Below are 964,804 nucleotides of genomic sequence, written 5' to 3' on the forward strand. Positions count from 1 at the left end.
GGGAGCAAAGTCTTGACCTTTTTTTAAATAAATGCCACCTATATCAATGACTCCTTCTTAAATTTGCAGAAGATGAAGAAGTGTTTTGGCTCCACCAGAGGCCTCCAGGTGAAGGCACCTCAAAATGCTTTAGTGCTCTTGGGTGGGATGAGAAAGGGAGTGCTGGGGCCAGAGCTGCATGGAACAAACTGGATGCAGTGGGTGCTGCTCACTGTCGTGGCCTTATCCACTGTTCAATAAGGAAACAAAAGACCCTCTTGCAGTGCCAGGAATACACAGATAGTGTTCTGCCTGCCTTAGGCATTTGAATAAGCATGGAATAGTGTCCGTGTAGCCGTACTGGGAGCAGGTGAGGTCACTCGCTCTGGTGAGCCTGGAGGAGACTGAAGGGAGACCTCATTGCAGTTACAGCTCCTGGTGAGTGGAAGAGGAGGGGCAGGCACTGATCTCTCTCTGGTGCCCAGGGACAGGACTCAAGGGAATGGCCTGCAGCTGTGTCAGAGGAAGTTTAGGTTGGATATTAGAAAAAGGTTTTTCACCCAGAGGGTGGCTGTGCACTGAAAAAGGCTCCCCAGGAAAGTGGTCACTGCACCAAGCCTGACAGAGTTAAAGAAGTGTTTGGGTGATGCTCTCGGGCACATGGTGTGACTTTTGTCACGTCGTGTGCTGGGCAAGAGTTGGACTCGATGATCCTTGTGGGTCTCCCTTCCCACTCGGCACATTCTGTGGTCTTTAAAAACGTGAAGGAAGCAAATAAGAATAGAAGGAGTTTAAAAAGGCAGAACCACTAACTAACGCTGTGGCTTGCAATGGAAACAGGCGGCAGGCTGGCCACCGAGGGCAGGAAAAGGAGCTGGAGAATGCGGGCATCGATCCCGCTACCTCTCGCATGCTAAGCGAGCGCTCTACCATTTGAGCTAATTCCCCGCGCTGCTGTTCTCGCCACCCAGCATTGCCATTTTCAGCTCTCGCGAGATGCCGTGCGCCGCCGGCTGTTACACGTCCCGCTCGGGGCTCCCAGTGCGCCTGCGCGGGGGCGCGACGGCCGGGGCTCGGCGGCGGGCCGGGCTGGGCGCGCGCCGGGAGAGGAGGATGCGCCCCGCGGTGAGACCTGGAGCGGGAACGGGGCGGGAACGGGAGCGGGGCGGCGACGGGAACGGGATGGCAGTGGGGACGGGAATGGTGGGGGGCTGCGAAGGGCTGTGTGTTTGGCGGGCAGGATGCGTACGGCTCTGTGTGTGTGTGTGGGGCGGCGGTGCGGGTGGAGGTGGGAGCAGGGGCTGGAGCCCCGGCACAGGCTCTGACTCTGGCCTTTGAGTCAAGGCGGGCTGCGCTGAGGGCAAAACAGAACGAAACAACCAAACAACCCCCCCCACCATAAAATATCGCCCCCCACCCCGGCCCCCAGCTGACGGAGGGCGCCGGAGCTGCCCGGATGACCCCGGTGGCTGTTCAGGGCTGTTGAGGACGCTTCGCCTGCCGGCAGCTCCTGACCGCCCTGGGGCGCAGCGCCCGCACCCCCCGTGCTCGCGGGGCTCGGGGTGGCACTCGGCCTGGCTGGGCTGCCCCCAGTATTTGCCGCCACCCATGCTGGGATATCCGGGCAGGGTCCCTGGCGTGGCTGGGACGGCGGGGATGCCCAAGTGCCTGGATGTGCAGACCTGCTGCGGGCAGTTGGTTCTCCCCGCTTTGCCTTGCAATGTCTCTTCTGAAAACAACACCCACAGAAGTGAAATCTGGCACCGTGGTGAATCGTGAGGTCTTTTCCTCCAAGAAATGGTTCCGTTTGCTCTTGTGCTCCAGCTGGAGTAGAATTAAAGGCAGCAATTTCCCTGCTGGACAAGGAAGGAGATGCTGGCTCTGGAGCGGGGAACTTCAGGTGCCTGTTGAAATGGCAGATGGGGGCATGTGCTGGAGTGTTCTGGGGAGCTGCATTGACCAGATGAGATTTTGGTGCCCCTTTTGGATGCGGGAAAAGGGGATGCCCTCAATCAAGGGGTGCATAGCAAAGCAGGTGAGAGCACTGGCTAATTTCTCTGCAAGCACTGAGGAAGACGAAGCTGTTAGTGGGCTTGCTGCTGTGTTCAGCAGTAGCAATATCCAGGACTCAGTTAAAAACCTGTCATTCTGGTAAATATCTTGCCTTGTGCTCAATCACTTTTCTTCTCTGATGTTCTTGAGTCAGACATGACAAAACCCTACAAGCATTGATAGCCAGTGCAAAATACTTTCTGAACCAAAGTGATTACAAAATAACCTTGTTGTATAACCTCGGTGGTGGCTGCTTAACACCTAGCTATGTGGAGAGCAACAGAGTCCTAGGCTGAGCTGGCCAGGCTGCAGGCAGTGATCCTGGTCATCAAGTCGCTGCAATTCACTGAGCCAGCAGGGAATTTGGTGAAAGTGATGAGACTTGCTGTAGCTTTTGCTCCATCGAGTTCCTGGGTGCTTTACACATTGCTTTCCTGCAGTACTTTTTTATTTCTGCCTTGGCTGTGTTCAAGCCATCGTCTGTTGGTTTCAAAACCATTCCCTGCTCAATTTTACACCCTTCCTGAGCGATTTGCCTTAGTTCTGCTTGTGATATACAAGTTACTTTTTCTGGATGAATTTGCTGAGCTATCCTCCTCCAGACTATGAATTTCTGATTAAATACTCCTATATATCAACAGCTTTGCAAATGAAATAGATGCAAAACATTTTTTATTTATTTTACTTGACAGGTTTCGGGCTCTGCAAATGAGGTCTGCTTCTTGCAGAGTTTGCTTAATAGGTTCTCTGAATGATATTTTATTGAAATACTTAGAATTTTAAATTTACTCCTCTTTTGTTCTTTTTGACGTGTTGTATCTTACTTTAAAGGGCTGGTGAAGCATGACCTCAGAGCTCTTTGGAAACTCTCCTGTCTCTCATTTATAGTTTTCACGGTTATGAGCTTCCTTCTGTGTGTGTGTGTTTGGGGGTTTTTTGTGTTTTTTTGTTTGTTTGTTTTGTTTTGTTTTTTTGTTTTTTTTTTTTTTTGTCAGAGAGAAGATTGGCAAACAAACATGGACTGAAAGACATGTTTATCTTTAAGAAAAAACCCAACAGCAACCAAACAAGCAGGCAGCCACACCCATCCAGCAGTATGATTTCTTATCTTGGAGCTTGACTCATAATTTTGATGGCTCCTTACCCTTATTGTTTTTTTTTGAAAATAGTTTTTGTAGCTGTTTCCCTGGGTACCACACTGGAGAGCATTGCACTTGTGTAATTTTCTTTTTCTCTTTTACATCACCCTGAGCTGCAGAACAACCCCACAATCTTACCCCAGGTTTCTCTTTTTTTTCTTTTTTCTGATATGGAGTAAACCAGGAGATGTTTGAGAGTCTCTCCTGCTGAGGACTCTTACCTTCAACACACGCGACAGCGTTTCACCAGCTTGGCTTTGCTAAGTATCAAGCTGACTCTGTGGAGCTGGAAAATATGTTTCAAGCTGTGTTTTGCATAGATGCTCTCAGATGTGAGGTTTCACCCCCTGGGTGTTATGTGTTTTTCCTGTCACGGGGCAGTCTGCCTCTGAATCATGTTGCTGGGAGCTCCTGGCAGAGCAAATGCAGGGGCAGGAATAAGAGAGGCCTGTCTTCAGCCTTGCTTCGTCAACGCCAGCCATAGCACTCCCTCATTTGTGCCTTGTTTGGTTTAATAACAGGGTTGTACGGCAGCTTTTCCCACAACAAAACATATTTTCTCTTTTCTTTAGAATCAAAATTGCTCCAAAGAATGTATTAAGCTCAAAGCTTGTCAGTCCTTCACAGTCATGCTGGAATAATGCCTGTTCTTTCCTCTCCTTCATTTTAGTTACAGGGGAGAGTAGTTCAGCTCCCACAGCTCAAGCTGTTGGAAGGATATGTCTTTGCTCTGCAAATAAATAAACTTTGTGCTTGCTTTCTCTGTTCTGTCTTCCACTTGCTCTGGTAGAGCTCACCTGAACAATGCTGGGCAAGTATTGTTCAGGTTTTGGTGGATCTCTGTTTTCTCCTTGTGCTCCATCCATGCTGGATAGAAGTTGCCTTGCAGGTGACTGGGAATATGCCACCTAATGAAGCATGCAGCTGCTCTGTGTAAAGAACAGCCCGCAGAGATGCTGAAGTTGTAAAGCTATCAGTGCAGCTTTGTGCTTGCTGCATCTCCTTCAGCTCTCAGCAGCTTGGGACATTCCAGTTGTCCATTTTACTAGGTGGTGCAGGGGTTCTTTAAGGGGCTGGTTCATGCCACGCTGCAGATTGCTCAGCATGGCACTGCAAGAGCTGCTGTGTGTTGGAAGGCAGATTTCTAGAATGTGAAAGATACTCTCATGTACTGAGGGTAGCAATCTCAGCTGGTTTTCTGCCATACACCTCCCAGACTGAAGTAGCAGTGGGTATTTCTGAAGCAAGTATTCAGACTGGAGTGCTTGCTCTGATTTTCGAGGTGGGTGAGCGCTCTCTGTAGCTGTGGGTTTGCTTTGACACCCTCAGTTTAAGGTATTTGTAAGGGACCGGTGTAGATTGTCCCCCCATGTCTCCTCGAGTGCCAGCCACTCTTGCCGGCTCCGCATCCCGCCGGGTTGTTCCTGCGCGTGCCATCCCCCTCTGCACTGCAGAAGAGCTAAGTCGGGGTTGCAAGAAAGCTGGCGAGAAGCCTGGATGTTCCTAGAAAGATATTGATTGCCCTGGACAGTTCGGGGTTGTTCCTTTTGTTTCCCTGGCTCTCGTCACGGGGTCGGGCTCGTTCGGGAGGCAGCTCACTGGAGGATGGAGAAACAGTGCCGGCTTTGCGGGCTGAGGCTGGAGCGGAGCCATCCCAGCCCGCCTCTCTCAAGTGTTAAGTCTGAAGCAGCCTGCCTGGTAATTCCATTAATGAGAGCCTAGTGCCAGAGAGATAAATGTAATTCCTCCGTAAAGCTAACGCTCAGGCTCAAATGGAAAGGATTTGCTGGTTCTCCCAGTGCACTGCTGTGAGTAATGTACTCCAGTATTACCCACAGACAATGTTTCAAGTCTACATTTCACTGCAAAGACTGGGCAGTGATAAAAAAATCTGCTTCTAAATCTTCATGTGAGGAAATCCGTAGCTCCAGAGTGTAGCTGTCTCTTTGCAATGGGTTTTACAGGGAATAAAAGTTTCCTGCTTAACTCCTGACATGCAGGATGGCACCATGCTAAGCAGCCAGCTGATCCAGGAGACAGCTTGCATGGGCTATAGCCAGAATGAGCTCTCTGTGTATAATCAATGCAGAATAGAAATTATATACCCTTTGTGTTGTCACCAGAAAGCTTGCAAGCACCTCAGAGCTAGCCACCACAATTGCAACTCACACAAGCTTCTCTACATTTTTGGCAATGAGGTCCATGCTTGAATTCAGAGCTTACAGTTCTGGCTAGCTTAGTTTGATTTCTTTTTGAAAGAATTTTTTCTGATTTCTCACTTTTCTTAGTTTGATTTGTGATAGCAGATAACATTTTCCTGTTTGCAGTTGTATAATACCCTTGTGGCACCATCTTCAAATCTTGTGTTGAAAAGGAATGGTTAATTGGGATATTTTTAGCTCTCCTTGTGGCTTGGATCCTGGAAATCAAGCACAGGAGCCAGCGCCATTCAGCTTTCTGCAGAGGAGCTTCCCGTGCTGCAGGCAGCAGCTGGGTAGTTGTGTCTGACAGGGTGAGAGCTCACAGTGCCAGTGAGCCCCAGTGCTGTGGTACCCCAAAGTTCAAGCAAACAAATCACTTGCCTCATCTTTGGAGCTCAGTGAAGGATTTACCTTGTCATCAGTCCAAGGTGAGGGAAAAAATTTCTGTGAAAAAGAAGCAGGTGCTGGGGATGCTCAGCCATTTGGGTGTTCCCATCATTTCACCTTTGCCTGAGTGTTCATCAATACATATCTGACCTCCTTAGTTAGGTCCCTGCTGGTGTCCTGACAGCAGAACTAAAGCTAGCTTGCTCAAAATGCTTGTGTGTTGGTGTACTCAGCAGCTTGCTGGTGCCTCTTGCTGCAAGAGGTGTGGGGGAAAGTGGCTCATTGGGCAAAGTGAGGTGCATGCTTTGCTGGTGACCTAGCAGCAGCTGGAGCAGCCAGCCTCTGCAGCCTGCTCTTGCATCTCTTACTTCTCTTTGCAGCAGCTGTGCACACATGCCTGCCTTTATGCACATGCTGTGGGCCAATTCACTCACCAGAAATCAGGATCAAAAGCAGATTGTCTTGAGTTTTTAAATCTCCTGCCTCCCCCAGCCTTCAGTTTTGTTCATTAATCAGTGAGGGACATGCGTGTGAGAGCCACATCTGCCACTCACCACCGCGGTGGCAGGATGTTGGGGGGGATACAGTATCAGTGAGAGCTACCTCAGTTGCTCTTTAAAAAAACTTCTCCTGTTTGCGTCATAGCTGACTACAGAAGTTTTAGCTTAGTAGTGTGGTTTTCTCACCCCAAGTCCAATTTTTTCAGTATCTCCTTTCTTTCTTTTAAAGCTCTGACATCTGATTTGGGCTTCAGTGGAGCAAGGTAGTACTGATAGTGAGTTATGTGTTCTGCCAAACATTTAAATACAGAGTAGATGAAGGAGCAGGTAGGAAAATGACCTGCATATTTAAAAATACAGTTTCTTGAAAAACTCTGGTGCCTTGTTCTTACAGTATCTCTCCTCCCCTTCAGTTCTGTGAATCAAAAGTGATCATGAGAGTGTTGATACATGATTGGGGGGTATTTATCAGGAAGGATGTAATGTGTTCGTTCCTCTGGTGGTAACAAAGTGGGTCAGAAGTGTTACCTGTTGTGTTGCTACTGCTTACAATGCTAATGAAATAAAGTTACTGAAATTAGTTCAAAGCCTCGCTAATTGCTTTGCTCCATGACTTGCTGTATAAGTTTCACTGGGAAGCCTATATCTGACCTGCAAGGCATTAATTTGTTTAGTGGCTCTTGTGGCCAAGAGCATGGTTGAGCCACAATGGTGCTGCCAGTCTAGGTGGCCTGGCACTGGATTTTTTCTTTACCAATGTATTTTTGAGCCACAGTTGCATTCACATCAAGTTTGCTGCAGAGCTGACCAGGCTGACAGTAGCTATGGTAGACAATCAGCCACCACTTGGCTCCCTTGGATAAAGGGCTGGTAGGACCATCGCTTGACCTCCCAGAGATGCTCTAAATGTCTGGAGGCTGAGCAGAGCCTGATACATTGTCCTTCTGCCTGCCTTGAGCTTATGGTGTAAATCTCCCAGCAGACTCGGCACGGGTGACCTGATGGCTATACTTTGATACCTCTGTGTGGTAAAGAGATCTGGCTGGAGTTTGCTCAGGGTTTCCCATGCTGTGAGAGAAAGATGCCATGAGGTGCCACACGTGGAAGGTGAATTTGGAGTGGGAAGGGGGCATATGTCTCATATAGCTGAGAAAACCAGTAAGCTTCACAAGATCTTAACCACTGAAGGGGCTGAACTTGTTTCCAATTGATGTGTTTAAAGTGTGATTAGTCACCTCCTAAAGTAGGGTGCTGTAATGCTGTTTCTGTGGAAAAAATTGCACCATACGTGTGTCAATACAAGGGGTGGACTCAGTTCTGCAAGTGTGTGTGTGCTTTCAGGCTGGGTCTATAAATCCCTTCAGTTATTCTGGCCCTCTACAGTCTTGTAAGAACATGGGGAGTTTTCTTTCCTGCAGCATTGCCCTCGCCATGCTTTTAACGTCTGAAAGTCTGGATGGAAATTGTTGTCATCTCACCCTCTTATGTGCCAGCACTCCGTCTGATGGCAGACAGAGATTCCATGGCAGCCAGAGCTTTTCCCTCCATTCTGCTGGAGGGAGAAGGGGCAGGGGATATCTCTGCCCCTCTTTGGCAGTAGGCTGTTGTCAGCCTCCTGTGTGTCCAAGGAAACAATTTTTTAAGATTTTTGTCTGGATTTTACAGGGATCTCTTCATTTACTGCTTTCCTGCCTTGGGCATGTATGCCAGCTGGATCTCCACTGACCTCATCCTGAGGTCAGATCAGTACTTGGGAGTCCGCATATCACCTACAGCAGGGTGCTGGATCTGGCATGGGGACAGCTGAATGGACAGAGAGGTCCATTCCCAGAGAGGCTGGGCAGGAGGGGTATTCCTGAGAAATGCATCCTTGGTCTTTAGTTTGTGGCTCAAACAATGTTTCTACTCCATATTCTCTGACTGCTGGAAATGGCAGACTGAAATGAAAAGATTGGATTAGCCACTATCCTGCCGGAGCTCAGAGAGAATGAATTTAGCTGTTCTTGTTTGATTTCAAGAAATTGCATTAAAACGAGCAAAGAGGCTGTGTACCAGAGACTGCTTCCGCTGCAGGCATCTGCTTGCAAAACTGTGTTGCAGAGTGATTCCTGCTGGTGCTGCAAAGCTGGTGGGGAAAGCAGAGCTGTGGCACGGGCCAGGAGACCTCTGTGGAGGTGCAGCTGAAGGGCTTGGCTCGCTTGATTGCTTTGGCAGCTCATCTGTACTTAGAAACAGGTGTGGGCATTGCTTGCACCTGTTATCAGTGGTCACTGGTGTCTTGGTGAGTGCAATGAGCTGCTTTTCTCTGCAAGCTGAGGAGCCATGCTCTGCCCCAGGTCCCTGCTGCTGGGAGGTGGCATGCAAGCAACTGGAAGGTCCTCAGCCTGAATGTTGGATGTGTGACATGATGATGGATGTGATGGCTTTTGTGTCCTGACTCATATGAGCTCTGTGGTTACACCAAGCTGCAGCTGACTTCTGAAGCTCTTCTCGGTAAAAACTGACCTGAATTGATCCGTTGTGATTTCTTTATTTATTTTTTTAACTAAGATGCATTTCTGCAGAGGTGAAAGCCTGAGCTGTATTACAAAGTCCATGATTTTCTTAAGGATGCTTTGGGATATTTTGGGGGTATGCATGTGGTCTGTGTTATCAGAAAAACTGGGAACAGGTCAGTTGGAGACGTGTAGCTGCTTAATTGATTTAATACCATAGAAATTCAATTTGAGTAACTGGGTGCTTTTTCTGCTGGGGGGAAAAAGTAGAGCTATGTTAAATGGAGGGGCAGCTCTGGGTATTTCTGTGAAAGGTGTGTAAAGGAGGCTTAAATGTGAGCTTTTGAACTGTGCTTGTCTGTTCCTGTCGAGAGTTGGTGGTTTCAGTGGGAACACGCAGCAGCCATCGAAGGCAAGGCTTGCCTGGGGGCCCTGGGGCACAAGCCTGTGTGACTAATGTTGTGTAACTCAGAAAAACAAGGGAGGATTACTCTACCTCCTTCCCCTCTGTAAGGAGCTAGTGATGGGGAGCTAGTCAGGCTGCTGCTGGGATGCTTGGATAGGACCTCTGGGCAAGCTGATGGATCGCAGTGCAGCTTTGTGGCATGTACTTTTTAGGTGGGGACTGTGCCGCTTGCTGGTTTTGGAGGCGAGGTGACTGGCTGGCATGTGAAGGCTGATGCTGGCAGCCCCTCTGATAGATACCCTGTGCTGCACCTGTGTCTGCTGTAACCCCTCCATCCACACCTGTGCCAAAGGAGAAGCAAGGTGGGGGTGAGGGGGCTCAGGCTTCCCAGTGCTGGGGAAAAGCCAGCCTGTGGGGACCATGCTGGGCTGTGTTCTCCTCTCTCCATACTCCTGGTGCTGTTGAAGTTGGTCATGTGTTGGGATGAAGGTCTGGCTTAGAGTTTGAGCCTATGCTTCTACTTTTCCATCATTATTTTCTAGGCTTTCTCTACAAGGAAATGGAAAATCCTCTCTATGGGCTGCCGTGACAGCCTTAGAACTATCCAGATGGATTTGAACTTTGGTGCTGCAAAGGGCTTTGCGTATTTATTTTCAGCTTCCTGCTGTCTGCTTTGCTTAAGAGCTTTTGCTAGATCCTTTGCATATGCTTGTCCTTGCTCCTCTGCTCCTGGAAACCATTTGAGAACAACCTTCAGCTATGACAAAATACCCCCCTCCTCCCCCCAAAGAAAATATCCCCAAACCGCTTGGAGGAATTTTATTTTACTGCTGTGCCTTGGTAAGCTGCAAGGCTTGCATAGCTGTGGTATGTTGCTGTTGGGGTGTACCAGCCTAATTTGGAGACTTCAGAGAGCAAATCACTGGGCTGTTTCGGATGAGTCTTTAGAAAAGTGAGTGTCTGAGCATGCTCAGCAGTGGATGGAGCTGTTAAACTGATTTTACATTACTTACCCCTGTGCAAAGACAAATATATGTTGTGTTGAAGCCTCATCTAGGTTTCCACATGTACCACTGTGCTGTCTTTCTGAGATCATGCTTCTCATCGGCTTTAGCTGATCTGAGGCTGTTCTCTTGCCAAAAATTCTTTCCCTTAATTTTCTTATTTCTGAGATGGCTTCCAGTTGAATCAAGCAAATGATGGTTGATACCTCTAGTGTAGAGATGCCTGGGATGAGTAGAAGAGGGAGGAGGAAAAAGGCAGGAGTGACTGTTGTGGCAGCAGAGGGTAGTTTTGGATCAGTTGAGCTGATGAGCACGTGGGAGTGGGCATGGCTTGTTGAAGAGCAGCTGTGCAGCCCCTGGTAGAACATGTCCTGCTTCTACTCCAGTTTCCTTCCATGTGAAAGGATGGCAAGGATTGCCAAGTGCGTTAATATTTCTGGGATGATACAGTATTGGAAGAATGCTTTGTGGGGCACTGCTGACTGATGGCTTTGTGCACATGCTGCCAGAGTTTGGCTTCCTGCTTAACCCAGGGGAGGTTTCCCTCTGGGAGGACTTCAAGCACGGCTTTTAAATAAAGCTTCCTGCTGAATGTAGATTGAATATAAGGGAGAAGTATTCTGTGATGACGGTGGTGAGGGCACAGGAACAGGTTGCCCCCAGAAGTTGTGGATGCCCCATCTTTGTAGCCGCCCAGTATCACTCAGTCCTCTACTGCTTTGCTTCATAACCTTTTTATAAACTCTGGTGAATCTTTGTTTGCTGCATTAGATGAAACAAAAGGTTATCATGTTTCTGCAGCACTACTTCAGTCTGCAATAATCAAGAAGTCGTCTTGGCCAAGGACAGAGAGAATCTGCTGGATTGGTGACACTGAGAAATACGCATTTTGATGGACAAGTTGGAGCTGCAGGAAAGCAGCAGAGGAGCTTAGCTGTCATGTGTCATCTATGCTCTGCATTGCCCGGAGCCTGGTGGTGGTGTCTTGGGGAGCAGCAGCCCTAGGATGAGTGACTCTACTGGGTACTGCAAGGAGGAAGTTTGGGAACCAAGGGGGAGGCTGAGCACTCTGATTCCCTGGCACTCTGCTGTGTTTCCAGTATATTTGTCTGTTGTGGACAACATGCTTTGTGTGAAAGCTGCAGTTGCTTTGGGAGGGCAAGCCAGGCCACCTTCATATGGCTTTGATTAAATCCAGCAGCACTTAAGAAAGCTTCAGGCATCTCTTTTTGCCTTGCTTGGCAGTATTGGAAAGCGAGGACTTAAAACCTTGCCAGTGATGTTTCTTCAGTGTTGTATAAGAGTAGGAGTTGCATTTAGAAAGTTGTTAAATGGAAAAGGAACTGGAGGAGGAAGGGAGAAAAGGTTGTCTGTATGGCTGTCATGTTGATTACTCCCCAGTGCTGAGCCCTGGTGCAGGCACGGGTCAGTGCCAGTGCAGATGAAAGAAGCCTCCCCTCCCTCCCCGCTTCAGATTAAGCCATGTGAAGTTAAGGTATGATTTCCTTGCTTTCTGTACCTTTATCCATAGGCTACTACTGAAGATTATTGTCCAGGTTGGATTTTTCTTGTTATTTCTGTCCTTGTAGAACTGCTAAACAGTGTTCATTTACTGGCTTCAAAAGAACAACAGAAGACCCTCCTGGAAGTACATAACTGGAGTAAATAACTCTTGCGTTTTGGTAATGTAGAGTAACAGGGTGATGGAAAATTTGTGATTGAGGCTGGAGTCCAAGATCTGTGCTGTGGTCTTGTGGCCTTCAGCATTTTTTTCATCTTTAGAAATGCCTTCAGCCCTTCCGTAATGGGAAAGGGGGAAATGAGTGAGAGGGAATCACAAATGGATTAGACTTGTCTCAGTTCTTTAAATACCAGTTGGCAATGACAGTCTCTGAATCACCTGCAGAGACTGGGGAAAGCAAGCAAGTCTCTCTTTCTCAGTCCAAGGTAAGCCGCTGTGCTGCATGAGTAAGTTTTCTCACAGTTCTATGAACTATGAGGTCCAGTTGGCAGGAAGTACATGAGACATTGTCAGGCTGATTCTGTACCTTCCTCTTGCTGATTTGGTGTTTTGACTAGGGACGTTGTCTGTTTCCTTACCTCCCTCAGCTTCCAGATCCTCTCTGTGTTAGCGTGCTTGAGGATGGTCCTTCTTCCACCACAGTCCTTGCTATCCCCAACAACTGCATGAACAGGATGGAAAAAGTAAAATTACATTAGATGTGGTGACCTTTGCTTCAGTTGTATCATCAGAAAAACTTCTCCTTGTGGCTGCTTAGAATTGTTTCCAGTAAAACATTCCTGCTATCTCTTCTTTGGCATGCAGCAGGCACTTCAAATGCCCAAAATGAGGTGTTTTTGCAGCCTGCAGAGGTGACTTTTGTCACAGCTCTTGCTGGTTAAATGTCTTCTGTGTGACTAAGGTACAAAAGCTTTATACAGCCATCAGTGGAAAATATAAAGCCTTTTCTATTATGACACTATAATGATTATGAAAAAATGGAAGCAACCTGGCTCTGACATCATGTAGGATTTGCCTCCTCTGCAAACTAGAAGAAATTGCACAGGTGCTGTGGAGCAGATCTTCAGCAGCATCTCAGTGAGCACAGTAGGCATTGTAGGTGAACCCTTCCATCCCATTTACCAGTCTCTTCTCTGGCCCTGCATGTAGATGTTATCTTCATTGCAATGGCTGTTTAGGTGGCTTTACTGGATGAACAGTCTTGGTTTGGGACTCATCATCTTGCCTTTTACTTTAGCTTCATTCTGTGATTTTAGAGAAGTCCCCTGATAGCCTCATGCCATGTACCTCTGCTATGATGCCAGGAGTGTGTTCAGGGCAGTGATCTAACACCCTCCTGATTCTCGCGAGATTGTTTTGGCATCCTTCCTTTTCACCAGCCAGCTCATTAATGTAACTAATTACTATTCTCTGTAATGCTTACAGGATTTGCCAGTTCCTGTATGCCTATGGGAATTGTGTTCTGGCTCCTTGTCTGTGCTATAGGAGAAGCTGATGCTCTGAACAGGTATGTTTGTCATGTTCCTTGTGAGGGGAAGAGGGGCTGCATATGGCCAGGGGTGAAATGTGTGCAGGGTTTGCCTGATGGGCATGGAATGGACCCTGTGGTGCAGACTGCTCTGCAGTGAATAGTTATTTTTTCCATCCAGAGGTTTTGTAAAAACACCCAGGCAGAAGATAAGGTTTGCAGGGCTGGAAAACAGTATTACTGCAGAGCAGCCCCTGGGAGGCCATGATCCTTGCTAACACAGGCACTGCCTTTTCCTTCCCGGAGCACCAGCTGGGGAATCCCGGCCGAACTTGCGGCTGCGCAGGCGGCTGCTGTGCCCTCCTGCTCAGCTGGCCTTTGGCAGCTCCCCCGTGGCGTCCGCCTGCGTCCCCAGCGGGGTGGGAGGGAGCTGTGTGTGTGTTGGTATCCAACCATGAACAAATCTGCTGTTGTTTTCTTAATGCATGGCAAGAACAGCCTGTAGCAGCTTATTCCTCCCTGGATAATTACTGCTCTGCTCTGCCACTGATTGCTCTCAGGAGCGGTGGAGTAGTGCCTCCCCTATGCTGCCTTGTGCATCCTTTTGCCTGAGTTATTTGGTTTGTTATTGCTTTAAGGCATCAGTGCTCAAATAAAAAATCTAATCTGCGCTCTTTGCAGCTGTTTGACATTCTAAGTGCATTGCTTAAGTCACTTGAAGTCCCTGAGATGCCAAACATGCTTTCAGTGATGCCCCTTGCTATGCCACAAGCAGGTCTGCTTGCATCTCAATTTCAATTTCTGGTTTACTTTGAATAGGAGAAAATATAGGGCTGGGTTGCAGTCTACTATTGTATTATCTGGAATTGTGTTCACAGCTGATCAGAGGTGCATGTGCAACTGGAATTGGAATGGAATATTTTGCTATCTGTGGTTGCTCAGGGGAGGTCTGAAAAGCAGGTGCGTGATCCTGCTGTGGGAGCGTTAATGAACAAGAGAGGGTTAGCCTGGTGCACTGAACTCAAACCTTCAGTTTGCCATAGGAGCAAAAGGAGCTCCTTCTGCAAACATATGTCCCTCATGGACCTCATAAAAATGGCATTGCCTTGCATTTAGTTTGCCTGAATGGCCCACTTGATTGTATAAGGATATAATCACAACTTGCTGCATAGAGCTTTCTTGATCCCTAAGAAAGTGAAATGGATTCATTATGGAAAGAGATCTTTCTTGAAAACCTGGTTCATCCGGGACTGTCTGGGTGGTGCTGCAGACATGAAGAGGAGTAGGAGTCAGGGTGGAGCTGTGTCCACCCGATTCTCTTGTATTTCCCGGGGTTTATCACAGCATGCAAGCAGACGTGCCCTCCACTTTGGATCTGAAAGCACAGCTGGTTAGTTGAGCAGTGCCTGTGCTTCCTGTGCCAGTCTTCTTGTGCTTTTTCTTAATTTTCTGCTGTAAAAGGCCTGTTCTTAAAGGGAAAACCACAATAGGAAGGGAACAGCAAAGGTAGGAGTGCCTCCTTTTGCTAGCAAGCTGTTGCAGGTGTGTCTGAGTTGAGGGAGCCAGCACTGAGTCAGTGTCCCAGACTCCCAGTGACTCAGGCAGCAAAATCCCAGGTAATTCCCTTCTCATGCCTGAATTGCAGTGGATTTCCTGTAATAAACTCTCGCCTTCTGTAGTGACCATGCAGGGAATGCCATCCTCTCCCTCCCAAATGGGTTATGACCAGCTTGGTCCACTGGGGATACAGGTACATGGTGGTGGTGGCACTTCTCTTCCTGCCACCACAGGCAGAAAGTTGATTTATCTCAGTACCCTCAACCTTACTTCGCTCCTTCCCCCCCTCCCCACTCCCTGCCTTGTTTCTTGTTAAGATGGGATAAGTCACAGGAGTTGCAGCTGTCTATTGAGCTTAAGGAGATTCTTATGCAAATCTGAAGGCTGTGTTCTCCTGGCAGATCTGCTTGCATGCGTTATCCACTACTTCATTGTACTGGAAGGAGATCTATTTTCTGAAACATGGTTTATTTTTAGTAAAGATTTTCGCTGTCTAACTGGCAAAAGTTCAGCATTTGCAGCAGGATTTGCAGAAGAAGCAATTTTGCCAAATCCTTGGACTGGGGGAAGGGAGAGGAAATGTTATATTAGCTAGCAAAAAAGCTAAGTGCTGACTTTAAAAACAGCTTAGGACACTGTTGTGAGAACATAAGGGTTGGGTGATGCAAGTTGAGAACAGTGTTGTGTTGCTGCAGTGGATAACTCAGTCTGGGTGGCTCTTGCTTTTCCTTTTGATGGCTGCCACGAGGTTAAACAGCAGTGGGTGGGGAGTGCTGCTCAGGGCAAGGTGGTCAATGAGCCAGCCTTTTGACCTGATGCTGAGCAGTGAATTAGCAGTTACCTTAACTGCAGCATCCATGGGAAAAGTTCTGTCCCTGCAGTGCATTGCACTGTCCTGTTGCAGCCGTGTTTGGGGCCCCTGGAGGCTCACGGAGGGTTGAGCTTTTTGATGATATGGAATGTATCATGGCCGTGTTTGAGTGCCCTTGTCAGATACCCTGAAACGAATAGGGTGGCACGTGGCATGTCCTGGGGCAGTGCTGCAGCTGTCTCCTCTCTTCCCCAGCTGCTGCTCCAGGGACAAACTGTCTGCACATGCCTCATTGCTTTCATGAACTGCTTCTAACTGCTCTGGGTCTTGTACTGCTTTCTCACATGAGTAGCAACCTTTCAGAGGTGCAGGGATATTTTCTTCTTGGTCTTGCATCTCCTCAGACATTTCCACCATTCCTTTTACAAAGTAATCTTTGTTACCATTAGCTGGTAGTGCTGCAAGCACCAGACATCAGAGATGACACCAGAGAGTGGATGACTGTGTCCAAAGCCTTTGGTACTTTTCTGAAAAAATGCGAGTTGATTCCACATTTTGGCATGTAAATAATTAGTTTCCTGCTGTAGGTTAACTCCACCATGCTGCTTTAGCCTTCTTTTTCTTTCTGCCCCAATTCCCCAAGAGACAATTGCATAGCAACTTTGTCATGGTTCCATTAAGAAAACAAGGAGAAATCCTTCAGTTCCAAGTTTTTTCTGAATGTTTGGAAATCAGAAAAATGGAGAGGAAGTGACACTAGGAGTTTAGGTGTGTTCTGCATTTGGAACAAGTTGGTATATGTTGCCTGCAGGTAAAGACCCGCATCTGTGTGAAAGGATTGGGGATGAAACAAAATTTTCAGTGCTGTTTCACTCATTGGGGTAGAAGCACCATGAGAATCAAGGTAGGAGCACTCATTAACTGCCTAGAGCAGTAATCTTCCTAAAGGAATTAATCAAATTTAACCTGATAAAAGAATTTATGCAGTGGGGGAAGTCTCTACCATTTCCTGCCAAGCTTCCTGAGAAGACTAGGAAAAAATAAGTGCCAAAATTACACTCTTCTCTCCATGGGGGAGAGGGCTTATGTCTTCCTAAAGCCTGTTGTTATCTTTCTGTTAAAAACCATCTGTATTAGCTGGCAAATCAGGATTGTTTTAGCTATTCAATTTTCCCTAGTTCCCTGGGGACTTCCTAGTTGCAAACCTATTTGCAAATCCCCTGTCCATCTGGGATGCAGATGATCTCGTTGCCCCAGTGTTGATGCAGAAGGAGGCCCTGTGCTTGCCATACACCTGGTAGCCTGTGGGTATAGAGACTTCATAAGTTTGAAGTTAGTTAGTTTGTTCCTTAGGGAAAGTTTGTGGGTGGTTGGGTTTTGTGGTTTTTTTCTTACACTGCTAATTATTTCAGGGAAATTCCTATCTTATTAGTGCTTTCTCCCCAAAAGCAATTCTCTTCCTCTCTGTCTCTTTTCCTCAGAGGCTGGAAGTATGCTGATATGTTAGGAAAGCCAGTCTCTGTTTTAAATGGCCTTAAGCATGTCAAGATTCAGATCAATTTCCTCTTATAGTGGCTTGCTACAAAATGAGTGGGAATCTCAGGGCATCCCTGGGTCAGCTTTTTTTCTGATGCTCAGGAAGGTTTCATTCCAGACAGGTGAGTTCATGGAGGAGGAGATGTCCACCTCGAGTTTTGTGTACTCTGATAGGAAAATATTTTTTCTATCAGTGAATTTTTGCTGATATCATTGAACTATACTTAAAGTATGTGGGCATGTGTTGTAATCTGCTGGCAAAGACACTGAAATTCAGAGTCCTGGGTTGGCTCAAAGGTTCATGTAAATTGCTAATGTCTGAATCAATACCCTGTGTAACAGGAGCTGCTCTGGAAGGACTTGGATAGAGGCTGAGCAGCCTAATTCAGCATTCCTATCTGCTCTATCTTGACCCTGTGCCTTGCAAATGTGCTGGGTTTTAAGCAGGCTGAGAGCTGAACTTGGCTGGTAGCCTCCTGTCCCATCTCATCTGCTGGGGCAGATGAGGAGCTGAGTGCTGGAACCCACATCTGCATGGGAGGGTGCAGCAGTGGGAATCCTGGCAGTCTCTGGGGTACCTGCAGAAAATAACAGAGCTGACTTCAGATTGCCATTTTAAAACCTCTGTTCAGTGCAGGTGAGCAGTTCTGTGGGCATTCCATAGCTTGTACTTACTCAGCCCTCCCAGCACAACTGTGCCAGTGTCCCTCAGCTTGGTTTCACAAGCAGAGAGCTCATGCAGCCCTCATGGAGTTCAGCATTTGGTGACTGCCTGAAGTGCTGCTTATCCCCAAAGGTGCTTCCGCTCTTCATTGCTCTGTAATTACTTGCCACGCATTGTGTTCTTCTCAGCAGCTTTCACTGTGGTTTTTAAAAGGGAAAATAAGGAACAGTGGACAGATGGACATCTGGGAGGACTGCTGGTAGTGGGCAGGGGGAGTGGTTTTAGCCCTGGTACTTGCATGCAGCATACTCTCCAGGCAGATCCCACTGTGATTCTTGATGAAGTTTCCCTTTTCTTAGCTGGCTCATTGGAAAACCCTTTTCATTCCAAGTTTTGTTTGGAAAGAGAGACGCCCACACAGATGGCTGCTCTTCAGTTGTCATTCATGTTCCTTTCTGCATTACACTCAGGTGAAATCCAGGCTTGCCAAGAAAACATATCCCAGATTTAGAAAGAAACTAAACAGTAAGAATATTCTGCTTCTTCTTTCTAAGCTGGGAATGCAGTGGGCTATCTCATATTTTATCAGTTCACAAGAGATTGTGTTATTTTATCTTTTTGGCTGAGTTTCCTTGTAGTTCTTGTTAGTTTTCCTCAGAGAAAAGGTACAGTTTTCATTAAGGGTGGTTTTGGCTATGTTTTCCTCCTTCCTTGAGACTGAGTGGTTCCACTTTTTCCAGACAAGTGCCAATGCTCTCTGCTTTGGAGTCCTGCTGGTCTTATCTGATAAGAGTTGGGATATTTTTTTCTCCTAAGTGGCTCTCAGAATTGCTGGATTGATAAATAGTAAGTGTTTTTAAGTCTTTGAGATATTATAGCAGAGGGGAAGGGGAAGAGAACAATAGCATTGCTGAAAAGCATGAGTTTGGTATGCTGGAGATTTATGAGACTGAAGTTACAGCCTCTTGCTTGGATCCCTTGCTAGGTTCCAGGATGCTGTGGATAGTGCAGTCCATAAAACCTGAGTTTTAGGGACTTGCATTGCTCCTGGCCTTTTAGCTGTAGAGAAGAAGCAGAGTTAAGTCACAGCTGGCCATTTTGCAGCTGTGGTTGGACTTCAAGTGCCCTGGAGAGGATTCAGGAGGGTCCCACTCCAGGGTGCCAGGGTGCAGGAAGATGAGGCTGAGAAATAAGGTGAAAATTGCAACCTGAAATGGCAAAGGTTTCTGGTAGGTTTCTAGAAGTGTGGCTTCCTGTCCTTTTCCTTCTTTATTTATCTAACCTTGCAAAATTGCTGTGGCAGGGCTGGTGGTAGGCTTTGGGAGGCTGGAAAGATGCCAGTACAAGGAGGTGGCTAGTGCTTCCTTCCAAGTGTATTAACTCATTCCTGAAATACACATTTCTTCTAAAAAATAATTTCTACAGTAGCTGTTTTTGGAGCCTCAGTGGTTATGCTTTGAGTGGAAATGAGGCTGTCAAAGAGTTCTTCAGGAGGGCAGGACCAGACACATGCATAGCTTTCAATGGTGCTGACAGTACTGCCATCAGCCCCACGTGTTTGCAGACCTCCATGTTGCATGGTGGGGAGCACACCAAGGAGAAGTGTAGTCTCCCAGGGATTTAGCAGGTTACATCTCTATCAAAGAGGATTTTTTTAAGGGATTGACAATCAATCCTCCACTCCTTGTTTTTTGCCCTCGCATGGTGCTGGCAGCCTAGGTGTGGTGGCTGGGCTTGTCCCACATCCAGGTGGAAGCTATGGGAGCTTTGGAGTTGGGAGGATCCCTGGAGTTGGGAGGAACCCTGCATGGTGTAAGTGCCAGCAGCTGCCAGAACCCCTGTGCTAGTTTTCTACTCAATGCAGTCCTGGATTAAACTAAGTAAAAACCAGGCTAATGGGAGCCAGGATAAATGGCCTGACCATGGTGATTTTCTTTTTGTTATTTATTTCCTAGCATGCAATTGCTGTAATTCTTCTGTGTTACTTTCATCATTCTTTATTTCTGAAAGCATGTTTTCCTTTTTTTTTTTTTTTTATTATTTTCCTGAGGGTTTTGGAAAGTGTTTTCCAAAGCTATTGTGGTGGGTATTTCCCCTTCTCTCTCAGAAGCAGCTTTCATTTTGGAATGAATAGCTCAGCATTGTTCACATTGTATTCCACTTTTATGGGCTTTTTTTCCCCTTTGGGCTTTGACAAAAGGGGAAAGCAGTTTCCTAAATACTTCTGGAGTCTTTTGGGTTACTTTGCAGAAAATATTTCTTTCCTGTTATAGAAGGCCTCATATTCCAAAGCTCCAGGCAGGAAAGGTGTTTGCAGCACTCACGTTGGAGTTTCTGAAAATGTGGTTCTTGCATAGCTTTTGCTTGGTTTTGGCCAGGTTCAGTTAAGATTGTGCTGAATTCACCTTTGAGCAGGACTTTGTAACCTTGTAGGAGTTAACTTTTGTTGTAACATTTCTAACGACCTAACTTGCTACTACTGGTTTCTACAGAGCATCCCACATGTTAAACCTGTTCCACTCTTCCAGACCAATGCCTATTTTCAAACTCTCCCAATTCCCTGCAGAAATAGCAACTTATTAATAGGATCTTTATGCATATGTGTTTACCAGCCTTGACATAGCTTTGCACCAAAGTGTCTCTTTACCTACATTGCACTCAGAAGCTGAATGCTGTGGTCAGCATGGTGTACCTCTGCAAATCTCCCTTGGTTTGTTCAAAGCATGATGATCTGGCTGTGCAAACACTAACATTTGCTTCTCTATTTTAAAATGAGTTGCAATAATGAATTTATCCACTCAGGTTCTTATGGAAATAAATATTGTTTATTTTAGATGAGGGTTGATTTGCATTTTTGTGTTTTACCCTTCCACTGCAATAGCAGTGAACAGCTTTGGGTTACATCAGCCCAGGTATATGGTACTTGTAGCATATAGCAGTGATGTTTCCTAGGATGTGTCTGACTTCTTCCCTTCTCTTTTAATGATCATTCTTCTTGTTGAGCGGGCACAAGGTCTCCTGCCCTGCTGGGTCCTAGGAGTCTGCTGATCCAGCAGTGAGAGGGTTTTGGTGAGCCAGCTGCAGGGACAGGATGTGAGGCACCAACCACAGAAAGTCACTATGATCTTCTCAGCTGCCACTTGTTAGCATGACCTTGCTGCATTTGCAGTGTGTGATCTGATGCTCAGGAGATAGGTTTCCTGGGTGGTAACTGTCTGAACATGCAATCCCAGGACTTGTTGCAGCTGACCAGCCAAGTTGGATATGCTCTAACAATGTGCTCCTTTGGCTATAGTTCCCTTAAGATGCCAAAAGAAGAATAGAGGGTGGAGGCAGAGAATGCAGTACATGTAGAGATTAATAACCTCTTCTCAAGTCCTTGTTCTCTTTCATCCTTTGAATTAGCTTTTTTCCACCTAGCGTGACAACAGAATTTTGTAATAAAATCCACATGGGAGAAACCAGTGGTGTGTTTTCTAGTCAAAACAACCTTCATGTCATCTGACTATTCAAATGGCAATAGAGAAGTGTTTGGATTAAGAGACTAGAGGTTGAATGCATGTTGAACGAATTAGTTTTTCTCCTTTAATGATGTAATGGTGATGCTCTTAGAGAAACCACAAAAGAAGAACATTTCTCAGAGCATCTCTTCTGAGTTCGTGTGTAAAAACTGCAAACTCAAGTCCTTTTAGTCTCAGTTAAAACTGTTGGGTTTTGTGGTGGGACAGCAGTATGTGCTTGCTGCTGGCAGTGGGTTCGTCTCAGAGCAGAAGAGCTTGTCTTCCTTTTTCAGCCCTTATTCTCCTTTCAAGTCATGCCATGCTGTATCGGCCCCTCTGAGGACATTGGTGATAGGTGTGGAGGGATAGTAATTATTTAGCTCAAAACAATGGTGAATATGAAGTAGACCATTTTCTTCACAACTATTTGCTTATATTGATCTGGAGTAATACTCCAAGCATGGTGATGACTTTTATTTCCATAGGAAAAGATGCACTTTCTTTCCATCTTTAATTCAGTTTCCCTTAAGGTTGTTTGAAGCAACTGTTTTCAGATACCAGCAAAAAATACTGGTGTTCAGCCTTCAGAAGGCTTAATGTGTAGGTTAAATTAAGGGGTAATTTACTAAAGGACCTAACCCTGGCACTGCAGCATCCCTTAGGTAGTCATCATTACCTAAAAATGCCTAAGGTATCATAAGAACTTGATGATGCCCTTCCTTGAAAAATCTGGTTAGAATTAGAGGTCAATTTAAAAATTACAATTTTTTGGAAGGACTCATATTTTACATTTTGAATATTATTTGTGAGTGAAAATGCTGTTTACTTTTCTTTCTGACAGTGAGAGATCCCTTCAGGCATCCAAGGCAAGAGCACCAGGAGACATCTCCATGCTGCAGTAGATTCTCTTTAACTTTTTTGCCTGGTGTATTAAAATCCTTCCAGATAGCCTGGGTTGTGTTTAAATTATCTTATCCTCTACCTTAGCTACAAAGCTCTCTTGAATATTTTTTACTGTTGGTGTTAAAAGAGAACATTTCTGTAAGTAGCCTGATGCCAAGGCTATCAGGATGTTAATTCTGTGTGGAAAAAAAAAAGAAAAAGGAAAAAGTAGTCTATGGACTATATTCTTGAGCTTTCCAGCCTTGGAGGTTTGGCAGGCGTGTTGTGAAAGAGACTCCTGCTTTCCTGATGGAAACCTCTTGAATTAAACTTTCTTTGAGTCAAGGGACTTTGTATGTCTGTGTATGTATGGAAAAGCCTGCGAGTGTACTCGTCTCTCGGCGTCTGTGGAAAAACCAGCTGCTGTGTCTGCTTGTCAGTGTTTGTCCTGGGGATCTGCCTGAAAAGCTGTTTTTTCCATTGCTTGAGCAGAATATCAGGCTTGGCACACTTTGTCATGCAAAGTGATACAGATAGGGTTGGCACCTGGCACACCTTTTAAAGAGCCTGTTATTATAATCTTGCCATAACTCCTTAATTATGCTGTTGAGGTAATGGTAGTGGTATAGTAGTCTAGCTAAAACAATTTCTATACAAACCTAAGTTCATTTTCATTCTGTCCTTCCAGTTTGACATGCTACAAAGGTACAAGGCAGTTCTATTTTTCTGTACTTCTCCTTTGTGTATGTATTGATATCTGTGATAAAATAATCCCATGCTGTTCCTAACCAGCTTGCAAAAGCTGCAAAGATGACACATGGGAAAACAGGCTCGATGTTAATGATTTAGCAGAAAAATAATTAAGATCACAGAATCAGAGTGGTTTGAGTTGGAAGAGACCTTAAAGATCATCTCATTCAACTCCCCTGCCATAAGCACACCACAACGCCTTCCACTAGACCAGGTATAAAATGCCTAATGCTTTCTTAATAGTTATGGTTGTACGCATGAAAATATGATTCATGTATTGATAAGAACACCCTGCAAAAGGTATACAGTGTGAATTTTTACCTATATAAAGCCTCACTTGTAGATGTAACTGTTCATATTTATACCTAAGTATGAATTTATCTAACGAAGAATTAGATATTGGCCTGCACTTGAAAGGTCACAGTGGTTGTGCTTACTGAGGACTCTGTAAAGCTGCATTGATCTGTAAATCGGGCAACCACCTCCTTTTTTGTGGAAATGTGACCCTAACAAAGAGAAGTCTTTAGATTAATTGCAGTTACATACTGTTTTCCTTCCAAATCTAGAATTTCAATTTATGAAAGTAAGAGGGGAACAGAGGCTTATTTAATGCTCCTGAGAAGATTTCTGGGATACCCTTTGCAGCAAAGAGGAAAGGAACTTTCAGCTTTCCCCATTTGCTACACTTGTTCCCTGGTGTGCTCTTGTCTGCAGAGCAGATGCTGGAGGGCACCAGCTCAGTCCAAGCTCTGCACTAAAATGCTCTGCTGGTCTGAGGTAAGTGTAATTGCTGTCTCTCTTTCCTGGGGGCTGAGCTATTCGCCTTCCCTGGAAATAAAGAGGAAAAAAATTAGCTGTATTAGCAGATCAAAAAAGAGCAATCTGCCAGCCTTCCTAATGCATGGGTCACACCGTGCCCGGAGCTGGGCTTTTTGTTAAGAGCAGCTCAAATAAGAAAAGCAAGCAAACCTCCAAACAAAACAGAAACCAAAACCAACAAAGGAAGCATCTGCTATTCAGATGAACTGATATAGGTGAGGGAGGAAAAAACAAGTCATCAGAGACTTCCAAAGGCTTGCTGCTTTAGCCAGGAATCTGCAACTTGAGATTGCAGGCACTTCATAATGTGATGGTGATGCAGATGGTCCTATGGTGCTATCCCAGGCACAATCAGACTGGGTGATGATGCTGAGCTAGGATGCAGGAAGGCCAAGACTCTGGTCTTGCTCTGTTTAGAAGTGTTGAGATGTGCCTCTCCAGGGCAGCTCTGGTTCTGTTGTGGGCAGACAGGAAGGAAGGAAGGAAGGAAACTTTGTCCCAGTATTTGCCTCTGTTTTCACTTTGCATGTTAAAGTGAAGTGTGGCAGTGGTTTGTGGCAGTGCTGAGGGACTTGTTTGGCCACTCTGAATGAGCATCTCTCCATAGCAACAGGAGAGGAGCCTTGGTCCATAGGGCACTTCAGACTGAGGTGGGTTAGTTCATTTGAAAGTCTGGCACAAGGCAGTGATGCTTAGGTTACTTAGGTTTTATTACCATAGCATTTGTAATGCTGGGTTAAAGATGCATCCCTGCAAGCACATGAGCAGGAGGATTTTTATGGTTATTCTCCTAGTTGTCAGAAGCCCAACTGGTTCAAGGTGAGAGAAGAAAGAGAGAAAGGGTTGTTTTAGCAGGATGCCAAATACAAAGAGTGGGTGTAACGTGCCCGCCGGCTGCACTGTCGGCATATAAACCTAGTGAACAGGAGAGAGGACAGACTGCTTGTATTGGCACTGCTGTCAGCTCTCATTTTCTCACAGCTGGGGGACCATGAATACACAGACCCCATTGATGGGATGTCCTGGTTTTAACCTTCTCAGTTGAGGGATTTGTCAGCCCCAAAGCATAACATGTTCCTGTGTGTACCTTTCCAGTAGCAAAGGGTTTCGCACCCTTTGCTGAGTGGTCGCTTCCAGCTTCAGCTTATCTGCACCTCTCTGTGGAGCAAGAGGTGATGGGCCCATGGTTTCTAATTGTGATCATCACTCATTATTACTGCCTGCAATGCCCACAGAGCTCAGTTTTTTATCTAACCAGCAACTGGTGAGAGAATCCTTTTGAAACTTTGCAAACTTGATTTTAGTTCCTTAAAATTCTTGGCTTCTTCTAGTCAGAAATGAGTAACCTGGTGTAAGAATACCTCAGTGCTCTTAGTGTGCATGAATGCTTGAAGCAGCTGCCTAAGATGGGAAGCATGACAGGAGCACAAAGAATCAGAAGCATTTTGTCAGCCAGGTTGGAAAGTAGCTACAGCAGTGAGCAAATTATTCCTTTTTTGTGTACATGCAGTGTCTGACATCCAGGCAGAATGCTGACAAGCTGCTGTGGCTTGGAGGACAAGTTGAATGAGCTGCATAAAGTCCTTATGATTTCTTCTCTTAAAGCAAAAGTGGCTTAAAACCCTTCAGAAGAAGAGGCCTTCATATTAATCACGTAGCAATTACTGTCTGATTTTGTTGTGAATTTGTTCTAGAGGGTTGGTTGCCACAAGAAGGATCCCTGCTCCAGGTTACTGGTTTTGGATCTGCTCCTGGTTCAAGGAGATAGAGGTGTCCTCTGTGTGAGCCATGAACCTGTCTCTCCTGGATCTTGCATTCATGCATCTTCTGACAGACAGAGATGCTTTAGAGCGGAGTTGATCAACTTCCTCTTGCTGTGAATGTTTCCACTGTTAATGAAATATTTTTGTTCTGGAGGCAAAACACACCCAAAGACACCCTGGCAGGTTTGTTTGTGCCAGGTTTTGACTCAGATACTTAGTGAAACACAGGAACAGCTTGAAAACAGTGCCCTGGTCCTTCAGCTGCCTGAGGACAAGTGCAGGAGTAAAGTGGTTTAAAGCTCCTTCAGTTCAGTAGCGTGCACAGCACCTTCCTGTTCCTTGTGAGTGCACTGATCTTCACAGCCTTCCAGCACCACCTATCAATTAATGGCTTTGAGAGGGCTTGCTGTTTGTGGAAAAGCTGTGATGTAGAGAGGTGATCTTGGTGGAGAGATGTCTTCCTGGAAGTTTGTTGTGTCTGGTGGCACAAAAGGTTTTTAAGCATGGTCTGCTTGTTGCAACATCTGAGATTCCAGTGGTCTGTGTGGCAGGGATGTCCAAGCAGATGGAGATTACTCTTGCCCTCAGATTTCCTCTACAAAGTCTGTGGCCCATTAATCATGAGGGTGTCTCTTTTTCAATGGGCTGATGGCTGTAGATGCTGGATAAGTTACTTGGGATCTCTGTTCTGGAGTTTGAGCTGCCTTTTGGTAGAGGAAGGGTTGCACTTGTTCTTGTTTCTTTGAACACAGCTTCTGTTTCAGAGTGTCACACTGTGGAGGAGACAGGACATGCTGTGTCTCACTGCTTGGGGCTCTGCACTGTAGAAGACATTTCCCCTCTGAATCCTCTGTCCAGGAAAGATGTTCTCTGCAAGAACATTTGGAAGTATCTGTGATCCCCTCTTGCTCTGCTTATATTTCAGACCCCTGTCAGTGGCAGTTTCTTAAGATGCCAGGTCAAAGGGTTTAAATGCAGTAGCTCAAACCTTTCCCAGCTCTGCCCTAATGCCCATGTGTGGTAGCTCAAGAGTGGAAGATCTGCTACACTGGCTCCAGCCAAGGTCCAGATTGGCCAGTATCCTCCCCTGGTGACAACCAGACTGGATCCTCACAGAAGGAGGAACATCAAGATTAAACAGCTGCACCAGTGTTGTCCTCCTGCAGTGTCCATGGTACATTGCAGACACTTTCTATAACTCATTCTGAATAGCAGAACACAACACTATTGTGGGTCACTTGGAAGAAGTATTTCCTCCTTCTGGTTAACTTTTTTTTCCTGCTGTCTCATGGTCTTTCACTGTGAAGAGCTATTCTTTGCTCCTAACATGGTTTGCATGACACCAGTGGGTCCTGCACATTGTTTTCTTTCTTGCCTCAGTACATAGGTTCCTTTCTTTGTGGTGCCCATAGCTTAATATTTCATCATGATCCACTGTCTGCATTGACTGTCCCGCTCTGGAGTCTGAATTCAGGGAAATGCTTTGTGGTTGCTTTGAAGGGGATTAGAGCTGACCTCTACTTGAAGGGAATATGGAGTAATGTCAGATTTAGTTGCAAAAGCACTCTGTGCTTCTAGCTGGAAGAGTTGTTGAATACACTGAAGAGAAGGAATTTAGAAACATGTCCACATGACCCCACATCTATTACTCACCAGGCATTTCTGTTGCACATCTTGCATTTATTTTCTTGCTAAAACTTTAGGCAATTTATCAGTGTTGCCATTCTGTAACTGGACACCCCTTTGCACTGTCTGCCTCTCCAGCCAAAACTGAAGTGAGAGAGATGTTAGCTAGAGGCATGATCTCAGCAATTCATCTAGACAAAGACAGAAGTTGGCTGCTCTCTCCATTTATCCACTTAGTTTAAAGTAAGTCACAAATGAACTGGTTTCAGTTTTCCAATGCTGTGAGAAGATAACCAGCCCCATTTCCTAAAATTTTCCAGAGCTGATGTCCATGCACATAGAAAAATCCAACCCATCCAAAGTCTAACTCAGGTTCCTACACAAGAGCACCACTGCTTGAGATGGCTTGATGGAAATAATAGTGCCTCCAGCAAATTGATAATCATGTTCCACAACAGATAGTACACTTAACAGCAGTTTAACTTCCTGTTTTGTCTGTAGGTTTTTCTGATCTCTCCTCAGCAAAGAGTTATATTTGAATGTCTGTGGATTTCTGTGTTGTGCATATTGCTTGGTATGGACCTTAAAGGCAATGGTAAAGCTTTGCCAGCTCTTACATCAGGTGAGGTGCGGAAGGGAGCAGCCCAGAAGTTATGCCTGCAGATTTCTACTTTTCTGCTAAGCCTTGTTTTTTCTGTGCTGGTCCATGTTGGAGGATTGGAGATGCATCAACAACAATAGAGTAAAAATTGTATGGTAACTCGTTCTGGTGAAACTTTCCTGTGTGTCTTGGTTTCTCTTTCCAATGAAATTTCCTGGAAATTCTCTCCCCAGCTTCTGGTGCCTGTTCCTGTCAGATTGAGAATGGCCTTTGTCCATGGCCAGGGCTCCCAAGCACTAAGATGACTAATTGATGAGTCTGAGTGGAGGAAATAGCTGCCTGCCTGATCAGATGCTGATGGCTTAGCAGGACATTTCCTCTCCTCCTGCTTTTTCGGTGTCCCACATTCTGTGAGACTTGTATTCACTGTGCATGCAGGATTTGTTCTTCACCTGTGACCAGAACGTGACTGGTGTTTCTTTAGGAATGACAGCAGCAGAACCAGGTAGCTGTCATCTGCTCTCCAAAAAGCTTTTGGTTGCTGTTTTCTCATATGCTACAACAAAGCACTGCAGACTTCTCTGTCTTTTGCTCCAAATGCAAGTAGCTTTCTTTGGTCTTTTGTGTTCCTGAAGAACCTTGTGGCAACGCTACATCAAAATTCTGCTGTTCAAGTTGAATAGTGCCATGGACATATCCTTCCCCTGAACGGAGGAGCAGAGCCTGGACCAAAGGTGAGAGATGTTACACATTAAACAAGGTGACTTGACACAGTCTATCTGGCATCAGTGGTCCTGAGAGCTAAACTTTTGTGGGGTTTGATGTGCCCGTGTGTCCTTTCCACTGTGAGATGAAACTTGGCAAAGTCTGGCTTTGGAAAGCAGAATAAAATGCTGTTGGATAACTTACTCCTGACCCTCTGCCTTCCGGCTCGAGCAGAGGCTGCAGAAGAGTGCCAGCCTTTGTCAGTCTGAATTCAAGGGGCTGCTGTCCCCCAAGGTGCAAGGGATGGAGAAGCTTTGCAGCAGGTTGGGAACAAGGAACATCTGTGGCTGTGTGAGTGTTCTGTGCTCACGTGGCAGAGAGTGTCTGTCAAGGCATGGGTTTACAAACATAGGAGCTCATCAATTAGAGCAGCCGGATGGTGTGGCAGAAGGCCCGGACTTGGGTAAGCTTTTGAGCAGCTACTCAAAGGAAGAGGCCGTTGCTGTAACATTCATAAACTTGACTGTGAGCAGACTTCCCAGTTGCCTCATCCTCAGTAGAGACAAGGGAGTATAGCCAGGAGCTGCTGCACTCATCCCAGGGGAGATGGCAGAGAGCAGCAGGCTTCAGAGTTAATTCTCTTCATTAATTCCCATTAAAAATTTCCACCTTCAAAAGCCTAAATGAGCAGAGGCCTGCCAGAGCAATATCCCAAGTGGTAGCTTTTCCTATTTTTTTTTCCTCTCATCTTGTGAGATTCATATGGAGGAGAATGCTTTTGGAGTCTCAAGAAAAATAGCAACAAAACAACGCTAAACATTGGCTATAAAAAACCTACTTATTTGTTGCATATGTTGAAATGGGACAATGGGGGCATCTCATGCAAGCCCCTTGTTATTTTAGCTTTTATCTTTGCCTCATATGTAAGGTGTAATATTTTTAAAATATTATTCCTTTATATTTGGAAATATTATATAATATCTATTTGTACAGTGGTTTAGCTTCCAAATACCTTCACTCTCTGCATGTCTCTCAAGGCAGCCAGGTGTGCTGTACCTGGTTTTATGGCTCTATGTCTCACACAAGCTAGGCTGACCTATCCGGTTGAGAGCATTTTCCCACACTGTTGTCTTGTTTTCCTTTTTAAATTTTTCCTGTTTTCCTCCTGAAAAGTAACAGTGGGTGGTGTGAGGAACAGAGTCAGGAATTCAAGGATAACTGCTACGCTTGTCCTCAGTTCACCTTCTCATGTCTCTCACCATGACAGCCTGTGTTAGCAAAGATGACAGTGTGTTAGCCAGAAGAAATGCATGTTTTGCTGTTTGAAGAATTGGCTAATCATTACATGCCTCATCTTTCCCATTTAAGAATGTGTTCTTTAAAACTGCCTGTTTTCTCCCAAGTTTGTATCTCTTTCAAACAGCATGAATTTTGTTATAAGGTCCTCTGCAGCAATGTCATGAATCTGATGCTGTTTCCTCCAGAGAGGCTCAAAGTGCTTCTGTGCATCAGTTAGGGAATGGCCTCCATAAGAGGATAAAACTTGCAAGGGGTTCTTTTTGGTTTTTTGGGGTTTTTTTTAAAGGTACTTTTACAGATGTTGTGGTTAAAGGCTTCTATATTTAAAACCCTAAATCTTGGAATGTGGCTCCATAACAGTACATAGTGGGATTTGGAAAAAGTCTGCTAAAATTGCATATAAGTAATAGTGAAACAGTTAGGTCATGTTAAAGTTGTTAGACTTTCTGGTGCTAGTGCATGTCTTTTGGGGGTTTTTAATGAATGTTTTTCTTTTTAAAAATACAAATAATGGACCTACCATTTTAGACAAATGTCCCTTTTTTAGGATGGTGATTTTTTTTTCTAGTAAATGGCTTTTTCAGTGGGAGCTGCCTTGCTCTTCCCGTCTGATCTCTATGCCCACATCTCTGAATGTTTCCATTCCAGAAAGGAGGAGGGTTCTGGTGCCAGCAGGCAAACTTAAAAAGCTGCAGTGCAGGGAAGTTCTCAGTTCCGAGGCATTTGGAATGAGCAAGAAAAAAAACAACACCAAAACCCCTTAAACTTTTACTGCCATGCAAAAATAACAGAAAAACTTGCTTCTTGTTTTCTGTAGTCCTTGTCTTGCTAAAGTACTGAAATGGAATAATCCTGTCATCTCCTAAAAAGAACCTGAGATATTTAAGAGCACGCAATAGCTTTTAAAGAAAATACAGTGTTTTATCTGTTGAATGCTGCAGTTGTGCTCTCACACTTGATGACTTAAAGTGGGACTTTTGGGTGCTGCTTAGATTCAGGACACAGGTAATGGCTCTCTTTCCCCACATGCAATGCTATTACTGGTGTTTGTCACACCACACACCCAAGTGGTGCCCAGTAGTTGTGCTCACCCCTGTGCCCAGCATCTAACTCCAGCCATCCTGGTGGAGCCGAGTTTGAATTAGGCAATTTTTTTCTATCCAAGCCTCCTAAGAGCCTATTGAGAGAGAAGGGGAATGGCTTTTCTTTCCAAGAGCAGCTGAATGCAGTGCCCTAGTTACCATGGTTTTTTAAATGGAGTACTTCAGAGAATGTACAAAAGCATCTTTAGTACTTGCAGTACAAGGAGAATGAAAGGACCTAGATTGTGTCAGCAGTGTAGCAGAGGCTTAAGTGAGTATCATTCATTTATTGTTAGGAGATGACCCAATTTGGATTGTATTTATGGAGTTGGAGGAGAGAATGGACCTGTTTCAGATTACTTTTGAGCTTTAAATGTACTTACAGGCTTTGTGTAGGAATTGCATTGGCTCCTGCTGGGTAAACAGAGCCTTTCCCCATGAGGAAACAACATGAGGGTGTTCCCCATGTAGTGGAGCAGTGATGCATCCTGGCTTCTCTTGTGCTGCCAAAATGGGTTGATTCATACCACATCTCTCCACATGGCAATGTACTGGATGGGGAAAAAAAATGAGCTGTCAGACAGAACTTGTCCAGCTCATTTTTATTTATTTTATTGCATTTTCCTGCAAGGATTTTAAAGCCTCCAGTTACTATATAATTTTCTGTCTAGTTCCAGCTAAGCAGATCCTTAGCTGAAGGTTGTGGCCCTGCAAAGGGCTGGTGAAGGTAATAGGGTTGGTTTCCCCCCACTTCCTGTAAAACGGTGGGTGGTCTGTTTTAAATACCTGTGTCATGGTTCATTGGTGCCTTCTTTTACCTGACTGTGATGGCAATATCTGCATCTCCTTCTGGGAGTCTCCTACTGTCCTTTGAACAGTTTAGGTACTGCTGAGAGGAACATGTCATCTGTAGATCCTGTGAAGGATGTAATTTCTTGAATTATTTTTTTCTCCTGCATGGGTTCCTGTAGTCATTACATTAAACTCAACCCTGATGCAAACCACTTTCAGAAGAGTCCAGAGCAGAAGCTGCTGTGCTTAAACCCATCTGCAAATTTGAGAGGGGGAAGTGAGATGAGCATGGAAAACTCATAGGGAACTGAAGCTTGGTTAAACTCAGCTTTTTCAGCAAAAACTACATGTTAGTTCAGATGGGTCTGTGTGAAGAGCATTTGAGTTACATTGTCAATTCATTAGCAGCGTTCACATTCATTTCAGTGGAGCCAGGGTTGCAATCTTCTGCTAACAGATGCTTTAAGTCTGTACTTCTTCCTCTGGAGAGGCACATCTGCCTCACATCCTCTGCAGCCACCGGCTTTTATAGGGAGCCCTTTCCCCATGAAGAGCAGGAGAAATGCATCTATCCTTTCCTACAGGTGTCCCAGCAACCCACGGTCTGGTCTGCTCCAAAGGGGGGCTGCATTCCAGCTCCAGAGGTATATGGCAGCATGGTCACTGGGACACCCACTGGAGGAAGAGCGGGCTGTCTGGACTTGTTCCTTTTGAAAATACCATCAGCTGTGAAGTCTGGATGCATCCAAGCACCAGTGCATCCATGCCCAGGCTATGCTGGCACCACTTGGCTTCTGCATTAAGGGGAAGTTGTTGCTCTGTAAGAATCAGCATCCAATGCCTTTAGAGAACCTGCTGGCTGGAAAAGCTTTTTTGTTTGTGAGCCAAGGTAGCAAAAGTATGTTAAATGCAGGTGTACTGCACAGCTGGAGGTGGGGACTGGCAGGTGGTCTCACAGGGTAGAGTCCCTGGGGTCTGCCAGCACACCAAGGTCAGAGCAGCACCAGGTTGCCTGCAGCAACTGCAGAATTGAGCATGTAGGGGCAAACTGGCATTTCCTCCTTTTCCTGGCTTTCGCAGGAGTGCAGATGGTAGGTTTTGATAACTACAGGCTTAGTACAGAGAGGTCTGTCTAGTGTGGGATATGTAAACCTCAGTTCAGGCTTGGATATGTTCCTTTTCTGTCTGTAGGAGGTATAGGCTGATTATTCTGTTCTGTTCCTTTTTTCCTTCCTGTTTTGGTTTTTTGTTTTTTTTTGGTTTTTTTTTTTTTTTGGGTTTTTTTTTTCCCCCACTCCAATTTCATAGTGTTGATCCAAGTAAAGGGTAATGAAAATTAAGTAACTTTGCCTGCCTCTTACACAGCTACTGCTGTGTGTAGTTAGCAATTTAATGAGAAATGAGGCAAGGCAGAGCTATATTTTGATCTTCTATAGCCAAACTGGCTGTGCAGGACTTCAGAGTAAGATGGGATAGTAATCGAGTGTGATGTTGTGGTATTTAGGGCAAGATCACAGGAAAAGCATTGTATTTCTTAGAACAGGATGGAGCCTTTCATGTGATTTTTTTTTTTTTTTAAATTTTAATTCTGTAATCTTGATCTGTTGTCTAAGAGCAGGAAGGTATCCTAAATTTGGAAATGTATTTCATCTCCTTAAGGAGCAAAAGATTCCATCTTGGTCTGTCTAGGAAGCCCTGGTGTCCCCCTGGTGTGGAGCATCTTGTTTGGCAAATGCTGTGGTTGCTGTGCCCAGGGCAATGCACTGAGAGATCTTTAAACTTGCATTAGAGCTGGAGCATTTTTGTCTGTTGCTGTTGGCTCACCTCCAAGGTATGTTGTGGGTAGTGCGGTGCTGGCCCACACAAACTTCCCCTTCGCTGTTATTTCTTATACCTGAGAAGTCACTCCAGAGCAGCTCTTCACTGGTGCTTCCCACCTGGTAAAATCTGCCTGTATGGGTTGTCTGTCATTGATCTGGCCTGACTGCTAGGCTGACTCCTTCCAAGCTCACTGGAGTTTCAGAAGAAATAAAAAAATAGCTTTAATGTCAGTGGCCTTGTGTCAGGACGTTTGGTTACTGCTTTTTTGTTCATCCTGCTAGCTTTTCTCCTAGATGTCTTAGGCATGTGCAGATTATAATTGAATTTCCTCCTGAATTTAATAACTTTGAAAGGACTAAAATCAATAGCTGTTTGGAGCTGTGATTGGGGATGCAAAAACTTTCATGCCTTTCCCTTCTACAGCAGATAATGCTTCAGGTGCAAGGGGGAGTGGGGGGCTGTGCTGTAAAGCAATCCACTGCATGTCTGCAGCCAGAGTCCTGTTTCAAGCCCTATGGGGTAATGTTGGGATAGTCCTTTAATCTCATGTGTGACCCTCAGCTTTTAAAGAGCACAGCTGAGCCTGGTTTTTTACCTTGGCAAGTTTGAGTCCCATGTGCTGTGGTCTTCAAACTTGGGGTCCAGAGCATGGCTTTTCTGCCACTGTACTTCTCCCTGATGCTTTTAATCTGGTTTCAGTGTAATATCCCTGTCTGCTTTCTCCTAGTAACCTCTTGCCCCATTTAACCTCATTTGTATGGAGTAGAAACTCTACAGAGTTTATTTTGTACTTTCTGAGAAGATGTAGTCTGAAGTTAATTGAGGGAAGACAGATGGGACCTGCTGGCTCTTTGTATGCCAGCAGCCCATCAAGGGTGTAAAAACGAAATGTCTGATGGCTTGCCAGCATGAGCTTGTTAGTGTGTTACCACAGGGTGGTTAGGACTTGGGGGACACAGGAATGACTCCTTACTAAGTTGGGCTGCAGTAAAGTGTCCACAGAACAAGTGACACATATACCCCACTCTTTGGAGAGTGCTGGGTGGTCCAGCCACCCAAGGACCCTCTGCCTGGACTGGAGAGCCTACAGGTTGGCCATGGTGTGACATGCTTGAGCACCTCTACCGTGGCTGGGTGTGGAAGTTCCAGGATTGGCTTGCTCATCACCTGCCTGGGCTCCACTGTTGCATCCTTGAAGCCTCAGGGAGAACTGTGAGCTCTTTTCTTGAAAGACAAAGGACAAAATGCTACAAACCACAACAACTTCCACGCTAAAAATACCATAAAAGGTTGTGTCCTTAGGAGCTGGGCATGGGAGTAGTTCCCACCCACATTATTGCAGCATGAGTCACCAGGCTATTACAACTGCTCTCCGTGTGGATGCCCGGCTGAAGATGCAGGGCAGAAGAGAGGAAAGGGTGCTGCTCTGTAACACTGTGGAAGTGATGAAGAATTACGAAGAAGAGGATGACATGCGGGCATACATGAACACTTTGCTTTCCTTTTGTTAATTTGTTTGTTTGGTGCATTTTTCGTTTGTTTTGTTTTTTGGAACTTCCAGCAAATGGAATTTGCTGATGATTTGAGCTTAAGGCATTTGGAGCTAAGAGTCTTCTGAATATGCAGAATCCCCCAGTTTGCTTTTAGGAAGCACAGTAATTGCTACATGATTAATATGAAGCTGGAAAACCCCTCTGACATGGAAGTACGTTCTATTTACTCTCTTTAGGCAAAGGGTTTTTTTCTCTCACTATCCTCTCTCTTCATCTTCATCCTTTAACCCCCTACCCTGATGCCAAAATAGGCTGTGTGTCATTGTGACAGATAGTGTAAAAGCACATCTCCCTTACATTGTGCCCTGCTCTTCCCTGTGCTCTTTATCCAACAAGCAGGTATTAGGGAGTAAACTTTTTTAGGTTGTTTGGGTTTCTTTCCTGAGACACCACCCACCTGTCCAGGCCCCAACAAGGCTATGGGTATTGTTTTCCCTTTTCCTTCCTTTCTGCTTGACGTCTTGCCTATCAGGGTTTACCGGAATAAGTTTGTCAGTGAGAAATTCTATAAAAAACTTCCTTTATTTAGACACCAGCCCACTAATGACATCATGAGGGCACATCTTCCAAGTTCCTCCAGGCTGAGCAGAGGGAGGTGGTGGCTGTGAATCTGAGCCCTGCCTCTTTCCCAGTACACCAGTGGCTGTCCTTCAAAATAACCCAAATCTTCCTCCTCCTCCTTTGAGTACAGGGAGGCCCCCCCAGCACACTGAAGCATCTTTAGCAAATGTTTTAGCAGTAGAATATAGATAGCTGTGGTGGTCTGTCTGTCTTCCTACTCATCACTTCCAGGTTAGTCCTTTGCAGTGCTCTCTGATGGGTATTCTTCTTGACTTCTCAGGGCAGCAGGAGGCTTGCACACTCAATCTCTTTGATGCTAGTGAATTTTGCATCAGGCCAATTTCAAATAACTTTAACAGCGGAGGAGGTGAAGTTAAAAAAGCCTGTGTGGACAGGCAGAAAGCAGCAGGAACAGGCACATAAGAGATGCTTGTTTTATGGTGGAGGGAAGGAGGCACTGGGTGACGGGTGGCAGAGCAGGAGTTGGCCACTGAAGTAATGCACTGTCAAAATTATTTTGTGAGTGATTTCTTTAAAAAGTATTGGTTTATTTAAAAAGTATTGGAGTATTTCTGAGTGGGAGAAAGGTGTATATTTGTTAAAGGTTAAAAAGTAGTGAGTATGACCTGGACAAGGTTTGTGGACCTACTGGAGAAGTTATTCCTGGGTTTCATTTATGTCTTTGGAGAAGAAAGTATGCTATGGTGTGCTAAGCTTCCCCTTGTATATGCTCAGTTTGTTAAAATGTTACCACAGGTGTTTTCTTACTGGCCTGCAGTGGCTCCTGGGTGATTTTTTATGTGATCAGTAAACCAGAGCTTATTTAATCAATGGAAAGGTATAAAAGTCTCTGCTGAGAGAGTTTAACTGACTTCCTTGATTCTGCTCATCCTACTGTTGCAGTAAGCCCTAAGGTTGACATACATCATGGCTGTTTGCTCTTTAGATCTGGGAGACTTTGAGCAGTAGTCTTACTAATTCAGTGTATTCATAATGCAGATTTTTCCAGTCCTGTCTAGAATTTGGGTCAGATGAACAGCAGTTTCCAGCCCTGTGCTGATACCTGCTCTACACTGTTTTTCCACTTGTCCTTCCCATATTGACCTCCTTGATACTCTGAAGTAATAAAATCTCAAAATAAATCCATATTGCACAAATACTCTGCAACATTGTATGAATGGCCAAAAATACTTTCTCTTTAGAAAGCTATTTTCCAAAGTTAGAGGGTGTTAGAAGAAAATACAAATTTGCAGGTGCCAGTTTCGGAGAGTCTTTCAATCAGGTAGCACAGAAAAGTGGGATCTTTGGGGATACTTTCCTGGGGTCTCTTGTGGTCTCTGGCAAAAAAAAAAAAAAGGAAAAAATCCAGTGTCCGAAATACAACCTTAATTAAAAAAACATATTTGTTTTTACTACTGAGACATGGCATCCAATAGTATTTTCTCTAAAGATGGGGTGTGTAGATTGGATATTTTTAGCTGCAGCTATTTTCAAGTTGTTGTTTTGTGATCTTCTTCTAATAATAAATTTCTTTAACACTTTCCTTAGAGTTTTTGTAGTTCTAGAAGCTTTTTCAGACAAAGATGGGAGGGGAAGAAAAGGGAGCAGTAGCACGTTGGCAGGAGAATTATGGACATCTGTGTTCTGATGGATATTGGTGCCTAAGGGGGGTGCAATGTTAGAGTTGGGTGTACCTTGTGAAGGACCTTTCCCAGGTCAGAGAGATGGCTTGGGGTTCAGCTTTCCCTCTGGCTGTAGCAACTATCTGATCGACACTGCCTTCTTAAAAGCAGTTGAAAACAGGATTAAGGTTTAAATAGCTGAAAGAGGAAGTCTTGGACAGAAGAATGATGTGCAGATAGAAATGCTGTAGTGCAGGGATCCCATGGAAGGGCAGGTGTAAGAAATGGCAGTTTAAATTTCAGGTTTTTATGGTTTGGGGAGTGGCTGGCGTCTGGAGTCTCTTAGAATTTACCTGCAAATGTTGCCTCTGAGATAAGTGAGCAAATACATTCCCACATAAAACCTGAAGTTCTTCATCATCCAGCAGCTGCTGGGCTTCTCCTCACCTCTTGCTGACAGACTGAAAAGCAAACATAGATGTTGAGGGACCAGTGAGCTGATCCTGGGGTTTTGTGAACATCAAAGATGCTGTGAAAAAGTTTCTCAAAGAGAGGTGATATGAAAGATAGGAGAGAAGAAGCATTTTCAGGTTGGGTTGCTGGTGTTGTCTGTGTCTCAGTAGCTACCCATGGAAATGATCTGGCTCTCCAAAGGGAACAGCATTTATGTGTTTCCCCAGGCTTGACTCTGGTGGTATTGTGGGAAGAAAGCAATTAAGCTGATGGTAAATAATAAACACACATGAAAGCAAGCAAGCTGAAGAAAGGATAGGCAAAAGTGGTCTGACTATGCTGCATCTGTGGTATGCTGCTCCATTTCAGAGGGCATCAGGAAAGTTCTCCAGGAAGAACGTGATAGTGGGGCTGGAGAGGTGTCTGGCTGAAGGGACCAGGAAGGTGTTTAAGTGGTTGTTTACTTGTTTATGTAATTTTTATTTCCCCAGAACCCAGATCAGTGATCAATGCTAATTGCTAATAAATTAAATGAGCTGAGGCAATTTTGCTTTCCAGCAAATCCTTTTATGCTGTGGTGCCTTTTTAATGAGCAGAGCCACAGTCAGAAATTACAGTCCAGTCTACTGAAGATGTTAAGACCACATGTCCAGCCTTGGGTAAGGAAAAAGAAAAAGGTTGCTCCTCCCCAAAATACCGAGCCCACATCCTGGGCCGCTGGTTGGGGAGAGTGGGCTGTGTGGTGTGGGGTGCTTGCAAGTCCCACACTGCTCTGGGGCTGGGCAGGGCTTGCCACAGTAAAGGGGATCCTGCTTGAAAGAGGTTATAGATCATTCAGCATCAGAAACTTGCCAAAGTGGTCCTTTCTGCACCACTCTCCCTGCCCCCATGTTCTTGGACCAAGAAATTGCTTACTTATTTTGAAGCTCATATTTTTGAAATCTGTCTTCAGTGGAGCCTTATGCCAAAATGAAGGCCAGAGTTAAGGCCTCCTGGGAGCTTTCATCAGGAGATAGTGCAGGGCTGGTGCTGAGCTCCCGTAGGTGCCAGTTGTGCATTTTCCCTTATATCATATTTGGGACACAAAGTGGTTATCTGGGTAATCCTTTAATTGCAGGGAACCCCACCTGTGGAAGAAGGCTGTTTGGGCTTGGCATTGGCACCCATGGGCAGGTTTCAGTCATGAGTCTGCAAAATGTCAGCTTGGGTGGCCATAGTTGAGTATTTAGTATCCTGAGTAATACTTGGACTTTTGGTGCCCTTCTTAGATTTAGGACCTGACATTTGATACTGTGGTTGCCTAAAAAAAGATTAAATTAAATATAAAGAGTGATTGAGTAGTGCTTTTTGGGGAACTGTAAACTTGATGCCCTGCTTTCATGTCACACCTGGGTTTAATTAATCATAACTCATTAGCAGAAGTGCCACAGGCTTAGTGCCTATGTGAGAATGTTTCCTTTGGTTACTGAATAAAGGAGCAGCACCAGCAAGAGTGGAAGCTTCATATGTGTCATCTGGGGACAAAACATGGTGATAAGGGATATGACAGGAAGGAAGTGCAGTGTGTGGTGAGAAGAGCAGGTTCTCAAAGGAGCATATTTAGAGTACAGCGGATACTCAAGGTGGGCACAGTATCTTCTAGGGATGGTTGGTAGCTGTAAAACAGGGGCAGCCACTTGAAGCCAGGTCCGTGGTGCAAAAGGGGCCCTGTCTCTTCAAGCCATGCTGCTGGAACAGCAGCTGCCTTCTCCATGGGACCTGTAAGGATGGAGGAGGTGCTGGAGGCTGTGCGGCTGGGAAGGGCAGGACCAGGCTGTTCCCAGTGTGGGCTGGATTTAGGGTGGGCTCCAAAGGGCCTCTGTCTCAAATCACCCCCTGCTGCTTATTGTTGAGAGTGAGCTGTCACTCTACTAAAAATCCTTCTGAAACAAGCTGAGGGCAGAAACAATCTGGGAAAGCAAATATTTTCTGATAACAGTGAGCAACAAGCTTTTGTTTGTTGTCAATGGCAGGAAGTGGGAGAAACATGTAGTAGCTATAATGCAGCACAGGCTTGATTGCTGGAAAAGAGATTTGGTGCACACATTTCTCTCGAAGGGGAGATATCCTTGAGGGAGGGCTCCTTAAAGTGGGTGGGAAAGGCATGGCTTTTGTTTTGCTGCAGCAGTGCATCTTTGTGAAGCAGATGCTAAAGGAAGGTCTGTGGCCAAGATGAAAATCTAGGTCCAAGCTTACATGTGAAGTGGGAAACAGGGAGATGAAGTCTTTGGTTTGTATTCAGCCAGGACAAGATTGGAGCAACTGTGCTTTAAATTAAAGGGAGGCCCCTGTACTCAACTGACAGTGATGATAAAGTGTGAACCAGCTCTGATCTCTCTTCTGGAAAGATCTTTCCTGCTGAAGAACTTGACATTTTGTTAAGAAAAATGGCAGAAAGCTCCATGTAATATTAGATTTGAAGACTTATCTGAAGGCCTGCAGGCATGTTCTAACTCAAGTAGGCATTTTATTATTTGTGTTGGGTCCATTTTTTACATTAGGGGGAAAAAGCTTATTTCAAAAGGCATTTCACTGCCCTTAGATGCTTATTTATTTGCAACTTCCCTTTTACAAGCTTTCTTGCACAGTGCAGAGTCCAGCTGCCCTTCAGTAGGATGCATTCTGATCTCCCAAGTTTTGATCTTGGAACAGGAAGATTCATTTCCCAAGCTGCTGAGGAAATCATCATCCTGCTTGCAAATGCCTTTTGTAGCAGTTAACTGAAATTTTGTGTTTATAAGTGAACTGTTTAAAGCGAACTGTCGAGTTGTTGCTTTGTTGGGTAAATGTTAAAGCATTTTTAAGGTAAATGCACCTTTCATGTTCAAAGTACCTTTTTTTTTCCTTCAGCTGAGTATGTTTTCAGCTAAGTAGAGCTGCATCTTGAAATGCAGGTGATAGTTGAGTTGTGTTTGTTTGTTTCCTGGAGAGAGCAGCATCTGCTGCTTCTTTTCTGGACAGCCTGGCATGGGCCTCCATCATACCAAATGCTTGTCTTTATATAATGACCACAAGCTCTCATGTACTTAAATTTCTCTCTCTGATTTTTTAAACTCTCCCCTCTGCTCCAAGGAAAGGTTTTGGGAGTTTTTTAGTTCTTCCATTCACACTGTCACTCCCTACATGCAAGCTCTAGCTTTCACTGGAAAAACCTTACTCAAGTATTTATGTTGATAGACTTGAGCCTGCTCTGGTCCCTTTGACTTGCTTTTATCCCACGTCCATTGCTGTCCATTATTCACATCAGAAATGCTGAGGACATGCAAAAAAGTAAATGTTGGTAATAGATCCATTGTGGTTCTGAGCTTGGGCTTTTCTGGAGTTTCTTGTGTTGCTTTCTGAAGCGTGTTTGATCAAAGGTGCTGAATGCCTCTGAAAGCCTAGAAACTGAAAGGTGCCATCTGACTTGATGTCCGTCTGGCTCCCTCAGTTGTCACCTGGCTCCCTCAGTTGTACATCCCTTTGGATCCTGGGCTCCATGGTGGCAGGCAACCAGCACCAACCCACCTGGTGTTCTTCCACCACTCCCCTGAGCATCATTTAATTTTACTTATAACTTAAATACAGAAACTGCTAGTGAAATAATATGGTTTGCTCCAAAATGTTGGTACCATTTAATTTTTTCTGTCTGGAAAGCAGTGTCTGTTTTTCAGCCTCTGTGGCAGGCTGAAATAACCACAGTAAAATGCTAACAGCCAAATACACAGTAAATTGTGAGATGTGTTTTGAAGCCCTGACCAAATGGGACAGATGTTGATTTCAGCACTGTTCAAAATCACAAGAATCCTTGAGTTATTTTCATATTAACTCCTAATCTGGAAAGCTGCTTTTAACAAGGCCGTTGCTGTTTCGTAAGCTAAAGTATTACCTCTGCATGAAGTCTTTACCTATGGTTGGATTTTATAAACATGTTTTCCACTAATAGAAGAGGAGAGGACTTCTTGTGGGGACAATTCCCTCGAAGGGAAGACAGCAAATATGAGGAGGGAAAACTGATAATCTGGAGATCTGGATCAGGCTTACGTACTTAGCAATTTCTTTGCTTCATTCTTCATTAGTAGTCAGGCTTTCCACATCTCTAAGGTGGGAACTGGGGGAATGAAGTTCTTCCCAATGTAAGCAAAGAGCCACATTCAAGACTATCTGGTGAAACTGAATAAGCACAAGTCTATGGGGCCTGATGGGATGCATTCCAGGACTCTGAGGGAACTGTGTGATGTGGTTGGCAAGTCATTTTCTATCATTTTTGAAAATTCACAGTGGTCAGATGAAGTCCCTGATTACTGGAACAAAGGGAAGCATCACATCTGTTTTGAAGGGTAGAAAGGAGGACCCTGGTAACTACAGATGAGTGAGCCTCACCTCTGTGGCTAGGAAGATCATGGAATAGATCCTCATGGGGACAATGCGAAGGCACGTGCAAAAGACGAAGAGATGATCTGACACAGCCAGCACAGTTTCACTATGGGCACATTGTGCCTGACCAACCTGGTGGCATTCTCTGGTGGAGTGACTGTAACACTCAACGAGGGAAGAAGACCAATCAGTGTCATCTATTTAGAGTTCTGCAAGGCCTTTGACTTGATCTCACATGACACCCTTATCTCTAAAGTGGAGTGATGTGGATTTGAAGGGTGGACTGCTGGGGAGAAAACAAATTGGCTGGCTGGAGGTAGTCAGAGAGTTGTGGTCAGTGCCTCTATGTCCAGGTCAAGTGGTGGAGGCCAGTGTCAAGTGGTGTCCCTCAAGGTTCTGTCTTGGAGCTGGCTCTTCAAGAGCCAACAGTGTATGCTCATAGACCAGAAAGCTAAAGCATCCTGGGCTGCATCCAAAGCAGGATGAGGGAGGGGGTTCTGCTCTACTCTGTCCTGGTGAGACCCCACCTGGAGTGCTGTGTCCAGCAATGGAGTCATCAGCATGAAAAAGTCACGGACCTGTTAGAGTAGGTACAGAGAGAGGCTGCAGAGATGACCAGAGAGCTGGAGTACCTTTCCTATGAGAACAGGTAGAGACAACTGGAGTTCTTAGCCCAGAAAAGAGAAGGTTTCAGTGAAACCTTAGGGGACCTTCTAATACTGAAAGAGGGCATAGAAAAAAAGACGGAGAGTGACTTTTTACACAGGCATGTATGGATGGGACAAGGGTGAATGATTTCAAACAAAGAGATATTAAATATTAGGAAGAAATTCTTTACTCAGGGAATGGTGAGGCACTGGAACAGGTTGCCCAGAAAGTTTGTGGATACCCTATCCCTGGAAGTGTTCAAGTCCAGGCCAGATGGGACCCTAAGCAACCTGCTCTAGTGAATGGCACCCTGTCCTTAGCATGGGGGTTGGGAATGAAATGATCTCCAGGGTCCCTTCCAACCCCCACCATTTTATAATTCTATGATTTTAATAAAATGTTGTGTTTGCACACATGCACCAAAAAAAAAAAAAAAATTGTATATCTTAAGCTGGTGTGATTTTAGGAGTTAACAACAAGCAAAAAGAAAAAGTTATGTTGTAATTAAAAAGATTCCTTTAGTACAACTTAAATTATGTGTCCTAATGCTATCCTGCATATAGTTCCAAGGCTGTTAAAAAAAGCTTTGGGAGACGTTTTCTCAGTACTTTCCAGTGTTGGATCAAATACTTCTTGTTTCCCTCAAGTTTTCTATTACTGGATTTGCTTGCATGGGGTTTTGATAGAAGAAAACAAGTTAATAAAAGCTCATGCATTAGCATCTGGAGATGCTGTTTGAAGGTAATGCAAGTCCAGGATACTGCCAGTAAAATGGTCAGGGAGTGTCCTCTACAGAGGCTGCCAAAGACAAATAATTTCCTGCAAAGGTTCTGTATTTGGAGGCAGTATGAGCTGATTAAACTCATTAAAGTGATTGAAGGAATGAGGGTGGTTCCTAGGGGCTGGGCATTACTTGGGGTCAGGCTAATGGCTGAAGATCCCTCTCTCCTGAAAAAGAGGTGAAGCCAGAGGCTCTGAAAAGCAGTGTAAGACACACATTACAGGTCTCACTTCAACTCAACTTATATATCTGCAGCATACAAATAATTTGCCTCAATAATTATTTTGGACAAGTTTTTCACAAACTGCATCTTGTTAGTGGGGTTTTAACTTCCTACTCTTTTATTTCATTGGCTGTACCAGCAACTTTATATAATGGTACATTTGTTATTTCCTTGTATGTGTTTATAAAAAGATGCTGCGTGTCTGTGCCAAAGAGAGCACAGGGTGCTGGCAGCATAGCAAGTTATGTTTACATCCTTTTTCCTTTGGTTTTGGCTAGGGAACATCACTAGCTCCACAGTGCCCAGGGTGACATCTTGGGTATCAGCCAGGACACGTGTCCTCACCCTGCTGCTTTGGGCACATGTTGGGGGTAGGTGGCCTCTAGCTGACTGTGCCTCACCAAGGCAGAACCAGGGAGAGTTTTAAATAGCAAAAGGAGCCTTTAGCTTACCCAAAATTGCCAAGTATAGCTGGAGGCAAGAATGACAAGGTAAGAATAGCATGTCCTGTAGTGTTCCTACATGTACCATAAAGAATAAAATATAGTGTTTTAGGAGGAATGCATGTCCAAGTAGAGAATGGCCATCATCGTAGCTTCCTTTAGTTTATGGTTAAAGAAATGCTTTTTCCATTCTTAAGTAAACAGAAGAAGCCAGTTACTAAGCTCTGTGTTGATAGAGTTCCCTTCCAGGTCAGTGCATCACCCAAAAAAAAGAGAATTTTTTTTCCCCTCTGACTTCTTCTTTTTTTCCCTTTTTATGGACACTGGAATAAAAAAAGGATGGAATGCAGAGAGAAAATTAATCTTCAATTCCCAAAAGAAGCATGTGGACCTTTGCATTCTTCAGTTTGCTTATCTTTTTCAAATGAAAAATAATTTAAATAATTATGCTTTAAAAAATAACTCATGCATCTTTGATTTTTGTGCAGTCCTTTGTCTGGATTTTTTTGGGCTATTGTTGTCTCTAGAAGTTGAGCTCACTTTAAAAGGTGTTTAAAAATATTTGGGTGCTCTTTTATTCCCTGTGAGGTCTAAAAATAGCAGCTGACAGAATTGCTTATAGACTCACTGCTTTGTACAGAGGGTTTAGTCTAAAGCTGCATCCTCTGACTTTGCAACAGCTGAGCTGGGCAGAAGCACCAAGGCTGGGCTTACTGAGCCATAAGCAGGGAAGAGACCAAATCTCTTTATCAGCTCTCCTGTTTATCTCCTCCCATCTCCATCCTTGGGAACAAGAGCGCCAAGGAACAGCACCAAATGTGTGTGAGAATGAGAGTGAGGTGTAAGTACTAGGAGCAAAGGAAAAGGGATGGTGGGAAGAGAGTTCAGAGAGGTTTTATTTATTGCTAGTGCTGCTCATGTTGAGGAGGTGGATAGCATATAGTTGCAGGCTTACATGGCTTTTTAGTTATTTCTATAACGAAAAGACTTGGCCAGTGTATTTGGGTTTCTTGATATTGCTGTAGTCTAGCAGCAAAGTGTTGTTATCGTCACCGCAGCTTGCAATTGTACCGTAAAAGCTTGGTGCAAATTGGGAGAATAGAGGCAAATGTTTATAATCTGCATTTAATGTGTGTAAGACACATTATAACCTACTAGGTGATAACATATATGAAATGTAGTCTGTGTAATGGGTTGCTTGATAATAATGGTGGACACCTCTGAAAGGGTGTGAGGCCTTCTGGAATTTAGGGCCTCCAAGCCGTTGTGTCTGGGTGCTGGAGGGGTGACAACAAGGAAATTCAGCACAGGACAGCTTGGGATTGTGTGGTAAAGTCCATTTGCTGGTGTTTGTGAGGGGGATTGGAAGAGAGGTGGTGTTATTAAAGTGGCAGCCCATGACACAAGTGAGCCATGCTTCCTCTGCCCAGTGCCTGCTGACTTCAAGCAGAGTGTCCTGCTTTGGGATGCTGTCTTGATTTCACACTTGTGGAATTAGTGTGTTGCTTCTCTGAGTTGCTGAAGGTGACAACTAAAAAGTTGTTTTTTCTAAGTGATAGCTCTGTGTTGGGCTTTGCCGTCCTTTGGACTGTGTAGCTGTTTGGATGTATCAAGGAGAATTGCCAGTGCTGGAAGGTGCCTCAAGTGGCACAGCTGGAGCCAGCTCTTCTACTATGCATATCAGTGATGTGTCTTGGTCTTAACCTGACCCAAGTCCTGAAGGAATGGCCTGAACCCTCCATTGCAGTCCTTCTTGGGGGCAACATAATCTTAGATTAGCTGGAGTAGAATGTAATACTGTGGCTTTGGCTTGGGTAGGGGACATCTTCTGCCTGCTGAGTGACCAGTGCAACCTGCCTGCTGGTATAAAGGTGGTTGGGCTCTCAGACCTTCATGGGAAACCGTGGGACCTAACCAGGGTGGAAAATGGCAAGTAAAACCACACTAAGGCTTTTTTTTTTTTGCAATGCATACAAGCATAGTTTACTTTCTGCCATTGTATGCCCTGCAGTTACAGTCTATTCCTTCCCCACCAGCTCCAAAGGGACCTGCCTTTCCTCTGTGTTCAGAGACCCCTGTGGTAAAGGATGGTGCCTTTGCTGTGCCAGAACTGGAAAACTGATCAACTTCTTATTTCCTTTGCAGTGAGCCTGCGGGACAAGAGAGTGTGGATTTCCTCCTGCCTTGCCTCTTCTCCCAGCCACCTGCAGTGAGCTCTCACGTGCCAGAGGACGAGGGTGGAGGAGACCAGCCACGTGAAGCTGGGGCGGTGTGGGTGAACCAAAGGGCTTTTGACCAGTGGGCTGTGGCAACTGGGGGTCCTCGCCACCCTGCAGCAGAGACAACTGGCTCCTGCCAGGTAGATGCCTTCAGGGGAGTGGACAACTCCAGCTGAACTGATGAATCTTGGAACCTGATACAAGGCTCAGGTAAGGGCACATTTCTTGGAGCTCTGTTTTGTTTTCATCTTGTCTTGTCCAAATTCATAAACTGGCTCTGGAGCAAATGAGAATCACAGTGAGAGCTGTCATATACAGTGGTTACATATGCTAGTAAATCAGCACGATCTCATCTACAATAATGCTGTTTGCTCTGGCTTGTTGGGGGTATTGCTGGTGGCATCAAAGTGAGTTGGAGGGTTCTCCTTGGTGTTCCCACTACCTCTGCTGAGGGAGGTGACTGTGGTTTTATCCAATGCAACATCCAGTGCAGTTTGAGATACAATGCAAGTTTACTAGGACAGGAGATAATTTGAATTTTCTGTAGCACATCTGTGATTCATCTAAAGTGATCTATGTGCAGTTATTTTCAAAGACCCCAAGACAGTTAAAACAAACCTTCCTGCAATTCAGATGGCTTGGTGCTTCTTATGCTTTTAAAACAAACAAACAAAAAAGCTTGCTTGTGTTCTCCTGAGTTGTAGTCAAGGAAATAAATAAGCAAACAGGATCTCCTGTTTCTTGGTTAATCTTGCTTGATAGTAATTTCATTCCTGAAGCCGTAATTCACTTTGTGAGTGCAGGTCTTGATTTCCTTTCTGTTAACGGGGATGTAATCATGTGCCGGATTCAAGCTAAGGTCAGGGATGCACAGTCCAGTGACGTGTTTTGAAGCTGGTGCTGGCTAGGATGTTTGCAGTCTGGGTTTGTTAATGAGAGAGAATCTGCCCATGGGGATCAGCAGAAGTCCTCAATACAAGTGCACTGAATATGTTGTCCATTCTGGAGTAGATGCTGGCCTGTCTTGCACCACAGCCTCAGGAGCAGGTTGACTTCTGCATGGGGCTGGTTCTCATGAAGCAAAAGTTCTCCCTGCAGTCAGCAGCACATGGCCATCACTTCCTCCTTGGCTTGTCAACTCATGGGCACACAGCCAGGCGTGCCCGTGCCCACCTATAACAGCCCACAGCCCCTCCTGAGTGCCTTGTGGGGCTTTGAGGTTTCCTCAGGCTGTGGTGGAGCAGTCCCAAAGCCATGCTCACTTTGGCAATGCGTGGTAGGTATGTGCAATGGTGTAATGCTGTGGCTTTGCTTCTGAAAGGCTTTAAGAATGTGGGAAAAGAGCCTCTGATGACAGCTCCTCTTGGCTTGCAGCTGCTGACTGTCCCCCCATGTTCTGCCAGGCAGCCAGGATGGGCAGGTTGCTTCAAACCCTTAGCCTGTGTGGTTTGAAGTGTGTCAAGGTGCTTGTTCCATGCACTTAAAAAGTTCTGATGGGACTTACTCAACTTCTCACAGCTTGCTTTAGTTGCTTTCACTGCTCTGCATGGCCAGGTTTATTACAGGGCGTACAAGTGTGTGAGTCACTGTTAGAATTAGTAGTAGCTTTACAAGTGAGTGGTAGCAAGATGTATATGCTTTTCCTTTAAAACTGTTCCCCTAAAGCAAAAATTGCAGGCTGATACCATAGATGGCTAAAGACATAAAATGCTGTGTTTAAATATATGCTTTTAAAATAGAACATGAAACAGGAACGGTGACTTGTTGTGTTTCAGCACTGGTGGGTATGACTGTAGTATGTACTTTTTTTACTTTATTCTACAGCAGTAGTTTCACTCTGATAGAGGCCAGAGTGTTAGTGAAGTACAGTGTGTCAAAACTTGCCTTTTTTTTCTTCTCCTAGCAGCAGTCTCTAATATTTAAAGTGGACACAGTCAGAATGAGAACACATTTACCTAAACCCATTTCTGCTTTTTCAATGACCTTCCACCAAAGAGAAACTGACTACAAACATGTAGTCTTAATCTTAATCTTAGGCTTGAGTAGATACTTTTCTACAGTACAAATTATTTAAAAGCTGGGTTCCAGAATATCCTCAGATCCAGGCTGAGCCTGAGAACATATTGCTATGCTGTGTTTCCTAAGAAGAGATTTTACTGATATATTCATTTTCAAAAGCCCACCTGTCAAGTACCAGCAGGGTGATTGCTGATGAATTGGTAAGCGTGAGATATGGTGGTGTGGCTGGGGGTGACAGGACACGTGTGTGTGTCCTGGGCTGTGTCACAAGGAGCACTGCTGCTGGGCCATGAGAAATGCTCAGTTCTCCTGGGCAGTGAGCAGGGCTGCAGAACTGGGCTGGTGGCTGTGGACAGAGGTTCCCCTCTCCCAACCAGGCTGGTCCTGGCAGGTGGTATCCCATGTGGGGAAATGGGAGTTTGGCACATCTGACTGGAAAAATATGGGGCTTTTGGGAAGGGTATAACAGTAAATCTGATTTATGGAGAACAATTTTGACATGAAGTCTTGGATTTTTTATGTAGATGCTTTCTTCTTGCTACCAATATTTGAGATTCCAGCTGGTAAATTAATTAAAGGAAAGTTGCTTTCATTCAAAAATTGGGTATTTTATTTCAGGTTGGCTGATAGCTAGATAATGTTCAATGCGGGTTGGCAGTAATGTGCAGTTTCATTAAACATTTTTAGGCTGATTGTAGTTGGTATTAATTTTTACTTCCTTAAATTGTTGACTGGAAGCTGCAAGTGTTAGTGTCAGATGACAGACTGTGGACATTTTCAACTCATTTTCAAAAGGAGCTAGTTCATAACTTTGTTTTGGGGTTGAATTTAAATGTGCATAGTTCAGGGCTTTCTGTTGCTTATATCCTAGTTAATTATCTAATACCATTGTTGCATAGTACACATCTTCTTACTATTACTGTTCATAGCAGCTTCATCTTGTGTGTTTGTCATGGAAAAAAAAATCTCTTTGCTAAGAAAATACAGTGCTCTCAGGAGAAAATTGGGTGGTAGGGTTGAGAAACTAATTTGAGTGCTGTATTAAAAAAAAAAGAAGGTATGTAGCATACATAGGTATATGAAGAAGCATGGCAGGTACAGTACAGCCTGTTCCTATTTATAGGAAGCCTGTTTACATCAAGTAAAAAAATGATGTGTTTCATCAAATCCTTCAGAAAATAGATCTCAGTACATGAGGTATCATTTCCCTCAAGCAAAAGCTATATAACATCATGATGTCAAAACTACTCTGGAGTTTGAGCATGTGCAGAATGGAATAATAAAAATACCCCTATTCAATATATGCTGTTACTGAGCTAAGCTATGTTCTGTTCCCTCTCCAGAGTACTTTGACCACCGCCTCATTGAGCACAGCACCGTCTCTGTGCTCTCCCAAGCAGCAGCACTGTGGTCACACCCCAAGGCTGGTGAAGCCACTTGCCATCTCCATCCTTCCCACTGCCAGTAACCATTTTCTCTGCTTTCAATTTTTTCCCTAAATTTGGACTTTTGCACTGTTATAGAAAGAGAAAACAAATATGCATATTCCAGGCATGAGATTAAAAACTGGCTCCTTTGCACAAGTCTGGTGTTTTTGGCTGAAGAGAGGCTTTTGCAGAGGTGAATGCCAAAATATATATGTTCTTGCTGTGTAAATCCTCCCATGGTACCAAGTTGATCTTCCTTTGTTATTTTCTTAGAGTGTGGTCAGAGATGTCCAGAATAGCTTTCACTTTATAAGTGTCTTGAAAAATTGCCCCTTTAATCTGACGTACAGTTTATTTTCCCCTGTAGCCTGCGGAATATTTGTATTTTTAGCAGCATGTAAAAGACATTACTGGGATTTTTTTGGCCCCATAACAACAACAAGAACAAAAAAGTCAGAATTGGGGGAGTGAAATTGCCTATAAGCTTCACAGGAGATGTGAGAAGGAGGAGATGAAGAAATATTAGGTGACACGGTGAGACAGTTATTCAGACCTTGCTGCGCTGGAAAATTAAGCTGTGATTAAAATGTACTGATCAAAATTTACATTTGAAGTAGGAGCTGCAGCTTGGAAAAATAAAAGAACAAAATGCACTTCAGTATTTCTGTCCTTGCTCTATTTTGATTGTGGAGTCAATAAGAGGGGAAGATACACCCATTCCTGGCATGAATGTGAAGATTTTGCATTTTTCCAGTGTCTGAATGGATGTGTCTAAAGTGGTGCCTTGCCTGTGCTGCTGTCTGATAATGGGTCATGGAAGAACCCTGATTATATAACCCCCTTCCCTGGAGGTTTTGTCTGCCCACATTTTCTCCTTGGTGTGTTCCACCTTTGGTGCATGAGGGACCAGTTATGGCTTGACAGGAAGGATGCTTCTTTGGGTTTGTACAGGACAACACCCAAGTGATGTTTGATGTGGGAACCTACTTTGCTCATAGGTATGTGTATGGGATGAAGCAGAGCAATGAAGCAGAGCAGTGCCAGGGACCTGGAATAGGTCTTGCTTAGACCAAGATTGGTCCTTCTCAGCATAGGTGGGAATATCTTGCTGCTGTGTTGTTTCCTTTTGGAATTGTATACAAAAAGTAATGACCTAGAGGCTAATTCACTTGTCTCATGCACATTTCAGTAGGCAAAACCTTCTTTCAGTTTCTTCTTTAATATTAAATCTGATTTGGATGCCCCTCCTGGCTTCCCATCCGTAGGTGGGGCAGGAGCATGGTGGTTTGCTGTCATCCATGTGGATGCTGCGCCAAGGAGCGCCCGGCTGGCGCCTGTTCTGTGCTGGGCCAGCGCTCTGTGGCTGGTTTGCGTGTCTTGATTTAAAAGCCATGTCTTTCACACTGCCATGTGTGTGCCTGAGAACAAAGGCAAGACCCCCTCCTTGCTCAGCTTGGGCACTGTCCCAGTGCAGGGAGCAGGGAGCTGGCGGTCCTGCTGCGTGCAGGCAAGCTCCACAAAGTCTCTGTACAGCAGCTGTGCAACCTCAGCCTAATTTTAGCTGTGGGATATAGCTGGAAGCTAAAATTGTCAGCAAACGTTTTTTGTATTAGCACTTTCCTAAAATATTTCACATGCCGTGTACACATTTACTTATCTCCTTTCCCCTCCCTCCTGCTTTTTTTTTTTCCCTACAGCTTCTGATATGAAGAAGGATATAGAGTCTTTAATAGCCCAGGAAAAAGCAGAAATCGTCGCCAAATATGAGAAGGTACCAGCCTCATGCCTCTCCCCAGCATGCTGGCTGAGGCTAAAGCTCTTTCATCAATTAGGAATGCATCAAATTAGAACTTTTGCCTCCCTGCAGGCATTGCCCAGTAACCCTCTTGCCATTAGGCTTCATGCCAGCTCTCCCTTCCTATACATCCCCTCTTACTACATCCCTGGTGTTTATTGAGGGTCCTACCTGTGGTCAGCATAGGTACTGAAAGGTGCTGAGTTTCCGGTGCTTCAGTGCTCCCTTAATACAAGTATGGCTTATGCCCAACAGCACTGTTTTTTCTGATGTACAGCTTTCCCCAGCCTCTGGCAGAGGTAACATGGAATGCTGGATAGGCTGAACTTGGCATTTTTCTCTGTCTTGAATTTGGCTATTTAGTGCAGGTTTTGCTCTCCTAGTTCTGTGCCTTTTATGATTCAGGAAAGAGGGATATGGGCTTTGGGTGCAGGATGCAGGCACTGAGGTATTCCTGATGCTGGGACCAGCTCACAGGTGTCCTTTCTGCTTTCAGGGCAGACAGGAAGGAGCTCAGATTGACCAATGGGAAGATGCTGATTTCACACTCTACAAAGTTACAGACCGGTTTGGATTCCTGCAGTAAGTCCTCCTGCCCTCTCCTTTCCTCTCTGGCCTGTGTGTGTGTGTGGACCTTCCTTCTGCACGGAGTATGACTGGCCCAGCATCTCTCCCACAAGCTGCTTTGTGGCTTGGCTTGATCAGTCCCAAATGCAGGAGGAAAGACTAAATGGGCCTCCTTCCTCAACTGTGCATGTCCAGGCACTGATGCTTTGAATCTGCTGCAAGACAAGGCTCAGAAATTCTTTCCTACCACAAGCCTGGCATTAGAAGGTGCAGGCTGGTGCTCCTGTGCCTCCATGGTGTGCCACAGAGGGAGAGGCCCTTGTGTTTGCACCTTATGATTCAGGGGGGTATGGGAAGAGACCAGACAAGGTTGTCTTTCGTTCCCTTAGGAAATATCCACCCTAACCAAGGTGTATATGAATTACACACACTGTGCCTGGGAAGAATGCTTAAATAGAATTATTTTTATTCTGATTCTTAACATAAGTTACAATAGTAGGTGTTTTGTGTGCAGGAGGGAGGTTTTAAGCAATTGCCGTCCAGAAATTCTGCTTCCCCACCCTTTAAATTGCTGATCGTGTGTACTGAAGAGGAGATACGTGCCCAGGTTTTCCAGTTACATACAGTAGCTCTTTTACTCCCAGAGCCTCCTGTTGGGTGGTGGGATTTTGGATGGTGCTTCCCCTGCCTCTTTCATACTGGGGACAGCTGTAGGAAGGGCATAAAGTCCCCAGGACATAACTCCTCAAGTGTCTGAGGTGGTCAGTGAGCTGCAGCATCCTGTGTTCCCCCACACCCTTTCTTGCCCATGGAGTAACCAGTGACCCCTTGCTTTTCCAGCGAGCAGGAGCTGCCAACCCGCACCGCCTTGGAGGAGAAGGTGAGAGCTGCCAGCTCTGTCATCATGGATGTGGCATCCTTTTCACACCAGCTGGGGAGGGGATGTGTTTTGAGGAAACGAGCAAGTAAGAGCAAAGCAGGCAGCCAGCACCCACTGGTCACTGATGCTCTCCCAGATGTGGGCACTCTGCACGATGCCCAGCTGTTGGAGCTTTTATTTTGCTGAGTTAGACAACTTTCCTCCTCCACATGGCACTGAAAAAGCACCTCTTAAAACAATATCAGGCTTTTCCCTCTGCTTTGACACAGTGCTCAGCAGCTGTGGCTCTTAAATGGGACTGCATGTGCAAGGGAAGATGGTGGAAGTTGTAGGTAACAGGTAACCAACCATCACTTCTGTCCTCATCTCCCCTGAGATGGGAGCATGTCCTCTGGTAGGACCCTGCTAAATGGGACTGAATCACATTTCTTCTGATCTGATACAGTGATAGGATTTGAGTCTAGCTGGACCTGCAAAGATTTTTATTGTCAGGGAATACTCTTGGGAATGCTTTCTCTATGTTAAGTTTGTGTGTCTTGTCATTTTCACCAATGCTGCTTTTAATTACCAAATGCTGAAATTACAAGTTTCTGCATGCACCTGTGGATTATTCCCATCCCTGATGTGAGGTCTTTGCATAGAAATTTAAACCTAAGAGAATGAAGTGTTGTGTTTTCAAGAGACATCTCCCAGGGCTTTTTTTTCTTAAATTTGTATTTTCTTCTCCCTTGTGCCAGCAAAAACAGCAGGAAATAGAACGTGTGGACAAGTGGCTTAAGATGCTGAAGAAGTGGGGCAAATACAGAAACAGTGACAAGGTAAGAAGGTAAAGAGTGTATGTCTGGAAGGGTGGGTGTGATGGAGCCTTGTGATGCGTGAGGCTTTCAAAAAGTCAATAGGAAAAACAGATCTCTGGATCATTGCCTGATTGTACTTGTTAGTCTTTCATATTTTAAAGCTTTCCTAGAAATTTTTGGGTTACCAGTCGAGGTAAAAGTTCTGTTCTGATTCACACAGCTTTAAAAAGGATTTCCTAAATGCTGCTGCCATTTTTGCACTTGTACCTGTGCAAGCAGGAGCACAGCAGGGATGTTCATGTGCCCAGCTGGCTCCCTGCCCTGTGAGAGCAGAGGGCAGTGCATGCCAGCGGTCTCTTTGGTGTTTTCACTTCCTGGAAATGATGTGGGAGCTGTGACTGATACAGCCCAGCTGATGTTCCTTGTAATTCTCCCTGGGGGAAGAATTATTTCTCTAGAACAATACTTAGATTTTGTATTTTGCTCCTAGCTGTGCCTCTGAGAAGCCACTTAGGTATTACATTGTGTACATCTGTCTGGAAATTAAGGATGGAGACACCAACATTATGTCTTGGCTTTGGTATTAAAATGGACTCTGCACCAAACACCACTTCAAAAAGGAATTGTTTTTAATAAATAGTATCTGTTATATGTTCTTCTTACAAACCTCTTGAAACAAAAAATCCTTTGAACCTAATGGCAAGACCCTTGATGGGTAGGGAGTGTTGTGTCTGACCTGCTCTGCTTGTGGCACTATGCACAGGAGAGGGCTGAAGCCTGGCATGACCTTGTTGCTATGGCCTCTGCAGCCTTCGTGTTTAGCAGGAGTGGGGTGTTTGGCTGGACTGCTTCTAGCTCGTCCTTGGGAAAAATTTGAGCTTGATTAAAAACACTAAGTAGAAAGAAATACCTGAAGAATATCTGTATAGCTATAGGGACAACATTGAACAGAGCATCCTCCTTGCCCAGCTGTCAGGAGTCATGTCCAGTTCAGCCAGCCAAAGACCAGCTGTAGTCTCACTCTTAAAAAAAAACCCAAAAAAACCAAAAAAAGCCACCCCAGAAATATAATCACCTTAATGGCAGCAGGGATGGGGTAGAGGTGGGCTTGGGCTTTTATAATCCTTCTGTTCACTTCAGGGTTGTTCTAATTACTTTGTTAATCAGTGCTGCTCCAGAGGCAAAATTGGAGGTTCTCCTGTGACTTGGTTCTTTCTAATTAGAAGTTAGCACTAATTGGTGCGTGACCTTGTGGGTAAACCGCCAAATTCCAGTGGGGTACAGGGAATTCTTTCAGGTCCTGGAGGGTGTTTGGTGTGGGTAATGATGAGTGCTTTTAGCACACCTTGGCTTTCCTGAGTCAGATGGTGAAGACAGACAGGATCCAGCATGAATGCTGTGGAGCAGTAGCAATCTGATACCTGTCTGTTTTGGATTTCCCTTGATAATTACCGGGGGTGTTAAGCACACTGTAATTGATGCCATTCAGATCTGCTGGCTGGTGAAGGGTCAGACTGGCAAGTGGGTTTTGAGGGTCTTCAAGTCAGAAAATGAGAAAGCTCTTGTAGTAGAATAAAGGATGTTATGAATAACAGCCTGTAAATGGTTGATGACTCTTGGACACAGAGATGGCATTGTCCCATGCTGGGAGACCGGAAATGGCCATCCCCTCTCCCAGCAAAGAGAAAAGCAGTGCTTGGCCCCAAGCAGGGAAAGAACAGTCTGGTGACCCTGGGGAGTAGAAAGGAGCTTTGGTTTCAGTCCTGTCCAGCCTAACACCCATTGCCTGGCACCAAGGCAAGTGCAGGCTGTGAAGTCTGTAGCAGCCACACACTGTTAAATGCAAAGACTCCAAGAGGCACAAAAGAAGTGTGCCTTCTTTTAATAAAAAAAGTAAAATCAGGTTGTATCCTATACCTAGATGTGAAACCCCATGCTCTTGTGTCAGGAGCATGGAAGCTTCTCAGATATTCCTGCTGCCACAGCTGGATGCAGTTCAACTGTGGCATTTCAAGGACCTTATGCTGGGATCGCAGTCACGTCAGAGGCTATGTGTTTTGTTCTAGCTAAAGTAAATGTGACAAGCCCTTGATCAGATTTTTCTAAAGCAGAGTGGGTTGGTTTTTTTCCTTTTCTGAGCACTCAGGCTGCCACATCGGCATTGCATGTTTCCTTCAGGTTTGTTTTCATCACTTGGCTGACATGAATGTCACAAGACAGCCATTCTGTGTTATTTTAACAATGACTAAGGTGTCATCTTTGAAAAAATCCTCTTATTGAAAACAAGAATCTTCCCTTTGATGTTAATTTTGATATGCTGTGCTTTATTAGAGGGGAAAGAAATCTTGTTGCAGGAACCGCAAGTAGTATCAAAGGGATGTTGCCCTGACTTTGACTGCTTGAATGATGTAGAAACCAAACTTATTTTCCAGACTAAGACTTCCTGGACTTAAGGGCCAACCTTTTCAGTCCCTGTTCATGTATTAGAGCTGCAGACATCTGATCATATCTAGTCCTTTATAAAGAAGGACTTAGCAAGCAAGCCTTTGTGTTTTGCAGCATCTGAGTATCTGATCAAGGCTTAGGTTGTTGTCTCATCTTCTGTGCTGTGAAATGTCAGCAGGAGGGGTGAGGTTGTGTATCCATCCAGGGCATTGATCCCTAAGCAGCCCACCTGTCAGTGGTCAAGAAAGCAGCTTTTTCAGATCCTTGGCATGAGCCACCACCAGAGAGCAGCAGGTTTGGCTTTTTGTTCCCCCACCTGCAGCCTTTGTGCATCCTTACATGCTACTCAGGGCAGTCTGGGTCTTGTGACTGTCACAGATTTTTGGAAATAAGACTGAATAAAAAGAATGGGACCTTTTACATTCCTTGCCTAGAATGGCCTGGCTAGGAACTGAAATAATTTCTGGCATAACCTGTTTCAGGATGAGCAACAAATAGGATTATCTTAATTAAAGTATTGCCCTGGGGCTCCCTGTGCTCATCATTGCCTTAGATCTGTCTCCAGCTTTGTTCTAGACACATTTTGTAACAATCTGATTTAATTTCAAGATCAGCAAAGAGTGGCACTCAGCACAATTCCTCATATGGGTGGGGTTAGAATGATGCAATGATGCCTTTTTCTGGCTGAATTTCCACAAGGGAAAGGGTACAAAAATAAAGAAGTCCATGAAAGGATGACATTATTTTACAGAGTTAAGGTATGTCAAACCTGCAAAGTGCTAAACTGTGTTGTTCAATGTTCAGCACAAGGAGGCTCACATGTTCTCTTCAGTGCTGATTTGAACCCAAGTTTAAATACCAGCCTGACTCTGCTTGGGAAGGTTAGGAAATGGCTGGTGCCATGTAAAAATCTATACAGTTCAGGCAGCACAGTTTTGCTGATAAAAAAGGCTGTGCTGTGTGTGCTGCAACAGTGGGATAATTTATTCATCATAGCTCTGAAATGGATTTCAGCCAGAAGCATCAGTCATAGGAGGAGGATATGACCTCTGCATCATTTGCAAGCTGCATCTTGCTGCTGGCCTTGTGGGATGGGACCTTTAGTGAGGGATGTCTTTGGTCATAGATGCCTGTTTTTAGGCAAAGCCTGCTTTTGTGCAGGAGGGAAGCCTTGTCTCTGCTAAGGTCACGGGAGTGCAGAGCACTTAATCCAGTGCATGCCAGCAAAGCGGTTTAGGATGAATCAGGGATCTGTATGGACTGACACAAACCCCCAAGAGCAAACAGTCTGCTAATGCTGGGGACAGCCAGCAGACGTTTGTCGTGCCAGGGCTGGCTGAAGTCAGATCTCCTGCCTCAAATGCCATGGGAAGGAAAGGGGGTTGTGTCTGGGAGTTGCAGGGTGGCTTGCCTTTTTTTTTTTTTTTTTTGTTGGTTTTTTTTTTGGTTTGGTTTTTTTTTTTTTTTTTTTTTTTTTTTTTTTTTTTGTTTTGGAAAGGCAGATAGCATTTTCCTCTCCTCCAAAGGAAGCCTGGGCAATAACTGTAAATGTCTGCCCATGGCTCACCAGCTTTAGGATTTAAATTTGCCCCTGCTTTGCTGGTACCCCATCAGGAATAGCTGCATAGGCTCTAACTGCAGGCATAACAGCTGAGTTGGGAGCAATCATTAATCATATGGAAAGAAAGCCATGCATGCTGATGTCCAGTCTGCCAAGCATCCTGCATGGCCACATCATCAGTCAATAGATTACGTGTTTCTAAGAGGAAATTCTCCACTCCAGGTGAGAATTTGCACAGCTCAGTTCCTCTGGTGCATCACTGGTAGAGGATATGAAGAAGTCCTTTCTCTTTGGAAGGATCACTCTGAGTCCTAAAGGAATTGAGGAAGGAGGACTGCCCCCACTTTAGGGTGTTGGAGACATATGCTGGATATATGGAAAGGCTTGAAAGGGATATCACCATGCATACCCAAAATTGGGGCATTGCTTCTGCAATCTCTTCCGGGTGATCCGTGGACATGGCTGAAGCGTTAACAGTGACAGACTCCAAAGTGTGAAGGTGAACTGCAATGTGTGTATTCTGCTTCAAAAACGAACTTCTCCCAAATCGTCTTTAATTTCACTGTCTTTACTACTGTAAAAAGATGTTCTGTCTTTAAAGGCACTCCATCCCTCATATTCAAGAACCTGGAACAATTGGTTGGGTACTTCTCAGAGGAGATCGCTGGTGCAGGAGAATGGAGCTCAAGTCTTTACTTCCATAGTCTTCCTCATCCCATTTACCTCGGAGAAAATACATAGGGAGGGAAGCAATAGGGATGGGGTGATGATGGCCTCTGTGCCATGAGCTTTGTATGTTAAAGCCTGGAGAGGGAAGATGGTCCTATGGCAAAACCTGGAGCAAGTTTTAGACACTGTGGTTTCAGTCCTTGGTTGACAAAGGCTTTCTACAGTGTCTCGAGCCATTGCTTTGACCACCAGCATCTCCCTTTGTGAAGCAGACTGGTGTTTGTTCTTCTTGCCTGTGCATTGGTCTGTCAGCCTGCATGGGACATGATTTAGGTGTTCTCTTCCCATCTGAGCAGTTTATAAAGAGACAAAGAGAGTGACCTTGAGGGTTCTTTTTGACTGTCATGTGGTACAGGAGTTATAATCACATGCTGCCTTACCTCTGTCTTTTCATCCCATCATAAATACCACTTACATGGTAACTTCCCTGTTTTCCTTCAGGTTTCATGATGAAGAAAAGTTGCTAATTTTTTTTCTGGGTGACTCACAGCACTGAGGTTTTATCACTTTCATGTCTGGAGGTGGTGGGAGGAGGAAAGCCCTTGGATAAATAACAGGAAGGCATTTCATTTCAGTTCCATCTCAGCATGTTTTGTACCTCCCTCTGTTCCTCTAGCACTTGTGCAAAGAAAATCATTAGAGACATTACTATATACCACTGAGAGTTGCACTCACTAAAGTACAACAATACCAGCTCTGGAAATTCAAAACAAAATTATTTCCTTCCCATGCACCTGAGTATCATCATATGCCTTGGCAGCTGTCAGTCAGTCTCCTGTAATCCACTGGAAATAAGTAATCTTTTCTGAATTAGTGTCCTTGTCAGAATTGGTACATATTCTAGTTTCTTAATTCTGCCTCAGCTTTTGCTTCATAAAGGCATGAGTGCTTGCAGGAGCCAGGCTTTTCTTTGCACCTACTACTTTGGGAATGTGGTTCATCTAATCCTGTTGCTTTGTGTCTCTTGATGCATTGCACTTCTTTCATCCTGATTTAATGGCTCTTGGGAAATGGGTCTTTAATCTGTGGGGATCAATCTGTCCCACATGGTGTGAAGGTTTGCTGTCCTTAGAAGCACCTCCTTACATGAGCCTTTGGGTGTGCAGATGGTGAATTAGTGATGTCCCACTTGAAATGCAGGATGCAGTTGAACAGGATGGTGGCTTTCCATGGGCATGTCTTGCTGGTGAGGTTGCTTTTAGGGGGTGGCTTTTATTTGGTGCATACAGAGGGAAGGGCAGGATCTGGTAAAGGATTTCTGCAGGATTTCATTCTGACTATGCATTGGACCTTCACAGCTGGTGCTAAGCAACACTTGGGGCAGAGCAAGCATTTGGGGAGTTCTGAGGATGGTGTTTTAAATGTTGAATGTCCATTACACTTTCAGGATCAGGATATGTTGCAGACACTTTCTCTGTCAGCTGAAATACTGAAATATTTATTGTAATGGAGTGGAAAAGCATTCTCATAAACATCTGGTTCTCCTGGTTCTACAGACTACAGAGTTATTTAACATACTTTTTTTGAATGGGATAGTGGTGTTAGTTCTTTGCTATCCCCTAACATGTCTGTTTGAAGCCCACCTCCTGTCTTACCTCCTGGTCTTGTAAGTCTTTGGGACAACGACCACCGTTCCTGGGTCTTGCCCTCAGTAGACACAATGCTGACATGAAGACAATAAGGAAATGGGAGCATTTGTGTTCATGAAGGCCATGAGCCAGCACAGTGCCATGATTAAGGTCTTAATGTCCTTGTGAGAGACTGACCTTAAAAAGTCAGGTTGGAAATAAAAGAGCTGGTGGTGTGAGGTGGATCTGAAAGGAAAGGCAAGAGAAGCAGGTGTTCAGCTGGGTGTGGCAATGGCAATGTGGCAGGCCCACATCCCAAAACTTCTACTAGGATCTTGTGCTTCCCTGGGGATTGCAGTTCTTCTCTTGCATCAACCTGAATTGCATGAAGCAGAGTACCCTATGGAAAAAGTAGAGGGATTTTGAAGGTGGTTGGATGCATTTGTACCAGGCAGTGACAGTAGCTCCAGTTGATTGCCTGGTCAGGCACTGCCCTTTTAAGCTCCAAGCTTATTCCCATGACTGGAAATCTGACACCTCTGTCCCTTCCCAAGGAATTGCCAGGTTCTGAGGGAGCATAAGGCAACATAAATGCCTTCCATGGCTGGAGCTTAGACATGTGCCATTGGTCCTTCAGTGTACCCAAGGTTCCTCAGGAATCTGGAGGAGTGCTACTGTGGGTTTTGTAGTGCAGCTGCAAGGCTTTTCACAGGTGGAATGAATGAAAGGAAGGAAAGTATTCAGAAAAGGATATTTTTCTTTCTTCTGAAGCTTTTTCTTTTAATGGAAGTAGTCAGCAATTGGAAATAAAAGCTTTTTTTTCTTTTCTGTTTTCCATTGAAATTTAATGGGGGCTTTATGACAAGAAAAAGGGAAGAAGCATCTGTGAGATGATGTGAACGAAGACCTCTCTGCTATGAAGACAGGTTGAGTTGAGAGCAGCCTGAAGCAGAGAAAGCTCTGAGGAGACCTCAGTGTGGTCTTCCAGTACTTTAAAGAGGGCTCTTAAAAACAAAGGCAAATTACTTTTCACACAGGCAGATAGTGACAGGACAAGAGGCTACAGTTTTAAAATTAAAGAGGGTAGGATTAGACTACATGTAAGGAAGAAATCCTTTACTGTGAGGGTGGTGAGGCACTGGTACAGGTTGTCCAGAGAAACTGTGGATGCCCCATCCCTGGAAATGTTCAAAGTTCATGCTGGATGGGATTATGAGCAGTCTAGTGTAGTGAAAAGTGTCCCTGTGCTTGACGAGGATGTTGGAACTAGATGACCTGTAAGGTCCCTTTCAACCAAACTGTTCTATGATTCTCTGGTTCTATGATTTTGACTGAGTAGTTCTCTTTGATGGATGCAGGTACTCGGCTCATCCATCAAGTTGGAGATGTCCTCTCTGTGCCAGCACACGCAGAGGAAGTGATTGCCTGGGGTGTCTGCTCAGATGGCTGATTATTTGCAGCAGCAAACCATGGAGAAATTGTGTTTGCCACCAGCAGGACCCAGCTAACCTTGCACGTGTTTTCCTCCCTGCAGATGTGCCGGCGTGTGTACAAAGGGATCCCGCTTCAGGTGCGAGGCCAGGTCTGGTCACTTCTGCTGGATGTCGAGAAGATGAAGAAGGAGAATGAAGGAAAATATGAGGTAGGGGCTCCACCTGGCAAAGACAGCAGGAGAAGGATGATAGGGAGATTGGTTGATGAGGACTGAAAATGCAAAGGGTATCAAGTCTTTGTCCATGGGTTTATATTAAGCTGGGGTCTTTTAGCATGTTAATTGGCTGCTTTCTATAATATCCTGCTTCCATTTATTCTGCTGGAAGTTGGGAGCAAAGCTGCTGTCAGTGTTACTGCATCTTTAGAGAAAGATGCAGGAAGAGTGAGGGAAAGCTTTCCATAGGCAGGGTGTTTAAGCCCTTGGTGGATAATTAACTTATTTTCCAAGCCTGTGTTAGGATTTATTTTGCATCATGTACCAGGGTGAGGATCAAGGTGTTGTGGAGACAATTATTTTTCAGAGGCAGGAGGCCGAGTACTGCTTCCAACAGGTGTTTCTAAAAATCCCTGCCTACTAAGCAGGATGATGCTAAGACTCATTATAGTTAGTCAAGCATGGATGCTACTGGCAAGTTGCCACAGGGCTGGAGGAAGGCAGGCTGGGCTCACCACAGTAAGCACAGATAAGGAAGCTCTCCCAGTATGCAGATTAAAATTGTGCTCCCTCCCTCAAAGCTATGCTGCACAGGCAGGGAAGCAATCCAAACAAATGAAAGTCACAAGGAGTTTATCTGTGCTCCAGAGGGGTCTGCAATAAACAGGAGCTTCAGGGCTAATAGGCTTTGCTGGATGCAAACCCCCTACAAGATCATCGTAATCTACCTCTTCTTTGGTGCTGCCTGCCACCAGTAATTAGCTCTCCCCTAATTTCCTCCAGGAGAGGCTCAGTGCAGGTCCTGGATGAGGGGTTTTGCTTTCAAGAAGGAACTAAGCCTCAGACTTGTGTCCTGAAGGAACTGGTTCCAAGGCCACCCCATTTCTCCCTGGGGCATAATCTATGGTACAAAAGCCTGAAGGCTACCATGGGACATTCCATGCTTGCTTTTCATGTAGGTATGATGCTCTGCCTCCCCAGGGTTTATTAGCTGCATCCAGAGGGCTTGAAGGGAGCTTGAAAAGGCAGCAGGAGAAACATATTGGCCATGAGGCAGAGCAGAAGCATCCTGGCTTTTACTCACTGCTTTGTCTTTGGGATAGGACTTCCAGCTCTCCAGCTTCTGCTCTGCCACCAGCTTGCAGTACTCACAGTGCTAATGAGCTTGACAGAGCATCTGTGGAGCTCCAGGTTATTTTCATTAGGGAAAAAGAGAATAACCCATCCTGTGTTTCTTTTTTTATTGCCTGCACAATTAGTAAAGCCTGCTGGGTGCATGGAGGTGACAAAGTCCTCTGTGACCTACCTGCTATTCATGTGCAATGATTTAAAAATACCTAAAGGAGGGTATTTACAGTCTTTGGGAGATTTCTGTGTTGTTCTGACAGGGAAAACAAGAGAGCCTTTAACAGGAGAATTTGAACTGAAGTGACCCAGTGTACATGAATAGTCATATTCTCTCAGGTAGTCTGTCTGCTTTGTAGAGGGCAAGGAGCCATAGGATACAGAGACCACAGTATTTGCAGCAGAGAAATTATGTTGTTCATCAGATCCTCATGCCATCACCACTTTTATCCTCACTTGTTCTGTGTAGGCAATAATTCAAAATAGCCCCTATATACTATTGCTCCTCCATATAGCTGCTTTCAAGGTTGGAGTTAATATTCCCAAGACGCTGTGATCGTCCTAAGTGTTGGCTGTGCTAGACACATGTGGGTTCTAATGACCTTCTGATGTTCCCCAGAGCTGATGTGGCCACCTTGGGAGGTCAACAGCAGCCTGGAGGTGCCTGGTATCAGGCTGATAAGCATTCATAGGATGGCAGCTGCTGGAGCAGATGATAAGTATCTGTGCAGATGTTCTATTTTCTGTCTTCTTTGTGAGCCAGGAGGGGTCCTGACCCTAGGCTCAAGGCAAATTGAGCCTGCTGTTCATTTCTGCTGCCTCCAACCTGCTGGTGAATCTCAGTGTGCCTGAAGACAGTCACAAAATGTATTTTCTTCATGCAGTTAACTCTGGAGACATTAGAGGAGGGTATGATCACTGGTGGCATCTAAAGGCTGTGAAATGAGATGCTTAGCTATAGCATAGTGGTCCTTGCCTGCAGTACAGAGCTGAACATGGTTGCAGATGGGACTGCTGTGAGATTTGTCTATGGAGCATCTTCATCTTGGGGCTCTGAGGGCACAATTGGTTGAGATGGTCTTAAACTTTCATTTGAATTTCCATTTTTTTGCAGTGGACTTCAGTCCTTTTTCTGTGTGATGCTGCCTTAAATGATTAGCTAGCCTGAGGGGAACATGGGGATTCTTGGCTTTAAGTTTAGCTTCTGTTCTGGACTCTGCCAGTTTCTTAAAATTTGTACCAGTCCAAGGGAATATTCCAGGACTGCTTTTCTGGTGGAAACTGCCTTCTTCAGGGAAAGTAGTAGTTGGAGATAACAGAGTCTGTCATAACAGTTTGGATTTTATTATGATTGAGCCTCTGAAAAGCCGAGAGTGCTGCATACATTTGTGTATTGGTTCCTTAAGGATCAGCAGATCCTTAAGGCAGCCAGCCAGGCAGAGAAATCAAAATAAATGAGAGAGGAATTGAATTATAAAGGTTTTAGATTCTGAAAACTCAGTATCTGCATTGGAAGATGGGTGAAGGCTGGGTTGGCAGCTGCTGCTGTCTTAGGATGTGAGTGTGGGGTCATCTCCTTCTCCCTGGGCCAGTGGCACAGACAAGGGGTCAGGGGCTCATCTCCAGGCTGCAGTTCACTGCTTACTGGAGGACATCAATGTCCCCTGCTCTGGATAGCTCTGTGCTGCTCTCAAACTGCTACTCCTGCTGCAGGAATCCTGCCTTCTCCCTGTGTGGAGAGAGGTACAGGCTGAGATGGTGTCTGATTCCTGCCTCTTGTCTGCCCCTCTCCCTTCCAGCAAATGAAAGAACAAGCAAAGAGCTTTTCATCAGAAATCAAGCAGATAGATTTGGATGTTAACCGCACTTTCCGAAACCACATCATGTTTCGGGATCGCTATGGAGTGAAGTGAGTATCAAAGGCTTCTGTGGCTTATATGGGCAGTCCTGCCAGTGCATTTGTGAGGGATGAGCTGGATCAGCAGCCAGAAGTCCCCTGGCTCAGAGAAAAGCCATCTTTGTCTTCTCCTCAAACCATCACCACACAGTGTGACCCACAGGTGCTGGGCTGCTGATTCTTTCTTCAGAGAGGTCCACACTGGAGCAGGTTCAGCCCCAGTTCTTGAGCCAAGCAACAGCCTGTTGCAGTGCCTTGTCCCCTAAGGCTCACAGTTGCAGAAGACTTGGTTTGGGATGGCTGGGATGATGGAGTGAGCCCATCAGGATCTGGGAGGGATGGGGTCTTCATGACAGATGGGGTTGGAAAGGTTTGATGAAATGACTTTGTCACTGGGGTAAGTCACACCTGGCTGCCCTACACAGTCTCCAAGGAACGAGCTTTCCAGTTCTGTGAGCCCTGTCCTGTGCAAAAACATTATGTACTAGCTAGATGGGTGTTTTCAGAATCTTTGCTCTCTATGTGTATGCACTGATGTGTTCATGAAGCTGGAGACCTCATGCTCAGGTGTTTTAATATCCTTTTGTCTCCCCAGGCAACAGGCACTCTTCCACGTCCTGTCAGCATACTCGGTTTATAACACTGTAAGTAGTAAGTCCAGTTAACATGAAGAGCATTGTGCTTTATATATTTATATATACTTAAAAGAAAAGCTTTGTAAGTGTGTATATTTGTGTAGACATACGTATTTTCATGTATGTGTATATATGTAGTAAACGCATACTTATTTAGCCAGTGGTAATTCCAATTTTACATCCTAATAGTGGGTTGTACAGAGAGCTGCAAGACTCTCAGGCAGCACAAGAATCTTTCCACAGTTGTTTCATTCCCTTGTTTATTTTGTCACCTGGTAAATGACATCTGGCAGATTTAGTTTGGGCGAGTGTCAGCAAAGAACAAGGGATTGCCCTTTGGCTTTTCAGCAACACTAGTTTTCTGGCAGTCTGTCATGTTTCTGACTTCTTGTCTTACACTAAATGGTATCCTTGTTGAAAACACGTATTTACTACAGCAAACCAGTAATTTTTAGCTGAAGGATACAGGCAGAATAAGCTGAACTTAGCAGCTGAACCTACTGTCTCCACCTCTAGGAGGGGACAGTTAGAATATGTTCAGGGGGTTAGTTAAGGAGCCTCCCTCCTTAAAAATGCCAGATAAATGTTTACCAGATTTATTTACTGTTTAATTATTTCAGTGCTCATATGGCTGAAGGAATCCAAAACAGCATTGGAGCCACATGCTGTTTGTCATCCCAAAGATAGATTTGCCGTAACAAAGACATTTTTTACACTGGCGAGGCATGGAAATAATTGCTCAGAGAAGTTGTGAATGCCCTCTCCTGGAAGTATTCAAAGTCTGTTTGGATGGGGCTTTGAGCAACCTGGTCTGGTGGAAGCTATCCCTGCCCGTGGCAGGAGGGTTGGGCGAGATAATCTTCAAGGGTCCTTTTCCAACCCAAACTACTCCATGAGTCAGTGATGTGGTAGATGCTGTAGGCATATGGGAGCTGTGAATTTGGACATAAATGGTAAAGACTTTGAATTGGGATAGACCTTGGAAGAGGAGAGGGAAGTACAGGCAGCTTTAGCATTATGGTAGGCTCTGCCAGCATGGCAGCACATGTGCCCCTCTTGACTGTTGCAGGAAGTGAGCTACTGCCAAGGGATGAGCCAGATTGCAGCCATCCTCCTGATGTACTTGAATGAAGAGGATGCGTTCTGGGCACTGGCACAGCTGCTCACCAACCAGTGCCACGCCATGCACGGTAAGGCTGGGCTGGGGGCTGGGGGTGTCTGCCAGAGGAAGATTCTTCAGGTTGGTCAGTAGAACTTTGTTTCTTGTCACATATTTGTTTAATTAAAGTGCATGAGGCTTAACTACTTGCGCTGCCCGACTGGGGAACTGAACTTCACTCTTGGAGGCAGACAAGCTCTTATCAAAAAAAAAGAGTTTTATCCACCTGAGCTTTAGTGCTCAGGTAATTAACATTTTCACAGAAGTGCTGTACTCCCTTCAGGGTTCCTTGCCCTTGGCAATCAATTAACTCAAGGTTATGAGTTTATAAGAAGTCTCACAGAAGTACATCCTAGAGTATCCACACTAAATGTAGATGTAATTCCACTAAATGTGTGATGCATTGTTTTACTTCAAACACATTAGAGATCCTTTCATCTTACTTGTGGTTAGCAGTAATCTATGCACAGAGAGTTATTTCATGGGCAGAGAGCTAAACCTTATGGCTTGATAACTTTGGGCAGTCTTAAATATGTGTCCCACTAGATTACAGGGCACTGAACAAGCTTGTGGTGTTCAAACATCTTCAGCTTTTCTCTGAGCCTTGGTAAGCAGTGAGGTGTGTTTGGAGAGCTCTTGGCCAAGCCAAGTTGCAGGCAGGCAGTGGGAGCTGGGTGAGAAGGACCAGCTGGGCTGGTCTGAGAGTCCTGTTGCCCACATGGGGTGAGGGGTGACTCTGGAAAGGGGGGTGAAGAGGAGGTAGCAGGGGCACCCTGTTGTTCAGCCAACTTCAACAGATGATGCAAGAGATGAGAGATGAGTTTATAGATAGTCAGACTATCCCTGTCACTGCTGCAGAGCTTACCTGATTTCTTTTTATTTCTCTTGTCTTTTCTTTATAAGGTTTTTTCATTCCTGGGTTCCCGAAGCTGCAGAGATTTCAAGCCCACCACGAGCAAATTTTAAACAAACTGTTCCCCAAACTGAAGAAGCACATGGTATTTCTACAGTCGGTCTTCCTATAATAATGCTACATTTTAATGATAAAACAGTTCATATAGTGTTCTACCAAATAAATGCACAGCTGAACGTATTTCTAACCATATAGGACTGCTTCAGCTGCAGAGGCAGGCATTTATTAAATGGGTTGCCCAAATCTTGCTGAGGTGAATGGTAATCATTTCCTTGCTGATCATTAGTGGAGGGACTGCTAAAATGTAAAGGCTTCCCAGGAGAGCCAGGAAGACTTACAGAGCCTGCAGCAGGAGGAGCAGCATTGTGACTGGACTGTTTGCTTAAACCAGCTGCAAGGTCCAAAGGCTGATGCTGGTCTGTCTGGAGTCTCATTCCAGTCATTAGCTCCAAGTGCTTTGCTGTTGTTTTAAGTCAGGAGGCACATAAGATTTGCTGGGTGTTTTGTTGCTTGGGCATGTCCAGTTGCTTTTCTCTCTAGCAGATGGCCCATTTGGTGGCTGCGGGAGCATCTGCAGGGCACACCAACTCCAGTCTTGTGTCTAGGCCACTGTTTTGCAGCACCTGCTCTCTCCCTTTTTTCTTTGGCCTTGCCCCCCTTTGCATTTGGTGTAGACAGCTGGTGTTCACTGAGCAGACTCCTGAAGTTTTTTCTTATCCTCCCAAGAGGCTTGGTGGCCCCCATCTCCAGTAAAAGGTGCTTGTATTGCCATCTGCAACAGCTCTTGCTTCATGCTGCAAATGGCTGTAAAAGTGAAACAGCCATGTTAGGTTTTCACTTAATTATAGTCATGTGCAGGGAAGGGGATGGGAATAACTCAGAAAGCTGCTCCTTCTTCCTGCTCCTGAAGGCTCTCCAGGCTTGCAAGTGCCCAGTATCAGCCAGAAGCAAAGGCTGGAGCTGGCCATTCATCCCATGGGCTTATTTCTCTTCCCATCCCCACTACTTTGTTGGCTTTGCAGCAGAGGTCATGTCAGCTCTGCACACATCCCAGCACTGGGCACCAGATGGAGAAGTGTTAGACTGAAGTGGTGATGGTGAGGTTTTTAAGAGTTTTCCTTAGCCCATCAGGCTGTCCTGCTTCTGCCGCAGCCACATCATGTAAATGAGGTGGTGCTTCCAAAGCTGCCTTGACTGTGCTCCGAGAGGCTCACATGGGAATTGCTATGGAAACAAAAATGGTAGTCTGCAAGGAGTGAGTGGTTTGAGCTCCTGGAAGGTTTCTATAAATCCCTGGAGTAGGTATTGGGCCAGAAAAGCCTCTCCCAGAAATCCCTTTCCAATACTATGGCTGAAATCTGGCCACATTGAGGACCAGGTTCAATGGATGTCTTAGGCAAAGAACCAAGGCAGGGCTTCAACACTGGTGTGCAAAGCAGGGGTTTGCTGGGAGATGGGAGATGAACCACAGCCACATCCTGCACCCAGATCCCTGAAAAAGTAAACCAACCAAATAACCTCCCCCAAGGCCTTATGAGCTGCTTGAACCTGCAGTAACCAGCCTGGTGAAATGCCTGTCTCTCTTTGCTGTCTTCCCCCAGGACAAGGAGCAGATGACCACCGGGATTTACACAACCAAGTGGTTCCTGCAGTGTTTCATTGACCGGGTGAGGATGCTCTGGGGTTTTTTGCTGCTCTCCTATTTGCATGCATGGTTAATCTGCCTGTGTTTTATCATACTTTGAAGAAGATGTTAATATTTTATAAGGTGGGATATTATGCACACTCTCATAAACAAAAAAAAAAAAAGGGGAGAAGATAAAAATAACTGCATGTCACTGATGACAAGCCAGTTCCTGCTGCCTCATCACAAACTGTCGTGGGGAGATGGCTCAGCATCAGTAGTATAAACTTCAGAGTCAGGAGAGATCTTTCTCTTGCCCACTGGCACTGCTGCAAAGGCAATTAACCTCACTTTGGCTCTGGAGACAACTTAGAAAGAAGAAGAGCTAGGGGCACAAACCTCAACAAATAGCAGTGCAGCAGCTGCAGGCAAAGGAGCGGATTGGGACTAGAAACATGTGGAAGTGTGAGAATACTACCCTGATCTGTCCAGAGCTTATTTGCTAGTCCTGAGCCAAGACTACTTCATTTTTAGGGTCAGCATTGTGCTTACTGGACTTGAATGCAATGTCCAGACTTGCTAATATTTAGAACATCTGTGTGCTCCAGTCTCATCTGTGTGCCCTGTCTTCTATAAAACAGTGGATGGCCCCTTCCCATTGAGAGGAAACTCACTGCTTTTGCCACTAAAAACTGTATAAAACGCAAAATCCCTTAATTGCAGTAGTGTGTGGTAAAAGAGCTGCAGTGGTCAGTTGTGCCAAACTCTGGAGAGTCAGTGCAGTATCCTAAATTTGAACCTAAACATCTCAGTAGGATTAATATTAATTTCTGTGTTGGTGAGGTGCCTTAGATCTTTGCTGGGACGTATGGGCTGCTCCATCACTTTAGGTATCAGTTCAATCCTGTTTGTCAGATTGGGTTGGGGTGCAAATGAAAACCTTTTGCAGAGGTGTTTTTAGCAGGCAGAAATAAGCCTGTATATAAGAAAAAACCTCTTCTTTGGACACCATATGAATTATGTTTTTTAATGCTTAGTGATGCGTCATTGGGCTTTCAGACCTATCCCATAAATAGCCCTTCTGGGAAATCTAGATGGATACAGGAGTTTGTGCTCACAAGGCTGAAAGATGATGGCTCTCTCTCCAGGGTAAGGGAATCCACATGCTAGCATGTGAGGGAAGTTTTTCTTTTTTCTGCATTCATGGATGGATTTTAAATATTTCCCCGGCCACCCAAGTTCATTAGCTTTAAGGCAAAGCCATAGATGATAAAAGACATTTCTGTGTTTTAGATGAATTCTTGCAAAGCCTGTTGTGTGATTTAATGCAAGGTGATGCAGTGATGGCAGCAGCCTCTGTTGCATCATCCCCTTTGTGATTTGTCTGTGTGTTTGAAACAGACTCCATTCACACTGACCTTGCGGCTGTGGGATATCTACATCCTGGAAGGGGAGCGGGTGCTGACAGCCATGGCTTACACCATCCTCAAACTGCACAAAAGTAAGGTCCCACCTGACTGCATCACCTATGGCTCTGGTGGCACCATGCTGGGCCACCCTTGTCATGCTGGCCTGAAAAGCCATGCTGGCCACTTCCAGCCTCTTGGTGCCCTGCGCTGGCCACAAAAGGCACAGTCCAGGGCAGGAAATGAGATGCCACAAGGGTTGAACTTGCTATGTGCTTGGCACACAGAAACCACACCTGAAATGCTCCCAGCTGCCTCTTCCTTTGTACTATGCCCCACAGATTGCCTTTAGGGGCAATACAGACAGCAGCCCATCTGTCTGCAGAACTTTATGTGGTGGCTCAACTGAAAAGTCTGTAGAGGAACAAGTAAATCCACTAATACACTTCTAAAATGATCAAAACCTGGTTGTCTTGCATAACACTAAGGCAGTGATGTTTCTGCCTCAAGATCTTTGTAACTCTGAACCGCTTTACTCCCATAAATTTATAACCTTGCTGTGTCCATCTCTTGGCCTTCATCTGGGCAGGAGTGTGTGATGAGAACCTTTGGGCAGCAAAATTTATGGGACTGCATGTGTTGGCTTCTGCAAACAGCCACCCTGCTCTTCCTTCAGTTAAATGAAGAACAGGCTCTCCAGAAATAAATCTTGAAATATTCTATTTGTTTGCAGAAAATGAGAAACTGGCAGGCAGATGTTTCAGTTTGGCTGTGAAATCTTACCTCCCTGAGGAATGTGTAGTGCGGGTTGACATCTCTTTCTACAATCTATTTCTGCCTGTATCGCACCCCTGTCTATCACCTCTTTAAGGGCCAGCACCTCTTCCTGCATCCCTCTGCCTGCTGGTGCAGGTTGGCATCCCTGGCTGGTGGTGGCAGCTGCCAGCAGTGGCTGTTCAGCATGATGCTTAGGGCCTGTCTCATGGAGCTTTTCCTCCTCCTAGAGGCAATGGGGAGAACTTCCAGAAATGGCCTAAACCCTGCATCCTCATCAGCATAGCTCCCAACCTGCCATGGTCCTGCCACTGAGAAGCAACTGCTCAGGTGGCATGGGTATATATATGCATGTTGATGACCCTGAGCAATAGTGGGAAGGTGGGAGAGAGGCAAAAGCATTCAGATGTCCCACTGTGGAGTGGGAGCAGCAACAGAATCCCAGATAAAACCAAAGTGTGGTGTAACCCATGCTTGTGCTACCCTGAAATTTGTCTGTGCCACTGCCATTACTCCTTTCTCCCATACCCCAGAGCGCTTGCTGAAGATGACACTGGAAGATTTACGTGAATTTCTGCAGGAGAAAATTGCTGCTTCCCTGCAGTACGAGGACGATGCTGTCATTGAGCAGCTGCAGGTGTCAATGACTGAACTGCGCAAGATGAAATTTGACCTGCCCCCACCAGGTGGGTAGAGGGGAAAGTGGGCAGCCCAGCAGGGACCAGAGCATCCCGCTGGCATGGTTGCGATCCAGGGCAGCCCAGAGGGGCTGGCACCTGTTGTGGGGAAGCATTCATCTTCCTCACATTCAGGGCGTGCAAACACAAACTGATGCACAGTTTGGGTTTTATTTTGTTTTCTCTGTTTCCAATGCAGCAAAGCCTGAGGAGTTTCCAAGGAAACCCCTGGGCCTGGAGCTCTCCCTCAATCCAGTAGCCATAAAGGAAAACACAGCGGCCAATGGCCAGAACGGCCAGGTGGGTGAGCACACTCCAGACAGGGAGCACCATCCCCACAGAGTTCCTGGCACACCAGGAGGAATGACAGTGGTGGAAGCGAGGATTCTCACCTTCCAGGGTAGTGAAGCAGCTGAAGCAACGAATGTGCCTGTTTCGGGTGGGCGGCCACTGGATGAGGAGAGTCAGATGGAGCCCATTGTGGATGGGCAGCCATCATCTCTTCTGAAGGCAAGCGAGACACAGGCTCAGCAACACCTTCTGCCCACGATCCTGCCTCCAGAGCAGCCTCTTCTTGCTCCTGGCTGTGCCGTGGTGGACCATGGAGTCTCCCTCCATGCTTCAGCTGAGCACAGCTCCTTAGACTCCTCTCTCCAAAGCAGGCTGGCTCCTGCCGACTCCAGCACCACTGAGCTTTCTGCTACGGACCAGGCAGTGTGGCAGCCAAATGCTGCTGCCCTGCCAGCAGGAGAACAGGCATCTTCCCTGAGCAGAGACACAGTGCTTGAAGCAGCCGGCTGCCGGCGGCTCTCCTGCACGTCACAGGGTGATGGCTCCCCTGAGAGTGAGCACGGGGAGGAGGTGGCGGATGATAGGCACTGCAGGGCAGTGCTGCCAGACAAAATGGGCCTGAAGCACTCGGCATCCAAAGCTGCATCCACAGGAGAGCTCCTCAGCCTGCGGCACAACGGGCTAGGCAGTGCCACCGGCACCACGCGTTGGCCCGAGGCCGTGGGCGCGCTGCCTGCGCACAGGCAGGCGGGGGGCAGTGTGCCCACCTTGTCCAGCAGAGAGCCGGAGGCAGCAGGGCTGGCCGAGGGCTGCCCCGCCCAGCGGGCACCGTCCCCTGTGGTGGAAGGGAACAGCCCCTATGTCGTTATCAAAACTACCACTCCCCTCCACCTAGCCCATGCGACAGAGCAGGACTTCTTGAACAGAAAGCAGGTGGCATTGCCCCTGTCAGAGACTGGACATCTTCTGCCTACCACCTCCATGCCACCACCTCTTACGGCAGACCCAGAGGAGGAAGAGGTTCAGAAAAGCCTCCAGAAACCATCAAATGCACTGAAAGCCCCACGACCCCCGCTGAGCCCCAAACCAAAATTTGTGCCGCAGGTTGCCAAATCCCACTCAGAGAACAGTTTCCTTTCAGGCTCTCCTTCCTTTGCAAAGCTGCCCAAATCGGTGACGTTCTAGTGGGGATGAGGAAGGGGAAGTTAAGGGAGAAGAAGTGGGTTCTGGAGAAGGACCCTTGCCCCATTTACAGGATCCCCTTCTGTCAGCAGGGCTGTTGGGGTGACAGCACAGCACCATTGCATGTCAAGCTGTGCTTTGGTACGAGCGCCCAGCGAGGAGACGAAGCGGTGGCCACCAGCACTAGGAGACACCAGCAGATTGGATTTGCGTGTTTCCTATGGACAAATTGGAAAATGCTTTCATTTTTTGTTCCTCAAAACTCCCCAGGTCTCATCACTTGGGGAAAGAGGCAGGGCTGATGAGTTTGTTGTGTTTTCTCCTGCTCCTCTCTGCTGTGGGAACCCACGACCAAGCAAGCAGGACAAGGTGTCAGAATCCGAAATGCTTTCTTTACAATGCCCCATCAGCACAGCTACAGCATTGCTTTCAAAGGCCTTTGTAGCAATAGATCTTATTTCCCAGACCTGCAGTTGTAGGCAGCAGAATTTCCAGACAGTGCTATGGCATCCTGGCAGGACACCAGCACCCGCTGCCCCCTCTATGCAATTCCACAAAGCAGTGCCCAGCTCTATCTGGCTCCTGCTGCCATGGTGGATGGTGTTTAGGAAGACAGATTTAACAGCTGCTGAGTCCCTTGGACATCTCCTTGGTGTCACCCTGGTGGGGGGCTGCCAGCCCAGGTTCTCAGGGTGACAAGGACAATGAAGAAGGTGGAGCCTGGTCTCCTGGGCTGAGTGCCCTCTCTGCTGGCCTTTCCTTCCCAGGGCCAGTGCAGCAAGCAGGCTTGCTGCCTTTCTGTTCCCCAAACACGAAAAGGGGCTGCTGGCTCAGGAAACCTGCCTGCACTACCAAGCTGCTGGATGTGTGATGGCATCTAATCACAGTGCCCCAGATAAGTCCACTTTTGCTTTGAGTAAGTTAAGTGTCAAGAGTGGAAAGGACATAGGAATTGGGGAAGGGGGAGCACATTGCTCAGAACTTGATCTTAGCCCTTCTGGTTGAGCCCACAGAGAATTAACAACAGGAAGGAAACTTGGACATGATAGGTGCCCACATGCCCGCTTGCCCTTCATGCACCAAGTCCTAGAGGTCAGTCCATCTCCTCCCCATCCCAAGGTTCTGCACTGCCCAGGCCATTGGCTGGAGATGTGCAGGGATCTGGGGAGACACCCATAGAAAGAGCTGGTCCAAAATTCTGGTTACAGCATCTACTTCACCCCTAAGAGGTGAAGAGACTTCATCAGGAATCCAGATCAGTGAAAAAGCAGGAAGTAGCCCAGATATGCTGGATTTGACTTTGCTGTCCAGAAGGGGTAGCTGCAAGTGCCACCTCAGGTGGGACTGCAAGAGGGATTCCCATTCCTTCAACAGGGATCCTGAGCAAAAGCTCCTTTAAGTTCTAAGAAGACTTGGAAAACTATTTTTTTTTATCTCACAGGCTGCTCCAATTGCATAACCTGTTCTAAAGCCTACCTAAACTTCAGCTAAATTACTTTGTGGGTTCCAGGAGCTGGACTTGATGATCCTGGGGGATCCCTTCCAGCTCAGCATATTCTATGGTTCTATGATTTATCAGGGTTTATTTTGCCTTGTGTATGTGTGGTGGTTTATGTTTGCAGCAGGGAGTGTCAAAGGGAGCACTGGATTTTTTGGATGTAGCCAGCCAGACAACAGCCCCCTCAGCTTCCATTGGAACCCCAGCTCTGTCCCAGGCCCCATCTTCCACTGAGCCTCCAACCTTGCCCATCCTCTCCCTCTGCAGAGCAGGGATAACCCTTTTAGCTACCTCGCAGGGGTGTTGTGAGGAGTCAAGCATTGCTGTTTGAGGAAAAGTGCTCTTTGAATGTTCAGTATTTGTGTTTTGAGACACCACAGGTCCTTTCTAGGACAACGGTGCTGGAATTGTTTTTAATTTAGAGTATGTTTTTCCATAATTGTGCGTAGTTAAACGTTATTTGTATGTTAAAATACCTGAGCAGTATTTCAGGACAGATATCCATTGCCTTTTGCTAGCAGCCCACTGGCCACAAGAGCTCACTGGGAAGCAACAACAAGCATCTGAGAGCTGTTGGTCACATCTTGACTTTGCTTCTGTAGCTTGGGGCTCTGTCCTCTCCTTGAAGCCCACATAGGACTCCTTCTAATGCAGCTGAGCTTCACACATGCAAGAGCTGAGACCTCTTTCCTCTTGTTTTAACCCATTTTCCCTCATTTCACGCACACAGCCTTTGCACATCATATTGCTTGTGCACCCAGACTCCTCACACAGTGTATCTGGGATGTTTTGCAGTATTAACATTTGAAAAGGTGGAGAGCTGTTAAATGCACAGTACTCAATTGCATGGCATTTGGTGCATGATGTTCAACATTAATTTTGGTGGGGAGAGAGGTGGGGTTTGTCCTTCCCTCCAAGCCCTAATGGGAATGAGCAGCAAGGTCCTCAGTCGGGGAACTACCAGCAACATGCGTTGCTGTCCTTGGTATGATGCTGTCGTTGGAACACATCAGTGCATGATCCCCAGGGAGATGGCCACTTCTGGCTCCTCCTCCGCCTCTTGCTGCAGACAAAGCTGCAGCCATGGTGGGTCTGTGGCAGCAAGGGCCTGGCCCAGCCTCAGCTCTTTTCCTGGGAATAGAAGGGAAGGAGAAGGATGAGGGTGGCAGCTCAGCAGCACAAATTGCCTAATAAAGCCACTTGCAGCCTTGCCCAGCCCTCTGCAAGAGTCTTGACCCCTCAGCAAAAACTGCTCTTACTGTGAGCAAACATGGGAAAGCAGCTCCCCCATCCTTGCTCTTGCAGCCTTGAGACAATGCTGGCCTTGCTGCCTTCCATGTAGAGGTAAAGACCAGTGCTGTGGGTTTGGGGTTTTTTAGGTTTAGTTTGTTTTTCTTTGTGTTGTTTGTTTGTGATAGAGCACTTTGAGTGGCTGCAGCACTGACAGCAGGAGCCATGTGACCCAGCTCCAGCAGGGGCCAGAGGGTGAGGTTAGGGTTTCTTGGCCATGCACTTTGAGAGCCTGGCTACTGTCTGCTTTCCTTTTTATTTGCTAGTCTTGTTTACAGTGTGGAACACTTCTTCCATGACTCTTTCTAATGTATTATAATTATTACTTTTAAGAAAAAAGAGAAAACATTTTTATGGCTGCTTTTTTGTTTGTTCAGTTTGTTTTTTTTAAGGAAGGGGGTTTTGGAAACAAAGGTCAATCATTCCTTTTATGCTGATTCAAATTGTCCAGAGTGTTTGGTGCTGTGTTCTACATGGTTGTAGTAATAATGGTTAAAGAAGTTTAGCATAAATTCAGACTCCACAAGGTTTCTTACAGGAACAGAAGCTGCACCAAGACTGGTTGCCTTCTTCTCATGACTTTTAGCTTGGTCCACTGGTTATGTTTCAACTGCAACAGGTCCACCCTGTTCCATCTCTGCTTTCTTTGCTGATTTTTCTACTGTAATTAAATCCAGGCAGCCCCAGCAGCAGTGGAAAGAAAAATGCTTTTTTCTACTTACCACTGTCCTCTCCCAGCTGAGCAAAGAGCAGCATCCCTTCTGACACACAGCTGCTGATCAGCAGCACTGCTGAAGCTTGTTTTTTGGCCAAGATTTTGTGTTTGGAGTTTGTTTTCCTGCCCGTAGGCAGTGTAGAGGGAGGGTTGGATGGGAGGGGGAGCGGGTGGACACAGCTCCTCACACAGCGGGTGGGTGGGTGGGTGCGACTCACACTTGTGAGTCAGGGCTGAGCTGAGTCACGTTTACAGCAGCCACTGGGAGTGTAAGGTAGTGCTGCTGACAGCTGAAGATGCATTTTAAAAAGCTGTGCATGAGCAGTACCTCTGACACACCCCAGATTACATAGCCAGGGCTTCCTGGGCTTAGTTGATGATGGTACTGGTTGCCTTTGAGGTGTTAAATGTGAGCAGTGTTCTGGCTCCCCTGACAGAAAACTGCCACTTGGTGTTAAGCAGCATGTTTATGGTAAACACAAGGCATCTGTCTCTGCCAGAGTAGCACAGAGGGCACAAAGACTGACAGCAGATGGAGGGCTCAGAAGTATCTAAATGGCACCCTAGGATTTAAGAGCAGTGCCTGAAATTGGCATTCCCATGTGTCTATCACCCACTGAGTGCTGTAGGCTGGATTTCCTGCTTCTATTACTGCCCTGACACACCTAAGAGGTAAACAGGAACAAAAATTGTTCTCCAGTGGCCTAAAATTAGCTCATTTGTATTAACTGGTTAAAACCAGGTCTGAAACACCACAGAAGAACAAAAAGAAAGCCCCAGCACCACTGAACACCACAGTGTTTACTGTTACAGAAGCAGCCTGAGGATGCAGCTCTTGGCACACCTCCTGTGCCATTTCACACTGGATGCCAGCACAGAGATGCAGCACTGTGACCAAGGGTGAGATCCCCAGGCAGGAGTGAAGCAAACCAAATCCCTTCTGTGTTCCAGGTGCTCACAAGCAGCCTCATTGCACAAGCTGCTTTGTGTCACCCCCCAGCTCCCATGAACTTGTTGGCTCTCAGGCAGTGCCAGGTGGCATCAGGTTTGAACGTCTGCCACAGTCACTTACGTGACAGGCAGTGCAGTGTTTAGATGTGGTATATATCCAACTGCTAAAACAGCATCCCTGTCAAGGAGAGAGCAGAAGTGTCCAGAAGGGCAGCTTCCCCAAGGGAAGGCAAGTTGTGCTAGGTTTGAGGGTTGTGTTCCTCCATTAAAAAGCCTTGGTTCACTTAGTTGTTGAAAAAACAAAAGGAGTAAGATACTGCTCATTGGTATGCTTGATCCCCAGACTCCCTGCATTTGCCCAATTGTGGTCTTGTGGCTGTGGTACTCTCACCCTGCGAGGACCAGGGACAGGCATGGCTCCACCACCTCCTCTGACAGCATCCCTCCAGCTAATGCAGGAGCCACGGAGCCTCAAACTGGTGCTTGATGGGGCTCTCAGGTGTGGTTTTGGGGGGCTGAGCACCCACTGCAGAGTCCTTCCCAAGGGGAGGAGACCACCCCCTGGGACTTAACAACAGGTAAGCCTAAGCCCTTCCCTCTCTTACCAGAGCAGTGTTAAGACCTCGGGGTGAACATAAGCCATGCCTGTTGTCCAGCCTGAACTGAATGCCTGGCCTCCAGCTGCTTCCAGGAGCACCAGGTCATGGCATGCTCCCTGCAGCAAGGAGGTGTCAGCACGGGAGCTGCTCATGTCCCTGAGGGGATAGGAGGGTAGACAGCCCCTGTGTCATTCCAGCGGTACCCCTTGCCCCTCCTGTGCCCCCAGGGCCTGAGTGCTGCTCACAGGGGACAAAAAGGAGGATAATCCTAAAGCCCAAGGTTACAGATACCCATTTGATGGACAGCATTGGGACCAGCAGCCAAGTGAATGTCATAGATGGTGTTGAGGCTGCTGCTTAAATCCTAGTGGTCTTATCAGCTGGGGACTGGTCCTCCCGCTACCTCTTCCTGTGCAGTTGGTATTTGCCAATATTATCATCCCCCTTTTCCTGTCCTCACAGCAGCTCTCCAGCTCCCAGAGCTGGTCCCCAAAGCAGAATTGCAAACTCCCCAAGCTGTGCTCAGCTCTGGCGTCCTGGCAGCCCCAGGAGCTGGGACAGGCAGGAGACCAGGTCTGTCCTCGCTGCTCACTGGCTCTCTGCCAAACCCCGGCTGTGCTCATCCCCATCCCTGCCCACCTCCCATGACAGAAAGCTCATCAACCGCTGCATGCCTCCACACAAGGCTTCAGCCAGTTGGTACTGAATAATTTATGCTAAGTGGAGCCTGGAGCAGAGAAACTGAGAGGGAGTGAGCAAGGCTTTATGCTACTTTAGGCTCTGCTCCCAGGATATAGGGGGAGAGAGATGGGTGTGCTGTGTCTGGCAGCTTTGTGCCCCAGCCAGTTTGGCTGGGCCTGGGAGTGTTCCTCTTGGGCTTGCTGTGCTGCTCACCTGCTGCTGTCATGCTCCTTGTGTGCTACAGGGGGACCATGGCAGCAGTGGATGGGACTTGGGGAGCAGAGCAAGGGCACTCTCAGTCCCAGCAGCTCTTGCTAGGGCTGGTACTATGGCTCTCCTAGGCTACTGACCCTGTACTCAACCCACAGCAGGAGCAAAGTTGTTGAATATGGGGCCAAGCCTATGCCTTTTCCCCTTCCCACCAGCTGCTGGTGGCCAGGATCATCGTGGCTGTCACACCATCCTCTAAGCAATGTCACCCCCTTCCTACAGCACATCCCATAAGTATAAAGCAGTGTATGGAGGAAATAACAGCCTGGCAGTTTAAAGAGGCAGGTCTGACCACTTCCCAAACCATCTCCCAAATCCTACTGTCTAAGGAGCTGAGGAGGCCCACAGGGCGTACACCAGCATCCTCTTCACCTAGAAGGATGTGAACACCAGGAGACAACCAAACCACAGCTGAAACATCTCACCAGGAGATGGAGCAGGTGTACCCATCCCACGAGCATCCTTACTCACTGGCAGCAGTTACAAAAGAGCCCAAGATGGGGATGGAGAAGGCTTAGAAGGCACACATGAAGATGTGAGTCCAAGGGATTGGAGTCACTAAAGCCTGGCTATTCTTCCACACAGTAAAACAGGCTCCTCCTAAGACACAGAGAAAAGTAAACTAACTTCCAATTTTATCCAAAACTGGTATGAGGTCCCTTAGAGGTACCTGTGGCTACACAGGATGCAATATCACAAGCCCCTCTTCCAGCCATTCCATTGAGAGCCTGGACGATTCTGGTGCCCTGCAGGCCACTCAGCTTGGCCTCACATCAGAGCCCTGCTCCTGGAACATCTAAGCCTACAGACTTAGATAACCTCAGGCTTAGGGAAGCTGCTTCTTGAGTGGCTTTGCTTACCTTTATGGTGAAGGCAAGAAGTGATACAGAAGTACTGCTTAGGCTGGAAAGGTTTGCAGCACTGGCTGTAGTCCAGAAGGGAAACCTGGTCTGCTCCTCTACCCAATCACACTGCAGGTGAGGAGGATGAAGCCAGCATTTAGCCAAAGCTGCTCTGCAATACTCAACCTTTCATTCAGCTGCCCCCACCACCACCCTCACATCTCAGGTCTCACTGCAGCACCGAGTCATTGCTGCCAGCTCCTGCACAACCCAGGTCTTTGCCAAAGCCCTCGGCAAGCACAATGCACTCACCTACTTTGGAGGTACCCTCTCTGCTGGCTTAGGAGAATGCTCCTGTGGAAGCCCTCACAGACCAAAAGGCATGAGATCTGTTCCAACACTTGATCAGCATCTTTAAGGACTTATAAGTAATTCTGGCAGTTGACTCAGCTGTAATGTCTCTGGAGCCCTGACCCCTCTGTAACAGGTGTGGGGCACTTGAATGATGTGAGAGAAGAACATGTATTATATGTCTGTCCTGAGACACCTGGACCTGACCAGGCTATAACAGACCTTGTCAGCTATTCTGTAATTTAAGTATGGGTTCAAAGGTGACACTCCTCCATCATGGGCTATGCAGTCTCAACATAATCAGTAGGATGCTGACGGAAGCCTTCTCACAGCTGGTTTTTATGCTGGCTGGAGATCCACAGCACAAGTTTAGTTCAGTTTTGCCATGGCCAGCTGAAGAGATCACAACAGCCAGAGATGAGCTTATGTACTCAAATATAGCAAAAAGCTCACTTCTGTGGACTCTTTTCCAGCTTCAGCTGTGCAACAGGAATAATCCTGAGCTCGTGCCTCTGAAGCAGAACTGGGGTACGCAACAAGCTCCTTGTCATAAGGGAAACAACTGCAGTGTCTGAAAACTTCATCTTCCAGTCCAGGGTACTTCTAGAACAAATGTGCCTTGAATAACTATGGGGAAGATTAACTCCAAACCCCTCAATTTCTTCTCCAAACCTACATCAGTGAAACTGTGATCCTGGCATTACTTTCAGACTTGTGAAGTTCAGCTAGCACATCAGAACACATCGTGAGCTCATGTACCGACCTCCTGCCTGTCAGGAGGGGTCAGGAAGATGATGTCCTGTCCCCAAATCATCAGTGAAGAAGCCACGTCAAGAGTAACAACTCCACCCGAGAGAAGTGATACAATCTAATTTTTGCCAACAGCAAAGATCAGACCAGATCATGGCTGATATATCTTGATCTGTTGTGATTTTCCTCCTCCAACAAAGATGCAGTATGACAATACACAATTAATACGTGGTTTTTGGAGAAGATGTATGGTATCAAGCTTTTAGCGCCTCCTTTTGCTTCTAACCTACCTCCAACTTTTAGCATTGACTTCAACAATGACCTGACTCTGGATTTCTTGTGACCTAATTACAGCAAAAAACAAACAAACTCCTGTGATGGTCCTGTCACTGACTAGGACTGTCTGACAAGCTTGAAAATCTTACCCTGAGTGCAGAAACCTCTCTGAAAGGGAGATGCTCTTACTTCAGCTTCCTGCTCCTCACCAAACTCTTCTAAGTAGTTTGTATTCTGGCCAGTGATGTTGTAGCATATCCTCACCGAGATGTGCCAGTTTCTTGGAACTGCAGCTATTGCCTGCCCTGTGAAGACACCTTGGCCCTGGCACTCCCTGGAGCTCCTCAGCTTCCTTGACCGCAGCTCCCAGTACTTGACTCCCATTGACATCTGTCTCCCAGCCAGAAATGAGAGGAGAGGACATGAGGGAGGTGTTGTGCCAAAAAGAGCTGACAGGAAAGGAATCAGGTAAGCAACAAATGCAGTCCCTTGAGAGAGCCCCAGAGTGTTAATTCTCCTCTGAAGGCCTCCAGATAGATCTATCCCATCCTTCACCAAGGGCCTGGGGAAGAAAGGGGTAAGTGCTACTGCAGACAAAGAGCACCAGGTTCCCAGTGCAGTAATACTACCAAGCAGGGGCCCCCATGTCATATTCTAGAAGGACAAAGTATCCCTGTCCTGTGGCCCTCAAGATGCTAACTTTAGGAACAACACCCATACTTCCAGTCTTCACACTTGAAACAACTCAGAGTAGGAGGTAGAGGCTCCTTGGAGTCTCTGGTCCAGTCCCACCATGTAACACCAGGTTCTGCATCTTCAGCAGTCCTCCAGCACACGGACAGACACTGCTGTAAACAGCACACCCAGCTAAAGGCAGGGCACTCTCCCCTTGGGCAACTTCTCCCACTCCAGGGACTGGTATCAGCCCTTCTGCGGGAACAGGGTGCCAGGCAGCTGCAGCCAGGGTGGGGGCTGTGCCCTACAGCAGTTCAGAGCAGGCATTTACTGAAAGCAAGCCATTAGCACAAGTCCTCTCTTGCCCAGGCCAAAAGCAAAGACAATACCCGCAAGGAGCATGGGAGTTGGATTCTGTTGCTTTAATTCTGCTGCTGCCTGGCATGACAGAGGATGGGGAGTGGGATAGGAGGTTGCCTGTAAGGATGCTAGGAAGCCCTGGGTGGTCTTTGCCTTTATGCTGGGGGTGACCAGGTTTCATTTACTAGTTTTGCCATGTGACTCACATGCCACCCTTGCTACTCCCAACCCAGTCCAACCTTGGCTGCCAAACCCAGCACCTCTTCAGGCCTGGGCTAGCCCATGCAGAACAGCTCCCTGCTGCATTCAGCTGGATCACCTTCCCCCTTTGATGCTTCTAATTCTGGATGCCAGGTAAATTAGCCTGTGTAATAGCTTGGAAAAGGGAAAGACAGCGAGTCTTTCCCTTGGTAGCTTGTTCCCAGCAAGACAAGCTACCCACTTCACTGAATGCAATACCTTGTCTTGGGGCTGCAAGTGAAAGGCAAGTAGGTTAGACCTCAGGCAAAAACCCCAAAGGAGCAGAACTGAACAAAGACAGGGTTCCCAACAGATTAGCCCTTATCCAAAACACTCTTCCCCACTCGAAACTCAGGGAGTGGAAGCCTGAATCCTGTAGTCTTAGTTGCTGAGCAGCCAGACAGCTTCTGCACTGCAGGAGAGCCCTTCTTGACCAGTCAGGAAGTTGTGCACAGGTCAGACAAGGATTTGCTTACCTGTACATACTGGAGCAGCCCAAGGTGTATGTGCTACAAAGGTGTTAGCATACCTAGGGCTGGAGGGGACCAAAAAGTCCCCAAATCTACCTCTAGAGCACAACACATGATGGAGGTCATGTGCCAAAAAGAGCTGACAGGAAAGGAATCAGGGAAGCAACAAACTGGTACCAGCTGAGGTGAAATCAGCTCTCGAATCGCCTTGCTGATGCTTCTTCCCTTCCAGGCATTGCATCTGAGGCCATAAATCCCACAAGGACTAGGCTGAAAGCAAAGCATTCAAGGGGTGCCAAGGACAGGTTTGGACTGGTTGCACTCTTCCACCCTCCCAAAACTTTGGGCCAGCAGAGTTCCAGGTGGGTTGAAGAGGACATGACAAAGACTTGCTGGAGACAGAGACAAGATGTCTTGCCATGAGAGCTTGTGTCTCCCACCCCAATCACCTCCATGATCTACAGCATGACCTTGGTCTGTGGAGAGAAAATTTCGGCACCCTTTCCTCCCCACCATCCCACCAGTGATCCTTCTGGAGCACCAGCAGCAGCAGCCTCTGGAAGGAGGACACACCCATCAAGGTGATTTGTTGAGACAATCAAATAATAATTTACTGTGATTCAATCTGTGGCTTTGTACAGTTGCCGGGTTGGGAGGAGGTCAAAGGATAAGGGGACGGGGATTAAAAAAAAAAAAAAAAAAAAGTTGCTTGCCGCAGACTTGGGTGAAGTGCGAGATAGTCCTTGGAGGGCCTCATGCTCCCCCTGTCCTCTTCATCCTGCTTCTCTCCCCCCCCCCAATACTTCTCCTCTGAATCCGTTTGCTTGCTTCTTCCTTTGCTTCACCTCTTTCCTTGCACACTGCACAGTGGGAACCTCGCCAAGACACGGTCCAGACAGCTGAAACAGAAGAGGACACTCATGAGCACCCATTCCCCATCAGAACAAGCAGGGCTGTTCCTAGTACTCACTCCTCACATTTTGGGATGACCCTGTTAGTGCCCACAGAGCAAACCAAAAGGTTACACAGGTCTTAGAGGCCTGGGCCTGTCTCAGCAAAGCATCTGTACATCAGCTGAAGGAACAAGTCTTGGAGTCAGTGGAGTGATGGGTGAGCTTTGGGCACCTCACCAGACCTTCTGCCTCTTTCTAAACCTTGTGGGAGGGGGCACTGTTTGGGAAGATCTTTCCACCTCCTCCAGGGATGATGGGAACTACAAAATTAGTCCGGGGCAAATAAAGCCAAATTTTGTTGACCACAACACCACCCTTCTTCTCCCCAAATCCCAGCATATCTTTGCCTCACTTCTCCTTTTGTGCCTTGATGTTCCTCCCTCTCTGCTCTTGGGCACTGCAGCCAGATTAAGCGGGAGGTCAGGTTTCCAGTTTCTGTCTGAGCAGAAAAAGACAAAGGCAACTTGCAAGGTATGTTCTCTTAATAGAGAGAAGTGTTTCCAAGTGACCCTTTTCCAGCCCTTCTTGCCCAAGCTGGTGCTGCCACTGGGCTGTGACAAGGATTGGGCTCCTGGCAGTCAGTGTAAGGGAGCAGCACTGGCTGCCAAGCCCATGCCGTCAGCTGTGAGCCAGAGCAGGAAACAAGCCTTGAGCTCACATCCCCATCCGGAGGAAATGCTCCTGAACATCTGGAGGACACAAACATCTGGAAAATCTCCCTTAGCAGTGATAAGTGTGCTGGGCACAGCATTCAGTTCAGCCCCCAGCCGACCTCACACGCCTCAGCTGCGAGTGGAGGGGTGGGGTTCTGGGGTGGGTGTTTGCTCATAGGAAACAAATGTTGCCAGCACTGTTTTGTTGGGGATTTTTTTTTCTTGGGACTGGGGGACAGGAAGAGCTCTGCTGTGCTCATGGCCTCTAGCTCAAAAAACATAAGAGGAAACCTGCTGTTCATCTCCACCTTTATGAGACCCTCTTAACACCATCTCTGGATACAGTGCACTTCTCTTTACGACTCCAGCAGTTATTTAAAGGGGTGAAGGGCCAGTCCAGGTGCTTGGGAGAATCCCCAGAAGACATTCATGCACGCTTTTGTCCCAGTCAACCTTAGAGATAGATCTCCTTGGTGGACCTAGTTACTCCTCTCTAAACTTCTGCCATGAAGGAGTTTGTTACACAGCCAGATGTTCCCAGGCCTTATACTTAAAGCCAGACAGCACATGCAGGGACAATAATATGAACTCACCCTGACTGCTATCCAGCAGTGTTTTAAATAAACTCATAATTAAAAAAAAAAAAAAATGAGGAAAGAAAAACAGGCAAGAACATAAACAATCTGAAAAATACTGTTTCTGGCTCCCAGCACACACAATTTATAAAAGCAAACAGCCCCCTTATGGCTAATTCTCAACATTGCATCAGTTCCAAATATCCCAGGGGATTTATCTAATGGTGAAAACTCTTCTGAGGAACACAGGACTTTTCACAGCAAGACAGGTCTGCTCTAAAACTTTAAGATGAGGCAATTTATGTGAGTGCATGAGGAGGCAATGCACCCAGCCAGCTCTTCATCTGAACCCTTGTAGATCCAGTCAGGTGAGCATGCAGTGATCTGTACACCTTCAACACCAGCTTAACTCCTCTTTTAGAGCAGCAGCATGAGAAGAAGCTTTCCTGGGGAAAGCACAACAAAATATTATTTTTTTCAAATATTCTGTTGTATAGAATTCTGTTGCACAAAATGAGGGGGAGAAATAAACAACCCTTTCCTGCCACACACTTCCTCAGGGAAGTGGGAATTTTGACTTACCTATGTTTTCACAGAAAAACACTATATCGATCAGAAAGGTGTTTCATTAAACAATACCTGCTGCTGAAATTGATCCTGTTGCACTTGTTTGCTGGCTAGTGCATCTGCACTCACCTCCTGCCCTGCTTCCAATGTTTCCCCACTGCACCTCATGTCCTGCTTCCAGCACTTACCAGAGTCACGATACCACACATTTACAGTTCATGCAGCCGGGGCCGCTCTCATCCGGGGGATTCAGCTTGCGCAGCTTATGCTGCCGGATCTCCCGCACCAAGGTGTAGAAGGCATCCTCAACGCCCTGGGGAAAAAGCACGGCTTGAAGCAGCTGCCCACTCTGAGGGACAGTGGAGAGAGGAGAGGGCTCTGCTCCCCAGCAAGGTGTCTCTAGCACTGTCCAGCAGTGCAGATTGCAGAGTTAAAGGTACAGAACCAAGCTGGGAAGACTAACAGGGACCTGAGTGTGGCTCTTAAACAGAGAGCAAGTCTGAATGAGCAACCACAAGGATAAGGATCTCTGAAGTCCCTGAGATTCATCAGCTCTCAGCAGTCTGAATAAGGTCTACCACCCAAGAGAAAAGCCACTACTAGACCACTGAAGGTCTCAGTTCCATTTCTACCTCTGTGATCTGGGAGCTCCACATGTCCTTTCAGCACTGGTATATTCTGCCAAAATAGACCATGGATGAGGTTAACCAAGTGACCTGAGCTTAGCTGACTTGCAGTGACTCTAGAGGTTATTCCAGCGCCTTGGAGAAAGCCCTGAGAAGGCATCTTCTCTTCACTGCTGCCACAGCATGATGAGGCACTTCTCATGATGGGAGCTCAAGCCTGGACTGGGAGGGAACATCCTGAGGGAGGGAGCATTTAGCCTTGAGGAAGCAACTAAGCCCAGCCCTAACACCCATCTGTCTGCAAGGTGGTGCCTGCCCGTTCCTGCCCCTCCAGGGCAGCAATGGAGGAAAGAAAAGAAAAAGAGCATTTTGTTTAAAAGTCTCCTCCTACCTGTCTGGTTTTGGCAGACGTTTCTATGTAGGGGATCCCGTAGCTCCGGGCTAGGTCCTGCGCTTGCCGGGTCTCCACTGTCCGCGCAGGGAGGTCACATTTATTCCCCACCAGCACCATGGGAACATCATCTGAGTCTTTCACCCTCTTGATCTGCTCCCTGAAGGGAAGGCAGTGTGAAGAAGTGAAGGAGCAGGTCCAGAACACTCCCCACCAGTATCTTTGTTAAGATTTGACAGATACCCCTCACTCATGTTGAAAGCCTTGTGTTGAGTTTTCAGGAAAATGTAAATGACTATGGCACACAAGTAAGTAAACAACAAAATAGTTAAGGCACTTCTGGAAATTAAAACCAAACATACTTCTGCTCTTTAAATGCAACTATTTACAAAACAACTTGAATAATGAAAATCTATATTAAGACATGAGCTTAAGATAGTTTAAGTTAAATAAAAATGAATTCTCAAGCAGTTACCTGTGCTATTTCCAACATTTTAGTCAAGTAATCTCCCCCAAATGGGGGGAAAAAATAAAAAATCACCTGCAACCAGAATTTGCTGAGCTGATGAAGTGGCTTTTGGCAGCTGTAACCTTTTCTGCAGATGCACAGGCAGTATTTGCTCCCTTTCAGTTTAGTTCAGGTCACTCAAAGTTGAGAAACCAACTGGGAACTAAAAGAGCTGTAATGCTCACTTCTTCATCCCAACATTGGATCTAAAACTAGGTGGGCGAGGATGAGATCTATCACTTCTAAAAATCTTGAAGGCCATTATGTCCACCAAAAATCCATTCAATTCCCTTCTGATAGATAATAACTTCCTTTGTTTAATAAATCATTTAACTTAAGATGCAAAACAGCTTTTCTTTTTGTGCATGGGTCCAGAACATTTAACGTGGTTTTAATTTAACAAATAAAAGATTTAAAATGCCAATTTCTGCATTTTAATTGAATCCAAATCTCCAACCAAAGGCAGCTGGACATTCACGCACAAAAGAATCAATCATCTTTTTCTAATGTAGTAGAACATAAAAATGAAGTCTGACTATATACACGATATGCCATAAAGCCATTTAAATGTTCTGTGTAACATCCTGATCAGCAAATGCAAGTACTAAATTTAGTGCACAGGCTACATTTAGCTGAAAAGAGATACCTCCAAATGGTTGCTAACCAGGGAGACCAGCAGTTCTCTGGGGAATATTCTTTTAAAAGTGCAAACACAAAGAGCACAGGCTAAAGGAGATGAAAACTAGTGATTTACATCATGATGGATTGAAATCAAGCCATCCTTTGAACAATTCACAGGCACCAGCCCTAGTACAAGGATGAATGCTGCTCAATCCCTCAGGTGCTTTAGGAAAATCCCATCCGTTGTCCTTTGGTGCAGCTAAAAGAAGCCAAATTAGTGCACCTGTGCAGCTATTACACTCATCAGCCTTTTGATGAGACTGAAACCTCAGCAGCTCCAAAGCAGCACCTCTGACTATGGAGCAAGGAAGGGATGTGCCTGCCCTCGGAACAACAGGATTACTGGGACCCTGGTTTACGATGAGGGACTGGGATACACAGTCCCTTGTGGGCAGTGACTGAGCAAGGACAGGCAGAGCCATCTCCTGCATCCTCTGAAAGTGCCTGCCATCGCAGCCAAGGCTCAGAAAAAGGCACAAGCAGAGTGATCCCTCCCTAAAGTAGCACTGGGGTAAACAGGAAAGATTCCTGCTGTGTTTACATCACCCCCTTGACTCTTCAGCTCTGCAGGGGTGACATCAACAGAGAGGAGAACTGGGATGGGTACTGGGATGGCATCCCTGCTTTGTCACCACTTCCCCATACATCTGCTTGGGCAAATCACCTCACTGGTGCCCTGACTCCCCTTCTGCTCCATCTTTGCCCCGGTTGAAACCAAGCTCCAGTGGGGCAGGAGTCTCTCCACACATGTGTGTGCAGCTGGAAGATCACAGCCTGGTCATGACCGTGGACAGCAGGGCAAACAGCTCTCCCTGTCCTTCCCAGCCTCCTCTCCCACCTCTGGGGCCAGCAGAAGTCACTGAGATCGACTGTGCTAACAAAGCAATTCCACTAATGAGGGAGGGAAGGGAGGGGGGTCATACAGGATCAGCTCTCTCTTTAGTCACCATAAACACTTAAACATTACATTACCCGTCCCCAAAGGCCACAAGCAATCCCTTCGGAAGGGTTTTATTGGAGGCACTGACATTAGCCGTCTGCTCTGTCTCTTCCCTGGGGAATGGCCACTTGAGCTAATTGTCTTTGCTGGCAGTCTGTGCTTCCACCATGGGGCCTGATCTAAAAGGGTGGGCAGGAGAGTGCAGCAGCAAGGCCTCCCTTTAAATAGGGCAAGAGGGAAAGGGCCCTTCCCAGGATACTGACCTGTACTGGTGAATATCTTCAAAGGACTTGGTGTTGTTGATGGCGAAGACACACAGGAATCCTTCCCCTGTTCTCATGTACTGGTCTCTCATGGCACTGTACTCCTCCTGCCCTGCAGTGTCCAAGATGTCTAACAAACAGGTCTCTCCATCAATGACTACTTGCTTTCTGTAGGAATCCTGCAGGCCAGGAGAGGGAAAGAAAGGAGGATGCATTAAGGAGGGGGTTTGGATCTCGCTAAACAAGGGGACGCAGCGAGTGCATCCCTGGTAAGATGCCAGGTTATGGTCTGCCTATGTTCAGCTTCCATTAAAGAGACTACTCAATCTCTTTCAAGAATGGGAGGAAAAGGAAAAATAATTTAAACAAACCCAAAAGAAAGGAAAAAGGGAGCAGCTAAGCAGGTTTCTCCTTGTCTGTTAGAACCACAGAGAAGACAGCTCTCAGCTTGCTCTCCCCATTTCCAGCCCTGCCTCTGGCAGACCAGGTGCAGCTTCACCTCTATCATGTCGCATAGCCCTCAACAAGTATTTCCTAAGCATTGTTTAGTCTTAGCTCTAATTCCTTCTGCTGAGGATGAGGAAGGACACTCAGGAAAGGAGTTTTGACCAGCCAGGGCTTCCAGTCACATCTGTGATCCGCAGGCCTGGAAGGTGTTTAAGATAACCTGGAAATCCAGTGCCTCCAATGCATCGTAAATCAGGCACCAGAGGCAATACTGCCATCAGTAAGGTTTCAGACTGGGTTTGATGGTAAACCTCTTCTTTAAACATGAGGAAAAAAAATAAAATCACACTCTGAACAGGGTGTTTCCCACAACCAGTCTGTGCCCAGAGGGCTCCATGAGAGGTAAGAACTATCCGGGCAGGCCCTTTGAAGCTGGGAAGCTTGCAGCAAAGGCAATCATAACTTGTCATAGATGTGAGAAGGTCTGGAAATCACCCCGAGCATCCCACAAAAGGTTTCATTTTCACAGCAGGTTCCTCAAAGCACTGCTCCTCCCTGTGCTCAGTCTCATCAGCAGCGATGCTGTGGGGTAGCCCTGCATGGAGGACATCACTCATCCCTCTCCAAAAGCCATCCCCTGTGGACAGTGCAGCATCCTCAGCTGTCAGCAAGAGAAGGAAGCCAAAACAAAAGGTATGAAAAAGGTACAAGTCAGCAATACAACCACACAGTGCTTTGCAGCCACTCGCAGAGGCTTCGGCTGCAGTTTAAAATGAATTCAAATGTCGGCTGCTCTTCCAACGACCACAACAATGTTATCAGATGAGCTTTGCAGGTCTGCAGACAAACAGCTGACACAGCAAAGGGCACCAACAGGACCAGCAGCAGCACAGAAAGGGAATAGGGCCAACATGGCCTCTATCCTTTGGTTCATTACAACATCGTCATTTGCTGGGGCTAATTAAAGTCTATCCTCACCTTGCAGAGAGGGCTGTGAAATCAGAGATCCAATCTTCTCTGCCACGACCTTCTCAGCTGTGCCTTCCCAAAAAGTGGACTGCTGACCCATCAAGAACAAGCATGGAGTGAAAGGCTGGCTTTCAGCCAACTGTTCGGAAGTCAACTGGCAGGCTGCCCTGCAGGAATGTGCTCCCATTTCTAATCAATAATGTATCTGGAGCCTCCTGCGTGCAAGGGGACCTGAGTGCCTTCTCTGCCCCACAAAGCATGCTCCCACCTCTGCACCTTGGCTTGAGACAGAGGACCAGCCTCTCAGCACACATGTTCACAGTTAATTGCCAAGTCCCCAATTCCAGGACGTTTCACCAGCACCCAGCACGCTGACAGAGAAGAGATCCCACATCTCAGCTCAGGCCATCAACAGGCTACCCACCTGGCCAGCCACCTGGCTTACAAGGCAGAGACATAAAGCAATCTTGCAGAGGATGCTTTGCAAAGGACAAGCTCTCCCCATCAATGCTTTGTGTACAGCTTAATTCAATCTCCCCCTACCCAGGAAGCTCAGGATGGCAAGCTCAGCTGTCCCTGCCACACAGCCAGGTGACATGGCTGCCACTAGCCCACACCAGCACCCTGCAGCTTCAGCACTCCTCTGCAGACCTGCATGTCCCACCCCACCCTGAGCAGAGGGGAATGCAGCCAGACCCAGCTGTGAAGTGCCAGGCAGCAGAAACAACCTCTCTTTGGGGTTCAGACTCAAGATCCCAGGCAGATGCTGGGAGCATCCCAACTGCGGTGGGGACCAGGCCAAAAGGCCCATTTGATAAGCACTGCAGTCAGGATATGACCAGAGGTTTGGGAAGCCCATTACTAGCTAGTTGCTAAGAGCTGGAAGATGAACTGAAGAACTTCTCAACACTATGAAACTCTTTATTATTATCCCTGCTTATTCACCATGGGACAATGCCAGTGGCATACCTTTCCTTGCTACCTTGGCCCTCCTGTTCCCAAAACAAAGGTCCTAAGGCACCTTGGCAGCCCAAGAGCTGGCCTGTCAGAGTGTGCTATAGTGGGGTGGACAGCGCTGAGTTACAGAGCCAACCATTTCATGAATCAGAAGAATAGGAGGGGAGCAGATACCCAGCACCCAGTTAGGACCTCTACCCCAGACAGGGGCCAAACCTCCATACCTCCTGCTCTGGTGAGTATCTTCTCAGTGCACCCCAATCTGCTTGCACCCCCCTTTGAAGCACAGCCTGTTCTCAATCCATGTGGGCAGTGGGCAACGCCTTTGCTCCATGCATGTATCATCTTTTTACCCCCTTTTATCCTGCTTGTTTCAGCATTGCTGTGCTGCTTGTTAGCTGGCTGAACAGTCTTAGTCAGCTCCTGGGCATGATCCAAAGCAGCTTAGTCACAGGAAGGTGGTTTGTTGGTCACATTTGGATGGCTGGCAGGTAGCTCTCAGTCTCTTAAATCCCCATAAAATGAAGCATAATTAAAAGGAATCACCTTCAAATGAATCAGTAGTTGGCTGGGGTAGCAGGGAAAGCAGGGTACAACCAAGGGAACTGCAAAGGCATTGGGGCTGGTGGTACCCGCAGGTGGAAAAGTACCAGGAGTAAGAGGGCTGAGGAGCAGCTTGTGGCAGCTTTTGGAAGAGGAGAAGAACAGAATGGGGCTGGAGTGAACAGTGGAGGAGAGAGCAGGCGTCTCCCAGAGCACTGCAGAAGTGCGTAGGGTGAAGAGGGTGTGCTGGGAAATGCCATGCAAGGTTTACATTCCCTGCTGCCTGTTTACATGGAGAAAATTCCCTGCAGGGTACGTACAGGGAGCAGGCAGCTGGAGACAAAAACCACAGGATGCCAAAACCCAACACATCGCTGTGTAAGAGTTGCCTCTGCCCACCTAAGGTCCAAGAGAGGATGCATCCTTGCAGGTGTCTCCTCAGGGAAGGTGCTCTCTATGAACACTCTTTTAACAAAAACAACCTGAAATGGGTTTCTGAGAAAAGTAGACAATACTACTGGGGACAGCCACATGAGGGGAGGGGAGCTGGGGATAAAGGCAATTGCATCCATAAACAAGGAGACTCAGGAGCCCTAAATTAAATTCCAGTCTCTGCCATGGATGTTCTAGGTGACCTTGGCCAAATGATGTAATACCACGTGCTTTTTAAGTGCTTTCTCTCCTTGCCGTCTGTAGGATTGTAAGACTATTTCTGCCTTTCTACCAAGCCTTGTCTTGCTTGTTTATGTAAGTTGTAAGCTCTTCAGGGTGGGGACTACACATACAACACCTACCAGAATAAATTTCTCATCCCAGCTGGAGCCTTTAGCCATTATGATAATAATAACTGCAGCAACCACAGCTGTATTTAAACACATCTGGTAGAGAATCCTTTAGGACTCCAGACAGGGAAGTTGTTCAGGAAGCATGACAAAGCTGCAATTTGCCTTCCCAGGATGGACTTCACTCCTCATGCAGAGCAGTGGCCACTACCTACATCTCACCCAACAAAGGTGTAAGTCATGCAGAGGCTAATTAGCACATCACTAACTATGGTGAAAGCAGATGGAAGATGGAATGTATTTTTGAAAAATTAAAGAAAATAATAATAGCAGAATTTATATTGAAGACTGAATCCCCCTCTTCCCCCATACAGCCCATGAGGACCACACGGTCCCTGCCTGCTTCTTCAGGCAGGGTGCTGAGCTAGACAGGTCAGTGCTGCCATCCACACCGACTGAGAAACACACATCAGCCTTTAACTCCTTGTGAAGAAGCAGAGGCAGCACTCTGGGAGCCACAGCAGTTCAGCTGCTCAGCACGTCTTGCTCAAACTGCAAGACATACATAATACAACCAAGCTCTGATAAAACCCATTTAATCAGTAAGGCTCAAAACATCCTGCAGAAAAAGTCAATACATTTACTCTGATTTCATGGGAGGAGAAATGGAAGCACAGGCACAAAATGGCTCTTCAATTCTAAACCTTTAATCCCTCCCTATGTTGTCATCTCATCAGAAAGGAAGACTTGTGTTGCCTCTCAGTCCCTGCCCTGCTCTGCCTGTCTCTGCTGCCTCCCATGTCACCTCTCTTCAGCAGACACCACTACCCATCTGCAGGAGATGTTAAGTCAGTCACTGCGACCTCTGAACACACACACACACAGTGACTCAGAATAGCTCTGCAAAGCAGAGCAATATCCCCGCTCAAGTTCAGACTTGAGACCAAACTGAGCATGCTCTGGGTTGGAGACAAGGTGGAGAAAAGCAAGAGGAAAACATGCAGACAGACTGACCCCATGCCCAGAGCCACTTACCTCTATCGTGGGGTCATATTCATCCACAAAATGGTTCTGAATGAGCTGTATTGTCAAAGCACTCTTCCCAACACCACCTGCTCCCACCACCACCAGCTTGTATTCGGTCATCTTCCAGCTGACCCCAGCTCAGGACTTCCAGGAGCACCACCACCTGCAAGGACAAACATGGTCACTATACTAAGAGAGGTGACTTTAAAATGGGCAAAATAATCCATCAAACCAAATACAAGAACTCTGTTCATCCTGTGGTCTGTTGCAATCCTTCCGCCTGACCATCTGGATGCAAACTTCACAGGTTCCTTGAGCAAGCTTCAAGAGGTAGGAGAGCATTACTGATGAGAAAACAAGAGGTACAGGCTGTGTACATCAACTCCTAAAGCAACCAATTTAAGAAGTCTGGTTTTGCAGAAATGCTCAGCACCGTCCCCAGTTTACCTTATCTCAAGCTGACAATCTGAAATCTTTAGATCCTTGGCCAATGAGGCTGGGATGTCAAATCCCACAAGAGCAGGGGAAAAGGTCCAGCCCTGCTCAAATATGCTGTTATCTCCATGTCTTCAACCTCAAGGCTGTGTCAAACCTCAAACCACACAGTAGGGTTGAGAGGGTGGCACATCCACACCCTCTGCCTGTCCTCCAGCTAACGGTGCTAGTATTGTGAGAGGGAGGACTGCAGAAGGGGCACCCCTGCTCCCTGAGCTCAATTTGGCACATTCAAGTGGGGAAAGAGATGCTGGCACAAAAGGTGCTGAGTGACAATGATGGTTAGGGTCAGGATGAGCAAACCATACTTCTGCAGTACTGTGTACCTCCCATGGCTCTTCAGCAGCAGAAGATTCACATCCCCCCAGCTCCTCCCTTAAATTTCTGCTCCAAGTCTGCTGAGAAAGAGGAACTAACTCAGGAAGATTACAAAACCCCAACGGTTTAAATAGAAATCCACCCTCACTGGACTGCAGGCCCTGCCCACTGAAAGTCACTCTAGGGTCAGATACTCGTTCTCAGCACCATCTGCAAGCTCTGGGGAAGCCACCCAAAATGCAGCAGGTAGCAGGAAGACAAGCTCACAGTTCCCCTTGTCAGACACCCTTCAGTGTTCACAGAGATTAGAACCCCCTCCTCCATCCTCCCACCGCAGATAGTTAAATCACTCCACCCTCCTCCCCAGGCTTGCCAGCCCTGCTCCTAAACTGTGGAAGCTCCTACGAACTGTGCCAGCAAAGGCTGCTCTAGGCCCAGACCACAGCCGAGTCTTCTTCCATCCTCTGCATTTGCTAACACAGCAAAGATCTAATGGCAGGGAAGCCAGAACTTTCTGCCTTCAATCCCCACCTGACTGCAACCCTAAACCACCCAGACAGTTCCATCTCCTTCTTGAGCAGGGAGCAATCAGACACAACCACCTCTTGCCAAAGCCATTTCTTGAGCTGCTGTCTTGATAGCAGAAAGGCAAACAAAGCTCAAGCCCTTCTCAGCATCCAAAATCTGAAAGAAGGGCAAACTAGAGGGTGCAGAAGAGCAACCAGGTAACAAATATGATGCCAAACAGGACCCCTGGTTTGCTGTACTGGAGAAGCAGTTAAACACGATGGAAAGGTGGTGATGGTGGGGGAAATGAAGTGCAAATAATGTCATACCCTAGATGCCTACCTGAAAGTGACACTGCTTTCTCTGAAAGTCCAATGTGCCTCTGTTCTGGCAGCCAGGGAAGAGTTGCAGATTGAAAGCAAGGCTACAGAAGACAATCTAAGTGATCTCAGTAATTGACTGTGCACACATGTTACTCTGCTCCATTAACGCATGCCCTCATGTATATATTGTTCTCACATGCACTGCTTCTCAGGGACAAGAGAGATCCCCACCCCAGGCTTCTCATCTCTCTGGGAAGAGATAGGATGAAAAGGGGACTGAAAAGCAAATGTCAAGTGACCATCTCCACCAGCTGTTGGGGAGGGAATTGCTCCTTCAGCAAACAGCTGAACACAGAGGGGTCCTGGGGGTCTGAAGAAACACTGTGACTAGCTCCCACCTTTCATTACAGAGCAGGGAGATCTGCATCCCCCAGCAAAACACATGGACTTTGCTCTGCATCTGAAGATGAAGCAGTTACCACGAAGATGCTCAAAGAAAACAGCACAACTGCTCAGGCTTGTAGGACTTGCTGAGGCAGTGAGAAAAGGTTTGACTCTCCAAGGGAGGAGAAGACTTAAGTTCTCTGAGAGGAGGTTCTCCCTCAAGACCACCCCAGTGGAAGGCACTGCCTACTTCTTTGGAAGACCCTCAGCTCACAAGGCCATAGCAGCTTTATGGTCCACACTGCAGCAGGAGGTGGGGGACAAGGTGGTCACCCATGTTAGGTTGAGTGTCTTCCCCTGCTCCTGACCCCAGCTGAGTTCCATCGCACAGCAGAGGGGCAGCCACACACCAGCAAGCCCTGCATATAACTACCTTAGCACAGAGTTTTAAGGTCAGGCTCCTCCACAGAAACACAATTCCACATCTTCTTGTACCCCCCACACCCAAGAGGCAAGGAAAATGAAGTGGGCAAAGGAGCTATTGCTACTCCCCGCTTGTGGTCTGCACATGGACAATTTACAGGCAAGAGCTCTGCAGTGGTGGTGTTTGCTCACTGACACCATCCCTAGAAGGTGCTGTCACCTCAGCTAACTCTCCACAGCTCTGCCATCCTCACCCCTGCAGTGGCAGGAGAGACCCTGCAGCTCACAAAGGAGGGCAGGTCCAGCCTACCTGCTCCATACCACTGCTGCAAAACGTGTCCTAATGCAGAGTGAGAGCATGGAGAATGATGGACAGCTCTGAGCATGAGAGCTGCCCCAAATAATTTGGGCTAAAATCAGTGCTCAGGGGAGCTCACCTCCTTTCCCCAATGCAAGCTCCGCATGGGCAGCATGTAGACCCAACTGCCCACCAGGGCATGGGCAAATCTCATGGAAGAAGCAGCCTAGCCAAAGGCTGCAGGGAAAGCAGAGATTTCAATATGGCCAAACTTTGCCACAGAGCTGGGCAACTGGTCCTATCCTTAAGCTTACCAACACCATCTCATAACTCCCCCATCACACTTTTTGCTCCTGACCATGGGAAAAGCAAGGCTGCTCCTCGATGCAGCCATAGCTTCTACACAGGGTAGCTGTTCCTCAGTGCCACAAAAACATCACCACCAACACCACCATAAGGGCTAGTTCAAGGAACAACCATCCCAAAAGCAACATTTCTGGCTTCCTATAACACAGAGGCAGAGACAAGAGAGTGGGGTTCCTGTCAGAGAGGTGGTAACAGACACCCCAGTTTTCATGCTGGTGGCACACCGGCTGGAGGTTTACAGCCTGTTGGTGGTTGTGAAAGCTCTCCTGATGCGAGGATTTCCAGTTTCTATTGCTCAGCAGCCAACACAGAGCCCACACACAGCTGACCACAAAATAACAAAGTGAAACACAACACAGCACAGCCTCCCAGTCCCACACAGAGCAGGAAAATGCTTCTTCCATCTTCTGCAAGCTCTTCAAGATCGAAAAGTCTGATCCAGGTCACCGCCTATCCAAATTTTTCACCTCTGCAGCACTCCACTACTACACCCCCCAAAAGCCACACACAGGGTTGTCAAGCACAGCTGAGAGAGACAACAAGGAGGAGAGCAGTTCCAGGAGCACCGTATGGAAAGAGGAGGGCTAGGATCCACGTGCCAAGCCAAGAGCCCCAGCGTGGAGCCGGAGCTGCTGCTGCTGCTGTATTTCCTGACCTCGTGGATTTTCTCCTGTAGCGAGAGGGCTCCTGGCTCCTGTTCAAAGCTGTCTAGGAAAGCCTCGCCGAGTGCTTCCGCCTGGCAGCAGCAGCTGCTCCCAGCCCAGTAGCCAGAGCCACACAGCTCCAGCAAACAGGAGCCATCTGCCAGCCTTGAGCAGGAAGCGGGGGCAGCAAGCACCCAGCCCTGGCCGACACCAACATCCTACCTTTGTCTGCAGGGAGGGAATGGGGGTGTGGGTGGGCACCATCTCCCCTGCCTGCACATGCTGGGTGCCAGCATGGAGGCGCTGCCCGCAGAAACAAGGACCAGGATGCTTGGCAGAAGCTGTCACAGGGCTAAGAGCTAAAGTAGGTCTGAGCATCAAGGCTACAGGTGTTACCCAGAGATCTAGCTGTGTCCTGCAAAAAACAACCTGATCTTCTTCATGGCCCCTATTCTTTAGCCTAGAGAGATGGTTTGGGAGATCTGACTGTTAAGCCTCCAGAAACTCCTCAGCAGAGGTAAGGAACTCAAGGGGTTCAGCCCCATCAGTACATCCCATCTCACCACCAGTTCCAACAAGAGCTCAGGCATCAACAGTGGGTTTCCAACACATTCACCACAAGGGAGCCTCTGACACCCTTCCAACAGAATAAATAACTGAAGGAGCTTTGTCTGTGTCCCCTGTTTCCTCCCATCACTTTGTTTCTCTCCCAGGACAGACACCAAGCCAGCTAAACAAAACAAGAGACAGATTTTTGCACAATGCTGCTGTAGTAAGGCCAGCCATGCTAGAAGTTTTACAACAGTTCATTACTGAGCACTCACCATCACTGCACCTGTCCCCTGGGAGTTTCTGCATTTAAAGGCAGTTTCAGCTCTGCAGATCTCTTTGGGCTCATGTCAGACCAGGCACCCTTTCCTCCAAAGCCCTGTCCAGAGGAGCCATATGACCACAAATGCCACTGTGTTTGATTCTATTTCCCTTCAGCAGAGATGCCCTGCAGGCAGAAATGGTCTGCAGCCCTCTAGGAGAACAACACTCATCACAGTCTTTTACTAGCAGTCATCCACACCCACACATCAGGAATCCTATTCAGTGATCTCTGAGCATTGATAAAACAAACCTAGTTGGCTTACCCCAGTGACTGTCCAGTCTCCTCCATTTGCTCATGCACAAGACTGTCATCAACATCACAAGCACAGCCTGTGGAGGGACTGAAGGAGCCTCTCCAGTGGTGTGAAATGCCACCTCTTGTTTCCACTCAAGGACCAAAATGCTGATATTCTCTGTGGCTTGTCCAGCCCCAAAGAGATTAGGGAACTGAGGCCGGCAAGCTGATGCTCTGTTATGAAGCCTATCCAATGTTTCATTTTAATTTACTTGCTGCTTTTTAAATCAACAAGTGAGCTACAAATCTAACCAATTGTACCTATTGTTGGCTTGCTGTCTGTATACCTGCAAACTCAGACAGTGCACCTCACAGATTAAAACCGTGAAAGGGATGCCAAAGAGAGAATAAAAATACTGGCCCTGCCTTGGAGAGATGACTTGGAGATAATAAATGTCTTCTATTGGGAGGAAAAAAAGAAAAAAGCCAAAAAGGAGCAAGCAGAATGCCTTCTTCCATCCTCTGCTAGCTCTTCAAGATCTGAAGGAAAAGGCAGCCTGTCCCAAGGGACTGAGCACAAAAATATTGCTGCAGAGGAAAGGAAGAAAAGGGGTAAGGAATGACATAATGTAGGAGGCTCAAAATACAGATGCGCATTCAAGGAGAAACCTGTGAGGAAGAACAGCAGAAAGCTGCAGGCAGGTCCAAGGGGTAGGCAGGTCTGGAAGAGAGGGATTGCCTCTCCAAGGCAGCCATAAACATCTCCCAGCAGCAATGTGCAAGCCTCAGCTTTGCACGAAGTCTTGAATAGGCATGGACTGGTCACTGCACCAGGCCCAGCCCTCACAGCTTCCAGTCAAAGCACCTCTGATAACACAACCCCTCTGCCAGAGACTACTCAGCCACAGAGGGCTTAGGAAAATATGGAAGGACAAAGGAAAACAAGACAGTATCATTCTCTCCAAAGCTGCTACCTGTTCCCTGGTTCCTGCTTCAGCTGCCAGACATTTAAGTAAAAGACAAAGCTGTGCAATCACCTGCTGCTGGCAGTGAGATTACACTGTTCTTGCTTTCCCTCTCAAAAAGTTCTTTTTTGGCAGCTTATTCCAAGAAAAACAACTGGTTGGTAGCTATAACTACCCAAAATAGCAAACAACCTAAATCAGTCAGTAACACAATAAACCCAGAGAACAAACCAGCTACACAAGAGCTTTCATCTGGATGAAGAAATTGCCCATGCACCCCACTCTCCACACCCAATACAGGTCAACAAAATTACTATTTTCCATAAAAAGATAAGCAGGCCCATTATCTCAGAAACTTGTAAGTCAGAACTGCTCATGCCCATGTCTCCAGCATCATGAATGGGGCACAAGGAGCACTGTGCAGTCAGGAAACTCTGGAAGGTGCTGGGATATGCCTGAGAATCATGGTGGGACCTTCACCTCCCACCACCACCATTTCATTTGTCTCCCTGATACCAAGTTTCTCATCTCACCACAGTTTCTGCAGAAGAACCAATGTTCCAAGCTAACTTCCACAGAGGGAAAACACACTGCTCTGTGGGTTAAGTGCTGCCAGCCCACAGAAAGGGTGAAAGAAACAGGCAAGCAAATTATACATCCCACACCACTGCTGAACACAGACCCTTAAAAAAAAAATCACATGCAGATGGGAGAGACCACCTGTGCTAGCACCCAAGTCACAGTTCTCTGCATCTGGCAGGGCCTGTGATGTGAAAAAACTGAAGACAATTTTTAAATTACACTTGTGATTTATGATCCAACACTTCAGTGCTCTGACTCTACATGAGCAAGAGTAACCTGCATAAGGAAAGAGAGTAGTGTCTGAAAGTTGGTAAAGATGTATAACAAAGGCACAAAGAGACCACAGTCAGGACTCGGGACCTAGTGTTGAATATACCAACACATGTGAGAAAGCAGTGTGAAGGAGGAAAAGCTCTCACTGTGGAGATGCAGAAGGCTGCAAACTCCAGGACTCCTCCACTTTCATCTCCTCTCCAGCCTCCCAGGGCTGAGCAGGTGGTTCAGAGGCAGACACTTCCCTGCCTGGGTTGGCAACCCTCCAGCTTCACCCTAGAAAAGAGACTTCTCCCAGGCCTCCCAGCCATTCTCAGAAAAGCTGTACTCTGTAACAACCCTAGAGAAAAACAGTACTCTGCAGAATTGAGCTCAAGAGAAGACACAAATTTTAAGTTTCCTTTATATTAAAATCCCATCTATAAGCATTAATGGGATGCATGAAAGGCAGTGTGATATATCTTGAGTATTTAAAGAGATGAACAGGTACCCAGGAAACTTTAAAACAAGACCCACATTATAGATGACAGTAAATGTTAAGTGTTAAAACACATGGTACACAACCATGAACCCAGCCTCTGAACAATCTCTTGGCTTGCCAGTCTCAGTACCAAATTCTATTGATTTTCCCAAAAGATATAAGGTGCAATGAAGTAGAAACTTGGAGCAGATGAGTATGCAGCATCAGTGTAAGTGGATCTCTGTAATTACAGCTATTAGAGAATATCAGGCTTTGGGGAAAACACTGCCCAGTAATGGTGTGGAATTACAAGAGATGCTGTCTCCTGAGGTACCTGGTATGTCCTGCCTGGTCCTCTTGGTGATGAAAGGAGCAGCTGCAGGCAAGCTGCTGGGGAAAGGTCCAGCCTCTCCCATGCCCAGAGGTCCTGTCATCATGCTAGGGCAGGTTACAGCCATCTGGCTCTGCTGCAACAGCATAAGAAGGGACAAATTCAGATCTCACTACTAAGCTGCAAGCGATGGGGTATAGAGCTGGAGGCAGCCATGCATGAACAGAAACACCATCCTACTCACTGCAGAGACAGGCAAGGGGATGCAAACAAGCCAAGGTACTGGCCCAAAGCCATCAATGGTGGTAAAGCTGGGAACTAAATTCAGGCAATGTGATTTCCCATCTGGGGTTTTCACCTGAGACAAAAATATATATATATATAAACAAAAAAAACTCTGAAGTTTTTGGCAGGATGGGAAAGCTGTTGGTCTCCTGCTGAGTCTTTGTGTTGGGCTGTCAGAGCTGGCAGCTCATCCCCAGCCCAGCTTCCCAAGGCAGAGACAACTGGGGAGGCAGGGTACATCAAGTGGGAAAGCACAGAGAACTGTAAGAGAGGCCCTGCTCTCCAATTATCCTGATGAAATCACAATTAGGTCATGGGCACAGGCAGCCAGTAGAGAGGCAGATGCTCTGATCCACAGATAAGCACCCAGAGATGCAGGTAGGGCTGAGAACAGAGGAGCAGACTCTGCTGTTTTCATCACTTGAAGCCCAGCTACGAGAAAGGGGAAAGTCACTGGTATAAGGCAGCCACCTCCATCACTTAAGAAAAGGGCCAATCCCAACCTGAGCACCACTGATGCACAGCAAAAAAAGTACCCCAGAGTCAAGAAACACACTCTCTCTTTGAGCTTTCTGTTCTACTCCCCTTCCCTATCCTTCCTTATTCTTCCCAAACAACTGTTGACAAAGAAAAATTAAGAAACTGATTTCAGGAAATGCATGCAAACCCTTTTCACTGAGAAAAATTTGCAGTGGAAATAGATATGGTTGTTCAACTTCCTTCTGGCTTTAAATCCTAACACATGGAAAAGAAAATAGGGTAGTTACTTCTGGGAAATTTCAAGAATTGTTCTGATAATGCTTTTAGGTGTTTGTTTTGGTTTTTTTATTGGTTTTTTTAGCATTTAATGGTTAAGAGATTTTTTTTTAAAGGTCAGTTTTTGGAGTAAAATAGGATTTATAGCAGTATTGGTGAATTCTGGTCTCCAGGAATGGAATGGTTTACACAGCACATGTCTTATTGCACTACAGCTCCTGCAGCAGAAAGTTCCAGACAGCCAGTGGCATTGGGTTTGGGCAATAGAAGGTGGAAGCTGTTGGCCAGCAGCATAAGAGCAGACAAATGAGTATCCTGGGACAGCAGGAGCCCAGTCTGCTCCTGCTCATATGCCACTCACCCTCTGGATGGCTAATGCCATTTCCACAGAGAAATAGGGTCCTCTTGTCTGGGAATGGTTCAAGTCCCCCCTAGAAGAAGGAATACAGAGCAGGAATGAGAGGGGTCCCTCTCTGCCAGGACAGACAGTCCTGGCTGTTTGGACTCAGGCAGGTCTCGGGATACACTTTGGTTAGTAGCCAAGCTGGCTTCCCCAGCTTCCATGGACAACACTTTGGATCTTGTATTTGAAAGAAGAAAAGCAGAGCCAACCCCCATCCATCCTCTCTCACATGTGGTATTACACAGGCCATTAATCATATCTTGCAAAAATTTATCTTTTCCAGGGAAAGGTGGTACAGCACTTGTCTTCCTCCTCATTTTTTCAAGACAGAGAATAAAGCAGCATTTTTCAAGACAGAGGATAAACCAGCACAGCCAACAGCATCTTCTCCACAGGTGAGTCGTGGGTGAGGGACCAAAACTGAGTTTCCTTCTCACACTTCCATTCCCAATGGGATAGCAATAAAAACTCATTCAAAAACAGAGCTCAAAGGAACAGCCAAGACCAGATACTTCAAGAGTGTCTTTTTATTAGTAGGCCTTTTTAATTTACATGCTCAAACATAACAATCATCCTCTCATGTTCATTTAGTCCTTGCAGGGCCTTTGCTGGTACACACCTTGATTTATTAGCAGAGTGGGAATAGAGGGGAAGAAAGCACCACAACAAAAAGCAAACCTGCAGGGCTTGCTTTAGGACATCTGGGAGAAGCAGCTGGGGAAAATGCATTAGAAAAGCAAGAGAGAGGGGCTATCTTAGGGAGCCAAAGACAAGGTGGAAGCAGAAACAGGAGATAAAATGAAGCAAGGAGGCACCAGCTACTGAGACCCTGTCCCTGCTCTCCTTCTCACCAAGATACATTATTAGCAGGGTGATACAACATAGCAAACATGAATATGTATCAGTCATTATGCAGCAGATATTCAGGGGCACTCTGCTGATTTATGGACCTGGCAGCTGCAGCCTAGAGGGATGGGGACGACGAGCACTGCTGGCAGAGAGGTCCACAGAAGACCTGCAAACCCAACCCTTCAACAGCCATGAATGAATTAATCACAACCAAGTTTGCAGCCATGCAGATCCAACCAATGCATTGTGTGTGCAATGCTGGGAAACCATCACACAACTTGACAGAAACAGAAACTTCCAAAGGTTATTGTGCAAGATTTAAGTTTGGGTCAACAGAACTTTATTAAGTTCGGGTCCTGAATTACCCAAACCTCACTTTGCTGCTTATAAATCTCAGCTACATCAGACTTGTTAATGTGATACTCATATCCCCTCCCTCTGCAGAAGTCTGGATTTTAAAAAAATCCAAGCAACATTGCTGTGAGGGAGTTAGGTGCATCACTGTCATCACATACCTGCTACAAAAAAGACTGAAGATGTGAGGATTGCAGCTCTCCACACTGAAAAGGAAGGCTCTGGAGCAACAAAGGGATACTGTCCAAGGACTCATCCTGCCTGTCTTGCAAGCATCACAGAATGTACACAGGAGACATGCTCCTTCAACTCCGAGTGGCCTCCACACAGGTTCATATATTCATATATATATCAGCAACACATGACTGGCACAGCAGATAAAGGAACAAAAAGCTCCACCCTGCAATGAAGAACCCACAACAATTAAGTGACTTCCTGATGGTCACACAGGAAACTTATGGTAAAGCTGGGGATTTCTGATCCCCCACATTCATGCTTTTGTCGTAAAACATGTGCTCATCAGTGACTGCGGTTGAATGTGCAGGGGACAGGAGTACAAAGCTTTCTCCACCACCTCAGTTGCAGCCTCCAGCATCTGCTGGCAGACCTGCACAATCAGCAAAAGCCGGGGGGGTTTCCTTCCAGAGCTTCCTTGGGAGTCCACAGCAACCATGACAAGCAGGATTTGGGTGGGCTCACAGCCAGCATCTGCAGGCCAAGTAAAGCTGAAAAGAAACCACAGAAATGCAAGACACCAAGCCTGTGTCAGATGTGGCTCCTCAACACTGGAGCCCAACAAGCTGATTCACAAATAAGCAAAGCCCCTGAGAGCAGAAGAGTGGTTCAAGTCCCTCTGATAATGCCAAAGGTTAGATGTACCTACATCTTTGTAGCAACCGTCAACTCCAGTCCCTCGAACAACCCTGGCAGAGGCAATGAGTAGATCCAGATCTGGCTTTGGTACTGCACTTGACACAGCCATAATGCTCCAAAGACCCTGCCCAACTTAGGTGTTCCTCTATACAGATCAATAACTGATAGAGAAAAGAGCAGCACTGGTCCCAGGTCCTCACTTGCAACAGGCAGGGTGGGCAAACACTCCAGTCACACAAACCAGACTGGCTTGATTGAAAGCAGTAGACATAGGAAGCAAACCATGCCCTGAGCTTCTGGGATGATATCTTGCTGTGGAAAAGAATGTCAGAAAGTCCATGAAGTGAATAGACAAAAGAGATGCAAGGGAGCCTGGACACAATCCCCTAACTGCAAACAGAAAGAAGAAAACAAAGCCTTGATACCAAAAATATCTTCAGTAGGAGATATCAGCCAGAGACCAACACCTGCATGCAGTTGGTACCACCCTGACAAGCACCTGGTGACAAGACACAGCTGACACTTGTAACAACCTGTCCTTAGCACCCAATTTATCCTGAGAGCACAAAAAGACCATGCAAAGTACAACCCAAAACATCTGCAACATGAACTGAAAGAGTCACAGCTTGGGAAAATTAAAATGAAGCAATGTGATCCTGCAGATGCCTTTCTAAGTTGAAGCATCCATTTGTCAGATGTGACAACCTAACCTCCCTCACAGATCAACCTCACATGGCAAAGTCCCCAGGCAAATCCCATGCAGCAGCAAGAAAAGCTCCTGCACATTTGAACAAAAGCAAAGCAAAAAAAAAAAAAAAAAAAAAAAGCCAAAACCCAAAAGAAACAAAAACCAGAAAACAAACAAACAAAAAAAGGGGGGACTTTTGGACTTTGAACTGTACTGCACTGTAATTACTGTGATGTAACTTCATTTGGGCAGTGTAAGTGATGGTTGGGCATCAAATACATCATTGGGAATTCTCCACTGCCCAAAATTTTCTTCTACTCTTTCCAGTGGAAACCATCTCTGGTCCCAGAGCAGGGTCTCATCCTGCCAGATGATCTGAAAAGAAAATAAAAGGACGCCCCTACACCAGTTTTCTCTTTGAAAAATGTCTAGCTCTGGTTGGCCCTGCTGTCCATACAACACTCAAATCTTTATCTTCTTAAGCCACTGGCTTCCCTAACACTTTGCAGCAATGAGATTCCAAAAGTATAAACATCACTTCTTTTTACATGCATACATATGGCTTCCCATCTTCTTTCCTGGTGTCCAGCCACCTCCCCCCAGCCTCTTAAGATTTTCTGGTGCTGCTGCTCAAGCACAGCTCTGCAACACTGGGGAAGCACACATTGCAGAGACATTTAGAAACACAGCAGCATTCATTGGATTTATTCTTGGACTTTATAAGGCTCATGCAAACAGTTCTGTATTTGACCTGAATAAAACAACCACAGAAGGCAAACTCAGAACTTCAAAGACAATTTCTCCTGACAGCCTAAGCCATTATTTGTGTGTAGTATGGACAAGGTGCAAGTGTTTATAGCTTCCCAAAGGAAGGGAGAGGACAGCCCAAGCCAAGGAGTAAGAACCAGACAAGTGAGTCCCACACCTGAGATCTCACCTTGAAGGTTCACCCTAAGGAAAGGGCAAAAAGCAGAGTCCTTGCACTGACACCACTAAAGCCAAGACAATTGATACTGGGTGAGGATCTCACTTGGTCTATGTAAATTTTCAGCCTTAGCTCATTTGGAGCACTTACCCCTCACTGCATCTTGAGACAGCAGCTAGGAAGACTGACATTACCTTTGAAAGCACAAATAAGCCTTTGTTCAGCCAGGGAGGCACACAGAGTGCCTACAGAGCAACTAGAAAACTCAGCCATCATAAAGCAGAAGAAAGGAGGTGGAGAGTTGTTTCCTCCTCCCTGGAGATCTGGCTGCCATGAGGAATTGCATATGGTGCTGGCACAGAGAACTTGCTCCTGGGATCAGCAGCTAAGTGTTTTCTGCTAAGAGGCTTTCCCATACCACTGCTCCTAAGCATACACAGAGGCTCTCTAAGGAGTTTCTGCAACAGGGTGACAAAAATAAGTCTGCAGTGTCTGGGTTCATCCAGCCTTGTGTGGGTACAGACATCTGTGTAGGTTAGACAATGCCTGGGGACCACAGCACAGGAACTACAGCAGTGAAGATCAAGCTGACTCACAGTTCTTTGGCTTTGGTTTAGCATATAATAAATAAATAAATAAACCAAAATCTGAACCTCTCTTCAGCCCACTAGGAAAAATCCAAGCATCTGCCTTCAATTCCCCAGCACATAACAATACAACTTTATTATTACAAGTAAAATTATTATAGTTTCTATATGCTGTGTGTGTGAAGATCTGTTACATGACCTACATCACACTGCAAATCCCTGACTGCAGGGAATATTTCATGCTATCACCCTTTGCCATCAGCCCCCACCAAATAAATCCTGACCTTTTATTCAGCTGGTCATCCCTGCTCTCATAAGCACCAGCAAAGACACAAGAACTCAAGCTCTGATAGTTAAGCCACAGTGTCTAGAAAGGGGGTTGATAACTGGACCAAAAAGCTCATGCAACTACCTCCTGGGCTACAGAAAATACCACTAAAGGCAGCTCCAGGAAGGGCTTGGCGGACAGAGATGGGGTGTGCAGCAAAAGACCTAAGTTTGCTCATACTGGTGCCTGATTTGAGGCTCCTCTCCAATTCTGCTCACCCACACCCACAAAATTTGCCCTATGCTGACCATTCAAGACTGCAAGAGTGTTTGAGTAATGCTACATGTCACAAGGCTGCTAGAGTTTTATTTCTTTCCCCCGTGGTTTGGAAAAAGCAAGAAGTGGACAGGTGATGTGAACTGGCACTGTTAGAGATGATCCAATCCAATAAGATCATGTGAACTTCCTGGCTCTTGTCATGACCCCATCTGTCTTGTGGGTTTTGAGCTGGATTAAAAAATTGCGCACAAGCTATGAAAGTGATCCCCCTGAGGAAACAGTCATTTGGAGCAACTACAGAAAATCTGCACTTTTGGACAAGAACCTCTTTCAGAGTTCTGGGGATTTGGGGTTTGGCTTTTTTCCCTTAAGAGAGGACAGAACCACACCAATATCTGGTTCTACTCTGTGGATCTGTAACTCCTTAGATCCTTGGTATGACAAAATTTTATTTCCTTAGAAGAATAACTTCAGTGCTTACACTTGAACTCTGAATTTTTACAGTCTTGCCAATATTGTGAGATCTCAAACATGATCATGTACCTTCACAGGAGCCTAGCAGAGAAGCCACCAGTTAGATTTTCAACAGGGGAGATGTGCTTATAAAGCTCCCTCTTCACTTAGGGGTAGTGGAGCTCACCATGTGTTGTTTTTCAGGGCTCCTAAGGAACAACCAGCAGTCTCTCACTCTTGTACATCGTTCACACCTAGCCAGAAATAAACTGCTGCTTGGTTTCTCTCTTAAAATCCTCTTATTTTCAGAAAGCAACACCCTGAGGGCCATGTGTGTCCCTACAATTAACCTTCCAGGCCACAGTGTGGTGTAGTGGGTACAGCTCCTACACAGCTCTCATTGCTCACACACAGGAACTTCAACTGAAGAAATAAAATTAAATTAATTAATCAAGTGTTTGCAAAAAGCTTTTTCTAAAAATGGAAAAATCCCACAGAAAACCACCATCTCACAGACCAAACCAGCCAACTTCAACCTGAAGCACCACTCAAGCAAAAAGACAAGCTGCAGTGTTTTGTAATGTAAGTATATTGACACAAGATAAAAATTCCTATTCCAACAACAAAGAAAAATAGATCTCGGAAGACTGAAAGTTTGTCAACTTAGCCTCACAATCCATCTTTAAAAACTTACAGTGGAGCTTGTCTCACTCTTAATCAAGTCCCTCCATCAAAAGCTGATTAGGCTCTAGGATTTACCATTATTGCCTTCCACCTGTAGACTTATGATTAGGACAGAGAGGGTGAAGACCTGCATTGAAGGAAAATATATTGTAGGTTACTATTTCTTGCCCAAATTGAGAGTTTTCATAAAGAAACTGGTCCAAGTGGTGGTTGCCATTCCACAGGCTTCATTTTCCCTTACTTCCTCAGTTTTTGATCAAACTCAGGACACACTATGTCAACTCCAACAGGAAATCTGAATTAAGCTAAGAGTCAAAACCCTGATCATATAGAAAAATTTGTGTAGCTTGTCCTTATTTCCGCCCTTTAAGTGGCTGCATGGTCATAAGGCAATACCAGTGTGACTGGCCAAGGTCATTGTGAAACACACAGACAATGGCCCAGGCTGAGTTTTATAGGGTGACAACTCCTCCAACCACTTTAGGCAAGTGTTTTATTCATTATTCTACAAGTATACACTTTAAGCTAGTGTTTTATTCTTTATTCTGCAGCCCCAAAAGAAATTGTTACTTTTGCACAACACAAAACAAATGCAAGTTCAGAGAGTATTCTGAAAAACACAATGAACATGGACTTCATGAAGTTCACTCAAAGGTTTTCCACTGTACCTAAACATGAAGTATGCTCTCTAGGTCTAAACTAGATACCTTCTTTTGAACCCATGGAGGCAATTTACCCTCTAAAGTAGCCACTTTTCATCCAGCAGCTCAGAAGAGAACATGCAAGATATCTGTGAGCTGTGTGGGTGCCTGACACAGCTGTGACAAGCACACATCATACAGCCCTCTCAAGATAAGGCTGCCGTAGCTAACCGAGGCAGAGAAAAGGCATTTACTTGAGACAGGTTCTCATTCCTTTGACAGCATCCCATGGTGTGAACTTTGCTGCTCTTGCATGGTCTGGAGCAAGGCAAAGGCTTGCATCTCCCAGCCACCACCGAGTGAGTGCGGGAATGCAGTGGGAAAGAAGGATCCTGCCACTCGGCTGGGCTGGCATCCCCTCCAGCCAGACCAGGCTGGGTACCCACAGCACCACGTCCTGTCTGTGCCTTGCTCGCAGCAGCTGCAGTGCCAGCGGACAAAAGCTCCCACAACCTCTCCAAAGCTGAATTTGCAGCAACACGTTGCTCCTTAAGGAAAAAAAAAACACAACATGCTCTTTTCAAAGTAGCCAGCTGGTGAAGAACAACAACACAGAGGGGAAAAAAAATACAAACCACTTAGCACCACTTCCCTTTCTTTCTCTCACACAGAGTTGAGAAGCTTATATTAATTGCAAAGCATGAGAATCTGAACAAACACCCTCCTTGGGCAACCAGGGCCAACCCCAGGAAAATATTTGCATCTATGGGATGTGCACGTTGTGCAACCAGCAACATATCAAGACAGATAAGGCAGGGAGCTTTCATTAGGATCTACAGAAACTTGCAATTCTGTATTGCTGACCATTTTCTCTCCCTTGCTTTAGCCTTCACAGGGGAAGTAATACCAGCCAAATTCACATCCAGTCTGAAGCCACTAGACAGTATTTCCAGAGCTGAATCAGAAACCAAGCAGCCTTTGGTGGACTACCAGAGGGAACTGTGTTACCTGAGATGGGAGTTCTCTTTCCGCCCTACAGGTAAAATCTTAAGGAAGTTCTTGGTGCAATAAGGTTAGGTCTACTGTGGACACAAAAGGCAACTTGATGGTATTACACAATTTCCCATGCCCAAGGCTTGATATGGCCTTGTCTGCCTAGATTTAATTACATATGTTATTAGACAGTTAGGAAAATTAGTTAGAAGGTCATATAGTTACAAAACCTTTGTAAAAGGGATGGATGGATCCTGGTTTCTCCTGCCAGCTTTCAAAGACCTGTATGTGCAACCAGGAGAGCAAACAGCTGAGCGACACTGCTGCAAATCTTCCAGAGACCTATAAACCATCTCCTGTTGACAAGGCAACCAGCCTGCTGTCAGTGGCAAAAATTAACAAGAAAAAAGTACTGTTTTGTCACAGTGCATCCAGCCAGCAGCAGGATGATGCCAGCAAAAGGCTGGCCCTAAGCACGTACCATGGGATGCATGGGAGCTGCAGAGACCCGATGCTGTGCCAGGCACCTCCCTGTTGGGACACTCTTCAAACACTGTCAGCTGTTTACAGTACCAAAGGTCATAGGGAAAGGACAGCAAGGAAAGTATCAGAGAAAAAACTTCAATGAATTAAAAATCTCCTGAAGGTTTTCATACTTGCCCTCTCCATTCCCCAGAAGCATAAAAGGAAAAGTACAAAAGTTTGTGGTGGACACATGTAGCCAGGAAAGACAGCAGGGAGAGAATGGATGTACTGTGAAATGAGGAAAATACACCATATAATGGAGTACAAGGTATTTCTTTGCCTTTTTCTGTAGCACAGTATGTATTTCCCACCTAGGACCAGCCAGAAATTTCACCCCTAACAGACTTCCCGCTATTGTAAAGTTTGAAGTGACTACAGTGCACACACTAGACAGACTCTCCAGAGCACCATTTTATGGGTGTCTGAAGTGATGGGAATTATAGCATGAGTATCAACAACAAACAAAACTGGGATATAAAACTGACTCTTCAGGGTTGCAGCACTGAATCATGCTGACAACACAGACATGAGATGGAGGGTAACAACTAGCATGGCACCATCCCCTAGCGAGCAGTCTTGCAACCAGCTGTTGGCACAGGGACTTGGAGGCCGAGTCCAAGCTCTGTGAGCTCTTGCTGTGGACAGGTTTCTCACTCCCAAAACACCCAGTATACTGCATTTTTGCCACTGGGCTAATTCTTCCCCAGCAAAAGGCATGATGGAACAAGTGCTCCAAATCAAAGGGGAAACTCAGCCAGTCAAGAAAATCCTCCCCAGGCTATGAGGCTTAATTCCTTTCAGTTGGCTCAACTTCAGTTTTCTAGCTCCTTCAAGAACAGCTCTAGGTCTCCTCCAACCTGCTCCCTGCAGACAATGCCGGGGTCTTCAGAGAAACCATAAAAGTTCAGGTCAAACAGCATACAATCTACAGAAACTTGCTCCATCATCCCCAAAGCCACAATATGGCATGTAGCTGTGCTTCAGTGTTAGGAAAAAGGCTCTTTTTTTTTCCCTAACAGAGTTTTACCCAGCAATCCTAGAACACCCAGACGTGCAGCCCTTTTTGAGGCACTGCAGGGCTCCTGCTGCTATCACCTGCTGGTTTGCAATCTGAAGTCCCCAAGACATTGTTTCAGCTCTAGATATAGAGGTCTCATGTTTTCCCCCACTCTAATACAATACCTGTTTGGGCACATGCAGGAGGTCAGAAGCTCCTGAGAAGTACCCGAGTAACCCCTGACCTATGTTAGCAGCTACTTGGCCTCAGAATGAAAGGATGAACCAAGGACAAAACTGCTCCATTCACACCTACATTTTCTGCCTTTGGTTAAAATATCCCTTGGTCCAGAGTTGGGACAGGATTGGAGCTGAAGTCTCAGAAGTCCTAGGAGCACCTCTGAGAGGTGTTTAAGTTGGTCTTCCAGTTGCTGTCTGGATGACATCCCTCTCCTCCACTGTTGGCCAGCAAGGAATCAAACTGAAGGGTAGCTTCTTACCAAAGGAAGATGAACTTGCTTACCAGATCAGATAGCAAAAGACAGACTACATTCAACAGTCTTGCCTCCTTTTTGTGCTACCCCAGCATGCTCAGTGGAGCTGGTCAAGGTGGGGCTCATCTCACCTACAACACAGATATGTCCACAAGAGCCCATCATCAAGACCCTCTTTATCTGTTTCAGGTATCCACCTGCATTACAATGAGGTGGAAGTGCTCATTTCCTCTGCTGCCTGTCTAGGGGGACTGAGGGGCTGGGATGTTAGATGCCAACATCTGGACAGGGGAATTGCACCCTGACATTCCCCATCCTGCACTTTGCTGGTAAGCTTTTCAGAGTGCAACTATCTCACCCTGCACCTATCTCAAAAGCACTTCAGCCCCTAAGGCCCGAGGGTAACACTACACTTCAAGCAGGAGATGAGAGGCCCAAGCCCTGAAGTGTTTATGATCAAGAAAACTTCACAACACCTTCCCTGTAATGATGTTCCAAGTGGATCTAAATAATTTTGGGGGATGGCTGAAGAGAAGGCAGAGCTGCAGGTCTCAGCCTGCCTCTATGTTAGCAGGTGAAGAAAGAACATCCCAGGCACCAAACACTTTGTGCCATGAGAACCCAGAGAGCCTGCAAGGTTCACTTTGTGCCCATCAAGACGTGCACCATGACAGGCAGGGGAGGATGAACACATGCAGCAGGGCTAGGTCAAGGACATGGGAGAGGATTGCCATTTCTTCTAGTAGAGAGACTTGGGATTTACAGGCCAGCCTGAGGACTCTCCTCCTTTCCATGACTTATATACAATCCTTTGGAGCAGGCAACACAGGAGCTTGATGCAGACAATTGCAAAATAACAAGTCTAGGGGAAGGAAGTCAAAGCAGACAGCACACATTAAATGGAGCTGTCATGCTCCTGGGCTGGCCAGGGGAGAAATGGAAGAGGTATTCTGAGATCTGTGGAGCTGTCAGCCCTCATGCTACAGAAAACAACAAAATCAAGCTCAGACAGGGATTGCAGACAGAATAACTTCCCTGATAACATGATGCATGGAGGATAAGTTGCTACAAAGGGCCCTCAAATCAAATGGGGGAAAAAAGCAAGCATGGAAGAGACTGCACAACATTCACCCATGGTGGAACTGAACTGAAAGGTTCAGAAGAAAATGAGAAGTTTAACTCAGCTCCCTGAAAGGGTGACTTACTGTTGGCAAAGCATGTTCTTCTACCTCAGCATTCAGTTATCACCAAGCTCACAGACTCCGACCTCAGATTTTATACATTATCTCTCTGTATTCTAATCCAAACAGTATTTCCTCCCAATGTCCCAGGAGAGCAAGCCATGTTGAGGAAGTGTGCCTGTTGATTGTCCACCTCCCTGCAGCAGCTGCCAGTCACATCCCAGTTCCACAACGCATTTGATTATTTTGATCTGTTCAGGTGGTAGTGTTCTTTTTCTTCTCCTCTGGGATTTCTTCTAAAATTGCTCTAAGCTGCAAATTGAATAAACTAATTCCAGGTGCAAATATTTTGAAACAAAGGAGATGAAAACCTGAACTGACCTGAGAGATGCTGCACTGCCCACCAGCCCAGCCACTGCAGTCAACAGAGTTCAATCAACTTCAGCTGAACCTGAACAAGACCTCACAACCCTGTTGCAATGCAATTGCAGGGCTTGCCAAAAAAAGCATGTACTTAGTAGCCTGCTCTGAGAAAGCCCAGCCCTCTCCTAGGCACTCAGCTTCCCACCTCTTCTTCACAAGGAGCACACTTCAGATAAGCAACTCTATAGATCTTTTTTTTTTTAACTGTACATCTTCCACTAAAACTCAGGAGGGCTTTCCTCAGCCTTCTCAAGAGCATCCTTGTTTTCCCTTTCCAAAACAATGGCCTTGTTTTTTCTTTAAAACAGTAGAAATTGCAAGCCAGCTTTCACAGCTCAGTTTGCATCCATGAATTGGTGACTACAAAATGCAAGTAGCTGCCCTGGGCCTTTAGAAATCCCCAGCCAGGGACCTGTACCTTATGGGCTGTAATCCTCCCCCATTTCATCTCTAAAGCTGGCTAGTACCAGAGGCTCTTCCTGACCACCTCCCTCAGAGAATCCCCACCAAAACCTTGTGGCTACAGCAAGGACTCAGCAACAACTGCCCTGTTTAGATTATTTGAACAGGCTACAGCCCCATTAGAATCGAAGGAGGAAGACAAACCTAAATCACAGGAATTGCACCTCAGCATGGGCGGTTTCATCTCAGCAGCTTCCCTTTGCTCACCTCCTGTCCTGAACAGGTTTATCATCCACTCCACGGATGCTCTGAATTACCCCAGAGGTGAGCATATTTCAGCAACAAATTGAACCGTCACAATACATTCCTTTCTACACTGTTTTTTAAAATACGTGCGCCCTGGCTGCCAGAGATTTGTTTTGGAAAGATTAGATTAGATTAGGTGCCTCGGAAACTGCTTTGTAAAAAAAAGTAAAGCGTTTTTGCTTCTTGAAGAAATCCACCTTTCTTCACCCCCTACCCCAGGAGGTTTTATTTTTTAACCTTAAAAATTTGGTCAATTAACTACACTTTGTTTTTCAGATCTTTCCACAAAAAGTGCCTCGGTGCAGATGACCAATAGGGAGGTTGCTCATTTTGCAATCATCTGCCAGCAACACAAATTAAGATCCTAAAGCCCTCTGATTTTAAAAACAATCCACATCCAGAGGCCTCCAGCATTTCTATTCAACTGACCAAATATTCTTACTGTCTTGCCAACTCATAACAAGACACTCAGTTTTACCAGGGGATGTCTATCCATTTCTTAGGACTTCTTAGGACACAAACCCCACTAACAGCCTGGAAGACTGACATGCAAAGGACTGCCATCCCAGCCCTCCACTCGCATCACTTCTGAGACCAAACACCTAAAATATTAAAATACCAGTTAAGACAGCCTTGCTTGAAATGATAAAAGGAAATAAACCCCCACCTTCTCAGGGTTCATTGCGATAAGAAAACACTTCTCTCACCAGAGAATCAGCTTAGTGACATGTCAATAGCTGGGTGCTGAATCTTTTGACACTCATCAGTTTCCAAAGGAAATGGGAAGCTGACCTTGCAGTCAAAGTGCCAGACTAGGACAACAATTTCTGTTCTCAGCTCTGCACTAAGCTCCTCCTGTAAATGTGAATGTTCATTCCCCAGTTCCCAGCTGTAAAACAGGGGGTTGTAATGTCTCTCCTCTCCCTGCCCGGTGCCCCAGCTATAGGCACTGGTAGATACTTGGCAATTTTTCACTTTCTAGCAGATACGAGGGGCAGCCAAGCCTGGGCACTTCATAGATTGGAAAAGGGCGGCTGCTTGAGATATACATCACAGAGGAAGAGGAACAGCAGAGGTATAAACTGATGTCTACTGAACACAGACTAACGTGTTCATCACAGAAGGAATGTGAAGCACAGGACATCTTGTCCAGCCCCTGATAATCAGGTGCAGTAATTGTGGGGATCAGATGACTACAGTCTGCTCATGAATCAGAGATTTCCAACCTTATCCATCTACCTCCTTGGTCTGCCACAGACCTGGGTGAGACCCTGCACATGTTCTCGTAATTATGAGCCACATCAGTACATAGCCATAGTTTCTGTGGAAAAGCAGAGACTGAAGCACTTTTCCACGTTTAGATCTCACTCTCTCATAGCTCTGTTTCCTACCTCCACCATGGTCATGGTAGTAATTTCTTTCCAGTGCATATGTTTTGAGAATCAATACCTTGATATTTGGAAATTATAGGGACCACCAGAATAGCTACAGAGCCATCAGCTGCAACTGAGTACGGCAGAATAGAGGAGATGCAGCTGTACTCTTAGGAGAGAGAGCAGATCTGACTCTCTAACACTTCAGTACAGCCACCGCACACCCCAGGAGGACAACGAGGCAGAAAGTGAAGCTGGGATTTGTGTGCACCTCCTCATCCATCAGCAGCTATGCTGACTGTCAGATGGGAGGTGACACCACCAACCAGTGCAGTGATATCCTCCCCCTGCCTAGCCCCAGCACTTATCCTCACCCTGCCTCCCACATCAGCGGAGCAAGAAGCCAGCACATGCTTGTCAAAGCAGGTCAGGGAGCAGACCACTTGCCCAAGGCTGCCTGTGTGGAAAGTGGGACAAGCCCTCCAGAAAAAGCCGACTGGCCTCTTACAATATCATGCAAATCAGGAAAAGGCCGGGAGAAACAAGACTGGGAGAAACCTTGCATGACCAAGGTTATATTGTAAGGTTATCTATTCATCCTCTGCACACAAGGAGGGTAAGCAAGGGGTGTGCATGCACACACCAGGCAGGAGGTACCTCCTGCTTTCACCAACATTTACTATGTTTGCATTCTACAAAACAGAGTTGTGCTGTTCACGGCAGGAGTCTAGCAGAGTGGGACACAAAAGGAGCCACTGCATCTACAGACAGAAATCCAAGGGGAGACAATGAAAAAAAAACCCAAAAAACACAAAATTAGCATACAGACAAGCCAGGATCAGTCCCATACAAAAAAACGTGATTTACTTAACATAATTAACTACTATTTTATCTATTTATCATACCAACTAAAGCCTGGTTTCTCAAGCCCAGCCTTTTCCTGGAGAATGAATTCCAGTCCCTCACATAACATTAAACCCCTGACATCCAATGCAAAGCCATCAGCAAGGAAGGAGCATGGCTGCTACGATCGCTACAGAAACAGAAGACCTAGTGCCACACACTCTGGCTCCTGAAGTGGCTATCTGGGTTGGGATGGAATCCATCATTTGCAGGCTCCAAATTTATACATTCAAGCTTATTCTCTTCACATGGTTTGAAGCAGGCTGAATAGAGCTGGATGTAAGCCACAGAATTGCTGAAGATAGCACAGAGTGTCAGAGCGCTCAACGTGATCCTGGAGCAGGCCGACACGGTGGCTGCCTGTTACCCAAAAAACTGCTGATGAACAGAGCTCAGTTCTCAGCAAGCTTCTAAACAAGATCCCAGTTTGCCTCAGGCACAAGCACTTGCTGGCCAGACTCTTTGGAGATTTTTCACTGGCTTGCCTTTCTCAGGGAATACAGCCCCATGCACTTCCACTACCAGCCAGCCATGCCTGGGTTCAGCCCTGACCAGCACGAGAGCCAACGCACCACTCTGCTAAGCAGCAGCCTCCACAGTGCCCTTTTCCACTGATCTCCTCGCTTCTCTCTGCAGAGCCTCAGCCAGGGAGAACAGGGCAGCCTGGAGCAGCCCCCGCTGTGCACACCTGCATCCCTCACTTCACTCCTACTCTCTGGCTTTTTACATCTTGCTCCTCTTCTTCTCCCAGTAAGAGCACCACATCCTCTTCATTTTACAGGCCACAGCTTCTCCTTCACATCTGCTGTTCTCTCAAGGATGCTAAACAAGCAGAAGACGTACAGGCATCTTCCCAGAGACATTGCAGCAATGTCTCTTTTTTGTATTTGTCAAGTTAGTGCTCCCACACACACACATTTAAACTCAGCTCCACCAGCTCTTGAATTTAACTTGCATACAAGCAGTCTGATCTATAAAGAATTTAGCTATGCAAAAGGAAAAATCCTCTTAAAGTTTGGCCCACAGCACTATACAAGCACCTGGGCTGCCACTGCCTCTGCATTATCAGAGTGCCTTACCCAGGGCATCCTACCCCTTCAACAGATAACCAGCAAATATCCAGCCTATCTGCTATGTCAGTACCCCTCCTAAAGAAAAGTCCAGCAAGATAAGCAACCAGTTTAGCCAAGACCACATGGTGGTGGGGGGGGAGGGTCAGGACTCCCCAGCTCACAATTCTGTGGCTTTAACCACAAAGCCATCTTTCAGCACAGACATCAGCTGTTCCAAGAACCCACACTGCTGTCAGATCAGCACCACAGGCAGGTCAGGCTTTGAGACAGTAAGCATAGAAAAGACTATTCTTTCTGTAGGCATTCAGGTCAGTCAGCAGCACACAGAGGAGGCTATAGAACCATACCTCACTGGTGAGAAGTTGCTAACAGGGTTTTGGTTTTACCAAGCCGGTCATTAAACAGTGCTGGTCCCACGTTACAGAGAAATAGGTACCAACACACATAATAATCCAGATCATGCTGAAGTATTTACCTCTGGATATCTGTAATTATAAACCAAACATCATCAGCTTCTCTCTCTCCCTGCAGTAAATAATTAACTGCAAAAGAATATTCCTCTTGGCTCCATCCTCCCCAATCAATTCTGCTTTGCAATGGTGTGCTGCCTGGATTGCTCGCTGTGTCAGTGCACCCGAGGGCTCCCCAAAGCCCCTTGGAAGACTCAGGAGAGGTGGAACTGTTCAATTCAGTATAGCACAGACTTTTCCTTCAGGGTACAAGGGGGCATTGTGGCATAAGTCCCAGTACTTCAAGCAGTCAGCTATGACATGCACAGCTTAGCTCATACACTGCTGCAACATCACTGCAACCGTCAGCGGAGGCGAATCACGCACTTTGAGCACTCCCATCACACTCCTCTGGACTGCCTGAGCTTTATTGCCAAAGCAGAGCAAATTTCCTCCCCTGAAAGACAAGATTTTCTATTCCTTTCATTGTTTTTTGAATTATCCTCCCCATCCCTAGATTTCATCTAGGGGTAAAAAAAAAAAAAGAGAACCACAAAACAAACCAGGTCTTCTTTATAATAGAAACTTCATTTCTTAAGAGACTTTCATTTCTGAATACTAGATCAAAGCTGAATATTGTGACTGCTCCGTCATGCACTATAACCTGCACAATGACCTGTTCACCTCTCACCACCTACCCTCATCAACCTGCATTTCATACAGACACTGGAAGTAATAGATAAAACAGAAATCGTCCAGAGCACTCGTTCCTTTTGCCCTACTGAAAGACACCTCCTGGCTGTAAACTCAGTGGGGAGGAAAGATGATGCCAGGAGGAAAGCAAAACTGCCTGGCAGGAAGGCTGGGTTTGGTCAGACAGCAGATGGAAGCAGGTTACATACAGATACACAACCAGGGAACAACACAAGGACTGCCATTTGATCCTGTTTCCTTTCTTAAGATATAAAGTCAAATCCACTTTTGAAAAAGGCATAAGGAGAAGGCAAGCAAAAATGAGAGCTGGGGAAATCCTCCAGAACTGCAGGAACACCCTTCCTGCAACAGCCAGAAAACACAGGGAGAGGCAGAGAAGCATTACCACCAAGCAAACATCTTCATACTCACACACAGTCTGAGTTCAGTTTTACATTTTTATGCATTTAAACACATCCCATATTTAGTTCAGCTGACTATGAAGTGCTCAATAAAAAAATTCCACCAGGAAAGTAGAGAAAAAAAACAGAAAAAAGGCTAATTGAGACTCAGAAAGCATATAAAGAGAAGTTCAAGAAAGAGACGTAAGAAAGAATGGAAGTAAAACCATGACACAAAAGAGATAAATGAAACAGATACCAGGGACAGTTCAGGAAAAGATCAACCATGCAAAAATGGAATGAAAACTGGAAAGGAAAGATAAGAGAATGAGGAACATGCCATAACAGATCAGTTGAACAGCAGCTGTCAGATAGATAATTCATTTAATTTCATCTGTATTTGTCAAATAATTTGTTTGATTAACGATATTTTGTGGTCTTCAGGCAGGTATAAAGCTGATCAAATATCATGTCATAAATATATTATTAGATTAATACAAGTAAAAATCAAATACATTCAACATTTTTATCTGCTGCTTAATAAGCTCTGGTTCTAAGTTTACAGTTCAAAAATGTTAAAATAGAAAGTTGGGGATAAATTACAATTAAAGATTACTTGAAGCACAACCATTTTGCTTTTCCTAGACTGACAAAAATACAGTATACTGTATAACTCATCTTGAGAGACAGGAGAGAATCACCACCCTCCCACAAGGAATCCCTCTCTATAGGCAGTACTTTTTGTCTTGATTTTATTTTGTTGAATGTTTCCCCAGTATTCAACTTTGCTACTCCATAAAGGTTTTTCACCCCCCAAAAAAAACTGGTGAGCGCCAAGGGCAACCTAATAGAAATGTAAATTTGGGGTGCAGTGGTTGCAGGAGGGAAGGCAGTGGGAGCCATATCCAGCCTGGAAGCAAAAGCTTATGTTTGAGATGAGCTTTGCTCCTCTTAAAGGGAAGTCAGGTGAAAGATGGACAAAGACACCTCAGGATTTCTACTCTCACAGGGAAAAGTCTCCTGCATTATCAGCAGCCTTCTCCAAACCTCCCTGGAAGAACCAGGAAAAAAAAAAAAGGTCACTTGGCAATTTTTCAGCCTGTTTTTATCCTCCTCCCCCAAGACAACAGTAAGGTCCCCTTGAGAATTGTCAGACCATGGGGTGGAAGCCATCAAAGGCAGAGCACCTCCACAGGCGTGGTGGCACAGCTGCCAGGGAGCCCTGGGAAGCAGAAGCAGGCTCAGTAAGGAAACCATGGCCATGGCTTTCTAGGCCAGCATCAGAGGAACACAAGGCTACTCCCACTGCTGTTCTACCTTCACCACTGGCAGCAGGCAAGAATCAAACTCACCACAGGAGAGAGCCACAACAAGGGCAACACCCTGGGACCAGAAAAGTGTCCCTCAGGTCATAAGTCCTGTTTAAATATCTCAGCAATATCCCAAACTGAGATAATTATTGCTAATTACAAGATCATTTTTATGTAAACATGAAGGGTATTACCATGCATACTTCATCTCTTTTTAATTAAAAGAAGTAAGAAGTTAGCTGAGATAAAAAAAAAGACATGCTGACAGCTCCCACCCAAAAGCAGACTCTTCTGCAGTGATAACACCCATCAGCTTCCAGACCCACCGAGAAGACTGAAAAGGGAAATCAATCAGCATCAGCCTCCCCAGTGCTGAAATGAAGCAGTTGGCACATTATTAATCACACAGAAAAAACGTTTTACGAGGAGAAGGAAACGACCAGACACACAGAGGGGTGATACACATAGCTTCAGACATGGCTGTCTTAAAAACACTTGGGAAAATGACACAAATCACCAGCTGTAGAATTAAAATACTTCACGACTGTGAAGGATAAACACATCAGCAATTCTGACTACAGCAACTCTTTAGCTGAGCCCACACCAAACCTCATGTGCTTTCCTCCATTCAAAACCAGTTCCTGCTCCAAGATGCACATCCTACCCATGCCAACCAGACTGAAATACATCGTGACACAGCTTCACCAGGAGTTCATACCTTTTCTGCATTTCAAAGACCTACCCAGGAGCAACTTGTGTATCACAGGCTACAAGCGATATGACCATCCAACTCAGGACACTGAAATAGTCAATGGCTTGACTTGCCATGCAATGGCTTAACAAGCCATTCCTGCTGCACAGTCCTGTTTCCAGCTGTCCTAAGCATTTCTCCAGTAGCTCCAGAGTTTGCCAGTCCACTCTGACTTCTCATCATCTGTCTCCAGGCACGCTCCACTATTTGAGGCAATTCAAAACACATTCCCAGTCAGGAGCTGTATGGGCCAAGCGAGCCATCAGATGCACCTTCACTTGGGGTGAAGACGCTGCAGCCCCGGACGGCGCGATACCCTTGGCAGGGCAGCAGGGCGCAGGAAGGCTCGGCACGCTGCAGAGCCCCGGCGGCCAGCGTCCCTCGGAGGGAGGGAGAGAGAGGAGGGAGGTGTCACCAGCTCCGCAGAGCCGCATGCTCGCAGAACGGGGGACCTCGCTCACTCGCTCACAGCTGCACACCAATACCTGCGCCTCCGCCACCTGCCTGCCCTCTCCGCGCCTCGCTCCGGGCCTGGCGGCGCCTGGCAGCGCCAGGGAGCCGGTCTCTCCTGGGGGTGTCAGAGCCCAGTAGGTACCCGCTTTGGCCAAGAGTGGGAGTCTGCTGCTCCCCTTTTGAAGCATCACAGGACAGCGTGAGGGATGCAAGGGGATGAGGGAAGACGGGTGCAGTGGGCTGCAAACTGGGGGTGCGAAGAAGAGGAGGTGAACACGGCTGCAGCTAAGGGAGACGGAGGGGCGCGGGACGGCAAGGGAGGGAAGGAAAAAGGGCTGCAGCCTGGGAGGAGGACAGGAGTGCACAGAATCGGCAGAAGGAGGGCAGGGGATGGAGGGCAGAGAGCATGGAGGGCAAAGGGGGTACAGAGGCTGCGGCTCGGTGGTACCCCGCCACCCTCCCACGCCGGCGGCCTGCCGGGGCTCGGGTCGGCAGGCAGCGCCCAGGCAGCAGAGTCATGGCGCGGCCAGGCGAGCAGGTGGGTGGCCGCCACCGCCCCCAACACCCCGGGCCCCGCCGCCGCCCACCGGGCCGAGGGTCCGTTCCTTTTCACCGCCGCCCCGGGCACGGCGGGCACAGCCGCAGCACAGTGGGGGCACGAACTTGGCGGCGGGGGGAACAGCCCCGCTAACAGGTGGCGGCGGCGCTGCCGACCCGTCCCCGCCGAGCCGGTGGGCGCTGCCCCTGCGCGACGGCGCGTCCCACCCACCCCGACCCAGCGCCAGCCCGCTCCCGGCGGTCACTCACCGGCTCGCCCACCCCGCCGGCCGGGATGCGCGTCCTGGAGAGCGGAGCGCGGAAGTTTAAAGCCGGATAGCAGTATTCGCTTTTGCCCTTCCAATGTAGGAAAAACCAAACTAGACGAGGCGCCCCCCCAGGCGGGCGAAACCCCGCTCCGCTCCTCCCCGCCGGGGGCTTCAGCCGCGCGTCGGCCCGGCGGCGAGGGGAAGTTTCCACCGCGGTGGTGGAGGCGCCCCCGGCGTGCCGCGCCCGCCCCGCATTGGCACGGGGCGCCGGGGCGCTGTGCCGCCGCCGCGCCCGGACAATGTGCGTGCGGGGAGAGCGGGAGCGGAGCGGGAGCGCGCCCCGCCGGCGGCCGCGGCACACGCCCAGCCCGCGCCCCGCCCGCCCGCCGCTCGGCGCCCGCCCGCCGCCCCTGATTGGCGGCCCCCGCCGCCTCCGCCCTCCGGGTGGGCCGCCCGCCCGTCAATCTCCGCCGCCGCCCGCCCGCCGCGGCCCGGCCGCGGGGCGGTCCCTGGGGCGGCGGCGGCGGCTGCGGGGGGGCCGAGCGCTGCCTCGCCCCGGCGGGTGACCCCTGCTGCCTCCGCTCCCTGCGCCCCGGGAGCCGCCGCGACCGCGTCCTTTCCCCTCCGGGACCCGTGTGCGCTTCCCGCGCCGCGGCGGCCCCGCCGCAGGAGCGCCCCGCAGCCCCGGGGAGGGGAAGGCCTGGCGGCCGCCGCTCCCGCAGCCCGCCCTTCCCCGCGGGACTGCCGGGGCCGCGCTGCCTTTGTCGGCGCCCCACGGAGCCCTTCTGGGGAGGAGGACCGGAGACCCCCGAAATGTAGCGCTGATGGCCAGTCACGGTCCTGCGCTAAACTCGGCTCGCAGGGTGCGTTTATCTGGCCCCGGGAAATGGCTAGAAAAATAGATGACTCCAAATTATTCAAGTGCAATTAAGGCCACAAAGGAAAAGACACCTGAATTGACTCTGTACAAGGCAGATGGCGTTCAGTTAGGCTTAACACCAGAGATATGCACTGTCTGGGCAGAATTACTGCAATTTCAGATGAAGGTCCAAGCGTGTCGAAAGGCTCTCATCTGATCCTATTTGGGTGCCTCAAGGAGCACCGCTGAAGTAGAGCTAGTAAATATCGATGGACTCAAGCTTCATGTCCTGAAATCAGGTCTGTCAATCAGTGCTTCCCATTCTGCCACACTACACCAGACATTTTCTACTCTGGGCACTGTGATTCCCCTATTACTATTTGGAAACTGGATAGTGGATTGCATAGTCGCTGTATTTTCCAGCAGCTTGCAGAAGTCATCAAGCTTTGATGCAGAATATGATGCCAAATAAAGTAGGCACTCCTGGTACTGGAGAAGTACTGTTCTCTCTGACATATGTTTCAAGTACACTTTCACAATTTATTTCTTCCATTAGAAAAGTATCTAGTAATCTGAAAATCGATCTAAAAACCATTGTTCTAGATACATAATTTTGACACATAATAAAAAGAAAGCTCTTGCCCTGCAGAGCTTTGTATCAAGAGCAGATTAAACACATTCTAAAGATATACATTGAGAGAGTTGTGCAGGTTTTCTCAGGTCTCACAAACATGTTGCACCAGCACAAACAAACCTGCCGGAGCACTTTTCCAAAAACCAGCACGCCAGCAGACAGGTCCAAACAAAAAGGCTGAAGCTTTAACCTACCTTGAAACTCTTTCCTTGCTTCTAACAAGCCCTCCTGACTCTGAATGACCTCGTAGCTCTCCGCGGAAGCGAGGGCCGCAGCTCACGGAGAGCCAGCATCTCTCCCCAGCGAGCCGAGGGCAGAGCGGCAGCGCGCACAAAGGTGATGGGCTCCTCCGCAGGCAGCCACACGCACGCACCGCGCACCGCCTCTCCGGGCTACCTGTCTCGTCTTGTTTTAGCCCTTTCCAACGAGCAGGCAGGGTACTGGAGCATGCAGAAAGCTTGCTTTTTGAAGCACCCTGAAAACAGGCTTGTATTTTTTGGTACCTTGGTGGCCCTGAAGAACTTGTCAGGAAGCAAGCACCAAATAGGTAGTAAAATAGGCACAGCTATGGGGGAACCTCAGTTTCATGCTTCTTGGGCTTCTCAGTGACCTACAAGAACCAAGAAACACCAGAAGAGGAGACTGAAACTGCCTCTCTCTTGCTCATTCTTCGGTGCCAGATCACATCAGGCTGTAAGATACCTGAGGACTATTTGTTTGCAGACTGCTGGAAGACAGAGACCGAATCACCTATTGGTGAGTCATAACCACACCATTGCAGAGGGGTGATGGCACAGACTTGCAAAGACACACAGAGTGATAATAGCTTGAAAGTATTGTCTTTCCCCTTCTGCTTTTTTGATAAAAAAGCAAAATACTGGGACTAGATCCTCAGCTGTGGCAAAGCAAAGTAATTCCATTGCTTTTGTCAGAGCACAGATTAACACTTTCTGAGGTCATAGCCCATTCTATTTGTAAAAATTTGCTCTTCCTGAGCAGATTATTCCTTTCTCTAAATTCGAGTTTAATTATTGGAAAATGCCTGGCTTGCAGTGCTCTAATTGTTGTGAGCCTTGCTTGACAGGAAAGGAAGGCTAACCAAGTACGGGGTCCACTGGCATGCAGGGTAATGAAAAGGAGAGTGTCTTAGATCCTTACTGCCACAGTAAAACTCCAAAAACAAAATGTGCCATGGAGTTGAAATGCCTTCAATTCCCATAACTTTAATTTTTCATGATTGTTTTCACCAAACTGTATGTAGCTTGCAATTGGAAGGCCATAACTCATCAACATGTCACGGCTTTTTGTATCAAGACTCTAAATTCAGTCTGTAAAGGTACGTAACTGATTTTTGTAGGTGCTGTGACCCAAAATTAACTCCTTGATATTTTCACCCCCTCTTTAACTTCTGTAAGAGGGGAATTGTAGACAAGACATAAACTTAACTGTCCACTGTGTGACATACGGACATGCCAAGAGCTTAGTGAGCAGCTGAACTTCCTCATCAGCTACAGAGCAAGGCTGCATTTTTATAATTAGCATATTTTTTGGAGTGATTTTTACTAGAAACCTTAGTTGATTTATTATTTTTTTCCCTAGTAAAAAACTCAAAAGAACATGAAAAAAATCTTCTTGTGATCATCAAAATAATCAGCAAAGTAGGTAACAGTAATTTTTTAGCTTCACAAAGACACATACTTAAATACATCCAGATATCCACCATATAATTACCATATAATTTTGATATACTAGAGGGTTTATTAGTTCTCAGCAGACACAGAGAGTAGATTAGTGGTGTCAGTTGCTATTGTTGTTCTGGGTCTCCTGTTGTCACCATATCTACAAGTTCACCTGACTTTTGATCATGCAGATTGCTTTCTAGTTCTTTCCATGGCTTTTGAGCTCACCCTAGTCTGATTTCCTGGATGCAAACTTTTTCTGTGTAACTGAAACTTTGTTGGAAAGTGTTTGCAAGGAAAGCTTTGTTACTGTGCTCCCTGTAACAATGTTTCTGAGAGCATACTGAGAAAAGCAGAGATCTCTGTGAGTTTTGCTTCCCTGTTACACCATATTCTTCATGATTTTTTCATTTAATCCTCATGAAGATACACTAGACTCAAGAAACCTGCAAGTCCTTTTCTCATACTGAGATGTTTTCTTGCTTATCTCTCCCTGAGCTTAGAGGATGAGTAGTGTCATAGCAGAAAGCAAACTGATAAGCAATTGACTTTTTAAAATTTCTATCTTTCTAGGGAATGCAAATTGTTTCCTTGTAGTATCTGACAGAGTAACACAAGTGACTTGCCATGGCAACCAGCTTATGGAACAGAAAAAAAAATATATATAATTACAAGGTGCTTTATTACTATAACAGGGAAAGAAGCTGAGACCTTATCAGTTTTGTTCACTTGTGTGTCATGCATCTTCTAGGTAGCAGAACCTGTCAGTAGAAGTTTGTGTTCGATTCAGTGCAAGTCATCTGCCTTGTGGGCCTATCTGATACTTGGATCAAAGCTGAAGTGCAGTCAGAAGGAAAGAAAGAAGTGTTCAGAAGAATTGAAACAAGGCTGGATTCTCAGAAACACAAAGACAAATCCATTTCCTCAGCAAGCTGACGCAACTCTGAAGATGCCAGTAAGGGATGAATGAATTCTGAAATTAATTTGGCTTGCATTCCCTGACAGTCTCCATTATTTTATGTCCTCCTTTATTCTTTTTTAAGTGAATTAAGTCTGCAGATCTGTAAGTATTTTGGATTAACTTGGGACAAAGGATGGAATAGGCTTGCAAAGTCTGTCTTCAAAGCCATTCCTTTTACAGGGATGCTTCTGGAAAGGACAGACTCATTGCCACTCAGCTTCCTTGGGTTAGTGAGTGAATTTAGAAATGGCAAAGGGAATCAGCTGAGGGCAGAGAGGGGAAACCATCATAGTTACCACTTTGGGAGGAAATAAAAGCTGAGTTTGTTAGCTCAGAGGAGGACAGTTTTGAAAACTGTTGTTTATGCACAGAGGCCAGCAGAACTACCCTGTGCTGAGGATAGGCTCATTTGTAGATCTGGAGTGGGTATGCTTTACTCTGGAGCTGGAAAGGATGTCTTCTGTGGGACAGACTTGAAAACTGAAAGACAAGCTGAACATTTCTTAATCCCTTGACTGCCAATTTGAGCCACAAGTAACGCAGCTCCAACTGTGTGATGGACTGAAGTGTATGCTCCCCCTTCTATTTTAAAAACACTCTCTCCCACTTAAAATTTATGCTGTTCATGCACTAGTACTAATGCTTGAGAAACAGTGGCCAGCTTTCTGAGCTGCTTGGGGCCTAGCTGAATTCACAGGTAAAATTCTCGTGACTCATGGACAATTCTAGCTTCCTAGTGAGGTTGTATAGAAAATACTGCTAGATTACTAACCCAGACAATAGCATGACTTGGAAAGAAGCCTTAGAAAATAAACTCTTAATGTATCAAATAAATCTATGTGAGATGCAAAGCATCATTCACTCTTGACAATGAATTCTTGTACTGTGAGTGACTGGCTATAAAAAGACTTGGGAAAAATCTGAGTCTTCTGCAACACAAAGAAACCATGAGATAAATGAAAGTAATCTCAAAGGAACCATGCTAAAACTGTTCAACACTATCATTTAACAGTCTCCTAGAGACTGGGAAAAGTCAGTGGGCTTATCCTTACTGCAGGTTGTACCAAGAGAGAGAGCCACAAGAGGCATCAAAAATGTTAAATGTCACAAGTGTGTACTGTCATCGCAAGGGCCTGGGAATCTTGGAAATACCTAAGATTTGGAAGCAGCAGTCCAACTGCAAAGGGTTTTTAAGATTGACACTGAACTGGAAAGATCTCCTGGAATAATCAATTAACAGAAGAAAACCACTGAATTAATTAATCAACCAATCATCAATAAACCAATGAAATCTTCCTCTATATCATCTCCACAGACATGATATTGCTTCAGATGATCTAAGCAGTGAATGGGACCACTTTGTTTTTAATTCCCAAAATAATGGCATTAATATTGGATTAAATTCTACTAAATAAGTGTGCTCAGGTTTCTTTCAACCAAACCATTTGAAATGCTGCAGAAGATTCTCATTGAGTAGAACAAAACTGTCACTTCTGGAGGGTTATCTGGTCCAGGACAAAATTTTTCTTATGATGGATTTCCTTTTTGAAATAAGCAAGGCAGCATCTTGCCAAGTGCCTGGCCCAAGCCCCATCAAAACTAGAGAGAGAAAAGATTCCTGTTGACTGAAATAAATTTTGCTAACAGTTGGATTTGTTCAATTTTGAACTGAGAATAGAAACTTGCAGAGATGATGCTCTGGAATCGCAGAAATGAAAGGCTTTGTAATCAGAGCTTGGAAGTGGAAGGAGATTCATGTTCCATAGTTTAAAAATACAGACAGCTGCTGATTCCTTTTTTTGCTATTAAAAACCCCACAACCCAAACACACACACACACACAGAAGACATAATTCAAAGACTGGTCATTTCCCAGTCAGCCTCCTTGTAGAGACGCTGTGGGAATGAGCAGCTATCACATCTCCCTAGATGTGGTATGGAATGCTTGGGAACACAAGGCCCTCCTCTGAGTGGATAATGGGATGGTTGGACTTCAGGGGTGAGCAGGGGGGAGAGATGAGATAAGGGTTTGGTGCCTGCTAGTTTCAATCTGATCTGAAGTACGCTGCCCTCTGCAGTGTCCCGTTTGTTCCTGTGGGTGTTTGCTTAAGCTCCCAACAAATGTTCTTTTTGGCTATTTGTGCTTTTTCCAGGGAGTTGTAGCTGATCATGCGGTGAATCTGGAGCCTGAGTTACTTAGAAATGACACCGATTCTTTAATGAAATTCCCTCACCTCATTAAAAGTTGCCAGAGTTGCTGAGGTCCTGTTTCTTCTTCCACTCTCTGCTGAGCCTGCCAGCATAGATCAGCAAGGGTCAGCTACAGCAGGAGACCTGGTAATGCAGAAATCTGCAAGTTGGGAGCCACACTGATTTTCCTGGCAGTGGCTTGCTGGTATATGTACAGGAGCTTTTGTTAGCTGTCAGCCTGAATGGAATGTCAATCATTCCCTTGGAGCCTGATCTTCAGATCACTGCTCTCTGAGAGGGGGCTATTGCCTTCATACAGTAATATGATCTTCATACAGTAATAACTCAGGTCTGTGGAAGCTGGAACCCTTCTGTTAAGAAGGCCTTGTGATATTTAGTCCCCATGTGATTTTCTTTTTCTAACTACAGAAAAGTTTGATCCCTTTACAACTGATATGCCACCCAGTTTTTTTATGGGCCAGTTTGGATCACTTACCATGCTCTGGGTCATCTGTCACTTTTGCTGGCAGTTGCCGGATTTCCAGAGTGGAGTTGCTAGGGGATGTCTTGTGCTCTATGTCATTTATGCATTCACTGATGTGCAACAGATTTATATGAGTAGTTCAAGGCCTCCCTGTACCAGATGAAATCTCAGACCATCCCACATATTCTCCTGGAGGAGACGCTAAGATTATTTGTATTCTTTTTAAAATAGTCTTGTTCTTCATCAGCTAATGCTGTTTTTCTTCCTCTCAGCATCAAAGAACAATTGCTAACTACATCTCTTCCTTGCAGAAATTTCAAAGCAGTGTTGCACAGCATGATTCAAGCATGCACACATGGTAGAACTAGATAGAATTAAAGACATTTGTGTTTATCCAGTTAAACTACTGGTTCCTTTTACTGTGACTATTCTTTAATATACTGGCCAGACATTGTCTCTAATCCTGCCATGCAGCCCTCCTCCTCCTCATCATCCTTAAGATGCTGAGCCTTCTCTTCTGTTAAGCCCCTCACTAAATTCTGGTTTTCCTTCTACTGTAAAGAGAGGCCCTGAGCCTTGGTTCCTATCTATGCAAGCAAGTAAAGCTGATGTGAAGCAGAAATAAAATAAAATAAAATAAAATAAAATAAAATAAAATAAAATAAAATAAAATAAAATAAAATAAAATAAAATAAAATAACCCTGTAGACTGGAGAGGAGGATAGAATCCAGCCTTCCCAGCATCTCTCTGCTTCTTAGTGCTCCTAACACACCAGTGTATGCTCTATTCCTACCCAACCTTAGGAAAGCTTGCTTATCTGGTCCCTTTCCATAATGGACAGTTGTTTTCCTCTGTAGCAGCTTCTTCCTGATGCTCTTGTGCAGTGTTTCCAGCTGCCCCTCCATCACTCTCTGTGATTACCTCAAATACACACTCTGCAGTAACCAAGTTCATAGGTTGTTGTAAATGTAGGTGAACTCAATGGGAAGAAATGATGATGTCTGACTTAATTTAGAAGGTTGCATTTTTTTTTTTATTATAACTATGTTAAAATACATTAATATACTATATAAAGGAAGATATTAAAACTACATACTACTTTCTTTATATCTCTAACACAACTCATGACTCTTTCTTGAGAGTCTAGATACAGGTGGATTGGATTGGCCATCAGGCTCAAACAATCCTCACCAGAATTTAATTAAGTACTTACTCTAGGTAAACAATTCTCCACACAAATTCCATATGAGAAAAACAAAAAGTAGAGATAGAAATTGCTTTCTCTTTCATTTCTCTCTGTGTACTTGTATAAAAAAATCTTGAGAGAGAGAAAAATGTACTGCTACAATAGGTGACTTCAGCCTTGACATTATTTATAACAGAGGTAGATACTGTCGTGCAGTGCAGCTACTCATTGTCAGAGCTGAAGATCCTGAGTTCTAGAGCTCTCTGGGACCTTATGGTGGTAGCAGTATTCCCACATCAAGTGAGATGCAGGTTAGATATTGAAATGTGTCCTTGGCAGTTAGGCTCTGCTCTTGTGTCACTCTCCTATCTAGGCTGTCCTGAGAGATCCCTAGTAGAGGTGAGGGCATAGTCCTTCCACATAAATACCTTCAAGAGCAGCACAGGGCTAGAAATCATCCTTTCAGTCAGAGATGTGATATAGTTGACCTCTCCCAGGGTATTTCTACACCTATTTCACACAGATTCTCTTCTTGCTGGTAGTTCTCATTAACAATATGCTTTCATGGGGGTAGAAGGTGTTAGCTGTATTTTCCCTTCAGTGAGCTGTTTAATCATTGGAGCTTACTAGCAGTGGGATGTGGGGGACTTACATGATCACAAAGTGAATTTAGAGTAAAACAATACCCTCCCTCTGGCTTCTCTGGGACGGTACACAGGGGAGGGAATGGGTTCAGAGCTGCTCCTTTTCCCTTTTTAAGTGACACTGGTGTGCTCCAGTGAGGACTAAGCAGGAAGCTGCTGCCTTCTTAGCCAAGCTCTTCCTGGTTTTCAGGTGCACATTTGGACCAGCTCTCCTGCAGATCAGCACATGCCAGTGAACTTGTTGTAGCATGTTTAGCTGCACGTTCTGATTGTCTTGCTGAGGTCTGATCCAAGGCTTACTGCACATACACGGAAGATTCACGTACTTCTTCAGTGGCCTTTGGTCTACTCTGTGGAGGCAAAAATACAACTGTGATAGATACATGGCTGAGTGAATGCTACATTACCACCACATTTCACTCTGAGGAGATAGCAAAAGGGATTCTGCAGCCCAACCTTGTGCATCCCAGAGCAGTAAAAGCAACATGAATCCTACTTAATAAGTAATTCAAAAGCACTTTCTGGTTTGTGAATCATCTGCATCCCAGACTTTCTGGGGCTCTTGGGTAATGAGACAAGAACAGTGCAGCTTCTGCAGTCATTTCTACCTGCTCACTGAGCTGCTAGCCTGCTCTGGCCCTGATTTTGAGCTGTTCTTTTAAACTGCTCTCTCTAAGCAATTCCCAGCTAGAGATCTCAGACATGAAGTAATCCTCCCAGCTTTTCTATTAAAAAAGCCAACTACTATTAAACCTGTTTTACAGGTGGGTAGGCTGAGCTCCAATCTGCCTGAGATCACAAAGTGTTATTTAGGGCCAAACTGCCTGATCTGACACATTCCTGCAGCAGGGATGACCGCTTTTCTTAGAGGAAAACGGTGCCCAGGCGGAGGGAGGGCTGGCCTCTGTTTATGTACATGCTTTGCACATGACTGTGAAGCACATAAACCTCACTGGCTGCGTGGCTGGAATCCAGGTGTCCCTCAGATGAAGATGCACGTGTAGGGTAAACTCAAATGCCGTGCTGGGCCCTGTGTGCTGAGCCATCCAGCAGGTGGGAATGCACAACTCCTGATTGCTTATGCCTGAGTCACCTCCTCCAGCATTTGCCACTGCCTAGCATGTTAGCATGCTGCCTGCTGGATAATAAATGACTTCATCTGCTGCAGCAGTGAGGATGCTATTAAAAATTAACCCTGGGAAATGCTCCTGCATATTTTTTTCATTCAGACCCAGACAAAGGGGAAGAGGAGAGGAATGCTGTTGAAATGGGATTTGCAGAAAAGGCAACTGGTGAGTTTTTAGTAATGGAGATGGTTCAGGCTTCAGTTTAATCACTGCAGTTGTTGGCAATCAATGATCAAAATTCAGAGGGCTTAAGGCACTTGATAAACTTAAAAGCAGTGCAGGTAGAACAGACTCAGTAGGCATATTGCAGAGGAGGCCAAAGAATGGGATAAATGGGGATTACTGTGCTGACATATAATTTATGACCTGTTTGCAGAAATAAATGAACTTATCATGTGGGTGACATTACCACTTGTAAGGAATGATGCCTGTAGATGAGACACTCTCAGTTTTGGTTTATCTATTGCATGCTTTTGTCATAGTATCACACTTAGAACCACACCTCACCTATAGCAGCATGCTGAGTATATTTACAGAAGTGAAGGATTTGTATTAAGTATCTCAGGAAACGGAGCAACTGACAGACAGATATTTCATTTTCTTGGCTTCTCTTGCCTCCAGCACCCACACAGTATCCATCAAATTGTCTGGAGTCAAATCCTCACAGGCTGCATTTGAGGCTTGGGCAAGGAGCCAGCCTTGTTTAGAGAGCAAAGTCCTGTCTGTCCGCATGCACTTCCCACTGTCTCTGTGCTGCTGTCTGGAGCAGGGGAGCTCAGCCTTAGGTTCAACAAAAAAATACCCCTTTAACTCCCCTTGCATTGTTCCAAGAAAGGGATTTGGTCTGAAGCCTGCAGACACATGTATTAACAATTCCATTGCTGACACAAAAACTGCACCTTGTTCTGAGACGTCATTCAGCTGGCTTTGGTACAGCAGCAAGCAGCATGTCCCATCCCGAGCCCATCCTGAGGGGTGCCCCAGCTCCTTGAGCTGTTCCCTTCATAGATGGCTGGTACCTATAGATGGTCTGGACTGCAACACAGGCTGAAATGCCAGGTGCACTGACTGCACAGGTAGATCTGCCCTCTGGCTAGCATGCTTTTTTCCAGGAGCATACTGGGGCTGTTGATTTCACAAATGTATTGTGATAGGACAGCACCTATACAAGAGCAAAGATGAAGTCTGCATGTTTCTCCTGAGTCACCTGCTCATTTCCACATGGCAGAGGTATTTTAAAATGTTGGGCTTAAGCAACATTTCCTGCTGCAGCAGGAAAAATTATATAAAGTTCCTTCATAAACAGTGTTACAAATTTGCTGGATGAAAAGTACTCAGATATTGCTATGTCCAAATTGGAGACAATTCCCACTCTAAGATCTTTCCTTACCTGTGATATTTATGGAACCATGGTTGAAATATTCCTCAGACTAATTCCTTTATTTATTGTCTCTCCTTTTTCTCTCCATCCAGCCAGAGCTTTGTCATTATCCCTAGTCCCTGGTACCTACATACAGCTCTTGCTGCAGCCAAGCACACTGCTGGAACAAGGATCTTATTTTAATGATTACTGACCAGGAGTTATCACAGCAGTTGTCATCAACACAACACCAATTTATAAACATAGTCTTTTGGGGGTTTTGGAAAGCCCAATAGCTTAGAGTTAGTTTGGCACCTCTTTGCAGAGTAGATGGTGCATATTGAAATCACTTCCTTTAACTTCAATAGATTTGAGATCACACCCATGGTGGGGTTATTTATTTCTTTTCCCTTCACCCCCACACCCCCCAGATCTCTGTATTTCACTCTCCAGGTTGCCAAGGGCTGTGTGTGTTGCTCATGTGCTGTGAGGTGAGTATCTCAAAGAAGAAAGAAGTGACCTGTGCAAACAGCTTGTAAGCATATGTCCAGTTGCCCAATTCTCTAGAAAAGGAAACTGTGATCTACACCTGGAAAATCTGCTTCCACAAGCCAGGAGTTAACCAGTAAACAATGAATATATAGTGTTCTAGACACTTGTGTTTCCACTGGCTTTTAAGGAGAATGAGAAGGAAATTTATTTTTAACAGCAGCTCAACTTGTAACTTGATCTGCTACTGCAGGGAGAAATCAACTGATAACTTAGATATTAGCCAGCTGCCAGTGTTTGGTACACAAGATTATGTGGAATGGTCTGTCAGTACATCCACAGCATGGCATAGGAAGTGGCCATTGTAGGGCAGGACAGGGAAAGCTTGTGTGTATTCCAAGGAAGATAGGTTCTGCCAGTGGTGATGTGTCAGGAGTTGTTGGGGGGATTTCACACATTTCACTATGCCAAAAGTCCATCTCTGTTTCTAACAGTGGGAAAATCTAGGAATGAAAGGTCTTTGCTCAGACTGTGAAGGAAGTGAATGAAGGTGAGTCACAGTACGACAGGAGCTTCGTGGCTCCTACAAATAACAGTTGTTTATGGACATGGGAGGATTCCCATTCTGAATTTCTGTCTTCTTCTGAAGGGAAATGCTCAGCCACATGCCCACCACCCAGCTCAGCCACTAAGAGTTTCTGTTCAACCAATATAAGGGTTAATCCAGGGTCTCTTCCAAGGTGTTTCAAGAAAAGAGGATAGAATGCTTAGCAAAAAGTGCAGGCATTCAGGCCAAAGAGAATTGATAAAGTTCAGGTTTTCATGGCCAAAGAGCTGGCCTACAAATACGACTGCAGTCCCCAGTGGAAGACAACATGCCATGTTCACTGCCATGTACTGTCACCAGACAGTGGGGCTGCTGACAGATCCAGCCTTGAAAAGGCTGTTAAGCAAGGCTTTTGAGGTAGGTTTGAGATTTCTGTGGACTGGGATATGTTTTATGGTTTTCCATACTTGGAAACACTACCTGAACATCTGTCTGGGTCTCAGCCAGCATGCCGAGTTAGGCAATGAAACTGAATTTTCACTTAAACTTTTAGACAGTGCATAAAACATACAGAAGCATACCAATAATACATCTCTTCTCATCAGTAATCTAATTTAGCTGCTAGAATGTAAGTACACAGTCCTTTTTATAAGCACACATTATGCAGAATCAGAGCCAAGGCTGTATAAAGAATGCCTGGGAATCAGGTCTCTCCTGTCATTTTGGGGACAGGGAAATATTCTTCATTCTCTATAAGGATGGGATTCCTTCTAGTAGTCTAGAGGAAGTTATACATGGCAGTAACTCAAATACAGATGAATCCCAAGGCTTTCCAAAGAGGCTATCCATAGAAAAGGCAACCTGAGCTGCTTAAATTCTAGAGAAAATCCCAGTATGGTATGGTGGTGTGTTGCATCACTTTTCATTCCTGTATAATATTTGCTGAACTCAACTCCAGGCTGCCTGCAGCAGAAGCAGATGTGTAGGGTCAAAGGTTCCTTTGACAGAGCAGAGAGGACCATTTTTGCCTTTGCTCAATTCATTCACTGATGCTGAGCCACAAGGAAGCACAAATTGCCTCATGGACTGTGGAGCTGAAACAATCCTGGGGACAGGCAAGGCACTTGAGGCAAAAGGATGACTTTGGCTCTTAGAATGTTAGGACAGGGAGCCGTGTCCTCAGGCTGCAGGTACTGGCCCTATGATTACATGGGCAAGCACAAGGATGCACAGGGATGCACAGTGTTTGTTCTAGGCTGCAGAACTGCCCGGCCCCATTTATCTACCTGCTGATCTCCTCCCTCCACACCTGCAGACCACTCCAGCCACCTTATTTCCTGCCCTGTAGGACAGGGATTTGTTGAGGACTCTTGCCAGAGCTCTTGTCCGTAGTGTGGCTCACAGTGGTGCTGTTGCTGTGATGGCTGAAAGCCCCAGTGAACATGAGTTGCATTCAGAGTAAGCTCTGAACTGTGCAAAGTGCATGCAAACAAGTGGTGTAATGGCATGCAAGCTGGTGCTTTGACCTGATTAAATTTTTTTAAAGCCCCAATTTCTCCACTGCTTCACATCATATGTTGTCACACTGATGGGAATTGAAAATAGCAAACCCTTTCTAATTCGGTAACATTTTATGGTGGCTTTGCATTGGCACAAAAAGCAAGTACACATTGGAAAGCTGCTGTTTTCCCTGTCTGAAGACAGCTAGATGAATTTCACAGCTAAATCCTGCTTGGAAAAACAAACCTAAAAAGCACAGTGAGGCCACGGGTTCCTTTACACTGCAGCAAGCAATGAAAAAGAACAAATGTTTCTCCTGAAAAACTGTGGAGAAAGAGTCACTTACCGTAACTCCTTTCCAACATCAATTCATTTTCCCCTTAGTTTAATGTTGAAGACAAAGTTGTAACTCAATCATTGTCCATGGAATTCATCCCAGAAGAAATGCAAGGACCACCAACAATGTGGTCCAGGTGTGGATTATAAATATCATCAGGAAGAGACATTCTGTGTCCCAGGGGTGTTAATCCTGCAGCCTGTGCTCTTTCTTTTATATTTTGATTTTAAGCCTGCCATTTTTAAGGCTTCTCAGCAAGACTTTCTCTTGCAGAGGATTCCTATCACAACAAGCACAGTGATACACCTAAACTGAATGAAGCCATATAGTGGTACTACAGTTGTAACAACATTGGATTTTATATCTACCCATTTTTTGATAAAGATTACCATCTGACAGCTGCAGAGAAGTTTTGGACTTGTCCCATACCGTGGGATAGGATAGCATACACTGGAAAAGCCCATGTGTGTAGCCAGCATCCTTGAGCTTTCCAAAACCAGGAAATAGTTTCACCCAAAAGAATCTGAGAAAGGTAGAGGGCCTTGAACAGAGGCACAAAACAATAATAATATACACACAAGCCTTTCAAGTTACCATTTATTCATCTGCAGTCAAGAATTATATGAAGAAGGGAGTATAAGTATGCTTTTCTGTCTCTCAGTATTTTTTTCAGATAAGAAGCTTTTGTTTCCTTTTTCCTGTAAAATGTAAAGGGAAAAAAATATTACATTTACAAATGTATTTATTTACAACTTGTCATTATAATTAAGGAAGAAATAGGAAATAGCCCTTCTGGAATTAGGCAGTCCTGGCTCATTGGCTCAAATATTAATACATTGTCCTATCTCACCTTTGCTACCCCATGTCTTTCATCCCAATCAATCATCTTGACTGCACAGTAATGCAACTACTTCTGAGTATAACCTCTTGGTCATGAACCAGAATCTGCTTTTCTAAAGCAATAGTGCAAAGGAAGGAAAGATTCCTCTGGTGTGGCATCTGCACTGGGTATTGCTTTAAAATAAGTGGGATTCCTCCAGAATTCTTCCCTCCCAGGACAGCGGAGTCAGGATTTAAGCTAAAGAGATATGCCAACACAGTTGAAGCCTGTCTTAAGCTTACCTTTTCCCTAAGACGCTCTACACCATGACAAGGTTTGTCATTTGCTGTTTTTATTGCCTTCTAGTACCCCAAAACTTTACCAAGCCAAGGAGGGTGTTCACTTTCCTTGAGCAAGCATGCAGCAGTGAGAGGAGACAGGTTCTGTCATGCTGTGCAGCTTTGGTGACATCAGTAGTGTGGATCACTTGTTTATAGAAGCAAGGGCAACATGAAACTATGAATGCCCATCTTTCAGTCTGAGTTAAAACAGTGTTATCAAAAGTTTCTCCAGGTCTAGTTCAGATTGAAAAGATACAGCTTTGTACAAAATGCCAAATGTTTCCTGACGAAGCTTTCCCTTCTGATTGCAGTTTATGAATTCACATAAGCCTGTGAAAAGGAGCAAAAACAAATGCCCAGATTCATTGAATCAGAGATGTTTGATTAACTGGATTCTCTCATTACCCTTTCTTTTCATGCCAGGTGCAGTAACAGAAAAATAAATTCAATTTGCAGACTCCTGTCATCCTCTGGATCTTTGGATCAGTCTCTCAGCCTCATGCATTGCTTCTGATGATGAACTTCTAAACACCTGCTGTGGTCGAAACTGTTCTTACATCATCTCCTGAATACAGTGACTTCAATCACATGAAATCATGAGGTTAATGCCACAGTCGAGACTTCAAAGCTGTTTCTGCAGACCTGAGCTGATTTTTTTTGAAAATGCTACAGTAGCTGCTAGTTCTTAACCAATAGAAGAATTACCAAAGTTGCCAGTGTTCTGCTTATCGTGCAATACAAGAAGATGGGAATATTTTCTTGCAGAACCGCAGTCTGCAAGGGGGTGGCAGTACTGTAGGATGAGTTCTCCACTTAATCTCAGATTAGTTTTGATTTTTGTCTTTTTGTATAAAATGGAGATGAATATCCTTGTTCTGTATTACCTACTTAAACCAGATGACCTTTAAAAGTCCCCTTCCTACTCAAACTATTCTATGATTCTATGAAATTGTAAGTTGTGCTAGAAAAGGGATTCTCACCAGAAAACAGGTGATCACAAGGCTTACTAATGAGGGTAAGAGATCAGGCTGCAAGGGGAACTACCTTCAGAGAGACACTTTGAACAATCATTCAGAAGGGGGGAGACAATAATACATATCTAAATGAGTCTGATGGGTTATGTTCAATAGTAGAAAACTTTTCTCTGACCAGAAAGTCCCCTCTGGTTCTGAGTTGTAGGACAATCAAATCTTAAATGTTAATTATGCAAGTAGCAACAGCGATTATCCATTGATCAATAATATTAATTATAGACTGGATTTATTGGATGCTGCTTATGACTGAATAAAACCGGAAGAACAGACAAATCTCTTCTTGTAAAATAAGACTCCCAAAGGAAAAGCATGTTTATCTAGGCTTGGCTTTCAGAGGAGACTTCACCCAATTCCTGTTCATTTGGGTAGCACAAATGGAATTAATCCAGAGTAACACATTTTGTGGAGTTCCTGTGAACTGTGAGATCAAAATTGGGTCCACTGTCTCCAGGTAGGTCCCAGGTATGCTAATTGTCAATACTAAGATTCTAAAACTTTCTTGGATAAATTGAAATATAACTTTTCTTTCCTATAAAGCTTTGTGAATGTACAACATGGTTCCTGGATAGACATCACATCAGCTCTGCAGTTATTAATTTAAGGATTTCTCACTGACCTTAGCTCAGCTCTGGGAATGGTGCCAGCACAATTACAGTAACTTTGAATAAAGAGACATAAAACTTCTGTATCTACCCTGAAATGGTGCCAGAATTTTCTCTTCCTCAGTGATGGAAAGATGCATTTCTTCAATTGGTTTCAATAGTTCAGACTGCATTGTCCGTAAGTAGATTATTTCCAGCAAAATAAGGAAAAGGAGAAAATTACCATGCAGACGTGCATACACAGTACATGTGCTTCACAGATAACCTTTGGGAAGTGTGTCCCGAGAAAGTGTATGCTGGGAAACTGAGTCAAGGTGATATGAGCTAGTTACCTGGGAAAAAAAAAAAGGCAGAGTTGGGAATAAAATTCCAGGGGCAGATGCTTGATTCAGTATTGTTTTCACTGAATCACACTACCTTCCTGGAGCATGTCAAGGCCCATTGCCTTCCTTCCTGTGAAGATGGACAGCTGGATTGCAATGACACCACATGGAGCTGAGCGTGCTCATCACCTTGGAAAATCAGACCCCTGCTGATTCTCTCTGATGTTAATTGACCATCAGACCCTGCAAGAGGGGAGTCAACACATTTCCTGACCCATGGTCTAAGTGTTTTTCAAATCCTAAAGTAAATTGGATGTAGTTATAGAGGAAATGCTGATGCAATCCATCAGCAGCTGCTGCTCTCCCACATCCTCACAAAGAAGGTGTGATGGGGTGAGCTGCATGTCAGTGTGGTCGAAACCCCCGCCGGTTCTGCATGGCAGGCAGGACTCTGTGCCTTCCCTGCAGACCTCTTGCCTTCCTGCCTCTGAGAGAAACACTGCTAAGGGCTGTTCCCAAGAAAATGCTGGGACCATCCTGAATGTAAACCCTTGAAAAAGTAGGCTTTTCATGTGGGACCACTGAGCACCTAGGAGGATGTGATAGGAATCACATCTTCCTATGTGCCTGATTTACAAATCCTTTATTGAAATGTGGAAATGTAGATATCTTCTGTGAGTGAGAATGGTAAGAGCTGCACTAGAGCTGCACTCTTGAACTGAGATGTTTGATGGTGTCACCAACAAAAGTTGAATCACATCTGTTGGATCCAGATTATTACAAACTTCATTCTTACATGTCTAATCTTTTGGCAGTTCTTGTTTGGAAATTTATTCCTTGAATCTGTTTGGGTTTTAGTTGGTTGTTTTGGGGTTTTTTGTTCGTTTGCTTTTGGTTTGGGGTTTTTTTTAATGTAAAATCATTTGGTGAAACCAGCCTTGTATCTGTCACAAGTTGCATTTTTTGCACACATTGCAGGCATATGGGATCACCTTTGTGCATGATAATGTCGTTAGTTTTCCATCGGCCGGCAAAGGTTTTGGATGTTGTGTGGAACAGAGATGTCCCCAACCCCTCCTTCAGCGTGTGAGCACCCGTCACCCAAATCCCACAGAGCGTCCTGCCGCCTTTCCCGTCCCGTTCCTGCCCTCAATTCCTTGCCCACTCCTGTTCCCCCAGTCTGCTCCCGCTGTCTGCCTCGCCGCTTTTCCCACTGCAAGCGCGCTGCTCTGCCACTCCGAGCCGGGAGCCATTCCGGCCGCGGGAGCCTCGGGAGCCGCTCCAGCCTCTCCCCCCGCTCCCCCGGGCGCGGGATCGGGCGGGGCCGCTGCCGTGGGAGGAGGACGGACGGACGGACGGACGGACGGACGGACGGACGGGCGGGCCCGGGGCCGCCCCAGGTGCCGGGGCCGCGGCGTTGCCGGGCGACGGGCGGCCGCTGTCGCTCCCTCGCCGCTGCCCTCCCGTTCTCCCCGCGGCCCCGGCACGGCGGCAGGTAGGAGCCGGCCCGTGGGGAGAGACGGGGAGCGCGGAGCTCCGTGTGTGTGTCTGGCGGCGTGGGCTCGGTTCCCCTCCTTTCCCAGGGCTGGGGCACCGCGGTGTGAGGGGCGTTGCGGGGGCCGCTCTGTCGGGGTGGGACGCGCAGGCTGGAGCGGGACACCTCCAATGCTTCCCAGAGTTTGAAGACCTCACCAAAGCATGGCCATCACCGTGACAATCCAGCCTATGTGCAGGTGGAAAGCACCTGAGGTCTGAAATTCTCTGTTTATGTTCTGGTAGATGTAACAGCGTGTTTAAATTTTATGTTTTGGTGGAGCGCTGAGGACAACAAAGTTAATGAATAAATAATCCTGGGCTGGTGTAAGTTGTAGAAGTATTCCCAGGTGTTTCACACTGAGAGGATGTGCTCCTCCATGGTGCCTCCTCAGGTTCTCTTGAAGGGCTGAAGAGACTTGTTGGTGCCAAACTTAAGCTTCCTTCAGCTTCTTGAAGAAAGGGCTCAGGTGTGGTCCCTGCCCTCCCCATGACCCCACTGTGGTGTGGAAAATGGTTTCTATCAGCAAGAAACTCTCTTTACTCTTAGTTTTTAGTAGCAGTAATTAGTTAATTGGATACCTTCAGCTCTCCCTTTGTCTTGTCTGTGAGGCCTGTGCTCTCCTGGCTCTGCATCTGTCTTCTATAGCTATTGATTCCTGATATAAATGTTCCTGCTCGCCTATTATTTTCTATTTTGACTGCTTTTACATGGCAACATTTTCTGACAACTGATACAGTGAAACTGAAACTATGCTAAATATTGACATTAATCTTTTATCGCATGCTACCCCAATGGCGATGTTTTCTCTAACACAGAACACAGATGTTTTCTCTAACTTACTCCTGCCAGAAAATCAGTGTTCCTTTTGTTCAGTAAAAAACTTCTTTTTCCCCAACTATGTAGATCCTTCTCTATCAAGTCCTTCACATTCTCATGGTCTCTTTGGGAACACTAATAAGTTATACTTTCATTAAGCTCTTCTAGGCTCTACTGCTTCGTGTCCTGTTCTACTTTTAAGCCCTATTAGCATGGGCGTCTGCTGCTACAGTGAATAAAGTACTTCTCTTTATTAATTGCTAAGTGCTCAGAATCTCTTGGGTTTGTTTTGTTGTTTTGTTCTCTTGAAGATTGTGTTCCTACTGTTGTTTTAGCAGGACATGGTACAATTAAATAATACTATGAGCACCTGTCAGTCAAGATAAATGAAGATAAACAGCTGTGACTACTAAATTAAAATCTCTGCAGGAGAGGAATGGGAAATGATGCAGAACAGTAGTGACATTGGAAGAGAAGGTAAAGTAATTTCAAATGTACAAATTACTGAAAATGTTTCAGAACCTTTTAAAATTACTCTCCCACTTAATTGTATTACTTTTCTTCATGTTATTTTGTCTGGTTTCAACTTGCCTAAAATTGTGGATTAAATGTACAGTGTTCAGGCATATCAGATCTCAGAGGTGCTGGTATTAACAGGTTTCGTTGTGAAGGTTGTGGTTATGTTTTTTTGGACTTTGTGTTCTCTCTTTTGGCTTTAACACTGCCAATGACCATGCTCCTGTAGGTCTGACCTCTCAGGGGGTTGATATATGGATACATCTACCTGTGGGCAGCTCAGTTTGTTGTACCCTGCTGTCAATAAAAGAACAGGCTCTGCCCACAGCCTGGGATGCCATCAGCCTGTTCTTACACAATTCAAGGGACCTGATCCCATATAAAGCAGGATACAGATTCCATGTGAAACCAGATGTGAGTTTAGCACTGGACTGGAATGGTATTATTGATGATAATGCAGGTGCTTCTCTAACTGAAGTTCCTTAGGGAACACTGTTAAAGAAATCACATTTATCCTCAATGTTTGAAGTAGTATAAAAGTGCTGCAAAAGAGTAACATTATGTAACTTATCATAAATTTGGGCTTGCTACATTTGTCACTAATAGGAATGGATTAATATTTATTTGTGAGGAACTATGAAGAGGTTGTTTATTTAAATAGAAAAATTAATGGACTTTTTGCAGAAATTTAGATATATCTGCATAATTTTAGTTTGTTTAGAGATATCGGCATAATTTTAGTTTACTATTCTAATGGTTGGTGGTTTTATACCTTCTATGGAGTCACATGTTGGCTTGAAAAAAATTGGTAGCAAAACCTATTTTATATCAGTAGGTGTTGGAATCGGTGGTATTGATGATTCCAAGATTGTAGAAAGTCTCTGTCTTTCTGTCCTGCTGCCAAAGAAGAAGCCATAATTTGTCTGTGCTGGTTTCAAGGTTGTTTATTCTGTTTATCTCTAACATGTTCTGCTGCCCTGCCACAGCTCTGTCCTGCAGGGCAGCGTGCAGGGCTCTGCCCCTCAGTGGGATGATACAAACATTAAATACCAGAAACTACCTGTGCTGTATTTACAATAATGTGCCAACATCTGTCGCCTACATTGAACAGTGTGTCCCCAGCCTAAACCAATAGAAAAATGCCAACACTACAGTGAAACATGGAGGGCATGAAGAAGGAGAAAAAGGACAAGACACACCCAGTTTCCTCCATCTTGTCCCCTTTGAACCCCTTATCTAGAATCCTAAAATTTTACTTTTACACCTGTGCCACACTTAATTATTACTCATATCAAACACTCAGAGCTTGTAATTCATCCTGTAAGGTTGAAAACTGTTTTCCATGGACAGAGATCACAGACAGTCTCTCTTGGGGCTCTGTACAGGGGGGTTCCTGACCCCCTGCCAGGGTCCCAGAACTTCCAGGGCAGCCAGAGGGATGCCTTGGACTCCCACATGTAGGGTCACAAGTACTTAGTCTAATACAAATCAGATGCCCAGATTTGCCATGGCAGATGCAGTAAATATTAATGTATCTGTATTAAAAGGAAAAGATTGTAGACTCTGGCTAGCTCAAAGAAACATTATCCAATATTAAAAAAATTAGAGAGCACACGTTTCTTTGACTACAGCTTATCACATCTGGAAGCAATATTCAAAGTATAGCAAGCTGGCTCTTTATGTTGCATATTTCACGGCTTTAGTTTTAAATTAAGTTTTAGAATAGAGTTCTAAAATTTTTTCTAAAATGTCCTTTTTTCCTAAAACTGGTTTTCTGTTTACTTTTTTTTTCCAATGTTCTTAACATATGTGGTGATTGGTCATGGTTTTGCTTTATTTTAATGGAGTATCCACCCAAGTCCAAAGTGGGGAAAAGAAACATATTTAAAATGAAGTGGCTTAAGTAAATTATTGATACTTAGGAAAGAGCATTCAGATATTTTGTTTGTTATGTGAAAATATAATCTTGCACCTGGTCAAACAGACAAAAAGTGTTAAAATTTCTGAGAATAGGGGTTGAAAACAGTGGAGGTTCATGTGCTGTCCTTATGGCCATATATTGAATTTTATGTGCAAAGCTGATCATCCTGGAGGGTAAATGGCAGAATTGAAATTCTTTCCATGAAATGCTTTGGAGAGAAGAGGAGATGAAATGAGGTGATGCAAAAGAAAGCTATAATTTAATGAATGGCACGGACAGTTGGATATATCCTCCATAATTCTAACTGCTGTTGACCTAATTTCTAATCTTGCCTCCAAGCACCATGCCTGTCTTCCACAATTTAAATAAATACAATGCAAAAATACACTTTCTCAGCTTTTAAAACTGCTTCCAGATGAATTTTCTGTGTCTTCTTTAGTCATTGCATGGCTATTTGTCATGTCCTGAAACATGACAAATAATTGCTTCCCTGTGCACTTCCCCAGCTGTTGAACACAGCTCACCTTTTGACTGGGAAGACGCTGATTGCCAGAAATTACAGCAGCTTTCCAGGGAAAGGATCACTTTGGACTATCTCTGCCTCTGATAAGGTTTTTAAAGGATCTGTTTCTGACTACAGTAGTTGCCTTAGCCCAGCAGGACAGTTATAACACCACCCCATCAATAGCCCAATCTGATTTCTCAATGTTCCATTTCACTGTTAGCCTTCTGCCCTTGCTAAAATTTTAGCAATGTCTATTACTCCTGTGGCATCTCCCACTGCTCAGTGTTTCTCTACAAGTTCATCTAGAATCTATCTCTTTTTATTCAATCTGTCCCATGTGAGCAACACATTAGAAATCAGAAACTTCCCAGCCGTTCTTCAAACGGCTTTGCAGGCCGGGAAGGAATCTCTTGCTTTATACAGCTTAATTACCAAAAAAAAAAAAAAAAAAATTGACTGAAAATTGTTTGAGGACAGCCGGAGTATGCTGAAACTTAGAAATACCATAAATTATACATTTTCATCCTGCACAGAAGTTTGTGTTTCAAAAGGCTTATAAAAACAATGCAGTAGTAGCTGGGGAAAAAAAAAAAAAAATGTCCGTTCTTATTGTCCTTTTCTCAGCTGGAATCTGGAAATTCTTCTAAATGGTGGTTACTTAAAACTGCTGTGAAGACCAAAACCATAGTTTTTCTTTTCTGCAGCTTTGGACTGTCACTCAGTTCTGAGTCCATGGATTAAAATATATGTGTTCATCTTGAAAAAGTACTGATTCTGCAAAACCTTGCTTCGCTTATGTCCTTTTTTAATATGTCTAACAACTTGCCTAGCATCTGAATTTTTAAGTAATTGTTGTATCATGCATTTTAAATGCAAGGAAGGTAAATACATCTTCCCATGAAATCTACATTTAAGGCAGGATCTGTGTCTGTGACAAGCACAGATATGCTGATTCCTGTGTACCTTGTCATTAGTTATCCATGATAGGACCCCTACATAAGGAAAAGAGGATTTTAACTAGACCAGCCTCATTTCTCCCTTATTTAACATCTGGACACTGTTGGATGAAAGTTTGTGGTGGCTTGTGGCTAGGAAGGGCCACATTTGGTTTCCTGATCCCTGGCTACCTTGATAACATAGTGAGGGACTTACTGTTATCTAGTCCACTGAAACAATTAAAGTGCATTTGGCAGCCTTCTGAGAGTGAAGGCATTGGTACCTTAGAGCTCTGTTTTTCCATAACCCTTGTTTTTCACCAGCTATCCCCACATCCTGCTCTCTGTTTTGCTTTTCTAGGGCTCATTGTGGGGACACATAGCAGAAGAGAGTCCTGAGACATTTTTTTACAGCAGGAAGTTCACCTATAGATGGAAAAAACCCTCAATCTTGCAGTATCTAAGGATTTAGATAATCCATACTCATTTGTAGCCAGACAGAAAGTACCACTGACCACCTTCCACCACAGGCCTTGAAAAACTAAAACAAATTTATTAGACTTAGGTTTATTTTTTCTTTGAAATGCAATAGAACATATAATAGAGGGTGATCTGCTTTTATATCCTGCTATGAGGATGTTTTATTGAACAATACACTTAGAGCAGGTACTGGGTGTGCAGCTGCAGTGGGAGCTGCAGGTTGTGCCTGGGTGGGAGCCCCAGGCAAGGGGCTGTGACCTGGTGCTGACCTTTCAGGCAGCAAAGGGCACAGGGACCTGTGGCAGTGGCCAGGTGACAGGACACTGGGACACAGGAGCCAAGGGCTCAGCAGAAAGACCCCAGACTATCACAGACGTGGAGAGTACAAAACCTGGGGATTCCTTTGCTGGGGGTCCCTCCCCAGCGGCACCAGCTCGAGCTGTTTGTGTTAGTGCACCGCTAGGATTCCAGACATCTGTGGCTCTGCCTTGGGAAACCCAGGGCTGAGCCATCGAGGCAGCCCGGTCTGACTGTGAGTGTGGGGTGTGCAGGGAGCCAAGAGGAACACACTGGGGTCACTGGAGCCATCTGCTGAGAAGGGACTTTGGTCCCAGCAGGGAGAGTCTGGGGTAGTGGGAATGTGAATGCCAGAGTGACTTCTGGATACTCATACAGGGAAGTTTCCTTAAAAATTTGGCAAGCTAGCTCCAGAATTATGTAATATGGGGGTATGACCAGCTCATATGATAAAACATTTCTCATCACCCTGCTCAGCAAGAGCTCAGGGGAAAAGTATTATATATGGAATTGTAATTATGAAATTATTTTTTATATATCTATATTAAATCTGTAGATATATAAATGAGAAATTGGTAACTTTAAAGGCATTGTCTTTTTATTATTACTTCTGTTTTTAAAGACTATTAAATATCTTTAAAGACTATTAGATACATCCAGCTGTCTGGGTTGTAGCATGCATTTTCTTCTCTGGGATCACTGCTGCTTTGAGTGACAGCACAGTTTGAACTCAGCTCCATGCATGGGGGTGTTACAACATCCACAAAGCTCCCAACAGCTCTCCCTGAGGAGTCCATGGGACATAGATCCCGAGCCTTACCTACCATGGTTGTGGTAATTGTAGAGCAGGATTTTTATTTAATAGCAAAGAACTAATCAGAACGCTCTTATAGCTTTTAAAACTATATATAAGAAAGGTAAACAAGTTAGATAAATCAGTACACTTGCTTTATATGCACGTTTGGATGCTTGAACCAAAGCCTCAAATTGACTGAACACTTACACAAAAATATCATTCAACATTTGAGTCGCCCAGTGTCATTAAAGTCAGTGAATTTGTAATTATATTTAATGGGATATTGTTATCTTAATATTTCAGCTTTCCCTTAAAAGCTTTTTTTCTTTAGTGGGGCACAGAAGGGGAATATTTATGAATGCTCCTTATAGTGTTTGCATGATCCCTTGATATTAAAGTTACATTACTGAAGTAGTCATTACGTTGTTCTGCTTAACAAAACCAGAAGATTTAAATGAGATTGTTTAGTCATACACACACAAAAAAAAGTCATATTAATAACAGGACTGATATCTTATTTTTCAGTTATTTAGAAACTGCACCTGCTACAATAGACTGATGTGTTGCAGGATGCTTTATATTACATGAATGTTGCAGGAACTGTTTTTGCCATTATGGGTGGATTATTGTAACAGTAGTTTCCTGATGACATCATAGTAAATTCCAGCTGCCCAAACAGTTATTTTCCAGAAGAGGTTATCTGCAGTGCACTTGTGCAAAATTACACTTAGAAAGGGAACTTATAGCTCTCTTGGGATTTGTAAACCAAACGTTTTATCAAATCCGTAGTAAACACAGAATTCTTTGTTTTCATTCTGTGTCAGTGGCAACAGTATGGGCACTATTCTGTGATTCTGAATTATAAAGACAAAAATCATATTATGCAAGACAAGAGAAATGGAAGTCTGCAGTGCAAGCTTCCTGTCATGAAGGGATAGATAGCACAATGCTTCTCAAATGGGTGTTTTTCCTAGAGAATGATTTGGATGGTGACCAAAAAATATAGATAAGGGCCCAGAGACTGCAGTGCCCCTACTGAAATGGCACACTTCATGTCCAATGAAGGCACAAGTAGCCACAGAGCAGGAGAGAATGCTGGCTGAAAAGCTGGCCTGAGGCAGTAGAGTTTCCTTTTTGTATGGGATGTTAATACATAGAGGTATATGCCTTTCCTAGAGTGAGTTTTTATTAATTAGCATTGTTTGTGGGAGGGGGGGTGTTTTGTTTTTAAAGGGTAACTTTATTGCTTGTACAAGCTGTTTAGGTAATGTCATGAAGGCTGCATTAGAAATTATCATGGCTAGTCACACAATTCAGAGCTTCTTTCCCAGTCTTAAGAAGCTGTAATTAATATTGAGTCAAACATTTCTGGCAATTGCTGAATCTTAAATGTGTATTAATATATATTTAATGAAGAATAGACCATCCTATTGCTGATTCTTTGATAAATCTTATAGCAAGAAAATAAAATTTTGGAGTCTTACCAGATTGTCAGACCCTAAGACCATCAAATAACTATTCTCTGCCAATTTCTTTCTAGCAAATTACAGTATTCTGAGGGGATTTTAAATAACGTGTTGTTCCAAGGATCATTTAATTTTAATAATGGTTTTTATTACTAGTATTTGTATATGTTGAAAATGTCCTGCAGTTTTTAATGAACTGTCACAACATGTCTGTGAATTGAATAACTTACCATGATTACACTCGCTCACTTGGGTAAGGAGAGTGGCAGCAGTGGAGAAGGTTGGCAGATTAACTCTTTGTAGGATTCAAAATCTTCCATCTGACTGCTCTGGTCATTAATTTCTCCTGCACTCAATGACTATTTGCTTCTAGTTATCCACACAAGTAAGAGCCTGCCAAGTTAAGACTTTTGATGCAAGTCCTGCAAAAACTAATTTATTGGTTTCTTTCAATCTTGTATTCTTCTCAGTATTCACATGCAGTATAAAACCTCGTTATTTTCCAGCCATTAGCTCCTCCCCTGACACAGTCATGTGCTTACCAGTCCTGCTGTGCTGTCCCACTGGATTCACTGCAGGTTTGTGCTAAGTGCAGTTAGCTTCCATCCTTGTGTATCCCACAAAGCACTGTGGGAATGGCTCTGTTCAGCACATGGATCCAATATACATCCAGTGCAACCACCTTGTCTTGTCTGTGAAGGAAATCTTCAGGTTTGTGGATTTTGAGACCTCTTTAGTGACAGCAAAAATCTTTACAGTCCCTGTAAACTGTCCCACTGAGGCTAACACTAGTTTGGGTCAGTGTTGGCTTGTCCTGTGTGTTTGGCAGAGCTGTAGGTTCATCAGATGGACCTGATGAAAATGAGCAATGTGACTCCTGTGTCTCAAGAAGGACAAATGTTGTGCCAGACCCCCTTCTTGCTCCTACACTGTGCTGGAGATTTCAGATGTTCATGGATTTTATTAAATAATGGCACCTCACCACTAGGATTTCTGCACTCTAATTTTTCTACAATCTTATTTTGATCCATGTTCAGAAAGAGATTCTTTTGTGTCTGGAGAAAGCTTTGAAGTAATAGAAACATGTAAAAAAAATAGTTTTGCTTGCTGATAATAATTCAACTTGATCCCAAACAATTTATAACAAAAATACTTTTCTCCTCACTAATCCAATGTTACAATAATTACAAGAGCAGATCAATAGCAGGAAGTATAAAACAGAGTATTGCTTCAGATATTAAGCCACAAATTGATCTCCTTCTTGTCAAGCCTAAAGCAAATGCTGTATCAACATATTTCAAAGATTTGAGGATGTTCTGAAATGTGATGGTGATAGCCCGACAGAGAGAGAGTAATTTGTTTTATGCCTGTGTGTTAACTCTTTGCAGCCTGCAACTACAAAACCCTGCCATTATCTCATTTTGCACTCACACATTACATCAGTGTTCTCTGACTACTGCTGCACTTGGCTCTGATAACATACAAGGCTATCTCTGGATAATAACAATCCTCATGAATTAGAAAGAACCACCAGTACTTGCACACAATCCAACACAAGTCTTGTGCAATTGGCAAAGGATTCCAGAATTTATGTGACAAGAATATTCTAATTCAAATCAGTTATTGACCAAAATAGTTCCTTCTTAGGAAAATAATGACAACACCAGAAGGTGTTGTCACAGAACACCTTTACAGAAGATTGTTTAATTTTCTTGGACAACTGATGACTCTTACAAATCTGTACTAACTAAATCATACTGACCTGTTCTAAAGAAACTAGAGGAAAAAAAGTCTGAGAAATTCTAGAATTCTTTAGAAAAAGAAACAGGTAATAGAAATTTATGTATTGTAACTTTTCTTCTAAAATGCAAGACACAGTGATTTTGAGATCTCTTTTCCCTTCTAATTAGCTCATGTATAAAAGTTGTCCTTACACTACTGTAGGCATACTGAGGTTTTAGAAGCTGCAAGTATCACTTCGCAATTCACTTTATGATGGTTATTTTGTAAGCCAGTAAGAAAGATTGAAAGCGGTTCTGTGACTGAAGAATTTGTTCCTGAACATGTTTTTCAGACATTGAATATTGCTGTGGCTTAGGTGTAGCACATTTGAGCAGTCAGCTTCTCCTGTAGGAGTGCTTGCCAGGTAGGTTCAGTGACCTGGAAAAAATAGGGTTTGCTATCTGTGGGCTTCTTCTGCCCTGATGAGTGTACAGAAGGAGCACTTAGGAATCTGAGGGTTTGGTTCCTCACTTCATAGTGTAGTAGATTCTGCAGGGAGAGGTTTGGTGTATCATCAGTTTTTGTTTGAATAAGGGCTTCTGTTTTTTTTCTGACAGTACAAAGTCTTTTGATATTTTGTTTTTCTTGCACAATTGAAGAATTTTGACTAGACTTGAATAGGCAGAAGAAGAAGTCTTTTTGATCCAAAGCTCTTTCACCTTGTACCAAGTCAGCCCTGTCAAGTAGAGATGACCAGCTGAGCAGTCAGAACTCGTATTTGTCCTAACAGAAGTTACTCCTGTGTTTAACTGTTTATTAGTATGAGGAGGAAGGAAAGTGGTAGTTCTCAGGTCTTGGCCACCACTGATGCTTTGTCAGCCAGTTATGATTAGCTTGATCATTTAATTACTTTTCCAGCACTAAGAATAAATATTGCTTTGCAGTGGAGAACAGAACAAAACTGTAGGTGTCCCTTCAGCAGAGCAAGACAGCTTTTCTCTAGTCTAGTCTTTTGTTGTTACAGCAGTGTTTCCAGCTGTGATACTTCCTTGTTGCCAAGTAGTAGTAAATAGCTGTATAAATCACAGTAATGCTTGTACCATTTGGGTACAGCTGATTGCTTTTTTACTCTAACGGGTGCACACAGACTTACTCTCATATTTCAAAGTTAATTGTTATTATTTCTGCGAAAGTGATATCTTTGGGAATTGAAGAATGACCACATGTGAAATGCTTCATCTTCAAACTTTGTATTTCATTTATCACTTGAAGCAAACACAATTTTATTTAAATTGTATTTTTAATTTATTTTCTCCAAGACTGTCTTTAGAACCAGAAGTCAGTAGCCATTGCCTCCCAACCTAGAGTCAGTAACAGTGCTGGGATGTTTGATTTAGGACAGCAAACACAGACAGGTTTTGTCCATGCTACCTGCAGGCAGAGCTCAAAATGCTTGAGGGGTTCTGTTGCACCTTGGTATTGGCACTTGCAGTCTGGAGTCCGGCAGAGTTTTGCTGGGTGTTGTTCATGTTTCTCAAGAGGAAATGGGTAAGTAGGGAGCCTGTGTGGATGGGAAGCTCACTAACACTGGAGAAGGATGAGTGGAGTAGTGAGAAGGCTCGGAAGGTGTCCTGAGTTGTTTGTTATTGGCTTCCTTCTTTGTACAGAGCTATAGGCATGCCTGGCTTTTTATGTACCTGCAAACAATAGTTTGCTATGAAAGCTTACACTCAAAGCTGAATGAGGTGTGGGACTCTTCACTCTTGAGGATGAAGAAAAGGAAAAACCTGTTATGTAATGCACAGCTTTGGGTTTGTGCTGATTAAAGAAACCTGTATCTCCATAGGTATTTTCTGTCTTGCAGTGGGAGTCAAAATAGATTTTGCTGACACGAAAATAATAAATAGGGGTAGAAAAATCAGACTGCTTGTTATCCTTTTGTTCAAAGCATGTTGAGATGGACCTGAAGTGTAATCCTGACAGAGTTTCTCATCCAGGCTCATCTGAAGACCAGAAAACTGATTTCAATTGGCAAGGCAACCCAAATCCCAGTCTGCTGATTAAAGATGATGGAGAGCTGCTTATGGATGAACATCTTTCCCCCAGGAAACTGGTGAGTAGACATCCAACTTTTTAATGAAGTGGAAGAGGCAAACTGGCATATACAGAGCTGTATTAACCTTCCAACTGCTGTTGTACTGATTGTGGATTGTTGCCTGTCTGACATTTAGATTTCTGTGTAAAGTAGATTCTGTCTTATGAAAGTATATCAAATGTTTGTCCTCCTTTCACCTTGTTTCATATCAAAAGTATTCCCAGCATGATTGTGGATTTGTTTATTGCCAGGGTTCTTGAAGCAGCGTGAAGAAAAGTACAGGTAGCATAATTATAGTCTACACAGATCTCATTAATGCCATCTGGAGTACCTTGAATCTTAGCATTAGAAAAGGAATTTACATTAATCTTGTTCTAGAGATTGGAAATGTAACTTTAAAACGCAATTTTTTTCCTCCAAGTTAGTGAAATTCTCTGCCCTGCTAAGAAGCCAGTCAAAATATTCTGGAAATGATAGAAGTACTTTCTATACATGTCAAAGTGGGAGGAATTTCAAAGCATATTTGAAAGCTATGTTCCTTTTAGACTGGGGGAAATTATTTTGCTATACAGCCTGTTGAAAGACAGTCACATGCTGAAATCTTCATGAAGGAATTCGCTTTGTGAAATATTTGTGAAAGAATACTTGGTTGCACACTGTATTGTACTTGCTCAGGACTAATTAAGGGTGAAATCCTGTGGGATGTGTAGGAGCTGACCAAACAATGTCACTTTTCCATGCTAAAGGAAGGGAGAGTTGAGAGCAGAGCTTGAGGAGAGAGGCTTTCTGTGTAACAGACCTATAGAAGAATCTCTCTTCTGCTGGGGAGCATTTGTGAAAGACAGATGGGGCTGCAAAGGCTGTGGTTCAGGTGCTCCCAACAGCCAGGGTGGTGATTGCAAGTGTCCATAATTCCCTGTGTATCCACTGCACCAGTGGAGAGACATGAGCTTCCAGAGGAGCATATTCCAGCTGCAGGTTTACACCACTCCCCAGCCACATACCAGACACCATTTTGACCGTGTGCTGTAGATTAGGCAGAACTATTGTTCCCTAATTAGCCAAGTCTTTTAGTGTTTATAAAATGGTTGAAGGTGCAAAAATCCCTTTCTGCAGAGTGGATATTTTAAGCATTTTGGAGAAAAAATGCTGCATGGTTGTATGATCTGTGCCATTCACTTTGCTTGGGCTTGTGAGAACCTCTGACCACTTCTTGGACTTTTTTTAAAACCTGGCATAGAATTGGAGCAGTCTAATGTGTTTGTGGTCTACAACAGGCTGTATAAATCTAATGGGAACCTCTCAGATTAGTCTGCATTGTTAGGACATGAACCAAAGCCCATTAGAGTAATCAAAACAACTGCCCTCTGATTCAATCAACTCTGAATGAAACCCTTAGGAAGTTCTTTCATTGGCATGAACTTCTCTTTCTGAACTTCTGCTGCTTTTAGTTCACAGCAAACTGTAAGCAGAAAAGTGTATGTAAGGCAATGTTGCCTACATCCCATGAAGTTGCTGTTTATTGCTCTGTAACTTTTTTTAAAATGTAGATAAGAAGTTAAATAATTGAGTTTTGCCTTTTTTGAGATTGTGGGTTTTAACATTTGTAAGGTATCTAATTTTAAAGATTTCTTTAAATGAAGTAGTACACTGTCTTGCTAATTTTTCTGGATACAGTTATTTCCAGTCTTGAAACTCAACATTTGTGTTGGCCTAGCTGGGATACTTCCTGCTCAGAGGAAGAACTACATGACATTGTCAAGGAAACATTTACAGTGTTTATAGCTTGTTTTAATAACATACCCCATCTATCTATTCTCTGACCTTTATGTTGATCAAATGGAAACCACTGCTGCCATAAATTTACTTTCTCTGGATTCACAAATGTTCAGAATGTTCAAACATTTAATACAAAACTAGTTTTCACATGCATAATTCTTTAAGGACCCACATGCCATTGACAGTCAAATGGTTTGAAAGGTTGTCTTGCTTAAATCAATACAATTGCAGTATCTTTTTGATTGTTTTATGAATGAATTTTATGATGAATATTTTAGGAGTTATTGATTGTATCTATTGAAGTGCTCTGAGAAGGAAACTAATAGACTTTTAAAATACAGGCTCATTAAAGTAAAATTGTTTTACATTCAAATAAAGGCATGGGCCACACTTCTGTAGTGTTGTGTAGGCAAATTTTTGGACACCTTATGGATGTTCCTGAGGAAGGTTTTTTCCCTGAGACACATACTCAGCTTTACTTCTTGTCCTCACAATCGTCTGTCTTGCACCAGTTTGGTTTGAGTTTGGGTAAGCTGCAAAGTCTAATTGTGCATTTTTTGTGTAGATTTGGCACCTTGAACTGCAGCCTGCAGCCTGATTTCTGCCTGCGCATTTGCCCTTTTTCCAGAGGGATGGCTGTCTATTTTTTAGTGAAACCATTAGCAGTCTGCATTATTAAGAACTCTCTAAAACTTGTGACACTTGTGTTCCTTCACATTTTATCCACTTGCTGCATTGTTTTCCTCCAAAGAGAGAAAAGTTTGGCTTAGACTGCTTTTTTTTTTTTTTCCTTTTTTGCCTTCTTGGACCATGTAGAACAACAGACAACTTCTATAAAACTACTGGACTGTTGCCCATTTTTTCCTCTCCATTGTTGATCCTATCACTTAGACATTATGCTCATTTACCACAGTTGGTAGTCTTCTGTAGCTTTGTTTCAGCATAAGGTTCACTTCAAAAACTGTATGATTCCATATTTCCATTATGTTAACCCCATCTTCTAGTTTCTTCTTGCTGCCAGCTCTTTTGCTGCACTGTTGTGTAACATCTTTTGCTATTTGAATGTCCTTCATCCAAGATACAGGTCAAAAGCTTTTGATGCAAGGGTTGGTATCATTAGATGGCATTTTTATTAGATGTCATTTTTATTCTTTCTGCTAGTATCAATATCAATTTTCTGGTGTTCTCTTTAATCTTCCTCTATATTAATAGGCATTCTTGCTTTTACATTTGTACCTGTCCTATTAATATTTTCAGCTCTATGTTTTCCTCATTATTTTCTTTCCCTGCTCTGCCCATCCTTATGCCTGGTTGTTAGATATTGTAGAATACCAGGATGAGCAAATTCTCACTTTGTTCTGAAAACTGGCTAACAATGGGCAATTAATTTTTAACTCTATTAGGGCTGTGACATAGATTTTTCATTAAAGTGGAGAAACTGAAATTAAGGGCGCCACCTGTCTTTAATCACATTTTCATTTTGTTCTCTCCCTGCTGTTTGCAAAGGATCTTTTCCTGACTTCCACTAAAAGCATTCCACTTCTCAGAAGAAACTCACTTTACAAGGTCAAATGATATTCCAGACATTGTCACATTATAAAACCCAATCACGTTTTTGTGTGATCTTTAGAGAAGAAAGGAAGTATTCTCTAATTTTGCTTTTTATTGATCCTGCTCCAACTAATCGTGTTTTCCAAACTTAGGAACACGTGTTCGGATGTGGTGTTTAGTTTTGTTGCTCAGGAGGTTAGGGTGTATTTCATATGGTATGCACTCATCCTCATGGGAAAAAGAAAATGCTGGAGGGTCCTGGAACAACAGATGGGATTCTTGCTGAAGTGACTCAATTGCTTCCTTTTTTCTTTTGCAGAAAGTTTTCCTCACAGTTGTAAGATAATTGGATTTGAGGAAAAAACTGGACATCAGGAAAGTGCAGAATCTTGATAAATTAGGTAGAGTAAGGGAATGGAAGTAACGGAATTTGACTGAATTTGGATCTGCTGAATCCTTCATTAGAAATGTATAATAATTTTTCTGGGGTCCTTTGGAAGTCTGCAACTTTGATCTTCTGCTCCGAGCATAGCTAGTTTCAAAGTTAGATCAGATTGCTCAAGGCAGCAGATAGTAGAGGTAATACTGTGAACTGGGAAAAAAAAATTACAAGGCCTCCTTCAGTTTCAGAGCTTTCCTTTCAAAGTTCCTCTCCTAATACTCATACCTTTACAGTAGTGAAGGCTTGTAGTTGTTATATTAGTGTTCAGCCTTCTACTTAGGCATCTAATGTTTTACATTCAAATTTGCACATCAGGAATCTTTATATGCATGCACACACATATGCATGAAAAAACTCAGATGTTCATTTACTTATAGCCACCAGTGCTTAACTAACATAAAATGACATTACAGCCTTGACTTTTCCATGTTCAGTGACACAGTCTTGAACAATCATTGTAGCTGCTGTCTGTGTACCTAACTCCTAGATAGGAAAAATAATTAATGGTGGGGTATGACTTTTTTTATATCTCTGTGAGGGAAAGTAAATCCTTACAACAAATCTAAGCAGAAAATGTGGTAAGAATGTCTATTAGCCTGTACATTCCTGACCTGCCTGTTAATTCAGCACATAGTTGAAACAGTTTTTTTCCTCTTACAGAGGTGGTACGGGCTTTTTCTGGGAGATCAACAAACCTCCCATCTTGTGGAGCCCTACATGCCTGCTGAAGTTTACAACAGCTAGATTTCCCAGCAACCTGCCACATCAGATTGTTAGTACTGGTTTAAAAACAGTGTCAGAACTGTGACTCCCCAGCATGAGTCAGTGAGGAGCTGAGCTGTGGACAGCAAGACAAGGCAAGGGCCATCCATGTGGGTCTGCTGGCATGACTTGGGTCTTCAGCACAAGAATAAAGACCTCTTTACTAATGCATCCACCACTACTTAAATTTCACATTTACTGCCCTCATCTACACCTCCCATATAAGCCAAGAAAATATTTTTGTAGCACCTAGCTAATCTCTTCATCTGAGCTGAGAGAAGAATGTATTTTTGTGTATATGCAGAAAGTTTTGAAATACAGCTAAATATTTTAGTTATGGGCATCTGCAGCATTTATCCCTTTTGAAAGGAAGTTTGCATGTGGGGCCACGTGGAAGTTCTGTTCCCTTTCATTGCATCACTTAAGGCCTATTAATTTGCCAATATTTTTCTTCTTAGAAGAAATATTTTGTCATACTTTTAGCACCTTTTTTTTTTTTTTTTTTGTGAAGGAGAGATTATACTTGACTTGTGAATTTGAAAAAAAAAAGTAATAAACACATGAATGGACATGAATTTGGAATTTGCATGCAGGTGTAGTATTCAAAGAGAGCAAGTTCACCACTCTGGAATTCCTGTCTTAGCCAAATTAACCAGGATCAGAAAAATGCATGCACAGCTGGAAATATTTCTCTGACAGCTGCATGCAACTTGTTCTTCAGCAACGTGCCTACTTTTCTTAGAGTATGTGAAAAATCTAGGAAGGGAGAAGACATCAGTTGTGTGTGCCAGTTTTGACTGAACAGATATTATTTGTCATTAAGGAATTTACAGATAGCTTCAAGTGGGATTTGAACTTGATTTCCCAGCATCCCCAGGTGACTGCTCCACCAGTTGGGAAGCTCTGCAAGCACAGAAGTATTTCTCACTTGCAGTTCTTACAGAATATTTACTGGCTTTTCTTGTCAGTCAGAAAAGAAGCTTTCCAAACCAGTATGCAGTCCCCAGTTAGCCAGATATTTTGTCTGGTAGGAATGGTTTCTGAAACATCATGGACTTGCTTCTTAAAATACTGACTAAATTATTTAGCAAGAGATTCTTCATGAAAAATAGTTTTACTCCTATTTTGAAGAAGGTGAAAAAAATGTAAAGTGAGTTTTATTCATCTTTGTTTTACTTACCCTGTATTCAAAGTATATTCAAAGACTTGTGCTTTACCATGGAAATGTGTCCTTTCAAATAAACAAATTTACAGTGGAGTGTCAAACTGCTGCTTAGGATCAACCTTTCAGGTCACCTTCTTGAACATAACATGCCAGAAAGATTTTGATGTTTGATTTTTTTTCAGAAAATATCTCTGTCTGACACCTACCCTGCAGGGCTGCAGATGGATGGCAAGCAGAGTCCTCTCTGAACACCAATGCTGAGCTTAGAATTATACTGTTTTTTTTCAAAGTATCTTTTTGATCTAAAATAGCTGTGAATGTATCCCACTCTTTGTCTAGAACAGATCCTTGGTCCCTTTCTGTTTGCTCTACCTGAAGGCTAAGCAGCTGGAAACAGCCAAAGAAACACCTAGATGGCACCTTCAGCACCTTCATGTCTGTAAGCATTCCTGGGGCACAGGCAGAGACATTCTGTCCCTGGCTATCAGAACAGCCCATTAAGCTATGGGCAGGCAGGCAGTACCTGAAACCACAGTGGGTCACCTCTGAATTAGGGCAGGAGCCTGTCCTAGACCTGGAATGGCCCTAGGAATGAAGAGAGACAGAGCATTGAGCATCACTTCTATCCACATGATGTCAGACATCTCTCTGTCCAAGCTGATGACCCCTTCAGTGTGTTGGGTCATGATTTTTTTTTTTTTTTTCCTCTTGTAGCAAAATTCATCCAAAATATCCCTCAAGGTTTGATGGAGGTTCCCATGCTTTGACATTGAACAACAGCACAAATAGAATATCCTGCTAAATAGGTTTCATCTTTGCTTAACTGTTTCCACATGCTTCCCTAAGTATCCCCCATTCCTGGTGTGTGAATTTTAACTGTGACATGAGAAGCATCACACTTGCAGGTACACCAGCAGGCCAAGAATGGTGTCTGGAGAGTAGCAGTGTCCTAACAATCTTCCACAGGAACCGTTCCCCATGTATCCTCCTCTTGAAGTGCCACTCTGGACTTCGCTTCCTGACTCACTTGCAATCAACATCTGGGGTCTCAGTGCTTTAGTGCCTTTAAATGAGCTCATGTCCTCCATCCAAGAGCATTTCCCATTTCCTTCATGTACCACACTAAGCTCTGCATCCCACAGCAAATTGGTTTCAAGCTGTCCCAGCATCTCCTCACCATCAGCAGATGGAAGGACAGAGATTGCCATAGAGACTCTTGGAAATGCAGAACAGGGAGGTGGGCACTGAGAATATATGGAGTTTGTCTCATCTGGTTAGCACATGCTTCAAGGCAGCTATCTATAGTTCAAAGAGCTGGTGATGACAGCCAATAACCCTTTCCAGCACTGGAGTCACAGTTCTGCCTATTGCAGTATAAAATAAGGGTGCACTAAGCAGCTCATCTCTCAGGCAGTGGAAAACGTACAAATAATGGATTGGGAAGAGGAAAAGAGGGCAGGGAATAACACTGGTAATTCCTGGTATGAGAAAAAGGAATAGGGAGCTCTAGACAAGGAGAGAACATAACTTCATGCAGGTTTTATAGTTGGATTTTGAAAATAGTATCAGGGAGCAGAACTGTAAAGGGAGGCTGTCTGGAATACAGCAGGGGTAGGACAGCATGCAGGGAACTTGCAGACAGCAAAGGAGAAAAGGACAAAAAAAGGAACAAAGACTCCTTGGGGTATTATAGGGCCTTTTGCTACTCAACTGACCCTAGTGTGTGTGACCCTAAGCTTATTACTTGTTCTGAGGCTTCTTCCTGTTCTGATGTAGGCTCCTAAAACTATTTTGATGGCAAGCAGGGAGGTATTTTTCAGAAGCTTCTTCCTTTAATGACAGTGAGCTTGCATCCAAATGCAGCAATCCGAGTGCATGGTTTTATGCCAGGACATCGGCTAGCTCTCGTTTCACACATAATCTTGTGCTATGTGACAGACAGTGTCATCTGCTGAAAAGGGTTACTGCAAAATGTGTCTTGCCATGAGAGATCTTGTGTTCACTTGGAGGGAGAAAGCTGTCTGTAGCTGTTAAGTTTGCTGCGTTTGCAAGAGCAAAACAAATTTTATGGTGGCTGCATGTAGGGATAGAGTCTTAGAAGCTTTCTTATGTTCAAGCTGTTTAAAATCACAGTTTACAAAAAAAGATTAAAAATAAGATTAAAAACAACTTTAAACATAATGTTTGAAAAATAGTTCAAAAGCAGTTGAAGATATTGGATAATTCTGTTTCTTAGGAGTGCAAGTCAAGGCTTTATAAAGGGGGACAACTTTTCAAGAAGGAATGCTCAGCTTTTTCTGGAAACCATGTGCTTTTGGATTACCATCTCAGTTGCACTCAGACTGGTTTTAGTCCTTTGCAAGAGGATGTGGAACATCAGCAGAAGCTGCAGTCACTTGTGCACAATAAAAATGTTACCTAATGCGCAGGAATGTTGAACCCACCATTTTTTCCTTGCAAAATTAACTGGATATTCTTGTGGGTTTTTTTTTTCTGCCCAAAATTCATAAGCAGACGTCATCCTACACATTCCCTTCTAATGAATAAGTTCTCCCTTATTAAAAAACCTAAAGAATGTTGTAGCTTTTTAATAATGATAAAATTTGTCTCCTCTATGTGGTGGTTACTGAATGGCTTTCTGCCTTCACCTTAAGTAAAGGTCCAAAAGATTGGTGACAATACTTTCAACCCCTGCTCTTGGTTGCATCATTGAGGAGGAAACTCTGAATGCCAGGGTCAGACATTTCTTTGAAGTGGACATGTTCAGCCCCACACCCTTACTCTTTTGACATAGAAAGGTGAAAATTTAGAAGTTCCGTCGCCATATATAGCATCAACAATTTCAGGCAGTTAGCATGACAAATAAACCTTGCTTCTCATTTCTCAAGGATTGTTTCAGACTCCTCCATGAACCACTAACCCAATGAGGAACAAAGCATATGGTTCTTCTGGTGTACTTTGTTGAATTCATGCAACTAGGCTGATGCAAAGGAGGTGGTGGGATATGTATTGTGAATGAGGGAAACTGGGGAGAGAGAAGCTGGATCTTAGCAGGAAGAAAGAGGGGATGAGAGCAGTGGAATTGTGAGATTGCTTCAGCTCCTTGTGGAGTTGCAGTCTGGCATCTTGGGATTTCATAGCCTTGCTGTGGGTTTCACTGGCAGTCTTAGAGCTTCCCTCTCTCCTCTGTGTATAGCTTCTGCTTTTGTTCCTGCTGCTTTCCTCTGCCATGGCAAAATGTACATGCATGTATCAACACAGACATTAGGATGTTAGGGAAGATTAGGAAAGAGTCTGCATTTGCACACACATCCTTGCTTAATGCAATGGTTCATCCAATTACTACAATTTTGTAAGAATAATGAAGGATTTGAAAGGCCTCTATTTGTATTGCCTAGATACTTTTAAAGAAATTAATAATTCTTGTAATTAGTGTAGTCTTCTGTCAGAAATGTGAGCTACTTGAGCTAAAATCACGTTTCTTTTTATTGTTTTGGGTTCAAAGGTAAACAGTGTGTTTTGTTGAGTTCTACTACCAGCACTTGTTGAATTACAGGTGGTGTTTAAAGTTAATGCTTTCCATCTGCTGAGGATTACTGCCAGACTTGTGCACATCTTAAAGCATGGACATACTGTTTAAATGAAGCTAGCTGGCATGTAGGTCTATTGTTGCTTTGCAGCTTGAATGTAACCCTGAACCTTAATTCTTTAAGCAATGTATAAGTTTTGGGAGACCAGAATATTTTGGGGCTACAAGGAAGAAAGGTCTTTGAATGCTACATTCATTTCAATGTGACTGCACATCTAGCCATGTTGACCTGAAATATATGTTAACAAAACACTGTTTGAAAATCTTTCTACACCTTTTTGCTGCTGTGACATCTGGTTTATTGCATGAGAGTACACATATATTTCTGCTTATCTTTACAGAAAATTTTGGCAGGGGTAGATGATCTTCAACAAGTGAAGGTCCTAGAGATGCGAGTTGACACCAGAGAGATCAGCTTGGGGAATTTTGGTAAGAAAACACTTTATTTTCTGTTCATCATCTTGAATTTTCCTTTATGGTGTCTTGACTGGGGATTCACTAACCATCAGCCAGTGAAAAGTACTGCCCTTCTCAAGAGTTCTTGAAACAGGATCTCCTTGTGCCTCACACTCTTTGATCTCTGTCTTCTTGTGTGAGGCTCTGCATAGGACTGGAAACTCTGGCAATGGGATGAGTGACAGGACTTCTGTCAAAAGCAAATTAGTTTGGACTAATTTTTCTTGTATGATATTCTAGGCCCTAAATGGGCATTTGCTCTTGTCTTTAGTGAAACAGGAGCCAAAGGTCAGCTTCTCTGCACTGTGAGATTTCCCTGTGACTGAGGAATTGCCAGGGGTATCAGGTGGCTTGTGCTTCCAGCAGCTTTTCTTTGCACCTGGCCTCACTGAGCTGTGCTGGAAAATGAGCTGCAGGCAGGTCCTGTAGATACATCACTTTGATGAGCCCCAAGCAGCCCTAACACTTGTCATTCGTTTTTATGTCATCATCACTGAACCAGGGAAGTGAGAAGTACCAAAGGAATTCCCTCTGTAGCAGAGTTAACACTGAGAATAAAAGCCTTAGGTTTTTTTTCCGGTACTAGCAGTAATTTTCTGTCATGTGGACTCCTACCACACCCAAGTCTGTCTTCTGCTACATTGAAGCTAAGTAACTACTCCAGGGTAATATATTCTGTGCTGAAAAGGAGCCTTATCCCCAAAACTGTGTACTGGTGCTTTCAGACAAGCTGTTAATTTTTCATATGCAAATGACCAATATAACAGCTGATTAGCTTTAATGGGTCTTTTGATGTCTGTTTGTCAAGAATGGTTGAGCAAGAACAGTGAAAGGGGCTTTTGTTTTTGTATATATACCCCTTTGTATTGGCTATTCTGTTTATTTCATAAATAAGTCTCTTTCTCATAGGCACTTGATAATTTAAGGTAAGTTACATCCACTTCTTTCAGAGATCATAATCTATTCAATCATGTTTCAACTAATCCAGTTGATTAGGAAATCTCATTATGCCATTTCTATAATGCTCAAAAGTGGTGCTCCCATTCCTATGCCATTTTACATTAGCTGTGACAGGCTAGCAAAATGTTTCACCTTCATTACTCTCTACTTCCCTTTCCTTTCCATTACTGGAATAAATCCATACTCCTACCCATGGTTAGTCTTTTGCAACCTTTACAAAATACAGAACACTATGTCCATGATGCAAATAATTTCCATCTTGTTTATCTCCCACTGTTCACACCAACAGTTGGCCCTCAAGGGCCATAAAAACCAGCACCTGCAGGTCCCCACTGCTTTTGAGAATAACAGTAAATGAAGACCATTCTGAATTGCCTTCTGGGTTTTTTTTAAGGTGCATTTCTGAGTTTTCTTCCTGTGAAAATCTCTTTGCAAATGTCAGCAAGTGGCTAGGGCAGAAAGGTTACTTTAGTTTCTTTCAATTTTTTTTTCACATGGCAGATGATTTTTAGGCACATGGACTAAGGCCTAAATGTTTAGAGGTTTTGCAGAGCAGTTTGCACCTCCACTGTGAATGCTGCAAGCAAGACTGCTGTTGAAGATGCTGGGCTCATTGCTTGCTGCCTGCCCCTGGAACTGTGCTGCTGACCTGGTCTGTGGTCATAGGGGTCTGGAGAAATAGCCTGAGGAAAACAGTAGGGTAAGAAGCAGACCAGCTAGAATGACAAATATTCTAGTGTGACAGGATTTAAAGTTTTCCCCCATTAGGACAGTCAAGCAATAAAAGTATCCAGAGAGGTCTGGAGGCTTTATCCTGGTATGTTTTCAAGTGGGTGAAGACCTAAGCACCCTGATCTCACAGACAACCTGGCTCTGAGCAGGATGCTGGGCTTGAGACCTCCAACTGTTCCCTCCAGCCTGGACTGCTCTGTAATTTGGTGTTGCTTTTGCATTTCAAACCTGGCTAATAAGCTTTGTTTATATACGTATTAAACCACTTCACCTTGCTCTCACTGTATTCCTTGGTTGTGGAAGGTGGGTAAGAGCATCTTTATCATCAGCAAATTGTTTGGATGATCAGTCCACGCTCAGCAAACAATATTTTTTTGACTGGTTTTATGTGTAAAGATAAAATTGGCCAGGCAAGGTCTTAAGTGCCCAGGTGACAGTGTTAAAAGCTATGAGAATGCACATAACTCTGAGTCACCTGGAACCTTGCAGCACTCAAATTCCAAATTTACACCACAGTTTTCACTTGAGAAACATTTCAAGGTTTACAGCCTGTGTTACAGACTGTAACACAAACACTTGGGGCCTAAAGATTTCCAGAGTGATTTAAAACATCTTGCTTGATGCTTTTCTCAAGACTATTCCACTTTGGGATGTGCTAAACTTCAGAGCACCATCCTGTTAACCTTGCCTAGTCTTTCAGGTCTGCCTTTACAAAGTGGCATGATATGGTTGGGAGGAAGAGTTACTTTTCTTAGGGACAAGGTGTGGACTAAAACATGGAAAGACTGATATTGAAATATTTTCATGTGATCAGTTTTAAAATTAAGGAAAGGCTTCATGCCAGAGCTTAAATCTGAATATTTGCAGGGCTTGGGGTAATTGCTGAAATCTCTAGCTGTCTTCAGTGCACCTTGCTGAGTGACAGATGAAACACCGAATGCCTTGGCAAGTCTTGTATCCAGCTTTGCATATCTTGGAGTTGTTTTCTGTGCTCCTCAGCTGCATGTAGACCTCAGCTTATGTTCAGAGGGACCATTTCCTTTTCATTAGCTTATCCCTTCAGTTTTGATTGCTGACAGCTATGGAATTGCGTTTATGACCAGCTCATAGAAATTCCTGTTGAAAATAATGGTGGGATAGACTCATTTAAGACACTACATAGTCCTCTTATTTCTAAGTAATTTTAATAGCTCCAAATCAAGTTACCCACAGTGCTGTTCGCTGGTCCTTATTGAATTGTTGCCTGCTGGTGGCCAGACTAAGTTGATTATGTGTCTGGAGATTGCCACTTCCCTTGCAGGCATTTTATCAAGGCAAAGCTCTGCCAAGGGTTCAGAAGTAGTCATGTGCTGTTTCTCCCACAGGGTCATCATCTCTCTTTCCTCTTGCCCTGTTTGTTGTCACTCTGGCTGCAGAGCTGGGACACCCTTGCTGGCAGCCAGCATGGCAGCAGCAGGAGCTTGCATGGCCAGGGAGCGACACAGAGGCTGGAGGAGCAAGTCTGGCATGAGTGTTGCTGCCCAGGATGCTCTTGGCTTAGCAGTTCTGCTGACAAACTTGCTGAGCAAGGCTTGAACAAGCCCCACAGCAGGGTTTGGGCAGGGTCTCCAGGAGTCACAAGTATGTACCGGGGCAGTGTGCTTATGTGAAGCCCTGCACTGATGTGTTTTCTGTGAGATCCCCATGTCAGGTAGCTTCACTGCAGCTGCTTTGGGTTTGCCTGAAAGGGCTGTGGTCTCACCTCCAGTTGTACTGCCCAATTCATCCCAGAAATGTGCAAAAAAAATGCATGTGTAGAAATAGGATCAGAGTGATGTATCTTACTTGATCAAACACAGCTCAAGTGAACTAAATAGACTCTTTAATTTGCATATCAGGTTGCTCTTGCTAGAAGAGTACAGCCTGTTTTCATACGCCTGTTTCGTGTTGTAGAATCAACAAAGCACAATGGTTGCATGATGCCAATGCAAGCATTTGTCAGTAATTTCTTTTGTTTGTTTTTCACTAGTCCATATTCCAAAAGACAAAAGTCAAGCCATGATGATTTTTGTTAACAAAAGAAAAAGATATATGATGCTACTTAGAGAATACTTCATAATGTAAACAGCAAGTATTACAAGTGTTGTAACTTGTAGAATGTCATAGAACCAGCATTTGGGCTGCTTTCTCTTTTCTCCTACTCAGTTTTCTAAATGCCACCATCTGTACCAAGGCACCTTGGAAAGACATCTACACTGCTACCCTGCCTGTGAAGTGCAGCACTTCAGGCAGTGCTGTTGAGTGTACGTGTCTATCACTTTTACTCACCTAACTTGCACTTTGATTTCTTTCTGCCTTTTCATTTAGTTGCACTGGTAGAGTAGAATAGTTTAACACTAGTACATTGTTGGTGGTTAGTAATTTCAGAGCCATGTAACAAAACCGGTCTTTAGTGAAAGGGAATCGTAGACACATGAGATAACACTGCTCATCATTCTGAATTCTCAGTCTTGTCCTGCAATCATCAGCATTTCTGTAGACCATTCTTGTTTTTAAAAATCAAAATTACATAAAGGAAGGCAGTTTCAGGATAAGGCATCTACCACTTGTATTTCTAAAATTAATATTAGAAATTAATACAGTTGTTCTTTAGAGTATGTTTATATGTTAGTATCATGTCTCTTTGCTCTGAGGAAATATGCCATGAGGGTTAAAATTAAGAAAATTAGAAATACACTGTTACATTGGGATAAGTATCTTGTCCACCTTAATTTTATAATTTTTCTCTTCCTAATTTAAACTTCTGGTCTCTAATCTATTTATAAGGATTTGGGACTCTAAAAACCAGCAAAATCAATGGTACAATGAATTCTTAGCAGCAAAGAACAATTATATATTGATATAAAACTTACAGGAGGGAAGAACCTGCAGACTTGCAGGAATACATTGCAGAATATCACTGGCAGAATTTTGCACCACCACACATTGTATACTTCTATTTCAAGCCACTAAACCACACATTAAAGTGTAACACTATATAACTTCCTGGGGATAGATTGTGCCAAAGTGCAAAAAAATATCTGAGATGGAGGATCAAGTTACAATAATGAACTAACCAGATGTGAGAATTGTATTATCAGCCTGTCACTCGGCCTCTTTGGATCGTTTAATAGTTGCTTCTTTTCTGAGCCATCCCTAAATGCATTCTGTGAAAAGCTTTTTCTTAAGCAAGTCTCTCCATTTCTCTTGACTCCTCATTCAAATCTTGTGCTTAACACTAGTCCTTAAAACTCCTTTGCTTTGCAATGCTTTGCAACAGCCTTTGCTTGGTAACCCTTTTACATCTCTGACTGAATCCCTGGCACTATCACACCATTTTCAGCTGGGACTGGGGAGGCTACTGAATCCCTGTCATTTTTTCCTTTAACACTTCAGGGCATGACATTTAATCTTTCCATCCCTGTCAGAAAGCGGATAAAAATTTTTTAGAGTCTAGATTTTTTTTTTTTTTGGCGGGGTTGGGGAGGGGGGGGGAGTTCTTAGGCCATGATTTATGTATTTATATCTGAGGGAGTCTTTGCTCAGTAGCTAGTATGACTGCTGTGAGTAATTAACAGAGATCCTAATATTTCCTCTGCCAAGACTCCAAATTATTTTGTTGCCATATATATATATAAACATATAAAACTTGTTTGACATGAGAAAACATATCCTGCAGGCAAGCATTATGTGTTCTAATTTGTTCTTAAGTTTTGTGGATTGTGGAAAGCGCTTGAAAAACAAGGTTAAAAAATTGCACAATGTGTTTTGAATTTTCTGTATTTTCAAAAGTGCTTTGAAGAGACATGAATTTAAATACTTGGAGTACATAATGAAGATCAATATGTGCATTATGATCACTCCAAAATAACATGGGATGTAGATAATGCTTCTATTAAAACATGATTTATTAAAATGTTTTTGACATAAATGCTCTTGTTCTCTTTAGGGAATGAACAACATGACCTCCTTTCTTTGCTTTTGAGATCCCACTCCCCTTTCTTTTTTTTCTTATCATTTGCAAAGGACTTGACTGGACATTGGTAAATTGCCCTTGCCAGGCAGTGATTACTCAGAGAACTCATAAAAATATTTGCTGAGAACACATTTTAATGTTTCAGCAATGATGAAAATTGTCTAAAATTGGTATTACTTCTACATGGTTGCATGTTATACTGGAGGATGCTCACCAGTCTTGAGTAAACTCTGTTAGTGGGAATGGGTAAACATTTGCTACTGTCCATAAGAAATTCTTACTGAGACTTGAGCTTATGTCTAAATTATTCTGTAGCTCAGAGGGATTTGGTGTATGATTTTGGTTCTTTAGATATCTTTAGAGTGAATCAAAAAGGCAAATGTCTCTCAGGGATGCAAAAAAAAAAAAAAAGCATTAATTAAAGTAATAACAACAGAATACTGAGGGTTTTATAGGTATGAAACTTGTACAGTTCAATGGTAAACAATTGTATCCAGAAAATTAAAAGAGGTAAGAAATGCTTTGCAAAATGTAGCATGTGGGGGACCTGTGTACTATAAAAGATATTGTTGTGACAATGGATCATTATATGTTTGCTGTTTGTTTCAAAGTTATATTTTGAAGAAATGTTTCTTGGCTGTGTATCCATAAGTCCATCAGTACTTGTCATTAAATAGGTCATGGAATGCTATACTCTAAAGTATCCCTGTAGCTCTGCAGAGTATCACTCAGTTAAAAGTCTATCAGAATGGGGAATCAGACCAAAGAAAACAGTCACACATCCAGCCAGTTTCTTTTGTTGTCTGTCTGGCAAGGTGCCATATCAGAATTTCCAGTGAGGGGTTCAAAAATTGTAATTGGGTAGTCATGCAGACAATACATATATGCTTCAAAAATGCAAAGGACGAAATCGTTTTTGAGTGAAATAATCTCATTGATTTTCTTAGAAGAAGTCCAGCACAGGCCTGCCAGAAACAGCTAAGAAATACTTGCAAAATTAGATGTTTCAACTTGTAATTGTCAGAATTTTCCTCTACTCTAATCCCAGGTCTGTAAAGTGATTCTATATTCTGTTCCCACAGGTGTGCATCTGCCTAATCTGAGAGAACTGAAGTTGAACAATAGCTTGCTTGTATCTGTGAGGTAAGAAATGAATTATTCTATGAAATAAGTATAAAGAATAACATCCCTCAATTTTATTTAAGTTATAAAATCTTCATTTGTGCTGCTTTCATTCCTTCCATTTCTCCATGCTGTGATAATAGGTCATGAATATATGCTCCACTGTCACAGAAGTTTAAGGACAGGACCTGATCTGGAATAAATCAGTGTAGCTGAAATGGTGCTAATGAATGAGCCCTAGTTTGCCACCAGGGAAGTTCCTGCTATGCTGAAGTCCATGGAAATCTGTTGCACATTTGAAAGGAGCTAAAAGTTCCCCTCTTATCTATGTCAAGGTGCTTGGATTTCAGTGTTTCAGCCTTTGGGCTTTTACTGTGCACAGTAGCCTGTTCTGTACAGGTCAGACCAGTTCCTCAGCTGATGAAAATCACTTTGGCTTTACTGAGATCAATGCAATCAGTTTTATGAGAGCTGCTGTGAAGCCTGCAGGTCCCTGGCTTGCTGAGCTCCATGAAAACATCACGTTTCCTCCCAGATAGCTGGAGGGAGTTGGTTGGTTGGAAAGGTAGAAGTGAAAACCATCACAATGAGGAGGCAGAGCTGTCTTCTCTCTCCTGTGCTGGTATCTGTATGACCCTTGCTAATTAATGCAAAGTAGAAAAATACAGTTCATATCAGAAAAGGGCTGTGTAAAAGGCCCTGTTACTGCTCTCTGGCTTTGTATGGGTATCTGCTAAACTTATGAGGCAAAAAGTCGTGGGTTTGCCAGTTCTTTTTAAGAGAACATGTTCCATCATTAGAAATGGCAATAAATTCTTCTTGGTCTCTCTAAAGTGTCTTCAGTTGATGCATTTTGCTTTTATTTACCCTTGTTCTGGTGATGAGATGAAGTATCTGCAGTCTAAATTTTGTTTTTCTTGCCTTCTAATCCATAACATGTAAAAGTGGTGACTTTACATTGCTGCAATTATTTTAATAGCAACTGACCATTGTCATAAGCATTAAATTGCTGAATTATTGCAATGGAGGAGTAACTAGCAGATGAAAAAAAAAAATTAGACTTTGACAACATTAAGAGATATTCTATTGAAAAAATAGAAAAAGTGGTTTTTGGTTTGATCAAAACCAAAATTCTCTTAAAATGTGTCAGCAGAAGACCTTTTGATCCACTCTGTTGGTGCTGAATATAAGAATGCTGTTCAGGAAAACTAAACTGCTTGACTCATGGTTGTAGCAGTAGTTTGCACCTCTGTATTCTTAGGCTCTAATTTCTGTCATGAAAAGTTCTGGCAAACCATTTTCTTTGACCTAACACCCTTGTGGACCTTGATGCAGGTAATGTTTGGTCTCGAGTTTTGATTGGATCAACTCTAATGTAAATATGTTTGGGTTTGGATATCAAGTCTAATATTGTGATGATTCCCAGGCACTCCAGCCCCAGGAGTAGCTGCCTGCTGCTCCTTCTATGTGGCACTTAAATGCAATTGTCAGGGAATATGTAAAGGAGGAAGAAGGTTTTTATTTGCTCTCCCAGACATTAACTTAGTCTGTATAGTTACAGCAGTAGCTTTGCTTTATTAATTCCCATCTTTGACAATCTGTCATTGATAAACACAGATCATTTAGGGGCACATCCCATGCAAGCACAGCCTTGTACTTGAACTTTATTTTTGGATGTCTGCATTATGTCAATTTAATGCCCATTAGCGCAGCATTGCTGCTATGGCAGCAGTGATGCCTGCTATACCTATTGTAACACAGCTGCTCCCATTCCAGAGGCTGCTGCCATTTACTTGAAAATTCAGAATCTTATTTCTGAATGAATCTTTTTGATATTTGAATTCTGTCCAAAAAGTGATTATTTTGTTCTATTCAACCAAACCCTTGCAAATGTGGTTTTTGAAGATGACAGAAAAAAATGTTCTTCCTTCTTACTAAAAACAATTCCCACAGATTTTGCCAGCCATAAGGTCAGAATCATTGTGGTTGTAATTTGAAAATGGGCAGCAGATAATAGGAAATGTCTTGTGAGGACCAGCTGGAAGATTGGTTTTATTTACTGAAAAGAAGGCAAGGACAGAAAAGCAGAAAAAAGATAGAGAAGGTGTTTTGTATATACTTAGGATGCTAAAACCAGACATTCTTTTAATTCTGTTTTATGCTATAAAAGCATATTCTCGTGAATCATTATGAAGAAAAGGCTGTCAGTGTGCATGCATGAGTGGGTAATAAGATGGGAGACTTTGTGTTTTGTCACTTTATTTTTGTTTCATCTTGTCTTGCAGAGTTGGATTATCTATTTTTTTGGGATTAAATGGAATTAAAACTTTTTTATTTTTCTTCATTTTGAAAATGGAAGAAGAATTGGCTTGGTAGGTGTCAAAATGAAGGTTTATCATCCTGACTTTAGTTACTGATATTTTTTTGAGTCATTTATTCCTGTCAATCTCACATAGGAACTTAAGATGTGAGGATGCTGAGGTGTGCCTTGCCATGCACTGTTCAGTGGAAATCACAGAAGTCCCATTGTGGCAGTGAGGAATCAAAGTGTTCTTGTATTACAGCTTTCTATGGGAGCACAAGGCTTGCTAAGGCAGTGAGTTTGGATATTGGCTTCTCCTGGTAGTTCCTCAAGAAGTTGTGATTCCTTTGATGGGGAATGTGTTTGAGCTACCTTACTTGTAAATTCATGGTCCTTCCCCAGTCCTCCTAAAGCTTGCATTACTTTTGAATACTTGAAGCTTTGAAAGGATATGGTTACCAACTATTTAATTTAATCCAAAAGGAAAATATATCTAAGGTTATTTGCAGATAATTTATCTAGGTGTTTGAAAGGGAATTTCTTTCTTGGCTGTTTCTCGGTTTTGGTTTTCTACTGACCCTTTGCTAAAGGGAATGGCTCTGGAAAATCCAGTGTACTGTGAAAAGAAAATAGTTCATATTGTTGTTAATTTTCTAAATCACAATAACTTAATTATGTCCTTGTTTGGTGACCTTCACACATTTGCTAGCAACTGAGAAATTCTAGATTTATGAACTGATAATTGAGGATGAAAAGTCAAGCCTATTCTGAAGAATGCCTGCTCAAATTTGCTGATTTTAGGGATTTTTTGTTTGTTTGTTTGTTTGTTTGTGGTCTTTTTGTGGTGTGTATTTGTTTGTTTGTTTGTCTTGGGTTTTCTTTGTTTTGCTTGGGTTTGGTGTTTTTTGTTTGTTTGGGTTTTTTTTGTGATGGCCATGGTCCTCATTTTTGAAATGCTTCCAGTAGAAGAACTATATTTCAAGGCCCATGAATTACTACATCTGCTTTGGCATGTAGCCTGTGTATTTTTTAAAAATCAGATTGCTTTTATTCTCAATTCAGGGATGAATAAAAAGATCTGTTTAAAAATGTTTAGATAGATATCTTTATGAAAGGGCTTTTAAATCAGATAGGGGAATCTTGGGACCTGGTTCCCATAAGTTTCCAGAAGAAGCTGTTTCAGCAGCTGAAGTTCATTTCCTCCCATTCAGCACCACACATTGTAGCCAGCAGGAGAGTGATCTACTCTCAGGGCTTCTCAAGCATCTGCTTCTAACAGAGAGAAGCTGTCTTATTTTAAGTGAGATGAAATGCAGAGACTGTGAAGTGTGGGGACAATAGTGGGTGTGGAGGATACAGGGAAAGGAAAGCAGATTCTCTTCATCCACATTGAGTTAACATTTCATTGCTGCAGTTCTCCAACTGGTCTTGCACTATTGCAGAAGCATCCCCCAGAATGAAAGGAAAGTAATCCTGGTCTGTTTTAGTCAGTAAAATCCTCAGGAGGTTCAAATGAACAAGGTGCAGAGTACATTCAAAGTCAACAATTCTTATGCTTTTATGAGCCTTAGGCTTTTGGTTTGTTTTTTTAACACTAGATTCCCAGAGACAAACTAGCAACACAGGAGTCTCAATATTCACATTTTGAAATGTTTTGAGCCCTCTTAGTGTGGAAAAAAAGTAGCTGTAAATATGAGCCAAGTGATTTGAGTAAAGATTTTGCTGATTATTTTATGACTGTAAGAAACCAGAGCCAACTAATTCTTTCTTAATTCAGGGTAAGGGCTGTAAAGTAATGTTTAAAAATATTTTTTAAGACTTCAGTCAGGATCTTGAGGTGTTTTAACTTAGCAATAAACCTCCTTTTCACCCAAGAAAGAGTTTAAGGAAATAAAATACGTTGTTTTTAAAGCCACAAGAAGTTTGCCTTCAGTGGCATTGCTCACAAGCTGAAAATTAAACATTGGTCCAATTGCTTTGCTGGATCTGGGTCAAGTTACACTATCTTGTATAAGACTAAGCCATGACACTGATCACCCCAAAATTTGATGTACTGTTGATAATGTATCTAGGCACCAACTATTTTCTGGATAGTTTTCACTCAAACAAGAGGAACGTGGGGACATCATTCCCCTGAATTTGTTTTTTTTCCTTGTCATTTTTACTTATTCTTTTCCTGCCTCACTCTTTTTTTTTTTTTTTACCCTCCGTTTTTTTCCCTCTTTTTTCTTCTGCTTGTCATTTCTAATCTTTGGCAATTACTGGATTACTATGTTTATTGTATAGTAATGTGTACAGAGGTACACAGATATCACATGTAAAAACAATGAGTTTTGTGCAACAGGGATCAGCATTGCTGTTGTGATATTTAAAAATCTCCAAACTGTTTCTAAAATCAATTCAGTTTGCATTGCAGGTGCAAATGTTTGTCAAGAGATGATGTATTTATAGCCATTATAGCATGTGCTATATATTCACATACATAACATATATAGTTAATGATGTGTTATATATATACATATATAGTTAGGATGTGTTATAGCAGTTTCTTACTCTGTTTAGCAAGGAATCAGGGAGCCCTTGCTTTAGGTTACTCTTACACATGCAGTCAGAGAACCACTGCTCTGATTTGGTTGGGGTGAATCCCTTCATAGACTTGTTCCAGCACCCAAAGCATCGCTGTTTCCTTTCATATTCACATTCCAGGATGGGGAAATAATTTCATTTCAGATGCAGGCTAGTTTCTGTGGGAGGTGTTCCTGTTAATTCTTTTATGTAGGACTGAAAGTCCTCCAGCAGTTAAAGTTGCTATGAAGTCTATCTTAATAACATGTTCTTTGAGAACTTTGAGTGCTTTCCAGGAGCTAGGAAAGCATTTAAATGGAATCCTAATTTCTGTATGGATGAGTCTTCTCTGTATTAGTGCCTGCAGATCCCTGGGAGTATTACAAACCTGGGCAAAAGTGCTGTGACCTCAAGTTTTATTTTGCATTGATAGTTTTAAGAATATTCATACTATTGATAAAATGTAATGATTTTGGGACAGAAATATGGCATCTTTTAGTTGAGTGGATTATTTTCAGAAAAGAACAATTAGCCTGTCTGCCTTTGGCCCTAGGGAAATCTGATTGCTTTGACCACTTATCTGTCCTGGGTAGACCTCTGGTTGAATTTCACTTAGTCAGGTGCCCAAAGAAGAAAATGTGTCTTTGTGACCTTAGATATCAGGGAATCTGACAGGCTGATTCCCCAGCAAGGGAAGCTGAGCTTTTTCTCTACAAATGCACAGATGGAGCTTGGGTTCCATTCTGCAGCAAACACAGAGGACACCAAAACAAGTTTGTGGCCTTGTAGTGTCTTTCCATGGTTCTCAGTATCAGCACCCCTTTTTCTGAAGCCTTCCCCAGCTGAAATTCCCCTGCCTTCTGTTTCAGACTGCCAGGGACAGGGTGTACCTGTAAGGAAGGGGATGATGAGGCAGGGCTTGCCCTTGCAGCTCCAGGTTTGAGTCTCCTGGCTGTGTTAGGGTTGGTGAGGAGGGTGCAGTGCATCTCCTCACAGAGCAGAGAGGATCTGCTCTCATTGTTATCTGAGCAGTTCCATGGCAGCAGGCTTCCTCCCTCAGGACACCTCTATCATGTTTCTGTTTTGTGACTGCCGTGCAATGCAGGGCATAAAAACCATCAGAGGATCACCATAGACCACAGCAATGTTTTTTGCATCATGAACATGGCTAGTGAAAAAGCAAAGTAAATAAGAAATAGCTAATGTGTGCAGGAAGACTGCCAGTAAACTCCTGCAAGGTAAGACAAGCCCATGATATAATTGTGCTCCTTCTCTGCCCACTATCTGAATAGGCAGTCCACTTTGAGTTTATTTGGTAAAAAGTGGCCTTTCCTTTCAGAATATTCTCTCATGCCTTGCCCCTATCCAGCTCGACCAGGTCTTAAAAATAAATACAGCTCAGCTCCTGGGTTAGCTGTTGTTTCTACAGCATCCTGGGTTAGCTGTATAAATATGCTGTATTTTCCATCTCAATTGCTTATTTTATCCTGGGCAGACAGTCTTCTGAATGAATTGTGTATAAAACTTTGCCTAATGGTATCATGATCTTGCTTATATGCTCTGGATGGATATGATAAATAAGACTGTCAGTAATAACTAGTAGATTTCTGCCAGAAAATAAGTACTTACATGCCTGGCTATTAGGCGGTTTGCAGCTGCTCTGTTTCAGTTGTCAGTGTCAGGGTTCACATATGAAAATTTACACCTAAATATTCATTTTAGGCAGTGATGAGAAAAATACTGTTATAGTCACGGTGTGAGAAACAGCAAAGAACGGGGCTGGGCTGGGAAGCAACAGTAATTAGCCTATCAGTAATTAGCCCATTGCCAGTGGAACTGTTAGGGAAGCTTTCCTGTCTCACCACCCAGGAGCCATTCTGACAGAAACACTCACACCACCTGAGATTTTCACTGCTGGCACTGAGGCCCCTTCAGAGTGAGAGGTTCCAGTGACCCCAGGGGTGTCCCTCTTGGCTCCCTGCACACCCCACACTCACATAGGGTTTCCTCACTGGCTCAGCCCTGGGTTTCCCACAGCAGAGTCCCAGATGTTTGGATCCTTAGAGGAATTTAATTGTGGCACAATAACACAAAAGCAGCTCAAACTGGGTGCCTCCTTCCTGAGCAGTATCCAGCTGTGAAAAGATTGTCTTTGTGGAAATAAGAAAATAATCATCATTAGTTTAATGGGTTTGTAGGTTGTTTTGATTGATTCTCTCCTACACAGGAATTGCTTCTCCGCAGCTTGTTTGATTTTTTTTTTTTATTGAAAACAATTGTGTTCAGTGGGAAAATATGTTCTTGGAATACAAGGTAAATGCTGATTTTAAAAAAAGTAAGGAATCAGGTTGGAGAGGAAATTATGCTAATGGTTGTATTTGTCAGTTGTAACTGCCAAATGAGAGGAATAAAAATGAATAAATAGATAGAGTTTCAGTGTAAATCAGTTTAATTATTTAATTTCTATAGGACATTCTCCACAAAGGAGTTGATATTGTTGTTCTTATTATCTGCAGACACATTGCTGCACCCAAAGGGCCTGTTGCTTTTTTTCCGTTAAAATACATGCACATTTCTTTTTCTCTAGCTATGTTCCTCATTTTTTGTGTGGCAAAATTTTATCCTTCTATTATGAGGTGTTTAAAGGATGCATCAGATTTCTCAGATGCTTCAATAGCTGCAAGAAATAAATACTGAAATGCCTTTGTGTTTTAGGAGGTGAAGTGATCTCATCAGCAGGTATAATGCATGCACATTCTTCACTCTTTGCCATAAGCTGCACTGTGAGCTCTTCATGTGGGGATAAGAATCTGAACACAAAGGTCTGTTAATGAAACCTGCCACCTACACTTTTGGTAACAGAAGTTCTAGGAAAGATTATGTGTTTGAAAGACCATTTGTGGCATCTCCTGGTTTGAACTTCATCAGCCTCCACTGATCACTCCACTTTCTACTGTTTCATCTCACAGGCAAGAATTTAGGGAGGTTTGGTTTACTTTGCTTAGTGTTGCAGCTACAGTTGCCTCAAGAACAAGGTCAAGATGATCTACATCCAATTAACACACCTGCAGCAGATTTGGGATGTCAACTGGTGCAGTGTGAAGGAAATGCTGAGGCTCTCTTGTAGTAACACCCTCAGTAGAGAAATCTATAAGGTCCTGTCTCAGTAATCCTGTGTTGGGCTTTGAGGTCCCCCAAGCTTCTCTTCTGGATCTTGTTTGTTTGTTGTGAAAGAACATCTGGAGGCCAGTACAAGTGCAGAAAATCTCACTTGAAGCTCTTGTTTAAGGAAGAAGTCTTGACTCCAAACATATGGAGACAAGTCTGTCAAGATCTGTAGTGAACATTAGAGGCTTAGAGAGGAAAGAAGTTTGGAGGAAATCAACTGTTATTCACAAGTTCAAGTTGTACCTGTATCTGTTTCTTGCAATCTTCTTTATTTTTTGTTTTCTCATTAGATGTATACACAGATAAAAAAAAGAAAGAAAGGAAAAGTTACAAAGAAGATATGGCCATCAGCCTCAGAAGGAAGTTGTTAGTGTCATACAAACGTGCCTGATCTAAAGAATCTCAAGAACCTGCATTTCCACCATTGTTTATTCAGACTGAATCACTTTGAATTACATTTTCTCTCTGGGTTTTCATGTCAACCCTTTTTGTGCAATATTTCAAGTACCATATTTTTTTACCGTGGAAACTCTGCAGCCATTTCCATGACAAAAATTTAATAGCTACTCCAAGTTGATCCAATTCTGTAGTTGTATCTGGTCAATTAACCTAGAATTCCAGTTCTTCTGATCTGATACACAGAAAAAGATGTTTCAAAGATGTTTCAGGGACTTTTTTTTTTCTTTTTTTTTTTTTTTTTTTTTTGGTGGTATGTGTCTTAACACCACTGAATCTGTCAGATTATTTGAATCTTTTACAGAATATTCCTTCTGTTTACCCTGAAGCATTAGAAGTCTTAAGTGTTGATTTTGAAGGAGGAGATCTATATTAAAGCAAAGTTGGAATATATCTGTCTTACTCTGCCAAAGTTCAGACCTGGAACATACTGTGAAACAGGCACACAACATGTGGGAGACTGAAAAGTTATTTATGCAGGAAATTTCAAAGCACTGTGGGATTAAATTCTTAAATGTAAGTAACTCATTCTGTAACCACAGTTTCATTATTCTTTATTTTTTTATATGTAAGCTTTCAACAGTGAGAATGAACAATTGCCAAAGTTATAGGAACTGTTAGTAAACTGAGGGGCAATGGATCTGTGGGTGTGAGAGCTTTATTTACTATGTGTCTCAACTTATTCCTATTTGAAAATCCATTTGGTCTTGTGGAAAATGTAGTGCACCCATTAGGATGCAACCACAATGTGTTGGGTCTCTACAGTTTCTCTGGGGTGCAGCTTTATGCCAAGGGTGGGAGCTGAAGTAGGGTGGAAAAAATGCAGTCAAGGGCAAGTCTTGTTCAACAGGACCACACCTTGGCAATCTCTATGCCTTTCAGATTGTGGGAGCTGAGTTAAAGCAACTGTTCTGTCATTGTGAGAAGGCTACAGCAGTAACTAAGCTGTCAAGCAGTTTTAATGATCAAAAGGAAATTAACACAAAATTACATTATGCTTCCCACACACGTTGTATATTCGTGTGTTAAGGAATTGCTGTTCCTGATTCCATCAGCGTTGATCAAGCCCATTATTCTGCTCTAGGTTTTTTTTTTTTGACAGCAACTAAAAATGAGAGCACTTGAAATTAAAGCTCCATTTCATGTGTATTAACTTTAACAGAAGTAAGCATCTCAGTTACCTTAGGCACAACTATGACGAGTTACAGAAGTGGATGTATCAGCACTCTCACTTCTAAATATCTCTCTCCTGTTGGTCTCACAAAGCACTTTTTGTTTAAATGAGGTATAATCTGACATGGAAAACAAAGTTCTTGCAAGTAATATAGTGCTTGATGTAATATTGCAGTTGCCACAGTGGTTTCAATGAGGCAATGAGAAGCAACAATGACAAGTGAAAAAGTTGCAAATCAGGAATAGCCTGGAGATATATATCATGAGGTTTGGGTTTTTCATCTGTCGTCATCTCTTGTATCCAGATGACATCTTTGCCTGGCAGCAGTGGTGGGGGAGGCAAGGGGTGGTGGGCACTGGAGTTAATGCAACAGGGATTTCTTTGCAGTGTCTCTGGTTGAAGCATGGCCACAGATGTGTCCATGGCAGAGCTCAATTATTCTTATCAGGACTATCAGAGCAGTCATTGGCTCCTGTTCTGGAAAACAGCCAAACTGCCTTGGATAGTTTGTGGTTTTGGCTGCTGTAGCCAGGTAGTCTCTTGTCCTTGTTTTCAGCCTTTTGTTTCAGTGAAAATGCTGGCCAAAAGCATGTGACTCCTTGATCATTGTGATTTTTTTAGTTGGCCCACAAAAGCTGTTGCAGGTGTCTCTCCCTTCAATGTAACAAAGATGAAAATACAGAGTCACAGGCTGGATGAAGTGTGACACCTTGAATATTGTCCCTGATCTATTTACCCTGGTGCAGTACCAGGCAGTTGCATTTCCTCCCAGACACCCATTTTGCTGTCAATGAAGTGCTCAGCAGAGGTCCACAGCTGAAAAAAAACAATATATGAGATCTTTGCCCCTTTCCAAACTTGGAACTTAACACACAAGTAACCAACAAACAAAAGAAACCCCCTCAACCCTAGAATAAAACAGTGACATTTGTTTGTTGGGAGAAATATTGCCAGGGGCATTAGCACTGCAGCCCATTTTGAAAACAGCTTCTTATTCATAGTAAGGTTTCCTCAAAAATTTGGGACAACAGAGACATGCTACTGCAAAGGCCTTTGGCAACAATAACTTTTTGTTCATTCTGAAATTCTTCATTTGCATGTAAAATGGAGTTATGAAAACAGAATTTCACAGACACAATTTTTATTTAAGAAGACATTTGGTAAATGCATGCTTACGGTCAGCCTAAAACAAGCTAGCCTTCCTCTGCTGTATTTAAAAATTGCCTAGCAAGCTCACTTTTTGCTTAGTTTTTGAAGTCTCCAACAACATGTCTCAACAGGATAGGAACTCTTTCTGTTGAAAATTTGCACAGATCAGAAGGCAGAATGAGACCAAATTATTGGGTACTACATTTCCATGGTATTTCAGCCTAAAAGTGGCCTTCTGGCTGCAAAAGATGAGACCTGACCGTAGTTATCGTGGACCTTGTGCCACGGTTCACTCTGGCTCAAGGCAGCATAAGATGCTAAAGGCAACCTGTGTGTCATGGTGATGCAAGATGTAGTGCAGAGGAGAACCAAGCCAACAGTTTCAGCATATTGCTACTGGAATTTTGGAGAGTGAATACAAAACCAGCAAAGACTGTAATGCTGCAAAGCAAGGCAGGTCATCACATTGACATGACATTTGTTCAACTGCAAAGGACACTGAAGGGACAATAAGCACGTGGTCTCAGCGCTGCTTGCAGAGCTGAGGGCTGTGTCATGGATTTGATCAAGTATAAGGAACACATGCATACAATCAGTTTTACAATTTTGAGTAACAGCTATTTGTGAACACAATGAAACTTTTATGAAAGCTTCCTATTAGAGCATATGTTACTGATTTAAAGAACATTCAGGCTTTAAAAGTTTTTGTTTCAGATGTCAGAATTATCTGTACAACTAAACCATTGTGTGCTGACATTGACCATATAGATGTTATCACAGTGCAGCTTGATAAATTCCACTTGATTTCTGTAGATCAGAGATGGGATTCTTTTATTCCTTTATTTTGTAAGACTGTAGCTTGGTCACTCTTTTACAATCTAAATTTCTCTGTTTACCAGTTCATTCATTTTCAGAGCAATCTTTAAAATAAATAAAATCTGCATCAATGGCTATTTTAGATGTATTGCTTCTGAAGATTTATTCAGCAGATGCAGGTGTGCTTTGAGATACTTCTTGCAAGCTCCACGGATTTAGTGCTTTATTTCTAGGTAAATTATTCAAAACTGACTTCCAGAACAAACAATGGGGTTCAAACTGATGAATGTGTTCAGGGTTTTGCTGTTGTGTTTACTGGGTAGCTTGAGCTCAGTGGAGCAATTCAGGATTTATTGTCGTGAAACCAAGAGTAGGATTTGGCTCTGTAGGTCTGATATTCATCCAGTAAAAATTTGGCTGGATCACATCAGTCCCTGAAGAACAAGAATGTTGGATTAATGGAAGAACAAATTATTTCTCAAACTTGTTACAAGATGCTGTGAGCCAAACTGTTCATTGCCCCTCTGCTCTCTCCCCAGCCTGTGGGAGTGATGACAAGATGGGAGCATCAGATTTCATGGGAAAAAAATACTAAATGGTTGTGCACAAGTGGGGAGGGTGTTGCCAAGACCCTCACAGAAGCACTGGACTGTTTGATGAGTTCCCATCCCTGCAGCAGTTATTTTGAGATAGTTGGAACATGGGCTTCAAACCCTTTGGTTTATTAATATTATTTTCTCAAAAATCAATTATAAATTCAAATTTTGGGGTTAAAAATGAAATTAGGGGATTCTATGTTGATTTCTTGGCACTTTGAGATACTAAAAACATGATCTGATATTCAATGTATGTTTTGCAGGCAAGCATGTGTGTAGGAGCACATGTGGAGTAATTACTCAGGAGGACTCTGGTTTGGCAGCTCCAGGGGCTGTAATCCTCTGTTTATCACAATCAAAGGTTATGATGTATGCATCCCCACCCCATGCTCCATCTGTCTGCCTCAAACCTGTCTTGAATGAACCATAGCAGGGGTGAGCAGGATATATAATGTCTTTGGTTATTAATTCTTTGCCTTTCCTGTAAAGTTCCCGGCTTCCACATCACTTGGGACAGGATACTTTTCCAATGGATTGGGAATATTTATTGTATTAATAGGAGCTATGTTTCCTCTACAGTGTCCTCTCTTTCCTTCTATAAGCTCTTTGTTGTTTGCACATCACTAGATCACTCCTGTGCTACATCTTATGACCAAGTGCCACCAGCCTCGTACAGAGTCTCATCTTTTTCCTTTCAGCCATCAAACTTTTCAATCCTACTTTCTGTTTTTGGAATAGGTGCTGTAATTTTCTGTATGTTTATACCATGCCCAATACAGGAGAATCCTCTTCTCTGAGATGTGTCTCATTAATTTCATTCTTGGTCAATGATTATTTTGGGGAGAGAGTTTTGTTACACTGCATGCATAAGTATAGTGGATTTTCTTTTACTGCCCTGATAAATTGTTATTAAGAGTTTATTATTTCATTAAAATAGTCTACCCTAGTAAATCATTATCACAGTGCAGATTCCCATTAAGATTTCAATAAAAGTCAATAGTTGCATCTCCCTAGTTTGGGCAGATGTCACACTCTGCACTTAACATAAATGAAAACATGCCTGTGTGTACACACACGCCCATGGTGGTCATGTGTGCTCAAACAACTCCTCACTTTACTCTCAGCCCCACCAAGGTAGATGTGCCAGATGCGCTAAAGCTGATCCCAGAGGAGACACTCCCATCTCTTGCAAGCTCTTAAGTTCTCATCTTACCAGCCAAAATATTTCAGAAGAATTTTCAGAAATGCAGGTGCGTGCAGTTGTGAGGAGCAGCTTGCTTTGAGCTACATTGCTGTTTCACCTTACAGCAGCCATACTCTCAAGGGCAATTATCTCTATAGTAATTAACAAGGGAATTTTCTCTGATGCTGCATCATGAGTCATGCTACTTCCAAAAGATTAGTTTGTTAGTTACTGAATAAAATGTTTGCAGATGTACTTTGCTATGATAACATCTCTGACTGGGGATGACTCATTACAGATGCAGGAGCAGAGACCTGCAGGGCCAAAATGTGACTGCATGATCCAAAATTTTAGGCTCCTCTAGCAGCTAGCATGACCCCAGTGTCAGCAAGAGGAATTTGGTTCTGCAGTAGAGCCCAAAGGGGAAAAAGTCCTTTTGCCTCTTCTCACTGCCTTTGTGTTAGCAGGGAAGGAGAGGCGGCAGTCCTTTGCTCTTCTTCAGAGCTGAGGTGCCCTTCTTGAGGGGCAGGAGAAGAGGTATCTTGGGCTGCTAAATCTCTTCCCTGAAACAAGATAGCAAAACTGAGCCAAGTCATACCAAACAGTGCAACAAAGTTCATGCTTTCTTAATTTTTTGTTTCTTGAGTTAAAGACGAGCTTTGGGACAGCCAACTTCAGCCTTGTAAGAAACCACCTCCCCATTAGCTTCCGTATTTTTTTCTATTCTGAAGTGTCTGATCAAGCTTTATTTTTTTTTTTTTTTTTTTTTAAATAACAAGACCCTGTTATCAAACACTGGGTTGCATTGCAAACATGCAGTGGCCTTCTGCAAGTACCCAAGACATGGGATGCACAACCTAATTCCTTTGTCTGAAATACAAATACTGGTCAACTTTGATTAGAATTAACCTCGAAAGTGCTACTCCTGACTCATGTCAGCTGTAGGTGAGACAGAGCTGCAACCCAAGAGTGAAACTGGAATAGATTTGAGACTAAAGACTAAACTTACTAGCACAAACTGTGAAGAGTAAGGTAAGTAGGCTTTAGAAATCATTTCAGTTAGGGTCTTCTGATGGTGTGCACAGCAGGAGAATGCTTTAAGGACTTGTTAGCTAATAATTCCTAATAAGTGTGCACCATGCATGAACTAGCACACAGTGTGAGTAGGGACTGACCCTGTCTGTGTGCATTGGGTTTAACCACAGCCACCTCTGGAACAGAAAACTGTGACAAACAAAAAGAAATAGGACTTAACTCTGGCAGTCCTAGACTTCTGAGTGTGAGCAGGGAACTACTTCCACAAATGCATGGAGTGATCAAGGACTAGAGGGAATAATTGCTTTTGGGGCCCTGTGTAAAAATTGCTTGGGAATTAATCCTCTGCTTTGCTTTGGCATTCTTTATATTGACAGAGAAACATTAGGAATGAGCATATTACTGCAATCTCCTTCTGTGGCAAAAACCCTTCAGTTAAAAATGCAAGACAAATTAAAAATGGAAATAAAGTCAATTCACCATATCTTACTCTACCATATGTAGAGTAACCAGGTTAGGATTGTCTTCAGTTTTGCTGGGCTAATAAACAGAGCATCTGTCAGAAGCACTGTTTCAATGACACAAAAATGAGAGTGACTACTTCCCTTTATCTCTGTTCAGTGGTTTACAGAAGAGAAAATTCTGCACCAAAATTAGCCCAAAATTTGAAAATCTCATCAGTGCTTGAAGAGGGTCATGAAATGAGCAGTACAATCCCTTCACATTCTTCCTAATGTCATATTTGTGTTTATGGGTGTCTTGGCCTTGCTTCATGGTAGGTTCTGCTTTTGTAATTGAATTTAATTTCTTTCTTATTATAGCCATGCAGCTTGCAAATCTAATAATAAATTTTCAGTAAATATTACTTTGGGAGGCATCTGTTCCTTAAGGAAGCCTTAGAACTAGTTTTTGTTTTATTTAGAAAATATATACAATATAAATAAACCCTGGAAGATCTTGTGCAAGGCCAGGGATGTGGTGATATGAATTTGGCTTTCTTTATCCTTGTGTCACTAGAGGCAAGATTTCTGGATGCACAAAATTCACTGCAGGTGTTGTGGTTCGTATCAGTAGAGAATTTTCTCTTCAAGGGAAGAGTAGCCTTAGATGGAAAGAGATGTTCAATGAGACTGAGATATTTCTTTTTTGCTTAGTTCAGGCCTTTGAGTCAGCTGCACTGTTTGTGCCTCAAAAGGTGTAAAATGTTACATAAACACTTTGTGTAGTGTATCCATTGTGAGCTTATTTAAATGGGCAGCATCCAGGGAAGGAGTAATTAGAGACACCAAGTGCCTGTGGCCCCTGCAGTGGTAGAGGATGAATGAAGTCACATAGGTCTGGGTGATGCCCATGGACACACCAGTCCCTAAGAGGCAGAGGGGTGAAAACCCCCAGTTTCACCTGGAAACTTCTGTTCATTCCCTGTATTTGGCCCCTCGCAGAAGAGAGACATCTGGGGATATTTTACCTTGTACTTATCCTTTATTCAGGCTTACACAGGCTCCTTTGTCCTGACAAGGCCCTTTCCAAGTATTCAGATGGTAGAGAAACAACAAAAAATACAGATGAGAACGTGTCTATCCCCACTCATAAAAGCATTCCTTCCTGACCTCTGGGACTGGCTGGATGCCCAGTATCCCTGAAGCAGGCAACTTGACTACAGGGGATTGCTGCAAAGCCATACCAAAGCTGCATGAGGCACTGAGGGCAATGCAAAGCTGGTTGCATTCCCTGTCATCCACAAAGAGAAGACATGAGTACAACTGTTACCTTGATATTTCAAGATTACAAAGGCTCCCATGACTTCTGTCTTCTGCAGTTTTCTGTATAAAACTTACTACTCTCTGTACTATAAGAATGAATATTGGGAGAGATAGCTAATCCAAAATATTGAGCTCCAATAATCTCTGTTGGAGAGCTATTTTAGCTTTTTATGTGGTCCTGAGAAACTTGAGTATGAATGTTGGACAAGATGACCTTCCTTCCAACTCAGCCATTACTGTGTTTCTGTGAACTCCTACCTCCTCTGATAAACTGTCTTTGAATTTAGTTACTGTTTAGTTCTGTAGTATCCAGATACTCTGATATCATGGCTACAGTCAAAAGTTTCTGAGCTTTGGTTGATTTCGGATTTGATAAAGTGTTGTATTTTGTTTCTTTTACACTACTGGCTTTATGCAACTTAATGTTACCAAAGATGGCAGGTGATTACGCCCTCAGTTTGATTTTCCACCCTTTTTGTGTTATCTTTGTATTGTGCAGCACTGTAATGGTCAGGGGGATATTTCATGTGTGTGATTTTCTGGGTTATTACCAGAAAGTTTAAATATAAATGATCCCTTATTGATATTTTGCTACACCCAGAGGGTGGGAAAATAATGGAAAGGATTATAGTTTTCTGCTGATTCAAAAAAATGCTTTTGGCAAAAGTTATTCCTTTCAACTGCAAAATCAGAAGAGAAGTAACTCTGTAAGAGGAACAGAATGAGATTGACCATGCAGTCAGCTCAGATATGTTAATTTGGGTTATATGAGTACAGCCAATGATGCCAGCGTAAGAAAGCCCCTAAACTGCTAATTCTTAGCAATTGCTTGTGATTTATGGCGGAATTTCCATTATGTAGCTCTTGGAATAATCCTAATCAAACAGGGCTGGGGTGGCATGTTGTCATACAAGAACAAAGCTGATAGTGGGATAAGTAAAAAGGAGTATAATTTTACTCCCCATTTTCAAGAGTGAACCTTTTTAATGGAATATCTTGTAAACAATGAGAGATTTGAAAGAAGTAGCAGTGGCCTAGTCTTAGGAAAAAGAAAGCAAGTCTTGAATTTTTTCACTCATTTAAATAGAGCTTGAATTGTTTTTTATAAGGGATCTTGGAACCTCATTGTCCCATCTCTGTGTCCTGTGGATGGCTCGGTGTGGGCTCTCAGATTTAGATGGGATCTCTTCCTGCAGCTCTCTAAAAGTAAGTATAGCTGTGTCCTGCCAAATGACAATCTCAGATCTACCTTTACTTGATACTCTTTACTTTTAGTCTTCATTTTCTTCACCCTTTGCTTTTCTGGCTGCCTTTGGTTTGATGCCTTGAATTGGATGAGTTAGTTTAAAAAACACTACAATATAACTTTTTTAAATGAGGTGTAGCATTCAGGTCTGATCCTGAGTACGCCTAGCTAAATTAGCTCGTGTTATTTAAGACTGCAACAGCCACACTTTATAAAATGTTCCCTACCTTGCTAGTTTCATCCTGTGACATGTAGTATTTCAAGTATTAGAAAAGATTTTGCAAAGCTTTGGTGTTACTTGTGCAAGCCCATGGTTTACATGTTTATTTTGTTTACTTCTGCTGAGGAACTCTACATTGCTTACAACAATATCTCTGACCTGAGCCAGCTGACCTGGCTGGATCACCTTGAGGTTTTGGACCTGGAAGGGAACAATATTGAGGACATCAACCAGGTGCAGTACCTGCGACTTTGTTGCAAGCTAAGCCACCTGACAGTGGAGGGCAACCTTATTTGCCTGAAGCCAAATGCAGAATCTGCAGAGGTGAGGACTTGGTTTGCACATATTGTGGTTGGTTTTTTTTTTTTTGTTTTTTTGTTGTTTTTTTTTTTTGTCAGTACTTTTTAACTGTGAGTTGGAAATGCAAAACGTTTCTGCATCTTCCTATTACATCATTCTAAATGATGGCATGGGATGCATTTCCCATGTTGATTTTGTGGTCTCATCAGTATGGTCTCCAAGATGGCCACAAGTGAAACACAAGACTGCTAGTAAAGACTCGGGCCTGTTTCCCAGCAAAAAAAAACTTCTTCTCTTGGAGTATGAGCACTGGAACAGGTGTCCCAGAGAGGCTGTGGAGTCTCCTTCCCTGGAGATACTCAAAACCCATCTGGATATGATCCTATGCAACCTGCTCCAGGTGAACCTGCTTTAGCAGAGGGGCTGGTCTAAATGGTCTTAAGAAGTCATTTCCAACCCCAACCATTCAGTGATTCTGTGGTGAGACACCAGTTTTTGAGGGTTTTGCATTTCTTTTGGAAGTTCTCCAGACCAAAAGCAAGTCCTCCAATGCCACTATGCTCAGAGGTTGAGCCCTCAGAAAAACAGTGCTTGAGGTAACTAGGAAAAGCTATAATGCTTGCTACCCTTTCCCCTGAAAGCTTAAAATCAAATTACCAAAAAGACCTTCAGAAAGAGCTGAAGATACAAAATAGTGATTCACCTCTTACATACTAAAATAATAGAATCATTTCTGCTGAGGTATTTTGTTGAAGGCATGAAAGAGACTTTTGTCACAAAGATGAGAACACAGTAATACATTATTTGGATTAGAGGGCACTCAACAAGCAAAACAAGGGAGATCTAATTCTACATGAACAGCCTCAGAGATGTATTACACTCTTTGACTTTCTCCTGCTTCATAAAAAAGCATTGCTGGGATATTAAAACACCAAAATATTGCCATCCAGGTCTTTTGGAAGGTCTACAGGCACACTCAGAGTTATGTAAAACACGGGTCTCACTAAGGATGGTGTAATTGCCAATGGCACCACAAACAGCTGATAATGTGGGTCCAAAATTGGAGCTGATGCTGTTATCCCACTGTGACATATTCCATAGCTTTCCTGTGTATTTTAAAGAAGTCATGCCGATATTGTTAATTTGCCTAAAAGGTTGGGTTTGATATTTTTCCTGGACTTAGCCTTGAAAACAGGTGCTAAGACTAAATCATGCAATAGACATATATTTTAAATCTTGGCACTTCTTAAATATATGAGTTAATAGCATTTTTCAGATGTAATTGTTGGCTTGATCTTACTGTTCAGTAAAAGGGGCCATGGAAGGTAGCTCTTTAGCTTTCATAATTTTCCTCTTTGGAATTAAAAAGAAAATATTATATACTTGCCTTTCTAGTTTGAACTGGTGAAATTATCCTTAAGGGACCACACTGTAACTGCTTGTAACCAAAATAATTTCTCCATTTTGGAACATTTCTCCCTTATGGAAGATGCAATCATGGGAGGAAAAACATATTCCTGCAGTAAGGAAGCACGGCCTGCCTGTGATGGACAAGACATGCCTGCTTACTCTTTCTACTCTGGGGGAGATAAATACAGCTGCTGATACTTCATATCATAGCTTCCTACTATGGAAATGGTTCAGTGTATCCTAACAAGGCAGAAGGTCTGACTCTACTCCCTTGTTGTTCCTGCTCAATGAACGTGGGACTTTTGGAGTATTTGGCATCTTCAGTCTTTAAGTGTACTTGTAATGGAGAAATGTCAGATTTCCCTTGGCTTGTTCAGGTGAAATAGGTCCTTGGGATACTCTGCATGTTGTTCCATAATGGAAGTACAAAGAGCAGTGGTACGTGGTGGTGTGCCCTCCTGCTCTTCTCCATGCAGAATGGCTGTCTCTACTGCTGTGCAAGTAGATGCTAAGATCTGATCAGTGAGAGATGCTTCTGCCTGAATTAAGGTGCAAACCTTATGCCAAAGTCAGTGATACAGATTTTATTGAACAGTAAATGTGAGGTAGCAAAATAAAAAGAAATAGAAAAGAGAAGAGAGAGAAGATTGTCACCACCCATGCATCCATTGGCATCCCTGTTGATCATTCTTCAGCCTGGATTTCTTGGTGGTAGGGTCCCAGTGTAATTCAAAACTTTTCATTCTTTATACATTTTGGCAAACAAAGGAATTAATGCTTATTGGCTACACAGTTCTCTTATGCTATTGGTTAAATTATTATCTCTTGCCTCTAATGCTAATTAGTCTACATGCTTAGTCTTTCTTTTCTTTTGAGCCGGTGATCATGATGTTCCCCTGTCAAAATTACCTTTTACCCAGTGGGAACTGATTTCAGCAGAGTTGCTGATTTGTCTTTCCTTGTGGCCTGTAAATTCTACAATTTTTTTTTTTGTTTCCATTATCAATGATACATTCTTCCCAGCTTTGTTGAACTTCCCCTGTGTGAGATCACACACAGACAATAGTACCACCTTTATCTTATCTGCAGTCCAAGTTCCAGGTATCCACAGAGGAATATCTGGGGGAGCTTCAGTAATCATTGGTGGCTGCAGATGCAAATTTGTCCAGGGAATCAGTACAATGGTGTATTTTACACTGAGGTGTAGCAGAGGCAGACTGTGAGTTTGCTGTAGTCTCCCAGCCAGTGCCTGTGCTGGGAAGATGCTTTGCTCTCAGGTGGTTACAAAGTGGGGCTTGCTCTTCACTATTGAGAGCTTCTCCATGGACTTGGTTGCTTTCTTGATTTCAATGGATGTTTGCATTTTTTTGGTGTATAGAAAAAGCATATAGAAAAGAGTATATGTGGGCTTACTTTTGTGTGCCCTTGATGGCAAATTCTAATTCCTCAGGCTCCTTCTTGTAGTCTGGACCTTGCTAAAGGCCTGTAAAAGCTCTCCTATTCATTTACTTTTAATCTACAGAATGGTCCAGCTAACTTTACTGCGCTTTCTTCAGATAGCCTGTTTGCTCCCCTTAATTTGATTTTCAGATGAGCTCATCTTTCCCTGTTATCTAAACCAAGAACAACAACTTGATGATAAAGTCTGCAGCCTCTGTAGCTGTAATGCAACATGAGTGTAACATGATTCTTCTCTCCAACAGGGCATGGCTGGGAATTGGCTGTAGCTGAGAATGGTTGATTCAATTTCTAAATTAAGATTAAAGACTTAGTTTGAGAAAATTTGTGTCTGCCTCTTAACAGCAACTAGCACATTTTATTTGGTGAGTTCCCTCTGCCAATGTCAGTGCTGCATCATGCAGAGAGAGGGAGCATCCAAGCAGCCAGACCCCACAGAAAGGTTTCTGTTTATGACCACTCTGTATTGAATGAGGACTTGGCTTTGTGGGGGTTTCTAATATTTCTTGCAATGTCCTGAAAATCATAAGATTTGCCTGGGTGGAGCAATTGACTGGTGGGTGGCTGTCCATTTGTCCACTCTGCCACTATCAGTGCACTCTTGCTGTATACTTTTTTTTACTGTGTGCCTAAGAACACAATCCATGGGAGTGCTCTTTCTTTCTCCATCAGCAGGTGTAGCAACACTCATAACATGTTTTCAAGCCTTTCTATCACCTGAATATTAAGGAGAAATACACAAGAGAATCACAACAAGCAGGGAGATAGATGGCTGAATGCTGAGGGAGCCCAGGCTTTCCATGTGCATCAGTGGACTTCTATGCTTTTGCACATTACACATAATGTAACAAAGACAAATGACAAAATAATCAGTGGGTAAGCAACAAAGGAGCCTTTGGGTGAAGGCCATGTCTTTGCAGTCCTCAGGACATTTTCATGATCAATTCAAGTAGAAATCATGTGAGAAGCATTTCAAATTGTATGGGTGTCATACAAATTGAACAGTATTGTGCTACTGGAAGTCCACAGACTGTTAAATAAACTGACCACTTTCTCCATTTCTCCAGGACCCAGACTATAATTACAGAGCAGAAGTAAAAAAATTCATTCCCCACTTGAAGTATTTGGACAGAATACCAGCAAGCCAGACTACTCTCCTTCCTTCCAGAAAGATGCATGAGGATTCTCTAATCATCAAGGAATCCATCAAGGGAGGTGGTTTAGCCAAAGACATTTCATGGTTAGGTATGACAGGCTTCCTGTTGGGGTTCATTTTTCATTTTATGATGTCTGTAAATTGAAAAAGAGCAAGGCGACCTCTTTAAAACCAATCTTTACTTATAGAGAAAGGACAAAGGATGTCTTTTTCACCTGGGAAGTAAGAAAGCTGGAATTCAGCAGATAACAGTGCAGATTTAAATGGAAGTAGTCCTAAACTGGGCATCAAGATCAAAAAATGCAGACAACTTCTAGAGCATCAAGCAAATATAGCAGTAGCTGGGAGTCTGTACTTAGGGTTTGTTCTGCATGATGGGAAGAAGGAAAGCTTGGAAAGGAATGTTTCAACAACAGCTGTTCACAGCTCTTTCCATGGAAACAGTCAATCCCATGTAGCATGGATGTAGTAGGATTTCCTATTCCAGTTTAATAACAGGAAAGTCAATCTGGTTACCACCCTTCAGTGGTAACACCCTTCCTGCAACATCACAGGAAGATTGCATGGTCTTGTAAGAAATCTGTTCCACTTTCTTTGTTACTAGATTCATTACATTCATTAGCAGAGAATAAATGGTTTGAAAGTAAATCTGTTGACCCCTTGCCTGCAGCCTTGGTAATAAGTTCAGATGTCCATGCTTTTACCTGTCATGCTACATGCACTTTATCACATACTATTAAATATTGCAAAGTATTTCCTATAACTGCTCATGTTGCTTCCCATTAGTGTGGGCAATGCTGTTGGCTTCCCAGCCCCCTCCCCAGGTTGTGGTTTGCCTGCCAACTGCACTCCATTAAAAATTTAGTTTGTTTTGGAATAAGTACATACATTTGTCATTTATTGAATCCCTATGGGTCCAAATCATTAGTGGTAATAGTAGTCATGGTAGGGAAAAAAATCCATTAAAATCTGATCCCTCGGTGATTGTGCTTTGGCAACATCACCTGAGGTTCAGAAAACTAGTTAACAAAGTTTGCTGACAGAAGCAGTAGGGGCAGAGCACAAAATTGTGAATTCACGTCATTTCCTGGTGTAACCAGACATATATTCTTGTTGGCAGCTCTAAACCAGTAAGTTTATATGGTCAGGTTCAGACATCCCAGTACTTTTTTCTTTCCAGTAGCAATGTTGATTTGGGTACTTTTCACATAGAGTGTATTTCATGGGTTCATATTAACAGCTGTGCCCAAGATATATTAAAAGCCCTAACACTCAACTCTTAAGGAAATGGCCATATCATCACAGAGCTGATGCCTCACTTTGGAGCTCGTAGATGCTCAAAAAAGCAAGGTAGGTGCCCAAAAAAGCACTAAAAAGCACGTTATTCATCTGGGCACTGGAATGAAATTCTCTCTCCCATGGGTTATTGGCTGCATATGCTGTTCTTAGAGCTATGCTGTGCTCCCTGGACAGGCAGCAGTTGGGCAGATAAGAGGACAAGGCTGTCTGCCTTTTCTAGTTTTTGTATAGTCCTTTCTGTCCTGTAGCATTACAAAAACAGTTTTCATCTTCTTTCTGTGGTCGAGAACTCTGTCTCTGAGGGAGTACTGGAAAAATGCATCACTGCCATCCCCAGATTTCTGTAACTCCTGGTACAGTTTCCCCTGTTTGACTGGTGGCTCTGGTAAGGTGTCCATCACCATGTGCATTGTGCCAGGACATTTAAGCATTTTAAGTATTCTAGGACTGGGGCCTAGACTGTGCCTGCAGCAAGTCTGAAATGGTTCCCCTGTGGGCAGGTGAGCAGCAGATGAGATGCAGCTTACAGTTATCCTGGAAAAGCAGGCAGGGGAAAGTAGCAGAGCCCTGGATGTGTCCAGGCTCACCTGTGGGACAGCCAGAGGTGGTGGTGACCACAGTGCACCTGACCCATAACCCCAGCAGTCTGTCTTCGGTGCCCAGGAGCAGAAGAAAGGTGGGAAGGGTTATCAGTTTAGTTAGGGATCCCCAGATTCTGCCATGACCGTGCAGCACTGGAAGACCTTTTTCCCAAGGCTGGACCCATTCCAGCATGTTTCTTATAGCTGCAGTTACATATTTTTCTGTCCTGTATAGCTCCAGGTGTGCAGCAGCAGTCACTATATTGGCAAGGTACAGTGATGGTGTGGTTGGAAGCCTTGCATAACTGTGCTTACACTAATGAAATCTCTCTTCTAGATCCATATCTTGGGGAAGTAGCAAAGCAGCCTGAGTGTAGCCCAAAACCCCCAATGACTTCCAGACCTGGGAATGCAGAGTGTTCTGATAATGTAGGGACGTGTAGTGATGCCAGCCTCTCGTCCAGTAGCTGTCCTCTTCCAGACCCCACTGTTTTTCCTGATAAGCTGTTCACAGAAGATGACTCCAGTGATTTGACACATGGTAATGTATGTTTTTTTTAATCCTGTTCTTTCCCACACCTCCACCTCCGTCTGAATGTTATTGCTGATGAAAGCCAGGGTGCTTTGAATACCACCCACCCATGCCACTGCTAATCAGGTTTAGCATATGTTGTCTTCCACGAGACTCACCTGCTCTAGCATAGGCTTTCCTTTATTTCCCCCTGCAGCAGAAGGTGCGAGTCACCTGGGCTGCCCGCTCTCAGCCCCCCACCCCATGTACCATGTGCTGCTGTCCCTTTTGACAGCCCCACACCACCTGTCCTGCTTGAGTAACATCAGGCCACGTCCTGTTCAGCCATGGGAACGTGCTCCAAGGTAATCCTCTGGAGAGGTGTGGTGATGCACATTCACTCCCCACTGGATCATGGGCTCGGACTGCGTTTACTTCAGTCTCATACTGCTGGCAATAAACACTTGGTTTTGGGTTTCCAGAGGTTGGTCCCTCAGCAAGAGGAGTCAGTTCCTTGACTTCACATCCTGATCTATAGGCTAGCCCAGAACACAGGTTTACCACTGCTCTTCTTGCCCTAGTCACTTGGAAATACCACCCATCCTTCACTGACTCCTGGAAACACCGTGACAGTGTAACTCCACCAGCCCACAGGCTGCAGATTAGATTGTTTCCAGGCATGGTGGGCTGCTTTTATCCGATGCCATTCTCTCCTCAGTTCCCTGCCTATGGGTAGGACTCAGGATGATGGATTAGTTCAAGTAATGCAGAGTCAACAGCTGAATGCATGTTTGGAAATGTACATGGAAACCGCTTGTCAGGGAATGAGACCATAATTCTATACAGACTCTTGGGCAGCTAACGCTACTGATAGAAACAGTTTCACCTAATGTTCACTGCTTCTTCTGACCCTTTGTTGCCTTATCTGTTTTTAACCTGATTTTAATCAAGATCCAGCTGAAAAATAATCCAGCAAAAAACAACAAAAAAGATCCCAAAAATCATATTTTTTTAAAATCTGAATTTGTTCCCTGATCTGACTGGCCATATGTCCACACAAATATTTGCATCAGCACAACTGGAGGCAGGACAGGGTCAGAAGAAGACAGATTCTGGTGGAAGCAGAGAATTTGCCTCTTAGTAGCAGTGTTAGGCCATGCCAGCTGATACTGTGAACCTACACCATGAAATAGTACAGCTTCCTGTCTATGGGAAATTATATTGACTGACTTCAACAACAGCACTGTTTGTTAAATGCTGGAGTAAATTGTTTTCTTTTTTCCTGTTTTTCTTAGGACTCCGTCAGGTTATATGTGGGAACCCTGCCAAGGCACTCCATGTGAGGAGGCAAAAGCTAGGTGTATGTTTTTCTTGTATACTTCATATTCCTGCATGGTGACCCACATAACTCCTGGGATAAACTGAACTCCCACTGTGGCTTGTAGCAGCTCACTCCCTTCTGTAGCCCAAGAAGCCCCAAGATGCAGTTGCTTTGAGGAGGACAGAGGGTCCCCTGCCATGATGTTGCATGTGTCCATGTGTTAGCAGCAGTGGACCATCAGCTGCAAGGGAGCACCTGAAAATCACATAGCAGCTGCTGGGGGCAGACTTCCCATCCTCCTGCAACGAGCAAAGTACAAGGCAGGATTGCAAAATTTGATGGTGTTTCTACAACAGCTATTAAGAAAAGGATCTTTTTCAGCAGTGTTTCTTTGATGTTGGTGTAAACAGTCAGCTTGCTAATACTGTAAGGTCGTTCCTATTGACTAAACAAACACAAAGCCAAAGTTTGTTCCTCTTGGCAATGGGGTGGTGCCCCTGCCCTGTAGATCATCCTGCTCCTTTTGGCAGTAATTCAGTGAGAGGATACCCATGTGTGTAAAGGGGAGCAGCCTGGCTTTTCATGGTCAGCTTTTGTTGGCCCTGAGGTTTAACACAGCACAGCTGCACATGAGTAGATTTAAACAGGCTGGGGTAAATCAGGGAGATGCACAGGACACAGATGTAATGCTCAAAACAGATGTTAAAGAACTACAAGAAAATGATATGTACTGCCTGTATCTTTCTGCTACCACAGCCTCAGCATAGGAAGCTTTTTTGAAACAAATTTGAACATTTTAGTGAATTATTGTGTGCTAAGAATTGGGATGTGGAATCAAACTGTGGTCATATACTGAGTGATGCAGTTTCTGTGGTACTGGTCTTAATACGCTTATTGGTATAGGTGCTATAGGCTTATATCCAGTGAAATAGAAATCAAAAATTTTGTGACTGCTACTCTGGGTTCCTCAGGCTGTAATAGTACATGACTGGGAAATGGGACTTCTTATAACTGAGGAGTTAGAAAGTGATGAGGGATGATCTAAAAACTCAGAAGCACAGTGGGCTCTGAGGTATTCTAAAATCCACATCTAGAAACAGAGCTGGGAAGAGTTCCCATAGATATCTAGATAACTTCTGCAATTTCCACAGCCACCTGCTGTGAGCCCTTTGAAACCATCTGGTCTGACGACAGAAAACTTTTCTGTCTCTGGAGGAGGAAAAGATCTGCACCAGGAAAAGGTGTCCTCTGACCCGGGAGCATGGATGGAGCAGCACGAGGGGTGAGACCGCCGGGGAAATCTTGCCATGCAATAAACTCTGCATTAATTTTCTACTGCAAAAATAAAATCAGCGCTTTGGCCACCTGGTGGTGGTGTCGAGGGATAGTCTCGGCCTCTTGCCTTCCTGTCCCTGCTTTGGGCGGCTGCCCTCCTGCCTGGAGCATCTGCGGGATGGCAAGGAAGAAGAATCCTCCTGCTTCTCTCTGGAGCACAGGCAGGATGGGCTCACTTCCTTAGCAAGAACAAAGAAATTACTTTTCATAACTGGTGAGCCGTTTTTGGCCCTGACAGTGTCTAGTGAAAGAGCTGAAAGGGGATGAGCTTTTCTGCAAGCAGTGCATCGGCCTAAGCAAACAAAAGGCTGAGAGACAAATACCACCTTGTTGAGATCTCATAGATTACACAGACAGGTCATGGTTATTTTGGAAGTAAAACTGGTTTTCTCTGAGCTTACTTCACTGGGTAGTATTTTAAATCTGCCCCACTTCACCTGATTAACTAAGATGCTTGAGATAATCAGACACAGGCATCTTAGATGGCTGATCCAATTAAAATGATTTTTCATATCTCCTGGAAGGTGTGAAGTAACAGTGGGTAACTAAATCCACTGCCGGGGTGTTTGCCTGAATGGCTGCATTTGACCAGCTGCATAAACACACTCAAAAGCGAATTAAAGGTGTGATACTTGATGTTGTCCAGGTGCCTGCAAACAGGTCAGCAAGAACAAACCAGCCAAGCACTGAAGGTGAATAAAGATGAAGACCGGAGCCTCACTGACAGCTTAGAAAATGAGTTGAGGGAGGCCTGTGATGAGGACCTCATTGAAAGAATTTCACTTGACCCTTCTTCCCACTCCTCTTCAGGTACTGGACCTAAACCCCTGGGGAAGGGTTGGCATTGGGCCGAACACGTTTTGTTTGTAGATAGGTGCATGGGTAACCCCAGTGTTTCATGGGATCTCGCATCTGTGCTCCAGAGCAGCAACTGGAAAATGCCATTGCACAGCCAGACACTAAGCAATCCATTCCAGGTTTTAACACGACATTGTGACCAGCTGTGTTGACCATCAGTTGATATATTTCAGCATGAATATGTAGAATTAAGAGGAGCAAAGGAGATCTCACACTAGTTTAGCATCAAGTGTTGTAGAAGGACAGGTCTCTTTCACCTTCTGTCATTCATTTATGACAGTGCCAGGTGAGTCTAAAATACTGTCATTTCTACTGAGCTGTACTTGAACCCAGTTGGCACTGATGTAATTAATGACTGAGCTAATGATTAAGGTTTAACTGAGCAACTGGAAATTCTGGGAAGATATGCAACCAAAAGGATGCATTCAATAAAAGGTTTAAAAATGGAACATGCTCTTCTACTCAGGAATAAAGCCAAAGGCTTCTCTGAAATTGCATTTACATGAATGAAAGCAGAATTCCCACTCTTCACTACTTGTTGAATGTTGTCTTTAAGAATATTAAAAACATTAATAATGGTTATTCCAAACACATATCAATAATTACAACTTCAATCTTTTTCTGTTGTTAATAAGAACAACTCTTATTTTCTCATAAGTAAAAGCACGTGACTTTTCATTTTACGTTTCTCTCAAGAGCAAAAATGGATCTACTAAAATTTAGAAAATATAGTATATTTGGAAAAAAAAACTAGAAATATCATTAAATTATTCAAAGCTTCTATGTGTATTAACAGGACTATAAATAGTATCTCCCTAACAAGAATAAAAGCTGTCTGGAAAAATTTAAGGAATGGCCTATTGTCCAGTGGCCACAGAAATCTTAGATTATGATGTCATGGTCTCTTTAGATTTAATTTGATCTTTTTCAGATTTTATATGATTTCTTTACAATGAATATGATGGTCTCATCATTCTTCTAGATTGACAAGACAGCATCACAAACATCTCACGGTGTACCAGTGCCATGCCCTATAGGACTGTGAAAGTGAATGGTTGGGCATGGATCTGTCCATCTTCTAACTAAATCTGCTGGATGATGATGGAGTGGTTTGAAATCTAGAATTGTCTGAGGTGGGGGGACTGACTAGGATCCTAATGACACACAGAAGTTTGACACAGTGTGAGTTTCTCACAGAAGAACGTGTTGCTGGAAGCAATCCTTCTGACCAGAAAAGGACAAGTCATCCAAGCAAAGCCACTCTTACGTAAAAATCTTTGCAGCATCAGATCCATGTAAACTGCATTTTTTGGAAGGCATTGAATGTTATTTCAGGCTCTTGAGTCAGACATACCAGTCTCTCAGAGTGGTTATACTTAATAACAAATATGAAGTTTAGACATTTTAAAAGCATATCATATGATACAAAGTGTTCCATAGAAACTTTTTATCAGCTTTACCTAGGCAATAAAATACATCCCCATCAACTGGGAGCCACAGAGATGAACTTTCTGGGTCTGAGTTTTGGTGGCACATTCTTTAGATTATGTTCCTGCCCTGGACCTTGCACATCAGGCGCTTAGGTACAGTTGGTTCTGTTAATAGACAAGAGTAATTGGATCCCTGCTATTTATAGAATGGTTGGTTCTTTCAATAGACAAGAGCAATCAGATCCCTGCTATATTTAGAATGGTTCTGAGCATGTGTGCATGCTGATTATATTTATAAGTCAGCAACAAGTTTTTTCTTCTCCATGTGTTGCACATATTGTATGGAGAGAATTTCATGGCTGAAACACAAACAGCCAGAAAGTAGCCCTGCATACAGTGCAATATTTTCCCCAGCAGTCTGGCACTTATTGTGAGATTCCATCATCTCTGCCTCTGATTTAAAAAGTAGATCCACTCATCTGTGATTATTCCTCTGCCTTGCACTTCAGATCACCAAAAGGAGTCCTAAGGTATTTAGAACAAGTCAGTGCAAACACTGGCAGGGAATGATGCAGGTGTGGTCCTGCCTGAGAACAGGAGGGCACGTGAGCTCGTGTGTGCCCTGTGAGCTGTTCCATGCTTGGCACGTCGCCAGCAGTGCTGACAGTGAACCGAACCAACTGTCAGAGAAAGCAATTCAACATGGCAAACAACAAGACACATCTGCCCACCCAGCTCCATCACACAGCATCTCAAAAACCTTTCACTCCCTAGGTTAGTCATTTAGCAGTCAGATGCAATGGTAAATCACTGTGCTTTCCACTTTGTTTCAGGTTCGTCACAGGCTCGGGAGGGTGCAGTGTTCTCCAACACAAAACGTTATCTAATTCCATCCCCTCCAAAAAAACCTTCACCTGCCTCTGCAGTGGATGTTGCTGCAAGACCCTGGAAAACAAGAAACCACAGGGGCATAAAAATACCCAGCCAAGAGGAGGACAGACAGTGTACACAGAAATACCAGTCAAAGGCTCATCAAGAGAACTCAGCCCAGCCTCTGGACAAAGAACCTGCTCTCAGGGGCCTGCACAGCACAGTGGCTGCCTCTGGGTCCCAAGGGCAGCGCCAGCCTGTGGCCTGCACCAGCCAGCAAAGGCCCATTCCAGGACCAGCAGCTGTTGGGTCACCAAGAATCAGGTAGGTGCACTGGAATGTGTCTGGGGACTTCACAGCAGGAAAAGGCAGCTTTCTCTGTTGTCTCTGGGGTCTTCTGCTTCTTTTGTAAAAAGAATTATTTTTATTTGTGCTGACATTTACCTTTGACTGTCTAAAGCTAATGAAACATTTTCCCATGTTCCTTATAGCTTGAGTATTGTAAATTATGTATTTTCTTGAATAATAGCCCAGAATTTTGCTGTGTTCTTATTGCTCCATTCTCATGTTCCCCACCCAGAGCCAATGCTGTGTCTGTTGCAAAGATCCTGTGGCACTTGTTCAAAACTCTCCTCCAGTACACTCCAGGAAGGGTTCCTGACATCCCACTTGGGTTTTTTCCTGACACAAATTCATGTTAGAATGAGCTCTGGAAAATAAAGTAGGCATTAGAGAAGTGTCACATGTACCCAAACATGTTTATTTCTGAACCTGTTTGCTGTAAATTTAGCATCATGTTGCTTCTTTGAAGAAATGCAACAGAGGACTTGTGACATGACAGCTTGGGTTTAGATTAATGCAGTCACTTTGGAGTCAGCATAGGCAGAGAGCATGTGCCTTGTGTGGGAAGCTCGTGTGCCTGGGGCTTCTCCCAAGCCTGGCAGCTTTTGGTTGTTTTTAAGAGCTGATGAGGAGAATGCAGATACTCAAATCCAGAATGCAGTCTCACCACAGTTTTCCTCTTTTTCTCAGGCCCATCATGGATGAGAGCCCTTCTAAAGAGATCAACCACCAGCATCCAGCTGCCTGCTCATCCACAAAAGCCTCGCAGAGGTTTAGGCCAATGAATTCTGCTTGGCCCCTGACTTCCAGGTCCATTCTTCAGTCATTGCCACACAAATCTACTGCCACAAAAACATCTCAGAACAGAATTCCTCGGTCCTAGAAGATACCTAGTTGCCAGCATGTGTTGGAGCCATGTACACAATGCAGCCGTGAAGGATCAGTGCTATCTTGCAGCTTCTTCTGCAAGCTAAACACAGAGCAGTTGAAACAATTAATGTGATTTGCCTCAATTCAGGATACAGCTGGTCCAGAAATATTTAAAGAGCAACCACTGATCAACCAATGAGCTAATGAATGTCTTATTACAGAAAAATATGGTTATTTTTGCAGCCTATACACACTAAAACAGAACAAATTCTATCATACTTCCTCTCATCCACACCACACCCAGCTCTGTGAGTCAGGCAGGGACACCAAACAAAGCTGAGCATGGAGCCTGCTGTCTGTGGGGTGGGCTGAAAGAGGTGACTACCAGCAGCCAGCAATGTCTTTTGCAGTCCTGGATGTTAAACATGCAAGGGCAAAACCAAGGGCTTGAGAGGGTGTTCTAAGGGAGGGGTCTGTTGCCTGAGGAAAAGCCCAGAAAGGCTGGATGGTTTCAGAGTTTATGCCCCACAGGAGCTCACCCTATTCACAGGTATTGGAGGTTCTTGTAGGATGCATTGCTATGGGAGCAAATGCTGAACAAGTGGCTTATCCCAATATTAACATGTTTGTTTGCTCCGTAGCTACCTGGAAGGATTTGTCTCACTTTCCCTGAATAGACATTGCATTCCAGAATTTCTCTAGCAGAGCTGACTTCTGTCACCAGGTGTCAGAGCATCCTCTGCATGTGTCTTTCACCTCTATCCCCTTTTCTAATGTTCTCAGATCAAACAGAATTTCCAGTTTATTATAATTGGATAATTTTAAGTGATGGTGCAGCAAAGCAGGGAAGTAAGGGAATAATCTCTTTTTTTTTTTTCAATAGGGCATTTGCTCAGTGTTCAGGTAAGGTCCAAAACATCTGTTTTAGTGACTGCAGCCTGTGAGATGCTGTTCCAAATGACTGTGCCTTTCAACTTTATTGATGTTGCAGTCTGAAACCAAGCATCATCACATTTTTTCCAGTTTAAATTACTATGTTAGATTACATTTTTAAAATCAGTTTATAAAACAGTAATTACACAATGAGTTAATGAATTGGTTTATGCTTCCTTTCTGCTGGCCATCTTAACTTAGAGAAGCAGAATAGACAAAGCCTTAAAACTTCCTTTTCTCATGGTGCTCCTTGCACCACTTTATCTTACAAAACAGTCTGGAGCTTGAAGTCAGTTTACCCAGTTTTGGTGTGTCCTAGCAGAAATCATCTATCAAAAATCATTTAAAACTATGTGGTAAATGATTTTATGTAATACTGTGGATGCAAGCAGGATTTCACCCAGCAACAGTGCCTGTGTCCTTAAATAGGCTCCTAAATCTGACTTTCTGCCAGTGTCACTGACAATACCATCACACACACACAAAAAAAAAAAAAAAAAGCTGGCCTTGTAAAAGAAAGAAGACACTGACAGCACTGACCCTTCTCTATATCCAGGGTTGTACCAGGGGGTGATGGGTAGAACTGTCTTCTCCAGATATTCAGAGCCTCCTTCTTAATTGACATCTTTCATTTCAAAGGAGTGAAGGGATAAAAAATCAGTGGGTGTGTAAATGGGGCCTGGACTTGAGCATCTGCAGAGACAAAACTCTTGGTACAAATCTGGAAAGTCTCCCAAAAGCATCTGTGGTCTCATCTGGCAGCAAACTCCACGTGGCTCTGTATGTGCACAGAGCAAGAAGCTTCGCTGAGCTGGCAGAGAGGATGTGGAGAAATGCTCAGAAAAAAACAGCTCTGCCTTCCTGTGTGGGAAATCAGTGCCTGAGGGCTTCATCAAAACCATTTAACTCAGGGTTTCCTGTTGTACCTTCCCATCAGGCACCCCAGTGGTAAGGCTCAGGGCTGCAGGCTGTGTGTGACCTTCAGAACAGCCACCCCACCCCTCATTAAACAGCTCTGCCCCACTGGTGCCTAACCAAGGCAGTCACATGCTGCATGGTGCTGTGGTGTGTTCACAGGGGCAGGAGGAGGTGTCCAGTCTATCTATTGATCACTGCATCAGCTGGTGGCCCATCGCCCATCAGGTGCATATTGGTAGGGATGAATGTGTACGGCAGGCTGGGTGCCATCTGCTCTTGTGTCTCTGGGGATTTAGTCCAGAACTGAGTGGCCAGCCTGTCATGCATGGAATAGCAGAGAGGCTTGCTAAGAGAGCAAGTTAGTGATCACAGCCCAGTCTGATGGGAAAGAAGGACTGGTAGCCTCCTCTCCTCTCTCTGCCAGTAGTTGGTGCACCTCATTTCCCAGGGCTACCACTCTGTTGCCTGTTGTAGTTTCCAGGACAAGGAAAATAAACAGGGCCATTGCTGTCTGGACAGCTATAACAGATCCACAGGGAAACTTATTGCCCTGGCTTAGCCTCTGCTTGTTCATCTTCCACCTTTTTCATTTAGAAAATGGAAAAGCCAGCCACATTTTTAATAGGCTAATTAGGAAATGTAAGGCATGATGGGCTATTTGTGAATTCAGTTCTCTTGGCCCAAAATGGAAAAAGGGGAGTTTCATTGTGTGAGCTTTTCGTCACCATTTCCTTTGTTAAAATCCCACGTTGGTCCCTTGAATATAGACAAAGTCCTTTAATGAATGAGCTTATTCCCATCCCTGCCTCTGCAGACTCTTAATATTTGTCTCAGTAGGATCCTTGCTTCCAGTTGGATGTGACCAGTTTCAGATGTACATTACCAGAGTCCATCCCCTCATTCTTGTAATGGGCCAGGAGCTGCTGATGCCTTTAAGTATCTCACTGCCTTAATGGGATTTGCTGCTGGCTGCCAAATTGATATCTGGTGTGTAAGCTGGAGAGAGGGGTGAGAACTGCTCCTCTCACCTATTAATAAATCAGCACTGCAGGAAAGAGTTTTCTGCTGGGAGCCAAGTCTCACCAGTACATGCTGCTAAAGGAGGGGGTGGTTAGATGGGAACAGCTGCCCTGCAGGGAGCTGCGCTCAGAACAAAGGAATTTGGCCCAAAGTGACAATGCTGCAGCATTAGCAGAAGCATGATTTGTCCAGGAAGCCTCTCAGCATCACTTAACTGGTGTCCCACAAAGAGCCCTGCTGGAGTGACTGGTGCTGCCCTGCATACTGAAAGGCTCCACTCAGCTGGAACTTTAAAAAAAATGGGAGAAATAAGTAGGGAGCTGTGTGCCTGCCAGTTATTTCAGTGACTAAGAATCATCCCTCCCCAGAAGGGGAGCATGTCTGGGACAGCATCCCACCCAGACAAATGGGCCCTGACAAGCAAAGGTGGCTCCTGCTCAGCCTTGGATTGGGTTCTGCACCTCCCAGCTCTGCAGAGCCCAGCCCATTGTGGACACCTTAGCATCCCATGTAGGAACAGGCCAAAGGGGATACTCACCCTGTCCTGTGTCCCCATGGTAGCTGTGTGCACAGCCCCAGGGCTCATGGCTGTTGCGCTTGTTGCCAAGGCTATTACTCTCATTGAAGGCCTGGGATTGCTTTGCACTTGGAACAAATTAATCTTCATTAAAGGATGAATAGAAGATATTTTCTTTGGCTGTCAAGGAGGAGAAAACACAGGAGATGTTCAGGAAGGAAAATGTCATATGTGTCCCTTCAAATACACACAAATGGCAGGCCAACTCAGGATCATCCCCTACACGGTTCCTTGGCTTGCTCAGAGCCTGACAGTTTGTCTCCTTGCCGTGGGCAGCATCTGCACCCATAGTAGAGCACAGGTACTTCTGGGGTATGATGAGTCAGATGGCTCATGCCCCAGTAGTGTCAGTCTCTGCACTGATAAAACAGGGTTTGTGATGGCTTAGATGACTGCTTGGTACCATCAGTTGCCACGTGAGATAAATCCTGCCCTGCAATGGCTTTCTCATTACCCCAGAGAATCCTGGCCCTATTTTTATTGTTTTGTTCCTCTAAAAATACCCCAGGGGATACTGGAAATGTCCTGGCTGAGACAAAGGGTCAGCCTTGGAGAGTGGAGACAGCGTGTGAGCACTGGGGCAGCATACCTCAGTGCATGTGGCTCTTTGAGCCAGTCTGGGAAGCTTTTATACCTTTCAGAGAGGCATAGGTGGGGCAGGACAGCTGCAGGACACCAAGGAGGGCTTCTCCAGGATTCAAGGTGCCAGAATTCAAGGTGCCAGAGCAGACCCTGAGCTGGTAGAGAGCTGGCCTGGTGCAGGTGCATCTGGGAGGGTGGATCTGCTGCCTGTCCCCAGAAGAGGGGGAGGTCTCTCCTCAAAGAGGAGGATTATGGCTGCACTTTTGGAAAACAGTTCAGCCAGCTGGGAGGTGACCCAGGTGACCCTCCTACCCTGGAGGTCTCTTGCTGTCACAAGAAATAAAACAACCTCTCAGGGACAGCCTTGATGCAGCCTTAGGGGCACTACAGTAATTTCTAATCTCTGCCCTGGTTTCCTATAGCCCAAGAAGAAATTATGTGATTTGAGAGAAGGTGTAGCATGGTCTTATACAGGCAACAAGTGCAGGGGCTCACTCTGACCCACCCCTCAACAAGGTGTCCTCTCCACCCTGCCATCAGAAACCTCATGGCTGTGCATCCCCAACTGGAGTTCAGAGTGATTGTGCTAAAATTAAGGTAGTAACTGAGATCATTTTTTAAACTGCCAAGAGACAACAGCCTTGCAACAGGATCCTTCTGCATGGCACAGCATACGCCAGAAAAAGAAAACGTCGGATTACTAGGTGGAGAGTGGTAGTATCATTCATAGATATAAAACCTGTGCTGAGGAGCCGAGTGAATGCAAGTGAGTGCAAGTGCAGCCAGGCAGGGACCGCTTTTGCTGGGTTTGGAGAGCAGGAGAATTGCCTGGGAATGGACGCTAGAGGGAAGAAGAGGGTCTCACAAGTGCAACTTTTCACATGCAAAAATACTCGAAAACCAAACCCAAGCAGCTCCAGGGTGCTCAGGAGGCGTTTGGCACTCAGTGGGCTCAACATTTTCTTTTTACTTATCCAGTATCCACTGTGCTGGCCTCGTGTGCTGCCCCAAATGCACTATGCTGGTGGTGGCTTGCTGTATCGCACACCACTTTGATGTATTTGGAAATATTTTCTTAGGAAACCTGCAATGCCCACAAAGTGTAGTGGAGAACATTCCAGACCGACTTTGATACTGAAAAGCTGAGGTGCTTTTGGGTGTTATAGGGCTTGTCCATGTGATAATGCTGTATGCAGCTCCAGCATGTCTTAAAGATTTGATCTTTGTCACAGCCTATAGCTATGAGCTGCAGACAGGCTCAGCAGGGATCCTGGCCCTCTTCCTGATGTCAGGATAGCACTGGAAGACCCTGGCAGGTCACAAGGGCTGGTCCCAGGGCCTCAACATCTGCAACCATCCAGCCTATGTAATTTCTATCCCAGCCCTTTCCCCATGTGGAAGCTATCAAAAATCAACACCCACATTCTTATTGCTACTTTGTGGGTAGAGTCAGACCCTTCTTCCCCAACAGAGCACCAGCCCTGGGCCACTTTGCTGCTGCAGCCTCCTGTCACCTGCATCATCCACACCCTGGGGGACACTTAGAGCCACGACAGGGACCTGAAGGTGAGTACCACAGCAGCTGCTCTCTGCTCTGCAGCCAAGCCCATCGGTCCTGGCCGTGCTGCCTGTGGGGACAGTGCTGAGTGTGTGCTGCCTCCTGGTCATGCCCCGGATGGATCAAGGCTGCCCAGAGCAGGGCTGTGCTGGGCCTGTGCTGACAAACATTGCTGTACCGTCTGCCACAGAAAGGACACACAGAGATGTCAGCTTCAGGGGAGAAAGAAGAGGTGGAACTGCTGTGGGAGGAAGCGGTGGAGGCTTTTGGGAGGTGTGTCCCAGCAGGAAGGCACTTGAACAGCAGGGGAAGCATGCTCCAGTGGGCAGCACAGGGGAGATGGACACAGCAGCAGCTGGGGTCAGGCTGGGAGCACCAGCAGTCCTGTCCCAGCAGGAGAGGCTTGTTCTGTTGCATCAGAGGTGGAGGCAGTAACCAGGCTGGGGTGATGCATCCCCCTCCAGCCCCCTCAGGAGTGGAGGGATTAGAGCAGATCATGGTGAGCCCAGACCACCCAAATGACTGCTATGTCTTGCCAGGGCAAGCACATTTCAGGGTCTGGGTAAGGACCTGTCAGCCCTTACCAGAAAAATGCTGCACACCAGGAACAATAGTCGGGATCAGGACAGGTCATCCTGCCCAGGAGAAGGGGATTTCCTGGGACTAGTCACCAAATCTTCCCTCTTCAGAAGCTCAGCCCCAAAAGTTGCTAGGGTCTTCCAAGGAATTTTTCCTGCTACCTCCCCAGGTGGGGTTTCACAGTGATAGCAAGGGATTAAAAATATTTGGAGGTCTTGTAGGGTCAAAGCAACAAGTACTTTTTTCCTATGGATGATCACTAACAAAATTAGTTTTTAAGTAGGGAAAGAAACCATCTCAAACCCTGTATTTTCCCTGATTCCTTCTATCTCTTTTATCTAGTGTCAATTTTTGTGGTTTTGAAGAAGAAAAAGAAAGGTATTACTTTTCCCTTTCAACTGTTGCCCAATCCTGGTAGGTTGTTTTGTTTTGTTTTGTTTTTTGTCTGAATGAACAGTCCAGCAGGAATCCAAAGACAAACCTGTGGATTAGATAAGTGGCATGTAAAAACAAATGAAAGGCCCTTGCTGCTGTGGGAAAAGCAATTACCTTAAGATCAAGAAACTTTGCCAGTGATGTATAGAAGAAAGGAAAGAGATGGACAGGGCTGCCATGTTGTGCTGGCATTTGGGAAGGTGGCCAAAAATGCAAGAGGCAGATAGTGTGTGTGCAGCTCTGTGTATGTGTGTGGATGACTCTGGCATCATTGTCACCCTGCCCTAAGACCACGGCAGAGGGCATGGGAGTTCAAAGGAGAGCTGCAGGATTAGTTTGGGATGCAGGAGTGTTGCAGGCAGAATGGACATTTCAGACAAGGTTTATCATGGAGACCCTCCCATTGAGTCACAAGGATTAGAAAGGATCCCCTTGATTTTTAAACCCCTTCTCAGAGAGGAGTCTGAGTCCAATCCTTGGTCAATGGTTTATGCCTAAAGAATTATATAGGTGTAATTGAGCCTTTCTTTATACAACTTTGTGCTACAGAATTAAGGATGGCTAACTAAATATATTTATATTAGTAAATAAGTTATTTATTTCAATTGATGATTATAATGATTAGACTAAAAAAATCCTTAATCAGAATTGTTTAGTACACAATACAGATAGTTTTAACTACTAGTATATTGCACATTTTTTATAAGTATTGAAGCAATTATATTAAAGTTGGCAAAATAATTATTAAGTAGAGATTAATGTTACCCATTTCAATGACCATGAGTAAATCTCCTTTGCTTAGCTTTGAGGGGTGTCTCCACTCAAAAGAGGAATCTGCACACAGACCCAAAAAGGGTATCAGAGGACCCTGCCATTAAAATGTGGGGCAGGGTTTTTATAGTATGATGTGATTGACTGTCAGCCATATGTTTGTTGGCCACCTGTGTCAGCTCTGCAGCCTTTAGCTCAGCACCATTAGATAAGTCATCAGTACTAGCACTTGTTGGTTTCTTTATCAGAAGCTTTGTCTGCCACCTCCTCACCAGTGCCAGTTTCTGTCAGGAAACATTGTTCTTCACATCCTCAGAATGTTTAACTTTGGGCTTGATGAGTCAGCCTCCTCTCAGCATTCTTCAGCATCAAAAGCAGCCTGACCCCTCCTACTCTATTTGCCACTGATAGCTTGATAACTTCTGCAAATAGGGTAAAGTCTGTGCTGTTTTACCCCCACCTAGGCAGAGCATCCTGCTACAAGGAGGGCTTAGCCCCCAAGACCCTGATGGGGTCTGTAGCTCAACCACTGCCAATCCAGGGCAAGTGTGGAGATAGCAATGAACTGCAAACACACTCCTCCATTTCAGCGTTTGGCAGGCTTTTTGTCTCCTCCTGGATGCTTGAGCCAACACAGTCTCCCAGCGAGTCTCTGGCACAAAGACTGTGAGAATCCTTTCATTCTAGCTCACAGAATGGTTTGTGTTGGAAGGGACTTTAAGGATCACCTAATTCCAACCCCATGCCATGGGCAGGGATGCCCCAAGCTGTGTCCTATCCCAAGGCACATTCCCCATCTGCCCTGTCACTGCCCTTCCCTGCTCCAGGTCACTGCAGACAGAGGACACAAGGCCCAAGCAGCTCTGCAAATCTCAGCTTTTCTGTTTCCCTCTGTTCTGAGGTGTCTGTGCAGTGGGGGCATGCCACACACCACATGTGCAGTCAAGCAGCATTTCAGTCTCATGATGAAGGCAGCAGAAGCCCTTTTCTGCCCTCCACAGAGGTGTCACCCAGGCAAGCATTTGAGCAGCAGCACGGGTGCATGGGGCAGGGTCAGCCCTTCTGGCAGGGCCAGTGGTTTATAAAACATCAGGGCAGATTTCCATCTGGTGCAAACGGGTGTTGCCTCCCTGATTTTCACCCAGGCTAGCTTGCTTATGTGTGCTGGCTGCAGAGCTGGTCCTTCAATGTGCAAGCACAGTGCCTGTCTTGGCGAGGATCCTGGGGTGCTGGCAGGGTTTGGCTGGTTTATTTTACAGGTGCTGGGGCTGTTGTCTGCCACATGCAATTCACTCCTGGATCACAGAGTTTGAAACAATCTCCTGTTTCCTATTTCCTTCTGTCACAGCTTTGTTTGCTGAAGCATTTCTATTCAGCAGCTGCCTGTGCTGCATGGCCAAGTGGGCTACCAGAGCTTAAGGGCACCTCCCAGGCTCCCATGAGAGCAGCAGGGGCTCAGCACCCATCTGTATCTGTGTCCTGCTGACCTCTGGGAGACACTGCTCCAAACTCCTGGCTTAGGTCTGGGAGTGGTGTGGTTTGGTCCTGACACATCAGCCCAGTGTGTCCAGGGTTCCTCATCTCCTGCTCGGACATATATTGGTGCTTTTCACTGGAGCCACAAGCTCTTCACAATGGGATCATTGGTTGGCATGGGATGAGAGACCCAGGGATGAGCTAGAGTTCACTGAAGTGAGCAGGCAGGTGCCAATTCACCTGCTCTGAGTAAATTAATGATGCTGCTAGGGAGAAGGCCGTACCAGAAAAATAAGTATGCCTGAAAAGCAGGGGAGAGGTGAGTATAAGAGAATATAAAAATCTCTCTGTTAAAGTACATTCTAACCTCTTAACCCTTTGTCCCTGGTCCTGCATTTCCAATTGTAGCCAGTAGCAGATGCCCAGGGAAAAGCCATCAGAGTATAGGAACTAACAAGACAAATTGACATTTTGCCTCACTTCTGTGGCTACATGCCTGTTGCACAGGACAAGTAAACATCAAAACAGGCTCAAAATGCTCTTTGGCTTTCAGAAAAATCTGTAGCTCAGTGGCTGTGAATTTCATCAGCGAACTTAAATCTTTGCATTTAATACACAGCAGATATGGTTAGATTTTCCTCCATTAAGCTCCCAAGCTTTTTCCAGGGTTGTAAGCAGGGGTGGCATCCCCTCAACACTCCTTGTCCCCGTACTGAGATGCAGCTGGTGCAACTGCTAATAGCTCCACATTTCCAAGGACTTATTGACATTTTTCTTTCTAATATTGAAAGCCCAGAATAACACCTGCTGTGAGGAGATACAATATTTATTTTGCAAGTGGAGTAGAATTTAAGAGAGACTGTCACTGCTGCTTATTCACAGACTGTTACCCGAATTTCTCTACTCTCCCTCATGTTGCTGCATGTCATCTCTTCCTTGCTCCTCGTATTTCCAGGAGCAGGCTCTCCCATGCAGGGCTTGTCTCTGAGGCTTTCCCTTTTAGTTTACTAGGGCACTTTGTGCTCCAGCATTATCACTTGCTGTGCATGGCCCTGCATCCTTCAAATTATGGAACAAGCAGTAGGATTGTGCATGGAGAAGGGACAGGGGGAGCATGCCAGGCTCCATCCCTCTGTCACACCCTGATCACTGTTATCCTCTCCCCAGCATACCCATGCTCCTGAGTGGGCAGTGGGCACCCTGGGAGATGGGTGAGCCCCTGGCACTGCAGATGCACATATTTGCACCCAGATTCCTGCCGGGGCTGCGGAAAGGAAGAGCTGTCCCCCAATGCCCTTGCCCACCTGATGGGGACCCGCCGCAGTGCTGAGTGTCACTCTTCCCGTGGCTGAGCCCTGCGGCAGCCCGCCTTTTCCTTATTTGTTTTTCTCCCTTTGAGAGCTATTCTTTCCCTCCCATATGCTGTAATAATTACAAGTGATAACTTAACAGCTGCTCTGCTATTCCAGGCTCAGCAGAGCCATGCGCCTCCACCTTCCTTCCCTCCCACGGCTCTGGGTCAATGTCTTGGCTCCAGCAATCAGGGATTCCTGCAATTTTTGCCACTCAGGAGGATCTGGACTCTTTTCCCCTCCATTGCCATCTGTCTCCCACCCGCCCGCCCCAGCATCATGAAGGGGGATGGGACTGTGACATCCATCTGTTACCATGGAGAAAGCTGAGCCAGCGAAGGGTTGCACCCTGCATCCTGGGTGAAGGCCAGTGGAGAGGGGGTGAAAGGGATTTTCTTGTCTATTTGTTTTATTATAATGTGTCTGTTGTCACTCACGGGGTCTGCTGCAGGTGACAACCACCACCCTTGGTCATGACGGACCTTAGGAACCCCCTAAGCCCTCTTGCCGGAGAAGGTGGTGGCCTTAGGCCTGGTGTGGCAGATGCCACCATCCCAGATGGTGGACCAAGTCCACATCACTAAAATGAACCGTTTGCCATCCTTCCTCCTGTGCAAGAGTGATGGTGGCTCCCAAGGAGATGATGGACACCCAAGAGCAGCTCTGGGGCTAGGGCAGCACCCAGGCTTCCCAGTTTGGATGTGAAAGGGTTTTTTGTCCTTTTACAAGAGAATTTTGCCTCCAGTTTATCTGATTGCTGAAAGCCCAGCATGAAAAAAGTCAGGATGAGGTGTTTCTGCCTGCTCCCCACAAAGGAGATGCTGCATCCCTGAGCATTCCAGTCCTTCCCCAGTCAGCAAGGCTACCCAGGCCAGAAGTGCCTCTCTGGCACAGATGTCTATTCCCAGAAATGTGTGAAGACAGCCCGATCCTTGTCGATGCTACCAAGAGACACACAAGTCTGTGTAGGGCGGTGTCATCCAGCCTACAAAGGGCTGCATTCTGCTTCCCGAGCACTGGAAATCTGACACCTGCCTGCTTGTTCCTGTACAGTCCCATATTGGTCACTTCCCATATTCCAAAGGCAGCAGTCCCAATACCTCTGGTTGCAGCAGACTCAAAACTGTGGTAGAGCCCCATACAGCAATCTGAGGCAAGTGTCTGCAGCGTGGCCAGCACCTGAATTCGTATTTGGCAATCTGCAGTGCAGGCAGGGTTTCTGTGCTTCCTTTCTTATGTGTGCTGGCCTTTACTGACAGAGTAAAATGCTGGGAATTCAAGACAGGATTTTGCCTAAGGATGGGATTTACCAGAGCCATCAGCCCACACACAGTGATCTTGGCTTTTCTCACCTGTACAAACTGCACGTCTGATACATATCACAGCAGGTGACATCTTCCCCTGCTACCTGCCAGCTGTCCTTGTAGGCAGTAGATCCCACAGGATGTCTAGGGCAGGTCTTTCTAAAGGGCAGTGGTGGATAACCTTCCCTGTGATCCTCCCAAAGTTGTAAGTGGAATTAAAAATTGGGAGCGTGCAAGAAGGTTGGCCTTCCCAGGAATTTCACTTCCCAGGCTGTGAATTCTGCTGCTGGCACCACTTCAAAGCAGTGGTGGGCAAGGTCAGTGTCCATGGACAGGGGTTTTGTGCATACAGATAATTTTCACACATCAGGGTGACCACAGAAATTGCAACCCTTGGCTTTTGGGTCACCAGCTGCAATGCTATGCCTTGAATTGTGTCCCACCCAGAGGGCCTTTGGAAGAGGTGATGTGGTGCTTATCTGAGCTGGCTTTGATGCTTGGCAGCTGTGCAGGACCGCCAAGCAAAGGGCTCAGTGCTGGCACCGGTGGCACTGGGACACGCTGGAGGAAAGCACACCAGGGGAAGCAACACGTGCCTCGCTTGCACCTCCCACACAGGAGTAGGCAGCCCCAGGAAGAGGCGGCTTGGAAAGCCTGTGCCATCTCTAGGGAGAGCTGGCAGCTCCATCTGGCTCTGCTTCAGAGGAGCTCTCCGAGGAGCTGCCAGGGGTGGCCAGAGCAGGGCCTGTGGGTGGTGTGCCAGGAGCAGGAGAGGAGGAGGAGAAAGAGAAGGAGGAGGAGTGGGTGGGATACACGTGTCCCACACTGCCAAGTTTCCTTTGCAGGGAGGTAATCCTTCACTAAAGCAACTGCTCTGGTCCAGGAGAAGGGTGGTGCATTTAGGGGCTCGTGCGTGGTGTGATGCTGGTGCTCAGGTGCAGGGGAGGTGCTACTGCACAGTGACCCCACAGTGACCTGGAGACACGTAGGGTTTTGTGTGAGGAGCTTCAGTCCACAAGTGCTCGAAGCCACCACGTGCATTCGCTGCATGGCAAAGTCTCCTTGCAGCTCTGCTCATTTTCACAGGTCTCGCACCTTCTTTTTACTCTCCAGAAAGGCAGTAATTTTTTATTTTTTTTAAGCTAGCAATGTGCTAACAGAATTCTCATTGAAACAGGGCAGCAAGGTATTTGTGCATTTGTTAGGATAAAAACACATGGGGTTAGCACTGTGTTCCTCACTTCTCTGAGCCCAGGCTATTGCGCAGCAAAATTACAGTCCTTATCTGCACCCAGGTTTTGCAGCAGTATAACTGCAGCCATTTGGTTTTTAGTTTCTTCATTTCAATCTCTTTGATCATGTGCCACGATTAATCTGATCTCTATGAAACGGGATGAGTAGGAGTCAGAAGAAATATTGTAATCGTCTGTGCCTTTGGCATGCGGGAATGGAATAATTTTGTCGTCTCATCTCCACGCTGGTAAAAAAGCTCTAGGAAAAGCCTCCATCCCTTCATCAGCTAGCAACACCATGCAAGGCTAAGGGATAATGATCTAAATGGAAATATTCAGAGCTAGCTACCATCACTGTTCCTGGTTCCCTAATTTTTCAGGCTGCAGCATCTCCATGATACATAGCACATGGTCAGTGACTGAAACACAGCTGGCAACAATGAGCTTCAAACACAAAGATAAATTCATGATAAGCTCCTTGCTGTTGTTTGCTCTCACCTGCCTTGTCATGATACCAGGCAGCTAATTCCCTGTGTTGTTTCCTTGCCTGAGTCAAATGAAACATGAGGTTTTGTTGGGCTGGGAGGCAGCAAGGGGAAAGGGCATAGGGAGGTGACATCATGCTACCCAGCCCTGTCCTGGCTCTCCTGACAGTTTTTCCTTGCCAGTTCTCACCACCAGTGCAGCACTGGCACTGGTTTCTACATAGAGGTGTTTTCCCCCTCCTAGCCCAGAGTGCCCTTGCCCCCACTGCAGAGCATTGCTTTAATTCTGTCTGCACCAACCCTGGTGTCCATCACAGCCCTTTCTGTTTTGAAAGCCCTCCCTTTCCTAGGCAATACGATCCAAATTCCTTTACCAGCACACCTCATCACTTTACTCCCCATTTGATTGTGTAGCTCTCTTTGAGCATTGCTTACTTTTATTGAAAAGTATTACCAGCACAGAGCAGAGATAACCATTTAAGGGACCTGTTTTAAACTGTCCAACAAGGCATTATTAACCCATATCACAGATTATTATCAAAAGCATCTTTTCTATAGAAATTCTTATTGTCCAATGGACTATTCCAGCAAAAAACAATTCACTCTGCCCTCCACTTGCCCAAATTATTATCCCATGTCATGTCACCTGTATTTCTGTTGAATTCTGTTTTGCATTGGGTTTTTTTTCCCTCCCTACACACCCTTAGGAAGTGAGCTTTCCTAAGCTCCATCAGAGGTCAACAGGTGCTGGGGAGGTGGGAAGATGCCGAGACTGGAGGATAGAGAGCCCAAAAGGGCTATTTTTCTGCATCTGTCCACAGCAGCAGGTTTAAAGAAAAGGCCTGGATGGGTTATCACTGTCCCCAAGTCCCTTGACAGATCCTGAGGGCTCCTTGGCTGCCCAGAGAGAAACTTTCAGATGCTTCTGTTCTGGTGTAATTATGACAGGCAACTTAAAATCAACTAAGAGCTGTATTGACAGTGTCATTTGGAACATAATGGACTAATAGTCCTTTCAATTTAATTAAGGATTTTTTCAAATAATTATAAATTAACCTGAATTAAGATGAGACTGTATACAGAAAGACTTAATGTGGTTCCACTAATTTAGATTTGCAGTCTTAATTGCAAAGAAAGAGGACATGCAACATTTTTATTGGTGTAAAGACCCATAAGAAATGTAGTAGGTGTTTTGAAAGTGAAATAGTTTTGCCTTTTCAGGGGTGCAACTCTTGGTAACACATCTTTTAAGAATCTGTATTAGTACTTCCTTCCCAGGCAAGAATAAGCTATGGCAATGTAAAGGATCATGCTTCAATTTTACAGGTGTGTGTGTGTGTCTATATATATATATATATATATATATATATATATACACGGGGGTGGGTGGGTAGGCATGTCTGCCTGTGTCTACGTGAAAAAACAATTACTTGGAAAGTTGTTCCACTTTGATTATTCCAACAGCTTTAAATCAATGTAACATCTGAATAGAAGCAAGGCTTGAAGCAGTGGCCAGAAGGTGGTGACAGAATCATCTGTGGTGGTTTATGACTTGTTTTTCCTCCTGTTTCTTCCCATCTTCCTCCTCTCCAAGCTACTCAGTACTCTCTGGCTGCTCAGGATTGATGTGTCCATAGCAGAGGTAGTGGGAAGCATTGGGAAACCTTCTCATCCCCATAGCACACTTGACTGGGTTTAGCTTGGACAGCCATGGTTCTGAACTTCCCTCACTACCCAGCTGTGGATCCCTTTAGGAATAAAAAAACAAATCACTTCTCTTTGCAAGAGAAACTGGAGCCCCCCCATCCAGTTCAGCTGCTGGAACACTGCTCCAAAAGGTGTGTAATAGTTGAGTCATCCAACTCTGCCTTGCAAAAAGATCCTTAAGGTACCGTGTTTTGCTCTGCTGTCCTTAATGCCATTGATGAGAATGGGTGGTTTTGGGAGCAGGCCAGGGCAGCCTCCAGCCCTCTGCACAGCAGGATGGGGGCAAAGGAGCCACGTGTGGTGTTTGAGTTGTGGTGCCACCCAGATGATCAAACAGAAACCACCGCTCCTTTGGGAACGTCACTATCTCAGCACACACCAGAGGATGATCAGGGGAGGGTGAAAACCTTGGCTTTGGAGAAGAGACACCAGAGCCAAGACCTCAGTTACGCTTCTGCAATACAAGGAAATCCAAGGGTGGCTGAGTCAGGCTGTGAGCAACACGCTTGGCATCTCCCAGGAGATCAGCTGCAGAGTCAGGAGCTGGAGCCTGCTTTTCTGCACACAGCTCAGGTGCCTGCAGACACTTGCAGGTGTGTAGGAGTGAGCTCATCCTGGGAAAGGGAAACCAGTGGACTTCAGATGGGAGAAGAGCCATAGCTTGCCGTTCCGCTCCAATCCTGAAAAAGGATGCTCATTGAAAAGCAGCATCCAATCTGTCTTTCAAACTCAGGGCAGTTTCCTTGAAACAGAAAGAGACAGGGAAGAAAGGAGAATTGTCTTTTTAAAAATGTTTGCTTTAGGTAACCCTCCCACTTTGGAGTCTCAGGACTGAAAGGCAGGAAAAAAGGGCTTGTTGACCTGATGTTAACCTTCAGCAGTCAGCCATTCAGCTCCATGATCCTCACATGCCGCTGCTTAATCCAGGAGGAAAAAAAGCACAAAGCCTGCCCAGAGCCTGTGCCATCTCATTAACATTTGGCTTAGACAAGATTTCTATCCTGCACGGGGAGTGCAGCAGCTCCCAGCAGTTCAAAGAGCTCTCCTCTGCTGTGTCCAGGGATAGAGGTTTGTCACAGCTTCTGCAGTGCTGTGCTTTGGGATTGGGGTCCTTGAGCTGACAAAATACAATTCAGGCAGAGACACTGGCATTTTTTGGCTTATTGAGAACTTGAACAGATGCCTCCATGAGGTCCTCCTCTGTGCCAGAATGAGGTGGCTCGCAACAGGCACAAGACACAGACCCAACACAGGTTTGGCTGGTGTCTGGCACCTCTTCTTGGCATTGGGGATCCCACAAAGCCATAAAAGCCAGACTGCAGCTTCTGGTTTGACATCACATCCCACATCCCCATCATGTGTACTCAGAGGAAGGTCATAGGGATGGTTGAGGAAGAAATAATGTAGGAGGGACAAGGAGCACATGGGCATCTTGACCCACAGCCAGACATCTACTGCCCCCAGGCCCTTGCAGCTTTCACTTGATTAAACATGAAAGCTCTGTGGTTGCCTGAGCTGGCAAACATGGTTCAACACACCTGAAGTTGGCAGGGAGACCTGCTGCCCTGGGGTTGGCATGGGGCTGGCAAGGGTTTCCTCTTCCCATCTGGGAGCTGGCAAGAGTGTGTTCCCATCTGACAAGCGGGTGGGAGGAGGAAGGTGGGTGGCTTTATGCTGACTGATGTGAGCACTGTGCTTTTGGTGGTGGAGGAACACAGCCATGGCCATGGGCTGAGTGGGATCACATGAGCTTGAAGATGGAGCTTGAACCATGTGAGAGAGAGATGATTCTTTGAAGGCATGGTGGGATTCTTCAGTGGGAGGACCTCTGTTCTAAGTATAACAAGTCACACTTTAGAAATAAATTGGTTGAGGCTGTGGCTGAATTTCTTTGATGTAGGCTGAGGACACATACTACAGGGAGAAATCACTCAGTGTTCTGCTTTCCTGTTGATAAACAGTAGGACAGCTCTGATCCTGGAACAAGGCTGTGATCCATGGGGCTGTTTAGCTATGAGGAAGTAGAAACTCCTGCACTAAGCCAGATCAAGGGTCTGAATTGCTGAGCATCCTGAGGCTTCAGAGAGCAATAGGTGTTCCCAGGGACATGTTGATTAGCACTCCCTCGATTCTCACCCCTTGTCACTGCCTCCAGGAGTGAGGTTTACATGGGCAGAGTGTGGCCCATATGGCCCCTCGCCATTTGCTACTAACACAGGTCAAGAGCACAGTCCCACAAGCTTTGTAAACAGCATTTGTCTGTGTTTATTAATCCAGATTATGTTTTCTCCATCTACTAGTTTAATCTTCTCTTGATCTCATGCAAATACTCACAGCTGACAGCATCCTTGGGCAAGGAGTTCCCCAGGTGTGACCCCCACCACACAAGGACCTACATGTTCTGAATTAGCCCCAGTTTTTGCATTGGGAAGAAGCAGCCAGGCCAATCCCTGTCAGCCTTTTTTGGGCCATGCCTGACTTTGTAGCCCTCTGCCATAACCTCTCCAGCCATGTCTTTTCCAGACTGAGAAGTCCTGGTGTGCACAAGTCCTTGCTTGCAGGAGGGCTCCTGCAGAACTTTGATCCTCTTTCATCCCCTTCTCTGTGTTGTCCTATTACATTTTGGATTTGAGGCTTCAAAGAGGTGCCTTTTGGGGCACAGGTCAGCACAGTGGCTTGGCAGGCATGCCTGCCCCACAGCCCTTGCTCTCTCCAGATGCTGCTGTTTCTTGGCCACAGGCTGTGCCAGCTCCTGTGATCCCGTTTGCGTAAGTAATTGGCGGTGCATACCACGCATAACCAGCTCTGAGTTTGTGTTGGGGTTTTTTGATCCAGGGCTCTTTCCCTCCTGGAAGGGTAGAGGTGTCATCTGGGTGTTTTTATGAGTGTTGGGTCTCTCTCCTGGCTGCAAATCCATCCTCTCAGCATGAAATCTGCTTGGTTCTCCTGCACAGACCCATGGTGTGTAAGGGACTGAAGGTGAGAGCCTGGCATTGTCTGAGACCTGAAGGGAGCATTTTTCAGGGCTGTTCCAGCTCCTTCCTTTGCTTTTATCCCAGGTAAAATATATTTACATGATAATATAGAAAAGCATAATAGCAACCAAACCTCACTGTCGTCAATTCAGTCCCAGCCTATTTCATGCTGATAAGACCATGATGGACTCAAATTGTAACTTCAAACTTCTTTGAAGGCATTCAGCCAATTGCAAAGGTGAGAACCAGCTGCACATTTTGGGTCCTGAGATGAACTTTGCTGTAGGTGAGGCTGTAACATGAATTTGTCATGTGAATCTGTCTTGAGGAATAATATTTTTTTTTTTTTTTGCTACAGTTTTTTCTTCCTCCTGGTCCCACCACAAATCTGCTCTCACTCTAATATTTTCTTTGGCAGCTAAAACTATTATCTTTATTGTTTCAAGGCTTGGCTCCCTCCCATTAGATCTCCTAATTGGATTTTTACTCTCCAATCCATTTAGTCTCTCCTGTGCTTTCACTAAAACCCTTTATCCCTTTGGCACCAGCTTTGCTAACCAGTTACCCAGGAAGATGCTCCTCTCCATGATTTGCACAGAACAGCTTTCCTAAGCCATGGGTGTCACCTCCAGTGTCACCGTGCACAGTGTCATCATCATCTCCTTCACTCTGCAGACTGCAAAGGCTCACTGGATTTTAACCAAGAATAACCAGAACAATCCACATCACCCTTTAAAAGGAGGTTTGAAGTCACCATAGAGCCAAAATCACCCCAAAATTATAACATTTCAGCTGTGGCTAGGAAAAGGCTGCAGCTTTGTCCAGATTCACCTCCCACCAGACCAGGTGCCAGTCCTGTGTTCCTGGCTGTGTCATAAACTGTGTTAGTAGCTACAGGAGGGTGAAACAGCAGTGGGGCTGTGACCAGTTCTGACACTGGAGTCACTTAACCTTTCCACTCCTCTTCATCCTCTTTGGAAAATGCTGTTCACAAATCATGCTTTCTTCCACCTCCCATCGATTTTGCTCCTTTGGCCTGCAAGCTCTGCTGGACAGGGCCTTGCCCATGCAGAGCCTCTCATAACAGTGCCAGAGTCTTCACTGAAGGCTTTGAGTGTGCCAGGAGTGACCTGATTGCATTGCAGGTGCTTTCTGTACAGCTGGAGGGACCTGTGCTCCATACCAGCAATGGTCTCTGTCCTCTCCATGAGTAAATCAGTGCTTTGGTTTCTCCAGCTAGCAGGTACCATCCAAGCTGTCCTAGGAGCACAGCAAGATGGTGGGGGCATGGAGGGGGCTTAGGTACCCTGTATCCCAAGAAAGGGCTGCTGGTTTCATGGCTTGAACCATGCAGCTTCTCTTACAGGAGGAGGGTGGGGCTGAGACAATGGCATCTCACCACGGCTCTGTTTATTCCATCAGACCATGCAGTAATGCGGGACTGTGATTTTTCAGGGAGCCAAGATCTTCACTTGTAACATTTCTTTGTAACAACTCAGAGCACAAGGAAGGAAGCTCCTCTCCAGGTCAGTCGAGTGCAGTGTGGGCAGAGGTGATGGAATAAGACCTCCACATAGCAAGATGTTAAGTACAAAAGGAGATGTAAATACAAAGGGAGGAAAAATAGGGAGAAGAGGTACCAACCTACTAACTGGCTGCTCAACCTTTAACAAGGGATCCAGCTGCCTGGCCTTTAACAGGCCTCAATGGACCCAGTCCCTCTCCTCCTTTTGTTCTTTTTTCCTTTTCTCCTGAGCCTTTTTACAGCCTCAGTGCCTTTGTATTTATGTTGCTGGAGTGCGTTGCCATGGTTAAAGTTGTTATTTTCAGCAGGGTTGCATCTTACCTGTGAGACAGATAGATATGGAGATGGAGATGTACATGAATATGTCTGTTTACCTTCATTTCAGTTCCCACTGGCCATGTGGAAAAACAAATCTGATGGGAAAGGAGAACCCTTCAGAGGGAATGAGGAGAGAGGGAGAATAACACCTCAGAGGAGTTTCTCCAAGGAATACATAGGCTAAGCCAAAAGCATGGGATAGAAGAGATGGTCACTTGAGAACAGGGGAGGGCAGAGATGGACATAGGTGTGTTAAAGGTGTTATTGGACTGTGGAAAGCACACAACTTCAAGTCAAGTCTATTGTAAGAGTGCAGTGTATATGTGGAAAGGTGGGGATCATGGTTCCCTCTCTGTACAGTTCCCACACTGGCACTGTGAACACAAAATTCCTCCTTAATCTTTTCATTTTCCTTGGCTCTGGCTGCTCCAAGTGCTAAAAGGGGTTTGCAAATGTTATTTTTTAATTATTATTATTTTTGAATGTGCTTATCAAATATATATTTATTAAATTTTACTTTATTCCCCTTCTTCATTTATAATATTATTTATTTGAGGTACAGGGATGGTGGGGAACTGATTCTCTGGCACATTCCCATAGGTATTCTTGTCCAGAGGAAAATGATAACAAAACCTTTGGCTTTTCAACTTTTAGGATTTTTGGCTTTGGTGTATCAGGCCACGATAATTTTATTGTTGTTCCTCAGGGAATGATTCAGAATAATAGATCTGCTAGGAAAGATGTACCAAGTTCCTGATTTTTTTGGCTAACATTATTATGCAAGTCTGAATTGATGGAACAGTCACTCGAACATGCATTGAATGAAGAATTGAATCAATATTTGCTGAGCTCTCTTCCAGCCCCTCCAGCTCACTCACACAGTCCACCAGTGCTGCCGATGCCTGGACAAAATGTGTGGGGCTGGTCAGGGGTGGCTCCTAGCCAAGAGTGAGGCCCAGGCCCTCTGGAGTACTTTGGTATCTCACGTCCTTCGATTCTGCCTGGAGGCAGGACTCCTCTCCCATCTAGCATGAGGCACTTGACTATGCCTGGCCATGCTGGCTCTGGCCGACGCGGAGCAGGAAGATGGCACCTCCAGGGGCTGAGTCAGTCACCTGAGAGAGAAATCACTCTCAAGTGGGATTTTTCCATTGCCTGAGAATCTCCCCAGGTTACTGGGGCCCAAGATAGGCTGCCTGCCTTAAAGCCTGAGATAAGGGATGGTGAACAGGAGGGCTGGAAGTTCACTCCTGTCTCAGGTGAGGACCAAATGGGTTGAGGATAAAGGGTAGTGCTTCTAAATCATGTGCAAGTTCAGAAATGGCTTTTTCTCCATGGGAGGATGCTGGTAACAACCCCAGCTTAGTATTTCTGATAGCCTTATCCCCAAGCCCCACCACTGGCCAAGGCTGCTATTTGCCTTTCTCATGGGTATTGCTACCCCAAGGCAGTGCCCAGTCAGCCAGGTCTTATTGCCTTGTTCAGCCCTTGTAACCTGCTGTAAAAAAAAACTGACAGGGATGTCCTTTCATATCCACTGGGCTCCATGCTGACACACACCTGATCTCCTGCCATTTTGTCTGTTTCCCTTTGGGAAGGCTGCCAGAAATGTCAATGTTTTCACCCTCCTGCTCTGTATGGCAGCAGAGCCGCAGCCCTGCCTGACAGCTGACACCCTCCCCAAGCTTTGTAATTGGGGTGATGGAGCTAATGAGGGGGTGAAATCCATCCCATCACTTTCTGTGATTGTCATTCACCTTCTCCTCCCACATCAAGTCAGTGGAGAAATCTGGTATCTGAGCTAAACAAGGAACATCTGTAACCATGGCCTATCCAGCACTGCTGGAGGCTTGGTCCTGAGAATCAGCAGAGCAACCTCAGAGCCACATGGACACCTCCCTGTGCACTTGTCTGCTCTATAGTCACCACAAATTAACTGCAGGTATGTCCTGAAAATTAATGAGTTCAAGACCTTTACAGCCTCACACAGGCCATCATCTGCAGAAATAGTGTCCTTAATTAAATCATACCTCCTTCACGAGGAGCTGTATCGAGCCCAAAGACAATGAAGGCAGTCAGGCTGCCTGGTGCTGTACTGGCAAGATGTGGGTGCACTGGGAAAAGGCGGCTACAGCTCATCCACATCCACCTGCAGGACAGAGTGGGGTGAGGAGCCAGTCTGGATTCATTAGTTGCTGGCATGGGGTGGCAAGGAAACCAACCCAAGTGCTGGCCACAAGTGTGGATAGCACCTCAGCAGCATAGCTAATTAATAGAGTGAAATAGATGTTTGGGACGTGGTATAATGGGGAAGTGAGTCAGGCACAGCACCACATGTAGATCTATGGTTCCACCCTCCAGCATGCTCAGACCCCTCTTCAGGTGATCTTCTCTTGCGAGCTGGCAAAACCTCAGCGGTCTTCTTCTGGGGAGAATAAATGACAGGGAGCAGGATTACAGAAGCCAAATACACTTATCCCAGAGGGTCAGCATGTGGTCTATGTGTGGAGGATGTTGTCCTACAACTATTTCCCGAGCAGGAAGGAGATCCACATAGATGCCTGGGTTGGAGTGTCTAGGGAGCTCAAGGTGAGAAGCTCTGCCAGAATACCTAGGTTGTGGTTATCTATCCCCCTACCATCATCACCAAGGTGACGTGGAGATCTCTCTTCAGAATCTACCCAGGCACCTGTACCTTGGGAAGGAGCCTGGTGGGTTGGGAAGAACCCTCTCTGGCTGTGGGGAGTCAAGATGCACCGGTTACCACCTCCAGCACCGCAGGAAACAAGGTGATGGCTGCATCTTTCACTCAGGTGTGCACCTTGGCAGCAGCTGCACATGTTTGAGCAGAGAAGCCAGCAGCAAGGTGTTAAGGAAATTTTCCTGCCTGACCGTTTGGGAGTGTGATGGCCAGAGTGCTTCCTAAATGGTCAGACAGGAAAGTTCCCCTAACAAAGGATGGACTGTTTGCATTATGCACTTGAATCCCCTGCGCTCATGAGGGGATTAAGGCTCCAGTTCTGGGCTCCGTAAAAGACATCTTGCAGGGGCTGGGAGAAAAACACTTTGCATTTTTGCTGGGAGAAAAAAATGCCCCTGTGACTACAGCATCCCTGGAGCCGTGGGTGTGCGGGGCCGGACCCACGCTGCACCCCCTGGGCAGGTGGAAGCGGCCGCGCTGGGGCACAAGGGGCGAGCGTACTGCCGGTGCTGGGGAAGCTCCGTCGCTCGGGGCAGAGGTGACCTGGGCACGGGCTCTCACTGGGAAAGGGACCACCGGGATACGCGGAGAAGAGGACATGCAGAAGAACCCAGACTTGCTAACGCAGTCCTGGCAGCTGGGGAGAAGTCTCTTTTTCCTTCCCCTCCTCACGTCTCTTTTGTTTTCCGCAGCCCGACAGAAGAGGCTTCCAGTAAGCAGCAGGGGTGGGGGCAGAGCCCACCCACACAAAGGCAGCTCCCCACGGGCTCTGTGACCGCTGTCACGCTTTTTCGCTCAAATCAACGCCAGCAGTGGATGACGTGGGGCTGGTGCTCCCCAGCCCCGGGGCTGATTGGTCCCAGCTCAGGTTTGAACGCCAAGGTGTCCTGGCAACGAGAAGCAGAGGAGCCAGACTTTCCCGTCCGCGCTCGGCTCCGGGAGCACGGCGGGTGCTGGGCAGCGACAGGCACCGCGGCGAGGAGCAGCGCCCCTGGCCCTCCCCAGGTACCCTCCGAGCCCCAGCCCCAGCCGGGATGAGTTCCACCCGCTGCGGGTCAGTGGCCGCCGGCAGCGACTCCGCGCGGTGGCTCAGGCGGCACCTGCGCTCCCGCACAGACTCGGCAGCGGAGCTGGGTTCAGCGGGCAGTAGGGATGGGGAAATCACTGGTGTCTGGGGGCCTTGCAAGTGACCATTCGGTGGCTTTGGGGGAGGGATGCCTGGGGAGAAGATGTGCAGGCACCAGGGAGTCAAGGGGCCTTCCAACAGTTGTGTGGTCAGCTCTTCTGCCCCAAGAGAACAGAACGAGTGATTCTGGCTAGTTTTGGGTTCTCCTGATTAATCAAACTCACAAAAGCCCTGCAGGGCACCTGGGACTCTGAGAGGTGCTAGAAGATGGCTTTACATTGAAATGAATCAGCTTTTCGTGTTGATAGAAAGCTGCTCTGCTTTTGCCTCAGTGTAACCCTCCTGCATGTCCGTCCCTCTGGAGCTTGGGGGTGAGGAGGGAAGGGCGCCTCAGGGCTCAGCTGTGTGCGGGAAAGCAAAGGGCATCGCCGGGGCATGCTGTAAAGAAAAGGCTTTTTCCTTCACCTAGAGCAGAGATGTGAGGAGCTGGCTGGGGAAAGATGTTTGCCGGCACAGGGAGGCAGCACTCAGCACAGCCCATTTTGCGCCTTTCAAAACTAGCAGAGACATACCTGTGAGAAATGTGCCATTAATGACAGGGCACATCCAAGCTGTCCAAGTTGAGAAACCACCTCCACAGGGTAACAGCCATCCCAGAGGAGCTTCCTAGCTCAGTGGCAGGTGGTGAGCTTGTGGAAGGGCTGGTGTCCTGAATGGATTCAGTGGCACACGTTGAAAAGCAGTGCCACGACTCAGGTCTTGCTGCTGCAAGTGAGAGATGAAGAGGGATAACAACGCCAAGACCTTTTGGAGCACAGCTTGTTTTATTTATTAGAGCACAGGGCTGAGACCTGCCTGAACTATTCTTTCTCATAGACCTAAAGGCATGATGAGACTTGGAGATCCCTCCTAGTATCATGCTCATAGTAGAAGGGCAGTTCTTCAGCATCCCTGTGGCAGGGAAAGGCAGAGGGACATCACAAAATGAGCAGGGAGTGTTCTGTTGGCAGCATGTTATTGCTGACCTGGATTCACACTGATGACCTGGAGGTGTAAGATTAGCACAGTCAGCTTGTCCCAGGGCTGTGGGGGGATTAGAGAGGGAAAGGGTCATGCCTGTTACATACATAATTTTTCTCTGTTTAAATGGGCATATGTAGCACAAGTTGTCAGTTTAAAAAAAAATTATCCTGCACACTGAAGTGTTGTCAAAGTTTACAATCTCGGAGTGGTGGGCTTACAGCAGTAGAGACTCTGCCTAGAAAACCTAGTTACTAGATCTGTGAGAATCAGTGATGATTTTTGTATCAAAATGAAAGTTAAGAAAAAATATCTGCCCCATGTTGTAAGAGGAGGTTTGACCTAGATGAACCTGAAAACAAATAAACATGAAAATTCACTAAAGGTGAATTAAACAAACTGGATAATTTAATTATTTTTTCAACAATCATGTTTGAAAATTGAGCAGCTTGGGACTGGATGATGTTCCTACTTCAACCAACAGCTCTCCCTGCTCCAATTAGTTCAAATAAGACTTGTTTCTCTGAAGGGTTAAGGCCAGTACATTCTTCAGACTTTATTAAACCCATGAACATTAATGTCAGTCTGAAACCCAAGAGAGAGGAAAACATACCCACACCTTGCAGGCCATAAACAGGAACAAATTCAGCTCACTTTGTATCTCCCCAACAATTCAGCCAAGGCAGTTTATGTACTGGGAACATTAGCTCCAGTGAGGCAGGACTTTCCCAGATTAAATAACATGTCAGTCATTAAATAACTCATCTTTCCTGGTATTTTATGGAATAAACAGTGCCTGTTGCTTGCTAATAGCGTCTGCTTTTATTTGAGTGGGATTGTATTTTATAACAATCCTTCTGTTCAGTTTGCATGTTTGCAGTGACCCCAGCAAGCAATCACTCCATGGCTGATAGTAAATTCACTCCCAGAGGTTTAATGATGGTATTTACTGTAGGAGCTACCAGTTTTAGGGCTGTAGTGATTAGGGTGGGTTGATGGGACACAGGGCAGTTGGATAATTGCTAGTGATGAGCCAGTGAACTCCCAGGTAATTGCACCTTACCTGGAGAGGTGTGCTGGCATGAGCGGTGTTTTAAAGACAAAGCTGTGAGGAGGATAAAGGACACTCATCGTCTCCACATGACAGCGCTGAATCATGATCAGGAAATTATCCCTTCTCCTCACCAAGAAAAAAAGAAGCTTAGAGTGTTTTCTTTCCTGTTGCTTTTTTAAAGAAAAGACAGGACTCGTGTGCCTGTCAAGTCTGTGCCCCTTCCATCTCTTCATACCATTTAAACACTGTTGAGAACAGAGATGCTCTGCTTGAGGACATCTTCAAGTGTTGTGCAAATGGGTTTTGAGGGAAGGAAAGACAGACATAGTCACTGACTGACCCTGGGAAGGCCTGGCATAGACCAAACCTCAGTTAGATACCAGAGAGGCCTGGTAACAGAGAGACCCTGGCAAAGCTCACTCACCAGAAGGCTTCAGCATAAGCTCAGATTTCCTCTACAGATGTGAGGTCCAAGCAATCCTGGTTCCTAGGACAGCAGACATCTTAATAAGGCTATTAAAGGGAGACAGTAATTTTACTTTTAATGAATGTGGGATCTACACAAGTTGGTGTGGTCACTCACTAGAGCCCCATTGGCCCTTGGGCAAGATTTCTCAAGTCCCAGCCATTTCCATGTATGTTTGGGCTCCTCAGGACATTACTCAGCCTGCACGTATGTGGATCTGGTAGTCCTCACCTGGCCCCAGTGTTTGAGCTGTCTACAGTGCTGCTTCAGGCTCCCCAGCGCCTGCGGTCTCCAGCCTTGGCACTTTGTGTTTGTTTGCCCTGCATACTCAGCAGTGGAGAAGCCAAAATTGCTTTGCCCTCCCTGCTCATGAAGCAGAAGGCTGGAGACTTGATCCCTGTAATTGCCAGCCTCTCCTACCCCAGATAGGAGTAATCCCCAAAGCAATGGTGACATTAGAATCCTCTAATGCTTCTTGAGTCTTCAGCAGCAGGTCCTGGAGGGCTTTGGGAAAGATGCCATAGGCCTCACGTCTATTTTAGACCTGGGAAGGTTGAAGCAAAGCAAGGGGTAGAGCCTTGACACACAATGATAGGAGTAGAGCAAATGGCAGGTTTAGGCAGGGGCAAAGGGACTGATAGAGCAAAGGGTCTGACAGTGATGCTCTCACCTCACCCCAGAGAGGTGCTTTTTCGTGGGTCTGGGACCAAGAAAGCTCTGGTTAGGTGGCTCTTTATCTGCTAAAACCTTTTCATTTTGCCTCATGTTTAAAAGACAAAGATGGGGAGTGCATCTCATCTCTCTGTGTTAATGAGCTTTCCTCTCCCTCTGTAGCAAGAGAGGAAGGTTGCAGTAAAACCAGCACAACAAACTCCATTGCAAGACTCTTCCACTGACTGGGAGAAAATAAGTTGTTTGTGTGCCCAGAACCTCCCAGGAGAGAAGCTGTTCTTGGTCCAGCAATGATTTAAGGGGCTTATCAAGTCAGAAGTGCTGACAATAAAGCTGTGGCAAGGTTATCAATATATTAAGAATTTTGGGCAATTGGACCAGATATTTCCAGGTACAGACTGATAGAAATGACAGTGCTGGTCCAGACTGCTGAAACTCCATTGACATGCCTGGAGCTGCTCTACTGTCATGGCTAGCAATGGGAAAAGGAGTTTAAGCTGTTCTCATTCTGCAGCCTGATCCAAGCATTCACTGCTCCGCCTTCTTGTTGGCATGCACATTTCTCCGACTGCTTGATGCAGAGGCATTGGTCTGGCAGGAAAAAAAAAAAAGGCAAACATTTTCTGCCCTGGGGATTTTCCAGAGCTGAACAGTCCTTGATCGAGTCCTGCTCTCTGCACCAAGAGTAGTGCAGGCACAATGAAGAGGGGAGTGCAGGCTGTCAGCCCACCACTGCCTGCCTTAACCAGTCCAATATACAGCTTGGGTGAATGGAGGAATCCTTTCCTTCTCTTACATGTGGTGCTCTTAAGGGAAAGATGTGCTGATCATGGCTTTACAAACCACTGCCAAGTGTTTGAAATTACATAATTTAATTGTTGGTGCAGGACCACTCAGTCCAGTGGGTGTGACCTAAAGGAAATCCCTTGAAACCTCCTGTCTGGTACCAAGATGAGCACCAGGCTTCACAATACCAGTTTTGAACCTGAAGGTAGTGAGGTACCAGCAAAAATCAGAGCATGAGATTCAGAGGCAGGTACTGCTGAGTGTTGATCCTGGATTTACTGCCAGCTCTTTTTGCTCTGGGGCAAATTATTTAGCTTTCCTTTTCCCTGATCCCCTTCCATCCCCTGTCCAAAGCCTTTGTCACATGAAAGTTGGGAAGAAGCTTGCAAAACACCTGTTGAAGTGCTTTGAAGACAGAAATCAGAGTGGTAAGTTGTATGGGCAATATAAACAAACCTGGCTATATGTTTCCCAGGCTAAATGAGGAAGGAGGAGGGGTTAACTGGTAGGTGGCACCCATGTCCTAATTACAAGGCTTGTCTCTGGATCCCTTCAGCGTGAAGCATCCTCTTGGCTGAAAAACAGCTGATAAAGTCACACCTGAGCAGAGGTAGGGGAGGAAAAACTTGTCACACAAGTGAACCAGGGTGGGTGGAAATTTCCTTTGGCAGGAAGAGGGTAAGTGGTGATACCAGCAGTGGGTTTGGAGATGGCCTTCTGGACCACCTCCAGACCTACTGGTCCTGCTGTACCTCCTCTTTCTTGTCTGGTGCATTTTTCCAGGTGATTGCTATATGGTCTTGAGGGTCCTATGAGATCCAGGAAAGTCCTTCCTGTAGCTGCCATTTTCCTCTCTGATACCTGATTCAGGGGAATAACTTCTGGCATTTTAATAGTCTCTTTGTCCCACAACAGTTTGCCAACTCAAAAAGCAGCACAGCCCCAAGGCTTAAGATTTAATAAGTAAATTGCAAGTGCGCTTTGCTTTCTGAACCTTTCCAGCATTTCAGGGTCACATCTCTAACATGTCTTTGCAACAGTGGGAGTTCAAACCTGATGGTGCATGTGTATGTGCTAAGAAAAGTGAGATATCCACACAAACAGCTACTGCTGAGGAGACAACAAACACAGCACATGCTGTGAGGGCTGATAGACCTTCCAGGCTTAGCCCAGACAGGTGTCTTGGGCCCCTTCCACAACACCTGTGGTTCTCTCCTCACTGCTGCTTTTTGCATTTCGCTTGTGCTCATGACCTTGCCCTAATTCTAGGTTATTATTGCAGGTGTAGCACACTCTGAAGAGCACCTGGAATAGGTTTGCATGTCTGGCCCCTTGTTTTGGCGAAGTGGTTTCTTCACGATCAGGGAAGTGCAGGTTTAGCAGCCTGGGACCAGGAAAAGCAATTGCAATTCACGCTTTTGATGCTTTGTAGCTTGGGCAAAAATCAGTCCAGTCAGGATCAGTTGCATGAGGACATAAAAGTGCCTGAGATGCAGGTTGATATCTGCATGCTGTTTATTTCACATTTAAGCTGCATCTGGAAGTTTTGTTTCCTGCTTGGGAAATAGGAAGAAGTATTTTTTGTCTCTCCCTTTATTACTGTTCTCCAGCCTGAAGGCTGCTGGTGTTGAGATGTCCCCATATGTGTGCAAGTGTGTGCTGCAGGCCCTGATCTCAGCAGGAGGCTTGTGTTGAACCACACTAAGCCAGTCCTGGAGCTGAGATGCTCTCTAAGCTCTGCAGAGCTGCATGTAGGGGAGGGTATTTTTTTCCCCAATGAGCATTTGATTCCCCACAGTACTATGGGAAAAGGGATGTATCTGTGCCACCTGGGTGTTCCTCCATCCTTGCTGGGGCCGAGCAGCACCTGCTTACAACCAGTGTTTTGCCTTGGAAGCCCCTGAGGGCTGCTGAATGTATCTGCTGCCTGGTTTCTCCCTTAGTCTGCATGTAACAGCCTGGGAGATTATTGCTCCCACCATGCAGCTTGCCAGACAGATGTTAGAGATGGTGATGGATATATCTGCTTTCAGATTAAAAAGCAGTTTAAAATGCATCCCCTGCCAGCTGTGGCTCCCTGCCCTGTTAGCTTTCAAGTGCTCTCTGGAAGAAATCCTTCCCTTTTTTTTTTTAAACTCAGCCCTACCCTTTCCTGCAGTCTTCTTGTGCTGTTCTCTGCCTGGCAAAGCCCCAGCAGCAGCCCCCGGGCAGCGTGGCACGTGTAGTGGAAACGACTTTGGCTGACTGGGATGGTTTTGCAGGGAGTCCAGGTGCTGTACACAGTACAGTGGGGAGGAGAAGACGCCTCCGGATGGAAGTTAGAGATCTCTTCCTCCTTTTTTCTCCGGAACCCAGCAATTCCATGGTTGTGTCAGCATAACTCGATAGCACGGGGATAGAGAGAAGCTGGAGCCTCCACAGCACAAAGCAGAAGCTTCAATTTGCTCTCAGTTGCCTGTTTCAGGAAACTCTGTCTCCTGGTGATAAAGGGAGAAAAAGAGCTGCATGGGGAGGATACCACAGGACATTTGTATACCAACTTGTGTGCGTTGGACATTTGTATACCAACTTGTCCTGCCCTGATGTCTCTGCATGGGCAGTCTTGCCCTTAGCATGGGCATTCCCGACTTTTCCCAGGGACCTTGAGGGCTAGGCAGACTCATGCTGCCTTTCCAGGGCTTCTCATCCTACCAGAGCCCGTCACAGCATGGCTGTGCTGCAGGTCTCATTCCTTTCCTCAGTTTGCCCTGCAACAGTGGCAGGATGTGCTAGTCACTGCAGTCAGATTAAAGGCTGGTAAACTGCCCTTTCGCCAAAGTAGATGTAAAGGTCTAAGGGCAGCAATGCTCAAAAAAAATCAACCAAACAAAAAAAACCAAACAAACAAACAAAAAAAAACAAACTAACAAACTCCTCTCTTGGTAGGAAATGTGGATGAGAAATTCTGTCTTGATGCTGTTGGGAGAGGGATGCTGGGATGGCAGCCTTAGTGGGAGATGGCTCTGCCTGAATTAGTCATAGTGGTGGAGGGGAAACCCATAACATAAAAATATAAATTATATGTGTTCAATAAATAGATAAACATTACTTCTACCAGCACTGTAAATCAAGCCTATCTCCCCCTCCTCCTCACAGATTTTACCAGCCTAATCTGGAATTTTCTATGCAGTATTTATTTTTTCATTACTAAGTCTTGAAGGAATTGCATTTTCAAGCAGCCATTGACTTTTTTTTTTGTCTAAAAACTTTGTTTTCCCCTGAAGTCAGCTCAGAGCACCTGTTTCTTGGAAAACCAGGCCCCTTTAAGATGTCTCAGGCTGCTTTGAATCACTAATTGCTTCTGAATAGACAGGCCAAATGTTTTATCACTTCAACCTCCCATAGCAATGCAAATCTATACAGCTGAGAAGCCTCTTTCCACGAATGGGGGTGATGGGTACAGATAAGGATTAAAAATAGAAACAAATTCAGCCCGGGGGTCCTCTTTGTTCCTCCCTGCCCTCGGTGGGGTTGCCAGGGCTACATTTGTTCCCCTGCATCGTTTTTGGATGAGATCCAGTGCCCCTTGAATGCAAAGCTGAGAGGTACAGTGGCGGGAGAGGGCTGGATGAGGTCCTAGGTACATACATATTTCATTGCCCATGCCAGGCTCTGTGTTGTTTTCTCTCTCTGGTTTCACAAAGGTGGTGTTTTCTAAAACTCCCACTTGTTGAGGGCGACACAGTCCGGGCTTCATCCCATCTCAAGTTTCTGGCTTTTCAGTTGTTTCCCACTCTGAATGGCAGCCAGGCATTTTTCCCATGCCTGGGGGGAAAAGGGGGATGCTTGGTAGGAAAACAGGACTCGCCAGAGTGCTGTTTGGGTGGAACCACATGTGCTGTGACATGTCCCCCTCGGGGTTGCTGCGTGTGTTTTGGGCTGTGCTGGCTCACACACGCTGCAGGAGATGAGCAGCCCTTTGCAAAGCCTCAGTGGTATAGGGCTGGTCTGACTTCTTTAAGTAACCCACTGCCTAAAAGCAAATATTGACTATTAAGAGGTGGAAGATCTCAGTGAGCAAGGGCAGTCTAAATCCCCCTTTTTGCTTAGGTCTCCTGTTATTAGAGCTGCCTGCTGTGTGCTGAGTACAGCTATGCTCAAAAATTGCCAAGAGCTCAGCATTATGGAAGCAAAAGCCAATTTACTGACTTTCCAATAGAAAGGAAGATACATGCTGAATGTGCATCTGTTGGATGATATTTCTGTTTCAGGCATGCCACTAACATACAAATGGAAAAATGACTTTGCATGATTTATGTAGTTACTAGGAAAATCTGAGTTAAGTGATACTTTGTAGAGTCTTGGGCACTATTTATTCTTAGCAGAGTAGGTTTTAAAATCTATTTTCTATTTAACTCCCCTAACGAATTCCAGTTGACATTGCCTACCGTACTCGAGTACTCTGGACATGGAGAGCAGATAAATACCCTGACAAATAACATCTATAACATCTTCATGTAAAATCAATAGCTAATAAGAAATCAGCCTCTTGAAGATGATAGCAATTTATCTTTAAAATTAAAATAAAGACTGCAAAATTTTGTCAAAGAGGAAAACAACAACAAAAAAATCTCTGCTCTTCTTTTTTAGGTATTATTTGTGTGTTTCAGGTGCATATAGGACCCAGTTAGGACTTGATCAACTAAGAATAACTCTTGTTATCTTCATTGTACTTTTAAAAGACACAGCTGCTTTCCCACCAGACTGGGATTTCCAGGGAGGCACAGAGGAACTGGAATTATTTTAGGCCTTCACTCCTGTTCTCCAAAGACCTTTGACTCAACAGGGCTGAAATTCGGGCTTAAATCCTGCAGGGGTTTAAGTCCTCAGTGTTGGGTTCTGGCTCAGGGGTAATTATCTGACTGAACTGGGGTGTTCATACATAACCCTGGTCTTCCTGGCAGGGAAAAAAAAAATTAAAATAAAGATTTTGAGTATAAAAGGGCAATTAAAAACTAGAAAGCTTGCTTGTAGTTTACGAACTTATGTGTAGAGGTGGCCTTGGATGTCCAAGTCAGTACCAAAAGCAATCCAGGCTTGGGACTCTATTTCTGCCCAAGGTCCCCACTTGGATACCAGCAAGGCACAGAGCTGGTGCAACACTGTGCTCTGCTCTGACACCTGGCACCAGCAAAGCAAAGCGTGGGAGAGAACCTCCAGTGCTGTGAAAGGGCTGCGAGGCTGAAGATGTGGGGCTGGCTGTGTAATGGTGGGGATTCTGGGAGCACAGCCTGGCAGGTGGCTTCTGAGGCATGGTGTTGGAAAAGCAATTAGGGGCCAAATGGGAATGCACAGGTAGAGAGCAGGAAAAGGTGTCCTAAAGGGTGGAAGTTGTGCCAGGCTCAGGTGCCCTCCCAGCTCGAAACTGGAAGCCCAGGCAGGGAAGGAGGGGAAATAGCTGGAGCAAGAACCAGAAAAACCTGCTCACAGCAGCCCAGGATTCACATTACTCACACGGCTTTAAAACAGGTCAGGTTTGCTTTGGTTTCCAGGCAAAGATGGACAAACTGCCTAAGGACTGTTTTCATCTCAGCTTAGAGCAGCTCCAAGCTCCTGTGTGCCTGCTCACCGTGTCACTGCCCCCATGCCTGCCTACCCATCACCACTGCAAGGCCTTTCCTGGGATTTAAGCCTTTCCAAGGAAAGGCTGGGCTAGAGGCATGCACAAGGACATTTCCCAGCTCACCTGAGGGGTAACTGTAAGTGCTGGGATCACATCTAGGCACTCTCACCTCCTGACCTGCCACAAGCTTTGGAGCTCACACAGCAAGTTTGCTGCTTGAAGCTGGATGGGAGACTGCATCTGGAGATGCTCCCCATTGCAAAGGAAGAGTGGTCTGCCTCCCCCAGATGCTATCAGGTGAGAAGCTCTTGGCAGTGGTGTGAACTGTCCTGCTGCAGGTCTCATCCACAGCACCAGGGTCAGCCTCACATGATTTATCAGGTTATTATAGTCAACTTCAACTAGGTGTGAGTAGCAAAGATAAAACCACCTTTTTTGGGGAAGAAGGAGGGGAAAAGGAGCTAACAGAATTAGAAATCAGATTGTCAGAGGCTAATGGCTGTGTCTGTTTATTAGGCAGCAATAACAGTAATTTACCTCTGAATCGCAATAATTCATCATAACACTTCCCACCTACCTCATGAACCCTTGCTGCATATCTCACCCCTCTTGTTCAGGGATCTGAAAGTATTTAATAAACATTAATTAATTATTCCTCCACACCCCTGGAAGCAAAGTAAACATTATGCCAATTTTGCAGCTTGAGAAGCTGAGCTCACCTAAAGAGATAATAACTGAGCAGGGGTGCAGGAGCCCAGACTGCAAGCCCCTATCCCAGCTTCAACCAGAAGCACCTTTCTGCAGAGTGCTCTTCAACATGGGCACTGGGGCATGATCCAGGGGAGTTCAGTCCTTCATCCATGCACATTCCTGTGCTTGCCACCATTTTCAGATGGCAGGAGAGCTGTAAAAAGGATGAGTGCTGCTGCTGCCTTGGAGATATCTCGCAGGCATCACTATCTCATCACCGTCAAGCCTCCACCACAGGGGCCAGGCACCTGCCAGTGTGTGAAGCACCTGCCATTATTCGCAGTAGGACTCTCCCTTTTTTTAATGACTACGTTAATGACCCTAATCTGCCGGTATGAATGTGGTTAATCCCACAGCTCTAGGGACGAGTAGTTCAGAGACATTTCCTCTGCTGCCTTCTCTCACCTCACTTTGCATCCTAACCTAATGCTTCAGAACTGAGATGAGCTAGTGAGACCTGTGCTAAAGCAGAAGCCATCGCCCCTGTCCTGGCTTGAAAATCAGGCTGCTGTGAGTAAATATCCAGGATACAACAGTTACAAGTCAGGCCATCTCTCTCCAATGTCTCAGCTAAGGGATGTGACATGTGAAAGACATCCTGAAACAAGATGCTTGACGTTAAACCTGTACTCACGTGCCTTGATAGATCTTGGTCCTTGAGGAGCCTGTCACCTTGGATGTGGTGACAAAGATGTAAATTAAGGAGAGGATGTCTCCTGCAAATAATGAGCCTTGGCAGTGGAGGGAAGGATGAGGCACCAAAGGCCCATGCCAGGCCAGCCTGTTGGGAAGGGAAATTTCTTTCTTCCCCGGAGAGCAGCTGACTTTTGGAAGCTAAATGGGTTCCAGCATCAGAGCAGGAGGAGGGTCGTGTTTCATAGACAAGTCATGGTGGATTAAATGTAAATGAATCTGCAGTGTGATGGACAAATGGGATCAGTGCTGGGAGCCTCAGCTCCTGGCGGGGGATGGATTAGCAATGGGTACTGGTGCGTTTGCACACAGGGAGGGAGTGAATGGCAAGGCAGGGAGGTTTCCAGCACTGCCCTGCCTGTAGTGCTGAAAAAAGAGACATCTCTGGGCTCTAAGAAGAGAGGTCAAGCCTAGATAAACACCAGCTTGGTCCCCCATCAGAGAATCACTGAGGCATGAAGAAAAACTTTAACAGCTGCAATGCTGCTTTTGAACCTCTTAGTAAAAGGGAGGGTCAGGAGGTCAAAACTTTCAATGCCTCTGGGAAGAAGAGGACTTTTCCCCACAAGCCTTTGAAAAACCGAACTAAATTAGCATGACCACACTGCTAAATGCTTGGGAAACCTGAACGGCTCGGGTCACAGGCTACCCGAGCAGCAGAATGGCAAAGAGCTGTTGCATTCCCATACTCAACAGCCATAATTAATGAGGCTATTTCCTAGGTGAAAAGCAGGTCTTCTGCCCAGCACCTGGATGGGAAATAAAACCTTGTGGGATGTGCCCTGAGCATCTTTTCTTCTCCTGATACTGTTGCCTTTTCCCCTTTTGTTTCTCCCATCCATTTTCTCTCTCTCGCTTCCATCCACCATTGTTTCAGTTGTTTTTTCCTCCCCTGCTCCCAGTGTCACACAGTTCAACTCACTGTTTGAAGTGGGGAATGGCAATGAAGTTGTAATGATCTAGCCGTGCACACCCCTAGGGTTGCTGAATGGGAATGCAGGAGCTGCAACCTAACTAGATCACATTTTTTTCCTACTTTTTATTGCAAAAAGGATATGTAAGAGCCCTTCTTCTCATTGTGAGTTATTCACTTCCACTTTGAAGTTAGATTTTGCATTTTTGGACCTTTCGCAGGAGCCATTTTAGCAAAGACCAGGCAATGCAGATTTCTGGAGGATGTAGAGACCTGGAAGTTTTGGCTCTGACTCTATCGTGGGTTTTATATTCATCTTGTAATGTGAGTGTGCTGGGTACCACTTTTCATGAGACACCTTTTGCAGGTGTCCCTTCACAGCTCCCACCACCAGAGATATGGAAAGCAGAGAGGCATGTGCAGACCTTGCAGTGGCTGTCAGTGCTTTTGGGAAAGGGCTGTGTGCCTGCACAGGGCAATCCAGACATCAGAGCAGTGCAGCCAAAAAGTTTACTAATTTAGACTGCAATTCTGCAGACTGCTGGTGACCATCCCCATTCCTTGCAGCCACAGGAGACAAGTGCCCAGCAGCTTTTCCAGGCTTGCTGCAGAAGCAGAAGGGACACTCCCTTGAATAAAGCAGAACAAGAAATACATCACATTTCAGAGGCCAGAAGGCCTGCCCTTGAAGGACAACAGCTCATCTACCCACCAGACCAAGGTCTCTCTTTCCTGCAAGCCTGAGCCCAAGCAGGGTTGTGGGTGGAAATGAGGGGGTACAGTCTGTAGTACTCTGGCAGTGAGCTGCAGGGCTCTGCAGTGCCAAGCCCCGATTTGGCTTTCCTGTGATGCTGCAGGATCTTTTCTTCTTATGTCTCTTGTTGTCCTAGAAACAGAGGAAAAAAATTCTTCCAGAGAAGCCCTTTTTGTTACACTTGAAACAGCATCTTCTGTCTCTCACTAAAACAGTGTATGGTCACAAAATAAAACCCTTACCAGAAAAATATATGGTGAATTCAAAATCTTCCAAAGAAACCTGGAAAAACTTAATACCCTCCAAACTTTCCAAAAGCCCTAAAAGTGCAGCAAGGGTCAATGGGCACTTTGTAACATTGCTACAAATGTATGTTGAACAACAGAAGGCAGTACTCATGTGTGTGTGTATATATACATATATATATATATATGTATATATAAATATTTTTATAGGTGTAATTATATGTGTTATTTATACATATTGTTGAGAGAGAGAGAGAGGTCCTCACTTCTATCTTTGGATTACAGCTTTTCAAGTAGAGGGTGTCTGCTGGAAGAGAAAGTCAACATGCCCTCTGGTACTGGCCACTTTTCTCTTCTGGGGCCAGGGCTTTCCTGGAAGTGCTGGGATTTGGGGGGCTGTTGTCTTTATTTGAGAGGGAAGCTCACCTGCTGGGGAAAATGTGCCCTTCTGTGTGCTCAGCCAGGCAAGAGATGCACTGGGTAATTTCTCTGAGGCACATGTAATGTTGTAGCTGTGTCAGGAAAGGATAGTGACTGACAAATTTCCTGAGGCCTCTGCAGATTCGAGTGCCTCAAATATCCATTTTCCCCTCATGCCCCACACTGACCATGGACTGTAGCACCAACTAACACTGCTGGGCTTGGGTGGCTGTTCCAGGGAAGATGTGCCCTGCTAAGAGAGGCTATAGCTGGTGACCTGCTGCTCACCCACAGTATGTTTGTGCTCAGGAGGGGGTTTTTGTGCAAAGATATTCTGCATCTTCAGAAGCCTCAGAACCAGGGCACTACTTGTTGTGCTCCTGAGCACAGCAGCAAGACAGCATCATCTTCTTTGGAGAAACTCAGATAGGATTACTATCTCATCTGCTGCTGGAGAGACCAAAGGACCTGCTTGGTTATGATTCAGCTGCTCAGGATGCTGAGACAGCATTGCTCTCCTCCCTAAAGCAGCCTGACTGCTCCGTGTACAATGAGGACATGACTTTTCAAAACTCTAAGGTACACCTGTAGAAATCCCAACAAGGAACCAGTGGGCACAAACCCAGCTCAGTCGCTATGCCTGAACAGTCCCTGAACATGCCCTCAGCATCACAGGAGCTTTGAGAATAAATCTGAGACAGAGCTATGGCTGGAGAAGGTGGTCCATGAGCCACTCTGGCAAAGTTCACCAGTGTGAAAATAAATGTTGGACATTTTTATCCATCTTAATTGATGGAAGGTGCAGAGAACTCTTCATAGGGTGAGGAATCAAGGGACCATGCAGACGTGAGAGACAGAGTTAGTTTATTTATCTTTCACGGGAATAATTTTACAAGAGATTTCTGAACTTTTTACAACCTACTAAAAGTAGAAAAATTTAAAACTCAAAATCTTTTCTTAAAAGAAAGGCAACCATCCTTGCTAGTGGCAAATGAGCCTCTGCTCAGCTTGTATCCGATTGGGATCTCAGAAGACTGTCCAACCTATTAAATAAGATATGTATCTCCTGAGAACAGCTTTGTTGTTTTCTTTTATAGATCTTTGTTCCTCCTGTGCTGTAAGGTCTCCAGGGCATGGCCTGTGTTACGGAACACCAGATGTACTATCTGATTTTAGGAGATCGTAATTATGAGGAATATGTCAGAACAACAGAAAACTTCATTTAAAAACCCAATTAAAGCTGCCGAGTGACAGCTACAGACTTGTGTGTTGCATCACCTCCTAATCCCAGCAGCTTCCATGTGGAGAAGGGAGTAGTTAAAGATATCATAAATCCTAGATAAGGATATTATAAGACCTGCATGAGATGGGGATTTTTCCAACCATAAATTAAAATTAGCACACATTTTGTGGTGGAGCGACAAACCTAAGATCAGTTTTGGAACAGTTACCTCAGGATCCAAGGTCTGATGGGTGGGTTATCCTTTTTCATGAGTAGTGGGACATTTCACAAGACATTCTGGATGAAGAAATATAAAGGTCACTGTGTGTTTGGTACTGGGGTTGCACCAGCACAGGCCTTGCTGGAGCACTTTGACCAGTGGAGACTTTGAGGACGGGATTCTGATGCCATCACAGCCATCCCCATTGCTTGGAGGACCATGGAGGAAGGACAGTATCATGCAGAGTAGGGGGAGCTTTCAGGTGGGTTTTTTGAGAGTTAGGATGGGAAGAACTGACCGAGAGAGGAGGTGAGAAGTTTCCAAAGCCTGCAGCATGGCAGCAGACACCTGCTTCTTCCAAAACCGGCTGAACCTGTCTCCCTGCTGTCATCTCTCAGCGGGTTTAGGGCGTTCTAAGCCCCCGGCCGGCTGAAGGCCACGGGGCTCGAGGGCTGCACCCTCCTTGTGCACCAGGCCAGGCTCTTCTCTCTGAAAAGGGGCTGTTTCCTCTGTTCTACTCGGGGATCTGCTGGGACAGGCGGAGGTCTGGGCCCTGCTGTCAGACAGGCTGAGCACTTCCAGGCAGGAATGAGCCCACACTTGTGGCCCCACAGAGCCAAGAGTCAGGGATAGGGAAGTACAGGGTGGTTTTGCTTGGTTTCTTTTTAGGAAATGATATTTTAAGTCTTCTTTAAAAAAGATTATTTCAGGTTTTTTAAAAGATAAATTAATAACCTTTTTAAATAAAAGGACAATCAATACTTTTAAAAAGTTTTTTAAATAGTTTTACTTTTATTGGAGAACTTAAGACTTTAAGGGAAAAATGTAGAATTTATGAGTTCTTAAGAAAACAACCAAAAAGAAGAGTTTAAGTCTTTCTTTTAAAATAAGATTTTTAATCTATTGTTTTTTTAGAGCGGTTTTATGACTTTTTTCAAAGAGACGATTTTAACGCTGTTGGGGGAGATTTTAAAATTATTTAAGATTTTTTTTTTTTTTAAGGAGAATTTCAGACTTTTTTTTTTTTTTTAAACAGCCGAGGTGATGCGGGGGAGTTTGGTGTGTGGGGCGGGGCTCACCTGGCGGGGGCGGTGCTCACCTGGCGGGGCGGGGCCGGCGGGCGGGGCGCGGAGGGCGGGGCTGAGGCCGGCGCGGCTCCGCGCTGCGGAGCGGACGGGAGCGGAGCGGAGCGGCCGCTGCCGCCGCCCGGGAGAGGAGCCGCAGCCGCAGCCGGAGCCGCAGCCGGAGCCGCGCTGCCTGGCCGGGCTGGCGGCAGGTGAGTGCGCACGGGCGCGGTGCGGCCGGGCAGCGGCTGCCGCTGCTTTGCAGCGCCGGGCGCGGCCCTGCCCTGCCGCAGCCGGGCCGGTACCGCCGGGAGCGGCCCCGAGCTCCGGGGCTGCGGCTGAGGCGGGGCCGCTGGCCCCGGGTGTCCGCGGAGAGAGCCGTCCCCGGGGCAGCCGGCGCCTCGTCCGCCTGGCAGGGCCCACCGGGGCGGGGGACAGCCCCACGGGGCTGCAAAGTGGGGCAGGGGCGGCGAGCAGCTGGCTTGGGGCAGGGCGCCGCAGTAACCCCGGATCCCGTCAGGAGAGCCCGGGCTGGGGTGACCGGGAGCGGCGTTGGGCGCCGGCGAGACCCCGAGCGCCGCTGCCACCTGCCCGGTGCCGCCCCTGTCGTGCCCCGATCGGTCGAGCAAACGGGCGGCTCTGCCTCCCGCCTGCCCGGGGCACTCCGGCAGCTCCGGCCACCAGCACGGTGCGGCCGGGCGCCGCTGGCAGGAGCAGCTCCGCGGCCCCACCGGCGCGGCAAACGCTGTCCGGAGCCCCCGGCGGGGGAACCGAGGCGGCGTGGGGGTCTCCGATGCCCGTGCCAGGAGCCTCCTCCCCTCGCATCCGTGGGGCAAAACCGCTCGTCCTTTCTCCCTTCAGAGACGTCTCCGTCTCCCCGAGGAGAGGGGTTAAATTCCTCGATAAGAGCCAGGCTCCAGCCGCATACTTCTGATGCCTTCCGTGAACTCTGCCGGCAGGTTGGCAGGTTGTTTCGTAACTCCACTTGTGGCCTGCTGCGGGGAGGAGGAGGCGGGGGGAACTGGACACCAAGCTCCTCTCCTGGCTTTTTTTTCCCTGCCCTGCAACAGCGCTTTGTAATTGCGGGTTAAAAACACAAACGTGCGTTCAAGGGTAGTGTACAGAAGAAAGGGTCACAGCCGTGCACCTCGCACTCCGAGTGGCTGCCTCAGGCACGGCCCATGGCACTCCCCTTGGGATGGCTGATTTCAGGAGAAATTAGGCGGAAACTAGTGCGAAATGGTCGGAAGAGGCGAGACGGGGTCTTTGGCCGCTCCTCGCCGTGAGCCGGGGCCGGCTCCCCGGGATGCCGGTGCTAACGGCGCGGGCCCGGGCCCCGCGCTCTGCCGGGACTTGCCAGGCAGGCACGGGCCCCGGGAGCGTGTGGGAGCACGAATGCCGGAGCTCCGCTGTCAAATGCTGGGGCCCTGGCGCCTGCCGGAATGGAGCAGCGGTGCTGCACACACCTGTCAGCTCACCTCGAGGGGCAGCTCTGTGGGGAGCTGCACTCCTCGGGAGGCAGGAATTGCAGCTCTTCTTGTGGAGAAGAGAGAAAACCGTGAGCACATGCTGTATCTGCAGTGGGTAGGAGTGGGAACGCTGCTTGTTTTCCTTATCAGGCAGTGCCGGTGGTGTCTTCTCAGGAAGGGGCTGTGGGGAGGGGGGGATGTTCTTACCTTCTGTTGATGCCGTTGGAATGCCAGGAATCCTCCCACATCCCAGTTATCTGCTGGGGGAGCCTAAGCACGATGCCTGGACTCTGTCTCTGCATATCTCTGCTGGCTTCCCCATGCCCCCTCGAAAGAAATGGCATGGAAATCCAGAAGCTGCCACAAGTGCACACATATCTTCCTGAAGCCTTTCTTCCACCCTGTTGTACAAAGTTGTGAGGACAGGGAGTGCTGCTTGCAGCACCTGCAGGTGCTCAGCACTCAAAGCATTGAGCACTGCAGTTGCCAGGATCCTGCACTATTTCCTAGCAATGGCATGCCAGTTGCTCTAAAATATAAAACTCTTTGCAAATGAGTGTGAGCGGGACATGGAAATGAGTTTTACCCAGGTCTTAAAGAGACAGACCTGAGCACTAATTTGGCAACATGTGTGTGTTGTCCATCTCCACAGTGGAGATGTGTCCTCTGGTTGCCTTCGCTGTCGCCACGTGCTGCAGGGAAATATTGCTTGAGTGCATCTGCATGGTCCACACTGGATCATCCTTTCCATGTTTTTCAGCATCTCTCTGTCCTGTCTTGTTCATGTCATCTTCAATAGGAAAGACCTCCAGTGGTGGCACAGAATTGACCTATACCCATGTTCTGTTGTTTCTCCATGTGCTGGGGAGGGAATGCTTTGGGAGCAATTCCAGACAAAGAGTTAATCCTTCCTGGCTGGGAGGCAGTGATGTGTGTGCCAAGGCTTCAGAGCAGAGTATTTTCTGGAGTCATGCAAGGTTGGGTGCTGTGGTGAGCTAGGGAGAAATCCAGGTGCTGTTTGACAATGGGTTGCTCTGTGCCCCAGATTAAATAAAGGCATGAAGGACACTTTAGGTGCCAGCTCTCTGTGTATGCATTGTTTTCAAGAGCATCTTTTTAAAGGATGTTCTTCCATCTGCTCCAACTTGTCTATGCCTTTGCAAACCCGTGTATTCAAATTAAAGCTTAAGCGGGACCCCATTGAAGGTTTTTAACAGAATCCTGTTGTTGTAAAGGACTGCTAACATTTTTATGTCCTTCCATTTTCTATTTGCAAACTTCAGGAGCTCCTAAAAGTGGCTGATTGTCTGGCTTTTTGTGGGCTGGAGTCAGCACTTTCTTGAGGGCTGGGGTGCTTCCAGCTGCCCCAGGCTAGTCATCTAGAATAACTTGTTGCCTTAAAAAGAAAAAAAAAAGGGGGATGGTATGGGGAGGGAGGGGGGAAATAACCTGAAACACTTCTTAACCAAACACATAGGTGGAAACTTCAGGACAATCGAGCCATGAAGGCTTCTTTTGCTGCTACTTCCTAACCCTGCTACAGCGCACAGAACCTGCTGGAGCTCATCTCTGGAGTCTCATGCTCAAGCCTTCTTGTGTCCCCTAGGGTGCTTCCTGCATGACAGTGGAATGTCACAGTGCTCTCAATAGCCCTTTGGGGACCAGGGCCTCCCATGGATGTCCTCCGTAGTGTTAGACCTAGCATTGCACTCCTGAGCACAGCAGGGACTTTAGAGGCTCCTAGAGATCCTGCAGGAGAGCAGCTGTGTTGGCAGGGAAGCCCAGTGCGTGGCAGCCTCCCCTTTGCTCCCTGTTATTCCTGCCAGCCCGGGTATACCATTGGCACCCAGATGGTGTTGTGAAGCTGTCTGACAGGGAGAGCACTTGTAGGGTTCCTGCTGGTTTAATGATTCCTGCTGTGAACAATGCTTTCCCCAGGAAATGTGAGTGTGCAGCAGGGAGCCTGTCTCTGCCTCTGGATGCTTGCCTGAGGCAGCTGGAGGTGGATACACACCATACGCATCTCTTCATGAGAATAAAGATGGGTTGTGTTGGTTTTTTTGGAGGCTTTGTGGTTGCTGTTTTCACTTGCCAATTTTTATTTTCTTTACCAAGTTCTGGCAATGTTTGGAGGTGTCAGCTCTCCTTCCTGCTAAGAGCCAAACATACTTGCGGTGGGAATCTGGGTGGACCTCTTTGCATGTTGTGATCAGTGCTGGCTGGTTCCTGCAACACAAACACACACACTCTTCTCTGAGGAACAGCTTCGTTGTCGGAAAGCAGCTCATGGTCTCCCTGGACTCTTGACCATTATGCCCAGGTATTTGCTTGATGGTTTGTGCCTGTAGAAAGTTAGGTGTTTCCCAGGCTTCCTCTTTTCCCTGCCCTGATTCCTCTAGGAGGGGACTTTCTCAGGGCAGCTTGTCAAGTCTTGGGGTCCCATCCCAAAGGATCGCCTCTGCAAGTCTTTCCCGGGGCTAACCCAGCCTGGGCACAAGGTTGTACCACATCATATGTGATCCAAGGTACTCCCACTTGTCCACCATCAGTAGGGAAAAAAAGCTGTGTCTACATAGGTGTTCGTGCATAAAGGCTTCCTGTAGTTGAGTGTTTTTGTTGGTTTTTTAAAGACCTTTTCTATTGCTCTTTCTAGTATTTTAAAAATCTTTCAAACTCACCATTATATGTTGCAAAAGGACATTTGCTCTCCCACTCTGGAAGGGAAGCATCACTGGGACTCAGGAGTGGAGGTGCTAGAAACATGGCTTTGAATCTTTGAGATGGCTGCATGCTGACAACTAGCTGTCCCTCAAAACTCCTTCTCAAGTATTTTTTGTACTGCCTTAATGCAGTTTGAGGATTTCTTAGACTGAGACTTTGGATTTGGTATTGTCCTCTTTGAATTCATGAGGCTTTTTAATGACCTGCTGGGAGTATAAAGAAGTTGGGCTAGGAAGTTTAAAAGTACGTATTTCCCCAAAGCGACACCATGTGAGCATTAGCTGCATGAGAATTAAGCAACTAAATTCTTCAGAAGAAACAATGTATTTTTATTGAGTCTCCCACTCTGTGCAGGCAGGAATGCTGGCCCAGTCCCCAGCTTATGTTCCTATCCCATTTTGATCCTTCAGGTATCAGTAGGGGTTGGCCCTATGTATGGAGCAAGAGCTGGAGCCCTTTGCTGGCATTAAAATGCCTTCAGCCTAAAGTCCAGCAAGGCAGTTTGGGGGATTAGAGTTGGTCATGCAGCCATGATTTCCTTCACTTGCAGGACTGTGATTTGTACCTCAGGATGGATGTCCCAGATGCACTTGCCTCTCCAGAGATATGCCACGAATTTACTGCTTTAAAGAGCTTATTGTCTCTATGTGGGTTCAGGCAGTGATTGATAGCACCTCCACCTAATTAGTCATGTGCCAGGTAGTGTGAAAGCAGAGATTTCTAAAATACCCAAGGGTCTTATCAAAGGTTTCAGCCAGGATTCATTATGAGTCTCTTGTTTATTTGTCTTTGTGCCTGAGCATGTGAGAGAAAGGAGCCTATTCAGCTCTCTACAAAGGGTCATTAAAATCCTTTTTAATCCTACAAAGTTATAAATAAATATCCATGACAGCATGCACCTGTATATTCATCTGTGCATCCTTTATTCTGGACACCCAGCAGTGTGTCCTTGACATGTGGCTGCTTTCTGAAGCAGGGTAGGAAACTGCAAGTTATTCTGGAAATGGAGAATAAAATCTGGAAGGTTTATCCCTGGTTGTGCATTTGCGAATTTGTTAATTACCTTATCCTGTAGGAGGAGAATTGGAATGGAAAGAGGATTGCTGGTGGCTGACACCAGCACTTCTAAAGGAGGCTGGAAGGCAGGTTGGAGGAACAATATTTGTAGGTCATTTGGCTTTTTTATGTCCCTGGTCCTATTTGCAGGACAGCTGCAGAGCCTGAATTTTCCTGTAAACCTACGGGGATGAAATTCTTGATTACTTTGACAGGAGACAGGGAGAGTGTCTGTCTCTGCTGGTATTCAGGGTGGTCAAGGCTCATCTCATCCTCTGGGCTGGACAGGGCAAGCATCTCAAGGAAGCTGCACTTTGAGGGTTCTTTCTGGCTCTTCTGGAGGCATTGGGAGAGCGACCTCATTAGTTGGGTTTTCCCCATTTTGGTTTTGTCCTTGAAGGTAGGGTTGAATGGAAGTTCTCTTCTTGGGCTGGGGAAGAGTATTTCTAAGGCTTCAGCAGGATCTTGCCTCTCAAGATTCCCTCCTTGTGTTCTGTGTGGGGAGAAATACATGCTGTGTTCTGACTTGGGGAATGGACTGTGTGTAATAACAGGGGAATACTCACAAATTGAATCGTGCTGTCGCTGATGACTGCTGTGGAAGATGAACACAGCAGAGATTCTGGACCTGCTGGCATATGAGTGCTATGGTTGTGTTTGTGTGGATGCTTGGGCAAGTACCCCTCAGAGCTTGCCTTTTAGGAGCTGGATTGTGAGTCATCCCCTAAAGATGATGAACCTAACCTAGATCAGCCTAGCACCCCAAGATATGTTGACCCAGTCTTGCCCCTGTACTGAGGGCAAAGCTAGGTCCATCCTGGGCATGGAATCAGGGTGTGCTCAATTGCACAAGAAAGAAAAGAGCATGGCAGTGCAAAAGCCTTTCCTCTTTTCCCTCTAATCTACACACTGTTGCTAATTTTGCTTCTCCCCTTTGGGAAGAACCTACGGATTTATTTCCAGCTGCTTTCAAGAAGTTACTCCTCACATGTAGGACTGGGGGTGATGGTCATGGTTATGGGAATAGCAGGTGCTGCTAATGATTTCCTTGCAAACCTTGATGTTTAGGGCAGACTTTTTCCTAGCCAGCCCTGCCAGCTCTCCCCCCATGGACAGTAGCCATTAGTGCTGCAAGGGAGAAACATGATGCATGAAGGTGCGAAAGATGATCCTTCCGCTTCCAGGCTGAAACGCTGTAATGTGAGTGTGTGCAGTAGGTGGAGGGGTGTTTTTGCTGCTTTTAATTTATAATGAGATTTTGGTTGGTGGCTCATCTGTGGGGTGGACTGACTAGTAATCATCCCTAAAATGTCACTGGCTGTGATTCTTGATGTTTTCATATGACTCTCAATGCTGACCTGGCACAGCCACAAATCTTAATCTTATCTAAGAGGGAGAAAAAGTCTCCCAGCTTCTTCACAGTGCTATTTCTGTTTCTTCTGTTTCCATGTGGGTCTGATGCTGTAGCAGACCCAAAAGCTTGAGTTGAAAGCAGAAATCCTGGCAGGTGGGGATGGCATAGAGTGAGTGTCTTTGACGCCAGTCATGATGTGCGCCTCCCTCCCCTAAATCCCTGCCAAAGGCCATCACCCTGAGGACTGTCCCCATTCTGCGTCACAGCCCTGGGCAGGATTTGTCCCTGACTCTTCCCGCCCTGCTCAGCATTGGCTAGCTTCCCCAGGCATGTTAGCATGGGTCTGTAATTTTTGGGAGGAAGTGGAGCAGAAAATCTCTAAGCCTCTATTTTTCTCTTAATGGGGGGTTGCTGGTGTGGTGCTTATGGCTCTCCAGAAATGTCTCTTTGGACAGTTCCTGCAAGACTTCAAGATTCTTGTGTGGGACATGTGACCCCTTGGATTGCCAGAGGAAAAATCCGTGGTGGTCTGTGATTTCTGGCTCAAATCATGCTTTAGCTCTGGAGCATGCAAATGCCCAAGACATAGTTTTCCTTTGATCTCCTTTAGTGCAAAAATCCCTTGAAACGCGGATGTAGCTTTTGCTGATGCCAAGTGTGTATTGTGCGCTGTAGGATGCCCCCAGCAGAAGCTGCTTGCTATTGAAAGGCAGCAGACCCTTGGGGGGTGTTTGGGCTTGGGTCCATCCACACATGAATATGTAAAAGTGCACCTTCAGGTTAAATTGGCAATTTTGGTAATTTGCCAAATTTTAGGGCTTTCTGTCAGGCACAGCATATCAGAGTAGGGAGCTGGATGAGGGATGATGGGTGAACTGAGGATATGGTGCTATTATGGCCACCCCCAAATAAGCTGCTTGGGTGTGAATTAGAGCCTCATGCTGGCTGCTTCCTTGCTCCTGGGTACTTGTGGCTTTGTTGTGTAAGGGCTGGTGGCTTCCTTAGGCCTGGGGTGTGAGAAGCACTTGCACACCCTCCCTGTGATGGTGGAAGGATGAGGAGCTGCCTCTCTGGGCTGTGACCACTCTGGTAGGACTTGTTTGTCACCTCTCAAGCTTGTTTAACCCCAGTCAACTCTTTGTGCCGGGAGGAGTAACCCATGTGTTGCTCCAGTTTGGAGCCCTGTGCAAGTGTCCCAGCTGCACCCTGATGGCCTCCACGCTGAAGGACAGGACACTGCTGTCTTTGGTAGGTGACCCTCTTGGCTGCCTTGTACCAGGCCAGAGGACGTGTTCCTTCAGGATCCTAGGGCTGGCATCCTCAGGACGAGCTGGAATGGTGGAAAGGTCATGCAGCAAGGGGCTGGGGCTTTGCCTGGCGCTCCCAGCTGCATGGACTCTGCTGCATGGACAGCTTGTTCAGAGTTGTGGATGCTCATCTCTGCCCAGCAAGGGAGCTGCCAGCCTGGGATGTGCCATGACATCAAACCTTGCCCCTAGCTGATACACGCTTAGAGTTGGGCTGGTCAGTGGTCAACCCTGACCGTGGCATTGCCTTCTGTCCTGGGATGGACATGGCATGGAAAGCCCAGCAGAACTGCTCAGTCCCTGTAACAGCTCAGCCAAGGGCAGGTGATGTCACTCCAAAAGAGGGTCCCAAGGCAGGAGGACACAGTTCATGGTCTGGAAGGAAACCTGGCACATGTCCCATCCCCTCCAACCTGCTGCAGGTGTTATCAGGAGGCTTCAGTTACTTACGGATCTTCTCGGTGTTGGTCACCACAGTAATAGGGAGGCTTCTGCCCCATCAGATGTTTCAGCAGGTGGGCAAGTACCATCTCTCCCCTTTGATGCAGGAGCTGGCCCCAGTGCTTAGAGCAGGGGGAGACTTGAGGAAGTATTAAATAGCTTCTGGATGTGTCACTGCAGCAGTTGATCCAGGGCAGTGAGTCACAGGCAGCCTGCCAGCGCCCCAGCACAGAGGATGGCAGCACAGAGCCACCTCTCCCCTCCCCACTTGCTGCTTACTCATGTGTTGGGTTGGGTTTTTTTTGTTGGTGTGTCTGCACATGGCTGGGATGAGCATCCCCCTGGCACTGGGTGGGAGAAGAGCCAGAGGGTGAGGTTCAAAGTAGAAATAAAACAACTGAGAGTACCCCAGCATTTTCCTGGACTGCATCCAAAGGAATGCAAAGCTGCTGGTCCCTATGGACACCTTGGTGCTTCATGGATTGCAGGCTCATCACAGCCTGCTCTCAAGTACTTATGCAGTTTATTAACTAGGAATCTTTATGACCTTATCCTCAGCCCAAACCCTGACACAAAAGGCTGGTCTTCTGGATTCCTTTCACTTTTAATTAGGCTTTCTTAGAAACCTTCCCTCTGGTGCTCCTCTCCTGCCACCTGGCCCTGTACCCAGCTCCCTGCCAGGGGGTGGACATAGTGAGGGAGGTGAGTGAACCTGCAAAAATGGGTGAAGCCTTAGTGCTGGCAGGTTGCCTATCTCAAAACCTTTATGCTGGTCCCAGATGGTCTTTTTTAGGAGCTGTGGTAGAGATGTTTGGGGTGCTTTGGTGTTTGGGTTGCAGTAGGCCTTACTGTTGGGTGAAAAATGGGTGAGCTTTTTCTGAAACTGATTTTAATTTTTTTATTATTATTATTGTGTGTGTCAAAACATAGTAGACTCTTGCAAAGTCCTTGCAGTCCTTGGCTGGAAGGTGCTGTCGCAGTTTCTGAGAGACTCTGTAGGGGACATGGCAGGTGGCCATACAAATCAGCAGTGGGCCTCACTTCTGTGAGGACGGTAACTGGCCAATTTTCTATTATTTCAGATCTAGGGAGGTCACCAAACCTTTGTGAGTCCCAGCAGCCATCAGGATGGCAGTTTGCAGGAGTAAGATGTGCATCCTCCTGCACGTGCAGAAATACTCCATCTCCACTTCCTTTAGCCTGACAGTTTCAGGGAGGCTGGGAGACAGTAGCACCAGGAATCAAAATAAAGCTGGAGGATTTAAGATTTTTAATTTTTTTTTTTTTCTGTGTGTCAGCATTTGAAAGTCTTACTTTCAGTCAGGAAATTTGTTGAAGTCATGGTATGAATCATCCCTACCCTCAATTTTAGGACCCATCACATGGGGAAAGGGAACAGAAAATTAATAATTTTGTTAACCTGCTTCCAATAAAAATTATTTAGAAATCTGTAGTGGGGAGGTGTAAGAATAAAATGAACGGCCTTTGGGAGCAGCCATCATGTATCCTGGCACCCATAGCCACCTGCTGGTGCTGGGGTTTGGGGCAGGGGCAGGGCCTGGCATCTGCCTGCACTTCTGGTTCATGATGAAAGCAACCTCCTGGGGCAAATACAAACAGAGGCAGCTGGAAACCTACCTTCTGCTGCGAAGCTGCTCTTCCCCAGGAAAAGTAATTCTTGCCCAAAAAAAGCCCATTATTTCTCCTACATGGTGGTATAATGAAGGCACCCACTATTAATGCAGGGGGTTGGCAGAGAACCCCATTAAGAGAGGGGTGTATTTGCAAATGGGGCAATGAGATTCACCCCCAGCTGTGGTTTTGAGTGATGGTAAAGAACTGAGTGTGTTACAGCAAAGGTGATGCTTGGGGCAAGGTGAATGTTTTAAGGTTGATTGCCTGATGGGGTTTTAGGGTGTGGTTTTTTTGTTTTGTTTTTTTTTTTTAACTAGAGTGATGCTGTCATGGTGGAGTATTTTGAAGGAGATGCTGAGTGCAGCCTGTGATGTCCCTTCCAAGCAGGCATAGAGGGGATCAGGGAGCATTGCAGGTCCCCTCAGATAAGGTGATCCTTCATCCCGTCAGCTCTTGTGCGAGGCCAGGGATCTGGAGGAAGAGGGGCAGTGAGGCTGGTTTTGAGTGGGAGCTGATCCTCCCCAGAAGGCAGGGGGAGGGCAGGCAGAGAAGGGAGCAGCCCTCTGCAAGGGGACAGATAGCATCCTGTATCTGGCAGCAAGCTGGAGACAATTCCCAAAACCCCCAGAGGTTACAGCAAGGACCCCCTGTGCTTGCAAGGATCTAAGGAAGCAATAAAATCCACTGGATTTTGGGGTGCTGGAGAATGTAGTGGGGATTATGCCCTGGCTGCTTTTGGGGGGGTTCCTCTTGCTTGAGGAGCAAAGCTGGCTGCCTCTCTCGCAGCTTTTTGGCAGCGCTGTGCCGCATGCTGGGCTGCTGGTAAATGATTGCCTGGAACTCCGGCAAGGCGGGGCCAGAGGTTGGTGCCTGGTTTGAACCCGGACAGGTGCCCGGGACCCGTGTGCCAGCAGCCATCCTGCTCCCACAGCGCTCGGCAGCCCCGATTTCGCCAGCAAGGTGAGACTGTTGTGGGACTCAACAAACTGGGTTATTTTTCTTGTTTATTCTTAAACTCCTGGCCCCCTTACTGGGTTGTGCCACAAGAAGCCAGATTTGAGACTAGCTTGGTCCCTGGCCAGGGAAGGAGAAGGGTCTAGGGAGTGCTCTGTGGGGTGTGTTGCACTCCAGTTTTGGTGTTAGGGTGCTGCTGAGGGGAGGTTGGGGGTGGAGAACAGCGGTGGTTTCAGGGTGATTTGGGTGGTGCCGCAGTGGCACCTGGACTTTGCTCCATGCCGGGGGGACGGTTGCAGTCTTGAATACACAGGATTGGGGAGTGGTGCCAAAATGCAGCTTGAAATTTATATCTAGCAAATTTTAGTGGTTTGGGGCTTACAGGGAGGTGGGCTGAACCCAAGGTGTCCTTCAGCCCCACAGTTTTCCCCGATCGCTCAGCCAAGGCAAACATGAGCTCAGCGCTGAGGTATTTGTGACGGCTGCTCTGTGCCCATGTTTTGGAGGTGGGCAGGGAGGTGGCACCAGCAGGACCTGGCACCTGCGCAGAACGTCCTCAGGAAGCCGTGTCTTCCTTGGTTCTTCCTTGCCTTTCTCACACCAGGATTAAAATTCCTCATCACTGGAGACAGGACTCTTCAAGCCCTCCCTTTGATTACTCAAGTAGGCAACAAAAAATAATGAAGCAGTGGAGTTTAACCTAAGGTCAAGCTTTCTCACAAGTTTGCCTGGCTGCAAACTTGGGATAGCTGGAGCAGAGGGAGGGGCTGGGACCAGCCAGGTGAAGCTGGGAAAGCAGTTTGTGACCCCCCCAGGATGGAGGACCAGAAAATTTAGTGTATGTTACTCCATCTAGGGCTTTCAGACAAGACTCATACTGTCAAAACCACTGTTATGGCAGGGAAAATAGACAGATCTTTGTACCGTGGTTGAAAACACTGTAAGCTCAAATATTTGAGTTCTTTACAGCTTGTGCTTTTTTTTTTTTTTTTATTTATGCCAGTTGCAGTTGTTGAGCTGCTGGAAGAGACAGGAGTTGGGTGTGCCCAGGCTAACAGGTGTTGTTTTATGTTAGTAGTACCCACTGGGTGGGAGCTGAGCTGGGCCCAGTGTTGGTCAGAGTCTGGGCTTTGTCATGGGTGCTTATGCCTGGCTACCCCTCCCAAACCCTACCTTTGGTCATGCTTTTGTTCAGAAAGAGGCTTTATTTTAATTTCTTAATCTCTCTCTGATAAATTGAGATGGATGTAAATATGAAAAGATTAAAATGCGCATTATCTGAATCTTCCCTTTATATCATTGCAGAAGTGGGCAACTGGCAGTTCATCTGCCTTTTTCAATGTTACTTAGAAAATCTCTCAGTGCCACTCTGTCAAATTTTCAAAGAAATTGCAGTGAAAGTCCAGCAAACCCATTAAAAATCCGTGCTTGCAGCAGAAATAACCTGGGCATCTTTTGGGCACCACACAGACACACAGACCTCATCATTTCCCACTACAGGAAGATTTGGACTTACTGTCCAGACATGAAGAAAAAAAAATTTTTTCGCAGATGAATATCAGCATTTAATAACATCAGCAAAAGTGCAATCTGTGCACAGGGTGACAGCGAACAACTTCTCGGTCTAGGATTCACCCAGGGGATGATGATTTAATGACACTGCTTTTAAGGTGTCTTGTATTCCTTGTTAGTGGCATGGGATTGAAACCTGGTTTCTTTTCTCCCCACAGGCAGCCTGTCCTGCAATGACCCAGAGCACCTGAGGCCCGGCAGCTGTGGGGATGGAGCTGAAGGTCTGGGTGGATGGGATCCAGAGGGTCGTGTGTGGAGTCTCGGAGCAAACCACCTGCCAAGAAGTGGTCATTGCCCTGGCACGGGCCATTGGTGAGCCATCTCCATCTGCTGGGGGGATGCCCCATCTGCAGATTCTTTCTGGGAAGAGGAGTCCTTGGGTGGGTGGACATCTTGCTGTGTGTTGGTGGGGATGCCACCAGCAGTGCCTGTGGGGCAGCAGCCTCAGCACAGCCCTGCTGGTCTCTGCTTTCCCAGTCTAATGTGTTCCCCTCCTCCCGACAGGTCAGACAGGCCGCTATGTGCTGGTGCAGAAGCTGCGGGAGAAGGAGCGGCAGCTGCTGCCGCTGGAGTGTCCCTTGGAGTCGCTGGCCAAGTGTGGGCAGTATGCCAGCGACGTGCAGTTCATCCTGCGGCGGACAGGCCCCAGCATGGCCGAGCGGCCCTCCTCGGAGGGCGCTCCCCAAGCTCCCGAGAGGACGTTCATCCGGGCCAGCTTGCCCATCAAGCCCAGGCTCACCAGCATAGATGGACCCCGTTCCAGGGAGCCGAAAAAATCCATGACCTTCAGCCTGGGTCCTACAGGCTCCAGTGACCTGTTCACCATGGGCCGATGGAGGCACCAAACACGGGATGGGCTAGACTTGGAGGGTGGTGGTGTTGTCCAGCCCTCCAAGGAGGAGCTTTTTAGGAGAGTGCTGCAGCAGCAGGAGCAGCTGCATTCCTTGGAGGCCCATGGGGACACCCTAGAAATGGACCTACGGCTCTGGGAGCGCAGCCGGCTTGCTGGCCAGGAGAATGAGATCCTCTATCTGGAGCAAGTGGTGCGGAGGAATGAGACAGAGCTGGGTGAGGAGGAGTTTTGGCAGAGTGAGCTCCGGCTGGAAAAGGAGTGCGAGCGGGAGCGACAGGAGCGGGTTAGGAGCCTGCGGGCCAGCCTGGAGGAGTACACCCAGAGGATCTATGAGCTAAGTGTCCGGACTGAAGCCCTGCAGGAGGAGATCCAATGGGAGATGGCCGAGAGAGCCAAGAGAGGGAAGGAGATCTCTATGCCCAGCCCCATAGAGCTGGAGGACATGGCCACCAAAATGAAAAGGGACCTGGAGGCCAAGGTCAAGCAAGGCACCCAGCTGGAGAGCAACCTGGCCAGCGTGGAGAAGGCCCTGGAGGAAGCTGAAAAGAACCTGCAGGTAGATAGGATTGGGTTGAGCCACTCCATGGGGTGGTAAGACCTTCAGGAGAGGGTGGGACCAGCTTTCCAGACACATTAGATCAGTGGGTTGAGTGGGGTTGGTTACTCCACCTGCCCAGTGAACTTGGGACTGGGTGCACAGCTCTCAGCAGCAGTGATCGCTAACAGAGGGACACCACCACTCTTGCCCCACACCCATTGCGCTCTGTGCAAGCTACATCTGGACTAATGCTCCTTCTAACTGGTGCACTGGGAGCACAGCATCACCTCGCTCCAGCACAGACAATGGTGCTGGAGCAAGAAGTGGTCCGTGTGTGGGGTTGATGGCGCTGGCACAAGGATTGGTGTCATCTTGGATGAAGGAATCACAAAGGGCATGGAACAGGTCTCCATGGTGCCTGTTCACAAAGTCTTTTGGCCATGCAGGGCTTGGGCTCATGGTGGGGGGCTGCACAGTGTGGAGATGGCTGCTCTGGGGATGAGCTGTGATGCCCCCCCAGCTTGCCTGTTGCAGCCTTCCAGAATCAGGGGTCAAGGGGCTGAGTGACTCCTGCTTCCTACCCACCATGTCCCCTTGGAGCAAAATGGGGAAGCTTTTATCCAGCCAGGCCTTCCCCAGGCTGTCCGTGCTTTCAGCATCTTTCCTTGAGCATCTCATTTGCATTTGGCATCTCCCAGCCGCGGCCGCCGTTTGATGGCTGCTCGCACCCTCTTGTGGAGATGCAGCAGAGCAGGGCTGTTCCCAAACCAGCGTCTTCCTCGTCCCCATCGCCTCCCTTCCTGCAGGCCCTCAGAGAGGGGCAGCTGAGCCGCAGAACCCCTGAGGTTCCCTCTGCTGGCACCGGCAGGGTGAGCCCCGGTGGCTGATTGCCAGCTGGCTTGGGGCATGGGGGGAACACGCGGCTCACCCTGTCCCCCCCTCGGTGTGTGTTTTGCAGGCCCAGACCCAAGAGCTGGAGGAGTTAAATAAGGAGCTGAGGCAGTGTAATTTGCAGCAGTTTATTCAGCAGACGGGGGCCACGGTGACCGTCCTGCAGGCCAGGTCCGAGGAGGACGCCCAGCCGGAGCCGAGCCCGTGCGAGCTGCCAGCCTACCGGAGAAACGGAGGTCAGCACGCTGCCGCTGGCTCGGCCGCGGGCGCTGCTCCACGGGACCCCTGCCCGCTCCCTGCCTCCTTCTCCCAGGGGTCAGCCCCAAAGCTGACCAGTTCTCCCCTGGGCACTGAGATTAGGCAGGTGGGGTTTTGCGTGCTGACATCTGTGGCAGTCGCTCACCACTCCATGGAGTTTCAGAGATTTGTCACCCCTGGGGCTCCTTCCTCCTCCCCACTGAAGCCTGGGGGCTGCTCATAGACATGCATGGGAGTCGAATCCTGCATTGCTGCTTTCGGGGCCGAGGTGTCTGCAGGGAGCTTTCCTTCACAGCCTTGCTCATGTCACCACAGCAGCTGCAGCAAAAGGCAGGTGGCCAAAGGCCAACATCAGTCCCTGGGGGCTGTGGGCTGGTGGGGATATGCCCTGACCACAAATGTTTGGTGAGGGAAGGGTGGTGCCCAGGGCCTTGTCTGCATCCACACAGGCATGAGAGGAGGTGCCGGGGGGTTCTCATGGGAAGGAGCCTGGTCATTTCTCCTCTGGAGCACCCGGAGCGGGTGACGTGACTGCCCTGCAGTACTGCAGTGGCTGTGCCCAGCAAGCATGGGAGGCTCGAGCCCTGCCTGAGCCGGATGTTTTTCCCCATCCTGTAGGTTTTTCTCCCACCGCTGGTACAGACTTGCCTCCCCAGGTCAGCACCAAGCAGCTCCTCGGCCATCCCAGGACCCTGCCGGAGCCCCTGGTGTCCAGCCTGAACCCTGAGGGTGCGTATGTCCAGTGGGGCCCTGGGAGCGTGAGCTGCTCTGCAGACGATGGGTGGGAAGAGGGGAGAGGCTTTTGCTGCCCAAAATGGGCTGCAGAGAGCAAGCGTGTGCTGGTGGTGGGAGGCCAGAGCTATTTATAGATGCCATTAGGAAGCGCAAAGCTCACACTCCAGCAGTCTCTGCTCTGCTGCCAGGGGCTCACACACTGGCAGCCTGCCTCTCTGCCCTGCCAGGAGCTGTGGAGAATGGTTCTCATCCCCTCTCCTGCCACTCTGTATCCCCCAGGGTTAAGACCTTGCTCAGTTAGGATGAGGAGAACTTGTCTCTGTCTTTCACGGGAGCTACTATTTCCATCTTAGTAACCACTTCATCCCAAAACCCTTTCTACGTCCTGTGACTCTTTTGTCACCTTGTGCCTATTTTTGGGTGCAGCAAAAAGATCTGTGGTAGGGATACCTACCTGCTGTGGTGATGCCACCTCCACCCTGGCATCCTACTCCCACCCATGCCACCTTTGCCTCAGCAAAACCCTATTGCCATTTTCCTCACAGCCCAATACATCCACCCCCAACCTTCAAGATATTCCCATTTCTCTGTCCAGGCTTTGTGCTCACATACATCCTGTTTTCCTTTTTGCAAGTGCTTACCCACCATGGTGGGATTGCTCAGGTGTTTTTTTCTCTTGTCTTGCAGTTGTATCAACCAGGCAGAGCATCTGGAGGTAGAAGGGCCCAGGCAGTGGAGGATCAATTGTACACTTCAAAGTGTAACTCTATAAATAAAACATATATATATATACATATATATATATATATACACATATATATTTTATATTTTTTTTACTGCTTTATATTGTGAATGGATGTGGATGGCCAGACAGAATATTTTTTACAGACTGCAAAGTAAAACTAAAGACTGATCTCACAAAGCAACCCTCTTCCCCTGAGGATGAAAGCGACTCCCTTCTATTTTTTTTTAAAGCAGTTTCTATATTGAACAGAAGACAGCAGTGCACACATTCTGCATAGCCTCCTCAAAAGATACATCATGCATTTGGAAAAGTCATTGTTCCTTTGACTAGGGGAGGGAAGCTGCAGTGGAGACCGTGTGGAGGCTCACGTGGATGAAGTTAACAGATTTTACAGCAACTCGTCACTACAAGTGGGGCCATGACAAACAGCCTCTTCACTGGCGGCAGGGGAGGCCCAAAAGCAGTTTTAAGACAAATTTCTGGCCCGTCCTTTTTTTATGTATAAGAAACTAGGAGAAACTACTTTTTATGGTGCCACAGACCATGCTTCAAGGAAACACACAGCGGGAGTTGTTTTTCTTTAAATGAATTTAATCTTTCTAAAGTAAAAAATTGCAGAATGAGCCCTTCCCCAGTGGTGGTGTGAGTGGAGAACAGGACCAAAATACTCTTGGTGACATTTCTCTGATATTTTTAATTTTCTTAACTCGATGGCCAGTAGTTACCATTCTGTTCATCTGTCGCGGTGGGTCGCCTTGTATTTTGATTGCAAAACAAAAGCGGTTTGGGGAGGGGATGAGTTTGTCTGGGAGATTCCCTGAGCCCGTTTTCAACGTGTCGTATGTGAAAAATGTGACTTGGGCACAGCGTTCCTGGCAAAACCCTGCTTCCCCCACGTGAATGTAAATCCTGTGCGCCGCAGATCCAGTTTTCAATAAATCTTTGGGAAAGGCTTTGAGCAGAGCGAGTGTGAGTGTGCTGTTGTGGCCAGGGTGAGCCGTCCTTGCCGGCGCCCGATGGACACATCCGAGCAGTTTGCGAACCCTGCAGCTGCCTCCTCCATTTCCAAGCCATCTCTTTCTATTTGCCGAATTAAAGCTGTGAGTATTTTATAACTGACTCCCTCTTATGCATGCAGTGCTCTTCTTTTTTTTTTCCCCTTTTCTTTTTTTTTTTTAATTGTGAAGTGCTCTACAACCAGGGGATGCAGCTTGTCTCCGGTGAGATGCGGCCATCTCTGGGATGAAACATGGCAACATTTTAATAATGCACAGCAGCAGCTCAGAGCATTTTAGGACAGGAGGCAAAGGGAGTGGCGCTCAGCTGCAGACAAGAGCAGGTAAGGGGAAATTTCCCATTTGCCTCCAAGCCCCTTTTTCTGCACCTGGATAACAGCAGTCAGGAATGTCAGCTCTTGCTGTCCATCACCATCTCCCCTGAGCTTCTGCTGGGCTCTTGTCCCTGGGGACATCTTCCCCTCTCAAAGCCGATTTTCAAGGTGCCACCACAGCCCAGCAGGCTGAGCAAGTAATATTAAAGGATTAAAGTTTGCTTTTTTTGGGAAATCCAGTGGTACTGCTGTGTTTTAGGTTATGACTGGAGAGCTGCCACAGTGGGGAGATGCAGTTTCAAAGTTGCCTTTTTTGAATTGGGGCTTTTGCATTTATTTGGGTGGGTTGCCTTTCAAGCTCCTCCTCACCCTCCTCCTTAAATCATGTATCTCCAAGTAAATTAGTTAAAAATGTGTTTGTTCCGTGCGGCTGCATTTGGTTTCTCTCCTGCTTGTTTGCTTTTTGGGCTTCATGTGATTTTTTTTTTTTTTTTTGGACTCTTGCTTTTAAAGATTCTGCCTTGCTAAGAAGTGAGTGATGGACATAGTAAACAGCATTTCAGTGCTGCTTGGGGAGGTGAGGGAAAAGCAGGTTTAGAAAACCCACTTGCCTTGGACGTGGCCAGATTTCAGTGTGTCATGTGACATCCTTTGCCTATCCCAAAAAACTGACCTCTGCTTTAAAACTGGATCTTTCATTTTTTGGATTACATTTGTAGCCTTGCCTTCTACAAAATAAACAGGAATAATGAGAAAAGGGTCATCACCTATGGTACTTCCAAATGGGGGCATAAAATTAATTTGAATGTCTGGGGGACTTTTTTCCCCTCCATTATGATTATATATTATTTATCGTTTTTGTAGGTTCAGTCATAATTCAGTCATAATCATAACAGGCCAAACCAGCACCAGTCTTTCCTAGAGGGAAGTGTGGGAGGGTGTGGAAAATAAGGATTTAAAATATATATCACAGCAGATTTGGCCCTTCAGTTGATGCCCCTTGGCTGGCATGCAGGATTTGGAACTGCTGCCTGGGTGGGAAGACAGAGTAAATCAACTGTGTCCCCCACTGATAACCAGGCATGGGGCTAGTGAGAGGGCCATGAGCAGGGGCTAACCCTTTTCAGCTCAAGACTGGCTCTTTGCAGAATTACTTCATTTTACGTCCTACCCACCATCACCCAGCTGCTGCCTAGGCCAGCAGTGTTTCAGGAGGCAATAAATTGATTAACACCTCTATCCTTGCTGTGGTACACGTGGGGGAGAGGTGGCAATCAGACTCGTGTGTTACCTCGGGAGCTCCCCAGCCAAGGGTGACCCATATTCCTGCCGGCTCGGGGGGCCTGTGCCAGCCGGGCAAGCGCGCGGGTCCCGCCTGTTATTTAACACAGCGAGGCTCAATACCCACTCCCCCGCCTCCCCGCTTTTAGCTGCTCTAAAGTCTGTGTCAATAATACATTTCTGCCATTGAATATTTTATTGATGGTTTGGCTTTTTTTTGCTGCTTGCAATTCCCATTTCAAGGCTGCGTGATTGTTCCTAATTAAAATTTTATGCCCTGGGACAAGCCTTCTTGCTACAGTGGAGATGATGCTGTCCTTTTCTAGGCCACTACAGAGTAGTAGGAAGAAATTACCATTACCCATTGTTGTGAGATTAAAACAAAGCAAATAAATTATTTTTTCCCTTAAAAACAGACCAAAAGCCCTGTGTACGGAGCGTACTGGAGAGGGAACAACTGGCTCGCGGGCAAGGCAGGGATCCAAGTGTGCAGGGTGGCTCGAGGATGCTGTGCCTGGCTGCACAGGGACTCATGTCCCCATGTCCCTCAGGCGGTGTGGGCAGCTTCTTCCTTCCCTGGAGTGGGTGGGAATGGACTTCAGAGCTTCTCTCTCCTCAGATGCTTTTCCTGGCTAGCTCCAGTGCCACCCAAATGTCACAAAGTGAAGGATATACCTGGTTTTTACTGGTGAGCAGCCCTGATTTTTTGTTAGCTTTTTTTTTTTCAAATACATCTGCAGGTTCTGCCAGCACAAAGCACCATTCAGAAGAGTATTTCAGCCACCTCCAGCCTCCCTGGCGCCCTTTTCCTGGCTGCACTACCTGATTTTTTTTTTAAAGGATTTTTTTTTAATATTGTGTAAAAAAATGACCACCCCCCCAGCTCCTCATCCCTCTATCCTGGACAATCAGCTCCTCACCATCTTCATCAGATGGAGGTCTGGGTGCCAGCACTGCCCCAGGCCAGTGCAGTTTTTTCAGGGCAACACTGCTGCGGACACTTGAACCATCCTCAAGTTGCAGTTAGGTATTTGTACGAATTCCTGGGTGTTTGGGTTTTCTTTTCCCCCCTCAATTTCATCTAGAGTGCTAGAAGCATTTCTGCTGCCTCCCAGCCCCTGGATTTGGCAAGCAGCTTTTAAAGCACACACTTCAGCACCAGTTACATAAGGAAAGGTGTGAATGTCTGGAGGAGAAAATGCCTGTTGGTTTTGCTCCCCAAGTGGTGTACAGATGCTCTGCTGCTTGCTCCTGGCTGCACAGCTTCTACCGGCATAGTTCACTGCAGATGAAGAAGAGCCGCTTGAACCAGAGTGTGTGTCCATGCAGGGAGCATTGTCTGCTCTCCTATGGTGATTTTTCTTTCTCCATCTCAGAGTGCAGACTGACTGCTTTCTACCTTGCCCTGGAAAAAAAAAACCAAAAAGCACTAGAGGATGCTGGGAAATTTTCTTGTTTATGGATGAGCAAGTTTCTCTCGCAACGGAACCTCCTGCCAGCAGAAATATATATTTTTTTAGGATGTATTATATAAGTCCCTGCTTGCATTCAACTAACTGACTTCCTCTTAAACAATTCATGTACTCCTTCAGAGCAGCTTGCTCCTTGGGTGGGGCTCACCTGACAGTGGGACATGTCATGGACAGAACACAACAGGCGCCTCTTAGTGTGGTGCTTGAAGGGTAAGGCCTGTTCCCTTCCCTCCATGAAGAGCTAAAACATGAAAAATCTTTGAAGAGCACAAAGAATCCCATCAGCTCAACAGGCCTGAAATTCAGCATCTTCCCCTCCTGTAAGGCACTCCCCTGCCTCTCACCAAAACTCTTACAGTTCTGAGCGAAAGCACATAACTACTCTTCTAACCAAGCTACGTACCATCTTACAAATCTGTTTATTAGCTACTGAAAAACATTAAATCAAAGGGCATCACAGCCCTGGTGCATTTTCTCATCACTCAGGAGCACCCTCCAGCTAAGTCAGGACAGAAGGGCTCAGCTGGGCTTTCTGCTTGAGGGACAACCATGTCACACCCTTCTGGTCTCCTTTCCAAGCCACTTTCACTGGCCACAGAGGCAAAGTAAGAGACGGGTGGAACCAGGAATGCAGCACAATCAGACACATCACTGAGAAGGCACAGCTTTCCTCTTCACCTGGTCTGATGCCCTGGATTACAGTAATCAGCACTCAAACATTGGTTTTGCATATTTATTGGAGACTTCAGGTGACAGCACAGCAGGTTAGATTTGAATCATGCCAGAAGAATATTAAAAACAGGAACTGAGCTGGATGATCCCCCCACTTACTGGAGACACACACAAAAAGGCAAACCCAAACAAACTTCACTTCAACCCCTTCCTTTTGCTTACTGGAGCTGAACAGGATGGTTCCATTGGTAGCAGGAAGTCGGAAGCATCCATACCCATAGTGCTGCTCATGGGAACTGGGACAGGTCTTGCCAGGAGACCTGCAGAGCTGCTTCTGCCAGCGGCATCTCCCAGGGTTAAGTCACCAGCCAGCACAGTCCCAAACGCAGGGCTGTTTATTCAAAGAGAAACAAAGCACCTTTATTTTCAGACACAGGTTTGTTATGTGCGTGGTCAGCTATAAAATGGGGTGGCAGGGGGACTGTGGCCTTCAGTTTCAGCTCTCAGACACATTTGTACATGGATGGATTTTGCACCAGGTTTCCCTCTCTCTGTGGCTACACTGTGTTCCTGCCTGCTCAGGACCAGCAGTGGGAAGATGCTGTAGGTGCAGCTATGGAAGAAAAAAGCAATCTGGGGTTGAGACAGCTGCAAATTTGTCTGCCCCCCAACCCTGTCCCCCATTAAAAAAAAAAAAATAAAAAGGCCCATTGGTTTCTGAACAAACATGAAAGCATCTTGGGTAACTTTGGTTGGTTTTCCCATCTTCCCAGGCTGTTTGAGCACTACGGAAACACAGAGCACAGAGGGAGCTGAGTTTTCTTGTGAAGAGCAGCTGTTCCTCTGGGACCCACAGGCAGAAATTATAAGAGCACGAAGGAGAAAACTTCCCAGACAAAACTTCCCAGAGACACACTTCACCAACAGAGGACCTTGCTCTACCTTGTGTGCAATTAACTACTTATTGACCAGAGCACTGCCAGTTCCTTCAGATCATGCCTTTACAACAGTCCAGGGTTACATGAGAGCAGCCCCAGGAGTAAGGGGACTACCTGAGCCCTTCCAAGGAAACTCAGCAACTGTGGTGAATCCCAGCTGGTTATTAGGAACTTCAGCTGACAATGAAGCTGTGCAGCTCTTCAGAAAACACACTTTTCAACTACCCAGATTCTTCACCAGCCGAAAAATCACAAGAGATAACTATGTAGGAGAAGCCATCTGCTTCGTCACTTCCTCTGTTTTTAGTGACAGCCACCGTGGGTGGCTGGAAAAGTCCCTGCCTGGCTCGCCTTCCTGTTCCTCAGGGCCATGAAGTCAGAGTCCCCAGCGTGACATCACAGCACATTGGGCAAGGCAGCTCTGCAAATGCCCAGCCAGGGCTGGGGCGCCAATACAGCCCTGGCACAAGATGAAGAAAACAGCAAGCCAAGGTGAGGGGTGGGATGGAAAAAAAAAAAAAAACAGTAACAAAAAAAGGAAAGTGAGGCTTGTTTCTGCTTTTCCTTTAACAGACCAGAGAGTCTCTCTTTAAATGTGACTCATCCAGGGCAATACTAGGCAGAGTTTCTTCTATTAACACACCCTTGGCAATAGCAGTTCAGTTAGTCACTGACCGGGTCTCAAGACGTCACCGGCCGGGATGATGCGTCTCTAACTTGGTACGGAGTCCGCGAGCACTTATTTACTTTGGAGAAGAGCAAGCGGACAGAGCACGCCATCCCTCCTGAACAACTTTACCACCAACTATTCGCACCCACATGCCGACACGGCCCGTTCCCTCCATCTCCGCTCCCGCCGGGCACACCGAGCCCCGCTGCTGTTCAATCTTTTCGCGCTCCCCCGTGCAAGCGCATCCGATCCTGGGGCACTCCCGGCAGCGCATCGGGGGTCCGCAGAGCCGAGCATGGGGAACCGCTGGAGGCAGGACAGTGGCGACGGACGGGGGAGCGATTCCTTGGCCCGCCGGAGCCCCTCACCTGGCTGGCCGAGGGGGCAGGAGGGCGTCGAGGCTTCGAGGCGCGGGTCGGGGAGGCGAGGCGGCCGCACAGTGATGTCCGAGGAGCAGGTTAGCCGCTGTCACACGCACAGTGGAGTCGCCGAGAGCACAATGTGCGTTAGTCAGTGGCTCACCTGCTCCTGGAGGGTGACGGGGGGGCGGCGGGGCCCGCCTGCAGCAAAGGCGACGCCGGGCAGCGCGAAGGATGGGTTGCGGGAGGGGGGAGCCGCGCCGTGCCCGGGCTCCGCGGCGCGTGGAGCTGCAGCTTCACGCTCCCACCCCTGGGACAGGCTGGCCCGTGCGGCCCCGGGGCCGGCGGCGCCCCGCAGCTCCGGAGCGGAGGATCCCTCCCCGGCGCGGCCGCCGCTCACCTGCGCTCCCGCCGCCGCCGCCGCCGCCAACTTCTCGCTCTGCCCCGGCCCGGCCCACGCCGCGCGCCGCGGCCCCTCGCCCCGCCCCCCGCGCCGCTCCGGCCAATAGCGACGCCGCGCGCCCGCCCGTCGGCCCCGCCCCTGAGCCGCTCCAGCCAATGGCGGCTCCGCCACCGCCCGCCGACGGCCGCGGCGGGGCGGGGCCGGGCGGGCAGGCGGCCCCCCCGCCCCCCCGGCGGTGACAGCGGCGGGCGCGGCGCGTTCGCTTCTGCACGTCGCTGCTGCTGCGGGGAGGAACCATTTGTACCTGTTGAGCCGCCGCCCGCCTCCCGCTCACCCCGCCCCGCCGACCCCCGCTCTCCCCGCCCTCGCCGCCTCGCTCGGGCCGGCGGCCGCCGGGGGCGACCCCCCTGCCCTGCCGCCGCCGCCCGCGAGGAGCCCCTTCCCCGCGGGCTCCCCATGGCCCCGCCACTCGTCTCCCCCTTTCCCCTCCGTCCCCCTTCCGCCCCCGCCGGAGCCGGGCCCATGGTACGGCCCGCCGGGGCCGTGCCATCAGGGCAGTGTCGGGGCGCACGTAGGCGGTGCGGGAGGGACGGGGCGAGGGGGCGGGGGAGAGTCGGGGTGTCCCCGGCCGCCCCCGCCGCCTCTCCCTTCGCTGCATCAGATGTCACGGTGTCACATTCAGTTTTTGTATGTTTTCCCCTCTCCGTTGTTCTCCGCTGGGTTGGGCGTACGGCGGACCCGAGTGCCCCTCGCAGTGCTAGGGGGTGGAGGTGGTCCCTCGGTCCCGGGAGTCTACTTCCAGCAACTTCCCCCCCCAAAAAGGGACGTGCAGTTGGAGGTTTTCTGTACATCCTCAGTATAACAGCGCTCACCTTCTGGTGGGGCGAGCTCGCTCCCGCCCATCACCCTACAAGCCGCAGCCAAGCAAACAGCTGGAATGCTGAAAATTTTAGTGCACCTCAAGGAGGATTTGCCAAGCACCAGAGGCAGAGCTTTATGGATGGGCACAGCGTTGTCCCGTAGTGGGAATAGTCCTGTCTGGAGACTCAGAGAGCCAGGCGTCGAGTCTTGCAGGCTGGCTCCCATCTGCCCCAAGTGACACACACGCCCTCCTCGAACAGACCGGAACCAGAGCGCGTCTGCGGGGCGGGCACATTTGTTGTGACCCCCCGGTTCATTCAGACTGCTGTGGGGCAAGAAAAAACACTTCGGGTGCAGATGTGGCCACAAACAGCAGCCACACGCCTCATCCCTGGTGAACTGTTAATGCATGCTGTCCGGCAAAAGGCACGAGCTCTGCATCCCTTGCGAAAAATTCCCTCGGCATCAGCTGTCCCGACTCCGACGGGTGTTTTGCAATCTGGAGCAAGATTTGGAAGCAAAACCTAGCGCGGGCTCCCTGATAGTCGGTGGCAATTCCACATCGAAAGGATTTCGTTACATCTTTTGCTGGAGTGCTTTAACACTCATCCGTGCCTCTGCTCTCCCATTGCCGGTGTGGAAGGGGGATGGGGGGACAGCCCCTCTTCTGTGTGACAGCCTGCACAATGACAGGCTGTCTCTGTTGTCATTTTGTGTGCATGCTATGTGGGGTTTTTTTGTTTTCACCCAGCAGCCTTAGGGGAAAAGTCACGTATTTTACATCTTCCCCAGCACAGGGATGCTGCCTGGATTGGAGAGACATCGTCTGCAGAGACCAGCGACCCCTCCACCCTTCGGGCATGAGCCAACACAAAAGAAGGCACAAACATGGAAAATACTCTTTTTTATAAAATAGGTATTATAGTGGAAATAACATGTCTGGGTAGTGCCCTCCCTACCAGCACTGCTGTTTCTGCCAGCTGCTCTACATTGTACAGGACACACGTGCTGTTGGCTCCTCTGCTCCAAGTCCCTCTTCTTCCAGGCAGTACTCCACATTCCCGGTTCTACTTTTAAAAAAAAAGAACAAAAACCTTCTTCAGTCCTTCTCCTGACTGTATGCACACAGGGACGGAGCGTGTTTTGAAGCGGTGCTGGCACAGCTGGCTGCCAAGCTCTGGATGTTGCTCGGACCTCGCTGACCGCTGTGTTAAACCATCCAGCGTGGAGCAGGCCGGCGCGGAGCCAGCTGAGCGCACGGCGGGCAGAGGGTGCGCTGCTGCGGGGGCGAAGCGCTGCCCTGCAGCCTGGACCCTCGCTCCAGCTGTGCCATCGTCCGAGTCTACAGGAACGGCGAGACCGCCCGGCTCACAGGATGGTTACTATTGCCCTGGCAAGGCCCTGAGCCCAGGGGCTTCGCTACAGCGCTGGTGGGTTTGCCCTCAGCCCCCGCTCCCCCTCCAGCTCCAAACAAGTTCGTAGCTAAGCCCTTAATCTCTGGGATGAAATGTCCTGCTGACACGGCCGGTGCTATCCCCCGCTTATCCCAGCCCTGCAGCTCTTCCCTTTGTTCCCAGCTGGCTTGCAGTCCCCGCGGCGGTGCCAGAGCCACGATGTGTGCAGTGACAGGGAAGTGCATTCGCGATGGCGGGAGAGCGTCATGGGCTGCCCTCCGTGCCAGTGCCGCTGTGCTGCGCCCACGGACTCGGGGAGGAATCCAAACCGGGGAACATGCCCCCAGTCTCACTCCTGGAGGCTGGCAAACCCCGCATGGACTAAGTTGCAAAGAAGAAGCTGCCTCTGTACAGCGCAGGCCTTGCCGTTTCCAGCACGAGGCTTTGCGTGCTCACCGGCTGGGACATCACCAGGGCTTCGCCCCGGTCCCTCCCGCTTCGCCCCTCTTTCAGGCCTCGAGCAGGCACACAGCAGCAAGGCTGGCGCGGGTTTTGTCCCGCTCTGTGTTCTCTGGAAAAGGACCTTGTTTTCTCCCCGGTATCCGCCTGATTCCTGACAATGCCCTGAGTGTCTGCGAGGACACGCACGTTAGCTCTGGGTCACGTCCGCCTGCAAGCAGAGCCCGGGCTGCGCTCCCCTTGCCGGCGGCCAGCCGAGGACAGCCCGGGCAGAGCCCCGCGGCGATGGAACAGCGCGAAACCAGCCCTTCCTCCTCTACGTGCGTGCGCTCACCCAGCGCCGCGGGAACATTTGGGTCGGGCCCAGCCGAGAGTAGTTAGAGGGGAAAAAAACCGCAGCGGTCTGCGAGAGGTATTGGACCGGGCTGCGCGAGGATGCTCCCAGCCCCGAAAGGCGGCGCCCGGCGGAGCGGAACGGAGCGTCCCTCGAGCGCAGCCCCGCGCTGGCCTCGCACCACGGCGGCCTTTGCGCCCCGCTTTCTCCCCACAAAGCTTGGAGACACCGGCGGAGGGATGCCGGTCACCCCTGCCAACCCTGTTTCTATGGAGCAACCGGAAGCGGCCGGAGCGGGACCGGCGCTGCCCGCGGGGACCGAGCGCTGCGGCCCGCTCCTCCCGCGGCCCCGCAGTGGTACAGCCCGCGCGCCCCTCCGCAATGGTTCATCCCCGCGGCCGCTTTCCGAATGGTTCGCCCCGGCCCCCCCGCCGCGGGCGCGGTGGTTCCGCCCGTGACCCGCCAGTGTTTCCGCAGCGCTTCCGGGCCGCGGGGCCGGCTGCGAGCAGCGCCGGGCCGGGCCGGGCCGCGCCGCGCCGCGATGTGAGCGGGGCTGCTCTCGGTGAGTGCCGCGGCGGGCAGCCCTGCGCGGGCGGGCGGGCGGGGGCCGGGCCGTGGGAGTTGGCGGAGCGGCCGACCCCCGCGCCAGCGGGGAACTGCCCCCGGTCTCTCCTTTAGTGTCGCTCCTGTAAACAACAACAGCGACGACAGCGTGTTCATTGCGTTGTTTCCCGACGGGAGGCGCCTCCGCGGGAGGGCAGCCCCCGGTCGGGCTGTCCCCGGGTGCTCCGCGGAATCCCCTGGGATGCAGAAGGGCCGGTCGGGCTCGGGAGCCGTCCAGCTGCCCTTGCTGCGGCAAAGAGCGAAAGAAATGCACCAAGCGCATGTGTAAATACAGTTAGGGTGCTAAACAAACCCTCGAATGGTTCCGGCTGTCGTGTCCGCACCTCTGCCTTTCCCCCGTCCCTTCCTCCCTGTTCCCACCCGTTTCTGGTGCTCACACGGCTGTCGGAGCAGTTCCAGCCTGCTCGGCTGACAAGTGCAAATGAGGAGCTGCCTGCAAGCTTTTTTTTTTTTTTTTTTATCGTGTATTAGCTTATCTCAAGGCCATGTTTAGTCTTAAAAACTTTGCCTTCAGGGACCTGTGCTTACGGAGAGCTTCTAAGTGGTGTCACTGGTGCCTTCCCTAGGCCACCGCACGTTTGGTGCCAGTGGGGTGGGTGGGATTTTTGTAGTTTTATTTACTGCAGGTAGTTTCTTCCTGCAGGTTGTTCCCACGTACTGTGTTTCAGGGGTGTCTTTTGTCTTATTTCCTTTCCTGTAGGTCGGTGGGTCTTTCTCCATAGGGCTGTGCACAGAATGTACAAGTGTGTGACCTTTTGTTTGGGTTTTCTTGTTTGTTTGGGTTTGTTGGTTTTTGTTGTGGTTTTTTCTTTTCCCACAGTCATTCCCACGAACAGCAGGGGAAGCTGTAGCTAAATATGGGACTGGTGTGAAAGGCTGATGCTGAAAGGGAACTCGCCAGCAAGGGTGTCTCTTCCTAAGGAAAGAAGTTAAGAAAGAGGATGTGCAGAGTTGGAGAGTAGTTAATTTGCAGCTGGAAGCACAGGTAGTGGCTGCAAGGAATTGGAGGCTGGGAATTCCATAGAGCTTGCCTACTGCTTTGAATATAGAGGTACAAAATGCTTAGCTTCTCCTCTGGGTAAGATGCTGTACTTTCAAAATGCTTTTAGAAAGCCTGTGTGTTGCTTTGTTTGCATTACAAACTCCCTAAAGAGTGCAGTGTCAGCTCCTGGGGAAGCTTTGGTCGACAGTGTTCATCCTGGAATTCAGGGTGGCTAAATTTAGGGCAGAGCTAGGTTGGGTGGCAGATAAGCACTTCCTTACCTACCTTAGGATTAATTTTATGTGACTTATCTTTTAGGTTCTTATGTGCTTCCACTTAAATTATTGCACAGGCAGTTCTGATTAGTGGTATATTTTTTTGGTAATTTAAACAGGGATCTAAATCTAGATGTAGGGGACTTTTTTTAAAGTTCCTTGTGCATGCTAGATTGGCAGTGCGCAACTCTGGGCTGTAGGAGTGTCTTGTTAATAAGAATTATTTCCTTGCCAAGTTGTCTTAATTTGCCTTTGGAATGTGGCGATGACAGATAGTAGTCGCACCATAACCAGATTTTTTCCAACTGGGTGCAACAATGATTTGGACAGCTCTTTTGTTGAGTTGTGTTTTGCACTCTTTCTTTTTGTTGAACGTAGCATATGAAATTGGAAACAAAGTTACATGATTTCTGATGTCTGAAATTGCTTTTCCGGAGAGAACTGAATTATTTAGTTGATTGGGGGGAAAAAAAAAAAACAACAAGAAAAACACAACCAAAACCCCTCCCCCAACAAACCAATAAAGCAGATGTGCTAATGAGAACTGAAAGCCCGTATGTTTGAAAATTTAGTAGGTTTAAATCTTGTTACAAGTGGTCTTTAGAACAAGATTGCTCACTAGTGGACCATGTAATTAGATCAGCATTCAAAACCACCCTGTGATAAAATTCTGTCAGAAACTTGACTTCGCCTGTGAATAATCCTGAGTGTTACCCAAGCAGGTGAAGGTAAATGCTGTCTCTAGTAGCTCTTCTGTTTCTAAAAAATGTGGAAACTATGTAAGAAGTTGGTGGGGTAGGAGATGGGCTGGTGCTAGGAGGGAAAGTGCCGGTGGCTGGGAGAGGCACTCGCTGTTGTGGCAGCTCTGGGCTTTGTGTCGGGGGAGCTGGAGCTCCAGTGTCCTTTGCAGGCTGTGCCTCCTCTTGATGGCTGGGAACCTGCGCTTGCCTTCTGGCTGGAACATGCTCAGAGTACATTAAAATACTGATCTGTGGTAATGCATAAGGATTTCAGTTCAAAAGCTAAATGTTTGCTGAAGTGCTTTTGTTTAATAAACACTTGTTCTGGAGGAAGCCCTTAATCTTCTCTGTTGTTGAAGCGAACAGAAAGCCCTGTTGCTAATACAGCGTGAAGAAGGTATTTGTAATTGCTCTTTGACTGTACTATTAAAATAACTTAAGGCATCTCTGTGTAAAAATGTAATCTGTCTTAGTGGCAAAGCCTGGACTTACAGCACGTCCTGCAGCAGAGCCTGTGCTGCCCTAGGGACACAGCACTGTGAGCAAACCTGACTGGGCCTTACTGAGGCAGAGTCTTGGGGAAGGAAACCTAAGGCGGTGGAAAGCGCTGGTGCGAGGAAAGTGAGCAAACACCTGCCGTGCACTCGTTGCTTCTGTGGTTTGATGTTTGTTTAGGGTAATCTAAATGAGAATTTGAAAACAAGGGGATCTGCAGGAGGAGGGCAGTGCCTGCCTTCAGCCAGCCTTGTGTGCAAGCTGTAATCTGGGCCCTGGATAGGTACGCTGTGCGAGTGGGTGAGGCACCTGCCCAAGGAACTGAAGTGGGGCTTGCTGTAAACATCAGTGGTATCGAGTACAGGTCAAGGGATCTCTGGCCAGATTACCCTGCATCTGTGCTCCATCCTAAATTCCTCTGAATGGACTTACAAAGTGGGATGCAGAAGGGAGGATTGGTGCATGTGAGAGCTGCTTGCAGCTGAAGTGCTGTATGGAGAGTACTGCACCCCATGGGATTTTCCAAGTGACCTAGCAGTGAGGGTTGGGTGCCATGAGGGCATGTCCTTCACACCCCAAAACTAAAAGCAGCTGTAGTTGCCTGAGTCAAATGGCCTTCAGGGATAACTGGTTGCTTTTTAGCAGTCTGGCCTTTTGTGTTACAGAAGTGCAGAGTTAAGGTTTGCCTTGGAGGAATGACTGCCATCCCCTCCTTAACCAAACTTCTTGGTTAGCATAATAATAAAACTGCTTTCCATATATTTTGTATTTGCTAGTTCTGGCTCAGGGGGTTTAGAAAAATTCTGATGTGGTAAGTGCTGGAGAAAACAGAGCTTTTGTACCAGTGGGTGAATTCTCTGAAGTGTATCATGAATGTGTTTGTCCTTCATAGTGGCAATTTGTTTGAAATGTCTCCCATAAAAAAACCCAACAACTTGGAAATTCTGCTTCTTGTTCTTAAAAAAAAAGGAGCCCCATGTATAAGGTATATAGTCAACCACGATTTCCTTTCTCTTTTTTTTTTAAGAACAGATGCCCAGTTTGGAAAAGGTTGTTTGCAAAGTAATATTTGTGATGTGCTTAGAAATCTCAAATTCACTTCATCTCTTCATCGCTTGGTTTCTTGTCATTTTCCAGCTAGCCACAAAACAGACTTTTTTTTTTTTTTCTGACAGGATTTCAAGACTTGATTGTTTGCTGCAATACCAGATTTTCTTTAACTTAGAGTTTTGCCTCTGAGCAAAGTACAAGCTTGCATTTGCAGTATGGTTATGTCAGTTTAGATTGTCAAGTCACAAGTGCTGATTTGTTCGCCTCTGTGCCTAAAGGATAGCTTTTCATGGGGTAGCAAGGCAAAAATAACACAGGTAGTGGTTTTATCCCACTACAGTGAAAAAGTGCATGCTGTTTGGAAATGTAGCTAGGTGTGTGTTTTTCAGAGCTGTGGCTTGTAGGAATCACTTTTTGAAACAACGATCTTTTCTGCCCTGTGCTTATTGCTTTAAGGAAGACTGGAGAGCAGGGAAATGAAGGTAATGGCCATAGTGAAGTAGAGGCTTATCTGTGTTTTTTACTTCCTTGGCTGTGGCTGGCCTCGGTGATCCTCAGTGGCTCAGGAGTGCCGTGGCTGGCTGGGTGTGGCAGTGACAGGTCAGCAGGAGCCCGCTCTGTTCCCACAAGGTGCCCACGGAGAAGTAGCCCAGGTTCTGCACAGCATCCAAACACACGGATGGAACACGTGCCTGCCACTGCCCTGCTGGGGGACTGGTGTTGCCAGGCCTTCCCTTTTTGTGTCCTGCCTGTCACGTCACCACAAATTTTGCATTGCTGTAGCTAACTGAGCTTTTGGGAGGATATTGTATAATTGAGTTTCAGTTTGAATAATGCATACACACACACTGCTGCAACTTGAAAAATTCTGTGTGTTTCTTCGTATTTTTTCAGTTGCATCATGGAGTGACTGGCTTTTTGATGAGTCTGTGTGTTTTCAGCCAACATAAATTGGTTTTAAGAGTTTTTTAAATATTCATCTTAACAGCCACAAATTTAGCTAAAAATGCAAACCTGTCTTTAGGCAAGATTCTTACTGAAATTAGGAGAAATCTTTACAGGAGCTTAGTTGTGCTGAAGCTCAGTCTTCTTTCTGTTGAGTTTGTTGGTTTTTTTTCCCTGAACACTGAAGACTCCATTTGTAGTTTGGTCTAGTTTAGTAGAACCTACATTTTTAAGGCTCTCTGGTGCAGAGCTGTGTTGTGTGGCTTAAAGAGGGAGTGTGCAAAGGTATGGATTAAGAGCAATTGAATAAAACATAGTGTTTTGTTCAAAAAAATTTTTTAATATGCAAAATGTGTAATGGGGAGCAGGGAGAGTGGGAGATGAGCACCTCATAGAAACTTCTTTACCACTCTTATAAAAGAATCCTTTTTATTTCATATCGAGATATGACACCCAGCTTTAAGTGTCTGTTAATTATATATTTTCATGACTTGCTTCTAGAAGCTTTGCCAGGGGTCTGTCTGCCTTAATGCTTTGTAGCATTATGTGTTAATAGCTCTGATTTAAATGTCATTATGAATTTGGATCATGCAACATCTCCCAGTATCTGTCAGTTTTACTGCCAGTCTGTGCTGATGCACAGCAATTAATGTGATTACATTAATATGCACTAAATCAGGTCTTATCTTTTCCATGGAATAATGGTTGTGGGGTCTTCAGCTTCTTTATTTCATGACAGAGCTGTGCAAAGGCCTTTTTTTTTTTTTTTTAAAAAAAAAGGACCTAAACTACATAATCTTTATTCTTCTTTTCAGTCAGACAAGATGGAGTATTTTGATTTAAAACACATATTGTCATCCCGTTAGGCTTTGTTCAAAGGGCCTCTGGTCTCTTTTTTTGCAGTGAATTGCTGGTACATGAGATGGTTTTAGCGTGTGTAGGTTTTCTATTGCTATTTTCAGTGGAGAGTTCTGGTTGCACCTTTTGCTGTCATCCAGGAGCCCGAGATAAAGCTGAATCTCTCACCTGCACCGATTTTCACAAGCAGCTGGTTTCATCCAGCTCAGCAGGGCTGCGAAACCTCAGGGTTTCAGGGCTGTAGCCCCCCTGAACTGAGGCTGGAAGATGCTCAGTGGTGTAGGAGAGCCGTGTCCCCTCTCGCACTCAGGTCTCCGCGGACGCGCCGCCTGCTCTGTGCCGGCCCAGTGCCTGCTCTGCCGCCTGGGTGCTGCGCTGCCTCCCTGCCTCGGCCGCCCTGCGGGGACTCCCATGTCCCACCATGGACGATGACAGCCAGGATGAGCTGATCAACAAGAACGCTGCTCTGGGAAAGGGCAAGAGGCAGTGTCCCGTGCTCCTCAGCGAAACAGGTAAGTGAGCACCTTTCTGCTTCCAGGTTTCAGATGTACCCTCAGAAGGCTGGTAAAGATGTATTTGTGGCCATTTGTCACCTTTTCCTTGACTATTTCTTGTTTTGCTTTGCTTCATTGCTTGTGTGTGTATCAGACCGCTGCCATGCTTCCCTGGAGCTGCCCTGCCAATGGGCAGCTTTGATACCACTGTGGAAATCCAGGAGTTCACTTCATCCATAATGGCCTTATTAGGGCTCTGGTACCTGTTCTGCCTGTCGGTCTGCATCAAATAGATATTTTCTCTTCTCTTTTTAAGAAAGCAATGGTGGAAATAGCTGGGATTCAGAAGATGATACTGGTAGTGAAGAGGAAGATAATGACACTGAGGAAGAGGGAGGTGGGGAGGACAAGGAAGAAAGTGAAGATGAAGAAACAGAAGGTAAGGTCTGTTCATGTGCCTTAGCAGGCATTTTTTAATAACTGAGGAAGAGCAAGATGAAAGCTATTCCTCCAGCGACTAACAATGAAATGTAAATCCACAGATGCTGCTCTGTCAGGCTGATGCCAAAATCCTACAGTAATAAGCAAACAAGCAATAGTGCCCAATTTCTAAGCTTTTAAAGCATTGGCATGTTTAAAGACTACCTGCTACTCAAAGTAGTGGAACTGTAGTCAGCAGGAGTGAACTCTGCCCCAGCAGGAGGAGGGAAAAAAGTCAAAGTTGCAACAATGGCTCATGCTATTTTTCAGTTATGAAGACCATGTTTATTAGTTTGCTTTGGCATGGGGCTCTAAAGTGAATGCTGTGATGGAGAATTCTGGAAATAAATTATTATTGCTGTAATACCTAGGGAGGATGGAAGAGGACTAATTTTTCTTTGAAAAAGGAGTGTGAATATTATTTTAATTTGTTCATTTTACTAAAAAACATACCCTGGAGAATCATGTACTTCTGAAGCTGCTATGCTGAAATTAATATTTGGATAGACAAAAATAGATTTTATCAGATCTAAAGCTTGTTGAGAAGGCAAGAGCACAAGTTTTCCAAGTTACTAGTTAGACTGATTTAAACACAGACAAAAAAAAAATATGCCAGGTGCCAAAAAGCTTTATCAATCCATCATTATCTATTTTGTCCAGACAGGAGAATTCAGTGGAAAAGACAAACATCCAATTCTTATTAAAAAAAAAAAAAAAAAAAAAAAAAAAAAAAAAAAAAAAGGCAGCCCAACAGCAACCATCTCCAGTCCTCCCTCCAAGTGATTAGGGTTTTAGGTACTTTTTGTTGCTTCTTGAAAATACCAGCTTAATTCACAGGTTTTAGGGAAAGGCTAACACATCTTTGTATTTTGTACTAAAAATACCTTTCAACAATGTGTGCTGAATGTTTAATTTTACTCAATCTTCTTTAAGTAGTCTCTAAGGCACTTAGATCCTTTGGCTCACAAAATCATGTTTTACTGGTGAAATCCTTAATTTGCTGTTCTGCAGTAGAGTGTGTTGCTGCTGCTTTTCCTCTGGAATATATCTTAAAAAAAAAAACAAACAACAAAAAAACAAAAACAAAATAAACAAAAAAAAAGTTGGGTACATGGTAACTTTATTATAACTTTTTATTTTTTAACTTCATTGTTCAGTGCTAGCCTGGCATATCTTAACTGTCTTGTTTAGATAATCTTTTGCTTTTCTGGTGTCTGTGCTTTTAATCTCTTGCAAGACTACTTACATTATCAGGCTTTCTTTTTCCCCAGAGTGATCCATTGCTTTTTAGAGAAGGGATTTAGGAAGCAAGAAAACAGCAAAAATGATTGCCTTAAACTGAGGAGACCGTTCTTGACCCCTGCAGCCACATAAAATAAGCTTACTTGGAATTTTTTGTGAACTGGAACCCTGTCCTGCCCACCCCCTCTGCCCCCACTGCTGAAGCCCTGCAGCACACACAAGCTGTTTTTTATCTCTCACTTAAGATGGCGAAGATGATGAGGAGGAGGGAGAAGAGGAGGAAGAAAGCGAGGCCACTATGGAACGAATGACTGATTCTTTGAAATCAGAGTCACATTTGAATGGAGTGAGCGTCTCCTCTGATGAGGATGGTGAAAACTGCCCCATTTGCCTCAACACATTTAGGGATCAGGCTGTTGGGACTCCTGAGAACTGCTCCCATTACTTCTGTCTGGACTGCATTGTGGAGTGGTCTAAGGTGAGTTGTTTTGTCTGTGGTGTCCTGTGGCCTTCTGGTATGCTCTGCTCTATCCCCTGTGATCATGCTGTTGTTCTGTAATGAGAACAAAACACTGTAATATTGGTATTTGCTTTCTTAAGCTTTTTTAAACAGACTTGGGTTACTGCTCTGTTTGGCAAGATTCATATTTGAAGTTTGGATCTGTTTTTCTTGTAACCATCCTAATTTGTTCTGTCTGCAAGCTGTAAGGTCACAAGCAAGTGTGTTTGTAGGCATCTACAGTTCTTTTGTTTTTTCAAGTTGAGATACTAATTTTTCTCTATGCCTGGATATATTTATATTTCTGTGTATATCTGTCTTTGTATTTTCTTGAATTCTGTATTGTGACCATTTGATTGGGATCTCTTTCAACCCTGTACATCTAAGCATAGAAAAGGTGTAAAAGAATACTGACAATCAGCAGCTTGCTCTGAATTCAGTTTTCAGTCAGAGTTCCTTGCCACCTATCTAGCTCCTATGGTCATAATTCAGGGTGAGAATTACAACAAAATTTACAGTGCATGCAGCAGTAACAGTGGTGATTGAATCTTTTAAAAAGCAAATAAATCACTCTTACTGAATATATTTGTAAACCATTTCTAGTTGCTCATTTGTCCAAAGGAAAGGAAATGCCTTAAAACACAAGCACTATTTCAAGGCAGTGTTTGGAAGAACTTTGATGTTGCTTTGGCAATTGAATAATAATTAAATAGTTTCAGTAAAATTAATGCTTCTCCAAAAATGCATGTTTAATAGAACATGTTGTTTGTAAAACAGGTAAGTCAGTTTTAAGTACCTTAAAATGGCAAGCTCAATAGCTGTTAAAATGACTACTACATTAATTTAATGCTTATTACATTAATAATTTAAGATTACTTTTTAAGAATTGAATAAAGTGATCCACTTATTAACTGTATTGGGAAACTTTTTTTTTTCCTAGAATGCAAACTCCTGTCCAGTGGATCGAATCCTCTTTAATTACATTAACATTCGGGCACGTTTTGGTGGTAAAATCTTAAAAAAGGTAAGCCTTTTACTGTAGCAAACAACCAGGCCATTTGGCACAACAATTTTATTCAAAAGTTTACCCTTCTAGGGTGTTTATGTAATACTTGCTATCTGAATGGATTTTTTTTTCTTACTTTGAATTTGCCTTTTAAGGAGCTGTGATGATTTTTCTTCCTCCTTTGCCTTACTTCCTGCAATATTGTATTGTGGCATCATTTGTGGTGGCAGAAAAGGGGTGTATTTTTTGCAGCTGCCTGTTTTGTATAATGGACATTTGACTGAAAACTGTTCTGCATGGATAAGCCTGTCTGCATGTGGAGAGTGCCCTCCATTCTCCAAGTGCTGTTATAGGATGAATAGGAATAATCTAGCCTATCCATGATCTCTTCCTTATGTCCTGTTGCAAGCAATGCTGTGTAGCAGTTGGGTCTGTAAGGGGAGAGAGGCACAAGGCAGTGGGAGAACCCTGAAAGGCACTGGTCGAGTGTGCCAGTAGTTGCTCACAAAAGAACATTAAAGAGTTGTCATTGATCTTAATTGAGAAAGGTGTTGGTTTCCAGGGGACATTTAGGGGTTTGATGCTTTGTTCCATAAACTGATGGCTTATTATTGTTTGCATTTTACAGAAGTGAGAGTTAACATTGAGGTAATACGGGAGGCAGCAGTTTACTCTCTTCTTTGGTCTCGTTTTTGGCATCTTTTTGTTTGTTTGACTAATTTTCATCTTATTTGTGGATTTTTTTGCCTATTCTTAAAATGCAGTTTTCTATAGTCATTGATGCCTGACAGTATACAAGTTAAGTAGATGTCAGGCATTTGGTCGTGCCTTAGGTGTGCTGAAAGAAGTAAGTGAAGGTTCTGGTGTCTAACAGCTATTTGGGTTCCTTCACTTTTAGATTTTGCTGCAGGTACTACCATTAGCATGATGGTGGGTTTTAAAAAGTGCCACGTTCTGCACAAACTGAATCCCTGCTTTATTTAGATTCCTGTTGAGAACACGAAAACTCAGGGCACTGATGGAGAGGATGATCCAACCTTCTGTGAGGTGTGTGGCAGAAGTGACCGCGAGGATCGCCTGCTGCTCTGTGATGGCTGTGATGCAGGGTAAGAGGCTGAAAGGAATGGAGCACCTGCATGATTGCACATGGCCAGAGTTTGGTCCACAGGCACTGTCTGGTATGGAGGCTGCCCTTTGCTTCTCTCTTCATGTGGCCAGCCATGTATCCATGTGTTCTAGTGCAGACATCCATCCCTGTGATGTGATGGATCCTTTTCTGGTCATTTAGCAAAGTATGTGTGGAGAGTCCTGCACCCATCAAGGCTGCAGGGCACCAAAACAGATGACCACACCTTCAAGTGATGAAGGTATTTGTGCTCATCCATGCAACAACTGGGTGTGTGAAGGGTAGAACCTTAAATCCTTTTTGTCTCCTTGAGGAGAGGATGCATGACTTGTCCCAAGTGACTGGGCATTAGCGCTGTGCGGGAGAAGTGCTTAAGATTCATGAAATGTTCAGGATTTTCTTTACAGCCACAGCTCTTAAATTATTATCTTATTCTTGCTTACTTCTGTTTCTGCACCCTCTTTGATTAATAAAATGTTTAAGTAGAGTCATGAATATACTTGAACACAACTTTGGCCCTACGGTTTTCTGCTAGAATTTAAAGCTCTTGGGCTGTTTAATCAGTCTTCCAGCACTCTCAGTTTGAAGATGTCAGAAGTTACCCACTGAACAAAAAGAGATGCTAGCAATGAGTATGTAAAATAACTTCTCAAAAATTACTCCTAGCAAGCTAACTAGACATCTGATAAAGCTAGTTTTTCCTTTGTGTTTTGTGTCCATACATATTGATACGCTATTCATACACACATATACACTGATTCATCTTCTGGGAAAAAGACAAAATCAGGAACACTAAAGATTTTTAAGAGTATCATCAGAACACTGAGTTTAAAATATTAAGCCAAAACAGTGTTTCATGGATCTTACCTGAAGTCTCATATTTAAGTTCTTTCTGAATTTCCATAGGCCTGTCTCAATTCAGGGTATTGCTTCAAATTTTACTTTGTGATCTCCCAACAGTTACTGCAATTTTTAAAATATGTTGTTATTTCTAGTTTGATACAGTTGTTTGATTTTTGTTTCCTTTTCCTAAAGTTCCTTATATATGCTTGATTTCTAGAGTTAGCACTTCCTGATAAAAGAGCTTGCAGTCTTTACTAGCTCTCCATGGCTGAGGCTAACTCTAGAAAAATGTAGAATATTTGCTTCAAATGCTTATAAGTACTGTTACTGTGTTGGTTCTCAGGAAGTTGGTGTTGTTTCCTGCCTGCCTGTCTTCTCATCACCTCTGTACTTCTCTTGCCGCCATCAGTTTTGGCTCTGCCCATTTCTTGCAGCTCGGGTTCAAATGGCAAGTGATTCACCACACAGTGAGGGGAAAATGCTCAGTTTTCTGAGACTTTTTTGAGCCTAAAGTGATGATAATAACCATCTAGAACGGAAGCCACTTGTACAGCTATCAGGTAGCATTGTTTCTCTGCAGATTGGTAGAAGTGGATACATGAACCATAGTTTCAGGCTTAAGAAAATGAGTCTGCCTTATATAGCACTGGACAGAGATAAAATGCTGTCTTCCCTTGGTAAGGAGCATATTGTTTGATTTTCCTTTTTTTTTTTTTTTCTCAAGGTATCACATGGAATGCCTTAATCCTCCTCTGAGTGAAGTCCCTGTAGATGAATGGTTCTGCCCCGCCTGTGCCCCCATGGGTGCCAGTGGTGCTGCAGGTAAGGGTTTCTTGGTAGCCAGTCAAAGTAAATATTTTTCTCCCAAGTTAGATAATGTGAATCATGTGGTGTTCTGAAGACATGTTTAACCTCTTGGCTTTATCTGTTTCAAATAAGTGTTTTGATAAGCATTCTCTCTTGAACCTTAAGATTAGACTTGAACTCGTGACTGGTGAGAGGATCTTGTTTATGAAGATTTCATCTGCAGTTACAACCTGTAGAGCTGCTTATTGTAAGGATCCTTTAACCTTTCCAAGGCAATCCCAGCACTGTAGTGTGACTGCACTGTGTTACATTGGAAAGAATTTATTAGTGTCCTGACTTCAGATTGCCAAGGTAGCAGCAATTTCTGTTACCTAGAAAAGTGTTACACCGTGTGACAGTCTGAAGCAGTGGTGTCTGTGCACATTTCCTTTCGAGAGGGTAATGGCTGCCTGCAGAGGTGATGGGTTTAAGAAAGAGAATGCTGATTTTTTGTTTTGTCTGAAATTCTTTAAATTATTTCACCTGTAGAAAGACAAGTAACCTCAGCCTGTTCTCGTTCAAGATGCGGATCACGTCAGTGAGGAGGAGGTGGCTGCTCTCATGGCTGATGTTGTCCCCACCACCAGTAGGCTCCGTCCTCACGTCCGAACCCGGGCCATAGCCAGGACTCGGCAGAGCGAGCGCGTCCGTGCCACGGTGAACAGGAACCGCATAACAACAGCACAGCAAATCCGGGTATGCAGGGGGATTTCTCAGGGGGCCTCTGCAAGAACCCCGGGGAAGAGTTACTAAAATAAGCCCCCATTTCAGTAGCTCTGCTGTCTGTGTTGACTGTCCATAGCACGGTGTTTAGGAGTTGTGGAGCTCTTTTAATCTGAGACGTTCAACATGTGCAAATGGAGTACAGCACATGACCAAGATGCTGTATATTGGAATGCTGTAGCAACTTCCTTTCTTAACCTGCATTTTCATCACCCCCTGCTGTGAGCAAAATTATTTTTTTATTCCTAGTGGCTATTAATACAAAGTTTGTACACCACTTGTGTTTTTTTAGCATGTTTGTTTGACAGTTGTTTCTTTTCCTTTGCCCTCCTACCTCCTTGCCCATAGCAGTAGAACATGTTGAGTGCCTTCAGCCCAATTGAAGAGAAAAATTTTGTATATTTAAGGTTTCTGTGTTTGTGAAAATTGGTCCCTTGTTAGAAGAGGAAAAAAAACAGATGTTAGTGTCCTCAGTAATGTGGCCACATGAGTATAAACATATTAAAAGTACTAGAGAGTCTCTGCAGGACAGTATCCCAAATACACAGGGTCCCTGTTTTACTGTATTAAGTATAGTTTGAGATAGCTGTCATGAATGAAGATCCAGCTCACCTTAAGTTTTTATCACATTTTCCATTGATTTAAGGACTTCCCAGAATGTTTTAGCAGTTGTTAATTTCGTTATGTCCTCCATAATGGAGATGATCTTATTTGACTGCCAAACCCCACTGTCTCTAAACCCAGATGTTTCAATTTTAACTTCAGAAGAATTAATAAAATAGGAGAAGTTGATTAATTATTTGATTCATTGTTGTTAGCAATTACAGCTGAGTAGTCAGGCTATATGTTGAAAAAAAAAAAAGAGGAAAGTGTTTATGTGAAAGACTCTTCAAGGTAACTGGTGTTATTTTTCTTTCTTTCCCTACTTGTTGTTTTAGAAGTAGTGTGGAGTAATCTCCTGTGGGTGAGAGGGGTGGTGCCAGGGGACTTTACTATTCCATGGTAGTGTAAGCCTGGGAACCCAGCACTTTCCATTCAAGAGCTGTTCCTAGCTCCACTTCTCAGTGTGCAGGGATGATTGCAACCTATACATAAAGACACTGTTATTTATTGCCTTTGTCTGTGAACAAAAGTGCATCTTATTTTGGCTCGTACCTTGAGTTAACCAGTGGAAGTACACTTCAGTCGAGGGAGTTTAAGTTGTCCTCCAAGCACAGTGAGAAGCTGGGGGCATGCATGTAACTCTGAAGGAAGCTGAAGGACAAGATCATTAATATGCCAGTCAGTGGAATTAAAAAGTGACTTAATTGCTTAACTGGTAGCTTGGTGATGTCAGGGGTTTCCTCATTTGAATCTCAAATCCATTTTTTATCAAATGCTTTTATACGACAATGTTGCTGAGCTTTAGGTACCTGTATGGTGTAACTTCTAATCCTCCCCACAGCACGTGCCAGGGTACCTCATGTCCTCTCTTCTGGATGAAACAATTGAGGCTGTCGTAGCAGGCCTGAACACAGCCATCTACCAGCGTCCTCTGGCACCACGCGCTCCTACCAGGCAGAAGAGGAAAACTGGTAAGGACATCAGGCACCTTAGGGGAGCCTGGATCCTACAAAATATATCAGCTGTGGGCTGCCACACCTGCACAGCTATGGAGATATCCCACGTGCATTTTCTTCTTTCCCTCTACCACCTCTGCCCAGAAGTGTTGTGAAGGTTTTTAACTGAATCCTGATAATGTCATTTTTTCTGCTGTGCTGTTGGTGGCATGCTGTATGTCTCTTTGAGCTACTTTGTGTGTGTTGGGGGGATGAGAAGGGGAGTACAGTGTAAAATACAGTGCCAGCACATAGCCAGATCACTGGTTTTTGTCCCATCAGGAAGGCGGAAGAAAGTAGGAGGCAAAAATAGAAGTCAGAAAAAATCTGCTGCTGGGAAGAAGAGTTCAGGGGCACAGCCGAAGAGACGCAAGCGTCTGACAAAGAAGAGAAGGGGGAAAAAGATGAGAGTAAGATCACATGTGAGTGAGTTTCTGCCAGTCAGTGTCTTCAGTGTCTGCTTGTTTCAGCCTTCTGTAAAAGCACTATAACATGGGATTCAGCTGGAAGAAATGCCACCTTTCAGTCAAAGCAGGCACCTTTTTTTCTGGTGGGAGTCTGTGCAAGATGTGTCCAGGGTACTCCAGAAAGATACTGTATGTGGAAATGAATTGCAACTTCCAGACAGGCTTGCTGGCTGTGCTGACATCCTGTTACCTGGACAGTAGGGATCAGATTGTAAAGCATGTCCTGCAGGCTTTGTGTCCTGCCTTGCCATTCATCTGTAGTGTTTACTTGGTACTGGTGCAAGCTCAGTTAAAATTGCCGGCACCTATTATTTGTAATAAGCTGTGGGTGTTTGTGGCTGTGTTGTTGCAAACCCAGCTTATCAGCTGTAAGAGCTCTCAAAATCCCTTTCAGGTGTGGATAGTGTTCTCTTGTAAATTACTTTGCAGAGTACTCTGCACCAGCTTGATTCTTTTTGTCAGCTACTTTAATTAGAGTCTGCATCTTGGAGCCAGAACTCCAGCATTTAATAAGGGGCCAACAATCTTGAATTGACATTATTAAAGATTTTTAGAAGCTTAATTTATCTGGTCACTTATATCTGATACGTGCAGCCTGTATTTGAAGTGACATACAGGCCATAGTTACAAGTTTCATAAATGTTTTAAAACAAACATAGACAATAACTGCACACTACTGGTGCTGCTGATGGTAGTAAACTGATGACTGTACTCAGCCTAAGTGAAGAATTTGGGGCTTTAAACACAAATTTACCTGCCCTAACATAAAAATAACCCAATCTCTTTGTCTGTGCAGGGAAAAAACGAGGCTACTGCTCGCTCCCGTATTGCAAGAACCCTTGGTCTCAGTAAACCTGTGCGTGGGGCCTCACTTCCTTCCATGTACAAACCAGCAGAGCCCTCTCTTGGGCTGATGAGAGCAGATATTGGTGCAGCTTCTCTCTCTGTGTTTGGAGATCCCTATGAGTTGGATCCTTATGAAAGGTGAGAGATCTCTGGATTGTAATCAGGCACCTGGTAATTTAACAACTGTTGGGTTCTTTGTGCATACGGCTCCATGCAGAATCTCACACCTGAAGGCAGCTTTGGGTACACAACCCATTATAATACATAATGGCCTGTTCCTTCTTTCCTTCTGGGCTGAGTTGCTAAACTTGTAAGGAATCAGCCTCCTCTAAAGTGTTTTTCTGAAATAATCAGCCTCCTGTAAACTTTCAGTAAGATCTGTGGGGTTCTTGAAAGATTAGAATCTGAAGGAGTCTGGTCCTAATCCATTGCTTTTTATTTATTTATTTTAAGTGAAGACAGCTGACATATTTTGTAGAGAGTAAACACAAAATTAAATGGACCTTTGGAATCTTCTATGTTTTTCCTTATCTTCACTTTTCTAGACACTTCAAATTCAGGTGAAATCTTACTATGCTATAGTTCATGTCACTCATAAACTTAGAATTTTTGGGGAGGGGGCATCTGAAATGACTGTTGGTGAAATTAAGTTTTCCACCGAATACTTCTTTTGGATCCTTTTATAAAAGAAAATTGTCCATTTAACATTTTAGATATGAAAACATACACTTGAGTCTCTGCTGTTTGAATCAAGCTGTTCTATTTAGGCAAAACAGAAAATAAGTAAATTGCACCAATATACTTTCTAACTGTATCTGTTGTAGCGGTATCATCTCTTTCATGTGAAAAACATTTCAGACAATGTCAGGGTTCATGTTTCATCACAGTAATGAAGAGGTTCCAGCAAATCCAGATTCGCCACTGAGTGCCAAAAGGAGAGTTCTCTCCCAGTCAGCACTGAGGTCTCACCGTCCTGTAGCTAGACCCATTTCTGTGGGACTTCCCAGGTAAAAGTCCATTGCTATTTTATTATTCTTAGTTGTATAATTGACCCTAACAGAATAATAAACCTAGTAATCATCTTTGTGTAACCCTTTTCTTACCCTGTCTTCTAAAGAGTGCATATATGTGTGTACATGCATGCCTGCACAGTGTAGATAAATAACCACATCATTTTGTGTAAGAATTCTTTTTATGTTGAGCACTTACGCTCTTTCATCACACCTTTAACATTTCCACTGAAATTTAAAATTGGTGTTTCCACCCTAATCTGACTCTTCTTACTTTCTGTTTTGTGACTATTTATTAACCCCATTAGTATGTTTTAAATTCCGGTGTCATTAACCTTTAAAAAATCACTTGCTTCTTTGAGAGGCTTGGGGAATCTAATTGCATATCCTGAGGAGGTGGGGGCTGTACCCACCTCACCCAGTTGTGTTGCTGTTTGTTGGAGTTCAGAAAATTGAGGAGAAGCTTTGTTTGATCCTGCAGTTTAAGAGTTGCTTTGCTGTGTGTGCATTGCCAGCCAGCCTGCCAAGGCCAGGAGCCCTGGCTACCCCCCACTGGCAGCCACAGTGAATTTTCAGGGCTGAGGGGTAAGACACGGGGAATTGGGAGCATAATGAGAATAAGAGGGATGAGGAAAGTCACTGAGGCATGTACCGGTAGAGTCACAGAAAACTGCAAGGCTGAGGGAGCTGAAGAGAAATTAAGGGAGCTCAGCTTAAGTGGTTAAAGATGTGATAGGGTTACATAGCTGTCCTCTAATGCATCTGACTCATGGTGAAGGTTGGTTTCTCAGGATCAGGGTAGTTTATTTCTATGATAACTTGGATTATTTATGTACCTTTCCCATTTCAGTCCTGAAGGGAGCCTTTCAGGAAGCTTTCCATGTCCTCAGAGTTTTTGAGTAGCATATTGATTAGAAGATAGAACTGTTTAGCTGATACTCAACTTCTAAAGGCTCCATTGCTCTGGGCTACACTGAGTTTCCTGGTCTGGTCTTAGAAGCTGATTCCTTTAGTGTTCCCATTTTTTCTCTCTATTGTATGTTATTACAGGTGTTTTAGTGTACATTATGTGAATAAAGTTTCCTTTGTTGTCATACAGAAATGAAATCTAACTCCCTCAAAGAGCTGGGTCCCTTTGGAAATTTGTTTTTTAGCAAACTCAAACAAAACAACCCCCTAAATCCCATCAACACAAAAGCAAAGAGAAAAACTGAAATGCCCAACACCAGAAACACCTTATCAGTCTGTATTTAAAGAACTGAGATCTTTGTAAGATCAAGCAAAGCATAAGGGAGAATGTGGTGTCCCATGTGTGGGAGCATTGCAGCTGGTTTTCAGTGTAATTTCTCTATGCCATGCTCTTAGCTACCCCTACACGTGGCACCTTGTGGTTAAACACTGGTTCAAGCTCTGTCATTTTTTAGATAGAAGGCCTGAGGAATACATTTGTGTTTGTGATTTAGTGGGTGCAAGAGAGGCAGCTAGGATAGAAATATCTCTGAAGTGGTAATCGGTGGTTTATCCTCCAAAAATGCATTTAACATGCACTGGAAATGTAATCTTGATATACAACACAGTGAGCACCAGCATTTGCTAACCAAAAGTCTCAGGTATGATATACTTTCTTATCTTGTGTTATTCCTGTGGGACGTCAGTAAAAGCTACACCTTCTGTTTGTGAGAGAAAGATGGGGACTGAATGACTCTGGTGAAACCAAAACTACAAGTGAACTTCCCTGGCTGATCTCTTTGTGCCCTTGACTTTGGTTTCTTTTTAATGTACTGTGTGTGTATAGAACAAATGCTGTAAGAGTAAAGGAAATGTAACCCTCTGAAACATGCAGAAGCAGTGTGCCTGCCTTGAGTCCTGATCAAGAAGCAGAAGCTGCTCCTGTGCCTGACCTGTTGGGAAGTATCCTGTCTGGACAGAGCCTTCTTATGATGAGCAGCTCAGATGTGGTCATCAATAGAGATGGTTCACTGACAGCAAAAAAGGAAGGTAAGTGCTTGGCACCTCATAATGTTATTTGCCTCTTTGTTTCATCCACATCTGCCTTGATCCTACAGGCTGCATAGCTTTAAGCTTAGGGATACTCTTACTGAGCCTTGGAATATATAGGATAGATTCAGTACCTGCCAACAGTAGTCTATTTCATAAGATGGATGTTCTGAAATAGTGTTGCTTGTGTGTGTTTAAATGCAGACCTGAGATGATACTGAAAGATTTTAGTTTTAGTACATAGTTTTCTTCTTTCAAAAGAACTGCACAGTGATTTCATGCTTTGCTTTGTTATAAAAGATGTAAGACTGAATAGGCCAGAATTAGCTTAGTACCCAGTTTTTCTGGCATGTGTCGTGCATTGGTGCCATGCCTGTGATCTGTACTTTAGTTTGAAAAGCAGGATGAAGGACCTTAGCAAGAAATTTCTTTGCAAAAGTAGAGTTCTAAATATGTGCTATCATCTCCAGCTGTGTTTTCCCTTGGCATGACATTACTGGAAAAGAATCTGTTCAAATTGAAACTTAGAGCTTTATTCTTAAAATAAGTACCTCTGACATCCTCTGCTGTAATCATTTCTGTCAATCCAGAACAGAATCATTTCTTTTGTAAACATTAGTGTTTGCCTCAAAGTTGTGGTTGTCTGGCACTAAACTGAGTATCTGGCTGAAAGAACTGTTGGACTTCCCTATTGCTGTGTGGCGTGTCTGTAAACCACAGTGGAACATGAAGTAATTAGCTTAGTATTTCTGCTAACATGGGCAGAAAATGTCCAGCTATATCGTGAAAAGCTGACTTGTCTGTCTGTGTCCCATAGCTCCATTTCACAGAAAATCAGCCAGTGACTTGCGAGTGGAGGATGATTCAGGGCATAACACCCACCCAAGTACAGCGCTCTCAGGGACCACAGCAAGCAGCTCCATGGCCAGACCTTCTGTTTCCTCGGGACTGAGTACTCATTCCAGACCCTTGTTCTCATCACCTCCACCCTCACTGAGCAGGAGTGAGTCTGCAGCAAGCCCTGCACAGACTGTACCAGAAAAGGCAACTGTAAAATCAGAATATTCAATGACACCCAGGTCTGTCCAGACTCAGAATACAGCAACTTTGAGCAGGCATGGCTCAAAGTTAGATGAAATAACCAGATTTAATGGAAAATCTAAAAACTTTGTACCCACTGATTCGTCTTCAAAGCCCCTGGGCTGTAACTTGAATTCTGGCTCAAAAGCTGTAACTGTAAGGCAGCCAGTAAAACCACCTTCCCAGAGAATTGACATCTTTGAGCTTCCCAGGATACCAAAGATTAAAAAAGAAACCAGCAGCAAGCAGGTGGAGCCAGAACCTGCAGGAAGCCAAAGCTGTAATATCCCCAGCTCCTGTATAACCCAGCTGACTGGCAAGGACAGCACTAAACAGCCAGGAAAGGGTAGCAGGGTGGAAAGTCAGAAGTCAAATTCCAAGGAACCACAGCAACAGACGCATCCAAGTGCGGTGTCTTTCTCCACCCATCCCAGCAGCTCTAGTGGTTCATCACTGCTGGGCACTTCAAGGGGCAAAGGCTCTTTTGAGAGTTTTAAAATCAATATTCCTGGGAACACAGGACATCCCAGCAGACTGTCTAACCCAGGATTTTGTAATACCTTCCGCCCTGTGGACGATGAAGTGCAGCAGAAGGAAAATCCTGCACCGCTTTTCTCAGTAAAGAAGAAGCAGGTTAAAAGTGAAATCTATGATCCCTTTGAGCCAACAGGATCAGACTCGAGTTCAGCAAACAGCAGTCCTGAAAGGCTTGGCTCAGGGATCCCACTAACTAATATCACCAGGACTATTTCCATTGAAAATCCAAAAGTTCAAATATTTCAAACTGTTCGTCGTTTCACCCCTTACAGGGTAGAAAATATATTTGGATCTGGGACTGATTCTGATGTGCCATCTAGTAACACAGAGTCTCATGATGATGTCGCAGTAGCAAGCAGGGTTGTAGAACAGGTCTCTGATACAGAAGAACAAGAGAAGGATGAGGAAGATGTCCTAAGCAGTCCTTGCACGTCATCTGCCATTAAAGAAAATTCTAATACAAAATGTTTAAAGGAGGAACGCAGAGAAGGACCTAATGTGTTCTTTAATGCTGAGGAATTGATTAGACCTAGTATTAATGTGAAAATAGAACCAGATAGTCCCTCAAAGAGTGATGAGCAGCAGAATGTCCAAAAGGTAGAACAGGCAGAGAAGCGATCACGTTCTAGATCCTGTTCAAACTCCAGCTCCCGAAGCAAGAAGAAGATGAAAAGGAGAAAAGCACTTGTCAAAGAGCATAAGAGATCACGTTCAGAGTCAAGAGATAGAGCACACTCAAGGGACCGAAGCTCCAGATCTACCTCTTGGTCAGGTAGGGAAGAGCACAGCAAAACACACATATTAAAATCCAAGAGCAAGAGGTCTTCTACTGACCGTTCTAGCAGTCACGAACGATCTAAAAAAAAGAAAACAAAGGATAAAGCAAAGGATAAAAAGACAAAAACTTCTTGGTCTAGGGACAAAAGGAAATCTAGGTCACGTTCGGGTAGTCCTGGAAGTACTTCTGATTTTTATGAAAACAGGAAAAAGAAAAGACGGTCTCGCTCAAGATCAAGGCGGAGGGACCGCTCCCGGTCAAACAGTGCTGAGAGGACTAAAAGGCGGAAGCACAGGAGGGACAAAAGCTACGAGAGGTATGATAAAGAAAGTAGTTTGAAGTCAAGGGACAGAAAGAGATCGAGATCCAGATCTCGGGAGAGGAGAAAGTGGAGATCTCGGTCTCGGTCTGCATCTCAATCTTGGGAGCACAAAAGTAGCAAATCAAAGGAAAAAAGAGTGCGATCCCGATCACATTCCAAAGAAAGGAAACACAGATCAAAAGAGACCTTGCTTCCTCCTGCACCAGAAAAGGATCAAAAGCTTCCAGCTGAAAATGTGACCAGGTGTCTGGAGCAACCCCATTCTCTGAAACAAGAGCCAAAAGAGGAGCTAGTACTGGAAGGTCTTTCCATAACCATCCAACCAAATGTCAAACTCGAGGAAATACAGACTGAGACCCCAGTTCACCTGAGAGAGGTCCAAGAAACGATAAAGGTAGAGCCCATCTGTCAGGAAGTGAGCAGAGAAACTGCATTCCCTGTGCCAGAGATCACAAATATTTGTGTCCCAATTGGCGATGTGGATTCTTTTGCTGAAACAGACTTAATGAATAGTACTGATGCAGCAGTGCTCGGTAGCTGTAGCAATACAAACCTAGAGATTACAGTTAAAATAGAAAATACTGCATTATGTCCATCTATGATGGAACAACCCCCAAAGAAGGAAGTTATCATGCACGTTCCAGCTGAGGCTGCACCAATCCAAAGCTCATCCAAAAGCAAAGTCACAGATTGTGTGAGGGAGGTTAAGGAGGAGTGCCTTGTCTCAAATGAAAACATAAGCAATTTCACTAAGCCTGAACTGGAAGTGGTACCTCAGGGTCCTGCCTTGAAATCAAAAGCACCAGTGAAAAGAGTTACCTGGAATCTTCAAGAGGAGGAAAGTGGTACATTGTCTGCTGGAAAAGCTCCAAGTAAGTCTCCTTTGGAAAATAAACAGCAGCTGAAATAGGCTGTATAAGGCTTAGGGTTTTGGTGCCTGGCCAAATGTGGTTGTAGTGTAAGAGCTCTGTCCTCTGAGCTGGGATGATGCTGTGGTTTGCAGTCCTGAGAGCTGGCATTCTGCACTGGTTGGAATCACGAGGTGAGTTGTGTTAATGAATTGGAGAGGACGTGCTGTCAGCACAGCTCGGCCAGTGGCAGCTTATTCACTTGTGAAGCGCGCTCAACAACCCCTTCTCTGAGCTGGCAGCCCATGTCCCACCCTTGCTGCACTTAACTAGAATGCTTGCTTTGCCTTCAGAATTTATAAATGTTTCTCAAAATCAAGGAGCATGACAAGTCTCTGTAGCTCACTTCTGTGAATGCTGCTAAACCGAAGCTGCCAGAAACAGTTTGGCTTGGGAACCTGTGCTGTTTGTGTTGACAGAGTTGCTTGTGTTGTTTTTGTTGGTTACTAAACCCAGTAGAAAGCAATTGCTCGAGGGGATGAGAAGTTCTCTGTTATCAGAAGCTTTAAAATACGAATGCTAAAAAAATCCTTTTATAGCGCGTTCTGTTGTTTTATTTTAATTTTAATTATTAAAATATAATTGGGTTTGAATCTTTGACTGGTTATTTTGTTCTTACGATGTTTTCTTTTCCTTCTCTTGGGGTACCTAGGGATGCCGTTTTACAAACTGCAGCGAGCAAAAGATGGGGCCTGGAAAGCAGAGGACTTGAACCAAACATTAAATCAGGTGCAGTTAAATGAGCCTCCTCCAACCAATTATATGATTCCCGAGCCTATGTTTCCTGATCTAGATTCCTTTCAGGTTGGTTCCTATTCCAGCCCCCAAGTATCATGGAAGGCATCCCATCCCATCTGTGCCCTTGTTGTGCAGCACCCTCCTTTCATGGCAGTTTGCCTTCCTCTGCGTGTGGTACATTTCATGTAGCCTATACACCTCAGCAATCCTCCGATCATTTAATCTCTCAGGGTGCTCCTTAAAATTGAAGAAACATATTATCTTTTAATTCTGCTCTGTACCTGCAGCTTCTGCTTTCATCAGGAGCTTGCAGAAAGATGATGCTGCCTGAGAAGCTGTGAGCTTCTTCCTGACTGTGATCAGGCTGTAAATGTTGGCTTGGTGGCCTTGGTCTGAGCCATCAGTCTGTGCTGTCCACCAGTTGGAAGGGGATTGGGACTGGTGGTGGATAAAGGTGCTCTGAAGATCCTGCTCTGATGCTGTGTGCTGTCAGCACAAGTGTTGACGGAGCACTGTTGTTTCACAGGTTTACTGTCACAACATCCCCCTGGCACCAGCCCTGCCCTCCAGCCTGCCCCCCTATGCCCCGGTGAGCCAGCCCACGGTTCAGTTCATCATGCAGGGCAGTCTGCCAGCTCTGGGCTGCGTGGCAGGACAGAGCCTCACCCCAGAGCTGGGCAGCCTGGCTACGGCATCCGAGCCCGGAATCCAAGCTGCTTCTGTTGGAAGTGCGGAGGAAAAGATCAAAGCACCCAAACCTCCAGTGGATAAAACAAAAAACGAGGAAGTGAGTGACTGCATAAAATTAAAGCTATTTATTTGAACTTTTTTTATTTGGGGGATTTTTAAACTTTCTGTACTGTATTTTCCCAGCCCTGCTGGTTTTAGTGACTGACTGTGCTAACCCAGGAGCAGCAGGCAATTCTCTCTTTGAATTAATTTGGGATTTATTTCATTTAAGGGTTCTGCTTTCTGTTGGTTCATCACAATAGGACAGAGAGGGATTAAAACATCTGAAATACATTCTTAAACTTCTGAAACGTTCTTGCATGAATTGCTTGGAAGGGATTTTCCAGAAATCACAATGTCCAAGTTTCTCTAAACACCTGGTTTTCTCATTTCCCCTCCAGGTTTGAAATTAATGTCAATTCTCATAATAGTCCTATAGATGGGTAGGACCGTATTTTGTTCCTTATCAGCACTGAAAATGCAAAGATAGTAAAACACTTTGGAGATGTTTCAAGGCAAGTCTCTTGCTGCTGAGTTTTGGGTTTGCTGCACAGACCATCTGCTCTAGGCACAGTGGATGCTAACGCAAGAATGAAAACAACTTAGCCATTATTTTGCTTCATACCATAAAACCAAACAGAAAGATGCATTTCCCACTGAGCCTCCATTTATGAGCAACAGTTCTTATAAACTTGTTTTGGAGGTACCTATAATTATTACTTAATAGGCAGCTCTGCAATTTTCAGATTGTCTTTAGAGGTATCTGAAGCCTCATAGTCACAGTTGTGGTTTGCTGCTTTTAGAACCTGATACCTTCTGTTGGATGTGTGTTTACTTCAGAGCTGTGGGAAGGAAAGGAGGAGACCGAAATCAGGAAGTGTATGTTGTACTCACTTGCTTAAAACACATTCTTTAAGATACAGAATAAATGTTACATAAAGCAAGGGCAAACTGATATTTGTTCCAAGACAGTAATTGACAGTAAAGGAAATCACTTTGAGGTTGTTACTTGGGTTGTTGAAATTGTGAAATGAGAATTTGCATTGTTTGAGCATTTCTAAGAAAAACAGACTCAGAAACCATTTCCAGCACAAGACAGCACAAGGTAATGAAGTTCTCTTTCCTGTGCAGTACATGAAGAAGCTTCACATGCAAGAAAGGGCTGTGGAAGAAGTGAAACTTGCCATCAAACCTTTTTACCAGAAGAGGGAGATTACAAAGGAGGAGTACAAGAGCATCCTTCGGAAAGCAGTGCAAAAGGTGAGGGCTTGGTGGAGAGGAGGAGCTGGGCAGGTCATTACACAAGTGGCAGTACTTTAGATGGCACTTGCCATTTCAGCAGTGACGTGCCATGACTGGGCTAGCAGGTCTTTGGACCCTGACTCATACTCTGCAGTCCTGTGGTGGAGCAGTAGTTCCTTTAAGCTGGACTCTTTGGTGCTATTGATGAGAGCTGTCTCCTCCTGTTCCTTTTATGAGGTCATATTTTCAGTGGACAAAAACAGTGCTAAGCTTCAGTTGAGTGAGATGAAATGTTACATGGTATCTGCCCTGGGTGAGAATGGTCAAATCCCCCTCACTAGGACCTTCAGCTACAATTCTAGCTGTTCCTGATAAAGTGAGAAAATACTTCATGCATTAGGTTCTTGAGCATCTGCAGTGTCCCTGAGCCTTGGAAGAGGGCCTTGCAATTTTGCTGATTCTCAAATCTTAGTGTGAGTAGATCATGGCTACAAAGGTGCAGTCAGCAAGTAAATGTTGTCTCGTGAGGGGAAGTAATGCTCCCATGGTCAAGGCAGTTAACTGAGAGAACTCAGAGAACTGTAATTTCTCCCTGCTCTATTCCTGCTATCACTGAGAAATTCCATCATAAATAAAAATCACCAAGGTGCTGGCTGCAATTTCACATCTTCTGTGTGACCCATATGTGTGACCCAAGAGAGCTGAGCAGTGCTAATTGCTACTGAAGTAATTCTGAACTCCTCTCTGAAGAGAGATAGTAACTAGTGTAGGGTCTGTTCTTTCTCCCCTGTCTCAAAATGTGTTCTCAAAACTGCCAAATTCTTGTAATCTGAGCATTGCTTCCTCAAAAACATCTCAAAACTGGGATATCAGTGCTTCCTTGGTTACCATGTGTTGTGTAAAACTGGATGGATGGGTGGAAATCCTGTAGTAAAAATGAATAATTTTGCTTTGAGATGCCTCTGCCTTCAGTTGGTGCTCTGAGATAAGCTCTGGGCCATTCCTGGAATGCTTGAAGGAAATACTGCTCTTGTCTTTGTTTTCTGCTTTATGTACCCTGCTATGAGCCTTGGGGGTCTGTGCAGGAATTGCCTCCCCTGGACAGCTTAGGGCCTCTCTGCCACTTGCATAGCTGCTGTCATTGACCAAGTGCCCTTTCTGATCCCCTGCAGATCTGCCACAGCAAAAGTGGAGAGATCAACCCTATGAAGGTGGCTAACCTGGTGAAGGCATATGTGGAAAAATACAAGCATATGAGGAAACATAAGAAAACTGATGGTGAAGACACACGTGAAGTGGAAAACTGAGAGCAAGCCACAGCCAGCATGACTTGGATTGAACTTCTCCTAGCTGTGGACACTGTGGGAATAACAGACCTGCAGTTGCATCCCATTGTAAGCAGAGTGCAGAAAAACAAGATGATAATAGACTTTATCTATGGAACTTTCTCTTGAATTGTTTCCATATGGGAATGAATTTAGGATTTTTTTGGATTACCTACAGCTGTAGAACTAAATAACAATCAAATGCCTCAGACCAGCAGAGTAATTCGAGGGGAAACAGAAGAGATTCATGTTTGGAACTCCCGGATTGCTGCAGTTTTCAGGGTTACTTGATCACATTTTTGGGCTGTGCACTTGTCTTCTAAAGTTTGAAACTGGACACCACTTTTCATACAGTATATTGAGAACTGTATACTGTTTCCCTTGTGTTTATTTATCTAAATATGGATTGTCTTTAGAAATTTCTGATTTAATACTTGAAATGTTGTATTTTTAGCCCTTTGGATGGTGAGCGAAGCTTTACTCGCTCTGGCATTTGGGGATTGCAGAAATGAGTTAACCTTTATAAACTGACTTCAGAAACACTGCTCAAGCTGTGGTGTTTATTTAAATTCTGTTCAAAGTACCTTGCTAGTGAAAAAAATTAATTTGGGGGTGGGAGATTGTGTTGCACTTGTGTAAATAATGCACTGATGGCTGGTTTTGTGTCTGCCTTTCAGGAAAAAAAAATGAAACAAAAAGCAAGCATTGTCAATTTTCCGTAACAAGTCTGAAGCATAAGGTTGAACTGATGTACAAAGCAGAAATGTGACAGAGTTTATAAAGTTATTTTGAATGGTTTTTGTCCTGTAGCAGCTGTCATTTGTTTGTCTTGCATCTGCCTCTTGGCCTGGCTGTTCCATGTAAACCTGCACGTGTAAGGAATACTGTGTTTGTGAAGGGGACTGGAGCTGGATTAGTAATTGTCCCTCCTCCTCTGCAGGAGAACTGCAGATCCCTATCAAGAATCAAAGCAGTCCAGCACACGTTCTGACTTCATCTTGATGGCTTCAGCAGAATCCCTTGCCTGCAGGTACTGCAGAGCAGCAGCTCTTTTAAGTGACTCTCTGAAATACAGGCCCTTAAATGATACAGCACCCTTGAACCTGACTTGAATCATTCCCCATCAAATCCTTCTAGGAAGGAGATGTTTCACAGAGAAATTGAAGAGAAAACCGTAAGTTACAACTCAGAGACTGGCTTTCCCTTCATGGGAGCTGGTTTGGAAGGTTTATTTTTTTACTATTTAAACAAAACAAGCCTATATACCAGTAGTGTTCATGGATGAATCCTGAGCATTTTGAAATTAATCTTCCTTGCTTCTGTATGCTTCCGGTATGGAAGTGCAGCCTGGATGGACTATTAGGAAGTGATAACTTTGAGTTACTTTGTAGATTTTTAGAAAAGACACAGTACTGACTGCAGAAGAACAGCTGTCAGAGAAGCTACAGTTTTCAAGCTAAACTTGGAGCTAGAATACAGACGTGGAACATGGGTGTGGGGTTTTAAATGCAAACACAGCTGATAGATTTCTTTACAAAATAAGAATTGAGAAACTTTAATAACACTGTTAGCACAAGAATGAGACAATGTGATCTAGTTGTGCATACATTTAGGCCAGAAATTGGACACCTCTGAATGTCTCAGAGGAGCAGTTCTGCCATCACCTGTCTATACAGAATGAAAAAGGGTCGGTGGTGTGAAAAATAAGGCTTGACTAAATAATAGAAACAAGTACACTGTTTACCGGGAAGACAGTGTCAGTCTGTTTCATTCCTCAGGCTGTTTCACTGCTTTAAATTATTGTTAAATGTTACCCTTGAACCGACAGTAAAGATAACAGCCTGTTGCAGGATGTGTTAGGAGCGCCTGCGATATAAGGCCTGTTACATTTGTTATTTCTGCAACTGCCATTGCCTGAGGAGTGCTGAGACTGAAAACTACACCTTCTGCATGAGCTTTCTGCTGGAGTTACATGAATAAGAATACTGGTTCTTTCGTTCTGTCTACCATTAAAATAAAATTATCAAATTGTAAGCTGCCTCCTCGGAGAGGCAATGAGAAACATACCTAAAAATCCCTCTTCTGGTGTGTTCTAGAACAGTTTTTGTAGTATACTGTGTATACTACTTGCTTTTTTATTTTCCCCCTTTCTGGCTGGCCCTCTCGGATCACATGCTGTTACCTGTTTAAGGGAAAAAATCTTATTTATTCAATACATGCAGTATTTGGTAACAATATAATCTCTTTTTAGTGTCCTTTCATTCCCGTGAAAGAGTGGTGGTGCCAAAAGCTTGTTCAGCATAGGCAGGGAGGGATGCTGCACCAGGAATTTGATTTGGAGCCTACTCTGCTGCCATGGTTGTCTCATAGGTGACCTCCAGTACTGCTTTTGGGACATAATCCTGGCACTGCCATCTGGCCAGAAATGTTCAGGTTCTTGAGAGCTGCTCTGAGGCTGGATGGAGAAAGAGAGGGTGGGGTTCTCTGGCAGAGAGGGAGGCGGGAGCGGCGCCAGAGGAGGAAACGAAAGGGGGAGGCGAGCGCCTGGAGGATCCAGCTGTACCACTCTGCAGGGTCATGGCCCAGCCCAGAGCCTGTGAGTAGCTGCCCTGGCTCTTCGCTGCTCCAGCTCACTGGTGGTGGGGGTTCTTTGGGTTGTCCCTGAGGGAGAGACTGGGCATTTAGGAGAAGGTGAAGGCTTGCTTTCCTGCTGGGCTTGGAGCATATCCCGCGTTTTAGTGGTGATGCTGAGAAATGATGAGTCAGTCCTGAGCTGGATGCATTGCCTAAGGGGCTGCTCTGCTTGGCATCATGGGAGGAAGTGAAACAAGGAAGAGGAAAGCAAATCTTAACCATGTTTTGCTCTGGTATCATGTGATGCCCATCCCATTGATGCTCTCACCTGCAAATCTCTCTTCTCTTAACACCTTCTATTCGGGGACATTCTCAGCTGTCAATGAGTCCCTTCCTGTGTACCCTGCCCTACGGAAATCCCACCGTCCCTGCATTTTTTCCCCGGTCCCTGTGTAATTTCCCCAGCTTCCCAGGGCTGGGAGCATCATCTGGAGGGGGGAGGATGTGATAGAGGAAGTGTCTGAACTCGCTGGCCCTGGCCTCAGTGCATTCCCATAGCTGTGGTCAAGAGCTGTGAGTGGGGGAGCAGTGAGTTGTTTGGGGAGCAGCTGTCCTGGTGTGGGCTCTGCCCCCACAGCCCACTGCCGGGATTAGAAAGTGACGGAATCTGTGGTATTTTAGATGATTCCGAGATTGTAGAAAACCTCTGAGCCCTGCTGCCAAAGAAGAAGCCATAATTCGTCTGTGCTGGTTTCAAGGTTGTTTATTCTGTTTATCTCTAACATGTTCTGCTGCCCTGCCGCAGCTCTGTCCTGCAGGGCAGCGTGCAGGGCTCTGCCCCTCAGTGGGATGTTACAAACATTAAATACCAGAAACTACCTGTGCTGTATTTACAATAATGTGCCAATATATATCACCTACATTGAACAGTGTGTCCCCAGCCTAAACCAATAGAAAAATGCCAACACTACAGAGAAACATGAATGGCATGAAGAAGAAAAAGGACAAGACACACCCAGTTTCCTCCATCTTGCCCCCTTTGAACCCCTTATCTAGAATCCTAAAATTTTACTTTTGCACCTGTGCTCACACTAATTATTACTAATATCAAGCACTCAGAGCATGTAATTCATCCTGTAAGATTGAAAACTCTTTTCCATGGACAGAGATCACAGACAGTGTCTCTTGGGGCTTTGTACAGGGGCGTTCCTGACCCCCTGCCAGGGTCCCAGAACTTCCAGGGCAGCCAGAGGGATGCCCTGGATTCCCACAAGAATGTTTTGGGGTAGATGCATCTGTGGCTGGAGGTCTTGCAGGGCTCAAAGCGTGAGAGCAAATTTGTTAACGTGGCACTTGGGCTGCCAGTCAACATCTGAGGGGAACTGTTCCTGCATCTTCAGTCCCAGCCAAGATCCTCAGCTTCAGTTCCTCTCTTGAGAGATCACAGGAGCTGTTCAAGCAGAAATTGTGGTTGCACTGTTCAACCAGCTCCTCTGCTTTTCCTTGCTGGCCAAAATTATCCCAAAGTCATGCAGAAAAAAAAAAAAAAAAAAAAAAAAAAAAAAGAAAGAAAGAAAAAATGGTCTGCAATTCCAAAGGGTCAAACTGTCTTTTAACCACCTTCCGTGTCCCATGTGTCCAGGTCAGGAGCAGGAGGACAGATTGCGTGAAGTGAATCTCTCTACCCAGAGGCTGCGTGTGCTCCCTCTCACAGTCCTGAGCAATTCCACACTGGAGAGCCTTGACCTTGACAGGAACAAGCTCAGGAGGATCACTGGCATTTCTAAGCTTTGCAACCTCAAGAGTCTGATACTGTCCAAGAATGAGTTTGTGGACTTTCCCAGTGAAATCCAGAGCCTGGTCTGTTTGGAGAGGCTTGAGCTGAATCAGAACCAAATCCGGATCATCCCAGAGGGGGTTTTCTCCCATCTCTCCAGGCTTAAGCACCTGCGGCTGAACAACAACCGTCTGTGTGCCCTCCCCAGGGACCTGGCAGCTTGTGGAGGCAGCCTCCAGTACCTCAACATCTCCAACAACCTGTTCCGCACCTTCCCGCAGCCCGTCCTGCAGCTGGCACACTTACAGGAGTTCCATGTGCAGAATAACGCCCTTCGCCAGCTCCCCAGAGAGCTCTTCCAGGGGCAATCCCTGAAAATGTTTAAGGCCAGTGGGAACCCCCTCCGGGAGCCACCCACTGAAGTGTGTGCTGGTGGCATTCAGCAGATCCGGAATTACTTCGACCAACTTCAGCATGGTTTGGGGCAGGAGGACAAGAGGGTCAAGACCATGTTCTTGGGGGCCTCGCTGGCAGGGAAGTCCACCATCTGCAGAAGCCTGAAGCAAGGGCAATCCAAACTGGTGCCCAAGGAAGAGCGAACGGTTGGAATAGAGATCAGTGAGTTCCAGATGGAGGACTTCACTTTTCTCTTCTGGGACTTTGCTGGCCAGCTGGAATACTACATGACTCACCATGTGTTCATCACCCCACAAGCTCTCGTTATCCTCGTCGTCAATCTTCACATGTAAGTGCTGAGCTGGTTTGGATTCCAGGTAGAGTGGGGAAACTAAAAAAGAGCTGGGGAACTTTGCACTGCACAAATTCACACTATTTCCACTGGACCTTGAGGCCTGGTCTTCTCACCATTGGCATAGCTGGCTCTCCCTCTAGCCCTTTTTGCAGATCAACCTTTTAATCCACCAGGTTTGTCATCACCTTGCCAAAGGCCTCTGTTTGGAAGCGTTAAAATAAGCATCAACTCCTTATGTGACGACTGAACCCCATCTAAGTGGACTTGCTTTCTGCAAGAAGCAAATCCCTTCTGTGTCCTCAGGTGTTCCCTGAACACGGAGGGAGCATCAGGCTTGCGTTTGGTGCTACAGAGGGATGCTCTTGCCCACAGGAGGGTTTGACTCTGCTATACCCCACAGTGTAAGGATGGGGAACTGAAGTATGAGCTTGGATACAGCCCATGTCAGTGAGCTGTATCTCAGGTACTGAGATCTGAGCTCTTGTCCTGAGAGCTCCTGGGACAGCAGGGTGTGTGGGGCTTCCTGTACTGGTGGAAGTTGGCTGGAGATCCAGAGAATGAGGTGTGAATTTGGAATTTTCTTTTTCTCCCTCCCCAGGTACCAAACTAACGACAAAATTTTCAAGGAGCTTGTTGGTTTCTGGATCAACAACCTGTCCATGCGAGTCCCAAACTCAGTGGTGCTTCCTGTGGGAACTCACGTAGACTGCTGCCAGGAGCAGGAGGTAGCAGAGAAGACATGTGACATCATGGCCAGGATCACAGCCATGCTGGCAGAGAGAAAAAGCACCCTTGCTCACTTCATCGACAACCTGGAGGGCAGTGAGGAACCCAAGTTTTATGTGGACCAGTGGGAGAGGCTGAAAGAGATGGAGAGCTGCACGTTAACCGTAGGGCTGAGATTATTCTGGGTTCTGGCTGGCTGAGATCACCCTGCTGTCTCTGGCAGCCCAGCGTGCTACTGGCTAGGGTCACCTGGTGCAAATGCATCAGGCCACTGCTGCAGCCCCTCCCCAGGCTGGGGTGGACGTGGTAACTCCTGGCTGTGACCTGCAGGGTCCTTTTCCCTAGTAGGTGATGGGCATCTCCTCCTGTGGCTTGTAGCAAGTGCCTGAGGAGGAGTGTGAAGGGTCATTTACCATTACCAGGTGATTTTCAGGGACTGCTGTAGAACAGAGGTGTCAAGGAAGCGCCTCTGAAGCTGAGCCAGTGGCATGTCTCACCCTGGGTGACCTCATGGGCATTAGGTCTTTCCTTTACCTCACAGGCTAAAAAACTCCTCTGGATGTGCTTCTGTCAGGTATGTGCTTCCTCTCTTCCAGATCTTAAACTTAGTTGCTGTCAACTGCACAGATCACCGTGACATCAGAAAGCTCAAGGCCATTATTTTGAAGCACGTGAAGAATGAGGAGCTGTTCCCTGAGGTTGTCCGAGTGCTGCCACCCGTCTACAGGCAGGTGGAAGCTGCCATCGTGGATATTGCGCAGAGCGAGGAGATGGCAGAGCATGGTGAGTGCTCTGTCACCTCTGCCACACCTTTCTGAGAGGAGCTTCTGCCCTGTGCCTGGGATAGGCTCTCTCCAGGGCTTTCCTGAACTGGGGATGGGCTCTCCAGTGCTTGCTGCACCCTCTGGCCCTGTTTGTGTGGCAGTGGAGTCACTGCTGAAGACCATGCAGTGTTAATGCTGAAGCATGCCTGAGCAGACCACATTGTCTGGTTTCTTGTTTTCCAGTGATGTTTTTTGTTCTCCTCTTTTCCCTGTATAAGCAATTAGAAACATCTTGCAGGAAGGAGCTCCACAGCTTTAATACAACTATGTGGTTTTCAAATCTACATCCTGCTAACCTTATTTAATGGCCTTTACCCTTCCCTAGACCCTTTTTCCATTTATCACATGACTTAGCAGAACCAGCAGGCAGCTCCAGCCCCTTGCTTATATACCAAAAGCAGGTATGAATTCCACCAGTTCCCAGTGACATCTCTGGCCCCTCTGGCCAGTGTAGGATTAGAGAACAAGAAGCAAATGCTTTTCTTTCATGGAGATAAGTCAGATTTTGTTGCCTGTCTCTCTAAATTGCTGAATGGCAGTCTGAGGTTTAACTGGCAATCTGAGGTTTTCTGGCTGGAAATAAACCTGCTTCCTCAAACAATAATAATAATTTAAAAAGTATTAGCCTTGTTTTTCAGAAAGTTCTGGCAGGCTGTTCCCACTGCTGAGGCAAGGCAAAGCTGTGGGAGCTTCAGGGTGGCAGTTGGACATCTGAGGAGAGGCAGAACATTTTGGTCACAGTCACTGAGCACGCTGATGCCAGCTACTTCCCCAGGGATGGCCTAGGTGACATGGGTGTTTGCTGGCTCTCTGAAGCATCTGCCGTGGACTGCTGTGTCTGGTAGATGCATGCTGAGCTCCTGCATCTCCCTCTAGGCATGATGGACCTCCAGTACCTACTCAGCAAACTCTCCCAGTGCAAGCACCTGGCCAGCCTGGACAGAGAGCTCCTCCAGGACATCTTGCGGTACCTCCACCGCATCGGGCTCGTCGTGTGGTATGAAGAAATCAAGCACTTGGAAAACACCGTCTTCCTCCAGCCTACATTTTTAATAACGATGTTCAAGGTGAGTGTGGGGATCAGGACCATCTCTGTAGAGCCCAAGTTCTGCAGCTTTGCTGGGCTCCTCTCACTGCCATCTCATCTCTCCTTCTCTTCCCATGCAGCTCCTGGTGCGGCACCAACTCGTCCAGCAGCTCGAGAGCATTTCTGTGGAGACACTGATTGGGGAACATGCCACCATCAGAGACAGGGCCAACTGGGTGTGGACCTTCAAGTCAAAGGCAATGCTGTGCCACCAGGCTGTGCGTGCCTTGGTGAAGCACCAGCTCTGTTCGGAAGGGAGGTGGGATGTCTTTGAGGAAATCATGGGACACAAGCCTCACAGAGGGAGAGGGAAACTCTTCAGCCTCCTGGAGCACTTTGAGCTCTGCCTGGAGGTGAAGCACACTGAAGCACTCAACCCACAGGCCAGGGAGTTTGTGCCTGGGAAGCTGTGGGAGACAACACGGAGCCAAGGCGAGTCCTGGTACTTGTTCCCAACCTATCTGAACCAGACAGAGGAAGTGTCTGGGTTCTGGGGAGGAGATCACCCTGAGGACCTCCACATCCGAGCTTACTTCTCACCCGAAATACCTGAGGGCTTCTTCCAGAGGTAAGCACTGGTTTCCGGCCATCAATGAGGTTTGAGTTTGCTCAGTGCAGTGCCAGGATGACTCTCAACAAGCCCTTGGCTCTTAAGACTGTATCTGCTGAGGCCTGAGGCTGGGAGTCAAGACACCAGGGTGGCTTCTGAGCTGTGCCACACACATGTAGGGCCCTGGGTGAACCCCTTGGAATGTTCACTGCCCAGATGTGAGCAAAGGCCATGCTCCTTCTGGTTCACCTTTCATCTGGAGGTGGTGTTTGGCTAATCTGTGTCCTCCACGCAGGCAGAGGTCTCACAGTCTCACCCAAGAATGTTCTAGTTTCTATGGGTGTTTGAACTATACCAGTTTTTGGAACTTCTCCTGGTTTTCTGGACTTGTGTCTAGAGTTTTATCTGATGGTTTGTGGTTAAACCCTAACCAGCAACCAAACACCACAGAGCCACTTGCTCACTCTCCCCAGATGGACTGTAGGGAGAATCAGAAAAGTGAGAAAACTCATGGGTTGAGATAAGGACAGTTTAATAGTTGAAATAAATTATAATAATAACAGTAATAGCGATAATAATATTGTAATGAAAAGGAAATCAGCAAAGAGAGAAATACAACCGAAGAACAGGTGATACAAATAAAAACCAATTGCTCAGCACTAACCAACTCATGCCCAGCCTGTTCCCAAGCAATGGTCCCCAAGGTTTATGTGCTGAGCATGATGCTACTGTGTATGGGATAACACTTTGGTCATTTGGGGTCAGCTGTCCCTTCCCATTCCCCTCACTGGCAGGGCAGCCTAAGAACCTGAAAAATCCTTGACTTGAGGTAAGCCCTGCTCAGCAGCAATTAACACATCAGTGATGTGTTATCCACATCATTCGCATCCTAAATCCAAAGCACAGCATTGTACCAGCTACTAGGAAGAAAATTAACTCCATCCCAGACAAAACCAGGACAAAATGGCCAACTCTGGAAAGATCTCTTGGTTTAAGAGGCTGCTCCTGCTACTTGAGCTTTCAGCAGGGGAAGGTCATCATTTTGTGTCTGTTCTTACTGCAACTTGGTTCATATTTTCAAGTCCATCCAGTTTCTCCAGCATTAGGGATAAGCTAGGAGAAAAGTGATGAAAGCCACGGACAATCTCCTTGCAGGTTGCTGGTGAAAGCTTGCTCCTTCTATTCCACGCACTGGGTGGCCAAGGTGACCTGCCTGCTTGTATGCAATGGCAAACCCCTGCTGATCAAAGAGAATAACCAGAGGGCCTACAGCTACCTGGAGCTCCGCAGCAGAAAGCCATCAGAAAGGACAGGTAAGATCCCTGATCCATATTTCATGACTCCCAACCCCATGTATTGCCTTAGCTCTGCTCCTGCCACCTCCAGCCCTATGGGAAGTGTCCCAGGAAGCCTTTGCCACATGTCCTAGTCTGGCCTGGGTCCACCAGCAGTCCACTTAAAGGTTTTCCCTTTCTCCATGGAATTCTGGTCAGGACTCCTCTAGAGGTATCACATGAAAGTGGAAAGCCAAGTTTTCATTCTCGTCATGAAGCAAATGGGTCATCCTTCCCCAGAAGGCCCCAGCAGAGAACAGTCTAAGGCTGGGTCTTCCAGTGATAAGTAAAAGGACCACCCAAATTGGGGAGCTCTTCCAACATACCATTAAATTCCGTATGGAAGTTTGGTTAACTGGGGATGGAGCTGGTCTGACAGCTGAGGCTGTGGGCTGGAAATGATGTGTGGGTCACAACAGAATCTCCTGGGCTGCTGTGGCTGGAGGCTGTAAGAAAGAGACATTCTCCTTTTGCCTGGAAGGGTTCCAGTTTGCCTGGGACTTCCTCGTGGCAGTTGTGCTCATCATCCAGAAGCTCGCTGAGGAGTGGCCAGGGCTGCATGTGTGTGTGAAGGCTCCCTGCCGAACGTCCGGCTGTCCCGCAGAGTTCCTCTGGCCAGACATGGATGGCACAGGTGCCACGTACGTACACTGTGCCCTCCAAGTGAGGGTGGGACCTGGGTGGCCACTACTGCAATGCTGGTGCAGCTGGTTAGCTTCTAAAAGCCATGTGAAATCAGTTGTGAAACTCACCAGGCACTACGGTGCCCTTCTCCCAACCATAGCAGCTCGTGTCCCAAGTGGTGTTAACACTTACTGGTGTGGGAAACTGGAGCATGGAGGGAAAAGTGACGAAGCTGAGACTCTGGGGCTCAGGCACAGAATGTTCACTCTGGACATGTGCCCACATGTCCCTGTTTCATGAAGAGCTGAAGGTGCTCAGGCACCTGGGAGGGCAACGGCTGTCCACCAACAGCTGCCCCTCAGGTCAGGGTGGGAAGAGCAAGCCTCTTCCATGGCCTCGGCATCATATTCCATGGGAAGCGCTGAGAGCAGCTCCTGCTCCTTCTTTCCTGGGCTTTTTCCTCCACAGGACAAAGGAAGACGTTAAAACTTGCGGGACGTGTGGGCACCGTTTTGGTGCAGAGCTGCTCCTGCCCAAAGGTGAGCCCGGTGTCCCGAGTCTGTGCCACAGCTGTGCTCAGAGGAAGGAGGGCTGAGGGTTTCATGGAGCAGAGGGGTTAAGGGTGTCCCATTCCCACAGTACCCAGGCCACTGGAGGAGCCCCCAGCACAGCCCTCTGCTCACTATTACGTGACAAGCTACGGGACCACCACCTTTGGGCCCAGCAGCATCCAGGTCACTCGGCAGGTAAGGACACTGCTTCCTCCCCTTGCCCAGGGACCAACAGTGATGGTCAGGCTCCTGAAAGGAGGGGGTGCAGTTGCTTGCAGCCTGGGGAGGGCACACCCCATCTTCAGGCAGCCCTCTGGTCTCCACACTCCTCCCTGAGATACCACCCCCCTCTGCACCTCTGAGCTGGTGGTCTGGGTGTTTCATGTTGTACTTACTGCCTTATTTTTCCAGAACATCTCCAGTGAGTAACTCTGGGCAGTGCTCAATGAAGAATTACTTTTGTTTAGCCCAAGCCAAGCTGTCCTCAACACATTCTGCTTGCGAGTCATGTTTGCAGCCTTAATGCATGGAAATAAATGCATGGATAAATGTATCCCTTCACACTGGGAAGTCACCTCATCCACTCAAATTTAAGGAGAAGAAGGTGCTAATAAAGCTCTCTGATACCAGCCCACCCCTGCCAGCAGGGACTTTGCTGAGACAAGGCTGGGCATGGACCCCCGTGGTTTTGGGGGTAGAAAGGGGTGGTGAAGATTTCAGACTGATAGAAGAGGCACATCTCCAGGCAAGAGAGAACTACGATCCCATATATATATATATTTTAGCTTGAAAAAGTTAAGAAAATAAATCTGTAAATTACCACCCTCCACAAAAACACAACACTAGAAGCTGACAGAGAGGAAAAGCAATGTGTGAGCTCCAGGACTGGTCACTGAAGTTGTCCTTGGGTTGGGGGGTGCTGGTTTGCAGAGCCTGGATGCCCACTGGTGCTGCTGCCTGTGCCAGGGCCATGGGGAGCGGGGCAGGTGGGCTCAGCCCAGCTGCATGTTGTACTGCTCAATGAGCTCCATGAGATCGAAGGAGTTGGAGAGCTGCAGGCTGATGGTGCGGCTGTCCAGGGAGGAGGCTCCCTCCTGCAGCACCTGCTCGTAGTAGTACTCACAGAACTTGGGCACCAGCTGCAGCAGCAAAATATTTGGGTTAGGGGCAGCTGCCTGATATAGCTGCAACAACCTGCATGGCCCTGTCCTCCTGGGGTGCAGGGAAGAGATGTCTGGGGCACCCTTTGTCTCCCCCAACCCCTGAGGGTCCCTGTCCCTGGGCATCTGCCTTCCACACCATCCCACCCGGACCCCAAGTGTTCTCTGTCCCATTCTTAACCCATGTTTTCCCTGTCCCCAAAGGCTCCCTCCCTGGTCATGCAGCCCCCCATGTCACCAAGAGTCCTCCTCCCTGTCACTCAATTGCCCCACCTCTCTCAGCCCTCAGGCTACCCCCTCTTTGGGTATCCAGATCTATCAATCTGCCCCAGATCCTGAGGGCTCACAAATCACCATCTCCACTGCACACTGAGGGACTCCCTCTTGTGCACCCAAGCACTCACCTGCCCTGGCCCCTGAGGCTCCCCCTGCCCAGTCCCTGAAGAAACTCCATCACCTATCCATCACCTAGAAGACCCCATCCCTGGGCACTCAGAATCCAACATGCCTCAGTCCCCAAGGGTCCCTCTTCAGGCACTCAGATCCTCCATCTCCCAGCCAGCTCAACCTCAAGGGTCCCCCTCCTCAAGGACCCAGAGTCCCAATTCCCCTGGCCTCCAGGAGTCTCTCCCCTTCCCTGGGCAGCAGTGCGGTAGTGGTGGGTTTTGGCTACTGTACCTTGACCAGGATGAGCTTGGACTCCTTAGGCTTGGCCTTGGAGAAGGCCTGCCCAAAGCAGAGATAGATGGTGAAGTCGGGAGATCGCCGCCTTTGGCCGTTGCGGAAGTCCCTCAGCTCTGTGAGGCAAAACAGGGCTCAGTTTTGGGGTGAGCCTGGGGGCACAGAGGGGCTGGGAGGGTTTGGATGCTTGTAACATCCTGGCGCTGGCTCCGATGAGCCCCAAACCAGGCTGGGCAGGAAATGACACACTGGGAACTACATGACACCCCTTCCCACCTGTGCAAAACTCATGGAAGTCAAAGATGGGCGTTTCCTGGTCTCGGCAGAGCAGGTTGGATGGGGGCTCCTCAACCCCCTCGAGCTGCTGGGACAAGGCCCAGAACACCTTGCACTTCTCCTGGCGGGTGGCAAAGACCTTGTAGGCGCGTTGCTCCAGCCGCAGCCTCGCGATGCCCAGCAGATCCTCGGTGATGCGCCGCTGCTTGCCGTCGGCCAGGCTGGCGGGGCTGGGGAAGCTCACCACGTGCCCGGGGCACGGGGCCCCCGGCAGGCTGGGGCGCTGGTACGTCAGCAGGCAGTGGCTGCCCCCAACCACCTCGCGGTGGAACTCCTTCCCCCGGTAGTAGATGGTGACATCCAGGATGGAGACAATGCCATCTGCACCAGGAAGTGATCAGCAGCTGCATCCTCCAAACCGAAATGTTACCCCTCTCCGAAGCACCCCCCAAGCATATTTACTGCTAATAATTGTAATTATGATAATTTATAGCTATTAATAATTAGTAACCCTGACCTGTGTGATCCAGCAGCAGCCGTGGCTGTGGCATGGGGCTGGCGGCGGGCACGAACAACGTCCGACCCGGCACATACTGCATGGGGACCGTGCCGTCCGTCAGCTGGCACGGCGGTGGCATGGCCCCTGCAGAGGGAGATGACCAGCAATGTATCACCATTCCAGATGCCACCCTGACCTCTTCCCACCCCATTATGGCATTCCCACAGCCAGGGGCAGATCCTGTCCCACGGCACCCACCTGTCTCCTCTGGTGGCATGAGGCCGATTGGTTGGTAGGTGCCCAAGGTGGGCTGCTCCACCGAGGGCACCCATTGTGGAAATGTGGGAGGGAAGCAGCTGTTTTGGCTGGTGTCTGAGTAAGGCTGGAGCAGGGTGTCCTGGTGAGGCTGGAGCAGGGTGTCCTGGTGAGGCTGTTGTACGATGTCCTGGTGGGGAGTGTCTCCAGCAGGGAAACCACCTGTGGGAAGGTTCTGGGGTCACTCACCCAGGCAGCCACCAACTCTGCACCCCACGAGCAGACCAGCTCTCACCTGCAGGCACCCAGGATGGGGCCAGCGAATCAAGGTCGCTGGGAGAGATGTCACACTGCTGCAGCAGCTGCTCCAGAAGCTCTGTGGGGTCGGTGTTTCCTAAGGGGGAGCACAGTGGGTATGATGTCTCACAGCCACAAAATTACTTCCAGCTGAGCCTACTGGTTATCCTCCCCCAAAAAAAGATTGTGGGACTAGTGCTTACCTGGGACAGCAATGGCTGAGGCCATGTCTTGGGGGTGGAGCTCCAGCTGGAAAGGGGAGGAGAATGGGATCTTACTGCTGTGGTTGCCAGGCATCCAGCCTCCCTCAGCCCACATTTTGGCCAGCCCACATTTGGCTGCAGCTTAGGAGCAATGCTTGTGGAGTGGCAGCGGGGACCCCCCCTGGCCTGCTGTCCCCACCCAGCTACCTGCAGCTGCTGTTGTGCTGCCTGCTGGTCCACCACAGGGTTGGGGATGCGGGAATGTCCCTCCTTGCTGTCCTGGAGGGTGGCTGAAAGGAGAGCAGCAGGAATGGGAGGCCCTGATATTGTGCACCCCATCCAACACAGCCCCTCCGTGGGGCGACACTCACCTGAGACAATGGAGAAAACCTTGTGGGGGTCATCACCACGCTTGGAATGGTCCTGTTCCAGCTTGAACAAGTGGGTGCTGCTCAGGGCACAGCGGAAGTTGGTCTTCCACTTGGCTGGATCCTCGGAGCCTTCCTCGTACCGCCCACTGACCTTTGCCCAGGCCTGGGGGTGCAGGGAGGTGAACATGGGCTCCCTGGCCCCATGAGAACGGAGGTTTCCAGGGATGACTGGTCTTCCCCACCTCCCCAGCTCCCACCTTGAAACTCTCAGCTTGCTGCTGGTCACCATCCTATCCCACACACCTTGGAGACCCTGAAGCTGCTGCTGGCGTCCCCCACCCCGCCCACCTTGAGGATCTCCCCGTCGCTGCTGGCGACACTCATCCCACCCACCTTGAAGACCTCCAGGTCAGTGCTGGTGATGTCCTTCCTGGCGTTGTGCTTCCAGGGGACGCGGAAGGTGGTGTGGTCAGCGTCCATCCAGCGCAGCCCCCGGTAGCTCCCGCTGTTGATGGCGTCCAGCAGCCACTGTCCGAACCGCAGCCTCTGCGCTTCCCTGCGGGCGGGGACCGTCACCGGGGGGCACCGGGGCCACCACCCGGAGACGGCGACCCGGGGGTGCTGAGCGCCGCTTACCCCTCCTTCTCCGGTGCTGCCATGGTGCCGGTCCGCAGAGCCGCCGCGCCGTGCCGTGCCGTGCCGTGCCGTGCCGTGCCGTGCCGTGCCTTGGCGCGGGGGCGGCCGCCTCCTTCCCGATCCTTTATCCGGCCCTCTCGTTTTCCTGGAAATCACGTGTCCCTCCGAAAGTGAAAGTGCCGCCGCTCCCGCGGGGCGCGGTGCCGCCGCTCCCGGGGTGCCCGGGAGACGCTCCGGGCCCGCCGCGCACAGCGCTCCCCGGACTGTCAGTAATTAAATTAATAAACCCGACCTAAAGCTGAGCGTGGGAATCCCGCAGCGCAGGGGGTCAGCCACACCCGCTCCAGCTGGGGCTTCCCGCGGCTGGAAAACCCCGGGGTGTCCAGATGTTTATTTTAATCCCTCTTCTCCCGGCTGCCTTGGCTTGCACGCCAAGGCCGTGCTGCCAACAATGACAAACCGAGAAAGGCCAAAGTGCGGCGGGCAGCGCTCGGCACCGAGGCAGAGGCGAACCAGCCCATGTCCCCGACAGGAACAGCGACCACCCGGCTCTTCTCCGAGCCCTTTGAGCTCTCTGGGGAGCAGTAAAAAAACCCAAACTCCATGAGAGGTTCTTCGAGCTCCTTACGCAAGGGCCAGGAAGGGATGGAGGGGTCAGTGAGGCTGAAGCATGGAACTGCAGCCTTTTTCCCAATGTCCAGCTTGTTTTTGAGGAAATTTCTTCTCTCCAGGAACTCCCTACTGCCTACTAGGCACTCTACGTGTTTTTTCAGGACATTGCCTGTTGTTTCCCAGGAAATTCCCCACTTCCTTCCTAAAACATCCCCCATTCTCCAGGAAATTTCCCAGTCAAGTTGTAGGGTATTTCCTTCTGGTTTCCTGGGCAATGTCTTTGTTGCTTACTAGAGTCCTCCATCCCTGTCTACGATTTTTCCCTCTGCTTAGAGGATTTCCACTGCTTCCCTGGGAAATTTCCCCACGACTGTAACTCCCTGCTGAGAGGAAAGCTCCCATGTTTACAAACAATTTGCTGGGTGAAGGTGTGGGTGTTACGGTCTTTGAAATGGGCCCAATGTCTCTACTGCCTTAGGGCAGCGGGTTTGCTGCAGAGCCCAGGCAGTTCTGCGCCTGAAACAGACAAAGGCTCTGCACAGCCTGAGTTTCTGAATTCTACGGTAAAATAGCAGGTTCAAAGTGGGATATGTGGTAGGCGGTTTGGGAAGGCTGGACCCTCCTGATGCCTCAGCCAGTAGGGAAAGGAAGAGGGTAACACGTAGCTAGGAGTTTAGGATAAAAACAGGATGCTCCCTCTGAAACTTTGAGAGAGAAAATGCCACAGGTGTCTGCCCTGGTGGACTTTCTCATTTTATTTGATTCTCACTTTATTTGAATAAAGTTGAAGAACTCCTTCTGCCTCCTTTTTGGACATAAACTTCTGTTTTGGGGTGACCCTGGGGGCACAGAGGGGCATTTATGGATTTTCCTCACACTGGGAAGCAAGAAATTATTTCCCAAGAAGTACCATTCATCCCCTCTGGGCAATGCCCCTTTTGCTATTCACCAATTCCTCCTTTGCATTCTGGGCAATTTCCCCTCTTGGAAATATCACTGTCACTTTCTTTAAAAATGTCACTTCTGCTTTTCAGGAATTTACCAGGTAATTGAGGCAATTTTCTCCTTGCGTTCATGGAATTTACCTCCTTTTATTTCTAGACTATTCCCCCTATAGCCTTGTAGGAAATTCCCTCATTGCTTTCTAGAAATTCCCTGTGTATTTCCCCCTTTACTTTCAAGGACTTGCCCCTAGTTCTCACATAGAAATTCCTACATTGCCTTACAGAAATTGTCTAGTCCCCTTTGTCATCCAGGATATTCAGCTTTCCAGAATGGTTTCATGTTCCAGGAATTTCCCTCTTGGCTGCCAGGATTTTTCCTTTTGTTTTGCAGGAATTTTCCCCCACAATTTTAGGAAATAGGACAGGGGCATTCAGCAGATCCAGCAAAATGTATTTAAAGGCAGTGAACATGATGAAACTCAAGAGAGGAGCCAGAAGAGCCAGGTCAGGTTGGGAGCAAGGGACAAGGCTGACACGGACAAGGTAAGGCTGGAATGGGCCCAGAGCTCTGCCAGAGGAACAAGAGGAAAGGAGTGGTGCTGGCAACTGGCTCCTGCCCCAGGGATAAGCAGCACCTGCAGGGAGGGGAGCAGAGGAGTGTTTATTTACTTTCATTCCTCAATGATGCAATCAGCGCAGAGTGGTTTCAGTTAACAGGTGATTAATTAAATTGATGGGAATTCTCCCATTTAATTTTTTTTTTTTCTTTTTGCAAGCAGGACCCTGCCTGCCTGGACAGGGGGGTACCTGTCTTGCACAGCCACAGCTGTTATCTCCTGCCACCTCCCCAGGTCCTGCTGGCTCAGGGACATGTCCAGGAAGCTAAAAATCAGCCAAATTTACGTCACCAGCTCCTGCACAGAGGAAGAAGAGCTGGAGATTTCAGGAGAAAGAGTCCGTTTTACAAAGTTGTTTTTAAAAGCATCCTAAAGGACAAGGAGAGTTTTCCCTGAACCTCAGCGCTTCACTGCAACAAATTTTCTTCTGAACTTAACCCCACCATACAAACCTGCACCCCACGCACATCCCCACAGCCACAAGTCACCCAGTTTCCAGGGACAATCCTTGCAGGAAGAAAGCCAAGCTGAAACTCCACAAGTTTTATCAGCAAGGTCTCTTTTAGGGACACCCCTGTAAATCAAAAAGCAGCAAGGAATGGGGCACCTTAAAGAAAAAAATTAAAATAAACCTTTCTCTTTTAATCCACCCAAGGGAAATCCAGAGCAAGAGCAGCATCACAGCACTACACACAGCACAGACATCTATCATTGCCTTTGCACAGATTCCTTTCCAGATACACAGAAAAAAGGAAAGAAAAAGAAAATTATTCACATATGTAAAGTGACAAGTAACAAATCAGCCACAGAACAACTCTTTCAAAGAGAAAAAGGATGCATCAAGGAAGAAGGCCCTCAACATACAGGTTTCATGAAAACCTAACCAAAGAACAGTGAAACAGAGGTGGTTTTCTTATAAACATTAAAAACAAGGATATTTTAAAATTTAATTTAAATACACATTCAAAACACAAACACCAAGCAGGTGCCTGGAGAATAAAGCAAAAAGAAGGAATGAAAAGTGAATTCAACCAGTTTAATTTCAACACCAAAGTTAGGTGGATCGCACCAAATGGAATAAATAATGGAGAAGATCACACTGGGGTGGCAGATCTCACACTTAAGATAATTTAAACTAGAATTAATTACACAGCCCAAGAGAGTACTGAATGAGGAATTCACTCTGACAAGTGATATTAGTTGGGACAGTGTCCCTTTGACAGAGCAGGTTGTAGGTGTGGATTTGCCCACTGCCACCCACCACTGATCCCCACCCAGGGAGCAAACAGGATGTTCTTGTGAAGCACAGGACTCACCCCCTCAAGTGATGGACACACAAACAGCTCCCTGCTCAGAGAATATGAACCCTCTGCCCCTTCCACACCCACTGCCTCCAGTCACACCCAAGGCAAACAGCAGAACACAACCAGACCAGACCTGGCAGGGTGACCCCACAGGTGCAGCATTTCTGCTGCAGCTCCACGAGGTTGGACAGTGCCAGAACTGGAGCCAGTGCCTCCTTCCACACACCTGGGATCAGGCTGGGAAAAAATCAGATCAGCTGATCTACACCTGCAGCTTTATCACTCTAGGGGTGGGCAGGCTGAAGGAATGTAAGTGGTTTCTTTTTGTTTGGTTTTTCCTCCCCACAACCCTGAATAAAAAAAAAAAACCCTACCAAAAAAACAAAACAAAAAAAACCCAAAAAACAAAAACCAAAAATAAACAACTTAAAAAACCCCACCAAAAAAAACCCCACCAACACCCCCTACCCCCAAACAAACTAATAAAAGAAAAACAGCCAAAAAAACCACCAAAAAACTCTCCCCAAAATAAAAATAACTTGATCCCAAGTTCCTCTCCCTTCCATGCCTGTAACCAAGCAGGGAAGTACCTTTGGACATTCACGTGATCCCACAGACATGTTCCCTACAGAGCAGACACCTGATTTTTGCACGTCACCCGGATGTGCCTGTGACACCTAGTTAGGGGGGACATCCCTTTGCTTTAAAACAAAAATAATTACAAAATCAATAGGAACAGTCAGAATTCATTTAAGTCCAACTAGTTTTTAAAAAGGGAGAACGGAGGACTGAAGGTTTCCAGGCCAAGGAACTTGCCAGAGCCAGCATCCCCCCACCCCTGCCTCCAGCAGCAATGAGATAAGCCCCCTTTGTGCAGTTTTCACTCTTGACCCGAGGTCAGCAGAACCAAGGAGGGACTGAGGGGACACAGCTGCCCCTCCAGCTCCTCCTCAGATGGCTGGCAGCTCCAGGTAGAACGGGAAACTGAGGTGGATGAGGGTTGAAGTTATTTCTTTCCCATCTCTTCTCCTCCCCAAGACTGAGAGGAGACTTCTGGGTCTGCAAGCCCAGTCTGTGCTTACCAGTGTCCTTAAGAATGACAATTTAAAACCGAACACGGGAAATTAAAAAGAGAGAGAGAGGGAGGAATAATTAAGTACTGTCCGTGGAAGGAGCGGGAGGGGCAGGCTCCAGACGGCGGCAGGGAAGGGACTCTCCCTCCCCACGACTGCCCATCTGGGCACCGGGTCCCTTCGCGTCCCCGCGCGAACCCTTTGTGCTGTTGCTCTGACATCGACCGACACGGATGGCGAACACGGGGATGAATCCAGCGCTGCAGAGGGCGGGAGGGCACACGCAGCCGCTCCGGGGCTAGGCCCGGTGCTTGGGGAGCATGTCCAGCAGGAATTCCGCGATGCCGACGAAGTACACAACTTGTGCGATGCCGAAGAGGGGAGCAATGACCAGGGCTCGGCAGTAAGCCCCTTTGAAGAAGGCCGTGGGCCCTTCCCTCTGCCAGATCTTCCTGGGGAGAAATGGCACAGACAGGTAAGTGTCCATCCCACCCCTCCACCATGCCAGGAGAGCCCCTGGCCAAGCCCTGCCTTTCTGCCTCCCTCCAGAGACTAAACCAGGCAAGCGCTGTTGCCTGGCACAGCCTCCACGGCAAATCACCCATCACTGCCCAAGTGCTCTGCAAGTGGCCATGCAGAAACCTGCCCCATCCCTGCATCTGGCTAGATGCAGGAGTGGCTGCCTGTGTCCAGGATACAGCTAAGACAACCCCATGCTTGCATCAAGAGGTCCCCCCACTCAAAAGCTCCTTCAGTATGGGACAGAGCCAGATGGCAACAGATTCTGCTACCACTGAAATACAAAAGCATAGAAGTCCTTTTGTGTTTTGAAGCAGCCAGACCATAGTTTAGCAAAGGGTCATGCAGCTGGGGACAGCACACTCTGGCCATGCTCCTGCAGACACTGTGCAGAGCAGTCCCAGGAGGGATATAAGACTCAATACTGTAGGATTTTCCAGCAGTGGGGCCTTGGGAGAGACTACAACATTGCCTCCCTTTGCAGAAATAAAATCTCAGTGTTATGACTACTGGGGTTTGGACAGAAGTACTTAAATATAAATGCTATATTTTTCTTGCTCAATATGAGAAGAAATTCTCTTTTATAAAACTATATATACATCTGCTCATATATATCTCCAGATAAACAGATAGATTGATAAAAGCACAGGGACAGAGGGAACATGAAGCACAGCTGCTGGTTGGGTCTAGAAGCTGCACTGCCTGCCTGGCAGCAGGTAGCAGCAGCTGCCAAACACCTGATGTGGTGCCTCTGTCATGAGGAGTCTTACTTGGTGCAGTCCAGGATCCCCGAGTAGGTGTCCTCATTCACTCCTCTCTGCAAGGACTGCAGCCGTGTTTTGATAACTGGGGAGGGAAAAAGAGGAGACACTGGTGAGCACTGGAAGCATAGCAGGCAGGAGCCACCCCAAAAGTAAGGTCTATGAAATGGTCAAAACAAAATTACCAAGACTACAGACCATTTTCATACATTTGTCAGGGAAAACAAACCCATTCCTTTACAAATGGATAAAAGAAAAACAAAGCCACCCAAAACCCAACCCCTCCCTCCCTCACTGTGATCAAGGTTTCAAAAACTGACTTCAGTTTTAAACCTTCCAAATTCAGATATCACTCTGCAAAGTGGGAACTTATTTTCAACTGCTCATCTCCTTCAGGAAGTGGTATCTAAAATACACAATTCTGCTCCTACATTTCTTCACACCTTGGAGCATGTGCAGTGTTGGGGAGGGAGCAGTTACTTTCTGGTGTATTTCACAGGAGAGAAACCAATGTGGTATTTAAGGCAGATGCTGTGGAGCAGGAGAAAAGGCCACAGATCTGAGGCTTCCCCTGTTTGTCCCAGACAATTTTAAGTCCACTTGGTCTGCATATTATCACTCCACATGGAAACGTGCCTTTCCTGCCAAGAGTAACTGAAATGAATTACACTCTCTTCCTGACATACCTAGTAAGTACTGCAAACCTCTGTGTAAGCTGTGGCAAAAGTTGTAACTCAGCTGAACTCACACCATCAGAGCTGGAGGCAGCAGAGCTGTCCCTTTCTGTGTGCTCATGCTGCAAAAAGGCTGGCACAGTCGCCCTCCTCCTCACCTGGCCCAGCCTGGGCCTCTGAGTCCTGTCACTTGGCACCAAGCCACCAGCACAGGCTGCTCAGGACTCACCATCACAAGGATTGACAGCCACTGCAGCCGTACTGCCAGCCACACATCCAGAGAGGAAGGACACGTAGAATGGAGCCTTGACATTGGGGTCTTTTTGACCCAGCTTGTTCAGGTTTGCAAACAGCGGGAAGTAAACAATGGAGAATGGGACATCCCTGCAGTGGGACAGGACCAAAAGGAAGAAAGAACAAGGATGAACAAAGACACCAGCACATTCAGAGGTCAATTGTTTTGACCACTTTTGTAAATTACGAGAAGTTCCTTCCTGCCCTCTATCCCTGTGGGTGCTGCTTTAGCTCTACTTTTGTTAAAGCTAGAGGAGAGTCACACTGTGAAAGCCCAGGCAAGGAGTGTCAGAGCAGGCACTGGTCCTTGCATCCAACATGCTCTGTGGCCCAGCTCCCACTGCACACCCTGGTGTCTCAGGCTGACAATTTTACTTTGCCAGCTCACAAGGACTTCTGCACAGTGTGAAAAGACAGACCGTGGGGCAGACAAAAACCTTTCACAGAAAGCAGCAGAATTAAGTTTTCCAAGAACAAAAAGATACCATCCCTCACTTCTCTGACCTTCCCTTCTTTAATGTGCATGGAAAATGAACTAAACCAAGCCACTCCTGCTGAAGCCAACACCTTTGCAGGCTCATTCCTGGGATGGGTGGTGGCTTAGGTCCAAGGCTGGGAACGCCAGAGCCCTGTCATGCCATCCTACCTTAGCAGCGTGGCTCCCAGGCCCTTGTAGAGTCCGGCGATGCCTTTGCTCCGCAGCAGCTCCCTGGTTATCTGGGTGGCTGTGGGGCGTCTTTCCACGGCCGGCTCGGCCGCCGCCGCCGCGGGGGAGGAGGAGATCTGGGCCTGCTGCGCCATGAGCTTCTTCTGTGCCGCTGGGGAGCAGAGCGCCAGCAGGTCTGCAGCTGCCCCACGGCAGCTCTGCTGCCCGGTGCCGCGGGACACAACATGCACACAAAGGCCAGGCAGGTGCCCTGCAAGCTTTTCCCCCCAGTCTGCCCATCTGCCTCAGCCTGTCCCAGTCTCTGACAGTGCTGCCACACCAGAACGCTGCCGGCTGCGCTCCAGCCCCAGCTGGTTTGCCCAGGCCTGTCACACACCATCTATGAGTGCAGAGAACAGGAGCTGCTGTGAGCAGGCAGGGGACAGTCCCTGCTTCCAGGTGTGTCTCTGAGCCTCCAGTATAACGAAAAAAGATGTTCATAAATGAAACAGTTTCCCCAAGTTCTGTTCTTTGCCTCCCTCCCCTGAAAGCAATCATTAACCTGGGGAGTTTGTCTCAGTCAGATTTATAAACACATCCTGGTTTCTCCCGCTTTTCCAACTGATGCACTTCGGCCCTTTGGCCAGAAGATGGAGAGCACTTCACTCTGTAAGTAATCCCTGGCACACCACAGCTCTCCTGCCACACAGAGAACAGGCTGTTCACAGCATCCAAAACCTCTCCTGAACCCTCAAACCACGGCTTAAATCCTTCCAACATTTTAAAATAATACACACAAAGAGGATAAGGTCTGCAGTAAAACCAGTGAAGAGAGAAAAGAAAATAAATCCATGATTATTCAGGAATGCCACATCAAATGAGAGATTAAAGGACAAACTGGCCCATTTTCCAGGAGGAGCCATAAGCATGGTATCTAGCAGCGTCATGCAGGGCTCCAGGGAAGTGAGGCCATAGCCCAGACTGACCTCTGGAAGAGACTACGGAAAGAGCAAGCAGCTCCTTCCCCTGGAGTCTCCATGCCAGACTCTGGTCCCTGTTCTCACCAGAAACACTACACAGTGCTTCAGCCAAAAGGCTCACACTCCCTCCTGCCTCTGCCTGCCAGCTCATGCCCACAGTCCCAAGAGCCTGATCCCAAATCTCATTCAAATCCAGTGCACTGGGAGAATTTTATTTACTGTTTCAATCAAGACAACTGCTGTTTTTGTCAGAGAGGAAAAAAGAGTACAAGGGGAGACAAGTCATTCGGAAATAACACATCCCCTTGGGAAACTGTTAGGGAGGTGCTACAGAGGGGTAGAAGAGAGAAAAAACAGACATCAGCAAACATGGAGATGGAGGAAGCAGCACAGGAAAGGCACTGGAGGATGTTAATCCCTTCTTGGGTGCACAGGATCTACCAGGTTTGAATCACCCACAAGCTGACCACCTAGTCATCTCTCCTGTCTCTCCATTCACCAATAGCATTTGCTGTTTTGCTTGCCAAGCCCATTGCTTTGAGCAAAAAACCCACCACCTCTTATAACTGCAAGGGCCTCTGCAAAGCCGGCTGAGCAAAGTGTGGGGGGAAGTAAGCTGGGAAGAGGAGGAGAAACTTCTGCTACCTCTGTGGTATCTCTGACGTGGGAGAGCAGGGGGAGGGAAAAGGGTTTTCTCCACTCATTCTCTCAGCTCTGCCGTGAAAGCTCAGTCCCAGCTCCTTCCCCTCTCCCAGCTCAGGGCACAGGGAAAAGTTCACGTACCAATGCGTCCTGCATCCTGCAGCTGGATTTTGAGCATCTCCATGGGAGTGGTGACAATCACCTGGCAGGTACCCGCACCACAGCCTGCCAGCATCTCCTTCAGCAGTGTCAGCTTTTTCCTGCCCAAAGAAAAGAGAGAGTGTCCATCAGAGGAGGTGGCCAGCAATAACACTTGGGCAGCTGGGTGCAAGGCTCAGCTCGTATTTCTGACCTTGGGGGTTACAGGAAAAGCAGCCAAGGGGACAGCAGGACCTGCTAGGCCTGACAGTTCAGCACAACCCAGGCTTGGCATCTCTGCCAGCACTATCTGACCTGGAGAACAAGCTCATTTTTTCCCCAGAAACAGAACATTCAGAAAAGCCACGAGCCCTGTCAGAACAGCCCCAGACAGGAGCACACAGCCCCCTCCACACATAGCCAGAGCACTGCAGCTCTCTTCCAGCCTGATGGTGCCCCTGGTCAGGGCACAGCTTTCAGAAAGGGCATCACTTCAGAGGGCAGCAGAGGACCTGAGCATTAAGGGGAATAAGGAGCTTTCCACCTGCCAGCCTAGTCCTTTAAAAATTGTCAACAAACACAGACCACAGGACAAGGAACAAGGAGGGAAAATATTCCACTTGCTGCTTTGGAGTTCTCTGAGAAAAGCAAAATAAATAAACAGTGAATATGAATCAGGGATGCAGTTCCTCTGTGGTTAGAAGCTGTTTCATGTTGCTAGGTTTTCCAAGCCAGGACAATTAGCCTTTGCATTAAACTGGTCCTCCCTGAGAGACAAGGAATGGGATGGACCTCCAGCAACGAAGATTTGTGCATTCTATGCACTACAGAGCAGGGACTATCAGCAACATGTTCTCATGCAGCAAAATGCAGTATTTCATTGTTCCCTCCATTCCAAAGCTATGAAAGAGCCCAGCTAAGGCTAAAAAGAGGAATTCAAGATGCAAAACCTCATAAAATTTTCAGAAAGTGACGTGTTTTTGCTCTGTAAAAAAACCTCATGCTTTGGCACCAGAAAACACTGACTTGATTAAAAAGTATACCTGACCTGCTCTTTTCTAAAAGGGTTTAAAAAGGAAGTGTATATAAATCACACAGCCAGAGAGAAACAGTCTCCTCTTTTTTCTGTTTTAAATGCAAGTCCCATTTTTACCTCCCCCAGTCCTGCTCTGTGGAAGAAGCAAGAAGCAGTCCCACAATGATATTCCCCATTTCCTTGCACAGCCCAGGCACACTCCTCTGCCAGGGGTTTCACAAGCACACATACAGCACAGCTGTGGGGCAGTGGGCCAGTAAAGCAGTTTCATTGCCAACCCTGAAGGAAAGGGAGGGCAGATGCACTGTAATCCTGCTGGCCCACCACGTAAGCTGGGCTGATTTCCCCACCTCTCATCTTCTCTGGGGAGGATATGAGAGCAGGGGATTAAAGGCACAGAGCCACCACAGAGATTACCAGTGACTAAATATAGAGCTCTGCTATAATGCTGAAAGAAAGAATATTTCAGTCTCTCTTTTCCAAATTTCCCCACAGATGAGGAACTGCAAAGAACAATTCCTCCCACAGAGTTACCCACACGGGTGCTGAAGTGTGTACAGCAGACTTTCCTGGAGGTGTGGGGGAACTAGGGTGTGCAAATCCAGAGGTTTCCACTGCCACTTGGAGGTGGCCAACTTGTGCTTTTTGGGTGGCCTGAAGCACAGCACCAGTCTCTGAGTGGCTCGATACAGTCAGCAACAAGGCTGCACAATCCCCAGCCTGGCCGTGGGAGGAAGCACACCACCCAAAGGAGCTGGCTGCCAGAATCTCTCTTTGGCACAGCAGAGCATCTCCCACTTTAGGAAGAGCCCTGGAGCATCCCTGGTGTACATATCTTCTGGCTTTCATCCAGGGTGACTGCTTTGATAACTAGTTCAAAAGCTCAAGAGCCTACATATTCATCTTGGACCATTATCCCAGCCAACTAAAGTCAGCCATGGCTTGACTGAACTCCATGGAGTTATGCCAGTATGACCCAAGGAAGGATTTACACATGTGGGTGTATTTTAGAGATGTCAAACAGGTACATAAAAAGCATCTAGAACAAGGGCTTTCAGTTTTTGGTTTGCACATCCTGGGAACTGGGGAGAGTCCAAGAAAAAAAAGTAGCTTAAGAGAAGCAAATCTTTTGACAGGAGGTTTAAAAGCTGCCATACAGGGGTCAAACTGCCTCTGCAAAACCTCACCAGTCTGCACATAAAAGGAAAGTTTGAAAACTGTTCCTCTCTATACAACAAAGGAGTTTAAATACTTAAGGCACCACTGGCCTTATCCTCAGTGGTTTAAAAACTGGCACATCTCAACTAACTTCAAAAGCTGCAACACCAGCAAAGATCTGGTCCTACAAATGCAGAAACCATCTTTAATCACAGCAAGAGAGTGTTAAATATAACATATACACAATAGCCCCAAATTCTGCTCTGGCAGAAATCAGTTGTTCTACATTTTTTACTGACATGCTATTAATTTGTGACAAATCAAAAATGTCAAATGGGAAGGGGAAGAGATTAATGCTTGATTTAAATTACAGTTTCAAACTGGAGCTGAAAAAGAATGTCAAAAAACAGGAACTAGAGGTTTATGGAAGGCTTTTGGGGAGCTATCAGGATTTCTGACAGCATTGACATATTGATGTCACGTGGGAGCAGTGTAGGATTTTTCCAAGTTTCTCAAAATCTTGACCATGTGGGAATTTACTGTGTTTGGGCAGGGACCAGAACCAGCTATTCTGGAATCAGGGTGACAACATTTCCAAAGAGAAAATCTCTGAGCTAAAGAAACATTCATACAAAGCAATCCATTTTTTATCTCCTATCCAAAAGGCTACTGTCCCCATCTTGGACATCACCCTCCTCATTCATAAAATAACCTCTGCCTCTGTCTGTCAGCCCAAGAAGTTGCAGAAAGCTCCCCAGAAATTTCAAAGCAGACAGAGCTAGTTCCTTTCAAGCAATGTAAATAGTGAGTCTTTGATATGGATTAGAAGACCAACACACAGGAGTTGTCCTTCACAGGAAGAGCACCCTCTCTGCCACAGTCACACGGGATGTGCACACAAACTGCCAGTCACTCCCTTTAATCCAACCCCTGGTTTTCCAAGAGGGAACAAGCTACTGCAACTGCACTTCAGAAAAGCTGGAGCTATGATGCTGGAAATGTAAAACCAATACAGTTGCCACTACAAGCTCCCTCTCACTTCTAGTGTCAGCTCAAAAATGCCTCAGACAAGCCAAAGAAAGTACTGATGTGGAACAGATACATCTCAAGGTAACACTGCCAGATTAAATGTTGATCTGGAAGTCATTATTCCAGGTATGTACAGGAGTTCTGTGTTGCATGTTTGGACTAAGTCAAGAGGAGGCTGACTCTGTACCTGCATCAGGTTTGCCCTGGCAGCAAATCCTAAGTGTTTTGCTCCAATGAGAACATTTGTGGAAGTGAACAATGGACATGGCAACACGACGGAGCATGTTGAACACAGAAACAACTCACGTTTCATCCCAAGACATGTGTCTGGAATGATGACAAGGACAATGCTCTCCATTGGGTGCATTCTGTGATTAAACAGCACACCTCTATCTCCCTCCAGATTAACAGTTGAAAGTGCATTTACTTTTTGGCTGACCTCTGATGTCAACAGCTTCAACCCACTGCAACTGCCTGGGCTCTGTGTGCTAAATAAAAGAGCTCTCCCCAGACAGCTGTTCCTGAATTGGCACAGTAACATTATCATCTCCTGACCCCTTCTCAAGGGGAAGGGAGAGATTTCCCCACTTCCAAGTCTCAGTGAGTGGGATGAGGGCTACCTACATTAAAGAAGTGTCTGAGCATCCAGTGGGTAACTGCAGGAGAGGCTGCCTGGGCACACAAATGCCAAAGAAAGACCAAACAGTGTGTGCAGGGTGATACAGCAGCTCAACACCAGGACTAGCAGCAGCAGCACTCCTTCTTCCTAAACTGAGAGCCTCACTTTACAGCCTAAGAGTGTTCTGAAGCTCAAGGATCATGGAAGACATGCAATTGATACTTAAAATCATGCCACAGAAGAGATGGTCCAAGTATTTTAGCAGAGCCTGAAAGAAGAGCAGATGAAGGGAAGAGCCCTGGGGAGATGTATCAGCTGGGAAGGCAATGGACAACAAGCTCCAACCTCCACATCTGCATAAGACTGAAGGAAAAATACCTTGCTTGTCCCAGGATTACCAGTTGGCTATTTCTCTTCCCTGTGCAAAGGATACAAGACAGGAGGAAGCAGAATGGAAAATAATTTGCTGGCATCAGCAGAAGCAGAATTAAGTCAGTCATGCTGGTCTTCCTAGGAATCCGAGCTGCTAAGACAGCAGATTGCCAGCCTTTGCTTCAGAACAGCAAATAAAATAAAGGTCAAGATTAAAGAAGACAGGATAAGCAAAGGAATACCTCCTTGGAGAAGAGCAGCAGGAAACTCATCCAGGGACACTGGAAAGTTTTTATGAACAACAAATTGCTTATGTAAGAAGGCATAAAACACTTTTTACTGCAACCAAGGCAGAATATTTAACCAAGAACCTGAAAAATGAACAAAATCTGGAAAACACATGCCCAACAAAACAGCTATCTGGCACTCCACACTTTGGGAAATAAACACGAAACCTTGTAGGACACTTTAAAGGTACTGATTTTTTTAAGTGTTTAACATCTAGATTCAAAGAGGATATAAAAAGCAGGTAATACTTAAATCAATCAAAGAGACCTTGCACACTGAGCACCCAGTAATCAATGATGTACTTTAAATGCTGATCAATGCTATCAATCTAAGCTGCCTTCTCAGCTTCACACACAAGTGCTTCATAGTCAAGCACTTCAGTTAGCCCTGGTGACTCTTCACATCCTCTGTTCTGGACAATGAAGCCACTCCTATTTTAACAGTAGCCATGAGACTGAGTCTCTTAACACATGCAGCTTCAAAAAGCCAGAGTTAAAAAATAGCTCATCTGTTTCCAGCAACCTGAGGACTTTCCCTTCTCTCCACATTCTGCCTTCCCAGCCTAGTGAAAACTCTTCCCCACAGAATGACACAGGAACAAAGACCTTCCTGGAGACTTTCTGTGAGCCACCTTCTTCTCATGGGAATTGCAGAGGTCAAAATCTCCTGGGAATCTTAGGTCAAAATCATCACAGGAAATCACATGACCATTATCGCCTTTGTCAATCATGGTCATGGGGTGCCCTTCAGGTTTTTCAGTATCTTGGTCTCCCTCCTCTCCTCCATGACATAGAAAGATAGAAAGCATGTTTTCAGCACTCACACAACTCACTCATTCCTAAATGACCAGGACAGCTTGGAAGGACCAACTCAGTTTTGTTTCTTGAGAAAACAAAAAAGCTGTAGCTGTAGGCTGTCATAATAGCCTTGACATCAAAATAGGAACTGGCAAAGAAATAGAAACTGGCCAAGAAGCAGAAATTACCTCCCCCAGCTTGTAAGCACACATGCTGCCTGCACCAAAAGGAGGGGAAAAGCATGGTATGGGCAGGAGTGCCTCCCTGAGTCTCAGGGTGGAGAGGGCTGCAGGAACACACATGGCACAGGGACAGTCTCAGGGAGAGAGCTGCACCAACAAGAGCATGAGATCTCTTGTGAGGACCTGCTGCCCCAGTGCTCTACCCCCAGCAGCGTCCAAGAGCAGAGTCAGGGAAAAGGGAGTCTAGCACAAACCTGCAGTGGTAACATCCCTAAAATACTCTTCCAGTAATGCGCAGTCAGGAGCTTCCTACACTGCAGGTGCTGTTTTCAGTCTGGCCTTTCAAAAATAGGCTTTATGCCACTTTTTTATCCTAGCAGTTCAAAAGCAATTTCAACACTAAGTTTTTCAAAGGATAAAAATAAATACATTAATGCACACTGAAAGCTGTTGTTTAACTTGAGGCTACTTTGAGTCATGCTGGATTTGCCACACTCTCTGGTCCATACATGCTGCCTCCTCTTGCACACTGAGGTCTATTTTAATACCACATATTTTAATCAGCAAATACTGGTAGAACATGCATATTTTATAAGAAAAGTATTACCAACTCATGCAACATATTTCAAGCAAGAGAAGTGCTAGATGCTTAGCACAAAGGCATTCAATGTAAACAGGTCTAGAAGACTTCTGCAGCTTTGAGTCAGAGCATCCTTTGGGATACTGACCTAAGGGTACAGCATCTATGAATATACACAGCAGACAGACTGGCTTGTGCAAAAATGGAGCTGAGCCAAGATCTTGCTGATCCACCCTTACATTGATCCTAACCCCCTAACTGTGCTTTGCCCAATGCAACACCTTGACTCATGCAATTACAGATCAAGAAATGAAACCACATTAATGTGCTAGTCTGAACTGTCTAGAACTCTTTCTTTAATGGTAGTACAAGGTATGCCAGCTTGGCACCCTGTTGGGCCTGTACAAGCTACTAAGCCCTGACTTTGTAGGTGGTGGCAAAGAGCTGTGCTGCTGTTTACTGCAGTACATCAAGGTGTGCTGGGCTGTCTGCTGCAGGGATGAGACACACCACTTGGTAGAGGACATCATTACCTCCCACTGTCTGAACAGAGCACAGAAGAGACACTATTCAAAGACTTGAGTCAGAAAATCACGAAGAGCTGTGAGCCGATGAGTCACATGGACATATGTTAGCTGCTACTTTAGAGGACTCCAGAACAAAAGAAAACAAAAAATAAAAGGTGCAGGAAAAAAGTGGATTCTCAATCTGTGTCAGTCCACAATCTCCACTGAAGTTGTTGAGGCACTGATCTGCAGCAGCCAAGACTGATGTGATACGTTTTAGGAAGTTGTTAAGACCAGTAATTGTGCTGGAGCTTTGTATTTTCACTGAGGCCCCACCCCATAATTGTTGATGGGAATTACTGGGATCCCATCCCAAGCAGGCTGTCATTTTAGCTACTGTCACTGAGGACTGGAGAAAATGCCCTTGTCTGCCTTTGGGGAAAGGCCTCTCTCTGATGGGAGACACAACTATTTCCCATGCAATTTGGAAAACATCTTGCTGAAAGCAGCATTAACTATTCATGATCCAACTACTCTCAACCGCTCCAGCTTACGCCTTTTACTCACATCTAATTCATATGAACCAAACTCCATTTGCAAGCTGAACAGGTAATTTTATTTCTTCAGTATTTATTTGAAGGTCAGCTGCTGCAAGTGCCCTTAGTCAATTCAGATTTGCCACATCTCCAAAACTATTTTCAAGGTACAAAAGGAGAAGAGGGTGCTAAGTTTGGGATCTACAGAACTTGACTTGGTACCTTTTTGAGCCAGAACAAGCATAAGAGGATCCAACAGGATGCTGAGGACAAAAGTCCTCCCAGCAGCTGTTTGAGCAATGATCAGTGACATTGGGTTCCTCTCAAATACTTAAGACTACACATGCTGGATCTGCTAACCTTGGCTTAAATCTGGGACTATTTTTAGAAGCTTGAATAAAGAGCAGTCATCTAGTGGAGTACTTCACGCTTCCCATTTTAGACATTGCATCCTTAGCCTGAACGTAATCACCAGCTGAGCTGTTCAAGGTCAACTCATATTTCAGTCATTGCACTATCCCATTCCACCTTCTCCTGATGTCTCACCAGACGTGTCGCAGGAGTCGGTGTCTTTTAAGTTGACTGCAGAAGGTCAGTTCCCTACTTACCCGTCTTTGGAGAGGTGATGCCGGAAGAAGTCATTGGCTGCCAATTTGATAGCCTTTTCTGGTGTCACTAGAGTCAGGTTCACTGCAGCCCCTGGGCAAGGAAAAGAGAAAAAGGCCACTGGATAATCAGAATTATGGAATTGTTAACTGGTTCTTTCAGGAATGTGTTGTAACTTCTGCACAACACCAAGACAGAAGCAGGAAAGCTCCCAGTGCAACACAGGGATTTAGAAAAACAAAACACCACTGAAAATTAACAAGTGTTTCTGCTTCCCAACACCTAGAGTTTGTAAAAACATCCCCAGATGTGTTTCTACTCCATTTGCCATATGTATTTTGTAATTTCTTCAGCTTCACTACTACCTCCCACCATGTATACATGCATCCTTGTCTCTCATCCAAGGATGCACTCGTATGAATTCAGAAGGATGTAGATCAAACCTTCAGAAAAGGAGTACAAGATGGTTTAACAACCAATCCCAACTCCTTTGCAAGTACTTTGTGATACTGAGAAGCAAAAGACCCCCTGTCCTTCCTTCTCAATGGATCCCTTCCCTACTTCCTCCCCAAAAAACACATGAGCAGCTTGAATTCTAAGCAGCTCAGAAAAGGAAGAACCATTGAAAGACCTGGAGGCTGGCTGAAGTCACCGGGCTCATCTACACAGAATCAGCTCTAGACTAGCCTTAGAGCAAGGTGGCTTCCCCTGTGTGTCACCACTGGGTGTCACCCCCAGAACAGCCATGACTGAAGTGCCTTTTTGCCCACCACACAGAAATTCCCCTCTGAGCTCCATGGCAAGGCTTGCTGGGGGACCTGGGGTGTAAACAAGCCTTGGCTCTCTGCATCCCCCACCCGCTGGAGTGCTCTTTTGTCAGGAGCAACAAACAGCAAATCCCTGTATTGTGCCTGTCACAATGAAAGGGCTGCATGGCCCAGCTGGCTGCTGTGGGCCTGAACACCGGTATTAGTGCAACATTAGTGCGACATCGTGGCTGGGAGCAGCTTTCAAGCTGCCCTGGGGGAATTGGGGTGAGGGAATGGCCAGTCCCTTCCCAGCAAAGTGGGGTTTGCACCATTAGATTAACACTCCAGAACATTCTCCTCCATTTAAATCCCAAAGCTCAAAAAGTCCTCCAGTGGATAGCTTCAAGCTCTCCCTACCTGCACTGAAATGTACCGAGCTCCAAGCCCTCCAAACAAGCTACACTTGAGACTAGTTAATAGCCTAGAACACCTTTGTAAGAACAAACACAAATACAGGCATTTATGCTTGTCTTTGAGATTTAAACAATTTATCCCAAAGATTCATATTCCAAAGGGAAGCAGCCAGAGAAACCTGTACCCTGACTAGGCTCCAAAGACCTGGTGGGGTTAATTTTCAAGACCTTTGAACCCAAGTTGACAGGAGCTATAAGGGCTAAACACACCTAGAAAAAGTCAGCTCAATCCTTTATTCCTCAAGATGGACTCTGCTCCCTTAAAAAATTGAAAGACACAGGTTTAGGGGGACTTTCCTCAGATTAGGAAGCAAAGTCACAATGGGACTTCTGGGACCACTACAACAGGGAGTGGGACACAGGAATCCTTGGTTCCGCATCCTCTACTTAGAGGACACACCTCCACCATTGAGAAAATTGCATCAAGAAAAGACAGCCTTTGCAGCATGGGCAGCCCAACACATCTTCCCCCTTTCCAACTCCCATGTTCAGATTTTGCAGGAAATACAGAGCAGTGCTGCCTCGTAGCAAGCCAAAGCAATGCTTCATTCCACATGGCCATGACATCCATCAAATGCCATCATCTTTCACAAATCAACTAGCAGGGAGCAGGGCAGGTCTCTCACACTTCTGGTTCTCTGCAAACTTTTAAGGGCACCAATGATTGGGCTACTTCAGTTTGATATTCTTCCTACACATCATGTCCTCTCTGCCATGGCTCCTGCACACAAAGAAAAGCAACAAGAAATGACCTGCACACTCCACATCCACCTTTTAATGCCAATCCTATCAGGATCTACAAAGCAAATCCACACAGCCTAATTTTAAGTGGAAGTGGCTACCCATGAAGTGTTTCCTCAAATGCCAAGTTGATGACAACTTCAATGACACTCCCAATGGCTGTGAAGTGAAACACCTGTACACTGACACAGCATGAATAACCCTTTCCTTGGAAAAACAAGAGAAAGGAAAAAAGCATAAACCTGCTACTCTTAACACTAGTGCAAAGGGTTCACTGAAAGAAAGCAAACAAACTCCAAACTATCAAGCAAGAGAGGTACACAAGAAGTACACTTCCACACTCTGACCTCCTTCAGGAACCAAGAGACTTTCACAAAGTTTCTTTTCAATTGCAAATAAAGCAGAGGGTAAAAACACACAACATACAGGAAAAAAGTTAATGAACCTGAATTTTCTCCTGCATCTTTGATATTTTCAGTAAAGCTGCTTAGCAGAGAATGGATAATCCCTGTCCTGAATAATCCATAACAGCTTCAATTTACTGGAGGAGGAGAAATTAGATACTCCAGCTGCCGGCTGTATGCTTTCCACAGCATCTTCTTCTTTTTGTAAAATCTCTTCAATTCTGCCCATGCCAATGGGTACTTCCCTAACTAAAGCCAACCTTGGCCTACAGGCAATGCTACATGTACCACAAGCAAAGACAGACCAACAGAATGGAAAAATAAACAGGAATCATTAAAAAAACAAAGCTTTTTGAAAATAAGTAAGGAAGAACTACAAAGAACAAAATCAACCAGGACAAAACTAGCTGTCTGCCAACTAAACTTGTAGGTGCCCTCTTCTCACCAAGCCCTGTTTTTTTATTAAAACACATTTCTCACAGAAATCTTTATACACCACCAGCAACCTACCTAACAGGGAGACTGAGTCATCCCCAGTGCAGCACTGGGACATATTATTAGCAGAGGCCAGGGAAGGCTGCCACACTACTGCAGCTGAAGTGCAGCTACCCTCCAAATGTCACCAACAGCAAAGGGAACTTCCTCAGCCTGATCTGGGCCTTTGGCTCCTGCCAGCTTGGCTAAACGCTTGGTCTGCAAACAGCACTGGGATTGCTCTGAACATGTGCTGGGATCTTTAGGTGGCTTCTGGCTGGACTGCATTAGGAAGCTGAGAGAGCATCTCTCCAAGGTCCCCTATCACTGATGCCCTTGGGGACCAGGAGCCCACAGGCACTATGGATTCATTCACATGGCATCATATTTTAAGGCTGCACACCATCACTTCCTTGAGCACAGATGGGGCTAGACAGCACCATCCAGCATCGAGGCACTGCTGCTATACAGGTGGCATGGGAAAAAGCATGAGGGAACTCCTCTTCTTCCTGTCCCAGACAAATCCAAAAATCTCTGCAACTTCTGGGGAAGAACTTGAGAGAAATTTTGGGATTGCTTTATACATCACACAGTTTGCTATGGGCTACTCATAGAAAGCAAAGACTGCTTGCCCACACAAATATCTTAAGAGGTGATTTGCAGAAAAGCATCCTACAAACACAAGCCACTCTCCTGTCTGCACTGAGGAGATTTGATTCACACATGAAGAAGCCCTGAAGTCACACAGCAGGAATGGCTGTGCCCAAACAAACTCTTTCTCTCCTCTGACAGAGGCCAAAGGATCTGCAGGGACAACTGACGTGCTTGTGACTCCTCCATGGGGAGCAGCAACTGCTACTTTAGCACATTAACATATAATCCTCCCAATTTCAGATTAAAGCCTGCAAATAAGAGCTTGTGAGTCATTCAGCAAATTCTGCTGGGGAACTAGGACAGCTGGAGGGAGCAGGAACCAACCCACCACCCAATTTCCATATTTCTCTGTCTGCAAGGCTCAGACATCTCTTCACCTTCTTTCCAGTAAAGAATCACACAATCTTCATGGATCTTGGATGTATTTTACCCACCAACCCTCTCCCTGAGAGGGAGGGAAGGGCTGCTCATGTCAGCTCACAGAACTGAGGCACACACACCAGGATTGTTGCTCTTGGGAGTATTCACATTGGCACCATGGCCATGCTGAAGTATCTATAACTTTCTGGAAGGAGCTGGAGCTATTAAAAAAAGGCCTCTCCAACCCAGCTCCTGATTTAATAGTCAGAAGTAATTTCAAGCAACTATCAGCACCTTGAACAGAGTTAGGGACATGGACCAAGTTGCCCAGACTTGGGAAAGATTGGGGAAAAGAAAGAGGTATGCAAAACCCTCTGCATCCTTTTGCTTGGGGATGACAAGTGGCCTGGAGATTCACATCCTCTCTACCATTCTAAGCCTCAAAGGACTAAGCTGTGTCTCCCAAAAGTCTTGATTCTCACAAAAACTCTTGGTCCTACAGTCTCCCCTGTAAGTTTCCCCAAACAGCTTATTCTTCCTGCCAAGCAGCCTGCCAGGGCACTTTTACAGCCAAAGTTAACACAAGCTTGAAATCCTGGCTAGGAACACAGAAGCAGCCAGATTCTGGGAAAAATCAAAGGGGAACACGTCACTGCTAGCATCAAAGATGGAGCTTGCCAGGGTTCCTTGAGGTTATTTGTCTTGTTGCCTGCTCCCAGGAAAGCTGATGCAAAGCAGCCAATCCATCTCTGCCATCCACCACACTCCCCTGAAACGCCTACCAGGAAGTTGGGCAAGAGATGCTGCCTGAATATCCAATGCCTGCTCCTGGGCTGGCCAGCCACAATGCCTTGGTTTCCTTAGGAGTAGGAAAGAATCAGCAAGAGACACTACACATGCCAAGAGCAAGGTGCCAGCATCTCTGGACTTCCACTTGAAAAAACAAAGAGCAAGGACTCAACTTAATGATAGAAGCTTAACTTTAATCAGGCTTTATCAGAGACTGACTGCCACCAAGAATGCTATCTGAGCACCCCAGATAGAAGCTGCATATGCAGGCAAGTGACTATCAGGACACAAAATGAACCAGAGCTCAGGTCAATGAAGCCAGTTGGAGTGTGCTGCAAGCCAAGGATGTATTCCATGTTTTCCTCTACTACAAGTGAAGTCACGATTTGGCCTGCTGGCATCCTCTCCTCAAAATCTTTAAAAACTGACAGGGATTTTGTGTTTAAACTACAAAAGGTATAATGTCAACTGAGGAATTCACTGCTATAATAGACAGCCTAAGCCAAGGAACCAAGAGATTTCTAGCAGGTCAGCACACAACAACCAAACAGCTAAAGCTCAACTCTGAACCAACCTCTGATTTTCTTACCATCCCAAGGGAGTTTTTCTGGAGGTCAGGTTATTTAATTTTTTTTTTTTTTTTAATTGCAGCTTGTCTTAATGCTTGAACAAGGCACTTGGGCATGCTTGAGACAGCAGGTCTGACCATGCTGGTGGAGGGTTTTGACATAAATTCAATCATTAACCACAGAAGTTTAAGAGCTGGTTAGCTACTGCCCCTCTGTCAAAAGTTACCATGCCCAAGCTGGGAAACATAATATACAGTCCTGAAACAAAGTCCAGCAGCTTCAGTTAAAATGCTAGTAAAGATGAAGTTCACTAAGTTTTAACACCAAAACAGTCATGAGGAGGACTCAAGTCCTCAGTGGTAGGTATCTGAATAGACATCTGCATTGAAGAGTTTATTTTAGAAACAGCTGCACTGTTCAACCTCCTAGGATATTGCCAGGTTATTGCTTTATATGCCAGAGAACAGAGCTTTGCCTCCTACTTACGCACCAGTGCTTCCAACGCAAAAGCTGTGCTGTGCCTGAGTCAGCTGCACTCACCTCTGTACATACCAAAGTAGCCTTCTGAACGAATTGTTTTAATGAGGCAGTCGGACCTGCAAAAAGAACAGAAGGAGATGAAACACAGGACCTCAAAGGAGGGTGAGTGCAGAGAAAAACAAAGCACATTTCTTGGAGTGGTTTCCATTTACATTCTGTCAGCAAAACCCTCAGCTGAGATGGGAACTGCATCTGGGAGCCTCTGAATGTGCCATTGCTGAGGGCTGAGTACAATTTCAATCCCTAATTCACCGGGGCTTTGAAACCCCTGGCTCACCCTGCACACACTGTCTGCTTTCTAGAAACACAAAAGGGAAGAGTGTCACTGAAGGGTTGTTTATCCAGGGTCCCCTGTGGCAAATGCACATGAGATGCTCTAACAAGCAGACCCCCATGTAAGCATTTTTAAATCCAGCTCTGGAAGGGAAATGAGGGGAGACAAACCCCTCATGCTCACTTGTTTGTCTTACTCTGTGAAATTTGACACAAGGCACACAAACATGAGATGACCTGAACACTCAGTCATCTGTGGCCTCCCACAAAGATTAAAGCAAGCACTTTTAACACATCAAGTACCACAGCAGGCAGCAAGCACTCAGGCTCTTGCCCTGAGGAGAGCGCGCCAGGGTGCTGTGCTCCAAGGGGAAAACTGTCACCTTCCCTATTGCAAACACATTTACACAAATAGGAAAACCCTGCAGAGCACTGGAATGGCTCAAAGGCTTTGGAAGGCACAGACACACACACCTAGCAAATCCAAAGTCATGGTTCAGGAAGGTTGCAGAGATTCCCTGGCAGGGTTTTCCTCTCTGGACCACAGCTGCATGAAGATGGGATGCTGCCTTTAGGATCTTTGGGAAGAGACAGGTACTTGCTCTAGCCATAGAGGAATGAAGAGGTGCACATGCATGAATGTGTACATAATTTAACAAATAAAAGGTTATTTTAAGCAGCAATAAGAGAAATGTGGCTGATGAAAACACGAATACATTTTTAAGAGATTTGGCAACACAAGGAGTAAACTTCTCAGTTCTGCAGTAGTGCTGAGGTGGAAGAAAAGGAAATACAGAGCTCCTTTGAGGTCTTTATAGCTGTACCTGGGCAAAGACTGTTCTAAAGGTATTTGTGAACAGCCCATCTTGCATTGCTACCAGTCATGGCAATGAGTTTCCCCTCTTCTAGGACTCCCTGAATCCTTTGGCGTCTCCTCTTTCACACATTCCACCCAGCACCTGCAACTTGCACATACTTATCCCCTTCTGAGCAGCCCCTCCAACACATCAGCAAGCCCCAGAAATCTCAGTGCACCTTTCCCCTATCCCTTCCATCAAGTTCTCAGACTGCAGTGCTGGAGGCAACACATTTTCCCTGAGCCAGGGATGCTGCTTTGAACAAGGCGCAGCAGGGAGAGGAGTGAGAAGAGCTGCTCCCCAGCATATTCATACAGCCCTGCCACATCAGGATAGAGCTTGCATGTCACTTAAAACCCTCAAGCTGCAGCAGAACAAGATGCAGCCAAGGCCACATCCAGATTTCTTCTCTCTCTGGAAAAAGGGAGCCAACAGCCAACTAAAATGATACTCAAATAAAACCTCCACAATAACACACCTGGAGCAGCACAGCCCAAAAGCCAAGCTCTCTTCATCCCTCAGAAGTCCTCCAGTGTCTTTGTCTTTTTCAAGTGAAAGGTTCCCCTGATGCCAAAGATGTCTTGAGCCAACCAGAAGTAAGGCATGCTATCTTGAAGTAAGGCATGCTATCTTAAAGTAAGAGAGCCAAGATTTTAAAGGAACATGCTGCCTTTCCTGGGTATTCAGCGGACACCACATAATTGGTGTAATCAGGAAATCTAGTATTGATGGGCATGCAGCATTTCCAGAAAAATAAGCTGCTGTAACAGGGGAAACTTTCTTAGGAAAGCTCAGCCCTTCCTATTCTTAGAAGCAGCCAGTTCAAATATACAAGGTAAACCTTATGTTTTCCTTAACAGCTCCTCATATCACAGCAATTCCTGGCTATGGAGCTGACTTGCACTTGACTGCTGGAGGTTAAAAGCCTCTCTCCTACCAAGCTCCCTTCCAGGCATGAGAAATCCTGGCATGCAGTCCCAAGGGGTGCCTACAAGCTCTTCAACCTGCCCAAACTACTCCTGCTGTCAGGTCACAAAGATAAGGGATCCTCAGGGAGGTGAAGCAATCTACAGTAGGAGCAGGACACAACAAAAGGGGATGCAAAGCAACATGGGTGGCCACATCCTGCCAACAAGTCAGGGCACACTGACAGCGCAGGGAGCTGAGAGCACAGGAGCCTACAGCTTAAGCTCATGTCATCAGCTAGAGCAAGGAGACACAGAGACTAAAGCCATCAGCATAGAGAGCATTTCCTTTCTATTCCCTCTCTGCCTCAAATTCTCCTGGGCAGGAAAGAGGAAAAGATGGTGTGGAGGAACAGGGATCAGGTTACACTTGTTCTAAACAAAGTTGTAGCAAGATAGGACAAACCTCACCAGGCCCAGTGCCTTCTTCCCTTCAATACCACAAATTCTTTTGGAAAACTGGTTCTCAGGATAAAGCATCTTGTGGTTAAGTGTGGTACACATTCCCACAGCAGATATGCAGCCCTAAGCACTTGACACAAACTCCAAGTGAATTTGGTGGGCTGGATACACTCATGCCTTCTTTTCCTATAGGTGCAGTACCTGAGGCATTTTTAGACACTGGATGGCTGGTCTGACTATAGCATGTGTCAGCCTATGATCCTTCAAAAGGCCCACATGCAATGCTCTAGACTGGGAATGAGCAACTGCTTCCTCTTTTTAACACTGATACAGCAAAGGAAGGATCTCCAATATCAGACCAATGGAAACAGAACAGAGGAAGAAACTCCCTCAGGCACCTGACTAGCTCAGCAGACTCCTTGTGTTTGGGATCGGGTGATCAGGATTCCTTGTGTTTTGGGTAGTGAACACGCTGCTCCCGAACAAGGGATGCAAACAGATGTACCCTCTGCAGAGAACTCCTCTGCTTGGCTCAGCAGCCTCAATAGCTGCTCTATTTGCTTCATCTGCTCTAGCACAGCTTGGCTCCAGACTGTCCCCTGGCTTTCCTGAGGACAGTCCAGTTCCTAGAGATGCTGAGCTCACCTGAAAGAGGTAACAAAGTGGAAGGACTCCCCAGGGAAAGCCCCGAGGGATGGTGCCCATGTGGGCAGTACTCACAGGCTGCTGTACATCCGTTGACCATTCTGCTGGTTCTGCAGGCGAGTTTTTGCCAGGTCAATTGGAAATACACAGGTGACCCCAATCAGCCCAGCTATCCCTCCATTGATCAGCTTGGCAGGTAAACTGTAAGGGGATGAGAGAGAGAGAAACAGATGTCTTAGCACTGGGTAGTATCAGGGAAGGGAAAGAGGAAAGAGCTGAGCTCTTTTGCATGACTAGAGTTAATGCATTGCTGTAAGACAAAGCTGTCCCTCCCAGCACAAAGGAAGCTCTTCCACAAAGCAAAGCTTGGTTCCTGCTGTGTATATGGGGAGGCAGAGAAAGCTGCATATACCATCAGCACAAACCACTGATGAGTGGAGTGGAGCCAAACACCTAACCCACACATTACCAGGAGCAGGAAAAAATCCTGTTGACCAGGACCTGGGGATTTCTGTAGTCCCTAGAGGAGAAAAGACTGAGTGCTGGACCATCTACCACATGGACAGCCTTCAGTTAGGGCCTGATGGCATCTGAGCAAGCGGGTTTACTGACAAACGCTTTCCTGCACCACAATCAGATCCGCAGCTAATGAGAGGTTCGTGATACATCAGCTGCTACCGTCATGTGGGAATGGCCCAGCAGAAGCACCCAGCTGGCAGCCATGGAGCAGATGGCCACAGCCACAGGAAACTGCTTCCAGACCAATCTCCCAGGGCCAGGGGAACACACACACACACAAAGCAGCAGCCCAGCAAAACCACCGGGCTGGCAGCCTGCATGGCCGCAGATGCGGAGATGTGAGCTCGTACCTCTGGGGGAAATCAAAACCTGGCTCATTGCACGTGCTTCTGAAGCACAGGGCTTTTTCCACTCCCCTTTGTGTTCCCACAGAGAATTCTTGCAAGTGGCACTGAGCAAAAGCCACGTCAGCTAAACATGGGTTCCCAGCAAATTCAATTAAGAAAAATGTCCTGCACTTACATGCTCAATAAACCACTGCACACAGAGACAAAGAAAGCCTGTTTGAGTCAGCTCCCTCCAATAAAGCACAGGATATGGCTCCCTGAACACAGGATGTGTCAGATATTAAGCTGGTGGCTGACAGCAGTCCTAGACTGCAGCTGGGTGAGCCTGTGAGGCCTATCCTCCCACTGGGGGAATTGGCACACTGCCTTTCATGGCGGTGACTGGCTGTTCTGGATGGGGGGATGGACTGCATTCCCCTCTGGAAGCAGCAGTGCTGAGACTGGCCAGGCATGGCGGGGTGAAGCCCTGCAAACATCTTCACCCCAGCAGCATTCTAGAGCACTCTGCATCAAGGGGCAAATGCAGAGAGGATCAATAAGGAGCCATGCCTGAGGGAAAGGCAGGATATGGAGACTCAAGGTTAAAAGCCTTTGTCCAAAAGGGCTAAGCATGATCTTGACACCTCAAATCTACATACTGACATACATTTACACACTCCTTTCAGCCTCTGCTGTCCTGCACCTTAAGCTCCTTCCTCCTTTAACACCAATGCAACACACACAGCCCCAGGGCCAGCACAGCTGGAATAAGAGGTGCCGAAGACAGGAAGACAGATCTGAGCTCAGCCTATAGCTCCAAACTAGACAGTGCTGACTGAGATTAAATCAGCACAGTACTTCAGGAAGGCAGGCCCAAATCAGTGCACAAGCTCAGTGCAGAGCCAGGCTTTCAGACCTCACCAGCTCCAGACTGTTGCCTCAGGGATCTTTATGCCACAGTCTGAGAACAGAATAGATTTGCCTGCAAACTCCTACACTCAGCTTGTTCTCAGGACATAGGAAAATTTCAAACAGTAAGCTTCACATCATTGTGTTCTCTTTATTTAACCTACAGTCAACACTGAAGGAGGAGGTTAGAGACCAGATAAAAGTGTGCCAAGATGGAGACACCACAGAGAAGGAAGATGTTGAAGACAGGATCACATCAGCCTCCCCAAATTCAGCTCTGAAGTCACTATTGGCAGGCCACAGACTGCGAGGCACCACCAGTGCCCCCTTCCAGCCTCAGCACTGTTATCGCTTCTCTAAGTGTCCCTGAAACACCTAGGACAAGCAAAGACTTGCCTTTCTCAACCTGTTCCAAAAGTGAAATCATCACAGGGTTTATTTTAGGTGGGACTGAGACACAGACACAAAGGTCCTGCCTGCTTCTACTGTACGTGCAAGAGATTCCCCAGTTTCAGCCCAGACCCCAGCAGTAAAAGGGAATCATCTGATGTGCCTGGGCAAGCCAAAAATCTGAGGCTGCAGACAACCTCTCCTTCTGGCTGTGGGGGAGAAACCCTTGCTCAATACTCCCACCACACCTGAATCTAACCATCCAGATCTCCCCATGAACTGCAGGGGGACACTAGTAGGGATGGGCGTGGGGCAGTATCCAGCAAGACACTGAGATTAAGTTCCACATGCACTGCTGCAGAAATGCAGTGCCTTTGATCTCACCATGCAGCAAACCACTGCTGTTGATTTTAGTCCTTTGCTGTCAATTTTGTTCTACTAAGGGGTGACAGAAAAAAATCTGCTTGGTTTGGCTGCCTGTGACCACTGAAGACACATGGTCCCATCAACTGGAGAGATGACCAAAGCAGGAGTGGTGAGGGATCTGAGGCACAGAGAAGAACATCAGACAAAGACCACTGCACCTGAATCAAAAGCATTTTCCCCTGTGACTGAGTCATCCCACTTCACACATCAGTGCTTTCTGCTCTCTCAAGGGATAAGAATCCACTGTGCCTGGTCTCTCTGGCCTATTTAGCTTCTGCACAGCTACTGCCTCTCACTACCTATGTGTGCAGGGCTTAGTGAAATGAGGACAACACTGGCTAGCATGCAAATAAAGCCATTTGCTCAGTTTAACACAAGAAGGGATACAAAGGCATTCCAGTTCTCCTCTTCTAGTGCTCCTCCTCAGTCCTTTTAACTAGTCCCTGTAGCCAGCAAGCTCCTGCCCACACTGCCAAGAGCACACTGGAGGAGCCAGGACACATCTTGCAGGACACATCTCCTCTTGTAGGACATGTCTCCACTTCCTTCAAAATACCAGGCTTCAAACAGTCACAGACATCTGATCCTTTTGCTTTGCTGAGGTTATCGGGAGCATAGACCTGCCACCTCCAAGGAGGTGAATCTCAGCACGCCCTTCATGGGTGTGTTGGAAGAGTTCAAGTGCTCTCCGAATTGGATAGCAGATGATGGCTAAATCTTTTTTATCAGCACAGTTCAGGATTGTTTACATTTGCAGAAGACAGGCGTACAGGAAGATATCCTAATCATGGCAAATGCTAAGAAGGGGCAGCCCTCTCGCCTGTAGCATTCGGGCACTGCCAAGTCCTGTCCCTCTGTCTCCATCTTTCATTCACCCACTCACCCCACCTGTCCTGAGCTGGTAACCTGGAAAAGTAGATGTTAGAAAAGCAACATGAAAAACCCCACAGGAATCCCACAGCATGCAGGAGTAATTTAGCTGGGGCAACTTCACAAGCAGCAAAAAGTTAAACCCATGTGGAGGACTGTGCAGATCCACAGTTTTAGGAAGCAAAGGGTAGAACTGTGTCTTTCCAGGAAATTAATCCCAGTTCATTTCCAGAGAAGGCTCAAATGCAGCCTTTACCAAAACCAATACTCCTAAGTTTCCACTGTGCACATAAGTGTCCTTAATAATTTCTGGTACTTCATGTTCCTGCTATCACTCAAGCCTTGACTGTCTGCAGAGTAAGGGCACAAGGCACAAGGCTATGTGGACTTTGTTATTACAAGTACTGCATCCTTGGCTGGTCAAGGACCTGGCTTTGCTCCCTTGATGCCAGCAGCTGAAGTCAGCAGGTCAGGGTGACCTTTGAAAGAAGAAACAAAAAGGAACAGACTCATGCAGGGTAGAAAGCAGAGGGTAGAAAGAAAAAGGCAATGAGAAAAAAGGACTGAAGAAAGCAGAGGTATGACAACATGGCAGAGACAAAAAATAAGAGAAGGTTCAAAAAAAAGCAGGTAAGAAAGGAGAAGAGAAAGAATCAAAACTTTTAAGGCTGGAAGAGATGATCAGGTGATTTCCTCCAACCTCCTGGATCTCAAATGGAAATAACTTTGAAAGATTTTAAAAGAAAAACCTAAAACACAATTAAAAAAAAAAAGTTACCTGATCTGTTTATCAGCCATTTAATTCAAACTTGATCTTGTTAAGAAATGAATCTGCTCCTTCCAATTGCTCTTTTTCAGTCACGTCTTTCTCACTTCAGTTTCTTCCTGGGAAAGGACAGAAGGACACCAAGAACAAAGTTGAGACACTTAGACTCTTCTTAAATCTCAGGGGCTACTTGGCAGGCAGGCTGTAGGGTTAGGACAGCTGAGACACAAGTGACTTAAGGGAGCACCTGATCTCCTCCTCAAAGAGGAGACTGAGCTCCAGAGGGAGCCTTATAAATGTATGTGTGTAAATATAAATATACAAGGACATATGGAGGGAAGAGTTGCCAGGGTCATCAGGTTCTAGCAGCATACAAGGAAGGGCAGCAGCCAGGCAGGGCACAAGCTCTGCCCAGAAGCCAGGACAGCCATGTCTGTCACTTCTCTCCAACTTCAGAGAGTATTTCACACCATGCCATGTGCATCCCCAACCCTCTGCAGGTCCACCCAGCCAGCCCAAGAGAGTCAAGTGTCATCACAAGACTCTTTTAGCACTTCCCTTCAACACATACATGCTGTGTCCAAAGGACAGCCTTCAAAACACTGCTCTTCCAGAGATCACTATCTTTCACCTATTTCCAAGCTTAAACAGACAGCCCTTGTTCAGTCTTATGCCAACACTGCTTTTTAAGCAATGCCTCTCCCTCTCCAAGCTACTGATGCCACTTTGCCCTTTGGACCACTCCTTTCAGCTCAGTGCCAGACTGCAGGAATCAGTTCTCTCTAAGACTCTTAATTGTTACTGTTTAATGAGAGCTGTTAGAAGTCACCACACAAAGAAATCTGGACACCAGAGAAAATTTCAGAAGCGGCCACAACTTTCAGCTTTCTGGAGATGCCTTCATCTCCTCACCACCAGCCTGGGAACCAGATGCCCTTTACTTTCTGCAGGTGTCTCAGCAATATTCAGCCAACTTCCTCCCTCTTCCCTTTCACTTGCCACATGGATGCTGAGCCAGAAGCAAAGGAAGCACCTTTGCCCTTTCCCTCTGGAATGAAATTTGCTCCTTTACTGCAGATTTCCTAAGACACACAGAATCTCATATCCAACAGAGGGGCTTACAGGCTGGCACTTCTGCTCTGGAGATAAGTGGCTCTCAGTACATTCCTGAGAATAGAAGGTCCCTGACAGTGTGAAGGGCTAGTGATGGTGTAAACAGGTATAGGAAGGAGTTCAGGTTCCCTCCTGTTATATCAAGTGCCAAGGATAGGACAGCATGAAACCATTTGTACTGTCCCACCCTTGGACGACATGAGACTGAAACTGCCTTTTCTGCAGCCCCACACCCAGCTAGAGCTGGGAGAGACCAGCACATGGAGCTCCCTAAGGAAAGGCACTCCTCCTCAAAACACTGCACACAAACCTCACCCACTGCAGTATGCTGTTATCCCTTCTGTGACTCCTCTTCAGACAGTTTGCCTGATCCAAATTGATCTGTGGCTGCAGACCTTAAAAAGCCCAGATCAGCTAAGTGTGCATTTTCCCAGTAAAAATCACTTATACCTTTTTTCTAGTTTTCTATCAAATTAACCAGAATAAGACAAAAATATCAAAATACAGGAAGACCAGTAGCTGAAAGCCTGTAACCCTGTTGTAAACAAGTCATGAATTGTGAAAACTCACTTGATAATGTCTACATCCTCAATAAACTTGTGTTATTGAGCTAGGCCTGACAAAATACATGCACCAAATGGTCCTGACAACCTGCTCAAAGTTCTGGCAAAACACCCTCCTTGTTGCCTCTGCTGCACCTTTCCATGCAGAGGAGCATTCAGGAGGACAGGCATCCACCACAAAGGGCAACAGCAAGAAAAGACAGCAAGGCTGCTAATATTCCTCACAGGCAGGTAGCCAAAAGAGTGAGACACCAAGATGGACATACAAATATATCATAGGGCTGTTTCTTACCTGCTGATGCAAGTAAGGCAATGGATTCCCTCTGCACCAAGAGGGACTTGGAACAGCTGAGTTTAGTTCTCTCTGGCCTTTTTTTCTCTTGACTTTTGGCTTCAGCTCCCCACCTGCCCAGGAACTACAGAGTCCTCTGCAGCTGTCTGATCCAGCTGGAAAACTGCTGCTGCGTCCCAACAGGATCAGATGCTCCTGCTGCAGCTGCACTGCAAGATAGGGTAAAAACAACCCTCCTGGGTTTAAAGCTGGGCAAAGTTACAGGTTTCCTTGGTGCTGGCTGTACAGCCAGCAAATACCAGGACTAGTATCATCTCCCCTAACAAAAGCCACTCAACTCGTGGACCAGCGACGGGAAGCAAACAATGTGATCATTTTACAGCAGACACCAGCACTTGATAACTGTTTAAACAGCACCTGGCACGGCAGAGGCCTGAACGTCTGTGGCCAGGGGATTTTAATGAATTAAGGGATTTTAATGCAATGAAGTGGAAAGCTTATTTGAGCTCTGTTTGTTTAAAGAGAGCTCCAACGAATGATCATTTGCAAAACAAACCCTAAGTCACCCCAAGCTCTATCTGACCACTTTGCTGTAATCTGCAGAACTCCCTGAGTCCCTTAAAAGAGGGTGAATGATGAAGGCTCCAGTGGCCTGGTCAGGGAGTTTCTGAGCTGAGTCAGACTCCAGTCACTTCCAGGGTAGGAAAATAGCTGCTATGGTTCTGTAGTCTAAGAGGGGGCAAAACTGGCTGGGAACAGAATGCCAGGAATTTTATAGGACATTTAAAAAACAAATCCAGAACAACATTATACTTTTAACCTAAATGAAAGCAATTAAATAAAGACCTAAGTATGTCTTCCCAGGAACACAGGCTGTCAGAAGCCAAAAACTGCATATAAAAGCAAGCAAGCATCTGCAGCCAAGCAGGGTGTAGCTCCAAAGCTTCCTGTGGGAGAAGTGTCAGGGAGCAGGGTTTGCATCTTCCTAGGAAATCTGTCATCAAGAACCTGCACTGGCACAGCAGACAAGCCAGCAGCACCAAAAAGGTACTATGCCTCAGAAAATCTTTGTATGGTTAAACATCAGGACAATGGCACTGCTGGAACTGGGAACCTGTATGGTAAAAGGAGCTGAGGAACTGTGAGGAAACTGTTTTAAGAAGTGAAATAAGAGTCACCAGAGAGACACCTGAAAGCCAAAGAGGCCTTCGTGGAAGGGGATCCTAAATTGAACATCCCATAATTACAACAGTGAGAACAGCATGGGAGTATTTCCTTTTTAGAGTGCTGTTAACACAGCTAGGCATGGATTAATGCCCCATTACTTGCACACCAGGACATCCCTTTTACATTTATTAAAATGATCAGGCAAATTAGTTTCAGAGCCACACACACACCGAAGCAGTGCAAATGGCACAAAACTCATGCTGACACATAGGAGCCTCCTCAATTCTGCCTTTCCTTTTTCTCACCTCCCAAAAGTCAGCTCCTGACAGTGACAGAACAGCCATACTAGAAATACCACAATGCAATCCTGGATGTATCTGGTCCTCACAGCCTATGTCACCGGTCAAGTGGTACTGTTTTTCTCCTCTGCCTTGCCACACATCTCAGACAATGAGGTGTTCTCCAGGAAGGCCAACCTTTGTATCTGCTCTCCTGATCCCATGGGTCATGGGGCTGAACTTTCAACCTCCAGTTTTTGCCTTATCACCTGAAGGAGAAGTGCTTACTAGAGAATCACAGCCTGGCGTGAGGCATGGAGGGGAGCACAAAGACCTCATCATGTCTCATTAATGCATCACACCAGTAAGCTTGGACCAACATCTCCACAAGCCAGGACATTACAAGAGAAGAAACAAGTTGAACTTACCCACACGTCTCTGAATTTGCTTATTGCATTTAGTGCCACCACACTGCCCTACAGATGTGGGTTGCCACCTCTACTCCCAGATGCCACTGCTCTACCCCCAGTTGAGCCAGGTACTGCACCCTCCTTCTCCCACTCTTCCCCTGCCAGGCTGCCAGAGCCACAGCTGCCATCTTCCAAGCCAGCTGTGGGCTCACAGTCCACCAGCTCCCCCAGTCCTGCCAGCAGCATCCCCCACACCTCCCAGAGGCCAGCTCTTCACTTCTGCCCTCTGCCAGTATTCCCATTTCCAGATCCACCCCCCAGCAGCTCCAGGGCAGCTGAGCACATCCTCTCAGGCTCAGACTGCTGCACAGGCTGATTTGTCTGAGCACACACAGGCTGCCGGTTTGACAGAAAACCTTTAGCAAATGTCAGCTGGTGCTGTGGCCGAAGAAAGCAAACCTGTCTTCTCCCTACACCCAGCCGTGTCCCCATCCCTGATTTCATGCCAGCACAAGTATTTGTGCCAGGCAGTCAGACAGGAATGAGACAGAACTGGAGGCCAGCACATGCTGGAGCTGTCACTGAAAGCCAACTTCTAAACTACAACCTTGAAAATAAACAGCAGAATGGGAAGTCAGGCCTCCCTTCCACATACTTCTATTTGGCTTGAGAGCAGACAAACTCAAAGCCCCAGTGAGAGAAGCTGATGTCAAGAAACAGGTCTCAGAAGGTGAGCAGAGGAAACAAAGCCGTGTCAGCATCCACTGTGTGAAGAGGACACTGCCACACAGCCATTCACAGTCAGGGATGGCAGGGGAAAGGAATCAGCAACTTCCTTCTCCTGCTGGGAGAGGATAAACCCTCTGAGATCAGCAGACCTCCCTTCACAGCACAAATGCATCTGAAGGTGCGGACACTGCCAAATTTTGTTAATGACAGGAGAAAAGCTGTCATCACAATAAGGTTTAAGGAGTGCAAAATAAACCTGCAAATATTTCCTGAGAGAGCTGCTTTCTAGATGCATGACAGGCACAAAGTGCACAAGGGAGTTGGCACCAGGTAATGTCACCTGGGGAGAAGCAGTCAATTTGGCTCTTGCCTGCTCAGAACAGTTTGGTACAGAGAGTTTAGAGAAAATAAGAGGCAGTTTAATTTGCTGCCTGCTTGCCTTTAGGCCCTTGAAAGCAGGGACTGACAGGAATTTCCTTGCAGGACCTGGCAAGGCATTAGTCCTCAGGAAAACAGAGCAGCTCTCAAACACGTTGGTGAATGCTCTCCACCAACACAGAGAGTCACCTCTCCAGCTGCACGGCCCCTTCACACCATTCTGCCACCAGACAGAAGCCCCAGGGCTGCACATGCAAACTCACCTGCCTCGTGGGCAGCAGCCAGCTGTACCCGTAGCACACTGGGTTGTGAAAGCACCAAGCCAAAGGCAGTCTTCCCCCTTGCCTCAGGTGATAAAAGGCCAAAGTACCAGCGGGGAGGTGCCATGCCAGCCGCCTGCACCATTGGCTGCTCACACCCTCCAGGGACAGGCTCAGTGGCACAGGCCCACTCAGCTGGCAAGGCACGGGATGCAGAGCCTCAGCAGGCAGGGCACTCCTCCCTAATAGCCCCTGCAAGGACTCTTGGCTGCAGCAGTCCCTTCCCATCCTCCACAACTGACCTGTGTCTCGTACAGCTTCCCGCAGGCTGGTCGGGATGGGTGCCCCCACCCATCACTGTGAGAACAGTCAGGCTGGCAGCCTTGCAAAACTGCAGGCAAACTCCACCCCGTGTCCAGCCTCACTCTCCCTGTGCACCGGGGAGCCTTAACGTCATGCTGAGAGACGCCGTGAGGAGAGAACATCTCCTGTGTGCCACAAAGGAACAGGCAAATTCCCTGGCTGGGGGCGTGCTGTAGAAGTGTTTGGCTTTGCAACTGCAGGTGGTGCAGTACAGATTTACCTGAATGCCCACAGAAGGGGAAAAAGAGGAACAAAACTCTCGAATAGCAATGAGGACTCCTGAGCTCGCATTCCAGCTTCATCACTGACTTGCCCTTCACCTAGAGAAGGATTTCAAACCACAGTTGGCAGCCTAAGGAACACCCCGTGTCTATGCCAACATTCCAGCTTAGGAAAAACACAAGCCTTGAACAAAAACAGTCCAACATCTTAGCAGACATACTTACTCACCACATCCAAACCAGTGCAGTCACCCAAAATGCTGCAACAAAAGAGGATTTACAACAGGCCCATGTTGCAAGTATCCCAGGGGACAATCCTGCAAGCTCCTGGGACTACAGCAATATCCTGTATTCTGATACTGCATGCACACTGTTGCAACTATCCTCTCCACCAGGATTCACTTGAGAATACAGGAGATTCACACAACAGTAGATTTGCATGCGGCCCTCAGTCACCAGGGTCACCTCCTTGCAAAGCAAAAGAGTTACCAAAGACATCAGGCAAAGCCTTGACTGCTCCTGGCAGCTGTCCCTCTGTCTGCCTGGTCTCAGGCACACTGGGAAAAACCAACACAGCTGCTGACCCCAAAGCAAGGATCAAAGTGAGTGGAGCAGCAGGTATCACTGGAAAGCAAGTGGACAAAACAGCAGGGAAGCAGGTGGAGAATTTCCTGCCTCCAGGCAGTCAGAGTAGGAGGAACACACCCAGTTTTCCTACTCCCTTCCCTTTGGGCTCTCCATCCTGCTGTAAACAGAGGCTGGGTCCCCACTCCCAGTACAGCACCATGCAACTTTGCCTGCTTTGCTGAGAAATCTTTTGCAGTAAGCAAAGACAACAAGACAACAAGCACCTCCTGTTATCTCTGTGAGAGCTAAGGCTTGGAGCAAGGCCTCCAAAAGGCACTGTGAGCAGTAAGAGAAGTGCCTTCCTGACTTGGAGAGCTTCTCCAGGCCAAAAAAACAGCAATTTACTTACATTAGAGCAGAAGCCATTTGCCCTACTGCTTTACAAAAGGAGTCACATGGAGGCTTCTTACATCAGCAAGATCCCTTTAACACCGAGATGCCAAGCCATCAGCCAAGACAGAAAAGACTTGGAGAACAGGCATGTGCTGGTCTGGAAGAAACAGCAGATACATCCTTCAAATCTGCATGTCTTGGGTAACTGCCCTGGATCAAGAGACAGAAAGCTAATGCTCATCTTGAAGCTGGACATGGTTATCAGCACACCAAAAGGCCCCAAGACCTACCTGGGATCTGTCATTTTAGGGACTGCTCTGACCTTCAGTCAAAGAAAGTCCCTGTCCTGGAGATTTTGCAACTGAGCTGCACGATGGGATGAGTAAGGACAGCCCTTGGGAGAAGTGACTCACCCAGGGCTCACGTGGGAAGTCGTGGTATCAAAGACATTGGAGATGATAAGTTGAAGGAGCAGGAGGGAAGGTTTCAGCAGGACAAATGAGCTTGCAGTCATCTTATTGAGAACACAGTGCTCCACTGAAGGACACGACATTAAAACACTCTTAAGGCAGTATCTTCCCTCACAGGAGAGACAACAGGTCTAAAAGTGCTCACAGCTCCCCTGGCAACACAGAGGGGAGCAAAGGAAACCCATGGGAGCTGCTGGCACTCTTCCCATTTCAACCTGCCTCCTCTCAAAGTTCTCAAAAAGGCAATTGGGTCAAGTCTCAAAAGACCTGGCTCTTCTGCTCTGCACAAATGCCACATCTGTTGCCCTGTCACTCCTCTGAACACTTACAACACAAGTAACAAGCCTCTAAATTTAGGACAACTACTCATGCTCAAAGCAAACTGTCTTGGAGTAGGTACCAGAGGGCTGAAAATCCTTTCCATGCATCTCATCATAAAATCTTCGGTGATGTGGTCATATGAGGCCAAAGCATGGCCATAGCAAAAATTCAGGCCCAGCACTTCCTTGAAAATAGTGGTGAATTCCAATCTTTGGTCTCTAGAAACTTGCTAGTCCCTCCACTAATTCAAAAGGATCTGTAAGAGGTAGCCACAGAACAGGCAATTCATATGCAAATACAATGACACACACACACACACATATATATAATGTAGCAACTTTTGTATAAAATGGTTATTTAAATTAAGATTATAATGGGTTAGGTTATTCTGCAGCTGCAGAGCCAGCAGTTGAAGCACAAGCTGACAGACAGTAAAATGGCCTGCACATGATCGTACTGGTATACAAGCAAGTGCACCTTGGATGTTACTGGACAAATATTAAGTGGGTGCTTATTGCCAGTAATTCACCTTTCCAAGTGCCACCTGAGAAATCATGTAGTCACATGCTGAACTGATGCAATTCTAAATATTTTTAAATCCACCTTCTTCTGCATCTGTTCTTTATACCAGGTTTTATGAAAGTACAGAGACCTGCAGCATTAGTTGGAGAAAGAAGACAACTTTGCTGAGCTTTTGGGAGTCTGGCAGATGGAGCGAGAGAGCAAGGAGAACAATTAAGAACTTACATACAGCGCTCCTTTTCAATAACCTGTGTTGGTCAACAAAAAGGCAGAGCCTTTACTTGTCTTTACTTGTCTTTACTTACTGCAAAAGCTGTCAGTGACAGACAGACCAACCCTTTGAACTGGGAGGACATACCATGGAGAAACTTGGTGCAAATCCTTCTCTTGGGTACTCTGCCAAGAGGCTGAGTAGAAAAGCATTCCCCCCTCCCAGTTTAGAAAATAACCACCATGTACAAAGCAGTAATTAAAAACAACCAACCAAGAAACCCAAGGGAAAGTTAAGTCTGATTCTATCTCACTCAGTAGGAATGAGGTAGAGCACTGAGCTGGTCCTGGGGCCTGAAAGGAACCATTCAATCCCCACCAGCAATGAAACCAGGGCTACTGGCTTTCAGCTTTCTCTGCTGAAAGAAAGGGGTGCCAGTGACCCTGCTGTGAGGAACAAGCATCTTTTCAGGCCAAATTGCAGCAGTACCTCACCAGAGCAACACTCAACCAACCACAGAGCTGCTCCTCTTGGATGCCTTAAAGTGTGTGGCCCTGGGATGGTGCTGCTTCACTGTGGCCAAACCAGAGGCTGCAGAGGGGAAGGACTGACAGCTCAGGTCACTGCTGTGCCCACAGTGGACTCCTGGCAGTCCTGCCCTGGGGCTAGCATGGCTAGCCTGGTGAGCTGCTAGCCCCAGCTCCATCAGTCTCCTTGCCACTGACTACTTCCTCCTGGATTGCTGGGGATCTTTTCTGCTCTCCTGGATTTTGTGCTCTCTCTGTCCCTGTCTACCAGATCAGGGGGGCAGTTGCCCTAAGAATATTCAGTTTTACTGGTAAAGACTGAGACGAAGAAGGCATTAAGTAGTCTTTTCCTCAGCCTTTGTTGCTGTTTCCTCTGCATCCAATAAAGGATGGGGCTTCTTTTTGGCTTTCTTTTCTGTTGTTAGTGTATTTATGAAAACACTTTTTATTACTTTTCACAGCACTGGCAAGACTGAGCTCTAGCTGAGCTTTTTTGCCTTTCTAATCTTCTCTTTACATGACTTAACAATGTCCTTGTACTCTTCCTGAGTCACCTGCCCCTTCTTTCAAATGTCACAAACCCTTTTTTTAACCCCCCTTGGCTCCTGCAAAAGCTCCCTATTCTACTAGGCTGGTCTTCTCTCCTTGCTGGCTCATTTTTTGGCACATAGGAATCCTGCATCTTTAAAATTTCCTTCTTAATGTATGTTCAGCCTTCCTGGACCCCCTTTGCTGACCTCTTTCCTTACTGCATCAAGAACTGAAAACTCTGTAATTTCATGGTCACTGTGCCCCAGACTGCCTCCAACCACCACATCTCCCAGCAGGTAAACAGCCCTGCTGGGCTCTCTGACAGATGTGTCAGAAGTTATCTTCCACACAGCCCAGGAATCTCCTAGACTGCCTCTCTGCTGCACTGAGCTTCCAGCAGACATCTAGCAAGTCTCCCACAAGAACAAGGGCTGGCAATCACGAAGCAGTTGCTCATAGAATAATTCATTGTCTCTTCATCCTGGTTGGGTGGTCTGTAACATACTCCTCCCAGGTGTCTGCCTTATTAGCCTTCTCCCTGATTCTCACCCACAGGCACTCAGCCTTATCATCACTACCCTTCACTCTCAACAGTCAAAACACTCCCTAATAGATGGATACTGCCTCTCCTTCCTTGACTGTCCCTTCTGAAGAGCATATAGTCATCCACTGCAGCACTCCAGTCATGGCAGTCATCCCACCATGGTTCCACCATGGTGTCTATGTCATAGCTTTCCTACTGCCACACTCCCTCACAACCTCTTGTGCACCTCCTCGCTGGCAGAGAGTGGGAAACCGAGAAGTCCTTGATTTAGAGTGAGCAGTACTTAGCAGCAACTAAGGTATCAGTGAGTTATCAACACTGTTCTCATACTAAATTCAAAACAGAGCACCGTACCAGCTACTAGGAAGAAGATTAACTCTATCCCAGACATAGCCACAACACTGGCTAAAAAAGCTGTCCTGGAAAAATCCTCCTGTCTTGGTGTGTACTAAGCATTCCACAACTTCGAGCCAAGCAGTGTCCCTTCCTGCTCCTGAAACAAAGGAAAAAGGAGGAGGGGAGGGAAATCACTACCTCTGGGCAGCATCGGAAATATCCCAGCAGGTATTTATCTACCCAGACTTTGTCTGTTTTTTTCTCCTCCCTGCAATATACTTGCTAGGAACCACACGTGGGCACCCCTGCAGATCCTCACCCCACGCACCACTCACAGAGCCTTCATTAAAACATTGAGCTCTCCTGAGAACAGGCTCTAAGAAAGAAAAAGTTAAATTTATCTACTTCAATCTGCTGCAGCAAGACTTGTGTGCATCCCTGGTCACTCCATGGAGATCTTAGATTTGTTTTCCTTCTGTGTTTCCCAAGGAAGTCCAGGCTCTCAGCAGAGATGCAGGCCAGAACTCACCGACTCTGCTGGAGCCTGGGGACTTGGTCCCCTGCCAGATGCAACAAGAGGGCACATTATTACAAGTACATACACAGTTTGGTCCCATTTCATTGGGGTTTTGTTGTCTCTTTGACTGTAAGAACTTCATCTTCTCAGTGATGCTCCTGCACAGGCTCATGATAGCCAAGAACAATTCAGGCCTTGCAAGCCCAAGCATACTAGGCAGAAACAGCAAACAGGTAAAATAAAAAGAGGGACTAGGAGAGGCAGGACACCTGCATCTCACCCTGTTACTTGTAGGAAACCTGACCAAAACAGCACAAGCACAGAACAGCTTTCCAGTACCATTCTTCCTGCTCCTCCTCCCAGCTTAGGCTTATCACAAAGAGCACGACCTGTGATTATTGAAGAAGGGGGGAGAAGAAATGCAGGAAGTCTCATGTGCATGCATTGTGGTCTTGGCTGAAAAAAGCCCCCAAAATGCTTAACTCACTAGTTTTAGAATCAGTGTAGGACTTTACTATCCCACATGCAGAACAGATACAGATAACCACCCTGGACTCACAGTCTGCATCATTCCAGAGTGGTGGAGCACAAACCATAACATGCAGCTTCTGTAAAAAAAGGAAAAAAAATCCCAAAAACAACCAAACAACAAAACGAAAACAAACCCCCCAAACATCTGGTGGCAAACATCCTGGCAGCATTTCAAGGGACCCAGCTAAGTGCTGTGCATGGCAAGACCCAGAATAGTAAAAGGAACCAAGGACCACAGTGCTGCAGCAAATAAAATTACTTGCAACTATTTTTGTCCTTTTACAAGAACCTTGCTCTTTTGCAGTCTCAAATACGAGCAGCACCAGAATACACTAGCCACTTCCTTTGCCTCAAAATCACCAAGGGGAAATAGGGTAGACAATGAAGCAAAATTACTATCAGTGCCTAGCATATAACCTGATTGGAGCATAGTTCAAGCGTGGGTTGCTAAAGTTTATTTCTGTAAATTTCTGCCTCCCAGTCTGTGTCATATTTCGCTGATTCATTCTACAGATCCTTTTCTACCGACAGCATAGAGCACAGGAAATAGCCAGGACTGATTAAGTAAACCTGCACCGAAAGTTCCCTTCCATCTACTGCACCCACTGCTAATTCCCTTCACAGCTCTGCCCATTAATACAAATACAACACAATAAAAGAGAACCGCACACATACACACCTCGCCCAAATTTCCTCCATACTGGCTGGTCCTGAGTCACCACCAGTGATTAACTGTTGCTATGCACTAAGGAGGACACAGTTATTAAATTAATAGGGGCTGCTTAACCTGGCTACAAATATACATGAGTTCTTTGTGCCATAGTGAGCTAATAAGGCATGTGCTAATTACATTAATTCAAACAAGCCCAGCATGCCCTGAGGGCAAAGGGAGAGAAGGGTGCAGCAAACGCAGGTTTTTTCATAATAGCTGAGACACTGGAGAGTACTTGCCTTGACACAGCTTTTGGAGGAGCATGGGAACGGCTGGCACCCTACGGCTCACTCAGCCCAACTGCTGCCTGGCTAATGTGCAAAATCCCTGCTCATTCACCCAGCCCTTGGTGCAATGACAGACAGAATCCTCTCTCCAAAGGGCCAGCCAGCTTGTCTCTTCCTTTCCCTGTGGCCCAGAGCACATCACAAGCCTTGGGATGACACTCAGCTGCTTTGGGACTGTGAGCCTGGGACCCTGCTGGCAGTCCCCTTCCCACAGTACCACATGGCAGCAGCAGCCTCAAGCCCTGGAGAAGCACCAAGGGCTCCAAGTCACCCATCATCCAGCCATGTAATGCTCCTCATACAGCCCCATCTCCTCCCCAGCCCCAAAGTCAGCCACGACAGCTCAGCCAGACAGGCAGCATGCAGAGCCTGCACTGGGACCTTAACCAAGTTAGGCAATCCCAACACACTCCCTAAACCTATCTGGCAATGGAGGCAGGCAGAAGGGACAGTTGCATCCCCCATATCAAAATGGAAACAGAACCTTCAGAAACAGGACAGGCTGTAGCAGGGAGAAGCAACAGACAGCAGGAAAGAGACACGCAATCCCAGCAAGGTTCAGATATGCTCAGAGAGCAGCCTCCTATCCCTCCAGCCCAAGGGTAAGCAGATCCCTAACCTCTGTCACCCCTGAAGAATAAGGCTCAGCATCAGCTATGTTCACACTGAGGTGTCTGCTAGGAACTGTCACCACTTCCTGGCATGCAAGGGAAGGAAAGGAAAAGGAGAGGAACTTGGTCATATTTCTTGGCACCTCCAAGGACAGAGGCTCACCAAGTACTTTCTGAAGGCTGTGCTTTTCCTGTAAGCACTAGGGGACTGTGCTGCAGCAAAGCAAAGGTGTTGGGTTTTTCTTCCCTGTCTCTTTATCACTTGTTCTATACTGGATGCATCAGGCAGCACATCTTAGGGCCACTCCTAACAGATGTGAAAAGCCACCACCTTTCTCTGAGCTGCTATGCCATGTAAACTTCAAGTGTTATAAAGGCATGATGTTGTCTCTTTGCAACAGAGAGAATCTACAGCCAGGCACCAGGTGAGAGCCAGTGCTGTGGAAGGGAATGACAACACCATTTTTCCTGCAAAAAGAGGCATTGGTACAGGCTCGGTGCAGTCTTGACGGTGTGTTGGCGGAGAAGGTGCAAAGATTTTCATGAAGGGAACAGTACCAGGGATTTTTAGCCCCTGGAAAATGCCACATAATTTACTTTCCTAGCAGAGACTGTGGTTACTCAACCACTTGTCCCAGCAGAACTTCAGACTATTGTTCTTCCTTCCCCCAGCAACACAAAGAACTCACTTTGGACCAGGCCTATTCCCAGGTCACACAGAGCTGTGAACATACAAATGCTTTTGTTGACATAAGCAGAGAGAGGCAAGAGTGGAAGCAGGGCTGCTCCTCTTGGCAGCGGCCTGCAGCAGCTTGCTGAGTGCACTGATAAAGTAAACCAATATACAACAATAAAACAGAACAAGAATCCCTCCAGGGAAACCTGGGAGATAAGAGCTTCTGGGCCCTTAACAAAATTATTTAAAAGGCCTAATAACCCAGAGCCCTGTGACAGCTGTCACTCAAGCGTCCCAAAGAGGGACTGTTGGCTGGAACTGCAAAGCATCCCATAAACCCCGCATGCCATCCCTGTAGCAAAGCCACAGTGCACTGAGAGCATCAGCCATGACATGGGAACCAATGCTAAAATGTCAAGATGAATGAAGAAGGACCTCAGGGCATGAAAGTATGGATCCTTCCTGCATAACCCTTTGGAGTCAGGAGCTAGGTTCCACCTAAGGCAAGGTGACAGAGAAGCATCAAGCAAGAGCTACCACATAAGCATGCCTTCACTGGTGTACAGGCTGCAAGCTCAGCTGCCTACTAGAGCCAAGGCCTTTTGTACAAGAGACCAGACATGGAGAATTGACAGGATAACAAAAGGACATTTCCCAGCCTTCCAAACACTTTGCAACAGCAGATAGAAACCCCTCTGAAGAAGAAGGCCTATTAATTCTCAGCGCCAAAGGCAGAATCTTACTAGTGCTCCCAGTGCAGTAGATGAAATGCCACTTAAATGTCATGTTAGTCAATATTCCTTGCCTCTCAGCCACCGGACATTGCTGCTGCCAGTCCCTTTGTTACGTGAACACAATTGCTCCCCTCCTGCATTGCCAACAGCCCTTCTCACCTCCCACCTCAGCTGCTTTGCTTACACCAAAACTATTCAGATCACAGTAAAATGGTTCCTTGTTAAATGCACATCAGCAGCCCCACATGGGTCCTGTTGCTTCTGAAGAGGTTAGCAGCTCCTCCAGGGAAACTCATACACACTTTGTGACAAGCAGAAGAATAGTCAAGGGGACTGCAACCACCATCTGATGGCTCAGGAGTCTGTGGCATAATCCATTCACCAGCTCCCTGCTCACCCAGAGTGCTGTGAATCAGCAGGCTGCAAGGCAGGCAAGGCATTCCCAGCATGAAGACAATGCATTTTGGAGGCTACAGGGAAATGAAAACCCATCTAGTCCTGCTCACCTAAACAGAGTGCAGGGAGATGAGTAACACAAGAAAGGGAAAAGATGAAAAAGTGAAGTACATCAAACTTGGAAAGTCATTCTCTGAATATCAGATGTCTCACCTGGCTACTCCATATGCGCAGGGCAATGCTGCGACCTGACAGATGTATCCACAAGGATTTACCTGTGGATACATCCACAGGGAAGCAATTCATCTTGCACTGCATGAGTATTAGACCTGTTTTCAAAAAGTTTCCAAATGAAAAACACTTCTGAAAGGTACCTCAGAACTCTGCTCTAGTTACCAACTCTGTCTCACAAAGAGTGCATGGCAGCAACAGCAGGCAGCAGCAGACACATGGAATTCTCATGCCAGTGAGCAGTGGAACAGACACCTTGCCCTGGAAGACTAGCAACAGTTTGGCAATACAGGAACTAGACACACTGTTCTGCTCCAGAGGTCCTTGGGCAAGGACTTCTGGGCTCCAATCCAAAATCCAACTGGAGTCAGATGTGACAAGTGACATGGGAACCTGCCTGCCCCAGAGCAGAGCCCACTCAAGATGCAGCACTCTGGGGGAAACATGTTCTCCCTCCCCTGCAAGAGCAGTAATCTCATTGGAGAGAGGAAGAGAAACCGTGGCAGAGCTGGCCACAGCAGCCAGCTCTGCCAGAGTTCATCAGTGTTCCCAACCATGACAAGTAAACCCTTTCCTATGCCATTTCAAGCTGCCAGCAAGTTTGCCAGCTCACATGTATACACAGGCATGTCCAAACAGTACATGCCCTTTACCACAGCTGATCCATTTGTTTCAGCTCCACACCACCTCAATTTGCACTGACAGAGGTCCAGGACACTGCACCAGCACCAGGGACAACTCAGTGTCAGATGACCCTACGGCCTTCCTACAATCTCAGCCATGTGCCAAGCAAGATCTCACAAGCTGCACAGCAGCTCTGCAGCCTCTCTCCCCCGAACTGACCCTGTGTGCCTGCAAAGTGCCCATGGCTCACCTCCACCAGAGCAGCCTGAGGAGCGGGCACAGCTGAACCTCAGCACAGGGCAAACAGGACCTTGCTCGGCACGGCCCCGGCAGAGCCAGAGCCCGAGTCAGCGGCGTGCAGGTGCCTCTGAGCGCGGGGGCCGTGCCAGCAGCCGGCTCAGCCTCCCGAGCGCGCTGGCAGGGAACGCGCTGCACGCAGGCTCGCGCCCACACACAGCTCAGCAGCGACCTGGCATTTCTTCCCCCCTTTCCAAAGCCAAATTCAGACCATCTGTTGAAGTATTTCTGCAAATCATCCTTCTTTTGGGAAGGGCCGGGGGCTGAGTTTAGTTGTTTATATAGTGTCTGGCATTTCTGCAGTGCTTATCACTTCAGTATCCAAGTTATTTCCTTCAAGCTCTCCATTACTTTTGAAGAACCAGTGTGAGGCATCACAGAATCTACCTTGTAAGTTCTGCAAAAAATAAAAAAGGGCATCAAAAAGATGACAGCTGCTCAGGTCATGCACACATTTAGCTGCTAATAAAGCCAGTGGGATAGTTCAGGAGAAAGGGGAAGGGCCAACACAATGAATTTTATGTCCTTTAATAAAACTGCAAGTGCTTCTGTTGCCTTACAGAGAAGAGCTTGGCTTGCCCAGGGCATGGAAAAGGAAGCTAGTACTGCTATCCTTGAGAAAGCCAACACACACTGAAAAAGGAAGGTGGAACACCTATAAGAAGAGACCATTTACTACATCAGATCATACTTTCTGCAACAGCTGCCATGGCCATTGTAAGGGGCAAACTCCTGGAGTACTGCTCTTCCCTTTGCATTGCAAGGGAAAGGATCAGAGACGTACTGCTTACCCCAGGTCACACCCTAAATCTGTAGCAAAGGAGAAAGCAGGACCCAAATTCACAGTCAGCTCCCCACACAGCCTGTCCCTAAAACACAATTTCTTCTTTTTTATAAATCCCTAACTATCACAAAGCAAAGAGAACAGCATTGAACAGAGCACCAAACATACTCCCAGTCCACACATGGCCTTGAAGAAGGTGTTTCCATCCCATCAGACCCATCAGGCAACAGGGAATTGCCCTTTTCTCCACACCCATTAAGGGCAGTAGGGTGTCAGGCACCACAGTGACAAGGACAGAGATGCAGCAACAGCAGAAATGAAGATGGACTGGCCCAGACCATCAAGCACACCACATGCTACAGCTCTATTCAGGCACTTATCCACACAGAAGCCAACACTCATCCAGCCTGGAGCTCTCACACCACACAGCACAGCCCCTGGTCAAAACAAAAAGGCTCACTGAAAGCTGCAGTTGAATTCAGAAAATAAAAAAACATGGCTACTGAACTTCTTTCTGGCTTGATCCAAACCAATTGCTGACTTATACAGCATCGCTTTCCTACTAATATAATTTGCTGGAAGTCCCCTATCCTTGTGCTCTAATTAAAAAAGAAAAGCATGTAACTCTCTTCCCAAACACCTCCTCCAAGCCAGTTACTCACCCAGTGCAGAAGCATTGCTGTCATATATAAGAGGGGAATATTTCCTTCTCCTTCCCTCTCCCCACCCTGTCCGCAAAGCTCCTCATAGCTGGAACAGCTTTTAAATTGAGAGTATGAGCTCCAAACATATTCAAAACTCCAGGTGGGGCAGGCGCAGTCTTTGATATGACTTAGTCATCTCCAGCTCTTCAAATTCATACTATTTGGGGAAACCTAGCTGGGTCAAAACCAGCCTCTCTCCTGCTGGCTTCTGGATAAATGCCTCAGACACAGGAAAGAAAAAGAAATCCAGTCAGGTCTCCTGATACGCCATACACCGGCATCAGTGTGAAAGGAAGGAGCAGGGCACAGGAAGGTTTGACAAGATGCAGTCACCCACCCACAACAGGACTACCTAAATGAGAACAAGTAGCAGTTATGAAAAGGTTTAACAAAATAGAATAAGAATGCATTCCTGTGAGCAGCTCACCAATTCAGCTGTACTAAATTATGATCAACAGAGATCCCATAAATTAAATAAACAGTAAGCCATCAATTCCTTCTGATACAGAACAAGCACCGCTGCCTGGGAGCCTCTGCCTTCCCCAGGCATATCATATCCACATAGACAGCCTACCTAAGACACAAAATGTTCAAAGTTTTTATATTTGCAGATATGTAAGAGCAAACTGCCAGACAGAAATCCAAACCACCCATAGTGACAAGGTCTTTTCATTAGGTTTGTCTGTGATTTTGCCTTGTTTTCTAAAGCTTTTGTACCTCCTGTTACTTTATCTTCACAATAACTCAAACTACCAGGCAATCAATATTGCAAGGTTAAAGCACCATCCAAGTTGGGCATTGGACAGCTCAATCCAGCTCCTCCTTCCTGCTATCTCTGTGCTGGAAGGCAAACAGAAGTGGACAGGAAAAAATATTTATCTGCTGTTAGGATTAGCTGAAGCAACACAGTGCTAGCTCTAGCAAGCTGCCACTGTTAGCTGGATATGGCCAAGTGACAGTCCCCAAACCAAGCAGGTACAGCCAGAGGACTCAGCCTTGCTGAAGGAGGATGGCTACATTACATCATGGTGCCAGAGAAGCTGAAACACACTGCCCTGTTAGACCTCAGACACCTCTCTGGCAGAGAACAGGCACTTGCAGTCATATTCCTGTGGTCTCACTGTAGACAGACAAGACAACTGTCTCCAGCAAGGCTGGAGTCCATGCAGCCATTTATGAGGAATGCACCATTGAACACAGGCATAGTGTTCAACATGTTCAAGAGCAACAAATAAAAACAATGCACTGCCTACAATAGGCAGCATTTCCAGCTCATTTCCCATGATAAGTAATTGACAATTCTGTATCTCCCAATCTGCAGTACTGTAGATGTTTGGTCACTTCTAAGAGAGCCTGAATATACAAACATGGGTATTAAAGAAGGCTTTTGCATTTCCTGAAAACACAGTTAAGGATTTAGGAGAATGCATTATGGATGTAAAAGGCATAATTACCAGTCCTTATGTACCTGCAGTAGCAGAGGGCAGAAGGCAGAATGCTATGAACAGGCAGATTCTTTCCCATCCTGCACCGTTGCTGTAGAAGGGGCAGTACAGACATTTTTCCTACAGGGCATTGCAGATTTTAACAGGAGAGCAGAGGCAGCTGGGAGAAAGACAGGTCCAACTGGAAGCCTGACAGGACATTAACAAACTTGTAAGTGACAGGCTAAACAGGCTGTGGGACCAAGACTCTTCCTATTGCTCGAGGGTTCCCACATGATGCTCAAGCTCAGCTGGTGCAAACTAAATTTGCTCTACTGTCTGCCAGAGCTGTATTAACTTACTCCAGTAAAGGTGCTCAGCTCTGGGACACCACTGGCAGGCCACTGGGACACCACTGATGGGCCACTGGGACACCACTGATGGGCCACTGGGACACCACTGATGGGCCATCAGCTGTGTAGAAATTTCATTCTACGGAAAAACAAAGAAACAAAGCAAAAAAACCAAAACAAACTAAACCAAAAAACACAAAAAGATTAAAAACCCAAACCAACAAAAACAAACAAACAACAAAACAACAGGGAAAAAAGGCACTGTGCAAAAGGAAGACCAGGAAGAAATCAGGCTTAGAAGAAATACACCTCTGTTCTGAAACAGCCTAGAAAACAGCCTAGAAAACAGGAAATTGTAGAAACTCCCTTCACAGTGCATTAGCATCCTATGATAACACACATGAACTGCAGCACTTGGGATCATTTATCCCAGCCATTCCAAACCTGGTTTGGTTACACATCATCTCCACAGCCCAGGCTCTCCTAACAGAACAAAAATATTTTGCATTTTTCCAACCCTTTTCCTTTCCCCTTGGGGCCTAGTTCAAATATCTTTTATGTCATTCTGACAGCACAATATGATTTTAGGCCAATAAGCCCAGGTCATTAAGAGATACACTCTGTGCAAGACATCTTGCTGGCACTGGAAAGTTGGCAGTGCAAAAGATTTGCAGTTCCCTGCCTGCAAGTGAGACCAGAGATCAAGTGACAAAAGCAAGCACGTTGTGGAACAAAGCAGACCTGCTGCTAGTCAGCACCAGGGGACATGAGTCCCTCTGCAGTTATGGTCAATGATGCTAAACTTTTCTTCCCACCACACAAGCCTTTCATCCCTCAGATTTCACAAGGACATCCCACCTTCTAGTAGCTACTGTGATTCTGGCAATTTCCCTCCAGGAGCATTTTATTTCCACAGTGGGGAGAGAGTCCAGAGGCTTGCCAGCATCTGTAAAACAATTAACTGCCAGCCCAGCAGCAAACACAAGGCCTGACCCTTTGGAGGACCAGAGATGGAGACCATGCATCCTTACTCCACACCCAGGTACTCCTTGCTGAGAAAGAAGGAACAACTCATCTGTCACCCATCTTACAGCCTCTTGGCTGCAGATTATTCAGACATAACTCACAATGTGTTAAAGAAACTCTCCTGTCTGACCACCCAGGAGCCACTCTGTCAGTCACACTCTCTCCATTCCAAGACTTTCAGTGCTGGGACCAAAGTCCCTTCACAGCAGATGGTTCCAGTGATCCCATGGGTGGCCCTTTTGACTCCCTGCACACCCCACACTCACACAGATAGACAGGGTTTCCTTACTGGCTCAGCCCTGGGTTTCCCACAGCAGTCTCAGATGTCTGGATCCTCCAAGTAATTTAATCATGGTGCAGTGACACAAAACCAGCTTGACCTGGTGCCTCTGGAGAGGCAAAAGCATTCCTGGATTTTTATACTCTTACAGTCTGTGCACCCACACAGTCTGGGGTCTTCTTGCTGAGTCATCAGCTCCTGCTGTATCCCTGTGCCCTTTGCTATCCAAAGGGTCAGCACCAGGTCACAGCTCCTTTCCCGGCGCTCCTCACATTTCCCCCATCCAGGGCACAAACTGTAGTACACTGCAGCTGCACACCCAGCTATCAACACTGGGTGTATTCCTCAAGAAGTGCCAAAGATATTTAACTATTTTCACAGCACTGCATTATTATTACACACCCTGAAACAACAATGTTCCCTAGATTGGGCTTTAACCTTCAAGGAAAAGCTGTTCTCATGGGAATCTGCAGAATTGGGCCCTTGGTCAGGGATGTTCGCTCTACACAGAGATTTTATTCTAGCTAAACAAGGCACAACATTTACTCACCTGGAAACACAGCAGCCCTACTCTGGGAAATTTCTCCCTCCTACTATTTCACAATTCTCAGGATGACAACAGTTACGCAAGAACAGCTGCAGAGGAACATGAAATGCTTACAGCTTCTAAGCAAGACTTTCCCCAAATTTCCCTTATCACAGCTCCAAATCCTATGGCTCCCAGGTTTTAAGGCACACCAACCACCAGTCACCATGCCTCCATCACACCTGTGCTCTGGCAGAGACCTACAAGAAAAAACATGACACACAAGCGAGTAGGGAGCTGCTTCCACATGAACATGCTGCTGTCACCCTGGCCAGCCAGGTAGGTATTTCCCCCACTAATTTAAATCTTGGCAGGAAAAGGGGAGCAAATGGCCTTGACAGGCTGTCAGTGATTTCTACCTTTCAGTAACTTAATACAGCACATTACCCCTTCCTAAAACGGCAGCAGGAAGATGCTCAATGGCTCTGGCATCCTAGTAAGACATTAACACGATTGTTGGGCACCAAACAGGTGCAGACTTTCCTTCAGAGCAGAGCAGGGCTTCAGTTTTCAACATAGATTTGATCCCTTTTCCATCTCAGCCATCTATCTGTGCCACAGATCGCCACCACCCCAAAACATAATGCTTCTTACCACAACAGGCACCCGGTGAACGGATGAGCCTAAGAGCACAGCACCAGTAGAAAAACTGCACCTGTATGAACAACTACAAGTAGCAGCATGCAGTTAAAAATTCTACAGGCAAGACATTCAAAGGAGTAAACCCTCATTAAATCCCGGTGTTTATTTTCCGAGGAAGAGGTTAGAGGAACTCCTCCCATTAAACCTTGCCTACTCCTTTGTTTATAACAGTCTGCAAAGCAAAACAGAAGTAGAGGACAAGAAGACAACCACCACCCGAGTCCCACAGGATACATCCTTATCAGTACCACTCTAGTTCAGCTGCCTTTTGCTTGGCACTGCCAAGAAGCGAGTTCTTGAGAAGCAAAGCCATAGTTATTTGCAGTAATCAAAATCACTGCAAATATCACCCCAACAGCAGCAGCACCACAAAGTCAGACCCTAACAGCAGCGAGACTCTCAGAGATTAATATACTATGGTAAAAATACCCACTATTTAACTGTAAACATCTAATAGCTAAAAGACATTGGGCCAGATAAATATATCTGGGATCCTGCCCTGACACCTGGCAAGGTATATAAACTAAAAGCTGAGAAGCCTTGCAGGAAAGAGGCTGGGGTACTGGAAAATCCGATTTCCACAACTTCACCTTCACCTAGCAGCCGCAGAGGGTGCAGCAAGAGAGAGGATGCTTGGGGTCCAATTCCCAGGGTGACCTTGAGGAAATCCCACAGTCTTTCCACATTTCCACTTTCCCCATCCAGTGCGTGAAGAGCACAATAACCTTGACCTACCTCAAAGAGGCAGGGATCTGGCTTAGGAGAGTCTGGAAGGAGCTCAGAGGGGCTTAGACGCAGGACCTGCGCTGCCACCGGGGCGGTCAGGGAATCCTACGAATCGCCCGAGAATCAGAAGCCCGGAGAAGCTGAGAAATCGCTTTCACTATAAAAAGCTGCAGCTCCGGGGCACTAAAGGCTCGGCGGAGCCGACACGTGTCAGCCGCGATCTCCCTGGCGCGGGCAGGGCAGAGAAGACGCGCTGCAGCCCCGCGCCCGGCAAGGGCAAGCCCGCACCACGGCCAGCGGGGCCGCCAGCCCCGGGCCCCCGCGCAGGCACAGGAGCCAGCCCGGGAAGGAGGGGAGGGGCTGGGAAGACCTAAGACCCCCAGGCGAGGAGGGGAAGTGGCGGCGGGCAAGGGGAGCCGCAGCTCCGGGGAGGGGGTGGATGCATGGGGAGCCCGCATCCCCCGGGGCGGGGGGACGGCGCTCCAGGGCCCGGGGGCGCAGCAAGGGCGGCCGGCACAGCCCTGAGATGAGGGGCCGGGGTGAGCGCGGTGGGGCCGGTGCAGCAGGAGCCAGGCCGGGGAGCACGGCCGAGCCGCACCCCGGCGGCAGGAGGGGCGTCGGGACCCGCGGCGGCGCCTCCCGAGGGCTTGCGAAGGGCCGTGCCCTCACTTACCGGGCGGCGGCGGCGGCTCCCGCCGGGGCCGGGGACGGTGCGGCGCGGGGTGCGGAGCTCCTGCGCGGCGCGGCCCGGCCCGACTCAGCTCTGCCCCCGCCGGCCGCGCTCGGCGCAGGAACCGCCGCCCGTCCCTCCCCGCCGGGGCGGCCGCCGCGTCCCCATGGCAACGCGGCCGGGGCCCGGGGACCGCCGCCGCCTCCCCCGGCCCGGCGTGCCGGGACCGCCCCGCCGTGCCCCGAGCAGCTCCGGGCCGCGCCCACGGCCGCCTTGCGGGGCGGCGCACGGCAGCGCGCGGGGCAGAAATGATTAGTCTGTCCTCCGTACCCGAAGGGACGGCCTGAAGTTGTGTCAGGGCAGGTTTCGGTTGGGCATTAGGAAAAGGTTCTTCGCCCAGTGGGTGTTTGGGCGCTGGAACAGGATCCCCAGGGAAGCAGTTACAGCACCAAGCCTGGGAGCGCAGGAAGCGTTTGGACCAGGCTCTCAGGCACATGGTGTGACTCCTGGGGATGGTGCTGTGCAAGCACGGGAGTTGGATTCGGTGATCCTTATGCATCCTTTCCAACTCAGCATATTCTGTCATTCTGTTATTCTCTTCAGGATACCCACCAGACCCATTGTGCCCATTGGATTATCATGCTGTGTTCCCTGCTGCCCCTCAGGAAAGCCACCATACCACTGGCAGGCATTGATTTTTGGGGTTGGCAGGCTCCACTATGGACCTGGAGTTCTCGGGAGCATTATGGGATCTAAATGCTTGCTGGGACAAAACGTCCACAGAGGTTGTTTCATCAGGCCTTGGAAATTAAGCATGAAGGCAAGGAGGTCAGGAACAGCCAAACAGATCTCCGTGCCTCTTGGGATGACCAAGTTCTTTGTGGTGAGGGTGGTGAGGCACTGGAACAGGCTGCCCAGAGAAGCTGTGGATGCCCCATCCCCAGCAGTATTCAAGGCCAGGCTGGATGGGGCTCTGACTATCCTGGTCTAGTGGAAGGTGTTCACTAGAGGAGGATAGAGTGAGATGATCTTTTAGATCTCCTCCAACCCAGACCATTCTGTGATTCTGTAACATCCACAGGTGTGATACCACCAGGGAAGGAGGTGAAGATCTCCAGGGGAATACATCTCTAAGAGCCTCCCTCACTGCTCACACACACCACGCCCTGTGAGTGTGGATTTCCAGCTCTGTACCAAGGGCCCATGGAAGCTGGCAGAGCACCAGTGCACAGTTGGAGGTGACTAGAAAAGAGTGCCTACAAGGATGTTCCCAGGAGCATGTAGGGCTAATGAGGACATTGTGTACACAGGAGAAGTGGCAATTATATTGAGTCACGATGAACAGTCTAGAAACCTCACAGTTCTTCACACACATGAAAACAAGAGAAGCTTGTTACCACAGTCAGGGTGAAGCCAAGCTGAGAAGAAGATGTAAACCAGAGGTCAGTGAAGCATCAGAAGTCAATGGTAGTGAGTTGGATATAGGTGAAAAGGGGATCAGCTTTTCTCATGTGCTGTTCAACCTGGGCTAACAATGCATGAGAAGATAGAGCCCTGGGGGTGGAAAGCTCCCTCCAGAAGGGTGGTGCCTGACCAAGGAAGGAGACCTGTGTGCTGTGGCCATTTTATGGGCATATATTGGATGAGCATCCAGCACAAGAGAAAAATGCAAGTGCAGTGGGCAGGGAGATGCCAGAGTAGTCTATCCAACCCCACAGTCTTATCTCCACCATGTCCTTGAAAAAACAGGCAGCAAGGCCTGGGTTGCAGGCAGGGTGCTGTGGTGGGCGCTGCTGCAGGAACTCCCAGTTTGGGGAACAGTGTGGAGGAGCTGAGGTCTTCTCACTCCCCAGCTGCAAAACTGCTTCCCACCCCTTTCCTTGTGGTGGCATATCCCCACTCTGCCCTGTTTTGTAAAGGCATCAGTAGGTTTCACTGTGCTGTATCCTTCAATCAAAAGCTGAACTGAACTCAGTGTGGCTTGAGGTATAGATGTTACTATTTATCACAGTGTAGATGTGCTGGCAGGACATTACTGTCCCCAGGCAAAGAAGAGGTTAACACTGTCCATCTTTGTGCTGCATCTCAGGAGGACTGCAATCACACATTTTTTATTTGGTTCTGCTGCATAAGAACAACTGCTCTTTGTAACCTGCATGGCACAAAGGACCCATTTCTTCCGGCAGCATTTAAGAGAGGGCATAAAAAAAGGAAGCAGAGGAAGAAAGTTCGTATTCAACGAGTGCCAGGTTGTCAAGGTTTCCTCTGCTTTCAGACATAATTTTTTTTCTCCTGACAGACACAAAAGGGATTTAAAACTGTTCAGTGCAAAACAGAGCTTCCAAAGGAGCACTGTCTGTGTCTCACAGAAGGTGAAAAGCGCAGCTCAGGACCTCCAGTACAAGGCAACATTGTTGTCATCGTGGTGCACACAGGAGCATTAGACCAGGTCTGTGCTTAGCTTGTCACAAAGCTTGTCCTTTGTGAGTCTCCAAATCCCGCACTGCTTTCAGCCCACCTCCCAGAGGGGCTTGGGCAAGTTCAGCTCTACGAGGACATGGGTCAAGTTCAGTCTGCTGCAAAGAAAGAGGCTTTCGTGAGGTCTTGCTTTTCAGTTTCCTTCCCCATTTGTATTGTCTTCTGCTTTAATAAATTGTGAACTGCCAGTAAAATCCCCAAGTGCCTGCTGAGTGCGGTTATTAAAAAAAATGCTTAAAAAAGTAAAACTGGGCAAGCTTGGTCACTGCTCCCTTGGCCTGCCATGATTCTCAGAGCACTGGTAGACAATTCAGCTGATAAATATTGAAGAGGCAGTAATGTAATTAGCACCAGTCAACACTGTTTTCTGGAAAAATCAATCCCAACCAAGCCTGATCTTGTTCTCCATTGAGACCACAGGATGCGTTGTCAAAGGTAACAGCACAGAGGTGTTAGGAGAGGCATTGAGGGTATAGTTAAACAGAATGAGTAAAATGAACAGATTCACAGTGGGCCATCAGCTGGCATGGCAGGAAGCACCCAGAAAGCACTGGTGTGGTTTAATTTTCTGTGCAGGTACTTGACACTACAGAAGCAAGAGAGGATGTGGATGCATCTGGAGAGTGCAAGAAGGGGACAGCTTAATCCCAAACCCAGCTATGTTGTTCCCAAAAGTTCAAGCTGCAAGACCACACTGATGAACCCAGTGTTTGAGGTCTGTCTGTCCTTTCTACCTATTACTTCTTGAAAAGAGGCTGCAGACATCTTCTCAGTAGCTATTTGATTCAAATGCTGAACAATTACTGGGAATAAATTCCCTGATGCTCAAAGCACACAAGTGTGTGTAAAAAAAAAAGAGTAGAATTTTCTTCCTTTTTTAAGTGACTTTTAGAGCAACTGGGTTGACCCTGGCATTCTAATGAGTAACATATCATGAGCTGGCTTAAACAATAGCCCAGCTTGTGCAACATATCCTGCAGTGCTGGCAGCCTCCAGTAAGCACCAGCATCTCACAGTGCCCAGTACCCCTGAGGCTCCAGCCTCGGGGCTGCCTGACACCCAGCAGCCCTGTTCCCTGCCTGTCCACAGCATGTGCCACAGCAGCAATGCCTCAGCTCCTTTGGCAGCCAACACAGGCTCCCACGCTCAGCACAGACAACACAAGGGAAAGCAATCTCATGCCCTCCACGCTTATCTCCTGGACAAAACAGTGAGGCACTTTTGTTTATTGAGTGCCGATGAATGGCGCTGTCTTGGCTGTGAGATTGCCTCTAGATCCTACTCTGGGCACAGCTGCTGGCAGGGAGCCTGCAGCTGCAGCCACCTATTGCCCTGGGAGCCTTTCAGCAGGGCATTCCCCCTCAGCCCAGGGAGAAAACAACCAACACCTTCCCACCATATGCATCTGTCCCCTTGCAGAGGGGGTGTCAGATTTACAGGGCACTGATCACTCTTTTCCCCTGCAAGTATGGCCCAAGAGTGCACATGGATGTCAAAGAATGCAGTTTGCTCCAGAATTTTTCAGTATTCCTCACCTTTCGCAGCTTGTTTGTTCATCTCCCCTTTCAGCAGCTGACAAACAACTGTGAGGAATCTGCATTGGCAGTAACCTGCATGGCTGTTTCTTGGGGGGCAGAAAGGTGGGATGGCTTTGTGCTGCCAGGATGAAGTGGATGCTGAGGACATTGTCACCCTGCCATGGGTGAAACAGCAGGACCTCAGGGAGAGTCACAAATCATGGGCTTGCTGCCTCACCAAGAGTTGCAGCCAGGTCCTCCAGGGCCATGTTATTTTAGGACCCCAAAAAGCTGACGGATCCATTTGTGACTGCCTCTGCCTTCCAGCCATCATTCGTGCACAGCCATTGTCACAAAATAGCCTGTTTAAGCAGCAGGATTTTCTTTACTCTGCCCAGACTGCAAAGAAATCATCTCTTGTAAGGGAACACCATGTGTTCTTGCTCCTTTCAATGCATCAGGATGAAAGCCTCACCAAATCATCTGGTGTGGGGATTTTTGAGGGGGAGGCACAGTGTTTTCTTGCTCCTTTCAATGCATCAGGATGAAAGCCTCACCAGGACTGTCACTCAGCCTAATGCTCCTGCAATACATGAAGGCTGTGCAGACACCAGGATACAGAAACTTGCAATGTCGAGAGGGAGCAGCTGCAATCCATATCAGAAGCCATGCTTGCTCTCAGCTCTGGCCTTTAGGAGATGCTAAGAATCACAGTGATTTCCATTATTTTCCAACCTGGAGGGAAAAAACCCAAAGACATTTGTCCTAAACCATTGCTGCTTCCAGAGGAAGTAAAATCTTCTGAAGACGTGGCTGAAGAAGCAGCAAGGTGAAGGTTCATACCTAAGCTCATGTCCTCCCCTGGCTATCCTGTTACTACCTCCCTCATCCAGCTTTCCTGTCCTACTTCTCACTGTAATCTAAAGCTTCTCTCCATCAGCCCAACAAAGCAGAATTAGAAGCCTAACCAGCTAGGCCCATCAGCCAGGTCTCTTCTTCACACAACAGGGAGAGATGGGTGACTCCAGAGGGGCTGCAGCCACCCTCTGCAAAAGTCCTACTCTCTGCTGGACATGCAGATTTGCTGTTTCTAAACCTTGTGATGCTAAACACTACCAGAAGACCAGTCTGGCCTGTGGCAGAAATCTGGCAGAGACAGCATGACTGGGACACATCTGGGGTTACTCAGATCACTGTGTGATCCTGTTCATATCCAAAGCTTTAAGTTCTTGCTGCTGCCTTGGAACTGTCCCACAGGTGAGCCTGCCATACCCTGGTACCTGTTTTGATCAGGAAAAATGTTTCCTGCATTAGGATGGAAAACTCAATTAATTTCTTAAGCTATTTGAGGGGTCTTTTAGAAATTCCAAGGTTTACTCTTGCTGCTTCAAGCAGAGGGCTGGCAGGGTTGTAGAAGCACAAAAACTTAGGACAGCTTGGCAGCTAAGAGATGACAAATATTATCTTGCTGTTTTCCCAAGTCACTCACTAAATGTCTGCAGACAGCATCCCTTAAGCTCTCATGTCCTGTTAGCTTAATCAAACCTGCCCAACCTCATGGAATCACACAATGGATAGGGTGATCACACAATGGGTTGGAAGGGACTTTAAAGATCCATCTCATCTGCCATGGGCAGAAGCACCTTCCAGCTGACTGCTCTGGGTTGTGCTCAGTCTCTCTTCCCTGGACTCCTGCAACCCAGCAGCTGATGACCATGCAGGGCCTGCCCCAAGATGTGGCCCCACCAGGTGACCCAATGTCAGAATCTGTGGTATTTTAGATGATTCCAAGATTGTAGAAAGTCTCTGTCAGCCCTGCTGCCAAAGAAGAAGTCGTAAATCGTCTGTGCTGTTTTCAAGGTTGTTTATTCTGTTTATCTCTAACATGTTCTGCTGCCCTGCCCCAGGTCTGTCCTGCAGGGCAGCGTGTGGGGCTCTGCCCTCAGTGGGATGTTACAAACATTAAATACCAGAAACTCCCTGTGCTGGATTTACAATAATGTGCCAATATATATCACCTACATTGAACAGTGTGTCCCCAGCCTAAACCAATAGAAAAATGCCAACACTACAGAGGAACATGAATGGCATGAAGAAGAAGAAAAAGGACAAGACACACCAATTTCCTTCATCTTGTCCCCTTTGGACCCCTTATCTAGAATCCTAAAATTTTACTTTTGCACCTGTGCCACACTTAATTATTACTTATATCAAACACTCAGAGCTTGTAATTCATCCTGTAAGATTGAAAACTCTTTTCCATGGGCAGAGATCACAGACAGTGTCTCTCGGGGCTCTGTACAGGGGGGTTCCTGACCCCCTGCCAGGGTCCCAGAACTTCCAGGGCAGCCAGAGGGATGCCCTGGACTCCCACAACCCAGCACATGGAACTTTGTGTACTCGGCCTGAGATGCAGTGAAAACAGGGCAGAGCAGATATTTTCAAGCTTGACATGTCCAGAGTAGAAATCTTGTCTCTTGTCTCCCACTTTGAGCAGGGCTACCTGGTTTGCTTTGGGTCACCACTGGAATTCTCAGTCCAGGCATGAAGCTCAGCCACATGGCTTTGAGGAGAAGTTCAAGCAACAGCCACCTCCTCTGACCCTTGCAGCTGTGATCTCCTCTTATCCATAGGGCTTCAGCAGAAACAAAATTTGCAGCCATCCTGCTTTTCTAGAGAAAGCAAGCAGAGATGTCTGATCGGCTGCCTCTGCCTGCTTTGTTTCTCTACATGCTCTGTTGCTGCTGTCTGATACAACTCTTGCCTGAGAAAGGCAGCCCCAAACCTCTTGCTCTTCCACATGGGAATGCATTCAGCTTTCTGTATTTGTTTGTTTTTTAGAGGATTTGTTTCGCTACCGATTTAATCAATCACTTTCTGAACACAACATTTATGTTTTGGCCTCAAACTTTCCACAGCAAGGAGTCAGCATTGGACCTATGCAGAGTGGGGGAAAAAAAGTACCCACTGTTGCTAATTTGCAGGTGATACTGGACTATTTCTTTTGGTGCCACCTAGTTGAGAAACAGTGGATGGCAACCATGTATTCACAGTGGATGGCAACCATGTATTCACAGTCTTCATCCTTTCCCAGGAGATGCAATACTTCGCTGTAAGAAAAGAGTTTAAAATGTTCTGTAGTCCTCATCTCTGAGCATCCCTCCTGCCCCTTGCACATTTTCCTGTTCTACCAACTCCTGTCTGGAAAAGATAAGAACTGCACTGGTGTTCAGTGAGCAAACCAAGCAGAAGGATCTCAGCTCCAGCCCCCCCCAAAAAAACTTCTGGATGGGTTCAGTCTACAGACCTAATGTGCGACAAGAAGAATAAAGGCATGGTCATATTGCCTACCTGGTTTCTGTATTTCCCAGTAACCAAATTCTTTCAAGGTACCTGGAAACTGGGACAAGGGTCAAACACTCCCTTGGGAGGAAAATAGTGAATTTAAGGACCATCAGATTTCATTTCCCTTTTAAAAAACCCAGCAGTATGACACTGTCAAGTATGGACATGGATGTGTACCAAGCAGAAGGAAATCTTACAGACTGGGTATCTAATGCTCTTTTAGTTTTGGCATCAAGCTTAGTAGGTTCATGTTGAACCATCAATTCCTCAGTGCAACACAGAGATCTCCTTCCCTTTTTCAGAGAAATCCTATGGATGTGCTGAGTTTTACAGCATTGCTGCCTGCCCACAGTAAACAGAGAAACTGAACACAGCCACTGTGGGCTCACTCTCAATTTCATATTTCAGTCAGGTCTTTTACTGGGAATTATACAGCATTTTACTGACAGGACTCTGTAAACAGTTTAACCCCCTGCAGAACATAATCAGGCTTTCCCTTGTATTTTTTACGGAATTAATAAACTGATTTGAGCTTTGCCTGGGCTTTCATTTCTCAGTTGTTTTTTTTTTTTTTTTCTTTAATTAATATCTGTAGGAGTTGGAAGCATCTTACCTGGATCTGTCTCCTGGCAGCTAGAAGACTGGTTAGAAGAATCTTGAAGTGGCATGTGGGAAACACACAGGTAATTTTGCTGGAGATCTGCAGGTTTATGAAGTAGAAAAGTGTTTAATTATGACAGTTAAAGAGCTATAAATGTTACAGCCAAAAAAAAGGAGAAAAAAAATGCTCCTCCTCCCAAACAATTTCTTCCTTTACTTTTAAAAATTTTTGTACATAGGTTTTTCCTGGTAAAAAATTATTTGGGAGAATTTTGGACATATCGGGATCATGCACAGTAAAAACCATAGTCTCCTAGGTCACTTGTAGGACACTACTCACTACTGGAGTAGTACACACACTACTCCAGTATGTGATGACTTCATGACAGAAGTCAGAAAGGAATGACATATTTTGATTCAAAAGATAAATGCCAGGTTAGTTATTTCTTTTGCTCCTTCAACCATCTACTGCAACTGTTATCAGCCATAGCAGTTACAGGTTTATGAAAGACTTACTGTGCCTCAAAGAGATTATTGATAAAGACAACACACCTCAAAAGAATGTTTTCCATTGACTCTCTTCCAGCTCAAATATTTGCTGCCAAGTCAGCTGAAGAAAGAAGAGTTGAACAGCTGCTCTGATTTCCTGCTGCACCTTGGTGTCCTCAGCTGGGTGCTTGCTTTGGTGTCACTCCAAGGAGAAAACCAGATGCATGCAAGGAGGCTATGGCTAAGCAGGAATGACTGGAGATAACAATCCTTGTCTGGGGTACAGTACTTACCTTTCCTTAAGCTGTCAGCTCAAATCCTGGAGAACTGTTCTACTGATGGAACTGTCTAAGGCTTGGTATCTGCTGCTGCCTGGCCTGGCTACAGCCCACTATGAGAGAAACCTGAACACCTGGCACTCTTCTCCTTCCTCTGTCTTGGCACCAAGCTGTTTTCCAGAAGAACTGTAGCTCTGCTGATGCCTGGATGAGTCCTCCACAGAGTCCAGTCTACCTCTCCTTTATTCTAGCATTGCCTAACTCAGCTCTGGTCTGACTATCACAATTGGAAAGCTAAGTGTAGCTGTGGATGCTACCTTGTGCTTCCTGTATACTTCTCCTGCACCTTCATCAGAGGACAGGCCTATCCTACACACTGTCCCTTCTAGATTAGCCTTGTTGCTCTCTTGACCTGCTCCACCTGAGCCTCAGCTCATTCCCTGAAGGTTGTGTTTCCTGGTTTAGTCCCACTGCAGAAAAGCCACCCTCCAGGGACACCATAACCTCAGCTGCAGTCTGTCCTGTGCTTTGCAACCAGCAGTATCCAAACAGGAGCTCTTGTCCCATTTCTGCACAGCACAGCCAAGCTCACCTGTGTTCTCCTGCCAGCAGGTTTAAAGGAACCAGGCTCCATCTAACCCAAGGCATTTAAGACCATGTTGTGAAACAGTTAAGTGCTGATTTTATTCCCAGTGAGAGCAATATGCTCAAATGCATCTCTCCAAAACTGGAGGAAAGAACAAATACCTTGTTGGTATCCATGAAAGTTACAAACAATAACATATGACACAAAATACAAGAGAAAATATACATTCAAAAGAGCACTGTTGACTTGAACCCAGCATGAGACTTGGGGCAGCACAACCTAAGAATCTGTGGAAGTCCCTAGGCCCAAGGTGACAACTCAAATCTGCAAGTCCTTCTCCAGTGCTCTGGACTGGACAGTAAGCACTCTGTAGCCTGAGATGTTAGAACAGCCTTAAATGAGAGGAAAAGCTGAAAGATTTTATGCCTCTCTTTCAATAATATTGATGGCAGGTCTGAAGCAGCATCAAGGAAGTCACCGATGATTCTTCAGGAGGGGAAGAAAATGCCAAGATTTATCCAACCTGCAACTGCACATTGACTTTGGGTGGAGCAACCTGGCATTTTTAAATACATTTTTGTTTTTTTGTTTTTTCAGACTAAGAACAGTCCTTTAAATAATGTTTAATGTTTTCAGCATAACTCTCTAGTTATGCTGAATTCAAACCTGTCTTGAAAGACTTGAATTTACTTAAATGACAGTAGTCTTTCCAAAACTTGCATGTAATTTTCTACTGTCATTAGTGGGTCTTTAACTGAGGGCCATTATGAGATGGGGAACAGGAAGAGAAGGGCACCTCAGTAATAAATCACTGAGCAGCTAAAAACCAGCAAATGCTTCCAGCCTTATACAAGATATTCAGGCTGAAAAACTGGGAAGTTAGCTTAACATAGTTCATGCCAAATACACAACAGTGCCTTATATCACATCTGGTCAGACCAGTTTTTAAAATGCAAATTAAAATCATGCTTTTCACCAAACTTCAGGAGGGGTCACACCTTCACCACTACACAGTCACATTTCACTGGGAAGATGTGAGGACTACCCTTTGGAAACTGCAAGGGAAATTTTAATTTCACTTAAATCAGAGTCTCTCAGAAGAGGCCATGGATTTTTGCCTTTTTTTTATAATAAAATAAAATTGCAACTTTGTCAAGGACCAGCAGTATGTAGGCATTGTCTAAAAAGGTGCTTGCAGGTGCAGCAGGTTTCATGATAGCTTTTGGAGCAAAACCAAAACAAAAAGCGTCATTTTTCTAGAAATCATTTTCTTCTTTCTTCCCCACAAATACTTAGGTTTTGTTTGGACTTAAGGGAACTAGAAGAGATTAGGAAAAAATAGAAAACATTTTCATGGGGACTACAGTTCACATTTTCGTGTGAGCAGAACACATCATTAACAGAAATGGCTGAACAGTCCCCACCAGATCATAGGCCTTCATAACATGAGTGCACCTCCACTCTCCTATCAAGCACTGGAGCACAAATGGTCCCAAATGCTCACACCCAGTGCTTCCAGTTTCAGGAATAAATTATAAATAAATACATGCAACATGGGTGTTAACTCATCAAACACTACTTAAACCACTACTCAGCTGACAGACACTTCAGTCTCTAAATTTCTCCATGTTTCTGAAAGCTAAAGTTCAAAGTCACAAAGTGAAAGTAGAAAAAAGGTTCATAAATGCACTCTAAACTTCCTGGGATTGGCAGAAGAGGCATGTGAGTACACACCCGAGAGAATCAATGCCCAGCTCCTCAGGAAGACGCTGGCCCTTGAGGAGGGAGCAGTCCCCAGGCACCATCACTCTGGCTACACAGAGGGGTTCCATTCAAACCCCATTTTTCTCTGCTAGGTGCTACATCATAGCTATTGCAGAGTCCTCAGTGCTGCTCTCCTGCTCCAGGCCCAGCCGGCGGATGGACTCGCTGTATTTCTGCCGCCCCAGCTCAATGATGGCTTCAACCTCATCCGCGATGTCCTGGCGGCCGCTCTCTTTCATGGCTGTAATCAGCTTCCTCACGCAGTCGGGATCCTCTGAGTTCTGCTGAGCCCACGAGAAAAGCATGTCCAGGATCTGCTTGTTGAGGTCCTCTCTGAAGAAAGGACGAAAGACACAAGTAACCAACACGGTCTCCTGAGTAGCAAACCAAAGAGACCTTACCTAGGTCCCAGTCATGGCTAGAGCCTTAAAGAAGCCATCCAGACACACAAGCACTCAGTAGGCCTCCCTCTTTCCTACCCAGCATACAGGAGTTGCATGAATGCTTCTATATAAAATGAATGTTTCCTGCATGAATGTTTCTCTATAAAATATTTTCCTAATAGAAGTATCAAATTAAGGCATTCTGCTCTTGAATATAATTTTCTCACAGGAACACCAGTTTGATCATAACAAGTCTAATTGTCTCCTACTGCTTTGGCTTTTTGGTCAGGCTGCATGTCCCGTGATGTACCACAAGCTCTTTTTGAATAACAATTATATTCACTATTAAAGCCATTGATAATTTTTCTTTGTAAGAGATGGAGGTTGGCCAGGAATCTGACCACAGAACAAAACAGGAATGCAACTCAGCTGAACTACAAAGCTCATCAGGTTTGCTATTTCCTGATTTTGTTTTTCAAACAAAAAAAATTATTTTATAATGGCAAGAGAACATAATCAGTTTCCCATTATAAAAGGTATTATTTTCAGAAGAACCATTAGTCAACCCATTTTTAATCCAGTGAAACAATTACAGTGGGAGAACTTTCAACCAGCCAAGCATTGATTAACACTATTACACTGTGGATAGATGGACAGACATATATAATGCATCACTGTTGATTACTGTGTCCTATTCTCACCTGTTATTGTATCCTATGCGCTCAATCTGCTGGTAGGTCAGGCCCAGGTTGAGGCCGATGCTCTGCCAGTCAGCTCCCACACGCCTAGCAATGCTCAGCAGGTTTGCCTGTGTCAGGTACCCAGTCTCAGCATTGCCCAGGTTCAAGGGAGGGAAGGAGAAGCCATACAGGGGACCAGGGTTCTCATCCCGGGGTTTCAGTTGCTGTGTCAGAAAGAAGAGAGAGAAAGAACATTCTTTATTTTCGTAGAGGACAGTGTCAGGGCACTCAGCCTCCACAGTGACATCTCCTTCCTTCTACTGGGGAGAAAGGAAGTACTTGTGGCTGAAGGGTCAGGCTGTAAGAAGCAAGGAGGACTGACATTGGCAGTGACCAGCAATGCTCACTCAGGAAAATATCAAACTGTAATGCTCACAGTCATAGCTCACATCGGAAATTTCCTTTCCTGCATTTACAGAGCAGTTTAAAATAAACCACATCCCCAAAGCACATTTGCCTCAGCAGTAAGAGATCACTTAGTCTAGGTTTGTAGTTGAGGTTGTGTGTGTCAGAAAGGGATGTGAGATCATCACATGTGATCGGAAGGGAAGTATTCAGCCTACCAAGGTATTTATTGTTTTAGGCTTCTCAAATGTCACTTAAATTCCGTGAGCGAAAGTTGCATTTCTCACTGTAACATACAGCCCAGCCTTTAACGCTCACAGCAGAATACCTACACTCAATGTCTATTTCAAATCCACCATAATTACCTCTTCCTATTCCTTTCTTCTTTCCTAATGCATGAGCTGTGTGACTAAGAAATTTATAAACAAAAAAGACACTTCCCTTAATTACAACAAGCTTCCTTGCGTACTACATTCTCATTTATTCAAAGGATCCACCCTCTCTGACTCTGACCGCCATCCAACAAGCCTGTGCTTGACAGGCAAGGTGAGCAGGAGAGCTGAGACCACTTCCAGCTCTTCATGTTCTCGTTTCAGAAGAGCTCGCTCACAGGGAGTGCAAAATCTCCACCATGACACGGCTGGGCAGCTATTTCTTGTGGTCATTCATTGCATGCCTTCTCATGGAGGAAACAAAATTAGCTGAGCAGAAATGCCATGCTCTTGCCCCATCTAGATTAATTTTTCTGTAGGAGACAACTCACAGGCAGTTTGATGGGCAGAGTTGCAAGCCAGAGGGAGTCTGGACCTTTTCTCCTCCTGCTGGCATCTTCAGGGATGCTCTCTGGAACTGCCCCTCGGTAGAAGGAGACCTTTGCAAAAAGAAAGCATGCAGTAAAGCTCTGATTCAAACACAGTGGCCCAGCCTATTGGCACCATGTCTTTTCCATTTGGGAAAGAATGAATTCAGCATTCTCATCTATCCTCAGCCCACAAATTATGTGTAACTGGGAGGAGCACTGAGGTTCTGCCATAAAGGCTGGGCTTTCTGCCAGCACCCCAAAAATTAAGGTCAGGAATGTAAGTCAGACAGTTAAGTGATCCTTCAAGATTACACTTCTTGATTATTCAGAGTTTAGTCAGTGAAATGTAAAGTCAGAGAAAGAGGGTAGGAAAAGAGTTATGTCCAGCACTCAGAGATTATTGTAGTTCATGCCATTACTTTTACATCGAGTATTGTAAAAGCAATGATGAAGGAAGAAACAAGAAGTCAGTGTAACTCGTTGTTCACCTGGCCTTTTACAGCTTGGCCTTTTCTGTCCACAGGAGAGGTCACATATATCTCCTTCATGTTCTTCAAGTGGGAGTAAAAAATAAATGAGAGACGTCCATCCACACAGTCAGGGCGATCTGTGCAGAGAAGGCAGAAAGCATTCAACTTGTGGAGAAAAGTGTGCAGAAGCAGATCATTCATAAAAATAAACCCGCCTGGCTATTGCCCTCTGCAGGTTTACAAGATTATGAGAAGAAATAAAAGTCTGCAAACAGCACTTTCATAAGGAAAAGTAGACAGAAAGGTTATGTGAATGTGACAAGTTCAATATCCAGGGGCTGGCTGCTGTGAGCAGTGGGTGAGCTGGAGACAGAGAGGAAAACCATGGAGGAGTACAACCCACAGCAGAAACACATCTAGGGCCAGAGCAGGATGAGAGGGAGGTTGGTAGGAGCAGAATGAGCCCAGTACTGCCATACCCATATCAATGCTGATGCCTCGCTCAAAAGCTGCAAAAAATTGCTCTCCCTCAAACATCTCCACCATGTCAGATGGCTCAGGTCCTCGATAGCGGTCCTGCAGCTTCTTCAGCACTGGGTCAACCTGACAAGGAAGACAGTGTTTGGTCAGAAGTACATCTGACCAACCCATGTTTCTATACCCATGATGTTCCTCTCACCTTTAACAGGGAAGACTATTTTACATGAAAAGGATGTAAACAAATGAACAAAAGCCCATAAAAATTTTCAGCACTGTCTCTATCTTTTAAACCGGTCTTTTCAACTTCAAAGAAAAGGAGGGATTTACTTGCTACCATATCCCACTCACTGTTCAAATAAATTTGCACTGCAAAAAGACACATGCTACAACAGCACACGGCTGAGAACACCAGAAAGCTCATTTTGGCTTTGTAGCCTGTGATCACAGTGGCAGTGCAAGAGTCATGTTAGATTCTTCGTTCTATTTGTAACAGTAAACCTCTCTCACTCCATGACCATTCCCAGCAGGATTACAGACAGACCCAAATAACCAATCCAAACAATCTCACTCCAAATGTCATTGATGCCTCATCTGGAGTCAGTTTTAGCCCAGAACCCAATATAAAAAATCCTTGCAGATGTTTGTGTTCACATGTCAGTTCAATACAGGAGCACAGGTGAAGAGAAGGAGCAACCAGAGTAGAGAATTATGCAGAGCTGGATATGCAGCCCAGTAGTGGCACTCTGATAAAATAACCCTTACTTCACCAAGCTGCACTGCCTGCCAGGGAACACATTCTCCACAGCTGCACACTCATACTCACACTAATCTGAGACTACACTGCTGAGGGCTGATATCCCCAGGAAGAGGCAGCAGAAGAGAATGAGTGAGCACTTCCCATCTCCTTCTTGACAAAGTTAGCCAGATAAGCTCATACTCATTGCATAAACTAACCTGATGTTGCATTAAAGCAGATTAAGGAGTGCTCATATATTCTGTTCAAGTGCTTGAACTGAGAACAGCAAGAACATAAGGAAAATTACCATTTCTAACCACTCCAGCTGAAAACAAAGCACTGCTGCTGCCCACACCACTAGCCCACGTCAGACAAATGACATGTAAACTTTGACTTAAATTTAAGGCAACATGTTTTACCTCATGTTTGCTGGATTATAATACCATATACATGGCCAGTAACTGTGGTTCAGCTGATTTTAGCAGCCCAGTCCTCAGGGTTTGCAGGGGAGGAAATCAATGCATGGCATTTACCACTTCTAGAATGAGTTTTTTTCTTCCCTCAGCTCCCTGTGAGTCAGTATCACAGCACCAACAGTGTGGTGACAGCATATCCCAGCCATGACTCTGGGGCAGTGAACAGGACTGTTTGGTGCACTGCTGCCTTTACATCCTACAAAGGGAAGTCTGGGAAGCTCAGGAGCAAGGCAGTGCAACCCAGATCAGACCTTGTGCTTGGGGACACACTGTAGCAGGACTTGCTCAGGATCCCTCTTCCTCTGCAGCGCTATGAAGTTCACCTGGTACAGACGCAGGCGCTCATAGACCTTCTTGGCAATGCCTCCAATGTAGGTCTTGGTGGTGTACCACAGCCAGTACCTGGAGACAAGGAATTAAAAAAAAAAAACAGAGGGACCCTACCCAGAGAAAAGTGCAGTGCCACACCCACACGACTGGAAAGAAAGACAGGTAGAGACAAAGTGCTGTGCTGGGCCTGACTTGCAAAAGGAAAAGGGAACAGATAGAGTTAATGTCTTGGCTCTGATCAGAGTGTTGGAAAAACAAGGCAGAGGAATATCCCATCTTTTCCTCAGGATTAATCCTGCACTTACCAGGAGAAGTGAGTGACTTCAAACACTGCATAAAGATGGGTGAATTCCAGCACCACCTCACTGGTGATGTCATTCCAGGTTTGGCCCTCCAGGTCACCATGGAGTATATGCAGCCTTGACCGATCCAAATTTAGCCCTAAAGAGACCAATGATCAAGAGATGCTATATGAGAAGAAACCTTTATTCATGGCTTTACAAATCGAGCCACAGGTTTGAGTGATTTACTTTTTAAAGCTATCAAATAAAGGTTCACAGCCTTCTCTTCAGCATCCAGGACTGAACTTTGGTCAAAGAAGAGCAGCAATAAAAGGACCACGCTATCCCATTGCTTTTGGGATGTTCTGACAAAACAGGCAGAGTTAAAATTATAGTGTGCTCATTCCCACCAACAGATTCATTAGACAATTCGCATCACTAAAATCTAGGGTTATTAATTAAGTACTATTTCTTTCTCATGTATATCTCATAGACTTTTCAACCTTGATGCACTTCAGGCGTACAAATACCAGGTGATGTACTAATGAAGGCCATGTATTTCTTCACAAGAAAACCAGGAGGGGTCAAAGAACATAGGAGTAAGGAGACTAAGGGTAATCAGCAAACAGAAGAATCCAAGGCATGACTGAGGCTGTTTTTAGCAGTTTTCAGAGTGGTATATGGCTCAGCATACAATCATACATGCAATCATACATTTTTAAATGCAATGGCTCAGCACCTGCTTCATATGCAAGGAAAATACCACATTCATTTCTTGCTTCAAGCTAGTCCCAATCATGAATCAAAGCCCTTTTAAAATGCATCTCCTCAGTGGGCAGGAGTGCCTCTCCAATCCACCATAGTAAAACCAGCAGTTAAAATACACATGTGGTTTGGCAGAGAAATCCTTTTGACAAGAGCATTCTCCCAGCTTGTCTGTGAACCCCAGCCCTGATCTGATGGACCTGAACTACCTTCAGCTCCCACCGCTCTGCACCACCACACAGTCAGTGGACACACCTTGCTGTTCCTGCAGGAAAAGCAGCAAGCTTTATTAACAACAGGAGAGGCAAATAAAATTATCTCTTCCCTTTTGTGGTTTTCCAAATATGGTATTTCCCTTTGTCAATTTTGGGAATAAGCTGACCTGTGACTCCGGGTGGAAGAGGCAGCTGAATTCTCACTGGCTTGAGAAAATCCACTGTGGAGTCCTGTGAGAGGTAGAGCAGGGGACTGGCTCTACACCCTGCATTGGCTGTGATTTCCTGTATCTCTTCTGCAGAGACTGGCAGCACCTGGATGTGGCAGACAGCACTGTGAGCAGAGCAGTCAGGCACTAAATTCCCACACTGCTCACCCAGTTCCTCCAGTACCCAGCAGGTAAATGCTGCTTTTGCTGCAGGGCCCAGCAAGATTTATTTGCTGAGAAATAAAGCACAGTGAATCTTAGCCGAAGACTGGCAACCTGTTGGGCTGGGATGAACTTAAAGTGTTACAAGATCTTCTAGCAGTTCTACAGAACAAATAATTTTAGTGGGGTGATTTTAGAATTAGATCCATGTTAGATTCCTCCACCACCCCGAATTCTCACTGAGCTGTTTTCCTAGGGTTAGTTTTGCAAGGGAAAAAGAGGCAAAATATTTTTGTGTTCCCTTCACAGCAGCTACCCGCTGGTCTGCTGGAGATCCCTTTACCACACAGGGCAGCATAGAGCAAGGCCCATGTTGTAGGGAAGTGAAGAGAGAAGGTGATCTGAGATGGGTCAGCCCATGGAGCAACCATATCTAGACATGAATTACCGTAGGGCAGACATCTCTGCTTGGTTCTGTACTGAACACGAAAAAACAGCTGCACCAGAGCTCACCAAAAAGCATGCATACCTGCAGCTTGACACTACGAGGCTCTTTGGTGACTCCAGGAGGAAAGATCACTTTGATGTTTGGATCCACGCTGGAAAAGAGCAATGTCCCCTCTGCTGGCACTTTGCATTCATTTTGCACAAGTCGAGACACAACAAGGAACCAAGAGAAGTGAAGGACACAACAGTGGGCCACACACTTCTGTGACAGAGGACAAAGAAGAACACATATAGGCATATAACTTAATACAATAAAGGCAGGAAAATGAGTACCAGCCAAGCAGAAGAAAGTCCTAGATCAGAGATGAAGCATGGCAGGATGCAACTCATCAACTTCAGGAGACACATCTCCATTAAGGAGGAAACCTGGAGCTGAAATCCACTACATTTTATTGCAGCTGGTCAAAACACAGCTCATGAGATGTTTCAAATAGGTTCACTCTTGGCTGGGCGCAACCAAAGAGGAGAACAGGAGCAAAGTGTGTCACTGGTAATTTCAATCTGCTCACCTTTGATTTTCTCTTCTGCTTCACTCTTGTTTTCAGATCATTCCAGCTCTGCCCACTGAAGGTCCGAACTACAACCTCATTCTGGTGAGGGGTTTGAGGTGAGATATATGGCATCCAGATCTGCACCTCCTGGCAAAAAAGCATTCCTGTGAGACACAGAAAGGATAAAACCAAGGCCAGTTCTGCACTGTGGCTTCCCATGCAGATGAGGGAGGGCAGAGCATGGCCTGTATGCAGGGGATCAAAGAACCTGCTCTGCCCTGCAGTCTCTAGGGAGGCGACAGGAAATGTCAGGTCTGCTATGGACTGTGATGGCAGGAAAGGTTCGGCAGCTTCTGAGCAGAAAGGGCAAAGCAACTTTTGCAGTGAGCTGCTGTCAGCCATGATGGGGCTGGTAGGTGGTGTGACTACTCCCCAGCTTCAATGTAAACCATACGATCAGACTCTTAGAGAAGGATGCAAACCATTCTCTTTTCAGGCTAAGGCCAGATGCTAGACTTATCCTCTGGTACAGCAGGAGGGATGTGAGTGAGAAAGGTTATAGCTCAGCTCAATCAGGAGCAGTGGGGAAGGCAAAGATGCCAGATCAGCACAGTATCAGAGGCTGTGTCCGTTCCCTCTGCAGCAGGGCTTCTTTGAGACGCAGTCCTGCAGCTACTTAAAAGCACCAGGGATGGGGGTAACTGTCTCATAGGTCCCAAAAGGCGCTCTCAGAAGACTCTACTGAGCTACTGCAAAGGCAAATTCATCAGCAGGTGACCTGGGTGTACCCTCACCTGCTGGAATTGGACCCCATGAGGCTGCAGCTCCAGGACTCTACTGAGCAGGACATCATGGTGTCTCAGCTTTACCCACTGTGGATCCGGCGTGAGGGATCGGAAGTGGATCCGCACAGGATCAGAGGCAGCCCCCGGCGGAAAGTAGAAATGGATGCCACAGGCCAGGACCACTCTGCAGCCTTCAGAGGTGACAGTAAAGCTTCCAGAAGACATGCATGAATTTATGACATTGTGCAGTGACTTCTGCTCTCCAAAAATCAATAGAAGAATCTCATACTTGTGTTTCACCAGCCTACTGAGGCTATAGGCTCCTATACATTCCTGCAATACCCACCATGCACCTTGTCTGTAATATAAATTCTTAATAGCAGAGGCTTACCTGCCCTCTCCTGATGCAAGGAAGAGTCTTTTTAGCCTTCTGGTACTGGATTTATCTGTGGCAATAAGAAGATTTGGGTAGGAGAAGGAGACAGAGGTTACTTAAACCAAGGTAGACAAAGAAAGGTTGAACAGTTTTGGCTTAATCCTAATCTGACAGAAGTCGCTAATGGAACCATGGTCACACTGCAGTGGGCCCCAGAACACACAGCAGCAAGAGGATGGCATGTGGCTTCGAGGTTCCAGGACATACTGAAAATGCTCGCTCTCCCCCAGGGAAACTCAGAAGCAGAGGGAATTCAAAAATATTTCAGTTTTCCTCTGCAGCTCCCAGGGCCATGTTTGATTGCCTGGGGCAATCCTGGGAATCAGTGCCTGCTCTTGTGAACATGAGCATCATTGGGAGACCCTGCTCAGAATACTGCTCATTTCATCACCTTCCTCTTGGATAAGGAGCTGTTCCTCTGCAGCCTGTGAACCTCAGGAAAGCAGGAGGCAACTGCACAGAATGACCTCTTGCTGTTCTCTGAGGTTCTAGCATAAGCCACCACAGCCTTAGGGCCAAGCAGCAAGTCCAAGAACTGGTGCTCACCTCTGCTAAGAAGGCTGGACCCCTTTAGGGACCTCTCCTGATATGTTTCCTGTGAGTCCCATTTTTACTTCCACTGTGAAACCCTACCAAGAAAGCCCAATTCCAGGGACTCCTGAGCCCTTCAGACTGGTATAGGCCTCATAAAGACATAACTAATACTGTCTGTATCCTTACAACTTCATAATTATTCCAGAGAAATAACTGCTGAACTGATTCCCCCCTGCTTGTCTTCTCTAATCCAAACCCATCTACACCCTGCTGGGCTGAGTGAGGGAACAGCTGGGCAGAACACACAGCAGCAGAAGCCTTGCAATTACCAGCCTTCGGGGATGGCTCCGTTTCTCCCAAGGGATTGCCTCGGACGTGCACAAACGGCAGGGCCTGGATCTCAGCAGGGATGGCACGGAGGGAGTTGTTCTGCAGATCAAGTCTGGACAAGTTGGGCAGGCTGGCAAGAGAGGCAGGGACTGTCACCAGGAGATTGCTGTGGAGATGCAGCCGACGCAGAGACTTCAAATTGGCTGCAGGTTGGAACAAGAAATGACCCCCCATCCGTGCTGTTAATTGCATTGCATATCAGCTCCAACCCTCTCTCCTCAGCCCATGTCAACACACACATAATGAGGGAAAAGCACAAAAGCTTAACAGCAGCAAAATCAGCCTCAGTCACAAAGTAATACAGGACCCAGGATGCTGGCCAGCAGAAGTCAGGGCCCAGTTCTGTGGACTGGTCCACACTGGACAGTGTGATTTCAAGCCCAGATTCTCATCCCACCAACCTCAGCTCTTCTGCTACCCAAAACCAGCCAGGCCAGATCCTCAGTCATTGTAAATTGTATTGAAATTTCAGCAGTGTTTATGATTCACAGAAACAGGAAGTGTGATCCAGAGTTGTTAATGCTCAAAGGCACTGACTGAACCAAGCAGTATCCTTCTGCATACCCCTTCCATTTGGCTCCAACATAAAATAGTTTATGCTAACAGCTCTGGGGTAGAGACCAAGAGTCTCAGAGGTTGTACCAAAAGCTTGGCAAAGCCCACGTCCTTCTCTTCCCCAATAAAATACATACCTAGGGATTCTGGGATGCTTAATAAGCGATTCCCAGAGAGATCCAGCTCTGTACAGTTGTGCAGATTCCCAACTTCTTCAGGGAGCAGTTCCAAAGCATTTTCTGAGAGATCCAGATCCTGCAGCAATGACAGCTCCCCAATGCTCTGAGGTAAGTCTTTCAGCTGATTTTTCATTGCAGAGAAGAAAGTCAGTTTACTCAGAGAGCCAAAGTCCTCAGGAAGTGTCATCAGGCTGTTGTGGCTCACCAGGAGCACACGGAGGCTGGGGAGGTGGAGAATGCAGCTCGGCAAGGTGGAGAGTCTATTGAAGCTGAGATCCAGGTGGGTAAGACACCTGAGGTCCCCAAAGTCAGGTGGCAAGCTTGTCAGGGAGCCATGTTGATAGGAACCAAACTCATCCCTAGCAAGGCCACCTGGGTGGAGGGAAATGGAAGAGGTCAGTATGCTACCAGGAGAGCTCACCAGCCTCATGTGAGACTCAGCACAGAGATTCACAAGATTGGGAGTTACTGATAACAATGAGCAGCACTAATCACAAAGTGCTCAGATAAGTGAGTTTTCTGCTCCGTGCCTGTTTCCTGATCAGTGAAAGGAGTGTAACAGTGAAGAGCTGTTATGAAACCAGGAGATACCACAGTGAACCAGTACAGCTCTGTTCAACACATCTGGAGTGAAAGCTCAGAATGAGCCACGCCACCCCACACATTTACCACACTTCAGCAGGATGGCCCATATACCTCCAAGCCTCCCACTCTCCTTCCTCACTTCTTCCTCACTACCAGTGGCCAACGCACAAGACTTTCTGGATCAAGGAAATAGTCCTTGCCCTCAATGATTTATCCATGCTGTTCAGAAGCAAACAGCCCTGAGGACTGGTATCTGCCCTTGCAAGACTGGGGGGCACGTCTGAGCAGGGAAAATGCGGGAGGAAAAAGCAAGTAATTCAGTATTTTCTAGGCAGACAGGAGGAAAGCAGTGAAAATGTGTGTGGGGGAAGTAGGTAATTCAGTATTTTGTAGGCAGACACAGAGAGCAAAGAATGAAAGTTCCGTATCCCAGCTTGTGACACTCAAGTTAGAGAAGGGCTGCAGCCCTGGAAAATAACTTGAGCAAACAAAAGGAAACTTCCAAATGTTCCACTTATTCATTGTTTCATACTCCTTCTCTACTGTTTTCTATTTATATCCATATACAGCAGAGGGCACCAAACATTTTTTTATGCTGCATAATGGTACAAAATGAGAACAAGCAAATAGGCACATTGCACTTTGTACATAAGAGCTTACTGAACTAGGCACATTGCACTTTGTACATAAGATCTTACTGAACTACTTTATTGCACTTCAGAATGCTCAGGGTGTGTGTACATCTCACAAAACAAGACTGATAAAGGTTACTGCTGTTATTGCCACCTTACTAAAGGGGGAAAACACAAATCAAATTATTCACATGAAAATTTATGACAGATATAGAAGCAAACCTTAGACTTTTCAGTTTTCAGCTGGAACCCTGAATTCTGCCCCAAAACTCCCCTTTTTTTTCTCATTTATTTTTAAAATTCTACCTCCCAAAGAGCAAATTATTCAGTCTGACACAGAAACAATGCTTGTTGTATTGAGATCCTACCACAATAAATTGATGAGACAGTCCAAGAATGATCTAATATTTATAGCTCTAACAGTTATCACACTTTTCTAAATTACATGCACACCCTGTGTCCTACTTTACATAAAATGTCAAACAGCATTTTCTGGTCTGTCTTGAACTTTGCTAAACTTACACTAAGCAAGACTAAATAGGGGCTGAACATTCACCAAAAGATTCAACACCTTTCAATCCCTCTTCTTGCATAACTGCAAAAATGCTCTTCTTCTAGAGAATGGCTATAGAAAATGCTGCAGCATCAACTGAACGAGACTCCAAAAACCCAGTCCCCAGGCAGCTGTAAAAACAAAGGGAGGAAATAAGAGTCCAGAAGCTGTATCATGTTGAAATCTGCATTCAGCTCTGAGCAAGGCTGAGCCAAAGCTGAGGTAAGGGGCACTGGAACAAAACACTTCCAAGGACAGTTTGTCCTGCAGATATGGAGAGAAGGATAAAAAATATGAGCTTAGAAAAGCTGGATGGCGACGGACCCCAGAATTTACCTTTAAGCACCAGGGATTTCAGGTGCTTCAGATGAGGAAGGCTGCCCAGTGTGGTGTCAAGGAGGCAATCGTTGCTGCTGAGCCGGAGGAACTCAACCTGGACCACCTCTCCCTGTTGCTCCTTGAATAGCTGGAGGAAACGGCGGCAGCCGTCAGGATAAACATCCAGGTTCAGTCTGTTGTCAGCAAGGCAGGAGCCAGCGAGGGCAGGAGCCCCCACAGTCCCCTCCTCACACTCATCCCTGAGCCCCAGCAGCTCTGCCATCTTCTGCATCTCATCCACAGGGTCTAGACATGCTCTGACTTGCCAGGCAGGCAGGCACTGGCAGCACCACAAGGCAGCTGGGACAAGGAGAGGAGCAAAGATGGCTCTGAAAAAGAACACAGGTACACAATGAAGCTTCCTGCCCCAGTCCAGAGTGGCTGGAAACAGTTCATAATCACAGCAAGATGGTAGGAAAGATTACATGCATGCTACTGAAAGCTTTGGAGCAAAGAGCACAGAAATGCAACATGACAGATGTCACAGGGGCTTCTCCTCCTAGAGAAAAACCTCTGAATTTTTCCAGCCAACATCTCAGCAGGAAATGGAGCAATTATGCACCATCAGAATAAAGACCAATATTAACTTTAAAAGACACAAATGTAAATGCCTACGCCTAATGTAGATTTCAAGATGCCTTAGTAGGAAGCTTTACAAGTAGAGAAGAAAACTGGGGCAGGGAGAGCTGAGCCAGAAGCAGAGCCCAGAGGTGACAGACTGTGACAGGTCCCCATCAAACCCGGTTGTGAAACCCAGTGTCAATGGGATAAAAGCAAATGGACAAAGGGCAGCAGAGAAAATGTGATAGGGGCAGCAAGAGGGTTAGAAAAGGCATGTTGGTGGTGCAGGAGTAACACCTCCTGAGCTGGGCAATTAAACTAGCTCACAGTGTGAATATCAGGAGCTCTTTGTTAACCCTGCCATGGATCAAACTGGTAAACAGAAGTTTCTTTTGAGTAATGCAGAATTAGAACAAACTTGGCTTTAAAGTCCAAGGCCAGCAGAAAGAAGATAATGCCCCAGCAACACCCTGAGGAGCAGCACCTTTACTGTTAGCCTGTGGGACATGGCAGCACTGATGTTCCCAAGACACAGTCTGGGGGAGGCGTCATCCCCTGAAGCAGCAGAAATGCCTCACTCTGAAAGGACAGAAATGTAAAGGCAAGAAGAAGAGGAAGCAGAGCCCAGAGGCAGCTCACAAATTGTACTGGGTCCTCGTTGAACCTGGTTTGAGAAACTGAGTGCCAATGGGATAAAAGTGAAACTACTGCTTTAGTATAAAGGTGAGCACTTCTTACAAAGACATTGTGCACAACATGTACATATCCCCCTTACAGACACATGTAAGAATAAAATCCATCAGCTATAGCTTTGTAAAACTGTCAGTGGTGAAGGAACCAGAGGGCATCTCCAGAAGCCACAGAGGCGGCCTCAGGGGCAACAGACATGGGTAGACATGGTGCTGCAGACACTCTGAAACACACATCTTCACATGGACACACAGCCCTGCACGTGGACACACACCCGCACACAGACACACAGCCTGCACACGGACACACACCCCACACACGGACACACACACCACGCATATGGACACACACACACCGCACACAGACACGCACCCCGCACACGGACACACAGCCCGCACATACACACACAGCCCGCATACGGACACACACACCCCGCATACGGACACACACACCCCGCACACAGACACACACACCCCGCACATAGACACACACACACACCCCGCACACGGACATGCACCCCGCACACGGACACGCACCCTGCACATGGACACACACCCCGCACACGGACACGCACCCTGCACATGGACACACACAGCCCCGCGCGTGGACACACACAGCCCGAACACAGACACACACTCCGCACACGGACACGCACCCCGCACACGGACATGCACCCCGCACACGGACACGCACCCTGCACATGGACACACACCCCGCACACGGACACGCACCCTGCACATGGACACACACAGCCCCGCGCGTGGACACACACAGCCCGAACACAGACACACACTCCGCACACGGACACGCACCCCGCACACGGACACGCACACCCTGCATATGGACACACACAGCCCCGCGCATGGACACGCACACCCCGCACATAGACACACACTCCGCACACGGACACACACACCCGCACACGGACACACACACCCCGCACATAGACACACACAGCCCTGCACACGGACACACACAGCCCCGCACACGGACACGCACCCCGCACATGGACACACACAGCCCCCCGCATGGACACACACACCCCGCACACAGACACGGACACACACCCCGCACACGGACACGCACAGCCGGGCCGGGCTGTCCGCAGCACGCTGTGCCCCTGGCCCGTCACCCCACGCCGCTGCCCAGGTCCCGGCAGCAGCCGCAGGCGCGCCCCGTGCCCGGCCGAGCACGGCCCCGCCGCTCTCACCCCTCCGCAGCGGCCCCGGCCCGCCGGGGCTGGGCTGCGCCGGGCTCTGCCCGCCACTTCCTGAAAAGTTCTTGGGAGCCGCGCCGCGATCCGGGGCGGGACGGCGCGGGGGAGGCGCTGGAGGCAGCGGGACATCGGCCGGCTGCTATGGGGAGCCGTGCCCTTCCTGCTGCCACAGCAAGGGCACGAAAGGAGATTTCCCGACACGGCCACGGTCCCGGCACCGCAGCCCGTCCCGTCTGGCTCCCCTAGGCTCCAAGGGAGAGGGAGGCACGGGCACCGCCGGGGGTTGTGCTCATTCCAGGGAGAGAAATGGAGCAGGGGCTGCGAGCCTAAGAGTGCGCAGGGCTGGGGCTGCCCTGAAAGGAGGTTTGTAGCCAGGTGGGGTTCAGCCTCTTCTCCCAAGAAACAAGCGACAGGACAGGAGGACATGCTCTCCAGCTGATGTCCAGGTTCAGGCTGGACATCAGGAAGAATTTCTTCATAGAAAGGGTGCTCAGGCATTAGAACGACATGCCCGGGGAACTGATCTAGTCACCATCTCTGGAAGCGTTTAAGGAAGGACTGGATGTGGCACTCAGTGCCATGGTCTAGTTGACAAGGTGGTGTTTGGTCACAGGTTGGACTTGAAGGTCTCAGAAGACCTTCCCAACTGAATTCATTCTGGGACTCTGGATGCAAGCTGCACGTGGCTGAGGGAAATTCCTCTTCCTACACATAGTAGACAGTAACCACTGACTACTCCAGGCTCTGGCTGAGTTGTAGCACTCTGAGCCTGGTTGTTTTCTGAGAGCACCTGAACTAGCACAGAAGCCCCAACACTGAGGATCTCTGGGGCACCTCCAGGGCAGCAAGGCAGGGACAGCCACAGCCCACACACAGCTCTGCTGCTGAACCAGCACTCCTGGTTTGTTTGGGTCCAATGGCTTTCAGCGCAGTGTTAACTTTTTACTTCTATTAATTTCCTCAGTGCAGGAAATCAAGTGAACAAGCACAGGTGGTGACTCCCATAATCCTATGGCGAGACCTTGCCATGGATTACCACCTCCCAGCCTCCCAGCACAGGACAGCAGCCCTGTCCCTCCTGCACAGAGCCCTGCTGTCCCACAAGCGGGTTCTGTCACCCAGTGTGCAAGAAGCCGATCCACACATGGAGCTGAGGTATTTCACAGAACCACAAAGCTACTCAGATTGGAAAAGACCTCCAAGGTCATTCAGTCCAACCCATGACAACTAGACCATGGCACTGAGTACCACGTCCAGTCTTTCCTTAAACACCTCTAGGGAAGATGATTCCACCATTGCCCTGGGCAGTCTATTCCAATGTCTAATCACCCTTTGTGTGAAGACATTCTTCTGAATATATAAGCTGAACCTTTCCTGACACAGTTTGAGGTCTTTTCCTGTTGCTAATTGCCTGGGAGAAGAGGTTAAACCCTGCCTTTCTACAACCTCCTTTCAGGTGGCTGTACAAAGTGCTAAGGTCACCCCTGAGCCCACTTTTTCCAGGCTAAACACCCCCAACTCCCTCAGCTGCTCCTCACAAGACTTGTGCTCCAGACCCTTTGCCAGCTCCATTGCCCTTCTCCAGACACATTCCAGCACCTCAATGTCTGTATTGAAGTGAGGGGCTCAGAACTGGACACAGGGCTCGAGGGGTGGCCTCACTTGTGCCAAGTACAGAGGGATGCTCACTTCCCTAATCCTGCCGGCCACTCCAAGATCATTAAGTTCCACCACTGACCAACTAGACCAAAGCTAACTAGTACATCCAGCTGTTCCCAGAACACCTCTGGGACAATGGCTCCACCACCTCCCTGGGGAGCTTTTTCCAATGCCTGACCACCCTTTCCATGAAGAAATGCAGAGCCAGGCACTGACTTTCTGGATTCATCACCCACTGCCCATCTCTGCACTGATACAAAATAAGCAAATATGAAGACTGTGTGTGAATGTGCCTGATGTGCACATGGAGGCAGAACCCAACTGATGGGACAAAGAGAGGGGATTGTGCTGATCCTGCCAGGCCAGGCCAGGATTCCAGAATTGGAGGACAGTATTAAGCTGTGCCAGGAGAGGTTTAGGTTGAACATCAGCAGTAATTTCTCCACAGAAAGAGTGGTCAGGCTTTGGAACAGGCTGCCCGGGACTGGTGGTGCTGGAGGTGTCTAAGGAAAGATTGAATGTGGCACTCAGTGCCATGTTCTAGCTGACAGAGTGGTATTCGGTAAGAGGTTGGCCTGGATGGTCGCAGCGGTGTTTTCCAGTCTCATTCACTCTGTGACTCCGTGATTTTGGGGAACCACACCCATCCCAGCACACACAACAAGGCCGCGCAGCAGCACACAGCGGGCACCCCACGCTCTGCGCATGCGCCGCCGGCCGCGCTGGCGGCGGCCGCACCCGCGGTTCCCCATTGGCCTGCGCGCTGCCCGCCGGTGCGGCCCAATGGCAGCGCTCGTTGTTGAGGGGTGGCGGGAAGAAGGCGTTGCCGAGGCCCCGCCCCTTCCTTTCGCCTCCGCCTGCCCTCGCGCGCGCACGTCCCAGGCCGCCGTCCCGCGCCGCCGCCGCCGCCCAGGTGAGCGCGCGCCGCGCCCCCCTCCGCGGCAGTGGTGCCGTCCGGCCCCGCGCCGGCCGCCGCCGCCGCGCGGGGCTCGGGCCGGATCATTCGTGGCGGGGGGGGGGGGGGGGTGGTGGGTAGGATGGGAGAACGGCGGCCATGTGCTCTCCCGGCCTGCGCCCGGGACGGGCCGGGCCGGGCTGAGCGGACACCGGAGGGACGATGCCGCGCTGCCGCTTCGCTCTCTCTTCGGGAGAGGGGTGCGGGCCGCCGCGTGCCGGCCCCGTGCTGGCACAGTGCGGAGCGCGGCCGGGCGGGCGCGGGCGCTCTGGAAGCGGAGCCAAGGGATTGTGGCTCGGAGGGAGAAGGGATGAGCGCCTCCGAGCGCACGGAGCTCGGCCGTGCCGAAACGCTGCTCCCCTGTCTCGCAGGATGCGTTACGTCGCAGCTTATCTGCTCGCCGTGCTCGGGGGCAACGAGTCCCCCACGTCCAAGGACTTGAAAAAGATCCTCGACAGCGTCGGCATCGAGACGGACGATGAACGCATGAACAAGGTGGAGTTGCCTCTTAATTCCAGATGTCCCAGCCAGTACCACACACTGGAGCCGTTTCCTTTGCTTCAGTGTTCCCGTTGCCTCCTATTGGTCTACTCTTACGCTATTCAGACATTTGCTGACCCTTAGCAGTGTGATTTCTTATCTCTGCGGAGCCCATCATAAGTTTTTACAACTTTGGTTGAAAGTCTGGCATTCTTATTCAATACCTCTGCAAAGGTCTCTGTCAGTTGTTGCTGACTTCTGGTAGTTGAGTCTAATCATCCCCACTGAGGTGATAGCTTCATATAAAGATGCACTGGAAACGTTCTGACATAGTGTATAGTCTGCACTGAAGGTTCACTTCTTATTTTTGGTCAGTATCGATTCAGAACTAACACTTTTGAATGCCTGATGCTCAATAATACATTCTTATTTACTGTGCTGCAAAGGAGCATTTGTTTTCTCACCAAGAAATATAGGCTAATCCTAACATGGAGATTAAAGGTATTTGAGGATAATGTGTATGGAGATTTTGGAAATTATTATGAAAGTGGTTGTGTTGAAAAACAGACTTCTAAAGATTATCTTAATTAGAATGTTTCTTGTGATATAATCAATCTTCAACATTGTGGCCCTAAAAATCATTGGTGATGGGAAAAAAAACCAAAAACCAATAAAATTATCACTTGTCACATACTTCTATGTCTGGCTATGTAAAGGTATAAAAGAAACTATTTTCCCAGTATTTACCATAAACCCAATGAGACAGTGGGTTGGTTGAGCTGACAGCATCCTTACAATGATTTGGAATGTTGGTCTGAACTCATGATGCTCCTGTTTAAATGCCAGGTCTTTTGGTTTTGGTTCCTTTAGGTTTAATACCTTAATAAATTAATTGCTTTGTCTGATCCTCCAATATTGGGAAAGCTGTTCTGGAATTTGTTTTGGTCATAATTAATTTTTGGATTGTCTGTATCTTAAGCCTGTGTAAATGTAAGTCTTAGAAGCACCTTTCTCCTGGATGGAGCAGTCATACAGGCACATAATTTCACACATTCTATGCTCTGTATAAGCAGAAGGTACCTGTTAAAAAGCTCTTGGCTAAAGTCCTTTAGCTTTGGCCACTGACTTCTGATATGTGAAATTCACCAGTAGGTTCTGGAGCAGTGTTTTTAAGTGCTTGCTTTAGCAGTTTTGGGGTTTTTGTTTTGCTTTTGTCATCCTTGGTTATACAACAATGGTCCTAAAATTAAAGTTGGAACTCTGTGTTCCAGGGCAAGGATACAATAGATTGGCTTTTAACATTTGGTAGAGCTAGGAATGGGACCTTGTGGTTTTGGGTCCAGAACCCAGTGCTTCAGAGCCTCCCAGGGGCTATTAAGCAAGAAATGTAAACAGTCCCTCAGTGACTTACACTGTTGGTGGGGCTTCCTAATTGGTTGCACATCTCTGTATCCTTTTTCAAGGTCATTGGATTAATTATGAATTCAGTAACAGATTTCATGAAAATGCTTAAAGTATTAAGGACTTAGCTGAAATTTTCATGTCAGTGCTCTGTTCCTGGCACTGAGAAGTAAGGAATTTTGGGGCTAGATAAGCAGCAGGATGGAGGTACTGCATATGATGATTTATCAGTATTTGTTTAAATATAGCTTGTTCTTATGCTGTTTGGAAACTAACATTCTAAATTTAACTTACAGGTTATTAGTGAGCTGAATGGAAAAAATATTGAAGATGTAATTGCCCAGGGTAAGTAGAGTCTTCAAGTGACCCAGGTAATTTCCTGATACTTTGATAGCCTAGATCTGAGAGTATGGAATTGCTGCCAAGTTACAGACTCTGTTCAGCATCATGGATCACAGCTGAATTGAGTGGAATCAGGTCCATTCTAATTCCCTGCAGGTCAGTGCCAGTACCTGCTGGGTTTCGCTTGTGGACCACATTAAACTAGAGAACTGAAGCATGTATGAGCTTACTGGTAGTTTGCTCATGATGGAGTTTTCTGGACATGTTGATAAGAGACTGAGCTGTCCTTCAGGGTCTCTAGGAGATGTTTTGTGTTTTACCCACTTGTGTGCACCAGTGATGTAAAGCATGAGGAAAGGCAGCTGGCATTGGGGTACAGCTCCACCCTCTGCAGTGAGCACAAGCCTCTCCAGTGCACATCTCTTATAGAGCTCTCAGAGTTCAGCATTCCCTTTTCCCTGAGACAGAACTCTGAGGGCTGATTTCCATGGAAATCTGTGTTCTTACTGAGGCTGGAACTTTTTACATTAATTGACTGGGTCATAGGGCTGAAGTAAAGCAGAGCTGGGGTAGTGCAAAGGTTTCTGATTAATTAATTTTTATTTTTTGTATAAGTCTATAGGCACAAGGGAATATGCAAGCATATTTTTGTTTAAAGGTAGCCAGGACTTTGCCTGGCCTTGCTGTCAGGAGTAGGCACTGGACATTTCCATCCATTTGGTTTGAAAGACCTAAGAGAGCTATTACAGTTGTGGTTACAACACACTTATGCTGTCTCTTTCTGTAATACTTTAAATAAATTGTCTCTTAGAACATACATGCATATGAAACATGTTTGTTTACTTTGCTAGTTTAATTAGATCTTGAAGTAACAGGGAATTATTTAGAAACTGATTCCCAGAAACTGGAATACAGACAAACATAGTGTGTACGTGACCTTTGAATGCCAAGGGAGCCTTGGTATGTGAAAGGCAAGAGGCCAGAGAACTAGCTGGCTTTCCAAATACAAGCAGAAATCAGAAATCTCAAAGGAAATGCAATAGGGTTCATAGGGTGCTGAGGAATTTGTTTAAAATACTGTACTCTTTGCCATAAATAAATCAATCTTTCCCATTCTCTCCTCTAAGAGTGATCCAGTTATGCCCTCAGAGTACTCTTTACCCTTAAAGGGGGAAAAAAGGAGCAGGGGAAGCCAGTGCTGCCAATATGTTACTTTTGAGGTACATTATCACTTCCTGGGCTGCTGTGCTGTATTCAGAGAACAATGTGGGTGTGTGAAATTGGATGTGTTTGCTGCTAGTCTTATAACGGCTTTTGGAAAAAGGGCAGGGACTTTGCAAACAGAAGAAAACTTACTTATAATATACTGCCAGTGTTTGTGGGATAAGCTTTTCTGAATCTTAAAATTCCTGAGTGTTTTTCACAGAACAGTTTGTATTTATCATTTATGCAGTCTCTTGTTCCTTTCAGCAGATAGTGATAGGTTCAGTCCATGAGACAGGATCTGTTTTTTCCTGCACTCTTCCATTTCCCCTAAGTTCTGTGCCTGGGGTGAGCATGTAAATAAATACCTTCTCTTGTGTCCCATTCAGGCAATGGAAAACTTGCCAGCATGCCGGCTGGGGGAGCCGTGGCAGTCTCTGCTGGAGGGGGCTCTGCTGCTCCTGCCGCAGCTGCTGCCCCTGCTGCCGGTAAGTGTGGGTGGAAAGGCGTGGCTCCAGGGCAACTCCTTTTGTCTCTGGTAACAGCTTAACAACTGAGTCAACATTTCAGGGCTTCTCCACTTCATCAGTTCTGTAGGTGATGGAAATGTCAGCTGAACAGTTACTTTTCCTTTAGACAGTCAGAAGCATTTGATTTTTGTCTGTCTTAGGATTGGTCTTGCTTAAAACAGAGAATCAAAGAGACTTGGTGGTGTAAACCACATTCCTGCAACAGTAGTGTCTGTATCTGTTCAGTGTTACTTGGTTGCTGAAAGGGAATGAGATGAACCCTGAAGGCTCCAATACCAGTAGGCAGGGGAGCTGAGAACACCAAAAGTTGTGTCTTCCAAAATCTGTGGTGCAATGTTAATACTAACTATTCACTTGGTCTTTTTTTTTGTTCAGCTGAGGAGAAGAAAGAAGAGAAGAAGGAGGAATCAGAAGAATCTGATGATGACATGGGATTTGGCCTCTTTGATTAATTATTTGTTATAGAGAAGTTATTAAATTCTTTGTTTTAAATGTTTTTGTGTTTATTATTATTACCATGCAAGTGCTCTTGGATTCAGCTATTCTTGAAATGGCTCTGAGACAGCTTTGATTTTTATCTCTGTCTACAATAGGTTAGTGAATTTTCTGACAGGCTGTAGGACTCAGCTCTGAGAGTACTGAGAAAGTGGCAAAACTTGTGTGAACCTGGATGCTTGTTTTGACACTGCTGTTTCATAAACAGTGTGTGGAAACTGAATCTTCCTGATGTTAGCCTTCTCCATTCTATTTTGCTCTTGGTTACTCAGTGAAGAAGCTCTTCTATTCAGCAATAAAAGGACTTTGGTTTCCATAATCTGTTTATTCAATTCCAAAATGTGAAACTGAATGAACAGCAGGCCTGAATTAGGCCAGAAACATAATTTTAGAACTAATTATAGTAATTTGGTTTTTAAATATTTAAAAGCACCAATTTCTTTACTGTCATATTTCCAAGATCTAGGGACAAAACTGATAAAATGGTTGACTAGGATTTTCTGTCACATCCATATGCTTAACCGTTTAACCATAAAACCCCCCCCAAAAAAAAAACCCTAACTGCATCCTGCTGTCATAGGACACAGATCAATGCAGAGGTGCCCTTCATGTGGAATGGCTGTTCTGGGCTGTAAGGACATAAATTGTACCTTGATCTGAACATAGAATCATGAGAAAGGTATTTCTGGAGAACTGAAGTATATTTGGCATGCCAAGAAGAACGTACCAACTTGAGAGGAAGGTAAATTTTGCTTTATCAAGTGTCTAAGAGTGTTTTGGAAGGCAATGTGGTTTCTTGTGGAAATCCTCATCTGTCAGTGTAGGTAGGTAGAGTACAAATTGCATGTGTGATGATCTTGCCATGATAAAGTCTGCACAGGTAGAGTCAAAAAGATATCCCTGCAGAGAGTGTAGCTGTTCTAGTGTAGTTGTTTTCGGGGAAAAGCAATCGCTGATACAGCTGTGTTCATATGAGTCATTGGACAAAGCATGGCAAGTACTTCTGGGAGTAGAGATGGTGAAATCCAAGTAGGAAAAATTATTTTATCTAGTGTACTGAGAAAACACCCAATACTTCACAGCAAAGCAAAACCAAAAGAGCAGTTGGAAGTTAGAGCCTCAAAATGACCATGATTTAAGCAACTAACCCTTACTGGCCCTCTCCCTGGAGCCAGAAAATGTACAGGAAGTAACAGTGCCAATACCTTTTGTCTACTTCGTCTCTTAAGTGCCAGCCTGGTAATCTGGTAGTAAGGGAAACCATTTGTTGTTCACCATAGTTCGCTGTCTGACCTGTTAAAGACAATGGTTCAGCCATGGGAGCATGGGGGTTCTTGCTTTTTTCTTGGTGATTTCTCCATTTCAGGTCACTGAAAAAGAGTGGGGTTTGGATGTTGTTTTACTGAGAGGTGCCTCCCTCCTCCCCAGTAGTGCCTTGCTTTGCTGCTTCAAGAGCACCATCAGTGTTTACACAGGAAGGGATTGCCCTGGCACACCACTTAGTAGGGTTTTTCCATGCACAAAGGAATTTATTTGAACGGCACTGAGCTATTCAATGAGTTTGCTGTACCCAGGCTCATGGGATGAAACAGACCTGTAGTGCCAGTTGCTGGCTACTGTCATGAGGGCAGGAGTATAACTGCATCTAGACTAATTTATTTTTTCATCTTGTTTTTCTCATCTTCTTTATATGACCTTTTAACCTTGAATTATGGGCCTGGTCCTGCAGTGGCTGTCCTCTTAAAACCTTTAAAGTCCTTTGTGAAAGTGCATAATTTTCATAAAAACTCAGTTAACCTGCTCTGAGAAAAAGGACAGCTCATTGATAAACTGTTCTGAGAAAAAACTTCTGGGGGCAGCTCTCAGGGAAAGCACTGAAAATAGAGCTCTCACTACAGTGCCGCTGTAGTGGAGTCAATGTAACATTACCACTTCATAGGTATTTCTTGAGAAGGTCAGGGCATGGCTCGGCTCTGCTCCAAGATTTCACATACATTTTGCAGAATGTGCTAAAACCTCTGCCTAGTGAACATTGATTCTGAATACAAAATCAAAAAAGTTTACTCCTCCCTTTACCTATTTATGAAACTGTTGCCACCTTATGGCTTTGTACATGAGCAGTGATGTGCCTGGGCATTTATTGCACACTTGTTTGGTGCTCTGCGTGGAGTTCACTCTGTTCCTCTGATTTCAGTGAGCTTTAGCTGTGAAGGAGATGGGATCCCTGCTTCTGCTCTGGAGTCACTGTTCAGAATTTTCAAGTCTCAGTGATGCCCTTTCAGATTTATCAAAGACGAGGATACTGGTGGGGTGGGTGCATTGTATTCCATGATTCTCTCAGAGGACGCTAGTGCCTGCTAAGACAGACTTGTGACCTAGTCCGTCCCCCTTACAGAATCAATTTTAGCTAGAAATTTTTCCTGAATTTTTCATGAAAGATGGACTCAAGGGCATTGAAGAGAATGGGAGAGATGGTCTTGTGCCTGGAGATTTACACTAGTAGCTGATCATTACCAAATTAACAGCAGGGGAGAGTGATTTAGTCATAGGCTTGACATTGAAATGTGCAGGCTTTCCTCACTGGTACACAAATGCTGTGCTGTCTCAAATCAGTCCTCACTGAAAATCATTCCTTATAAGCAACATGGACCAGGGAGAGGGATGAGGCATCCCCACTACTTGGAAAGCAGGGAGAATGTCCTGGACACTACTGTAAAGCAATAAGCAATGGCCCCCTGGGGCCACTCTCAACTGGTTTCACTCTTACTACCAAGGCCCAGTTTTGCAAGCTGCTATATGCAGGCAGGCCTGCTGAACTCAGTAGGTTCGACTTACGTAGGTGCAGAGATGTCTGTAGTACCTTTCCTAGAAGAAAAATTCAGTCCCAAAAGAGCAGGACTGCTCCTCTGCCTCAGGACATGCTCCTATGAAGCAAGTGCCAAGAGTGCAATAGGATGACCTGACCTACTCAAACATCACAGGTAAGAAAAAGACATTTAACTCTGGCTTTCCAATGATGTTGCAAGGGTTGAGCTTCATGGCTGGTGTGCTTTTCTTGCTGACTAGGGACAACAATACTAAAGTAGCATTCTGAAATCAATATTGTAACAGGCTGCCTTTCGTTTTCCCTTTAATTCTCAATGGCTGCCAAAACACAATGTCTTGCCTGAAAAAGCAGAAATTGTTAGCCTGTATGTTATTATCTTGTAGGTACTAACAGCTCACCGTTCATTAGACTAGAAAATAAACACAACAAGAGATTGCATGTGAAGCTGTCTCCGTGGCATCTCAACTTGTAGGGGCACGAGTGGATTTGAAGAGTTTCAGCTGGAGTTTGACACACAGGAAAAGCTGCCTTAGTAAATCTTGCTGATCTGGCTTACTGCTGCATCATGAGCAATAGTAGAACTGTAGCACTTTCTAAATGGGGGGAAAGAGATTAGTTTTGAGGGTTAATTTATTTGTGAGAAAAGCACACTTGTTTGTCAGCTTGCTAGAGCCAGTGCCCAGGCAGTACTCCACAAGAGATTAGTGGTCACATTGTTAATTTAATCGACCTGTTTCAACGGGGCAGCATTAACCTCCTCAAATAAGTAACCTTGAGGGCCAAGGCAGAGTGATGTAAACAACTCGGGATGAGATTGCTGTTGGGAAATCAAGTAAAACTAAGTCCAGCATTGTCGCAGCAAGTTTCTATTTTCCAGACACACTAGGAACATTAAGGCTTGTGAAATGATGGAAAAAGAGGGAACAGTGCTGGCTCCAGAATGAAGATGTTCTTGTGGTTACAAGTGTTTGGGAGGTATCAGCAGACAAGGTTCAGTGATCAGTTTTGCCACAGACTTCTGCTCAAATCACAGCCCAGTGACCAGTTCTTCTGCAGAACAATCCCTGTTGTAGAAAAGGGGAGGCACAATGTTTCCTTGGGGTTGACTACATGAAAATACCTTTCTGTGTCAACCTGAAGCATGGGGTGGAAGCTCCATGATGGCCTTGGTGTTAAGAGCCTGTAAGAGAGTCATGGCTCTGGTGTGCCAGGGCTCACCTCTCCAGGTGGAGATGAGGACTGACAAGGGTTACATAACCACATCAAATGCAAGGCAGGAAGGAAATTACAAAAGCAACTAGAGGTATGAGAGGAAGGGAGAGAAGGGTATAGAGAGAGGATTAAAGTAAGTGGGGTTAATTCTTTATGTACTCCAGGATGTTAATATGTATAAAGGGGAGTTCCTGGCAGCTAGGTGAGATGGTGGGCTTGGGGGCAGGACCTGAAAGAAAGATAGAGCTGTACTCTTGCCTGTCTGATGAAAGCAAAGGGCAAACACTTAATGAAAAAGTGCTCTGTCTGTCAAGTATGATGTCTAACTTGAACTTAAATATTGGACTTATGCAAGGGTTACCTGCTGAATTTAGCTTCTGTCACATGGCTGTGAGGCAGTAGACTGAGGCATTAAACGGCTGTTCTTGCAACCTGATGGCCACTCTTTAGGAAGGGTATTAGCCTCCCTCGTATCATTTGAAAGGATGTTTGGAGTGGAAGGAACAGGAAGAGGGGCTACTTGGATGACCTCCACTAGCATAAATAGTGAGAGTTGTTAAGTACACATTTAACACTTTCCAAAGTGAGAAACTTCTGACCAGTAATAAGAAAGCTAATTCAAATTACTTTATGCCAAGATTACTGAAGTAGTTTTTTAAACTTTGGCAGAAAGTGCTTTTTGCCCTATGTTGGTTCCATTAAAAATGTATACTTTTTGTTTTGTGTCCCTCAAACCTCCCTCCTGCTGATCTTGCTTCCTAGCTTTGAGTAGAGCAGCTCATTCTCTTGCTATGCTGATCTTTTTGATGTCTCTGTAAACTTTCATGCTTATCTAATAATTTGGATGACTGTAGTCTGTATTGTTTATGGCAAGGGGATCTTTAGCTTCTGAAATCTATTTTGATGATCAACTAGCACTGGGCTCTCACCCAGCGCTGCTCTGTGGTGATCTTGTGCAGAAGTACTGCTGAAAATCACAGTTGCCCTGACTGAATGTAAGCATTTTGGTGAACTTAGAGGCACGTGGAGAAAAAAAATGTTGAGAAAAGGTAAGCAAAGGTAAGCAACTGTGTGTGTTTTGGTAATTAGTATAAAACAGTATACTTAACTTTCTTGTGAAGGGAAGAGGTAGACACTGATCTTTTCTCACTGGTGATCGGGACTGGAGGGAATGGCCTCCCCTAAACCTCAGGGCAGGTTTAGGTTGGATATCAGAAAAAGGTTCTTACCTCGGAGTGTGGATGAGGACTGGAACAGGTTCCCCAGGGAAGTGGTCACAACACAAGCCTTAACGAGAGTTTAGGAACCGTTTGGACAATACTCTTGGGCACATGGTGTGACTCTTGGGGACGTCCCGTGCAGGTCCAGGAGCCGGACTTGATTTGTTTAGTTTTGAAGGGGGACAGGAAGATTACCTTTTTCCCAGTTCTTGCCCTGTTGCTGTGACAAGACGTGCCTCAGCTTTTTGTGAAAGGGGAGAAAGCTTTTCCTGTTCTCTCACCCTTCTTGCCCGATCCCTGAAAAACAAAGGAAACCCCAAGGACTCGGAGTAGATGCTAAGAATCAGGATGTTCCGTGAGGGAAGGACAGCCTGCTGTCCCGGGACAGGGAGAGGCAGCCCTCTCGCTGCGAGAAGCTGGCACGGCTGCCCCGGCTGGCGGCAGCGTCCCCGCGGTGCCCCCGGGCCGGAGCGGGGTTCACCGGAGGAAGGGTTGGCGGGGGCCGGGCGGTCCCGCCCCGCCGGGGCTGCCGAGGGGCGGGGCCGCCGCTATAAAGCTGGGAGCCGGCAGCGCTCTCCCAGCGGCAAGCCTGCCGTGTTCTGTATCCGCCTTCTCGGCAGCACAGCGCTTCCCGGCTGTTCTGCCCGTCCCGCCCGTCCTGCGCTGCGGGAAGAGACCCGCGGCTTCGCTGCTGCTCCGCGGCTGCTGCTGCTTCCCTGCAGCAGCCTCCGCCCCAGCGGGGCGCGGAGGCCATGTTCCCGCTGGACTCCACCTGGAATATCTCCTTCGCCGGCTGCGGCTTCCTGGGGGTGTACCACGTCGGCGTAGCCAGCTGCCTGCAGGAACATGCCCCGTTCCTGGTCGCCAACGCCAAGAAGGTGTACGGCGCCTCGGCCGGGGCGCTCACCGCCACCGCCCTCGTCAGCGGCGCCTGCCTCGGTAAGCGCGGGCCGAGCCCGGCGCTCCTTCGCCTCTTCCCTGCGCTACTGCTGGTTTGTTAATGAGAGCAGCAGCCAGGCGGTGTGGGTGTATGTGTGTGTGTGCGTGTAAATAGCGCTGCGCCCTCCCGCTCCCGAAGTGCGAGCGGCGCTTTGTTTTTGAGGCCTTTCCCCGCCCCGGACCTGGCGGGTGGCTGAGGTCAGGAGGCGCCGGTGGTGGAAGGCAGCGCGGGGCCCTGTGCCGACACCCGCCCACGCAGACACGGGTAGCGCGCATTGCTGCGCTCCGTTTGTGGGTTTGCCTGGCTTGGGAATAGCTCTGCTGGGGCTCTGGGTGAGGAGAGGGGCCTCTCGCCGTGTGGGCACTGGCCTCTGTGGCTGCGAACGGGAGGTGAAGCGGCTGGAGATGGAGACGTGGAGTTTGCGCGTGCACATGGGAGCCGGGCAGCATCTCTGAGTAGCGCAGCCTTCAGCCTGCATGTTTATTTCTGCAAGAGTGTTATTCCTTGGGATCTTGGGTACTGAGCAATTCTCTTGCCCTTTGCAAGAGCTAGATCTCCAGTTATCTAGGTTTTATCTCTGCTTTCAAGTTATAGAATAACCCTAAAATGCTGTCTCTGAAGCAAGCACACAATGTATGTTGTGTATCTCTATGCCTGGGGAACAGCTGAAGAAAATGGTCTGTGGTGCTTCCTGGCTTTTTTGTCATTTTACATATGGGAGGGAGCTAGCAAGCACGTCTTAAGAGTCTGTACTTGGAAGCTTTTATGTTGAGAATAACAAATGCAGAAAAGTTTCTTAAAGCTTGAAAAGGGATTGTGGTGTGAGACAATCAGTTACATCTATTTCATCTCGGAGAATTATGAACCCCTCCTAGAGCTAAGGGCAGCCAGAGCTGTTTATTGTTTGAAGTTCTCTCACCTTGACAGGTGTTTTTCCGCAGTACTCCATTTTGAGATGTAGCCTCATGCAGCAAAAGTTAGCATTTTCTGTGCAGTTAGGTTTGAAGTCTCCCTTCCTGAGCATTTTGCTTACAGAAATGCCCAGTGAAGTGCAACTGTAACTTCTGGAGCTGTTAATAGCTGTTCAGACCCCAGTCTGAGATCTTGAAGCCTGTAGTGATGCCTTGGTGCCAGTTTTTACTGTGGACAAGGGATAATAATCCCTAATCCCTTGTTGCATAGGGGTCCATTTGCAGGTAGCTGCCAGGGATTTAGTTTCTTAATTGCTGTTGCTTCTGTTGAAGAGGCGACTCCCCAATTAGGTCCCTAACTGGGTGATCCCTCTGCCACTTGAAAGCGTGGGACAAGTGTGAGACAGGCTGATGGTAGTGCTCAAATCCTTTGCCTTGCTCAGATGCCATCCTAAGTGCTGAGCAATCCTGTTATCATGTTTACTTTGTCCTGGCTATTTATATGACCAGAGGATCCATGGTGTGCCAGGCACTGCCCTGAGAGAGGCATCCAGCCTGGTAGCTTTCTGTGAATCAGAATAGGTTTCCCCACTCTCTGTGAGGTACAGTGGGAGTGTAAGAGGACTGGATTAGGGGCCACCTTCTGGGAAGCATTCACCTACTTCCTGAAGGAGGGCAGATCATGCTCTTCAAAACTAACCAAGGCTTGGGTCTTGAGTGTTCCAGTTCTGTTTTCTGTTTGACTTCTCTGGAATTGTTTTCTTCTGACTCACCTGCGTGACTGACATGTATCTTGGGTAGAGAGCAGCTCTAAGGCAGCAGAGCTGACTTCTGAAAGTAAAAGCACATGGGGTGCGTGGCTGTGCCGTGGTATCGCCGTACCTTGTCCATGTTATAAACCCTTCTGACAGTGCAGCTTCCAGGCAGAGGTCCAGAGGTTAGAATGAAATCATAGGGGCAAAGGAGGACTGGGCAGAAGGTACAGCTAAGCCTGAACTGGGAGAGCAGTTCATTCTCATATAGGCTCCTATAGGGTCCTGAGTATCTGTGTTTGCTGTGCTGCTTGAAAGCAGGTGGTAGCCCATAGGTTTTGAATCCTATGGCAACTGCTGCTCTGCACTGTCAGTTGCCCTGTCCATGAAACTAGAGTGCTAAATAGTGTCTCTTGATGAGTGACAAATGGGGGAATTTTGCAGAAGCTTTGCTTATTTGACTGTGTGTAGATAAAGTTAGTGTCCTCATGCCTGTGAACTCAAGACTGCACTGTGCAGAGACAAGTAGTGCAGGGGAGGAATGCCTCTTCCTTGGGAGTTTTTCTGTGAGTCCAATCTTTTGAGACCCTGATCAGAGACAGCAGAAATCTTCCTTGACTTCAGAGAATAAGACCCCACTTAGTGTTTTTTTTCCCAACTTTTTCCCTTTGGCCTTTGCATTCTGTTCAGCTTGCTGTGAACTCATTCTGCCTTCTCTGTTAGTTAAGACCTCACTGTCATCATTTGTGTAGGACAGGAAGGCTTTGCTATGGGCTGATAGTGAAGTGAAAGCCCAGACTAAGTGATCTGCAGCCTTTAGAGCACACTGTGGGCTTCAAAGGTGTTCTTGAGAATACCAAAGAAAACAACATTGGGTGTGCATATTACTTAGACAGGGCATCTTATATTTATATAAGAGATCAGGAGGTATTTACAGTCTGATATGACCTTGCCTAGCTTTGGTTAAGCACTTTACCATTAAGTTGTAGGGATCTTGGATTTGTTGTTCAAGGGTACAACGGTGATACTGCCCTTTATCTGAAGTGCTCTCTCCCCAGCTTTGAGGTTCTTCTGTTTGCTGGCATGAAAAAGCAGTGCAGTTTTTCCACTAGAATAATCTGTATGGCTATAAGGTGCATTGGGCATCCTTCTGTGTTTACAAGTTACTTGATTGTGCATAGTGCAGTGTTGTGGCATGAGCAGCTTCTTGCCCCAAGGGTATTCTGGAAAATAGCCTCTGTAATGCCTGTAGCATCTCTTGGGGCTCTTGGAGTCCAGCACACCAGGAAATGCACCTTTATGTGCCAAGCAATTGGAAAGCTCTCATGCTGGCATTGCATTCTCCTCTTTGTGTGTACCTCCAAACCTGCAGCTTTTCACAAATTCTAGGTGTGGAGCTTTGAGGATATATAACCCTGAAGGTCACCAGCCTGGATGAGAAAAACTGGCTTATGTGACATGGTGAGACCATCCTTTTTCAGTGAGGAGGAATGCTAAAGTGCAGCTACTGTAGGATTGTTTCATCCCTAATACTGAGTAGGAAATGTATTTTTGGTAAGGTCTGGAATAATCTCATTTTGGTGAGCTGTATGGGGTTTGTTGTGCCTGCTTTGGGGGCATAGCAGCCCGAATAAATGATGGGATGTGAAGCTGTAATCACTGAAAAGCTGTCTTTGAGCTGGTACTAAGGTCCCTCTGACTCATAGTTAACCAACAGCATCTCAATTGTCTGTGTGGCATGTGAGTGTTGTCCTAGACAGTCCTGTCTGAGGGTGGGTTGGAGCTGCTGAATTGTTTCTGTTTTGGGGGAAAGGGATGGATTCTGCTGTCAAATGCAAAGCTGGCTATCAAACCCCATCTGTTGAAGTTAGCTGTTCTCCTAAAGCATGAGAAGCTCAACAGAAAATGAAAAAGCAAGCTGAGGAGATGCTTTAGTACTAAGAATACAGAAAGGAAGCTGTGTGTTGCTAGATTGAGTAGCATTGTTTGGGATGCTCTTTGGAGAGCACTTCCTGGGTTGTTTACAGCATTTTAAAATTTAATTATTTGAAATTGCTATCTTAACCAGGACTCTGTCTCAGGCTTGACGTGCGATGAAATAACAGTTATTTGACATTTGGGTTTGTTTGTCAGCTATCACCATGTGATTACCAGGAAATGTGCTTGCTGTAGAGGTTTACCATTGTTCCATTGAGTAGCAGGAGCAAAAAAAAAAAAAAAAAAACCAAACAAACAAAAAAAAAACCACCAAAAAAAAACCCCTAATGAATGAAACCTTTTGAAACGGAGATAATTAGCAATATCAGCATCTTAAATGTTGTGCTTCTGCAATTTGATTATGTGCATGCAAAGGCTTAAGAACTGGTAATGGAGATTTATTTTCTATGTGTTTGTGTAATCTTAACACCAAATCCCAGACTGACAGAGGGAAATAAACCAGTTTAGAGTCTGTGGAATCCTCAGAGCAATGCCAGTTTATGCAGGCCAAAGCATGAATCAGGATGCTTATCCTAGGGGAAGTATATGTGATGCTGTCTTCTGTGGTTGTGTGAAAAGAACTATGCATCTCCACAGGGACACAAAAGAAAGTTTTGTAGCATTTGTGGCATCTCAGTGGTGAGGTCCCTCTTTGTACTTGTACCTCCTGCAGAGGCCCTCTCTGGCGAAAATGTTGTTGAGGTCAATAGCCCCAGCCCAGGAAGGAGAGACACCTTTATGCACTTACATGGAAATATGGATATAATTAATGGGGAACCTTCTGGTGCTTCTTGGAAATGGTAAAGTTTTTTTCTGTGGTGGAAATAGAGGTGAGGGGAGATGTTCTGTGCTGACATAGACGGAAATGTTCACTGGCTTGGCCGAGAAGCTTCTGAGCCTGGATCACTGCCCTCAGCAGTCACAGGGCTGTGGCATCAGGTGTCCAGAGGAGTAAGCTGGTAGCCAGAGCACGCTGCAGCACCTCTTGATGGAAGGGAAGGAGCTTGTTCCTGCTGCCTGCCTGGCTCTAATAAGGAAGCTTCTGTAAGGAAAGGTGTTCTTGCAGGCATCTCATTGGATGAGTGCAAGGGAAGCAAAGGAGCCACTTCTAGCAAAAAAACAGTCCTAGCAAGGCATGTGTTTATTCTTTTGGCACCCCACATAGACAGCAGATGTGCAGAGCAGCTCGGTGCCCAGCCTTGCTGTCAGCCATAGCAGCAGCTGTGCAGTGTCACTGGCAACAGCACAAGAGGTCTTTGGTCATTCTTCTGACCTGTAGGTTCAGCACATCTCTTGAACTTGCTTGCAGTATGTCTGAGCTGTTCCACTTTCTGCCTCTTAGCTCCCCAAACTCTTCAAGGCAACTGCAAGTCCTCTGTGTAAAATAGGAGAAGCTCTTGTATGTTCTTCAGGGTCCTATGTCCACTTACTGATTGTGTTTGGAAGCTTAGTCCTGATAAAACAAAAGGCCTTCCTCAAGTTTTTTGCTGTGTCGTTCAGTTCCAAACTCCTGCTGCTGCAATGGTTACAGCAGCTCTGCCTGCATGTCCAGTAGCTGGTGGTACTTGTTTCCTGTCAGTTGTGGGGGCTGTGTTACCTTCCAATGCACTGAGCTTGGAATTGTACTCAAATGTTTGGCCCCTGCTCACTCTGTGTTTCTTCATGTTTCTCTCTGTGCCTTCCATGAAGCACAGATGAAATGCTCCCTGGCTCGGCTGGAGAGGATTTGCACCTCTTCTGTGCTTAGTTTCCACTGAACTTGAAGAGAACCATGGAAGGGCTGGAAATGATAATTAGTCAACATTCTTTCTTTCTGGAGATGAGAATGGGCAGGCCTTCTAATTACAGGACCTTTGCAAAAGCTCAAGAATCTTACTCCAAGGAGCAGTGTGAGTGGGTGACTCCTGTTCACCTTGCTCTTTGCAGTATAAACCCTACTTGTGGCTGGATTCCAAAGTGGCCGCCACTTTTCCATTGAATTCTCTGCACTTCTACACTTTTGTTGCCCAGCTCGAATACTTGTTCTCTTCCTTTCTGCTAAGTTCTTGGGACTGGAGGCGAAAGTCAGGATGTGTCTTCAATTAAGTGGGAGTCAGCAGAGCCTGTGTGTGTGTGTATTTGCCTTGGGCTGTGTGTCTTGTCAAGCAAGTAGAGTGAGAGCTAGTGAAAAGGAGGGGCAGAGGAAATGATTCCATGTGGAAGGCCCTAAATAAGTCCATGTCCCTGGGAAAAGGCAGAATGTGTCCTTGGAGTGGTAGAGTCTGAGGCAGTAGAAAATCCCTTCCAAGGAGCACATAGGAGAGAGGCAATTAGTGAGCCTGGGAGTGTAGAAATCTTGCTGGAGATTGTTGTAGCCCTGCTATTTGTAGCCACAAAGGCCAGAGGAATAGAGGAGCGAGTTTTTGTCACTTGTGATACAACAGCTGCTTGGGGTTGTGCTGATCTGGAGTGCAGTGTGTTACATCAGGTGTGGGAGCTGGTAGCTTTATTAGAACCCAGGGCTTTGTGCTGCCCTCTGGCACTCTCCCAGAACTGAGCTGGTCATGCTTTCTGGTACAGATAAAGGCCAAATCCCCAATGATGACTTCTGCCTGACAAGACCTTTGGAATCTGCAAGCTTCATGAAGTGTCTTCTGCCACTGTTTCCCAGGCTTTTAGCTGTGTTGTGCCTGGAGGATTTCTTCTGAGAATGAATCATGCTCTTCCTCTTTATACACTGATGTTTGTTTGGATGGTTATTGGTTAGGTTTAGGATTAGGTTTAGGATTTGGTTAGGTTTAGGATTTAAAGGATTGAATATCATTGTAGCATTGGAGGTTCTGGCAATCTCTGAGTTTGCCACTCCTGTGGATTATCTAGTTCAGCATCCTGAAATAGAGGAGGTGAACATCTGAGGGTGTAAATGAATCAGGAATCCTTTTACATACGTTAATTACAAGGGCCAGTCCTGCTGGCTGCATTGAATGCTGCTGATTCAGTGCTGGGACTGGCAAAAAAAAAAATCCAGTGTATTATGGAGGCAGAGTGTGGATTCATGCCATAGTTATGCCATGCATGGAAAAACTTGGAGTCCTGTTTCAGAGTGGGCTGTCAGCACAAATTCAGAGATTTACATTGTGATTTATCTATCCTAGTGTTCTTACATAGCAGGATTGGTAAAATAATCTTTAAGGGAAGCATTTAACTACTAGCCATATTCTTGCACACAGAAGAGGTCTTGTCAAATGTTTATCTGAGCACATGTCTCTTGCTGTTCTTGTTTGTGTGCTCAGCCCTGCGGGAAGGGTGGAGCAGAGGCTTTTCCCCTGCCAGGGTTTGTGCAACCCTCTGTGAACAGCTCCTGTCCTGCTCACACAGGTGTTTTCAGAACCTCAGTCATGTTTTGGCTGGGGGTCCACTGCTGATGTCTCTGGGAGAAAGGCAGCATCAGTTTCTAGATTTTTTTGCCTAACCTTGTGATCTGCCTGATACTGCTCCAACAAAAGGAGAATCATTCTAGAGCAAAATGCCACCACTCCTTGCCAGAGGACTGCTTTGGAAACAAAGCTTTTGATTCTCACTTCCTTGCTGGAGTCTGCCTTGCTTATGCCAGGGCCAGTGGGGAAGAGTTTGGGATGTAAGGTGGCACTTGACCTGCCCGAGAAGGGAGGGCAAAGTGGGCCCAGCAGGCAGTGCACTCACAGGTGCTTGGCGTGGATTGGAGCGGTTGGTGAGTCCTGTGAGCATGAGAGCTGACATGATGCAGGCTGAGAGCCAGTGGAAGGTGTCAGGGCTATTCCTCTCATCTGTTAGGGTTTTAGCAGTCACACAAGTGTACAGTGGAAAGGACAGGGAGAAAGGCTGCTGTGCATCAGAGCCAGCCGTGTCTTTGGTGTCATCTCTGAGCATGAAACAGTTGCCAGCTGGAAGTACACAGGAAAGCTTTCTGCAGGGCTTAGGCTGATAGGTACCAAAAGCCACCACTTCTGCCTCTGTGCAGATCAGAGAAGAAAGGCAATTTCTCATTACAACGTGGGTTTTGGTATGTTTCTCCCTCCACTAGCTTTCTCTGGATGAGTACTTGTTTTTGAAAAAAATTGCTTCAAACTCAGTTTTACCAGTCCAAAGTGGGCAGCAAAGGATCTGAGCTGCACCTTGTTTAGTCTATGAATCCGCTTTTTGTGTCATCCCATGTTGTCTGAATTGCACTATAGCATTGACAGGGATTGATGCACGGATGAAGATGAAGCATGGCTTTCAGTTCAGCTTGCCTGGGGTCCTGAACAGCTTTTCCTTTTCATGCACTGTAATGTAATTTAATTTGTCTAATGCTATGAACAGAAATGCAGCATTAAGCCTCATATTAGGGCATTACAGCGGAGAAAGATTAGGCTAGTGGGTGTTGCTGTTGTGGTTGTGACAGAGCGATCCTGGCTGGCTGCTGAGCTGCCTCTTGCCCTTTTGATTGTTTCACAGTGGCAGCTGCGCTGGTTTTGAGTTTGTGTTGCAAAACTAAGTGCTCCTGTCCTGACCACAGGAACAAAGCAAGTCTCAGCTTGCAGAACAGCAGTTCTAGCGAGGCTTTGGTGTGCCAACACTTCATCAAGTCCAGTGCAAAAGTTTAGCGAAGAGACATCATCAAGCCTGTGAGTTCTTATGCCTGCTCTCCCTGTTTGCTTCTGTACAAAGCAGAACAGTGGGCCTTAAGGTGAGGTATGAGTGGTGCATCTGCACTTGGGCTTGCAGGAGGATCCTACCCTGCAGCTACCAGCTGATGGATGGGCACGTGGCAGTCACTGTGGGCTGCCTCGTGAGCTGCTCTGTGCAAGACGTAAAAACCCTGGCAACTTAAAAGCAGATCTTCATCTTATGTTCCTCATATCTAGCATGTAGCAATAGTTCTGGTTCATCTATTAACTGGTATCTAGAGCACACTAACCATGTCTTTTGGCTCAAATGGGAAAAAAGTCTCCTTTTGGTTTGGCTTTATTTAAACAGGTAACATAACTGACAGGGTTTTGTTTGTTTTTTTTTTTTCCCAAGTTGAAATAGAAAAGCAAACATCTTGGGACAAACATGTTAAGAGGGAGGCTTCTGGTTCTGAAGCAGTTGCAAGTAATCTGAATTTATGTAGCCCTCCTGCTGCACAGTGTGTCTTGGGCCAAACATTTTGTCTGGTCTAAACAATGCTGAGTGTGAAGAATCTGAACCAGAAGGTAGTGGGGGCTGAGGCCTTCTTTTAGCATGTGCCTCTGGCTGCAAGAGCTGGCCTTACTTGAAAAGCTGTCTCTTTCTCTGGGTGTTTGCACATGCCCTACCTGTAAGGTCAGAATAGGTATTGCTGACTGTAGTCTAACAGGGATCCCTAGGAGTTGCTCCAGTAGGGTGTCAGTGCCTCTCATTCCCAAGCAAAGGGGAAGAAACACCATTATGTACAGCTGGTGGCCAGGCTTTCCAAGAAGTCTGCTTTAAAAAATTGCTTGTTTTTTGAGCTCTTGAAGTTAAATCCCTGCACAGAGTCCCTGATCTTGCCACAGGGAACAGGTCGAGCAGTAGGACTGTCTGCAAACTGAGTGGGTGTGGTTGTGAGGGGAGCTGTGTTTACTTCCTAGGTATCACCAAAAATAAAAATTTTCCTTCGTGTATCTCTTATCTGGAGCCTAGTGAGCTGAACTGTTTCTTACCTGATAGCAAAATAGTTGGAGAGGAGGACTGAGTGAAGACCTTAAATAAAATAAAAAATATACATCAGAACAACAAAAATTAGGGAAGTCCCAGAGGAACAGCTTGTTCTGGTACATGGTGTTTCTCAATCGAACAGGCTTACAGGAGGATGTGCACAGATGAGAAAAGAGCTGGTGCTTTTGAAGACTTCACTGCTAGCTGCCATCCCCCAGCCTCAAATGTTTGAAAACGGGTGTTTTTTATTTGTGTCAAATAGTGGTAGTTTTACAACTTCTGGCCAGTGATGGATATTCTTTCCACAGCCAGTGCTTTTAGGTGTCTGTCCAGGATTCCAGATGGAAATTAAAGAGCTGTCACCAGCAATGGGGTACATCTATCACCTGAACATGTCTAATAAGGTTGTAAAACATTGCTCTTTATTTCCTGCTGGCCTGGATTTGTCTTTGGGGGCCCCCTTTGATATCTCTTCAGCCTTTCTGATGGACCATCAGAGAACATCTTGGGTCAGGTTCCCATTCAGGATAAGCTGGCCTTTGTTTAGCTTGGCTGAAATGTTGGCTGGTTTTTGCTCTCTTGGGACAATAAGTGGAAATCAGATTGCTTCAATGTAAGTGTGGAAAGTGGAACAGAAGTCTACCCAAGCAGTGGGATCTATTACAAAGTGAGGTCAGTGCCCACAAGAATTGGGGTTGTCCTTGGGTCAATGGCACATTGCTGTGCCCTGCTCCTTGGGATGAACAAATGGGCACTTTATGATGATCTGAGCGACCCATGAGGAAACATCCAGTAATGTTCTCTGTTAATTATTTTCTAGATGCCAGTTTGAAAACTTCTGTTTTGGTGCCTCTTGTTTATAGCTTTGTGGGTTTCTTTTGGGCTGGTGACAGGAGTGTGTTGTAATTAGGACTATATCATCTCCTGGCAGAGGCCAGGCAGGAAAGCATGTGCATTGCTTACTCTCAGTACTTAAAAAACAGCAAGTGCAGGAGCTGTTCATGCTGAGCTGGAGCAGCTTAAGGATTTGTGTCCTGGAAGAACATGGAACAGCTCTCTTGAAACCTCTGCTCATTGTGAGAGACTCACTTTTAACTTTTCCACATATGTGGCACAGAACAGCTGAAATAGCAAGAGACAGGCAACTGAGAAATTAATGCTGGGGAAGATCATGCTAATAAATTCCTTCTGACTCATCCTATTCCTAAATTTTCTTCCAGACTGGAATCTACCAGTGGGATAATGACAATTCCAGCAGCGTTCAGCAACCAGCTGCATTGAAAGCAAAGTGTGAAGATTTTAGCTGGGGACTCCTAAAAGGGACATGCATGCTGAGTATCACACAAACAGAGACCAGAGAGCTGAGCAGAACTTAAGGAGTTCTGGAATGAGGTCCCTGATTGTAGTACACAGGGCTGGCAGGACTCCTATCTTGAAAATCTTGCAGTCAAAATATCTTGGTTATGTGATCCCAAACTAACAAGGCATAGGGCTGTCCAGGGCCTGGGGGAATAGCAAAAGTACCTGTGCTTCCTTCTACTAGTTGGCTTCCTTTCAAAGCTGTTGGTGTGTTGGGCCAGTTGGAGCCTTAGCTGGGTAATGGGAATGAGGAGGGAGGAGAGTTGCTGATGTGTAGGAAGGAGTGCATTTGTTGAAGTTGAATGAGAAGCAGGTTTAGTGAGGATCTGCAGTTTCCTGTCTGCCCCACTAGTCCAGGCAAGTTATGGCATCTGCAGTCGGGGGTGTGACCTCTCCGTGCTTCCTGCCAGCAGGACAGAGTGCTGCCCCTACATCCACCAGCTCTCTGTGCTGTCCTTTGCTCTCCATCCCTGTTGGAGAACTTTTCCTTTAAGTTTGTATCCTATTTACTGTTGCAGTAGATAGGGAGTGGGAATATCCCTGGCACAGGTCATCTTTGTGCTGACACAGAGCTGTTCCAGAGAGACCTGCAGTGTCATGGGTGAGCTGCAGGCTTGACTATTCAGAATGCCCTTTCCCCTATTTAGCTTGCTCTGCTCCTATTTTTATCTGTGTCTTAGGCACTTTTTTCCATTAGAAATACTTCATGGGTCATCTGTGATTTTACTGGCTGGCAAATAGATACTGATATGGTCTAACATGTGATCTAACAGGAGACCATCATGGCACCCTTGGTGCCAAAGCCCTGCTGCTGCAGATGTGGATCTGAAGAGACCCTTCTTCTCCACTTGTCACCCGCCCCTCCTGTCGTGAAGTGTTTAAGCTTTGCGATGGTCCTCGTCCTCATGCACTGCACAGGTTTGGAGTAGCCTTTCTGTTTCACCCCAGAGCCCTTAGCAGCAGTTAAGGGTCTTCCCAGCTGCCTGGCTTACAGTTTTAGGTGATCCATCTTCAGCTCTACTGTCCCAGAGGCAGAGTAACAGCAGGCTGCTCTGCTGGCGTGTTTTTTTACAGTTCTAAATAGCATGTGCTGTTTGAATGCTTTTCAGGTTAGAGTTTAGGGGATGCCAGGCAGTACAGACTTAGTTACTGGGTTATTTTGGAGTTGAGCATGACCGATAGAGATGAAAGTCAGTTGTTAAAGGGAACAATCTAACCCTATGTCAATAATCTGCTGTGAAGCTGGATTGATGTAGCTTAAAAATGAAGTGTCTCCTAGCAGCTGCCCTCAGGCTTTTCCCACGAGTGCCACTACCTTGCCCCTTGCAGCCACTGCAGGTGACAAATCAGCAGAGTGGGGGAGCAGATGACCTCTTTTCTGGCAAGAGACATGTTAGGGTGTTTCAGGACACAACTGTGTGATGCTCCTTTGCGTCATCACAGCTGAAATTCAGATAAGGACAATAGCCCTGCAGTACTTGGGTTTACGTATAACAACACCCAGTGGGGCAGTGATAGGGGTGGGGGTAAAGGGGAATGATGGTTTTCCAATGAAAATGAAATATTCTGCATATATTATTGCAACTTTTTTGATGCATATTGGCTTAGTAAATCTGTATAGAGAAAAGTGTTGAATTAATTGGCTAGTGTAAGAATGAAATGCTTTCACAGCAAACACTGCTAACTATTAGGGATTGCCTCTGCCCCGTGGTATGTATCTCAATAAGGAAATAAAAATTTAATTCAGCTTTTTCACATGACTCTGTGTTCTGAATCACTAGAGCCATATAAACAATGAGAAGCTTTCCTAAGGGCTGCATTTGGCACTGGATTAGTCCTAGAAATAATAAAGAGCTGTTGGCTGACCCCTGTAGGAGTTCTCTCTCTTGACTGCCTCTAATTCAGCTGCTCCCTCTCATGGACTGTAAACAGAATTTGAGCCGGTTTTCCTGGAGTAGCACTTCTGGGAGTAACATGATTAAAACACTGTCACTTCTTTTCTCTCCTCCCAAATATACTTCCAAGAGGATTTGTCATCTGTCATGGATCTTGCTACATAAACGTGGTTTCTTTGGCTGACCCCTCAGCAGACCTTATTTCCCGGAAAGCTGCAGATCACTCTGTGCCCATGCCTTCCCACAGAGCAATTCCACATCCAGCTTTGGTGCAAGTGATTCAGGGAGTCCAACAGAATCACAGATATCTTCAAATACAAGTGCCTCAAAGCTCCTGTGTGTATGCATGTATGCACATGTGTATAAAAGGAGCCCAAAACAAATAAAAAACCCCAAAGTATTCAAAGAATGAACTTGCTAATTAGCAGTAATCTCACTTGTCCCTCTTGGGTATGGAACACTGGTAGAACAGGCAGCTGCAACTCGGGATTCTCCTCAAATGCTGTTTTCTGGCATAGTCAGGACTTTGCTCTCCTGTTGTTCTTAAAAAAAACCCAAACCCCTTCCAGCTCACATTTTTGTTCAAACAGTCATAAGCTCCATTTAGTTGCAGTTGTTTTCAGTATTGCTGTCATATCTTTCTGCACACTGACATGCCAAGCCTGAAAGCATTGTTCCCTAAGCAAGCACCATCTCCTGGATAATCCACACTCTCCCCAGCATAGCTTTTGTACACAGGGGTCTCCCCTCAGCTGTATGCTCAATACTCAACCCCACAATGGGGGTTTCAACCAAGTTAACAATTCCCTGCAAGGCACTCAGTGCAGAGGATTTTCCTTTATGGGGTCCTGTGACTAAGGTGCTGGGCTGGGATTCCTTATTTTGCTTGATTGCAGTTTCTTTCAGTGTTTTTCCTCTCCTTGACAGGCATGAAGGTATTTTGGGAAGTGTTTAGAGTGCTAATGTCTCAGTGATTATAAAGTGTATCTCTATGGGGCTGACTTCTTCCATGTTGGGAAGGATGTTGAATCATGTGGCTACTATCTGGGCTCAATGGCTTACTGCTAATTGAGTAAGTAAGATCAGAATTAGACTGCTAAACATTGCTCTAGGACAGAAGACTGGGATTACAGGGCTAAAAATTGCTTCAGAGAGGGAACTTTGGCTTTTCTACTAAGTTGCTACCTCACAGTGCCTAAAATCCTGACCTCAGAATCTCTGGTCATGTTCAAGGGTCCAGTTGTCTGCGTGCTTGAGCTACTGGTGTTGGTGGGTTTCCTAAGCCCAGAATCACGTTTCCAGGCTGCACTGATGGAAAACATGTTGCTGGCACACGTGTATTGCAAAAGATTGGGATGTGTCAACATAGCATTGAGGGTTGTTGCTCTTATCTCCATTGTATTTATTAACCTGGGTCTAACCTGAGTTCTTTCATTCTGCTGCCTTGTTTTTGCAATTGAGAAACTGAGTGGAAGAGTGAAATGAGGGGACTTCCAGTTGGCTTGAACTGGTAGTCTTCAGTCCTTTTCCATGAAATGACCTTTAGCTTGATTGAAGAGGAGTCTTCATTTGTAAAAGCATGTTTCTTTTCTCCTGGTTTCTCTAATTCTCCCCCTCTCATTCTTCTCACATGTATGTTGTATGTTCGTGGCACTCTTTGGAATGCAGTGATTAGCTAGTACTAAGAGGAACTATTTTATCTCATCATGGCTGGATGTGTGTAGAGGCAGCAGTCAGTCAGTGCAAAGGGCAACATGCTGGATGCTGTAGTTTTGTATTTTTGTTTCCTTGCATCCCTTTTTTTTTATTTGAGAGCTCTGATGTGCTTGCCAGATGGAGCTCCTAGTGACTGAGATAATGGGCTTGGCAGATACCTTCCCTTTTGTGCAGCTGGGATGTCTCCTCAAACCCAGCTGGGTTACTGTGTGAAAGGGTAAAGCAAGCATTCCTCCACAAGTCCTGCTTGCCATCAAGGCCTAGTTTAGTGCTGTGGAATTAGATATGGAAGGGATGGGATGCCAAAGGCTCTGCAGGAGGAACTAAGTCTCTGATTCTTTATTGGAGCATTAGTCCCTCCTGCTCATTTGAGATGTGGCTGACATTCACAGCAACATTGGGATCACTTAGCTGGAAAGCACCAGCTTTCCTGTTCTGGCACTTCTGCTTACTGACTGACGATTTGTTTTCCTGTCAGAAAAAAGATGTTTACTAGAAGAGTTTTAGTGGAATATATTTTGAAGTGGATTTATCCATAAGCTCAAAACTGTTGAAGTATCAGCCTTGTTTTCTTTCTCAGTCTGTTTTCACCAGCCCTGCATTGGCTAGTGCAACAGGATCTAAAAAACAGTGTGAGGCCTTAATCAGATGCACATGATCTTCCTTGACTTCATAAAACATAAGGAAGAGGAGGGTGGCTCTTTGTGATGGGGGTGTGTGAGGGCCAAGACAGCAAACTTCCATGACTTCTATAACATTCCCCTCTTGGGTTGAGCTGTGTATTAGCCAGTGGGGAGAAACCTCTGGGGAAGGCTGGGATTGAGGCTTTTCTGTGCCTAGTTTTGTAAAGGAGAAGACTGGTTTTGGTAGCATTTCATGGTGCATTTGTCTCGTTGCAGGTGAAGCTGGTGCCAGCATTATTCGGGTGTCAAAAGAAGCCCGGAAGAGGTTCTTGGGCCCTCTCCACCCCTCTTTCAACTTGGTGAAAACCATTCGGATGTCCCTGTCCAAGGTGGTGCCAGAGAATGGGCATGAGGTTGCAGCAGGACGTTTGGGTATTTCCCTGACACGGGTCTCTGATGGAGAAAATGTGATACTGTCAGACTTCAATTCCAAGGAGGAACTGATCCAGGTGAATGGACTCTTTCTTCAGAGGGCTGGGCAGGAAATGCATGCAGTTCTGTTTTGCCTTGGTCTCCAAATGTCCTTAGTAGTGGAGTATAATTGCCAGCATGGTGTTCTGAGAACAGTAATAGTTTCAGTAGGCTTTGATCTGATTCTTAGATTCTGGATCTCTTTCTCCCTCAGGCCTGTATCTGCAGCACCTTTATCCCTGTCTACTGTGGGCTGATACCTCCAACCTTGCGTGGAGTGGTAAGTAAGATTCTAAGATGGTCTTCATTAAATTACATACTGATGAGTAGGTTTTGACAATGTTATTGCATGCCTGCTGGCAGCATTTATCTGAAGAGACACAAGAAATTCCCAAATAAACAACTTCCACCAGTGGATAGGCCTTCTTTTCATTGCTGCCAGCAGTTGACTATAAATATCCTGAAGACCAGTGGATTTAGCATATAGTAATAGATACAGTCTGGGGAAGGGCTGGCTGGCTCAGCAGAGTGTTCTCATGGTAGAGAGCACTTTCAATCACTGGGGCTCCAGCTGTCTGTATGTGGAGAGAAGTTTGGCCCAGGATAAAAGTCATGAGTGTAGTCCCTCTCCCATGTGCCTGGCACTTTCTGCAGGGCTTTAACTAGTGGTGTGGATACTGGCCCTCTTTTCCATGGAGTTGCTCCTGTCCTTTCTCTGACAATAATGCTCTGTTGCATGTCAGTGCTTTCTTTAAATTGTGTCCAAGAGCAATTTATCCCTCTGTGTTTGCATGTTAGAAATGAAAACCCATTAAAGCTGTGCAGAGCTGCAGTATTTCTGGATATTACACTCACGCTTTAAGGGTCTCCTGGTTGAACTTGGTCTCCCTTGTGCTACACAGTTAATGAACACATTAAAAAGCAGGGGTTTTGCAAACTACACAGTCAAAAGTGAGAGGGAGAACTGTTACAAAATATGTGCCCTGATTTACCATAAGTGATCTGACCATAGTGCTTCTGTCTGTTAAGAACACAGCATCAAATCTTCTTTGATTGCTACCTGTGTCCTAAAAGTGAGGTCAGTTTTGCTTCTACATAATACACAGCTTGGCTGGTTTTGTCTTGTGCAAGCATGTTGGGCAGGGAAATGACCTTGCAGGAGATGTCCAGTGTTCTCCAGCCCTTCAGAGAAGTGACAGAATCAGTAATTTGGTGGGACCATAGCAGTGGCTCTTGCCTTACACCTCCTTGGGGCTAATTAAGGTCAGTGTGCATCAGGAAAAAAGTTCACCATTCCAGAACTGTGTACAACATCAGGGTTTCTGGAATGTGCAGCTGCCCTGGCACACTGAGGGATAACTTCTCATGGGAAAAGGTGGGGAGGAAATATGAGATGAGGAAATTTAATTCCTACCTCTTCCCCAGAAAAGCATGGCTCTGAAGGGGGATTGCGGATGAGGCGAGAGGTTAAATTGGGTTGGGTATGAGCTTGGGAAATGCTTTTGAAAAGGAATGCATGTTCTCTAGCATGCCTGTGGTGACTGCATTTACCACAGAATAAACTGACAAGCCTGGCACAAGGCAATGTTTTTTCAAGGCAGTGTTACTGTGTGCAAGGTGCAAAATCCATATTTTGCCTTCCTCCTAAATTTTTTCCAGTGTTCACTTCTCTGAGATCTGGTAGTCTCATGGAGTGGATGATGGGGATGGGCAGGGGAGTTAAAAAAACCACAAACACTTAAATATTGAGAAATCAAAAAGTTGGTAACTGACCTGCCAACACAGACAATAGTTGTGAATTGTTTGCAGCATGTGGGTGAGGTGAATACCTGGCAAGGGTCACAAAGCTGATTGTCAGTCATGTGAGTGAGGGACCCTATGCACAGGAGAACATGGTAAAGGAGTGGAAGTGGTCACCCCAGTCTATGAACCATCCCCTAAAGCTGCTGCTGCTTGTGCCTGCAGGCAGCTGGTGGCTCCAGCCTGTGGCTTTGGGTTGTTCTGGGCTTTGCAGGAGGCTGGAGAGTGGTTACACTTGGGTTTACTGGGGATTGAGGCAAATCCAAGGAAGCGGCAGCTGAGCTTTACTGAGAAATGTTAATCAGCATTTCTTGGAAGCAATAGACCAGAGAGTGCAGGTGTACTCCTCGATTTCCATGGAGTCAGAAGGATTTGCCTGTCAGCTCTGTTGTAGTTGAGCCTTTTTTCTAATGGCATCTGTGCAGTCTTGCTGCCACCCTCAGGGAAATGTGTCTTCTGCATCCTTACTACAAAACTAGTGTTCTCCAGCACTAAAGCTTACCTCCTTTAACTTTAAACAGAGTGCATGCTGCCTGCTTTGCTCTTCTGGTCCCACTCAGCATTCTGAAATCTCATCCTTGCAAAGGGAGTCGGGCAGATATTTCCAGCCCTAGCTGTGCCTAGTCTGGCTCTCAGTGGAGCAGCTTTGGGAAGAGGATGACAATGGCAATTTGCTGTGGTTGCTTTAGGCTTAGGGAACACTGATGCCCACTTTAGATGGAGGAGAGGGTTCTGTTGATTGTTGGCATCTTTGTTGTCAGAAAACATCTTGTGTCTGAGGTGTGTTACTGTTCTGAGAGGATGTACTTACCCTTGAGTTTAATCTATCCTGTCCTTCCACTTTATCGCTATCCAAATTCAGGTGGTGTAGGAGTCTCTAAGTGCCTCTCTTGACACAGTGTTTGGTGAGCAAGGGCTGCCATGAGGGTAAAATGTCCTGTGCTCTGAGTTTGGGCTGCTGTAGCCTACAACTGTAATCACAAGCCATCTCCCATGAAGCTGTAGGCTGTATGCAAAGGTAGCCCTGAAGTTTAGTTTGCCTCCCAAGAGGGGACTGTGCAGTCCACCCTGACCTTGTTGCATCAATGGCAGCTGGCTTGCTATAGCTAAATTCAATTTTTTTCAGCCCACAAGCCTGTGAACTGTTCAGGATCAGAGAAGCTGCTTGAGGTGTCTGTCTTGTCTGCCATCCACAGCAAGAGAGCAAAGTGCAAAGAATCCTCCAGGCACCACATCCAATGTTTTCCTAGGCACTGTGCAGCAAAAAAGCAATGTTGGTGGTCAGTCTGCCTGTGAGACAAGAGGAAGCAGGATGCAGAATGGAGCACCTTCTCCTTCAATCAGCATTTCTGTGCTCTGCCTGGGTTTAGCCTCTACTGGCTCAGCTTCTCACCCAGCAGAGTGCTGAAAGATGTTTACAGCTGCTACTTGTGGGGCTGCATAGCCCCTGTATCATGATTTGTGTTTGGTTAGGAAGGAAACAGATCCAGGCTGCAGGATCAATCCTGATATGAAACCAGCAGAATTCCTTTGTAACTGAGGTTCACAAGGGGAGAAATTGTTGCTCTGCAAAGACCCCCAGCTTCCTTCTCTTTTGGTTTGACCAACATCCTTTTCCGATTATCTTTTGCATGTTGCTTACTCTGCCAAAACCTGTGATAAGGGATCATCTTGCTCAGCTCCTTATGCAATTACAGTATCCAACGAATGTTTTGAGAACATACTACTGGAATTGCCCTTCCTGCAAGGGTAACACAAATGTTTATGGTACAGAAGAACAGAACATTCTCTGATAAGAGGGTGCTGTTAAGAGCAAACCCCAAGTCCCTTGTGCTCTGTTATCACACCAGAGCAAGTGGATTCCCAATGTGTGTGTGTGTGTGTTGGGATTGCTGCTCGATAAGCCCACTAGCAACAGATCGGCTGGTTTTTCTCATAGGTAACAACAAACCTTCTGCCAGCGGGGACTTGTGTCTGAGCTTATTCATTTCCAACAGAAGTGAAAAATGGCACAATGTCACAGTGCGAGAGCTTAGATCAGGGCTAATTTACACTGCAGGTGGTTGTTGGTGTGTATTACTATTTAATTGGACAGCAGTCAGACCGCATAGGAGATGTAAGTCAGCAGTCACACAAGTGAATGTGCCTTCCCTATTGAACACTTGTGAGCAGCATACTTAAGCAACAAAAAACACATAGCAAAAGGAGTTTTTATAAACAACACAGCTGTGCTATCACTGGTTTTTACTCCTCCAGTTCTCTTCCCAAGCTGTTGGCACAAACAGGAAAAGGGACATGGAGTAAAATAGCTGCTTGATCAGTTGTGAAAATGAAGACTGCTGAATTTGTTTTGATTTCAGAGATATGTTGATGGAGGGATTTCTGACAATTTGCCCCAATATGAGCTGAAGAACACAATCACGGTGTCTCCGTTCTCGGGAGAGAGCGATATCTGCCCACGGGACAGTTCCACAAATATGCATGAGCTGAGAGTCACCAATACAAGCATCCAGTTCAACCTTCGCAACCTCTACCGCCTCTCAAAGGCCCTGTTTCCTCCGGAGCCACAGGTGAGTGAGTTTCCTGGCCACACCAGAACTTGGGGACCACAGATCTTGGGCACTGTGTGCACTTTGGCAGGAGAAGATTGCAGACACTGTTAGTTTTGTATCTTGTAGCTTTGTCTTTAATCTCGACATTACCAGCCCAGTGACTTGCTAAACCTTGAGCACAGGGTTTGTTTTCATTTTCTGCTTGAATATCTAGAATTCAGATGGTAGCAGTTGCTTGGACAGTATTCCTATGTTGCTCTCTCTAGAGTAGTCATTGCCTGGAAAACAGGTTCACTGTAAACAAAGATGAATTAGCCATCAGAACCAATGTGCACTTCAGTGTGTTAAGGTAAGGATGGAGCTGCCAGTATGAAGCCTTTCTACTGTATCAGTGTAGCAAGTGGCACTGCAAACTTTGTGTACTTCTGAGAAGATGCAAGTGCCAGATAGCCCTGACATTTGGACTTAGTAAGCATGCATTCATGTGCTGAATGACTTGGGCAAGTTTTTTCCACCCCCTCTCTAGTCTTAGCTGGCTTTATCTGCAAACACAATGGCCCTTCCTGGCACCTGCAGGGAAGTATTCTGGGCTGCTTGTCAGTGTGACTGCCTGAAGGATGCCCACAGCAGCATCAGCTGTAGATGGGGCAATGAGATAGCTGCAACTCTGTGCCCCCACTTAAGTAGGATTCTAGGTGTCCCTTCCAATCTAAATTGTCCTATGATTCCCATAGCCAATATATTGATACTATACCTCCCATTCCTGCTCAAAGCTTGAGCAAGGCTGGCAAGAATGATACTTGCTCTTGGGATAGCGCAGGAGTCAGGACAATTCCTCTGAAGCCAGCATTGTGGTAGGTGTTTGCTCAGCCAGTTTCCACATGAATCTTTCCTTCCTCTGCCCACAGGTGCTGCGGGATATGTGCAAGCAGGGCTATCGAGATGCACTGCACTTCCTGAAGAAGAATGGTAAGGCACTGGCTATTTGTAGGGTGCACTGACTTGCCTGTTCTGTGCCACATTTGGTGCCTTGGCTTTGAGAGTAGTTGATGGTGCATATGAAAGGAGGAAGGGAAGAACTGAACTGTCCCTCATATACTGCGGTATGGAATAATCCTTAATGAGCCTTGCCCTTCAGGAAGGAGAGGTGGAGTGGTGACCTTTGCAGTTACCAACACAGTTGCTGGGCAGCAGTACCATTTGGGGCTCCTGCAGACACCCTGCTGCTCTCCGTGTGTGGCTGGGTCTGTGGGCGCTGCTCTCTTGCCTCCAGCCGCTGCGGCGCTGGGTGTGCGCCTGCTGCCACCTCGTGTCTGTGGGCAGTGATGCGGACCGGGATAACTGGGATTGCACTGCAGGAGGGAAATCTTGCATGCAAGATGGGCGAGTGGCAGGTTATAGCAACAAAACTCTGCCAGCTGCGAAACTTAAAGGGGAAATGTGAGAACTTGTGATGGGGAAGGAGAGAATGAATTTAAACTAGCAAGGTTTGTATCTCCTTGTGGTATACATCACAAGAGCTGTAAGCTAAAGAGACTGGGCATGACCTCAGCCTGAGGGGAGTTAGGCTGAAGCAAGGACTGACACTCTAAAGGCAGGGCAGCTGGTTTGTGTCATCCTTACAGTATAACTTCTCTTCTCAGGTCTCCTTCATCCTCCAAGTCCTGCCCGTCCTCTCCTTGCCATAGAAGCACCTCCAGGAGACAAGAAAGAGGAAGAAACAGAAGCTGAGGACCAACTAGAGGACAACACTGCTCTTGCTGTTGTTGAAGAGCATATCTTTGAACACTTGCCTCCCAGACTGAACCAAGGTATGATTCAAAGGGAGAGATTACAGGTAATCTTCCTGTGCTGCCTGCTCTGCCTCAGAAGATTACTGGGATGTGTGGTTATTGTGTATAGCTGGGGTTCGTCATGCCCAGGAATTGAAATGACACCTGCTGAGGGTTAGATGGATTGGGGGGGTCTCAGATAAAGTTGTGGCTCATACTGGACTGGGAGAGGTTGATTCATTTGACAGTGTTCTGCATGGTAAGGAGAGGAGAGGGTCTTGCTGCTCACTCCTTTAGAGTCTGATGAAGGTGAAAGCTGCTGGTTTTAGCTGTGCTCATGGAATTACTAACCCTGAGCAAGACTTTCTTAGAAGTGGGGGTTAGCTGCCTCAGGCTGAGTAACTTCTGAGGTATGACAAGAAAAGATTGTCCCACTGGGGATATTCAACCATGTTTTCTTCTGCCTTCAGCTCTCCTGGAGGCTTGTGCTGAAAGAAGAAGTTTCTTGACTGGCCTGAGCAACATGCTGCCTGTGCGTGTGGCCACGGCCATGATGGTCCCCTACATGCTGCCTCTGGAGTCTGCAGTTTCCTTCACTGTCAGGTGAGCCTTGGGCTGGTCCCTCAGTGGTGCTCTTCCCAGTGCAGACAAGTATTTCATGTAGCTGTAGTGTTTAGCCAGAGTGGGATTCTCTCTAATTCTGCACTGCTGGTATTCCTGGGGAAGAAGCTCTTGACATTTATCAGATATGACTAAAAAAACCAACCAACCAAACCCTCACAAAACCAGAAAAACAAAGAACCCCAAACTTTTCCTATCTTCCTATGTCATTTAGTTACAGCCACTACTTCCAGCTTGGAGGAAGATTGCTGTGTGCTAGAACTTGCCCCAGAAAATGGTGATAAATTTTTGAGCCTTAAGGGAGACTTTGGACCTGGTCCTCTTTTAATCATATTCTCTTGCGTGGCCCAGCTAATGGTTGTTTCCTGTCTCTTTACAGGTTGCTCGAATGGCTCCCAGATATCCCTGAAGATATAAGATGGATGAGGGAGCAGATGACAGAAATCTGCAACTATCTTGTGAAGAAAGCCAAGAAGAAACTAGGCAGCCATCTTTCAGCCAGGTATGGCTGCTTTTCTTCGCAGCACTGTTCTGAAGGAGCTCTTCATTTCCCCTTACACCTTTGAATTCTAGAGACTCTATTCCACTGGAACAGAGGAAATAAGGCAGAAATTGACCAGAAGGATTTAGCACTTAGACTGAAATGCAAATCTGGTCCACAGTTTCTCTTGGCTTCTTTAAATGTCAGATACACTCAGCGCATGGTCCCCTTCCGTTGTGCCATTGTAGGAGACAAAGTCTAACTGTCCCCTATTATGGGGGACATTGTCTAAAGTAAGTCTGATTAAAACAGTATGCCAGCTTGTTTCATGCTCCTTCTACAAGACAGAGGTCTTTGTGACATTTGCTGGCCCAGGATCCCATGAAAGTTCTTTCTGAGAAGTACTTGTGTTCAAATGACTTCTTCTACCTCAGTATCTCAGCCTGGTTTTTGTGGGGAAGGAATATGGTGGCCAGGGAACACAAAAGAGTTTCCAAATGAGACCGAGTGCTTTGGGCCTGTGCCTGTGCTTCTGGACTGAACTCCTGCAATAGCTCCTGGCTTGAGGCTGTGGCAAGACTGTTCTGTGGATGAGGATAGAAAACTCACAGTAGCACTCAAGGGGTCCCAGCTGTGGTTTGATCCTAGTACAAAGGTATAATTCTTACCCAAAAGAGTTCATGGTCTGAATAACTGAGAGATGTGACGGGGGGAAATGGGCACACAGAGACTTCTCACTAAAATCATGTAGTCAGTTTAGTACAAAACAGGCCTGTGGTACTGGCGCTCTAGTCTGGTGGCCTGCTCAAGTCTTCCCATTGTACTGAGTCTCTGCATGTATTTGCCTTTCAGGCTTTACTACCACCTCGAGCTGGGAGGGCCCCAGAAGCTGCCAATTTCTCCCGCGGCACCCTGTGGTGAAGCACTGCCCATGTGGATGAGGAGCAACCGCTCCGTTTCTGATGTCATGATGAAGTGGGAGGAGTACCAGCGCCAGCTCATGCTGGGCTTGCTCTGCATCAACGTGGACATGCAAGCCTCCCTCTTCCCTCGGGAAGGGTTTCAGTTAAAGCTTCCACCTCTAGACTGTGCAAAAGAGTGCCTGCCACTCTTCTGAGCCTGCTGCTGTGAGGGGATGAGAGTGGGTGGGAAGGAGAATGGACATAGGGATGGACCAGTCTCATCCCCCAGCAGCAGGCTGTGCCCCTTGCTCCTGAGTATGTTGCAAAGGGGATATCCCCTGCATGGAGACTGGTGGAATTGACTGTAGCCATTTGTTGCCCACTGGGCCAAGCAAGGACCTTGTGTTCAGAGCCACACACAGGCTGATTCCTTGCTCTAGACTTGTGGTGAGGCCTGGCCATTGCCTGTGGCCAGGCTGATGCTGACCCAGCTGGGCTCTCCCACATAGTGCACTTTGAATTGCCACTGGCTTTTTACCGCCAAATAACCAGGATGTAGATGACGCTCTCAAGTTCATACAGCTTTGACCTCCCTTGGTTTTTCAGAGCATGTGTCTTGATTCCTCTCCTTAAATCATCTGACAGCCCTTAGTTCTTTGTGCTACTGAAAGATGAAGTAGCCTCTTGCCAAAACAATTTTTCTCATGGCTTTCAAATCTCCTCCAGACCTTCCTCTTTGCTGAAACCATGTCCTTTCCTCTCTCCCTTAATTGCATCCTCACCAGAAGCCAGAGCTGGTCCTGCAGAAGACTACACTGGAACTGCAGAAGTGTAGAAAAGTTATGTATTTTCCCTGATTCATGTTGTCCTCATGTCTCCCATTTTGGTTGGGGTCCTCAGGGAACTACTGTGACTTGAACTCTGAGTGTTAAGTGATTGAGCTTATTTTAAGAAGTAATTTTGACAGATTTTTTTTTCCAGGGAAACATGTTGAATTTGAGCCCCTATTCCTGACTCTGTGAATGGAATTGGTGTGGGGTTGCCCTGGAAAAAGCTCAGCCTGGCTATCTCAGGATCAGCTTAGCAGCTGAAGCAAGATGAAGTGATTGTAGGAAGATGAGAATTGTGCAGGGCATGTTATTTTTGAGAGGCTTGTGGTGGAGTGTCACAGCAAGTGCTGGGGAAGTGGCTGCCTCTGACAGGGTCAGTTGGGCTTTGCTCCTTAAGGGGCTGTACAACTGAGGCAAATTCCAAGTGGGATACAGAATGGGTCTCCTGCCAAATTGAGGCTTTTATCTTTCTTTTGCTCAGAAAGTTTGGTTGTTGAGGCTTTGGAGCAAGAAGGATTTAGGCTTGTAGCTACACCAGCATCACAGCTTGTGTGTCTTGTGTTGTAGCTCAGAGGTCCTGCTCTGCAGCTAGCAATAGCAGGACCATGTGAAGTGAAGACTGTTGATGCAGATGCAGCCACTGCATCAACAGCTCCTCTTTGTCTTGCCCCTTAAAAGACCGGAGCTGTAGCAGAGCAGGACTCTTGAGGCACTGCCTTCTCTGCAGTGGTCTGGTTGTGGTTTGTGTGAGAAGTATGAACTCCCTGCTCTTCACAGGGTGAGACATGGCTTCCTGTGGGACTTGCATAGGTTTCAGCTTAGGTCTTCACACTCTGACAAACCCAGCTCCTGGTATCTTTTTCTGTTGCTTGTCTTGCTACATGAGGCGTCTTCTACCTCTCCTAGCACAGTGTGCAATGGCCAAAGCAGACATATGCTGTCTATGCTGGGGAGCAGGACAGGGTATTGGAAGCTGATTATGTAGCCTATACACGGAATAGTAATTTTTAATAGACTCTCTTGTGCACCTTAGATTTAGAGAGGGAAAATAAACCCAGAAGTTGTGCTAATCACTGGAGAAAGTAGTACATCTTTATGAGCAGTGTGGGTGACAGGGTGGGTGCTGTTTCCTATGAGCACAGTTGTGCACTGGGCATGAGTTTGGTGTTTGTGTGGAGATGGATAAGCATCAGGATTTTCCTGCAGTGGCTGTGCCAAGCTGGGAGGCAATGGAGTGGGCCTCTGCCCAGGAGGCAGTGCAAGAATGAACTTGTGACTTAGATTGTCACCCCACTGCTTTGCTGGATGAAACAAGGGCCTGTGTAGTTTACAAAGCAGGCCTGCATTTATGCAGTCAGATTTAGTCTTAAGCTTTGCATAATTAAGTCAGTTAGGGAACAGGGAAGTCACTACAGGAAGAGAAAAAATTGGAGGATTCTGAAATCAAGACAGAATATTCAATTACCAATCAAGTTGATCTTGTGATTGTTTAAAGCCCACAGGAATAAAATGGTAGATGCTAGTGAAAGTGAACCAGCAACAAGCTCCTGTCACTTAGTGGAAGCATGATGAATTTGATGAAAATTGGAACTGAGAAAAGGCGGTCATTTTGTGGTTTGGTATGGGATTTCTTTTCTTTCACTGTTTTGGACTACCTTCTTGGGGGGAATGGCACATGCACAGCTACTTAGATTGCTAAATGCATATCTCTTGTCCCCAGTGCACACAGAGCAATTGGCAAGAACATAGAGATATTTAGTGGCAAGAAATTAAGGCATTTTGTCCAGAAACAAAACATGTGAGAGGGGCAAAACTGCATAAGAAAAATCTTCTGTTTAGGAGCTGCTGCCCTTTTGACTCTTTTTTTTTTTTTTTTTTTTTTTTTTTTTGAGTTAATTTATGGGTGGAGAAAATGATGCAAGTATTTTTTTATCCCTTCTTCCTGGACTGGTAAAACCACTGAGTGATTATGTAAACCACTAAACTATGAAATAAAATACTCTTGGCAACAGAGTGTGCTAAGAAGTTGCAGCTTGGCACCCTTTACCCCTTGCCTTTTGCATCAGAATTGACTGGGCTGGTGCTGACTGGGCTGATGCCACTGTCTTCCAGTGCTCTGATCCAGAAGGCTTGGGGATTTTGGTTCATGCATTTCAAGAGACTAACAGCTGTGCCTGGTAAAAGGCCTGAGTTTTGTTCTGTGTTTCACCTCATCTGTAGTTTAATTTATTATATTAGCTTCTCCACGAGAAACTTTTGTACACTTCAAACTATAACCACAAATCAAAGCTTGGCTTTAAAAATAAAGGTCTAAATTTTCACAAGGAAATTCCTGTTCTCCCTATGCTAATTTGCAGGGTGTGAAGGATACTAGGAAAGTACCACTCTGCATTAACCCTTTCTTTGTCTGTTTTTATTCCCCAAGTGTTACAATGGCTACTGTAGGCTTTATAGATTTGAGCTCTGATAAGGGAACTGCAGATCTGTTAAAAATACCTGAAACTAACCTCATTTTCCTTTTTAAAAGTTTTACCCATTTGCTTGAAATTCTTGCTGCTTGTCCATTACACATTGCAAAGGATGAAGGAACTGGGGAAGATCTCCTTTCCCACTGCTGAAAAAGGGCTGTGTCAGCTTGTGAATAGCTTTTTGTTATGCAGTGCTGCCTTGTCTAGATGAGACCCCACTCTTTTTGAAATCTCTGGAAACCTTGTGATAGGCTCTGGATTGGATATGGAGAGGTTTATTACAACAGTGCTCACTGGAACTGTTCAGCCCCTTGTTCTGTGTGTACCTCATGGTGTGCAAAGTTATCTTCTGGGCAGCCATTGCTGATTAACTCTCACTTGCCAAGTCTGGAGGAGCAAGGTCATCCGTGGCAGTCAGTCCATTCTGCTCCAGATTGTGTAGCTGGGCAGCCCAGCAAGGCTCTCCAGTGTATGGAGAGTGAGAGGTCAGGTTCCTGGACAAAAATTCATCTTGTAGTCCATGTCCATAGGTCCTTATAGCATTCACTGGATTCCTGCAGGAGTCCCAACCCTTGCTCTTTCCACTGTTTCACATAAAGGGTCTGTGCATTCAGGAATCCACTGTTTTTTCCTCCTTCCTGTGTTACTAATTGCTGCTTCTAACAAGGGTAATGGTGACCTTGTTGTGCATCTAACCAGCCCCTAACCTGTACAACACCATAGAGTTGTTTTGGGTACAACAGTCCATGCCTATGGCATGCTCTGTAACCGACAAGTAGTGTGTAATTGGTTTGGTTTGCTGCCTGCCCTACTGCTAATTCTGTTGCAAGCTGATTTTCAAGGGATAGGAGAAAATACTGACCACTATGTTTAGGACCTAGGAATTGTTCTCTCATGGCTTCTTGGAAGGCTGTGTACCTGCAACACTCAGAGAATAAAAGAGAATCTGCTGTCTGCCAGCACTGGGGCGTCCCTAGTACTTTTATATTCCTCAGTGGTTTTATTAATTTATAAAAATTATCTAGTAATTCACTACTTCCTTGGAGGAAAGAGCTCTCATTTTTGCCAAAGCAGTTGTGGGGGAAATACCTGAAACTCTGTGTGTGTTTATTCTTTATGGGAATAAAACAACAGTAAATTTCTACTAAATATATGCTAGATGTTGTGGGTGGCAGGGCTGCCAAAGTCAGAGGGCCTTGCCAACAGTTTTCTCAAGCTCTTCTTAAATCAGTGAGAGAATGGCCCACCTCACCTGGCTGCCATGTCAGCCAGCTTGTTTGTGCCAAACACGCTGTGCCTTTACAGTGGGCTCTGGCCTCCTGTCCCTCTGGTGTCTGCCTTTCTGAGTGCAGCAGGACTCGCTCCCCTCTCCTCTCCCTCCTTCCCCTTGCCTTCTGGTGGGACATTGCTCCTTTTCCAACCTGCAGGCACCTCCACCAGGACAGCCCCTAACTGCATCCACCTCACTTTTTGGATCCACATCAGCCCTCCTGCACAAGGAGGATGAAACTCTAGTTCCAAACAGGGGACTTGGAAATGTAACTTTGAAATAAATACCTCTCATTCTGGGGTTTTCTCTTGTTCTTGAAAACAGCATCTAAAGCAGCACTTTGAGCTTTGTGTGTCCTGGGACTCCACTGCTGCCACTAAGTTTGAGAAGACCCTTAAGCACACAACACGTGGAGGTCCTGTGGAAATTACTGGTGTCAGAGCAGCAACTAGACCAGCAATAGCATAACAAGTTATATATTTACGTGGCAATGTCACTAAGTAGTGTTCACAGTCACTTTAAAAGTTCAGTATTAAATTGTTGATGCTTTTTTTTTCTTCCTGTTTCTATTTTCTAATGTTTTGCTGAAGAAAATGTAACTATTTATTTTGGCAGAAATATATCTTCCAATAAAAACTTTCTCAATATATTTACCTGGCTCTGGTAGGCTGCTTCTCTTGCTGTTTAAAAGTTTATTCAATATTTTTCGCATGTAGTGTATGATGTGGGTTTGTTTTGCTAGGCCCAAGCCCATTCAAGTTCCTCTTGGGGTCAGTATTTATCAGTACACAATAAAGAGGGCATTTTGGTCCAGTTCTGATTTACTCAAGCCTAAATGCCCCAAGTGCTGTTAGCCTGTTTGTTTGAGCTCTGTGGCAGACCCGGGTTTCCAGGAGGAATTAAGCACTCTCTTGTGGGAATAGCAGGTGTTTGGCACCTGTGAAAGGGTTAGTAAAACGTTATCCACAAATCTGAAACTTCTCCATTACGGGACCACCCCTTGAGGAAACTGACCCGCATTCTAGGGAGTCTGTTTCCTCGCTGGTGAAATAGATGGTTCTGTTGTGTTTCTGTCTGTTATGACAGCTACCGAGGTCTGCCCCGGTTACTCTGCAGCTGGAACGCTTGGAAACGTGGGAAGGCCGGGGCTTTCCTTGCTGCCAGCCCAGGGCTCTGGGCACGGCGGGGCTGCGCAGCAGGGACAAGAGGCTCCCACAGGCGGGGGCTTGGCGCTGCGGGGCTCTGCTGGATCGGCAGGGCTCGGGCTCCTTTGTCCAGGCTTTTGCCAGCCGCAAACTTTAGGAAGAGACTTTGTTGTGTGCTGTCCCGTGGCGGGAACAAGTGCTGCAATTGGCACTGTGGGGTGCACCTGGTAAAGCAAACAGCTTTCCGAACCTCCAGTACTGCACGATAACAAACCCCAGCCCGGTGCTGTTAATCCGTGAAACGGAAAAAGCCATAAAGCCGCCCGGGCGCTGCCTGCGGCTCCGCCGGGGGAGCGGCGGCGAGCGGGGCTGGCTGCGCGGCGGTCCCGGCCCCGGCGGTGCCGGGGGTGCTGGCTCTCCCTCAGGACGGGGCTGTGCCGCCGATCCCGAGGGGCCCGGCCCGGGGGTGCTGGCTCTCCCTCAGGACGGGGCTGTGCCGCCGATCCCGAGGGGCCCGGCCCCGGGGGTGCTGGGGGTGCTGGCTCTCCCTCGGGGCGGGGCTGTGCCGCCGATCCCGGGGGTGCTGGGGGTGCTGGCTCTCCCTCGGGGCGGGGGCTGTGCCGCCGATCCCGAGGGGCCCGGCCCGGCCGCCCGCCCGCGGCCCCGCTCATTTCCGGCCGGGGCCGCCCCGGCGCCAGCGGCGGCTCCGCTCCCGCCAGGGCGGCCGCAGGTGCCGCTCGCTCCCGCCGGGCCGGGCCAGGTAAGCGCCGTGCGGGCAGTGCGGGCGGCGGTGCGGTGCTCCGGGCCGGGCCGGTCCTCTCCCCGGGGTCGCTGCCGGCTCTGCCCGGCCGGGACCGCAGCCCGGCTGCTGGGGAGAGGCTGCCACGGCGAAGGGCCCCGCCAGCGCCTTCACCCTCGCCTTGCCACCCCCGCTGCGGCTGTGGGGAGAGCCCGGCGGAGGGCCGGGGGCCCTGCGGGTCCTCGCCTGGCCGCAGCCACACGCCGGCCCCGTCCCCAGCTGCCGGAGGTCCCTCGCCGGTGGCGGGCGGTGCGGAGCATCCACAGCGTTCCTGTGCGCCGCTGCATCCTCCCGCACACAGCGCTCCTGAGGCGGGGCTGCGGCCGTGCCGCGGCGCGGGGAGCGCTGCCCTGGTGGGGTCCGGCATGGGGGATGCCTCTTTTGCCCTCTCCTCTTCTGTCGCTGTGAAGCCTGCAGGCTCCTTTGATAAGTGGTCGCGGAACTTTGGTCTTTCTTGTTGAACCTGAGTGGAGACCTTGTTATTTTCTCTTTTCCTTTTTCCAACATCCTTTGTTCATGGAACATTCTTTCTTGCCATAGTCCAGGCACTGCACCTTATAAAGATGCTGCGGGTTCCTACAGTGGCTGTGTTGGTGCTGCTTCTCCTTCTCTGGAAGGAAAAAAGAACCAGAGCTTTCTCTCTCCTAAGACTGCGGCGTCTTTCTCTTTAATTGCTTGCACTCGTGGGATGCACTTCGGTGAATTTGTGTGTTGAACCTAAGTCCTTCCTGTAGGACTTCCTGAAAATAGCTGAGGGGAAAAGAGGTCAGCTGAGGGGAAAAGAGCCTCAGACACAGGGAGATAGCTGTGCTCAGGAATATCCTGAGGAGGCAGGATAATCCAAACACAACTTACTTGTTTAGTTGTGACCTGCTGAGTTCTTGCTTTTTCTGATGGTTGTTCTGCATCAGAGGGGACTCAAAATACCTTAATTTCTCATTTGCCTTCTGCAGGCTCAGGAGCAGTTGTATCTTATTTTTCATGTTCTAGAGCTACATTTATTTCTGAGGATCCTCTAACCAGTTATATGTAGATTAATATATATATACATGTATATTTGCTGAGGGCTATGGAAATTGCTTTTCTTGACCAAACAGATAATCAGTTTGGTCTGTCCTTTCACTGTCCAGTTCAGGTGGTCCAGAGGAAGTTCTGAAAAGCTGCAGTGAGCTGGGATGTCTCTTTGCCAGGACACCCTGCTCCACAGAAAGTGATGTGAGGCCTGAGATATAAAATTTTAGAATCCTTTATAAGATGGCATAAAATGTCTCTGAAGCTACCTTGCTGGGCAAAAAATATTCTCATTCCTTGGAGCATCACTCTTCTCTTGGCCTCTTGTGGCAAGCTACAGTGGGAGTGTCAACTATATTCTGCATATATAGGATAGATAGGAAAATTTCTCCCCCACACCCCAATTTGATGCATCTGATGAATCGAGAGCCTCCTGTCTACTGACCTGAAGATGGTGCTGCAAAGGAGGGCTTCAAGTGGGGCTGTCTTTAGCAGCACACAGACAGTACTGGGGAACTGCTGTTCCTGATGACTTTGCCTCAGAAAATTAACTAATGGGATGAGGACAATTGACAGCAACAGATATCACATGGGCTCAGCTCTGCACAATGCTCTTCATGGTCAGAGAGCTTTAAGGAGATCGATCCCTATGTTTGGCAAACTAAGTTTGATTTCCATAATGCAGCTACTTGCTGTCTAAATATTTTTGATTTCATAAGGCTGCTCAGGGGACTGAATCCTCCTTCCTCTCCTCCCCTACTTGCAGGAGCTTGTCTTGGATGTAAGGACAGTAACGAGAAACTTCAGCTGTAGCAAATGTGCCATCTTCCACTGAGTGGAGCAGCGTCTCCCTCCTTCCTGCCAGATGCCTTGGCTTGTTATCCTTGTAAAGTCTGGGGTGGAAATACTTGGTTTACTCTGTATGTCTGAATCTCTCATTATTCGTTTGTTGTCCTACCAGAACAGCAGAATTGCAACAATTAGCAAGAGCTTCTGTCCTTTGTCACTGTGTATCCTTGGAGGTACCCCCCCTAGCCCAGCAGCTTGAAAGGGAGGTGCTGTGGATGTCCTGATTGACCCTCCTAGTGTTTTCCTAGCAATGTTCTCTTTTCCTCATCCTGCACCCCTAGCCTTTAATTTCTTGGCTGATGCTGAGAAGAATTTCCCTCTGCACGTCCCTAATGCACATTTTGCTAACCAAACCTGACCTCTGTAGCTGTGCAATGAGCACTGGGGTGGATCTACTAAGTATTCCCATAGGCTTCTGCTGTGTTAAGGAATACCAGGTGCTCCCCTCTGGCCACATGATCAAAAGGTTTGCCAACCCTAAGCTTTTATATACCACCAGCCACACATTAAAAAAACCAAACCATAACATCACATATTTTTTTCCCCTTTTAAATCCCATTATTAATTTGCTTTTTCCTGCTTATTTCTTAAAGATTTCTGGGTGTCTGTATAAGCTGCCAGGAATTCTTGAATCTCTGTGCTTCACCTGACTGCAGGACCTAGGTGCCTTAAGCGGAATAACAAAAACTGTGAGCTTTGGGAGAAGACAGCACCCAAAGTAAAGGTGGGCTGTGGCACTGTGTACTTTCAAATGCAGGCTGGAGCCATGCTGGGCTTTCCCGTGCTTAGTTCAGGTTGGAGTAACATGGCTGGGAAGCCCTGTGGACTTTTTAACCAAATGTTTGTGTGACAGAGCACTAAAGCAGCAACAAACACTGTCTTGTGCTCTCAGAGACTGTGGCTTCAATCTAATCATAGGTTTGTTTTGGAGGAAATGAGATTTGGTGCAACGCTTTGGAAGATTACAGCGTTCTTATCTGCTTGGCATAACTAGGGGAAAATCTGTCAAGTAAAAAGAGTGAGAGCAAGGAGGCTTGTAACATCCCTGCTTTCTATCCAGTGAAGTGTGTGATTGCAGTTAATTTAGCAGACATGTCATCTGAAGGAGGAGCTCTTGCCTCTGTTTCTGTACCTTCAGTCTCTGCTGTTACAAGACTTTGTATCATTGTTCTGCACCAGTTCCTGCCCCATCTGTGTGGAAGGGACTGCCAGGTTCAGAAGGATTGTCTGAGGATTGAAAACCATGCAAGAAAGGCTTGTGTTGTTCTGGGAATGGCAGGAGAGCTCTGAAAATGTGCCTGGGAGCCGTGAGCCTCCTGAGATTTGCTGTGGAGCTCCAGCAGTGTGTGGGCTTGGGGTGGCTTGAGCTTGTGTTGTTGGTAAGATCCTGGCAGGTGTAAAGGTGTCCCTGCTCACAGCAGGTGAGGTATCCTGGGCTGAGGCAGCTGTGTTTCTGGAGAGATGAAACTGTGAACAAGGGGAAAGCTCTGAAGACCTGTCTACAGCTTTTTGAAAGAATTAACCTTTAGCACATGTGCTGAATGAAAGTGAAGTAGTGCAGTAAAGACTTTAAAAAGCCTAATTTTTGTAACTGTGGAATAAAGGTAACAGATCTACTTGTTTATTGCATTCTACTTCAAGCTCTCCCAGTGAATAGCAGGCAGGATATCTGCAGACCTTTGGAGGAGTAGCTGTGTGGTGTTAAAAATAAAATTGCGGAATGTCTAAATATGTCATTTAGGCTATGGAAAGCAAATCTTGTGGGAAAACTTCAGCTATGTTTGGATATAGCTAGGTGAGTCAAGCCTCTGGAAAAGGAGACAGCAAACTTGCAGGCTAGCTGTAAACCCTTGGCTGAGCATGGTGGGAGCTGGGCAGAGGTTCAACTGCAGGGAGGCAGAGGTTCAACTGCAGGGAGGCAGATGTAACACATCCTACAGGAACTTGGTGGCCCTCACTGTTACAGTAGCTGAATTTCTCTCCAATTTGTTCAGCATAACATCTATGTCTAAGAGTAATGCTTTTATCTGCCTCATTTCTCCCTCTTCTTCCCTCTGGAAAATGAAGAGCAGAAAACCAAGTTCATCTCCAGCTGGGAATTGAAGTGGTAGGTGACCTATAGGTTGAAGCATGACAAGATGTTGCAGTCTTATCTCCAGACAAGACTTCTGCCTCCCTGTAAGCACTGCTTTGTTTCTTGGCAAGGAATAGTGGGGCTGTATTGTGTCTAGGGAGGGTGAGCTGTGTGCCTGTGCTAGCACCTGAGCTGAAGGTGGGGCAAGAAGTGTATGCATTGCTGAGCCTTATTTTCCCCCCAGCCCTCCCTTGTGGACTGAATGCCCATTTTTTGTGGGACAGGCAGGCCAGCAGAGCCATCTGCTCTGGGGTGAATTGCTGCAGGCTGAAGCTCCTGGCTCCTGCCCAGCTCCCCTCCTCAGCAGGTGCTGAGCGTTGCCCAAGAAGAAAGACAAGCGTCATCATTGCTTAGATAAGATAAAGCATGACCAAAACCCTTGGCAGGTGTGGCTAGATGCTGACTGGAATTTGTGCAGCTCAGAGGAATAGCCAGGCTCTTCAGCTGCAGGGAGGGTAGCAAAGCCTCTTTAAAATATGGAGACTCGATGCTGGAGCCCAACAGGGAAGGTGAGTGTAAGGGTGTGAGTGAAGGAACAGCCACCAGTAGCCCTGTGGGCAGAAGGACATCTGTGTGCCCCTGTGCAGACTCTGGTTGGATGTTGCTTCATGGCAGCTCCATCAGCTTGGTGCCTGTTGAGCAGGGCTGTGTGGGTGACCTGGTGTCTAGCAGGGCTGAGAACCTCTTCAGCAGCAGTGTCTCTCTCTCTTCTCCTTTGGCTTTTGAAGTTCTGAGATATCTGTTGTCCTGAACTTTCCTTCTGTCTGAGATCATGGAAACTCAGAAAAAAGTTCAGATTTATTGGAGGGAGAAAGGATATGTGGGCGCTCTTACAAATGTCCATGTTTCTTCTGTTGCACACTTTGTTCCTGTGCTTGAGAGCTGCCTTCCTTCTTCCTTATTCTCTTTTCCTCTTTAAGGAGTTTGCAAGATGCCTGATCTACCTTTGCTTTCTCCCAGCCATGTAGCCAGAGGGGTAATCATCTGCTTGGTAGAGGTGCTCAAACCCCTTTGATTTAATGGATTTCCTATGGCACAAAGTCTCTTTCGCTTCCTATGCAAATCGGGTTGCTCAGTCAAAGGCGCTAGATGCAAATGGACCACTTGTAGCTGTTCCCTCTTGAAGAGTGGTGTGGGCTTTATGCCCATGGAGATGAGCCCTCAGGAGCTGGGAGAGCAGAGAAATACAGGGATTTATGCTGAAGAAAGGTCAGCATGGCTGTAGTTCACCTGTTCCTGGACATGTGAGGTGGGATACCAGGCAGGATATTTCATGCTGTCAGCATCAAATAAATAAGTGTTTGTAGGAATGGATTAACACCTGCCAGTTATGGGTGTGGGGGGCTTGGTTGGCTATTGTCTCCCCTCTCTCCTTACCAAGTCCCTGCTGCATCCCAGGGCAGAATCTGTGCGACTGTGATTTGGTGACTCAAGCCACTCTGACACCTGGATCGCTTTCCTGTATTCAGGTTGGGTAAATAATGCTCAGTCTGTAATCATGTTTGAGAGCTCTTGCTATTGCCCTAGATATGGGGAGCTGGAGTGATGCTTAGATTGGCTTAATCCAATTCGATCTGAAAATCCACTGCTCTGAACAATAAATGTTGCGTGTGGGGGGTGGTATTCAAGTGTTTTTACTAAATCAAAAACCTTTTAAGCATTGGTAGATGAAACCTTTTTCTTTTCAATGTGTACCACGAAATACACAGGATATGCAGTATGGTTGAATTAGCATTACTATGGGAACAATAACTTTTTGTATTTCCTGGCCTTTATCCGTGTAACACTAAGGATTCATTAATGTGCCTCCAAAATGTGGGGTTTTGGGGGTGGTTTTTTTGTGTGTTTTGTAAGCTTTTTTTGTTGTGGTCAGTACTTAGAGAATGTTTATAAAGAACCCCAGGAGGAGATTAGAGATAGGACAGGGTGCAAGGTGCAGGAAAGCAGTTTGCTCCCTTTTTTGTGCTGTTCTAGCAGCATCCCAGCCAAAACCATGGGGCAGTGTCAAGCAGGACTTCTGCAGCAATGGTGAACAAAATGGTGAGTAAACTGCTGCTTGGAGGCAGATACCTCATTTGGTATGGGTTTGTTTGGTTTTATTGGGTTTTTTGCCACAGCTGCTCTGTTAGAGCTTGCCCCAGGGGATTTGGGGTCCTGCAGCTTAGGCAAAGCTGAGCCTTCGAGGAATGGAAAAGTGATCATGCCCTCTGCTAGAACAGATTCCTCCCAGATGGCTCAGGGGAACTCTCTGACCCTGTTAAATCTCTACTAAAGACAATTGTGATTGTTTGTAGTAGGCTTCATGTCCATTTTTTAGTCTGGATTTTGAAATAAGCATCTTAAAATAATAAGGAAGGATCTGTCTTTGCCTTCTACAGGTCCCATTTACTTGCTGCTGAGAGAATGGGGCTGTTTGAAGCTCCTCTCTTTCCAGACTGATGGGGTCTCTGCTGTTCAGACACCAGCTGGAGGCTTCTCAGGGGAAATTTGGTGGAAGAGGGGATTTTCCTCTCTGTAGAGGGTAGGCTTGCCTGCTCATGATTTGTATGGTGAAACTTGTTTCCTGGGCAAAAGAGGCATTTGAGGCAGGGGTGAGAAAAGGGCACAAAACCTTACCAGGTGATGAAGAGCCAGCCTGCCTGGTCTTAACACTTTCCTTTTTGTCTTTCCTTTGTCACCTGTCCTGAAAAGACCTCAGGCTTAACCAGTAGGACCTGACACAGCTGAGAGCATCTTTGTGCTGCCTGAAGACCCTGGAGCTGCCACTGAGCGACAAATCCCCATCTGCATATCCAGCTGTCATCAGGCAGGGATGGCTTTGCTTCCTTTTGGGGATGCTGTGGGATAGAGTGATGCTCTGCCAGTGGCAGGACAGAGGGTGGCATTTCTGGTTGCTGCAGTGAGACAGTCCTGGGATGTGCACCCCACCCCTGGTGTGTGTTTTATGATGCTTTGGAAACATGCTGCTTGTCCTGTCATTTTATGCTTTGCGTCTCTTTTCCCGAGTTCTCTGTGCTTCTCTTTGTGAAACAGGTTGCTAGCCTTGTAAAACTGGAGTTAAACTTGAGGCAGGATTCACAGGGGTAGTTTCCAGCCCTTGCCTGGTGAAAATTGGTTGGGGGCAAGGCAGCAAGCTAAGTAGAAGCACAGCTAGAGTTTCTCAGGGAAGGTAAGTTCAGATGAGGGATCATCTGCTTTCTTACCCCTTCTTCCCCTCTTGCTTAAGGCAGCCCAGAAAGCCCTTCTCCCTTGCAGCTGTGCATAAGGTGGGATTACAAGGAATTTACCTTGGAAGCTCCGGGGCAGGTTTTCTTGTGCTGCCCTCTGAACCGAGGACTGCGAGGCTGTGTTGGAAAGGGGCTGAGATGCGGAGGGAGCGGTGCAGACCACACCTCCTGGCTTGGACCGGCTCTGATCCTCTATTTACAGTGGCGGTGTTCCTTCCCCGCTAGCTTTTGCTGTGGAACACACTGCTGCTTCCAGGGAAGGGGAGCAACACTGTCCTGCTGCTCCAGGTATCTGGGGACACCTGCAGAAAGACAAACTGGGGTGGAGGGGAGGGAAGAACGTCTCTCATTTGGGCAAAGAATTGTTTTAGCAGGAAGTCTGGACGAGTTTGTGAGTTGCTCTGTCTCAGCAGTTTCTCCCTAGGAATTTTCTGTTCCGACTTCCTGCTTTTGCTTTAAAGCAGCAGAGTGGAGCTCAGTGAGTGCAGTGGCATTGTATATCACTGCAAAAACCAGTTGTTAGTCCTGTGACAGAGGAAGGAAAATTTATTGATTGGCTTTCAAGAGCTGGGGGTGTTTAATTAATTAATGCTTCAGTTTGGATCACTCGAGGTCTTTGCAAATGTCGAATTGAAAAAACTTGCTCTCAGTTCTGACGTGGTTCTGAGAGATGCTTAACTGATTCTAGTGACTTACTGATTTGGGAAGTTGCTGATTTGGAGTAATAGCTGAATATTAGAATGTGTGAGATTGTGGGATGTTTTTAAATTATTTTTTTAAAGAAATGGCTATCTTGAGCTGGTCTGACTAAGGTTTTTCCACTACATGCTTTCTGAAGACAACTAGAAATTTTTCTTTAAAAGCATTTGGCAGTAAATTTCCCACTATCTCTCATAAACATAGCTATTCCCCTATTCTCCTCCACCCTCTTTTGTAATCCCACGTCATTGTTCCTGCTGTGGGCTTCTAACTTAGTGACAGATTTTGTCAAAGACAGGAATATCCCCCCAACCCCATAGTGATTTTACTTTTTCTAGAACAATGTTATACACGGAACGAAAGCACCTCTCAAACAGTATCTGCTTCCAACTTTGCTTTAAATGCTGTTACTTGCCTTGATTGCTCTTTGCACTAAGCTGTGCCTGGTATGCCAGGAACAGGTGCCCTTCACATGCCAGTGTTATTCTGCTTTGTGGAGGAGAAGCTCAAGGCTTGTGGCTGCTCAAAACATTCTCTAGTTTTCTGTCTTGTAGAAGTCTGAGGCTTTTAGTACTTTGTTGTGATTGTCCCCTCTGAATGAGGAAAGGAGAGGATATTTCTGGTATCTTGTACTAGATTGTGGAATTCTTGCACATTTGGACCAATTCTTTCTTCTTTTGGGAGGGGGAGTGGTGGTATTTGGATTCAAGACTTTACCTGTGCTCCCCTCAATGATGTGACAGCCAAGCAGTGTCTCTGCTCAGGGCATGGACTTCACCCTTTTCTAGTGCATAGGTTACACTGGCATTTCAGGAGTGGTGTTCTGCACAGCATAGTCAACACCTCCTGAGCTCACAGGAAGGAGCGAATTTTTACCTTTACCTTACTCTTGGCAAGAGGTGAGAGAGATAACCAAGTGTCACACACTTGTGCATAGGGCAGTTTTCCTCTCTGGGAGGCAGAGAATGGGTTAATCATCTTCTTGGAAATTGGCTTCACCCACCTGCCTCAGCTCTGTTTGTTGTTCTAACTACATTTGCAGAAAGGTCAAACTGTCCATGCATCCCTCCTGGGCAAAACCAATACAGCATCAGCTAGAGAGATACTTGTACAGGGAGCTGTGGTGCCTAAAATCCTATCCATACTCATTCCTACTTGTAAATATTTGCAAACCTTTTTTGTTTTTTAAGTGAATCTTGCAAGTTCAGAACAGTGAGGTAAAGCTTTTCCTGCTGATCCCACTGCTAACATGTAGCCTAGAAAATATTATGGGGGTGTGATAGTGGTGTCCAGCTCTCAAAATATTGGAGGAGAACTTCTTGGGATGAGGAAAATATGCTTGAATTTCTCGCATCCCTTCAGCAGTTGTATCCAGCCCTCTGGGTAGCAGAGAACTTGCTGGCTCAGCTGGAGAAGAATTTACAGTTTACCACATGTATTCGGTAAACAGTGTGAATGTTTTACCAAAAAGAAGTTTTTCTTTTGAAAGGGGGAAGGAGAAGAGGATTGGGCAGTCTGATATTGTGGTTTGATATTGTATCTGTGCGTGCTGGGGGAGCAACTGAGGACAACATAAGACTATGAATTTTTCTTTGTGTGAGGCCAATTTCAAGACAAAGGATCTTGATCAACAAAGGTGAGGCTCTTGCGCACTTCTCTGAGCTCACACCTGTGGTACTCCAGGTGAGATGATATTGTCACAGGATTTTTAGCCTTGGTACAAAGAGGGCACTGAAGTGGCTGAGGAAAACTTGCAGCTGGCCAGGAGGGACCTGTGCTCAAGTCAGTGGGTGGCTGTTGGGAAATTTAATAAAGAAGTGGCAATACAAAATTGGGAATCACCTGGAGGAAGCCATGAACACTTTTCTTGTTGAGCATCCTGAGGCTGGGTGGCAGGAAGCTCATCCTCCATGAAGCAAAACCAAATGTTTCTCCCTCTTCCAACAGAGATGAAAACTACTCAGAATAAGCCTTGAAGAGTGTGACTGACTTAAACAGTGACTCTGCTGGGTGAGGGTGCATATGTAACAGCAGCCCAGGAGGGATCCTGCTGAGGCCAGACCAGGTGTGAGGTTGTCATGGAGAGATTCAGCATCTTATTGGCAAGGAAAATCTTTGCTCTGGTATGACATAGGCAGCTAGAATCTGAGGACTCAGAGGAAGAACTGAGTGGATTTCTATGCCTGTGGTGGCCATAACAGTTGTGGGGAGAAGCCTGGCCTTTGGCTGTCGAAGTACCGAGTCCAGTTCATTAGACTTTTTGCTGGTGAAAATGCAGCAAATGCGTGGTCCTTTGGGTCAAAGATTCCACGTACTTTGAAGGGGGGTTTGTGCAGATGTGAGAGCAGCCTATATTCATGTTGAGGAACAGGCTGAACCAGCCCTGTGTCTCCTACAGGAGCTAATGGCTGATACTTTCATCTTCCCAGCATAAAAATGGGATGATTCTCTCCTAGGACACTCTTTTAGCTATTTGTGGAAAAGAACATTTTCCCCAAACCAGCTATTTTTTGTAATAGTCCTTCAAGGACGAACTCAGAGCAGAACAAAACAGCCGCTTCTGCAGCTCATGAAATGCCTGTGACATTTTCAGCACCTCATGTCAGTGAGGTGACACATTCAAAGGCTTTACAGAGAAGTGATTCCTCCTATTTGATGTGCAAGTACCATCACCAGCTTAATCTTCGGCTCCTGGATTCTTTTCTTAAAGGAAGCAGTGACTGAATTCTTCACCATCTCTGCCATTCAGGAATTGTTTACACAGACAACTCCACAATGCCCAAATTTTAGCATTTGAAGCTTTGTGTATCCTTTAGAATCTTTTATCCACTTATTAAGCAAAAGGCTGTTTCTACATATTTTTGCCTTAGACAACTTCAAGAACACTGATGAAATGTGTCTGGCCCTCCAGCAGCAGAGGACTGAGCTGTGCCTGCTTTCATCCTGAATTTTTGTCTGCAGGACACCAAGCATGGTTGCATTCCTGAGGGCTGGGGAAGAGCCTCATGTACTTGGTGCCTCTGCTGCTTGCAGGGTGTGAAAGGAGTCTCCTCAGCAGCCTTTCTCCTGATGTGTCCCTGCTGAGCTGCAGCAGCTCAGGTCCTTTTTAGCTCAGTGACACCTTAGCTGTTCAGTAAAAGGTGGCATGAGCCCAGCAGAAGGGTGCTGAATCCTGGTTGTTGTCTCTGATACAACCTGCTCTGCATGCAAGTGCTCCCTTCTCTAAAGGGGCAGGTAAGGCAGGAGGGAGTTGCCACTCATGTTCCATTAAACAAGCTGAGGATCTGCCCTGGATTTCTGTCATTTCTTGAAGAGCTTTACATGCCAGATTAAATTTGGATCTTGTCTTCCTTATGGGGCATTCCTACCTGCCTCAACAACCCCTGGAAAAGAGGAGTAGAAGAGTGTAGGGGTCTCCTTAGCCTGGGCTCTCAGTGCTCAGTTTTTACTTTGAATCAAAAATGATCCAGTGTATCTGATGTCAAGCACCAAGTCCTCTGTCTTCTATCCTTTTTTTCCCACATCTGGGCTGGCAAATAAAGTCTCTTTGCCTCTTGCCTACCTGCCTGGTCTGTAGGTATCCCCCACAGAGTAGATATTCTGTTGTCAACATACTTGGTGTTAGGCATGATCTAATTTCTGATTGCTGAACTCCAAGCAGCACCTACCTCCAACTTCACAGTATTGCTAGTGATGTTTAGCTAATGCTGCAGTATATGATTCCTTATGTGATGTAATGCTTTGTTCTGTCTCTTTAGAGAAAAGTTTCAATAAACCTGTTAGTTTTTATAAAGTAAAGGAAGCTGTTGTTATTTGTCATGTCTTATTGCAGGCATGCTCTTCATTTTCTGAGAAATCAGCTGTGTGCTAGTCACACTGACAGATCCAATATCATTAGCTGTTTATGGAAAAAATGTGGTTTGGATTTTGTTTTTAATTGCTGAGAATTAACTCTTGGCCCAAATATTATTAGAGGAAAAACTGATGCTTTCTCTCTCCATTCCCAAAGCAAAACAACCCAGCAAAGCCAAAAGCCCAATTAGTAGGAGAGGTTCCAGTGCAAACACTCTCCCTCACTGTTTGCTGTGCCAATGTTGTACCAGTGTGAGAGAGCTGCAAAGCTGGTGGTGCCAAAGCTGGGGAACAGCATGAGGGTGTGGTGGAGGATTTGTGGCAATTTCTGGGGTGAAGGATGTTGTTTTGGGATGCTGTAGATACCTATCTGTGTTCCAGACTGCTTATGTTGATAGTTCTTGGCACAGTCGGTGGTTTCTGTTGTGCTGTGGAATCGGGAAGCATGAGTGAGTGCAGATTTAATAAGTTTATTTGTTCACCTCTTGAAATGGAAAAAGAGAACCATTACCACTCTCAGGTTGCTTGGTGATAAGACCTAGAGTCTGAATCAAACAACTTTCCCCATGGCAAGATTTTTTTAGCAAAGATCAAGAGGTTGTTAATGAAGTTGATAATTGCTCTTTGATGATCTTTGGTAAGGGAAATAGTGAATTGCAGCAGAGCCTCTTTTTAAGTTGCTCTTCAGAATGACAAAGGCTCTTGAATCTGTGGTGTTTCTGGGATGTACCTCGGTATCCTACTGGCATATCCCACGATGAAGTAATCCAAGATATGGCAGTAGGGGTTAGATCATGGCTTTCAGGCTAGGCTAATCCCCTGCTGAATAAACAACACAAAGGTTCCTGGATTTGTTCCTGTTTCCTTAAAGGGATACAGTCAAGTGCAGGCAATAAAAAGAGAGAGAGTAAAGTGTAGGTCTAGATATGAACACCTGATTTCAGGCTTTCTGCTCAGGGTGTGTATGGGTTTCTTAGGCGTTTTTAAAGAAAAGAACTTTCACAGAACAATTGATGTTTTTCTCATTTTTCAGTGTATTTCTTTTCCTGCCATTCCCTTTGGGAAGGGAGAACCCAACAACCACCCAAACAAATTCCAAACAACGGAAACAAATTTCCGAGAGAAGGGAAACAGCAAAATTAATTTTGAACAAAGTACATTAGAGAAATAACTACTTTCTTTTTGTCCTTCTCCCAGCCTTTTCAGGCTGAGCCTTGGCAGAGCCTTTCATCAAGTGAGTACCCAGGTCCTTTGGGCAGCTTTTGGAAATTCAGCATCTGTGGAAACCTGTTTGTCACAACAGTCAGTGACTTTCCCTGGCAAGATTTCTGCTCTACCTTCACCTGGTCACCTTTGTATGGCTGGGATTTTTGTCAATACATATGTGCTTTTTGCATGCAACTAGGGCAATAACTGTAAATACATATATTTGATCACTGAATCTCACAGTGCTGTAAAATCTGGGATTTGTAGGTGTGACTGTGATCTACAACGAGCACTTTTTATAGCAATTGCTAGCTTTCAAAACCTTGGGAGCAAAAGGTAGGTAGACCAGAACGAGTGACATATGTTTCATATAAAATGGTATAAGGACCCATAAAGTTTTTATTGCCCTTTTCTTGTAAAACTTACCTGTTGCTCACCTGCTCCTGAGTGATGCTTCCATTCCATGACCAAGCAACAAATGCTTTGCTATATCTTGGCCTGCTTTTGTTGTGCATTTTAATGTGCTGGAGCAACAGCCTTCTGCTGCAGTGATCCCTTATCCAGCCCCTCATCTCCTCTGTGTAGTATCTTCTCATGTATGGGATCAAACCTGTCTTGTCCAGTCTATGCACCAGGAGTGTGATCACTGTGTGCCTAAACACCTGGTGAATTCCTTCCTTTGGAACTGTAAGACTTATTTTTCTGCATCAGGAGTAGAAAGGAAAGGGTGTGTGTTCTGGTTTGTTTAAATAAATGGCTTAAATATTTAGCTTTAATATGGGGGTGGTTTTGTTGTTTCTAATAATATTGTCTTAGGCAGTGATACAGGAGGATGTCTTTTGGGAAATCTCCCAGCAAGTATCTGAGCACTTTAGTTTGTGGTACACCTATAATGATTCTTCTTTGATTTTTCCCTTCTACCACTCTGTCACTAAAAGTTCAGTGGTACAGGAAAGCTTTCCCTTGCAGGTTCCCTCTACAGGACCCAAACACTGGCCTTGTTCTGTAATCCTGGGTAAGTCACTCAGCCAGTTGTGCTTAGTTTTTCCTTCCTTCATTAACTGTTGCTTCATTGTCTTGCACTGGGGAGGACTGCTAGGAATGCAGTGTAGTCAGTGCATGCACAATGCATTGCAGTGACTAGGGTCATCTAAGGACCAGCTGTGGAAATTTGGCTGCACTCCTCACTTGCCTTTCCTCATTCTCATCAGGCTATGGAAAAAACGAAAAAAGCCCAACACCCCAAAGTTGTCATGTGCACATGGTGGTCAGGGTCACCTAGATAAGGGCTTGGCTGTTGATAGCATTTTATCCGTGACTTTCCTGTACCTCTTTAGCACTGCTTACAGCTAGAAGAGGAGATTTTTTTTATGCAATAAATTGGAAATTATGACCTTGTAGTGCTACCTTGAAAATAGTACCACCCTTTTCCAGGAAAAGCAGTTTGTGTCTGTTCTGTTTGTTGAAATTTGCAGTTTCTCTGTTCTAGTTTTTCATTCTTCAGCTTTGAGGCTTTGAAACTATTTGGATGCTTGAGTTTCATGTGTAATAATCAGTCTTCAGATATTGAATCTTAAAGTGCCTGCTGTCACAAGCATCAGGAAGCAAACTGGAGGAGCTGACAGTCTATAGGCATAGGCAGGTGATGTGACTTACCCATGGCCACATGGCCAGCTGAGTCAGGATTAAAATTCAAGTCTTATGATTTTTCCTAAACAATGCCAAGCCCATGGGAGCCAGCTAACTTTCTGCTACAGCTTTGCAGAGGACAAACCTCAGTCTATGCCTTAGGTAGTTAAAATAGTCATGTAAGACTGGTCTGAGTTTCCTCAGTGTAAAAATGCAGGAGCTGGTGCGAGCTGCCTTTATGACAGGCAATTTCCTGTTCTGTGCTGTGTCTGAGAAGACCTGTGTTTGCTTTCCAGGCTCTGGGAAAGTTGCCTTGCAGGAGCAAGTGAATTTTTGCTTGCTAAGCCCCAGAACATACTAACTAAGGCAGGAGTTACCTGGTATAATCCATAGCTCTGGATCAGGTTTTTCAGCTGTTGGACACTGCCCAAACCTGAACTGTGCAGTATCAGAGCTGACCTTGAGCATAGGCAGCCAAACCTGTGGGGTGGGGGAAGACAGGGCTCAAGAAGAACATTGCTGACCAGGGCAGTCGGAGCCCTATCTGGGTCCCTGGCACTCCCATCTTCCCATTATATCTTCCAGATCCTGGGAGAGGAGCTTTTGGTCTCCAACACAGTTCCCAGAGGTGAAGGGCTTGTTTGAAGTTAGGACTCCATCTCTCATGGAGTTGATGCTGGTTGAACTGTGTACCCAGAAAACTGGAATAGTCTCACAAAGCTTTGTCAGCACCCACTGGCTGCAGCAGGCACCCCATTTCTATCAGCATGTTCATGGCAACAGTGAATGCTTTCAGGCAGTTTCAAAGGGAGGCTGGACAAGTGTCTTGGAAGATAGGGAAGGGACTGTGGCTCAGGAACTGCCCCAGGCTGACAGTGGCTATTAGTTGGCAGATGTCTTCAGGGAATTCTTCTCTTTGCTTGCCCTGCTGTAACTCTTCCTTCACCAAGCCATTCAAAGCCATTGTTGAGGGCAGGATGCTGGGCTAGACCAACTCTGCTGTGACCCATTGCACACCTTTTTATGATGGAAATCAGCAGCTCAAGATGCAGAGATTGCCCTGGCTCCAGGTTAGGTGTGGAAATTGATTCTTGCTGGTGCTGACCTTTTCCTGCCAGAAGGGACCTGGAGAAACTAATCCTGACAAGAAGTTTTGGTAACAACCACTGGCTTTGTCACTGGAGGTGGCTTGACTTCATCTCTCTGGCAGAGCCTGGCAGGTTTGCCTTACCAAAAGCATTAGCTGCCTCTACGTATCTTCTCTGCCTTTGCCCCTTGTGTTAGGAAAAAATGGTTCTTCCCAAGCTAATCTTTCTGCACTTAAGCCAACTCTGTTTGCCTCACTTTTATATATCAGTCCACAGTTCTGGTACTCCAATGACCTCAGTCTCTTTCAAAGTGGTCCTTCTGTGATGTTGTGCATCATGCTGATGAAGCTGCTGCCCCAGTCCTTTGCATTGATGATCTGTAACTAAGGAAGGTATGACAGCACTTGTTAGACTGAGATCTGCTTTGTGCCCCACCTGCACCATGCAGTACCCTTACAAACGGGGACAGAGAGGAAGAATTTCTCAGTCACAGCTTCTGGGAGAGAAGTCCATCAGAGCTGCAATGTATTTTGCTTCCTGGGCTCTCTCTTATTTGCTTCATTGTTCCTCTACAAGTGCTGTCTCACCATTGAAAAAGCCACATCTGGCTTGAAGCCACTTGAAGCAGCTTGGACAAGAGACTTCCTGCTCTGACCACTGAATTAATGGGCTTGGTCTTTTACATGAGTGAAATCCTTTCAGACTTTTGTCCATGTCAGGCTCCCATGTCAGCTCTTCTAATTAAGAGGCTTTTAACTCAGCCAGTGTTTGGGAGCTACAGTGCAGCTGGGCTTTTGATAAAATGAGGAAATGCTAGAGGTAGGGATGTAATGGGTTGGATTTCAGCTTCAAAAAAATGTCTCTGAGAGAGAACAGAACATCCTCCTTGCACCATCTTTTGTTTGCTGCAGCAAAGCTGGGGAGACTGTGTGGGCTGCTCTAGAACTGATGAAGCTGATAATAAGAAAGTAAGGTCATCTTTTCTTCTGGGGTTCTCAGTGTCTCTTAGGCAGATAAAGGGATGTTTCAGAAAATTTTGCTTATTTGTGCCTTTTCTTATTCTGGCTATTTTCTACAATCCTGTCACGGCTCTTGCTTTGAAATCCCTTTTGCTTTCTACCCCTGCTGCTGTATGGAACAGGGTGCTGCTTGTGCTGAGGCTGTATCTTTGCAAAAGGAATGGGTCTGGAAAAAACCTTAAGGAAGGTGACCTATAGAAGCCAATAATTATCACTCACTGGTGTGGCTGTTATTCCTCACCATAATCACCTGAAAAATCTAGGAAAAATAAGATATTTGGGTCCTTTTTTTTTTGTTTTTCTTTCAAGGCCAGCTTTACCACTCTTACTTGCCCATGAAAAGCAAGATGACCATCCAGCTAATGTACAGAATCTAACTTTAATCTCCAAATTTTGCTGTGTTGGCTCCACAAAACAAAAGATGTTTGCTAGGAGGGTTTGTTTGAGAAAGAGCAAAAGACAAAGACATGGTCTCCCTCCTTATTTTTTATGCTTTCTCCCTTTCTTTCCTCTGCTGTATTCCCCAAAGGTTGGGTCCAACTCTGTGTCCATTGCTTGCCAGGAATGTTTACTTGACTAGAAACATAATAGTACCCATTTATAGGTAGTCTTCTGCGGAGTTTAGTGTTGCTTGAGCAGATATTTATTTGAAACAGACGTGCCCTGGAAAAACACCGATTTGAAAGGGGGAATGAAGCGTTCTGCTTGTTCTGTGAAGCAGAACCACCCGCTGGCTCAGGGACCAGCAGTAATAAACGGAGTCAAAGAGCGTGGGGCGTAATTGCCGTCTCCTTTTGTGTCAGTTTCGTATCGTTCTCGCATGTGACATTCTTCCTGGCCATCGTGCTCTTTATCCTTCCATTGTAACAAGAGTGCAAACAGATTTTGTTTGTTTGTTATCGTGGCATCTGTGCGTGGCTTTTAATTTCTTGGAGGTTAAAAAAACGCAAGCAACCCAGCCCTCAAGCCCTCTTTGTCCAGCAATGTTTTAATCAGCTCTCAGCCTGCTTGCATAGCTCACTTCTGCCCTGTAATGCAGAAAACAGTTCTGCAGACGGAGAAATCTAAAGCAACCAGTGCAACAGGGCTTCAAAAATGTGGTGGTGTTGCTGAAGAGAAGCTGTCTGGAGAAGGTGTCTGATTCCATGGGATCAGTAAGTAAGAAGGTGGCTTGGTGTAGGGATGCATTGTAGGCATTTTTACCATCACAGTGCTAAGCTTAAATGGGTGCTTCCCTTCCTTTTTGCTTTAGGTACTTGTAAGTGATGGGAACTATTTTCTTTGGCCTCTGAAATGTCTCCATAGTTTTGTGGTTTCCTTCCTATAAAGGTGAATGTTTCAGATTAAAATTCTCTTTGGCAGCTCATGAGTTCTCAAAACAGAAGCTTGAAGGCAAGAGGTCAGGAGTGCCCAGCTTATTAAATTTTTTCCAGTGTAGGAATTGTCTGACCTTTCTTTGTACTGTAATAGCATTAAAAAAAAAAAAAAAAAGATGGAGCTACTATTTGGAAAGCGTTAACAAGAAAATGTCAGAGGTGGAAGGCCTGGCTGGGAGAGGGCTGGCAGTGACATTCTTACATTCTTCTTCTCTTTCTTCTGTCACTTGCACAGATCATCCTCCTATCTGCTCTCATCCTGCTCTGGGTTTTTGCAGTTTTAATGCAGGTTTGGTGCTCGAAGGTGTGGTGCAGAAAAGCAACAAGAGAAGGAAAAGTACACTTTATTGTCAGAGGAACCAAGACCAGAGAGGAACAGCTCACAGCATTTGAGCCCCATCTTAGCTGATGTGGGACTATCACTGTGCTCCTATGCAGATTTACCTGTGTGCTTTAATGTTCCCTTCCCACCCTCTTGTCTCCACTGAAACCTTCCCTTGGCAGTTGACTTTCACCAGCAAAGAGCTTGGACTGTACTGTGGGTCTGAGGCAGAGGAGAAGAGATGGCAACAGAGCTGCCTTGCTGGGTGCAGGGTGGAGGATTAACATGTGTGGAAGGCTTAGCACACCCATGTTGTGTACAGGGTTTATCTACATGTGGTGTGTGTCTCTGACACAAACTTCTTTCCTCCCTCTGCTCAGTTCATAGAACCATGGAGTATTCTGGGTTGGAGGGGATTTCAAAAGTATTTTGTCCAGATATAGGTGCTGAATATTGTTGTTTCAACCATCGAGGCATTTAACTATATCATGTGTGGGTTGGAAATGGTGGGTCATGTTCGACTGGGTTTTCTCTGTTTCCTGTCCCACAGCTCTTGTGTTTGGCCCTGCCCAGGGGAAAAAGACTTTGAGAAGATGGAGAACCAGAGTGGAGTGGTCTTGGGATACGTCCGCTGGGAAGGAAAAGAGGAAGGGGGTGAGGAGGATGGGATGGCTCCTCGTGTTTCTCCTCCCAGCCAAATGAGCAGACTGGAAGATGTGCAGGTGGAGATGCTTGAGAAGGCAAGGGAGCTCTTCCAGCTGTGTGACAAGGATGAGAAGGGGTTTATCACCAAGGTGGACATGCAGGTGAGGGGAAAAAAAACCTTCCTCTGGTTCTGGGAGGATCTGTAAAAGTCATGGGCGGCAAAACAGGGGACAGTATGGTACGCCTCCACTCTTGGCAAGTGTTGGTGTGCAGTGGCCTCTGTCTTATTCAGACTTCTAAGAACCACACTCTGGCGCAGACAGCTGCTAGGAACTAAAGCTCCCAGGAGGGCCTAACACCTCCAGGGAATTCCTGGGACAAGTGGGACTGCAATTCAAAATTTTTAAGGAATGAATAAAATAAAAAAAGTTATGACCATTCTTACAAACATCAAGCATGCAGTGGATGGGAAATCTGGAAGGAAAAAAAATCTTTGTTCAAACTAAAATAAACCCCAAAACAAGCTGCCCAAAAACCTACATAATGAGCAATTCAACCTCTCAAAAAGTTGAGACAACAAAGTTATACAATCACAGCTAAAGTCTAATCCAAAAACTCACCTTAGAACTGAACTATAACTTTGCTCTACAATTATGTGTTTTGCTGCTTTCTGTTACAAAAGTACTTGTTAACAAATTCCCTGTAGTCCTTAGTGACTTTTGTTTTAAAGGTTTATCAGAAGGTTACATGTGGGTTGTTTTTCTCCTGCCCCATCTCTCCTCACATCTGTAAATAACACTTGACAGGTTAATGCCACTTTAAATATTGACTCACTTTGCTTTGGGTTGTGTGATACTTAATTTTTATAGCTTTATTAATAAATTTTTATTACGTTTTTATCTAAAGCTGCATGTTAAATGGACAGTTGCAAGGATTTAGCCTACACCCCTTTGTTATTTGTTTCTTTGGGTGCCTCTCCACACTAGGTGCTCTGGACGCACATTATGAAGGGGAATTATTTTGCTCCTTGTCCATGGGAATAGTGATACAGTCCCAGCAGGCAGAAGGTGACAGAGGAAAGCCAACTCACTATTATGGACTGAACGTTTCCTTTTGGATCTGCAAGAGCTTGGAACTGAATCCAGACACCCACAAGTCTGGCTTCCCTCCCTGGCCAAAGAGATGGAGCTGGTACCTGGTGTGCCCAGAGCTCTCCTGGGAGCAGCAGCGGTCACAGGAGGCTGGCAGTGCCACCTCCAAGCAGGAACAGATGGAGGCAGGCAGTGAGCTACAGACAGTGCCTCTGTAGTGGGAGAGGAAGCAGGATGAGCTTTCTCCAAACAAAATAACCTGAAGTTCCCTCTCTGAAGTCCTGGTTGAATCATCCAGTAATGGCAAAAAATCAACATATCAATGACTCCAGACAGGTGCTTGTGTCATCACTCAGCTCTGCTGGCAGACTGTTGCAGCCTGGGCAGGATGCAGTGCTGGAAGGGCACATTGCTGTGGGCCAGAGCTGAGGATGGCAGGGACAGTCACAAGGAAGACTTGAGCTAAGCCTCAAGTTTGTTCGTTCTTTTGTCTTTGCAGCGGCTCCAGAGTGAACTCCCCCTAACCCCTGAGCAGCTGGAGACTGTTTTTGACAGCTTGGAACAGAATAATAAAGGATACCTGACACCTGTGGAGTTCAGCATGGGTCTAGGTAAGGACTGCACAGAGGCAGAGGAAGGAAAAAGCAGCTCATCTGTGACAGGATTTTTTTTTGTTGATAAGAAACAAGGTGCAGTGGTTCTGCTGAAGCTGCACCAGCTATGCAGGACAATGCTTGGTGCTCATGTGAGCATCATTGGAGAGGGTGGGTGTGTATCCCCCTCCTGGAGGCTTTGTGCTGCCTTCTCCTACAGCTGTTACCTGCCTACCTGGTAGAGCCAGGCACAGAACGTGTCCTGCTGGGGAGGGTACATGCTGAAAACTGTGCCTGGATATCTGATTGGAAACTGGTTCATCTGCGTGGAAATAAGCCTCTTGGCAACTGTCCCCAGCTGGTAGCAATGCTGTTCAAGGGCATTAGTAGGAGTCTTGGTGGTAGGTAGAACACTGGCAAATAAGCCTTTGTTGCCTTCTTACTGCTTTTTCTTTTCCAAACACTAGGAGAATGCTAATCCTTGACTACAGTTCTCCCCCAGCAGCACAGGTGCTCATCTGCTTTGTCAGCTCTCAGAAAATCTGCATCTCTCAGAGCCTTCCTTGGACATGCAGAGGTGTTAAGTGGATCAGATCAAAGCAGTATAACATAGGTAGTTTAGACTTTTCAGAAGTGATGGAAGAGGTTCCTGAATTTTGCTGTCCAATTTGATTGCTCAGATTGTGTTTGCTCCTGGCTTTCTTACAACTTGGGAGGGAGGGCTTTTTAATGCTGCAATTTGAATGGTCAGAAACAGCCACTGTGAGAGGACAAGTTGCAAAGATTTCCTTTAAATAAATCCAGTAACCTGTGTCTTGAGCTAGCCTGTACAGGGATGGTTTTATTCCACTAAGTGCCTGCTGACTACACTTGTTCCTGCCCTGTGCCTCTGTCCTTCTAGTCTGGTTCCACTTCTTTGGCAGAAACAAGAGTCCTGTCAGGAGTGGGGGCTTTCGGTCCAGCACTATATGTAGCAGGTAAATGGGCACCATTTGGGCACAATGGCATCCACAGTGCCCTCTGTGTTATGACTGGGTTACTCTCAAATCTTGTTGTATGAGGCATTTTTCCATGGGCATCATGAGGGCATCTGCCTCAGTGCCATTGCTGGGAGAGGTAGGCAAGTTTTCTCTTTCTGTCAGGTACCACCCTGTGTTGTCAGCCTGGCTCCATAGCACTTGCTCCAGTCTAGGCAAAGCACTTGATTTCTGCTTTTCTTTTCTTTATGGTTATTCTTTGTGTCTGGCATCACTGAAATCTTTTTCAGACTTTGCTCCTAACTCAAGAGTTTGGCCTGGCTGAATTTCTTATAGAGTGTGCAGGGGCAAATTGAGGGAAAGCAGTTCAAGCTGCAATCAAATCTGCTTCTTGAGAGGGCTCCTTGCTCCTTTTAGGATATCAAAACAATCTTCAGATCATTCTCTACCTCAATTTTCCCATCTCCATCTCAATTTTCCCATCTGTAAAAGAGAAATAATGACACATAATGATTCTTTCTCAAAAACAGACATCAAAAGTGTCTAATCTAAACCATTTTCCGTAATTAACTGTCTGATCATTAGCTTTTAACTAAATAGGGCCTGGATCTCCACATTGCAAGTTTTTTTTTTACTGTAGAGTGGGAGAGAAGCAGCTAAATTCTGGATTGATGGAGGCAAGAAGAAGCAAAGTTGAGTCCTTGAGGTATAATAACAATGGATATTTTTCACTTAGAGTAGCTTCATGTTCTCATCTGTGCTCTGTGAACATCCTTGACTCCCGGTCTTGTAGTTGGGATGTCATTTCTGCCTTTTGAATGAAGCAGATGTATTTTGGAAAGGAAGAGTAGATCCTGCTGGAGGCCTGACCTCCGTATGCAGATGAGGGGCTGTGTTTTAGATAGGATTGCTTGGTTTGTTTCTTTGAGAAGGGTTTGTTCCCAGCACCCGTATTTGTGACATGCCTCGCATAGCAGGAGTTTCTCGCGGCATTCTCAGCACGGAACAGATCCCGATGGCTGGAAGCCGTCTGGACGTGGGACGGGGCAGGAGGAGGTGCTTTTAGAGGGCGAGTTCCTTCTGCTCTACACGGTCCTAGCAGGAGGCAGTCCTTGTTGCGCAGCGCTGGACTCGGGACGGAGGTAGCACAATGAGGAGGAAGGGCTGATGGGCCCCTCCTCTCCTGTTTTTAAGCGGAGGAGCTGCAGCATGGTGCGGTCGGGGCCGGGCGCAGTCCGTGCGGCGCCGCGGGCGACGGAGCCCGGAGCGCCGCTCTGCGCAGCGCCGGCGGCTGAAGGCGGCTGAAGGCGGCTTGGCTTCCCTCCGCGGCTGGCGGCCCGAGGCCGTGCGTGGTGGCTCCCGCACTCGGATGGGAGCGGAGCCCCGGCAGCCTGCGCTGGCTGGCAGACACTTCAGTCCCAGCGCTGCGGAGCGGACGCTGGCATCACTCGGGGCGTCGGAACCGAGGCACTTCACTGACCGGGAGCCGTGTCCTGCACCAGCAGCATGCACGAGGCTTCTCGTGGAGCTCTGGCAGGCTGCCATGTAAATAGCGGCTTGTTCAATGACATCCAGTTCGACTTTATTTATTCTTCTTCTCTTCACCTTCCACCAGGAAAGTTAATAGGGATTGAATTGTGTCAAGGGGCTGGGAGAATGGATCACTCCAGACACGAGGAGACCTTCGAGTCAGGCTGGTCAGATGACTTGGACCCTGCAGATGATGATGATGAAGAGAAACGATTCTGTTCCATGATGGAGCAACTTGGAGCAGCCCAGTTGTTTGAAGAGTAAGTAGGGGAGTCATATGGCATTGCTTCTACCCTGTTTTGATCTTGCAGTACCAAAACATCAAAGCACCAGAAAAGACCAAAGAGGTGAACTGAGCTGCTTGCTCTCTGAAGCACTGCTTGGGTTCTCTGCACTGCTGCCTTGGGTTTTCATATGCTTGGTAGCAAAAGCAGTGCAGTCTGGGTTTTCTCATCAGGTACCAGTTACTTTTAGCTCAGTGCTTTTCACAGTTTCCCAAATTCAAGCTCATAACATGTCTGTAAAATGGAACAGCTGGTAGCATACAAGTCCAGCACAGGCAGCAAATGAAAAGAAGCATGTGAGGGTTAGATGAGGTAAGGAGGATGAGTGTGCTTTCCGTTCCAAAACGGTGTGTGACTGTTAACATATTTTCAGACAATCAGTTCTAAGAGTTTCTGTGAAGGATCTGTGCTCAAGGAGCTGCTTGGGACTGTGCTGATCTTGAAGAGGGTGAAAGACTAAGCTGGGCAAAGGGGTGCTCCTGTGAGCCTTGGAGCTTGGTGCTAATGCCCTTGCATGTAGCCCCAGTAGAGTCTGCAGGCCCCAGTGTCATTTTTTTAGGCTTTTCAACATGAGGCATTATGCATAACTGGTTCTTACTGATGCACATCTGCAGGGCCTTGAGTGCCCAACTGCATCTGTGGCTGTCCTTCTTTTCAGGCTTTGTACTCCAACTGTGTTGCCATTTTGCAAGAAGCAGTCCAGGTTAAGGAAGGAGGTGGCCACGATTGGAGACAGAAGCTGAAAGGGATGGAGTTTGCTGCTTTTAGAGGCACATCTGTCACAAAACACTTTTCCTTATTTTCATTGTGATGCAAAGCACCTGCATGTTTTAGTGATAAACAACTTCTGTCTGGAAAAAATTCTTGAAAGCTGTTAGGCTTCAAACAACAGGATGACACTGTGAAAGGCCTTATGTTCCCACTGTTGTGGGAAAATAGTCTCTACTGTTTATAACTCTGCTTTGAGAAGCAGAAGTCCAAAGTGGAATTATCTTGTGTTTTATTTTGACCACTTACTGGCAGTTTTATGTAACGAGTTTCGTAGCTACTACATGTCACATCTTTGTGCCAAACCAGCTGTTGTAAAGCACTACTATCAAACAGAAGCTAATTGGGGTGAGAGCAGGAATCTGAAAAAATTTCACTGCTTTCTCTAGAAAGAAATAGTTTAATTTCCTAACAGGACTCAGTATGTTATTTTATTTAAAATACTAAGATCTGATAAAGTGCTATAACTTTTTAAACTTGGGACAGGAAAAGAAGGCTGTCATGCGGAACTGGCAGAGGAAATAAAAAACTTTTTGGTTGGTTTGTTTTGCTTGTGTGTTTCCCCAAAAAATACTAAGGGAGATAAATACATAGCAAAGAAAAAAAACTATTTGGATAGTGACTATAGGTACAGTATTCTGTATCTTTCAAAGCAGCTTTTCTAAAGTGTTTCATGAGTAAAAAAAAAATTAGAACAGCTCTTCCCTAAAAAGAAAGATGATGTGGTGGCTGCAGGCTTACAAGGCACTGGGAATGAAGTTTGGAAGTGCTGTGTTCAAGCTGCCATGAATTAAATGTCAAAACAGTGTAATCGTTATTGCAGGTTCAGAAGAAGACATATTTGGCTTTCCAGGACCTCCTCCATTGTTATCCTGATGTGTCACTTGAGCAAATTTGCATCTTTTTTGTGCCTCGGTTTCCAAACCTGTAAAAAAAATAAGGAGGACTATAGCAGCCACCAGTACAGTCTAAGAAAAACACCAGTGATGTGTGCTAAACTTTCTAAGCTATAACAGTTTGACCATAATACACAGCAAATTTGCTGAATATTCATTTCTCCAAGTCTTGATGTAGATACCAAATGTGTTATTAATGAATACTTGGAAAAGCAATCATTCCATGTTTGCTTCCTAGATTATTTTTCTTTCCTTCTTTTGGATGACTTCCTTTATTTTGACCTCACAATAGATCCCACTCCACATGCATGCTCTGTCACTGTCCAGTTTCCCTCTCTGCTGAAATGGTGCAAGAGAGATCATCAGGAGAATGGCAGTCTGTCCTGAGTGCCTATTGGAGCTGGAATAACAGTCCATAAGACGACACAGTAACTCTTGCTTTCCTTCTCTCCTGTATGTTTGCTCCAGCCCACATGAGATTCGGGAGCTCTGGGCTCGCCTACGAAAGGAGCGTCCAGAGCTCTTATCCAATTTTGAAGAGTTTCTGTTGCGTGTTTCATCATACATAAAGGAGGTGAATCATGAGAAGGAGTCTATGGAACAAGCATTGAAGAGGTAAGAAAAACATCATGGCCATTTGCTGCCAGGAGCTAGCTGATGCTTGGATCCTGCCTCAGATGCAACGAGAGACAGGATGCTCCAGTAAAAGAGTCATTTTATTACAGTAAGAAATATCTATCTTGGTCTATTCCCATGGGTTTTCTCTGCAGCAGTGCTCACCCATAACATTCAGACTAGTTAAAATCCCACTCAGTGCCACACAGCTGTTAGCAGGAATCTGTTTCCACCCTCCTCTTTCCTTTCTGTACTCTTTTTCTCTCCTGACCTGTGTTCACCTGTGTTTTGTAGGAAGGAGTCAGATCACGATCGAGAAGTCAGGTGCCTTTATGAAGAAATGGAGCAACAGATCAAAGCAGAAAGGGAGAGGCTGGTCTGCCAGGTACTTTATCTCTCTCTTGGCTTGAAGGCAAACTTCCTTTGTTCTGAAGTAGAGATGGTGGCTTGTCTGGCCAAGGAACAGCTCTGTGCTGGGTGTTGTGCACAGCTGTGTGTCTTTATCTCTGCAGGAAGCACTAAGACATGACAGGAGTAACCTGCTCCAGAAGGAACTACACAACAAAGAGCAGGAGCTGGAGAAAATCCTCTACTGCCAGAAGAAGGTAATGGGATCCAAATCCTCTCTAACAAAGCACACCTCCCTTTGCTGTCTTTCTTTTCAGGTGTTTTCTGATGGAAAATGATGTCCAGCTGCTGAAGGTTTGCACTAGAAAATTTGGCTCTAGCTAGTGAAGTCCTCTGCTGTCTCTGAAAGTGTTGAGATGGTTTGTCAAATAATTGGTTCATCTTCAGCTCTAGTGCTGTTTTGTGAATGTTTTGTTCATGCATTTTCTTATCTGCTTTGTGTTCTCTTGGTGAAATCTTCCTATCAATTGTACAATGCTGGCCAGGAAGATGGGGTAAAATTTTGAAAGCTGTGAAGTTGAAGTTTTTTGTGGTGTGTATGGACATAAAAGAGCCAGATTTCTTTAGCTTTTGTATTCTGGCTACTCCAAAATGACCCAGAGTGAACAGTTCTGTGACACTTGGGGAGGTACATATTGTGTACTTGCATTTGGGCACTTGATGACATTATGATTAATCACTCACATAAAAGATCAAAGCACAAGCTTCCCTTTAGCCTGCCATCCCTGGCATGGACATTTGTATGGGATGGTCCATTCTTGATGTCTTTTTCCTTGGTGTCTCAAGAACTGAGATGTGACCCCCCGCAGAAACAAGATGCTGGAGACTGAGGGTATCCCACTTGGATACCCAGCTGTCATGTGGATGAAACAGCACTTCTCTGAAATCATCAGCTCATTGTCCAGCAGCTGGAAAAGCCTGCACAACTGAGGTGTCATCAAGAAAGATATTGAGAATAAGATAGAGGATGTGGTTTTCCTGCTGCCCACATCTTTGATGTGCCTCAGTGTGTGCAGTTCTGATCTCCTCTAATTCCACTGTGTCCTTCTCAAGTATGAAGGTACAGAGTGCTAATATTAAGAAAATGGCAGAATTGTCTTAGGAAGAGAAATGAGGAAAGTCTAGACTTTTAGGTTTTGGAGAGAAGGAGACTGACAGAAGATACAGGTGAGCTTTATGAACTCAGAAAAGTAACAGATAAGGTCAGCACAAATCTGTTATTCCCCAAGTCCTGCAACAGCAAAGGTGAGGGACACTCAATGAGACCAGTATGAATTTGATTTAGAAGAACACACTTCTTTATACAGAGATCAGTGGTGGACTTTTGGTGCCAAGAGGCAGGCAATATCAGCAGTTCAAAAATAAATTGGACAAACAAATTGGCTTGTAAGTATTCGTTGAAAGGGAGAATAGTCAGAGATGTGGCCTCTAGCATCCCTAGTTCAGGGACCATAGATGGGAGGGGTAGATGAGGGGAATAGACCATAGGAACTCAGGCATGCTCTTCCAAGGTAGCATCTGCTCTTGCTGGGGGTCAGAGCAGAACACTTGGGCTGCATGGACACTTACTCAAATAGTCAGTTCTGGTGCCCTTAACTGAGGCTTGTACTGAACTGTGTGGATAATCGGGTCCCTCTTGTGGCCTAAGACCAGTACTGTGATGGTGCTATTCCACAGCATCGTTTCCAAGGACAGAACACATAAACGGGATAGTTGAGCATGATGGAGGCTTTTTAGGGAGGGGCAGGTGTGCTTTATATAAAGCTGAATTCCTGGCTTATTGAAAGATCTGAAGGGTATAACCAGTGGTTGCTGGTTTTCAGCCTAAACTCCACTGCTCAAAACATGTAGTCTTGCTGAAATATTCCCCAGTGTCCACAGGACTGGAGGACTCCAGGCAAAGCTGGATGTGGCTTGCCCTTCTAGCCTCAGTGAGGAGAGGTGAGGCTTGCGTTTCAAGGAACCTAGGAAACGTCAGATCTGTTCATTCCTGCTCTTGACAGCTGTACATGTGTGCTGGCAGAGAGAAGGGTAGCAAGAAAAAAAGAATTTTATCTTCTGCCGTGGTGTGCTGCTTTATTTTTCTTTTGAGAGGGGGAGAAAGTAGGCTGAGAGAAAAGGCAAGCTGAAGGTGTAAATGTGGAGGCTGACTGCCACCTGCTACCCTGGATCAGACCTGATTCCTGGTGTTTCTCTCTAGTTATAAACATGGATTGCATGCTTTTATTTTGGGCTGTAAGTTCTCAGTTGGGTACTGGAGTTTCTGTGTAGCAGCAGCTTCAGCAGAGGGCCCTGGTTAGCTGGTGTGGCTGCCTGGATACTGCAGTGTCGCTATGATCCCTCTTGGAATGTCCTCCTTGTCATCTGAGATGGGCAGCTTTGGCTGCTACATCTGCCTGTCTCTTTCCCAGACTATGCCAGCCATTTGTAAGGAATTCAGTCACTGGCTGAGTACATGGCAGCAGGCTTTGAACTTCCCAAATCAGGCTTGTTGGTTGTGCTGGGGGCTTGTGCTACCTAGAGTGCAGCTCTGCCCTGGTGGCATTTAAATTACATCTCTAGCCCAAGGTTCTGTCTCTAGCAGGCCACTCAATCAGTTCATTTTCCAGGTATAGTGTGAAATGCCCATAGCACCTCAGTGTATCCTCCTTTCAGCTGCCATGGGCTCAGGAAGCCCCTGAACTAGAGGATGCACTTCAACAACTCTGCTTAATAAGTCCCAACAGACACAGCCCTGCTTCCACCCAAATTTTTCCAGTCCTCCTTTGACCCCCATTTGCACTCTGAGTCCTACAATGCCTGACAGCATCAGACTGCTCCTGCTGCCTGAAGCACTTCCTCAGCCTAATTGCATTGCTTGGTTCCCCAGTGCTGACATGAGAGAGAATTCCTTCCAGTTCACCTTCTTGATGCCACTGGTGGCTCTGTAAACTTTGGGGTTTTTGGCCTAATTGTTTACATCTGCTTTTTCAGCTTGTTTTTACAGTTGTGACTGTAGATTTTTTAGCTTGTTTTTACAGTTGTGACAAAATACAGCCCTTCCTCTGTGCTTAATCCCTCCTCCTCCTCCTCTCCCACTGCAGCTGGAACATCAGCTACAGTCACTGAACTCGGAGCAGCTGGAGACACGCGTGCAGAACGAAAGGCTCCGGCACCTGAACGAAAACCTGCTGGAAGAGCTGGAGAAAAGCAAATGGGAACTAGAGGCAGTGAAGGGGCAATTACAGAAGCTCCAGAAAGAGGCTCAGATTGAGCAAGAGCAGAAGGACAGGTGAGAAAAAAACAGCAAAGAGGGGGTGTTAGGGCAAAGACATGGACAGAGAAGGAAAGGTGGGCAAGCAGTTAAAGAGTAAGTATCCCTAGTTAGGAGTCTTGGTCTCATTATAAGATTGCCTTTCAATTTTGAGGAAGAGAAGAAACATCCCAATAGTCTTATGGGCCTAAATAGAGAGTGCTATTGCTAACTCTTGCCTACCTTTTGTGGGAAATTAACATGTTCTAGAAAATCAGTACAAAAATACAGATGTTCCTCAGCCTAAAAGAGGGTTCTTTATGTATTTTCCAGGTCACCATCCCCTCTATAATGTTATCATTAAAGATCCTCTTCTAATCAATTCTGTTCCCATTTCTGGGTCAAATCTAGTAATACCTATATAAAACATTGAGAGGTTTCAGATCCAGATGGCAGTGAGCATCCTTCCCATTTCCAGCAGCTGAGGAAATAGAGAGGATGAGTTGCCTGCTCTCATGTTGGAGGAGAGCAGGAGAGCTCTGGTACAACCCAACCATCCCAGCTCCCAGAACAGTGCTGGTTCCTCTGAATTCCCCTAAGCATAAGGCATGCCCTTGTCTTTGAGAATACCATGAGTGCTCGAGAGAGGGATTTGCATTTTCTCTCCCATTAATTTATTTCCCCTTATTTTAAAATGCCTTTTGCCCAGAGATGTGTTTAGAGTCTCCAAGAACATGCAGAAAGAGAAACAGAGCCTCCTTCGGCAGCTGGAGCTCCTCAGGTGAGAACTGGTGAAGGCTGGAGGGAAATGCTGAGCTCTTATGCCTCCAGGGGGCTGAGGTTTCAGCACTGTGCTCATTTCTCCCATGGAAAGCTACAGGATTTTATTCAAGCAGTGTTTAGACTCTGCTTGTTTTTCTAGGTCCAGACAGAGTTGTGCAATTTGGCCAGCTCTGGCACATTACAGGCTATGTTATTTCACGAGGTAATCCCTCCTCTGGAGGAATTTAGCCTTTCCTGCTGGCTAAGGCAACCATGTAGAGCCCATGACCTCGGCTGGGATACGTGGAAATCCTAACGTGTCAGGCTATAAACAACATCTTTATCTCTGTTCCCAAGCTTTCTTTCTCTTCTAACTTTCAAATGTTGCGGTTTACTTAATTTGTGACAAATATCTCATTATGTCTTTCTTGTGTCTTCCTTTGGAGCAGAGAAATGAACAAGAAACTTCGAGATGAGCGAGATGCTTTTGAAGCCAAGAAGCTGGTTAGTCTAAGAAAGAAAACCTTAATTCCCAACCACCCTCCTCTCATCTGCTGCTGTTGCTGTCACCACTCGGGGGCCTGTCACTTCCACGGGGGACAATGACAAGAGCTCTTGGGGCCTGGTGTTGTGCTTAATACAGACTTTGCAGCGCCTCTGCATCCATGGTGGAGGCAAGCTCTGCTGGTTGCTGCTGCCAATTGCCTGGGTTTAACCCAAGGCATGTTGGCTGGGGACTGTCACACAGCCCTGTGCAGGGCTGCAGTGGGTGCTGCCTGCTGCATGTGTGGGCTCTGTGTGTTGTGCCAGGCACTGCGCACATGCAAGGAGGGGAGAGAAGCTGGATGCATCCTGGAGCTGGGTGGTGAGGAAGAAGATGGATTCTCAGATGTGCTGCTGGCTGACTGGGCAGGAGGGTTTTGGAGTTTTTCTGACCCCCTGAGTTTGTGGCAGATGTTTTCAGAGGTTCCTCTGGGGAGCTTCCCATTCCTTCCCATTCCTGTGAACTCCACTGAGTGCAGCAGTGAGCCTTGTGTCAGAGAACTAGGAAAAAGCAGGATCTCTCTCATCTGGAAATGTCAATCTCTGGCCTTTCCCAGGCATCAAGATAAGCACAGATATGTGGTCTATTTTTAATTATTATTATTTTTTTTTTAAATTAAAAAGCTTTTGTGTTCCCAAATGTTGCTTGCACAGCTGCTCTGCCCTCTTGGACCCATCTCTGCCACCATGTCTTTGCCTGCTCTGCCATCATGCCCCACCTGATCTGGAAGTAGGTGACTTGCAGGGAGGACAGTGATAGGCTACAAGAGCCTTTCTGACTGCTGGAAGAACTCTGGAAGGAAACAGTGATTATTCCCATATGGGAGACAAAATGCCCTGCTTGATCCAGAGGTTGGAGTTCTCCAGGTGGAGAGCTGTATAAAATAATATCAGTAACAATTTTGGATAGAGGTGAGGTATGTGTGTTTCTAAAATGTGAATTTTTTTTTTTCTTCAATCTTCATTTTTAAAGCTGCTAACTATGTAGATGCACACCAGAGCTTCCTGCTCCCTCTTGGAAAAGCCATAAACACAGTCACTCTTTAGCAGGGTCCAGTGCAAGCAGGCAAAGAAAATGGTTTCTTCTTCTCTTTCCATGTGTTGTGCTTCATCAGCCTGTGGGTTCCTGTGGGTGGGTAGGTGGCCTGTGGAGACTGCAGCTCACATCTGTACTGCTGTGTGTGCAAAGCTTGTCTGCTTCTCCTCTCTTCTCTTCTTCTGCTTCCCTGCTAAGACCTGCTGCTGCAGGTGGACACAAGAGAGAGCCCAGCAGAGAGAGTCACAGCACAAGAGGGGCTGCTTTCTCCCTTCTCCCAGCACTGGCAGTAGGGAACAAGGCACAGGGCAAACTCCTACCACCACTGCTCATCTGGCAAGGCTGTGTCTTGCTGGGCAGCTGAAGCCTGTACTGGAGTAAGGTTTTTTCCTTTGGCTGCTCTCTTGTTTCAGTTCACAGGGAAGCAGGGCTCCAGGGGCTTGCAGAGATGCTGCTATCATCATTTACCTGCAGAAGGTCTGCTCCCCAGCCTGTCTCACAGTAAGGAGGGGAAAAATGGCAATACTTCCCTGCAGAAGCAAAAAGGAGATCCCAGTCTTCTGATGGGGACTCCTTGTGTGTGATACACTCTCTGCCAGAGACTATCAGTGCTTTTACAGGCTAAAAAGAAACCTAAGGCCTTAATACCCTCTTTTAGTGCTGGGAAGAGTTATTTCTGTGAAATGAAGGTGTGGTGAACAGAGGTTCTTTCATAGCAAAGATTTTGAAGTGGTTGGAAGGAGGAGTTGGGCTGTATGTGGCTGATAGCAACCCAGTCACTACTCCTTTTCTCTTCTCAGTTTCCCAGCTTAATACCTTGCTCTTCATAAGAGTTCATAAGAGTTTCTTGCCTTGCCAGGGTGGGCAGACCCTGGCCCCACTGCACTGTGGGGCACTCTCTTGTCCCAGGCAAGAGAGGCTGGGTCACAGATGGTGATATGTGGCTATTTCTGTCGATGTACAAACCACTGATGGGGATTTTTAAGACCCAGGGGTTGCAGTTCAATTTCACACCAATGACCCATTGGCTATTGAGTTATGCTTGTATGCTTTATGTTGACAGAGTAAATTTCATGTCTGTTCATCATGAAGAGTGTTTTGGTACTTTGACTACTTTTGACATGTATCTTTATTTCACTGGTAAACCAGAATCTTTCCCATCCAGAGTGCTTGTACGTGTGCTGTTGTGGAATCCTTGTCATCATGTGTTACACAGCTGTGACGTTGCATCTGTCCCTTTACCATCCTGGTGAAAAGCCAAATGTTACACAAACCTGGCAGGGCAATAAAGCATGGCAGAACCAATGGCAAAACATGCCCCATTGTTCCTCCTTTCTTCCCCAAGTCCGTCCTCTGCAGGCTGTTCCCTCCAGATAAGGTGGCAGAGCAGATTGTGTGGGAGTCTTTTTGCTCCACAAGTGACTTGAAGGTTGTGACTCGATTCCAGTGGCCTGTAACACAATTTCCTTCTTCTGTGTGGGTAGAGGGTGCCCTTGAGTGAAGCTGCTCAAACACTGAAAACTTCCCCTTCTGTCCCTGCTGGAGAACCACTGATTGCCTGTACCAGAGCCTGGCTGTGTTGACTGGAGTGTTGTAATGCACTTGGGGGTCATTTGCCTTGGAAGATTTGTGCTCCACAGTTGTGAGACTCTCAGTGCTGGATTGTTTCTGTGGCTGGAGGTTTTTTTGAACATCAGTTTTATATGTGAAAAATGTTTTGTTCTTTGCCTGCAAAGCTCCTAGTTGGGTCAAGCCCTCTGTGGAGTCTGGAGTGTCTCCCTTTGTTATAGTGCATTGCAGCAAAGGTGTTCTGGGAGTTCTGACCAATAGAACAGCTTCTTAATTTTTTTGCCTTTAAAAATAAGCCTTCAGTAAGGATTATTGAAGAAATAATCTTTGTAGTCCTCCAGGCTGTGGGAAGCACGAAGGAAGGCCTGTCCAGAGCTGCCTGCAGGTGTTTGGTCAGTTCAAAACTGCTGAAAGTGGCAGATCTGGTGGACTGCAAACTATTCTTCCTCCACCTTTCCCCCGGAAATAACTAGTAAGAATGTGTTAAAAATCTTCAGATTCACAGACTGAATACCTCTCCCTTTCCCCTAGTGCCCATGTGATGGGCACCTTTCCATGCTGTCTCTCTTTCACATTTTGTGTCTGTGGCCAGAGCAGTGGCTCTGCTGGGAATGGCAAAGCTACGGTATGGGGGGAAGAGGGTTGGGAGAGAGGTTGTCCTGCTTTCTCCTTCTCTGAGGAGCTGGTAAATACTGGCTGTAGGAAGTGTTTGTTCTGGTAAGTAGGAAAGCATGGAGAGGGATGTTGGTGTAAGGCAGAGCTTGTACATCACCCTGTGTAGAGCTGCCTCTTTCCTGTGGTTCATGTGCAGCTCTAGGTGAGTACAGGTCAAGGAAGGATACTAGTGTCTTCTGAGGAAAGGGCAATTGGTCTGTCCCACAAAACATCAGCATAAGAAAGAGGTAGATGGGGAAAGAGATTCAGCTGTGAGACCAAGTGGAGAGCAAGCCACAGAAATAAAAATTGTGGCTGGCTAAAGGAGCAATTCAGTTTGGGACATCACCACTTCGATGGGTTTTCAAGTGAAGGAGAAAGCAGCAACAGTGATGGCTTCTTGCAGGAATTAAATTATTGTAACTGAGAAAAGCAAGGCATGTGCTTACCTCTTTCAGCCTTCCAGTGAAGCATTACCAGTGCATGGTGTGGGGCTGCCAGGGCTCCAGCCTTGCCTCCCCAAAGTGCTCTACAGAGGTGAGGAGTGGTTGAACTGGGGCTGTAATCACATTCTTCATTCCTTCTCTTTTCAACTTCCAGGTGCCTCAGAATAAAAATCCCCTGTTGAAGAAAGGGTCAGTTCTAGGCAATTACCTGCTGGAGGACAAGCCTGTCAAACGGTTAGATGGGTGTCTGTGTCGTGTCCGTGCTGTCAGTCCGTGCCCACTGCAGTACCCTGTCAGTCAAGCTGTGTCTGGGTCTGGTTCTCCCACCTTGGTGCTGGTTTTGGGAGTGTGGTGCAGTGCAGCTTTTCTGTGGCTTTAGCTGTGTCTTGGCATCAGGTGGTGTTGGCACAGCATGAAGCTGAGGATACTGTTCACTGATTTCCACAGGGAGGTGGCCCTGCTGCTGTTATGCCTGCAGCAATGGGGGAGCAAATCTAAACATCACCAGAAGGTCTGGACTGTTAATGGGATGGGAGTCTCAAAGACTGCCTCTTTCTGAGTCAGACAGCTCTGTTGAAATGACTGGATCAACTCCCAAGTGTGCCAGTTTGTCCTCAGGCACAAATCCTGTGCGCTGGTGCCTCATGCCAGACTCCATATCCCTGGGGCATGGGAGAGGGCAGAAATTGCACAAGGGTTGCGTTCTTTCTGGCAGCTGAAAGCCTCAAGGAGAGGTTCTGGCTCCAGGTGGGTTCATCCTGCTCACCTGCCTCTACACCTATGCAGATGTTCACCTGGCACACCAGGCCTCCCTTTAGCCAGGGTGGGCAATTTATCTCTGTGGCCAAGGCCTTTTCTTTTTTTTTTTTTTTTTCCCACTCTACATGCAGAATATACAATAACCTAGCTTGGAGCTGGATCTTGCCTGCAACTGCTGGCCCCAAACAAGTTTTAAAGGCAGTGTGCTACTCTGTTTCTGACCAGGTCTCTGCAGAAAGTTCCATTGCTGCCCAGTTTCTCCTGGTGCCAGCCAGAGACACAGGTCTAGGTTCAGTTTCTTCCAGCTTCAACTCACCTTTAATGCTTACAGTTCTGGTAGTGGCATTTAAGGATTTAGCTCAAGGCTCCTTGGCTCGTGAACTTACGGAAAAACACGTAGACTCTGGAGAAAGCTGATTCTTGGGCCCAGGGTGGGAGGTTGCCTGGCAAGGTCTGAGGCAGAGCTCCTCCATGGTTGTGTGACTGGCACATTCTATCCATTGAATCAGATAACCAAGTTCTCCCATCTTCCTCCCCAGTTATTTCTTGCAAAGATCCTTCTAGCTGCTACTGGAATAAACCTCCTGGAATGGCTTAACAGCTGGAGAAGTTTGGCAATGAAGGTGATGAGAGAAAGGGAGAAGTAGTTGTTTGCCTTGTCTCCGTGCTGTGTCACCACATTGTTTGAGAAGCATGAAAAGAAATCCATTAAATCTGAGATCACTGTTCAGAATTTTGTACTGTTCCCTTTGCTCCCACTAAAGAGGGTCTTGAGACCCCTCATTGTGTGGTTTTGCCAGCCCTGGGAGATAGGCACCATTCCCCAGAGCCTGAGACTGTGTGTCCATTTTTAAGACTTTGTGTCCATTCCAGCTGGCCTGGCTCTGGACTGGCATTTGTGGCAAATGCAGGGAGGGCAACCAGGAATGTGAGCTCCCTTTCATAGAAAAAAGTGTAGCCATGGCAGCAGGTGGATTTTGCAACCCAGATGAAGTGTATTTGCTGGAGTAAGAAAGAATTGTCTGCACTAATAAAAAAACCTTGCTGAGCAGGCTGGGGTGTCCTGCCTCTGAGAGACTGACTCTAGTACGCTGTGGTCACTCTTAATTTCCTTCCAAATGCAATCTGCTGGACAGTGAAATCAATTAAGACATCTGTGGTGCATAAATATCTTCAGCTTAATTCTAGGTCTTCTCACTCCTTGCCTAGTTCTTTAGCCATAGAAAACCAGTGATGTTGCCGTGATTCCAGTAGTTTAAACTGGTTGTTTTAGGTTTTCTTTTGAAGATTGTTCCTCCAACTACCACATCAGCTCTACCTCCAGTGCATCAGCCTGCTCTTGTGTGGGCATATTCTGTTATATCTTTTTGTATGGTATTTAGTAACAGAAATACAGGGGTATTTATTGTTGGGTTTTTTTGTTGTTGTTGTTGTTTTGGTTTTGGTTTTTTTTTGTTTTTTTTTTTTTTAAGCAACTTTGTTTTGTATGTTTTTTCTCATTTTTTCACTGCTGGGGGAAGCAATAGGCAAAGAATTACTGAAAAATCCAAAGTGGCAATTTTAATTAAAATTAAATATTTTTCAGCAGGTGAGTGTACAGCTCTGGTGAGCTGCCTCTCTTTCCTTAGGGGAGCCACTGATGCCTTGGTCACAGAGAATGTGGGGAGTGAATAGAATTCCTTTGAGAGCTTCAGATACGCTAATTGGATTACATTGGTTGGTTGGGAATTTGCAACCTCCTTCTTTCCCTATCTCCTCCCCCCCTCCCACCCTATCTGTGCTGCCTGTGGACTTTAATACAGACAACTGGCCTCTGCGGACCTTCCCTTCACCTTCCCAGTGGATGTGGCAGTGGAAGAACCCAACAGAAAGAACTGTAAATACTTCCCAGGCAGTGGGGTATGGATGAAGACAGAAGGAGGCAGCACAAACTTTGGAGAGAACAGCAGAGATGAGGAGAGATGGCCCTTGGCAGCAGATCCTGAGTGGTTTAAGATGACTTTGAAGGGTGACTCTGACTGCAGAAAAAATGCAGATGGCCTAGATGCTGCTCCGCTGCCTCCCCGAGCCCAGCCTGTTGGCACTGAAACCAGGGTGAGTGCAGTTACCTGGGGCTATTCCTCAAACACCTGCTACCTGCTGGGGCCTTGAGGGTGTCTGACTCTCTTCCCATCAAACTCCAGCTCCACAGATTTACAGTGCGGTGGTCCAGTCCCTAAATCAAAGCACTACCTGCAGCTGGGCTCTTCAAAACCTTGTGCCTTTTTTCCATTGTAGCTCCAAGCACTGGAACCAGCCAGCTGTTCCCCAGATCGCATCTTTAAAGTGGTGTTTGTTGGGAATTCTGGTGTTGGGAAGAGTTCCTTCATCCACCGCTTCTGCTATGACAGGTTCTTGGCTGAGCTCAATGCAACCATTGGTAAGTAATAGGGTGCCTGGTTCATCTGGATAAGGAAGGTGGGAAAGGCAGCCTGGGAAAATGCTTTTTTGCCTGTATTATAGCCCAGCTAGAGGGTAAAGATGATCTCTCTCCCAGTATTGAATCAATCTTGCAATTTCCCTAAACTAAATGGAGTTTGTCTGGCCATTGTAATGGCAAGCTGCTTTCTCCCCATCCTACCTCATAATCATTGTCACCTTCCCAACAGGTATTGATTACCAGGTGAAGAGTCTAATGGTGGATAACACCCAGGTTGCCTTGCAGCTGTGGGATACAGCTGGACAAGAGAGGTAAGCGATTTCTGCTGGGCTCAGTGGGGGAAAGGGAAAGCGCACATGCAGCTGATTTCTGTTCCTGGGAAAATTATCAGCTTCAGAAGGACCAGACAGGTCATGACAGCTGTTCCAGTGCTGAACCTGCAGCAAAGGTCTGTTCCAGAGATTTTTAGAAGCTGTGGCTGTGAAGCAGGGCCTGGGGAGATCGCTCTGAGGGTTGACAGAAAAGTAGTTTTCCATGTGTCTGACCGGTATGCTTGTGGCTCCAAGCAATCTGTCCATAGATTTATGTCACAGGGTTCAAAGGGTTTGACCCTTTCCAGATCTGATTCAGCTGTCAAAGCCAGCTGAATTAACATGACCTGTGGGGAAGGTGATTTGAACAACCCTGCTGGACTCTGTCAGTGAGGTTATTGGCCCCTTTCACTGTCCCTTCTGCTGACAGACTTGTGAAGTGATAATCCTTGGTAGAGAGATTGTTCAGCTTTCTGTGACAGTGAACACTTGTTTCCTATTTGAAGCCCTCTAGTTTCTAAAGCATGGGATATCTCTAGATGTTACCAGCAGTGTTGGTGAGGAACAGAGTAGTAGAGGACACATTTGACCCTCATCTGCTACTAGAGTTGAAGGCCCACCACTGGCTCCATGTAAATTACATTTTATGTAGGATACAATTTGAAGCTTAAGATGGGAAGCTATTTCAAGAGGACCATGAACCTCAAGGGCCTGACAAAAATAAGCACTGGGTATTTTGAGCTAAATATTTATGGGGGCAGGCCTTCAGGGGGCAGCCAAGGTCATGGGAATATTCTAATCCTAAACTGTGCCAATGTTGCTGTCTGTCTCAGTCAACTAGACCATGCAGAGCTGGTGGGAATGTACTAAGTAGGAGTATCTACAGGAAAGCAACTCTGTCTTCCAAAATTAGGCATCATGCTGAAGAAATAATTATTTCTGAGAGGACTCCTGTGGTTATTTTGATGCTGAAACTGAGCAGTAAGGGTAGCTGCTATGACAAAAAAGTGACATTTTATTGGAGGCCAGATTGCAGCAGAGGCCAAAATCAAGATATTGTCTCTGCAGAAGGACCTTTACTACAGGCTTCTACAGCACTAGTAGGTCTTAGGTGTGTGCCCACAAGAGAGAGCTTGGTTCAGTGCTGATACCAAATAGGAGATCTGGGAAGAAGAAAAAGCCTTTTCTACTTCTGGAGGAATATAAATTACTTCTAACTAGAGGTGTTCAACTGTAAATATCTAAGGAGGAGATGGAAGAACCCCTTGAAGCATGCAAGGAGAGCTCCTCAGTGACTTCCCTGAGACTTACGCATGCTACCTTTGATGGTTCTTCTGGAGCATCTTGCCTGGCTGGCAGTTCCAGAGGTGCACCTTGATTGCCAAAGATACAGTCTGTGCTTTCTTAGTTGGGTAGGTGCCAGAATATTGCAGCAAGAAAGGACAGGCTTCAAGCAGCTGTCTGAAGAGTGCAGGAGGCAACAGCTGTAGGTTTTCTTGGCTTGTAAGAGGAGAGTTTGATATCCTCTGCAGGGCTGAAATACACAGCTCTCTGGTGAGATCTCGGGGCTTTTGTTACATTTATTAATTCCCTAATGACATTGCTAATTCCATCAGTTTGCAATCATTGTGGTTCTATCATGGCTCTGTCACAAAGTGCTTACAGATTCTAAGGTTCGGGTTTGTTGTTTTGGTTGTTTGGTTTGCTTTTGTTGGAATTTATTCACAAAATACAAGCCTGTGGTTTAAAATGGTACAGACAACAGAAAGTAGATGTCTGGCAGGAGTTTTTCCTGGAAATTGTGTCTAGCACCTGATTATTTATGCATGATGCCATTGGTATATAGATTCAATAGTGGAAACAGACTGTACTGATGCTGAGTTCTTAACTGCTGTTTTGGCAGCCCTGGGACAGGCATTATGCATGCCTAGTTTGTACTGTGGTACAGCTTAGTCTGCAGATTCTTCCAGACTATAGAGAAAGATCATGTTTTTTCCATCAGTTTCCCTTTTAATAGGAAATTACCTTTTCCTATCCCACCCAAATAGATTCTTCTGCTTATTTCTTCCTGATCTGCAAAGGTCTTCTTTCTTGCTTTCTCAGCACCATGCATTTGGCAAGATTCCTGCCTACTCATGGCTGCCTGGCCCGTCTCAAAGGTGCAGGGGTCTGTCACCTGTGCGTAGACACCAGCCCTGAGTAACACATCAGGTGTGGGTGCTGCCAGACCTTGCAGAGAGCCTGCACTGACGGACAATCCCACTCCCTCACTCCCCGTGGTTCTGAGGGTGCCTTTGCTTTTGTCTGGGCTCAGGTTTCGGAGCATCACCAAGCAGTACTTCCGGAAGGCAGACGGGATCCTGGTGATGTACGACATCACGGCCGAGTGCTCCTTCCTGGCGGTGCGGAACTGGATGAGCAGCGTCCAGGTGAGAGCGGGACCTGGGCTCCAGTGCTGCTGGTGCTCCCTTGCTCCAACAGCCTGCCTGGAAGTGACATTTCTCACTGCCCCGGGAAGTCCTATTGTGAAGCTGAATTGTCAAAGCAGATTCCTGTGCTGGTCAGTTTAGAATCAGAGGCTTTGTGTCAAAGGTAACAAAGCCAGTGGTAGCCCACTAAACCAGGGAGGGCTGTTTCTCAAGAGCAGTGTGGGTTTGTAAGCAGCCCATGTGCACTGGCTACATCTCCTAAACGTGGTCACATCTCACCTGTGTTCAGGCAGGGAGATCTCCTGGTGTCTGGCCTATGCACAGGAAAGGGAGGTGGTTCTTTTTAGTTCCTTTCTTAATTTAAACTTTGGTAACAATGTATTAATACTCTTGGGTTTCCCCCATCCTTTATTTCCAAATACTCACTAAAAGCATTTATCTGTGGCTTTTATCTTCTTGGGGATACAAAAATACCTCTCTTTATACTTTAAATTAGTTGTGTGTAGATAATCAAGAGGTGAAGGGAAATTTTCAAGGGTGGTTTTGTTTTGATTGTTCTGAGTCTCAAAAAACCAAGATCTCAGTGGAGTAAGTATAGATTGGAGAATTCTAGTATTGTTAATTTCCACAAGCCTGTTGGGGAAAAAAACCCAAACAACCACTTAGGTCTTTGGACTCCAAAAGATCAAATGTTAAGATCTTCAAAACTAACCAGCCTCTGCAAATCAGGTTCCTTTCAAGAGGAAGGTTAAATTGAGTCCACAAAATGAAATCTGTGTATTTTAATCTCCATCTTCTTTTCCTCTCCCCATCTTTGTATTTATTTTGTTTTGAAGCTGTTCAGGTTCTGTATGTCATCCAGGGCACTTGAGTATGGAAATAACTTTGAGCCCTTTTCTTACTCTGACCATGTTCTAGTGAGCCAGTGGAATTATAGAGTTTGACCAGAGGTAAGGTGCTCCAGGAATTGCCTAAGAATAACAGTTCCTATGGAGACAATTTACAAGGGGTGAACTTGCTCATCCAGAGAATTTTCAGCAAGGGATTGTTGAGTCTAGGACAGCACATTAGACACAGTACTGCACATACAAAAATTACAGAGCTTATGAAGAAGAACTGCCAGATAACAAATTCCAAAATGCCTATGGGGAAAGCTGCTTTTCTTTAGGCTTCTTATTTTCCTGAGAGACACTTATGTCCTGTCTCCCCTCTGCCACTGTCCCAGCTCAACCTACCAAATATTTGGAATGATTCCCTAGTTCAAGCTTCATTTCACAAATCCCTGGCCCTTTAATGGTCTAATGGGCCTGATCCTGCTGCCACTGAAGGTGTTGTTTGGTGGGCTGAAAGGATCTGCTCGGAGTGGCTGGTTCTTTAGGGGTCTTTATTTCTTTTGCAGGAAGGTATAGAGGATGGAGCTGTGGTCTTTCTGCTTGGAAATAAATTGGATGCTGTACAGAGAGAGACCTGGAAAGTACCCAAGGTGGAGGGGGAAAGGCTGGCAAAGGTGTGACTCGGTGCTCTGCTGTTTGACTTGCTCTGCAGCCACCCTCCAGCTGTGAGCAGGGCAGTCTGGCTGGCAGAAAGCCCTTCTTGGAGCTGTTTTCCAGTATGGTGCCTCCCACCCCCTGTTTCTCCAATGTGGACAGGTACCCAGGTCCCTCTGGTACAAGGGAGGATGAGGTGGTGGCCTGTATGTGGCAGACAATGGCCCTTGAGGAGGCTCATGTATTTCTCATGGGGCTTGATGCCTCATTTCAGTCTTTCTGAGGGGAACATGCATGGCTGATTTCCCATTTGAGAACTCCCTAATGGAACATCATCCTGCCTCTTTCCTCACTCCCTTGACTGCCTGCCTGCTGGCACTTTGGCCCCTGGGTGGGGGGAGACAGGGTTTCAAAGGTATTTCCTGCCTTCTGGACCCACAGCAAAAAAGGAAGGGAATCAAAGTACCCTGGACTGATGTTTTCTCTTCCCAAACAACTCCCCCAGTGCTTCCTTTTGGACACGCTGGCTTGGCCCCCAATGCTGAAAAAGTATCTCGTCCTCCTGGGCTGGTGAGCAGGGTGTGCACCCCAGCAGGGTAGCAGCCACCCTCCTGGCTCCAATGGCTCTTGGCAGGGTTCCTGGGGATGAGGATGGGCGAGCTCCCAAGGCTCTGGGTGAATGGTGATGGTGGAGAGCTGGCAGTCACCATGGGTGCTTGCTGTGCTCTCTGGCAGGAGTACAAGGCTGTGTTCTACGAGTGCAGTGCCATGACTGGCTACAACGTCATGGAGCCCATGCTGCACATGGCCAGGTCAGTGAACAGGAGCACCCTGGGACGCTTCCCCAGCTGGCGGTGACTGGTGTGGGTTCTCCTGGGGAATGGGCAAGAAGAGGGGGCTGTCAGAGACTGACTCTGTCAAATCCCAAAAGAAACCTGACTCCAGGTCCTTGTCTTTTGTGCCTGAAGAGCACCAAGTGTAGACTGGACTCCTTGCACACAAAGCTTCACCTGATAGAACTGGCTGTTGCAAGATTAGGAGTTCAATTTGACTATTTCATCACAAAAACCTTGCATGCTGTCCCAGATTTTAAACTGGTGTTTTCATTTTGAAGTTTTCATGCAGCTCTAAGGGTTCTTTCTTCCCTGTCTTAATAAGCACTGTACAGACTGAGCTATTTCAGTGGCAATCATTTAAAAATGAGATAAGATACTGTTCAGCTGAGGGAACTTTGCTCCAAAATTTTTAGTTTAAAAAAGGGTAGTTTTTGGGGAAAAGTATTTAAAATCTCACAAGAAAACTATCCTTTTGTTTTCTTTGATCTCTTCACCTCCTCCTGCACCATGTCTGTTTGAGCCACAGCAGGACTTAGCTGTTCATTAACTGGGTGGATTTACTTGTCAGCTAGGTGAATCACAGCTCCCATAGCACGTGCCTTCAGCATGCTTTATTACCATGGTGCTGCCCAAGATGGCCCAGCCTGGTGGAGCATACAACCCAGGATTCTGACATCCATGGGGGATCTTGGGAATAAAGGCACAGGCCACTCACACTGGTGTTCAGATTACCAAGTCATGGTACCCCCTCTTGTATGTGTCCAGTTTATTTCCATGTTCCCTGGAAATTCACGCTCATTCTCTGTATGTCATTTATCTAGCTGAACTTCCAGAGAAGTCCAGTCTTTGGGCCTGTCACTTCTTGCAATCTTAAATATAAATCCTAAATGGCTGGTGGAGAGCAAAGGGTAGAGGCAAATGCCTTGGCAGGAAGAGCTCAGTAACCAGGTTGTATTCTTGATCTGTGCTACTCTTTCCAGGTTGCTGACAGCACAAGAAGACAGGCAGAGGGAGAATGCCCTGCAGCTGGAGGATATCAGCAGGAGGAAAGGGTGCTGCACATAAAGCACAACGTGTCAGCATGAGACATGTGCCAATGCTGTATCAAGAAGCTGGGGGTTCCTTTCAGGCAAGCTGAATTTGGTGGTATCAGCTCTCTAGAGACTTGGGGAAGGTGCAGCTTTTCCCAGTCTGTGAATTTTGAGGCATAAATCAGGCCAAAATATGCATATTATCTGCACTGTTCTACTTCCAAGTCTGCATGCAGTGCTGGTCTCTAGAGGCCTCTGCTTCTTTGGGAGAATTTGGCTAGTCTTAGCTAGTAGCACAGACTGGGCCTTCTGTCTTGGAGAGGTTTGTTCCCTGTAAAGGAATGAAGTCTTGTTCCTGTTCTTTCTGGAAAAGAAGTGGCCTAGCAGCAGAGACCAGAGGACACAGTGGGTCTGTATTAAATAGAATTTCTGTATAAGAAGGAAAGAAAATATTTTAAATTTGGGCTAGCTCTAAGTAGTGATCCACCTGTCTCAGAGAGAAGCATCTCCTCTTGGTTCTGCAGAAGCAGTACTCAGCTGAGAGCCTGCTGTGATGGGAACACTTCCACCACTTCCTGCAAGATCTGGATTGGGCCCTGGATTTACTGCAGGATTTGGTTGGACTTGCCAATATTGTAGTTAACAGATTCTATATGTGATCATAATAGGAACTGATAGGATGAATCCCAATGGCTTTCATTGCTTTGTCACCCTTATGGACCTGTTCACTGTCCTTAAAGTGAATGTTTACAGAACACAGAGCAGCTGCCCTGGGACCCACAGGCTCTGGCATGTGCTGCTGATTCATAGTCCTTTGCAGGATGGGCCCTTTGTGCTGTACAAACCAGGGGAGCCATATATAGCCTGTTTTAAGGCTGAATGCTGCCTGTTTCCTCCCATTCTCTTATCCTTTCCTGAAGAATCTCCAGCAACTTGGAACTGCCTTACCCTCTGTCCTGAAAGATCCCACTAGAGTGCTTTCAAAAGCACCTGGGCTGGAAGCATGAAGCAGCTGCCTGTGAAATGTACCTTTTTCTCTTGCCGGGACTTGGAGCACCAGCCTCGCTTTACTGGTGAAGGGCCTGAGAATGAGCTGGACTCAATCTGTTCCCCTTGGGAAGGGACCTTCTTGTCACTAAGGGTCCAGGCAAAGCAGGGCAAGGAGAAGCAGGGCAGAGGTAGAAACTGTCCCCAGAAGTGCTCCTATTGGCAAAGTTGCCACAATGCCTGGGCATAGAGCATCTGGGGTGCCATGCTTTCTGGTTTGCAGCTCAGCTCTCAAAGCCTTGGGATTAAGTGAGATTTTTGCTAGTGCCCTTTCCCCTTTTGTCTTCGAGGCTGTTTCTGTATGTGACTCTGACATTTTAGGCACAAGATACTGCAGCTGTGATGCAGTCCGCAGATCTTGCAGTATAGGGAAGGGCCAGTACTTGTCCATGGTCTTTCCTCTCTTGGGATGAGGTGGGTGTTCTGAATGCCTATTTATTGCACGTTTTTTGCTGGGAATATCCCAGACAGGAAAAGTACTCTGAGTCACCCCTACAGACATCAGTATTACAAAGAATTTCCATGGTTCCTTCTGGTGCCCTTTACTTCTGATAGGAAAGAGGAAGTTTTTCTCTGGATGAGCAGGATTTCTGAGTAAAAGGAAGAGCTAAAAGCAGTAAGATCCTGTTCAGTCCTTACTGTTGGCTGGCTGTGGCTTAACACTGTTTAACTGCACTAATGCCTTCCAGAGACTGGGAATTGGAAAGCTACAAGAGGCCCTGAAGGAACCAGGGTAGCTGGTGTGGAGCCTGGAGTAAGACCTACAGTGTTTCCAGGGGAACTACTTGTGTTTGCAAGGAGTGATTTTTGGGAAGGGGAATCCATGCTAAGATGTTCTGAATGTGTGCCTCCCACGCTTTGTACACAGCACACCTAAGACAAAGGTGTGAAACACACCTGACACACAAATATGGGCCAGTACCTTTATCAGTGCTGTCATACTGCAATGGCAAGAACCAGCAGGTTCTTTCAATGTACAACCTTAAGTATGTTTTCTTAGTGTGCAAACAGTACAGGCAATAAAGAAATGCTGTCTTACAAGTGGTTGTGTTGAGAGATTTTTTTTCAGGTGCTGCAGGAGATTCAGCCTCCCATGTTCAATCACTGATCCTAGTGTGACCCTCCCTACTCACTGCTCTAGCAGTGGCCTGTCCTGCATGGTGGTACACAGGGAGTCTTACAAGCAAGGAAAGAGTTAACCAGGAGCCCATGTCTTGGGGGCAGCTCAGGAGAAATTAATCTTATCTTTTTTTACCTCCTTTAAGCAGCCAGAGTCCATCCAGCTAATTACGGAGGGCAGAGCACAGAGGAGAAAAAGGGGAGACACTTCCTGAATGTCTGGGGGGTATAGTGGTTTCAGAGAGAGACTGAAACCACTCTCACCTTGTCACCTCTATTAATGGAATTAAAACTTTATTTTATTAATGTCCCATGCATCCTTTTCACTAGAGTTAGGAATTTGGTTGCTTCTAATGTGCCCTGGCATGGCTCCAGCTGGATGTTCATGCATTACAGAACTAATCACTCTGCAGTTTTGACCAAACAAATTGTTACTCATTTCCCCTGCTATAAACTGATAACAGAAGTAGTTAATTGTAACATATACTTTTTGTAAGCAGGAAAGGGTGGATTTTTGTTTCAAGGATGACAAAATGGCACAGAATTTGAGCATACTGAGCTTGGACAACGGTAAGCAGCAGGGTGGGGTTTATTACTGGAAGATCTTTTGTTGTCTCTCAGCACAAAGATTACATTGTCCTGTTGGAAGACTCAGCCACTTACAATCTAAAGGGATATGTTGCTAGTTTTCAAACCTGTCTGATATCAGACCTAAAGGAGACCAGAATTTCCAAAAAGTTCTTCATTTTAATACATTCCCTTTTTTTGTCAGAATCTCTCCTGCCTCTAAATGGAAGCTCTGGGAGCAGCCACCTTTTGTAAGTGACTGCTGGAAACTCTAGCATAAATGCAAATAATGAGATACCCTGAGGGGCATGAGATGAGGGGGGATGCAAAATAAGACTGCCTGGGGGCTTATACATTCACCATATTGGCTCCAGCCTCTTAGTGAACAAGTGACTTTTTGCACATAATCTGTAAAGTATTTTGGAATCATATCACAAGAAAGACTCTTCTTGCAGCCTGGGAAGCCTTATCCTGGAACATGCAACAGTGCACCTGTGTACACAATCAGGCGTAGAGGCAAAAGCATAAAAGCCAGCTGCTCTGATAAGTAGCCATGGCCCCACAAATCCCTGCAGGCCAGCAAAGGGACCTCACTCTGCTTTGCTTTCACTTATCTGTTTCGTGTCAATATACTAAGGGTAAGCATAAGAGGATTAGGCTGACAGCATCTCTTTGAAAAGCCAAAACAGGGCTGAAAAGAGAGCATTAAGCCACGGTGTTAAGTTTGAAGCTTTTCCACAGTATAAATGCAGAAATTTCAAACATTTGAGATGTTGTTTTCTAGTACCTTCTTTATTCCAGGTCCAAGGGACCTTTTCCATTTACATACAATTAATGAGTTACTGCTATGGGTAACTCATGCATTCACTCACATATTACTTTGTCCTGTCACCTTCTTCTGTGTCTTTTCATGATCTTTTTACTTGTTGATTGCTTAGACTATAAATATATATATTTATTGCATTAATAAGTAGACGGGACTCGGTTTCTTCATGCAGAAAAGTCAGTTCTTTATTCACAAAGCTCATATTTATAGGCGATCTCAGAAGGCACTGTTAGACCTAATTGGCTAACAATACACTGACACAGTTTATTGGTCGGTAAATGGCTAGGGCGTATGTCTGTCAAATCTCTATATTTTGTTAGTTTACATATTTTGTTCCCTGACTCCTGTGGGACAGATTTCTTGTTTATTACAGGTGCAACTTAGTTTTCTAAGGATAGGTTGTTATGCAAATGGATTCTCATTCTCCTTCAACTGAGAATTTAGCTGCACTTAGAAGAAGTAACAGTCCAGCTGGTAATTCAGCAGAGCAAGGCTTGATTTCATAAGGCCTTTCTTTTGTAATATCTTTATCTGTATGTAACATATATTGACCAAGTACTTAATCTCCAATGAAAAATGTATCTCACAGCCCATTATACACCTTCAAATGCTCTGTTTGGCAATCTCGTGTTCAGTGTAAATAGACCTGGGGCCCTGCAGTTCAGAGCTTTGTTAGGAGGTGCTCATTACTGAACTGGCTGTTGATGAGTCACAAGGAAATTTTGGTTGGTGTGGCTACAATAACCCAGCTCCAGCCTCTCCAGCCTGCAGGGCATATTTATATACATATATGTACCATGCTGCAAACACAAGTGTGGCTGTGTGCTACTTCTGAAAACACTAGTCCACAGAAGACCTGACCAGGTAAAATTAGTCTCCTCAAGGTAAACAAGTATCTGCAGTAAAAAAACCCAAAAAACTATTACTCCAGCAATAAACTGAAGACGGGGAGATGGGCATCCTATGCTGTATCTCACCTTTGCCTGCAGGCTCTCCCAAGCACAAAGAAGCACTTGTGCCTGGTCATGCCCGTTCACTGACCCAAATCTGCTGGGTTGGGGGGGTTGTGTGGTTTCCTGTTTGGGCATGAAATCCCTGGACATGGCAAGAAGGCATTTGCCCAGCATGGTGGCTACGCAGGGCTCCACCAAGGAGGGCCAGGACCTGGGCAGGGGCCGGTGTCTCTTGTGGCTTCCAGATCCTGCGACATATTCCTTGCAACAAATCTGTCAGTGTGCAAGCAAGCTGACCCCCCAAGGCTCTATTTGATCACTTGGATCTCCAGCTGCTCTGAGCTAAAGCGAGCTTACTCCTTGGGAAGGATGAAGTGATTTCTGAGTTGGGCACATGGAGAAGTTAAAGCAAGCACGCAGGAGGTTCTGAACTGGCCTCTCCCTTCCCTGCCCAGATCTCCTCTCTTCGTCCCACTCCTGAAAAACCAAGAGACGCCGCGGAGAGGAGCGGGTGTTTTCCTGGGAGCATCCCTCGCACAGGGCTGCGGCTCAAGTGAGGTAATGGGAGGATGAGGCAATGTGCCAGTCAGGGCTTGATCTTGTTTTACAGGGTTTCATGGAGAACACTTTTAACAAGCGGATCTGACTCCTAAAAAAACCAAAAACCCAAAAAAGCGGCTCCATCTGGAGTTCGCTGTAATGGAAGCAGCACCGTGAGGCGCCGGAGCCGAGGGCTGCGGACAGCCCGGGCAGGCAGCCGGGGGAGGCGGCCGGGCCGGGGTGGGCCGGGCCGGCCGCGCCTCCCTCCCGCCCTCCCTCCCGGCCGGGCCTCCCGGCAGCGCGGCGGGTCGGGGCGTGCGGCGGCGCGGAGCGGCGGCCCACGGTGAGGCGGAGCGCCCGACATGGCGGCACCGGTGGGACGGGGAGGCGCGGGCGCGGCGGCGCCGGCAGCGGGCCGGGGAAGGGCCGGGGCGGCAGCCCGGGAGAGCCGGCAGAGCCCGGGCCCCGTGCGGCAGCGGGCCCGGCTCTGCCGCAGCGCTGCTTGGCTTCCCCTCCAGCGCCCTGTGGCTTTGCACAGCTTTGCAGGGGCTTGGCCCTTGTATGCTTTGTTTTTGTTTCTTTTTGGTTTTTTTTTTTTTTTTTTTTTCTTAGGAAAGTATTTTAACCTGTTGCGGCTGGTGTCATAACTTTGCACAGCCCGCGGAATTAGTAAAGGCGTTCTGAAATGTTGCCATAAATCTGGTGAAACGATTTTTACCCCCTTCTGCCTTTTGTTCAGTCAGATTTCCCTGTTGTACAGTTAAGAGTTGGCCTTTCTGCTGGGCTTGTAGGACCCTTGTAGGCGGAGGAGGGAGAGAACGAGCGCTTGTTTACCACGCAGTCCAGGCGATGTTCTGTTCCCTTCTTTTTCTGGAAGCTGCATCAGATGGGGAGCTGATGGCAATGGGTTATTTCTGCACCGTTGTGTTGCTTGCCATGAGGAATCTTTGCCAGTAGCTTCTTCTTCTTGTCCTCTCATGAAGAACGTGAACTGCGGTAGTTATTTTTAAAGTCTGACTTTTCCTGAGGGCTTTTGTAATCAACTTGTTGCAGTATCCTGTTGCATTTTAGCAGTGACATATCTTTATTTCTGGCTACTGTGTAGCATCCCTTAAATTCTGCACTGCTCATTTCCTTTGTCCTCCATCCGCACTTCCTGGCTTTCTCTGAGGGTTCATGAAAAAGGGTTGACTTGAAATAGCATCACCCATCAGAGGCTGTTTGTTCAGACAGTTTTGAAAGACGTCCCTTTCTCAGAAAACACATTTATGTCCAATGCCATGGTTCTTAGGGAAGCTTTTGGTGTGACGAGCGGTCTTACCAGCTGGTATTGTGGAGGCTGAAGAGTCTCTTAGCATCCCACCAGTAAGACAAAGGTCTGTCCCAGTCCTCCTGGGTGACTGTCATTGCTGCCAAAGGACTGTCTGTGGTGAAGGGAGTAGAGTGCCTGTCTTGGCTGAGCTGTGGCTAAGCTCATCATAACTAGAAAAGTCAGTGCAAAAGTTTCAGTGCGTTTATATTCTCTGAAGCATTTTGTGGGCCTAGGACAGGCAGTTCCCAGTCTGTGGATTATTGGAAGCTGGGGTAGCATCACTTATACTTTATATGATGCATCTGGTGACAGGTCCCTGTCAAAGGCACAGCACTGGCTTGCACAGGTGGGCTGGCTACAGCTGCTCTGTGAGCCAGCTGGAAGCTTGAGCTGCGAGCTGGATGAGGTGGCAGCTTTTGAACTCCATGTAATTCACCTCAGATCACATCCTTGTTCTATAGTTTGCTGATAATGTCTTTGAGTTCCTGGCCTGTATTTACTTCTGGTCATATGCTGTATTTCTGCAAAAAGTATGTTTCATTCCAAACTGTTGCTTGTGTTCATTGTCCTGTGGCTTCTGCAGAGGAGGACAATGACTCCCCCAGTTGCCTGGTAAAAGTCCTGGCACTCCCTGCTGTATGCTGGCTTCAGGGATCAATAAGAAAAACGTATTTTCTGAGTGCTTGAAATAATATACCATGTGTGACACTTCATTTTACTCTGAAGTCTGAGGTGGTTAATCCCTCTTGTACATTTTGTGAGAGTTTAACCAGTTTTATTTCTCCTAACTCAGAGCAGGTCTGTTAAAGGGGTTTTATTTGCTACTTGCAGTGCAGTGTCCGAAAGTTTCTCTCTTTGGGTGTGATGCATTCTTCATGAAGGGGGTGGAAGAAAGCTGCTGGTTTTTTGTCAAGCAAAAATGTTCAGTGGGAGTAGCTGTGAAGGGCTCTCTTTCCCCTTAGGAACTTTCCAGCAGGCCTATCATTCTCAGCAAATAAAAGTTCTATCATGGCTTGAACTGTTGCATCACACATGCAAAGAAGGCAACAACTCCCTTACTCTTGAGACAGCCCTGAGGGGGTTGATTAGAGACCTGTGTCTCTTCTAGCCAGGTTATCCCACAGGCAAATTCACTTGTTCCTTCTGCATAATTTGGCTTCTTCGCCCAGGAACGCATTGAACTGTTGGTTCTGGATGGATGGAAAATGTGTATTTACATGTGTTTGTTTGTGTAACATCTCTTATCACCATGTGTTCCCTCTTGTGGCAGACTATCCTGTCTGGCATTTCCAGGTAATTTGGTCATTTATGAAGCAATTATACTGTCCTTCTGTTCTTCTTGTGACTTGTAAGGCAGAAGCTTAGAAAGAAAAACACTTGACAGCCTCTGAAAAGCAAAAAGGGTAGCTGTGAATTTTCATGTCCCAATTTACCGTTACTATCCCCAGTGGCTTCATCAGCCTTGTTCCTTAAGCCTTGTGAGAGGATGTTCTACCCCTCAACTCTACTGTATTCTGCTCTTGAGCTCAACACTGGGTTATCTCCAGCTCTCCCTGGGTATGTGCACTGACAGCTGAGGTCATGGAAAGCCTGAGGGAGGGGTGCTCCTAGAAGTGACAGCTCATCTCAGCTTCTCTGGCTTGGAGGAACAGAAGTCGTAGTCTCCCTTGTTGTTTAAAACCTTCAAGATCCTAAGGATATAGACCAAGTCTCCTATCTCACTCACTCATCCTGCCTTTCAGACCCTAAATATGGTTTTTCTTTTGCCACAGCAAAGCTGAAATGAAATGGACAGTGTCACTGTAAAACCATCCCATTTTCTCATCCTTTTTTGTACATGCATTTTGACAGTGCTTTTCCCCAGGATGGTGACCATCTTCCTAGTCTGTGAGAAGTGTGCTTTTCCCTTCTACCCTGTGTCTGAAGCCAGGGTGTGGAAGGAGAAATGAGGAATGGTAGGTGTGTGGAACGGAGATGAGGTATTCTGTCAGTTCTGTGGAGAGTGCCTCATTCCATCCCTCCCCACAGCACAGAAGCTGTTGGCTGCCAGGCCTTCTTGGCAGGGAGCTGCCCTGTAGTAGCAGCACTGCTGATGGGCATCTTTCTTCAGTGCTCCTTTCTGTCCTGCCTGCCAGACTCCTCTGGTTGTGATCTCAACAGCCTGGGATCCTGAGGAATGGATTCAGGGAGTCCTACTAAGCCCTGTGTCCTGGCTGCTGGCAGTAATAAAACTCTTGGCAAAATGAGCAGGAGGGTGATGACTATTTTCCACTCCTGGAATTTCATGGCTGAGTAAGAGGTATGTTTTGGGGTCTGGGCATTTGGGTGTGACCAGCTTGGTCCATGTTTCTAGCCTGAGTTTCTTGTGCTGGTCAGGTGGTTATGACCCCAATCCAAGCTGCTATGCAGCTCTGTATGGCCAGAGTGCAATAAGATCAATGTGGGACTGAAAGTGTGTCCAGCTCCTTAGAAGGATGCAAGCAGGAACTGATGCCATGACATGCTAGCTGGGCTTTTCATGGAGTTACATATGTATGTGTGTTTGTGTGTTTATTTCTTGCATGCTTCTGATGCCAGTAGTAGGTTGACATTATTGAAGGCAGGATACTGGTTTAGTGGGATAAAGAAGGACATCAAGAATTCTGTTCTGCAAGAATTGAGGGAATGTCCTTGGCAGCTGTTTAAATTCATTTGGGTGCTGATGTACTGGCACTGTTGGCAGGGTGCAGCCAAGCAAATACACACTGTGCAGCTCTGATGGACGTTGCATTGCCTGCATCCCTGTAGGCTGCCGTGGAGCCGCCTCTCCTGCCTGCTGAGGTGAGTGCATCCCAGAGAGGGAGTGTGGAGGATGTGGGGTGTGGTATGGCCTCTTAAGAGAGGTGGAAATAAGATGTGTGGGAGGTGCAAGAGAGGATGTTGCTCAGACCCACAGGTTGTTCCTGGCGGCAGTAATGAGGCTTCATAAAGAAAAGCTGAGGCAGAAGTCGGTGACATAAAATATTTGGCATTCACCATTGTTTCTTATCTGTGGCTGGTGCCAGATCTGAATACAAAAGGAGCAAAGTTCACTTGTTCAGCCCAGGTTTTCTTTACTTTTATAAGAAAGAAAGCAGCAGTGGGGAGCTGGGGCAGTGGAAGAGTTGTAAGGGTGAGTGCCTGTGCTTCAGTTAAATCTGTCCTTGTAGCTGTGATGTGGAAGATGGACACTATAGCAAAAAATGCAGTGCCCTGACTCAGGGAAGAAATGATGATGTCTGGCTCCAGATCAGAAGGCTGAAGGATCTGCTTTATTAAAACTACACTATATTACATTAATATCCTATTGAAAGAGATACTGTACTATTCTACATACTTCTTACTTACCTATCTAGCAAACAAAACCCAGGACTCTTTGCTGAGAGTCCAAGACACAATTGGTCATTGAACCCAAACAACCTTCATCAGAATCCAATCAAGCAATCACTTCAGGTAAACAATCTCCATACCACATTCCACATGGGGAAAACAAAGAAGCAGAGATAAAGATTGTTTTCTCTTCTTCTCTCTGTGCTTCTCCTGAGAGACAGAATTATGTCTCTTTGTCCAGAGAATGTGAATGTCACAGAACACTCTTGAGACACAATGGAATTGGGAGATCTGCAGCATGTTTCCCAGATGTCTTTGCCACTGTAGGAGAGGGGTAAGTTGAAAGAAAGAAACACCTTTTGGAGGTGCTGTGGGAGAAAGATCTGCTGTGCTTACAAATGGTTGAGGTGGAAATGTGTCTGATACCTGACCCTGGAACACTTCTACTCCTTTGGACAGTGGAAGTGAGCAGGAGAAGGATCAGGCAGGTGATTACTGTTTTGCACTACTGGCATTGCATGGCAGAATAACAGATGTGTTTTGGAGTCTGGGCTGCATCTGGATCTTGCTGATCTTGCTGGACTGTCCACTCCCAGACAGAAAAGTGCTGTACAACTCAGTAGGTGCATCTCAGGAGTGCAATCAGCTCAACACAGACTGAAAGTAGTCCTTGGCACCTCTTTCAGTAAAAGCATGTGACTTACCAGCATAGCTGGAGGATGAACAATGGATTAATTGGCTCATTCACTAATGAAATTCAGTTAAAACTGGTAAGAGTGGTTTGAGGTAGGAATTACTGTGGGAGGTAAGAATTACTGTGGGAGAGGTTTCTGTTTTGTCCGGAGTGAGTCGCTGACCTGTTATCTGCTAGAGTAGCAGCCACAATCCCTCTGTGGTTTTTAGGGAGTACTCTGACCCTCATTGTCCACCAAGGTGCAACAATAAAGAAAATAGTGAGGACGGATGGTTTTGATCAAATCTATCTACTATCAGAGCCAACTGGCAGATGGCAGCCATGCTGACATTTCTGACATGCCAGCCAGTGAGCAGGACTTTTGTAGTGTCTGACAAGGCAGCTGTGAGTTATGGCTTGTGAATGTCAGTATTTCTTCTTAGCTTTGGTGGAATCCAGAAGGGAGAAATTCATATCCCACATCTCACCCCCACACTGCCCTGGGAACAGAGATGGTTGGCTCCTTTTCTCCATGGTCACTGCAGGCTGCATGCAGAGCTCCTGGGGAGGGGCTGGGGAGCTGTGTGTGCCATCCCAGAGGTGTACAGTGAGTGTGGAAGCCAGGCACACGGACATGTGGGAGCAGGAAAGAGTCTCATCGTTCTGTGTCAGGTGCTGTGTGCAGGGAATGTGTGGATGGGGAAGTGTTGGACTTTGGGCTTTTGGCTGTTGAAGCATAGAAAGGGTGAGTCCAGTCCTGTGTGGAAGTACCACTTGTTGAGGAATTGACCTGTACTTGGTTGCTGGTTCCCCCTCGCTGTGTGGAATAGCCCTCTTCCATATTTGCTGGGAGATTTGGCTAAAGGCAAGAGGTCTGCTGGAGGTGAGGAGACATTTGGTGTGGTCTCCAATGTACCTTGTCCACTTGGAGGGTTTTTAAAAGGACGTATTTCTTGTTATTGGGAGGACCTCTTCCTGTGTTTGGGATGGAAGAAATGTCAGGCCGGTTCCTGCACCTTTGAATCCCTGTTATGTGGGTTTTTTCCTTCTCCTGAGCAGGGAAAGAGTGCAAGTGTCTGTCTGAGCTCATGTTTGAGGAATGAGGCTGTGCTCAGCCTCAGAAATGGGCTCTGGAGAGCCAAACAAAAGCCTGTTCTGTCCATTGTGCACCCCCCAGGGCTTACCTCTGGTGTATGCAGTGTGTCTGAGACAGGAAGAAAAAAGGGAATGTAAACCACTGTGCTTAGACCGTGGTTGCTGACTTCACTGGGCTGTTTGCCCTCAGGCACTATGGAATTGTGCATCCTGACTCACAGGTGTGCTGCTGGAAGCCTGGGAGGAGGGAAAAGCAGACAGTTGCAGAGGGAAATACCTGCTTTCACTGATGTCATGAGCTTTACTTTGGCTGCAGCTGTCTCCATGTGGAAGAGAACGCCCTTGTAGAAAAAAAGGGTTTTATTGTTTGCTACTTCATTGAGAATTTTCACAATCTTTTAAGAAAAAAAGGAGAGGGAAGCCAACTTAGATGAGAGCAGTCAGAGTAGCCAAAACAAATTATTATAGTTACATGAATGTGATTCTTATCAATAACACATTTAGAAGGGGATAAGTGGGAAGCTGATTTCCCTGTGTATGAGGGCACAACTGCTGTGGATCATCAATATCCTCATAATTTTTGACACTGATAACCACGTGTGGCCAGCTCTGGTCCCCTCTCCCTGCATTATCCTTCCCTGGGCAATCAGAGCTAGAACACTCTTTTGGCTGAGGTGAGTCATAGGAAGAGGAATATTTTCTGTGCTAGAATTGACCTGGTTATTTCCAGTGTGGATTTTAGGGTTTTTCTAAATTCTTAAACAGCAAGAGATAAGTTTTGTTTTCTGTGTTCCTCTATCCTTGTCTATCCTAGAGGAACCTCATTTTCACAGTGAGCATTTAGTATTGAAGATAGTGATTTGGTTTCTTAAGAAACTTTTGACTGTGTTGTTCTCAGATTTTGTCTTGGGTATGTTTTGCTTTTTATACTTAAGGACTTCATGAGAGTCTTAACCTACAAGTGAGCTGTGCTGTGGACTGCTTTTCCCCTCCTGCTCACTGATGGCATTGGATTAATTGAAAGATGGATAATGAATCTGCCCAGCAACAGAGAGCAAAGTGCTATGCTGCTTTCTGCTGAGCTCAAAGAAGTCTGGATGCTGGGGATGTGCCAGTCATGTTTTTAGAAGCTCCTGAGGGAACAAAGTATGCTTTCTCCCATCTCCTGAAGTGCACTTGAGTCTTGGTATTTGAGGGTTATTCCAGGGTAGAACGTGCTACTGTAGAATATAGAATGGACTGCTTCTAGTCTTTAAATGTTAAGCTTTAAAATAACAGGGGATGAAATGATAATGGTTCCTCCTGACTTGAAAATTGACCTCTGAGGTGGATGGGTGGTTGTGGGGAGGATGAAGTTTCAAAGTAATTTTAGGCTTTCCTTTATTGAAGCTTCTTCATAGAGTCCTAAGATAGCAGGAGGGTGGTTTGGTGGAGAAATCCCCTTCAGCATTTTCCTGCTTCCTTTGAAGTCCAGCTGTTTTGTGCTGGCATCTGTTAGAACCCTTTCCCACTTTCTTTTCCTTGCCAGCTCTAAATGAAGTGGATGATTATACTGTCATGGTTTAACCCCAGCTAGCAATTATGTACCATGGACCACCCCTCCCTCATGCTCCTGCCCTGGTGGAATGGGGTGAAGAATCAGTAAAATAATATCATTAAAAGTTATGGATTGTGATAAGAGCAATTTATCAATTGAACCAATGTAAAATATAATTATAGTAGTAATAATTTTAATAATAACAATAGTAGTAAAGAAAAGGAGAGCGAGAGGGGAATAAACCCCAAGAAACACAAATGATGCATAACACAACTCCGTAGCCCATCCCCCAGCAGCTCCAGGCCAGCTCCCCCCAGTTTATATCCTGAGCCTGACATTGTGTGGCATGGAACATCCCCCTGGCCAGTTTGGATCAGCTGTCCTGGCCATGGTCCTTCCCTTCTTGTGCACCTCCTTAATGGCAGAGCGTGGGAAATGGACAAGTCCTCGATCTAGAGTAAGCACTGCTAAGCAACTACCAAAACATGTTTGTTATCAACATTTTTCTTGTACTAAACACAAACCACAGCACTGCCCAAGCAACTGAAGGGAACACTGACTCTGCCAGCCAAAACCAGGACGTACACTGAGACAGACTTGCCAAAGTTGCTGTGCTGATGATGGTTCACTACCCTTCATGGAGAGCTGCCCTTGGCCTGTGCCTTGGAAGCTGCAGAGAGGAGCAGAGCAAGCCCAGCTCCCCGTGCCACTGGCGGATCCAGGTGTTGTTTCGGGGAAGCCGTTGTTGGCATGGGGCTGGGGGATTGCTTTGGAGCTTAGTGGTGTGTGCTGTGGAACCAGGGACTTCTTTGTCCCTGCAACCAGCCTTGGTGGAGGGCCAGCAAGTAATTGCCTGGAGGCAGCCCTTGCCTCCGGGTTGTTTATTCACATGCTGGTGCCTCCCGGTCAAGTTTACTGGCTGTTCCAAAAACAGCTGCGTAAATGGTTTTGGTGGAGTCATTAAAACATGCTACACAAGGGCAGGGCAGAATAGGGAGGAATGTTTTATTTTTGGCTGGGAGTTGTTTAATTTTACTGGAAGAACGATCCTTTTCAAGGCAGCCTTGTGCAGTGTGGATTGAGCATTGTTTCCAGCACTGCTCCTATAGCAACAGGAGAGAGACAGCTCCTATGAACTTATACTTACAGCTCTGGGAAATGAAATGTCATTTAACTGCCTTTGACCATGCTTGATATTTGATCTGATTCTAATAAAGTGATTTTAGCTGTGGAGAGGAATATAATTCCTCAAATCATTCAGTGACCACTTCAGAACACCTCCAGAGACAATGCTACTGGGGATATATATAACGACTAATAGAAGAGATTTCTTGACCGTTCGTGGTGCTGCTGTTAGGAACGTATTTCCAGATGTGAGTGCTCCCACATGAGGATATTCTGTGTAGAAAGGGAGGCTCCTGAAGTTGTCACTGGCATCTTTGACTGCCATGATGAGGTGAGAGCTGCTTTTGCCCTGTTCTGTGTCTGCATGATGTTCCCTTTTCTGTCTGTGTGCCAGGGCACTGCAAAGTGCATCACCCCATTCCTGGTACTGCAGGTACCTGCTCCACTGCTGGCAAGCTCAGAGGTTTTATCTGGCATGGCTGGCATCAGTCCTGAGCTAATCAGCAGCAGGTCTGAAGCAGTGAGAATGTTAACCTTGGTTTCCACTGCCAAATCCCTTGTCAACTGCTTTTAAAATACGATTTTAGTGGAATTCACATTGAGGCAGGCTGCCTGGGAAAGATGTGTGGGGTGACTCCAGAGACTTGCTTTCCTTGTTTGCACCACAGAAAGTGAAAACAGGAACAACTCACTCAAAACGAAACAAGTTTTGTACAAAAGCTAAAGCTGCTGTGGGTTTTTGTGCACCTCTTGCTTTGTGCCGTTTGCAGTCAGGTGTCTTGGGCACAGGCAAGGCAGTGAGTGCTAAAAAGTAACTTGAAAACTTTGTGGTTTATAGCTTTGTGTTCTGCATTGGTCTTCCAGAAGACAGGACAGCTTGGCTGCTGGAGGATGGATGTTGAGGATGGCAAATTCACACCTTCTGTCTGCTGGGAGAGACACTTAATCTCTCTGTGCTCCTGTTGCCACCTGCTCTCTTTTTTCTTTATTGTGGTGCTTTGAGTAGGCAGAGGATCTTCCAGGCAGTGAGATTATAGAACACTGTATGATTGAGAGGCTAGAAATGTACCTTGTGATGGCACACAAATTGCCTGCCCTCTCTTCCAAATACCGCTGCAAAAGTTTTTAACAGTGGGATGTTAAGCCCCATGATTTGTTTGTGAGTTTGGTGCAGTGAAGATGACAGTCTGCCATGGGATATGCACCTGACACTGTGGGGAGGTAGAAAATCTGCTGGCTTTTAGCTGAACACCTTTTCAATGTACAGATTTGTAGGGAACAAAACTGCACTGAGACTGCAGCCAAATTTTGAGTGACTGTGTAGGAGCTACAAGGCAGCACGTGTTCTTTGGTTAGTCTTTGCCCTCAGCTCACTGTGTAAAAGCCCAGCTTTTTGCAGAGAGTGAAAAAATGGTTATCATGCTACATTATTTGGAGAGTGCTTTGAATTGGCATAGAGGGTTGCCTGAATAGGCTTTGTGGAGGCTGGGAGGATTTCTATCTTCCCAGGACTTTCAGTGCTTGCTGACTTGGTTCTAGTACTGGCATGGCTACAGAGCAGGGAGGCTTTGTGACCACTCTCTAAAAACACTGAGAACCCAGTGGCTTTGCTTCTGAACACTGAGCTCAAAATGAATGGGATGAATAGGAAGATAATGAATAGGAAGGGATCAGGCAGAAAGCTGATTCAGCACGGAATGTTTTGTTTAGAAATGTGGTTTAATGCTACTGGTGAATTCTCCAGTGCACACAAAGCCCTGCTTAAAAATAAAATAAAAGGAAAAGAAAACCCCAAACAAAAAGAACCCCACAATGCCCATGAGCAGAGTTGGGAAAATAGAATTTAAAATAGCAATAGTAGGCTGTAGTGAAGAGTTTGCCTTGTCTGTTGGCTGACCCTGACCTATCTGAACTATTGCTCCTTGTTGTGTCAAACCCTCATTGCTATGAGCTCTCTGCAAACACAGCCAGGCACTGATTTCTGCTGCTTCCAGTGAGAGAAAAGAGAAGGTTATTGTTCCTCTCCTCAGCTCAATGACTAGTGAAGTGGTTCCTGTGTATAAATAGTGTGAAGTGCTTTGGGATCCTTCAGGATAAAGGACGTCTTATGGGATACAAGAGGAGGTTGTTTGACGCAGAAGGAGTTTCCCTTGGTCACACAGTGGGTGCTGGTCTCTGCCTGCCTTCCAGCTCCTGATGGGGACTATGTGCTTGGAGGGGCTGCTTGCTTCACTGCTTACCCACTTCTGGGAGCAGGAGACATGGGCTTTCTTCTCTCAGGTTGGGGCTGACTGGATGTTTTGTCAGGGAAGGGCTTTTTGTTTGCCTTGTAGTGAAACAGTGCTAGGGTACAGACACACAGTCCCAGGCATGCTCAATCACTCTTATTTTTCTCTCATATGCTTTCTTCTCTTAATGGTTGTAAAACTGGTTTTGTGCCAAGGTCCTTGTTATCCTCAAGGATCCTGCAGCCAGGCATTGCCTCACCCAGTTTGGCTAACCCCCTCATAAAACACTTAATTTGTAGGTATGTGGGTGGTGCTGAACATGTAAATCCTTGCTGAGTTTGAAATTTATGCTTATTGTTATTTATGCTTCAGTGAGCCCCTCCCCTGGGGAGTAAACAGTGTTGAAAATAAGAGTGAAAGGTGTGAGTGCTCTTCTCTGGAGAGACAGCCTTGTCTCAAAGAGCAGGTGACTGCTCAGGTGTATTAGGCATGTAGCTCCTCTCTGGATACCTGGCTTGTATCAAAATTAGCAGGAGTTTGGGAGCTACGTCTTTCTTGAGGGGTCTATTTGAAACACAGCACCTTGAGCCAGGGCAGAAGAAAGGAAGATTTGGCAAACATTCTGAGGGGTGACAGTCAGGCTGTCATGTGCCCATGGAGATGTTGCTTCGACACAGACTGTTGATATGGGATCCTCCCAGACTCCCAGAATGGGAGCAAATTTACCCACTTTCAGTTCTTCGGAATAGTGCTCTCCCAGTCAAGAGGTAGGGTCAAGCAGGATCCGCCAGAGATATAAGGAGGAGGATTTTTGATCAAAATCTGTTCTGTGTGCCTGCCCCTCCCCTCCCCTCTAAATTTCAATTACAATTCTTTAGAAGGAGCTTTTCCTCCTCTGTGGATGCCTGACTTGTGTTTTGCATTCTCTCCAGTGCAAGGCACAAGTACTTTGACTTTGCAGCACGTTCCAACATTCTGAGATGGAAAGCAAAGCACTGAGCTTTGTGTGCTGGGTCAGCTTTCCCTTCTGAAAAGCCAGGAGCGTGAGAACTGCATGAAGCAGATGAATAAAGGGCAGGGCACCGGGGCTGGTATTGGAGGATTCTTAAGAACTATTGCTTGCCTTCTAGGTGACTGTGCCTTTTCTCCTCTCCCTAGTTCTTCAGAAAGTTCCCTTATCTGACCTTTAATTAACAAACCCAGGAACTTTGTTTGGCCTTCTTTCTAGTAGCGCAAGAAATGGAATTTCCACTTGTTTCTCTGAAGAGATGTTTTTGTGGTCTACAGGCTGTGTAGTAATGTGAATCAACAAATTTCTGGCTCTTATTGGCATCATTTTTCAAAGGGAATGGAAGCAGGGGAAATCCAAGCTGGTTATAAAAGAAGGTGTGTGTCCATACTGTGCTAGTTTGGGACTCTCTACCTGAGAAAAGCAGGGGAAAGAAGGGATGCTAGAGGCCATTGCCAGTACAGCAGACTTATGCAGCCTAGCTGTCTCCACAGAAATGACAAGCTCTGGGATGACACGCCAGGATTAGAGGGATGGAGTGCTAGCAAGGGCCCTCAGCTCGTTGCTCTGCCATGTGCTGGGTACACTGGAGGATATTTCTAAAAAGGTGATGTGGCTGATAGCCCAGGTGAGGTGTCTCTCTGCACTGGTACACTCAGTGTGGGCAACAAATGGGAGGAGTTGGAGGCCACTGTGCTGCTAGAAAGTCACAACCTACTTGCCATGACTGAATCTTGATGGGATGAATCCTGTGACTGGAGTGTGGCTATCAGTGGCTACATGGCTTCATCAGAAGGGAGAGCTGAGGAAGGAGAGAGGATGGGGTTGCCCATGACCAGATTGAAAACTTGATCACTTCAAGTCACTAACACTAAGAATGGCTTTGCACTGCACAGAAGGATCTTCCTGAGCTTTCTCATGGAGTTGTTTTCAGGCCTTTTGCACCAGAATGAGCTATCATTTTGTGTACACAGTCTTGACAGAATTGATAGCAGCATTTACAGGATGCAGCAGTAAATACAAACCTGTTCTGACAGCTTTCTACCAGCAGAAATGTTCATGCTTCCCCTGCTGCAGTTGAGCTCTTTCCTGTTATGCAGTGCACAGTTTGCAGTTTAATCAAATTCATTCATAAGAGGTATTCTGAAATCATGTGCTCTCTACTTGAAGGGCTTGATGGCAAAGCATATAATCATATATTGATTTCAGAGTAGTCTTTGGCATAGTTCATGATTCTCTGCATCTCTCTTTTGTCCTTTAGCTTTCTGCTTTCTTAAATCCAGCAGCAGACTAGAGTCAGCAAGAAGAGAGGGGGTGGAAAAAAGCTTTTGAAGAGGACTGAACATTTGCACTGGTGCTGTCATCTGCTTTGGTGATAAAAGGTCAGTGTCAAGACTGCTGATCCATGTTGGCTGTCAGTTGGGGGTGGATAATGGCACACAGTGTAAATTTGACCTCTTTACCTGCAAGCTTTAGAATTCCTCTCCTGGGAAGGCTTTACTTAAATTACTTTTAGCTGTTTTCTGGCAGGCAAGAAGCAGCTGGAGGCCCTTTCCGAGGAAGTTCAGTGGGGTGGGTAAAGTGTCAGTGGTAATGTTTTCATCTTACAGAGAGGGAACTCAAGAGAGGTCATGCTTTCAAAGGCTGGAGTTTAGCCTTGACAAAGAATGTCAGTGAGTTTGCTGAAGATTAAAGTTATTGGCCCACACCTGCATTGCACATACCAAGGGAAGGACGTCTGCTTTGTTTGCTGATTGCTGCCAGGATTATCTGGCCCAGCTCAGATAGTCTCCAGTGGAACACTTCCCTCCAGGCCAGCAGTGTGCCCAGTGGTTGCACTTTTGTTACAGCATAGATGCAGTGAGGTTTCCTGCAGGAAGTCTTTCTTGTGTGCTTTGGTAAAGATGTTAGAAGTTATCTAAGTTGTGGTGTGTGAGTTATCTTGTGGAATAGTTGTCACTGATGTGTTGGATACCAATTTGCTTGCTATCACTCAAAAATCAATACTTTTAAATAATGATGCTTTTAATGGCCTGGGAGCTGTTCATTTTCTTTGGCATTGTTTCTTCCCCATCTGTCAGATGCTGCTTTAGGGCAGGTTAAGCAGAAAAAGCCTGCAGGCCTGGCTTTCTTTGCTGTTTAATTAAGTGCTGTTACTGTGCAAGTTGAGGCAAATGTACCAAGCAGTGTCTGGGATGAATAAATGAATGTCTCTCCAGCAGGAGTGTGTGTGCATGTCATATGCTTTCTGAGCTGGGCTGTATCTGCATGCCTCTGTGCCTTTGGGTCTCCAAAGAAAAATACAGTGGTGTATGGAACACAGAGAGAAAGTCCTGCCACTGAAATTTTAAGTCTCACAGTTGTCTGTGAAGTGCTTGTGTTCCCAGATGCTCAGCACCCAGTTGAGCCATGCTGCTCAACTTCCAGTGAGTTCTTGTGGTCCAGTTTGTCCTAGAGTGTTCAGTCATGGTAGGATGAGAGCCTAAGAAAATCAGACCATAGAATGGTTTCATGTTTGATGTGATCCCAGCCTTGCCTGGCAGTCATGCACTGTATATTCTTACCCTCCTAGAAGGTTGTGGCTTGCAGTCACACAGGGCAGGATGAGCTCACTCTTTATCTTTTTTTATATATTTGAGATGTTTGCATAGGTTCCTCCTTGCTTCACTGTTATTCTGCTGTTATTCACTGTTACTCGTATACCTCATTGTTAGCATCTCTCAATCTCTGATGTATTTGAACCAGTAAGCCTCATAAATTATTGCCAAAATTGTTTTCCCAGGCATTCCTCTCATTATAAGTATGTATTTTACTAATCATAAAAGAGGTTATTCCAGTTCACTGGCTGAAGTAGTCTTTGCTGGCAAAAGCACTTTTGATTCCGTGAAATCATGTTGCTGTCGGGCTTTTGCCAATTTGCCAGTTACCTGGAGCCTGCTGTGCTTCTTGGCGTTCCTCCAGCAGCAGAGTTTCTCAGTGCAGATCCTCATAAAATCACTGGGTTTAGAGAAAGATGAGGGTCTTGCACTGGGGAGGAATAGAGGGGCAAGGGTCAGACTGAGGGACTTGCCCAGGTCTATGCACAAAGTCTGTGTCAGAGTGGGAAGCTGGATTCAAGCTGTTCAGCTCCCAGTTTCTTGAATTAATCTTCAGACTGGTACCCCTCCTTTTCATCTTCAGGTTCTGTCACTTGTTTTTTTCCTCTCAGCTTAATGCATTTTGTTTTCTTTAGAGAATTATTGCTCTCTGTTGTTTCTGTTGCAGTGTGTGTGGGCATAGTAGGAACCTCTTGTTGATTCTCGTGACTTCCATAAAAATACTTCTTTCCATTGTGTGACTAAATTTCACAGCCTGTATTCCTTGATTGTTTGCAGAAATTTAACTTGCTGATGAAGCTACTGTCTGTTGGACTGGACCAAGTAAACTTCATTATGGAAGTACTTTTAGTCTTCTAACCACCTTTTCAATTAGCAAAGTACTTCCCGTTATGAAGTTCATGTTTAATTAATATGTTTTTATGTAATTGTAAATATACTCCCGTGGCAGAGCTTTCCATTTCCTGTTCATCAGAGAGTTCATGTGTAATTATTGATAATGATTCAGAACAGGTTTTTTTCTCAGTGTTTAAAATAGAACAGAATTATGTGTGTTAATTAGTGTTGCTGCTTCTTGTCTGGTTTCAAGAGTGATTCATATTAGTTCTGAGAGTTTGTTGTAAGGATGACTGAAGGCAAGAGACCCTGGCTATGTCAGTGAATTCAGGATGAGGTCCCCATGTTCATCCAGGTGCTGTGACACTGATCAACACCTCTGTGCTTTTTGGGACCATGAGGCTCAGAGTCTGAAGTGACCCTAAACCTGGGAAGCAGATTGTGGTTCCCCCCTCCTGCTGCCAGGGCTCCTTGTGGAAAGCATTTGACTGTAGTGTCCTGCCTTCTCTTGCTTTCCCTGAAGACCAGGATAGCTCCCTGAAGCCTGACCCTGTCTTTGCAGGTGATGGGAGGCAGCCGATCGCCCTGTGTGAGGCAAGGAGCACAAACAGGACTTCCAAAAAGAGGGTCTGGAGAGCTGCCTTTCCCCAATAGTTGGCTGCGTGAGTCATTAAGCATGCAGAGGCAGCCAATGCCATCAGCTCTGCTCCTGGCTAGGAAGGATAGATCAAACAGGAGACAGCCCTGATTGCTTTCTGATTCATGGTCTGCCATCTCTGGTGATTCACCCTGCTTTATAAACCTGCAGCTGTTCCCTGCCAGCTTTCTGGAAACAGGCATATCCTCTCCTGCCAGCAGCAAAGCCAGGCTGCCTGAAAGGCCTGTCCCCAGTGCTGGGTGGAGCAGGACCTGCAGTCTTGAGGGGGATTTCAGACTGTGTGTCATCTGGTGCAAGTCTCAGCTGTGCATCTGCCCAGTCCTCACCTGGACTAGATGGAGCTGTGACTGGGATTTCTGAGTTCTTGGATCAGAAGGAGGGACAAGTTAGTATCCCGTTCTAGGGCTCAGCACCTGCTCTATGGTGATATGTAGGGGATGAACAGATGGACGGATGGAAGGAATGAAGGCAGGTTGGTTCCTAAAATCCTCAGGAGCAAGAGGGAAACTGGACCAAGGAGCCTAAGGACAGAAAGTGTGGTTATCATCCCCTGGTCAGTCTCTGCAAGTCTGCAGTGCCTATTCCTCTGCATACAGCCCTGATGTTAGAAGGGGGGGCTGCAAGACCTCTCAGATCTCTGCTGAGGTTCCTGTTCTGAGTTGTGCAGGAGTGTGTGGCTGCCTTGCTGCCGCCATTCTTGTTCTGTGGCTTAATGAAGCCTTTGGGAACTGTAAATCTGTCACCTTCCATGAATGCTGTGTTCTTGGGTCGTCTTCTCATGGAGAATTTGCAAGCCTGGTCAGTGCATACAGTACTAGCAGCATCCATTCCTTCCCAAAGCCCGGGGCCCTTTTGTGCTGCAACATGGTAATTAATCTGAGCATTGCTGGAGATTCTGATCTCTTTTGGAGATAACTCTGAAGAGTTGTTGTCCTTCATCTATGCCACCACCTCAGAGCTGCTCCCTTTGCCAGTGCTGCCAACTGCTCTTTCCAGCTGTTATTCTGGAGAAAAATGTTTTCTTGTGGAATGGTGACAGGGATGGGCATGGGTGGGACTGTTGGCATGCTCACACTTTTGCTTTCCTTGTTAGCTTCATTTGTTAGTTTCTAAAGCATGGGCCTGGCTGAGGCTTTTGAGTGAGCTGGCATGAAGCACAAGGAAATAGTTTCCTGCAAATAAAATACAGTTACGCTGCAGAATGGGCAACCGCTGTTCCCAGCTTGGTTTATCTGGTTCTAAAGCCAGACATTAGAAGTGTGGTGGCAAAGACAATGCTGATAGTCACCTGGTGTGCAGCCTGGCTGTGTATAGCTATTTCTTACTTTCTTTGCTGTCAGGTGTTTTGCCAAGGTAGATGAATCTGTACTGCATGGCTGGGTGTAGCTGCAGTGGGTCACTGCAGGGAGTTTGCATCACTTGTGTGAAGAAGTTTTGTATTTTAACTAAGCATGAACTCCATGCCTCTGGAAAAATGTAGAGGCTGTTTGCCTGCCTGCTTCCAGGGAAATTGCTGGTTTAGGAAAACATTGCACTCTTATGTTGGTGCACAATATTTGCATCATTCCTTGCTGGCTGGTGTGGGAGGAAAGAGATGATTTTTTAATGGAATGCAAGTGGTGAGGATTTGGTTGCACTTCTGCATCCTGCCTCACACAGGTGATGCTGGCAGCAATACTCTGTGCAGTGCTTGTCTGCCTGGTCAGGCAGTGATGAGAATACTTTTTTGAGAGGATCAGACTTTGAGGTCTGAGCAATGAATGGGCAATGAAGTAACATGGAGATGTGCTTGCTGCAGATCCACTTGTGAGAAACGTGCTCCAGGGTGCAGCAGATCTGTAACACTGCACTGGGACTGACTCACAACAAAATCCCATTCCTTACATATCTGCAGGGGCATTTTTATGCTGTCAGATCATATGAAGCCAAGGGTTGTGTTTCTTCCTCTTAGTAGCTGGGACAGTCTCTTAGTGCCCTGGGGGACAGCTAGGCAGTGAGAAGGGCCATGGAAAGTAAGCAGTGAAGAAGAGAATTAATTACTCCAACAGACTGCCGGGGTTCAAAAAGGATAGGACATCTGAACATATAACAAGTGTGTTCCCAGTTACAGTTGTAAAGATCAAAAATAGCCCAAACTTAGAGAAGGATCTATTTAAGGCAGTTGTAACTAATGCCAGTGAGAAAATAATATTATTTGGAGACACATTATTCCATAAATATTGGAGACCAAGGTTTCTGCTGCCACCTTCAGAACAGCAGCTACAGGCTGCAGAAGCCAGACTGGGATTTACTGGAGAACAGGCCTGGGACTGTGCAAGATCTTGTGTGTAGGTCACCCAAATGGATAGGAGAGCTCTTCATCTGAGCAAACACTGTCCTGTGTCCCTGAAGTCAGCTGAATGGCTTGTTCGCCAGCTTACTTCAAAAGATTGCAAGTGTTAGATCTTGCAGGAGGAGGATAGTAATGCTGGCCTTCTGGGAGAGGTGGTGTGATTGACTGACTCAAGCTTTTCTGATTTGTTCTGGGTTTTTTGATTTTTTTTTTTTTTTTTTTTAGGAACTTAGTGAACCAGAAAGATGCGTGAGTATACAGAAAAGAAGGAAACATGTGGGACCATCTGTCTGAAGTACCTTCTCTTCATCTTCAACTTCTTTTTCTGGGTAAGAAAACTCAGTCTGTGTCAGAGGCAATGAGGTGGCACTGCAATTTTGGAGTCAGGAGTGCAGAAATCTTGGGTGTAATGGGGTCTTTGGGAAGAAGGGCTGACATCAATAGGACACAGCCTTTGTCCTGTTGGGTGAAATGTCACCCCTCGGGCTTGGCTTCTCAGGCTGCAGTAGTTATGGTTTGACACTGTAGCATGTGGCTGTTTCTAGGTCATGTTACCAAACAGAGAAAATGACAGGAAGCCTGAATATAAGCCTTGATTTTTCACCTGGTTTACATTTTCCAGGAGCCTGAGGGCTCCACTGTCTTGCCATTCCTCCTCTCGAAATGGCAGAGGGAGTGCTGGCAGATGACACACACCTTCTTAGATAGAGTGGATCTTCTTAGAGTCATACTTTCCACCACGAAAGTTACTGATGCCAGAGGATTGTGTTTTATTTCAGTGCATGGGACAGAGCAATGGAGTGTCCAGATCAGACCTTTAAGAAAAGCTGAGTTTACCAGAAGCTGCCTAAAACCCTCTGGAAGCTGAAGACTTACAAAGAGAGAGGGGACTGCTAGGGATATGGTTGGATTCTCTGTGTTCACTTGTCACAAGGGTTAGTTTAGCCAGTCAGGCTGGTCAGATTTGATATGTTTTATTTGCCCAAAACGCAGGGTGGTTACATTTGGGAAGACTCTGCTCTGAGTATAAACTGCTGTACACAGGTGGATGGTTTAGATAGCTCCCATCTCAGGCTGCCTGGGGTGCTGAACTGGGTGTCTTGAAGCTCAAGACCTGTTCCAGTCCCAGTTAGTCCACCTTTTAATGTAGATCATCTTTGGCTATCTGATGGAGCTGTGGTACATCCTGCTGTCCCTGTCCAGTTGCTGTGGGCGGTGAGGAAGTTCATGCCTCAGTTGCCCTTCATTTCCTTGCTTCTCTCTCTCCCCAGCTGGCTGGAGGGGCTGTGATGGCAGTGGGCACCTGGACCCTGGCTGAGAAGAGTGACTACATCAGCCTGCTGTCCTCCAGCACATACTCTGCAACTGCTTATATCCTGGTGGTGGCTGGGGTGGTGGTCATGGTCACTGGCATCCTTGGGTGCTGTGCCACCTTCAAAGAGCGGCGGAATTTGCTACGAGTGGTGAGTTTTGCTTGATTGTTTTATTTGGGAGAAGCATCTTGGTTGTGTCGTGCACAAGCCTTGTTTGTCCTAGAGCAAATATCACTAAGGTGTCCAGCTCCTAGCAGCAGTGCTGTCCATGTCCCAAGAGACAGCAGCATTTTCTTTCATCCACACAAAGAGTGTGCTGCATGATTCAAGAGTAAAAAGTGTAGTTGTAATACCTGTGCTTTGTGTGAGAACATCTATTTGAAACTATTCAATACAAAATCTTATGGCTTTTGTCTCTTCCTTTTTCCTTGCCCATTCTATATTCTGGTTTGGAAAATGGGAAGAGGGAGGAAAGTATGAGAGACTTGTAATGAAACTAGCTTTTGATGACATTAGGTTCAAGCCAGATTAATACACTTTTTCACTTGGTCGTCAAAGATCAGAAAATTTCCAATATTTTCTTCAATTTCAAAATAATTAATTTAGTCTTGCTTCCACAAAAAAAGAGCCATACTATTTTGATAATCTGCTGCTTCTTTTACAGCTTTCTCTGTGTTACTTCTTGAGCTCCCTGCTCACCCACCTACAATGAAGTTTTTTACCAGCCCTGAGGTTTCTATTTTGCTTGCTCCCTCTCAAATCTCCCTTTCAGTCTGTAGTGTGACAGCAGTCTGTTTTAGTGTCTGGGCTGCAGTGGTGAGTGCAGTGACTGAAATAACAATCCTTGGCTCTTGGCTTTCACAGGTACAGAAAAAAATACTTCAGCCACCAGCTCCTCCCTTTACAAATCCTCGTTCACCTGGCTGACCCCATGTCTCCCCTTTAGTTTGGATAGAGGAGCAGAAAGAAGAGTTGTGAGCAAGCCTGATGCTTCACTGCTGTGCAGACTTGATAATCACTGTGAGAGGCAGAGTAGGGTGAGCGAGGGAGAATAAAATATAGAGGGAGACACAGTGAGTGCATTTCTGATGCTTGTTCAGTGGGTTCCTGGTCTGTAGCAGTTGGTTTTGGCCTTGCTTCACTGTCTCTCCATGCCAAAGAGATCTCCCTTTGTCTTTTTCCCTCAGCCAGAAGCTACGTATGAAAATCCAGTGGAGTTTTCTTTGTTATTCTGCCATAGAAAATTAATAATTGTCTCTTGGGAATAAAAGGTCACTCTGTCTCCTTACACCACGCGTCCTTTCAGAGTGGCTGGTTGTGACAGACCTATTGTCTCTTCTTGCTTGAGCTCTGCTTTGGTTGCCCTGAGTAATCTGAGACAGGGCTGTGCTTGCCAGGGCTGGGTGAGCCTGGCTGGGGGCCTCTGCCAGCTCTGAGCTCAGACAGTAATCCTGACAGCTTCACAGTCACCCCAGGGGCTGTGCCAGCCTGTCCCACTTTGCCTCTGTACAAGAGACCCCTGTAAATATGGGAGGGAGCAGTATAAGCAGCACAGAGCTGTGCTCTGCCTAGTGCTGCCTTGGTGCTTTTAAAAAATGATTGCTGACAGCTTTGGATGCTGTTTGTAAAATACATATCTGGTTTTTAGATTGTTTTCCTCCTGAAAAGTTGGGAAGCTGTGAAATTTTTTTCTGCCTTGTATGTAACTGAGTTTTATGAGCCCACTTCAAGGTTTTTCATAGTACTGCATTGCTCATCACTGACAGCTGTGCTACTTTTTTGTCATTTCTTACTGGCCTTCTTTAACCACGTGCTGTTAAGGCTTGGACAACCAGTGAGAGGTGGAGTTTCTCTGGCTCCAGGAGGCAAGGCAGTGGATCTACAGCCTGGCTGGCTGTGATGCTGCAGTCCAGCTCATTACAAGGACACAGACCACTGCTGTATCATACTTCAGTCAAGATGCAGCAGGAGTCCCAGGGAAAAACCTGTCAAATAGGAGATCTTGCTTAAAAAGGAAGAAGGTGACTTTCTTCAGGCCTGGCCCCTCGCACTGCCTTTTCTAGTCAGCTGTCTTGGACAGGGAGAAGGCAACTCACATGAATTAGGATTTCTGTTGCTGCTGCATTTCAGCCTGGAACCCTCCCACTGAAGTGAGGTTGCTGATTTAGGAGTATCATTGCTATCTATCTCTTTTCAGGTAGTAGAAAGATGTTTCCAGGTAATTATTTAGAGAAAACACACTTAAACACTTGGTACCTCACTCAAAACTGGTTGGAATTTGGGCTCTTTAGATCTTGAGGAGACTCAGTTTTGGAGCTAAAGCCAGGGTAAATATTGCTCAGAGCCCACCCAGGTCCAGGCATGTGTTTGCTAGAGAGCTTCTGGTGATCACACATTTCTGACTTGGGAAACAAGTTGGGCATGTCCCAACAGTTCCAAGCCAGAACTGGCCTACTCCCAGAGCAGACGTCTAGGAAAGCCTTGCAGCTACAGCTGAAGAGCAGAGAGAGCTGCCCTGTGCTCTGTGTGTGTCCAGAAAAAAGCTGCTGCTCCCCTATATCAGCATGGTATCTGGAAGTGGCCCTGAGGGAAGGATGAGAATAAGATAATGGTGGAGTGTATCAGCAGAGACAGGTTGGGTTCATGGGTGGTAGATGCACTAACCTCCCTCACAAGGTTTTACTTGTGACTCAGATTTGGTAAGGTCTGCTGGATGTGTGTTTGTTTTTATCCACTGTAAGCCAGCACAGTGATCAGAGAGCTTGTGGTGACATAACTTTAGCTCTACCTGAATGCATATGACATCACACAGAGCAAGGAAAAATAAAGAAGCTTTCCAGTTCATTGGTTGTTCTCAGCATCCTGCCATCCTCCTGCCCCTCCTTGGCAGAGAAATAATGTTGGGTTAGTTAAAGCATAACGAGGTCCCAAGGAAAGAGAGCCGGCCTTTGTGTCAAGGGCTGCCAACCCTTTCTTGCCCCTTTTCAGCCTCCTGGGAATGTTTGGAGCAGCCTTTAGCTATCCTGCACTCCAGTGTGTGACTCATTGCCCTGGGATGAATGGGTACCCTGTACAGGCGGCTGCAGGGGAGAGCCTGGGGCAGGGGAGTGAAAGGCCGAGATTGTGTGCTCAGATTAAAGCCCGGTCTGCAGATAAAACCCAGCTGTCCTTCCTTTGCAGCTGCTGAAGCCCAGCAGGGTGGAGGAGGAAGCCTGAGCATTTGTGTCATTTTACTCCTGCAGAAGGGCCTGGGAAATACCTAGTGAAAAGAGTGCACAGTGGGGATGTAACCCTTGTGCAACAGAAGGCATCCTTGCTATGTCCAGATCTTCACTGTCATTTTTGTGCAGGTTCGATGTCCAGTTACATTTGTAGGGAGCCATTTGCCTCATCTGTTGGTAACAGACCTTTCTTAGTGTTGATGGTAAAACAGAAAATGGGAGATATTTTTTTTACTCTGTACTGGAGAAGCCAGCTCTTACAGGAACTTAGCTATGGCTGGAACTGGGGTTTCTTCAGCTTTATCTACAGGAAGATTAATTTAATAGCAGTCACAGAACAGCCTAGATCTGTAAAGAAACTCTTAATTGCTGACCATGAGCAAGGCAGGGGCTGTTTGTCAGGAGAGGGGTTCTCCCTGAAAAGCTGTCTTGGACCCTAAGCAGGAAGTGTATGCATCACCCTGGCTTTTCAGGCCTGCCTAGTCCTTTTAATCTACTGAACATATTCCTCATGGGTTTGGCTTTCTTATTTGTTTGTGAATAGAACAGGGCTCCCAAACAGTTCTTTTGTACTGCCCATTTGATTCTCCTTGTAGTAAGCAGGACTCACCCTTTTCACTTCATTGCCACTAAGCCCTTTTAGGAAATAGTCGTGTTCTCCTATTAGTCTTTTAAGAGTTCTTCTCACTTTGGTTTTGAGATGCAGAGCTTTTCCATCTAGAGCCCATTTCAGGAGCACATACAGTCCCAGTGCTGACTGTGCATCAGTGCTGAAGTCCATCCACTTCTACAGTGCCCTGTGGCTGAGCCCTGCAGAAGTCACTGGGAGCATAAATGATGCTTTATACTTAGCTGCTGTGCTGTATATTTGGTGAAATGGGCCCTCTGTGGCTTTATTGAGTTATCTTTATAACATATATTGCTCCTTAGTAACTTGGTGAAATGCCCTAAACAATGACAAAAGAAGCAAAAGTTTAAATTTTTTTTGGTGTTGATGTCAGAATCAGATGCTTTCTATGGTACTGAGTATAGTCATTAGGTTATCTATCTAGGTTTCTTTTGTACAGTGATCTTATCTTGGTTGCCTGCACTTTTCCATTCTCTGTATCCCTCTGGTTCTGTGAGTTAAACTTACACTTTCTGCTGCTTGTCTTCAGTTATTCTGTGGTTTGGTAGTTCTTTATTAATCTGTGGGATTGTTCCTTTCCTACCCTATTGAAGTCTTAATCCCAGCCCCTGCTTTTGAGCACTGCTGCAGAAAAGCATCGGTGAGGACAGAGTCAGGCATTTTACCAGGTAAAGTAAAGCTGCCTCCTGGCATCTCCTTATGTTCTGTTCTAATGTCTTTTTTCCCATTATTTTACAGTACTTCATATTGTTGCTATGCATCTTTCTCCTGGAGATCATTGCAGGAATCCTGGCCTATATCTACTACCAGCAGGTGAGTGGATATTAGTCTTTGGAGACTCAAACAAGTGAGAGAGAGCAGTTTGTTATCATCCCATTTCTCCAGCCAAAATTCGACCTGGATGCCTGGGAGATAGGTCTGATTGTGGTTCACCTACTCACTCCCCTTCATATATGAAAGACCTTGGATTATTTACTGGTTTTGACAAAGTGGTGGTCATTACTCCAAGGGGCTGCTCAGCCCTGCTGCTGAGCTCCTTCCTGTGGTGCACTTTGTGCCCTGTTTTTCTGCAGACCCTTGTAGAAGACAGTTTTTGAGGCTGTGTAGATCTAAGAACTCTTCTGACAAGCCTTCAAGGCATAGTGCAAACAACTTGAAATCACGTTAGTGCCACTTTACCATGTTCAGGACACAGGAATAGTTCCTGCTGCATCCAGCAAAGGTAATGAATGAACCAGCTGAGAGGTCCTTTCAGGTCAAGAACTTTTTGAGAGCTTTACTTGAGCAGCACAGCTGAGGGGCTGGAGGCACTGGACAGGCTCCCTACAGCTGCAGGTCTGGCTTGGCACTTATTGCAGTTGCCGAGAGCAGAGCTTAATTCATCACTTTGCTTTCAAAGGGAGTTTAACCAGCAAGGCACAAACAGCCTGCAAAGTTGCTCTCATGTCTGGAAATTGATTGGAAGTGGCAAATTAGGATTGTTATCAAATGGCTGTCTGAAAAGCAGCTGAACATCCTATCTTGTTGACTTCACTGGCAGGACTCCTTGCCATTCCATTTTCTCTTGGACCTTCTGTGCTTTGCCTTGGATGGGCATTGGTGGTTTGCAAGGAGCCAAAGAAGTGTACTGGCTCCTGCCAGGAGGGATCTGGGGTATGAATGTGCATATTTAACAGGAAAAGATCAGTCCTGGCAGGCATGGCAGGAAGCCAGGATCTGTCCATCCATCTGTGCAAAGGCATGATGTTCATATGTGACAGTGGATGAAGGGGAGCTGATCCCTGGGTTGAAATAAGAGACAGCATATTCAGAACTGTACCCTTGAGTGCTTTAGATCACTTGAGTGCATCTCTGATCAACAGCTGCACATCCCTTTGCCCTCTGGCTGATAAATCTCGCTTCTCTCTTGGTTGCAGGCTGCTTGCTCTGTTTGCCACTGTTTTTATTTCAGCCCTTGCTTTGGTGTCTAAGGCTTGCATGTGTGTGTCTAAACTGGTTCTTTATCTCTGTTCCATGCTGCAGTTCTTCCCCGCGGGCCCGCAGGTAACTGCTTTTCTCCCAAGTAATAATTTTGCTAACGGACTCTCCTCTTTATTTGCCTCTGCCTTCCTTGCTGAACCTTTTCCTTTTTTTCTATTATGCTAAGTCCTTTGCATTTCCATAAAGCTTCCCAGCCCAAGATCTCAAAGCATTTTTCAAATATGAATGAATGATGCCTCATATCATCGCTGTGAGGTAGGTGTTGTCCCCACCTGGCACCTGGGATTGGAGAAAGCAGTGTTTCAAAGGGAGAATAAACTCCAGAATGTATTTTGCACAGTTTAGTATAACCAGATGTTTGACCTCTCATTTACTCCTTACTATGTAGAATAAAATGTATATAAAGATGTTGCTCAGTGGTTTATTCCATTGACTCCATCTAAAATGCATGTTGGCATTATTTATGTTGGTATAGCAGCCTTGGAATTTCAAAGGTGCTGGACTAAAGCAGTGTTGCTGCATGAACCAGTATGAAAAAAAAAAAAAAAGTGGTTCTTTGGCACTTTTTGGCTGTCAGCAAAGGATGAAAAGAATTCAGCTAGATTAAGAGTCTCCACAGAAATAAGTGTTTGAATCCAATCACTTGAACATGCCAGTGGTATATGATGATGCTTTCAGAAATTCTGCTCTTGCAAAATCAGACTTTGTCTCTCTATATCAATAAAGGCCTTGCAGTGATTTTTGCAATCACACATTTAATTCTCTCCTGTGGCATCTTTTTTCAAGATGATACAAGAGGTCTTTGGTCTATGTGGCTTTAGTCCATCATGCCAAGAACTCTTGATTTCTTCCTGCTCATTGACAGAGTGATTTGTATTTTTTACAAAAATAGAATTTTTAGCATTTTTTTTACAAGCATTAGAGGGAGAAGACTGCACATGGTCTCACAGGCATATTCATGTTTAAGCAGGCACACTTTTGTATTCCCTTTCATTGCAGGCATGTCTTGGCAATCTTGCACATTCAAGGTGAGAAACAATGTGAGGATGTAACACAGGTTGAAATTTGATCCCAAAGCACCTCCCTGCAGTTGTTAAAGCAGAGGTCTGATCTGTAATCATTTGGAAATAAGCCTGTCCAGTCCAGCCTTGGAGGACAATCTTGAAGGAAGCTGTAGCTTCCACTAGGTTCTCCATCCCTCTCTTGGAGCAAAAGCAATGGAATATATGCAGGGCATTGGGTCGTTCTGAGGAATGAGTTTGCCTTGTGATTTTATCCCATTTGTCTCTTCCACTCAGCTGAGCCTGGAGCTGAAACAAAATCTGAAGAACACCATGACCCAGAAGTACCGGAAGGAGGGAGAAGAGAGTGTTACCAGTGCAGTGGACAAACTGCAGCAGGAGGTGAGTGTCTCTGGAGGCAAAGAGAATTAATGCAACTTCAGGGCTTAAAACCAAGCACACAAAAGACATCTCTTGACGTCCAACCTGCAGGTATTTCTTCTGTAAGCTGAGTGTATGTTCTGATTCAAGATAAAACTGGGTGAAGTGCAAGGCCTGAGCCATGCCATACAACTGGCAGAATTGTATGTATGATCACTGAATTGCATGACCAGTCACACTGGGGAAATGATATCTGAACTGCTCCCAGTGAAGTGGAGCTGCCAAGTCACTCTGACAGCTGCTTCTGCTTTCCCAGTTCAAAGCTTTGGAGAAATTGCTGACATTTTTCATTAAGCTTTTCAGTACCCTAGAGAGCAAGATGTAATGAAAGAAGAACTCTCCTGCCACTGTTGTTCTCTGTGCCTGGCTCAGGGGTGGTTCAGGTTAGGGCTGACACAGTTCTGACAGGTTTTCCCCACAGAAAAGGCCCTTGTGCATAGGCATTTACAAAGCACAGGGACTGCTCTTTGCATAGTGCCATAGCAGGTGCATTTGTGATGGTAACTGGTAATTAAACTTATCTTGTTGCATCATTAACACACAGTTATGAGCTGAGGCAGCTGCAGGTGCATTCTGGTTACAGTTTGTCCCAGCAGTAAACAAAAGTCACAGCTGCTGAAAGATGGATGAACTTGATATTTAAATGGCCATTTGGGGAACTCTTAACACAAAAGTCACTAATAATTATAAACAAAACAAACCCATGAGATAGCTGGAGTGTCAGCAAAGGAGGGTGAAGCCCAGGGCTTGGTGTGGGAGGCTGGAGGACAAAAAGGTTGCAGTTCTTGCAGGCTCAGCCTTTGCTCTCTGTGTGTGCAGTTCAAGTGCTGTGGGAGCAATAACTACACGGACTGGGCCGACAGCCTGTGGATCAAATCTCCAGAGGCCAGCGGGAGGAAAGTCCCAGACAGCTGCTGTAAGACAATCACTAACCTGTGTGGCAGAAGAGACCATCCTTCCAACATCTACAAGGAGGTAAGGAGCAGAAGGGCTTCAGAGCCACCTGTCACCAAGTAAAGGCGGTGGGCAGGGAGTGATGGTGTTGGGTTATTACTGCAAACTGTCAGTAGGCTTCAAAGTCAGTAACATTCCTTGGAATGTAGAATTCACTTCTTTAGATGAGTGTTTAGCTCTGTAGATTGTTATTTAATATGTAGATATAGAGGAAAATAATTATGTTTGTTACCACTGGGTACATTAATTATGGGGCGAAGCAGGAGAGGTTGTTAGTTCTGACAAGAGATTTGGATGCACGTCCTACATTTGACACAGCTTCCTGTGGTTGGAATTACTCCATGAGTTGCAAATGGAAATATTTCTGGTCCTTGATTGACAGTTGCAAGGCAGAGTCAGAGCCTGGCTTTCCAGGTTCATTCCAAAACTCAATAACCAAGCTGTAACAAATAGCAGTGGGAAGAATTTACTCTTAAAAGGTTTCAGTTATGTTAAGGTTGTTGGTTCTGGATGCACTTAGCAGCATTTCCTTGGCCTTTTGGCCTCACAGGAATAAACATCCCCTCCAGGCAGGAGCTAGGCAGTGAGTGAGTGAATCTTTCTCCACATACCTGAGAGAAGAATGACACTCTGTGTGTGATGTGGTCAGTTCTTCTGCATTTGTCCTGCACTGCCAGCAGACACCTTGGGTTTGTTCAGAGGTTCCTGAGCAATACCAGGCATGATTCAGTTCACATCATCTGCTTAGCTTTTCCAGAGATATTGGAGGAGGAGACACCACTGCTCACAGACACCACTTTTTAAAGTGCTGCTTTCAAGGGTTGCAAACATTGGATTAAAATGGGCAAGAGGTTAAAATGAAGCTGATTTTCCATGTCCCTCCTTTCACTCTGCAGAGTGGTTGCATTACCAAGCTGGAAAACTTCATTCAAGAACATCTGAAAATTATCGGGGCGGTGGGCATCAGCATTGCTTGTGTGCAGGTAAAAAGGGCTGAGGGGAGTTTTTGGGGAGAAGTTGAAGGAACTCCTGAGCTGAGGGATGGAAAAAAGATGTTTTATTGCTCTTCCCTGCCTGGCACGAAGTTGCCAGGTACTTCGGGGACCCGAGGATTCACCAGGTTCAAAGAAGCAAAAGTCTTTGTGCCAGTCTGTTGAATTCCCTGCAGGTGACGTATCCAGCAGGGCCGCAGGGAAGGAGCTGTTCTGCCATGGCTCGGCAGCCCGAGGAAGCCCTCCTGTGGCTGTGTCCCATAACTGCCTGCCCTGCAGCAGGGACCTTCCCACCCGGGGTCCTAAGGATTATCTCTCGAGTTATCCAGAATTTTTCCTTCAGCTGTGTCACATTGAAGAACAGCCCTGTGGGTCTGAAATGATTTACGAGAGGGTGTTAAATCAAGGTGTAGAATGTGAATGTCATGCACTCTTATTTTAAAAGGGGATGGCACAGGATATTCTTTTTTTGATGATGCAGATGTGTCTGGGAGTTCCTCATCTTCCCCTTTGTTCTGGCAAGCAGCCAAATTACACCCCAGGAAGCTACTGGTGGTTAATTACAAGGATTAGCACAGATTGTTTTTTCCTGCTGCCTATTGCAAGCTGGAGTGTGTTATCCCCAGGCAGGAGCTGCCTGACACTCCAGTGTGGATCTGAGCTGTTAATTTGCAAGTTGCTGATTCCACTGCATCCATTCTATGGTTTTCATGTATTTCTTTCTTCCCTTTACACTACAGATCTTTGGGATGATTTTCACCTGCTGCTTGTACAAGAGTTTAAAGTCAGAACCATATTAATAGCTGTGAGAGCTCTTATGCTCCCCCTCTGCCACTTCCCTTAGCACCTGCCAAACCTGACCACTTTCCTCCACCACCACCACCACCAAAGTGTCTGTAAACTGAGGACTTGGCTCTGCAATTGAATGCCTTTAGAACCATGCACTGCCTTACCTGCCCCTCTGGGGAAAGCCACTCTCCCTGTTGTGTACAAGGCAGCTGGAAGTTCAGCGGGTCCTCTTCAGTGTCAAAAAACAAAAAAGCTGTGGATCTTCTGCTAGAAGCTTTAACACAACAGTCCCTTGATATAACTACAAAGCAAGATTTATCCAAGGCCATTTCCCTTGAGGCTTCTCCTGGGCCAGTACAAAGTTATCAGGATGCTGTAGAAGAATCATGGTTTGCTCTCCTGAGAAGTGGCTCAGCAGTACCGGGCACTGGCTGTGAGCACAGATGATGGTTCTGCACTGAGCTGGAGCCAGAGCTGAGCTTCTCATACATGGAAGATCTCTCTCTCTCCCTCCTGCCAAGTGTGCACCAATGTCCCAACACAGCTGTTCTCCACCAGAGAGGATGCCTGCCTGGTTACTGGGAGCAGGAGCTACTTGCCCTGCTGACGAGTAGCACAACTTGGTGCAGCAGAAATCTAGGTGTGACACTCATGTTGCCAAGATGTTGTGGGTGCCTTAGGATTTCTCAGCAATTCTTCCTTCTCCTCCTTGAAGCCTCCTCCAACACAGTGCCATTAGGAGCCACAAGAAGCCTTTTGCTTCCCAGCAGTTCTGGAGCAAAGATGATGGACTGCCTTTTTTGGGTCTTGTCTGTTTTACTGACTGGTTTCCAGCCTGAGTGAGGACTCATTTCCAGCTCCCTATCCCCTGATGAGGTTTGGTGAAGAACTGGTCTTTTTGTGAGGCTGCCATATCTTGCTACCATTTGGCCTGCTTAGTTAGTGGAAATGCCTTTTTCATCTGTTACATGTTGAGATGTTGATTCCCTTGGTTTGATTTTTCTAACTAAAACCTCCAGGTTTACCTCCCTCAGTAGGAAATGGATATAGAGCGATGTTTTTCAGCCTCCAAATAGCTTGTTAATCAGCTGAGGGTTTTCTGGCTTTTCTGGAGCTCACTTTCCTGGTTACTGCCAAGAAAGTCAGGAGAGTCAGTTTCAACTAGTTTCCCCAGTGTACTTGGTAAATTGGTAGTGCTCGGTTAGCTGTTTGCTGCTGAGGAATAGGTTTTAGTTAAATATTTTCTCTGTACTGGGGTCCTGGACACATAGAGGACACAGACATTGCCATGGACTTGATGCCAGCAGGATCATAGCCTGAATTCACAGGATCTTGTGTTCCTCTTGTCTTGTTCCCTCCATCCTGGTATGCCTGTTACACTCATGAAGCAGCAGAAAGGGGAGTTTCTGAGCAGTGAAGACAAGCTCAGACCCTTCGTAAATAAATTTCTTTCTCTCTTCTGGCCTTTTAGCAGTGCTGGCTGAGCCCCTGACAGCAGATAGCCAACATAAGCAGAATCATCAGACCAGCAAAGGGTCATGCAGCATCTTGGGGGTTTTGGTTCACACAGCAGAAATTGTGGACTGGCACTAAAGGGGTGACATGTTAAAATTCAGAGCACGTCAATCTGAAACTCCTCCATTATCAGTCCTATGAAATAATCTTCAACTAATGCAGAAAGAGAGGTGGAGGAACTGAGGTGTATTCTTGGTTCCACAACAGTAAGAAAGAAAGGAAAGAAATCTAAATTATTCTGTAATGATCTAAAGGAGAAATCTCTAAATTATTTCTTGTTTTATAGTAGAGTTCCTTAACAAATATTGACTACTAACTAAGAGGAAAATATTGAGCATGTTGCTTGAAGCAATATTTCTGATTTCTTAAATATATCTTCATAGCTGCCATTGCCCATTCCCTTCAAATACATTGTACAGGGTTGGGAGAGGCCAGGAAGAATGAAACATAAAGTAAGTTGGCTTGTGTCCACTGAGTTGTTTTATACTTTTTTCTCTGTGTAACAATATTAATCACTTTTGGTTTTTTTTTAACCCAGTTTAAGTTGCTGGCCAATAGAAAAATAAAGCTTAAGACTCTCTACTGTCTGTGTGTGGCACAACTGAAGGGCTTCCATGAGCCAGGTGAGTTCTCTGGCTTGCTCAGATCCTGATGCTGAGGAGCCAGCTCCTTGAGAAGATGAATGGAAGGACCAGGCAGGGAAGGAAGCTGGGGGGACTCTGCTTCACATCCCTGCCCCTACCAGCCTGGTTATGATGTGGTGTGGAGTGCTGCAGGCTACTCCCCTCTGAGAGCTCACAGAACCTCAGGGGTTGCTCGAGGTCACAGGAGTTACTTGAGGTCATTTGGGCTTACTTGAGGTCATTGGGGTCCCTGTTGAGGGTTACTTGAGGTCACTGAGTCCCTGAGAGGGGTTCTTGAGGTCACGGGGGTTACCTGAGGTCATTTGAGTCCCTGGTAGGGTTTACTTGAGGGCATTTGTGGTTCTTATAATTGATGAAGGGGTCAAATGAGAATATGGGGCTTATTATTATGAGCTTGGGCCTAATGAGAAGGTGCAGTTTGGTGTAATGGATCAAAAGCTGCCAGTGCAGTCCAGGGGAGTCCAAGGCCTCAGGGTCACCCAGTGGCCTGCAGTGTCACCCATCATTTGCCCTCTGTCCTGTCAGGGTAGTGACAGGGGTGGTTATTAGCTTTATTGTTATTTATTATTAATTAGTAGTATTCATGTATTTTATTAGTGTTTATTATAATCTCCTGTAAGCATTAGGATTTATAATATTGGTATTAGCTATTAATGCAATTATAAAAAAATCTACTATTGGGATCTGTTAAATTCTATTTACAATCTTATGTTTTAGGCTCCAGTAGTATCATCACCTGTTTCAGCCTAAAACTATGATTATTTATTAGAATGAATAGCAGATTTATTAGTTAGTATTGATAGTTATTCGTGTATTATTAGCTGCCACAGGGTTATAAAGGTGTCCTATTAGAATCTCCATGATTTTGAGCTGACCAGGGGCAGGTCGAAAAGCCGGAGCAGACCGATGCCGTGTTCCATCGTCACCCTTCGGGCTGTAGGGGTGGGAATGCCCCGGGAATGTAGGGGTGGGAATGCTCCACACCGGCGGTGTCCCCGCCCGCAGTGCGGGGCGCGGCCGCGCGGTGGCGACGGGGACACGGCGGTGTCCCGGCCCCGGGAATCCCGCACGGGACGGGACAGGGGACGGGACAGGGGACGGGACAGGGGACGGGAAGGGAAGGGAAGGGAATGGAAGGGAAGGGAAGGGGAAGGGAAGGGAAGGGAAGGGAAGGGAAGGGAAGGGAAGGGAAGGGAAGGGAAGGGAAGGGAAGGGAAGGGAAGGGAAGGGGAAGGGAAGGGAAGGGAAGGGAAGGGAAGGGGAAGGGAAGGGAAGGGAGCGCCTTCCAGCCCAGCAAAGGGCCCGGCTCTCACTGCAGTGCTGCACGCAGGACAGGCTGACAGCTTGACCTGTCCTGCGCTGGGCTCTGAGCGGAGATTCTGCCAAAAACACCCCGAGCGTGTTTGCCTGGGCAGGGCAGACAGAGCCGGCTGGCTTGGGGGTGAGCAGTGCCCCGCTGTGGGACTGCTGTGCATTCCTGGGATGCATTGGGTAAGACAGGAATGTGACTGTGTACATTTATGAGATCTCCTCCTAAGCCCCATTTCCAGGAGAAGTGAGTTGAAGTCGGAGCACAAAACGAGAAGGAAGGGGGTGTCCTGGTCCCCTATGTGTCCTTAGGAGTGCAGTGTGGCCACAGCACCCCTTCCCAGAGGGAAATTAGCATCCTTTCTGCAATACTGTCCTGGGGTGGTGTTTGGCATGAATGGAGCACAGTGTTTCCAAGCATGAAGCTATTGCTTTAGAGCGATTTCTCTTTCTCTTTGAAAGGGCTTCTGCAGTGTTTGTGCTCAAGGTGCAGCTGCCATCTTACAGCATCCCCACAGTCTCAGGTCTCTTGAGTGCTCCCCCCTCTCTGGAGACAGGGGCACAGGCTTGTCTCGCTTTGGACCTGGAGACTTCAGCCGTGCTAATTGCCCTTAGCTACAGTTAGTTCAGCCCAGGGTCTGTGCTCCTGGGGTGGCCAGGTGATCAGCACAATTTGCTCAGGAATAAAGGGGAAAACAGCTGTAGTGGTAAGCAGTTTCTGCAAGGGTGCAGCTTTGGGCAGTCACTGTTCCTCCTGTTTCAAATAAGATGAGTATTTTATGCTCCCCTGCAAGGCTGCTTTTAACCCTCAACCAGTTCACAGACATGCCCTTTCTTTTCCTACCATTTAACTGTGGGAATTTTCCCCCTAGGGAGGCCTTGCTTCCCCTTTCTTTTGCCATTTATGAAGCCTCCCTTCAGTGCTGATTGTAATGTCCTTGTTTTCCTGATGGGCTGGGACTAAGCACAGCTGCAGCAGTGGAGAGGAAGTCCCGGCTCAGGCAGTGATACTCTCCTCCCTCGTGAGATAGGACAAATACAGCCTGCTTGGGAAATGGCAGAGGGGCATGCTCTCTCATTTCCCAGCTGGCTATGGAGGCAAAAGGGAGCAGATTCATGTGGTGCCTTCGAAGATGATAAATTCCTTGTGGGGAGGGAGCTTAATGCTCTCAAACGAGCTGTAATCACATGAGCAGCAAGGATGCTGATGCCCTCCCAAATGCATTCAGTGACTCATTCCAAGTGCACCGTTCTGGGGTTCTCAAGTCCTCTTAATGCTCTGCAAAGGAGGCTGCTCCTCCTGCGTGCCAGCATTAACAAAAAGGAAGCTGCATGGGCTGAGACCATCAGGATCAGCAGCTTTCCCTCTTCTGATTACAGCTCCTCTCTGCAAAAATGAGCTCCTGAGCGTAAGGCATTTCCAGGCTTCATTTTTCTGTGTAGTGAACTATGTTGCTGACAAGAGCAACAGGAGTTGTTCCCCACACAGAGTGTAGGGACAGCTCTGTGCCCTGGCAGGGCCTGATCCTTCCACTGCCTGCTCTCTCCCAGCATTGGGACAGCAACAGCCAACCCTACCTCTCTGCAGTCCCAGACGTGACTTTGATGGCTGTGACATGTGTCCCTGGCAGCCATGAGGGGACTGTGAGCCCCTGGGGTCAGAGACAACCAAAGCAGGCACTGACAGCGGGGTGCAGAGGTGTGGGGTGATGCTTTTTGGTTTTGGCTTTGTGTGCCTGCCACACGGGAGGATTTCCGCTGCTCACAGAAACCCTTACAGGTGAGGTTTGTATTTCTTTGCTCAGAAAGGCTGGAACCCCTTTATCCCAGAAGTCTGACACCAGAAAAATGTGCTTGATCCTTCCAGACTCATGGTTCCCCTCTCCTCCCCAGTTCCTGAGAGAGCTTCCTGTTTAATAACCTTTTCACCCTCCCAAGCAGTCTTCAATGGCTACTTGCTTTCCCATGTTGTTTTACATAATTTGATTCTTTGCTGCCCATTTTGGGAGGCAAAATTAAGCAATAATAACCTGAAATGTGGTCACCAGGCTCAGGTTTTGGACTTCAGCTGTTATCTTCACTCCTGGAGGATGCCAGCTCAGTTCCCTCCAGACTGAAATAACAGCTAATCTCACTACAAAATGACATCTGAAGGCATGTTCCTTCACACCCAGCTCTTGTGGTTCTTCTCTTGCACGTTATTCCTCTGTTACATCCTGAGCATCATCAGGACCTATTTCATATTCACCTAAATTAAATCTTGTCCCATTTAAATGTGCCCAGCTGTCTAAGATATCCCAGGCTAATTCACATTTTGTCCTTGTGTTTTCCATCCATCTTCCATCATTGTTCCACAAACATGATCAACATTATAATTTATTTCCTTTTCCTCCTTCCTCCCTCTCCCACCGCCCTTTTCCAGGTTTTTAATAGCAGCCAGTTAAAGGCTGATGTGCTCTTTCCTCTGCTGAATGCCTCGTGCTCTGCGGAGGGGCTCATGAATGATTCAGTTGTTTAGGCTCTAGCTGGCAGTTGTAGCAGGATTACTCAAAAAAAAAAAAAAAAAAAAAAAAAAAAAAAAAATATAGAGGTTTGTCTACAGTTTCAGATTGAAAAATCCTGAACCCCAAAACAAGGAGCAGAACCCTAAATAATGAAACAGTGAAGAAGGTTGCATATGTATGAAATACATTTTTCACATGTATTTTACAGCTCACTTGCCACAGGTAATGTCACGGTACCAGGCTATTAAAATCATAGTTTCAACAAATGTGGGCTCTTGGCTCCCTATACACCAAAAAGCAACTCTGCCTTCAGGGAGTGAACTGAATTTAGACAAACGTGGGTGAGAAGAGGCAGCATTTCACAAGGAGAGCAGTGCGTTGGTGGGGATGTGGTTACGGTTCTGGCTGGAATACAGGAATTGTGTCCCCCATCTGCCTGGATGCTTGAGGACACCTCTTGTAGCAGGGTTTTTGGCAGAGCTCGTGACCCCTTTGGTGAGATGAGCAGCTACTCAGGTTTTGCTGGAGCTGGTGCTGGATGGGAATAGCAGAGCAGACAGCAGTGCAGTAAAAGTCCATCCTGCTCCTCCTGAGTGAGAGCTGAGCTCCTTCTCACCTTCGGGCCCCTCACCAGGGCCTGCTCAGCACGATGGAAAAATTAATTCCTAGCAGTTTTTCCTTTTCCTTGTCCTCTTAGATTGAAAACTTCCTTTTAGTGCCTGTTCAAGCTGTGCCAAGCTCCACAGAGCCCCAGTTGCAACTGCACCTCTTCAGCTCTGCCTGTAATGTAAGTAACAATAAAAATACAGCTCCAGAGGAGTTATGACCCCACAAAACTGCTGAACTCTGGTGGCACTCCTCTTCTAAAACCATTCTGGTTTAGAATCACTCATTTTTTTTTCTGGTTTCACATAGCCTGGAGCTTGGAGTAAACTTGATTTTGTTCTCGCAGGCAGAGGTTTCTGGAATGTGGATGCAAATACCTTCTGCTCTCCATGCACTGCTACTCTTTTTTCACTGCTTTAGGATTCAGAGTCTTTCTCAGAAACAGGGTCCAAGGATGCTGCTTGTGTCCCTGGGGAGGGCAGGTGCTGCCAGCCTGTGCATTAACTGGCAGCAGGAACTAGATTGGAGCAGAGAAGGAGTTTAGGGTTTGGGGAGAGGAAGCCAGTTCAGGGGAACAAGTTTTTAATACCATTTTCAAGGAACGGGTCTTGAAGGAGGTGGCAAGCCACAGCCCCCTCAGGTGCTCCCACCTGCTCCACACACAGACCCTGAGGTAGGGGCAGCCTGGCTGACATCACCTTTTGGGCAGGGGTCAAGAGCAATGGGTTGTAATTGGAGCAATTATGATTTTAATAAGGCATAATTGAGCTAATAGCTTTTTTTTTTTTTTTTCCAGTCTACATCCTGGATAACCTGAAAACTAACTAGTGAGTTTTTTTCTGGGGCTTGTAGGAGGCAAATGTTCACCCCTTGTTTCCTCTGGCTGATTAATACTGTCTCCAGTCCCGCTAGAGGTGGCAGGAGATGCCCCTGGTTGCTCTTAATGAAGTCAGTTGGTGCCTCAGCATTATTTGAAGGCTTGAAGCTGCTCCCCAGCATCTCTTTGCAGGGCTGGGTCTTCCCTTCTGCTCCTCTAGTCCAGGAGAGGGGCTCTGGCACCAACCATGTGGTGGCAGATGGGCAACCACCATCCTTCCCAGCCACCAGGCTCCTGCTCCTGGGCCAGTCTGCAGGACAAGTTCTGTGCTGACAGAGGCTGGGAAGCCTGGTGGGCTTAGTCTGGGGCTCCTGTTTGCAGCACTGACAAAACAGAGGCTGGAGAATCACCTGCAAGTGAGGTCAACCTTAGACCTGGATCTGAGTTCTTTGTGGTGGCCCAGATCTTGGTGGGAATGCTTCTTCCCACGGGGAAGCTGGCAGTAGCCGCCTCTCCTTCAAGCCTTCTTGCACCAGTTGCAGTGGCAGCTTGGTGATGCCCCTGTGGGAGGGGCATCTGCCAAGGGCTGGGGATGAGCAGCAGAGCCAGGACCAGGCACCTGGAGCTGGCCCAGCACCCTGTTCCCAAGCTGTCGCTGATGGTCGCTGAGGAGCACCGCAGCCACGCTCTCCTGCCCTCACAGGCAGCTCACAACGGCATCTCAGCTCTTTCTAGACATCCAGCCCCAGTCATCTGCTGGGATTAAACCCAGCCTGTATTACATCTGCCTAAAAGTTTCCTGGGGACCTGGGGCTCAGCTGCTCCCTGGGGTACCATCTCATGGTGTCTCTGTAACTCAGGTGCCAACACGACTTTAATACAACTTTCTAAAGTATGCATTTGTATCTTGTAAGCCCTTGAGTACAGCAGAGTCCCTTTTATATTGAAATTCAGGATTCTCAATAACATTTTGTTATGAGGATTGCTATTTTTGGAATTGCTGTTACTCTGTTATGAGCAAGGCACCTAACATCCTTCAATATGAAATCATTAAGGGCACAGCAGAGTTCATTACAGGGGCATTTCTCTGGATTAAGAACAAATCAATACCACACACTAATATCACAGCCTGCTACCTGACTTTGGTTGCAAATAGCACATCCAGAGGCAGATGCTCTTCTTTTGGCCTCTTGTGCTCTTCTTCCAATAACTTATTTACTGTTTTCCCCCAAGCTGTTGTGATGGATTTATGAGCAGACAAAATCCAAAGGTTGTTTTTCCTTGAGCTACCTGAATACTGTAGCTTTTAAAATAAAGAAGAAAGAAATAACCAGCTTAAGTTTGTGATATTGCAGTAACCTCATATGCAATATGATTTCCCTGCTTCTGGAACTTGGCTGAGGGAGATGGGGTTGTTTTGCCTGGCAAGAAGGAGCCTCAGGGGTGATCTTAACACTCTCCACAACTGCCTGGAAGGAGATGGTAGCCAGGTGGGGGTTGGTCTCTTCTCCCAGGCAACCAGCGACAGGACAAGAGGACACAGTCTAAAGCTGTTCCAGAGGAGATTCAGGTTGAACATAGGGAGGAATATCTTCACAGAAAGTGATTAGACACTGGATTGGGTTGCCTAGGAAGGTGGTGGTGTCGCTGTCGCTGGAGGTGTTTAAGGAAAGACTGGATGTTGCACTCAGTGCCATGATCTTGTTGACATGGGGTGTTCAGTCACAGCTGGACTTCATCCTCCTCACATATCTTCCAACCTAATTGATTCTGTGAACCCCCTTGGATGTATAGAAGGGAGTGAAGGCCTGAAGTTCTCTCTGGTTATGTTTAGTTAATCACATTTAGAGTTTAGAATAAGTTTCAGATGGTTCAAGTTAGAAATGTGCCTGCAGGAGTTGGGATGGGAGGGAAAATGGATGATAATTTAAAGTCTCTGATAGAAGGAAGAGCTCTGCTGTCCAGGTAGTGCCCTGGAGAATTTCCTTCTTTGTGGAGATGTGCCCTGGTTGAGATGTGGAAGCAGTGGGAGTTTGTTGGCCTCCTGGGCATGCTGCCCTAGCTGGGGGCAAGGGGGTGAGGGTAAAGACCACTGCTGTGGTGAGTCTGGGCCAGTCTGGCCCCAGCCACCATGAAAGACCTTCAGTCAGGTAGTGCATGACCACCTCAATCCTAGGTGAAGGCTCCAGCTTTGTTCTGGACAACACAGATCCCAGTCCTGGACCTGTCCCAAAGCAAGTTTGCCCATTGGTGATTTGAGATGAAGGCAGGATAAAATGGGTTTAACTGTGGGGATGCCAGGCTGGCAGGAGTCACCAGCTGCCATGGCTGTTGCTCAAACACCAGGAACCATATTCCAAGATGTGTCTGGCTCTAGCAGCTCTGTGGGGCTGCTCTCAGCTCCTGCAGCACCACGTCCATTTGGTTCCGTAGCAGCTCAGGTCGCTGACATGAAAGCTGCCATGGCCAATGGCATCTGTTTCTCTTTATTTATTAGAAGCAATTTTTCATCAGTGGAATTTAATTATTAGTATTTTGCTTTTAAAAATGTTGCTTAATTGAGGAAAGCAGCCATTTGTTTAGGGTGCATTTAATGCTGAATGGATCCAAAGGGGCTTTTCTTTAAGCTGTTTTGACAATAATATTAAAAAAAAATCAGATTGGTGAAGTGTGGAGCTGTAGGCCATCTCTGTAATGATCTGAAGCACTCAAGCCCTTATTAACTTAATGCTTTCATTTACTAGCTCATTCCTGGAGGAAGACCTCCTAGTCAAACTGCTATTGCTTTTTTTAAAAAACTAAAGTTAGTAATTGCTTCAGCTGCACATCTCATTACAAGGAAAGGCCTACAGCCTAGAGCAGCACTAATCTGATTTTTGTTTTTAAATTTTCCAGGGGAATTTCAGCAAAACCTCTTGTTATACCTCCAGCCCAAGTGTTAGCTATTGCATTGCTGCCTATACATTTCCAAACTCAACTATGAAAGTTCTGAATTCCCACTCTCTCTGGGAATGGGAGGCTCGAAGGTTGACTGTACCTGTTATGGTATTGGGGAGGAGCTGGGTAGAGCTCATCAGCTGGTGGGCAGGGGCTGCTCAGTGCTGGGAGGAGCACTTCCCATTCCATCAGGGCAGCCTTTAGCCCCAAGTAGGTGCCCACTGCTCTGATTACCCTTTACCCCCTTGTTCCATAAAGTGGATGTTTCTCCTCCCTCCTATCACTGCCTGAGAAGGAGCACACTTTCACACACACTGCTGGAAGGAACACTTCATTAAAAAGGAAAAAAAAGAAGAGGGGGAGGCACTTTAAGGCAGCTTTCAGTAAATAGCTGGGGATAATTGGACTTTAGCTGTGTTCTTATAACCTTCTGGAATGCTGCGTACAGTGATGCTGCTGATCTCTAAATTGCTGCAAAAGCTCAGGGCAGCAGCTTTCCATCAGCAGTTCCCACAGTGGACTCTGCTTAGTGTCAAAAAGTGATTTAAAAAAATGTAATTAAAAATACTCCATTAGGATTTGAGGATCTATGATAGGGGTTGCTGATAAGGATGCAAGAAGACACCAGGGTTGGGTGAGATTAGGCTACTCCTTGTTGCTCATTTCTGATGGTTTCTGAAGAGTGGGATGTGCCATCCCAGAGGTTCTGAAAGGAAAACTGAGGCATTGCACTGGTTGCTCAAGGCTCACATTAACTAGCCTGTATGTTCTTGTCAAGGCCTGTCCCTGAACACACACCATGTGCTGGAGCCTTTTTCTGTCTTTGAAAGACATGAGAAACGATGTTACGTGGAGATGGGCAAAGGGAGTCTGTGCTGCTGCTGTGGACCAGCCTGGAGAATGCAAAGAGAGAGTGGAATAGGATGGACCCAAAGTACTTCAGGAAAGAGTCCCATTGAGCTTCATGCACTTGGAACGGGTCTCTGGAGAGATGTTGGCAAGGAAAGTGACATTTAGGTAATCTCTGAAGAAATTCAAAGCTTGTAGATACAGCTGTAGTGAACCACTAGAAAATGTGGAAAGGAGCAGCTCATGAAAGGTCAGTATCTAAAAGTGGGTGCTGAGCACAGCTGTCCTACTCCTGGCACTGATTTATTTAAAGTTTTTTTAGAAGTATTTAATTTCTTGGAGTTCTCTGAGACTTGCTTTTAAAAGAAGGAGATCTGATTTCCAAAGAGTGAGTGTTCAGAATTTATTCTTCCTAACTCTAAATCCAGCCTGTGGGATGGGCAGTGTGTTAATTCAAAATCATTGGTGCCCACAGAAAGGCTTGACCACAGCCTTTTCCACTTGCTTTGTTAACTGTCAGGGTTCTTGAGCTCCCTAAAGTCTGTGGGCTTTTAGCATTTTGTCAGGTGTTCCATGCCTTTCTTTGATCTTTAGTTGTTCATCTTCTAAAGAGCAGGAAATAATGAACCCATTTTATTAAAACATTTGCATCGTATTTGGGAGGGATAAAGAAGAGCTTTCCTGCTTGAATTTTCTGGCTTGGCTGTTACAAGACTCAGTGCTAAACACAGGAGCAGGTGTATCCTGAGAGTAATCGTGGAGAAACCTGTGTGGTGCTTGGGATCTCAGTGGATTCACCCCTGCTACTTGTGCCTTTCAGCCAAAGACAAGGTGTAGCTCACCACAAAGGATGCCTGACAGACTCTGGAAGATGTGTCTTCATGGAGAAGGAGAAATTAGATTAGGGGTGCAAACCCTAACATTTTCTGCATGACTTGGCTCCACATTCCCTATATATTTTTGGAAGGGAGTGGGAAGGAGAGAGCAATGAGGGTATAAACAAGACCTACTCCCATGTGAACATTGTGCTGCTTCCAAACACAAACCTGAAGAAAAGCCTTTCAGCTGTCCCTGTGTGGCAGGAGTCACTGCAACCAAAGGTACCTTACCTTTTATCTTCTTCTATGGCCTTATGTGCTTGAGGTGCACATGGTTGAAGTCTGCAGCAAGATCTGAAAGTTCTCTAAGTGCCTAATGCTTGTGCACCTCAAACAGCTTTTCTTAGCAGAACTTAAAGAAATGAATTAATCCTGGATGCCTGAGTGGTGTAGAGCACCACAGGTTACCAGGTCATTTTAAGTCACACAAGTTAATGAAAGGACTCCCACAGACTTCAGTGGGCAGCACATCAAACCATCCAGCATGGCAGAGCCAAAAGCTTGGCCACATGCTCCCTGTCCTGGGTTTTCAGGCATCTTTATTGTGCTGTCCCCACTGAGCAATTAAAAATGCTTTCTCACTGGCTGGAGGAACTGAATAAAAATTGGGGCTGAAAGGAAAGCCACCATGTAAATCATGGTGCAGATGCACTGAAAGGTAAAGCAATTCTATGTTCATATTCTGGGCAGTCAGAGCCAGGTGGAAGCAGCATTATTATGGAGATGTCTCAACTGAGAAGTTTCAGTAATAAGAAAATCTTGTTGGCTAATTGAGCTCAAGTGGATGTACATGTGTCTGCTCCAAGAGGGGTAAAAGTAGAAATGCTATTTTCTTTCTAAGATCCATCCTGAAGTTAGAAACTATTTGGAATTACACTGATTGCAGAGGAAAATAGGCTATTTGGTTCTGGTTTTGTTTGCTTCTTTTTTTTTTTTTTTTTTTTTTTTTTTTTTTTTTTTTTTTTTCCTGTCAGGGCAAGGATTGATTTTTCTTGTAGGGCCATTTGTAGGGAAAGAGGTAGGTCCTGTTCTGGATTCTCACAGATTATTATCAGTGAAATGTAGCTTTGTAGCCACAGGGCTAGTTAGAAATCTTGATGGAAATACACTACTATGAGGGTTTGGTAATGGTTTTAATCAGGATTTTGAGAGTTTTCATATTTCTTCATATAGACAAGAAATATATACAAGAAGTCAGACTTTAGTATCTAATTCCAGACTGCATTTAGGGAAAAGTCATGGGAAGAACAAAAGCCCAGCACACATCTCTCAGTAACTCACCCTGGGGCGAGACCCTCACAAGAGGTGGTTTTTCAGAGCAAAATTCCTTTTGAGATATAAAACCTGAGGCTCATTACAGATTGGCACAAGAGCATTTCACTTCCTTCCTGCAGATGTACTCAGAATTATGATCAAGAGGATTTTTTTGTTTAAAATTGCCATTTCAAGAAATGCAAAGCTTTCCAAGCACACACAGCTTGGTGCTGATGCTCCAGGTTGAAACAGGACACTGAGCTCCACAAGCAGTTCCTCTGTACTTCCATGACCTCAGCTCCCACCGTGTGTCACAGGCACTGCTTCGTTATTTCGGGATGATTGTGATGTGTGAAGGGAGGCTGTGGCTTGGGTGATAGAGGGTCTTCTGTCAGACCAAAGGGATATTCCAGACCAAATTATATCAGTATGTAAAGTGAGGGTGAAAAAACGGGGAAACATTTGGAGTGATACTGTTTGTCTTCCCAAGAAACTGTTACACCTGATGGGGCCCTGCTCTCCTGGAGATGTCCAAACACCTGCCTGCCCATAGGAAGCAGTGAATTAATTCCTTGTTTTACTTAGTTTGTGTGAGCAGCTTTTGCTTTCCCTATTAAACTGCCTTTATCTCCACCCATAGGTTTCCAGCTTTTACCCTTCTGATTCTCTACCTAGAGAGAATGTTCCTGCTGGTGGAAAATGAGGGAGTGGCTGTGTGGGGCTTGGTTGCTGCCTGGGGTTAAACCACGACCTGGGTTAGTGGGAGCCCTGCAACAGCTTTTCAAGACAGACTTGAAAAATTTCCAAAATGTTTTACAGGGTGAATAAGTAACTGCAGAGGAATGGTGGGATTTTTGTATTTTTCAAAAACCTTCCAATTGACAGAATTCTTCATGTAATTAAGGACTGCATATTCACTACCATTTATCTTCTTTTTTTTTTCCCCACTGCTGCCTATATGTTGATTTTGTAAAGGGCTTCTTTTTCTGGTTGAGGGAAAACTGAGGCTTTTTTATGTCTTTTGTGTATACACATCTTTTACATTGTCTTGAAAAACTGTAGCTGTTGTGAGCATATTTAATGGCTCTTTCCAAAGACATCTGGCAGGTTAGAAAGCAGATCCAATACTCTTATGTTATTAACTGCTGCAGAAGGTAGCACAGGGGAAGTGACAGCAAAAAGGGAATTACTTTCCTAGTTACCAATGAGCAGGGGTGAAAGATGGGATTTATAGAAATCCATTGAAAATTTCAGACTCTTTCTACAACAGGATTTAAGCTCTGCTCCTGCTCCTAACCCTCCCAAGGAACAAAACTCTCGAGATAACTTTTCACATGATCATGATTAACTGTAGTCCTTGCCACATTACAGAAATGGCTTTTTTTGGTTAATGCTGCATTTGCAAACTCCTGGGGAAAAGCTGTGATGCACACAGGGTGTCAAGGGCTGCATGAGCTAATATGAGTACCTGCTGTGACTTAGTCTTACTGCTCAGGTGTTTTTACAGCTCCATGGGTAGCATCTGTCTGAGGGAGTGATACCAGACTGCCATCGGGTTCCACTGCACCCTGGTTTTGAGAATAGTAATGAGAGCAACCAAGGTGGGTTTTTGTTATTCCTTCTCTTTTTTTTTTTTTTTTTGAATGAGGCCTGCTGTGTTTTCGCAGATTGCATTGTCATTATTAAGTGTTTAGGAGCCTTAACTTTTAATATCAGACAACTTGGCACCCGCTTTGAAAAGAAACATGTTATTCTAAAGCAGAAAATGAGATTAGAAATTTGCTTTTGCAGATAGAAACCAAGTCCTGTCAGCTCATCTAATCCAGTTCCTTGGCAGTGATGCAGGCCAGCTTTCTGCACGGCATTCCTGCACGGCTGCCTCTGCCAGACGTTCCCGTCTGGGCTGCTGCGCTCCCAGTGCGGCTCGCGGAGCGAGCGCGGGGCCTGCCGATGGATCTGTGAACAGGCTGGCACGCAGGGCTGTGTCACACCCCACTCTGACAGGGAAAAGCATCCTACACGAGTTCACTTGGGAAAGGTCATCCTCTAGTTCAGCGTCCCTTTACAAAATAGCCTGAGAGAGAAGTGAAGGGCTTTTTTTGGTTTGTTTTTATAAAGTGTGTTCAGCTTGCTAATACAGCAGGCATGCAGAACAAGCTACCCAACCAACTATGAAACAAATGCTAGAATTAATTGCTTAAATCTCTTTGCATTAGGGTAAAGCACAGGTTTTAAGATGTCTTCAGTGAAGAATTGCTTAATATGAGAAACATCTACTACTGTCTTGTAGTAAATTGAAAAGCAAGTTCAAGTGTAAAGATTGGTTGGGTCATAGCCAAAGGCAAACAGCAGTCCTGCCTCTTGTTTTATGAGACAATCTGGTTTCAAGCTTTGTGGGTACAAGTTTGACCCAGCACATTAAATAAGCACATTTAATAATGACTATTTCTGTAAACCCAGAGTTTGTTTAAACCAGGTTCTTTGTACTACAGAAAAGAATCCACAGATACTTCTTACCCTGCAGCTGATAACGTGAGTGCCAAAAGTTTAATTGCACCAAAGAGCAATAGACTGCATCCTAAGGAATGCACCTTTTCCAGCCCATTCTCTACTGGGCTGTTGTAATGATGAACTGATGCTGCATTTGCATGGATTCCCAAACCCGCACAGGTGTAAGAATGGCCCTCATTCAGTTTCAGGTAAGAGGGGTGTGTCTGCCTGTGGACACACCATGCACCTTTGTGCACGGCAGAAAACAGTGAAAACATGATCCAATTTACAAGCTGATTGTGCAAGAGAAAGGCAAGACCCTGGGGCATAGTCGGTGCCTGTCTGGATGTAGGTGACCTTCCCCAGCCCTGCAGGTGCCCTCTCTCCATTTCAGCCCCTCTCTGTCGGGCTGGGCAGCACCGCAGCACACGTGCAGCACAATGTGAAGTCACTGACACGATGAGCAGTGGAAAATGTTTGTACCAGCCACAGAGGGGTGCAGGTGCTTGGCAGCAGCAGCACTTTGATCCTGTTCACACCAGCACGCCTCAATTCTCACATCTAGCACTCTCCGTGGAGACACTCAGACATGTTTTGCTTAAATGAAGGCACTGCACCATCTGAATCACTGTTTTTGTGATACAGCAGCCCCAGTGTTTGGTAAGGATTGGGGTAGAGAACACAGGTTGACTTTAACTGCGGTGGGAAGTGTTCTCTGCGGGCTCCAGCAGCTTTCTGGAGCAATGCCTCACAAACTTACCCACTTCCATGTCACTGGAACCACAGTTCAGTCCTGTGTTTCTAACCCACACCTGCCTAGTGTAGGACACTGAGCTGGGTACTCAGGAGTACCTCTAAGGTAACCAACAAGATCCAAGCATACACTTTATCCAGAAACTGTAGGAAGGTTACAAGGCAAAAGCCTCCTTTATTTCAACATTTTAATGAAATATAATAGTTTTTCTACTTGGACAAACATTTGGTTTTACTAGCAGAAGTATCTAGAAGTTCACAACTCCAAACACGGATTTAAGAAGCAGCATCCAAACTTTTAATCTCTAGATCTTGTTTAAGTGGACTTCATCATTCCTTTGTTTCCTTGAAAGAGGTTAGTGGCTTGGGGCAGTGTTTTATCCAGAAGATAAACATCTCTTGATGGTTGCACTACAGTTGGCTTTCATCCTTTACTGCCTGAAGTCCAGTTTAGTTTCAAGTTTAAATTAGAGATATGTTCCACATGGCTTGCAGCACAGTGCTTTTTCCATCTCATTTCTCCAGGGGTGCATAATTCAAAAGCTTCTCAATCAGATCCACATGGGCGAGGAGCATTCTGCGGCAGCAGTATCTCTTCAAGCCAAGGGCATCCAGGGCATCTCTATTAACGAACAACAATTAAAAAACATAACAGATGAAGTGAGTCAGAACTACTTGTAAGCGTTTCCTAAGCAACACACTGATTACTTTGAGCTCAGTCATAGAGGAAAATTTGTTTGCAGTTCAAAGACAGACAGAAATTCAGCATGTGCTGTTAATGCCCTTTTCCATTTAAGTGTTGTTGAGTGTGTTTGCCCATTCTCCAGCCGGCCAGAGCACATCATCTGCTGCTGAGAAGGGTCCCCAGCTGCCACTGCTTTCAGAGGGCACTGTTTTAACATGTTTCTGTAAACTGAGGATGATTCTTGTCTATTTCACAAGATAAATTTAAGATCTGAGCCACACTAAAAAGGTGAGATATACAGAAACTAAAATAACTCGGAAGGCAACCTCCCCCATATAGGGATGTTAATTCTGAGGATGGCTACAATCCTTTCCAGCTCCCATGGGAGAAGGCACTCAGTTATACAACCTGCCCCCCACATACATACAAGTAAGTAGGTGCAGACTGGTCAGAAATCAGTGTTTTACTGAATTCCACTGAATTCCTTTGGAGTGACTGCTCCAGATTCTTCTGTTTGGGTAGAGGATGTTGAGTCATCCTAGCCCGAACCAATGTGGGTGTTTTCCATGGCTGTGGCTATCAGACTCTTAAAGGTCACGATACCACCACGATCTTTAGCTGCAACCTATGAACCATAAATCCAGTCTGATACTCCTTCAGAATGTGACATTTGCGAGACATGACTGATCTCAGGTTTATATGATGATACTGATATAATGCAGTGCAATAAAGCGTTTGCTCAAAACAAACTTAATTTCCTGGAACTCATAATTCTCCTGTAGGAATAGGCCAATGGATACTTTTCTAAAATACAAATGACTGAAAGGAAGCCTCTGCCTAAGCTGGACCATGGTAAAGTGTTGTTTGGCTTCAAGCAGTACAGGCTAACTGCAGGAGCCAACTTCCAGCAGCTTCTCTGATGTCACTCAGTCCTTGCAACTGTTGATGGTGCAGCAGGGCTGCTCGCTCTAGGACAGCACCTGCAAAACTTGTTTTAGAGGAGTATAACAACACTGTGGGGCATTTTAAAGAATGTTTATAAATAACATCACATGATGTAACAGTTTTCCAAAACACTTGAGAAGAAAAGCATCTGATGTCTGTTGATAGGTAAATTTTAAAAGCTATCTGGAGAGTTCTGAAGTCTCATATGCAGTTATCAGGGATGCAAAATACTAACATTAATCACAATTTCCAAAGGCATAAGACAACTTTAGTTGCATTTGCCTTTTCTTCCAGCTTCCAAGGACTTGTGGAAAAGAGCACTTTTAAGGGACAAACAGAAAGGCGTGGATGTCTTTTTCAACTACTGATTCTTTAGACAAGTTTTCCCATTTTGTCCATCCATTTCTTAAGCCACCATTACCAGTGATTCCAGTACTGCACTGTAAGATTTTAGTTGTTTGATCTCTGTAAACTCTACTTCTTACAACACCATAATTGCATTAGTTTGAACAAGCATCCCAGAATCAAGCCAGTGACCACAACAATTGCTTTCAAGTGAGCATTTGTCAACGACAACACAGAACTCCTATACAAAAGCAGAGGAATAATAAAGATAGGGAAAATATTAAAATGTAATGCCTAGAATATATGTCAGAAGCTCTATCAAAAAAGCCCTGGTAAACTGTAGTAGGAGTAAAAAAAAAAAACAACCCATGGTATTGTAATGCTTTTAACCCCATATATGAAATAAACTTACCTGTAAAACTGTTAGGATCCCCAACCACTTGAATGCAAACCAAATTATTTGCTTTCTACTTAACATCTACTTTCTACTTCAACATCACGTAAATTTCTCTTTCACTCCTCTGAGCTGCAAACATCCATGGGTATTTTTTTCTGTTTCATACTTGATGAAAATGTAAGTATTTCTCAAGTTTTATTCTCAAAGCTCCTGAGGTAGTGTCAGGATAGTTAAAACTCTCCTTGAACTATTAGCAGAAACTGGCTATGCAAAGGATGCACAGACTTCTTACCACAGAGTTGTTAGGACTATCAGTAGGGTATCTAAAGTGGTTAAATCTTCTTTCTCCAGCAAATCAATACTTAAAAATAAGGTTAGCATCCCTGGATTAAAATGCTTAAAAAAAAAACAAACAACCCCAACAACTAAAACCGCTAAACATTTCTTACACTTCTTTTTCTTCTCTCCCTTTAAGAAACTGATCACGTTGGTGTCAAAATTGGGTATATCAAAGGGGAAGGGAAGAAACAAGGAAATGTGCACAGAGTTACATATTTGGGAACATTTTGGAGACTGAGCAACTTCCACACTGCTGCTCTGAAAGATACAGTGGAGAAATAAGTACTCGGTTGCCTACTGCAATTTCTAACCTTTGGTTATACAACCTCAGAATGTACCTGTAGTTTTTAGCCTCCCTACGTCTCTTTTATGACGCCGCGACCCTGCACTCGTGCCTGTGGCCCTGCCTTGGCAGGGAGGTTGGGGGAGATGATCTGCAGCACGTCTGGGACCTTATGCACCGCGTACCTCACACAGGCCGCGAGTCCAGCAACACAGAGCAAACTCACCCTTCCGTGTACTCCGCCTGCAGGAGGCCAAGGTAGGCTTCCCACTTGTTCCCCACTATCTTGCCGCACGTGAAGCACCGGACCGGGATGATCATTTCTGCGCCGTGGCTGCAACGACACCAACCCCGCCTCAGACCCCGCCGGAGCCCCGGACACCGCGCTCCGCCGCCGCGCTGAGGCTGCGCTGCCCGCGCCGCCACGCACGGCCCGGCGGCGGCTCTGGGCTGCAGGGCCCGGGCCCGGGGGCTCCCTCAGGTGAGCGGCCGATCCCGATCCCGATCCCGATCCCGATCCCGATCCCGGGCCCGCGCGCAGCTCACCCCGCGCGCCTCCTCCGCTGCCGATGGCCGCCGGCCGCCACCACCGCGCCCGGCCGGGGGAAACCGCGCCGCCGCCGGCCGGCCCGACGCGGCGGGCGGGCGGGTTGAGCGGCCCTACTCCCCCCTTGTGCACTTGATGGTAGCGGCCCGCGGTACGGCGTCCCCGGCGGCCCAAGAGAGCGAGCGCGCGCGCGCGCGCGCGCGGGGGGGGGCGGGCTCGCGGCGGCGCCGGGCGCGCGGCGCGGTGAGTGGCAGCCGGGGCGCCCCGAGCGCTGAGCGGCGGCACCGCGACCGCCCCCGCGCCGCCTCCTCCCGCCGCGCCCCGGCGGGCACTTGTTGCATTGCGAGAGGGCTTCGGCAGCGGGCGGACTTCTCATCCCGTCCTGGCTGAGGTACCGCAGCGGGAAGCGCAACTGGTGGCTGCGGCGCGGCAGCCGCCCGCCCGCTCCGGCGGAGGGGTGAAGGGTGAAGGGTGGGCATCCCGGCGGGCAGGGCTGACGGGGAGCCGGGGCGCCCCGCGGCAGCCCCGCCGGCGCGGCGTGTCCTTCGCTCCCCCGGGGCAGGGGAACGGGGGGCGGTGGGACCCGCCGCTGGAGCCGCGTCGCGACCCGGTCAGCGCAGCATCGCGGAGCCGCGTCGCTCGGGGCTGCTTGCCCGCGGCTCGGCGGCTCCCGCGGGCGGGAGGCGGCGGCACAGCCCGCTCCCGGCGCTGCGGGCTGCTCGCGGCTCCGCGCAGCCCGGACAGGCGCTGTCTCCCTGACGGCACTCGCCCCCGAGCCCCGGCCGAGCTGCGGGCGCTGCGCTGGCTGCGGGGTTGCCGAGAGTTTCCAAACTCCGCGGCCAGCCGGGACGCGGCGCCGTCCCGTTATCCCGGGGTGCTGCTCGCCCTGCTGAGAGCCGTGCGCCGCTCGGTTCCCAGCGGTGCGCGCTGCCCCGGTGCCGCCTGCTGCCGCGGCAGTGCCCGCAGCGGGGGCAGCTCTCGGCTCGGGGCACAGGCAGCGGCTGGCCGGGGCAGCGCGGCCGGTCCCGCTGGGCACCCGCGCCGGGCAGCTCTGGCGGCAGAGGATCGTGCATCTCGAAACTGCTTTACTCGCTTTTCATTAATCTAAGCATTGGGGAAGCATTAGGCACGGGCTGTGTGTGCTCAGCGGAGGGAAGCGTGCTGTGATGGGTACAAAGTTTGGGGACGGGCACCGCTGTTCTGGAGGCTCTGGGATGAAGCATTCCTCTGTCAATCCTTATTGCTCTCTCGTTTCAGCGTTAGCGTTATGCTAATTGTCCTTGGGAGAGCAGAAATTCTCCCAAAGTGATGTTATTTTCCAGCTAAAGTATCTGTGAGTTGATACAATGCACAGCGCAGAGCCATTAATGTCAGGCATATAAATAATTGTGTCTTAATGCACAGCTTATGTTAATACGTCTTTCGTGACTATTTTTTGAACGACTGGATTATTGACCCTCTGCACAGAAATGCCAGACCTAACATGAACCGTAAAAGAGCAAATAGTTTTGTTTTAATAAATAAGGACTTGAGGTTGAAAGCATTTTTACAATTCTATTGCTAGTGAAAAGACAGTAATTTTTGCAGTCTCAGGAATAATTATGCGCAGTTGTGAATGGAGCGAATTGACTTGGCATGGAGGGTAGATCAACCTCCTGCGATCTCTAGATTATGATCATTATTGTTATTGTAGGCCAGTGGGAGCAAAACCGTGTCTTTCCTTTTTATCCTTTCATTTCTTTCGGGGGCTGGAGGGGGTGGGGAGTTGAGAATTTGAAGATTGTGCTTTGATGCATTTTCAGTACCAGGGCTCCAAAGTAATTTTCTTACTGAACTGTGTGGTAAAAGGCATTTGTGTTTAGAGATGGAAATTTGCAATTGAGAGTGAGAAAGAGGAGCTGGAGCTCGGCTTCATAGCTGAGCCACATCATTAGATATAGGTTAGCATTTTATAGCTGCCTTGTAGAAATGTGCTCGCTTATTTCTTAAAAACAAAACTGAACTTAAACTTTTGGACCTAGTTCACATATCTCACTTTGCCTAGCGTCTTTTTTTTCAAAGCAAAATGTACTTGGCTTGTTTGCACGCCATTACTTTAACTTTGTCATGTCTTTTCTGGGTAACCTGCTTTGGCTGGGTGAGGGACCTAATGAACTAATAGGCCTTTCATGGCTGTAGCTGCTTTGATCCTAGAAATTGTAAAGATTTTTATGAACTATAACCTGGAGAGAGACTGCTACATACCAAAAACATTCTCTGCTTAACTTCATATATCCTCTGCTTAATCTGACCATTTGCCAAGCTGCAGAAGTCTGTTTAGAAGAGCTGTGGGGGAATGTGCACACATGTGACTGTTTGGGAATTAGTCAGTGTTTTATGGGCTGCTAGCTCACGCTGATTAGGAGGACTGCAGCTTGAGCCATTTGTGGCATTGTCAGCTTTCCACTCTTGTTCAGGTGAGCTGAGTACTGATGGCACTCAGCTGTTAGTGTTTAGTGAAATTTGATCTCTTCAGCCATCCTTTTGAAGAGGGCGGAAAGAATTCAAGAACTGGGTCTCTTTAAGCATCCTTTGAAGAATTGCAAGTATTGAAGTCCCAGCTCTTAGAACGAGAAGTACAACTCTTTCTCACAGTAAGTTCTTACCACATTTCTGGTCTCTTGCCACCTTCAATAAGTAGCAGTCCTCAAACTGCTGATTCTTTGGGCCTTCAGGCAGTCTGCTGGTCAGAAAACCCACTGCAGCCTCATCAGCATTAAGCAGAAGAGACTGCCCTGGAATTAATCGAGTTGAAGAAAGCTTGAGAACTGTGGGCTGCTTTCTTGATGTGCAGCTGGAGCAGCTTGAGCAGCTTCTGTCACGTGGATTTGTTGTGAGGCAGTGTAGATAATGCACCCGCCTTCTTCCTGTGATCTGAACAACTTCTGAAAGCTGACAATGTTCTGACCCACTGTCACTGTTGGGATGAGGCTCCTTCTTGGCAGTTTTTGGTGGATTGAGATCTGTAAAATGCAGCTAGGCATCGCTGCTCCATGGCATTGTTAGTGATGTGCACTTTAAATCCTAGGCTGGTGATTAAGGAGTAGACCCTGCTTCCTGTTCTCCCATCCACGAAATGCGAGGGAAAATATTGCTGCTTGTTTAAAAAACAAACAGAAATGAAGTCAGTTAAGTGACCCGGCGGATTGAACTACTCCTAAAATACTTCTGTAGCTAGAGTGGCCATATGACCTCCTGCAGCTCATGCTGGCAAATTGTGTCTTTTCTGACCTTGTCTCTGTAATTAGGGCTGGAGGAAAGACTTGTGAGATCTCTGCACTTGCACTGGTAGCATGAGAAACTGTTAGCTAAAAGGTATTTTTTACTCTGTTGGCTGCAGAAGGTCCGGTTTAGGTGCGCACCCTCACGGGTCTGGAAAATTTTGACCTTTACTACTTTTCACCTCCTGTTGTTGTTCCTCTTCTTCTGACTTTGCTTATTTTGTGTACATGCAGATAATGACCAGAACTGACGACTTGGGTCTTTTAAGACCTGACTTGCCAATGGTATTCAAGGGTAGTGAATTGTTATTTAAATATAGGACTTTTTATGACAACTTCTCTGTGAAGGATTGTTTTAGTGCTATTGATCATGATGCAGACTTCTATAAAGCTGTGAGTAGCCCTATTGGCCCTGCTTGGAGTTAAAAGCTCTCTTGTCTGTTGCTCCCTGTGGTTATTTAGAGAAAGAATGTTGACAATTTTCTCTTCATTTCCAACTAACACTCATAATCCTGTGCACAATGGCAGAAGTACCATATTCAGTGTTTTACTCCTTGAGGATTCCAACGAGGCCAGAGAGGGAAGAATCCTAAGAGACAGGCTCACATGAATTGTGAAATGAGTGGTTAAATAGGACATTAGTCAGGAGCTGAAATGTGACATGGAAAGTTCAATGTATATAAGTAATTTGCATGGCAGTAGCGAGTCAGACAAGAGGGAAAGATACAAAATCAAATATGCAGGATGAAGCTTGGCTGTTACTTTTTCAGGCACATTTTCCCCTCCAAGTTTGCTAAATCCTGCAGACGTACTCCTGGGCTTTCTTTAGCCCTGGTTAACTACTCAGAAATGTGTAGTTCGTCCTTTTCCACAAAAGGTGAAGGAAAGTGGTTCTCTCTGGAGCTAGCTAGGGTGTCTTTGGAAGTCCTCCTTTCCCCTCTAAAAAATGAAGGCTTAAGGAGCAAAGAGTGGGATGGAATATAGATTTGTTTTCTCCTTGATTATTTTTAAAGTATTTTTTTAGTGAGTGACTTTCTTCCCTTAGCTCCACAGTGCTATTGGGTGTAGTGACGTGATGGTGGGGAGGTGGAGAAGGCCAAGGAAAGGCAGGGATGATGGAAGCAGGAAAGACTTATCTGCTCTGTAGAGCTTTGCATTGTTGGTTGCCCCACACAATGTGTAAGAGCTGCTCAGCCCCTGGATTTAGTGAAACAAATACTGAAGCTGCTAAGCAAGGAGAAATGAGGAGAAATCTCTCTAAGCTGGGGATGTGACTGCAGCTCTGCTGTAATACCACACAAGCCTGATGCTGCTGATTTCATTAAAAGCATCATTCAGGGCCTCAAAGCAGGTTTTAATACTTGCTATATGTTTTTTTAAATATGCTGACCTTATCTGGTAAGCCTGTAATATTTGTTGCAATGAAGAACAGCTGCCGCATAAATACATATATAATATCAGTTGCCAATTCTGTAAGCTGTGCTGAGACTGTGACTTGTTTGAAGTGGGGTTGCTATTAAAAGGCAGGTGGTAAGATGTTTATTTTGCACCTTGTTAATTGCTTGTTTTTCCTGCTGTAATTGGCTTCCTAATGGGGGTAGAATGCACTTGGTTTTGCACACAAAGCTTCATTAGTGACAACTGATGGAACGATTCAGAGGGTGGGATTTAGATGAAATATATATATATTGAGTAACAGATGTCTCTGCTAAATAGAGTATATGAGGAAGTCCTGTAGATATATCCAGAAATGCAAATGTTTTCCCATAAAATGATTTAAGATGTTCTAGTGGTAGGTATAAAGATCACTGCCTATTACTTGAGAAGGGAGCAGAAGTGTTGTTACTTTTGTGGGGCAGAGATTTTGTTCTGCTTCACTGAATAGAAGTTGGGATGATGCTCTCTGCTCAGGACTCTTGGCATCCAGGTATTCATAAAGAGATCTTTCAGGATCTCTGTGGCACGTTTACAGATTGCTCCTACCGACAGACTGGGAGATGGTGAGCAGTGCTGGAATTCTGTGACTTTATAAGCTTTGTGGAGTCATCCCTGTCTCTTGTGTTCAAGAGCTGTTCCACTGGGCCCTTGGAGGCAGAACACAGCTGTGGAAAAGCATAGCTGGACCATCCATGATCCTGGCTGTGCCTAGAAGTGAGAGCTGATGTGGTGTTTTAGCTAGGGCTGGATGCTCCACAAAGACAGTTCTTGTTTCAATAATGACTTTTTTTTTTAATGTGGTGTAAGAGAATTGTCTGAGAGTCATTGGAATGGTCATCTGACACCATTGTGTTGGAGACCATTAACAGATTTTTGTGCTGTTCAGTTTAATATGCTCTTGTACCTGTAGAGTTTTTATGAAAATTCTGCCTGCTGTAGGTGAAAGGCGAGTGTACTTGTGTGTATGTATGCATGTGTATATAAAACTAATAATGAAAGGGTAAGACGGCTTGTCGTGGAAATGAAGCCCTCCTGTCTACCCATTTTATTTTTCTAAGCGCTGTGATGGGATTGAAAAGTAGACCTGTCTATTCCCTACTTTTCTGCTTCCTCAGATGTCAGTATTTAACTAGTTTAAGACTGGATTTATCTGTCATGTTTCTTCTGAGTAAGGTGACTTCAAGGCAAAAGTATTGCCAGTCTTGGATTGACATATTTTATAAGAAGAAGTATTTATTACTTAAATATATCACAGTCTAATTGACTGTTTCATGTTGGAGGGGAAGGGTAATATCCTGAGGCAGCATTTTAATCAGAAAGATCACAAGACGGCCCATCAGCTCTACTCTTCCATGTAAGTGTCCTCAAATGACAAAATAATCCCCTTTCTTAGGATATTGCTTTTAATTTCTGCAAAAATCTTCTTTCTCCCCAGAGTGAAGAATGAACTGTGTAGTTGAGGTGAGGGCAGGACTTGTCAATTATTAATGCTTGAAGGGAAAAGCCCCAAGGTGGTGTTTTTCCATGGAGATAGGACTGCATATTCCCATTGAGCTCATGGATGTGCTTTTGCCTCTGATATGCTTCCTGCCTTTGGCTGGGAGCCCTTTTCTCTGGGTGTATTCATGGGCCTCCTCCCATCAGGGTTTATCTCTAAAGGCACTGTAGGAAGCCATCCCTCTTGTAGTGCTTTACCATGGCATGTATGAATTTCTGAATTGCAATGAAAAGGAACAGGGGGGAAGATGTTCTAACTTATTTTTAAGTCTTTTCTCTGAGGTTCTCATAAGTGATGATGGATGTATTTGGAGCACAGGATTAAAGAGCAGGCTCTGCTGAAGGCTGTCCTTTGGGGGATGCTTATGTCTGTAATCAAACTTGGTGCTCGGACTTTTTCTTCCATTTGTCTTCTGGCCATGCTTGCACCTTGCAAGCCTTCATGGGAGTAGGAATAGAAAATGATTGCTATAAGTAGGAGAAAAGATGCATCTTGTTGAGTACCTTATCTCTTGACAGTGGCTAGGAGTGGCTGCTTAAGGACGCAGATAAACATAAAGCAAGTGTGCAGTAGTTATGAAGTAGGATGCTTGCGTTTTGTCTTTCATGTCAGCCTGTATCTGTAAATCTTGTTCTGGAACTGGGCAAATAGAGAAGAAAATGTATTTTCTTCTGATTAAAGCAACTTCTTCAGCTTGGTCATGTCAGCCTGTTGTGTCCAGATTAAGTTGCTAGATGGAAGCTGGATGTCTTAAACCTTTTTCAAAGCTGCCTCTGCTCTGCACTGTATTCTGGTGAAAGATGGCTATTTCTGGAAAAGTCCCTGGTGGTGTGCAGAGCCCGAGACCTCCCAGTGTACAGATCTTCTGGCATGGATGCAGGGAGGAGAACAGACTTGATGCATTGGGTAGGATGTTATCACTCAGCAGAGTGGGCTGCTGTGCACCTATCATAGTGCCATCCACAGGGAATCTTCCATTGCTTTGTTTATTGAGCTGCTGTTTTTAAAATTAAAAACAGCCAAATGTTTCATAAAATATTAAGAGGTGCTGCTTTAGTGCCTCTCATCAGATTAAGTATGTCACTTTCTGTGTCCTTAGGGTGATGAAGCCCATCAGCTTGGTCGTTCTCTCACCTTAAGCATGCATTAAGGTGACATGCTTCATCTCACAAGGGATGCGGAAGCTGTCACACTGCAGAACGGGGAACCGTAGGGGTCCTGCACTTTAGCTGTGGATTCTCAAATGAAATTTTGCAGAAGTAATACAGTTTGCTTTGTACAAGTGAATTCCTTTTTGTTAGGGAAGTGCTTTTTTGAGCAAAAATATTGAGGTAATACAGTGGTAGACACATGCACAGTGACTGCGCTGCAGGAAAGAAAGAAATTGCGGCATGTTTTATATGAAAGACCAAGGACTGTTGCGTTTCAATGGGTAAAAGAGAGAGGCCTCTACATTCCTCAAACACTTTTTATGAATATGGATTTTGAAGTTGTTTTGCTTGCAGGTGAATTTCTTTTTTATTCAAGAGCTAGTTCTAGCATTTTAATTGTGACACAGTGGTGCTGGTGTAGCAGAGCGTTGGGAAGCTGTGGGGAGTGGTAGCCCCAGGACTGAGGGAGGGTCTCCAGCTTGCTGCAGAGAAGCCTTGAGGGCTGCACAGTGGTGGAACACAGCGTGGTGGAGCTGGGACTGAGCCATGGGGGGCTTGCTTTCACTGAATTTTCCATCATCTCTCACCTCTACCCAGCAGTTCAGCACTCTTTAGCATTTGTATAGTGTTTGGGAATGCCGCACCATTACCGGGTTAAATAGTCTAGGAGGTCTAATAAATTCAGGACGCGAGACCAACTTGACTTCTGAATTTCCTGGGTTTGGGCTGCGTTGCCTCTTTAAACTCAGTCAGTCATGGTGCCCGTGGCGCGGTTACTCCAGCGTTCCTGCTGTGCGCAGCAAAGTCCCACCCGTGTGCACATCAGGGAGCACTTACTCAGGAGCCTGCTCTGAAGGGCAGCAGCTCCTCTGTCTGATCTGATACCGCTGCTGCGCTTGGTCGTGGTGTGAGGGAATAATAAAGTACAGCCTTCAATCTTACCACCAGATCAGAGGGGGTTGTCGGTGGTGATTGATAAGTCCTCCTGGAACAATAGGCAGCTTGAGCTGTGCCCAGGGACTGCTGGGTTTGGTTGGGGTTTTGCATTAATTTTTGGCCTAAGTAAAAAGAACTTTGAGATCAAGGTTGCAGTTTTGTTTGCAGCTTGCCTTCAAACCTAAAAATCCGGCCTGATCTAAAAGGGTACTTTACTGTGTATGTCTCTCCTCTCCCCAAAAATATCTGTAGAACACTTTACTCCTCTTCTCTAGGATATGCTGAGTCTTTTGGGTGCCCCCAAATTATTTTGATTCCATAAGTTTGCTCTCTTCAAAATAGGTATAAACAAAGGCATCTTTTTGTATTTCACCCTTGTGATATGTATTTCACCCACCTGGCCTGATGAGTGACATGCTGAGAGCAAGGACATGGGTTCTTTACCCTGGGATGTCACCCCAGCATGTCTTTTTCCTAAAAGCCCCCTGTATGACCTTGTCAAGGTGCTTTGCTTCTTTTCTTCATTTATCACATTTGCCATTCTCAGTAGAGAAGCTAAAAATCTTAAGAAAGTGCCTGTATCCTGTGAGAGATAGTGATTTCTGTTGGTATTGAGAAGCCTTGAAAGATGAATGTGTGTATAAATTCTGTTTAGCTCTGTAATAACTGAGTCGTGCAGCAGTGTGTCTGCAATGTGGGTGAATCTTAGCCATGGGTAATGTTACGCAAAGGATGCCACCTGTCTGGAATGGGGCCAGAGGTGTGTTTGGTTGTATTTGCATTTCTGCAAAGGAGAGGTGTTTTTCTGCTTCTCTGTTGAGTAACTTCCTCAGCATGTGGGGTCAGTTTAAAGCAGAAATGATTGGTCTTCTTAAAATACTTGCTGAGCAAATATATTTTTTCTTTTGTTCTACAAAACAAAATGGGATGTGGGTAAAAGAATGGCTTTTCCCCCAGCAAATGTGCAGCCACTTTATGGATCGAAGAACAGTCTTTGGAGCTCAGAAGAGCTATTGCTGCTGTAGAGAAGTGCCAGCATGGTGCCCTATTTCCAGCATTCTTAACTCCAGTCGTGGAAGTGATGGGCTGGAGCTGTGCTGCAATGCCTCTGCTTGTACTGCTGCTGTTTTTTGGGCATTCTGCCTTTGTCATGGAATCAGGACATCTGGAGGAAAGGGATTCTGGGATGATTAGGACTTCATTGTCACACACAAGAGAATTTCTTACTTGGGGAATGGATAATAGAATGCTTTTATAGGAGAAAGCAAGAGCTGCCCAGAACATCCTGGTTCCCTGCTAGAGGTGAGGACACAGAGTTATGCTCAAGAAGTAGAAGACAAGCTTTCTTCATCTAGATGCAGTCTTAGGCTTTCTAAAATTTGTCTGTGATCTCTTACTGTTCTATTGAGGTTTTATGTTTCTTTGCTTTCTCTGTTAGTAAATGGCCATTTCATTTTGGCAGTGCCCTACAGTTCAAATTATAGCTGGGGCAAATTATTGTGGATCTGTTTAGCATCAGTTTTATTGTTTGCCTTCATTCTTGCTCTGCTGTGGGGTTGTCATTGCAGTGCCTTTTGGGTATCCTCTTTTTGCTGTCACTGGCCTGACTCCTAGGGCTTGAAAAGCTGTTTGAGGATTCCTTTGGGAGCCTAAGGGCCTTATTGGAAAGAAGGCAAATTCTCATAAGTTCCTGAGAAAGCTGTCATAAGCCTTGTGGCTGCTGGGTTATTGCCAGGGCCTCAATTCATGGGACACATGATGAGGCATTGCTAGACAATATTGGTTTCAGGTTCTTTTGTACTGTGTTATGAAAGGAGAACCACTTCTGGGCCATTGTTTTAGCCAGTGTAAGAACACACAAGATGTTTTGTAAAGAAGTATTTACAGTTTATTAAGCATTGTTTTCTGGCTTTTTTTTTTTCTCGTTAGAGTTCTTTCTCTGTGCACCCAATTCACCTCTGCAGGTTTCAGTCCTAGCAAGGATTCATCCAAAATCAGACTGCTTTTGCACTCTGTGGCTTTTGGCAATGGATGCCCTACTGGCCATGCAAGGGAGCTGTGGGTGAGCCAGCTGTCCTTTACTGCTGTCCAAGTTGTTTGTTACAGTGAGGAAAATGGTTTTAATGACCCCTCCTGATAGTATTTCCTTATAGGTTTGTTCTTTCAGCAGGCTTTTGATTAAGTTGCAGAGTTGCTCTGGTCCTTTGTATTTGCTCTATGTTCTCAAGGCATTTGGTAGTTAGTTGTCCCCTTATCTGCCTCTGCAGTGAAAGGGGTGAAAGTCAGAATGACCTTATTTGCCTCGTGGAGTCTCCTTTTGCTGCAGACTCATGTCCTGCTCGTGGTGGATAGTATTTGGTACAACCAAATTTTGAGTAGCTAGTAATGAAGTTTTAATTTCCCATTGGCAAACAGTACTCCACCCAAAGAGCTTGCATTCTGTCCTGGTGCAGTTTTCTGGTTTTAGTTTAGACCCACTGCCCTACACTCTACCCATAGGGTGAGTAATGGGTGGATTAAAAAGTTATCCAGTGGAGTACTGAAATGTCATGAATGCGTATTCAAAGTAATTTCAAATACTTAAATTCAAAATGAAATGTGTCAGTGTGTTGAAATTGTTTGATACATCTCTCTGTTTGGGACTGAGCTGGGATAGAATCCAAACCAAGCCATGAAAGATCCCTGGAGGGAAAAGTGCAATGCAAATTGGAGGTAGAAAAGTCAGTCTGAGCTTTGGTTTGGCTTTGTCTTTGTAGTCTCTGAATGTGTGCCAGCTATGGATGAACAGCAGTAGGACAAATATTTAGGTGCTGCTGTACAGCCTATGGAAGTTTTATTCACTGGCATGCATTACCAGATCTGAAAAATTGTGTTTCCATCACAGCCCACGCCACTTAATTTCAGCACAGTGTTCTGCCAGCCCTGAAACGTGTCTGTATTTGCTTCTAGAGAGCTTGTTCAGATGCAAGGCTTGGTTCCATCTATTTCTCTGTTTTCTTGGCTTGCCTTCTGCAGATAAGATAATAGTAATAATAAAAAGCCCCAGAAAAATCTTCTCTGAAGTGCTGCTATTGCAGCTGATACACTGATGGTTTTGGAAGTAATTTAAGTTGTTTGCTTGGTGTCCCTCTCCCCTTCCTTTGATATGGATCATCTCGTTTTCATTTGCCATATGTGAGGATTTACATATGATGCTTCTACGGTAGAGCTCAGGATTTGGTGAGCTGCATGGATGTTGTGGCAAACAGGACCTGTTTCTGAGTACAGTTTGGAAGAGCTGGTGTGTAAGGGACTCATTGAAAGCTGGAAGTATTGTGGAGAAAGGTTTTCTGAAATCCAGTATGCCAAGCTGCCTGGGTGTTAAGTCTTAAGGGTCAGAGTGGATGCAACAAATTTGAGGGATTGGGAAGCAAAGAAGTCGATGAGACTGCAAAAAGCCTGGTAGGTGTTTTGTACCTGTGTGTGCAAGTGCATGCCGGTGTGCACATGATGAGAGCAGAGTGTGACTGTTGGTATTTCTAGATTTGAACAGTTTAAATTGCCACAGATGTACAGAAAGTTGTTGTTCACTAGTCTGGCCTTGATTTGTCAGCAGGGGTTGATGGTTTGGGATTAATCTGTTAGGTTCTACCCAGCACACAGCCTGCAGCTTGTCCAAGTGGCATGGATTGAGCAGGGTGTGTAATAAGGAGGAAATGATGTCAGCAGGATGGGAAAATCCGCCTGTGGCTTTATAGGGCAGATGGCTGTGGAACTGTAAGAGAGTGGGGAGATGATAGCCATGAAGGGAGTCAAAAGAGGCTTTTATGTTGATGTAACAGCACATGGATGATGAGTACGGAAGGTTGCAAATTCTGACTGTAGGTGCCTTGGTTCATCTTGTGAAGGCAGAGGCCTCTGTTGAATGGTTTAGTTCTAAGACAGGGAGTGTGCAATGACAGTATGAGGTGTCTGAGTGTGTTATGACTGTATGAGGTATATGTGCAAAATTGCCTTTCACAGTGTCCTGCTGCTGCAGGGTGGATCAGACTGGCTCTCCTTCTCTGCTCATGCCAATGAAAATAAATTGCCCCATCATAACTTGTGAGGAAAACAGCATTCTGTCATCCTGTGTATAAGGCCACTAGCCAGCAGTGTTGGAAAAAAAGCCAGCCTTTCCTGTGGTTTTGGACACTGCTTCTAGGCAGGTCAGAGAGCCAGCTGGGCAGGGAGGTAGCAAAGCTGTCACTTCTGCTGTCTTCTTACTCAGGGCTGCTGAAAGGAGCTCTTCTCTGAACAGTGGGCAGTGTGTTTTATTCCTGACCCTTTCCTCTCCCTCCACCCCCTGACTACCTAAGACAGCCCTGTTGCTCCTGCCAGAGAAGGTGCTGTTTACTTTTCAGCTCATGGAAGAGGAGAGGTGTTATGCATATGGTATTTTGTACCAGACACTTTTTACACTCCTTTCATTTAATTTCATTTCTGTTTTCTCTTTAAAAACTTCACAGAGAAAACAATGATGCTTTAATGACACAGGAGGAGGAAGGGAGAAGAGGGAGCCTTCTTTCTTAGTTTTTTGTTGCTTATGTGTCACTGATGAAGTTGAGTATGTGTTTGTGAATATCTCTCTGCATAGTGGTGTGGAACAGGTCCCTCAAATCCGAGTTATATTGGGGGTAGCTGATGAGGGTGTCATGGGCAGGGCTGAGGAGAGGCAAATACTGAAAGCTGGAGCTGGGAGCAACTGCAAAAAGGGGGCTGCAGCTGGCCTAGTTCTGTCCCCTGCCTGTTTGTTCTTATTTTATTTTTGCCAATTCAATAGCGGAGCACAAGAGCAGTTACCGAGTGTGATTTAAGGGGGCTAGCTGCCTTCTTCTTGCAAGAGGACCTCAAGCCTTCTGGGCTTGTTTGTGCTCTCTTTTCATGCTAGTCATGCTGTTCTCAGTGATCAGCCTTGCCTGCTCCCATTTTCTCAGGTTTATACAGCTGCTCTGTCTGAGTTTTCCTGCATTGCTGGAGATGTTTCCCTCACTTCCTCTCTGTGTGTTTAGGGCCAGGAATGTTGGAACATAAAATCTCCCTGTGTTATTTTCTTTGTCATTGTTATTCCATGATCAGTTTGTGTTCTGAGAACACCTATGGCTATCAGTAATGTTCTGAGTAGGTCAAACCTCTGCTAAAGGAGGGCTTATTTTATGAGATGCGAGGAGTGAGGCAGAAAGCGAGTTGCCAGCAATTCAGTGTAAGGAGCTATGGCTCGAGTCCAGGTTGTGCTGCCATATTGCATCTGCTTGGCTGGTCTGTGTCCTGTTTGATGCCTTTGTTGTTTCCCCTGAGCATCTGAGTTGATTGAACACGAGTGAGTCACTGTAGTGTTTCTCGTTACTAGTGCTGCATCTCTGAGCTTTCTGCCAGGGAATGGAACTGAAGTCTTCTAGGTAGAACGATCGCAGTAAGGTCACCCACTCATGCACTTGACCTGTTATTTTTCCCTTGGTATGATATTCTTACTATTTCCAAAAAAAGCACTGTTTTCTTAGAAAAATTGCAATGCAATTCTTAAAAAAAAAAAAAAAAAAGAAAAGTTGACTTTGCTGGAAATTGGCATTTGGGTGAAGGTTACATTTATCCTTGTGCGTGTGGTATGGGTTGCAAGCAAAGTTTATCCTGTTGTTTTCCAGAAGGAGCCACAAAGCAGCTTAAAACATGGATTTCTCCGTTTCTCTGGGTAGTACATTTACTTTTATTCAAACTGAGCATTGCTACTCAGATTTAACAACAGTGCAGGCGAAGTAAAGGGAGCATAATATTAATCCTGTCTAGTTGACCCTGTGTAGTTCAGCTCTTCCTGGTACTTGCCACTTAGTTGATGGGTCTGAAATACAAGGTACAGAGATGCTAATGTCTAGATGATGATTTCCATCCTGGTGGTAAGAGATGTACATCCTTCCCCATTTCTGTTAGAAAATGCTGATTGTGGTGATCTGCTAACCTTGGGTATTTAATGACTGCCTAAAGCTGGGCTGGATAGAATCAAACCTAGTGTTGGAGAGCAGTGTATGACAGGCCCATAGTGTGTGTCAGTTTCTACAGTTCTGGTGCTACTTGGGTTAAAGAAAACCGCTTATACTTCTGTAGAACTACTAAAAGCTAGCTTCAAGTTGAATCTATTTCTCTCTTTTTTTTTTTTTTTTCCAGTCCAGAGCCTGGTCCTATGCTGCTGGTGATATGAAGGGAGATGCCTTTTCTTTTGCATGTATACCTTGACGAGTTGTTGAGCCATTAAATCTCCTTTAAGTCAGGAAGTATAGCTGCTGCTGGTGATGTTAGCAGCTCAACAAGCAGCATTTAGCTGGCATTTGACCCTCAGTGTGGCATAGCACTTGCCTCTATCTCAGACTGTGGTAATGATTACCCAAACTCAGCCAGAGACGTCAAATAAGGCAGAGTCTTGAGTACAGGAACTTCCTTAGGAAAGGCCAGAGGATGTTGGTAACATCTACAGCTGGAAAACAATGCATAGTGTGAAACCTTGCCAATTTCTCTTTTCCCTGCACTTTCTCACTGTTTGTCAGAATCAGGCATCTCCCCTAGACCTTCTTATCTATTCCCTCACCCAGTCTGAGAACTGGAGATGAGCAGAGAAGCATTGTGCCAGCCCGAGGTTGTGGTAAATAAATGAACTGAGGGGATGCTTTCCTTAACTTTTCCACACATTGCGTGTGCTTGTGATGTACCAGTCAACCACTGGGTGTCTCTGGGCCACGCACAGCTCCAGGCAACATCTAGTCCCTGGAAAGCTGGCACTGGTTACACTTGTTTTGGTTTGTGCCTGCAGTTTTTGTTCTTCTTTCGAAGGGTATCGTGTTCCTTTCTAGGCTGTCCACCCAGAATGTGTTTTCCCCACTCCTAACCATGGAGCAGGGTGCACGCTGTGGTAAGCCAGCACCCTGGATTGCTAATAGTTCCTATTCTGAGGCCAGTAAATTCTCCAGCCTTCTTTTGCTCTATTACTGTTTCTGATCACCATATCTCTTACTGCACTGGGCTGTATGGAGGTTTAGAAGGAGGATGTTAGCACAGCAGCTTTGCTACCTTTCTCTTTTCCCCTTAGTTGTGACAAGTTTATTCTTGCATGCACACCCAAGTAGATAAATAATCTGTCTCTCAGTAGGGCTCTGCTAGCCACAGTATTTTCTTCAACTCCATGGAATGAGTTTGTTTATCATTATGATGCTGAAAGGTAAAAGACAGAGTATTCTCTACTTTAAGAATGCCGTGATAGAAGGTAAAGCTTTCATTAAACATGCCTGGCAGAATTTATATATGTATCTGGACTGTAGCTAATATATTTTGAAAGACAAGGGAAGAACACAGCTTTGTAATAATCAGCATTTTGTGTTTGGATGGTTCAGCAGCAGTACAGAAACATAATTAATTGAATTAATTCTTTCATAGACTTCGTCCAGGAAAAAAAATCCAAAATATTACTGTCTATTGATGTAGGGTAGTTCTTCTCCTTTTTCCATCTTAGAGCCATGAAGGGTTGACATCTCTGTGGTTTACAGGTGATGGTATCCATATTGCAGTTTTTGTTGCTGGTGAAACAGCTGAGCTGTACCTGGAGCTCTTTCCTGCTGACTTGGCTTTGAGTTGGTACCTGGTTATGCTGAATGGTGCTTTGTCATTAAATAGATAAATTCACCAGCAGTGGGATGCTTTGTTTGGTTACAGCACTTGCTTATGTGCTCTTTGCATAAATGGTGAGATAGGAATTTGCTGGTCTCAAGATGAGATTTGAGCCTACCTGAGGTGGGTATTGGCAGGTTTTGGGGGTGGTCAGAATATTACTCAGTGCTTTGCTGTGGGATGTCTGGCAGAACAAATGCAGGACCTGGGATTAACTGATTTTATAGATTTTGAGCAGTGATTGAGGTAAGATGAGCAAAGGTGGGTATGTTGCATTCAAGACTGAATAATAGGAGTAATATTTTTTGTTCTGAATTGGTTTGATGGCAGCACTCAAGTACTACAGTGGATAGGAAAAACACACTGCACATAAGTTGCTGGTAATAACTTGCTATAGCATTCAGAGCAGCATGCTTTATAATTGTATGGGAGCTGAAAGTTCTCACTGTACAGACATAAAATAATTCTGGTCGGCTGCTTGTGTACAGGGCTTAGCCTTGCAACAACAGGAACTAGAGCTCTGTCTATAAATTAGGCACTTAGTTGCCAAAGATTCATTACCAGCTTGGTTATAAGTTGCTGTGTAGAGACAGCCATAGTGTTTGGCTTGGATAAACACCCTGCTTCTGGTTATGTCAGAGGGAGGGGTGGCTCTGTGCTTGCCCAGATCATTTGGATGTAGCAGTTCACAGTCTGTGGCAGAAGACCAGGAGCTGGGAATCAGGACAGTGCTCTAGTTTCCATACTATGGAGTCAAAAGAGGATGTCTGACCAAATAGGATAGGTTACCCAGGACTTTTGGAGCAGTCAAGGTTGAAAATCATAAATCCAGTAATTATATTGCAATTAAAAAAATATGTTTATAAATATGCCTGTTGTCTTGCCTTGGAAATTGTCAATGCTCAACCACATGCAGGCACAAATATGAGTTACAAGACCTGACATTGGTTTCTGTTTATTCTTCCTTCCTATTTTCAGCCTATAGAAGTTATTTCACTTCCATGGAGGCACAAGCTTACGTTTTATTGGCACCAATCCATGTAGCTGTGTGCGGCTGTATTTGGGAATGGAGGGTTATGCTGCTGTATTTTTCTATTACCAGTATGTTTCAAAGAACCAATTTGCTTTTGGAAGGTGCTATATAAACTTTTTTGTTTAAGTAATTGAAATTGCCATATAATGAGAGAGAATGTTTATCATAAAAACAAAACATTCCTTGTATCATTTGCCAGACACATGGTAACGGAGAAGGAGCTGAATGGAACAGGTCCACATGGATGTAACGCAGATAAATTGCTGCTGCTGAGGCCATGAAAAATGGGAACTGAGCAGAACTTTTCAAAGAGCAGAAAGTAAATATCCTGTATCGTTTATGCTCCTGTAGTCTGGATCTCTATTCAGCAAAGTACTAACAAATCCCTGTTCAGCTAAGCGTTCAGAGGTACATTTCCAAAGGTTTTCAAGTCTGTGGAAGCCCTGAGAGTAGTACGTCAAAGGACTTCTGAAGTATATTTGTTCTAGATACCTTGTACCTAAAAGGTCCATGGAGGATTTCCTCCTTAGTCCTTGTTAGTCCCTTTCCTTGGTCTGAGATCTGTCTTGCATGGGTCTGCCTTAGCTAAAGCAGAGCAGCATGTGCCAAAGAATTTCTCTGAACTGAGGCCTTTATGATATCGCAGATCAAAAAAAAAGGAATGATGGGGAGCAGAACCAACCAGAACAGGGTTGTTAGTAAGGCCAAGCACACAGGTAAGACAGGATGCCAAGCCCAGTGCTCCCGGGGGCAGGACTGCCCACACGGGCACAGCTCAGGAGCTTGCGCTGGGCTGGTGGGGCTGCTTTGCTTTGCGCAGACGTTCGGTGTGAAATACACTGCAGAGATTTGAAGGTGTCACAGCGATTAACTGAGTGGGAACTTGAATGACAAAATGATCCCGTTACGCTGCTTAGGCTTGGCAGAAGGAGAGGTGTCGGGGTGCTGCTGCTGCAGCGGCGCCTTTTGGAGCTGTGGGAGTTTGTGACAGAGCGGAGCAGGTGTGAACACTCCAGATCATGACTAAGTGACGTCTCGGCTGATGAAAGAGTGCTGTTTTGTTCCTTTCCCTTCAATGTTTTCTTCCAAATATAATTTGCCTCCATTATGTATTTTTCTCTTATTTATGGTTACTGATGGCTTGCAGTTTTGTCATACTATTCCTGCTGCAGGCATGGAAAAAGGTGGGAAATAGTCTTTGCTCTGTTGGTTATCAGAGACCCCATAAGCATTGAGGCACTGCACTCTGCACTGCAGACTCGTGGTGTGGGGAATATGTCCTCTGGATGGATGGAAGAAGATTGGCAGGGTCTGTTTCTAGCATATTTGGAGCTGGGAACGGAATCCATGTCTTCTGAGTGCTTAATCCAACTTCCCAGGTTCTAATAGGCACATAGTCTTGTATGGTAGTCTTTGCTGGCATGCTGGTTTTTATTTTTTTATGTGTTATATATTTTAGTTGCTGCTCTCTGGAAATAACTATTATGGTGTGGCAATTTCAGCTGGAGAGTTTTACAACTTGGGTGTGCAAGTAAATGGAATGAAAATCTTTAAGACCTGAGGTTTCTAGTAGAAGCTGGAATTCTCTTCCTGATGCTTGTGGATTGACACAAAGTTTGGAGGAGGTAGGCTTACAAATGTCTTACTTAGGTTTCCAAAATTGCCCCAGGCTGCAGATTTGACTGTTTTAAAAAAAATGTGTTTCAGTATTGAATTCCCATACAGAGTGGCCATTAATGCAGCTGACTTCTATTTTCCTTATGCCAGGGAAAAGCAGGAAAGACTAGGATGAGGAAGGCCAAGGATATTTCTTGCCCTTTTGGCCTGCAGCCATTTCTTCTGTAAAGTACCAACTCATTTCTTAATCTATGTGGGTTTACTGACTGTTCCTCAAGGCACTGGATCAGGGTGTTTGGAACAGCTGGCACAAGTCATTAAGAATACAAGCTCCTTCATTATACCTGCAACTGGGATTTCCCACTGCCTCTCAAAGGTATGTTTGTATATAGAAATAGGAGATGTTTGACTTCTGGGTAAATAGAGCTGTACTTATTAGGTGAGGCTTTTCAGTCATTCTTATTTTCCTCATCTGAAAATGTCTGCATAAAACCAACCACTTTTTTGAATGTACTGAGTTTGTGGCAAGGTTTGGCTACTGGTAGGAGGCTACAGGGGTGACTTCTGTGAGATGCTGCCAGAAGGTTCCCCCATATCTGACAGGGTCAATGCCAGCTGGCTCAAGATGGACCAGCCTGAACTAGCTGTCCCAAACTGGCCAAAGGGATATTCCAGACCATGTGATGGCTTAGCAATAAAAGCTAAGAGAAAGGAGAAGCAGGATGGCATTTGTTACTATGACAATTGTCTTCTGGAGAAACCTCGACACATACTGGAGCCCTGCTTCCTGAGAAGTGGCTGAATATTTCCTACTGATGTGAAGGAGGGAAATAACTTTTATTTTCCTTTGCTTCCATGTACAGCCTTTGTTTTTACTTTATTAAGCTGCCTTTATTACCCATAATTTTTAAAAAAAATATTTTCTTCTCCCTGAGTCCTATTGAGGAGGGAAGTGATAGGGTGACTTGGTGGGCACCTGGTATCAACCCACCACACTGAGACTTTTAGGCTTAAAAACACAGATGTTCTTATTTGAGTATGCAACTTAAGAAGCACTTTGTATGCTACAAAGTATATTGTACAAAGTTTATCCTGTAAACAGTGAGGGCTCTTGAAAACGTGACCTTTAAACATGGAAATAAGAACCTGATTTTTAGTTAATTACACTTAATGCTATATGTGTGAGCGCAAACCATATATACTATTAACCTTAAGCTTTGGGAAGGAAAGTGTATATTAATGGTAATTTTTTTGTCTAGTCAGAATGCACTAACATTTGCCTTAAAGCCTTTTTTGGCAGAAATTCCTGTAAAGAACCCAAGCAATGTATCTGGCTGGAGGACAGGGCATTTTATATTACTATAAAATAAATTAGTAAATTAGCCAAAACACTGCCTAGTTCTGCAAATAAAACAGTGGACTGGTGGCGGAAGATTTATCTTTATTCAGCCTGACTTCCACTTACTGTGCCTTCTTATTTCTAACCTGAATTTGTCCCCTAAATGTGTTGCAAAAACAAGTACTTCTACATCATAAAAATAATTCCGATGCCACTTGCATGAAACAGTTAAAGTATACTGCTTGGTAAACTTTTAAAGAAATATTTTGGAGGTGATACCAAACTTTTTGGGAGTTCTGAGCAGATACCTACATTGTGGAAACTGAGACAAGATTTCTTTGGGTTCCGGTTGGCTCGCATTGCTTTCTGCAGAGCATCTTGCACCCTTCAGATATGTAGTACTGGCCCTTTGTAACAATTGCAGTGTGAATTCAGCTATGGGCTGCTGTGTGTGCACTGATGTTGGACAATGAAATTGCATTATGAATATGTTTTTTGCAGCTAATTCTTCTTGTTATCCCACCCTACTGCACTTGAATAATAGAGTAGCTTCAGAGTATTTGATTCATTTTTGGATAAAACTATATGGGAAGCTCTGTTCCAGGAGCACATATGGCACTAGTCTGGTCCAAATACCGCATCCCAAACTGTGAATGATGTGGATCATGGGGTCCTTGGGCACAGCTTCTTTGCTTTACAGCTTTGTTCCTAGAAAACTTACTTCTCTTTCTGGTTGATAGAAATAACTTGTGTAAGATTGGTGGTGCTCAGATGCGCTGGGAGAACAATGCAGGTGCTGTGAACAAGCAGTGTACGGAGCAAAGGTGCATTCTGCTTCCATGCATACCTAAAAACAAGGAAGGTTGAGGATGTGAAAGCTGAGTACAGTCTTGGTTGCAGTGGCTATGAGATGGAGCTCAGGATCCCGAGTGGAGGAAGTAAAACAAAAAGCAGGATCACATTCCTGGACTTGAAATTAAGCACCACTAGATGTTTCTGGAGATAAATAGAACTTTGATTATATACACTGAAAAACCAGAGAAGATTACATTGAAAACCAAATTTGCGAAATCTTCTAATGTGCTCATATTTGTGTCTAGTTCATAACTTTCTTGGGAGTGCTGTTCTTTTACTACTTTCTGCCAGAAAATCCTGTTAGGGCTTGGGACAAAAGATGTGCTTTATTGGGGTCAGATGCATGTGAAAGAGGGTGATGGCTCTGGTTGTTGCTAGGCTACACTTGTGTGCTCACATAGTAAAAGAAATTTTTATATGTTGGGAGTGTCAAAGTATTTAACTTGATGCACGATGTCAGTCAGTGCTGTTGCGTAATGAGTAGATGTGGTTAAATTTTCTTGTGATTGGCGTAGTTGAACTTGCTTCCAAGTTAGTCTAATGCCTGGGAATTGAAGGTAATGAAAATACTTTATAGAAAAGGTAGTTCTTAGTAATTAAGAAATGTTTCTGAATCTGTGCATTAAAGGGAGACCCTGCGTCTCACAAACTGAGAGTTTGTTGATATTCAAGGATTGTTTCTTTGAGCAATACATTCTGATAAGCAAAAAAATCTGGCAAAGGGTGCAAGAAAACTATGTATGAAAAAAAAGAATAGTCATTACTCAAGTGCAAGAAGGAAATACACAGGAGATGGAAGCAGGGTCATGCCACTTGGAATTAATGTAGAGAGATTGTCAGAGTAAGTAGAAATGAGATAAGGAAGGTCAAGGTCCATCTGGAATGAAATTTGGCCAAGGGTGTCAAGGACAACAAGAAGGGCTTCTTCAAATACATCAATAACAGGAAAAACTAAGGATAATGTGGACTTGTTACTAAATGGAGGAGAGACCCTGTTACAGAGGACACAGAGAAGGCAGAGATACTGAACACCTTCTTTGCATCAGTCTTCACTGACAAGATCAGCCCTCAGGAATCTCTGACCCAGAGACCAGAGTTAAGGGAATGCCAAAAGGAGCACTTTCCTTTGGTCAAGGAGGATTGGGTTAGAGAACAGCTAGGCAAACTTAACATTCACAAGTCCATGGGCCCCTGGTGGGATGCATCCATGAGTACTGAGAGAACTGGAGGGTACCATAGCCAGGCTACTCATGATCATCCTTGAAAGATCGTGGAGATCAGGAAAGGTGTCTGAGGACTGCGAGAAACCAATGTCATGCCCAATCTTCAGAAAGGGCAAGGAGGACCCATGGAGCTACTGGCCAGTAAGCTTTGCCTCAGTCCCTGGAAAGGTGATGGAGCCCCTCGTTCCGGAGGCCATCGCTGTCCACATGGATGGCAAGAATGTGATCAGAAGCAGACAGCATGGATTCACTTAGGCTAAATCATGCTTATCCAACCTGATTGCCTTTTACAATGAAACAGCTACCTGGATGGATGAGGGGAGGGCTGTGGATACTGTCTGCCTTGACTTCAGCAAGGCTTTCAACACTGTTTAGGAGGATGTTGTGAGAGACAAACTCAGTAAGTGTGGCCTGGATGAGTGGACACATCACTCACATCACAGTAAGGTGGGTTGAGAATTGGCTGAATGGCAGATCCCAGAGGATCATGATCAGTGGCGCAGGTGGTGTCCCCCAAGGGTCAATACTTTGTCCAGTATTGTTTAACTTAATTCACCAATGACTTGATGAAGAGGATAGAAGAGCTTCTTCAGCAAGTTCCTTGCAGACACACAGCTGGGATGGTGCAGCCCTTCAGAAGGACACTGACAGGGATCTTCTGAAATTCAGCAAAGGCAAGTGCAGGGTCCTGCACGTGGGAAGGAATAACCCCCTGCACCAGCACAGGCTGGGGGCTGAGCTCTTGGAAAGCAGCTCTGTGGAGAAGGACCTGGGGGTTGTGATGGACAACAAGCTGTCTGTGACTAGCAGTGCCCTTATGACCAAGAAGACCAGTGGTACCCTGGGATGCATTAGAAGAGCATTGCCAGCAGGTCGAGGGAAATGATCCTGCCCTTCTATTCTACTTGAGATCCTGCCCCTGGTGAGGCACATCTGCAGTCCTGTGTCTCATTCTGGGCTCTTCAGTACAAGAGAGATATGGAACTCCTGGAATGGATCCAGAGGAAGGCAACTAAGATGACTGGGAGAGTGCACCATCTCTCTTAAGAAAGGCTGAGGCAGCTGGGGCTGTTCATCCTTAAGAACAGATGAGAGGAGACCTCATCAGTGTTTTATTTGTGCCTGATGGGTCTTGAGGATGGAGCCAGGCCCTTCTCAGTGGTGCCAACCAACAGGTCATAGAGCAATGGGCAGAAACTGATGCACAGGAATTTTCAACTGAATATGAAGAAAAACTTTACTGTATGAGTGACTGCATGGAAACAGGTTGCTTAGAGAGGTTGTAGAGTCTCCCTCAGTAGAGATACTCAAGAGCTGTCTGGATACAATCCTGTGCCGTGTGCTCTAGGGCAGAGCTGCTTCAGCCAGAGACACTGGACTAAATTATTGACTTCCAACCTTGAGCCATTTTTTGATTGTGATTCTATGCAAATATCTTCATTCACACTCTGAAAGTGAATGGCACATTTTTTTTCTGTGAATTTGCATTTCTTATGAGCTCCAGGAACTTAGGAATAGCAGCAATTGTGAATAAAGCAGATCTATTTTTATTAAAAGAAATATGAATTGTATGTCTCATTCAAAACTTTTTAAGTGTTTTATATGGAATGTGTCATTGTCTGTCCTTGCTTCAGTATGAATCAGCATCAGGATGCGTTTTTTTTTGGTGTATATATGTATTACTGCTATTTGTGTCTCTATTCAGGAATGCAGAGTAAGGTGAGGGCCAGGTTGCATCCTTTTACCCCTGACAAGAAAGTGGAACAATGCACAGAATGCAAAAAGAGTTTCAGTCTTGTCTCTGAATGTTCTTTCATCACATGTTATTGTCCTTGAACATCTATTCTGTGTAATCACTGAAATACTTCGTAGGGTATAGAGGGGTAACTGAACAGTCCTGCTTTCCCAGTTCAAATGAGCTGCTCTGCTCTCAGTGCAAGTCTCTTGCTTACAGTGCATGGGGATAAATTGAATGTCTTCCAGATGTTGTCCTTGTGTCTGTCCTGGGAGAAAAGTGATTTCTCTGAGCAGTCTTATAGCACTTTTGTTTTTTGTTTCAACCCTGTGTTGATGGGATCGTGAAAGGTACTGCATGTTTAAACTAAAAACCACATTAAGGAATTCTTATGGATTATGCCACTTATGGAGCAGTATGGTTTGTCTTCTCTGGGACTTCTGGGCTTTTATTCTGTTTGTAGGCTTGATGTCTGTCTGGAATTGGACAGAACTTGTTATTTTGTGAGGGCAATAATGCAGGAGGCACAAAACCGTTATGTATCATGGATTTCCGAGTCATAGAATGTTAGGGTTGGAATGGACCTTAAAGATCATCTACTCTCAACCTGCCACTGCCATGGGCAGGGACACTTCCCACTAGACCAAGTTGTTCAGAACCCCATCCAGCTGGGCTTTGAACACTGCCAGGGTTGGGGTATTAATTCTTTTTCTGGGCAACCTGTTCCAGTGCCTCATCATCCCCACAGAATTTCTTTCTGATATCTAAGCTAAGTTTCCGCTTTCAGTTTGTACCCATTACTCTGTGTCCTGGTCCTACAGCTTCCCTGTAGGCCCTCTTCAGACACTGGAAGGTTGATGTGAGGTCTCCAAGAGCCTTCCCTTCTCCATGCTGAGCAGCCCCAACCTAGCTCCTTACAAGGGGTCTTGTCTTCCAGGGGGTGTGTTGTAGCTTTACCATAGGCTGCACATCTATTCCTGCTTCATCTAAATCAGGTGGTGTTTTCTTGCTCTCAGTAATATCACTTTGCTTTGAAAATCACCTGCTGCAATGCTGAAGCTGTGAGTCTGTGGAAACTCTAGTGTGTCTCTTGTTCTTGCTTAATGCATCTAGACAAAATAGGAAATAACACCCTCTCTGTGGAGTTGTGTATTGCTGCTCTTAAGCATCAAGCTTCTGCTTTTGCTTGTGGACTTAGCTGAACCCAGAGGTGACATCTAGAAGATATTTCTCAAAGCTTTCGTCTGAGCACTGCAGTGCTGCTGTGTTTGCCAATGAAAGCTCCTGGGGAGGTAATGAAAGGCTGTTAGAAGCATTAAGTGCTCTGTGGGATAACAGCAATACCTTGTGTGCTGATGAGCATGTAAGCTAGAAGATCAAGTCTTTGCTTCCCCTGCATTTTAAAGGGGGGCAGTGAGGAGGGAATCCCTGAGAAGTTCAGCATCATGAAGGAAAAAAATTCCAGTCATTTCCCAATCACTTTTGTCTGTTTGTTTTGGGTTTTTTATTTAAAAAGATAATAAGACCTTCTTAAGGACACAATTTCTAAACTATAAATATTCTTGGTAAGTAAGAATTTTTGACTTAAATTCAGTTTTGTCTAATTGCTGCCTTCTGGTGTGGTTAGAGGAAGAGTAAAATGACAGCTGTAGGAATTTTGCTAGAAGTGACATTTCAAGTGAATTTTGGCTGTGAGGATGGTTAAGAGCTTATCCTCATGCATTGCATGAGAGATAATGGGACTGTCACAACATTCATATCTACTGCCGTTTGTTTTCATTGTTTAATGTGCATGATCACTGGAGCTCATAATTAGAAAATAAGTTCCTTTTAGGAATATGCCTTATAAAGCAGAACTCAAAATTAGTATCATTATGAATGCCACCATGTGTATGACTCCAACAAATATGAGCACCTAGCCATTGTTTGCTTTTTTCCTTTGCAATTGTCATGTTATTCCCCTAGTGGCCCTTAAATGCTGGCCTGATTTTGACTTCTGTAGGTAATTGTCTAATACAATTCTTTTGGAATGGAAGCTAACCTCCAAGTTAATTTTGCTCTCTGAAGTGTTCAGCTTCTTAGGCAGATGTATATTTAGAGGGTTGTGTCCTTGCTGTAATGATTAAACCATTGGAGAATATTATACTTGCAGAAGTGAACATGTTCACTCATTCTGACTAACCTCTTGTGGAAAGATGAATTTCAAGATGTGTTCTTGTGGCTTTTGTTCATCCTCTTTTGTTTAATATGTCACAGTACTGGTTTGTGCTTTGGTTAATGTTTGTGTAGGCCAGACCCCCTGGTAGTCTGATCTGTGCATGTGACTATGTTGGCTCCCTGGTTTTGTGTGCGTATTTTGACTGCTGGAAATTCTCTTGGTACATGTATTCAAATCTACTCTGTCTTGCAATTATTGTGTTGGCTCTTTTGATGAGAACCAAAGGTGTCCCATGGGGAAGGTTTTGGCAGAGGGCAGCTTTGGATGCCTGCAGCAAGGCTGTTTGTAGCCTAATTCCCCTCATTTCCATTTGATGGCACAGCACCAGGCTTGTTCTAAAACTTTGATGGTCAATTAATTTGTTCTTTTCTGGTTTTGAATTGGAAGCTAATTGAGTAATTGTTAAGGGTGCCAGCTTAAACTCTGTTTTTGCTTGGAGTGCCAGTGAAAATGCCTTTCCCTCACCTATTTCCTTGAGAAACTACTCTTGAAAAAATGAGCTTCCATGATCATGCTTTTTGTGAGGTTGTCAAGCATATGCAGACAGTTACCACACGCTGGTAAAGTTTGACTGTGTCAGCCAATTTTAATCAAATTTGTCAGAATGTGGGGGTCCCATCTTTTCATCCAAGTTACCTCCTGGCATCCTTTAGCTTGGTGAAAGAGCTGACCTTACTGCACTGGTGGCAGCATAGAAAATCTAACAGGTGTCAGTGTCCTTGTATGTTTTGGACATGAAAGATTCCCAAAGTTTGACTCTCCTTGTGAACATGATTTGTAGTGTATGATATTACTATTTTCCCCCTCCTCTTCTTCCTTTTTTAAAAACACTGTCTGGGCCATAAGGAAGAGGTCTGTGGCTGCAGTTACTTGAAATTCTAAAGCAACATTTTTGTCAGCATTTTAACTGTTTTCTTGCTGCAGTGGTAAAGATGAGTAATTTTTGATTGTGGTCCGCCATAAAAGGGGGAAAGACATTTTCTTATTCAAAACTCGCAGTAGGATCAGTCTGTGTGCTTTAATTGAGGAAGCTTGTAACCTGTTTTTTTGAGTGGTGATGACTCTCTTGCACTGCCGGGAATAAAGTTCTCCCTCTTGCCTCGTAATAAACTATGTTCTCTGATTTTCATGGAAGTCAGCCATGAACTTTATTTTTTTTCACAGACCACTGGCTTGTATGACCATGGGACAATAGGCAACATATGTAGTCCAGTGCTGAGGCCAGATCAGTGAGGCCAGTCAAACAGTTCAGGAATTGCAGAATTCACATTTGCTCATTTAGAGGGTCTGCCTCCCTTGCAAGCTTCATGGGACACATGGAGCTACAGACTTGGTTACCCTTTGCTTTGGTGAAATGTGGTATTCTGGTTTGGTTTTGGTATTTTGGGATGAGGAAAGGCTAATAAACTGCAGGGTACATTACTGTGGAATTGGGATACGGTCCTGGGGGAAATGCAGCCTTGCTAGGAGGCAGTGGGGCTGTTGTAGTCTGCCCTCCCCCGTGTTCCCCTTCGCATCACAGCAGGGAATGGTCATGGAGGGAGGGAAGGAAGACGGTCAGGCTTTCACAATCTGATAGGTTTTCAAGACAAATCTTGTACTCTGTTAAGTATGCAATAGTTTTTCTTTGCAGTATGAGACATCCCATTTCTTGACCTCCATCTCACCACCACGCTTACATTAATCTTTTTGCTGGGAAATCTTGGCTGTTGGTTGAGTTTGTTTTGTTTTTTCCACCCATTTAATGTAAATTTTTTTCCTTATCTGATTTTTATTGCTATTACTTTAGGAAATACTTGAAAAATATCTTGTTCACCTAAAGTACCTGCTTTTGTTTAGGATTAAATGAACAAAATGGAATACAGAGCATACATGTTGCCTTTCTGCTTTCTGAAGAGCACTAATGTATTTTGGGATTTTGTCACTCCACCATCAATAGATGAATTTTGTATCAGTTGTCCAAAGATAGTAATTGAAATCTTCTTGCACCAATATATTTCCTCAATTTCTAGGCTGCTTTTTCTTTTGCTTGTGAGAAAATAAGGTCCTTTGTACAGTTTTAGAAAGGGAAATGTAGTATGAGAACCTGAGAACTTTGAGAAGAGGCAGATATTAACTTTGGGGATAATTGTGTGTTGCTGCTGACTTACGGACTTGCAGTTCCTCTTCAGATTTTCCAAGGAGCAGATGTGTATTTCCCCATTCTTGCTAATTGCAGACTCTTTAGGCCCTTTTCTGGGCAGTTCTGTTCTGGGGAAGATGCTGATTTTAACAAAACAGGAACACATGAGCAGCCTCACGAGGGAGTGTTTCTGGGAGAGCAGGAGTGAGGTACAGGAAGGGAAGGAAGGGTCTGTGCTTTGGACAGTGGTGGCTTGCACTGGTGCCTGGAATGTGCCACAGCCACGTCTTGAGTAGAATGGGCCTCTTAGGAGGAGGTGGTGGTAGCAGCTGTCTAGTGCTAGTTATGGTAATCCTTTCCCATAGGATTGTCTGCAGGGACTTCCCAAATGAAGGTTGCTTCTCTTAGCTTTGAGATTGTGGGTGTCAAGGAAATAAACAAAGGTAGTGCTTTTTGTTTTCATAGTTAGAGGAATTTGAGAAGTAGAAGCAACTGTGGAGGTATTGCAATATAACCTTAAGACAGAAGGTGCCAGGGAAGTTTGTAGTATCTCTTCCCATCCCCTCTTCTCTTGTGTTTCAGAGGTGATGTTTCCTGGGCTGTCTGCTTGGTAACTGGCATGGGATGGTGCAAGAGGAGAACAGAGCAAGTTCTGTGGAAGTACTGACAGCTGATGTCAAACACAGCAAGAAAGCAGTGATTCAGGAACAAGCCTTCTGTCTTAACCATGCATCTCTCCTGAATTCTTGAGCATTGCAATGCTAGTGCCATTGGTTCCCAAATTCATGTGGTGTTCTACCAAACAACACAAGAGATTACAAATGAAGTAGTGGGATTTTTGTTGACCAGTGTTCATTGCAGTGACTAACATGGCCTTGCAAGCTCATTAACTGGCTGGCAGGTCTTGCTGTGTACCTGCCTTGACTGATTCTGTGGCCATGCAGAGTTGCACAGCCCAGTGCAGGGTGTAGGACTGCCTGCAGTGCTGTAACTGAGGAGAGCCTGCTCCCATCTTGTCTTCTCTGATGGTGGTTTAGCTTTGGTCAGTCATGACTGTGCTGAGGTCAGAGTGACAGCTGACTGGCTGTTTTTTATAGAACTGTCATCCTGTTAGTTGTCTGGTTGTCCCCCAGGCAGACTGGGTGTTGGATGCACACTCTGCTTGTTCTTGGCCTGCTGTCACTTGTTAGTAACTGTGGTGAAGGTTTAGAGGAAGAAGAATCTGGTGGTTGATATATGAAAAGTTGTCCCTAGGAAGGTAGATGTGAATTCCCAAGTGGAGCCTATGTGCTTTGTACCTGACTTACCACTAATACAGCAGACAGAATAATGAAACTATTTCAGTGGAGTAGTTAGAATATGAAGCATGAGCTGATGAAATCTAACAAATAAAGCATCTTGATCCATTAAAGCCTTTGCCTTCACTGAAAATATTCATATTCTTAAGTTCTTTGTTGGATTATGGTAATATCCTCTAAATAACCTGGCTGATAGAACAAAGGAAGAGAATTTTAGGGAAGTATAAGTGATCAGCAGTAATAGGAATTTTTTCCTTTTTTCAATTTGCTTCTGAGGTTAAAATAACAGGAACCAGATGTAAAATAGCAGATATGTTTAGGACTTGATTTCACATTGTCAATTACCATGTCGTGTCTCTGAGAGAACGGAAGGCAGAAAGAGCTATGTGCTCTGCCAAATGGGCAGGAATTTTAAATTTTCTTCTGTTTCTCACTTTTGAGAAGCTGAATCAAAAATACCTGTTGCTTGCGCAAGTGTCTCTGGCTCATTGACTTGGAGATACTTTCCCAAAGGAAAAGTAGTGTTTATAATTATTCTCATTAGATAGTGTACAGTACTTGTTATCTACAAGTAATTGAAGTTACACAAATGTTCTATAAAACATAACTTTAGAAAACCCCTTATTTTCAACAGAAACCTTTAACAAAAGCTGTATTAGGCTACTCTTGTATTAGTGATACTATAATTAATTTGCTATTTCCTGCCTCTTATTTAGAAGTTGGAAGCTCGGCCAAAATACATTTGGAAGATGAACAAAAGGGTTTGATTTGCCAAGAGACATGACCTCTTTTGGGGCAAAGAGTGAACTATCACTTTCTGGACTTTCTCTTGAAAAACTCTTCCTTCTAATTGCTATAGGTCTCAGTCAAACTACTTTCCTGCCTCCTTCTGTTTTGCTAGAGGCTGAGTTTGCAAATTATGTCAGCTAATGAATTATAACAGACTGGAAAGGAGGGATGCTGATGGAATTGTACCTGTCAGTGGGATGTTGTGAAAGTGTCTCTTTTGAGACTTTATCAAAATTAAGGGATATCCCAAGAAAAGGATGATACATATATCTTACACAAAGAGATCTTTTTCCATTAAAAATCTATGATGCCTGTCATTATTTGTATACCACAGCAAACTAGAGTTCAGAAAGGTACCGACAGCATAACTTTGGTGTGTTGTTTTGTTTTTAAATCAGCTTCCTTTCTTGGGAACCTCTGAGCTCTGATTAGACCGAGTCCTGCATGAAATGTAGGTGCTACCAGGTGGAGTGGAGAAAGACATGGACTTGTCTGCAAGTGTTTGGCTGACCACACCACAGTGTCTCTCTGGGGCAGCTAACTTGCCGGTTGACTGAGAGCTTTGCTTCCTGCTTCCCTGGGCTTCCACCAGCCCAACTAGAACAATTACAAAGCAGAGTCTTATTGAAGAACAAAATGCTGCTGAGTGAAATGATTTAAGTACGTGTGTTCCAGTTAGGCAATATCAGAGCTTGAGGGAAGAGGGGAACAGCAGTCAGTTCCTAAAGAGAGACGCTTGCGCCAGCCTTAGAGATGATGTGAGAGCTGAATTCTTTTCCTAAGGGAAAGAAAGGGTGTACTTATGAATCCTTTTAGCTGGAAGGCAGGTGCTGTGGAGAAACTCCTTGCATTGGGTAAGTTTGTGTTCTGCCTCTGCACAGAGCCCTTCCAATCCTCTGTGTATGTGTGTTTGTGTGAGATGACTCTCGGGGGACCTTAATGTTGTGGTTGCCATGGGAGCCAATTCAAAGTGGATTGTCATGCCATCAGAGCTAAAAGATATGTGTAAATCTGTGCTAGCATTTTGCAGATGTTTGGGATTTTGAGTACTTCTTGCGAGAGAAGTATTTCTATTATTTACACAGGGATGTTACTTCTTTGCATGTTAAGCATTTCTGAAATCAGCCTGACTCTGTGGTGGACAGGACAGATAGACAATCCAAAATGAGTACAGTACAAGAATTTTAACTTGAGATGATGTTTCCCCTGGGAATTGTTCTGTTTGGTTGTAGTGTTTCTGAGTTACTTCTATCCAATCCTATAGCACACTCATCAAAATCTTATGCAAGGAGAAAAGATTTTGCTATCTTCATCCTTTCCACTGTCCTGTTTGTATTGGCTGATGCTTTCACCTGCCACAATTCTCAAGAAAAATCCTCAGCTGGGACTTGGAGGTGCTCATTCCAGAGAAGACCACTGTGATAAGCACAACATGTTATGCACCTTAGACTTGTTTTTTTATCCATGGAAATCAAATGGTTATTCATGCTGGACCCCTACAGTTTAAAACATCTGCTTGTCACCAGAACTTGCTCAGTGACTTTGGACTTCACAGCTTGGGGGCTGAGTTCTGGACCTTCAGGACCTCTAGGTTCCTGTGCTGACAGTGCTTCTAGCACTCACAGCATCCCAGGCCACCAGCATAGCAAAGATGGCAGATGTGTTTCTTTGGAAACTATTCTGTGTGAAGTTATATCAAATCTCTAAATTTTAATTGCTAATTTATTTTAGAAAGAGCAGTTTGTCTCTGACCTATATGTGGGACTCTATTGTGACTTTCTGTCTCTTATATTTCTTATTGTTGAAAATCTGAAGTGGTATTAGGACTACAGGGATGCTGTTGTCTTTTTTTGTAACTTTTTTTTTCTTCTGCTGTTAGTGTGCACTCTTCTTTATAGAGAAGAAAGCTGCATCAACAGGTGGAGAGTTAGGAACTGTTTTATCAGTTGCTCTTTGTAGGCCCACTGGGGAATTAGAGGAGAGCTCTTTTTGAGCAGAACAGATTAGCGTTTTATTAATGCCCTCCCTGTAGGATTTTTAAAAAAATTGTTCTTGAGGTTTTTTCTATTTTCAATACAGAAAAAAATCCGGTGTGTGAAAAGAAATTTTAGTATTAAGGGCTGTAGATTTTGATGACTTCTCAAAAAAAAAAAAAAAAAAACCCAAAAAGAAAACAAAACCCTCAGTCACCTCTGGAGACCATTCTTGTCCTACACAAAAGTTATGCGTTGAAAAATCTATTTCTTTGTTCCAGAATTATTGGATTGTTTAATTTGGTTTTGCCCAATTCTTTGGAGGAAGTGTTTTCAGTGCACAGGCTATTAAGAAAACTTTACTGTATAATTCCCTAGACATATGGCATTTTCATAATAACATTACTATCCAGGCAATTTCATTCAGATTTTATCAAATACTCTAGGCAGGCCTGCTTCAGGAACTGGATGTGATGATAGAGATGTGTACGTTTCCTTGGTGAGAAAACCAAATTACAGTAAGAAGTATGGTATTGCTGAGGAACTGGAAGTGTTGTTCTGCTTCAAGAAGAGTATAAGCTTTTGTTGCATGTGATGTGAAAATGAGGGAGTCTGCAAAACAGAGAGGAAACAAAGGCTGATATCCTATATTGGATAATAAACTGATAGTTTCTCTCATGCAGGAATTCCATGCATCAGTGAAGGATCTGGTTGTACAGTCATGGTGTAATCCAGCATTTGTGTGTGTTGTGAAAGCTTCCAAGGACATTTATGGTAGGACAGTTGTTGATGAAGAGTTCATGCCCAGGGGTGTGTCACCATCCCTGGAAGGCATTTTAAAAACACGTGGATGTGGCAGTGCTGGGTTAATGGTTGGACTTGATGATCTTAGGTCTTTTCCAACCTAAACAGTTCTGTGATTTGGCATTTAGTTCAGTAGAATATTGTTGCAAAAGGATAAAACCATTGTTTGCAGAAGAGACTATTCTAATAGAAAGGAGAGGAGGATATTTGTCCTAATCTGTGAAATTAACTTTCATTGAACATCATGTTCCTGAACACCTTTCATCCAGGGCACATGATTTCAGCTTCCAGCAGAAGCTGTTTGTACCTGTTTAAAAGCTGTTCCCTCAAAACAATGCATACTGCCGTGCATATGATTCTCCCTCGGGGAAGAGAGAATAAACAGAACATTGGATATTAGCTGCAGCACTTAGTGCACTGCTGGGAGGCACTGGGATATGACAGCGACACAGGCAGTGTCAGAAGCTCTGCAGCACAGCAGAGAAAGTGTCTGTGCCAGCAGATGTGTTTGATGTTCACCACAGTATTTCTCTAGAGCTGTGGATAAGCACCTAAGCCAAAAGCATTTTTTCTCCACAGCCCCCAGCTACTCTGTAAATACAGCTAGAGCACCTTGTGGCTGCCAGAGAGGCCAAAAAGCAGAGGTAGGTCTTTTTAAGATTGAGGCAAGCTATCTCTGCCAGAAAAATTTACCTCAACACAGCTGACAAACTTCTGCCTTCCCCATGCTGTTTGCTGCTCAAAGTGAGCTTGACATCCTGAGCTAATACAATACGATTTCTTGATTGATTTTTATGGACAGGATTTTTACAAAACTTGCTTTAGGATTTAGGAACCTACTTGTCACTGGCTTTCCTTAGGGCATAAGCATTGATTCACTGTGGCTATCTGGAGAGAGTCTGAATGCTGTTACAGCATCCTTCTGAAGATGCTGGCAGTGCTCTATAAGCAATTCATGAGGCCTTAAAGGCAAGGGAGAAAAATTGTTTGCTTTTTTATCAACTGTGTATCTGTGGGGGTAAAAAAGGCTGCCTCCATAGTGCTGACAGAGTAGGCTGTAGCAAGAGTTTGGGATCTGCAATGGCAAATGCTGCCAACTGAAGAATGATTGTTGATATTGCAAGGGGTGCTGCTGTCAGAGTACCTGCCTTATATACCAGTTTTTTGGTCAGTATTTCTTATGTAAAATTCAAATGCTTACTCTAAAGTGAACTGTAGTTACACAGTTTTTTGGAGAACAGGAAAGATATTAAAAGACTATGGGTTTTGCTTTTTTTTTTCTTTATATGTTTCCTTTTTTGTTTTGTTTTCCTCCCTTTCCCCATAACAAAGCTACTCTGTCCAATCTGGGCTTTTGATTTTCAAAGTAATTTCTGAAAGGATTTCCCAATAGAGAATATCTATTCCTAGCCATGAAAGACTGGACTTTAGAAGTAGTGTTTGCATTTAAGAAATTTGATCTATAGAAATGTTGCCTCTGCATGGACACTGTATGTTAGCACTTTGGGCACATTCCTGTGCTGTTTTCTTATAAAAGATAGTCTTTTCCCTATGTCTTATTCAAAGAGTCTTTTACTTATTTTTCAGGCCTGAAGCCACTACTGTGTAAAATATGATAATGTCTTCAAACTGACAATTACCTGGAGATATTTTCTTTCTTGGATAAATTTCTCTGCTGTGACTTTCCTGTCCTGTGTGCAGAAAAAAGGCAGCAGTACAATTCTTACCTGCTTTCGGTTTTGTTTAACCCTGTTTTATGGAAACTCTTCTTCGAGGATCACAGTCATGCATTTGAATTGGGACGTGATCTCAGCTGTGCTGGAAGGGCAACATAAAAATGACAGAAGAGAGACAAAGTGTAGTGTGAACAAGCTCCTGTAGCTTAGTTTTGAAAAGCTTTGTTCAAGGTATCACATAAATATGACAGAAGATAGTTTTATGGTTTAAAAAATAAAGAGAGAATTATGTAGGTAATCTTTGCAACCTAGTAAAAATATCATAGTATACAGAAATTGAAGTGCTACAGCTTCCTATGATCTAAATTGGCATCTAATCTTACTAGGTGAAACAACACTTGAGCATTTTGTTTATAGTGATTGCTTTTTTTATCACTTAAGAACAAAGTGGTATTTTGAAAACCTTCGTAATGTGAATCTGGCAAATAAGGCAATTCAGGTAATAAGTAAAATCTCTGAAGATCAAGGAGACTCAATGCTTTGCATCATATTTATAATTGGCCCAAACCTTTATTTTAATGTTCTGGCTCTAAGTCTGACAACTGCTTTGCAGGGAGGACTTACTTGGACCAAAGTAATTTTCTGTTTAGAACCTAAACATGTGTTTTGCCTGTTATCTGGAATTTTCTTTTATTTTCAAATCAAGAAGTTGCTTTTCTTTAAAAGGAGATGCTTGATTTAACAGGGATTGTGGTATCTGTGGAACAGTTTCTCATCTCGTCAGCGTTAACATACGTTAATTCTGTGTAGCTAAAGCTGTCTAAGAACCTAAGTAGACATCTGACTCATCTTTTAGGGCTTTCTTCTGCAAGTGACAGGGGAAAGAAAGGGACATTGATCCTACCTCAAACAGGGCTGTTGAGGAGTACACAGAGCAGGTAGCTCTGTGTGCAGCTGCAGTGAGAACCACAGGTTGTGCCCTGGGGCATGTGTCTTGGAGTCCATGTTGAGTTTGACCCCGAGAATGTAAAAGTCCTTGTTTCCCAGCACATGCAGCCAAAGGAGTTTGGAATGCATAGGGTTGGCTTCTCAAGGTTGTTTATTTTTCCTTATCGGTAACATTCTTTCTGTGACCTGCTGGCTCTGTCTAGCCAGTCAGCCATGGCATTCTGTTTGTCCTCTAGGATGGTGTTTACATTTTATACCAAAAACTATCTGTATTTTGTTTACAATAATGTGCCAATATTTATCATTTATTTATGTTAGACAGTGTATCTATACCAAACCAATAGAAAAGTGTCACCATCACAGCAAGACATGGAGGACAAGAAGAAGGAGAAGAAGGTCAGGACATGCCCAAATCTCTCCATCTTGTCCCCTTGAACCCCATTCTAAAAAGCCCCAAAATTCTACTTTTTCACCCTGTGTTAATTCAACTATGACACTACTCAAATCCTTGTGGCTTGTAATTCCTTGTACAAAGTAGGCAGTTTTTTCCATGAGCTAAAATTGAAACCACAGGTGTTTTTGACTTTGTGCCAAGGTCTCTGAGCCCCCTGCCAGGGTCTTGAGACAGCCAGAGGGATGTCATGGGTTCTGACACATGTTGGGCTGGGGGGCATGGGGATGTGGTGGGAGCCCCAGCACATCCAGCTGGGAACTGGTGCCAGCCCTTTCCATGACAGTGTGACATGTGGCCAGGTGACTGGACTCAGCAGGATGACATCCTTACAGTCTATGGGCTCAGTAGATGGGCAAGTAGGGAATCAAGAGGGGGGTGACTGGAGCTACCTGCTGTGAAGGGACTTTGGTCCCAGCAGTGGAAGTCTGGGGTTGGTTGGGAGTGTGACTGCTGGAGTGGCTCCTGGGGAGTCAGACAGGGCAGTTTCCCTAACAGGCTATACTGGAGTTACTGCTTCTTTCCTTTGGCTGTACAGGGAACCCAGACGTCCCACTGAGACTGACTGTATTAAATAGCTCAAGTTGTGTAGAGATGTTTGTGCAATTTGAATTCAAAGCATTGTCCTTAGAGCAAGAACCTTTTGGGTTCTGGCTGACATTGCTCCTGGTAGCTTGTCATTCATTTGGAAGGTTAGCAATGTGAGTGCTTATCTAGCATTTCTGCCATTTTTTTGTCAATGTGGGTGGGTACATTCTCACTTCAAGTCTTGTGTCTTGGAGCTGGTTAAAGAGTGCATGAGGGGCCCTGCTATAAAGACGCCAGCAAATTCAGTAGTGTTTTTTTAGCCTCTCATGTGGGGTTTCCCCCCACCATAATCTTCCATTTCTCCCTTCTCACCCAGCTATTTATTTTTAAATGAATACATGTTTAAAAATTAATTTAAAAATTCCCAAACTGTTAGATACATAACATCAAATAGCAATCTTGTGTAGCTCAATGCTGGGCTGCAGACTCGCTGTTTGACTTTGATAAAGCCAGGTGATCTGTGGTATTGCTCACCTGTCAGTGAAAGACAGACAGCTACCTCTCCAAGGGACTTCTGAAGGTAAGCACAGTCAGGATTTTAAATTCATATACCGAGTGCTCATAGCAGGATGGAGAAAGGAGAAGGTATTGTGTGTTCCTGTGTAACCAAAATATCCAGTGAAAAGTCACACAGAGTAAGTCCTGCTTTCTTTTCTCCTTTTCTACTTCAGTGCTTTAGCTTGAAGAGTCTGCAGAGATTTCAGTGACAAATTTTGACTTTGAATAGAGATGAAAACTCACTTGTTTTACTTTTTCTGTTTAAATTTCAAAAAGCATCATGGTATCATAGGCTACTAAGCTGACAAAAGAAGGGTCAGCAGGAAAGTGAGTTTTCTCTGGGCAAATTTCCTGACCCAAGACAAAGGCAGCAAAGAGCTGTCAGAATACATTTTTGTCACAAGAACAGAAGAGGAAGACTGGACACTTATCAATTGGTCTTCACAAATGGGTTGCTTTGAAGAATCATAGAAACATTCCAGCTAAAGGCGGGGATGCTGTACTAGGCCTGGAGTCATAGTGTGAAAAGATTGTTTTTGGGGCTGTCATATCCTTGCTGTTCTAGGTGCTGGCAGCTCAAAATGTCTTGATGGTGGACACAGAAACCTGATTTTTGCTCCGGAATCACCAACAAACGTGATCTCATTTCTAAGAGAAGAGTGTATTTCTCTTTCTGAGTTTTTGATGGATGAATTGAATTTCTACAGAGCCTTTCCACCCTCACGTGTGACTGTCCAAGGAAATCACTTGCACATTCATGTAGCTACAGAGCTAATTCTGCTTTAGCTGTGGATAGGTTCTGCTGGACCTGGGCTTGATTACTCGTTCTGTTTACCACAAGGGAGCAATTATTAATGTGCTCTCATTTTTAAGCCTGTTATAACTCCTTCACTTTGATTAATTTCAGTGTGGAGCTCTTTACTCTTTTAGCTTGTGTAAGATGTAATTCTGATTGTAGAAGTGCTTCCGTTGTTTCCCTCCCAGCTGAAGGAGGAGGCAAAAGGGCTATTGATTTTTATATAAAGACGAGTTTAATGAGACCTGGGGGTTGGGCTTGATCCAAGGCTTACTGGAGTCAGTGGCCATCAGTCATTAGATTTCAGTGGATTTCAGGTGCTGGTATCTGACTTACTGCCATGATGTCCAGCTGTCTGTGTAGCAGGGGTTTTGTGGGTCTTCATAAATTGTTCAAAAGCAGCAAACTCTGATAGTGGGGGAGGGCAGGCACGCTGACCAGATACCTAACATATTTTTCTTTTATTCTTGTGATCAGTTTTCTCTTATTTCTGTACATTTCAACCTTGAATATGTGGTTGTGTCGCATGTGATAGCAATTTGTAATGAAGCACACAACCCCAGATAAGACAGCAGAGCTCTAACAAGCTGTTTTTAGAGAGAAAATATTATCTTTAACTCTGAGCTGAGTTGTAATTTGGTGCATATTAATGCATAGATTAATAAAAAAGGAATAGTGTAATCGGAGTTAGGAAGGGCATTAAAAACAAAGGCATGAGCTATGAGTGATGTAACTCAGAGGTTCAACTGTGTTAGCAGCTGGGCCAGATCTGACCTGCAGGCTGGTCATGTTGTGTTTTTCTTGCACACACATGTGCACATGTTAATGCTTTGCCTATGAGCTTCTGCCTTTTCCTTTAAAAAGAAAAGATTTCTGTTGCATGCACCAGAAGATGCCCCACTGCACCGCCCCAAGCCAACTTGTGGCAGCCATCCCCAAAATATCAGACCATCTTCTTAGCCGTAGTTCTCTCTGCAAATGACTGCAGCAGCTCAAGCTTCATTTTTACTCTTCTCCCACTGCTTTTTTCTCTACTGACTTTTGATTGACTGGTACTCTAGGTCAACCAAATGCCGCCCATTTCCCCTGCATGCAAGCAGTGCTTTGCTCTTAACACCTGTTCAGCCCTCAGGAGCTTGTTCTGTACAGAAGCAGGCTTTCTCTATGCTTTGTTCCTGCAGATGTAATTTTCCAGGTTTCTTCACTCTACAGTGTTAAGCAATGTATTGTCAGCTGGAACAAATTGGTGTGGCTGTCCATTAAAAATAAGAATAAATGTATTATCACTACAAGATGCCACTCACAGAAATAGAGACAGGAGAAAATTTTCAATGCACCTGACTTAAGGAATGCAGCTATTGCTAAGGTCTTTGTAAAGACAGATTTAATCTGTATGTCTAAAATGTAGTAAACCTAAAGGACACAATGAAATGGAGTATCCTTCTTGGAGCTTACTCTTTTTTTTTTTTTTTTTGTCAAGTACATAGAAGGAAGATTTTTTTTTAGGGGAAGGATCATGAACTATTGTTTATCTGCTGTGTTTACTCTTTGCAACAGAGCTAGATGTACAAATAAAAGGAACAGAATTCTTGTATCCCATGAGTGCTAAATGGAAATAGGATCTATGTAATAACTATTGTAAAATCAATGTCTTGCCTTGGCTTAGAAAGCTGCTGGTCACCCTCTTAGATGTATCATTCAATTTAGTGATGCTGAGCATCTGTTTAAACAAATAGCTTTAAAACTTGTGACAGAACTAGTACTTTGTCCTTGACTCTGTCTTATCTACTGCTGTTAACACCCAGTTAGTCCTTCTGGGCTTTTCTTTCTGTTGCCATCAGGTGCCACGTGCAGTGCCATCAATGGACAATGCAGCTGGCAGGCTTCTCTGACTTTTTACCTGCTTTCCTGCAGAGGCTGTTGTTACTCTGCACCTCGGTTTGGTTCAGCCTTCAGTGTCACTCAGCTGCCCAGGAATGCATTGGCTGTTGTGCTCATTTGGGACCTGTTGAATCTCTTCAGGCAGCCTCACGGCTTGCACACGCTGACTTGTGTTTAGATGAAACAACACTAGGAAGAGACCTTTTTTCATGAGAGTAAACTTAGTGAGGTGGGAATTTGAAAACCTTAGCCCTGACCGTTTCAGTTTTGTCACGCAGAATTTCTGTGTGGTGCTATATGCCTAATAGCTTTGTCTTGGCATTTGTTGTTCCCAGTTTACAGGTGCAGTAACTTGGAGGTCAAACTGAAGGGAGCTGTCTACCAAGGTCTTTCTCCATGCAGCTTGTAAAAGTGAGATGAACAAGGCACATTGAAACTTTTTGACTACCCCGAGAATAGAGTATTTGTCTGCTTGTCATTTTGAGGCTTTCTTTAGAGTCATGCATTTTTGTGTAGAGGCTGTATGTACCTTACTGTAGGTTCACAGTTTGGTAGGTGGGAGTGGAACTTCGGCTGAACCTCATCCCTAATGGTCTGCAGCTGTGAGAAGCACGTGAGCAGCATTGAAGGCAATGAGCCATGGAGTGCCCAGGGGCACTGACCAACCACCAAAGGGAGCAGAGGGCACACAGGTGCACTGCATTAACATGAGGGGTATAAAAGGTTGTGCTGAAGAACAAAGAGGAGCAGATGTTTGCAGCCTTCTGAAGTGATGTGATGTTACTGTGTGGGTTGAAGCTTTCTGAAATTGTATGCTGATACTCTGCGTATCGTGGCTATCTCAACTGCAACATATGCTGCAACACCTTCTCCTCTGAAGGAAAAGGAGGTAAAAAGGTTGTAGGACTGAAGAAGAGAGAAAAAGGGGAGGGTGAATGCTGGCTCAATACTTTTTTAGTTTGATTAGAAGATCCTGAGGTCCTGACAAGGAGAAGTAGAGGGCACCTATGGTCACAGAGTTTATGTACACATTCCTGGGGATGTGTGCAGTGGTTTAACATGTTGAAGACCAACACACAGTGTATGTAGAAATAGTTGTGTGTTGGTCATTTGTATGAGGCAATTCTCTCCTCAGAACTGTGTGAGTGTTTGCAAGACTCTCTATTTTCTTGTGAATATAAAGGGTAGCAAACCTGGACATGCATTTGATTTGCTCTGGCTGCTGAGCCTTTGAAAACTCAAGTTTCAGTTGTCTGTGAGCAAGAGTGGGAGGAGGCTGTAAATGCTGTTATGGTGTTTAACTGGGGAGGGGAGGACAGAAAGGAGATCTGGGTGATTCCCAGTCTGTTCATAGCTTCCACATTACTGGAGGTGTCCAGCTGTATATGACCTGTAGAAAACCTGCTGGTTCTGCTGCTGTACAGTGCTGAAACCTTCAGAGAAAGAGGGCCTGAGCTGCCCAGACCTGCAGAATGGTGTCAAAGGTAACTGAGGGCTTGCTGAGTGCTGCTAAAATCATGTCACTTTGAGCCTTGTGTGACTTTTTACAGTAAAGGTATTGGAGAGTAGGTTCATTTTGCTTGTGGGATTTCCCTGCTTCCCATACATGACTCCTGCTGCCTCCCCTTAATACTACCAAGAGCAGAACTCCTTGGTGGTGCTCAGTTCTGTGTGTGTGCAGTGATCCTGTGGTGGCCTTGGATTGTGGTGGTTATGGAATGAAGGGAGTGGTGTTGTGGTAGAAGCACCTGACTGTCTAGCAGCTAGTTTTTCTTCAGGGTGTGTGCTGAGTGTCTTATTGAGAAAGTCTATCCATACTGTTCTTACTGTTGTGCAAAACTTTCCTGGTGCCTGCTGGGAGCAGGGACAGCTGTGTGTGTTTTACTGTGTTTTGGGTCCAAAAGTGCTGTGTGGGTGGTGGAAAAATGGCAGAGATGCATGTGTGCTTTTCTAGAACTTGCATTATTTATAACTGTGTAATTAATACTGATATTTCAATTTATACCTCATTATGGATTTATTTATTAAATGCACTTGTGGCAAGAGGCCTCTGACCCCTTATGCTTTTAATATCTTTTTACAAAGTAAGTGGAAGTAGAGGAACTGACATCTCGAGGCACATGGGTGGTGATGGCATAGTAGAGCTGAAGCTCTTTTTTAATGGACTTGTGCTCTTTCTGCAATCAGAATTGGCACACATGACAGTGCTGCTGCTGTGCTTTCTTTTGGCCTAGTTTTCTAGGTGCTTTTGCCTATACAAATTTTTGAAAATTGATTCTTCCAGGGCTTCCACAAGCTGTGCTGTGAGCTGTCACAGAGCATTTTGCTCATTTGTTGTAGGTGACTTTCCCAGGGTCAAGGTGAGTCGATAGCTGAGCCCTGAATAGAAGTGAGAATACCAGATTCCTGCTTGTTTGACCCCTGGAAGCTGCTATGATAGATTGCTTTTTTGGGTAGTGGAATACTTGGCATTTTGGGTACATTTAGAAAACTTCCACCTGCAGCTTGTGGTACTAGCATGTAAATGGTTTCTTCTTTAGGATGAGAAAAGACAGGTGGGAGGGGGATGTATGATTGCAGTGGGTGAGGTTTTTCAGGGGTTATTTTCCTTCCTCCAATTATTATTTACAATATGAATGGCCTTTCTTCCTAAGAACAATATTACACTTTCAAAGCCTTATAATCTAGATATACATTAAAATACCCAATGCTAGGAAATCCTCCTTCCTTCCTCTCCAACAATCACCACATACATGTCTTTCCTTGCATTAAAGGCTCATTATTGAACAGTGGTATCAAGGCTTTTATTATAATCTGAAAAGTATGACTTGAGAAGATGATGGAGATATCTGTGTAGTGTATTTTCTAGGTTATTCTTGAGAATAAGATTTGTGCTTTATTCGTTTTCTGTCTTTTGTGCCTTGATATTAACCAGATGAAAATATTAACAAAGACATATAAAAGAAATAATTTAAAAAATAATTTAGTAAGCAGAATTGCAGAATATCAGATGCAATTTCATAACTAAATGTGGGGTGGAAATTAAAAGTCTGGAAACTGTACTATAGCAAGCACAATGTCCAGCTATGACCTTAACAAGATACTGTCAAAATTAAAGGTGGCATTTTGAGAGTCTGCACTCAAGGATTCCCATCTTTGGGAGAGTTTGAAATCATTAGTGGTTAAAGACTACCCTTATGGTATATGAAAACATTTTTAGAGCTATTCTATGTTTTTCTATTTTTCTTTCTTCATACAGTAAGTTTGGCTTCATGACATTCTCTGTGCTCCCACCATCTATGGTGTGCCCCCCTCTTCTTCCCCCATTTTTATGTCACAGCTTTTCTGCACTTCACAATGATACTGCTTTTCCAGTAATGATGTAGCTCTTAGAACTACATTTGAAAATCCCACCAAAAAAAAAAACCCAGAAAACAAAAAAACCTCTCTAAAACACCACAAGAATTTATTTCATTTGTGTATAGAAAGAAGAGCGATTAAATGTGTGTGTTTAAAGGGAGAATGAAATGTCTCATTGATTTGGGGTTGCATTGGAGTACTGTGATTGATATTGAGTTTTACTTATGTCTTTGAGTACGTAATAAGGGAGATAATGTTGCTTTTTATATTAAGGACAGATGTACTTAAAGAAAGTGAAGACTTTGGTTGAAGTTCCTGTTTCTGGGATTTCCCTATAACTGTACATTTAAAGGAGTTGCATGCACTACCCATGTAAAGTCACATGATTAAACACGCAGCTTTAAACAGTTTGTTCCCTTTTTCCTCTGCATGGGTTTTATTAACAACAAACAAGCAAACTGATCTTATGCCAAATGCGAGTGGTTGGCAATCCCTCTAAAATCAAATTGTCTCCTTGCAACTCATTGGGAAGCATTTGCTATTAGTGAAGCAGGGCTCTTGAGGGAGTAATATTAGCATTCCCAGTAAGCAGTAGAGAAGTATGGAAGTGTATGTTATAAACATCAGGGATTATATTGTTTTCTCTTCTTTGTCTAGGACTGATGTGGCTTTTTTCCAGTTGATATATTTAAGAGGTTTTTTTGACCCAAGATGAAAATTAGGGTTCAGTTGTTTAAGTGGTGTAAATACCCAGAGTGACAGAGAAGACAGACACTCCTGGTTTAGCCAAGCAGATAACTGCAATTTTTTTGTTAAGTGTTTATATTGCCCTGTTGGCTCAAATGAGTGTGCTTCAATTTTTTGTTTTCATATGTGAGGATCTGGCATCACAAATTCAATTTAAATTCTAATGGGAGCATGACTAGAGCTGCATAAATGACATCTGCCTCCACATTAGAGTGGTCATCTATGGCAAAGATTTCAACATGGATTCTCACCTTGAAATGAACATCCTGATGATTGGCCATGAGTTCATGTTGTTTTTTTTTTCCTGTTTCCTCTGGCTGCCAAGTATAGAGTTGTTTATGCCAAATAGCTCATTTTCTCTGGGAGCAATTTTGAACCTTGATCCAAACTGCCCACTTGCTAGTATGTGCTCTTCAAAATTGTGGCTCAGATCCCTGCTCTGTGTTGATATGGGAAGGATTTGACCTAGGTGTTATGACTCTTTTGGATGTGAGAGAAGAATCGACTCCATCCCACTCTTTGGGACACTATCAAATGATGAGACACAACAGGGATAGAGAGGGAGGGTCTGTTGCCCAGGGCTCATTTTCTTTCTAAGCCAACAAAGCCTGACAAATTTAACCTAAAAGCATCAATAACTTTGGGTTAGTCAGGTGTTCTTTCACCTTCTTTTGGTGAAAATGTTTGCCTGAAGCTTGGAGAGCAGGTAGAGAGTTTCCAAGAGGGCAAGCACAGCGGGAATAACAAGAATTTTCATCCTTAGCTTCTGACAAGGATACTCCAAGATAATTTTCTTTCTTCAGTAGAGGAAAGTCTGAAGTTTACTTTTCCAGGCAAGTAAGGTGACTGACAAATCTGTACAGGGATGTGAAAGGTAATACAAATGTAAATGTATGAGTGTATCTGTTGTATTTTGTTACTGAGAAGTATGTAGTAGAAAATGCCAGAGGAGGATTTTAATTTCTTTACAAATACTCTTTATTTCTTTTAGGTAAAAGTAAACCTTTACAGAATTATATGAAACACAGCTTCATCTAATGTAATAATGCAGGCTCTAGTTATATGAGACTATATTGTCATCCTTAAAAAAAGTATTTATATATAAATATATTCATTCACACTATCTTTATGTAGTAATATTGATACTCTCAGGAAGTGTTTATACTTTCAGGAATCAATTATTGATAACAAAGTTCTGTAGTTTGGTCAGGCATATTGACCATTGCTGAAGACTGAGCTGGGCAGAGTACAGGGACTTCCTGTGTCTGTGTCCTGATCTGATGAACTACCATGATAAATCATCTTCTTCCACTCCCTGTAAATCACAATGTATTAATGAAGAGTTATATGGGTACACGTGGTATGTTGGGAGATAAATTATTGCTGATCCTCTCCCTCTCCTGTTGTGGCATTTGAGGAATTGTAGGTCCTCAAATTTTGGATTTGGCTGTTGTCTCCTGTTGAGGATGGGAGCAGATGTTGGTGTCTTGGCTACACACAGTTCAATGAATCGCAGTGAATTCCTTCACCATGCTGAGGGATCTAATTGAATGAGGAGAGCTAATGGGAGGATGGGAGTGTTGCAGTACCATGGGAAATGAGAGACTTTCCCTGCTGCCATGTTGGTGTAAGTTGGCAGATTCCTAACGATGTTAGTAACCCCCTAATAATTCATACACTAGAATCTGGCTACACTTGATCTGTGCACAGGGTGTGCTGTGCCTCTCAGAGGTTATGTAGTTCCTCTTTGTAGAAACAGAGTTTTTAATTGTTTTAATTGGTCTGGATAGTAGATATCTGATTCTACCAGTATGTCTGCTGCTAATGAAATCTGTGGTATGGAATTGTTATTTATAAGTAGTCTCTTTTTAATGGTGCTGCTGTAACAATTTAAATGTTCTGAGCTCTGTGTACCCTGATGGGCCTTTTTGTGTATGTTTATTATATGGGAACAGCTGGGTATTTGAGAACACAATTTGTTACCAGGGTTTCTCTAGGTGGTAAAACTACATGACTGTTCCCCTGACTCTGCTGAAGTTTGTTATGAAACCAGACCCTGTTGTATCCTATTCATAAGAAATTGTGAAAAGCTTATGCCATTCTCCTGGCTCAGTAGCCTTCTCAGCCATTGCTTCTCTACATGTTGGCCTGACATTGTGGTTGGAGAGATACCTGAAGCAGGTGGTTGCTTGTTGCTCGCTCATCGCTTTGTAGGTTATCTGCCAGGTTTGTTAAGAGCAAAGACGTTTAAAACATCATTTCCTGCAGAATTATGAATTCTCTTCTGTCATAGTTGTCCTTTGCTCAGGGCTGTTACCTTACTTTTATTCTCTTTCTGTGAACAACGTGCTTAAATTGCAAGGTTGGAAAGGCAAGTTTGTAGATTCTCTTTTTGTCCTGATGCCAGTGCAGAGCACTGTCTCCTTGTGTCAGTTATAGATGTGGCGATAGCAACTGCATGAGAATTATTGCTGTGTAACAAGTTTGACTGAAAATTACAGCTTGTAGTGTATGATTTATGGGGCATGGGGGCAGTGGCAATGTCCTCTGACCTTTTCCCCTGGGAACAGTGTAGCCCTGTGTCCTTGCTTTACTACCCTGGGAGTTGGTCTTCCTGCTGCCTGCCTGGTGGATGCAGATGCCATCACAGGACTTCTTTCCTGTGCAGAGTGTACAATAACCATGGGGCCTGAATAGGCATGTAGAACGTCATGATCCAGTTGGGATGCACGTGTTGTGCATTGTCTTGAGTTCAGTAGGCTTCACCCTGCTGGTGTTTTGTTGCATGCTCGCAGCAAGCACCCAGGAATGTAATGGTTGAAATTACTTTGGCCTTTGACAGGATTTTGGCTGTTTCATTGCTACAGGATTTCTGCTGCTGAGTTTTGTGCTAATGCACATCAGCACAGAGGTCCTGACTGAAAGGCTGTCATTGCTGTCTGAAGGCTTGTACAGGCTAAATTACAAATGGTTATTGTTACATGCAAGTTTTGGATTCAGAACAGCAGAAGCTCAGAAGCAGTAAACTACTCCCTACTCTTTTTTTGTTTTCAATTAATAATCTCCAACACAACAACTAAGCCCTTCCCCCATGCCTCTGCAAACTTCTGTGAGTGAAGAGAGAAACACAACATGTACAGTGCAGTTGATTTTTTCCTGCCTTGCTCCAAGGCTTATCTGATCATCATGTTCTCAAAGATATTTTAAAACTGCTGGCTGTTATTTAAGGATGATATTAAAGTCCTTGCTTTGGAGAGTTTGGATAAATGTAGAATTTAATTTAATTAACCTTCATCAGTCTTTCTTTCTGTATGAAAAGGTGACCTTTATAAAATGCCATTTACATACCCAAGAGCCTGGTGCTTGCATTTTTCTGTGTCTATATATCTATATATAAAGGCATATTAAAACATGTTTACTTATGTTTTAGGCATTTAAGGACCATTTATTATGAACATTGATGTTATATATACAGTTATATTGAAAAACTGTACCCAGTGGTAGGCTCAGGTTATTCTAAGTGTTATGTAGTTAATCAATTCCCATCAGAAAATGGATCTAGAGCTGATGGACTCATCTAGGAATCAGGTTGTAGCAGAGTGTTTAGAGGCATTGCTAGAGGACATGAAAGCTATGGACTAGGTCCTGTATGGGTATACAGTAATAGAAATTCTCTGATCCAAAAAAGCATGTAAGCTCAGCAGGCTGAAAAATGTGAGAAGACAGTGGCTCAGAGTGGGAAGATGACTGTCCAGGTCACATTGCTTTGCTGCATTTCTTCTGAACTCCAGTAGTAAGGATGCTGTCCCCTAGACTGACCTGTCTTTTCTTGTTCTTACATTCATCACTCATTCACGTGAACAATTTTCCCTGTTTTCTCATGCCAGGGAGTCTGAAAGAGAGACTTCTTAAAAGCTTTCTTCAACTACGACAAGTGTGAATAAACACAGTTTTTAGACACTATGAAGTCTAGTATGCTTGTTAAGTTCCTCAGATTGAATTTGCCTTTAATATGCTCTTGGGGTTAGATTTCAAATGTATTTAAGTTTCCAAAGATGTGAACAGATGCTTAGTAAAATTGTCAAAGCTTTTACCTTGCTTAGGTGCTTTTGAAAATCTCTTTAAATGTCTGTGTGTCTTTAATCTCCTCAATAAATTACAAATCCTTAGAGCCTGTTGTTCAGCAGTCAAGACTTGAACAAGGTCTGGAGTCTCTGCCTTCTGTCCATCTTTCTGTAGCTGTATTTATTGCAGCTGGGAGACTTGCATGCTCACTGTAACTTTGTAAATGCAAATGGGTCCCAGTATTAAATCTGACCCTCAATGGTGCAGGTGTAGGATGCTCTCTGAATAACTGTTTTAGACACAGAGGGCTTGTGGGTTTTGTAATCAATCTCTGTCCTGTTGCAAAGATGTTCTGCTCTCACTTTTTAACAAAATCCCTTCCTTGAACAAAATTTGTATAAAAAAGAAGTTTCTTGACTGTTAAAATATGCTTGCTCTGATTTATAGCACCACACAGCTCACACACAATCATAACCTCACTTTCTCCTGCCAGTGGATGACATATGATAGTAACCAGACATGTATATTGGAGGGAGAGAATTACCTTAGTGTTGGTATCTCTGTTTCTTGCCTGCTGAGTAACTTAACAGTGGAGATGAATGGCAGAGCTAGTGCAAAAATAGTGCACTAATTTATCCTTGAAATGTAGCAGGCATACTGAGATTACTCAGAAATGTTCCTCCATGGTTTAGAGCTGGAATTAGTCCTGTTGTGATGATAGCTCAGGGGTAGAGGGAAAGAGCTCTTAAGTTTCAGGCAGAACAAAAAAGTTCATGGATTTAATCCCAATGTGTTTGGTTTGAATAACTTACATTTAGGCTACTCATTATAGGACCCATCTCCCTTTTAGAACCTGATTTTGAAACCCATTAGCTCCAGTAAGCTTTGGAAGAGATTGCCAGAGTAAATATGTAAGAAATACTGCTTGCCAAGCAGTGAGTATAATGAGGTTTTGTGTGATAACTGGGAACTCATCCATTGCTTTAAGGAAGCTGCATCTCATGTTAGAAACTCTCCAATGTTTCTTATTGCCAAATAAGTTTTTTGTTGTTTTTTGGTAAATGAATACAAGAATGATGTCACTAAGGATGATGGAGGAAATTTTAGCAAATTTACTGGTTTAATAAATAGGGTAAAGGATTTAAACTTCTAGAATGCAATGTGAATTTCATTTTTAAAGTGAAAATTCTAAGGACTTCAGTGTCAAATGGAAGCAGAGGATGAATAAATCTTCTCAAGAAAGCTGATCTGCCAATTAAACTTTGAGAACCAGTTGCTGTTTTTCCCAGTGATTTTTTTTTACATTTTCTAGAGCTCTGGTTGTGTAATAAAATCACTATTAACAATGCAATAAAACCTTGTAAATATTAAAATGATTGCTGGAAAATAACTGTCTCTGAAATTTGTACCACACACTACTTATGTTCCTGATACTTGCTCGATCATGTCTGATGGGTGCTCCTTATAGAAAACCCTCACCAGTTAGCAGTAAAAGGTAATGTATTCCTTGTCTGGGGCATGCACTAGATGATTAAAAGAGAAACCTTTGGAGTCTGAATTCACTGATGCTTTAGCCTTTTTTACTTCTGATACTCTCTGTGTCTCTCTGAGACATTATCTCATTTCTCCATTTCTATTATTGCCTAGTGTTTTTTATCTTTAGTATCTGACTCTGAGACTTATTGGGAGGTGATGAGAGTCTAATTTGAAAGCTTTGGAGAAAAAAGATGAAGGTGTCTGAACCACCTGGAACTTTCCACTGACCCCTGCCACTGCTTCACATTAGGCCCTGGAAGGGACCTGTGTGGGTACCACTGCACTTATTCCTAAATTGTGAAAGGTGGGATAAAATCCTGGCACTGAGAGTGTGCCACTTAGACTTGTGTTGTCTCAGCAAGGTCTTGGGAGCTCTGCTGCCCTTAATTGTGAAGGCAGGTGACTGTTGTCCATTGTGGTGAGGAGTCAGGCTGGAGAAATGTCATGTCTGATTGCAAGGGGCAGTAAATGCAGGGAGTGAAGGGGTGGGAGAGAGGCTATGGGAATATTGAGCCAACTCAGAGCTGTTGGTTTTGAGTGGGTATTTGTACTTTAGGGTGATGTGGCTTTTCAGTAAATTCTCATCTGATTTCTGCTTAATATCAGGTAGCTTGTAGCTGTTTTCTGTTTTTGAGACTTAGATAAGCACATTGCTCTGCATACACAAAGGTTTACTTTATCTGGGAGTCCACTCTTGCATAGAGGAGAGCTGTTCAGACTCTTCTGTTCAATGTTTCCTGTTTTTTTGTAGCCTTTATGGTGCAAAGGGGTAATTTTTTTTTTTTTTTTAAATTTTTTACCTTTCTCCCCTCCTCACCTTAGTGGAATCCACTTCCCTTCTACCTTGAATTATTCTGCATAGGTGCCTTGGCTTCAGATCCTGGTGCCAGGAGTACGACTGGGATACTGCAGGCTGTCACCAGTATCTCATCTCTATGACATTAGCACCTTGCTGAAGAGGGAGGTCTTGCTGATTGAGAGCTGCTGTTCTGGTTCATCTGCCTGCCAGTGCAGTGTCCCTCCATCCAGGATCTTTCTCTCAGCTGCCTGCAGCAATAACTCGAGCTCTGTCTGCCATCTGGATGGCACTTCCCACAACATAACGTAGTGTTGATTTTTATGTTGGCTTATTGTGTAATGCTGTAAATACATATGGCTGTGTATAACTTCTGCAGCTGTAGCAGTGAGAATAGGGGTTTGTGAGGATAAGCAGACTTTTAGCTCTGCTCCTAATTTGCTCTGTGAACTAAGGTATTGGATGCTTGCTCCCTTGGAATGTAATTTTTTTTTTTTTTTTTGGCCTGATTTGCAAACTCTTAAATCAATGTAATTTTTTAAGTCTCTAAATACATTTTGATAAAAGGGCCCTCTGATAATATTCCACTTAGGCTACCTATTTTCATGTTGATGAGGAGCCTTTAGATGCAGCTGCATAATATGTTCATGGTACCCTCAGAAATTCTACATGTGCCCTGCAACATCAGAGAGATTTGTGTGTCCTGATGCAGCTGCAGATCAGGGCTCTAGCAAAGATGGGAGTGTTTCATCCCAGCAGGGGTGACAGATTTACTGTTGGCAGTGTGATCAGTCACACTGATGGCAGAGGCTCTCCAGAGCTGGCAGAGGGCATGGGTCACCGCATGTTTTACTGCAAGACACACATAAAAGCCAAAATGCTTGTATTGTCATAAAAGCTGTCTGTTGAACTTTCTTGTTTTTCTCTTGTGCTAGGTTACATCCCAGAGCACTTGGGAAACATGTGGTTCTCGTTAAATGTTTCTCAATAGCCCAACAACAATCCCTAACCGGTGGAGGTCTGCGGTAACGAGCAGAGGTTGCCGGAGCGCTGGTGGCTGACAAAGCCAAAGTGCTGGCAGGCTGGGAGCCAGCTCACCTATCACAGTCCTCTGCACTGCCAGCCTTGGAAACATGGAGATGTCATTTGCTCCCCATTATTTTGAAATGTTGCTTTTGTTTCCTCCTGTCTTGGTGTCTAGCATGGGGATGGGTCAGATGTTAGCAGCAGCAGGGAAATCACGAGGGTGCAGAAGGTCCATTCGTGCCTGGTTATGTAACCATGGGCTGAGTGCATGATTTTTAGAAGAGAACCGTGTCTGATCCTTCAAGGACACTTGGTTGTCCTTCATTTTAATGTGAAACATATGGCTGTAGTTTGAAACTGAGGACAACAATTCAAGCCAGAAACACAGAACCCTGATGGTGGCTGTGATCTCTGGTGGCAAATAAAAAACTTCAGCAGCCCCTTTAAATCTTCCATTGTTGCTGTTTTGAAGTAACTTTGTCATTGGTTGCTGTAGCTGAATTGATTAGTGGTGATTTGAACACATTTGAATAGAGACTGAACTACTTTAGTTTTAGTTTTCACTTTAATTAATTTTCTCTGTGACCCTTTTCCCCTCTCCCCCTTCACTAGTGTGAATGCTGCTTAACCAAAAGGGGGCTGAGAGGAAGATGGATTTATCATATTGTGTCCTGTATGTAGCATTATCTAATTTTTAAACAGTCATTACTAGATGGCTTGTTTTGGTCAGTGAGAGCTTTGACTTACAAGAAGTATTTTAACACTAAAATATGCAGATAGGTCCTATTTTAAAGAAAAGACAGTTTCTGTGACATTTTGGTTTATAGACAGGTGTGTTTCTGACTTTCCCACCTTGTTTGTGGCTGTAGAGCAGGAAAGAGAAACAAACTATCCTGATTTTTCTACTCTGTTTTTCAAGTGAACTATTGACATTTGGGGAAAATGCAAATAGAAGCATTCACACTTTGTTACTTAATGAAAGCAGTATTTGACACTGCTATATTTGTAAAGTTTGAGTTAACCTCAAAAGTCAAAGTTGCATTATGTGTGCAACTTTTAAAAGAACCTTCTGTCACTGAAATTTGGGGGTGGACATTGTTCTCTGGAATACTTGAAAGGTAACTTGAAAGTCCTAAATAGCATATGGAAGAATTAGGTTCCTTTTAAAAAATCCTCATAAACTTAAAGCTAGATTTCCATTCTAAAAATAAGCAGAGGTATTTCATGTTGCTTTAAGGAAATAAACTAACTGCTTTTTACTGGTTTTATGGTGAAGACCTTGTTTGTTTGTGTTTTGGTACAAGCTTGGAGGGGAAGGAATAACAAATGCCTCTGTCATGGCTTCAATTCAACAAGATATATGAAATCAACATTAAAAGCTAGTACATCAGTGGCTGTCTCTGGCACACTGTTCTGTTCTCTGAGGAAACGGGTTTCTTCCCACACAGGGAAGATGAATTAGCTGTGTGAGGAAATGGGTTTCTAGGATATTTTTCTGCAGTCAGCAAAGTGAAGTGAGATGATAGCATTCAACTTGTTGTGCTGTATTTAAGGTTTTGAGGTACCTAGAGCTTGAAATACTCAACATCCAAATAAGATGGCAAGAAGCTGGTTTGTATTTTTCAGGCTCTGTTAAGGTGTGCAGGGAGAAATCAAAACCACACCAAGTAAAGTATCTTCAGCAGGGCCAAATTTTTCCTTTTAATATAATCAGAGCACTTCATACACGATGACTGCAGCAGAATGTAATCTGCAAAAGTATCTTTTACTGCTCCTCATCTGTAGGTCTCTTAAAAAATTGTTTGCTGCTTGGATCACAAAATCCTGCCCTTAATTCAGCAGTATGGTTAGGGATTTTCTATAATTCTGAGCTGTTTGAGATGTTGGACCTGATTACAGAAAAATCTCCATTGGAAATATCTTGTTTGCACCTTTGCATAACTGATGATGCTTAATAAAAATTATTTTTCCTTTTTTTCCTGCATGTGTTGACTGGAGATTCTTAATCTACCTTTTGGTGTGTTTATTGCTGTCCTGGTTTCAGCTAGGGTAGAGTTAATTTCTTCTCAGTAGCTGTTAAAGTGCTGTGTTGTGGACTTGGAATGAGAATGGTGTTGGTAACACACAGGGATGTTTTGATTTTTTGCTAAGTCGTGTTTATCCTAAGTCAAGGAGTGTCTTTCCTTTGCATGGGTGAGGAGGTTTGCAAAAGAAGCTGGGAGGAGGGAGCACAGCTGGGACACGTGCCCCGAACTACCCAAAGGGATATTCCACACCATAGGATGTCATGCCCAGTATATAAACTGGAGGATTTTGGCAGAAGCTGGGGGCTCACCTGAGCTCAGGAAGGGAGGCTGAGTGAGCAGTCTCTCAGAAAACCCTTCTCTTGTGGGGTTGCTGAGGGTTGAACAGTGCACAGTCAGCAGAGTCACACCAAGCAAGGCTCCATGGTTCCTGTCCTTATGGAGATTTGGCATCTGGAGAGACAAGGAGTGAGCAGTGGCACCTGCTCACACTTCAATAGCCCCACATGACCAGTGCAAGATCTAATGGAGAGTGGAGTCTGAAAGACTCATTGTCGCTTGAATGAAGTCACACTTCTGTGTAGGATGTAGAATCATGGAATATTGGTCTTGGAAAATGATCTATGATGCACCTCACAGGGAGTAAGGCTAAAGCTGCATGGATGTTATCACAAAATCAGCCTGGCCATTTTGCAAGGTGGATCAAAGTCTCCTTAACATTTGTAGGCATTAGAGAATAGATGTTATCCTTGGTGTGTACTCCTATAATTATGTGTATTCAACAGAAAAATGTCACTTGGTGGCTGTGCTGTGTAATGTGTGCCTCATGCTGTCAGCAGGGCTTGCAGATATATTTATAATGCAAGGGCAATCAGAGGAGTCACCCACACAACTGAAATGTTTCCAAGAGATAAAGGCTATTAAACTGCTTGAAAAGACCAGTTGGGTCTCTAGAGGGTGAAAAGCCAATTTTGACCTTACAGAAATTTCACTTGCTGGTTTAACAAAGGAAGTGTTAGTGGAAGAAAAAGATAAATCTATAATGGAATTACTTTCTGCTCCACAAAATGTGCCCAGTAGCAAGATCCACAGAAGTTGCATGCCCCTTAAAAAGGAAGTGGGAGCCAGAGGGTAAAGCATGCTTTCTTCTCTTCCCCAATGGCTGGATTTTGTGAAATCCAGCTCCACACATCCATACTATTCAGCATTCCCTTGCCTGGCAGTGGAACTGTGCCACAATATGTGAGGGTGATTACATCTATGATTGAGGGGGAGGGTGGATACTGTACTGAACAGACTATAACATTTACTGTCTCAGAGTGTTATAAATGTACTACTCTAACTTTCTCTTGTAGTACTACCAACTATACCAGTTTCCAGGATTCTTATTCTGGTATAATAATACCAATGGCTGTGAACTGGAAAGCTTTTTCAGTAAAATGTTATTTTGCTGTAGTTGAATTGATTCCATCAATGCAAAATTACTACCTTGTTTAAACATGGCTTACTTTTTTATCTGAAGGAAAATACTGAAGTTTATTTGATCTAAGATAGTATCTTTATTTAAATATATTGACGCTTTTCTGAAAGGGCTGTTTCTCATACTCATTGCAATCCTTTTGCTTCATTCCTGTGATGGTTCCTATTGAAGAGAAAAGACTCCTGTGGGCCTTTACTGGCACAGTGGTTAGATGGGTGCATCTAATAGGGTAATGGAAGTGTTTTTTTCAGGAAATATCCTTGTTATTTGATAAATTGGCTGAAACAATGCCTGCTTTTGCATTAATTTCCTGATAGATGCTGCTAGCCAATGTAAGTATAATTCTGTTTAGCAAGTGAGAGATGACAGGAGCTTGATGAATTTGTTTGATGTTCTCTCTCTGCTCTGATTTCTAAACTGGAGCTGTTGACATGAGGGTAGAGCTGAGGCATGTGAAGTGTCTTCAGCTGGTGACTTGGGGTGTGTGTATGAGGATTGTTACTCTGACAAGGGCAATACTCTGAAGCAGTACATTATGATTTTTATGTTGTCTTGTAGATGCTTACTTAGAGAAGTTTCTCGCTTACAGAAGTCCTCAAGTTTGATCATCTGCTAACTTCATTGCCATTTCAAAACTGGCCAACATATTCTCTGTATAGGTTCACATATAATTAGGGTCTGCTAGAGTTGCTGAGAATCTCCTGGGTGTGGAGATGAAGAATGTCCTACACTGCTTGGCTAGTCCAGAATATGAAGTGGGGTGGCTTTTGAGTACCGTGGCAAAGGCATTACTGGTTAAGCAGTATTGAATTCTCTTGCAGGCAAAGGGATGAGAGCTGTAATTAGAATCACTTCCTCTCCCTTGCAGCATGCTGCCTTGAGCTCTGTAGCACAGGGTTTATGCCTTTAGTGTCTGTTGCTCTCACAGAGGGGGTTAGGATGTGTGGCACAAACCACTGCACAAGTCCTGTGAAGTTGTTTTTGAGCTATGAGAACACAGGATAAGAAGAGCTGTCCTGAGCTGCGAGACCAGCTTCCTGCTGTGTTCCATCAGCATGATAAAAAAGTGGCAGTGGACTTCAGTCTCCTATTCTTTCACTGCTTGCTGCTTCTTCACAAAAAGGTACCAGACTTGGCTCTCTTCAGGTAGCCTCCATGAAGGGATAAAAGCAGAGTTTCTTTGCTTGTTTTGCTGTGTACTTTTCCTACTTGCCCACTCTGTCTCCCTTGTTGGTTGGTGTTTTCTTCTCTATTGAAACTTTAGAATGTTAGTTGATTTTATCTTAAGGGGTCTGAAGGAATTTTTTTTGCTATTTATCTTTCTTGTGTGTGCCTCTGTTTCCATGTATTGGTATATATTTAAATCCAGTAATTCAGGAGGCAGACAGGGAAATGAGTCTGGGATGTTTTTGTGAGGCTATTTCTTAGAGTTCCCAAGAGAGCTGTTATCACAGGTGTGAATAGGACATACCTTGTTTGCTGCATTAACATTGTTTTGCTGTAACTGTTTATGTATGTGCATTCAAGTAATAAAATCCAGGAAGATGTCATCACTTCTCCTCAAATCAGGGAGAATAAGGGGAAAATCTGTCTGCAGCTAAAGTTGTTCTTGACCTCACATGGTGAGAAATGACTGGACACACTTCTCTTGAAAGGAGAGATATTACTGGAGTCATACTAATGAATTGAGATGTATGAGTTCAGTTCTTCTGTCATAAATTTCTGTGATCATGAGTAAGGTTCCTAGTCTCCTGAAAACCTATAAATGAGGTAAACAGTTTTTTTTCTTCCGACCTCATCTGTTTAAATTGTGATGTCTTTGAGGCAGGGACAGTACACATTGTGCAAATGCACAGGAGGTGAAAGGGCCCAAGCTATCCTGTCCTGTCTGCTGCCTTTTGCTAACTCCTTTATGGTAAGTACAGCAGCATGGATGTGGGAGAGACTGGAAGAAGCAGCCAGGTGAAATGACATTTTTGAGGTCTGTGAAGACATATAGAGGGGCACAGCAGAATGTCTTTAAATATTTAGATTTTGAGAGATTTTAGAAGGTGTAGGAAAACATTTCTTTTCCCTTGTGAATTCAAGCTATGCTTTTGTTCACATTGTTTTTAAAAGTAAGAGAAATATAAACATTATAAATGCAGAAAGGAGAGCTGAGGGGTTCATGGAGGAGGCAGGGAGGATGCCAGGCATTACTTCGGGGAAAATGAGAGAAGAGTGGTTTTTGGGTCTGCTTTTACTAAAGGCACTCTGTGTGGATTGGTGTTAGCAAAGGCTTTATGCTGTGTGCGTCACTGCTTTGTAAATGCTGGCAAGTAACACAGGCTGCTGGACTCTGTACAGAGTGCTGATCTATAGATGGTTTTTCTTTTTCCATAAAGGACAACTCCAATGCTAGCTGTATTTGAAATAGAAAAGAGATTTGAAAAGCTACACACAGCAGCTGTCATAATTTACTGTAATATCCTGCTGTTTAGGATAACTAATGAGTGCATCAGTTCCTTGGATATGTTGAGCCAGATCATTAATCAGTATCAACTGCCCTTGCTGCATGGAACTGGGGGACTTCCACATGAGTTGATATGCATCACCTACATTGGGAGATTAATGTGGAAAGGAGGTGGTGTAAAACTGCTGGCTGTGTTTGTGTTCATTGGAGATGAAATCCTGTGCCTGGCTTAGTGTTCGGAATATTCTGGTGTTGGCATATCATGGAAAGAATGGACCAGTTACAAGAAAAAAGCTTGTATTTCTAAGTTTGGGTGTTGTTTCTTAAGCCGCTCTCCTGCTCTACAGAACATGAGCAACTTGGATCATTTAATACTTTACAACCTGTCTTGTAATGAGAAATTATTTCCAGACAGGTCCAGAATTTGCTTGACTTCCTGTGGCTGACTTTCAGCTTTTGTTCCCATCCAGCTGTGAGGTATCATCCTTCTGCTTTATCCTCCCATGAACTACCTAATGTTAAAGCAGATCAGAAGTGAGAGGATGTTACCTTCATAGCAGGAGTTTACTTATATCTTAAGTGATACCAGGTTTTGATACAGCCACAGCATATTTCTTCAGTGTAGTCCCAGTCTAGTATTGTAATGGATGGGCATCAGCCAAGCATTGGGTGCAAACACTAGCTATACAAAAGAAATGCCAACATGCATATATGAAGTATAAACTAGAGAGTAGTTATAGACTGTGCCAGGCTGAAGGTGAGTCAAAAGAGCAAAGGCAGATGGCAGAAGCTGCTGGGGAGAGGCAAGGACAAGACATCATTGTTACTGACTTGTGGGCCTGGCATGATTCTGACAATAAATATGCTGGCTAGCCATAATGCTGTGAGACTACTAGTGGCCAGTGAACAGCTGTTACCCCTGCAAGTTTAATTTCAACCTGTAGCATTTAATCCACTTTGCCAGCTCTTGTGTGATTGTAGTAAACCATGAGACAGAAGGACAACCAAAGCAAAGTGCTTTAAATTTATCTTTTCTTGGGGGTGAATACTTTTTTGTCTTCTACGAATTTCTGAAGTTTCATGTTTGGCTCTCTGTCTCATCACAGACTTGTGTGGAGCTTTCCTTTTTTTAAATACTTATTTTTATCTTTATATGATATATTGTGGTCTGCCACAATAATATATATATTTTTTCCTATTTCCCCTCACTTTTTAAAGTATATGCAAACAACTACTTGTATGTTGTACTGGCCAGTCTGCCTCAAAAAACCCCAGAAATTTCCCAAGGTAAACCTAGTAAAGAGGTATTGTTATAGATGGATTTGAAGGGCAGATCTTGGTTGCAAGATGGACCATTAAGCTGAAGTGTTGTCTCTGTGATGTGTGAGAACTGAGGGGCAGGGAAGTGAAGACTCGAGCCCTGTTGGTAACTGCTTTGCCTGTGTAATAGGGATCAGGTCAGGAGGTAAAGAACTACATCTGCTGTCAAGTTTCTTTAACTAATAGGGTGCAATGTGGCATTGCTGTAAATGATTCAGCACAAAACTTCTGAAAACCATTAAATAATTTAAAGTTGTTGATTCCAAACCCAGGTAGAGTCTCCTGACAAAGTGTAAAATACTCCAATGTATTTGCAGTAGTTTGTCAGCCTACATTTCTAGAGTGGAACTTAAAGCAAACACAGAAAAATGTTCATTTTTGATGAGGTGCATTTGGTTTTCCTGAGGCCTACTGGTGGTAAAGATCCAATTAAATCTGTTTCTTGAATCCTTCTGCAAAGGGAAGATATTTGGGGTACCAGCAATATGTATCATGTTTTTTAGTATCTTTGGTATAGAAACTTAGGTGTTGCTTTAGATGCTTTCTGTGCAGGTAAGTATGGGTTATCAACTATAATTGATCCTGTCTGAAGGTGATAATTTGACTCCTGTGTGGATCACAAATTTTCAATGTATTCTATGCAATTACTCTATAATAAGTCTCTCATCTTGTCACTGGTTCTGATACTGGTGTGCTTGAGGGTGTTCCTCTTTGGACAGCGCGAGTGCTGCTGTCCTGGCTCAGACAGGGCTGTGCTGTCCCCACTGAGTGGGTCACATCCATCACTGTGGCCAAGCCCAGCGCTCTCAATCGCTGCACTGCAGCTCTCCCAGGGCAGCTGGCTACTCCGTGGTGGACAGATGCAAGAGCAGAGGGAGCGCTGCAATCCAACATGGAAACTCACTTGGATTGTGTGTTTTGGATGGGTGGTTTAGGAGAGCAAAAAGATCAAAACTTGCCTTGAAACTACAAATGTGTTTGTGGCGACTTAAAGTTACCACAAAGGCAAGGAGAGATGTGTCTTCTCCCTGGAAGTACCTTGGTAAAATTTGTATGATGTAATTTACTGTTTTGGAGATTTTCTGGGTGGAAAATGTGTGTCTTGGTGTATCCATGGCAACAAAATTAAGGTAGCAGTTGTTTTAAGTCACTAGCTTAAAAGATTAAGCTGAAAAGCTTTAAAAATCTGCACCCCCCCCCCCCCCCCCCCCCCAAGAAGTGAATACTTCACAGGTATTACAATACTAGAAAACTCAGAATGCCATGTCCTCAAGTGCTTTACTCATTGTTTGAGGTAGGAAATTAGGTGATGTGTAGACTGTTGTTGTTATCACCAAAATTTCCTTTGCCTTCACTGGCTGATTTTCCTGTCTACCTTGCTTCTGCACAGGTGCTTCTAAATGTTTGCTCAGGGCATGTCTGTGGGAGGACATTTACCTGGTGCTCCCTGTGGAGCTGGGTGCTCACTGGGAGCATGGTGGCACTTGGTTCGGCTCCCAGCTGTGCAGCAAACTCCTTGGGAAGGTCACTTCTGTCTTCCTGCACTGTGTCAAGTGTTGTGGATGATCTCAGGACAGCTTGAATGTTGCTGTGAGTCACTGTCATGCCACAAACACCTCTGAAAGAGTGCAGTGTGACCCTGGACCTAGCTAGTAAATTATCAATCAGCTCAGGCAGAGATGCACTACCCTGGCTCAGAGGGAGTTTGGAGAGTGGAGAGGATCCTGGACTTGCTGGTTTTGCCATTCTCATGGTGTCTCACGTCCATACCCATAACAGCAGGGGAAGAATAATCCTTAGGCTTATAAGGATGACAGAGGGACAAGTGTGTGTATTACTGGCATACTGTAAGAGACGTATCAGCTCTTTGGGAATTGCAATATTTCCTTTAGAAAATACCTTTGATCTCTATTTAAAGACTTACAGTTCGCTATGTTCACTGGAAGTATATTTCAGGAGCTAAGTACCTGTCATATTTTAAAAACACCCTATGTTTCCCAAAGCCCTGGAACAGTTTTAAAAATCGCTGGATGAGTATTGGAATCAATGTATTTAAACAGTGCTGTGTCTATATTTGTTTGTGTGTGTAATCATAGATATGCAATTAAATGTATTCTCTGAAAAGAAGCCTCTTCAAAGGTGAATTTGAAATAATGATAAATCAGGTTGAGATTTAAATGTTCCCTAACCATTTAATAGCATCTAAATTAAGAAATATTTGCTAGTGCAGGTTTGGCTAGGGCTTTAAAGGAAAATGAAAGTGCTCGAACCACAGGAAATCAATGGCCTAATCGTCTGGAAAAAGAGTTCATTGCAGTGCCAGGATAACCTGTGAGAGCAATAGTCTATTCTGCAGGTGTAGGGAGAATATTTGTCATTGAAGTTCTACAGCAGAAGCAATTCCATGACAGGTACTTGTGAGGTTGTGAGACTGATTGGGAGTTGAGAATGTAATATATATAGCTTGTGTCAGGGAGGGATTTGAGAAAGACTAAACGAGGGATGGTGAGATATTCTCTTTATTTTGGTAGAAGCAGTCACATTTCCTTCCTTTCCTTTCATTATAGATAATACTCTTTTAGAAACAATTTTAAATGCAATTTTAAACCTGCTTTCTTCTCTTGCTGAAGTGTGTAGACACCCAAGTAGCTGGATGTGAAGTGCAGTGGGAGCTGCAGGTTGTGCTCTGGGTGGGGGACACGGTGGGAGCCACAGGCGAGGGGCTGTGCCCTGGTGCTGCCCCTTTGCACAGCTGCCCACTGGGAAGGGACTTTGGTCCCAGCAGTGAAAGTCTGGAGTGGTGTGAGTGTGACTGACAGTGGCTTCTGGATGGTCAGACAGGAAAGTTCCCTTAACAAGGGTTTTTTTCCAAGGACAGTAAAAGTTAAGCAAATAAAATATCACAGCAAAGCAAAAGAAGAAACAAAAAAAAACAACCCAACTTTAATAAAAAGCAAATCCACATCTAAAATGGGAAAAAATGAAGCTTAAATAAATGTATCATATATTGCATATCTTAAATGGTGTTGTATCTTCCTTAACAAATTTGCATGCTGAACTTCATTGTATGGGATATTTAAATCTGAACATATATGTTTTATAGTTACTAATCAGGGAGAATCAGTCCTTTTTTAAAGCATAGCAACTAAAACCAGAAACTAATTTTAAAGCTGCAGACCTTAGTTATGGTTTCATGTTTTTAACTTACATTAATTTGGAGTTAATTATTAATTTTGAAAATATTACTATTATGACCTGCACTAATAATTTATCTTCATTATGAATGAACGTCAGCATCAGGAAGCCTTTCCTTTTTGACAGGTTACAGAAGGGTGTCATGGGAGCTGCTCCTGTGCTCTCTGTTGAGATGTAGTGTGTCCTGCAGAGATCTTCTTGGGATCTAGAAATACTAGATACAAAGGCAGACCTAAAGAGTTATGTGACAGTGAAGGAAAGCAGTGATTGCTGCAGAGAGACTTTCAGGGATCGACTGTGTTTACCTGCTTTGAGGATTAACTGCCCTAGCCTGCACTGGGACATTCTCATCCTTCCCAAGGAATGGGTTGTTTGTGTTGCTGATTCTGTCTAGAATGCCCAGGGTATGGAAGAATGTGAAGCCTCATCTTTTTGCTCTGTATTTGGGAATAAAAGTCATGAAAGTGAAAGCTGCTCTGCATGACTTTTTTACCAATTAGGCTGAGACTTGGGAGGAGCCAAAGCAGGATCACAGATCTTGCAGCTATCAGTGCTTAGTGCTGAGCATAGATGACTTTACAAGCAGAAACACAGGATGCAAATATTTAACAAAGCCTTTTTCAAGCTCACAGGAGGGATGCAGAGTGCAAATTGATGTTTGGAGCAAAGTGCCTGGGTGACAATCTGCTGTTTGCACTAACTCTAATAGAAGTTACACGTGCTCATTGGGTTAAGAGCTGATATGTAAATGGCTGCAGTTCCATATCCTGGACTATGTCAAGAATAACTCCAGAAGGTAAAATCAATCCAGTGGTTTCCAGAGACAAGAGTGAATTAATGTTGTGGGAATATGGTTGTCAGAGTTAATGCTGAATTAAGGAGGATAAGAATAGCATAGAGTTCAGGAAATCCTGAAATAGGAGTGGGAAGGGAATAACTATTTATATATTCCCCCATGTTTTATATATATAATCTATATAGGATACCAGCTGGAGATAGTTTATCTGGCAGATTTGCTGGGGCTTGAGTACATGATGATGGCTATGGGCATGGCAGGAGAGTAGTCTTTCCTGACAGTGTGAAGATGTCTTGCATCAAGCAATAGAAATGGAAGGAAGAGATTTCAAATGATTGCAAGTTGTCAAGTGGAGTTTTGTTTGAGGGGAGCTCACGTGGGCAAAAAATACAATGTTACCTTAATTTAAAGAAATCATAAATAAAAAGCAGGAGTGGGTAGGAGGCTGGTGGGTGGCGGTACAGAGAAGACTCTTGCTGACATTTCTTTTTGGTATTTTTCCTCTTAAAAACAAGAGCAAGCAGTCAAGCAGTACTCATGTCCGCTTTAAAATATATTTATTTTCCACAGCCTCTTGTGTTTAGTAGGACTTCAGAGAATAGCTTATTTATTTATTTATTTATTTTTATTATTACAGGCACCGTGTGCCAATACAAGAGTTCAGTGAGTCAGTAAATTTCCTGAATTAGTTGCAGTAGTTGAAAGCAGAAACTGGGAAAGGCCCCTTGCCGCTGGTGAAGGTGACTGTGCCTAATCTGTGTGGTGCTGGCAATTTCTGTGTGTTCTCTTCATGGCAGGGAAGTTGAGTTGTGCTACACATGTGTGTCCTGTGTGCTGTTGTGACACAGATTGGAGCATTTCTCTGCTGTTCTTAAAATCTAACCCTGGGTATCTGTGACTGCTGCCAAAAAGAGGTCACATAGTAAGGCCTCATGGGAAGACCCACACAGGAAAGCCTTTTTAGGATCAACATTGAATGCTGTTGATGATGTTTTTGTTGATAATGATTCTGTTTCTTAGGATTGCTGCCCAAATGACTGCAGTTGGAATTTATCACAGTTTGGGTGTTGCTTCAAAATAGAAAGGATGAAGCTGTTTTCTGGTTTAAGGGGAAGAAAAAAATTGTTGCTTGAGCTCAGATGAATGAAAACCCAGGCAATATTAGCACATCATGGTGCCAAGTATTTCCTACCATGTCCACCCTTTGCCTTCAAAAATCCAAGAAGTCTCTCACCGTTGTGTTTTGCAAAATCATGGAGCAGATCCTCCTGGAAACTGTGATGAGGCACATGGAAAATAAGGAGATGACTGGTGACAACCAACATGGCTTCGCTAAGGGCAAATCATGTCTGACAAATCTGGTGGACTTCTACGGCAGTGTTACAGAGGTGGTAGATGAGGGAAGGGCAACTGATATCATCTGCCTGGACTTGTGCAAAGCATTTGGTAGTGTCTCACATAACATCCTTGTCTCTCAAATAGAGAGAAATTAATTTGGTGGCTGGACCACTCAGTGGACAAGGACCAGCTGGAGAGATGGGCCAACCTCATGAAGTTCAAGGCCCAGCACAATGTCTTGCTTGTGGGTGGGGGCAGTCCTAAGCACAAATACAGACTGGGCAAAAGTGTGTTGAGAGCAGCTCTAAGGAGAAGGATTTAGCAGAGTTTTGGTAGACCTGTAATATGAGCCAACAATGTCTGCTTACACCCCAGTAAACCAAGTGTATCCTGGACTTCATCCAAGCAGTGTGGCCAGCAGGTCAGGGAGGTGCATCTTCCCCTCTGCTGTGCTCTAGTGAGACTCCACCTGCATCCAGCTCTGGGCCCATCAACACAGAAAGATGTGGACCTGTTGGAATGGGTCCAGAGGAAGGCCACAAAAATGACCAGAGGCCTGGAGCATATCTCCTTTGAAATGGCTGGGGGTGTTGGAGTTGTTTAGCCTGGAAGATTTAATAGCAGCTTTCCAGTAGTTAGTGGGTCAGCAGCAAAGATGAACAGGGAGTATAGTAATAGAATAAGGTGCAATGGTTTTAATGTGGAAGAGGGTAGATTTCAATTAAATATATGGAAGATGATGATTAGACAGTGGAACAGGTTGTCTGGAGAACCTATGGCTGCCTCACCCCTGGAAGTGTTCAAGGCCAGGATGGATGTATGGATGGGGCTTTAGGCAGGCTGGTCTAGTGGAAGGTGAATCTGTCCATGACAAGGGGGTTGGACAATATGATTTTTAAGGCCCATTCCAATGAAACTATTGTATGATGCTCTGAAGTAGCAGCAAGCACTAGAAAGTACTAGAGCACTGAGAGGTGTCCTGCATCTAGAAAACAGGTTCCTTGACCAGATAAATACAAGCTGTAAGGAAAAACGGTCCTGTGTTACAGCAGGAAGTCACCTTGATCTCTGTATTTGACAGGAATGCCAAGGGAAGAATGGAAGAGTAGGAAGAGTGAGTATAGATATTTCAAAGCAAGAAAATTGGAGAGCAGGACTTCCAAATCAGAGTGTCTAAGTTCCTGGAAAGCTGAGCTATGACAGATTTTTGATCAGTTTGAATTTGACATTAGGACTCAATTCACCTGCTCTTGTTAAGCTGTAGCTTTCTCCACTAAGAACGTGTAAAATTAGCCTGAAAGAAAACAACCTTTTAAAAGGTTGTGAGTTGTCAGGGAGTTTCTTAGATGGACTCCAGATGGTGTGGGACATGCCAAAGAGCCTGGAAGCATTTGACACAAGCCAGGACAGAAAGATTGAAAACATGCCTCTGGTCTCTGGAGCAGCTGGATTTGAGGGAGGCCTTGTAGCTATAACTGGAGTTCCACTGCAGCTGAGGTTTCTGTTACTAAACTTAAAACTTAGAGGCCCCATTGTGCTCAGCAACACCTGATAAATAGATATGGATAAGTTGTAAAAGAAGAGACAGAAAAAACCCTAACCTGAGAATAAAGATGCAACACAAGTAGACAAATTGTTTTGCCAGGGGTTATACAGCAGGTGATCTCTGGAGAGGGAAGTGGAGTCCTGGAGCTATGTGCTGGTGGTGTCAGCAACTTTGCTGAAAATTTAGTTGTCTAGGCTCTCATGTTGAGTGAGTCAAGGAAAATCTGGGCAATGGCTATGATACTCCTCAAAGAGGAGGATTTTGGGTATCTTCTAGACTTGAGGAGTAGATTTAGATGCAGCCTACTGAGGTCATGTCCCCTCATGAGTATAGTGTTGCCTCTTCTGATGGCAGTGAGCACCTCTGTTTCAGGAGGCAGGGCTGCAGTCTGGTCAGCCCTGCCTCTCATGTCTTTATTAACATTATTTAATGGGCATGATGGAGCTAGAGTGGTACTGGGCTTGATTCCTTGAGAGGCCACCTAGAACAGAGGCTAGACAGTAGGCTAGACCTACTAAATAAAGTAGGTATTTATTAGGGCTTTCAAAGGATACACCTTGAGCAGTACAATAGCCTGACTGTGGCTATACCCAAGATGAATGACAGGTCACACATTTTCACCCTTCTGTAAGTTTTGGTCCATATACATGTTGGGGGTAATTGTCCAATTATAGCTTCAGGTCATGAAGTCCAATCCTCCCAGATTGCTCACCTCAATTCACTTTTATTTATATGTTTTGGGCCTGAAGCTGTGATGATCTCCTTGGTTCTCAGGCTGAAAAAGAATTATTTTGTCTAACTAAACTGTGAGGAGAACTTGCTAAAACTTTATATGAAGTTCAGAGTAATATACGAATGCAGTACAGAATCTGGAGAATCTGAAAGCTAAAACCTTAAGCATCAGGTTGTACACAACTACCCAGTCTTGCTGCAGGCAGTGTTGTGTGCATGCTTTTGCATCTTCTTTGCCTTATCTCTTGAGCTGCTCCTTAGCTCTGTTGAAAGCACGTGTGACTGCAGTGTAGATACAGACTTCCTCCTGCATCCCTATAGAAAAGATAAGGCATGCAGAGTGTTCCTGTGTATCTGTGCTTGTGTTTACTGCACTCTCTAGGGATGCAAATGAATGATAAGGCTGGGTCAGGTCAGTGGTCTAACTTGATTTCTTTTTTGTAGCTGCCAAGAGCACCTGCTTGAACCAGCCAATATCAGTCCACAAAAGTAATGGAGAAAAAAGGATTTGTTCAAATTGTTATTACTAGAGCTTCTAGCTTGTTCTTACTTCATGATTGAGTTTTTATAGGAATAATCTTTTCTGTTATGAGTCACTCTGGCTTAAAAGCTGGATTTTACTTTCAGATGCATTTTGCCTTAAAAGGTGATGTTGCTCCTGGTATTTGTCAAGTTTAGGTAAAAAAAAAAAAATCAAAAGATTATCAGGCAGCTCATTCTTCTCAAGAAACATTTGAAACTTCCATAGTTCTTTGTTTTAGCAAAGTCAAAATAAAGCAATACTTAGTTGGATGCATTGCTGATGCCTCTTCAGGACCAGCTTGCTTTATATAACAATAAAATATCAGACAGTGACACTCCTGCATGTAGCTGGGATGTAGCCTGTTTGCTGGTGTGTCAGATTTCTAGACCATCTGGAAATTAGTGTCATTAAACACCTGAAATAACACGATTAAAAGACCCAGACAAACAACAGCAAAAAAGGTAGGAGTTAAACTATGACAAGCCAGGCACAGTTGATCTGCAGACCTAATGTCTTTCAAGTGAGTAGATAAAGCACAGTCTCGGCTGTGTGTGGTCACTAAGGATGGAACAGCTCTTTTATAGAGGTTGGCTTTTTAACCCTACATAATTTACAGCGATCAATTCCACTGTGCTTAACTATAAAATCTATCTGCAGTTCCAAACTTAATGCTGAGGAAATGTATACATTAGCAAAAATCTTGTGGCACAAAACAGTGGTGTAATTCATTATCAACTATAAAGCTGCCATGGAAAAGGAAGGGATTGTTTGTCTGTAGAGGTTTTGTCTACAGCTCTGACCTTACTGCTGCTTTTGTAGGTAGAGATAACCTGTTATGCATTTGCTGATTATGGATTCAAGTGTTTCTTTGCATTTAAATATAGCTATATATTCACTTTTCCCTGTGCAGCATCACTTGGTGAAGTTTTACCCAGCAGAAGATGCTTTTTATTTGTGTATATTTATTGCATAAACTGATTAGACAAAACTAAGCTTGTTTCCTTGGCATTTGTCAGCCTCAGAAACATGAAGGTTTAGAAGTATTTACCAATTTCACTTTTCCTTGCCATGATCTTTTCCCTGTATAGGAAACAGAATCTCACACTCTCTTCTGAATGCCTTCTGTGCATTGTTCCTTGGGACCCACAAAGCTTGTTTCTTGTGCTGCTGGTGGACTGTAATTCACACCCTGCTTGTTCTGTAGATGCTCTTTACCTGGACTTTTCTCTACATGCCCAACATGCCTTATTCTCTTGCCATTGCACATTCACTCTCACATTACTAATTTGTAAATTGAGTCAATGACAAAATCACCTCTTCTTAATGTTTCTTTTAAAATTCTGTATTGAAAATATGCAAGAAGATATTTTCTCCAGTAAGTAAATGTTTATTTGGTGATCCAAATTTCATTTTAGTAACAATTGCCAGTGAGGTTTAAGAGTGGGGAAGTACAGAGGTGAGGTGAAGGGGATTGTGAGAGCAGTAATACTGGGTTGAAAAGTTTGTTCATGAAGTGACTCCTGATGACCACCTACCTGTTTTACTCATGAATCTGTTGTTTTGTGTCTTGCAGTAGCATCACTGAAGGAGCCAGCTGTTACTGCTGTGGGAGGTCAAGAGCTCCTTCCAGTTGCATCTTCTGTGTCATCTGTGAAACCCCCAGTTACAGTGAGTTTCTCCTGCACACCCTCTGTTTTCTCTAGTGAGGATTTGTTAGCTGTATTTTGTGATAATTATGTTTCTCTATTTATACTTTATCAGTTCACTTGCTACTATAAAAAGCTTTGATTTATGAATCCCAGGCGAAAAGAATACACACACTTCTCATCCTCCCAAACCTCATACTGGAAGCTCATAGTTGCAAATTCTTCTGGCCAGCTGCATACCTTGTGAGGGAAATGATCAAAGACTGTGTTCTTTGGGTGAGTTTTCTGATTATTCATCCAATAGCCAAAATGAGAATTAGACAAAATATTTTGTTCCTGAGAACAGCTTCAGAAAGAAAAATTTATTTACATAAAAAAATGGAAAAAGTATTACTTGAACAAAGAAAATTAAACTTGTTCAGAGTGCCAGAAACACATCATACCTGTGTGACATCTAGTCATAGGCATGGCAGGTGAAAATAGAGGGTGACTCAGTGCTGGAGTGTTCCTGAGTCTGTACCTAGATATACTCTTAAAATGAGGTAATGGAATTTTCTCTGCAGTGAAAGAGAGCTTCCTAATTCAGTGCTATTTGGAAACTGAGTGAAAACTCTGGAAAAACCTCATTCCCCCTTTTCGTTTCCACTTAAAGGAAATGAAGAAAATGCTTCCCTAATCTTACCAGCTGTCTGTGAATGTCCATGTAACATATAACTTGCTTGTGATTCTTTTGTCAGTAATTCTCTTCTGCTAATAACTCAGTAAACCAGACTCGGGTGATTTCAGTATTTTGCATAACAATGATAACAATTGTTTGCAAGGCCATCTCCAGTTTTCAGCCAGTTCAGATAATATTTACCTGGTTGGAAGAGCTGAATTGTCTTCTGAATTGGAAGAGTTGAGTATGTCCTGTGTGGAATCCATCTGCAAGACTAGAACAGTGGGAGCTCATCTATGCATGTGGAAGTGTTTGTTTTGATGAAAACTTGAGGACTAAATGAACACAAAAAACCCCTCCTGAGTGCTTAAGGGGCTGTTAGACACTTGTACAGTTAAATGACATTGAATGTTGACATGGTCTGGTTTTTGGGTTATGAGGTTGAGTGTACAGGAATTAAATGTACTCAGGTAATAGATTCTGCTGAGAACTAAAAGGAGTAATAAGAGGAACAATGCCTTAAGAGGAGAATGCCCTCGAATCTGTTGAAATCTTTTAGGAAATGATTTTAGCATGATGTTTCTATTCTGTGTCAATATTGCAGATGCCTAAATTATACATGACTTACAAAATAAGAAAATTTGCTTCTAGGGAGCTCTTGTGTTTTGCCTGTAAGGATGGAGCCAGCTTGCAACATATGTAGAGAATATTACCTGTCAGAAATTGAATATTGAGTGAAAGTAATAGTTTTAATCAAGAGTAGTTAAAAGTGAGGCTGAGCTGAAGGAAAAAACAACTGCTCAGCTGGAGGACTGCTTTCAGTGCTGCAGACATGCCCTGAGATGCATATTTTCTGTATTAGAAATATTGATCAGGGCCATGGTTGTACTTTGCATTACCACTGTTCTTTCTGATAATTGCAACCAAGATTTCTTAACTCTTTAAATTCTGCTCCTTTCTCTGCACCCAACTTCAAAACACTTGATGCTTGTGTATTGGATGAAGGAGAACACTGCTCGAAGGAGCAGCTTCTTGGTTCATGGATAGATAACTGGCAGAATCTACTGGCTGAGGCAAAGGCATTCTGGCTTATATAAATTAGTATTTCTGAGAAATCATCTGTAGTGATTATGGGTGTTTTCTTAAGAGAGTTGCTGTAAAGGGGTACAATTGAGGGCAGTGGCTATATGCACAGTCTGAGATACACTGAGCTGAGTGCTGTACAGGAGCCTGAGACTTTGTCTTTCTCCTAAGAAGCACCCCTGGCTGGTTTCTTTCAAGTGTTTTGTTTTGCTTTTAATCAAAACCAGGATTTTTTCCACACGTGTTGCCTGTTCTCTATTTATCTTGAGTCAGTGTCTATTTCCTTCTCATTCTTTACAGTGCCTTGGGAAAGCTGAATCCCTCTTGAAAGCAGGGTAGCCACCTCCAGTGGTTTTAACCTCCAGTTAAAACCAGCTGACAAGAGAGGGATGAGGTTGCAGATGAGTGATGTCAAAGACATTTGTGTCCTACAACATTTGGCCTACTGCATCTTTGAGAAGGCAGAACTCTGCAGTTACAGCTGCTTGAGCAGGGCTCTGTGCAGAACAGGCCAGCCTTGGATGCAGAGTGGATACTGGTAGCCCTGCTGAAGCATTTGCTTTCTTAACCCACGTCACTCTGGACTTATTGCTCTCACTTCATTGTTCTTTTGTTGAGCCATCAGACTTTCTGAACAAGCTGCACAAGTCAATGCATCTTCCTCATGTGGCTTTGCTTTGTGTAGCCTCATCTGTTTAACTCCTCTGGCCTGCCTGTTGTATGTTGGCTTCCAGTATTTACTCTAGGGTCATAGTAAAGTCTTTCACCTTGCTTTCCAAATGTCACCAGGCAAAGTCCTTTTCAGAACCTGGCTACTTCATGAATAAGATCTTTATAGGATTGACAGCTATGAAACATTCCCTCTGAACTCTGAGATGAAAGTGAGACATTTCCTTTCTCCTTCCAGAGGGCTCATCTTCTGTAAGAGGAGGGAGGTGGTTTCCTTTCCTAAGATGTAACTCCTATCAGGTATCATAGCAGTGGCTGTAGCACTCTAGGGCAGCACGCTCTGATCTCACGCAATGGGAAACTGGGAATGCAAGGTGACTCTGCCAAGAGGCTTCTGTCTGCATTGCTGGCATAGTAATGTGACTCCTATGGCATTACCTGGAGCTCGCTGGTGATACAGTGGAAGGGAAATAAGGGAAAATTAAGTTTGGGCTCAAATATTCAGTTTGCAAGGATTCTCTCTGGAGCTGATCAGCTCGCTTGCTAATGGTGTAACACAGGGAACAGAATAAAGAGTTTGTTTGATTTTGCACTGCAAATACATAAGCCACCCTTGCTTTGGCTTCCAGCCCAGGGTGAAAAGGCTGGCTGATCACCCTGCTCTTTCAGTGTTGACAGCTGTTGTTGTCAGGGACAGATGTGACTTGGGTCTAAGATAGGGATAACAGTGTGAGTGCTTTTTACTGGCAAGGTAGATTTTTAGGAGATAATGCAGTTTGTCTGTTGCACAGTTAAAGGGAAGTGAGAACGGCTTTTCTGTTCTCTTGGTGGATTTTTCCTCAATTTTTTTCATATTGATTCCTCTGATGCCAGGAGATTTGCTCAAATATTCTAGCACTTAACCGTCCTAGATTATATCTTTGGTTCATCCAGTCTCAAACCATTCCTCCTCATTCCAAAACCAGTTATCTTACTAGCATGGAAGCAGGCAGTTCTGGGATGCTACTGGCTCTGCAGATCTAAGTCTCTGTGTTTGATCCTTTAAAAAACGTTTTGGAAAGCAGAACAAGAAAACAGTGTAGGAATTTGGTGGGCAGATAAACTGCATTCCTGTTTCAGGCTGTTTATTCAAAGCTTTAATTTTAAGGCAAAAGTAGGCTATTTATAACTTGCCTTTTTTCCCTGCATATTAACCAAAACAAATTTGCCTCTCGAAGGAGAGGGTGGAGTTGGGAGGAAGGAAGGGTGGAATTGAAACTGTTTCATTAAATTAGTTTAAATATCATTAATGCACGATTTTGTTTTTACATTACAGTTCTGAGCACAGAAGAGTCTCTTTACTCTCTTTACTCTTTGGACTTTCCAAAGAGAGGAAGCTTTGTGTACAGGGAGGGTGAGTGAGAGTGTTGGAGACAATGAAGTGGTTATGGAAAACTTACGACTTCTGCCTGGGCGGGGGGCTGTGAGAGGATAATCCACCTTTCCTGACTACTGCTGTGTTTTGATGGTTTATGGTAAACTGCTTCTGAAGCAGAGAGAGCAAGAGTAGCTCCAACAATTTCCTTACTAGGCATATGTGAATTTGGCTTTAACTTCCATGATTACTGACTTCCTTGTACTGCAGTAAGGATGGCTGAATCCAGGGCCTGTGGAGCAGGTTTGTTGAAGGAAGGATAAATTCTTCATACTTTGAGACTGAATGATAACCCAGGAGCTGGTGCAGAGCATTGCTGCTCTTTGAATCTCTTGCACTTTGATGTTGATTCTTCAGTACCTTCTGGTTCTCCCTCCCTCTGTTGATAAGAGCTGAACGGTCTTGGCAGTGGAACATCTGTGAAGTTCACCTCTGGTGGTGGAGTGTAGAGCTCCTCATGCTGCCCTGTCTGACTGCACGCTTTACTCTAGATTAAATCCCAAATTATCTCTTCTTGCAATATTTTATTCCTGCTGTGTCTTCTCCCACACTGTATGAGAGCTGATGAAAACCAGAAGTTGTCTTTGTGTCTAAAGAAAATAAAAACTTTCCTGTTTCAGAAATACACAGGAAACCTACCCCAAAACATGTAAACCTTCTCATCCAGTGATAGCATGTTACCAAGTTATTGAGCTATGTGTAAACTTAGACCTAGAAAGGCAACCTGATTTTTCAAGCCTGAGTCCCAGGTAAGACTCCCTGCTCCTGAGGGATCAACATGGGGCAGGAGCCCTTTCTGTGGAATCTTGGGCTCTCTCTTCATCTGTTTTCTTATCCTCTTTGACTTCTCCCACTGGGAAGCTGCTCCAGATCACAGCTACTTCATACTTGGATTTCTCTGACCTCCAGCCAAGAAGAGTTTGTGGTTGGTTTATCTCATTTCTGCACCAAAATAATCCCATGGTTTAAATGTCTCTTTGCATTTCTTGCAACTCCCTCTACTCAACTGTGTTTGCAGGCAGTGATCCTGTCCTCTGTTGTGCTATGTTTTGTCAACTTAAAGTCAAACTTTCCTTAGATAGGCCTCTTAGTCTAACCAGAACTTCCATGCACCTGTTTACAATTGAGTAAATTGTCTTTGAATTTTGCTGTGACCAGAACAACTGATAATAAATGTGTGAGAAAGGGCTGCTTTTGTCTTAAGCATAATCATATATATATATATATATATTTGTGTGTGTGTGTTTGAGCAGAATCCTCTGGTCTTGCTTTGAGGACATCAAGTATGGTGACTCTATGAGGATAGTTCATTCAATAGCTGGTTACTTTGATGTTTAACTAGGTACCGTAATTTGAATATGCTGCCTTCAGTCATTGCATCCTGAAATGCCTTTCCTTGTTAGATTACAGGGGCTTTTGTTATCAAAAATCTGATTTTGCTCAGAAGTGCTCTAATACTTGTAGTCTATGTGAAGCAATTAGTAAATTACAGTAGTTTGTATTTCAGAAATCAAACATTCTTATTCCAAGAAAAAGTCCCTTTTAAGGTGTGTTTGAGTATCCAAAAATGGGTCTCTATCAACTTGCATCTCCAGATGACACTAGGCACTGCATCAGCAAGAGTATATGCAAAGCATGAAAATAAAGTCCATTATTTATGGCCCTCTCTCTGAGATTCCCTGGCTTATGTGAGAAAAGTGGAACTGCTTGGAAATACTTTGCTTCCCCCTGGATTTCTGGCTTCTTTGAAGGTTGTCTTGATCTTTGTGAATAATCTTGGGTTTGTACGTTTGATTTCATGCCAGCAAACTAAATCTTTCTGTAATGTGCATTCCTTCAGGCTTTGTATATCGTGAAGATTTGAGGGATATCTCCCGCTGTTTGTAGTAGTGCTGTTTTCCTTCTGCTGGGACCAGAGAAAAGCAGGATGTGGTTGTGAGCAAGGCACAGCCTGCTGTGCACAGTGTCAGAGTTTGTTACCTGGCTGTGCTGCCTGTCCGTGAGCGAACTGCGCAATTGCTGCCTGCCTCTGCCTCTAAACTGGGGGCAGTGACACTGTGCCTGGCCCTGCTGAGCTCTTGGACTTGCTAAACCCTTCCAAAGACACCTTCTCTCACACCTTAGCCATTGGGCTTACAGGGATGGTAACACAGGGCTGCTAGTGGAAATTACCTTGTGTTCCCGAAACCCACCTGATCTAGCAAGACAACACTCTCACTGCTGGGAATACTCCTTAGGATGCTGGTCAGGGGGGCTGTGATTTTCTTTTTCCTTCTTTGTGCTTTCCCAATATCTGTTTTTTGTTCCACCCTGTCTCTTGTAATATACTCTAAATTAGTGGCTTCTAACCCTTTTGGAACAACAAACACAAAGTTTCTGGCAGGCTGAGCTCCTTGTTTGTCATATATCCCTGTTCTCGCATTCAGAGTGCAGTAATTTTGCTTATTGGAGAGGCTACAAACATTTATCTTGCTCCTGTGAGATTCTACTGGGGAGCCATTGTGTTGCTCTCAGCATAAGGACTGTTTTTCTTCTGCTTCACACTGCCTTCCTCTAAAATCTTGATTAAAGGTGTAGTAATAGAAATACATTTGTCCTAAAATCAATTGAGTGTATACCACATGCCTTTAAAAAAAACCCCTCAAACCCCAATGGATATAAGTTGCTTGAATTTAAACTGAAATCCTACCATGAGAAAATTAATTGGTCTTTCCTTGACTGTTGGAGTTTTAGTCCAGAGCTAAATGATTTTGGCAAAATGCTTTCAGGCACTTAACTTTGGTAATTGGGATTTCATTTATAATTATTAATAAATCCTTTCACAATGACAAGGTTTTGCCTTTAGACAATGCCTGTGAGCCACTCCTGCTAGATTACACTGCCAGTATGTGTATATAATTTAGCAGATATGTATGTTAAGAAGGTAGCTTTAACTTTTTAAGAAGGTGTCTTTAACTGGGTACACCTTCTCTTAGATGACTGCCATCCTTTACATCATTTAAAGAATATCACAAACTCAGCAATAACATACATCCCATTGTCAATTGTAATTGAATAATTTTTCACATATGCAATTATAGTGTCTTCTACTTTCTCTTGTCACGTTTTTCTGGAGGGAGAGAGTGCTTTTTTGCTTTAAAAAGTATTCTTTTCCTGCTTTGTCACTGGTGGTGTTAGTTCATTCTGCATTACTTTTTTAGTCACTTGCTCTAGTCCTTTAAAAATGCAATTACATAATTCATATAAATTTAGAAAGGGAAAGATGAAGATCTTTCATGTCTATTTTTTTATCCTCCCTGAAAGCTAGGAAAAATTCAGGTTGGGATTCGGGCAAGTAATTAGCATTTGAAATGGTAGTTAAGGTTAAACAGTTTCTCACGTGTGATTGAGGAGATGATTCTGTTGTTTTTTGACTTTCATTGGGATAATTAATCTCTCAAGTTTTAATAAATGACTGGTTTTGAGTCCTGAAGCAGCTTCCCCATAACTATGTTTTGGTGGTGGTTTTTTTTTTTTTTTTTTTTTTTTCTTGTCAGAGAAGGTCAGTGTCTAGTTTACTTTGAGAGGTTAGTCAAACCCTCTGTATTAGCCTAGAATGTGGGCAGGCAAACAGCCTCTGCTTTGGAATTTGGTCTGAATGAGGCTGATTTTATTTGTTTGTACCACAGCAGTGTTCATCAACCCCAGCTGGCAGCTCATTCTGTGTGAGCCCTGTGCATCTGCAGGACAAGAAATGGTTGCTGATCAGACAGACTTCAGCCCGTGTGGGATAACTGATCACCTTGTTAATAAATACTCCTGCCTAAACAGAGACTTCATCCTGGCTGTGCCCAGCCCTCCCAGAGGGAGGGAACACAGTTCAGGGTGAGAGCTGTACTTTGTGCACACACAGTGCACTTGGTCTGTGTAGAGTAGCTGTCACTGTTTGCCAGGTGTGGAGCTTGGGAAACATCCTTGCCCACAGGCTGCTGTTTTTCCTGAGTAGCACCTGGAGAAAGACAGTGACCAGCAGTGGACTGCTAGTGTCCTGGTGAAGCTGACGCAGTCCTGCCTGTACTTTTCCCAGAGATCCCCTTGCAATTGAACTGGGAGAGGAGCTCTAGGCTGTGTGAATTGTTCTTGCGACCTGCTCCCACCCATCTGTGTTATGGGACAATTCAGTACCTGTCAGGAGAGAGATAAGGGAACAGCTTAGGGTTCAACTTCTGTTAGGGGTTCATCAGTTTGGGCTATATGAGCCCTTCTGGCAGGCCATATATTGGAACATTTGCAGTCTACATCATTAAGTTCTATTTAAGGACTCATTTGCCTTGTTCACTTCAAAAAAAAAAAAAGGTTTTTTTAACAGAAATCTGGGGCTTATCTTCCCCTCTGCTCCTGGAATCTGCATTTAAACTCAGGATTAGGAACTGATGGACAGCTCTGATGACATGAATCTAAGGAAGAGTAATTCAAAACTGTCAGTCTCGTGAATTTTCCTATGATGCTCTTGAACATCGCTAAGATCTATTTGTATCAATTTGTAGCTCAGGAATAGTGTTGCTTCCAGTTGCGTTTTCCTTGCATTTCAAAGGCTATATCTACAATTATAAGGGCTGCATCTTGATCCCTTTTAAATGGTAACACAGATTGCATACAAGTCTGAGACTTGTGTTTGCATTCTCCAATGTAAGATTTCCAGTCATCATAGTGAGAAGTGGATTAATTGCTGCAAACTCCATGTGTGTTGAATCTCATCTCTGCAGTCATTTTGATGCTTTGAGTCCACCATTAGTTTCAGATGCCTATATCCCAGCTGTCTGCCTCTGTCTGACTTATATAAGCTCTCCTTCCAGACAGGAAGGGGGGGGAAGAGATATTTTAGAATATAGTTCATCTGACCCTACTTCAGCCAACTGCTTTAGAAACAGATGAATCCTGTCTTGCAGGTGACTGTTTCTCTCCACTGACTGTTGTGTCATATGGTGATGTCAACATTTGCTGAAATGAATCCTGTATGAAATATATCCAGTTTTAAATTTAACTGATCAGGTATTTTCACTGAAGTGTAGTTCCCAGCCAGCAAACACATCCTGGTGCCCAGGGAGCTGGTTGTGTGTATAACCTTCTCTACTTTTATTCTCCAGCTCTTTATCTAGAAAATGAAAATTATTCCATCCTGACAGGAACACTGGCCTTTAGAAAGCTCCTTTTATCTACACAAATACTTTCTGCGGTATTTTTCCACTTTTGCTTATCCATCTTAGAGCTGGATTAACTTCAGAAAGACCTTGCATGGAACTCTGAGGCACATTTATTTCTTTGACCAGTAAATCAGTATTATAGTTTCCTGGGGCCTGGAAAAGAGGGTATTATTATGGAGTTATACTAAGTCCACTTTCCTGAATGCTGAGTTTCTGAGGAAAAGATATAAATCTCCCCTGTGCAGGAGAAGAAGCTATATGAAAAAGACTTCAGGTGACTTAGTCTCTTTCTGTTTATGCTTGCTTGCCTTTCTTTTCTTACCTTCCTCCCTTTCCTCAGGTGTTCCTATATATTACTTAATCTCCTTTGAGGTAAGTATAGCTTCTTTGTTGCTGTGTGGAACACATTAGTATTCAGAAGGGTCTTTTTCTGTGTCAGAGCCAATATTTTGCTTCTTTGTAACCCTAACCTTCTTGGAACTCTCCAGCTAATATTTTTCTTCCCTTCTGTCTTTTATTGACTGTGGTACATTGAGTATTGCTTCCCTCCCCAGAAACTTTTTGGTTTTTGTTCATGACTAATACATCCATTTTATGAAGGCATGAAACCTATTTACAGAGGAAAGCAAAGCTGGTTGCAGGGGCTTGATTGAAGTGACAATAGGAAGCACAGGCTCCCAAGTCATGTGTTTTGTGTAGACGAGGTCTAGCATGCAGCAGAGAGGCACAAATTCAGGATCCTTCTGGCTGTGTCTGGTCTGTCTGTGAGGAGTTGTGCTCAGGCTTGCTGGCAATGGTTTAGGTGAGCAGAGAGGGTGACAGTGGGGCTCCATTCCCCCAGCTCATGCCAGAGGAGAGGAAATCCCAGCTGTTTTGCACCTCTGTGTCTCTTCCCCACCATTCTTTTGCTGCTTGCCCTGCAAACAGCGTCAAGAAGAAAATTTATTCCTCCAAAGCCAATACAAAACACAGCATGTAGAGCTTTGTATCCTGTACCCACCCCCCCACCTTTATTTTCTTTCCCTGTGTCATTCTTCTGTTCTACTGTCATTTTAGGAGACACTGAAGGAGTTCCAGTAACTGAAGCTAGTTTTCACATAATTTTTCTTCTCTTCCCTCCCCTCCTCACTGTAGTCATATGGTCTTGACACAATCTCATTTCATGCATGTTTTAGAAGGCTCAGAGTTCTCATGGCATGAAAGGGAGGAGGGGTGATTTACCTGCTTTGCAAATATTTATCATCATCTTCACAGGCTGAAGCTCCCAAATAATTTCTGCCAGGATCTTCTCATCCACAGGAGATTTTTGGACCACAGAACTGACATATATGGGGCATAATAGGCTGTGTAGCAACACCTGGGAAGTTTCCTGGTGTGGAGAGGGGATCTCTCACCAGCTGCTTTGGTTCTATTTGGGATCCCCTGAAGTTCTAGGGAGATAATTCTTTGGGTTGCCAAGGTATTCTGGTAGAGAGGGATTAAGAAAAGTTGACAGCTGATTGTGGCTGTAAGAAAAAATGCTTTATTATTTGTTTGGGAATATTATTCCAGCTCACCCTTCCTTTTGCCATAGCTTAAATGTGGTTGTAGCTTCTCTGGTTTCATTGGACATGCACAAGGCCTGAAATGCCAGACCTGTGATTCAGGGTTGCAGACCAGTGTTTTAAGTGTCTGTTCTGGCATCTCACCAGCAGAGTTGTCTTGTTCACAACTGGTCTCTTAAAGGATGCAGCTAACTTGTCACATTGAGGCCACCAAGTCACCGGTTCAGTCAGTCTGTGTTGTTGGTTATTTGCAGTGAAGTCCAAAACACACCTTCAAATAACATTTATTTTTGGGCAGTCCAAATTTTGATAACTCTCAGGTGTCCTCTATAATTTGCAGATAATCTAGTCTCAGTTTTGCACCTTCCCTTTGGTGCTCTCCCAGCCTTACAGGAATGTTGTCCAGTCAGAACTGGTAATGGACACCCATAAGCTGTTCAGAAACTTTTGATTCTCTGCTTTAAAAGTGCTGTAAATCTAGTTCATAGATGACAAATCTGACCACCTAGGCAAATAAACAAAAACAATCAACACACCAGAATGTTTCAAGATGCGGTAAAGCTCTGACAGGAATAGAGCAGTAGGAGAGAGTTGGCGGTGGAGAAATCTGACAAGTTAATTTATTTTTGGTGTTTTAATTGGATCAGTTGGGAGACAGAAAGAAAAGATGGTGCGGGAGACAAGAGTCATGGAGTCCTGGGAAAGGGGAGCAGGGAAGGAACTGTAAACATGGCCAGCAAAATAATCTACTTCGTGTGCAAAGTCCATTTAAATGTAAATTACCCAAAGTGATGTTTAGTGGAATGTTTATCAGCGAAGTGTAGAAAGACAGAATTATTTCCCCCCTTGTTTAAATACGTGATGCAGACAGCTGTAGAGAGCTATAAACATCCCTCATCTCTCTACCTCCTCACACCCACTTATTTCCTTTAGGCTTCTTGGAGCTGTTCCCTGCAGCAATGCTTCCAGGTAGTGACAGTGTGGATGTTCACGTCAGTCACCAGAGCCCTGTCAGGACCAATTAACATCCTAATGACTGGCATGTACCATCTTAGTAACATTCAGTCTGTGCTCTGTACCAGGGGACCTCTCCTCTTAAGAACCCATCTTGTCTCATCTGGACTGTACTGGACACAGAAACCTGTAAAAAACAAAACAAAAAAAAAAAAGAAGAAAATTTCCATTTCATCTTGTCTTCTGAGTCCCAGGGGCTTTAGCACTGAACAAATATGCTGTCCTTTCTTTTTGCCGAAAATGATGAATCTTGGCTTCAGGGAGGGGACTTAAATCAAACCACTGCTCTTACAGGAACTGAGGACTTTGGGCTGAAGCTTCAGTGAGGCAAAGTAATGCAGTACTTGTTCTTCAGAGCTTTGCTGAATGAGAGCAATCAAAGACCAGCCACATAGTCTTTAAATATTGAGTACCTGGCCAGTATGAGAACTAAAGTGGTACTTTCCTGAAATTACTGCTACCTGTTGTTTGGTGGTCTGCTGCAAAATCCACTCCAATAGCTTCTGCTGTCAAAACTGTGTTTTTGTCGTTCAATCAAACCAGAGCTGAATGCAGTGCAGAGATATTTTGAGTAGCACAGGCCAGGGCATTCAGGTGAGGAGATTTAGGGGAGTTTTCACAGCAACTCAGTGCATAGTGGGAGTCCAGGGTGCCCCTCAGCAGCCTTTGTCAGTGTGGTGATTGTCAAGACTTAGTACTCTGCTCTGCCAGACTGGAAGAGGAACATCTCTAGCAGCAGCAGAGTTAAATGCTGCAGTATTAAATCACCCCATCCCTGTGCTGTGTTTTATTGTTCAGTGACAGCATGCTTTCAAGAGAAACTCATGCATCTATCCTGATTTTCAGCCCTAAAAGTCCCTGTTTCTTCTTGTTAATGTGGGATTGCTGTCCAATCCTGCCATATCCTAGCTCTTCAGTGGCTTAAACGCAGCGCTGTGATGCCAGGGCCAGCTGGTTGGCACAGCTGGCACAGCCACACTGGGTCATATGGAGAGAGAGGTCAGCAGTTTAATGGTCCTTAAGAGGAGCCAAATCAGCGGCGGTGCCCAAGAGCAGCTGAAGGGCAGTGTGTTACCACAGCTGGACTGAAGCTGCAGTAGAGAGGATTTTAGTTTATGGGGCTGTGGAGGTGGCACCTTTCACTGGTAGCAGAGCACTGTACTACTTGAAATGACATTGCTAACATTCTGAGAACAAAGAAAGATTTTCTTCCCTGTAAGGGGAAGCAAATCATGAGTGTGAATGCTGGAGAGTGAGTGAGCAAGGATTATAATTTTTAAGGTCATAATTATCCTTAAAACCCCCACAAAAAAATAGCCCTGCCATCCCCTAGCCCAGTGTGCAAGGCTGAAAGACAGCACATTAGCATATCCACATGGTGCATATGCTATTTTTAACATTGCTGTGAGAATTTTCCTGGATTTTTTGAATGGCGTTTGCATTTACTATCAGAATGCTGTCATATTGCTATCATGACTTTTTAAATCCTAAACTTAGTGTTTTCATTGATCTTCTGCGATGTCACAAGAACTTGATGGCCAGGAAAGCTGCAGGTGCATAGATAGGAGCACTGTGTTTGTTCAAGTACTCGCCTGCACCTCTTTTCTCTTCTGGATGTGTCCCTAGAAGACCTAAACCTGTGCCCTGGAACCTTTTCTTGGAAGTGCTACCTTGAATGTCATGGTATCTGCTTCAATCTGGTTTGTAATGCACTGAGCCAGCTCTCATGAATGAGGTACAGTAAATCAGCAAGGCTGATTGACTGCATGCTCACAACAGAAGCCCTCTTAAAATGGCCCAATTATTTGAATTCTTCCTTTTGTGTTCTGTTATGTGCATGATTTAGTTTGTAGATATCTCTGAGACTGATGCCCTCTGTCCCTTTCTTGTGGGTCCCTGAGCATCCACAAATCTGACATTTTAGGCATCACATAGTTACGATATGCTGCTTTCCCAGGGCATCTTCCATTAAACTCTACTGAAGGTCACACTTAGTTTTTCTTTACAAACATGGATGCCAAAAATTTAAAATAAAACATAGGATCTAATAAAAGTGTGATTACTGTATAATGATCTCTCTTGGGAAGCGTAGGTGCTTAGTGAAGTGTCAGGTATTCGATGAAATAGAGAAAGTTGGCAGAGCTGATGTAAAAGATGGATAACAACAGGGCAGATTTTTCCAGCATTAGTCTGTCTGTATTCCTAATCCTTACCTAGAGCTATTCTACCTCTCCCTTCAGAGTAAGGAAGTAACTAGGTTTCTGTGGCCTGTTTAACAAGACGAGAGTGCCCTGCTGCTTTCCAAAATGTGTATGGGAAGAGAGTGTGTAAGCTCCCAGGCAAGGGTTCGGGGCCCTGACACAGATTTTTGGCAACTAAAGCACGCTTATCACCTGGAAGCCAGGGGCTGAATAGTTGTCCCTGCTGCAGGGAGGGGCAGAGCCACAGCATGAGCCAGCCCTCCTGTCCCAGTGGAACTTCACAGCCTTCAGAGCCAGCTGATTTCCTAGGGCTGGAGCCAGAGGCTGAGAGGGATTCAGGACTGAGGCTTGAGGGTGATCCCCAACTGCCCAGGAGAATGTAAATCTCATTGGTGTGACTATAGACATATCTATTGTGGCCAGATCTGCAAAAATCCTATAGATCTCTAACTCTCACTGATCATGAGAGGATTAGGTGCCTACATGACTTTATATATCAAAACTGCCTGCTTCAGTTCTTCTTTTGCAAAATCAATAGAATACCACATCATCTTTTTACCTCCCAGTCTGGCTTTGTAAAGATGCAAGGGATTTATCCTGAGGATTTGTTTCTGAATCAGCGGGGACATGCTCTCAGTTGGGACTCCCATCGCAGGGTAATTATTGCTTTATGTCAGGGTACAGAGCTGTCACACACAGTTTTCTGCTCAAGCACATAGTCAAGCATCAGTCTGCAGCTCAAATATGGTGAAACCAATAATCTGAGTACTCAGTGGTTTTCTGTAGTGCAGGACAATTCCCAGCGATTAATGTAAATGTAAGAGCCTTTCTAATGGAAGCAAACTACAATCCTGTGATTGCATTAGATGTTTCAAATGGCTCTGTAAAGACTTGGCAACTGTGTATTTTTGAAGCACACTTATTCTTGGTACAGCTTAGATCCTAGCTCAGTGATGAATTAATTTAAACTTCAGAATGAACTCCTTGTCCTGATGTCAGGATCTATTGTAATCTAAAGATGACTTGTAAGAGAAAACAAATATTTATTTGGCTTATGAATTTTTTGTTCATCCTACAGTAAGTAAAAAGAGCACAAAGAGCAGACACTTCTTGAAAGCATCAGTGGTGGCTGAAGGAATACTAAAACAAAAAGCATTTCCAAATATGAGATCCATGTAGTTCTTTCAGACTTGCAAAATTTCTTTCTGATTGAAGTTCCTTTTCTTTCAAGTCCACTTCAATTAAACACTGAAGTAAAATCTCGATATTTGTTTCAGAGTTTCAATGTCCTTTCCAGGTAATGTGCAGGAGCTTGCAATGTCTGTTCCCAGGACGCTTGTGGAGGAGACTTGCAGTTGGCTATGTCAGTTAGAGAAAGCTGGCTGCTAAAGAGATAGGAAATTGAGAGCTTAGGGTTAAATTTAAAATTCATCCGAATGCTTGGAAGGAAGAAAGCTGCCATCTTCTTGCTACTCACAAAACTAATTTTTCCAATTGCTGAGACTGATTTTAATCCCAATTGTGGTCTGTTTTTTTCTGTATAAGTTGTTTTTTTTACCAAGTTGACTGATAATGTCTTGTCTCAGCATCATACTGTAAATCAAAACCCACATGAATTGATATGATGGCTGATTTTTGTCTGGAAGCAAAGTATCCACCATTTACATTTTTTGAGTACAGACAGTGGGGTTTTGCTAATTTCCCACTCCACCCTTACACTTACTGCTTTTTTTCACTCATTCTGTATATGTAGTTAAGGGGTTTTTATGAGTCTCGTGGAATTAACTGGTGTACCCTGTGTTTATTAGGATAAATGTTTTCTCAGCAATAATCTCGAATATCAATAATGAACTAATAACTTCTGCTTGTGACTTACTACATATGTGGTCTGCATCTTTCCTAGTGTGTCATCATGGCATGGTATTTAGACAAAGCCTTTTCATCAAGGAAATTTGGTCTCTGTCTGCCTTTGGGCTTGTTGTGGGCAGAGCTGTGGTAACAAATTCCTGGTCTATCCAGCTGTAAGAGTCCCTAGATTTTCCATAGTTTAAATCTGTGGCTGCAGCAGATTGAGGGGACACGTGAAAACCAACTGTGTCAGCATGCACACTGTAACCTGCTTCATTTACTGTAATCTGCTGGTGGATCTGACACCCTGACCAGTCACTTCTGTGTTGCATTTCAGGGTCTGGAACTACTGTGGAAACCAGCAATTCTGCAGTGGGTTTGCATGAAGTAGAAAACAGAACTACATTTAGTGTGGAATAAGCAACAAGTTGTTTTTCTGTTAGAATATATTCACTCTCTGTTTTGAGTATTTTCAGTTGGATGCAGATTTGTTGTGAAGCAGTATGATGTATTTACATATTATGGCCAGCAAGGAGAAGACTTCTAAGCATGGTTTTGGGAGTAGTGTATAAGGTCTTTGTGCCAGGGTTCTGGAGTAGGATTGGTAGCTGGACTTCCATGCACTCTGTAGTTCTGCTGGATGAAGGGATGTCAAGATACAGTAGTTATCTCACAAGGAACTGCAGGAAAGATGATACTTCTGGTCTTCTGTTCTCAGGCTTCTTGAGCTGTGTCTCATTCTGACCAAAGAGTCTGTAGAGCTGGATGGACTAATTTCTAAGCCTTGCCCTGTGCAGCCCTGGGTGGCTTGAGAAACATGTGTAGTGTAGGAGAATAATGGCCAGAACATGAGTTTTGAGGACCAGGCTCTATTGTTGCAAATTAGATGAAAGTAGGTTGATTTCTTTTCTGTGCCTGGGAGGGCCAACGACTTAAATGCTGTCACTGACTGCCTGGAAGGCAGCTGTGCCCTTCTGGTCCATTGTGGCTGACTGACTGCAAGTTTAGGCAGTACTTAAAATGCAATCCTCCCAGGACTGCCAGCATTAAGGCACCAGGGCACAGTTCTGCAACAGTGATCTGCAAAATGTCTGGTTGTGCAGCTCATTCTGGCCTCTGTGGCTCCTGAGGCAGTTCATTGTCTGTCAGAGCTGTGTTTTCTCCCTGTTCCATAAATGTGGTTACAAATACTGTGTTTCTGGCTTATTACTTTGAACATTTTTTCTGCCAATTCACAGGGCTTCCTTTTCTGCCACCCAAGTGCAAAACACTCTCTTTGTTGTCAGCTCTTCATAACCTACCCCTGCCCTGTGTATCTTGTCCTGTGCAGCACTTGAGACATCACCCCCATCTGCTCTGTCAGCCTTGAGTCTTCATTTGTCACGCAGTTCTGAAAAACCTCCTTCATGTTTTCTTCTGTGTCACATCTGGCAAGAGGAGCTCTACTTAAAGGTCACCAAAACTGACAACTTTTCTCATTCTCAGTCCGCCCATAGCACTCTCCTGTGCCAGCAGGAAGCTGGGAGATGGTGAGACAGCTGCTGCATGGGGAGTACCTGCAAAGCTCAAGGGAGAAGCTGCTGAGTGACAGAACTGCCTGTGTCCCCCTCTCTTTGCCCATGGCAGTGCTCTGTGGCTGCCCAGGGAGCATTGGGGTGTGGAAGGAGGGGAGCACTGCCTGCTGGGGCTGAGCCACTCTGCTCCAGCTCCTCCAGCAGAGGCAAAGCTGCCTCTGTGCAGCGCTCCTCAGCTTAAGTAAGAGGTGCCTTCCTAAGGAGCTTTGAGCTGGGGGGTGATGCCATCGTGGCAGGCTGCTTCACATGTGTGTCTCACAGCTCTGTGAATCCCCCAGGACAAGTCCTTTAGGACAGGGACAATGTCCCAGTAACTTTGTGCCCACTAAGTGCTTAGCAAAATATGCAGGAATGCCCAAAAATTCCGTGACTACTTCCCGTGCTGCTCACTATAAGCTTAAGGTCTGTCCTTTCTTGCCATGGAAAAGCACAGTGAAACTTGTATTTTGCTAAAGAGGGAGTGCATATTCCTTAATCAATGAGAGAAATAGTGCTGGCTGTAGGTTCAGTACTAACAGCAACCAAAGGCCCCCCCCACCCTCCAAAAAGAGAATTTTTTTTCCTTTCCACTCCCTTGTAGACAATTATATGGGCTTTTTGTCTCATTATGTTTTATTTGCCCCAGTTGTTTGTATATATTAAGAGACTAAAATAGAATTATTGAATGAAGTGCCCAGTGTTGAATCTTTCTGTTTTTCATATATGGCTTCACATGAGTTTTTTTTTTTTAATCTTTGTTTATAAGACACTGTGTACTGTACCCTCTCCCAATGGTTGCAATCTCCCAGAGGAGCTAGAGTATGCTCCTAATTCTTTTTCCTTAGCTGACTGTAACTCTGTTCTAACCTTGGAAATATTTCCTTTTTATGTGGCCAAATGCTGCATGCAGCTCTGTTATTGATATATGTGCATCACAACTAAGGGTCTGATTGAGAATCTGCATGGGGCTGTGAATCTTTCATTAATTTTTTCCATAGGTTTTGACTGTACCTCTAATTACCTATAGTTCTTGGTGAATCTGTGCTGCTCTGTTTACTTTGCTTGATGAGATAAGGATAATTCTGTTCCTTGGTGAGATGTATTCTCAGGAGCTTTCCTTTTTTTTCACCTGTGCAGTGATCACTTTATATTTTAGCAGCCTGATGCTAATAAGTGCTGCAGCATTAGCTGTGCCTTGGAGACAAAGCCACTGTAATACAGCCCTGATGTGCCCGTGGGTTTTACATGTTCCTCTCAGCTGGGGTGTAAGTGGGTGAGTGTGGCTGCCCTTAATCTACATGAAAGCTCTCCAAATATTATATTTGAAGGGATGACATGGCACTCTGTACTTTGCTTATCTTGCTCATCTCTTATGGTCCTTCCTTGTTGATCCCTAGTTGCTGTAATGAGTTTTCACTGTGCTCCTCTTTACCTTTTGTCCCACTGATATTTTTGCAGCTTCTTTTTGTATATGTTTGGCTTTTCTATCGCCATGTTTACCAGTGTTTTCTATTGCCTATGTAGATGCCACTTTTCATCTTCCTCCTTGGTGTTTTGTGGCTTTTTTTCTTCATCTCACGTGGCAGTGGACAGGCAGCCAGTCCTCCTCTGTGGAGGTGAGTGGGTGCTTTGGATGTGCATCTAGCTAAACAAAGATCAACTCAGTCTTCCCTGACAGCTGGGAGGAAGATTAGGGAGCAGGATTTGTACCAGGATGGTTCACTGATGTGGTCACAGTTTAGACATTTGGTTAGGTAAGTGTTCATGGGAACAGACTGCAGCCTGGTGAGCCTGAGGAACCAAGCAGCTAGACCAAAGGAAACTGAGAGCCACTGACAAGTACTTTGCTCCAAGATTGCAAAGTCCTTGTTTCTGTTTTGAGCACAAGCACTCAGTTTCTGCAGAATCTGAATTTTATCTGTAGCCCACATTAATCTATTGCATTCATGTATTGAGCTGGCTGCGTTCAGTATGTTGATTGAACGGAGAGATGATTTAAAAACATGAAGTGTTCTGGAGAGAGATTAAACTGTTTTCTTGTTCAGTATTTCATATCTCTCTATCAGCCATGAAAATTGAAACTGCAAATATTAATAAATTAATTGACACATTTGCTACTCTCATTGTAATGATACAGCCAATCCTCAAGCAGTCATATGATGAGTCATATCTTCAGAAGCTGGAGATATTTTTTAAATCATGAGGTTATTTCACAGTATTGGGTTTTGTTTTTAATTTGCCTTCTGCTTTATGAATATTTAGGCTTCTTATTACCAGGCTTTCTTCTGCAGTCAGGAGGAGCAGAAACTTAGTTTGTCCTTTTTTTTTTTTCCTTTTTTTTTTTTTTTAAATGACAGGGCACTCATGTTCAAGAGAAGACCTACCATAATAGTAACAATTGTCACTTCTACAACTTTCTCTGTATTCTTTTATTAATGATATAAAGCACTATAAAGATTCAGCTTTCTATGACAAGCAGTGAATTAACATTTTAATTGAAGATTCTTGAAAAACGTTATAGTTGGCACTTTGCCTCTGCCCTGTTCTTTCTCTCACCCTCTCCTCCACCCCCCTTTTGCCAAATTTAGAAGTTGTTAAAACATCAGCAGCCATTGTTTTCTCAGTGTCAGTGCATCAGGACCACAGTGCTTTGGACAGGAAATCGTAGCAGGGTAAATTCCCAAAACTTCTTCAAAGATCTTGTTGCAATTTTTTTTCCCTAGTTTAGCTATTTGTGTGGGAGGATTATTTTCCTGATGTTTTTGAAGGCTGCATTAGAGCTGTAGTACTTTACTAGGGCCTGATACTAATAAATCACAATTGAGTTATTAAAAAAATTACAATAGCCATATTTAAAAGCACTTTGAAAGTGTTGTAGTTACTTTCAATACTGAGTGGCCAGACAGTTAAAATGAACCACCCTTGAATATAAAGTATTGCATGTAAAAAGAAAATAACGTTCTTCCCTACCGAAAACCTCATAAAGTAGGTGAAGGTAGTGATGATGAGTCATACATCAACTAATGCTGCCTTGGGAAAGTTGCTCCTAATAAGTCTTTGGAAGAGTAAGCACCGTGTTCAGAGGTGATTAAGGAGGCAAATAAAATGAAAGATTTTTTTTCTGCTGTGTGTGAATTCATCAATTTCTAGACTCGTCAGCCTGGAAAAGAGGTAAATTAGAGGTCGCAGGAAGAGGCTAATGAAATAATGAAGGAAAAAGAGAAGATAAATTGGGGAATGAATGTTCACCTTGTCATAAATAAGGCATTAGAAACTATCCAATTAAATAAGTAGGGGATATTAAGTAAATGAAAATATATTTTCCTGTGACATGGAACAGAGCAGTGGAACTTACTGCTACATCCTGTTGTTGAGTGTAAAAGCATACACAGACTGGAGAGATTCATGGGCTGTAAAACAGAATAGATCAATCCCAGCCTCTAGCTGAGTAACCGTAAGCTTCTAATAGTCAGCTGGAACCCTTTAAGGAAGGGAGATGTTAAAGATGTATTCTCATTAAGGATGTACGGAGGGGAAGGTAATGCTACCTTCTCCAAGCTCCTGACTCTTACCATCTTCACTTCCATGTTCTTGTGGGGCTGGTTTCCTGTGTTTGTGTGTGAATATGTGTATCTGAACAGCCTAGAGTTGCAGGAACACTTTCCATTCCCCTTGTCTTCACACAAGCATGCACATTTTTCCTGGAAAGCTTTTCTCTGCAATTGGATTGCATCTGTGTTATTTCAGTGAAACGGGATCTTGGTGCAGATTACATTGTGCAGAAAAATCCACGGCGATGCACTGAGGAAAATCTCCACTAGTTGTCACTCGATCCCCATTTTAAAGCTGACTTCAAGACCAGTTTGAGCTTCTTACTCTAAGAGTTATGTCCTGGGCCCCAAATAACAAATATGCTGGGACAGGTTTTGCCATGAAGTCTCTGTAGAATGTTGTGATAGGAATAAGTTTAAATCCAAGAGATGGCATTCCATGCAAGTGTTGTTCTGTGGATTTTGGCTCTCTAAATAATTACCCTTAGCAGGGTGTTGTCCAGGGTTGGAGCTAGTGAGGGGCATGGTGTGGGAGCTGCTGTCCTCGTTCTACATGCCAGGGCAAGTTATAGAAGAGTGAAAAGGGTATGGTGGTGCCAGGGTTGGCTTGTGATCAACGTTTTCTTGGGCTAGTAGGAAAAGGATTGTGGCAAAAGGGTGCCAGCAGTGATGAAGAGGAAGGGGCTCAGTTGAGGTATTTTGCAGTGTATTACTGGGTTGATTTTCCTTCTCTGGTTTCTCATTGAACAAGCACCTGGATTTTTAACCTGAAGAAATTAAACGCTTTCACAACTCCATGTTTTGCCTGTTTGTATTTCTTTGGTACTTGTGTTCAAAGCCAGGATGAGTTTATGAAAAATATTAAATTTCATAAACTGGATAAACATATTTTTTCTTCTTCTGTCTTTACATTCCCCTACCACAGGTTTAGTTTTGAAGCTCATGTGTTTTATTGTTTATTTTGAAGTAGTGTTGCCTTAAACAAATCATGGTCTGCACTGGTTGATGCTGTGAAGAAAGGAAGGAAGAACTACTGGTTGTCTTGAAAAGTTTGCTGTCTGAGTGAATCACAGGAAAATGCAAACATGACATAATTCAGGCTTTTAATTCTTTGTTATATTTGCAAGATACTAGTCAGCACCCTGCTCCCATGTGCTCACTCTGTAAGGATCATCACATGCTCTATCATGGAGAGAACATAGAGCAAAGCAACCTGAGTTGCTGTGGTGGGAAAGGTCTGACATATTCTTGTTCCTACAAATCAATTGCTGCTTCCAGTCTCTCAGTGCTTGAGTAGAAACAAAGCTAGTTTAAAAGGGAAGAAAACCTAACAAACAACAAAAAACCAAACAAAAACCAACAACAATTAAAAATTGCCCCCTAAGTCCAAACACAAAATCACACCCCTTCCCATTTTTCAGGATTTAAAGGTATTTCCTTTTTAAAGTAATGAAATAGAAAGAATTTGTTTTTCAAACTCTTGTTCACTGTAATGGTAAACGTGTTATCCTTAGATACTGCTATAAACGTTAATTGAAAATGTTCTGCAATCCATTCTTCTCTTCTCTTGAAAGCACTAAAGACAATCAGGTCAGACTGATTTGCTTTCAAGGTGTTTCTTCCAGGTTAGAGAATGTTTCCTGCTCCAGGTACCATTTCCTTTGAAATAATTATATTTTGGAAATGCTGAGAGCCCAGGCCACCAAAATGAATGTCAAAGGAACAAAATTCTGTTGGAGACCAATGGGCAGGGTATTAATGCATTTGTATACTAAGACTTACTATGTTTTATTTTTATACTGAGAAAAGATGGGGATATTTATTTGCATGACAAATGAGTACCTTTTTATCTCTATTATATCAGCTGGTAATTTGATTGCTTTGTTTAAACTTTTATTACACATCTTTGTCTGATATTGTCTTCTGCCTTTAATTTTCTAAAAGCCTTCTGAAAACCATGGAAGTTAGGCAATCCCTTCCCCCACATCTTACATTTTAAATGTAGGGGAAAATAATCAGAAACTTCTCATTGCTCTTGATTGCCTTTTAATTATTTTATGCTTTAATTAAGTCTCACCATTCCCCATTAAGGCTATTGTTCAGGAACTGTTTTAGTAATACAGCACAAGCAGCATCTGTGAAAGCTTTTGGTAGCTGTTGCCTTGGTAAGGAGAATTTTCACTTTTAAAAGCATGTAGCACATGATGAATTTTGGTGCCATGTGTCTCCTGGGGAAGCTGTGGTGCAAAAGACAGAACCCCAAATTTATAGAATTTGGGAAACAAATTCCTTAGGCTGGAGCAGCCTTGCCTGGAAATAATGGTTGTACTAATAAAGTGACCATTTTCATGGTTTATGCAGCACAGTTCAGAATCTGTATTAGCCAAATTGATGACATTCTTGATCCAAGCCTCTTTGTAATAAAATTAGAGGTGCCAGACAGTGACTTCTCAGGTGCTTACATCATTGTCTCTTGTAGTGGTAAGTGAGAGGTAGGGATCAATGTGTTGGGATACATGAGACAGCTCACATCTGACTGCATGGTGTGAGAGGGGACAGCTGCTGCCAAGGCCAGGGATGCCAGTGCTCCCTGTGACACCAGTGTAATGACACCCAGAGGGTCTCTCTCTTTCAGCTCAGTCCCTGACTCTTCAACTGCTGCACCGAATTTCATTCTACCACTGCTAGACCTGGAGCCCCAGGGAGAAATTCCCAGGTCACTGGATGTGCTAAATTGAACAACCACAGCTGAGAGTAAGTCTGAACTGCAGCTGCTTAACTAAATTTAAAGTTTAAGGATCACTTTGAAGAGAAGTTTGAAGAGCAGTAAAGTTTTCCAAACAAGGTCCATGCTGCAGCAGTGCCTAGATAACTTGGTAGCAAGGTAAAAGAAGCCTAGGAAGTTGCAGTAGCATTGTGGAAGGTTTTACCAGCTTGTCCACTATACTGGATATGGATATTTAGTCTGTAGATCTGTCAAAAGTGCATCTTTATCTGCTGTACTTAAACTCTCAGTAGAATGAGCCTCCATCTCTTTGGCTGACACCTGCAGAACATCCTGTTTTTGCCATAAAACTCATGTAGATAACTTAATTCAAGAGATTGCCATGAGGATGGTTTAATTTGGTTAAACACCTTATGGTAGTCAGTCTCATGTGGGGTCACTCCTCTCTCTTGTACAGAGAAGCAGAGATAATCTTCTGTCTTTGTATGTGTGTATGCAGAAAAACCCAAGTAATGTTGGTGTACACAACACTTCAGGGTTGAAGTTGTGTACAGGTATGTCTCAGCCCTAGCTGACATTTTGGATATTCAGCTGTGAATAAATAAGGGTCTGACTATCAGTTCATTGGGGAATCTAGTAAATGAGGAAACATCATTATTAAAATCTTGCTGGTGTGAAATCCTTCTGAAAATACTTAGCATCTGCCATGCAGCAATCATTAAATACTTAACAAGCTTTTGACTTTCATATGAGGAGGTAAACATCAGTGTCTCCCTTGCTCCAGAGGCTGGTATGTAGAAGAGTAAAGTGACTTTTCTTTGTCATATGCAGTGAACCAAAGCAGAGTTCTTTGATTAGGATTTTCGTGTTGGAGGTCCCCATACATGCAGTCACACTTATTACAACTTGTGGAGCAAAGTCTTACCTGTTGTAGGTAGAATATGAGTTTTAGGAACTTGCCAATCAAGGAGAGATCAAGTGACTTTTTCTGGAAGAAATGAACAGTCTTACACTGTTGTTGAAGAAAATGAACTCTGCCTGTAAATCCACTTCTTTCTTGCACAGATTTTTTTTTTTTTTCATCAGTGAAAGAGCAGAACTGCTTGGTTTTTAAGGAAAGATATTTTTCCTTAATCAAGAATATAAGGACACTTTGAAAAATACAAATTAGAGCCTTATGTAGCATGTAAACTGTATCAACACTCTGTATGAACGGCTTATTGTAGAAGCAGGATACTTGAAAGCAGATCAGTAATAAAGTATAGCCTGACCAAGATCTGTTTGAAAAAGGAGTTGAATAATTGCTGCGTATTGTAAAATATTTCAAGTGGAACGTAAAAGACTCCTTCACCTTCATGGAAATGAAATTCCATTTCACATAAGCTCCTGGAGACTGATAGTTAAACTTGGAAGGGGTGACAGGGCAGAAATCTGAGCTGAATTTGGGGATTGTATAGCCCAGGTACATATTGTGAAATAGACACTGGGAGACTATAGGCAAACATTGATGAAACTCAAGAGAGAAGGAAAATTATGAAAACACTGGAAGAAAATTAAATTTAATCTCAACAGAAGTTTCTGCTACTTTAGTGTATTCTGATAGGCTTTTTTGTAGCATCCTGCTTACCAAGCTGTATCTGGAAAACTAAAACATGCTTAGAGAAGTCATCTGGAGTTCTGCTTTAATGAGTATATCTCTAATTCTGACTAAAACATTTAGTCAGAACAGCTGACAAATACATGTATGGTATTCCTTATTCTTAGCTCTAGGTTTACAAACGTCCAATGCAACACCATTACAAGATTCATAGAATTGCCATATTTTCAACATGAAGTTGGCTTTTTTTCCTACAAGAAAGCTGGTTGTGAAGTCACTGGAATATGAGTTATTTCTAAGAGGGCATCTGACTATTCCTAATTCTGCAGATGAAATAATTGATTGCATACTGCAAGTATTAACTGAACAGGCAGCAAAATAAATACAAGGCAATAAAATTTGCTTCCCTTCCAGCTGTGGAGGGTGGCTGTGATACTCATTCTGGGTAATACAAGAAATTATATTGTATTTATATATATATATATATGTAAAACAAATAATACAATAAAGTTTGAAGGATAAAAGGATAGATGGAGAAATTGATAAGACCTGTGAAACTTGAGGAAGACTATAAGCACAACCCATATAGTACATTTTTTATTATTTACAGGCTTTTATTTAAAGGTTTCTAGGTGGATGAGTTCCAAGACTTCTGTTGTTCTTAAAGAGTTCAGTCTGGCAAGTGTGTGGTGATGATTCATCAGGTGTAGTGAGCTTGAATAAATTTTTGACAGATGTAATTAAGCTGTGCGTCTTAGCAACATTTTTCTTAGCTACAGGTCAGTGTACTCTCCATTTGTTCAGGGCTTTCTTTTAAGTGACAAATGGTGCAAGACAGCTGTTTTGGAAATAGGACTCATTCAGTGTCAGAGGTGAGAAAACACTTTTTATTGTGTGTAATGGAAAGGCTAACTCCAGGGTCCACACAGAGGGAGCTTTAGGAAGCACTACAGCTTTATTCTATGTGGGAGACCTATAGGAAACCTTTTATTGTGGGGGGAATAATAATTAATCCTTTTTCCCTTAGTCCTTGATCTCTGGTAATAGAGAATGAAAGAGGCGTTCTTACAGCATGTGATAGTTTTTATCAGGAATTTATTTCCTCTTTTGCTTAGTCTATATGCATGCTGCACACTGGGAGTTGTATAAAGCAGATGACTTCCTGTCTCATGATGGATTTCAAGAAGTCTTCTGTGCTCTTTTGTAACAGTCCTCCAGACCAATATAAGTATAGAGAAGATGGCAAGGTACAGAGGAATGCATGTCCTCTTAGAGCTTGTGTCTCAGTAGACATATACATGAGTTAGCAATTGATGGATTTTATTTTTTTTTTTCTTTAGGAATTCCTTTTGGAGCCATCTAAAGGCACAAAGCATTATTTGGTGTTGATAATTGGAATTACTTAAAAGAACTGTCATTAAAATGCTAAGTCTGTAGGAGCTGTATGCATTGGAAGGAAAAAATGCCATATGTTTCAGGTATAGATGTTGAGGAGAGATTAATTAATAGGTTGTGTAAGTGTGTATTTTCTATGACTAAAGCTCACACACTGAGTAAAAGTGATTAAATCTGTTTATTAAGGATTAGTGTACAAAAGTTGTTGAAAAAGTGGTTAATGAGTTTTCACTGTGCTGTTAATCACATAAGCATGGTAATAAACATAGTGAGTTCCAGCTTTTAAGGTGTCTTTAACTGATCCTCACGATCTTGTCCTGTAGTCTTTAGGTATTTATCTAAAAATATATATGTGTTTATATATGTATATATGAAAAGAAGATCTGCATTTGTAGAACAAGAGAGTGCTAAAGGACTCACAATGTGCTGGCCTGCACTGTCTGCTGAGACTGCTTGTCAGTCTGTGTGGTTATAACCTGTGTTTGAACAGGATCAGTGACAGTGTAGGTGTGTAGTTTTCAGACAGGCATCTTGTGATAACACTGCCCTGTTTCTCTGGGGACATTTACACAATGTGTACCTGGATAAAGAGAGATGCTCATTCCTAGTGCAGTCCTTGTTACTCAACAGCTTATGCAAACAGCCATCTCTGAGACAGACCTATTGCATTTTGACACAAAACTACACGTTTAGATGCTTAACTTCTCTTCTTTTGGGGTGTTTTAGTTTGAATTTTTCATCTCGAATGTGAAGCATCCTGTTTCACAGTTGGCAGCTTTGTTTATTTTGTTAAATGTGGCATTTCCTCTTAGAGCTTTCACAGGCTGCTCAGCTGAAGGAACCTACATGTTCTGCCTTCTGAGCCTTGGACGCTGCTCCTCAGTATGACTTGGCTGTGGTTTTGTCTGTGTGACTTCATTTATTCTGTTGGTTAAAAAGAATCAACTTTAGATTTTCATTTTCTGGAGTTTATCCTTCCTTCTGTTTAGAAATTGGCCCACCTTTCTCTTGATCCTTGTTTAAAATCAGTTCATGCAAAGAGATGTGGAAATAGCTATGTGGAGGGTAGAAGGCCAGTTTTCTCCAGCATTAGGAAATTTGTTGGGGATATTGCTTCCTGCTCACTTGGAGCAAAATCTAAAACTGTTGAGACTCCACAAAGGAGAGCTCCATTGCCTCGCAAGTGTGTGTAGGAAGATAACTGACTTACAGTCTATTTTGTTATTTCACATTTCAAAACTGAAGTATTTAGTTTAGATTCTGTCATCTGAAATGTAAATGTAATGCCCATGGGGGAGGGAAAAAAGGATGGGATTTAAAATAAGCAAAAGAAATTTAAAAATGAAAAGTTGAGCAAAACCCTTTTTCTTATGGAATCACTATAAGGTTCTACAACATATATCCTGTTTTTTGTTGTGTTTTTTTTGTTTGTTTGTTTTTGTTTTACTATTGTTAGTGTTGCTTTGATTTTATGAACACTAAGGTTTTGGTAGAATGCTTGTACTGAAGAATTGTGGATCTTTTGAAATACAGTGTTTTCTTGCTGTTGTTGCATTACTATGATGCACAGAGGCAGAATTTAGATCTTCACAGTGCTGACTGGAATCCTCAAAATGGACAATATTCCAATACAGTTAGTGTATTTCAACACACAGAGCAGCTAATCCTGACCCTGTTAGTGTCATTGACAAAACCACACTGAACTTTGCCCAACTGAGGATTTAATTTGAATTATTTCAGGTTTTTCTTTCTCTGCAAAGCTGGAACTCTTTATTTCTGGGGAAATTGATGAGGTGACTTTGTGTTTGCTTAGGCTTTGCTTTAAAAGCTAGTTTCTCACTTCTGTTACATATCTTTGGTCGACTTCCCCATTCTGTTTTTTCTTCACTTGAAAGGAAGTGAGTCCAGGTGTGTGTAAGTAGGGAGGAGGCAGGAAATTGTTTACAAATGAAAATGAAATGAAAATGAGCACCCCACACAAGTCCACCAGCTTCTTTCACTTCCACAGCATTGTGTCAGAGTTAAGAGTCTGAAGCCTCTCCAAAGGAACCTGTCTCTACTGTGGCAGTTTCCACCCCCACAAGGCTATACTTAGAAAACCAAACAACAATAAGACAAAAAACTAAACAAAACAAAATAACAACAAGACCTCACCAAAAAAACAACCAAAACACTCAAGCCCACAGCCTCTGGGTTTTGTTTCTGTATGGTCAAACACTCTGGACCTTTCCAGGAGGAGTCCCTTTCACCCAAATCAAACAATTTCAATGTCTTTAGAGTCTAAATGCTGGGGAAAAAAAAAAAAAAATCTGTTGTTTCTTATGGCTCGTGTTGTATCTGGACTTAAATAATTTTAACCTTATGGTGCCAGTTGAGAGTCTCTGGAAGAGAGTAAGTTCTCCACTGTCCCCACAGTTCGTTTATAATAAATTACTTTAGTTTGTTTCTTGAGACTTGTTTAGAAAACTTTTGTTATAATGCTAAATGGCATTCAGTGGGTTAAATGCAGTTGCTGGCTCTTATTATCAGAGGAACAGTTATCTAGGAACAGTTGTGCAATGCCTGATTGTAACAGCATTTTGCACAATATCCATGTTTGCTCTCTGCAAATGATATTTCCTTCCTGAAAAGTGCCATAACATTTCATAGCACTCGCATGTGGTCTTAATGGGAGTACAGGACAAGTTGTCTTAGGGCAGAGCTTATAGTTGACCCTAAGATGTTTGGGCAAACACCTGGACTGTACAAATACCCTGTAAGCTGTAATTATGCACCTAGATAATTGTGAGAACTGAGTGATTCTTCTTTCACTTTGGCTTTCAAGCCATTGTCATGCCTGCCATGACACAGCTTGATGGCCTTGTGCCCAGTCAGGATCTCATTGCACTGTGCTCTCTACAAACACACTGTAAATGATGCTGAAGGATTTAGCATCTTGGTGGGCAAGATGGAAAGGAACTATCACTATATTCCTTTCAGAAACAGGACTCTAAAAATGGAGTGCTTGAGTCAGGTCTAAGGCAGCTGGACCCGGCTCCAGGTCTCAAGCTGAGGGTCAAGGCTGCATGTCCCTTGCACAGAGCTCCTGCCACATTTTTCCTGTGTGTTGTTTCATTAATTATTTCCTTTTCCATCTTGTTACATAGCTTCTAAAAGTACTTAGCCACATAGGCTGTTTGGTTTGCTGGGTATTTCACTCTTTTGTGTTTAGTTAAGTCAATACATGTCAATTTTTCATCTGTAAAGGAGAGTTAAAATGTTCCTATTCAATACAATGCTCTAAGGATGAGTTAGGAGGTTTGTTTCTCTTTTGCTGTGTCAGGAAGAGTTAACATAGTTTAGAGAATGGAAAATAAGTATTTTGGATCCAATCTTTCCTTTCTTTCTGTATTAAATATGCTGTGTATCTGAAGTTTTGGCTCACACCTCCCCTTTTAGGAGGTAAGTAACACATTTTAAATGCATTACCTCTTTTGGAGATTATGAGGTTATTACCTCTTATGCAGGTTAACACCTGCATATTTACACTTTCTTTGACCTTGTTTCATAAGTGTAAGGATGTTGGTCTTTGTAGGCAACTTATTAATATGACTCCTTAATTATTATGAGAGCATTGGGCATGGTGTGTGACTTGAGATCAGGAGTCAGGCTGTAGTTCCCAAGAGGAAAAAACAGTCTTGTGGTTAAGATCAAAGGCTGTAGATCTTGCATTCAGTCTTATTTTTGCACATCCTTCAGTATCCCAAAGTCATTTAAGTGAGGGAGCTTAAATTTCCCTGTCTAGCCTAGGTGTTGTAAGAATAAATTAATTGGTGAAGATGAGTCAGTCAAAAATGCTCTGGGACTATGGGTTATTTAAAAGCCTGAATTTATCACTGGGGCCAGACTTTTCTAAAGGGCTCAGCTTGGCTTGTAAGCTCATGCCAGTAGTTGTCTTACCAGAGTCATTTAGTATTTGTGTCACAGTTTTGCCTAGAAGCCCACATGGACATCAATAATGCATTGCACAAAGGCTTATTATCCAGGAACTCTTGCCCTAAAATACTTGTAGTTGAGTCAGAGGCAATAAATGGCTATGAAGAACATAAGAGAATGGAGAGGATGTGGCAGTGGAGTACCCTCTCCCTCTGCCTGTCTGCCTGCCTATCTAGCTATATATCTATCTTTTGACCTTTCTACCTGATCAGATCTCTGATGCCAGGAGGAGGCAGTGAGTATTTTTAACGTTGTGATTGTAGCTTTAAAGCGGGGAGGAATCTCTCTGGCATCATTTTAAACAAGTGGAAGTAGGAGAGGTAGAGGTTTCAGTAGCAAATTTCCTAGCAAGATCATTGCCAGATTAGTGTGCAGAGGCTGGTCTGTCTGTGCCCTGCAAGGTATATTTCTGCCCTAAATTGAATTATTTTAGCTGTCAGCAAATGCTTGATAATATAGTGATCTGTACTTGGGAGATTCACTCTTTATATTAGTGTTGTATTGCATTCAGTGTTGAGGCTAGACAGAGCCACTCATCTTTACCTCATGGTCCCACGTGGACTCACTTAGCTTAGTCATGAGTGGGCAATTAAATAACAAGAGAGACCTTGTCAGCTCCAGGCATTAATATAAATCTTGGTGCTTGTAATACATTTACATGGCTCCCCCAGGTCTATCTAGACTTATAATCATCTCTCTTATTCACAGAACTTCTGGGATATTGACTGCTCGCTTTTGCTTTGTAGTTCTCAGAATCAGGATTTGGCCCAGGAGATAACCAGCAGTAGGTTTTTCTGACAGGCACTCAGTGAGTATAAACACTTGCCCACTTTGGTGTGCACAGGCATTGCCTCAAGTAATACTAAACACTTTTCTGGGTAAACAGGGGCTCCTGCCTGGCAGGCAGCAGATTGATTTTACTCTCCAATTTCTCTTGTTCAGATGCGTTTTACCTTTAAATGGCTTGGAGATTTCAGTGCCTCATGACTGATACGAGCCCTTCATAAACAGATCTGGCAATCTTATTATTTAGAAAGTGCACACATCTGCATCATAAAGCCCTGAATGAATGAGGAGTAGGTTTGTCTGTTTCTTACAGAGATTTCATTAAAAGCTTCTTCCTAGTTTCTTTACCCTGATCACCTGGAGATGCATTAAAGATATAAGTAGTAGTGTGTGATCCTAAAGCAGGCATGATCCACTGGTTAAGATGGGTCTTGTTATGTAAAAGCCTTTGCTGATGATCTTGTGGAAGTTCCATGATGTGAATGAGGCTAGGATTTTGATTTACCCTGGAGGAACATTTACAGAAGGAAAGACAATCTGCAGACATGCTGGAACAGAATAGCAAAAAGGTGCTGTTTGTGCTCTGTTTTTCTTGACAAACAGCAGTTTTCTGTATTCAGGTTGGTGAGGTTACCTTGTTAACATCAGTAAAGTGTCCGTAAAATCGTACAGAAGCAGAGAAGGGTGCATGGCTGGAGTCTGGTATTTGTTAGTTTTGTTTTTTTTCTTGTGCAGCCTTGGAAAGTGCTTTTTAGATCTCAAAGTTAGGCAGAACTCTTCCATTCATTGCTGTTTCAGCATTGTTGTATTACTATAAATAAACATTGTGCATAATTTTATAAGTAATCTGCACTGGGAGGTGGGGACTTGAGCCTTCATTCTTCCAAGCAGATGCACATTTTACTGGCTTTTACCAGAAAGATTATACAACTGCTGCAGAGTCTTAAAGGAGGTGTCACTTCTAGGACTTCTTCCCTTCTTTCCTCCTTTCCATCCCTAGGTAGTGTCCCCCAGAACAGCTGGTAATGTTGCCAGGTACTTGCAGCTCTAGTGTAGACGTGTTGTGAAATCCAAAATAAACTTAAGAGATAATGTTAGGAGAATCAAATGTTGTTAGAGACTGATGCCTCTCAAGCTATCTATAGGGAATTCAGGCTGTCAGTGTTTAGTTTGACAGCAGGAGACATGGATGCTGTGACAAAGTTTTGTTAGGGTGACTTTTTGTATTCTATTAAATGTTTGCTGTGGGTTTCCTCGCTTCAGCTGGTGAGTGTTGGTGCAGTGGCAGAAGCTTACCTCTCTGTATTTTCATTAATATTCTGCTTTTTGGTGTGTGTTAAGAACCAGCTTATGTCAGACTTCAGTCAGTTACAGACCAGTTGATCATGACAGTAGAGGACTGGATGGGTGATGGCAGCCAATGTGTTTATCAAATGCAGCTTTTGTCAGTATGTGGCTGGATACATTCTTTGAGTGGCTGGCAGAACTATTCAGTATCCCTTTGGACTCAGTATTGTCATTGTGTGCACATGAACCATTCACAGTGAATGAAGGTGGTGAGTTGTGTATGTACACAACTGCAAAGGCAAAAAATAAGTCAGTGTTCTGCGACAACTCTCAGTGAGAGCTGTTGGGGAGAGAGTCAAATGGCCTCAGTTGCTTTCTGTTTTACTACCTAAACCACTGTGAACTTGCTGTTCTCCTTGCCATCTTTTTCTCACCATCTTGACCTTCTGTTCATTCCAGGTGAGTGCTAATACAAGTGCCACACAATCTGTTAGAGCTTTGGGATAACTCAGTGAGAAACTCCAATGTTAATTGAAGACAGAGCGCCAAAGGCTGGAAACACTCCCAATTTATCAAAGATTTTTGTGTGGGCCTGTTTGTGTGCATTAGCTTGCCTGGTTGATAGTTTTTTGTAAAATTCAATTCGGATGATGACCGCAGAATACCTTCTATTTCTGCTACTGCAGAGACATATTTACTGCTGAAACTTTTATTACTGCTGAAACTGGTGACAGTCACTAGTCCATGTTTCAGAGTATTGCTTTGCTGTTGACTACAACCACTCAAGTCTTTGTTGTAACAGCCACGGTAATAATATTTTCCCTTTTTTTTTACTGGGTTCAGTGTGCTTGAGGTCAGCTGCAACCTTGCCATCAGGTCAGAAAGACTCTGCCTTAGCTAAAACATTAGATGGAAGGGAGGTTCCCAACACTGTGAACAGTCTTCCTTTAGTAAATGGATACAAATTAATGAAGCCTCTGCTTTATTCCTGCTCACGCTTTTTGTGCTTTCCTAAAGGAAGGGTTATTGTCTGCATTCTGAATTGTCAGGCTCAAAGCTCTTTCTTGAGCATTGTTTTGTTCCTGCACAATTCTGAATCCCAGACAAGTTCTGCAGGGATCCATGCAGTGCAGGCATTGCTGCACAGGGGACTGTATCCATTTGTCTCTCTCTGGAGGGGGAAGATTCAATACTCACTCTGCAGGTGGGAATCTGTGTGAGATATTAATATTCAGGACTATACTTTGTATTTGTTTTATCATGCAAGTGCTTGGCTCCTGCTCCCTAGGACTCATCTGTTTTCCCCCCTCATCTAAGCTTCAATATGATCCTTACTCGCAGCTCTGGTTTCCTCTCATGAGCAGTCCTGTTAATGGCCATAGAAGATCTTGGCACTAAACAAGCCCATGAATGTGTGGAGGGCAGGGACTTGCTATGTGCTGAAGCCCCAGTGTGAATCTGCTGCACCTTTTTGTAAGGGATGATCTCAAGTGAAGGTGCTTCATTCTAATGCTGGGTAAATGGAATTTTTGTGGCTGACCCATTAGTGAGTTGTCCCCTAATTCAACAGAGATGCAAATAAGTGATGTAAGTTATATTTAGCATGTGCAGGGGATATTTAATATAATTAATTAATGTGTAATGTAATTTGAATAGCTAAATATAGATTTCTGCCTTCATACTCCTTCTGAAAACTTACAGCAGAAGGGATTTGGTTACCTACTGTCCTCAGAGTATTGGGCTTTGAATATTCATCCAGCCAATCTTCCTGATTGACTGACAATCCCAGGTGGCTGCAGATACACTGACACCAATTCCTGCAGCAGGTTTCCTAAACTCTGATGCTGCCTGGCTTTACCTGCAGGTGAGTAGCCACTCATCCTCCATCTCCACCAGAGGACCATGTGAGTGACTTCACATCAACAAAAGTTTAAGACACAAATTGTGTAATTTCTTCATTTTTATGTCATGGAGTGCTCCTTTTGAGATGCCTTGCCAGCAGGTTAACGTGAGTTTATTGACAGCAGAGAATCACTGAGACTCAGGAAGTATTCACTCTGGTCAGGAGGTGGATAGTCACAGGAGTGAAGGATTTATGAATGCACCTGTTTTTCCAAAGGCAACCTCTTTTGCATCTTTCGAGATTAGTTTTTGTTGCAAGCCTGTTTTTTTGCAATGTAGCCCTGCAGCTGGTATCAGGCCACTTTCCTTTAAGCTCTGCTTCAGTCCCTGTGCCCTTGATTAGTTAGCAACTTTTGTGTACCTTCAGCTTACAGTTTCTCTCCTATCCCCATCAAATTTTCTTACCAGCTTCCTTGCCATTGCCTGACCAGTAACAATTTCCTGCTCTCCACTTTATTCCTAAGTCTTAGTTTCCTTTTTTTCCCAATGCTGGCTACCCTGTACAAGTTTTTAAAACTGCTTGTACCTTCATTCACCTATTTGGCACTCTCTGTGGGTGGTGTTGGACTCCTTTCCCAGGTTCACATGCTGCTTTCTCTGCTGCAGCAGTGGCAGGGAGAGCTCAGAGTACTCCCATATGCATCTCCCACCTTTGCAGTGTTGAGCCCTGGGTATGGCCTAGCCTGGAACTGATGTTGCAGAACATTCCACCCACTTCCTCAGCCTGGTGCAAGCTTGCTGCTGCTGCTGGGCTTCCTGTAGGTGCAAAGCTGCAGTATGGTAGCTGGGTTATTCAGGAGTCTGTAAATTAGTCATATTTGGGTGGTTCCTGGCTGCACACTGTTCCCTCTTAAAAATAAAAAATCTGAAATGCTTCATATGTGTAAGACATGCTGCTGCTTTCTGAGGTCATGTGGCACTCTGGTGTGTTGTTAGCACATTGTCTTGCTAACTATGAAGTTCCTTCTTTCCCCCTGCCATTTGAAGACTGAGAACCTGAGACAGAGTAACTGGTGTCTAAAACCATCTTTTCCTCATTTTTCAAAATAAGATGATGACATGATAGTGATTCTTTGAACAAGAAGGAAGATAATGTAAGGCTGAGTAGTGAAATCAATTGATATTAGCCCAGTGGATGGAGAACTTTGAAAACTATCCTAAAAGAAGGAAAAAGCCCAGGAATCAACAAAAAGACTATTCCTAAAGAAAAAAAAATGGCAACAGGCATGACTTTCTTGTGACCCCTCCTTAGCCTATGCAAAGATGAAAGTTCAGAGATTCCAAGCAGAGATTTTCTAGTGGCTTATATGCCTTGGGAATGGCAGTCAGTTATCCAAGTTGCTCTTGGTCCGTGGACTTGTGTAAATTAAACATCTTTCTAGCACATTTTCTTTTGGAGTTTAATGGAAGGGCAGTTGCAAGCAACCTGTATCCTCTCTTAGTGGCTGTGCACTGCAGTCAGGACTGCTGTCACCATGGGATGTATCTTAGAAGAGCATCAAGCCATGACAGGTGTCTTAGAGATTAGAGGGCCTCCTCAGACCCAGCCAGTTCCTTGTTATTGTAATCAAAAGTACCTTCCCCACTGTTTCCTCATCTGAGTGAATCAACAGTGACCCTTGGTGGTTAGAAAGGCTCAGTGCCTGCTGGTCTGTCATGCATAGCCTGGCCAACCTTAGTATGTCTCTTGAGAATTGTGGGCATTGACTAAAGCATTTGGGCATCTCATTTCACAACTGATCCTGCTGATGTTCTAGGACAAAAATCTCTAGGCAGCCCAGTTTGCATGGAATTTTGGTTTCTAATTGGAGCATTTGGGGAGGAAATTGAAATCCCACTCTTGGACTTCTGGATGATCACTTTGATGTATAGATTACCCCACTGCTAATCTGACTGTAGATCCACAGCATTGTCCTGTTTGAAGGAAAGCACAACCTTTCACTCCACGCAGAGTTTTGAGAAGAAATACTCTTTAAGGCCTGTTGAATTCCTAGAGACTGACTCGGGTGAAATTTAGCATCAGGCTATAACCTGTCATTGGCCCTGATTTTCTTTATAGAAATCTCTCAGCTGAAACAGATTTCCTTGTATTACTGTGCCTTGCTGTGGCTATAAGATGACTGTACACCCACAGTGAGCTGTTATTCTGATGGGTATAACTGATGACAAAGATGATGCTGTGTTTTTACAGTTCAGCAATTGTTTCTATTCATTCTTGAACCTGGGCTGTGGTTCAAAACAGAATTTAAGTAGAGTCACCACCTGTTCATTTTTCAGCCAGACAATCTGCTTTTTAAATATTTCAATTAAAAAAACAAACCATCTCTCCTCAGGAGAAGTCAATTTGTTTTTCTGGCTGGCATCTTATTCCTGGCTCATTTTCTAGCCAAGTGGCATCTCCTCCTTCTCCTCCTCCTCTTTACAACTTCTCTTCTGGCTGCGCAGTGTAACACTTAGCACATGATGTGCTATCACTGGGAGCTGTGTTTAAACTATTTGAATTCAACCATAGTAGAGTGGGAGTGAAATTTACAATTTGTTCCTACTCTTCAAAAATAAGTTGTTAGTTAATGTATATAATGCATCTGCATGTTGGTAGAGATTGTACTAAATTTGAGGTAGAGGAATGGTTAAAAAACCCAATTCTGTCTTTCGAACTGGTGGACAAGTGAATTATTTAGGAAAGCTTTCAAATAAGCTTGAAGAATAAGGACATTATTGCTTCATAATTTGGAGCTAGTTCTTGTTATTTTGTTTGCAACAGTTTTTTTACACTTTGTTCTAAACTCTCTCTGCTGAATCTGGCTATGGATGTTGGATCATGAAATAAAATTAGGAGTTTGAGAACTTTGTTGTGTAAGAGTTGTATTGCAAACTTCGGCTTGTGTTGTCCCATAAAATACATGCATTTTTCCTGTGGGTCCAGTACAGGGATCTGCAGAGACCTCTGAGTGTGTCCTATATAATGTTTGAACTGGGATTTCCAAGTGGTCATTTGGAATTTTATATAATTTTGTTGGCCTTAGTTTTTACCTGATTTATATTCTTAGATTTGTAGCATCTATAGAGTTGGAAAAGACCTTCAGGATCATAAGAGGCCAACATTTGACCAATCACCACCTCATCAACTAAACCATAGAACCATAGCACAAAGTGTCTCACCCAGTTGTTTGCTGAGCACCTCCAGGAATGGTGACTCCACTGTTTCCCTGGGAAGTCCATTCCAATGCTCGACTGTCCTTTCTGCAAAGAAATTCTTCCTGATGTCCAGCCTGAACCTCCCCTGTCACAGCTTGAGGCTGTGTCCTCCTGACATGTTTTTGGTTGCCTGGGAGAAGAGGCTGACCCCACCTTGCTACAGCCTCCTTTTGGGCAGATGTGCAGTGAGGAGGTCACTCCTGAGCCTCCTTTTCTCCAGGTGGAGCAACCCCAGCTCCCTCAGCCACAGTGGTACGAGTAGGAGCTGCTTAATTTTCCAATCTGTTCTACCTTAGAAATAATACTTAGGCCACAACTAAAATTGAACAGAGAATGGGTATTTCACTGGAAATTAAACAAGATAAAATTTTAAAAGCCTACAGTGTTGTAAAAAGTTTTGTTCAGATGCACTCTTTAGGCCTTTAGTGGTGCATTTTTAGTGAAGTGTTTTTATAGAACAGTGCATATGTTAATTTTAGTATGAATCCTTCATATTGATGGTAATGCCTGTTGTCTAAAAACACTTTACAAAGGTGATCAAGTCTTTTGCTCTAATTTTACAGAGAGATGTCTTACCCCAGATCACAAAGCATGTCAGCTGGAGTGGCTCTTCTCTTGAGGACATGAGGTCTATTCCCACCACAGTTTATAACTCTTAGGCCTCTCTCTGAGCCTCACCTCCCTGCTGTGCTGAGGACAGATGACACGTACCAGCCCTGGCATCCCAATGTGCTCCTGGCATCCTGATGTGTTGGAAAAGGAATTGCACGCTGCACCTGTGCAATAGCTTTCCATGGTGATCCCTACCAGCTAAAAATATTAGAGTTCCCAATCTCCTGCACTGTGTGTATAGTTGTGAAAAAGCTTAAATTTATTTTGCATGATCTCAAGAACTGGTGAACCATAATCCTATTCAGTTCAGGAGCTCAGGTCAGATATGAGCTGGTGATGTGACATCTGTCAGATGAGATGTTTCACTTTCAGCCATTTGTGCTCTTGAAATCACTCAGTGAATTTTAGCTTCCAAAGAGATAGGTAAATTATGAGACACACTAGCCTTGCAAGTCCATGTACTGAGACAAGAACTTGTCATTTAGCCTCACGTGGACAAGTTGATGTGTGGGCTTCCAGTAAATTGATGATGTGCCCTTGTAAGACTTGTCCTTGAGGGAGTTCCTGCACTTTCTCACCATCTTCAAACAGAATGTGCCTGGAAGAAATGTCACTTAAACTGAAGCCCCTCCAGGGCAATGTTTTTGTTTATTACAAAGCACCGATGTATGAAATAACAGTGCTATAATCATCTGTAAATGAACCACGAACAAGGGGAACATCCACGAACATTTTATAATGAGATGTGTTCTCTAAAGTTGCGGTTGGCTGGAATAAATCAATAGCCCATGGAGTGCACTTTTATTTTAGTCCTAAATGTGCAAAAAGCAGTTTCAAGTGGCTCTGCTTTTCAGAGCACAGACTTTAAAACTTCCTGACTCCAGCCATTTTCAGTGCCTGAAATTGTGCACTAAGTAAGTAGTAATAAATTTCCCAAAAATGTAGTAGGCCTTTCAGCTTTATCTTCTGTGACTTATTCAAAGTGGGAAAGTAATTACAGCTCCACGTTTCAGGAATCATTGTTCTCTGTGCCAATGCTTAATGACTTTTTGGTTAAATACCATTTCGATCTCATCACTTCTGAGCCATATATTGCTTGTCCAGGGTGCAGAAGAAGGAAGAGAAGAACGAGATGAAGTAAAAGTAGCATCAAAGTGTATATTGATGTTTCAGCACAAAGAGTGGACAGCAGAGGAATTACTAGTTTTTGTGCTTTAGACATCTGCCAAGAAGTTGTTTAGGCATAAAGATTGTGGAAGCAAAGAATCTCCCAAACTGTCTTGTGAACAGTATTCATTTACCATTTCACTGTCTCTGCAGGATGAGCATCTCCTTGCAAGCCTTCACACTTCTCTGCTTATTGTGAGCTTCAGCTGCTCCTTTCCCCCATCCCATGCCTTCATACCACAAACTGCTCCCCAAAGCTGCCTTGGTCTCTCTTGATTCATCTGTTCCTTTCCCCATCTCACTGGAATATGGTCTTTCCATTTTGCATCTCTTTATTGTGAGCCATCTTTGCCTAGGTCTGGTGAATCCTTTGCTTTTGATTGAAACCACATAACACCACTTGCCCCCCTCCAAATTCATTCTGCATGCTATGTACCAGGTTAGTAAATGTTTTCTGTTCTAATGAACACTTTCAAAAACATGTTGCTTTACTGTTTTTAGTGAAACTGTGAGGATTTCTCCTCATTTGCCTGCTTAGGATCTACTATTAATCAGTAGTGGTTCTTCCTCGATTGCTGAAGTCTCTAGTCCTTTTAAGTTTAAGGGTGTATGACATTTATGGTAAAGGTTGTGGCAAGTTGCTTCTTGTCTAAACAGAATCCCCTGTTTGGGATAGCTGTATTCTAGCTGGAAAATGTAAGTCAGAGCAAGGTTGCTGATGACAGAAAAAAATCAATTGATGACAGAGGAATTTATGGTCCATCACAGAAAACAGAATGAGAGCTGTGATTTATATTCAGTTGCTTTAATCAATATGAAAAAATAAAGTGTGGCGTTATACATGAGGCCCCTGGCAGTGAATGATGATGGTGTGATCTGTACATATCTGCCTTGTAGATGAGTCTTTCTTCAGAGGAAACTGGTGGACAATGGGCAGCATTTTAATCATAAAGGTGGGTTTTAAAAATGTGCATGCGTGAATGGTGGTTTTATGACAAAATACCATGACAATAAATGTAAGCATATTTGAGTAGAAGATGGATTACCTGTTTCTCTCTTGGGTGATCCTTTTTTTGTTAGTTGTTGGCCATTGGTGAAAGCCACTGTGTGGTTCCTGTTCATGCTAGTGTTGTCATTCTTGTGGAGTGGAATGTTGCAACTGAAACAGCATACCTAGATATTTAAGCATGAACCAAAAAACAGAGGAGGTGGAAATTTTTTTCCCAGCTTGCCATAAGAAAATTCAATTGCTCTGATGTCAGATGGGAAACATGCCAGCCTATGGACACAGAATACAGATGGACAAGAGGGACTTGTTTGATGGAGGTCTGTGTGAGGGTTGGCATCCTTTTGGGCCTGGTCTGTTCATACTGTGATATGTTGTCACTTTGGAAGATTTTGGGACAAAACATTCCACTTTGGGAGAGAATTGCAGCATTACTTTCCATGTCCTTGGTTTCTGGTCTGGTACATAGGAATCATACAGAGCAAGGGTTTAGGGTGGGAAGGAGTAGGGAAGGAGGCTTATGCCCTCTTAGATCCCTGTCAACACCAAACATACAATCTGCTGACTAACTTGCTCTTTTGCATTGTTACTGAACTGCAAATGGAGAAAGAAACATCTTTGATATTGTACTATACCAAGAATGGAGGGTATGAATTCATGTTTCCAGCTACATACTAAACTTGATACAAGTTATCATACCCAGGTTTCTTGGTAAAATATATTTGATCTGGCTTTTCCTAAATCTGAGGAAAAATTGGTAATTCTTGGCTCATCTTTGTTAATGTCCCCATAAAGTGAGAAGGAAGAGAAAGTAGGGAAAATTATTAGGTGTGGTAATTGGAGATCACAATAAGATTGTATGCTGGGAGTCACTCTCAAGTGCTAGATAAAATCTAGACCTTATTTCCTCTGTGCTTAAAAGAGAGCATTTAAACTTCACTGATACCTGCTGTAGTAGCAGTTGGTAGTGATCTGGTGTTCTATTTGGGAGAGAGGAGATACAACCACCCCCTTCACTGAAAGGAAAAGGGAATGTTTTCATTACAATGGAATGATCTCAAAGAATAAGGAACATTTCGGTTATGTCTTAGCATAGTTTTGGGTTGTCTTCAGTAGCTATTTTTAAGTAATAGTGGCATCAAATTCCCTCTGAGCTGAGTCTGCAGTTTCTTGAGAGCTGCCCATGACAGATATTTATTCTTAAAGTGTCTTTAGCAGAGGCATTAAGCAGGTTAACACATGTTGATACTTTCACAGTCTTCCAGATGCTCTGCTGGTGTGGTTCAGCAGCAGGACTGATGTACTACATTGCCTGTCTCTCACTGGAGATGGGCAATGCTGAAACACCTTTACTAAGCAGCAAACAAAAGGCAGGGAGGGGCTGGTACTGGGGAGAGCAAGCCAGGCCATGGGGCCAGTCAGCGCCTTTTGGCTGAGACAAGCTCTCAGCACGGTCTGCTGCAGCAGCCACAGCTTTGTCACACACACAAGACCAACACATCTGGACCTTCCCCATGTATTCCTGTACTCCCTGTATTTCCTGTGGTGCCTTTTGGTATTCTTTGTCTTTATATCCTACTGGATAGAAAGATTTAACTAGCCTGCTGTCTCCTGGGATTAGAGAGAAAAAGCATGCACTGCCCCTCTGGCATGAAATGGGACATTTAACAGGGACCATTTCTAGCAGTGATGCATAATTTTAGCATCATCAGTACAACTGAAGTTAAGGACAGCAAGTGCTGCTTTTAATTCCTGACTTGGAACCTGTTTGAAGGTTTAGGGCTTGTATGACAGATTTAACATGTGGCTCTTGATAACAAAAATAGCGAGGATATGTACCTGTTCTTCTGTGTCCAGGTTCCAGCTGGCTATGTATCCTCTTTCATGGAACACGTATTTCCTGAAGAGTGATTTCAGTTATTACCACTGTCAATGAGATATCTGCTAATTGTGGATCATTCCCATCCCTTTGCAAAAAGTGCCTTTTGTGTACTGCACATGGAAAATATGGATGTGAGCTTGGAAATTTCAAAGGCTAACTTTGAGATGCCCCAAAAGAGCTGATATTCTCAGCTTTGGACCATAGCAAAAAACTCTCTTATGCATTCAAAATCAACACAAATTTTATTAATACGTTATATTTTGTAAAATTTAATCTTGCACACACTAGAGCAGATATTACCCTTTCTATGTTTGATATGTCCCTGGACAACTCCAGTAAGGAGAATGGGTTAACTTGTAGGTAGGCAAGCTGGAATTAATATTTTACACTTTGTACAGTGTGTTGTATGGAAGGATGCTCCTCTGCTTGCTATACCAAAGCTTTAATACAGTAGAGTGGACTTGCCTAGCTTCTACTTTCTGTACTAGTTTAAGAGGCATCTTCTGAATTGCCTTACTTTTTGCAATAATGTTTGTAAAGTACTTAATCGACACATTTATAGTCACTGTCTTCTTCAAATTTAAATATTTCCCACTCAGATAGTCACAGCTCAAAAGTCCTGCCCAAGGCAAAAGCATGCCATAAAAACCTAATGCAAGATAAATGGGCCCTCCTGGATGCTGCGTAATGAGAACTGGATGTATTTGAATAGTTCACAGAGACTGCAATTTTCATTGTCTTTAGGCACCTCTTATAGATTTTTCATTCTCCTTTTTTGTGTTGTTCTTTTTCATAGTTACTATAGTTCAAAAAAAGTTAACCTGCACTTGAATAAGGTGAAGAAACTACTGAACATAAAGATTTGAGCTTCCCTAGGAGCTTTGACCATGGCTCTTGTACACCTACCCATGTGCTTTAGTAGCTGGTTTTGCTGCTGACACCAGTTAGACTAACTTAGCTCCTGGAAGTAGGAGATAGGATAACGAGGTAAGGATAGGTGTTGCATGCCTTTCTGTATAGTGAGAGTAGTTTTGGAGGTAATTAATGGCAGTAGGCTGCCTGAGTCCATGTAGCTCCTCAAATACACTGGGGCAGGAAGGTGACCAAGGTTAATGTCGGGAAGAGCCAGCTAATCAGTGCCTTCCAAGCAGTGGACAACTCTGCATATACTTCATCTCTTTCTCCCCTTTAAATCTCAATTGATGCTAATACAACTGGGGAAAGACTTTTGAAATTTTTCATGAGTGGTTCCTTTATGTTTCTGTAAAAACTCTGAAATTTCTAATTGCTAATCATTAGTGAAAAACATGACCAGTAATTTTAAATCCTAATAATCTTGCTTTCCCCAGACTCCTATGTGCACAAAATAATCTGTTACTAAACTGATGTGCTACCATTAACAGATATTTTTCATGCATTTTTGTTTTATGTATTTGTGGCCTTTCACACTGTTAGTGCACACGTGGGTGCTTTTGATGAAGCAGGCAGCTGTCTTTGAACTGTTTGAAATAATTGAGCAGATGTATGGCTCTGCCACACATCAGCTCAGTGCAAGGCATCCCTCCTGTGTAGTATAAATCAGGAGACTTGAGGAGCAAATATACAGTGCTAGACTTCATTTCCTTATTTGTCTTTGCCACATTGTACCCCCCTGGGGAGGATAATATTTTGATGGGTGCATAAAATACCATTAACTTTAACATTATCATCAATCATCGGTGACAAAGGAGGACAAGTACTCTTTGTACCAGGTCTTGCCACTTGTTTAGTCATCAAATCCTTTGGAAAATAGGTGTAAACCACTTCTTTATTTTGACTGTGGTTCTGTTATACAGTTTTTTTGACAGCAATACCTGTTTCAGCTACTGCTGCTCTACCTTGCACCTGTAAGGCATAGCAGCATCTCTAGTTGTTCTGTGCAACTGCACATACTACCACCTTTCTCAGGGCTCCAGCTGGCTCACTTTTTTAGAGAAAATACATTTGCAGTGGGGCAGGTAGTAGGAAGGTTGGTGTTTTTTGGTGGTTTATATTTTTTTTTAAGCTTCCTCAGTTCCTTGATTCCATTTGTACCTTGCTTTGTGAAGAGCTGACCCAGCACCCCCTGGGAGGCATGGGCCTGGCTGAGGGCAGACATAGCTGTGGGCTGGAAGAAGACGTGGAGTGATTTTAAGTCACCATTTTCAAAAAGCAGTGAACTAAAATCCTGTAAAATAAAGCCTAAATGAGTAACCAGTGTAAGTGTTGGTAGTGCTGCAGCACCAGGGATGTATTCAGGATTCTTTGTTGACAGTTTCTCCAATAGTCCTTTAATTTTTCCTTTGTTAAGATACTTCCTGAGGGGGAAAAAAAAAGTCATCAGGAGAAGTGTGGTGCACTGCACAGCAGCAGGGCATGATAAGGATGTAGGCCAGCACTGTCAGAGGAGTGTCAAATTCAGGTTTGCACTCCAGGTCTTCTGCTCAGCTGAGAATTGAGGCAGCAGCAGCCAATTTTTATCAAGTGACTTTCTCAACATTATCCTTTCCTGATGACATAGGACAATGCATTCTTCCAATATATTTTCTTCTCTTTTTGTTTGCAGAAAGTCACTGCAGATGTCAGATTCTTTCCTTTTCAAAAGGATTCCTGTACCTCACACAGCGATATTTGCTATCAGCATTAGGTTTTAATTTCTTTTTTTCATTTGGATTATAATCCTGCCTCTTCCTCAAGCATGGTTTTTCTTTCCATCGAAGTGGGGTAGCTGATGAGTGGATGGTACTGCCTTGGTATTTACCGAGTTGCTTCTTAAAGGCAATTTTATTGCTCCTTGGGTGACTGTGGTATGATGACAATCTTTAGTAGGAAATCAATGTGTCATGCATCACCAGATTTCTTTCTGGATAGCATTATTTTGTGTTCACTTATGTTTTCAATATATACAAATGCTTAGAAACCCATTCAGTAAAAAAAAAGATGACCACAGAAAGAAATGTTAGGCTTGTCATACTGTTACTTTCTGCACTCTTTTTCTTCCTCTTCCCTTTTTCCTTTTCTGTCCCTCCTCCTCATGCTAATCAACTAAGTTTATATTAAGTCTTCAACAGCAAGTGTTGAAATATGTGGAATTGTTTCCTGCTGCCTTGTGTGTCTGGACAGTGCGTGACAACAGCTGAACAGGTTTTGAAATCTGGAGCACTGGGAATTGAGTAGAACAACCTGGTTCAAGGGAAATCTGCCAAGAATGAACATAGGTTGTAATCTCATGGCTTTGAGCAACATTTTCTATCTTGGCTGATTGAGTCCTTAAGAATTTACCCCAAAGATAGCAATGGATCTGTTCCAGTTCTAAAAAAAATCTGAGGGAGGGATTTGCATGCTCAAATGTGGGTGTTTTAGGCACTAGAATTTCCACTTTGAAGCTCATTATTTCTGACTTAACCACTATAGGACCTTATAGCCAGTGTCTGTCTGAGCACAAATTTGAAACAAATCATTCAGCACATGCAGATCCATCACGTGCTCTCAGCATAAGGCACAACTGAGCATTTTGCTGTTGCAAAGCAGTATAATCAGTCCTCCAGTACCCAGCCTCCTTCCTGTATAGCACAGTTTAATGCACAGCAGAGAGGCATTTTCTTCTCCATGAAGGTTGGGAAGCAAAACATTGGCCTTGCTGGAGGTGCATGGGCAGTGATCACAGGATGTGGGTATCTCTCAAGTCCTCTATGCATGTACACCAAGGGAAAGTCTGGCAAGCATTTGCCCACATTGAGATTCCAAATGAGACTCAGAGCCATTGCAAATGGATGATCCCAGTCTCTGGCTGAGCTGGCAATGATTAATTGAATCCCTTGAGATACAGGACTGAGCAGATACAAGTGACCTTAGGTGACTCAGAAATGAAGCCTTATCTGCATCAAAGAGAGGGTTCAGCTCATCATTTTCTGCTGTTACAAACAGCAGGAAAGGAGAAAGGCACAGAAACTAGCCCAGATAAACTTTACCAAAAGGAGGCAGCTGGGAAGAAGCCCACAATATATTTTTTATTTCAATCCAACAGCCAGAATGCTGACAAACATTTAAGGTATCATGTGGCTGAGGTGTGGAGGATTTTGGCTATTTTTCCTTCAAGTACCCTTTCTCAAGGATAGTCTTTGCTCTGTGCCTCTTTGTGTTTTATCCTTTTTCAGTTTTCTTACCATCCACTGTCAATGTTTCAGCTCCTGCTTTTACCTTCTCTTTATTTACCCTGATGTGTTTTGTTTAGGGTCTGCACACACACAGTGGTTGTTACCCAGATTACTGGGCTGGTCAGGTAGCACTGGGCACTGCAGGCTGTCCTTCATTCGCAGGCAAGGAAAGAAAAACTTCCTTGTCACTCCCCTGCATGCCTGGGCTTTACCTCACAGAAACTAGAGGGATTTTTACAAGTTTCCAGGTATGGGAATTGTCTCTTATTGCATGAGCTTATATTTGAGCTAGTGTGTTCAACTTGACTGGAGGTAGTGAGTACAAGAATAAGGTAGAAAATACAAAGTGTCACTTTCCAGCCAGAAATGTGTGGTGTCTGCACATGGACGACTCCTCCAGTGGGCAAGCCTGGTTTGTGTCTTGGTTTGTGTGTGTGAAAGAAGCACCTGTGTAGGAATCGCGTCAATACTAGAGCTGGAATGCAGGTAGTTATATGTAACAGTAACTTCAGACTTCTTATTGCCTCGTAGAATCTTCCTGCAGGCAGAAAATTTGGCTCAGGCATAAGGATTTTCAGGAATGTTCTTCTTTTTAATGTGCGTGGTGGGAACTGTAATTTAATTTGTGTGGCCGTCTTCCCTGTGGCTATTGGAGCTTGTTGCTTATTTCCCTGACAGTAGTGGCACAAGCAGTGCTTTCCAGTGTTTCCTTGGAAGACTGGATTCCTGGCAAAGGCTGTCTGGGATAGTAGGTCATAGTGAGTGAGGTCTCTCTTTTTGCTCTAATCAGAAAAGGCTGTGCCTAGAGGCTTGCTTCAAACAGCAAGAGAGGAAAGCAGAGGCTAGAAATGAAATGTGAACATGACTGTGTTCAAAGTGGAAAATGTTAGAGGACAGGAGTGTCAGGAAAGCACCATTGTCGTCAATGGTTGATTGCTTTTCAGCTTGTGATCATGCAAAAGCACATCTCCCATCACTGTGGCACTGTGTGCTTTCCAGCAGCCTTGATCTGAGGAACTCAAAGCACTGTGAACACAGATGAGTTAAATCTGCAGCGGTTCTGTGACGGGGGTGCAATCACCTTCAGCTCTACAGATGGAACAGAGGAAGAAAAGTTCAGGTGCTTACCCAGAATCAGTCAGACAGAGACAGAGGTAGGATCTGAATGGGAGCTCTGGCTCCCAGTTGAGCATGCAGACAGCAATGAACTACGCAGTGGTTCATTAAGCTGGACTCTACCTTTGCTTATGTAGTTATACAAATGAAGCTGTTTTTTCCTGGAGCACTGAGCACCCTGTAGCTCCTCTGGAAACCTGTTGGAGTAGTGGTAGTTCAGTTTTGCAAATGAGATTGAGAAAAGAGTATTGCACAGAAGAAACAGCCTCAAGAGGGTAGAGTACTGGCAAGCTTTCTGAGATCATTTGGAGTGCAGAGCAGCACAGGATCAAAGTTGAGCAGAAGAGATAGGAGATAAAGAAACGTCTGGGATGAGAGTGAGAAGGACAACTGAGAAATACTGGAGAATGGTGGCAGAAGAGGACAGGTTTGATCTCAGAGAAGGAAATAATGGGAAAGTATGTATTATAGCCTGGAAAAAAAAAAATCCCTGCCTTTAAGGAAGTACAAAATTATGTAGTACAAGAAAGAAGAGTTTTAGAGAGGCAGTATAAGCCTTAAGATAGGAGGGCTACTCAGGAACACAGAACCTTGCATCCGTCTTGTCTCCTCTCCTAGTGATGTACTAAATGTTGTGCCTTTCCTGTGTGATCTTGTCCAAGCCCTCCAGGTACTGATCTAATAAAGTAAAACCAGTAATTTCTCTTAGTGTGCAATCAGCAGGTTAAAAAAGGACGGGAAAGAGTTAGAGGTGGGTGAAGACTACATAGTCTTGGTTATGGTCTTTATTCTTATAATCAAAATTTTACCCTGAAAGAGTTCCAGAAAGGAGTCCTTGAAAGCCTTATTCCTCTTTCTTTCCCCCCTGTATCACAAATATGAAGCAAATATAAAAAGAGGGTACAGCATCATAGGGTTTAAATATCGGACAGAGAAAATCTGGTATTGACTGATTTCAGATTCTCTTTTGCCATGACCTAGGTAGGGTTGCATAACTCCATGTTTTGTGAAGATTGTTGAAGAGCTCTGGCTATGTTTTTGTTGCTGCTACTACTATTATTATTACTCTTAAAAGTAAGTAAATACATCTGTGTAAGAGAGACTAGATGAATGTGTGTGGGGGTGGAGGAGAAGGAACTGAAACCTGTATTGTTTGTTCCTGCTGGTGGGTCAGGGTTAGGCTCTTGGGCAGCAGTGGGAATCCTGAAGAAACCTCCTTTGAGGACTTCCTATTGGAGTGTGCACAGCATCACTGGAAATTTATTACTTGGGTGAAAGTCCTTTGCTCTGCTGCACTTTCAATAGATCCTCTTTCTTACAGTGGAGTTTTACTACCTGGCAGCCCCTTTGTGAAAGTTACTTAATAGACAATATTCAAAAATGTGTTCTCAATGGAAGTGTTTGAAAAACTTGTAGAAGTGGCATTTGGGATATTGGTTTAAAGGTGGACTGTGGTGGCAGGTTAACGGTTGGACTTGCTGAGCTTAGAGGCCTTTTCCAACCTTAATGATTCTACGACTGAATAGCCTCAGGAGAATAATTGTAGTGCTGGTGATGCAAGAACACCAATCCAGTATTTTTACATTGCCACGGGTTTTCCCACACGGCCTTGAATAATTCAAATGTCCTCTCAATAACTCAGGTTGTCAGAAATGAGATGAGGAAAGTAGTACTACTTGGCTTTGTGGATGTAGGCTGATAAAGGTCTTGAAAGGTATCTAAAGGTAAAAGCTTTTATCTGAGACAGTAAATATATCTGCCTGCTCCCAAGTTGCTTATGCTGTATGCCTTATTTAAGTTAGGCATAGAGGCTTTTATAAATCAGGCCCTTGCAACCTGTAGAAAATCCCAGCAAGGCAGCAGAAAGCTGCTGAGTGGCTCCCCAGCATTAAGTACTAGTGTTGGTAAAAAGCCAAGGGGATTTCCTGCAACACAATTTATTTTCTTGGCCCTTCATAAGTGGAGGAAATACAGTTTACTATTCTGGTTAATCCTGCCTTTCTAGATGCACCTCAGAAAACAACTGCCAGCATCAGTGATGAATTACAAGGGAGCAGGAGGACCTGCTGCTCGTGGGGATTAAAAATTAGGGGCTTCAAATGGCAGTTTATCCATACACCAGTGCTGAGAGTGAATCCCCCAGCATCCCCAGTACATAGGGATGTAATTGTAGGTGGTCCTGAGTAACCCAGGATGTGGGGAGCAGGCATTTCTTCAGATCATTACTGTCTGATTTTGTAATTTTATCCTGGGGCTACCCTACTTCTGGCTTGCTTTAAGCCTGGATCTGAAAAGTGCTGTGATCGATTGTGATCTTTTAGAGAGTCAATAGGAATTCCAACCTAATATTTCAAGGCACTGAAAAAGAATCCTTTGCCCTTATGAAATGAATTCAGAATACAAATTACCTTTCAGTTGACTACTTCTTTGCACAGCTCTGCTAAGTAGTTTATCTTAAAGATGGGATTTTTAAAATTCTGTTTCTTCCTAAAAAAAGAATATGACCCTGATTAGGGTCATCCCTGGGAAATGAACCAAGAAACTCTCGACTAAAAGGAACAAATCTGCATTACCTGTGCTAGTTGTGTATCTATGAATGTCTGTGTATTATCTAGAGGCTTACAAGTGTCTGTGTTCAGCCCATCCTCTGAAGAAGAATGAGGAGCCACAATGGGGGAATTTGTTTGCATCTCCAACTTGATTTCATGAGCTTGTATCAAACCATCATCCTGGGTGCCCCTGCTTTGTTGCTGGAGCAGATGCTGACCTGAGCTCTTAGAGCTGAAAGTCAGGAAGTGTTTCTGTCTGAGCCAAAGCATAGCTGATGTGCTGTCAGGTCCTTCCTTAGCCCTGACATGTGTGCTCTGACCACATGCAGAGGGTGCAGAACAGGAGTGTTGGACTTGGGAATGATGGTAGGATCATTCTGATAGCCTTGGAATAGCAGAGGATGCAATGAGAAATCACAGTGCTTTCCAGCAGGATCAGAGATGCTCACTGCCTCTTAAGAACAGTTATGGATTAATAGAATGTTAACTGGGTAAAAAAACTGGCTGGATGAGAGTGATGTTGAGTGGGGTTACCTCCAGCTGGGGGCTGGGCACTGAGGAATAGAGTGCATGACTCCTATAAATGATAGTTGAGCCTGCCAAGTCATTTGGTTTTACAGGTGAATTGGGAAACATACCTGGACCTCATAATGATACAGAGGGCATTTGTGTTCCTCACCACAGCTTGGATATTTGCTCTGTCAGCTCCTGCAGTGTTATCAGGAGCTCAGGCAGTTCTGGAGGTACTGTAGGAAAGCAGAGCAGCACCGAGGTATATATAGGAAATCTGTATTTCCTGTGGCCAGGATTTCTGACTCCACTGCAGATCTGTTGTGTCACCTCAGGCAGGTCTCTCTATTCCCCTGAATGTTTCTTTTCTCTCTTATTTATTCCTGTCATACTGCCAGGAGGGAACTGCATCGAGTCCTCTGTTGTACAGCACCAGGTTGTACAAGCAACTGGGGTGTCCCAGCACATTCATCACACTAATAATGATAGGAAGGAGGGCACCCATCAGAAATATTTCCTTACCTTTTAGTTATTAGTACATTTTGTTTTCTTTCTATTTTTTCTTTTTATTTTTTACTTGCTTGAACAGGGAAAATAAGTCAGCTATCTTTTATTCCTTTTACAACAAATGATTCCTGACAGGTCTGGAAATGTGTTTCCTGCAATTACTCCATGCACAGAGGGGCCATGCTGGCTCATTTATACACCCACATACCATAGCTCAGACTTTTCATTAGCTTGGCTTACGTCTTTTGTTTGTAGGGATAAGCACATGAAAGTACAACAGGAATAGGGCTAGGGAAAAGAAGAGGGGAAGAGGAGGCATTGCTGCCTGAAAATTGCTATCTCAGTGTTTTTATTTGTTGCATATGCAGAACAATATTTTTATTCATTTTATTGTTTACCAGCAATGCAAGAACTGATGTGGACTCGGATTGCACTGTGGCCTTGGGTGGGTGCTTGTGTCACTCAGACAAGGTTGGTTTATGGTCTTGGCTAGCAGAGGAAGGGAGAAGGGTATGCAAGGGATTTTCCTATTGTTCAGGAGTAAGAGTGTACCCTGAAGAAAGGAATATGAAGCAGACACTGGGCCAGCCCTCTCCTCTTCACCAGCCTTGTCCCTGGTCACTTTTGCTTCTGGGAATCTCCTCCAGCAGGAGCTGCTGTGTGCTGGGACTGGTGGCTGCAGGGTGACAGGCAGGAGGAGAAGGTGGGGGACATGCTGCTGTGCGATTTACATGCCCTCAGCAGGGGTTGTCCTTGGCCAAGTGCATCAGGGTGTTTGTGTGAGAGCTGAAATGCAGTCAAGGCTGGTTAGATCAGCATAAGGCTAATTTTAAATCCCAGATACGCTGCCAGTCTTGTTCTGCATAGCTCCAGCTCTCCTGCTCCCTTTCATCTTGCCGCAGCTTCATCTTCCCCTTTCAGAGCTGTCCCCCTATTGCTCAGTGCAATTCCTGGGCGACTGGTTTTTTGTCCCTAAGCCTATTAGTGTGTTTGCAGCTCGTGTCCTGAAACTGTTTGCCCTTGTCAGATCTGTCCCTCTCACACAGGCAGCTACAGAGTCTGGCAGCTCTAGGCCTCCTGCCAACGCTTCTGTGGTGCTGTGGTCTCTCACGCAAAAAGCCACTCTTGTCTGCAGTGGCACAGGCTGACAGATGTTTTGACTTCTGCATTTGTCCCACCCGGCTGTGCTGGAGACACAAAAGGCACACTGGAACTAGCACAGATGGGAGAGATGTCTGCTGAGATCTTCCAAAGGTCACACGAAAACTGTGGAATGGAGATATTAGTGCCATATTTATTCTATCCCTGCCTCCTTCTGCAGTTCAAGATGCTGCAGGGGGCAGCCATTCCTGGTGTGCCCGATCTTCATAATACCATCCAGCTTCATTCTGTTCTGGCTCTTCCTTCTGTTGAAGTCTGTGTAAGAAAGCCTGGGGTTTCAGGGTTAGCAAGCAGCTTTGAGGATCTGGGACTGTTCGTGACTGTCCACATGGCTGCTCCAGAGCTTGAACTCCACTGCTTAGTAACAGACTCTGGCAATTTTAGTTGAAGAAAAAAACCCAAACTCCGAACATCCACTAACTAAAAGAGCTGTAATGACTTGTGTCTTCTGTGATTACAAGAGGACCTAGAACACACCCCAGAGAGCAGGGATTCAGTGTTGCTCCAGAATCATTGCCATAGCTCACGCTGTTTAAGTAATTCAAAGGCAGTTTGTTACCCAAAACTGTTGGTCTTGTAAATAGAGGTGAGCTATTTTAGATTCTTGTTCTGATGTTGTAGACAGGATCTATTAGTAGACACATTTTTGTGTTATTGTCTTTGACCAAAAAATTGCTGCCCTGAAAATCAACTTCATGATGTTCGGGTTTTTTTGTTTGTTTTTGGTTTGTTTTATTGTTTTTTTTTTTTGGAAGTGTGTACCATGGTAAGAAAATTAGTAACAGTGTTCTGTGTGCAATGCCATGGATTATTTAAGGTTCTAATGCCCATTCAAAGCTGTTGGTTAATTGAACATCACAGAGTTATAGGCCTGAGCTGCCAAATGTAAACAGGGTAATAGTTTATATTTATTTCACAAGATGAAATTCTGATCATAAGTCTTATTTATTGACTGAATATCTCAGGGCTCAGTATTTTAACATTTTGCAGTAAATTATTAACATTATGCTGAGGAAAAGGGGGATAGGTAGGAGTCTTAAAATAGTTCTCTGTTGTAACCTCATCATCTTTTTGTACTAATGGCATTTACTTGTTGTCATCCTTGCACGAGAAGTATGTATTCAGCAGATGTCTTGGCAGCACTGAATTGTATCAGGTCCATTGCGCTTTGCTGGTCTTTATTCTTTAAAGTGGGAGACAAACGATGCTTAAACCTTTGAATCAAGGAACAGTTTTCAAAGTGCTTAAATTATTTAACAGTGTGGTTCACTCTGGCTTCTAGTCAAACTTTGTGCTCTTTAATCTTCTTAAGTTCTTTCTCCCTCTTGTCCAAGAGTTTGCTGAATCTGTGTCTCCTTAGCACTAACAGGGTCCCTGTAACTCTTGTGTGAGTGGTGTCCAGCCTCCAGAACACTGCCACGTCAGCCTGGTACAGGGGGAGATCAGTGTCTGCAGCTTACAGTGGGGAGTTAAGGCACTAGGGAGATGGAGTGAGTTGCCCCAAGCCAGACAGGGATTTTGAAGCATGGATACCCAAGACCTACACTGGACCCTGAGCCTGATTGCTCGGCTTCTCTACAGGAGGGGGGTGCTGAGCATTCCCTGCCAGGCTTTGCTAAGTGCTTAGGCTCCTCCTGATACAGTCTGCTTGTACACACGTGCAAGTACTTGCCAAAACTGCTGAGGTTTTGCTGTAAACTGAAGTGCTGGAATCAAAACCTCCCAGGACTGCGCTCTGATGAATTACTCTGTGTGCTGAGAAAAGCAAGATAAGGAGCAGGCAGAGGAAAAGGCATTTAAGTACAGTGTCCCACAGGTATCATTTGTTATTTCCCTCATGATGTCTGACAGTGGAAGAGCATACAAAATATAAATTTGCTGGTGTTGGGCTCTTTCCCCAGGTAGCCCTTCCATTAAAGGTGGCTCTGTTGTAAGTTTGTATTTTGTGAGCTTTGGACCACCTCTGTGATATACATATAGGGACCTTTGAGCATGGATGGGATTATAAGAGATTTAAGCAAGCAAAGGTGTGAGCTTGAAGAGATGCTGCTTTGAATTTTCTTAAGATGATACTACTTTGGAATAGAATGATGGCTTGTCTTTGGAAGAGCTGTAGCCTTGCATTTAGGAGTGGGGTTTCTGGGGTGAATGCCCTTTTGGGGGCACAGTGGAAGTCTCAGCACTGGCCTAGGTTTTATGCCTGCTGTTTTCTTTCTATAAACACTGTCTCACTGCAGTTTGTGCTGTGAGGAGGTTTCCTGTGGGGAAAATAACTGGAGGGTACATAGGAACATTTTTTCATATGAAAGCTTTTTCAAAAATATTTAGAAAGAAATAATTCTGAGAGTTAGTTATTTCTTGGAAGTTTTTAACAATGAGGACAGCATTCAGCATTTTGGCTGTTGGGTGCTTTTTTTCCCCCCACCTAAGATTTTGTTTGCTGCTGCTGCTGTTTCTTTCTCTTTTTATTGCGAGGTCCTTAGTTGTCCACAGTGTTTTGTGTGGGCTTAACAATGCTGTGTGCCTCAGGGATCATGTGTTTCAGTTATCTGGTCTGCGCCAATTGAACAGCTGTAGTCATCTGGCAGGTTGTGTTCCTGAAATGAAAAATATGGTTCTAATTTTTTTTTTGTTTATTTTCAAACCTGAATGGCAGTCAACACTGTATATCTACCACATTCTAATTATGGAGAGTAGCAAAACTAATAAAACCCCAAAGTATATATATATATATATATACACACTTACATGTATAATTTTTTTTTTTTTTTTTTGTTAAGAAAAATATTCTTGCTGTCTTGAAATATTTTAGAATACCTTTTAGCTATTTTAGGTTGCTTTATTTCAGATGATCTAATTTACTCTCCACAAATAATCAGGGAGCACTTGCATGCCAAATGTCAGCCCATCAGGTAGGTTGGTGGTGTCTCTGTTAAAATGGATTTGAGAAAGGAAAAAAACACCATACAGGCAGAGGAGGAAGGGAGAGAAAAAAGTGAGAAGTAACAGAAGGAGCACCAGTGTAAGGGAAGAGGAAGGTATGGATGTTCCAGGCTAGACAGGGCAGCTACTTGCAGCCTGTGGAGGACTCATACAGGAGCTGATGGATGTTCCCCTGGTATCAGTACAGACTGTGTGGGGTGGAGGGGCTGAGGGCAACCTTGCTGAGAAGGACTTGGCAGGTGAAAAACTGAATATGACCCAGCAGTGTACTCTTGCAGCCCAGGAAGGCAGTCCTGTCCTGGGCTGCATCAAAAGAAGTGTGGCCAGATGAAGGAGGTGATTTTGGCCTTCTTCTCTTACAAACCCCCACCTGGAATTCTGCTTCCAGATCTGGAGTCCTCTGTTCAGGAGAGACATGGACCTGTTGGAGTGGGTCCAGAGAAGAAGCACAGAAATTATCTGGGGACACCTTTGCTGTGAGGACAGAAAAGGGCATTTTGGGCCATTCAGCCTGGAAAAGAGAAGGCTCTGGGCAGACCTTACTGAAGCTTTTCAGTACCTAAAGGGCTTATAAAGAAGATAGGAGTAGATACTTAGGGCATGTTATGATTACAGGAGTATTAGCATTTTTTATTATTTCTATTATCATTACAGGATTATCTTACCCCAATGGGACAGGTACGAATGGTTTTAAACTAAAAGTGGATAGATGCAGACTAGATAAAAGGAAAAAGATTTTTTGTGATGAGGGTACTAAAACACTGGAAGAAGTTGCCCAGAGATTCAGTGGATGCCCCATTCCTGGAAACATTCAGTCAGGGTCTGGTTGGATGGAGCTCTGAGCAACCTAGTCTAGTTGAAGATGTCCCTTCTTATTGCAGGATGTTGGACTAGATGATCTTTCAAGTCCCCTTCTGACCCAAATCATTCTATGATTCTGTGACCTAGCTCCTAACCTGTGCTGCTTGGGGTGAGCGGTAGAGTCTTGAGAAAAGCAATGAAGTTGAACCTGGGAGAGGGGAGAGGAAAGGTGATATTTTAATGTTTGTAGTTTTTTTTCTCTTTACCTGCATCTATTTTACTTTGCAATAAGTAATTTTCATCAAGGGATGTCTGTCTTGTCTGCTTTGCCTGCAACAGTAATTGATAAGCAATCTCCCTGTCTTTATCTCAACCCACGAGCTTTCTCATTCCTATTCTTACTAATTTTTCCATATCCTGCTGAGAGGAGAGAGCAAGTGAGAGCCTGGGAGGGCATTTGGCTCTTAGCTGAGGCTATCCCACCACAATGAGCAGGAGGTTTAATGTCAAACTAAGCTGGTCTTGTACTTGAACAGTGCTGGGCACTGCAGCTGTGAGCTGCAGCTAAGCTGCCTCATTTATATGACCAATGCAGCAGCTTGAGGCTCAGAACTGGCTTCACATCTCCACCTGCTTGGGTGTCCAGCATACTAAGACATGCTAAGACGGTTTTTAGTGAGAGCAGCCTACCTCTTCAGCCTTTTCCTCCTCACCACTAATACAAAGTACTTCTAAAAATCTCTGAATATGCTCGCTTTTCCTTATAGTATCCTACCCTGTATGTGCAGACATTGTATTTCTTCCAGGGGTCTTAAGCTGGATGCAGAGGGGAGACTTGTGGGCTTTTGCAAATAGGAGAGAGGACCTTGCTGGCTTAGTTGAAGTCAGAAGGGATAAATCTCTCAACTAGGTATTTTGGCAAGATGTTGTCTTTGATATGAAGGTGGTAGAAGCTGTCCTCGGTCACTTGGAAACAGGAGTTGGGTTCCATAAAACATTGCTTATCTCAAGAGATCAAATAAAATGAAATAATGAGGTTCTTAAAAAAAAGGAAAAATTCTTAGAAGACTATATCTTGAGTTTAATTTCTCTTTTGACCTTTACGCTTTTTTGGCAGGAGTAGGAGATCCACAGTGTGGTTGTGAGGGCACATAAAAATGTGTTCACCTTCATACACTTTCCTGTGTGCTGAGACACTGACTCCTCCATTGTTCTTCTTTCACAGCTAAAGTAATCACCACCCACCTTCCTTATGAGTTTTTCCTCTCAGCCTTTCAACTTTTACTCCTGTATGGCCCTTTGTTATGCAGAATAAAAAATAATGCTGGAGGAAAACTAAGAGCATTACAGAAGCTGAAGAACAAAAATGACAGAGGTTAAATGAAGTGAGCACAGGTCTGTTTCAAGATGGAGGAAAATACTTTTGTGAGTCCCTTGTGGAGAAAAAAAATCTCTAAGATAATTAGGGAGCATTTTGCTTCAGGGTCCTACATAGTTACTTTGATTAAATTAGCAGGCCTAAAAATAATAGAGCTGAAGGAGCTGCTCACTTCACATCAAGGACTCTCGCAATGTCCTGCAAGAGCTAAATGCTGTGATCGGTGGATTTTTAGTGGGAGCTGGCAATGCTGTTACATCATTACATGAATCATGTTCTCTGAACTTTCTACCTTGCCTTCCAGCTGTGGCCCTTCAGGCGGTAGAAAGTAGCCATGTACATGATCCATATCCAAAAGGGCATATTTTTTTCCTGGTGAACTATATTGATTTTGTAAATATGCACTCAATTAATGCAGTGTGCAAATTCTGAAGATGTTTATTTAGCCGACTGTGTCCTTGTTGCCAATGTTTACAGTATGGATTGTGCTAGGAATTGGGTGACTTTTGATTTTGTATGTAAACTATACATTAGGGCCGTTGTAGACCAGGTCTTTGTTTTCTGGGTGTTTCTCAGTTTTCCTCATGAAGAAGTACTGATTTATTTGCTATACTGCATTCATTCCCCAGACATCAGTTCCCTGACTCAGACTCATGAATGCCTGGTTGTTCCTTAGTTGTCAGGAGTTTTGTGGATGCTGAACTCTGACCACAGCACTTGAAGTGACCAGATAGTTGCAAGCGCCCCAAGTGTGTGAAAATTTGCTTGCCAAGTACTACAGGTGCTTTTGCAAACCCTCAACACCTAGCACATATCTTTGTTTTGTGAATAAAAAGAAAAATCAAACCAAACCCAGCAAAAACTAAGATTTGCATATGGTTAAAAGAGAGGACAAGCATAGTTGTTCATATAACCAACTGTAGCAATCTTATTTACTGGGGTTATTTTTGCCTATAGCAGCATTTGTGCCATTGGCAGAGTGACAGTCCTGTCGCAAAAAACAGTTTCTGCTGAGTTCTCACCTGAGAGTGGGTGGGAGTCCAGAGGTGCCAGCTGTGTGAGAGCAGGAAGGGCAGGAACAGTTCCAAACTCAGCATTTAGATTTTCCCATGCTCTTCTGGAATGGCTGCTGTGCTTTTTAATGCTGTGGGATTGGCACATCATGAAGAACGTCATTTGTGTGTTTGTGATTCTTTATTTGGTTTGGATTTTAAAAAATGCTTTAATGCTTGCAAAATATAAAGAGCTGTACAAGTTGTTGAGTAGCACTGAAACCGAGATGAGTGTTGTAATGTGTTTGGGAAGGATACCTAAAGTCACTCAGTGGATGTACATATTCTGCTGCAGCTCTGAGGGCTGAATCCCACCCCAGCAGGACTCAATTTGTTGAAGTGGCATTCATCTCATCTGTCTCTAGCTGTCTAAAATTAAAGCATCTAGGCCAGAAAGTGCTTCAGTCCAGCTATTCTGTGTGCCTATTTTAGGGTGGATAAGTCATGCTCAGATGAAGTGTGTCTGCACTGGCTGCAGGGTACATAGAGAACTAGTTTGGATGCTGTGTCTGAGTTCAGCCCTGGAGCAGCCCCACAGTCCAGGACAGCTCACAGCCTCTCTGGTGTCATTTAAGACAGCAGTTGTGCTGATAAAGTTTCCCCTCAGAACAGCACTTGGGAACCTCTTTTTCCCCCTAAGCAGGCATGTTTTCCTGGAATCAGATGTCCCTTTCTGGCTCTTACCAGATGTCCCTTTCTGGCTCCAGCTGTGTCAGCTAGGATGTCACTACCCATCAGTGCTTTCCAGAGCTGGTGACGATCCCACAGAGATCTGACACCAAGGCAGTCTGCAGGAAGCTGAATCTATCAATTTATTGTAAACAATTTGCAGCTTTTAGGTTGATCTATCCAGATAGATTCGACCCAAAGCAAACCCAGCAGCACTTGCACAAATGCTTCCACCAGCAGAGTGATGGCAGCAACCACTGGACAGTAAGTCTGGTGGCACTGCAGTGTGCAAAGGGAACGTCTTCCTGCAGGTCCAACCGAGGACACAGGGAATCTCAGCCTGGGTTCCATCCCCTGGACTGTGCAGTTCTCTAGCTTGTGTCTCATTTCAAGCCTGCAGTGATGTTCAAGCACTGCTGTCTCTCAGCTGTGCGTGTGATGAGTGTTGACCTTGACATGTTGTGCCAAGCTGAGTAAGGTGAACCATGAGGGAATGTGCTGTGCTTTGGGGGCAAGTGTAATGGATACCAAGGGGCACTTCAGACAGGATAGCACTGAGAAAGGATTGTGTCTCTCAGAGGCAGTGAGCACATACAAATAGCAAAGAGGTAGTTATACCAGAGGGGTTTGTGACAACAAACAAGTTTTCTGTAGGTGTTAGCAGATAATTTCTGTGCTTGCATATATTCCTGCAGAGCCATTCTGTTTTCTCAGCCTTTACAGTCACAGATGTGATGAGGCTATAAAAAGGGTAATCTTGCTCCTTCTTAATTCAGTATTTGGACTCTTCCTCGCTCCATTAAATCTCAGATTTAACTTTTTTTTTTTAAGAGTTTTCATCATAGGAACGGTGTTGGGGACAGAAATGGTACATTTAGTTCTGCTGAATGGATAGGACATTAGATTGACAGTCTCTGTCAGTGTTTAATTGCAGATTAATAGGAGGTAGTATGTCATTATGGCAGCTCGGTAGCACAAATTTTGGAGCTGCACACAAAGTCCAGGCTTTCATTTCTTGTTAGAGGAGGCTACTGTGACCTGCCTTGCACAATTTCCTCTCTGTTCTCTTGTGGCAGAGAATAGGAATATTTACAGTTCAAGTACATAATGACCCCAGGATTATGATGCAAAGGTATAATTTAAAGGGTATGAATAGATGGGGAAGAACTGATACAATATAGGAATGACATAATTCCAACAATATGCTACAAGGAATGAAGTATCTATGAAAAGCTTTATGCTGTGAAATGAGCAGCTTTCCTCACAACATCTGCCAGCAGATACAAAGGTATTATTTGTGTCCAAAATGAATAGATCTATTCAGCTTTACTAACCACACCATGAAGTCAAGGGAGGGACTATATTCATGGGGTGGAAAATGAGAGCATTCCATAAATGGGTTATTGAAGTAACATTCCCAGTTATTGCCTAGTACTATCAACCAGTACTTTAATACTTCATGCCTTGCAACAGATGCCTTATGCTGAGCAGGTTGATGTGAAGCTATTCTTACTGAGGACCACCTTGAGACATTTACTTCCCTAAAAACTACTTTACATTATAAGCAGCCCTCCTTATATCTGCAGAAAAAACCAATACTACTTGGGAATGGAATAGATTGTGTTTTGGCCCTAGGGAAAGAGCTGAATAACATGTTCAGAAAGGACTTAATCACATTAAGATGTAATAGATCTTCAATTTGTCTTTCCTTGTAAGATAGCCTGTCAGTGTTGCTGTGCAGGTACCAGGCACCTCCTCAAGAGTCACTTCTTCTTGAACGCCACAACTGACAGTCCTGCTTGTGCAGACTGTGCAGTGTGGACTGTCATAAGGTAGAATGTTTTGTTTTTTTTTTTTCTTGGTGGGATAGGGAAAGGGCAGAGGAGGTCTTTATCTCTTCCTGTCTGACCGAAGTCACATGGAGAAGATGTTAACCATCCCAGAATGAAAGATATGTCTTGGAAACATCTGTGGCAAGCACAGGACTGCTTCTTCTGTGACAGGTTTCAAGGTACCGGTTGTAATGCTAGTTAAAGGAGAAGAGGGAGTTGACAGGTGAGGGGTAGTAGATATGTGTGACAGATCTGCCGGGAATTTTATCTCGTGCTGTAGGAAGTCTGGCTACCACCATGCTTGCTTGTGACACACCATTTGTCTATACTCCTGACACTGGCATTTTACCTATTTAACTATTTTGCGTGTCCAAGTTGTTCTCTGCCACTGTAAAATTGGGAACTGGCAGAGCTTAGCTAAACTTGGAGGGTAGCAAGTCTGTTACTGAAGCTGCTGACCCAGATGGGCCAGGGATGCTTTTGTATATAAATTACATGTCTCTTAATAATCTGATGTAGTTTGGCCTTGAAGGTTCTTGCATGTGAGAGTGTTTTGGACATGTGAAGTTCTATGTGTTCCTGTGCAAAGAACAACCCTACGATGCCCAAACCTCTGTGTCAGAGTAGCAGCCCAGAGAGAGCATTGCTGCAGCTGCTATTGCTCCCAATTGCTTACAGATAAGAGAGAAGGCAGCTGCTAAGTTTGGGCAGTGGGGTAGCCAGGCTCTTCCTCCTCTCCCTGTTGGCCTCTTCCCTGTGTGTCTGAATCACATCTGGGTAAAGAATCATGAGCAAGGCTGAATGCAGTGCCACCATCTGGGAGCAGAGATGCATCCTGCAGGGTCCAGGTGTGTTCCTTTGGGTGTAGCTGTGCTGGAAAGGAGGTGACTGTGCTCAGCCACCTGGCAAAGGTTGCTGCCTCCCTGTCTGTGGACAGAGCAGTGTGTGTGAGTATTTCCCTATGTCCTCCAGGCACAGTCAGGTTGACTAGCTCAGATTTGTTTTGTTTCATATTAGCACTAATATTTTTTTTTTCCGTAAGTGTAAGTATGTGGTTTTGACAAAAAGGAGTTCTTCAGACAACACTGTTGGGAAGACCTAGGAAAGAGTTGCAGTGAGTAGATGAAAGATGTGAAATTCTTAAAGTTAGACAGGGATCTAGGAAAAAAAAAAGTCTCCGATGGCTTCAGATTCATAATCCTCTGCCCTTTGGTCAAGGCTTATTTGACAGCAATGGGTGACCAAAATATTAGTGCATTTTTAGTTTGCTGGTAGAAAAAAAATTCTTAGACATAATAAATGTATGTAGCTAATACCACAGAAGGACCAGGCTGCTTCAGAAGAGTGGTAGGGTCCTAATAATGCCTTTGTTTAAAAGGACCGAGACACTATCTCATGTCTAGAACTGAGGAAAGTATTTATCATTAGTACCATGCTGCCAGATTTAGTAGTGTGAAAATAATGCAAACAGTCATCTGTAATGCAAATGTTGACGTCTGATTAATAGAGAAAATAACACAAGCAATTAATCCACAAGGGAGTAGTTCATTATAAATGTAAATTAGATCATCAAAGGATAAGCCACACAGAAATAAAACTACCCTATAACATGATTAATTATTGAAATTCCAGTAAAAAAGGCATCTTTAACAATAGAGTCCTTGGAAGACATGTCAGTGGTTCATCAAGATTCTGGACCGAGTTATTTTACAATATGAAAATGGATTAGCTTCATTATAAATATGATGGGGACATTTATTCCATCGGAGATAGCATTCTGCTTTAGTAACAGAGCACAGCCTTAGCACTAAACTGACTCATTTCTGATTTGTGTACACCCAGTTTTTGCTATAGAACATAGTTTGCTTGGGTAACTCAGGAGATACCTGCTTGCATTGTTTTTCAGGGATAAGCATAACCTTTACATAAATAAGTATGTTTGTACTTGCATATGATCTTAATCACTCCAAGATAAAATGTTAGAGGAAAGGCTTTCTGGTCAGGTCATAGAGATATCTCAAAAATTAGTTTCTCTTCTTGACTCTCAGAAAAATTTTCAGTTGACCTTGAGCAGATCACTTTATCTTTGCCGTGCTTTGTGTTCTCTACCTTGGTTTTGAATGTTTCAGCTTAATGATGTATAACATGAAATTATTTAAATGGTCTTCATTTCAAGTAGTGCTAGGAATCTACCCTTGTAAAGTCTTGGACACTTTTTAAAAGCTCAATTAAAGATGTTATTCTTTTCCAGCAAAGTAGAGCTTGCTGCTCTTCAAATGCTGTTAAATGTTCAAGTGACTTCTACTTTGAAGATACACAGTATTTTAGCACTGTTTGTAACATTAAGGGCTAGGATTGTAATCTGCATCTTTCCTGAAGTAAAATTTTATATTTTCCTATTATTAGAGACCTACTTAGAAACTTGGCAGTTTTACCCCCTTTCTGTTCAAACGAGTCTCAGTGTGCTTTACCACAGCAGTTTAAGTGCATTTTGCATGGCATCATGGTGGTGTGCTGAACACCCTGCAGAACTGGCCTTGTGAGACACCTTCCTCCTATGCAAGGCCAGTTGGAGTTTAGATACCAAAATTGGCCAGATAGAAACTTCTTAGCACAGTTTGAGTGTTAGAAAACAGGCGTTCTTTATTGCAGAGCATTGTCAATCAGATGATCCTTCCTGTAATTGAGTGCCCTGAATGTTGGCTAAGCAGAGATTTTATCATGTGTACTGGTTACATATTCATTAACTATTCCAGCTTACTTGATGTATATAGATTACTTTACTTTACATGGTCACACCCCTTATTGGAGGTCTTTATATAATTCTTTGGCATTCTCTTGACTTCTGTTTTATCAGTCTCATCTACTTTATTTGATAAGAGTAAAATGTTGTTCTGTTCTGTTGTCCTTATGAAGTTCCCCCTTTTCTTGAGACAATATTCCTTGTGGGAACTCATCTCTTAATATATGTTCTTTGTTTTATACCATAATGTGTTACAACAAGCAAGCTAAATCTCACATAGCAATTATTGTAGTGACAGTTATAAAACAATGTTTTAACCAAGTCCAGCTGGGTAAGCCATGAAGTAAGTTTGGTCCAGATTTCTTCAGATCCCCAGGAGGTGTTGTCTGGAGCTGTGTGCTGTAAAATCTGAGTTTGTTTCCAAATTTCCTGGATATCCATAGACACTCTACCATTTTGATAGCAAAACAGGACTTAACTTGGATTTTTTTATTACCTGAGGGTATTTTTCCCTTTTAGTTCTGGTATAATGTATCTGTGATTTTACTGTGCCCAGTTTCAATGCAGTTAAAGTTGTCAGTAGGAGCTGGAAAGGTCCCCTCCACTTTGACTGGGGCAGAGAGGTTCTCCAGTCTTTTAAGCAGACCCAATCTTCTGGTTGGAACTTGTGTGCTGGTGTGTCCAATCCTGTCAGTCTGGAGATCACCACTGCTTGCTGTAAATCCCATGAAGTTTTATGTAGAGAAATGAAGTAATTATTCAAGTTGACCCCTTCTTTTAAGTGTGTATCTCCTGGAATATGTGGTACATGGTAAGGTTGACCATATAGCAACTCACAGGGGCTCATTTTGCTGGTGTTCCACAGCTGAATTCTGACTTGTAGTACAGCAACAGGTAAGGCTTGGACTCCTGTCCTGGAGGTTTCCTGACATACTTTACCCAGTTGCAATTTGAATAATTCATTCAGTCTACTTTGCCACTAGATTGGGACCTATAAGGAGTAGGAAGATCCCAAGCTATTGCTTCCCAGGTTTTTCTAACCTATTGTACCACTTCTGCATTAAAGTGGGAACTACTGACTGATGACATTCCCCAAGGTACCCAGAATCTAGTTGTTATTTGATTCAACAGTATTTTAGTCACTTCCCTAGCTTATTGGTGTGACAAGGAAAGGCTTCTGGCCACCCAGAAATATTTTCCACCAGAACTAGGAGGTGTTAACACCCCCCCTTTCTGGGTAATTCAGTGAAATTAATCTGCCAGTATTCACCCAGAACATTTCCAGATTTCATGGCTCCTAGCACTACTTTGTAAGCTGTGCTAGAGTTGTTTCTTTTATAAACTATTCATTTGTTGGATTCGTGATTGTACATTCTGATCTGTTTAAAACCCAATTATAGATGTTTGCAAATGTTTCAAAAGTTTTTCAGTATTCTAATGAGTGGCTTTATTTTCACAATACACTGTTTCATGCAAGATTGGGTTCTGGGACTATTATTTGCCTGGTTGGAGTAACTGCCCAGGCTGGTGGATCAAATTTTGCTTCTAAGGTTTCAATTAATTGACAGTTCCTAGCAATATACTCTGATTTTTCTACTGGGAGAGGTATCTCTAGCAGGGGTATTAATGATATGTTTTCTAATGTGCCTTTTTCTGCATCCTCTTCGGCAACCTTATCAGCTAAATGATTCCCCAGGTCCAGTTTGGTCTTACCTCCTTGGTGTGCACTGTAGTGCGTAATAGCAACCTCTGCTGGTTTCTGGATATTTTTGAGTAAATCTCAGATTTGTTTTCCATTTTTGATTGACATGTCTTGAGATGTCAAAAGGCCTCTTTCTTTCCAGATGGCCCTGTGTGCATGCAGCACTCCAAAATTTTTGTATTTTCAATCAGTCCAAATGTTAACTCATTTTCCTGCTAAATTCCAAAGCTTTAGTGAGTGCCATTACACATGGGAGGGAGTGTCCCTGATTCAATTACCTCATGGTGTGTAGTCACTGCATTATCCATATAGTCATTTCCCATTTTGGACAAAGCTACTCCCATCTCTCAATCAGGACTTGCCAAGGGTCTGTCTCCCTAGTCAAGTCTGCTGGAATACACTTCTTTTGTAGTTTGTAAGCAAACAAAGCAAAACATAGTCTTACTCTGCGGTTCCTTCTACTTATTGGGCAGATAAGAGCACAGCAGGGTTAATGATAGAAGTTGCTTTGATTATCACATTGTCTTGCTCCAGCAAGTCTACCTGATACTACACATCTGGCTGGGCCAGTGTTCCCCTTTTTGCTTGAGTACTGACTGCAGCATGTGTGGCACAAAAATGACAATCCCAAAGTCAGTTTTCAAGCTTCCTGGATCAAAGAACAGTAGCTGCTACTGCTCTCAGGCAATTAGACCAGCCTTGGCTGACGTTTAGTTGCTTTGTAAAGTAGGCCACAGCCCTCCTCTGCTCCCCAAGGAACTGTAGCAGCACTCACAGCGCTGTTTAATGTCTTTCATAGGTAAATAGTTCAAACAGGCACATGGGGCCCCCCAGAGTAGGGCCTGCATAAGGGCTTCCTTGAATTGTACCAAGGCAGCCCATGAATCATCAGTGCAGACTATAACGTCCTCCTGAGCTGTCTCCAAGAGCTCATATAGTGGCTTTACTAGCAACCCACAATTGCTAATACACAGGAGATGCCATCCCACAAAATGTACATAGCTCTCTTACTGTTTGTGGCAGTGGGTGTTGGTAAATTGCTGCTTTTCATTCTTGCTGCAGCCTCCTTTGTCCTTGGAGAATTTAGAATCCCAAATGGGTTACTGTGGTCTGGAATATTTCTGCTTTGTCTTTGGATCCTCTGTATCGAGTTAATCCCAGAAAATTAAGCAAGGCCACAATCTGATCCGAGCATTGCTGTTTAGTTTCCGTGTCTATCAGAATGTCATCTGCACACTGTAACGAGACTCTAATAGGGTTCTGATCTTTCCATTCCTTCAGTTCTTTTGCCCGTTGATTTCCAAATGTGGTGGGGCTATTTCTCTGTTTGGATTTTCCCATTCAAAAGCAAATAACTCTTGACTCTAAGTACTCAAAGGGATACAGAAAAAAGCATCTTTGAAATCTAATACGGTAAACAATTCCAATTTTTCACTCAAGGTTGCTTGTAAGGTATAAGGATTTGCTGCTACTGGGTGTATATTTTCTACTACCTTTTTTATGGCTCTAAGGTTCTGTACCAGTTGGTAAGCTTTTCCTTCAGTTTGCATTCTTAACTGCAGAATAGGGGCATTAAATTTGGATTCACATTCCTTCAACAGGCCATATTTTATACATTTTTCCACAAGGGGTTATAACCCCTTATGACTTCCTATTTTCAAAGGGTATTGCTTTTGCCTTACTGGTCCTGCTTTAGGTTTCAATTTCATTCTTACAGGCTCTGCTTTTTAGGATCACCTGGGCACCTCTCCAGCCCACACTATCAGGATCATTGCATCCTCAAGTGATACTGGCAGATGTATCACGTCTAGTTTCAGAGGCTGTAATGCAAAAATAGAGGCTTCCACATAATTAGATTCTGGAATAATAACCAGTATTTTGCCATTTCAAAATTTGATTTCAGCATTTAGTTTTTTGCAAAAATTCTCTCTCAAGGAGAAGCTTTGGCAAATTGGGTAGATGCAAAAACTGGTGAGTCATCCACTATTTTCCTAATTTAAAATTAATGGGTGGAAAAATGGCAGAACTAGAATTCCCTGCTGCACTGATTGTTAGAGAATCGTACTCAAATTTCCTCAAACTGTATTTAGCACTATGTTACTAGCTCCTGTATCTACTAAAAATGCTACATCCTCATTTTCCTCCTTGTTCCCCAGCTTAGCTGTAATCTGAGGTTCTGCCAGGGAAGAATCCTCCAGTTCCTCTCAATCATTGCCAGTGACAGTCACAGGCTGGGCACATCCTTGTCTTCTTCCTTTCCCTGGGGGCACCATTCCTCTAGAAATTCCTTCATTAACTCCAGCTACTTTTTGTTTAGTTATTTCTTGCTGGTTTTCTTTGTTCTAAAAAACTCCCCAAGCAATATCTAACAGTTTCCCTAAATCATACTGGTCTTGTCCCTGAGCCTGTTGTAATTTCCTTCTAATATCATCTGAGGATTGCCTCACAAATATGGGGGCTAATTGAGTTTTTCCTTCCTCTGTTTCAAGATCAATATGAGTATATTTTTGAGCCGTTTCTTTCAGGCAGTTTAAAAATTCACTAGGTGATTCCTTACCATCCTGCTTAATTTCAAAGAATTTTGACATATTGATAGCCTTTGGTATGGCATTTCCAATTCCATATAGCATCTATTGTTGATATCTATTTAAATCTCTCTCTAAACATGGGCACATAACGGTCCCACTTGGGATCCACAGTGGGAAAATGAAAGTCCAGTGTACCTGACAAGTTACCTGTCAAAATTTGCTCTTCTACAAACCACCTACTGGTTTTAACAACCATCTCTCTTTCTGTACTGTCAAACAACATTTCTAATATAGCGTCTATATGCTTCCAGTCTGGATCCTGAAGTTTTATCATCATTTCAAATGCTTTTGCCATTTTGTCTGGGTCCTCTTGATAGGTGCCAGGCATCAACTTCCAATTATTAAGGTCTGTTATTGAAAATGGAACTTTTACTGTAATTGGACCATTCATACCAGCTGCCTGATGAAAGGCAGCTCCTCTCACATCTCTGTGTTTAGCTCTAGCTGTCTCTGCAGTCAGACTAAACCCCTCTGTTCCTTGATATATCCTCTCTGTCTCTTCTGTCTTCTCTGCTCCGTGATACATCCTCTGTCCTCTCTACCTTCTCTTCCAGACCTGATAAATCCACCTCTTTACGTGCCATTTCCCTCATGATATCAGTCTCAGCAGCCTGGTTTTCTGTTCCCCCATCCAACCTGCAGTTAGGACTGACCATAACATTTAAATCATCCTTCATACTGGGGAGATGTTTAGAACAACTTTGTCCTGTGCTGCACATAGAGCAGCAATGTTTTAACCATTTTCCTTGATTCTCCCTTTCAATAGCCTGTGTAAAAGGCTCTCAGCAGGCTGGATTCAAGCCACAATCTTTCTGCCATTCAGGACGATTCCGTAAAGTGAAAAACATATCAGCGTATGTAACCTCATCCCATTTCTGTTCCCGTCTTAAAAACAACATTCAAGGTTCCATTTTGTGGCCGCTTTTCTCCAGAGTCTAGTTGGTACAGTGGCCACCGCTGATTGCAGCACTTAATCAAATTCTCCCTGGTTGCTGGTCCCCCAGGGGGGGCTCCAAACTTTTCCAATGTTGTAAAAGGCAACCAAGTGGGTTTTTTTTCACAATAACCCTTTTAGATTATCTACTGCCCATCTCTGAATAGTAGACCCAAAATGCTACAATACTGATAAAAATGCAAACACAAATTATGGATTGATAAAACCAAGTCAAAAAGTGAATTCTGGAATATGAAATAACCCAACCAATGCCCTGGAAGAGCTACATGTCCTATATGGACAGGATTCCCAAAGGAATACCTTATTATCAAATAGGATCTTATCTGTGCCCCAGACTGGTCCGGGGAACTGTGGTCTTCTCCAGGAATGTCCCAGTGCCCGCATGAAGATCCAGGGATCCCTCGGATCTATGGGAGATCAGGCAGAGTGCCCCATTGGGAGTTGGAAAAAATGATACCAAAATTGGCCAGACAAAACTTTCTAGCACACTTTTGAGCATTAGAAAGCAGACATTCCTCACTGCAGCGCTGGGCACTTGGAGGCTCGAGTGTGCCATGCGCACACAGATTACACACTCATTAGCTCTCCCTGAGTACTTGGTGTGTAGGGATTATTTTACGTAGTCACACCCCTTATCAGAATTCCTTATATTTGGGGTCTGTCTTCAATGTCCGGTGTGCTTTATAGGGGGCTGTCCCTCGACCCCCACTTTTGATTAACTGCGTAACTTCTGCTGTTGCAGCCTTGCAGAGCTGAGCTGGCATCCTTCTTGTATTTTGCATGACTTTTGTTTTGTTGGCCTTATCTACTTCTCCAAAGCTACCTTGTTCCCTTTATTAGATAAAAGTAAACTGTTGTTCTGTTCTGCTGTCCTTATCATTTTGATATCTGTTGCTGGAATGAGTATTTGAAAGAGTGTCAGAGAGTAGAAAAATGCAAGAAGTATCTCTGGTACTGGCAGGCAGGCCTGTGAGCAGTCAGGACTTGTAGCAGGGGTCCAGAAAGGGCTGACAAGAAACGTTTGTATGCAGGACAGGTTGACAAGAATGTTGAAACTGAAATAGAATCTGAACAACCTTGTCTTACTGTTCAGTTTCTTTTTTTATAATTTGAGGAAACAGGATTTTCTAAGTATTATATTGTGAATAAATGTTATCCAGCACATGCCATATCTTTCCCCACTTTCTCTTATCATAAGGAAGAGAACTCCAGCCTAGGTTAGCCTCTGGGTTAGAAAGTGGCTCAGAATAAGTTTTGCGTACTGCTCTCCTTAGACTTTTATATGCTGCTTTGTCTGTCCACATCTTTGTCTAACCTTCTGTATATTCTTCCTAGGAGAGAGTCACAAGTCCTGGTTATATCAGAAAGTCACTTCACCCCTCTTGAGCTTCAGTTTTTCTCTTGCTTTGGCACCTTACTTTTCAATTCACTTTTGCTACAGTGTTTTTTTTTTTTCCCCTCTGCTTTGAAAGGCAGGAGATTGAAACTCTGTAAAAGATGGGCCTCCTTGGAGCTTCTTGGCTGTTGACCAGCATTGAGTCTTGACTGGTCCCACACACGAATTGGTATCTCAACCACAGTTTGAAATTGTTACCCAAAAAGTTTTCCGTAACTACGAGCCACAGTCAGTAGTTTTTATTGTTACTGAATATTATTTTCAGCCCTGACAAACTTAGCTTTTGCAAATAGCACTAGAGTGCTGACACTTGTGATGCAAATTTCTGTAGCTGAGAAGGCCACCTGATGGTAAATGTTTCTGCTTCTTCCTTCAGTCAAATGGCTTTGAGGCATTTCTTAGAGGAACTTGGCTGGAATATTGTATTAGGTACCTTTGTGTTTTTGAGGCTTCAACAGCTAGATTTAAATGCTGTGGAACATGTACGGAAAACCCAGGAAATGAGAAACAAATATCTGCCAAGAAAAAGCACTTTTGCATTTTTATACTGTCATTATATCTTAAACCCCAACCCTTCTGGCCTGATTCCTGTTACAGCTCTCCTGTACAGGAAAAAAAACTTGGCTTTGACTACCCTTTCATTTTTGCTTCTAAGCCTCTGGTGGTGCCAGCAAGTCACTTCTGTAAGCATCCAAGTTTAAATAGCAGCCTTTTTAGCCTGTAGTGGAAAGTGTCCCACCTGGTCCTCTTCTGCCTAAAGAGGGGTGAGTGCAGCGCCTTGCCCTGAGGATCTGGGAACATAAACGGTAGAAAATGTATTTTCCTGAGTTCCCTTAGAGCTGTACAGAGAACCCTGGAGGGAGAAAGGCAGCTGAGAAGAAATGAATGTTGGTTAATGGTATTAAAAGCTAGTAGACAGGGAGACATGAATGCAAGATACATAGGGCTGTTAAGTGAGGGAGACTGCAAACCTAATTTATGCCTGTGGCATGAGGAATGAAATAAGAAAGGTGGCACACAGTAAGGTCGCTTGGCTCCTCATAAATTTTGAATTGTATACCTTACCATTTTTTTAATATCCTGTAAAATGAAAAGCTGGGATCATTAGAAGATGTGCTGGTGAAGGTGATAGGAAGCGAGAGAAAAAATTTCCGTATTCCCATCTTAATTTCTCTGATTGTCAGTGATTTGTTAGTCAGTTATCGGGGAGTCGGATATATCTCTAGTTTGTTAAAGTGTAGATTATGTTGTTCAGTTTATCTTGCCTGCATCTTTAGAATCACAGTTGGCATGACAATATTTTGGACTCATTCCAATGAAGAAAAAGATTATAATTTTTTAGCACCCCTCTGTGCAGAATGGCACTTAAACTTCATATATTTCTATAATTTAAGTTATAATGTAAAGAAATCACTGTTTAAAACAAATAGGTGAGGGCCTGCTAATTCCTGGAAATCCTTTTAATTAAGGGGAGGAGGAGAAAAAGAAGGAAAGGTAGCCCTTTGGTATTGGACTGGGACTTTAATGTGTGGTGCAGAATGTGCGAGTGCTCCCAGAGAGCAAACAGTGCTAATGAGAAATTACCAGTGAGGTGTGAGCACTTGCTTTGCAGAGCAAGACCCATGAATTGGTCTTTTAAACTTCACCAGTCCCTTCTCATTTCATCCTCAGCTGACTTGCAGCCCTCTAAAAAATGTGTATTTGCCTTAGGTTTCTCAGTCCCTTGGGAGGCCCATAGCAGCTCTGCACATTGTGTGCTGTGATCTGTTCTTGTGGGAGGGTGGTGGGAGCTTCAGCATCACATGTGGATTTCTTCTGCTTGTAAATAGGTTAAGGCTGTGTTTTGTGATCTGGTTATAAATTCTCTGGAGGCCAGCAGAGGCTTTTCGTAAATATCTTAGCCTTTTCCATGAGAACCTTCACATTTGAAGTACATTTTTTTGGACCAAACTTATGTGATCCCTAAGAGTGGCCATTCTCTTTGGTGGCAATCTGAATTCCAGCTGGATAAAGTCTCAGCTTTTTGGTGTCGTCTCTGTTCATCACATGAGGTAGCTGTTTTTCAAGAGGATGTTTTTAAACCATGTCTGTTTCCATAAACTTTCCAGGCATAGTTGTCTTTACAAGGTGGGAGAAATGTACATTTAAAGGCATTATTTAAAATAATCCCCAGAAAAATTCATTAACTTCAGTGAAGTATCCTTAGGCAAGTACCTGATGTGTCTTAAATTCAAAAAGGACACATAGGCCAGCCTTCTTCCTCCTGTCTTTTGTAGATGCCATCCAGATGCCAGACTTTTTAAAATGCTGCATGGGCATGAGTATTCAGCTCTTAGTGAAGTGGGGTTCTTAGCCTGTCACCTACAATGTACATATCAGTAGCAGTCACATATTAATATTGATGGGAATGGTGGGGAATAATTTACTGATTTCTGATACAGTTAAACTCATTTAATGGAAGGATGAGTGTTTCAAAGCTGGATATGTCAGCTCTCTGAGTTTCATTCCTCTGGCATCATGGCTTTTTGAAAACAAAAGCTATGTACTGTCTAGGGAGTTTTCTGTTGAACTTTTAATAACTTTGTGATCAGGTGCTGTGCAATTCAGCAGGTAATTGGTCTGTGTTCAACCCAAGATATTTCAACAGGAGTATGTACATGACCACCAGTTTGTACTAATTAAATAATTGCTTCCATTAAGCTGAATGTAATTAATGCAAATTTGATAATAGAGAAAGGTAAGTGGGCAATTTAGCTGCGGTGGGTTTGTTGCAGAATTTTCAATGATTTACTTTGTGGCAAAGAAGAAAGCATTGGAAAATATTGCTACTCAACAGCTCAACTGAAAAGGGATCATCTTGCAGTATGCATGGCTGCATATTAGACTTGTGCTGAAAGCTTTTTATTCTCCTCTAAGGTTGTATGACAGGTTATAGTTAGAGCTGGGAGAAAGGAGGCTTTTTTTTTTTGTTTTCCTCAAGGAGCTTTTAAGGCTTAGAAAACTTGAATATACAGACAAGGTTGTGTCATTGCCTGAAGTGGCCCAGCAGTGTCCATGGCTCAAGGGGCAGTGATCCAGTGCTTGGAGATGAGGCAGGTCCAAGGTTGGGTCAGGGGGGTAGAGAGCCAGGCACAAGATTATGTGAACAATGCAAGGCCCAAGGGCTTGAGATTCATTACAGCTCCATAGCACATACATGTGTTATTCCTGAGATGAGTATCTTCTCACCAGGACTTTGGTTCTTCTTGGCAGAGATTTTTTTTCCCCATTCTTTTATTTCTATTTTTAACACCTGAAATGCCAGCCTGAAACTGGAAAAACTTTATGAAAGTCAGGAAAATTATGAAACCTTATTTATTTGAATTTACTTCACTGTTTTTGATTGTTGTGTCTTCACAGGAAAGAATGTGTTAATCTCCTCCAGCATGGTACTGGAAGACCATTGAAAAATATGCTTTCATCCCTGGGTTGAAATTTTCTGTGTTTTAAATGCTTCTGTCTTGTCCCAGAGCGAAGAAAGCCAAACTGAAGCAGGCATAGCTGGGACAGGATGAAGTCTTGAGCACCAATCTTGCTGAGCAGAACCCAGCCAGAGGTGTCCCTAGGCACAAGCAGAAATCATCAGAACTCTTCCATTTCAGTGCCTTGTATATGAGGAATTTCCTGAAAACTGCTGCCAGCAGCAGTGCTGGATACTGGGGGACTGACAATCAGTGAATTCCTGGTAATTTTGTCCTTGCCACTGCTGCTGTTAGGGATGAGCCACAATAGTTCAGTTGTCAGTGGAAGCTAGGGAGGAGGGCAGGTGTGATCCTACACTAATTTCCTCCTTATTCTCACCTGCATAACTGTCCCTGCTCTCTGAACTCATATGCTGGAGTGCAGAATTTACTTTCCATGTCCTGTTATTTTAAATGTCTCCTAAGAATAAGATAAGATCAAAGCCCCTCAAGTGTGCTTTAGATAAATGGCTTGCTTTTTGTAAGCAAAAGCAAAAGATTGAATTGCCTTGACATTTTGTAATCTTTCTGATTTCACGTGCTGAAGTTGAAAGCGTTGTGAAAGGCCCTTGTCATTTTTCTGAAGTCTGCTGGGTCTCTGAGGACAGGAGTAATATCCTCATTTCCTTGCAGTCTCATTTCTGTATCTGGTCCTGCAACCTTCAGAAGCCTGATGTAAGATTTTGTTTTCCTCAGGACTCTGCTGGCTTCTGGACAGTATAGGCATACTTGTTGCTAAATTATATCTGATGAGAAAATATGAGAAGATCAAAATGGATTTATTCTCTGGAATACCTCAGCTGCATGAGTTGCTTGAGGGTGAAGCTGGGTGACTTCTTGTCAATCAGTACTGTCCTATTCTCCATGGCACTGATCTCTGTTTGAACTGCTGGAATTTATTATTTGGGGAATGAGCTTTCCCAGCCTCGGCTCTAATCTTATTTACTTGTGAACAATCTGTATACAGCATTGACACAAAAAATTTCTGTGCCAAGCTAATATGCAGTGCAAGGAATAACGTATTTAGATGTCTGTGTTGGATTTGGGAGGCTGTGAAGCTCATCATTCCTGCCTTCTCTTATCAAATAGTTGACTGCAGCATTCTGCTACAGTGCAGCCTGTCAGGAGTAGTGATATTTCTGTCAAGGCAAAGAAAGAAAGACAATTCAGTCCTTTTCTCTTTCTGCTCTGTTGCTTCAAGAGATGCAGAGCAGAGAAATGTGATCCCTTAGGATCTCTGAAAATAGTGAGGTGAGGATATATAGAGAAGGCAAAAATCAGCTACAGGAGTCCATGCATTGAGAAATTCCAGATTCAATTGATTTTGATACCCCAGTTTTCAAAGTGCCTTTTGGTAGAAGGTATTATAGATGAAGCTGTCTTAAGGCAGCAGACAGCACCATCAGGGCTCTTCCATGGACACAGCAGGGCTGGGGTGTTGTCAATGAACTGTCAAATTCTTAGACCAAAATGACTCTTTTGATAGTCACTTTTTCCACATAAATGTCAGAATTAGTAATTCTTTATTGATGGTAAAACATTTTGTCAATCATTTCTCCCTTGAAATGAAGACAATGCAATTAATAATGCTGAAAAGAAATGTTTCACAAAGGACTGGAAAATGTACTTATTTTGAGTCTTGGTGAAAAACAGAGCCCTCAGTCTTTGCCACTGTTTTTGAAAAAAAGTTGTTTTCTGACAAGATTTCTTTTGGTAAGGAGTGTCACACCTCAGGGGAGATGAGGAGGTAATGAATGGCTGTTGTGTCAGATGTGTCTGTGTGTGATGTGATCCTCCTTGCTTAAAAACACACTCACAGGTGAGACACACATGCAAAGATTGTGCTCATTAGAGCTTCTCTCCAGATGCAAGGGCAAGGACTGTGGCTCACATGGCTGGCATTCAGGTATTTTCTAATCTGAATTTGGAGAGTTTCCCACTCCTTTCAGTTGCCTGGCTGTCCTCGGCAACTGACCTTAATCGCAAATTTCAGCCAAGGCTGAACCTTGTGTACCAAGGCAGGGAGGTTTTGAGCTAGAGATGTCTTCCCTCCCAAGAAATAGACTGCCCTGTTTTTTGCACTTGGGACATGATGAAAATATAATTAATTTATCCTAATCTGTTTAACATTAGCCATACTGCCACTGCCCTTCAGATATCTGGTTTGTGTTGGTGATACTTTTTTTCTTCCCCCTGAAAACTGAGCTACTTATATCAGTTGGAGTGGCTGCAGAAGAGCAAGGAATTTGGCTTTGCATGAGGCTTTCAAAATAATTACTCATGATTCTAAGATGGCTGGATATATTTCAGTGTCAGCACTGGGTATGCATTTTTAAGAATGCTATTGAAACTTTCATACAAAAAAATCCACTATATATGTTCCTAAGATATTATTTTACTTGATTAAAGAAAGTATTGATTGCAGTGCTATTGAATAAACTCTGATTTAATCTTTCAAAACATCTACAGCACTTTCCTCCTTTCAGGACAGGCGGAATTTAAATGAGCACCAAGCAAAGAAGGGGACAGAAACATTTTTTTGACGTTATACCCCTTTTTGCTTTAACTATGGCTTGTTAGGCTAAATACATAATCACAAGCTCAGAAGCTTAATTTTTTGTTGAAGGGAGCTTCTGTAGCAAGAGTTTGAAAAGTCACAGTGTGATTGATGTCAAGTAAGCCTGAAGTTGCACTGGCCTTGAGCTTGTTCTGTGCAATAATATGAATTAACCTCAGTGAAAATTCAACAGCTGCAGTCTTGGGCTAGCAGAGCCTCCGGATTATGACAACAAAGAGACCTCAGTGATTTTATCCTTTGAAAGTTAAATTAAAAGGTTAAAAGAAGAACTTTGAAGTGATCAGTGTTTTGATGGGGTCTGTATGGTATTAAGCACTTTCAACAAAAGGGATGCTGAGATTCCTTGTTATCTAGTTTTCTGGCAGGCATGAAAAAATTAAGTTCATAAAACAGAAAGATTAATGAAAAGGGAAGAAATCTATTTTAGATTTTAATAATGATTCCTGTTCTATTCATTTATTTATAATAATTTTATAATTAATTAAGTTCTAGATTTTAGCATTGTTTCCCATAGATATATTTCATTAGGTGGGCAACAGAGCTTCTCCTTGGCTTCAGGCAAAAGTTCAGAATTTATTTCTGGGCTATGTGTCTGGTCAGTTGTGTTTTTATATGTATATCATGGTGCTAAAACACAGAAGGATTTATAGCAAAAGAGTTAAAGTTGTGGAGATCTCAGAGTTCATTAGGTCAAGCAAATTCTCTAATGCTATAAATCAAGCTAGATCAAGTATACAGAAGACATACAAGCACTTTCTTGGCTCAGAAACAAAGAAGAAACATTGTAGAAACAATTCCTCCACCTCTAAGTTTATTCAAATTTTTGTTGGTTTTGTTTCTTTTGGTATTTGAAAATGGAACAAATATGGGATTCTCTTCTTTCTAATAAGCTGGAAACAAAAATAAAGACACATTTGTCCCAGTGAGGTCCTTTATACCGCAGAACACTCTCCCAAGATGATCTCCATTCATACCTCACTTCTATAAAGTTCACTCTTAAAAGCTGCTGGGAAATAGACTTTGGATGCATTTTCCCAGTTGTGAATAATCTGTCTATGGATGCAATTTGGATAAAAGACATCATGAGGGAGAGCAGATTTTGTACCTTGGATGGCACTTCAGGTGCTGTGCCTGACAACAGTAAATCTGTTCTAGGCAGCAGAAGTGTTCAGAAGTGGGTAAGAACACATTGATGCAATCAGTAGTTCATAGTGTCCTTCTCATCTGGAATCACTTCTTTCCTGAAAGATCTTCTAGTGCTGTACTTGAATTGCTTAATTTATGCAATTATTGGTACATCTCCTGTACTGAATGTGTGGTTAAATGGGAAGGAATAGCTTTATTTCTTCTGTCTGTCTAACCTAATTAATCTGTTTCATTTATTCAGTAATTAGACCATGCAGGTTTTTTTGGTTTTTTTTTAACTCATGAAGTAGAAGACAGGAGTGCTGAACATCTGTGTTTGTTCCTATGGAGTCTGTCTGGTTGAATAAAGGGCATCCTCCAGTGTCATACTCTTCACTTGAAACAGGTGTTTGAAGTTCACCCTTTTGGATGACTTTGAACCAAAGGCAGGGAAAGCCTACTGGTAAAAGAGGCATCAAATGCCTTGCAGGCCTTTTGGAAGAGTTAGATCTCTCTTTGATATCATTGGTTTCAGTCAGGCTGTTAGGTCTTAAAGCATCTTGTTTTTGAGGATTAAACTGTACTCTTAATTGTCTATTCCTGATGATTTCTGTTACTCCAAGTATACTAATTCTGCCTTAATAACTATGGAAGTCATTGCATTGGCATAAAAACACTTCTTACTCTGCTTTTAACACTCTTCACTTAAAAGCTTTCCATTGAAAGCCTTTCAGCCAGTCCATAATTGGGGTGGTGGGGGATGAGAAGCATGAATAAGGCCGTAGCACCTGGTTAATAATTTCTTCTCAAGTCCTCTGGGCTCCTGGAAGCAGTGTGCATTTTTAAGTGAGTCTTATCACGATGGAAGTGAAGTGCCACAGAGATGAGTAATGGAGAAGGGCTGAGATGAGAGAGCTGGAACTATTCAGCTTTTAGAGGAGAAGACTCAGGGGGAGTCTTATCATTCTATATAAATAGTTGAAGGGAGGGAACAAAGAAGATTGGAGTGAGGCTCTTTTGAGTGGTGCCCAGTGACAGGAACAGAAGCACCGACTGAAACAGAGGAAGTTTTGCCTGAACATCAGGAAAATACTCTTGCTGTGAGGGTGACTGAGTGCTGGCACAGGCTGCCCAGAGAGGTTGTGCAGCCTTGTGGTTGGAGATATTTAAAAGCTGTCTGATACAATTCTGGGCAACTGGCTCTGAGTGCCTCTGCTTGAACGAGACAGTTGGATCAGATGTCCTCCAGGGCTCCCTTCCAACCTCAACCAGGCTGAGATTCTGTGAAGCTAAGTTTTTTTACAGGACATCATGTGGGCAATGACATGATCTGAGATGGAGGTTTAATTTTACATCTGCCCTGTCTTGTCCAGTACAATATGTAGTTACTTCATTATTTTGTATGTAATGATGGCTTTTGCTGTTCTACTGATGGCGTTCTTTTTTTTTTAAATTTAATAAACTCTTTTCAATTTCTGTGTGCATGATATTTTGGGGAGAGCTCTGCTTTCTTTTAAAGCAATAAATGAAAAATTATTTTCTGTGGTTATACAAAAAAAGATCAGAATTATAACTTCTTTAAAAACCAAAATAGTACACAAGACAGATTCCAGTGCTCTGTGTTCTATGAAAATATTTTGATATTAGAAAGCTGATTTTTAATTTTTCTTTTCAGTTTCTTGTATTTTGTTTTTCAATGAACTTCATCCCCCAACCCACTATTGGATTTATACATTATATAGTCTGGATCTGTGTACATGGTTTTTTGAGTCTCAAGTCCATAAAGTGCTCATATCTGATCCAGTGTTTAATGGGATGAATTGCTCATATCTGATCCAGTGTTTAATAGGATTCAGATTATGCAAAGAAGCCGATAATGCTGCCCTGTTCTAATGAAGTGCTTGAACATATGCCTAAGTGGAAGCATGCTATGTGTGATGTTCAGAAGTGCCTATGGGAGAAAGGGGCTAAAATCCCATTGAGAGTGAAGAACATGATCCCACCAGTTTAGAATGTGATGTCTCCCTCTTGCTCTGCTCCTGCTGCCATTGTTGGTTGTTGTCATTCTGATGACTTCAGGAGCCAAGCTGGGGTTTCATGCACCATCCTTTACAGTCCCACCTTGCCAGGTTTTTCCTCTGTTAGGTTTTAATCCAGTGGGTTTAGCGTAGTTAATGAGTGGGAGTCTCTTTTGTCCTTCTCAAAGGCATGGTTAGAAAGAGTTTTTCCCCTTGTGTTTTGTAAAAGACATGCAACTTCTGACACACAGGCTCTTGTTTTGCAGGTCCCCAGTGTGCTGGTTGCAGAGAGGCCACCTTGTCTACTGGGATCACACCAAGTGCTCTGAGTTCCCATTCCTCCATCAGGTACGTGAGCAGTTGTGATCAATTTTTTGATTTGAAGTAACATTTGGAGTAGATAATTACATTTAAACTGCAAGCCTCGATGAATGGCTTTGTAGACAGTAGAAATGACAAGATGCAGAAAGTAGTACAGTTAATATAATAGATCAGACTGGTACCAGCAGATGTTGCTTACGTTGCTGATCTGGGTTGTGTTTCCTTCTTTCCTCTGGGGTGTGGTGGCCTGGAAAGACATTGTACTGAGCTCTTTGTGTGAGGGGACTGAAGTGAATTATTGGCCCAGGATCCTTGTTTTTTCATACTGGCAAACTTCATATGATGTGGTTGTTGTTTACCTAAACATGGAGCACAATTGTATTCTTTCATACTCAGATAACTTTTTTTTTTTACTTTGTTTGATTTATGACAAATGCTGATATATTATGAGAATTCACTGTTTAAGGAAAAAAAAAATTGAAATAATAAATAAAACCTGAAGTCATGCATGAAATCTGCCAATCTTCATATTTCCCCCCAAATCTGAATTTTTTTTGCACAGCATATGTATTTTGATAGGAAAAAAACCCAGATCCAATCCTTGAAATCATGTTATAAAACAGTGAAGATGTAGAAGAACACACTGTGAGAAGGAAAGGACAGATAAACAGATTAAAAAAAGAGATGCTGCAGCACCTGACAGAGCTGCTGTACCTATATAGTTGATCACCCAGCAACAAATGGCTGAGAGACTGAGATATATTTGGGATAATCTCAGAGTGCAGCTCCTGAAGTAGGCAGAAAGGAAGATGATGATGCATTGGTGTTTATGTTCAGTCCCTTCTAAAGCCCTGTAGGGAAGAATATTTCTGAATCTTCTGGAAGGCTAAAGCTGGAAATAAAACACTGTAATAACTTCCAAGTGGATATATCTGAAGTGGTGATGCTTTTCAATAGAGGTTCAGTCTTTCCCCTTTATTTTATTTAAAATACTTCCTATTTCAGTTTCCTTTAAAGAGTGACAGGCGACAGAGTGACCAGTCCCAACCTGAGGAAAGTGAGATTTTGTCAGAAAACTAGAAAGAAAAATAATTTCTGGCTTGCAGTTTAAAAGAAAATACAGGTGACAGCAAATAGCAAGTACTCACTGTTTGCAAGCTACTGAAGACAGTCAAAGAAACAATCACCATTACGTGGTGTCCCTTTTCACTGGGAATTGCAGGTGATTATATCAGACCATGTAGGCTTGTGGACTTCTGCAGCACAGGTAAATTGAGGATTTTCAAGGTCCATAGTGTGCATAGTGTGAAGTGGAATTGAAGTCCACTGATGTTAATTGATATCAACTTTTGACTTGGTTAATTTCACACCCTAAAAAGGATGGTGTCTCTTAGGAGTTTTTACATTGCTTGATTTTCAGTAATTCTTCTCCTCCTGCTCTTACATCTCCAGTTCTTGGATTGCTCTGGTTTTATGGTGTTTGGGGTTTGTTTGTTTGTTTCCTTTCCCCCCCCCCCACCTTCACTTTTTAAATGTATTTTCTTTGTTTCTGATGTGTATCTTTGAATCTATGACTTCCGTGTTAATTTATTAGTGGAATTAAGATCTGTTCTATATTGTTAACCTATGTCAATCGAATTAAATGAATAAAATCTCAGTGACTTATGCTAGAAAAATAACTTTTTGTTTCCTTTTCTCCTTTCATTTTATCTGTTAAAACTAAAGTACCTGTTGTTACATGAGCCCCTCAAAATGGCTGTTCTGTCCATGTAGGTTTTTTAATTAAATGGAGCAGGTAGTGTAGTTGTTGGTAGTTTGGCCATAATTTACTCACCAATATAGTCTTTAATTGGACTATTTTGTTTTGTTTTGTTTACTGAATTACTGAGTCAAAACTGGAACAACTTTGCTTTCAACTCTCAAACCGAATTACAGGTTTGGGCCAAGGAGATGCAGCAAGCATAAACCTTCAGCAGTTGGACTGACCCAATTTTATGCATGGTTAGTGATTTTGTTGATTTTGTATTGTTATATATTTAACTCTGCAGAGCTTCCAGGCAAGGTTTGAAGAAGAGTGGGAGGCTTCTTTGTTTTCTTTGTTACTGTAAATATTCACACAGGATGGCTGTATGATTTGGAGGGTACAACTCTTAAGACCATGTTTATTTGCTCATCCTTACAGCATTGTGCACAGCACTGCTGTATAAAGTGTGCAGGAAAAAAATATCAAGCCAAATCTGTTCCTCTGCAGAAATTTCTTATATTGAGTATTTAAAGTGGTTTTTACAGACTAAGGAGAAGAGGTTTTTTTCTGGTGTAGGGCCTTTTGCATAAACTTGGTGAATGAGTGCTGGGGGCATCTGCTTGGGCTGACAGTGAATGTGTTTGATTATGCATATAGTAAGTGTTTGTACTTCATACAAAAGAAATGTGAGTCTCCCAGGTAGCATTTCACCATGGAAATCAGGTAGTGTGAATTGTTATCTCAAGTGTGTTGTCACAGGGAGGTGAGATTTAACCAGAATAGTCACTTCTGCTGTACAGACAAGGAGATGACCTTGTGGAGAAGTGGCACACTGTGGTGCTCCTTTCCTGACACAAAGAAGGGGGAAAGGCTTCCTGTGTCAGTGTAGTACTTGCACACAGACAAGGAGTCTAGACCAGAAGCTGTCAGGTTGTAGATTCTGAGAGATTTAAAAGGATCTTTGTGCCATGAAAAGGCTTTCTACCTGCATGCCTGATGTTAGGAGTGAAGTTGTTGTGGAGAGGAATAATGCTTTGCTTTCCCTGCCAGCGCTTATATTTTTTTAGCTCTTCCTGCTTCTTGCCTCACTGCTGACAAGGAGGCTGGTTTGCCATACTAAACACCTTAGGGCTGACAGGATGGAGAAAACCTACAGGCTCCTTTGACAGCAGTAATCAATAAGAAGTGAAAAAAATCTCACTCTGAAAAGCCCTTTTCCAGCTATAAATGGCAATGGAAGTCCTGAAGGTGAAACTCTGATTTTTAGCCCAAATTGTGAATGCAGAGGATCAGGAATCTGGAACCAGGGAAAAGATTTGCTAATTCAGAGTTTCTTGCTGCTTTTCTCTGTGCACTTCAAGCAAGGGGAGAACTGCATTGTGCAAGACAGCCCTCAAAAATGCTTTCCTTAGCCTTCCTTTGCTTATTGCATTCCCCAGCACTTAAATTCATAGAATTGTTAAGGTTAGAAAAGACCTTCATGATCATCTAGTCCAACCATTAACCTGGCACCACCATGTTCACCACTAAACCATGTCACTTGGGGTGCCTTATCCACAGATTTTTTGAGACTTCAGGGATGATGACTGCAGCACTTTCCTAGGCAGCCTATTCCAATGCCTGACCACCCTTTGTGTGAAGAAGTTTTTCCTAATATCTAATCTAAACCTGTCCTGGTGCAACTTTAGGCCATTTCCTCTCATCCTGTCATTTGTTACCTACCACTCACCCCCACCACTGGGCCCAGCCATCCAGTCAGATTTTTAGCCAGTGAGTAATGCACCTACCCAAAGCCATGAGCAGCCAGCTTCTCCAGGACAGTGCTGTGGGAAACAGTGTCAAAGGCTTTACTAAAGTCCACATAGACACATCCACAGCCTTTCCATCATCCACTAAACACATAGAAGGAGATCAGTTTGGTCAAGCAGCAGATGAGTTTCACAAACCCATCCTGGCTGGGCCTGATCCCCTGGTTCTCCTGTGTGTGCCACATGCTGGCACTCAGGACAATCTGCTCCATGACTTCCCTGGCACCAAGGTCAGGCTGACATGTCTGTCCTTCCCCAAATCCTCCTTCCCACCTTTCTGTAGATGGACATTACAATTGCTGACTTTGGTCATCTGGGAGCCCCCTGGTTCACCAGGACAGCTGGCAGATGGTTGGAAGTGGCTTGGGAAACTCTTCCAGCAGCTGCCTCATTGCCCCTGGGTGGATCCTATCAGGGCCTATAGCCTTGTGTATGTCTAGATGTGTAGCAGGTCACTGACCAGTTCTGAATTATGAGGGCTTTGTTCTGCTCCTCATCTCTGCCTTCCAGCTCAGAGAGCTGGTACCTGAGGATAACTGGCATTATGGAAGACTTGCTGCAAGGGCTTTCATTATTATACTTCAAACTTCTCCAGAGTTCCCACTTGCCTTATGAGAGATGGTGAACTTCTCCAATTCTCTTCAGAGCCACTGGAAAATGAGGAAAACTTAATCAGAACTTGGCAGAAGGAAGGATCAGAATTAGATTTTTAACCTTATAGGTCTGGTTTATTTTTAAAAATAAGTAAGTCATTTCTATAGAAGAAAAAAAGTTTTTTTCTTTCCAAATAGATTTAATTGCCAGCAACTCACATTGAAAATGTCAATAACAACTAGTAATTACAAATGGGGATAGACAGAAATTCCCAGAGCACCTGGTTAATCAAAAAATAGAAGCTGAAGAGTGCAGTATTTTTCATGCTGTATTATGGTGATAATGGCAAGTCATTCAGAAAGCACAATAGAAAAAGTTAGGTCTAGCTGATATATTCTTGTTTTGTGACGCCAAGTAATTGTTAATACGGGCTCTGACTGTCCTCTTTGTTTTGTAGGAAGCAATGCAAGTAAATAAATATGTCTGTATCCCATATTGCTGTTTTACTCACAACTTAGCTGCTTATTTGGTTGATATAGAGTTTTTATTCCCTTTATGTTAGTTGTGCAGCTAGAGAATTCGGTGATAATAAAAACACAGCTCTTGCAGCATGCTCTGTGCTGATACTTCTCAGTGTTTCGTGAAGTATGTGATAATCTCACACTGCAGATATGTGACAGGGAAAGCAGTTTGCTCCCATGGTCACTTGGCTAATAGGAGAACTGGGATAAGGATCCCTGGCCTTGAGTCTCAGCACAGGGCTCCCTCTGTCTGACCATGCAGCCTCTGCTTTGGTTTTTTCATAGAACTGTTAGTGGTACCATTCCTTGTAAGGATATGGGGAAGGTTTTAGATATTAAGCAGGTATCTTCCTGTCAGCACTAAATTAATTTTAAAGGGGAGATATAAAAATAGTACATCCTTTTGTATTAGTTATCATATGTCCTCTGGAATCATCTTTGCCAAATGCTATTAATGGCTACTCAAGAGATTCATTCTATTATCTTGACTAGCTTATTTCTAAAGTAGTTTGACATTTTATTTGTCTGGCTTATCTGTTGTTGTAGGGAGATAGTGGTTTATTACCCTTTAGAAGGCTGAAATGTTAACCAGGAAATATGGAAGCTCCTTTCATTACTTTTTTACTATGAAATATGAACTCTCAGACTGGAATGTCAGCTCTGCAGTAAAGGAGAATTCTGGCCTTGTGCTCAAGAGGTTTGGATTTGACTACAAACAGTATCCTAGACCCTCTGTGCTAAGATGTTTATTCTTCCATCCTACAAAGCAGTTTTAAGCCCTGCACACCTTACCTCTCAAATGGGAGATGGAGGTTGAGCTTTGTCTTTCTCTGGCACTGCCAAGATCCCAGTGTCTGCAGTCAGCGTGAACGAGCCCTGCAGGAAGGGAGTGGCTGGAGTGAAGCTGGTTTCCTGCTCCCAGAGCAGACCGAGCTGTGAACAGTAGGACAGATGTAATTTAAAATATTCACTTGCATTGCTGCTGGATATGTACTGTTGACAGTGTGAACTATAATGGTGCTGCAGTATGTGAACACAAGCCCCTTTCACCTGGAGGAATTAGAGCTGTTTCATATGGTCTTCTTTTAAGCTGAACTTCTTTCTTCCTCAGCTAGTCCAGATATCCTTGACAGCAGCTGAAATCTCTTAAATTTAATGGCTTTGGGTGATTTTGTATGGCTCTTCTGGTGTCCAGTTCTCTCTGCTTCATGATTTCCTAATTCCATCATCATGTGTGCATGCTCCATTTGGGAATGCAAGATAAATATTTAATTTTATTATGATCTTTGGGAGACACTGTGAATAGGAGGGATTTATTGAGAGGCTAAGAAAAAGCTTGGAGTCTGATAAACAGGGAAAACCAGTTGAGATGGATTTGAAGTCTTCTGTGTGTGAGAGCACTATTTTCCTTTGCATTAGCCTTTTGAGTCAGAGCAGATAAAAAGCATCAGGTTAATAGAAGCCTGGATGAAGACATGTGCTGCTACACTTTTTTTTTGAGTCTGGTAAGGCCTAGGTTTGGCACATAAAAAAAAATCTGTTCTTTTATGAAGGACCTTTCCTCATATTAGAGAAAACTGTAAGGTGAATGAAACAAATAAGTAGAGCAGGCATGTATTATTAAGCAAGTTTTGTGTCAGTGGATGAATACCCACATTTTTAAAAAGAGTCTAAAACTAGAACCTGTGAAAGTAAATTTCTTTGTCTTAACAATGCATCTAAGAAAGCTTTTGCTTTTTGAGGACAAAATAATAGAAAACTTTAGGCCTTCTTATAGCAAAGATAATCATGCTCTTGCTTATTTTAATTACATTGTTTTAAGTAGGTCACCCACATGCTTAAACCTGTGGAAAATTTAGGGAAGCTTAGCAATCTGGTATATGGACAGATTTAGGGGACTTTCTTTTACAGTGCCTGTATTGCTCCAGCATTTTAACATGGACTGCCTGCAGTCAGAGAGAACATCTACTTGTACTTGTTTTTTTAATCTAGACTTGGTGTTAGCACTTCTTTTCTGGGTCATCTGATTTCATTACAGACATGTTCTTTGCAATCAGCTGTCTTGTAGCAGCAGTGATAAAAAGATAAAATCAGGCTTCTGAAAGCAATGCTGACAAGATTGGCTCAGAGTGGGTAAAGAGACTAAAAACAGGAACAACTTCATGTGGTCAGAGATGGTACTGAATATTTGCTTTCTGATTTAGGGTGTATTTAATGGCTACAGAAGAATGAGGCAAAAGTTGCCAACTAAGTTCCTGATTTCTTAAATGCATGGCTCTGTTTTCCAGGTGCTCAGGATGCTGTATATCTCTTTGGTACTGAAAAAAGTCTGACCTTTGGTGTCATTTCATGAGTAGCAGAGCTCCAAGCACATTTCTAACAGCTCTTCCCCTCTTCAGCTGCTTAAGTGGTACACCAGAGCCCCTCTGAAAATTGGAGTAAAGGGCTCTTTTGAAAATATTTGGCTGCAAAGATACAATGTGGAGAGTACTAAAAGGAGCATTTGGGTCTGAGCTGGGTTTGTAGCCATTAATAAAATAGTACAAATAGTAGTATAGCTACAAGCTAAATTCCTTGGAGACCCCCAAGAAAAAAGGTCATAAAGGTGGTGCTTTATGGGTATAGTGGGTATAATACATTTGGAAACTGCTAGGGTTTCTGACATGATGGTTTTTCAAGCATCGCAAGTGTTACCAAAGGCAGTTAAGTGGGATTGCAGTACACAGAACTTCTGTTTCAGAAAAAATCTGTTACCTCTGCTTTTTGTGTTTAGTACTGTTATTTTTTTTTCTGCTGAACTCTTCATGAATGGATGTGTAGCAAGAGATCAGTGAGAGAATGCTTTGGATCAGCATTTGTTTGCCCTCTGAAGCTCTGCCAATGTAACCTGGGCAGATTACACTGGTGGGGAATCTTTCCTGGAGTTCAGGAAAAGGGAAGGTAAAAAAGCTCTGTGCTCTGAACAGAGAAGTTTGCACAAGGCACCCTCTATGGTGGAAACAAATCAGGTGGGAAAACAAGCCATGCAAGGTGGTTAGCAGTGCAACTAATTCTTCCTTTCTTCACTATGAAGCCCGTCTTCTTTAAAAGAAAATGGCAGTTATTGGCAGCCCAAACATCTCAGTGGTGTTCTAATTAATGGGGTTTTCTAAGCATGAGATGTGATGTTTTCCTTCTGTTACAATAGCAGATAAGCTCTTCTCCCCCTCAGTTTGACCAGGACTTCACCAGGCACAGAGAAGATGGAACAAAATAGTAAGGAGGCAGAGCCTTTCTTTTTATTTCTTGGCTGTTGGGTGTAGCCTCACAGTGAGGGATAGGAGCTACATGAAAGCCCCGATTCACTGTCTTTTCAATTCAAACACTTTCATCTATTTAAAGAGATTTGAAACAAACTTCAAACCTGTCTCCTTCAGTTAAGCCCAGGTCAACTTAGAAAAAAGAGATTAATATTATCCTGGAGCACACCCTCTCCTCTGCTTGCTTGGTGTTGAGTCCATTGTGTTACAGCTTCATACATTAGCTCCTTGCCTGGTGTCATGGGAGATCTCCCTCTGGTTTCAACCCACAGATTGCTTTGGCTGATTGCTGGAGGTGGAAATGCTGTACTCTATAGCCCTGCCCTGTTTCTCCTCAATGCGGTGGATGTTTTACCTTTTCTGGTTTCTTCTGTAAGATCACAGGTTGTAGTTGAAGTGACCTAAGTAGCCAGTAAAGACTTGAAATGAAGTTGAAACTAAATGAACAAAGATGTAGGGGAAGTGAATTGGATTGGAAAGTTTTGACTGTGTGATCAACCAAATCCTAAGATCTGTCTGCTCCTGGACTTTTCCTTAAATAAGCTACTTTAAATTAATTATATAAGTATAATCCCCTATGAGGACATTTGTTCTGGGGTAAGAGTGTCTGTGTAGATATTGAACTCTTGAAATCACTCAAAAGTATTCTGCAGTAACTTCTTTGATTAATTTCTAAGCATATCAGAACCTACAGCAATTACAGCTGGTATTGCTTCTATACCTCACTGCTTGCCTAAAGTAGCTCAGACTGTGCCCAATAATGAGTCAGTTTCGGAGTTGTGGCCCTTCATTTTATTTAAACTAGCAGAAGCAAACATTCTTCTCGATGCTCCATCTAAAAACGTGTTAGCACAGATTGAAACTGCACTGTGTATCTGTGTGCTGACTCCACAAACCTCCCACCCTTTGCCACTATCTCTTTCATAACTGTAGAGTTTAAATGTGGAAGCATCTCTAAGTCAGACAAGGATATTTGGCTCAGAAAATGAGAGGAGGTCAGTGCATGCCATGAAGTGATACATGAGGGGATGAGATGTGTCTAATGGAAAAGACTGGAAAAAGGTAAGAGTACTGAAGGAGAGAAAATTAGAAGTAAAGGGAGTGGAAACAGGGAGAGGCTGTAAGGTTCTGATGAAATGAAAATGAGTAGTTGTTAATAAACAGGAATTGCTCTGTGGCTTTGGATAGGCTGGACTCCCTGCTTCCCTGGCTTTTCTGCCATGCTGTCCCTGTTCACTTCAGCAGAGAACTTGGCCTTCATCACTCAGAGGTTGCCATCTGCCATAGTCACCCACTGGCCTGTGAATTATTTGTGCTTGTCTAAAAGCATGAGCTGAATGCATGAGCTCTGCTGTCACTCCAGGATTGATGCTGCAGCTCAGCTGAAGGCCAAATGGTAGTCTCAGCCTCCCAAAATGCCCCAAAGCAGCTCTCTCCAAGGTTCCCAAAGAAAGAGTGCAGGCCTCAACTGTGCTGTAGCCAAGGCTGAGGGCAGAGTAGCAATATTTAAAACTGAAAAAAATATAAATGCTGTTCACCTCTGTGGACCTTACAGTTTCATTATTGTTTGGATGAAGTTCACAAAAATTTAGTGTGATAACTCTGCTATTTCTAATATGTTTTTGACTATCTGCAAACATGTGAGTTCATCCTCACCTTTCATTCATGCTAAGGGGGAAGTGTGATACATATATTAGACTATAGCACTGACCAAAATAACCCCGACACTTTGCACCCGGTAGGCAGCTGATAAATGTGATGATCTGTTTCAATGCCACTGTCTCCCTGCAGTCAGTTTAGACACAAATGACAGAAACACAAATACATCCCCAAAACCAAGAAATAGTTACAGTTCATGAACAGCAGAGGGTTAGATTCAAAACTGGGGAAGTTACAGTAGCTTTGTTAAAATTTAATTTATTTATGTTTATGTTATTTTATCAGCATGATTTCACAGCTCTAGTTTAGAGCGTGGTGTTGAGAGTAACTGAGTCAGCTTAAGTAAGGTGGAAGTGGACTCTGCTGTGAGGAGACCAGAGCTGGGAGGGAGAGGTAGCTCTCTTAAATCAGTGTACAGTGAGTAAATATAATGATGTGGAACTACAGCCTTAATAGTGTGCTGCAATTTTATACCAGCTCCTGATATGACTGATAAATTGTAGCTGAAGTTTAAATTAAACACCACCCCCTGCTCTTCATGCTCTCTGTCATAATTATGAAAGCTGCTCTCATCTGATCATGGCCCTAAGAGTTAACAGTATGAGGACACTAAAGGTAGGTTAAGAGTGAGTCATCTACTCCATATAATGAATTTATAAACTAGTTATGCCAGTGGAATTATCAAAGAAATTTGATGTTCTGGAAGTACTTTTCATAGTCCAAATGCATATTACACTCCTATCAATTTAACAATTTAGGCTTATCTTTTATGAAAGTGTGTTGATGCTGTTTGTAGTGGTTTTGGAAGGTGAAAGGTCTGTTTACAGCTTCAGTCTCATCATATCCTTCTGTTGTTACAGAGCTGTTTATAATTTTGTTTGAGGTTAAATCTATGCAATTCCTTCATATCAACTGAATACTGCTTCTGATGTATAGAGAACAGAGTTTTTTATGTTAATTTTGCCAAATAACTATCTATTGCTATATTGTTTAATAGAAAATTTCTGAAGGACTCAAGAGAGCTTCACAGCATTTTTTGAAATTTTCATAATGTGCAAGTGGAAGATTCTTGGGTTGTCCTGGGTTTGGAGTTTAGGCAGCCCTTTAGTTAGTATTTCTGGACATGTCTGTGGCACAGATTTAGATATTCTTTGCCATTTTGAATTTCTTTCTTTTTACTTCAGCAGGTACTAAATCTAATAAGTGCAGACATGTCACTATCAAATTGAAGCAGAGACAGGAAATAGGCATTTGTCATATGGATGAATTTCAACAAGCTTGATTTCATATTGGTTTTTGAAAAGCACCCTGATATGATAAATGACAGCAAATGAAATTCTGTTTAACAGTTACTGACCTCTTTTTTTGGTAACATTCCTGCAGAAGTTGCAGTATTCAAGCCTAAATATAGAAAATAGGCTGCAAGCATATTATGAAGCTCTCCATAGGTATAAAGAGTGTTCTCCAAAATGCTTTGAGTAATAAAATCTTGCTAAGTACGAGTAATTTTGCTATTGTCTAGTTCTGTTACAAATATGAAGGGATAGAAAAATGGAGATTCTCCTAACAGATGTTAGCCATGCCCCTTGATGTACATCTGGCAAGCCCTTGGACTTAAATTTTAATTTCCTCACAGACATTAATGTGCACTGGTTGATCAGTGCTTCTCTGCCCCTTGCCTTGGCAAACACATAACTAATAATGTTTATTGTCTGATCACAATGGGAAATCTCTTTATTGCCATGGTCAACATGAGGTGGCATGCCAGCAAAACCCGAGGAGGGCAGTAGATCTTACTGGGAGTGACAGAAGAGGATGAACAGATTCTTTATTGTGGAGTCTTTAATTTCAGATATCCCTGCTAGTAAGTCTCTCCAGGCATGGGAGAGCTCTCTTACAGTGTCAGGGTTAGAGAGGATAAAGCATGTATAGGAGGGTATAGTTTTTCTCTTCTTACCTAGTGCATGTGGGCAAAGAAATCAGCAAAGGCCATGGAGCTGCCACCTCCTGCTGAACCACCTCCTTTAAAACCTTTGGGGCACATCATTAGATGTATGTTAGCAGAAATACATTTAGTAGTACAAGGATACAGAAAAACATGTTCAGGAAGATCCGTCATTCTGAACAGAGAGAAGTCCAAGCATTCTCTCTGCCTCCTTGCTCTGTGGGAAATCTGTGACAGAGCTAATTGTGACAAAACCAATTTTTTAACCAATTTGATATAATATCGGGAAAAATGTCAAGACACTTTACAGCCTTACTTGTAGTCAAGCAAACATTGAGCAGAACTTTGAATGAGACAGCTTACTCTCTTCATAACATATTTGTATTTATCATGTGTATATACATATATCTCTATTCCTATAGAAAAGCAGACTGTGGAAACACAGTGTTCGTTTCTTACAATCCTTGAATACAGTGGTCCCTCATACTCCTAATAGTTTCTGGATGTATTATTTCTTTTTTTCCCCATTCTCTTTTGTGCCTCTAAGAAAGAGGAGCAAAGGCCAACTTTGGCAGCAGCCACTTTCCTTTTGAGAACCTCTGTTCTTTGCTGCATGTCAGATGGTGTTAGAGAATAGTTTCTAAACCAGATTAATTGGGTTCAAACAAAGTTCCCAAGCTTTGCAGAAGCTGTCAATTTGCGTTTTTATTTTTATTTCTTTTTTTGACACAATCTAGTGTCAAAAAGAGTTCAAAATCCAATATGACAGCATGATGAGAAGGTGTTGTGCCTTCTTTCCAATTTAGAAGAATTTACTTCCAAGTGAGAAGATCTCCAGCATCTCCTAGTGCTGTGAAGAATGCAGCAAGTACAAAGATGCTCTGCAATAAATGTCTCCAGGAGGTCTGGTGAAGCCTGAATCTGGACATTGCAGAGCCAGTTGAGACCCTCCCCAGTACGAAAGACCTCATGAGCTGGGACTGTGAGGAGCAAGTATTCTGCTGTTGTATCTAATTTGCTAACAAGAAAACTATGTTTGCTGATTTTTAGTGACTTGCTGCATTACATTTCCTTGCAAATCCTTGTCTCCTGTCCAGTATTAGCTTCCTCTTGGGAAAGCCCTGCGCATGAAAGAAAATACAATTCCAGATAGTATATTCTGGCTGATTAGTTCTCTATCTTGGACACAATTGCAGAGCTGCTGTATTCTGTTATAGTATTTATTCCTACCTGTTGCTGGGAGTGGTGTTTCATTCCCTCCCAGGGTGAATCTCCTGTTCATCCCTGTCCACCTACAGTTGTTGGTGTGATGAGCCATTTGGGCATAGTTGGGTTCCCTGAAGGAGTAAATGAATAGCTTCCTACAGGTTTTGTCAGTCTCTTGAGTATCCTCCACAATCTAACTGCTCACTTAAGGTAGTCTTGTTCAGTCTGTAGACAGTTTGGAAATCCTTTGGCTTCAGATCTGGATTTCAGAGAAGCTGTGTATGCAATATCTTAACCTTAAACTGTTGTTTAAACTTGTACTTTCCTAACAGAGCACAAACCCAGGTACTTTATGAATGTGGTTGTAGGCTTGAATGCCTACAAAGCACCAGCAGGTGCCAGCTCTTGCACTTGCCCTGCTCAGTACTGCTCAGTATTCTGGATGGCAGAACCTGCCAGGTAGATCTTAAATCTTTAGCTTGGCAACAGAAATACCACACAGTTAACTCACTGCCTGGTGTTTTCTATGCTTGATCTACTTTTCTGATTTCATTTGAGATTTGGTAATACCAGGTCTGCAAGTGGCAATGACAGCCCCAGGTGTTTGTAGGCATATGGCCAGAGGAGTGTGTTTAAATGCATGGATATATGTGTGCACACTGAATGCTTATGTAATTCCACTGCACTATGAGTTACCATCATCACTGCCAGTGGGCTGCCAGGGTTTTATTTCATTGCACTGACTCTCAAGGTACCCTAAATGAAGGAAAGAATGACAACACCTCGACTCGAAAGCACACATTCTAGAAATTGCTCAGGAGGAAAGTGGTTGACTTGGAAAGTTCAATTTTTAAAGCAATCTTTTTCAGGGTACTGAAAGATAACAAGGGAGGAATCCTGCCCAAAAAATGAGACACAGAATTTAAAAACTGTCAGACAAGTGGCATTGACTTTGAACAAAATGAACACCAGACTCTCTGAGGCTTGAGGTGTCAGTGGAGCCCAAAAATCATATACACATATTTGAATGATGCAGATGAGTAGCCTTTGTATGGCAAGGTTGCTTTTATCTCCTAAAGTAAAATAATGGCATCCATAAAGGTGACTTTGCTACAGGGAGGACTTCCATGCAGTTTAGATGTTGAAACAAATATCTTGAAGATGTGTGGAGTAATGAATTTTAATTGATTGCATTCCTCTTTCCATGGGAAAACTTCCTTCTATATTTTATAGCGTGTTTCACTTCAAATGCTGTTCCTGTTTGAAGGAGATTCAAGTTCAGTTTGAGAAAATAAAAAGTGATGAGTGTTGAGAAAGACATAATGTGTTGAGATAAGCTATTCTGTCTTTTAGTCTTCATGTAGTGCTTTGAGGATTAGAATTAAAAACCACAAGGTTCAGAAAAGTTGATTAAGTTGTTGAGCTAGAACAGGCAGAAATGGTGGTCAAAGTTTGCAAACGTGATAGCAAGTGGGGATTTTTTTTGTTTTGTTTTTAAAGCCTCAGCTGTCCTGCTGCTGTGTTAGATCTATATCAGTTTGGTTAAGCTGACATCCTTATACTTCCCAGCTCGGGAGCTGGGTCTGTGCTGTTTCTGCCAGTTAGAGGATTTTGAAGGAACTGCCAGGCAGGTGCTTTGCAGGGCCACAAGAGGCGAGAGCTGCAGGGGATAGCACACTGCAGGTAAGAAAGCTGCAGAATGGCTCCATTCTCTCCCTGCCCGCTGTGTCCACTGGACCTGTTGCTCTTCCTTTGGCCCAGTGATGCTGCTCCCAGCGTGTGCCAGGCTTGGGAGTGAGCATTATTGTGCTAAGTGAAACCATGAGCTGAAGCTGAGTGAACAGTCACAATCTGCCTCAAAAACTTGATGTGTGTGCTAATTCTGCCTGTGACGTTCCTTGAAGATCAGATTTCTACAACAAAATGAGAGAGGTTTACCTATGAACTCCCAGACTTACCACCGCGTAGCTCCAGCGAGGGCAATGACATGGGTGTTTCCTGGGGATATCCCCACGTGTAGGAATGGAATGGAACCTGGAAGGGGCTGGACTCAGGTGGGGGTTGGCCTCTTCTCCCAGGCAACCAGTGACCAGATAAAATGGAATGGCCTCAAGCTGTGCCAGGGCAGGTTCAGGTGGGACATTAGGAAGAATTTACTCGCTGAGGTGGTGGCCAGGCATTGGCATGGGCTCCCCAGAGAGGTGATGGAGTCACCATTCCTGGAAGTGTTCAAGGAATAGCTGGAGGCAGCACTTAGTGCTGTCTATGCATAGACTCATAGAATATTCAACCTAGAAGCATAGCATGTTGTGGAGTTGGAATGGACCTTAAAGATTATCTGGTCCCAACCTCCTGTCATGGACAGGAACACTTCCCACTAGATCAGGTTGCTCAAAGTCTTATCCAGCCTGGCTTTGTACACTTCCACGATTGGGGCATCTGTAAGCTCCCTAATCAACCTGGTCCAATGTCTCACCACCCTCATGGTAAAAAATTTCTTCTAATACCAAACCTAAGTTTTCCTTCTTTCAATTTTGAAATTATTTTATTATTACTCCTTGTCCTGTCACCACAGTTCCTGCTGAAAAGTCCCTCTCTGGCTGTTACTAGGCCAAAGGTTGCACTTGATGATCTAGGATGTTTTTTGTTCAATCTTAATGATTCTATCTTTCATGATTTTAAATTACAATAATGCTTTAAAAATTACATTTTACAAGATTAGCTTTTAATTACAAAGTCAAAACAAAGCTGACAAATCCAAGGGGAAAAAAAATGTGTTGTTCAGTGGAAATTTATATTATACTTTGATTTTGATACATTCCTCTGTTTTCAGCAGGAAAAAACCTCCCACTCACTATGGAGGAAGATGATTTTCAAGCCCTGTCTTGCAAGTTGGAAATTTAAATGCAGTATCACTGTGGGTGCAGGTGGCACAGAGAAAGTGAAATAGGGCTTAAAATATGGATATAAAAGACCCCTTGTGAAGTAGATCTAAGGTAAAAACTGAGACTCCAGTCCTGTTTGCTGGATTTTCCTTCTGACAGGGATTACACCCTAGCAAATTCATGTTGTGCTGGGTGAAGAACTGGCTGAAGGGCAGAGCTCAAAGGGGTTGTAGTGAGTGGGTCTTCATTTGGCTGGCAGCCATCCACTAGCAGCATTCCTCAGGGTTCAGCTCTAGGCTTGTTCAGTTTATTTATTCTGATCTGAATGCAGGATTTGACTGTGCCAAATTCACTGGCAATGCCACAGTGGGAGGGGCTGTTAGCTCTCTCGAGGGAGAGGAGGCCTTGCAAGAGGGATATAGATTGGAGCATTGGGCTGTCATTAATGGGATGATACTTGGCAAGTTGAAATTTAGCTGGATGCTGCACCTGGGATCAAGGAATGCTGGGCACAAATACAAATTAGGAGAGGAGTGGCTGGAGAGCAGCAGGGATCTAGGGGTGCTGGTTGGCAGCAGCTCAGCAGGAGTCAGCAGTGGGCCCTGACAGCCCAGAGGTCAAATTCCATCCTGGAGTGCATCAAACACAGCAAAACCAGCCCATCAGAAAGGGGGATCATCCCTGTGTGTTCAGTGTTGGGGCTGCCTCACCTTGAGTACAGCTTGCAGTTCTGGGCCCCACAGTTTAAGAAAGATCCTTGAATGGATCCAGAGGATATGAAACCTGGTAAAAGGGCTGGAAGGCATGTCCTGTGAGGGGCAGCTGAGGACTTTGTGTTTTTCTAGTTTGGAGAAAAGGAGGCTGAGGAGGTCAATGCCCCACAACTGCCAGTGTGTAAGAGGCGTTTGGACAATGGCTTTAGCAGCGTGCTTTGACTTGGTCAGCCCTGAACTGGTCAGGCAGTTGGATCAGATGGTTGTTGTAGCTCCTTTCCAACTCAAATAGTTTGTTCTATATCCTTCAGATGTTATCTCTCTGCTCTTAGAGGCAGTATCAGGAACAGGTAAATCTGAGAGGTGCTTGTTCTTCAGTGCTAACAAGGGCACTGGGAATAGTGTGGGAAAGCAGGGGCTGGACATCAGAAGTTAGATGACAGGAGACTCACCCAGGAGTGATTGGGGGTCGGAGTTTTGCTTGTGGACCACAAAATCGTCTCTTTTTTATTAAATGGATGTGGTTAGTGTGTGACAACTGTGACATTGTTTTGTGAAATATAGCCTTTAGACCTCTTTCTGAATGGATAAAAAAATACTTGTCTTGATTTATAGAGGAAAAAGTTCTTAAGCTGTAGGTGACAGTAGCAATGAAAATGTCAGGCTCTGTGTGTGTAATACATAATACTGTGCTGTGTTTTCACTATATTTAATTGTTATGGGAAAATACCAGGACTTTGGCTCTTCTGATTACTTATTTTGAATGTAGCCTTTCTCAAGATAGAGTTTCACATTCCTAGGGAGCAAAGTACAGCCATCTGAATAGCTGCAACCTTTGGCCTTCCTCTTCAGAAGTCAGTAGGATTTGATCATCTCCTATGGGAGAATGATAAAACCTAAAGAAGATGTACAAAAGGAGAATTGTCAGTGGAAGCTTTTTTTTTTTCATCAGCTATCCCAAGCTATCTGCTGGAAAGCTCTTCTCTCTTTTTGATTGCAAGGGATGTCATTAATTTTCATCCAAAATATATTTTGTTCTGCCCAAATATTTTTTTCCTTCTGCTTTTACTCTTTAAAAAAAAAAAATCCAAAGATTGAAAGGAACACAGGAACAACTGCAAGAATATTTTACTGAGGAAGGATAATTGTGGCACTCCTAAGTGTCACATGGATTGCATGGATGACTTTTGCAGAGCATGTCTTCACTCTTCAGCCCCTTCTTAATTATGACTGAGGGAAATACTGCTGAATGCCTTTATTCTTTTTTTTTGCCGATTGTCCTGCTTTTAGCTGCAATAGTTACTTTTCCTCATGGTACCTGGCACAGTGCTGTGTTTTGGGTTTAGTATGAGAATAATGGTGATAACACTGATATTTTAGTTGTCACTATGTAGTGCTTACTCTAAATGAAGAACTTTTCAGTTTCCCATGCTCTGCCAGCAAGAAGGTGCACAAGAAACTGGGAAGGACCATGGCCAGGACAGCTGATCCAAACTGGCCAGAGGGATGTTCCATGCCATGTCAGGCTCAGGATGTAAACTGGGGGGAGTTGGCCTGGAGCCACTGAACACTGCTGAGGGATGGGCTGGGCATTGGTCAGTGGGGGGATGAAGTGCTGTGCATCACTTGCATTTCATGTGGCTTTTAATTCTTCTCTTTCTCCTTTCCATTACAATTATTGTTATTGCTATTGGCATTAGTATGATTATCATATTTTGCTTTGTTTCAGTGATTGAAATGTTCTTCTCTCAACCCAAGAGTTCTGATTTTTTTTCTGCTTCTCTTCCCAGTTCCATCAGGGTAGTGGGAGTGTGGGAGTGACAGGCAGCTGTGGGCTACATGGTTGCCTGCTGGGGTTGAACCATGGCACCTGTACATTCACAGATGATGAACAGCCCCAAATTTGTTTTCCCTGGGAAGAAGTCTCCCTGTTCTTCAGCAAGAATGAGGTGGTTTATGTTAATCAGGTCATTACGAGAACTTGCATTAGGCTAATAGAAGATCATGGAATTGGATTAACACTTGGACAGTTTTATTACTGGAATTGCAGAGCTGAATGCTCAACAGAGGGATGAGATCATCCTGGTCTTGCATTCTGCCTCAGCACACAATCAGAGATGGCAGAGCACTGTCAAGAACAGGGGGAACTGCAAATGGATGTGCCAGAATATCATCATAGCCAAGACATGATGCCTATGTAGGAACAGGCAAATGACAAAAATATCACCAGTACATAATAGTGATTTTTTTGGAGTCAGTTCTGACTCTCATCTGCTGACCTCCGGGACGTTGAACCCATTAATGGATAGCAAGTTACATCCAGCTGACTACTAACATTGCTGCTTTCATTTGTGATTTTCCCTGGTTGTCTTACATGGCTCTATAACTGCAGTAGGATGTCTGGTCCAGCTGTTCTATATTTTTCTATAAGGTAGTGTGCAGTGTTACCATTAAATCTGATTTATTCAGTTTTTTATTTTTAATTTTAGTATTAAACCACTGATTGAACCACTGGTTCAGTTCTGCTTGTTTGCTAAACCCTGTTACAATACAGGAGCTGAGTTCTAATGAGAAACTTGGCTGAGATAATTTGGGCACCTTTCACCAGGAGTAAAATATTGGTTGGAAATAAAATTTCTGTCTCAGGCTGCCATGGGTCAGTCATTGTAAAGACAGTTTAAAAATAATGAAAACGTTCTCACTGGATAAAAGTTTTGGATGAGGTATATGAATTATAAATGTTAATGATGGATTTGCAAAGTCACAATCAGATTTATGAAGATACTTTAGCATGTAAAGGTGCAGGTAGATGTTTTATGGAAATAACAAACTTAAATGTCATTGAGGGCATCAAAGATGAGATTTTTTTTAAGCTATTTTGGCACTTTGCCTGAATCTTTTTAATGAGACCCAGTTTGCTAAGGGAAAAGGAAGTAGAGCTTTTGAAAGCTGAAGTCTGCAAAGTGTTTGAAACTGTTCTTGAAGAATGGAGAGCTCTATTACTGCTGTACTTGTTTCTGAAAATTGTACATTTAAGGCACTTCTGTAAAAGGCAAAGAGAAAGTTGTATCATGTTAGAATTGCAGGAGCAAGTTTAAGACCAGTGAGAAAACTTGCTTTGAGGTAGTGAGGGTAGTGATAAGATCTGCCAAGCTGGGAAATAGATAAGATTTCCTATTTCTTTGCCTAAAACAAATGTTTGGATTTATTATCATTTTATTGATTAGCTGAAAAATGGGAGACTTCTCTCTTTTGTAATTTCAACTCAAACGATGCACTGCAGCCTCTGAATAGAAAGTAGAAAAACAGAAAAGAGATTTAAAAATGAAGTAATTTCCAGATAGCCCCATATAAGCACTAGAACAGAAATAAAGAAGATTTTATAGTTTCACAGTAGCATCAAGCAATGAAAATCAATCAATATGAACCAGGTTTATAGTATTAAAACCCATCAGCTCATAGTTGGAAGTAAAACAGGTGCAGCATTCAAAGCAAGGAAAGCAGATGGAAAAAAATGAGCAGATTAATGGGAATATTTAAATACACGTGTGTCCATTTGTGATCCTTTATCACAAGAGAGAATCCATTAAATTAAGTTTAGTTTGTTCACCAAAGACCAATTATATATGTTGCACAGTGGGAATGTGTGCTAGATTGACCCTGGCCAGCAACTGAACACCCACTGGCCAATTGCTCACTGCCTGCAGCCCCTCTCCTGTGGGATGGGGAATTGAATTGGGAGAGAAAAAATGAGGAAACATCAGTTTGAGTGAAGCAAAGCTTTGTGTGCAAGCAGAGAAACCAGGAGCTCCCTCCCATCAGTAGGCAGATGTTTAGTCCCTCCCTGTAGGCAGGCAAAATGCTTACTTGGGAAGGCAAATGCTGTAACAGCAAGCAACCCTCCTTCTTCCTCCTTTCCCTGTACTTCTATTGCTGACCACAACCCCATGGGCTGTGGGGTATCCCTTTGGTCACTTGGGGTCATCTGTCCTGGCTGTGTCCCCTCCTGACTTCCTGCCCAGCGCTCAGGGTGGCATTGCCACTGGAGAGTGATTTTGCCTGGTTTTCCTCCCGTGTAGATGCTGCTGGAATTACTGTGCCTAGTGGCAACTAGAAGAAGGTGCTGCTGGTGACTACAACTGCTGAAAGTTTCTGGAGTTCCTTGGCATTTTTCACTTGGCCATTTTGCCAGAATTCACAGTTTTCTTGGATTGACTGTATTCCATAATAAGTCCATCAAGACATGTATCTCTCTGTTCACAAGCTGGAGTTGTGTTGCCATTTTCCACTGCTGGAGAGGCTTGATTTTTGTTGCTAATTTATTTTTGCTGACTGAAGTTTTGGAGTACTGTTAGAGCTCAGTTCCCAGGGTGTACTTTGCTCATGTGGGATGGCATCTTCATCCCTTCAGCTATGGCCGAGGCCCTCTGTCTGACTTTAGCTGAACCCATTTCAATTGCACCCAGGGAATCTAAATCCTCAGCTTCCTTGTTGTTTTCATGTGGACATGATGAATTCCACATGCATGTGAATCTCATGTTTTGGAACAGCTTAATTTTTGGGGTTGCAAAGTTGCCTTGTCTTTCCAGTGGTGCTTAAATCAGAGGTGGACACTCAGTGGGCTGGGTAGTTTTGTTTCCAATGCCCAGGCTGTGATTTCAGTCAAAGTGCATGAATTTAGGCTTTTGAATCAGTTTTGCAGATGTGCAGGAGGCAGCTTCGTGAGTTACATGTTGACATTGCATTTAAATGAGGCACTTGTTAATTTTTCCAACTCTAATGGTTCCTTTGGTTCTAAGTATTTTTATTTTTATTTCTTTGAAATTAGTGACTCTGTTATATATCTCTATTTTAACTTGAGTGGATGTCTGTGTCTACCTTTAGTTTATTTAGTCCTGAAAATTATTATTTTAGAATGATAAAAGCATGTAATAAAGAGTGATTATTTATAACTGGTACAGAGTATCTCTGAGAAGACCAGAAATATGGAGCTCTTGAGAGCTGAGAACTATTTTATACCATAAACTTACCAATGTCTTATACCTGCCTACTTTTTTAATGGAGGCAATCCGTTTTTAAAGTTTTAGAGATGTGTTTAAAGTTGCTATTTCAGTCTACATTTTCATATTTTCCTTTGCCTGAAGCAGCTGATATCCCCTGAATCCTGAGCAGGCTATTTGTGTGTGAAGAAGCATTATGGCTCTGCCTGTGTAAACAGAATTTGAGTTGCTTTTGAATGCCCAAGCAGTGCCAGAGTTAGGTAAATAAACTAAGTACATTAATTGCTCCTACATCCCTTGAGTGCCTCCACTTTGTAGGTTTTACAGTAATGTTAATATATTGTAATCCATTATTATTTGCAAAATTAAAATTTTCTTTCTTTGCCTGCATCTGCCACTGTTAATTCAGAAGCTCTAATAAATGCATTAAGAGAGGGAAGTAATAAGCAAAAGAAAGCCCCTCTGGGAATGTATAATTTTACTCTTTATGCTGTGTTGGAAGAAAATAAGCAGTGTAAACATGCAAAGTTAGCACGCTGCTAAAGTGAGACTACAAAGGAAAGTTGTAAACCCCTTCTGTGGCTGTTGCACTTGCATTTGTTATAAAAATAGGATGAGACTTAGTAAGTGCAGTGATGTGCTGAAAGCAAGTGTCAGACTTGCATCAAAGGATGGGCCTGTGGAGATAGAAGCTGTGAGCAGTCTCATGCATTGGGATGGGAAGATAACCATTGGGGCACGCTGGATATGTAATTTTTATCAGGGAAAACAATAAACCATCAGAAAGCTGAGATTCATAAAGGAAAGAGGGAAAATCACAGAAGGACCTCTATGTGGACACAGCATAACAGTAAGAATAAAGGTGGTTGAATGGGGAGATGAAGCTTGTCAAAGTGAACTGTTTTGGTTTGAAAACAATTGCCTTACTGCCTTTTGGGAGCTTGCTGATACTAAACGTGCATTTCTCCTATTAATTTGAAGTGCCAGAGGGCAGCAGGAGATGTCAGATATGGATGTTTGGTTTAGCCATTGTATGACTTCAGAGGTGACATGAGATAACCCATGACAAGCTGAGCAGCTGGGATAAGTCAGAGATTCACAGAGATTCAAGCAAACTAAAGGAAGAAATTAGGATTGGATCAAGATGGTGGAAAAGAGGAAAAGAAACTGAACAGAGAGTAGATGTTTTAGGAAACCCTTAAATTGAAAGGGTTTATTGCAAGGCTGGGCTCAGGCAGAAATAGGAAAAGTTGAGCAGCGTGTGTGTGGCAGAAGAATCAAATGTACTTAATTCCTTTTGGTAGCATTGTACTGTATCCTGCAGGGGCTTCCATGGAGCTTAGGGGGAGATGGTGGGTTCAGCACCTCCCTGCAGGTGACACACCTGGAGGCTGTGACCTCCTCCTCAGCCTGGCTGCCAGCAGCCAGGCCTCACAGGGATTCTGCTGTCCCCTCTGCCTGGGGAGCAGCTGCAGGAGCCCTTGCTGAAGCACAGGCTCTGTAGGGCAGCTAAATTACAACCCTGGGGATAGGAAGTGAGCCTTTCCCAGTGGGTAGGATGTGACAAATGTCCTGTTGTTTCAATGAGATAATCTTCTCCCATTAGTCTAATCACTGTAATTAGTCAAGCTGTCCTCCCTGGTGATGTCCCCTGGGATGTGTGTTTTGAGTTTTTCCTCCTGTTAGTGCCTGGAGGGTGCTGGTTTTGGCAGTAAAGAAGAGCAGTGCTGTTGTTATCCACCCCAAGAAGAGAAATCTGAGCAAAAGGGGCAGTTTCAGAGTATGACTTTGAATAGCCACAGTAAAAGGATGTGATGTGATGATTTTTGGCGAGGTGTGTGGGTGAAGGTTAGGAAAGGAACAAGCTCATAGTGGTGAACGAGATGTACGTATTTGTATGGTGGCAAGGAAGCCTCTGTTGGGATATTTGTCTCATGGTTTCTGCCCTAAGCATACATTCTGGTGGAAAGACTGTCAGTCTACAGCTGTTAGGTACTTCCAGTCCAGAAACAGGCATGTTCAATAATATGGTTTTTATGCAGACATAAAGCAATTGCAGTAAAACAAAGGAGGTTCTTTAATTTCATGAGGCTTAAAAATGTGTATGGTCCACAAGGCCACACAAATCCCTCTTGATTTTCTAATGTGCAGCAGCATTGGGATTTGCAGAATAAATGGAGCTAATCATTTCTAGGAGCTGGTCTGATCCATTGCTTGAGAAGCTCAGAGCTTGGGCTTGTTCCCCTGAGTCATTTGTAACTCCTTTCTTCTGTCTTAAAATGTTAATATGCAGAGCTGTGGAACTTCATGGCTTTTGTAAAGCTTTGTGAATTGCTGCAGTGAAAGATTGTCCTCCATAAAGTGTATGGTGTTATTCCTAGACTCCTGTGGGGTAGAGTACACTCCTTTTGTGTGTGTTGGACTGAAGGGCTGAATAGCAATTGTTGAAGCTTTGAATATTTGCAATGAATTATGGAAGAATAGATAACTTTCCATTAATGTAGGTAAGAAACAGACATGCATATAAGTGAACATAAATGTGTATTTGCCAGGCTTTCAGGGAATATAAAAATTGCTATTAAAGTAGAACAAAACAGCTTTAACATTAAGTAGAGCTTCTGAGTAGGAATAGGATAAATATCAGACTGTAAGTAACTGCAAAGCCCCCCAAAAAGCAGGGCTATAGAAATATGCACGTGCCTTTCCACTCATGTCCCACGTTCATTTAAAAGCATCAAATGCTGTGAATCTGCTATCAGCGACATCTGTTTCCTGAGTTCTGTTTAGGAGATGCTGATCTACATTTAGTTATGTTATTGTCTCACATCCAGAAACATCACATTTTGGCTGCTTTGAAGAGTGTATCAGCAATGCTTCTTATTCCAGAGAGGTACCGCATCCTTCTGTAGCTTCTTTGCCCCTCCCAGGCTTGTACAAATGATACAAAATGTTTCTTCCAAGTTCAACAACTACGCTTGTTTATGTGCAGACTGAAAATTTTAGTAGGCAGAGGAAGTGCTTTTAAACTGAAGCTCTGATTTTTAAAAGCAGCTGCAAAAATGTCTCCCAATGATTTCTTAGTTTAGCCAGGAAAAAAGAAATATATTCTCATCCTTTTAGTGTGTTATAAAAGTTTATACTAACATAATTCTAATGCAATCAGTAACAATGCAGAGCTGTAAAATAAGTATAACACGATGGAAGCAAGCATAATGGTCCTACTTACCAACCCAGAGCTAAACTTTCAGTGTGAGCATGAAGTTTGGTATTTTTAGTCCATCAATAACACCATTTTGTATCTAAAACTTTTAACATTAGAGTAGTATAAAACCGCTGATTCCTTTGCATATCATTAGCATTGTAGAGATCTACTGCTGGTGTCTGGCTGATGGATTAGACACTTTCCGATCATCATTACATCTCTGCTGTTGCTGGTGCTGTCTGTATCTGTAAGAGTAATTCTGGCAATAAGCATTAAGCGATATCATCACTCTTCCAGATAGTCTCTGGAGAAGCCACGCAATGATCTCATGTCTAAGCAGTCCTTTAATCCCAGATGTATCTTTTAATGTCCTGATTTACATGTGTTTCTGCAATAGTGTGAGGAATCACATTCTACACCGAAGCTTAACGGTGTTTTTCCTTGGGCTGTCAATTTTTCAAATTTAGCAGTAGTAGTCCAAACTTTTCAAGAAAAATTGTATTTTTTAGATTGAAGTCCATGTAAACACATACATATAATACATAAGTATGTTAGAATTAGATTTTTTTAATTTGGCTAGTTTTCTCATACCCATGTCCCAGTCCTAAAAAAAGCTTAGATGAGATTATGTCAGGAAGGATTCTTGGATTGAGTTTTGTTGTGATTTGTTTGCTTGCTTGTTTATTAGAACTTTCCTATGCTAGTAGCAGCCTTAATTCAGTTGCATTTCAATTGCTAGAAATGCTTTTGCTGAAATAATTGACTTCTTTTTTTTAACCTAGCAGACTAATATAAATCATACCAACAAAAGACAATGTCATTGCTATAGGCTGTGCCTGTGATAGCATTAACTGCTTTAGTTGTGCCAAGACGGGTTGTACTTGCATAATGATACCAGCAAGCCATTTCTGAAGCAGACCTTGCCTGAGGCACATGCTTAACTTTACATAATGCAAATAATTTCACTGATTTCTGAAATTATTTATAAGACAAAATCTTGGCCCCCTTATTCCACAGACTTCAGTGGAGCTAAAAGCCACCCACAGGGCATAAAACATTTTCAACTCTGGACTAGAGCTGATAGAATCCCTGGGGCTGCAACAGAATTGATCTTTTGATATTGAAGAAGAGATGAGACTTGTGGGTGAACCGTGGAAAACTCAAGAACTGTAGATGTAACTTATTATTCATGTGAAAGAGAGAAGGGAATGAGCAGAGGCTTGCATAAAAGTAATAACATTGCCAAAGGGATGGTCTGGGAAAATGGCCTTTAAAGCAGTATTTTGGATAAATAACTGTGGAACAAGATTGAATCTGTCAAGAGAGTTTTATCTCTGCAGATGACAGGATGCTATGGATGGCCTATTAACAACACTATGAGGAAACCATCTGCCAGGCTAAGGTAGAGCTTAGATACAAAATTCAAGAATCAAGAGCAAACTCCAAGATGAAGATGTTATTCAAGTTATGGGCTGATGCAATAGAAAGATGGTTATTGTTCAGAAGTCGTAACAAAAGATAATGGGCAGGAGAGTCTTTGGAAGAAAATTAAGATGTCTGCTTTAGTAATTATGAGTTTGTAGTAATTGCTAAACACACACATGTGGGAAAAGAAGCTGAGATTTCCATTTGAACGGAAGGTGTGGTGTTTTGGAAGTCATCAGGCAAGCTGAAATTGTGTTTGCAAATGAGAAGAAATGTGGTAGGGAAAGAGAAGGAACAGAAAGGACAGAGGCTACTGAAACTACAAAAGGAAACTGAGGTGTGAAGCACAAGGAGAGTCCAGCAGAGGACACACTGAGGTAACACTCAGGGAACCAGAAGGAGGATGGAGAGAATGCTGTCTCTGAAAATGTGGAAAGAAACAGCACAACAGAAGGAGCACAAGGAAAACTACTGAAGTGCCTAAGAGGCTGTGGAGTTACTGTTAAAATATTTCCCATTAACTGTAAGAGCATAAAGCAGATGTTTATAGACTGGCTTTTTTGGAAAGGAATTCTAAATTATTACTGTGGTCTTGTCAGAGTGGCTGATGTGTTTTGGCATGAGTTTTTCAAAATGGGTAGGACCAAAACGGATTTGAAATTTATTTGTATTGTGAAGGGAAGGGTACAAGGAGAGAAGGCTGCAAGGGAGATCTGAGATCAAGGAGATCACCTTCATAAACAGAGTTAGTTACAGCAGGAGACCTTTTGCATACGATCATCGATGAATGATCCCTTGAACAAGAAAATTAATGACCTCATCTGTGACTGAGACAGTCACATTGGACCAATCATGTAACTCCGTGATCTACAATGTACGTTTAAGAATTTGGCCCTTTAAGTTTGACTACTTTTCATGATCTGTTTGAGTCAATGTATTCCCAGCTCTGGGTGCATTTAAGACTTGTTTATTCTGGCATATGGAAGGCATGATGGACATGTGTGTGAAACCCTGAGGGCTAAAGCAGGGTGAGAGCAGTGTCTTTCTGATGTCATGGATCAAATATTGCATGGGACAGACTGAGCTGCTGCAAATGCCTCATGAAGCTCTTAACCATCCAGGAATTATTCCATGCTTTTCTGGTATGAGGCATGTGCTCGTGCCTCAGCTGAGAATGCTTGTCCTGTGCTCAGGAGACACAGGGCCCTGGTTTTCCTCAGCCAGTCTTGCACTCCCTTCTGTAGTATCACTGGTACAAGTTAGTGCACTTATTTTGCTGCTGTGATCCATTTTAAAGTATATTTTGAGTAGATTTAACTAAAATTTTCATCACCTCTTAATACAGTCAGCTGGCTGTGTTCAGATGGGCCAACTGAGGCATTGCTTTGATACAGACATGGACAGTGGCTTGTTGAATGGTGGTGTAATGTGAGTGGATTAAGCTAATTAGCACCTGTGTTTCTGTTCCTTTTTACTTTGTCCTAATGAATGCTTTAATGGGCTGTCCCTGAGGACAAGTCCATAGCAAGTGTTTCCTGCCCATAAACACCTGTGGAAATGCAGTGACAGCATTCAGCTCTTGCTCAGCACCTGTGAGCAGGAGTGGGACTTTAGCTTGTGCTTTGAGTGCAGTGTGCTGTGGATAGCAGAAACCCTTATCTTGCACTTCCATATTGCTGCATGGAACAAAGGCTGGTGTAACAACAAACCCACCCCCTCCCTCCGTGAATATTTTGTTTTGCCTGTCTCTTCATGAGCACTAATTTGCAGTGAGATGTGCAACAGTGAGACAACCCAAGGCTGACAAAAGAGAGCTTTGTTGCTTTCTGCTAGCTTAAAGGGTGACTAGGAGAGACTTCTTGATGCACTTGCCATCACTGTCCAGACCTTTTCTAAGTTTTATCTTCTCTGGCTGCAGAGTTTGTGAGGTGCAAATCACCTCTCCCAAAAATGCCCTAAGATTTCCATAGGAGGACACCACTCACTGCAGGTTAGACTAAGATTTACAAAAGTGTCACTGTATTTATATGGCTTCAGACACCTTTGAATTCTAAAAGCTGTGGCAAATACCAGTATGGGCAAAGAGGGCAGCCTGAGCACTCGCCTGCCCTGTATTGGTGTTTGCTGCCCACCCTGTTGTGTCAGTGGGACTGTAAGTGGGGCTGCACCATGGAACTTGAGCATCAGAATGATGGAGTCAAAAACATGGCAGAAAGTGAAAGTATCCTTTGATCTTTAGGTGACCCAGTTCATCATATGGTCCCACAAAATCTTCACGTGTGTAGTTAAGGTGCTAAATTGCAGCACAGGAAAGTTAATGAAGGAGTAGGGGCTTAGGATGCCCTTACACACAGCAGAACAACTGACAGATCAGTTTCCTACTGTTCTATGTAATTCCTCTGGGGGGTTTCTGCCAGCATCCAAAACCTTGTAAGCCACCTAATTCAAGAGTCAGTTTATTACAAGTACTGAAGGATGCATTTAAAACCTAATTCCTGTACCTCTCTTGTACCGAGGCTTGAAACCCAACCTATTTTTGTAACATTATAAGGTGTTAGTAAATGAGATATTTGAAAAAAACCCATCCACCCCACAGAATCCCTTGGGACCAAACTTCTCTATTATGTGGGTGAAGCTGCAGAAGTTGACAATGTCTGTATAAATTCATGGAGGGATTGTTAGGAGAAAGTATTTTTTTCCTTTATGAGGGGAAATGAGTCCCCCAGAAACCATGCATTTGGTGTGGTGGTGACTTCTCTTTACTCTGAATGCTGACGATCTCTTGGGACTGAAGTGTACTTGTTTGTTCACCCTTTTAGTATCAAGATGTACATCACATTGATGGTTTTCGGAAAGATGGGGAAGGCAGAATGTTTTCTTTGTAGGTGTCCCTGCGGAAAAAAGCCATTATGTCTCTGTTCTTCCCTCATACTTTCCACAGGCATCTTGTTTACACAGTATTTCTCAAAACATTTCTAGGACAAATCAGTCTTTTTTGTACCAGCTTTGACCTCACTCTTATTTATTTATGTGACCAGCTTTTCTCAGGATAAGTGATACAAAAGAGGTAAGGAAAGGAGCAAAGGGAGGAACAACGACTTTTCTGTCTTCTCTGCCTCTGTGAAATATATATGCAGCAAATAACCTGAAGGACTGTTTTTGCTTCTCCCATTAACTAAGCTGCTACCAGAGATGAGGTTAGCTGACATGAATAATCACTCGTGACCACAACTAGCAGTATTTGTCTCCTTCCCATTGTAGGGACTGGAAGGTCCATGGCTGTGCAGGGTCCTGAAGATGCTCTCTGTGGGGCACAGCCATTATATTCTTGCCACTGGAAAGACATGGGATTATCTTGATGCTCTTCAAATGTTCCTTCTTAAATGTTCCTCACATGACATTGTCATCAGACACATGCTTCCAGTTAAAGGAACGTGTTTAGAATGCATGGTCTCTTATCCACATTGCAGGGCCATGTTCCTCCTCGGTCTTGTATTCCTGGGGAATGTATCTTGAAAGATTCAGCTTTGTCCCACAGAAATTTCATGCAAGTTTGGTAGGGTTAGTAACAATGATAACTCTTAAGATTAGAGCCAGCCACTTATGATGGTTATCTTAGCAGGTTAGGAGGGTGGGCATCACTAGACATCCACAAAAGCTCAGGCACCTTCAGAAAGTGTCTGTTACTCTTTGTGGATGGTGCAATTGACCTACAGAGAACTATGTACTGCCAAAGATAATTTCTGGTATTCAAGATATCCTACCCTAGTCACAAAGTTTAAGAAAAAGAAGTAGGATTATCCTGACTTTACAGATTAGATTTGAAGCAGAGTAAGTGTTGGTTAAATGTGTCAGAGCCAGGGTTTGAATTGTAATCATCTGAATCTCAGACTGGTGCTTTAGTCTCTAAAAAGGACTGATGTTCTGGAGAGGAAAAGCTTGCAGCAGCCGAAGTTGCAGCTTTGTGCGAGGAAGTGACTGGCCAGAAAAATGAGTGTTAGCCAAATGTTTTTCATTTTTGTGTTTGTGTGAAAGAAGCTGTGCATGCTAATTTGGTAAAAAAATTAAACTTCATCATTTAATTAAAAGTTGTCATTATCTCAAAACTTTGCAGCACTCCCACATTTCTCCTGACAGCTTGGGCTGTGTGGCACAGACAAGCTAGGATAGTTTAAATGTCAAAATATGCTTTACATTCTTGTGTGTGTATATATATCAGTGCATTATTGAGTAAAATAAAACTATGCAGTGTGACAGATTACGTTTCTCTAATTGTCATCATTCTTTAAATGAATTTGTGGCTGTCAAGAGAAATTTTCACTTCTAGAAGCATGGGGAACCTTGGAATCATCTGTGCTGAAAATAAGGCCAGGCCTTGCTCTGTGTAGCTCTTTCTTGAACATTGCTGGATGTAGCTGAGCTGTTTTGAATACATTTTGTTTTGAATGCTTTTCCTTGCTTTGTTAATTACATGCCAGGCTGTATTTCATGCAGAATTCTGACCATTTTTTCCCTATTTATCAATGATTTTTACTGTTTGTGGGAATAAAGAAGTGGGAAGCTTGTATGCTGAGGGAACAACTTCTTCATATGTTCCTGCTGGACGACCCCTGCTGCCATAATGTTTGTGGAGCAAGAACCTGCTACACCCCTATGAGTTAAAGAAGGTTTGTGTTCTCTTTTTGGAAGTGGATGTGAAGTTAGCAGTAGGCTGGAACAGGGAATCTGTTAGCTAAATTTTGCTTAAGCTGGAGAACCTGGACCAGCTTGGCAGAAGTTAAAAGAAGCACTGGTTTCTCCTGGAGCTTTATTGCTGGTGGATAAGGGGCTGACACCACCCAGCAATGTGCACTTGCAGCCCAGAAAGCCAGCAGTGCTCTGGACTGCATCAAAAGCAGTGTGGCCAGCAGATCCAGGGGGAGGGGGTGCTGCTCCTCTGCCCTGCTCTGCTGAGAGCCCATGTGCAGCACTGCATCCAGCTCTGGGCTCCAGCGCAGGAAGGACACAGACCCATTGGAGCAAGTCCAGATGGGGCCACCAGGATGATTAGAGGGATGGAGCACCTCTCAAACAAGGAAAGGCTGAGAGAATTGGAATTGTTCAGCCTGGAAAAGAGAAGTCTTTGGGGTGGACCTAGTTGTGGCCTTCCAGGACCTGGAGGGAGCCCACAGGAAAGATGTAGAAGGACTATTTACAAGAGCATGTAGTGATAGGACAAGGGGGAATGGATTCAAACTAAGAGTGGGTTTAGATTAGATAGGAGGAAGTTCTTTGCTCTGCGTGAGGGTGGTGAGGCACTGGAACAGGTTCCCCAGAGAAGCTGTGGATGCCCCGTCTCTGTCAGTGTTCAAGGCCAGGTTGGATGGATCTCTGAGCAACCTGGTTTAGTGAAAGGTGTCCCTACTTGTGGCAGGGGCTGGAACTAGGTTATCTTTAAAGTCTCTTCCAATCCAAACCATTTTATGAATCTATGATTATTGCATTATGTGTGTGTTAGTCAGGTTGAAGTGGTGTAGCATGCACATCACCCATGGATATACTATTATGAGGTTGCTACAAGGAGCCACTGAAGAACAGAAGAAGGGGAATGAAGTAATTAAGAGAGGCAGATTGAAACAAATATGACTCATCTGATACCTTAACCATTAATGTCACCAATAATTTCTAGCTAGGCAGAAATCAACAACTGTTGTTCCAGTTGGCTTTCCTATTTCCTCTAAAAATATTTAATTTTGAGTTTTGTTTACTATGCAGGAGCAGTCTTTTGTGTGCTGCATAAATCTAAAGCCATATATTGTCACTTAAGGGGAGTGTATCCCCATCAGGGATACTGGAGGTGCCAACCTTGACACTAAAATAATGAACAAGCTCAGACTCTGGAGACCATGGAGACTCTGTGTGCTCTGGTTGCCAACTGGATCTCTGGGTTGAGAGACATGGTTCAAATGGCCAGCTGCATGTAGGAAATTTGAGACAGGCAGCAGCAGGGGCTTCAGCAGCACCTCAAGTTCCACGTAGACCCCTAGGGGGTTTTTTTATAGCCAGTGTATCACATGAGTCAGGGATTGCTGTATTGGTTCCCCCAGATTCCTTTACCTGGTTAGATACTCTGTTGCTTTGAGAGAAAATCTGGAATTGAATGCCACAGGCAGAATGCCCTTTCATTGTCCTGCTTTTCTGGATGCAGATGGATGCCCTCTGTACCCTTGCAGCAGCAGCCAGACAAACTGGTACATCACACCTCTTTCCTTCTGCCTAAAATGAAGGAGAGACTACTTCTGATTAAAATTCAGCCAGAGGCTCTAGTGCTGTAGTATTAATAGTGGTCCTGGCCTTGACAAAAATAGCTGTTAAATGGGGAATAAAAAGCTTTCTATGTTTGCCAGAGTTATAATGAAAATGGTGGGGCTGTTATAAATACGATGTTCGTAGTTAAGATTATTATGGCTTAACAATTTTCTGGTGCATTCCATTGGGTTATTTCCAGCACATTCAGATCTTGGAGTTGTAAAGACTTAATAGAAGATCTTGACAGTGAGTCTTGATCAGTGCCAGAGGAAAAAGTAGGCAGTGTTTATGAAATACGCTCACGTTCTTTACTCACCACCTTGATGTTGCTACTGTGCTCATTTGTTGTCATCTTTATATGTGTCAAACTCTCTCAAGAAACACTTGAACCAGTTTATGGCTGTGGATTGCTAAATTCAGTTGCTGGTGTGGTGCACACTATGAGCTTAGCAATGCTCATGGCCTGTAAATGCACAGGCTGGCTCCTCCTCGTCCTTGGTGCTCTGCAGAAATGGCTGGAGCTGGGCCAATCTACAATTCCTGAAGCCTGAGCATAATGATGCATCATTGATACAAGTTACTACTTTTAGGAAAAACTAGTGTTTAGAAGGAATCAAGCATGCATGGGTTAATGCTGAACTGTGAAGCACGACCAGAAGTTGCATTTTACAGATCTTTGTAGATGCCAAGGAACTTGGAACTCAGGGAAAATTTAAATACCAGCCTGTGTGATAATGGTAGAACAATAGTAGCTGAAAAAATGTACAGAAATATTTTATTAAGCTGTAAAGTGACTAATGCTGTTCATTTATGATCCACAGAGTAGGGATGTGCATTTGCCTCTCTGTAGCTCCAGTTTCAGTTTGTAGCAGGAACTTGAACGCTGGATGGCTCCAACTTTGGTTAATTGTCAGTTCTGTCCAGAACAGAGGCTGAACAGTCCATGTATTTTTTCACTGATTCCTAGGGGGGTTTGTAAGTGGAGGGAGACCCTGTTTAAAAGTTCTTCTGGTGACCTGCAGGAATATTACTTTCTTCTCATTTTTGTGTCTTCTGAAGTAAAGGGAAAAGAACTATTAATTTATCCTGAAGCCAAGAACTGCACAAACCCTAGCGTGGCATTATGATCTTTGTAACTGTAGAGAGTGTGTTGCTGAGTATGGAGGACACCCCAGAAATACTGGACTGCTAATATTGGTGGATACTGATTGAGGTTACTGGTTAATCTCATACTAAAGAGACCAGCTAGGTCTAGAGGAGCATTTGCAATTAGTCAGTGTACCAGGAAATACCCTGCTGTTTATCTCTGGGTATCTCAGTTGACAAAAGAATGCAGCACAGCCATATCAGACAGCAATAGAGAGCTCCCTGAATGCTCACCTCTTGTTTTGCAGGGTTGTGTATGAGATGAGGCTATTCAGTTTCTTAGTTAAATATATCCTTAAGTGCCTTTCTGAATCTATAGCCTTCTATGTAGATTTCTTTTATGAAGAAATAATAATAATAGTCCTAATTAAGTATTTTCTGCACTACTGTAAAAATAATGTATTTTTTGCAGAGAAGGTGAATGACTGCACAAGCTAAAGAAATTGGATGTGTGTTTTATTGCTTGATAGTCAGTGGCTTTTCCAAAGCTTATAAGCAAGCTTGGTATATAATGCCTTTGGGATCCCTATGTCAGTAATAGTGTTTGCTACTAACACCTCAGTCTTTGTGCTTTGGTAGCACTGGTGGTCTAAAGATTTACAGGGAAGGCAGTTATGCTTTACTAATCAACAGATACACCTACAGAAACTCTCTGAAAACCAGTAAACTTGAGGGAAAAAAAAAAAAAAAAAAAGCAGTGGAGAGTAATTATGATACGAGCACTTTGAGAAATGATGTCCTAAGAACACTTTGGTGCATCTGGTAAACAACTGGGAGACAAGAGCATGAATGTATGTACATGTCAGAATAAACAGCATTTAAACTGCTGTTCTGCTGGTGGTTGTAGTGTGTGTCTGGGTGAGGCTGTCATGCCCTGTGACTGTGTGGGCTGTGGGCAGTGTCGACAATCATCAGCTATTCCTTTCAATCCCTGCCTCTCCTACCAACTGCTCTTTTCTAGGCACCAGGTAGCAGCTGCCTGTTTGATCACCTGAACTGTCTGCTGCTGTCTCTGTCTTGAATCCCACCTCCAGGTGATCAGACTTCTGCAGAGTCTGCTGGATGCTGGATCTGCCTCTCAAATGTCTGTCTTGGGTAGTAAGGTTGCATTTTGTGCTGCTAAGGAACTGGCAGGATCCAGCCTATCCTCCTAGAGAGATGCCCTTTCCAGATTTGATCTATCACATAAAAGATAACCTGCTGTGATTAATCAAGGCTCGGCTGTCGTCTTTGATCAGAGCTTCAGTTATTGATCCTGTATCTATACACTACATGAATCATTTAGCATTTAGCTTTCACAGAAAGAGCATCATGCACCATTCTGGTGCTCTTTGGTCAGAAGGGAGGGTGTTGGCTGTCCTGGTTTTAAGCAGCATAGCTGAGAACCCACAAACAGCAACTGTGAGCTAACACAGCAATGGCTGTCTTCAGTCTTTTAGCCTGCTCTGAAAAATGCAGGGTTAACTGGATGCTGCTGTTCTTGCTGTGCATGCTGGATATGGTTAGGAATCCCAGGTGTGTGAAAGCCTTGGGTAAATATGAAATATTCTGCTGGATTTACCTGGGGAACAGTTGAATCATGGAAGTGCTTGCACTGAAGCAATGGCTGATACTCACAAATTCAAAACATGTGTTGCTTTCTTAGTCTTCCTCTCTGGAAAGCCTGGAAGTGCTGAAAAATATTTTTGCATAGCTATTACAACTTACAAAGGAAGATTTTATCGTAAGGAAGGCACCTGCTATAAGTCACATAAGCTAAATAACATTTTAATATCCACTGTTCAAAATTGAATTACCTGAGGAAAAAGAGGGTTTTTTAAATTCATTTTCTGTTGAATGATCTGTGTGTGATTCTATTTAGAGAAGTTTGAAAGCTGAATATTTGTGTTACTGTCTTGTTATGATTATATTTGGTCCTGCATTTCCTCCCAATTTGTGTTCTAAGAAGCTAAGAAGAATTATTAATGTGGCAACACAGGAGATTATTACATTGTTCAGTAGGTGCTATGACATTTCTTACTTGTATATGTATTTTTACAGAATTTGCTGACATTTTAGCTCCTGGTCTGGGAATGTGAAATAAAAAGAGGGGATCAGAAAAGAAATTATAAAGATGGGGAAAAAACAAGGTGTGATTTAAGAAAGAATTTGAGGAGACTATCTACAAGAATTTCTGAAAGAAACCCTTCATTTAATGCATTTCATATATCTGACAAATAGCATATTAAAAAAAAAAAAAGAAGCCAAAATTAAAGGTAAATACAGGGGAGTGGGCTGCAGTACTGAATCTAAAAAGTGGGCAATTTCTGTTGTTGGTTTGACATTTGATTGTTGCAGGGGTTTTGGTGTTTCTGTTGCAAGTAGGATTAAGCTTTCCTGTGAACAGCATATACAACACCAGGACATGCCCTCCAACTTCATTGATGGACAATGTTTTGTATCCAAAATGAGTGCCTTTAATGTTACAAGCACCTGCAGTTTCAATAGCTGTGCCTCTTTTTGGCAGAACATTCAGATGCAGATTAAATAGCTGTGTTGTAAGGTCTTGAGGTCACGCAGGAAGGCAGTTGTGAGGCAGAGCAACACTAGCACAGCATCCTTTTTCAGCAGCAGCTCAGAGCAAATGCTTAGGAAATAGTAGAAGAAATAAGACATACAGGGATAATTGAGTGTTCTGACTGCTTAGAAGCCAACAAGCAAAATAACTACATTAGTGCAAGCCTGAAGCAGAGGCTCAGAGATACTGCTTTCAGTTCTCCTCTTTGGAACAGGATTAAGTAGAAGTATCACACTTTGAGTTTTTCCACATGAGCAGTCTGGATTTGAATCAGTGCAGGTGGATCAGTTCAAGGCCTCTGCCTCCCAAGTGGGGCTGATTCTGTAGGCATCCCTGTGAGGTGGGTAAGGCTTCTGTTCTAGGCATGATGCTGCAATGCATTAACAGAAATTAAGCCTTAAGTTAGCAACTGTCCTGTGCTGCGATTACAAACCTGGCTCATGGTAGCTACACAGGTGTTTGTCCTTCTAATGTCTTTGCATTTTGGATGAATAGCAATAATAACTATTTAGGATTACTAGCTCTTGAGGCTGCTGAAGAAGAGGAAAGAAATGTATGTTTGTGGATGTCTTTTTGAGTTTGGTTTCTGTTTGTGTAGGAGTGCAAAAGGTTTGTCAGGCACTTAGCTTGGGATCTAAAGTAGAAATACATCTCCTATTTAGGAATCTCTCCCTTTCCCCTCCTTCTTCTACAGTCACATCAGAGCAGTGCTGCAAAGTGGCAGCAGCTATTTCAGCTGTCAGGTCATTCCTCTCACTTTCTGTTTAAGCAGGATCCACAGCCTGGCTGTACTTTTTGAAGAGTAACGGAAAGGCCTGAAGATGCCTCTGAGTTTCTGTATTATAACTGCTATTTAAAATAATTTTATGTTCTCTCTGAAAATTGAAACTATAAAGTTGATGAATTGGTTTCAGATTCTTTTTTCTGTTGGTCTTCAGTTGCATGGACTGTTTAACACCAATGATGGATAGTTTCATTACAGTTCTTGTCCTATAAGCATATAGGATCTTTATGAAAAAGTGATTTAAGATTTCTTCATGATGCTTGAAAATGTCATAAAAGATGCCTTGCATGGTGCTCATCCTTAAAAGTGAGATGAGTGTTATGTTTTTTTCTGAAAGAACAAAAACTTTAAAACCTGTTGGAATTTGGCATCCTAAATTGCTACTTTTTTAATGTATATTGCCTCCATCCTCCTTTCTCATATATTAAAACCTCTCAGGTAATTGTCATGGAGACTGCTACAATCCTTTCTGTGATTTCCTTTTGATACTGAAAAAATGTTTCTGTGCTTCATGTAGAGGTTTTTTTTTTTGTTTGTTTGTTTGTTTGTTTTTCCTATTTGACCATTGAATTCAAGCCAGGCATAAAATTGAGTACAGAAGGGGAAAACTTGTCTTTCAAAGTAGCACATATCTAAATAACTATTTTAAACTCTTCATTTAGAAACAAACTAGCGAATATTGAGGCCCTCACAGATGGCCTTGTATTGCTACTCCCTGTTTTAGGCACTCCTAACATTGCTGTATGAACCAGTGAGTTCAGCTGAGAGAATGGTGAATAATTTCCTGTCTGGTGTTAGCAGGCTTCTAAACAGCCAGATTAAAAATTCAAGAGGTTATCTTGACTCTTCACTCTCTGGTTTTCAAAAAGCTTGGAATTTGCTGAATAAGGTATTAAAAGCAGAAGCCATTATCAGACAGTCTTGGGTTTGTATTAGTGCATGGTTTTTCCTTAGTTTTGAATTCTATTTGCTAGTATGAAAGGAGAACTTTAAATATTCTGCTGAAAAGAAATAGTCTTATACCAGTCTTTTTCACTTTCTCTTATTTGTGAGAGCCAATAATTTGAGGCACTGTCCTTGAACTGGTAGTAATTTAACAGGTAGGAAATATGTACTTCCTAATTCCTAGGCAAAAAGTGATAAAAACTGTGAAGTTACTTGCACAGGGTTTTTGTTAGTCAGACTTATTCTCTCCTGGCTTTTTATAGCTGATAGAGTTTCTGGTGCTCACTGCAAATGAAAGGGACTTCTGGAGAGTCAGCTCATTGCGGAAATAGCAGTAGGCTGTTCACTGAGAATAATCTCTCACAGAGACATTAATTCACAGCAACAGTGTTCCTTCTGCTTTATTTCCTCCAGTGCTGTGTTAAAGTGGCTCAGCCTTCTGGATGTTACAAGCTTGTATTGCTCCTTTAACCTTCGCTGAGCTTTATGTCGTTGGTGTCAGATCTGGCCCACTTTAAGATAAGTTTCATGTTCTTTTACACACTCTAATTGTAGCTTTCTTCTTCCCCAAGTGGTGTTCTTAATTTCTGTTTTCCTTGCACTCTCCACCTACACTGTCTCAGTAGTTTCTCTGTAAGTATGAAACAGCAAAGGGTGGATTCCCTGTACCAAGGCCTTGCTTAGAAGGGGCAGATCCTAAAGAATTGCAGAACAGCGTGTGATGCTAGAGGCAGCCAGTTGTGAGTGATGTGAAATAATCCTGTAATTATTCCATTACTTTTTCCTAAATAGAATATCTCCAGAATGCCAACTACCCCGTCTTTGGGTGTATCTGGTCACAAAATTTGTCTTTAAGTTACGCATAGCATTGAAGTTTCTCTAAGTGTATGTGTGTACTGTAGCTTCCATTGCAGCAGCCTTTTGAAGGGACCTTACAGAGGGGTTGCTGCCTCAAAACTTGTTAGGAAGCTTGGTTAATTATGGCATTTGCTGCTTGTTGATAACCATAACTGTCTTCCAATCTCCTTGACAGTCTCACCCTGTGCCCAATTTTTTTCATATTGTCCAGATGGCAGAGACCATTTTCTGTGATGTGATGCTGTTGATTCTTCTCTCAATTTTCACGTGCTTCCACAAGTTACGTACTAATAATTGGCTGTTGTCAGTAGGTCTGTCAGTTTTGCCTTGTTCCTCTTGTGTTTCAACCACATATTTTTGAGAAATGCATGTAGTTATTTTTCATTGTCTAAAGCAAAATGTGAACAAGTTGAGTGAGTCTGCTGATTCTCAGTTATTTGGACCTGTCATGCACTTGTGGACTGTTCTCTGCTTAAGTGATTATATAATGTGTTGATAAAAGTTGATTATGTAAAAAAAAATTGGTTTTTCATTGTTATTTATACCTCCAGTATTTTTTATTTCTGAAGTACATTTGTAGAATCCTGTAGGCTCGAGACAGCAGAGTTGTGAAGTTTCAGGTGGTCAGTATTCTCTGTATAATCTTGAAAAGTTTGTTCAGGCGTGTGCCTTTGATTTATTACTAATTTTTAATGTAAGAAAATTAGGTATTTCTGAATGTTCTATATAAAAAGCCATTTTGGTCTGTTTTGTGAATTTTTTGAGATTACCTAACCTTGTGATTTTTATTAAAGCACATTGTGATTTTGTTTGACACGTTATGCTTTTTTTGTGCATCTGCCGCCTGTCAGCTGAAGATGTGAGCACGTGTTTGTTAAATGCAGGCTGGGGTTGGTGGTATACAAGACAAACTATATAGACAGTCATTGCTCTGAGCTAATCTTATCTCCCAGAGCAAAGCATTTCTGAGGAATTTCTAATTTTGACAACTGGTATCAAATGTCTGACTTCTGAGGGCTGACAATAATGCCAGGGGCTGTGCTGCTTTGTCCTGTTGGTAGCAACTGTGCAGTGAAAAACCCCACTAAATGCCAGGGAACCCTGCATCTTAGCTGGTCAGGTTCATGGTGGGTGTGTGTGTGCAGGGTAAGGCATCAGCTTCAGCAGTATTATGGGGCAGAAATGCTGTGGCTGCTCAGGGGTAAAAATAGTTCTGGGTTTTCAATGGCTGCATTCCATGGCTGGAGCCTGAAATCATGAATCAGGGCTGAGCTCTCGGTCTGTGCGAGACCAACTGCGAGAGCGGTGCAGACCCGGCAGGGGAGCAGCTGCCGAGATGAGTCCCAGCCCGGCTCCGCTGATACTCTGGGAAGGACCTGTGCTGCTTGTACACTCCCAGCAAGGTATTGTGCATTCATATTTTGATTTCCAGTGGGAGCATAGTTACTTGAGTGTGAATAATTAAAGATCTACTGAGCTGTGCAAAATTTGCCACTCAACCGAAGGCAACTTCTAAAAAGTGTCTGTTCTGTGTGAATTCAGCTTCACAGAGACTTGTAGCTTCACACCTTTCAAGCTTCCAGAGGCCTGAAATGATATATTGTGATTGGAAGGGTGTGCTGCTCATTCTCACCTGAACACTGTTTACTGTGCTTGTTTGTCCTTGATTTTTCATAACAGGTTTTTTTTTCCGAATTTTTCCAGTCTGGATATTCCTGGGAATTTAAATATGTAAATAGTAGCCCTTTGAAACCCTTCTGTGAGAGTACTTTTTAAAACTGTATGTAAAACATGGCTGCTTAACTCACAGATCTCTTTGAAGCTTCATGAGATCTATGCAGGTTTAGGTTGCATTTTTAAAAATTCAAATGATTGTTCTCAACTGTTTAAAACATGGTATAATTTCATGAGAGGGTATTTTGTATTTAAAGTCAGGACTTTATGTTGAAAGTGTTACTTTAAAACTACCAAACTTTTTGTGACTGACTTTGGCTTTGAACTGGGTAAACAAAACCCTGTTGTTTGGTTGGGTTTTTTTTTTTTGTCCCTGAGACATTTAAAATATATTTTGCCCCAGGCTATCGCTAGTAGGACCTTGAGAAATAGATGTTCTGCAGATTTTGGCGTGCCCTGTGAGTTGAATAACTGTGTGATCCTCTTTCCAGAGTGAGTTGCTAGATTTCGTGCTGCTGGGAGTCGCCACACCAGCCATGTGTACAGATTGTCCGTTCCATTAGTGCCTGGGGCAAAACAATGCAAATCCACACATGGTAACCTCTCAGTCAGCCACAGTGCTCAAGTGCATTCATCTGGTCGCTTTCTGGGCCCAGGGTGCAGCCACACACACTTGTGTGACCCTCTGTATATCCGTTCTTGCTACCCCTGCATGCCTGGAGCAGTGGTGGGCACCTGCCTTCTGCTCTGCTGGCACTTTGCATGTGACACGAGCACCTGCAGCTGTCCTGTGCCCCCGAACTGCTGGGTGGGCTTCTGTTAGCTTAGCATGGAGCTGGGGGCTGGTGGTCTTGCTTTAGCAATCCAGCTGCCAAAGCTAATGGCAACTCATTTTCTTCATTTCTGGTGTGGTGGCACAGCTTATTTCCCTGAATGTTGCTGATATTCAGAGCAGAGGATACTATTTTCTCATGCACTCCCACATTGTGAGGCTGATCTGTAACATAACCAAAGTGAATTTGGCAAATCTCACTTGGAATAACAACTTTGGAAAGTGAGAAGCATATTGCTCGAAGACTGGGAGCAAAACTGAGTAAGTCAAAGTAGCTCCATGCTGTAAGCTAAGTTAGTGAAGTGTTAGGTTCAGCTATAGAATGATTAGCAAACATAAGGAGTTTAAAAATCTATCTTGTTTTATTTTCCTTGACACGTATTAGTGTGGAAAGCACTGGGCTTAGGTGCAGGACCTAGATTCTGTTGCAGACTTGCTGGTGGAGTTCGGTCACCTAATCTTCTTGCTTTTTAGTTCTCAGTTTCTATAATGAGGATGAATTTATAACAGAGGTATCATAGGAATAAAATCTGTTTATCACAAATGTAAATGCTAATGCTGTCTTTGCCCCTTCAGAGCTGCCCAGATGAATGGCCAGTGCACCACTCTTGGGAGGCCTGTTCCACTTCTGAAACAGTTTTGTGTTTTTGTCAATAAAGCCCTTTTGAAGAGGGTGAATATGGACTGTGGATTGTTAAAAGTATATTCCAAGAGTTGTATAAAGTCTGAGGACAAGAACAAATGCTTTAGTCCTGGCTACCTATGTTCTGTGTGCTGGCCTCACTGTATGCTCCCCTTTTGGGAGGTTCAGTAAGAGTTAGAAGCACATTGCAGGGCCTGGGTTAGCCATCAGAATTGCACAAATATAGCTGAATGGGTATTTTAAAGAAGTGACACGGCAAAATTGTTGGTATAATTGTGCCAATAGCAGAGCTGCCTAAAATAATAAGAATATGAGAAAGTATTTTCTAACTGCAGCACTTTATTTAATGCTATTTTTGCCTACTGTGGATAAAGCAATGAGAGGTATCTCAAATATTCAGTCAGTGGTCCCAAATACTATGTGCTCTTTGTGTTAGGAATTACAACACTTCCAACTATTTGCCAGAGTTGTTAGAAAAGGTGAATAACTGAGGATTTGGATGTTTGCCCAAGCTGTCTGCATTTAATTATTCTATGAAACCTCATTAGAGATGAGCTGCACCTGTGATATTAAGAAGGAACTATTTTGAAGGCAGTAAAGACCTTGATTCATAGCTCAATTTAAAAAATACTCTTTTAGAATTTGAAAGTTTTTTCATCCTCATGTACTTTGCTACAGCTACTGTTCAGTCCTGATCTGATTTTTTGAGGGGACAGGAAAGAGGGAAGATGCATTTGGTAGCCAAAATGATGGTGACAAACGGAGATACAGCCTGAAATAAGTGGATAAATGCAATATATTTCACTTGAAAAATAATCAACTGCTCAAATGCAAATAGGCCTATGAAGAGAAGATCTGGAGTTTATCGTGGTCCACAAGGTGAAATTAAGTCCCAAATACTGTGTTGCTTCAGAAGGCAAAGCCATCTTGCAATGCAAAACCAAAATATACCACTTGTGAAACCTGTGAAATGATCTATCTCATTTACACTAAGTATAGTCTCAGCTGAGGTATAGTTCAGATTTTGGGAGCTACAGTTGAAAGATGGGGATCAACTGGACAATTTGATCTGAGTGCAGTGGGAATGATCGAGGTCAAAATAAAATCTCAGGTGAAGATTTTGTGAATTGGGGTTCTTCAGTTAAAAAGAGATGGGTGAGGATATTTAACAACATTTTGCAAATTTGTAAATAGCTGGTGGAAAAAAGCAGGGAATAGCTCTTCTCTGTAGGTGTATGGTAAGAAGTAATAGGCTTCAGTCACAGAAGGTTCAGGTTTGATAAATGATGAAGTTTTTGTCTGGGCTGATGTAGGTATGAGCTGTTCTGCTGTCATCCGTGTGGTCTTTCCAAGTCTCTCACAGTTCTGTGATTCTATAATCCTGCATGATTACATGCTTTGAGTTGGAAACCAATGTCTTTAATCCTTTGCAGCAGACACTGATCTCAGTGTCTCCCAGAAAACCTCTTCCTGCAGCTCTGGGTGATGCTGTTGTAGATAGGAGTAGCTAGGCAGGAGGAAGGGTTGGGTGCAGGTGTAGCCTTTTGGCAGTCACAGACAACATGGGCATACGAGTCAGGAATATTTGGTCACCTCAGTTTCTTACAGTACAAAAGCTGTAGGATAACCCCTCAGACTGCCAGATGGTAAATGCAGAACAGGTAATGACTTTTTCATGCAGTGTTTGGTTAACCTGAGGAATTTACTGCTGTTGGACATGTTTTGGTTCCAAAAACAATTAGACAGTATTATCCCAGCAGATCTGTCAAAAGCATTTAAACATAAATATACCAGTTCTCGCTTGAGTTTCTTAAGACACATGTTGCTGGAGGCTGGATACCATGGAGGCTATTTATAAGTTTGTGCCCTGTTCTTATACTCTTGGCACTTGCAAGTGGTGTCTGTCAGAGTTGAAGAGAGACCTGGGTCCAAAATTTATTGAGGGAGGGTTTTCTCTTTCTCTAGTCTGTAGTGCACAGCCTGCGCCAGCCTTCACATGCCTGATAATCAGCACATTTAAAATAGCCTTTTGCCTGTCAGGGTCTGAGAAGAGCCCTGACCAGGATGACTTCTGTTTCCATCTGAGAATTATTCTGTCAGCACTCCCACTTCAGTCTGAGAAGTGCAGTGGAGCAGCTGAGATGGAATGGGAAGAGGCAGCAAAAATTAATTCCCGCTCACTAGGCATTCTCATGTCTTTGCTGGGAATTTCAGGACATTTGCTTCCTAGATTATTTCCAGCCAGACCTGTGCTGTGAAGTATCAAGTCTTTGCTTGTACAAATAGCTTAGGAAGCCCCATCATGAGACATTTCTGAGTACAAAGCTTGGCATGGCTTTCAGGAGGAACTGCAAATAGTCATGAGGCATGGGAGCAAGGTCAGATAAAAACTACATAAATGCTATGGGTCCATTTTTTTTTCACTCACAGAATTGCCCTGTCTTTAGCAGGGTGATGCTATGAATGATCCTTAAATAATTTCACAGAATTATTAGGGTTGGAAGGGACCTCAGGAGATCATCCAGTCTAACACCCCCAGCCAAGGCAGTGTTCCCCAGAGCAGGTGACACAGGAACTTTCCAGGTGAGTTTTGAATATCGCTGTAGAGGGAGAATGCACAGTTACCCTGGGCATCCTGTTCCAGTGCTCTGCCATACTGAGTGTAAAGAAGCTCATCCTCATGTTGAGCTGAAACTTTTTGTGTTTTAGTTCATGGCCATTGCTCCTTATCCTGTTGCTGGATAAAAAGCACCAAAAAGAGTCTGGCACCATCCACCTGATACCCGCCTTTCAGATATTTATATGCATTAATGAGGTCTCCTGTCAATCTTTTCTCTAAACAGACCCAGCTCCCTTTTCTCACAAGAGAGACCCTGGTTTCTGTAGTTGATGTGCTACCATTCTGTTGTGCTACCATTCTGTTAGGATTATGTGTTGTGAGGACATGGCTCTGTGGGATTGATATGCCAGGAGGTGGCATGCCAGCAGCAGGCTCTTGGTGCTTTTCTGCCTTTCCTCTGTCAATGCTAAAGCCATTGTGTTGACAGGAATGAATAATGAATTTTACCTGTGGGGCAAACAATTCAAAGTGTTGACTGAAGAATATTGAGTAATATACCAGAGGCTGTCTGATAAAAGAATGCAAGGGCAGAAAAGACCATAAGGAGAGCTAAGGTCATGTTCAGCTTGTTACAGAAGAGGGTCTGATGAGTCAATGTTCTGGAGCACACTGCTAGTGGGAGTATTCTTGACAGACAATGTGCAGATTGATAACAAAATGGAAATCAGGCAGGATAATGTCCACATAAATAGTCCTTAGACCAACAAAATCTGTATTCTGGACTGTCTTCTAGAGCACAATGCCTTGAAAAGTGAGCCAAAAAGAATAGTGTTGAGATTTGGAAAGGTGGTGTGGTATCTAGCTCTTTTATTAGGAGACTAAAAATACCTTTACAGGTCTGAAACAAGGCTATAGGAGGCAAGAATCCTTGGAAGGTTGGCTGTTTCAGGGCAGTTGTACTTGGCCTGGAGTAATGGCTGGAAATCATTATTTCAAGTCAAAAATTTGTACACTTGCCAAATCCTCAAAACATTGTTAATGCCGAGGTATCATCATGATCCTCTGCTCTGTTTTGCTAATGCCAAAGACAAAACAAAACCATCCCAAGTATCTCTTGCAGATACCCATAATCTGCAGACCCTGAAAAAAGATTTCTCAAATTAAAATTATGAAAAAAGAAGGAAGGACTTTAACATTTCTTCAGCAGATTTCACTGCAGCTGAGTCCCAAATAATTTTCTAAGTATTTGGAAATAAAAAGCTGTAACATTTTCAAAAGGGCTGTACTTTCTAGGCACCACAAAAATTACCAAAGCATTGACTCAACAAATCTGGATATTGTCTAATACTGCACAGAGAAGGCTTTGATTTCATGGTTGATTTCTTTCATACTGCAGAAATAAATTTTAAATCCTATTTAATATAAGCATGAATGTAGCATGAATGTCCTTATGAGAAGTATAGTTCTAGTGTACATCCTGCAGAAGTTTTGTAAAGGAAGGTCCTTGAATGTGATCAACTATAGCCTGTACTGATGAAGCCAGAAGAGAAACTTTTCTCCTTTGCAGAACTTAGAGCAGCCTGTGAACTAATTTAAATTAATGCTTTTGGGATTAGTAATTGTAATGGATCTCATCACAGACTAATTGACACAGCACACCTGAACAGCACAACCTCCTGTACCTGACCTGGCTCTCCTTGCCCTATTCCTACCCTTAGCAATATATATCCATTTTGGACCATCTATACCAGAATGATGCTGCCCAGAACAGAAAATGCCAGCTGATGAAAAATCACTATTTTGTTTTGGTAGTAGCTTTGCACTTTTTTTTGTGTATTTTGAACAGCTGAAAAAATCAGACGAGGAACTGAATAACTGACCTTTTATGGTGTTCTCATGGGCCCACCTTAAAAAAATCACCCTGATGGCTAGCAGTAATAATAATAAAAATAATAATCATAATAATAGTAGTAATAATAGCATTTTTGTGCAGCCCATTTAGGTCCCTTTATAGTGCTTGTGGAAGTGACCAATATGCTGTCAGGGTTTGCACTATAAATTGTGTGTTGGATCCTCCTTATAATGAATATTCTAGGGTCTGTTCAAATGTAGTTATTTCTGTAGTCCAAAATGGAATAAGAGATTTTTCTGATGGGTCTCTTACTTGGTGCACATTAATTCCTTCTGAATTCTCATCTGTTTTGCTGAAATGGAATTTCCTGAATTTGCCCTCCTGATAGTGAACTAGTAACATGAAAATGTGTGTGTTTCCATTAGAAAAGGTTGGTAGCCACAGTGCAGAACTCGGCTGTAAGGATACTCAAGTTCTTACTACAAACTACGTCAGGTTGTATTTGTTTCTTAGTGTTTTTTTTTTTGTTGTTGTTTTTTTTTTAATTTTGTTTTGTTTTGGTTTTGTTTTTTTTTTTTTTCCCTGTTGCTGTATTTAATCATGTTTTAAATACACCAAATTTCCACTCAAGATGAAGCGCAGCTTCTCTCAGTGGAACATAAAAACATTCTTGTTTTACTGCTAGGGTTTCTGCAAAGGTTGTTTGAAGTTGTTTGTCCCCCAAAGCTATTACATTGATGCCTTTGCCAAAGCTAAAATCATTGATCAGATGAGAGGAAAAATACATATTTGTACAGTGACGTATGTGCAGTGATATCATCTGCTTCCTGGAGAAATGCCTTTTAGTTCATCCTGTACGTCTTTATCCTTAGCAGCAGGTGCCACTGCCAGACAATTCTTCAAAGTTAATGTGATTGCTGAGAAATGCTAAAGCCTTTCTTTTTTATTGCTGTGGGAGGTGATGTCAAGAGCTGTGTTCTCTGTGGGAGGGAGAAGAGGCTATGCTGACAAACAAGCTGGAAAGGCGGACTTCTCAACTCTGCTTTGTGGTGTATTTAGTGTAAGAAAACAGGAGTGTCCTGTGATGGGGAGTGAATGTGGGACACCTTGTCTCAGCAGGAGATGGGAGCACAAGTTCAGCATGAAGGAGGCCATCTGGCAGGTGATGCAGAATACACTTTCAGGAAGGACAGAGTTGAGAAGGCAACAGGGATTTTTTCCAGTTGAAATGCTGCCAACTTAGTCATGCCATGAGCAGAGGCTGGACATTTGCATCTTTGCCTTGGCAGGTGACTTTAAAAGCAGTGCACACTGCTTCACAGATTGTGCTGGGCAGCTGTACCAGCCCACCCCACCAAGGTTTTTGCTTTCCCATCTGTAGCTGCTGGTGCCTACTAACTGGTAAGCAGCAAGATGTGCTGAGATTTGGCCTGTTTGAACTTCTGCCCCACTTTGGCAAACCTAGTCTGGAGACCAGTGGAAATTGTGGGTTTGTGTATGTGTAGCTGAGTAGGAAGGAGCCAGGTTTGGGAGGAAGGAGCCTGGAGCTGTAGTAAGCAAAACCCCATGAGGAGCACATGTGCTAGTGCTAAAATGACAGATGACTCAGAAAGGATGCTCTATGACACAAGAATATGGAAACATTCACACAGAGCTAATCTACAGGAAAAGAAAATGGCACAGCACAGACAATAATAGAATTAATGACAGCAAATTGCTAGGAATAGATATGATCAGCAGACATGGAAGTGAGGAATGACCAAGCATATACAAATGTAGGCATACAATACACAGTCAGTCCCTTTGATCAGAAGTGTACAGTGCTCAAAACCAGGAGAGATCCTAATGCTAAGGAGGACACAATTTTAGGAGCTGGGAGGATGTATCTTTCCCTCTCTCCATGCAGCCACACACCCTAAGAAGCATCTGTGTGATGTAAAGGACAGCTGAGGTGCCTTTTTCTTACATCCACTCTTTTATGCACAGAAAACAACAGCAGTGAAACATCTGAGAAGCTGAGCATGAGCTAACACGTGTGATGGCAGAATAGCAATGCTTGGTAGCTTGGAGGGTGCCAAACAGAGAACAACTCAAACTGAATAATAAGACAGAAGTGACCCTGGAATTGTGAGATCTCAAAAACATTCATGAGACAAAAAGCTCAGGTGTGTTTACAGTGATACAAGGCAGACCCTGGGGCTTACAGATGGGATTAATAAACCACACGATTGATAGATTGGGTTTCATGGCAAATATGTGAGCAGTATCACCTTGCAATTCTGCCACACTCTGTGCAAGGCCACGGCCGAGTTAGGAAACAAATTAGTCTCAGGGCATCAGATTTAAATCCTATAACCCATTTTAGTTGCTTTTCATAACCAAACTTTTTCTAAATTCTATGGTAATGCCAGTGCAATGTTCTTTCCTGTGTCCTTTGTATAACCTTTCCTGGTGCTATTTGAAATTGGGAAGTATGTGTAATAGCTATGGAAATTGTTTGGTTTATGGATTTTTCTTTTCATACCCTAAAGCAAAAGGGCTATCAAGACAGTAACTTGGATTTATGAAACAAAGATTTGAATTTTAATTTGTTCAATGCTTTAGAAAAGTTGTATTCTCCTTTTTGTGGCCAGTTCCTGGCTGTGTTTGAAGCACAGAATCCCCTACAAAATAAACCTTGACTTCCCCATTTCTTTGTGATTTTAAGTAGATTTGAGGTGCTTAACAGTATTTGTTATTTTGTCAGGTGTAAGTTTTGTTTTCTGAAATGGCCTATAGCTGGGATTTTGGCCCCAGGAGTCCAAATTCAAACTTGTGTTTTACATAAGGGACATTAGTGAGAGAACACCTTTCCTCTTTTTTTTTTTTTTTTTTCAGAAGGACCAAAAAGTGACGAATCACTGTTTGCTGAAATTGGAACATTATTTATGAAAGCTGCTTAGGGCTTCAGACGTTGTTCTTGTGTTGAGTAGCATTTGTTTGTGCATGTATATACCATTTCTCCCCCAAGTTCTATTGATGACTGGATTGAACTTAAAAAAGATCAATGTCTTAATACCTTTTCACAAGTATCAAATGTTAGGGGTATCTCATTAAGGCAAGTAACAGCATTCTTAATGGTAAATTCATCCACAAGGTAGGACAGGTTTTATCCATCCACTGGTAGGATCTGACCTTTAAAGAAGTTAATCTTTTCAAGTGTTATATATGCCACAAATTATTGATGAGATTCTCATTGAGTTTCATTTTTTTTTCTCCTACATTAGATTGCATGTGAATACTGACAGAGTTTGGAGAGCTTTCTTTTCCTTCTAAATGGAATCTTATGGCCAAATAATGTAGCATAAACAATTTGGAATGCAGGAGGCAAAGTAGGGGTAAGAGATGTAAATTCAGTTCCCTGGCATGATTTAAATAAACAACTCAACCAACAGAAGCCCCATAATCTAGTTCACATGAGCATATGTTTGGCAGGATTCAGCGTGGTGGGTTTGCAGTCTCTGCTTATCACAGACCCAGGGCTGTATGCATCACTGCCACATGCTTCTCTTTTCCTTCATCCCAGGCAAACTAATCTTGTCAGGAGAAGAAAGTGGGAGGAGGAAATGTATCATTCCAACACAGGCTGGGTACAATTCTTTTGCTCCCTTTTAGTGGCGGCTGGGAGATGCCTTATATCTTACAGACAGCCTATTGCAGCTTGGAATTTCAGTGTCTGGTCTGACTTGTAGTGTAGATTTTTTTTTTTTTATGTGCATGAATTATAAAGCTATTTTCTTCAACAGACTTGGAGACTAAAAAGTTTGGTACTGCAGCATCTCTTGTTTGTGTGGCCTATATAAGTGGCTCATTAACTGTCCTACTGTCATTTCTATTTTATCATAAGTAAAGAACAAGACAGACATGTTGGCACCAGAGTATTCCTATAAAATTTACTTTAAATTTACTTTATGATTCCTAGAAGTACTATTAGCTTTGGAAGCATTTCTCTTTTCCTGCAAGGGGAGAAAATCTTCTTTTTATTAAAGTTCCAACCCTGGTGGTAATATGATGAATATTAATATAAATAGATTGACAGTTGTCATATAAAATAGTCAATCCTGTTAACCTCCTTGGACTGAATGTTCAGTCCTTACTATCTGAGCTGTAAAAAACAGAAATTCCCATGAAGTATCACAGTAGATTTTGATGCAGAAGCTTTCCACATAGGATAACCTGCAGAGAGTCTGAGGTATGAGCAACTCTGAGAATACTGAGGTGCTTTAAATACAGGATGGACAAGCAGAATGAGTTTTAATTTATGAAGGAAACCTCATAAATTACAGTTAGGGGCTGAGTCGCACACAAATTGTAGGTAGAAAATCAACACAACAAAATACAGTGGGAGGCCTTCTAGAAGGGAAAAGTAGTATTTATTAAAAAAAAAAAAATCTTCAATAAGCTGATTTTACCTGCTGATGCTAATTTTGCTATAGATTTTGTTCATCTGCATACTTGTACAGGCATACCTATGTCCCCAAAGCTCTAGGAGAGGGGATTTGGCAAGGATCAGCTGTATGTGATGCAGAGGACAAAGGATTCCAGAAGTTAAGTTTCTGGGGTTCTTCCTGATGTAACAAGCATGTTTTTGGACAGATCTTTTGTGCCCTTTGGAATTCAGCAGCAGTTGCAGAGCTGTGCTTTCCTGCAGATCCTTGATTACATCATCTTCAATAAATCCTAGGCCAGGCCCATTACTTGTTTTCCTCATGGGCTAAGGAAGATAGGAAGGGTGGGTATGACTGCCACAACCTTGGTGTGGTCTCAGCAATACAGACCCTTTTTAACACTCTGTCCTTCTGCTTCTTCTGGTGCTTGCACCTGTGTATTTCAGTTCAGACTGCATTTATGCCAGTATTCATATTTCTGTAACAGATCTTTCCGGGTGGAATTCTTAAGGGCATCCATTGTTGTTGAAACTCTTTTTGCATTAAAGTTAGCAGTAAAATTTTTGTTGATGTCAAAGAGAGACAGCAATTTCTGTCACTGCTCAGTACTTTGAAAAATAAAGTCCTTAGAAATGCAGTTGTATAATACCACCTCTCCCTAACTGGGGTAGCCATCCCCAGTGTCAAGTTTGGACTAGATAGACTATTGTTATGAGCCTGCTGTAGTTCTAAAAATGCATCTTGCATGAGTACAGAGAAGTTGTCAGGCTCTAGCCTGAAACTGAAATTATGTTCTTGTGTGACAGTTTCCATGTGGGACCTGCTTTAAAGTTTCTGTCCTGTGAGAACAACTTCCTTTCTTCAGGTTTAGCAGAAAGATTTGGACCTTCAGAAAAGTGAAGTTTTCTTTGTGGTTACTATGCTGTCAGGGCTCAGCACCAAACTGCTTATTCATCCACGTTGTTGTGCATGGTTGCTGCCTCTTGGCCACCTCTAGGTTTTGTATGGCTAAAACCCTGGAGGTGACCTCACTTATCTGAGGATCCAGAAAACAGCTGGAGGAGAGAGTACTTCTCAGGACAGCTATGCCAAGAAGAGCTACTCAAGGAGAAATCTGTTTTTTCCAAGAAATAATCCAGTGGTTCTCTCATGCCTACCGAGAAGAGACACTGACCTTGGGATTCTGGGAGACTTTCTATACCACTCCTCTCTTTCCCTCCACAATTTAGTATCTCTTGTGATGAATTAGCATTATGAATAGTAAGTTTTTCTGCACAGTATAGTTAGCAGTCTTCTGGGGAGAGTACCTGGTGTCTGCATTACTACTCCAGCTTTGGCACAGCATATGTGAGTTTCATGCACCGCTGGCTTTTGTCACAAGAGCGCCTGGCTGTGGAAGCTGTCAGATGGGTCTACGTGCAGTGATTTGAATGCTTGATTAAAACTTGATTTGATTCCCCCATCTGAACTATCAACAAAGAGTCCAAAGCACTCCAGTGGAATGAGACAAATCGAAGTGGGAAGGGAGAAGTGGGGAATGAGGGTAGGGCCAGAAAGCAGCTGCTAAAATGTTCTGCAATGACTTAGAAGTACAATTTGAAATTTAAAATAATTTCCAAGCTAAAAACTCTCAACCTACATGTTGTGGGTGGGTATAAAGAATACTGCCTTTTAATAGTTGGCAGTGGGGCTTGCCACAGAAGAGGATATAGGAAGCAAGCTGGTTTTGCATGCAAACCAAGGGTTCATGAGGTCTCTGTAGCAAAACTACTGTGGACAGGATTAAACAAATATAAGGGAGATACCAACTTTGAGCTGGGGTTCCGTGATAGACTACTTGATTTGGGGGAACAGGAGTTTGATTCCTTTTCCTCCACAAGCTAAAGAAGATGCCAAATGTTGTGGAAAAACAAGGGAGAAAGAAGCCAGAAATATTAGGAGTGTTAGTAGAAAACTTTCTGCTCTTTTGCACAATATTCTTCAATATATAAACCAATCTGGAAATAAATTTATTTGGTACTCAAGTGTCAACTATCTGGGACACAGCAAGCTTCCTAAGTAGTGAAGAATAATTTGGGCCTTAGCATGTGGAAGCATAGATGTGAGGACTCTGTCAAGTTCTAGTGTGTCATTCTACCATCAGAGCCCACAGAGCAGGTATCAACTGCTTGTGTGAAATTTCAAGTGCAGTTTATGATGTACTTGCAAATGTCTGGCCTTTTCACCCTCCTGCACCCTCTCCAGATGCTTTCCCCAAAGGAAAACACCATTAGAATATCATCCAGCAGTATTTGAATAAACCACTTCAGGGTGGTGAACAGCACTGAAATCTTATGACATGGCTAGCAGTGAGCTTGGAGCATAATGGCTAAGCCATTGTGCTGTGAGCTCTCCAGGAGTCCTGGGAGCAATCCTGGTAATTGCATTTCATTGGTCCCCTATGGAATCTGACCCAGCTTGGTCTGCCCTCGTTGCACGAACTGGAAGATCACAGTCAGCAGTACCAAGGAGCTCTGGTTTCCTTGGGAGCTTAATGTGCCTTGTTTACAGCACAGGATGGCTGCTTGGAGCAGAAGGGTAGGGAGAGCATGTTACCAGGCCAACCCGTGCCTTATTGCCAGCACTCAGGAGTGCATGACTGAGAGCTGATGGCAGAGACAAGCCAAAAAGCTATTTTCTTAACTCCTGCTGTGCCCCTCCTGCATCCTGCTCCGTGTCCATCAAGTGGTGAAGGTAGCAGATGGGCTGCCCCAAGGTGACACACGCTTACCTGCCGGGAAGAGAGAGCAGCTCCTGTAGCATGTCCCCGGTGTAAGTGCTGCTGCTGGCAAGCAGGCAGCCCTGTTGCTTGGCAGCAGGCCTCAGAGAGAAGATTACTTTGTCCTTGTTCTAAGTCAAGTTTGCCAGGTTCCCTTCTGATTGCCAGGCTGGTAATGCATGGGGGAGATAACCCTGGTTCAGTGAGCAGCAATTCAGTCTGTCGTCAAACAGAAAATACTTGGGCAGAATCAACAGAGCCATGTCCTAAGCTGATTTGGTATCAGCCTTATGGGTGTGGTTCTTTGGTACAAGTATTTTTGCGTTTGTCTTTCTGCAGAGAGTACTGAAATCTCCCATCAGAATCTCCCTCTGTCCCTTATGGGCCTGTCAGGACATCCCTCTTTGTTCTCTTTACCTGCCAGCTTAGCTGCTGCCTCTTGTCTCTCTCCAACAGCAGCAGGTTTGTTTCCTTTTCCCCAGCACTTCCATCACTATTCCTGCAGATCAGGAGAACTTGTTTCTGCTCTCTCTCTCTGTGACTTACTGAATTTCCTGGACTTCAGGTAGTCCTGCCAGTCTGGTCCTGGCCCTCCCAACCCCTGACCTCTCCCAGCAGAAGGAAACATGTCTTTTTGTTTTTTTGCCATCTTAAGAGAGCTTCCAAAGTTTTCTCCAGAATTTCAATTTAATAAGCAAGTTGGCTGGTTTGATGTTATGAAGAAGTTACTCTGCCCTTGCCCTCCTCTGTAGGTATAAAGCAGCAGATGAAGAGATAAGGCTGAATGTTGAGGAATGTGAAGGGTTCTGATGGCTGCATGGGGTGTGATGGACAGCAGCAGTGTTCAACAAGGAGAGGGGTTTATAGCATCACAGCTGCTGCCTGCCTGCATCTTCCTGACGCTCAGTCCTGGGTGAAAATCTCTTCATGTATTCTAAACTCTGTTGCTGAACTTTGGGAGGGCATCATGTTCAGGGACACTTCATGTGCACATACCAGGCATATAGAGGGCATGAAATTGTTAATTGGTCAAAGCAGATCTTGCTTCTTTACTTCTTCATGCTTTGGCCACCAAATAGTAGGGGTTTTTGTTGTTGTTGTTGTTGTTGTTGTGTTTTCCTATACCAGTTTGTGGCTGAGCTATGATTTTTTGTCTCTGTGGGAGAAGAATCCTCAGAAGCACAAGGGACAGCATTTTCACTCAAAAATGTCTTGTAGGAGACACTAACCTAAGAACAGAGCAAGGGTCATAGGCAGTCGCAATTCTCCTTGTTAAAATCTGCTCTGGAAAATAATTTTATAATTTGGCACAAAACCAAATGCGTAAAACTAGCCAGATTTCTTGTATAAGGCGCTGGGTGCATTTGGCATGTTTTAATATACGACAATGGTGGCTGCTCAGAGCTGTGCAATGTGCTATTCTGTTTCACTGCAGCAGGCACTGAGGTAGTTTTAATGCTGTCCATTTGGTCAGTGTCTGCCTAAAATATCCCAGACCATTGGGATTGAAATAATTGAAAAATCAGGCATTTTCAACTTTGTGAAAGACAGTTTGCTTTCTCCTTTAATAGCTTACTGCTGTCTGCTCTCCCATACAGCCACTGCTTACTTGCTGTCTCTGTTCCGCTCATCCAAGATGACATTGTCCAATTGTTTTGACAATGACCTTAATCTATTTGTGCAGTTCAAAGTAAAGTCTGTGTGGCCAGAGATGGAAATGCATGGGCTTAGGCAGCTTGTAATGAAATACAGTGTCTTCAGCTGCTTTGAAGCCACTGCAAATCAGTTGTTGGATTTGATGTGTCTTCGAGGATGTGAAATGAATTTAGTGGCTTCTAGCTGGTTGTAGTTCACCTCATGAAATGCTCCAATATAATCAGGCTTTGTGTATGGCAGCTTTAGCAGGTATGCCAGTGGCTATATCAAACTGTTGAAGCTTATTCTACTGACAGGGATTTTTATAAACCAAGTTGTAGGCCATTTAAGAGACAGATCATTGAGTAGGTTGCCTGCACTTGCACATGTTGCAGACACAGAGGAATGCAGGACTTTGAGTAAATGGGACTGCAGTGCCAAGTTAGTGGCAGGATCAATAATTTCCTATTTGATGGGATTTCTTGGTACTGCTGGGGTGAGAGAACTGCCTCAGTACATTGTTAAATCAAAGTCAGGGCTATCAATATATTGCCTTTCAAAAACAATAGATTCTAAGCAGCTGTACAGAGGAGCAAGACAGAAAGTTGCTTAAGAGAAACCAAACTGTTTCTGATGAATTTGAAAACACTTGATTTATCCTTGCCAAGGAATGGGAGCATGTTGTGTGGCTGCAGCACCTTCCCAGTAAAATTTGCTCACCCTGGGAACACTGGCATGGGGGAAATGACTGCAAACCTTCTCTTGATGCCACATAGAGAAATGTCTGTTGTGAGGAAAGTGCTGGAGCAAAGCACACTGCCTATGTTATATGGATTTTTAGATCAATAGTGGCTCTAACGTGTTGCCAGATGCATTATGCTTTGGAACATGCTTTTGTGCAGTTCCCAGGACTTTCTTTGGCTTTTTAATGGAAGTAGCTGTGTGCCAAGTATTAGCACCGGAAAGCTCTTGTCGTGGGCAGCACATGCACAGTATTTCACTTCGCGGCAGAAGTCAGAAATAGCAGCGTATTAATTTCCTTTTGTCTTTTTGGGCATGAATTCTATGTGACTCTGTAAACTAACATGTAGCTCAGCATTTATTTCCAGAAGTCATACATTTCCCTTGATTTACATTCCTTAATCAGTGAGGATGCAGTAGATGCATAGGCTGTGAACAAGATCTTTATTGCAATCACTGCAAGTTCAGCTTTCAGTGCAATTTCAAGATGAGTTTACAGGTATGTTAAAATGCCTCCTGCTTGTTACAGTGATAGTCTTTGCTTAGGCTGTTTTCAGTTATTCTCTGCTTATGAAAGCATTTCCTGCTAGTAACAAGAAACATAGCTGTATAAATGTGTCTCCTTTTCCCTCCACTGCTGGGAGTCTAAGCCAAATGAAGAGGGATATTCAAGTTCTGTCTACAGATTAATGTGAATTGGGCATCGTGCGTGGAAGTGGTTCCTGTGTTACACAAACCCCACTAAAAATAAGGTGTTGTTTATCTACTATGGAGCTTTTCAGTATCAGTGTAGAGGGCAGACTGGACAAAATATAAATGCAACTTTAGCAAGCTGAAAAGGTAAGCTGGCGTTGAGCTGTCTTCAGTCTGGGTCCTTTGTGGATCAAGTCTAATAACAAAAACATGAACAATAAAATGTGTGTTGATCTAATGAATAAGAAATGCTGCTGGGATACAGGGACTCATTCTATTCATATCTTTCTTACTGCTCTGCTGAGTAATCTTTCCTTATATGTGCTTCAGTGCCTTTATCTGTCAGATGGCAATAACAATAATAAACCCTGTTTTAAAGCTGGTTGGGCTCTACCAGTGAGGGGCATACAGGGTATCTGGACACACACTTTTGGCTTCTTTTTTCTTCACCACAGACCAGGAGTGAGGGAGGGGAAGGCATAGTTTCTACCTAAAAGATGAGCATCAAGGACTTTAAATGCCTTCTAAAGCATTTTAGAGCTGCCCTGTCCATGACACTTTCTTGAGGACTTGAGGTCAAAAAGTATGCCACTTTGTATTGTTCTACTGTGATATTTCTCCAGAAGATTTCAGTGCTTTGTGATTTTGGGAACTGGTCAATCACATCTGATAGCCATTCCTTGTGTTTTGAATCACTTTATTCTCATCAAGTGCAAGAGGTGAATATGTGACAAAATTTCTCTTTCTTCCATTTCTTATGGTCACTGTGTCTTGTCCTTTATGGATGCTTTGGGAGTGAAAATGACTGAAAACCCTGTGATACTTGTATTTTCTTTTCCTCTATGACTCTTACTGATCTATGGAACTATTACTTCTCTGCTATTTAAGTTATACTTTTGCAGAGCTGTCATGCACAATACTTTGTCAGTTTTGTGCTTTATATACCTCTCAGGTCAACTAAAGTACATCCATTTGTACTCTGACCAATATCCTTTGGGCCTTATCCTGCATTCAGTGTGTTTGTCTTTTCTGCCTTATATCTAATTTTTTAGCTTAACCATGTAAAAAGCCTGTGCCTGTGTGGCCATACTTAAACTCTCTATGTCCCTTCTGTGACAAGACTTATAATTTGTAACCAAGTTTCCAATAATTTTTGTAAAAAGTCTCTGTATGCCTTTTCACTGTTGGTTAGGTCTGCCAAAGTATCCTTTGTTCTCTGCCAGGTGACTTACTCAGTAAAAATATACTCCTCATTTAGTGTTTGGAATGCAATCTGCGACACAAGTAGGTTCATCTTCCATCTCTCAGGCAGCCTGTTGTCTTTTCACACTCTTCTTCCAAAACACTGTGATTCTTGTGGTGTTTTAACTCCTGTTTTCTCTCAATGTGCAGCTTGTTTGAGTTCTCTTACTGTGTTATACAGCCCCAACTTCCCTGTAGATCCTGGAATTGGAGAAAAATAAATGTTGGAAGAGACATGTAGAGGACATCTGGTCTCATCCCTTGTGCTAAGCAGGGCCAGATTTGAGGTTGTAGTGAGTTGGTCACTCAGAACCTTTCTAATCTTACATTTTGTCTTCATCTCCAGAGGTGGAGATTCCCCATCTCGGAGACCCTGTTCCAATGTTGAACTGCCTCCCAGTGATTGCTCCTTTCCCCTCTCCCTGATACCTAGTGAGAATTTTAATTGTGTTATGGCAATTGCCTCTCCCCATTACTGTGCAGCTCTAGAGAGACACTTTATGTACTTGAAGCCAGAAATACCATCCCTCAACCCTCTGTTAAGACTGCTCAAGCCCAATTCTCAGCCTTTCATTTATCACATGCTTCAGTTTCTTACTCATCCTGGTTCTCCTCTGTTAGTCTCACTCCAGGAGCCCTACAGTGACCCCACAAACTGCAGGCACAGTTTCCCGAGTGCCGAGTGGAGCATGTTAATCTCTTCCACTGATCTTCCGGCTTCCTTTCTTTTAATACACAGTCCAGTACACAGCTGATCTGCACTCTTGAAGGCAACTGCTGAGTTATTTTTAATGTGGTAGCCACCAGGACCCCAGGTCCTTCTCCACAAAGCCATGGAAAAGAATTTACTGCGGTAAATGATGCAGAATTAAATAAGATAGTATTATATGTTCATTGTCTTAAACTGTATTTTGTATCCTTTGTTTGCAAGGGATTAATGTTAATTTTCTGTGTAATTTTTTTTTCAATACTTTTTTACACCTTCATTTTTAACCCAAGGCTTAGTAAATTCTTTTAATATCCAGCACAGTTGTTATTCTCTTATGAATTATTTTAGAGCCATTATTTTCCAGGCAACAGTAATCATTCTACAAAGCACAGTATCGGGACATAGCTCACAAATGCTTCTCAATATTTTGAGTCCAGTGTGAGACAATTTACGAGGGCCTGTTCAGATTAGGAAAATATGTGCTGAAGAATGAAAAAATGTCCATTGTGTTTTAGTGTCAGGTTTTATTGGAGTGTTTTTTTCCCCCATTTTGTTATTGCTGCAGAAAAAAAATGGAAGTAAATGAGTCAGCTGCATTTTGATATAACTTGTGCCTCATTTCTGTGTTTATTTCCTTAATTCTAATGTGCTGTTTCTGTGCAAGTCCCTTGAAATCTGTTAGCAAGAAGGAAAGAACACAGCTTGAGTTTTGGGGCTCCCACAGTAAATTTACGGACTTTGGGGAGTAAGATGCTCTTTCTAGCAAATTGAATCTGTTTGATTTGAAATTCCATGAAGAGCATCAGCAAGAGAATACCATGGAGCTGCTTCAGAAGCCTCTCCCTGTGTTGCTTGTAGAGATGTAAAGCTTGGAAAGCTCCAGGTATCCCCATGCTGGGAGGAAGGCGGCAAAGCAGCATCTTTGAGTAGAAAATGCTGTTTTCTAGTCTTTCTTAGAGGATGTTATTCTGCTTTACCACTGGTGTATTTCCTGGAGTCTCTTTTGTAAGTGTCAAAATGAAGGTAAGCTGCTATTTGTATTTGAAGTGACAGCCCTTCCTTTCCTACTGTCCCTTGAATCCTGTCATTTCCCATGTCAAAACCCAAATGTCTTTCTAGCATTGTGCTAATGATCATGGGCTCCATTTGACCAGAATGGGAAAATCGAGTTGATTTCCCCTCTGAAAGCAAGGCACTCTACCAGTTTCTAGATCAAACAGAATTCTTTCCCTACCCCATCCAAAAAGTAATTAAGTGTAAATATGGCAAAGGATGACAAAATTAAAATTTGTCATGCGTGCAGGTGCTAAGCCAGTGCAAAGTCAAAAAGGCAGCCCTGTTGCTGTCTGTACTGCCAGGCCCATGTTGTCAGCAGCTATTTTTGTGGGTTCCACCATGGAACTGCAGAATCATCTCCTTCAGAAAGTTGGTGATCCCTCCACGATATGTATTCCCAATCTGTATTGTTAATTGTTGGTCTGTTCTGATACGTGGCTTAGTTGTTAAGGTGGAAGTGTAAAATAACTTTGAAACATCATCAGACACAATCTGTGTGACAATCTGTCACTTCAAGGTAATAGTAAAGGAATAGCAGTTCACAGCAGAATATCAAGGAACCTGGCTTTTTCTGTACCAGTTCCTAATAACTTTTTCAAATTCTTAGTGGATGGCTAAGGGGCATATTGGAAATACTGTGGTCATTCCGTCATGCTTGGAAATCCACTGATTTGGGGGAAAATGGGTAGACTAACTCAAAAACCACCTGTCACTTTGTTCCCGCTGTCGCAGCTGTAGCCCTGCAGTGTGCCCAGAGCTGGGGTGGATGTGGGAAGGGGCTGGGTGATGCCTGTGACCTCCCTGCGGCGCTGGGCTTTGTGAGCCGGCACATCCCGGGCTGGGGACTGGCTGCTGGGTGCCGTGGCAGGAGCGCAGCCGGGCTCTGCAGCCCCTGAATGATGTCTTCAAACGCAAACCCTTCCCAATGAGCTTGGTCGTTTAGGAACGGGGTGGAATTGTTAGTAATGCTGACAGGTGCCAGCAGAGGGCATTTGGAAACTTGGCTTTCTGTTCATTTATCTTCCGACAGATTAGGGTCCCTGTGCAATTTCTGTGTGAGGCTGATGGTGCTTTCCCTGTTGGTACAGACCTATGGCGGAGGCAAAAATCGGGGTTTACTGTTTGTTTTGGTTTGGGTTTAGTTAATATACAGAATATCAGCAATAAAATATGTATTTCAGAATAATTTCCAAGTCAGAAGAAGGTACTGAACCAGAAAGCCAGGAAGCTCCCACTTTTATCAGAAAGGAGTATTTGTGTGTGAGGTAGATAAAAAGCCAAGAGAAAGGAAGTGAAGAAATGGCATAATATCTATTCACCCCTCCATATTTGTTAATTGTAAATTAGCAATCTAAACTAGAACCTCATTGCTTGATATGAATTATCAGATTTAGATAGTAATTACAGCTCTTCTGCCCTAAATCACCATCATAAGGCGATGATTTTAGACCAATACTCTATCTTGAGTACCAAGAAAATTGCAGGTGCAGGCATAATAAAAAAAGACCCATTAGTGACTTTTTGTCTTCAAAAATCCAGTTTCATTTTTATTGGCTAGGGCTTTTGTTACTTCCAGTGGGTGGGGTATGTGCCATGGTGTAGTACACAAAAGGTCTCTCACCACCAACAGATTTGGAAAGAGCGTTGTTAAAGCCCAGATCAATGAGTAAAAGTAGAAAGACATTTAAGCATAAGATAATTTAATAAAAATGCTTTTCTGTTCTTGTGCTTTGATCAAGTCATTCCTATCCATCAGCTTTGATTCAGGCTCTGGCAGCATCTTTCTTGAAGAGACTTTTATGAGCCTTCTTTAAAAAGACTGTCTTATGTGGGGTGTGCTGGTGAAACCAACTGAAGCGCATTTCTCACCTTAGCAATATGATAAAAGGCTCTAGGACTGTGAGGCTATGAAAGCTTTCAGCTTTTTTACCTCTTCGGAAAAAAACTAATAAAAACTGGGGAGAAGTATATTTTAAGCTGTGAAAAGATACATTAAGTGGACTTGTGTAGTTCCTTTATTTTCTATTATGCAGGCTAAAATATTACAGATGTGAATTTTAATATAAGGGATGGCTTTACTCCGTATACTAAGCAACTACATTTGGAGATAATTTCCTCTAAATATAATTTGTTTTAAGGTATGATTTATGCTGTAAATAGTATTTATGAAGCATGTCTTGAAAAAGTAGTTGGAACAAGATCTTTCTGTGAGCCAAATACTGTTTTATAAGTGTCAGTAACAAAGGAAGAGTAAGAGGAGCAGCTGGAGGGTACATTTATTAATACTTATTTCATATGTACTTTACTTGCTATAACATCCACTGCCAAAATCCATCTGACATGTCCTTGTATTTTGTTGTATCTCTGTGGCAAAGCTGTCCTTTGGTCTTTGAGAAATGCTAGCTTATTAGTGAATACTAACTTGTACTGCAGTACCTGCCTACACTGCATTATGCTTCCACATGCACTTGTTATAAAATAATTCTTTGACTTCATCTGAGATAGCATGCCAAGCACCTAAACTTGATTATTGACATTTGGGTGTTTGGCTTCAAAGGTGTTTGTTTGCACCTTTTCAACATATATATCTCTCAGCCATAAAGAGTGAACCCTTCCTTTGTGGAGATTTGTCATTGTGGCTGAACAATAACTTATTCCCTTCTTGCAAACATATGTGAATATGTTGAGAGAGGGGCTGTTGAGAGGGGAAAGGCAGAGAAGGACTTGGGGTAGACTCTGCTGTTTACTCAGACCTTGGACAAGTGGCTCCAGGGCTGTGTTTTTGCATCTGCATGATAGTAATGCAGTAGCTGCCACTCTGGAAAAGCTGTATGTTTTGGAAATATGAAGCTGTTCTGTACTACTTGCCCAAATCCAATGAAATTCTTGGCTTTGACTGTGTGGCTAGCAGCTTCTTTTGGTATGTGATTTTTTTAAAGCAAAGCTAAAATACTCCTTATGTGATGACAGCATGTCTCACTCCTTTTCACTATCACCACCTGTCCATACTGTGTTTTCCCATTTCTGTGGTGTTTTCTCTCGCTTCTACTGAGTGCTATCTGTTAGTGAACTACTTCAGGACAATGCCAAGATAATAGAAACATGGGACAGCTCCATTTTCAGACCTGTCTCACAGGAATCAAATCAACCCATGAGTTGTAATACTTGTTCTGGTTAAAGTGAGTTTTCATCCAGACATTGTAATTATGGAGCACAGAGTAAGTAACATTGGAGGGACTAACTATATGTAATTGCTCTTGTAGTAAAAGCAGAAAACACTTTAATGAAGACTAGTAGTTGTTATAGTGGTAATTGACAGTAAAGTTAGAAAAGCTCTTTCTTGGTACCCTTTAACACCATTAAAAAGCATCTCAGTGTATATTATGTGTTAACGAGTTTGTGTTCATGTCCCTGTGCTCATGACCATATGTCAGGTGTGTGCTGGGTACCTCCTCTGTGCCACTATCATCATGCTGATCTTGCTACTGTCTGTCATACAGAATGCCCATCTGTGGTGCACTGCTACCTAGAAACCTCAAGGAGCTGATGAGAGATAGTATAAAATCAAAGGGCTGGAGAGCAGAACTGAAGCACAGGGATTGAATGATGTACCCAGCACTGGAGGATTGTGTAAGAAATGGAATGGCTGAAATGGCTTCAGTGTGAAAGCCTCTGTAACTTTTAGGGACAAAGTATTAGTCCTTTTTGTTGTTTCATGTGCAAGGTAGACTGACTCCCAACTTTCCCTTGCTTCTTTTCTCAAAAGGTCAGATCTAATCCTCTTGTTCAGTACATCGAGAGGCACATCAAGGTTTTTGAACACTAGAGAATCAGTATAGAACGGGAGCTGTCAGTAAAGTAGCTGTAGATGTCTGATATTTAGCTCTTCCACATCTATAGGGAGATGACTTTGTTATTCTCTAAATGAAAAAGCTTCTCTAAAGTTTGCCTATGTGCCCTTCAGTCTCATAGGCAGATTTCCTGCTGACTTCAGTGTGCACTAGACTGGCCCACACAGGGAGAAGGAAAAGAACATTTGAATTTTGGAATAAGCACTAGCTGAGCTGATAAATCCCAGTAGCTTTCTTATTGCCATGGCTGTGTTAGTCCTTACCCTAGGGAGCTATTCTTCCTCCTCCTCTTATCTGTTCTGGGGAAATTTACAGCAGTATTGCACTGTGCTACTGTCCTGGGCAGCCTTCATTCGGACCATGTGTTTTCCAAAACACTTTGAAAAACATAAAACAGAGCTGTGATGAACAGCCTGATATGGAATGAACTGTAATATTCAGCAGCAATGGGAAGCTATAACAAAACATACTTGGCAGCAGTGTTGTGCTACCCTTTTGCCTGGAAGGAAAATTAGATCTAAAAGATTCTCAGATGAAGCTGGCTCTGGTACGTGGATTGTCAGGTAGCAAATAATAGTGGGAAGTGACTTCTGGCTCTTCCTGGCTGCTTGCCTTGAGAGGGAAAGGGGATGGCTGTGCTCCCAGATGGAGGAGCAAGAGGGAGTCTAACATTTGACATGTGAGGGTCCCCCATAGATGCTGAGGCTGGGCTGGCAGCTGCCTCTACAGTGAGGGTGGTGACAGCTTGGGGGGAGGGCATCTCACCTGTGCCAGCACTGTCAACACTATGAGTTGAGCCTTGGCACACAGAGCTCAACTGAAATGGGCAAACAGAGCCCGTACTCAAAGAAAGAGAGAATTCTAAGCAAATCCCAGGACATGGTTCAGAAATGCTGCTGCAGATATTTCTTACTGCATTAACAGGAATGAAAAAGGCAGCATATCCATGGGGGAGAAGTACTTCAGCATGGTGCTTACCTGAGTGGAAGCCTCTGCAATTTTAAGATGGTTGGCTGGGTTCTCAATTGGTGTAAACATCCAGTGCTTTTGATTTACTTGTAGTTAAGTTGTTTTGCAGCTTCTGAAAATCTTGCTTACACATCTGAATCATGACTGAAGAGCTTGAGCCACTGAGGGATTCATATCAAAACTCAAAGGTTAATTAGCATATGGTGTTTATTTATTTTAGGCATATTTAGTTTAAGTGAACAGTGCTTCAATGCTCTTATCTAGAGAGATGTTTGATCTTGATTCTAAAGAAGAAAAATGAGCTGGCAAGTTGCTGCTCAACTCTGACAAAGTCCAACCCCAAAAAAGGAGTCTTAAAATAAATTTAAAAACCTTTAAATTAACCATTCCTCAGGGGCATCAGTGAAGTTCTTAAGAATCTAGCTTTTTGTGAAAGTGTATACAATGACACATGCTTGTTAAAATATACTCAGTATGTGTATGTCTAGAACCATCCTGAAACCTTTGAAAGGTCCAAGGAGTAAGCCAGTCAGGGAAAAGAAACTGCCAACCAGTGTATCATAGAAGAATAGCAAATTGTGAAGCAAATATTTGAAACAATGCTTTTTTGTGGCTAAAATAGGTTTCTACTATACTGGTGAGAGGCAGATTTTCACATGCATAGAAGGAAAACAGGCACCCAGCTTCCGCTGAAACGCATCTTCCCTATTTATTTAGTACATTCCCCAATTATTTTTTCATTAAAACTGAATCATCTCATAGATATTCTGTAAATGGTAGCATAAGACTTTTAGTCACCACAGCATGTACAGTAATTGGCTGCACTGAAAATCTGCCTTGTAAATACAAGATTGTAGTTGATTTGTTGTGTAATGATTTGTTTTTTTGCCTGCAATGCCAAAAGCTGTTGCCATGAACACTACAAAGTGATGATTGGCTTGCTGTCAAGTCACTCTGGGTATTTACTATTCTGAAATCCTTGCCTCTCCATCCCCCTCCTTTGCACACAAAGTGAGAAATCTGAGAAGTGGGAGCACTGTTTTCTTACCCCAAAGAGAGGAGAGCTGTGTGAGTGAAACTGATTTCCACAAGCAGCCATCAGAGGCATACAAATGGGGTGCAGCAGCTAAAGCCCTTTGCTAAAACTCTTCAGGATGGAGGAGCAGCAACCTTCAGGGTTGTTTGGAGTGGAAACATGGGGGGTTTTAGAGGCAGACCACTTTTGGATCTAGCTGGTGTCAAAAGTGCTGGGCCCGCTGACCTCTGTACAGGGACTGACCTGCCTGTGACCTCTGATATGGTTTGACAGAGAACACCTCTTCCAGCTCCAGTGGGAGAAGGCAGTGGTTCTGTTCTCTTTCTGCTTCATGGGGAGGTAACCTGGAGTCTGGAGCAGACCCAAATCCTCCTGTGTTCCTGCCCTCTTGGAAAGGAATGATGTCCTGATGATGGATGTGAAGTACAGGTGCAATTAAATAGGTTCTTTCCCCCCAGGGTCTTTTCTTTCCTTTTCAGTCACAGTTGTGAAGCCTATATAGCTGTCTTGTTGGTCCTGTGGTTTCATGACAGCTCAGAATGTTGTGACAATAGCAATGCCTGTTCCAGAGTTTCCCCCTTGTAAGATCCTTATTTAAAGCCCTATCCATCAAGCAGTCTACTTAGCTAATTGTCGGTTTGTCATGCCATATAGTTAAGGTTTGGACAGCATTCAGTTGCCTCTTCAGGAGTGTGTAAGGGTGTGTGTGGAACTGCATTTCTTCCTCCCTGTTACCACAAAAAATGAGTCACACTTCTGGCTGGCTCAGACAGAGCTGCAGACATCATCACAGTAGGTTGGGTGGAGGATTTAAGATTAGGAGCTTCTGTAACCTGATCCCACAGAAAAGCCCTAGCCAGCCTTGCTATTGGTGTAGGGATTTTTTCACAACTGGCTGGGGATGACCAACGGGATTCTTTTAATCTCATCAGCCTACTGTTAGGAGCTTGCTTATTATAGTCCAATAACTCTGTCCTGGAAGCACAGGCAGCCCTCAAATTAAGATCTCTGTGTTGGGTAGGAAGAATAAGGCTTCAGCATCATGGATTTGAGAGAGCCTTTCTGTTCACTACTTCTGATGCACACACACAGTTCAGGTAATCAAACTCCTTCTCAAACATTTGAGCACTGCACAGACCAGCCTGTCTCTGCCTCTGACTGACTGAGGTGGGACTAATTCCCAGAGCTTCAGATCTTGCAAAAAAAAAAAAAAAAAATTGTGTGCATACACAGGTATATATTTTTTTTTCTGGGAAAAATGCCAACATGCTGCTTCAAGTTTTGAGGCATTGCCATCCTGGGTACAGTCTATTGAATTTTGGGGTTGTTTTGTTTCTAAAGACATGTTATAGAAATTAATGTCAAGATGAAAAGTGTTTTTGTTTTTTGTTTAGATTGTAATAACAAAATATAATCTTTGAGGTCCCTTGAATGCGCAAACATTATTGCAGCATCTGTGCTGTCCTGATTCATCCTAAGATTTTCAATAGCAGCGTAGTAGAAGTAGAATAAAGCATGGCCCTCACTGGAACATCTCTTCTGTCAGAACTCAGCATGGTCAAAAAAAATAAACTGAAATAATGGAAAGCTGTTGAAGCTAATTGCTTTGTGCTACTGTCAGACTGGGAGGAAACAGTCCTATAACATACACAAAAAAATCTTCATCTGCTTTTATGCTACTTCAAGAAGCGTAGACATGCAGTGATCCAGGACTGAAATGTTTCTGTTAGAGGGATACAGGCTCCATTGACAAAGTCCTTGTGTGGATGATTAAAATGAAATTAAAGCATGTCAGAAGCAGGTTCCCTGCCCAGCCATTTCTGTTTGTTGTGTACATCTCTTACTTACTAAATAGTGGTTCTGTGCCCATAACTGTGTGCCCTTCTCTGCAGCCCCTTTCAGGACTGGGGAGACCAAGGTGAGATGGCTGCTGGGTTACATACTCTGCCCATCATTTCTGGGAACCAGAGCTGCTGGTCTTGGAATTTCATTGTCTTTGTAGGAAGCGACTTCCTTTCTCTTGATTGCTCTCCAGCAACCTCTGATTGATCACATCTCAGATATACCCAGGGGTTCTTGCAGTTGTCTCTTCTGCTTTTGATTTAAGAGAGCACTTGTAAGTGCAGCTCATCTTTCTAGGTGCTAAGTAAAAAGGGGAGACAGAAGCAGGCTCTGCCCTGAAAAGTGAAAAACCTGAATAGGAAAGGCAGAGGAAAAAAAAATGCTTTTCTTGTTGCTAAAAGCTTGAGGCCATGGAGAGATTTACCACTATGCTCTGCAGTTACATGTGGAGTCTGGCAGAGGAATGGCTGGATTTCTACAGTAGCTCCCATTGAAATAAGGCTCCAGGTCTATCTACCAGCAACAGCCTGTTTTTGTTCCCAACAGGCAATGCTCTATCCCTTCCTCACTGTCTAGTGGCTTTCAGTGGCTCCAGCCCCACACAGATCACTTTCCAGCCAAATTTCCCTGCCATTTGTGCTTCTCTGGTATTTCTTAGGAGCTTGGGACATCATGGCTTCACATACTATTTTAGGTGTCAGTTGATAAGAACTGAAACAGAGTGTAAGTTTTGATGCAAAATAGCATCAGAGCATTGATAGGTGGGGCCAGATGATCTTGACATAATCCCTTTGACAGGGTGGGTGAATCCCACCTGGTGTTTGGCAGGAGCAGAGGAAAGCCTGCAGCTTGGTATTTCCCTGCTGGGGAGAGCAGCCATAAGGGAACATTGCCAGGCTGTGCTCAAACCAGTTATCTTATTATTGAGAACCACTGGGAGTCCAGGAGAAAAAGAGGATGCTTTTGAAGTCAAGTCTGTCTGTTTATGAGCTTCACTAAGCAGTAGAGACAAGACTGTCCCGAGGGCTAGAGAAAGGGGAACCTCTTGTGTAGTTCCTCTGATCTCTAGGTTTTGTTATGTGGATTTTGTGATTTGTAGTTTAGGATTAAAAAGACCAAAGACCATTTAAGTATGGATTTCATTCTACTGATTGTGTCATCATCCACAGATGTGGAGCCAGCCAGAGTGTATCAGACCCTTCATCAACTAATTAACTTGAGTTGTCAAGCTGCAATCAGTGAACTGCTCTCATACTAAAATAATAATGATAAATTCCTCTCATCTGAAGCTGTCAGCTTCCAGCTGCAAGAGGCTTGAGTTTGAGGGGTCTGTAACTTACTCCATGAAGAAAAATCTGATTTGCACCTCTGTTTTGCCAAAGCCAGTTTTGGCTTGGTTCCCTTTCTAGCAGAGTTTGCTGTTGAAGCAGCACCTAAGCCAGGCCAGGATTACACTGGGCTCATAGCAGGACCAGAGCTGCCATCAGACTGCCACATGCAGCACTGTGAGTCCTACCCATTTCAAAGGGACATTCTCTAGTTTCAGTTGTTTATTGAGAAGCTGATTTGGTTTCTTTTTGGGTTGCATTTTAAGAAATTTGTAAGGGTGTGTTTTGCTTGAAATTCTTCTCATTGTTTTGTTAGGCAAGAAAGGTGCATTTTACTGTAGGACAGGGTCTAAGACCTGTCTGAAGGAAAAGGTGTCCAGGATGCCTTTGGGACTGCTTGTCTGCCCCACAGAGCTGGCAGGTCAGCAGGGAGTCCTTGCAGGTGGGGATGTCAGCTCTTCTCTCCTCCCAGTTCTTGGAGCTTTAGTGCCCTGTCACATCTGTCCTGTTGTACTTGTCACACCTATCCTGTCCAAAACAGACCAATAAAGAAATCCCATTCCACAGTGGTAAAGGGAGTATTGGACTCAATCATCCTGCCTCTGTCTTGAATAAAAAATTTAATGCCACCTCCACTGACCACTCATAGAAATGATTTTTTTTTTTTTAGTGACCAACCACATAGGAATTCCAAGCAAAATGGAAGCAAACAAAAGTTATTTATGTGCTTTATCCAGATGGACTTGGACCAAGGAATTTGTGTAGCCAGCTAAGAAATAATAAATAGCTTTTACTGTAATGAATCTCTTTGCACAGTGTAAACATCACAAATAGAAATGAAAAGTACAGTTTACCCTACAGCATAGATTTGGGTGACACTTATAAAAGCTTATAAAGCATCTTAATTAAAGTTTTACAGGCTCATAATCATGTGTTATTTGAGATAAATATCATTAGCAATACCAGAACTATGCAGAAGCTTAATATGCTTTAGGTATCTGGAAATACATGTAAAATAAATATTCTTCTAGGGAGGTCTTCTTTCCCTGTCAAATAAGAAATCCTGTTTAAAGGCAGGAATGCAGAATACAGAAATCAGGAGGCCTGGTTTTTCTTTGTGCATTTCCTGTCATTTCTGAAAACCATAATGGAACAGATATCTTTTTTATGTGAAAAAGCTTCTTTTCAGAAGGCTTTTTGGTGATTTGATGCAGAATCATTTTTAGTGTATAAATCTGCCTTCATAAACATCCTCATAAATATAACACAGCAAACAAACTGCTTGGAGGTCAGACTGCAGAAGAGGTTGACCTTGCATTTTTAGCAGTTTAGCGTATGCTAGAGCTTAGATTTAGCAGGATTACATTTTGCAAAGGTCCTATGACAAGTGTTTCTTACAGAGTGGGAATGTCTGAAAGCCTACTACAGACTAATAGGAAACACTGAGCACAAATGCTCAGATATGATTTAGGCACAAATTTGGTGTTGATTAAATACAGAATGCGAAATAGGTGATGACTTTAAAGACTAAACAGGTACTTTGGTAGTACCTTTGCTATGAGCAATTATCTTTCATTCTGTATCATTAAAACTCTAACTTATATCCTTATTTCTGTCCAAACAAAGCCTCCATGATGAAAGTTACATAGCATATTAAGCACTGTAATAAATAGGGATGAGTTTCTCTCTCTCTCTTTTGGTAACTGAATATAGGTGTGTTTTGCAGAAAGGATAAGGCATGTGTTCTGCCTTAAAATACAGGTGCCTCTTCATTTTGTGTAGATGTTCTCTTAGGAACATGAATTTACTTACAGATTTTGACAGTGATATATAAAAAGAGCTGAATTGTGGTGATGTGAAGAGTAAATACAAATATATGGTTTCTAGTGCAGGTGATACTTTTTATTCCAAAAGAATTTTTTTATTTCAAGCATTAGCACTATTGTACTCACTAATATGCTTATTAGGGCTGTAAATCCTAGGTTATTGTTTTAAATTGTTTACTTGTATGTGTTTTCCGTTCAAATATGTATTTAAATGTGTATGTGCTGCTAGCAGTCCTCAAGTTATTTTTGACTGTTCACTCTTATGAATACTCAGAATAGCAAATCAAAAAGCCAAAGCTTGTGCTCCTGCTAAGAATTATTTATTTATTTTATTTTTTAATATTGGAAGCCCCTTTATTTTTGCTTGAATGGTTACAGAGATGTCAAGGATAAGAGGTCCACTGCTGTTTACTTTTACTATCTGGGATGATACAATTCTGGCAATTCCATACAGTATTAAGAAAAGAAACAATAGCTGTTAATCTTATATGTATGAAGATATATGATCACTTACATTTTCTTTGTGCAAGTTTATTACGTTTTAATCTTAATATAGAATTATCACTTAATGTTTTTTTTTATTATTCCCTTTCAAACACACTTCTAATTTGTTGGAGGCTCTTTTATATTTCAGTTTTTTAATTTTAAGTATTCTCCAACACACCTTTGGATTTTGGAAGGGGAGCCTAAGGGAGCTGTGAGCAAATTAAGGACTTTTGGCTATGAAGAGATGGATGCAGGCCCAGCAGTGCAGCAGCAGAGATCACTTCTCTGGCCAGTCCTGGGGTCTTGGCCATGCTCGCCCACATCTGCTGACTGAGTTGTTGGTAGGAGAGCTCCTCACCCCGTTTCAAACCCTGTTCTTTTGGCTGAAGGCACCTCCCAGCCAGGAGAGCTGTGGATCAGCCTCAAAGGTGTGTGCTCGGGGGGAATTCCTTCTGCTACAGCAGCACATGCAGACTTCAGCTCGTTCTGAAGCCTTTGAAACACTGCATTTCTCCTGCTTATGTCCAATCACACTCATGAAAGCATTTAATGTATGCTTACTATTTTAGTACATGAATATCTCAAAGCAGTGAAAATTGTGGTTGAGTACTCAGTTGGAATGGGCTCTCTGTGACCTGATTCTTAAATATGCTAAGCTCTCGCTCGGGTGCCTGTGGGGTCAGTGAGCGCTTCTGGGCCTTCATTGCTTTGGAAATGGAGCTGAAATACGGTTATGTGAACTTTGCTTCATGCTCATATGCGTGCGAAACCTTAGTCCTGTTTTTAAGGATGCAAGACAAGAAGGGAATCCATTTTGAGTCTCCAAGGAAAAAATCCATAAAGATGTTAGAAGGCAGACATTAGTTAGTGAACGCTATTGAATCCTTGAGTTTTTCTAAGTCATTGTTTTGTTTTGTCTGCTTCTGCTTTCACAATAACTTTCTCCTTTCATTGGAACTGTGCAGTTTAAAGATTTTCATGCCTGATTACTTTATACTTGACAGAAAGATCCAGAGTACCACATGTGTGTTTGAAATGGAGTTTCTTTGAATGTCAGCGGATCTCTCAGGTTAGAGAAAGTAACCTGATTTTAAGAAAACTAGCACATATATTGCATCTGTGCTGCTAGGACTTGCTGACACTGCAAAGATAGGTCTTGACAAAAGTTTTATTTGGGCTACAATTCTTCTTGTATGGAATGTCAGATGGGTTCTTTATTTCTGCTCTTTCATTCTTTATTACTGAAGACATTAGTAGGGAAAAAGGCTTTCTGCTTCTTCAGGAATTTGCAGACTGGCACTGCTTGTCTTTCATCTGCAGCAGTAATCCTCTCTGTGTAGGGCTCAAATATACAGAATTTCCTGGGAAACGAGAAATCTTATTCTAAAAATTTTAGTATTGGACAGAAGAAATCATTAGCAAAGAACAGGATGACAAAAGCCCAGAAAGCACAAATGGTGATAGAGCTCTGTGGTGCATGGAGTTTTGGGTGCTGATACCAGATAATTTTTTAAGACAGTTTATTTGTTTAGTCTGCCTTGGCACCAGCAATTCTGTGTATGTACACTTTCAGCACTGTTTGAACACACAGATGCTCCAGTATGGGTGAAAGAAATGCCCTTAGCCTGAGTCATGCATGTAGGAATAGCAGAGAGTCTGAATCCACCAGCAGATGTGATGGCAGCAGTTATGCAGATGAGAGCATGTAAAAAGGAATGAGGTTTCTGCAAAGTTACTTGTGCACAGGCTTAAATAAAGAGCATTGCAAATCATACCTAGGATATTTTCTCTGTGTCTATGATTATGTTATTTCCATAGCAACTAATTAAGCTATAAACCAAAGATCATGACTTCAGGTGACATGTGAGCAGAAGGAGATGAGCTATTAAGTATTGAAGATTTTTTTAATGCAGATTTCCTTATTTATAAAGAAAAAAAATAAAGAAAATGAAAGAAACCAAACGAATAACAAACCCTGAAGTCTGCTATATAAGTGAAATTGGTTGTGCCTGGAATGTGTTCTCAAAGTTTTGTTGGAGGCATCAGTAAATATTTCAAGTTGTTGTAGGTACAACTGTGAATATCAACAGATTTTTGTATTAGCTGAGGAAATCTCTAGAATGTCTGACTATGTTCTCCTGCCCATGCAATCCAGGGCTCAACCCTTTCCAGTAACTATAACCTTTTACAGATACTGAAACTGTTAGTGGACGAACAGGGAACCTGGAAACACAAGGGAAGGTGTGGTTTCTTAGGTATGTGGTAAGTTTGAGGTTGCAGTGAAGCATACTATCTTCTGCATCACATATTAAAAAAAATTCCTATTTCTTTTGAAAACAAAAGATTTAGAGATTTCCTCAGCTTACAGGCCCACGGTCATACTCTTTGAGCTGAAGGACCTGCAGCCCAGAGTAGAACTGAATACTGCTTGATTTACCTGTTTCTTAGGGGACTGCTTTAACATACCTGGCATTTACTTCAGGAGCTGGTTTTAATGGCTCCTCCTGACCCACTTGCACCTTGCTTAAAGTCTCTGGCAACATGTGCAGACTCATTGCACCATGTGAATTTTTAGGAGCGAGCAGGATTTAGGGAGGAAACTTGTTGATTGCTGCTTGAATAGACCTTGAATGTTTCTAGATATGGGGCATCTACAACCCCTTCAGGCAACTTCCTCCAGTATTTCATCATCTCGTTGTAAAAAAAAATTTCCATATATATATATATATATATATATATATATATATATATATATATATATATCTAGTCTGAATCTATTCTCTTGTAGTTTAAAAACATCACCCCTCATCCCATTGCTACAGATCCTGTTAAAAATCCTGTCCCCATCTTTCTTTAAGCCCCATTTAGGTACTGAAAGGCTGCTCTTCTCCAGGCTGAACAACCTGAACTCTTTCAGTCTTTCCCATGAGGGAAGGTGTTCCAGCCCTCTGATTGCTTTGGGGCTCTCCTGCGGACCCACTCCCAACAGGTCCATGTCTTCCTTGAACTGAGGATTCCAGAGCTGGATATGGGCTCTCATCAGAGCAGAGGGGCAGAATCACTTCCCTCAGCCTGCTGGCCATGCTGGCCAGTGTCCCCAGGTCCCTCTGGGCACGGCTGCTCTCAATCCCTTCATCCCCCAGCCTGTGCTGATGTGGGAGGTTGCCCCCACCCAGGTGCAGCACCTTGCACTTGGCCTTGTTGAACCTCGTGAGGTTTCCATGGACCCACTTTCAGAGCTTGTACAGATCCCTGTGGATGGCATCCCATCCCTCAGGTGTGATGACTGCACCGCTCAGCTGGCTGGCATCTCAAACTTGGCGAGTGTGTGCTGTATCCCACTATGTCACTTACAAAGATGCTAAACAGTCTTGGGCACGGTTGAGCAGAGACTGAAAACCTGTGGCAGTGTGAGGCTGACAGGTTAAAAATAATATTCTCACTCTCTTTGCTTTGCTCTTTTAGTCATTTATATTCATACAAAATGAATATACAAAAACAAACAAGTCAAAGACTCCATCACAAGGCTTTTTTTCCTCCTACCTGAAACAACCAGCTTGGCCCTGAACTTTGTTTCACCTTCCAGTCAGAAGAGATGTTTCTCTTAGACTGTTGGAAGAGGTACAATTTTTATAAAACCTGCATCACTGAATCAAACATAACCAAACAGTAGCTGCAAAGAGTGCACAGGGTGAGGAAACAAGGGATCTCTCTCCAGGCATATTGCTGAAGAAAAAGACAGGTGGGGTCAGACAGGTTTGATTAACACTTTTCTGTGGTGATCTCTGTATGTAGATGAAATTTAAAAGTTGAGCATTTGGAATGTATTCATGAGTTAATCACCCTCAGCTGATTTCAGTACTGTGGTGTGAAGCAAATCTGGTAACTCACAAAAAGATGCCACTCTTGTAGTAATGTTTGATCTTAGTCATGTTGTTCACTGAAGCTACTGGGATTGATGTCACCTGTCATGTGCATGCCTTTGCACACTCCTTTGTTGCAGAACGGGGGCAGTTGTGACATCCATACCCTGTTTTATATAGTGTATTTCACTAATACCTTCTAGCAGGGTTCTTAAAAATTTTATTTTGTGGATCACTTCTTAACGAAATATACTGATGTTAATTCAAAGTGGGTTGTTTCATTAGGAGGATGGAGCAGGTATGCAGAATTTTGAAGACGGTGACCAGAGGCATTACTAGGGGGAAAACCAGTGCAACCATTAAAGGACTTGTGAGAGTAAATTAACGAGGAGGTGAATTAGTGCTGCATTTTGTGTGAGCTGAAGGCACTGATGTCTTGTGATCCTGAGTGCTAAATCATGTAGGAAGAAGAGAAAGTGGTATTCAAAATAATGAGGGGGGTGGTGTGGGGTCTGTGCAGCTCAGGGTGAGGTGCAGAGTGTGGTTGAACAAGCAGCTGTGTGTCTTCAGGTGAAAGCTGAGGCTGCTCAGAGAAAGGGTGTGAGGCATAACACAGTTAAGAGATCTGCCCCTGTTGCCCAAACCTTTTACAGTTTATTGCCTGGAGTTCACCTGATGTCATTAGAGTGAGACTGCTGCCTCTTCTCTTTCAGGGCCAGAGTTTTGGCTGGAGACAGTGAAGGGTTACCAGCACTCCACTCAAAGTGGCAGGGACAGAGTTGTTATAACCTAAATGGTAGCGTGCCACCAGAATCAATACAAATTGAACCTCTGCTGGCGAGACTGCACAGTGCTTGCTTTCTTGTGTAGAGGAATCAATATGAATTGGCCACAGGATGGGAATATAGAGATGTAGCTGGGGAGAGAAAAAATAGATGTTAAGCAGAGGTGAACAGAGGTCACTAGGTCCACACTGTGATTTTAGGCTCAGTCATTAACAAAAAGTTTTGTGAAAGCTCTAGTTTGCCTGCCCTTTGGGTCACCCTTTAGACACAATGGCCCAGCGATGCAGTACTTCCAAGGTTTATTCTCCTTGGTTCATACATTACTTTATTGTTAAACTGCTTAAATGTCAGCACAGGCCCCAGCATGCCCTTTCCATTCACTTCACACCAGGGATGGGCAAGAGTAGAGTACACCAGCCCTTCTCCTTTTGTTGATTTCCCTCCATCCCCATGCAGGACATCCCTCCCTCATGTAAGCATGTCATCCAAGCTGCAGTTAGCCCGTTGGTGCAACATTGCTTTCTCAAGGATTTCCCATTTAGGCTAGAGATCCTGACTGGGTTTCCTGGTGTAGAAGATTTAATAAAATAATGATTGTAATGCCTGTTTACTAAATGACTGTGTTTCTAATTAGCTGTTGTTATTGTAATAAGAAAGAACAGCAACTACTTGAGAGCTACATTTTACACTTAAGTGCCTTAAAAAAGTTGTCGTTTCCATGAGATGTGCTACGGGATGATGGTGAAAAGAGGTTGGAGGAAAAGTACCCTTTATTGTAAGGGTTATGCAGGATCTCAGCCTTCCTCATGCATTTTCTGCATCTGTCTGAAATATATCCACTATGTTTATTACTTTTTATTTAAAATAAACATTTAGAAACTCTTCCTTCTACCTTAGATCTTAGCTTTATGAATTATTCCACTGTATTAAGGACTTAATTCTTTTAAGGATTGATGATTTCTTGCCTTCAGGAAAGGGGAAGGCAAATGATTTCTAACCCTTTTCTTATCCAGATAGCAATGAGCTGCCTTTGGGCTTCAGTTGTCTAGTTTACGGTAAATATGCCAAATTGTCCTCTGTTAAATGTGATACCATGGGCACCCTTGCTAAATAACAGTTATCTGACTTGTCACTGCTTCAGCATAATTTGTGTGCTGAGCTATACCCAGTTTTTCTTTCACCATTTAATATGATGCTCTGTGCACAGGCATTTTTCTATACTGACAGAAAATGTAGAAAATACTTGAATAATTTTTGGGTATCTATTACCAAATTGGTCTAGTTGTAATACAGGTGAAGAGAAAGGTTGGAGGCAGAACTGTTTGGTACCACAGGAAAAATTAATAGTATATTGGGAACTCAGGGAACAGATCTGCTTCCATTGGACCATCTTTATGTGCTAGGGAAGGAGGACTTCTTTATGGGAGCGGAGTTCGTATTGTACAGGAAAGGGAGGGGAGTAGAAAAGGAATTCTAGAATTAGGGAAATCAAAAGGTGGAAAAATTTTAAGTCATCAAAGTTACTGAAACAGATGGTGCAGGAGTTATTACCCTTGTGTTTTGTGCTCAGGTTCTTTCTCTCTAAAGCTTGCACAAGGTATGGTCAGTGTATTTATAGTTTGTGGAGGAAATGAAGGGAAATAATTAGACTCTAAGTTTGCAGTTTGTAAATTAACAGAATTAGAGGGTGGTTTGCAGGGGCGAACTGCTTAGGCTATGTGCAAAACCAGCTCATTTTACTTTTACTAATTTGTTCTTTAATTAATTGCTGCCCGTGTCTCTTGATTTGTGCTGAGACTGGCAAGATGCTTCATGAAGGAAACCAGTTTTCATCTTGATTAATTCTCTGCTGGGCAGGCGTTTAAAAAAAAATGTTAGCCAGCCATCTTTTGACGTAGTTTCAGTAGGTTACAGTCAAAATCAAAGGGCAGACAGAGGAGGAAGGCAGAGAGGAGGCAGACAGATAAGGAGGTGGCACACACGGAGACAAGTGAATTGCTTGCACAGGGCATTTGGGGCAAGAATGGTAAATGAGTCTTGCTTTCCTGAGTATTGATACTGTAATTGCCACGGTTTCCGTAAGATTTTTCCATCCCGAAAAAGTTGTGTGTGGCACATTTCCAACTCTTTACTGCCTGTGGGAGCTGTCAGATTTTTGGGAAGTGCTCCCCAGCGTACGGAGCTTGATGCCGATCAGTGCGTTCTGACAGGGGGACAAATGATCTGGCCGTACGTGGTGCTGAGTGATGGTTCCGTGGGACTGAGCGAATTAGGAACACCCCGGTGATGGATCTGCCGCGGAACAAACGAGCCATCCGGCGCGGGGAGCACGGTCTGTCCCGGCTGTGTGAAGGTACGATACCTTCACAGCACTTAGTTATTCCCGTTCCTTTCGGCAGCGCCGCCTGTGTATCGGGCAGCCCCTGAAAGCCGCCAGCGCCCAGGTCGGGGCTCGGCGGGGGCCCGCGGTGCCGGGCGGGGCTGTGAGGGCGGGGTGTGGGCCGGGGCCGGGCGGGGTGTGGGCCGGTGCCGGGCGGGGTGTGGGCCGGGGCCGGGCGGGGTGTGGGCCGGTGCCGGGCGGGGTGTGGGCCGGGGCCGGGCGGGGTGTGGGCCGGTGCCGGGCGGGGTGTGGCCCGGCGGGCGGGGTGTGGCCCGGCGGGCGGGGTGTGGGCCGGCGGGCGGGCAGCGCCATTGGCGCGGCGCTCGGAGGAGGGGCGGCCGCGCCGGGAATGGGGCGGCGGGGCCGGCAGCCACGGGCGCCCGCCGCGGGAACGGCGTGCGGGGATCGCGGCGTGCGGGGATCGCGGCGCACGGCGATGCGGCCGGGAAGGGGCCGCGGCAGCTGCTCGCCTTTCGGATAATTCCTGCCGCGGATCTCGGGCAGCGGAACTCTTGTCCGTGTGTGGCATGCGGAGCCGGGGTTTTGTATGGCATTTGCGAGCCGAGCGAGGTCACGGTTCCTTTTTTAAAAATTCTTTGCTCTGGGTACAGTATATCTCTCTCTGATTTTTCCTTCCCTGGTAGCGGGGTGGGCCGGGAGGGACGATCGTGACAGTGACGGGAATGTTTACTTGTGCAGAAGTCTTTCTCATGTGGAAGCACGCTGCTCCCTAACTTCTGGCTAAGCAGACTTCAGTTCACCAACTTTGCTGCCGCACAGCAGGCGTAACTCCTTGGCAGGATGGCAGTCGAAAGAACAGCTGGTGCAAAGCAATAGGGGATTCCTAGCGAGGAGGAGGAGGAGGAAGGACGATCGCCAACCTTTCGCCCGACGGCTGTCAGAGCAGCAGGAACGGGACAGCTGAAGCCACCATGCGCAGGTCCAGCACCGATGAGTCCACCTATCACAGGAGCCCTTCCCTGGACAGCAAGGATTACAGTTTCCCAAATGGCGCCTTCCGTCGATACAGCAGCATGTACGGTGGCCAGTTCGGGGCTGCCAGCAACTCTTTTTTTGGATTTCATACCAACCCAGGCCCGAAGGCCACCAAGGCTAAGTACACGACCCCCAAAGGAAACAAGTACGTTGTCTTTTACCTGGATCTCTCATTTATTTTTCTCCTAGAACTGAAGAGGTGCAGCATGGCTCACAACTGCCTGCAGTGTATCAAGTACCTAATGTTTGTTTTCAACCTTCTCTTCTGGGTGAGTACATGTTTGGAACCATGAAACAGTTGTTTTTGTGTCTGTTTACTGAGATGGAAGGTGAACTTGTTGCTGCTTTTAAACTTGGGAGTTGAACAAAGTGGTGCCTAGGCTACTGTTTTTGTGGCCTCATTAGTTTGTGTAGATAACCTGCAGGGGGTTTTCTTCATCCTCTCATTTCCTGGCCTCCAGCTGCATTTAAAAACTGTGGGAGAAGATAAAAGAGTGTGTTTATAGAGGTCAGTTTCATGAATGCCTTCATCACTTTGTTCCAGTGAGAGTTGTACACTTTTTCATGCCCTGATCTTTCATTCTTATATGTGTTTGCCTCAAAAGTTATGCATAGTCCTAGAGAAATCACTGAGGCCATTCATGGTTGTAAGGTTCAGCACGTGCTTACATCCATTGCTATATTGCAGATGGCACACTTGGTACATCAGAACATTAAAGCCTGTATCAGGAAACTCTAGGTGATCGTTCTCTGTTACTGTCAGTGCTGGGTCCTGGCATTGCCATTCCCTGTTGAAGACGTGAGTGGAGAGAGACCAGAGTGCTCCTCTCTGCTTCTGGGGCTGCTGCTCTGTGCCAGGAGCTTATCAAATTTCTGTGAGGCATGTGTGTGTTGTCATCTTTTTAATAAATGAGGTGGCTGGGCACTTCACTACCTGTGATGGGGATTAGGCTCTAGCTGGAGACTAGAGAAGCTCAGTGGGGGGGGACCCACGTCACAAATACTGTTAGTCCTGTAAAAAAGGGGGTAGCATGTTTGCTAGGGCAGGACGGGATTTCTAGTTCAGTGTTTCTTGTCCAGAATCCCATGTGGGAAGGTCTGTTACACCATCCTCAGGAGGTGCCTTTAGAGGGCTTGTTCCTCCCAAATAGCTTATTAAGATGCTGAGGGAAATAAGGAGAATTGTGAAGCGGCACCCCTCCTGTCCCTACACTCAGGGAGGGTGTGTGTGTGCAGCTGGGTGTTTCTGTGCCGTGTTACTGATTGTCTGTGCTCTCCTGAGTTGCTGGAGGCGCTCAGAGGGCTGTGGGTGAGATGGAGAGAGCTGTTCTCTAGTGTGCGCTGCTGTACAGCTGTTCAAAGCCAGGCATGCTGCAGTGCATCAGAAAACACAAAGTGCAGGCAACTCCTGCTGCCCTGAGTCATACCAAGAGTCAGGATGTGACAAACTAGTGCAAGTCCCCTGAATTGGCACAGTGCTAACCAGAGCTGTGAAACACAACTCTTTGTATCTATGCGAGTTATGCGAGTTGGTAGAAAGAGTGTTGTTAAGGCTGCATTCTGTCTTTCAAGGCTAACTCTGGTTGCTTCTGCTTCCCTAAAAATCATCTAATATTTATTGCAGTTTACTCCAGAGCTTTCTGAAAAACACAAACACTATCTTTCTTGCTTTTTTAAGTTCTGTGCCTCTACTGACTCCCTGGTCGAGATTATGGATAGCAGTGACAGTTGAAGTGCGAGTTAGAGAAAATAAGTAGGGTGCTGACATTAATAGATCTTTTCAGGACTGTGCACAGCACTGCCTCAAAGGATACAGGCATTCTGATTTCTCTTGCAATATTTATCTTCCACTGAAACGTATCCATGTGATGAGAAGAGGTACTGCTGCAAGTAATGTGTGTGTATTTACAAAGGCAAGGTGTGTGTATTTACAAAGGCAAGGTTGACATAATAACTTATCTTTGACATGCTTTTCAGTAGGAACACCTTAATGGTTTGGGAGAGAAAGAGAGGTTTCTGCCTCCCCCCTTCTGCCTCCTTGGAGCATCAGAGCTCCTTCAAGCTATGCTTGGAGGGAGAGAAAAGGTGGGGGTCCCAAAAAGAGAATTCCTGTGTGGCAGCTGGGCTCTAGGTGAACTGAAGCATATGAGCAGGGGAGTGGGTGGTGTCAAATACTGCAGCACAATCTCTGTTTTGTTTCCCTTTCACATGCTACCTGCGCAGCAGGAGTGATAGATGATGATCATGTCCAAATGAGGTTTGCACAGCATGTAGTTGTAATAGATGCAGCTCTTCACCTTCTCACAGTGAAGAAAGTAACTGAAAAGAGATAATTTTAAAGGTACTGGCTAGCCTCTCCTTAGTAAAAGGAGAAAAAAAATTTTCCATTTCTAGTGATGAGAAATTGTAGCATGATTACAGATTGATGATATTGTTATTTTGTTTTTTGTGTTGTTTTCAGTTATCTGACATGTTTTACTTTGTGAAATTAAAGGAAAAGCATGTCTGCAAGAAGATAGGATTTCTCTTTGCATACATGCTCATGGAAGTTTTACTGGCTCCACCTTTCCTCTCTAACCTTCTCTAGGTAGTTGGTTAGTAACAGGCAATAGTTTAGGTAGGAAGGGGAATGTATTTTTCATGTATTAAGAACAGTCATTGCATTAAATGAATTAAATGCCTATTATAGCCTGTTCCTGCTCTTGATTTTATTTTGAGAAAATGCTTTGATTTCTGTCAGAAATAATATTTTCATCTTCTTCTTCCCGTTCCTATTCACTAAGTCCAGTGCATTTTGTTCATCCCTACAGCCTATTTCCCAGTACTTTCAGCTGTCTTCCTCACAGTGTGGCAGAAAACAGTCCTCAGCCCTGTGCAACTCCAGTGGGATTTGTGCTGCCTTTCTGAGGAAAAGATCCTTTCCTTACAATACTTGTGAATTTATAGGAAGCAAATTCTCTGAGACCTTGATTTTAAATGTTCTTGGCAGGCTTTGTTGGATTAGGTGCTGCGCTTCTGCTGTAAAATTTTTAAAAGCTCTCATATAACTGAAAACAGAGCAGATTTCTCCTCCCCTTTCTGATGGTTAAAAGAAGCACAAAGCTCCTTTAAAAGTGTCAGAGGCTGAAGTACCTTGTCAGTGTTGATGCTGAATCAGTCCATTGGTACAGCAGACTAACAGCTATTATTGTAGAGAAAAGGATTGGTTACTCCTAAAATAGTTCATTTCTCCATGAGGAGCCCTGCACAAATTGCTCTTGGTACATTTGCAGCTACTCTGGGGTATTAAGGTCCTGAAGCATGGGCAAAACAATATTAAAGAGCAGCACTGCTTCTCTGATGGGAATTGCCATTCAGAGGCCATTCCCTGGAACAGTGCCAGTTGCAGATGAGCTGTCATTGTATCACTGCACTCACTGGTTTGTAAGCTCCCAAAATAACTTTTGCCACCTGATACAGAATACTTGCCTGGCTTCATTCATTTTTATTGACTTTGATTTTCATTTGTTGAATTGCTGAACCCTTGAGACTAAAGATCACCTCAGATGATTGCAGAGCAGAATGTTTTTATTTCATAATGAAATATTTTTATTTTTCTGCGACATACCCAGGGAAGAACAGTTGTTTTCCACATTCTCCTCCAGACATCCAGAATTTCTTCACAGTCAGTAAAACAAACTTTTCTCTTTCTGTGCTTTTAATCTAAGTGCCTTCTCTTTTTTTTTCTTTTTTAATTTCCTTTTTTTTTTTTTTTTTTTTTTTTTTTGTGAAAAGGATGGGCTATATCCTAAAGGCTGAGAGAATTCTGTAGAAAGAAAAGCATCATTTCCTTAATCCCCTTGATTTATGCAGCATTCCTACTTGTTTGAGCTTCTACCTCCGAAACCTTCAAGACTCAAAAAAGGACGTTTGCTAACTGTACTCTGTTGCCAGTGGCTTGTGCTTTCCTTAGATCCTGTGCTAGGGAAAACTACCTAGAGAGGCAGCAGTTTACCCTTCAAATAACTGAATAACTATAGCTGACTTTTCAGGTAAGGCTTTAGCCAATAGAGAAATTCAACAGCAAAATGCTGTTGTTAGAAATCTAGTTATAAAGAAGAGGTGGCAACGAAAAGAACGGAGGCAAGGAAGTTTATTATTTGTCAAACTTGCCATTAGTTATTTCTGTGCATTTGTCTCCTTTCCATTGTTAAAACATACTGCATTTGTATGCACTGCAAAGCAGTCAAAGCTCTCAAATCTTTTTTTGTGAAAGCTCTAATTTCATAGTCGGTTCCCAATGATGCAGAGTAATAGTCACTGCTCTCTTGAAAACTTGGGAGTTGCCATCTGCTGGACACACTGTGGCTGAAATGAGCAGCTGGAGTTCTGCTTTCCACCTTCCTGGATGTAGAGGTGAGGCAAGGCACTTTGCTTTCTTTTGCCATTTGGTCCATATTAAAATTCCCAGCCGATACAGCCCTGGAAATGCTTTATCTTGGTTTGCGAGACACAAAGTGCAAATCTGAAATGTATGGAAACACAGAGCCAAAGAAGTGACAGGTAGCACTAGTGAATGCACCAGAATCTGTGTGGGAAAAACCCCAAGAACCTGCTTAATCTGATTCTAGGGTCCAGCTCTGGGTCTCTGACTCTATCTTTGTTGCTGCTGATACTTTGTGAACCACAGTTTGAGAAGCTCTGCACCAATGAGTGCTCCTGGCGTGGTGCACTGGTGATACTGCCAACATTACTCACATTTAATTAGAAGGAGAGGAAGTAATGAAAATGAGAAATCCCTCATTACTGGCATTGTTTTACTTCCTTGCACTCCAGCAGCACAGGTTGTCTTGTAAGAACTATGCAAATGTTTATAATTTGTGGAAGACTGACTGCGCAGGACAGCTGGAGAAGGGAACAGCTTGGTCTGAAAATGCACTATGGGGTACTGGATTGTGTTCAAGTGATCCTGGCCAAATTTGGCCAGAGGGTAAAGCTAGAGGGGTGTCTCTTCATTTCACTGTACCTTGTTGGGAAACCATCTGACATTATTAGCTTGAGAAGAGCTGTTGGCTGGAAGGTGGAGAATTTTGTAAGAGAAACAGCTGATTTCATTGAACTGGATTCCTTTTCCTTCATCTGCATCCTCCACCAGTCAGCTGAATGAGATTGATGGTTAAAACAGCCAGAAGCTCTACAGATTGTTAGTGGCTGAGGACAGCAATCATTTTTTGGTTATACTTGGCTGCAGTCTTAAATTAGTTGAAAAAGAATTACCAATAGAGCAGTAAGCCATTTTGAAAGCAGGTCCCCCATTTCATCATCATTATGTGCAAATGTTCTCTGATGGGCAAGGGCTGCAGCCCATCCCATGGAGCTGAGCTTGCCAGTTGCAGCTGCTGGGTGCCCTTCTGCACACCTCAGTCGCATCCCCACCAGCTGGGTGCTGCTCCAAGAAGAAAGTTTGATTAGAAGTAAGTCAGGCTGTGTGTTTTCAAATGTGAATAGTGACAAAAGCCTGATTAATCAGCAAAGCAGACTTTGCTTCTGTGTAATTAAAACATGGGAAGTTTACCCCAGAATGTAATTTTCTCTAGCTGCCTCTGAGTTTCTGATTCTCCTTTGTTACTTGCCCCTTCCAGAAGCTCCTCAGTCTGATTGACATCTTTCTGAGGGTTCTCTGAGGATGTATTTTTGAGGAGCATAGCCTTTAAAGAAAGAAGAGTCATTTGATGTGGGAATTACAGACTTTAAAAAATGCCATTTTCATGAGAAGCAGAACTATTGAGGGCTGATCTCAAGTGTGAGAGAGATGATTATATTACCTGATGTCTGATTTGTATGGGCCCCAATTAGAGCTTTTTCCACAGTGGCACTATTCATACAGTCCCTCTGCTGTATGGGTCCTGATGTCTAATAGGGACTAAGGATCATGCTGGAGTCATATCTCCTGGGGAAGGCGTTGCTAAGGGCTACATTTACTATCTAGATGCATACCTTCTGAAAACTTTTAGGAAGTTAATGACTTTAGAAGAATACATATTTGTCAGATCAAACTAACAGTGGGAAATGGGCTCATGAGTTATTCATGGGATACTCAGCCCAAACAGTTCTTTTTCATAATCATCTTTTTCTTAGGAAACCAGGTTCAGAAGGCTGTTAATAGAGGAAAAAAGTTACTTTAAAGTTGACCATATAATAGATATAATTTTCAAATTGCTTACTGCTTCTGTTTCTCAAGACAAGAGCAGTTTCATAGTATTAGGTATATTTGCCATCACGTTGATAAGCAGTGAGTAGATCCCACAGGATATGGCCATGTTGCAGGAGTGGACAAACTGGCCTCTTTAAAGCAGTGAGGCAAAAGGCTGCGAATATGATTCCCTCTTCTGGACAGTGACAGCTATTAAATCTATTGCAGCCAGTACTTTGACCTACACAGAGAAAGAAAAAAGGCAGGTGAGATAATTTTTGTCATTATTCCTCTTCCTTCTTTTCTTGGCTTGAAGACCTTTGAAGGCTAGCCAGTTCTTTTTTATACAGGATTTCTCATTACTGGAGCTATGATCAAATAACTGCTACAACATATGCTGTCACCTCATAGTTCATTCTGCCCATGTGTTACATCCCTTTCACCCCCTTTGGGTCTTTATTTTAGAAGAAAAACCTTCATACCTTTTGGCCAGGGTATTGTTTGCAACTCTTTATCCACAGAGTCTACAGGAGGATGAATTCCCAGTCTCATTTTGTCTCCAGACACTATTTTTAAATCATTATAGCTGTTATTACTGCAGCGTGATTTATTTATTTAGAATGCAACTTTTGGCTAAGGTTGCAAATCTGTACAAATTTGAATAATATACAGTATCTATATAAAATGTATAAAGACACTTTTTTTCTGTTATTTTTAGTGTATAAACTGAGCACTGCAGGGTCAGAAATGAAATGTGGTGTTGGGTGGAATGAATTCTGCATATTCATGAAGATTGGAGACAGTAAATTGTGTTCTTAGTACTGTCCTGTAATTGTTTCTGTGGGAAATGTTAAGCCATCACGAGATGCAACATAAGTAAATGAAATTGAAATTGCAGCCTGTAATTAGACTGTCATGCTGAAACACATCTTACATCTGTCTTCAGTATTAAAACCTCTTCTCCAAAAGCCCCTTCCTGCCTGTGTCAAGTGTGAATGCATGCAGAGCCTTATAACATGTTTCAGCTTAGGCTTGTTCAAAGATAACATTGAACATTTGAAATAGTGGTTTGAATGAGGCATAAGGTTTGATATAAAATGACAAAGGACCAGAATGACTTGGTCTTTTAAGCTTTTTCATGTTTGTTTTGTTGGTTGGTTGTGGTTCTTTTCCCCCCTGCTTGCTTTTCCAGATTGCTCACATAGCTCTTTTTACTCTCTCCTTGACCATATCAACTTTATTTGTTCACAGGTACTTTAAACAGAGTACAGCTGCAGCAGGTATTGATCTGTGCCATCTTAATGTTGGAGTCTCTCGGAGCTGTATGGTTTTGAGTGAGTTTCACACATGCACACAGAATTACACACTAGCACCCAGCAGCTGCTGTGGCAGAATTGGTGGCTCCAACTTGTTTTAGACTTTCTCCTTCCTTCTTCAATTGCCAGTTGTTTTATCCTTGCTGTCTTACACAATTTTTAGAAGGGAGAGCACTGAGAATATATTATATTATCAGTAAATGCATTTATTCACTATATGAGCACCAAGACTAAGTACCTCTTTGTGCTGCTACACTTGGAAAGGCTCAATGGCTTCCTCCATGGGAGACAGTTCTGGGCTTCAGAAGTTCTGATGGTTTTTTGCCCTGCCGTGCTGTGCTCTCCCATTAGTGGTACTTGCAATCCAGTCTTGTCGCAGTTCCTGGGACAAGCTGGAAGTCACCTGTAGTAGTGGCAGGGCTGCACATCTCCTTGGCAAGCACCATGCGAGCACCATACATGAGTGTGTTTGGTTTTGTTGAACATTTGGATTCTTCTCTAGGTCATCTTGCTATAGAGCATTTCTGTGACGTTGCTGACTTACTTTACTCTCTCAATATTCACCACTGGCTGTTTTGAAGGTGTATACCAGGTCAGATGGCCTCTTCTATAAAACATAAAACAAAGCTCCAGTTTGTTGTGAATTGATGAAGCATTCAAATAATTTCTTGCTTTTTATTTTAGTAACAATATTTTAATATCCCCTTTTCCGCAGTAGAAGCCAGAACTTTAGATGTGGTTATTCGTGGCCAGTTTGTTACACTGTTTTTGTCCTGAAGTTCCCCTACAAATTAAACTTCAGTTGTATGCTATCCACCACATTGCTCCTGACAAGTTTGTAAATGTTTGTAAACACTCAGCCTTCATATTGACCAGTTGAACATTTATACTCTTGTTTTGTAAGTCACATTCATCCAAGGTTGTAGGATAAATTGGTTATTTATGTCTCAGTAAATCTTCTCACTAATTCATCTGGAGCAGCCTGGAAAGGAGCTGAGGGTGACATATTCAATACCATTTTTTTTGAACAAAATAATTGGAACTCTGGATATGAATTGAGTTCCACTGCCACTTGCAGTCTGTTAAAAGTTCCAATCATTGAAGGCCAGAGTTTTAACACAGCTGCCATCTGCTTTGTACTTATTAATGCAGAATACTTGGTAGATTTAGAACGACTTTGTAAACTAAAATAAAGAAGACAGGAGTGGTCAATGCTGCCACTGCCAAAAAATACACTGAAGCATCTTTGGACATGAAAAAGCAGACATTATTTCATTGTTTAGTCACAGGTCATTTCAGGACCTCCAACCACAAGACATTTTCACTTTTGCAGTGAACTAGTGCTTTCCTTGTGTTTGTAAGCCACAGAGTGTATAGTAATAGAAGTCTGGTGTGAAAAAGGAGAGACCCTGAGAGCTTTATGGCTCCTCTTTCAGTGCAAAGAAAACCAATTTGAGTGTGCATGAGTCCATTCATCAGCCATATGTATTATAACCAGTAAGAGCTCGTTTTCAAGTTTTCATGGCTCCCTGTCCTTTGTCAGTGGTGGGATTCAGTTTGTATCATGGAGGATGTGTCATCTGTCTTGTGCTGCTTTGGTGCCCCTGCCCTCCCTCCCTGGCAGATGTGCTGAGGGATCTCCCTGTGCCTCTCAGTTGGGGTGTCAGAGCTCGGTGTCACGGCTGGAGCACACAGCTGCACTGCTTCTCTTCAGTCAGGCTTTTCCTGGTGCTCCTTACTGGGAAAAGCTGAACCTAGAGGTAATCATGATCACAATGCTTTTGGTAGCCAATCTGGAGAGTGTCTAACATTTCTGGCTAAACTCTTTCATCCCTTTTCTTTGTCAGCACTGTTGCATTCTGAAAAGGCTTAATAACATGGCAGCAAACAATTTGTGTTTCAGGGGGATCATAGGGCAGGTAAAATTACTGCTCCAGTGCCACAGGGAGGTCTCAGATTCAACTCAGAGGCAAAGAAACAGTGTAGTAAGTTAGGATTTATTTATGTGACTAAGCATCACCGAAACCCTGTGTGTAATTTATGATTACTTCCGTTTTTATTATTTGGGTAAATTCGCAGGACCTGAAACATTTTTACCATACTCTCAGCAGTCTGTATCCTTGATTATGCTCTTGTGTGTTAATTACAACACTTATCCCTTCTCTCACTCCAATTTCCCTTTGTAAGTATGTTTTAGGTAGATAATTCTTGGAGAAACATCGACTAACAGTCACTGAGAAAAACAGTGTACCTAAGGAGAGCATGTGTCTCTACTTATGGTACTGGTTAAATTTTAATCCTGAAAAAACACAGACTGGACAGTCCCATGGTTTTTCCACTGCTGACACTAAAGAGATGTTTCAGTACTCCAGTAAAGCCTTAGATGACATTCTTGCATTTTCTAAGTACTGAATTTCTTTCTGCCTTCATTTCTCAGCAAATACTCAGTAGGACTTCAAGATTAAGGCTCTGGTCTTTCATCAAACACAGGTTTTGTTTTCCTTTTATTTTTTAGCTACTGGTACCTTTCTCTTAAGTTCCACTTGCTCTACCCAGAAGTTATTATTTTCAGGCTGGAGCTTGGAAATACTTCGTTCTTTGTCACTGCAGTTGAATTTTCTCTCTAGAACAATATCCAACCTATTCAGTTCTTAGCTTAGTATTTTTAGCACAAGCTGCTGACAGTTACACATCGGCTTCGCTGCGATAGCAGTGTGCATTTCCCTGTGCGTGTGTTGGGAGCGCTCCCTTTGCGACCAAATCCATTTTAGTAACTCCATAATTCTGATGTGAAATTATGAAAACAGCAGAAGGCCCTTCAGTATAAATCTCACCCCACCTAGCTGGAGGAGTATGTATGTCTGTCTCTGTGTGATACTTTGTTGTCCCCTGGGCTTGGCACTTGTACCCAATTTTCCATGGGCTCCAAATATAACTGGCCAGTTAAGAAGCACAACATTCTCTGGCACATTCTTCTTCAGCTTGTTATACTTTCTCACGTCACCCTATTTCTTTCTGAAAGAATATTACTTTAACAACTTCTGTATATATTGCCACTTTTTAAATTTCCTACAGAGTTTAGCTTTGACCCAAACTTCATTTGTATTATGAAATTGTTTGCGACACTGCAAGTACACCATGACATTGCTCTGTTCATGGCATGCTTTTGTTCAGCAAACATTCAAATGATTATATTGCAGCTCCCTGGCATAGACATAACATGAAAAGTTACTAAGCATAAGAAAGAAAATGCAAGTTGAAAGCGATAAAGGATGTCATACTGTAAACCATTTGGTGCAGCATGTGCACTCGTCCTCATCACGTGGCTGAACCAGCTGCACAAATGCTCCATATTGCTGGTGAGATCCAAGCTAGGCCTTCATGCTTCAGTCACATTTGATGCCATCAGTACCTGTTTTTGCATTGCTTCCCTTTGCTTATTATTTGTGAGTTAATCCTCTTTGTGCATCATGTCGTTCTGTGATAACTAGCAATGCTTTGTTAATTTTTTTTAATTTCAGCCAGAGATCTTTCCCCCTCTTTTACTCTGTCTATAAAAGTGTAAAGGCTCTGTGGACACACAGTGTCAGTGGGCTGGGAGCTCTGTAGGATTCACATAGTTTTGGCACATGCTTTGCTGTCTGCTGGTATAACAGGAGCTGTTAGGTTGCACAGCAAGTTACAGGCTTAAGTTCCCAGTATGCCCAGTAAAACAGCCATCTTTTTCTCATCACAGACATCATTAGCGGTTGTGGGTTGTTTCAGTTGCTCAACAGAGTTGTCAAATCTTTCCCTTGTTTACCAAACAGGTCCATTTTCCCCAAGTATCAGTCCAGTTTAGCTTGTATTCTGACAGTGTGTCAGGTTTCTCACAGATGCAGTGCTTCACACAATAGATTTAGTTGCATTTTTGGTTTTGTCTCTGCAGCTTCACTTGCTCTGTTATGTTTCTGAAATAGGCTCTTGCCTCTATTGCCAAATGCTTTGTCCTTTCTTTCTAAGCAGTATTTGTAAAGGGAGGAAGCTGCAGGGGCACAGCTAGTTTCCTTACAGCTGTGCTGTGTTAATTAGCTCCAAACCTTTAAGCCTCAGCTACCCATGGACTCTACTGCAAAGTTTATGTGGTTTCTGCTGCCGAAGACAAGGCAGGCAGTGCCAGAGGGCTCAGATGGAGCTCAAAGCTGCAGGGAGCTGTCCAGCCTGGAGCTCCTGAACCCCGGGCGCGGCTGCCGTACAGTTCCTCCTGCAGGAGGTGTGGTGGGGCAGCAGGGGTGCCCATGCCAGCATTGCTTAAGGGAGGGGTTTCAGTGTCCTGGCTTGCAGGCTGGAGACACGTCCTTGTGCCAGTCCATACTTGTACCTCTACCTCTGCACAGGGGATGGTGAGGAGGAGAGGGAACAGAGCCTCTCTGTGGGGTTGCAGTTATGGGATCAAGCACAGCCTTGCTCGTCTTGGCGCTGCTGTGGCCAGTGGCATTTATGTGTGAGGCTTTGGTGAGAATGTGGAGGGGTGTACTGGTGTATGCCAGTAGTGTGGAAATGTGGCTGTTCTCCAGCATATGAACAGGTAGGTTTCATCAGGAAAAGCTGAGCTTTATAAAAAGGGACAGTGAGAAGATTTTACAACTTTATCAAAGTCCTGGACACATTTTCTGAAATCTCTAGGGTCTTCCAAAAGGTTTGAAGAAGCTTTGTTCAATGCTGCTGCTGATTTTGTCCTGACCTGGACAAGCATATGCTTGAAAGAAACCCACGAAGAGCTATAGGAAACAACAGCTGGATGTGTTCACCTCAGACATACTTTTCTTTTGTGTGAAATGCAGAATCGTTTGTTTTATCTGAACCATTTCATCACTACATGCATGTGTGTGTGCACGTGTATGACAGAGTGAGATAACTGAGTTTTTGTGAGTGGGTGTTCAGTTTTGGCTAACAAGATCCTGTTTCACTTACAATTTGGAATAACAAGTGACAGCAGTGGAACTTAGAGATCCCTCAGGTTTGGAAGTTATAATGATTACACCAAAACAGTAGGTGTATATGTTGGGACAGGTGTATTTTGTTCTAGGGGGGGAAATATACATTAAGTTATATCAATATTTAGGGATTTTAAGAGAAGATCATCTAAATTTTCATTAAATACATAGTACAAGTTAAGAGATGAGAGGCACTGTGTATATATAAGAGGGGTATAATACAAGGTAATTATTTTACCAAGATCCATAGATAATTGAATAGGAAGTCTCAGTAGACTTTTTTAGTAGGTTATATTTTAGGGAAGGAATTCACAAACCAGGCTATTTACTTACTGTTGCTTCTTTGAAACTCTTTTTGATAAAATAGAAGATTATCACTAACATTACTGGGGAAGTCTCAAAAGATTTAAAACAAACAATTTCCCTTTCTATCCAACTAAAAACAATACCTGAGGCACGAAAACAAATGCTTTTGTTCTCAGAAAACCATTTGAGCAATATCATCAAAGCAAATCCTTGTTTCTATATAGTTGCTCTAAGATCAATACAGTGAGCTCAGTGTAGGCCTCTGCAAAGCCCCCATCACCATGTTTGTGCTGCAGGACCCAGTGCTCATCTCCCTCATTGGAGTAATTTTGCTCATGTCAGACAGCTTAACTGCAGGTCATTAACTGTACAATTCTGTTTTCTAATACAGACACTGCTTTTAAAACTTTGAAGGAGATTAAATAAAAACCCGTAATATTTTAGACTGGCTTTGCTCGCAAGGTTTTCTTAATTTATGTTTCTGCTTAAAATTAAATATATTATTTAAAAATAATTCTTATATATAAACTGGGAAAATATTCAGGAGAGCAGAACTTTTAGTCTTTTGGAAAACAATATCTTTTTACAAAAGCAATTATCTAAAGCAGCCATTCCAGGCTATTAGGTGGTTAATAGCTGTGCCAGAAGAGAAAAAAATTGTCAGATGTTATAGCTGGAAGTGAAGACATTCCAGAAGAGATGTGCTTTGAGTCTGTGTCATTTAGAGTGTACAATTATATATGTTCAGTAAGAGGAAGGAAAAAAGAGGATGTTTGAAGAACCTATGTGTTTCTTTAACTTCTTCAAGCTGTTGTCATGTTTTGGTCATTAATTACTATATAATTTCTATGATTGGGTATAACTGGAGTCATCCACACTGGAAAGATTTTATGATAGTGACAATTTTGAGTCTGGTGTCCTCAAAAGGGCTCATAATCCGTGTCTTGTTGAATTTCTATTATGGCTGAACGTGGTTTGACTTTATTTAAAGTCTCTCTCCTTTGCCTGCAGAAGACAGGATGAGCTTTGCCCTTGAATAAGGCAACTGTGGCATGAATTGCAGAAAGTGGGTCCTCACCTCTTGTTTCAGACTTGTGATTCTCTTACCAAATGTCAAGCCTGAGCAGAAGTGTTAACCATGTTGTGTGTGGTGTCATATAATCCTGGATTTATGTGAAAGGCAGAAGGCTGAAGCAGTTTCAGTGGTCTTGGATGCTCTGCTTCTAATTGTCTGCTTAAATCCCTTTTTTCAAGTGAGAAAAGTCCTGAGAATGGCACAGCAAGACTGAGTTTTCTTATAACACTGTGTTAACCTTTTGTCAGATTGCATTTAATTTTCACCTCCTACCTCTGTGCCTACTGCTGCATCTCATACTGGGTTTGTTTTTATGAAAACTACAAAATAGGCTCTGCTTAAGAAACAGCTGCAGAGGGCTTGGGCTTCTTGTATCTTGAATAATTGTAGTAACTTCTGTAATCTTAGAAGAATATATCTGCAGTCTTACAAATTACCTACAGAGGAATACTGCTTCTGCACTGTCTCTGTGGGTGCTGCTGGGCTGGCAGGCATCCTCTTACCCCTCCACAAGTCTCTGCTTTGGAACTTGCCCTTTCTGACCTCTGTTTTTGCTCGTTTGCCTCTGTTGGAGATTTACTCTGTCTCTGCAGGCACAAACTGGTGGGTTTGTTCTTTAGATGATATTGCATGAATATTGTTGTGTAGACAATGTTGACAGGGATATTTTAGTATTATTCTTTCTTATTTCATTCGTATAGACTGTACCCTGAGTTTTGAAAAGAAGCACCTCGGACCATTGAACTGGAGGATCTGTGTCTCCCTAAGAAGATTTTATCACCAAGAAAATACTAATGAGCCGTCTCTTAAATTTTCTGCTCTTCCCTGGTTATTTGTCTCTAATTGTTAGGTGGTCTCTTTTGAGAAGCTGAAACTTGCTGTCTGCTTCTTTTGAAAATATTATTAATTGAGCAGGAAGTTTTATTAATAGCTTGAACTTTATAGTTGTCCTTGACACTCCAGAGGGTTTGTGCAGTGATCTAGTTATTGTTTATTCATGACAGTCTTTTTAATTACCTTTGATCCTAAGTTCCTAGCTGTTCCTTCCAATCTACTACCTGTAAGCCTGACAGAAGGATCATACAACTGGGAGAGTTTAATTCTGCTGTCAGGCAGAGCTGAATAAGGTATTAAAAATGTTTACTCCTGAGTTAGTTGACCAGGCTCTTAAAATGTGAAAGCAGTTCTACAGAAACAATGTAAAATGTAGCATGAATTTGGAAACCTCTGCACTTACTGTATTTTAGAGGAGCACATGCCTGTTAAAGAGCATAGCAGACTCAGAGGGACAGAGGCAGCAGCACTGTTATATTTTGAGTGAGTTTCTAACAGGTTCTTAGTTTTCATTTCTTGGCAACATTTGGTATAATAGAATTGAAGGTGCTTTTTATTTTTCTGCAAGTCAAAGTGGCTGGTGATGTGCCCAGGGCAGCTTCCATTCTGCCTCCTATGGGATTTGTGTAATTTTTAGAAGCTGTGGATCATTTGGTTGAGAAAATTATTTGTTTTTGAAGGGTTACACATGCCAGTTCCTGTGGAGCATTATTCCCACTTCTTGTAGTGGTGTCATATCTGATGGAGGGGCTATGGACTGTGATACCATACCACACTCCTGTAGTTGCACATATGATGCTGCTTTGATTATTGAGAAATTATGTCACCAGCCAGGGCTGTTGGAGCCATCACTCATTGTCTGAAGAAACTTGTGAGTAGCAGGAATATCTCAAGCATGTCCAGGCTTAGGTGTTGAGGAAGTAAGGAAGGACAGGAGTGCTGATGCCTAGATTTGGGATTTGCATGTATCATTCACACTTTAAAAGTGTAACTTTGATTTGTGTGTCTTAAAAAACGCCTTTCTTATTTATCATTTTTAAACCATTAATCAACAGTACTTAGCATAGTTTTTGCCTGCACTGTGATTTCCTCTCAGCACATTACTGAGGAGAACCAGTGCCACAGCTGTAATCTGCTAAATATTCTGAACTGTCTTGATTCTGTGACTTCTACCCAGCATTTTCCCTACTGATTACAGCTTCTCCTTATAGTCTTTAGGGAAGAGATCCTAAAGAAGGTTTGCTACTGATTCTGCCTTTGCAAAAGTGGCCACTCATCTGAATGTCTCCCTTCTCTTTGTTGCAGGAATTGAGCTAAACATTTCCTTTGGGTGGTTTTATTGCAAATTATTTTTAGCATTGTTATTATGATTGTTCTGAATCCTCATCAGCTCTATCCTCAACCTATTCCCTTTTATTTTTGTGGCATTGATTTTTCATCACACATTCATTATGACATTTGATTTGTGTCAGACACCTTGGAAGAAAGTGCAGAAAGCCTAAAATGGGCAATTATTCCAGACTGTTGATGGCTATCTTAACTGGGAACATTAAGAACATGTATATAAAGCCCAGAATAGTGTTTCAGTTCTCTTGAAACCAGTGTGACTAATTCCACAGTTTCCAGTAAGATCTGGGTTTCACTGGCATTTTCTGCTTGCTCTGAAGGTTAAGATAGTAATTTTCTCAAAGATATGTACTCCTACAGCTGTAGTTTTAAAGGTATGGTTTCCTCTGATCACTCAATATTATCTTTGTAGGTTACAGGATCTTTCAGTAGAGTAACCTCTCCAGTGGTTATGCCCTTATCCGTCCTTCCTGAATGGCACATCCCATTGATTTTTGCCACTCTGCCATGCTCAGGAAGTGACTCTTGTCAAAGCCATTATTGGCAGTTGTTCTGACTCATCTGTTTTAGCACTGGAGCTTCTCATATTGATGAACAGGCCTGTATTGCTTCTGGTTTTGGGCTTGTAAACTTTTTAGCCCCTTCCCATTTCCCCCTTTTTTCCTTAATATTTTTAAATTCAAGACCTCTAATACCCTGAAAGTATGCAAGATGTACCTTTTCTGTTTTGGCCTATTTTTCCTGTAGTCCAGTTGTGCATATTCTGTCCTTGTCTTCAGTTATCTCTTGATTATTTGTTTATTTGTTTCTTTTATTATTTGTTATTTGTTTAGAATTCTAGAAATTGTCTTTTCCTTAACATTGCATGGTAGGTGTTTTGACAGAGAATGCTTTACTCATTCAAAATCTTACTGACTCAAACCTTAAATGTGGCCTGTGCTAGGGAGAGTTTTATCAACTCCCTATAAGAACCTGTTTTCCTGATTTACACAGGAACTAGTGGGTTATCTGATAGAAGCATCCCTCCGTTGTTTTAATCAATTGCTACATTTCTCACCTTCAAACTAATTGGACCTGATTTGACATAAAGCCCATGTGTCTGGAACCTAAGCCCGGGATGCACAGGAGAGGTGGGCTGGGGAGGATTATCCACAGTGGATCTGATTACCACATGCTTTTTAGCTTTATCAGGATTCTTGGTTTTATCACAGGGGTTGTGATCTATATGTTGTAGTTCCTTACATGTAAGAGAGCAAGTCCATGCTGGCATTTGTCCATGCAGGCTTTTATTGTCAGACTTTCCCTGTGATCATCTGATATGGTTTCACTAAATATGCTCAGTTGTAGAGAAATATGTTGGGTATTAAGATGTGTTCAATGATGAATGTGCAGAATCCAAAGACAATTCCTAATGTTTTTCTCTTCCTTTCTCACATCTCTGCTTTCATTAAGTGTATAACTGATAGGTATCTCTGCAGTAAATAGCAATTAGAAACATTCATCTGGTAAGGCAGCGAGCTCCTGATTACGCAAAATACTGCAAGTCTGTGAAATCCCAGGTCGTGCAAGGACTGCCATGCTGGCAGAAGCAGCCCATTTTGTCAGGATGATTCCATGGTGCTGTTTGCTGCCTGGCTGTGGGGGAGGATGTAAGGGCTGCTTTCCTTTGGCAGCTACCGGTCCTCCTTATATTTCAGTCTATAGTGAAACTGCATGTCAGAGTGCACTGGAGTGTTAAAGGTTCTCCACAATTCTGCAGTATGTACAACCCCAGGTGGCAGAGCTGCCTGTAGCCACAGCAGGCTGCATAAAGGAAAAGGCTCAGACTCCTTCTTTCTTGCTGCTCTTTCATGCAAGTGATACCAGCTTGTAGGAAACCTAGGTGTTGTCTTCAGCTGTTCCTTGTATCTGTGTTTCCATTGCAGTGAGACTCTGTGTCACCCAACAGACTAAAATACTGTAGGTTTATAATTGGATGTAGTTGGAGAAAAAAATGAGCAATAAATTTCATAGCCAAAAATTAGTCCATGAGGAGTTTTGGATTTTTTTTTTTTAATTCTTATAAGCAAACTTTATCAACCATTCTAATAAAGGCAGTTTTTTCTTATATTCTAGCCCCAGTTTCCCCCTTGTACTATTGTGACTATATTAACCTTTTTATTATATCTATACTTCCGCTTCTGGCTAGCTAGCTAGCTAGATAGATAGATGAAGAAGTTGCTCTGCAACATATTTTTCCTAAACTGAACATCTCACCCTGGAGGCTCATCCAGTTTTCCAGAAGCATGTTTGTCAGGGTCCTGGATAAGCAATCTCATTTTCTCTAGATTATACTGCCTAAAAGATAACATAAGAAAATCTCTGCAGATGCTTTCTGCATTAAATAAAGAGCTTTCTCTATGAATTTAAATCTGCTACAACTTATTTTCTGTGATTCAATAGTGAGTTATATTTAGTTTATATTTTGTAATTAGAGTGCAGAACAGATGGCAAACGCTTGGTTTAAAGTGAAGTGTACTGAATAACCCCTAGTGCTTGGTACCTAACTGGAATTCAGAGAAAAGTTGCATTCTCTCATTTTTCCTGACCTTGCTCCCAGAGCTTTATGTGAAAACAATGTTAACAGAAACATTTACCAAATCTCACATAATAGCAGCACCATATCTGCTGCTGCTTAGGCCAGTTTAGAATAGCTGCTTAATCCAGTTTAGAATATTTGGGAAGGGAAGAAATGAAACATGAAATACCATTAGCAGAGGCACCCGTATGAGACAGACACTGCCCACTTGGGCAGCTGAGAGACAAACACTTTATCAGAACTGAAGGCTTTGGCAAAAATACAAGATGATCTTAGAATACTACAGAGATACTTAAGTGATAGACTTTCAATAAAATAATCATCTTGATTGTTGGTGAATTTCTGTATGTGATACAGCTTGACCACTTCAGTATTCTTCCAACTGCATACAGAATTTCCCCTTCTCTCTGTGGTGCTGTGTTGTTTGTTCCATGGAGTATGTGCAGGCAGGACTCTGTTTCAGCTGTAGGTAAGTGTGCACTTGCCCTTGCTACAGCAAACTGTTATGAAACTTCTATTAATGAAATATTTACTTTTACTTCTCCTACAGAGAAAGTGTATTAGGGCTGGTAGGGTACTGGGTGTTGTCACACCTTGGTGCTGCTTTTTGGGAGTGGTGCCAGATGGACACATTCCAGAGATGTAGGCACTTTCCATTTCAGAGCGAGCAGGGGCAAAGGAATAGGAGAAGGCAATGAAAAAAGTGTGAAATAGAGTTCTTTGGTGTTGACTTCCTGACATCCCTTTCCCTTACCACCCATTTAGAAGAGAATTTATCTGATGTTGGCTGTAGGTCTAGAAAAGTGTAGGCAGCACCTGGCAGATAGGAATTGCTACCAGAGAGGCTCCTGAATTCAGAGTTACTGATAGGATAAAATGAAGGCAAATTCAAAGCTCTCCTTTCTCTGTCCCTTAGATTTTTTTTTTTCTTTTCCTCTCATTCTGACACTGATCTGGTGGTTTCACCATCCATCTATTCCCCTGCCTACACCTGGTCTCTTTTTAGCAGCAGTTGTGGTCTCTAAAGTCTGTGTAGTATCATGATGAGAATTCAGAACAACCAAGTGTTATTCTGTACTTCCCTGCTCCCTTTCAATCTGCTACTTCTCCGTCATAAGTCTCTTTTTCCTTTTCTTATGCCAGTCTTTATTTTGCATCCAGCTTTCCATTTGGTATCTAAGCTCGTTCTGCTTTGAGTTGGAAGTTGGACCTGGTGGCAATCTGTGTTGCTCTGCTCACTGAAAAGCATCCTTGATATCATAGTGGGCTCTGTATCCACTGAGTGCTGCTGATGGTCTCCGTCTACATTTATAATCCATGATGTATTTGTGTCTTGGTTTGGGAATGGCACTTTCAATTCAGTGCTCCCACTGAGGCTCTCCCAAAACCAGACACTGCTCTTCTTCTATCCCTTCCCGTTCCCCTTCCTGCTCCAGGGAGGGAGTTGAGAATTGGAGGCACAAAAAGTGAAAATCATGAGTTGAAAGAACAATTTACTGGAAACAGCAATGAGATAAGAAAAAACCAGAGTCCCTTTCTCTGCCCTGGTAATGACATAAGGTGGTATCAAATAGCATTAAGGTCCTGGCCCAAACTAGGACAATTTGCTAAGCTTCACTCATACTGAAAATTTAGTATTTATTGAGGTTACTCTTGCGGAAAGCACACAGGCATTGTCACAGCAGATGAGTTGGCAAGTAGTAGCCATTTAAACCAAGGTCATTTTATTGTGGAATGAGATCTTGATTCAAACATGCTAGGATGTGTGTTTGGAGTTGAGCGGTGTCTGGCTTTCAGAAACAGTATTTCTATGGATAGATACCATGTTTCTCATTGGCATGGAATCATGCTGTGTTCAGTTTGTGGCCCTACTGAGTTTTGCAATTTTGTTTCTACTGCAGTTTACTAATCCAGGTGCAAAGGTATTAGAACCTGCTCTGACAAACAGAAAGCAGCAGTAGAGGTCTGCCTTCTTCCAGCTCATCCTTGAGTTCAAGACTGATGCCACTTTCCTATGAAAACAAATATTTGCCATGTTTAAGATCACAGTTATTTCAGACTCCTTGCTCAAACCACCTGGTCTTGTTACCTTAAAATCCTAAGCCACTGCCTTAATAGACACTAATAAGTGAAAAATCTACCTCTTAACACCCTTAGCCTTGGACAGGAAGCCATAAGGAACTTGTCACAGTAAGCAGGCATGGCTTGGGAAGTTGATGCTCCATAATTCCATCCCATACACCACTTCAGTAGAAGTGTCACCCTTGTGTGGTTGTGCTCATGAATGGCACTGCTACTGCCAGGCAAATACACTTTTTCCCAGCTGCCATGTGCTGCTTATCTTTTTTCCATGGTGGGGTGAAGTGGGCAGCAAAAGGCAGAGGTTGTAGATGCATCTCAGTCTGGCATTTGTGCAGCTGTAAGAACTGTGCTTTGCTAGCTGCTCTTTTTACATAACAGAATCACAGATTCTCAGAGAAACTGGGAAAACAGAGGAGTGTTTAAATGATTAATATTACTGCTGGGCACTAGGATGTCAGACTGCTTTGTAAAAGAGATTTAAAAAAAAGGAAGAAAAAAGAAAATATTAGGGATAGTTTTCTACTGAATGCCTACAGGAGAAAAAGTCAGCTTTTCAAAGTTGTTGAGGAATCAGAATAAGAAATAGGTGTCTTCATGTCTATGTGTATCTTTAGGTGCATAATTTTTTTCAAATTACCAATTCTTTTTCACTCTTGAAAGATGCTCATTATCCTATAGTGATTACAGAATTAAGTAATACTTTTGACTTCAAAGACTTCTGTTCCTTTTTTGTGATGAGGACTCAGCAATAAGGAAATCCCTGTTATTCAAGAAGTAGGCAAAAAATCCTCAGATCTGGACACAGACTGTGAGGAGCTGAATCCTTAGCAATACATACAGCTGTAGTGATCTTCTTGAAAGCAGTGATACTCTTTTCCAAATTAGTTGTTCCCTCATGTTTGCGGAAACAATACTATTTAAAGTGGTTTCATGTACAGGCAGCACCTGTGTTTTCAGTGTGTGCATGTGAGAGTACATATGACTAAGGAATGTAAAAGGGCTTGCATGTTCAGTCCTTCTTTGTCTGACAGCACATTTTCTGCAGTATGTACTGGTTAAAGAGGTTGGAAAGCAGTTTTATGGCTGTGTTCTATTTTTAGCAAGCAATCTGAGCCAATTTATTCTCCTTGATAAACCAGTGTATTAAAAAGGAGAAGAGGCAGCCTAGGGGAATATGAAGCATCTTACTAAGGATATTTATTTTTCTGGTGGTGTTTATTTTTGGTGGTGTTTCCATTGCCCTTCCTTCACTTCATTTCATTAAAGCCATGCTGCTAAATACTGCTGCTGATCAGCATCCTGTTAGGTTCAAAATTATTGCAGACTACAGGAGTGTGATTCTAACTGTAGCTTAGAAGTTTTCTGTGACAGACTGTAGTTTTGGGAAGTTGATCTAACTTCCAGGACAGAAAATCTTCTGTAAAGGTGACAAGCTCTCAAATGACCTGAAGGTGTTCAGAATGGAGTATGTATGATGCCTTCCAAGTACATAATTAACCAGTGAACAACTGCGGACACCTTGGTATTTCCTGGCAGTTGGAAACTATTCAGGGATGAGAGAAAGAAAACTGCTTGTACTGTAGTTTTGAATGTACCTGGAAGGTGTGGGGCTGCTCAGCTCTCTAGAGAAAAGGCACTGTTCTCTGCTTCATTACTTTCATTAAATTTTATTACAGACCTTAAGTGTCTGCAGGAATGCCAGGGAATCAATACAGCTCTGTTTCCTCTGCAAGAGTCATTTTCAGAGCTGTAGTGCACTCCACAGAACCACAGACCTAGTCCCAAATCGGTAAGATTAAGTGTACTTAATCCAACAATTCTTTATCTTTGTTGCTCCCCACTAATCTTGAAGGCCACGTTCACTCTTAGGTTAAAGACCGAGTTAAAAGATAATTTCTCTGGAAATCCAGTCATTGCAGAGAATCTATTTCACTTGCCCTTCCAGAACCATGGGCTTTACCTTGGCAGGGGCATCCTTCAACCCTGGCAGAATTCCTTCTACCTGTTTTCCTCCCCTCTCATTGCAAAGCTCTTGGTTTCTGTGATAAATAGCACTGCTCCCGGGCCCGAGGTTCCCCTGCCTGTCTAATAAGCGGCCACTTAGTGCTGGTGACAGAGCTGCCCGCGGCGGTCCATGGCTGACGCGCAGCCCTCGCTGCCTCTCCGGGTGACTGCAGCGGCGAATGCAGATGAGGGGAGCCAGTCCTTGCTGTGAAAGGGATTTGCAGCCCGTATTCATGTGGCCAGAGAAGAAAACATTTAGGAAAGGGTGCTCTTTGGGGAGAAATGATGGGACAATAGATCTGAGAGCCTGTAGGTAAAAGGGCTAAACAAATGAGGTGGTGTAGATTTGAATGTGTAACCACCTAACATGTGAGACTCAATGGTCTGTTTAGGAAATTGATACAGAGGGGCTGGAATCAGTTTTCTAGGATATAAATATATGTTGAGGGTGTGAGTTTGGATAAAGATTCTGGGGCAAGCACTGGAATGAATTCAATAATTGTTTTCTTGGCACAGCTGACACGGAGTCTGTGGATGTGAACTTTGGAGAATACAACCCTACATGTTCCTGGCATTCCTACAAATTCAGGTTCTAGGTGGCTGTAATGATCCATTATGACCTCTACAAATAAATCTCCATGCTCACTGCTAGAACTGCTTATGATACTGGTCAGCTACTGTATGAGGAAGGGCAGCTAGAAATCAGTGTTCCTCTCTGATGAAGTAGCTTTTATTGATACTTTGATGCCATTGGATTGTTTCCCTCTGGTTGAATACTTGTTGTGGAGGAAAAAAATATTTCAGTCTTCACACAAAGATGTGTTCAACACTGCTGCTTTTTTAGCTCATACACTAATTCCCTTATTCCTCCAGACTGATCCTATAATGTTTGATGTGCTTGGATTTTCTTTTCCCAATACATTTTCTCTCTTCTCTCTAAGCTGTTTCCTCTCTACTTACCCTGCTGTAAAACTTTATTGTTCCCTTAGGTTGTGATTGACTGTCTTGGAGCAAGGTGATTTACAACACTTCACAATGAGCATGTTATATAAAAATCAATTCTGTATTCTGTTCTGTGGTTTGGGTTGGGTGGATTTTTTTTGTTTGGTTCCAACTTTCCATTCTTCCTTCACCTTCTAACCTGTTCTGTTGTACAAAAATAAAAACTAGTGTGAGTGCATATTATGCACTATAGATAAGATCTTGTGCACTTTCTTGTGGACTCTAGCAAACTATTTTTTTTTGTTCTGTGCAGTATGGTTTGACTTTGTTCTTGTCTCCCAGATTTTTTACTTGACTTGGGGATCAATCTAATCTCTACCTTTTCTTGTACTCTGTTCAGTTTTTCTTCAGTTCTTTGATTAGATCTGACTGGGGCATTGTTCTACGGTGACACACTGTAATTTCATACTCTCTTGTTTTTATTTTTTTCCTCTCCTGAAATACAGAATAATTTTCTGTGAGGTCTTTGCAAGTGGCTGTCATGCTGTGAGCCAATAATTCAGCTGAAAATAAGAATGCTCCAGAGCTTTATTAATGCATATTTTAACCAACACAAGGTCTCATGACATATCAGGAATTCACTAGAATGTCATCAACTTTACCTTAGATTTTTTTTTGTTATTGGTGGTTAGAGAGATTGGCATGTAAAAATTTTCAAGTCCCTTGAAAGCACTTTTCCTCTGTGATGTAACCAAAGAATGCACTTTGTGTTTCTGTGCAGTAACTGGAAGTAGTTGGGACTGCTCTGCCAGGTTGCACAAGCTCTTAAAAGACTGTGCTGAGTAGTTTAAATCTTATCCTTTACCTGGCTGTGCAGTTTCAGGGAATGGGGAAGATCACAATGACTGTATTTTACTTAATGTCCTGCACAATTCGTTGCAGAGCTTTTCTGAGCAGCTCTCCAATAGCTTAAGGCAGCTAGAGCAGAAATATGTTTCCTCTTCCACTGGTCATGCCTGGATTTCAGGTGGCAAAACTGCAAATAACCATACAGGTCATTGTAGATTATCTTCCCATCTTCTTTCCTTTTTTGATTGTATATAAAGTTTTGTCAGTAATGTCTTTGGATTTGTTTGCATTGTGTTTAAACCAGTGGGGTTTTATTCTTGGTCCTCAAAGACCACTGTAATGATCCTAGTAACTAGGAATAGTAAGATCAAAAATTTAAGCCTCATCAAAAGCCAGTTAAAAAAATTGGAAAGAATCTGACTTAATTTGATTTATAGTAGACCCTTTTCCAAGACTGCATATACACTAAATAAGAAGTGTTAGGGAATTGTACTTATAGGTAATTTTGTTCTTTTCTCTCTTCTTTTTTGTTCTGGCCAACCATTTGCAAGTGGCTGCCTGTCCCAAGTGGGTGTTTTGTCATTGCCACTTCCTTTCAGTAAGGTTTATAAACCACACACAGACTTGCAGGAGGGGATCTGCTTTGCTTTTCCCTCTGCTGAAACTCTGCAAGTAAAGAGAATGTAAGCCACTGTGTTTTCCATCCTTTACATGGCCCTTCCCAAGTGTATTGTGAATACTTCAAAGACAATTGTTTTATTTAATTTAATTGATTTTTTTCATATATTCTAGAGCTACTGGAACAAGTACATTAAGCTTTTGATGCTACAAGTCAGTTAAACTGGTTGTGTGCTTGCATGCTCCTGTAGAACCCAGAACTGTCAGGGCTGGTGAGAGAGCATCTCCCCTGCCTGCCTGCAGGAAGGATTCTGTTTCTTGCACTGGATTCTCAAGGAATTTATTTTGGGGCCTAGTGTTGCACCACTGAATTAAAGGATTTTTGTTCAAATGCCTTGTGGGTGCAGCATTATGCATCACCTTTAGATTTTGTTTTCCTGCACTTTGGAAATCACACTTTCTAGTGCTTCCCATTTTCACAGTGTAGTCTCCTCCTAAGTAGTGAAAAAGGGCATGAGTGGGCATTTATGGTACTTCACCAACTCTTTAAGACCTTATGATCACATTTTAAATGAGACAGATTACATTTTACTACTGGGCATTTGCTTGAGTAGGATTATTACAGGAGTAGGCTCATTTCACGGAGGTACACGTTTTGATGACATTTTTGTCTACTGTGACAGTTTTGCTTACAAAATTGTATTCCTAATGTCTTTGTCATCAAAATTCAGCTAAGGAGCTGTCAGAAATTTGTAAGGCAGAAAGAAGATCCAGTTGCTTTGAAAGTACTATATTTAGCTGTGCATTAATGCATGTAATGAATGAAGACTTGCTTCTGTCCATGAAGAAGCAGATATGCTTCAGAGACGTGCATGCAGCAAGCATATGGAATTGCTTGTTGAAAGTTAAGTCCTGCTATTTTCAATAGCTCATGCAATAAATTACCTGACAGTATAAAGCAGATTTTTTTAATCCTTCAAAAGCATACTATGTATCTTTTTAGATATGAGAGTGGGCAAACAGAGCTCCAAGTGAACATTTTCCACACAAAACCAGATACTGGGAAGTTTCTATTGCTTATAGCAAATTGACTCTTCTCATCAATATTTTTCTTTATCAGAGGAAAGACATATTTCCAATATTTAATGTTCTGATCTTTTGGTGGAGTATGTGCAGTCTCTGTGTGTTTGAATGTTATCACTGACTGGATCCTAGAGCATAGGAAACTGAAAAGTCCTTGAATTAGATTGAGCAGTATGTAACAATGACGACTAAAATACTGGTTTCTTATCAACATTGTTCTCATTCCTATATCCAAAATACAACACAGTACCAGCTTCTTTGAATAAAAGTAACTCTATCCCAATCAAAACAAGGGCACAGTTGAATGAAACCAGAACTGTCTAGAAATTTATCTATTAGGTCACCCAAGATCTGCTTCAAATTAGTGTCTGCAGAAAGTACATCCATAACAGAAATGCGGGAAAGAAGCCTTCTAAATTTTTGGAATGGCAGGTCCAACAGCATTGATTTGTAGGAAGTGATGTTGATACTCAGCCCTGGAAGGCACTGCCCAAGAGGAAGATTATGCCAGGGCAGTGTAAAGCACTGAACAGTACTTCAGAAAAAGGTAGGATGGCTGAGATTGTTTTCACATGAAGATAGCAAACCTCATCTAAATGCTTTAAGAGAATAAATTATGTTCCTTTCAGATACTTATTGGTGGAATCTAATTAAAGTAATGCAGAAAAGGAACTAAAAAATTCCCCATAAGTGGATTTGCTTGCTGGCAATTTGATATGAAATCAGGGCACTAGGAACAGATGATTAGCCTCTTAATTTTTTTTTTTTTTTTTTTTTTTTTTTTTTTTTTTTTTTGTGTGTGTGTGTTTAGTTTTAAGAGATTAGGAACTACAAAAAGCATATTACAGACTTCTGGCATCATTAGCTATTCCTCCAGATTTATTTTCCCTGTCACTCTCTAATGAGTAATTAACTAAGCTGGTACTAAAGCCAGCTTAACAAGCTATTGCTTTTTAAATTGCAAGTCTCTTGACATGTCCTTCTCCTTATTATTAATTTTAAATAACTCTTATTTTTGTTGCTGTATTTCTGTTCCTTGTGAGTTTTCCATAATGTTTGCATTCACATGCCTTCACTTCTCCAAGTAAAGATGCAGTGATTAGATGCAGCTCTTTCTCACCAGTTGTGAAGATGTTAGAACAAAGGATGATCCTAGGCAATGAAAAGTCAGAAAAACTATGGTCAAAGTCAGAAATCTACTTTAGGGGCAAGAAAGTCTCAGAGATTCACTACTACAGTGAAGTTGCTAAAATTCCTGAAAGGCATTTCATATCTATTAACATCATTTATAATCGAGCTGCTGAGAGTAGTGATGAGAGCGAGCCAGAAATTTATCTTCCTTGAAAGCTATCTCTGGCCACTTGGCTATAAGGAAGATGAGGTTGAATCACTGGTCCTGTTCAACTCAAATGCTCAAAGAGAGCATTATTGATGAATTATGAAGATTACTGAGATCAAAAGACATTCTGGTATGTGAGGAATTTAATGTAGTTTAATCAAAGTATGTGTGGTAAATGTAGGGCAGAATGATGAATGCAATATCACATGCTCGGCTTTGCCATTTCTCATAAAGTAAGAATAGATGATGTCCAGCAAAAGTGGAAGTTGATTTTTTCAATGACAAAGGAAAATACTTGGAAATTAACCTACTTTTCCTTGTTATCTTAATGAAGATAGAAAAACAATTTGTAAATATGAATTTTGCAATCTTGTGTTCCTCTTCTTTTTCCAGAGGCTTTGACATTGAGGTTAGTTGGGTTTCTTCAGTCTTCTTCAATTCCTGGACATAATAAAAATCATATTAGTGTGTTAAGAATTAAAACACTTATTGGTTTTGGAAGATGTTTTCTAAATTGTATTGTATCACTGTGTGCTGTACAATTTATATTGCCTTGTCTGAAATGTTTGACCCTGTCAGAGTGAATTACTGGTCTAATTTGAAGATTCCACTTATAAATACATAGTGAAGCTATCAGTGAAAAAAAAGTGTCTTTCTATAAATACAGCTGAACTAAAGGTCAAGACTTTTAAAAACACAATTTGTTTTGGATGCTTCTTTTGTGTTGTGCTTAACCCATGAGCCTCCTTTGACAGTCACTGATGTCTCAAAAATAAGATGCTTGTATCTTGAATGTTGTATAAAGTTCTGGTGCCTTTCACCTCAAAAACCCCTCAAACAACAAAGGTAAAATGTGCAGAGAAGGGATTCAGAGGGTCAGAGACAGGGAATGAGTTTCTGATGCAGGGTAGTTAAGTAGACTGGATCTCTTCAGTCTAAGGAACAGTGACTTGAGGAGGGACTTGGTAGATTCTGTAAGCGTAACATTGGGGGTCGGTGAAATGGGTGATTCAGGAATGCTTTCTTGAAAAAAGAAAGCCTGTGCATGTTGTTGTCACAGGACACTGTGGGCAGCCAGAGCTCAAAAAAGAGAAAATCAGGACTAAAATCTATAAAAGTCTGTGAAATAAGAAGACACTGAGAATCAGGATGTGCCCAAGAACTGCAGTGTGAGGCAGGGATCTGGGGAAGTGTTGTGTGTTGCCTGTGTCTTTGCCTCTTCTCTTTCCTGTGGTGTGGTTAGAGATTCACTGTTGCTCTTGATAGAAGATTGCTCTGACTTGCAGCCATTTCTGAGTAAAATATTGGCCTCCTGCCTCTTGAGAAAAAGACTGTGTAAAAATATTACCATTTAGGCACAAAAAAATGGATGGTTTCAAATCCCTCTCTGCACTTCAGGACCTAAAATGACAGTTTTTAGAACATTAATTGTAAAAATGCAAAGAATATCACCTTGCTCTGTGCCTGACCTCAGGAATATGACATAGCTTGTAGATTAAGGTATTATTTGCTGCAGGAAGAAGGGTTGAAATTTAGATGTTATTTGCAAAAAGAGAATACTTCATGCCAAGTGACAGTGTTAGGTGAGTGATGCCATCTAACATTTCTTGTTATGAGTGTAAGTGTAATCCCATCTAAATATGGTTCTGCAGGATGGAGCTTAATGATTTCAGAGAGGAGTCATTACAGACAATCAAGTAAATAGAATGTATTTAGAAGAAAAAAGCTCACCAGCTTGAAGAGTTATTTACTCAATGGCTTAGTGCATGTAGGCAGAGGAGTGGTTATTCTGTCAGGCTTCTGTGTACCTGTCAGAGTGTTTTCTGCTCTGCACTATGCATATTTATACTGTGTGATTGAAGATTTGTATGCGAAGGAGCTCTTGCCAGCTGTGATGTATATGTGCTCTCTCATGACAGGAATATCTTCTTAAATAAGAAAGCAACTCCTTTAAAATATGTGAGGCACAGACTTATCTTTCACACCTGTGGTGGATTGACCTTGGCTGGATGCCAGGTGCCCACCAAGCTGCTCTGTTACCCTCCTCCACAGCTGGACAGGGGAGAGAAAATACAATGAAAGGTTGGTGCATCAAGATAAGGATAGAGAGAGATCACTCACCAACTGCAGTCATTGACAAAACAGGCTAAACTTGGGGAAATTAGTTTCATTTACTGCCAATCAAATTAGAGTAGAATAATGAGGAATAAACCCAGATCTTTAAACCCCCTTTCCCCTTGCCTTCCCTTCTTCCTGAGCTTAACTTTATTCACAATTTTCTCTCTCTCCTCCCTCCAGTGGCACAGGGGGACAGGCAGTGGTAACTGTGGTCAGTTCATCACATGTTGTCTCTGCTACTCCTTCCTCTCAGGGAGAGGATTCTTCATACTCTTCCCCTGCTCCAGTGTGGTTCTCCTCTGGGGTCACAAGTCCTGCCAGCAAACCAGTGTGGGTTCCTCTCTCCATGGAACCACAGGTCCTGCCAGCAGCCTGCTGAAGTGTGGGTTTTTCATAGGGTCACAGCCTCCTTCAGGCATCCACCTGCTCCAGCTTGGAGTCCTCCAGAAGCTACAGGTGGATCCATGCTCTTCCATGGGCTGCTGGGCCACAGCTGCCTTACCATGGCTTACACCACAGGCTGCAGGGGAATTTCTGCTCCTGTGCCTGGAGCATCTCCTTCCCTCCTTCTTCACTGACCTGGGTGTCTGCAGGGCACTTCCTCTCACATATTCTCCCTCTGGCTCCCATTGCACAGATTTTTGCCCCCTCTTCTTCAATCTGCTATCCCAAAGGGACTGCCATCATCACTGATGGGCTCAGCCTTGTCCAGTGGTAGGTCCATCTTGGAGCTGGCTGGCATTACCTTTAGGGGACATGGAGGAAACGTCCAGCAGCTTCTCACAGAGGTCACCTCTGTAGCCCCCTGGCTACCAAAACCTTACCACACAAACTCAATACAACACCTTTATGCAAACATGACAAAGGAGGGTGGGAATCAGAGAAGGGAGGGTTACTTTAGCAGTTCTTGGGAGTGATCCCAGCTCTGTTCACTCTGGTTTACCCTCAGGCTAAACAGAGCTTTCCCTGTATGGTACCCAACAGCCAAAATTCTTAGGGGAAGTCAGTCAGCCAGCGGTGCCTGCTCAGGAGGGACCCTTGGACTGATGTCCTGCTCAAGGATCCTGGTTCTCACCCAGCCCTCTGAGGTTAAATAACTTGCCTAACTATCAAAAGGAAGCAGGTTCCAAAGAGAGCTTTCATAGAGGATTTGAGTACAATGAACAGGCAAGTGCTTGATTCACGTTTGCTGTGGGATGTACGCAAAGTAAGCTCAGCACAGCAGAACTGCTGACATTGGAGATCTAAGTAGTGACATTGATCCCAAAGGCTCTAAGGAGTGCTTGGCCTGGCACCTCTCCTTGCATCATTTTTCTGCACTTTCCTGAGGTCATTTGACAGGTTGATCTGAGTCACAGTCTCTGCTACAAAGAACCTGAAGTGGTAGGAAGAGTTGTGAATCTGCATGGAGTGTTGTCAGCAGGGTTGTATTTACAGACCTGCATAAACACTTCTCCCTGTTCTTCCTGGCTACAGACACTCTCTTTGGTCTCAGACTTTGCAGAGAACTTAAATTCATTCCCATGGAGAGAAATACACAAATGAGAAAAACAGAAAAGTATCTACTTATCCATAAGACAAATCAATAGGTGATATTAGTAATAACAATTTAGCTTTGCTGTGATGCTGGCAATCTCTTTATCTCTGACCTGGATCAGAGTGAATTCAGAGGCACGGGGCTGCACTGTGGGTGACAGTGACAGCAATCTGCTGCCTGGGCAGCCTGGTTGAAAAAGCAGCCTCAGAGGTGTACATGCTGTGTCCAGACTGGCTCTGGCCAGTTTTCCCACCTGCCACTGCTTCCTGTTATTGCGGAGTTGTGGTAATATGTGTATTTACTGACTTTCTGTCCAGATATTTAGATACTGGTACAGGCTCCCTTCAGTGCTGCTCTTCCTGATGAATTACTTGCCATGTTTCAAAGACTTTTAGAGCCAGAGAACATATATCTTAAAATGTGCTTTTGATCAGGGAAGCAACTAAGTAAAAAAAAAAAACTTCATTCTGATTTCAGAGTGGTTCCCTAGTGGATTTTCAAGGCACTTGATTATTTTGACAAATAGAAGTCCTTATGCTGCTTCTCCCTGCAGACCTTATAAAAACTATGGAAGGGTGGCCTGCAGTCTTTTCTGCCTAAAGCATCTGATATTTTAACTCCTAGACACAGTCCTGAATATGCAATTCAGAATCTTTATTACCTGTGCTACTGTTAGAGACAGGAGAAATGTAGCATGATTTTTCCAGTCTCAAAACAATATTTCTGAACTGTCAGGGGAGAAAGAGCCCATCACTGAGTTGTAAACTGAGCATTAATAGAATGAGTGCAGACTCTCTGCTGTCACTTTTCTATAAGCTGGCTGCTCTGGTGGTGAGCTCCTACTGACAGCAGAGCAGGAGGGTCTATGCTGTGCTTTTTTCACTCCTGACACATAGTGCTTAGGCATGCTGAGGCTTAGCTGCTGCACTGTTGTTTTGAGATGGAGCTGAAATGTAAAATCTCAGTTTCAGCCTGGATTTCAAGTCCTGTGAACTTGAGACTCCTTTGATATGAAGGGTTTTGTTTGAAATCCTAGCACAAGTGAAACACAGCTGTGATGTCCAAGGGCCTTCTCAGTCTGAGTTTTGGTGTGACCCTTCTGGCTCTCTATGAGCAGAGAGACACTTGTGTCTTGTTGGCAGCAGACCCAAATCCAAGACTTCCTGAAACTATTAATAAGTGCTCATTCAATGTGTCTCTGGTAACAGAAGTTTGAGACTTTTTTTCCCCTCTACTGATTGAGCAAATTGTTTCTGAGAATTTTGCAGGAGCTGGGGGAAAGGCAAGAATGTGAATCCTACTGTGGATTAACCTAACTCAACACTGTAACTGAAAGTGCAGACCAGAGCAAAATGCTATGAAGAAGATGTAGAGAGAACTGTTAGCTTTAATTTTACCTTCTGTGTAATTTAACCTAAACTCTGAACTCAGCTGTTTGGCAGCTTGTTCAACATTTGGACATAACAGAGGTAGGAGCCATGCCTCTTGGACCATCCAGACTTCTTAAGCAGCATTTCCTATAGCTGGTCAGAAATGGTTTTTTGTTCTCATGTGCAGCCTCAATATACATCAAATGAATATTCATTTAAATTTTCTATCCTAGGGTTTTCTTTTGGAAAAGGTGTGGGCAAAGGTGTTTTGTTTTTTTTTTCTTACACTAAATCTAAAAGCTCCCTTTTGTAACTGTAGCTTCATGCTTTGCTGTATTCAGATGCAAACCAGTAATGAAATCTCCTATACAATTTTGCCACCTTCCTCTAACAGATGGACACTACTGCCCTGGTACTCTTACATCTATGTGGTTGTGAACATAAATCCACTTTACACCATTATAGAAACAGAAGGTCCATCAAGCTGAGATGTGTGCTTATTACTTAAAGAGTATTTAGTCTTTAGGGATCCTGACTTTCCTGATGCAGGGGGTTGGAATCTTTTTATGGGGGGAGGCTTCCAGGTCTCAGCATTTGGATGACACTTGGACCCCTGAAGTAACTAGTGCTACTTCAGGGAAATGGCCTCACTCATTTAAGGTGTATTCAGGCAGCAAACTTATGAAAGGAGAAAGATCAAAATAGAAGCCACTATTTTTCTAAAGGAGCCTCTGATTTGGGGTTTTTATTTTGCTATGATTATAACAGCCTCTACATCTGCTTCTCAGTGGTTCTTTAAATGTTAGGAATTTTTGGATTTTCAGAGAAATCAAACAGAAGACACATTTTCACTCATATCACTAAATAAATATTTGAAAGGAAAGGGAGAGGAAGAGTTAAAGGAAATGGAGATGACATTATAGACTTGATTTTGTCACTGCTATTCACTAGTATATTTTTCCTGCTAATTATAGAGTCCTTTTCAGTTTAGTACCACTTGTTTCAAGGTGAAAGTTAATTTAACAGCAAAACAAAAATAATCTGAGATACATTTGATGCCAGCTAATTAGTTTAGCTGAAAATCCCAGTAAGAGACTGAGACCTCCTCAGACCAGGCTTTCTATACCTTTAATAGAAAATCAGTCCTTAACTCAAAAGAGTTTGCAGTAAAAGTGTCAAAAGAGAGAAAACCAACAAAAATGACAGATGGAAGAGTGTGCAAAGAAACAGCAAGCTAATTAAGATTAGCATAATAAGCAATGCAATGAGGTTATTGTAATGCTCAGTAATTACAGACAAGTAAGAAACTGATGGGTGGTGAATTTCTTATTTTCTGCTTGAAAGTAATTGAATTCTTTCCTGCTGTTCTCTCTGTGTGCAGTAGTGTGTTTTCAAAGCCCCTTCCTGCTTTTTGGTGTGGTAACTTCACTGCTCTGTTCTCTTGGGCTGCCAGATACCTGGTTTGATGGAAGCTGTACCTAGAACCATGGGTGCTCTCAGTGTGTAGAAAGCATTTCCCAGTATGATTTCATACATCCTTTTGAGGCTGTGTTTGAGCTTTTGCATATTTTGCCTACTTACAAGTGAGTGTTAGTGAAGGTTCACAGAACCTGTTATATTGGGAGAGAAGTGAAGTACCTGGAGTGATGATGCAGAGATAAATGCTGTCTACTCTGAATGCAGTCCTCCTTTCATAGTTGCATTTGGTGGTGTGGTCTGCCAGAGCAGTGTTCTGCTCAGAAGGCAGCAGATCCAAGAAGGGAGGCCTGTCCATTAAATGAGGCCAGGCTTGTGAGCGACTGCAATCAAAACACGCTCTTTACTCCACAGACAGGAGGACAGATGGCTCTGGAGTTTATGAAATCAGGTAATAGTCTCTTGTTGAGAGAAGCACATTAAATGTGTCAATCAGCCACAGCTTGGAAAGCCCCCATTTGACTACTTGAATAATCAGAGCAGGTTCTCCCAGGGCTGACAAGTTGAAAATCTGTCATTGTTTTCTCTAGGGAGTATGAAGTACATGGTAGCAACAAACTAAGAGGGCATGTTTTTAGGAAGAAAATGAAAGTACGGTGATAGTCTGTGAGTTTTTTGTTTGTTTTTTCTACCTTTGTCAAGGTTGGGATTGAAGGCACTTGAGATGGTGTTTCATGTTTGGATCTAGGTATTTATTATTTCTTATTAGTGAAATAACCTCACAGCTGTGAGTTCTGCAGTCTTTCATTAGCAAGGCACAAAATGGCCAACTATCTTTTGTTACGAGGTCTTTTAAAATTAAACTATCTAATTAAGAAATAACAGATTATTTTCCTTTTTAGCTCAATAACAGATCCTTTGAAGCTCACAATGCAGACCTTTCTGTCTAATTACAAGACATCACCCAAATCCATGAGGAAGAAGGTGAAGAAGAACATCCTACTTCTGCCCTAAAACTTCTATCTTGCTTCATATTTATTTCTACATTCTAAAATCCCAAACTCTAACTTTTCTACTTCGTAATATTACACACTTTTAACCAACTACACGCTCATAATCTCAGTGCTATTAATCAATTTTGGAAGTCTTCTCTATAGCCTTAGCTCAAGTGCAGTGCTCTTTTGCGAATTTGTGCCTTTCAGCATAAAAGTTTAAAATCCTTAGCATCTAGGATTCCAGCAATAGTCCTTTTAGTATGTATGGCTCTGGGAATGAATGTCCTTATGTCTATATGCTCTGCTGTTATCCTAGCAAAGCCTGAACCTTCCCCTTCCCCTTCCCCTTCCCCTTCCCCTTCCCCTTCCCCTTCCCCTTCCCCTTCCCCTTCCCCTTCCCCTTCCCCTTCCCCTTCCCCTTCCCCTTCCCCGTTGTATTTTTGTACATCTAGCTGATAAGTCCCAGCACATTCCATTATTACATCAGAGACCTCCACAGTTGGAACCTCTGTCAGCTGCTAAGCTGCTGCTCTTCACAAAAAGGAACATTTTCTGAAGTTCAGCAAAATTATAGATAGAACAGGAGTTCTCAAAGGAAGCCCCATTGTCTCCAAGGCAGGAGTAATTTTCTTTTCTCTGGCAGCAAACTGTGTCTTGGCTTCAGGTGCTTGCCTGCCTACCAGCTCCCTGCAAGCCAGAGCGACACGAGAGACGCAGCACACAAACTTCAGAGGGCAGAGTCACTTGAGAATTTCCTGCTACTGTAAAAATCACATCTATACTAGAGGTTTTCTGTCTCACCTTCTGCCACGTGAACATTTATTTTATGTGGTTCTTTTTTAGGACACAGCTTGGGCTTGTTTCATTCTTGACATGAGTGCTGGGGTGCAGTGAGGCACCTGAGTGCCTTCACACAGCAGGCTGGGCAGGGGTCTGGCTGGGCAGGGTGTATCTCCACCTTATCCCAGCAGGGCAAGCAGGTGAGTGAAGCAGTTCTGAGGTCAAGTTAGGAAGATAGGATGCAGAGCAAGGTCCAGATCAACATAGTTTCTTGCCTGGCACAGACAGGGCTGGAGCTGGAGACAGGCACGTCTCCACTGCAGCTCAGGCAGCGACTGGAGGCTCAGGGCTGAGCCTGTTGGGCTGAGGCTTGGGGAAGGCCCTAGAGAAGTCAGAGTCACTCAGACCTTGGCCTTGAACTTTCATTGCAGCACTTTGTGTTGGTAAGAGCTCAGTTTCACTCTTTCTGTGCTTCAGAGACAGGAAAAGATTCAAAGCAAATTGTTTGGTACAGACACCACAGTTGTCCAGGGGACAGGAAAATGCTGCTCTCAGACTGGGGAGGGGATCATTCCTCTATAGGGACTGTCAGCTGGCTACATCAGGGTGTTGGCAGAGCTCTGCTCTCTGAGATGGACATCAGATTGTCAACTGGAAATTTATGTAAGTGAGCTGCTGCTCCTTTCCTATAAAACAAATCTCCCAACAACAAACCACCTTCCAATTTCTTCTCTTGCCACAGCTGGGATACTGTGACTGACAGCTCTTTTTCAGCCACTTGTGGTTTGAGCGTGGCTTAGAAGTGCCTTCATGTGCTGCTGCAGCAGCAGCTAAAGTTGTTCCTCTGTTTGCATTCATCCATCCTTCAGATGTAGGAGTATTTTTCTTGCAGGTGAAGCAGCATTTATGCGTTTTTTTGCAGGGGAAGTAGAGTGTGTGTTTGTGTGCTGCCTTGTTGGGGATCCCTGGTAGCTTCATGCTGCTGTAGGTGTTGGCTGTTTTGGCTGACTCTGAAGGCTGATGGCTTTAGCTTTATATATTTTTCAATAACCATTCAATATCGTCTTCCTGTTCAATCTCTTAAAGAAAGAAAAAATGCACTCCAGATGTGTGGTCTGTGGCAGAGAACAATCAGCTATAAATCGCTTGATTTCCTTTCAGAGTACCTGATCATGCATAATTTTTCAAAGAATTTTGCAGGGGCATGAGGAGGCGGGGGCCATACCCACACTGATTCTGTAGCACAGAGACATATTGGTCTTCTTCAAGAGTGAAGTGCTGACCTGCATTTTGTTGTGTCTTGCTTTGGGAGCTGTTTGCACAGATTTTACAAGCCTCAGGTGAAAGGAAGCAAACTATTGTTAGATAACCTTGAAAGAGACAAGGTTACAAGCCCAAGGCCTGACTGCATTCACTACTCTTCATTTTGAAACATTACTCTTTCAGGGTCCCCAACAAATCTCACTTGTCTTCAGCATTTTTTTTTTCATGTGAATCAAGGGGTGGGGGGCAAATAGAGGAGCTGATGGGAAAGTAACAGTCCGTTGCCTGTGAGCCTCTGCTCTTCAGTGCCTTTGCCTCAGGGTTACCAAAGAAAATCACCTTTATTTTGTTTTTCTGAAAGTAAAGACTTGTCAGGTAGAAATGTGACCTAAACCAACAGTTCCTTCACACAGTAAGCACTGCACAGCAGTTGGTGTGTGAGCTGTCTGAGCCCAATGTTGGAAACCAAAAATGGGAAGTAACCCTCCATCTGCCAAGAGTTCAAGGCAGGGAGGATCCCAAACATGGCTGTCTCCTGATATCTGCTGCAGAGGTGGAAAATAAAACTGGGCAGGACCCATGGGTGCCTCTGAAAGATGTTTTCTTGTGTTTTACAGGGTTCTCTTTTATTAAAGGAATTGTGTAATGAAGTCTACCTTGTGTTAGCTCTAACCTGATGATGAATAATTCTTGGTAATGCAGTCTTGTTACAGGTACAGTCACAGGTCAGGCTGCATTAGTCATAAGAATCTCCATTCCAAGCCTAATTTAGCTATTCATTGGGAATAAAGAGCTAAAAAACCTCCATCCATAGCTACAATTTAAAAGAAAAATGTCTGTTAAAGAGTAATGATGTTGAATAAGAACTGTACTTTGACCATCCCTATTGTTTCAGGGTCTTGAAATCATGCTGGTTTAACTGAATAGTGCTACTGTGGTCCAGTGTTTTTATCATCAGTCAGTACTTTTAGATGGTTAACCCGTGCATGCCTGTTGGGCTTAAATTGTCCAGTTCAGGATGCCAGACCATCATGAGTAAATTTGCCTGTCTCTGTAACACTGAGTGGAACCAGCATGTTCTCATTTTGTTGATTACCTCAGATAGGACTGGGTATCCTAAAATGCAAAAGGTTGTACAGTGATGTTCTTTCAGTTTCTAAAATACGAGGTAATGTTAAAATTATTTGCACAGAACACAGTCTGAGTGGTTTCAGAAGGAGGTGCTACTTGCTTTTGCAAAGTGTAAGATGCCCTGTCCTTGTGGAGAGCTACAGTGGTACAGAATCTAATAGGCAGGTCTGGTGTTTTTGAAAGGAAAACTGAGTTTATCAACAGAATTACCACTGGGAGAGGTCCTTTATGCTTCAGAGGCACCCCAAAGCCCATATCAGATACTACCTGCTGTATTTGGCTTTTCCTGCTTTATAGCACCTGTCATTTGAAATGGATTCTGGATCTTTGGTGAGATTTATGGGAGTATTTTTCCAGCTTTTATATAGCAGCAGTTACTTTCCCTTGTGAAAATAACTTCTCCTTCAAACATTTTCTCCTAAGAAGTGTGCTTGAGGCACTTAACACCTGCCTCATATTTGGGAATGGCATTTATAATGCTGTGTTATTTTCTTTGGAGTGTGGAACTATTTTTTAAAAGGAAAAGGAGAAATTATAGGTGTGACCATTTCTAGTTGCAGTGCCTGAGAGATGAGAAGTGTGTGTTTGTGTCTGATGGTATGCCAGAGGGAAGAGCTTCAGCCCAGAGGCATCTTGAGAAGCCAGAAGATAGTCCCAGGGAGAGGCCTCAACTAGAAATGCAAAATTCTGCTTTCCTGGGAGGTTAACTCTGGTACAGGCTGGGAACCAAGTGTCTTAGTAGCTATGCTGCTGTGAGGGACTTTAAGCTGAATGTTGGCCAACATGTGACCTAAATGTGAATAGGTGAACCAAATGCTGGGCTGCATTTGAAGGACTGTGGCTACCAAGATTCAAGGGAAAATATCTCTCTCCATTTTAGAGTGGTGATGCTTTGCCTGGCATGTTCTGTCTTGTTTTGGCTCTCTCTTCAAAAAGATACTGAAGCAAGACCTGCAGAGACCTGCTGGGATGGGTAGGGGCCAAACACATGAACTGTGGGTAGAGTTTGAGAGGAATGGGTTTGTGTACTCTGCTGAGGTCAAGCAGAGGACAAATCAAATAACAACCCACAACTATTTAAAGGGAATAAGAAAAATGCCAGAGACAAACACTTCCCAGTAATTGCAGGTGTTGGGTCAAAGGTGCAGTGGCCAGAAGTGGCGGCTTGAAAGCTTCTTAAGATAAACCTCTGTAATAGCACCAAACTAGTTTGGTGCTGAGCTCTGGAGATCACGTATCTCCATTCAAGACTAAGAAAGAGCAAGCCATGGCTGAGCCCATCTAATGTTGGCAGTAATCTTTCTTGGAAAATGACATTGGCCCAGAGACCAGCACCTCTGCAGGCTGTGCAGCCCCCAGTTCCAGGACAGCTCCGAATCTAGGGAGCTGTGCTGGAGTGGAGAGCAGTGACATGGGAATCGTGCTCAGCTTGGGCCCAGAGCTACTCAGAGTGGGTCATGGATTCAGTTGGTGAAAGGGTGAAGGTTTCTGTTTATCTCTTGGCATTTCCCCTGGTTTTTTTGACATTAGCCACGCTTGTTGCTGCCTCTGGATGAGACTTCATTAAAAAACACTCAGCTAAAAATAGACTATACTGATCTAGAGTTCCTTGATTCATCTGAGAGTGTGCCCTGCTTCCACTTCGTGCCATCACTTGTCCTCTTGCTTTTAATTAAATTTGGGTTTTATATTTTTAAATATTTTTTCTCTCACTTGCTCCCTTCCCCAAGAATTTAATGTCTGTATTAGAGGGCTGTTTCTTCTGGACTTTAAAAAGCACAAAGTTATTAGCTGATACATAGTGTTTTCCACTGGCTGTGATAAAATGTGGTTTCTGTTATTAAATCCCTAACATTTTCTGGACTTCAGTGCTTCTTAACCTTACAAGAGACTGTCTTGTTCAGTGATGGAGTTTAGAGAGTGCCTTGGCTTGCTTTAGTGTGACTGTGTTCAAGTATTTAATGGTGCTTGTGACCAGCAATTTTAGCTGAAGCAAAAATCAGTTTTTCTGGCTATCCTGACTGGTTCTCAGTTGGTTAGATTACTAATGTGCTGTAAGAAAAATTGTATCTTTAACAAAAATAAATAGGACCTTATTCTCTGCTTGGTTAACCTACCACAGCGTGGTTGATTTCAGTGAGGTCATGATGGTACAAATCACATCATCCTTTTAGGTCTTTTCTTTTTGGCTCTGTGTTGCATGTGGGATGGCATGGTGGGGAACAGATAAATATCTTTATTATCATGGAGCAGTTGCTAGTCTGTCAGGCAGAACAATGTGCTACATTGTTATAAGTTGGATTAAAAATTGCTGAGAGAAATAACAGTAAGTGCGAATAAGAAGAAACTTGCTATGTCTTAGATCTGTTATTTTCCATTAAGTTTATCTATTTTCTTAATAAATAATTTGTATTATTTGATATCTGGAAGAGTGTTATTTGCCAGTTCTATTAAGTATTTGGAAGAAGTGATAAGGAAAACAGAAGTTCTGAGGTCCATTCAATAGTTAGATAAAGAAATATTTTAAAGAAACTTGGAAGGGTGAATAGGAGTAAGAATGAGAAAGAAATTAATCATGGCAGAATCCAAGTGAATATGTTTGATAAAATAATTTGCACTGATGTTTGAAGGAAATGAGTAATTTCGAAAGTTGGTAAACAGGATAAATCAGATGGTACATGTCTACAGCATGGTATGGCAATAGAAAGCACAAGGTGCAGTGCAGGCAGGTTTTGTTGAATAAATAAGAATTCTTTTGTTATTTATAATAACAAATATATTAATTTTTATTTATGATAATTGTTTTGTTGAAATAATAAGAATAATAATAATAAATCCCTTAATAAAGTGTTCAGGACTTCTCCTTTATCTGCCTTTCAGGTAAGATCTATCATATCTGGTGCTGAACTCTCTGATACCACAGGGCTTTCACATACTGCATGTAAAATTATGGGAGAGGAACTGGAGGTTCTGAAAAAAACATTTCAGTTGTGAGCAGCATGGCTTAAGAATCTGGTAGAACACAGTTAAGGAGAACAAGTATGGTAACGTGAAGGGTAAAATTGGAGAAGAGGGAAAGGAATTCTTTAGGCATAAATGAATGAGTTTTAGAAAGCATGAGTTACTGGGGAAAAAAAAAATCTCCTTTTCATCTGCAAAAGTCTTGGTGGTGTCATCCTGGTAAAATAAAGCTGGATGACTGAGAGTTAAAGTGCATTTAACAATTCTGCAGCACTTGGGAAGTTACTTAAGGTGAATTCAATAGTTTGTGCAAAGTGAGTTCAACTGCAGAGTTCAAAATGAAGGCAGCAGTTAAGCCTCAGAGAAGAGTAAACAAATGTAAGATGTGTACTGTACCATCTCCGCACAGGAATTAGTTCAAAATTGAGTCTTTGTTTCTGACTTTTGACTTGAGGGCACTGGGTCTTGCCTTTCCATGAAGAGGCAAAAATAATTGCAGATCATTTTCCAGTCTGGAACACTGTGACCTACCTTCTATAGATTTGGTAACTTAAAATAACTCCCAGCTCATTACATGCACTTTAGTGCTGTCCCAGTCTGATAACACTTCTTGGTCTCCACAAACTTAAAAGAGGTACTTGCTGCTGCATTAAAAACATCACATTGGCACTTGGTGTTTATCCTGAGTTCTCATGAATTTTCACGCACTGAGAACTGTCTAGGAGATGTCAGTCTACTAAAAGTATAAATATTTTCTACTGAAACCAGATGATGTGTTACAGCTTTGCTTCACATGAAGTCTTCCTCTACATTCTTTACGCAGTGTGGTTTGAAAGGGGCTAAGAGAATTAACCACCTATTCTTCATGGTTTCTGCATTTAATCTTTTGGTTCATAATATTAATCACTAAGTTTCTTGCACATACAGAAGGTTCAGAATACTACATTTTTTTGCTCTGTCAGACAAAAAGTATATGTAAGAAGCCTGAAGTTTAGAGTCATAATTGAGGCACTGTATATAAATTATTTAATTTCACATGTTGCACTTCATTCTACCTTATGCCTGTGAGATTTTTGTATTGGTATTTTTTATTTGTCCACCCAACCTTTCAAAAATTGTTTTGTCATTTCATTCAGCATTTGTCGTTTTCATTTCAGCACATTTCGTAATCTTTCCTATTCAGGGAGCCAGATCTGTGTCCAACTGAATTCTGTGTAACGCACTGAATGACTCCAGCAGAATCCAACTTAAAGAATGGAGGCAATCGCATGGCCTCCATTAGTAGAAATGACATTCCCCTGCCAAAATAATTACATTGCCAGTCTGAAGCTGATTGCTTGAGGAAGAAGTGCTCTCAGCTGCCTTGGACTGCAGAACAGTGTAAGATAATCAGTTAGAAAATTTCACCTGGATTCAGAAGGCTCTCTGGTGACTGTAGGTGAGCTGAAAGCAGGTTTGAGTAGATGAGGTTATTCCTGTGCTTGTCCAGTCAAGTTTTAAGTATCTTCAAAGATAGAGCTCAGGCTCTCTGTGGGCCTCTTCCTGTGTTGACCACTCTCCAACAAATTAATTTGTCTTTATTCTGTAAATATATGACTGCAAAAGAATGCATTGTGCAGAGTGCAGAGGAAAAGCTTGGTCTCAGGCATTTAAAAATCTAATGAAAACAGAATGACTTTCTTGCTCTTACCATTTCCTGCTGTAAACCAGTAGTAACAAGCTGGCTATGAGGCACTGGGAAATGTCACAATATTCATAGTATCTTCACTAATTCATTACTGCAAAATGGTCTTTTTGTTCCATCACCATTTATCTGGATGAAGAAGTTGAGAAAAGGTCTTGGATGATTTTTACAGTCAATATATTTTTCCCATCCCTTCTACAGAATCCCATAATGGTTTAGAGAGGGGGAGAAAGCTCTTGCAGCTTATACCTGTTGAGGCAGAATCAGCAAAACCAAAGTATTCTCCACACTATGAGAACCTTCCCCATGATTATGGGCAAATCTGGAATTTGATGTCTTAGCCTTTTCATGGATGTCACACTGCTTGGAATTAATCTGAAGTAGTAGTTGTTGTCTTTATATCTTCTGATGTAAAAAATAAAATAGTGGACCATCTAATCTGATCTCCTGAATATTCCATCTCGAAGAATTTCACCAAAAAGCTCATGCTTCTGTAAGTTAGCTATGAAATGCCTGAGGCAACATGGTGAGAGGCCTTCTAGGTGTCTTGCATTTGCAGTTCCTCAGTGGCTCACAGGGACAGGGAGTGCCTGATCTAATATTTCAGTCACTTGCATTTTTTTATTGTTCTTGTTCAGCCATTTCAGCCACTCGCTTTCTGCTTCCTGTACAGACTCTCAGGCAAATCCTGAAGTCTCTGGCTTTTGTTTACATCTCCACTATACATTAAATAGTCTTTCTTTTTACACAACTTAAAAAAGATCTGCTTGCAAACCTGTTTAATTATATTATTTGTTAAGCATGATTAACAGTATCTTTAGCTTGTGGAATTATTGGGTTTTTGGTTTCATGTACATGACTTCATTAGCATTCACCATTTTGTCTGAAAAGTGTTACACCTGCATTGTTATGGAGAAGGAGCCAGTGTTGATTTCATGTGTGATCCTGTACAACATAAAATATTCTTGGTAAGATGGAGACTTGAAACCCACAGCTAGAGATGAGAGAGAGAAAAACTGAGGATGAACCTTATCAATACTGAAAAACAGCACTTAGGGGCCAGGTTTCTTGCTGGGGGAAAGGAACCATGTGAGTAAAATAAAAGAAAAATTTTTAATTAAAGCCAAATTACAAAAACAAACAAGCAAATAGCCTTGATCTATTATCTCTGTTCTCTATATATGCTTTCTCTCTATGTTGTTTCTAGGATTTCCCTACTGCCTTTATTGTGCTGAAAGATTTCTTTTTTCCTGAGATTTGCATTTAGAATTAAATTTTCCTTCCTTCTCCCATGTGCATGCAGGAAAGCAAACACTTTTATTGTTATAGCTGGTGATATCTGCTCATCAGTAGGATGTGAAAGGCCTTTCATATTTGGGTTGCTATTTTTTGTTTCCCCTGCTACCTCTCCTCTGCGAATGTCAGATTTTCAGCTGCCAGAATGGAGTGGTGGAAGAGAGTCTGCTTGAGGGAGTTGTGACGTGGATTGGGATTGAATTCTGCATGCTAAAAACTATCCTGCAACCTGGAAAAAAATCACTCCAGGTCATATACAGTGCTGGAGTCCCTTCCCTTCTGTACTGCCAAGAGTAGCACTGGAGGAGATGGCATAGTCAATAAATGTGTTCTCCAACTCAGAGGGGATTTTGAAATTTTATTTCTGTTCTGGAAAATAGCTGTGTAAAAGGTACACGACTGTTATTTCTTGGACTGTGTTGCTTGTGGCATCAGAATTTGAGGTGCTGAATAGAGGCATTATTTTCTTATGCATCTTAGAAGACTACTGTAACAAAATTACAGTTTTGTCCTCATGAAATTTTCTTGTAGCACTTGCAGTATTAGCTATTTTTCATAAAATCCCAACTTTTACATGTTAATATTTTAGAATATTAGTTTTTATTTTTTTCTCTAAGCACATTTTAAACTTTTTCGAGAGGAAAAGGTGTCACCCAAATGTCACACTTTCTAGAGTCTCTCAAAAGTTCTGGAATATTCAGACTCCCAACATTCCATAAAAGAAATGCATCCTGAATTTTAATCCAGCCTCACAGTTTTAGGAGTTTGATTCCTGATTTCTCTGTACATAAGATCAAAAGTATTTAATTGAGCTGAATTTTATTCCTTTTGTGTCTACAGCAGACTAGAAATCTTCTAGTGAGCTGACTCAACCAAAGTCAGTTATAAATCAGAAGAGACTGTGGGAGGTGGTGAGGTTGCCCAAAGATCATTTCAGGTATAATGGGAAGTTGTCAGGGCTGCTCGTTACCACTTTGGGTCAACTACATGACTGATAATGTGAAGGATGATTGGAAGGTGCTGTATATTCTTAAACCTTCAAGGAGAAAATGTCCAATCTTCCAGAATCAATTACCAACTGTCCTTTCAATTAAGAGAAGTTGAGACAAGTGGGGGTAATATTGTGTCACTTTGTGACATCGTATTTCTTGACACAGTAGCAGGATGACAAATCCCTGTGGTCAGTTCCATCTTCAGCTGTAACCTGCTCCAGGCAGTGTGATGGTTGGAGTCAGGAGACAATAAATTCAAGGAAGCCCTTAGTTGACCCTGAACTTTAACATGAATAAATATTTTAAGCAGAGGACCTGGAATAAATATTTTAAGCAGAGGACCTGGGTCTGAAGTGATCAGATGCTTTACAGTGTATTTGTACACACTGGTTTTATCACTTTGCACAGAATAATATAATTCTTGCCCTGCTTATTTTATTTTACTGTGTGATCCCTGGCTTAGACTCAGCTGTTTCAGAGATTTATTTGATCTCCACTATGGTGGTTGGGATTCCTGAAAGTCATTAGGACAAATTCGTCTCTTGGATTACCCACATGCCTTGTTGCTTTTGTCCTGCCTTGACTAACAAGTTTTGACAAGTAAATTATCAGATCAATAGCCCTTGTCAGACAAGGCTGATGGAGAAAATGGGAAGTAGCTTCAAAGCACAAATGGTTTATTGTCTCAAGAAACATAGCAGATCTTCAGGGATGTTGAACCCAATTATCCATATCCTCCTTGGATAATGCTAAGCTGTTTCAAGCTAATTATCCAGAGTTTACACCAATCTGGATATGAATTTCATCTGGTTCTAATGAACTTTTATTCTTTGCTGTGCTCATCTCAACTGAAGTGCATTTCACTTTTGAGTTAATGTTGGTTTTGTTTTAATTACATCGCAGTAGACTAATTGGATGGCTCGGGACTAGATGCTTAATAACTTGATATTGCATATTATTAGTGCTGTCATTTAATATTAGAGGATGAAAGAAAGTTATTACTAAGAACAGAGGTTTTGGAGCTTTTTCTTCCAGGAGAAGCATCCTGGATTTTTCCACTATTTGGTTTGCTCTCCTTTGACGTAGTGGCTGATAGAGCTCTTAGTAAGGTCTATAAAAAGATTCCCAATGATTTGAACGAAGCTTTTATAGATAATGATTTAGGTCTCAATTTAGAAAAGTACTTTAGCAGGTGAATAAATAAGTTTTCCTATCAACAGAACTTAAGTACATGTTCAAAAAAAAGCACTGAAGCATGAATCAAGACTTAAAAGGGTAATTTATTCAGAAATGCTTACCTTTCAACTTACCAGAAGAAAATACTAAATCAGTTTAAGGGTGAGATAACCTTTCTCTTTTAATTTTTACCTTGTAGTCATGACTGATTTAGCTTTCATACTTTTGCTTTGAGAAATTAGGGAGAAAGCTCAAAACTTATTTCCAGCCTGTCTGCTTCTTCATTAACTAACAGTTTGTATTTTTCAAGTCTGCTTCTGTTCTTCCTTACTTCTTTTAATGTTGGTAGAGTGGCATTTGATCTATCTAAACTGAGTGGGAGTATTAACTGCTTAATTCGCCAATTAAGAGATTTGTACCCACCAACTTCAGAGAGCTGGCTTGTGTTACACAGCTTGATGTGAGATCAGAACCAGGTCTTTGGGCTACTGGGCCTCTGTTTGAGCTCAGTCTTGCATTTAGCAAAGCCCTGGCAGTGAAGTTTACCTTTGAGAACTACCAGGAAAGTCAGTGGGACTGCTCATCTCCATCAAATTTAACATGCAGAGATGCTTTTAAATGTGGTACTGTCTTCACAGAACAGGACTACATTCAGTGCCTGATTTTTGCAACATCCAGATAATTTCATGTCTTCTAATGATATTCCAGTGTTTACTGCCTCCGGCAAAGCACATAATTATGTTTCTAACTGTTCCAGCATCTCTGTGCAAAGTGGAGATGGTCTGAAGGCAAGGAAGCAAGTAAGAAGACTAAGAGTTGCACATTGCTATGCTCTCATCTTTGTTTCTTTAAATTTTAGGTGGAACTTTCATTGTTTAAATGTAAAATCCTTTTTATTAGTTATTTTGTTTAAACTCAGGTTTTGGAATGGCTGCATTAGAAGCAGTCATTAAGCTATTGTTGGAAGAAAAGACAATAAAAAATTGCTCTACTGCTTTGCTTTCTGCACTTCTCTTAGTCTGAGATAATAAAACCTAATGGGTCAGTTATGATTTTTGAGACTCACTTGACCAGCACAGTGCAGTTTATTTAGAGTTCTGGAAATAGACTGTATTTTGAAAAAAATCTATTCTCATCTGGAGGGAAAAAATTAATGTTTTTAGTCATGTGAACTTTAATAACCTTTCTCTTAAATTCCCATCTGCAGCTCAAAACTTACAGTGCATTTTGAAACATGAAGATACAGTTAAGTGGAACTTCAAGTCCTTCTATACTTCTCAGCCTGATGGAGTTTCCATTTTGCTAAGGCTGATCACAAGCCTTATGTTGCAATTTCTTTAATTTAGGGTAAAGAACAAAAGCTCAGCTTATTTGGGGAGTCAAACATTCCAGTCTCTAGCTAGAAAACCATGAGACTTTAAACAGATATCTAAATGCTTTTGTTCTTACTTTGTTACGTCTAAAGTTTTTTTTAGCTCTTCTTTGAGACCATCACCTGTGAGTAATTTTTATTGTTAGCAGAGACTCTGCTGTTACCTATGGTTCCAGCAACGAGAACTGCAAGAGATACACTAAACAGATTGTAGATAATATTCTGAGTTTTTGACAATCTAATTGCAGTTAATAATGCTGATAAGCTGCAAGTCTTATAAATTATTAGAAACTATGGAATTTGTAGTTTTACACAGATAGTGCACTTCATTACGTATGACTCTGTTGCTGCTATATTGTTTTCTGCTAGCCATGTCATCTGTACCGAAGAGAAAATCTGAATTTATATTTCTAGGCTTCCTTAAAATTGTTATTGTTTGGATGCAGTAACACAGTGGGAATGTGAATAAGACATCATGCAGACCCCTGCATTTTCAAGTTTAGGTGCAATTAAGAGTATGAAAGATTTGCATGTATTGCCCCAGAGCTTGTGACTGAATAGCTGACAAATATTTAAATGTTCTGAAAAAAAAAATTAAAATCTCACAGGCATAAGCTAACTAGTTTAAATGAGATAAAATGCTGTACTGTAAAGTTATTTCAAAGAGGAGGAAATATGAAATGCAATAACACACTTCCAGAATGTTCTCTCAGAGATTCTTGACAGGTAACACACAGAATAGAATGCAAATAAATATGGTTATAAAGGGAATCAATAGATTATTGTGTGGGTGTAGGACAAATTTATTGTTTGGCTCACACATGGTGATTCTGCACCAGGTACCTATTGTTCTTCTTCTGCAAGGTCCCATTTCAATGGAAAGCCACAAGATCTGCACACAAATGTGTGTGCAGTCACACCCAACATACAGCTCAAAACATACAGATGTATTTCAAAGTGTTTTTTACCACTGTCTCCTCAATTGTAGCTGATGTTGGAAAATCCTTGCTTTTTGAAATGATTGAAATTACTGAACATTAATCCCAGCCCTGTATGAAAGCAGTGTTGATCTGTGAGCTGCTGTGGAAGCAGGGAGAGGCTGTGTCCCACATGAGGTCTCAGGAAGGCCACAAGGTTGTGCCTGTGCCTTTTGAGCCGAGTGCACTTGGCAGAGACACATTTTCCTGAATTGTCATCTTGTAGGTGAGGTCTTTGGTGAAGGTAGGCAAAGAGCGAGTTTGGTTAGCATTCATATGTATGCAGCTATATGGCTGCTCAGGAAGGATGAAAGAGGAATTAGGTAGAAGCTAAGTAATTAGGAAATTCTATATCCAACAAAGCACAGGAAATGCATGACAATCAAGTATTGAGCCCTAGTTTTAATTTTCTGAGTCCCCAGGCCAGTTCTTTTTAACCACAAAATAATATTAATGTCTATTTTTTTACAAAAAATCCAGTTTTTTACAAGATAGACAATATTAGAAATTACTCTTGTGTGGCACATTGTAGTATGAGTAATAGTGAAGCCTCTAAGACCTTTCTTAATATGTCTTTCAAAGCATAATGGGAGCAAGACTAATTTAATAAGAAATTGTATATTCACTGCTGTTACTTTACTTTTCTTTCAGCTGTTATTACTACTGAATTGAGGGAGATCAAGCCTATTCTCTACCTTTTTTTCTTTTTACATTATAAAGCAGCAGTAACCATAAAATATGTGCTATAGTATGAAAAAACATCCCAATCTTTAAAACAGCCAGCAAGGAATCATAAACTGGAATGCAAGTTTTGTATTTCTGAGAAAGGAGCTATTGTAAATTAAGTCAGTTTTATTTATGAGACTTATTAATTTGAAATATAGACTCGGTCAGTGTACTGTGGTTTTCACAGACGGCTACTCTCTTAAGAGACAGGGTAATTATGGTCATAAATATTGTGTATAATCCTGATGGTTAGAAAGGGGAGGAAAGGTTAGAAAGGAAAGGGCGTGGAAGGATTTTGAGGGGGTGTGCTGTTGCCAGCAGGGGTTTAACGCTCTATTTGGAAACCTGATTAGAGGTATGAATGCAAAAAAAAATCTGCATCACCAGCAATTCATTACTACAGATTTCTTCTTACTAAGTGTTTGGGGGAGAAAATGCTGTTTGAAATGGGTCTGCCTCAAATGAAGGCAAGGCAAAATGATGCTGTTTTTCAGAGGTTCCCAGTGGAGACTGGCAGAGCCCTCGCGGGGATCGCCCAGTGGGAGCCTGAGGAGCACTGCAGGCTCCTTGAGGGGCCACAGCAAGTGCTGGCTGAGGCCCGGTGCCCTGCAGATGTAATACAGTTCTCAGAGAGACAGATAAGTTTGTTCAGACCGGGCTGAATGCACTAAGGCGAATTAGTGAGCCCCTAATCCAATAACTTTGGTTTGGATTCAGTCCTGCTGCTGCTCTTCTTGCCGGCTCTGAACAGGCCACTCTCAATCTGTGTGCGAAACGTGGAGGGAAGCTTTGGAAATAACTCCCTGCCACATGCTGTAGATGCCTTTCAGAACAAAGCTACACCACGTGCACACAAGGCATTTTGGTGGGCATGGGGCACCAGGAGGTCCTGATGGCCCTGCCCACCGCCCTGCTGCAGTGGGAGCACCACAAACCACCTTTGCTGTGCTCAATAAATGTCATACCGGAGAAACAGGGGAGAGTGAAGCTTGGCAGGAGTTCCTGTCTGTGAGTGCATATGTATATTTGTCTCCCTGAGCTGTGACCTTTCTGTGATCTCCAGGTATGGAGATCGCTGTTGTGTTCAGCTGTTGCCTCAGGTACCTGTCAGCAATCAGTGTCGCTGTTGCAGCATCAAAAGTGCTCATTGCTGAAAGCCTCCCTTTGTGGCTGTCATGTTGTTTACCCCTTCTGCCTGCTACACAACAAGTGTAGCACAGCACAGATGTTTTCAGGAGATGCATTTTTCCAAGTGTTTGTCAGAAAAGACTATGTACTGGAGAGGAGTGGGGGCTGCAAATACCTCAGAATAAACCTGTGCAGGAGAAAGGGCTTTCTAAAATAGAAGTCTTTCTATGAGAAGGTAGTCACACAGGAGGTACTGTAAATCTGGCTTGTAAAAAGAAAAAAAAAAGGGGGAAAATTTTAGCAGCCCTTGAAGCTCCTTACAGTAATGCTGCTTCTTCCAGAAGAAGGTTGTTTTTTTTCCTTGTTCTGCTGGTGGGATGGCTTTAGTAGAATTGGACCATGATGGTATGCTGCTCCCCATGTGCTTTATCCTTGCATTAGTGCTGCTTTTGGATGGGTGTTTATTTGGCACTAAGTAAATGCTCCTTGCAGTATGATTTATTTACATAGCATGTTACTTAAAAACTACCAAATAACCTTCAGGGGGTAGCAGAGACTTGCTGCTGCTTTAGACTCAGGATTTGGTTTGACCTGGTGACCTGCAGGTGAGTGGCTCCTGTGTTTATCAGCCTTTTTCATGCCTCTTTCCTGGCTTTTCAGAAAGGAAGGGAGAGTAAGAGCCACTGTGCGCTCTTGCTAGTTGACTACTTCCAGTTTCAGTTTGTTGCTTCTTCAGTCCTCCCTTGGCCCCTGTGATACCATTTCATCACAAATGTTTTCTCTCAAAAGGAACATTTGTCAGTGTGGCATAGCTAGGTTATGATGCACGAGGAAATGGAGATAGGGGAGCAGTACTGGTTCTTGAGGTGCTTCCTGAGCAGAGCCTGTCAACAGAAACATGCAGTGAGGAAGGAACCTGCCACACAGCCATTAAAATCTCAAAGGGGAAACAGCTTCAGTTAGGAGAAAAATCCTCCCTAATCTGCTGAGCGTGTGACAGGTTGTTAATGTCACTGTCCTCCGATGATACAAACGTGTACAAAAGTGCAAACTGTAGCACAATAAATACTTCCAATCTGATTAACAGCTGGGATCAAGCTGAGCTTTCTCACACAGGTTAGTATTACAAAGGGCTGTTTGACATAAGAGAGTGCAACAGTGGCTGACTCAGCATGCTGACAATGGTGTGGGTAGGATAGGGATGCGGGAATAAGGATGACTGGAGCTCATACACCTGATAGATGGAGGTAGAAAGCTGGGTTGGTGCTTGTGGCAGTCATGATGGAATGATCTTGTTGGCTGTTTGCTCTGGCAGTTCTTACAGATGTTCTTAAAGGAATTCTTGGAAAGAGGAGATGGGCAGCAGATACAAGGCCTAACTCATTAGCCTTAGCTTGCCTTGTGTTCTGCCAAATACATGAAACAATGGCAAAATATTCTCAGCTTGCAGTTTGCCTATATATTATACAGGTAGCATATCCATGTGGAACTGAATGGGCCTGGAGTGCCCCTGTGATGGTATTTGTGGAATGGACTCTGAGAACATCAGTTATCTTTGCTCCTTTTCACCTCCCTTTTCTGTACCTACCAAGGTGAGATTAAAATGCCACATCACTTCCAAAGCCAGCCAGAACAGCAATTTCAAGGTGAGGCATGACTTCATGAGGATAGAGAGCTTTATAGAACATGAGACTAAACACTGCAAAACTGATAGTTAGATTAGCATCTAAATAACAGTTGTCCAAGCTTCACTGAAGGCACTCACATTTCAAAAATCTGAGGCTTTTATAATGAAAAAGAAATAATAGGAGAAGGGCAAACTACTATCCTTACACACCACTTAGTTTTGCCTTTGAAGTTAGAGGAGAGAATTAGCTGTGGTTATAGCTAGGCAAAATTTGAAGTTTCTATCACAATGGGAATGCTTGCATTTCAATATTTGAGTTTGTTCCAGGTTGGTACTAAAATGTGAAATAGGACATTTTAGCATAGTGGGAATTCCAAAATTCTCAATTTGATTTTTCTTTAATTAAAATTAAATACTTAAACACTTTTCAGGTTGAAAATGCTCAATTTCTGTTATTGCTTGGCTCTACAGTATTTCATTTTGAGCCTGTTTAGTATTTCAGCCACAGACAAGATGAGGATTGTAGTTAAGAAGTATGATGAGTTTTCCATTCTCCCTTTTGGGTTGACCTGCTTTTCTGGACTGCATCTCCAGGGATTATTCAAAATTATGCAGTTTCTATAATATATCATACACATCCCTCAGAGGAAGATCTGCATTGCATTATAGGAAATGTAATCTTTTGAGCCATTCAGTTTATGTTAGAAAATGTGGGCCCATACCTCAATTCACAAAAATCAACATGCTGTTAGGAAAAGGCAGTTTAGTAATTCCTTAATGCAAGTTCAAAGAAAGATTTTTTGTTAGATCACACTAAAAATAAAACTACAAGCACCTTTTGGGGTAAGGAACTCTGAATTAAGTCTTTTACCTGAAATTTCCTTTGATGGCTGTAATAATAATGATTAATGGTTTTCAGTGGTAAATACTGGGTTTGTGAAGTTGCATATTTGATTAGCAAGTTCTAGTATTCCTAAAATTCGTATTTCTAGAAGTTTTGTTCACTGACTGAATGAATGAACCCAGAAGTCTTCCCTCTGCTGTTGACTCTACAGATATACCAGTCAGTTACTATGAAATTTTGCCACAGAGATTCTCTAAGTGCTTTTCTGCACTTTGCTATTGCCTTCCAAGATGTACAAGGTCACTAAGATTCAATACTGGTTTGGTTTACAACTGTCAACCAAGGAAGATAAATCTAAAATATCTGCTGAAAAGGGTGCAGGGATAGTGAGAGTAGTGGTAACCTGCACTGGTCGAGGTTTTAAAGTACTGAGTGCCCATGAGATTGGTTAGGGAGAAGTGTGGAGAGAACAGCTGCCATCTGATTAGATATCTGGTTATTATCTAGCCCATGTTAGCCTTGTTAAGCAGCTTATCTTAGGTATTAGTGTAGTCAATCCAGTGAATTATAATGAGAAGCATTTGGTGATGTCTTTGAAATTTTTTCACTTATTTTCTTTGGGGTTTTTGGTCTGTTTTTTTTTTTTTTTTCCTTTGGTTTTGGTTTTTTTTTAGTTATTTTGTTTTGCCCGTGAGTTGTCTTTAAACAAGACAACTGGCTGACAGACACAGGGGATGATGGTGGATAAAATAATCCTTGCAGCTTTTCTGAGTGGCATAAGTAATTGGGATGAGGTTTCCCTTAACTAACTGCAGTCCAATATTCTTTGTTTCAAGTTGTCTTTGAGTATTGTGCTGACACCAGTTTTCAGATGAGATTAAAGAGGGCCTTAATTTGAAATGAAATGGGTTTGTCACTGCCTGTGTTGGCAGAGGATTTCCTTCTCATTGAGTTTTTTCTGTTTTTTAAAAGTGTAAATCTGAGGAATTTCTTTCCACCACCATTATGTTGCAGATATGCTTGTACTTGTACGTGGTAGTTTTTCTGAAGGTTGTCCAAGGTCGCTGCTCTCACCACACAAGCAAAAACCTATTGCTTCCCTCTCCATGTTTCAGGAAGGATGAGGGATGCTTTGCAAGCTTCCTTATGTTAGGATAATAACAGGAAACAATAGTTTGTTAATGCAGGCTTTGCCATATTGAATTAGCTCATTGCCTCCTGTGGTGTATTAGCACAGTGCCTGCAACAGCCATGGAGCTGGCTCAAGGTGACCCACAGCTCCTTCCAGTAATTTATCTAATCAACTGTGCAGTAATTTAGTTAAGGTTGAAAAGGCAGAGGAGTTGCTTCATGACCTTTGTATCTGTCGGTTCATACTCCAAAGTGTGATACTTTTTTTTTTACTACCTGGTTTATGAGAAGTTGCATAATGATGACGCTGGGTCCCTCTTAAAATTAATTCCCTGCACCCGTCCTTAACAAATTCTTGCAATTTTGTATTCCATGAACTCCCTCTGTGTTGCCTTAAGAAGTCTGCCTTTGTATTGATTTTTAATTCACTGCCCCTTAGCTTTATTGATGAACCTAAATATTTCAAAATATAGAAATGCAGATTGTACCATCCAAGCATACATAAACCTTATGGCAGTGCCTGAGAGCACTCTTGTGTCAAATTTATTCAGACACAATAAACAAGTGTAACTCTCGTGACTACAAAGGCTGGGCCTGGCAATTGCATTAAAGTAATCTAAATGCATGGAAATGTTCTGAATAAAAGCCCTACTTAACTATTTCTTCACCTTCAAATTATCAAAGTAATAATTTTCCAGACTTCACAAAGATCCTAGATGCCACCACTCATACAAGTGTCATTAATCATCTAGTGTAGCTACCTGGGCAAATTTTGATGCTTACTTTATTAAAATAAGGGCAGTTCAGGGGTGGAATAAAGAGTTGGTGTGATGATGAAGCATAGATTAGAAATAGACACAAAGGCAATGTTTTTATACTTAATGAAGTATTTTGTACTTAATAGCCTACTTCATAGTGTACACTTACCAGATCTATGGTCTAGGCACATCTGAAATTGCATCTGGCAGGAGTTCTGTGAGTACCCCTATCAGGGAAATCCAACACCACCCAGTGCTGGTGGTGCCTTCCCCAAGGGCTCCGTGGCCACAGCTCCTGCCCAGGCTGCTGAAGTTGAGTTCTCTTCCAAATATCAAGTCCCCATGCAGTGGTGTGCTGTGTCTTAATGAGAAAGGGCTGTTAGAAACTCACCTTTAGGGTGCTGGTTGCTTCACTGCAACTTCAAGACTCTGACTCCTAATATAATTTCAACTGCACTTAACATTTCTCATTGATAAGGTTGCATCCTTTCTCAATGGTATCTAGTCCCATTGTGAGGTGGGTGGGTTTCATGATGAGTAGGTGAGGAGCAAATGGCAAGGGAGCTCAGCATGTGCCCTCAGCAAGTGCCTAAGAACCAGTAGCCCTTGGGACTGTGTGTTAGATCAAGATACACCATGCTTGGAGAAAATGTATTCCTCACAGTGCAGAGGACTAACACTGCGTGTTTATCTGTTCTCTCCTCCCAAGCATAAAAACATGCAAATGAGACAAAATAATCTAATTTGGACACAAGACATAATCCCTTGCAGGAAGTTACGGGTACTGTCCCAGTACACTGCACCATCTGAGAAAAGAAAGAACTGGCTGCTGGCAATACTTTATCCTGTAAGGAGTCATATGCACATGTGGGAGGGGGCAGAGCAAAACTGCATGGATTCAGAGATCTGGTGTTCCCTCAGAAGTACAGGTCTTAAAAGTTGTTCAGTTCTCCAAAAGCACAGAGAGGCCCTTTCTGGTACAGATCTGCCAGGTCAGGTCCTCTCTAGCCGGGCAGACAGGATATAAGTGAGATTTTGTACCCTTAATCAATTCAGGATAATAAAAATGATAGGCTAGTCTAGACAGAAACAGAAGTTAGCCAGTGAAGAATAATCACTGCCCAAGCTTTTATAGAGCCATTTTACTTAATCAGTATGTTTTAAAAGTGTTATTGTGCCTCTTTAATCTCTCCTTACCCCCTCGTCCAAAGGGGAATGGCTGTGGGTCTGTGTGTAAGTACAGATGATGGGGCACTTAAAAACAAGTGGTGGGAGAGGAGAGAGTATACATCTTGGTTCTCTATTACCGAAGAAGGCCGAGTCACTTGAGGCTTGGCAAGTGCTGTGTTAACCCCAGCTCCTGGTTTTTCATTACCTTTGTGCCCTCCGATGTATTCATATTAAGTGAAAGTGGGAAACAAAGTTGGTAAGTGAAGGAATGCCTTTGTTGCAAAGTGTGTCTCTGACTTCTGGATGTATTTCCCACAACCTGAAAACTGAAGCGTTTCATTAATATGAAAGCTTTTGCTTGATGATTTTTGAGAGGGTGCAGACAGCTGCCAAAACCACAAGGAACTGTGCCTGGGCAGTTGTGCTACGTGCCTCTGTCTGAGCTGCTCAGAGGCACCAGGCGGTCTCTGACATTGATGTAGAGTAGTGCATCCCTTAACACCTTCATTTTCACTTCAGACACGCTCCCACCATCCCATTATGGCTGGCTCCAGCAGTTTTTGTTATGATCAGCATTAGCACCTCATTTCCTCCTGGCCTCTCCACCTCCCTTCAAGGCTCCATAAAATCCATCTCATGTCTGGTACCTGACAGATATTTCTGGGCACCTTGAAGCACTCTGTTGTGAGAGGAGAGCAAGGCTCAGGTGTGTCTGCCTCTGTAAAGCAGTTAAGGGCAGCATTAACTCCATTTAAAACCTGTGAATGTGGTATCTCTCTGTCCCTCCCTACAATTCTCTGTCTTCTTCAGTCATTTCTTCATTTTCTCTTATTGCTGATGGTTTCTACTTTGATTATGGAGCCTCTTAAGAGGTTTCTCCTTTATGCAGTCAGCAGGTGGCTCAGTCTATGCTGCAGAACTTTCTAGCACTTTTCCTGCATATCTATCTCAGCTTATTCCTTCCCTGCTGCTCCAAAAAACTTCTGTATTATTACTGTAATTACTTATTTTTATGGTGTTAGTGCCTGGAGATATGCAGATAGTGTCAAATCAGGCTACAAATGTTAGCAAATGTGGGCTTGTAGAGTAGGTGTTTATTTCTACCCAAACAGGCTTGCAAGCTGATATATATTAAGACTTATTTACAATATCTCAGGTTATGAAGTTTCTTTTTACTTAGGATATGCTTCCTTTTGCTTACTGTAAGACTCATCAGGAACAACAAGGGTCATATATTTATAGCTTTAGTTATTCTTGCCAACATTATACAAGTGTAGATAGCAAGTGAAATTCACATCAGTGGCTTGATCCTCTTGTGTAAGATGCTGTTGACAGAGTTAATTTTCTGCTGAAACATGACATTATGCCTGGTCCAGAGATGGGACAGATATAAAAGCAGAGAGGTGGGGGAATGGTCTGGAGCCTATGTCCTGTTATTGATATAGTTCCCCCATATGGGAGAGGAGGTAGCAAATAGGCAATAGAGGTAGCAAAAAGGAATAGAGAGAAGGGAGCAAGCAGGCTGCCATGAAAGATTAAGTAATACAAGAAAATGATGCCTGGACTTCTGGTTCTACTGTCAGCATGATGATTTCACTGTTGTTCAGGATAGTGACAGTTCATCCACTGCTCAGCACGTGTTCCTAGCTAATGCTGCAGAGACCTTGGCTGTTCTGGGAAAAGTGCATTACTCCTTTACTCTAAGCAGGCAGGAAAGACCCCTTCAGACCCAGCCTCTGGTGAGAGGGAGTTGTTCTCACAGATCTCTCTTTACTGAGCTCTGACATGAGGCGAAGGAGGTCTTTTCTTATCCCAGCTTCTTTCTATTTGAGAGTATGGTAAACTCTTCAAATCCCATTAAGTCTTTGGGTACAAATTGGGTTCTTGTCTATTTTGTTGAACTGTTTTAGCAAGCAGATTTACATTTTGTGTTTCCAGTTTCAGAGGAAGAAGAAGAATAATCTTTTTATGAAATGGTGGGCCTGTGTTAAATATTTGAATAAGTCGCTATGTACAGGTATCCTCTGGATTTCATAGTGGAAAAAGGTTGAGGGGGTTCTGTGATTCTAAATTAGATCTGAAAATGTGTAAATGCTGATTAAAGAATGATCACGCTGAGTGGCTTTCATCCATAGTCTGGATCACTCAAAGTGAGGAGCCTCCAGCAGCCAATTTAGTCATAAATCAAAGTATGTTTGGAGATTTGAAATTTGCTGTTGTCTGCTGTTAGGTATGTCTGGTCAAAAGTAAAATATGTCCATGGTCAAGAGACATGGTTTAGTGTAAAGTCAGAAAATTACCACCCTTCAGTTATCCTAGTATTTTAGCTACCTTGCATGGGAAGACAATGTGCCTTTCTTGTAGGCTGTTGCTTTAGATCCTGCCTTGTCAACTAAGCTCATGAAAATGAAAAGTGTGTAGCTCTTACAGAACATCAATAACATTTGGACACTTGGTTCTCTTCATCCACCTTGGAAATCTCTGCTGATTGCAGGGGCATTTTACTGAGTCTTCACACTATGCTGTGAAGGGTGTGAATTAGTACCCCTTTGTGGATTTTGGTGGGTGGTTTTATTTGTAGAGATTCAGGTAATTGTGCATTTTGTGAGCTACATTTGCTGTAAACTGAACTTCAGAAGTAGGATAGCTTCTAGGGGAGCAGATTTGGTGCACACCCTTCTATGCATGACCTTTTAAAAAGCAACCAAGCGTCCAACCCACCCTTCTAGTGCCACACATGAATTATGAAGAATATATTTTTCAATTCTTTAATGCTGAAAACTCATTTATCTTCTCTGTCCTTAATCAGACCTACAGAAAAAGAGATATAACTTAAGTAATTTACTTTGCAGAATGAGGCACAGGCAATTTACTTGATTAATGACATGTACTAGCTTTTGCTCTGAATTTGAAATCCCACAAATATCATTTGACCTCTTTTTTACAATTAGCTCTATAGTGACAAAGGAAGCCAAGCCAAAAAATAAAATGTGTTCAGGGTTTCTCAGAGTGCCAAGGGTTTCAAGAAGGCTTCCTGTTTCTGTCCAAAATAGCTGATGGGTCCTGTTGAGCCAGGCATATTTCTACTCAGTGGTTGCCTTTCATACTGTGGTTTCTTTTAAGACTGCAATCATCTTAGCCATTAAAAACCAAAGTGGAGATGTTGTTTGAATTTGTCTTCATTTGTTAGGTCTGTGACAAAGCAATGCCTGAAAGAGCAGTATTTTATCTGTTACTAAGCTACTATTTCAGCATGCTGTTTTGTGCCAGAAACTTCATAATCTAATTAATTGAATACAAACAGAGCAAAACTATTATTTTAAATTAATTAACGGGAAGCTTAAAATAAATGGAAATGAAAAATGCTCCAGGATGTTTGGGCAGAGAGAAGTCTTGTTGTAGAGGTTTTGAAGGATTCAGTTACTGGTTTGGACCAGCAGATTGGCTGCTGGGCTGAGATGCAATATAGGACTGAAGGTACCATGTTGTGTTCTGCTGTTTAACTCACGTAAGAAATATGCAGGTCCTGAATTGAAGGAGACTGCTCTAAAAAAAAATAGCTTCGGTTTTTGGCAACTGACATTGTCTAAACAATAAGGCTATCTCTTCTTTTCACAGGAAATTTTGTTAGAGCCATTGTGCATCACAGCCAGAGAGGAAGATCTCTAAGGACCAGTGCTTCTGGCCAGGGAAAGAAGTTTTCAGATCTTTCTGCTTTTTTTTCCCCTCAAATTCTGACTTATTTGCCTATATCTGCTTTAGGATTACCTCTGATTTTTTCTAGCATACATGTTTCCCCCTTAATATTTGTTCATTTCAGCAAATGGGCTCTAACTTAAGTAATTAAGTTAAAGGTGTTAAATTTTGTATTCATTGTCCTATATCTAACTGGGGCAGGTCAGGAATAAAGATACCAGAACACTAGTTTTAGAAATTGAGTAGATTTAGTTGTCTTTGAGGGGCTAGAGTATCTTCTGGCTTGGAAGTTTTTTGGGCCTTATGCTCTGCCTAATTTTTAAGTATCAATGAAAATTGCTAAGGAAACTCCTGTAAAAGTAGTAGTCAATAAAGGAGGACTTTTAAAACCAGGTAACTATATATTTCCCAAAACTTCAACTGTGACTGAGATTTGTTGGGTTGGATTTCTTGTGTCACTTATTTTAATGACAATATCCTTTCTGTAAAGTAAGGAGAACTACATGCATCTGCTTGGACAATCAACAGCAAATCACAAATCCCATCAGCAAGCACACAAGAGGTTGCTGTACCTCAAATCCTTTTTATTTTCACCTTTAATGAAGTAGGAAGTTGTTCACTTAATATATTGTGCCCTGGCCTTTTCCCTGTAATTGACCTGGACTGCTGGGCTATGCCTTAATAAATGTGTTGTATAAAAGGAGAGAGAGATCAGGAGGGGAGCAGTGAGTTTTGACTAGGCTTGTCTTAGAGCTCTGGGTTTCCTGATCAGTTATTTCAAGGATCCTTCTACTCTGAGCAGGTTTGCTATTATAGCATAAAACTGATATGATTTCACTTCTGGAATGTAGTTTTGCTTTTGCCAAAATTGCTATATGTTCAGGGTAGTAGTTATGGTCTTCTTTGAGGACACGGTGAAGGTCCTTGTCCTTTCTGTGGCAGAGGACTGCTGTCTGTCTTCTCTGAAAGCTCACTTTATCTGTAGGGGAAGAAAGAGTCACAGGGCATTTTCCTTGCTTGTAGGTACCCAGATGTCAGGACTGTTTGCAGGAAAGGTGGTGTTTGTCCATACCCCTTTAACCAGCTGCCTGATGGGACTGGCAGTGGACATGCTGCTTTACTGCCTTCCTCCCTAAGCTCAGGTGCCTCCATGGTTCCAGCTGTGATCTCAAGCTCCCTGGCTCAAACCATAATGGCTTCGGTTTCCAGATTTTTCCTGGTTAACATTGTGCAGAATCTTTCCTGTCCTTTAACAGCAAGGAATATTTCTTCCCAGGAGCTTGGCCAATAGTCAACTGTAGGTGTATTTCCACAGTAAAAAAAAAAAAAACAACCCAAAACAAATCCTGCTTTAAAACCACAGGGTTTGGTGGAGTGTTTTAGATGTTGATTCCATTTGAAAATCAAGTCAGCTGTATTTATATACGAGTGCAGAGACTAGAAAAGAGTGTAACTTAGGCACGCTAGGTGTTTTCAAAAGCTTGTCTGTAACTGAACCACTTTAATAATTTATATTCCTTTGAATATGATGTGCTCTGTATTGGAGATCTTTGTTAAAGCATGCTTTGAGCACAAAGGATACATAGGAACATTTAACCCAGCCTCTTGGTTTCAAGATAAACAATGTCTACATTATGAAATATTAGTCAGTATCTGTATAGATACATTCAAGTGCTGAATTGTCAGTGTATTGCAGGTGTTGATATGCACATGTGTAACCATAACTACTTAAAACTGCTAACAACTGTCTGACTGTGGTGCAGAGGGGACTTCAAGCCTCTCTACAAGTTAGTGAATTGTTTTTTAAATTTTTTTTAAGTAATGCATAAAAATCAATTTCAGAATGTGTCATTGTTATTGTTTCACACCTTTTGCTCTTAAAGCTTTCAGCAGCTGCATCTTTCACATTGGCTCAAGGTGTGAAAACTGTAAATGCTTGAGTACTTGTGGCTGGCATGCTTAAGGACTTGGGTGTCAGACATCAGCAGATGAGCTGGAGATAAATCAGATTAGCCAGTTTTCCCATTTTATAAATATTTTTGAGTAAAACTCTGAGCTGCATAATTTTGGTTTGACTGCTGGATTAGTTCGTTTCTCTAGCTGGTTCATTTCTCACTCTTTGCATTGGAATGACACCATTTATTTTTGGTAAATATTCCCTGTCTCAGAATATAGGCAAACAGGATGTCAGAAAACTGTGCATAAATACCATCAGTCTCCATGTCTTTTTATGTGCCAAAAGAACTCCAAAGGAATCTTAATAAAACTGCAAAGTGCTTTAAAATTAGGAGTCACCAGAATTGGAGTAACTGGACATTTTCTCTGTTAAATGACATATCGTAAAGATTTTGTAGTTACATCCTTTAATAGTGGCGATCCTGTTGTGTCTTATTGAGGAAGATGCTTCACATTCATCGATTTTCTACCAATTTTGTTAATGGAGTAACTGAAGTATCTGTAGCTTGGGGTTTTTAATGGAAATAGGAATAAGACACACATCCTTTAATATGTTGGAAAGCTATTTACTAACAGGAAGGGTATTTCTGAAATGCTGAGATTCAAATTTCAAATTCCATTCCAAGCTTTGGAGGTCCATAACTTTTTTCAGCATATATAAAAGTTTCCTTATCTCATCTTCATAAATTTGAATACTTTGCCTGTTTTCTGTTCTGACCACCTTCCTGTGCCATTTTTCCCACCCAGCCAGAGCCTGAGGAGAAACAAGAAACTGTTTATGTGTTTCTGATGCTGAGGTTCAGAGAGGAATCTGCATTTGTAGGAAAACCTTGGCTGCCTTCGCATAGCCCTGGCTGCAGCCCACTCAGGGGAAATGGAGTTTTCAGCAAAGTCAGCTGCAGCAAACTTCAATAACTTTGCTAAGGAGCGCTTGGCTCCAGCTTGTCTGATGGCTTGTGTGTTGTTATTCTTCCTTGCCAAGTTGCACTTCCACACTCTATGTATAGAGCTTCTTAAAGAAAATATTTTTTTATTTGTTTTTAAACATGAGCAAAACAGCATGAATTTCTCTAACCTGCTCCTGGGAAATGGCTGAACTGTCAAGTCTGAAATTTTCCAAAACAGCATAGCTAGAGGCATGCTCCTGGTATGGCAAAGTCTCTGGGATTTGAAGGGTTTCTCCTTTGGTCCTAGGAGCAGTCCTGTCCTGTACAGAGTACCCTTTAAAAGCATTTCAGCATCAGCTTGCTACTGCTGACATTGTCTGTCAGAAATCAACTTGTCAGGGTACATTTTGTTTAGTTCAAGTTGTTACTGATGTGTACCTTTCTAAATATGTATGGCTAAATGACACATTGGCCTTTTACAGGAAACTATCATTTTGACCTTAATGAGTTCTTTATTCCCCAAGACATTTATTTTCCTAACAGAGCAGGGTCTTGCAGAAGACATATGCAATCAGTCTGAAATTAAAAAGTAGCTTCCTGACCAGAGTACACAATTCACAGTGAAATCAACAGATGTTATTAGATAAAGAATCTCCAAGTTAGAGAGGATAGTCATAACTCTTCAGAAATAATTTCATGTTTGCATCATCCTTACATATAATTGTTCTACTTCCTGATTTCTGTATTGCAGTATTTTTCTTTTGTACAGATTCTCCTCTGTGTCTTTTCTGCTTGAATTCTTCAGTTTTACCATTACTGGAATCTGATCGTTCTTCCAGCTTGCCAGAGTGACAATGCTTATTTTTAGCTTAGGATTCATAGTTCTGTTGTTTTGGGGTTTTTAAAATTATATCAGTACTGATTCTCATATGTGAGCTACAAAATTTACTTTTTCTTTCAATAAAGTAAGGCTTTCCTTTGAAAGGAACTACTGGAGTGTGAGTAGTTGTGTTTGTCAGAGCATTCAGAAGGAGAAATTATTAATGATGAGTATGCTTCAGGAAGACAGTCCATTTTTGTTCTCATCTTCCCAAGAGAGCCCTGTGCATCTCTCTGTGTGTCATTATTACCCAGGAGTAGAGAGTGACATTAAAGTTTTCTTCTACATATCTCTGATTATGTAGTTGCATTTTTTACATTTTGTGGAACACATTAGAAAAGTAAAATAACAATATAGATTCATCCTGCTAGCCTTTAACCAGGTAATGAAACAAATTGTAAGATCAATAAATCAGTTTCAATAGTAAATCCATTAAATTCAACTGAGTAAAATATTTTTTTAATAGCAACTACAGATCTGCCCTCAAATTTTATCTATTCAATGAAAACCTACATAGAAAGAGAATTTATATGAACACCTATAAAGATACTTAATTTGTTCTATAAATGTGTTTTGAAGTACATTACTCTGAAGCTTCAGTGGAACAGTGTCAAACAAAGTCAAATTTAATTGTGTTCCACAGACAGGAATGGATGCACAGAAGGACAGATTGCTCGTAAGATGTGCCTGCTGTGGCGGCCTTAGTGCTTTCTCTGCTACATGTTTTTCTCACTTCAGCCTTTCTGAGCTTTTCCGAAGTGTAACGTATCAATTCTGTGCAGGACTAATTTTTTTCGCTCTTCAGGAGAAGGTTTTATCCTTCATCAGCAGGTACAGACATTTGCTGAAAAGTGATGTTACAAATTGCACGTGTGTAGAGTGATGGCAGCAAAAACATCTGTCCATTAAAAAGTGAAGTAGATAAATGGGTGTAGCTTACTAAATTTTGTTTAGTATAAGGAGCTGTCCTGGGATATTAGAACATGTTGGCAGTTATTAGGTTTGTTTTTATTCATTGTTCTGTAGAGCTGGTGTGATTGGTGTGTTCTAGTGATGAGTGTTTTTTTTAGTATAGATCTCGTTTAGAATATGTGAAGTGTTTATAAATTACTATTTGTCCAATTTCTCCAGTTTTGATTACTTTAATTGTCAGAACCCCGGTCTGGTTCAGGGGTTCCATGTGGTGGTAAAGTCTCTCCTCCAACCCATGCTTCCAAAGAAAACTCTGCTGCCTCTTGTTGTTCGGTCTCAAGGCAGTTTATTGCAAGCTATCTAAAAGATTGTCTTCTCTGGCTACTGCAGTTTGGGCAGCAGCTCAGCCAGAGTCACACACACCCCTGACACCCTCTCTGTCTGCTGTCTTCTTCTCTCCCCCTGCCCAGGGCTGCTGCTATCTTTTATATGATACATTACATGATAAATGCTTACAGTTTATCCCCAATACCTACTACCTATATTAAATGGTGCTTTTCTACTCTAAACCAATCCATAAGTGTCAACATCATCAAGAACATGGAGGTAAGGAAGAAGAAAGAGGAGGAACAGGACCGGCCTACATTCCTCCATCTTACAACTTCTGACCCCCATGTACAAAGTAAAAACTCCTCTGTATAGGTGCTAAAACCCCTCTGTATAATACAAAAAAATTCTCCCCTCTACTTTGTAGCTACTTCTACTATAATATCTAAACTTTTGTGACTGCTTGTTCCACCTTCAAAGTTGGTAACTCATTCCATGGCTGAAACTCAAAATCACAGCTGTTTCCAGCTGCCTGCCGGGGTCTAAAATGCTTCTGACCAGGGCCTGGAACCTCCAAAAATGTCTGAGGGACATTTTGAGTTCCAACATTTAATGATATTTTCTACAAGCAATTTACTTGCTTAGATTAACCCTCATATTTATTTGTTTAATTAAATATCTTTTATGTACAAATGTGTGCATCCAGAGATCACAAGTATGCCATTAAACTGAAGAAGGATGTTGGCAGTTGCATTTGGCTTTTTTCCTCATTTTCCAAGGTAATGAATAAGCAGTTTCTTTGAAAATGGAAACAGTGGAATTGCCTATTTTAAGCTGTTCATTCTTCAAAAGGAGAGTTGCAGTCTTTAGAAAAGCTGATCAATTCCTAGTATGTCTGAGGCTCTATAAAGGCCATCTCATAAGAGCTAGTTTGTAATATAGCATCTTGTGCCTGGCTCTCTCTAATCCCCACTGGTGGTTAAAACAGTGTGCTAGATTATAAGAAGCTTTATTCCCAAATCTGTACATCTTTTGTGACAGAGGAATGGGTGGACCAATGTGTATTACACCAGTTGGAGTCCTTGGTAGTCTTTCTCAAACCACCAAGCTCTTTCTTGACTCACCTGGGGAATCACTGAATTCTGAATCTGTAGGACCTACACCTGACACACCCAAGCAACCTGACAACCTGACACAACCAAATTTAAGCAGAATAAAATTTATTCTGTTTTACAACATAGTTACCTCAACATTTGTCCCTCCTCTCCTTCATCTGCCGGGATACTTCGTTCTCTGCTTTTCTCACCCTGCCTCTTTGGCAAAAAACACATCATCATTTCTGAATCACCATCACCTTGTCTGACTGATAAGGACAGAACAGCTTAATATTTTCTCCTCTTTGGTATGCTCCAGCCTGACATTTACTGAAAGCATAGCTCATGGGGGAGAAAATCAGGATGCTTGTATGGTGAGGAAATCTTGCTCTAATGGGGCTGCATCAGCACTTCTAGTGCATTAATATTTTTATTAGACTGTATAGCAAATACTGGAAGTAAACACATTAATGTGGATCAGCATTTCTGAACTATGGGTGTGTTTTATAGAGGCTATCAACAAGACAGTGCATTTGAAAGCTTTGTTGATCTGGATCAACAATTCAGTGTATCAGTGATTCATGCAAATACTTAGGCCCTGTGGCCCAGGGAGAACAGAGATGTGTTGCTGTGTTTCACTAATTCAAAGATTATTAGACTTTGATTTGAAGCTGAAGTTCAGAATTTGTTAGATATTGATTGTCATGTGAAAACTTTCTTGTTGATGAATTTAATTCACAGTGAAAATGGGGACTGTGCATGGCAGTAAGTGATTTTTTTTTGCCTTTGAAATTTAATTTACTAAATCTTTTTGGAGGAAGATAGAATTCAATTCTAATAGCAGCTATAAAAATTCACTCAGCTCTTAATGACTGTATATGGCACATTATCAAATGGAGGCAGAACCAAAAATTAAATAAGAAGTGTTTCCATTACATTGGAACAGCAATATAGGCCTGATCTAATCTCTAGTCTTCAGTGTCTTGTCCCTGACCCCACATTTTGGTCTTCTAGTTGTCTGTCTGAAAGCACTTGAAGCAGCTTAGACCTTTCCTTGAGCTTGCTTTCTGACCTTTTTGGTCACCAAACCCAACCTGATGGGTTTTCCATATCTCCCTTGTCATCATTCCCTTTGGATTGTAACTACATTGGAACTAGAAGAACACCAGCAGTGGAAACCAGGGGAAATTGGTCTTGAAAGGGAAGAAAAGAAACAAAGCAGCACAGTTAATGTGGGTGGAAGGAGGTACTGAAGTGAGACAGGTAATTGTTAAGGTCTGAAATTGAGGGGCAGGGCCCTTGAGTTTTGTTTATCTTGGAGAGAGAAGATGCAGAAAGGCGCAAAACCTCAGTAAACAAAAGGGTATAGGGGAGGAGACAGAGGTAAATCCTGACCAAAAACAGACTGCTTTAATTCACAGTATTTATTTATTGTATAGTCTAATTGCTTACATTGTGTAACAAGTATATTAGAAATTATATATATATATATATAATCTTTTTTTCTTCCATTGCCAAGAAATGTGGTCATAGAGGAGTGGGTACTTGAGACCAAGAGAAACTCGTCATTTCTCTTTCCTGAGGTAAGAGATGTAGTGCACTCCTAGGGATTCAGTTATGCATTGCACTGTTCTGTCCATGGACATAGGTGTAAAGGCCCCAGTAATGGGGACATTTTTGTTCATATCCAAAATTATTTACTGATTTTTAATAAGTGCATTTTCTTCTGCTCTTCCTAATAGCTTTAACATATTCAGTCCCTGTGAGCATCACGCTGGCAGAATGTGATGAGAAAGAGAATGAAGTCCACTGAGAGTGACTGCTAAAGATCCTTCACTCTTTACCTACCCAAATTAGGGAGAATGCACCTGAAATTTCAGTACAGATATTCAGCACACGAGGAAAAGTAGAGGAAATCATTTCCATTTCGTTATTTTCCTCCTTCTTCAGCCAGTTCTAAAGGTAACATTGCTGAACTCCATGATTTCTTCAGAATTGCAGTAGAGTTTCATCTAAGCCATATACGCCCCATTTCACCTTGTGTTGAAGTCCTGGTAATGTCACAGGATGTCAGTATGAGTTGTAATTTAAATGTGCTCACATAGTATGCTCTGGCTCCCTTTATCAACTCTATTATTTAATACCTGCCTATTACATTATTTCTACCCTTCCTTTCAACACACAGGTGAAAAACAAGAGTAAGTTGGCTTGTACTTTGTCCATATTCTGGTAGCAGAAGCAAGTGCATGAGCTTACATTCTTTTAAAACTTTTAAGTTCTTATCATACAAGGGAAATGAAAATGTGTCAGTGCTGTAAAGAAGACATCTGGACAGTCAGGTAGGAGTGGCTCCATGAATATTGCTGATTTCACACATAATCTGATCCTACTGGGCACAGATTACCTTTGTGGGTGATGACCTAATGAGGTGCCTAGCACAGGTTACTGGTGGAGGATTTTGGGAAGTGCTCTCTCAGGTGCCCATTCTGGAGCACAGAAATTTAGATGTTTTGCTGCTTTATGGAAAACAGAGTTGATCTGATGGTCTTGGCTCTAAAGCAGCTGTCATCTGCTTGTGCTTTTTCATATCACCAGTCAGATTAAGCAGCAGAAATGGCAGTAGCAGCAGCAACACTGTCACTCAGTCTATTTATTTCTCTTGAGCTCCTTTTACTGTGCTTTTGGGACATAATTTTCAGATACATATCGGATATCCAGAGAAAGATATTCATAAACAGCATGTTTGTTGGCATGCTGTTCAAAGCCATAGAATGAACTCATGCAGTTGCTCCCAAGTGTCAGTATGAGCACATTCCTGCCTCTGTGTTATTAAGTCCTGAACAAAATCAGGAGTATTGTTCTCAGGTTGTGCTTTGCAGCCCCATGGAAGGGTCTGGTTTTAGTGTGCTCACAGATTGCTCCTGCAGGCTAAGAGACTGTGCACCCCTCCCACTGGTCTCTTCTGTTTGGACATCTTTGTGTGCAGAGAGACTGGGCAAGCAGGACACATGCAATTTTAAGGGTACATAGTGGTAATTTATTGCCTAATGCATGTAGTAGTCAACTAGGGTCAAAGTGCTACTATGATATCAATGTGCCCTCCATTGCAGATGCAGAGACTTAATGGGTGATGGGTTAATTGGCAGACTGGCATCAGTCAGCTGGGAAAGGGCTCTCCTCTGCTTCTCAAGCTTATTCAATGTGCTAAATTTCTGTCTTTTAATTCTCTCTTTTTTTTTTTTTTCCCTTAGGGCTTTAGAGCTTCTTTTGTCACTGTTTTTGTCTTGAACCACTGACTGGAACCATCTGAATAGTTTAATTCCAGTCTGCATTTTTTTCTTACTTGTCTTTAGCTTATGGATTGTCTCACAACTCAATAACCATTTCTGTACAACAGAGCTGAGCCAGATTCTCTTGGCTATTCTGCAGCATGCCAGGTCTCAGACAACTCAACCCTACAGATGTGGTTGGTCTTTGGGGAAATGCCAGTAATCATCTATGATGGTGCAACTTTTATTTTAAAAGGGGAGATGCAAGCGGGATAGAACAAATTTTCTCCTTGGCTCAATTTTAATGTTTTTGTAGAATGGAGGCAAAACTCTTTTCTGATACCAGGAATGTGAATGAAGTGAGCTTTTGGTGTTGTACCTGCCTGTGCAAGACACAGCTTCTGCTCTCCAACCTGACTAGGAAAATGGTCTGTCTACTTCCGACTGCTATCTCAAAGCACTGAAATGTTATAAATGTCCTTTTTTTGAGTGGGGGTATGGCTGTTTGTTTGGGGTTTTTTTGGTCCCCCCCCCACCCCCACCCCACCCCAATATGATCTGTTTGGCCATATTTGGGTAAGAGAGTGTTCTTTTAGTTATTGAGGTTATTCCTGGTGTGTTCTTGTTCTCATTCTAAGTGAACTAAATCATCAAACCTCTGCTGGTCTGTGTAGGAGATCTGGGCTCAGTCTCTAGAAGGAACAAACAGGTGGAGATATAAGTGGCATGAATATCAATAAAGGGAATGAAAGAGTAAAGTTTAGCAGATCATGGGCACACATAAAAAGGGGTGCTTTAAAGTGTGCCTAGAGCAGTGGGACTGGAGAGAGCCTTTGAGCATCTCAGCAAGAATCCATTAGAAGTGCTCAAAGACTTGAAAAGGGAAAAACACTTGAGGTCCTGTGCTTGCAGGAGAGAATCTGTCCTGTGTGAAGTCTGAGTGAAGGGCCTCCAAATACAGAAATCAAAATCAAACCTTACTTGTGTCTTCTGGGTTTTGCCTCTCATATCTACTGTTGTATTTTAAGAATGAAAAAATACAATGTCTTTTGAGGCTGGAGGTGACCCTGAATACTTAAGCTCTTTAGCATTCTAGTTTATCTTTGTCATCACCCACGCCTTGAAATGAATCTCCCAGATTAATTTTTTATTGAAGCAGGATTTACATCTTTTGAGCCAGGATTCCCTGAAAAGCTGCCCATCTTTTCATGTGTTTTCATTTTAGTGCCTGTACTGTGACAGTGATGAGTGCAGCCTGCTCTTCCAGACTCTGGAAATGTCAGTTTTTCAAAGGCAGCTCTCTAGGGTCTCCACAAGTGAGAGCATTCCTGATGCTGATTAACTTAGGGGAAATGTTGCCAGTCAGTCACAAGGGAAATGATGACACAGAATAATCATAGAATCTCAGAATGGTTTGGGTTGGAAGGGAGGTTGAATATCTTCTTATTCCACCCCCCTGCTATGGGCAGGAGCACCTTCCACTAGACCAGGGTACTCAGAGACCAGCCCCCATCCAAACTGGCCTGGAACACTTCTAGAGATGGGGCTTTCTTGTAGGCTTCCTGTAGATGCTGGAAGGGGCTCTGAGGTCTCCCTGGAGCTTTTTTGTCCCCAGACTGAACAACCCCAGCTCTCCCAGCCTGTCCTCATGGGAGAGATGCTGATCATCTTCAAGTCTCTCTTCTTGGCCCACTTGAGCAGGTCCATGTCTTTCCTGTGCTGAGGGCTCCAGAGTTGGATGTAATACTGCAGGCAGGGTCTCACCAGAGAGGAGTAGAGGGGGAGAATCTCCTCTGTCACTCTGCTGGCCATGCTTCTCTTGATGCAGTCCAGGATATGATTGTCTTTCTGGGCTGCAAGTGCATATTGCTGGGTCATGTTAAGCTTCTCATCCTCCAGCATCCGCAATTCTCCTCAGGATTGCTCTCAGTCCATTCTCTGCCCAGTCTCTGTATTTGGGGCTGCCCCAACCCAAGTGCAGGATGTTACACTTGGCTTTGTTGATCTTAAGATTCTCTTGGGCCCATGTCTCCAGCCTGTCTGGGCCCCTCTGGATGGCATTCCTGTGTGTTGGCTGCCCCTCACAGCTGGGTGTGTCTGCAGTCTTGCTGAGGGTGACTTGATCCCACTGCCCCATTGCTGACAAAGACGTTCAACAGCGCCAGTCCCAAGAACTCACATCAGGACAGTGTGACAACTCTAGGAGGTGTGTGTGAAAGAGACACCAAAATCCTGAATGAAAAACAAACAAACAAAAAAATAGGGGCTTTAGTTGGTACTGCCTGTTTTTGGCTGCACTTAACCCATCAGTGACACCTTTGAGCCGATTGTCTGGCTTGGTGTGAATGGTTAAGCCGTAGCCAAGAGCCTGAAGCTCATGGACGGACACATGTAGGCACAGGCACAAACACACACATGCACACACACAAAGGGTAATTATTGTGAAATGGGCAGGCAGGAGTTAATCGTGGTGAATATGCATGATTACAAGACTCAACTTTCTTGCATGCCTAAAGCCAGACAATGTGAATAATCCAGCAGGTAGACCAGAAAGGTCACAGGATTTCAGACTATAGACTGGGAATATGGTTTAGAAGAGAAAAGGGACTGGCATTCCACACATACAGATACACTTCCTGGGCTTGTTTGACTGTTATAACAGATCTGAGTAACTGCTCCTTGCTCTTCCCCCTTTGTTAATACAGAGAACAAATAAAGTACCCAAAAGGAGTTAGGTAAATTGAATTGTGAAACAGAGATTCTATTCAGCCCAGTCTGTTGTCTGTTTTTTATGCTGTCTGTATAGTAAACTGAGTGTTTTTTCATGATCAAGAGCACAAAAGAAAAGATGAGACAATAAGTATCATGGTAAATCATCTTGTACTCAGATGCTCAATCAGGGCTCCTTATATTAAGCCCAAAGTCCAGCCAGATTGAGGAGTTGCTTTTCTTAGAACATTAAACTGTGCTCCTGGAAGCGAGCAGCAGAGATGGGAATTATATTAATTAAAATATGTCCACATGATTCTAACAGTCAAGCTGTGCATTGTGCAAGGGACATAGGCAAAAAAAAACCTATCCCCTGAGGCCCTTGGAAATTTCCTTTTCAATATCACATCAAATGATCTGCATGCTTCTGGGCATCCAAGTAATGCTCCCCAGATAGCCCTCTAGAGGACTCCTCTACTGGAGAAGGACACTCATGCTGAGCATAACAGTGGCTCTCCATACAGTGCCCACAATTCCAGCTGCAGCTGCTCTGATGCCTCAGACGAGCAAGAACTATCAGTCGAGGAAAGTGTGCGTGGTCAAACATGCAGATGATGGAAAAATCTTTCCTGCTTCCCTCAACTGAGCATTCAAAGCTGTGCAGTGAGTTTTGACTTTACCCGTGCTGCAAATAGAGAAATACAAGATCAGGATGTGGAGTAAAATTGTTCCACTCTTGGGAGAGTCAAGGTCAAGAGGGTTCTTCTGGAGCACTTAGACTTACTTTCTTCTTTCCCAGCTATGTAGACCATAAAATCTCTTCTAGAAGCAGCATTAAAATACATATTTTAAAGTCCTCAGATCCAGGCATGTCTATCACCTCTTCTGGTAACCAGTTTTGATACTTAATTATACTTTCCCTAAGAAATTTTCCATTGAGATTCAATCTGTCTCAATTTAGCTTTCAGTCAGTGGATCTTGCTATGCTATTGACAGCAGGATTAGAAAGGCTACATTATTTGATCTCTTTCCTGTCAAAAAGCACTGTTTCATGTTGCTCACATCAACTCCAGGTTTACTCTTTAGTACACTAAATTTATCAAAAATTCCTTAGCCTTTGCGTTGTCAGGATGGTTTTGTCTGTTCCTGGGACACTTCTATAATCCTTCTTTGCACTTGTTGTAAGATACCCACAGCCACATTGTTATGTATAGGTCAGAACTGCTCACTCCAGACTAAAAATGTTGTTTCCAGTGCTGCTCACACAGGGCTAGGAATTGCTTCCCTGGGTGTTGTTAGGGCTGAAGTTACCCTTTTTGTTTGCTGTTCTCACAAGTTGTTAGTTAATAATTATCTATTAAGACCAGCAAGTTTTTTTTTGGTAGTTGCCCTTGCTGCAGAGAGTCTGTCCTGATGCAGGTGTGGTTGTGTTTGTTGTTCACATATGCAGAGTGTTCCTCGAGGTCATGCTGAATAATGAAGTTTATTTAGGTTAGCAGGAACTCAAGGTCCTCTGCAATCTGGGAAAGTTACTGGCCCAAGAAGACAGCCTGTGCTGAGCTAAGAGTGAGGCTCAAAGAGTTGTCTGCTTTCCTCTATGCCTAGAGCAGGGCTCCTTAGCAGCTGGCTTAGGTGAGGCTTAACTGTTGTCCTCTGTTTCTTCTGTGACAAATGTAGAGATTAAAGGATAGAAAAATAAAGCAACACACAGAAATCAATAAAGAAAAACTGCAGTTGCATGATGCTTGGTAAGCCTATCTTCCAGGATATATATGTACCTTTTCAAAAAGTAGATGAAATAATGTAGAAATAGTTGGGATGAAAGTCAAACTCATTTGCAAATCAAATATTTAAAGGTTTAACAGATAGGAAAATTAATCGCTGCTCAAATTGACTTACCCAAAGCTGTAAGCATCATTTATGCAATGATGACACATGGGTGGAATCAGTGATGAAGCAGAGATTTAGTCTGCCAAATTTAATATAAACACTGAGCAAAAAAAAAAAATATTTCTGGATTAAGAATTTTTTGATGTGCTCATTATGTTACAGTAAGATAAAATGGTCACAGGTGTAGTGTAAAGCACTGGCTGGCTGAGCTAGATCATACTTAGCTCAGACTTTTTGAACAAGAGTTTTGCCAACCCCCCTACATCCTCTTGTGTTTACCATGCCATCCAGTCTTTGTGGGTTTCTAAAGAATTGTAGGAAACTGTATTATAGTCCTTTTGTGAATCTAGTGAGGATGTTTCTTACATTATTACCTAGGAAAATACACTTAACTTCACTTTTTTTGAAAGTGGCAATCGTGTAAGAAGTTGATGGGTTAAATGCACCTGTGTAGTAGACATGGGAATTTTGATTCATTGTCTCACCTTCTCTCTGCTCATGCACTATGTCAGAGTCTTGAGTTAGCTGCTGATTCTGTTTATTCCTCATACACCGTGTGTGCTAGACCAGATTTGCATAAATCCTCAGCATTCCCAGCTGCAAGCATGAGGCTTGGATCTGTGCTCTGCACGTGTGGGGTGTCATATAAATGGTAAGTACTTTGGAAATACCACACTCCAGGGGGCTCAAGTTTGTTCTTTAAATGTAGTTTTGGCTGCTTCATCTTTACTAATGGCTAATGGCTTTAGTTTCATGTCTGCCAGAAAAAGACTGTAATAATGCCAAATGTTTTAAGAATATTGAGGCAAACCAAAAAATGTTTCTGCTGCTAGCTAGTGTAAAAAATAAAGGCTGACCATGTAATGCAGTTGTTTAGGGTTTATGGGTATACAGAAACAAGATGTGATGCAATTAACTGAATGTGGAGGTTGAGAAGAACTACCAAGTAACTGTAAAATGAGCTATAATTCCTATATAAACATGGGTTTTTTTCAGTGCATCCTAGTGCCATGTGCACTGCAGAGGAACCTGAAGTGCAACAGGCAACATATTATTGTCTGGCATTGCAGTCCTAGCTCTGATGTGCTGGAGGGCTTTTTGGTTTGTTTTTCAAATTTAATAAAAATATGTCACTGCATTTCAGTAGCTATTTGTTTGATGGGAAGTGAGGACATCTGAGCCATTAATGCCTGAGGCAGGCCAGGTGTGGCTGTGGAAGGAGGTCCTTCTCTGTGAGCCTAATGAGTCATTCAGGGAGATGACTGTACACTGTGTCACTCTACATCACTGCTGACGCCTGATGGAATTAATCATACTATTTATATCAATAAGATTAGCAGCAGATAGGTTCAGGGTTATTAATGGTGTAATTAGCAACTATGAATTTGTATCAGTGGTGTGTAGTACCTTCTACATTAGCATGTCATAAAAGCTATCACTGATAGTAAGGAGATGTCAGCTGCTGAGTTAATGAAATGCCTGCTTGCACATAATTGTAATTTAAGCAGCCACATTTACCTTGGTGAGTGTAATCTTTTCCCTCTCTAGGGCTTACCATAATGCCATGGATAGTAAAAACAGCACCAGAAATTGGAAGTGTCTAGTCAAGCTCCAAGGGCTGTGCAGGTCTTCTCAATGCATCTTACCCACTAGTATTGATTTTACCAGTTCTTGAATATTTACAGTAATTGTTCCTCCACACCTCGCCAACATCCCTGGAGGTGTATTCACTTACCAGTTATTCTTTTCCTTACACTGCCAACTTACCTACCAACTTCTGAGGCAGAACAATTCCCATCTTTCATTTATACATTTATGTTACTGCCTTGAAGATATTTATAGATTATTATTGTCTTCCCCATGAGTCATCTCTTTTCTAAACTGTTAGTTCCTCCAGCATTTTTGTATGTGTGACCTGTTTTTCTAATTTTCTGGGTCGCTGATGGAGAAGGGGAACTGCCAACAGTTTGTAAATAGGGTGTGGGTCAAAGGAGAAAAGACTGTATCAGAATTCATACCTGAACTTCCTGTCCCAAACCTTTTTATTCAGTTCCTGCTGAAATGATTGTAAATATAACTTGGTGTCTGCTGGTTCACACTCCTGGTTCTCAATACAGGAAAGTCAAACATTAGATGAACTTCAGTCATTTAAATTCATTGGTATTGAAATAGTTGCCCACAGCTGTATTGAATTCAATGAAATGGTGTACTGAAGATAAACCATCATAAAATCAACCCATCTACCTGCTCAGGACTCTTAATTCAAGAGTTAACTTTGAACATCTGCCTGTTGGGCTGAAAGTGTTTTATACTTTGCAGAAATAATGTAGTATAGGTGGTAGGTATCAGATCAGTGATGATGACTTGATGTCACCACAGAATGTTTTGCTGAAAGCAAATGCTAGGTATTCTATGTAAATAAAATATGCAGAGGAGAGGGTAAGATCCAGTTGCCTTGGAAAACTCAGGTTTTAAGGGCACATTTTAATGTTTCAGCATATAGTAATTTACTCTGGTATCCTGTCATTGTGTCTTCACTGTATGCATTCACCATGTTCCAAATAAGATCAAAGAAAAGCAAATCCCTATCATCCTCCAGTTAAATAAATATTTAATTTGAGAAGAATAGGACAAACAGTGCATTGAGCATGTCATTCAGCCTGAATCTGATGACCTGATCTAGTTCCTTGTTTGCACAAAGTTCTACTTAAAGAGCATCCTAAATTACAAATGTTCTTCACTTGAGAAAGCTCTTCAGTGCAGTATCATGTTAAGTACAACAAAATAATACAGCTCATATGAGATGAAAGTGTCTTCAGGGACTCATAGAACAATGTCTGCCATAACACTGATGTATTTTATAGACTCTCTGCCCTTCCTTTAGTTCTAATCTGCTCTTGCAAATAGCTTGCAGGAAGTTCGAGTAGTGTTTGTGTACCAGCCGAGTTAAGTTACAACCTCTGTTTACAGCTGGGTTGTTCAAAATCCTTGCTTCAGCTCATGCATCTTTATCTTAGAAGATTCTCCAAGTGATATTTTATTCATATTTATAGCAGAATATAAAGTAACTTTTCCAGCTGTGGCTGTACAAAATATTTAATGTGGTAGAAAAGCTGTCTCACTTGTGCAATAATCGGCATTGGGCATTACAGAGTTTCATAATCCTGGTACTTGCAGTGTCTCTCAAGCAGTAACAGCCATTGCTGTCAAAACCATTCTGAATCCACAGTATGTACACAGAAAACCAAATGGCTGGTAACTGCCCCATAAATTTTATGTTGATTGTCTTTATGTTACCGTTTAACATAAAGGGAAAAGCTTAAAATACTGGAATGAACAGTTCTGTGTTTTATCAGTTACTTTCTCTAGCACTTAGCAGAGCCTCCACATTGTTTCTAGAAAAGCTTTTTCTTCATCTGGTGTCCAGTAGAAGTCAGACCTGGTGTGGATTCTAGCTTCTGTATAGACCTTACAGTTGACATTTCTTAAGGACTGGTGGAAGAGAAAGGAAAGAGCCCAGTGAGGGCAATGTCAGTGTAGCAACGCTGTTTGGGAATTACTGAGGGGACCTTTGGACATCATCAGTAGGGAGTAAAGAGAAGTGCTTGGTTAAACAGCAGGGTAACTGTGTAAACTTTCAATTCAGTCATCAATGTATGAGCAATGTCCACTTTCACATAGGTGAGTTAGTAAAATACAGAGCCAAGAAATTCAAACTGCATCACCAGAATGCTTCCATAAATGAAATAATGCAAAGAAAAATAGCTTTAAAGTCTCCTGGAAAATCTATTAATATGGTTTGCTTTTCACTGCAACATTGATCTTAATTTCTTTGGGGATTAATTTTCACAGTCTAAATGTACATGTAAGCATACAGTGTGTGTAAGTATAATGAGATACAAAACATACATCAAAACCAAGTACTGTATCCACCTGTTTTCTGTTAACTTCTTTTGTCTGTTAATGCTGTTTGTGTCCTGATTATGGCTGCAACCTCATAGTGATTCTTACATGGGTTAGGATCAGTCAGTGAGGAAACTCCATGGAAAAACTGCACACACCACCAAAAAAAAAAATTATAACAAGCTTCCACTTGCTTCCACTACCCTCAGAGGCAGATTAACATTATAAAGTATAGCCTGCTTCTCTGAATGTTATTCATAGAAAAATATCTCAACTCTTCACACTGTGTTATTTTCTGTGTATGAAAACATACCTATTTTAATTTAGATTTTTCTCCTCCTTCCTTCATCAAAGGAAAACTAGATTTTTGACAGCCTCTTCTTTTTACCTACTTATTAAAATACTTTAGCAAACTTGAACACTGTTGTAAACAAACTCATTTAAGCCTGTCTTCCCCTGATAAGGATTAACACAAGCCAGATATTCATTCTCTGCAGCTTCCTGAGAAAGTTGTCTTTGTGGCAGACCTGTAAACCAGTGATTCAGGCTGAGTGTGCTGTATCTCCCACTGCATTCTCTGGGATTCAAGTCTGTAAACCCACTCCTGCTTCTGCAGAACTATATAGAGTATTACCTTTATATTTTTCATGAACAAAGTGGATCTATTGGCAGCCCAAGCCAACAGAAAAAAAATACTGAACAAATTAATCCAAGCAGAGTGTAATTATCTGGAAGGCTGCACAAATCCAGGGATCTGAAGAAGGGTTGTGTGTATCCATCTGTCCGTCCGTCTATTTATCTGTCTCTGCAGAAACATTCACAGGTGGCTCCCTTCTGGATGAGCTGAAACTGTGGAATGGCCTTCATATGCAGCACATTGCAGTGCTCAGGCTGAGGAAGTTTGGGCTCTTCTTGGAGAAGAGAAGGTTGAGTGGAGACCTCACAGCGATGTTCCAGTATCTGAAGGGAACCTGCAAGGAAGCTGGAGAGGGATCCTTTGTTAGGAACTGTAGCAATAGGACAAGGAGTAATGGGTTCAAACTGAAAGAGGGGAAATTTACGCTAGGTAAGGGTGGTGAGGCACTGGAACAGGTTGCTCAGAGAAGTTTTGGATGCCCCATCCTTGGCAATGTTCAAGTCCAGTTTGGATAAGGCATTGAGCAACCTGGTCATGGCAGGGGGCATGGAACTTAATGATGTTTAAGGTCCATTCCAACCTTTAAAATTCTGTGATTATTACAGTCAATCATGGACCTTGTCAGTTCTGCAAAGGCATTGGGGATGCAGGATGGCAGTGGGTGAGAAGGCTGGTAGAAGTACCTGGGCATCTCTTGTTTCACATAAACTAAGCCTTGATGTTAGTTACCTGGTGCAGTGTGTTTCCATATTGTGGTGCAAGTTCCATTATCCCTTAGCAGCAGCTGATGGAAAGTTCAGAAGCATTCTGGACATGGAAAGCAAACAGTGAGGTGGGCTGAGTCATCTTTCTGTTATCAGTGATGCAGCAGATTGGCCACTCCAGGGAGCTAGAGCTCCTCCATCACTCCTGTTGTCCTGGGAAACAATCCTGCTGAGAAAGAATATGGATAAGGGGAAAGCAAGGAAATAGCCAGGAAATTTTACCAAGTGCAGTTCATTCTGTGTTTTTTGATCCTAGCAGTGCAACTGGCCTGGAACTCCCACTCAGAAGTTAACTGTGAGCAAGAAAACTGTGTTGTATTTGTATGCTGGCAGATCCACATGTCTTCAGTACCAACCTTTTTTTTTTCTTTTTCTTTTTTTTTTTTTTTTTTTTTAATCTAAAGGAATAAGGTCATTAGAAGCCTTCTCTAAGGTGCCTTTGTGGAACTTTTCAATACTTTCAAGTCTCTAACAAGCTCTTGAAGCCACTCTAGAGATGCATCAGTGAAAGTACAAAACCAGTAAAATAAGGGAGAAAAAACCTGGATGGAATTAGAAGTTGTAGTGGGAAGGTAACAGGCCTACATTACATTCTGTAAATAATTGCTTTTATCTAGAACAGTTATCCTCTTAGGACGTGGAAATGCCAGAGATAAATTGTACAGGGCAGGCTGAAGCAAAGGTTTTCTTGCTGTTTTACACTTTCAATAACTGTGTGGTAAGTTGTTGATCTGAGAAGAGAGTGAAATGGTTAGAATCAAACTCTCAAAATATAATTCAGACCTTCTGACCAGTGCTTTCTTTTGGTGCAGCAGAGCAGCACCTTCTCTGGGGTGAGTTGCAAAGGGGCTAGAGCAAGTCAAAACAGCCTAGAAGCCTCATGCATAGACTGAGGGACAAGGAGCACGGGGGCCACCAAAGGCAAGCACTGCTAAGAAGCATTCTGCAACATGGCCCCTTACAAATGCCAGGAAGATTCCTTACTCACTGCTGACAGCAGAAGGCATAAATTGAGGCATGAAAGACTCTTTGTTCACTGAGCAGATGGAAATGTTTGGCCACTTTGTGGATTTCTTCTTGCAGTCTGGACTGGAATTACCCTTGTTTTTGTACCATCCAACATTAATGTTTCCCAGAGTTGCCCCTTAAACAAAGGAACAATACTCTACAGCATATTAACAGTGTGAGCATATCACAGTAAATGGTTTTATACATAATACAACACAGTCATTAGCCAGCTGTGCACATAAAACACCAAGTGGAGGCAGCAGGATGCAGACCAGGTTCTTCAGCTCTGAAGGCATTAGGCACAGAGGGCTAAGGGAGTTCTCCCAGCCCATGTGCTGCAATGGAGAGTGCTTTCCCATCTGCAGTAGTCATCCTTCTCCAGGGTGTTTTACAACACTGAAAAATGCCTGTAAGCCATGGGCTAGCTCGGTGAGAACAAACTAATTACACAGCAGGCAATAACTCCTCTGTGATAATCATAGATCTGTTGGCCATGATAAGTTTTAAGCCTTCCTAAATTACTGCCAGTCAGATTGGACAGGTTTACATCTTGTGATGTACCACAGTTAGAAACAACTCACACTGGCATAGCCTAATGTCTGATTCTACCTGCTCATCATATTGCTTTATTTCTATATAATTAGAGAAAATATTTGACAATATAGCATAGAAGGACTTTATTAGCAAAAGTTTATGGCCACAAGTTTTATTGGCTAAAGTTTATATCCACACCAAGTTACACATGTCATCTTTAACAAGGACAAATAAAATTTGTATATTGTGCCACATACACTGTCATGTATTCAGAACATGCCTCAGGACCATTTCTGTTTTAGTGTCTGCATTGCCTCTTCGACAGTGGAAACGCAAAGGCATGGGCCTGATGGTCCTGAAAGCTCCACTGGTGAAAGCCAGAGCAGGACACTGATGTGGGCTCTCCATTCTCTTTGCTGCCCATGTATTTGATAGGTCTAGGAGTACCTGGTAAGGACTAGTGTATGCCATGGTGGCTGGCTGGTTTCTGAAAAGTGAAGTTGTATTTTCTGTTGTCCAGTAGGAGGATGGAATTAGGCAAGTAGATAAGTTGATGATATTTGACAGACAGATTTTCCAGCATTATTTTGTCTTGGTCAATTATTGCTTACAGTTAAATTGCAAAGAGTCAAGGAGATTTTGTTGTTGTTGTTGTTGTAAGCTCAGTGTAAATTCAGGGAGCAGTTAAATAGCATAAGCACATTAACATCTTTTCAGGGGCAAAACCATTTCCTGATAAATACCTGTAAGAAATTAAGAGTGCATCAGTTTTCTGTAAGGCCTAACCATAGCTACTGTGAAGGAAATGAAGCAAAGGCTTTTGTGCTTCTTTCTTTTAAGGAGTACAAATTATTTGCTTTTCCCAATTTACACAGTCAGAGCTTGTGCAGTGCAAGTGAAAGAGGAGAACTCCAGATTTCTGGAATAATTAAATCCTACACTTCACCCTAGTCTGAAACAAAGATGGAGTTTCCTAACCCTCTGCTATTCAAGTGCACTTGCTTTCACACCTGAACTGCAGTGGAGTTGAGTTGGGTGGAGTATTTATCTCAAGCAAATACCCCTGTAGAGGGAAAAAACAAACCCTTGGAACTGCAGTTTCATGTCAGTCTCTGAGATACCTATGCTATATGAGATCACTGTAAGAGGGAGCAGAAAACAAAGCAGGAACTGGCTCAGGGAGAGAGAGAGATTCAGCAAACATCAGCAAGCTGCCAAGTGATCATTTTAGTACTGCAGTTGTTTGCCTCTGCAACATTTCAAGGACACCCATCAGAAAAGCTTGATGGGGAAAAATCCTTTTAAAAAGGGGAAATTTGTGGTGGCAGTTTTATTTGGAAGAGAGACACAATGCAGTATTTATTTCATAGGAGAGAGAAAAAGATTTGATAATAAACAGTTCTTATATTTACTCTGTTACTATTACATTACATTTTATAAAGCACTCCCATGTAATGTTATCTCCTATCAGTATGTGCCTAAAAACTCTTTAGGAGCCTGAGATGGAGTTTGCTGTGTATTCACTATTTTTGTATCCACTCTCTCTTCCCTTGAAAAGATACTGACAATAGTGAGCAGCTTTACAGTAGGAAAGCTGTTGTGCTTTCTCATTGTAATGCCAATATAGGAAAAGCATTCAAGAAGGGTAAAACAAATGGCCTTTTTTATTTAAAGGGTAGTGAATACATTCCCCTTTATCAGTGATAATAGGTACTGCTTGGATTTCCTGGTTGAACAGAATGTTTCCAAGTGACATGAATATGATTAAGTTGTAACCCAGTGTTCCCTGAAAACTTTCAGTCCCAAGGGTTTGCATTATTCTCCCTGTTTTGTCCTATAATACCTCTCCTTTTCCTAGAATCAATGAATTGTTATATTCTTATATAATAATGTCTCTTTAAAGCCTGTAATCTTCTGACCAACCAAATATTTGTGTCAGAACCATTTAATTTCAAAGAACTTGTACACAGTGTCATAATTCAGCCCTGGTTCACTTGTGTTTTGGCTGAGGCAAGGGCTTTTCTCAAAACCAAGTGATACGAATTTGCTTCTCTCAGTCCTGCTCTCTTCAGATATTTGTTCTGATGCTGTCACCTCAGCATTACCCTCTGAGTGCTGAAATAGAGCAGAAATAATTTGGTGCTTTACTGTGGCAACTTTACATATAAATAAGTCACAATTGGAGACGTTATTACCTGACATTATACATTCAGCTGTCCTGTAAGTATATACTCTTGGATGTTTTTCTACAGCAGTTCTGATGGGAGTGGGGTAATGGTACTTTTGTTTTGTTTTGTTTTTTTCATGCAGATATGGAATTTATACAATGGAACTACTACAAAGAGTAGTTTTTCAGGTATCAGAGCTACACATTCTTGGGTTTGCTTGAATTTATGGGAAGGGAGTTGCAAATCTGCAAACTCCCTTCCCATAAGTGGAGTCTTGGGGCCAAGGACTACAAAATATATCATGTGTGTTGTGAAGAATGCAGTCTTTGCTATTGATCTTGGTGCAATGTCCTTGTTAGCAAACCAAGAGAGCATAAAACCCCTTCTTTCTTAAAGAAGGGAGTGGGCTGGGTTAGGTCTGCTTAGGATCACTGGATGATAACTCACAATCAATTGTCTTGTAAACCCCTTTTTGTAGAGTACAGGCATTGGCTTCCTACTGCTAGTAAGAATGTGGGCAAGCGAGCTTCCAGAGGACGCTGACATCCTATTTTATACAGCTACTGACTTCCCCTGATGCTGGAGAAGGAACAAAGACTCCTTTCAGAGCAGAAGAGGAATCAGCTGCTTTATCTATAAATTCTGGGACTTCTCTTATTCAGACCTTGTCTATGCTCCATCACAGTACACTCATTTTTCTGTATCACATTTGCCTGGGCAGCTACTTCAGCATGCAGTAGCTGTCTCCATCCTGCTCCTCATCCCTTTCAACACAACCAACCTTCTCCTCAAACCTAATTCTGCCTTTCAAGGGTCAGGAGCTGCTGCTGAAATATCCTTTCATAATCTTCAATATCCTCTTATTGCATCTCCCTGTACTAACAATTTAGCCTGGGGTTTTGCATACTGAGCTTGCTGAGATACCAAAAGCAGAGATTATGGGGTACCATGTGGCAGTGATAGCAGCAGTGACTGCAAATAGCTTTTGACTCTATATCAGGCCCTGTGCAGAGGCAGATGGTTAGGAGTAGTTCAGGCAATATTCTGTTTTCTCGAGAGGAAAAGCTGGTCATTCTGATTCCTGTTTGTGTACCATGGTTTGGGAACAGTTCACATAGCCACAAGCACACAAACACCTCATCACAGATCCTAGAAACTTGGATTGGCAGTGCTAGAGTTTGAAAAAGGAGAATTACAATTTGTCACCAAAAATATTTCCTTTGTAAGTCAGACTGCTAAATTTCACAGAAGTTTTCCATGCTGCTGCAATGCTGTATCATTGAAAATAACCCAGAACAGCTTTATTTTATGTTTTTGCACCCCAGCTCTCGGCTCCAGTTTGGTACAGGCATAGACTGTTAATTCATAGTTTTATTGACAGATCTGTGCAGGCCCAGAGTCATCAGTGATGAGGGTGTAAAACAAAGCAATCAGGCAAATTTCAAATTCTGTTTTGGGGGAGGAATAAAAAAGGGAAGCGTGTGGTTTTTTCTTTATTTATTATAATACTTTACATTAATTTTAATTACTCCCTTTTCTTTTTTTTCTACATCTGTTTCAATAATGTAATAGGGATGAGCGACAGGCCCAGTATGCTATGCTGGAAAGGGATGGGCTTATTAAGAAAACAGATTCATTGAAGCTTCTGGTCTTTGAAACAGCTGCTATTGTAGTCAGACTGAAAACCCTGAAGTACCATCTTTTTAAATAATCAGAAAACTTATTGAAGTGCTAAAAAATGTCCTGTGCCTGGAGATGAAGTTCTTTGTATTTGATGAAAGATTGAATCAAGTTGGATTGTGATGGTGTCTTAGTTCCTTTGCTTGTTTTAAGAGTAAACTTTAATCTCATTTATCCAGACCATTTGTACTTTGCTTAGGAGTGTGTTTGGCTGACCCATCACAGTCCCTTGTACTAAAGCAATGCTTATTAAATCAAGTGTGATTTTATTAGAACAAGAATATTTAGACAGAATAGCCCTTGACATTAATGTTCCTTATCATTTGAAGCCTGCTTATTAATTTTGATTGAATGTGTAAACACTATGAAAAAAAAATCTCTATTCTTCTCCTGGTATAGGGCTAGTGAGGAGAGAAAGAACATTATTTTCTTTTCTGTACAAGACAAGTTTTTTTAAAGATGTAGAGAAAGCAGTGCAGTTACTGGTTTTAATATGAGCTGTTGGAAATTAGAGGCCTTATCCACACACTTTTGAACAGTCACAAAATACTTGGATGCTTTTCCTCAGTAGTGAATTAAACATTGGTAATATCTGTCTCAAGACCAGATTTTCAGCTGTAGATAAGACCTGAAGGAGCAGTTAATGCCAAATACACCTTTAAATCTTATTATACAAGACTGAGGAGGGTAGAAAAATAGAGGCTGAGACCAAAGAGGTAGTTAGCTGTTTCTGAAATATTGCTGGTTGTGGTTTCTCTCAATTTAAAATGTTTCTTTTTTGTAATCATTGGGGTTTTTTCCTGATAAGTTATTGATTTTATTATCAAATCTTTATGAAGAACAAGAATTATCTGATATTAAGAATATAAATTGAGAAGAAATTACTTCAGTATAGTTGAACAGGTTTCATATAGTTTCACAGAGTATATGAAACAGGTTGCTAGATTTTTTGTTCTGTATTTTGTGCGCAGACAGTTCAGTAAAACATTTCCATGTATTGCATTGCATGGGCTGTTTCCTCCCCCCTGGCATCTCGTTGGTTAACAGAGCCATCTAATATCATGAGACAGACTTCAGTGGACTTCAGATGAGGCCACAGAAAATGACCAGACCTGGTGGAAAAGAAATTAGCAGCAAAATTTTAAAGATGTGTCAAAACAAAATAAAAATTTTAAACCTCAGACATATAAGACTGTGAATCTTTGGGCTGAAGTAGTTTTCGGACAGCTGTTACCTAGCAGCTCGTCCAGTGTAAAACAGAAGATCCAAATCATCGTTCCTAGTTGACATCCTGTTGAATTTTCTGTCTCCTTTCTGTGTGTTCCTACTGTGATGTAAGGAAAATGTTTTTTGAAAAAAGTCTGAAGATATGACTGCCTTTTTTCATATTTCATGATACATCTCTTGTCTAGTTCAAGTTGATGTAATTTACTCAATGCAGCACGGTGGTATCTGTTGCTGTCAGGCTGAGAATATGTAATTCTGTCCACAAGGGAGATACTTTTCTCTCCACAGCAAGGCACAAGAGATAAGATGCAGGACAATGTTGACATTTCCAGCTCTCAGCAGAAAATGAAGACTTGACAAAATAAGTCTTGTTAGGAGTCAGGGAGTATCTTTGCAGGGTTTTTTTTTTTGGAGGTGATGCACAAAAGGGGAGATGGTGTTAAAATGTTGCTGTTTGAAAAGGTGCTTCAGGGAAGAGAATAACAGAGGTCTGTTTTCCACTTAGCTCTAGGAGAAGGGAGTTCAGCAGTGTGTGTGCTGTTGTGTTAGTAGCATGAAGATTATTCCTTTGAATGATGTTTAATGTTGCAAGCAGCAGCATATGCTGTCATTGCAGCACAGAGGTGAATGCTTGCATGCAAGAGTACAGTTTTTGAAGAGGAGTAGCCTAGAAAGCCCAGACTTGTCCTTGTAGGTTTACTGGGACACATGGTTGATGAACACTGCATGAATATTTAAAATTACTTTTATGAGAGCCTTTATAAGCTTCACTGAATCTGCAGATGCAGAGAAATGTGGTTTTGGATTATGTATGCTAACCTACCCAAAGTATTACATACTGATCTAACATGAAGAAAATATAATACCTAAAGTAAACAGATTCTCTTGCCTGGTCAGACAGTAGGGTTTCCTGGTGTCACTGAGCCCAGCACTGTGCTTGACAGTCCTCCTTTCCTCCCCTGGCAATCTGGAATAAATATACTGCTGATATTGAAGCATTCTCACTTGTTTCCCTTACCACTTCAGCTGGGACCCTTGCTTCCTCTTTAATGCTTTTTTGAATCAAAGGTGCCATGTAGCTCATAAGAGCAATCACATTGCAGAAATGGCATCCTTTTCACAGAAAAGGCTTCTCAGTTTGTATTTTTTTGTTTTTGTTTTTTTTGCCTCATGTAATGTTTCTTGCATGGTGGGAGACACAGCAAAGGGACATTGTACCTCTCTCCTCCTCGGTCTTGTAAGAAGGGAAAGGTTTTGATGTGAGGTTGTGTTTTGAGACCCATGGAGTTGTACCAACTGCTGGCTGTGACTGTCACAGTCTGTGACCTCTGTGTGCTGGACAGAGCTGGTTAGCAGAGTCCCTCAGCAACTCTGGGCCAGGATGTCTGGTAGCAGGGCTCAGCACTGGGCTTCTAAGTTTCCTTGCTATTTGCCAGCAGCACAACCTGTTTCTGCCATAAATAGTTGAGTTATTAAACTAGAGGAGAAAGTCATGGAGGTGAAGTCCGAGCAGTGCTCATTCATGAATAGAATTGTCATATGCTATAAACATCATTAAAAATGAAGGTATCAGATGGCAGTGTATTTGGATCCCATGGATGGCATTTATTTGGATTTTCACTCTATTTCTACTTGCAAAAAAACCCACCTCTAAGTGCTGTCTGCTACATAGCAGAATTTTGACAGTTGCTTGAATGAAGCAGTCTAGACTTTCCATTAATTTCTCAGGATACCAGTCTGTAATCATGCTTTATGACAGGCTGTGTGTTTGACCTGTTTAGTCTCAACTATTTCACTCATGTTCCTGTAAATGGTGTGGTTGAGTCAGGGGAACCCCTTGAGCATGGGAGAGAAATCACACATTCCCTGGACACCAGTGAGAAGGAGCAAGGGGAGGGGCTTTGGGAAACACTGAGTATGGGATGCAGGAGAGACATTGCAAGGAACTGAGAGCAGCATCTCAGGGAACTGAGAAAACTTCCTAAAGACCATATTCCTTAAGGACTCCTTACCAAGTGGACACTTCTTACTGCAGAAAGTGACTGATGTCAGGAATAAAGTTTGAGGAGAAGGACGTGCTTCTAGGGAGACCATGGTTGAAGAGAACATTGGTTTTAACCCATCTTCATTTCTTTTCCATTTACAGTAATCTTTTAAAAATGTTTTCTGTTGGTCAAATGCTAGCTATTCTATTTTATATTTTTAACAAAGCCTGACTTTTATTTTAAAAGTCCGTTGGTCTGTTTTGCAGAACTGTCTATAAAATAAAGAAGGTTTGGGACCTTTTCACACATTAAATATCACATTAAATAAAGTTAATCCTTATCTCCATCCCTGCCTTCTGCCACATGGCAGTACTAAAGGGCAAGGTGGAAAGGGATAAAGTGCCTCATACTGCAAAATATGAAACAGCTTTGACCTTACACTCAGTAATTCCCCCAACAACTCAAGCACAAAAATCAGCAAAATTAATACAAGTGTGCAGGGTTAAGTATCAAGCAAATCCTGTGAGGACAGAGAAATTCAAAACGGTGTTCAGTGCTCAAGGACCAGTTAAGCCCTAGTAGCTCAGTGCTTACAGTTTGCTTCAGGACCCTACACTCAACATGGGGTATGTACAAGATTGCATATGGATATATATATATATATATATATATATATATATATATATATATGTAACTGCAAATACATTATATGCATTACATGTTAAATCCATTCAGTTAGTTTCTGCATTTGCTTGGAAATGTTGAGAGTTTAGCAAAACATAAGATCAGTGTTACCAAAGTTTTGTATTTTTCATTTTTGTTACCTTTGTCACCTCTAGAGGCTGCATGCCCCAAGTTTATGTTCTTTTAGATCTCAGGAGGGTCTAAGTGTTTGCAAGGGATCCCTAGAGACAGGGCAAAGCAGTAAGGTTGTAAAGTTGTGCTCTACTGATATGAAGAGACAGAAAGCCAAGTTACATTGACAGGGTAAGTACCAATAAAATAATAAGCTAAATGCAGATTCTGTGTCCAAACCTCTTCTGCTTTCAGTTCCCACAGGGACACTGTTCCAGTGCCCTTGTTCTATTTGATCTTCTTGCAGAGAAATTGGACAGTATCCAGTTTTAAAATTACCTCAGTTTTAATTTCTTCTGGTTTTGATGTTTATTGCAGTGTATAACTAATGGTCCCCAGATTTTTTCCTTAGTCTATGAGTGTATAATTTACCTGCCCAGTGTCTGAAAAGCAGATGCCACTTACTATAAGTTACGTATTATTTTAATATCCATATGTTTATATAATATATGAGGTTTGTGGGGTCAGTGATGAAGGGACATGCTTCATGAACATTTCCAGCCATTCAAAAGACAAATGAATTTCAGTTTTACAGAGGCATCTTAGCAGAAACCTGCACAGGTCCAGCATATTTAATGTAACTTACACTCAGCAAAAAAATGAACAAGCTGTTCCCCCTTAGGACTTAGTACCAAACTCACAGAACTAGGCATGATCCAGCTAAATGTATTCCTTTTCTATGTTAGGGTTTGCAGAGATGGGGGATTCTGGGAAAAAGGCACATGAATTATGAAGCACTGAATTTTATATGTCAGGACTTAGGAGTACTAGATTACAGTTTCCTCTGAGGCACCTTTGTGTAAACCTGGAAATGCAATGGGAAATCAGTGAAACACACCTGTAGTGCTTGCTAGGGCCCCTTCCCGGAACAGGCTAAAGTTAGATAAAGCTCAGATCCTAAGCTGTGTTTCTGCCATGATTGCAGGGCTCTAAGAATGGGAGTTTATATATATAAGTAGAGGAGAATGATGGTGAAAATTATACTCAGAAATCTGTTTATAACAGGGCACAGAATATCTCAGGAAAGTAAATGTGAGCAAGATGTCCCATGATTGCAGAGCAGCTGGTGGAAGTGAGCTCTGGTCCAAGGGGAGTGCTGGTTCCAGAACCCTGTGGACGCTCACCCGCTGGCTGCCGCATCGCCTCTCGTGGCTCCCTGTGGCTGGCCAGCTCAGAACATGGACATTGATTTCCTCCTGCATCTAAGTCCTCTATGATCTCTGTGTGCTCTTGCTGTTCTCCTGGCATTAAGGGGTTCAGACATAGTGGAAAAGGAAATTGGCCGTGTGCAAAGTAAGTTAATGCATCTATTGTCACATATCTTTCAGTTTCAGATATACCATCTCCTCTTGTTTTTGCTTGCTCATACATGCTCAGGCAGAGCCAGAGGTGTTGTAACTTTCTTAAAAGTCTAGTATAGGCAAAAAGAGCTGTAGAGATCTGGAACCTAGTCTGATGTTAAGAATTCTGGTCTGATTACAGGCACAATGTGTGTAACTTAGTATACACTAGAAACAGAAACCAAATTTCTCTTAAGAATCAGACACGTATCTCTATTTCAGTCTATGCTTGAAAGAACTGGTAACTTTTCTTACTGTTCAAAAATGATAGTTCTTTTTAGGGGAAAGAAGGGATGCAAAGACATTGCTTACCTTCTACCTGCCTAACAGGTTAACCTAAACAATGTGAAATGTTCTTTTGTGTGTTTCTAACAAGCTTCTTATTGCTCATTTTCTTTTAGCCTTTGTAGGTGATGAGATTGACTCCAACTCTCCCCTTCTGGCATGCCATATGTGCAGTGTGATACCCTTCTTTGCTAGATTGTTCCAGCTTTTGGGGAGGTGGGAATTTATCCCTGGAATCATTCCAGTGTCCAGATCACTTTCATTGTCTTTATTAGTATGGACTGTACATCACTGAAGAGAGCAGTTGGTAGGGAGCACATGAGATAATTGCCTAAAATGAACTCTGCCTCCACAGGGCACAAAATCACTCGGTGGCATTGAAGTATTCTTAGTCTGGTTTAAGTCACCTTTCTCCCTGTAGGCAGTATCTGGTTCTTACATATGTAATAGGGACCATATGCTCAGCCTAGACCCAGTCCCAGGCTTAGACCATCTGCCTATAAAGCAGTACACTTTTTCTTTCCTGTGGACCTTTCTAGGTGGCATCTCCATCTTCAGGTGCAGGATGGCTGGCAGCAAAGAAATAAACTTGCTCAGTATTGACCAAAGCTCACTGGGTCCAAAGGGTCAGAGTTTTCCCATGTGCTCATTCCCATGCCTGGAACAGCTCTCAGATATTGCTATGCCTCATGCAAGTGTATATGGCTTTCACAGAATCATTTAGAGTGGAAAGGACCCTTTAGATCCTCAAGTCCACCACTAAACCATGTATCTAAGCATCAGGTCTTATAAATACTTCTGGGGTGGTGACTCAGCCACTTCCTGGGCAGTGCTTGAAAACTCTTTCAGTAAAGAAATTATTTCCTAATGTCCAATCTGAATTTCCTCTGGTGCCACTTGAGGCCATTTCCTCTTGTCCTGTCACTTGTGGTAATTTACATTACTTCACTGTTTTTAAAATCTCCTGTCAAGTGGAGTTTTCACTTGAGGTTTCTTCTTGAAACATGTGTGGTTTCAGCAGAGATAAGAAGGAGAAGCTCTCTTCTCATGAGTAGCATAACCCTGCAGCACTTGTGTGCCTTGGGGCAGCTGTGTCCCATCATAGCTCACTATAGCATCTGGAGGGCCTCTCTCAACCCTTTGAAGTCAAGAGAGCTTGGGGAAGAGTTGGGCTCTTGTCTGGCATCCCCCCACTTGAATTTTTTAGGTTACTGAGCAGGAAAGAAGGCAGTAAGCTCTTGCATCCTGGACATAAAACTGAACTGTAACCATGGACTGAATTAGAAGTATCCAGGCAAGGGCAAAACCTCATAAACCAGTGAGCTCTTTTACACCTACTGTAAATGTTTGTTTTACCTTTCCAAAGCCACACATCTCTTTGCCACCTGAGTGAGCAGGAAGCTTTATTAGAAAATGTTTCCCTGCATTTGCATCATGCTTGATTTGCTTGGTTCTGATTAGTTAGTAATTGTTTCATTAGTGTAGAAACAAGTGTCATGTTACTTTTTCATGCTGGTTTTTGTCCCACTGTGTTGTTGTGTGAACATTTCTTACAGTTACTTGCTGCAGGGAAAATGTGAAACAGGCTGTACAACAGGAAGTAGAAACAGAAAAATTGCCTTAGCTTGGGAAGAGCCTTGTTTCTTGTCCTCATCTGGCATCAACAAGCCCATCAATATTAAAGTCAAGTGCAAGCCAAAACAACCCAGCTTTACAATTATAAAGGAAAAGGGTGAGGGGAGGTTGGACCAGGGCAGATTAAGAGACTGAAGAAGAGTAATTTGGAGGTTTGCACTGCTGAAGGCATGCCAGTTTCTAGTCATTACTGGTTGAATCAGGACAGAGTAGAAACACTGGTCTGTTTTAGAGGGTCCTTTGTTTATGCCTTCACTCTCTCAACTGCCCATGCTTTCTGATCCATGGATCTCTAGGAGGAGTCTCCTTTAACTTGGCCCTGCCTCAGCAACAGGATGGCATGAGAAAACAGTGTCTGTAGGTCTGTGTGATCTAAGGTTTACAGAATGGTGCTGCTGCTACCAGATACTAGTGTCTGGAAGAGCTCCTGCATTAGCTCTCCAGCTCAGCTCCAGAAGACATAGATCCTAGCCAGATACGACTTTCTGACAGCAGCTGGTAAGAGATGTGGTATTATTTATGGTGAATAAGTACTGAAAAGTTTAATATATTGTGTACTCATCCTGGACTGATGGAAATTTAAAGGTGTGATGTAGGGGTGAGAGAGGACTTAGCAAAGCTCTCCTTTTCTCATCACCCCACAACTTAAAATTCTTTGCTGCAGCTGGGAGGAGAGAGAGGGAATATGTAGGGCTTTTGGAGAAAATGTATTTGAAGAAGAGATGTGAAAGAGGGGTTGAATGAAGAACAGAAGGAAGCTCCAGACTTTTGCAGTTGAAGAGAAAGGGAAGACTGTGCATGAAGGAATAAAGATCATGGGCTATTTGGCTGGGGAGGAACAGGCAGGTAGAAAACAGCAGTTAGCAAGTGTCCAAAAGCAATCTGAGACTTTACAAAAGGCTAAAAATAGTTCAAAAATCATGATCTTTATGTGTAGAGGACAGTCTTGCAGTAACTCTGCATGATGCCGTTATTCCTTTGGAAAAACACAGAACATGCTGCTGGAAGTTAATTTCTTTTTCCTTTGCCCTGTGTATCTTGACAGCAAAGACTTTGAGGCTTAGGGCTTTTAGGGAGGATTTTGGGTTTTAGCAGAATTAAGTGGGAGGCAGTATAACCACAGCTTTCCTATGAGACAGCTTGGCCTAATATTCTTGTGACCTGCTGTGGCTCTGTTCCCTCCAGGACCTTGTGGTCATGAGGACATTGCTGATGCTTTTGTTTTCATGGTAAATTGAAGAAGCCACAACAGACACATTGAATTTCAGGTATAGTTTTGATATTTCAAGCAGAGGTTGTACAGACACATTTTTGCCCCACTGATAACTTTAATGCAGAGAAAAGAGCTGCAGCAGGGAGGTTTGCACATTAAGGAGCTGATGAATGATACATGAAGCACAGCAGTCTGGTATTGGCAGTGCCTGCTTTGTGAGAGAAAGGGAGTGAATGTAACAGCCTATGCCATATGTTAGTTGTAGTTTTTCTTACTGGGTCAGTAATGGGAGCTGCTGGGCTGTGAATGAGCAACATGGCTCCTCCTTGAGCCATTGAGGCAGGAAAGGTTGTTGGGCAGCAGGGACAGAAGACTTGTTTTGAGCAAAGCAGGAAGAAAGGCAAGAGAAGGCAGGGAGGACACATCAGCTCTTGGCAGGGCTGTGCTGAAGAGCAGTGGAGTTGCTGCTGGGTTGGCAGACCCAGAATAGGCACAATAAACTCTGCTATGTTATGGAACAGTAGGACCAACACCTAAAGCATCATGTCAGGCAATCCATTCTGCCCAGGCTTGCTGTCCTGCAAAGCAAAGGTAGAAGGACAAGGAGAAGGCAGTGGTTAAAAAAAAATCTTGTTAAAGGTGAAGGTTGACTGCAGAAAATGAAAGGGGTAATACTCTGCAGTGCTTTAATGTGAGGTCTGTAGCTCTGTGTGACAGCAGACTTGTGGAGCTCCTGCAATGTCAGAAGCTGTGAGGTAATGCTTTATAGGTAACTGCTTCAAGTGATTTGCCAGGAAATTAAATGCCCTAGAAGTTTTCCACGCCTTTGTGATTCAGCAGCAAAAAGAAATTACTACACTTGCTGGCAGGTTGCCACAGCATACTTCTAAGGCAGTTACGTTTTCGCAGTGGCAGTGGTAAGTCCTTGGGTTTCCTTGTAACTGTTTGTGGTTCTCCCTAAACCAAATCAGCAAGCTTTCATTCTTCATAGTGAGAGGGGAGAGTATTTTCATTCTCAATGGAGAGACTGACATGAAGAGAAGAACAGTCCAGCATTTTCAGAAGTGTCTTGTATTAGGATGCAAACGTTTCCCAAGATTTTCAGAGATGCTGATCGTGTGAGGCATCTCTGGACATCAGCTAAACTGCTGGTATTTGTGAAACTGGAAAGCATTGATACTACACAAAACTTGAGGCTACTCTGGAAAACATTGGCCTAGGAGACTTCCTTGGGCTAAAGGGCTCAAAGGAATCCTGGAGGTTGCTGTGTTCAGTACTCGTCTGCTCCTGTACCACAGATTGTTCTCTATACTTTTTATTCTTTAGATGGTGACTGTGTTTGCCTTGGACCCTGTGTTCCCAGGCTCTGTCAGAAAACTTTATATTATAAAGTTGTATATTTGAGTCTTGCATTTTGTTGTTCTGACTATCCTTGACCATGAGCAGTGCAAACAGATGTTGTTTTATTTGAGCCTCTCACTGGACACTTGGGTGTGGAAGAGAGGAGAAACCCCAGCACTCAGAGAGTTTTCACCTATGTTTGGGTTCCTCCTGAATTTCAACTCACAGCTTTTCTCAATGTTAAAAGTGTTGATTAAGCAGTTTTAACAAAATGGTTGAAGAACACTGATTAAATTGGGAGCTCTCTTGCCAGTGAATTGGCAAAGCTTTGGTTCTGACTCTGCAGTGTCTCCAGTGTACATGTGACATGGCAGTACCTCATGACTGCATTTTGAAGCAGTGTTCATTGACTTGTTTTGTTTTACATTTATTGGTGTGGATATGCACGAAAAATCAAACCACCCTTCTTAACTGTAAGCAGGAAAAAAAAGTATTGTGCTTCAATTGTTTTTATTTTTGGCAGAGCTACTTTCTAATGCAATTATGCTTGTGCCTAGGGGCATGTGGGATTGGCAGATCAGGTGACCACCTTCCTGCACTCTTTCAGACATCCTGTACTTAAAGTATGTGAACTCTTTGGGAACCACACTGTTGTATAAGTGTTAGCTAAAAAATCATCATTGTTGCAAACAAACATACTTCTCTCCAGAACCATTTTGTAGGTAACTTTTCTTTTTATTAATGTAAGTGCTTTGAATATGGGTTTTAGAGTTCATTTCAAGTAACTTCTTATGGTGATGTTCTTTTGTGTATGGGGACAAGAGACAGATGGGGAAAATATGAATCACCTATTCTGGCCAAGCAGGAAAAGAAGAAAAGGGGAAAAAATAAGTCTTTTGGGAAAAAAAAAGTCTATTAGTTGAAGTGCAAGCTCTGGTAATCCTTTTTCAGACAAGGCTTTTATTATAACAAGGTTAATTTTCCACAAATAATCTTCTTTGTTTGCAGTGGCTTTTTGTGTTTTCTATTTAAAATTTTCAACACTTTATGGAAGATGAGGTGTGTCTGATGTTTTGTAAAGATGCCTAGACAGGAGCTACTTGTTGCAGGGAAGAAATTAAGGCTGGTATCATATACTGATTATGTCATTTTGGCTAAGATTTTTTTTTTTAATTGTTCATGATTAAGGAAAATGAAAATTTTACATTCTTATCCTGGCTTGTCCCTATTTCTCATATGATCTAAAGTATTATAAAATGTTTAGAAGTGCATGCACAAAGTTCTTTAAAATCAGTTAAGCATAGCAGCTTTGAGCGAGATTAATATGAATTTACTCTAAATTTGCAGTAGTAACTTGTAAACAGGGGCAATACAAAATGGTTTGATCGAAGTTCTGAGAGTCCCTCTAAGTTGAAAGATGCCGATGTTTTGCCCTGCAAAGACTTGATGTGAAATCTGGTTTAAACCATGGCAGTTCCACCTTCTTTAATGCTGCAATTGGTGCAAGGCGAGTGAAATTTTCCAGTATGTGTCTGTCTGTATTTCCATATATAGATCTGTAGCTATAGAGATCCCTCCTGCTTTAACCAAAAGAGATGTGGACACTTATTCATTTTGTGTGACTGTCTAGTAGGTTAGTCCTTCATTATTTCTTAACAGATTTCAAAGATCTTAGTTCCTCTGTTTTAAATGTAAAACACTCTCACTATGTATGTTTAGTGTATGCTCATAGTTACTAAAAGGTATCTACTTCTTTGTAAGCCAGGCAGGTGATTCAGTGTCAAAATCCATTTGTTTCTTGGGCAGAAATTTTCCCTTCTGGTGCTGGTCTAAATGGAGTTTCTCTGGCTGGATCTGTGCTTATACACAGAGGTGTTCTTGTGATTGCTGAAATTATATTTGATTATTTACTAAAGGATAATAATATGCACTGTGTGTAACCTCTTCCCTTGGCCTTTATTTGAATACTAAAAGGAGAGAAATGATCTGCCTAAAGAGGTTTCCTTTGTGTTTCCCTTCTCATCGTCTCTTTGAGAGGAGAAAAAAACCATAAAAAGCCCAACTGCCGTTTTCTCTATCTAAAACCCATTCAAACAAAAAAAAGCCTTAAATCCATATTAATCACCACCACCTTTAATTTTTCAATCACTGCTTGATTAAATTGCTGCCTAGATTTGTCCTTTCACTCATAAGGCCTGGCGAGTGCTCTGCAATGAACTCAAACAGAGAAGTAATAAAGTGCTTTCTGTCACAGGCACTCCCCAAAGTGCCAGACACAACACAAGTTATTAAAAAAATATCAAAGAGTGAGCTCCTATAAACTGTGCATAGAGGAAAAAAATTATTGTCCAGGGAATGGGAAGAAGATTTTAATTTCGCATCTGCAATTGTGGAGGCAAATACATCTGTATAGAGGATATTTCAAAGTCAAAAAGAAATGTGCAAACTTGAATGGCTAGGCCTGTGTCAAGACACAAGTTTGTGATGGTTTTACCACTGTCAGAATGTATGTAAGTGGCTGGTTTTTTCCTTTCAGTAGAAATTTCAGCATAGTGCATGCCTATTCGTTAATAAACTCACACTGATCCACTACCACAGAGTCACAGAATGGGTCAGGTTGGAAGGGACCTCAGTGGGTCCTCTGGCCCAACCTCCCTGCTCAGGCAGGGCCATCCCAGAGCACGTGGCACAGGACTAGGTCCAGACAGATCCTGAATAGCTGCAGTGAGGGAGACTCCACACCTTCTCTGGGCAGCCTGTTCCAGTGCTCAGTCCCCCACACAGTAAAGTTCTTCCTTATCTTTACCTGCCTTTAAATCTTCCCTCTGAGAATGCAGATATTCCAGCTCTGATTCCAGTGAAGGCAAGCAGGGTTCTGCACAGCCCTTTTCCAGTGCCCTACAGCCATTACAAAAATTATTTATGTTGCTCTAGGATGCAGCAGTAGCCCTATGGGTCCTGAGACACCTTCCCACTACGGAGCAGTCAGGGTGCCATTCCTGTGCTGGGCCATTGTTTGGAGTCCAGTGCTGAAACAGAGGTTACTGTGTAGCCTGATATGAGCTAGCAGGTCTTCTTGGTGACTGCCCTCACTCTGGAAGTGAGCTGTAAAGTTGTCTTTGGTGTCATGTTCTGGTAGAAGTGGACTTTGTCCATTACAGCACAACCCACAGTCAAAGCACGTTAAGTCATCGTTAGCATATGCTGGTGTCTCAGCACTTGGAACAGTTAGAATATGGTATTTTACAAAGCCCTGTCCTTCATCTGAGTGTGTTAGCTGCCAGCATGAACACTGATTATCCAGTAAATACAGAAGAAAGTAGACAAAATGAAGCAAATAGCTGGGGCTAAGAAGGCATGTTTGGCTTCCCGGCTCTAGTTTAAGAGAAGTAACATCTGGATTAAATGGGTGATTTTCTTTACAATAAAATTATGAGTTTTTTTGATATGAGTATTCATTTGGCTTTATTTCTTGTCTTTGACTAATCTTCAAACTTTGATATTGGTGAGGGTGTATATTGAACAACCTTGTTCTTCTTGTCATGATGTTTCATGGGATGTATTGCTGTGTCCTGACACAAATACTTTTTCTTTTTTTTTCTCTGCTGTGGCCACAACCCTGAGTCAATAGACACTCAATGTATGCTCAATCATTATAAGTCAATTTTGAACCAATTCAAGAATGTCCATACTAGGGTTTATGCGAACAACAATTTAGTGAAAAAATCAATGTTTGGCATCATCTGTGTCAGTTTAACTAGCTTACTTCCCATTCAGCTTCCAGGCAGTTGATCGCTGGCAAACCTCTGCAACATAATGTTGTCTTGGGCTTACATAATCTTCATTGGCAAAAGGATTTTAGATGTTGATTTTCCTCCCTTAAGTTTATATTGTGCAAATCTTTACCCAGCTCAGGGTGTGCTGGAGACAGCCTGTTTCATGCTGAGAAAGCCTGTACCTACAGCTTTTTGAAAGTAGATGATGTTTACAGACAAGATACCAGAGTAGGATACAAGAGAGCAAATTGCTCATTTCTTCCATTTTTACTTTATCTTTCTATCTTTTCCCTCCCCCAAATAGGTACAATGATACAAGTCTCACACATGGTGTATGTTCTTTTTAAAATAATTCATGATTGTGAGGTTTTTTAAGCGTCAGTGATTACAAAGGTAGTGAAACTCCTGGTGGCTGTGCTCACTGAGTGTTTGGAGTGGTGCTGGCCTGTTGGTGGTATTCTGCAACCATGCCTGCTTTTATTGATATGCTGTGATGTAAACTTGGGGCTGCTGTTAGAGTGATGAGGCTGGTCTAAAGAAACCTGTCATCACACAAGGCTTCCTCTAATTATTTAGCAAATGCCTTTGAAACATCAGAGCTAAATATGGATTCCTTCTGGATAATAAGGACAAGATTTCTGTGGAAGATACATTTCTTCCCTTAGTTTTCTTGTACTGTTAAAGGAATTCTGCTAGTGTGGTGTTTTTGATGCAGTTCTGACCATGATTGCAGAAGGAGCATTGTCTCCATAAGAGTTGTAGACTTGAAACAGGGTCACAACATTAAAATTCATGTTTCTTTTTCTAACCTTAGAAAGATTGAGGAGTGAGGTGTATTTCTATTTTGTGGTATGGTTACATACTCATTGGTTGCCCTACATCAGCCTTCATGGCCCTCATCTTAAGTTACTGCCAGTGTCTGTAGTGTAGAGACAGGGAGCTTGGTAATTGCTGTGGTCTCTTACTGCATGGCAATGTATGTGCTGTGCATCAATGAACAAGCACATCTCATGCAGCTCTGCAGGAAAACGCAGTCATTCCACAATGAGCAATAACAATTCAAAAGTGTTTAATAAACATTCTGTTTAAACAACAACAACCCCCTTCCAAAACCACAAGACAACAGTGGCATTTCATTTTTACAAAATTACTTGGAGAGCTCTTTGTGGCCTGTACTAGAAATGTTACTGGAGCAATGGGCTGGAGGCTTTCCTTCCCTGTTATCTTTTCTATTTAGCATCAAAATACATTTGGGCTTTCTTCTCTAATATGATGCTATTGTTTGCATATCTGTGTTTCATGTTGGTGCTCTGAAATCCTTCGTGAAACATCTTTTGCTATTAGCTTGTGTTTGAGAAAAGGATCCAGGGTTGAACCCTTCCCAAAGGTGGTAGGTTGGATATAGAAAATGTCAGCAGGATACCTTTGTGCTTACCACTCTTTCTCAGAAAGCACAACCACAATTTTTTATTTCTGCATGTCACTGAGTGAATGGAAAAAGCTGATGAGGGAAATTGTTTCTAATCCTGCAGTATGCTCTATCCATTCACTTGTCTAGTTATTATTGTATTGTGCCAACAGCTGGATGCCACATGTTCATCAGTCCTTTGTCCCATCATGTGCCTCAATCACTTTAGTCCTTCCACTAGAATAAACACAACCACAACCATAATTTCCTGAAGATCTTCCAGTATCTGGGGATACTGAAGTCATTAGGCAGGCATGGGATTAACCTTTGCATCTACTGTAATTTTATCAGCTAGTGGAAATTATTAAAAGCCCTGAAACATGAACTTCATAACAGACAATAACTGTAGACAGGTAACCTCTTGGGTTTACCTCAAGTAATTAAGTCTTAGAGCTGAATGGCAGATGCCCACTTTATTAGCGAGTCATTAGTTTAGCAAGGAGATGGTGTTACAACATATACGATTGCTTTACTGCATGAGCTGAGTAACTTCTAATTTAAACAGATGAATAATTAATAGAAAAGGAGCTTTAACAGAAGTAAGGTCATCTGTTTTCAATTATAAAAGCTGGAGTTATTGAATAGATCGAGAAGGGCACAGTACGCACGGTGTGTTGATCCTTCAGGCTTAGATTGATTTGCCTCTTCAGATGAAACCATTAGAAGTGGAGAAACTTGAAGAGCAAGAAAAGAGGGATGTGAGGATTTTCATCATGAGCTCTCTCACCCATCAAATGACAAAAAAGCAAGTTGTGTGAGCATGACCAGACTGTTGGTAGAACATCTCTGCTGTAATCTTTGATTTATGCATCTGTCAGCAGGTGGCCTTTTGGGCAGAGCAAGGAAGTCTGGAGAAGTGCTTTGTCAAAATATACCATTGACCAGCTACTGGTGGCTGGTCACTCTCAACTCCCAAAAATTAGTATTTCAGGGATAGCAGTCCCTTACATCATGTGTGATCACTATGAAGGGCAAGAGCTTAATCTTTTGCATTTGCTTGACAGCCTTGTGATTGATAGCAGCTGTTGTTAGGAGAACATATGCTGTCAGCTTTGATTGTCTTCCTTTGTAATTTTGACAGACAATGTTCCCTAAATGTATGATATGGAGGATTACTTGGTGAAGATTGTCACATACCGGGACAAAGGGATTTTAAGAAGCATAGCAACAAGTAAACATCCATCTTTGGCAGACCATCGCTATAAATCCTTTGAGAAGAGATAAAAAAATCTGTAATCAGAGTTTTAAGGATTGCTGTTGTCCAGAATGAGGAATGTGATTTTAACTGAGCAAGGCAATTAAATAAAATGCGGAGGTTTGGATTATTTTGCCTTCCTCCTCCATTCCTTGCCTCCTTTTTTTTTTGTGCTTTCCCCACAGATAAGGGGGAGCTGAGCGATGCTGTAAGGAAGATGCAGGTAGGATGAAAGAATCAGACAGGATGCAGAATATCCAAGAGTTGTATTTGCAGATGGTAGGGAAACAGCCAAGAAGATGAGACAGGGAAAGCGCATTTGTATAACTGCGAATTGCTGATATAGATAGACACAGTAAAAGATACAGGCCTGGAACAGAAACTTTTAGTGAAAAACAGCTTATAAACATCAGTGCCAGTCCTAAATTTGATGAGTCCATGGAGCTGCATGATTTATACCTGTGAAACATCTTGCCAGTTAGGTATATCTTTTTTCTTTTGCCCATATGCACATACATACAGATCAGGTTCATGTTTTATTGGTTTTCTCTTGCTTGTTGTCCCCTCTCTGCTGGCTTTTTTTTTATTTGTATGTTAAGTATTAAAGGATATCAGAGTTATTTCAAGTTTGTTGGTTTCCATACTATACCATCAGAGTTTTTTGAAAGCATGGCATTTACTGAATGGCAGAGAGCTTTTCCAAGTCTGTGAAAGGACCTTTGACTCACTCTGCTTTAGATCTTTCTTCATGTAAAGCCTCAGTTTTTGGAGTTCACAGCTCAGTGACACTGGTGTCTGTCCTTGGACACACTTGGTGGGTAAACTTGGGTGTGCAGAGAAAAGCTGCACGTCAACTCTAATTTTGGGTGAATTCTCTTCCTGTTTTATTTTCATGCAGTAGTCTGAGAGGTTTTTCATATTTTTTAATGCCATTGTTGTGGCAACAAAATGAAGAATCTTTGTGCCCTCTCTTACTGAATTGTTCTTTTTCCAGAATGAAAATGAAATAAGAAGTAGAATCAACAATAGCAAAAACTCAAGATAGGAATAAAACCACATTATTATTTCCTTCTTTCTCTCTTCCTCAACTAAAAGAGAAGGTGGACCAAGGCTGAACAGACTCTGCCCTGCTGTGGGGAAGCACAGCAGCCTTTATGGGCCTGTCCACTTTTATAGCAAGCAGTAAATAGTCATGAAGCACTTGAATATAGCATATTTATTTGCAGGTAGGTTCTGTAGTCAAAAGTGACAAGAATTTGTGTGGTGGTGGGAGTATTTGTTATAAAATCTTCACAGGAGCCTGTCTCACTTCAGTTATCTGAACCCATTTCTACATCTGAAAAACAACTCTATCAGCTGAAAATGTTTGCAGTGACAGGAAGAAGATTAAAAAGGTGTGCTAGAAGTTTTCTTCAGAACTAAGAAATCTGTCTCCAGTGTCACCCTTTTATTTTTAAAATAGCTTCTTTGAAAATACTACTTAGTGTTGTTGGGACCATAAAGCATTATTAAGGTTAAACTACTGGGAACCCGAGCCAGAACTCTGAAATCAGAGGGTGTTTGGGAATAGCCATGGCCAAAAAGAGGGCAGGGAGTATGGCATTGAGTAACAAAGATACATAATTATGCACAAAAAGTCTTTTTCTTAGCATCCATCCTTAAAAACTGTATGTTTAAGAATTTCTGTAAGCATGTCACTGTTGCCATACCAGTCAAAACTAAGGCCTCGGCTACAAGGTTTTGCCACATGATACAAAAGAGAAAGGGCAATGTGGGCTTTTCCTCCCTTCCTCTTGTTGTGATTCAGTAATGGAGCCAGAGGCACGCTTGGTGAAAAGCACCAAAAAGGTTCCTTCCTCGTACTTGCTCTCCCTGGCTGGCTCAGATATGCTATTTGTGTGTGTGTCAGTTTTTCACACCTGCTTTGAAACAGCAAGGAAAGATAACATGAGAAAAGAGAGAGAACTGCCTTATTTTTTCCTTTTGTACCAGGCTAATCCAGGCAGGATTCTTTCAAAAGACCAACTCCTATCAATAGCCAGCTGTGCTGTGGCTTTTACACTTGGCATTATGAATTGGTCCTCTGGTTTGGATTGATACTCTTCACCAACAAACTCAGAAAGTGGAATTTAAAAACAAAAAGAAGGAATTAAATTATTTTAGCTTCATTACACTTCATGTTTCTGCTGCTCCTCCCCATGGAGAGGCTGGCTGTTTCAGACTCTTCTCATTTACAGAGCGTGATTGTATGAGTTGACCAAATTTTCCAAACCATTGATCTTGCTGCAAATGCTCTGCTGACTTGTTTCTGGCTTATGTGCAGAAAGTTCATGAGTTGGGTGGAATTCTAATTGAAGACAATTGAGGGGTCTGTATTTTGCTTTTCTGCATTACCAGATGCTATATTCCCTAAACATTAGGTGAAAAGGGGACTTAAACCATATAGGAAAGATTGTGTGCTTGCATAATTGCTTAGAAGTCAGTGCTGTTTGTAGGGGCTGGGTTTGGCTATGTCATGTGACTCTTGCCTGTAGGCAATTGAAACCTTTTAAATTACATCAGAGGTTTGGAGATTGAATACCCTGTTTGGGATATGCATTATACACCATGCACCTGTGAATGGGCATGTATGAGGGCACACAGCTTTTACTTTTTGTTCTTTTTTCTTTTACTTCTTGTAGCAATTCTTTTCCCTTTCCCTTAAGTCCTGCTGTATCATAAGTGGCTTTATCTGATGTTTTCTGCAGCCCAGACAGACTTGAACTACTTTATTTCTTTCTCATCTGCACTGCCTGGCTGCAGGTTTGCCCCATTATTACACAGACAGCAGAGGCCATCAGTAGCAAATTAGGATTGAATAAACTTTCCTGTGCATGTTCAAATCCTATCACATTCTCATTATAGAGCAGCTGCCCATCTGGGCAAGGGAATTTCATTGACCGAAGTCCACCTAGTGAGCTCTAAACTTTGTGGTCTGTATCTATATTAATCCTGCCTGACTGGCAGCTTTTCTAAGTAGAGAACAGTGTGTGTGAATGTAAAAAAGTCACTCACAAACTCTTCATCTGCCATTGCCACAGAAGACACCATGGGGGTGGGAGGCATGAGCAACATGTGTGTATAATCTAGCTATGAAAAGTATCCTTGTAAAAAATGCTCTGATATCAGAAAGGTGGATGACAAGTCTTGGTGCAGGACATTATGTATAAAATGGTTCTTCCATCTCACTCTGCCCATCTGGCATCACATAGAAATTGTGTTCTCAGAGCTAAACATGTTGAAGTGTCTCAGATGAGCCAGATGAGGCTGGAATTGCTGCAAATCCCCTCTATCTCTTGCTTGGCTTATATTTTTCTCCCAGTTTATGCTAGAAGGACTTTGGCTGGCTTTGCATCAATCTGTTTGGGGTGGGACAAGGGGTGGTAAGCCATTGTGGTCCCCAAGTGTCAGCCAGTGCCATCAGGAGCAGACTGGAGTGAGCATTTGTGGAGGTACAGTTTAGTGGTTGGGGATGGATAATGCAGAGGATGCAGTGAAAGAGTCTTTTAATGTCGCGGAGCACAATAACCCCAAGGTCTGGGGGCAGGCAATGAGAGCTCTTTGGTCAGACTCCAGCTGCAGAGCTGGAGGAGCTGGAGCAGCCTCCCACTTCCCTGTGGCCATTGCTCTGCAAAAGGCAATGCCTTGGGTTGGCAGAAGGGTTTGGCTTCTGTTTAACCATCCAAGTGCTTCTGCTGTAGCTTCTGTGGAGAGCTGTTGAATATGTCAACGTATTGAGAGGTACCTGGAGAAGTGTTGATCTCTCTTTTCCTGCTAGAACCTTTGAGGGTCCATTTTACAAAGGAGGATATTTGGAGGGTGATGTAAAGAGAGGGAAACACTTTCTCACTGGCAGCTGAGCATTCCTCCTTTTCATACAAATCTTGCCACTGTTTGATTCTGCAGTTCAAGATGGCAACAACAATAAAGTCAGCAAGCAGATCCTTTGCAGAGAGAAATTATTTCTCTGCCATTGGTTTTCTTGCCCTGTAGCAAAATTTTATTGTGAGTAGATTCTGTCTGCAATAAACCTGGCTTTCTGGGAGCTGCTCTCGGGTAGGAGACATTAAAGTTTCCCTATGATCATCTTGTCCCCTTGGCCAGAGCTATTTTACCATTTTTAGCTGGCTTTAAGGTAAGCGTATGCTTGTTTTGCCAATTGAACAGTGAGGGGAAGCTGGAAGTTTTATTTATTAAAAGTCCTTTTAGGGGAATGCCCCAAAGTGTATTCAGTATGCTAAGTACAGTGTGCTGTTGTGCCATAACAGCCCTGGAGTTTTGGAGGTATTTCAGCTGCTTGTGGCAGCTGGCTGGTTTTGATTGAAAGAGAAATAACTTGATTTTTAATCTATTTCTAGTAATACAAAAGAGTAGGATTCCTGCCTGGGCCGGGGTTGTTGTTCTTCAGTATGAAAATTATTATATTCCTGAAAGGCTGTACTGGACTTTTGTATCAAATGAAAGCAAGTGTGACAGACTCAGGCCTGTCCCAAATGAGACTGTGTTTCAATGCCAGCAGTGGCTGGGAAGGCACTCACAGTGCCCCTGTTAGAGGGTCTCACTGTGCAGCAAACTGTTTCCTCTTTTCCTCTAAAATTTCTTCTTCTCTGTCTCTTCTAATGTGTGAGTTCATGTAAGCATACAGAACATGCATAATTGTACTCACAAAGCTGTTGGGGAAGACAGACTGTGCTTTCCTTGGGCTTGGCAGAGCAGGGAGATGTTTTACACAGAAAGCCTGAAGAGAGCTGACCTTGATGCAGCATTGAGCTCACTGAGAAGAGTATCATACTTTGAGCACAGCTCCTTGGAGGTCCTGACAGAAGTATTTATTTAAGTATTTCAGAAACTAGCTCTAGCTGCTTGCACTAGACATAGCTATTAAAGATTACAACTGAGGATAATTATTCTTTATAAGAACTAGATTTTATTAGGGAGGACTAATACAGAGCTCTGATAGTGCTGTGAATTTCTTGGTGGCACTTTAGCACTTCCTCATAATCATTCACCCTAATGCTGCCTAACTGAGCAAATCCCATGGCCATTTTATCCAGATAAAATGGAGAAAATAGATGAGCTTTTCACTGTCCCTGGAAGGCTGACAACAAATCTCATGTTCATTAGACCAAAAAGGAAGCAATTACCCATACAGCAGTCTGCCAATAGCAACTTTTCCTCTTAAAATAAAGGGGTACAATGACATCATATTTTCATCAGCTCTCCCTGTGCTGCTGCAGTGAAGGGAAGGCAGATACTGGGTCTGAGAGTGCTGCCTTTTCCTCCTGAGCTTTCTTCTAGGGAAGTGTTTCCAATCCCCAGTGTTCTCCCTGTGACTGCAGCCCTCTCTGGCTGTGCCATACCAACTTCTCTACTGCAGTCCTCTTGGTATGCCCTTGGCCCATCAGTTCTTTCTTTCGCTCTCCATAGGCAAGTCAGAGACCACAGTCATTGAGCAGAGAGCAGACTTGGGTTAGTGAACACAGGAAGTCTTAAAATTAGGGATAAATGCAGAATTTCTGTAGAATAACAAAAATTGCTGAAATAGCATATATCAGGATGAAGGTCAGGGTTGGAGAGGGAATATTCAAGCAGATCACTGGATTTAGAGGGTAGTATAGTTAAGTATTAGACTGTTTATTCAAAGGATTTTCCTTCATGCTTTTCTGCTTTTTTTTTCCACTTTTGTTAGAGGACTCGCATTCATCCTACTATCCTTTCCTCCCTTTTCAGCTGTGTACTTTTGATACCTGCCTCTACTGAGAGAGCACACCCTTTGAGAGGTGAGGGAAAGAGAGGAGGTGGACTGAAAACTGGATGGTTTCTTCTTGTTTTTGTCCAAGCAAACTTGTCCTGCTCTCACTTGTGAGGTAAAGCTCTCTCCATCTTCTGAGAGTGAGAAAGGCAAGGAATAATATTGAAGTAAATTCTTCTTGGGGATTCACTTCATCGTCTGGAGATGAGAGCTCTCTGCCCCTTTGATTCTGTTTTGGCTGTGAAATTGTTAATGGAATGGGAATGAAGGTGGCTGAAATAATCTTGAGACATTTTCTTCATACAGAGCTGCTTATTTACAATTTGAAATCAGTCATTTAGCATTAAGTGGCTACAGGTCATTAATTGTGGGCAGGTTCTCTACGGCACAGCTGCAGACTCCAAGTGGCCTCATGATGAGTTACTAAGTAAGACTTTTCCCTTGATTGACAAACATGATTTTTAGCCTGAACTTCACTGAGAGATTTGATACTGAGAGTCCCACTGCTGCCTTCCACTTTCCTATCCAGAAAAGCTATTTTTGTAGTTAACGTAGGAATATAGTATGCTATCCAAATATATCTTCTTGTTCTTCTTTGATAAAGTTATGCTTCTCAATATTTGCCTTTCTTTTCTATCCTGCTCCCATGTCCGTCTCCGGTTTTATTCTCTTGTCAGACCTGTCCCACCCAGCGCAGACACATTCCATCATCTCTGCCCCGAAGCTCATTTATTCTCCTGCCTACTAAATTTGCATGAAATTTCAGTGTTTTGTTTTGGGGGACATCCTAGAATTAGAATAAGTACGCACCCTGGTGTCACAAGGCCATTCTCTACAATCCCTCTCTTTGCTGAAGGCAGGAACATTTATATTTCATAGCTTTTTATTATTTCACCTGTGGAATTTGAATTGCAGTGCACCCTGTGGACATTTCAGCTTTGTCAGCTTGACTGTTATTAAGCTGTAATCATTTATCATCATTGACAATGATTTTATGTCTAGGTTTTTGGTTTTTTTAAGCAGGTATTGCTATTGCAGAATCTTTATTGGTAAACTGCTGTGAGCGTGCAAAAACTTAAGATATATAATTTATGAAGTCATATTTATGTAGTCGTGGTTTATGGTGGAAGGATGTACTGAGGAAGTTTTGAGATGGCCATTTATTTTCAGATGAGCCAGAAGACTTTGTTTCCATCTCATTTCAGGCCCTGGCACAGAATGATTGAGGATCTGCAGAAACCCCAAAGCTTTTTCACATCTAATGGCAAGAAAAAGTGTGTGAATAAAGCTGACAAACATAAAAATGTAATAAACTACAACTGTTTCATGAATTTATAACCTGAAGGGGCAAAGTAATAAAAAAGCTATAAATTCATGTCAGTCATACGCCTTTGTTAAGAGCTACTAAGCAACAATACATGTAAGGGGCAGTGCAAGAATGAGAGTGTATGGGAATGCTTTCCATGAGCATTGGCTGGGACTTGCTAAACTGAGATAATTTGATTCTTCATGCTCTGTGTGTGTGTGTTTGACTACACATGGGGGTTCAGTATCTATACGGTGGCATATTTTTATAATAAGGAATAAAAAAAGCAATTTGTACTTTTAATTAATAAAGATAGATTAGTTAATTTTCAAATTACCTCATGGGTGGATCGTAAAGCTTCACAGCCTGACCTTTGGAAAGAGAATCATCTTTTCTCTTTCAGGTAACAGGGTAAGGATTTTCTTCTGTCCATGGTGTTCATTCCAGCTACCGATCAGAGTAAGTTTCCCAAAGAGTCATTTGGCCTGGATGGATATTCTGGAATAGGTTGGAGTGAACTTTGAAGATGCCTATTTCCTTCCAATGGCAAGTGTGAGTCTGGGCAGGTGAATTTGAGCTGAGCTATGAGTTGCCCTAACTGCAGGCATGGGGGCTGCCCTTGTGGTCAGGGGAATTCTGATCAATGCTGTTAATGGTGTCCAGGGAGCTGTTCAGCTAACCAAAGGCAGGCTTAGACCATGGTGAGCCGTGTTGATTTCTAGACACCCATAATAGCATTGGCATCAAAAGTCAGGTGACCTGAATGCCATTCTAGAATTCTAAATGCTGATGGTGTAGACCAGAGGTTAGAAGAAATATTTGCAGTCTTCCTGTGTTGTATCCTGTAGCATTTGACAAAAGAAGATGAGGTTTAGTCCAGAAATTTTCTGCAGTTCAGAAGTGTCAACAGTACTTTTGTGACCAGAGACATACTTGGAGGGAGTGCTTAGTGTAAACTGGTTGTTTGGACAGTCCCAGAGGGAATGTTTACATTCATTTTTGTGTCATAGTCTCATTTCCTCAGATCCAGAAAATAGAAAAAAAACAAATGAAACGTGCAAGTGTTCTCTTCTGTCTCTTCTGTCTCTTCTGTCTCTTCTGTCTGTATGTTGCAGTGAAGCTGCTGATCATGGATCTGTTTAATTAGTTTATTCCAAAGGATCTGAAATACTTCTGTAGCAGATATTCGGTTGGTGATAAGTAGGGACTGTAATGTTTCCTTTGGGGATAACTAGTGCAGAAAAAAAAAGATTATTTGAGGTGGCATTCATTACTGATGGCATACTGCCCATGCTTGCAAGTGGTTTGGGATGCAAGTAATTGTGTATAAATAGCCTCAGATGTGCTATTGCATAGCAAAGCCTAATATAAATAAACAATCATTAAAAATTGCTAACATAAAACAAGGGAATAGTCTTTGCTTTCTCTTGTACTCCCACCCAATTAGAATAGCTTTCTTGACAAGGCATTTGAGCTATTGAAGTGAGATACGCTATTCCAGACGTAATGCTGCTTTTGTTACAAGGGATTGCTTACATGGCATTTAGGCAGTTGAGATGGTAGTAAATACTTTGTTTGCTTGTACAAATATTATTAACAATCCATTAAAAAGAATCCATAAAAGATTCAGAATGTGTTTTGCTTAGCGTTCTGATGGAGTTCAGTGAAAGAAGATGAGCTTTGTGATGTGAAGCTATTAGGGTGTGATTATTGCTCACAAGCCTGTTATTGATCAGGGGATCAATACTGAACATGTCAGAAGTTCTATGACCATGTGGGCTGCTTATTGATGGGACTGTTTAAAAATACTTCTCATTATAAGCCAGTTGTGGTATACAAGTTTGATAATTTTCCCCATCCCCTTGAAAAGTTAAATCTCAGGAAATGAGATACTTGTCTAAGTCCTACTACTTCCCAAAACCTTTCTGTCCCTGCACACAATTGGCTCAGTTCCTGAGCAGGGCTTGAGTGCCTCAAAAAGAATTGGGCCAGCCAGAGATCAGCCTAAGAGTCCTATGCTTTTTAGAGAGCGACAATGTGGGAAGGGGCTTCCTGTGATATGGGATATTTGTCTGTCCTCAGGTGTTGTCAGTACCTGGAAAAAGAGCAGGTTTCAGAAAGAGCAGAACAGTAACAATGGTTACTGAGGATGGGAGCGCTGCAGTGCTGGAGTTCCCACTGTCCCTCACTTCCAGCCCTGTGCTGTCAGCTGTGGGGTGGAGAGCAGTGTTTGCTAGTGCCCCTGTATGGATATACATCCTGACACCATCACTGGCTGCTGAGTACCCTTCAGAGAGCTGAATGGGAGCAAAAAACATGGCATAGCTCATTGCTGCCAGGGGAATTGGAGAAGACCTGTTGTGCAGACTATGTTTGCAGAGGTATCCATCAGAAAAATCAGCCATAGTCACAATGGAATACATCAGCCCAATTTGGAACCCAAGAAAGGATGCTCAAAATCAGCCTCAGTATGTAAAAAGCCAGATGTGTTGGGAAATACTACCTGCCCTCAAATGCAGGACTGAAACCAGAGGCTCTTTTTGTGGTCTGGCTCAGCTTCCAGGACTTAGCTTCTGCCACTGGGCACCATAGAAGATTCTTTGTTCAGGATATTTAGTGAGATATTGGTTTATAGAGTGGAGACTTATTTTTTGAAAGCTTTTGTGAGGTAAGGCATCACCTTTAGCTGTTATCTAGGTGGGGTTTTTTTACAGTATCAGCACTTTTTTTAAAATTCACAACTTATTTTGCATTTCAGCTATAGTATCTGTGTTTGCTATGGATGTTTCTATAGCAACCAGTCTTGCATTATCTACATAACTCTATTGATGTATTAAACATGCAATATAAAATTTGGTTTCATTTTATTTTTCTGCAGATTGTGCTTGTTACAACATGTTTTAAAAACTTTCAGGTAATATGAAATAGAATGATCATCTCTGTCATCTTTGTGTCCTGTAAGGAGTCTGTTTGTTTATCTTTGGTTTTCTTTGGGACTTGTATCATTGTATTTCACTACCCTTTATTCTAAATCCATCCAGTACCTCCAGGGGAGAGAAAAGCACTGAAGATACTGAATAATCTGGATTTTATTTAATACAGAAAATCTGTGCTAAACCAAAGAACTAAGCTATGGGCTCTGGAGTCACTGTTTGAGGCTTATTATGCTCAGTTTCTTTAAGTATTTTGCCAAATAGCTCTGGTAAAATTCTCTGTCAGCAATTACCTTTACAACATCACAGGGTTTGTGTTGTGTAACTCCCCCAAACTTTACAATTATATTTACTTCTATTGCTTTCAGTATTTAGTGCTAGGTGTGTGACAACAAGTGATTACAATTGCATCTAGAGCTCCAGATCTGGTCTTTTCCCAGGTTATGCTACAAGGTAATTTAAAAAGTTATTTATTGCTGTAGTATGGAACAGAACACAGACTCCTGGTCCCACCCACTTTTCATACACTGCTGCTTCTTTGTTAAATGATTGTCTTCATTTGATGGATTCTGATTCCAGACCTCATGCATGTATTCTTCATTATAACTGTATCTATTTCATTACAGTAATCCCAGGTGGATTTAGAAATTATATTTGAGGAGCAGATGAAAAAGCTTTAACACTTTTGGTTTGGCAGCAGTTAAAGCTAGAACCTGGAAAGAGTAGTGGTAATGTATTTATCCCTTTTCTAACTCATACATTTGCTCTGTTTCAGTAAGTTGTCATTAACTCACTGCTTTCCTCATAATCTTTAATTCAAATTACAATTAAGGCAAGTTACCAGATTAGATGCTTGTGACACTGATAATCACCACTTTTTAATATTCTTTTATTATGTTTAATCAGCAGTGCTGCCTTAATAGGTCATTCTCAACTGTTCTATTTCTGCAAGTTTTTACATCCTTGGTGACAGAGCTTTGCAGCACAGGGCAATTCAATGCACTACAAAAGGGCCTAATTAAGGTCAGTGGCAGTTAAGCACATTCTTTTATTACATTGCTGAATAAGGATGCAATTGAGCACACATTTAAGTGTTTCACTGAATTTTGAGCCCATGAAGGGAAATCATCACATTTTAGGTTGGTATTAACTCATAAATGTGGCAGTTGTTCTTCTGTACCTGTAGTTGATAGCTAGCTATGATTTGGAGGAATAAGTGTGTAGGAGAATGCTGCTCATAAAACAGCAGGGATTACCTGAATGACTCTTTATTCACTTCTCCACTGGCGAGGTGTCAGCATGAGATTCTGTCTTTTGGTGTCTTCAATTGTCCCCAAATTTACTTTAGTTGTATGATACTGCAATTTAGTGGTGGAACTCAACTGAGAAGGAATATTGAATTTCTTGAGGCTTAAGTTCCTGAGGCTCAATCCGCACCAGGGTAACTGAAAATGCAGCTTTTTGAATGTTTGCATTATTGACAGTATGAAAAGGATTGCCATTCTTGTGATGTTTCTTTGCCCATGTAGTTTACAAACAGGGCTTCAGAGCTCCTTTTAAGCTTGATAAAATCACTTGGCATTTGTCAGGCTCATGCACTGGGAGGAATATCCAGTATAATATCCCAATATAAATAAAACAAAGCCTGTTTGTAGGAGAGAAGGGTCTAAAGGGAAGGAAAACAGCAACATGAGCTATTGATATGTGTTTCTTCTAACCTTTGACAAGACACAGTGGAGTTAGAGGGCAGTGAGGGCATGAATATCATGCTGGCAGGCAGAGCAGAGATTGAGATTGTAGCACTCAGCTACTTGTGTTCATTTAACAGTTGCTTGCCTGTGCAGGATAACTCACGGAAGATGGCACGGCACACCTACTTTGAGTGCTGTATGCTGTGTTACACTGCTGACAGGACACTGGCTTGTAAAGGAGAGGCAGGTAGGATATTAATTCAGGAGAAAATGTCCAGTGGGACATTCAGGCTGGATCCTTGGCTGCTGATGCTCAGAGTGGGGACCCATCAGCTGTGCTGTTGACACCAGCTGGGGATGGAGACCTGCAGCTCTTGGAGGTCTTTGGCTGCTGCTTTTCTACATAATGGCCCATATAGCAATGTGAGACTTGTATTCAGAAATTATTTTTAAGGACATTGAAAAGGATGTGGAATGTCAGGGCCAAACAACTAATTTCATATAGCTTTTAAATTTTTACTGCTTATATGTAGAGCTGAAGCAAATGACATTTGAAATGTTTCGTGCTTTACTCAGTTACACACTTACCTTTCCCTTTCCCCTTCCTGAGAGAGAAGCAGCTGAACAGGATCTGCATGCTGACAGGAAAAGAAATACAGCATTTGTAGGTCCAGTGGATCTGAGGGAGATAATGATTTTGAATTTGTTTCTAAGTAAGATAAATTCAATGAATGAAACAGATCTTTAAAGTTTACACTGAAATGAACTATGTATTCATTGATACAAAATGAAGGATATGGTATGTAGGTAAGGAGAAACAGGGGTTTAATTCCTTAATTGGTGTCTATATCTAGAACCCTGTCTCTGAGAGTAGATTGATGCCAAGTCAAGCAAGCAAAAAGAAAAAGTCAAATTCAGACTTTAAGTGAACATTTAAACTAGTGGCAGAAGAGGGTGAGATAAGGAGAACAAACAAATGTCCATAATGTTGAAAAGATTTTATCTAGCTGATTACCCTGTTTTTGGTCATGGTCAGGGATGCTTAGAGAGAATATAATAAAAAAGAAGGGACAAGACAGGATACTTTAATCAGCTCCTCCAATTAATAGTTTAAGGTCTTCCCCTGTAAGTGCTGCAAGTAATATACCATTTATAAGAAATGCTAGGATACCTTGCTCTCATTTGTTTTGCGTAATCCCTTTTTGAACCTGCATATATTTCAACATCCACAAAACTCTGTGGCAGTGAATTCCAGAATTTAATTAAATGTTTTGTGGAAAAGTACTTGACTTCATTGGTTTTCAATCTGTAGACCAAATAACCTCTAACTTTTTTAATCTTAAGAAAAGTTAATACCAATCCTCTAGTCACCTTTCCTATCCCATATTGGTGTTTAGGGAATACTATTGTTCCTCTCTCTTCACTGTCAGGAGTGTGGTCCCTACTAACTGATCTTTTCTCAAGTGTTTTTTTTTTTCTCCTAGTTCTTTTTGAATTCTTGCTAAAAGGACAGAGCTCAGATCATGGCCATTTTGGATGGAATTTGTGCATATCCTTCAGTTTTACACTACAGAGCTCTACATTACAGAGCCTCAATAATCTAAGGGCAGAAATGTGCTTCTCATCCTATATATGTTACATTTCAGACCTCTGGCTAGTGAAGGAAATGCAGCTTGTGCCATGCAGAGGTGACACTCCTAGTTTATGTCTCATGAGCTCTGCCAAAGAGTTGATCCACGTGGGGGGACAGCACCTGCAATTTCAGTCGTGCTGCACACTGGCAGTGGGGGCATGGTGCAGATGGATGGCTACGAGGGCTTCAGTAGTCCAGTGGCCATGAACTGCCTCTGGAAGGCGTTTTCCACAAGTGGCTAATGTGTTTGAAGGTGTATTCCAGAAGTGGCCACTCCCTCCTGGATGGGAAACAGCTGCACAGACAGGTCATTCACAGGGGTTTATGTGGGGTGTTGCATCCCCCGCACTTACACCCATACTCCTGCTTTTGATCCTGTCAATATACATATGTATTCCATTCCCACCCCCTCTCTGTGTCTAGCTGAAAGCAGCAGTAATTTCAGTGTGCCTGATATTACAAGAACATTTGCAGGATAATGTTCACATCACTGCTGTTGATACTTACATGCTGGTTTTTTCACTGTATACTTTAACTCTAGACTTGGCGGGGGAGGCATATTCATGCAAGGGGGATTGAGAGAGCCCTTTTAGTTTAAATATGTAGAGACTGGGGGAGAAAAATCCTCCAAGAGAACTGGTCGTATCTTCCACTGGTCGTATCTTCCACTTGGATTCTGTTATCAGTGTATTTCTTAACACACAAGGATATATTTTTTTTTTTTTTTTTGGGGGGGGGGGGGTGGGGCTAAGAGAGGAAGTGTGATGAGTAGATCCTAATCAGATACAATATGAGAAACCTCAATTAGATGCATTTTCTATGTAATAAAACCAATAAAAAAACCCACTTAAAGATGCCAGCACCATTATCATGAACAATGAGTCAATTTCTCCTGCAGTATTTTAAGTGTGTAGCTGTGACTTCAGAATAATTTTCTTCACCAACAAGCATATATCCAGGGCTGTTTGGGATTACTTTGATTATCATACTGTAAGATCAATTCTAAATGTAGGCACTGAAGCCTGAATAATTTATTTTCTAGCCCATTAGAACAATTTGGAGGATCTAATTCCATAGGCAGTTTATTTGCCAAGAGAGCAAGTGCACGCCTCTGTGTATCTCCTGGGGAAGAAGAGACAGATAATCTCTGCTTTTAGAATAAGACACCTGCTGTACTGCTTGACTCTGCTCTATAAATTTGTGAGAAATTTGTCTTGAACAGAATATTTTGCTACTTCCACAGCCAATTGCAAAGTCCAGGGCTTGAAAAAAACCCATTGCTTCTGTCTTTTCCTCACAATTTTGCAACTCAGGCACAGATGCACCAAACAGCCCATTCAAGATTTACACTGAGATCTTTCCTGGAGCAAACACCTGACTCAAATATCCTATGTCTTAGGGTTGGGACAGTATTCCTTCTGGTGTCTCACTGTTTTCACCTTAGAATAAAAGACTTGGCAAAAAAAAGAGCAACGTTTATTAAGGAAAAAAAGAGAGAACTGCATTTTGTTTTAGGTTTTGTCATGAGCTGCCTTGTTTGTGAGACAGTGGATTATCCTGAAAAATTAGGCAAATAATGTGTTAAACATTTCACAAGGGAGTTTTAAAAAGCACTATTGTCAGTAGCCTGGCATCTTTGAAGGGGAACATTTTTTTTTAATTTGTAGTCAACTCTGCACTCACCAAATTGAGTTAATACAGACTCTCATTTGGCTGCCAGTAGATCAGCTGTAATTTTTTTATCTTACTGGTTTCTCTTTTAATTGTGACAGTATCACTGTTTGTGCAGAAGCCCCCAAATTGTCAAAACCAGCCCTGTTAATGGTTTTGGTTTTGTTTAGTTTCACATATCCGCAAGCCCAGAAAACTGTCAAAATTTTCATTTCCTCACTATGCTTCTGACACTCTTTGACACGAAAAGAAGACTGGGGGTAAGGAGAGAAAAAATGGAGGAGAGAGAACATTGTAAATAACCATTTAAAATTATCTGTGCCTTAGATACCAAGAGGAGGAAATAAAAACAGACATACAGCATAGAACCAACTACAACTGCTTTCTCTTGGCTCTGATCCAGAATAAGTAAATATGATGCCTGTAATGCCAGGGTCTCAGACTGGGAATTACATTGCAATTCAGTTCAGAATGGAAGGCAGAGAGCATGAGGAGAAAGCTTTTTGAATGTTCTGGAATAGAAAACATTTGGCTATTGTTGGAAAGGCTCCTGTGGCTGTCTTGGTAGGTGCTGGTTCTTTAAGCAGTTCCCTAAACAGATCCTTGATTGTTAAAAGGCCACTGGATGCACACTTGCAGGTGTGCTTCGCTCCCTGGGGAAAAGGGGGACTTTAAAGGGCAGTTTAGTCTATAGCTAAGGACAGCCTCTGTTTCCTGGGTGTGCCTGGTGTGACAGCTTAGTAAATTTATTTGGGACCATGAGTAGATATTCTGGTGTGGGAAAAGGAACAGAGCTGAACAAAGGTGGAGCAGTCTTCAGTAATATGCGCTGACATTATGAAGTCCAGTTTGAGCTGGGTGGTTTAATGTTCAAAGGATATCTTTTTGCCTTTCAAGTTTAGTCAGTCAACCCAAGGAAGAGCTGTGCATTATCTCTTTATAAATAGGAATGTAATGAGCTGCTGGAGAGCAGAGTATCTCTGAATCAAGAGCAGTGTAGTGAGATACTGCTGCTGAACAGGATCCCTGATCTAAATGGCTACAGCCCCAGTTGTGGCATTTCGCATGAACTGTGTCCTGGTTTTCTGATGTTTCATGCCACTGGTGAATTTCCAGTTTTTGCAAACAAAAATGACTTTGGAGTCAGAAGATGCTGAGTTCAAACATCCAGGCAACAATGTCCCAAGCATTAAGCATTGTACATCAATAAGAAATTAGTGGATGATGGAGGAGCAGGCAAGCAGGTCTTGCCTTTACAGCATCCTCAGTGAGACCCACCCCCTGCAATACAAGTGATGGTAACACTCAAAGCAGCGTAGCAGCAGGGGGAGCATGAAAGGTGATGAAATAAGCTGCCTCTTATTGGTACTATTGAGTTGCTTCAGAACAAAGAACTGAAGAGCTAAATGCATTGCAAGGTCATGGTTCTGCTGCTCTTGGGCATCTGCCTTCATTAGGCTTAATTGGGCTGTTGGAGCAGCCTACCCATGCCTGCAGCTCTGAGGCTGATCTTGAGGCAAACATCCACCAAGCTGAGGAGGCAGAAGTGCACTTCTGCTTTTCAGCCCGTTCCTCAGTGGGTTTAGTGCTATTCCTGTCTGTATTTCAGCACTCTGACCAGTTTGGTTTTACCTTAGATGGTTGTGACATCTCCTTCAATGCTGTTCTGCTCAGCAGACCATCAGTGTTTTATTTCCTCTTTAGGGATTTTGTTCCTATATGATTACTATTTTTTTTTCCTTTGGGCCATGATGATAGCTTTTCTTTATATCCCCTCCCTTAGCCTAAATGATTTTCTGTGGGTTACCTTCTCTAGGTATTCTTCCCCCTCCAATCCCTTGGTTATTCTTCAATAACTTTGGACAATGTTAATGATCATACTCTCTAAGTGGGAATAGAGGGGAGGTCAGGCCATGGACTGTCTCTCCGTGGCACTTGTAAGAGGATACTTGTGAAAGGTTGAATACAGTGATGTGGGGATGCCTGGCATTTGCAGACTCCTAAATGAGGGCATTTGAGTCCCTGTGTCTTGGAGTTTGCTTTCTCTAGGTGGAGACACACAGGTTGGTGCAGCTGAGGTACACTGATGTGAGGTTTAGTTTGGTTCCTTAGCTCTGAACAAAACAGAGTGGTTTGCAACTGGGGTGAGGAATGCTGCCTTAAAACACAGCTGCCTTTATTGCCTTTTATTTGGGGAGGAATTCAGCGGCATTAAGAGACAACCTTAGTAATTAGTATAAGAAATTGCTTTGGCTTTTGTGTTTCTCCTCTGTGTTTCATTTCTGAGGTTTAGCTCTGCCCGAGGATTAACTCTGTCTTTTTCCTTCCCTGGTTCATGAGCTGCATTATGTTCATCCACTTTATGCAGGTACTTAGTGGATATGCTCCTGCATATGTCTGGCTTACTACTCTATGAACACAATTTCATTCCAAGCCTTTAATTGATTTGGATAATAAAGTGCAATTATAAACTCAATAAAAATTGGTTATTTTAAAGGGAGAGCAGGAAAGAAAGAAACCTAAGTGATGCTGTGCTGTGTGACTAGATAATGATGCAAAATCCTCTTTGCCTTATATTCTAAATGCTCTCTTGCTTCCAGGAGAGGCTTGACCTTAGACAGGAGCTAACTAAAGAAGTATGAGGTGTTCTACCAGGGGGATGCTCTGGCAAGGTTTGCTTATGGCGTGGGTCAAGGATGAGAGACAGTGTATTGGGATGGGAAGAATGGGGAATTGAAAATGTTTCAGCCATTCTGGGCAGTTCTCTAAAGTACCTAAATGGGACAGAGATTTTTTCAATCCCTGACCCTTTGGGAATTTATCCTTTACTCAGTGTCTGCTTTTTCACTAGAGGGCAAAAGACCTGGTATCTGAGATTGTGTCTTGGATTTAGGAAATCTGTGAGTTTTTGAGTGTTGCATCTTACTGATGACTTTTCTATTTTTTTTTTCTCTGTTTTTCCTACTGAAAATGTCATAAGGAGAAATAATTTCTTACCAGGTGTGACTGCTGGTTTGCTCCACTGCCATATTGATACAGTCTCATATCTTGGGTTGCTTGGATACAATAACTGAGTTCCTTTGTTTCTCTTTGTTTTCCCAGTTGGGAGGCTGTGGAATCCTTGGTGTAGGCATCTGGCTGGCTGTTACCCAAGGGAACTTTGCCACCCTCTCCTCTTCTTTCCCATCCCTGTCAGCTGCCAACCTGCTGATCGTCACAGGGACGTTTGTCATGATCATCGGCTTCGTGGGCTGCATAGGTGCCATCAAAGAAAACAAGTGCCTCCTGCTGAGTGTGAGTATTAAGCTGCTGCAGTTTTTGCTGTCTTGTGATGCTGGTGCTATTGCAATGCATGCTGAAGTGACCTGTATCTCAACAGAAGTTGCCCACTTGACCCAGATGAGACGTGAGTCCTGTGTGAAGCAGGCGTTGATAATCGCTCTGAGGAGCTGCAGCCATTCCTGACCACGGAGGATGAGACCTGCAGGGAGGGAATTGTTAGTGGTGGTGTAGGTTTCCTTCAGAGAAAGAGGAAGGGTTTTGTAGAGACATCTTTTGTGGTGTAGCTTTAAATTACTTTTCACTCAGTTTTGATAGCAATCCACTCCAAATGTTTGCCCTAGTGGCACTGGTTATCTGAAATCCAGGGCAGGGACATCAGTGCAGGCAGGAAACAGGTTGATTCTAAAGCAGTTGATTCTGGTTTAAATGAAAATTAAGACTGTCGGGTTTGAAAATGCTGTTTTTTCCAACCATTCATTCTCCAAAAGGTGAGATTTCAGGAAGCAAAGGTGCCAGCACAAGGAGACTGCTGTGAAATCAAAGATTAATAAGGTGCCAGCTGTCCATGATTTCACAGAATCTTGAGCCACATCCCTGGTGTATTTTATGAAAATGCAGTTTGATGCCAGTCAAAGGTGAAATTTAGGAGCAGTGAATACCTTCTATAGTTGATAGTAGTATTTTGCATCCTGTTCAGCTGAGGACCAGGAAGTGAGGTGATCTTGTTGCTCAAGACTAGGACTTCACCATGGGGTTTGGCAAACCTCAGAGTGAAGAGGAGCTGTAGTTCAGCTGGTCACCTGGTAATGCCTCTGTAAAAGGCTGTTCCTTACTGTGCTTCACATAATAATTTTTTCTCTGGGAACTACAGAATGAGTTAAGGCACACAAGCCCCCAAATCTCTTAAGTGACTGAGATTCTAAGCCTCAATAGAGGACTTTTTCCAGGCCCTTGTCTTAATCAGTTGTTTCTGCTGATTTTTAGGCAGTCAAAACTAGTCAGTCTAGGCTAGTAAAGGCTATGTATGTGGCTTGAAACTAAAATGAACAATATAAATGAAAATTAAGGCAGTTATGTGAGTGAAAATCTAAACTGGCAAGGCTGAAGTCAATCTGAAGCTGAAAGTCCTTGACATTTTTAACAGTCCTATAAATACACGCTTTGTGGAGGAAGTGTGTGCCCAGACAGATGTAATGGATTACAGCTTTAATGCCAGTACAGCAGCAGCCCACAGGGTGCAAATCTAATGGTATAGCTTATATGTGCAAAATTAATCACCTACTTTGTTCTTTCCTGAAGGCCTAGCCCAGGTGTGACAGCAGTGAGCAGTGCCTGCATGTATGTCAGGATCTGGCAGTCAATCCTCAGTACTGGAGGAGTTTAAGGATTTTCTCTCTTATGGTCCTTGTCCTTCATCTGTCCTTTTGGCAAGGACAGAGACTCCCTTGATCAGCCATCATTGCCCAGCTAGGGTGGATGCACTCAGCCACCCCCAGCTGGGCGTCCATGGGAAATAGAAATGCTTGCAGGTACTGCTCCTCCTGACACTGCAGAGCACTCAGAATCAGTGTCCCTCGGTGTCTGACATAAGGGCTGTGCTTGATGGATCAAGTTAAGTAATGCAAAGGAATTCAAATTCATTTAGGAGCTCTCTGCACAGGAGAATGGGGAAGCTTGATCTGATTAGGTACCTGCATCTCACTCTGTCTTCATGTCCTTGCCTTTCTGTACTGTAGCTATTTTGTGTGGCCTCTATTTTACTCAATTTTCTTCAAAATTGAGTTGTGTTAGAGCTGATTATTAGCTACTTTAATTCTGAATAAGCCTGACTGTAGAGGGTTGAAATACAGTTTCTTTAGTCCACATTGAATTCAGTTTTTATTTGGTCTAGAGTAACTTTCTATATTGCATTGCATTGGTACTTTCTCACTGTCAGTAAATACCAGGGTGATTTTTGAGTTCTTCTGAGTTGTTTTTGTTGTGCCTATGTCTTTAGAAGATAAATGGATGGTGGTAGCAGCTCTTGTTTCTGTGAGCAAAGGTTTCTGCAGGTTTGTCCTTAGTCTTCCTTTCCTCAGATTGCTGGTTCGATTTGACCTGTGCTTGAAAGTGTTTTCAAGTTTAGGGCTGAGGCATTTGGTTTTGGCCAGCTCCCATTTTTCTCTGTAACACAGACAGCAAAAAAAATTCTTGAATGAAAGAAATTGCTGAGTATCAAACCAGAGCTGCTCTTAGGGTGTGTGGTTGCTACATTCCTTCTTCCATTTCTTGTTCCACAAGTGTTCCCAACACGGTGTTCTGGCACAATGAAAACTATGTCTTCCTAGAATATCTCTGTTTTTTTTTTTTTTTTTTTTTTTTTAAACAGCCCTGAAAATGCCCTGTCTGCTTTTTAAAGAGGATTGTTTTGTTGCAGCTGGCTTGCAATAGGATTTACCATCTAAATTATAAAGGGAAAGCTCCTAAGTGTTCCAGCCCTCGTGTGTCTGTGGCACACATGGTGTTTAACAATTGCTCCTGGATCAAGTCCTTACACTCCTTTCAACATCACCCTGGCTGCCACTTAACATCTGGCCTTGGTCCTGATGGTAGCTAAGGTTGCTTTTGGAACTGAATTTATATCTCTAGAAGGCATTGCTACAAATGTGACAGCCACTCACAAAGTTGTCTAGCTCATGTGTGATGCAGCTGCCATCTTCCTGTGAAGTATTTTCTTTAGCAACTTCTTGTAACATTTTATTCCATTTGGAAATAGGAGCTTTGGAAGTAGAAATGGAGCAACTGAAGTCTGTTTGCACAGGTGTTTAAGAAGGGCAGATGGAGGCTGTTGGGTTGTGTTCCACTAGTCCCTAGATAATGCATTTAGGTGATTCACCCTCGCCTCCTGATATTTGTTGAGCCCCCCAGCATTAGAATCCCAGAATGGTTTGAGTTGGAAAGCACCTTCAAGATCATCTAATTCCAACTCCTTTCACTAGACCAGGTTTACTTAGAGCACTAAGCAAACTTAGTTCACCTTTCACTAGACCAGGTTTACTTAGAGCACTAAACAAACTTAGGGAACTGAGATGCACAGGAGTTAGACAAGGTCTGCAGGCAGTTGTAACAGATTTGTGGTGGGCTTAAAAGCATGGAAAAGTTATTAATGGAAATGCAAAGAAAAGGAAAGCAAGAAGTAGAAGCTAGAATGTTGCATACGTTGTGTGTTTCAGCAGTCTATATACAATAGTCTGATGAAGTGAGGCTTGGAGTGAACAAAAAAAAAGAGCAAGTGGGATAAACCAAGCTGGGGGAATAGCTAGGGATGTTATCATGGTGGGTTGGCAGATACTTATGTTATATCATACATATGTGAGATCAGACATTGCTCCATTGAGCAAAACATTGCTGTGTATCTCTGAGTAGCTGTTTTCACTGACCTGCCCTTTTCCTTGGCTCCACACAACATGACAGAAAGCTTGGGATGTTAAGTATGACCACAGACAGTAGTAAAGATGATGTGAATGCTCTGCCTGTACTGTATTCCTGTTGCAACACACTCTGAAATCACATCCTTAAGATCTCCTTGAAGACACTTGTGGCATTTTAAGCCCACAAACGACATGGTCATGCTGGGTTTAACCAAGAGCAATTTGGGCCTCAGGTTGCTCATATCTCCCATAGTGCACCTCATCCTCATGTGGGGTGTTGTCTGATCTGCAAGGACTGGAAAGACAAATTTCCCATACAACAGGAATGCTTGCTCTGCTTGCTAAAAGCAGAAGGAAGAGGAAAGCCGTGGCAGTTTCTAGCTGAGGGCACGTGCTGCTGTTATTGGGGTGGGTAGTTTGGAGGAAGACATTTGAGATACTGCAGGAGGCATGGAGCACTGTGGGGACCCTAAAATGAATTGAGGGGGAAGCAGGACTAGCTCAGCCTATCTGCACTGGAGAAGCAGAAGTTTATGTGGTGGTAGACACAGGATATTTGTGGAAGGTCTTGCCTTAAGAATAGTGCTCCTGTTTGATGATGTGCCAAAGGATGAAATTTCCTACAGTTTGATTGAGTGAATGAAAAGTGAGCAGTATCAGAGAGACATCTCAGCCTATTTACATTTCATACACTAAGATGCAGAGCAGATGAGACTCTGATCATGTATCTTTGTGTTCTGCACATATGACATTTGTATTGGTTTGTCAGAGCACACCTGTAAGCTCTTTGGTATTAGGCTGCTGTGGTGTTAGGTGTGAATGTTAGTAATTACTTACCTCTGGCATTTGCCAATGACCTTTGAAAGAAGTGAGAGCAGACCAAGTAGTTTGAGAAGTAGAGGACAGGTGGGAAAAGGAGATCAAAAGCAGAAGTAAAGTTCAGTTTGTAAATGAGATTTTAGTACAGCTGTGTGCAGTAGTCAGGAGGAGCCACATTAAGTCCCTGAATTGAGAGTTTAGATACATAGTCTAAAGCTTCAAGATTTATGACTTGAAAGAAATTACCTGGTCTCAACTGCATATATTCTTTACTCAGTAGCAATGTATAGTCAGGAAAATGTAAAGTCAGTGCTTCCTTAGTTTCTTAAGAAACAGGCCCATTCCTTTTTCTCTGCATTCAGAGGAATAGAATAATATGAAAATCTAAGAATGTAAAAAAAAAAAAAAAAGGAAACATCAACCATTCTATGCATTCTGCAAAAATACATAGATGTGTGAATTTTACAGCTGTCATTCTAAGATGTCAGTGAACAAAAAATGGGTATTTGCATTGATTCTTATTTGCTTCAGCTACAATGTGAATGAAGATAAACTTTTCCATTATTCGATTTCTCTAGGGAAATCAAAGCAACAGGTATTCTTGAGATAAGTATGCAAACTGGTATATATAATCTTACATCTGAATATAGATGCAAATTGTTGAATGAAGTAGGCAAACAGTGCTTTCCTGCTTCAGTAAGACTTGTTTAACATTTTTGTGAGCATTGTTGCTCAAGACTGTATGAACTGAAGTCCCTCTGCTACAAGCTCAGCTGTAGAGTTAGAAAATGGCAGCTTTGTTCTGATGGGTTGTGTCAGTGGCCTGAACCAGTGACAGAGATAATAAGCCAGGAGTCTGAGGTGAGAAGGTTAATTTATGAACTTCCATTGATATTATTTGCAGGTATTTTGTCCTGCATTGCTGGATCATGTAGGTATACTGCAAATCTCTATGGGTCATCTTGATACAAAATTAGGAATCCATCTTTGCTGGCTTTCCCTTTGGAATTGCCATACAGTTCTGATGTGCATCAGAGCAGTTAGCCATATCCATCATCTTCGTGAATTTTAACAAAATATTTGGCTTGTGTGCTCTTAACCCCACTGCACTGCGTGTGCTTTCCTGCTGAGGGCAGGTCCTTGCAGGAGCCGAGGCACCACTTTGCTCTGCCACTCAGACTCAGTCAGTTGTGCTGGCTTGATCATGGTTCTGACTTCAGGCAGCTGCTGTGGGTACACCTGAACAGACCATTTCTCTATGCAAAAGAGATTTATGTCTGATTAAGTACTTCAGTGCTCAAATGTTGACCCAGCTGATCCTTAAGGGTCTGTGTAAACATTATCTTTTAGGTTAATTGCTTAAGATCTATATTTGAGGAGCTAAATTGCCTGAATTCTCTGCCTTTTGGACATGTTTAGCAGGCATCTGTATTTGTATGCTTGCCCTGAAAAAGGTCATTAATTATTCCATGGATAGTCCAGGTTAAAAGTCTCAGTGCCAGATGTTAAATCACAATGGATTATATAATTTATTATACCTGTATTACAGTATCCCCTGCAGGCAGCCCATGACGATGTTCATTCTGTATAAAACTCCTGGTAAGCAGAGGTAGCTGACCAGTAGAGCTTACTGTCTAATTAGGTAAGACAAATGGAAAATATTATTATTCTTGTTAGACTAGGGAGCTGCAGCAAAGTGAAACTAAGTGCCTTGCCTAGGCTGCACTGGGAGATTGTGAGAGAGCCATGAAGCAAACCCAAATTATCTAAATCTCAACTCAGTGCCTTCATCATCTTTTGTGATTACATCAGAGTATATCTAGCCATCCTGTGTGCTTCAGTGACCTTTAAAAAGTATTTAGTCCATGTTTCCATAATAATAATGACAATTCTGATTTCTTTTATCATATGTATTGTGTCCAAGTGAAAAAAAAAAATATCCCAAAGCAAATTCTCAATTTTTTGTTTTGTTGAAAATGGTAATTGGCAGCCTTAGTTGTTTTCCATGGGCAACACTGTAGGCTGTCCCAGCTGAGCTGATCAGCCTAATTGCAACACTGCCTTCTATTAAATGTGAAACAGAACATTTAGAGAAGCTGCTGGAAAAGATCTGTGAACATGGTCTAGTGCGTATTTTTTGCAAATAGGGACTTACTTTTGGTCCAGGAGATCATAGGAATACTGCTAAAAAACAGTATGGGGCCCTGTGTGAAGGAAAGATCTAAATCCCTATTTGGTTGTTACAGCACACATGTATAGATACAACATTTCCAGACACTTGAAACTTAAATAATAACCAGTGTCCTAAGAGAAAATAAGATTCATAGGTAGTTCTTTATTTCACTGTCAGATTTGGTGGCCCTTTTTTTTTCTCTCCAATGGTTTGGTTCCAAGAACCCATTCTTCTGCTCTGGTTAGGATGCAGCATGGCCATTACCAGATACCATGTAGGTATCTAGTCAAAAGAGGCAGAGGATGAAGGGTTCCTTCTCGATACATTACCTACACAAGAGTAAATTAGAAAGGGGAAAGGACTTGAAACAGACAAAATGCTGTTTCCTCTCTGATTATCTGAAGCCAGCTGCCTTCTTATAAAGCACCAAGGTTGGGTATGTTCCATCACATCAAGCATTAACAAAATTGTGTTAATTAACAAGATTAACAAAATGGCTTAGATACACCCACTTCCCCTTATTCTGATATATCCTAATTTGTGGATAACCCTGATTTTTATTGTAGAAAAGCTGAAACAATGGTTAATGAGAAGGGGAAGGAAAATAATCATTAACAGATGTGTGTTCAGTTTAATTGAAATGATAACTTTGTGTTAATAAGCAAGTAGATCGTCACAGCTGCTGGAATGAATAAAATCAGAATTAAAACTTGATATTAGGTCAGGACCAGCTGTGGAATACACTGATGCTATATACATATCTGTGTGACTATCCAGGTATCAAAAGATTCTCATTTATGGAATAGTCCAAGGGGAAAATGAGTGCCCATGGTGTTTTGTCTGTGCTGTTGAGAGTTTTCTGAACTCCAGCAAGCTCATCTGTAAATGAAACAGCCATAAAGAAAAGAAGGAAAAAGTTAATGAGTAGGAAGAAAAGGAAAATAAAATACACTACTGATTTCAGTAGTATCACTGGATCCAGAGAGCTGACAGTTGAAACTTCATTGGTGACAGGGAATTTATTTCAAAGCAACTAAATGGGAAAGAAACAGCCTGTAAATGACTTCATCTCAGTAATTTAATGCTACAGATCAAGCAGTAGATTCTCATTCCAGTTTAGCATATGAGCTGGTGTTTTAGCAATCAAACTAGCAAAATCAGGGAAATGCTGGCTGCAGCCACAGCAGCAAGTGATGCAGAGACGAGACAGATGTCATACATACAGCCTGAGAACATTATACATGATGTATATCACTTCTCTGTGTAGTGCTGTGTTGCATGTGAAATTGCAGCTTGCTGCCTGCTTGGACTGAAAGTGCTGAGCACCAAGCTCCCCTAGTTGGGTTGTCTCTATTACGACGAATCTGCTCCTCCTTGTCTTTCAATTTTTAGCTTCTTCTGCTTGGCTGGTACTGAAACTTGTGAGGGGATGGAACCTGTCTGAGTCCTCCCCTTCCTCCCTTCTTTTCTTCAGCTCTGGGAGCACTTAAACAATGGATCTGGGAACTGAGGAGAGAAAGATTAAAGTTTTCTTCTCTCTTGGTTTTAGACTTGATCCTAGGGTCAATGTGTAGGAAGGGCTTACCTTATAGGGTATATTTAATTTTCTGGTACAGACTGATGCAATACCACTAATGCCTCATGTGCTTTGAGTTACAGAATCACACAGCATTGAGTTGGAAGGGACCCATAAGAATCACTGAGTCCTACTACCTGCTCCTTGCAGGACTGCCTGGCTAAACTAAACCATACAAGTAAGAGTGTCATCCAGAAACTCTGACTGGCTTGGAGACCCACTTCCCTGAGGAGATTCTTCCCTGTTAGGTCAGGGAAGAACACTTTCCTAATGTCCCCATTTCTTTTTGTGGTGCCAGGACACTGCTTTATGGTCATCATAGAGTGTGGCAGCACCAGACTCTGCAGGAGTCAGGGGAGTATTAATTTAGATCAACAGAAGGTTTGATCTGTTTGTCTAAATGGCTATCAGTGTGTGAGTTCCTAACTCCTTGTTGACTAAAGTCTACTAGCAATATCAGCTTCTCTGACAGTCTGTGCAGGCTCAAGTTCTCCTGTCACCTACCAAGTGTCCCTTCTCCCATCTTTTATCCCAGCATTCAACCAACTCTTATGTGCCAGATGTTCTTCCAAAGAAGCCTGGCTCTGAGCCATTTCCAAATCCAGACCTAGGATCACCTGCAAGAGCTGAAAGACAACAGAATTACTCCCATTTTGAAAGTAAATTACAGGTAACCTGTGCGTTCCTTGCCAGCCCAGACATTGATGTCATTTTTGAGCATAATATTTGCTATTTTTTTCTCCCTAATAATAACATTATTTCCTTGGATAGAAGGTAGTAGGCTTTGTAAAGCAGCATGTGTGCTTTTATTCCCAGTATTTTTTTTTTTTTGTTATTTCTTAGCCACCTTAGTAATGGAACCTAAAATGAAGAACAACATTGACTTTCTCTATAAGGAGTAGAATTACCTGAACCTCAGAAAAAATGTAACTTAGGAGGTAAGGAAATGGAGGCTAGTTTGTGTAAATCACTGATGCCACACAAGGTACAGAGTTGATTTGATGTTATAGGTATTTCAGACCCTCAGTATTACCAGCTAAAAGGCAGAATTAGATAGGCCACACTGCCTGCTTCTTTATTTTTAAGCTACTACAAGACTGACATACGTGCATCTGATGCATCTGCTTCTCTGTAGCACATTTGAGAACCCCAAATGGGCAGTAAAACCTGCAGTAGAATTAAAAAGCAGACAAAATGCTTTGCCTTGTCCTTTATTTTCTCCTCGCTCATCTTCTTCTCACCATCTCCTTCACTTACACATACATCACAGTTTCCAGGCACTGTTTTGATGCTCCTAGAAATAAGAACATTGCATGACATTACCATAGATGGAGTAGGTTGGATTAAACCCAAGCCAGAGCCTTTTAGTTGTATTGGCTGTATCCCTTACCTGTGGTAGATGGACTCAAGCAGCTGCTTTGTCATGAGTGGAGTGGCACAAGGACTTGAAAGTGCTACTCTGATGTTTTATTTTCTTCTTCATCCACTTATACTTCACAAATAAGATGAGTTTCTCTCCTGACTTGTATAAAACTACACTAGATCATGTCACACTTTTGCATTATGTTTGCAGAAGAAATGAAGCAGCATATAAAAGTCAAAGGCCAGCAAGACTTTTTTTAGTGCTGAGGAATCTATGATCTGCTAAAGGGCCAACACCCACCCTCTGTTGTGATAGGAGAGTGATACCTGGCTACTATTTGATGACACTTCATTGATTTTGAGTCAGTTTTTGTAGAATATGAAAAAATACTAGAGATGTCATAAAATACCACTTAAAGTCCTTTGATGCATAGTATGGGAATATCAGGTCTCTAAACTCTCACTAATGCAGTAAGACTGAATGATTCCAACTGAAAGCAGTAATGAGACTAAAATGAAACACTGTTAATGTGTTAAGGCTGCATATGTTATATATTTTCCCAGAAATAATTACTGCAGATTTCTTTGAGCTCTATTGATCAGCGGGAATTTTTGCACATTCATAAAATATATAGTCCAAACATAAACAGAGCTGTACTATATATCCAGCAGGCATAAGGCATGAAAGGCTTTGTCACAATCAGAATGAATTAGCCATTAAGGCTTTCAGAGAATAATAGCTGATGAACCAAATTTAGATACATGACGTTTTCATAATGGAGTTTCTGTTCATGAGTTTGCTTATATACATTACTGCCTTTTTACAGTTTATGAGCAAACTTGTCATTTTTATGCTGAAAAAAAATGATTGTGAGACTAAAGAGATGTATTTCCAAGGAAGTACTTAAAGAGCTAAATATGCACAACATGGGGGAGAGAGGGCTCAGATGGGACCATAAATCCTCGAATATTCAAGGAGTATAAATGCTGTGGACAGAAAGGAAGCATTTGTGGTGCTGTAAGTAGGAGCAAGTGCATGGAACTAATGAAAGGAGCGTTCAGACCAAGTGTCAGCAAAAACCTCTGGTACTGGGATGTGTAATCAGAATCCACTGTGATGGAAATTGTTAGAAACAAACTGCCCTTTCCCTTTGGCTCTGAAGTTCATGTAGTAGATTAATACACTGGGATTTTGTTGACTGTAATTCCAGTTATTGTTGAAGTCTGGGCATTGTCCTGTCATTTCTCGTTCACTGCTCTGTCTTTTTCTGTACAAGTCTTCCAGCCTGAATAGGAAGTTACTTCTAAGTGCAATTCCCACTGCACTTTCTCTTCTGTTCTCCTCTTCTTGCTCAGTACCTTGTAAAAGAAAATCAAAGGAAATTTAAAAAGAAAAAAAGGGAATCTTTTGTAATGTTCCTAGTCCCTGTTAATATATCAGATCAAAATGCCTTCAGGGAATTATGTTAAATCAAACTTCTTGTGAGAACGACTGATACATTGAACACTTTTGCTTTCAAAAGTGGAAGAAAGTTTCATTGTGGTTTTTTTTTGAATGCTGACAAAATCTGTACCATATGAGTTTTTATTCTCTAAAAGTCAAGTACCAATATGTTATTTAAAAGCTATTCTGGGTAGTCTGAAAATGCTTGAGGATGAACTTCATATTGCTCTGCTTACAAAACCAGATCCAACAATGGCAAAAATACAGGACCTATATAAAGAGTGGGTGGTTCTCCAGTACCTGGAATTCTTTTTTTCAGTATCTCAGTGTCAATTGTGACATTGATTTAGACATTTTTTTAGGTGGCTTGAATTTTTCCAAAGTGGGGAATATGTAGTAAATTTGGCAATAGTTTATAGCATTCAGAATCTCTGACAGTGTTACCCTTTTTGGTGCTTGACTAATGCATCAAAGTTTGTTGATGCATTTGTTGTCATAATTAGGTTGGGCATGGAGATGCTACACTTCTGCAGGAAGATAAAAGACTTTAACAATGTCAACCATAGTAATGACACATAATGTCACTCAATCCATTAAATAATATTTAAATATAAATAATATAATCCACTATAAAATTATTGAAAAATTACAAAGCATATTAAATTTGAGGAAAACTTTAAATTTTCAGCAGCATGGTAAAGTGTGGCTGTTAAGTATTTATAATCTAAAAATCAAGCAGAGATCTTTCAAATATACTTTTGTCTCAAATCAGAATAAAATGATAAATGTAGTAATTGGGTCTTTCTAGACTATACCAAGCCCCACATTCCTTTACATTTCTTGACCTGGAGAAGCAATGACACCTTCTTCTAGAATAAGAAAAGGCCACACCTAAAGTGCTTAATCCAATTTAAAGCTCCCCAGTAGAAGAGACAAATAAATACCAGGAGGGAATGGATCCAGTGGAGAGCCAATGTGATGATTGTGGGGCACATAATGTGCAAGGACAGACTGAGAGAGCTGGGCTTGTTCTGTCTTAAGAAATTAAAGCAGGGAGTATATTTTATTCGTCTTCAACTATCTTGTAGTACAATATAAGGGAAATAGAGCTTTTGGAAGGATTCACAGGGATGGTACAAGAGATAACAGCCACAAGTTAAAACCAAAGGAAATTAGAGATGCAGAATATTTTTGTTATGTTTTTATCATTAATATAGTCAAGTACTGAGAAAAGGTATCCAGGGAGCCTGTAGGTGACTGTCCATCTTCATCCTTGGAGATGCTCCTAAGCTGACTGGGTACAGCTCTGTACAGCTTTGTGCTGACTGTGCTTTTAGGAAGGGGTTGAACAAGGCGGTGCCCAGAGGTCACTGACACCCTGTGTGTGTCTGGGATTCTGAGAGACTCTGTCTTCTAGCACCCAGAGCTGGTTCATTTTGAGCCACTGAAGTTACATATGTACACATCAGGACCAGGCAGACTAATTAATAATCCTTCCAGGCTATGAAGACCAACTATCTTACCCCAAAGAATTGTCTGTAATTTCTTCTACTGGGGTGTGTATTCATTAGGAAGTGAAATGTAATACTGAAATTAGAGATGATCAGCGAGGATTTGGTAATCCAGCTTCACTAAAAGGCAAATTGCTTGTATCATTTGTATCATCACTGTACCAAACTTGCAGTTAATGTTACAGGGGAAGGACTGGCTGTAAATTTTCCTTTTTTTTATCTCTTCATCCTGGGAGCTGGTGCAGGTGGAGGGCAGTTATCTTTCTGGAGCATTTTCCAGGAGCAACCTCCCTGCTTGTGTGTTGTACTTCATAGTGTCTGTCAGAAAAGAAGCCAGCTGTCCACCTTGCAGGCTGTTCAAATATGATGGAAAACAGCACAGGCTGTCTGTTGAAGTTATTTGTTCAGTGTCATAGGAAGGTTATGCTAATTTGTATGCAGTTTGGTGCAAGCAATATATGTGCTAGGCTATGAACTTTAAAATTGTTTTGGAATATATCACTGTTCAAAAGAAACAGCTGGCTCTCGGGTCTTCCTAGTACTTGCATGTTTGTTGAAGAGGAATTGAATAATTCTTTGCAAGAACCTTCTGTCTCCTGTCATGAGCTAACAGGTCTGGCACACTGCAATCCTACTGTCCCCTTCTGTGACAGACCCCATCAAACTAAAGGCATTATTTCAGCAAGCAGTGGAAACAGAGCAGTCTAGAGTTTACCATCAGTTATATCACATTTAGTCTCACAGCAAAGTGTTAGGCGGCTAACATGAGAATCACACCTTGGTTTTCAATGTATTGGGTCACTTTTGCCTTTGGGAGACTGAGAGAAGGTCAGCTACTCCTGGCATGGAGAGATGGGCAATTTGAGCAACATGCTCCTGCTATTGAGAAGATTTGGGAGGGAGAAACAGTGGGGAAGATGATCCAATCCTGTGTATTAGTGTGCCAGTCATCATCCACAGAGACAAGTGTCTGGAGCATCTGAGAAACCAGGCAATCCTGTTTGTTCAGGAGGGAAATACTTATTAATTATTAACTTATTGTTAGTAAGTTAATGTATTAACTTATTGAATTAACCTGTTGTTCTCTGCCTATATGAGCAGCAATGGAAATGTGCTTTAAGTGATGTACACAGGGTACAGCTCTTGATTCTCCAACTGGTATCAACAGCTGGAAGGAACAAAACTGGAAGCAGTGAGTCAAAAGCCTGGTACAGATCCAGTGGGAATGGAGTTGAAAGTTAGGACCTCCTCTCCTCTAGCAGACTTTTCTCTCTGACAGCAGGAGGGTGGTACATATCCATGATGTAGGTTTGGTAGCAGTTGCATACTTCCTTTTCCATACACCTTTAATGAGAATGTCTGGGAAAGTCAAAGGCTTTGTAAAATATAAAGGTAGCTGCTGAGAAACTGGCTTTAGTTTTCTTAGGGGATGGAAATCAGCAGTGGTAGACAGAAGGGTGTTACCTTACCTCCTACCTCATCAAAGCTTCTGTGGGATTATTTCAGGTGTAATTTATGAAAAGCTGAGCAGTAGGGACGTCTCCACTGAACCTCTGCTGGGTTGCATCCCACTGTTTGACAAGTAGTATGGTAAAGCATTTCTCTGTACAAGGTCAGATTAATCTTTTTTTATGGAGTTTCACATGAACGCTTTGCTTTGGGATTGTTGTTTCTCCATGCATAAATCTTTATTATACCAATAGCCTACAGCCCCAGTGAACCAAACAAAACTCAGTTTTATTCTTCTCAGTATTTATCACCACAGTGAGAGAACTCCATTGAAAAGCAACTGGGAAAGTTTCCAGCAGGTGTGGTGGGGGTTTAGGTGCTGTGAGCCTTCAGTGAGTTCATGTTTCTTCCTTCTAAATTTGAATAGTATATGCCAAGCTGGGTCTGGCCCTGGATTGGGCATCATTCCCTTTGGTTTGATACTGAGGATGGAAGTGAAAATGACCTGTTGTTGGGGGGTGCTGTGGACTGGAGGAGCAGGCTGTGAGTGTGTCCCTGCCTGCACTTTAGTCGGGTGAATCATGGATGTGCTGCAGTGTGCAGGGCTCGCTTTGCAGCCAGCACAGGCTGAAGCCTTGATTGCTGCTTTCCAAGGTGCTGGTTTGGGTTCAGGTCCAGCTCTTCCTGAGAAGGGGGATGACAGATGACCTGGCATCCAAGTGCTTATAGCTTTTTGCAGGTGACGAGTGTGAAGCCTCTGCCTTGAGGTTGATCTCACTGAATTGTTTGTAATGAAAGATACAGCACAGGTCTCTACTGTCTGCACATGTGGGGATCCATAATACTTGTTAGTTATCTGTGATAGAGCCATGAGGGCTCTGTAATGCTTCCAAATGTAGAAAAAAATAGAATCGGCTACTTTATACTTTTATATAAAACCAAAATATTTTTCTATGGAGATAAAGGATAATCCTTATCTAGGTTTTGACTTTCTGAACAATGTACATTAGTTTTGGTTCACTGTGTGGCTTCCAAGATTTGCAGTGCATGAAACCAAATTCCCAGCTTGGAAGATCCTCTTAGTCTGTGTAGGGAAAGGCTTAGACATAATACATGGCCACCACTGAGAGGATTTTTATTCTGATACTTCCTAAATTTTGAGTGCTTGATTCCACAATTTTAGCATCTTTTTTGACGTCAGTGTCATGCCTATTTCTCTAGTATGACCTGATGAAGGCAGGAGCACTGTGAGGGTCTCGCCAGAAGGTCCAGCCTCCTTCTTTGGACACAATGGCACAGCTGGCAAGAGCAGCTCTCTGCTCCAGTCTGAAGCTGGTAGCTTTTAGCAGAGTTGGTGTTGTAGAGGGAAATACTCTTGAGATGTGAAATTTCACTGCATTTGTTACCAATTAAGGTGGAATTTTAATTACTGATCCTAGTATTAAGAAATAATGACATACTTGAGAAAACAACTCTTCTTGTGAAATTTCCCTCCACACACCTTTCCTCCCCCCTTGCCAGTCTCCAGTTCATTCCCTGCACATTATACTTCGTCATGGGGATCAGTGCAGGATGCTTTTCTTTTATGGCCACTCTTTATTTTTTGCTCTTTTTTTTTCCATGGCTCCAGCATTAGGCCCTCCCCAGGCCACCATCCTCTTAAAGGTCTCATTCCTCCTGGGTATGTATGTAAACAAGTGTCTCCTGCCTGGATTGTCTTGCCTGTAGGTCCAGTTTTTCTAAAACTTTTAGCCAGATAATATCCTAAGTCAAACCATTCCCCATCTGCTGTTAAAAATGTTCTTACTTGTGTAAGAACATAAAATACTTATGTACTTACCTTCTCCTGCAGTCACTCCCTGGCTTCATCTGTAGTCTCTCCATGCTGCTGCATGCAGAGTAGGGAAGAAAAACTTTCTTGAGAGCACAGGAAAAAACAGATCCCTAAGTTTTATTCCAGTTCATGGACATACCCCCTGTTCCAGGCCATGTCCTGTGAAGTTGGCTAGAGGTTGTTGGGTTTGCGGAGATGGCAGAAAGGCACCACAGGAGCAGAAAAGATCTTTGGGATATTTTGTGGCTTGTCTGGTTGTGTGTGAGTGTGTGGGTGTATGATTTGCAGGCTTTAGCTGCTGAGCCCTCTCATCTCTGTGATGTGTGAAATGCACACACTTGAAAGCAAATAATTTTCCCACAACATCCACTCGTAGCTGGGTAAGACAAAAGGCTGAAATTTCTGTGCCTGAAATTGAGCTCCACTGTGTCAGGTTCCTGCTCTAAACACTGCAGTATGAGAGGATTTCAAATTAAAGCACTAGAAATTTAACCTGGGAAGAATAGCATACTTTGCCCTGCTTTGTTCTTAGAAGTAATTGGAGTGCTATTTTTGATGTTCTTCCAAAAGCTTTTATCCTTTAGAGAGAAACAAGCACGGAATATATCAGCGCAGACAATTAAGGTTTGGCAAAATGATAAGCTGATGAAACTGAGGTCCTGGGGTAGGAAATGCTGATCACTGTATATAATGGGTAACAAAGAGTCCTTCTCCTTTGTTCTGGAAACTGTCTCAATGCAATCCCATCTATGCCAGGGAGTTTCACAGGCAGAAAATGGTGTTTGCATGCACATTTTGGATAAGTGGTGCTTTTATGGATGAGCAAAAAAGTACTCTACAGCCAAATAGACAGAGTGTCTGTGCATCTTTGCAAAGAGGGATGTGCTTTGTCCTGTTTCAGTTAATGCTATGCAGAAGGCTAAAATTGTAAAAAATAAGCAAGCTGCACCAAGACAGGTTTGCAAAGCCATACAGAAGGTCAGTGTTGGATGGTAATGATATGGAAATAGGCTTGGATCATGGGCATAAATGATGTCTGTGATTCAAAACTGGGCAGTAATAGGATCCAGTATTAGGGTCAGGCAGGTGTAAAAATACTGGTGATGAAAATCTGAAAATAAATAATTTAATATTCATGGGGTAAAATGCAATGACTTCTGTAGATAGAGTAATTGTACCAGGGAAGAAAAGTATTTTCCACTTTGTGACTTTTTGCCCTCCATTCAGTCACATAAATCCATGGGTTCAAAGGTTTGGTTTTGGCTTACCAGGCAGTACAGAAATTCTGATAAAGGCTTAGTAGCTATTAAACTTTTATAGGTTTGCAGCCTTGTGGTTGAAGAGACAGTAATTGTGTTTTTCTCTTGGGGATGGGATTCCAATTAAGTTGGTGCTGCTCAGTATTAGAATTTCAGCCTTACAGGTTGCTAAGTGTGTGAATTTTGTGTTATAGGGAGCTAGACCTTTGCCTCAGCCTAAAAAGTTTCCAAAATTATTATTTCCTTTACCTATCTATGCAAAACTCAGTTTCATTTAATGCTTTGATAGCACTCGCTGTAAAGTCAGCAAGTGCTGTGTTGATGCTTCTGCAGACCCATCCAGTGTGGTAACAAAATGCAGAGGATGTGGCTTCCCTGAAGGGTTTGGCATTGCCAGCAGTTCCTCCCACCGAAGTCAATAAAAAAAGAGCTGAGGGCTTTAGAGAACCTACCTTTTTTTTATCCAGTCCTTTGAGCTTTTGACTCCTGGATTTGAGGCAGTTCCATGGCTTATGAGAAGAAAGAGATGTGGCCCAACTTTGCTTTGATGCCTTCAATACAAATCAGCCCCTTTCACCTGAAACTCATGGGTGATTTGTGTAGCTCCCTGAAACTGCTCGTAAAGCTAACTTGCCACACCTTTCACTTCCCACTTGATCCCACAATTGCCCTTGAAAGCAGCTGTGACTTTATGGCCCAGGTTACCTTCTCTTGCCATGGGAAGTTAAGCTGTGGATTTCATGGATATCATCACTAATATCCAGTGTGGGGAAAAAAAAACCAAACAACCTAGCATGGGAAGACTCCTCCTGAAGGTTTGCTGTCAAAGAGAGCACTGGCTTGCTCTTGGTGTGGTTTTAGGCTCTTCTACTGAAACCATGCTATAAATGAGCCATGCTTATGCCCAGACACTGTGGTGTTTCCTCACTAGACCTTTATCTGCTTTTTCAGTTGCAACAGCTTTGTATCCTGCTGCCTGTATGACTCTCACTCCCCATTCTGCATGATCTGCTCTATGTACTTGCTGTGCACCCAGAAAAAGCTGAAATAGATGTTGATGGCTTTTCTTTTGTTTTATCCCCTGTCCTTTCTTCTCTTGACAGTTTTTTATCATGCTGTTAATTATATTTCTGTTGGAGCTCACTGTTGTGATTCTGTTCTTCGTCTACACCGACAAGGTAAGTCAAATTCTTCATTTTTCTTTCTCCTTCAGCAAATTTATATGCCCCTTTTCCCTATAAATAAATCATGAAGCACTTGGCTTGGTATGCACATCATGCTTCTGTCTTCCTTGAGACACTCCTCTCAGAAGGAGCTCTCTCAGAATGCATAAGCAGCCTGGCAGGACTGGGATGTCTTGCTTGCTCAAGTGTTCAACTCAAGGTCACAGATACTGCCAAGTGCATCTGTCATTAACAAAAGAAAAGGAAAGAAAAAACTTCACAAAACTGCCCACAAAAAACACCAAAACACCCCACAAAAAAAACCAAAGAAGCCAACAAACCTTACTAGGAGCATGTAGGAAGATACACCCAACAGATTGAGTAGGATTTTTAAAAATACATTTATGGTTTAAGAACCACATTGATACTGTTAAAAAGGAAGTGTCATGAGCACAGGCAAAGGCATAAAGTTCATTATCTTTCCACACTCCTCCTTGCAGCACATGTGTACTTAGAGCCTAGTGGAAAGCCAGGGTAAATGCATAAAAGTTCAGTAAACACAGCTTTTGTTTGCACTTTCACATTTTGCTTATGTTTGACCATTGCTCCTTCAGTTGTACAGGCAATATTGCCTTTCTGAATTATCTTTATCCTTTTCCTTGAAAAACATCTTATATAAATAAATCCAAAACAAGGGCATAATTGTGTGCCACCTGCTTATTCAATCAAAATCAAAAGTCCCTTACAACTGAAGACTGAGGGAACTTAATAATCACAGGGAAGGTGACATAATTTTACCATGAATTAACATTCATCAGGTACATCAGTGGTAAATGCTTTCTTTAGGAATGGAAAGACAATAGCAAAAAAAAAAAAAAACAAAACCCCAAAAACAACACTGTGTTCATTAATACATAAATTATTAATATAATTAGTAGTATATTAGTGATATGAGTGATTATATATCAGTCACATCAGTGAGTGATTGTCAGATGCACTTTTCAAGGACTTTAAAGAGCTAGGTTCCATAACATTCTGTAGCTGGAACATGGAATTAACTTGCCAGGTAATTACAGTAGAAAGGGCAATTGAAAATTTCTTGTATGCATTATTGGATTCTGAATTACTTGTCCGCTCTTGGCAGAAAGATCTACATATCGTACAGGAGTAAAGGCATCTACTTAATATGCAATAGGTCTCCAGAACTCCAAAACCCAAACACAACACTTGGTTATGTTTAGAAAGAAAATCAGTTAGAAAATACGATCATATCATTGTATAACAGACTTGCCTCACTGTGAATATAATGCTGATTTTTGGCTACAGAAATGATAAGAAGTGCGAGAACAGTGGAAGAAAGCTGTCATGAAAAGGAATTATGGAGACAACCTAGGTTCAGTTTGGGATATCCCTGCTTAGGATATCTTAGAAAGATCTCTTAAGATCTCTTAGGAGATCTTAAAAAATTATAGCAATTTCTAAAATAATGGCAGACCTAAAATAAAGACCTGTCCTGAACCCAGAAGAAATAAATGAAAATGTTTTAGATTAGGTTAATAAAATAAATATTTCTTATATTACAAGTCATTATCTGGTAGAACTCCTGTTGTTGACTGGTGTTGAGGCTGATAGATCAGTAAATGTGTGGGTATGGAGGAAAGAAAATAAACCAATGAAGTATTTTTATTCATAAAGCAGTCAGTGCTGCTAGGTTGACAGGTGTGTCAAAGAGAATGTTTGTCCTCACTCTTCAGTGGTTAAAACAGTGAAGAAGTATCAGGAAGGATTCCCTCCCTCCTTCAACCTGTTGGTTTGTAGTGGGTTTTATTGATTGTTAATAAAGAAATCAGGAAATTAACTTTCCTCTGACTCACATACTGCAGGAGGTAGTACCCTGCAGTTGTCTGTAAGGTCAAAACAGAGTCTAAAATATGGGCTCCAGTTCAAGTGCAGTTTTACTGAGTTAACAAATTGCTGTAGTCTGGGTATTGCAGATGATCAAATTTGAGGCTCTTAATGTTCCTGTATGACTTTAAATCTTATACTGAGGAAATCAATAGTTTGTGTTACACTTGCAGTCCTGCCTACTGCAGAATAAATAAACCAGCAGCCTAAAACTATTATTTTCATACAGCATCTTTAGAGTTTGTGTGCTGTCTTTCCTGATGTGAAAAACAATATTGCCACGTGCATGAGGAAGTAGCAAACCCAGACAAGTCCACCACAGTAATTCAGTTAATGTAGATTTTTGGAAAATCAGTGAAGGAACATTCTACACTGACTCTTGTCCATCAGAAGAAAGTAAGGTTAGTTTTGTGTGCAGGAGAAAAGGACTCTGCAGATGATCACTTTGAGCAACACCAGCCCCAGGGAGGGTGTGCATCCATGTGTGTGTGGACACAGTGCATGGGCTCCTGGGCAGTGAAGCAGCCTCTCTGTATCCATTGCTGGGGGTGTTGCTTTAGTGCTGTGTTAGTTATTAAAAAGCATCATGGCAGAAGTTCTTTACAGCCACTCACAGATATTTTTTTGGCACAGGTCTTTTATTTGTTTTCTCTGGAAGGGTGTGCAGCTGTGGAGGTGAACTAGGACTCACTAGTCTCAAGTGACCTGTTCTCAACTGTTCTCATTTTGGGAGAAGCCCAAAAATTGTCTCTGCCTCTCATTCTAGTGACTTGGTGTTATCTGAGCTTTTAAGCAGCCAACTTGATCTTATGCCCTAGAATGTATTTTTTTTCTTTTCTTAATGGATAAAGGTTCATCTTGATCTAATGAGATAAATGCTGCCCTGAAGCTGAAAACTCTTTCTCTGAGCTGACTGTCCACTGTGATATTGTGAAGAGAGGGGACTTGGAGAAAGCTCAGGAATCCCCAGTGTAGGAAGGAAGAGGGGGGTAGTGCCTTGTCCCTTGTAACTGCACTGTAGATCTCCTTGGCAGGGCCTGAGCTCAAACCTTATTCAAAATTCTTCCAACTGTCCTGACTAGTTGTGTTGCAAAATATGAATCTTGTGACTTCTGCAGAAGTGAATATGGCCTGTAATAGATTGCATTCCTACAGGATGGTTGTCAGAAAAAAACTATAGCCCTTTTGTTTTGTCCTGGCTGTTCCCAAAACAGCAGAGGGACTGGTTCATAGGCTGTCTTCAGCGCAGTGTGAGCACCTGAGGCACCTAGATACTCCTGTTGGCATTTGCACACATTCATGTAAAAGTTCCTAATGCGTGGCTTTTAATTTTTTTGAGGTCAGAAGTACCAGCCCAAGAGATTGGGTATTGAATGGAGTTGGTGTGATTATGAGAACTAAGGCAGCAGGTTGTTATCATTACTGAGTGCAGTATTTTTTCAGGCTACATTTATGCCCCCATTTGAAGCAGTCCAAACTCCAGTGACAATTCTGGAGTCATGTGGATGGTTATGTGTATGGCTACCTATATATAGGCAGAATATTTTCTTTGGTGTGTTTTATTTTGATTCCATCAATGGAGAGCAGCATTTGGCATTTTTATACATTTGACATTTCTATATGAGGCTCTCTGTGTATTTATAACCTAGCTCCAGAGGGTACTGAAAGGGTTAACCTTAATTTTACTGTGATAAGGAGAAAGCAGCAGAGCCCTATCCTGTGAGAGGCTGGATACTCATATTTCTCAACACCATACTGGATCCTGCTAGAATGTAAATTATGCTAATAAAATGCACAGTCTTGTACCAGTTCTAACTTGTATAATCCTCCTGGTTTTAGTGTCTGTATTTATTTTTACTGTGATGGTTCTCCTAGAAGCATTGAAAAAGAAGAGTCCATATTTACTTTTTTGCAGCTGTAATAGGTGATTTTTTTTCAGTAGATGTCTGCATGTTATATGATTTACAGGCAGAGCTATGCAACACCCACAAATGAAAGAACATAACTAAACCACCATAATGTGGGGTTGACTTTTGTGTGTGTTGTGTTTGGTGAGGGAGGACAGGAGGCTTAAGTTGTTGAGGTTTCGTTTTGTTTTGTTTTTTCTTATTTGTCAATGTCAAACATAACATGCAACATAAGTAACATAAGTCAGGAAAGAACAAAAGCACTGAAGAATCCCTGACTATGATATTTGATTATGGGAGCAATTACTGCTATTGGCAACTTGAAGATGAGAATTTTCAATAAAGATTACGCCATTAACTCGCTTGGGTCCCTGTGAAAATTACAGCCTAAATTCCATGCCTGCTTAGCTGTGTTGAAAATGGCCCACAGAATAGCCCACAGAGGATTGAAAAATAATGGCTACTTCTGTTTTTCATGAGAAGTGTGAAAATATTCTTGCTTTCTATGCTGCTCCAATATAGCTTTTGCTGCTATCTTATAAAAATATATATTCTGTAGATTGATGCATTTCTTGCTTTGTTTCTGAAAAGAAATTGAAAATTGTTTTAATATTTTGCCTCGTCCAATACAAAGACAGCAGGTTGGAATTTAGTGCATATGATTTCAAATATAGCTCAGTCCTCACAACCTCTTACATATTTGTCTTTAGAAAATGGAAAACCAGAATCTCTTCCACTTACTGCGCTCGTGTGTTCACAGAAATGATCTGATCCTGCTGAGCTGCTCACTGGTGTGAGGGAGGGATTCACAAAAACCTGATGGAATTATTCATATAGAAAGTTTAGTTCAAGTCTACTGCAGAAAGTTGTTCTCATTGGGCTTCTGTCAAGACAGCTTAAAAGTTTTCCATGTTTGCCTTTGACAGTGCAGCAGAAATGTCTCCTTGGGTAATGAAGTGCCTCATGTTCCCAGTCAGCACAGCCCACAGGGCTGTCCAAAATGCACACACAGGGCATGTTAATGTTGGTGAAAGTGGAGAAATGGAGCCTAAAGTGAAGAGACAAGATCACCCAAACTGTATGCAGTTTAGAGATGGTCTTAAGTTATTGGAAAACAACAGGCTATGGAAAATCCTGCAAAACTGGCAGACTGGTCGCTGTACCACTGTTCAGTCAGATGGCACTTTTCTAGCAATGTTTCTGCATCAGCATTTGACTTTGCCTACACCATCTCCTTCTTACTGCTGGAACTCTTGAGTGGTGGTAGAATTGCTGGGTGTCTGTATCCTCCTTTGCCACAGTGAACAGGGCTGTTCCTGCTGCTGTGCAGGGCTGAGATAATTTCAGAACAGAATCTGTGTGCATAGTGTGTGCACCTGTCAGTATGCAGAGAAGTCTCTCTAGAGGACAAGGGCAATTTGAACTCTCTCTGGTATTTCTGTGAGGCTGTTCAAGTCCTGGCATAAGTATGCAATGGTTTCTGAGCAGTCTGTGTGTTAATGCTTTATTTTTCAGTTAAAGTTTCATTTGGCATGTTTGTAAAAGACATTTACAATTATCAAGTCCACCAATCAAGCAGTTCCTGTCATATACCTGCTCTCTGGCAGTGTTCTGGAATTTGGATTTTGCAGAGAGTGCTGATGTAGCTAAAAGCTGTTTTTCAGGATCAACAGCAGTAGGAGTGCAAGCAGATGTGGAGGAATCTATAGATTGCCTCATGGATGTTGATGCACTGCAATTACTGCTCTGTGAGTCAGATGTTTTAGCTCTGGTCAAGTATTTTATTTCTCTAATGCAAAATAATGTTATATAAATGGTGGTATAAAGTAAGAAAAGACTAAAATGTCTCTGTGGTTTATTTTACTTGATAATAAGCTTAATTTAAACTAGTGTATTAGCATTTCAGTACTGGTGTCCCACAATAGGGAGTTGCAGAAATTTCATCAAAAGAATTTAATTATAGCCAATTTACTTTGGCTTCTTTTCAGCAAAGCAGTCAGGCATAGGTTTAAATCTCTCCCTGTTCAGCACATAACCTAAGTGCATGCTTGAACCCATGTGACTGATTTAATCATATGCTCAAGTCTTGTTAAAGTTGATTTGCACCTTATGGGTCTTAAAAGAAATATTGCTAGGAAAACACTAAAGACAGTGAAGAATTCTGGAGTATGTAAAGAGGCATCACATCTTTCATTCCATAAGGAATTTTGTGAAAAATAATGAGTGCTTGCTTTAAAGCATTTGGTTAGCTTTTTCCATTTGTTCTGAACAGCTTTCCATTTAGTATCTTGAACTCCAACACATCACTTTAACCTTTTTCAGGCAGGAGGAGATGAGGGCATGGAATCTATTTGCCTGTGCAACTGAAGAAACAAACACACCAAAGGAAATCCCTGTAGTTTCACTAATTCATTTGTCTAAGTAGTATTTCACTGAAAGTGCATTTCCAGAATGTTATTAACAGGCTTGTTGAAGGATAGCACAGTATTGATGAAAAGAATTAAGTGCATGCTCAGAAATAGGTGTATTTAGGAACAATAGCTGCAGATAAAATGCATTAGAGGTCCCCATTGGGAACGCTCGATCAATGGTTGATCAAGGCCTAATTGATTCCTTGAATAAAATGTTAGCAGGGGAATAGGTGCAGGGAAAGGAAAATCAAACTCTCCTAAATTAAGCTCCATACCTGAGACAAATACCCTTTGTAAAGATCAGATAATGCAGCTGCCTGGCAGCTCTTTATGCCTCATGTCTTCCTACTTCGGCTGAGTTCAGAAATGAAGATGAAGGTGGATGTTTCATCCTTGGCAGTATGGCTTTTTGCTCATACTGCAGTAAATTCAGTATTTTCCACAGTGTCCCACTGCACAGGAATAGTGCTTTTCTCTCAAGTGAAATCCAGTCCTAACCTCCACCCTGGCTAACTGGGATATTAATTCCCCTGTCACTATGGATGAATCAGACACAGCTGTTGCTGCCATTGTGCCTGACTTAAAGCCAGCCGAATCTATCTTTTATTTCCTGACATCACTAAATCCATCTAAGGGTTTCCTGATATTATATCTGTCTACAGCAGAAGGAGATGTAATTGGGCTCCCTCTTGCTAGTTTTCAATCTTTAATTGCAGGTAAACTCATGATCTCTAGAGCATGTCAAATGATGTCTTTGTTGTGGAGCACTTTTACAATGATCTGTTTCCCACACCTCAAGTTTCAGATTTCATAGCAGGCAAAATATAAATGGTGCAGGTCTTCAACCAGCCTTTCCCAAGGAAGACCTTGGCATACAGTAGTGGTGTTTTTTAAATACTTTGCACATCTCTGTGTTTTTCATTAATCACTTAAAGGGCATTACAATAGGTGAGTAGTTCAGTTCTGCTTTTGCTGACTGGGAGAAGTGATGTTACAAGCCGGATCCTGAGGGTTCTGTGTATCCTGGAGACTATGTAGTGCTCTCATGTCTGAATGAATGGAATGGGACCTTACTGTTCAACAAGACAGGTTTTCACTCAGTTTGAACTCAGATGTGGTCACATAAGAAGCTATTTCAGCATCTGGGTGGATCTGAGCACTGACAGAGGTGGAGTGAGCAGCCTGGGTTACACACACCTCATCAGCATCAGCTTTAGCTGCTGACTGACCCCAGCTTGCTTCTCTTCTGGTACTGGTTTTATACAGTTTTATTTGACAAAGGGAAGAACAGTAGAGGAGAAAATAATGATTTAGAAAGGTGGTAAAATAAATGATTAAGGCAGCTTTAGGCATTTAAATGCAGGCAACATCAATTGCTGAGGGATGACTGAGGTAGTCTATTGAAACAGACAGCACATTTTTTATTCATTGTGTGAATATTTTTGATGTGTCACAATGTATATTGGGCAACATTAGAAAATGACAGTAAACTAAATGCTTAACATTTTTTACATATGAGAAAAAGAGAGGGGAAGACGACTTTTTGTGATGACTGTAAGCAGACCAGTAGCATATAGTCCTTGTCTTGGATTTGTCAGCTGCAGTTAGAGTGATGAGCTGGGTTGACCATTTTATTAGGCATAATTTGCAGCTGAGATTTCTTCAGCTCCTTCATTTGATTTCACTCAGCAATGGTAGACAGTGAACTAATTTAGACATGGATCTGTTGACCAGCAGCTCCAAACCATTACCATTTCTGGGTTCTCTTAAGGCCGGAGTGTGTTGACTCCAAGGCCACAAATCATGCTCCGGGACTTCCTATTACCCGAACTCCCTGATACATCCAAGGCTTCTCATTGGAAATATTGCTGCACTGCAAGGTGGTGAAGTCTTTTCCACTGATAATTTTGTGTGTTGAATTCTTGCTGTGAAGTTCAGGCATAAGGAAGGAGGTTTGGCAATTTTCTGGACACCAGCTATCATACCTTTTGAAATACATTCCCCAGACTTACAAAACCTGCATAATCAATAGTGATGACCAATCAGTGGTCATTGATGCCTGCTTGCTGAAATCATGTTTAATGTGAACTAATAATCTCTTATAATTTGAGATCTTGGGCTCCCTGAATCTGTGTGCAACAAAATCCCTGATTGACTTGATGGTAGGAAGTGACTGAGTTGGAAGATAGAGTAGATTTTGTGTAAAGGGATATGTCTTGACAGAGAGCAGAGTAAGAGCTTCATTTTACATTTTCTGAGTGCACACATTTCTTACTTGACATGTACAGTGCCTCTGATAATTTGGATGATGGTAATGTAAAACAATTCTGCTGTAGCGTCCTGGCATTAGCAATGAGTGAGGCTTGTGCAAAAATTCTTTTAACCGTGGCACAATCTTAATTCACTTTATTGTACTGCAGTCATTTTTTGTACCCTCTTCTAATGCCTTTGAATTGCAGGGAAGGCATCCTTGAGAAAACAGAATTTTGAGAGAGACTGCTTTTGTCAAAACCCAAATACTCCCCTGCTCTTGCTACTAATTGTCTTTGATACAATTTCTTAATGAGTTGATTTCTGTATAGAAAATGGAATAGCTTATGGAATTATTATACAACAATATGTTTTCACTTTCTTGCTTTCTCCATTTTGCGCTTTACTGCCATAATCCAAGGGTGATGTTGTTCTCCCAGACATTTTTGCCATCTGCACTTTGCCTCTGAACCACAGGAAAGCAGAACAATACATGTCATCTCCTTCAGCTGTTCTGATGTTGCCTCTGTTGACAAAGTCCTAACCTCAGCATTTAGGAAACCTTTTCAGAGGTCACCTTGAAGGGCATATTGTAGTGCAAACTGGATTGCATGTTAAATTGGTAAATTATGTAAATGAAGCAAAATGGAAAAGATACAAAAGAGCATTGAAGATATTTGAGGAACTAGTAAAAGTCTTTATCCAGAGATATAATGAAAGTGGAAATTCACAAAGCATGTAAGATTTTGATTAAGAACCAGATGTTTGTCAGATTTATCACACAAGACATCTACATTTTCTTTTAAAAATTCAGGACTGAAAGAGATGCAACAAGATTTGAATTAATCAAAATGGTTGCAGGAATATTAAAGAGCTGTGAAGAGAATCAACATTAGTCTCTTTGCAGCAAGCACACCCAAGGAAACGTCCTACAGATTTCTTTCAGGTCCCCCTTTTTCTCTATGAATAGGAAATGCATTGTAGTTGGCACAAAAGCAGCTGGATCTGTGCAAACAAAGAGAAGAAATGGTTCTTTCAAGGTTGGTTAGCTTGAGAGGAAAAAAAAAAGAAAAATTCTTTTCTTTTGAGGACTGTGAAGAATATGGGGAGAATGTACTGCATACTTTGAAGTGGGACTGATATTTAAGTAAATGTCAGCAGAGTGACCTTGCTGCTGACTGCAGGTGACCATTCAGCAGCCAGGTGTGGCTTCCCAGGGCTGGGTGTTCTGCTGGAAGACTGGTTGGTGCTGGCTTTGACACTGATTTATGTACAGATGGCAGGGGCAGCTCTTTCATAATGACTGTTGTCACTGAGAGCTGTGAGGATTGCTTCTCCCACTGCCTGCCCTAAGTGTTCTCTCTTTCTTTCAGCTCTGTTCATGGAGGTGTCAGTTTGCATGTGAGAGCTGCATTGAGTAGTGATTAGATGAGTAAGACTAGGACACTGGAGCTCTTGCTGGGTATCATGGTTTTGCCATATGCATTTAAAGCCTTTTGGGAGTTTATCTGCATGGTGCAGTATCATATGTCAGCACAGAACGCATGCACAAGTCACCACTTTGTATATGGTACAAACCTGCCCCAAGTAAAGTCAGTGGCAGCTGCCCGTTTTCTTCCATGAAGCTATTATCCTTAATTTTAGTATTTTTAAATCTCCTTCCCATTTCCCAAGTTAGTGACCCAAATAATGCTCACTTGAATGTGTGGAATGATGTATTCCAGTGCCGTAGGAGATCCCACTGCCTGAAAGCTGCAATGATCAGGGAGTTTTGTTCTCAAACATAATGTCTTAATCTTGTGATGCAGAATATGTGGGATACTGTTGTCTGCTAAGAATTTGGTTAAATTTTGTCTACAGAAAGATCACACATTTCCAAAAGAAATGTAATTAATGAAATGTAGACTCCTCTGGTTGTTAATTTCCTAATCTTTGCTGTGGCAACTTGGCTTTTCCATCCATGTTCTCAATGACTGTGCAGCAATCATGCTAGGGTATGGAATTGCGGAATTGTTTTGTTTAGAAGGGACTTCTTGAGATGTGGTAGTCCAAGCCCCTCTTCAAGCAGGAGCAGTGAGAATAGGCTCTCCAGCGCTGTGTCCAGTTGAGTTTTGACTATCTCAATAAATGAAGGCTCCACAATCTCTCTCAACCTGTTGCAGTGTGGGACAACTCCCACAGTGTCCTTGTTTGTCACAAGCATTTCTGGCTCATGGTCAACTTAATGTCCACAAATCCCCAAGGTCTTTCTCTGCAGAGCTACAGGTGTCAAAAGCTGTACAAAGGCAAGGGAAAGAACATCCACTGTTCTCCCCTCACCCACAGAGCTGGTTGCCCTATTTTGGAAAACTGTTATGTTAGTTAGGTGTGATTTCCCCTTTGTAAACCTATTCTGACTGCTCCCAGTCATCCTCCTGTCCTTCATGAGTTTGGAAACCAGGATCAGATGCTCTATCCCCTTCTGTCATGGTTTGACACTGGCACAATGCCAGTGGCCCCATGAAAATGTGATCCCTCCCTTGAATGCTGTGAAGTGGAATCTAGAACAGAGCAAAGCAGGCCCAAGCTTAATAACAGAAAAAAACTTTATTAAACTACTACTACAAAAGACAAGAGAAAACTAAAGAAGGGAAAAAAAAACACACAAAGATCAAATGAAAACCTTGCGAAGCATTCCTCCTCCCACCACCCAACTCCAACAAACCACAGTGAGACACAATCTGGACCCCAATCAGGTTTCCACCCTCCAGACAATTGATACTCAGTCCATCGAGGGAACAGAGTCTCTCCTGTGCCACAGACCCCCCAAGAAACACAGCTCCACATCCTGTGTTTCCATGTCACACATGGCACCGCCCGGAGAAAAGTTTGCCATGGTGACCCTTCTCCTTTCCATGCACAGTGCTCTCACCACCAATGCATGGATGGACAGACTGCTTTTAGGATTTTTCCTTTCAAGGATGCCCTGCCAAGAGGGGAGAAAACAACAGTTCAGTTTTTCATTGTTTGGGACCACAGTCCCCCCCATTTTCCCCTGGGGCCGAGGGCTCAAGAACAGAGATCTTCTTCTCTTTCCTTTCCAGGACAGGGGGCGCCACCACAAACCCCCTAACCTTTTCTCCATTCACTCCACTTTTTGTCTTTTTCCCAGCTGAAGCAGGTCTCTTGACTCACTGGCATCCTCCCAAAACACAGTCCCTCTTGGAGGAGAAGATTGGTTCAGGTTGTGGCTAACACTGAAAAGTCCAGCCAAAAGCCACTCCTTGTCCCCCTCCCATCTAGAATTCCTCCTTCTAACATCCCAGGGTCCAAGGTGTCTCTCTTCCTCTCTTTCAAACCGAGGAGGGGAAGGAAAAAATTCACAAGCTTTCATTTCTCAAGGAAGGGTTAAAAGTCCGAACTCCCAGGATGGCTCGATGCCCGGACATCCAGCAACTCCCACACACTGGGCACCTTGGAGCTCCCCCAGCTCCTCCTTCCTCGTGGTGGAATTGCTGACAGAACTGCCGATGTCTCTTTCTCTCTCCCTCTCAGGAGAGAAACTCTGGGGGAGGGAAGAGACATCCCAGATTTCTCCCACCCTTCCATCTGCAGGGGCCAGCCCGGTTCCAGTCCTTCCACCACCCAGCTCGTGGCTGGGCAGGGGAGGTTTGCACTCTCCGCTGACCGGGACCAAAGAGAGCGAGTTCCCCTGGGAATTCTGCTTTCAACCCCTCTGTGTTCTCAGAGGCGTGTCCACCTTCAATTGGTCAATATCTAAATTGACCTCTTCCTTCTGGAAAAAATTCTCTTTCCGTGTCAAACCACGACACCTTCCCAGGGATGGAGGTCAGAATTCCAAGCCCATAGCTCCTGGATCTCCTTGGTTGCCCATGTTGAAGATAGGAGTTGGTATTTGCTCTCTTTCAATGGTCAAGAACTCTCCTGCCTCTTGTGGGACAGAGGTTTCTCTTGTCATGTTTGATATTGGCATTTCTTGTTCAGAACTTTCCATCATTGTGCTGGCAAAACAACATCTCAAGTGCTGCCTGCAAGGGCACTACATATTCTGGAGCAGATGAAATATTTATCTGTTAGCACTCCCATTTCAGCCTTTTTGTCTCATTCTGGGTATTAATTTTGGGCATCTGCTGCAACTAGTCATCACTTTTCACAGCAATTATGGAAATTTAGTGTATCTGAAATCTGCATATATACCAACAATTTGACTTAATTTTTTTTTTTTGGTTTTATGGTAATTTGTTGAAGGCATATAATGGCAAAAGCTTTCCAATAACAAAATGTTCCCATTGGTGCATACCATAAGTTTGAAGTGATTAAACAAAAGAAGAACATTTGAGTTAAAATTGAACATGTGACTTAAAGCTTTTCCTACTAACTGAAATGACTGCTTTTCCAATTAGGCTTTGACTGTCAATTACTTGGAGTTACTTTTTTAAAATACTTTGCATGCCTGGAATATGCTTGATATCAAACTGCTAAGGGGGCAGCAGGGAGAGACTTTATTCCACATCAGGCTGAAACTTTTGAGGATTTAATATATGCTTTTTCCACATACTTGTTTATTAGATTTTGTGATTGGTTATGTTTATATTTTTGTATCAGCTAGTGTTATGTATGGTAAAATGGAGAATTTGGATTTTTGCTTTCCCATAATTAGTAGGACCTATGCAAATGCCATAGGAGTTGGATTCTGGAATCCTCATTTCCTTATAAATTCTCATCCAGGGCAGCTCCCAGCACACTCCTTAGACACCTGATAACTGTCAACATTACTGTGTAGCTCTTTGAGGAGATTGGATCAGGCTCTGAGATGCACAGCTCTACTCCCTGCTTGATCTAGAAACAGGTATGAGAGACTCTTCTGATCCAAAGGCATTCCTCTACCTATTCCAAGCATGTTTTGACCAATGTTCTGCTGGAGTAGCTGGCCATTTGGAGTAAACCTGTTTGCTGTGTGCCTGGGGCAGCTTTATTCTTCCCTGTGAGGCTGGAGTGACACTCTTCAATGACTTGTGGTATGTCCTGGTGTGAGATTTGCCTATGCGTGGTCCTTGCTATGTTCTGTGTATCAGGTAGATGCCAACAGCTAGGTTTGGAGGTGGACTTACGAACCTTTTTCACATGTCTTTATGAAGCAGTTTCAGTACAGATGAATAACATATTTTAAATCACCAGCTGTGTGTGGAGCTTTTTTCTGGCCTCAGCAGGATGCCATACAGTGGTATCATCTGCAAGGGTCCCTTGGTAAGTCCTCATCTATTCCACAGCTTTTATGTTTAGAGTTGATGCATCTCATTAATCTTTTTTTTTTTTTTTTAATAGCACACTAAATTCAAGTATTCCAATACTCATTCTAAGTGTTTTTCCATATAAATTCTTCTAGGGGAGATTAATTTATCAGAGAAGTGTTGAGTAGTCCTGTTCTATATAGATTTTCTTTTGAAAAGTGGCACATTTAGAGATTGAGAAACAGAGCTGATGAGATGCAGTACTTGAAGCATGTTTCTTCAGTCACAGAATTATTCTCTTTCTCCTCAAAGACTGTTTGCCTTGTTCAGCTTAGAACCATGAATCCACAATTTAAATAGTGCAAATTAAGAGGACCGAGTTTCTGATCTCTGAAAGCTTGCAATGTCCTGGTTGCTCTAACCTTCCAAGAGAAGAGGACACTGAGAAGTCCCCATGTCAATTCTGGCTTGCCCATCACTTCACCTTCAATCCTTGAAACAATTTCCCGGTGGGAATTTTAGGTTGCAAGCTGATAACTTTTGTTCTGATTGAACAGATTTAAGTGGAGTCAAGAAAGCAAGCATTTGACACTTCTTACAGAGGTTATTTTTAAGCAACTTCTAGGTGCTCTTTGAAGTGGTGGTGGAGTCTGATAAAGAGAAAAATTAATGCTAAAGGAAAATTATATTTGGAAGATGCTTAAGTACATCCTACGTAATAAAAATGTGTTTTTAAGCTGAGAGTAATTTGAGTGTCTCTCCCTTGTTGACCTGCTTGGAGATAACTCAGAGGCCTGAATTTTGAGAGTTCCTGAAAGTGCTGGGATATGGAGTGCCCAGAATCCCTCTCATGTCTACAAGTCATCTCTGAGGTGGAGTGACCCTGAACAGCAGCACAGTGGTGGCACATGCTTCAGGGCACTGCCCACTGCAGCAACTTGCTTTACAAGGGAAGAATTCCCTGGGTAAGAATGAATCTTAACATTCTCCTTTTTGTGTCCTGTGACCACAGTGCTGAGCCTCTTGTATTCCCCTTGGAATAGGGCTGTACACTGTACATGGAGGCTAAAAATGCCTTCATGTTATTAAGTGTATAGGTTTGGATCACTTCCTTTGTTTTATCAGCAACTGCCAGCTTAACTGGTCATCCATTTCAAGCTGAAATGGAAGAATAAATTAAACAAGGCTTTTATCTCAGCAGATTTTTATAAAAGTGAGTGGGGAATGGAAGATGGATTGCATTTTATGAAGTAGGAAATTAAATTGTCCTTCTACTCTCTAACTTAAAAATTCAGGAAAACTCAGGAAATGCTCATTGCTTTCTGGATGTACCAATATCCCTCCTCAGACCTGGATTGTGTCAGAACATACAGGAAGGGCTTTAGGATTTGAGAAGGGTGACTGTATAGGTATTTTCCTGCAAATAAAGCTATTTCTCACCTGCAGGTGAGTTGGTTGATCTGCACCAGATTGACCCTGAAGTGCTCTGTGGCTCCAGCTCACACACCCAGGCTTCATTAAAGGTCCTGGTGAGGGATGAGTCCCCTTTTCTGACCTCTCCAGTCAGCAGCTCTGGGCACTGGGATTAGGTGGGGAGAAAGGGAAGGTTTTATGCTGCTGCCTTTTCTCAGGGAGCACAGACTGTTTAGCTTTTCCTGCATCATGCCTGGGATGAAGATTGGCATAGCAGTTGAAGGGATTGAATGAGGGGCTTTACACTTTGCTGGAGATGAATATGAATATGAATATGATTGGTCTCCAAGCTGGGAGTAATGTTTCTTACTAGACGTGACACAAATTGTGGCAGAAATGGCTGTTCAGGATTTTTCTGGCTGCATTTGTTCTGTCCCTCTATCCAAAGGAATGCAATCCCATGGCCTCAAGTTATTTAAAGCGATTAAAAACTCTCCCCTAGTGAAAGGAGTGATGAGGGCGATTCTTTACTTATTCTCCATTAGTTCTGAGCAGGCTTGACTCATGAATCCTGTAACCTTGGCAGCAAGAGAATCCCCTTTTGCTTCACTATCTGCAAGGAAGTGAATTACACAAGCATAGAAATTCATGAACAGTGAATGCTGCAATTAATTTTGTTAAACTCTCTTTATATATTTAGTTTGAGAAGAGGAAGGAAGGAGAAGCTTATCACCAGCTATGAGCATGAAGCCACAAATCTCACACAGCTTTCACTTTGAGATAAAAATGAATCTAAAAGAATCCAAAACCTTTTGTTTATTTTATATATTGGAAGAATGAGAAATGATGAAGGCAGTAATGCAAAGTAGTGTTAACATCACAATCCCCATATTGAATTGATTAGCGTGGAGAAAACACATTAATAGCTTTTTTATTACTAGTCTGAAAACTTTATAATAGCATTTATTGAAACAGGATAGAAATGTGAATGGCTGAACTTTATAAATCTCAGCTCATATGTGATGGCCTAAACAGCGTCTGTTTTTCTTTAAAAGTCCAGACTTTAAAGCTTTCCAGTTTTCCCCATGTAATCTTTCATTTGTACTTATTAAGCAGGCAGTCATGGTAGAGGAGAGGCTGGATGTAAAGCTGAATGTATTGAATGTGCAAATTTTTTCTCTTTATGGCCAAAACAGGTGCATGTAAATGTTTCATCAGCACACCCATTAAGTTCCAAGTGGTAAATTTAGCCACAAGCATTTGAGGTGCTTACTTTGCATTTAATTTAGAGCTAAAAAAAGAAGTAGGTTTATTTAAAATGCATTACAGTCAGCTTATTTAATATTCTTATTCTCATATATTCTTATTCATTATTTATGTATGAAAAATAAATGAGAAAGTCACAGAAATACCCACACAGCTCAGAGTGATGAGGGTAGTTATTCTGAAATAGGTAAAATCTGGCTTAGCAGCCAGCCAGTCATTTCTTGATCATGATTGAAACAACCTCACTGAAGTCAGAGAGCCTCTCCCAGATGGTTACAGAGTAACCCTGTTATCCTCTATTTTTAAATAATATGTCATGTTGTTGCACAGTGTTGTGCTTAGGGAGTTCTAGGTCTGTTTCATCCCTTTTTGTTATTTTTTCTGTGGGTGGGGAGTGTTTATTCTTGTGGCACAGCCTCACTTTGCCACAGGTAAGAAGATGCAAGGACTTCTTGTGCGTCAGTTGTGTGTGAAATGCTTTATTTATCACATCGGTTCAAAGTGGGTGGCCAGAAATAGTAATTGCTGGACAAGGGGAACAATGGTATGGTAAATAAAGTGCAGTAAACAGAACTGCTATCTGGCATATAAAAAAATAAATCCCTGTTTGTGTGGAAAGCTGCACTGAAAGGAGAAGGCTACAAAGCATGAAGGAGATTCTTTGTGGTAAGATCATATAGATACAGACCCCTGAAAAGTGTGCTTGGATGCTGTTTGTTTGAAAACTATCTACTTGATGAAGTTTGGAATAACTACACACTAAATTCTTAAATATGAATCAAAATAGAGTCATCATCTTTCTACTGTTTCAACATGTACTTAGCCAGAATCATGAGATTCAGTTTGGTGAGGGTTTAAATATCTGGGCTTCTCTGTTGTGTTTTACTTGCTTTGTGTTTGGCATGCTTTTCTTTATTCCCTTGTCTTTCATAGGATGGAGTTCTACTGCACCCCATCCTTACAATATCTCTGTAAACAAGAAGAAAACAGAAAGCTTACTCCTTACACTTCTTCTTGAGATTGGCTGTATTGCCTTACCCAAGTTTTATAAGATAATTTTAACAACTTAAAAAACTCTTCATGGATCGTTCAAAGTGACAGGAGATAGAAAAACTAATTTTTTCTCTCTCTGATTTTTTTCTTCCTGTTGAAGCAGTCTTTTGTGGCAAAAAGGAACACTTGTTTCCATCCCAAACCCTTCCTATCTTGCTTCATCACAAGTCACACTGCATTAGAGTCTTAATGTTTCTATCAATAAATGATGGATTTGCCAATGGTGATTTAAGTTTAAAATTACTTGTGAAAACTTAATGAAGCCTGCAAATCATGAATTAGATCTCAAAGAAATAATCTCTGACAGTTAAAAACTACAGGGCCAACATAATTTCAAGGCTGGCATTTTTCTCCCCTCTATAAATTATGTATCAGGGCAAAACAGAGGTGGCTCTGTAGGCATTATTATGAGAGTAATAGCAAATAGCAATTTGTCTCTTGTTGCCAGAGCTTTCTTTTATTGGTGTGTAGTGGGGTGGGTGACATGCTCCTGCAGAAAAAAATTAATCTCTGCTGCACCTTGTTTTTCTGAGTGCCAGTCTGCTTCTTGTCTGTTTGAGTTTTTTGGTTTTTTTTTTTTTTGTTTTTTTCCATTGGTTTGAATGATGGTTTCTAATCCCATTTCCCAATCTTGTGTCCTCATTACCAAACTGCTCAGACTGCTTGTCTGCTGTGGACAAAAATGATACCCTGAAGCTCTCAGCTATTGTATTTTTAAATGAGGTTATATTTTTATAACCCCAAGTCTCTTTTGCAGACTTAAAGTGTCCCTTTTGGTCCCCATTTTGCCTGTGTAGGAGAGAATGCCTGGTGCTGTTTGCAGTTTCATGAGAATCGCTTTTCTCAAAAATGCATGTGGGGGATTTGCTATTGCTTGGAGCATATTCGTTTAGTTAATTAGATTTGTGAAAGAAAATTAAAAGTTTCCTGTCCTAAATTCCAGATGTTTAATGCAATTTGCAAATGGTTATAAATCTATCTAAAATAGCCAGAAGAGCCATAGTTATCCTATTGATTCTGTCCTTTCTTTTCTCTCAAATCCAGGGAGATTAGAGTCGTTAAAGCCTTTCCCAAAAAAGGGGATGGGTGAGCAGAGCGCTTCTACTGCTTTAATAATCTTGCCTATAGACTTCTCCTCTTATCTGTTCATTTTGTTTTAATTGACCCTGCAGATTAACCCTTTTTACATCAAAATTTGGGTTCATGTTTTCTAGTATTAACAATTACATTGGGTGTTTCCAAAGTTGTGTGTGGTTTTGTGCCCTCACATTTTTGTTGTGGAACAGTACTCCAGTGAACATACAGCTTTCTCAGTTTTGCACTATATTTTTCTAATTTGTTAAATGATTTATTTTTCTTTCCCTTGTGTCTGCATTAGTTGTCTTAGTGGGAACAAATTCAGCCCTGGCTGATTAATCTGAGCATTTCTGTTGTCCTGTTTATGTTGTAGAAGGAATGGTGAGCACAATGAGGTTAGTAATTGAAGCTTGTTTCAGTGCTTTCATTTACTCCATGTATGCTGGGTGTCATTTTTCATCTGCAAAGCTGCTTTATGCAAAAGCTGAATATCTGTTACTTCTGATTTGCATGGCTTCAGCTCTGTTTCCAAGATTAGATTGTCTGTGGCACATTTATCTATCAACAAATTGTTTGTCTACGTGATGAGACATTCCCTTTGGCAAGATGGATGCAGTTCTTCCTTGCTCAGCCTCCAGGTTAGAGTACTTGTGATTCTTGACTGAATGTTTCTTTCACAGACTTCTGTGTGCATTTGGCTCTAAGGCCAGAGGTACCACTAATGTGAAGTTAGCAAAGATATTATTAGTGTTCATTGAAGTCTGTACATGGGGATGTGGCTTTGCAGCTTCAGAACAATTGGAATCCTGTCCCTGTCCCAGGATTTCTGTAGTGCTGTTGGAGTCCTCCATGTTAGTTGTGTGAATCTCTTGGTGGTGCTGATGAGCCTTGGCTGTGCTGGCAGCAGAGAGCACTGGCACTTTTCTCCTTCAGTGGAAATGTCTGTGCTGGCATGGTTGCCTGTGGAGTCACACAGCCAGTTTCCCAAAGCTTTTCTTCCTCCAAGGGCACTCTGACTCCTGTGACATTTACATCCCACATTCTGTCTTGGTGTTTCCTGAGTCTTTCCTCCTGTCAGAGTTGATGCCACTCCATCTTTTGACACAATGGAGTTTGAGAGTTGTGGTTTTCCTTTTTACTGTTAATATACTGCAGCACTTCCAAGTGATACTGATGGGTTTCACCATTGTTAGTTCTCTTGACTTCCACATTTTCCAAAATTCAGAGATAAGGATGCCAACACCACTGACCTGACCAGCACTCAGAAGAGTATGTCAGGTTTTTATATCCCAAAGCAACACTAGATTGAATTAGAGTCTTCTGAAATTACAGTCAACATATTTTCTGTGTTGATTAGAAAAGCAATTGGAGCCAGTGTTTTTTTGTTGTTGTGATTTTCTTCTTCTTGTTTTGGTGGTGGTGGTTTCTGGGGGGGGGTTTGTTTTTTGTTTTTTTTTCCCTCCATTTGTCTTCACAGATGTGATGGCAAAAATTTCAGCAGCTCTATGTCAAGAAGTATAGGAATAGGGAAAAACACCTGATCCTGTATCATTCTTTTCTCTTTTGGAAAATATATCATAGATAAAGAGATTCTAACAGTTTTTTGACTATTGCATTTTCCAGCAGTCAAGCCCAAGAAAGGTGAAAGTTGGCATAGCAAAGACTTCCTCATCTGTTGTCAGATTGTTGCACAGTGAAGCAGTTCTTGTGTGACCACTTGAGAGCTCCTGTTTGTCACAGCTACATAGCTGAGGGGATTTGGTCACTGCCTCTTGTTAAAGTGGTCAAAAAAAACCAACACAAAAAACCCCAGGCATATCATAAGAAGGAAATGGTCTTTAGTTTTTTTTTTAGTGCATTTTGATGCTCTAAAATGGCACTGTGCTCTTTTGATGGCACTGTATGTCCAGTACGTGTTATTTTGTGAGATTCTCAACAAGGATAAGTAGTCTACATAGCAACAGCATCGGTTAAATAGTCCTATCATCAGCCCATGGGGCTGTGCCAGAGTTTCACCAGAGCTGGGAAGCTGCCAGCCTTCACTGGATGAAATCATGCGAGATAACAATGGCAGCGAGGCAGAATGACAAATACAACTCTTTCTTCTTACTAATCTGGGGGGAGGGGACTTGCCTTTTGTTTTTTTATATTTTAAAACTTTTAGCATAAACCACAAACCCTCAACATCTTACAATAAAACCTTTTTTAGTAAAAGCCAGAATTCTCAATTACAGTTGCTGGATTCAGTATCTGAAGTATTTTACAAACTCTCATGCCAGTGTTATGGGACTTCTCAAAGTACCCCAAAAGCTGGTAGCATTGCTAGAAGTAAAAGGTTGCTCCTTTGGACTTAGTGACTTGTGCAGACTAATCGTAGCCTGCAATTTTTTTCATGCGGCTGGGTTAATTTGGGGGTTTTGTGGGGTTTTATTTGTTACTTACAGGTTTTTCAAAAAGCATTCTCTGACTCTTTACTGTTTAATATTTAGGTTCTGCTGTTTGTCATCCCAAACCAAACAGGCTGTTTTGCACTCCCCTGACAGAAGGAAGAAAATGTGTTAAAGGAAAATGATCAATGATGAATAAACAGCAGAACTGCTCTCAGACAGATTTTCATTCTTGCTAAAAACTGCCTTTTCCAGCATTTATATGCCTGACTTTATGAGCATTAATTGGGTATGGTCTGGAGAGAGTCCTGGTGATCCCACACCCTGCCAAGCCAGTGCTGCAAATTCTCAGGGAAGTAGCTGGCAGGACAGGTAAAGGACAAAGGACAGGTAAGATACAGAGTGTTCCTATGAAATTAAAAGAGACAAAAGAACTCAGTTGTTTGTTCTATAAAATAATCATGAGTCATTCATGGCTGAAACTTAAATTGAAGACACCTTTTGCTGTTTATCTTGTTGTCCTGGCTTTATATAAGAAGGACTAAAATGTGCTTGCTTGTACCAAGGGGGTTAAGGCAACACACCTTGGAGCTGCTCGCCTGTGACTCCTCAGGCTTGGCCTGTCCCTGCAGGGTCCCTGTCCCCCAGTCCTGGGGGCTGAGGGCCTGCAGGCTCCCAGGCTGTAAGCAGGGAACAAAAGCAGCCTCTGAGGTAAATGCCATGGATGTGCTGCAGGGCACGGGAGCCTGCTGCAGATGGTGGCTCTGCAGCAGCTGGCCTCTGTGTCTTGGATGCCATGGCTCCCAGAGGACAGTCAGTGTTGACATGGACAAGGGAAATGTGGATTTGGAAGATACAGAGCTCATTGGGATAATTCAGGCTGTGACTGAGAATTTGTGCCTCAGATCACAAGTGCTAGTTTAAAAGGATCAGTGCCTGAGTCCCAGGATGGGATGTGCTAGAGAGACTGATGTATTTGCTGTCAGCTGTTCTTTCAGGATGGATTCGAAGCAAAGCTCGAAGTGCAGGGCCTAGGTGACATAATCTGGCATGAGTAACCCAGTCCCTATCCATGGAAAACTTGCGGCCTGCTGGGAAGGTTTGAAACTTTTAAGATCAGATGAGACAGTTACAATCCTCTCTGGTCCATAGTGCTTCAATCAGTATGCTTGCCATGAAACTAATTATATTTGAATTACAATTTAAAAAAATTCTTGAGTCTTTGGTTAAAGGCATCATTGACTCATTCCTCAATTTCTTCCAAGCATTTATTTTTGCTTAATGGATGAAATTATGCCTTGTGTCTTTCTTGTATTTATCTTAAAAGCTCTAACCACTAACTCTCATTGTATCATTTTGTGATAGAATTAAGTGCTGTCTTCTGTTGAGAACCGCTGCTCCATGTGGGTACCTGAAGATTGCAATTACACTGGTTTTTGACCTTGTCACTCTGTTAGTTTTTCCAAAAATGTTAGTCATGTGAAGGAAAGCACACTTCTCAGTGATGGCTCTGGAATCCTTTCAGATTTTCAGTAGATTTTTGAAAACATGGCTATCAGTTCTGCAGTGTAGAGGTAATGATAATAATCTGCCTTTATGCAGCTGATGTTGAATAAAACCATGACTGTTGACTCTGTGAGCTGGGAGTATTGCCCTCAGAGCATGTCCATCTCCATTTCCTCAGTCCTTCCACAGGTTTCCTGCTTTCCAGAATATAGTTTCCAGTCTTGTAGTGTGACCTCACATGTTTACCTTAGATGTCTTTTCTGGTATTTGTCTCAATAAGCCCTGAAGCTCTGTAACCAAGCAGGACAAGTGATATCAGCAGATTCTTTAATGCATGGCAAGTTTTGTGTGGTATCTGCAAAATTTCATTAGCAGTGATTTTTATGCTTCCTTGCATAGTATCAGAAAAATACCAAATAACTTTGTATCAAAAACCCACTAAAAACCCCTCTGAATGAATCCTGGTTTTAACAATGGGGGGGGAGGGGGGGTCTGTTATTTTTACTTTTTAAAATATATCCAATGTGGCTACAGTAACTTCTTTTTTCCCCTTGTGCCCCCATAACCCTTGACACTGATTGAAAAATCCAGTCAAATTTGAGCTCTTCAGAGGTGTCAAAACTACTAAATTTAGGTAGGTATAGAGACCCAAATGAATGCCCTATGGAAAAAAATGTCCTGGAGCTATTGCAGGCAGTGTTACTGAACATCAGAGAATCCAAGGGGAATGAGAGGGAACAGACAATTTCCACTTTTAACGAGAGAACTGGGATTAATGCTTCTCTTTTGCAAAAAGTCAGTCTCTTAATTAGGAAAGAGGGGCTCATTTTAAAAGGTAGAAGGATGAACAATAAATTCAAAGTAAGCCAGAAGCAGCTGAGGAACATCCTCACAGATGTTCTTGGGACTACTGTCACATGTGGCAGATTTAATCTTTCACTTTGGTTTCTGCTCATCTCCAAGGGATGACTCACCCCTCTGACAGAGACTGTTCCTGAACAAACCAGACCACCATGGACAGTGGCTCTGTCTGCCTGGTTTGCTTTGAGCACCTTGGTGCCATTCCTAGAAGGGGCTCTGGACATGGCAGAAACTCATTTGAGGTCCTAAGCTCAAACACTGCCTGTTTGAAAACACAGCACCTTTGGTGCCACTTTGCAGTGGCTGCTGCTTCTTTGGTAAAAGCTACTTTATCTGTGCAAAACCAGCATGTGCAATTCTGTTCTGTGTGGAACATCCAGTCTCTCACTTGGTGAAGGTACTGTCACTTATCTCTGTTTAACAAATGGGGTATCGACCATATTTCCTTCTCCATTCTACTCATGTGACTTCCAGTGAGAAATCCAACCTGCATTTGGTGCCATAGAATTGTGACTGGCAGTTTGTTTATTTGCTTGTTTTCTGTTATTATGGCAAGTGATCTTCATGTAGTTTATTCATTTGCAGTGACTGAGTCCCAAATCATTCCATTCACGATTAAATCTGCTTTCAGTGAAGTGCATTGAAGAGCTGCAATTGTTGATTTCATTAAAACAAGGGAGGCATTTAATAGCAGTTATTCACTTCTGTTGCTTTGGTTATTTATCAGCTTTCTAAGACATTTTGTTTTCCAGTTTATGACATCATCACTGAAAAGCTTACCTGGAGATTAAACTAAATAATTCCAGTTGCTGAAGGTCAGAACACCCATGGTGTCAGGGTTGTGGGTGTGGAAAGGGAATGGTTTCCAAGCTGATGTGCACCCTCATAGAAGCAGGGGTCTGAGCCACTGGAAACACCATGTGAGGATGCCAGGTTGCATAAAAGTGAGCAACTCCATGGTCAGGAAGATTCCTGCCAGCTGATGAGCTGGCATTTAGCAAATCCTTTGTTCTTCCAAGTACACATCCATGTGATTGGAAGAAAATGTTTTTTCAAGGAAGAAAAGATAGGTAAGGGGATCATCACCTTCTCTGTTCTTTGGGCAGGCAACTCTGGCGCTGGTTTTGCGGGTTTCTGCCAGCTGTTCCTCCAAAGCCCACTGATTTTCCTGGATTTTGGATTTGTGCTGCCCTCTCTCTCAAGGGGTGCATTCTGCACTTTTCCTACTTCCAGGCTGAGCAGGGACCGTGCTGCCACAAGAATGAAGCCCACTGGAGTGTACTTGACTTTGCCTGGTGCTCTGTTCCCTCCAAGGATGATGGTAGTTCTCCTCGCAGCATTATTTATTTAAAGTAAGTTAATTTCAGAGAAAGCTTATCTTAAGAATAATAAAACAGGCTGTGTGCAAACCTCACTTTTCCCTAAGGATTAACGTTCCCTGTATCTAGGAAGACACAGCTTTCAATCTGTTTCCACAGAATCACTTTTTTCAGACGAGTTTCTCCAGGCAGAGTAGCAGATTTTAACCCTTCAGTGGGTTTGGTTTGGTTTGGTTTGGTTTGGTTTGGTTTGTAAATGGGTCTTTTAGTTCCAGCTCAGAGAAAGATGGCTTATCAGCAGACATTTGATTTCCTTGGTCTAAGGAATCAGGAAAATTTCTGCCCCTGAGGAAATTAGCCAGCCCTGTCCCCCAGCAGCTTGCCCAGTTGTCACTGGTGCCAGTGGAGCTAAGGTCTGCATTCAGCAGAGCAGCTCTGACACCAAGAGGTGGCAATGCCCATGCCTGTGAATAACCAGAGGAGCTTAGAGCCTTCCCCATGACCCCAGCAAGGCTTAGGTGACACCAGAGGCCCAATACAGAGAGGGTGTAGTTGTTTTGATGTTTGCAGAGTTGTTTTTACCTTACAGCAGTGGACAAATCTGTATTTTGGCTTGTATTTTTCTACCAAAGTCATAAATGAGGAAATTAGGTTAACTGGATTAAATGGATTTGCAGATAGCCCACATTTACACAGTGTGGGAGCCTCGCTCATCTTGTACCACAGTGGGAGCACAGGGCATGATTTGCCTTAGTTCTCCCTCCTTCTCTGTTATTTTAGTAGTGCCCTCTCTTATTTGAATGCTCTCTCATTCACCTTTAAGCTAAGTAAATGAGTATGGTAAATAATTGAAGCCGAGTTTGATCCCACGGGACAGCTGCAGTAAATGGCTCAGTGGGCAAATGGCCAAGTTCTTCATCTCTGTGAGCAAAGTGCTGCCTTCCCCTTTTCCAGCCCACAGCATCTGCAAAGGATGATGTGTCCAGTGTCACTGGTCCTGGTACCTAATCACTCGGGGGTCATTCATTCCTCCAAGGGAAGTGCTTTGTCTCCCTGCTTTCACTTGCCTCTGCAGTTCTGAAGCCTTTGTGGCAGCTAATTGGATCTAAGGCTCTATTGACATGTGCACGCACACAATCGTGTGTGTGTGTGTGGGGGGGGGGGTGGTGCTCTTTTTTTGGGTCTGAGTAGTTGGAGATAACAGGGTGTTAGCACTTGAAACACAAATGCAACCCACCTTTCATGTCTCTTGGCAAACAAAGGCTCAACAGCACGTATCATGTTAATTAGCATCTTTCCCATTTTGCTTATCTGAGGTGATACTGATGACTGTTGAGGACAAATGAAAGTGATTATCTATTTTAAAATTTAAAAAGAAAACAAAAGGTAAGGAGGCTGAATACAAATAACTTAGGAATATTAAGCATAGGTTTTGAAAAGAGTGTTTTCCTTTTCCATTGGCTTGGACTCGTGTGCGTGGGATTTTAATAAATGAGCATAGTTCAGAGGAGTCTTTACACCCTGGCTCAAGGTGTGTTCCTGAGGTCACTAGAGATCAAACAAAAATTACCATTTTCTGGGACAGGAGGGAAAGAGGTGAATCAGGCCCATGTGTGGGGTAAGATGATTGAAGTGAGTAGGAGGGGTGGCACAGGAGTGAGAAGAGGCCTTTGAGGGTAGGTTGGGAGATCTGTGGAACACGAGGCTGATGTGTGAAGGCAAGGGAGGCTTGCTGGGAGAAACAGTTGGTGGGAAATGTGACTGGAGAAAGGGAACAGAAACTCTTTTGTACCAGTCAGCTTTGGAGCAAGTATATGAATATAAAAGGAGCTTCATTCTGGAAAAGAACTGGCATAGTTGGACCATGATGACTCACAGCTTTGCCAGTGTCACTGCTGTTGAGGATGGGTTTTCCCAGCCAGTTTAATAATCTAAAGAGCCTATTTATATGTAAACAACAGTTTCCTTCTATAGAATCAGCATCAAGTGTATCCTGAATGCTCTATAATTAGGTATGTCACAAAAAACATGCACTTCAGTGTTCGTTCACCTGTAATTCCTCCAACACACTGGTGAGGCTTTTGTCACCAAAATCCATAATTGTTAAGAAGAATTGACTTAATAACATGGTAGTTACTTTGCAATGTCAGGCTTCTGAGTAAGCAATTGATTTGATTTACCTGCCTAGTTTCACCCAGCTCTTTCCCCATGTCTGCTACAGCATTCAGATTCCTTTAAAGCAAGAAGCAGCAAGCCAAGAATTCGTATTTAAAGCTTCTACCCCTAGTCTCACTAAAAATAAAGAAGATTGAGGGTTTTTTAAGGAGGCGTTAGACTATCTTATTGGGCAGTACCTGTGCTAGGTGCCATACAGACAGCTGAAATAATGTGTTGGTTCTGCTACTGGTATCATTCTCTAAATGAGCCAAGAAACTGCACAGCTGCAGCTTTAACATTTTTAGCCTGTGTGTCTGAGTTTGTTATGATGTGTTTTATTTAAACAAACCTGGGGACCTGACACAAAAGTATTCCAGCTGTTGCTGTGCCTAAGAGCAGGTTACCTGGCAGTGGCCTCTGGCTACAGAGCAGTTTATTTCCCCTTACACCACCCAATAATAGGAAGCTAAACAATGATAAAATACCTGTCTTTCCCTTGGACCTTTAAAGGCATTTGGACAAAATCAGGTGCAAGTTGCTGGAAACATTTGAATTTGCTCTTGCATGAAAAATTTTGAGTTGCAGACTTTATTGACTTCCCATCCTTGTGATCTGCTGTTTAAAACAGATTAACTAAAGCTGCTGTGGCATTCATTGGCATTTCAATAGTATGAAAAGTACAGGGATGTTTGAGTGGCTCCTTTCCTGCAGCCTCAGCTGGTTACTGCTGCCTGCTCTCAAGCACAAGGAGGTGATGGTGGGAAGAAGACAGTGGCTGAAATTGCAATTAATTGTATGCACGAACTGTGTCCCTGAAAACACTGGTTTGAAAAACCCAAGTTTATAAACTTTATTACTTTCTTATTAAACACTACTTCAACTTCTTGGTTCTTGCCAGAGCACATAGAGAAAGACTTTTCTTTTATAGTTTCACCAATTGCCTACTCCAGGCCAGTCCTTGCTTTTGCTTCCAGATGAACCTCAGTTTTGCCTGGAAGGTTCCTCTCTCTCTCTCTCACTCTCTCTCTGGTTAGAAATGCCATTCATTGTCTCAGATTCTGTACAAGTGCTTCATCTTCCACACTGGGTTTGGCATTCAAATGCCTACTGCAAATTATTTATTATATTATCAACTTTATGGCGTGACTAGAGTCAGCTTATTCCTGTTTACAAGTAGCTGAAACAAGAGAAGCAGTGACTTTTCAAGACTCTGTAGAGAGCCTGTGGCACAGCTGAAAGGTCTGACCTCAGCTGACCTAAGCCAGGAGATTTCAGAAACGTTCATTCTTTCTGCTCCCAGACCATTTCCTTTGATCTTCTGTTCCTGTATTCCTTACTCTTCTGAAGTTACACAGCCAGTGCCAGTGCATCTCTCTCGATATCAAACACTGCTAGAGCAATAAGTATTTCAAATAAATTATTGAAGTTTAGAAGATCTGTAAGGTGATGCTTGATGTTGGCTTTTGCAGTTGAGTTAGGAGAAGAGAATTCACTAGCTAGTGGATTTCTGCATTAAAGGAAGCAATTACAAAAAAAAAAAAAAAACAACCCCAAAACAAACAAACAAACAAACAAAAAAAAAAAAAACAAAAAAAAAACAAACAAAAAAAAAAACCAAAACAAAACACAAAACAACATTAAGTCCTGAAGTTGTTGTTTCACATTTGGGGAAAAAGCAAGGAAGGGAATCCCAGAGTGCTGAGCAAAGTGTTCTGGAGATGTGTGACACTGATGATAGTGGCAAGAAATTAGCATATTGTTCCTTAACTGCCAAATATCACCAAAAAGAATGCAGTATCTCTTATTTACTAAGTTCTTGGAAGATTTCTATTTATAGGCAGATGGTGTAAGGAAGATTTCAGTGATGAGGAGAGCATTTATGGCTCTCAGCTTCTTATAGACAGGCTTGGGGACATCTCATTTAAAACAAGCCATACCTGTTGGTACAATCAATCTCATCTCTTCTTAGCAGGCAAAAGCTCCCACAAATGACCTTATAGATAAGGCACTTACTGTTTACATTCGATTTCCCACTGCCTGCTATTTGTAGAGAATGATTATCAAGGCATTAAATTAAAAGTTTTGCCTGGTGAAAAACTACTGGATATTTTGTCATTTCCTTAGAGCCTCTCCTGTTCTGCTGGAGAGACACAGAGGTAGGGGAAGCAATCACCAGAAAGGTCAGGAATATTTGCTTACCAATATTGGAGCACTGCTGAGAGGCTTTCTCCAGTTAAGGGGACTTTCTGGGGAGAGGTTTTGTTCAGGTTGTGGTAGGAAAGCATTGAGGCTTGAAATTGAAAGTCTCCAGTTGCCTGCAGGTTAGAAAGCTGGGGATGCTGCTGGCACCCTCTGGCCTTTTCCTAAAGGCTATGCCCAATCTAAGTGACATCTCATGCTTTCAACAAGCTCAAGAGGAGTTAATGAGGATCTCCCCAAAGCCTTCTTTTAACCTTTATTCCAGGGAAGATTCCAGCAAAGCCACCTTCCCTCAGTGTTCTGGGACAGGGGAAGGACTTTGTGCCTTCAGTGTTGCTGGAGCTTTAGTTTGATCAAAGTTGTGCCTCATATTAGTTATAAATACTGATAATACCCCTGTTCTGCACAGACACAATTCTCTTGTTTGCCCAAGATGTTTTGATCAAAGCACTTCCTTCTGCTTATCAGCAGCAAAATTACAGGACTGGGCTTCTCAGGGAACAGTATTTGTCTTCTGTTTCATACCTTAACAGTGAGTACATAAATTCCAAAGCCTCTCATTTAGACAGAGAGTGAGAAGTCTGTGAAATCATCCCCAGGAACTGAGAAAGCCCCTACAGTCCCTCATCTGTAAAACAGAGATGGAATTAATTATGAACCTGGGTGTTTGCAGTGCAGAATGTTCATGCAGTGCTTTCAGCATGTCTCTGCTAAGCAGGAGTTTGTTGTTGCTGTTGTTACATAGTTTTTATCTCATCCTCAATTATTCTTAGCTTGTCTTACTCAAGGAGACAAGGTGGAGTCTGACAGCCCCAGGTCCTCTTGAAGTGTGCTGGCTTCTCCAGCTGGGCTTGTCAGCCAGCCAGGCACAGTTCTGCTCAGAGGCTCGGGATTTCTGAGGCAATGAGGGGACAAGGCTGACAATAAAAGCAGCCTTAGTGTGCATTGCTACAGCTTAAGTAGCTGCCTCAAGGCAATACAGATGAAGAAGGAAACACTTTAATTTGGCCTGAATTTATATGCAGGCTGGAGTAAGATTTTTTTTTTTAAGCAATGTTTTGTCCCAGCTGTAGTTTAGGTGAGGCTCAGATAGGTCCCTGCCCATTCTCTCTAACTGCATCCAGTTTCCAGCCACTTTCCCTGACGTCTGTGACAGGTTCTCTCCAGTCCTGCCACATCTCTTGTAGTTTTCCCTTCTGCAGTTCAAATACTCAGTTTTCTTGAAACTGAAATTTTTCCACCTTAGATCAGTGTGTATTTTTAAGAAAGTCTTTGTAATAGGACAGTGGGAGATTACAAGCCCTATTAGGGCCTAATGGAAGTCAGTGAGAAAATACAGGTGCTCTTTGCAATAGGAACAGGATCTTAGCTTAGGTAAAGTGCAGCAATATGCATGCTCTGCTCTAAGAAATTATTCTCTTGAAGGCATGGATTGTAGTGGATCACCACACTGGGACACGTTTAGCCTACCAGAAACACCACTGGAACCTGATGGGGTGATAAACATCACTGGGCATAAGCATAAGTTTGTGCACTGGGCAAGGCTCCAGTGTGTCCCGTATGTCTGTGAACCCAGGGCTCACAGGAATTTACACTGATGGCATGGGGGGCATGCCAGCTTCAAGCTTTCACCTCTCATCTGTTGACCAATGAATCCCAAGGAGGAAAAGAATTTTTCTCTTCTTCACTAACAGATTGATAAAAGGTTCTTGCTGCCAAATCTTTAAGAAACTCTTTTGTCTGAAGAAATCTCTGGTATTCCATATGTCTAAAAACAGGCATCTCATTTAGAGCAACAGTTTGTCTGCAGAGTTTTTGTTACTCTTTGTGCTACTTCACTAAATCTGTGATTTGTGAAGGGCCTGGCTTGTGTATGGAAGAATGTAGGAGATTCAAATTGCAGAATATTAAATATAATACTTGGGTCCTGATTTGAGATAGACATTTTGCCTGGCTGAGGACTGGTAGCTCAGAGACAAACAAGGGAAGCTGACAGATTGGTGAATATTGGGTAGGATCATTTGTCAGGAGATGTGATGAATCACTGTGGCGCAGCATTTCATTTTCAGAAAGATCATTTTCTGAAAAAATTAAATTAAAGGCAGAAGAGACAGCTGGCTGTGTTTTGAAAGTTTTAATTTAAATCAAAGTTACAATTAGAATAAAGGCATAATGAAAAGTTCCTGTTATTCTAAAAATATTTTGAGGAAGGAAAAGAATTGAGGTTAGAAGGAAACAGGAGGACCTGGAAGACCACTTGACAGCTGCGCCCCACAAATAGGCCTTGGATTTTACTTACTTCTCTCTAGTCAAAGCCAGTAGGAATTGTATGTCTAGAGCTTCAAGCAGTGCTTCAACTGCAGGAAGAATATCCATCTTATAACCTTGCACACAGGTTATTTGAGCAGAGGTCAATGTGCTTTTAATAGGACTGCACGTAGAGCCTGAGCTCCTCACAGTGGGAACGAGAGCAGCCCTCCTGTTTCATTTTGTCTGGCCTCTTAGGAAGTCCAAGGCTACATCAGCACTGATTAATTCATGCAAGGTAACACATTAATAACAAATGGAAACAAGGGGGACACAGGGGGTGGAGGCTTCCTGCTGGTGCTTCAGCTGCGGACACAAGTGCCAGGAGGCCAAGGGCTGATCCCTGTTCCCCCTTTCTCCTGGAACCCAGTTGCCACCCACAAATTCAGTTTTTCTGTACAAGGTTATTCCTAGGGTTTGATCAACACCTTTCTGACCCTAGTGTAAGCAGAAGAGTGTGAATGCTTCAGGGAGTAGCTCTGTGACAAAGATATTTTAAAGCAGCTGCTCTTCACAGAGCAGCATACTGTTGTATGTACAGCATACTTAATTAGAAGGTCAGATGGAAACTTTAGTAAAACAGAACTGTGTAAAATCTTATCTTTACCATTACTTAAATCAACATCAAGTTCTCACTGTGTGTATATGTGTAAAACTGGTATTTCCAGATGCCTTGCCTGTCAGTGGACATGAAATAAAAAGGTAAAACAATCTGGCAGTACTGTTCCACAACATGTTTGCCTCTTTCAAAGTTGTAGCCTGCATAGAGATGAGAGAGAGAAAAGGAAATGAGACACACACGTGATGTGGGATTCTAAAAAACATTACATCCTCTTCCAAGCAGGATTCAAGCAGGCACTTAATTTTTAAAACAACAAATAATGATGGGTCATACCATGTGCAGGACTTGATATTGAGGCTTTCTGAAATAGCAGTGGGAGAACTGGTCACATAGTGCCTGTTTGCTTGACTAATGCTCTGCTGGTTACTCGGTTTAGGAAATATGGAACTCTGATGCCAGCTGTGTTCCCAGTATAAAGGCTTTGCACTCTTTGTGCAGGAAAAGTAGTTAATTTTATGAGAAAGCCTCAGCAAGTTGTTTGCTAGTGAGGCTTCTCCAGGTAGAAGGACGATCAGGAATGCTTGGTGACACAATCTCTTGAGACCATGCTAAAGCACACATGGACTAACAAAACTTTTCTCTTGATCTTCTATGAATGTTAAGTTAATAAATTATCATGATGTTAATATCCATCCCAAATAGGATGTCAAGATTGCAAAGCAAAACTTGAGTAAGGAAGCACAAACTTTGCATTTTGCATCCTTTTAACATGGCATTTACCCTTCAGATAAGAATTGCTGTTCTCGCCCTTGTTCCATATTAGTGCTGATATGAACCTAAGGCTGGTGTGTAGCTCTCTCACTCTACAGGGCAGATAGTCTCAAGTGAAATAAATTAATATTCAAAATAAACCTTTCTCTTTCATCTTCAAGGTAACAGATCGCCTTGCTGGATTTCTGTCCCCACCTGCCCTTAGTTACTCTGTTTCTCTTCACCTCTGTCAGTTTCTGAATAAGAATTAGTTTTTCAACAATTAATTTACCTCACTGCCTCTGTAGGACATTACCTAAATTTCCAAGCCTCTCTGAGACTGGCATCACAACCATGCCCTTCCATCCTAATTGCTGGCTCTGCTGGAAATCACAGCAGGTCCAGTTGAGACACAGGGAGCTGAGGGTAAGTGCAGAGCTGAAACACAGTTCAGTCTAATTCTTAAATGAATGCTAGGAATCCCCAGCACACATAAGTTTATCGCTTATTGCCTGTAATTTTCTCAACTAATTCCAAATTTAATGACAGCTTTCAGCTTTGGTGTTCTCTTCTAATTAATGTACCAGTGACTATAATCTCTGTATAAAGCCAAAAGCAGCTTACATGATAATTACAGAGGGATCACAGCACCTACTGTTTAAGGAAGGCATCCATGAGAAAGGTCTTGCATTATAGTTAAGGTGCTGAGATTAACTGGTAATTAATCTTAACTTGTGCTGTTTCTTTTACTGCCTCAAAGCTTTTTTATTACTGGCTCAACATAATGCTGGTAAACTTTCAGGAAGGAAACAAAAGAACTGGACAGATCAAGCATAGTCTTGCACACACAGCACATACAGCAGAGGCTTTCTGGACGTGGTGAGCTGTTGAGGTCATAGTATTTTTGTAGAGTCATACTGTTGAGTAATTTTATATTTTTCCCATGATAGTTATGATGTAGTGGGTTGAAAATTCCTCTTTTACATTGTGCAAGATTCTTTGCATCCACCTTTTTTGCAGCTGCAGTCAGAAAACAATTCTGACTGCACAAATCAGAAGTGAAGCCCAAGTGTATGACAGAAGCAGAGTACCTTTGCTGCATCCATTAACTCAAAATTAGCATTGGTTACATCATTTTAGACATGCACCATGTCTGTCTGCTTTCCAGTATGGAGGAGTACACATTAATGCTCTTGGTCGCAATTAAATATACTAAACTAAAAGGAAACACTATATGTAGATGAATATTTTCATAGATAGGCTTATTTGTAAAAATGTGGTTAAACTGTATCCAGTCTCCCTGTAGTACTTTGGTAGTTATGTGAGAAGGGAAAAGATGTATTAAAGGTCTCTGTGAATAAACTCAGAAGAGGAACTCCTTATGTTATTTACAAACTTGGTTAAACTTTTATTCATTTCAGTACAGGACCATTGTCCAACAGCTCTACACTCCATGCTCTTTGATTCTGAAATGTACTCAGCAAATTTTGAGTTCTGTGTCTTTTGTTGTTGGTTTTAGATTGACAAGTATGCTCAGCGGGATCTGAAGAAAGGACTTCACTTGTATGGGACAGATGGAAATATTGGCCTCACTAATGCATGGAGCATCATTCAAACAGATGTAAGTCTGAGCTCTCTCTTTTAACCTCTTCCTCTTTACCTTCTGGGTTCTGTAACAACATGTTCTGGGTGCAAAATCTCCAAATCCCAAGTCACCCTCTGTCTGTCACCCAATCAGCACATTAGCAACTAAACTTTCTGCTTTTTGTAACAAGCAGTATTTTTTATTTGTTTCTCCTTTGACAGAAAATATCTTCCTTTTAAAAGAATACTATACTAAGAATGCTATACTAATGTTATATTAACTTATAGAAGAATGCTATACTAATGTTATACTAAGTTGATGCCTAAATATCATGCAGTTCTGTGCTATGTGGATTGTGAAGGAAATGGTCAGACAGGAAACAAGCAATAACTTTTCTTTAAAGTCAAAGGGGTGGCTTATGTTGGGATGAAGAGCAATAGCATAAAAGGAAAGAACCTCTTCAACCACCTTTTAATTTCTGTTCTGTCTCCTTTTGCTGCTACTACTGCTCCCACTAGTGAGTCAAAATGGAAACAGAGCCTGGTGTTTGTAACCTCCTCCTACAGTCAGTACATTTTCCCCAGCAGAATTCAATCATCCTCCATCACAGGTGGACTGGGAATGCTTTTTGCTGTGTTGTCACTGCTCTTCCTTTGTCCTGATTCTCTGACAGCCTTCTGCCAGTGTTCATCTGCTAAGGACTGCTGAACATTGTAGCTGGCTTTCTCCTCTGTCCTTGTCTGAGGGAACACCATCACTGACAGTTCAGGTTTATTAGCTCTGTACTTGTTTCATATTCAGTCAGTTCTCCTGAGGGGTGCTCTTTGTGATTTCATGTTCTCTGCTTCTTGAATGGTAAAGTGCTCCAGCTTTTGTCCTGTTTTAAGCAGAAGCACTTGCACTGCCTTGGTTTCACTCAAAAAATCTTGCATAGACTTCTGAATTTCTCCTCCAGAGGTGCAAGTGTGGTACAGACAGGAGGGGTTTAGTCTTGCCTGGTGTCTTAAGTGGATCAAAGACAGTAACCTCTCGCACTGCTCCCAAAGTCTCCTCTTATGGACAATACAAGGTAATAGGAGAAACAGGCTGCTAAAAACTATCTGAGACATGAAAACCTTGAGATCACTAACAGAACAAAAGAACTGATTGGCCAAACTCTTTGTGCATCTCTGGGTCTGCAGGACCTGTGCTGAGTGCAGTAGGTTGCCTTCTTTTGTGTGTGAAAGACAAACGGTCCAGGTCCAGGAAAGAAGCCAATTTCAGTCCTGCATCCCAACAACTTCATGTGAAAAGTTCTTTCACTTACCTTTATAAGGCCTGAACATCTTGCAATATTGTTAATAATTTCCTCTTACAATACTTTTTCCTTTTTCCTGTATATCAAATATGAGAAGGCATCAGTTACTGACAAAATAAATGCATTAGGTGGTGCTAGCTTGAGAGTAAGCCATGTGAAATACAGATAAGATTTTAAATATAGTTGCTTATATCCAACAGTATTACAAATTTTACTCTTTTACAGTAACTTAATTTTGTGTAGTAAAAACTACTAATACTGAAATATTTGTACTAAGTATTAATCCACTTTCAGTGACACCCCAAGAACTCTTAAAAGCATATAGCAAAGGCTGGGGGAAAGGCAGTTTTTGGAGGTCTCATGGAATATAAACACCGTAATTCTTCTCCCCTTTGTGTAAAATAGGTGTAACAATATATGCAATGTCTAGTTCATATAGTCACATTTTTTCAAAATCTTCATGAGTTGATTGGATTCAGAAAAGATGTAATAAATAATTTTGGAAAGTGACATTATGGTGAGAAATTTTAAATACCTTATATAAACAGGCAAAGATCAGGTAGCGATGTGATTGCAGTTTTTAAAAAGAGAGCAGTGAGGAAAAAGTGTTGTGAGAGAAAAGGGCTCTGTAGTTGATCCAAGAGCTAAGAACTCAAATTAGACATATCTGGTGGTCAGATGTTGTTGTACAGCAGCACAATAGATTCCTTTTCTCTAAAGAATAAGACCTGGCTTTTGGCTTAAAGGAAATGGTCACGTTCAGTGACCAGCTTAGGTTTGAGGCAGGACTCAATAGTTTGGTTTGCATAGTGCTGTTGATCATGGTCATTTACCCTGGTAATTCCTTTGGTCTTGAAACCCATTATAGTTTAAAGAATTCCTTATAAGTTTCAGATGAAACTCATGTTAGCTGACTCCTAGGAGCTCAAAAGATGACAAGAAAATGCCACCCCACGGGCTGTGTACAGCCAGGGGATATCGTCCTCTCATGGCCACAGTGAAATTACCACTTGCCTGCTTGGCAGCACCACAGTGTCAAAGTCATTGTGCTCCCCATGCTGGGCACTGAGGAAAACAGCAAAGAGCTCCCACAGATCCATTTTTGCCACTCTGCATAATTGGTTCTCACATGTGTCTTTCAAAACTATGTGGGAATAGACTATTGCAGAGGTGCAGCAAAGACAATCCCATCATGGTTAATTATGTAAAACACTTTGCAGTTGAATAGAACTATCTAAATGCCAGCTTGGGGGGTTTTTGTGTAATAATCATTATCTCTTACATCCCTAATCAGTAGAGTGTAATCACTGATTGGAGGATTAGGGTGATGCAGGGGATTTTCTGCAAGGGAAGTCCCAGCTCAGGCTTGCTGTTTGCATTCTGTCTCTTAAGGCTCACAACAAAAATCCACAGTAGGGCAACCACGATGCCATGTAGGACAGAGTTTTTCCTGATGGAAGACATCATTCACTGAGCCATGGGCTGTGTCTGTATGTGGATGGAAAACAGCATTCTCACAAAATAAAAGTGCTGTGTAAAAAATGTGACAGTAACAGAAATCATAATGAGCCTTTTGTCCCCTCTGCATTTGCACTCCCTTCTTTGTAAAAGTATTTTTCAGAATCTGAGCAGTGGTTAAAGCAGTAAATTTGACACACTGGCATAGTTCTAAATTTCTCTCAAGATTTAAGATAGAGACCATCCCCATCCTGCATTCATTAGGTACTACTGTGTATGGCAGCTTTGGCTGAAAAAGGAGGAAAAAGTTTTTCTAAGGAATCACATTTAGATGGCATTTGACTTTTGTGGGATTGGCCAATCACAGATCAGAGGGGAGTTTTGACGGGGAGTGTGGATGCCCACTGCACATAGTGACTTGTGAGGGGCGATTGTCAAAGGTCTGAGCATCTTCTGAGGAAGGTTTTTTTTTCCAAAGCCTTTGTGCCTTGAGAAATGGTTTTCCTCTTTTTAACAGAAACCTACCGTTTTCAAGGGAAACAAGGGAAAAACAGGGCCTGTCTTTTAAGAGGAAGTTGCAGTTTTGGCTGGTGTCTGAGCTGCTCACCTTACTGGTAATGGAAACTGGGTTTACCTGCAAACCTGCTAAGTGTATGAGAGGAAAGGCAGTGGACTCATTTTGCAGTCCTAGTAAGCCTCTAAGTCAGGGAGCTGTTTCAAATCACAACATTCTATTGATTTCTTTTTAATACCTTCAGCTAACCAAACTCTCAGCCTTTCTCAATAGCGTTTCAAACCTTTAAAGGATCAGAAACACAAGCAGATGAATTCTGTGTGTCACGACTGAAGACTATGAAAGCTTACAAAGTGATTTTCAAACATGACTAAAATTCTGAGTTCAGGAGGTAAGTTATCCTGAACTGCATTAAACTCCTTACCCACCAGGACTGGTTAAAGTCACAGGTGGAGATCATTAGAAAATGAGGAACAGGCATTAATTTTTAAAATGTTGCTTCATCCCCAACATCTTTGTGATCAATATTTGAACACTTCTACTTTTAACTAAGCGGGCAGTAATTCGAGAGGCATGCAGAAAACCTATTAGCTTCACTAAAGTGAGCAAATTCAGCTCACTTTTGCTGCTGTGTAATGCCTTTTCGTGTCTGTTTAGACCACTGTAACTGAGAAGAAATTTGACCCATCTCCCTATTCCAAGTCATTGATTCTATTGGATCAAGGCATACTTTAGAATTACTTCCAAAGTAATCCAAACCACCCATTAAACATGATTTTTAGAACAAAGCTATATTATTCACCACTTTTTACAGTAATGGAGGAAAAAGGTGTACAGAAGGCTCCCTACCTTGTCTCTAGTTCTTTGCCCCATTCACAAAACCGGAAAACAAGGCTTTGCTAAAAAACTGTCTGCAACAAGGATTGAATATCTGTTTATTTTCATGAACCCTATCCCAGCCTGACTGACTCTGCAGGAATTTGGCAAAGAAGATAAGGCCTACTTAGCCTTCAATATTTGGAATAATGTAAAATATGTACAAGTGTCCAATTCCTTATCAGGAGTTACACTGTTGCACTGAGATAGAAACTTTTAAAATAGATTACTCCCTTTTAATGTCTGTTAGTCTGGGTCCTCCAAAATAAGCACTGTTAGTTTGTAATTATTTCTAAAAAATGTAAATGCTGAAAGTAGGAACAGAACTAAGCAATTAGGCAAACTTGTGAAGGGAAGAAGACAGGAGTATAAATGTGACCAACAAATGAATGTGGTTGTAGAAAGAATTGACTCTTCAATGCTTTCATGCCTGGCATTGGCAGAACATCAACCTTTGTGGTAGGACTGGCTACAGCAAATTGCTGGTGACAGATATTGTCCTTCATGTGCCCTGAGCTTTCTCCATCCTCCAGGTGTAGGCCTGTCTCCAACTATCCCTGCTTAAAGACCTTGCCAATTTTCAAGAGAACACTGCTCTCAAATCGAAAAGGACTCTATAAATATTAAGTCCTTCGTATTCCCCTTTCTTCTAATGGTCCCTCATCTCCCTCAATAATTTGGCTGCTTACTGTTCAGCTGCATCAATCAGTTGCTTGTCACATGATCCAAAATCATTCCTGCACTCTCTCTTTTCTACTTGGACATCCATAGTGAAGTCTCTGAGTTTATTGAGCTCTCAGCTTACCTGCCTTTCTGGCTTCTAGTGGACCCCTTTGCTGGATCTGAACTGGTGACCAATTCAATCCCATTGCTGCTCGTTTCCTTGTTCCTGCATCTTTGAGCATGGATCACTGCCCCTGCTCCCTAGAGATGCCAGTCACAGCACTTGGCCTTCACTGAGCAGTGCTTCTTTCCTTGCTTCTGCACTCTCAGGTCTCTGTGGTGCTAGAACTCTGCTGTATTCATCACCTCCTCTTGATTAGGGCTATGGATCATCCACTGCTTAATCCCATTGCTCATCCTTCCTTTGTCTTCCAAAGATATTTCTTCCATTTATAGTTACAGACATTATTTCTTCCAGTCCTAAGACCACTGATCCTGTGTTATGTCCTTTATTTATACCTTGAACTTCTCTTAGCCCATTCTTCCGTTGCTGTGTCTTCTGTGCTCTTATACAGAGAATCTGTGTGGGCAGGCAGTTTGTGTCCAACTGCAGCTCATCCTTGCAACTGCATCCCTTCCTATTCTCACCTTGTGGTTTACCAGGAATTTTTACTCTTTGGAGGCCCAATCCTAGCTCATGGCCTAGCCACCTCCTGCTTCACAGGTCCCATAGGAGCAGCTGTCCTCAACCTGTTAGTGAGCACTTGGCTACAAAACCCGTGCTACATCTTCATCTCCTTAGTCTGTCAGACTGACACCTTCAGCCATGCATTATTATGGGAAGAAGGAGTCTAGTTCTGATTTATGCAAATTTGTGTCACTTGTGTTTGGCCAGAACATCACTCAAATGTCTCAGCCCTTACCGCTGCACACTCTACATCACAGATGAGCCACATTTTTAAGGCTTGCTGTTTACAAGCTGCCACTTCTTGCTGTCTATCAAAGAGCTGCCTCCTGACTCTAATGATGACAGCCTGCAAGACCTTCTTCTTGCTAGATTTCCAAATGAACCAGCCTTCCTCAAATGCATGCCATGTATTCCAGGCTGCTCCTACTCACTTTTGGGACCTGTTACACATGGACCTCCTGTTTTCTGTGCAGGAACATAGGAAAAAAAGAAAGGCACAAAACTTTTTTTCTAGTTTCATGTCAGTTTGTAGAAAATGAAGCCTGTGAACTTAAAAATCAAACATTTGCAAGTGGACGATTGAGTCCTGCCACAGACCAAATCAAAATTTGGAGCAGAAACTAGGAAGGATAGATGTTAGTCCAGGAAAGTTTTCTGACTTTTCCTTGACAGAAGAAAAACTCTGCTGTGACTACTGAAATGTCTCTATCAAGGACTACTTTCCGAGTGCTTGAAGCATCATAAGATGCATGAGGCAGCATGTGACACCTCTGCCCTCTATAGGTCTGAAGTGGCACATTTTGTGTGTGCAGCAAGACCTGAACACTATGACTCTAATACAGGCTGAACTCTACATGTATTATAAAACAAAGGAAAACTCTCTCTCAAGCCAGTGTAAACATCAGGATCTCAATTAGGTCTTTGGCCCTAGGGATGCAGATGTCTGCATGATTATGAGTCTCCCAGAAACAAGAGAACTGGTCTCTATAGGGATGCAAAAAATACTCTTCTGCCTTATCTAAAATCACATTTTAAAAAATAAGATCTTGGCAAGTAATTTTGGGACTAGGTAGGTGGCTGGCATAGCCCCGATAAAGTGTGAGGTACTGTGAATAGCAGAGAGCAGTTCTGCAGCCCAGTGTTGTCTTGTTTTACTCACTGGTGCTAAAGTGTCTAAATCCCAACAAATTCATACTTTTGCATAATGGTGACAGATGGTGTATACATCTATATGGTAATGAGTCCTAGCTTATTTCCTATCACAGGAACATACCAGTTCCCAAGGGGAAGATGGCCACAGAACCATTCCCTCTACCACTCTGTGTTTCTGTACCTTTCATCCCACTACCAAAGTCAAACAGACCTTCCAATTTTGCAGTGTTGTGCACATAGTGTGTCGTTGTAGGCAGACACTTAACTATTAGAACACACAATTATTACAGCAGGATTAGATGATGACATTAAAGAACTGCACCATAGAGAAAAGAGGAGGAAATACACCTTTTGCTGACTGGCAAAGGACTTTCAAAGGTGATTAGTAATTAAAAGCTTAATGAGAAATTTGCCTGGTTTTCTCCAAGCATGATCCCAGAAGTAGTGTGCAGTAAAGATCCCAGTGTCTTAATCTCTTGGGTGCTGTAGCTGTATCCTTTTTCTTGACAATCTGCAAAAAACTGTTATAATTCTGGTCAGTCAATAACTCAATCTCAGTATTTGTCTGAGGTTGTCCAGTTTCAGCTCCTGCAGTATCTTCCCACTGCAAATAGGGGCCTTTGCTTCTTGCATCAACATTAGCTGCATATAAGACCATATTTAAATGTAATACAAAAGAGTGGAGAAAAGGGTCTGTTTGGGTAAAGCTGAGGAAGTTCTGTATTCCTTTAAAATTTAAAGCCTCTGCTGGTGTAATCAAAATGCACTGGATATCAGGCTCTGGGAGGCAAGGTCAGAACAGGCAGAAGTCAGTGGCAGATCACACTTACGGTATCACCTCGGTTCATCTTCTTCCAGTTCAGATGCTGTGGAGTCTCCAACTACACGGACTGGTTCGAAGTGTACAACACAACCCGGGTGCCAGACTCCTGCTGCTTAGAATTCAGTGAGAACTGTGGGCTCCATTCCCCAGGGACCTGGTGGAAAGCGGTGAGTAGCTCTGCGGCACACGGCAGCAGCTGCCTTGCAGCCCAGGTGAAGGGCAGGCTGTAGTCACTTGCAGGGCTGACAGGTGATAAGCTGTGCACTTCATTCTGTCCTAATTTACCTTTCATTGGGTGCTTTCAGAAGGCTCCTGTTGAGCTGTGCCCTTTGACCTCCAAGGAAACCCCCTATTTAGTTATTTTGATGAGCTGGTTTCCTTTCAGTAGGCTCTAACGTGTTGTTTCACGTTGCAGACAGGTCCATTCCAACACTGATCTGCAGCACAGACTTAGTGACATCAAGCCAGGACATGGCAGGAATGTCCTTTTTAGTGTCCCACCTACTGGGGTCAGTAAAGGCAAAGGGTTCATGCACACACAGGCCCTGGAGCAGCAGCTGTAGCTTATCACAGCCCAGGCACGCCTGAGGCCAGTGGACTGTGAGGGTCTTGAGCACTCTTCTGCCACCAGGAGCTCTCATCACGGGCCTCCACTGCAGAGAAGAGTGGGAACTGTTTGTTCCACTGAGTTGCCAGCAGCATTTCTTCTTTTTTTTTTTTTTTTTTTTTTTTTTTTTTTTTTTTTTTTTTTTTTGCATTGAGTTTCTGTACTTCCCTGTAATCAAATTCAAAACTCCATGGGATAATTTCCCTGCAATGGCCTCAGCAAGATCTTTCTGGAACAGATAGTCAGAGCCTAAATATGTCTCTGAAATTAGCTCAGCAATTCTTTGTGCTAATTACAGGTAGTGCAATTACACAGGAGGGGTGTGGAGTAAGGCCACCTGATGAAGTGGAATTATAACTAAGTTCTGCTGGTTCTAATGGTTTGGGAAGACAATGAGTAAAGCTCTCTTGGCCACTTTCTAGTGAGATTTCATGTGCATAGATTGGTACTCACAGAGGCTGAGTTCACATCAAACACAGCTTCCTTATACTTCTTGAGTAGCTCCAGGTAATTTTTTTTTAATTTAAGGACTGAAAAGTTCTTTTATTTTATTTTTTATTTTATTTATTTTATTTTATTCAGGGTAGTAGGAAAATCAGTGCAGGTTAACCCTATGGTTTCTGATGGGCATTAACAGTTCTTGCTTTATACATATGTAAAAGCTCCTAACTGAAGTTTGAACGATTCTTGAACATTTACAAGACAGGGGGTCCCTGTTTTTGCACAAGGTTGTCTTACAGACATTATTATTTAAAGAAAGGTTTCACTTGGGCCAATTCCACCCTCCCCAAAACTGGACTAGTAAAATTGGGCTACAGCTATTGCGGAATTTAAAGCATGAAGAAAAAAACAGAAGAGTGCCCATACTGCAGTTTGAAATTATGGAAAATGGTATGAAATGGGTCCATGTGTAGCAGGAACAGTTACTGAGCCACTTGCACTGGGACTGTTTGGCTTCATGTGTCTGTATGTATTATAAGAAAGGTTTATTTTCCTGAAATGTGGAGAAAATGAAAGCCTCATTGTAAGGTTCTAACTGCTTGTGGTTGGGTTTTAGAGGGCAAAGAGGACCCAAACCCAGTGCTTGTTTATTTGTGGTAGCTTAACCCCAGCTGGCTACTAAGCCTCACACAGCTGCCTGCTTACTTTCCCACCAGTGGGATCAAGGGGAGAAGCAGAAAAGTAAAAGGGAGAAAAAGTGGGTTGAGATAAAGACAGTTCAATAGGGAAACCAAAAAAACATGCTGTGTGTAACCCTTGCTCAACAAGAACAAAAATAGCTCCAGGTTATCAACTCTGTGTTCAGGACAAATCCAAAACACAACCCCATACCCACCACTGTGAAGAAAATTAACTCTATCCCAGCCAAAACCAGCACACTATTTTTAGTTACTGCCTGGATTTATATGGATCAGTGCTCGTGCAGCATTTTGGAGGTGCACTTTTTTGTGTCACTGGGATTAGTACTCTATGTTCAAGCTTCAACCCAAAAATACATTATAGTTGCTCCAGCACTGAAATGATAATCCAGGCTACCTAGCAGCTAGGTGAGATCCATTTTTTCTCTGGCTGTATATTCCTGGGAGAGTAGAGCTGTATTTATGGCCAATACAATATTCTTGGTTTGTTTTCTTTTTTAGCCTTGCTATGAAACTGTGAAAGTATGGCTCCAGGAAAACTTACTGGCAGTGGGAATCTTCGGATTGTGCACAGCTATGGTGCAGGTACAGTTTAATATCAATTTTCAAATCCTAACTAATTGTAACTTAAGTCACCCCAGATTCAGATATATACTCTGCTCAAACAGGCTTTAAATGTTGTAGAATTTTCCTCTACCATCATGCAAAATTAAGTACTTTCAGTTTTACTTTAGTTAAAATACTGTGTACAAGGCACAGAACTAGGAACACTGCACAGTGTTTTATGATGCACTGCAAAGAGCTGGCACTATATCAAGTGGTTTATGTAAGACTGAAACTGGACTTGGGAGGGGAGACTGGACTCCAGACACCTAATCAGAGTAGGATGAACTCCCTTTATGGTGCTTGTATTTATCCAGTTATTCTCCAGAGAGGGTTTAGGCTAAATAGCCAACTTCAGCATAGTCTAGAGGCAGCTTAAGTCTTCAACCTCATCCCTCAGGCCAGGGTAAATTACAAATCAGGATGTGGTGTCCATTAGTCAACCCTGCCAATAAACCTATGCTCCCTTACTATGATTGGCATAGAATTGCCTATCAGATTTTCGAGTTGCAGTCCTTTCCACTGTGACTTTGGTCAGAGAAGAATCTGTTGTCCATCACTTTGTCTCTTATGTGCCTGTGCCTTTAACCCAGCCTGCTGTGGTTGTTCCAGTTTAAGCACCAGTGGCACAGCATGAAGATACACAGGTGAAAGTTGTGCTGGAGCTCAGGCTGTTCAAAGTCCCTTTCCTAAATTCAGTGAAAATCTAGCTTTAGTTTCCAGCTCTCCCTCTCTCACACTCGACATGCAAACACAAAGGATGGCATTGCTAAGTTAATTTACGCCATGTGACTGCAAATTAACTCATGGTTGTTTGGTTTTGTTGGGTTGTTTTTGTTTTCTTTTAATTTGCCTAGTATGCCACTATCAGCAGCAGGAGTGAGCCTGGGATCAGTATTCCACTCACATTCCAAATAATGACAGATTAGGCAGAATGGCACATATCTTACTCTCTCATATGTCATTTATTGGCTGCAACTCATTAATGCAAATGCCTGATGTTTCACAGGCCCAAATTCAGTAGAGTTGTGGGGTTTGTTCCAGTATAATAAGCAGATATGCTTAGAGAAAAAAAGCAGATCATATGGCAGACAGGCAATTTATTACTCTTGTTAATATATTACCATGATTAAAAAACAAAACCAGCTTTTGAGCATCCATTCAACATTTAGGGTATCCTTAAAGGATACATTAAAAATCCTCAGCAGCCCATGGTCAGAGTCCTTCTCATAAATACCCTAAATATATTAAATTTCTATGACAATATTATCTTTCTGACAGAAAGACATTGCTAATTTGCACAGGAGGAAGCACTTCAAACAATTTAAAAATGCAAATTCGTGTGCCTAGTAAATGCTGTGCAATGCAGGGAAAACACCTCAGAACACAAGAGATCTTCAGTCTGCCTTCCAGCTGCCTGGTGTGAATGAATCTACCTGATGACAAAAGTTTTTGTGTACTGTCACCTAAAGTGAACTGGGTCCTCTCTCTTGCTGCTGCTTCAGTTGTGTTCTGGCCCATAGCATGTGGCAGTTTTTCATGTTAAACATCTTGGAGAATCATACAGTGACATAATTTGAAAGGCATAACAGCACATGCAACAGAAGAATCTTCCTCAGTCGTGCATGCTTCAAATTATAAACCGAGTTCAGCCACCACTGTTTCATTACGTAGCTCTACCTGAAGGTGGATACTTCCAAAAAGCCAGTGCTTGCTATAAACAGTACACCAAAAACCTAATAATCTGATTTCACTGTAGAAGAGTAAGACTTGAGGAAGATTAACAACTTAATAGCCATTTTTTCTTCATAAATATAATTGTCTGTGTGTATTCATATATTCTTTTAAAGTACTCATTAACAGGAACTATTACTCATGTAAAGTCTAAATTTGAAGTGGCCAAATTAAGTGCTTAAAACAGAATTCATACCCTAAAATTTTCTACCTGGCAGACCTTCATTTCAGTGACAGCTCTTACAGTGGTGTTGGAAAGTAACAAGCACTTAGTACGTTCACATAGGTACTTCAGCTGGAAGGAAAATAAGACTCTCTCCCCCATCCCCTTTTGATGAAGTAATCCCCCAGAGGCAGCACAACAGGTCAGTGCTTAGATGGGAGAAGAGCCCCCACCTCCCTGCTGCTTCTCTTGAATAGGCTGAGTAGAAAAACACATCCATTGCTGATGAGGCATTGATGGCCATGATTAATGCATGCTCAGTCTCCAGTGATTCCCCCACAGGGACTTGTACACACATACACTTGGAAAAGTATTGAGTAAACCACAGCATCCACAGGGCCAGGGATTAACCCAATGTCTCTCAAAACAACAGCTACAGGGACACCCACAGAGTACCCACATAGCTGTGGATTGCTACTGTACAATATTTTCAAGTAAAAGGCATCCAAAATTTTTTCAATATACCTCTTCCCAGTATCTGGTGCCTGCCCCTGATGGAGAAATCAACTCTCCCCTACTCTCACTGTTCATTCTGTAAGACAGCAATATAGATAAGGACAAAAGGCAGACAGACTCTAGGAATAGAAAAAGGACATGAACAGACAGGAAAAGCAGTATGTGACATGTCTTCCCGTGTGTGAACAAAAGTAGTGTCATGCTTTTCTCTTGTTTTCTTATTGTTTCAATAAATAGGGGGTTTTTATTTACTGAAAAACAACTGTTTGTTGTTTCTTTTCTCTTAGATTCTCGGACTCACCTTTGCAATGACCATGTATTGTCAGGTAGTCAAGGCAGACACCTACTGTGCATAGATACCATTCCCAATCTTTCTGCTTCTCCTCCAAAGGACACAGGAGAAATCTCCTTCATGCTCATTCATCTGACCTTTTTTTCCCCCCACTTTGTACTATAAACTGTGTATAATGCTATCTTTCTGAAGATTTTGTGAATCACCCCACTTTACTGAAGGAGGAAGAAAAGAAAGAAGTCAGTACTTGAACTGGCACAGGTAAGAAGCAGCCTTGTCTTTAAGCAGAGGAAAACCAAAAAAGCAATGGTTCTTTTTCCATGGCCTGTGGCAAGGCAAGAGAGGCTGCTTACAAGGGGCTGACTGCATCCCTTGTTAGGAAAAGATGGCACTGAGGCAACCTCTGCAAAAGCTGCCAGGCTGCCTTCCCACATTTCCCAGTCTGGAAGAGAGGACATAGAAAACAAATGTTCTTCAGCAAGAAGGTACAGAGTAGCTAGGACTGAATGCAATTGTAATTTTACTACAGTTTGCACACAACTAAATGTCAAGATCAAGCAGCCCTGCCTCCAAGTGTCTCAAGATGATTTTGTAGCCAGGAGAGAATCATCTTCAGAAATACATTGTTTTAAAAGGAGTATTTTTAATCTTACACGCCGCAAAGTCAGGCTTTTAATCAGAATCTGTACAGCAAAATCCTGGCTGTTAATGGAAAACAATATTGGACATTGCCTCACTTCCTAATTGCCAGTGGCATATAGATGGTTGACTGCATATGCTATATATATATTACATTCATAAACACATACTTTTCTGAAAGGAGGTGAAAATACCCAGCATCTAACCTCAGAAAGAGGAAACCTTTCTATTCTATTTTACATTCCAACTGAAATAACCAAGTATTATTTCTTGTACAAGGCACTATCACTTATACCTCTGGGAAACAAGTAATTACTTTCAGCTGTATCTTCATTTCAGTAAACAACTCGTGAGTGGGCTCTCTGTCAGTCTACTATGGTTTTATTTATCATCCTTGTTTCAAGTAAGTCTGCCAAAAAATATCACTCATTTCCATGCTTGAAGATGTGTACAAAGCTGTCAGCTGTTCCTTCCCTGAATGTCACCATTTCATTAATTTACTTTGGGATAACATCATCTGCAGGTATGATAGAGTTTGCCTCACTGAGGAAAAATCTTTCACACATTGCTCATTTTTCTGAGAGTTATTAAGATTTCAGATGCTTTTATGCTTACCTTTTTTTTCCTCCTAGCTTCACACTGACAACTGCCAAGACACATCAGTCTCAGTTAGAACTGGAGTCACTTCTCAGTGCTCTTTTTCAGATGCATTTTCCTTCGCCTAGTTGCTGGTTAGAATATAATCCACCCTTTCTAGAATATCCTGGTATCACAGAAATATGCAGAAATCAAAAACATTGCTTTCCTTAACCAGGTAACAACACATTGATAACTGAAGTACTTGATGTTGTACCCTCATATGCACATCTCCTGGTGATGAGATTAAAAATCAGATGTGTCCTATTGTTCAAACAAATAATTCCCTGCCAGCAAACAGCTCCAGGTCGTGCATGTGTGCCAGGGAGAAGCTGAAGCACCCCAGGGAAAGGACACAGCAGGGAACAGGCAAACAGAGCAATGCAGATGGGCTGCTCCCTTCAGCCAGCATTTGAGGAGCTCTCAGCCACTGTCACTTAGAACAGAGAGCTGACCATGGAGCTGTGTTTTCCCAGGAAGATGAGTGCAGCCATTCCTGCAGACTGGAAGCAGGCATCAAGCTCCTAGAGAGTTACCTTGCTTACAACAGCAGGTCTCATCTCTGAGTGACATATTGAGTGCTTTGATTTAAAGGCAATTGCCAAATCACAGCCTATTGAACAATCTCCTTTACACCCATAACTAACCCTTTTCTGGACCTGCATTATTTGACAGGTTTGGCATTTTTTTTGTCTCTGCTGATTTTCTGCAGTCTTCCCACCCTCAGGCATACTCCATATTTTCTGGGAAATTGCTTAAGACAGTCTGGTGTTTAAAAGAGCAATTATCTTCCAAAATTTCACTCTTGTGGGGCATTTACCTGTGTAGGCTAAGATAAAAGTAATGTATTACTTGTGTGCATTTTATGTGGCTTTCCAATCACTATCACAGCAACCTCCCCACCACTGAAGGATTTTACTGTCATGCAAACAAGACCCAACATACCCAAACTGGGCAAGTAGCCCACACACAGGTGCCCTGTACTCCAAAGCAAGAGGCTGACTTGTGTAGCAATTGCCACAGTGTCCCTGCTCTCTGCTTCTTGAGCCCAGGCTGACCTGCAGACTGTCCTGCTCAGCAAAAGATGGTGTAAGATTGTTCCTTCCCTCTCTCCACTCTGTTTTTTTCTTAACCTGCATAGATACAATTCCAGGTTGGCTGTACCATTAGTCTTGCCTTGGTTTATAGTTTGTACACAGGGATGCTTCTGCTGACAACTCTGAGTTTCTACCACTGAAAAGCAGCGTGACACAGTGATGAATACATTCATAAAACATTGATTTTTTTTTTTTTTTGAGACAGATAAAAGGTAGACAAGTCTATTTGTAGTGATCCCTGCCATTAAAAATTAACACAGAGACAGCAGGCTGATGATGGTTCAGTTGATGGGAGCAAACCATTGTGCAGAACTCCCACAGAGAGCAACTTTCATCAATTTGCTTGATGGTGGTGTAAGGAAAAGAAAGATCACAAACCCTTCTGTGAGTCTCACAGTGATACGTGCTGAGCTCCTAGAGAATGCTTCTAGACTTCAGCTGAAGCTTCAGTGGAAACAAAATATGAGAAGCAGACTGGAGACAAGTCACATTTTTTGGTTTCCTCTAATAATTTTCCACAGTTTAAGTGTCTTTACAAAATAAACTTCTTTGGTTTTTAAAAACAAGTACCTAAAGAGAGTATAAGCAACATTCACTTTGTAGATCCCAGTCACTGCAACAAAAACAGAGTTAGGGGAAAAAACAAAATAAAAAACCACAAACAAACAAAAAATCCCAAGCAGACAAAACAAAACAAAAAACCCAGATCACATATTGCTGCTAATAATTTTTTTTAAAAATACTCTTCTTCCACTACCAACTGAGATGCTACTGCAACTTGTTCATAATTTGAACTGGACTATTTTGTATATTTGATGTTATTAACTCTCTCCACACAGACCAAACAACTGTTACAGTGCTTACAGTATTACCAGCACAATCCAATTTCATACCTCTGAACACACTGCATATAACAAGCCTCAGACTTACCACATTTTCTTAAGATCACTGCATCCTTTCTCTGCTGACAAGGTCAGAAGATTTTGTGATGTGTAACAGCAACAATCTTAAAAAAAAAAAACAAAAAGCCAAAAAAAAAAACAACAGTTCCATTTTACACATTAAACTTGTTGATTTTATATAAGTAACCTGTAGTACATAATATCCATTTGAAAGGCTGCTGATATTGAATGCAGGCAGAGCAACATAGAAGTCATTCCAATTGCTTCTATTAGTGTCTTGTCACTTTTAGTAAAGCCTGTAATATTATTGTGACTTCTTATCTTTAAACATGAAGGAGGACTCAATACATTTAAATTAAAGACAGAACCAAAGGCAATAAAGGAGCACTCCTAATTTTTTCTCATTGCTGTTTCTGCATAATAACAAGATATGAAGGCACAGGGCATATGACTGAACCTACTGAATTCAGCAACATCAGGACGTAGCTTTTTAGATTCAGTCCAATATACTTTTGGCTTTTTCATTTTCACAATTATTTTAAAAAACCCAAAAATATATATTTAATAGAATATGGTTTATTTTCTTCTACTGTCACTAGCAGCCAAATCTTATTACTTGTACAAGAGAATTACTTAGCTCTTCATCATACAGTGCACAATCACTGAAATTCAATTTCTGTTCTGTGAATAGTTCTTTGGTCTCCCCCCCCCCCCAAATTAAACTCATAAAGGTTTATTCTTTGATCAATAATTAGCATTTAAATGCAGCATTGAAGGATTTATAATATGGAGAGAAAGGAACTGCAGAGAAGTTGTAAAAATCCTTTGTCTTGCATCAGCAATAGGGGTGCTAAGGGAATCCACCCAAACTCTTACTTCTGACAAACTGATAAACTGGTCACACTAAGTACAAGTGACTGGGCTGCCTCTTACACCTTCCCAGGGTAGGACAGGAGGTTGTCAGCATGGACAAAGTAACAAAGACTTTCATTTACCCCTTGGCTTCAGTGTTGTGCTATAAATGTGGCACCAAAGGTAAGCAACAGAAACCAGCAGTTGATTGTGGATTTATTTTAAACCCAGACTCTTTATTTACTCTAATTTATCTGCAAGAATTTGCTAAGTGTAAATGATCTGCATAGATACTGAGTTAGACGGTTAGAAAACCAGTTGGGACTTGCCATGGGAAATCTGGTTTGGATTCCATTGTGAATTCTCCTCCCTTGTCACTGGTATCTTACCACAGTGGGCAGTCTCCTCTGTTCTTTGGATTTTGTTGCTGCAATTACAATGGTACATTTTTGTGCATTCATATAAAGAACAAAATTTAAAATATACATTTTATTTTTTAAAAGTTATTAAATATTCTTTAAAGTTTACAACAGAATGTCTTTTGTATTCTTTATAAGCAACTGCACTACAAGCTGAACAGTGATTCTCTACAGACCCAGAGATGTGTGTGTGGGCAAGTAAACACACACATATTGTATGCAATTTAACAAAACCCTACAGTGTTCTACTTCTTTGTCATTTCTCATTACCTTTGGTTTGACCTATCCTTTCTTACAAATTTATTATTATTATTTATGTGGCTTACCTATTCCCAGGTGAATGTACACCTCTCTTTCCTTTTAAGGGCAGGCAACCTGAAATTATGTGGTAGTCAATAGCAATTCAGAAACCACTGGGAGATGAGGTTTAGTGTTAAAAAAAACCACTCAGACCCAAACCAAATTATTTTGTGTTCACAACTTGTCTGTTGCTGATAACTTTGAAATAAAAGGACTTCTCTTTTTCTGAGGTAGTTGCTTACATTCAGAAATTACATAGTAAAACTTAAAAAATTAACAACAGACTGTTTTTTTAATTTAACAACTAGGAACTTGTACTGTGTCAGATCAGAAGAATGGCTGGTTAGCCAGGTATGTTATATGCAGTCATGTCTAACACTGCCTTTTTTATACAATTTTTGTACCCTACACATCAAACACCTTTGCAAGTGAAATTGCCTCTAAACTGTGCATTTGGAACAACAGCACAAGTGTACTTTTGAAAATGTAATGGGAGAAGTAGAGACCCAGAGGTTTTAGAGGTTATTGCAGGAAGCATCATAAGGGATAACCCACATATTTGATGGAAGTTTCTTACAGCTCCCTCACTTTAGGAGAGATGTTTGCATTACTTGAATTGTCTCAATCCCATTAAGTGCACCACTAGATGGTCTCATCAACCACATCTATCTTTAATCCCTTTCTGACTTTGTGAAACTTTACACTTTAGTCTTGCAGTATAGCAGTGAATTTCACAATTTCTTCATGTTGCATTTTAAATAATCATTCTTACATGAATTTTAACATGTTACCTTTCAATTTCATTTACTCACCATTGGTTCTGTACTTCAGGAATGATAACAATGATGCTTACAGAAATACGTGGGCTCAGAGCAGCAGTATTACCTTTACAGCTTAATTTGCCTTTCCAGTAGAGCTTAACCCTGGGTAATTGAGTACCCTATTGATTTTTAAGATCCCATTATTTCAAACAACTAAGCCCAGTGTACCTTCCCCCAGTAGCTATCCCATCTATCTTTGCTTTTGTACTACATGTTGGCATAGACAGAGCTGTTCCTACTTTAATCAACGACTAGATGAGTATTTCACCCCACAATCTGCTATTTTCCCAAAGTACACTTAACACAACCTGGAAATATCAGGCTTAGCTGATTATTCTGGCTGTGTAAAACAAAGTACTTCCTGTCTGCATGACAATAATTTTCAAAGAAATTTATGGGCAGCTTATGAAGTTTCATCCAAAGTTTTGTCTTGACACATTAAAAGTGCAAAACACAGAGCACTATGTTTCTTATCTTACCATGCTAAAAACCCCAAACAAATAAGAAATCTGTCATTGATAACTCATCCGGCAAATGCCATTTGAAAGGCTGTTTTTCTGAAATCCCATTAGTCACCTAAGATAGGTCACTTTCCCCTAGGCTTCCTTGTCTCCCCATGTAATAAACTGTTGCCCTGTGGAAATACTGTCTGTTCACTAGAAATCCTAGGGTTTGTTGACCTTCAAGAAGAGCTCAGTTTACATTCCTCCCTCCAAGAGCCAGAAAACATTCACTGCCAAATCTACACCGGTGTGTGTTAGACAGCTAAACAGAAGTTCTCTGTCTTAGAATGAGGGTATTTAATGAAGAAATAGCTGATCACTTGAACAGATTTCTCAAACAAGTCCCTGGTATCTTTTTTGCAGAAATCATTTAGGCAGAGCAAAATATTTTGTTACTACAGAATTGTGCAACAGAGACTTCCCTGTACTTGCAATTAAAGAACAATTTGAAAGGATGGGATAATTATCCACTATAAACTCTCCCTTATATTCCTATGGCACTGCTTTTAAAGAGTATAGTTCAAATCACAGGCAACAATATAAAACATGGAACTGTATATAATTAAACACATAGAAAAAAAATCTATAGAAAGGGAAGTACAGCATAAAAAACTCCCAACTGTTAATGTGTATTGCATGTGTCTATGTCTCATATGGACAGTGACAAAAGTTTCAGGTGTAAAGCATTCATCCTAAAGATTAACTAAAATTTACTGGACAAATACAGGGATTTTGGGAACTGGTTTCTTGAAGTCTATTCAGATGCACCTCATTATCTCCCTCCTACACAAATGCCTTTCTTTGGCCCTTAAGTTTAAGTCTATCACTGCTCCAGCCCTTCCACCTCCACCATTTAAATCTGCTTTTCTGCACACAAAAATATATCCTCATTCACAGACCCAGTGTGTCAAATGTGGAGGGGATTCAGTTGTTTGACTGTATAAATTTTAGTGCCCAATGGTAAGACACATTACATGGCTTTACGAAATTCAGGTTTGATACTGATTTAGGAGACCACAGTGTCTACAGAATAGAGCAGAATAAGTACTGTGACAGAAATTAATGCATTCTGGTTCTGGACTTATGTAGTGACTGAATCTGAATTTCTCTTAATGTCCTCAGTTCCTTGATGCAAGCCTGCAAATGGCTAGACAAGCACTGTTACCAAGCAGAACTGTTACTGGCTGTTCAGCATGCTCCAGATAGACTAATGCTGCAGGGATTCTTTTTCCATTTTTTTAATCCAGTTTACCTTGGAAACTTGTTCAGTGTTATTGTATCAGCTGCAATTAACTGATTCTGATATTATATCTCAGCTTGAATAATAGGCACCCAGGATACTGAGGTTAAAAAAATGCCTCATCTTAGAAAGGATGCATATTTTTCTTCTTTTGAAATGCTCACCTGCACCCATGCACTCTTAAGGTGACTGGGGCAGCATATGCATCCCCATAGTTTGTACTGTGGCAGCCCAACTGTTCGAGATAACGTCTATTCTTGAAAAAAAAAATAGTGTAAAAGTGTGTTTGTGTAATTCTCAGATCTCTCATTTTCAGGCTGTCATTTCTCAAGGAACAAACACTCTCCCACCCTTAAGGGAGTTAGAGCTGTTTGCAAACTCAATTAGAATGAAGCATTTGTAAATACTCCAGGTAAAGAGCACTCCTGCGTGGAGCTGATTCTAATGCTTTTTTGGAACTCCACCTCTCTCTCTGTAATCCAATCCCAGGTTTCTTGTCACAGTCAAAGCCACCAAAAGCTTTGTTGTAATCTCAGAACACCACACAGCCTCCCTCCCTCCCTCCCCACCAATGGCCCCCTCTGTTAATGTCATTTGAAAGCCAAGTTGGCATTAGTTGAACAGGGAGGCTATATGGAAGTACAGGGCAAACTTTCTGGGTAAATTCTTCATGCTGTAAGCTCAGCTGCAGGAACTGGACACACAAATATGTTAGAAACAGTAATATATCCCCTTAGAGGTGCTTTGACTCTTCTGGTGAGAAGTTAAGTTATGGTTTCTCAAGAGTTGCCTCAAAACCTCATGATTGAAAACACTCCTACTTTTGGGGGAAGGACAGAAATTTTGAACTCAGACCTGTGCACAACAGAAGGAATTATGGATTTGCAAACACAAGAAAGAACGTAGACTGAATTGATATGTCATATAATTACTAACTCACTTTCCCTAAACAAAGTAATTCACCAGCTTGGAAGTACAGCTTGTTGTCATGGAACTTGCTTGATATTTGGTGCTAATAAAAATTGAAGTTTTAAATCTCCCTGTGAAGTCCGTGCATTGAAGTTCTTCCCTATTAAACACCTTCTTTTTCCTGACTGTGCACCACAGCTGGTTACCCTGACACAAAACATCTTCATTATCAAAAGGTCCTTTGAAATAAGTGCTCACAGGTTTCAAAGAAGAATTATCACAGGAAAAACTGGCACAATTAAAAGCTTGCTGCAAATCACTCTCTGTTTTTCCTGATGGAACCAAGACAATGTATATTCAAAAAATCTATGTGCACGTGTTTTTCTCCAAACCCAGATATTCCAATGCAAGCAATCTTTACTATGGGTGGCACAGGACTCCAATTTATCCCAATATTTGCACCAGGAAAGGTGAAGAAGGGAAAATAAAAATGACAGGCATGAAAAAATATAAATGAAGATTAATAGAAAAGGTTGGAAATGGCCAAGAGACCTGAGCAGACTCATTTTCCCCACTGTAAGGTACAAAGATAGAGCAGCATCCCATGAAACATGTGGTGAGCCCATTTAGAACAGGCCCTGTGTCCTGTTCCAATGCTTTCCTGTTCTCTCCAGACTGCAATCCCTGATATTCCCCTCCTAGGTGCAGCAGGTTCACCAAGCCAGTGAAGGACACAGGAATACTCACATCAACAGCTATAAAGGGTGCAGACACTGATTTCTCTTGCATCCTCCAAATTTCAGTTCTTCCAGTCTAGCAGATCAGTCCAGGGAGCAGTGGCATTGAATTTATATATAATTTAGACATTATTGAAAAATGTTGAGAATTATGGGATACATCTGCAGGTCCTGAGGGAACTGCTGGATGAAGTAGCTGAGCCACTATCCATCATATTTGAGATATATAGCAGTGCAGTAAAGTTCTCAGTGACTGGAAAAGGGGGAACATAACCCCCTTTTTATAAAGAGAAAAGTGGGACACCTGGAGAACTACAGGCCCATCAGTCTCACCTCACAGCTCAGCAAAATCATGGAGCAGATCCCCCTGGAAAATATGCTAAGGCACATGGAAAATAAGGGTATGTCTGGGGGACAGCAAACATGGCTTCACTAAGGGAAAATTGTGCCTGATAAATCCAGTGGCCTTCTCTGATGGGCTTACAGAGGTGGGTAAGGGAAGAATGACTAACATGGCCTACCCAGATTTGTACAAAGCTTGACACTGTCCTGCACAACAGCCTTGTCTCTAAACTGGAGAGACACTGGTTTGATGGATGGACCACTCAGTGGATAAGCAACCAGCTAGATGACGACTCTCCAAGTCCAAAAGGAGACCAGTGAAGAGTGGTGTTCCTTGGGAGTCCAGGAGGACTGGGGATCAGCACTGTTCAACATCTTTGTCAGCAATGTGGGCAGTGGGATCAAGTCACCCTCAGCAAGACTGCAAACAACACACTGGAGAGAAGAGTTGCCATCCTGAGGGGCCTGGACAGGCTGGAGACATGGGCCCATGGGAACCTCAGGAAGTTCAACAAAGCCAAGCACAACTGAGTCAGGGAAATCCTGACAGGCTGGGCAAACACAAATACAGAACTGAGAGCAGCCTTGAGAAGGAGTTCAGTGCTCTTGACAAGAAGCTCAACAGAACTGGGCAATGTACTTTTGTATCCCAAAAAGAAAAGCAGGCAAGTCAGCAGGTTGAGAGAGTTGATTCTCTCTACTCCACTCTAGTGAGATCCCATCTGCAGTACTGCATGCAGCTCTGGGGCTCCTGAAATAAAAAGGACATGGACCTGCTTGAATAGGTCCAGAGGAGGCCACAAAGATGCTCAGAGGGCTCAAGCACATCTACTGTGAGGACAAGGCTAAGAGAGTTGGGATTTTCAGGCTGAAGAAGAATCAGGTATTAGAAATGAATTCTTGAGGGTGGTGAAGCCACTGAGGGTGGTGAGGCACTGAAACATATTGCTCAGAGAAGTTAATGGAAAGCCAGGCTGAATGGGACTGTGAGCAGCCTGATCCAGAGGAAGGTGTCCCTGGCTCATGGCCAAGGAATTGGAATTCGATAAATCTTACAGGTCCTTTCCAACCCAAACCATTCTATGATTTAAAAGAACTGGTGTACATGTCACAGGTGATCTGGCACAGCTGTGCTATCACTGTTACATGGAGCAGAGTATCCTGCAACTGAAAAAGCTTTCTTAGTATCAGTGCAACTACACAGAACACAAGAGTATTCAGCTACTCAGTCCTAGTGCTGAACAACTGACTACTCTGGTGCCTTATATGCACAACCAGCTCTGGTGAAGTATTAAGAGAAATTCAGGATAACACTGCCACTCTCAGTGCTGATGATGCAAGCTTATTTCATTTTCATTTTAATTTAGTGAGCTCTCACTGAAATGAAAGATTCCCTGAAAGCTTTATAGCATGAAGTGAAATGGCAAATTAAATTGAAATTGAGATAATCCCCAGAAATGTATACAAAACTAAAGCAACTCAAAGTCTAGACACCTTTCAGACTGGCAAGTTCTTACAGAAATGAGAAAAAGCAATCTCCTATAATTCTCAAGCTTTTCAATCTGTCTGAGGACATCCCAGAATGCACCACATTGTGCCTACACTATCATTGCAGTGGGACTACACAGATCTCTATCAGAGAATGAAGTACTATTGAAATGGGTTACGTGAAACCAAAGCACCAGAGAATTTCACATACAGGAGTTTAAAAAACCCCTATTTCCTCTGTCTACTTTATTGAGACCACATATCACAAATGTCCACGTAGTTTTCACTTCAGTGTTTTCAAACAGCAATATTTGCTTGTTTGAAAGCCTAAGCAAGATCTCTGTTCAAGTAGGAAAGTTGCTCAGCTCTGCAATTTTAGTTTTTCAAGTCTGTGTAAAACTGTTTCTGCAGCAAAAATATGATAAGTGAAAACCCACAAGGAGTCACTCTCTTGGTGTACAGATGTACACAGAAGGAATATAAGCCCCAGGAATGAAAGTAGATTTCCCAGTAGGCAAAGTTGAGCTGTAGTTTCGGTTAAGTCTTCAGTGAATTTTTTGAAGCAGAGAATGTGATGATTCCCCAGGGAAACTGCACAACCACAATACTGACGCATATTTAAAGATTATCATTCAGGACTTTTAAATGGAGCTCTATGTTTCCATTAATCCACTGAGCTGCCAGCCCAATCTCACACTGGCAGGCTCACTGCTCTCTAACAATTGAGAGCTTATTAAATATTAAGGTCTTAATCTTAAGTACTTCTGTTAGAGAAATTCTAAACAGTGCACATAAGATAAACATTTTCTCACTAATATATAAATATACACATATATATACAGGGACAGAGAGAGCAGTATTAGATAAAGGCAAATGTCCCCAAACTAGCAGGAGAACTGTATAATGAATCTATTAATTTTAAAGCAGCCCATGTATCCCCACAGTCAAATCCCCTTCCAGTTGTCTAGACCCAGCTTTCACACGTTTGCCTCTAAAGGACAAAAGCTCACCTCTCTTCTGGCCTTGGAATACCAGCTTAGGAACTAGAAAGATGATCACAGCAGGATTCACACTATTCTAGTAATGCTACACTACAGGTAAAGAGCAAGACAAACAGTTCTAAATACAGCAGGACCAGAAGCATAGCTGGTACTTGATCTCTCTAACTTTCCATTCCATTATTTTTAAAAAGCATTCAGCTAAGATAGCTTTTGCTTAAACATTAGGCTAAAATACATAACCTGAATGTTTATCCAGTACAAGATTTTCTGAAAAATAATTTTCTACTTAACAGGGACAGGGCTCATCTGGTCAGATGCTTTAATTTCCTCTTGTATTTCAGAAGGATCTCTATAGATCCAGAACAACTTGGGGTGGGTGGGGACAAACCAGGAAAGCTTTTGGTTGATATTTTTAGATTTTCATACTACTAAGGCTTTCCACTAGACCCAACAGTAGAAGAGATGGTGACTGGGAAAATGGTCAGCAGCAAATGAGGGTCCTGTTTCAGGATCTCTCTTCTGAAAAGGAGCCAGGGAGTACCCACAGGGTGCTTGAAGTGCCACTTGCCTCTTACACAGAAGCTCTGTAGTGCAAGCACTGCTGCCCCCTGAAGCAGGCCTGTGCAGTGTGGCTTGTTACACTGACTGTGGAGACAAGACTTTCCCAGATCACAGAATTCCTTTGCCTTCTTTCTCTGCACCCTTCTCTTCAACCCGAGCTTTCTGCTGGAACCAGACCTGCTCCTCTTCTCACAGCATCATCATTGCCCTGAGGGCTGGCACGCTGAAACCTCTCTGCCAGGAATCAGTCACATCGGTTTCTCCACAAAAACTTCAATTTCCCTTTCTAGATGAGCTCAGATATCAAATGGTCAGGCATTACACCACAGGAGCAAAATGCAGATCTTGCCAAGAAATGAAAGAAATACTGTGCTTAGAGTCTGTGTGTACACATGCAAACCCAGAGATGAATCAAAACTAGAATAATGGAATTAGTGCTGAGGTAAAACACAATGAAGCAAAACACCAAGCAGCTGCCTGGGGCTCTTTCAGCAGGGACCTCAGCACAGGCTGGTGGATACCTTGTCCTGCTCTATGCCCGTGGACATGGTTATCACATGGGCACTGTCATTCCCATTACAATATTTACACATGGGCCCAAGAGAGCAAAACCAATACACTCACAAAAATGTTCCATTATTTTGTCAGATCTCAAAATGCAAACTACCATTTGGATCCATTTTGGCCATAGGTTTAGCTGAGACTCAGCCTCCTATTTCCCTGACCCAGGGCATCTAAAGGGCCATCAGCATGGGGCAAAGTACTTTCAATTCCTGATATCCACAAATAACATTTTAGAAAAGCAATTTATGCAGTTAAAGTGCAATAAAGAAAGGAGGTACTGGGGGCTAGAGAACACATAAGGCTTCAAACCCCCTGGAACAGATAATACAGCATGCAGAATTATGTGAGTAATTTTGTACTGCAAGTCAATCCCTTTATTAAAAGGGGATTACAACAACCACAGCATTTGGTGTCATTCACACACACATAACCCATGTATTAACTCTTGAATAGGCAAAATTCAGTTTGGTGATATGCAGCTGCAGTCTGCTTGTCCTGTCTCCCCCTCGCCCAAGCTTTTTACTAACAAGAATGTCAGTAGCTCAGATTTAGATTTCTAAAGGAATGGGGGTTTAACATTTACCCAGAACTCTGTGAATGTTTGTCCTTTCTTTACTAGTGGTCCATATGGCTAGAAAATTGCAGGGTCTGCAGTGAGACAAAGTTTAAAATAAATAAATTATATTCAAACCCCTTGTAAGACCTACAGGCCAGTCCTTGAAACAATACAGATTTGATAATTAAATGTTCTTCCATTTATCAAGAGGGTTTTTTTTTCTGTCAGCTACTTTGGATTGTTCATGCTCTATTCCATACCTGAATACCTATTTTATAAAGACAGTCTTTAGAAATACCAACTACACATGCTCACAAATGGTTCTTTATGTAAAAACACAGAATCATTTTAATGAAGAAAACACTTGAGGTGAAAAATAGCTTGAAGAAGAGTAATGTGTTATTTAGGAAAGCACAGGAAGGAATTATTCTGATAATCTGAAGTACAATCCATGACTCATTAAATAAAAATAAGCTTTTCAGCTTCTTTCTAAATAAATTCTTTTATAATCTTGTCTCTTCATAAGTAAGCCAAATTTTCCTTGCCATAAATTCTATTCCAATAATAATGATAAAAAATTGAGACATTTATCAGGACACAGGTAATCTGGAAGATACACCAAACATCCTTGCTCAGGGTGATGCACATTTGATGGGCTACTAATGGAATCCTTTCAGCTGAGCATCACAGGTTTTAGTGTCTGGCAGAAAGCAAAGTAAAAGAAAAGCACTGCATAGAGAGATACTCCAAGGACTTACCTGGTGCTGGCGCTTTCAGTGCTGCATTTCCAGACCACTCCAGTACAACCAGAAATTCAAAACCAGTTTCCTGGGCAGTGAGTCAAGCCATTCTCTTCCTGCTCTGTTAGTGGGTGCAGTCACTCTGAGGAACAGATCCCCATCACCAGGAAGAAACATTTAAGTGCCTGCCACCTGCACTGTAGAATGCTTCACAAGAAGCAAAGCTTTCATTATTTTGGGGTTACCCTGAAATTAGAAGTAAATTCTTTCAGATGCTACTATTTACTTCCAGAAAAGCCCCAAGTGAGTTATTTAATGCTGACTGTGCAAATAACCTTAAACCCCTTTTTTATTACAAAAACAGCATTATTAATAAAAAACTACTAAGCTACACAACTTCATGGCATAGCTCTGTTCTCAGAAGTGTTTTTATTGTGCAGAACCAAAATCTACTCTTCCATTCCAAAAAACTGTTTTAAACTTCCTGCAGGATGGGAGAAAGGCATTACTACTTTTTTGAATCCTCATATTCTTGCTGAGTCTACACAAGATGAAGCAGAATTATGTTTTCATTTGAGATTCATCAAAAGAGCTGCAGTCAAGCTGAGCTGCACAGTTAAAATTCTGTTTTAATTAGAAACAACAAAAATCCTTGAAAACAAATGGGCTCCCAGATATGCAAGTCAGTGGCAAAATGGGGCCTGTAGAATCTTTAAGCAGCAATGGTCCCTGAACACCAACAGTGACTGAATGCCAGCAGAGGAAAAAAAACAAAAACCTTTACTTACAGAGAAAACAGCTTGAAAATGAAAGCTGACCAGCAGTTTGAGTCAGATATCAAACACAGAGACCAAAAAGTCAGTCTTGAAAGAGAGAAGTATATCCCCCAAAGCACATACACAAGCAAGTTTAAAAAGCACAAGGTTAGCCTTGAAAACATGATCCACTACAGACCCTGCTCCTTTTTGTCTTTTCAGCTTACACAGATAACCTGCAGGAAGACCAGGTCAGGATGGAGAGAAGAGGCCTCAGAGTAACAATTCACCTTATGACAGGAGGACTAACACACCATTATACTCCCTTTGAAATGTATAATCAGTGACATCATGACTAGGAAAGCATTCAAGCCTTTTAAAGATCCAGCTACCCTCTGTGGCTCTATGACTTATTGCAGTAGTTATTTCCTCCACCTGACTGCATGCTGTGCAAATTACTACTTCCATTTATCCTTTGCATAACAACTTGTGTCTGTATCTACAAGCAAAGCCATTTTTCCTTAGTGTGTGGTGCTGAGGGGAAGGACTCATCAGTTCCCACAGAACCACTCAGAATGACAGCGTGCTCTGGTCACTCTGACATGCACACAACCCCAGCTTGTTGCCAGCAGACAGTTCTGCAGTGAGTGATTTTGAGAAGACCCTCACAGTGTCAGTGATGAAGGGACTCCACTTTGCTCTGGCTTGCTCAACTCAGCAGCAGGGTCCAACCAGCATGTAGTGGGTGACAGAATCATAGAATATCCACAGGATAATCCTTGTGAACCCACAAGGATAATCAAAGCCCAGCTCCTATCCCTGCACAGCACAGTCCCAAGAGTCACACCATGTGGCTGAGGGTTTTGCCCAAACACTTCTTGAACTCTGTCAGGCTTGGTGCTGTTATCACTTCCCTGGGGAGCCTGTTCTAGTGCCTTAATATGCTCTGGGTGAAGAAACTTTTCCTAATATCAAACCAAATCTCCCCTGACACAGGTTCAGGCCATTCCCTTGAGTCCTGTCCCTGGGCACCAGAGAGAGGAGATCAGTGCCTGCCCCTCCTCTTCACTCACCAGGAGCTGTAACTGCAATGAGGTCTCCCTTCAGTCTCCTCCAGGCTCACCAGAGCAAGTGACCTCAGCTGCTCCTTGTATGGCTTGCCCATTAGACCCTTCACCTTCTTTAGATGCTTTCTAATACCTTTGTATATTTTCTACATTGTGGCACCCAAAACTGCCCCCAGTACTGGAGGTGAGGCTGCCCCAGTTCACAGCAGAGCAAGACAATCCCCTCCCTTGCCTGGTTGGCCATGCTGTGCCTGATGCCCCGCAGGACATCTAGGGTCAAAAACCCTGTCTCCCATTTGACTTTGAGATAGATTTACTATCTGGCACTGCAAAAGTAATTTTCTCTTTTATTTCCACTTTGTTCTTTGCCTGCCAGGTCCACTTAAGGCTGTGTGCTCTTTGGAACACTGTCCACTGTGCCCTTTTTCCCAATGCAGTTACCCTTAACAACCAAGGGCCCTGAGAAGGAGACTGTTTCTCACACAACTCTGATGATTTCTTCTCATATCCATGATAAGTTTAATACTGCACACACTTGAAGCTCAGATTATACAGTAATATGTGTACCTGGGAAGGCAGCAAGTATTTACAATATTCATGTTGTCATCTGCAAAATTCACTCAACTTTCAGGACTCTGCTAAAAAGCACTGGGGAAAGCCATCAGAAAAGTCACCTCTGTTTTGACAAATACATAAGCCAAGGACAGAGCACAGACTGCCAAAATATTTCACAGTCCTAGGCTCCAAGACAGACAATGCTCAAAAATGCACAGGGATCATAGTGGAACACAGAGGTTTGGGTTTCATCTTGCTAAGTCTATCTCTCATCAGGTCCTACAAGAGGAAGAAAAGGCAGAAGTGCATTTTTTTCTGAAAGCAATTGTTCTGCACCATTCCCTCCCTCTCAAGCAGCCACAAACACTGCTTCTCTACTCTATCCTGCCCACCACCTTAAGAGACATGGGTAGATAAGCTCACTTGCTGCAGCCAAGGGAGAAGATGAAATTTGAACACAAAAGTGGGACCTTGCTTGGAGATCAGAAGTTTAAGCACTCTGTATTAGACACAACAGGAAAATTTTCATTCTGGGGAGGATGATTATTCTCTCTGCCACTTTATATATTTATTTCTTACTAAAGTAATTAAAAAGCTGGTACATTTGAAAAAAAAAAAAAACCAAAAAAACAAACTCTTAAAAATTACTGATCATTCCCTCTTGTACCAAAGACAGTAATTGCAAATCTTAGAGCAAATGTTAAAGGTACGATTTAACCCTGAGTGCTTTAAAATAGTTAATAAACTGCTAAACCAGGCTTTCAGGACGTGCTCAGCCAATCTCCTGTGTGCAATTGCATCCTCACACCAACTACAATTTCAGGGTTGATTTGAATAGAGAAAGGAGGAATTAGATGGAATTTAAAATCCTGACCCACTGTTTGACTCAGAAAGTCCATCTAAAACACTTCTCATCTAACAGCAAATGCGATTTCATTTTAACAGAAAGTTCTGAGCTATAAAGCAGAAGTGGGATGCAAAGGCCTCATACTGCAGACAGCAATTTAGTGCTGTGATTCTAAAAGCATCATTAAATATAAATTTGTAGTGCTAGTTCCAGCTAATTATATCAGCAATATACCCAGACTCAAAAAACCAAGCAGGACTCATTTTAAGTTGGTTTTACAGTTGTAAGATGTGATACAATATATTTGTAAAGGGAGACTGCTTGTCATTTATGAAGAGATTATTTACTTATGCTAGCAGAAGAGGTCTGCATGAACTGTGCCAAACACCTCCTCCTGGTTCCTCAGCAGTTCCAGTTCTAGTGCAAAACAAAGACACTTTGGCTTTCACTTAGCTAGGATGATCAGTTGTTTTAATGAAAGGAAAATGAAAAATATTATTAGCACAAAGGTTTTTACACATTAAGACATGAAACAGCAGAGCAAAAAACAACACAACCACTTGTTTTACACAAAAGCTCCCAGCAGAGCAACTGAAACAGCACCTATAAACAAGGGGAAAATCAGCCCAGAGATAGCTGCTATGAGCAGAGCTGAGCTTTGTCACCCTTCCTCCTACAGTATCACTCATAATAATTGCAGGGATTAGGGAGACAGCTTTAAAAATGGCATAAATTACTCTCTCCTCCTCTCTCTCATGTGGTCGCACAACACTCCCAAGCATCTTCTCTCTAACTTCCACAGCACAAGGATGCCAATTCTGCTACTTCTGGGCCTTCACATACTCATGATATACAAACATGTCTACTCACGGAATTTTTGTTCAGCCCCCATGGGACAAAAGGAAAACACACGAAGATTGCAAAACCAAATGATCTATAGCAACTTCTCTGCCCCTCATGAGTTCACCTGGAAAATCAGAGAAGAAGCCATAAAGATTGGGTGAAAATGGACACAGAGTCCTAAATAATATCTTACACCAGGCAGTAATTCTGTCTATTGGCTTATTTTAGTAACTGTTCCATCCTCCACAACTGCATATAATGGAGTATATGCTTTCCACCAGTGCACTAGAAGAAAACTGACTGGAATGTATTGAAAGCCCTACCTAGACCATTCCTAAGTGAGATTGTAAGGAAGGATCGAGAAGTAAAGTTTGCTGAAAATTAACAAGGTTTGTATGGAGGTTTTTAAAAACTGCCTTAACACTTGAAAATAAAGGAAAACAAAATTCAGTATTACCTTTTGGAGTAGGATGAGCAGCAGAGGTAACCATAATGTGTAGACTTTACATACTGGGGGAAACTTGAAATCCCATAATCTTCTACTCCATCTGCACTAACCTTTGAGGAAGGTGAGGCAGATCACTCAGCCAGTCCCTGCTGAATCCATACACAGAGCAGGAACTTAACAGCAAAATATAACAAAGCTGGAAAATTAGATAACCCAGCTCTGATAAAGTGCTCATAGATTTGTAGAAAAATGCAGCAATCTGGGAAGCCTTACAGCAAGTCACTTATGCAAAAAACCCCATGGTGTACAATCTAGACATGAGAGGGTCTGTGCCCTTCTGCCACTATATGTATGTCTGCTGAGATTAGTGGCTTCTGGTAAATGAAATAAGGAAAGTTAGGAGGTCTCTAGAAAGACAATGTGCTGCTTATTTACACTAAGTGTTTCCACATGGTCTTCATTACTGCTCTCAAAAAATCAGGTGGGCAAGGCAATGAATGGCCTGTGATTAAACTCTGCTCCCACCTGCAAATTCACACACAGAGGGACAGGGTTTTGGTTTATGTTCTGTCTTCCCACACTAGAAAATTGCTAAATTTTACTTTATTTGAATTCAACATAATGATGGAATAAAATATGATAATCTATGTGCCACATGAAGGCAGCTCGAAAGTGCCATCTGCTTTGGTCTCAGCAGTTAAATGGAGAATAAGTTCTAATGTGCTGGAAGTCAAAGTTTATTTCATTAGGAGTTTGTAAGAAACTTCCTTGTTTGCTTCTAGAAAAAATAGCATACAAGTTTTTCTATAGTATCTTTACTAAAGCAATTGTCAGTTACACTGTAACAAATTAAACATTGAAATATATCCAGAAAAGGTAACTGATATAAGTAGGAAAGTAAAACAACAAACTGTTTCCAATTTTGAGTCTTAAGTTCCATTCATTCGCATTTTTTTTGCAAAATAACATTTTGTTATAATGTTCTCATTCCAATAGAATACATTTGAAAACACACTTTGCTTTTAATTTCATAACATCACTAACAAGATAAGTGATGTTAATTATTTTTGCAACTGTTTGAGTAAGTAGCATTAATCCAGTTCTATTCCAGTTGTTTTTCATATTATGCTAGGTTTTTTTCTAAAGAGATGATATGTTTTTCCCCAGTGCAGACTATCAAAGTGATTGCCTGGCAGACTACAAAACACCAATTCAGGCTTACTTAATTTGCACTTATTACATATAAAAGCGATCACTGAAGAAATGTTATTTTCAGGAAATAGCTGCATACAACCTCTTCAAGCTGCAGAGGTAGAATCCATCTGCTTTGTGCTGCCATTTGTTTAACTGAAGTCACAGTACTGTTCTGTGTATTAATCAAAACAATAAACTTCAAAAGACATGTCCCAAATTCAGGAGAGTCTGTAATTACAGTTCCTGTGAACATCCATTAGCTTTGCAGTCTCCACAGATGAGCATACACAAAACACTTCCCCCACTCTTACAAATAATTACCACTGGTAGCTCACAGCAGAAATGAAAAAAGCATTTCATATTTTTGCTTGAGCTCATAAACACTAAATTGTTACAACTCACTCAACAGTTCTTTATTACTAAGTGGTTAGAGAACCTGTTTTAGTATTGCCATCCTTTGGTCTACTTTATCATGTTATCTCTTCTCTTTATCTCCCAACTTTCTTACCTGGAAGCTACACTTGGTTCTGCAGTTTCACACCTATATATGACAAAAAAAGAAACTATAACATGAAATACTACAGTAATTTTTCTTGAAGAGTAGCACCTCACAATGAGACAAGTAAAACAGCTTATATTCCACAATTCTCTGTTAAATCTGCTTCTCATTACAAAGATAGCATTACTATGCTAGGTCTAGTTTTCCAGATAACACCACAGGAGATAAGATGGGATGCTGTTATCCCAAAAGAATGGTCCATGTGGTCCTACAAGCACCCAGGTAAGTCCTCTTTTCTGTCTTGGTAAGATATTTAGATGTACACAAACCCTGCCCAATACCCGTTAAAATGATGTGTGTGATGATAACTGACAATAAAAATACCAGCTTCATATCAAAAGCCAGATGCAACAGAATCAGCTGCTATTTCTTTTTCTCAATGAATGCAATAAAAATTGTGCAGAAAAAATGTATTTATTTATCTACCCTGTGTAAGTCCCACCCCAAAAAGAAAATCACCCAGAAATACAAGAGCAAATGTCAGTTGGAAAAAATCTCCACTTGGCATCAGGTAGAGAATGTAAAGACACTTTTATATTCATAGTGCTTGAGATCTTATACACATACAGGGAAATTTTTCTTGCAAAAGAGGAAATTTTGTGCAACAAAGAAATTTTTCTTGCAACAGAGCCCATATACAGGAAACTTTATTTTTAAATGTATCTTAGAAAACTTAATGATAATATACTGTATTCAAATAAACACTTCCATTTCACTGCTTGCTATACTAGGTGTAAATTATTTTAATAGAAACACTAAATATTTCTCCCCAGTCATATTTTTGATCCTTTATGTCCAGTATATTTGGCCTTTCTATGCCAAGTACCTCATTTTAGGAAAGCTTGTTTTTTTTATTTAGGAATAAATAATGAATTGCCACTTCAGCACTCCCTCCTACCTTCTGCCCCTCATGCAGTTTTCTGCACTTGTCATAAAAGGACATGCTCTGCAGGACCCCCTTTCATACCAGCATCTCTCTCCTGTGTCATCTCTTCATAAATGTGTTGAGGTGAAAATTTCAAAAGAAAGCTGTTTTCCTTGTGGCTCAGTGATTCCTCTATTCTCTGTTATTACAAGACAGCCTGACATTCCCACATATTGAAAAATTAGGGAAATGCAAGACCAACCCACCAGAAGCTGTTCTGCATTCATTCTGGACCTCACAGCTCTTCTAATGCTCATTTCTTCTTTTCTTTTTTTTTTTTTTTTTTAACAGAGAATTTAATTATTAAGAATAATTTCAACTTTGTTTCTTTTAGAATATTATTTCTAATGCAATAAGCATGTTTTGCCTTTAGAGACAAAGGCAACATTCTTGGCCTTAAGCACCAATATACCATGGATGGCTCAAAATCCCATGTGGTACTTCTTACCTGGTATTTATTTTTCAGGAAACAGCAAGGGATATTTTTATCTTTTTGAAACACAGAGGTATTTTTTCTACCTCCAAGGATGGAAAAGACATTTCTTTCTAACACAGCTGTACTCAGAGACAGATCATGTACCTCACAAAAAATCATCACAGAATATAAACAAAATGAAAATTGTGATAAATTATGTATATCTTTTCTGGAGAAGAAACAAGCTAAAATGAAATATCATTTTCTTCCCCACATCCAATTTTGGAAGCTACCTACTAGCTAATATAAAAATGGATACCATTTCAGAACATAACCCGTTTTCTGAGTATTTTTTTCTGAGTCATTGTGGTTCAATAGTGCCACTGAAAGTAGAAAAAACAGTGTAATAGAATTTAACTCTTGTGCTATTCTAGATAGCATTGCCAGAGCGACTTTAAATTGCTTTTGAATGAACTAAAAAGTTCAAGTTAATTGAACACAAGGATTCATGTAGCAAATTATCTTACTATTAATGGTATGGAAGAAAGAAACCTGATTAGTTACCCCAGCTGGATGCTCGCAATGTGAGAAGTCGAGAGATGCCAGAACTAAATCAGAAAGGTGAAGATCAATAGTTCTTTAATCAATAGTGGATTACAGTGGGATTTATTCTGCTGAAAACAGCAGGGGCAGATAAATTCCCTGCTGAGATTAATTACTGGGAAGGGTGGATGTGAACAGAAGAGTGCAGTCATCTTTGTGACAACTCTAAGTGGCAAGAAGAACACCAGTGGGAGTAGAGAGCTCTTTGCCTGAGTCTCTGCTGGTGACCAATGACACCCTCATCAAATTCCCAGCACCTCTTAGTTCCTTAGAAGAAATTGCCTTGAAGCCTGTGGATTTCTACAAACACAAATACTATAAACCAAGAGGCAGGCACACAATTTCTTGGCTTTACTTTTAAACTGATGGGTTTTTACAGCTGTTGGGTTCCTAAAAAACCCATATTACGGAGACAAAAGCACCAATGTGTGCAGCTGAAGAATGACAGCTTCATGCACAAAGGTGCTGATGACATTCACAGCGCCTGCTGAAGTCAAGGGGCTGTCAGAGCTGCTGGGGCTGTCTGCTGGGGACATGGACTCCATGATTACCATTAGAGCCTTTGTTGCTGAATGTTACAGTTCCCACAAACTGGCCACTAATGCAGCATGCTGTAGGGCCAGCTTGGTGGCTAAGCCAGCTAGAGAAATTACAGAGCATCTTTTGTACTAGAACTGATTTAGAAACAGGTCATAAATTGAAATTACTGTGACTTTGAACTACTTAAGGAATTTACTAACATGACAAAACAAACAGAGCCAACAGCTTAGCTTGTCAGGGCTTGATTTTCTACCAGCTTGAGGGAAAGTCTTCTAATTGGTCACCCCTCCTGACATTTTATGTTCACTTACCTTACCAGAAGACAGCAAGATGCAGAGTGTCCAGCAGATTTTAAATTTGCTGGGTGTAATATGATGGATTTATTT

At 43.8% G+C, this 964,804-nt stretch overlaps 15 protein-coding genes, 2 long non-coding RNA genes and 2 other non-coding genes across 34 annotated transcripts; 12 read left to right on the forward strand and 7 right to left on the reverse strand.

The window, feature by feature from the left end:
* Window positions 1-854: 854 nt before the first annotated feature.
* Window positions 855-927, reverse strand: TRNAA-AGC (transfer RNA alanine (anticodon AGC)). The gene has a single exon. It is a non-coding gene; the product is annotated as a tRNA-Ala (tRNA).
* Window positions 928-1,029: 102 nt separating this feature from the next.
* LOC110484447 (USP6 N-terminal-like protein) lies at window positions 1,030-76,524 on the forward strand. Of its 3 annotated transcripts, XM_021555065.3 has the most exons (16): window positions 1,030-1,104; window positions 13,111-13,192; window positions 46,186-46,469; window positions 51,403-51,476; window positions 51,997-52,082; window positions 52,908-52,947; window positions 53,685-53,765; window positions 61,582-61,689; window positions 64,620-64,729; window positions 65,313-65,361; window positions 66,422-66,542; window positions 67,415-67,509; window positions 69,026-69,091; window positions 70,450-70,549; window positions 71,762-71,914; window positions 72,105-76,524. In XM_021555065.3, exons 4-16 carry the CDS (start codon window positions 51,411-51,413, stop codon window positions 73,379-73,381), a joined length of 2,352 nt encoding a protein of 783 aa, XP_021410740.2. In that variant the 5' UTR covers window positions 1,030-1,104; window positions 13,111-13,192; window positions 46,186-46,469; window positions 51,403-51,410; the 3' UTR covers window positions 73,382-76,524. The 3 variants fall into 3 exon arrangements, with proteins under 3 accessions (XP_021410740.2, XP_021410742.2, XP_021410741.2); XM_021555067.3 differs by lacking the exon at window positions 13,111-13,192 and having other exon boundaries at window positions 1,036-1,104; XM_021555066.3 differs by lacking the exons at window positions 1,030-1,104; window positions 13,111-13,192 and adding an exon at window positions 43,951-44,088.
* Window positions 76,525-83,931: 7,407 nt separating this feature from the next.
* HRAS (HRas proto-oncogene, GTPase) lies at window positions 83,932-123,544 on the reverse strand. The gene is made up of 6 exons (XM_021555069.2): window positions 123,283-123,544; window positions 94,237-94,390; window positions 89,504-89,682; window positions 87,112-87,271; window positions 86,283-86,407; window positions 83,932-84,245 (listed from the first exon to the last, which is right to left on the reverse strand). Exons 2-5 carry the CDS (start codon window positions 94,345-94,347, stop codon window positions 86,288-86,290), a joined length of 570 nt encoding a protein of 189 aa, XP_021410744.1. The 5' UTR covers window positions 94,348-94,390; window positions 123,283-123,544; the 3' UTR covers window positions 83,932-84,245; window positions 86,283-86,287.
* Window positions 92,068-110,911, forward strand: LOC116183752 (uncharacterized). Its single transcript, XR_004148444.2, has 3 exons — window positions 92,068-92,111; window positions 103,432-103,543; window positions 110,636-110,911. It is a non-coding gene; the product is annotated as an uncharacterized LOC116183752 (long non-coding RNA).
* Window positions 123,545-141,599: 18,055 nt separating the features above from the next.
* Window positions 141,600-201,642, forward strand: LRRC56 (leucine rich repeat containing 56). Its single transcript, XM_077783774.1, has 14 exons — window positions 141,600-141,893; window positions 143,063-143,228; window positions 153,338-153,502; window positions 163,114-163,201; window positions 169,997-170,057; window positions 187,353-187,449; window positions 187,836-188,033; window positions 191,945-192,122; window positions 194,251-194,454; window positions 195,720-195,784; window positions 196,897-197,027; window positions 197,727-197,890; window positions 200,202-200,562; window positions 201,271-201,642. The coding sequence occupies exons 3-14, from the start codon at window positions 153,347-153,349 to the stop codon at window positions 201,461-201,463; spliced, it is 1,896 nt and encodes a 631-aa protein (XP_077639900.1). The 5' UTR covers window positions 141,600-141,893; window positions 143,063-143,228; window positions 153,338-153,346; the 3' UTR covers window positions 201,464-201,642.
* A 22,948-nt stretch (window positions 201,643-224,590) lies between these two features.
* On the forward strand, window positions 224,591-258,397 carry RASSF7 (Ras association domain family member 7). Of its 3 annotated transcripts, none has more exons than XM_031505054.2 (6): window positions 224,591-224,903; window positions 253,573-253,726; window positions 253,924-254,823; window positions 255,764-255,932; window positions 256,573-256,683; window positions 257,377-258,397. In XM_031505054.2, exons 2-6 carry the CDS (start codon window positions 253,646-253,648, stop codon window positions 257,406-257,408), a joined length of 1,293 nt encoding a protein of 430 aa, XP_031360914.2. In that variant the 5' UTR covers window positions 224,591-224,903; window positions 253,573-253,645; the 3' UTR covers window positions 257,409-258,397. The 3 variants fall into 3 exon arrangements, with proteins under 3 accessions (XP_031360914.2, XP_021410745.2, XP_021410748.2); XM_021555070.2 differs by lacking the exon at window positions 224,591-224,903 and adding an exon at window positions 241,002-241,117 and having other exon boundaries at window positions 253,919-254,823; XM_021555073.2 differs by lacking the exon at window positions 224,591-224,903 and adding an exon at window positions 241,002-241,117.
* A 2,660-nt stretch (window positions 258,398-261,057) lies between these two features.
* LOC110484450 (uncharacterized) lies at window positions 261,058-264,636 on the reverse strand. The gene is made up of 3 exons (XR_002467764.3): window positions 264,557-264,636; window positions 262,412-262,580; window positions 261,058-261,450 (listed from the first exon to the last, which is right to left on the reverse strand). It is a non-coding gene; the product is annotated as an uncharacterized LOC110484450 (long non-coding RNA).
* Window positions 264,637-268,092: 3,456 nt separating this feature from the next.
* PHRF1 (PHD and ring finger domains 1) lies at window positions 268,093-296,653 on the forward strand. 3 transcript variants are annotated; one of them, XR_002467772.2, is made up of 19 exons: window positions 268,093-268,169; window positions 273,887-274,088; window positions 274,387-274,509; window positions 276,038-276,270; window positions 277,232-277,315; window positions 278,282-278,403; window positions 279,991-280,088; window positions 280,636-280,808; window positions 282,280-282,409; window positions 282,716-282,855; window positions 283,697-283,884; window positions 284,634-284,753; window positions 286,600-286,754; window positions 287,572-290,343; window positions 291,032-291,183; window positions 291,644-291,904; window positions 292,978-293,106; window positions 294,261-294,482; window positions 295,354-296,653. XR_002467772.2 is itself a non-coding variant. In XM_021555193.3 (18 exons), the coding sequence occupies exons 2-18, from the start codon at window positions 273,998-274,000 to the stop codon at window positions 294,393-294,395; spliced, it is 5,106 nt and encodes a 1,701-aa protein (XP_021410868.2). In that variant the 5' UTR covers window positions 268,093-268,169; window positions 273,887-273,997; the 3' UTR covers window positions 294,396-295,210. The 3 variants fall into 3 exon arrangements, 2 of the variants coding, with proteins under 2 accessions (XP_021410868.2, XP_021410869.2); XM_021555193.3 differs by lacking the exon at window positions 295,354-296,653 and having other exon boundaries at window positions 294,261-295,210; XM_021555194.3 differs by lacking the exon at window positions 295,354-296,653 and having other exon boundaries at window positions 291,032-291,108; window positions 294,261-295,210.
* A 303-nt stretch (window positions 296,654-296,956) lies between these two features.
* On the forward strand, window positions 296,957-306,093 carry LOC110484493 (malignant fibrous histiocytoma-amplified sequence 1 homolog). Its single transcript, XM_031504940.2, has 11 exons — window positions 296,957-297,009; window positions 298,630-299,509; window positions 300,114-300,405; window positions 300,838-301,024; window positions 301,942-302,132; window positions 302,233-302,720; window positions 303,858-304,015; window positions 304,518-304,677; window positions 305,129-305,199; window positions 305,300-305,406; window positions 305,623-306,093. The coding sequence occupies exons 1-11, from the start codon at window positions 296,991-296,993 to the stop codon at window positions 305,638-305,640; spliced, it is 2,571 nt and encodes an 856-aa protein (XP_031360800.2). The 5' UTR covers window positions 296,957-296,990; the 3' UTR covers window positions 305,641-306,093.
* Window positions 305,969-309,737, reverse strand: IRF7 (interferon regulatory factor 7). Its single transcript, XM_021555190.3, has 11 exons — window positions 309,590-309,737; window positions 309,347-309,509; window positions 308,954-309,116; window positions 308,790-308,872; window positions 308,583-308,628; window positions 308,378-308,476; window positions 308,086-308,304; window positions 307,846-307,971; window positions 307,329-307,709; window positions 307,050-307,168; window positions 305,969-306,350 (listed from the first exon to the last, which is right to left on the reverse strand). The coding sequence occupies exons 1-11, from the start codon at window positions 309,610-309,612 to the stop codon at window positions 306,204-306,206; spliced, it is 1,569 nt and encodes a 522-aa protein (XP_021410865.2). The 5' UTR covers window positions 309,613-309,737; the 3' UTR covers window positions 305,969-306,203.
* A 1,838-nt stretch (window positions 309,738-311,575) lies between these two features.
* On the reverse strand, window positions 311,576-362,707 carry SLC25A22 (solute carrier family 25 member 22). 4 transcript variants are annotated; one of them, XM_021555195.2, is made up of 10 exons: window positions 362,614-362,707; window positions 339,616-339,722; window positions 335,473-335,598; window positions 332,256-332,311; window positions 326,505-326,595; window positions 318,797-318,915; window positions 317,034-317,205; window positions 316,323-316,477; window positions 315,429-315,504; window positions 311,576-314,591 (listed from the first exon to the last, which is right to left on the reverse strand). In XM_021555195.2, the coding sequence occupies exons 2-10, from the start codon at window positions 339,633-339,635 to the stop codon at window positions 314,438-314,440; spliced, it is 969 nt and encodes a 322-aa protein (XP_021410870.1). In that variant the 5' UTR covers window positions 339,636-339,722; window positions 362,614-362,707; the 3' UTR covers window positions 311,576-314,437. The 4 variants fall into 4 exon arrangements, with proteins under 4 accessions (XP_021410870.1, XP_077640363.1, XP_077640365.1 ...); XM_077784237.1 differs by having other exon boundaries at window positions 317,034-317,235; XM_077784239.1 differs by lacking the exon at window positions 362,614-362,707 and adding an exon at window positions 361,950-362,319 and having other exon boundaries at window positions 317,034-317,235.
* An 11,049-nt stretch (window positions 362,708-373,756) lies between these two features.
* Window positions 373,757-386,365, reverse strand: PIDD1 (p53-induced death domain protein 1). Its single transcript, XM_031504864.2, has 15 exons — window positions 386,045-386,365; window positions 383,897-384,310; window positions 383,144-383,347; window positions 382,236-382,290; window positions 381,854-382,055; window positions 381,078-381,206; window positions 380,591-380,770; window positions 379,858-380,005; window positions 378,735-378,870; window positions 378,351-378,501; window positions 376,887-377,010; window positions 376,426-376,544; window positions 375,899-376,006; window positions 374,752-374,954; window positions 373,757-374,000 (listed from the first exon to the last, which is right to left on the reverse strand). The coding sequence occupies exons 1-15, from the start codon at window positions 386,316-386,318 to the stop codon at window positions 373,763-373,765; spliced, it is 2,685 nt and encodes an 894-aa protein (XP_031360724.2). The 5' UTR covers window positions 386,319-386,365; the 3' UTR covers window positions 373,757-373,762.
* A 4,645-nt stretch (window positions 386,366-391,010) lies between these two features.
* RPLP2 (ribosomal protein lateral stalk subunit P2) lies at window positions 391,011-395,619 on the forward strand. The gene is made up of 5 exons (XM_021555064.2): window positions 391,011-391,125; window positions 391,539-391,662; window positions 393,345-393,393; window positions 394,983-395,081; window positions 395,499-395,619. The coding sequence occupies exons 2-5, from the start codon at window positions 391,540-391,542 to the stop codon at window positions 395,573-395,575; spliced, it is 348 nt and encodes a 115-aa protein (XP_021410739.1). The 5' UTR covers window positions 391,011-391,125; window position 391,539; the 3' UTR covers window positions 395,576-395,619.
* On the forward strand, window positions 393,524-393,656 carry LOC116183771 (small nucleolar RNA SNORA52). Its single transcript, XR_004148464.1, has one exon. It is a non-coding gene; the product is annotated as a small nucleolar RNA SNORA52 (small nucleolar RNA).
* A 5,828-nt stretch (window positions 395,620-401,447) lies between the features above and the next one.
* Window positions 401,448-430,524, forward strand: PNPLA2 (patatin like domain 2, triacylglycerol lipase). The gene is made up of 9 exons (XM_021555182.2): window positions 401,448-401,816; window positions 416,985-417,217; window positions 417,394-417,459; window positions 421,340-421,549; window positions 422,440-422,500; window positions 423,175-423,342; window positions 423,774-423,906; window positions 424,304-424,426; window positions 425,258-430,524. Exons 1-9 carry the CDS (start codon window positions 401,630-401,632, stop codon window positions 425,520-425,522), a joined length of 1,446 nt encoding a protein of 481 aa, XP_021410857.1. The 5' UTR covers window positions 401,448-401,629; the 3' UTR covers window positions 425,523-430,524.
* A 1,183-nt stretch (window positions 430,525-431,707) lies between these two features.
* Window positions 431,708-477,640, forward strand: CRACR2B (calcium release activated channel regulator 2B). 2 transcript variants are annotated; one of them, XM_077784242.1, is made up of 18 exons: window positions 431,708-431,780; window positions 450,782-451,037; window positions 452,467-452,578; window positions 455,153-455,327; window positions 457,484-457,630; window positions 457,925-458,015; window positions 458,143-458,235; window positions 461,122-461,309; window positions 461,980-462,051; window positions 462,482-462,536; window positions 466,435-466,514; window positions 468,842-469,133; window positions 469,317-469,458; window positions 469,688-469,769; window positions 472,084-472,198; window positions 473,598-473,705; window positions 474,421-474,497; window positions 475,502-477,640. In XM_077784242.1, the coding sequence occupies exons 2-18, from the start codon at window positions 450,825-450,827 to the stop codon at window positions 475,584-475,586; spliced, it is 2,127 nt and encodes a 708-aa protein (XP_077640368.1). In that variant the 5' UTR covers window positions 431,708-431,780; window positions 450,782-450,824; the 3' UTR covers window positions 475,587-477,640. The 2 variants fall into 2 exon arrangements, with proteins under 2 accessions (XP_077640368.1, XP_077640367.1); XM_077784241.1 differs by lacking the exon at window positions 431,708-431,780 and adding an exon at window positions 439,271-439,328.
* Window positions 477,641-480,876: 3,236 nt separating this feature from the next.
* On the forward strand, window positions 480,877-511,377 carry CD151 (CD151 molecule (Raph blood group)). 3 transcript variants are annotated; one of them, XM_021555111.2, is made up of 9 exons: window positions 480,877-480,947; window positions 494,193-494,313; window positions 499,578-499,681; window positions 500,624-500,815; window positions 505,253-505,327; window positions 507,793-507,897; window positions 508,756-508,911; window positions 509,787-509,873; window positions 510,623-511,377. In XM_021555111.2, exons 3-9 carry the CDS (start codon window positions 499,598-499,600, stop codon window positions 510,680-510,682), a joined length of 759 nt encoding a protein of 252 aa, XP_021410786.1. In that variant the 5' UTR covers window positions 480,877-480,947; window positions 494,193-494,313; window positions 499,578-499,597; the 3' UTR covers window positions 510,683-511,377. The 3 variants fall into 3 exon arrangements, with proteins under 3 accessions (XP_021410786.1, XP_021410789.1, XP_077640369.1); XM_021555114.2 differs by lacking the exon at window positions 494,193-494,313 and having other exon boundaries at window positions 480,883-480,947; XM_077784243.1 differs by lacking the exons at window positions 480,877-480,947; window positions 494,193-494,313 and adding an exon at window positions 484,182-484,215.
* A 15,999-nt stretch (window positions 511,378-527,376) lies between these two features.
* POLR2L (RNA polymerase II, I and III subunit L) lies at window positions 527,377-530,841 on the reverse strand. The gene is made up of 3 exons (XM_021555076.2): window positions 530,767-530,841; window positions 530,447-530,554; window positions 527,377-527,848 (listed from the first exon to the last, which is right to left on the reverse strand). The coding sequence occupies exons 2-3, from the start codon at window positions 530,539-530,541 to the stop codon at window positions 527,740-527,742; spliced, it is 204 nt and encodes a 67-aa protein (XP_021410751.1). The 5' UTR covers window positions 530,542-530,554; window positions 530,767-530,841; the 3' UTR covers window positions 527,377-527,739.
* A 273-nt stretch (window positions 530,842-531,114) lies between these two features.
* Window positions 531,115-949,808, forward strand: TSPAN4 (tetraspanin 4). Of its 4 annotated transcripts, none has more exons than XM_021555172.2 (10): window positions 531,115-531,158; window positions 599,071-599,165; window positions 678,958-679,039; window positions 757,965-758,044; window positions 876,510-876,701; window positions 894,630-894,704; window positions 928,770-928,871; window positions 936,342-936,473; window positions 938,554-938,637; window positions 941,356-949,808. In XM_021555172.2, the coding sequence occupies exons 4-10, from the start codon at window positions 757,982-757,984 to the stop codon at window positions 941,422-941,424; spliced, it is 717 nt and encodes a 238-aa protein (XP_021410847.1). In that variant the 5' UTR covers window positions 531,115-531,158; window positions 599,071-599,165; window positions 678,958-679,039; window positions 757,965-757,981; the 3' UTR covers window positions 941,425-949,808. The 4 variants fall into 4 exon arrangements, with proteins under 4 accessions (XP_021410847.1, XP_077640371.1, XP_021410846.1 ...); XM_077784245.1 differs by lacking the exon at window positions 531,115-531,158 and adding an exon at window positions 531,222-531,238; XM_021555173.3 differs by lacking the exons at window positions 531,115-531,158; window positions 599,071-599,165; window positions 678,958-679,039 and adding an exon at window positions 757,141-757,384.
* Window positions 949,809-964,804: the final 14,996 nt, after the last annotated feature.

Source organism: Lonchura striata, chromosome 6 (genome assembly GCF_046129695.1).
Source record: "Lonchura striata isolate bLonStr1 chromosome 6, bLonStr1.mat, whole genome shotgun sequence".
NCBI classification, from domain to species: Eukaryota; Metazoa; Chordata; class Aves; order Passeriformes; family Estrildidae; genus Lonchura; species Lonchura striata.

What these genes read in the sequence shown, in the direction of transcription:
- LOC110484447 (XM_021555065.3), top strand. Translation starts at nt 51,411, where the DNA reads ATGAAGAAGGATATAGAGTCTTTAATAGCCCAGGAAAAAGCAGAAATC. An exon ending in TCGTCGCCAAATATGAGAAG is followed by an intron (nt 51,477 to 51,996) that starts GTACCAGCCTCA and finishes TTCTGCTTTCAG; the next exon opens with GGCAGACAGGAAGGAGCTCA. An exon ending in CATACTCGGTTTATAACACT is followed by an intron (nt 65,362 to 66,421) that starts GTAAGTAGTAAG and finishes TGACTGTTGCAG; the next exon opens with GAAGTGAGCTACTGCCAAGG.
- HRAS (XM_021555069.2), bottom strand. Translation starts at nt 94,347, where the DNA reads ATGACCGAATACAAGCTGGTGGTGGTGGGAGCAGGTGGTGTTGGGAAG. An exon ending in AATATGACCCCACGATAGAG is followed by an intron (nt 89,683 to 94,236) that starts GTAAGTGGCTCT and finishes CCTGGCCTGCAG; the next exon opens with GATTCCTACAGAAAGCAAGT. An exon ending in CGTCTGCCAAAACCAGACAG is followed by an intron (nt 86,408 to 87,111) that starts GTAGGAGGAGAC and finishes CTTTTTCCCCAG; the next exon opens with GGCGTTGAGGATGCCTTCTA.
- LRRC56 (XM_077783774.1), top strand. Translation starts at nt 153,347, where the DNA reads ATGGACCTGAAGTGTAATCCTGACAGAGTTTCTCATCCAGGCTCATCT. An exon ending in TGGATGGAGCAGCACGAGGG is followed by an intron (nt 197,028 to 197,726) that starts GTGAGACCGCCG and finishes GATGTTGTCCAG; the next exon opens with GTGCCTGCAAACAGGTCAGC. An exon ending in GTTGGGTCACCAAGAATCAG is followed by an intron (nt 200,563 to 201,270) that starts GTAGGTGCACTG and finishes TCTTTTTCTCAG; the next exon opens with GCCCATCATGGATGAGAGCC.
- RASSF7 (XM_021555070.2), top strand. Translation starts at nt 253,624, where the DNA reads ATGGAGCTGAAGGTCTGGGTGGATGGGATCCAGAGGGTCGTGTGTGGA. An exon ending in AAGCTGAAAAGAACCTGCAG is followed by an intron (nt 254,824 to 255,763) that starts GTAGATAGGATT and finishes TGTGTTTTGCAG; the next exon opens with GCCCAGACCCAAGAGCTGGA. An exon ending in AGCCTACCGGAGAAACGGAG is followed by an intron (nt 255,933 to 256,572) that starts GTCAGCACGCTG and finishes CCCATCCTGTAG; the next exon opens with GTTTTTCTCCCACCGCTGGT.
- PHRF1 (XM_021555193.3), top strand. Translation starts at nt 273,998, where the DNA reads ATGGACGATGACAGCCAGGATGAGCTGATCAACAAGAACGCTGCTCTG. An exon ending in GTGGTAAAATCTTAAAAAAG is followed by an intron (nt 277,316 to 278,281) that starts GTAAGCCTTTTA and finishes TGCTTTATTTAG; the next exon opens with ATTCCTGTTGAGAACACGAA. An exon ending in ATAAAACAAAAAACGAGGAA is followed by an intron (nt 291,905 to 292,977) that starts GTGAGTGACTGC and finishes TTTCCTGTGCAG; the next exon opens with TACATGAAGAAGCTTCACAT.
- LOC110484493 (XM_031504940.2), top strand. An exon ending in CTCGTCGTCAATCTTCACAT is followed by an intron (nt 299,510 to 300,113) that starts GTAAGTGCTGAG and finishes CTCCCTCCCCAG; the next exon opens with GTACCAAACTAACGACAAAA. An exon ending in ATGGATGGCACAGGTGCCAC is followed by an intron (nt 304,678 to 305,128) that starts GTACGTACACTG and finishes TTTCCTCCACAG; the next exon opens with GACAAAGGAAGACGTTAAAA.
- IRF7 (XM_021555190.3), bottom strand. Translation starts at nt 309,612, where the DNA reads ATGGCAGCACCGGAGAAGGAGGG. An exon ending in CTCAGCCATTGCTGTCCCAG is followed by an intron (nt 308,477 to 308,582) that starts GTAAGCACTAGT and finishes GCTCCCCCTTAG; the next exon opens with GAAACACCGACCCCACAGAG. An exon ending in CCAAGCTCATCCTGGTCAAG is followed by an intron (nt 306,351 to 307,049) that starts GTACAGTAGCCA and finishes TTGCTGCTGCAG; the next exon opens with CTGGTGCCCAAGTTCTGTGA.
- SLC25A22 (XM_077784237.1), bottom strand. Translation starts at nt 339,635, where the DNA reads ATGGCTGATAAACAGATCAG. An exon ending in GCAGGATGCAGGACGCATTG is followed by an intron (nt 317,236 to 318,796) that starts GTACGTGAACTT and finishes GCCGTGGGGCAG; the next exon opens with CTGCAGACCTGCTGGCGCTC. An exon ending in GGCTGTCAATCCTTGTGATG is followed by an intron (nt 315,505 to 316,322) that starts GTGAGTCCTGAG and finishes TTCCCTCCCCAG; the next exon opens with TTATCAAAACACGGCTGCAG.
- PIDD1 (XM_031504864.2), bottom strand. Translation starts at nt 386,318, where the DNA reads ATGCAGAAGATGGCAGAGCTGCTGGGGCTCAGGGATGAGTGTGAGGAG. An exon ending in CTTGCATCAGGAGAGGGCAG is followed by an intron (nt 382,056 to 382,235) that starts GTAAGCCTCTGC and finishes GTCTTCTGGAAG; the next exon opens with CTTTACTGTCACCTCTGAAG. An exon ending in AGCAGAAGAGAAAATCAAAG is followed by an intron (nt 380,771 to 381,077) that starts GTGAGCAGATTG and finishes CCTCTGTCACAG; the next exon opens with AAGTGTGTGGCCCACTGTTG.
- RPLP2 (XM_021555064.2), top strand. Translation starts at nt 391,540, where the DNA reads ATGCGTTACGTCGCAGCTTATCTGCTCGCCGTGCTCGGGGGCAACGAG. An exon ending in ACGATGAACGCATGAACAAG is followed by an intron (nt 391,663 to 393,344) that starts GTGGAGTTGCCT and finishes TTTAACTTACAG; the next exon opens with GTTATTAGTGAGCTGAATGG. An exon ending in AGCTGCTGCCCCTGCTGCCG is followed by an intron (nt 395,082 to 395,498) that starts GTAAGTGTGGGT and finishes TTTTTTGTTCAG; the next exon opens with CTGAGGAGAAGAAAGAAGAG.
- PNPLA2 (XM_021555182.2), top strand. Translation starts at nt 401,630, where the DNA reads ATGTTCCCGCTGGACTCCACCTGGAATATCTCCTTCGCCGGCTGCGGC. An exon ending in TGTTTCCTCCGGAGCCACAG is followed by an intron (nt 421,550 to 422,439) that starts GTGAGTGAGTTT and finishes CTCTGCCCACAG; the next exon opens with GTGCTGCGGGATATGTGCAA. An exon ending in GCACTTCCTGAAGAAGAATG is followed by an intron (nt 422,501 to 423,174) that starts GTAAGGCACTGG and finishes TTCTCTTCTCAG; the next exon opens with GTCTCCTTCATCCTCCAAGT.
- CRACR2B (XM_077784242.1), top strand. Translation starts at nt 450,825, where the DNA reads ATGGAGAACCAGAGTGGAGTGGTCTTGGGATACGTCCGCTGGGAAGGA. An exon ending in CGGCAGCTGGAGCTCCTCAG is followed by an intron (nt 462,052 to 462,481) that starts GTGAGAACTGGT and finishes CCTTTGGAGCAG; the next exon opens with AGAAATGAACAAGAAACTTC. An exon ending in GAGGACAAGCCTGTCAAACG is followed by an intron (nt 466,515 to 468,841) that starts GTTAGATGGGTG and finishes ACTTTAATACAG; the next exon opens with ACAACTGGCCTCTGCGGACC.
- CD151 (XM_021555111.2), top strand. Translation starts at nt 499,598, where the DNA reads ATGCGTGAGTATACAGAAAAGAAGGAAACATGTGGGACCATCTGTCTG. An exon ending in CCTATATCTACTACCAGCAG is followed by an intron (nt 505,328 to 507,792) that starts GTGAGTGGATAT and finishes TCTTCCACTCAG; the next exon opens with CTGAGCCTGGAGCTGAAACA. An exon ending in CTTCCAACATCTACAAGGAG is followed by an intron (nt 508,912 to 509,786) that starts GTAAGGAGCAGA and finishes TTCACTCTGCAG; the next exon opens with AGTGGTTGCATTACCAAGCT.
- POLR2L (XM_021555076.2), bottom strand. Translation starts at nt 530,541, where the DNA reads ATGATCATCCCGGTCCGGTGCTTCACGTGCGGCAAGATAGTGGGGAAC. An exon ending in CAGGCGGAGTACACGGAAGG is followed by an intron (nt 527,849 to 530,446) that starts GTGAGTTTGCTC and finishes GTTCGTTAATAG; the next exon opens with AGATGCCCTGGATGCCCTTG.
- TSPAN4 (XM_021555171.3), top strand. Translation starts at nt 757,712, where the DNA reads ATGCGCAGGTCCAGCACCGATGAGTCCACCTATCACAGGAGCCCTTCC. An exon ending in TCTTCGTCTACACCGACAAG is followed by an intron (nt 894,705 to 928,769) that starts GTAAGTCAAATT and finishes TGTTGGTTTTAG; the next exon opens with ATTGACAAGTATGCTCAGCG. An exon ending in TGTGCACAGCTATGGTGCAG is followed by an intron (nt 938,638 to 941,355) that starts GTACAGTTTAAT and finishes CTTTTCTCTTAG; the next exon opens with ATTCTCGGACTCACCTTTGC.